Source organism: Schistocerca serialis, chromosome 6 (assembly GCF_023864345.2).
Source record: "Schistocerca serialis cubense isolate TAMUIC-IGC-003099 chromosome 6, iqSchSeri2.2, whole genome shotgun sequence".
Lineage (NCBI taxonomy): Eukaryota > Metazoa > Arthropoda > Insecta > Orthoptera > Acrididae > Schistocerca > Schistocerca serialis.
This window is the reverse complement of record NC_064643.1, coordinates 759,952,847-760,840,016: the sequence shown is the minus strand read 5'-3', so window position 1 is coordinate 760,840,016 and position 887,170 is coordinate 759,952,847. Positions and strand designations below refer to the sequence as shown.

General features: G+C 43.0%; 2 protein-coding genes, 2 non-coding genes and 1 pseudogene across 17 annotated transcripts; 1 reads left to right on the top strand and 4 right to left on the bottom strand.

The window, feature by feature from the left end:
• The first annotated feature begins 32,872 nt into the window (after positions 1 to 32,872).
• On the top strand, positions 32,873 to 39,872 carry LOC126485072 (uncharacterized). Its single transcript, XM_050108675.1, has 2 exons — positions 32,873 to 32,993; positions 39,367 to 39,872. Exons 1-2 carry the CDS (start codon positions 32,873 to 32,875, stop codon positions 39,870 to 39,872), a joined length of 627 nt encoding a protein of 208 aa, XP_049964632.1.
• A 14,160-nt stretch (positions 39,873 to 54,032) lies between these two features.
• Positions 54,033 to 803,720, bottom strand: LOC126485138 (voltage-dependent L-type calcium channel subunit beta-1). Of its 14 annotated transcripts, none has more exons than XM_050108795.1 (12): positions 803,589 to 803,699; positions 378,793 to 378,831; positions 375,967 to 376,083; positions 289,892 to 290,011; positions 212,167 to 212,401; positions 171,061 to 171,286; positions 155,355 to 155,619; positions 126,649 to 126,816; positions 109,492 to 109,684; positions 99,632 to 99,673; positions 97,349 to 97,396; positions 54,033 to 56,702 (listed from the first exon to the last, which is right to left on the bottom strand). In XM_050108795.1, the coding sequence occupies exons 2-12, from the start codon at positions 378,811 to 378,813 to the stop codon at positions 56,167 to 56,169; spliced, it is 1,971 nt and encodes a 656-aa protein (XP_049964752.1). In that variant the 5' UTR covers positions 378,814 to 378,831; positions 803,589 to 803,699; the 3' UTR covers positions 54,033 to 56,166. The 14 variants fall into 14 exon arrangements, 8 of the variants coding, with proteins under 8 accessions (XP_049964752.1, XP_049964753.1, XP_049964747.1 ...); XM_050108796.1 differs by lacking the exons at positions 378,793 to 378,831; positions 803,589 to 803,699 and adding exons at positions 568,104 to 568,178; positions 692,879 to 692,893; XM_050108790.1 differs by lacking the exon at positions 378,793 to 378,831 and having other exon boundaries at positions 803,589 to 803,720.
• On the bottom strand, positions 346,251 to 346,325 carry Trnat-ugu (transfer RNA threonine (anticodon UGU)). Its single transcript has one exon. It is a non-coding gene; the product is annotated as a tRNA-Thr (tRNA).
• Positions 803,721 to 828,597: 24,877 nt separating the features above from the next.
• On the bottom strand, positions 828,598 to 828,671 carry Trnat-ugu (transfer RNA threonine (anticodon UGU)). The gene has a single exon. It is a non-coding gene; the product is annotated as a tRNA-Thr (tRNA).
• Positions 828,672 to 876,313: 47,642 nt separating this feature from the next.
• LOC126485246 (5S ribosomal RNA) lies at positions 876,314 to 876,431 on the bottom strand (annotated as a pseudogene).
• Between the last annotated feature and the right edge of the window lie 10,739 nt (positions 876,432 to 887,170).

The window sequence follows — 887,170 nt, the reverse complement described above, 5'->3', positions numbered from 1 at the left end:
AGAACCAAAGATTGTAAATGATCCACACTTGTTTTTTGAGAACAATTTGAAAGCAGAAAAGACTCCAGAGGAGTGGGAAATAGCGTTAATCCATATACTACATAGAAATGAAAACAATCGAAATGTCAACAATTATAAAGGAATGTCATGAAAATATTATCAAAGATTCTCCTGCTCAAAGCTGAAGAAACTTTGGACAAACAATTGAGAGAATATCAGAGTGGTTCGTGCATAGAACAGGTTTTAACTTAAAATCAATAATTTGTCACAGAATGTGAATCAGCAAACCTATAACAGTTTAATTTATTGATTTCAATAAAGCATTTGATTGGAGAAGCAGTAGATAAGAGTCATTATAGAATTTCGTGTTAAAGCAAAATTACCAAACATAATTTATGAATCTTTAACAAATATGGTTCTGGTATCTAAAGTTAAATTTATAGGAGAAATACCTCAACCATTTGAAATAAAAACTGGTGTTAGACAGAGAGATGGCTTATCACCTTTCCTCTTTAACTGTGTTTTAGAAAAAACATAACGATCTGGAATCTGGAGCTAAAAATCACAAAACTGAACCAATAATTGTGGAAAGAAAAACAAAAGGAATTAAGGTAAACTGCCTGGGTTTTGCAACAGCTTAAAGGTAATCCCATCAAGTCAACATAAGATTTTAGTATTCTACTAGAAACACCATTATAGCCAGTAGAATTACTACTTTTTAGTGACCGATGAATTCTGCAATCCCTTTAAGAGGTTGTAGTTTTGAAATCAGTGTCTGTTGGTAATAAAAACAGTGACTGCACAAATAAATCTAACAAATCTATATTTGTTTGTTTCTTTTCTTGATTTCTGGGAAACTATGCATTTGCGGACCCTATATGTGATGTTGAAAACTGCTCAATTATCTATTAATCTGATCAATTTGGACTTGATTGTGCATTATGACCTTTATGTGTAGTTTTCTCAAAAATCGATGATAAGGAAAGCGGGGAGAGCCAAAAATATCTTAATGTCTTTCATTTCAGGTTGTACAAAAGTGACCTGCAAAATATTGTTTATGATTCTGTAACACAATATTGTTCTTCTATGACTTGCACTTAACTAGTCATTAAATTTTAATGTTGACATTTGACCACCTTGGTCAAATATACCATTGACTTTTGGGTTTGAGTTTTTAAACTCTATCTTATGCAAAACATAGTGTATTTCTTTTCTATTTACCCAAAAATATTGGACACCTCTGTGTCATCATCATGGATTTTTATTGAAGCCTATAAAATATCATACAAAGATGATGTTTGTTTTTCTATTTTTGGCCTAAAAACTATATCATGTGCATTTTCTCTAATTTGTTTTCATCCCTCTCCTGAAACTACATTACTTTTCAAAATTGATGTCTACAGGTTGGCTTGTTTTTTGCCTTTTTTATCATTTTGATAGCATATCTTTTGCAAGTAGTCATAAAGAAATTTGCTTATTTTTGTAATATATATATTTTTTGAGTGTGTAAGTATAGTGACATACACAACACTTCTCTCAAAAAAGTGTTTAAAAAATAAGCAAGTTTTTTATGACTGCTCGGCAGATGACATGTCGTCAAAGCAGTAAAAAGGCATAAAAACAAACCAACCTGTAGAAATCCATTTTCACAAGTAATGTGAAAGATGACACATAATTGTCAAAACATGTCTGGGCAAATAGAAAAAGAAATATGTTGCATTGAACATAAGGCAGAATTTAAAAACCAAAATTTACTTTGCAAATATGGAAAAAATGTTAATAGCTTACAACCTGAACAAGATGACTGACTCTAGGTCTGACATCTAAATCACTGCATGTTGTGTGGTCTAAAACACATTGTCAAAGCCATTGCACTACATCCTTAAGTCATTATGGGGAATTTTACTGTTTAAAATAGTGCAAAGCTGGACATCAACATCTCTAGGTGCACTTGGTCAGTATTATCTGACAAAAAATCACCATTAAATTCTCCACAAACAATTATTTTCCTAGCTCTGCTATCTCAAATATCTCTGGAACAACAATAGATATTCAAAAATGGTTTTCACCAGCATGAACGTACAGTAGAGGTTTAGGAAAAAAATTCTATGCAAAATTTTAAAACGTAAACAAATAGTACTTTCAACACAAACTTGTGTATTTTTAAATGGACATCTCCTGTTATTTCATATGCAATCAATAACATGAAAAATCATAAAATAATGTCATTGGTTGCATCATAATACATCAATTACATCCCCAGAAATTGTGAAGAGAAGTTGATGCTTGAAATAAATGAAGCACGCAGCTAGCACACGTCCTGAGACTCAAGCGTGCGCCTCATGCTGCTGGTAATCATGATGTGATTGACATGCTATGTCAGTCAAGTGTTAATGTATGGTGTGGTATTGTACGACAACACATCATTTGCCCTATACTTCATTGATGGCACCTCTTATAATGTATCAAATAATGCAGTATCAGAATGATGGATGTCTTGCCCATAACGTTTATTGTTGCAAAATGACAACTGTTGTTGTTGTTGTGGTCTTCAGTCCTGAGACTGGTTTGATGCAGCTCTCCATGCTACTCTATCCTGTGCAAGCTTCTTCATCTCCCAGTACCTACTGCAACCTACATCCCTCTGAATCTGCTTAGTGTATTCATCTCTTGGTCTCCCTCTATGATTTTTACCCTCCACGCTGCCCTCCAATGCTAAATTTGTGATCCCTTGATGCCTCAAAACATGTCCTACCAACCGATCCCTTCTTCTAGTCAAGTTGTGCCACAAACTTCTCTTCTCCCCAATCCTATTCAATACCTCCTCATTAGTTACGTGATCTACCCACCTTATCTTCAGCATTCTTATGTAGCACCACATTTCGAAAGCTTCTATTCTCTTCTTGTCCAAACTGGTTATCGTCCATGTTTCACTTCCATACATGGCTACACTCCATACAAATACTTTCAGAAACGACTTCCTGACACTTAAATCTATACTCGATGTTAACAAATTTCTCTTCTTCAGAAACGATTTCCTTGCCATTGCCAGTCTACATTTTATATCCTCTCTACTTCGACCATCATCAGTTATTTTACTCCCTAAATAGTAAAACTCATTTACTACTTTAAGCGTCTCATATCCTAATCTAATCCCCTCAGCATCACCCGATTTAATTTGACTACATTCCATTATCCTCGTTTTGCTTTTGTTGATGTTCATCTTATATCCTCCTTTCAAGACACTGTCCATTCCGTTCAACTGCTCTTCCAAGTCCTTTGCTGTCTCTGACAGAATTACAATGTCATCGGCGAACCTCAAAGTTTTTACTTCTTCTCCATGAATTTTAATATCTACTCCGAATTTTTCTTTTGTTTCCTTTACTGCTTGCTCAATATACAGATTGAATAACATCGGGGAGAGGCTACAACCCTGTCTCACTCCTTTCCCAACCACTGCTTCCCTTTCATGTCCCTCGACTCTTATAACTGCCATCTGGTTTCTGTACAAATTGTAAATAGCCTTTCGCTCCCTGTATTTTACCCCTGCCACCTTCAGAATTTGAAAGAGAGTATTCCAGTTAATGTTGTCAAAAGCTTTCTCTAAGTCTACAAATGCTAGAAACGTAACTAGAGGTACAATTAGTGGTAACACACTTGGTTTCACATTTGTAAACCTCATAAGTTTTGAAATATATGGCTTGTAAAGGATAGCAATGGCGTCACAGTTTCTGACGTTGCCTGCACTGGCGCCTGTATCCTGCTGTAAACATACCAATTTCACCGTGGCATGCTCTACCTTCAGTGTACAAGTGTCTCCTAATCTGGTCTGCTGAACAGCTGTCATATTGTAATGTAATACACATACGTTGCCACATTAAAACCTGTTTCCTTGTGGCTTGTTACATTTGCCGTCATCTAATCGATATGCTGGCCATCAGTAACGAAGGAAAACTAGATATTATTTTAATTTATGGCAAATCTCACAGAAATGCAACCACAGCTGTGACACTGTATGCTGAACACTACCCAGATTGGTGGTGTCCATCACGTCGACCCATTGGCAACATCTGAAAGACACTCACAGAAACAGGAAGCTTGAGAAATTTCACGAGGTGTAGGAATAAGCCACAGTAGTGTGTGCAGAATCTTGCATCGGCATCAGTTTCATCCGTTCCATATCTCACTGCCACAAGAACTGTATGGGAATGACTTTGAATCCTGCATTGCATTCTGTCGTTTAGCACTTCGGCAGTTGCAAGGTTATCCAGTATTCCCAATCAGTACGTTGTTCACAGATGAGGCTTCATTTACAAATCATGGTAATGTGAATCTGTGAAACATGCACTACTGGTCCATGCAAAATCCCAACTGGATTTGACAAGTTGCTCATCAACGACAGTCAAGTGTCTATGTTTGGTGTGGTATCATTGCTAACTGTATTGTAGGTCCCTATTTTTACTGTGGAACATTGAATAGACAGCGATATGTATCATTTCTTCAACACACACTAGCACTCCTCATGGAGGATCTAAGATTGGAAACTTGTCTATCAATGTGGTTCCGACATGATCGGTGTCCCGCACACAGTGCAAAAGTTGCCAGAGATGTTCTAGATGTGACATTTCCAAATAGGTGGATGGGACGGGAAGGTACTGTGTGATGGCCAGCACGGCCCCCGACTTGATGCCATTAGACTTCTTTCTCTGGGGCACAGTGAGGAACAAGAGTGTATCAAGAACCCCCAATGACAGTAGAGGATATGCAACATAGTATTACTGCAGCGTGTGCGGCAATATCTGTAGAAACTGTACAATATGTGCAACACTCTCTCGTTACCCATCTGCTAACGTGTATTGATGCAAACAGAGGGCACTTCGAACATACGTTGACGTGACACAGTTTCATTGGTCAAGATGTGGGTGTATTTTCTATGCTAGATGCAATGCACAACAATACAGTTTCTGTGGGTGACGGGGCACTAGTAAATGTGTTTAACAAAGTGAATTCAAGTGTGTTATCTCTAATTTCACTCTAGTTGTCATTTTGCTAGAATAAACATACATTTACAATTTGAAAAATGTAACTTTGCATTGGACGTGTTAGTTGTTTATGTTTGTGGATTGTGCATACCTTCCCATTGTGTGAGCCCTTGACACAGGCAGCGTGAGATGCACACTCAGGACGTGCACTAGTTTAGTGCTTCATTTATTTCAAGCATCAGTTTCGCTTCGTAATTTCTCGGGATGTAATTGACTTATTGCAATGCAACCAACGCCATTATTTTTGTGATTTTTCATGCTGTTGATTGCATAAAAAAATAATAGGGGGTGTCCATTTAAAAATACATTTGTGTTGAAAATAGTATTTGTTTATATTTTAAAATTTTGCATAATATTTGGTTTCCTGAGCCCCTGCTGTACGTTCATGCTGGTGAAAACTGTTTTTGAATATCTATTGTTATTCCAGAGATATTTGAGATGGCAGAGTTAGGTGGACACCCTATATATATTGCTTAAACTGATTGTAGCTGTTTTATGAAGCTTATGATACTTCCTACTGGTGGTTTGCATACTGTCAGTACTACAAGCTTACACGTTTCCTGATCCATTATTATGGCACAACATTCAGAAAGCTGTTCAATACAGTATTCATTAACTTGAAGGGCTTGGGTCTGAACTTCATTTTTTTACATTTATAGCCACTCCTCCTTTCTTTTTATCAATTCTATAGTAGAATGATAACAGCTTGTATTCATCTGTTCAGTTTCAGTGATTACCATGCGATATTTTGATATGTGCAACAAAAATTTACTAGAATTCCACCTGTCTTTCTTATTTTCCTGAATGGATATAAGAAATTCTTTTTTATGTATACAGCTTCTTATGTTTTTGTTGAAAGACACTCAATATGTTTTGTTTAATATCCTTGCCTTTGTGGAAACTGGTGTATTTTGTGGTACCAGTAGCCATTTCAAATGTATTTATGTTTAATCTGCAACTCTTTCAGATGAAGTTATCCTAAAAAAGACCCAATGAACACATTGCAAGTCACTGAGATAGGATGGATATTGCTGTGGTTGTAATGAATTCTTCTGGCAATTAGCTGCATTCAGCCCCACTAACCTGTCTCAGATCTTAAAGCTCTGCAATCTGTTGTCCCTAATTAAAAAGTAATAGAGTTTTTAAGGCCATGTTGTTGCATATTTAGTGAAAATTCATGTTCAAGATGTCAGTATCCACCACCTGAAGCCATTACCTGAGAATCCTCAGTCCTCTACATTCAATATTATTCCCCTTGGAATGGAATATCATGTCCCAGTAACTTGCAGGAGGCTGCAGGGCCTTTCATAGTCCAACCAGTGCCTAAAGAGATTGGTGAGCCACTTTAACAGTGTTAAACCTTAGCAGAGCTACAGTTACAGCAGTCTAAGACCAGTTCATAATGCTTCTAAATCTTAGAGCCTAGGATCAACACAAGCAATTTTCATGCAGATCATGTACCTGCAGGAACATCAAGTGTACAATCAGTATTTTTATTTAGTGGTCAGCGAGTTCTAATGCCAGCTGTAATACACTTAGTACAGAGGGTAGCAGATTTTGACCCTGTGTGCTGCCCTAAGTGAGGTTCAGTAAGCAGTTTTTTCACCATAAAGCAAGCCATCATGATTTTTATTTTATAGGTACTAACAACTGTATGATTTGAATGTATGGCTTGGTCATTTGAATCTACTCTGGTCAGTTTCTCTAACCGTCACTGAGATGTAATTGAGAGATTACCCCTCAGTCCTGGAAGCATCCAGTTTTTGCAGTATTTACATTTACGCACAGTGTAATCTCCTTGCTTGCTTTTTTTAACCATCTGCAATCATTCATGAAGATCAGTTTGAAGTGGTGGTTGCTGGAGAGGACATACAATGAAATTTGTCAGCTAATGATTTTAAAATTAGTTTTGAATCTGACAGCTTCAATATGAATGTGTTGTCATCAGAATCAGTCAACACTTACAAATACTTGGTTTAACAATTTATGGAGATATGAACTGGAACGATCAGACTGGATCAGACTGCTCAGATGGCAGACTTTGGTTCACTGTTAGGCTATTTGGAAAATGGAGTCAGTCTGTAAAGGAGACTGCTTACAAAATACTCATGTTGGTCGAGTGTGTAGGACCCATACCAAGATCAAACTAACTAGGCACACTGAATATATACAAAGGAGGTCAACCCAAGTGGTCATAGGTTTGTTTGGTTCACATGAGAGAGGTAAGCAATTATTTAAAAACTTGTCACTTATCCCATGAAACCTTCCTTACAAAGTTTCAGAACTGAGTGCCAAATGAGAGATCCTGGAATGTACAATATCTTCTATGTACCTCTCCCATACATACTGTGAAGACAGTATTTGACAAATTACAGCAACAAAGAAGCATTGAAGCACTCATTCTCTCCACATTCCATATACAAATAGAACAGGAAGGAATCCTAATGTGGTAGTACAATCGTAAGTATCCTAGGCATACACTTCACAGTAGTTTCCAGATATGTATATAGATGTAGAGGAGTAGATGTAGATTTATTGTATCTTAACTCTATTGTGTGCTTTTCCTTCTATTTTCTGTGCATTTCTGTTTTTACTCTTCCTTTTCTCAGTACGCATAAACAAACAAAAAACATTTATACTGATGGTATTCATGGATATTAGCTTGCATGCTTTCTTCTGACACAAGAGACCAAGGAGAAAATTTCTTGCAGTCACAATGTTTAGCTGCTTGTTTCAGGTGAAAAATGCCTTTGCTTGTCGTCTTTTTGCGTTAACACAATTTGCGTGTAAATTCCTTCCTTCAAGTGGAATTTTCGGAGCTCTGCAAAACAACCATTTACATCTGCCAAAATGTTTTCTAGCCTCAAATCTGTTTAGAGATGGAAACAGGTGAACGTTAGAAGGTGCCAAATCTAGTGAACAGGAACTTTTTAATTTTTAAATGCAAAAGCACTTTCATGGTTACAAGTTTTTTTCTCATACCCTATTGTGCACTTTCTGGGTCCTTAAACTAACACTTGCGGATGTGTAGTGTTATTCACATGGATAATCTTTGAATTTAGTCATCCATCCCTTAAATATTCAGAATCAAAGTACTAATTCCTTATAAACTGTCACCAACTTTGTGCAATTTTCTGTTATCAATTAACGATACAAAACAGAAAATATTTTGTGGTAGAGTACTCCCCTTTATCCATTTGAATGAAATACACACAAAAAATCTTCATAACATCTTTATTGAAAAGCCACATAAAAAAAAAGCAATTGAGTTTCAGATCAAGTTGACATATGACTTACATTACTGCACAACATAAACCAATATAATTGTAAGAAACTTAAAGCAAAATTCCATTAGTAAATTTGTTAAATTCACAGACAGTTTTGTTGGTCTGTACTTACCTTCAGGAAATGTAAGTCCTTGTAGAGCCAGTAGGCACACATAAAAATGAATAAAACTGTACTCCTTGTGGAACCACAGGCTTCATCTTAAGGGGAGGAAAGCGCTATGACAGTGTCGGGTCAGATTCCTCGAAACCTACAACTCACATTGTTTTAGCAGGAAGAAACAGAGATACAAATGCATCTGAGAGTGGTGACATCAGTCCAGGAAGCACTTGTTTTCTGAAGTTCATTGTGATATAAACAAGCGAAAGAGAAAGAAATGAAATTTGAAATGGGTGAAGAGAAGAAAGCAGCAACTAAAGAAAATAAAACATTGTGTAATAAAGGTAATATAAACTCAGAACATGTAGGGCAATTAGAAACAAATAAAAAGCTTCTTTATTATGAAAAAGATATATTTCTGCTCACTACATAGTGGAGACACTGACTCATAGACAGGCACAATGAAAAAAGTGCTATGCATTAAGCTTTCAGCCAAAAGGCTTTCTTCCGAAATAGAAAACATACACAGAGATTCACACAAGCACATCTCACGCACACATGACCACTATTCCTGGCCACTGAGGCGGAGGTAGTGGTCGTGTGTGTGGGGGCTGAGTGCAGGATGAGCAACATATGCAATATCTGTGCATTGACTGTGATCTAATGGTGCTTAAGTGGCACATGGAAAACTTTATTACCATGGTCGTATAGGTTGATATGCCAACAGGAATGTTCCAGAAGTATCTGCTTGGGAAAAAACTACCATTACCAGACTAAACAGACACATGTTGACTACAAGATTCAATGTTAACTATCATGGAAAGTGCAACTGACAGAAAGACATAGAGTAGCTAATAACTCCCAAATACAATTCCATATGTCTGCAATAACAACTATTGAGTACTCATACCATCCAGAACCATCTTCTAACTAGACTATGCGGGGGTCAAAGCCCTGTGTATATAGGGTGTCCCATTTATCTTGACCACCCTAAATAACTGTGTGTCCAGGTGCAAATTACAAAATGTTTCAAGCAGATGTTCTTTAGCCATCCTCTCCTAAGGACCTATTCAAAAATGTATCACAGTATACCATTCACTGAAATAAAATGTTATTAATTACATAACACAACACTGACTTTGAGCCTGGGATCACAAACTCATCCACTTGCTGTAGTTGTCAGAAAACAAATGAAAACTAAGTAAAAACGTAACACAAAATTGACTTGACTCTCCTGTACCACTGGCCAGGAGTAGAACATTCACAGGTGCTCAAGGTAGTGACCCTGGACACCGATACACTGGTGCACTCTTCGAATGAAAGAATTATTTACTGCTTCCAGTGTTGCCTGCTGGATAGAATTATAAGCAAGCACCGTACGTTCCTGCATGTCCTCTGGAGTTGTTGGAATATCGCAATAGACAACGTCTTTAATGCATCCTCTAAGAAAAAAGTCCAGAGGATTTAAATCAGGAGACCTAGTAGGCCAAGTAACTGTTCCTCCTCGACCAATCCATCTGGCAGGATACCTTTGGTTCAGAACATGATGTGCGCGCAAGGCGTTATATGCTGGACACCCAACATCGTGTTGATACCACATAAGCATTCTGGTTCTTAGTGGCATTTCATCTAGAAGAAGAGGAAGAAATCATCTGAGAAAGTTGGCATTCGCTGTGCCAATTAGACTACCATTGATGAAATAAGGGCCAATAATTGTAGTATCGAGCATCCCACACCAGACGTTAACTCTCCATTGACGCTGATATTCCTCCTGTCTAAGTCATCGTGGATTGTCACTGGACCAATAATGCAAGTTCCTTTTATTTACCTGTCCTTTGTTTGAGAAGGAACATCCATTGGTAAGTAGAACATTGGAGAAGAAGTTGGGGTTGGTGAGGATTTGCTACTGTGCCCACTGACAGAACCATACACGATTCTGGAAATCATTCCCATGCAGTTCTTGATGTGGGTGTACATGGTAAGGATGGAACTGGTGATGCGTAAGAATACAATGTACACTGGTTTTAGGAATGCCAATCTCGTGTTCAAGGTGTCGTGTGCTCACATGTGGATTCATAGCAACGAAAGTGAGAACAGTAACTTCGGCAGCTTCGTCTGTGAGAGTGCTACGATGATTGCATTGTTGTGGGTTGAAACTTCCCATTTCCTGAAGCATCACAACAAGACGAGAAAACATCCATTGGGAAGGTGGGTTCTTGCCAGGATATCGCTCTCTGTACAGTTCCACTGCCTGCGTAGCATTTCACCTACCTTCAACAACAACAATAAAAGAAATGTTATGCCGATGCAGTTTGTAGGAAGGACAGCCTTTACTGCATGCTTACTCTACACAACAATATTTAAAAGGACTAAACTACTGTACTAAATGTACCCATACATAAGAAAAAAAGTATTGCAATTACTGTGCTGTTAACTTACATTCTCCATAGATGAGTAGCATTTCTACCTTCTCTTCGTTGGTGCACATTCTACTCACACAACTCTTCAACTGATGATGATTGACGGAATGACGGGTGTGCATTTTACTTATGTTTACATTTGTCCTCTGTCAACATCAGCATGTGGATGTGTTCCATTACCCAGAGTACTACCCACTGGGAGTGTCAGTGTTGTGTTGTGTAATTAATAACATTGTGTTTCAGTGAATGGTATACTGTGATACATTTTTGAACAGATCTTTAGGAGAGGAAATAAATTACTGAATAAAAAATACAGAGTTCCATTTAAAAAAGTCATACCACTGTTCGAATCTTTGTAAAAAGTGAAGCTCCAATGAAGGCAATCATGCTGATTGATGTCCCACTGACAGCTAATTAACATTTCCTTGAAACATTTTGTAATTTTCATGTGGACAAACAGTTATTTAAGGTGGTCAAGATAAATGGGACAGCCTGTATATACCTTCATTCACAACATGTGCCAGGGCACAGAGACTAGCAAAAGCATAGGAACATTGTACATCAGTACAAGTTCATCAAAAACTATATGAGTCAATGCACCTAGCTTGGCAACAAGGCATGCGTAAAGCAGGTAGTTGAGGTATTATTGTGTGGGAAATATTTACGTGAGATGAAATGAGGCTCTCGAATCATCTGCCACTGTCTCTCATCAGTGAATGATGCTAGGACTAGGATCCTCCCCACAATGCTTTCACTGTTTCATGAAATCCAAACTATAGTGTGTTACCCCCATTATCTCAGCAAAATGAGTGGCCATTCGCAAATAACCACATACGTGTCAACCGCTCATAAGTGTGCATTGTGCAACAAAATGTCACAGTTTACTAACTGTTGTTAATTTTTAAGTCGGCAAAAGTGTAATTAATAGGTTCTGCATAATATCTTTCTCTTAAGAGAGCACTTACACTTTTTGGCAGCCTCTGCATTAACCTCTACTTACTGGTGACAAAATCCATTTAATTTGTATTGCTGCAAAGTGTGTGTAATACACCAAGCACTCTAAAATTGCTCAATCCCATTACAGAAATGTTATGGCTGGTAGTGTGTTATTTAAATAATTGAATCCTGTTCAGACTGCTTTACAACCAGCTAATTTTATACAGAAACATGATGCTGATAAATGTTGATCTATTGCCATTGTGTTGGGAAATGTTCAATATTTCTTCATGAATGTCTTTTTTCACTAACTGGAATATGAACTGGATAGATTGATACCCAATGTCCTCTCTTTGTGGTGCGTAGCAGACTGCTACATTTGAAAGTAGACTGTTGAAATTTATTCAGAAATTGGACAAAGGTCTTCATCAGATGAAGAAGTGTGCATGCACACGCGCAAACACACACACACACACACACACACACACACACACACAAAAATATATGCGGCCACCGTCATCACACGTATGCAGCCACTGTCATCTCCAGGCTTTGCAACCCCATTACGGTGAATAGTGATTTTCGACCTTCGCTGGGGTTGATAGTGGAGGTACAGAACACACACACACATCCATCCGCACAGACACAGGCAGACATATGTAAATGCAAAGAGGTTGGGCAGAGATGTCAGTCGGGGCGGAATTACAGAGGCAAAGATGTTGTTGAATGACAGGTGATGTTCGAGGGGCAGCAACTTGAAATTAGCGGAGGTTGAGGCCTGGTAGGTAATGGGAAGAGAGAATGTATTGAAGGGCAAGTTCCCATCTCCAGAGTTCTGATAGGTTGGTGTCAGTGGGAAGTATCCAGATAACCCAGACGGTGTAACACTGTGCCAAGATCTGCTGGCCATGCACCAAGGCATGTTTAGCCACAGGGTGATCCTCATTACCAACAAACACTGTCTGCCTGTGTCCGTTCATGCAAATGGACAGTTTGTTGCTGGTCATTCCCACATAGAAGGCTTCACAGTGTAGGCATGTCAGTTGGTAAATCATGTGGGTGCTTTCACACGTGGCTCTGCCTTTGATCGTGTACACCTTCTGGGTTACAGGACTGGAGTAGGTCCATCTGTCCAATGGCCAGCTTCACACATCCGTCCACGTCAAATCCACCAACAAGCAACACTACCTCCATTATGACAGTTGCCACCCATTCCATATCAAACGGTCCCTTTCCTACAGCTTAGGCCTTCGTGGCAAACGAATCTGCTCCAGTCCTAAATCCCTGAACCATTACACCAATAACCTGAAAACAGCTTTTGCATCCCGCAACTACCCTCCCGACTTGCTACAGAAGCAAATAACCAGAGCCACTTCCTCATTCCCTCAAACCCAGAACCTCCCACAGAAGAGCCCCAAAAGTGGCCCACTTGTATCAGGATACTTTCCGGGACTGGATCAAACTCTGAATGTGGCTCTCCAACAAGGATACGACTTCCTCAAATCCTGCCCTGAAATGAGATCCATCCTTCATGAAATCCTCCCCACTCCACCAAGAGTGTCTATCCACCGTCCACCTAACCTCTGTAACCTCTTGGTTCACCCTATGAAATCCCCAAACCACCTTCCCTACCCTCTGGCTCCTACCCTTGTAACCGCCCCCAGTGTAAAACCCGTCCTATGCACCCTCCCACCACCACCTACTCCAGTCCTGTAACCCAGAAGGTGTACACGATCAAAGGCAGAGCCAAATGTGAAAGCACCCACGTGATTTACCAACTGACCTGCCTACATTGTGAAGCTTTCTATGTGGGAATGACCAGCAACAAACTGTCCATTCGCATGAATGGACACAGGCAGACAGTGTTTGTTGGTAATGAGGATCACCCTGTGGCTAAACATGCCTTGGTGCATGGCCAGCACATCTTGGCACAGTGTTACACCGTCTGGGTTATCTGGATACTTCCCACTGACACCAACCTATCAGAACTCTGGAGATGGGAACTTGCCCTTCAATACATTCTCTCTTCCCATAACCCACCAGGCCTCAATCTCTGCTAATTTCAAGTTGCCGCCCCTTGTACATCACCTGTCATTCAACAACATCTTTGCCTCTGTACTTCTGCCCTGACTGACATCTCTGCCCAACTTCTTGGCATTTACATATGTCTGCCTGTGTCTGTATATGTGTGGATGGATATGTGTGTGTGTGTGTGTGTGTGTGTGTGTGTGTGTGTGTGTGTGTGTGCAAGTGTAAAAATGGTTCTGAGCACTATATGACTTAACTTCTGAGGTCATCAGTCGCCTAGAACGTAGAACTAATTAAACCTAACTAACCTAAGGATATCACATACATCCATGCCCAAGGCAGGATTCAAACCTGCGACCGTAGTGGTCACGTGGTTCCAGACTGTAGCGCCTAGAACCGCACGGCCACTCCGGCCGGCTGTGCGAGTGTATGCTTGTCCTTTTTTCCCCCTAAGGTAAGTCTTTCCGCTCCCGAGATTGGAATGACTCCTTACCCTCTCCCTTAAAACCCACATCCTTTCGTCTTTCCCTCTCCTTCCCTCTTTCCTGATGAAGCAACATTGGGTTGTGAAAGCTTGAATTTTGTGTGTCTGTGTGTTTGTGTGTTTATTATTGCGTCTATCTACCAGCGCTTTCTCGTTTGGTAAGTCACAGCATCTTTGTTTTTATATATATATATATATATATATATATATATATATATATATATATATATGGGAGAGGCAAGTGAAAGAGGGGGGTTGAGGAGGAGGCTGGGTCAGGAAGGGTGAGGGATAGCAGGGTAGAGGTTGGGAGAAAGTGAACTGCTGGGGAGTGTGCATTTATGAGGTGCAAAGAGGGTAGGGCAGCTACCTGCAGTTGGGTGGTTAGACAAGGGACAGGGCAGATGTGGGTGAGGAAGGGGAGTAGAAGAAAAGAAGAGAAGTAAAAAGACTGGCTGCATTGGTGAAATAGAGGGCTGTGTAGTTTAGTGCTGGAATGGGAACAGGAAAGCGTCTGGATGGATGACGACAATGACTAACAAAGCTTGAGGCCAGGTAGGACATACTGCAGAGAGATTTTCCACCTGTGCAATTCAGAAAAGCTGGTGTTGGTGGGAAGGATCCATATGGCTTAGGCTGTGAAGCAATCATTGAAATGAAGAATCTTGTGTTGGGCAGTATGCTCAGCAACAGGGTGGTCCAGTTACGTCTTGGCAACAGTTTATTGGTGGCCATTCACGCAGGCAGACAGCTTGTTGGTTGTCATGCCCACATAGAATGCATCACAGTGGTTGCAGCTTAGCTTGTAGATCACACGACTGGTTTCACATGTAGCCCTGCCTTTGATGTGATAGGTGATGTTACTGACTGGACTGGAGTTGGTGTTGGGAGGATGTATGGGGTAGGTATTGCATCCAGGTGTATTACAAGGATGTGAGCCATGAGGTACGAGGTTTGGATTAGGGACTGCATGGGTATGGACAAGGACTTTGTGTAGGTTCAGTGGATGGTGGAATACCAATGTGGGCAGGACGTTTCTCGGGAGACAATGACAGGTGGAGAATGTAATTCAGTTGCTCCAGCCCCAGGTGGTACTGAATTGCAAGGGGAATGCTCCTCTGTGGCCAGATGGTGAGACTCTGTGAGATGATGAGAGACTGGAAAGATAAGGACCAGGAGATTTGTTTTTGTACAAGGTTGGGAGGGTAATTATGGTCTGTGAAGGCCTCAGTGAGACCCTCAATATATTTTGAGAGAGACCACTCATCACTGCAGACATGATGACCACAGGTGGCTAGCAGTATGGAAGGGACTTTTTGGTATGGAACGGGTGGCAGCTGTCAAAGGGGAGGTATTGCTGGTGGTTGATAGGTTTGATATGGACAGAGGTACTGATTAGCCATCTTTGAGGTCGAGGTCAACATCTAGGAAGATGTCTTTTTGGTTTGAGTAGAACCAGGTGAAGCAAATGGGGGAGAAGTTGTTGAGGTTCTGGAGGAATGTGAATAGTCTGTCCTCCCCTCAATCCAGATCACAAAGATGTTATCAATGAATCTGAACCAGGTAAGGAGTTTAGGGTTCTGGGTGTTTAGAAAGGATTCCTCCAGCTTCCCGGTCCCTACAGTTGAAAAACTTTTTTGCCACCAAACCTACCAATCAGACTCAACCAAAGACCAATGTTGAACCCTGCCTGACTCTGTTCAGTCCTCCATCCAACCATGATCCGCCCCCACTGCCCCCAATCACCCTTTGTCAACTTTCCAGAATTCCTCAACATGCAAGCTAACCTTACATCCACAGAAAGAACCACAGTCCACCATCTAAGAAATGATCCTGACATCATAATCCTATCTGCAGACAAAGGCTTCACCTCTGGTACTTTGAACTGCAAGGATTACCTGACAGAAAGACTCTGCCAGCTGTCAGATACATCCACTTATAAACCTTACCACAGTGACAACATTTCAGAAATCCAGCAGGATCTCCTCAAATCCTTAGACCCATCACAGAACCTCTCCCTGGAGTCCACCTCTCTGCTCAACCCTAATGGTCCCCGCACTCATACCTTCAACATGCTTTCTGGAGACCATAAGTCCAGCCACCCTGGATGCCCCATAGTGGCTGGTTACTGAGCTCCCACTTGGAGAATCTCTGCTCTTGTAGACCAACACTTTCAGCCTATTACCAGGAACCTACCCTTCTATATAAAAGATACCAACCATTGTCCCTTTACCGCACAGTGCCCTGCTTATCACTATTGATTCCACCTCCCTTTACACTAATGCCCATGGCCTTACCACTATTGAACACAACCTTTCCCAGTGCCTGAAAGATTCCAAACCAACAGCCTCCTCCTTAGTCGCCAAGACCAACTACATCCACACCCACAATTACTTCTCCTTTGAAGGCATTACCTACAAACAAATCCCGGGTATGGTTACAGGCACCCACATGTCACCATCCAATACCAACCTATTCAAATGCCATCTAGAGGAATCGGTCCTAAACACCCAGAATCCTGAACCTCTCACATGGTTCAGATTCACTGATGACACCTCTGTGATCCACATCCAGGGTGAGGACACCCTGTCCTCATTCCTCCAGAACCTCAACAACTTCTCCCCCATTTGCTTCACCTGGTCCTACTCAAACCAAAAAGACATCTTCCTAGATGTTGACCTCCACCTCAAAGATAGCTACATCAGTACCTCTGTCCATATCAAACCTATCAACCATCAGCAATACCTCCTCTTCAACAGCTGCCACCCGTTCCATACCAAGAAGTCCCTTCCATATTGCCTAGCCACCTGTGGTCGTCACACCTGCAGTGGTGAGCGGTCCCTCTAAAAATATACCGAGGGTCTCACTGGGTCCTTCACAGACTGTAATTATCCTCCCAACCTTGAACAAAAACAAATCTCCTGGGCCATATCTTTCCAGTCTCCCACCATCTCCCAGAGTCTCACTATCTGGCCACAGAGAAGAATTTCCCTTGCAACTCAGTACTTCCCAGGACTGGAGTAACTGAATTACATTCTACAACAGGGTTTCAACTACCTCTCATCTTCTCTTGAAATGAGAAACGTCCTGCCCACTATCCTTCCCACCTTTTCCACAGTGGTATTCCACCATCCACTGAACCTACACAATATACTAGTCCGTACCCACACAACCCGTTACCTCATGGCTCACATCCCTGCAATAAATCTAGATGCAAGACCTGTCCCGTACATCTGCCCATCACCACTTACTCAAGTCCAGTCACAAACATCACTATCCTATCAGAGGCAGGGCTCCCTGTGAAACCAGTCATGTGATCTACAAGCTAAGCTGTAACCACTGTGCTGCATTCTATGTGGGTGTGACAACCAACAAGCTATTTGTTCAAATGAATGGCCATCAACAAACTGTGGCCAAGAAACAACTGGACCACCCTGTTGCTGAGCATGCTATCCAACACAAGATTCTTCATTTCAATGACTGCTTCACACCCTGTGCCATATGGATCCTTTCTACCAACATCAGCTTTTCTGAATTGCACAGGTGGGAACTCCCCATGCAGTATATCCTACGTTCCCATAACCCACCTGGCCTCAACCTTTGTTAGTCATTGTCCTCATCCATCCAGCCCTTCCCTGTTCCCATTCCAGTACTTCACAGCCCTCTATTTCACCAATGCAGCCAGTCTTTTTATGTCTCTCCTTTCCTGCTACCCCCCTCCTCACCCACCTGACTGCAGCTAGCTGCCCTACCCTCTTTCCTCCTCGTCCCTGCTCACTCCCCGGTAGCAATTCACTGTCCCCCATACCTAACCTTCTATCCCTCCCCCTCCCTGCCCCAGCTTCCTCCTTACCCCCACCCACTTGCTGCTCCCTTCATGCACTGCTGCTGCTGCTGCTCGCTGTGTTGCTTCAGCTGCCGGAGACTGCAATCATGTGCGTGTGAGTTACATTTGCATGAGTTTATGTGAGTGTGTCTGTCATCTAATTTTGACAAAGGCACTGTTTGCCAGAAGCTTATTTTGGGACAGTCTTTTTGTTGTGCCTATCTGTGACTCAGCATCTCCACTATATGGTGAGTAGGAACCATCGTTTTCATAATATTGTTACTGAACATATATATTTTTCCACTTGTTTTGGTTGCCCTCTGTACTTTGGTAATCACTGTTGCCACAATCATGTCATGGTCATTCATAACATTTTTGATGTGGACATCCTCAAAGAGGTCAGGTCTAGTTGTTGCCATTAAATCCTGTATATTTCCATCATGAGTGGTGGTTATGAGCTATGTGTTGTAGGCAGTTTTAGAGTATTCGTGGAGAATTAGATTTAATTCACCATTAAACATAAGAAAAGTTGTTACTTACAAGAACTATGGCATTCGTCAAGTCCAAATTTAAATTTTCTGTCTCAGTGCCTCATCGTACATGAGGATTATACAGCAGAGCTCATTGATTTGTAAAGGGAATTCCAATTGAATTTAGTAGAATGATTTAGGACCGCATGTGGAAGTAAGTGGACTATCACAGGGTTGCCAGTTCTCAGTTGTGATAGGGACAGATATGTAGCAAAATTCTTGTCATGCTCATCTCATATGGGTGCTCAAAGGGGAGGCATGGGCATAATTGGTTTTTATTCAGCATTATCACTTGATACCTTCTATCATCATGTATTCTTCATGGCAAAACATTCAACATTCCATTCTCCCAAACTCACTGACCAAGTACTCCAGTACCAAATAAGAACGGAAAAGCTCTTGCAACTGAATGAACAACTATAATAACAGTAAAAAAAAAAATAATGAATTAAGTTTATTACATTACACGAGGTTGTTGAGAATTAAAAATAAATAAAAATCAGCTAATGTTCAAAGCAAAGAATTTCTTAGCATTTTGTTACTGAATTCTGCACTGGCTATTTCATAAGAGAAAATAATAATAATAATAATAATAATAATCATAATCATAATCATAATAACCGAAGCAACACGCATGAGTACTGAACCAGCTCTACCCTCGTCTTAGACCACAAGATAGGCATGGCGCTACAGGGCAAACTTGATTTTGCTTCGTTTAGCTCTCTCCCACTGCTCTTGTGTTTGTTAATGTAGACAATTCACACAGTTGGAATGTAAGCAAGGCATTACCTTCCTAGGGTCTAGATATTTAATTTACAATCTCGATATCCTATAAACATGATGACTATTCGAATTACTTCATCAGTAAGAAAAGAGAACATTACAACAATTTGGCAGGATTACTGAGCACCAATCCCAAAAGTGAGTGAACGATCATGAGATGCCAAACATCATCAGCAATATTGCCAAGTCTCAGCTGTATTAGCAAAATGATGAACTCCACTGACAGAGCACAATGTCTTCATTACTATCCACAGCCTGCTCCAGACAACTCTCAGTGGAGCTGTGATAACAGATGCTAATCTAATGGACATCTTCAAGTCAACAGTAGATTACAATATTGAAAAATACAAATGCATGCTTATCCTGTTTGGCTTGTGGTGAAACTTATTTTGTAACAAAACTAAAAATGTGTGCAAAATGACATTTTCCAAAATGTCACTAGACAGTAAAGTGCTATGCACTGCTGATCTCAATTGAACTGTGTCTACATCCACCCTAGAGTCATACGTAAGTATAATATAAGGAATACTGCCAAAATGTGGAGGTATTATGGATAATACAGTAATACATCAATGCCACAGAGAAATAAATCAAATTGTGGATTCATCGAGAAAAACTAGACACGTGACTACTATGCAAAAACAAACCAAGCAAATGTGCAGTTTGATATGTTTTTCAACTGCAGATCCGCCATAGGTAATGCATACTACCAAGCTTATTCATTGCTTCTGTGACTTATCCTTGTTTGATATCAATATGATGAACAAAATACAAATTTGCGCCACTAGCAGTTGCTTCGTATTTGTTGAGAGACTTTCTCTCATTTTGTTGGTGATGTAATATTGCATATGTGATGCAGATGACTGTGCCTGTTCCTGTGATGCTGCCAGGAAACACATGACATGGTGTGCTAAGATTCATCACTTAACTTGTGATAGTTAGCAGCTCAATTAAAGTGAAATGAAAGGAAGTGATAAGATGCAGCTTTTGCAGAACTATTGGAACTTATTTTGAAAACCTGAGTCGAAACAAGCCCCCGGGATTAGACAACATTCCATTAGAACTACTGACAGCCTTGGGAGAGCCAGTCCTGACAAAACTCTACCATCCGGTGAGAGAGATGTATGAGACAGGCGAAATACCCTCAGATTCAAGAAGAATATAATAATTCCAATCCCAAAGAAAGCAGATGTTGACAGATGTGAAAATTATCGAACTATCAGTTTAATAAGTCACGACTGCAAAATACTAACGTGAATTCTTTACAGACGAATGGAAAAACTAGTAGAAGCCGACCTCGGGGAGGATCAGTTTGGGTTCCGTAGAAATACTGGAACACGTCAGGCAATACTGACCCTACGACTTATCTTAGAAGCTAGATTAAGGAAAGGCAAACCTACATTTCTAGCATTTGTAGACTTAGAGAAAGCTTTTGACAATGTTGACTGGAATACTCTCTTTCAAATTCTGAAGGTGGCAGGGGTAAAATACAGGGAGCGAAAGGCTATTTGCAATTTGTACAGAAACCAGATGGTAGTTATAAGAGTCGAGGGACATGAAAGGGAAGCAGTGGTTGGGAAGGGAGTGAGACAGGGTTGTAGCCTCTCCCCCATGTTATTCCATCTGTATATTGAGCAAGCAGTAAAGGAAACAAAAGAAAAATTTGGAGTAGGTATTAAAATCCATGGAGAAGAAATAAAAACTTTGAGGTTTGCTGGTGACATTGTAATTATGTTAGAGACAGCAAAGGACCTGGAAGAGCAGCTGAACAGAATGGAGAGTGTCTTGAAAGGAGGATATAAGTTGAACATCAACAAAAGCAAAATGAGGATAATGGAATGTACTTGAATTAAGTCGGATGATGCTGAGGGAATTAGATTAGGAAATGAGACACTTAAAGTAGTAAAGGAGTTTCGCTATTTGGGGAGCAAAATGACTGATGATGGTCGAAGTAGAGAAGGTATAAAATGTAGACTGGCAACGGCAAGGAAATTGTTTCTGAAGAAGAGAAATTTGTTAACATCAAGTATAGATTTAAGTGTCAGGAAGTCATTTCTGAAAGTATATGTATGGAGTGTAGCCATGTATGGAAGTGAAACATGGACGATAAATAGTTTGGACAAGAAGAGAATAGAAGCTTTCAAAATGTGGTGCTACAGAAGAATGCTGAAGATTAGATGGGTAGATCACATGACTTATGAGGAGGTATTGAATAGGATTGGGGAGAAGAGAAGTTTGTGGCACAACTTGACTAGAAGAAGGGATCGGTTGGTAGGACATGTTCTGAGGCATCAAGGGATCACCAATTTAGTATTGGAGGGCAGCGTGGAGGGTAAAAATCGTAGAGGAAGACCAAGAGATGAATACACTAAGCAGATTCAGAGGGATGTAGGTTGCAGTAGGTACTGGCAGATGAAGAAGCTTGCACAGGATAGAGTAGCATGGAGAGGTGCATCAAACCAGTCTCAGGACTGAAGACTAAAACAACAACAACAACAACAACAACAACAACAACATTTTGAAAACAGTTACAGTTTTAGAAAGGCAGCACTTTACAACAATGCAGATAAAAAAAACACTTCTGTAGCAAACACTCTCTCATTGCTAGAGCTGGAACTGACGTAGATGGCTCATAATGTGATAGATGAGAGTAGGGGTAGCTCACTCACATATGAAACGACTATTTTGAAATCAAAACATTTGGTTTACTAACTCAAATTCATATCTTAGGTGAGAATCATTCAAATTATTTCATCGAGTTGACAAGAAACAGTTCAGTTAATTTTGCAGGATCAATCATTCCCACACATAAAAATAATTTTTAAGCAATGGAGTTGCCAAACAATGCCTACAGTACTGCAAAGTTTTGACTACACTTGTGGCAAGAATAATGCAGTTTCCTAGATGGAATCATGCAAGATCAGATTCGGAAATCCAGGCTAGTGTGAGATGCTGTGCTCTACAAATTTCAGATATTTTTTATTTTTGAATCACTGTATGAAGAAAATAACAACTCAAACAATTTTATGGTGTACAACAATGAAGGGCTTCTGCATTGAGTCCTGACTGCCAAACTAATCCACTTTCTGAAGTCAACAAGGCAGGGAACAGTGAGAGAAGTTTGGAATACATTAAGTATGTCTTCAAGAAATGGGGCGAAATTAACATTAGCCATAAACTGAATGGGCTTAACATAGCAAGGTATTTTATTGATTACAGCTTGACAGTAATTCCCTTATGAATAGCCCAATATTTTTTTTATTAACAATGCCTTTAGTATCAATCAGGTAGTAAACTGAGAGAAACTGTACCATCTTCAGGACACTATATCAATCCTGCCTACACTCAAACTGGTAAACATACTGCTCTTATTATTATTTTATTTCTTTCAACCTGAAATATATTGCAAATTGAAAAGCTCATTCACCAGTCTCTGTTTGCATTTATTGGCAAAGTTTCCTGAGTGACCATGCAGTAAACATTACATGTAGATGACATTTATTGTTCTTTTGATGCATAGACAAAAATAGAAATCAATAAACTGTGGTTGGATTAACTCAGGTGATGCAGAGTGAGGTTTGTTATGTAAGCAGCAAAATACCTGATGGTGGCAGAAGTAAAAGGGATGTACAACGTAGACTGGCACAATCGAGAACAGCTTTTCTCAAAAGATAAACATGCTAAGATAAATTTGAATGTTAGGAAGTCTTCTTAAAAATATTTGTCAGCCTTTCTGTTCTTGTTTAATGGTGTAGGTTGTTGTCAGTGCCCATAAAAATTATCCCTAGATAAGTATTACCCATGATCAGAAGCACAGAGATGAAAAAAACCACTTGTTGCAGTGTTATCCAGTTTTCTACTCATTTTAGACAGCTGACCACACCATGTATCATAAATCTGGACAGCATAGTGTCTTGTGCTAGATTGTATAGCTTCTGTCTGTTAACACAGCACAACATGCAAGAATATGAAGCCCTGTATGAAGTCGAAAAACTGTCTGACATTATCAGATTGTTTTACATAATGGGGGAGACTATATTGCTGCTAATTTATTAATCTCATACATTTATCTTCTATGATCAACAAACTAATGAAAAGACACTATTTAGTATGCACTGTACTAATATAAATGAATTACAACTTATCTTGATAATGTCATGAAATTTTTTTAAAATTTATTTTATTTTATTTTATTTTAAAGTATGGTATTGCAAATTATGTGAATTAACAGAATAATACACACTTTCTGCTTTGAAATAGTCTGTCTCTACATTCAGTCCACATTCATACTGATACAGGTTTAAAGGACTATGAAGAAAGTACGAAAATGTAGCAGATATGGGTATATATATAACATCTTGCTAGCAAATCACCCAGTGCCATAGTTAGGTCAATGCAATTGACAGAAGCTGGAAAAGCAGGCCCTAACAAGTGTGAAATTCAGCTATTTTTTCACTTTTAGATCTAAAAGGTGCAGAACCAAAGTGGCGACCAGCTGTATGGGAGAGAAGTTATTTTAGAATTTCTTTGCTGATTGACCATCTGCCTGCTAGTGGCTCTTTCAGAGAAGAGGTGGATATCTTGTCTCCAGTGAGATTAAAACTGAAACCTAATGCACTATTCTGTCTGAAGGCTGAACACTTTACCGCTAATCCAGTGCACAATTGCAATTTACAACCCTCCCTTGTTGTCCCGATCATTACCGAGCCAAAGAATTTGCAACATGAATGGTGAAGTTAACTGCAGTTTCTGTTGGAACAAGCTTCCTCAACTCAAAACCATAAATTTGGTATCTCTATGTCATCCCATAAATGAGTATAATTTCAGAAAATTTAATCTAAATAACAAGAAAATATCAACTAAATTTACGGGGGTCATTTTAACCAATCCGGGAAGTTGTTATGAATGCTTGCATTAATGCCACCTCTTGTATGTAATAACTCCAATGAAAAGACAACATGCCACTGTTTGAAGATGTTGGCATTTGGTAAACAAATATCATATGCTGTGAATAACATATAGCTTCAGACAAAAAATGCAAATCATACAAGGGAATTTTTTGAAATTACTGGAAAATAGGACTCAAAAGCCATGAACATAATTAGATAAGAGAATCACTGCAGTGCAAGTTTGATTCCAGATTCCAATAACACAAAAGGAAAGGCAAGTGAGATGAGAAGATGAAACAAGGAAAAAAAAGTGTGAACAGTAAGGTGTCAAGTATGTCATTCTTAAGCAACACTGTCATTCATTCCATAAAAACCAAAGAGGCGAAAAGTACTGACTACATATAATGTTTAGAATATAACTGCTGGTGATGCTTTGTGAATAAATAAGTTTTTCAATTTTCAGACTGCTTAAGACAGAGAGAAACCAAAGTAACAAGAAGAGGCTATCCTAGGTGAGTGTAGGAACAAATTTCTATGCAATTTTTCCCAGGTGGTGCACTTTTCTCATAATCTATTTCTTGGTTGTTTCACACCAACAGCCCCTCTAGCTATCCCAACATTTGTACACAATTTCTTGAGGTGAAGTGGTGAAACATACTGCTGTTTTAAATTATGTGTAAACTGAAAGTGGAGATGGGGAGAAAGGAAGGCAATTGCTGCTGTCAGCTGCATTGGGGCATTAGGTGGAATCAGTGGCAATGAGTGAAAATTTGTACTGAACTGGGATTCAAACCTGGGATCTCCTACTTACTAGGGAGGTGCATTAACCACTGTGTCATCTGGACACAGCATTATTGCGGGAAAAGATTTGTTTGTGATCGTGTTAGTGAAATAATCAAAGAAAGACTTGTAAGGGATAGAACAATTTATCAGCTTCCTGAACATCCTTCCAACAGCGAGGAAAATAAAATAAACAAGAAAGAAGAATGAAAATACAACGCTGCTGAGGTTCCTAATTTAAACTAGAGGTATGTGATGCTGTAAATATGATTCCCAATTACCAAATCGTGAATACGCCCGAACTAAAAATTTATCACCATAATGTGCAATCCCTGCGTAATAAGATCGATGAAATTAACGTTCTATTAACACATGAACTTAATGATATCTCAGTGTTATGCGTTTCTGAGCACTGGGTTAACCCAGAATTAATCCAGAATACGAAAATAAGCAAATTTGTCTTGGCTGCTTACTACTGCAGGAAAAACAGCAAACAGGGTGGGGTAGCAATTTACACAAAGGAAAATGTAGATTTTATTACACTACCTGACTTAACTAGGGCAAATGTCGAAAAGGATTATGAAATTGCAGCTATAAAAATTACTCAGTTCAACCTGGTTATTGCTACAGTTTACCGATCACCGTCCGGGAATTTTGAACTTTTCTTAAACAAAATGGAGTCATTGCTAAATAAAGTAAATAAAATAGATTGTGAATTGATAATCTGTGGTGACTTCAATATTGACTTCCTCACGAATAGTGGAAATAGGGAGACCATTTTGAACCTTGCAACGTCCTACAATTTAAAGGCTGAAGTAAAAGCAGCTACCCGAGTATCAGAAACTTGTCAAACAGCTCTTGATCAGTTTCTAGTAAAGAAGAGTTTACGCAACACCTCACTAAAAATTTTCAATTTAGTGATCGTCTTGCTCAAATATTAAGCATAAAAGTACGAGGCAGTATTATTAACAACATGTCTCTTAGAACAGCATATCGAAGCTATAATCAGCATAATGTGAACTACTTCAACAACTTATTACAGAAAGAAAAATGGCTAGGAGTGTACAAAATGAATGATATAAATGAAAAATTCGACACTTTCATTGATACATTAACCCATTTCTTTGAACTTGCATTCCCACTGAAAACATTAACCATACGGGGAAACTCTAGAACAAACAGCTGGATCACAAAGGGAATAAGGGTTTCATGCCAGAAGAAAAGACTACTTCATGAAATATGTAACTCAAAAAATTCCTCACCTGTAGTACGCGCATACTATAAAAAATACTCCAAAATATTAAGAAAAGTAATAAAAGCAGCAAAAATAATGCATAATGATGAAATCATTTATAATTCAGCTAATAAATCAAAGGCTATGTGGAGTGTTATAAAAAAAGAATGTGGAGAATACAGACAACCTTGGAAAAATATAACACTATCACATAAAAATAAAAAAGTAACAAACCCCTTAGAAGTAGCTAACACATTTAACAACTTTTTCACAGGTGTTGCTGAAAATATGTTACAATCAAACTTTAAGAGCATCCAGGCAAATGAATATAAAATAAGTACATGTAGAGGATCAATGTACATCAGTTCTGTTTCACAAGATGAAGTAGCTAAAGCAATAAAAGGACTAAGAAATTCCAAATCGGCAGGTATTGATGGTATATCTGCAACAATGTTAAAGAAGAGCGCATCAAACCTAATTGAAGTACTCACACATTTATGCGACTGCTCACGTCAGGCAGGCACTTTCCCTGATGTGTTAAAAACATCAAAAGTTATTCCTGTATATAAAAAAGGGGATAAAGACAATGTAAATAACTACAGACCCATCACAATTTCCTCCTGCATCTCTAAAGTACTGGAAAAAGTTATGTATGAGAAACTTATGAAATTTATAAATAAAAACAGCATCCTATGTAATGAACAACATGGATTCAGAAATAAGAGGTCAACGACAACTGCTGTCTATGAGTGCATCAATTCCATCCTAAACCTGATGGACAAAAAACAGGAAACAATAGGAGTCTTTATTGACTTGTCAAAAGCATTTGACATGGTGGACCATAAAATTCTGCTATCAAAGCTAGAAAGATATGGTATTCGAGGTCTGTCCAACAAGTGGATCAGTTCCTTCCTGACAAATCGTATGCAGGCAGTGTGCGTCAAGCACACAGATATTGAACTAAAAACTGTATCTAATCACTTATCTGACTATAAACAAATAAAATGTGGTGTACCCCAAGGATCCGTATTGGGACTCCTTCTGTTTCTTCTGTACATAAATGATCTAAGCTTAAATATTGATGCACACAAATCAATCATATTTGCAGATGACACCACGATTCTATTAAAAGGAGACAACGATGAACAGTTACAGCAGACAGTAAACATGGTCACGAAACAACTTAGCAGCTGGGCACAGAGTAACCAGCTTGTAATAAACAGTAAGAAAACTGTTGCTCTAAAATTCCACAATGTTCCTAACAAGGACATGTTTATCCCATCAGTCTCTATCAATGACGAACCAGTTGGTAACAGTACTGAAACCAAATTCTTAGGACTTTGGCTGCAGAGTAACATCAGATGGAATAAGCATATTGAATGTCTCAATACAGAACTGAGCAAAACATGTTATCTTCTTTGTTCACTAAAATCATGCTGTAGTGAGAAAACAGTAATGAATGCATATCATGCGTACTTTCATTCTCGTCTTAGATATGGGGTCACCTTCTGGGGAAACTCTAAAATAGCTAATAGCACTTTTAAACTACAAAAAAGGGCCATTAGAATCTTGTTTGGGTGCAAGCCTAGAGACTCTTGTAAACCCCTGTTTAAGAAATCTGGTATTCCCCCATTACCGTGTGTATACATTATGGAAACCCTTTTGTTCTTTAAATTAAATGTAATAGGCAAGGACCAGAGGCTACAAAAAAACTGTGATATACATGAGCACTTTACCAGACAAAACAGGAACTTACATATGACTCAAATCAGCACAGCACTGTGCCAAAAAGGTACTTTTCACATGGGAGTTAAGCTTTATAACAAACTTCCTGAAAACATAAAAGCTATCACTGAGGTCAATACATTTGGAAAATCTCTAAAGTCATATTTACAGCATCACTGCTTTTATTCCATTGAAGAATATTTAAATTTATGAAATGTGTTATATAAATACTTGTGTGTAAAGTGTATTATTGTAAGCTTAAATATGTACGCCTTGAAATTACTTTCAGCCTGTATATTTATAACTTGACTTGTCCAATGTCTTATGCATAAGCTGCTATGTAGACAACAGGACCAATAAAATACAATCTACAATCAACTTCGTGGACTATCTTGGCATGCCTCATGGCTGATCCACATTCCCATCAAGCACCACCTATCCACAGTCCCTGTCTGTGTACACTGTGTTCGCTACTCTGAGATTCCCACGGGAAGTGAACATATTTGTGCATCCGCATTGCCAAACTAAGTGAATCAATTATATGAATGCTTGGTGTCTGTTCTTTTAAACGGTTGTGACTAGATCTCACTCAGTGGACAATGCTAGTTGGAATTTTGTTTCATCTTGGAAACTACTAAAAAGGCTTAATAACACTTTCAAGACATTCACTGTGCACATCAAATTGTCTCCTGGGACAATTGTTCATTGGCTCTTGCTTAAGTATAATGTTGAGGGTCACATAAGTAGGTTGAAACCAGGAGAGCAAATATACATGGAGACTAGACACTTCACTCTTCATATCACTGTGGAATAACTTGGAAAAGTTAAGCAATGATAAGGCAATGGATTTAGATGAAATGAGATTGGTAAAATAAATTAAACTTTTTGAGATGAAACCTAAACCATCCTAGCAACAGATTCGAAATTTTGTGCTGCATGTTCAAATTTTATCTTATGATGTAACTTTTTTCTTCTGTTGTCATGGAAGTAAGAGAGGTCAATATCCTCAATATTTTTCTGACATTGAGAAACACGATAGAATTACTTTCAAAATAAAGAACCATTTCAAATATTACTAAATTATATTTTATCATAAATATTATAAACCTTATGTAACTAACAGTAGTTGAACATGAAAACATGTAAATTTTAGTACTTCAGTTTTAGCATTGATTTTTATCTTTGTGCTTCAAGAGAACCAGTTTATTTCCTAGGGTGATAATCCACCATAAAAACGTTCAAAGTATAAACAATCAAAGCACTACTAGCAACATGTAAAAGCACGTATGCCACACTCACATTTTTTAATGTGATTATCTCAAGGAAAAACAACTTTGGTCATATTCTAAACACCATGCGATTTGGTGATAATTCCATGGCAAACCAAGCATATCAAAGCATTTTCTTGGAAGATAGAACCTTCAGTTGATTATGGACCCAGGTGTATATTTTATTAATTTCATAGCTTCTGCTGTGATTTCAGTTTGCTGCGTGATGAGAATAGGGCACTTTTGTAACAGGTGAATGTAATTTTTATCCATCAGTAAAAGGTTGAGAGAACTGTGTACATTGGTGGAATCACTTTTAATGAACATGTCAATATTCCAATTTCATAAACAACCAGATTATTGTACAAGGAGGGATAACTTTGCTCATCCAACAAGAGAACAATGTACAGAAACAGCTCTGTACCTCAAACAGTAAAAACTAAACCCTTATAGGATCACTTTGTTGTCCGTGTGTCCATCCATTTATCTGTCTGGCTGGCTGTCAAGACTACTTTTTTCAGGAACTGGTAGAGGTAACAAGTTGAATTCTATCTAAGGTTCTAATGACTATGGTCCCTTGGAAATGTAAAAATATAAGTTTCTAAGCCAAATGCAATCAAAAGATACGGTGATATATGTCAAATATTTAGATACTTGCAAACTCTTATATTGAAACCCATAGATGAATTATCTTCATATATATCAGATGTCGTGGCCCAGCAGTAAAGTGTGTGCCTGTAAACCTGGAGCGTGCGGGATGTAATCTTAGTGAGACCACAGATTTTGCCATCTTCATTTTAACCTGGCCTTCTCCTCTCACTGTTGTGACGAGGAGTCAAAAAGAAGAAGAAGAAGAAGTGATTCTTCAGTCTGCCTTTGGGATTGCTACAGTGTGGACACATGACTGTGTTCTGTGCATGGGACAACATTTGCCTGTGTTTGTGATCATACAGGCTGTTACATGTGCACTAGCTGTACTAGCAGGACCTATGGTGAACCAATATCATAAAGCAATGTTACAGTTCACCTTTTGCTCCAACTTTGTGCGACACAAAACACTCGATGTGGAATGGTTCTTAAGAGACGAGGTAAAGATATCAGTATTGGACATCACAGGTACACATGTTTCCACCATAAGCAGCACAGTGTACGGAACATTATCAATGATGTCACATGCTACAAGATTATCAGGGAGGTGAGACAAGGACTCTGCTTCTGGGAAGAGGATGGCAATTAAGGCACTCCAACTCTCAATAATGTGGATTTGGGTGTCTGAACAATTTTAGTTGGCCTTTGAACTACCTGCTGAAGCTGTGATAACTGCCCTCTGCCACCATGGCACGTTTCTTGACAACATTGCTGAGAGACATATCCTGTCTTGGATAGTGTTCAACATGTGTTTATTGATCTCTGTGGCCATGTGCGCTCCTACGTCCTCATTGGGGGCTGCAGACCCATTACCATGTATGACTAAACCCACACATGATTGTGATGAGGAAAGGAAGGATATCTCCAGTTAGAATGTATACAGTGTTGGATCACACAATTACAACCTAAGAACGTAAAGCCCCCACCCAACCTGTCTGCTCTGCCAGTGACATATGCAGCTGCGCTTACTGACACTGTGACTTCACAAAGCCTGCCACTTAGCCACCACAACCCACAACAGCCACCACAAAGCAACTGTTTGAAGGATGTGGAGAGACCAATAGACAGGGAGGCCACTACACAGTATCCTACTCCACCCAACACCACTACCAGATTCACCATCGTGTCAGCACTTGGCTCCCTTGTGGTGCCGATGGAAGCTTTCAAACCCAGACAGTGAGACTCGCTGCTGTCATCTTATGAAGAAGGACATGTCTGCAAAGAACATTCACCATAGCAATCCAAATGGAAGAAAGGTTGATACCAGGAACTAGTGACAATCTCATGCACTAGAATGACAGCACCTCACATGTGGACAACACCCACCAACTGATGTCATCAGAAAGTGATAGTGGCGGACAATGTCATAGAGCTATCATTACAGCACCTGTTCCTCTATGGATGCCCTTTCAAAGGAACCATCCTGGCATTTGCCTGGAGCGATGTAGGGAAATTGCAGAAAACCTAAATCAGGAGGGCCAGATGCAGGATTGAACCATCGTCCTCCCGAATGCAAGTCCAGTGTGCTAACCACTGCGCCACGTCGCTCGGTCACAGTCAATGTCAATGTGATTCACAGTACAGCACAGATACAATAATTCTGAAACAATGATTCACACGTTGGATGACAATATTACCCTATTAACTCTTTAACTGCTCTGGATGTGTTGACACGCGCACCTTTGTACCAGTCCCTGTGTGCTCTGAACGTGTTTACCATGTCTGTGCACAGACACATTCAGAGTACCAGGCAGAAGGACTGGTGGTGCGCGTAAACACTTTCAGAGCACACAGGGAGAGGTACAAAGGCGTGCACATTAACATGTCCAGAGCAGTTAAAGGGTTAGAGGTGCATATTTTTAAAAAATCCAGATTTTGATGGATACAACTTGTACCACTCTGTTGGAGTGTGGGGTAGCAAATCTAAGTGTGACCATACTCCTATCTGCATGGGAAATTCCCTCGCCATATTTGGAATGTGTATCATCAATCTATACTCAGTCAGGCATATCAAACCAACATCAATATTCTGTTTTTTTACTCCATAGACTTCATCCCCTTTTCCTTTGTTGTTGCAACCACTCTATAATTGGAGGTGACTTTAATTATCTATTGCATCAACAGACCAACATCCCAGCTACTCTCCATGTCCAGCACTACACAGAATGGTGGAAAATACTGCTTTGTTAATGCGTGGGAGAAGGTTCATGGTGATACCCAAAGTCACACACATCTTACAAGCCATTGTACAAGCAGAATAGATCACATTTAGGTCCCCAAAACTGTCCAGTCCAGAGTGCTCACCACACAGAAATTGCCACTCCCTTTTCTGACCACTGTACACCCCTCCTACTTCTACCGCAGTCAGCCTGCTGCAGCCGTGGGCCACGGAAGCTTAACGTCTGCCTCCTAAATGACCCAGTTCGTTGACAACTTATCACAGCAACATGGAATTCCTGTGAATGTGTTCCCACATAGTCCTCTACAGTAATGTGATGGCTCAACTGTGCCAAACAAATGATCAGGAGGGAAGTGGTCCAATGTGGGAAAGAACCAGCTGTGTGTCATTGAGACACCATGAGCTACTACAGCACCATGTGATGAGAACTCGATGAGCTACCTGTGTCACTCAAAATGCAGAGGAAATGGCAGCACATTAAGGCCGAGCTCCTTTCATTGACATACAATAAGCTTCAGGGTCTGGTCGTGAGATCGTGCAGACAGGATATCGTGGCTGAGGAATTATCATCTATGCTCCATACCATGTTTGATCATTGTTGTCATTGTCAACAGCTTATTTCCATCCTCCTAAAGCAAGACAGTAATTGCGTCAGCACACAGGTGACTATTGTCTCTGCTTTTGCTGACCACTTTCAACAATTTTACAATGACAGGATTATGGATGATGCAACATCTGACGGTGATGTCCAATATGTCGCATGTACTCTTGATGCTAAGAAGGCAACATCCTTGGCAGAGGCAGTCATTATGGATGAGGTGGCAGACACTATCGCCAAAGGTGTGATGAACAAATTTCCCGGCCCAGGTGGCCTCTTGGTTGAATTCTTATGGGTTTTCCATGATCTGATGATCCAGAGTTGGACTGGGATGATCCAGAAGCTGCTCAGTCCCAACTTAGATGTGTCAACAGCCTTTGTGGCTAGCATTTTAATTCCAGTACATAAACTGTCCCCTGGTCTGGATATCACCAAACTTTCTCTCACTTACTATTCTAACAATGCAGCATGCATAAACTCAGTATTGCTCTCAATCATTTTGCTAGAGCAGATATTGCTTGGTCATGGTGACAACCTACAAGCTGCCCAGGGCGACTGTCAGGACCTTGTCACCTCGCTTCGTCCTGCCACCTCCGTGCAGCACTGGAATCAATCGACTTCAATATTGCCTTTGATAGGGTCCTACACCAGTTCCTTCTATTGGTGGTGATGTGTAAGGTTTCTCTCCACCATTTGTTGACACCCTGCAATGCCTATTTACCAATGACACATCGAGTATTTGAGTCAACGGACACAAGTGGGACCGATTTCAATACAGCATACCATGAGACAGGATTGTTCCCTGTCCATTGTACTATTCACTGTTACCCTTGAACCTGTTATCGAAGGCCTTACAGGACTCACCCTGAGTAGCCATATCTTCTGCTACCAGGCATGTGCAGACGACCTCCTGCTCTTAGCACATACACCTTTGGAAATACATAACACCATCACATGGATCTGACAGTATGGAAAAATACCAGGAAGCATCCTCAGTGTGGCCAGACCAGTGGTTATGAACATCGCTTGTGGCCTCCGTGATGAAGAGATACTGCTGCTGCCTGCAGTAGACAAACTCCAATACCTGGGTATCGCATTTACTGAACGTACCTATCATACCCATCAAACCAGCGACTTCACCATTTGGGATAACCAAATCAGTGTTATATGTTCATTGCCACAGTGAGGTACTCACATGTCCGTCAACACGTGATGTCTGGGAACACATGCAACAGATGCTGGCATGTTACTTCCGTGTCCCGTCAATGACGATCAGCCCACAATTCCTTCTCCTTTTGAAGGACACGCATTTTCCACTCACCAAGCACCATGCTATCATATGGTTCAAGGGCCTGATAATCACCCTTTTTCAGACTGGTACAGCATACTACCCTAGGCCTGGCCAGTGAATGGGAGATGTGCTCGAAGGAGTGCACACTTTACCTCCCACCTTACATTTCTATGATTTTGCCTTTACTCCTCATTTTATTTCTGTTTCTTGCCATGCTTCCCAGTGTTTGTGGGTCTTGAGCTGTTAGGGAAGTATATCCCTTTTGATAAAATCTGTGAGGGGATTAAATGAAAGGAAAAAAAGAAATTGATGATTCCTATTCTAGGCCACTTCTACACATTTCCTAACTTGACTCAGCAGTCACAATGGGTGATGAGTACATTGAGGTCAGGCCTCAGGTTATGACCCCTGTCCACTTTGCCCTGCTACCACTGACGACAACTGTGTCACTTTCTTAAAAAAAGAAGTGGTAAAGTGCATGTCTGCAAATCTGGAGAGTGCAGGATCTAATTTTGATGAGACCGCAGGTTTTTCAGTCTAAATTCTAACTTAGTGAAGAGTCACCAAAAACAACATGTGTTATATCCTAGCCAGTAATGCCACCCGAGCCCGCTGCCAAAAGGTTGGCAGCATCAAAGTCCAGACGCCGTCCGCATAAGCAGCGCCAGCGAGAGAGGAAATCGCCGCGAGTCTGCGCGCGCCACCGCTGGCTTCTGGGTTCTTAAGTGCTGGAGTCGCGAGCGCTAGGACAGTTCTGTATTCGCCGCTCAGTTGTATACTCGCCACCGAATTGTGTACTTGCTAGTCAGTTGTGTGTTCATTGCAGCAGAGTTGTTGTTTGTCGTCAGCCGACGCTGACCTAGCCGCTCCGACTCGAACTAGACAGATTTACGTAGACACGGAGTTCACTACTGTGTTGCTGTATCTTCGTTAATAAAGATAAGTACCGACTCTTATTTAATCAGAGTGTTTGGGTTTTCATCTTTCTGTTCACTGTTCCAGCGGACCGGTCGGCCCGCTATTAAAAGTGTGGCAGTGACTTCGTAAGCCGTTTCTACAGCGAATTGCTTGTCGCTACGAACGCCGCCACAAAACTGGCGACGAGGACTTCCGAACTCGTGTGCAGGGCTGGTTCAACTTGTTTCTTGTTATACTTATTATAGCGATAAAATTTTGGGGGCTGGTTTAATTTGTGTTCACTATGTCTGCCGAATTACAACAGTTGATCTTGTTACAGAGCCAGCAAATACAAAGTCTGGTGGAAGCAATCGCCCAACAAGCGGCTAATCCACCAACACAAAAGGAACAAGCACAGGCAGCACCACCTTTCCGTGCTTTTGATGCATCAAGAGAAGAATGGCGAGAATATTTCGCGCAGTTGCAGGCGCACATGACAGTCTACAAAATCGCAGGTACTGAGCGGCAGCTTTATTTAATTTCCACTGCAGGCGTGGAAGTCTATCGACTACTTTGTAAGTTGTTCCCGGAATCCCAGCCAGAAGCTTTAGACTATGACGTTGTTGTTAACAAGCTTGCTGAGTATTTCGAGTCGCGAGTTCATGTGGCAGCAGCCAGATTCAAGTTCTTCAGATTAAAGAAACTGCCACATCAATCTAATAAACAGTGGTTAACAGATTTACGGGGCCTCACCCGTCAGTGCCGATTTAATTGTGTGTGTCGAGCTTCCTACAGTGATGTCATGTTACGAGGCGCTATTACTCAAAACATTGCAGATTCTCGTATTCGTGCTGCTATCTTAAAGTTGCCTGACCCGTCATTAGAGACTGTGATGAACATCATTGAAGCCCAAGATACTTTTGACTATGCTGAGTGTGAGTTAGATCAGCCATGTATTTCTCAAATTGCCTGTGCTAAGCAAGTTATGTCACGCCCGCGGCCCCACCGGCAGAGTCAAACTGTCAACACTAGCCGGCCGCGTCAGGTTAAACACATTCGTCAGCCGCGTGTGCAAAATGATAGAGTTAAGTCTTGCCCTAAGTGTGTTCTTGCTCATCCTCGTGAACGTTGCCCGTTGAGAAACGCGGTTTGTCACTTTTGTCAAAGAAAAGGACACATCCAGACTGTTTGTTTGCGTAAACGCAAGAACAATTCTAGTGCTGCCCAGCCCATGGATATTCATGTTCTTCAAAGCCAGCCCGCCCAGAAGGTCGCATTTAAAGACTCTTCCACGGTTCGTGTGGGTAATAAACTTGTTCGCAATAAGCCACCCACCCAGCCCTCTGCTATGCGACCCAAGCGTAATTCAAACGCTGTAAAAAGTAATGTACAGACTGCAAGTGAAGCGGGAGTTGTTGTTCCACCCGCCCAACCCACGAGTTGTCGTAAGCAGCGAACACGTGCTAAACGCGCTGATTTTGTGTCTTCCGCCTCCACTGCACCGATCCAGAGACAGTGTAATAAACTATTTGTGAAGCTACGCATCCAGGATAAGACCTTCAATTTTCAATTAGACACTGGTGCGTCTGTGACTCTCATAAATAGTGCTACGTATGCGGCTATCGGCCGCCCTAAACTTTCAGCGGCAAAACATTCTTTGGCTACTTATAGTGGAGAACAAATTCCTGTGTTAGGTGTATGTAGCGTGCCAGCCACATTCCGTGGCAATACAAAAACAGTTTCATTCACAGTGCTCCGCACTACAGACAGTGTAAACATTTTCGGATTAGACTGTTTTGACTTGTTTGGCCTGTCTATCCAAGACAATGTGTTGCAAATTAATTCTGTTGTTGTTCCTCAAGACAGCATAACCGATTTGTGTAAACGATACAGTGACATATTTAAAGACGAACTAGGTTGTGCTGCGAGCTTTGCCGCTCATATTACGTTAAAAGATAATGCTCAGCCTCGATTTTTGTCGTGCTCGTCCAGTGCCTCACGCCCTCCGGGCACCTGTAGAAGATGAACTTCGTCGTTGGCAAAACAACGGTGTTATTCAACCCGTTTCAGCGAGCCAGTGGGCTTCTCCCTTAGTTATTATAAAGAAACCGTCTGGCAAGTTACGTTTGTGTGCTGATTTTAAGTCGACAGTTAATCCTCAGACTGTCATTGATTCTTTTCCTTTGCCTAGACCGGACGAGCTGATGGATAAGTTAGGGGAAGCTCGTTTCTTTTCCAAAATTGATCTCCGTGAAGCATATTTGCAATTGCCCCTCGACGAGCAATCACAACAGTATTTTGTCATAAACACGTCGTTGGGGTTGTTCCGTTTTCTGCGTTTGCCTTTTGGTTGTGCGTCAGCTCCAGCTGTTTCTCAGCGTTTTTTGTCACAACTTCTGGCTAATGTGCCATCGTGTTGCAACTATTTAGACGATATTGTTGTGTCCGGTCGGACGCTTGCTGAACATTTCCGTAATTTGGAGTGTTTGTTTACAGTGTTGTCTCAGGCAGGCCTACGTTGCAACATCGATAAATGTTCATTTTTCCTTACGGAGATGGAGTATCTGGGACATGTTATTAATGCTCAAGGCATTCATCCCTCCCAGTCACATTTAGCAGCTATTCATGATTTGCCCGCCCCTCGCAATCTGCATGAATTGCAAGCAGTTCTTGGCAAATTGACATATTATATTAGGTTTATACCTAATGCATCACAGATTGCTGCATCGTTGCATCGTCTCCGCCGTAAGAATGTTCCGTTTGTGTGGTCAGCTGATTGCCAATCAGCCTTTCAGCAGCTTAAAGAGGCTTTATTGAATGATCGTTGTCTGGTCCATTACGACCCTAACAAGCCTCTGGTGTTAGCTTGTGATGCCTCTTCTTTCGGCCTCGGTGCTGTGTTGTCTCACCGAGTCGGTAACACTGAATGTCCTATTGCGTTCGCATCTAAATTGCTAAACAAAGCTCAGTGTAATTATAGCCAATTGGACAAGGAAGCGTTGGCTATTGTGTTCGGTGTCACAAAATTCCATCACTACCTCTATGGTAGACCATTCTATTTAGTAACAGATCACAAGCCCCTGACATCACTGTTTCATCCGTCTAAACCAGTTCCTCAGCGGACAGCTCTGAGACTACAACGTTGGGCTCTTTTGTTATCACAATACCAGTATGAGATACTGTATCGCCCTACAGCTCAGCATGCAAAAGCTGACGCGCTTTCTAGATTGCCGATTGCTGCAGATGATGTCTTCGATTCCTCTGACGACTCTTGCCATCAGATTGACGCCGATGAGCATCACTCCCTCCGGGATTTTCCGATTGATTATCGTCAGGTGGCACGTGAGACAGCTATGGATCCTCATCTGAGTTTACTATTACATTTTGTTCAACGTGGTTGGCCGTCCAAGGCAAAGGACATATCGGATCCTGTGGTTCGTCGCTATTATCCGCAACGTCATCTGTTGTCTGTTTCGCACGGAGTTTTGCTGTTACGCACTGAGAATGACCAGCTTCGTGTAGTGGTTCCCCAAGTGCTCCAATCCAAGGTCCTCAACTTGTTGCATCAAGGTCATTGGGGAGTGGTCCGCACCAAGCAGCTTGCCCGCCGTCATTGTACATGGATCGGCATTGATAAGCAGATTACGCAGATGTCTACAGATTGTTCGACGTGTGCTGAACACCAAGCTGCTCCGCCTCAACGCTATTTTGAGTGGGCACGCCCTGCCGGTCCCTGGCAGCGAGTGCATATTGATTTCGCTGGTCCATATTGGCATTCTCGTTGGCTCATCGTGATAGATGCATTTAGTAATTTTCCGTTTGTTGTGCCCATGCAGTCTACAATGTCTGCACAAACTATACAGGCGTTGACTTCAATTTTTTGTATTGAGGGTCTTCCAGAAGTTTTAGTGTCTGACAATGGTCCACAATTTACCTCTGCTGAATTTGAAAGTTTTTGTTCTGCCAATGGCATTCGCCATGTTCTTACTGCGCCGTTCCACCCTCAATCGAATGGTGCAGCAGAACGTTTTGTACGTACATTCAAGGATCATATGGACCGCCTTCGTGCTACGCACTCTCATCAGCAGGCCCTCATCACGTTCCTGTCGTCGTACCGGACCATGCCACGCGACGGCCCTTCGCCTGCGGAGCTTCTCCACGGCCGTCGTCATTGCACCCTACTACGGTTGTTGCACCCCCCGGATCGACCCGCCGCTTCTGAGCATCGCACGCGTTTTCCACGCAACGACGCCGTTTTTTTTTCAGAGTTTATCACGGTCGCCGTCGTTGGGAACGTGGTACCGTGATACGTGTCCAGGGTCGCGGTTTTTATACTGTTCAAGGTGCTACTGGGGTGCACAGGAGGCATCAGAACCAGTTGCGCCGCGCTGGCCGCCCGGATTCTGCCGCTCGTTCTTTGTCCACAGATTTTGTCCGCGGCGGGTTCCAGCCGCGCCTTCCGACTTCGCTGCCACCCCCAGGGCAGCAGCAGCAGCCGTCGCCGCTACCACGCCGACAGCCCGTCCCGTTGATGCCTCCCACGCAGCTTCATCCGGGAGCGCCCCAGGTGGTCGCTCCGGTGCCTGCGGTCCCTCTTCAGTCGCCACCGCCTTCGGAGCTGATGGACGTCGACCCCTCAGCCGGGCCGCCTTCCCAAGCGGTGGCTGTGCAGTCTGTCCTGCAGCCGCTTTCCTTGGGCACCCCCAAGGAGTCTGACACCGCAGCGCCTTGTCCGGCGCCCACTCAGCAGCCGTCGACGCAGCGTCAGGAGACGCTGCCTCTCTTCGTGGGTCCCGACGCCCCGTCGAGTCCAGTACCAGAAGCTGCGCCCGTGGTCACAGGCGTGCACCCTGACCTCGGTTTTCAGTCGGTGTTTCCCGAGGCCCCGCGCAGCCAATTATTATTATGTATTTATGCAATTAAGTTTGTGTAGAAACCTCTACATGGGGGGACTCCTTACATCCTTACACTCATCTGGTTTTTTATGTAAGGTTGCAAAACTTGGTCTGAAAGTTGATGATAGATTTCTTTGTTTCAATTGGTCAAAATCTATTTCTGTAACTTTCTCACCTCAAAATGGTAGCATTCTCTTACTAGAGATGTGATACATTCTGTTTGATCCATACTTATAACTAAATATGATTGACTTCAGGAACTATTGCAGAGGTCTGAGGTTGAAAGAATGTTGTTGTTTCCAATCATTCATCAAATGTAACCTTGTCATTGGTATCATGTATTTGAAGACACAACACTGCTGAATTCTGTTTCCCCATGAATGAAATGCACCAGGTGTTTGAGGCTTTGAATTCAACGCTTTATGACAGCAATGAGGCTAATGTAGTCATTACCAATTGCTACAATGCCTGTGTAGTAACCACTGTCCATTACTTCTAGCCTCTGCATAATAATCAAACATCCATGAATCGATCATTTTTTGTTTATCTCGATTCTGTCCTCCACCTGTCATTTAGGCACTCCATCACGATAACTGTTTTGTACTCGTGAGCTTGTGCACTCATACACAGACCAGTATAGATTACCAGATTGCCACTTTCCAAAAAACTTTTACTAACAGTTTTTGTTTGCTCCAAGAAGTCAGAGCCAAATTTCTTACTTGAGTTCAACAACACAAAAACCAGCCAATGGAATGGCATCATAACGCATACACAACAGCTACAAATTCTGGAACACTCACAAAAGATACTTACCATCAGTTTCTGGACAAAGCTTGTGACTATACATAAAAATGGAGGGATGGGCAAAGCTATCCTTCCTTTTATAATGGCCTTGCAGTTGAAATTGGGATACGCCATTCTATTAGCACTTTGCAATATATTTTTACTGACAGGTGAAAAATTACATTAACAGGTTATATAAAAGTTGCCTGTTCTCAACACACAGCAAACAGAAATTGCAAGTTGAAGCAATGAACTTAATAAATTTATACTTCTACATCCATAATCAATTGCAAGCTCCAGCTTTTGACAAAATGCTTTGATATGCTTAGTTTTGCTACGAAATTATTTCCTGACTGCCAGGTATTTATAGTTACCAAAGATGGTTTTCCTCAAGATAATCACATTAAAGAATGTGACTGTGGCATATGTGCCTTCATATTTTCCTGGTGGTGCTTAAATTTTTTGTGATTTGAACATTTTTATGATAGATATCATGTGGAAAATATAGTGGTTCTCTTGAAGCATAAAAGTAAAAACTAAAGCTAAAACAGAAGTATTAGAACTTTTAATTTTTTCATTTTCAATTACTGTCAGTTAAATAAGGTTATGCAGGATTTAGTATCATAAAATGTAATTTTGATTATATTTGAAATGCTTATTTTTTAAAGTAATTCCATTGTACTTCTTAATGTCAGAACATATTGATGTCATTGATCTCTTATACTTCCATGACAACAAAAGGAAAAGAAAATCTTCCCCTCTCCTGATGAGGCAACAGTTTGTTGCGAAAGCTTGAATTTTGTGTGTATGTTTGTGTTTGTTTGTGTGTCTATCGACCTGCCAGCGCTTTTGTTAGGTAAGTCACCTCATCTTTGTTTTTATATTTAATAAATATATCCTAAGATGAGATTTGAACATGGGGCACAAAAATTCAAACCTGTGTTGTTAGGATGACTTAGGTTTCATCTCGAAAAATTTAATTTATTTCACCAACCTCACTTCATCTAAATTCATTGCCTTACCAATGCTTAACTTTTTCAAGTTATTCCACAGTGATGTAAAAGAGTGATGTGTCTAGTTTCCATATATATTTGCATATCCACTAACGCAAAATTGAGGCACTACAACACTGTCGTACTTCCGGAGGCACTGTATGCATCTGTGTTCACTGTGTTGTTTCTTTCGCTCCGCTGTCCATTTGCATCCTGGTCTCTTCTGTGTTGAGGTGTCAAATTTATGTTTTTTGATGATGTTCCTGAATTCAGTTCTGTTTTCTGCATCGTTTACTGTTATTTGTGCTTGTCTGAGGTCCTCTTCAACTTCTTTTATCCACTTTGTTTTTCCCCTGCCTGAGTTGATGACTTTAAGAATTCGCTTTTAAATTCTGTTTTCATTCATCCTGTGGATATGTCCGTAGAACTGCATTCTTCTTTTCCTTACTGTATCTGTAATCTTGTCTGTGTATTTATATAATTCTGATGTTGGTCTCTTCTTCCAGATTCCTTGCTCTTGTATTGGGCCAAAAATTTTCCTGAGAATTTTCCTTTCTTGTTTCTCTATTTCTTTGATTTTAGTTTGCCCACCTATTTGTGTTGTTTCAGATGCATACAGTGCCTCCGGAAGTACGACAGTGTTATAGTGCCTCAATTTTGCGTTAGTGGATATGGACTTTTTGTTATAATAGTTCCACGTGAGTTTATATGCTTTCTGTAATTGGATTCATTGCAAGGCATGCAGGCTTACAGTCTTGCAAAGTACTTTTGAACACATTTACTGAAAACTGTCTTGAGCAGCTATGGTAGTTTGACAGCCCACATGCAATGGAAATATCTTAGACCTGGTGGCTACAAATTGTCTGCGCCTTATCGTGGCACCAGCATAGAGATGAGGATTAGTGATCATGATGTCATCAATGTAGTTAGGGTTACAATAAGTCAATCAAGAAGGCTAAGAGAGTGTTTCTGCTAGAAAGAACAGATAAGCAGTTGTCAGCAACTCGCTTAGACAATGAACTGATATCATTTAGTTCCAGTACGATGGACGCAGAAGAATTATAGGCTAAGTTTAAATCGATTGTAAACTGTGCTCTGGACAAGAATGTGCCTAGTACGTGGATTAAGGATGGAATAGACCCATCATGGATTAACAATGAAATTCGAAAATTTTCGCGGAAGCAAAGCCTGTTGCACTCTTGGTTCAAAACAGAATCTGCAAATGATGACAAGCAAAGGTTAGTAGAGATTCTTATGTCTGTGGAAAGACTTATGCATGAAGCATACAACTTCCACTGTCATACATTAGCAAAACATCTGGCTGAGAACACATGGAAATTCTGGTCCTATGTAAAATCACAAAGTGTGTCTAAGGCTTCCGTACAGTCACTGGTCAACTAGTCTGGCATGGCAGTAGAAGGTAGCAAAACAAAAGCTAAAATTTTAAAATTTGTGTTTAGGAAATTGTTCATGCAGCAGAATCATACAAACATACCGTCATCTGAAACACATTGTCCCAATGCAGACTGTTAAAAGGTACGAGCAAATGGAATAGGTTCCCAGATATGCGAGTGCTTCGAAGACTTCTTAAGTAATAAAACCCAGTATGTTGTCATCAACAGCGACTGTTCATGAGAGACAAGGCTATCATCAGGAGTGCCCCAGGGTAGTTTAATAGGACTGCTATTATTTTCTATTTACATAAATGATTTGGTGGACAGCATGGGCAGCAATCTGCAGTTGTTTGATGATGATGCTGTGATATATGGTAAGGTGTTGAGGTTGATTGACTGTAGGAGTTTACAAGGTGATGGTTCAAATGGCTCTGAGCACTATGAGACTTAACATCTGAGGTCATCAGTCCTCTAGACTTAGAAACTACTTAAACCTAACTAACCTAAGGACATCAAACACATCCATGCCGGGGCAGGATTCAAACCTGCAACCATAGCAGGCGCCCTGCTAGGGACTGGAGTGCCTAGAACTTGCAAGGTGACTTAGACCAAATTTGTAGTTGGTGTAATGAACGGCGGCTAGCTCTAAGCATAGAAAAATGTAGTTTAATGCAGGTAAGTAAGAAAAACGAAACCATAATGTTTGGATACAGCATTAGTCAACTTCAGTTTTTTGGGAGAATTATGGGAAACTGTGGTTCCTCTGTAAAGGAGACAACAAATAGATTGAAATAGATTGTTGGTGTGACCTATTCTTGAGTACTGCTTGAGTCTTTCAGATGTGCACAAGGTCAGCTTAAAGGAGGAAATCAAAGCAATTCAGAGGTGGTCTGTTAGATCTGTTACCAGTAGGTTCAAACAACATGCAACCATTACAGACATGTTTCGGGAACTCAAATGGATATCCTAGGAGGAAAGGCAATGCTCTATTTGATGAACACCACCAAGGAAATTTACAGAACCAGCATTTGAAGCTGACTGTATAACACTTCTCCTGCCACCAACTGAATGTAGAGAGAGACCATTTTGAAGCAGGAAGTGCATATTATCCTGCTAATTTGTGGCAATTTGGGATAGTTTGTTTTATTAAAAATACTTTTTTTGTAATATTAGCATAATGAGTTGTAATCTCTATGTATAAAAGGCAATGACCTGATTGATTCATCATTAACCAGTCCAAAACACTAAGGATAGGAACTTGAAATCTGGAGGTGTCGATCTTATATTGTAGGTGTCATTTTAGAGGGGATTTTTTGAAATTCTCCCCCAAAACAACCCAACCCTATTTCATCCCATTAGGGGTAGGTGACCAGACAACCAGGTCATCAGTCTCATCAGGTTAGGGAAGGATGGGGAAGGAAGTTGGCCATGCCCTTTCAAAGGAACCATCCTGGCATTTGCCTGCAGCGATTTAGGGAAATCACAAAAAAACATACATCAGGGTGGCCAGACACGGGATTAAACTATCATCCTCCCGAGTGGTGAAATAGGGGATGAAGGTTTTTTTTATGCTGCTATTGAGGCAATTTTGAAGCTAGACCTATGAAAACTGTCATTTAGTTTCTCTGTCAGAAATAACAAAAGATATACGTTACAGCACTTTTGGAAATTTAACCCTATGGGGGAGGGGGGGGGGGGTGAAATATTGGGTGAAATTTTTTTTTTATATGTCATTATTAAAGAACTACTGAAGTATTTTTAAAGCTACTCTATGAACATTGGCATTTGAATTCTCCTTTACAAATTAAAAAAAAAATACATGTTCCAGTGCTTTTGGAAACTGAACCCTTAATGCGGAGAAATAGGGAATGGAAGTTTTCGTGGAAATATTTCACTGTGCAAGCATTTTTGAAGCTAAATCTATGAAAATTTGTATTTGGCTTCTCTGATGGAAATAAGAAGTGCATATGTCACTACTTTTTGAAATTCAACCTCCAATGGGGTGAAACTTTTATGGAAATATTTCATTGCAAAACCATTTTTAAAGCTGAATCTTTGATACCTGGTATTTGGCTACTCAATTAGAGATGAAAAAATACATGCGTCACTGTTTTGGAAATTAAACCATAAAGGGGCGGAAACAGGGTCAGACTGATTCACTGACTCATCATAGCCCAGCCCAAACTGGTGCGAACAGAAACTTGAAGTTTGGAGAGAGTGTGGATCTTTTACTGTAGGCATAATTTAAGAAGGGATTGTCCAAAATTTCACTCCTAAGGGAGTAAAATAGGGGATGGAAGGCGTTTTGGAAGTCTGTCACTATTAAGGGAATTTTGAAGCTAGAGCTACGAAAATTGGTATTTGGTTTCTCAGCCAGAAAATAAAAAAAAAATTGTCTTTCATCATCTTTTAAAATTCAACCCATAAGGGAGTAAAAAGTGGGTGAAAGTTTTTTTGAAATAAATAATTACTAAAGAATTACTAAGGATTTTTAAGGCTACATCTATGACCTCCCTACATACAATTCAAAAATTTAGAAAAATATTTCCAACCCATGTTAAACAAAAATTAGTCCAAACACTAGTCTTGCCTAATCTTTACTACTGTGATGTAGTTCAACACAGCACAAATAGTGAAAATTCGAGATGCCTTGAGCTAGTGATGAATGCTTGCGTTAGATAAGTATGCAATATACGGTTGTATGATCATATCAGTCCTTCATACTCCCAACTAGGTTGGATACGCCCACATAAGGCACGCGATCTCCACACGATGTGCTTACTTCATCGATTTCTTAGCCACTGGTGCCCCCAAGACTTATCTTCTCACATTAAACACCTATCATCATTCCACAACCGCAATACCAGATCGGATACGTCTAGCATCTTGGCTGTACCTTTACATAACACAAAATCTTTCTCCGTGTCATTCTCCATCTCAGCCATACGATTATGGAACACGCTCCCCTGTGATCTGCGTCTTATCCAGAACCACTTAACATTCAAGAGGGAACTCAAGACTTACATATTAGGGACGGTATAGCCACCATTGTTGTGCCCCTCTCATCTCTTTCTTTCTCCTCTCCATCATAGCTTCGAATTTTACCATTCTATTTCTCTTCCTCTAACCTATCTACCTCTTCTATATCTCTTTCACCTCATTCTATCGTCTTATGTCTCTGCTTGATGAGAATAACTCACAAGCTGCAAGAATATAATGAGAAAATTCCCAACTAGCAATAGGACTGACATTCATAAAAGAAAAATATGTCTCCTTTCATATACATAGTCATTATTATTATTATTATTATTTTCGATTATTCCCATTTAAGAGAGCGTTTGAACTTGAATTCCTCTATGATGATTGTTTGTGTTTTTTCTGAGCCCAAATTTTCTTCATGTGTTCACTGTGTTGTTTCTTTCGCTCCGCTGTCCATTTGCATCCTGGTCTCTTCTGTGTTGAGGTGTCAAATTTATGTTTTTTGATGATGTTCCTGAATTCAGTTCTGTTTTCTGCATCGTTTACTGTTATTTGTGCTTGTCTGAGGTCCTCTTCAACTTCTTTTATCCACTTTGTTTTTCCCCTGCCTGAGTTGATGACTTTAAGAATTCGCTTTTAAATTCTGTTTTCATTCATCCTGTGGATATGTCCGTAGAACTGCATTCTTCTTTTCCTTACTGTATCTGTAATCTTGTCTGTGTATTTATATAATTCTGATGTTGGTCTCTTCTTCCAGATTCCTTGCTCTTGTATTGGGCCAAAAATTTTCCTGAGAATTTTCCTTTCTTGTTTCTCTATTTCTTTGATTTTAGTTTGCCCACCTATTTGTGTTGTTTCAGATGCATACAGTGCCTCCGGAAGTACGACAGTGTTGTAGTGCCTCAATTTTGCGTTAGTGGATATGGACTTTTTGTTATAATAGTTCCACGTGAGTTTATATGCTTTTTATTCTTTCCTCATTGGCCTTTAGGTTGATCCCTGATGGCTGAATGATTTCTCCCAGGTATTTAAAATGTGGTACTTGTATGATTTTCCCATGGGTTGTCACAATAGGCAATTTGTCTTGTGGCACTCTTTCTATGTACTGGGTTTTCTCATATGAGATTTGCAGGCCAGTTCTTTGTGCAATTTCGTGTAACTTCTCTATGGCGTTAGTGGCTTCTTTTCTATTATTTGTGAGGATTGCAAGGTCATCTGCAAAAGCTAAACACTTCACATTGAATCTATTATCTTTTCTAATGCCAATTTGGATTCCTTTGACTTCTTTTTCCCATGTCCTGATGATTTTTTCAAGAATGATATTAAAGAGTAATGGTGAAAGTCCGTCACCCTGTCGCACTCCAGTTTGGATTACAAATGGTTCCGAGATATCCCCCATAAATTTAACCTTGGAGACTGTGTCAGTTAATGTTTCCTGAATGATTGCTCTTGTCTTTCTGTCAATGCTGAATTCTTCCAGCGTCTTGCAGAGCACTACTCTGTCTATTGAGTCGTATGCCTTTTTAAAATCTACAAAAGTAACCACTGTGTTTCGGGTGTTTCTCATCTGGAGAATCATTTTCAGATTCCAGATCTGCTCTATGCATGATCGTCCCTTGCGAAAACCAGCCTGGTATTCTCCTATTTGTGGGTCAGCTTGTTCTTCTAATCTATTCATGAGAACTTTTGATAGGATTTTATATGTGACCGGTACGAGTGAGATACCCCTGTAATTATTTGGTTCAGTTTTGTCCCCTTTTTTGTGGAGTGGATGGATGAGTGCGCATTTCCATTCAGAAGGGATCTGTTCTGTTTCCCAAATGTTTAATATGATTTTGTGAATTTTTCCTGTTAATCTTTCATCATTTAGTTTCCATAGTTCTGCAATAATTCCATCTTCTCCTGGGGCTCTATTGTTTTTCAGTGTCTTGATAATTTCTACAATTTCGTTGATGGTTGGCAGTTTAGCGTCAGGATTTGGTGTAGACGTCTCGTAGTGAATGTCCTCTGTAGGTCTTTCACAGTTGAGAAGTCATTACTATTATTATTATTATTCTTGATTCTTATAATTATTTTTTGATTGTTATAATTATCATTGTACTACTTTTATAATCTCTATTTTTTTCTCTAACATTAATACTGTATAAAATGTTATGTGTCCTTAATGTTCTGTAGAAACTGAAATTGGTTGAATCTGAGTATGCCTGGTTAGGTGTAAGAGAGGGCCTGAAGGCTCTAAATAAATGCATAAATAAATAAATAAATAAAAAATTACTAATGATTTTTAAGGCTACATCTATGAAAACTGGAATTTGACTTCACAGTTAGAAATTTAAAAAAAATGTGTTTCAGTGTTTCTGGAAATTCAACCCCTAAAGGAGTGTAATAGGGATGAAAATTTTTAACAAAATATTTTTATATTATATATTTATATATTTTATATTATATATTTGGCCTTTACAAATGTCTGCTTGTGTCTGTGTATGTGCGGATGGATATGTGTGTGTGTGCGAGTGTATACCTGTCCTTTTTTCCCCCTAAGGTAAGTCTTTCCGCTCCCAGGATTGGAATGACTCCTTACCCTCTCCCTTAAAACCCACATCCTTTCGTCTTTCCCTCTCCTTCCCTCTTTCCTGATGAGGCAACAGTTTGTTGCGAAAGCTTGAATTTCGTGTGTATGTTTGTGTGTCTATCGACCTGCCAGCACTTTCGTTCGGTAAGTCACATCATCTGTGTTTTTATATAAAAACAAAGATGAGGTGACTTACCGAACGAAAGCGCTGGCAGGTCGATAGACACACAAACAAACACAAACATACACACAAAATTCAAGCTTTTGCAACAAACTGTTGCCTCATCAGGAAAGAGGGAAGGAGAGGGGAAGACGAAAGGAAGTGGGTTTTAAGGGAGAGGGTAAGGAGTCATTCTAATCCCGGGAGCGGAAAGACTTACCTTAGGGGGAAAAAAGGACAGGTATACACTCGCACACATGCACATATCCATCCACACATACAGACACAAGCAGACATGTCTGCTTGTGTCTGTAAACAGTAATAATGAAAATGTTGGGCAAAATATACCCCTGTTTGTGAGAAGCTTGGCTATTTATTTAGTAGTGCAATAGAGAGAATTTATGGAAGCAATCCAGGGACCTTCACCGCAGTTGGATCGATAGGGAGGTGGCACGAAAGGATCCAGACCGCCAAGAGGAGGAAGGTAATACGACTTTCATCTGGCAGTGTATTGGGGTCGGCAAAATATTGTCCCGTTGTATCGGCCAGGGATGCAGCTTCCCGCATGGTTTAAGACCCACCACAAATCTTACAAAATAAGCAACAGCAGCAGGAAAAGGAAGAAAAATACACCCCAATGAGCAGTAGCTGACACTTTCTAGAAAGTGCAAGCAATCACAGCACCACTGCAGCAGCCACTGCAGGGCACTGCTAGTGGTCCCCAGAGAGGCCTGATGCATGTAGCATCCAGAAGCAGATAGTCTGCCAAGGAATCATTTAAAAAATGTAATTGGTTGAAACTGTTATTACCGGTGAGTCAGAAAGTGAAATATGTTATAGCTGTGCTACCATTTCACTGAAGATGAAAGGTGCTACAAAAATTAATGCAATGAGTGGTTTCAACGGCAAGATGCTGCATTCAGACATACACTGTTTACTGCTAGATCACGGGTGCAACGTAGTATAACAACTCACACAAAACACAAGACTGACTCCAGAAAATGCTGCAGACCACAGTGTTGCCAGATTGTGCAGATAGGTGGACTCAGTGTATTATCAGTGTGGCCTGTTTATTTATTCCTTGTCATGATTAGCATGGACTTAAGATTAGATTAGATTAGATTAATACTAGTTCCATGGATCATGAATACGATATTTCGTAATGATGTGGAACGAGTCGTGCCTGGCCACTGACTAGGTTTTATGTCAAACAGTGTACATTTAACTTCTATATGGATCACCAGTAGCTAAAAACAAAAGGGTGATTGCCATCCAGGTTGTAACTTGGTTGTGTAATGTAAATGTAATAGTGCTGCACTGTCTTGCAATAGCTCATGTTCATCCATTTTGTGGCAATAGTGTGGCCCCCTTGCAAACACTTCTGGCTCAGAAATGTGTTGCTGGAAACATTGCCAGGCAATAGTGGCCATTAGTGTGGTGGTACATGTGCCTGCAATTCATGTGGCAATGCTGCAGGACAACATTGTTGAGATGTATTGTTGGCTGTATGCAATTTTTATGGCCCACATAAATGCACTTTAACTGAGGTACACACCCTCAGAATTTGTGACATATTAGAAAAAAAGGACACATATTTGTGACAGGAAAGAATACAAATGTCATTGATGGTCTGAGAATTTGTTAAAACATGAAAAAAGCGGAAAAAATACTAGCATACAGCAAGATACAAACATACTTCCTTTCACTCCCAAACCAAAAGCAGGTGTTAGCAGCACAATTTTACCACTTTCATTTAGGACCAGAGATTATTACTCTGTTCTGGTAAAATCTTCAACTTGATGCGACGTATTTATCTATTTTGTATAACAACTTGCAGTATGTCGTTTCAGTGTAACTGCATACCGAAATTTTATCACAAACATATCACCATTATGAAACTTCCTGGCAGATTAAAACTGTGTGCCGGACCGAGACTCGAACTCGGGACCTTTGCCTTTCGCGGGCAAGTGCTCTACCACGAGAGCTTCTGTAAAGTTTGGAAGGTAGGAGGCGAGGTACTGGCAGAAGTAAAGCTGTGAGGACGGGGCGTGAGTCGTGCTAGGGTAGCTCAGTTGGTAGAGCACTTGCTCACGAAAGGCAAAGGTCCCGAGTTCGAGTCTCGGTCCGGCACACAGTTTTAATCTGCCAGGAAGTTTCATATCAGTGCACACTCCACTGCAGAGTGAAAATCTCATTCTGGATATCACCATTATCATTAAATGTCAGTTATTAATGCATCAACAATATTAGCTTTCAAGAGATACTATGATATCCAAGGCAGGAAGCGAAAGAGTCACAATACACACTTAGCATAATGAATAAGATTATGTATTATGGAGGTGCAGGATGAAGGTGTGTGTCCCATTATTTGCTGATTTTTTTCTATCTTAACATTTTTGAAAAATTATAGGTCTTTCTCATGAATGTAGTGCAAGTATGTTCCAAAATATTCTGAGTTATTTGCATTTCCATCTGATTAGACAACAAAGGATGAAATACATATTTGGCTGTTTATTTGTGAATATGTGGTGATTTCTGAGTGTGTGGTTAACCAGGGTGGCCAGATTTTCAAAAATAAAAAACAAAGTGTTCCCTTACCATTTTTAATGATCATCTTTTCCAGCTCATATCGGTACAGTTACACATAAACTAAAGCAGGGACTTTTGTGACATTAATACTTGTTCTTTGAGTGTCACCTCAACACAAGACACATTTTTTTCATCTTGGGTATTAATGACTGCTTCAGCTGTAATTAGTCCTTTATTATTGGATCACTACCGGTTTCATGGCACTGACGGAAAACAAAGATTTTGAGCTTTTCCGCTCAAATGTTTTAGGCATATCTTCACTTGAAGATGTGGCTTTCAGTGGCACAAAACCAGTAATGATTCAATAATAAAGGACTAAATACTGCTGAAGTGGTTGTTAATATCCAAGATGACTACTCATAGCTTTGGTTGCCCCATCCACAAGGTTCTCTACATTTTTTTCAATAAATAACTAAGTGAAAAGCAAAGTAATATAACATACTAAATACATATTGTAGTTATTATGATTTCGTATACTAAAAGAACAAAATATTATCTTTAGATATTTAGTTCTTCTGCATAGGAGTAAACCTTGATGTATTTTTATCCAATTTTTCTTCAGTTGTATTTTGTTGATAACTGGGTATCTTTAAACAATTTTGTACAACCATTTACAAATTTATAAATTTGAAAAATATCTTCTCTTATGGGCCATGCTAAATCTGACATTTTTCACAACATTAAAAGAAAACAAAAAACTGGTGACTGAGTACAGAAGCAATGGAGGGGTTTAATCAAAGCAAAAAGATAGATTGTCTGGCAACCCTATGTCAGGCAGACAGCTAAGAGGAGAGCTTAAATTTCTGTGAGTGAAACAAGGGGCAATAACATTCACAATCTTCCTTGTCACATATATTTGGATGTTTATATCTGTGTATATGAAGATCATAAAGAGACAAATAATTCAAATGTTACAATGAGTGACATTTCTGACTGGCGTATTTCTGCTGCATCATGTCCTAACCAGACGCCTTCAACGGCATGGCCACACTGAATAGCATGGTAGTGGTGCTACTATTATCATGTTGTTTATGTTAGAGTCTCCTGAAGGCTTTCACCACTGATATGTTGTTCACTGACAATTAATAATAAGAAATCATACCGAGGGTGACATGTTTGTGATATATCTTCAGAGCAGCCAAAACATTAATAACCTGCACAGGGATGAAAAACACCACTTTTTGTTTTGCCTTCCGGTTCTGACTTTCCATTGGTCACTTGGCTAGAGCTTATACAGCATGGTGGGGTCACTTTACATTCCACATTATTTCCGTTCCTGCACAAAAATGTGCCTCAGTAGCCATGTGGACGCCTTAGCAGGTCATGCTCTCTGTGCTTTCTTCCATATAGCTAAAATCTGTTACACTGGTGCAACATTGTGACATGATTTTTCAACAAGATGGTGCACAATGCCATTTTGTGAACAATATGAGGGATTTCTTAGATCAGAAGTTCTTAGACCACAGGACTGAAACAGGTACTCCATCCATTGCTTGGTCCCCTAGAAGCCCAGATATTACACCACTTGATTTTTTTCTGTGGATGTTTAGCAAGAATCAGGTGTACCAGACACCAGTTCATAATCTACCAGATCTGTGCCATTGCATTCATGAAGCTATGCAATGCTGAGAAATGCTTTGAGAGAAGTGGAACACACATTAGATGGCTGTTACACAACTAACAGTATGCATATCAAGGAGTATTAGGTGTGTAAAAAAATATTTTGAGTTACCGTACTTGTAGAAACCTACTGGCAATAAGTATCTCAATTACTTTGTGTATTACTACATTTCATATTATTATATGTTTAACCCAGACAGCCTCTATTTTGCATATGTATGGGGCCTCAAACTCCAAACTGCCTCTTACTTTCTGAACATATTTTGGCCTTGTTTGAGAGATGATTAAAAATGGTGTGGTCCTGGAGGGGGCCTCTAGATCTTGAGGCCCCCCAATGATCAGAAGCCCGGGGCAGGCCACCCCCTCTTAATCTCTCACTGGTTTTTGCTCTGCAGCATGGATCATCCTCCATTTCCTTTCAAATTTTTCATGCCACCAAAGTGCATACACAGACATAATGTGTATAACAAGAGATTTTTTAGCAATGCTACTTACTGCAGTCATTAAGAGATGTTTTTGTGTTCTAAATTTTCATCTGTTTATGGGTAGCACGCAGTGATATATAAGAATTAACTTCATTAAATTATTCATAAATTAATTAATTCTACAGGACTAAAATATGACCCACGAAAATGTAACTCACTGACAGTTAGCCTAAATACTTCACTGTTTTTCAGAGTTAAAATGTTTTAACAGAAGAAGACACTAAAAGTATATAATTTCATCCCCCCCTTTTTTTTTAATGGTCCATTTTTATTCTACTGAGTTAATTATGAAAAATGCTTTAAAAACTGCAGGAAAATAATGAAATAATCTTAACTCTTGGTAATGTTGCAAACAAAATATATGGGTTATTCAAGTTACATCTGTCTAATTAGTAAGTCACAAATTAACAGCTGTTAGCATAATGAGAAATTATGCCATAAAATAATAAAAGGTAAAGAATGTTTGTATGAATAGTTGGGCACATGCTGTTCCGTAACTGATAAAACAACTAATGTTCTCCAAACCTTAATAGTAATGAAGTACACTTTAGCCAAGATTTTTTATTAAGTGGAGTTATTTTACTGTGAAATGAGTCTAGGGCAATCTCAGATGAAAAAACAAACAACATTTATATTGCTGCATGCAGCTGTATTTCATTTCAAATGAGACACAGGAAAACAGTAGACAATGATAGAAAACAAACTTATTACTTCTGTGATAAAATTTATATGTTAATGACATTAATGCACAGCTTAATATGCAATGAATTCTTGTATCAAATAGCATATACTGTGACAGATTAAATGCAGTTATATAATGTATTTTCTTATGTATACATAATATTCAATTATGATAGTGCCAACAGCAAACTCTCTTAATATTTCTCCTAGAAATAAGGCAAGTATCTTGTGTTTCAATATTTGTAAATGATGAACTTTTATTGAAACTTTTGCTTCTGCTGTAAAAAGGCAGGTGTTTCACTGAAACTACTGCCACTCCTGCTTTATCTTAAACTGACTAAAAACTGTAAGAACCAAGGGCACATACCACACGACTTGGATACAAAACTGAAAACCTATGACTGTCTTGCTCCCTTTATTATGCACGAAGCTGCTGTTAGGCAATCCTCCCATCTGCCTTTCACCAGCCATATTGACTTTGTAGTTACGGTTGCTCTTGTTTGATTAAAAAAAAGAATCACAGTCACAGCTATTACACTTGAATTCCATTCATACCCAGTATAACTCTTAACGATATTCCAGAGCTTTTTTATACAGCTACTCATTATAAATTGAACAAAGACCAACTACAAACTAACTCTGTTAAATTGATCTACATTCTGAAACAATTTACTGACAATGGCTGAAACTGATTTTTGTACTAATATTTTCTCTACAGCAATCAAATTTTTGAAAAGAAACATCTATAGAAAGCTAAAAAGATTCTTAAAATGGCACAGTATAATTACATTTCCCATAACTATTACACTGTTCTTACTATTAGCAGCATGTACTTATACACTGAAGCATGAATTAGACAAAAAAGCACTTACATTTTAATTATTAGAAATTTTAATAAAAGTATACAGTCTTTTCCAGCAGATGTGTAGTGAAAATAGATCTTAATGAAATTAGAAAATTCCTAGTACAATGAATGAGCTACACTTTCAATATGGTAGGTGAAATTTAGGTTTAAGTCTCGAGAGGAAAACTAATTCTTCCCAGATACTGAATAGTGACAGGACATCACATTCCTTAAAATAAGAAGGTAAAGATGTTCACTTCTCTGTATCACAGAAAAAAAAACAGTGATGAGAAGTAAACAAATTAATACCTGTATCTCAGCCATTACCTAGGCACCAGTATCTTACACAGTGCTGTATGATCCTCATGTTCCATGGAAACCTAAAAATCTGAAAGTTTCCACTACCAAAAATGGAAGAAATTCTGCATTTACTGAGACATGCTGAATGATTTTTTAATAATAACTTTGTTATAAACATCAGCATTTTGAATTCGATGTCAAGAGAAAAGGTTAAATTTTGAGTATATATTCTGTCATTAGTAGTAGAAGGTATGTATCCAGGCAACATAAAAAATATCTGAAAAAAAACTGCACTGGTGCACTATCAAATTGCATTGCAAAAGGAATGGATTATGATGCATTGCAAATGTAATTTAGTCTATGTTAGCTGAAAAGAAACGGATCGAGTTTTAGGTGCCTTTAACAAAAACATCTTATCTAATGCTGGGAATTAACTTCTGGATACATACCTGTCTACAACAGTGAACTATTTAAATGTCCTTCGTAAACAAATTTTGTGCAAATTGTCAAATATATATCAATATTAACCTATGGAGTAAGTATTTGTGCTTCGTGTTTAGGAGAGAGGAAAAACTTAAACATAAAACTCAAACTGCTCTTCCATTCTACATGTACCAACAGTAAAATCAATGTACACCTACATAATCTGCAGGGACAAAATTGGTAAAACAATTTTGTCACCACTGATAAAGTACTCTTATAATCAGCAGTATGTGGCACCAAATGATTTCACTGAATCCGTATGAAAAATTGTTCAAAAAGTCACACTGCGACCAGATAATCGACAGAATTTTAAATAAATTGTCTGTCACAGACAGTCTGTTTGCAACCACCACTCAGCAATGGTTCCTACGTTGCCACCTCACAACAGAGCCCCGACTAGCACCGCTAGTCGTCATCGTCTTCTCGGGACTCTGGTGAGAGAAGCTCTAGCTAGATAGCGTTGAGAGGTCGGCGTGAGGAAGAGTGGTGGGGGGAGTGGTAATCATCTGCCGGGTCTCGCATGGAATGGTGTTGCCGGTACCTCTCCTCACGACCTAGAGGCGGCCCCAGAGACAGGCCTGAAGGTCCAGCAATGGCCGCACTTCTGGCCATCGACGGCCCGTACTGCACGTGTGGCACAAAAGTAGGGTCGGGTCGACGTACCGGACGACGGTGAGTATGATCGCGCAGTTCGTGTCCCACACGTGGATGGTTGTGATGGGATTGTTCGTGGTGCACTACACGTTCGAGATGTCCGGGATGGAAATGTGTACGATCGCGGTGTGGGTCTTCCAGACGGACACTCTGCAGCGGTATTTCGAGGAGGTCGTGGAGGTTGTGTTCGTGGTGGGAATGGGTGTGGTGGTATGCTGCTGCCAATGGAAGTGGTGCTATTCCATCATCGTACTCATCGTACTCATCGTACTCGGAACGGTCGCGCTCCAACCTCGATCGGCCGTGTTGGTGCTGGTGGTACACTACTGCTCCTGCACACGTGAAAAGAAAATCAAGTCATTAAACAATATTATGAAATAATTCAGCTTAAGGACAGAATGAAATACTTTAAAATTGTTCTATTGTGAGTAAACGGAATAAATATATTTGAGTTATATACACACATAATGTAGGTAATCACCCAGGTGTTAAATATTTGTTCTGGCATTATGAACATAGTATTTATTGACAGCTCAATAATATTCAGATACTAATTTGGGACCCAAATACTAAAGAACACTTTTTCCATGAAAGACAGCATCTTGAGACCTGCAACTGTTGATCAATATAAACAGAACAGTTTTCTGCATCAGTCACTTATTTATTTGGTCACTATGTGTTTCGACAATTCGCACCGTCACCCTCAGGTGGAGAATTGTTTACTTACATAATTGGTGTTAGTGAAGAGCACAGACACCTTTCCTCAGCAGCAGACCGAGCGTAATGTATGTTATGTTGAGTCTTTTGTTGACGATAAAAACTGTTTCATAGGAAAGGCACTACCAAAGTTAAAAGCAAGACTTTGTAAGAGTAAATTGTACTTACACAGGAAGCAGAGATGTAAAAAGTCAGTGTACTGCTACAAGTTGCAATATTTTTACAAGCAGCAGCATACAGACTTTTTTACAACTCTATTTCCCATGTAAGTATAAATTATTCTCAAAAATTCACGTTTCTTAACTTTAAAAGTGCCCCTTTTCTATAAAGAAATAAAAAAAATTATTTGTGGAGTTTTTATCATCAGCAAAAAATGCAACATAATCCTGGTCTGCTGCTGTGGAAAAGCATCTGTACTCTTTACTACCATCAGCTATGTAAACAAACAATCCTGAAACTGATGTTTAGAACCACTGAAATGCTTAGTGGCAAAATATATAAGTGACTGATGCAGAAAACTATTTTATTTATACCACATACAGCTCAATGTAAAGCTTGTCCTCTCTCCCAATACTAAAGAACAGAGATGAGAAATGAAAGATAGAGAGGATAGGTTGATTTCAAGTTAATAAGTTTGGCTCACCCTAATGTGCTTGGTGAAGTATGAAACAGCACAAGAGACTACAAAAGATAAAAATAAAACAATCATACCAGTTTCATTCATATTTGACTTGAGAAGTCTCAGTTTCGGGCACAGATGACTGTAATTGTCATTCTTTGGTAACTGCTCCTCTGATACGTAAACATTGCATTAGAAATGGAAGAGAAGCAACAGCTATGTAAAATAATTGAGGAAATAACAGCTTTTCTTTCGTTTTTCCCCTAAAGTATTGAGTTTCCTGCTAATTTTAGGAGGTTAGTTAAACATAGTTATTAATAAACTTTCTACTGCTGCTCCTCTTTTCCAAACAGGAGGAAAGTTCTCCTGTAAGGTAGCAGTTATGGATATGGAGAGGGCTAGTTGTTACAGGAAGATTTAGGAAACAACAATCAAGTCCGAAACTTCTTCATGGCTAGTGCAAGTCTTAACAAGTAGTAAGGGATATAGGTTCAAATGGCTCTGAGCACTATGGGACTTAACTGCTGTGGTCATCAGTCCCCTAGAACTTAGAACTACTTAAACCTAACTAACCTAAGGACATCACACACATCCATGCCCGAGGCAGGATTCGAACCTGTGACCGTAGCGGTCACGCGGTTCCAGACCGTAGCGCCTAGAACCGCACGGCCACTCCGGCTGGCAAGGGATATAGGTTTTTTAAAATAGGAACCCCATTTTTTATTACATATTCATGTTCTATTTAGCGACAAAGCATCATTCACCAACAGCGGTAACGTAAATCGGCATAATATGCACTATTGGGCAATGGAAAATCCACAATGGCTGCGACAAGTGGAACATCAGGGACCTTGGTGGGTTAATGCATGGTGCAGCATTATGAGAGGAAGGATAATTGGCCCCCATTTTATCGATGGCAATCTAAATGGTGCAGTGTATGCTGATTTCCTATGTAATGTTCAACCGATGTTACTACAAGATGTTTCACTGCATGACAGAAGGGCGATGTACTTCCAACATGATGGATGTCTGGCACATAGCTCACATGTAGTTGAAGTGGTACTGAATAGCATATTTCATGACAGGTGGATTGGTCGTTGAAGCACCATACCATGGACTGCACATTCACTGGATCTGACGTCCCTGGATTTCTTTCTGTGGGAAAGTTGAAGGATATTTGCTATCGTGATCCACTGACAATGCCCGACAACATGTGTCAGCGTATTGTCAATGAATGTGCGAACATTACGGAAGGTGAACTACTCGCTGTTGAGAGGAATGTCGTTACATGTATTGCCAAATGCATTGAGGCTGACGGACATAATTTTGAGCATTTATTGCATTAATGTGGTATTTACAGGTGTTCTCAGAAATGATAAGTTCACAAAGGTAGGTGTATCACATTGGAACACTCGAAATAAAATGTTCAAACGTACCTACATTCTGTATTTTAATTTAAAAAACCTACCTGTTACCAACTGTTCATCTAAAATCGTCAGCCATATGTTTTTGACTATTACAGCGCCATCTATCACATGTCCACATTTGCTATGAGGGTGCATGACATAATTGAAAACGAATGTAAAACTATAAGAGTAATAAATGAAAAAGAAATTGAGAAATTCAACAAATATTTATGAAGACAGCCTAACAAAATTTTCAGAATACATTTGATGTTAATGGAAGTTATACATATCTGTAGCACAACCATAGACTGCTTTGAAAACAGTTGTCCACAAAACTTAACCTGCGTAAGTAGATCAAATGCTCCCAAAACCAGTTTACAAATGGATTAAGAATTACATGTAAAACTAAAAGAAGACTCTACATAGCATCAAGGGGGACAAATCACATTACAAAATGTATAGTAAAATTATAAGCAAAGTCATCAAAATATAGAAATGTCTGTGCTTTTTAAACAAACATATTCTCTTCCTGGAAAAAGATAAACCCTACTTCAAGCATAGCAAAAAAGTGACAGAAAAAATGTCCAATGTCAGAAAAATGAAATTTTATCTGCATGGCAGGAAGGTGTATGTAGCAGTTCCATACCGGTCACATTGCAACAGGAACTCGAATCAATCAAACATGGTGAACCACAGGTTTATAATTTGGCTTTTGTGTTATTTACAATCTACAAAAATGATATTTTGCTTGTATTCTAGTTGATGTCCATTTTGTCCTTTGATACAAGGATATGAATAAACAATAGTACCAGTCTCCTTACTGAAAAGACAACTAATTGAATATTTGAGAACATCAACAAATGGTTAGGGACAAACAGATTATCATTAAATTTTGGAGAAGAGCAAGGACATACAGTTCAGTGCATTTCATAGAACTCCACAAGCTATGAAATTCAAGTAGTACAAAGTGTTAAACTTTTTAGGGCTGTATAGATCATGCCCTATATGTAAACCCCACACCTTAGAATTAATTAAATGTCTTAGTTCAGTTACATTTGCAATAGGCATGATTAGTGCTATAGGTAATTTTAAAAAAATGAGGGAACTATTTTGGTCTGCATGGTTATGTTCAATAAATGAGTTACAGAATCATGTTTTAAGAAACTTCAACTTCATGGATAATATTTTCTGAATTCAGAAGTGGATTGTAATAATTATATCTGGCGTTGGTTCCAGAAAGTTCTACAAACACCTTTTCCTCTTCTTACTATCAATAATTCTCTTAAAAATAGTGAAAAGCATACAAGGTCTAAAAATGATGTCTACAATGACTTCAGTGGTAATACAGACAGGAACTAGATATATGGGGACATGTAATCAACATCACAGCCACTTTCAAGTGTCTTGTGGGTAATGTGATGGAGTTTAAGACTGAACAAAAGGACCTCCTTTTGGGCAACTCCTACTTCATAGAAGAGTTACTTCACAGAAACTCTTAAAATTGATATTTTATAATTAACATTATAACTGTAATACGTAATATTTAATAATGTGAGATCATTTCAATGTATTGCATTTAAATAAAATGTATATCTTTGAAATCTTTCTATATCACAGGGACCTTGCTCCACTGGATCCATGGAATACAACTAACATAATGTAATGTTAATGTATAAACTGCCTCTTATCACATCCACTAGGTTTTCCTCTGTCACAGGATCTGCAAAACACGACCGATAAATGAATCAATAAATGAATTACCATCATACTGCAGCACAGAAGTAGATATAAATCATGTTGGTTGTGGTGTTTGCTTGCGATAATCTTTAATAATGTTTTTTTTTTTTTTTCCTTCTCTTTCTCCTCCATAAGTCTTTACAAATAAAATCATTATTTGTGCATTTTGCTTATATAACAGTACACATGATTACTTAAATGATATTAAAGTGAGTCTTTCATTTATCAGTGTGTCATTATATATCAAAGAAGAGAGACAAGAAAGAGTCACCTCACACACAGAAAAGTCTGTAAAGAATGAATGAAATATTTTTAACTGTTATCTTTGAAATCCTCATTTGTTCTTCTAAGGCACGCACAGTAATTTTTGTAACTTATGAACGAGGAACTGTTATACATGAAACCTCTACATATCTAATGTTCTACTGATTACATAAGTAGTTAATACACATGAGAGAGAAATGGTCAGCCAACACATTTATTGCAACTGCCTTTTGCAAGAGTGTTGAATGGGGTGTCCTTAATAGGATTAGGTAATACTCAGATGTACATGGGGTATTTAGGGGTATTTATTGTTTAAATGAGGTAAACTGGGAGGAACACATTAGCCATATCTGCAAGAGAATAGCAAGAGTGTGTTATCTCATCTGGAGACTGACAGATATAGTCACTGATGAGTATCTAAAGGTGGTATATTTTGGCCTCTTTCAGTCACACATTTCCTACGGCATATTGTTATGGGGACATTCTTGCTTTGTCAGTGAAATTCTGAAAATTCAAAAAAAAGTAATTAGAATAATAAGCAAAGCTAAGCCCAAGGAACACTGCCATCCCCTCTTTATCAAGCACATGATATTAACTGTGGTGAGTCTATACATCTACACAGCCCTGCTTTATGTCAAAAGCAACTTAAATGAGTTCGAGACCAGAGAGAACATACATCCCCACAACACCAGAGGCAAACTGGACTTTGACATACCAAGACACAGACTCACAAAGACTGCAAACTCACACAAAATAATGAGTTTAAAACTCTTCAATAAACTTCCAGCATCTGCTCGGTCACTGACCAATAATATTTTCAAACGTAAGGTTTATGACTGGCTTCTCAAACACCCATTTTATAAGATAACAGAATATTTTGAAATAAGCATTGACATTAGTATATAAGAATATTCCTAAAAGAAAAGGAATTAAATTGTAAAAACTTTACTGTAAAGTTGTTGTTAATTGTATATTTAATGTTCAGACCTATTCCGCTGTAAGTGGTCAATGGTGAATAAACTGAATAAACTGTAGTCTGGCTTGGAGGCTGGAGTTCATGACAAGATCAAAAAGTTCAACAGAATGGGTGAGAATTATAAAAGGAATGCCAAGCTCACTGTAATTCCCTTTTCTGGAACTGAACTTAAAAATTAATATAACTTTGAGCAAGAATATATTCATCCTGGCAAAAGATGGGGCAGTGCCATGTGATTAAGTGGAAATAACTCTGTGTTGAGTTAGAGCTGGCATCTCAAGTATCAGATACAATATAGTGATCTAACTTCAAAGCAATTAATTCAACGTTACAGATATCTCACATAAAAACCACTTTGACAATATTCTTCTTTGCAACAACTTTTATGCGCAAGTTGTTGAGCTGACTGTGGATTAATTATTGAATTTATCTGCCTTTGCTATATTTTAAACAGTGTGGGTTTTCTGAAAGCCCAGTTATTTAGCTCCAGCCTCTTAGATTGTACACACTAACTTGAATAGCTATTTGGTTGCCACTTCCGTCAATAATTTTAGAAATTCCAAAGAAATGTTATATATGCCTTCTGCTTCATTTGATTGCAAGTCTTTGAAAACACTTCAAAATCTGAAGCTTCCTGGTAGATTAAAACTGTGTGCCCAACCGAGACTCGAACTCGGGACCTTTGCCTTTCGCGGGCAAGTGCTCTACCATCTGAGCTACCGAAGCACGACTCACGCCTGGTACTCACAGCTTTACTTCTGCCAGTATCTCGTCTCCCACCTTCCAAACTTTACAGAAGCTCACCCGCGAACCTTGCAGAACTAGCACTCCTGAAAGGAGGAGTGCTTTCAGGAGTGCTAGTTCTGCAAGGTTCGCGGGAGAGCTTCTGTAAAGTTTGGAAGGCATGAGACGAGATACTGGCAGAAGTAAAGTTGTGAGTACCGGGCGTGAGTCGTGCTTCAGTAGCTCAGATGGTAGAGCACTTGCCCACGAAAGGCAAAGGTCCCGAGTTCGAGTCTCGGTTGGGCACACAGTTTTAATCTGCCAGGAAATTTCATATCAGCGCACACTCCGCTGCAGAGTGAAAATCTCATTCTGGAAACATCCCCCAGGCTGTGGCTAGGCCATGTCTCTGCAGTATCCTTTCTTTCAGGAGTGCTAGTTCTGCAAGGTTCGCGGGAGAGCTTCTGTAAGGTTTGGAAGGTGGGAGACGAGATACTGGCAGAAGTAAAGCTGTGAGTACCGGGCGTGAGTCGTGCTTCGGTAGCTCAGTTGGTAGAGCACTTGCCCACGAAAGGCAAAGGTCCCGAGTTCGAGTCTCGGTCGGGCACACTGTTTTAATCTGCCAGGAAGTTTCATATCGGCGCACACTCTGCTGCAGAGTGAAAATCTCATTCTGGAAACATCCCCCAGGCTGTAGCTAGGCCATGTCTCCGCAGTATCCTTTCTTTCAGGAGTGCTAGTTCTGCAAGGTTTGCGGGAGAGCTTCTGTAAAGTTTGGAAGGTGGGAGACGAGATACTGGCAGAAGTAAAGCTGTGAGTACCGGGTGTGAGTCGTGCTTCGGTAGCTCAGATGGTAGAGCACTTGCCCGCGAAAGGCAAAGGTCCCGAGTTCGAGTCTCGGTTGGGCACACAGTTTTAATCTGTCAGGAAGTTTCATATCAGTGCACACTCCGCTGCAGAGTGAAAATCTCATTCTGGACTTCAAACTCTGATTCAAATACAGGGACTCCGTACCAACTCCAATTTCTGTTTTAGCACACCATCAGATAGTTGTTCTCTCTCATAGAGACTTTCAATGTACTCCTGCCACCTATCTGCTCTGGTATCTGTGAGCACTCTTAATGTTGATGAGCTGCTTTTAATTTCAGTGAAAGTTATCTAAAGTTTTTTATATGCTGAATCTGTCTTCCTGATGACTGTTTCCTTTCTGATTTCTTCACCTTTTTCCTGTAGCTATTTTGCTTTTGCTTCCTCACACTTTTTATTAATTTCATTCCCAAGTGATTTATATTGCTGTATATCTACCTTTTCCTGAAAATTTTTGTCTTCTTTTTTGTCACTCAATTGAATTATTCTTCTCTTATCAGAACCCAAGATATCTTTGCCTTTGCCTTTCCTGCACTGGTGTAAATAATGGTCCCAAGGATCCTGCAGTGCAGGCAGATCCCCATACTAAGAGAGTCTCTTATTTTGGGTGAGGGAGGGGGGGGGGGGGGGCTCAACTGTCTTCAGTGGTTTATTTAAAAATGTATTCTTATATTCAGTTTAGCCATGGAAACTCATTAAGGAGAAATGGAGTGTGCAAGTAAACACTTCATACCTTTCCTTGTTTAATGTTAACATGTAAGTAATAGTGTGTGTGAGCCAGCATTGCACACAGTGCACAGACTCTACCAATGCAATTTTTCCACTCAAGCAGTGGCCTGTACACCAGCTAGCAGTTTGGAATGCGCTACCTCCTTCAGTGTGCATTTTCTTCAATTGTTATTGAGAACAATAGGCTCTCCTACAAATAATGACTTGCAAATTTATTTATTTATTTATTGCATGTTTGTAATGCATGCAGTGTTACAGTGCAAGTGATCTGCTAATAGAAAGTGAGTCTAACAGTGCAATGGTGTGTGTTACAGTGCAAGTTAACAGCTAACGGAAAGTGACTCTGACAGTACAATGGTGTATCAGTTATCTGTATAATGCAATTTATTCCCTCTTCATCTAAGTTGTGCAAGCATCAGTGTAAAATGTTTTGCTGGGCTGCTCTTAAATGTTTGCATTAAGTTGAAACCACAATGTCTAAAAACAAGTTATATTCATGTGGTGCTCAAAAGAGAGAATTAAAAACCTGCTAGGATGAAGAAGTTAGAAAGACAATGGAGATAGATACAATCTTCCAGTGATCAGCAACATGCCCAGAATGGATATATATTAAAATTAGTAATGAAAGTGAAAATGGAGAAAAGTTTGACAATTTAAAAGTTGAAAGTGTTAGTTAATAAAACGGCAAAAAATAATGGGGGATGATTCTAACAGTCTGGAAGTTCATAAAAGACATGGTACAAGCTGTGGAAATGAATTGGATGTAAATTCTAGTGAAGCGCAGTTTGAAAATGGACCAAGAGCAACAGATGCAGATTTGCCACCAACAGACTGTAATTCTCAATTTCAAGACAATCGGCAAAATGCACCTTTCAGCACTGTTAGAGGATTATTGCAAGGTAAACTAAATGAAGAAACTAAACTAAAAGCTATAAACAGCAGCCCATGTCAACCTTGGGCACCTTTCCCTAGACACACTATGACCAAAACATTGTTTAACTGAAATTATTATTATAACTACACAAAAACAGATCAGAAAACTGAATGGCTTTGGCTGTGCCACTCCCCTACTTTAACCTCGTGGTGATCACTGATGCCAATGACTCTGGAATGAATAGTGCTCTACCTTCTGAGTCAGTGAGTCATGGAACTGGCATGTTTCTTGTTGTTGTTTTGAATCCTTTGCTATGTCTTGTGTGATTGTACATTAATAAAGTGCATTTGACAGTAAAAGATTGGTTATTTACATCAGTGGATTTCATCAGCATCAATAGAAAACAGACACTGGTAACCTTGAGTTCTGTGAATGTGCTTCAATTTGTGCGTTACTTATTACTGGTTTCGTGCCAGCTCAAACAGTGACTCAACATTCTCGACAGTGTAGGATGTCACTATCACAGAACTGGCTGTCAACTGTGAAGTGCAATGTTTTTCCATGGGTGCTACAAATACAATGAGAATGCCCATTTCTCCAATGTTTACTCTTCCAGAACAGACAACTCTCACCTCCTTTGTCATGCCACACTGGATGCTACATACAACTGCCTGCTACTGGATTCTATTTTGCCAGGAAGTTGCTTCACCATAAGATTCTGGTTTCCCGTCTCTGTAGTTACTATCTCACTCCACTACAGACCATTCAGCTGTACAGTTTCAGGGTCCACATGCACAGTTCTCCTCTCCACAGTATGGTCCACAGTTATATGTGTCACACACCTTCAATGCCTACTTTCTTGCTGATTGCACTCTGCTGTTTAATGTGCCCACTTCTGCACCAGCCAATGGAACACTCCAGTCAACAATGCCAGGATACTCCTACATCTATCTGACCTACTGTACCACGCAGGCAATGAACCAGCCACATTTCTGTCCCACTACTCGGCACTCAATCGTTATTTCATGCCTGCCTCTGGGAATCCATCTGCATCCGTTGTCGATACTTCTGTGGCTTCGGTGTCACGTTTTGCTCACGGTCATGTTCTGCTCCCTCCTATGCAGACCACGGACAAAGATCTCTGGAAACCCAAGTCGGCACTGGTGCTTTCGTTTCACCCATCTTGCTTTACGATTCTTCTACACCGGCCATGCTGTGTTCATTGTGTGGCCACGCAGGCACCTTCTTCACACGAACTGTTAGTGCCAGGCATCATATAGCGCCAACACAGGTCCCAGACTTTCATCAGAACATTGCGCTCGTCACCAAACACTTGCGCTGTCCGTGCCCTACCAACTCTGCCACAAGCTCTCCCTCCAGGTCATTTTCTAAAGCAACTGCCAATACAAATGGATAATCTCATGATATGGTTACCTCAGTGGACAACTTGTCGGGCATACACATTATCGTAGACAACGGCATTAGTTTTGTTTGTTTGGTGAATCATCTGCAAGACTACCCTGATCTTATTAAGCGATTTTTGCAAAACCCACCCGAGCATAACAAACACACTTCTGTACATGCACTCCTCATTGAGCGTCTTTCACGTATGCCAGCAGACAAGAGTTTACGTGACAGAACCCCAACCCAGCTGTCAGGTCATAACAGAGTTCATGCCAGAGTTAGGGCTCAGGGCATTGTGATTAGTTAAACTGCCACAGGAACAACACCTACAATTGCTTCCTCACACCTCATCACGACATAAGGATAAACAATGGTTGGCTAGCCAAGCACACGCCGTTATTCAGCACTGCTGCCAACTTCCTCGGTGTAGTGCAGCATCTGCTACTGAGGTCGGTATGCCACTGCACATACTTCCTCTGTCAGCTGGCAGATGTTGGGTACGGGCACAGCTTGGGCAATGCAATGAACCGTACTCACCTAGTGGCTAGCAATGAGACCGTCAGCTGCTTCTCGTCGAACTTCCCTGACTACCACAGAGCTAGCGGGTGCCCTTCCTCTGCTCCCCACTCACACCATCGCAGAGGGTGTAGTGGTTCTAGCTGACTCACTTGCAGCACACTATCCAGTATATCCTCTATGCTCGTTCCACAAGGCTTTCAGGGACACTGCCAACAACTGCCAAGTACCCTGTACATTTCCAAATGCTTCACGTGGACTACAGAAGATGCTACGGCTCACGAGGATGACGAAAAGCACCTATAGAAATTGCATTCTGTTCTATCCTCTACTCCATGACAGTGTCTGTATGCCTTGGATTTATGCTCATGTTGTCATTTCCTTGTTGACACTGGAGCTGACATTAGTGTTGTTCCATTCTCATGGCCCCGCGAGGTAGCCATGCGGTCTGTGGCGCCTTGCCACAGTTCGAGCGACTCCCCCGTCAGAGGTTCGAGTCCTCTCTAGGGTGTGGGTGTGTGTTGTCCTTAGCATAAGTTAGTTTAATTAGTGCTTAAGCCCAGGGACCAATGACCTCAGTAGTTTGGTCCCATAGAACCTTACCACCAATTTCCACTCTCATCCACTATGGCGGACAGGATACCAACCAAACTTTTCCTTCAAACGGAAAATAAATTGGAACTTTGCATCGATAGTATGGACATTTTAGATATTAATCTCATCCCTGGTGAACCATTCATGTGACCAACATCAAAGACCCAGTACTTGGAACTTGGGCTTGTTAACTGACCTTCTGTCGTCTGCTTTATTGCACCATACTTCGGGTACACATACTGCGTGTTCAGCCACTACATCAGCTCCCTCTCCCCCTCATCCCCACAACAATACTGACACAGCTTTCACTGAGTGTTCTTTTCTGGCAAATTGCCTTGCCGCTTCTGTCACTTGGCTCAGCTGTCGACGACCTTCGTGCTCAGATTACAGAACTGAACTGCACCGTGTTGACAGCTACACAGACCCTCACTGATGTGAAACACCTCATATGCCACCTGTCTAAGCTGCCATATTGCAACACTAGTGACGCACCTCATGTGGCTCTGGCACGCCCGCTTTCACCAGCAGAGACGGCACCTCAGGTTAGCGACTCTTGTGTGCTATCATCTCCTGTTCGAGATGTCCTCTTGTCATCTTTGCTAGTTCAAATTAATGCTATTACAAATGTAATGACACATAAAAATGTCACAAAAGAACCCCTCCCCCCCTCCGCCCCCTTGCAGTGCATCATGAAGCACGCCCCACCTCCCTCCACACAAACTGCGCCTCGTTAAGACTGCTGTCGATGAACTCCTGCACGAATGCATTGTTCAGCCAAGTACTTGGTTTACTCCATAGACTTAGTACCCAAGAAGGATGGCACAGTGCACCTCTGCAGTGACTATCGTTGTCTCAATGTGTGTACTGTAATAGACTATGACCATATCACCCACATTGAAAACTTCGCCCAAATACTTAGTGGAGCACACATTTTCAGTGTTTTAGACTGCAGCTAGGCATATTTACAAATACCTATGGAACAGAGTGAAATAGCAAAAACAGCCTTGATCATCCCCTTTGGCCTTCACAAATTTTGTTACATGCCCTTATGGTCTCAAAAACATAGCACAAACTTGCCAACATTTCGTAGACTTACTTATCTTTAACAGCTCTTACTGCTAAGCATACTACTGACGGCCTTGGGAGAGCCAGTCCTGACAAAACTCTACCATCTGGTGAGCAAGATGTATGAGACAGGCGAAATACCCTCAGACTTCAAGAAGAATATAATAATTCCAATCCCAAAGAAAGCAGGTGTTGACAGATGTGAAAATTACCGAATTATCAGTTTAATAAGTCACAGCTGCAAAATACTAATGCGAATTCTTTACAGACGAAAGGAAAAACTGGTAGAAGCCAACCTCAGGGAAGATCAGTTTGGATTCTGTGGAAATATTGGAACATGTGAGGCAATACTGACCTTACGACTTATCTTAGAAGAAAGGTTAAGGAAAGGCAAACCTACATTTCTAGCATTTGTAGACTTAGAGAAAACTTTTGACAATGTTGATTGGAATACTTTCTTTCAAATTCTAAAGGTGGCAGGGGTAAAATACAGGGAGCAAAAGGCTATTTACAATTTGTACAGAAACCAGATGGCAGTTATAAGAGTCGAGGGGCATGAAAGGGAAGCAGTGGTTGGGAAAGGAGTGAGACAGGGTTGTAGCCTCTCCCCGATGCTATTCAATCTGTATATTGAGCAAGCAGTAAAGGAAACAAAAGAAAAATTCGGAGTAGGTATTAATATTCATGGGGAAAAAGTAAAAACTTTGAGGTTCGCCGATGACATTGTAATTCTGTCAGAGACAGCAAAGGACTTGGAAGAGCAGTTGAATGGAATGGACAGTGTCTTGAAAGGAGGATATAAGATGAACATCAACAAAAGCAAAACGAGGATAATGGAATGTAGTCGAATTAAATTGGGTGATGCTGAGGGAATTAGATTAGGAAATGAGACACTTACAGTAGTAAAGGAGTTTTGCTATTTGGGGAGCAAAATAACTGATGATGGTCGAAGTAGAGAGAATACAAGATGTAGACTGGCAATGGTAAGGAAAGCAATTCTGAAGAAGAGAAATTTGTTAACATCGAGTATAGATTTAAGTGTCAGGAAGTCGTTTATGAAAGTATTTGTATGGAGTGTAGCCATGTATGGAAGTGAAACATGGATGATAAATAGTATGGACAAGAAGAGAATAGAAATTTTCGAAATGTGGTGCTACAGAAGAATGCTGAAGATTAGATGGGTAGATCACATAACTAATGAGGAGGTATTGAATAGAATTGGAGAGAAGAGGAGTTTGTGGCACAACTTGACAAGAAGAAGGGACCGGTTGGTAGGACATGTTCTGAGGCATCGAGGGATCATAAATTTAGCATTGGAGGGCAGCGTGGAGGATAAAAATTGTAGAGGGAGACCAAGAGATGAATACACTAAGCAGATTCAGAACGATGTAGGTTGCAGTAAGTACAGGGAGATGAAGAAGCTTCCACGGGATAGAGCAGTGTGGAGAGTTGCATCAAACCAGTCTCCAGACTGAAGACCACAACAACAACAACAACAACAACAACTGCTAAACATACCCTGATGACATTATCATTTTCTCCTCCTCTGATGAAGAACATAAGCTACACCTGCCCATGGTACAGGACTTGGTAGCATGTAATGGAGATGAGATTAATCAGGATAAATCACAACTTCGATGCATCTCTGTTACCATTCTTGGGTACACCCTCTCTTGTGATGGTGCAAATCCTCCATAAGATCAGGTCGACTGCATTTGCGATTTACCAGTCCCAGTGAATTTTCATGAATTGCGTTGGTTTTTGGAGACCATCAATTTTTACAGATGCAGTCTGCTGATGGTGGCAGCTATTCAAGCCCCTGTTACTGATGCATTTGCTGGCAAACAAACTGCCAGTAATCAGCAGGTCTGACAATAGGCTGAAAGCTTTTGAGAATCTCAAAACACCTTTGAACATGCAGTCACTCTTCCACACCCCATGCCAGACAATTGCATCTTACATGACAGAGACAAGTGATTTTGCAATAGATGCAGTTCTTTAACAGCACGTTGGTGATGCATCTCAGCCACTCTGCTTTTTCCAAAACACTATTTACTGCTCAATTGAGGTGGTCGCCTTTTGACTGGGAACTTCTTGTGGTGCACGGACATCAAAGGAAGGAACATAACAATTTTTACAGAGCATTGTCCCCTCATGGGCACTACTCTCAATCCTACCATTTACCTTTCTCCACATAGATTTTGGCAGCTGGATCTCGTCTTTCAGCACATAACGGACATCTGATATATCTATGGCTCAGAAAATGTGGTGGCTCATTACCTGTCAAGTGTCAACGCTATTTTGTCTCCTGTTAATTTCGACAAACTGGCCTGCTTACAAGACAATCATATCGAACCTGAGAACCTATGTGAGGCTTCTTCCACTTCCCTACAGATAGTTCCTTGCAACCTACTGGGCACTGTCGGCCATTATGGTGGGATATGTCCATGGGTGTCACTCGGCCAATTTTCCCTGTTGCTTTATGTCACCAAGTTTTTGCTGCTTTGCATAATATTTCACACCCTGGTGCTAAGGCTGCTATGCGTTTTGTCACAGAATCGTTTTTGTGAGGGCATGAAGAAGGATTGCTGTGTGTGGCCTTGCACCTGTGTGCCATTTCATCACAGCAAACCTGGCAGACATACACAGCCCACTTTAGACAAATTTGACATCCCAAGAGGCCATTTCTGACACGTGCACCTAAACCTCGTAGGGCCATCACCCACAACTGATGGTTTCAGATATATCTTGTCCATCTTCGACTGTGTTACTCTCTGTAGCCTGAGCATTTGTTTATCCATGGACAACTAGATTCAGGTGTCCTACATCCATTGCCACCAATCACAGCAGGCAGCTCAAATCACTATTGTTTAACAAACTCTGCAAGCTCTTTGGTGTGGATAAATTCCATACTACAGTGTACCACCCTCAGGGAATGGGCTCGTCGAGTGTTGGCACAGGACTCTGAAAGTTGCCCTCTTGTTCCACGGTGGTCAGTGGGTTTGACGCCCTTCCGTGGGTCATATTAGGAACATGCACAACTTATAAGGTAGACATCTAGTTTTATCTTGCTAAGGTCCTATATACTGAAACTTTAGTCCTCCCAGCTGAGTTTGTGGACAATGCTACAACTGTCAACCTATCTGTCCTGTGTGCCTCCTCCACAACCACATACCTGTCCCAAGTTTTCTTGCATTCTGCTCTGGACTCATGTGATTTTATTATGTTACAGCATGCCAGAGTCAAACTAGCTCTACAGCCACCCTATTTTGGTCCACATCGGGTACTGGCATGCACGGCCAATAGTATGGATATCGTCGGCAGTGTCCAGCATCAGACAGTTTCACTCAGTGGGATAAACCAGCTGGGACAGTTGAGGAATGCATCCCACAACCACCTGAGTTGAGTTCTCCACCACTGTGTGATGGCACCGAACCTGCACATACCACCCCTCATGTGCCAATCAGATCTCGTGAGTTGAGCCTACACCCATCAGCCATTCAATGGTTGGTTGTGATGATTCCCCTCCCTTGCCTCACTGAGACACCCATTCTCCCAGGGCTTGGGGGAGAATGGCACAGGGCACACATGGAAGTTTCGAGATGTGGGATGGTGGATATAGATATTAATGACTGGTAACACCTAAGCAAGAAACTATAACCACACATTTAAATGCATGACTTAGTTACAGTACAAGGAAACATGGCAAAACAATTAACATGCCTGTCAGCGAAGAGCATTACCAAATGAAAGCTATAATATCTAGAGTACTGCATGTAACAAGTACCCTAGCTTTATGTCAAACAGCTTTCCGCAGCCATTATAAATCTGATATAGGGAAACAGAGTGGCAATTTCTCAAATATAACAGAACTTCTCTCCATATATGATGCTCTTCTCAGGGTATATCTTTCAAGTGAAATAAAAACTGAGACAAAATATCTGAGCCCACAAATTCAAAATGAGGTTACATGACTGTTAAAGGGTTGTGTTTTAGAGGGATCATTGATGAAATTAAATAGGAGTTGTTCTTTGCACTTGATGTATTAAGAAAAGAAAAACTTCATTCTGTTGTAAGATATTTGCACTTAGATTTAAGCAAACCAAATAAAAGGAGTTTGAAATAAAGGAATCACTCTTAGGATTCTATAAGGTAAGGTGCAATGATGCTGAGAGTTTTTAAAAACAAATAAAAACTAACTTAGAAGAGGTGAACATGGAACTGGTAAGTGCAGAGGTCAAGCATATGATGATGTTGCATCTATGAGAGGCAAATACTAAGGTCTGAAGTTGAGAATTAAAGCAATTTGTTCCAAATGTCAAGTTTATACATTGTTCGATGCATTATTTATATCTAGTATTAAATGATTCCATCACGGATGTTGTGGAACTACAACAGTTTTATGAGGAAGTACAATCCATTTATGCTTTCTTCAGTGCTTCTATGGTTCAATGGTAACAAACAAATGAAACTTTTGCAACTGACAGAAGTGTTGCAATGACTCTGAAGCTTACTGTGCCCAATTAGATTGTCTTCTAGATTTGATTCATTGTTGTCAATGAAACAGAATATCAAATAAATTTTGCAGTGTCTACCCGGTATCATTTTACAGAGTAAAAATAAAGCAGAGAGGGAAGTAGCTTCTAACCTGATAAAAAATGGGGAAACTTTCAATTTTTTCCTGCCTCTCGTATTTCAAAGTAATATTTTGGAAATGCTGCCCTAGTTTCCAAACTGCTGCAGTCCCCTAATGCTGACATAGATAATGACTCAACTTCTTCAAACTGCAAAAAACAACCTAGTCACTGAGAACAACAATTTTGAATTTGAAATAGAAGAAGAAAAAGTACTACTGGAAGTGCGGAGTGTTGATCCTAAGTTGATTTCAAAACATTCTCGTAAAGTGCAGGATTTTTTGGATGAGCTTTCTACAGCTCGTAGTGTTGTGGATTCACTAGAGTCTTTTCAAATCAAAGTTTTCAATGCTTCCGCTGATATTGTAATTTGAGAATTAAACATTTTATCAGCATACAGAATGTTGATAATTATATTCTTTCTTATGTCCCACTCATCTTTGTCAGTCATAAAATGAAGATATTCATAAAAGAGCAGAAAAGCTGTTTAGAAATGTACAGATCAGATTTAACCATAAATCTTTCACATGAACTTATTAACCCGAAAACACTTTTGTCGAAAGAACTGAAAAGAAAAGAAACGTTGTCAATTAAAGAGCTTGAAAAATTTTTGTTTGTTGAAAATATTTTTCTTGCAAGTAGTCCAGATGATGTATACATAGTCTTCATCTATACTTGACTCTGACGCTTACTTCTGCAATAGCAGAAGGATCATTTTCTAAATTGAAACAAATCAAAATATTTGTTAGAAACTCAATGTCACGAGGCCAGATTAAAAGCTTTAACAGTCCTACGTACTGAACACAAAACATGTAATTCTCTTAACTTGTATAACATTGTCGAGAAGTTATTGAGCGATAAATGTAGGAGAACTGGAAAGACGTTTGCTTTAGCGGGTAGCCTCAAGTTACTAAACTGAAAGTGTTGTTTGTTCCACAAAAAGTGCATCAGTTGCATCAGATAGTAAGTTTATTACAGTTTTAACCTGAATTATGGTGTGTGAATGCCAAATGTTTTCATGTTTGTTCTTCAAAGGTTTTTAGGAAACAAGGCCCCCAAAATTTATTTGCGGCAGGGGGGGGGGGGGAGGGGGGGGGGGTTGGAGGAGCGTTGCATCACTGAATCTGTGTGCCTATATTTGTCTGTTCAACTTCTGTCATTGCAATTTTTGGGGATGTCCATTCTAGTTCCCCTGAATTATTTACAGTGGTATTCATTACAACTGGATCTGCAGCCTTAGAGAATTTCAAAGACATGTCATCATTCCTCAATAATGAAGTATACCACTTCTTTAAACATTGATTTTTTCTGATGATTCTCTTAAATTTCTACCTGCTCCTCATCATTACTAAAGTGTGATACAAATCTATATTTGCATCTGGGAATGCCTTACAGCCCATTACCTGATTTCAGAGTCTCTGTCTCACTATGATGTAATCTAACTGGTAGCTTTCCATGTTTCTGGGTCTTTTGCAAGTTGCCATGTCACCTGATGCCAATGGCAACATTCAGAAGCAGTATTGTGGGACAGAGTCTTGTTTGTTTGTTTGTTTGTTTTGTTTTGGGGAGCAAAAAACAACTGAGGTCATACGCGCCCAAGCCGAAACTACAGAACGCAAACACAGAGACAAGGGATATAACTATATGTCAGTCCCAATGGAAAGAATAGGAGACATCTAAACAAGGCAGTGGAAAAAGGGCTAAAAAAGACACCATAAAAAAATGGAGATCCAAAACTAAAAATTAAATGGCCTTCACCACATTGCTTCAAAGGATAAAAGTAAAATGTGGGTGACAGCCTGCGCATCATTTGCTAAAACAGCTAATAAATCAGATGGCAAATCCAAGATGGAATGTAAATTAGTAAAAAATGGGCATTCCAGCAGTTAGTGGCGGACTGTTAAAATTTGGGCACAATGTGTACAAAGAGGTGGGGCAGCGCCATTGAGCAAATGATGGCTAAAAAGGCAGTGCCCAATACACAGCCGAATTAAAATAATCTCTTCCCAGCGGGAGGGCTGAGAAGAGGTCGTCCGAGGTGCCGGGAGAGGCTTAATAAGTCGAAGCTTATTGCCGCCAAGGGAAGACTATTGGCGGTGCCAAAGGGTCACTACCTCCTGACAGATGGAAACGCAGAGATCACTGGAGGGAATAGAGGTATTCGCAGGCTGAGGTAAGAAGACTGCAGCCTTGGCAGCAGTGTCAGCAGCCTCGATTCCTGGCACACTGACATGAACAGGGACCCACAGAAACATGACATCGACTCCACCAAGAATGAGCAAGTGACAGTTTTCCTGGACCCGCTGCACTAAGGGTTGAGCAGTGTACAGCGCACAGAGACTTTGGAGAGCTCTGAGTGAGTCTGAGCACAGGAGACAGTCGGGAAGGCCGTGTCACCAGATGTACTTCGCAGCCTGATAGAAGGCGAAAAGCTCGGCTGTAAATACTGAGGAGTGGGGCAGAAGCTGATATCGAAAGACACGGGTGCCAACGACTAATGCACACCTGACCCCTCAGTCAGTCTGAGAGCCATCAGTGTATACAAAGGTACTATCGCTAAGTTCCACGTGAAGGTTGTGAAACTGGAGGCAATAGACTGAGGCTGGAGTAGTGACCTTAGAAAGCAAATGAAGGCCAAGGTTAACACGGACTGCTTCACGAAGCCAAGGTGGTGAAGGGTTCACACCCACGGGAAAATTAAGCCACCGTAGCAAGTGGCGAAAGCGGATACCAGGAGGTAACAGGGAAGAGGGACAAGCCCCATACTGCCTATCTAAGGAATCATCAAAGACAGAGGGATAGGAAGGGTGGCCACGCACGGCAGACAAACAGCACGCATACCTGTTGAGGAGGAAGTCACAGCGGTAGGACAGTGGTAGTTCAGCAGCTTCAGCACACAGACTAACAACCGAGCTGGTGTAAAAGGCATCCGTGGCCAAACGAATGCCACGATGATGGATAGTGTTGAGATGGTGTAAAAGGGATGGGCGTGCAGATGCTTAAACAAAGCACCCATAGTCAAGTTTCGAACGGACAAGGGACCGGTACAAATAGAGGAGGGTGGTTCGATTTGCACCCCAAGAAGTACCATTGAGGACACGCAGGACATTGAGGGAGTGTGTACAGTGGGCTGCCAGGTAAGAGGCATGGGAGGACCAAGAGAGTTTTCTATCAAGCATGAGACCCAGGAATTTTGTAGTGTCAAAGAATGGAAGGGCAACAGGCCCAAGATGTAGAGGTGGTGGGAGAAACTACCTGCACCACCAGAAATTCATACAGACGGTTTTGTCATTGAAAAAGCGAAAACCATTGGCGATGCTCCGGGAGTGAGGACGATCGAGACAGTGCTGAAGACGCCGCTCAGTGAGACTGGCCCGTGGAGAACTGCAACAGATGGCAAAATCGTCGACACTTAGGGAGCCGGAGACGCCCGGTGGGAGACAGGCCACGATAGGGTTAATGGTGATAGCAAAGAGGATGACACTCAGTATGCAACCTTGAGGCACACCATTTTCCTGAATAAAGGTGTCCGACAAAGCAGAACCCACATGCACCTTAAAAACTTGGTCTCGTACAAATGCTCGAAGAAAACAAGGCACGCACCCACGGAAGCCACACGTGTAAAGAGTAAGAAGGATACCAGTTCTCCAGCAGGTGTCGTAGGCCTTCTCCAAATCGAAAAACGTGGCCACAGTCTGGGATTTCTGCAGAAAACCATTCGTGACATGGGTGGACAAAGTAACAAGATTGTCAACTGCAAAATGCCATGCTCGAAATCCACACTGTGCATTCGTGAGTAAATGGCAAAATTCGAGCCACCACACCAGCCGGGCATGAATCGTACATTCCATCACCTTGCAAATGCAGCTGGTAAGAGAGATGGGGCGGTAGCTAGAAGGAAGGTTTATGTCCTTACTGGGCTTAGATGTGGGTATGACTGTGGCTTCACGCCAGCGTCCAGGAAATGTGCCCTCAGCCTAGATGCGGTTGTATGTGTTGAGCAGAAAGTGCTTGCTCACAAGAGAGAAGTGCTGCAACACAACATCCGGACCTGGGGTGGAGGACCGGGATGAACTGAGAGCTCCCTCATAGTGAAGGCGGCATTGCAGCACTCACGATTCGGAGAAGAGAAGGGTATCGCCCGAGCCTCCTCCACTCGTTTCCTATGGATAAAGGCAGGGTGATAGTGGGAAGAGCACAAAACTTCCGCAAAATGGCGGCCCATGGTGTTGGAGATAGCAACAGGATCCACAATGACATCGGCACCTACTGTCAGGCCGGAAATTGAGGAATGGGTCTTAGTTCCAGAGAGCCGTCGGAGGTTGCCTCACAGAACAGAGGAAGGTGTGGAACTGTTAAAAGAACTGGTGAACGAAATCCAACTAGCACTTTTGCTATTCTGAAGAACTCTATGACACTTTGCATGCATCTGTTTATAATGGATGCAGATTTCCAGCATAAGGTGGTGGCTAAAAATACAGAGAGCACGTCTCCGTGCACGAATTGCATCGCGGCATGCCTCAGTCCACCGAGGGGACTGGGACATGACATGGTAAAGAGGAAGTGTGAGGAATGGAACATTCTGCAGCAGTAAGGATAAGGTTTGTGAGATAGTCCGCCTGGTTATCACAGCTGAGGAAATCTTGTTCTGCGAAGGTCGCTAGGGAAGAGTAAAGCTGCCAGTCCGTGTTAGTAAGCTGCCATTTGGACATGTAGGGGGATGGGGTAGGAGTCAGCAGACTGAGAGCACACGGGAAAATGTCACTCAAGTAGGCATCGGAAAGAATGGACCACTCAAGATGATGAGCAAGCTGGGCAGTGCAAAAGGATAGGTCCAAATGGGAATAGGTGTGTGAGGAGTCAGAAAAAAATGTGGGTGCACCTGTGTGAAGGCAGAAGCGGTTAAGTTGGTTAAGAATGTTGGCCAAGAGGGCACCTCTCTGACAGATCCTGGGAGAACCGCAAAGGGCATGATGCACATTATAGTCACCGAGTATCAAAAACGGTGGAGGTAGCTGCCCAATAAGATGAAGGAAGTCAGCCCTGGTGACACTGAAGGACGGAGGTACATAAATGGTACAGAGGGAGAAAATTCAGGTGGGGAAGGAAGAGGCGAACGGCAACAGCTTGAAGACGGGCAGTCAGGGAGATGGGTTGACTATGAAGGTCATACCGTATAAGCAGCATGACGCCCCCATGAGATGGGATGCTGACCTCAGAGGGAAGGTCAAAAAGAATCGGTAAGTAATGTGTAAGCGCAAAGTGGTCTTGAGGGTGCAATTTCGTTTCCTGAAGACAAAGTACAAGGGGATGCTGTGATGTTAGAAGCAGCCATAAATCCTCTTTGTGAGACCGAAGCCCGCGAACATTCCATTGGAGGACAGTCATGAGCAGGAAGAGATATAGGGGCATCAACTCAGTGTCCACTGAGGGACAGCCAGTGGAGAGTCGCTACTACAGGCCATAGAAGCAGGAGGATCCTGCTTCATGGCTTCCACACAAGTATCGGTGTGCTTGTGCAGTCAGTCGGTAGAGTCCACCACCAAAAAACGGTTGGTGGAGTGCACCGGCAAGACAGAGTCCGGCCAGGCTCAGCAACCACATGGTGACACTGCCAAGCAGGATCTTTGAGTTGGTCAAGGGGTAGACTGTTTGTCTTTAACAGACTCCTTCAAGTCCTTCTGCTTAGAGGAACACTTGGGTGTTGTTTGGCTGGAGGGATGGAGGAAGTCTTCTTGGGAGTACTCCTTCTGGCCTTTCCTGCCTGCCGGTTGTGTAGTGGGTAGCTTCTCTCCTTGAGGCGAGAGTTTGACAGGTTGTTGCACAGGGGGACGGGGGAGGGGGGGGGGGGGGGGGCAGCGATGTTACCTTAACACTGGGTGACTTCACAACTTCACAACTTCACAACCTCAGAGCCAAATCTGAGATCACATGTCTGCGTAGCCATGCCCTTCATAGAGTGAGGGGTAACAAGAACTGAACTATAAGTGCCAGACGGGAGAACACAGGGTTTGCGAATTGCTGCTAACTTGCGAGCTACTGGGTTAGGCACTTTTTCCTTTACCCGAATCTCTTGAAGAGCCTGCTCATCTAGATACACGGGACAATCCCAGGAGGAGGCAGCATGGCTGCCATTGCATTTGATACAGCGGGGAGAAGGAGGCGGAGATTCACCCTTGTGTGCATCCCTGCAACAGGTTACGCGCTTTGGACCAGTTGTCAACAAGACATTCTAGTGTGACTGAACCGATGACACTGGTAACAGCACATCGGATTCGGAATGTATGGCCAGACTATGATGATTTCGTAGCCTGCTTTAATCTTGGACAGCAGCACCACCCTATCAAAGGTGAGGAAAAGAGTGCGGATGGGCACCCAGGAGGAATCGACCTTTTTCATGAAACGATGAACGGAAATGACACCCTGATCAGAGAGGTAAGATTGTATTTCAGCCTAGGTTAAACCATCAAGCAGCCTGGTGTAAATTACACCAACGGAAGAATTCGAAGTTCTATGTGTCTCGACACAAACGGGGTAGCCGTGGAGAAGCGAGGCAGCAAGTAGTTGTTGTGGTTGAGCATCAGAAGCCATCTCCAAAAGCAAAGTGCCATTCCGTAATCGAGAGCAGGATTTAACAGGGCCAGCAATGGCATCAACATCTTTCTGAATAATAAACAGATTGATCGTGGCGAAGGACTGACCGTTTTCAGTATGTGATACCACAAGGAACCACGGTGCAGTGGCAAGGGTCTCTAAATCAGTAGCCTCATTATGTTTTCATTTTGACGACGTTGATGGAGAGAATGAGTGACTCATCATGAGGAAATCCCCCATGATTGCCAGTGTCTCCGATGGTTCGCTCCTTCCAACTAGGGGTCCATTACGCAAGGAGGGGCACCTGTCTTAAGTGATTGTTCACACCTCAGGTCATACCTCCCGAACACATGACGAAGGGACTAATGGGCAATCTGGGAAGGTTACAGCTCAGGCAGTCACTGCTCGCTGGGTCTGGCCTGTACCGAGGGGTACGTGCAAATCCTACCTGTCTACCCGGGGTTGGGAATTACACGCTACCCAGTCACTTTTTACACATCATATGCATGGGCCGGCCTTCAGGAGCACACAAGGAGGAAGAAGAAAAAAAGAGGATCCTCAAACGCCGAAGCGGAGGAACGAGAGGAGAAGGGAAACAAAGAAAGGAAAAAGGAGCCAAAAAGAAGGTTGAGACTGTTCACAGGTCAGCAACAGAATGCAGAACATTCCCAATAATAACCCAGACATGTTTCCCAAGGGAGGGGAAAAAGAATAGCAAGAAGCTAGACAAGCAGCACGGAAGGGAAAAAGTGCTGCAAAGTTTGGGGCCCCATGGTATCTAAGCACGAACTTGCCAAAGAGTGGCAAGCCCCCTGGCGGAGGGAGGGGAGGGGGACAAAGTCTGCTCCTGCTCTCCCAACCTTTTTCAGTTTCCCCAAACATTGGCATAACTACTTCTCACTCAAGTAGCTCCTCTATTGGCAATCATGAGGCTGAAAGTGTCCTGTTCCAGTCTCCTCCCCCTCCCCCTTCCCAAAAAAAGAACTGGCAGTAACAGACATTAAATGCAAGTCCCCTGCATAGCCATCAGACATGCTGACTGTTTAGCTACTGAGGGGGACTGTCTGTTATGACAAGAAGCAATTTACTGCAGACCTAAAGAAGTCTTTTTCTTCTCTCATTCTTATTATCGGACCCATACTCTCCTGTAACTCAATGTTCTCAATATTCCTTACCCCACTACAGTGTTCCAGTCACCAATGGTTATTAGACTTTCATCTTCTCTTATGTATGAATTACTTGTTCAGAGCCCTGATATACTCACTCACTCTCTTCAGCCACTGCTTGTGACGACGCGTATCATGAACTTCTAATTACTTAATTAATTGATTCACTCATTCTCACACCATGTTCTGTAAGTATCATTAGGAAGAAGAGCATTCAGATATAGAGAAATAAGTCAGCAGGCAGAGGCAGCCACTGCTGGCCAAAGTATATTAATAATAGATTAGGACTAGTGCAAATCTGTTCACAAAGATTATCATGGGAATTGACTCTAGATTACTTTATCTCTGTGTTTCAATAGTAGATGAAAAAATTCAAAATTTACATTCATGGACAAAAGGTGCTCCAAATTCCTAAATAAGAAGAAATAACCAAGAAAAATTTTCTGTCAATATTTGATGCAGCACTGTTATATATCCAGTGAAACTGTGTATCCACACAGGCACTCACAGGAGTCATCCAGAAAGCCTTGCAGCAAATATGTTGCCAAAGTGTATTGACAATGGCTTGTCTCCATTTAGCAATATATGTGCATCACAGCACAACTAGCTATCATGACTGGCTGCCACTAGGGCCTGCTCTAGGACTGGGCAAACTGAACATTTGTCCAGGGTACAAAAATTTAAGGGTACCATATTGACTGCAACTATGAAAAAAATTTTGCTGTTTTAAATACTCCATAATAGAAAAATATTAGAGCATGCAAGTATAAAATATAATTTGTAGTCATGTGAGTGGTTTACATCATGTCAGCTATCTGCACTTTCATTATTATGTTGGCAGCCCTGGCGCAGACTGCACGCGCTTTGATATTGAGCTCATGAAGATAAGTAGTTAATTCTATAATAACTGTCAATTAATTTAATATTACATTGTAAGGACATTAAGTAGAGTCTGTTTCATTTTATTTATTGAAGGTTTCACTCATTTCAAAGTATTTCTTGGGGGGGGGAAAAAAAAAAAGCATAACCTAAGGACAGGTTTCCGCGTACTTCCGACGTAAGTTTACATACAAATTTAAGACATTTGCTTAAGTATAGTATTTATTGAGGAATTTAGGTTGTCTTCATTACACATATATTTAGTAGTGCCATATCTACTTGGGAAATTAAAGGTTCTATCTTTTATTTCATTTCAAAACGTGTAAAGTGCATAATCGTGCATGTGCGATCTTATGCCTAATTTTTTTGGGTATACAAGTTTTGATTTTTAACAGTTAGTTTAAGTGCATTACATTATTATGTTAATAGTATACATGTTTATTCGTGTTCTGCATAAATTCAGTGACTCTTGAGATATGTAGTTAATAGAATATTACTGTAATTTCCTAGATAAATTTTGTTAAAATATTGTAAACAACTTTGAGTGAGAAGTGTTTGAGCTGATGTAGGAAAGTTAGTTCTGGGGTTCTGTGCAGCTGTTGTGACAGATGGTTACATTGGGGGGAAAATAATGTTAGTATATTGCATCAGAATATCAGGGGATTAAATAACAAGGTAAATTAGCTTCTTGTTTGTTTAGGAGATTTAGAAACTGAAGATGGAATAGATGTACTATGCCTCTATGAACATCATATAGACACAGGTATGGAATGGTAAATGTAGGTGAATATAAGCTTCCAGCACATGTAACTAGACACACTATGGAGAAAGAAGGAGTTGCCATATATGTTAAAATCTGTCATGGTGTGAAAAATTTGGAAACCAAAACATTTTGTGTAGAGCAACATAAAGAAGTATGTGCACGTGTGCTTAAACTAAATAGTGGTATTTTTATAATTGTATCCTTATATAGGTATCCATTGGGAAATTTTCAACTATTTTTGAAAAACTGAGATTCTTTGTTGTGCTATCTGTCAGACAGAGGGAAGCAAATTATTGCTTGTGGGCATTTCAATGTAGATTTCCTCCTGAAAGAGTTCAACAGAAAGCTTGACCTTGAAGTATTGCTTGGTTCTTTCAATTTGATGTCAGTTATTGATTTTCCTACTCGTGTGGTACAGGAAAGCAGCACACTGGTAGATAATGTTTTTATAGACCAAAATAAATTTATTCAAATTTATTCAAATAAAAACTTTTCCTGTTAAAGAATGGTCTGTCTGATCACGATACACAACTAGTTACGGTACATGATATAGCTTCCTACAGTAATGCAAAATAGTCCTCCAAACTAGTGCATTCAATTAACAATTTAACAATTGCAACTGGGATCAGTGTACAGGGAACTTGATACTAATTTAAAATTTAACCTATTTCATGGTACCTTTGTGAGTATATTTGGAAACAGTTTCCCTAAGAAAAAAGTGAAATGTAATTGTAAGAAACCATCTAAAAAGCCATGGCTTACTAAAAGGATAAAAATATCTCATAAACAGAAAAGAGAATAACAGTGGAGCACTTAGCTACAACACTGTTCTGGGTTAAATCTGACTTTGGCACAGAAAGGGATGAATTATGCTTCCACAAAAATCCCTGGTTATTTAGTCTGACAGATAGCCAACCAACATTTAAAAGCAAATTAAAAGAATTTCTGAATGACAACTCCTACCCAATAGATGAAGTTTTAGATATGAAATAGTAACTGTAAAAAATAAAAAAATATATTAACAATAATATTTCAGGTTGGGGGCCAGTCCTACAAGAGAGTGCAAGAATTCAAATACCTAGGGGCACTTTTCACTGAGAACTTGTCATGCGAAGCAGAGATCAATGCCAGAATACCAGCAGGAAACCGATCTTACCACAGCCTAGCACAACTGCTTCGGTCCAGATATCTCTCCAGACAGTTCAAGATTTGACTGTATAAAACCCTGATCCAGCCTGTTGTTCTATATGGCTGTGAGACATAGAGTATCCAGAAACAGGACTTCCATAAGCTCCTTGTTTTTGAGAGAAAAGTGCTTTGGAGGATCTTCGGTCCGGTTCTGGATGCAGATACAGGGGAATGGAGGATCAGATACAACCAAGAGCTTGAGGAACTATACCAGCAGCCCAACACAGCAGGAACTGTCAAAGCCAAACGAATGCAGTGGGCCGGCCATGTGGCCCAGAGGGAGGATCACAGATGGCCTCGGAAGCTCCTGGATTTCGCACCTACAGCAAAGAGACCGCCAGGGAGACCCAAGAAGCGTTGGAGGGATGGACTCCATGTAGATTTAAACCAAGTGTCAATAGATGTGAACAGATGGCAGATAGCAGCAATGGACAGAATACAGTGGAGGAGGAAACTTGAAGACGCGTACAGTCCACTGGACCTGATCACATAGTAGTAGTAGTAGTAGTAATATTTTGTGTAAAGAAAACTTGTGTTAAAGTGACACATTCCACATCATTATGAAATGTTGTATTCATGACCTACAGAACAAGTATTAATGTATGTATGTACACATCTTGCTGCATTAGCAGGTGACGGCCATGTGCCATTCACAGTACAGAATCCTTAGAGCACGAGTTCTTTTTACACTTGCCTGATTTTCTTAAATGTAAGTACATTTGTAATTAAGACTTTTTTTGACAGATACTACTTTATTGTATGTTGATTATTGATTTGAAACAATGAAAGTGTTTTTAAATAAAATAAATATTTATTTTATATAAAAAGGTTGTTTACTGAATCGAGAAAATATTATATCAAATTTAAATGTATTCTATAGACACTACTATTCAAATTTTTATTTTATGAAAATATTTTTTTTGAATCAATACTATACTTATATAACTGAACTGAATGAAATCTCAAAAACAAGAATTGTAAAACTTCCATTCATGACTATGATTTGCTGAAATATTTGTTAGTATAAAATACATACATGATAATACTAGATTTTATTTTTGCAGGATATGAAAAATATTGTATGTGGGCATAAATATTTTTTATGTTGACTGACAGAATACAATTCCGAGTTTATGTTAATTACAGTTTTAAAGCTAAAAAAAGCTATAACAAGAACAAATCTTTACTTTTTAAATATTTTTTTATAGTTTATGTTGTTTAATTTTCCAGAACATCTAGCAGCCAAAGAAAATTGTTTGGTTTCCAGTACACACACACACACACACACACACACACACACACAAAAAAAAAGGCTGGAAAAGCTAGCTGAAAGGCAACACAAGCTGACACGTTAAAAATTATATCCAGAGTTGTACCAAAACAAATGACAACTTTGAGAGCCCAACGTTACATATAGTTATAAAAGAAAATATGGAATCATCAAGGGATGATAATGACAAACAAATGTGTGAAATTTCTAAATCAGTTGGAACTAATGACACTTTGACTCTATCACCACCAGATGAAAGTACCGAAAAAACTGACTCCAATGTGACACCCACAGAAAATGTTCTATAAACTTTGAGAAGAGATCTGGCATTGTGGACAAGAATTTTGTGAGATGCTGAAATATATTTTTTTAGTAACACAAGGTCCACTTAAACCATTATACAATTACAAATTGCTTCCAATGACAATGGTCGAGCGATGGAGAGCAAGTTTTAAGAGAAAGCTAGGGTACTCTCTTTTGCAAAACTGCATTTACTGTTCCTGTTGCAAAATTTTCAGCTGAGTGGTTAGTTCTCTTTCAAAGGATGGTTTTAAAAGTTGGAAGCACCTTGGTGAAACTTTAAAAGAACACAAAATTTTCAAAAATCTTATTCAGCCCCAAAAACCATGGTTAGAAATCTAGAAATGAACAAAGGTTAAACTGTTTAAAACTATAGATGCAGCTACTCAAAGAATTATTAATGCCGAAACAAATCATTGGAACGAGGTGCTTCTGAGAATCATAGCAATTACTAAAATGTTTGGTAAAAGCGATCTGGCTTCTCAGGGTGCAAGCAAGAAAGTGTTCGAGTATAAAAATAGTAATTTCTTACAAATAGTTGAAAAATGTTTTAGGGATGATCAAAAAGTTTCCATACGATTGTGTTGCTGCAGCGTATATGCAATGTAGTGCAACTCCAATGTGGGTACATGAGCATCAAACTGTACGTAAGTGATTAGAGGAGCATTCATGTCTTTCAAACATACATGTTGTAAATGTGAGCTATGGTGATGTTATTAGCAAATGCGTCCAGACAGGACAATTGAGCTGTTATTTTTTTTCTTGGCTGCTGAAAGATGAACACTGGTAGACATCCACTGGAGAATAAAGAATGTGTATGGGGCAGCATGCCTGTCAGAAACCATTGTTTTGGAGTGGTGCATGACAAGGGGTGCTGCTGCTTCATGATAAAGCATGTCCCCATACTGCAAACATCATACTGCAGAAGTTATACCAACTCAAATGGAAGACTGTTGTGCATCCACCCTATAGTCCTGATGTGTCCCCATGCAATTATCATACCTTTGCTCCCTTAAAAAAGGCTCTGAAGTGTCAGTGAATTCTGTCAGTCAAGGATGTGCAACAGGTAATTACATAATTCTTCATGCAGCAGAATGTGGTATTTTACCAAATGGACATCTTCAGCCTTTTACATTGGTAGGGTACATTGCCTCAGTGTACATGGAAGTTTTGCCTTATTAACATAATGATTCCGGACTGTATCGCCTTCAAACAGAAACTTTTTGAGTGCCTTTTATACAAAACAAGATATCAGATTGACTGCATCAAAGTGTAAAGTGACAATTATTGATGAAATTAAAAAACAAAATATTTTTCCATAATTTTAGACTGTACTCCTGACAGTAATAAGGTAGAGCAGGTGACCCTTGTAATCAGATATGTTCCTGTCAATAAATTTGACACTGGCATTGAAATGAAAATTAATTGGAGCTTTTTAGGCTTCTTACTGGTTAGAAGGTCAACAGGAAAACAAAGGTCTGATATTACAATAGTAAAACTTGATGATTTGTGTTTACATTTGCCGAATATCAGAAGGCAGTAACACAACAATGGGTTGTGCTAAAGCAAAAGCGCAATCCAGAACCACACAATGTAATTCACAAGCATTCTATGTTTTGTGTAGTACCCACTCTCTCAATCTTGTTGTTAATGGTATGGCAAAAGCATCCTTGGAAGTAGTAATTCCAACAACATTGTCCACTTAAAAAAAAAAATTTTTTTTGGCATCTATTTTGCAATGGGCAGTGCTTTTAAAATGTGTTCAAGATTTAGCCTTGAAAACACTGATTGATACTAGATGGGAGAGTAGCACAGAGATATTTCAATTGGGAGATGTATGTGACACCTTGCTAAACATTTACAGAAACTGAGAAGTTGCTTATTTAACAAGAGAGGATGACTTGTATCAAGAAATTTAAACTTGTGTGTTCATCAGTTATTTTGCATGAAACACTGAAATCCATTAACCCAATAAGCAATTTGATGCAAACAAAAGATTTTGATCTAGCCTCTGCACTTGATCTTTTACGAATCTGGAAAACATTTCTTATCAATCTTTGGTCGGATTTGTCCTTCTGAGGCAAAACAAGTGCTGTATCACTGTAATAGTTACAGAGGCGAGCGAGAGTGCTGGGGCGTACCCCATTTCATCACTACCATTGCCAAGTCACCATACCACACCTGTGCTCAACATACAAGGGATTGACCATAATCTAAGAGTGTAATTAAAAATTAAAATAACTTTTCCAAACTTCATCATCAGTGTATGATTCAGTATATTAACGTTAACATTATAAGGCCTCAAAATGATCAAATGAATAAGTTACACAAAATATACAAACATAAGAAAAAAGTGTCACAAAATAATAAAACTAGAAAGCTAAAAATTGGTCATAAAATGCAAAAGTGTGTCACAATTGAAATTTACAAGACTCATCTTGATCAGAGCAATATTTTGGTCAATTATTATGAAAACTTGAAGGTGTTTAACATTAGACTACGAAAGATAAAAATTTGTATGCTATCTCAGTTACATATAAAAACATTATGTGTGTAACACCAGTCAGCTACCTCTATTAGTTTTCAAGTTATTTACTAAAAAACCAATTGCTTACCTACTATTACTTTACTATTGCTTTAAGAATGTTGTTAATGATATCAATAACAGTAACAAGAGGCAAAAGGAGTTTCTCTAAGTTAAAATCAATTAAGAATATTTTACGTTCAATTACTACACAAAATTGCCTTAATGGTTTGGCCATTTGGCAACTGAGCACGATTTTGTTGATCAAGTAAACTGAAAAGAAAGAGAAAAAGTTTTTTTGTAATTTTGGTATAGCCAATGTTACCTTCTTTTATTTTCAAAATAATGGTATTTAAAAATGTAAAAAAATTATATGGTTATCAGTTTGTGGTTAGGTTCATATATTTCTTAATTTCCACTGTTTTTACTGCTTCATAATCAATGTTATTTTATTTTATATATTTCTTTCCAAATATATTCTTTTACTAAATTTAAACAAAAGATTTGATTTTTACTGAAAATAAAAAAAATTATTACTTTCAAACAATGGAAACTTTACGTTAGTATATCAACAACATTAGGAAAAGTTGCAGACAGGCACAATAAAAAGCCTGTTACACAATATAGCTTTTGGCCAAAGCCTTTTTCAGCAAAGAAAGCACACAAGCAAGCACGCGTCATGCACACATAGCCACCACCACGACCACCACCACCACCACCACCTCTGACCAGAATGTGCCTGTCACGTGAATAGCAATCTGGAGTGGGTCATGTGTTCATGAGGTGTGCTTGCTTGTGCGAATGTGCATGTTTTCTTTGCTGAAGAAGGCTTTGACCAAAACCTATAATGTGTAACACACTTTTCATTGTGCCTGTCTGCAACCAATGGGTCATCTTTACTGTGAGTAGCAATTTGTCCTTTTCCTAATATTATAACTATGTAGCTATGTTGTACACACACACACACACACACACACACACACACAACTTAATTTAAGGGGTGGCAATTTGTCTTTTTGTCCAGGATGACTTAACTGCTAAAGCAGGCCCTGCAAGCACTAATGCCTTCAAATAAATAATAAGATAGAGGAAACAGACATCTCAAGTGCTTAATACTGCAGTTTTTTGGGCCTTATAAACACTGTAATTTTCAATGCCTGCAAAACATTGCCAGAATTACCATCAAATTTCATGTGTCCAAATCCGTAAGTAGCACTTAAATGCACTTTACAGTTTAATTTCAAAACACTTTCATGTATCTCCAGTTTTTATAACATTCAGCCAGCACAGATGTGTTAATAACTCTCAATGGCTACTTCCACTTCACTTAAGTACATTAGATTGATTATAAATCTGACAGAGACTATTAAAAACTGTGCTGTAGTTCTGTACACTGGAACTCGAAAACATTACATCAGTGAAACAACTTTTTTTTAATAAGCTTTCACTCAATCATAAACTGACATTGTTGTTGTTGTTGTTGTGGTCTTCAGTCCTGAGACTGGTTTGATGCAGCTTTCCATGCTACTCTATCCTGTGCAAGCTTTTTCATCTCCCAGTACCTACTGCAACCTACATCCTTCTGAATCTGCTTAGTGTATTCATCTCTTGGTCTTCCTCTACGATTTTTACCCTCCACGCTGCCCTCCAATACTAAATTGGTGATCCCTTGATGCCTCAGAACATGTCCTACCAACCGATCCCTTCTTCTGGTCAAGTTGTGCCACAAACTTCTCTTCTCCCCAATCCTATTCAATACCTCCTCATTAGTTATGTGATCTACCCATCAAATCTTCAGCATTCTTCTGTAGCACCACATTTCGAAAGCTTCTATTCTCTTCTTGTCCAAACTATTTATCGTCCATGTTTCACTTCCATACATGGCTACACTCCATACGAATACTTTCAGAAATGACTTCCTGACACTTAAATCAATACTGGATGTTAACAAATTTCTCTTCTTCAGAAACGCTTTCCTTGCCATTGCCAGCCTACATTTTATATCCTCTCTACTTCGACCATCATCAGTTATTTTGCTCCCCAAATAGCAAAACTCCTTTACTACTTTAAGTGTCTCATTTCCTAATCTAATTCCCTCAGCATCACCCGAATTAATTAGACTACATTCCATTATCCTCGTTTTACTTTTGTTGATGTTCATCTTATATCCTCCTTTCAAGACACTGTCCATTCCATTCAACTGCTCTTCCAAGTCCTTTGCTGTCTCTGACAGAATTACAATGTCATTGGCGAACCTCAAAGTTTTTATTTCTTCTCCATGAATTTTAATACCTACTCCGAATTTTTCTTTTGTTGCCTTTACTGCTTGCTCAATATACAGATTGAACAACATCGGGGAGAGGCTACAACCCTGTCTTATTCCCTTCCCAACCACTGCTTCCCTTTCATGTCCCTCGACTCTTATAACTGCCATCTGGTTTCTGTACAAATTGTAAATAGCCTTTTGCTCCCTGTATTTTACCCCTGCCACCTTCAGAATTTGAAAGAGAGTATTCCAGTCAACATTGTCAAAAGCTTTCTCTAAGTCTACAAATGCTAGAAACGTAGGTTTGCCTTTCCTTAATCTTTCTTCTAAGATAAGTCATAAGGTCAGTATTGCCTCACGTGTTCCAGTGTTTCTACGGAATCCAAACTGATCTTCCCTGAGGTTGGCTTCTACTAGTTTTTCCATTCGTCTGTAAAGAATTCGTGTTAGTATTTTGCAGCTGTGACTTATTAAACTGATAGTTCGGTAATTTTCACATCTGTCAACACCTGCTTTCTTTGGGATTGGAATTATTATATTCTTCTTGAAGTCTGAGGGTATTTCGCCTGTTTCATACATCTTGCTCACCAGATGGTAGAGTTTTGTCAGGACTGGCTCTCCTAAGGCCGTCAGTAGTTCCAATGGAATGTTGTCTACTCCGGGGGGCTTTGTTTCGACTCAGGTCTTTCAGTGCTCTGTCAAACTCTTCACGCAGTATCATATCTCCCATTTCATCTTCATCTACATCCTCTTCCATTTCCATAAAATTGTCCTCAAGTACATCGCCCTTGTATAGACCCTCTATATACTCCTTCCACCTTTTTGCTTTCCCATCTTTGCTTAGAACTGGGTTGCCATCTGAGCTCTTGATATTCATACAAGTGGTTCTCTTCTCTCCAAAGGTCTCTTTAATTTTCCTGTAGGCAGTATCTATCTTACCCCTAGTGAGGCAGGCCTTTACATCCTTACATTTGTCCTCTAGCCATCCCTGCTTAGCCATTTTGCACTTCCTGTCGATCTCATTTTTGAGACGTTTGTATTCCTTTTTGCCTGCTTCATTTACTGCATTTTTCTATTTTCTCCTTTCATCAAATAATTTCAATATTTCTTCTGTTACCCAAGGATTTCTACTAGCCCTCGTCTTTTTACCTACTTGATCCTCTGCTGCCTTCGCTACTTCATCCCTCAAAGCTACCCATTCTTCTTCTATTGTATTTCTTTCCCCCATTCCTGTCAATTGTTCCCTTATGCTCTCCCTGAAACTCTGTACAACCTCTGGTTCTTTCAGATTATCCAGGTCCCATCTCCTTAAATTCCCACCTTTTTGCAGTTTCTTCAGTTTTAATCTACAGGTCATAACCAATAGATTGTGGGCAGAGTCCACATCTGCCCCTGGAAATGTCTTACAATTTAAAACCTGGTTCCTAAATCTCTGTCTTACTATTATATAATCTATCTGATACCTTTTAGTATCTCCAGGGTTCTTCCATGTATACAACCTTCTTTCATGATTCTTAAACCAAGTGTTAGTTATGATTATATTGTGCTCTGTGCAAAATTCTACCAGGCGGCTTCCTCTTTCATTTCTTAGCCCCAATCCATATTCACCTACTATGTTTCCTTCTCTCCCTTTTCCTACACTCGAATTCCAGTCACCCATGACTATTAAATTTTTGTCTCCCTTCACAATCTGAATAATTTCTTTTATTTCATCATACATTTCTTCAATTTCTTCGTCATCTGCAGAGCCAGTTAGCATATAAACTTGTACTACTGTAGTATGTGTGGGCTTCGTATCTATCTTGGCCACAATAATGCGTTCACTATGCTGTTTGTAGTAGCTTACCCGCATTCCTATTTTCCCATTCATTATTAAACCTACTCCTGCATTACCCCTATTTGATTTGGTGTTTATAACCCTGTAGTCACCTGACCAGAAGTCTTGTTCCTCCTGCCATCGAACTTCACTAATTCCCACTATATCTTACTTCAATCTATCCATTTCCCTTTTTAAATTTTCTAACCTACCTGCCCGATTAAGGGATCTGACATTCCACGCTCCGATCCGTAAAACGCCAGTTTTCTTTCTCCTGATAACGACATCCTCTTGAGTAGTCCCCGCCCGGAGATCCGAATGGGGGACTATTTTACCTCCGGAATATTTTACCCAAGAGGATGCCATCATCATTTAATCATACAGTAAAGCTGCATGCCCTCGGGAAAAATTACAGCTGTAGTTTCCCCTTGCTTTCAGCCATTCGCAGTACCAGCACAGCAAGGCCGTTTTGGTTATTGTTACAAGGCCAGATCAGTCAATCATCCAGACTGTTGCCCTTGCAACTACTGAAAAGGCTGCTGCACCTCTTCAGGAACCACACGTTTGTCTGGCCTCTCAACAGATACCCCTCCATTGTGGTTGCACCTACGGTACGGCTATCTGTATCGCTGAGGCACGCAAGCCTCCCCACCAACGGCACGGTCCATGGTTCATGACATACAACATGGAATTGAAGATCAGATCTATTGCTTTTGAAGCACTCTATTTATTCACACTGTCCCCACCCCTCCTCCCTGCTTGTGCAAATACATATGAAACAATAATACTAGCCACTGAAATGATACTGAAAAATCCTTGGTGGAACATGAATATTGGAAGAAGGAAAGGTAAACTGTTCACTGTATAGCTAAGGTGTTAAGCATCTGACATGCACATACACCTATTTCCTCCATACAAACAGCTTCAGCTTTCTTCCAGTGTTTCAAAATGTACACGATGTGCATCTTTTTATTCCTATCAAATTAAATTATTTATGTGCATTATTTGATTCCTTACAGTATCTTCTGATACTTAGCTCTACTAGTCATATACCGGGCAGTTGCAGCAAGTCATGGAGGTACTGTCAGCTAAAGTTGGCAGATTTGCCACTGTGTTAATGGAGAACACATTTGGTTCAAATGGCTCTGAGCACTATGGGACTTAACATCTGTGGTCATCAGTCCCCTAGAACTTAGAACTAATTAAACCTAACTAACCTAAGGACATCACACACACACACCCATGCCCGAGGCAGGATTCGAACCTGCGACCGGAGCAGTCACGCGGTTCAGGACTGAGCGCCTAGAACCGCTAGACCACCGCGGCTGGCGAGAACAGATTTACAATGGAAAACAATTATTTCCAATTTTGGCCACTAGGTGCAAATCTGGCAATGTACATGTCCCATTGATGTCTCCATTGCTCATACTGATCAAATTGTGTAAGTGGCAGTTAATAATAAAATAAACATTATTCCTTTTGCACTTGTTTGACCCTTTGGCCCACATCCCATTCTCAATCTGTTACATATGGTAAAATTTCTATATGTCTTTCTTCCATTCACATTGCTAGATTTGTACCTGATGGCCAAAACTGGCACTACCTTTTTTTGCAGCATAAATCAGTTCTGCATTAATGCATTAGAATATCTACCAAGTTCACTGTCATGCAATGTGACACACACGTGGTTATATTTTGGCTGCAGTGGACTTTGGCATCAGTTTGATGCTAGCACTGTTGGCAGGCCCTCATCTCATTTGCTTTAAAGTCAGAGGACGCGTTTTGTTACAGAACACACAAATGTGTTACAAGTTCAACATCACTGCTACTAATACACTCTTGGCACACTTTAGTGTTTGCTACATGTCCAACATATGTGAAAAACAACTCTGCGAATAACGCATTGTGACTCTTTATGCTTTTCTGTTCTTTGAGATGTATTACAAACAATTAACCAACTGTAAATATTTTGATTTTATCCTGTTTAAGTGAAATAATAAGTATATCACATCTGTAATCTTTTTTGTATGTCTCTACAACAGAACCATATCACACAAGAATGTAACGAAATAATCATAAAGCACACTGTTATTGTCCAAAGCTCTGAACAAAAAGAAGTGAGAATTATTGAGTATCTCTGAAGTATCCAGTATTCTGGACCACAGCAAGACCGCAAGTGGCACAACAATGCAATACCTAAGGCACTGTCATATCTTGCATGCTGCTGCTACTGCTGGAAGATTACAATATCTTTGCCACAGATGCACTTTCATACATAAAATTTTGAAAACTTAGAAAACATAGCAATGATTTGTAGTTTGTGGCCTTTTCTAAATGTGGAGATTTGAATTAGGAATGTTGTACACACTTCTATGACACGTAAATATTAACTCCAACACTTTCTTACTAACTACACCACCATTTCACTGTCAGAATGTCTGGCACATATTAAGAGTTATATGTAGCTTCCTCTATCCATTTGGGATTTCTATATTCTATGAAGACAAATCAAGAAATGCAGAAATAGGAATCCACTAGGTTATTCAATGAACAATTTTCAATATTATGTCATACATTTTCAATTTATAAATCATGTCCTAAACATCACCTATAGTTTCTGAGGAGTTTAGTTTTCAAATAATAACAAAGCTGTTATGAATGGTGGGGTAACATAGCGTTAAATGTAAATTAAACAGAAATCTGAGTACTGGGACAAATTTTTGTTAACATTTCTTTTTTTGTTGCCTCTCCAGATTTCAAATTACACTTAAGTAAATCATATTCTGTTACTTTTGTTATAAAATTTATCAGTTAGGTCTTATATTATTCTTCTACACAATGTTTCACTCTACGTATATTTCAACACTATCTTGAATAAGAAAGATAAAATTAATTTTTGATTTCTTGATAATGATATAAAAAAGCTAAAATGACAAATCTCATTCATGCAATAAGCTTATAGAAAATATGTTAATAAAGCCATGAAACCACACTAGACACAAATGAACGTAACACCAATTACAAAAAATTATCAATAGTACTCCGAAGATAAACAAAGAATAGTGCTAGATATGTGAAATATTTGTAAGATTATGCCACATAACAACACATAAGAAACTCACAGTTCACTGTTAAACAGTTGCAACATGCAAAATATTTGAAGCATTTGATGAAAAATTGCACACAAAAGCATATTTCTGCATTTATTTAAGTAGTCAAATATTTGCAACACATAAATTTGAGTTAACATATCATGTTAATTTGCCTTTGGAGCTTTGCCACATAAGCCTGTGCTCTGTTATTTTCCTTGCTTTTATCATCTGAGACTGTTACCTTCCCTTTTGGTAAATGTGAGACATGATAAAGTGAGCGGTGACCAACAGATGCCACTGCTCTCATCAGTACACACTTCTTCTGGTATCTGTGAAAGTAATTTGTAAACTCTAAGCACAGAACAGTTTCTTCTGTAACAACAATTGTCCAGAAATACTATCATCTGAGGCAACTGACTACCAAAAAATCTACAGAAAGAGGAGGAAAGACTGTCCTTACTTTCATAAAAACAAAAAATAAATGAAGTATGAGACAGTCTTGAAACAAGGTATTGTTTCCAATACACTACATTTTCTTGGAAATAAATACAGTTAAAACAAATAGACTAATATCTCTTTCTTATCACCATTGGGTGTTAGCTAAACAGGTAGCAAAAACAAATAGTACATTTAGCACAATTTCTGATAGATATAGGGTTTTTTGCCAGGCATACAGACAACATGCCTATGTCATGCATTGACTCATGCTGTGGCATATAATTTTACTAGACTGCCTTGATCTAACAATCAGTGTGTAGTCATGGAAGATACTTTTTTACTTGTGAAGTATTAATAATAATAATTATTGTTCCCCAGTAATATCAGATATTCCCCTGATATGATTGAAATACTGTACGTTTTGAGTGTGCTGCCCAGGATGAGTATTCCTTTCTGCACAATATTTTGACAACTGACTTACTCATCCCCATAAAGTGCTGACTTTCAATGTGCTTACTGTCTGGACTTCAACCAGACTCTCATCGTCCCAAGCAGAGACCAGACACTAAGCATATCTGAGAGCACCACTCATGAGACCTGATCAAGGTGACGACACCAGCTATTGAAATACTGTGTAGACACATTGAATCAACACCAAGAAATATATTTTCTAACAATTAATTTCATGGTAATTTATATCTTTAGCAACTCTAATATTACTGTCTGTAGTAATTTTCAGTTAGAAAGTATTATGTGAACTTCATATCCAGAAACCAAACATTTTAACAGCACACAAAAATCAGTACCTGCATTCCAAATCTGATCTTTTGCCACTGACATTAGAAGTCTGAGACATGTATTTTTAAAATCTAATCATATTTCCTTAGAAACAAAACATCTTATGACCCAAATAGACTACAATAGATTATCAACGTATGGAAATACTGGATTGTTGCTGTCAAATATATCCAAATAATTATGTCACAATAGCACAATTATCCTGTCCTGTGGGTAATGGGAAATTTTAAGGACAATACAGTAATTAGGAGTAAATTAAAATACAGTTTACGTCTAGTAGTAAGACAGACGTTTCTTTATGCAGTGTTTCCACCATAAAAAAGTTACTGAGTAAAAAAATAATGAATTTGATGGAACTTTAGAATTATAAGTATTCTATTATCAAAGGGTAATTAATATTACTGCTCCAACATACTCAGGCTATTAACAATCTTTAATGCAGGTTGAGGTATTAATGGATGAATTATTCTACATGTACTATTCATTTATTTATTATGATTATGCAAGTTTCTCCTTTTTTTACCACATCAAGTATTTTCATAAATGTAGTTCAAGGTCTTGTGTGTTTTTAGTGTTTTACATGTGTGTGTGTGTGTGTGTGTGTGTGTGTGTGTGTGTGAGTGGATGCGTGCGTGTGCGTGCCGCACTATTAGCGATAGTGAATGTCAAGTGTCCACACCACAGATCATGAGCATAACAAAAGTAAAGAAAGTAATAAATATTGACATTCTTCAGCATATACTTTCTCAAATGGGTTACCTTCAGGTGATAACACTCTTGCAGCAAGAAAATGGTATTCTTCAGGATCTGTAATGACAATGAAAATCACAAAAGCTCTGAAAATACATTTAAATTATGTAGATGTGTGTAGTATGGAAGAAACCTGACTATTACCATTCAGAGAAATTAGTGAACTTCAATTAAACGAAGCTATAGTGTCATCACTAATAACAAAACTCCCTGAAATTATGTTATCACATAAGTTAGATAATAGTTTAATACTAGTTCACTAAATGCTTGATTTTTTTATACATGTTTCTTACAAATATATGACTGAAAAGAAACTGTGGAGATGGACATTGCATAAGCCACTACACCAGATGTAAAATGTCATGGAGAGATATAAAAGCCTTAATTTATGTATAAAGACTAAATATTGATTTGAAAAATTCAATATACATGGTATCTGAAAGCATAAACCTGGACAACAGTGCACTCAGCTGCAAGCAACACTTTGGAAATACAAATTGAGAGTATCATGCTAAAATGGAACACAATGCCCATGCACAGATGGTGTAATTGGTTTTTGTGTGTGTGTGTGTGTGTGTGTGTGTGTGTGTGTGTGTGTGTGTGTGCGAGAGAGAGAGAGAGAGAGAGAGAGAGAGAGAGAGAGAGGGGGGGGCAGGGGGGGGGGGGGAGTGGAAGAGAGAGAGGGAGGGAATAGAGGGGGAGGGGTAGAGAGAGTGGGGGAGAGAGGGAGAGGGTAGGAGGGGGGCATGGAGATGGGACAGGGAGAAGGGACGGGGTGGTGAGGGGGCATGGAGAGGGCACAGGGAGAGGGGACGAGGAGGTAAGAGAGAGGGGGGTGAGGAAGGGAGGGAGAGGGGGAGAATGACTGCTGCACCTCTCCCAAATAAAGATTTGCTAAAAGAAATTAATGAATTTCAAATGAAAATCACAGTAACTATAACAATTGCTGCAACAAAGAAATACAAAACAAGAAACAGACCAAGGAACACACTATTGAAAATTTCACAACAATGTCTGTTCATAGTGGCAATTTTGCCAAAATTTGCAGGTTTACTTGACATTCATTTAGAATGTTCAGAAACTGTCAGTGTTGTGCCAGGTCATGTCAAAATTATGTCAAGTAAATTAATTAGAGAGACTACCAAAGGAATCCCCTCTCTAATAACCATATGTCTCAACAATGCACAATAGTACATTACAGTGCAGTATTGTGGTGTCAAGCTGATGGCAGTTGAGAATCTTACACATTAATTTGTTGGCATTTCTTGTAACTTATTAATTACATTCTTGGTGTTGAGATGTATTGGTATGTATGGACTCTCTTCCTAAACAGTTATTATATTAAGCTAAACAATTGCATTCTGTAACATGTGTACCTTACAAAATTAAAATCTTAGTATACATAATCATCAAGTAATCTCCCAAACAGTCGAAATGTTATAATGTTTGTCATCATGTCATGCGTTCTGAACCAGAATACCTATTTGATGATTTAGTATTAAAGAGGAGCTGAAACGGGACTTGAAAAACTATCAAAAGAGAGAAAAATGAATATATTTACAGCAATATTTAAATGAGTAACATAATTTTTTTATAGTACATAGGGCTAAAAATGTGAGCCAAAATCTCATACAAACTTTCATCACAGAGATAAACTCACATCTGACATGCCACAAGATTTGCAGAAATCAAGGCAACCTTTCAAAACTAACAAACTCAAACATGCATCAAAGATACATCACATGCACATTACTACTATACTTACGGCAACTGAATATAATTAAATCTGGGTCAACTACTGTTTTGAATTCCAAATACATCAGTGCTCAGCCTAATAATGGTACTGTAGAAGTTTGTCGCACAACACCAGTTGATGGAACTACAGGCTCTGCCAGTCATAAGACAAAAGGAGAAGAGAATAAAAGAAATATAAAAAAAATTAAAATATCAGTTGCATGCTAAAAAAGAAAGAAAACTAAGTTTGATAATGAACATGCCACATAAAAAGAAATTAAAAGAAAAATGGAAAAGAGAAGTATGTTTTCTTTTGAGATAGGTAGTCTCCAGAACAATGGCTTTTACAATTATAAATATCTAAGCACAGATTTTGTTATACAACAAAAAGAAAAAAGAAGCATCTTATGCGAAAATTAAATGAGCAAATATCTAAGAAACGCACAGCTTATCTCTATCCATATAACACAACCTGTATGAGGTACAACACAAAACATACTTAATTGAAGGTTTTTTGTTATTAACTATCTGTTGCAACATGTTTGTGTCAGCTCGTACCTCTGTGAGCATGTGGATATCCATACGGATCATGATGAATTCCTGTAGGATAGACATAAAGTTTGATGCTGTTAAGCAGAAGCACAGTTGAACAAGATGAATAAATTATAGTCATGCATAACAAAATCAAATATGTGCCTAAACCTTTGACAATGTCACACATAAGCAATTACATCCATTTGTGAAATGATACAGTTTTTGTGAAGACATAAGAGAAGGAGCCCATCATGCATATGAAAGAACGACACTGAACAATGAAAACACATGACAGTACATGCAAAAGTGATATATAGTGTGATGATACTCTAATATATATGTTTATGTGCTCTCCTTACAACAGAGAATTATATAAAACTTAATCATTTGTTCTTAAAGAAAATAACAACAATATTTGTATCCAAAGGAAGGTAAATGTGGAATTAGGAAAGGGAAATTAAATATAAGGCACAGCAGAAAGGGAAGGAAAACAATGGATTTTTCAATAGATAAACACTTCACAGAGAAAATAAAATAAAAAAGCCAGTAAATGTACGTAACAGTAAATATGTACAATCTAAAGAAAGAGACAGTAACAAGACAGGATAAGGCATATCATTGGACATGAAGGTTGTAAATGAGATAATTACAAAATGCTACTTTAAATCACATTGACTTATTAAGTTTGTGTGTTTATTGTACAGTCCAAGACATTAGAAAATATTCTACATTAGCACCATATGGTTGTGTTTTCAAAATGGTACATGATATATTTACACTAAAGAGATGAGGAACTGATGAGTTTTGTGTAACAGAGGCCCTTTTTGTGAAATAAGTTTAGGAAAAGCATCATCATGCTGAAAAATTTGCTGTGCGTTGCCACAAAACAGACTGCAGTGTACCATTTCCAAATTTAATTGCATGTAAGGATGTGTTGGGCATTACTAATGGCGCATAAGAACAAAACAATAGCTAAACTGCCATACAAATGAGTGAAATGGGTTATAGCTGGCACAAGGCAAGTGCATTTTCTTGGTCTGTCACATGTGTGTATGTGTCATCTGTCAAACTGCTGCAAGTGAGTGGTTGCCTATCCTAATGTTTGCTCACAGTTTTTGTTCTTTCATATTTTTGAGGTTACCACTTATACTATATTTCTTACTGGATATAGCACCACAATTTGACCCCAGTTATTTATCTGAAATAAGTAGCGCAAATGGTCACAAAACTACTGTGTAGCCTCTCAATCCTTATCATTTAGTAGTTGCTGACAATCATTTATTTTTCCTAAATTTGATAGTGAGCTGCCTCCTCTCTTCCTGCCACATATACCTATGACCTCAAACAATGCCATCTCACTGACCAGCAGGTCACAAGTATTATCCTGTCCCTTATTCATTTAACAAATGGTTTCTTTCACTGAATACTTCTCCTGCGAAGGATAGTCCTTAAATACTCTCTCAATGTATTCAAAAGCTTATGGTAAAAAAAGCCTACCATCAGAATTACACACACACACACACACACACACACACACACACACACACACACACATGACCACAATCTCTGGCTCGGCAGCAGCGAAGACTGTGGTCGTGTGTGTGTGTGTGTGTGTGTGTGTGTGTGTGTGTGTGTGTGAGAGAGAGAGAGAGAGTGTGTGTGTTTGTTTTATCTAATCCTGGTGAAGGTATTTTTGGGTGAGTGATCACTTGGTTGACAGTCCTTTTGTTGCGCCTATCTGCCACTCAGCATCTCCACTGTATGGTGAGTACCAACTACCTTTTTCATTACAAGCCATTCCCAATATCTTTAACTGATGAGACTCATAAGAGTTGTACAAATGAAAGTAAATCCCCCGACAGTTTCATTGAATCAAAACTTAGAACTCTGAATTTGCACCACTAGAAGGTGTTATGTGTATTGCAAGTCTGTACAATGATTGCCACTGGAAAGAGTGGTTTGTGCTGAAGATATGTGTAAACATGATGCTGTTGTTAAATAAGAGACATATACATATGCAGATTTCCACCAAGTTTCTACACTTGCTGATGATGGTGGCAATATATCATATTCTGGAATATAAGTAGTAAAGCTATCTATCACAATACATAGTGTTCTTTTGGTGCAGAGATTTTCATACCAGATGAATGTCCATAGAGAGCACATCTGATCTCCTACACAATTGCACAAGACTATCAAAAGGAAGTAATTGACATCACAGACCGTTTTGTAAAATGAGTAACTGAATGATCCAATATAATACAGCAGAAACATTCCTGGTGAATGCAGAAAATGTCAGCATCATTATTCACCAACAAATGCACTAAAGTTGTACTCTCTACACTATCATATGAATAGTAGACAGATTTTTTGTGATCCACAAATGAAACGTATTGCTTCCACTTTGAGCTGGTGGTAAAACAATGCATATGAAATGATGGAATCTTCATTTTCGCCAAAAACCTCATTCCATCAACAAAGCAACCAATGCAATGTTCACACATTACTTTGCTAATGTTGGTCCTTGGGTTCTGCCTAGGTTAGTTGTTGGTGACAGTGACAGTGTAATCACAATAATACCCAACAACTACCATGTAACAACTATGCAGTCTTTAACCTTTTGAAATAGATTTTTAAAGTTGAATTTGTCCCTGTGTATGTGCCATAGTACACGATGTACAGGTTGCAATTAATTTATACTGTTGGGTTGGGTTGATTTGGGGGGAGACACCAAACTGCGAGGTCATCAGTCTCATCGGATTAGGGAAGGAAGCCGGCCGTGCCCTTTCGAAGGAACCATCCTGGCACTTGCCTGAAGCCATTTAGGGAAATCACAGAAAACCTAAATCAGGATGGCCGGATGCCGGATTGAACCGGCGTCCTCCAGAATGTGAGTCCAGTGTGCTAACCACTGCGCCACCTCAATCAATAACTTACCAAACGAAAGCGTTGGTATGTTGATAGAGACACTAACAAACACAAACACACACACAAAATTAAAGCTTTCGCAACCCACGGTTGCTTCATCAGGAAAGAGGGAAGGAGAGGGAAAAACGAAAGGATGTGGACTTTAAGGGAGAGGGTAAGGAGTCATTCCAATCCCAGGAGCGGAAAGACTTACCTTAGGAGGAAAAAGGGACAGGTATACACTCGCGCGCACACACACACACACACATATCCATCCGCACATATACAGACACAAGCAGACATATGTAAAGGCAAAGAGTTTGAGTAGAGACGTCAGTTGAGGCAGAAGTACAGAGGCAAAGATGTTGTTGAATGACAGGTGAGGTATGAGTGGCAGCAACTTGAAATTAGCGGAGGTTGAGGCCTGGTGGGTAACGGGAAGAGAGGGCATATTGAAATTACTTTCTCTTTTTGTTTGTGCTAATTTCAAGTTGCCGCCGCTCATACCTCACCTGTCATTCAACAACATCTTTGCCTCTGTACTTCCGCCTCAACTGAAATCTCTGCCCAAACTCTTTGCCTTTACATATGTCTGCTTGTGTCTGTATATGTGCGGATGGATGTGTGTGTGTGTGTGTGTGTGTGTGTGTGTGTGTGTGTGTGTGTGTGTGTGTGTGTGTATACCTGTCCCTTTTTCCCCCTAAGGTAAGTCTTTCTGCTCCAGGGTTTGGAATGACTCCTTACCCTCTCCCTTCAAAACCAACATTCTTTTGTCTTTCCCTCTCCTTCCCTCTTTCCTGATAAAGCAACCGTGGGTTGCGAAAGCTTTAATTTTGTGTGTGTGTTTGTGTTTGTTAGTGCCTCTAGCAACATTCAAACGCTTTTGTTTGGTAAGTTACGACATCTTCGTTTTTAGATATATTTTTCCCACGTGGAATGTTCCCCTGATGTAACTTACAAAACGAGAAAGTGCTGGTATGTTGACAGACACAATAAAAAACACACAAACACACACATAAATATTCAAGCTTTCGCAACCCACGGTTGCTTCATCAGGAAAGAGGGAAGGAGAGGGAAAGATGAAAGGAGAGGGTAAGGAGTCATTCCAATCCCGGGAACAGAAAGACTTACCTTAAGGGGAAAAAAGGACAGGTATACACTCACGCGCACACACACACACACACACACACACACATTCATCCACACATATACAGACACAGGCAGACATATGTAAATGCAAACAGGTTGGGCAGAAATGTCAGTCGAGGCAAAAGTACAGAGGCAAAGATGTTGTTGAGTGACAGGTGAGGTACGAGGTGCAGCAACTTGAAATTAGCAGAGGTTGAGGCCTGGTGGGTAACAGGAAGAGAGAATATCTTGAAGGGCAAGTACCATCTCCGGAGTTCTGATAGGTTGGTGTCAGTGGGAAGTATCCAGATAACCCGGACGGTGTAACACTGTGCCAAGATGTGCTGGCCGTGCACCAAGGCATGTTTAGCCACAGGGTGATCCTCATTGCCAACAAACACTGTCTGCCTGTGTCCGTTCATGTGAATGGACAGTTTGTTGCTGGTCATTCCCACAGTGTAGGCATGTCAGTTGGTAAATCACGTGGGTGCTTTCACATGTGGCTCTGCCTTTGATCAAGTACACCTTCCAGGTTACAGGACTGAAGTAGGTGGTGGAGGGAGGGTGCATGGGACAGGTTTTACACAAGGGGCAGTTACAAGGGTAGGAGTCAGAGTGTAGGGAAGGTGGTTTGGGGATTTCATAGGGATGAAGCAAGAGGTTACGAAGGTTAGGTGGACAGCAGAAAGACACTCTTGGTGGAGTAGGGAGGATTTCATGAAGGATGGATCTCATTTCAGGGCAGGATTTGAGGAAGTCGTATCCCTGCTGGAGAGCCATATTCAGAGTCTGATCCAGTCACGGAAACTATCCTGTCACAAGTGGAGCACTTTTGGGGTTCTTCTGTAGGAGGTTCTGGGTTTGAGGGGATGAGGAAGTGGGTCTAGCTATTTGCTTCTGTACCAGGCCGGGAGGGTGGTTGCGGGATGCGAAAGTGTTTTCAGGTTATTTGTGTAATGGTTCAGGGATTGAGGACTGGAGCAGATTTGTTTGCCACAAAATCCTAAGCTGTAGGGAAGGGATAATTTGATATGGAATGGGTCCTTATACACAAATATTCCGCACGTCCAGGGCCTCGCTGCGATGGAGCACTTCCTTTCACACCGATCACCTGCTACCCTACCTAAAACCTCTTTCCTCATTACTTTAGCCAGCCTCATCCTAACCCACAACTTCTTCACTTTTGAAGGCCAGACATACCAACAATTAAAGGGAACAGCCATGGGTACCAGGATGGCCCCCTCAAACGCCAACCTATTTATGGGTGGCTTAGAGGAAGCCTTCTTGGTTACCCAGGCCTGCCAATCCAAATTTTGGTACAGATTTATTGATGACATCTTCATGATCTGGACTCACAGTGACTCACAGCCGCCCCTCGTACCTCACCTGTCATTCAACAACATCTTTGCCTCTGTACTTTCGCCTCGACTGACATCTCTGCCCAACTTCCTTGCATTTACATATATCTGCCTGTGTCTGTATATGTGTGTGTGTGTGTGTGTGTGTGTGTGTGTGTGTGTGTGTGTGTGTGTATACCTGTCCTTTTTTCCCCTTAAGGTAAGTCTTTCTGTTGCCGGGATTGGAATGATTCCTTGCCCTCTCCCTTAAAACCCACATCGTTATGTCTTTCCCTCTCCTTCCCTCTTTCCTGATGAAGCAACCGTGGGTTGCGAAAGCTTGAAATTTTTGTGTGTGCTTGTGTGTTTTTTATTGTGTCTATCTACCAGCGCTTTCTCGTTTGGTAAGTCACAGCATCTTTGTTTTTTTAATCGATGGAACTTTAGTATGATGATAGTGGTAAAAATATTAATAATGATCAGAGGATACAGACCGGAGATATTTAAGTTTTAATTAAGAGAATCTGTCAGAATTTACTCAGAGGTGGTTGGAGGGCAGGAGATTGGGGCTAGTGCATTTGAAGGCAGGCACTGGTGGTGGCCCATAATTTCACCAGTCAGCTTGGCCGGCAAAGCCAGCAGGGCCTGGAAAGGGTAGGAGCAGGTGCACGGATACCGAAAAGGGCTCAATTTTAAAGTTAAGACACAGTTCTCAAAGTGAGCACCCCTTCACTTTGGTTCCTGCGGACGAGCCAGTCAGTGGGCCAAGCCAAAAAGGAAAACAGTTCACCGTACATTTTGCTGTGGTGGGCAGTAGAGAATTCACCGTATTTACAACCATTAACAGTGTTTAGAGTTGGTTTCCATGTGCTTAAATTGGAGAGAATAATGTAATAACAAGCAGAAGTAATATTTGATGCCCGTTGGTGTCTGATGTCACTACCACCAAGAACTGTGAGCAGTAGGGTGACAAGTCATTGTTACAGGAAACGCAGTTCGACGGTTGAGAAGGACACATGTGTGATGAGTGTCACTTCGTCTTGATTGCACAATAAGCTTTTTTTGGGTGCATACTGTGTTAACAACAGTACCTAAGTCACACACATAGTGAAATTTAAGAATGTGTTTGATGTATAATGCTGCTGGTGACAAATTGCTGAGGCTTAGACACACATAGTTCATGAAGAAAGCTAATGGCATGTGGTACACAGCACCACCCATATGTGAAGGTAAGTGAACACGACATATTGGTGAGCTGTTAGCTACTCAAGTGTTTTGGTATTTCATCGTCAATGACCCTTTGGTTGCAAATATCAATTTGTGAGATTCGTTGACTTGGAGGATACAAAATAATTTATTTACAGCAATCGTAACTATTCTAGTGAGCTGTGAGACATCCGACATGGCAAAGAGCATTAACTGCATCTTCCCAATTTAGATTATTTGTGTTATGGTATTCAAAAGACAAAACTCTTATGTGAGTTACATTTCTTGGTGGCCTTTGTACCAACAGTAATGGCACACTTACATTTGAGCAATTTCTATAAGTTGTGATAGGTGCCATCTCTGAATTTGGTTTGATCCAATGACACATATACAACCACTTACTTTGAGGGCACTGGGCCTCCAGAATATAGCTCAGTTCTATCAGAATTTGTTTCCCTTTATTAGTAATTGTACTCTAATTCCTCAAATGTGGTTGTGTTACAAACTTAATTAGGCAGAATTCACATGTTGGAGCACAGTGTACTAATAACTGCACTTAATTAAGGTCAGGTGAGTTTCACAGGTTGGAGCAGTGTGGCTGGCTTGCAGTGTCGCAGTACTGGCAAGTATGTCAGTATCAACATAGTGTCATGCAGTACTGGCAAGCAGATCAGTACCGACCTACTGCCACACACCCCTGTAAACTGCCACCTACTGTAACAGCGAGTTGCGTACAGCAGTACACTGATAAGGAGGGTCTGTCATTCCATTATGTCAGCTAACGTAATTTTACAGTCTCTGTTGAGCTTCTGTGTATGCAGGACAGTGGCTGGTCTAATTAACTAGGAAAATCACCAAACAGCCTTGCCATTTGAGAAGTTATTTTATTTTATTTTATTTTATTTTCAAAAGCAGTTTCGGCAATTTAATATGCCATTTTCAGGCCCCATATGTACCTTATGTATAGAGAATCAATTGTACTGATATTGTCATACTGGAGCCATGAGTACCTGGATGACATGAATTTATATTTCAAGTGCTTCTTTTGAAAACTTGACAAGTCTTCAAAGGAAGCACTTGAAATACAAATTCACAACATACAGATACTGATGGCTTCAGTATGCCAATATTGATAAGATCAAGTGTCTACACATGAGGTGCACAGGGGCCTGAAGATAGCATTGTGAACTGCTGAAACTGGTTGTCAAAACAAAATAGAATAACTTCTTAAATTGTACAGCTGTTTGGCAGTTTTCCTTGTTACATAATTTTATAGTGTTTGGCACCAACACGCCTGTTAGATTCACAGTGAAATTCAATCTGACTGTGAGAGGATATTGGCAAAATTACAAAGAATAATGTTTGTAATGTTTGGCAATCTGGCTGGGTGGTTGTTGAAGAGAAATTATTGGCAAAATCACCTGTTAATGTTTCCAAGAAAAAGGGTATGAGTCTGAGGCAGTCATCCCCAAGTTCTGTTTCTAATCCTGAAGTGAACCTGACACCTTACTTCCGTAATCAGCTGAGAATTTTCAGCTGCCCACATGTGTGAACAATCCCACTCTGACAAATCTTAAAAAGAAAATGGACGTGGTGAACTGCAGATCTTAAGTGCACTGAATTAGCAGCAACTGGCAGAACTGTAATCCTGCATAATGGTCTTGGGGCCCAAAAGTGGCCATGTAAAACATATGCGTAAAGTGAATACTTATGCACAATTCATCATGTTGTCAAGGCCTTCAGAAGTTATAATCCTTTGCACATATGTTTCAAGATCATCATATACTCGTTACTACTATAGCTCTTCCATATCCAGCTTGCAAACTAAGTGAGGACACCATGATGTGTTGTCCTTATTCCAATCTGATATCTGTAAGCTGCTGAAGTAATCAACAACAAACTTTTTTTTATTACAGTTCAAATTCTGTGAATGTCATTTGACATCCATAACATGAGCCTGTTGATTACATCTATTGGCTAAACCATAGCAGAATATAAGGACTGCCATTTACTGTGAGAAACAATATGTGTCCATGTCAATGTTCATGTTTATCACACTGTGTGGAACCATTACAGAAACCACTGCTTTCAGTGAACTACATACAGAAACATGCATAAAAAATAAAAAAGAAGTTTTCTTGTTTCCTCACATGTGCTTATAGGAACCTTTTCTAGCTTTTATCGATACTATTTCCTGAACGTATGTGTGCCCTCTTGCCACATATGTCAAAAGCAAGTGATGTATCAATAAATCATAATTAGAAACTATTAATAAGTGTGATAAGATAGTACTATATTTTACAATGTGTTGGAAATATGCTGCTTCTAGATAGTGAATATTGTGGGAACCATATAGAAGATGATCATCTTCAGTGTATCACGGCTGGATTCGATTTCTCCACTGTGAAAGTGAAAGCATGCAGTATTCAATCTGCAGAATATTTGCTGTACAGCTGTCACATCCTGCCTGAACAGTACATGCAATTTTATTTTACAGTCATAGCTTTCTTCCAAGTCACAAATATTTACTTCTTATTTGAAGTTACTAAATGGCTTGTGCAGGAGATTAGTTTTAGCCTGTTATGGAAGATCTGATTTTAATTTTAGTTTTTAACATGCCACTGGATTACTCTCCATTGCAGATTTTTTTCATAATCAAACAGCAAACACATAGTATTTGAAAATGACATAAGGGTGAAACTGTGCAACAGTATTAAAAATAAACTAAAAACTGACAGCTGCAGGCAGCTTGGAATCACTCAAAAATTCTTAGCAACTGTGGACCCAGGTTCAAAGAAAACTACTTCCATTTTAATACTGGCAGAATAAACATTATTGAGCATAGGGAGTGATACCTATTAAACATTTATTTCCTGTCATATGGATGTATTGCTGGGAGATTTTTTTTCCTTAACAGAAATCATTAACATGGCTGCATAAACTGCATTATGGGTATACAAGACGAGTTATTTATTGCAGAGATAGTCTCCCAAATCAGTAAGTATTCCATACAACATTACTCTTTTATTCTGCAGCAGGTCACTCCTTTTAGATGTTAAGTGTGATACCTAATGAGAATAGGGTGAATTCTTAGGCACAACCAAGCTATGGATATTAAAAAAATTACACTAATTACAAAAAGAAAAACATCTACCACTGCAAAGTAGGTGGTAAGATTTCTGTTGGAAGTTGTCTCTGTTTGATGTTGTACGAGACACAGCATGATGGTTATCAAAAAAAGTAAATTAGACTTAATTCTCTGCTGTTGAAAAGTAACTTATGACTTTGGAATGCTGTGGTACTTACCAGGAGGTGTGGTTACGTTGTGGTCAGAAGTGGAAGGCACTGCCCCAGGAGACAACTGCTGCGCTTGCGCCTGCTGGGGATTCTGTTGACCAGGAACCTGATTCTGGCTCTGCCTGGGTAAGCCGACAGGCACTACTGGTGGCTGCTGTGATGGTGGTGGAATTGCTGGCGGGTGTGTTGCTCGCCAGTAAGCCTGTAGCACATGAAAGGTATGCTTTTCTGTTATTCAAGACCAGTGCTTGGTTGATGGTTTTTGACCTTACAAAAACAGGTGCAAAGAAACAATCGTAACAGGAAATTTACCACTATTCAGACAAATAAAAGTTTAGAAGTGTTTGAAATGAGTCTATTATTAGTACATGTATTGATAAATTGATATCAGTGACAATGAATTTACAGGGAAGTTAGAAATAACACTGCATACAATTTATATCAAGGGTAATTTTAATGTCTACAAGCATACACTACTGTTTAATGTCCATAAATTAATAAGCTCTTTACTATATACATAAATTTAATGTCTGGATATAATAGAGGGAAAACATTCCATGTGGGAAAAATATATCCAAAAACAAAGATGATGTGACTTACCAAACGAAAGCGCTGGCAGGTCGACAGACACACAAACAAACACAAACATACACACAAAATTCAAGCTTTCCCAACCAATGGTTGCTTCATCAGGAAAGAGGGAAGGAGAGGGAAAGACGAAAGGATGTGGGTTTTAAGGGAGAGGGCAAGGAGTTATTCCAATCCCAGGAGCGGAAAGACTTACCTTAGGGGGAAAAAAGGACAGGTATACACTCGCACACACACCCATATCCAACCGCACATACACAGACACAAGCAGACATTTGTAAAGGCAAAGAGTTTCGGCAGAGATGTCAGTCGAGGCAGAAGTACAGAGGCAAAGATGTTGTTGAAAGACAGGTGCTGTATGAGCGGCGGCAACTTGAAATTAGCGGAGGTTGAGGCCTGCCAGCGCTTTCTTTTGGTAAGTCACATCATCTTTGTTTGTAGATATAAATTTAATATATGATATTTTAGATATCATCTTATTATAACTGTACGTTGTTGCCACCTTGTGTATGAAGGAATTCTACTCACTGAGGAACTGAAGAACAGAGGAGCTCTTCTCTTACTATTAGTTTCTTTTAGTTACAGTTTTAATATGCGGTAACCAGAATAACACAACAAAACCTTTTATATGTTTGTTGTGAGTACATACCTAAATACTTTATACAATGTAATTTTACTATCTTAAAATTCTCGTTTCACTTTTACCTATTTGTTACCAGACAGTATGTGATATGTAATACTGTTTTCAAATAACTTTCGAACTGGTCTATACTCACAAAAGTGATGAATACCATGGCAAAGACTAAACAATCACAGGAAAAATACCATAGTTTCTAGAACTTCTAGCCCTTTTCCACATACAATTTTCCCTATAGTGGGATCTATGGAACATTATAACAAATGAATTCCATTCTTATTCCTTGCAATGTTACTGAATTCAGTGATTTCGTGGTTACTATGTAGAAGCCTGTTATTTCAAATTCAACAGCTTCCTGCTGGCATTCTCAGCAGTCATCTGTTAGGCAGACAAAATATTTCAGTGGTGGAAATGAATCCCAAACAAGCATTTTAAGATGAAATTTTAAGAGATTTAATACCAGAAAATTAGTTGCTCATCTAAAAATATTGACAACCTACATGAAAGTTGAAAAACTTTTAATAATAAACCAAAGCATTACTGATGGCTTAACAGAATGTGGTGGAGCAACATTATGTTTAACACAATTTTTATAGGTAGAATATTTTGTAAACTCGCCAACCAAACTTACAGCAACATCATTTAGTTTCAGATCACAAACTACCAGTATATAACAATGTAAAGGAGACACTTGTAGAATTAAAAAATGTAGAAAATAAGATAATAACCACAACAGACAAAGTAAAATAGGTTGAATACTCAAAAACCTGTTTTGTGTTTTACAGAACTGAACAAAAGAACCCTCTTAAGATGGCACAAAGGTGCTGAAACACTTTTGAGCATTTACAAACAACAGTTGTTTGCAAAATAATAATATAGATAGGATATACTCACAAAATAGGGGAAGTGTTGAGTCACAGATAGGCATAATGAAAAAGACTTCTGAAATATTAAAGCTTTCAGACAAAGTCCTTCTTCTGCAGTAGAACAAACATTCACACAAGCACAAATCACACAAACATGGTCACTAGTCTAGTGCCCTGAGGCAGTAGGCATGCGCGCGTGTGTGTGTGTGTGTGTGTGTGTGTGTGTGTGTGTGTGTGTGTGTGTTTCCAGAAGGACTTTGTCTGAAAGCTTTAATATTCTAGCAGTCTTTTTCATTCTGCCTGTCTGCGAATCAATGCCACCTCTATACTGGACAGACAGAAACAGCCTGAAAATCTTGTAAGGGTGTTTCAGGAGAGGCTGTGGTGAGAAATAATAGTCAAGAAAATAAATTCGATACATTGCACTGTTTCTGAGTTATTTCTCCATGAAGTTAGCCTTTCAGATTACCACAAGTATACATTCAAATAGCCTTCCATAGGCGGTATTGTCAAACATGTTCTTCATTTGGTTAGACGCAAGGGGAGGAAAGGAGAGAGAGAGAGAGAGAGAGAGAGAGAGAGAGAGAGAGACAGAGAGAGGCAGAGGCAAAGGCAGAGGGAGGAATAGGAGAACCATGGGAAATCACTGGATGGAAGCGAGGATTGAATTCACAGCATGGGCCCTCGTCTATTGGCAATCTAAAAAAAAAAAAGTTATAGAATTCTTCATGATACTCTAGCGCCTTAAAAATAATAGTTCTGCCTAGAGTAATGGTATATCATAGTGGTTAAAAAATATTTGTAACATGCAGAAAGTTGTTAGGTTCAAGTATAATCAGGTAATTTGAAATTTTTATTTGTAATTTATTATCGAAATGACTTTGATCATTGGAGCAGAAGAAACCCTAATAACTGGTACAATGGGACATCCCCTCTGTCATGCACTTCACAGTTGTTTGCACAGTGTAGATGTAGGTGTAGTTATTTGAATGCTATTAATTGCTTTAAAGGTAATGTTTCATATCTCTTCTTCTTTGAAACGTCACATTAATCATCTTAGTAACATTGCATTTGTCTTGATTTGTTCTTCCTATCATTGTTTTCCCTACTGGAATCTTCATGCAAGTGATTTGGATTATTTTTATTTGTCCACCATAATATCACAACATGTGAAATTGGCAATCTATCAGTTACAAAAATATCTATATTTTTATACTAACTGTGCAGATGTGTCAAAAACTTTTTTTTCATTACAAGATGTGGATGTCAGGTTACAACACATCCACATTTTAGCAGACATGTCTGCATTTTTTATGTTTAATGTAGCATCCACATACATTTTTACGATACCTGCTAATGTCCCAAATATTTTATTTTTGGGAATCAAGACCTTTTGATTTTTGATTTCAGCTTGTATTGTGAACAATTTATAAATCTTTTACTTCAGTTACGGAATTACATTTCTTGTTATTTGTTTACATATCAATTTCTTATGCTAGTAGAACCAAAAATATTAATTCATACAGCTTACAATTGACGTTTTAATCTTTAGAGCTTCAATATGGCTTGATGTGTACATTCCTTGCCCATCATGATGAAAACTGTTTTGATCAATTTTAAAACTTATAATAATTCATAGCCATATGTTATGGAAAATCTGAACCAACCCAGAAGAAAAGACGCAACACATTGAATCATTCAGTAGTGAAGAACAATTTAGGGAATTAATTAAAGCTGCACAGTTCTTTGCAGTGGCAACCCATAACGTTTGTGATGAGAGGTTGTGCTTAATGCAGGCACACTGGGCAAAGCAGAGAAACAGTGATACTAAATCTGTAAAATCGATTTCAATGTTGAAATTTAATTTTAGACACTTGAACTGCAAAGCATTCTTTAAATATTTGTGTCAACAAAAGAAACTTTAAAAAAGATTTGCTCCAATGAAAACTGCATAAAGAAGATTTTCCTATTCAGCCAGTTGTATCATTACCTACTGCTCCATCTTACAAACTAGCTAGTAAACTGGATGCCTTCATTAAGAGCAAGACTAAATTCAAACCAGAGCCCAGAACATGGTATTTCAAACTCTGTGGACCTTAGAAATAAGATAAAAGGATATGTGTCTCACACAGTGATAAATTAGTATCCTTTGATGTCTGCTGTTTGTTTTCCAACATTCCAGTAGTGGAATGCATTGATATTCCAACAGAGCTGATGTACAATCATGATAATGCTGTGGAATTGAATGATTTGAAACTGGCCACTCAGACAGGCTTGGCACAGAACTATTTCCAGTTCCAAGGGACTATTTATAAACAATTAGATGGTTTAGCTATGGGTTCCCCTCTTAGTCCGCTGTTGGCTGAAATATTTATGTACCATTTTGAACAACATTTTCTGGGGGGGGGGGGGGGGGGGGAAGAAAAAAAACTTTGAGTGCAAATATCAAATACTGGTTTAGATATGTAGATTATGTCCTCTGTATGTGGACTGGCACTACAAGACTCCTTAACACATTTTTGAAAAACCTGAACGGTCAACATAAAATTATACAGTTCACAATGAAGATTGGCAACAAATACATAAACTTCTTAGAGCTCATGATTGAAACCAGTACACAGATGCACTATATCAAAATTTATAGAAAAATACTGTAATACCGTCTTGCTCACAACACCCCATAGCTCACAAACAAGCAGCTTTTCACTCAGTGGTACTCTGTCTCATAACTGTTCCCATATCCACAAATGATTTTGAAGCAGAGTTAGATACAATAAAATTTATTGCCACAGCAAATGGCTACAGTCCAATCCTTATTGATTACATCTTGCATAGGAAACAAAAATGGAAAATTATACCCCACCTCTATGCCCCATCTGCTTCCCCATCCACTGTCTGCAACAAATGGTGTACATTACCATATCTAGGAGAGGTATCGCAAATTGTAGCCAAAGAATTAAAAGCATGCAAGTATAGGCTTTTCCACTATTTTAAGAACATGACAGTGCAGTGTATTTTCAACAGCAAAGGTAAGATCCATTATAAGCCAACAGTGGGGTATACAAAATTACCTGTTCTGATTGTGACAAGTTTTACATTGGTCAGTCAGGCAGAGGTATATCAACTAGGCTGCCTGAACATGAACACAGCTGGAGGTTGCAGAATTCTGACTCCACATTTGCTGAGCATGTATTGAGTGAGGGTCACAACTACCAACCACAGTCTCATGTCCTTCACTTAGCAAATAAAGACCAAAAACTCAACTTGCTGGAAGCCCTGGAAATTAACAAACATCTAGCTCACAGTCCTGATCTAATCCTAAATGATCAGACACAGCTCAACACTTACCCTCTTCTAAACTTCACATAATCATCTCTGTTTTTCATTACTTCCCACACTGTCTGCTCCTTCATATTCTCATTTTCCTGTGTTCATTAACATTGACTGAAATTGTCTATGTCATCCATATAAACTGTAGTTTCAATTGTTAAGGCTTTCTTCTAACTGAGACTTTTATTACTTTCCATGTTTTGATACCTCTTGTAGTTGTCTCATCAAATATTGTTTTTATTTTACTGGGTTCATTTATTTAATGCAAAATCTTACAACATCACAGTTTTCAGTAAAATGTTAATGTTTTTCCTGTTTGCTCCTTTTGTATTTGTGTATTGTTCAGCCTCTTTTACGTTTTAAAATGCAGTACCACCACACTCTCAAAGATTGCAATTACAGTATGTTCCCTCACACTCCTCCATTTTCCTGCATTTATGCATTTCTGTTTATCTTATTGATATTGCTCAAGTTCGTTATATATTCTGCAGTTACACTGATAATTCTTTCTTCTTTTAACTGTATCACTCTCCATGTTTTATGCCTCCTGAAGTAGGCTTGTCATGTACTAATTTTATTTTATTTTCTTAGTTTTGTTTGTTAACAGAAGCTGTTATGTAGACATGCTGTTCCTACTTTGTGTTAAAGTTTTTTCCTGCTACTCAGTTTTTATTTTTATTTATTTACTGTTCAAAACTTTTTTACTTTTTACACTGCATTACCAGCACACTGTCAAAGATGTTTCTTACTGTATGTTTCTGCTTCAGCGTAGATGTGCAACTTCTCTTCCAACGTTTTTACAAACATTGTAACTCTTTTGTGACAATACTCAGTAAATGTCTGAAGATGGCCTTGTAAGCCGAAAACCGGTTAACACAATAAAAGCAATACTGCAGACCAAAAGCAAACTAGTGCTTTTCATTTATTAAAAATGCTCTGAAGTTATGCAGGGTGTGTGTAATGCATGTACCTGTAATTATTTGTATTTTTTGTTTCTTATGTAATAAATTTAAAATACGTGAAGTGTCTTCTTTTTCCACCATAAAAAATTGAAAATGTCCCTTTATTCATTCCAACATATGGTAAACCTATGTAGATGGTAATCATCATACAAACATTCGAAACATAAATTCTTGTTGCACTATGGAAAGAAATAACACAAGTTAAGATGTGAATGAAAGAAGGGATTGTGTATAAAACCAAAATTTAAGCAAAATGAGGAATAAAAAAACAGCAGATGAAAAAAAGAATGATAGGAAGTAACAATGAAAGCAAATGAGAAAGTTCATACAACAATTAAAATGGTGTGACAATGGCACAGAAATAAAAAAAATACATTTAAGACATGTAAGTAAATAAACGCGATTATCAAAGTAATTTAAATAAGAACTTGAAAATAATAAATGTCAAAGTATCTGATGAGATTTGAACTTACAACCTTCTGCATGTTAACAAGATCCTTTTACAACTAAACTACACCACCAGTTTATGCAGTACTGTGTTTAAGGCACTAGCGTATCATGTGAAATTCCAGTGGTTTCAAACCAGGAATCCCACCACTGGGAACCTCTACTTGTTAGTCACTACCCGTAAGTGCAAGCAACAAATACAATGATTACTCAAGTCATTCATTTAACAACAAAATAATCAAGAATGAACAATAATAATAATTATTCGCAGCAGCTGCTCAAAGTGACCTCCTCCAGCATGAACAAACATGTTGCAATCCTATGTCAAGGAGCCTGCAAGTTTTCTGAAGTCAAAGGTTTCCCTGTTTTCATCAAAGACTAAAATTATCCTCCCAAGAAGCTCTTTTATGGTGTCTATTGGAGTGGCATTGAAAATGTTCTTCACATGCCCCCACAGATAACAATCTAAAGGACTAACATCTGGCAAATGAGCTGGCCAGGGAACTAGATCACTTTGGCGAATCTAACTCTATGGATATGAATCATCTAAATGTTCTGACAAGAGCAAAGTGCGGTGATACGCTATCATTTTGGTGTGACATTACCCGATGGATTGGTTGGGTTGTGTGGGGGAAGAGACCAAACAGCAAGGTCGTCACTCTCATCGGATTAGGGAAGGATGGGGAAGGAAGTTGACCGTGCCTTTTCAAAGGAACCATCCCGGAATTTGCCTGGAGCGATTTAGAGAAATCATGGTAAAGCTAAATCAGAATGGCCGGATGCGGGATTGAACCATCATCCTCCCGAATGCGAGTCCAGTGTGCTAACCATTGCGCCACCTTGTTTGGTTTACTCGATGGACTACCAGAAGGACATCATCTATATACAACAGAAAGTCATTTACATGGAATGCTAAATATGTCCATTCATTTAAATGGGGTGGTAGTAGAATAGGCCCCAACAAATAGTTGTCTACAATACCTGCCCAAATGTTCACGCCAGCTTATGGTGATATGACTTTGCACACATGCTATGTATAATTTCAATGTTCCACATGTGGCTGTATAGAGAGCTGAATGGCCCTTCTCTTGTGAAACATGCTTCATCTGTCCACAACACCCTCATTTTGAAATTAGGAATTTTTATGCACTGGTTTCCCTTCTCTTGTGAAACATGCTTCATCTGTCCACAACACCCTCATTTTGAAATTTGGAATTCTGATGCACTGATTTAAGTACCAAATCTTGTTCTTTCTGTTGGCGGTACAGAAATAGGTTTTGGTCATATAGGATGCCCAGTACTACAGTGAGTGAAATTTATGGTGACAGCTGGTAGCAGGATTAAAACAATCATATTAAAAATGTTTTCTTCACACTGAACAGTCTACATGCTGTTGTCGTCCAGTGTGAACTCTGTTCACAACAAAACTTCCGGTCTCCTTTAATTGTCTATCAACTACTATAAACTTATTCACACATGGAATAATGTGGTTCGGAAATCTATCACTGTAAACTTTGTGGGCCTCCAGTGCATTTTGACATGCAGCACAGTGTGCCACGTGCACATTGGCATATTCATTGAAGTGCTAGCTCCCATGGTTATCTCATCTGTGTACATTCGCAGCTGAACAAACACTTCCAACAACCACCGATTCTGAAGATGATCAAATGACTAACAGATAGAAGCCTGCCACTGTTATCATAGTACAGATAGTAGTGCACGAGATTCCTGAGCCACTGACTTGGTTTCACTCCTACAGTCAGTTGTTTAATGTTTATATTGCTCTCTTGTTTGGTTTGAGGAAACTGAATGAAGAACATGTCTGACATCATCATCTCGAGTAGGCTTCTAGAATTTGTGTGAGCGATGAGCTCACTGGCTAACTTCAATGCTAAATAACTTGGAAATGGTGCAGCATGTCAATTTTTTTTCTTAACAATTATTGCTCATCACAACCCCACCCCTGCAACACATTTACAAGATTTTTCTTTATCCTTCCCATATTATTGTTTTTCCATAACAGACTGCCCATAGTTTGCATAATACACAGACTGATTTTCCCACTGACCTGCTAGAGCTTCAAAAACTAAATGATTACATAATAATTTAGTCTGAAAAATATAATTTTATGAGTTACACAATCACAAGGTTTGGCAAGGTCACAAAATATACCAAAATGAAAATTTGTCTTCTTTAGATCTACTAGATTTGTATTTGTGAGAACTTGTATTGTTTCTCCCTGGAGATTGCTTTATGAAAACCAAACTGAAGGGCAGTTTGAGTTATGGAAGTAATATGCTATACCACTGTGCTCACTCATTACAGATTTATTACATTTTGCAATCAAAATAGGTGACTAAGATAAGAAAGAAGGATGGAATGTAACAATGTACATGTGTGGGCTTTCAATGAGAATGAGACTGACTGGTGCAAACTGCACTGTGATCTGACCTATGGACCATGAGATATTTCAATTTTGTTTAAGCACTGGAATCAGAATTTGCTGCAGATTTCAATGGCCGAAGGCAACCACTGCATGCAGTAGGCTGCCGAGTGCCTCAGAACTTGCAGGTCATCAGGGCAGGAGTTAGCATGGTATCAGAAAATTTTTGGAGGGTGGCCATAAGATTTTGATGGGAAAAAAATTACAAGTTAGGTGCAATTTTTGGGGACAGACACCGTTTGGCAACAAGTATGTGGACTCATCCATAGTCCTGAGCCCAGGAAAAAGAAAAATAGTCCATTTGAAAATAACTGTTGCACAGAAGTTTGTTTTTATTTAAATGGTGACCAGTTTTGGACCTGTTTAGTCCATTATCAAGCCATCCACTTAATTCCCACATAACACCATAATGCGTGTACACTGGCAACATTGCTTGTATAGGTGGCTGAGTGCCAGGCAGTCATAGACAAACGGTATCTTGCACTCAACCACTCACACAAGCAATGTGACCAATGTACACACGTTATGGTGTTGTATAAGACTTACATGGATGGCTTCATAATGGACTGTGATGGTCTTAAACTTCTGTGCAACGTCGACAATTTTGTAACTTTATTGAAACAGTCGTATTGTGAATGGCTGTACATGGGAATTTGTAGCACAGATAGCTAATTTCTTATACCATACCCCAGCTTAGTGAGGATAGCGTAAGTAAATGTGAAGACTGAGTAAAACCTACACCTATACAGTACATTGCCTGTGGGCTGTCTTTCAACTTATTTACACTCTGCTTCCAACTAAAATACAAATTACACATAAATAATATAAAATACAGTGTGTTCAACATAAAAGAGACACTGTAATTTAATTTATACTGTAAGTATGATTTTATTAGCAAACTTACACCATAAGTTGCTATAAATTACAGTAGGTGTTGGAAATGTTCTCCATCCATTTCTACACCCTTGACATGTCTGACCTTGTTCCTGCTACTCTTGTTAGCTTTACACTATCTATTTCATTGATGAATTTTGTAGTCTTTGTCTTCAATTCCTGCATGGTAAGTGGATTGCCTCTGTAAACAATATATTTTAAGTAGCCCCACAGAACAAAGTCTGGACTATTAATATCAGGGGGTTGTGGTGGCCACAATCCTGTCAAAATGATTCTTTCTCAAAGAAAAGTAGAGTGAGCTGTATGGCTGTTTTGTAGCAACCAGCAGCCACACTCATCCTCTTGCAGTAAGGCTATGAACTGTTGGATAATGTCTTGGTAGATGACAGCATCCACAGTTGTTTCAAAAAACAAAGATCCTATTACTTATTGCATTGAGTGAGGTGTTGTCTTTCACTGAAACAAACTGAGCCAGTGGGACACAATTCCCCAGTTTTGGGGAAACATGTTTTATTTGGTGTCAAGAGGAGGCAAACACAAAATGATAGGGGTCTATCAGTCACTGCCAATTCAAACTTATGGCGAATGATGATACTCCTTAGGGAAGTGGCATCCAGGGACAGGAAAGGACACCAGCCACACTCAGTGTGTATGCCTGAGGGCCTCACTCGACATGTTGAAGCTATTCCAGCAGCCACTGGGGGAAGAGGGTGCAACCAACAGCAGACTGTGGTGCACATTGGAAAAAATGATGCTTGTCACCTGGTCTCCAAGGTCATTCTTGGGTCATTCCGGCAACTGGCGGAGAAGGTTGAGAAGGCCAGCCTTACACATGGAGTTTCAATGAATCTCACAATTTGCAGCATTGTCCCCAGAACTGATCATGGCCCTTTGGTTCTGAGTCAAGTGGAGGGACTGAACCAGAGACTTGGAAGGTTCTTTGACAAGCTAGGCTGTGAATTTCTGGACTTGCACCACAGGGTTCAGAGCTACAGGGTACCTCTAATGGGTCAGGTGCGCACTACACATTAGAGGCTGCTACTCAGGTAGCTGACTGTGCATGGGGTGCACACGAGGGTTTTATAGATTAGGCAATTCTCCATCCAATCCAGATAATGATAGTTGTAGGAAACCCAAAAGCATGAGTGCAAGGTCAAAAACAAGGCCTCCCACAGGTGAAAGTATTAAAATTCTAATGGTAACCTGCTGAAGCATTTGCAACAAAGTGTCACAGTTTGAAGTGGTCATGAAAAGCAGTGAAGCTCACACAATACTACATTCAGAAAGCTGGTTAAAATCTGAAACTGATGGCAGTGAAATTTTGGGGCAAATTTTAAGTGTATATTGAGAGGGTAGGCAAAGGTGAAATAGAAGTGGTGTATTTGTTGCAGCAGACAAGAAACTCAAACCCTCCAATATAGAAATTCTGGCTGCATGTAATACTGTTTTGGCAAGACTCAGTATCAGGGAGGGGCATAAAATGATAATTCGATCTGTCTATCGCCTACCAGAGTCAACTCCTGATGTATCCAAAAAACCTCAGTTCATTTGTAGGTAAGTTCCCAAATCATACTGTAATTATCCATGCAGACTTTAATCATCAAACAGTTAAATGGGAAAATTACAGTTTTGTTAGTGGTGGGCATAGTAAGACATCCTGTGAAACATTACTAAATGCCTTCTCTGACAACTACCTAGAACAGATAGGAGCTGCACTCATGGTGGAAATATATTGGATCTAATGGCAACAAGTACACCTGACACATTTGAGGATGTCCACATCAAAACTGGTATCAGTGACCATGATGTGGTTATGACAACAATGATTATCAAAGTACAAAGGACAACTAAAGCAAGCAGCAAGATATACATGTTCAGTACACGCGATAAAAAAATTGGTAATGTCATACCTCAATGAGGAACGTGAAACTTCCAACACAGGACAGGAGCATGTAGAGGAACTACGGCTTAAGTTTAAATGAATAAGTGACCACGCATTGGACTGGCATGTACCCAGTAGAACAATTCATAATGGGAGAGATCCTCCATTGTGTACAATCACTGTAAACTTATAAGGAAACAGAGATTACTGCATAACAGGTGTAAAACTAACGATAGGGCTATAGACTGAGAGAAGCTCAATGAAATGTGTTTGGCTGTCAAGAGAGCAATGCGTGATGCCTCCAGTGACTACTGTAGTAGAATACTGTCAAATGATATTTCACAAAATCCAAAGAAATTCTGGTTGTGTGTAAAGACTATTCATGGCTCCACAATTAGTATGCAGTTCCTAGTGAATGAGACAGAAACTCAAACTGAGGACAGGAACACAAAAGCTAAAATGCTTAACTCTGTTTTCAAATGTTCCTTTACAAAGGAATACCCAGGAGAATTGCCCCAATTTAATCCTCATACCACTGAAAAGATGAATGAAATAAGTATTAATGTCAGTGGTGTTGAGAAATAACTGAAATTGCTGAAACTAATCAAAGCTCCAGGGCCCAATGGAATCCCTGTCAGATTCTAACTGAACTTGCAGCTGAGTTGGCCCCTCTTCTGACTGCAATCTACCATACAGCCCTCAAACAAAAAATCACGCAAAGTTCTTGGAAAGAAGCACAGGTCACATCCATCTACAAGAAAGGTAAAAACTTAACATAATGAAAAAACTTAGTATCCTCTGATAATAATATCAATGAGTCACTGTTGGAATCCACCAATTCATACAAATACCTGGGTGTTATACTTTGTAGGGATATGAAATGGAAGGCTCAGTCATGGGTGAAGCAGGTGGTATACTTCAGATTATTGGTAGAATACCGGGAAACTGCAGTCTGCAAAGGAGACTGCTTATAAATTACTTGTGATCCACGAAACTACCATCCAATATCCTTGACGCAGATTTGTTGTAGATTCTTAGAACATATTCTGAGCTCAAACATAATGAGATATCTTGAAGAGAATGACCTCCTCAATGCCAACCAGCATGGATTACAAAAAAATTGATCATTTGAAACCCAACTTGCACTATTCTCACATGACACGGAAAACTTAGGATCACGACAGTCACATAGACACAGTATTTCCTGATTTCTGGAAAGCATTTGAATCTGTACCACACCAACACTTATTGTCAAATGTACGATTGTACATGATATCAAGTGAAATTTGTGACTGGACTGAGAACTTTGTAGTAGGGAAGATGCAGCATGTTATCTTGGGTGGAGAGTCATCGTCAGATGTAGAAGTAACTTCAGGTGTGCCCCGGGACATTTGTTGGGACCCTTGCTGTTCATGTTGCATAGTAATGGCCTTGCAGACAATAGTATAATGGTAACTTCAGTCTTTTTGCACATGATTCGGTTATCTTTAATGAAGTACTATCTGAAAGAAGCTGCATACATATTCAGTTAGATCTTGAAAAGATTTCAAAGTGATTCAAAGACTGACAACTTGCTTTACATGTTCAAAAATGCAAAATTGTGCACTTCACAAAATGAAAAAATGTAGTGTCCTATGATAATAATATAAGTCTGAATCAGCCAACTCATACAAATATTTGGGTGTAACACTTGGTAGGAATATGAAATGGAATGCTCAATCATGGGTAAAACAGGTGGTGTACTTCAGCTTATTAGTAGAATACTGGAGAAATGCAATTAGTCTACAAATCACTTGTGCAACCAGTTCTAGAATATTGCTCAAGTGCGTGGGGCCTGTACCAAATAGCACTAATGGGGGATATTGAATGTATACACAGAAGGGCAGCATGAATGGTCACAGGTTTGTTTGATCTGTGGGAAAGTGTTGCAGAGATGCTGAAGGAATTGAATTGGAAGACTATCGAAGATAGACATAAACTATCCCGAGAAAGTCCATTAGCAAAATTTCAAGAACCGATTTTAAATTATGAATCTAGGAATATACTACAATCCCCTATATATCACTCACATAGGGATCATGTGGCTAAGATTAGAATAATTACTGCATGCATAGAGGCATTCAAACAATTATTCTTCCCACACTCCATAGGTGAATGGAATGAGAAGGCACCTTAACAAATTGTACAGTGGGACATAGCCCCTGTCACGCACCTCACAGCGGTTTGCAGAGTATAGAGGTAGGTGTGGATGCAGATTGAAGCCATACCCCATATGCCAATTTTTTGTGTGTGTACAGGAGACAGTGAAAGTGTGTGGGTTGCCAGTACTGCAGGTCCAGTAGTTCTGGCTATTAACACAATTACCAAAATGAAAACAAACTTCACCTGTGAAAAAACACTTGCTCTAAAATACCAATGTTGCCACTAATAGGGTTTTGAACCACTGACAATAGTGAACCCTTCTGACATAGTCAGCATTATTGAGCTCATGGAAAACCTGCATGCAGTACAGGTATCATTTCAGTATTCCTCTCACTGCAATGTAGACTGAACCAAGTGAAATGTTCTTTTCCTGGCTTGATCTCTGCAAAGATTTATGGGGAGAAGTTGTCACCACTGCTTTTATATCCTGAATGAACTGCATACAGAGCTCTGTCTGGCATGTTTCTTGTCTAACACCAAATCCATTTCCAAAGTTCTGAACAACATTTTTCACGGGTTGCTCTTTTTCAAATGTTTTTGTAAACTTTTGCTGACACATGTCATGAGATGTCATCATGAAATAAGTTTTAGCCATGAATACATGCTCTTCAACAGTTATCCACATTTTAATAAACAACAAGACATGATGATGCAACCTTGTTCAAAAGCCAATGCTCAACAGTGACTGGCACAACTTAAGTGTGAAGGCAACAAACAGCCCTCCTGCTCCAGTCACATCAACCATATAAAAATTATTTCACTCAAGTCACACCAACAGATGCCTTTCAATGACAATATTCATATAGTATAAATTACTGAAAGATGGGCTAGTATAACAATGGAAAATATCTTCTTTCTTTCCTTCTCATCCTATCCGATAAGTCTTCCCTGACCCGGGGGGTTCTGGGTGGCTTTTCCAAACTCTACCCCTTTCCCTAAACCTCTCCAGTCCTTTTCCTTCATCCCTCTTCCTGTCCGCCCCGATAGCTGAGTGGCCAGCATGACGGATTGCCATCCTACAGGCCCGGGTTCAATTCCTGGCTGGGGCGGGGATTCTCTTCGCTCAGGCACTGGGCGTTGTGTTGTCTTCATCATCATTTCATCCCCATTCAGCGCGCAGGTCACCCCATGTGGCGTCGAATGTAATAAGACCTGCATCGAGGCAGCCGGACCTACCCTGTAAGGGGCCTCCCGGCCATGACGCCGAACACTCATTTCCATTTCCATCCCTCTTCCTTCCCCTTCAATGCTTCTGCCAAAAGAAGGAGCAACTGGCTCTGAAAGCTTGCATACCTAAAAACTTTTCTTATACGTGTGTTCTCCTGCCGCCACTTTGCGAGTAGATTTTTTTTTTATCTATACAATTACATTACTGAAAGATTGGGACTCTTAAGATGACTGCACTGTATGACCAACATTTTTCATTTCAGCCCGTAACTATAGTAATTTTTACTGATGGTTACAGTATAGGCACACTTCTGAGTGTTTGCTATATTTCTAGCTTCATTCAGGACAAAACACTCATTAACTAATACTGTAACCCCCTACATTCTCCCTCTTTTCCTCTCTAATTTTTTAACTTTTTCTCAGTGTGCTTAGTGTGTACTGCACGTGAGGTCATCCGATACTTGATACGTCTTATTTTAATTGACAAATATAGTAATGTTAGCCAAAAGAATCCGTAGAAGCTTTTATGGAAATGCATAGTGGGTGCAAATAAAGGGACTGGCACGGAAAAGCAACTTGCTGAAAAACAGCTTGTTATGATGACAACAAACTATGCAAATGCCTTTTGCTCTTTACCTCAATATTCATTCACCCATCCAGTCTTTGTAAACATCATGTTCCACAATACCCATCATGAAGGAGAGCCTTCAGGAATGTGAACTGAGACAAGTTACACATTAACAGCCAGAGGCAACCACTGTGGCTACTTTCATAAAGCATATTAACAACATATTATAACTAGTGCTAATTTACTCAAACTGATAGTTTCAGTAATTACTTCTAGATTACTTTATAGATGAATGTTACCAAAAAAGTCACTGCACCTCCTCCAATACTGTTCAGCTGTTGTTTAACCTGATACTTTAAACAAAGCACTTGTGCAACTTTGTACAGTCCACTAAAATCTGTCTACATACATGCAAAAGTAGCAAGCATTATAGTACAAATATTAGTATCATGTAGAATTTACAACATTAAATTCAAGATTTCTGTAAGTTGTAGGAGTGTCAAATAAGATATTCATTGATTCTTTTTTTTCCATTGGTAATCTGTGGTAGACTTTTGCGGCATAATATAAAACTTTATTCTGAGCCTTAGAATTGGATGCATTGTCTGTATGAAACTTACTTCTACTTCTAGTATTATGGTTTGCAAATGACTGTGTTCATTCTAAGTGCACTCTTATTATTAGCTACAAATGCCATCAACGAATGTATGCAGAAGCTTCTGCAAGATATTTGGGTGTCTACTCTACACACTATTCTTATTGCACACTTACATAGAACACACACACTTTTTTCCTTAACTTCAACTCTTCATAAGATTATGCTACAGGACAGAACTGAGAGGAAGTATGCTAGCAAACCTGTCTGCCGGTCAAAATGTTGCGAGACATTTCAGAGCAAAAGGCATGCATAACTGAGCTTTTTGACTAACTTATTCACATAAACATCTTACAAGATGTTCTCATTGTTATGGTCAACACTGTGATGCTCATTCACGGCTTTCACAAAAACATATTTCCATCATTGTTCTCTCCGTACTTCAACTTTCTATAGCACATATTCATTACAAGGAAATATGCACCAGTGGATATTTACCATCCGTCAGTATTTTTCCTGAATTATTGTAGGGCATGCAAGCTACTTAGACACCTACTTAATTTCTACATGGAAAGTATAATTCACCTCGAGATATTCGGCGATGTGTTCACATGCATCATCTAGTTGATTTTCATCTAAAATGACATCAAACATCTCCTGTGGACACTGTGCTAGTTTCTCTGCAGCAACCATTTGCACATTGAGATGTCGAGCTTGCGATTTTCCTCTAGACTTTATCAACCGCTGAAGCACCTGCAAGTAAATATAAAAAACACACACATGGTGAATATATCTTGAACAACAGCAAAAACATATAGTCTGATTACATGTCACAGATTTCCACACAGATACGTAGAAATTTGTCAAACACAAATGATGGAAATGACTAATGCTTTTTATTGTTTCTATAAGAGCTATAAATCAGTACAGACATGATGCAAAATTATGGAGTAGTTCACTGAATATAGCAGCCACTGATGGGCCGAATGGCTGCAAAGCAGTCTTACACAATAAAAGTAACATGCATGCAGATCAAAGATCAACTGAAGGATTCAAGGCTGCTTCATAAACTCACAATCAATCAGTCACCTTTCAACCTAACTTAAAACTCCACTTACATTACAGGTAAGTCGTTAACACGTCTAAGATTTCGTATTAACATTCATTGACATTGCCAAATCACAACCAAACTAACGTAGACCCCGTACTATGATACAGATCAGTTTGTCAAAAAACCTAACTTCGAAAAACTCACAGAGCCAGAAAATAAATATGGTATCGTCAGTGTTCCATTCTCTTTCTTTTCGCACATATATGGCATCACGTGCTACATCCTAATTGCACTACAGGATGAAGCCAGCAATTTAGGGTTGGTAGTTTGTTGACCCCACGTCTACATCATCTCTATTCGATAGCTGACGATGGGTAGGCCTGTATCTTCATACACACTCCATCCTGGATCTCTCTCACTCAATTTATTTTTCCTTCCACCCCGTGGATTAAAAAAGAAAAAAAAGAAAAAAACTGGCATCCTGAACAAGGAGCAGTTGCAATCAAAACACGTTTCACTTTTCCATCAAAACATACTACTTATGCAATCGAAGCCGGTGGAACGACTGTTGAAGAATGAAGATACGTTTTTCATGTCAGTACATGAAACAATAAAATGTAAGGTATTTATGCAATCGCGCAAAATGTAACAGATCATTTGGAAGTTACCAAAATTGATCAGATGCATGGATGCAAACCAGCACCCATATACCATTACTGTAGGCGTAATATTAAGTCCCAGCCCATAAGTAATGCAGCCAACCGTCCTGGATTTTGCGAGACCTTCCCCGATTCTGCCGCGCAGTTCCGCAATGGAAATTAAATATAATTGTATGAAGCTGGTATCTGTACAGATATCACTGATGATCTTGCAAGCTCTCGAAGAATGAAGGTATAATGAAATCTAGACCTTTCGCTGCTTACGGGCCATATACGCAAGAGGTCCCGGGTTCGAGTCCCGGCCGGGGCACACATTTTTCAACTGTCCCCGTTGATATTTATCAACGCCTGTAAGCAGCGAAAGATCTAGATTTCATAATAACTTAATATAAGTGTCCCGCAAAATGCCTAATTTGTTCTGCATTCCGGGCAATTTTCACACTCCACCAGCTGCGGTTATTCCCACGTGCCGTAAGCACTGCGAATAAAGATATGATCTAGGATTTATGAGTGTGATTATGTGCAGTACCCTTTATTGTCTAGTATACACAAAAAATACAAATATATAGTACCACTTGGTGAAACACCACTTGCTGTTAGCCCAGGGTGACCACTCTTAGTTCTCTAATGCTGGCAGCGATCTGAAAAACAATAGGTTCCAGACGAAGCATTCCGGGTAATGCCGCATTTGAACGGGCGATTGTTTAGGTTGTAAATTAGTCCGCCTGGAGACTTGACATTGTTGCTTTGTGTTTGCGTGCTTCGCCGAGGTCGGTAAACGAATTTTCTTGTTTTACTTAGCAATCCCGCAGACTGTCACAAAGCGAAATTGCCAATTAACGAAGGACTTGCAAAAGGAGTTCACTTTTTTACAGAAGTGTACAACATCTGCAGAAGTGCGGTGCAAAAAGTGTAGTGGGGTGTTCTCCGGTGCTCATGGCGGTAAACACGATATACAATGTCATTTAACATGTAACAAATATAAAAGGACGCAGTCTGCTGCAGGTACATCATCACTCTCAACTTACTTTCGTCAGGAAAACTTCGCTGACAACAAAGAGCTTGCAAGAGCCGAAGGTTTGTTGACTTTCCACACGGTAAGTCACAATCAGAGTTCTAGATCGATGGAATGCACTTCTAAATTGATTCAAATAGTGTTGCAAAAGAAGTTTCGCTGCGGGAAAACTTAAGTGAGAAGCAATAATAAAGAACGTGATAGCACCTTTTTCTTTAGATAATCTACAGATAGAACTTAAAGACGTTCCATTTATCTGTAGGGACGTCTCAGACCACAAAGACCTCAAAATATTTCCAATACTAGTGCGGTACTTTCATCCAATGACGGGAATTAATGTAAAAATATAAGCTTTCCTGAATTTACCTGGTGAAACTGCAGTTATTGTATATGATTCTTTAATGGACATTCTGGAATAACATGGGCTTAAGAAGAAAGCCAGGGGAATTTGTGCAAATAATGCCAATACAAATTTTGACCGAGTTCAACGTGAAGAACCATGCAAGGTGTTCTTCACACTTCAAGAGGGGTTAGGGAGAAAAATAGTTTGCGTGGTGTGCTGGGCATATTGCACACAACGTTATACGAACATCAGCAGATTTGTTACCAGTGGACGTAGAATTTATTGTTACGAAGATTTATTCGTATTTTTATATATGCACAGTGCGTTTAGAAGCTCTCAAAATTTTCACACGAAAAGAGTTAAGAAGTCTTGCGGAGAGTGGGAAAATCGACAAAAAATATTTTATGGAATGTATATGTAACTTCTAGCCTATGATAGCTGCATCAAGTACCTACAGAAGTATATGCATCAGTACAATGAATTCGAAGTATATGCCTTTATTGCAGGTGGTCGCTCATGTCGGCACCAATGATGTGTGTCATTATGGATCGGAGGAAATCCTCTCTGGCTTCCGGCGGCTATCTGCTTTTGTGAAGACTGCCAGTCTCGCTAGCGGGATGAAAGCAGAGCTCTCCATCTGCAGCATCGTCGACAGGACTGACTGCGGACCTTTGGTACAGAGGTGAGTGGAGGGTCTGAATCAGAGGCTCAGACGGTTCTGCGACCGTGTGGGCTGCAGATTCCTCGACTTGCGCCATAGTGTGGTGGGGTTTCGGGTTCCGCTGGATAGGTCAGGAGTCCACTACACGCAACAAGCGGCTACACGGGTAGCAGGGGTTGTGTGGCGTGGACTGGGCGGTTTTTTAGGTTAGACGGCCTCGGGCAAGTACAGAAAGGGCAACAGGCTCAAAGGGCGCGGGGCAAAGTCAGGACATGCGGGGACCAATCAGCAATCGGTATTGTAATTGTAAACTGTCGAAGCTGCATTGGTAAAGTACCGGAACTTCAAGCGCTGATTGAAAACACCGAAGCTGAAATCGTTATTGGTACAGAAAGCTGGCTGAAGACAGAGATAAATTCTGCAGAAATTTTTACAGAGGTACAGACGGTGTTTAGAAAGGATAGATTGCATGCAACCGGTGGTGGCGTGTTTGTCGCTGTAAGTAGTAGTTTATCCTGTAGTGTAGTAGAAGCGGATAGTTCCTGTGAATTATTATGGTTGGCGGTTACACTCAACAACCGAGATAGGTTAATAATTGGCTCCTTTTACCGACCTCCCGACTCAGCAGCATTAGTGGCAGAACAACCGAGAGAAAATTTGGATTACATTTCACATAAATTTTCTCAGCATGTTATAGTCTTAGGTGGAGATTTCAATCTACCAGATATAGACTGGGACACTCAGATGTTTAGGACGGGTGGTAGGGACAGAGCATCGAGTGACATTATACTGAGTGCACTATCCGAAAATTACCTCGAGTAATTAAACAGAGAACCGACTCGTGGAGATAACATCTTGGACCTACTGATAATAAACAGACCCGAACTTTTCGGCTCTGTAAGTGCAGAACAGGGAATCAGTGATCATAAGGCCGTTGCAGCATCCCTGAATATGGAAGTAAATAGGAATATAAAAAAAGGGAGGAAGGTTTATCTGTTTAGCAAGAGTAATAGAAGGCAGATTTCAGACTACCTAACAGACCAAAACGAAAATTTCTGTTCCGACACTGACAATGTTGAGTGTTTATGGAAAAAGTTCAATGCAATCGTAAAATGCGTTTTAGACAGGTACGTACCGAGTAAAACTGTGAGGGACGGGAAAAACCCATCGTGGTTCAACAACAAAGTTAGGAAACTACTGCGAAAGCAAAGAGAGCTTCACTCCAAGTTTAAACGCAGCCAAAACCTCTCAGAAAAACAGAAGCTAAACGATGTCAAAGTTAGCGTAAGGAGGGCTATGCGTGAAGCGTTCAGTGAATTCGAAAGTAAAATTCTCTTGACAGAAAATCCTAGGAAGTTCTGGTCTTACGTTAAATCAGTAAGTGGATCGAAACAGCATATCCAGACACTCCGGGATGATGATGGCATTGAAACAGAGGATGACACGCGTAAAGCTGAAATACTAAACACCTTTTTCCAAAGCTGTTTCACAGAGGAAGACCGCACTGCAGTTCCTTCTCTAAATCCTCGCACAAACGAAAAAAATGGCTGACATCGAAGTAAGTGTCCAAGGAATAGAAAAGCAGCTGGAATCACTCAACAGAGGAAAGACCACTGGACCTGACGGGATACCAATTCGATTCTACACAGAGTACGCGAAAGAACTTGCCCCCCTTCTATCAGCCGTGTACCGCAAGTCTCTAGAGGAACGGAAGGTTCCAAATGATTGGAAAAGAGCACAGGTAGTCTCAATCTTCAAGAAGGGTCGTCGAGCAGATGCGCAAAACTATAGGCCTATATCTCTGACGTCGATCTGTTGTAGAATTTTAGAAGATGTTTTTTGCTCGAGTATCATGTCGTTTTTCGAAATCCAGAATCTACTATGTAGGAATCAACATGGATTCCGGAAACAGCGATCGTGTGAGACCCAACTCGCTTTATTTGTTCGTGAGACCCAGAAAATATTAGATACAGGCTCCCAGGTAGATGCTATTTTCCTTGACTTACGGAAGGCGTTCGATACAGTTCCGCACTGTCGCCTGATAAACAAAGTAAGAGCCTACGGAATATCAGACCAGCTGTGTGGCTGAATTGAAGAGTTTTTAGCAAACAGAACACAGCATGTTGTTATCAATGGAGAGACGTCTACAGACGTTAAAGTAACCTCTGGCGTGCCATAGGGGAGTGTTATGGGATCATTGCTTTTCACGATATATATCAATGGCCTAGTAGGTAGTGTCGGAAGTTCCATGCGGCTTTTCGCGGATGATGCTGTAGTATACAGAGAAGTTGCAGCATTGGAAAATTGTAGCGAAATGCAGGAAGATCTGCAGCAGATAGGCACTTGGTGCAGGGAGTGGCAACTGACCCTTAACATAGATAAATGTAATGTATTGCGAATACATAGAAAGAAGGATCCTTTATTGTATGATTATATGATAGCGTAACAAACACTGGTAGCAGTACTTCTGTAAAATATCTGGGAGTATGCGTACGGAACGATTTGAAGTGGAATGATCATATAAAATTAATTGTTGGTAAGGCGGGTACCAGGTTGATACTCATTGGGAGAGTCCTTGGAAAATGTAGTCCATCAACAAAGGAGGTGGCTTACAAAACACTCGTTCGACCCATACTTGAGTATTGCTCATCAGTGTGGGATCCGTACCAGGTCGGGTTGACGGAGGAGATAGAGAAGATCCAAAGAATAGCGGCGCGTTTCGTCACAGGGTTGTTTGGTAACCGTGATAGTGTTACGGAGATGTTTAGCAAACTCAAGTGGCAGATTCTGCAAGAGAGGCTCTCTGCATCGCGGTGTAGCTTGCTGTCCAGGTTTCGAGAGGGTGTGTTTCTGGATGAGGTATCGAATATATTGCTTCCCCCTACTTGTACCTCCCGAGGAGATCACGAATGTAAAATTATAGAGATTCGAGCGCGCTCGGAGGCTTTCAGACAGTCGTCCTTCCCGCGAACCATACGCGACTGGAACAGAAGAGGGAGGTAATGACAGTGGCACGTAAGGTTGGGTGGCTTTCGGAGTATAAATGTAGTTGTAGATGTAAAAAATAGTCTGAAATGGGCTGATGTGGAGCAGGCGTACCATCAATTAATTGTGCAGATGCCAACGACGGCAACTACAATAGCTGAAGTAGATTGTTTGACGATGTAAACTACATTTCCGAGTAGCACAGACTGAAAAACATTCGCGACTATTTTTAACATAGGGTTAACAAAAGGAAGGGAATTGTCATTACATCACGAACCTAAAGCCAACGTCCACCATCTGAAGTAGCCCAAAACATAGGGTTCGCCGCATACATTTTTCCATGGTTCACCACGGTGATACTTCCACATAACGTCAAGCTGACGTGCTCGATTTCGACCATGTTGGGTGCTTTAATTTGTAAGGAGACGTAGTTTTTTCATTAAAAAAATGCCAGCTTTGCATTGTTTTCGTGGGTACTAATCGATTCGATCGTAGACTAAATTTTAAGGAAATCACATTTCATTCTTAAATGGAGCCGTTCAAGCAATGTTGTGCTCTGTTTGGTTATTCCTGAAAAACTGACAGTTACTGACGAGAAATATTCTGGGAAAAGAAGCAAACAGGCTACTTTGGAAATGCAGGTCTGCATCTTACACAGGTTAAGCGTGTTAGACGGTGGGTTAGGCTATCATTGCTAAACACACTTAGCTACACGTTACAGCAAAATATCCATTTTACGAGGTCTTAAGCGTTTGAGACCATTCCCTTAATTACACTTAAAGCATTCCACGATGATGGAAGATGTTTCAAAAATTATATCTCTTTTTCAACCCTGTAAATTACTATTATTGGCCACACAATGAATGACGCATCATAGGTAAGATTTCAAAGTGATAATACGTGTGAACTGCAGTGAGATTAGCGTACTGACAAACTAATAAAACAAGAACTCTGTCCTGCATGGAGGTCTGCCTCTATGCAGCTCTGCTTCTCCGATACTTCAATAATTGTTCGCTTTTTGACATGTGCAAGATACGATAGCATGCCTTGCTTCTCTTCTCAATGCACACGTTTATAGGCTAACAAAGAACACGTTAGTAAGTGTTTTGCAAACGTCAACATTAAAAAAGTTGTGTATACGACTTCAAAGTTGAAAATGTGACGAACAAGAAGCAGTGCCAGTAAGCAAACAATCATTGGTTTTGGAGTTCCAGATTGATATACTATTGATACAAGTGGATAAGAGTGGAATGAAATGCGTTACAAAAGCCTACTTTTCACATCGCACCCTCCTCTTCTTGCTTACTCGAAATATATATGTAAGTACAATATAACTTCTACACAATTTCAGTGCAGTAATGTGTTCAGTACAAATATGTGTGTGTGTGTGTGTGTGTGTGTGTGTGTGTGTGTGTGTGTGTGTGTGTGTGTGTGTAAGTACAATCTAACTTCCGCACCACTTCAGTACAGTAATGTGTTCATTGTAAATAAGTATTATAGTAGTTGTATTACACGTTTATTACCTTATAAATAAATGAAAAACTTTTTTATTTTAAATTCAGTGCATTAGTATTTGTAAAATGATTCTTTCATATAGTGTTCATTAAAAAATGACGATCATTCCACTTGGGACCTGTGGAATGGTACATTAGCTTATTAGTAGTAAATATTTGTCATGTATTGTTGCTTTTCTGACATGTTCTACATCCTGGAGGACCTCCTCACTACGGATCAAATGGAATGAAAGTTAATCTAATCTATCAACAAAAACAAATGACAGTGACAAGACCAAATGTGTCGTATTACTAGAACAAATACGCATTCAAGAACAGAAAAAAGTTCGAAATTACCTTCCTGGCACTACGTTATTCATGCAGGCACTGTAATTTTTAGTATTGTTGCATGCACACGACAGAAATAATGAACAAGAACCAATCACAAATAGCAGTCTGCTAAACGCTTTGGGCTACTTAAATTGGCTACAGACCCCGTCCTCTTTGGCTTCAAAACAACGTACAGTGTAAGTCTGTAGTGCCATCTCGCTTCTTTTTTTACCTCCATGGTCGTGATACCAACTGTTGTGAAAGTTTTTATCTTCTGACTATTAGAACGACACTAGCGCCCCTTCTGGTGAGGAAGCCAACACGTTAAGCTTAATGTTTGTCTTCAATTATATTTCTACTTAATTAAGAAAATACTTCTATATTTCTATTCTGGGCATTACTAAACTGTCAAGAGACATGCCTGTTCGCAAATTAAATGTAAAAAGAGCCGTTTCTCACTGATTCTCTGACATAACTTGCAACTTATTCATGAACAAATAAATTCAAACATATGTGAAAGCAAGAAAATATAAACAATTATTTCATGAATGAGAAGCATATGTTTCTGCTCTCTGTTCTCGTTATGGTAGGCATTGTCCTTGACACGTGAGCTTGAACTAAATAAGGGTACTTTTATAATTGTTACTGTATATTGGTCCCCACTAGGATATTTTTAGCTGTTTCTAAAAAAAACTTTGATTCTCAGCCTTGCAATCTGTCAGATAGAGGGAAGCAAATTATTGTTTGTGGGGACTTCAATGTAGATTTTACGAAAGAGTCTGATAGAAAACATGACCTTGAAGTATTACACTGTTCTTTCAATTTGACATCAGTTATTGATCTTCCTACTAGGGTAGTATGGAAAAGCAGCACACTGATAATGTTTTCATACATCAACATAAATTTAATCAAATAAATTTTTTTCCTGTTGAGAATGCTCTTTCAGACCATGATGCACAGCTAGTTACAGTTTACGACATGTCTCCATACAGTAATGAAAAATTGTCCTACAAAATAGTGTATTCAATTAATGTTTTAACAATTGCAAATTTTAGGGAAAGCTTGCAATGGTTAGACTGGGATGAGAAGTACAGAGAAGCTGATGCTAATTTAAAATTTAGCTTATTTTGTGACACCTTTGTGAGTATATTTGAAAACAGTTGGCTTAAGAAAACAGTGAAATATAATTGTAAGAAATAATCTAAAAAGCCATGGCTTAGTAAAGGGATAAAATTACCCTGTAAACAGAAAAGGGGAATGTACATTATAGCTAGAAGGAGTAATGATCCAGGAACAGTCAAACACTATAAAATCGACAGCACTTTATTAAGGAAAGTTATTAAAATGTTGAGACGTATGTGCATTATGCGTGAGATTAGCACCTCTGGAAGTAAAATTAAAACAATTTGAAATATTATCAAAAGGGAAAAGGGGCAACAGAGAGCACAGGAAGACTGTATTTCTATGAAAGTCAATGAAAAGTTTGTGAACAAAATGTCAAAAGTAGAAAATATTTTTAATATTCATTTTTAAGTGTTGTAGAGAAAATAGGATCCAGCTGTTCATTAGAAAATGCAAGGTTTTATATGGGAGAGACAATACCTACACAATTAGACAAAACTGAAATTCAAGCCACGTCTCCTGAAATTGGGAAAATAATAAATTCACTGGTTAGTAAAAGCTCACATGGAATTGATGGCATTTCCAAAAGAGTACTAAAAGCTTGTTCCCAACAGATAAATATGATTTTGAGCCATATATGTAGTAGCTCACTGAAATAGGGGATAGGTCTGATGCTAACAACTACCACCCAATCTCACAGCTTTATCCGAAATTCTTGAAAAAAAGTAATGTATTCAAATTTAGCCTCACATACTTGTAAAAATGAAGTGCTAACGAAATGTCAATTCGGTTTTCAGAAAGGCTCTTCAACAGATAAATGCTATATATGCTTTCACTGATTAAGTGTTAAATGCCCTGAATAACTGAACATCACCCACTGGGATTTTTTGTGACCTCTCAGAGGCTTTTGACAGTATGAATCATGAAATTCTTCTAGATAAGCTTAAGTATTGTGGTATGAGTGAGACAATGCACAAATCCTTCACTTCATATTTAATTGAAAGAATGCAGAAGGCTGAAATTAAGAGTACAGATAGTCTGCAAAAATCAAAATTCAAAGGAACCATCCCAGCATTTGCCTGGAGTGATTTAGGGAAATCACAGAAAACCTAAATCAGGATGGCCGGATGTGGGATTGAACCGTCACCCTCCCGACTGCGAGTCCAGTGTGCTAACCACTGGGCCGCTGCGCTCAGTGTATATTAATGATTTGGTATGCTATATTCATAAAGATGCAAAGCTAGTTATTTTTGCTGGTTATACATGTTTCTGAAGAAGAGAAATTTGTTAACATCGAGTATAGATTTAAGTGTCAGGAAGTCATTTCTGAAAGTATTTGTATGGAGTGTAGCCATGTATGGATGTGAAACATGGACGATAAATAGTTTGGACAAGAAGAGAATAGAAGCTTTCGAAATGTGGTGCTACAGAAGAATGCTGAAGATTAGATGGGTAGATCACATAACTAATGAGGAAGTATTGAATAGGATTGGGGAGAAGAGAAGTTTGTGGCACAACTTGACCAGAAGAAGGGATCGGTTGGTAGGACATGTTCTGAGGCATCAAGGGATCACCAATTTAGTATTGGAGGGCAGTGTGGAGGGTAAAAATCGTAGAGGGAGACCAAGAGATGAATACACTAAGCAGATTCAGAAGGATGTAGGTTGCAGTAGGTACTGGGAGATGAAAAAGCTTGCACAGGATAGAGTAGCATGGAGAGCTGCATCAAACCAGTCTCAGGACTGAAGACCACAACAACAACAACGACAAATACATGTACAGTAATCACAACCAACAAACAAGAATTAGCTGAGAAAATTTTAAATAATGCCATTGAGAAAAGTATTAAGTGGTTCTTTACAAATGGACTATAACTAAAATTTGAGAAAACTTGGTATATATAGTTCTGTACAGTAAATGGCATAATCTGGCTGATAAATATTGACTTTGAGCAGAAGTTTGTTGCTAAGGTGGAATATTCAAAATTTGTGAGTGTGTGCATTGATGAGAAATTGAATTGGAATAAACACATTGATGATTTGCTGAAACGTTTTAAGCTCAGCTACTTATGCTATTACGGTTACCACAAATTTTAGTGATAAGTATGTCAGTAAATTAGCCTAATATGCCTATTTTCGTTCACTGCTTTCATATGGCACCATATCTTGGAGTAATTCATCACTAAGAAAAGTGTGTAACCATAATAATAGCTGGAGCCCTCCCAAGATCACCTTGCAGTCATTTATTTAAGGAACTTGGGATATTCACAGTACCTTTGCAATACATATATTCGCTTATGAAATTTGTTATTAATAACCCATCCCAATTCAAAAATAATATCAAAGTACTTAGCTGCAACACTAGAATAAAAGATGATTCTTACTATTCTGGGTTAAATCTGTTTGGCTCAGAAAGGAGTGAATTATGCTGCCACAAAAATCTTCTGTCATCTACCAAATAGCATTAAAAGTTTGACAGATAGCCAACCCAAATTGGCTCTGAGCACTATGGGACTCAACATCTGAGGTCATCAGTCCCCTAGAACTTAGAACTACTTAAACCTAACTAACCTGAGGACATCACACACATCCATGCCCGAGGCAGGATGCGAACACGCGACCGTAGCGGTCGCGCGGTTCCAGACTGAAGCGCCTAGAACCGCTCGGCCATACCGGCCGGCCCAACCCAAATTAAAAGATTTTCTGGATGACAACTTCTTCTACTCATTTGATGAAATTTTTGTATGAAGTAGGAAAAAAAAACTATGTTGTGTAAAGAAAACTTATGCTAAGGTGACACATTCCACATCATTACGAAATGTCGTATTCATGATCTATGTAACAAATATTAATGTAGTGTAACAATTTTGTATGGAGTCTAATGATTTGCACTTCCTTACGTTTAACTGTACTGTCTAATACCCGAATACTTTCGTAAATACAAGAACTTTTTCTTCAAAAAAGAACTGTGCTGAAGATATTTGAATTTTGTGGCTTACAAGGGGAAGGCCTCAGACACGGCCAACCGATTCGGCTCAGATTTGGCAGGTCGCTTGTGTACAACCTAAAACTAAGGGCTCTAAGTTATTTTGTGTCAACGCCCCCGAAATTGTGAGAAAATCTCCCCTAAAGGTTATGACGAGCAATCGACTCAAAATTGGCGGGATCGATAGATAACTGTAAATAGAGCATTTTTCATCATCAGGTATAGGGTCCGAAAGTGCATACTTTTCCAGAAATTGAGATAAGAAACTTTTACAACTGCCGCTTCTGTACCCACATGGTTAATGCTTTTCGCCGACAGCACCGATAGCGCTACGGCAAAGGTAACTGGCCAGGACTTGGAGAACCCGGGTTCGAATCTCGAAGAAACCTAACGGATGTTGTTCTTTTCGTTTGTATTTTTCCATATCCCAATTAATAGGGATAGGAGGGTTAATAAGGTAAGTATTATTATCATTCCTTATTGATATACTTACCTTATTAACCCTCCTATACCTATCAATTGAGGTATGGAAAAATACAAATGAACCCGGGTTTTTCGATTCCCAGCCAATTACCTTGGCTATTGCACTATCGGCGCTGTCGGCGAAAGGCGTTTACCGTCTGGGTACAGAAGCGGCAGTTATAAAAGTTTCTTTCCTAGATTTCTGGAAAAGTTTGCGTTTGTGGACCCCATACCTGATGATGAAAAATGCTCTAATTACAATTATCTATCGATCCCGCCAATTTTGAGTCGATTGCTCGTCATAACCTTTAGGGGTGATTTTCTCAAAATTGCGGGGGTGTTGACCCAAAATATCCTAGAGTCCTTTGCTTTAGGTTGTACACAAGCGACATGCCAAATCTGAGCCGAATCGGTTGGCCGTGTCTGAGGCCTTCCCCTTGTTAGAGGGAACAAGAATTGCAGAACTGATTTCTTCTGTGTTGTAAAAGAGTTTTATTGCTGTTGACGCTTTGTTATCATGTCTGTGTAGTTTTGTCTTTGGCTGCAGTTATGGTTTATTTGGAGCATGCAGTAAATTTTGGAAATTTGTGTTAAGTTTATGTGTGACCAGACTGCTGAGGTCATCGGTCCCTAGGCTTACACACTACTTAATCTAACTTACATTAACTTGCGCTAAGGACAAAACACACACACACACACACACACACACACACACACACACACACACACACACACACACACACAAGCGAGGACTTAAACGTCCGACGGGGGAATCCGCGCGAACCGTGGCAAGGTGCCAAGACCACGCGGCTACCCCGCCTAGCGAGCATTCAGTAATGTACGAGGCGTTTTTTTTTTTTTTTTAAGTAAGCACGGTTTTGAAATTAGAAAAAGATGTGCTAAGATATCTCAATAATTTTATTTTTGCGTGAAAGCCTGTACCTTATTTTACTTTTCTACATAATTTCCGTCAATATTGAGGCACTTGTGATAACGTTGTACCAGTTTTTGAACACCCTCCTCATAGCAGTCTGCCGCCTGACTTGTTAAGCACTGCATCACCACTGTTTTCACTTCGTCATCGTCTTGAAGACGCTGACCGACCAGGTGTTTCTTCAAGTGCAGGATCGGGGCTGTACGGAGGATGATGTAGAGTTTCCCATCGAAAAGATGTAATGAGATCTTTGGTCTGATTCGCTACATGCGGATGGGCATTGTCTTGCAGCAAAACGGTGCCCTTGCTCAACTTCCACGGACTGTTGCTTTGATTCTGGTGTGACGTAGGCCACCCATGTTTCAACGCCCAAAACAGTTTGGCTTAAGAAATCATCACCGTCGTTGTGTTACCGCTCAAGGAAAGTCTATGCACTGTCTAAACGTTTGGTTTTGCGCACATCCGTCATCATTTTCGGTACCCAACGTGCGCACAATTTTCGGTAATTCAAGTTCTCGGTCACAATGCCACACAAAACACTACGAGAAACATTAGGAAATGTCATCCCGCAAGGAGCGTCTGTTGTCTCTCACCTTATTGTCCACTTCCTGCGCCAAACTTTCATTAACGACCGAAGGACGCCCACTCCGTCGCTCATCACGCACATTTGTGCGGCCATCTTTAAATGCTCTCACCCACTTTCTTACCATTTCATCACTCATAATGTTTTCTCCGTAAACTGCGCAGATCTCACGATGAATATCGAGCGCTTTTAGGCCTTTAGCTCTAAGAAACCTTATAACGGCCCGTACTTCACAGTCGACGGGACTCACGATTATCGGAGGCATCTTAAACACTCAGTACACAACGTAAACAAGGAAGGATCAGACTGTAATGGCGTCAGCGCGTAGATTAAGTACAGGCTTTCATGTAAAAATGAAAGTATTGAGATATCTTAGCACGTCTTTTCTTAAATTTCAAAACGGCACTTTCTTAAAAACACGCCTCGTAGGTTTTGTATTCCATAGTCAGACAAGATTGCTGGTTCAGACCAAGTCTAACTGAACTAAATACAGGGTTTTTTTTTTTTTTTTTTTTTTTTAAAAAAAAAAGATTGATTCAATACAGTGTGTGTTGGCAGAAGATTTTTTTTTCTAAAAGGAGCTGTAAGGGAAGAACATGGCTACAAATAGAGGGTATAAAGTAAATATTCATAAACTTGAAGCACCTGATGATTGTGCAAAATGAAAATGAGCATCTCTATTGTGCTCCATTCATGATTATGAACTCAAAGACATAATATCACTACATGCGAAACTGTGTGTTACCTCACGACAACAAATGAGTAGAAGGCAGTGCACGGAGAATGACAGTCAAGCAACAACTTGGACAGCAAGTGTGCCAAGCGAAGCAACTGTTGGACTTCCGTTGCTGCGCTAAACTGCTGAAGAAATACGGGACAAACTACACGCACAACACGAAGCAGCAGCCACAACGCTTTATATTATCTAAAACCTGTTGGGTCAAATGTGATGAAACACAAGATATATTACATACAGCTAAGCTGCAGAAGTTATTTGTAGATCTAAATGATGAAGTAACCAAACATGAAGAGAACTCGTTTGTCTGAAAGAATATTTGACAGTTGAATTTTATCTACGCTGGGAAAAGAATATGATAATTTTAAAGATCTCTGGGATGTAATACCGGTAGTACCCAGAGTTTGAACTTACTCATTGAAAAACCTCGTGACATTTAACTGATAAAACAAAATACAACAGACATAACTATATTTCTCGCTTCTTGCGCACGGAAAAAGAAGATGACGAAGGAGTGGACAAAATAAAAATTGCTGCCTAATAAATGTAAGGATACCTGCTGTACAGATGTACACCATGCTCGAAGTCTTACGGGAATCGGCGACACGCCCCGAATAATGAGGGCAGTGAACAGAGACACTATGTCAGTAGTGTGTGGATAAGTTGAGAATCTGGGTGTGACGGAAAGCGAGCTTGGTCAATCAGTGCAGTTGCGACGATCTCTGTGTCCAGATGGCTCAGCGGTCGCTGCATCTGCTCAGTACGCAGGAAACCTGGCTTAGAATCCCAATTATGCACAAATTTTCAACTTTTCCCCTTGATGTAAACACGTAAACCAGTGCCCACTACCAGCTACATGCCGTAATTCCTTTGCGTCTTTACTGACAATTTCTGCAGGATCAAAATGGTATCTGTTCTATCGGACATGTACGAAAGAAAAGGCATCACATTGTGCTCTCAGCACTATGGGACTTAACATCTGGGGTCATCAGTCCCCTAGACTTAGAACTACTTAAACCTAACTAACCTAAGGACATCACATACATCCATGCCAGAGGCAGGATTCGAACCTGCGACCGTAGCAGCATCGCGGTTCCGGACTGAAGCGCCTAGAACCGCTTGGCTACCGCGGCCGGCGATGACCTCAGATTTTAAGTTCCATAGTACTTAGAGCCATTTGAACCATTTGTTATATACCGTACTAATGATATCAAATGAGATACCTTTTGACTGCAGTTTTCAGTATACTTGATTTCATACTATTGCATACTCACTGCTCGCAACTATTCCAAGCAATAACGTTAATTGTCCTACAAATATCTATGCCCTTATACTGATTTGTACCACTGCAAATATGCTATTGTCTTGAGCAGCCACGACAGACTGATCCAGTATGGCTGCCGGTGGTGCAGACTTTTTGCCGTCCTGCCTTAGCAGTCCGTTGCCCGGGGTACAACATCTTGGAGGTTGTCTACATGTGCGAAAGGAACGTTCAGGATATTCAGAGCGATTTTAGCTCATATGTGTATTTAAAAACAGCCGTTCTTCCTGCGCACCGTTCGCGCCTGGAAACGGAAAGAGAGGAAATGACAGTGGTAGATTTGTAGTTTATTTATGACCTCCTGACCGGGTTTTTGGGAAGATGCGAGGAGCGGAGGAAGCAAGCTCCGCCTGCTGAAGCCCAATGCGTCGACAGCCGCAGCGCGGGGAGGAACAAGTTGTACTTTCCTCGAGCATCTCTGGCGCTACTCGTGTGCTTTCTGATACGGCGTGGCACTACAGTCATTTCCAACAGCTGCTGTATACACGGGTTCTGTATTTTTAGATCGGCACTGTTGGCAGCGATGATGATGATGATGATGATGACGACGACGACGGTGGTGGTGGTGGTGGTGGTGGTGGTTTGTGGGGCGCTCAACATCGTAGTCACTAGCGCTCGTAAAAGTTTCAAATCTTTCCATTTCCAGTCTCGGCACTTCCCGAATGATGATGAGGTGATGAGGACAACACAAACACGCAGCCCCGGTCAATTTTTGGCAGCGGCCGGATGTAAAACACTTGCGGCCCGAAGACAACCGACTTTTACCAGCACGAGCTGGGTTCATTCGTTGTCGTCGAGGACGTTCTGGACGAACAGTACACGGTATGTCGGCTTGCGGAGAACAGACGTAGGCAGATGTACCTCTATGAGAATCCTGAGGAACCTGTACCATTTGACGACTTGCCCTCGGCGCTAGTTGGAAGTTTTTGCAGACGACTAGAAGGACGCTCGACAGGGATAGCGGCGGGGTGGTGGGGTTTTTGGGGGGCAGGCGCCGCTGCGCCGTCGGTAATTACGCTTTGCTTTTAGGCGCGGCCTCATTACGGGACATTCTGGCGGCCCCACTTCCTCCGGGCGGCCTCGCGGCGATATTCGCCAGCGCGCCGCGTCGCCTCACGGCTACCCACCCCTCTGCGTCTGCGACGCCACGCCTCGGCTACGCAACGGCCATTGTACACTTGCCGAGGCGGCAGCCACCAGTTCCGCCTAAGCGCTCGACACCTGCGAGTACACAGAGTGAATCACCAGAACCCTGTACTGCAACTGTTTAGATAATGGAAGAAGCAATTGATATGCGGACTTGACAGATTGCAGTGGTCAGCAGGGTCCCGCCTTTGCAGCCCGTACACAAAGTGTTATGAGTTTCAACTGTGTTTTTATTGGCAACAGGTGCAAATATTTCAATGGAACAATGCCTACTGACAGAACCACAATCAAAGTAGACTAAATTAGAATGTCAGTGGGGTATTTGTTGCAGCAGTCTGGTGCAAGTAGTTTACGATATATCGTAGTCTGAAGATTGTAAACACCGACAGTTGTTTCTTCCATGTGGTAGCACAAACGAATGTGAATTTCACGTCGGTTCGTATGTGCAGCCCTACACAGATGTTAATACTTTTGCACAGGTGTCGTGCTGTTAAACGGGACGTCCCCTAGGCCAAACGGAAAACAAAGACGAACACAGGACCTCTGTGGAGTCTGACAAAGAACCAGTTTAACGTCAAAGCTTGTGCTTAAAATGACGACCACCAGCGTCAGTACAAGCTTGCAACGATTGCCAAACACGTTCTAGCATTTCAGCGGAAATTGCAGTGCAGGCAGCAGTAATACGCCGTATGGTATTATATGTATACCATGAGCACATCTGATTTTTTCCACTACTACATCCACTATCGCACAATAACTGAAAGGATCGTGGCAATGAAATCGCAATGTACTCACAACAGAATTTAAACAAACATAACGTCGTCAACAAGCATCTAAGAAGTAGCATGGAACAAACAGCTGTCGGTGTTTACAGATTTCACAATACGACAACTCGTAAACTACTTGCACTAGCTTCCTGCAACAAACACCACTGACACACTCATTTACGCTACTTTTAGGATTCTACTGTCAGTAGCCATTGTCACTTAAAAATCTGTAATTGTTGTAAATAACTGCGCTTTCGTCAACGTCTCCAAATCTGTGCCCTGGCTGCGAATACGCGCCCTTGCTTAGAATTTAGTTCTGTGGAAACCGTATATCGATAGTGCCTTCCCTGTCCGAATGCATGCAGCACAAGGGTTAGGTGATCCGCCATGTAGCCCTTCAGTTTTCAGAAAGTGGACCCGTGCGCCGACGCGCGCTTTTGTAATACAGACCAGCGGTTGCCAGCCTCTCTTACTCCAAACTGCTACCAGTTATTAACCAATACCCCTCCCCCAGCAACACAACATCATGAACAGTAGAGCCTATAAAAACTTTTTCATTCTAAAGTATTTTCTTTGAACACTTCCATTTTTAAACTGACGGAAGATAAACGACATTTAGGTTCTTACTTATGAGTCAATCAACAGCAGGCACTGCTTATTTGTGAGAACCTTTCATTACAGAATGATGAAGCACTTCTCAGTGCATCGCGAGTGCTCCCTTCAACTCCTTCAAGGAAAGAAAAATTAATTCTGCGCAGTGATGGGAGACACTTGTTACGAAACGTGATGCCTCCGCGCCACTGCACGTAGCCACACTTGTTTCACCCAGCAGCTAAGTTTAAAATACACCAAATTAAAATGAGTGCATTATGCATAGTCCCGATACACCGTTCAGAACAATTAGGGGGACACTTTTATCAACGTCCGGTATGTTCAACCAACTTTGATACAGGCGGATACTGTAGTTTTACAGCATGGCTCGAGGTCTCCACTTTCAGTGTAGGCAACGATTAAAATCATTCGCCAGCTATTGGCTGTGTTACGCATTGCAGTGTCAAGTGACCCCTCAGAAGCAAGTGAGTAAAGGTAACCCAATTTTTTCTAGATGGCAGTCGTCATTTGTGGACGCTGTATTCAACCGAGCACAGGCATTGTGACGTCTTAATGCAGTACAAGTTTCAAGGGCGGTCTGTTTGATCCAAAAAGGACGGGTTTTAGATCGTGTTGTTGCAGATGCTAGTCCCTCCCCATGTGTCATCTATATTTTGTGGACATGCAACAGGGAGACAGGTCAGCACACAAGGCGAGCTTGAGAAGGTTACGAGAAAGCACCTTACGTCCCATACGTCCTGTTCCAGTACCCATCATCTTGCAGCTCGCTTTCAGCTCTGCCGTTCCCATGTCAACGGGCAGATTCGACACTGGTGAAACGTTTTATTCACAGACGAGTCCACACATCCTCTGCTGCAGGGTGTGCCCCTGTTCGTGTGCAGAGACCTCTGGCGAGTGGTACTTGCCAAATGTTGTCCAGGAAATCGACATGTTTCCAAGATTCTTTGTTGACAGCCATGCGGATGTTGTCGTTGTCCGTGGTCGCCTTACTGCCAGGCAGTACATCGACCAGTTCCTGTTGGATCGTATAGTCACACCTGCTTTCCTCTAACTTCCGTCTCATGCACGATAATTCCAGGGCCCATGCGGCGGGCGTCATCAGGGATGCCTTGCGAAGCCTCGACATTGTATGAATGGAATGACCGGTGGTGACTCCCGACCTAAACCCCAAAGGGCGAATGCGTGACATTCTTGATAAATGTGTTCGTGCCCGTCCTGTTCCATCATAGACCGTCCAAGAACTCTCATGAGCTGTCATTGAAGAATAGGAACGGATACCACGGGGTAACCTCCACAAACTTACAGAGGGGATGCTTCGTTGGTGTCAGGCAGTGATAAAACGCACACAGAGGGCATACACGTTATTGAAGCTTGTAACCTCCCAACAGTTAAAATTTTTATAACATTCACATTTAGTGTAACCTCCCAACAGTTTACTTCCGTAACCTCGGAACAAAAACGTGACTAACCTCTCAATAAAATTGTGGCTCACGTATAACCTTTCAATAATTAACTGACTGCGAATTTAAACTGGTAAATTTTGGACGTGAGCAGTGCTGCGTCATGGCCCTGAAAGATCATTCTGAACAAATTGAAAATTCTTACTTCAATGAAGTCGCCGGATAACGCGTACATATCTGCTCCTGTAAAAAAATTTTCTGGCACAACCCAGTGCAATGCTGGCCACTAGATTTGTTACGTATAAAAAGAAACAACAGATTTTTCTTTACGGTAATAGGAATGACCATGGATAGGAGAAATTAGTAAAATCTTTAAATTCAAATGAATGATTACCAAAAGTTATCTTTATAAGAAAGATTATTATTAAAAGACTTTTAAAAACATTTACATGGGACTTGATATAACAATAGTACAAAATCAGTCGTTACAAATTACATATGCGCGCGGCTGCTTTTACCTTATACTACATCGCTCTCCACGACCGGCCCAACCGCCCGACTGCCAGCTGCTGCTACTCCTACTACTGCTACTGCTACCGACACTGCCCTCTGGTCTGCGATTCTATTGCAGCTTACATATCGCAGGCACTGCGTGAGCAGTCCATCCAAGTTACACCTGCTCGAGTGCGTTAGCAATAAATTCCTTAGTCATGGACCTCTTACAAGCTCTCAAAGTCCAAACTCCCCATTCTCTATTTTCTATAAGTATATGCACCAGCCGCATCACTACTCAAATTTATAAATTTCAAATGAAAAGCGCGCAGGATGACGGAGTGAGTGATTGTTTGCACTTTGTTTTCCGCACCTGTCGGGAATTTAAGTTCTTTTTACGAACACGATCGAGGATGTAATGTTTTATCGTGCACTTTTGTTGAAAGATAAAGGTATAATTAGGTAACATACCCAGTCCTCAATTATTGCTCAGTGTAGTATAGCAGACACCCAGAGTCATGCTCCTCTAATTCTTTTGAGCTGTGTATTAGTGAATCTCTTGATTGTTAGACTCCTGAACTGGCAGAAGTTGGAAGATTTCAGACTGTCAATGCTGGGTGAGCAGTGACACTCATAAAATAATAATAACATTATTAACAACGGTAATGATGATACAGTGTAAGCCTGAGAACACTGTAGTAGGCGTTACATAGTAACTATTGTGTTGTACTTTCAATTAGGTCATTTACTGTTGCGAAGTGAACAATGAAGCAGTTTCTGCTCTATTGTCGGCACTCTACAACGCTTAGATGCGTAGAAGGCATTTTAATGAGATATTTCAGTATATACTACGAAAATATCTCTATTTTACTGTCTCAGATACGTAAGGCAAAGTATGTGTGTAGTGGGTAGCGTATGTGAGGAAGCTGATGTTCATACATTCGTTCCGCAAACTGTAACTTCCACTACATTGCTCCACGCTTTCAGGCTGCTATTTGAAAAAAAAAGTAATTATTAGTAACTTATACAGTCGGTTACAAACTTCCGAATCAGTAGTGATAATAATGACCTTTTACACATAATTTACTTTCGTTCAAAAATGGCTCTGAGCACTATGGGACTTAACTTCTCAGATCATCAGTCCCCTAGAACTTAGAACTAATTAAACCTAACTAACCTAAGGACATCACACACACCCATGCCCGAAACAGGATTCGAACCTGCGACCGCAGCGTCGCACGGTTCCAGACTGTAGCGCCTAGAACCGCTCGGCCTCCCAGGCCGGCTAATTTACTTTCGTGATCGAAATACAATTGAACCCTTTTGGTTTTACCCCTCAGAAAATTAAATTTTACCTCTCAGCGGGTAATTAACTCCAGGTTGTGAACCACTGATACAGAAGTAATCGTTGCTTAAAATCAATGAGTGTTGTTATACCAATAGCTTTTAAAATTACACCACCACCAAAGCGGTGTGCAACAAACGTGAAATTGGAATGAAGTATCTTACAATGCTTAAATCTCTTCGTGCGAGCTCTAATTTCTCATATTTTACTACGATGACCTTTTCTCCCTAGGTGGGTAGACGCCAGCAAAATATTTTCACATTCGTAGGAGAAAGTTGGCGATTGAAATTTCGTGAAAAGATCCTGTCGCAATGATAAACGCTTTTGTCTTAATGATTACCACTCCAATTCGCGTATCATATCTCTGACACACTGTCTCCTACCTCGTCATGAGTAGTGTAGACGGTCTCTTAAATAGACCTGTTGCATCTTCTAAGGGTTCTGTCAGTGAATCACAGTCTTTCGTTCGGTTTCCTCATTCCTGACATTACCTACTAGGTGATCTTTCCAGTATAACTTGTTCGTAATTGTAATCTCTAGTTCTTTTGTTGAACTGACAGCCTTTAGATTTGTGTGATCTGCCGTGTAACCGAAATTTAGCAGATTCATTTTCGTACTCATGTAGATGACTACACACTTTTTCGTTATTTAGAGTAAATTGCCACTTTTCGCACAGTAGAGATATCTTGATTATATCATTTTGCAATTGGTTTTGATCATCTGATGACTTTACGAGGCGGTAAATGACAATATGATCTGAAAACAGCCTAAGATGGTTGCCCAGATTGTCTCCTAACTTGTTTGTGTAGAATGCGAATAGCAGACGGTCTCTAACACTACCTTGAAGAACGTCAGATGTCACTTCTGTATTACTTGAAGACTTTCTGTCTGTTACTTTCTGAAGAAAATCACGAATCCAGTCGCACAATTGAGACGCACTTTCATTACACACAATTTAATTACAAACTGCTTTTGAGAAATGGTGTAAAAAACCTTCTGGTAATCGAAAAATATGGAATCAATTTGAGACTCCCTTTTGATATCACTTATTAGTTTGTGTGAATAAAGTGCCAGCTGTGTTTCACAAGAACGATATTTTCTGCATTCGTCTTGGCTGTCTGACACTAAATTGTTTTCTTCGAGATAATTCATAATGTTCGAATGCAGTATACATTCCAAAAATCCTACTGGAAATAGACGTTAGTGATACGGATCTGCAATTCAGCGTATTACTTCTATTTCCTTTCTTGAATATTGGTGTGACCTTTGCGACTTTCTATTCTTTAGGTACGGATCTTTCATCGATTGAGCGGTTGTATATGATTGCTAAGTCTGGAGCATATGCATCAGCATACTCCGAAAGGAATCTAATTGGTATGCAATCTGGAACGGAGGACTAGCCTTTATTGAGAGATTTGAGCAGTTTCGCTGCACTGAGGACATACAGTTTTAAATTACGTTGGCAGCAGTTCTTGACTTCCGGAAGGCGTTCGATACAGTTCCGCACTGTCGCCTGATAAACAAAGTAAGAGCCTACGGAATATCAGACCAGCTGTGTGGCTGAATTGAAGAGTTTTTAGCAAACAGAACACAGCATGTTGTTATCAATGGAGAGACGTCTACAGACGTTAAAGTAACCTCTGGCGTGCCACAGGGGAGTGTTATGGGACCATTGCTTTTCACGATATATATAAATGACTTAGTAGATAGTGTCGGAAGTTCCATGCGGCTTTTCGCGGATGATGCTGTAGTATACAGAGAAGTTGCTGCATTAGAAAATTGTAGCGAAATACAGGAAGATCTGCAGCAGATAGGCACTTGGTGCAGGGAGTGGCAACTGACCCTTAACATAGACAAATGTAATGTATTGCGAATACATAGAAAGAAGGATCCTTTATTGTATGATTATATGATAGCGGAACAATCACTGGTAGCAGTTACTTCTGTAAAATATCTGGGAGTATGCGTACGGAACGATTTGAAGTGGAATGATCATATTAAACTAATTGTTGGTAAGGCGGGTACCGGGTTGAGATTCATTGGGAGAGTGCTTAGAAAATGTAGTCCATCAACAAAGGAGGTGGCTTACAAAACACTCGTTCGACCTATACTTGAGTATTGCTCATCAGTGTGGGATCCGTACCAGGTCGGGTTGACGGAGGAGATAGAGAAGATCCAAAGAAGAGCGGCGCGTTTCGTCACTGGGTTATTTGGTAACCGTGATAGCGTTACGGAGATGTTTAATAAACTCAAGTGGCAGACTCTGCAAGAGAGGCGCTCTGCATCGCGGTGTAGCTTGCTCGCCAGGTTTCGAGAGGGTGCGTTTCTGGATGAGGTAGCGAATATATTGCTTCCCCCTACTTATACTTCCCGAGGAGATCACGAATGTAAAATTAGAGAGATTAGAGCGCGCACGGAGGCTTTCAGACAGTCGTTCTTCCCGCGAACCATACGCGACTGGAACAGGAAAGGGAGGTAATGACAGTGGCACGTAAAGTGCCCTCCGCCACACACCGTTGGGTGGCTTGCGGAGTATCAATGTAGATGTAGATGTAGATGTAGATGTAGATTCGAATTCTGGAATATTTGCTTCGTCTTCTTAGATGAAGGCACCGTCATTGGTAACATTACCATTGATATCACATAGTGGAAGTATTGACTGTGTCTTGACGCTGGTGTACTTTACATACGACCAGAATCTCTCTGGGTTTTTGCCACATTTCGAGACAGAATTTCATCGCACTGAAGCTAGAGCTAAATTTCGAGCTCCAGTAATTCATTCAGACATCTCCCAATGCCGCAGTGGTAACACCGGTTCCCGTCAGAACACCGAAGTTAAGCGCTGTCGGGCTGAGCTAGCAAGTGGATGGGTGTCCAACCAGTCTGCCGAGCGCTGTTGGCAAGCGGGGTGCATTCAGCCCTTGTGAGGGAAACTGAGGAGCTACTTGATTGAGAAGTAGCGGCTCCGGTCTCGGAAACTGACATACGGCCGGGAGAGCGTTGTAACGACCACATACCCCTCCATATCCGCGTCCAGTTAAGCCTGTGGGCTGAGGATGACACGGCGGCCGGTCGGTACCGTTCGGCCTTCATGGCCTGTTCGGGAGGAGTTTAGTTTTTTAGAAACAAAATACAATATGAAAGTAAGAACGTAACTGATTGTGAACGACGAATACCCGAACGATCTGCTTATAATTGAGGTGCTGTTTGACAACGTTCCATAGCTGGTTCGACTGGGAAATAAAAATAACACTTGGGCACATTATCAGAATTAACTGCACAGAAACGCATCGCAGAATATCGTACTCGCACTATCGTTTGCTGATCCACTTCAGCAGCAGCGACGATTCTGGCCACCATGTTTACGAGATTGTTGGTATCGGCTTCATGTACGAGCATATACAATATTGAAGTGCTTTTATTGTTCAGAAGTGCGATGCAATGTTCCTTCGGGTATGTATGCATATCCGTAGAAACAGGTACTTGGGACTACATTTGTTATAAAATTTCTTCTAGAAGTTCGGGGCTGGCTTGAAGCTTGCTCGGATAGCCTATTTGTAAGGCGACCGCGCCGGCCGGTGTGGCCGAGCGGTTCTAGGCGCTTCAGTCTGGAACCGTGCGATCGCTACGGTCGCAGGTTCGAATCCTGCCTCGGGCATGGATGTGTGTGTGATCTCCTTAGGTTAGTTAGGTTTAAGGGGCTCCGGAACGCCCTATACTTGCAATGTTAAAATAACGCTTATAAATTACATCTTTCCTCACAAAGTATTTGAGGTAGGAAGTTGAACTTTTTACAGATTATTTATTGGAATATGGGCTACAACTTAACACAGGGATTTTACAAAATTTTAGTTCAGTTATTAATGATGATTTTTTTTCAATTGTAATGAAAATTCACAACATTTTTTTGCAATTTTTTATTTATATATTCAAAAATATACAGTTCTTTGGAAAAAGGCTGTGTTAAATTATGCAGAAGGTACTGTGTAACATTTACTGAAAGTTTGAAACAAATATGTTTGGAAGATCCTTAGAAAACATGTAATTAGTATGAGAAAATAAAAGTTTCGGGAATCGAGCGACAAAGATTGGATTAACTTTTTAGTGCATTCCAGGTCCATAGGATGGATTATCTTCATCCTCTGCAAACTCCTCCTCCAGCTTCCTCTTGTTCCTCCTCCTGTTTACTCTTGCTTGTATTTCTAGACTCTTTACAGCCCTGTCTGCAGCCCGAAGGCGTTCCTTGTCTAAAGCAAGCATCGCTCGTACCATGTTAGAACCTATCTTCATTCCCATATTTCTAAATACCTTGCACCTTACAATGTTGCCATCATTGAAAGTCGCAACAGCATCATACACACCAAAGTGAAGTGTTTCTATTCCAACAAATACAGTCTTGGGGATTCTCGACCATATAACACTATTTACACTTTCATTGGGGTTTTGAGTTTTTCCGTGAATACACTTTTTCAACAGTTCAGGTGCTCCTAAGTCTCTGAAAATAGGTTTTGTCACCTCCATTATTGCATGAGGCAGACTATGCTTATGAGTGTACACTTCACCAGTTAGCAATCCTTTCTTATATTTACACCAACTGTCTTCTTCTTTGGGACACAAGCTATGTTGGGGATTTTCATCGGTTGAAGAAGTATGAAAAAAAAGAGCCCAAACAGCCTTCTTCATTTCGTCGACACTTGGTGTATTTTGCCTAATAGCCATTCCATAATAGTTCTGTATTTTGTCAATTACACTGTCAGTTAACCTTCCCTTCCCATCCAACCCTTTACCATCACTGAGTTTTTGTTTTTTGTACGAAGCTTTCAGTCGCCGAAGTCTTGTTCCCATTCGCTTCTGTACGTGTCCAATACACTCAAATTTCTGCACTACAACATCATCACCATAGGGCTTCAGTCCTTGAACATGTTTGAAACTTTTAGAATCACCGTCACCAAGGTAATTAACATATCGCACTTTATCACACGCCTCAGAACGCTGGAATATACTGGCAACACCAGCCACTTCCATTCCTCCACTACTGCCACTGTAGTTAGCTTTGCAATTATTTTCATGTGTACCTTTATATTTTTGTGGACATCTGCAATACTTTGATATTACTGCTACATCTAAAACTTTCCCTGTACACATACTGGTGGCAGATACTACACCATGAAGAGATGTGTGTCCCCGTTTATGCCAGGTACCATCGAACGCTGCAGTCAAATCCCTGTTACCATTATTTTCCATTACTGCCTCTTCCACAGCGTTCTTCATAGATTCTATACAGACATCTTCTACTTTAGACCCTATTAATTTATTATGGGTCGTAAACGTGGTTGGGGGATTTGGAAGATTCATGATGCCACAGAAAATTGCACCTGCAGTAGCACCCTTACCAACTGAACGCAAGGAATAAACAAATCTAATGTTGTGTTCGTAGATTTTGCTACCATTTTCTTCAGTTGCAGTTACTGCAACACTGTTCCAAAAGGTGGTCATGTATGAACACTTATCACATTTCAGTTGTATTTCACTAGCAAGTCCTACGTACTTTATTATGGAGAGTTCCAGACCAACTTCACTACAATGAATACATCTTACACAGTTTGAAAAAATTCCTTTGAGAACCGACATATCAAATATTTCATTCACATCCGATTCGCCCATAAAACATTCATAGTTTTCACTCATTGAACCAAGCTTCTTCTGTGAAGTATTTTCTTTCCCACTTTGACTGCTATGGGCAGGTGTACTTGAGAGTTTAGGTTCACTCACTTGATTATCGTCTTTATTGTTTACAGTAATAACACATACCTTTGGCTTTCCAACATTTCTCCTTTTCTTAAAAGCCTTCAGAGGATTTCTAATAACTTTACTTTTACTCATTATTATACTTCAACAAAACAGAGACTCAAGAAACAGAATTAATTACGAATATTTTCGAGATAACGACAGAGTAAATAAACATGAAACAATCGACAATCACACCAGCGATATATATTGAACCATCACAGGTTAGCCACAACACATACTCTATCTCACATCACTAAAATGTACCTGATGAACACGGACGTTAATAATAACACCATTTGACAGCAGTTTAACAGCGCCACAGTGGGTCACGCCCATGTAGAACACATTTCAAAAAAAATTTAAAAATAGTAGTAGTCTTCGGAATTGAATAAATTATATATCTATTAAAAGGTAATAGTCTGCAGATTCAGAAAACGCAAAAAAGTAAAAATTGAACTTTTCATGATTTTGAGCCTTCCGGAGCCCCTTAAGTAGTTCTAAGTTCTAGGGGACTGATGACCTCAGATGTTAAGTCCCATAGTGCTCAGAGCCATTTTAAGGCGACCGTTCGTGATAAACGGGAAATCCGGGTACTAGTGTCGGTCCGTCAGAAATTTTCAGTGTCATCATTCCATTATTGAGATTATGGTTATCCAGAATCGCAATTGCGAATGCATTTCATGTTCATGTGAGTAAAGCTCCATTTTCGTAACACAAAATAACACAGCTTCGCTAATGGTGCTCTCAAAAATCACATGATGGCTGTACGGAGCTGAAACTCGAACTGAGCGTCTGGAAGGGATGATCACACTGGTCTACACAAGTAGAACAATGCAGCATCGCCAGATCGCTCGCAGTGTTGTCAGTCTTATTACTTTTCTCACACATAGGTAGACGTAGATTCGTACTGTTAGGGAGATGGACATGTGCCTTCCGATTAAGGACATTAAGGTACAGCCCCAATCGTCAGACTTTCGAACACCGTGTATTACCGCAAACTTTTTAATTGTGTGTACTACCGCAGCTGTATGCAGTGAGTTCTGGTCAGAGTGGGCTTACCTTGGGCGAGGAGATCTTGAGGTAGACGATGGTGGGGGCGAGAGAGGTCTTGGCGAGCTGCGACGGGTGGTTGATGGTGTCGCAGTCGAGCACGACCAGCTGCAAGGTGCGGGCCAGCTCGAAGATGCGCTCGATCTCGGCCTGCACCTCGGCCAGGCACGTGGACCGCGAGTTGGTCCGCTCCATGATGGCGCGCTTGGACGGGTTGTTCAGCAGCGATCGCTTCGCCAGCGAGATGTCGGCCATGACGCGCGTTATGATGATGCTGTGCAACGGGCAGATAGCGCCGCTTCAGTTCACTGCTCGCCACAGACAACAACTGTTCAACAATGGACACACTATCTCATAAATGGCAACAAGTTACTTATATCCCGATCAAGCGGGATACGTTTTTGGGTAGGAAAACGATACAGCTTGTAAGTATTCGCCGCTCAGCATAGCCTAAACGTTTTGTTATTCCTTGGCGTTTCTAAATGGGAGGGGAGAATAACAGGAACTATAATTACGGTTCCATTTGTTTCTTGCTTGTCCCCAACAAGAATCCCTTACCAGCTCACCACTTTTTCTCACCTCCTTGACAGCACTGAACAAATCCCGGTGTGCTGCTGCACGTGCATCAACACATCCCACATACTCTCCATATCCTCTCTCAGCGCAATTTTAACAGACTCCCTCAGCCTGACAACGAAATCCTCCCTGACGTCTACTGCCCCTATGAGATTCAACCCGTTACCCCCTACCACTTCCCAGTTTCAGAGCTCACTCCTTCCCCATCCGTCTATTTCCTCCTGTTGAGCTTGTCCTGGCCTTTCTCCTAGGTATCTGCATCCTATATCCCGTGCTTACCAACCAGTCGTCCTCCCACATTATACCGATCTCCGCAACCCATCCCAACTGAACCAAGTATCTCCACAAAAATTTCACTACTCCAATGGACCAACCGATGTTCTCTCCCCTCATTACTCCTACTATATGTAGGTCCCCCCAATCAAGTGATGGCGTAGTGTAATGCACTGCAGTGCATGTTTTAATTTGCTCCGATCTCATTATCACCGTTTCTAAATGTCAGACGTTTTCCTATGTTATTTCAAGTATAATCAACGAAAACCGTACTTTTATTTTTTTAATATTTATATATAGCTCGTCCTGTTAAAATGTTTATTCCATGCTTGTATATTTGAAACTCTTTTGGCTTAAGCGATGAGTGCTGTTCAGTTGGCAGCCCACCTGTGGGACGATGGAATGAACTAAGAATAAGCGACTTGCTTGAGAACACAAGAAGCTTATTTCTGTCCCTCCTATGCACATAATACTGGCCACGCACTACGGCATGTTCTATGGATTAGTTCGACTATTGTGATATGAATCGTGTTGGTTAACAATCCCCCACACACAGACACACAATTTTTTGTTTCTGTCAAATCGCAGCACATTAATTCACATAAGATGGAGACTGGACCAGAGATGTTAATGGACGCATAATATCCTCCTTTCGATGCCAGAGTATGAAATGTGGTGGATGTTAGGTTATTCTAAATATCAGACTTATGAACATACTTTATACTGTGAAGTGTCATAGGTTGTTAAAAAAAAGCATAAAGGCATGATCTTTCGAAGCTCTTGTATTTTCGCCTAGTGTTTTTACGACTAATATTAAGAAATTTCCATGTTCCACACTCACTTTGTTTTGTGGTGGGCACCTTGTGTCCAAGTTTGTGTTGCCACATGATCTTTGTATTTCCAGACGACATTTGTAAATGAAATACCGGTATGCAAAACAGTCCTGTTTAGTGACACTGTTTCCGATCCTTCAGTTCATCGTTTGCTAATAGGTATTGCATCTAGGTGTTTAAGAAAATCGATAATAATTTATTTCCATTTCATTTCCTTAAAACTATTGTTATATCTTGACACAATCAAATTTATACTTTACATTGCCGTTATGGAGAGTATCAAACCTCCATCTTAAGATCAATAGGCAGCACAGTAGTCTTAGAGTAGTTGAGGAACTGGATTGAACCTGGATCCTCCATGACCGGAGTCTAACGCTCTACGCACCAGACTGCCACGGTCACATAATAAATGTAAAATCATCACTTTATTTAGCTGATTCACTCTCTCTTTCGTGTTCTTTTTTGAATTCGGTCGTATATTCGGATTAGTGTCGAGGTCCGGTGTGTCTGCCAGCTTGTGGATGGTTTTTAAGGCGGTTTTCCAGCTGCCTCAGCGAATGCGGACTGGTTCCCCTTATGCCAGCTCAGTTACACTATGTCGGCTACTGCTGCGCAAACACTGTCTCCACGTACGCGTACTCCATAATTACTCTACCACGCAAAGCAGGAAATAAGTGGCCGGAAGAGCGCAAGAGAGAACACAGCGAGTATATGAAGACAATTTGGCAGGAGCGAAGGAAGAAGGGGAAAAAAATCGCGACTGCTCTAGTTCAGTCGCTGTCTGGAAAGGGAACAGCTGAAAATAATACATGATATATGCCACAAACCACCATCCAGTGCATGGATACATGTACTGCGTACCAATAATAGCTACTTTTTGTGCTACTCGATTCGCCTATTGAACTGGGGAGAAATGTCGGCCTATATTTCTTGGCAGGCACTTTAATCTCTCTTAGCCCCAAAAATGTGACAAGTTTCGTCGAAACTGATCACCGCAGTGGCGGTGGACTTCGCACTGTGCTACAGGTTAGTTAGTTAGTGACATGTTCCGTAGACAATTTGGACGGTTCTTTTATAGAAAAATGGTGTGGAGCGAGTGAGATTAGAGAATGCGTTCTTGTCCACTGCCGCAAGACTAAAACCACGGAACTCCTGAGTGACCTCACGGAGTGCGACGTGCAGAAATGTATTGAGTTCTGGTAGGAACGACACGTGGACTCACCCGGACCTACCGTGAAGAGGAACATCTTTAACTGGTCGTATATAACAAAGAGACAGATTTGCAGCATCAGTCTCGTTTCTTCCTGGCCAGACCCGAGAGCTACGTTTTTCGCAGAGCGCAAAGACACGTTGGTACTGATCTTCTCGCCCCCCGCCACTGAGATGATCGATTCTCTTGAAAGTTGCCACAAGAATCGTGCGCGACGCCAACACCTAAATAGGTAACATTTTTGTGTGCTACAATGAAGACAAAAAAAATTAATTTTGCTTAGCATTAAAAAGATTCTCGGATCTCGGTGATCAGTTAGCTGCATATTAAAAGACCACAAGAAAACTCCGAGTCATATGTTAACTAGGAAAATAGAAGTTAACGACATGAGGATACACGCTTTTAGAGTAAGTCCTCCACGTGTCAGCGGGAAAGGAATAAAATGACGGAAACAGAAAACATTACAGATACTATCATATTTTTATGCCTGTGGCATATGCTGATTAAAATCGCATCTGTATGCCAGCCAGCTTATCTTCAGCACAGAAAAGAGTCATTCCTACGGTGCGGCTACATGGCGGCTAACGCTACTGAAAGTTTTCAGATGGGAATCGCAATACAGCGTGTCCAAGGGACGTTCGCGTGCCGTCTTTCAGACTTTCAAAAATATCGAATCATTGGCGTAATAGACATGGGATCATCGTACCGCGACTGCCCAGACAGTTGGCTTTGCTGCAGCGACAACAGAACGAGTGGCGACAGAGGGGTCAGCACGGCAGAGCAAAAGAGTAGGCGCAGGCCCTTCCACAAGGAGAGGAGATCACGCGACTGGCTAAGCTGAAATTATGGAAGTCGTTGCAGGCAGCGTGTCAGCAAGAGCAGTCTCTGGAGCAGATTAGTGGAACACGAGTAGAGATTTCCACTAGCCACACGTCGTTTATCACTGCTATCGTATCAAAGAGAATAGAGATTTGCACGGTGTACAGGTAGAGTGAACTGGGACATCGAGTGGCGTTCTGTGGTTCTCAGCGATGATGTATACTTCTGTTTGTGGCGATCAGTTTGATTTCAACGTGTCCATAGACGATGTTAGGGAACGTCGCAGGAAGCAAATATTCTTGAGGCCTACAACTGTCCAACTCCTGGAATCATGATGTGTGGGCCAACTGGATAGTGGAACAGGTCAGTACTGATGATTACTGAAGTGAAGTTGAATGCTCGGCAGTATGTGGCAAGAATGATAACCCGTATGTTCATTCGCTGCGTGACCAGGTTACCAAATGGTGTATCCCACGAGGGTAATGCAGAACCCAAGACTGCAGTTCACATCATTAACGCCTTTAGTAGGTGATGAAACTTTGTGAGACAGCTCCGTCATTATCAACAGTTAGGAACTAAGCGGACGAATTCCAATGTGGACATATCACTCTTTGGGAAGGTCCACATGAGGTAAGTAGCAAAAGAGTAACCTGGGCAATGTGCGCAATATGCTGTTAGGCGGTAGCTTTGTTTAAGATGACTGCCACATTTGTTGGATAATGACGAAACACAAACGAGAAAACTAATTTATCAGAAACGACCAGACAGTTTAAAAAAGTATTGAACGTATTTTAGTAACCGATTTGGTACCGCGGATGAGAGCCTGTGTCCACTACTGCACCCCACAAGTGAAACAGCCACCACGCCAGTGGATAGGAGCCGGCAATCGTGCACTACAAAAAACGAGGTCGGTTTCGTCTCCAGAGATGTTATTTCCAGTATTTTATGAACTGCAAAGGTTTATTTTTACTGAATGCCTGGCAAAAAATGAAACAATGACAGACAAATAATGTTAAGTCAAAAAAACAGACGCAGCACGAAGGAATTATTTGAAGCAGACGGAAATCGCTAGATGTGATGTACATGTACAGACAAAGAAATGATTTCTACTTCAAAAAATTTGGATGATATATTCAGGAGATACAGCTCCACAAACTAAGAAAGTCAATATCGCCTTGGTCCTCCTCTGGCCCTTATGGAAGCATTACTCGGCCTGGCATTGATCGGTAGAGTTGTTGGGTCCTCCTGAGGATTACCGTGCCAAATTCTATCCAATTGGCGCGTTAGATCGTCAAAATACCGAGCTGGTTGGAAGGCGCTGCCCGTAATGCTACAAACGTTCTCAGCTAGGGAGAGATCCTCCGATCATGCTGGCCAAAGTAGGGCTCTCCAAGCACGAAGACAAGCGCTAGAAACTCTCGCTACTTGCGGGCTAACATTACCTTGCTGAAATGTAAGCCCAGATTGTCTTGCCACGAAGAGCAATAAAACGGGACGTACAATATTGTCAACGTACCGCTGGGCAGTAAGGGTGCTGCGGATGACTACCAAACGTGTGCTGCTATTAAAAGAAGTGGCACCCCTGACCTCCACTCATGGTTGTCTAGCTGTACGCTTGGCGACAGTCAGGTCGGTATCCCACTGCTGTCTGGGGTGTCTCAAGACACTTCTTCAGCCTGGAATCTCATTGGCTGTAATGGAACTGTCTTCACTGGTGAGACCCGCTTCGAACTGAGCTCCCACGACCAGAGAAGACGCGCCTGGAGACGGCCAGGACAGTGGTGGGACACCAGACTGACTGTCGCCCGCCATACAGGGGTGATGTTCTGGGTGTCATTTCTTTTCGTAGCTGGTCCCCTTTGGTTCTCATGCGCGGCATCCTTACAGCACAGCTGTACGTTGACGACATTCTGCGTCCTGGTTTGTTGGCCTTCGCGGTAAACAAACTTGGGCTTACATTTTAGCATGACAACGCCCGGCTGCACCTAGTGAGTGCTTCTATCGCTTGTCTTCGTGCTTGTCAAGCCCTCTCTTGGCCAGTAAGGTTGTCGGATCTCTCCCCTACTGAGAACGTTAGAAGCGCGGCCCTCCAACCAGCTCGGTATTTTGACGATCTAACGTGCCAATTGGACAGAATTTTGCACGATATCCCTCTGGAGGACACCCAACAACTATCAATCAGTACCAAGCCGAATAACTGCTTACATAAGGGCTAGAGGAAGAGCAACGCGTTGTTGACTTAATCTTTGAAGCTCTTTTTCTTGAAAAAAACGTCCAATTTTTCTGAAATTGTAACCATTTGTTTGTCTATGCACGTACATCACATTTTCCGATTTCCGCCCCATTCAGATAACTTTTCGTGATGCGTGGTATTTTTTATCTTACAACGCATTAGACAAATCTCTATGACCAACTGGATGAACACATACTTAAGAAGAGTCCTGATAACGCGACAACTGCGGTGGCCTCGTATCCGTGCAGCAATGGTAGTGTTTCCCGAGCAGTAATGAATTCACAAGACATCTAATTTCTGGACACTTCAGAAAAGTCTAGAGGCAGAATCACGTCGTAAAACAAAATGTGTTTTATGCAAATGAAGCTATTATTTATTGAAACCAGTTTTAAAATTTGCATTTATTGGAGGCGAGCGGGGTCTACGTGGTGCGACAATGAAGTAATGAGACTGATTTTCTTTGCAAGATGTAGCGACAGTGCAGGTCTGCGTAGGCGCAATATCTTTGATCGTGGTCTATAAGCTGCTTCCAGTCCAAGTGGCACATCGATGCAACTGCTCAGTCGTGAGTTGTGCTGTAATAAGTGTCTCTCGACACGGAAATGGAACAGCATAACATTGCGCAACGGTATGCCATTTCTTTTTGCGTTAAATTGGGTGAAAACGTGACGACAACTTACGGTAAGCTTCAGAAGGCTTTTGGAGAGGAGGTTACGCCAAGAGCTCAAGTTTTTCGTTGGCATAACATGTGTAGTGAAGGCAGAACGAATGCTGAAGATGAAGACCGCAGTGGACGAGCATCAACCTGACGGATGGATGTCAACTTGGACAGGGTGCGTGAACTCGTAGGATCTGATCGAAGATTATCCTTGAAAATGATTGCAGAAGAACTGAACATCAATCGAGTAACGATTCGTCTAATAATAACTGAAGATCTTGGTATGAGAAAGATTTGTGCAAAAATGGTCCACAACAGCGAGAAACACGAAAAAATGTGGCAGCCGAACTGTTAGAGCAAACGGAAATCAATCCAGAATTGTTGAGCCGTGTTATCACTGGTGATGAAAGTTGGTTTTTTTCAGTGCGATCCGGTGACAAAACCCCAAAGTTCGCAATGGTGCTCAAAGGGATCACCCAGACCAAAAAAAGCTCGCATGTCAAACTCAAAAGTGAAATGAATGAATGCTTATGTGCTTCTTTGATTCCAAGGGAATTGTTCATAAAAAGTGGATGCCTCCTGGACAAACAGTTAACCAATATTACTCGTACTACAAAGAAATTTTAGAAAGACTTCGTAAAAGAGTACTTCGTGTCCGTGCCAACATCGCTGATGATTGGATTCTGCACCACGATAATGCGCCATCCCATACTGCTCTGTCAGTACAGCAATTTTTAGCCTCAAAACAAATTTCAGTACTACCACAGCCACTTTATTCACCAGATATCTCTCCGTGCGACTTTTTTCTATTTCCAAGAGTCAAAACGGCGGTCAAGGGACACTATTTTCAAACAACACAACATGTCCAAAAAGCTTTGACGAGGGTCTTGGAGGATATTGCAGAAGATGAGTTCCAGGAATTTTACCATCAATGGCAGAAGCGCTGGAAAAAGTGTGTGTGCAATCAGAAGTGTACTACTTTGAAGGAGACAACACTAAACTTGACTAAAACGGAAAGCAACATCTTTTTTTCACATCAGTGTCATTACCTTATTGTCGCACCTCGTAGTCTTATATTCGCTTAAAAACCATATCGAGTCCGAATGTTCTTATGACGCGCAGACTCAACAGATATCTAGGTGACATCACATCTCACAGGATGGCGAACAAACCACGTGTGAGATGTCACAGTCAAACATCTGGAATTAAACGGCACGTTTATCGGCATGACTGAAATTAACGTAACTTAAAACTTTGAATTAAATTTTAAGCACTTTATGCATACAGGAGATGAAAGAAAATGAATCCCAACAGGGTTACACCTACGTCATCTTTAATTAATGGCGTCGTGTTACAGGGAGAAGACACATTGATTGATGAATGTGAAAGAATTAATACAAGATTCGGCTGGTAGAATCGAAAGTTGGGTGACAGTGTCAGCGTCCTACGAAGTAGGGACAGAGGCGTGTCCCCAGTGTGGGTGACCGCAACGGCGGTCTTGCCGAAGCATGGGGGAGGTTTGACAACACCGTGGACCAGCGCGCCGCAACAGTCGTGTTCTGTTAATGAATCCTAGACAATCTAACAACCTGACCTCTTTTACCTATCACTCAGAAAGGCTCAACAGTTGGCATTAATAATGGCTCAACTAATTACCTAATGACCGGTGGGCAAGTTTTCTGACGGACAGAAAAGAACATGAGGTTGCGTTGTCTTAATTATGCAGCGTTTATATTGCGGAAGCAACCACAATCAAAGGAGCAATTATGTTTGGAACACAAGATAAATTATTACCGACTCTAGAAGTGCTTTGGAACAACTGGTGTATCGCAAGTGGAAGTCTGATAACAGTTGTACGTATCACGTGGTGGAATTAACAGTGAAAGACAGGAAAAAATGGTTCATCTAATGCGGCTGATAGAGCACTCAGGTACTCGCTGTATTGAAGCAGTAGATGCACCTCCAATAGACAGCTTTAAAGAAGGGAATCAAGTATTTAAACAGCTTCCATATTCCCACGTCCTTGACAAGAAAAGAGGCAATGGGAACAGCAGCGAAAAAAAAAAAAGCGAAAACTGATTTACGATCGCTTTAGTCCATCGCCCCATTGTAACAAAAGCGTGGCAGTTGTCAGAAGAATGTTCCGAGGAGACATTGGATATCAATTATTCTAATGAATCTGGAACATGCGTGTTTTACTGCGCTTCTCTATGACACTGGAGTGACAGAATCTCTTCCATATGCAGTGAAAATCCAGAAGATGCCAGATCTTAACCACATCATTTTGGGAAGCTATAAATATACTCCACACAAAAATAAACCAAGGGTAAACGTTGCAAAAATGCAGATTTCATTGTCAACAAATAATAAAACATTAATGACTGAGAACAGTCTCGAAATTAAAAGTCTGATGGCACGTTAGATCCAAAAAGTGATTATAAAATCACTAAGGAAGGAGAGGCACACAGAAGTCAGTCGCAATCCGATTAGTTTTTATTATTCTTGCAAATCTAGGTTTCGGCTATAAATAGTCATCTTCAGTGTATTTTCGTTACAATTCAATAGACTCGCGGCAGTTCGTGTCACCATATGTTCTTACAGGTATATAAGCAGAATGATTGTCCCGTATACAACCACTGGTCACGCTGTCCACCTTGGTGATGAATGCAACAGTAGCGATCAACTACGCATTCACTTGCAGCAGTCTTTGTGATAAAGTGAGGCTATAAATATCGTGGACGAATCGAGCCTCTAGTTTAGTTTCTTTGTTTCTTCCCTGGGCACAGAGAACCTCCTGTTTATTTCGTTCTTACTTACACACATGGATAACATATTGCGCATACATAGGAAAAAACTCCACTACTTAACAGCTACACTACTGATGACAAACAGCTGGAGACAGCGTCTGCCGTAAAATATCTAGGCGTAATTATCCAGAGCGATCTTAAGTGCAATGACCATATAAAACAGACAGTGGGAAAAGCAGACACCAGACTCAGATTCATAAGAAGAATCTTAAGGAAATGTAACTCATCCACGAAAGAAGTGGCTTACAAGGCGCTTGTTCGCCCGTCTCTTGGGTATTGTTCATCAGGTAGGACTGATAGAGAAGATAGAGATGATCCAACGAAGAGCGGCGCGCTTTGTCACGGGATCGTTTAGCCGGCGAGAGAGCGTTACGGAAATGCTAAACAAACTCCACTGGCGGACGTTACAAAAGTGACGATGTGCATCACGGAGCGATTTACTATTGAAATTTCGGAGCAGCACTCTTCATGAGTCAGACAACATATTACTTCCCCCACGTACACGTATTGACCACGAGGAGAAAATTCGACAAATTAGGGACAATACAGAGGCTTACCGACAATCATTCTTCCCATGCACTATTTGCGAGTGAGACAGGGTTGGAGGGATCTGATAGTGGTACCGAAAGTACCCTCCGCCACACACCATTAGTTGGCTTGCGGAGTATGATGTAGATGGGCAGTTATATGTGATATTTGAATTGTGACGTCAACAAAAACATGTTAGTAAGGACTGGTAAGGGGCAACACAAGCAGCCACAAATATTTTTAAATAATTTCATTTTATTCCCATGGCCAGTTTCGAGTCATTACACCCATCTTCAGATGGCTGCACTTGTTTTAGTTCAGTAACAGGATCGTCAGCAGCAACAAGGTGTGCATGATAGCCTCAACTGGTCACGGCACATAAAGGTAAAGCTTCTTAAAACTATGCGTGGCTATGTGGGTTCCATATCAAAAATATCTAATTGAGTAAGAACCCTGCAGTTGAACAAGATTACGCATGGATAAAATAACATTAGAATCTGTTATATTTTTTCATTTACCTGTTGTATTCATTCTCTAGGTGCATAAATGAACGTACTTGTTGACTTTTCGATGCTAAAATGCTACGTAGGGAAGGTAACCTTGTGTCTGACTGGATCACTTAGTAGTTTGTAATGGGGTCCTATCCATCACTAGTTTCCCAGCCTACGTTACATGAGGGCTGTGGTGGAATTAACTAACGAACTTTATGTAGGAGCCTAACAGCAAGAAAATATTCGATACAGTCTTTATGCACATAGATTACTTGCTTATGGAGGATATAAACAACTTGTCCCAGTAGGAATGGCCAGGGATATGACAAGAACGGTCATTAGAAGCAAATGGATCTCGTAAACATGGACTCTAAAAACACACCTTAAGAGCTATGAGCACTTTTTCATTAGAAAAGATGTATATCACAGTAACGAAGAGGAACAAGTTCTCACAGTTTTTAGGGTATTTGTTTCAGAGCTGCGAATGATCATTCCTCTCATATCTCTCAATATTGATCATTCCTCCTGGGACAGGTTGTAACTTGAGTCATGTAAGACGTAATGCCCCTTTATTTCGTGAGCAGTTCAGGTTACCGAAACGAGGTTTTCAGCAAATGATAGAACGACGACGGACACGTGATTTCGTTGGATGTTTAATCCTTTTGCTCTTGTATCAACAAAGGTACTGAAGCAAGTACGCTTTTTTTAAAAAAATGGAACGATACACTTCCTTTTAACAGCGTTCGAAAGCCTTTGAAAAGAGGAGTTACATGGATATAACGCTTGTTGATGTTGTAATTGAAACATTACGCATGAGTATCCGAGAAGAGTGCTAATGCTTTGAAAACATCGCCAAGTTCGTCTCGCAGGCCAGGCTGCGTTGTTATATGCACCAAGAAGATTGAGCTACGTTGATGAGAAAACGTATTTCCCCTTGGTCCAACGATACAGATACAGGCAAGCTACAGTTTCAGTAAATGGAACTTCAAGTAGACTCGTAGCTTATCAGGAGTAACATAGGAAAACTATTTCAGAAGTGTGTACGTACTCATATTTAAGTGAACGGGATTTGTGCGAACAAATAAACGATCGAAAGCCTCGATACAACGACGCCGACTGGCATGAGGGCCTTATCTGGTGGTGTTTACACTGCAATACCCGATTCCAGCAGTCTTCTCTTTCAAGCTGGGCTCATTTCTTGGATACTTTTCCGAAAAGATTTTAGCGCCAACATAAACAAGCCTTATAATCACTGTACTCGTCTTTTCAAGAGCTTTAGAATGCAGGTAAAGAGAGTATTTTGTAATGCAAACAGCCTCAGGGATCAGGCCTTAGTCCTGTTCCGACTGGGTTGAGAGTTGTCTATATGGCAGTAAAAGAAACTATCTGTGATCGCGTGACACGTGACCACGACGTCGCCAAACCTCCAGTAGATAAAGCCTGATGACGCCGTTGCTTCCTTATTTCAAGCAGCTTCGTACTATCCTTTACGAGCCTCAAGTGCACCTCGTTCCAGAACTCACTCCATCAGAAAAATCCGAGAAGGTACTGGCAATCGAATAAGGGTCTTTCCACACCGAAAGCAGTGAAGGTACTTATTCGGCTAAGGAGACGTTCAGAGGATACCGTTTCAATAAAATAAAGTCATATTAGCTTGAGTATCTCGGTTGATATAACGGTTAAGAGCATTAAGCATACTACGCTGTTCCTCTCTGCGTAATATCTTTTGCATGTCGTGAATAGTTCACGAAATAAAAGGGGTGTTTCAGGGAAAGCGTTTTTCCCTGTAACTTAAAGAATAATAAATGAAAGGAATATTTATTTAGATACGTAGAGTCGTTGCTTTTTCTGCAAGATTATGATCATTGTGAATTTATTCATTTTCCAGATAGTTGTAATTTTTTAATAAAATATTTTTATATGACACATTTGAACGAACAGTATGCAAATGAATGAAAATAAAATTACAATCAGTTTTCCTACGGGAGCTAGAAACGTTCGCAGGTTTAGGGTTGGATGTAAAATGCTCAACATGTCTGTGGAGGTCCATGTTCTGGTGGCGAGATGATCAAACAAGTGTCTATTTTCCTGAATGCACAACTCAGTGTGCCTTCGTGACGACCAGCGGGTGAGACGTTAAGTTGCTGCTGTTTTTTTTCTGTAAGTTACTAAGATCAACATCTTACCAAAAACACGATAGATATGTATTGGGTGATTCCATTAGAAACTTTCACGGAAAAGCGGAAAAGAATGAATTTGAGGTAAGGGATCCTGATCGGGAAACGACCGAGTCGAAAGTTCGAAAATCGTCCTGATAGCTTTGACAGTGAACCTCTTCTACCATAAGCTCTTTGTTTTCCAAGAAAAAATGTTCAATAAACGTAGGCTCTAAAGTGCTTGCCTTAAGAGCTGTGATCACTTGTTCATGTTCGCTAGTGTGAAACATATCTTCTACTGAACAAGTGTTCATAGCTCTTAACGTATCCATTTCATCGTCCGTGTTTACTTGGCAATTTTTTTCTTGTTTTTGTCCATACTGCATCCTCCCAGAATACGGAAAGCAAAGAGATTGCAGTTGAAGAGGTCAATTATGAGAGGTATCAGAACGACTTTCACCTAGAACTTTCGACTACGTCGTTTCCGGACTAGAATCCTTTACCTCAAACTTTCTCCATCACCCGTGGAAGTTTTTAATATTATCACGGAATCACATTGTGTGTAAAGGTTAACTGTTTACGACGTATAACGGTGGTTTACGGGACGTGGAAACGAACAATTTCATATAATACAGGCCTATATGAAGATGGTATCAGTTCTTTACGACATGTACGAAAGAACAGGTACCCCTGGTGACCATGCAGCTCGTTAGAATGAAATTACAATGAAATGAATACCCTTAGCTGCTTACAGGTTTTGATATAAGTGAACGGGGACAGTTGAAAATGTGTGCCCCGACCTGGACTCGAACCTGGGATCTCTTGCTTACATGGCAGACGCTCTGTCTTTTTTTTTCTTTTTTATTTCATTTTGTTCGCTTTCGTTTGTTGCATCTGCTCGCAGCGGACATCGTAAGACACCCATTTAAGTTCGTTGTTGATCGATTAACTCAGTCTTTTTTATTACAGAGGGCAGCTGACCCTCTGACCGAACACGCTGAGCTATCGTGCCGGGATACATCTGAGCCACCGAGGACACAGAGGACAGTGCGACTGCAGGGACTTATCTCTGGCATGCCTCCTTTCAGAGACACATTCCCAACTTATTTTCCCGCACTATATTCGTAGAGCCCCTGCCCATTACACTCATTACTTGCTGCTTTTCCGATTCCAGTTAGAGTTCTGGCAATGTGTGTGCATCCGCACAGAAGATGGTCAAATGGCCGGTGAGCCTTAAATGCTGGTATTTGTTCTTTCGGACAGTGTAATGGGCCGTGGCACTACGAATATAGTGCGGGACAATAAGTTGGGAATGTGGGTCTCACGGGAGGCGTGCCAGAGATAAGTCCCTGCAGTCGCACTATCCTCTGTGTCCTTGGTGGCGTGGCTCAGATGGGTATGCCGGCACGGTAGCTCAGCGTGTTCAGTCAGAGGGTTAGCTGCCCTCTGTAATAAAAACAAAAACTGAGTGAATGGATAAATAACGAACTTCAACGGGCGTCAGGTGATGCCCGCCACGAACAATTTCAACGAACTATAACGAACAAAATGAGATTACAAAAAAAAAAAAAAAAAAAAAAAAAAGATGGGTAGAGCGTCTGCCATGTAAGCAGGAGATCCCGGGATCGAGTCCAGGTCGGGTATTCATTTCATTGTAATTTTATATAAGACACTTGGGATTTGTCAAGCTGGAAAACAACTCAGATTGGTCTACAAAAGCGATTTAAGCTACAGCGATATTTTGAATATCCTTTCGCCCTTCGTTATCGTTATCATTAGTAAGATATTCTTTTTTGTGAGAACAGAGGAATAGATAAGATTTTTTAGCAAGTTACACAAAAAGTAATTACGTTTCCAATACGATCCAAACATAACACTTACAAGTACATTTGTCACGTACTAAACAAAAATATTTAGTTGTTTATTTTATGCTGTTAAAATTCACAAAACTGTTAGGTAAAATGTACACAAATATCAATTTTGTACTCTGTAAGTGTAAGAGCAAGAGGTTTTTAGTTTTCAAGGACGATTTCAGACAAACTTGCGCGGTGCACATGTGTTATCGCTTAAGTAGCTTCTGTAGACCGCAAGTGTCTTGTATGGAACCGTACATCTCGACTTCTCCTACACCAGTGTGGTACGCTGTAAACAGGTAGCGTTTACAACTCATATGACAGAGAGAGAGAGAGAGAGAGAGAGAGAGAGAGAGAGAGAGAGAGAGAGAGAGAGGGGGGGGGGGGATGCACAGCAGTTAGAATTAGAAGGCTGTGGCTATTTAATTATATAGGGTGTTTCAGAAGTGGTAGTCAATATTCAGGGATATGAGAGGAACGACGATTCGAAACGAAAAAGTCGAGTAAACGTGGACTCTCAAACGCATACCTTAAGAGCTATGAGCAATTTGTAATCTTCGATACTGTGAAACAAATGTCTTCTACAGCAATCTGTTTGCTTTCCATATTTTCGGAAATGGTAGTTTAAAAAAAAAAAAAAAAAAAAAAACAAGAGAGAAAGTCCAGTAAACATGTTCTGTAAAATGCATACCTTGAGAGCTTTCAGTGCTTGTTAATCATCGCTACTTTGATACAACTATTCAAATGAACAAGTGCTCATGACTTTTGAGGTATGCATTTTAGAGCACATGTTTACTGGAGTTTTTTTCTTGTTTTGATCCATACTACGACTTCCGAAATGTGGAAAGCAAAGATCTTGCAGTAGAAGACATTTATTGCACAGTATCGAAGATTAAGAATTGCTCATAGCTCTTAAGGTATGCGTTTTAGAGCCCACGTTTACTTTATTTTTTTTTAATTTCGAATCATCATTCCTGTCATATCCCTGAATATTGACCATCACTTCCGCGACAGCCTGTATATTCCTGACATGGTCAGTTTGGGAGCGATCTATAATGTATGACAACTGAAGAAAACCTCAAAGCAAGATCGCTAAAAAAGACTTTTACTGGACTACTGGTTTCGTTAGAGCTGTGCTGTCACCACCAGTTGTTATGGTAAAAATTGGAAAGTATAAGATCCGATGATGCTAGCGTACCTCTGTCTAAAATGTTCTTCCAGTAAAATACTGGGGTAGACATGTGAGATGGGCAGAGTGCGCGGCTGGAGTGTACTGACCGTCCTTCGAAGCGGTGCTTGAGGAAGTCGAAGAGCGCCTTCTGCATCATGTCCGTCACCTCGTAGCCCTTGAGCGACGGCCCGACGAGGACGACCGGCCGCATGGAGGGCACCACGTCGTAAGGCGTCATCGTCTCCTGCTTGCGGAAGAACGGCTTGCGCTTCTCCTTCGCCGGCGGCGTCGTGAGCGTCGACTTGGCCAGGCGCGCAGAGTCGGAGTCCTCGCCTGTCCGCACAGGGAGCGGCGTCAGCGGCTGCCGGCGGCGCCGGGACCCCCCAAGGCCCCCCAGAGCCCCCCAGGCCGCGCGCCAGTGGTTAACCGAGGCACCCGCCCGCCACCAAACCTCCCAGTCCTCTCCCCCAGCTGTCAGTAACGCTAGTCTATTGCACGAGGCCACTTCCCACTGTTAACTGTTAATTTATCGTGGATAAATGGTAGATGGCGAGAGTGTAAACGAGAAAGAGAGTATCAGCTTTCGTCTACGTTTATACTCTGTTTGCAGTCCTCATTCCCTACTTATTTAACAGTGAGTTGCTCTAGTTGTAAGTGAAGCCGTGCGACCTGTACCACAGCTGACTTCGTTCCGCAGTCTACATTAACAGTGCAGAACGGTATTTCAGTGGGGAAGTGGCAGAATAAGGATACAAAGGACTCGGGATCGATTTTCAGTCGGTCTGTGATTTGTATCTGTCACTGATCACTTCTTTCAAGTCTGGCAACGCCCGTCAATGGGAAAAAAGTCGAGTTGCACCTGATTCGGATTCCACTGTAAACTGTAGGTCCCCTGTAAGTGTCTGGATAAGTCAGTTCCTAGGTTAGAGGGAGGCAACGGTATACCATAGACTACTGGACCGTGCCTAGTACAGCACTGTCGTGTCCAAATTACCTTCAGGCTGATGCCAGGTTTACCTCTTTTCATTTGTATTTAATAGTCGACAGTCTTGACTCATTTAACTTCGTCACCTACCTTTTACTATCGCGCAGTAATTCATTTCTGCACGTTTATTTCATCCATTTCCCTCACTAATTTGTGTTACATATTGTGAATTAACGAGCATTTCGCTCTCATTTAAGTATACACCGAAAGAGTCAGTCTTCAGGCATTGTGAAACGAAGCCTGTCGTCCAGGACCGTGTGCCACAAAGAGCGCAGATTCGCCACGAGATGGAGAAATTCACAGACGTCTCTTGTGCTGAATGAGACCTAAGCGCTGTAGTGTGAGAGTGAGACAGCCGAGAACCTACGTCATAGGCCAGGGAGACGTAGCAGCGTTAAATATGGCGGACGTAGGATCGGCCATAAACGGAAACATTTATGAAAACTATTTAATTCTGTAGTAATTCAGGGTATGAAGCCACAGTAATTTTTAAACTACCACCCTTCATAAATTTTCATGGTGATCCCAATAAAGCTTGAATATTGATCGTATCTATAATAGTTTAGGATTTACTGTTAAAGTGAAATTAACTAGTTTTGTAACAAAGACCTGAATGCTAAAATCTGAACGCTTTGTAGTCGATCTTAACGATCGACATTTCATGTAGAAGCGCGCCATTAAAATGAAAAATGCTGTAAATATCAACTCCGAAACTTTATTTGTTTAAAAGATACAGTAAATTTAAATTATCTATATTTCCAGTTGAGCACCAGATCATCATTTCCTCCACACAGAACACACTGAACGATGAAAGCATGACACCTTAATGAATCATTAGGTAGTAGAATATTTGTTGTAAAGTTTAGTGCATAATAGTCACTTTTCTTCTTCATTTATTTATCAGAAAGTACAATGGTGCAAGGCTGCTGGCCGTGACATTCAAAGCTAAGAAGGAAATTGTATTGGTCTTACATAAAAGAATTTAACGTTTATTATGTAATGGATATTATTGTTATTGCATTTAGAACGTGAAAGTGGTCAAGCTTTGACTATTTAAATATGTTAAAATGTAAAATAATGTAGAATAAGCTGTAGCCAGTCAGATGGACGGCTTCAGGAAAGGGAACTACACTAGTCACTTGAGCGAGGATGTTCGGCGTGTGGGGAACGCGGCCGGGGATGGGCGGAGAGGCAGTGCTGGCGGAGACACCGAGGTGGACAGTTCTGGTCTAGGCACCAAAGGGAAGCGTGCTGGCGCAGACGCGAAAGCGGACAGTTCGTCTGGAGTCACCAAAGTGGACAGTTCGGATTGAGACGCGAGAGCAGACTGTCCGTCTTTAGGCAGATAGGAAGTGAAACGACTAAAAAAATTTCGCGTTGTGTGGTATCGCGGAACATAGTCTCTGAGAGGTGAGCAGCCGCTCGCCTGGTGTGAACTCTTAACTTTCTGCGTAGTTAACGTGGTGTAATTCGATAATGAAACCGCAACTGTGTGGCCTATATCATTTATGGGTCGTTCAGTTCCCGATGTTGTAATTACTGTTATTATACGTTATATTAACTTTGTATTTAGAAAACTTGCCATCAGCCAGACAATTTAACCAAAGAGTCACAAGCGTCTAATTTAGGACGTGTAATGCGACACGTGCGGTTCAACCCCTAGACGAGTTTGAGCCAAGACATTTCAAGGAAGAGGAACCGCATGTGAGCCCGAACATCTTTGGGATGTTAGCTGGCAATATCATACACTGTGACTATTTCTACAGTATATTCCTCCTTCCGCTAAGTCAATTATTCGAGTATATTTTCGCACATATCGCACTACCTGTCCTCTATTTCGTAAAAGCTTTCTGTTGTGTAGTATATCTTCAGTTGCACTGTGGTGTTCAAACTAACCTTCGTGCTGTTGACAATTTTGTTATTTGCAGTATGTCTCAAATGTTTAGTCAAAAGTATACGGATAAGAGAGAGAGGCCTGATTGAATATTTCTAGATACGAACTAATGGTCGGAAAAAAAATTATTGACAAAAATAATTTACGTCTCATAGTGACAGGTTCACTCTTAATGCACGCATTACAACGTGGCATTTTCCATGTTGTGTTCTGTGTAGTGAGACAGGCAGCTAGGATCATACCAATCAAAAATGAAGAAAGGTTAGTGTTTCACGTCTCCTCAACGGCTAAATCATTAGAGACTGAGCACAAGCTCAGAATGTGGTTGGGAAATAAACGGTGCCAGTTTCACAGGAAACACTCCAACATTTGACTTACACCGCTGGGGAAAACAATGGTAAATCTAAATCTGCACTTTTTCTGAGACGCTGTGAGCCCTCCTCTCAGAATGTTTGCTGAAGGAAACATACCGACGCCAGAAGCTCACAAATAAAACCAAAATGACTGAGAAATAATTCCTATCTGGTGTAGCGAATGACTGCTATTTGTCGGTTTATCATGGGTAAATAGTAGATGGTAAGAGTGTAAACAACAAAAAGTGTCTCAGTTTTGTCTTCATTTATGTTCTGAACGCAGTCATCACTGTTCAGGTAATTGCGCAATGTGACAGGAAGTGAAAAAAAAACAGTTTTAGTTCCTGGAAAAGTAATTCACATTTGTATTCACAGGAAAAATGACGAAAAGGCGCTGAGATCGGTTTGATGCGACTGAGTTGTGGGTAACAAACCGGTTTGGAGACTCGACGCGATATCAGATCGTCGAGACACACTCCCCGGTGACCTCTCCTCCCAAAAGTCTGATGTTCGTCGTCCGGTTTATTGCCTTGGTGACGTTTTGGTGTTCATATTAATCGGGTAAAAAAGAGAGTTTTAAGGAACCATTAGGTACATACTGTTTACAGATCCTGACACCATTTCATGTTAACTCAGCATACCATTGTGGAGCTCAGCACCCCGTCTGCGAAACAGATATCACTGTAAGTAGGTGGGAGAATGGGGAAGAATCTGTCAGTACCTAAGGAGTCGCATATTTCTTGCAAATTTCCTTAAACTGGGATGACTATGAATTATGAATTTCGAAAATAGGCGCTCACGTAAAATTAAAGTTAGCTCTTTAACCAAGCGATTTCATTTCTGTTCCCCTTCTTTCTTAATGTTCAGAGTTGCGTGGAATTCTGTATTCTCAAAGCACTACCAGTGGATGTCACCGGGAATCCACGATTCATTAACTTTTGTTCACGAAGCAGTGTTATTTACAGCATCACAAGGCTTAACGCAAAAATCTAAATTCATAATTTTGAGAGTATTGGTTTTGCTTGCACGCTTTCAAAGAAGCATCCGCCTAATTCAGTGAAGTTCTATGGGATACCAACACCAGCAATTACAGTAGCAATTCGAGAAAACGGCCAGTCTTCCGAAAGGAATCATGGACAACATTCCCACTATAGTCAATAAGGTCGAATGTATGGTAGTAGATAAATACGCTATTTAGTCTCCTATATAGGGCTGAACTAAATTATAGTAAGTGTTGGTGAAATGTGAGCTGTAGTTTTAATTGTAACTGATTTGACTGGGGGTATACATAAGGACTTCAGAAAACATGTCAGTGAATTGCGAATGGCGTGCTATCTCTCTCGTACGCAGTAATTATAACACATTTTCTCCTGAGTAGTGAAGATTTCGCTTTCCTTCCATATTAATAAATTATTTTGAAGTTATACTGTAGTCTTCTGATGAAAATTTATTTATTTGACAATAGTGGATTACTGGTTTCGGCAATATCAATTGCCATCTTCAGATCCATAGAATCGGGCAGTGGTAGTTACATCAGGCAGTGATTTAAACCACACTGTATTGTATGCTGTAATTACCACTGCGCGGTGGCAATTCATTTTGCAGAAACTAGTAATTCAGTAATGTGTTAACGTAGCGATCTTGGTAGGTAAATAACAGTTTTCGTAAGACGACTACAGTAGAAACGTATAGATCACCTTCTGCACCGTTTGATCACGTCAGATACCTATGCCATTTTAAAGTGTGAGCCTGATATTTTCATCAGAAACTATATTTAATGTAGGGCGTACCCAACTCGAGGTACTGAAAACCTACTTTCCTCAGTTAAGTGTCTTGGGATCGTATCCATTTCATAAGATGCGAAGCATCGTAATAGAGTACCTGTGACGAATATTGACAAGATAGCTGATTTATTATGAAGATGCGATATGAGGCGAAACGCGAAAAATGCTAATTCAACCAAAAATATTTAATATTACAGACGCGCGACAGACGAGTGTCTTTTAGAAAATCGTTGTAATTCCTCTCAGTGCTACTGTTGTTGCCTTAGTACAAGACAGAATGCTTCAGCAGCTCCGTGTAAATTTGCGGGAGCTGTGGCCGGAAAATCTTCCCTGCTGGAAATTCTGCCATGTTTCATTTTACGTCCAGTCTCCTTCATACCGGTATGTTATGAAAGACATGCGAAATCGGATAAACGAAATCTCCCGTGCTTCCAATTATTTAATACAGTCTCTGGGATACCTACTAAGTCGTCTTCATGGGACAGACGGGTATAATTCGAAAACTTGGTGCTAGAGCTGTTATCTGGCGTACATATTTGACGCAGACTGAGCGAAAGGAAGGGAGAAAAAGAACGAAAGAAGATTAGATCTTAATTTTTCGTCGACGTTGACTCATTAGAGGCGAAGCGCTCGCTAAATTTGGGAGCGACAGTGAAGGAAACGGTGGAGAATTGTTTAAAAAACCATCCTACGGAAGAACCTGATCGTTCCGCATGGGACTTAGACTTCTACATTTCATCATCTTTGATGGGGCTTGAAACTGTAAGATTTGAAGTTTAGTTAAAAAAAATCGAGGATCTTTTATTAATTCCAGACCAGCGAGACGAAGTAAGCAAACGTCGAACTCTGCAGCGCAAAAAAAAAAAAAAAAAACACCGACCGAACAGAGCTTGACGGCCCAACTGTACCATCCTCAGCCCATAGGCGTCGTGGTATGCGGATACGTAGTGTCACATGGTCAGCACACCGCTGTCCCGGCCGCTGGCAGTTTTCGTGAGTGATACCGCTACCTTTCAGTCAAGTAGCTCCTCAATTGGCCTCACAAGGACTGAGTGGACGCCGCTTGCCAAGAGCACTCGGCAGACACAGACAGTGACCAAGGGCTAGCCCAACTGTGCTCAACTTCGGTGGTCTGACGGGAACCACTGCGGCATGGCCTTTGGCATATCATATCGATTAAACTCTCGTCTCAAAGGGGGGCAGCCAGTTCATTTTCGATTCATAATTTATTCATTTGTGTCTCCACGCACCCGACTACTACGTATCGACAGTGTAGCGCCGCAGTTCATACAATAGTCTGCTGAACTGTTTATGGAGAAGCCGTAATAACAGAGTCTATATTTCTGGTACAGGTAAATATTCAGTAGTAAAAACATTACTTCCGCGCTCCAATACATACTCACTACTGAACTGCTCGCAATAGAGTGCTCACTGGCTGCAGATAGCGCGCTATCGACCCCTCACTTGCCAGGTAACCCACATTTCAGGTAGATCTATATTTATCGGCCCCTTCTCTGTATCGGATACTGAGTCCTGCCGGAGTCTGAGTGACTTAAATGCGCTTTCTGGCGTGCAGCCTACTTCACGGCCATATTAGCGATTTACTTGTGTGATCGTGCGTGGCAACTCTCGTGAGGAATATCCTCTTGTTTTGGGAAATATGACGATTGTACAACGTAAAATCTTTTGTTAATTATGCAACAATATCTCTTCGAGGAAGGTAATTTTCTTCGCAAAGAAAATGTTGACGGAAGTAAGTTCAGTTTGCAGAGGCAGTCATGTGCAATGTTTCTGCTCGACGCTTTACGATTTATTATGTTCCGTCAACATGTTGTAGAGGAAAGAAACACACCTCGCTGACATTGTGAGGTTCCTCTTGTAATAACGACAGGGATGGATGCAGGAACAAAGCTTGAGCTACACGAGGGACTGCAAGCAAACGGGGCTGTGAGAGGCGATCCATGAAAAAGGTAATGAAAAAAATAAGGCCTAATAAACATACGTCCGCAAATGCATACTATGTTAGAGACCATTTAAATCAGGCCACTCTGTACCCGTACATTACATTCCAGTTAATGATAAGCTACTAAGCAGATACTAATGTTCTCAAAAAGACAACAACAGCTCGCAACTCCTTCGTATCATAATACGCGCCACCTCTTTTGCTGTGTTGCCGACTGTGCTGTAGTGGACTTCCATATTAGACGATGGCCTAGTACCCGAAAATGTAACCGGCCAACAGGCTGGTGAAGGCGACGGACAGGCGGAATGCGGTCGTGTCGACGGCGACTTCAACACAAACCTTGTTTCGATCTCTGAGTGAGGCAGTTACGTGATCAGGACTGGGTAACCATGAAGAACGGTTCCGAGATGTGCGTACACGTACAGCGGAGGGACGTGTGATTAACCCTGTGGAGGACGACCGCCGTATCGGCAGTACACTAGGTGACTCGATGGACCATCCTCCCTGTAAACTAGTACTATCTGCGCCACACGCAACGAATCAAGTTTGTTACTGAATGAATTTCGTCTAGGAGAACAATGTAATATTAGTTTTGTTGACCATGCCACAAACGTTTTCGAGATACCACAATCTTTCTATTCACAGATGAGCTCATAGCCATAACCGTCATCTATAGGCTTCGCTTAATCTCTGTGGCTTGTGTCCACGAGACATCAGAACGGTGTAACTTCAACGTGTGGGCGTTAATAATTGTCGGCCGTTTGATGGGACTGGTCGTTCTTCCACGATGCACTGCGGCAGAGACGTGTCTTCCATGTCTCTGTTCACGAACCGTCTCCCCTGCTGGTACTAGTGTGTTTGGCGTTACGAAGAGTCTGGTAGGTGAAAACACCTTGGCACAATCTTCCCCGGTTGGGAACCCGGTCGAGCTCGTCCAGCTGCATGACCCTTCCGATCTGTACCTCAGTCTGTTGGACTGCTTTGTGTGAACGACATACGACAATTGAAACTACGCGTTCACGCTGCTACTGACGCCATTCGAATGCAAGCTGGTGTATTTGAACGAATACGGCTCTCCATGTTGTTGCGTGTTCATATTCACCTCAAAGTCCTCGGGAACCACATTAAACACCTCTTAGAAGACACAGGGCAATGTATCATTCAGTAGAATGTGCTATGCAGGATACTACTAGGGGTGAATGAAATTGCCTACAGCATGGAAACCACATATTTCAGTACATAATATTCATTAGGAACTCACTTTTATGTTCACAATTGTCTTGATAGCTTTGGATGGTCTCATAATACTGTTTCCGCCTCTTATGAGTCTTGTAGCGAAGTGACCAGGTTGGGCACTAGATGACTTGACATGTTACTTTGGTGACAAGTCTGATGATAAGTCATACGACAATTGTGATTAATTAAAAAGTATTTTTCAAGTAGATCGCTTGCTCGAGTCTTCTGTTTGTCCTTATTGTCCAGAATCATCGTTTATTTGTTAAATATACAGGATGAGTCATCTACACTGTTGATCACGAATATTTAATGCACTGTTTAAGATGTTACAATTCTGTTTTCATCCAGGTAAATTTAAGGATAGCCTCACTGAACGGCATTAGTTCCCTCATCATTAGTTCCAGAGATATCGGCATCAACATATTTTTTTAAAATGGGACTTCAGTAATTTTGGCTGCTGTTGTCGTAGATTTGAAATTCACGTCGTCTCGCGCTCAAAACGCGAAAAATAATGTTGGAGAAAATGCATCATATACACTGTAGGATTTCTACGTTTTGCCCAATAAACTGATTGCTATTATATATGAAAATTCACAAGTTTATGCCCAAATAAGAAAGTCTGTCGTGTCTGAAAGGAGTTCACTGCCTGTTTTCCTCGTATACTAGTATCGCAGAGGTGCGGCATCTTTTCCTTCTTATTCGACGCGACGCATTGATTTATTTATTTATTTATTTTTAATTCACGAACTTCCGCACAAGACGCCACACAGTTTGATGGCACAAAACACTCAAGTTCTGGATACTCTAATGATCTCTAAAATATACTCGTCGGATTTCGGAGACTGAAATGCCAAAATTTGTCTCATTCATATGTGAGGTACTGCAGCAGAATATGTTGTAATTCCAGTCTAAGAAACGATATATTGTTATAGCAATAGGCTGTAAGCCTCTTGCCGGCCGAGGTGGCCGAGCGGTTCTAGGCGCTTCAGTCCGGAACCGCGCAACCGCTACGGTCGCAGGTTCGAATCCTGCCTCGGGCATGGATGTGTGTGATGTCCTTAGATTAGTTAGGTTTAAGTAGTTCTAAGTTCTAGGGGACTGATGACCTCAGAAGTTAAGTCCCATAGTGCTCAGAGCCATTTGAACCATTTTTGTAAGCCTCTTACTGAGCAATGTTTTACAGTTCGTCTGACTGTAAACAGAATCAGAAACAGAGTTAGTAAATCTTAAACGATTTCGGAAATACTTGAGGTTCCAGGTTGGATGACTTGCTGTACGCCATTCTAATTATGCATTTAGAGACTCATTTAGGACATTTGGTTGTTTGAGAGTGTTAAAAAAAAGTATTTTGCTTGTAATTTTGTTTCCTTTGACTGTCCGTTAATGGGAGTATTTTGATTGTGTGATAACATTCATACACGGCTAGTTTTTTATTGCTGTTGTTTAATTTTATTGTTACATCAGTCTTCGTGCTCATCAGAGATGAAAGGAGACTTTGTAAAGTAAATTAAATTTTACAGTCTTGTGATTACTGTGGGCAGTTACCAACGACGAACCTCGGTTAACCACTGATACGCTGCAGCAGGCTTTTCTTTCGAGTATACCCAATTTTTTCATATTAGATATATCACATGGACAGTGAATTTATTAGTTTGGAAGGATCTTCACATTATCAGAACTTTTTTTCGTTAATAGTGTCATGACAATATCAACAATAATATTTGTGGCGGATTAGCAGACGCACAAGAAACTCTTAAAAAGTGTCAACTGCGATGGAAAAAAATCACTTAACAGTATCTTTACTTTTAGATTATTTCCAAAAGCAACAAAAATAATGAAGCTGTTTCATTTAATTGTAGTGAATCGACAAATGATTGCTCTCAACATGAAAATATTACATACATTTTAGCTTTAAGCAAATCAAAATACATCTCTTGAAATTAAGTATGCATTTAGTGCAGGACAAACTTGCAGAAGGAGACAGTGAAACAGAAAGTACATTTAACGTGTTACAGCGAAAAATTAATCCTAAATTATTCCTTTAAAACGAAGAATACTATTACTTTGATGCACACTACCAGTTCCATCAGGCAATGCCTAAATAGAAACAGTTTTAACACGTACATTACGCAATAAAACACACATAGCAATTACACAGCTGTAACTAACACAAAAAGCAGGCAGGTCATAGGCTGTTGCTTCTGCTGCGATTCTTTTAAACGGTGCACAGTACTGCATTCCCGTTCCTCACGAATGAATCGACGACACACGGCAAATACTAACTTCAACCAGTTTTGTCATATAGTCTTGTACAATAGTGTGCGGTGCTTTTTAGATCATCATTGTACACATATAGATACGGATTAGTTTTCTGCGAAGCAGAACATGTGCTATGACATCTCAGTTAGGCATTCCATAGGCCGGACTGGACACGAATAGTGGAAAAATATCGATTGTGTCCATTTCAAAGGTACCATCACATCATTTGCTTTAAGCAAATTATTGGAATCACAAAACGCCTAAACGAGTTAAGACTGGGGAATAAAAGAAAACGGACCCTCTGGGGAACGTCAGCTGGAAGCTGCGTCACTGTAGCCCTTGAATATCTTCGTTCAGCTCCTCAGTCTAAGCTATATTCTGGTCGTGGGAAAAATTTTCAACGCTATCATTTGTTCGGCTGTGAGAGATGATGTGGTGTAATGTTGCTGATGACCGGTCATGGCACCAACTAGGACTTAACCGAATCTAATAGTACTGTTCTCAGAACGAAGCTTATTTGTGAAAGGTTATTCGAGAATGCGTCTGCGATTTCGGAAGACGACTGCGCGAAATACAGAAAAACGACACGTATCAGTGGACAGAGCATGTCTCCAAGTTTCGATGCGTAATACGCGCCATAGCGTAGTTGCGCTATGTGAGACGTGCCAGGATATGTAGATAAATCGTTCGCTCCGTATTGTATCGTAGTAGTTCGCACCTTCAGACAGGCGACCCAATGAACAGATGCTTCATACACTAATGTATGTATGAGAAAAAGTGCCACCACAGCTGTATCTTGAGAACATCTTTATTCTATCACACGAATAATTTCGACGGCACATTTCCGCCGTCGTCAGGTCCCACCACTGTCAAAAGAGTATTTGATTTCTTTGGTGCATTTATTGGGGATCCTTGTAACTAGCACATGTTGGCTAGCTTTCATCAGGAATCTATATTCGACACCGCGTTATCTCTAGTGCTCAATGGTGTCGAGTATGATTCGTGATAAAAGCTAGCCCGCATGTGCAAATAACAAACATCCCACAGCAAATGCGCCAAGGAAACCAAATAATCTTTTGGCAGTGGTGGGGGTCTGAGGGTGGCGCTAATATTCCGCCGAAAATAGTCTTGCGATAGAATAATACAGCTGTGGTGGTACATTTTCTCTTATGTGTCATCAGCTGAAGTCCCTCGGCCATGCAAGAAGGTGGACATCCATAAACTGATATGGGTATTTCCTGTATGTCTCAAGTGCTGAATCTAATAGGAATACGGGCCACAAGCAAGCTGCAAATTCAAAATCATATCCTTCACCTACGGCAGAAACGATGGTACGATGCCGAAACAGTGAAGTGCGTCTATGATTTTCTGCCAGATACAAAACAGACTGGGAATGAAGCATCTGAATCCCTGAAGAGGCCTGACACGCTACTTGAGCCCTACTCCGCCTACTGGCATCGAATTGGTAGAAAACAGACCTCCGAGTGTGGCTGTGATGAAGAAGGTACGTCGGAACGTAACATCTGGCGGTGCCCGCTGTATGCCGATATTGCTGATACTGATCGGCAGCAGCTGAATCGGCGCGGAAGATTCGATGTCAATGAGATATTGCATTACGTATTACGAGACAGAGTGGCAGATCTTGGACAATATTACCGATGATATTTCAAGAAAGGCTCGGGTTTTGTGTAACCTTATCAACCAACCCACTTCTACTGGACTACGAGAGGTTACGATAAAAGATCGAGGAGCAAAGCAGCGAAGGCAGCCGAGATCAACAGTTGCGGCTGAAGCAGTACCGACACCATATGAGCAGCCATCGTCATTATACCAGAGAAGAACGCAGCCGTGGGCCGTGTTCCGCCACGCTAGGAATTGGAACCAGGGTGGCGTGGGTCGGCATGTGGCAGCGCTCCTTACCGGCAATAACGGTGCTCGCTCGGAACAGAGGAAGCGTTCCCTACAACGATGTAGCCAACCAACAGCGGAAGAGAGAGACGCAATCACAGTGCTCTCCACAGCGCCTAAGGAACCGGCAGGGGATGTCTGTGAACTGGGTAGCGGTGGTGTGCACTGTGGAATGTGACGGACAGGAACTGAAGTTGTTATATTACTAATAGGGCAGAGTCGTGCAGTATCGGCCGGGTTAAGTTCTCTAACTTCACTAGGTAACTGTGGTGGTTAATCGTAATATTAATATCCTATTCTCTTACTTTAAGACATGTTCTATGACTAGCACAGTGTCAAGATTTTTATTTCTTGTTTGTAGTTCTTAATTGAGCGAAAGTAAAAGAGTTAAAATTACAAGGCTTGCAGATACTGTCTTGCAGTATCGGGCGTTGTCTTTTCTGTGTTAATATCGCTCGTTAATTATACTCTGCAATGATACTCATTGAGTAATGATATATCACATAAGCATGGAAACTTACTATTTCAACCCAGCTCGCCACTGTTTAGCCCATTGTTTTACAGACGTCAAAAATGAAATACAAAACATCCTGCTGATCCACCCGTCGAACATGTGCCCAGCCTTTACATCTGACACATAGCACCCAGTCTTCGTCAAATGACTCCAGACACATAATGCACTTTTCAGTCTCGTCTACTGGCCCATTATTTCTAGTACTTCCAGTTTTCTTCGCCGCTTCGTAATTGACTTTCCATGGCCGTCCTGTGCTAGTTTATTTTATTTGGGAACATCCGATTTAAGTTCGGCTTTCTTCAACTCTCTTTCAGACTTTATTTTTTCTGCTTTTAATCTATTCTCTTTGATGACGATCTTTTTCTTTTCTAATTGTTGAAAACGCTTCAACTGCCTCCCTCGCCGTAATTTTGTTAGACTTAACCTTACTCACAGCCATTTTCATGCACTCTTCCATTTTCCACCTACCTTTTTCTTATTTTACGCCATTTCAATTTGAAAAGGAGTAAGAAGAAGAAAATTTATAAACTGAAATTACTTGTGGCCGGTACTGAAAGACTAGGGCCTAGTCATATTGTACGTACTTTTATAGCAATTATAACGAAGCAGTTATAACGAAACAATTATAATGAAACATTTATTAGATGTCATTCCTCACATAACATAGATAACCGAAATACAGTAACGAATTGAATTGCTTACCCTAAAACGAGCACCACACGCCTCAGAATATCTTCCGTACGCTAAGAGCTACACCATCACCATCAAGCACTCAGAACAGACAAAGTACTGAAGAGAGGAAGACGATATCAGACTCCAGAGTAAATGGATGCACAAGCTTTCTTCTCCTTACTTTACTCTTCTGCCACTGGGAGGCGGAAACGGAAATCACAGTAGTGGTCGGTACTATAGGCCGTCCGATGCTGCCAGACTCTCACCTACGTTTAGTTTTTATTCATAATAGACACAATATTCTTAATTACTATTGTTGTTAACAATAGAAATAGTTATGGTGTTGGGAGGTAGTAATGCGTAGGATAAAAATAAGTTTTAATGTATATTTCTTTATTTGTGTAAGAATCAATACAACCTACGTTTAAACTATAGGTAACAGGCTGTAATGAACTGTAACGGATGGATAGGTAAATAAATAAATTTCTTGTCGTTTTCACACAGCGTTTTCTGATACCTCGGAGGTACTCCTTAGATGCTGAATCGCAGAAAGTCTTTTTGTTGTACCTGTCTGCGACTCAGCATTTCCGCTATGTGTTGAGTAGCAACTATCCTTTTCAAAATATTGCTACATTCCATCCCGGATTCTCCATTGTTTGAATAACTCTTTGTACCTATATGAGAAGTAAGACGTATTTTTGCTGGGTAAGGGGGGGGGGGGAGGGGGGCTGGAGATATAGTGGTTGTTATGCTCAACGAACGCAGAAATCAATTTAATGGGACTTTGCTAACTGTGGTTGTTCAGATGAATTTCATTTTCTGTACTGTAATAATTATATCATTATAAACGGCATTTTTGATGATAAAGACAGGATTGCTGTGAGAGGGATCCACCTACTACCACTTGAAAGAAGAGAGTAGTTTCACTAATATTACTGACTCCCTGTTGATACCTGTCCAAGATCAGATTTTTCTTTTTTAACATTTTATACATCTCCATCAACGTGGTTACCGATATTGGAAAGTTACCCCAGCTAGGAAAGGAAGTGGTAATGAATAAGCCATGGAGACCCACACTACTCTTTCTGATGTAGTTTTTATCTGAACAGATGGAACTGCACAATATGAGGAATTTTAATCGTTTTGATTCACTTCAGGCCTTCTCATTCATGTGTTTTGCAGTCGCCCATGTCACTCTCGGTAAACGCTGTGACTGAAGCTATTAAATGTGGTAATGGCAGTACATGTTCGTAAGCCAAAAATTGAGACTGCGTCATATTGACACAGATGACTGATCTGTGATGGGCTCCATGGTAATTCGTGACACACAAATCATGCCGGTAAAGACTGCTTAGGGTGCCTGCAACAGTCTGTGAGAGAGAAGATCTTGGGTACCGTGGTTATACTAGCATATTCTGTGCGTTTGGAAGACACTATTTGAGTTGTAGAGAAGTAATTTGGCACAGCGAACACTTGTGGGTGACATTACACGCGATTGGGTCACTGTATCAGAGATGGCAGGAGTCACTGCGAAGCGAGCCAGGAGTTCAATTTCACCCTCGAATGTGATGTCATTACATGAATGTGGACAAATTTCAAGGAGAGTGTGGAAACATTCAGCTGCTGTACAGGGAAAACAGGTCGCGTGTTACAACTCAGCAGAGAATCATTATTTCTCCTTAAGTGTCTGAAGCACATAACCAGGGCAGCATCATCTCTGGCTATCTCTTGATTTTGGCATTACGCGTATTACTGTCCGTGACATGCTCGTACTTGGTTGGTTCGACGAATTTATCCGCCTGCAGCATTCTGTGGCTTTTGGATAATTGAAATGGCGAGTTTCAAGCCGGCAGGTGTTAGAATGCTATTAGCTGATACTTCCTCCACTAGATGGTACCTCTCGTCAGTCAATATAAGGCATTCTCGGCCAGTTGTAATTTTTTTTACTTGTACTGGAATAGACAAAAATTACAGCAGTTATTATCCCGAGGAAAAAATAACTGTCCTAATTGTTTTGGAGCTTGCACATGATATGCTTGGAAAATATTGCATTTATCTCGACAGCTGATACTCTAGTCCAAATTAGAGTAATAAATAAAGAAGTAAGAACCCCATAGTTGTCGGCACAATGCGGCAAAACTGAAAGGTGTTCCCTGACTTCACGAAAAATGAAAAACTGGACAAAGGCGAACGCATAACGGCGTATAGAAATAAACAGATATTGATGAAATGTAAGGAGAAGTGACACGTGATGATCATCACGATCCATGATGATACATTTCAAAAACTAAAATCTACGAATGGCCACGCGGAAGAGTCAAGTGCTGTAACGGATTACGACAAGAATATGGGAGGCGTAGATAGGAGCTATTCCCAGTTGCAAAGCCAATTGGCCAGGTACAGACAGAAAAAAAAATGTCAGAAGATTTTTCACCATTTATTGGACGTTTTAGGCTTCGATGCAGACGTTCTGTACAAGTAACAAAGCGGTGAGAAAAGCTGGTTGGAATTCACGATTATTGTCGGGGAATAGTTGGCCATATCCTCTAAACAACAAATGTCATCAATTGTACTTACAGAGCTTTGGCCGAGCACAGCCAAGAAAAGACAAGCAAGGAGGTGTGGAGGATAAGCGAGAAGAGGCAGACTGTGAAGCTCCTCTCTATTACCACCATGTTTTATAACATTTCTCTCAGAAACCGACCTGTAAGTATGTGACAGTAAAGTTTAGTTCTGTTCTTTATTACATCTATTCGGCCCTAATCCACTTTATTTTTGGTCCATAAACTAAAATCAACAAAGGAAATAATTTAATGCAGAGCAAACCACTTGGTTCGACTGCACCAGCCACTACTAAGGGAAATTTCCCACTGGAGCAGAGGAGCGCACGCGGAAAACATCCGCATAAAGGACTAAAAATTTCACGGCACTCTGTAAGTCGCACTTCCTCGTGTCTAACTGTGGACATTCGGCTGAAAGAGGGTGCTTCAGGTGCCGTGCGATTCGCTAGATGGGTTCCCCTCGAGCAGAGGTAACGCGAGGTTTTACAGGAAGTACGGTCTTCTCCACTGTGTTTGGATCCGTCAATAACTGGGTAGCGTACTGTTCAGTGGCGAGTCGCTGTTTAACATGGAGAGTATTTCTCGTTACATGTTCGCCTGATACGCCCTTGTAACACTTGAAAACTCTGTCGTCATTGTGGGTAAAAGAACTATGTACAGACACCATGAAACCTGTCTGGGGCGGGATCAACCTTAACGTTCGGATACAGCATTAGTTGTGTCCTGCTTGACACAGTTACGTCGCGTAGATATCTGGGCGTAACGTTGCAAAGCGATAAGAAATGGGACGAGCATATCAGGACTGTTGTAGGGAAGGCGAATGGCCGACTTCGGTTTATTCGGAGAATTTGAGGAAAGTGTGGTTCACCTGTCAAGGAGACCGCATACAGGACGCTAGTGCGACCTGTTCTTGAGTACTGCTCGAGTGCTTGGGATTTTTACCAGTTCAGATTAATGGGACACATCGAAGAATTTCAGAGGTAGGCTGTTGATTTGTTTCCGGTATGTTCGTATAACACGCAAGTGTTGTTGTTGTTGTTGTGGTCTTCAGTCCTGAGACTGGTTTGATGCAGCTCTCCATGCTACTCTATCCTGTGCAAGCTTCTTCATCTCCCAGTACCTACTGCAACCTACATCCTTCTGAATCTGCTTAGTGTATTCATCTCTTGGTATCCCTCTACGATTTTTACCCTCCACGCTGCCCTCCAATACTAAATTTGTGATCCCTTGATGCCTCAAAACATGTCCTACCAACCGATCCCTTTTTCTAGTCAAGTTGTGCCACAAACTTCTCTTCTCCCCAATTCTATTCAATACCTCCTCATTAGCTACGTGATCTACCCACATTATCTTCAGCATTCTTCTGTAGCACCACATTTCGAAAGCTTCTATTCTCTTCTTGTCCAAACTAGTTATCGTCCATGTTTCACTTCCATACATGGCTACACTCCATACAAATACTTTTAGAAACGACTTCCTGACACTTAAATCTATACTCGATGTTAACAAATTTCTCTTCTTCAGAAACGCTTTCCTTGTCATTGCCAGTCTACATTTTATATCCTCTCTACTTCGACCCTAATCAGTTATTTTACTCCCTAAATAGCAAAACTCCTTTACTACTTTAAGTGTCTCATTTCCTAATCTAATTCCCTCAGCATCACCCGATTTAATTTGACTACATTCCATTATCCTCGTTTTGCTTTTGTTGATGTTCATCTTATATCCTCCTTTCAAGACACTGTCCATTCCGTTCAACTGCTCTTCCAAGTCCTTTGCTGTCTCTGACAGAATTACAATGTCATCAGCGAACCTCAAAGTTTTTACTTCTTCTCCATGGATTTTAATACCTACTCCGAATTTTTCTTTTGTTTCCTTTACTGCTTGCTCAATATACAGAGTGAATAACATCGGGGAGAGGCTACAGCCCTGTCTCACTCCTTTCCCAACCACTGCTTCCCTTTCATGCCCCTCGACTCTTATAACTGCCATCTGATTTCTGTACAAATTGTAAATAGCCTTTCGCTCCCTGTATTTTACCCCTGCCACCTTCAGAATTTGAAAGAGAGTATTCCAGTCAACATTGTCAAAAGCTTTCTCTAAGTCTACAAATGCTAGAAACGTAGGTTTGCCTTTTCTTAATCTTTCTTCTAAGATAAGTCGTAAGGTTAGTATTGCCTCACGTGTTCCAACATTTCTACGGAATCCAAACTGATCTTCCCCGAGGTCCGCTTCTACCAGTTTTTCCATTCGTCTGTAAAGAATTCGCGTTATTATTATGCAGCTGTGACTTATTAAACTGATAGTTCGGTAATTTTCACATCTGTCAACACCTGCTTTCTTTGGGATTGGAATTATTATATTCTTCTTGAAGTCTGAGGGTATTTCGCCTGTCTCATACATCTTGTTCACCAGATGGTAGAGTTTTGTCAGGACTGGCTCTCCCAAGGCCATCAGTAGTTCTAATGGAATGTTGTCTACTCCCGGGGCCTTGTTTCGACTCAGGTCTTTCAGTGCTCTGTCAAATTCTTCACGCAGTATCTTATCTCCCATTTCGTCTTCATCTACATCCTCTTCCATTTCCATAATATTGTCCTCAAGTACATCGCCCTTCTATAAACCCTCTATATACTCCTTCCACCTTTCTGCCTTCCCTTCTTTGCTTAGAACTGGGTTGCCATCTGAGCTCTTGATATTCATACAAGTGGTTCTCTTCTCTCCAAAGGTCTCTTTAATTTTCCTGTAGGCAGTATCTATCTTACCCCTAGTGAGACAAGCCTCTACATCCTTACATTTGTCCTCTAGCCATCCCTGCTTAGCCATTTTGCACTTCCTGTCGATCTCATTTTTGAGACGTTTGTATTCCTTTTTGCCTGCTTCATTTACTGCATTTTTATATTTTCTCCTTTCATCAATTAAATTCAATATTTCTTCTGTTACCCAAGGATTTCTGTTAGCCATCGTCTTTTTAGCTACTTGATCGTCTGCTGCCTTCACTACTTCATCTCTCAGAGCTACCCATTCTTCTTCTACTGTATTTCTTTCCCCCATTCCTGTCAATTGTTCCCTTATGCTCTCCCTGAAACTCTGTACAACCTCTGGTTCTTTCAGTTTATCCAGGTCCCATCTCCTTAAATTCCCACCTTTTTGCAGTTTCTTCAGTTTCAATCTGCAGTTCATAACCAATAGATTGTGGTCAGAATCCACATCTGCCCCTGGAAATGTCTTACAATTTAAAACCTGATTCCTAAATCTCTGTCTTATCATTATATAATCTATCTGATACCTTTTAGTATCTCCAGGATTCTTCCAGGTATACAACCTTCTTTTATGATTCTTGAACCAAGTGTTAGCTATGATTAAGTTATGCTCTGTGCAAAATTCTACAAGGCGGCTTCCTCTTTCATTTCTTCCCCCCAATCCATATTCACCTACTATGTTTCCTTCTCTCCCTTTTCCTACTGACGAATTCCAGTCACCCATGACTATTAAATTTTCGTCTCCCTTCACAACCTGAATAATTTCTTTTATCTCGTCATACATTTCATCTATTTCTTCATCATCTGCAGAGCTAGTTGGCATATAAACATGTACTACTGTAGTAGGCATGGGCTTTGTGTCTATCTTGGCCACAATAATGCGTTCACTATGCTGTTTGTAGTAGCTAACCCGCACTCCTATTTTTTTATTCATTATTAAACCTACTCCTGCATTACCCCTATTTGATTTTGTGTTTATAACCCTGTAATCACCTGACCAAAAGTCTTGTTCCTCCTGCCACCGAACTTCACTAATTCCCACTATATCTAACTTTAACCTATCCATTTCCCTTTTTAAATTTTCTAACCTACCTGCCCGATTAAGGGATCTGACATTCCACGCTCCGATCCGTAGAACGCCAGTTTTCTTTCTCCTGATAACGACGTCCTCTTGAGTAGTCCCCGTCCGGAGATCCGAATGGGGGACTATTTTACCTCCGGAATATTTTACCCAAGAGGACGCCATCATCATTTAATCATACAGTAAAGCTGCATGTCCTCGGGAAAGATTACGGCTGTAGTTTCCCCTTGCTTTCAGCCGTTCGCAGTACCAGCACAGCAAGGCCGTTTTGGTTATTGTTACAAGGCCAGATCAGTCAATCATCCAGACTGTTGCCCCTGCAACTACTGAAAAGGCTGCTGACCCTCTTCATGAACCACATGTTTGTCTGGCCTCTCAACAGATACCCCTCCGTTGTGGTTGCACCTACGGTACGGCCATCTGTATCGCTGAGGCACGCAAGCCTCCCCACCAACGGCAAGGTCCATGGTTCATGGGGGGACGCAAATGAAATGTCGTGAGGCGAGGGCCTCCCGTCGGGTAGACCGATCGCCTGCTGCTAATCTTTTGAACTGAGGCCACTTCGGCGGCTTGCGCGTTGGTGAGGATGAAACGATGATGAAGACAGCACAACACTCAGTCCCCGAGCGGAGAAAATCTCCGACTCAGTCGGGAATCGAACCCGGGCCTCTTTGCATGGCATTCTGTATTCTGTGTATTGCAGCATTTGGAAGGCATCTTGCAACAGTCACCGAAACGTCGGAATTTTATAGTTGATAATGCGGTCCCAAATCCAGAAGAATTTTATTGACTGCGACAACGGCCGCGGAAGCCTACGTTTACATTTAGATGTAGATTATTTTAAACATGTGCGACAGTATATGTGTGTGGGAATGGCGTGTTGTAATGGTATGTGCGACTTTTGCGTGGTGCATATGGACCAGTGTTCCATCAGGTGCGTTGAAAATATGGAATTTACAGGACGGGTACCTACGGCAGAGGGGCATCAAGCATCTAAAGTGGCAGGTTACTCTCCGGAATTGAATGCGATTGAAAATGTTTGGGAAGGTCTAGGCCGAAGAACTGGAGTAACATCGCCACTATGAACCAACTCTGATCACCAAGGTGTCTGTCCAGCACTAGGGCGCAGCATTGCCAGAAGTCGTTCTGGACTGACTCTTATACAGAACGGAGGGCTGCTCTGCTCTCTTCACTGGCATGCGCGGGTGTCGCACACCTTACTGGAATTCTGCACGGCGTTGGCAGATGGGTGGTGCCAGTCACACGTCACAACCGGTTTCCCGGTATATATTATATCCACATAACACTGTAACGTTCCAAGATGTTGCCAGGGCTAAAATCGCTATTCCACTTAGTATTTCGTGAAAATCGGAGGTCCCTTCACTTATGGGCCCGAGTGCCAACCACGCCTCTGATCTCCCCACTACTTCGGACAAGTAATAAAAAGGTGTAGGTAACTGTAATGGGTGTGCGTGTATAGTGGCCTAGTGTCATGTGCATACTGTACGATGACGAGAGAAGAGAGAGGGTAAAACATGGTGCCAGCACATAGGCTGATCCTCTCGAATAGCACCAAGGCGACCGCTGAACTCAACGACGGACGGGTCCCTATTGGACACTGCAGAGAAGTTCGCATTTTATTCTAGGACACGAGCTCAAATCCTTTATGGTGGGGAACTTTACGCCACCACCTCCCTCCCCTAGTCGACTAAATACGGGCTGTGATAATTTCTTCTCTCATCAGAATTCGAATCTATAAACCGAGTCTACGAGATGGGTTCCAAAAAGAAATTACTGATGAAAAGGAGGCAGTGCTCTTTTGTGATAAGAATGTTGGAGTGAACGGGTGAATATGACGCCGGAGGCAACGTGTTATGTATGGGTGGAGGCCTGGTGTGATTAAGCCCCAACAAAGACATTCTGGAGGTCAACGAGAGAGCAATATTTCTACAACCTGAATGCATAATGGAGGAGAGTTATAAATACCTCCATTGTAACAACCGTCACACCGCCGGACGCGAGTGTATTAAGAAGGAAACGAATCTAAGTAGTCAGGCTGGTATCTGATCCTGTCTGACCTTGACACAAATTCACTTTCGTTATTAGAAGACAAGGTGCTCAAAAACAGTCTCTAATATTTGTACTGGAGGTAGAACTACAAGAAAAGTTCCTGTACTTATATCTCCGGAGAGCGGTAGTTGCTGAGATTTGGACTGAACATTAAGAGTTCATAGCTTGGATTTTATTTACAGACGAGGCAGGATTCACATGAGATGGCGTAGTAAGTTACCACAAGAGGCATGTACGGTCAGATGCAAATCCTCGAGCAGTCAAGGAGGTGAGACATGAGGATCATTTCAGTATCAGTTATTGGCATGACTTGTCGGTGAAAGGCTCGTAGGGCCAGACATTTTATCAAACAGATTTCTGCAAGATGAGTTACCAGCGCTATTGGAAAACGTCATCCTTGCAGAAAGGCAACTAATGTGATTTATGCACAAGGGGACACCCCTATTTCGTGAGGATCGTGGGACAGTAGCGCACTCCAGTTTTAAGGGCTATGGAATGCTCGAGGAGGTCCGACAGCGTGCCACCCTGTTCACCGCATCTGAATCCGTTCCCTTTCTAGCTATGGGGATATTTAAAGGCACTGGTGTATGCCCCAAACCGTCGACAATGTGAAGACGTTGCAGCAGCGCGTGATTAATGTATTTAACGCAATCCCAAAGGAGCCAAGCGTATTTGAAAGAGCGCACGATTCATTGTGAACAAGTGCTGAACGATGAGTGAGGATACGTGGCAACTGCAGGAAGCAGTGCCTGGTGTGTCCACGTCTGAGTCACTGACAGATGGGAATGAGATGACAGACTGGCCATATCTCAACAGGTGTTGGCACCGGACACATCATTGTGGGAACTTCTCTTCTAAGTTGACCAAAACTAAGCTCCTTTAGGAATATGTGACACTATTTTTTAAACAGCCCGCATTTTTGAAAGCTTTACGTAATAACTGTTAATGCCAAACGTTTTTTGCCAGTTCGTCTTTGTGGTACAGTGGATAGCACATGCACTGAAGAGTAGAACCAGATCAGTCAACAGGGAGATATAAAAATTTCGACATTTAAAGAATAAGCTTTTGTCGTATTTCGTGTTTTTACATAATTAAAAGACGAAGCACAGTAACCGGCAAACTCCGTCAAAGACCTGTTTTCCGCCTTCGTTTATTGAGCTGGAAGCTTCGAACGTGTTGGGAGATGCAGTGAACCGGTAGCAGCAGCAGCAGCGCCAGTGCGAACAGAAGAGCAGCACTCACCTGTGGTTAATAGCGACAAGCGCCAGCTGTCAGTGGGCAGGAACAACAGAGTGGCATGCTGGGTACTCACCCTCGGCGCCTGGAGCCCTCCCCCACCGCGGCGGTAGCGGCCGTGGTGCCAGGTCGAGGAGGTCGTGGCGGGGGCGGGAGGGGAGCGGGGGCGGGGGCGGAGGGGGGAGGGGGCGGAATACGTGCATAGCCGATTGCACTGGAGCGTCGCTTGGGTGCTCACTGACCGCCGTCTCCGTCACCCGTCCAGCTGGCGGCCGCTGGCTGCTGCGGCTTGGGACCGGCGAATCGCTACTCATCCACTGACAACTTTTCACTGAAGATACGGCTATAAGAGACACGATTTCTTACAGCGGAGATGAGCTCTGCAACGTTGCTGCCCGCTCTAAAACACAGCGTTCCGGGAATCAGCGCACAGTGGCAGAAAGAAACACAGTTTCTCCACAGCAGTTCCACAGCCCACAAATCCGGAAGCTTCAGCTACGTATCTGGCAACTGTCGTAGACGCCTAAAGCATCATCAGTGGGCCTCTTATCAATGTGCATATTGCTGAACGCTCCAATGTGGTATAAATCCAAGATAATTCCGAAACAGACTTCTAGTCATTATTTTTTCTTAACATGATCTTTTCTTTACTGGGTACCACGCCCATACAAAATTTTCTAAAGAACAACATTTTCTCCGTTCCGCAGTACTTGCGTTTACTAAGACCATTACTAAAATTTCAACTTTAGAACCATCTTCAAGCGCAACACATTATCCTTCAGCACGTGTCCAACATGTCACACAAATCTGTACGTAAATGTCATCGTGTAACATACTCCATTTCGTATCTCGATGTCATGTCCTGGAGGGGGAATGTGTTTTACCTGGAGATAGTGTTCCTATGAGCACATGATATTTGCTATGTGGTATTCAAATCTAATGACCAATTTTAGAATCGCATGAACAAAAGCGCATCTGACAGCTGTAACCAGTCTCCGCCATTTTCTACTGTTTTTGTTGTTGCGAGACAGGCATGCAGCGTCTGTAAATATAAGAAGATCCACATATTTAAATTCTGTATAATTTCTTCTTCTTCTTCTTCTTCTTCTTCTTCTTTCACTCCAGGTTTAGGAACAGAGCCTTTTCCGGACTCCGTCGCCTCCTCATCGGCCTTCCCACACTTCTCTGGACCAACGGTTAATTTTCCAACGCTAATTTAGGAAGTCTTTGTGGCGGCGTACAAAGTACATGTTTTCTATATTTCTCTTTGTACTGGATAGTCTTTTGTGTTATTTGTCCCTCACTGAATTCAAGATTAGACCGATATTTAGAAAAGAAGTTATTTACAGAAAATTATTACAAAATGCAGCTGGAAAAAAGAATAGCTAAATGTTGGAAACAACTTCTAAAAGAAATTTTTGAGACTGCAGAATAAACTATCCCTCTTAAAAAGAAGTGGAAACATGCTTGGTGGAATGATGATTAGGACGAGTTAATTATAAAGAGACGACAAGTTTGGAATACAGGTACACAAATAAAAACGATAAGAACAGGAAAATTTTTATAGAAGCAAGGAAACATGTATCAAAAGGTCTCAGAAAGATTAGAATACAACATATAAAAGATCATCTAACGTCATTTGAACCACATTTTAAGTAGAAAAACATAAGGATATTTTATAAAACATTCAAAAGTACTTTAAAGGAGTACACACCACCAAGTTTACAGTTCACAGATCCAAAAGCACGAAAGCTGTACATAACAAAACGGAGAACTGCACAGTACCTGCGGACTACTCCAAAGAACTACACAACTGCGATCCAACAAAAGAAGATTTCCGTTTTGATAACGTAATCCAAAGACAACCAGACTCAACGCCACCAATAATCGAAGAAACAGAGACATCATAAAGCAACTTAAAAGTAACAAAGCATCAGAAGAAGGCAATATAGTTGCTGAATTGTGGAAACACTATAGTGACAACATATTCTATGTCTAACAGAAATCATTAATGAAATTTGGACAAGAAACAGCTTGCCATCAGAATGGACATGGGAATTAGTAAATCCATTACATAAATAAGGAAATAAAACTGATCCTATCCATTATAGAGAGCTTTCCCTCGTACCAGTGACATAAGATCTTGTCCATGGAATTGTTAAAGAGAATTGAAGGAATTCTCGATACACAATAGGAAGGGAAGGTCTTAAGCAGATCAAATGCTAAATCTAAAGAACGTAATAGAAGTAAGAAAAATCAAGAACTTGAAATACGTGATAATTTTTGCAAATTTTTAAAACGCAATTGACTCAACTAACAGAGAAACACTAATCAACGTTTTAAAGGAATCGGACTCGACAATAAAACAACAGAATTAATTAAAGGCACTTTAACAAACAGAACATCGAAAATAAATTTTATTGGGGAACCGTCAAAACCTTATGAAATAAAATCACTGGTGACACAGGTAAACACTTTATCACCTATACTTTTTAAGTGCACAAAGAAGGTAGCGAGATAATGGAGAACATCCATCAATACTGAGGATGTTCACCTAGGACGAAAACCAAATAAAATCACCATATATTGTCTAGCTTTTGCAGAAGACATGGCATTACTTACAGACTCACTGGATACTGTCAAAGAACAAATCACAGAACTACAGAAACAAGCAGACAAAATAGGACTAAAAATATCGTTTGAAAAAATACCTTTCATGACGAATATCAATGATGCCCCTCCAAATCTTAAACTCCACAACAATGCAATATCTAAAACAAACTGTTTTAAACAGGTAGGAAAATGGATAACAAGCAAAACAAAAGAAAAGATAGCCATGGAAAATAGAGCACATAAAATGTAAATGGCAAAAAACTTACATAACAAAGAAACTGTCCTGGAACACAAAACTAAGACACTATCAGACAGTGGTACGGCCTGAAACACTGTATGCAGTAGAAACACTTAAACTAACAGAATTTGGAGATCTTGAAAAATTGGAAAAAGTTGAAAGAAGTGTTCTAAGGAAAATACTGGGACGTAGAGTATAGGGATGTTAAATACAAATTAAGATCAACCAGAAAGCTCTATCTGAAAACGAAAAAGTAACTGATGTTATGAGGAAATGAAGACTACAGTTTTATGGCCAATTTTACCGAATGGATAATTACAGACTAACCAGCTACAGATCCAAAGCGACAAATATACGAAAAACTCGGGAATTAGGATGAGATAACAGAATACTTTTTAGAGAAGCAAGGCAAAAGGCAGGATTTCAGGAAAGAAGGAGGTCTGCAAAAGGAAGAAAGTGGACCCACGAAGAAACAGACGACACTCTCGAAGGGTGAAGGAAAATTAAGCACAAAGTTGCAAAACCAACACTGATTTATCGAGCCTTCAAAAGGGGTTATACCAATAAATAAATAAATAAGTAAATAAATATTGAAGCTATCTTGAAGGTATTGTTAATTCTTCAGTAAAAGAGTTTTATGGGAAGTAAAATTTTGTATGTTTCTAAAACTAGTTACATAATGTTTGGACCGTTAAGCCATACTTCGTTAGACGTTCACCACCTTGTATCTTGAAACTGAAAATATTTTCTCACTGAAGAAGTGCATTTTGCAAATGAAGTGAGTTTCTGTCTTCGCAGTTTTCCCTGTCAAGAAAATGGAATTTGTGTTAGTTACCATTAGCTTCTATTTCAAAAGTTTTTAACTTTTAAGTGGATTTTGGTAACGTTTCTTAATTTGATTTCATCTACTGATTATTTCTCCTGTGTAGTAGAGTAATAATGTAAAACAGACTATTAAACGCATTGTTGACAAGAGTTTCTCAACTACAACACTGTTGAAACCGAACAGCATATTTGTTCCTATGTAAACACACCAAAAAAAAGTTTTGTATCACCTGGGTTTCCAGAACTCCTGAAGACAGACATTGGCTACGGATATTGTATCACAGACACAGTCCCTCTGACTGTTCAGAGATGTCACTAAAGCCGCCCAAAGATGTAAACAACCATGCTTGAGCAGCGCCTATTAGACAGAGGGGATCCAGTCATTCCACCGGGAAGGAGGTACACGGCTCGTGTTGTCTGCCGTTCAACCATGCCTAGACGGTCAATGCCGCGGTTCGATCGCGTTCGCATTGTTCCTTTGTGCCAGAAAGGCCTCTCAACAAGGGAAGCGTTCAGGTGTCTCGGAGTGAACAAAAGCGATGTTATTCGGACATGGGGGAGATACAGAGAGACAAGAACTGTCGATGACATGCCTCGCTCAGGTCGCCCAACGGCTACTACTGCAGTGGATGACCGCTACCTACGGATTATGGCTCGGAGGAACCCTGACAGCAACGCCACCGCGTGGAATGATGCTTTCCGTGCAGCCACAGGTCGTCGTGTAACGACTCAAACTGTGCGCAATAGACTGCGTGATGCGCAACTTCACTCCCGACGTCCATGGCGAGGTCCGTCTTTGCCACCACGACATCATGCAGCGCGGTACAGATGGGCCCAACAACATGCCGAATGAACAGCTCAGGATTGGCATCACGTTCTCTTCACCGATGAGTGTCGCATACGCCTTCAACCAGACAATCGTCGGAGATGTGTTTGGAGGCAACCCCGCCAGGCTGAACGCCTTAGACACACGGTCCATCGAGTGCAGCAAGGTGGAGGTTCCCTGATGTTTTGGGGTGGCATTATGTGGGGCCGACGTACGCCGCTGGTTGTCATGGAAGGTGGCATAACGGCTGTATGATAGGTGAATGCCATCCTTCGACAGATAGTGCAACCATATCGGCAGCGTATTGGCGAGGCATTCTTCTTCATGGACGACAGTTCGCGTCCCCATCGAGCACATCTTGTGAATGACTTCCTTAAGGATAAACACATCGCTCAATTAGAGTGGTCAGCATGTTCTCCAGACATGGACCCTATCGACATGCCTGGGATAGATTGGAAAGGGTGTATATGACCGACGTGAACCACCAACCACTGTAAAGAATCTACGCCGAATCGCCATTCAGGAGTGGGACAACCTGGACCAACAGTGCCTTGACGAACTTGCGTGTAGTATGCCACGATGAATACAGGCATGCATCAATGCAAGAGGGCGTGCTACTGGGTATTAGAGGTACCGGTGTGTGCAGCAATCTGGACCACCACCCCTGTGGGTCTCACTGCATGGTGCTACAACATGCAACGTGTGGTTTTCATGAGCAATAAAAGGAACGGAAATTATGTTTATGTTGATCTCTATCCCAACTTTCTGTACAGGTTCCGGAACTCTCGGAATCGAGGTGATGGAAAACTTTTTTTGATGTGTCTACATGACCTTCGAACAATTTTTCACATTTGGAAAAACCTCATCTTTTCGGAGTATTTTTTGTACTTTCAGAGAAAGACTGCAGCTCACGTAAAGTGAATGCTGTATTTCAAAATGGAATAAGAAAATATATTAAACTTCCATTAGAGGTCTCGCTAGTTGCAAAATTCAGAGAACGTGTCAAGGCACAGCACTCTTCTCTCCGAATGTGAAGGAAAAAAAAAAAATTTGTAGCAGGCACGCTCGCGCCCATGTGCTGAGGGATGATGTGTTGCCCACGAAACATGAAATCACAATAATTGTTAATAAACATAACTATAGTCACATGGCGATAATGTTTCTAAATAGATATTTTTGTTAACCTGTTTGTTTGTACATTAACTAGTTATTAAGCCGTAGCTGGACCATCTGCTGAATGCACTTTATGCTATAGCCCGCTGTCTGCTGAGGGTTGAAAAAAAATCATGGCTGTTTTTAAAGATTTATCCTCGATGGAACCGATTACTTAAATGGGCCTAAATGTTTCACTCACAGCACAGCATTTTATCGTTTAAAAAGCAAATATAGTGCCAACCTCAATAACGCCTCCGATTTCTACACCACACTTTAAAATGTATGCGAGTGTTTTTACGCTGAAATAAGACCAACATTTATGAAAAATGTCAGCCTCTAACAACACAAGTTGGATAATTTTCTGTCGTGGTGTATCTTATATTCTAAAATCCTTTTTTATTGATGACCTTTGTTCAGCGGAACTAAGTATGTATAGAACGTGTGATTGCAGTTCAGGCTAAAAAATATAAAAAAATTTTGTTACACGACGGTCGCCGTTTCCCCGCAGGCATACCTAGTTTGTAAAAAATTCAACTTATTACTGGGCTTTTTTTCATTATCAATATCTCCACGACTCTTTTTTTTAAAGTAATAGACCAGGTATGAAACATCATCTATACTACAACGCAAAAGAATACAAATGCAGACATCTTACTGAGAAACCCAACTGAAATTTAAGAAAAATCGTTGACATGCTTCGCCATTATTAAAAAAAAAAAAAATTGTACCGTCTCTCTCCATACAACAGTAATGAATACCTGCTTTCTACATGTAGCCGACTGTGGTCTAATTAACCTTTCCTGCTGTTGATTACTATCGTCGTTAGAAATACAGTATTAGTTTACTTATAATTCTTTTTTGTGCGAAATCCTAGGATAAACAGAGCTGCTTCACTAAAAATAAAATCAACAATATTTAAATAAGCTTCAAGATGACAGATGATCTGAAAGTTTGAGGTAATAGGCAGATGATGACAATAACGAAGATCATGATTATATCCTTTGCAGCTGTTTAAAATTCGTTATTCGTACCTCCTCTTTTTCTCATGACTACCAAATATCTACTATCAGATTATATAACAGCATACACTGAGGATTTTTAGCTTTGTCACAATACTTCGCATTTGTTTAGTTTTATTAATAAGTTCCTTTCTTAAAATATGTGTTTTAGCAAAAGTGGTACATAAATTTTATGGCCTTGGTGGAGAAATGAAGGAACGATGAAGTAATATTTTAGAAAAATAATGGTGTGAGCGTAAAAATTACAACGAAAGCATGAAGTGCAACAAAATTATTCGGCGTAATCGGTATAGAACGATGTTAACAGAGTGTGTGCTATTTGTGTAAAGTGCAGCCGTTTGATGATTTTCGTGACACTGCTTCGGGATAAACTTTGAGAAGAATCACTCGCAATCAGCTTTGTATCTTTCGACGTCGAAGAGCCTCATTGGTACTTGTTTTGACGTTTGTAGTTCGTTTCGTGCAAAGCGCAACGATAACCCCCACAGCCACATAAAGGAAGCGCGCTGCTGGAGTTTCGTACTCGACTACACTCTGTAATCTTAGTTGTTTAGTTTTGGTACAGTATTTGCACTCCCTCCATCATTCCCGGAGTCCTTAAAAAACTGTTAAAACAAATGTAAATAAGTTATACACAACTGCAACGAGTCACTTTTTTTGAATAATAATACTTTATTACATGAACCGGTTTTCGAACTTTTTCAGGTTCGGGAGAAACCATCTGAAGATGAACCTGAAAAGGTTCGAAAACCGGTTCATGTAATAAAGTATTATTATTCAAAAAAAGTGACTCGCTGCAGTTGTGTATAACTTATTTACATTCAATATACAGTCACGGTTCTAAAATATCGGTAATGGATAAGCACGATCTGTTAACACAAAGCTGTAGGGCTATAAAGAGAAACACTTTTATTATGTGACGCAAATGCCACAGGTACAGCGTTCAGCCGCTGGGGATCCTTGAATAGTTCGACGTTCGGCACTGGACTTTGCTTAGGCCAACGTTCAGAATTGTTTTGACTGCTTCGTGTGCAACACGTTGACCCTGGAATCTCATTTGCAACACACTTACATCTTACTGCTCCCTAGATAAACAATTACAATATTGTTCTTTACATTACGTTGCGTTTACATGAAAGTTCTGACTGATGTCCACAGATTCTTGATGGCTGATTACATTCTAACGGAGTTGGCTGCTTTTTATCTCATTTATTGGGATGCACGACACAACAGTCGAGCAGCAAGACTCGTGTATGCAGAACGGTTTACTGGGACGAGGTTACCAAATCATGTCACATTTCAAATACTTGGTGGCCGGCTTTGTAAAACGTCACATAGACTAGAGCAACGAGGAATTGGCAAGCTGCTCAGCTCAGCGCGCGGAGTGTTCAGTTTGAGAAATCTCCGTAGTCAAGGAACTCCAAGGAACCGAATACATCCAAAGCCAATGTATGGAATGTCCCCAGGAGACAGGTATGCATCCATTAGAAGGCAGAACACCTGACAGCCGGTGACTTTCCTCAGAGTGTGGAATTCTGCCGGTGGTATCTACATGAAATGGTAAACATCGTTGACTCATGGACGTGTGTTTTGTTCACTGACCAGGCTGCCTTCACAAGAGAAGGAACATTCAACAGCCCCAATAGTCATGTCTGGCAGCCGGAAAATTCAAAGGTAACTCTTGTGTTCCACTATTAACAGAGATTTACCATAAATGTGCGAACTAGTATTGTTCATGACCACCTCATTGGGTAGGATCTTCTGGCTAACCCTCTCGGTGGAGGAAACTGACGTACCTTTCTCCATGAAGTACTACCGGAAACGTTGGAGCATGTCACGCTAGCATTCAGGCAACATAATTGTGATTCCACCACGAAGGGGCTCCATCACACTGTAGCGTTGATGTCAGAGAACGTTTAGACCATGTTTTCCCCAATTGGTGGACTGGGTGGGGTGGGCCAGTACTGTGGCCACCAGGTGCCCGTGCTCTTCCTGCCTCAGTTGTCTTTTTGTGGGAGGGGGGAGGGGGGGGGGAGTTGAGAGAGATGAAGCATTTGGTGTTCGAGACACAGACTACACTCAAGAAGAGATGACTGCTTTTTTTAGTGTTGGGCAGTCATTAGAACGCAGATGCCATTAGTGCTTTAATGTAAACGGACGACATTTTCAGCAACATCTCTAAAAGAATATTCATCACACCTCATTTTGAACACCGCCTCTGAACACCACTAGTGTTAAAACCTTCACGGACACACAGCGGGGAATTGCTGCAAATGTGACAGTTTGTCACGTAAAAAAAGTGTTTCTCTTACTTCCTTTAAACACTAACATTTAGTGTAAGTAGATTTTTTTACGTTCTATTTATCTGGCAACACTCCCTTCCCCCAATCTCTGTCAATAATTTATTCTTCATTCCCACTCATCTCTTCTCTTCATTCCGCCTTACTCTTCCTCTTCTTCCTCTTTTCTCCCTCCCCTCTTAGTCCTCTGTCTTCTTCCTGTCGACTCCTCCTTCCTCCTCGTCCGCCTCTCCTTTTTTATCGTTCTCTTCGTTTTTCTCTGCATTTGACCTGTACATGAGAGCCCAGAGTAATACGTGCAGTCTTGGCGAACGCTTACCTCCCACCAGCGTTGCTTGTTAGCGCAAGTAAATAAATTTCTACATAGACAACTGAAAAACTCGTTCGAAGATTGTCTTCGTCCTTCCAATGTCGCTGCCGTGTGCAGAACAGTTAACAAATTTTTGAAGCAAGGCTTTGAGGCGCCCGCCGTCCCAAGCCGCAGTCAGACCAAGCGCCGACTCCGGCTGACGAGTGCGGCAGACGGGCGCGCGCTCTTGCCTGCGTGCCTTACCGCATGGAACAAAATAAACACAGAGTAACACTATACCATATAACAGAACATCAAATCAAAATACTCTCTAGTTTCTCCACTAAATTACACGATTAGGAACACAACACAAATGTCCACATACATGATGCAAATAAAACAAAACGGTTAAACTCAACAGGTGATTCGAGTCGGCCGGTTAAGAAGAAGAGACATTATTGGTGTGATGTGTGCAATATATTGTATCTGCTATTGGAAAATTACTGTTGTGACAGTCACTGGAACCCTCTGGCTTGCACATCATCTGCTTTGGATCAGTCATTGAGATTTATCGGTGTTTGTAACTACAGTGCTTAGATTTTGTCTAGTACTACGGATGAACTTGTGTCGTTAAACTGTGTAGTGGTAGATGCAAGGATGTAGCAACTGTCATACCGTAGACTGCTCTGCTACATGACATCTTTTTAACTGCCTGTCGGGGATAGATCTCTGTGTGTCCTTATGAGTTGCTCAGTGTTCCAACGCTACACGTTCAGCTGACTTCTAACTGCTCGTCTCTGCGTGATCCTGGGAGGTTCTCTGTTTCGTGACAGACATATACACCGCTAAAAAAACTTTGGATATGAGAATGTCCACATCCTTGTTTGAAAACAAATTACGTGCAGAACGAAGGAGGCCCTGAGCACTATGAGACTCAACTGCTGAGGTCATTAGTCCCCTAGAACTTAGAACTAGTTAATCCTAACTAACCTAAGGACATCACAAACATCCATGCCCGAGGCAGGATTCGAACCTGCGACCGTAGCGGTCTTGCGGTTCCAGACTGCAGCGCCTTTAACCGCACGGCCACTTCGGCCGGCTAACGAAGGAGGCATTCATGATTTGCGCTTTAAGAGAACTAGTTGTCTGAATTAAGACTCTCGTTGTCGTAAGTGCATAATGGCCATTTAAAAGTATTCTTTGTAAATCAGAGGAAAATTTCTAATTACTTCGGGGCCTACATAGTATATCGTGTAAGTGCGTCAGTGACTCTTTACTGGGCAAGTGGGGGCAGTGATGGGTTAAAACACCCGAAGTACAGGGTGAAAGTCACAGGAAATTAAAGTACTAGAGAAACATTTATGACGTTGCACTTAATAACGGGAGAGAGAATCAAGGAAAACTGGTACATATTACGAACATTTGGATACCTAGAGAAAAATTTGGATCTTATAATTTGGAACATGTTCCAGATACTACATCACTCATACTCCGCAACCTACCTTACAGTGTATGGCAGAGGGTACTTGTAATACGACAGTGAATGGTGGTAAGCAGAGACATGTGACTGCTCAGGAAATTTGCAAGAAGCAAGTGGTATTAAACGAGTGGACGCAACTAGCAAGACATAACTGTATTAACGATGACGTCATGTAGAGTAGTAGCCTATTTCCGCTGTTGTTTGACTCGTGCGTCGCGAAAGCAAGTAAGTCGCACAAAAGTTCATGGAAAAAAAAAGGATGCAAGGATGTCAGAAGCCAATGGTAAGTTTCGCAGGCGTCTTACTATTCCTAACCGTAAGAAGACTTAGAGGAACTGGAATTACGGTGCTACTTAGCATGGAGTTCAGTTTACGAGTAAATAAAGCTGAAACGATCGCGATGAGGGGCTGTCGGAGACACAATACTGACTCGAGCGACACCAAAACTGGTCAGTAAGGGGTACAATTTATGTTAAGCAAGAAACCTTAGAGGTAACTTGTGCAAGTGGGAAAGACTCCAGCAGAATATAGAACTGATATGAAATTTATGACGATGTGTAACTGAAGCATAGCACTGTATGCAAGTAAAAAGTGAGCAATGGGAATACCGAAAAAAAAGCAACTGTGGGAGGGGAAAATAATACAGGCAGAAGAGGATAAAAATATGTGAAACAGATATCGAGGAAAGAAAAAAAGAGCCATAGAAGACTGAAATACATAAATTATTAAAGGCCAGAGGAATACTGAAATGAAATGATCGTATGGCATTGTTGGCCGGGAGGCCTCATGGGGGGAAGTTCGGCCGCCGTATTGCAAGTCCTTTTTAGCTGACGCCACTTCGGCGACTTGCGAGTCAATGATGATGAAAGACACACAACACCCAGTCATCACGGGGTAGAGAAATTCGCTGACCCCGCCGGGAATCGAACCCGGGATCCCGTTCGCGGGAAGTGAGAACGCTACCGCAAGACCACGAGCTGCGGACTTTCAAGAATATATCGAAGTGCAGTAACTAGTTTAAGGCTGCCTAGTTTAAGGCTGCCATGTGGAACCAGGAGCCGGCCGGAGTGGCCGTGCGGTTCTGGGCGCTACAGTCTGGAACCGAGCGACCGCTACGGTCGCTGGTTCGAATCCTGCCTCGGGCATGGTTGTTTGTGATATCCTTAGGTTAGTTAGGTTTAATTAGTTCTAAGTTCTAGGCGACTGATGACCTCGGAAGTTAAGTCGCATAGTGCTCAGAGCCATTTTTGGAACCAGGAGCTTGCTGGAACAAATGCAGCACCGGGAGGACGTGGTGGCTGACGAAAGTATAACCTGTTTGGTATAGGTGATGATTCTATCTTTCTCGATACCATCAAACGCTTATATCTAAGAAGACTGTATGTAACACAGCTGCAGTTATCTCAAACTTCTTCGCGTGGTGAACAAAGGGAAAAAAATGGTAGTAGATTTGAACAGTATATTACTGTTACAGAAAAAAAAACCACTCCATTTGACACTTACGTGAAAGATGAGTATGACCAACTGTTTTTCAATTTTTTTTCCTACAAGGAGTGGACATAGCCCTGTGAGACCACGCCCATTATAAAATCACCGGCTCTTTTCAGCCAACTACCGGGCGAGGTGGTAGTGGAAGACAAGAGTTCCCAATCGGGAATAAACGTGAGGGAATTATCAGTTGAGGTATTTGCCTTACAACCACGTCAAACCTCACGAAAACCTTGTTCGGAATCAAGGGGTTGCAATAAAAAAGTGTGTGTGTGTGTGTGTGTGTGTGTGTGTGTGTGTGTGTGTGTGTGTGTGTGTGTGTGTGTGTGTGTGTGCATGGGCTGAATGTATTGCGTACTACCTGTTTTCACTCAGAATCATTGCCAGTTACTTCGTGTTAGAAAGAACAGAGAAATATTTGGATGCTAACAGTACCGAATACAAGCACTACAGAATTGGCTTATGTACGAGGAAAATTTCCCGCCAGAGAGTGTGCGAGTCCAGAGGGTTGTAGCGGCCGTCTCCCCGCCGCCCCCGCCTGCCCCGGGGGGGCGGACGGGGGCGGCGCCCTGGCTGCCGGCTCCCATACTCGATCCACGCCGCCCCGCAAGCGTCGCCCACTCCTCTCCTTCAGACAAGCACCGCCTGTCCTATCCGACATCATTTTATGCCGCAGGATTAACTACATGTCACAGCCTCCGCCCCCCATCTCCCTCCCTCCCCCCCCCCCCTCCCCCAACACATATTCCGCCTCAACGCAGCTACGATGGTGCTGTTATCGACTCCCAAGAAAGTCCGCAAAACCTGAAACTGACATTTTACGATTTCTACGTTTTTTCAAGGTCAGATCAGTCGACACGAAAACCACAGAGGGAATCGGATGGAACTTTGCGTAGATGTGTTGCGCAGTGTCTTTCTAGAATGCCCGTCGGTCGCGCCACGTCGCAGTTTTCGGTTCTGCGTGCTGTCATTAGATTTCTTCACACTCAGAGGTTCCACTTGATTTCACGCAGTCCACATAATGTAACTGTCATTTGTTATAGCAAAGGGCGACAGCGGTGCAGGAACTTCGAAAGAGGACGTACAGACGTCCATTATGTAGTCGATCGGGGAAGAAAGCTAGTGTCAACCGATGCTCCTGTTGACGGAGTGGATCAGGCGAGTCAGGAAAATCGTCTACGAAGGGCAGTTCAGAACAAGCGAAGAGAAATGTTGTCACCAGACACCCTCCTTATTCGTGACAATGCTCGGCCGCACAATGCAGCCGCAACAAAGACGCTCCTGCAGCATTATCGATGGGAAGTGTTTGATCACCCTCCATACAGCCAGGACTTGGCTACCTCTGATTTTCATCTCTTTGCTCCCATGAACCGCTGGCTACGAGGACAGCATTTTGGCACAGGCAACGAGCTGAAGACCAGCGTAAAGAGCTGGAGGAAAGCACAAGCAATGTATGACGAAGATACTGGAAAAGTTCGTACCACGCTACCACAAATGTCTAAATCGGAGCGGGGACAATGTAGAGAAGTAGCTGGAAGGTCTAGCTAAAAGTTACAAATAAAACATTTCTGATTTTCACTGTGGTTTCCATATCACTATCGATCGATGCTTGTTATATCGTATTGTAGAACTTTGCTGTCATACCACGAAACGCAAATGTTTTATTTTGTAGTTGCAGTTTTTTTTCTTTTACAGATGCGTATCCGTTAGTAAAAAGCCGATGCGTGCTGAGAAACCTTATACTGTATTTCGCTTTCATTCCCACTGATTTATGAAAATAATGCAACAAATCTTCTGAAAGATGTTTCGTGAAGATGCACAGAATGTCAGCTTTACTCGGAGATCGAAATTTTGGTTTACCGCAACAGGATTCGTCTGTGATGAGAAAAAAGGAAAACGACTAGAGCAACAATGGGCGCATGTGAGTAAGTTCCTATGTAGCTCACAGGTGTCGACGAACAGAACGAGTAGAGAGCTTGCCATTCCTTGACAGACTGGAAGATCCGACTGAAACGAAACAGGCATCTTTGCACCTGATACGTTTGTCACCAGAATACAAAGAGGATGATCCAGTAAACAAGCGCAATGTCCGTGCATTATCGAGCAGAACATTCAAGGTACTCCAAGTGTTATGTGTTCTGTCCGATTTTACGGCTTAAAGCTTATGGAACTTTTTACTAGGCATAGGACTCTCAATATGTCCTTCAAAACTGGCGGTTTCCAGCTACAGACCGAAAACGTGGGTTTAATCTACCAACAGTACGGTGCTGTACTCCACTTCCATATCGACATTTATGAATCTGTAACGACGACTCTGGAAAAATCATGAATTCATCACATTCGCAACACTGTCAAGAACTTTACATCATTGTCTCCACGCTCACCTGCGTTTCTTTTGTGTGGGCTTATGTAAATTATTCCACATTTCCGTTATCTTCATGAGGATACATACAAAAAAAAAAATTACGAGCACGCATCAGCAATGCCTTTTAACAGATGTAAATGAATATGTTATCTAGAATTTGGGATGAATTTACTACGGACGTGACATCTATGGAATGAGCACGTGAGTTTCTCTGTATGACTACCAAACCAGTAATACTATGCCGTACAATACGGCTACAGGATCTGAAATACCTGCACACTGAGGTAGAGTATCGTATATTAATACATGTTGTTGATGTTTGAGGCGTAGGTCTACGAGATTCATTTAGCTTAAATGTTGCGCTTTCAGATATACACTGATCAGCCAGAAGATCGTGACCACCTTCGTAACAGCCGCTAGATCCGCCTTTGGCACGGATATCAGCGGCGCCGCGTCGTAGCATGGAAGCAATGAGGCCTTGCTAGGTCGCTGGTAGTTGGCGCCACATTTGCACTCACAAGTCCCCTAATGTCCGTAGATTCCGGGGAGGGGGCGATGAGCTCTGGGACCAAGTTCAATCACATACCAGGTGTGTTTGATCGGGTTCAGATCTGCCGAGCGGGGGGGGGCCAGCACATCAACTGGAACTCGCCAACGTGTTCCTCGAACCACTGCATCACACTCCTGGCCTTGTGAAATGGCGCATTATCTTGCTGAAAAGTGACACTACCGTCGGGAAACGTGACCGACATGAAGAGGTGTACGTAGTCTGCAACCTGTGTACGGTACTACGTGGGCGTCAGGGTGCCTTGCACGAGCTCCACTGGACGCATAGACGTTCCCCAGAGCGTGCTGGAGCCGCCGCCAGCTTGTCCATGTCCCGCAGTACAGGAGTCGAGGAGCTGTTCCCTTGCAAGACGACGGACTCGACCCTTCCCATCGGCATGATGAAGAAGGTATCGGGATTTCATCATACCGTGTAACTCTCTGCAAATGCGCCAACGTCCAGTATCGATAGTCGGGCCCACTTCACTCGTAGGTGCCAGTGCCCTGGTGTTAACGACGGCTGAGAGACCTTTCGCTAGGAGTTTTCGGTGCACTGCGTGTTCAGACACACTTGTATACTGTCCACCATTAAAGTCTGGTGTTAGTTGCGCCACAGTTCGCCACCTGTCCTGTTTTACCAGTCAGCGCAGCCTACGATATCCGATGTCTGTAATGAGCGGTGGCCACCCAACCCCATGACGTCTGCACTTGGTTTCGCCACGTGTTGCAGACACTCGCCACAGCCCTCCCCCAACAGCCGACTAGTCGTGGAGTTATCGAAATGCTCGTACCGAGCCTCTGGGCCATCACAATCTTCCCTCGCTCAAACCCAAAAAGATTGCTGGCCTTCCCCGTTCTACATAGGGACAGCGCGCTGACTGATACTACATGCACCGTGCGTGTGTCTGACTAACAGTCATTCCTCCCTACGTGACGCTGGCATCGCCTGGGTGGGTTATGTCGATAGTAAGTCGGTGGTCATAATATTCTGGCTGGTCGGTGTACACTGTCTGTAGGATGCACAAACTACTACTAATAATGTTGTTGGTATTCCTCTGCGCTTTTCTTTTGACTGGAATTTATTGTCTCTCAGTAGGGAAAACTGTATTCTTGCCCTCACAACAGCTTCACTGGCATTTCACATCCACTTCATGTCTTGTTACGATACGAGGGTAATCCCAAAAGTAAGGTCTCCTATTTTTTTATAAGTACATACACCTGTTTATTTCTACAATGGTTTACATCAGTTTACAGCTTGAACATTTAGCTATTTTTCAACAAAATCACTATTTCTGTCGATGCATTTTTGTAAACGCTATGGCAGTTTTTGTATGCCCATGCCATACCAGCTCGCCGCCATGCTGTTCAGAAAATTATGAACCTCTTCTTTCACCTCGTCGTCGGAGCTGAATCGCTTTCCGGCCAAATGTTCTTTTAACCTAGGGACCAGGTGATAGTCACTGGTTGCCAAGTCAGAACTATAGGGAGGGTGGGTGATGAGTAATTATGTTCCACTGAAACTGTTGCAGGAGAGCAACGGTTTGCCGAGTGATGTGTGGGCGAGCTTTGTCATGGAGAATGTGTACGCCCTTGCTCAACATTCCTTTTCTCCGGTTCTGAATTGCCCGTTTGAGTTTTTTTTCAGAATTTCACAGTGCCTGTCAGCGTTAATTGTGGTTCCAGCGATTCAGCTCCGACGACGAGGTGAAAGAAGAAGTTCATAACTTTCTGAACAGCACGGCGGCGAGCTGGTATGACATGGGCGTACAAAAACTGCCACAGCGTCTAAAAAATGCATCGACAGAAATAGTGATTATGTCTAAAAATAGGTAAATGTTCAAGCTGTAAACTGATGTAAACCATTGTAGAAACAAACAGGTCTATGTACTTATAAAAAAATAGGAGACCTTACTTTTGGGATTATCGTCGTACTTCATCATTTCGATGTATCAGTCGAATTATGTGGAACTATGTGCTTGGTAGTGACGGGGCATGCCATCATTTTTTTCCATGGAAAAAAATTAAATAAGTTTGGAATTGTGATGTATAGTTTGCAATGTTATGTATTTTAAACAGCGCACGTTTATCGACGTATCTGCTTTGCTCAGATAAGGTTTCCCCCGGGTCTCTGAATACAAACGAGAAATCAGCGGCGAAAAAGAAAAGAACCATAGTCGGAGATCGGTTCTACAGTACTTTAGACCAATCGAAAACAGTAACAGTCATTTCTGCCAGCCCACATACTTGAGGAAAATGTGAAGAAGATAATTTGGTAGCGATGCGGTGATTTGTTTTCGTAACAGAGAATAATAGCGTAAATAACGATATTAATGTTTTAGATTTACGGGGTTTCTTTGGAGCTGAGATTATTCTCACTTAAATTCTACTCCCCTCAGTTATCAATTTCGGTAACTACGATCTCGATCCTCTGTCCTACTATCGATATTGATCCCCAGTGGATGCCCAGTCCTAACTGTTGCGATCCGCAGTGAAAATCAACACACGACTTAAGACGACAAACACTCGAAGTCGACCTGCACTCGAAATCGACCCACATTCGAAATCTATCCTCAGCTGCAACAAATCCCCACAACAGAAATGGAAACACAACCGTAATCAATATGCACCTCGTGGTCCAGGTAACACGGTTAGACGGTAGCCCTGCGCGGGGGCGGCGCTATGCGAGGCGGCGGCGTCGGATTAGAACGCAAGAAGAACGAATAAGAAGCGGTGAGTGAGCGCAGTGTAGTGTAGTAGTGTGTGCGAGTGTGGGCGGCGCCACGCAGCCACGTACCAGGGGTGGGAGGGGTGGATCCGCGCGAGTTGGCACTCTTAGAGGAGGCGAGCACATCGTTGACTAGCGCACCTAGGTTACTCGACGACGACGTCTTGGACGCGTACAGCTTGGAGTTGCGCGCCTGGCTCTGCTGCAGCCGCAGGTTCTCTAGCTTGGCGGGAGACGGGATGAAGCCCACGTCGCTGCCCTCCTTCACCAGGCGGCCGATCCACCAGTTGTTGTCGTACTTCTCCTGCGGGACACAAAAACCACCATCAGGCCATGTTGCTGCTTACCGTCACTAACATACACATCGGAAAGCTGTGCGGCTAACGTGACTGGACAAACAAGAGTAGCAAGCTTACAAATGGTTCAAATGGCTCTAAGCACTATGGGACTTAACACCTGAGGTCGTCAGTCCCGTAGGCTTAGAACTACTTAAACCTAACTAACCTAAGGACATCACACACATCCATGCCCGAGGCAGGATTCGAACCTGTGACCGTAGCAGCAGCGCGATTCCGGACTGAAGCGCCTAGAACCGCTCGGCCACAACGGCCAGCGGTAAGCTCACACTATGAAGGTTATAAACCGAGCCTGGATCTCATATCTACTGTTGTTCATCTTACGTATAGAAGAAACAACGAAGAAAGTGAGAAATTTTTCCTGAAAATTACGGAACGAAACGATGTAACGTTTAAGGCGTTGGCATCGCATTGAGAAGAATATTGAACTTCCCCGCCCGACAGTTCAGATTTAGGTTTTTCCATGGATTTCCTAAATAAACGCAAATACTAGGGTGTGTGTTTGGAAAGGAAGTTTCACTTAATGAGCTAAAACTAACTACATACATAATTAACAAATATTCCAGCGTTGTCTGTACTGAGATTTGTCTGTTTTTCTGGGACTGCGTGATTATCACACCTGAGATTATTTCTGGCACTGCAGCGGTGTGTATGAGACTATGATCGATGTATATGTTGGTGATTTAATAGATAGCATCAGATGACGGCAGTTGTAGTTTAAAGATCAATCTTCTAAAGTGTATTTATTAATAAAAGGAAGCTATGGGATAATGCCTTTCTTCAGGCACTCTGGAACTGTCAGCTATGGCTCCTTGTCAATCACATGAGGGAGAAATTGGAAATAATCACGTGAGAAGTTTCGCTCTAATCCACGTCAATAAACAGAAATTGACGTTCTTTGCATTGTTATGTGGTAATTTAATCATTTATGGATATTATGAATTGATTAGATACCAGAATTTACGATGTTCATTCTCGTCACAACACCATGAAAACATGAAAACAGCATACATCTGTTGCTACAAGATAAGGATTCTAAACAGTTGTTACAATTTACTAATCACGTAAGTCTATGATATTCTGTTTTTAGTGTGTTTGCAAACTCATTAGACTTGCATGATGGCGTCTTTCCGTTCCTGAATATGTCTGTGGCATCGGCTCTATCTTTTAGCGTGCGATACTCTCAACCGAAATGCCGGCCTAGTGGCTCGCACCTAGCCCTCTCAGTTTAGCGTCCCGTGTTCGAGACCAGATTATTGTATTTATTTATTTTATTTTTTTAATTATCTACCTTCGTCCGTGAAAACTTACTACAGGAATGCTTCTTATCAAGCTAAGGTATACAAAGGCATTATATTAATTGTAAAATTACAACTGGGTTTCACAATAAGTGCCATACATTCATTATATAATATATGTTGTTCGATTTTTCACGGGTTACAGTCTCTTTAAATTCTCATAAGCTTTTACTTCATTCTTATATCAATTCCTACATTAATCCTCGCAGTTTATTCTTATGTTTACCCTTCAGGAACATTTGGTGCGTTTTCTTGTATGATAGCGAACGTAGAAACATTCCCAGCATAGGCATTCCAAACACCACGAGCATCGTGTGAAGGCAAATTAGCCGCAATGACATTCTTTTCTTATGAATATCACTCGTTAAATAAACGCTATTAAATTGCTGAAGATTTCATGCGTTGGAAACAATTCCGCGGTGAACCACGCATAACGGATCACTTTACCGAAAACTGGCGCTTGCAAATGACTGAGTTAAGATACACTACAGGAATGTCATCGAAAACAATTTCAAATAATTTTCCCATTCATTTAGTGTTTATCATTTTCATTTCGTGCACCAGATATCAATTGGTAGACAAATATAGGCAATTATATTTCAATATAAACTGGAAAACATTCGTGCTGTAATCTGTTATTTATATGGGTAGGTAAAGGAAAAATAAAAATAATAATGAGGCTTAGAACGAAGGGCGCAAAGCTTAGAAGCGGCAAAGGTAGCCAGTGTGGCACCATTTCGGCTGAGATTAGGGTGTGCTCAAAGGCATCTAAATAACGTCGAAAACTCTGACCGTCATTTTCTCAGAAACGGTCGAGTATTTACGGTTAAGCCGAGACACGTGTTTAATTATTCTAACCGCCCTTTTCCACTCTGCGAAGTTTCTAAGAAATCAGGTTAAGGCGATTGCTCTGTTCTCTACGTCAGAAATGGGGATGTGTTGTAGTAAAAGATAGAAACGGTGCTGAGAGGAAGAGCTACATTAAGAAGTCGAGTGATTAATAATTAATAATCATATAAAGGGTGTTCATTTCTACTGAAGACACTGAAATATCTCGAAAGCTTTCCATCGGATTAAAAAAAGTTATAGTTCCAATTTGTTTGTCTCGGAGCGGGACACCCAGCGATACCACACTCGACCCGCCACCCCACCTCATGCGTGGGTGGCGGGGGGCAACTTTGATAACTTCAATGGGAACCCCCCCTTTCTTTTATTGCAGATCGCGATTATACGGCAAAATCTACATACGTTTTGTCTCAAGCATTTCCTTCGTTTCGCCACAATGGGTCTGTAATCGGAGGAAGAGAAATGGTGTCTCAATCGCAAATTACGACATGCTACTCAAAGGCCCTTGAATATCCAATGGCGCGTGGGACCCCACCTCCATGCTGCGAGGGTAGGGCAGGCCAGTATTTCATAACTTCTAGTTGGACACTCCATTGCAATGTTGTATTCCTCCGACGTACCGAAGAGGGGACTACAAGACGCACCACCGTGGCCGTGCAGCGAATTACGACGTACCAAAACAGGCAGTACAGTGCGACCATGCAGACGTAGAGCCGCTAGCGACTCTAGACATTACAATACTTGCACAGTGTTCAGTGCCTGCATACCTACCTATCATCTTGAGAACAGACGTGCAAGTGGGCGATGAACGTGGCAAGCACAGAAGAAAAATTGAAATGATTCTGATTTACGGAGAATGTAGGAGAAATGTTGAGGCTACAGTTGGCTTGTATGCTGAGCGTTTTCCAGAGTAAGCTCGCTTTCGTTCGTTCTTTTACAAAGTTGTGAACGATTTTATATCTGATGGCAGCGTACAGACCGGCAAAAGGAAACGAAGCAAATGTGTTACAGGAGAGGTAATGAAATACACTCCTGGAAATTGAAATAAGAACACCGTGAATTCATTGTCCCAGGAAGGGGAAACTTTATTGACACATTCCTGGGGTCAGATACATCACATGATCACACTGACAGAACCACAGGCACATAGACACAGGTAACAGAGCATGCACAATGTCGGCACTAGTACAGTGTATATCCACCTTTCGCAGCAATGCAGGCTGCTATTCTCCCATGGAGACGATCGTAGAGATGCTGGATGTAGTCCTGTGGAACGGCTTGCCATGCCATTTCCACCTGGCGCCTCAGTTGGACCAGCGTTCGTGCTGGACGTGCAGACCGCGTGAGACGACGCTTCATCCAGTCCCAAACATGCTCAATGGGGGACAGATCCGGAGATCTTGCTGGCCAAGGTAGTTGACTTACGCCTTCTAGAGCACGTTGGGTGGCACGGGATACATGCGGACGTGCATTGTCCTGTTGGAACAGCAAGTTCCCTTGCCGGTCTAGGAATGGTAGAACGATGGGTTCGATGACGGTTTGGATGTACCGTGCACTATTCAGTGTCCCCTCGACGATCACCAGTGGTGTACGGCCAGTGTAGGAGATCGCTCCCCACACCATGATGACGGGTGTTGGCCCTGTGTGCCTCGGTCGTATGCAGTCCTGATTGTGGCGCTCACCTGCACGGCGCCAAACACGCATACGACCATCATTGGCACCAAGGCAGAAGCGACTCTCATCGCTGAAGATGACACGGCTCCATTCGTCCCTCCATTCACGCCTGTCGCGACACCACTGGAGGCGGGCTGCACGATGTTGGGGCGTGAGCGGAAGACGGCCTAACGGTGTGCGGGACCGTAGCCCAGCTTCATGGAGACGGTTGCGAATGGTCCTCGCCGATAGCCCAGGAGCAACAGTGTCCCTAATTTGCTGGGAAGTGGCGGTGCGGTCCCCTACGGCACTGCGTAGGATCCTACGGTCTTGGCGTGCATCCGTGCGTCGCTGCGGTCCGGTCCCAGGTCGACGGGCACGTGCACCTTCCGCCGACCACTGGCGACAACATCGATGTACTGTGGACACCTCACGCCCCACGTGTTGAGCAATTCGGCGGTACATCCACCCGGCCTCCCGCATGCCCACTATACGCCCTCGCTCAAAGTCCGTCAACTGCACATACGGTTCACGTCCACGCTGTCGCGGCATGCTACCAGTGTTACAGACTACGATGGAGCTCCGTATGCCACGGCAAACTGGCTGACACTGACGGCGGCGGTGCACAAATGCTGCGCAGGTAGCGCCATTCGACGGCCAACACCGCGGTTCCTGGTGTGTCCGCTGTGCCGTGCGTGTGATCATTGCTTGTACAGCCCTCTCACAGTGTCCGGAGCAAGTATGGTGGGTCTGACACACCGGTGTCAATGTGTTCTTTTTTCCATTTCCAGGAGTGTAGCTGTACTAGTGGCACTGCAACAAAACGCACGGATAAGCGCCCGGCAATTGCACCTCGATTTCAGTATGTCCGGAGGCAGTGTTATCACAATACTGCGTCGTCGTATCATCCACCGCACGTGTCACTGCTTCGAGAACTTCATGGGGCCGATTTCCATAGCCGGGTAGTGTTTTGTGAATGGGCATGTCAACAAATGCAAACGACCCCCATGTTCTTTGCCGAGGTAATTTTTTCCGATGAATCTATATTAAAAACCCACGGTAGCGTTAACCGGCATAACAAGCATTACTGGAGTGGAGACAGTCCCCACTGGTTGAGTATCAACGTCCTCGGTCGGTTGACGCATAGTGTGGCATCATGGGGAACGAACTCACTGTCCGTCATTTATCGACAGCACGTTGAATGAACGCAGATATCTAACGATTTTAGAACAGGAACTACTGGTAGAACTGCGGAATGTTGCCCTGGATATTCGACAACTGATGTGGTTTCAGGATGCCTTACGCAACTGAAGCACTGGAGGTATTAGATTGTGTGTACACTGGTCGGTGGATCGGCAGACGTGGCCTCACTAATTGGCCCGCTAGGTCGCCAGATTTGACGCCGCTGGATTGCTTTCTGTGGGGATATTTAAAAGATAAGGTGTACCAGCGAGTGTCAACAGGCCGTGGAGACAGACACGGTCGACCCAATCAGAAACGCTTCTGCCGACATCTCCGCAGATACGCTTCTGCCTTGTTTATGGTCATTTGAAAAGCAGGTCACTGAGTGAACTGAAGTTGGTGGACTACGTTCAGAGACTCGCTCTAATTGGAAAAGCAGAGAAGCCACGGCCACAGCGCCGCGTCGAGTACATCCCTGTTCGATATGTCTGAGGAGTACAGTGGTGCCAACGGTGTTTCCAATTAGAATTTATGAAATGCTGAGTTGTCCTGCCATCGCATTGTGGAGATGGGGTCCCACGTGCCATTGAATATTCAAAGGCAATGAGTAACATAATTGTAAGTTCCAATTGTGTACCCGTTTCTCTTCCTCCGATTACAGCGCCATCTGTGGCGAAACGAAGAAAATGCTTCAGGTTGAATATACGTAGATTTTGCCATAGAATCGTAATCTGCAATGAAAACGGGTTTTTCCTTTGAAGATTTCATAGTTTCCTCCTTGCCACCCACGAACGGGGTTGGATTTTTTTTTTTTTTTTTTTGGGGGGGGGGGGGGGTCGAGTGTGGTTGCATTGGATGTCCTCCTCCGAGACAAACAAGTAGGAATTATAACTTCTTTGGATACTATATGTAGTTATCGAGATATTTCAATGTCTTCAGTTAAAATGAACACCCTGTTTATGGGAAGCGAGTATGAGCTCCTCTATTGGCATATCATCGCTGCGGATTGCAAAATTGTGGGTGTGGAATGGATACTTAGGAACATTCGTTGGTGGAAACCAATAAACTTAATTTGTATACATCGTGTTGTATTTTATAACACATCCTATTCATGTGTAATTACCAGTTCGAAGGCCATTCATAATTGATACGCTACGAACCGTAGGTTGACGGTTTATATATGTACGACGTGATATGTAAGGTATTAACTTCGCATCCAGTTTTTTTCTTTTACTGCTTTTTCAGTGAGACAGGTGCGAGAATCTGAATGTCATTGTCGGAAAAATTTAGTATCAGGTCACACAAATGCATAGGTGTCAAAAATATGGCGTGCAAACAAGTCAGGCAAGTTGAAATCAACACTCATGATAGAGTGTTATGGCGTCCAGGTCATTACACTGCTGGAAACTATACCTATTATACTCGTGTCATTGGCACAGGTAGGCTTCCATTAGTATACGTGGGCTGCGTCGATTGTGGTGTATTTGTACTTCCTGACCCAGAATGCCACAGACCTGTTTCGCGAAGAGCAATAGCACCTGTTACACGAGATTCGCGCGGGGGTGGACAGAAATAGGAAATACTGCGAGAAGTGCACGCTTGAACATGAACGCAGGCGCTGGTCAAGCCTGCAGGTTGCGCAGTCCTTATGATCAAGAACGTCACGTGTGCAAAACTCCTAAGTACAGTGTTCTGTATAGTTGTCAGTGCATCATGTCGCAGCTAAGTGAATTTAAACGCGGGAAAATTGTTGGTGTTCGTTTTATGGGTGCTTCCGTAGACAAGGTAGTCGAAGTGTTCGGTGTTTCAAGAGGCACCAACCGAAGGTTTACACCGCATATAGGGTAAGCCGAAAAACATCGTCCGCTAAGTCACAATGTGGACGGAAGTATGTGTTCAGTGGTAGTGACGGATGGCCATTGAAGGGAACTGTAGCGAAAAATGGGAGGACGACAGATGCAAAAGCCACTGCAGAAGTGAATGTAGCACTCGCGAACCCCGTCCGCATCCAAACAACACGAAGGGAGCTCCATGAGCAGGGGATCGCAGGGTGAGCTGCAGTTACAAAACAGTGACTCAAATGCCTGTAACAGGAAAACGTGGCGCCGAAGCCTTGAAACCTGAACTATGGGGCAATTGAAGAAAGTCATTTGGTCAAATGAGTCTTGTTGCACACTGTTTCCAACTTCTGGTCGACTTTACGTCCCAACATGCCGGCGATGATTTGGGCTAGCATACCGCGGTGTACGCCACGGCTACGCTGCAAAACTGATCAGATCCATCTCATGGTACAGTGTTTGTTCCCCAAAATGGTGATGCTGTGTTCCAAGACGACGTGGTCCGTATTCACACATCGCGCACTATCCAGGACTGGCTTTGTGAACAGGAGGACCAACTGTCACATCTCTACCGGCCACCGCGGTCAGTACATTTACCAAGGTGTGTGGCGGAGGGTACTTTCGGTATCACTATCTGATCAGTCCAACGCTGTTCCAATCGCGAATAGTGCGTGGGAAGAGTGATTGTCGGTAAGCCTCTGTACTGGCTCCACTTTCTCGAATTTTCTCCTCGTGGTCAATACGTGAGATGTTTGTGGGGGGAAGTAATATGTCGTCCGACTCCTCCTGAAAAGTGCTGTCCCGAAATTTCAGTAGTAAATCTCTCCGTGATGCACAACGCCTCTCTTGTAACGTCTGCCAGTGGAGTTTGTTTAGCATGTCCGTAACGCTCTCTCGCCAGCTTAACGATCCCGTGACGAAACGCGCCGCTCTTCGTTGGATCTTCCATATCTCCTCTATCAGCCCTACCTTATAGGAATCCCAGATAGGTGAATAGTACTCAAGAACTGGGCGAACAAGCACCTTATAAGCCACTTCTTTCGTGGATGAGTTACATCTCCTTAAGGTTCTTCCGATGAATCTGAGCCTGCTGTCTGCATTTCCCACTATCTGTTTTAGATGGTCATTCCACTTAAGGTCGCTCTGGATAGTTATGCCTGGATATTTTACGGCAGACTCTGTCTCCAGCTGTTTGTCATCAATGTGTAGCTATACAGTAGTGGATTTCTTTTCCTATGTATGCGCAATATGTTACATTTATTTATGTTCAGGGTCAACTGCCAGAGTCTGCACCATTCATCATTTCTCTGCAGGTCGTTCTGCAAATTCTTACTATCTTCTGGCGTTCCTACTTTGGTACAAACAACTGCATCATCTGCGAATACTCTTAAAGAGCATCCGACGCTTTCTATAAGATCATTTATATATATTGTGAACAGCAACAGTCCTATCACACTTCCCTGTGGTACTCCGCATATTACCTTTACATTTGTCGATTTAGTTCCGTTAAGAGCGACATGTTGAGTTCTATCTGCAAGAAATTCTTGAATCTAATCGCAGTACTCCATAAGATCGTTTTTTTTGTCATGAAACGGCAATGCGGGACTGCGTCAAATGCCTCACTGAAATCAAGGAGCACGGCATCAAACTGAGTGCCGTTTTCCACTCCGCTGTGGAACTCATGGAGGAACAGAGCGAGCTGAGTTTCTGTATTTACTCATTCCGAGACTAATGGAAGCTGTTCTTGATGCCAAAAGTTTTCCTACGCCATATTAGGTGTGGTAATCTGTTGCGTTTGTGGTGTTTCCATGTTTTTATACGACCCCTGTATGTCTCTATATGATCTAGGAATAAAAAACTGCTTTAATACACTAAGGTATTAAATGGCCATTTGAGCTGCAGGATAAGTCATTTGGCTAATTGCTTCCAACTGTGACTGAATTGGCGATTTTTTGTGAGAAAAAGAGTCAAAAAATGTAATGGTAATAGCACACGAGGCCCAAGCGTCATGACGATTTATAAGTTTTTAGACACTGATAACTGTCAGTAACCCGCGTTTAGACAACAGTTCGCGCGAGATTTCAGAAGTATGTGTACTGATGAACAACAACTGCTGCTGGAGATGTTGTTTTATAAAAATGTGGTCCGAATGTTGTTATGGATGAAATGCGAGTAAATGTAAAGCTTTAATAGGTAAATGGAAGCAACCTATGTGCGAACCTAAAAGATAAGCAGACGGAAGTGAAGTCGATACCTGCTATTTTTTTTCTTTTTGTCGTTGCTCATTTTAATTCAACCGTCCGAAGCACGTAGTAACTGAATCCTGTTCGCACTAGAGTGTAAAGTGACCACGCTAAAATCCTTAGAACTAAAACTTCTATACAGGCGTGCGGGCTATGTATTACACTGAAGGGTCAAAGAAACAGGTATAGGCATGCGTATTCAAATACAGAGACATGTAAACAGGCAGAATACGGCGCTGCGGTCGGCAACGCCTATATGAGACAACAAGTGCGTGACGCAGTTGTTGGATCGGTTACTGCTGCTACGATGGCGGGTTATCAACATTTAGGCGAGTTTGAACGTGGTGTTATAGTCGGCGCACGAGCGATGGGACACAGCATCTCCGAGGTAGCGATGAAGTGGGGATTTTCCCGTACGACCATTTCACGAGTGTACCGTGAATGTCAGGAATCCGCTGAAACACGAAATCTCCGATATCGCTGCGACCGGAAAAAGATCCTACTAGAACGGGAACAGCGACGACTGAAGAGAATCTTTCAACCTGACAGAAGTGCAACCCTTCCGCAAATTGCTGCAGATTTCAATGCTGGGCCATCAACAAGTGTCAGCGTGCGAGCCATTCAACGAAACATCATCAGTATGGGCTTTAGGAGCCCAAGGCCCACTCGTGTACCCTTGACGACTGCATGACACAAATCTTTACGCCTCGCCTGGGCCTGTCAATACCGACATTGGACTGTTGATGACTGGAAAAATATTTCGTGGTAGGATCATTGTCGTTTCAAATTGTATCGAGCGGATGAACGTTTATGGGTCTGGAGACAACCTCATGAACCCATGTACCCTCCATGTCAGCAGGGGACTGTTCAAGCTGGTGGAGGCTCTGTAATGGTGTGGGGCGTGTGCAGCTGGAGTGATAAGGAACCTCTGATACGGCTAGATGCGACTCTGACAGGTGACCTGTACGTAAGTGTCCTGTCTGATCACCTGCATCCATTCGTGTCCATTATGCATTCCGACGGACTTGGCCATTTCCTGTACGACAATACGACATCTCACGTGTCCAGAATTGCTACAGAGTGGCATCAGGAACACTCTTCTGAGTTTAAACATTTCCGCTGACCACAAAACTCCCTTGTCATGAACATAATTGAGCATATCTGGGATGCCTCGCAACGTGCTGTTTGGAAAAGATCTCCACCCCCTCTTACTCTTAAGGTTTCATAGACAGCCCTGCAGGATTCATGGTGTCAGTTCTATCCAGCACTACTACAGACTTTAGTCGAGTCCATGCCACGTCGTGTTGCGGCACTTCTATGTGCTCGCGGGGGCCCTACACGATATTAGGCAGGTGTACCAATGTCTTTGGCTCTTCAGTGTTGAAATTTTCTGGGTGATTCACTCCACGCTGGGAGTCCCATGCTGTCGCCAGCATCTCTCAAACAGCCGCACAAGCACGGCTCACGCTGCTTCACTCTGTCAGTTCCTACCTCCTACAGTCTTCTTTAAGAGTTGAATGATAATGTGCGAGAGTAATGGGTACATACTGCTGTTTAATATTTGAAAGTAAGTGTATGGTTTCTCGAAACCTATATTACACAACATAAAAGCTTCAGAGAGTGTAAAATATATGCCTATGGAAACCAGATACATAGTCTGAAAAAGTATTACACACTTATTCATTCGTCATTATCATAGAACAGCTAAGTGTTTCTGAAGGGTTACAGAAATACGCACAGCTGTTCTATGACAGAGTACCAGATTCAACCGAAGTTAAATTTGGTGAAATATATAACAAGAAATAAAGCTGACGAAAATAAGACTAAATCGGCTACAGAACAGTTTGCACGTGGGCTCCCTATGTCCTGAACGGAATCAGGGTTTCTTTGAGTGTCAGTAAAAGGAAATAAATGCAGTGGAATCATTCCAAGTTTATCGCAACGAGCGTATCCAACCGACTGCGGTTGAAATGCCTCTACTCGCGTAAATGTTGCTTATACTGGTGGTTTAACTGAGGTCTCAGAAATATATTGCTGTTAGTAGAAGCTGCTGTGCAGCAACCATGGTAACATTAGCAACATCAGTGGCAGCGACACACGCTCAGGTAGATTGTGTTTTAATTATTTCCTATTGCAGTTATTTTCGCTTGCAGGAGTGAATAAATGAGATAAAAAATATATTTTAACAATAAGTATGGTTAACAACACAGCATTGTCTGGAGGTCAAAGTCGATGGTCCTATATAAAAAAGAATTCCACCTTGTGACTCATAAAATCTTTCTCGGTACTGTACTTAATGACTTGTCTCGGACGCCCGAGGTCCGGCTCGCTCTTTACGACCTTCTGCCCCATAAATCCCACACTGGTGTCACCCAGTGGCCATTTCTTTGCCCTCTGCCTCACAGCAGAGTACTCTTTGTGTCTTGCGAGTGACCTAATGAAACCTGAGAAGATCGTTGAAAATTCTCTATGAGTTCGGCGTGAGTCTCTCGGTCGAAACTTCTAAATCTAATATTGTTTCAGACTTCCTTCCAGAAAATAAAATTTAGTGAGGAACTTTTAGTTAGCATTTATGAAAATAATCCAGAAATAATTGTGCGGATGTAGCTCCCATGTAAATTAGCCTTGGGTAGAAGCCTTATCCGTCCGTCTCCGAAGCATATGGCCAGCGCGTCTGACTGCTATGTGGAGGATATAGTCACGATACTGCCGGGGATGTTCGCTCGGTGGGAGGACTGTGACAGGGTGCACTCAGCCTCGCGATGCCAACTGCAGGTGTGGCGGCTCGAAGGTCAGGAAAGGCGACACCAGCCACCAGAAGAGAGTGTTGACTCCACGCGCCTCCCTACCACTTTCCAATGCCATGACGGAAGATGACAAGGTGGCGGTCGGTGCCGATGGCCCATCTGGGCCATAATGCGGAGCTTTGGTGTAAGTTTTATCTGTAACTACTGTTAACAAACCGCGTTGATAATATAACTTGGTCCCCACACAAATCACTATGCACAAAATCTGTAAGCAAAATAACTTTTCTTGAAAAATCCTCGTTGCTACTTTTGGTTCAACAAACCCTTCGATAATAACGACGACAACATGGACTACTAATATTATTAGTCAAGTATGGTGAAGTTTTATATTAATCTGAGGATTTACTATAGGAGTTATAGATAAACAGCATCCTCATGCCGCCAATGAAGGCGCGCGTGTATAAATGTGTAAACTGTTGGACAGTTACAATCCAACAACTCATGTTAGTAAATTACAGAATAAAAAACACATGGAAGAATAGAATCAAACAACGATGCATTTTAGAAAAATGATATGGCTTCAGAAAAATAAAGTTATCAGGAAAGAAGTCTGGGCCTCCGTTCATAGAGAAAGCTATAATTTTAAATAATTAAGATACTTACATAACATGTGAAGATGTAGAGAAAGCCTTCAGTAATGTTAAAGTGAATAAGGGGATAAAGAACAAACATAAAATATTAGAATTCCTGTAAGTTACAGATCTACATCTACATCTACATTTATACTCCGCAAGCCACCCAACGGTGTGTGGCGGAGGGCACTTTACGTGCCACTGTCATTACCTCCCTTTCCTGTTCCAGTCGCGTATGGTTCGCGGGAAGAACGACTGTCTGAAAGCCTCCGTGCGCGCTCTAATCTCTCTAATTTTACATTCGTGATCTCCTCGGGAGGTATAAGTAGGGGGAAGCAATATATTCGATACCTCATCCAGAAACGCACCCTCTCGAAACCTGGCGAGCAAGCTACACCGCGATGCAGAGCGCCTCTCTTGCAGAGTCTGCCACTTGAGTTTGTTAAACATCTCCGTAACGCTATCACGGTTACCAAATAACCCTGTGACGAAACGCGCCGCTCTTCTTTGGATCTTCTCTATCTCCTCCGTCAAACCGATCTGGTACGGATCCCACACTGATGAGCAATACTCAAGTATAGGTCGAACGAGTGTTTTGTAAGCCACCTCCTTTGTTGATGGACTACATTTTCTAAGGACTCTCCCAATGAATCTCAACCTGGTACTCGCCTTACCAACAATTAATTTTATATGATCATTCCACTTCAAATCGTTCCGCACGCATACTCCCAGATATTTTACAGAAGTAACTGCTACCAGTATTTGTTCCGCTATCATATAATCATACAATAAAGGATCCTTCTTTCTATGTATTCGCAATACATTACATTTGTCTATGTTAAGGGTCAGTTGCAACTCCCTGCACCAAGTGCCTATCCGCTGCAGATCTTCCTGCATTTCGCTACAATTTTCTAATGCTGCAACTTCTCTGTATACTGCAGCATCATCCGCGAAAAGCCGCATGGAACTTCCGACACTATCTACTAGGTCATTTATATATATTGTGAAAAGCAATGGTCCCATAACACTCCCCTGTGGCACGCCAGAGGTTACTTTAACGTCTGTAGACGTCTCTCCATTGATAACAACATGCTGTGTTCTGTTTGCTAAAGCCTCTTCAATTCAGCCACACAGCTGGTCTGATATTCCGTAGGCTCTTACTTTGTTTATCAGGCGACAGTGCGGAACTGTATCGAACGCCTTCCGGAAGTCAAGAAAAATAGCACCTACCTGGGAGCCTGTATCTAATATTTTCTGGGTCTCATGAACAAATAAAGCGAGTTGGGTCTCACACGATCGCTGTTTCCGGAATCCATGTTGATTCCTACATAGTAGATTCTGGGTTTCGAAAAACGACATGATACTCGAGCAAAAAACATCTTCTAAAATTCTACAACAGATCGACGTCAGAGATATAGGTCTATAGTTTTGCGCATCTGCTCGACGACCCTTCTTGAAGACAGGGACTACCTGTGGTCCTTTCCAATCATTCGGAACCTTCCGTTCCTCTAGAGACTTGCGATACACGGCTGTTAGAAGGGGGGCAAGTTCTTTCGCGTACTCTGTGTAGAATCCAGTTGGTATCCCGTCAGGTCCAGTGGACTTTCCTCTGTTGAGTGATTCCAGTTACTTTTCTCTTCCTTGGACACTTATTTCGATGTCAGCCATTTTTTCGTTTGTGCGAGGATTTAGAGAAGGAACGGCAGTGCGGTCTTCCTCTGTGAAACAGCTTTGGAAAAAGGTGTTTAGTATTTCAGCTTTACGCGTGTCATCCTCTGTTTCAATGCCATCATCATCCCGGAGTGTCTGGATATGCTGTTTCGAGCCACTTACTGATTTAACGTAAAACCAGAACTTCCTAGGATTTTCTGTCAAGTCGGTACATAGAATTTTACTTTCGAATTCACTGAACGCTTCACGCATAGTTCTCCTTACGCTAACTTTGACATCGTTTAGCTTCTGTTTGTCTGAGAGGTTTTGGCTGCGTTTAATGTTGGAGTGAAGCTCTCTTTGCTTTCGCAGTAGTTGCCTAACTTTGTTGTTGTACCACGGTGGGTTTTTCCCGTCCCTCACAGTTTTACTCGGCACGTACCTGTCTAAAACGCATTTTACGATTGCCTTGAACTTTTTCCATAAACACTCAACATTGTCAGTGTCGGAACAGAAATTTTCGTTTTGATCTGTTAGGTGGTCTGAAATCTGCCTTCTATTACTCTTGCTAAACAGATAAACCTTCCTCCCTTATATTCAGGGATGCTGCAACGGCCTTATGATCACTGATTCCCTGTTCTGCACATACAGAGTCGAAAAGTTCGGGTCTGTTTGTTATCAGTAGGTCCAAGATGTTATCTCCACGAGTCGGTTCTCTGTTTAATTGCTCGAGGTAATTTTCGGATAGTGCACTCAGTATAATGTCACTCGATGCTCTGTCCCTACCACCCATCGTAAACATCTGAGTGTCCCAGTCTATATATCTGGTAAATTGAAATATCCACCTAAGACTATAACATGCTGAGAAAATTTATGTGAAATGTATTCCAAATTTTCTCTCAGTTGTTCTGCCACTAAAGCTGCTGAGTCGGGAGGTCGGTAAAAGGAGCCAATTATTAACCTAGCTCGGTTGTTGAGTGTAACCTCCACCCATAATAATTCACAGGAACTATCCACTTCTACTTCACTATAGGATAAACTACTACTAACAGCGACGAACACTCCACCACCGGTTGCATGCAATCTATCCTTTCTAAACTCTGTACCTTTGTAAAAATTTCGGCAGAATTTATCTCTGGCTTCAGCCAGCTTTCTGTACCTATAACGATTTCAGCTTCGGTGCTTTCTATCAGCGCTTGAAGTTTCGGTACTTTACCAACGCAGCTTCGACAGTTTACAATTACAATACCGATTGCTGCTTGGTCCCCGCATGTCCTGACTTTGCTCCGCACCCGTTGAGGCTGTTGCCCTTTCTGTACTTGCCCAAGGCCATCTAGCCTAAAAAACCGCCCAGCCCACGCCACACAACCCCTGCTACCCGTGTAGCCGCTTGTTGCTTATTCTCTGAATTGAATGAGCGACGGGGTAAAAATGAGAAAATTTCCGAAGAAGTGGTTCATGTTGACGTAGCTTCTTTAGCATAGACTGCGGGATAGGAAACAACACGAGGTGGCGTCGTTACCAAACAATGGACTCTTATTTGGGCGGGCAGCAGTCAAAATTCTCATTCGGTTATTGAGATTTTAGTTTTCACTGGTTTCCCTGAATCGCTGAAGCCAGATATCGGGTTAATTCCTCTCCTAAGTACAAGTCTGATTCCTGTTCGCTCCCAATGCGAATTTAAGTTTTCTCTCTAATAACCTCGTCCTCGATGGGACATTGAAAGAATAAGAGGAAAGATGAACAACGATTAATAAAGATTGATACAGGAGAAGACAAAGAGAACAACTCTGTGTCTAGGGAAGGAGGCAAATAAAGAACGTGGTAGGAAGGGAGAGTTAATGTGGAGACAAACGTTCCTAAGGAGGTTTTAACAACACATCTTTACGGAACCAGTTTAGGTACGCCTACTATGTACTGTGGCACAGGTAAAAAGTTCACGGAGACACTTCCTCACGTTGAACTCTGTCTCTGACCTTTTGTTCAAGGTTATGCATGACGTCGCTGATGACCTTGAAACGACGATATCGTCAATGATATCGTTATCAGTGGGATGCCAGAACCACTACTTACCTCCAGCCAAACATAGTGCAGTATTAAAAACAAAAGATGATGCAAATGGTCCAATTGCTTTAATAAAAATTAAGAGACCCCTCCATTCTCCCATCAATCAGTCAGTGCAGTACTCCTTATCTCCAGCCAATCATAGTGTGCAAAATCTAAGCTGACGGAAATAGACCAATTGTATTAATGAGAAAGTAAAAGTCCCTCCCCCTCGTATCTCCAACCAGTCATAGTGCACACTATTAAAACTCCAAGTTGTTGGCAGTACAACAATTGTGTCTATTATACGCCATTCTCACTCCTCTTTCCAACCAGTCACAGCGTGGTATTTAAAAGATGTCAAATTACGCTCTTTCCAGTGTAAAATTCTCTATCTCCAACCAATCAGAGCGTGGTATTAAAAGTAGGGCCAGAAGTGTACTGAACATTACGTAACCCTCAGATTGAAGTCAGCACTCATTATTTCCGAAAAACATTTACTCTGCCCAAAAATGGTGTCAAATTACATTATTTACGTACTAATGACTGCAAGGTCAAAGATATTGGGATACATAAACACTGTATAGCGTTCCATCCAAAGAAACAGAATACCATACAGAGGCAACAGCGCGACCAGAATGAAGCAAACTGAACAAGCCTCCGCTTTGATTTTGGAAGCCAAAAGAAAGAGGCGTGGCACGTGACAGTTTGTAAGAAAGTCATGAAATTGCAACTCTTAGTGTTCATTAATAATATTTGAGTATAGTGCCTTAACACATTATGTATATCGTCTCTTGACAGTGTCAGTAGCTTTCATTTAAATACTGTAACCCCAAATGGTCACTGATTACACCATCAGTTCTAGGTCATCGATGACATCATGCAAGACCTTGAACAAAAGACTAGTGACTGAGCTCAAATTCAGATAGTATGTCTGTAAGGTTTCTAGTTGTGCCCAAATCGCCGTACCTATACTACTTCCGTATTAAATAATGATATTATAATGTGGAAGACGCTGTTGCAGCTGTCCATCTGCAGCAAAGAATTGTACAGGATTCGTCTGAGAAGTTCGGTGAATAGTCTCAGAAAATAAAGAAAACAAGAGTTACACACAAAATACCTTCACTAGCCAGCAGCGTAGCAACCATTAGCTACAACACACTTGTGATATCGGCCGTGATGCTGTTGGAACCCGTCAGAAAACGGTTTATGTGGAATCACTCGAAGCACCGTTGTTACGCATTGTTGGTTCCCCGCATCCTTACAGGAGGTGAGACCTGGTGTTACCAATACCATCTGGAGACCAACCGGCAGCCAGTGGCGTGGTGTTCTTGTCTTCCTCAAATCTAAAATAAAGTAATATGTCAAAATCCAAGATTAAGATGGTGTTGATCGCATTTTTCGACAGCAGGAATTTCCACCAGAGGGTGGTGTGGAAGATGATGAACACCATGCGACTGACTGTCGCTTAGTCTCCCGATCCTATAGGCAGCAGCATGGCTCATCTCCCGTAAAGATGAAGATATTCGACAATGCGTGAGCACGGTGTTTCGAGCAATTCGACAAGGAGTGTTTACTGCCAGTTTCCAGTAGCTTTACAACCGATGTCATAAGTGTGTTGTAGCTAATGGTCACTACTCTGCTAGCCAGTAATGGTATCTTGTTTGTAACTCTTTTTTTGCTTTATTTTCTGAGCCCGTTCATCATTTAGGACGCACCTTGTATGAAAATAAAACATGAAGTGTGGAGAAATTGGAGAGGAAGAAACTTGGTGCACCTGAAATTTGGTGCCGTATGAGGATACTATAAGTAAACGAACGTAGAAAGTGACAAGGAAAGGTGCTGAAAGGGAAACAGAAGGAAAAAATCTATCACAAAATTATACCAGCAATGATTCGGTTTAGGGAAGCTATTTTATGGGACGTTGATACCGTTGTAGCCTGTCATCGATGTTCTCCAGTCTGTACATTGAACAAGTTGTGAAGGAAACCAAGAAGAAATTTGGAAAGGGAATTAAAGTTCAGTGAGAAGAAATAAAAACTTTGAGACTTGCCGATGACATTGTAATTCAGAGTCGCTAAGGACTTCGAAGAGCAGTTGAACTGAATGAAAAGTGTCTTGAAAGACGGGTATAAGATGGACATAAACAAAAGTAAAAGAAAGACAGTGAAGTGTACTCGAATTAAAACATGCGATGCAGAGGGAATTGGATTAAGAAATGAGGCAGTGAAAGCAGCAGTTGACTTTTGCTGTTTGGACAGCGAAGTAACTGATGATAGCCGAAATAAAGAGGATATAAAATACAGACTAGCAGTGGCGCGAAAAGCATTCCTGAAAAGAGGACCTCGTTAACATAAGATATAATTTTGAGTGTTAGGAAGTTTTGTTCTGAAGGTATTTGTCTGGAGTGCAGTCCTGTGCGGACGTGGAACGTGGAGGACAAGCAGTTCAGACAAGGAGATTATAGAAACTGGTGAAACGTAATGCTATAGAGGAATGCTAAGGATTAGATGGGTAGATCCAACAACAAATGAAGAGAGACTGAATCGAACTAGAGGAATAAATAAGGAATCAGTTGATAGCACACGTCCTGAGGCATCAAGGAATTGTCAGTATGGTAATGGAAAGGGGAGAGAGGGGAGAGAGAGAGAGAGAGAGAGAGAGAGAGAGAGAGAGAGAGATGGTAACAATTGTAGAGGGAGACTCTCTCGAATACAGTAAAGGCAATTCAAATGGATGCATAGTGCGGCAGCTATGCAGAGATGAAGAGGCTAGCACAGTTTGTAACAGCATGGAGCGCTGCATCAAACTAGTCTTCAGGGCAAAGACCACAACACCGCCACTTCCATATAGTGAAATACTGGACAAAGAGAGAAGGTAAAGATCTTCTTAAGCCATCATTTGGTTTGAATACTGCAGCGATTTACTGGGCCTTGTCCTACTGCAGGTGGTATGAACCGACTTCCGCAAGTTCCAGGGGGACCTAGCAATTCATTTGTACTCCGAATGACGGCATTTCACTTGCATGACGCTGTAACTTGGCATTGTTGACGTACACAAGCCTTTGCCAGAAGTAAAATAAGCAATAAATCACAGAAGGAAATTCCAGGCCCGACTCTGAATTAGTACTCGGAACTTTGAACTGGTGGCCTGGCACTTAACCACTCTGATAAAATGGTATTTGAGCGAGAATTTAAAGACACTAAATTTTTTAACGCTTTTAAGATATGTAAAAATTTTATTCCAGTTTTGTAATTGGTTTATTTAATTGTTCATGGGCGCTGATTTCGTAAGCTGTATCCATGTCGTACTTGCTGGCTAACTTAATTTTACTGTCATTTACTACTGTGTGTTCACCTAGGACGTACGGTAGCCTCACTGTATTGCACATGATTTGGATGGCCAATGTTACGTGTTCAATAACTTCAATCTTCATTACATTTTAACTTTGAATTTAATCTAATTTTTTCCTTCTTATTAGGTACAGATCAATCACTCCCATAATAAACTCTTCTCTAACTTAAGTTACTAGAGGCATCTATTGTGCTTTAACTGTATCAGCGGCCATCCACTGTTTAGTAAATCTAGTGCCGTTGCCGGTTAGAAGGCCCGGCTGTTCGGCGTCCAGGCCAGCATGTACGCTTGGCTCGAAGCTGGCCGTATCGATTCAAACGTATTTGTAGTTCTTCGTTGGCTTTTTTGTTAGATAGTCAGACCACTTCTCTGTTGTGCCTGTGGGTTGATTTCTGAAATTTTCTGTCTGGGTTCCCACAGTTTCTTTTAGTTATTCTGACGACTGGATTTTAATCCAGACGGTTTCATATGCATGTGGCTGGTGTGTAGAGCTTCGGTAGCAGGCGCAGTGAATTTCATTTGACAGTTTTACGTGAGTATTGTTTGCGGTTTTTAATTAAATGTTTGGCGCAGCTTAGAACCATTCATTACAATGTTTATAGGATAGTCATTTCATTCGCCTCCTTTTTCGTTTTAGATAATCTGATCATACGGTACCACGGCGAAACGCATTATTTTTAAGTAAAAATAACTTTGCAACCGCGACTATTTTTATTTTCAAATAGTAACATTATCTTTTTAATTTTTTAAAGGGAAACTCTTCAAGAAAATATTTCCTGTCAATAACGAGAATGCCTTTACATTGGACGAGTATGTGAGCAATTTTAAAATGTTTATATTAAAGTGGGACTGGAAAGTGGAAGTTTTTTGCAAAGTTTAACGGACGTTTCATTGTAAGATTTTATTTTGCTTCACTTTATAATACTTTTGTAGAAAGGTAAAGTTGTTTTATTGTGTCGTAACAAAATAGACATGTGTAATTTTAAATAGCAATTTAGATTACTTTGTCTTATGTTCAGGAGGTAATCACAGTCACGACACCTGACAGGATTCTGCATCCTACAGATTGCTCCGGTTTACCTGTTTTATTTCAGGTGCAATATCGGTTCATGATTGTGTGCATGTTTCAGTTGTATGCTTTTTGTTAGAGCGTAGTACGTAATCGTAGTGCATTACTCATTGTGTAGTTACACTCTAATGTTCGTCTGTGCGCTGTATTGCGCGTATTTGGTGAAATGAAATTACTTGGTTCTACTTCTGTAACTTACAGTAGCTTCTTTCACCAAATTACGGTGATAAAACGAATTTTACATGTTGGGTCTTTGTACTAATCCACCACACCGCTGAAAGCTGATTGTAAATTGTCGCTCTGTACCGTTTTGACAGTAAAATTTATTTGTTGAAGAGTCCTGTTGCTTTATAGGTAAAATAAGTTAAAATATTGAAAGGCACGTTTATCCCAAGACATATAAGCATTGATAATTGGATCCCATCTTATGTAGTTGGTTGGTTTGTGGGGGGTTGAAGGGACCAGACTACAAACGCCATCGGTCCCTGATCCCATCTTAAATTATAAGAAAATGGGATACACAAATAGCCAAAGCTAGAACTATGAGATAGACTATGCCACTGACTCATCCTCCATAAAAAATAGAATCCAATACGCCTTGTTGCATCACCTTCTTAGCATTCCTACGTTGCCTACAAGCTGATGGGACGCATTTGTTAAATTTGAACTCATACACACGCAAGTGACAAAAGTCACGGGTCAGCGATATGTACACATATACATAGCGGTAGTAGCACGTACACAAGGTACGAAAGGGCAGTGCGTTGGCGGAGCTGACATTTGCATTCAGGTGATTCGCATGAAAAGGTATGACCGCGCAACAGGAATTAACTGACTTTGAACGCGGAATGGCAGCTGCAGCGTGGCGCTTGGGACATTCCACTTTGGAGATCGTAAGGGAATTCACTATTTTGAGATTGACGGTGTCAACGGTGTGCCGAGAATATCACGTTTCACCATGAACGATGCAATGGCCGACAGCCTTCACTTAAGGACTGAAAGCGGCGGCTTTTGTGTAAAGTCACAGAGTTGTCATTGCTAACAGACGAACAACACTGTGCAAGATGGTGGCGGCTCCATGGTGGTGTGGGCTGTGTTTACACGGAATGCAGCGGGTGCTCCGGTCCAACTGAACCGATCGCTGACTGAAAATGTTTGTGTCTGACTACTTGGAAACCATTTGCAGCCATACGTGGACTTCAGCTATGGATGACAATGCGCCCTGTCACAGGGCCAGAATTGTTCACGGTTTATTGGAAGAACATTCTGGACAGTTCGAGTGAATGGTTCAGCCACCCAGACCGCCCGTCACGAGTCCCAGCTAACGTACCCGGGACGTAAGCGAGAGTCAGCTCGTGCACGACCGCCTCCACCGGCAACACTTTCGCAATCATGGACAGTTGTAGAGGCGGCATGGCTCACAGTATACCTGCAGGGAACTTCCAACGACATTTTTAGTCCATGCCATTCGAGTTACTGCATCATGCTGGGCAAAGAGAGGTCCGTCGTGGTGTTAGGACGTATCCCATAACTTTCGTCATCTCACTGTAAAGAGGTAGTCACATACTGGAAAGGTTTAATGAAGTCCACTTTTCAAGAAGCATGACGGCCTCCGGGAGTAATAACGTAAACGAATACTCTAGTTACCACTTACTGGTAGACTCTTGCAACAGAACAGAGGGAAGCCCCTTTGACAAGAAGGGGAGAAAGGTGTGACGCAACTTGGTCTCGCCGGAGTTGCAGGAAAGAGATACCCCACGTCCGGATACTTGCTGTTGTCGATCGTCTCGTTCTCTCTCTCTCTTCCACCACCTCATTCCCTCTGTGGTGCGCCAGCGTTCTCGTCAATAGGCACAAAAATGTGTGGAGGTCCCAACCAGGATTACATCCATTACAAAACAGTTAATGTATTACAAAATTCTCATGGTAAGGTAAACACAATATTGTATTTGACTTGACCGGCCGGTGTGGCAAAGCGGTTCTAGGCGCTTCAATCCGGAACCGCGCTGCTGCCACGGTCGCAGGTTCGAATCCTGCCTTTGGTATGGATGTGTGTGAGGTCCTTAGGTTAGTTACGTTTAAGTAGTTGTAAGTCTAGGGAACCGATGACCTCAGATGTCAAGTCCCATAGTGCTTACAGCCATTTGAACCATTTTTTTGTATTTCTACATCTACATCTACATATATACTCCGCTAGCTACCAAGCGTTGTGTGGCGGAGGGCACAATTCGCGCCAAAGTCATATTTCCTCCCGTCTGTTCCACTTGCGGATCGCGAAACGGAAAAACGTCTGTCTGAACGCCTCAGTACGAGCTCTAATTTCCCTTATCTTTGAATGGTGATCACTGCGCGATTTGAAAGTTGGTGGTAATAATATATGCTGTACATCCTCGGCGAAGATCGGATTTTGCAATTTAGTGAGCAGCCCCTTCCGTTTAGTGCGTCGTCTATCTGCAAGTGTGTCCCACTTCAAACTTTCTATGAGATTTGTAACGCTCTCGCGATGGCTAAATGTACCACTTCTTTGGACCTTCTTAATCTCTTGAATCAGACCCAACTGGTAAGGGCCCCCATACAGGTGAACAATACTCTAAGACTGGACGAACTAACGTATTGTAAACTATTTCCTTTGTTGAAGGACTGCATCGCTTTAGGATCATACCAATAAACCGCAATCTAGAGTTCACCTTACCCGTTGCTTGTGTAATCTAATCATTCCATTTGAGATCATTTCGAATAGTCACACCCAGATACTTGACAGATGTTACCGCTTTCAAAGACTGGGCATTTATTTTGTACTCCTACATTAATGGGGATTTTCGCCTTGTTATACGCAATATGTTACACTCACTAGTATTGAGAGATAACTGCCAGTCATTACATCACGCATTTATTTTCTGCGAATCGTCATTGATTTGTTCACAACTTTCGTGTGATACCACTTTCCTGTAGACTGCAGCATCATCGGCAAACAGCCTAACGCCGCTGTCAATACCATCAACCAGATCGTTTATGTAAATCGTAAAAAGCAGCGGACTTATTACCCTGCCCTGGGGCACACTTGAAGTTACGTTTGTTTCTGTTGAAGTCACCCCGTTCAGGACGATATACTGCTTCCTGTCTGTTAGAAAACTATCTATCCAACCGCATATGTCATCGGATAGGCCGTAAGCGCGCACATTTTGGAGCAAGCGACAGTGCGGAACTGAGTCGAATACCTTTCGAAAGTCGAGAAATATGGCATCAACCAGGGACTTGTATATGTGCATAAAATAATAATCTAATTGTAACGTGTAATTGTTATGTGGTGGCCTGCGACAGAAGGTACATTGTATGTTATGTATATATGCAGACTGAAGGTACAAATAAAAATTTGTACCAAGGCTGGGATTCGAACCCGAGTCTCCCGCGCTAACCACTACGCCACCCTGGCACACTCGCTTTGCAGAACAGCATGGACTACCCTAGCACGCCTCCTACCTCTGTCCAAATTCCCATTCACGTCTCGGCCCACTTGCAGCTCCCCCTGAACTCAAGCAGTATTGCGGAGCCTCTCCAACTGTACTGGAATAGTACCTCAGCATCGACTGAAGCGAGCCATCTTGCCTGAAACTGAGGCATAGGTGCTTTAATCAACTGATACTATATGGTTCCAGAGACCCTTTAAAGCCTCAGACATCTGATGTATATACGCAGACTGAAGCGACGAATAAAAAATTGTACCAATCCCAGGATTCGCTTTAATCAACTGATACTATATGGTTCCAGAGACCTTTTAAAGCCTCAGACATCTGATGTATATACGCAGACTGAAGCGACGAATAAAAAATTGTACCAATCCCAGGATTCGAACCTTGGTCTTCTGCCCATTGGAGAGATGCGATAAGCGTTACGCCTTCCTGGCACAATGTCTAGAGTAGTCCGTACAGTTGTGCAGAGCCAATGTGCCAGGGTGGATTAGTGGTTAGCACAATCTGCCTAGTGAGCAGGATTTTCACACATTGTTTCAGTCTGCATAAGTACATCACAAGTGTTTGGGACTTGAAATGGTCTCTGGAACCGTAAACTATCATTTGACACTTTATGTGATTTTAGATGGTTTTTCACACCTGTGTGGATTTCTGTCCTAACTTTAAGGTGTCATCGTGGCTTTAGGCATGCCTCAAGTTACTTCTAATACGTGGAAATTCACAATGGGTAAAGACTCTACAATTACAATAATAGGATAATACCATGAACAAAAACGAAAAAAGGCGTGAATAGAGTAAGCCACGCTAGAATCAATGCTCAGAATAGTATTTCCCTGCATGTTGTTGCATTTAGAGCACAACCCAAGAGGTGCATCCAGTCTACGGTCCACTGTCCCTATATCGACACGAACGACGTGAGTCTTAGGTATAGAGCGTTTAACTACGACGAGATGTAATTAGTCCTGGCATCGGTTATAGAGTTCATCCAAAATCTGAGTCAGCACTTCAGGCTTGGGATGGTGGCCGAGGTCTTCCGTAAATATGTGACATATCTGAATGGTGTTTGTCTGACAGTACTGGTGGTATGGTGTGGTGCACTGCGATTTTCAACGGACGCGAAAGTAACATCGGTTGTCCCCAAGGGAGCGTAACGTACCAAATATACATAAGCGACTTACCAAACAGAGTCAACAGTACTGTCAAATTGTTCGTTGTTGATGGTGGTGTTGTAACGTCACGAGTCGATATGCAATAGAAGTTATTGCACTACTTTGCAGTACAGCTCATCGATTTGGAGTCGGTGATGGTGACAGAAACAGCCGCTTGTGTCTTAGCGTGACTCATTCGCACCTGTCGCTAGCCTAGTCGTGGGAAGCGGTACCTGTGTTAGTTCGAGCGACAGAATATTCAAGCCCCTAAGAATCTAAATTAACAGTATTAAATATTATTCAATTTTGTTAAAAGTCAATACACTGCCCTTTGTTATTAAAAAGAAGATTGTGTAAAAATCTCAGCTTTCTAGCTGTTATACTTCCAGGGGTAGAGAAAATTACCTAAAACACCCCAAACCGACACTTGTAACATTAAAGTCAGTAAGGATTCATAACAGTTTGTCTCTTAGTTTCATTTGGAATTATTACTGAAGTTCACTAAATGACAGAACAATTTATTAGATTTTTTATAATTAAAAACGTTCACTGTTATTCATTTTCGTAACATAGAATTGAGAAAGGATTAATATTTATTTAATAACTATTTGTTTTGTTGTGTGAATAAATGAGATTGAGTGAGAGTGTATATGTGGGACATACGTAAAGATTCAATATTATCTGATGTTAAACATTACGTAACTATGTCATGGGAAAGTGTGAAGCAAGCAGTTGCATTGAAAGCTGTAATTTCCCTACCTTGCTGACGACGTATGTCCAAGGGTACTTGCTTTTGTAAGAAGGCAGCCAGAATAGCCATTTAAAGGGTAATAGTTTTCTAAAGTTATTTCAAAATTAGTTTTCGTTTGGTTTTGTTAAACATTTTATTAATATTTGCATGATGAAGTGACGTAAATGCATCTGTGAATGTTGATTGGCGAGAAAGAACTCTGAGGATTGTTTTGGTTGGCTGGTCATTTTGAACAACCAATCAGCGCTAAGCATTTCACGTGCACTGCAAGTAGTTATAGGCCCTGGAAGGAACGGCACTGAGCAGTCGGGCGTGCAGGTCATGATGGACGTGTCCGTCTACATTATGAGTGAAATGAAGAAGTTACTGGTTTCTCGCTCCGGACTGTATTGCCGTGAAAGCAGTTGCATTTACGGACAGATTGTGAAAATCTCAACTTCCTGAAGTGATATGTTGGATAGGTAAACGGGTGTGAACTTTCGGCCTTTGTAGAATTCCGCGTGACATGTTTCATACCCGTTTATGGAATAATTGGCCAGCAATTTCTGTTAATAGAAATCCACTGAAAAGGACCGAAAGTGAAACTCGTATATTGTAGCAGAGTAATGACTGTAAATCGCGTAATAATTAGGGTCGACCTAAGTACATGCCTGGCTGCCTTGTGTTTGTACGGGGTTGTATGAACTGTGAGCTGAGTACAGTGACATTATTCGTTAATTAAATACAGGCTGATGGCGAGTGTTTAATTTTAACCTAAAGAAGTAAAAGAACTCGTTGCAGAATTTTGCCCGAAATTTGTTGCACGATATTACAGGATAGCTTGCTACCAGAGTTTACGCGGACTTTGCAAACTTTAGTATTGACGGTGTTTTTCTTCAACGCTGCTTTTAACATCGTCTACGTATACAGAGAAACGGGCTGGTGGTCAGACGCCGTATTGTGCTAGGTAGAACTTTTGTAGTGTACAGTACGATGAGAGAAGTGATCGAACATTTTTACAAACCCGCCCCGCCGCAGTGTCTACACGAAAGTATCGTCGTTGCGTGAATGGATGCAAATGCCGGAGTTGCACAGTATTTCCACTTGGCGTAATGCATGGCAGCTCTCTTCAGAAGTCAAAAAAACTTAAAAACTGCAAGACAGTGACTTTCACAAAGGAAGAGCCGGACAATTGCCGGTTACAACGTTGGCGGCAAACTTCTTGAGCGTGTCAATCGTTTCAATACCCGCAGATAATACATAGAAGCGACTCGACGTGAAACGAAGGCATAAAGTCAACTGGAAGGTTTCAGGTTGCAAGTGTGAACTTCGTGTTGTTGGTGTAACTGAGGAGCAGCAGCTTTTATCAAAGTATGAGCATTCTTTCTAATTTACTTCATTAAATTCAACAGATTTAAGCATGAGTATCACTGTGGAGTTGGTGATAGTTTATTGTTAAGAATGAATTGATGAATGAATGAATGAATGTCGGGAGCGTTTGGACTGAGGAGGAGGGAGTGCTTGGGGAGTCCATGCAGTTCTGCAAAGCTGCGTTGTTCTGTAAATCACCTGTTCTAAGGACATAGCTAAATGGGGGGGGGGGGGGGGTGGCATCAGTATGGCGTAATTGACAGATATTTTGATTTTCAGTCATAGACGTAAAAAGTGATATGCACTATCAACAGTCAACAAGGCCTTCAGTAAATTTAAAGTACTAATATATCGGTAGTACTGTCGGCTGTCGCTCGTCCCTAACTGAGCCAGGACAGCTACTGTACGTTGTCGGCCTTACTTGAGCTCAGTTTTCATTTAGTTAATCAGTTCTCTTCTTACTTACAGTTTAATTTGATGTAAGTGTTGCCGTTTATCGTTTTTGCTGTGTGCCGTTGTGGTAGTTTCTAATTACGGACATTTGTATCATGAAAGAGGAGAAAAACCGGTTTTGATTCGTCCACTTGAGGTACGATAAGCTAAAAATATGAACGCAGTACTATAATAGCCTAATTACCTATCTACGGCTGTATAACGTTAGCACTGGAGTTGTTATTTGGAGACCGGTAGTACTTTGACATTTGCTGCAATAATTCAGTGTTTCACAAGGTAAGAAAGATAATAATAACATTATAATAAAATCAGTGGACAAAAATATGCGTGGATTTGCCTGCGTTGCTCAAATATGGCGTTGATCAACAAAAGTATCGTCCAAACATCGATGGTTGCATTTCTTTAAAAATGTGCTCAAAATCTTATAATTAGTAGCCCAAATGGCAAAATATCGCCCAATTTGGTCAGCTGGCCTGCACTTAGTTATGAAAATCAGTTCTAATATGAAACTACGGGGAGTGGTTTGTGGAGAGCGGAAAGGGTATGTGATGATAACACATTATGTAGTTTGTTCGCTTCTAAAAGTTTTTTCAGAGGACTGCTTGAATTCGCCTGGACCACTGCGCCCCCCCCCCCCCCTCTTCCGTCCAAAATCTGTTTACGTTCTGCAATAACTGAAGTCAGGAATTCCATGCGCAATCGAATCTTAAAATACGCATGCATTTGTACACTATCAAACGACCAGACACGCAAAATTAAAGAAAATATCTCAACTACTTCGTTTGTTGTGATGCAATTTATTTTATTATAAAGCAATGTACAACGACCAGTTTTTCCAGATTCATCAGCGACCGGTTCAGATCTGTGGGTTGAGGTTCTGAGCTAGCAATACGTGAATTCGAGGGGCGAGGTGGTTCGAACCCATCAGTCGGCAATCTTGAAAACGGGTTTGTGTGGTTTCTCATTTATAATTTCGGCGAATACTGGTGTTGGTCCCTTACTATAGATCACAGCCAATTCGTTCCTTTCTTGCCTGACAGATTCCAGATCTCTTTAAGAGGCAGCCTCACTGCATAAAGGAAAAAGAGTTGCATCGAAGGGAAACAGAATATCTCTTCGGAGACACCCAGCACTAAACGTCACACGATAAATCGATACATATGCGACAGCATGCGCTATCTAATATGTTCCAAAACGTGTTCCGCGCATAAAAACGGGATTTTTCCGTTGTTCACACCTCGGGTTCTATTGGTGACAGAATGGTGGGGACTATTTGTATACCCAACAGAAGGATCGCCTTATCCTACAGCACAGGGGTCAAAATGTGAAATCAAACACTTACTACTGCTTATCGGTTGGTTCTTTTTACATCTGATGTGGTCTGTGGTGGGCCTTAAGGGGCTCATGCAGGCACCATTAGTTCTTGGGCGGGTTCGTTTTTGCCATATTTTCGTACCCGAACCGTGCCACGGATTCGAAGACGGCTGTGGACAGTAAATGGCTAAAATATTTACGGTATATTCCTACAATTCCGATCTCGTACGACATTGAATATTTTGTTGATATCTTTATCCATTTCCGAGAAACAGATGATAAAAACTTCCTTAAATAAAATACGTACGTGAAATACGATGTGAGGTGAAACCTAAGTAATAATTAAGGACAGCAAATTGCTCGTATTTCAAATTCATAGTCTCTAGGAATTTATGTAGAAGTGACATCTTCCCATTTTCAAAAATCTTTACCCGGCACCGAGAAACACCCCAACAACAAGGTTTTTGGGTACCAAAACCAAATCGTAGATTCCAAGACGGCTATGCACAGAAAATGAGTGCAATTTTTACTATGTATTCTTAGGAGACCGATCTCAAACATACAGGAGTCAGATGAAAACCTTAAATTTGTAATAACAACTCGAAATTTCGCGCCGTTATCCTGTAAGTTGGTAAGCATGCTACAAACAGCGTGCAGAATGGCCTGTAGGTGGCAACATAGTACAGATGCACACATACCGTCGCAGTATCAGTATAAAGATGGCCGCTCCAGTTGTGACTTGCACGAGGGAAGAACAGCGTTCTGTTATTCGGTTTTTGCGTAGTGAAGGTGTGAAACCTATTGAAATTCATCGACGAATGAAGGTTCAGTACGGTGATGCATGTTTGCCACAGCAGCAAGTTTACGAATGGAGTAGGAAGTTCGCAAGTGGTGTGACTTCAGTGGAAGATGCTCCTCGTCCAGGTCAGGCACAACGAGTTGTGACTCCACAGAACATTGCAGCAGTTGAAGCCATAGTGAAGGAAAACCGCCGAGTGACACTGAATGACACTGCAGCATGTTTACAAATTAGTCATGGGTCCGCACACCACATTGTGCATGATGTGCTCCTGTTTCGCAGAGTGTCTGCAAGATGGGTGCCACGGCAGCTGACTCCTGAAATGAGAGAACGACGTGTTGATGCTTGTGAAGAACTTCTTCGGCGCTTTGAACGAGAAGGTGATGGCTTCTTTGCAAGAATCGTTACTGGGGACGAAACCTGGGTTCACTTCCACCAACCGGAAACGAAGAGAGCGAGCAAAGAATGGCGGCATTCCTCATCACCAAATGCTTTCCATATGGTTGGACCACTCAAAGACGCACTGGGTTCAGCAGACTACCAAAAGAATTTTTTTCTAAAGGAATTTATGCACTTTGTATGCGCTGGAGAACTTGCAATTAGCGTGAGGGAGATTATGTTCTAAAGTGATACAGCTTTGTACCACATCTGCAGAATAAATAATATTTAAAGAAATATTTAAGGTTTTCATTTGACTCACCCACATACTTGGAAATTTTCTTGATACCTTTACCCATTTCCGAGATGCAGAGATTCAAAGTTACTGTACGTGCACACAAAGCACGCACGTAAAATGCGGTGTGACGCGAAACGTAATTTATAACGTGACAAAGAACGGAGAAATATTCTTTAAAGTGTCTCCGTTATCATCAGAATCGTTCTGGGAATGCCATGTTGTGGCACTGAAACACATTTAAAAGTTTGGTGCAAGTAAAATCCGGTCTGAGTTGTAAAATCAGTTTTGCGTTATTTCAAGGAAGGTATCAAAGTTTTACTCACTCACACAGTTCTTTTCATATGCGTGACATGCCCTGATGTAGCACGGAAGAGGAAACCAACTAGGGAAAATGCTCTGTCAGAGAACAAAAAATGGCGAATATGCTCACGTTTAAAAGTCTCTCACTGAAAAGTTCGGGTACCAACTGCCTCATTCTACCTTCTTCAGCACCTTTATAATTTTCCCCAAAAATTTGGTATTTGAACATACTCGCTCTTTTTATGCCGTGAAAGAGGGAGACAGTGGCAGTGTGATAGATTCGGAAAAGTAATAAGTAATAATAATTAATAATACTACGATAGTAGACAGTGGCTGTGGTATAGAAAGAGCGAGAGAGAGACTTTGACAGTGTGAGAGAAAGAGAAGGAACGCAGTGAAAGTGGAACACAGTTGACAGTGACAGAACAGTGCTAGGATAAGAGTGAAGAAGACAGAACCAGTGGGAGAGGAATAAAAATACGGAGAAAGTGGAAAAGTGTGAGGGACAGTGGTCATGAGAGACAGAGTCTATGATAATGACAACGAGGAGGAAAGAGATAACGACAGAGAGAAGAGATAGCAGCAGTGGAAGGAATATATGATACAGTAGTAGCAACAGAAACAAGAAAATGGCTGTAAGCACTATGGGACTTAACACGTGAGGTCATCAGTCCCCTAGTCTTAGAACTAGTTAAGCCTAAGGACAACGCACACATCTGTGCCCGAGGCAGGATTCGAACCTGCGACAGTAGCAGCAGCGCAGTATCGGACTGAAGCCCCTAGAACCGCTCGGCCACAGCGGCCGGCGAGAAACAAGAGGGAGACAGTAACAGTGAGGGCAGACAGCTGTAGTAGGACAGAACGAAGGAGACTGTGGCTGTAAGACAGGAGACAGTGCCAGTTACAGAGAGACAAAGAGATAACGTCAGAGAGTTGGGTTGGATTGTTGAATGAGAGAGAAAGGGAAACTGGGAGTGGACGGGTTTGAGCGACTTAACAGTGCTGGAGTAGTGGCAGTGAGCGAGTTAAAGTTACGATAGCTTGTGGGAGCGAGAGGTGGGTTACATGTTAAAAAAGTGCGAATATGTTCGAATACCTGAACGTTTGGGAAAATTTTTAAAGAGGCTGACGAGGATAGAATGAGGCAACTGGTACCCGAATTTTCACTCAGGATCTTTTCAACAGGAGCATATCCGCCTTTCCTGTGCTCCGACAGGAGGATTTTCCGCTGATACATAATAATCCAGATACTCTTCATTTAGGCTGATGAGTTTATCTGCAGAAACTGATCCTTCTCCGTCGCCAGATGATGTGACAAATAAATACTTAGATGAGGAAATTTGGGAAAGTGTAAAAATGAATAATTCCAGATCCTTTGTATGTTTTTGGAAATTTGTGGTAAGGACTATGGGACCATACTGCTAAGGTCATCGGTCCCTTGGCTTACACACTATTTAATCTAACTTGAACTAACTTACGCTAAGGACGAAACACACACCCATGCCCGAGGGAGGACTCGGAACTCCGACGGGAGGAGCCGCGCGGACCCTGACAAGACGCCGTAGACCGCGCGGCGTTTGTATTTTCGCCACCAAAAATGGTTCTAGCTTCTCTGTCGAACATAACAATATCACATCTGTTTATTACTCTGTCAGTAATAATCATGGCGACCCAAAAAATTCAAGTTCGTTGATTCTGATGACTTCCTTAACTCAAATCGAGATTGAAAGAAGGAGAATGTAAAATATCCTTGGAGGACGAAGGGAAATTAAAGCAATACTGCTCCTTTGTGGTTTGCCAAAATACAACACTCCAGAGTAACGAGATTATATCCCCGCTCGGTGAAAAATCGGAGATCTTTGTCAAAGAAAATGGTTTATCGGTTTTTATGGCTATTCGCTATTCCATGGAGCAAAATTGACAAAATACACTGTTATGCACAACAATGTAATATTATGCACTAAAGGTAGGAAAAGGTGATTAATATGCAGGATTAAAGGGCAAAATATATCATATTAAGTATAAAAAATCAAAATATGCAATAAGCATGAAATTACTTCGTGTAAGGCCAAAATATGCAAACACGCACGAGAAAACCCTGAGGCTGCCTCTTGCATGGCACGAATGGTACTGGTTTGTATAAAATCCGCATGGATAGCCGCGGCCGGTAGCACGCTGCTTCCCGGACACGGGAAACTGACGGTAAACCTTATAGTAGGTGGCTTTTGATAGCAGAGTCAAGACATTATATTAGAATTCTGATTCGTTTGGAAATAGAGTAAAGCGATCGTATCGCCAAATAAAGATATATTTAATTGTGCATTTGTGTATTTCTTACGTAGTGTTGAAAGTATATGTTACACTTTTTAAGAAAAGCTTTTCTTCCTTAGTGTTATAGACCGAATGCTATTTTTATGAAGGCCTCCCGAAAGCAAATTGCGTACATAAAAATGTGTTACCAGAATAAAAGAAAAACATGTGCCTGAAGGTACTTTTTAACATATTGGACCACCCCTTTGACACGATCCTGGCTATGTCGCTACCTGTTCTGGTGTACGGCTCCAGGTTTCGAGTCCTTATCACGTGGGCATCACCAAAGCTATCGAACGCGTTGAGAGACTTACCATTGCAATCATAACAGCTCGCTCCATCCTATACGAAGTGTAACGCATGCGATCAGAGAAGCGAAATACGTATCTTAGGAAAGCAATACGACGTTGATAAAGCGTTTATTAACGAATCTGTCAACAGTTGCAATAGTTTTATTTGGCGACTAGTTTCAAAACTTAGAGGTTCGTTTTGAATCCTGGCCTGCTCAGGCTGCACCCAAAGTGCTTCGTCTTAATAATGGACATCAAAATGATAACATATACTTTATAAAATGTTTCCAGAATGAATGTCACAGTCCACACGTGATTTTTAGCTAGTCAAAATCGTGCTATGATTAGACTTCGAAAATATTGTATTTCACTAAGTATATACCTGTGCCTGCAGCTTCAGTTGTAAGTAGGCTGTTTAGGTTTTCTTATTGGTAACGCCACGTAGCGCTCTGTGTGAGAATCACTGGCTGTACTGTGTGGAGTCTGTGGCTGGTTTGCATTGTTGTCTGCCATTGTAGTGTTGGGCAGCTGGGCTGTTAACAGCGCGTAGCGTTGCGCAGTTGGAGGTGAGCCGCCAGCAGTGGTGGATGTGGGCGGAGAGATGGCGGAGTTTGGAAATTTGTAAGACTGGATGTCATGATCTGTTATGTGTATTATGATTTTTCAACACTATTAAGGTAAATACATTGTTTGTTCTCTACTAAAATCTTTCATTTCCTAACTATGCCTATCAGTAGTTAGTGCCTTCCGCAGTTTGAATCTTTTATTTAGCTTGCAGTAGTGGCGCTCGCTGTTTTGCAGTAGTTCGAGTAACGAAGATTTTTGTGAGGTAAGTGATTTGTGAAAGGTATAGGTTAATGTTAGCCAGGGCCATTCTTTTGTAGGGATTTTTGAAAGTCAGATTGCGTTGCGCTAAAAATATTGTGTGTCAGTTTAAGCACAGTCATATATAATTTTTCCAAAGGGGACGTTTCACAGTGATACAGACAGAGGTGGGGAGAGGAAGAGGGACATGAAATTTTTTTCACGAGAGATATTTCTAAATCATCTTGGAGTACAGTCATTATATTTGTGACCCCAAAATACATGAAAACTTCCCCGTATACAGCGTCGATAGTATAAATGTCCTTTCAGTTTTTCTCGCTACGACTGGAAGACATTTTCCCTAAAACGTGTGGGGACCTATTCTGTATTCCAGAGAGCTACTATAATTAACATTTAGAAAGGCAGTAATCACCTTTCATTAATCTGCAAGTTTCAGGCCCCCTGTGTGTTTCTAACAGGTCCACCAGTTTTTTCAACGGCGCCAGTGGTTTATTTTCAGGGAGCTCTTTCAGCATTAGCGCGTCTGTTAAATCGCAGTGCGCCGTAAATAAATCATTCTAGGTGGAATTTAAAATTTAAGCATTCATTTGGAGTCTTCTATTTCGGGTGCGTGATCGATAGCCGGCCGGACGGATGTGATAAATCCACAAGGTGATTTTGCGGATTCTAAGTTAGTTCTTCAGTTGGGATTTCGTCGTAGATCTTACTGTGGAGTTTGGGCGAGGAAATGTTTCGTATTTGTGGCCACGTACCTAAGCCGTCAGATAAATGAGAGATGAAACGTCTTTTGTATTTAAGCATTAAACCGAGAGGAGAGTCTTCGCTAATGTCGACCCACTTAGCAAATTAAAATAGTGAAACGTGCCGGGAAACCAATCCGTATCATTGCCTTCCGCAGCAGTGTCGTCCCTAGCAAGCCATCTGGAAGGAAGTTAGAATAAGACTCTGCTTTAATCTGCAACTGCTTCTCTCATCTAGTTCCCAGCTACATAGAGGCCTTCCCGAATTTTTAAAGAAGATCGTAGCTGTGGGAGATTGGACAGCGTGGAGCGTGGGGTGTACATACACTATTTGATCAGAGGTGTCCGGGCGCGGGGATGACAGATCATCTGTTAAGACACCAGGGAATAACTTCCATGGTACTACGGGGAGCTGTAGAGGGTAATAATTGTAGAGGAAGAAAGAGACTGGAATAATTGAGGACGTAGGTTGCAAGTGCTATTCTGAGATGAAGAGATTGGCACATGAGAGGAATTCGTGACGGGCCGCATCAAACCAGTCAGAACACTGATGACTCAAGAAAAAATCGGGACACCCCTACGTAATTCGGAACTGTCCATTAGATGTCGCGAGAACTGGACCAGCCGGTATCAAAAGAGGCGGAGAGTACTGTGTCGTTAGTAGCGACACTACTTAAATAACAGATCCATTAGGGACATTTCAAACCTTCTAAAGCTGACAAGTCCACAGTTGGTGATGGGATTGTGCAGTGGAAACGCACGAGAACAACCACAGTAAACCAAGGTCAGAGAGTCCTCATATACTGACGGACGGAGACCGTCAAGCATTGCAGAGGGTGGCTGAAGAAAACCTCATGAACTCAGCGGAAGGAATCACTCGTGTATTCCAAGTGCTGCTAGCAGTCCAGCTAGGACAATGGCCGTGCGCAGGGAGAAACAAGAATTGGGGGTGGAAGTGGGGGGGGGGGGGTATAGCGGTCCTCACTGAAATTTGCTTCTGCTCTCTCATTACAATATAAAATTCACTCAATTAAAATGTGATGCACTGTGATTTGCACGCCGCACGCATCAGAGGCTCTTGCCGAAATCCGAAGTGGGTTGGGGCCATTTCATCCCATCCGAGTGGCTGGCAAGAGGAATGCCATGGCCGGATAGCTGGCTTTACCAACCGCAGTCAACTGCCCCTCACTGGCTGCCAGTCCTCCTCCCACAATTGCATGGATCACTGACGCAGTAGTGAAATGACAGCCTGCGGGTGAGTAGCACATCGTGTTAAGCGGCGTTCAGAGCAGGCCTCCTTGCGAGTGAAGCCGGCTTCCCCTGCTACTGAAGGACTTACAGTTGTTCGTATATGAGACGGGCCAGATTCTTTGCTGTGTACATGTGCTGCAAAGATTGTTGGGCACTAAGGGAATCTGAAGAAGAGAAATTTGTTAACATCGAGTATAGATATAAGTGTCAGGAAGTCGTTTCTGAAAGTATTTATATGGAGTGTAGCCATGTATGGAAGTGAAACATGGACGATAAATAGTTTGGACAGCAAGAGAATAGAAGCTTTTGAAATGTGGTGCTACAGAAGGATGCTGAACATTAGATGGGTAGATCACGTAACTAATGAGAAGGTATTGAACAGAATTGGGGAGAAGAGGAGTTTGTGGTACAACTTGACTAGAAGAAGGGATCGCTTGGTGGGGCATATTCTGAGGCTTCAAGGGATCACCAATTTAGTACTGGAGGGCAGCGTGGAGGGTAAAAATCGTGGAGTGTAAAAATCGTAGAGGGAGACCAAGGGATGAGTACACTAAACATATTCAGAAGGACGTAGGTTGCAGTAGGTACTGCAAGATGAAGAAGCTTGCACAGGGTAGGGTATCATGGAGAGCTGCATCAAACCAATCTCAGGACTGAAGACCACAACAACAACAACAACAACAACAACAGCAAGGGAATCTTAGCTGATGGGAAACTATTTGCCCTGAAGATGCCTTATCTGATAGGTGCCTTCAGAATCGCACGGAGCTCTGCAGTAAATACTGCATATCCATGAGGAAGGCGAATCCTGAATGCACGGCTGGTGGACACTATCGAACAGCCAACGGAATCGTCTTGTTTGGAACCACAACTTTAAAACTGCGATGGCCATCTAAAATACACTCCTGGAAATTGAAATAAGAACACCGTGAATTCATTGTCCCAGGAAGGGGAAACTTTATTGACACATTCCTGGGGTTAGGTACATCACATGATCACACTGTCAGAACCACAGGCACATAGACACAGGCAACAGAGCATGCACAATGTCGGCACTAGTACAGTGTATATCCACCTTTCGCAGCAATGCAGGCTGCTATTCTCCCATGGAGACGATCGTAGAGATGCTGGATGTAGTCCTGTGGAACGGCTTGCCATGCCATTTCCACCTGGCGCCTCAGTTGGACCAGCGTTCGAGCTGGACGTGCAGACCGCGTGAGACGACGCTTCATCCAGTCCCAAACATGCTCAATGGGGGACAGATCCGGAGATCTTGCTGGCCAGGTTAGTTGACTTACACCTTCTAGAGCACGTTGGGTGGCACGGGATACATGCGGACGTACATTGTCCTGTTGGAACAGCAAGTTCCCTTGCCGGTCTAGGAATGGTAGAACGATGGGTTCGATGACGGTTTGGATGTACCGTGCACTATTCAGTGTCCCCTCGACGATCACCAGTGGTGTACGGCCAGTGTAGGAGATCGCTCCCCACACCATGATGCCGGGTGTTGGCCCTGTGTGCCTCGGTCGTATGCAGTCCTGATTGTGGCGCTCACCTGCACGGCGCCAAACACGCATACGACCATCATTGGCACCAAGGCAGAAGCGACTCTCATCGCTGAAGACGACACGTCTCCATTCGTGCCTCCATTCACGCCTGTCGCGACATCACTGGAGGCGGGCTGCACGATGTTGGGGCGTGAGCGGAAGACGGCCTAACGGTGTGCGGGACCGTAGCCCAGCTTCATGGAGACGGTTGCGAATGGTCCTCGCCGATACCCCAGGAGCAACAGTGTCCCTAATTTGCTGGGAAGTGGCGGTGCGGTCCCCTACGGCACTGCGTAGGATCCTACGGTCTTGGCGTGCATCCGTGCGTCGCTGCGGTCCGGTCCCAGGTCGACGGGCACGTGCACCTTCCGCCGACCACTGGCGACAACATCGATGTACTGTGGAGACCTCACGCCCCACGTGTTGAGCAATTCGGCGGGACGTCCACCCGGCCTCCCGCATGCCCACTATACGCCCTCGCTCAAAGTCCGTCAACTGCACATACGGTTCACGTCCACGCTGTCGCGGCATGCTACCAGTGTTAAAGACTGCGATGGAGCTCCGTATGCCACGGCAAACTGGCTGACACTGACGGCGGCGGTGCACAAATGCTGCGCAGCTAGCGCCATTCGACGGCCAACACCGCGGTTCCTGGTGTGTCCGCTGTGCCGTGCGTGTGATCATTGCTTGTACAGCCCTCTCGCAGTGTCCGGAGCAAGTATGGTGGGTCTGACACACCGGTGTCAATGTGTTCTTTTTTCCATTTCCAGGAGTGTATTAAAAAATAGATACTGAAACGCAGAATCTGGAGTATAATTTATCACTTAGTCGACGACGTTTTTTCGAGGTGTAGCGTATTCTCTGGACAGTTCTGAGGAATGACATCGACCATGATCTTTTCAAGGAAAACATCCATTTCATTCTGGATCCATTAGTTTCTTTAAGCGATTTAAGAAACACAGGGAAATCCTTGAAGTGGGATGATAGCAAATGACCCCGAGTCTCTAAAGGAAAATAGGATGTAACCAGAAAAACCCTCAAAATAGCTTCAGCAAGTCTGAAGGTGTACCAATCAGTGATTGTTTTTCAAGTTTCTTTTGTGGACAGAGAATTTGAATAGCGAGTAACATTCGCTGGTGGCGATCAAAATTACATCGCCAGGAAGGAAAGCAGATAACAAAATTTTAGTTAATTTGCATTTTCAGTACAGTAGAAACAATACATGATTAAATTTGTAGATGATTTGGGAGTGTGAAATTTAGTCTGGTATCAACAGCAGCAGTAACCCGATTGGGCATCGACTCGAACTGAGCTTCGATGACAGATTCTGTGCTGCTTCAACTCTTTACCAGAGGTCAGCAACTGTGGTGGCTGGCGGGTAATAGTGTGCCAGTCTCTCGTCAACGCATGACCAGACGTTTACAGTGTATGACATACCTGGAGAATGTGCTGTCCAGGGCAAGAGTCGAACGCCCTCTGTGTTAAGGTCTGGATATCAGACAGCGATATATCAATATATCGGAACGAGATTCACAACATTTAATCGATATTTGCCCTGCTGATATACCCATAACATCGACATTTTGTGCCAGTACAATCGCATAACAGCAACAACAACAACAACAACATCCCATAGAAGAGAGAATTCAACTCTACTTTCTTTCTCATATTGATACATTTAGAATATGAGAAAGCTATGAACGGTTCTTTACTTTGAAGTTGTTAGTTGAATTTTGACTGTTGTGAGTTGTGTACTTTTGTAACCTCTTCTCAGTCGAAAGTAAAGTTGGTAGAAATATTACAAATGTAACTCTCGAAACCTCTTCCATTTGTGTTACTCGTTGTGTGTCTATATTATTTACTTAACAATCTGAAAAAACGAAAATAAAAAAAAGGAAACGCTTCTCAACAGTTATGTGCGGAAGCATTTTCAATCAAACAGCTTCCTCTCAAAGAAGTAGATTACAAGCAGACAATACCAAAAAATTAATTTTTTGTAAATTATTTAGAAAATAAGTATTGGAACTGATATTTTTTCACTTATGTTATCCATACCTTCAGTGATTTTGCTTATCTGCTTTTTCTGTCCTTTCTTATCCTGTTGTATTTTTTACTTTTCTAAGCTTTCTCTAATTATATGCAAAAAAACATGTAATTAAATGTGGTTTTTCTTAATTTTGTAGTCAGTTCGTATAACCCACTCCTTAAACTTTAAAATAACGTGTGCAACCATAAGTTATAATCTTAACCTTAAAACTAAATTTTCGGCACCGATATATCGATCTGGCATTACTTTCTATACGATTAATCATCAATATCGATATCTAATCCTCAATTATACTATCGATATTTATCTCCTGATGTCCCATTCCTACTCCTTATTGAGGCAGCCCAGGGTAACACACATAACAAGGAGTCTTGGCTGATATAGTGGTTGGACGAATAAAGGGACGAAACTACCTGGTCATCAGCCCCTTTATCCTCGAACAGACTGGTCTACATGACTGATCGTCATCAGAGGTGGCCCACAGCGCAAAACCCAGGGGAAGAAAACCCCAAGGTTAACCGAAGGTCAACGAAGGCCAGATAAGGGACAAAAAGAAGAAACGGGGAATACACGCCGATGAAGCAAAATATTATGATCCCATACTTAGTAGCTTGTTTGTCCACTTTTGGAACGAAATACATCTCTGATTCTGCTTGCAAGGTGACAATCTATGTGGGCTCTGCACTGTGAGAGCAACGCCCGTATCGGTCGCCACTTTGCATATTTGAATAGTTAATTTGGCCAGTAATGACAGGTAGCAGCATAGATGTGGACAAATTTGTGGTCATCGCACTATGCTAACAGAGGCGGCTAAGAGATGAGCAGTGAGAATGTACTGCATTGTGTTAAGTGCAAATAATTTTTGCGGACAGATTTGCATGTGGCACATGATTTAGGAAGCCGGTTGAATGAAACCAGCAATGTGTTATCCGTAAAGTCGAATTTTACAACCTCCAGCACCCCAGGAGGTGCTGTCCTCGCCAGTCCAGTCTCAAGCGGCGGCGTTTCTGGCAGAACACTGCGAGGCAAGCAGAATATCTCCCCAAAGTGAATAACGCAGGGAGACGCTGTTTCCCCCTTGGCCGTGTCGCCCAGGGGTCACAAAAGCGTCTCGGACGACATTGCCAGCACGGAGTGTACCTCCGCGAATCTTGCACTGCCTATTTTCTGAGCGCAGGACAGAGGAGCGGAATGGGTCCTCTTAGACGCTGGCGCACAGGAATCGTCTGGAAAGTTTTTTCGGACGAGCGGTGACTCCCACAGGCGACCGCGATTGGCCACATCAACTTGACGTAAGCAGTGTTTGCTGCGCATTCACAGTCGTTCTGAAGTGGCGCTCACTGGTGACAAATTTGTTAAAAATGTTGCGATCGGACAGCGACAGTAGCGGAGCGTGTGCACGCCGCACTAGATTTTGGTAGAAATGGGACACTCGCGTTTCAGCGCCCGTCCGCTAAGGACGCAGTACTCCGTACTGGGAGTATTTGCGGAGCGGCTGTGTACCTTACCCGGAACTCCGGATAATTACGCGGAATTGTGCCGTATACTCTCGCCACTGCGGTTGCGGCGACATCAGAGCTGATCCACTTAACAGCACGACGACAGCAGCTGGCTGGGGAACAGAAGAGCAGAATAGGAAGTATACGCAGCTCCGGCCGTAGCACGATCAGCTTTGTAGTTCATAGAAGTTAAACGGGTGGACATTGACCCACTGAGCATCGCAGCGCATTCTCGCATTATACCTGTGATTAGGTACTGAAGGAAAGAACGTGACCTAGAATCCTGTGCTCTCATTCAGTTAAGGGAACAGCTAATCTGCATTGGTAGGTTTTATAGTCATAAATTAGTGTTGTGTTCCTCTCTCTTTATTAAGATATTAATCTGTCCATGCTCAAGAGGCGTCACCTCATTAATTCAGTTTGTTAGTATATGTGATTCCAGAATGAGACTTTCACTCTGCAGCAGAGTGTGCGCTGATATGAAACTTCCTGGCAGATTAAAACTGTGTGCCGGACCGAGACTCGAACTCAGGACCTTAGAGGACTTGCCCGCGAAAGGCAAAGGTCCAGAGTTCGAGTCTCGGTCCAGTACATAGTTTTAATCTGCCAGGAAGTTTCAGTATATGTCATTGTCAAACTGAATACATCTGATAACCGATTCCGATATTTCAGACCACACATGTGTCGATACAGCAACTCTTTTGTAGAACCAGAAATTTTGATGGGGTTAATTTGATGTTAATAATTTACGCATGTAACTGCTTTCTATGGGGCAAGCGATCTCACTCAATCCGATTCTTCAACAGAGGCTGGGATTGCAGTCAGATGACAATAAGCATGGAGGAATCGGATTGGGGGAATTTATAATAGAATTCAGAGTTCAGCAAACAGGCCATTTGCATATCGCCTCACGGTAGCAAAGAAAGCTCGGAGGTCGTTCCCGATGATTACCAGGGATCCGACAGTTTATTGGTAGGTTTGTGGACGTATGTGGTATCAGGCGTCTTTGCACAAATCACGTAATTCTCATAAATAACGGGCCGCTGATTTGCGTTCGCGGTAATGGCACCCAATAGCTACCCAGATGGGTTCCTTACGGTTTACAACAGACGAATTTGGTCGGCGAGTCATCAATGTCACTTCACTATAATGCTCCTCAAACTACGGCAGCCGGCCAAAGTGGCCGTGCGGTTAAAGGCGCTGCAGTCTGGAACCGCGAGACCACTACGGTCGCAGGTTCGAATCCTGCCTCGGGCATGGATGTTTGTGATGTCCTTAGGTTAGTTAGGTTTAACTAGTTCTAAGTTCTAGGGGACTAATGACCTCAGCAGTTGAGTCCCATAGTGCTCAGAGCCATTTGAACCATTTGAAACTACGGCAGCACGGTTCTGGCTACGACATACGGACAATCACACTGCTGAAAGGTGACATCGCTGTTGGGGAAGCTGTCAAGCATGAAGAGATGCAGGTGGTTCGCAGGTGTCAGCGTGTCTTCGATTACTACCACAGGTCCCACAGCGGCGAGCGCAGGAGAATCTCTTCCACGTCATTATACTGGTCCCACCAGCCTGCGTCCGTGGCGCGCTGCACGTTTCGAGCCGCCGTTCAGCGCGATGACGGAGATCGACCTAATGTACCAAAAATGTGGTTCACCCGAAGAGCCGACAAGTTCCCATTGGTCGACATTCTAATCCCGGTGGTGCGGTAGCCACCGCAATCGTAATTGATGATATCGTTGGGTCAACATGTGAACACGTAAGGGTGGCTTGCTGCGGAGCTCCACGTTCAACAAGACAAGTTGGACGATGTGCTTGTGCATGCACCATCATCGTGTTCTTTCGGCAGAGATGCTACAGATCACCGTCTATCCTACTTTACAGAGCAGACAAGCCTCCGATCCACACGTTCTGTGAAGAGTCGCGGACGTCCGACCATTTAGCGCCTAGTGGCAGATTCATTGTCCCCCTACCCCTTTCCGTAGACGCTCACGGCAGTCCCACTTCAACATTCGACCAGCTCCGCACACCTGCATTTGTTACCGCGTCACGTGCCCGCTACGCCATCACCGGCTCCAACTTCGCGGTGGGCAGCGGTGATAATGTTTTTGCTCATCAGTGTAGGAAGAAAGGCAGGCGCGGTGCTCTTTCTAGGAAGCCCCCGAAAGCGGAATGCAATGTGGGGACATACAAGCAGTCTTGCGCTGTATTGTTGAAAGATATCGTCACGCTCCGAAATACGACGTGATGCCACTTGTGTGCAGGGTGTTGTCTTTGGGCGAATCATCATCGGCTCGACCCACTCTGTCACCGTGACAACAGAAGTTGCATGGTGGCAGGCCGTGGCGTTCGAAACGTCGTCCCACCCACCCTGTGGCTTGCTGCAGAGCAGCCAGTATCCTAGCTAAACTTACGTGACGCGTCTGTACGTTCTTGCACGCCGAGCGAACATCGTGTGGCGCTGCTGGCGTTAGAGTATGGTCTTTTGCGAAGCCGTAGACTCCAAATTCGCATGACAGTCGTGGGATTCCGACCAACGTGACAGCGATATTGCGTAACGATAAACCGCAGTCTTGGAAGACTGCAGTTGTCGAATTCCGATAGTGCTGGTAGACTCGAGGCGTAACACAATCTTCTCGCAAGCAACCAACGATCAAACGCGATTTATGAATTGGATACCCTATGCAGTGTCTTTCCTTATCTAATGAATGTAGATGACGTACTCCTACCTACTCTATGCACTTGTGCCTCAGTACTAATCATTTGCATAACCAAGCAAGTACGATGTACGTTACTACACTACTCTCTCAGTGAAACACTATGTGATAAAAAGTATCCTGACACCTGGCTGAAAATAACTTAAAAGTTCGTGGCACCCTCCATCGGTAATGCTGGAATTCAATATGGTGTTGGCCCACCCTTAGCCTTGATGATAGCTTCCACTCTAGCAGGCATACGTTCAATCAGGTGCTGGAAGGTTTCTCGGGGAATGGCAAGCCATTCTTCACGGAGTGCTGCACTCAGGAGAGGTATCGATGTCGGTCTGTGAGGTCTGGCACGAAGTCGGCGTTCCAAAACATCCCAAAGGTATTCTATAGGATTCAGGTCAGGACTCTGTACAGGCCAGTCCACAACAGGGATGTTATTGACGCGTAACCACTCCTCCACAGGCCGTGCATCATGAACAAGTGCTCGATCGTGTTGAAAGATGCAATCGCCATCTCCGAATTGCTCTTCAACAGTGGGAAGCAAGAAGATGCTTAAAACATAATGTAGGCCTGTGCTGTGATAGTGTCACGCAAAACAACAAGGGATGCAAGGCCCCTCCATGAAAAACACGACCACACCATAACACCACTGCCTCCGAATTTTACTGCTGGCACCACATACGCTGGCAGATGACGTTCACCGGGCATTCGCCATACCCACACCCTGCCATCGGATCGCCACATTGCTTACCGTGATTCGTCACTCCAGACAACGTTTTTCCACTGCTCAATCGTCCAATGTTTACGCTCCTTATACCAAGCGAGGCGTCGTTTGGCATATACCGGCGTCATGGGTGGCTTATGAGCATCCGCTCGACCATCAAATCCAAGTTTTCTCACCTCCTGCCTAACTGTCATGGTACTTGCAGTGGATCCTGATGCAGTTGGAATTCCTGTGTGATGGTCTGGATTGTCTGCCTATTACACATTACGACCCTCTTCAACTGTCGGTGGTCTCTGTCAGTCATCAGAGAGGTCGGACTGTACGCTTTTGTGCTGTATGTGTCCCTTCACGTTTCCACTTCGCTGTCACATCGGAAATAGTGGACATATGGATGTTTAGTAGTGTGCAAATCACGCATACAGGCATATGACACAAGTGACCCCAATCACCTGACTAATGTCAGAATCCTATCTAGAAAGGTCTCTCCATATACCCGCACAATCATGCTTCCAATAACAAATTTTACCCATGGCTGTCAAACAGCAGTTGCCAAGTACTTTTTAAGAACAGAAATAATCAGTCGTCAGCTGCACAAATTTTTATTAAATCAGCTTCGTAACTAATTTCGGCAAATTAATTTTCCATCCTCAGATCATACAATTACGCTTACATCGGTAAGCAGTCGTCAAGGAAAAAAAAAGTATGCAAGACTGTGCTTGTAACACCTCCCACATAATCATCAAATTAATAACATATATCATCGTTACTGATTAATGTCAGATAAATTCCAATGTGCTGTCTTTATTTTTGCTGTTTATTTGTGCAATATATTAGCAACTTCAGTCTTCAGAGTAATGTAACTTCATATTAGCGTGTGCGGACGAAAGTGTAAGCCGTAAACGTACCACAGGGCTATGAATTTTCATTCGAACTGTAATTAATGGCAACAGTTGAGATAGTCACTTGTTATATACAATTTAAGTTACACTGAGGTGAAAAGATGATGGGAAAGCTCCCAATACAGTGATGGACCTCCTTTTGCTTGGCCTACTGCAGAAGCTCGACGTGCCATGGACTCAGAAAGTCGTTGGAAGTCCCCTACAGAAATACTCGATGGAAGTCATGTCATGGGATCTCGGTGGCCAAATTCTTCGCTCGAATTGTCCAGAATGTTCTTCAAACAATCGCCAACAATTGTTGCCTGGTGACACTTTGCATTGTCATCCATGAAAAGTCCATCGTCGTTTTGGAACATGTTGTTGTTGTGGTCTTCAGTCCAGAGACTGGTTTGCTGCAGCTCACCATGCTACCCTATCCTGTGCAAGCTTCTTCATCTCCCAGTACCTACTGCAACCTACATCCTTCTGAATCTACTTACAGTATTCATCTCTTGGTCCCCCTCTACGATTTTTACCCTTCACCCTTCTCTCCAATGCTAAGTTGGTGACCCATTGATGCCTCAGAACATGTCCTACCAACCAATCCCTTCTTCTAGTCAAGTTGTGCCACAAACTCCTCTTCTCCCGAATTCTATTCAATACCTCCTCATTAGTTATGTGATCTATCCATCTAATTTTCAGCATTCTTCTGTAGCCCCAAATTTCGAAAGCTTCTATTCTCTTCTTGTCTAAACTATTTATCGTCCATGTTTCACATCCATACATGGCTACACTCCATACAAATACTTTCAGAAACGACATCCTGACACTTAAATCTATACTCTATGTTAAAAAATTTCTCTTCTTCAGAAACGCTTTCTTTGCCATAGCCAGTCTACATGTTATATCCTCTCTACTTCGACAATCATCAGTTATTTTGCTCCCCAAACAGCAAAACTCATCTACTACTTAAGTGTCTCATTTCCTAATCTATTTACCTTAGCATCGCCTGGTTTTGGGGACATGAAGTCCACGAATGGCTGCAAATGGCCTCCAAAGTAGCCCAGTATGCAGAGGACCCAGTCCATTTCATGTAAACACAATCCACACCATTGTGGAGCCACCACTAGCTTGCACAGTACCTTGTTGACAACCTGGGTCCGTGGCTTCGTGGAGTCTGACCCACACTCGAATCCCACCATCAGCTACTACCAACTGAAATCTGGACTCATCTGATCAGACCAAGGTTTTCCAATCGTCTAGGGTTCAACCAGTATTGTCACGAGTGCAGTACTGGCGCTTCAAGCGTTTTCGCCCTGTTAGCAAAGACACTTACGTCGGTCGCCTGCTGCCATAGCCTAATAAGAACAAATTTCACCGCATTGTGGTAACAGATATGTTCGTCGAACATCCCACACTGATCCCTGCGGTTACTTCACAGTGTTGCTTGTCTGTTAGCACTGACAGTTCTACAGAAACGCCACTGCTCTGGATCGTTAAGTGAAGGCCGTCTTCCTCTGCACTGTTCCTGGTGAGCGGTAGTGCATGAAATTAGGTATTCTCGGCACAGTATTGACAGTGTGGATCTAGGAACATTGAATTTCCTAACGATTTCCGAAATGTAATGTTCCATGCGTCTAGCTCTAACTGCCATCCCGCGTTCAAAGTCTGTTAATTCCTGTCGTGCAACGATAATCGCGTCGAAAACCTCTTCACACGAATCACCTGAGTACAAATGACAGCTCCGGCAATGCACTGCCTTTTATTACTTTTATACTGCTGTCGCCTGTATGTGTGCATATCGCTATCTAGTGACTTATCACCTCATCGTGTGACGAGTGCCTAGCGTCATACTAGCATTTTATTCTGAAAGTCTGTAACCTGCAAAAGTATTTAAAATGGATGACCGTCGAACAACGCGCAACATCACGAACGGCCAATCCGGAGAGAGCGGTGGTGTTGAGGCAACACGTGGAGCTTCAGCCGCGTCGTCCGTCGTCCCCGACGCCGCCACAACCCCTCAACAGAGTGTGTCTTTCTCTTTTGCAGGTTACACCAGACAGGACCAATCAACAAGAGTGGTAATATATCTCTCTCTCTCTTACAGTAACCGCAGGAACGACAAATGTTTTGTCTAAACTGCACCACCACGAGCCAAGGAGAGGCTCGGCATTCCAGCGCACCCGTGAAGGCTGACGCCAGTGCCTTGCTCCAGTCACAACACACGCACGCGCTCATTCTAAAGACCATCCATCACTGATGCTATCACTGCAGCAGTGACGGCCAACATACAGGAAACTCTGGAGACGAATATGTGCGAGGTCCCTGCATTAACAAACCCTTTGAAGAAACTGAGGATAACTCGCGATCCTCGAACATAAGTTGATCGAGAAATTTAACGAACACTACCAGCGACGGAAAAATCTCAGACTGCTCGGGATTCCCGAGAACAACAGAGAGAATGCAGTCGAATTAATGATCAGTCTCGCCTGAGAGAAGCGAGGCCTGCAGCTGATACTGAATGACATTCAAGCAAGTCATAGAATGGGGCGCAAGACAGCAAGATATCAAAAAACCTAGATCCGTAACAATGAAGTTGGTGCCATATGGGAAAAGATCTGGAATCTTCAGAGCGAAGAAGAAACTCGCGAAGTCATGTCTGATAATATGCGAGGACCTCACCTCTGAAAGACTAAAGACTTTGAAAAGTGCGATCTCGAGATTTGCGCTACAAGATGTGTGGACGATCGATAGCAGGATAATAGTGGAGGCCGAAAAAGTAGAAAGATCAGTCTGCAATACAGATGAAGTCGAACACCTGTGCTTCAGGAACTAAAAACATGTTAACTCTTGCTGTCTATTTTGTATCTTTATTTTGTAAAGAAACAACTTAGTTTGTAATATTTCTATTATTACAGTTTTATGTTACTGTCATGTTTGCTTAGGACAGAGGCTGAAAATACCGCTACAGCTGTAAAGTTGTTTTATTACCACACGACTGGTTTCGGGCTCTTATACGCCCATCTTTAGGTGTCGTAACTTGGTGCTGTGACCCCAGAGCGCCGCGGTGGACGTGTACTAGGTGTGGTGTGCTACCTACGAGCGCAGAGCATGGAGTAGGCAGCACACCACGCTTAGTACACGTCCACCGCGGCACTCGGGGGCCACAGCACCAAGTTACGACACCTGCAGATGGGCGTATAAGAGCCCGAAACCAGTCGTTTGGTAATAAAACAACTTTACAGCTGTAGCGGTATTTTCAGCCTCTGCTATAATGCTCACTTGCGGATGTTTCTCAAACAGGTTTGTTTGCTTGCTTAGATCTACTCCTTGTACTAATTATAAATTTTCTGTTCAATTTTCATACTTCCACAGATACCTGCCACTTTCACTTCGGGGCAGAGCACCCCACTTCCATTGTTCCCCCACTCCCGCTGGTCCATAGTCGCTAATGTCCAGCAGCCCCATCCTCGTGAGTTCAGTCATATTTGAAGTCTCAGAGAATTATGTAATGCTTCTGTGGAACACCTGCCTCAATAAAAGCATACCCACAAGTTCGATAAATCTAGACGGCTACAACTTTCTAAAACACGACAGATGTAGCCAACGACGAGGTGGAGTAGAGGCTACATACGGTTTGTTTTATCATCTGTGTGCCACACACATCCAACCATAATGAAGATACACAAGCGGAGTATACACAACTGGCCATTAAAATTGCTACACCACGAAGATGACGTGCTACAGACGCGAAATTTAACCGACAGGAAGAAAATGCTGTGATATGCAAATGATTAGCTTTCCATAGCATTCACACAAGGCTGACACCGGTGGCGACACCTACAACGATTACTCATACACAAACAGCAGTTGACCGGCGTTGCCTGGTGAAACGTTATTGTGATGCCCCGTGTAAGGAAAAGAAATGCGTACCATCACGTTTCTGACTTTGATAAAGGTCGCGATTGCGGTTTATCGTATCGGGACATTGCTGCTCGCGTTGGTCGAGATCCAATGACTGTTAGCAGAATATGGAATCGGTGGGTTCAGGAGAGTAATACGGAACACCGTGATGGATCCCAACGGCCTCGTATCACTAGCAGTCGAGATGACAGGCATCTTATCCGCATGGCTGAAAGGATCGTGCAGCCACGTCTCGATCCCTGAGTCAACAGATCGGGAAGTTTGCAAGACAACAACCATCTGCACGAACAGTTCGACGACTTTTGTAGGAGTATGGACTATCAGCTCGGAGACCATGGCTGCGGTTACCCTTGACGCTGCATCACAGACCGGAGCGCCTGCGATGGTGTACTGAACGACGAACCTCGGTGCACGAATGGCAGAACGTCATTTTTTCGGTTGAATCCAGGTTCTGTTTACAGCATCATGATGGTCGCATCCGTGTTTGGCGACATCGCGGTGAACGCACATTGGAAGTGTGTATTCGTCATCGCCATACTGGCGTATCACCCGGCGTGATGGTACGGGGTGCCATTGGTTACACGTCTCGGTCACCTCTTGTTCGCATTGACGGCACTTTGAACAGTGGACGTTACATTTCAGATGTGTTACCACCCGTGGTTCTACCCTTCATTCGATCCCTGCGAAACCCTACATTTCAGCAGGATAATGCACGACGCATGTTGCAGGTCCTGTACGGGCCTTTCTGGGTACAGAAAATGTTCGACTGCTGCTCTGGCCAGCACATTCTCCAGATCTCTCACCAATTGAAAACGTCTGGTCAATGATGGCCGAGCAACTGGCTCGTCACAATACGCCAGTCACTACTATTGATGAACTGTGGTATCGTGTTGAAGCTGCATGGGCAACTGTACCTGTAGACGCCATCCAAGCTCTGTTTGACTCAATGCCCAGGCGTATCAAGGCCGTTATTACGGCCAGAGGTGATTGTTCTGGGTATTGATTTCTCAGGATCTATCCACCCAAATTGCGTGAAAATGTAATCATATGTCAATTCTAGTATAATATATTTGCCCAATGAATATCCGTTTATCATGTGCATTTCTTCTTCGTGTAGCAATTTTAATGGCCAGTAGTGTATGTTCACAGGCGGGTTTGCCTGTGTCTAAACTGATCTTGCAAGCCTTGAATCGACACACTGTAAGGTAAATCGCATAACAACACATCACACAGCTCAGGCACTGTCGTCAGCTGGACAAGTGTGCTATGCAGAATTCTATCGAGAATTTTAACACAAGAGCGGTGAAAGGGGGGGGGGGGGGTAGGGGATGCTGATTTCGAAGTAAGAGTGCCAAGATAAGTCATCCACCCAGAAACAGTTAAGGTTCTGCATAAATCCCCAAAAGATTTGTATGTATGTTGATTGAATGAAAAGTTGGAAATTCGTATGAATAACGCAGTGTGGAAACAGAAGTAAATATAGTAAGACCTTTTACTAGTGTCTGTGGATTCCGGTGATGTACTGATCTAAAAATAAGCGCATTTTATAACAATTATGAAAGCAGTAAAAGTACATTTTGATATATGTGATAAATAATTTTCAATAGATATAATTTAAATCTCAAGCAAAATTACTTTTTTGGCCAAAAGTGGTTGGGCGCAGATGGACTTTTGACTAGGGTAGTTGGCATGGTGACTTGCTGAGCTGAGAGCATGCGGCGCTGTTTCCGTTTTCTTTTGCCGGTGGACGCAGATCTGGTATGGTCGTTTAGGTGACAAAGTGCCGCTCATGTATGTGTGCAGAGTATAGGATTTTGGGAGTCTGTTTTAACTTTCGGACTGAGAAATACTTGAGTGCTTTGTTTATTAATTTTGAGATATCGGCAGGCGGTTTACTTTTGTGCATAACTTAACGATTTTTGGATTTGCATAAATATAATTTACCTGTAAACTGCTCTACATGCACTAGTAGAGACGTGACCAATTTAATTTGTTCCTGTTATAATATCCAACCGATTAGCGATTCTTGATGTCGTAAGATCTCACGCTTCATGTTATACTTATGTAGATGAATCTTGTGTGAGCCAACGCTCGAAATCTAAACTTCTGTTAATAAATCAAGTGTTTCAAAACTGTGGTTTGCATTCGTCAGAGTCGTCTTAATTCCAGCTGTTTTAACACATATCACTTAGCGTACATTGTTTTCTTTATTCGCTGACTGAATTTCATTGGGCGCTTGTCAAAATTAAAACGTTCAGATAACGGCACAAATGCAACGGTGGACAACCGCTCCACTCAGTAGATGAGACATCTGCTAATGTTTAAGATGTTCACTCGCCCATTCTGTGGGAAAATGGGATTAGTTCCTCTTATAGTAGTTTGGTACGCATGACTGATGTTTATTAGTGCGCTCTACTTCCTCGGTTCATTGCAATACGAACATGTAATTATACTTTGTGACACTAACATAAATTTTCCGTACTACAGTCCTTCCAGTGCGAAATTTAAGCGGATGCTTTCTTCTTCAAACATGTTGCTACTTCAGCTTGCTCCTACCCAAAACAGTAGTCACTCTGTCATAGATATAGTTGCAACGAAATCCCTAAGCAGAGTAATTGGTACTTCTCATATATCTGGCACATCGGCCAATGACAAATTTCTAACGTACATTCTAGAATGTACCAGAAAGAAACCGCAGCTGACTACACACAGACACTTCAAGCGCACTGATTTATCCGACCTTGCAACTGAGGTGCAAGAAACTGTTTGGGGAACGTCTTCTGTTCCCTTCTCGGACATAAACGAAAAACTTCACGGATTTACTAACAAACTTATTCAGCTATCTGACAAATATGCTCCCCTAAAGACCGGAAAGTGAGAAGGAAACCTACACCTTGACTAACTGAAGAGCTAAAACAACCCTGGCGTGCAAACTACAGCCCATTCCTGAGAATCATATTACTTACAAGCAGATGCCCCCCTTGAACCATGGACCTCGCCGTTGGTGGGGAGGCTTGCATGCCTCAACGATACAGATAGCCGTACCGTAGGTGCAACCACAACGGAAGGGTATCTGTTGAGAGGCCAGACAAACGTGTGGTTCCTGAAGAGGGGCAGCAGCCTTTTCAGTAGTTGCAGGGGCAACAGTCTGGATGATTGACTGATCTGGCCTTGTAACATTAACCAAAACGGTCTTGCTGTTGTGGTACTGCGAACGGCTGAAAGCAAGGGGAAACTACAGCCGTAATTTTTCCCGAGGGCATGCAGCTTTACTGTATGGTTAAATGATGATGGCGTCCTCTTGGGTAAAATATTCTGGAGGTAAAATAGTCCCCCATTCGGATCTCCGGGCGGGGACTACTCAAGAGGACGTCGTTATCAGGAGAAAGAAAACTGGCATTCTACGGATCGGAGCGTGGAATGTCAGATGCCTTAATCGGGCAGGAAGGTTAGAAAATTTAAAAAGGGAAATGGATAGGTTAAAGTTAGATATAGTGCGAATTAGTGAAGTTCGGTGGCAGGAGGAACAAGACTTCTGGTCAGGTGAATAAAGGGTTATAAATACAGAATCAAATAGGGGTAATGCAGGAGGAGGTTTAAAATGAATAAAAAAAATAGGAGTGCGAGTAAGCTACTACAAACAGCATAGTGAACGTATTATAGTGGCCAAGATAGACACGAAGCCCATGCCTACTACAGTAGTACAAGCTTATATGCCAACTAGCTCTGCAGATGACGAAGAAATTGAAGAAATGTATGATGAGATAAAAGAAATTATTCAGGTAGTGAAGGGAGACGAAAATTTAATAGTCATGGGTGACTGGAATTCGACAGTAGGAGAAGGGAGAGAAGGAAACATAGTAGGTGAATATGGATTGGGGCTAAGAAATGAAAGAGGAAGCCGTCTGTTAGAATTTTGTACAGAGCATAACTTAATCATAGCTAACACTTGGTTCAAGAATCATAAAAGAAGGTTGTATACGTGGAAGAATCCTGGAGATACTAAAAGGTATCAGATAGATTATATAATGGTGAGGCAGAGATTTAGGAACAAGGATTTGAATTGTAGGACATTTCCAGGGGCAGATTTGACTCTGACCACAGTCTATTGGTTATGAACTGTAGATTAAAACTGAAGAAACTGCAAAAAGGTGGGAATTTAAGGAGAAGGGACCTGGATAAACTGACTACACCAGAGGTTATACAGAGTTTCAGGGACAGCATAAGGGAACAATTGAAAGGAATGGGGGAAAGGAATACAGTAGAAGACGAATGGGTAGCTCTGAGGGATGAAGTAGTGAAGGCAGCAGAGGATCAAGTAGGTAAAAAGAAGAGGGCTAGTAGAAATCCTTGGGTAACAGAAGAAATATTGAATTTAATTGATGAAAGGAGAAAATATAAAAATGCAGTAAATGAAGCAGGCAAAATGGAATACAAACGTCTCAAAAATGAGATCGACAGGAAGTGCAAAATGGCTAAGCAGGCATGGCTAGAGGACAAATGTAAGGATGTGGAGGCTTATCTCAGTAGGGGTAAGATAGATACTGCCACAGGAAAATTAAAGAGACCTTTGGAGAAAAGAGAGCCACTTGTATGAATATCAAGAGGTCAGATGGAAACCCAGTTATAAGCAAAGAGGGGAAAGCAGAAAGGTGGAAGGAGTATATAGAGGGTCTATACAAGGGCGATGTACTTGAGGACAATATTATGGAAATGGAAGAGGATGTAGATGAAGATGAAATGGGAGACACGATACTGCGTGAAGAGTTTGACAGAGCACTGAAAGACCTGAGTCGAAACAAGGCCCCGGGAGTAGACAACATTCCATTGGAACTACTGACGGCCTTGGGAGAGCCAGTCCTGACAAAACTCTTCCATCTGGTGAGCAATATGTATGAGACAGGCGAAATACCCTCAGACTTCAAGAAGAATATAATAATTCCAATCCCAAAGAAAGCAGGTGTTGACAGATGCGAAAATTACCGAACTATCAGTTTAATAAGTCACAGCTAGCTGCAAAATACTAACACGTATTATTTGCAGATGAATGGAATAACTGGTAGATGCCGACCTCGGGGAAGATCAGTTTGGATTCTGTAGAAATGTTGGAACACGTGAGGCAATACTGACCTTACGACTTATCTTAGAAGAAAGATTAAGGAAAGGCAAACCTACGTTTCTAGGATTTGTAGACTTAGAGAAAGCTTTTGACAATGTTGACTGGAATACTCTCTTTCATGTTCTAAAGGTGGCAGGGGTAAAATACAGGGAGCGAAAGGCTATTTACAATTTGTACAGAAACCAGATAGCAGTTATATGAGTCGAGGGGCATGAAAGGGAAGCAGTGGTTCGGAAGGGAGTGAGATAGGGTTGTAGCCTCTCCTCGACGTTATTCAATCTGTATATTGAGCAAGCAGTAAAGGAAACAAAAGAAAAATTTGGAGTAGGTATTAAAATCCACGGAGAAGAAATAAAAACTTTGAGGTTCGCCGATGACATTGTAATTCTGTCAGAGACAGCAAAGGACTTGGAAGAGCAGTTGAATGGAATGGACAGTGTCTTGAAAGGAGGATATAAGATGAACATCAACAAAAGCAAAACCAGGATAATGGAATGTAGTCGAATTAGATCGGGTGATGCTGAGGGAATCAGATTAGGAAATGAGACGCTTAAAGTAGTAAAGAAGTTTTGCTATTTGGGGAGCAAACTAACTAATGATGGTCGAAGTAGAGAGGATATAAAATGTAGACTGGCAATTGCAAGGAAAGCGTTTCTGTAGAAGAGAAATTTGTTAACATCGAGTATAGATTTAAGTGTCAGGAAGTCGTTTCTGAAAGTATTTGTATGGAGTGTAGCCATGTATGGAAGTGAAACATGGACAATAAATAGTTTGGACAAGAAGAGAATAGAAGCTTTCGAAATGTAGTGCTACAGAAGAATGTTGAAGATTAGGTGGGTAGATCACGTAACTAATGAGGAGGTATTGAATAGGATTGGGGAGAAGAGAAGTTTGTGGCACAACTTGACTAGAAGAAGGGATCGGCTGGTAGGACATGTCCTGAGGCATCAAGGGATCACAAATTTAGCATTGGAGGGTAGCGTGGAGGGTAAAAATCGTAGAGGGAGGCCAAGAGACAAATACACTAAGCAGATTCAGAAGGATGTAGGTTGCAGTAGGTACTGGGAGATGAAGGAGGTTGCACAGGATAGATTAGCATGGAGAGCTGAATCAAACCAAACTCAGGACTGAAGACCACAACAACAACAACAAGAACAACAAGCAGATGCGGAATGGAGTCGGTCAAGTTGTCAGAAATGCATAATTCAGGTGTGCCCGTACATTAATTGACAATGGAAACAGACCAGCAGTAGTATGGAAAAACCAACACGGCCATTGTATAGGCAAACTAAAACTGCAGTTGATCTCATCCCAGCAAAAGGAACGAACCAGTACTTCACATTTCCTACAACCACAATCGAACCACAAACGAAACAGATACTCATTGATTACTTCGTGGTGCTAAACGACCGTAACCTTCAAAAATTCTATCTAAAGCATATTGCTTAATATCGTCAAAAAAGCTATCATGCATATCAGGTCAGCATCTGCTGGACATGATGACATCACAGTTCAAATGATGATGGTTATTACTGACCCACTACTGCCCACTATAAAATAAATTTTCAACCACTCCTAACCACAAGTGTTTCCCCAAGGCCTGGAAACAGAGACTAGTTACTAGTTAAGCAACTTCCTAAAAAGGATGTTGCCGCGGCGTCCTCTGATTACCGACATATTGGCATTCTTCCCGCACTGTCAAAAGTCCAAGAATATATAGTCCACGAAAAGCTTATAAACTACCTAACTACAAATTATCTACTAGATGAATATGTATCAGGTCACTGTAAACGTCGCAGCACATCATCTGCCTTGATAAAGGTAACAGATGACCTGAAGCCTGTCTCGGATGCACAAGAGGCAACTGCCATGTGCTCCTTAGACTGCAGCTCTGTCGACTTCGGCATTTTACTTGCCTAAATTTCTCGCCACGTGCGGTGCAATGGTTTCGCTCTTACATGACGCTTCGCCAGCACTGCTTCATGTCCTGCACCATAAAGTCACAATGAAGGCGGATAGTACCAGGCGTACCCAGTGTTCGGCGTTACGTTCTATAATATTTTCATTGTACATCAAAGAGTTCTCATCAGTTTTTCCCTACTGCAAATATGACATGTACGCTGATGACATCCAGTTGTATCTAAGAGCAAAACAAGTATCGAGAATCTCTTTACCGATCTGTGTGCAATGTCAAAATGGGCCCAGGATGTAGGGTTAAAGCTCAGCTCATCCAAAAACCATACTGGTTAGTCATTATAAGCCCTTTAGCTCGAATCATCTGGAACCTCTACCATAGGAGTTACGTTTGATAGTGACGACGATACAATGTTATGCAAACGTAACTCCTTTCCACCTTCCCCACCTATCACTATTTATAAACAATGCAATCATACCTTACATATGTCTGATTGGCAATGCATATTTTCCTTCCCGTTAGTTAAATTGTGCACACAAAGAAGGGTTTAGGGTATTATTCGCTTTTAACACAATTTTAGTACTGTTTCATGCCTATGTTATTATCTCTAAGGGTAACGATCTGTCACCTAGATTTATATATACTCCCATTTTATTCAAATGTCTGGTATTGATCTGTAATGGAAATAACCGGGTATATATAACCTCATTTGTACTTGTTTATACAACAAAAATTGCTAATGTCAAGGTAAATTGCATCTCAATGAAAATGAACTAAATGTAATTACTTTTAATGAAGTCATCATTCATATAATACGTTTATAAGATATTTATTTTGTACAATAGCTCACAGACTACTGATAGCTCACATTGTTGTATGTGTGGTGTGTTATATAGGGCCTGAAGACGGCGTTGATGCATCGTCGAAACTAGTAGCCAAATAAATATAAAAACTTAAGTATAGCTGGAGGAGTTCCGTTTTTAATAAAAATAAAGTTCGGGTGAAGATAAGGGAGCATGCAGAAGTAAGCAAACTTTTAGATGTCTGCAAGCGAACGCGCGGTCAGGGTTGTGACCTCATCCTCTGCTAGCACAAGGACTCGGCAACAGCAGTGATGAGCTGCACGAAGACACATCTTCTGACTGCGCGTGGCGTGGCATGGAATGGTGTAGCTACGCGAGGCGAGACGATGACTGACAATAAAGCTTGGCCTGCCAGTTTTCGTACGCTAGTAACGAATGGAAAGGGTAGATGATGCGGGGATGGGGAGATCGCCTGTGAACTACAGACGGAGGCGAAATGCAGCCATAAGCTCCTTTTTTTTTGTTGGGTGGTTTATGTAGGTATAGCGTGCAGCCAGTCGCCTTTTGGACTTTATCTCACCATCAACCAGTTTTCGAGCCACTGCAGGCTCCTCATCAGACGGAGGTTTTACAGAAACATTATTTTGTGGCCCATGTGCGACTAGTCGCTAGGGTCATGGTTTTGGCGGAATTAACGAAATTTAGGCACATGCTAACGGAATGTTTACGAAACGAAAAGGTCATTATTTTTAAGACTATATACGCTGCACTGTCTCCTGACATCGTGACTTACGACACTACTATTATACAACCAGTAATTAAACTCATGTTCACACGTAGAGCTTTGATTGTCCATTTCTGCCTATCACGTACGTCTGCCAAGTCTTTCACATGTTGTTCACGTTGTAGAGGAACAGCATTACTTTTTCATGTTCTTAGTGTTTTGTTAATTTCTGGTATGATTTATTAATGGTTATTTAGTAAGGAATATGGAGAGAGATTATAAAAGATGGTAAAAGTATATTATGATTACTACTTAAACTTTTATTTCGTTGTTACATATTTAATAACTTAAATCAATCTGAGTTCTTCTTGAAGGTACTATAATTTATTAACATACAAAGAGTAATATTCAGCCAACCATATGGGAAGCCGTTAGGCCTGAGAACCGAGAAGCTTTGTCGCATGTCGTTCCATTTCAGCAACTCCTTTTCTGTGAGAGAAAACGCTCAGGAGGCTGACCCAGTGGATAGTCCGATACAGGGGTGGCAGGCGCGCCGTGTCGTTTCCGTTTCTGAAATGCCTTTTCTACGGAATGAGTCACACTGAAGTGGTGGCGGTAACCAACTATCGGTGGTTGAGCGAGGTCATGTAACAGTGCGCTCTTCAAGATTTTAGTATCCTGTGTTGACATGGTGCAATTTACGGAGGAAGACGATAAATAATACTTCTGCAGTAACACATCGTCCCATATAAATTGTAACTGCGGATGCAAGACATTTCCAGACTAAAATATGGTGTTGCAAGAATTACAACGTCTTACTTCAAGAATGGCTCCAAAAGTTAGACATTATGCCGTGCTCGGTCTCTCTAAATAATGTGGGACGTGAAACGCCATATTCTCAACTGCACTGCTTCTGACAAAACTAACTACTCAGAATTTATTTCGTTATTATCCTTGTAAATGAAACAGCAGCAGCCTAGTTTTCTGCTAAACGCTGCGGAAGAAATACGATGGTCTAATCAGTATTCAGACAGGTACAAACGCTGTTAACATTCGTCAGAGAGTCCACTTTAAAACAGTTTTTATTTGTGAGTCCGAAGTTAGAGGCTACGAATGACAGCTGAGATTGTAGCAAGGTCATGCTGTTTATTAGCCGCGACCAGCCACAGTTTATAATATACGAGAAGAGTACGCTATATTCACGAATAGAGCAGACGGTACATGGTCATTATAAAGTAACAAATACCGCACTTTGTTTGTTTATCTTTAACTGTTTCGTACGTTTATTGATGTGTATCGGACAGTCAATACGGGAAAGATGGAAAAAAAGTAAGCAGATTGTTTATAATTTCAAAAGCAATCCCCATAACTTTTAGCACATTTATGCCCTGTGAGGAAAGACGGTCAATGTCTTCATGGAACAATATTAGTTAGCCTAGGGAACCATGATTGTACCCAGGCATCCACCTCATCCTCCAGCTGTCTTCGTTCGGGGTTCCAAAACTATGGAAATCACGTGGAGAGAGTTCGGGACTGTATGAAAGATGTTTAAAGGCTTCCCAGTACACTTGGCTTTGATGACTGCTTCTGTAGTGCAGGCGTTGTGTGCTTGGAATTGGATCTCCCATTTCTTTATTCACTTAGTGGGTCATGTTTTCACTTGCAAAGATATTGTTTGTGTTATATCCACGGCCCCATCTTCCACTCCGCAAGGAGTATGGTAGCTTGGGATCATGTATTAGGTACAGGCGCGTGAATTCTACCCAGTTTTCAATGACAACTCCACTTTGGTCTGTTTTTCTCTAACCACACGATATACTGTGGCAGTTAAGATCTCCAATGACCATCTTCACTCTCTACAAATAGAAATTATCTGGTTCCTTGGAACTAAATACATTATTTTGGGGTTTGTACATGGATGTTACTGTACGAGACTGAGTTGCTACAGTCAGTATTTCTGTGTCGTTGTGCTCAGTTACGTTTGCGGACGAGATATTCAGGCCTGGTTTAGCATTGCCATATTGCGCGTAGGTTCTCTCAATGATTAAGGTCATTCCGCTTATCTTTGGCCTTCTGTCATTCGGGACACTATGAGTTTCCTGGATGAGCAGGACGTGACATTTCTTTGTCTTACAAATGTTGGATAGTAGTATTTCTTTCTCTAATGATATTCTTTCAATATTTATGGAAATTGTTATAAGAGCCGGCCGGTGTGGCCGTGCCGTTCTAGGCGCTTCAGTCTGGAACTGCGTGACCGCTACGGTCGCAGGTTCGAATCCTGCCTCGGGCATGGGTGTGTGTGACGTCCTTAGGTTAGTTAGGTTTAAGTAGATCTAAGTTCTAGGGGACTGATTACCTCATAAGTTAAGTCCCATAGTGCTCAGAGCCATTTTTTGAGATAAGTGATCGTGGAACAGAAAATAAACTAAAATCGCTGTGCTGAGGATGATATCGGGACTTGAGATCCCTGTAGTATTATATTGAGAATGCGAGAGAACTCACTTTCTAACAACAGTTTATCGCAAGTCGCTGGGGCAACGAAGCGGTCGAAACTACTCGAAAAAGGCGCAATTCATTCCCGTTTTTAGGAAGGGTCGTCACACGGTGCAAATAATTATAAGGCTATGTCTTTGACGTCAGTGTGTTGTTGAATTATGGAACACATTTTGTGCTAACATACATTGCCGAAAAAAAAGCAGCACCCTGAAGGACTATGTTCGTGTTAGTCATTCATTCGTCATGGTAATCAGCGATGAGACGGGGCTCAGGAGGCCCGCTTCAGTGTACCATCTGTTTTGACTACGCAGGCACTAACTGTGTGGGATTTAGAGGTAAACACTGATTGCAACATGCATTGTACGCTACAACAACGCCCCACCGACGGGTATGTACGTCTACTGAACAACTTCAGCCATCTGAAAGGGTCGCATTGTGGGCCTGGGGGAGGCTGGATGGAATATCTAAGGATTGCTGCTCGTTTTGGGCACAATGTATCGGCGTGTCGCTACTTTCAAAAATGTGTATGAAATCTTATGGGATTTAACTGCTGACCGCTGCTTTCAACAGTTGCCTTTGGAACATTCCCACTCCTGTAGACCAGGTTCTGGGCATCCGAGTAGTACAGACGACAAGATGGACGCGATGTGTGAACAACGGTGGCCGACCGAACATCATCCAGAGACGAAATGCGGGATCGTGTCGCATTTGCTGTGCCAGCAGGGACCACTGGTATTTCCGCAGGGCAAAATAACCCGTGTCCGCTACAATGTAGAGGCTGTTATCGCCGTGTTACCGCCATGTCTTCGACAGGAAGTGATGTGCTTTTTCAGCTGGACAATTTTAAGTCGTGAAGCGCAACTACCCTGGCCAGCATGATTACCAGATATCTGAGCAATGGAACAAGTGTGGTACATGACGAAGCGGTAACTTCTTCTCCAGGGCCTTCAAGAACCAGTGCGGGATTGTGACAAAAAAAGTAAAGTGCTCGGTACAACAATCTATCGTTGGATGGAGTATGCAAGAATACACGCCTGCGTTGCCGGCAGAGGGTAGGGGGGAAGACACTGTGTACTGACGCGACTATTTGGGCACCGCTTACTGTCACGTGTGTTTCGTTTGGCCTGAATTTGTTATCATATACTCCTTCCTACAAGGGTGAACTGCCTGTCACCTCACAGTAACATGATCTTGTCTTTAAACGTGTTGAATTTTTTTTCCGGCAATGTATTATCACTCTTTTTGTGGAACGAAAATCACTTCTTTAGAAATCAATATGGATTCCAGAAACAGAAATCTTTGTAGTTCAACTCATCCCGTTCGTCCGTGAAATCCAGAAGGCTGTGGAAAATAAAGCCCAAGTCGACGTCGTTCGAAACGATTACACACCTACAGTTTGTGGTCAAATACGAGCTAACGAAATGTCGGACCAGCTTTGTGGCTGGAGTCAGACAGAGCTCAACATGTCGTCGACATGGAGTACCTCAAGGGGGCGTTGTAGGGCCGTTCCGCTGAGTAATACGGGAAGCTCTAGGAATGTGTTCGTGGATTATGTTGTTGTCTGTAGGCAAGCTGCAACGCCAGAAAACTAGTGAAGTGCAGGGAGACAGCCAGAGAAACGTGCAGGCATTGCCAATCGATCTTCAGCGTAAATAAACTCGGGGTATTGCGAATAATAGGTATATGGCTGAAAACAGAAACAACCGAAAATAACTTCCGCAACATCAGACTAATACCAGGTAAAGTAGAGATTAATTGTAAGAAATCCTAGGGAAACGTAAATATCGACGAAAGAATGTTTTACAAAACAGTCATTCAATTGATATTTGAATCCTGCTCGTCAACCTGGGACCCTTACCTAGCAGACCGTTTATAAATTTTTTTTATGAATTTCTTGTCGGTATATCCTAGAGAAGCACAGCTTGTTTAACGAGTTGCATGAAACCAATCACATCGACTACTGCCAAGCGCTTATCATCCTTGCGGATGAAATAAATTGTCCTTGGATTGCACTCGTAAAAAAATTATGCGGTCCACACTATCTTACGAAAGCCGAAACCGTCGGATCAATTAATTTACGAACATAATGCATGCTGGCGTACAGAGATGGTAAGCATTTTACACAAATGATAGTTTACATTTACTAGTATATTCTGCAAGCAGCCGCCAGAAGATGACATTTATTTCTGAAATTTGAATACCACTGAATAATTTGCACACTCATGAGTCGTGAAACTAAATACAATTCCCTAAGAACCATTTCTTATGAAACTAATACAAAAATGTCATCATTGTTATTGTTCTTTGACCTAAAGGTTTTTGTTCAGTCTAACAGTTCATTGTCACATGTTCACCATAATGAATGTGTATCCTTTTTTTATTCCTGCTGTAGTTTTCGTATAAACTTCCGGCCACAGGAATTTAAAAAATTTAAAATTGTGTATACACTGATAACATCAACATTTAGATTTCACCTTTTGCCAGATGGCTATTGGTTGGACGACTGAGTCTAAAGGCTTTTCATGATCGGTCGATCGATGTATACCGTAGACATAGTGAACTGGAAGAAATATTCAAAATTCACAAAGCTTCGCTATTTGAACTTCTTTGTATTAGCAGAGGATAGCAGTAGATGCAGGTCAGTGTCTTATGAGAGTTTAATGCTGGCGAGTACTCTGTAGATACAATATGTGATCAAAAGTACCCGGACACCTGGCTGAAAATGACTGACAAGTTCGTGGCACCCTCCATCGGTAATTCTGGAATTCAGTATGGTGCTGGCCCCCTCTTAGCCTTGATGACAGCGTCCACTCACACAGGCATACGTTCAGTCAGGTGCTGGAAGGTTTGTTGGGGAATGGCAGCCCATTCTTCACGGAATGGTGCTCTGAGGAGAGGTATCGATGTCGGTCGATGAGGCCTGACACTAAGCCGGCGTTCCAAGACATCCCAAAGGTGTTCTATAAGATTCAGGTCAGGACTCTCTGTGCAGGCCAATCCACTCAGGGATGTTATTGTCGTGTAACCACCCTGCCAGAGGCCGTGCATTATGAACAGGTGCTCGATCGTGTTGAAAGATGCAATCGCCATCCCCGAATTGCTCTCCAACAGTGGTTAAGCAACAACATCAATTAGGCCTGTGCTGTGATAATTCCACGCGAAACAACAAGGGGTGCAAGCCCTCTCCATGAAAAACACGACTACACCGTAACACCACCGCCTCCGAATTTTACTTTTGGCGCTACACACCTGGCAGATGACGTTCACCGGGCATTCGCCATACCCACACCCTGCCATCGGATCGCTACATTGTGCACCGTGATTCGTCACTCCACACAACGTTCTTCCACTGTTCAATAATCCAATGTTTATCCTCCTTACACCAAGCGAGGCGTCGTTCGGCATTTACCTGCGTGATGTGTGGCTTATGAGCAGCCGCTCGACCATGAAATCAAAGTTTTCTCACCTCCCGCCTAACTGTTATAGTAATTGCAGTGGATCCTGATGCAGTTTGTAATTCCTCTCTGTCAGTCAACAGACGAGTTCGGCCTGATCGCTTTTGTGCTGTACGTGTCCCTTCACGTTTCCACTTTCCTTTCACATTGGAAACAGTGGACCTAGGGATGTTTAAGAGTGTGGAAATCTCGCTTACAGAAGTATAACACAAGTGACACCCAATCACCTGACCACGCTCGAAGTCCGTGAGTTCGGCGGATCGCCCCATTCTGCTCTCTCTCACGATCTCTAATGACTACTGAGGTCGCTGATACGGAGTACCTGGCAGTAGGTGGCAGCACAATGCACCTGATGTGAAAAACACATGTTTCTGGGGGTGTCCGGATGCATTTGGTCACAGTGTATCCGTACCTCTTGGTCTAATTGCTTTGAATTTTGCTTTACATTAACCATTCGTGTTTTAATTTGTGTAGTTTCAAGCGTGATTGCGTATTTGAAGCATGTGCAAAAGTTAATTTTTGCTTCAAATGTTACTCTTAGCATCATTGCTACCGTTTCTTTCGGTTTTTTTGCGTCTCTGCACATCACTTTTTGAAACGATGCGTCCCACACTAGGTAAGTAACTTAAGCCACAGGCAATGAAACTAAGTTTGGAATACATTACTTTATTGACTGCAAGCCTACATTTCACACCCACCACCCCTCATGAATTGATTGAACGGACGAAATACACGCCGGCCGTTGTGGCCGAGCGGTTCTAGGTGCTTCAGTTCGGAACCGCGCTGCTGCTACGGTTGCAGGTTCGAATCCTGCCTCGGGCATGGATGTGTGTGATGTCCTCAGGTTAGTTAGGTTCTAGGGGACTGATGACCTCAGCTGTTAAGTCCCATAGTGCTCAGAGCCAATTGAACCATTTGAACGAAATAAACAGCCAGAGACAGCTTTAGACACGCAGGCAAGTTCAGGTAGAAGTAGTTACACATATATCTTAAATTAATACACTTTTTATACAGAACTCACCGAGTACCCAGCGTTTCCCAGGTATGTATTTATTCCACTCATCTATTATTCCATCCCCACATTCTCCCCACCTCCTCCCCCTCCCCACTCCCCCCCCCCCCCTCTCTCTCTCTCTCTCTCCTCCCCCGCCGCCCCCCACCCCCATTCAGTCTCTCTCCCGCCCCTCTCTGTCCATCTCATCCTCCACACTCTCTCTAAATCTGCTCCTCCTCCTCTTCTTCTTCTTCTTCTTCTTCGTATCTGTGCCTGTCTCTTTCTTCCCCCTTGCTATCTGTCCATCTTCTCCACTTCCCTTCTCTCTCCACGTTATTATGCTCACCCCAATCTTACCTCTAAAGTACAGGGTGCTTCAAAATGGACATACCGGTTTTAAGGCGTTGTAGCATTCATTACGTTCAACTTACAATTATAAATAATACACCTAATGAAAGAGCAACTCAAACAGTTTTGCTTGTATAGCTGTGCGCAGTGGGAAGAGTATGGAGTGACAAAGACTGAGAAACCTGTTGCACGAGTGCAAGTCTCTCACGCTTAGCCCCAAGAAATATCCCCGCGGGAAGTTTGTGGGCCTTTCTTTTTCGATGCATCAACTGTAACTGATGTTTCTTATCTTGATGTGCTACAGCTATGGCCCGTGCCCCAATGGGAAGAAACTGAACAACACATCTTTATTTGGGAGCAAGATGGTACGCCGCCTCACAGGCATAACTCAGTCAGCGACTGGTTAAATGACGATGTATCCGACCGGCGGATTGGGCGCAAGGGGCCGGTTGACACAGCATTTTATGCACGACCTCCACGTTCGCACACGATGTGACGCGATCATGTGTATGTTCCTCCGACGTCAGAACGAGTGTTATTGCAACAGTTATTCCTGACACATTGTTCAAGGTTTCGGAACAACTCGTCTATCGACTAGATGTGTGATCGGTGTTCACACTGAATAATTTTAAGAAAAACTGTTTGTGTTTCTTTTTTATTTGGTGTATTATTTATAATTTTAAGGTGAATGTAATATGTGCTAAAGAGCCTTAAAACCCGTATTTTCATTTTGAAAAACACTGTATTTCTTTCCAGAGAGTAAATAACGTGTGTGCCGAACTTGACTGAAATTGTTCCAAGGATTTAGGATGAGCTTTTTACCAATGAATTTGCCTGCATACGCACAAGTGAAATATATTTCACATATATTTAAGTACATATATTTCACCTGTATATGTAGCGAACTTCGCCCTGCAGTGTCATTTTCACGCAGCTCAATGTCAATGACATCCTATCTCCTGATCTAATTTTCCTGGTGCGTTCACTGGTATACGTGAATACTGTCTGAAAAATTTGTCACGAATAGAGATAGTAGTAAAGAAGTAATGAATTAAACGTCATGCTTCATGTGACAGTTTTACTGTATGAACAGCAAAAATGTAGTAAGCGATAAAGTTTTTCCGTTTCATCATTTTATGGGTGTCGTCCGCGAAAAAAAGTTTCATGAAGGCTTGAAATTATGCGTAAAGTTTGTTTCAAGTTTCTAAATGTTCTCATTCTTAAATACTGGATGAGTAACGTAAGTGTATTCGCGCTTTGTGGGCTGTACTACTTTTTCACCCCCGCCCCCACCCCTTTGATAGGTGGGTGGTTCTTACCCCCACAGTGATTCTTTCCAGACAGTAACTGACGTATGTAGCAAGTTTGGTTGAAATCGTTCCAGCGGTTTAGGAGGAGATGTAGAACACGTGTACGTATATATAACTACATCCGTACATCATTTTTTTACGGATGAGAGACAAAGACCGCCAAGATATCTAAACGTAAAAATTACTTAAAACGTAGATGAGGTGAGGAGCAATATACCAACATGATACTAGATACTTCATGAATCATCGCTATTTTGAGTTTGTTTGACACGTGAGAAACGTTACTTGCATCAAATCATCTTCTTCCTGGCCTTATCTCGTGTGTACACGGGGTCGGCGTGTTAATTCGGGTTTGGCGAATGTTTGCGAATTGTGTAACAGACGCGTGACGTGGATACCAACCCGCTATTCATCTAGTTGGATATGAGAAGCCGCCTAAAAGTCACCTTCAGGCTGGCCGGCACACCCACACCGACTCTATCCGACAGTTCGCCGGCAGGATTTGATCCAGGGCCGGCGCGCCTCCCCATGTCCCGCAAGCGGACGCTTTAACGCGCTAGGCTATCCGAGCGGATCAATTACTCGCGTCAACACCCAGTAGTAATACATGGAAAATAGAGTTATAAAAGCCCAATATATTGATTTATCGACAGTATAAAATCGATGTATTAACATGGATATTACTTTTACACAAATATTGAAATTTCCGATATTTCATTGTTATCTTAAGGTACCAGCAAGCTACCAGCGATCATAATCATTCGTAAACGTTACCTCTATGTCGTAACATGCAAAATGTTAATTTCATCCTCCCTTTCTGTTGCAAGTGTTGGCGAATTACGTCGCACATCCGGCCCACGGCAACGAATTCCAGCGTCAGCGCAACGGTTCCCGGCGTTTGTCTGAGCCAGCACAGCGTTAACTGCCAGCGGCTGCCGCTCACGTCGCTCACAAAGCACCTCGTTGAGAGTCTTACACCTCTACGCAGCATAATGTGTGTTTCAGTTAAGTGACTCGCAGTGACGCTGTAACTATGGAAACTCAACAAATTGAAAGTTCGGAAGAATGCAAGGCGATACCATTTCCAACACGACCATGCCTCGTAAACCTCACTGGCATTCAAACCAACCTTGGTAGAGGCAACTTTTTTTCTGAACATGTGGTGAGGAATGTATGCGACTTCACTGAAGAAATACGGATACCAGTGCTACCACCGCCCGCTAACTCACCTGTCTGACGAATATCTCAAAGATGTGCCTCGTCGGCAACTTTATCGCGATCTTACAGCAATCACGGTTAATGACTTGTGCACTCTCATACAAACAGCGTTGTGAAAAATTTCTCAGGAACGTACTCTGACTGCCCTATGTTTTGCTGCCATGACTTTAAGTCTTTTTTTCACCACCTATACTACCAGAAGGGAACATGACTGAATCTTTATATTTTTATTCTTAATCGAATTTCAGTTACTTGGCAAGAAGCTAGGCTGACTTGAATGTAAGCTGAATGTTTCTATTTCTAAATATATAAACTCCGCGAAATTTATTTCGCACGCGAAAATAAAATGGTCATTTGGCGTTAACAATCATTAAGATTGCATCCTGTTTTGTCATAGTGTAACTAAGTGTGAATGATAATACTAATGACGGAGCGGTTATATTTTCAGAAGAACAGTAAAATTCGTTTGGTCGATGCTCTGAGTGCCGGAGAAAATGGTCGAAGTCTCTCCGATGAAGCTGTAGTTCTCGACGACCCTGGAACGGTAAATCGTTTTTACTCTTCTCGCGTTAGATCAACCGGAGTCTGTCGTTGTGCAGTGACAGCAGCTTAATGAGAAGTGATTGGCAATCCCGCACATTTCGTAATTTCAACAGGGGAGCAAAATTCGTCTTGTTATAGTCGTAACCGCGTGCAGACTCGTCTGCCAAATCAATTCGCATGGCCTTAACGGAAGCGGTGTTGCTGCTCGTATCAATCTCAGGTAATGGTTGAAAATGATAAACGAACGCAACTCTGTATTCATAAACGTCTGTTATATTCTCTGGCCAATACTTCTGCTAGAAACTATTAGAAATAATTAATTTGAGCAAGATTAAGTTGTGATGCTGACCAGATAAAGAATATTTCGTCTAATGCCGATCCTCCATAAAGTTCCTCAATACAAAGACTCATCTTTTATGTTATTTGCTAATTATCCACATAAGATTAATATTGCTATTTTCAAAGGGTATGAGCGCTTCAGAGCGCTGAAGTCGCTCGTTTCACAACGATTTCCGCAAACGTGGCGTCATTTTTGAAGTTACACACACAATATCAACGACCGCATGATCGGCTATCGGCCTTGGTTAGCATTCGATACGGGCCTCTCACATGAGTTCATCCGCGCCTACCGGAGATTTACAAAAACCCGTCATTCTTGAGACGACTCATTATAACTATTCCAATAATTAAATGTCACGTAATGAATTATTGACGGTTAATGCCACCGTATGAGAGGGCTCTGTTAGCAGTGAGTTACTATCGTCAATAATTTACAAATTAAGATAAAACACATGCTTTATAATTTGTAGTTTGCCGTTTCAGTGTAACGGAACATTGAAAAATTTATCAGAATCACAATACTACTATCATTTAATGTCACTTAATAACGCATCGACGATGCGATACTTCAGGACAGAATAAGAGAACCAAGACCAGAGTTAAACATGTTAGGATTGTTAATACGTTCTGTTACTTTTTATGAATGAAATACAAGTATGTTTTGCAATGTTGGATGTTATTTGCACTCCGTCTGATCTGAGAACGAAGGATGAAATAAATATTGAGCGATTTCCGAGCATGTGGTTAGGCAGGAACCTAAGAGTACAGCTTTAATTGCTGCGAGTGGATCGAGGGTCAAGAATATTCATATTCTTCCTCGTCACAAAGTCGACAGCCAATCCTGCGGTCGTCGATATTGCGCCTGACGTCAAAGTGACGCCACGTTTGCGGGAATTACTATGAGGAGGGCACTGTCCCCAGGCGAATATCGCTGTTTTCCGCTCATCAGAAATTAACGGTTATTAACAACGTACTCACTACTTTCTTCGTACAGCGAGACGATCGAATCACAAAATAAACGCAACCATCTTTGCTACTATGATACAGACGGTTGGCCAAATACGAGGGCTGTTCGGAAAGTAAGGAACGATAGGTCGCGAAATGGAAACGACAGTGAAAATCAACGGTTAGCTACACCTTTCGGCTACTTCTCTACACAGCCGCCGCTCAGACTTAGACATGTGTCGTAGCGCTGTACCAACTTTTCAATTCCCTCGTTATAGATGACAGCCGCCAGTGCTTTTCGACAATTTTCTGCTCTGGACTGCAGCTCGTTGTCTGTGTCAAAATATTGTCTTCATAGCCAGCGGTTCATTTGAGCAGAGGTGAGTGAACCTCACGGGTAGCCAATTACAGGCTGTGTGGAGGGTGATCAAACACTTCCCATCGAAAACGCTGCAGGAGCATCTTCATTGCCCGTGCAGAGTGCGGCCGAGAATTGTCGTGTAGAACGATCCGTATGACAGTTATATTATGTGGACTGCATAGCTTCAGGCGAAACCTTTCGCCAGGCCCTCATACTTGGCGGGAGACGCTAATTTCTGTTCTCACTGTGAACTCAGAACTGAAAAGAGCGACATGACGCGATCGACCGGCGTACTATACACAGTGCACAACGCATCTGAGCGAAGCTTCATCAGACTTTCACTGTATTTTCCATTTCGCCACCGATCGTTCCTTACTTTCCGAATAACCCTCGTAAATGTGAGCACCGCCTATGTTCGACATGAACGTGCAACAAGTACTCACAGACGGCAGGAGCAGGCACTAGCACCGGAGAACATATAAAGCGAGTCGGGCGGACGCGGGAAAAGTGCAGTCGTTGTCGAAATGCGGAAACGGAGCGATTTATCTGGCGTCGCTAGCTTTCGGGCTAAGGGTGGAAGCACTGGCGAAACGGCTAAGTCTGTGAACTGTTTACGTGTCACCGTGCTTAAATTGTGCTGTATGCGGCAAAATGGCGCTATCCAAATCCGGCGCGTAGGCAACTATGGTGCAGCACGTGCCATAGATAACAGGAGTGGACAATGTCTGCGGGTATGTGGAAGAGTGAATAGACGTGCATCTGCTGATCAGCTGACCGCCATAATGGTCCAAGGGGCTACCAGCAGCGTCTCCTCAACGAGCTTTGCGGCGTGTGATCTCTGCAGTAGGCGCCTGGTTCATTCACCCGTGCTCACTGCTGTTCATCTGTGAAGGAAGCTGGAATTTGCAAGCCAGTGGCGCAACGGGACGTCCACTGAGTGCCGACAGGTGGCGTTTTCGGATGACTCACGTTTAATGCTGAATCGGTCAGATGGCCGTTGGCGGGTGCGGCGTGAAACGTCTGAAAGCAAATACTCTGCAACAAGGAGGGGTTCTATTGTTTGCGGAATGTTTTCGTGGCATTTAATAGGTGAACATTCTGGAAGGCACAGCGCATCAACCCAAGTATGCATCTACCCTTTGGGACCATGTGGACCGCTATATGCAGTCTGTTTTTCCTCAGCACGATGGCCTCTGCCAGCAGGACAACGGAGCATGTGGCACAGATCGCAGTGTATATGCGAGGTTCGAAGGGCATCAGGACGAGGTAACAGTACTCCGCTGGCCACCGACCTCCCCGGATCTGAACCCAATCGAGAAACTGTGGGACCACGTCGATAAGTCTGTTCTCGCCACGGATCCTAAACAGAGAAACGTAACGCAGGTAGTCACGGCTCTGTGGTCGGCATGGCTCCACGCCGCTGTCGGCACCTCCCAGAACGTCACTGCCCCTCTCGTTGCTCGTCTCGCAACGGTCGGCGCTGCAGAATGTGGTCAGCCAGGCTTTCGAAAGGTGGCCCCACTAACGCAACTGGGCAGCGGACTACGTACAACGCGGTTTACTACATTGCCAACCCGTACCACAATAAATGGACTCACATGCAGAGGTCCTTCATTTAAATCTTGTTGCTCTTCCGCTTCTAATACAATGTTGCCTTTAGTAAGAGAATCAAACTGGTGCCCTGTGGCAATCCTAGGAAGTACTCTTGTATAGGCTGTTTTTCCATCAGGAAACAGTCACTGATATTTTCGAACAGGAATAGACATGTTAACTTCCACGTTTCAATTGCCTTAGATGCACACTATTGTAACTTACTTCCCATGATAACATCTTCAGCTTTTATAGTCCTGTCTTCCTCAGTTGCGAGTAATATTACGGTATATTAATAATTTTTACTTATGGACCGTCTGAATTTTCAAACAAGATACAAAGAACATATCAGATGTTGGAAGTATGAAACAAACCATTCCACATTTGCAGAGCATTTAAAACACTACAACCATCATCCTACAAACATGGAACAAGGAATGAAAATAATGACAATAAGCAACCATGACAAACATCTTATACAAATGCAAGAAAACTTCCACATCCAGAAAGCCATAGCGGAAAACAAACATGTGATACATGAACAAACACACATCAGCACAGGCTCCCTACTACACTTAGTAAAGGAAATGATAACATAAAACAAAAAATAATAATAAAAAAGAAAACTCTTCCCCCCATCATCTGGAGACACACACACACACACACACACACACACACACACACAGCACAAAAAATATATATCACACCAAAACACACACACACACACACACACACAACACACACACACATACACAAACGCACACACAAATGCATACACGAACAGACCACAGATACTTCAATAGTTACACTCATAAGTTTGGCAATAACATTTCACACTAGGCAACAGCATCCAAAACATTGCTTTAAAACAAGCGTTCAGTGCATAGTGTTGTGGAATGGGGAAAAAAACCGCAAATTGGCGTTCATAAGAAGAAGAACAACACCAAAAATGGAACAGGAGCGTAATATGTAGGAAATTGTCCACGCAACCTGTAAGTACAGTTCAAAACATTACTACTTAATAGGAAATACCAACCACCAGAACTGTTTATAACCTATAGGCACAATGACAAAAATGTAAATAAAATAGCTAACACATGTACATATTCCAGGCCACTGGTGATGCCTTGCAGAAAATAAAGGCGAAACGCGTATGGCACTAAAATTGTGTTTTATTCACTTCTTGTCCGACGGTCCATAAGTAAAAATTATTAATATACCGTAATATTCCCATGGTAAATACTGTTTGTCAAACTGTTCCTGGTAAATGATAGCGGTTGTCGCGGGAAGCGGAAGAAACAAGCTCTGTCGTGACACAACACGACATTTACTACGCAACGAAACACAGTTTTGTATTTTTTAGGTTTCTAAGGCTGGAAGTGGCTGGTAATACATTATCTAATCTGTATGAATTCTACCGATTCAGCGCTAGGGGGCCTACGATCACATATTTCCGATAGTATAAAACTCGTAGCATCACATTACAGAATCTAAACGACACTATTTCATCGGTCTGACCATTCTCGTTCACACAATTCGATAAGTCCTATTAGTACTTACTTTTGCGAGGAAGAAACTACCATGCAATATCGCGTGCAAAGCAGCAGTGAATTTCACAGATTTGTGTGTCTGCGACATTCTACACTCTGAAAATGCAGCTGTGCGTCGGAACGTACTTAATACAACAAATGTATATTACCATTAACTCGCCGTTCGCTGCACTTTCTCTGCGTACTAAAAGACCCAAAATTAACAAGCGTCAAAGTTCAAAAACGTAAGTAGAGCAAAAACAATAGTTCCAGTGGCTCTGAGCACTATGGGACTTAACATCTGAGGTCATCAGTCCCCTAGAACTTAGAACTACTTAAACCTAACTAACCTAAGGACATCACAGACATCCATGTCCGAGGCAGGATTCGAACCTGCGACCATAGCGGTCGTGCGGTTCCAGACTGAAGCGCCTAGAACCGCTTGGTCACACCGGCCGGCAGCAATAACAATGGAGTAGACACTCGCGCAGATGACGGATATGATAATCTATGCTTTTTGGTACTTAAGGGAGACGTAACAGCATGTAGATAGTGTGAAGTGGACGGAAAGACTAACAACACAAATTCGGATTTATTCAGAAGAACCTGTAATTTTCAGAAGATGACTACGTTCAACTATAAGACAATCATAAAAATGGCACACGTCGACGGACAGGGCTTCTTTCTACGTCTCGACTCGTAACGCTCACCGCGGTACTGCTGAACCAGTCGTCGAATCATCCGCTCCGTATAGTCGCATCAGTTGGCTCCTGCAGATAGGCAAACCAGTGAACAGATTTCCAGTGCTGCTGACGCGTCTTCCCAGGCACTTCGTGTCAACGACTTCAGTTACGTAATTGCACGCACGTATTGACGTTTGCTGCGTCACAAACCGCGACCGTACCGGACAACTCTAATATGAGGTAAAAACTTTGAGAGGTACTCTGTCCACTGATATATGTCTGTTTTATGCGCGTGTTTTGGTTTTCACACAGTCTCTTTCTGGAGCCTCGCCAGTACTAGTAGTCACCAGCTTCTTTGGTGTATTTCCTCGCACAATAAGAATATCTTATTCAGAATTTGATGACACTAAGAATTTTTCAAGCTTCTGATTTACCTGCAGAAGAAAGAGTATTCTTCGATGCCCGTATCGTATCGATAGACTGTAACGTTACTTTCAATTTGCCACTGTTGTCAGATAGCCCTTCAGCCTCTACACTAAAAAATGTAGTGTGTGGACAGTAAGTTAGAAATGTGGGTTTCACGGGGAGCGTGCCAGAGGTAAGTACTTGCAGTCCCACTATCCTCTGTGTCCTCGATGGCTCAGTCAGACAGAGCGACTGCCATGTAAGCAGGAGATACCGGGTTCGAGTCCCGGTCGGGGCATATCAACGGCTGTAAGCAGCTAATGATCTGGATTTCTTGTAATTTCATTCCCCTATATCTTGTCTGCACACCTACGCAACCACAGGCGAGTATCAAAAGTAGCAATAAACAATTGAAACGATTGATTCTGCTTCCGCAGATCACTTTAAAATGTTGACTCAACTACAAAAACTTAATGCTTAATATATATAAGAAACTATCAGCCTCGATTGCGGTAATGAAACCTATCTGTACCTAGGTTTCGGCCCAAGTAATTGAGCCTTCTTCAGAAGATAAACCTGACTCTATAATATGTCTACGAGGGCATGGTCTACAAATAAAACTAAAACAGCCTGAATAGGCGTAGTCATATTTTAAAAATGCTGTCCCTTGCGCCCAATGCACCGGTCGGATACAACGTCGTTTGTTTTATCTAAATGTTGTCATCTTGTTTTCAAACTGAAAACTTCTCGTTTTTTCAGGCTGGAAACTTGTTACCTGTAATACTGATATGTGAAAGGCGATCGAAATGCTGATTTTCAACTCACTTGTTTAATCATTGCAGTCGCTAATAATCAAATAAAATACTGTACTTGGTTTACAGTAAAGTAGTAGTAAGACGGAACTGCTTGTTCCGCCCCCATTACGTTACCTCAAGGTATCCATAGTTCCTTTATTAGTAACGACAAAGTGCTCTTTGTAACTATTTGCTCTGGTACTGTGAAGCTCTGGTGGAGATCTGAACGCCGCTGTGTTTATTTGATGGTGTATTAATGCACATTCTCTTCTCATTCCTATTATGATTGCTCTTAAACGTCAGAATGAATGTTTGTTTTGGGTGTCATTCTGTTAGTAGTACGGCTGTAATGTGAAGATGCATGTAGGTACTCTGGTAAACACGCACCAGTAGTGGGAAAGCGTACGTGAATTTGTAGCAAGTCCTCGTCTCCCCTTTAGGAATGAGCAGAGCGACCGTTAGGGGTGCTCCGCCATTATTACTCACTCGGGTAACGTGCGGTTGAGATTATCGATGGAACCTGTTCTGGTCTCCGTCAAGCAGTTTGCTAATTTAACGAAAGATGCCTCTGTATCATAGATTAGGTCACTAATCCGTTCTTTTCCAGTATCAACACAGTTAGGCTTACGTTATGACCACCGTTTTTTTAATTGTTTTCCGAGTATATTGGATAGTTAGAATTAACAGTTTTAACGTTAGCATGGGGAACTTCGTAATGCAGTTGTAAGTTGTTAATCCTGTAGTACCTTCAGCATCCATAATAGTTTTCCAGTTGATTTCTCAGTTAGAGAGCGTTTAACTGTTAAATTTCAGAATTTGTGAGACTTCTATTGATAGCATGGGCTTCTCCCTTTGCGCAGCCATCAAAAATGTGGTCGTAACCGTGCGACAAAGAGTAATCAGTTCCTTATTGAATTTCCAGTTTAGTAATTGGGCGTGTGAATAATGTGACATTTAACAAGTTTTGCATGTGAAGTTAATTGATTTCATTTATTTTTTCTTTGTTGGTCTGTCTCCACCCGGTAACGTGTGCAGTACTGTTCGAAGATACAGCCACCAGCATCCTAAATTAAATTCAGTTAGTTTTTGCATTCGTTATTGGAGAAATTCCATATAGGTTTTGCGAGCGTTCGTGTGACGGATTTAATACGATGTATTTCATTTTTGTGTATTAGCTTTGCATATTTGTGCCTGCTTGCGTACTACCAGACCCCCGCTATAAGATCGGGTCCTTTTCTGTTGTGTTGTTCCCCCCAAAATCAGAGAGGAACACCGAAATTGGTTTTGAATAGATTATGTTAAAATAGTAGTTGTCGATGTCGTATGAGAACGGTGATCCCAAGAGCGACGTAACGTTCCAACACATGCCGTGCACATAATTAATTAAGATTAGAGGGACTGCATATCATATCCTTGTAACTTAGTGAATGTTAATTTGTGCAGAACTGAGAGTAGCGGCGTGTGGCCCAATAAAATTGATATTTAAGAAAAATCTTACGTGTGTAGAACAGTAATTCCACCCCCTGTCCCATACCTAATAAATGTAATTTTGAAAGGAGCCCTCATAATACAGTAATGTGACATCAGAATTAATGAAAATAAAGATCGCATGTGGTAGTATATCAATCTGATGATAGTGATATAGATGCTCTCAGTTAGCTGGGTTCTTTGGTTGCTCACGTCGCCTCCTTCGCGTTATGCGTTGCGAAATAGATTAATTGAATCATCATTAAATACGAAAACCAATTAAACTAGCCGAGTTGTGCCTCAATGATTATCTGACAAGCACTCAATTAAGGAACGCAGCGAGAGTATCCGTATATCACCGGAGTCAGGAAACAACTTTTTGACAGATTCGAGGCAGAAGAAAAATTAATCACTCGAATTGCGCATAAGTAAGAAAGACACGTAGGAACAACGGTAATCTTGCAGCAGTTTTTCAAAGACAATATTCTGACTTTGGCAGTTAGCTTCACCTAAAAATCAGCAAAAAATGTTTACATTTGCATACAGACACTACGAATCTCTTATTGCTAATTTTTTCAAAAGGAGTATCTACTGTGGTAGGATTTAACGCTATTTCCTCATGCATTTCACGCAACCAGCTCGTTCGAAAGCGAGTGTCGTTAGCCGAGACTAATTTCATCTCGTGTGTACTTCATTGCTGCTGTTGGGATTCTTCGTGTCGAGACAGTGGGTAGCTGCCCGGCTGGCTGGCGTGCTCCCAGAGAGGAGGAGAGGGGAGCAGGGAGCAGGTAGCAGGGGGGCAGGGGGCAGGTAGCGGGGGGCTGGCAGCGGCCCAGGCGACTCACCTTGATGTGCAGGAAGTCTCGGACGTCGAAGGAGATGGCGCTGCCGTGCACGGGCGAGTCGTCATCCAGAGTGCCGTCGTAGCTTACGTTGGTCCGTACGGCAAACGCCACTGGCTTCGTCTGCAACACAGGGCGCCGACGTCATGCTACACTCGTCTACGTCTACATCTACATCTACATATATACTCTGCAAACCAGTGAGAAGTGGTTCACAATACATTTAAATGATCCAGTGGGTAACGTCGGAAGTTTGAATGCAGTCATCTACAGGGTGATCCTTATTAACGTTTAATAACCTCCGAAGCAACGTAGACAAGTAATTTAACGTGAAACAAATGGGCCCACAAATGTCGGGAAGTACCCAAAAAGTGGGTGACAAATGTTGAACACGTGACGTCACCAGATGAAGTACCTCGCCGTACACGCAGGGGTCGAGCCTGTCCGCCCGTCACATCTGACCCTCCCGACCCAAGTATTCGAGCAGGTGTGTCTCCGCGCAGACGTACGTGACTTTAGTGCGTGGGGCTCAGGATCTGAATCGTGCGCCTGGCGGACAGCATTTTTTCCCACTACGTGAGTTAATTGTGTATTTACACTGAAAAGCCAAAAAAACTGGTACATCTGCTTAATATCGTGTAGAGCCGCCGCGAGCAAGCAGAAGTGCGGCAAAATGACATGCCGTGGACTCGACCAATGTCTGAAGTAGTGCTGGAGGGAACTGAACCATGAATCCTGCAGGGCTGTCCATAAATCCCTAAGAGTACGAAGGAGTGGAGATCTCTTCTGAACAGCACGTTGCAAGGTGTCCCAGATATGCTCAATAATGTTCATGTCTGGGGAGTTTGGTGGCCAGCGGAAGTGTTTAAACTCAGAAGAGTGTTCCTTGAGCCACTCTGTAGCAATTATGGACGTGTGGGCTGTCGCACTGTCCTGCTGAAATTGTCCAGGTCCCTCGGAATGCACAATGGACTTGAATGGATGCAGGTGACCTGACAGGATGCTTACGTACGTGTCACTTGTCAGAGTCGTATCTAGACGTATCAGGGGTCCCATATCACTACAGCTGCACACGCCCCACACCATTACAGAGCCTCCACCAGTTTGAACTGTCCCCTGCTGGCATGCAGGGTCATGGATCCCATCCGCTCGAGACAATTTGATCGGAGACTCGTCCGACCAGGCAGTGAGTTTCCAGTCATCGACAGTCCAATGTCGGTGCTGACGGGCCCAGACCAGCCGAAAGGCTTTGTGTCGTGGAGTCAACATGGGTACGCTAGTAGGCCTTCGGCTCCGAAAGCCCATATCGATGATGTTTCGTTGAATGGTATCACGCTGACACTTGTTGATGGCCCAGCACTGAAAGCTGCAGCAGTTTGAGGTAGGGTTGAACTTCTGTCACGTTGAACGATTCTCTTCAGTCGTCGTTGGTCCCGTTCTTGCAAGTTCTTTTTCCGGCCGCAGCGATGTCGGAGATTTGATGTTTTACCGGATTCTTGATATTCACGGTACACTTGGGAAATGTTGTACGGGAAAATCCCCACTTCATCACTACCTCGCAGATGCTGTGTCCCATCGTTCGTGCGCCGACTGTAACATCACGTTCAGACTCACTACAGTCTTGATAACCTACCATTGTAGTAGCAGTAACCGATCGAACAACTGCGTCAGGCACTTGTCTTACATAGGCGTTGCCGACCGCAGCGCCGTACTCTGCCTGTTTACATATCTCTGTATTTGAATACACATAGCTATACCAGTTCCTTTGGCGCTTCTGTGTACAATGGGGTATTAATTTATGAACCAGTCTCGCTGTCTCGGCTGTTTTTTTTTATATTAAGTACAGCACAATAGAAACCTACCGTACTGCGCCACAAGTAAAAGAGTATAAGCATCCGAATTGCGTCATTACCAGGAAATCACCTACGTTTTCTTCACTACATAATTTCTATACAAAAAAAAGAAGGCGGAAAAGGAAAAAAAACATAAAATAGGAACAGCTTTTGGTTTGTTACAACGAGGACAATAATTTCGAAACTTCTACTTTTACAAAAGATCATATTTACGAAAGGGTTTAAAATTTGCACCGTCTGCTTGCAAGTAAGTATTGCACCGCTCCGTTATTCCTTCAAGCATGCGATCGAGAATGCCCTTCGTATTTTCGATGTGACGTCGCATGCTAAACATGTACCATCCACTTTTGAGGTATTTTCCGGCATCTGCGGTCTTATATTAAGTTACTTGTATCTACGTCGTTTTAAGCCCTCAATAAGAATGCCCCTGTTTATTACTCAAACGCTACCCTCGAACCCGGAACTCGGAACCAGTTGCAGCACTTTTGCAAGAAAAATTATATTTTCAAGAATTCGCGTGATTATTGACCGACTTCAAAAATTTAAAGTGCTGTCATAGTCTACTCATTAAGAGATATACTCTTATGTTAGAAGTTTAATGCACTAATACAAGTATTACAGTTAGAATGTATGTGTTTGTTTTGACGCAGCGTAACTGATGGCGGGCAAATATACCCAGACTTAATTCACCCACTATTTGAGAATGAGAGCACTTAGAGACTTCTGACGAATCTTAAACATAATTTCAAAATTTTTATCACTTACAATATTTTCGCTGCTGATGCAATAAGACTTTAGTAACTGGCATGACGATCTAATTTATTACTTTTTTACTACTAACTCTATTCACAAGACACTTTGCAAACAGTATCTACATATATCACTGAACGTACTGCAAAATTATATCATTATATAAGTCAGATATTTCAGGAGATACGCAGCGTGGGGTAGCCGCGTGGTCTGAGACGCCTTGTCACGGTCCGTGCAGCCCCCGTCGGAGGTTCGATCCTCCCTCAGGCATGGGTGTGTGTGTTGTCCATAGCGTAAGTTGGTTTAAGTTAGATGAAGTAGTGTGTAGGCTTAGGGATCGACGACCTCAGTAGTTTGGTCCCATAAGACCTTACAACACATTTCCAAAATTTCAGGAGCTATGAGGTCATAAATATTGAGATGCGGGAAATACTAGCTTTTACCTAAAATGGAACACAAATTATCAAGTTCACATTCATCCAGTGTTTCATAATGACAACCTTTAGCGACTTCCAAAAACTTTAAGCATAATTTCAGTCATTTTATAGCCTTTCTCTCGGTTACATACTTAAAGGCAAATATTTAACACATTAACTCATTTGTAAAGGGATCACATGTATGATGCAATTTTACACATGGGAGCTCGATTTTTAAAGAATCAGTAGTTTACTGTTAGTAGAGAAGTCACAATATTAGGTAAGTGTACCGAAATGCAGTGACACCTACAGCAGGTCGACTCATGATCCAGGGATTGGCAGTAGATCCTGACCGTAAACAAATGAAACCTATTGTGATAAATAGCCAGAGAGACCAATTATATTGTGTGATTGCACGTTGCAGGACAATCACTAGTAGAGGTCACGTCCATTAAGTATCAGGGGTATGCGTACGGAGGGATTTAAAGTGGAACGACCACATAAAACTAATCGCAGAAAAGACAGGTGACAGAATGAGATTCATTTGGAAGTAGCTTACGAGACTCTCGTTCGCACAATGCTTTGGTTTCATCCTGGGAAACTCACCAGACAGGACACAGAGGAATTAGCGAAGATCCAAAGAACAGCAGCGTGTTTCGCTACACGTAAGTTTAGCAAGCGTGAAAGCGTCGCGTACATACAATTCAGAGGCAGGCTGTTATCGGTAGGATGCAAAAACACGTAAGTGTTACGGAAATGCTTCGGGAACTCAAATGGGAATCCCTGAAGGGAAGGCGACCTTCTTTTCCGAAACGCTATTGAGAAAATTTAGAGAACCGGCATTTGAAGCTGACTGACGAACGATTCTACTGCCGGCATCATACATTGCGAGTAAGAACCACGAAGATACATACGTTGTCACCGGTCTATTGCGGTCTAAAGAGGGGCGTTGTACTTCACGATGTGCTGTACTTTTAAAACTGCGAGAGCGTACGTTCCTAGGAAAGTCAACCAATATATTCCTTCTTATCAAGAAAAACATGAAGGTAAAATTGTAGAGGTTCCAACTCTCACGGAGATTTATTAACAGCCATTCTTCCCTCCTACAATACGCAACAGGAGCAGTAGTATACAAAATATCCTCCACCACACACCATAAAGTGGTTTGCGGATTGTAAATTTAGATTCAAATGTAGATGAACTGCATGAAAGAATGACTACTCAAATGCCTGTGTGTGTCCTATAATTAGTTTAATATCGTCTTCGCAGTCGATACACCACTCTCTAGATTATAGACTTAATACCGGTCCTTGAAACTTCGTAAGTAACACTTCGCAGGCTGACTGCTGCTTATCTTCAAGCGTCTGGCAATTGATGTGGTACACTTCTGTTAACTGGTAGGATACTGGGAATGTGCAATCAATCCATAAAGGAGAATACTTACCAACCACCTGTGCATCCTGCATAAAATATTGCTGAAGAGTGTGTGTGTGTGTGTGTGTGACCCGTAGTAAATAGGACTCGCGTAAGGTACTGGACGTGAACAAAGGAGGGCCGCACAAATGATGACAGGTTACTTGACACACGGGCGAGCTTCACAGAAATGTTAGAAAAACCTGAACTGGAGGCATTGGTGTATTAACCAGACATGTGCACTTTTCGCCGGAAATGAGAGTTTGAAAACTGCTGGAGCGTTGGGTGCAAGAGTGAGACCTGTGCGTGGGACCACTGAAGCATAACACAAAGAATAGGCTTGCTGACGTCGGCTGTTTGGGGCAAGAACCAGAGACGGCCTGGATTTGCATTGCCGTCGCACCAAACACTAGTCACATTCTGGCGTGTGAAAGGAATAGAACACGATGCGCGTATTTCTGCAGTGACAGCTCTGTCTATAGAATGGTAAACTTAAACAAAAAAACATTTATTTATTTCGCTGAATTTACGTAACGCAAAAAGTTATAAACAGTTTCCAACTCTGGTAACAATTACTTGTACTTGTACGACGAGACTTGCGACAGAAAAAGACCAACTGTGGTGATAAATTATCTGCGAGATTTCCTTAATAACATGCTTGACAAAAACGTAGAATATTTACATATATTTACTGACATCTGCAATGCCCAAAACAAAAGTCACAGCATGATGCAGTATCTGCACACACGTGTTCAAAGGATCTTTCAGGACAATAACTCGTACACTTCCCATCCCACGTCGCAGCTTTTTATCCGTTATCGCAGCTGTGGGTTAGTTGAAAAGGAAAGAAGGGAACACGACCGGTTATACCTATCAAAGGAGTGGAAAACGAAACTTCTCAAAAATATTCTAGAAGTTCACTGTGATTGATGTTACGTAAGATCTATTTTTAGACTTCTCATCTCACCTAACAAAGCCTAATCGTCATAATCTTAAGAGGGCTCGTAATGAGAATACTCCATTGAACGCAAACAGTTAGTTCGCTGTATTGTATCATTATCACAACTTGTCTATAATAATTTCTCCATTCAGAAAGCGTCAACTACATTGGCTTTTCCTGAGGGAAAACTTCATAATGTGATTCTGTCAGTTATACCTGAGATATGCAATATATGGATGTTATGAAGTGTGCTAACAAGTATATCTAAGACACGGAATTTTATAATAGTCTGATGTGTGACAGAACTGTTACGGATGCTACATCCAGTTCACCAGAATAAGAACAATGGAATCGTTAGGGACCAAACTGCTGAGGTCATTGGTCCATAGACTTACACACTACTTAAACTAACTTATTGCGAGAACAACACACACACCCATGCTCGAGGGAGGACTCGAACCTCCGGCGGGAGGTGACAAGGCGCATCTGACCGCGCGGCCACTTCACGCGGCACTTGAAGCATACATGTTTGTAATATAGAAAAGGGAAAAGGTTGTTACCTAAAATGTGTAAAAGTTCTTGGCCAATCCACTTCACATTTCTACATTCAGATGAAACAACGAAGAAAATTAATCAAAAATTAAATGCCTAACAAACTGAATATAACGTGATAAACTGACTGTAATGCCTATCGCGAGAAAAAATAACCGCAGAAATACTTATCTTGGAGGTAGTACTCATTCCGTTGATACCCAGTGATTCAAATACGCCCTTCCATTTCAAGCGATCGCAGTTTCCGGTGCGGCTTGCATTCACTGTATCAAGAAGGCATAGGGCCAATCACTTTGTGTGGCAGATATTAAACATTGCGGGCAACGTCGGGCAGTGCAGCTAGTCACATTCATAAAACAAAGTTGTTTGGTACAAGAGAGAGGGACAAGTCGAACTTTTCAAAGTTCATTAAATATCATACTGTATTTTCATTTAGCTATGCAATAAGCAATTACTGTGTGCTGGTGGCCTAAATAAAGGTTGAGAAGAGGCGAGACTGATGAAAATTTATTTCTAGCTTCTGAACAGTTTTTTGTGTTATGCTTGAAAATATGCAAATGTGACTTAACTGGTTATTGCGCCAATTGATATCCTGATATCAGGATGGCCAGACCTGAATTCCTGATCCACCTTGCTGAGCCCGTTCTACTGTGTCACTGCGGTACTTACTGGTTGCAGACTTGGTTCTGTCCTAGTTCTGTTTTTACCCATCTTATAGAATCCTCTGGCTGATACATCAGTACCTATTCACTTACTTTGTCTTTCATTTTACTGGTAATTGTTGCCTGAATCTGAATCCTGGCTTCTGAATCTTTTGTTGCCGTGTCCGTTTTATTGTGTTGCTGAACGTGAACAGTATGTGGTCCACGGAATAACCCACTTAGAAGAACACTTTCAAGGGGAGCCTTTTTGTTCTGTTTTTTCTTCCAGAACGTGGTTTGGTTTCTAGAGACGTACGTACGTACACACACGCACACGCACTAGCCTATTGCTAGGCATTGCTTGATTAATTATTGATTCGGACCTTATGTTAGGGAAAGATTGGTACCCGTCTACGACGTAGAAACAAATATATGTAGTATGTTTCGGATCAGTCTTACATGTCACCTCATTCCCAACGTCGCCTTCTCTTCTAATAGTGCTAGGCGTGTCGTACATCCTCTTCCCCTCCCCCCTCCCCCCTCCTCCCTCCCACCCCTGTCATCCGTCCCCATTCAAGAGAAAGGAGGTTAGAATTCCCAGTATTCATCCAGAATTAGGCTTTCAGTGGCTCCCCTAGATTGCTTAAGACAAACGGTAGGATAATTCATTTGAGAAAGGGCAGGGCGGGTTTCCTTTCCATGATTCTCCAGTCCCGACTCGTTCTCCATCTCTAATAACCCCATCAACATCGGGATGTTAAAGGCCAATCACTCTTCATTTTTTCTGTTAATTAGTAACCCACATGTATGCCACATTTGGCTAAAATTGTTCTAAGCATTTCGGTGCTACAGAGTATCGACAAAAATACGTAAATACCAAAAACACAGCACATTATTATGTGTAATACAGTGATTTTTTGTATCTCAGGGAATGAATCTTCCACAGCTACAGTTATGAAATTTTTCTTATTTTTCACATGAATGCCAGGATAATGCCTTCGACAAAGCCGATGCCGATTATTTGCCACGGAGTTCGTTCTTCGCTTCTGGAAACCTTGCCATCAATTACACGTTACACTCCAACCTTCCCTTGTTTTGACAGAACTGCTTGGGCATTTCAGCGGCCGATGGAATCAGTTATGGCAGATATTAACGAATGTTAAAGGTAACACTTCTTTATTTACAATAACGGAGTTCCAGTTCATAACCCTGGACACTTTTCCTGTGAATTGCGCAAAATACCGAAATCGTTGCTCTTGGAGTTTACATTCAACACGTATCAGCGGTTCATAAAGCTACGTTCCGGGTTCGTCTGTCATGTAGCTGTTCTTCCAGAAACGATCTAGAACACTGATACATCTCTCCCTTCAAGAAAAGAAGAATTCCTGTCTTCGCATTACGCCTGGAACAACTAACAAACAGTAATTAAGATCGAAGTAAAATAGAAGCTAGTTTTGAATATTGTGTTTCCGTCAGGCTGGTAATTTAAAACAGTACTTTGTTACGCACTAATACCAAGTTTAGAGTTTTGCCCATTCTGTATTGCGTAACAGACGTGGACGCATCATACTGTTAAGTTGCATAAAACACGAGTCACATGCCACGCGCAGTTAAGGATAGCATGATCGTCAATGCACACGAACTTCGGAATAAAAGGTATCCACAGACTAGACAAACACGCAGCTGTTTACCGGCATCAGCCTCTCAAAGTGGAGGTTCAGGACTCGAATTCTTGTGTCCTCTGTAGTGATAACATGAAAGATGGAAATCATTTGCAAGGGTTGCGTAGGAAAAAATTGGAAGGAACTGAATGGTAACAAACCTTCTAAACCCAAATTCAACTAGTTATGTGGCAAAGATGTCAAATACGAAATACAGAGTGATACTCCACTGCACAGCACTTTTAGAATCAATACATGTTACTCTACAGCGCTTCAATAAATGACCTCTAAACAAAGCATCGCCGTTGTTAGTCAAGCAAAGTAATTAAGTACAGGTGCTCGGATGAATTTGACAAGTGTACATTTCCAGAAACACGATTCATTAGACGAGGAATCGAATAAGCGTCTATTGGTATTACGCCATACGTATGCAACGTGATGTCAACATTGCATCTCTTAAAGAGGATGTGGCCGACAGGCCGATCTATATACGGGTGTGGTGCCTTGCTTTAATGTGTCTCGTCATCGTAACACATCTGGTTTTCATGCATCACTGTAACAAAATCAAAGTTGGTTCCGTGCTCATGGACGAAGAAACTTAAGAGGAATTTCTTTGTCTACATCTTTCAGCATTTGTTTTCCCATTAAACTCCCAAAATGAGCCAAAATAAAGTGTGAATTGAAAACGCAGATACACCATAAGGAACACATCCGTGTTTGGAAAGGGTCAGTGACAATATTCAGACATTTTCCAGCAGTATAGTCTTTCTACGGTACAGACAGGCATCACGAACAATGCGTAATACCTTGCTGATAACGCCGATAAATTAACAATGTGAAAATGTATATAGTGCTAGTTGGCTTGCATTTTTCTAGAGAAGCTCGATATGAAAATTAGCCTCCTTCTGCAGTCACCTCCTTACAAGTATAATGTTTATTACCATCATCTCTAGAGGAGTGTAACATTTGTTAGCATAAATCTGTCACATGCAGCGTGTTTCTTACTCAGTTTAGAGGTTCGAATCCTATACTCCGAATATTGCGCAAACATCTGAACTCAAAATGTTAGCCGGCCGGTGTGGCCGTGCGATTAAAGGCGCTTCAGTCTGGAACCGCGTGACCGCTACGGTCGCAGGTTCGAATCCTGCCTCGGGCATGGATGTGTGTGATGTCCTTAGGTTAGTTAGGTTTAATTAGTTCTAAGTTCTAGGCGACTGATGACCTCAGAAGTTAAGTCGCTTAGTGCTCAGAGCCATTTCAAAATGTAAAGTATAGGATATGGTCACTCTATTGCCCTAGACTGGCCTGCGTATTTCGAATTTTTTCTTCTTCACATCCTATACTCAGAAATGTATAAAATAATCTGTCTGTTTCATTACTTAATAATAATAATAATAATAATAATAATGAATTCCATCAAACCCTGACCTACAAACTCCAAGATTTCCTGTCACAAGCTAGAAAAAATGATGAGTGATAGAAGAGTAACACCTTCGAAAACCTTGTTTCAGCTGGCCCGGCTGACACTGCCAACTAAGGGCCCGTTGCTAGGGTTACAGTGAAGGCCTCAACAGCAGAACAGGCAGAGAGATGGGCTTCGAAATGGCGTTGCTGGCGAAAGAAGCAACCTGTTGTCTAAGGCTGAAATTGACAGAGGGCACGGCAGTTCCACATATTAGTGACGGTACCCCGGCAGCGTGTGGTCCACGTGTTAACTGCGTCTGAATGTAATAAACCCCAGGCTAACAACTTGCTCTTATTATGGAAAGTCAGGGTTTCTTGCTCTCTACAATTTACAACTTCAAATCGCAAAATGGAAATTTCACATATTGGATGCACTACGCCAGGTGGTAGCTCTGAAAAGGAATCCACTAATATACCCTGTAATACATTGGGACCTAGGATTCTAGGAAGTTCCAGTGACTGTGGTAAAGAAGAAATGGAATATACTGAAATACCTTTTCAGCTGATGTTGAATAATAAATACTACTTTGGAACATTACGTGTAAACTCTTCTGAAAACTGGAACACAGAAGGAATTGGAATTATTTCTGCAGAAGAATCATGAACAAAATTTTGGAAGTGCGGGAAACGAGATTATTAGCTGGGAATATAGTTGATACACGACATTACAGAATTTATGAAGGGAAACCAGCAGTGAGAATAATGGAAATCACGCCAACGTTTGTAACAGCGTTTCATGTAAACTAAAAAATATAATACAACAGATTTTAAGTCAATCTCAGAGAGAATGTCCATATTAAATATGAAGTGTAAGATTAGAAGTTATATCTTTATAAATTGCTATGCACCTATAAATGAAGCAATAGGAGAAATACGCAGAAAGTAAATAATTTTTGGGATCTTTTTGAATCTGAAATCTTCAACAAATCTGAAAAGAATGCCAAAAGACTTCTTGGCAACTTCGATAGGCAAGATGCGAAAGAAAAGAAATTTAAAATGTTGTAAGTGAATCTTCAACACTCTTAAAAACTGACAGCACTGGTGAAAGACAAAAATGTGTATAGAATGTTCCTGTGAAAACTAGCTTCCACATATTTTCGCAAACCACCAAGAAAAGCCAAAACTTGAACATCTCGTAATCAAAATCAAGGTGAATTTCATGTGGGTCACAAAGTAATATAAGAATATGTATATAAAAGCATGAATGAACGTTGGAGTGACGAGAAATGGTAGATGACTGGGTGTTGTGTGATGTCTTTAGGTTAGTTAGGTTTAAGTAGTTCTAAGTTCTAGGGGACTGATGACCATAGATGTTAAGTCCCATAGTGCTCAGAGCCATTTGAACCATTTTGAGAAATGGTGAATTTCATTCAGATCATGATCTCTGTAAGATTAAAATAAGATTTCTCCAAGCTAAAACAAAAGAGAAAACCCAGAAAGTAATCACATACAACTCCAATAGAGCCAGTACTACAATAGAAAATATTGTAAAGTTTAAAGAAGAACCAGAGAAATCTAAAAAAGGTGATTCGTAAGAAGTCTAGGTACAAATTCCTAACCACACATAGGAAACGTTAGAACTGACCAAGAGTAAAAAGAAGACAGTGAAATGCGGACTGAATAAGTATAGGAACAAAAATGGAGAAAGGTGGGATGTTCAAAAATAGACAAACAACTAGAGTAATTCAGTCAACAAAGGATAGAGACATCTAAAATAATGTGGAAAATCAAATGGACCTTTTCAAAATTTCGGATTATAGAAAAACAAGAAAATTTCACAAATTATCAATGTTTTAAACACATACTTGATGAGTTTCAAGGACCAAGTATTTGTTTCAGAGATAAAAGTGGCAAAATAGAATCAAATAAAAGAAAGTCTGTGCCATGTTAGTAACATTTTTGAGAACCACTTAAACTGTCCAAATCCAACGGTTAAATTAGAATTTCCAGCAATACCAGAAAATTTTGAGGAAGGTTTTCTATCAACGGAGCTAGAAATGGATGAAATCGTCAAAACATTCAAAAGCAACAAAGCAAGCGCTGAAGACTCCATTATACTAGTTATAAGTAAACTACACTTGCTTTTTGAGAAAATTTGAAAAACAATATTTCAGGAGAGTGGAAAATAGCATTGGTCCATATGTGACACAAAAAAAAGAGACAAACACAATGTCAGCAATTACAGAGGAGTGTCACTTCTGCCAATGGCACACAAAATTGTAACAAAAGTTCTCCTGAAAAGACTGAAGATACTTTAGCCAATTTTAAAATCCGTAATCCACCAAAGAATTCTAAATAATCTGATCTGGTAGACAGAGACACAAATATGGTATTAAAAATTAAATTTGTAGAAAAAGTATGTCAGACTTCTGAATAAAAACTGGTGTTTTACAAGGAGATAGCTTATCAAATTTACTTTAGAATTGAGTGTTAGAAAAAGTTGTAAGTTCTGAAATTTGTAGCTAAAGAAGTTGGAAAACTGAAGCAGTAATTCTGGGAATGAAAACAAACGGAATTCAAATAAAGTGCCTGAATTTTGTAGACGATTTTGGAATACTTTCAGAAAATCTGCCAGAAACATTTACTCAGATAAATCTTCTGGATAAAATAGTGAATAAGACTAGTACCAAAATTTCAGCTGAAAAGACAATTCATGAAATACAAAAAGAAGAATGCACCAAAATATCTACATCTGCTTCGGTGTGAGGCGTGCGTGGCGGAGACCCCCTTTCCGCTCCACTCACAAATAGCGCGAGGGAAAAACGACTGTCTATATACCTCCTTTCGATCTCTAATTTGTTGTATCTTCGTTGTCCTTACGTGAAATGTGCATTGGCAGCAGTACAATCGTTCTGCAGTCAGTTTCAAGTGCCAGTTCTCTGAATTATACACAGGAACAGAATTAGGTAAAATGGATCAAGTTAGTAATCTTAAATATCTTGGATAAACTGTACAGCGTACTGGACTAGAAAAAATTGCAGTAGATAGAAAAGTTAACAAACTGGAAAGAGCAAATAATATCTTCATCGTGAAATGCAAATATTAGAGACAAATAACGGGCGTAATACAAACTACAGATGGCTGAAAAATAAGAAGTAACAAGGAGAATGTATAAGTGTAAGATACGTAAGAAGTATTAGAGGAAATTTTAATGGAAAACTGCATTCATTCACCACGTTAGTCTGCAACTGCCACGAGTTTTGCTGGCGTCGTGGAGACCTACGTGAAGTACTGGAATATTGTCGCCCAGGCTGTCCGCCTGCTTAGCTGGGTGGTAACGTGGTCACCTCCAATGCAACCGGGCCCGGGTTCGATTTCCGGCTGGGTTGGAGATTTTCTCCGCTCGGGGACTGGGTGTTGTGTTGTCCTCAACAGCGGCGCGCAAGTCGCGCAAAGTGGCGTCGAATGAAATAAGACTCGCTCTTGGCTGCCGAACCCCCCCCGAGTAGGGGCCTCCCGGCCAACCATGCCATACGTTCATTTCTGTTGTCACCCAAGCTGTTTGAAAACTGTTCGGAATGCCAGAAAATTGACGGTAATGTGATTGTTGTCCTGGAAGAGTGTGTAAAATATTGTTAAAGTTCTCCGTGTTATATTCCCGCACGAGACAAAGAATCTTGGTTGTTGCTAAGAAGAACAAATGATAACCCATGAAAACGAAAACCAAAGTTAATGTATTAACTGTCAATCATCTGAAACATGATGCAACTACCAAAAAGAAAAGTAAAACCATTACACTACGGTATGACTGTGAACCAATGGATCTTTCTACCTCTTCATTTTAAAGGAGCTTGAGATAACTCTAATAATTGATTTGCAATCTGGATTCTATGCCATATGAGAGAAACAACTTTTTCTATCGAGGCAAATATCCAAAAGACGATAGAAAAATAGAAAAGTAATAATTTTGCATTACAGCAGCTTGGGAACAGAAAAAACTGCCTCCAGCGCAACATACCAGTTAACTGCTGGTTGCACCTGCAAGTTACTTACAAGAACGTCGTTTTCAACGAGACAGCTGCCTTAGCTAACACTCGAAATTATTCCAAATATTCAATTTAAGCTCAAAAATCAAACCAGGAAAAGTAGATAAATAAATTAAGCTACACGCCCTATTGGTTTTGAGAACATGGCGAAGCATCTCCTTCTGTCATCCTGATAAAGTTTGCCTCAAAAATTACGATATATGGCTAGTTTTACCTCTGTCAAACACTACAGCAAATGTTCCCACCTTCTCCCGGCTACGCACTTTCTCTTTCCATGTCCCTACCAGGCACGTCATTAGTTGTGTTGTACCACTTCCTCTCTTTTTCACTCTCCACTGCTGTAATTTTTACTTCTGATGACCGGATTATAAATCTGTTAGTCTATTCTTTCTGTCTCACAGTGATTTCTGAATGTTGTCCGCCTATTTAGCTGAGTGGTGCCGGCACGGTAGCTCAGCGTGTTCGGTCAGAAGGCTGTTTGCTGTCTGTAATAAAAAAAATAAAAAAACTGAGTAAAGGGATGAACGTGAACGGATGTCTTGTGACGTCCGCCCAGATCAAACGCAACGAACAAAGCGCACAAAAAAAGTGGTGGCCTGCTTGCCTACCAGGCAGCGGATCCGGGTTCGATTCCCGGCCGGGTTGGAGATTTTCTCCCCTCGTGGACTGTGTGTTGCGTTGTCCTCATCGTCATTCCACCCTCATTACGGACGCGCGAGTCGCCCAATGAGGCGTCGACTGTAATAAAACGCGCACTCGGCTGTCTTCCGGCTAACAATGCCATACGATCAGTTCATTCTTTTACTAAATGTTGCATGACGGTGTTTATTAAATGTAATTTGTAACATGATTACCATGATGAATGTATGCAGAATATTTAGATTGCTTGGTTACATGTAAGAGATGGCCTGATAGCTCTTATACACTCCTGGAAATGGAAAAAAGAACACATTGACACCGGTGTGTCAGACCCACCATACTTGCTCCGGACACTGCGAGAGGGCTGTACAAGCAATGATCACACGCACGGCACAGCGGACACACCAGGAACCGCGGTGTTGGCCGTCGAATGGCGCTAGCTGCGCAGCATTTGTGCACCGCCGCCGTCAGTGTCAGCCAGTTTGCCGTGGCATACGGAGCTCCATCGCAGTCTTTAACACCGGTAGCATGCCGCGACAGCGTGGACGTGAACCGTATGTGCAGTTGACGGACTTTGAGCGAGGGCGTATAGTGGGCATGCGGGAGGCCGGGTGGACGTACCGCCGAATTGCTCAACACGTGGGGCGTGAGGTCTCCACAGTACATCGATGTTGTCGCCAGTGGTCGGCGGAAGGTGCACGTGCCCGTCGACCTGGGACCGGACCGCAGCGACGCACGGATGCACGCCAAGACCGTAGGATCCTACGCAGTGCCGTAGGGGACCGCACCGCCACTTCCCAGCAAATTAGGGACACTGTTGCTCCTGGGGTATCGGCGAGGACCATTCGCAACCGTCTCCATGAAGCTGGGCTACGGTCCCGCACACCGTTAGGCCGTCTTCCGCTCACGCCCCAACATCGTGCAGCCCGCCTCCAGTGGTGTCGCGACAGGCGTGAATGGAGGGACGAATGGAGACGTGTCGTCTTCAGCGATGAGAGTCGCTTCTGCCTTGGTGCCAATGATGGTCGTATGCGTGTTTGGCGCCGTGCAGGTGAGCGCCACAATCAGGACTGCATACGACCGAGGCACACAGGGCCAACACCCGGCATCATGGTGTGGGGAGCGATCTCCTACACTGGCCGTACACCACTGGTGATCGTCGAGGGGACACTGAATAGTGCACGGTACATCCAAACCGTCATCGAACCCATCGTTCTACCATTCCTAGACCGGCAAGGGAACTTGCTGTTCCAACAGGACAATGCACGTCCGCATGTATCCCGTGCCACCCAACGTGCTCTAGAAGGTGTAAGTCAACTACCCTGGCCAGCAAGATCTCCGCATCTGTCCCCCATTGAACATGTTTGGGACTGGATGAAGCGTCGTCTCACGCGGTCAGCACGTCCAGCACGAACGCTGGTCCAACTGAGGCGCCAGGTGGAAATGGCATGGCAAGCTGTTCCACAGGACTACATCCAGCATCTCTACGATCGTCTCCATGGGAGAATAGCAGCCTGCATTGCCTCGAAAGGGTGATATACACTGTACTAGTGCCGACATTGTGCATGCTCTGTTGCCTGTGTCTATGTGCCTGTGGTTCTGTCAGTGTGATCATGTGATGTATCTGACCGCAGGAATGTGTTAATAAAGTTTCCCCTTCCTGGGACAATGAATTCACGGTGTTCTTATTTCAATTTCCAGGAGTGTATTTCCAGGTGAAACATAAAAATAAAATGAGTTAAGAAATTTACGTATAGTGTGATTTTCATTTTATAGTATGACATGGATGCGGTAAACAGACTTAAATATAGGTTGGTTGGTGGATTCAGGAGAGGAGACCAAACAGCGAGGTCATCGGTCCCATCGGATTAGGGAAGGATGGGCAAAGAAGTCGGCTGCGCCCTTTCGAAGGAACTATCCCGGCTTTTGCCAGAAGTGATTTAGGAAAATCATGGAAAACCTAAATCAGGATGGCAGGATGCGGGTTTGAACCGTCGACCTCCCGAATGCGAGTCAAATGTGCTAACCACTGCGCAACCTCGCTCCATGCTTAAATATAGAACAGTAGCTAAAATACTAAAAGGGCAACACGCAAATGCGGGTAACGCACTGATTATCATGCAAAAGATTGTAACAACGAACAACATACTTCGCATGTGGCTGTCGCCTGTTATGGAATAATAGCAACACCTTCTTGTTGACAGCAGTTGGGCATGTTATCCGTATTTGGTGTCGCGTATTACACATAGGACGCGTGATCAAAAAGTAACGGTAATTTTTGTTTTTCTTAAAGAATCTTTATTTCTTCATCAACATCAGCTTTGGCCCTTCAGAGTAGTCCTCCTCAGACAGAAACACTTACGTGAGCGCTTTTTCCAATCTTGGAAGCACTACTGGAACTTACTTTTCGTTATGGTGTACAGTTCCTTCAGCGATTCTGTTTTGTCATCACTGGTGGCAAAGCGAAGTCCTTTCATGGTGCTCTTGAGTTTTGGGAATAGAAAGAAGTCGCAGGAGGCCATGTCCAGTGAATACGATGGTTGAGGCAACATAACGCTTTTTTGGAAGGACTATAGACCTGAGTATGCGACTAAAACGCGAAGTTGATACGTCTACTCGTTCTTCAGGAAAAGGGTTTTGAATAGTCCAGCAAAGTGTTACTGTGCGGGTTCCGTTTATACCAACTGACTCACGGAACACTAGAAAGAGATTCTACTAAAAGAGGGTCGTCGGATGGGTACGGTCTATTCAGAATGTGGACAAACGTACAGAAAAACAGCGAGAAATGTGTGTTTGAACGTAAACGCAGATTCTAGCCAACCCTGCAAGGTGTAACGTTGTCTTCGACCACGAACATAGCCTGTGCAGCGTCCTCAGTACGTTGCAAGTATTACTCGTGGTCAGAATAGTGTTCTGTATAGTTGTGAATGCATTATGTTTGGGCTAAGTGAATTCGAACGTGGGGAAATTGTTTGTGCCCATATGCTGCGTGCATCCGAAACCAATGGAGCCCGTTCAAGTTCACCGTTGATCCAGCTACTCAGTTTTTCTTTATTTTTTTATTTTATTACAGAGGGCAGTTAGCTCTCTGACCGAACTCTCTGAGCTACCGTGTCGGCTAACCACTCAGCTAAGCAGGCGGACAACGTTTAGAAATCACTGTGGGACAGAAAGAATAGAGGCAGGGTATCGAAGATTCATACCTCATATAGGGAAAGATGAAAAACATCATTCGATAAGTCACAACACGGACGAAAGTGTGTGTGTTAAGCGTTCGTGATAGACGGTCATCGAAGAGCACTGTGACGAGAAATAAATGGACGGCAGTCGCAAAAGTCACTGTGAATCCCATCAGCTCCACAACGACACGAAATGAGCTCCCAACTGGGAGTTGCGCGGCGAGGTGGAATTCCAGTAACGCAAATGCCCGTAACAGGAAAACGTGGTGCCGAAGCCGTGAAACCTGGACTGTGGAGCAGTGGAAGAATTAATATGGTCGGATGAACCTTGTTGCACGCTGTTTCTATTTTCTGGCCGGGTTTATGTCCCAAGAGTGAAACATGGCGGGAGTTCGGCGGTGATTTGGGCAGCTATCCGCTCTGCAGGGTGGCATTACTTCAAGGATTATATGACCATTCTGAGTTGATCAGGTCCATTCCAGGAGACGTTTGTCGCCCAGTGGTAAAGCTTGTCCCAAGGCGAAAGGGGCGCTTTTCACACAGCTCGCATCGTTAAGCAGTGGTTTTGTGAGCACGAAGATGGAAAGCCGCCTCTCCCCTGGCTGCCAAAGTCGCCAAGTCTCGATATTATTTAGTCTTTGTGGTCAACTTGGGAGAGATATTTGTGGATGTCGCTAGAGTTGCGGTCCGATGGTGTCCTATACGTGCTCGATTGGAGACAGATGTGGAGATCGAGCAGGCCAAGGGAGCAAGTGGATATTGTCTAGAGTATGTTGGGTTGCAACAGCGGTATGTAACCGAGCCTTATCCTTTTGGTAATCACCTCCTGGAATGGTTTTCATTAATGGGAGCACAACAGGTCGAATCACCAGACTGACGTACAGTTTTGCAGTCAGGGTGCGTGGCATAAGAACGAGAGTGCTCTTGTTGTCACACGAAATCGCATCACAGACCATAACTCCAGCTGCAGGTCCAGTCGATCTTCGTAGGCAGGCCATAAACTGGCACCCTTGTAAGCCACACGCGGCCAGCAGTGCCACCGAGGCAGAGCCAGCCTTCATCAGGAAGCACAGCGGGCTTTCCTTCCCCGCCCCCACCCCCCTCCCCCGCCCTTCAGTGAGCTCCCGCTTGACGCCACTGAAGTCGCAGACGGCGGTGCTACGGGTCACTGGATGCATGCTGCAGGCCGTCTGGCTCTTAGCTGTCCTTGAAGTAACTATTTGTAACAGTTCCTTGTATCACTTTGGTGTCAACTGGTGCCCATATTGCTGCTGCAGACGCAGTACGAGGCGCCACAGCCGTATGCCGAACACGATGGTCTCTCCTCTCGGTAATGCCTCGTGGCCGTTCCGGGCCCGGTATTCTTGCGACCGTACATTCACGTGACCACTGCTGAGAGCAAACATGCACAGTGGATACATTCCTGCAAAGTATTTCTACAGTACCGCAGAAGTAACATCCAACTTCTCTTAACCCTATTACAAGACCTCATTTCAACTCAGAGAGGTGTTCACAACGCCTTCTTTGTCGCCTCAAAGTCATTCTAGATTAATGTCCAATCTCAAAGTACATCTACGTCTACATGTACCCTGCAAATTATACTTCAGTGCCTGGCAGGGGGTTCATCGAACCACCTCCACAATGATCCTCTATTATTCCACTCTCGAACAGCGCGCGGAAAAAAACGAACATCTATATCTTACCGTTCGAACTCTGATATCCCTTATGTTGTTATGATGATCGTTTCACCGTATGTATGTCCATGTGAACAAAATATTTTCGTATTTGGGGGAGAAAGTTGGTGATTGAAATTAAGCGAGAAGATCCCGTCGCAACGAGAAATGCCTTTGTTTCAATCATGTCCACACCAAATCCTGTATTATATCAGTGACACTCTCTCCCCTATTTTCGATAATACAAAACGTGCTGCTCCTCATTGAATTTTCCCGATGTACTCCGTCGATCCTGTCTAGTAAGGATCCCCCACCGCTCAGCAGTATTCGAAAAGAAAGAGACAAGCGTAGTGAAGGCAATCCCTTTAGTACATCTGTTGCACCTCCTAAGTGTTCTACCAGTAAATCGCATTCCTTGGTTCGGCTTCCCCCACGTGTTCCATGAGTTCTTTTCAATTTTATTTGTTTTTAATTGTAATTCCCAGGTACTTAGTTGAATTTAGTACCTTTATATTTGATTGATTTATCGTGTAACCGTGACTGATTTATCGTCTAACCGAATTTTAACGAATTCCTTTTAACACTCGTGTGGATTACCTCACACTTTTCGTTATTTAGGGTAAATTGCCGATTTTCGCACCATACAGATATGTTTTTTAAATCATTGTGCAGTTCATTTTGATCTTATGATGACTTTACTAGACGATAAAGGTCAGCATCATTTGCAAACATCCTAAGACGGCTGGTCAGATTGCCTTCTAAAACGTTTACATTGGTAAAGAACAGCAGAGGGCCTGTAACTATAGCTTCGGGGACGCCAGAAGTCTGTTCTATTGTAGTCGACGACTTTCCGTCTATTACTACGAACTGTGACCTCTCCGACAGGAAATCATGAATCCAGTCGCATAACTGACACGATGCTCCATAAGCACGCAGTTTGATTACAAGCCGCTTGTTAGATACAGTGCCAAAAGCCTTACGGAAATCTATAAACACGCAATCAATTTGAAATCCCTTGTCAAAAGCACTCAACACTTGGTGTGAGTAAAGAGTTGGTGTGTTTCGCAAGAACAATCTTTTTTAAATTAACTCTCACGACCGTTACAGCGTGTAAGTGTATTTAAAGCAAATCTGGTTTGTATTCTCGTTGTGGCGCTAATACTCTTATGCGACTGGCGTGAAATTTGAATAGACATCTTTAGGTGTACTGTAGACACGCCTACTAACTTTCGTTTATGTCGCACAACTCCTCCTTCATGTCGCATTTTTTTCCGTCAGTATATAAAGTACAACGATATTCGCCTATCAGGCAGAAATAGAAATAGGAGCAGCATTGTGGTGGTCTGAGGTCTAGATCTCTGGAGCAGGAATGTAGAGTACATGACTATCTTCAATGCCCGAAGTTACGGAAATCGATTGGAACGAAACCGTTATAAAATCAGTTATGAGTGTCAGTGATGATGGAGAGAGTTTACTTTTGGAATCGGAAAGGAGTAGGAGCGTACGAAATACTGGCATACCGGCAGAACAGTAAAACTAGTAACTGAATAAGACGTCGACGTTGAATCTGAGATTGTTGTGAAGATGCAATCCACGGGAGCTACATTTTTTTAATGAACCGGAAGCTACGCCCGTTACCCATGCCGCCTGCTGTTGAATACTTTAAGGCGGCCGCATCGCAACGGAGGGCGGCTGGAGGCGCCGGCTCCCCAGCCCCAGCCGCGGCCCGCTGTGCGCTGGTCCGTGGGTTCTGGCGCTGCCCCTGCCGCTGCCTCTGCTGCCGTTCTTTAATAGTTAAAGGCCGGAAAGAGCGGCGCTGGCGCAGCAGACCGCACGGACGCCGCCGCAGGTAAACTTAATTAGCGACCCGCGCGGGGAGGGGGGGGGGGGGGGGGCGGCCACTGGCAGCCACCCAACGAGCCACTCTGTTGTCTCTCTGACTCACCCAGACTCTGGCCGAACCTCCACTTCACGCGTCACACTCAGAAGTAATGGTAGTTTTCCATCCTTCAGAATGCACGGTGATAACACATACATTGTAAAGAAAAGAAAAAAAAAAAACAGTCGACGAACCATGAAAGAAATATCCGAACAGGAAGGAAGTCAGTAGATGTGATGTACATGTACAGACAAACAAATGATTACAACCGCAAAAAAAATTGGATGATTTATTCAAGATAAAGAGCTCCACAAAGTGAGCAAGTCAGCAACGCGTTTATCTCACTTGGCTCTTATGTAAGCAGTTATTTGGCTTGGTATTCGTTGACGAGGTCACTGCATGTCCTCCTGAGGCATGCCGTGCCAAATTCTGTCCAATTGGGGCGTTAGAGCGTCAAATCCTCGAGCAGGTTGGAGGGCCCTGCCCATAACGCTCGAAACGCTCTCCATTGGCGAGAGATCTAGAGACCATGCTGACCGAGGTAGGGTTTGGCAATCACAAAGGCAAGCAGTACAAACTCTCGCTGCGTGCGGGTGGCAATTTTGTTCCTGAAATGTAACCTCAGAATGGTTTTGCATGAAGGGCAACAAAATGGGGCGTACCATGTTCGGAGGACACACAAATTGGAGTTGATGGTTATCCCAAATACAGAAGACGATCACCCAAAAACAGTGACTTTACAGCAAAGTGTGAATACGAGGCAGCGACTAACTGGAAATAGACACTCAGTGGGTACTACAACATAACAGACTACTTTACGAAAATGTTCCAAGCACACATAACATACAATACTGCAATTAAGTGAAATCCATCGAACATGTCTGTAAGTATGTGAACAGAGGCAGTGACATGGCACAGTATTTCAAATAGGCAAAGACAGCGAACAACAAAAGAGAAACGGCGAGATCCTCATGTACCAAATCGGAAGAAACATCAGCAATAACGAAGCAGCGCGGCGGAATTTTGGTTTTCCCATACACGAACGCAAACCAGCTGTGTAATATCTAGCAATACATTTGAAGAATCGACAGAGAGTTTACTTCATAAAAGACACTGCCGGAGCCGGCCGGAGTGGCCGTGCGGTTCTGGGCGCTACAGTCTGGAGCCGAGCGACCGCAACGGTCGCAGGTTCGAATCCTGCCTCGGGCATGGATGTGTGTGATGTCCTTAGGTTAGTTAGGTTTAAATAGTTCTAAGTTCTAGGCGACTGATGACCTTAGAAGTTAAGTCGCATAGTGCTCAGAGCCATTTGAACCATTTTTGAACACTGCCAGAAAAGTTGCAAGCGAACCACCTCAGAACAAAACATTAACAGCTTTTTACCAACTGTGCCAAACGGATCGATTCGCGAAAACATTACCATATGTCGACGTCCCTACCTACTATACGTGGAACACAACAATAAAAATCTTTCAACGACGAAAACAAGGAATCCCAGAACAAGATCATCCATGAATCGTGAAAACTGGCGCAATAGGCCGAGCATACACCGTGCATCCGAACAACACGGAATGTTTCTATCTCCAGAGGTTGCTACACGAAATAAGGGGACCAACAAGTTTCAAGTATCTCAAGACTGTTGACGGTTACGCATGCCAGACGTACAGAGAAGCATGCCAGCGCTTAGGACTGCTGGTAAACGGCAACCACTGGGAATTAACACCACAAGAAGCCAGCCTCACTCATAGCCTCAGCTGAACAAATGAGACTTAATCGCCATAATTCTAACAACATGTAACCTATCGAATCTGAAACAGCTATGGGACTTCTTCAAAGAGAGCATGAGTGATGACATACTGTACCATATCCGACAAGCTCAACCTGAACTGACTATCGAATTCAACGACGACATCTTCAATGGAACACTCACTCTTCTAGAAGAGAAATGCTTAGCAATAAACAATCAGACCTTAATACAACTGCTATGCAAGGATCAGTTAAAGATGCTATCAGTGTGCTAAACTTCGAAATTACAAAGGAAAAAGGTACATCATCAACGAACTACCTGCTCACAACAAACCACTCCTCAATGACAATCAAAAGGAAATTTACAACGTTATCGTGGGGTCCATCGACATCAACACTTGGGAAATTATTTACTTGCATGCACCAGGCGGCACTGGGAAAACGTTTCTAATAAATCTATTACTGGCGGAAATACGTGCTAAACAATATACCGCACTTGCACTGCCATCATCCGGCATTGCAGCCATACTTATGGAAGGAGGGTGAACTGCCCATTCCGTCCTACAATAACCGTAGAATATGCCGAAGAACAATTCCCGGTATGTAAAACCTGAAAAGCACCTGACGGGGTGAACTCCTAAAGCAAGCTAAAGTTATCTTCCGGGAGGAATGCACAATGGCATATAACAGATCACTCGAAGCCATTGACAGAACATTACAAGGCTTGCGAGAAAACTCTGAAGTAATGAGAGGAGCTCTACTTATACTCCCGGGAGATTTTCTACATACTCTTCCAATTTACACACGATAGATAAGTAACTTCTGGAGTATCTCAACGGAGTATTGAAGGGTTGTCACTGTTTCACAGTGTATGAAAATGATCTGGTGGATAACGTCGGATGCTCCGAGAGGCAGGTCGCGGATGACGCTGTTGTATATGCTACAATGCCAGAACTCTACAGCGAGCGTAATGCATGAAGACCTATGCATGATCTACGATTAGTAGTAGGACAGGCAGTTGGCCTGCTCAGCAGAAGTAAATGTAACGTATCACTCAAACAGGCAGGTAGGTCCATAACCATTTGACTACATCATTGGCGACAAAACACTGGGAAGTCACAGTAACAAACATAAAGTACCTCGGAGTAACCTTACGGATCGACCTGAAACGGGAAAGACAAATAAAACAAGTAGTAGAGAGAGACGATGTCAGGCTGAAGCTCATTGGAAGAGTCCCAAAGAAAAGTTATTCATTCAGGAAACAAGTGGCTTACAAACAATACCGCCATCTAGAATGAGATTTTCACTCTGCAGCGGAGTGTGCGCTGATATGAAACTTCCTGGCAGATTAAAACTATGTGCCGGACTGAGACTCGAACTCGGGACCTTTGCCTTTCGCGGGCAAATGCTCTACCATCTGAGCTACCCAAGCACGACTCACGCCCCGTCCTCACAGCCTTACTTCTGCCAGTATCTCGTCTCCTTTAATACCGCCATCTATTTCTGAGTTTTATAGTCGTCGTGGTACTGCAAGCTGTCACTTGCTCTAGTCATAAATATATGTCTGGATGAGCCTAAATGTTATTATTTTACATAAAGAAAAGTGTAATATTCGCAATTTTTATATATGATTTAATTTTTATATATGAATTAGTGAATTTACTCATGGCACTTTTCTTGCCTATGCCTGTGGTCACTTTCATAACTCACATTAATAACCTAATTAATTAATTAAATATAATTTAACCTTAAACTAAAATTTCTGGTGTACCTGTGCACCACAACAATTAATTAAAAACAGTGAATAGTTGGAGTATGAACGAGAACAGTGCCGTATTTAAGTGCTATTAATCTTTCTGCAACTTCAACTAGGTGAGCAAAAATGACAAACAGAAATCAGAAAAGGAATAGTGTTTAGATGGAAAAGCATACGTTGGGGTGGAGGTATATAGATTCTTCCCTGAATTAATCCCTTTTGTAACGCAGTCTGACTTTGTTTACATGAATCCACTGTGAGGTCCAACTGCACTCAAACTGAATCAGTTGCGACCAAGTGTGCGACAGACTGTGGATCACCTGGGAACAGGTGAGTGTGAGCGTCACTTAACAACCCTACACCGGTGCAGCAGGACTTTGCCCTCTCGCCTTGACTCGGGTGGCCGCACAAAACTGCGCGAGGGGCGTTGTGCTAACGTCCTGACGTGTCCACCAACCTCTGCAAATTACACGGTCTGGCGTTCTGATCATCACAACGTGGGGAACTTCCCTATCAGAGCCCTCAAATTTGACTCACAGGCACGACGGCGCGTGCTGGAGTTGTGAAACGTCAGAAAGCCGACTCAGGATGATATGCAGTTCCACTGTCCGTATATTTGGAAACTGCCACTGGCTCTTAGTCCACCACAGGACACAGATCACAAATCTCACACACTAGGGGAAGACCTGAGGTTCTCCACCAGGGGAGGATCACAATACGAAGCAGGCAAAGAGTCACCACCAAGCCTCGGTGTGGTGGTCGAATTAGTAAAAACGAACCCCCCCCCCCCCCCACATTGCACAAACCAATCCAACTACACTCTACTCCTTGAATCTCCCCTCTTGACTATTTTGCTGGCCTGGTAGCCAATCCAGACACAGCACCGGGGTTACCATGCTTGTGGAGCAAGCCTGCACTTTGCACATCCTAAAAGGGAATAACCAGCGACTCCAAAACTCTCTTGTCTGGAACAAGAATATTTTAGACTGGGGAGGCGTCGTTCTCACGGTAAACATGGCCATGCTTTGGAAGAAAACATCTACCTACATAAGAACACAGTCACCTATTTATGGAGAGAACTCATCTCTCTGGGCCGACCGTTTCCAATGTCAGAAAGAAGGCCGATGTGCTTCCTAGACAGTCGTGCCCGTGAAATACAGATTTCTGAGGCTCGCTAAAAGAACCTGGCGACTTCCTGGCATCACGGGGGTTACAGTCTTGCCTCCACCAAACACGTGCACCAGCTGCTCTGTCCGCATCGTCCAAGCTTCAAACACGAGAATGCACGGAGTTTTATGAACGTCCTATCGTTTGCACAAAGGCTCGGTTTACAGAAGTCTCTCCTAAATGGCTTCCTCCAGCCAACTGGCTGCCTTCGCAACGGACTGCCGCCTGGTCCAGGTGAAATGCTTTGTGACCCTAGGGAGGAGGTCGAGGGGGCTCCGGCCAGAATTCCCTCTGCAGGTACGATCCACTGACTGCTGCTTCCCACAGTCACTCACACTGCCCGGTCGCTGCACTCAGCTTTTGTGGCCTCCAATTCTTATCCCTCTCTGTTCTCCGCCACCTCCACTGTGGGCTCTCAGGTACATGTTCTCTACAGTTATAGGAACAGTCTGCCCACAATTTCCCCGTGTAAAAATGTCATAAACTTCTCATACCAAACTGTAGTACAGGGAAACACCGAGACCATGACCTAAAATATGGATGTTAATCTGAGTGACAATATTGTCAAAGTGAGAGAGTGGCGTGCTGCCTCTACCATGCAACACTGATAAAAGAGAAAGAGGAGATCGAACGCGTTTAGTAACAAATTCGTTTACCAAGCACGAGAGACTTATGGTTTGCTAGACGAATTGCAGTGGTACACTAAATGGTCTACTGTTAAAGTTCAAAGAGCATACTTTCCTAGGAAAGTCTGGCAACATATTCCTACTTCTGACAATCGACTCCCGAAATTATCACGACAGAGAAACAAATAAATTCGAGCACATACGAAGGCTTATCAAAAGACGTTCATTCCACGTGCAGTTAGTGAATGGAACAAGAAAGGGGGCGAGTGATAGTGCTCCCAGAAACACCCTCCGCCGCACACCGTTAGGCGGCTTTCAGAGTATATGTCTAGATGTTACTTTCCTCGGAATTATTTACAAAGCTACGAAGTACTTTAAACACTGACCTTAGCAAATTGCATAACGGGTGATTCCATAATGATGTTACAAACTTTCATGGATGATTGAGAAGGGTAAATGTATCAATCTGATATAAGAGAACCTAGTCCGGAGACGAGCCAGTCGAAAGCTATAAGAGAAAATCTGGTGAAGTTCGGTCTAAGCGTCGCCCAGCACTCAAACTAAGGGCCCCAAGTTACAAACTCTGATCATGACGTACATAAATCCTGCTGAATACTCTCCAACACCCTCAGACAATTTCCCTTGTTGGTGGACTAGCAACGGTGCACGTAACCTGATGTCAGAGAGATCGAAAATCATAAGCCTATAATGAATTCCATTTCTCTGCTCAAGTTTCACAAACTACTTCATTTACAACTGTTTTTCAAAATAGCGTCCCTCAGCGTGGCATCGTCGCACAAAATTCTGTCTTACCCGTTCTAATACTACTGGTCTTACTTGAATGGTGTCGCAGGCCGCTATAATATTTGTCAGAAGCTCCTCTTCGGTCTAGACAGGCGTCTCGTACACAAGATTTTTCGCATGGCCCCTCAATAAGAAATTACCCGGTGTGTAACAAGGTAAACGTGCTGGCCACGAAACAGGTCCTTCTCTGCCTATCCACTTTTCAGGGAATGTCTGATACAAGTGTTCACGAACCCTCAAACCAAAATGAGTTGGGATTCCTTCTTGTTGGAACCATTTCTGTATTGCCTACCCTACAATCTTAGCAACAAGATTAACGGTGCATGGATTCCACTGTCAGAGATATCTGAACGATTTTCACTTACAGCTTTCGATTCTGTCTTTTCCGGACCAGTCTCCCTTACCTCAAATTGACACATTTACCCTTCTCCGTCTACCACAAAATCACCTTTAGCTCACTGAGGAGCCGAAACACAATGGCCGCTATCTACCGTGAGATTCAGTGCCATCTGGTGCCACTGTGGGCGCGAGATTCGCTACGGAAAACACACAAGTGGAGCAGAAAATGAAGGTCACTAACAGGGAAATTCACTGACATAAGAGACTATGACAAAGGATAGAATTTATTATGGTTCGGCGCATCGGAACGAGCACCACCGAAACGGAGAAACTAGTCGGCAGTTCGCAGTTCGCGCGCTACTGTCGTGAGTATCTACGGAAAGTGGTTGAAGGACGTTGAAATCACGGTAGGCGACAAGTTGTTCAACGTACGCGGCTCATCACAGAACTTGGTGGTCGGAGGCTAGCCCGCTCTGTGAAGTACGGTAGGTGGCGCTGTGTGCCAGATCTGGCGACAGGCTGCAGTGCCGGTGCACGCAGGCACAAGTGTTTCGTAGCTCACCGCTCAGCTCACATCTCTGAAAAGGGGACTCCGCAGCAGATGTGGCCAAAGTCTTCCCATGCTGACCCAACGGGATCGTCAGTTACGATTGCAGTGGACACGGGATCGCCGAGACTGGACCGTGAATCAGTGAAATCTTGTCGCCGGGTCGAATGAAACATGTATCTTAAACAATGGGAACTCCAGATTGGAATTTCAACCGTGTTGTGTAAAGGATCGACTGCCACTCACCGTGAAGATGACATTGTAATATTTCCGGCTTTGCAGCCATCATATTCGGGTACAAGAAGCTCTTTTTTTTAGAGCAGTTTAGAAGGCAGCTGAGGCAAGATGACGTAATATGGTGTGATGCACAGATGACAGGTGGTTTGTTCGGTACGGGTAACGTGAGAAAGACGGCCTAAATTGTGGTCCTTCTCCGCGATTGGCTGCTGCGTTCGAAAATTGCGTGCCAAAATAGTAATCTTCTATTACTAATATCTGAAAAATTAAACAGCGTATTTACTCTAATTTCAAATTGAAGCATCTCTCAATAGTGTGCTATCATTCCATCATTTAGCAAGCATTAATAACCAGCAGAATAATAAACAACTGCTAAATGAAAAGGCAGACGAAGCACATCGGTGACCTTCGGATCGCGCCTAACTTGAATGGCGTGCAGAGTGGTTCGGCTGTAAGGTCAGAGCTCGTTCGGCAGTCTCGAAGGACAGACATGTTGTCCGTCGCGGTATCAGTTAAGACCTAGTTAGCAATGTCTAATGTGTAAATCAGAACTAGTTCGGCAGTGTCGGAAGACAGACATGTAGTCTCTCGTGGTCAGCGTTAGTTAAGACTTTATTACCAATGTACGGTTATTTGGACGTGTAGTTGAGGACAGAGTGATACTAATTACGGAAATGTGCAGGTCTTTAATTTGCTAAAAATAAAAATCATTTGTGACCCTAAAAAGGAATGTAATTATGCAGTTTCTAGTGTTCTACCAATAAAAAGCGAGTGGCATCCCGTTTAAACAAACTGATTGGAAATTTAATTATTTCTAAAATAATAGTTCCTCACAAAAAGTTTCTTACAGCCTCAAGATTACGGATTCACTACTAAGTTTTCTGCGCATGCGACAACAACTGTAGAAGACTGCAGGTTGGCGAACATTTTTTAGAACTTACGCATTCCACTCAGGGCGGCGGAAGCAAATAGGCACCTCGCGTGGACTAAAAACTTTGTACAAATGAGATGAGTGACACTTCATCTGTGGTAACACAGAGGAGGTATGAAGAAGAGAAATATTTTTAATGCAAAGGGTTGATTATACGTACGTATAAATCTCCCTCACTCTCTCTTTTTCAGCTTACCGTAACATGTAGAGTGGCAGACAGGCACAACGAAAAGGTTGTTACACATCGAGCTTTCGCCCAAAGCCTTCCTCAGAAAGGAAAACCCATACATATTCACACAAGCAAGCACACCTCATCGCCCGAAAGATCTATGTGCAACAGGCTTGTTGTGGCTGTCTGCGTTCACGTGTCATCTTTACGGTGAGATGCAATCTGTCCTTTTCATAGTACTGCTGAAACACGTTTCTTGTTGCACCAAGTCGATGGTCGTGTCCGAATAGACTGTCATCGAGACGAAAGGCTGCTGGGAAATGCCTTGCGCAAGGGATACGGGCCGACGTGGACAGTATTGCCCTACAGGGAATATTGACCCGGACTTCCATGGGACCTGGGGTAGAGGGTGATCTATGGCACTAGGCAGCCGTAGACTACGTGAACATTCTTGCGGAGCAGCTGCTTCCGTTCACGTAAATGATTACTCTGCAATTTACAGTTAAGTTCCTGGCAGAGGGTTCATCCTCCACCTTCAAGCTACTTCTCTACCGTTCCACTATCGAACAGGGAGCGGGAAAAATGAACATATAAATCTTTCCGTTTGAGCACTCATGTCTCTTATTTTGTTGTGATGATCATTTCTCCCTATGTAGGTGGATGTCAACAAAATATTTTGCACTCGAAGGAGGTAGCTGGTGACTGAAATTTCATGAGAAAATCCTGCCGCAGCGAAAAACGCCTTTGTTTAATGACTGCCACCCCACTAGGTGTAGAATATCCCTGACACTCTCCCCCGTATTTCGCGACAATACAAAACGAAATGCCCTTCTCTGAACTTTTTCGATGTCCTCCGGCAAGCCTATCTCATGCGGGTCCCGCACCGCACAGCAATTCTCCAGAAGAGGGTGCACAAGCGTAGTTTAAGCTGTCTCTTCAGTAAACCAGTTACATTTTTTAAGTGTTCTGCCAATAAATCGCAGTCTTTGGTTTGTTTTCCTCCGAGAATTATCTATGTGATCGTTCCAATTTAAGTTATTCGTAATTGTAATCACTAAGTGCTGCCTTTAGATTTGTGTGATTTATCGTGTAACTGAAATTTAGCGGATTCATTTTAGTATTCATTTGGATGAATTCACACCTCTCGGTATTTGGAATCAACTGCCACTTTTTGCACCATACAGATATCTTGTGTCTATCATTTTTCAATTCGTTTTGAACGGTAAATGACATCATTATCTGTAAACAATCAAGAGGATTACTCGGATTGCTTCCTACATCGTTTTTATAGGTAACAGACAGTAGAGGGACTGTAACACTACCTTGGGAAACCCACAAATCACTTCTGTTTTACTCTAAGACTTTTCGCCAGATACTGGAAGGAAATCACGAATCCTGCACACAACTGACGCGATACTCCATAGGCTCGCTCCTCCCGGGTACTGGAAATGGTAGATTTGGAACTTATATTGGCGCTGATGACCACGATGTTGAGCGCCTCACAAATCATCATCATCATCATCATCATCATTATTATCATTCATAGGCCCGCAATTTCATTAGCAGCCTCTTGTGAGGAAATCTATAAATATGGAATCAATTTGAGGACCATTGTCGATAGCATTTATTATTTAGTGAGAATGAAAAGCTATCTGTGTTTCACATGAACGACATTTTCTGCAACAGTGTTGGTTATTTGTCAATAACTGGCCATCTTCGAGGAGATTCATAATGTTCGAGTACAGTATATGTTTCAAAATCCTACTTCAAATCGACGTTAGTGATATGGGTCTGTAATTCAGCGGATTACTTTTACACTCCTGGAAATTGAAATAAGAACACCGTGAATTCATTGTCCCAGGAAGGGGAAACTTTATTGACACATTCCTGGGATCAGATACATCACATGATCACACTGACAGAACCACAGGCACATAGATACAGGCAACAGAGCATGCACAATGTCGGCACTAGTACAGTGTATATCCACCTTTCGCAGCAATGCAGGCTGCTATTCTCCCATGGAGACGATCGTAGAGATGCTGGATGTAGTCCTGTGGAACGGCTTGCCATGCCATTTCCACCTGGCGCCTCAGTTGGACCAGCGTTCGTGCTGGACGTGCAGACCGCGTGAGACGACGCTTCATCCAGTCCCAAACATGCTCAATGGGGGACAGATCCGGAGATCTTGCTGGCCAGGGTAGTTGACTTACACCTTCTAGAGCACGTTGGGTGGCACGGGATACATGCGGACGTGCATTGTCCTGTTGGAACAGCAAGTTCCCTTGCCGGTCTAGGAATGGTAGAACGATGGGTTCGATGATGGTTTGGATGTACCGTGCACTATTCAGTGTCCCCTCGACGATCACCAGTGGTGTACGGCCAGTGTAGGAGATCGCTCCCCACACCATGATGCCGGGTGTTGGCCCTGTGTGCCTCGGTCGTATGCAGTCCTGATTGTGGCGCTCACCTGTACGGCGCCAAACACGCATACGACCATCATTGGCACCAAGGCAGAAGCGACTCTCATCGCTGAAGACGACACGTCTCCATTCGTCCCTCCATTCACGCCTGTCGCGACACCACTGGAGGCGGGCTGCACGATGTTGGGGCGTGAGCGGAAGACGGCCTAACGGTGTGCGGGACCGTAGCCCAGCTTCATGGAGACGGTTGCGAATGGTCCTCGCCGATACCCCAGGAGCAACAGTGTCCCTAATTTGCTGGGAAGTGGCGGTGCGGTCCCCTACGGCACTGCGTAGGATCCTACGGTCTTGGCGTGCATCCGTGCGTCGCTGCGGTCCGGTCCCAGGTCGACGGGCACGTGCACCTTCCGCCGACCACTGGCGACAACATCGATGTACTGTGGAGACCTCACGCCCCACGTGTTGAGCAATTCGGCGGTACGTCCACCCGGCCTCCCGCATGCCCACTATACGCCCTCGCTCAAAGTCCGTCAACTGCACATACGGTTCACGTCCACGCTGTCGCGGCATGCTACCAGTGTTAAAGACTGCGATGGAGCTCCGTATGCCACGGCAAACTGGCTGACACTGACGGCGGCGGTGCACAAATGCTGCGCAGCTAGCGCCATTCGACGGCCAACACCGCGGTTCCTGGTGTGTCCGCTGTGCCGTGCGTGTGATCATTGCTTGTACAGCCCTCTCGCAGTGTCCGGAGCAAGTATGGTGGGTCTGACACACCGGTGTCAATGTGTTATTTTTTCCATTTCCAGGAGTGTATTTCCTTTCTTGGGTATTGGTACGATTTGTGCAACTTTCAAGATTTTGAGTACGGATCTTTCTACGAGAGAGTGTTTGTATAGGATTGCTAACCATGGAGCTATTTTATCACATACTCTGAAAGGAACCTCACAGGCATAGAATTTGGCCCGTAGGCCTTGCTTTTATTAAGTGTTTTAAGCTGCTTCCCTATATCGAGAATATCTACTTCTAAATTACTAATTTTGGCAGTTCTTCTTAATCAGAATTCTGGAATATTTACTTCGTCTTCTTTTGCGAATGAATTTGGAAAACCTTGTTCAGTAACCCTACTGTAGTTCATGCTCAGTGTCTTCCCCGACAACCGCTGCAGATTCCGCCAGGGAAACTGCTCGTGTCACTACGTCAGAATTGCAGGATAGCGAACTCACGTTGACGTCTTGGACCCTAAATTCACAAGATCCGAACCCCACGAAACTCTTCTGGGATGATGTCGGGCGCCGTCTAACCACCGACCCGTAACGTACGAGAAATGCGTAAACACTGAGGACACCTCTAGCGCCACATACCTTCGGAAAGCAACCAACGACCGAAGGCTTCTCGAATCCATGTGTGTGTACTGCGTTCCAAAAGTGAACCAATAGGCTGTTAAGCAAATAGTCTTAATCTTTTGCATCGTCATGGCAATTTAGATTGATAATTAGAGGAAGGAGTGGGAGTACTGCATTTCGTATTTAGTTTACTTTTAGCCTTATTTATCAAGTCTGAAACATGAATCTGAACTTGAAAATGACACAGAGAGTAGAGAGTAATGCAGCAGAAAATTAAAGGTTCTAGACAAAAATTTTAATGTTGCCGTTTCACCACACTGAATGAAGTACAATGGTTGAGATTCGTATTATATACGAAACAGGTCCCCACTTAATTTGAAAAATGTCATATTACCGCACTGAGCTGCAGATAAAACACTTTATTTTTACAATAAGTTTCAGTCGTCTGACCATTATCAGGTTCCTATACACGAAATAAAATAATGCATAAGTAACATTACAGGCTTAAGCCGTCACGAATTTGTTAACTTGATGCATATGTGAGCAACAATGCACACGTAATGGAATGTCACATACTCACGTGAAAGTGTTGACAGCACCATCTTAAGCGGAAAATAAAATCATTGTCGTCAAGTGATAAAGGGAGCGTACACATTCATGTTACTTATTTACATGTTCCATGCGTCATTTTGCACCACAGATGGTAATGATGTGGAACGAGTCATTTTACATGCACATCGCAGATTAATTTGTACATACAGTTACATTCTGAACACTTCTAATTTTTTAAATACAAAGAGATATACAGAAGGGAGTTAGTAAATATTATCCACCACTTTTACACATTGCAGTAAAAGAAATTCTTCAACGGAATGGAAGAAGATATTAAGGAGAAACTCTCTCAGTTTGTTACCAGATTTTACTTTGCTGTCCATCAGGCATTTTATGTCAGTGGGCTAGTGATAAAAAATTTTTGTTTCAACATTGTGCTCTCCTTTTTGTGCTAAAGACAACCTTAATGTGGAGTAACGAATGTCAATTTTCCTTCTGGTATTGCCACTATGTACCTCATTGTTCCTTTTCAAATGCGAATCATTTACGTCTTTACGATATGCGGTTTTCGTAATTGGTCAAATCATTGCGTTACCGTGTGCTTATTTTTCAGCGTATTATTCATGGTGTTATCACCTGACGATGAATATTTCATATTTCGCCTAACATGATGCTGTGAATACTTTTATGTGAGAATGTGACATTCCATTACATGTTCACTGTTGCTAACATTTACATCGAGTTAACAAATGAAGTGTTTTTTTCAGCAGCTCAAAGCGGTAATATGAACTTTTCCAAACGTATAAGAGCTGTGGAGCACCAACTTCTGAAAATACATTCATATTAACTTGTTTGAATACAAAAATTTAGATTTTTCTTCTTCTTAGAGCAGTTTACACTTTTGCGTATTCAGTGCGTGATGTTTACCATGCATTCGGCACCATATACAAGGCTTTGGTTCAGACGTGTCGCTAATGTGGTATGCGGATGCGAATCAGTTTTGGGTTGTTTCCGTATTTCGCAAGATAACACGTTGCGCAATACAGACGGTCAGTAATTCTTATTTCAATATTTCTCCGTATCACTTCCCGAAAATACTGGGAGGCTTCTCCTAACTGGGCTGACGTGTCTGTTGTACGAGTATAAAGGGCTGTTTAAGAACATCGTTATGTATCACTGCTGCCAGTGACAAACGATGCGTTAGAGGTTGCCTCGCCAACGCTGAAGGGAGCCGTAAGCTCCTGTTACGGGGTCGGAATGTAGATGAATGGTCGAACTTCGCGAATGTGGTTTATCGTACTGTTGAACGCAGCCCCGATGGCATGAAATTGCACTACAGTCGTACATATGTAGAAGCCATGGATGAAAGCGAATCAGACGAGCGTTAAATCCTCTTGTGTAGTTTGAACTGCGAAGCCAGCACCGTACGACACATCCCGTTCACTCTGTAGCGACGTACATCACTGCTTAATGTCAGGTTTTGCCACAGTGTCGGAGAACCGTTGCAAGTGTGCTAACACCTGCTTACCCAGGTCGCTGGAGCGTCCTGTACCTTGAGCTTTCAGGTCTCCAGATACGCATGTATGCATTTTCTCTGGACAATTATGCCTTCCGCGTAAACACTGTTAACACACTACAAACTCTTGAGGGCAAAATAAAACAAACTACAATGTACTCGTCAGTAACGAAGTAGCTTGTCGACTGACGATCGTTCACATTTTTATTTGATAACTCTTTTCGGGTGGAGCAAAGAAGTAATACGCTATCTGCTCTGTAGAAACGAACGCCATCTTCCAGAATGTGACACGACGAACGCACGGTGAGTTGACGTAGGGCACCATCGGGTGTCAAAGGGCATCATGGGGCACACAAGCTTTTTATAAGTGTTGATAATCTTCAACAGAGTCCTCCGCACAGCTAACTGGGACATCCTGAATTGCTACCTCACCCTTAAGGAATTCCTGTGACTGTTTTCTAGCCTGGACAATCCTCCTTAATTGTCACAAGAAATGAGAGAACTGTTCTTCTGTCACTCTGTCTTACCACGCGGCAGTTCCCTCGCGGACTAAATCCGCGCTTTTGTCAGTTTCGACTCGCTCCTAACGATGGTCAGTGTAACTGAATTTTGCATTCTAAGTCTTATCCGATAACACATTGGGTAGGAGACACTTGTGGCGCATAGTGGATATACGAAACACTCGTTTTAGACAACTAATGTTATTTTGTCCGCATCTCGTGGTCGTGCGGTAGCGTTCTCGCTTCCCACGCCCGGGTTCCCGGGTTCGATTCCCGGCGGGGTCAGAGATTTTCTCTGCCTCGTGATGGCTGGGTGTTGTGTGCTGTCCTTAGGTTAGTTAGGTTTAAGTAGTTCTAAGTTATAGGGGACTTATGACCACAGCAGTTGAGTCCCATAGTGCTCAGAGCCATTTGAACCATTTTGAACCAATGTTATTTTCATAACTTTGTATTCAACCCTTTCCAAAATTTCCTTACAGATTCTTAGAATGTGTAGTGGGCGTGTTAAATAGTGACGTGAATGAGAAAAAAAATTGAGAAATTGGTATTTAAGTTACTCCGTATAAGAAACACAATTTATTTCACTTTTACCCCTGTACATTCCAACATATTATGTGCTGTCTGCTCTGTTAATTTATTTGTTTGCTTCAAAATTTTATCAAAGAATAAATAAATTTTGAAAACAGTGTTTACAAATTACTAGTTAGTGTTTGAAATGTAGCTAGAGGCGGTAACAGATGAAAGGACTGTAAACTATGTCATTTTGAAGCTCAGGTTTTTAAAATTATGTTTGGTATTTATAGACGAAAATAACGCTTATAATTTTTATTCAGAAATAATAAATACCAGACTGAGGACTACACGAATATTGAGGACTGGATGAAGAGCCGCAGGAGAGTGTGACATACTGCAGACAACATTTTTACCCTTAGGCAAATCACAGAGAAACACCGAGCGTTACACTCAGAAGCGTATATCCCATTTATAACCTTTCGATAAACTGAATGGTATTATATTACGGAAAATAACGAATAACAGAGGATATCGCCGCTATCTCATTCAAGTTTTAAAATAACGTGAAGAACTGCAGAACAGGAATGGGTAATGATAATAAGTTTATAAACAACACAGAGTACGACAAGGGAATTTTATATCACCCGACTATACAGTAACAGAATGGAAGAACGAGAAAATTTCTGGAATGAGAGTAGCTAAGGATACAGTAGTAAACATTCTCTGATAAGCAAAGGATATTACGATTATACCAAAAACAGATGACCTACTACGGTCTGTGTATAACTAAAACAGTTGCGAAGGAGTACGGCCTAAAAGTGTGACTTCCAAAAACCAAAATGGTCGTTCTCTAAGTTAAAAATGCAATACAGTTAGGAACACCATTATTGAAAAGGTATTACAGTATTTCTGCTTAGGGGCTTACGTATGTTATGACAAATACAGACATGTAGAAAAAACGAACAATTTTTCGCACGTATGTATGGGATCATAAGCAGATTATTGAATAATAAGAGGACGGTGGATACAAGTCAAAGATTTGTGAAACAGTGGCGGTAACGATTCTGATATAAGGAATTATAGGTGAGTTTCCTTACAGGCGGATTTGAATAATATCAGTATAACGAAAATGAGATTTCTTACCAGAATACAAGGATGCTCTAAGCTGGTTACGTTGTATAATCGTGGTACAAGAACAGAAGTAACTCTTATTAAAATTAAAATACAAATAGAAGGAAGTTTAATACAAACAGAATCAACTAGAGAAGACTTCCTAAACAAGCATTAGAGAAAGGCAAAGATACGACATAAGACCTCGGAAACGAATGGTACGGCTGTCAGGATGAATCTGTGGTAGGTGTTTTGAATACATGTTAAAGTGAACAAAAAAGGAAACATCTTTTTACAACTTGTCATCTGCAAGAAAGAAACTTCCCCTTTTTTTTAATTTTTTTTTTTTTTTTTTAGGGGAGATCGCTTCCAATTGGCCACATGATTTCGGGTGACACAGTTGTAATGGTTTATGCTCAGCACAAATCATCCACATTGAAGACAGGAAGTAGTCCCTTACTACACCCCATCAGTATTCCCACCGCGTTAACTGATTGCCGATGCAGTGAAAACTCACATTAAAAAATGGGTGAAAGATGGTCAGAGCGAGCTGAATACGTGCCGTGAAGCAACAATTACATGCACAAGCAAGCAGAAACGATCTGTAACGATCAAGTTATGTCTGGAGAGAGAGAGAGAGAGAGAGAGAGAGAGAGAGAGAGAAACCATCAGGCTTGTAGAAAGCGATCTTTTGAACCTGAAACAAAAAATGGCGAAGAAGAATTTTGTTGTTGTAGGTGGCAAGCTGTAGAAGTGTAAGTGCTTTACGAGGTATGGTCCTATTGTATAGCGCATCGTGATGTCTTCCTACGATCTCTCAACTAACTTCTTGTTGTTTTCGTAGTCTTCAGTCCAAAGACTGTTTTGACGCAGTTCTCCGTGTTAGTCTGTCCCACGCAAGCATCTTCATCGCATAATTACTGCAGTATGAATCCTTCTGAATCTGCTTACTGTCTTCAAGCCTTTGACTCCTTCTACAAGTTTTATCCCCCACACTTCCTTCCATTACCAAATTAACATTTCCTTGCTGCCCCAGGTTGTGTGCTATCAGGCGATACCATATTTTTGTCAAGTTGTGTCATGAATTTCTTTTATCTTCAGTTCGAGTCAGTTCCTTCTTATTTTTTATACCATCTACCCAACAAATAATCAGCACAATTCTACAGCACCAGATTTCAAAAGCTCTTATTCTCTTCTTGTCTGAATTGCCTGTCGTCCATGTTTCACGTTCGTATAAGGCTACACTGGAGACAAATGCCTTCAGAAAATACATCCTAACATTTATATTTGTATTATATTTTAATAAATTTATTTTTTTCTGGAATGCTTTTCTTGCTTCAGCCAGTTTGCATTTTATATAATCTCTACTTTAGCTATCTTCAGCTATTTTGCTTCTCGCGTAGCAAAATTCATTGACTATTTTTAGTGTCTGATTTCCTAATCTAATCCCCTCAGATCGCCTGTTTTTATTAGACTGCATTTCAGTAGCCTTGTTTTACTTTTGTTGATGTTCTTTCCAAAGACACTGTCCATTCCTTTTATCTGATCTTCTAATTACTTTGCCGTCTCTGCAGAATTGCAATGTCATGGATTTCAATCCCCTCTCTAAATTCCACCTTTGTTTCCTATAGATAACTTCATCTCACTTCCTTCTCAACCACTGCATCCCATTCATGCCCTTCGAGTGCTATAAACGCAATCTGGTTTCTGTACAAGTTGTACATAACCTTTCGCTCCCTGTATTTTATCCCTGCTGCCTTCCCAATTTCAAAGAGTTTAATCTAGTCCTCATTGTCAAAAGTTTTCTCTAAACCTACAAATGTTATAAACGTAGTTTGCCTTCCTCTAACCTGTCTTCTAAGGCAAGTCGTAGGACCATTATTGCCTAACGTGTCCCCACATTTCCCCAGAACTGCAACTGATCTCCCCCAAGGTCGGCCTCTACCTTCTTTTCCAATATTCTGTAAATAACTCGTATCAATATTTTGCTACCAAGGCTTATTAAACTGATGGTTCGGCAGTATTCATACCTGTCAGCAGTTGCCTTATTTGGAATTGGAATTATTACATTCTTCTCGAATGTCTGTGGCTATTTCGTCTGTTCAAAATGTGTGTGGATTTATAAGGGCCCAAACTGCTGAGGTCATCGGTCCCTAGACCTACACATTACTCAAACTAACTTATGTTAAGAACAATACAAACACCCATGCCCGAGGGGAGGACTCGAACCGCCGGCGGGAGAGGCCGCGCAATCCGTGCCATGGCGCCTCAAACCACGCGGCCACTTGCCCGGCATTTCGTCTCTATCACATATCTTGCACACAGGTGAAATAATTTTGCATTGGCTCTCTCTCTCGACAATTCTGATGGAATAAGATCTACTCAAGCGGCTCTGTTTTCACTTATTTCTTTAAGTGCTCTGAGAAATTCTTCTCGCAGTATCATATCTCCCATCTCACGTTCATGTAAGTCCTCTTCCATTTCTATAATATTGTCTTCAAGTTCACTTCCATTGTACAGAGCCTTTATATACTCATTCCATCTTCTGTTTCTCCCTTGTTTGCTTAGGATTGATTTTCCATCTGAGCTCCTGATTTTCAAATAGTTACTTCTCTTTTCTCTAGAGGCCTCTTTAATATTCCTGTAGGCGCCATCTATCTTACCCCTAATGAGATATGTTTGGAACTCCTTACATTTGTCCTCTAGGCCTCCCTGATTAGCCATTTTGCACTTTTTGTCACTATCATTTTTAGATTTTTTATTCTCTTTCGCCTACTTCATTTGCTACTTTTTACGCATTCTCCTTTCATCATTTAAATTCAATATCTCCTGTGTTATTCAAGGATTTCTACGAGGCTTTGTTTTTTTACCTATTTCATCCTCTGCTGACTTCATTATTTAATTCGTCAAAGCTACCCAATCGTCTTCTGTTTTATTCCTTTTCCCCGTTCTTCAATTTTTGCCTAATGCTCCTCCTGAAACTCTCAACAATCTCTGGTTCTTTCAACTTGTTCAGGTCCCATCTCCTTAATTTCCAACCATTTTGGAATTTCTTCAGTTTTAATCTACAGTTCTTAACCACTAGATTGTGGTCACAGTCCACATCTGTCCCTGGAAATGTCTTAAAACCTGAAATCGGATTCCAGAATCGCTATCTTACATTTATATAATCAATCTGAAACCTTCCGGTGTCTCCAGATCTCTTTCACGCATACAACGTCCTTTCCTGATTCTTAAACTAAGTGCTAGCGATGATTAAATTATGCTCAGCGCAAAATTCTACCAGGTGGCTCTTTCTTTCACTCCTTTCCCCAGTCCATGTTGTTCTACTATTTCGCCTTCCCTTCCTTTTACTACTACCAAACTGCAGTCACCTATCACAAATTTTCATCTCCCTTTACTGTCTGTCTGATTTCCTTTATCCCATCATACATTCTTTCAGTCTCTTCATTATTAGCAAAGCTTGTCGACATATAAACTAGTATTGATATGGTGGGTGTCGGCTTCGCATCTATCTTGGCTACGAGAATACGTTCACTATGCTGCTCATAGTAGCTTATCCGCATTCGTATTTTTTGTTTCAATATTAATCTAGTCCTGCGTTATTCCTGTGCTGACCTGATCGGATGTCTTTTTCATCTTGTCATCACACTTGACTAATTTCTGCTGCATCTCACTTCAGCCTACACATTTCCATATTTAAATTCTCTAACCAACCTACAGAAATAAAAGATCGAAAAATGGTTCAAATGGCTCTGAACACCATGGGACTTAACATCGGAGGTCATCAGTCCCCGAGAACTTAGAACTACTTAGACCTAACTAACCTAAGGACATCACACACATCCATGCCCGAGGCAGGATTCGAACCTGCGACTGCAGCAGTCGCGCGGTTCCGGACTGAAGCTCCTAGAACCGCTCGGCCACCGCGGCCGACAAATAAGGGATCTAACACTACACTCTCCGACCCGCAGAATGCCAGATTTGTTTTTTCTGATAACGACATCCTCCTGAGCAACCCCGTCCGAAGATCCTTACGGGGGATCATTTAACCTTTCCATTTTTTTTTTCAAGAGGATGCCAACATCATTTAACTATATAGTAGAGCTGCATACACTCGGGAAAAAATACGGATGTGATTCCTCCTTGCTTTCAGCTGTTGGCAGTCTCAACGCGGCAATGACGTTTTGGCTGACATTACGAAGACCAGATGAGTCAATCATCCAGACCGCTGCCCCTGCAGCTACTGACAAGGCAGGCAGTCTCGCCTCTTCGCAGATGCGTCCCCGTTGTGGTTGCACCTACGGAACGATTACCTGTTGAAGCACGGTAGCCACCTCGACGGGGTCCACGGTTCATAGGGGCTGAATGATCTACACATCCAGTTGTACGGAGAACTACAGTTTGACCAAGAGCTCCGCATCATGGCACAGCTCGTTTTTTCCACGTTAGCAAATTTTGCCATAGGTGAAAGAACTGACAAGTGAAAAGTAAAAATACTAGGTCAGACCGGGGATAGAACCCGAGGCCTCTGAAGTCTGGAATTTACAACAGAGCCTCTGAGTCAGTCTAAAATTATCTGCCTAAATATGAAAATCTTAAGATAATTCTCACTAATCGTTCAGATTCAGTTGTACATTTTTAATACGGTTACATTTTTCGACCTCTCAGGATCGTCTTCAGATCTAAGTCGGGACGCCACCAAACCGTTCTGTTTATTTAGAATATCATATCAGAGGAGACTGAAAAATAAATGAGAATTATCTTAAATATCTAAACAGTTGCTGACTGTCTAGAGACGAATACGTCGACTATATTGATAAAAATCTTAGCTTGCCAGAAATGGACGACTATTTTAAAATAAGTCGTGAATAACAATAAAAAACACTCAATAATCATCAAAATTATAACAAATAAACAAGTCCGAGAGTGATCTGCCTTTTCCAAAAGCCGTGTAGATGTATGAAGGTGCTTTACTAGCAACGGTCTGTTCCACGTTAGTACAGACACATCTTCGGGGTTATATGCCAAAGAATACAAATCACTGAGTGAAATTTTGTGAAAAATAGATTACTGGGTAACATCTCGTAGAATGTATTACAGAATTCGGTATACACCAGACATATAAAAGCGATGTAGGTAAACTTTAAATTCTGTATGATGTGCGTACACCCGCTGTACTGCTAACAGGCCGACTTGGTTGAAAGCAGCCCGTGGACCCTAGCAATACACGAGAAGGCGGAAGGCCACGCTGCCGACGAGTAAAGAAAAGCAAACTCACGAACAGCTGCAAGGGGGAAATCATAACAAGAAAAACAGTCTAAGCCGGAAAACTATTTTAAATTACTTTACAACATGTGTGGTTTATTGCAGTCACAAAACAAAAGATAAAACATAATCGGCTTTACATTACTACGTCAATATTAATAAAGGAGTAGTATTTGATTATTCTGCAATGACTGCCTCCAGAAATATATGTCAGACTGAGCGCAATAACAATATATGATTTAAAAACACGTAAGCCTCGCCTACCTCAAATCAGTTATCTCATTTTATCTAAAAGAAACGGGACACCGTTGAAAGGAATTTGCATATTATGTTTAAGGAAACAAAAGGAAATGATTTAAGTGTTTTGGAATAAATACGTATCATGAAGGTATCAAAACGATCCTCAGCCTGAACTTTCAATAATTAGATTGAAATGAGACAGTACAACATCCAGACGAATATTACAGCATGCAAACATATAATGTAAGTTGTCATATTTTGATACGCAAACGAAGATGTTTTATTAAATCTGAATTCTCCCCGGTAGTTATTAGATGGTTTTCGCTTCAACTTAGCAAGTGCATAATACTCAAATACCAATCATTTGGTAATTTTACGATATTGAGATACTAATGTAAAGCAGATTATATTTTATTTTATATCTGCAATAAACAGTGGATATTTTAATGTTGTGTAATGCGATCCCCAGCCTTAGATGCTTTCCTTCTTATGATTCTCTCCGTGCAGCTGTTCATGTGTTTACTCTTTTTTCCTCATCGGCACCGAAGCCTTCCGCCTTCCCGTGTACGGCTATCCTCCATGGGCCGCTTTCGTCATATCGGCCTATCAGCAAGACGGAGGATGTAAGCGCATCGTATAGGATTTTAAGTTTACCTACACGGCTGGTGTCTACAGAATCGTGTAATATATCCTAAGGGGTGTTACCCGATAAGCTATTTTTCGTGTTTTCTCCATTCTCTACGTTTCGGTTCCATACCGTAGTATTCATACTTGGATGTATTTTCCGGTGTACGTACAGTACTTCCCCTAGACGTTAGTTAAGTTTTAGGCATTTTATCCTCTTTCGCATTAGCGTCCCATTTATTATTTGCTTTTCGTACACTTTTGGCAAAAATCTATTGGGTGTACCCAAATTTAGTATGACAAGCCACCAATGTTCATAACTTCTAGAATGCTGAGACTCAGTATTTGTCCATTTCAATTATGAAAATACGGCCGTTGAGAGCACTTGCCATTGTTTTTAGGGTTCTGTGTCTCAATTAGTAAAAAAGAAACCCTTACAGGGTAAATTTGTTGTCCATCTGTCTGCCTATCCGAAGGTAAAGAACAAGTTTTCTGAGGAATGGGTAGATGTATCAAGCACAAATTTATTGCACGTTCGGCGGTGAGAGCGTAAAAATTTTCAGCTTCTAGGTCAATGGATTCAAAAGATTCGGGCATTTAATTCACGTACTCTGTCTGATACTGGCTAATTCACTCATCAGAACCTACAGGGTACCTCCAGGTGACCTACAGTCATGAAATTTGGGAAGAAGCAAGTTTCGCAGTACAAGTAAAGTAAAAAATCTTAAACTTATTAATTTGTAATTGTATCACATAAAAATATCTTTTTGCCATTTGAACATGTACGGCATTCATCCCGTAAAAAGCACAACAGACGAATATTACAGCATGCAAACATAAAATGTAAGTTGTCATATTTTGATACGCAAACGAAGATGTTTTATTAAATCTTCCCTCTTTCTTTCGATATATATACAAACTGAAGTCCTTTTCTGGCTTCTTTTTGTATGTCCGGGCTAGTCTGAAGAACTATTGCACAAATTTTGATACGTTGTTGGACTTCCCAGGAACAATATGAATATCGATATTTGGCAAAAATCGTTGAGATTCTCGATTCCCAGAATGGATGAGCTATACAGATACACAGACACTATGTGATCTAAAGTATCCGGACACCCCGAAAAACATACGTTTTTCATATTAGGTGCATTGTGCTGCCACCTACTGCCAGGTACTCGATATCAGCGACCTCAGTAGTCATTAGACATCGTGAGAGAGCAGAATGGGGCGCTCCGCGGAACTCACGGACTTCGAACGTGGTCAGGTGATTGGGTGTCACTTGTGTCATACTTCTGTAAGCGAGATTTCCACACTCCTAAACATCCCTAGGTCCACTGTTTCCAATGTGATAGGGAAGTGGAAACGTGAAGGGACACGTACAGCACAAAAGCGAACAGGCCGACCTCGTCTGTTGACTGACAGAGACCGCTGACAGTTGAAGAGGGTCGTAATGTGTAATAGGCAGACATCTATCCAGACCATCACACAGGAATTCCAACTGCATCAAGATCCACTGCAAGTACCATGACAGGCAGGAGGTGAGAAAACCTGGATTTGATGGTCGAGCGGATGCTCATAAGCCACCCATGACGCCGGTATGTGCCAAACGACGCCTCGCTTGGTATAAGGAGCGTAAACATTGGACGATTGAGCAGTGGAAAAACGTTGTCTGGAGTGACGAATCACGGTACACAATGTGGCGATCCGATGGCAGGGTGTGGGTATGGCGAATACCCGGAGAACGTCATCTGCCAGCGTGTGTAATGCCAACAGTAAAATTCGGAGGCGATGGTGGTGTGGTGTGGTCGTGTTTTCAATGGAGGAGGCTTGCACCCCTTGTTGTTTTGCGTCACACTATCACAGCACAGGCCTACATTGATGTTTTAAGCACCTTCTTGCTTCCCACTGTTGAAGAGCAATTCTGAGATGGCGATTGCATCTTTCAACACGATGGAGCACCTGTTCATAATGCACGACCTGTGGCGGGGTGGTTACACGACAATAACATGCCTGTAATGGACTGGCCTGCACAGAGTCCTGACCTGAATCCTATAGAACACCTTGGTGCCAGGCCTCACCAAGCGACATCGGTACCTCTCCTGAGTGCAGCACTCCGTGAAGAATGGCCTGCCATTCCCCGAGAAACCCTCCAGCAACTGATTGAACGTATGTCTGCGTGAGTGGAAACTGCGAAGGGTGGGACAACACCATATTGATTTCCAGCATTACCGATGCAGAGCGCCACGAACTTTTAAGTCATTTTCAGCCAGGTGTCCTGGTGCTTTTGATCACATAGTGTAACTAAGTTTTCATGGAATACTCAGTGCGCGAATCCTGCAGGAACTATCCGAATTTTTTGGTGAATGTCAACACTATCTGTGGTTCTGTATTTCCACATTCTATAAAATTTCACACAGTGATTCGTATTCTTGGCAGATAAACCTGAAGATGCGTCTATACTGACGCGAAAGCGGTTGTTGCGAATAAAGCACCTTCATAGAGCTATGCAGCTTTTGGAAACACATAATTATTCTTTACTTTTTAACTGTTAAAAATTTTATAATAATTTAAATAGTTATTGAGCACTGACTGTTTTATTGTTATTCACAATGTCTTTGATTTGTTGTTGCCATTCGTAGAAAGTTATTCGTATTGAAACGCGTCATTGATAGTCGTAATGTAGGTGCAGTCACAATGCGAGGGGGGAGGGGGGGGGGGTCTGTGGAGAGGGGAAGACTATCCCATGGTTCCGGAAGAGGGGCAGCAGCCATTCCAAGTGTGTCAGGGGTGCTATACTGGATAACTGATATGGCACTGTAACGTTAGCCAACATGACTTGCTATGTTGGTACTGATAACGGCTAAAATAAAGAGGGAGCTACATTATTTTTCCCGACAGCATGTAGCTCTACCGTACGACTTAATGATGATACCTTCCAGTATTCTGGAGTTTGAACAGTCCTCCCATCTGTGGCCGGGGACTACTCAGGAGAATATAGTCTTCTGGAAAAACAAAACTGGCTTTCTACGAATTTGAGCGATGGATGCTACATCCCTTCATGGGATAGGTAGACTCTTTTTGTGAGTCATCTGTCATGTGACCGGTCTGATGCAGCCCGCCACGAATTCCTTTTCATTCCAGGATAGCACTTGCAACCTACGTCTTCAGTTATTTGCTGGAATTATCCGTATCTCAGTCTTATTCTACAATTTTTGTTATCTACAGCTCCCTCTAGACCTATGGAAATTATTCCTATTAACAGATGTCCTATCAACGATTCCTTCTTCTTGGTGGTGTTTTTATATATATTGCTTTACCTGTCGATTCTGCAGAGAACCTCCTCATTCCTTACCGTAACAGTGCAAATAATTTTCAGAATCCTTGTGTAGCACCACATCTCAGAAGGTAGCATCTCATGAGTAGGACAGAGAATTTCAAAAGAGAAATAGATAGGTTACAGTTAGATGTAGTGGGAATTGGTGAACTGTTCAAATTGGTTCAAATGGCTCTGAGCACTATGGGACTTAACGTCTGAGGTCATCAGTCCCCTAGAACTTAGAACTACTTAACCCTGACTAACCCAAGGACATCACACACATCCATGCCCGAGGCAGGATTCGAACCTGCGGCTGTAGGCTGAACTGTTGTAGCACGACGAACAGACTTCTGTATAAGTGAGTACACGCCTATAAAATAAGATAGGAAACACCCAAGAGTAGGATTAATAATGAATGGGAGAATACACTGAGGTGACAAAAGTCACGTGATAGCCATATGAACATGTACAGATGGTGGTAGTGCCGCGTACACGGGGTATAAAAGGGCAGTGCACTGGCGGCGCTGTCATTTGTACTCAGGTGATTGATGTGAAAGGTTTTCGACTTGACTGTGGCCTCACGACAGGAATTAACAGACTTTGAACGCGGAATGGTTGTTGCAGCTAGACGCATGGGACGTACCATTTCGAAAATCGTTAGAGAATTCGATATTTCGCCATCCACAGTATCAAGAGTGTGCCGAGAATATCAAATTTAAGGCATTACCTCTCTCCATGGACAACGCAGTGGCCGATGACATTCACTTAACGCCGAGAGCAGCGGCATTTTTGTAGGGTTGTGAGTGCTAAGAAATAACTGCAGGAATCTACGACGCGAGTGCCTTCGCTAACAGCAGGACATCGTCTGCAGCGCCTCTCCTGGACTCGTGACCAATACTGGTTGTACTCTAAACGACTGGAAAACCGTGGCTTGCTCAGATGAGTTCCGAAATCAGTTGCTAAGAGCTGACGGTAGAGTGCGGGTGTGGTGCAGATCCCACGAAGCCGTGGACCGCAGTCGCCAACAAGGCACGGCATTGTGCGAGCTGGTAGTGGCTTCTCCGTAATGGTGGAGGCTGTGTTTACGGGGAATGGGCTGGGTCACCTGGTCCAACTGGACAGATCATTGACTGGAAATCGTTATGTTCGGCTACTTGGAGACCATTTTCAGCCATTCATGAATTTCATACTCCCAAACATCGATGGAATTTTTATGGATGACAATGAGCCGTCTCACCGGGCCGCAGTTGTTCGCTGTTGGTTTTAAGAACATTGAGGACAATTGGAGTGAATGGTTTGGCCACTCAGCTCGCCTTACTGAATCCCATAGAACACATATGCGACATAATCAAGAGGTCAGTTCGTGCACAAAATGCTGCACCCTAAACATTATCGTAACTATGGACGGCTGTAGGGGCAGCGTGGCTCAGTACTTCGGCAGGGGACTTCCAGCGACTTGTTGAGTCCACGCCACATCCAGTTGCGGCACTACGCCGGGCAAAAGGAGATCCGACGCGGTAGGAGGGTAGCCGAAGAGTTTTATCTCCTCACTGCAAGTCGCCGAGTTAGTATTGCCTCATTTGCTCCAATAATTTTCCGGAATTCAAACTGATTCTCCAGGAAATCGACTTCGATAAGTTTTTCCATTCTCGTGAAAAGAGTTCATGTCAGATTGCTAATACACTACTGGCCATTAAAATTGCTACACCACAAATATGACAAGTTACACACTCCAAATTTAACCCACAGGTAGAAGATGCTGTGATATGCATGTGATTTCAGAGCATTCACAAAAGGTTGGCGCCGGTGGCGACACCTACAACGTGCTGACATGAGGAAAGTTTCCAACCGATTCCTCATACAGAAACAGCAGTTGACGGGCGTTGCCTGGTGAAACGTTGTTGTGATGCCTCGTGTAAGCAGGAGAAATACTTACAATCACGTTTCCGACTTTGATAAACGTCGGATTGTAGCCTATTGCAATTGCGGTTTATCGTACCGCGATATTGCTGCTCGCGTTGGTAGAGATCCAATGACTGTTAGCAGAATATGGAATCGGTGGGTTCAGGAGGGTAATACGGAACGCAGTGCTGGATCCCAACGGCCTCGAATCACTAGCAGTCGAAATGACAGGCATCTTATCCGCATGGCTGAAACGGATCCTGCAGCCACGTCTCGATCCCTGAGTCAACAGATGGGGACGTTTGCAAGACGACAACCATCCGCACAAACAGTTCGACGACGTTTGCAGCAGCATGGACTACCAGCTCGGAGACCATGGTTGCGGTTACCCTTGACGCTGCATCACAGACAGGAGCGCCTGCGATGGTGTACTCAACGACGATCGCGGGTGCACGAATGGCAAAACGTCATTTTTTCGGATAAATCCAGGTTCCGTTTACAGCATCATCATGGTTGCATCCATGTTTGGTGAAATCGCGGTGAACGTACATTGGAAGCGTGTATTCGTCATCGCCATACTGGCGTATCACCCGGCGTGATGGTATGGGGTGCCATTGGTTACACGTCTCGGTCACCTCTTGTTCGCATTGACGGCACTTTGAACAGTGGACGTTTCATTTCAGATGTGTTACGACCCGTGGCTCTACCCTTTATTCGATCCATGCGAAACCCTACATTTCAGCAGGATAATGCACGAACGCATGTTGCAACTCCTGTACAGGCCTTTATGGATACAGAAAATGTTCGACTGCTGCCCTGGCCAGCACATTCTACAGATCACTCAGCAACTGAAAACGTCTGGTCAATGGTGGCCGAGCAACTGGCTCGTCATAATACCCCAGTCACTACGCTTTGAACTGTGGTATCGCGTTGAAGCTGCATGGGCAGCTGTACCTGTACACGCCATCCAAGCTCTGTTTGACTCAACGCCCATGCGTATTAAGGCCCTTATTATGGCCAGAGGTGGTTGTTCTGGGTACTGATTTCTCATGATCTGTGCACCCAAATTGCGTGAAAATGTAGTCACAAGTCACTTCTAGTATAATATATTTGTCCAATGAATACCCGTTTATCATCTGCAATTCTTCTTGGTGTAGCAGTTTTAATGGCCACAAGTGTATATTTTTAAATAAGCAGTGGACAGTGATAGAGCTATGGTTCTCTGTTCCCTACAGTAATCTATTTAGGCTTAGATCTGTTCTCTGCTTATTTCAGTTGGACGGAAGAACGCATTTTTCTGTTTTTACATTTTCCAAAGTTGCTACTGATCGGGCATTCCCATAATTCCACTATGTTCCAGTTTACGCAAGGGTATAGCGTGATCCACTAGGTCACATGCTTTTTTTTAATTCACAAAAGTTATTTACCACCATAAAGTTCTCATTTAGTCATAAAAAAGCCCCAAAAACAAAAAGATAGATTGCAATTCCAGCTGACGATCTTTTCTGGAAATAAAACTGCCATTCTGACAAAAATCCTGAGTAATGAGATGTGGTTATACTCATAGGCTGCCGGCCGGTGTGGCCAAGCGGTTCTAGGCGCTTAAGTCTGGAACCGCGCGACCGCTACGGTCGCAGGATCTAATCGTGCTCGGGTACGGATGTGTGTGGTGTCCTTAGGTTAGTTAAGTTTAAGTGGTTCTAAGTTCTAGGGGACTGATGACCTCAGATGTTAAGTCCCATAGTGCTCTGAACCATTTGAACACTTAGGCTTGATCTAATTTCGAGCATCTCTCTAGTCTATCGGTCTAGATTTTAGCCCTGTTCGCTAGATGCTAGATTTGACTCTGAACACCTGTTACACCGTCTCTCTTATCGGCAGCAGGCGGTGTTTACGAGCAGTTTTGATAAGAGTCGAGTACCTGTGGGCGAGCGTGGGCTGGCGTAGGCAGGCATCCCGTCTGATTGGATCGTTGAGTCGTGACTGGGTCTCCGTGACTCTGCGTGTTGGTTTAGTCTATCTTAATGCTTTTGGATACATATGTCATCGGCTGTTCTAGTACCGGCTGATACTGGGTTTCAATTTCCTTCCAAGATCTAAAGGAAAAAAGCTGTGTCTTACGGGAGAAATCACTGAAGGACGCAGAAAGTTCTGGTTTCTTGTGTCCTATGAAAATCAAGCCTTTAGCTATTACTCGCCCATATTTTGATATAATTTACCTATATTTCGATAACAACCAGGAAAAGTGGTACGCAACTGCGTTAGTCATTCCAAAATAATACCTTTCTTGTTGACTCTTTACCCGAGCCCCATTTTATTGGAGCAGTATTAATTTTTCAGTCTTCTCGGTAATTCCTTATTGGTTTCGTTATTCTTCGACAGGCAGCAACAGCTGCAGGGTAGCGCTCCATAATGGTGTCTAACATAGAGATCCATTTAAAAGAGATGTGTCATTGAATTCCTCACTAACACAGTGTGCCAGTTAAAGTTCATCGACGCTTGCTAAAGGTGTGTGGAGACGACACAGTAGTCGTAAGCAATTCGGCGTGGGAGTACTATGTCCCGGTAAATGTTCGTCCCTGGTCAGTTGTGATCTCTCGTAATGAACTGCGTCTCGATCAACTCATCTGTTACAATCAGCGGATTCCAACCGAGGAACTGTGCGCATCACTTGAATCGCTTGAATGTCGGCTGTAAAGATGTCACGCAATTCATGTTATCGCAAAGTGAGCCCGTGACGGATCCTGCTGATGCTTACGCAAGGGGGAAAAATGGTTTTGCACATTTTTCTGTGATAGGATGTGGTTCTTTTGGATATGTTGGAGCTTAAAGCAGCTCTAGACCCAGAATGCTACTAGGCGACACTGGCTGGACTGAAAGCCAAAATTTCTAGAGTCATCGCGATAACAGCAGGCCCTAGAACAGTTGTGTAGTAATGGAACTTGTTGCCGAATTTGGATGGACTCTCCAACCGCATCCTCCATTCATTTTTGATTTAGCACCTTCAAACTTACATCTCTTTTAGCGCATAGACTACCTAGCCAACATTTTTCTTACTCAGATGCTATCGTCGAAGTTGTGAAACAGCACTTACCTGAGCTGCTTCAGCATTTTACGAACGCAGCACATGGGCTATTATTCGCCAGTGACGAAAATTCATGACAAATATTGATGACTTTATGGATAAATGACAGTATATGGCTGACATCTCGCTCTATTTGACGGTATTGTTGTGCTCTCTGTATCTGTTGCAGTTGCCATGAAAATAAGTGGATGGCATTAATTTCGTAATAAGGTTCATATTTAACCGACATAGATGGCGCGTTAGTTGAGATACTGAATTGTCAGTAGGAATAAGCAGTGTCGAAATTATTTTTCGGCCGCACAGATGCAGATTTCCCATGTTTTTCATAAATAATTTCATTATTCTTCAATGTCTGTCTTTTACGGTGTACAATGCGATTTCCTTTAGACATGCATGCATGCACAGACGCTACTGTGACCTATAGCTGTATGAAACGGAAGATACGGCCTGGATGTGGTTTTTAGGCGGTTTCCCACATCCCACTAGATGAATGCCGGGTTGGTCCCCACGTCCCACCTCAGTTCCACTGCTCGCAGACATCTGAACACGTTCGCACTATTCAATGGATTACACTATTCGCAGACACTTGGGGTACACTAATTCCGTCCCGGGGGGTACGGGGTGGCGGCAGGAAGGGCATGCGGCCACCCCTTAAACCAACTTTGCCAATTCCGATTGTTCACGCCGACCCTACGTAACCGCGGGAAAAGGCACAAGCGAAATATGTGGTAATTTCAGTTCAAGCGAATATGAGGATGTTTAATTTGTACAGCTCATACCAGTTTCGTCCTTATCCATCGGAAATGTTGCTCAATAACTAATGATGTCGGTGTTACAGTGGCGTTATATTCTTACCGTTTTGGCACATATTTGAGAAATGCCACTGAAAATGCTTATGAAGACCGAGGACAATTGAGCATTGAAGAACATATTTTGTAACGCGATACATGCAAAAGAAAGATGTATCATCGAAAGAAAGACAAACACAACATTCACGATACTCAGTGTAATTAATCAATTGAACGAAACTGGTAAGACCTGTCGAGTAATTGATCTCCTAAATAACCACTGGCGCCTTCATAACCCGCCTCCTCCGAAATTAATAAACACTGAGAGATCGAAAGTATCTGGGCATCCCGTTAATACGGGCTGTGTCCAACCTTCGCGCTGATGACTACTTGAGCTCTGCTGGGAACACTTTCGAGGAATTTCTGTGGTTGAAAGGCAGTCCATTGCTGCTCAAGAGAAGACACCAGAGAAGGTAATGATGCTGGACGTTGGGTGTCTGGAAAGAAGGCGACCTTCTAAATCATCTGAAAGATGTTCCATTCTTTTCAGGTCTGGACTGTGGGAAGGGCAGTACATTCCAGGAACGTTATTGTACACAACCCATTGCCTCACAGATACCGCTTTATGAAAGGGTGCTCTGTCATGCTGATCCTCTACTGTACGCAGTACACAGTGCTGAAGACTGTGCTCATATCCTTCAGCATTTAGCTTTCCCTTAAGCGCAATAAGAGGACCTCACCATAATCACGAAAAATACCCCCACACCGTAACACCACCTCCTCCGTACTTCAAAAATGGTTCAAATGGCTCTGAGCACTATGGGACTTAACATCTGAGGTCATCAGTCCCCTAGAACTTAGAACTACTTAAACCTAACTAATCTAAGGACATCACACACATCCATTCCCACGGCAGGATTCGAACCTGCGACCGTAGCGGTCGCGCGGTTCCAGACTGAAGCGCCTAGAACCGCTCGGCCACACCGGCCGGCCCTCCGTACTTCACAGTACACTAAAAATACAGGACGTAACGCTGTTCAGGCATTTGCCAAATCCAAACCCTTCCGCCAGACTGTCACAGGATGTAGCGCGATTCACCACTCCAAATCATACTTCCATTCATCAGATGTCTTGTAGCGTCGCTCTTTACGTCAACTCAAGCGTCGCTTAGCACGGAGTACAGAAATGTGTGGCTTGTAATGGGCTGCTCGACTTATTAACTCCCTACGCATAAACCGGAACCTGATTAATTATGCTGGGGAACAGCTGATACTTGCAGCAGGTCGTCATAAGAACTCTTTCCATACACTGGATGACTTCGAAAGCCATCGAATACTGATACATTTTTCAGCTGCATCTTGTGGACAACATACATGTGAAGGAGGGTCAAAATGTAGTAACGCGCTATTTAAATGTACTCTGTTGCAGTTTTGAGCGTCTAATATGGTGTGCATTTTCAACTTCTCGCGGCGTAATGAGTAGTCCACTAAATTTCGGGCATGCAGCGGCGCAAATAAAATTTCCTCCACTTACATTTCGGCCGCGTATCGTCCGGCCATCCTCAGAATGAATCACAAGACTGACGACAAGATGCCAAGCGCGGCCTTATATGCTCCACCGAGCGGTACTGCGCATGCGGGTCACAGATGCTGGTCTGCGGCAGAGAAATACGCTTTCACATGCGCCGCCTGTGGCGAAGGCGTACAGACATTCGATTCGCTTATCGATGTATGATCGGGGGCGGTGACACCGTGGCCATTTCTCTGCAGTTTAATTACCCCAAGAGCCGTATTCCTTGCTTTGTCCAAATTAAAACCATTATCTCTATTTATTAAATTATTAGCTAATCTAATCTCTATGGCTTCCTTGAAGACAGATTCCCAAAAAGAAGAGGTGGATGTTAAAATCTTCACATCACTGTAATTCATGGAATGCCCTGTATCAATACAATGTCCAGCCAGAGCTGACTTGTCTGGCTTTAATAAGCGTGTGTATCTTCGATGCTCCACACACCTCTTAAGAAAGGTGCGTGTTGTTTGACCTATGTGCGACTTCTCACAATTTCGGCAAGGAATCTGATACACACCCGCTTTACGAAGCTGTAAATCGTGCTTCACAGAGTCGAGTAAAGCTGCAATTTTTGTGGGCATCTTGTCGTCAGTCTTGTGACTCACTCTGAGGATGGCCGGACGATACGCGGCCGAAATATCAGTGTAGGAAATTTTATTTGCGCGTCTGCATGCCCGAAATTTAATGGTCTAATACGGTGTTTAAGTAAAGTATTCCATCTTTTGAAAGGTGGTAGTAGGGACAAGAACAAGACGATAATGTCCACTAAAAACGGGCTCTAAAATACCTACCTTAGGAGCTATGAGTACTTGCTAATCTTCGCTACTGTGAAATACATCTCTTCTACTGCAAGCTATTTGCTACAACTAGAGAATCCAGTAAACAAATGAGGGCATATCCTCCGTTATTGTCCACGGATACACAAGACAGTGAACACCTGCTAGTGTTGCTACTGGCCGGCCGAAGTGGCCGTGCGGTTAAAGGCGCTGTAGTCTGGAACCGCGTGACCGCTACGGTCGCAGGTTCGAATCCTGCCTCGGGCATGGATGTTTGTGATGTCCTTAGGTTAGTTAGGTTTAACTAGTTCTAAGTTCTAGGGGACTAATGACCTCAGCAGTTGAGTCCCATAGTGCTCAGAGCCATTTGAACCATTTGTTGCTACTGTAAACTGTATTAACAGTTTTGGATAATTGCAACATATACATTAGTTCTAATGGAACAAGGTTGTGTTGAGATAAGTTCGTGAAACGCTTTTACCTTTTAGTTTCATCTTTGCATTTACCAGCGTAATGAAAGACTATTATTCCACACGGGAAATGGCAGACGTGATCTTCTCTTATAGTCTGTCAAATGGAAGCAACCGTCGAATCCTTATACTAAGTGCTAAAAAAATCCGGAACGCAGGATACAAACTGTACAATTATTGACTCTCCTTCTCAGGGAGCTAAGAGACTGTCTCCGTAGCTCCAGCAACGGCGGATCGTCACAGATCTCGCATCATCTGTACTCCTGTTGTGGAGGAATAATTATTACGATGATTGGAAGAAGATCCCGGAACTATTGTACGTACAATTTGAGCAACTATCTGGGTTAGTCATCCTCTACTCCGGGCGATCCTGCTTGATCAGTTGCTATACACATATCACGAACAGCGTGTCCCAGCCCTTCGGCCACAAGATCAGCCTGACAGAATGAAGTTTTGTCAATGGCTGTAGCAAAGAACTGCTGAAACTCGACTTTCCACAACAGAAATATTGTTCACGGACAAGCCTAGTTCTACGCGAGACGGGGCTGCCAATTTTCATAACGAGCATGTGTGGTCTGATGCAAACTCTCACGCAGTTGAAGCCTCAAGGCATTAGTGCCGATCTTCAGTTGATGTATCGGCATGAATTATTCGCAAACTTTTAATAGGACCTTACGTACTACCAAAGAGGTTGACTAGTGGCAAGTTGTCGTCGGTTTCTGTCTAACGACTTTCCCGTTTTGCTACAGGAGGCACCATTCCAGCAACGGTTGTAGGTGTGGTTCATGCGCGAGGGAGCACCAGCCCGTTTTCTCCTAAATGTCAGAGAACATCTCGCACAGACATTTATTGGACAATGGATTGGTCAGGAAGGTTAAGTACGTTGGCCACCTCGTTCTACCAAACTTAATCGTTTGAAATGAAATGATAATTAAATAGACACCCTAGCTGCAAGCAGGCGTTGATACATTTCATTGGGGACATGTTGAAAATGTGTGCCCCGACCGGGACTCGAACCCGGGATCTCCTGCTTACATGGCAGACGCTCTATCCATCTGAGCCACCGCGGGCACAGAGGGTAGTGCGTCTGCAGGGACTTATCCCTTGCACGCTCCCCGTGAGATCCCCATTCCCAACATGTCCACAACACTACATTCGTAGTGCGCCTAATACATGTTTGCCCATCATACTCATTACTCGTGGCAGATTACTCTACCAAGTCCCGTACGAGTTCGGGCATAGCGTGTGCGTTCGCACAAGATGGTCAAAGGCCGGGAACCCATATTTTTTTAACTATATATATGACGGTAGTATCTGTTCCCGAAAGAACAGTTACCGTGGATGACCATGCAGCTTTGCTAGAAATGAAATGATAATTAAATAGACACCCTAGCTGCAAGCTGCAATCGTTTGAATATTTAGTTGTGGGGACACTATACCTTCGCCATGCGCAGGCCCGATTAACGATGTACAGACACTGCAGGGACGTGTCGCCATGGCTGCCAGTGAATCCGTGACCGACCTGGAGTTTTTCACTGCGTGCGCGATTCCCTAAGAAGTCGGACTTGAACATGTCTTTAGATGAATGAACACCATATTGAGCACCTCCTTTAGTGATGGCTCACAAGTGCAGGTCGTATGTAATAGTAAGCTCTGCTGTTTCACAGTAACAGAGCAATGTGTTCTGATTTGTTTACTATTTGTCCGCAGCCCGTGGTCGTGCGGCAGCGTTCTCGCTTCCCACGCCCGGGTTCCCGGGTTCGATTCCCGGCGGGGTCATGGATTTCCTCTGCCTCGTGATGACTGGGTGTTGTGTGCTGTCCTTAGGTTAGTTAGGTTTAAGTAGTTCTAAGTTCTAGGGGACTGATGACCATAGACGTTAAGTCCCATAGTGCTCAGAGCCATTTGAACCATTTTTTTTTGTTTACTATTTGTTTGCTGCAATCTGTAGACCATTTGTAACAGGAAAGAACTTGCGGTAGAAGAGACGTTTTTATCAGTAGCGAAGATGAACAAGTATTCATAGCTCTTACGATACATATGTTAGAGTGCATGTTTAGAAAAAATTTTATTTTTGTTGTGGATCACGTCTCAAAATGTGGAATACTTTTTTCCAACTGCCCGTATACATATTTTGTGGGCGACGGTGAGGTGGAAGTTACCATATTGTGGAACATCATAGCAGCAAAAGGAAAGTTTGTTGCTGATATCGACATACCTGTTACGTTAAGAACTGTCTCCAACTTTAATATTACAATTTTTGCAGTTCCTTTCAAAGTGCAACGTGACAATTATTACAGTTTTGTGTTTTTATGTCGTCAAAGCAGTCTCACACAGTGTGTCTGGAGAGGCACGATGAGAAAATAATTAAAATAGTTGCTCTTATAACTTAGGACATAAAACGAACATTTTAGTGCGTAGGCGTTAAAAAAAAGTTGATATATGACGAAGCTTTTTACGTGGTTGACCAGTAAAGAAAATGTTGGGGTCGCTTCATGTGAATTTATAGGATTTCCAAATCTGTAACCAAAACTGAATTTGTGCCTGTAGGCCAACATTTCAAAGGAATTTGGTGTTTTTGTTGTTTCTCAGTATAAGGCGCTAGCTTCCACATCATAGATAAAAACTGCAAAGATGTGAATTTTAGGTAACCATTCCTATGTGTACAAACTATTTGTATTACGAAGATCTTTAATGCAGTACCATCTGAAGTGATATGAAATGAAGTGATCGTACGGCATTGTTGGCCAGGATGTCCCAGTCGGGTTTGGCCGCCAAGTGCACGTCTTATTTCATTCGGCGCCACGTTGGGCGACTTGCGGCGGATGACGAGGATGAAACGATAATGAGAACAAGACAACACCCAGTCCCCAGCTGGGAATCGAACACGGGCCCAGTGCATGGGAGGCATGCACGGTACCACCCAGCTAAGCAGGCGGACATCTGAAGTGATACTATGAGTACTACGAATCTCTGTAACTCAGTGCATGCTGCCTTAAGCGTCCTACGAGTTTCTCCGTTTAACTAAACAGGCTGCTACATTCTTCAGAATCCCCCGTGCTGATCTTGTTCCAACTTGCGAAATACTGAAGTGAATGGGAGTTAAAACGGAAATATTACGAGCATTTACTATGAACAGGATCTTTTTATACATAGAGGCTTCACAGCTAATATTTATAAGTAATAAGTACACAAGGTGATTAAAAAATATTCTCATGTTCTCATGGCTTAGGAATTAAAAAAGTTGATACCAGAATTCACCAAATGATCATTTACGAAAGGTGTTAGAGAAAGATAAACCTACCACATGAGTTGCCAACATCCGATGACTCCGTAGTTAAGAAAATGAGTAGGTGGAAGAAAATATGGCTGTTTTAGTTTTTTCAATGCATTGCGAGTCCGTTCTTCTTCACGGTAAATCTGTACCGCTCCTTTCCGATTTCCAGCATCCGTTCGTACCAGAAGCTCTAACTCCTGACAAGTTTTCGTAGACTTCGTTCTTTCATAGATTCCATATTGTTAAATAAATTAGGTTTTCATTTTTTTATTTCATTCTTCGATTCATATGCTTTCTCCCTCCTCTATCTAATTCTATAGTTATTTATGTAATGAATTTTTATGGTTGTCTTGACTTGATGTGGCTTTTGTTAGTCGGAATGATTCGGTTTCGTTTGAATCTGTTCTGTGGATTTCTCATATCTCTTAGTTAACTATTTAATGTTGTGGTTTCGGAATACATTGCAGAACGTCACGCTCGTTAAAGTTACACAAAACTAGAATATCCTTAATTTTGTAGCAACTACAACAAATCTTATTGGATACCATATGAATGATAATGTAATTAACACTAAATTGCCTTTGCAAAAAAATTATATATACACAGAACACTCACGTAAGTGGTTAGTGTAGAAGTGATTATGATGGTGACGAAGTTACTGTTTGCGCTCAAGCATAGACGAATTTAGCTACGCGCTGGGGAGTCTTAAAAGTTGCCGCCGAGAATGTATGATGCATTTTATGTCTTGGGCGCTGCGATGGATTCGTGAAGGTATAGCAACCAGCCCAGAAATACAAGCAGCATCAAAATCGACGAAGTGCAGTTATCATATAAGATGAATCACACATGTCATTTATAAATAGATCAAGATATCGAATCCAAGTTTACGGCAAAATGTAGTCGGTAGAGTGGCTGATAATTTTATTGTGCGGATAATGTATTAAACTCTCGTATCAAGTGGCACACTGAACTGTATATTTTAACGGTAATTTTTAAGCTGTCGAAGACGTGTACAATGGTATAACGCTCGTTTATAATGGCGTTGACATTCTTCGGAAAAGTATCCGAGAAATGTGCTATAGCTGAAAGCAAAGCTGTCTGCACTCTTTATTGCTATGTAAACTCCGCAAACCTTAATAAAACCAACGAACCGCAAGGACGCTTTCCTGACTTGAAATTGAGTGAAAAAGGTTCTATGAACATTTGTCGGGACGTGGATGGTGTGCGTGTACCGACAACAAATCGTCCCGGAACGCAGTACAGAGCTGCATCGCATCCACGTCACAACAGGTGCGGGTGTTCCAAGTTGCCTCCTTGGGACGCAATGCACACGTTGATACGCCGCAACATGGACAGCCATACCCTTTCGCAAGTTCCGATCTCTCTCCGAATAGCGTCACAGACGCGGTGAACGCGCTGTTGAAGGGTCTGCACATCAGGAACTCGTTCAGGATACACAACGCTTTCCAGATGCCCCCTGAGGTAACAATCCAGGGGGTTGGTCCTGTGACCTAGCAGGCCACGCTAGAGGACCTCCTCGTCCTATCCATCGTCCGGGGGAGACGATGTTGCGGCGTCGCCGAACTGTAAAGCGGAAGTGGAGTGGCGCTCCGGCACGCAGAAACTACACAACCCGCCGTTTTGCCAGAGGCGAGCAGCCCAGCCAGCGTATTCTGCAGGAAGCCCAACTACGTCCCTCCGTCGAGGCGCTGTGCAATAATAACAGGGCGAAGCACGCAGTCGCCAAGAATCCCTGCCCACACACTGATGCTCAACTGATGCTGATGAGATGCCCCAAACATTCCTTAAGAACTGTCTGTAGTGCATGCGTGACGATTATGCACACCGATGATGCGGGCTCTGACAAAGGTTGCTTCGTCGGTAGAGAAGTCTGATGACAGAATTCCGATAACTGCGTTGGTCTGGTGCGAAAACCATTGACAGAGTCCTTCCTGTAGAGAGAGACCCGCTCCTAATAATCCTCGCACTCTCTCCAGGTGACAGGGATAGTAGTGGATGTCATCCAGGATGCACACAGTCGTACATTACACTGACCTCCACCATGTTGACGGGAAGATTGCACTAGCGTTCGTCGCAATAGCCTGTAGAACCCGGTCCTCCAAATCTGGTGTATGCGCAGTTTACCGCCTCCTTGCAGGTTCGTCTGTCTGGAAGGACCCGCGATCACACAAACGCTCAAAAAGGTCTCGAAATGTTGTGTGATGTGGTTGGTGTCTGAGGGTACTCGCTTTGATACAGCCGCACTGCCTGCCGAGTGTGCCCCTCTGCTTGGCAGTACACAAACACCACCTCGGCCTGCTCTTGACATGAATACTGGACCATTCTGCCGCTCGCAGTAAGCTGCATCAACCACACAGACTGCAACACACAAGAAACACGCGGCAAGTGGCCGGAGGAACTTTCCTTCGTCAGCGTCATTTACCGTGTCAACGATACATTTCCGGACACATGTTCATAGGATCTTTTTTTCTTCCATTTCCAGTCACGAATCCGCCCTGCAGTTTGTCGATTTTATCTATGTTCACACTGTATACTACAAGAAGATAGATCTGGTCTACTAAGACCATACATTTTCCTCTTGGCTTTACTTTATACGACACAGATAAAGGGTTAGCTACGATGGTTGTAAATGGAACTTGGTGCTAATTTCTAGTTTATCAGAAGGAGGTTAAGAAAACTGTTTCAAATGTGTGTACGTACTCATGTTAAATTGAACAGCTTTTGTGAAAATAAGTAGACAGTAGAAAGGCTCCTAGCCCGGCATGAGAGCTCTTCTTGGCGGTGTTTACACCGCAACAGTTGATTCCAGCCGCGTTGCTTTTTTTTCGAACATTTTTTGCCAAACGTTTCGACAGCAAACGAAGTGAGGTGACGCTCTGGTTAGCAGGCTGGACTCACGTTCGTGAGGACGACAGTTCTAATCTCCGTCCGGCCGTCGAGATTTAGATTTTCTGTTATTTACCTAAAGCGCTCGAGGCAGATGCCGCAATGGTTCCTTTGAAAGGGCATGGCCGATTTTCTTCCCTAATCTGAACTTGTGCTTCGTCTCTGAACACTAATTTTCCTTCCTTCCTTCCTGCCATCCTTCCTTCCTCCCTTCAACGCCAACAATAAAAGGCGTTATCTTACTGTACTCCTGGTTACAAAAGTTTTGTAATACCATTGAAAAAAGTACATCGTTTCATTAAAAAAACTTATTTTTTATAAAGTATCTCGACTGATGAAGAGTTATGAGCATTACCGATATAACAAAAATACGTGCCCCTCTTCCACTAAAATTTGCCGAAAAACTTCGTTTCAGAATCTCGAACCATTCACGAAACAAAAGAGGTGCTCGTTTTAGGTAATCCACTCTGTAGAAAGAGACCTGAATACCGTGCACCACATCAACAACAGAGGAAAAATGCAACATATCGTCAATGCAAGCAGATATGCCAAGTTTACAACGGTGTTTGCATAAAGCACTTACTAGAAGTGACACCATTTCTTATCATTTCTGCAGCACTGATTATCATTACTGAACAATGCCGAATCAAATAGGGCATTGCGTACAGCTTTGTTACAACATTAATCATGCTGTGGTAAAGAGTTTAACTATTGCATTAGTTTTCTAAATTTCAGTTCAGTGCGTTATCATTACTATTACTAATCTGCTGCAAGGACTAATCAGGGAGAAATTGCTCCATGATTAGCCTAAACATACAGTATTGACTGTAATACTGTGCCAGTTTGATCTGAAATAATAATAGCTGTGGTCGTTGTCGTGTTCGGCAAAGAAAATTAATGCCATTCAACAAAAGAACTTGGTTCTACCAGCTGAGCAAGTAATTTATGACTTCACTTGTCGTAAAATGCATGAAATGTACTCATAGGTGCGAATATCAACCACCTCCGGCTGTATAATGGAAGGACGACAAGTAAAAATCTGCGCGGGCCGGGGCTCGAACTCAGATTTCCTGCTAAAGTGTACAGCACGGGGATGACACATGAACGACGACATATGGAAGTTCGGGTGTGGCCGCGGTCGTGGTCGTGGTCGGTTAGCTGAATCGGTTAAGGCGACTGCTCCCGTGAAGCTAGAAATCCGAGTCCGAGATTCGATTCCGTCCGACACATATTTTCATTGTCGTCACACCATTATATAGCCTGAGGTAGATCGTATGCGCAACTGTCATTACATTCACGTCTTTCATAGCAGCTGCAGTGCCCATTCCTTCAGAGGCGCATGCATCCCACTTCTTCACAACAAAGATGCTGACGCATTGTATTGTACAAGAGTTAGGTTTACGTCATACGCACGGTAAGGGCTTCTAGACACGTAGCAGCGTCCTAACTGCGATTGTGGTGGCCCCGGGGCAAAGACTTCAATTGATGACTCATTCCCCTACTCTCCTGCATGCTTGTCCCCATCCCACCCCGTTCCATTAGTAACTCAACAAAATGTCACCTACACATCACTTCTGACCACTCTAGCATGCTGAGAAAAAAAACTGTAGATGTTCTCCGCTGTTTCGAAATACAGTGTTGCTTCTCTGTCAGCCTCTCGGGCTGTACAACGCCTTTAAGGAATAGATTCGAATTGTGACTCGATTCTTTTTTTGCCCACCATTGTTTACGACACTCGTGACGGGTACATCGAGATAGCCTTAACCGAAACATTTTGATCTCATTTTGTCTCTTTCGTCCTGCAGATTCAGTTAACTGATGTTCTAAATTGATCTTTGACGTAAGAAAAAGAGGTAAATGATCCTCGTATTCATCACATAATATCTTCCAAAACAATCTTCGATTATTTTCATGCAGCGAAAAACTTGTCTTGAAAGATCAGCTTCACTCGTTTTTTGCATTTTTCCTCCACCTTTTCTCCGTTTATTTACTGTGTTTCGTTCAGGCGCCAGCGACTCGTCCTCGATGGCATTGCCTAAATACGACTCGGATACACTCTAGGAGAAAAAAAGACGCACCATGAAGGAGTTACGCAAACTGGTCATAAACGACGGAATATGAAAACTACAAGCTTTGGCGGCCGATGCATGAACGTGTAATTCTGCTGCCTAATTTCACCGCGCAACTGTTAAGAATAGAAAACAGGGGATATGTCGATACCAGGGTCTTTGCGGAGGGTAACTGTGACTCGCAGACAGGAGCGTAAACGGTATACAGACATGCCAGAATTTGAAAGAGGATGTGCAGTCGGGCTCGAAGAAATCAATAAATCAATTGGAGTAATTGGCTAATCGCTCGACATCCGAATACGAGCGATGCCACTATTCAACGGTGTTGGCATGAATGTGTGAACCGTGGCCGAACACAGCGTCAAGAAGGAAACAATCGCCCTAGAGAGACGACTAAACAAGCGCTCCGAGAAATCATCAGAGAGACACTCAGAGCCCCGGATTCATCATTATTATCGATCCTAAGTGCAATTGATGCTTCAGTGACCACAAGGACCATTATTCGGCGGATCACAGAAAAGGGGATGAGCTCACGGCGCCTCTTACGCTAACTACCATTGGCTTCTGTACACAAACAAGACCTTTTGCAGCGGTGTCGGGCGCATTCGACGTGGAATTTCAAGGAGTGGAGTAGAATTGTATTCAGTGACGAGTCCCACTTTGAACTGAGCACGACGACCAGCAGTGATGTGTGTGGAGCTGTCCCGGACAGCGGCGGGGCACTAGACTTACTTCACGGCTCTAAAACCAAGAGTGAAGGTCTGGGGTGCCACTTAATTTCCTAGCAGGACCCCTTTGGTCGTCATCCGCTGCACCCTTACAGCACAGCGGTACGTCGACGACGTTCTACGTCCCGCTTTGTTGCCCTTCATGGCAAACCACCATGGACTTACACTTCAGCAAGATAACGCCCGCTCGCACACGGCTAGAGTTTCTACTGTTTTTCTCTGTGCTTCACAACCACTGCCTAGGCCAGCAAGTCGACGGATCTCTCCCCATTACAGCTCGTTTGGAGCATTATGTGGAGGGTCCTTCCACTAGCTCGGGATTCTCGCGATATGGCGCGCCAATTGGACAAAATTTGGTACGGTATCCCTCAGGAGGACGTCCAACATTTCTGTCAATCCGAATAACTGCTTGCGTAAGGGGCAGAGGTGGATCAGAGCGCTACTGACTTGCTCAGTTTGTTAAGCTCTTTCTCATTAACAAATCATCCAATTTTTCCTCAAATTGCAATCATTTGTTCGTCTGTACATGTACATAGCATCTACCGATCCCCCTCCCCCCCCCCCAAAAAAAAATCGGAGAATTCCTCCGTGATGCGTCTTTTCTTTGCTCTTACAGTGTATTATCGCTGGATAGTGCCCTAAATTATGCGGTAATTATTGTCCTCATATCCCCTCAGAGTAAACAACAAATGTCTACATGACGTAGTTTTCGACAATAGGGGCGTCCCTGCGGCGGCCGATGCCATTGCTCAGCATCAGTTGAAGACGAGGCGACTGTCGAGCAACACAGACGTTTCTGTCCCCACTCAGCAGAATCTTCAGAAAACCATGAAACGCAGCAAGAGCACGGAGCAACGATAGCTGTCAGAAGCTAAGCCGTCAGCCAGCGTCTGATTTCTGCCAATCCTCGGCATCCAAAACACTGGGGTCAAAGTGATTGCATTTTCTGCGAGCGCATACGGAGACACAACAGTTATACACTCCTGGAAATGGAAAAAAGAACACATTGACACCGGTGTGTCAGACCCACCATACTTGCTCCGGACACTGCGAGAGGGCTGTACAAGCAATGATCACACGCACGGCACAGCGGACACACCAGGAACCGCGGTGTTGGCCGTCGAATGGCGCTAGCTGCGCAGCATTTGTGCACCGCCGCCGTCAGTGTCAGCCAGTTTGCCGTGGCATACGGAGCTCCATCGCAGTCTTTAACACTGGTAGCATGCCGCGACAGCGTGGACGTGAACCGTATGTGCAGTTGACGGACTTTGAGCGAGGGCGTATAGTGGGCATGCGGGAGGCCGGGTGGACGTACCGCCGAATTGCTCAACACGTGGGGCGTGAGGTCTCCACAGTACATCGATGTTGTCGCCAGTGGTCGGCGGAAGGTGCACGTGCCCGTCGACCTGGACCGGACCGCAGCGACGCACGGATGCACGCCAAGACCGTAGGATCCTACGCAGTGCCGTAGGGGACCGCACCGCCACTTCCCAGCAAATTAGGGACACTGTTGCTCCTGGGGTATCGGCGAGGACCATTCGCAACCGTCTCCATGAAGCTGGGCTACGGTCCCGCACACCGTTAGGCCGTCTTCCGCTCACGCCCCAACATCGTGCAGCCCACCTCCAGTGCTGTCGCGACAGGCGTGAATGGAGGGACGAATGGAGACGTGTCGTCTTCAGCGATGAGAGTCGCTTCTGCCTTGGTGCCAATGATGGTCGTATGCGTGTTTGGCGCCGTGCAGGTGAGCGCCACAATCAGGACTGCATACGACCGAGGCACACAGGGCCAACACCCGGCATCATCGTGTGGGGAGCGATCTCCTACACTGGCCGTACACCACTGGTGATCGTCGAGGGGACACTGAGTAGTGCACGGTACATCCAAACCGTCATCGAACCCATCGTTCTACCATTCCTAGACCGGCAAGGGAACTTGCTGTTCCAACAGGACAATGCACGTCCGCATGTATCCCGTGCCACCCAACGTGCTCTAGAAGGTGTAAGTAAACTACCCTGGCCAGCAAGATCTCCGGATCTGTCCCCCATTGAGCATGTTTGGGACTGGATGAAGCGTCGTCTCACGCGGTCTGCACGTCCAGCACGAACGCTGGTCCAACTGAGGCGCCAGGTGGAAATGGCATGGCAAGCCGTTCCACAGGACTACATCCAGCATCTCTACGATCGTCTCCATGGGAGAATAGCAGCCTGCATTGCTGCGAAAGGTGGATATACACTGTACTAGTGCCGACATTGTGCATGCTCTGTTGCCTGTGTATATGTGCCTGTGGTTCTGTCAGTGTGATCATGTGATGTATCTGACCCCAGGAATGTGTCAATAAAGTTTCCCCTTCCTGGGACAATGAATTCACGGTGTTCTTATTTCAATTTCCAGGAGTGTATTTAGGGTAATTTGCTTCTGCAAATCAGTCACCATACTGTGAATTTTAAAACATCAGCGTTACACCCGCCTTTTGCAGGCAAGCAAGTCCGCTATTGCTGGACATTGTATTTCTACTGGACATTCAATGGAGTACGAGAAAACAATGATTTTGTCCACAGCAACGTCTTTCTGTGACTCCATTAGTAAAGAACCCGTAGAAATACGACTGGCGGAAAATCTGTTAAACCGTGACAGCGGCTACCAGCTGGACAGTGCATGCAATCCCATCATCTCCACGATTTGCTCAAATCGAAGACGACAGAGTGCGTCGACGGCCGCGGCAAACAGCAACGCAGAGGGCGACTGAGTTCCGCTATTCCACCAGCGAGGGCGCTGCCGGCGGGCAGTGTGGTTCATCTATCAAGTTTTCGACGCATGCGCAGAATAGTTACAGTAAGCTATATATTGCGGAACGGAGGCCGTTTGCGCACGGCCATCATACTGTCGCTGGGTGTGCCTTTTATCTCTTGCGAACAGAAACCAGACTGTCGCCATGTTTTTTAATTGTGTGTCTACTATGTTACTTGTCTGATTCCTGTGTATTTTATCTACATTGCCAACCCCTTTTGCTTTCTGTTTTAACTTTCCGCAATTTTACACTTTAAATCACCATTTTATCGCCTGTTTTTCCTTGTTTCTTTCTTCTTCCTTTATTCAAAAAAAGTCTGTAGGCTGTGGAGCATCGTAGTAAGCTGCTGCCAGCCCGCCCCCTTCGGGGGGAATCGAAAATCAATAAAGAAAAAAAAAAAAGAAACATTTTCGCCAGTCTGCGACGGCTCACCTGAAGATTGCTGCCAGGTGTCCAGTTGAAATATCATGCCAAGTATTGAACGACGACCGGCTGCAAACCCGAAATTTGTTTGAACAGTCGCCATACTGTGTATGACGGTTTGTTTGAGGCTGTTTGTGTTGTTACCACGCCAAGGGCTTTCCGTATTCGTTCCCACAGTCGATGTTCGGCAAGCTGAATATATCACGTGGGAACTCGAAATATAACGTTCTTCATGCACGTAACGCAAGAAGTATTATTTGTTTACAAGAATTTTCTTACGCATTGTAGAGGGGTGAGCTTGACTGTCCTTGTGCCTGTGCCCTCGGCATCCCCAATACCAGGACACAGCTCCCACATTCCTTGTTTACCGTCTCCGTTGTGCTGAATAGGTTCAAGTTGCTGGAGTTCGAGCTGCTAACACATCGATTGCTCTGACTGCGAACTTTGGCGACCACATCATACTATGAGCCGTTGGCTAACACTATAGTTACGACTGCTTAATCCTGTGTTTCAGTTAGAAGATGCGTGATTTATAGCTGATACTACTACTGTATTTGTACTTACGTCATCTCGTACCCACTAGCTTGAACTGTCATAACAAGTAGTTCCGTCGACGACGAGCTCATTTTACGCCGCACGCACGAGCGATGTATCGCTGGCAGTGTCACGAACAGTTATCGCCAGCAGTCGGTCATACACTAACGATTTACCAAGCGATTTCAACCAATATTTCGAGGACCACTATATCAAGAAATTTTGTTGTCAAAAAATATGAATTACAGTTAACAAAACTGCGTATATCGACCGATACTTGTAAAAAAAAAAATTGGAGTTGAAAAGTTTTAAACCTGTTTTGGAATGTTTTTCCTTGAAAACTAACCTACCCACTAACCAAAGTATTCAGACTTAAATTATCTACTATTTAAATTAAAAAAAACTTATTAATAATGTCAACAATTTCAGTACTATCTTTGATCAGTTCATAATTAGCCTTAAGATTTTCCCATTTCCCTGATTCATATGTGCAGCCTCATTTTTTGTACGTTCCAATTTTTTTTAAACTTGTTACTGAAATAGCTTATTTTTTCTTGTAAATACATGTAGTGATAAAACTCAGTACTTGTCATTGGGAGAAATGCCGTTCAAATTCCCATCCGATCACCAAGGTTTACGTTTTCTGTGATTTCTCTAAATACACTCCTGGAAATTGAAATAAGAACACCGTGAATTCATTGTCCCAGGAAGGGGAAACTTTATTGACACATTCCTGGGGTCAGATACATCACATGATCGCACTGACAGAACCACAGGCACATAGACACATAGACACAGGCAACAGAGCATGCACAATGTCGGCACTAGTACAGTGTATATCCACCTTTCGCAGCAATGCAGGCTGCTATTCTCCCATGGAGACGATCGTAGAGATGCTGGATGTAGTCCTGTGGAACGGCTTGCCATGCCATTTCCACCTGGCGCCTCAGTTGGACCAGCGTTCGTGCTGGACGTGCAGACCGCGTGAGACGACGCTTCATCCAGTCCCAAACATGCTCAATGGGGGACAGATCCGGAGATCTTGCTGGCCAGGGTAGTTTACTTACACCTTCTAGAGCACGTTGGGTGGCACGGGATACATGCGGACGTGCATTGTCCTGTTGGAACAGCACGTTCCCTTGCCGGTCTAGGAATGGTAGAACGATGGGTTCGATGACGGTTTGGATGTACCGTGCACTATTCAGTGTCCCCTCGACGATCACCAGTGGTGTACGGCCAGTGTAGGAGATCGCTCCCCACACCATGATGCAGGGTGTTGGCCCTGTGTGCCTCGGTCGTATGCAGTCCTGATTGTGGCGCTCACCTGCACGGCGCCAAACACGCATACGACCATCATTGGCACCAAGGCAGAAGCGACTCTCATTGCTGAAGACGACACGTCTCCATTCGTCCCTCCATTCACGCCTGTCGCGACACCACTGGAGGCGGGCTGCACGATGTTGGGGCGTGAGCGGAAGACGGCCTAACGGTGTGCGGGACCGTAGCCCAGCTTCATGGAGACGGTTGCGAATGGTCCTCGCCGATACCCCAGGAGCAACAGTGTCCCTAATTTGCTGGGAAGTGGCGGTGCGGTCCCCTACGGCACTGCGTCGGATCCTACGGTCTTGGCGTGCATCCGTGCGTCGCTGCGGTCCGGTCCCAGGTCGAGGGGCACGTGCACCTTCCGCCGACCACTGGCGACAACATCGATGTACTGTGGAGACCTCACGCCCCACGTGTTGAGCAATTCGGCGGTACGTCCACCCGGCCTCCCGCATGCCCACTATACGCCCTCGCTCGAAGTCCGTCAACTGCACATACGGTTCACGTCCACGCTGTCGCGGCATGCTACCAGTGTTAAAGACTGCGATGGAGCTCCGTATGCCACGGCAAACTGGCTGACACTGACGGCGGCGGTGCACAAATGCTGCGCAGCTAGCGCCATTCGACGGCCAACACCGCGGTTCCTGGTGTGTCCGCTGTGCCGTGCGTGTGATCATTGCTTGTACAGCCCTCTCGCAGTGTCCGGAGCAAGTATGGTGGGTCTGACACACCGGTGTCAATGTGTTCTTTTTTCCATTTCCAGGAGTGTATGTTGAGGCGAATAGCGGGACGGTTTCTTTGGTTCCTTTGAAAGACTGCAGCCGATTTCTTTCCCTATGGTTTCCGAATGAGAGCTTGCCCATCCCTTATCACAGCGTCACTGACAGAAAAAAAATCTATATTTTGACTCTTTCATGATTTCGCTTAGAACATTACAATTTACTTTTTGTAATGAGGTGTGAGCCTATTATCCTCCAAGTCCCTTGATGCTCACCCTGCGTTATTTGTTGATTCTACTTGTAGGCCGAGATGTAGGAGCATTTAATTTACACGTGTTAATACTCTTAGGACAACTCTTCAAAGTAAATATGTCTGTTACAGAATATAGTCTATTTTTCATTCACGCCAAGTATGCTGTGTAGAACCCTCTAATCTGAATTTCGCAAGTAAACTCTGGATTCCTTAAGTGCGTTATAGCCTTGACCGCAATATACACTTTCCTGTACACCCTTTCGTTCTACAAAAAAATGGCCCTCAGCGCTATGGCACTTAACTTCTGAGGTCATCAGTCCCCTAGAACTTAGAACGACTTAAATCTAAGGATATCACACACATCCCTGCCCCAGGCAGGATTCGAACCTGCGACCGTAGTGGTCGCGCGGTTCCAGACTGTAGCGCCTAGAACCGCTTTGCCACCCCGGCTGGCTTTCGTTCTACAGTTCTAGTTAACTGGTATACTTGTCATACTGTAGACTGATCTTTGACGCGCGTAAATCTCTACCTCTGAACGATTTACAAAATCGTTTATTATTTTTTTACACTATTTTAGCACCTGCTGCTTAGATCGCGTAGACTGTATAGTCTGAGCAGATTTTTTTTTTAATCGGATTTTTATATTGCAACATCTTCTAAACTTCTGCAACTTTCAGTGCGACAGAGTCTGCAGTCGCAATGAATTGTTTGAATAATTTCGTAATGCCTTCAGCTGCCATTCTCTTTATTTCGTGTACTATTATACAAATTTGGCCTTAGGCAACTTTCAAGTGTTTAAAGCGGAAGCATTATACATTACATCCATGAATGATACTTGTGATTTTGACTTAGGAACAAGTCGTATCTGTAGATATACTAGGCGTATTATAACTTACTTCATGGATGTTTCTTTATAGTATATTATGTCGCATACGTCCTTGCTCCTATGACTGCATGTAATAGTCATAAAATTAATTAGAAAGATTTCTCGCTATTTTAGGAGCACGTTACATTCGAGCAGTTGTTGCAAAGCTCTTATATATTAAATCGATGTTTTAACGTACTTAACTATATATGCCTTTTTTCTCAGCTATATTTAATTATCGCTCATCATTGGCGTAAATATGACGGTTTGTAATTTCTTTAAAGTAACTTGTAAAAATTTGTTCTGTTATTGTGGGTGCAAGTCATTTTTGGATAGTTGTTACAAATATCTTATAACTGATCACAGTACTCTAATGAACAGCAATGAAAACTTTGAGAGAGGAGTAAAAACAGCTTTATGGGTACGTGATCTTTCGTATTACAGTAATATTTATTGATGAGTGTAGTGATGATTTTACATTCCATGGTTCAAATGGTTCAAATGGCTCTGAGCACTATGGGACTCAACTGCTGAGGTCATTAGTCCCCTAGAACTTAGAACTAGTTAAACCTAACTAACCTAAGGACATCACAAACATCCATGCCCGAGGCAGGATTCGAACCTGCGACCGTAGCGGCCTTGCGGTTCCAAACTGCAGCGCCTTTAACCGCACGGCCACTTCGGCCGGCTATTCCATGGTTCTGTGATGCTTATTTCTAGAAGTGGTGAAAAGATGTCTAGGAACTTCTCATTTTCTAGGTCTTCTTGCTCATTTAAAGCTCTATCTGACTGGACTTTTAGATGGACGTAAATTTCAATTTCCTCCGTTACATCCATAAGTTTTCCTTTCTGTAACTTATGCCATATTTAAAGTGATTAGGTATTTCATGATTGCTGCCTTTTAAGTGTACAGCAAAGGTGGATCGGTTATTGTCAGTTATTGTCGTGTGTTATTTAAATCGCCTGCTAACTTTCCTTCCTGTTTCTCCAATATAGAATTTTGAGCATTCTTCACAGTTAATTTTGTAGTCTCTTGATTGCGAAAATGGCTCTAATTTCCGCGGTATGTGTCTCAATAATCGTTGTTTTTTGTTAGTGCTCTACCGCTAATGTATAATTTTATATTGAGTAATTTTGTCGGAAACGACACCCAGATCTGGCCATACAACAACTTTGTTTTTCTGTTGTTCGTTTGTGTGTCTGGTTGAAGTTATTTCATCTACGGGATTGACATGTGTTTGATTAGTTTTCTTTTTGAATAATGTGCCTAATAAGTTTTTAGGATAACTGTTATTTATTACCACGTCTTAGAGAAGAACTAGTTCTTTCTCAAATTTTTCTTTTTCCACTGGTTAGTTGATCAGTCTGTGCATCATACGACGAAAATACACTCCTGGAAATGTAAAAAAGAACACATTGACACCGGTGTGTCAGACCCACCATACTTGCTCCGGACACTGCGAGAGGACTGTACAAGCAATGATCACACGCACGGCACAGCGGACACACCAGGAACCGCGGTGTTGGCCGTCGAATGGCGCTAGCTGCGCAGCATTTGTGCACCGCCGCCGTCAGTGTCAGCCAGTTTGCCGTGGCATACGGAGCTCCATCGCAGTCTTTAACACTGGTACCATGCCGCAACAGCGTGTACGTGAACCGTATGTGCAGTTGTCGGACTTTGAGCGAGGGCGTATAGTGGGCATGCGGGAGGCCGGGTGGACGTACCGCCGAATTGCTCAACACGTGGGGCGTGAGGTCTCCACAGTACATCGATGTTGTCGCCAGTGGTCGGCGGAAGGTGCACGTGCCCGTCGACCTGGGACCGGACCGCAGCGACGCACGGATGCACGCCAAGACCGTAGGATCCTACGCAGTGCCGTAGGGGACCGCACCGCCACTTCCCAGCAAATTAGGGACACTGTTGCTCCTGGGGTATCGGCGAGGACCATTCGCAACCGTCTCCATGAAGCTGGGCTACGGTCCCGCACACCGTTAGGCCGTCTTCCGCTCACGCCCCAACATCGTGCAGCCCGCCTCCAGTGGTGTCGCGACAGGCGTGAATGGAGGGACGAATGGAGACGTGTCGTCTTCAGCGATGAGAGTCGCTTCTGCCTTGGTGCCAATGATGGTCGTATGCGTGTTTGGCGCCGTGCAGGTGAGCGCCACAATCAGGACTGCATACGACCGAGGCACACAGGGCCAACACCCGGCATCATCGTGTGGGGAGCGATCTCCTACACTGGCCGTACACCACTGGTGATCGTCGAGGGGACACTGAATAGTGCACGGTACATCCAAACCATCATCGAACCCATCGTTCTACCATTCCTAGACCGGCAAGGGAACTTGCTGTTCCAACAGGACAATGCACGTCCGCATGTATCCCGTGCCACCCAACGTGCTCTAGAAGGTGTAAGTCAACTACCCTGGCCAGCAAGATCTCCGGATCTGTCCCCCATTGAGCATGTGTGGGACTGGATGAAGCGTCGTCTCACGCGGTCTGCACGTCCAGCACGAACGCTGGTCCAACTGAGGCGCCAGGTGGAAATGGCATGGCAAGCCGTTCCACAGGACTACATCCAGCATCTCTACGATCGTCTCCATGGGAGAATAGCAGCCAGCATTGCTGCGAAAGGTGGATATACACTGTACTAGTGCCGACATTGTGCATGCTCTGTTGCCTGTGTCTATGTGCCTGTGGTTCTGTCAGTGTGATCATGTGATGTATCTGACCCCAGGAATGTGTCAATAAAGTTTCCCCTTCCTGGGACAATGAATTCACGGTGTTCTTATTTCAATTTCCAGGAGTGTATGTGATCTTCTGTGCCCTCCGAGGGCAAGATTGGTTGTGGATAATTATGTATTTTGTCGCTGGTTTACGAAAAATATCGAATGTTTGTTTAGATTTCTCGTTCGAAATTCTTAAATCCAAAAACTTTGTGCTCTTATTTTTTTCTCTTTCCATAGGGAAACTAATTTTTTGTAAATGCATAACGTTACTCTCTTCTATTATTCCACCGAACAGCATTCAAATGTCATCCACATGTCTATAGCAATAAAGGATTTTTTTGGCTGTTGAGTAAACTACTTTTTTTCCCTCTAAAGTGTTGACGAAAATATCGGCTAATGTAGCCGCTATGCTTGAAGCCATTGCTACTCCATACTCTTGGAGATAAATATCGTTTTCACACACTTCTGCTTGACAAATTTTTTTTTGTATTTGAGATAATTGTTTCTAATTATTTCTGTAGTCTCTGTTACTGGAATGTTTGTATACATATTACATACATCGAGTGATAAGAGGGTTCCATTTTCTGGTATTTTTATATTTTTAATTTTATTGACAATATCGTAACAACATTTTGTAGTGTATTCTTTCTCATATGTATAATATTCCTTAAGGAGTATATTAAGTCTTTTAGTGACAACATATTCTGTGGTATTAACCGTGTTAACAATTAGGCAAATCGGGATTTGTTCTCTACGTATCTTGGGCTGTGAACGCAGTGATGGTATTGTTGGATTCATTGTTATGAAATCTGTTATGACTTTTCTGTGAACATGAAGTTACATCTTTTTAATGTTTATTTTAATTATGCATTAAATTTGCTGGTTGGGTCCCGGTCGATACTTCTAAAATTATTTTAATCGAAAAATTCCAGTTCTTTTCTATTGAAATACTCTTCTGACATAATTGTCAATGTATTTCCTTTATCTGATTTTGCACTAATTGTATTATGTTCAAGATTGTTATTAATCCGACGTATGATTCTACTGTCCTTTCCTCTAAGATTGGTCTTGCTTTCTCGTTTTCTTGTTTTCATGTTATTTTTGCAAGTAATGTTGTTTTGCTCATGAGGTGGCAACTGGGCCGTATCAAGCGCTACTTTATTATCTGCAATAATATTTTTAATCATGCTGTTTCCAAAGTGTGGTTGTAAGTTAAATTTGAGTCGTTTATTTAGTATGTTCATTCCTGTGAGAGTGAATCTAATGTTTGTCAGATTTTATACCTTCTGGAAGAATTTGAAGTATTTTTTTTTTTTTTTTTTTTTTGCATGTGATGTTTATTTTCACTGAGTGTATTTAGATTTTTTCTTGTACTAGTCTTTTTAGCTTTTTTACGTCTTAATTAATATTTGAACCCACACAACCCACAAATTTATCAATTGCTGATAAAATATGATTGGTTTGTAACGGTGATAGGACACTAGCTGCAGAAGCAATAATAGTCTTCAACGATTATTGAGACACATATCACGGAAATTAGAGTCACTTTCGCAAGGAGGAATCTACAAAATTAACTGTGAAGAATGCTCAAAATTTTATATTGGAGAAGCACGAAGGAAAGTTAGCAGGCGATTTAAAGAACACACGACGATAACTGACAATAGCCCATCCACCTTTGTTGTACACTTAAAAGGCAGCAATCATGAAATATTAATACAGATGAATCACTTCAAATTTTACATAAGTTACAGAAAGGAAAACTCATGGATGTAAAGGAGGAGATTGAAATTTACATCCATCTAAAAGTCCAGTCAGATAGAGTTTTAAATGAGCAAAAAGACCTGCAAAATGGGAAATTCCTAAACATCTTTTTACCATTTCTAGAACGAAGCATTACAAAACTACAGAATGTAAAATCATCGCTACACTCATTAATAAATATTACTGTAATACGAAAGATCACGTACCCATAAAGCTGTTTTTACTCGTTTCTCAAAGTTTTCACTACTATTTCATTAGAGTACTGCTATCGATTTTATATACAATATATTAGTAACAACTATCCAAAAATGACGTTCTCCCACAATAATAGAACAAATTTTTACAAGTTACTTTAAAGAAATTACATACAGTCAAGTTTACACCAATTATGAACGATAATTAAATATAATTGAAAACAGAGGCATATATAGTTAAGTATGTTAAAGATTCGACTTTATGTACAGGAGGGTTTTGCAACAACTGCTCTAATGTAACGTGCTCCTAAAACAGCGGAAATCTTTCTAATTTATGTTCTGACCATGACATGCAATCACAGGAGCAAGGGCGTACATGGCATGATATACTACTAAAGAATAATCGAAAAAGCAAATTATGATGCGCCCAGTATATCTACTGATGTGACTTGTCCAGTGTCAAGGTCACAAGTATCAGGAATGTATCAAATATGTAATGCTTCCGTTTTATGTATTTGAAAACTGTCAAAGGTTGGAACTGTACAATCGTGCGTGAAATACAGAGAATCATAGAAAAAAAGAAATTTTAAACTTCTCGTGCAAATGGAAATGAAATCAGCGTTTGGCGCCATTGGCCGGGAGGCCCCTTGCGGGGCAGGTCCGGCCGCCCTGGTGCAGGTCTTATTACATTGGTCGCCACGTGGGGATGAAATTATGATGAAGACAACACTACAATCAGTCCCTGAGTGGAGAACATCTCCGACACAGCCGGGAATCGAACTCGGGCCCGTAGGGCGGCAATCCGTCGCGCTCACCACTTTTTTTGTTGTTCTCATTTTGTTCTACATTGTTCGTGGCTGACGTCCGATGAGACCCGTGTAGGTTGTTGGTTGATCCGTTCACTCAGTTTTCTTTTTATTACAGAGGGGAGCTGAGGCCTCTGACCGAACACGCTGAGCTACCGTGCCGGGTACCACTGAGCTATCGGGGCGGACCTCACGCTAATTAAGACCATAGAAGCATGGTCTTTTCCGAATGTACTTCTGACCAAAAGCTATTCCGGTAGCTTTCATCTGCCCAAATGCCATTGTATACATGAAGGAGAAAGTACTTGCCTGTAAGAGAAAAGTGCTGCAACATGTGAATGTGTACATTGTCCAGCCCTGGGACGGAAGATCGTGATGAGGTGAGAGCATGGTCAAACTCCTCCATAATAAAGGCGGTATTTTAGCATCACGATTCTGAGAAAAGAAGGATCTCACCCAAGCCGCCTCCACTTGTTTCCGAGGGAAGAAGGCAGGGTGATAATGGGTGGAGCTCGAAATTTCTGAAAAACAGCGGCCCAAGGCGCTGGAGATAGCAATAGGGTCGACAATGACATAGTCAGGCAGAAAACTGTGGATTGAACCTTGGTCCCAGGGACCTGGTGGTAGTTGCCGCACATGTTCAGAGAGGGAGTGAAACAGTTAAAAGGGTTAGTAAATGAAATCCAGGTAGCTTTTGTGCTATACCGATGAATGCGACGACATAACGAATACGGTTCAATATTGTAGGCTGCTCTACCCGGTCATCACAACTGGGGAAGCGGAGGGAACCAGGGAAGAATACAGCCTCCAGTTAGCCTTAGGATGCTGCCGATTGGGGATACACGCAGGTGGGGTAAGTGTCAGCAAATGGATAGTGAATGGGAAGTGGTCGCTCGAGTATGTGTCACAGAGAAGACGACGGCAAGGTGGGCAGCGTAGAACGAGAGGTAGAAGTGGGAATACGTGGGTATGGAGTGTGAAACGAACGTGGATGTTCCAGTCTAAGACAGATGAGTGATTGAGCTGATTGAGCGCAGCCAGGAGCGAACCTCGCACACAGGCTCTGGGAAGGGAATGGTGGGCATTAAAGTCACTGAGTAGCAAAAATTGGTGAGAGTGCTGAGCAATTAGCTGGAGGAAGTCTGCCTTGGTGACAGAAAGGGTGAAACAGGGACGGAAAATGTGGGCTGCAACAGTTTGCAGACGCGTGTTCAATCATACAGTTTGGCTATGGACATTATCTTGTATGAGCAGCGTGAATGCTGTCCTTGGCGGGAAGGTCAAAGTGGACCAGAAGGAAACGAGAAAGCTGAAGGATGCAATCCCGTTTTTTGAAGGCAGAAAAGAACAGAATGTTGTGATTCCAAGAGAAACCATGATTCCTCCTTGTTGGTTCTAATGCCACGAACGTTCCAATGGGGACGATTCATAATGGGGAGGAGGGAACAAACGAAGGGCAGTCGCCTCGGCGGCTGCAGAATGCCAGCCTTCGAAGACTCACTGCTACAGAGTGCAGAGGCTGGAGGATCTTGTTTCATGAAATCTGCAGAAGTGTCGGCATTCTCCCTGGGTCAGACTGCAGACTCCAGGACAGAAAAACGGTAGGTGGTGCGCACTGCCGAAGAGGAGGTTGGCCACACGAGGGCGATACCTTTGAAGAGGATCTCCGAGTTGGGGAAGGAGAGGACTGTTCGCCTTTGTTCGATTTCTTAGGGTCTTTCCATTTGCCAGACGAAGGCTCAGGCTTTTGTTGGCTGGGGAGACGTAAAAAGTCTTTGCGGGAGTGTTCCGTTTGTCCTTTCCAGCCTGCCAGTTATGTAGCAGGTGGTTTCGTTGCTGGGGGGCGAAGATTTGGTGGCTTGTTGCGCAGATGTAGGAGAAGGAGATGGGGATGATACCGTGTTACTGAGCGATTTCATAACAGAAGTACTGAACTGGAGGTGGCAAGTCGGCTGGCCATGTCCTTCACGGAGCGAGGCATAACAAGAACCGTACTATACGTTCCAATGGTTCAAACGGCTCTGAGCACTATGTGGCTTAACATCTGAGGTCATCAGTCCCCTAGATCTTAGAACTACTTAAACCTAACCAACCTAAGGGCATCACACACATCCATGCAGGAGGCAGGATTCGAACCTGCGACCGTAGCGGTCGCGCGGTTCTAGATTGAAGGGCCTAGAACCGCTCGGCCACCACGGTCGGCGTACTGTAAGTGCCGCGTGGCAAAATGCAAGGCATTTCGACTAGCCAGCAGCACGCGAGCGACAGGACAGAGTATTTCTTTTCGTTCGCCCAGTTCTTCTGGATGGCCTGCTCATCGAGATGCACGGGACTCTCACAGGATGAGGCAGCATGGTCACAGTTACAACTGGTACAGTGGTGAGGAGGAGGTAGGCAATCGCCCTCATGAGCATCTCTACCACAAGTAACACATTGAGCCGCGATTTGACAGAACACGAGAGTGTGATTTTAACGTTGACACTAGTACCAACACATCAGGTTTAAAATGTATGATCGGACCGTTATGACTTCATAGCCTGCCTTAATCTTCAATGGAAGGACTACTCGATCAAATGTGAGAATGCGCATAGGCCCTAAGTTTGCATCATCCTTTTTCATTAGCTGATGGACAGCAGTGATGCCCTGATTAGAGAGATGATGGTGGATTTCCCCCTCGGTCAGCCGTCAAGCAACTGAATGCAAATAATACCGAGCAAAGTATTCAGCGTACAGTGGGTTTCGACACAAGCACGGTAACCATGAGGGAGCGAAGCTGTAAGCAGTTACTGGACTTGAAAATCATAGTTGGTCTCCAAAAGCAAAATCTCATTACGTAAGCGAGAACAGGATTTCACAGGGTTTGCAATTGCATCAACACGTTTCCGAATAACTTTTGTCCTTTGGGACCCGCATTGCAAAATATGTACTCTAACGACATGATTGTTATATCAGCCAGCCACACAGCTTTTTAAATCGTTTTCAATTTATAAATCACTCACGATGCGCCCATTGCGGCATACTGCCATCACCAGGCGCTCTGTACATGCATAGTTACAGATCATTATATTAAAGCCATCACCTACCTATGTATTTACAGAGCATCTGGTGATGGCAATATGGCGAAACGGACTCATCGTGATCCATTTATAAAATAAAAACCATTTAAAAAGCAGTGTAGCTGGCTGATATTCATAATAATCATGTCATCACGGGATATTCCTGAGTAATAAACGGGTTAATCGCAGCAGAAGACTGCCCTCCCTCGGTGCGTGAGGAGCCGAAGTGCGTGTCAAACGAGGGGGGTGGCCTTCAGGAATCCACGGGGAGGAAGAAGAAACGGGAGACCTCAAAATCCGAAACGGAGGAAAGGGAGGACATGGAGAACGGAGAAAGAAGGAAAAAACAGACAAGAGGCTTTTCCGATGCCGGGCTACCGAAGCTTTAGAAAGCATTCCCGAAAATACCCAAGACATGATGTCTTAAACATTCTCTATCATCATGGCCCTTCTTCTAGTCCACGTTTTTCATATTTATCTTTCTTCTCCGTGTCTGCAGAGAACCTCGTCATTCCCTATTGTATCAGTTTGCTTAATTTTCAGTTTCCTCCTATAGCCAGACATTATAAACGCTTAAATTCTCTTCTTTTCTGGTTTTCTCACAGTCCATGATTCACCTCTGTACGACGCTGTGCTCTCATCGTACATCGTCACAAGTTTTCTCCTCAGATTAACGCAGATGTTTGATGATAGTGAAATTATATTGGCCAGAAATAAACTTTCTGCCTATGCTACTGCTTTCCATGTGCTTCTTGCTTCGGCTGTCATGTGTTATTCTGCTTCCAAGGTAGCAGAATTCCTTAACATTGTTTATTTCGTGGTCACTAGTAAGGTGTGGGATGCGTCACCAATAGCCTCTCCCACACAAATGTCAACCTCTCCGGCACGTGGTATCCCCTGCTACGCTAACGAGGCTCTGGCGACCGAGTTTCTCCCGGGATAAGGAGAACCCTCTACTAAGCCAACGACCTTCTAGAGGGCGGATGAGCTGGTAGAGCAAGGGCACCCTCTTGTCCTTGGAGTGAGAAATCACTCCTAAAGACGGAAGAATCACCAAGGGTGGTCAACGGCATAGGATGCTGAAGGCAACGGGAAACCACAGCATTAAAGATCCAATGGATATCCCCAGGAAAACTCATCATGGCAGGGTTCAATGTCAAATTATCCGGAGTTTCAACTCCCCCACTCGGATCTCCGGGGGGGGGGGGGGGGGGGGAGAGCCTTGAACAATGCCACAAGTAAATACAAAAATAATGCAACAATAGCAACTTGGAATGTAAGATCATTATACCAACCAGACAAAGTAAATAATGTTATACAAGAAATGAAATGCCTAAAAATTAACATTTTGGGTGTAAGTGAAACAAGATGGCCTGACTCAGGAGAAATGACCATTGACAACATGAAAGTATATTACTCGGGAAATTCTGATAGCCAGCACAGGAATAGGGTAGGAATAATTTTAGATGAGTATGCTAGTAAATCTGTCAAAAGCATTTTACCAATCTCAGATAGAGTAATCAGTCTACATTTACAAACGAAACAAACAAATATTAATTTAATCCAAATCTATGCTCCAACAGCCGACAAAGACCAAGAAGAAATAGGAAAATTTTATGAAGAATTAACACAAGCAATAGGAACCTCAAAAAGCAGAGACATTATTATCATCATGGGAGATTTTAATGCCAAAATAGGTGAAGGAAGTGAAGGTGATCTTATTGGACCTTTTGGTTTAGGAACAAGAAATGAAAGAGGAGATTTGCTGTCACAATTTTGCCAGGAAAACAATCTGTCTATTACAAACACATTTTTTAAACTCCCTAAACGAAGACTTTATACCTGGAAATCACCAAGAGACTGTAATGAAGAAGTTTGCAGAAATCAAATTGATTTCATACTTATAAACAAGAGGTACAAAAATTCTATTCATGGTGTGAAAACATATCCAGGAGCTGATATATTTTCTGATCATAACCTTTTAGTAGCAAAGTTCCATGTGAAACTGAAAGCCATACAAAAGAAACAAAAGAAGGACTATATAAATACAAATATTCTAAGAGACCCATTGACTAAACAAAAGACTTCTGAAGAGATTAATAAGGAATTAGTTAGGATAAAGAATAATCAAACAGAAGACATTGATGGCAAATGGGAACTTATAAAAGACGCATTAAATAATGCATGTAAAAACACAATGGCGACCAAACACGACAACATGAAAAAGAAGTGGATGACAGAGAAGATATTACAATTGATGGAACAAAGAAGAATACTTAAAAATAGAGATGAAAGTGAGTATAAAAGATCACATGCAGAAATACGAAAAGAAATACGGCGAGCAAAAGAAGAATGGTACAAGGAACAATGCTCTGAAATTGAGAGTTATGAAACAAGACATGATAGTTTCAACTTACACAAAAAAGTTAAAGATTTAGCTGGACTTAATAAAAAGAAAAGTACAAGTTTATTGTTAGATAAAAATGACAAAATAATTCCTGATGTTAAAGGTAAACTGGACAGGTGGACAGAATATGTCAAAGAACTATTTGAAGATACAAGAAAAGATCAAAAATTTTATGATAACATGATCGGAGAACAAGGACCAAGCATATCGAAAGAAGAAATATTACATGTTATCAACAAATCAAAGACAGGAAAAGCCCCTGGACCGGATAAGATACCAAATGACATCCTGAAACTCATAGGAATAAACCATATAGATATATTTGTACAATTGTTTAATGATATTTATAATTCGGGAATTATTCCTAGGGATTGGTTGACATCTACCTTTGTTACATTACCCAAAAAGGCTAATGCCAAAACTTGTAATGATCACCGTACAATAAGCTTAATGAGTCACACCTTAAAGATATTTCTAAAAGTTATACACCAACGAATATACAAAAAAGTAGAAGGAGGTATAAGTGAAACACAATTCGGTTTTAGAAGTTCCCTCGGTACAAGAGAAGCATTGTTTGCTTTTAACATATTAGCGCAACGATGTATGGAGGTTAACCAGCCACTATATGTGTACTTCCTGGATTATAATAAAGCATTTGACAAAGTTCGTCATGATCATCTCATAGAATTGTTAGAAAAGAAAACACTTGATAAGAAAGACATCTGCATTATATATAACCTCTACTACAATCAAACAGCAACCGTGAAGGTAGAAAATGAGTTATCGAATGATATAGAAATAAAGAGGGGTGTGAGACAAGGTTGCGTTCTCTCACCCTTATTGTTTAATATGTATTCAGAAGACATAATCCAGGCAGCTCTATCAGATCAAATAGTGAATGGGCTAAACATTAACAATGTTAGGTTTGCTGATGACACTGCACTACTAGCTGGAAACCTCAAAGCTCTACAATTACTTCTTGACAAAGTCGCAGAAAAAAGTGAAGAATTTGGCTTGACTCTTAACGTAAGCAAGACTAAGTTCATGGTGATATCTAAAACACACCAACAAGAAAATCTTACAATCAATAGGGAAAGAGTCGATCAAGTACGTAAATTTAAATATCTCAGAACAATTGTAAATGAGGAGATTGAAAGCTCAGAAGAAATTAAATCGAGAATAGGACAGGCAGAAGTATCTTTAATAAGATGAAAAATGCATTCTGTTCGAGAGACATTTGTTTAAACACAAAAATGAGGTTGCTAAGATGCTATGTATTCTCAAAATTATTATACGGAATGGAAGCGTGGACATTGAAAAAGAAGGACATGAACAGTTTAGAAGCTTTTGAAATGTGGGCATATAGAAGAATACTTAGAATTAGTTGGGTGTCGAGGATTACTAATCAAGATGTCCTAAGAAGAATGGGAAAGGAAAAAGAATTAATTAAAATTATTAAAGTAAGGAAGCTACAATATTTAGGCCATGTTATTAGGGGAGTAAATTACAAAATATTGCAAATAATACTAGAAGGGAAAATTTGTGGGAAGAGAACGAGGGGTAGAAGACGGACATCCTGGATTGACAATTTAAAAAATTGGTACAACTGTTCAACGTCAGAACTCCTTAGATCAGCCAAATCAAGATCAGAAATTGCCATGATGACAGCCAACCTTCTTAGAGGAGACGGCACATGAAGAAGAAGAAGTTTCGATATTAAATTTATCACTAATTTCATCTCTGCTGTTTCTATTTAGTTTCGTTTGTCTTCGCTTTGCCCTCAAGCCATATTCTGTTCTCAGTTCACTCCATTCACAATGTGCGACTCTTATCGTTGACATCCTTAATCCAACTTCTGAACTTACCCTTTATTTCCGACATTTCTGAATATGTCCGACATGTCTGTGACATGTCATCGTCGGAATATGTTTTCTCGATGATCAGATGTCACAGAGAGGTCAGATATATTTTGACATTTCAGCATGCACTTCAGAATGGGCACCAAGTCCAAATCATGATTGCGTAAATTAAATGCACAATTAACAGTCAAACGGCAGAAAGTTCCTAAAAAGAAAAAAAAACCCTCGAAGACAGACGGCAGCTGCTTGTTGGAATATACCTCCTTTACGGATGCCATTTCGACGGCAACGCATAGCGCCGCCACCTATCAAAACTTCTGAAACTGTAGGGGCTGAAGCGTAAATGTTTTACGATGTCCCACAGCAAATTACGAATTTTTTCAGCCGAAAAGGACTGAGAAAAAAATTGAACGCCCCTAGCATATGAATCTTCAGGTTTCTTGCAGTAATAGGCAGAACAACGCATATAACCCTCATATGCTGTGAAGGAGCATTACTCTGTTGCCAACAAATAAATTACATATTTCAGTGACTCCACGTTTAGTTTTATTCCCAGACCGCCACCCGCAAAGCACCTGCTGCAATACGCTGAGACACCGCCTATCTATCTAGCCACTAATCGCACCCTCCCCTCAGCTCTCCCCCAGCGCCACACTCTTCATCGCATCTTCATCATGACCATTTTTTGTGTGTCACCTAGCATCACCGTTACACCGTGGCACCACTCACGTCCATCAGTGACCGTATTTTAACTGTAATATAAAATAGCAACACGAGTTTTGAAAACCATTAGTATTTTACGTCTATGTGTATTTTACAAAATCCTCGTTTATTGTCACCCGTTTTATGTAAAAATCTTCAATATCGTCCACCTATCTATCTTTTTTTTTACAAAATCGTCTGTTGCTGTTGCGGTCTTCCTGTTCAGTACTTCCTCATCATTCAAATGATCTACCTATCTAATCTTCAGTATTCTTCTGTAGCACCACATTTAAAAATGCTTATATTATCTTCTTGTCTAAAATGTTTATTGTCCGTGTTTCACTTCCTTACATGGCTACACTCCATACAAACACTTTCAGAAAAGACTTCCTGACACTTAAATCTATACTTGATGTTAACAAATTTCTCTTCTTCAGAAATATTTTTCTTACCATTGCCAGCCTACATTTCATATCCTTTCTACTTCGGTCATCATCAGTTACTTTGCTGCCCAAATAGCAAAACTCATCTATTACTTGAAGTGTCTCGTTTTCTAATTTAATTTCATCAGCATCATTTGATATAATCTGACTACTTTCAGTCATCCTAGTTTTGATTTTGTTAATGTTAACCTTATATCCTCCTTCAGGACCCTGTCCATTCCGTTCAACCGCGCTTCCAAGTCCTCCGCTGTCTCAAGGAGAGTTACAATGTCATCGGCAAACCTCAAAGTTTTTATCTCTTCTCCCTGGACTTTAATTCCTACTCCAAATTCTTCTTTTGTTTCCTTTACTGCTTACAGATTGAATAACGTGCGGGATAGGCTCCATCTCCGCCACATTCCCTTCTCAATCACTGCTTCCCTTTCATGCCCCTCCACTCTTATAACTGCCATCTGGTGTCTATACAAGTTGTAAATAGCGTTTCTTTCCCCATTTTTTTATCCCTGTTACCCTAAGAATTTGAAAGAGATTATTGCACTCTATAAATTCTATAAATGTAGTTTAGCGTTTTCTTAACCTGTTGTTGTCACCTTTTTATATATTTTAACGAATTTTAAACATAGTTTTTGTAGCCTTTGGTTGAAGAGTGGTTTTATCCTCTGCCAGCCCGCCCCCTTGTGGGGAATTGAAGTAACACTGAAGGAGCAGAAACCTTTAGTTTGATTTAAAGAAAAATGTGTGAAAGAGAAGGTAGAGTTCTGCTAGAAGTGACAGCAGTGTTACACAAATCCGTATAACACACGCGTCTCCGTATGGGAGGCGTACAGCAGCAGTAGTAGAGCGCACGGCCGTGGAGGGTACTCACCCGCGCCTTGTCCAGCTGGCTCAGCGCCTGCCTCTCCTTCTCCCGCCTCAGCGTTTCCTTCTCTTCGTCCAGCGACAAGTCGGAAGACGGCTGTGAGTAGTTAGATTCTGCTGAGCCCTGGTCAACAGCAACACGCACACGCGTCAGTCATCGCGCAAGGCCCGGCTCCGCCGCGTCAGCACTCTGCCCGCTGCGTTCCCCTCTGTATGGCTGCGGCTGCAGACCGGTTGGAGGTGGAGTAGTACACGGTGGGTCAAAAAGAACTTGACAACCATGGAATTTATTGAGGTAATTTACAGAATCCATAGATATTTCACTTAGTAGTAGACAACATCAAGTTTCACATAAAAGTGTCAAGAGTCATTTTGATCCGATGCCATTTCCGATGCGGCAAACACCCCACCGATAATCAGTTTCTTCCCGCACTCGTTGGAGCAAATAGTGCAAAACGGCAGCGTAGATTCTTCGTCTTTTCAGATCGGTTAAATTATTTGGTAGGAGTCTTTAATGAAGCCCGAGAGAAGGAAATCCAGCGGTATCAAGTCTGGGGAGTGAGGTGGGCACGTAATTGGCCCTACATGGCCAATCTACCGAGCCTAGGAAGCTGTTATCGAGCAAAACTTGGAAATTCCGTGAGGAAATGAGATGGTGCACCGTCTTGCTGGCAGTAAACCACCCCTCTAGGTCATCTTCATCGATATGCGGAATTGAAATATTTTCAAGCATATCCAGATACACAAAACCAGTGACGGTTTTCTCCATGAAAAAGAAATGGCCACACACTCTAGATTTGCTAAGGGCATAGAACATATTAGATTTGGGGCTATCACGAAAGTCTTCCAGGGTTGCATGTGGATTGTCGCTGCCCCACATTTACACCGAACAGTTGTTGGATAGTTCGTTTCATGAAACCAAAACGCACAGCGAGCACGCTCCGCACCAGTGATATTAGCCATTGTGACTGTAAACTACGATGACGCTAGTGATGGTGCAATGGGGTGCTGTTATACTACGTGAATCAAACTTGAGATTCTTTGCTATAAAATGACAAGTCTACCGATTCTGTAGGTTATCTCAACAATTTTCTATACCATTCCAAAGTTATAAAGTCGTTTTTGACTCACCCTGTACGTGTGAGGGGGAAAGGGTGGGATGGGATGGAAGGGGAATGGAGGGGGAAGAAGGTGTGAGAGAGTAGGAGAAAGGCAGGGGACGGAAAGGGATGTAAGGGAGGAGCCGTTTATTGACATGAAGCCAAAGTGTTCTTATAATACCTTGTAATAAAATGCAAGCCAGTGGACTAACACGGCATTCCTCACCTCAGAAGAAATAAGACCCACATCAGCCCTCAGCGAAGGCAGCAGTGACAGTCTTCTTATAGAGACTGGGGTTATCATGATTAGCTCTCATGGATGGGGTACAATGATTCATAACGATTACTAAAACAAAGCAATGAACAATGTCACAGGAAAAAGACGGCGTATTTTCTGACTATACAACTGAAACATGATTATATCCGTCTTTGCTTCCACATATTTCACTTTTAGCTTTCGTAAGCCCTTTTCTTGTTTGTTCTGAAAAATACGGTGATTCGGAAATACTTGGGCACTGTGGGAGACGAACTGCGTACATGAAGATTGATACAAGTATCATCGAGCATGAAAACAATCTTAAGTATTTAAAAACATAGTTTCGTGTTTGTGCAGTTACGAAGAAAAATTTATGAAATGCAGGGTATCGTTTTAAGGATTCTTTTCATACGTCGAAAGATATTACAACTGCATAAGTTATCTTGTTTGTGCATTACAGCTATAGACTTGCTCCGAAAGTATTTGTTAACAAAAAGGAAGAATGAAGATAGTTTCTCTTCGGGATAATGATGATTTTAAATGTTTTACTTTGAATGTGCACATATGATGTAAATATATCAGAAATAAGAAAACCTGATTGTTTCATTAGATTTAAAAAGGTCGGGTATTGTACTTCCTGTGATAATACTGCTGCTGCTTGTTTACGACATTTGAATAATTTAGAAGTGGAACGCAGGAGGCATGTGAATTGAGCGGAGCCGTTACATTAGTATTTAAACTTCTAATCTGTATGTGATCAGGTCACATACAGTTTTTAGTGCTATTTAAAATAATTTCTCACCATGATCAATACAACGAACATGAAACATGAAGCTATTGCTATTATGGCACCAATTACTGTTGTAATTTAGAGCTCATTTACAATACAGATATAAGAAAAATATTTATGTTTGCCAAAGCAGAAGCGAACTTTACATTACTCAATTATTTCTCAAAGAACTACATTCAGTGATTTACTCTCATGAGAGGATGTATGCTGTAGTACTAACTTTAATGTAACAACATTTAACTCTAGCTACCATGAAGCGTTTTGTCACACCTTATTACGTAATTATAGCGTATTAGACTACAATTCAATGATATAATTTCAGTTCTATTGCTTTTACAGTAACTACCAGTTACTTATAAGTATTCACCCATAATCGACGAAAAGAAAAGTAAAAAAGAAACAAACATGGGTAGCTACCCCTAGTAATCTATAACGACATATTACACCATACAGTAACAAGATGAGCGCAGCGACATTTCTGATAATTTGTAATGTGTGCACGTTCGTACCATGCAGGCAGAAAACTGCAGCCAGCAGCAAATACTCAAGAAGCATCCATCCATGGCAACGAACTCAGTACTTCAACGAAAACAATTGTGCACTCAGGTGTGAGCTTCTAATTCAGTGTTTGTGTCAGTGAAGCGGCACTTGAGCTCAAGCAAAACGTGATGCTGAAAGATGTCTTACCAGTGAAGTATAGTTGTACATAAGTTACACGTCACAGCGCTAGAGTGCGGCGGCAGAGCATGCAACAGACAGTGGGAAACAGAAAGAAACAAACAGCAATTAACATGAACAAATATGACAGAGTCATCTGCAATAGAAAAATACATGAAAAATTAGAGTAAAGAAGGTAATAAAAACATTCCGCAACACCATGTGCTGTAAACATAAAATGAAGCCCACTCCTGGAACACACGTACAAAGTGGCACTGGTTCAGTATTAGCGCAGTTTAACACAGGCGCTGTCACATTATTGAGGAGTGCAGAAAGGGTTAATGCATTAAGTTTAGCTGTCAAAATATTTAATGTTTTCGTCACTAGGGAAACACTCAGGCCGGTTAGTTCAGTCCGTCCGATGTATCGACGCTATCATAAGCATTTGAGGTTCAGATCCAGCAGGGTGAGTCTTTGTTGTCTTCGAATGACGGATATGCAAAAAGAACAGTCCATATAACTATAGTGTTCATTGTAGTATGAAAGGCGCTTTTTTGCTACTAAAATCAGCAAATAGTGGCGTATTCATTATCTATACAAGCAACAAAAGAGCGTGCATAAATTTATTGCTAGAAAAAATGCATGGAACGGAATAAATTTTTGTGCAAGTTGCATTAGTGATCTGAAATGATAAACGGCATTACCCAACTTTAATAATGATGAAGATTGTGATGGAGTTAATTTCAAGTACATGGAGCGATCAAAAAGTTTCCGTTTGAGGGCTTTGCTGCAAAGTAGCGACACTCCGATTCGCGTATACAGGGTGGTCCACTGATAGTGACGGGCCAAGTATCTCACGAAATAAGCGTCAAACGAAAAAACTACATAGAACGAAACTCGTCTAGCTTGAAGGGGGAAACCAGATGGCGGCATGGTTGGCCCGCTAGATGGCGCTACCATACGTCAAACGGATATCAACTGCGTTTTTTAAAAATAGGAACCCCCATTTTTATTACATATTCGTCTAGTACGTATAGAAATGTGAATGTTTTAGTTGGACCACTTTTTTCGCTTTGTGATAGATGGCGCTGTAATAGTCACAAACATACGGCTCACAATTTTAGACGAACAGTTGGTAACAGGTAGGTTTTTTAAATTAAAATACAGAACGTAGGTACGTTTGAACATTTTATTTCGGTTGTGCCAATGTGATACACGTACCTTTGTGAACTTATCATTTCTGAGAACGCATGCTCTTACAGCGTGATTACCTGTAAACACCGCATTAATGCAATAAATGCTCAAAATTATGTCCGTCAACCTCAACGCATTTGGCAATGCGTGTAACGACATTCCTCTCAATAGTGAGTAGTTCGCCTTCCGTAACGTTCGCACATGCATTGACAGTGCGCTGACGCATGTTGTCAGGCGTTGTCGGTGGATCAAGATAGCAAATATCCTTCAACTTTCCCTACAGAAAGAAATCCTGGGACGTCAGATCTGGTGCACGTGCGGGCCATGGTATGGTTCTTCGACGACCAATCCACTTGTCATGAAATATGCTATTTAGTACCACTTCAACCGCACGTGAGCTATATGCCGGACATCCATCATGTTGGAAGTACATCGCCATTCTGTCACGCAGTGAAATATCTTTTAGTAACATCCGGTAGAACATTACGTAGGAAATCAGCACAATTGCACCATTTAGATTTCCATCGATAAAATGGGGGCCAGTTATCCTTCCTCCCATAATGCCACACCATACATTAACCCACCAAGGTCGCTGATGTTCCACTTGTCGCAGCCATCGTGGATTTTCCGTTGCCCAATGGTGCATATTATGCCGGTTTACGTTACCCTTGTTGGTGAATGACGCTTCGTCGCTAAATAGAACGCGTGCAAAAAATCGGTCATCGTCCCGTAATTTCTCTTGTGCTCAGTGGCAGAACTGTACACGACGTTCAAAGTCGTCGCCATGCAATTCCTGGTGCACAGAAATATGGTACGGGTGCAACCGATGTTGATGTAGCATCCTCAACACCGATCTTTTTGAGATTCCCGATTCTCGCCGCGACAACAGGTAAAACACCTGCTTGGGCATCATCATTTGTTGCAGATCGTGGTTGACGTTTCAAATGTTGCTGAACGCTTCCTGTTCCCTTAAATAACGCAACTATCAGGCGAACGGTCCGGACACTTGGATGATGTCATCCAGGATACCGAACAGCATACATAGCACACGCCCGTTCGGCATTTTGGTCACAGTAGCCATACATCAATACGATATTGACCTTTTCCGCAATTGGTAAACGGTGCATTTTAACACGGGTAATGTATCACGAAGCAAATAGCGTCCGCACTGGCGGAATGTTACGTGATACCACGCACTTATACGTCTGTGACTATTACAGCGCCATCTATCACAAAGCGAAAAAAGTGGTCCAACTAAAACATTCGTATTTCTTTACGTACTACACGAATATGTAATAAAAAATGGGGATTCCTATTTTTAAAAAAAACGCAGTTGATATCCGTTTGACCTATGGCAGCGCCATCTAGTGGGCCAACCATAGCGCCATCTGGTTTCCCCCTTCAAGCTAGGAGAGTTTCGTTCTTTGTAATTTTTTCGTTTGATGCTTATTTCGTGAGTTATTTGGCCCGGTCACTATCAATGGACCACTCTGTATAAGTACAGACATGTGGAGGAGGAGATTGTGTTTAACGTCCCGTCGACAACGAGGTCTTTAGTGACGGAGCGCAAGCTCGGCTTAGGGAAGGATGAAGGAGGAAATCGGCCGTGTCCTTTCGAAGGAACCATCCCGGCATTCGCCTGAAGCGATTGATGGAAATCACGGAAAGCACCGACTTGTGGGAAAGGGAGTAATGTAACATCCGCGTGTTTCAGACGTACGTGCGGGAACGTGGACTATGGCGACGTTATTACCAAAGACGTCCAAATAGGACCAACGTGTTGTTATTTTCTCTTGGCTGCCGAAGGACGAACACCGGTAGACACCCCTCGGAGAATGAAGAACGTGTGTGGCACAGCATGACTGTCGCAAGCCATCGTTGTGGAGTGGTGCGCGACAAGGGGTGCTGCTGCTTCCTGGCAACGCACGTCCGCACATCGCAGATGTCGTAACGCACGAGTTATGCCATCTCAACTGGGAGACACGCGACCACGTGGGCTGTAGTCCTGATCTCTGCCCATGCGATTATCACGCCTCCGGCCCCTTACAAACGGCCATGAAGGGTCGAAGATTCCCGTCGGACGAGAATGAGTAGCACACACTTCTCCTCGCAGCAAGACACGGTATTTTACCCGATTGGTACCCTCAGCTTGGTGCGTGGGGTAACTAGCTCTGTTTTACCTGATTGGCATACCGATTCTGGACCGAACTATCTTAGAAAGGAAACTTTTTGATCGCCCCTTATACAACATCACAAGATGATTCATCGCGTTGCCGGGCTTGAAGGCCGAGTATTCAATTTTATTTTAAACGGGGAAGGGATAAACATCTTGGATGTTTCATTTCTACAAGGTTATTGAGAATAATACTTAGAGAGATTTATACGAGTAACAGTTACTCCATGCTGTCACAAAAGATACGAACGTCGTTGCCTGCTGATAGGAAGACTAAAGCTCAGGAACAAAACGTTTGCGCTCTCTCTCCTACAGTACTGAAATACTCAAACACGTTACAAAGAAGGGTGAGCTGGAACATAAACGGCACTGGAACTTGATAAATGTGCACCATGAGAATACTTTTACGCTGCAAGTCAGAAGTGAAGAACGAACTTCTCGGTATTACGACCAAGAAGAACACTGTCAGTTTCTTCGTTCTTGTCAAAACTTAAAAATATCGTTATTTTTATTGTTGTTGTTTTTGTTGTTGCTGCTGCTATTGTGTTTTCAATCCGAAGACTGGTTTAAACAGGTCTCCACCGAAGTCTAACCACTGGAAGCCCCTTCAACTCTGCACACTTCTTCAACCTACATCCAGTTCAAGCTGCTTACTGTATTGGAGTCTTCCTCTCCGTCTATAATTTTTACGCCCCACACTTCCCTTCATCACTAAATAAATGACTCCTTGAGGCTGGTGGAAGGGTCCTACCAAAAGATCCTCTATCTGATTAAGAGAAAAAAAAGAAGTTTTTTTTCTGTGGATTTTGGCCAGCATTTGAATTGTAGTTCAGTCTTATTTCTGAAGATGTTTAATAATTTTCTTGTTTTTCTGTTAGGGGTAATATTTTCACATTTCTGTAATTTTTTTTGAACAGTTGTAGTGAAATGTTTATCAACCTTTGTAAAAGGCAGCACACATTTTTATAATGTGTCGTAATCTAAGCACCACAATTGCTTAGCCACACTGAGCGAACTCTTACATGTTTGCTGATTTTTAATCCAAATCGATTTTCTTCACCTAGTGCATTTACAATTCAAATTTTACTCATAAGAAAAAAATGAAATGATTCCATTTTTATCGTTGGTCGAATTCAATTTTGTATGTAACAGAGAACGAGGTCGTTCTGCGACTGGACAAAATGTTGAGTAAAATTAGAGGAACAGTGCGACGGTCGGCAATGGTGCATTTCGTACAGTAAGATGTAAGTGAAAGTTGTGCAAACGGAGGCAGTAAACTAATTGTCCTCTTAACGCCAGCAGCGGCATTAGTGGTGATTTATGTGTATTCTAAAGCCGGCGGCTTTCGAAAGTGTGACACAACGTGGGAAGCAAGCTTCAACTCTCTGCAGTTTATGTTGTCTCATTTATTATTGCTTGCTTCGTGATTGTATCGTCTCAGTTTGCTTCAGGGTAGTAAATGCGTATTTGCAAATTCGCGAAACAACGAAGGAACTATTTTCAGAACACATGCTCTGTCAACTCCCATATATTAGCCAAATATGTTCCAGAATAAACTAACAACGAGCGATGGTATGTTAGATTAATGAGATACATATATGCTCAAATAAAGTAAATGATTCAGTGTTAACTTAAAGGATCTTCTCTGGCAGTAGCTGTGATCAGACCCTCACCCGATTTTAACTATATACATTTCCTAACATCTCTAAATAATAACTTAACGGAAGTATTAAGAGAAAAGTGCAGTACATAACTTACGTAACAACTTTCCTCAATATAAAATATCGCTACTGTTTTCCATTGGTGAGACATTTACTTCGAAGATTCTGAAAGCAATTAGAAGTTAATTACTAACGGAAGTAAAAAAGTCAGTAATACCCTAAAGAATACCGAAAGTTAAGTGTGTTGTGATACTTTATTTGACAATAGAACAGGAAAGGAAATGACTGACTAGTAGAGGTTCAAGGTACCCTCCGACATACATCGTACGGATGTTTGCGGAGTATGGATGTAGATGTAGATAGTTAAAACTGAGTGATTTCCGTTCGTACTGTTTCAGTTCCTGCTACTCTTGAATGCAACCACACACACGTTTGTAGCTGTCGGAAATAGAGAGTGAACATTAATAACACCGACAAGCTGCAGGGACGCATTGCTGGCTGGAAATGGAGGAAAAAAGATCTAATGAACATGAGTCCGGAAATGGACGATGTGCGAACAACGACATCAAGTCGTCCCTAACACAGTCAGACATGCATCGCATCCACGTCACAACAGATGTTGATCGTGGCCTCCATGGGATTGCAGGTGATACGAATAGTAGTGGTTGTGACGCAGGATACACATAATCGTAATTCGGCTGACACCCTGTTGGTGGGCCCCTTGCCTGGTGCTTGTGCTAGGGTTCGTCAAAATATCCTGCAGAACCCGGTCCTCCACATCTGGTGTATGCATAGTCTCCCACCTCCTTGCACGTCGGTCTGTCTGAAAGAAATCATGATCATACAAACGCCGAAAAAGGAATTGATATGTTGTGTGATATGGTTGGTGTCTTTTCTCTGTACAGCCGTGCTGGCTTTCGACCGTTTCCGCCTGCTTGGCCTTACACAAACACAATATCGGCTTGTTCCCGACATGAATAGCAGACCATTCTGCTGTCTACAGTACGCTGCGTCAGTCACACAGCCTGCAACACACGAGGGACACACAGCACGCGGTCAGAGGAACTTTCGTTCGTCAGCCCCATCTACCGTGGCAACGGTGCATTTCCGGACACATGTTCAGAGGACCTTTTCCCCTCCATTTCCAGTGAGGAATCCGTCCCTGCAGTTTGTCAGTTTTATTAATCTTCATCTACATCTACATGGTTACTCTGCAATTCACACTTAAGTGCCTGGCAGAGGGTTCATCGAGCCATTTCCACACTACTTCTCTACCATTCCAGTCTCGAATGGCGCATGGGAGAAAGGAACACCTAAATATTTCCGTTAGAGCTCTGATTTCTCTTATGTTATTATGATGATCATTTCTCCCTACGTAGGTGGGTGTCAACAAAATATTTTCGCATTCAGAAGAGAAAGCTGGTGATTGAAATTTCGTAAATAGATCTCGCCACAAAGAAAACCGTCTTTGTTTCAGTGACTGCCATCCCAACTCGCGTACCATATCAGTGACACCCTCACCCCTCCTGCGCGGTAACACGAAACGAGCTGCCCTTCTTTGCACTTCTTCGACGTCCTCCGTCAATCCTAATCCCGTACTGCTCAGCAATATTGCAGCAGAGGACGCAGAAGTGTAATGTAGGCTGTCTCTTTAGTGGGTTTGCGCACCTTCTAAGTGTTCTGCCAACAAAGCGCAGTCTTTGTTTCGCCTTCCCCAGAATACCATCTATGTGGTCTTTCCAATTTAAGTTGCTCGTAATTGTAATTCCTAGGCATTTAGTCGAATTGACAGCCCTTAGATTTGTGCGATTTATCGTATATCCAAAATTTATCGGATTTCTTTTAGCACCCATCTGGATGACATCGCACTTTTCTCTGTTTAGTGCCAATTGCCACTTTTCGCACCATATAGAAATTCTCTCTAGATAATTTTGTAATTGGAATTGATCGTCTGATTATTTTACTAGACGCTAAATTACAGCGTCATCTGCAAACAGTCTAAGGGGGCTGCTCAGATTATCACCTAGATCATTTATGTAAATCAGGAACAGCAGAGGGCCTATGACACTACCTTGCGAAGCGCCAAATATTACTTCTGTTCTACTCGATGATTTACCGCCCATCACTACGAACTGTGACCTCTCTGAGAGGAAATCACGAATCCAGCCACACAACTGAGACGATACTCCACATGCACGCAATTTGATAAATAGTCGCTTGTGAGGAACGGTATCAAAAGGCTCCTGGAAATCTAGGAATATGGAATCGATCTTAGATCCCTTGTCGACAGCACTCATTACTTCATGGGAATAAAGATCTAGCTGTGTTGCACACGAAAGATAGTTTCTAAATGCGTGTTGGTTATGTATCAAAAAGTCATTTTCTTCAAGGTGATACATAATGTTCGAGTACAGCATATGCTCCAAAATCCTGCTGCAAATTGAGGTCAGTGATACGTTCACCATCAATTTTTTTTGGCCTGTTATGTAGTAGTCTGGTGAGTATAATAAGTAAGAGCAAAACTGAAGGGATGCCTTTGTCTCTTCGGTTTGATGTATACAGTGCCCTTTCGGATGCGAACCAATCCGACTTGTACGTTCGGCTCGGGCAAGCGGCGCCTCTCGGTGCTTCCTAAGCGCCAGCACGCCCTCAGAAGCAGTGCGAGGGAGGGGCCTTATCGCCGGCGGCCTTGGGAAGCTGCTCCTGAAGCGGCCGTTGAGAGCGAATGAGGCGGAAAGCGAAGCGAAGCGAAGCGGCCCGGCCGCGCACCAGGGTCTCCGTACAGCACTCTACTCGCAGGAACTGGCTGCCGCTGGCGCAGCCGCAGCCGCGGTTGCTCACGGAGAGGTGACGTCCACATCCGCTTCTGTACGCCAAAACCCATCCAATGATTAACACAGCCTGCCCCCTCCTTGTCACCCTGAGGCGTCTGAAACGTGGTATGGGGTCGGGCCGCAGTTTTAGCGCGCCAGTTTGTAATATTTCTGGCTTACTCAGCCATCATATTAGGCTCCAGGAAGCTATTCCCAGGGCAGTGGAGATGCAAGAAGCATAGAGAAGACGCAATGTGGCATGAGGTACCGGTGACAGATGTTCGATTCGGTACCATTCCCGTGAGAAAGACCGCCTGCATGATGCTGCTGCTCTGTGATTGGCTGCTGTGTTCGGCGGTAGGGCGCCAAAACGTTAAACTTTAGTTGCTATTATTAATTAAACCTGTCATCCAAATTACTTCATTTTTTAAAATAAACACCTCTCAACAGCCAGCTATCACTCAGTCATTTCAAAATTTTTAAAATCAAAGTATTACTAAAACAAAAGACTGACGATATTACTGCCGATGCACTTCGGCGGCGTTCGGGTCACGCCTTGCTGGCTTGGCGCGCGAAGTGTCTCGGGCAGTCCGGCTCTCCAGTTCTGACAGTTCCAGTAGACAGACATGTTGTCTGTTATAGCAGTATTTGTTTCATGCAATTTTGTTTACTACAGTTCCGACCGTCGCTAGGTACAGACATGTTGTCTGTAATAGTAGTATTTGATTCGTGTAATTTTGTTCTCCAGTTCTGACGGTTTCAGTAGACAGACATGTTGTCTGTGGCAGGATGTATTGCATGTTATTTTAGCCAGATATAATGACTGTGGAAAGATATGTTCAATACGTTGTGATCAAGAATAGTTTCTAGTGTCTATATCAATAAAAACGCGAGTGGCATCCCAAATGAGTTATAGTTTACTCGTAGCAGCAGTTCCTTGTGAAGTTAATTTCAGCCTCAAGAAAAAGAATCCACGATCTGCGTGCTGTTTTCTGCGCTGGGGACATCATCATCATGAAGACAGCAGGTCAGTGAAGTGTACAAGAACTTATGTATTCCACACAGGGCAGTGGAAACAACTAGGCACCTCTCGTGTACTACATGCACAGTACAAATGTGCTCAGTGACACGTCATCTGCAGTAATGCAGAGGAGGTAAAGAAGGATGAAAGTATTAACACCATCTCACTTTTATTCCTTTTTTCTTGCCGTAAGTTTCAGCGGATTACGTTACCGATGTTCGTTGCGGAGCTAAATGCTTTTCAAAGGAGATGAGGGCAACGCTGAAAACATGAGACTAGCAAACAGATCAACTTTTCTCGCCTAGGTATGCGCCTCGCTCTTCTATACTACTCAACGCCTAAACTGATCGTGTGCTTCACGTTGCCTACCTAATGGTTTCAGGACAGCAAAAATTTGATTTTTGGTGCGATCTCTCAGGTTATCTCGTCACAAATGATTAATACTGAACTTCCGGATGTTCTGCCGAGCTGTCATTTCCACTTTGCACACAATATTTCGACCACCGAGCCAGCCGTCTTGTTCAGGTGCTGCGACTTTTGCTGTTACGTGTGTACTCGCAGCCTGGACTCAAATCACACTGTGAATCGTTGTTGGTCACAAGCCGCTGTTTATTGCCGAGTTCGATTCCCGACGCCCGCTACGCGGTCTGATGCTCTTTTGTTTTTCTGAGCTCGCGCTGGCATTTTTACAGGATAGACAGGGAGAGCATTTAATAGCCGCTTTCGTGACCACTTGCCCAACAAAGACGGTGAGAAGTCAAGTTTTGCAGAACATCTTAAAATCGGGAAACACGCTCTTCCGTCCTTGCTTAATGTGGACGTTTTGCGTATACTTGACAAGGGGTACAAAATGGATCTTTTAGAAGAACTTGAAATATATTAACATTCCTATCTTAATTGAAATGGTTGTTGAACTATGAGCTTGCATTCAGAAACAGATGCCATTGTGGTTGTATAACATCTCTTACAAAGTGTGAAAATTTGCCCTTTTCTTTTATATATTAGAAAATGTGCTATTTTTTTCAAATGTATTACGTATAACTTCCTTACATACCTTAGATACACTTTTTATATCATTTTATATAGGTTCCTAGCTGCTGACACAGCAGCTAGATATGTGCATAGATATGGTTCATTTACTGTGAATTACCAATTTATCAATTGTTTTTACAATAATCACGTACAATATCGACATTTTTGGACAAATCATGGCATTATGCTTCTGTGTAGAAGACATCCTATAATACACTTCCTATACTTAAAGGTATAGCGAAATTCTTAACATTTATAATATCCACCAAGCTTCTGAAGATGACAGATTAATTTGTCTAAACCGGCAAAGCGAAATAAAACTATACAACTGATTTGTAAAGTGATCAGACCTTGGAAACTGTTTTATACGCGAGAGTCCGATGTTTTAAAGACTCAGGGGTGGGGTTACTGGTTGACATGGCTCTGTATCTGAGTGCAGAAAGTCTGTTGTAAATAGCTGATTTAGCAGTTTTCATGCATATCAAATCAACAGTACCTTTGGTGCAGAGTTTGTAGTGAAACGAAAGCAACTGAGTTTGGCAGTAACTGGTTGTTTTCGGTCGCTATATTTTTAACGTAATATCCTCGTTGGAAGGCATTCCACAGTCAGACAGAATTCTTCGTATTTTGAGTAAGAATCACAAAGTAATGGACATTTCTCACCAACTTGTTCAACGGACAATATACACTGATGCGCCAAAGAAATTGGTATAGACATGCGTATTCAAATACAGAAATATGTAAACGGGCAGAATACGGCGTTGCGCTCGAAAACGCTTATATAAGACGACAAGTGTCTGGCGGAGTTGTGAACGTGGTGTTACAGTCGGCGCACGAGCGATGGGACATATCTCCAAGGTAGGGATGAAGTGGGGATTTTCCCGTACAACATTTCCCGAGTGTACCGTGAATATCAAGAATCCGGTAAAACATCAAATCTCTGACTCTGCTGGGGCCGAAAAAAGGTCCTGCAAGAACGGGACCGACGACGACCGAAGAGACTCGTTCAACGTGACAGAAGTGCAACCCTTCCGCAAACTGCTGCTGATTTCAGTGCTGGGCCATCAACAAGTGTCAGCGTGCGAACCATTCAACAAAACATCATCGATATGGGCTTTTGGAGCCGAAGGCCCACTCGTGTACCCTTGATGACTGCTCGACACAAGACTTTACGCCTCGCCTGGGCCCGTCAACACTGACATCGGACTGTTGATGACTGGAAACATATTGCCTGATTGGACAAGTGTCATTTCAAATTGTATCGAGATGATGGACGTGTGCGGGTATGGATACAACCTCATGAATTTATAGACCTCGTACGTCAGCAGAGGACTGTTCAAACTGGTGGAGGCTCTGTAATGGTGTGGGGTGTGTGCAGCTGGAGTGATATGGGACTCCTGATACGTCTAGATACGATTCTGACAGACAAACATATGTAAATATTCTTTCTGGTCACCCGCATCCATTTATGTCCATTGTGCATTCCTACGGACTTGGACAATTCTAGCCGGACAGTGCAAAACCCCACATGACCGAAATTGCTACAGAGTGGCTCCAGGAACACTCTTCTGAGTTTAAACACTTCCGCTGGCCGCCAAACTTCCCAGACATGAACCTTATTGAGCATGTCTGGGATGCCTTGCAACGTGCTGGGCAGGAGAGATCTCCACCCCCTCGTACTTTTACGGATTTATGGCTCTAAAAATGGCTCTGGGCACTATGGGACTTAACATCTATGGTCATCAGTCCCCTAAAACTTAGAACTACTTAAACCTAACTAACCTAAGGACATCACACAACACCCAGTCATCACGAGATTCCCGCCGGGAATCGAACCCGGGAACCCGGGCGTGGGAATCGAGAACGCTACCGCACGACCACGAGCTGCGGACACGGATTTATGGAGAGCCCGCAGGATTCATGGTGTCAATTCCTTCCAGCTCTACTTCAGACATTATTCGAGACCTTGCCACGTCGTGTTGCGATACTTCGGCGTGCTTGCAGGGTCCTACACGATATTAGACAGATATACCAGTTTCTTTGTCTCTTCAGTGTTTAATAATTACATATTTGTTACTGCTGTACAACTTTTTGTACTATTAGGTGAGAAATGGCGGCAGAGAATTTTTTATAGCACAGGGTTATTAAGATTGATTACTACTTGCTGTTACTTGAGATCTCTTATCTTATTAGCGCATATGTGCTGTCCTGGAGTTGTACTTACTTGGTATGCTTACCCAGGATGTGCAATTTTAGCATTTTGCTGTCACATTTCGATTTTACATCTCACTTCGACTATTAACTGTGTTTGGGTGTTTACCGTATGTTGTGTTGCAAACTGACGCTCTGAATTTTTCATTCGTCGTTTCTTCGATTTGTGGTGTGTGGCTTCTGCAAGTAGTTTTATCTCTATTTGCTCCCTGCCCCCCTCCCCCCCCCCCCCTTCTCTCTCTCTCTCTCTCTCTCTCTCTCTCTCTCTCTCTCTCTCTCTCTGTGTGTGTGTGTGTGTGTGTGTGTGTGTGTGTGCGCGCGCGCACAGACAGACAGACAGACAGACAGAGAGAGAGAGAGAGAGAGAGAGAGAGAGAAAGAATTTCTGTATGTTGACTGGTTATATTCTACATCTCTGTTCGTTATTGTTTTAGTCGCTAGTAATTGGCTGATTACCTTAGCCACCAAGACAATAACAAACAGAGATATAGAACATAGCCAGACTAAATAATAGCCCCCACAAAACATCATGGATCGTAAGTGAAAGCAAACAGCAATTTAACTTCCCGAAATTTGTGCTTCAAAAAATTGTTTCTCACCTAACAAGAGAATACAAAGAAACTAATATAGTAACAAACCTGTAATTATCGTATAATGTAGTTATTATATACAAAAACAAATATGTATTACAGGCCACTGAATATGCTTCAGAAAGTAAAAGAAGCGAAATGCCTACGGAACAAAGAAAAGAATCTTTTATTTTTTTGCATTAGACGAAACCACATTTCCAAGAATACAGAAGCTACTAAGGAACGACGGAAAATATAAAATATAGTTCTCTCCCCTATTTCATGACAATAAAAGAAGAATTGCCCCTATTTGAACTTTTTCCACATCCTTCTTCAATCCTATGTGGTAAGAAGTCTACACTATGCAGCAATAGTTCAAGGAAAGACGCACAAGCGTAGTGTAGACAGTCTCGTTAGTAGATCTGCTTCTTCTTCTTAATGTTCTGCCAGTAAAATGCAGTCTTAGTTTGCTTTGCCCACAACATAGTCAAGGCGATGATTCGAATTTATGTAATTCGTAATTTTAATCCCAAGGTTTTTGGATGTATAGACAGTCATTAAATTAATGGGCTTTATCGCGTGAAAAACAGTAAGTTTAGCAGCAGTATGGGATAAGACATCGGAACAGCTAGGTGTATACTTATAAATCTTCTTAACTTTAGATAGTTATTAGAGAATAATGCTGATTTTGAGAAAGGCACCAAAATAATACGCAAATAAATCACAAACTAAATCCTCAAATGAAAATCGAATGTCACCATGTAAAAACTACTGAAATTCTGGGTCTGCTTGATCTCGTATACTACTTCTGGTAGCGACAGGTTTAACATAGTTTCCATTCGTTGTAAAATCGGAGTGTGATCGACGGCAGGCACTAGGCAAAAAAAAAAAAAACATTGAAACTGGTTGAAATGGCTCTGAGCACTATGGGACTCAACTGCTGAGGTCATTAGTCCTCTAAAACTTAGAACTAGTTAAACCTAACTAACCTAAGGACATCACACACATCCATGCCCGAGGCAGGATTCGAACCTGCGACCGTAGCGGTCTCGCGGTCCCAGACTACAGCGCCAGAACCGCGCGGCCACTTCGGCCGGCATTGAAACTGGCGTACTGCCACATATCAGATGTGTGTTTGGATGTACAGTTCTAGCAGTAACATGTACTGTGTTGGCGGGAGGAGAGGGGGTAGGCATACTGGACGCCGACGGCTGATAGATCGACCGATCAGGTGGAACGGCGGCGGGGGGGAGGGGAGGGGGGGAAGAAGGAGTGGAAAGCGTGGCGCCGGCCCTCCATCACTCAATTCATCAGTGCACCTGATCTACATCTACATCTAAATCTACATGGATACTCTGCGAATCACATTTAAGTGCCTGGCAGAGGGTTCATCGAACCACCTTCACAATTCTCTATTATTAAAATCTCGTATAGCGCGCGGAAAGAATTAACACCTATATCTTTCCGTACGAGCTCTGATTTCCCTTATTTTATCTTGGTGATCGTTCCTCCCTATGTAGGCCGGTGTCAACAAAATGTTTTCGCATTCGGAGGAGAAAGTTGGTGATTGGAATTTCGTGAGAAGATTCCGTCGCAACGAGAAACGCCTTTCTTTTAACGATGTCCAGCCATATTTCGCGATAATACAAAACGTGTTGCCTTTCTTTGCAGTTTTTCGATGTACTCCGTCAGTCCTATTTGGTAAGGATCCCACACCGCGCAGCAATATTCTAAAAGAGGACGGAAAAGCGTAGTGTAGGCAGTCTCCTTAGTAGGTCTGTTACATTTTGTAAGTGTCCTGCCAATACAAGGCAGTCTTTGGTTAGCCTTCCCCACAACATTTTCAATGTGTTCTTTCCAATTTAAGTTGTTCGTAATTGTAATACCTAGGTATTTAGTCGAATTTAGGCTTTTAGATTAGACTAATTTATCGTGTAACCGAAGTTTAACGAGTTCCTTTTAGCACTCATGTGGATGACCTCACACTTTTCGTTATTTAAGGTCAACTGCCACTTTTCGCACCATTCAGATATATTTTCTAAATAGTTTTGCAGTTTGTTTTGATCTTCTGATGACTTTATTACTCGATAAACGAGAGCGTCATCTGCAAACAACCGAAGACGGCTACTCAGATTGTCTCCGAAATCCCTTATATAGATAAGGAACAGCATAGGGCCTATAACACTACCTTGACGAACGCCAGAAATCACTTCTGTTTTACTCGATGACTTTCCGTCAGTTACTGCGAACTGTGACCTCACTGACAGGAAATCACAAATCCAGTGACATAAGTGAGACGATATTCCATAAGCACGCCAATTCACTACGAGCCGCTTGTGTGGTACAGTGTCAAAAGCCTTCCGGAAATCCAGAAATACGGAATTGATCTGAAATCCCTTGACAATGATGGCAACTTGTTCGTTTTGCCAAAGTATTGTGGCCATTGGACACTGACATCCGATAGTTCGCCCGTGAAATGTTTCGACATGAAGTACGGCGAGAGATGCTGAATAAATGCATCTTTTTAGTTTTTTTGCTGCAATTCGAGGGCTGTACAATGGCAGCGTGCGTACTGGCCACGGTCAGTCACTGTACGGGCTAGTACAGGAAAGTCTTGTGCGGATTTGTGGCACATCAGCCGCTGCTGTAAGTCTTCGAAATTTGTCGCCCGACTGATCGAGGGACCTGTAATATTCTTGCGCTGGTGAGCTCAGACAGGCTTTCTACAGCAGATGTTGTTGGCTTCAACTGTGAACTAGAGCAGGGTTTTCGTGACTTGGTATTGCTGTACAATGAGGTTCATAATTCATGGGATAGCGACATGCACATATGCTGACGGCGGCAGTATCACTTACACGAGGAGTAAAAGGGCAGTGCACTGGCGGAGCGGTCATTTGTACCCAGGCGATTCAACGCGTACATGGCAGGCCACAGAAATTAACGCACTTTCAACGCAGAGTGGTAGTTGGAGCTGGACGCATGGGGTATTGCATTTCGGAATTCGTTAGGGAGTTCAGTACTCCGAGATCTACAGTGTCAAGAACGTGCTGAGAATACCGAAGTTCAGGCGTTAGCTATTAGGACGGGCAACGCACTGGCCGACGGCCTTCACCTAACGATCTAGAGAAGCGACATTTGCGTAGAGTTGTCAGTGTTGACAGACAAACAGCACTGCTCAAATTACAGCAGAAATCAATGTGGAACGTACGACGAATGTGTTCGTCAGGACAGTGCGGCAGAATTTGGGGTTCATGGGCTGTGTGAGCAGACGACTAGCGAGACTGCCTTTGGTAACAGCACGACATCGCCTGCGGCACCTCTCGTGGGCTCGTGACCGTGTCTGTTGGACGCTACAGAACTGGAAAACCGTAGACTGGTCAGATGAATCCCGATTTCAGTTGGTAATGGGTGAGGGTAGGGTTCGAGTGTGGTGCACGCCCCACGGACCGAAGTTGCCAACAAGGCTCTGTCCAAACTGGTGTCGACTCCAAAATGGTGTGGGCTGTGTAGGACTGGGACCTCCGGTCCAACTGAGCCTACCATTGACTGGGAATGGTTATGTTCGGCTACCAGGAGGCCATCTGGAGCCATTCACCGACTTCTTCTACCCGAACGATGTAGAATTTTTCTGGATGGCAGTGCACCACGTCATCGGGCCGCAATTGTTGCCGATTGGTTTGAAGAACGTCCTGGACAGTTAAAGCGAATGATTTGGCCATCCAGATCCTCCGAAATGAATCCCATCGGACATTTGTGGGACTTAATCGAAAGATCTGTTCATGCACAAACTCCTGCACCGGTAAAAATTTCGTAGTTATGGATGGCTGTAGAGGCAGCATGTGAGTCCATGCTACGTCGAATTGCTGCACTACGCCGGAAAAAAGGAGGTCCGACACGATTTTAGGACTTGTCCGATGACTTTTGCCGCCTCGGTGTACATCAGCTACTTGTATGTCGTCCCGCGCTAAGATCGTCGCCCAACAAGTTTCGCGCGTTGTCAGAAGAATGTACGTTACCGGGATTCCTGTAGAGAGTGTTCCGCAGCTGTACAGATACCAGGTGTATCAAAACGCGGCAGTGAAATGCCGCTGCAAATAGTGACGTACTACAAAGCTTGTGTAATCGAGATAGTACGATTCTTCCGGACAAAACATCTAAATTGCACACACATGCATCGTTTAACTCTGTCTGTATATGGCTGGCAAGCTTCAGCATAGTGGCTGGGCCAGACAAGTATGTAAGTGCCGTCACGCTGTCGGTGGGGCCAGAGCGAGCGAGGCGGAGTTGAACTTCTTCATAGGGGAAAGGGGTAGAACGAAGCTACCACGTGGCGAGGTTCCGCCTATGAGATTAAAACATACAAGTTGTCCCTGGAGGAATGGTGGATATTCCGGGATACGACAGGAACAGTTGTTCGAAGCAAAGAAGTTTAGTCAACATGAGCCCTAAAATGCATGTCTTAAGAGTTTGTTCAATAGAAGCGATGTGTTTCATAGAAGCGAAGACGAAGAAATGCTTATAGCTCTTAAGATATGAGTTTTGGAGCCCATGTTTCTTAGACGTTTTGCTTCGAATGATCGTTCCTGTCACATCCCCGAATATTGACGGTTCCTACTGGAACACTTATACAGCGTGATTCAGCTGCCCTTACCGCCTGGTTGTATGCAGCCAGCTACGCCTTCAAATGCCACACACGAGATTTTCATATTCTCTAGCTCACTACGTGCGTACTATTAGTCCTACAGAAAAATGAACAGGACCATCTTACAGGAAATTTAATGTAGTTAAATGTTTTCTCTGGAGGCCACGGTTTTCGATTTATTCAAGAAGAACTCGTTCGGAGGTTACTTTTCTACGTTTTTCTTGAATAATTCGAAGACTTCGGCCTTTAGCGTAAACGCATCCCAGTACCAAACTTAAAAACATTAAGTATCCTACGAAAAAGTCCTGTTCATTTTTTCTGTAGGACTAACAGTTTGTGTGCAGCAATCGACGGAATATGAAAATCTTTCACATGATATTTGAAGGCGTTGCAGGTTGCGTAAGACCCAGTGACAGGTGCAGTTAAACCTCCCTGCATATATTCAGCAAAAATACTAAAATCACTTCCAAGGAGCTACAGAAAATCTAAAGACAATGGTGAAATGGCAATGAAGAGAGAATTTCTAAGAAGTTATTACTACGTTTGTAACATGTTTATCAATGGAGTTATTAACATTTGTGGATGAAACTGGCTATCATAACAGTAACAAAAGCTATAGACATTTTACATATGCATAGGATACATCATCTGTTAGTGCCGGAGATCCAGTATAAAATATATGGACTATATACTGGTACTTATTGTAAATACAAATATACATTATTATTGCTGAGTGCGCTAAGTACAAAACAAAGAGTTTCGCACAGTTTCACGAAAAGGTCAGCCACTGTGGCAGTGGTTTATTCCACTGATTTTATGGTTTATGTTCATTTAATAAGAAATTTGTGGATTAAAATATATAAGGGAGATATCTGAACCAGTTAGTGTGAAACTGACAAGAGAAAATAAAGATGATCTGTTGATTAGCAATCACTGTTCCAGTTCATGCAAAATATAAAACGTTTTCTACAGCTAAACAAAATTAGTTTTGTATATTATATTGCTGTGAGGGTATGTGCTTGCCTACCGCACTGTTCCTACATCATCTTACTTGATCTTCTTCCTTTCTTTCTTTCATTCTTTAGCTGGTGCCTTGTCCCGCGGTATCACAGGGTCGGCAGGTTAGGAACGGATTTGGCAAGGTTCGTTTTTTAAGGGGTGGCCAGATGCCCTTCCTGCTGCCACCCCATACCTCCCGCGATGGAAACAGTGTACCGCAGCTGTCTGTCTGCGTCTGTTGTAATCCGTGGAATAGTGCGAACGTGTTCAGATGTCTGGGAGTCGTGTAACTGAGGCGGAACGCGGGGACCAGCCCGGCTTCACCTGGCGGGGTGTGGAAAACCGCGTGTGCCAACGTCGGTAATCAGCCGGGTTGATTCGATCCGGGACGTACCCGAGTCCAGGTTGGTTCAAATGGCTCTGAGCACTATGGGACTTGACATGTATGGTCATCAGTCCCCTAGAACTTAGAACTACTTAAACCTAACTAACCTAAGGACATCACACAACACCCAGTCACCACGTGGGAGAGAAAATCCCCGACCTCGCCGGGAATCGAACCCGGGAACCGAGTCCAGGAAGCAGCGCATTAGCACTCTCGGATAACGTGGCGGGTTATCATCTCACTTAATATTTCACATTTATTTGTAAATTATAGATTACAGCAATGAGTCGTCCTTGCTTAAATTTATTACGCAGATCTAGATTTCAGCTGGAGTCTAGCCATTCTCAATGCACTATTATTTTCGCTCAAAGTTGATCGGGCTTCACCCACAGTTCATTGAGTACTCTATGAGTATTCAATGAACTGTGGGTGAAGCCCAATCAACAGGGACTTACATGCTTTGATCGAAAATAATACTGCATTGAGAATGGCTAGACTCTAGCTGAAATCTAGATCTGCGTAATAAAATTTAAGCAAGGAGAGATGATTGCTGCAATCTATAATTTACAAGACAATATAACAGTCGCTGAGTGCAATTGCTTTCCAAATGGAAGGTAACCTGATGAACATTTACTTGTGTTTTTGCAATTTATTCATCGACTGTTCGTTAGGCTGAGCTTTCACGATTCAAAAGAGTTCATTAGGGCTCAATGCACAATGCACAATCAGACCCTAGACTAGTGATTGAGTCATTAAAGTGGTATACGGTTGTGTGCTCGCCCATGCTGTAGCTACAAAGTAACAATTTGGTACAGCATACAATTAGTTTTACTTCACAATTTTGTTACCGTTAACCACCCCGGTACGTCGTAACAGAACGGACGAGGTGCGGCCTTGCGTCATCTTGCTGAAAGACGAGGTCGAGCGGAGCACGAGACGCGGTCGCGGCCAGCAGTGTTCACCCGCGGCCTCCGTCCGACTGTCGACGCGCGGCGCGCGGCGCTCCACGGCGACAGACGGCGTCAGCTGAGGGCGCGTTCTGCGTGGCGGTGGCCGCGTCGCGCCGCACCGGGATAATAGAGCGCGGCCGACAGGCAATTACCGGCAGCCGGCTCGAGGGCCGCCGCGTCTGCGCATGCGCTGCGCGCGCGTCACTGGGGCGCGCCACGCCCCCGCAGTCGGCGGCAGCGGCTCGCACAGTTTCGGGACTCGAGCGGCCGTGACAAGCACTTCGCACATTTTTATGACTGCCAACTTTTTGCGACGGGACTGTTATTAAATGCATTTATTTATTTACGATCACGATTTCTGCCATGGTGCCGTCCTCTTGTAACGAATTTAACGCCTATGTTACTTTTCTGTTGACCCGGTCGCATTTATAGGTTGCCTATCTAAAGGCTTCCAGGGATTAAAAAAAATTGATTTTCAATATTTCATAAAGTTGTTGCTGTGGTCTTCAGTCTCCATGCTACTCTATCCATGCAAGCCTCCTCATCTCCGAGTAACTACTGCAACCTACACCGCTCTGAATTTGCTTAGCGTATTCATCTCTTGGTCTCCCTCTACGATTTTTACCCTCCACGCTTGCTTAAAATACTAAATTGGTGATCCCTTGATGTCTCAGAACGTGTCCTACCAACCGATCCCTTCTTCTAGCCAAGTTGTCCCACAAATTCCTCTTCTCTCCAATTCTATTCAGGACCAACTCATTAGTTACGTAATCTACCCACATAATCTTCAGCATCCTTCTGTAGCACCACATTTCGAAAGGTTCTATTTTCTTCTTGTCTACACATTTTATCGTCCTTCTTTCACTTCCATACATAGCTACACTCCACAAAAATACATTCAGGAAAGACTTCCTGACACTTAAATCTATACTCAATGTTAACAAATTTCTCTTCTTCAGAAACGCTTTCCTTGCCATAGCCAGTCTGCATTTTACATCCTCTCTACTTTGACCATCATCATTTATTTTGCCCCCCAAATAGCAAAACTGATTTACTACTTTAAGTGCATCATTTCATAATCTAATTCCCTCAGCGTCACCCGACTTAATTCGACTACATTCCATTATCCTCGTTCTGATTTTGTTGATGTTACTCTTCTTTCATCCTTTCAAGACACCGTCCATTCCGTTCAGCTGCTCTTCCAGGTCCTTTGCTGTCTCTCACAGTATTACAATGTCGTCGGTAAACCTCAAAGTTTTTATTTTATCTCTATGGATTTGAATTCCTTCTACCAATTTTTCGTTTGTTTCCTTTACTGCTTGCTCAATATACAGATTGAATAACATCGGGGAGAGGCTACAACCCTGTCTCCCTTCCTTCCCAACCACTGCTTCCCTTTCATGCCCCTCGACTCTTATAACTGCCATCTGGTTTCTGTACAAATTGTAAATAGCCTTTCGCTTCCCTGTATTTTACACCTGCCACCTTCAGAATTTGGAGGAGAGCATTTCAGTCAACATTGTCAAAAGCTTTCTCTAAGCCTACAAATGTTACAGAAGTAGGTTTGCCTTTCCTTAACCTTCTGCGAGGATCTATAACGTGTCCTCAAATGGAAAGGAGACCACAGTTATATGTAATGACATTTTAATAATAATATTAAAATTAACAGTTAATGTGGAACATTACAGCTACACGTGGTTGTCATTGGCAACGAGCCTCCCGTGTAGGAAGGCGCAAGATGGCTTCAGTGTTGCTAATGGATCAAGTTTTCCACCATGTCCACCACTTCCTTGTCACAGATGAACCTCTGACTTTTCAGATAATGTTTTAGGGGGACGAAGATGTGAGTGTCACAGTGGGACATAGCGGGTCTGTAAGGAAGATATTCCAGAACCTCCCATCGAGATATATGAAGGAGTTCGAAGGTCTTCTTTGCCTCATGGGGCTTAGCGTTGTCCTGGAGATGCACTATCCCATTCGACAACTTTCTCCCTTTACCTTGTTCTTATTCTTAATGTTAATGGCGTGTTATGAGCCTCAGCATCTTGTTGCAGTACTGGCTAGTGTTAACTGTTGCACCCCGTGGTAGCCAATTGATGAGCAGACGTACTTCTTCGTTCTTCGTCAAAAATGAAACTACGCATCACTGTTCTGGCATTCGGGGCATAGTGGGCATTTTTTGGACGAGGGGGGAGGGGGGGGGGCGTAATTCCGGCATTCCATGCTCATCCGTTCGGAGGCACCGTCGATGTGGCGACACCACGTGCCACGATCTGAGCAATGAAATCCGTTCCTCGCGCCACGTATCTCAACAGATAAGATGTTTGGGCATCAGCTACGCATAAACTTCACCATAACGAAGCTTTCTGTACTCATCGACAGTCCAACAGCAGTGTCACGTGTGTTGATTCATTGGTAAGAGCTTCTCCACAGCCGAAATCTTGGCACTCGTGGAGACAACGAGCGCCTGCCCAGGGCGTGACATATGCTTGATGTGCACACTCGATGTGTACGCAACGCTGACGCCACCGGAATATTGTGCTCCGCGCGATACACTGCTCTCCGCACACCTTTTTCATCCTATGGCACATTTTTGATGCATGCTTCCCTAACGCGGGAAGGAATTGGATAACCACATCATGCAACGAACTGCAAAAACGACCCTCCAGGAATTGGGAAATTTCTGCAAAGCACTTAACTCCGCTTTTGCAACCGGGAATGCCATCACGCCATTTCTCGGGCAACACGTTTACCCACAGGAATTACGTACAACTCGCTACAGCGAATATCTCCTTTTCAACTGAGCATACCTTACATTTATTAAGAGCTATAATATTATCTTGAACTTCTTGAGACAAGTATTTGACGTAGGAACAGTGTGTATGTCTTGAGGCAATGTAACTCACAGCACGCAAATACCCCGGCTATATTCATCAATTCTTTCAGAATGAGAGCTGTTACTGACTTGCAACAAACTATACACACAGTTTGAAACCTTTACGAAACTTTTTCTGGGTGACAGCCTCCATGAGATGATGAAAGAAAAAAACTCTATATTGCTTACTATTTTTTCGCTATTCATTCAGTAATAAATCGGCATCAGGCATGACGTTATAATTTATTACTTTTTTCTACAAAATCTATTAGTAACATATTTTGCAGACGTTATTCACTTACACCTTTGAATATACATGCAAAATTATATCATTGTGTGGCACAAACACTGAAGAAAAACTGCACCGCGAGAGAGTTACGTAAATTGATGACAAATTGATATCCATACACATATCGACGGAAAATGGAAAATTGTAAACTTTGGCGGCCAGTGGGTGAATGTGTGGCCCTGCAGTCTATTTTACTCTGCAGCTGGCAAGAATAGTAAACATGGGACATCTCGATACGAGCGCTTAACGTCTTTGCAATTTTCACTCCATGCACTCAGTTGGACAGTAACTATGCCTCACAGACAGATACGCGCTATATACGCGGACGTCAATAGTTGAGAGAGGACCTCGACATCTGAATAGGAGTGATGGACTATTCGACAGTTTTGGAAGGAATGAGTGAACCATGACGGAACACAACGTCAAGAAAGAAGCGGACGATCTAGAGAGACTACAAAACATGAGTAGCGAGTAGTCTTCAGAGAGGCGCTCAGAGCCCCGGATGCATCATTGCTCTCAATCAGACGTGCAATATGTGCTTCAGTGACAAGTTTACTAGGCGGCTCACAGAAAGACAGCTGACCTCAAGGCACCACTTGCGCAGACTACCATTGACCTATGTACACCAATAGGTGGGCACATTCAGCCTGCAATCTCATTGATTGGTGCAGTATTGTCTTCAGTGATGATCAGCGAAGACGTCTCTGCACACATCCCGGACGGCGGCGCGGTACCAAACTGACAGTCGTCCCCCATACTGCCCGACAACCCAGAATGGCGGTCTTCGATGCAATTTCTTTTCATAGCAGGACCGCTTTGGTTGTCATTTGCGACACCCTTACATCACCACGGTACGTGGACGGTTATCCTCGCTCCGTTTTGTTACCTTTCATAGAAAGCTATACTGGACTTACATTTCAGCAAGACAACGCCAGCCCGCACGCGCCGAGGGCTTCTACTGCTTGGCTTCGTGCTTTCCAAACCCTACCTTGGCCAGCAAGGTTGCCAGATCTCTCCACAATGGAGAACATTTGGAGCATTGTTGGCAGGGTCCTCAAGCCAACTCGGAATCTGGACGATATAACGCCCCAGTTGGACAGATTTTGGCACAACATCTCTCGGGAGAACATCCAACACCTCTATCAATCAATGCCAAGCCGAATAACTACTTGGATAAGGGCCAGAGGTGGACGAACGCGTTATTGAATAGCTCAATTTGTGAAGCTCTTTCTCTTGACTAAATCATGCATTTTTTTCTGAAATTTTAATCATTTGTTTGTCAGCATCTGTACATCCCTCCTACCGAGTTTATTCTCAGTCGGATAAGTTCTTTCTGGTGCGTATTTTTCTTTGTCTTAGAGTGTATTTCAGGAGATATGACAACATAAACGCTAAATGCATAAAAAGTAGCTTTTTCCAAAACGGAGCGGAATTTACCGAGTTTTTATACTCGGAAGTGCGATTCTTTAAAGAATGGCGACATGGGGAGGGAGGGGAATAGAGAGGTCATTTACTATAGAAATGAAGTGGCATTAAAGTAAGAAGAATTTCATGCTGCCAGTGGCAAACAAATTCTTTTCATTTTTTAATCTTATCAGTTCATTAAGTCATAAATTGTACAGTAAAATTTTACACAGTTATATAATAAACCGTGAATGTTTGGCTGTAGCCTTTGAATTCGAGTATTGCTCTAAAATAATGTTTTTGTTGCGCCGTTATCACAATATTTCCTGTGGTAGAGCCTGCATAACAGGTTCAACCTCGCGGTCTGCAGGTACTAAAATATAACGCGCAGTCCTGGCTGCGTGAATGACGCGGCAGAGTAGCTCGGGCTGCCCCCGCGGAGAGGCGGAAATTTCCAGCCGCCTGCCCCTGAGCTGCGAGCGGTAGCGTGGCCCGCACGACAGCCGCGTAAATCTTGCAGCGGCACAGCTGCCGCCAGGCGCGACGCATCCCCAGGAATTATTGAGAGTGCGCCATCTCGCGCCTGCACAGCCCCGAGCTCTTCCACCTGCTGACCGGCCGGCGGCAGAAGCGGACACTCCCGCGACACACCACGTAAAACGTGTCGACCTTGCTGCCTAACCGTGTCTAATGCTGCCACCGCACACGATACTTTTACCTCCATAAAAGAGCTCACTGGTTGCTTGGAGCGCCGTAGACTCTCTAGGACATGTACCAGGCAGACCTGTGACCCTGTAACACTGTCGAAAGTTACAAGAGTGGTGTGTGGGGCACGTAAGTTCTATAGAATCGGCTCAGTAAGACAGCAAGAAAGGGCTAACGTGCCTAAGTCTTCTACATTAAGAGAAATGACAATTTTGCTTGTAATACATGACACAGAGAGTGTCTTTTGATACCTGAATACATGGCCGGTATCTTGTACTTGGAGCAGATGATGTCAGTGTCGTTCTGCAGCGAGAGGTTGTCTGTTGTCGGTAGTCGGTGAGCGAGCAGGTTGGCTGGCGAAAATGGTGGACAGAGGATGTTTTTTTTTTTGAGATTCTTTCTCGTGCAACGTTCATTAGGAATGTGGTTATATGAGCAATGTTTTTACGTGATGCGATGCTAATTTTAAGATTAATGCTAGCTGTTTTGGGTCACACTTAGCCTTACGCGAATTCTGGTATTTGTGCCAAAGTCAGTAATCACGTGTTCAGAGTTTTGATAACTATTCTTCACCCTCCTCTTTCCGTTAAACGTTTTTCGAAACAAAAGTAAAAAGGAAAATTTCATCTAACTTAAATATTGATAGTTGTTTAGTTGATGCATGAGTCAGTTTCATTGTTTGTGACAATGCCTAAAGGGAAACTGCGGTTCTCATGGTAATGTAATTCATATTTTTTGTGTTTAGAAGTCACAATATAATATCGGTTTGAAACAACGTTTTCTTTTACTTGCCACGAGTTTGTTAATCTTTCCTCCCACAGTCTTATAATAAAACTTAACATAACTTTGCTGTCGTGCCTTACTCTATTGCGTAATCAGTTAACTGCATTCTTGGCAAGATATCAATCCTTACTGGGGAGGAACTAAAATAATTACTTTCAGGAACATACAGCTCACTGTCTTAATACAGACACTGCAGAACAGCAGAGCACAGAAGCTTCTTCCATTGCGCGATTGACAATGAACTGTAGGGCAAAGACGAACTTCGTGAGTAAGAATCATGTTTTTCATATAACCCAAAAGTTGCATTTTATAACAGCATACAGATTTAATACGCGACAATTGCATTGTAACTTTTGATGAATTTATTCCGTATATGACGGATAGTTACTAATTAATTTCAATTAGTAATAATTTACAGATGTTAAGTTCAAGAAGCTTATGGGCGCTCAACGGCGAGGTTGAATTTTGCAAAGAGAAGAGTGTGTGTGTGTGTGTGTGTGTGTGTGTGTGTGTGTGTGTAAGGGCGCCTTTGCTTTGTTCTTGTTTGTTTGTAACCAAGGGCGGGGAATTAAATTTGGTGGCGGTGGGGGTGGGGGTGGGGGGAATTCTCGCAAGGCGGAGACCCGGCGGAAGTTGCACGCGAGGTACCGCGCAGCGCAGCTCTCTCCTCTTCTCCCCCTGCACCTTAAAAACGCGCCCGTGATTGGGTTAGGCAGCAGGCCACGCCACCTCGCTCCTAGGCGACTGGCCGCCGCCTCGAAACCCAATAACATTCTTATTCGATTACCCGGCCGCGCCACGTTTATATCGATTGTCGTGCTCCTCAAGACAGCGAGCCGCGTCTCTGGCGCTTCCACGCAAACCGTGTTGCTCGTACCCGCCCGCGTTCTCGCGTCGCACGAGCCGGTCGGCCTGCGAAGGCAACGCCGAGCTGTTACTGGCAGAGCACGAGCACCCTGTCAGTTCGGGAGACCTGGTGAGCAGCTTTTCAGTTTCAATTCCGGACGATAGTTCCCGTTTATAAGAGATGAATCCGAAGCGCACCGGAAAAATTTCGAAGGCTGTTCAGGGATATTTTCTGACTATTTTCAAGAAAGGGCACTTGACCTCCACCGTCTCGTTAGAGAGTAATAAAGTTGCCAGCGGTAAAATGCTCTTATAGTATTACAAAAAATTTGGTTATATATTTCTATTTATATACAAGACTCACTGAAAATTGTGGTACCAACTGACCCATTCCACCTTCCTCATCGCGTTTAAAAATTTTCTCGGAAATTTTGGCAGGCGAACAACTTGAGCTTTTCTTAACACGCACTTCACCTCAAACTCCCACAAGCTCCCCTAATTTTAACTCACTGACGCTTTAAGTCTCTCGTACCCATCTACTCTCAGTTTCAATTCCCCACTCACTCATTCAGCCCAACTCCTTGTAATTCTCTCTTTGTGGTCCCCCAACTGCCACTGTCTCCCGTCTCACAGCCACACTCTCCTCTGTTCTGTCTTACTACTACTGTCTCTCTCTTTTTCCTCTCTTACAGCTACCATCTCATTTATTCATTCCCAATGCTGTTGTCTCTTCTCACTGTCACTATTTCTTCCTCGTTGTCATTGTCATACGACTCTCATTATCACTGGCTCTCAACCGTGTTCACTTTCTTTTTCTCTTTATTCCCCTACCACTGGCACTGTCTCCTTCACCTTTTACCCAGCACGGTTCTCTCACTGCCAACAGTGTTCCACTGCCACTGTGTCCTTCTCGTCCCTTCTCACTGCCATTGCCTCCTTCACTCTTTCTATAATACTATCGCTTTTAACTATCTTCCAGTAATTATTACTCTTCTCTCTCTTTGCCACTGCAACTGTCTTCTTTTCATAAAATTGCGCGAATATGTTGGCATGCCAAAACTTTGGGAAAATTTTTAAAGGTGACGAGGAAGATTGAATGAGGCCGTTGGTACCCTTCTATTCAGTCAGAGTCTTCTAACTAAACAGGAATATTTTCGCATTTTTTGTGCTTCGATAGGATCATTTCTCCTCTGGTTCTTTTCTTTTCCCTGTTGCATCAGGGTATGCAACTCATATGAAAAGACATGTATTGGTCTGTAAAATTTAGATAGCTTACTTATGTGAAACTGAAGCACAAGCAAAACTAATTTTACACTTCAGACCGGATTTTACGTGCAAAAAAATTTTGCTTGTGCTTCAGTGCTACAACATAGGGTTCCCAAATGATAAATGAGTTACTTGAGAGAGTATTTGTCGGTACTACGTCACTTTATAAGCAACGTTTTTGCCTGGCACCAGGTTTTACGTGTATAAGTTGGTAACTTTGAACCTCTGTACCTCCGTAGCGGTTGCATATACGAGTATGAAGACAATTTTCAACATTGTTTGAGATCTTAGAAATACATTGTAAAAATGTCAGCCATTTGCTGTGCATAGCCATCCTGGAATCGTCAGCTGAGTTTTGGTTCGCTGGTGACGGCGAAAGTATAATAAAAGGAAACCTTTTGTGGGGTTTTCCGAGAAACCAGCCTTGAACTAAAGGTGCCTCCACATGTCTCAAGCTCACAGTGTACCACATCAAACGCAAAAAGAACCATCCATTTGCTCCATTTGCCTAAGCAGGAGGAAGTGTGTAATATTCATACTTTGATCCTTTACTGTAGGATAGTAACACTAAGACGATCCTTCTTTTGGGTACACAAACGGTCCTTAGCCCAAGGGCTTTCCAAAACTTTTGATCCCCACCTTTTTATCACCAATGGAACCCGAGGTATGAGCCCTCGGAACTCCCGCGCGGCGTTTTGGAACCTATTACCGACTTGTACATCGACCCGTTCCTCATCAGTAAATCTATCTTACTATCCCGTGCCACTGTTAATGGAAAAACAAGCGCGGGACAGAACAGAGCAGCATTAACGGAAGCTAGAGAGCGAAGAGTAAGGTGGGCCTTACATTTTGTCAACAGTAAGTACTGTCAGTGAATGGAACAAGTTTTTCCCAAACAAGACACACAGGGCATACACACGACATATGCACCGTTGTGCAGACATTTTCAGTGCAATACAGATAGAAACGTAAATAGGGCTGAGCGGGTTGCGGGAGCTAAGAAATGAAATACAGTGTAATTACTGCCTAAAGAGGCACCGAAGATTATTGGTCACTTATGGCAAATTATTCACTGTATGTCGCTCAACAAGCTTTAAAATTTTATCGGTGTGGTTTTAGTTCACCCTGTGTATGTAGAGGGACATGCTCTTGATAGCTGCTAGTAACACACTTACGGACACAATGATAAGTACTTAATTTTTTTTATAACTGACGACGATAATCTTAATACATGGACATCATGAGAAAGTAAACTACTTGCCAGAACGACGAATCGCCGGTCTAAAGAGGGAGGAAGAAACGTCTGTAAGGAGTTCTGCAGAGAGAATCTTGACTGAAACATTTAAGATATATTAAGTACGCGAAGATCAATAATTGTGACATCCAACCCCCCCCCCCCCCACCACACACACACACACACACACACACACACACACACACACACACACACACACACAGAGAGAGAGAGAGAGAGAGAGAGAGAGAGAGAGAGAGAGAGAGAGAGAGAGAGAGAGAGAGATTGTCTTAATATCTCTCTCTGCAATACGGAAGGAAGAAAGGAAGGTTGCAGTTCAACGTCACGTCGCAGGCAAAGTCATTACGGACGGTGAAAAAGAGAAATCCATCTCATCAGGTACTGCCAGACGTACAAATACACCATGACGTACCATTCATGCCTACTTTCTCCAAGATACGAGCATCAAATAGCGGTAATCCCTGCCTCATGCCAATCCCTGTCCCTAAAAAATATCCGGCGTTGTATTTCGCGCCACACTGTGTCTTCCGTATTTCATCACAAGCGGACAGCTGAAGCAGGAAGAGTTGGGTTCAACTTCCTGTCGGCTAAGGGTCTTCAGAGACGCTGCAAAAGCTGGTACTGGGAAAGAAGGGTGGAAGGAAACCGGCCTTTTCCTTTAGAGTGATTAATGGAAATCATGGATAACCAAAATCTGGAAGGGCGCATGGCGGTTTGAATCGCCATTATCCGGAATAGGAGTCCATCATGCCCACCACTGCGCCACCTCACTCTGTTTGTCATGTCAAACTTGTTATCACAACAGCTGTTTCGATGGTTCCTCCACATTTCAATAATTATAATCGTCCCATGGCTTATGCACGGAGTACCGCAATAACAATCTACGAGAAAAAAATGTAAGCCCATAATGGCTTGCCACGAATGGCAACAAAACGGGAAGTAGAATGTCATCGGCGTACCGCTATTCTGTCAGGGTGTCGCGGATGACAACCAAAGGATTCCTATGAAGAGACATGCCACGCCACACAATCATCGCTGGCTGTCGGGGCGCACGGCGGGCAACACTCATGTTTGTGTCCCACCGTTCTTCGGGACGTCACCAGACGCATCTTCGGCCTGGAATCTCACTGAATGGATTAGAAATGTCTTCATGTGATGAGTGCCGCTGAGAACTGAGCCCTGATGACCAGTGAAGGCGTCTCTGAAGACACCTCGCACTGCGGTGGGATATTAGCCTGGCTATCGGCCAGCATGCGGCCCAGCAACCAGATTTGACGTCAGGGGTGCCACTTTTTTCATAGCAGGTGCCCTTTTGTTGTCATCTGCGGCGCCCTTACAGCACACGGCACGTCGATGATGTTCTACGTCCCATTTTGTTGCCTTCCACGGGAAGCCATCCTGGACTTACATTTCAGCAAGATAATGCCCGCACGCACACGGCGAGAGTTTGTACTGTTGTCTTCGTGCTTGTCAAACGATGCTTTTGCCAGCAAGGCCACCGGATCCCAATTGAGAACGTTCGGAGCATTATGGGCAGGGCCTCCAATCACTGCGGCAATTTCGACGATCTGACTCACCATTGGACAGAATTTAGCACGTATCCCTCAGCAAGATATCCAACAGTTCTATCAGTCAGTGCCGGCAGAACAACTACTTGCGTAAACGCCAGAACTGGATCAGCACTTTATTGTTGCGCTCAGTTTGTTAAGTCCTTTCTCTTCAATAAATCATTCATTTTTCCAGAAATTGTAATCATCTGTTTGCCTATAGATGTACATCACATGAAGAGATTTCCGTCCCATTCGAATTCCTTTTTGGTGCGCCTTTTCTTCTTCTTTTTTTTGGTATTAGAGTATTTTTACTCTTGTTTGAGGGTCAGATTCCTCACATAATGAGAACAAGAAAGTCTAACGTTCTGACAGATTCATTGAATGATATTTTACAGAGTTTTCACGTCAGTGATTAACAATAACATACAAAAATAAGCTCCGCTTGCTTCTACACACGCACCTACCGACAGAAATGCCAGTTTTTGAGAATCTGAGGACCATGTCGAATTTTTTCTAGGACACTTCAACGAAGCGCCACTGTATCAATAATGTCTGCTGTATAAACTAATTTATTTATTTATTTATTGTTCCGTGGGACCAAATTAAGGACAAGTCTCCATGGTCATGGAACGAGTCAATACATGAAATTATAACACGATATTAGAAACAGATAAAATGAAATATAAAAAAAACATATTCAGGTCACAAGTCGTAAGTTTAAATAAAGAAAATCAACAATGTAACACTGGAATTTGCTTAATTTTTTAGCTCTTCCAGGAGCTCCTCGACAGAATAGAAGGAGTGAGCCATGAGGAAACTCTTCAGTTTAGACTTAAAAGAGTTTGGGCTACTGCTAAGATTTTTGAGTTCTTGTGGTAGCTTATTGAAAATGGATGCAGCGGAATACTGCACTCCTTTCTGCACAAGAGTCAAGGAAGTGCATTCCACATGCAGATTTGATTTCTGCCTAGTATTAACTGAGTGAAAGCTGCTAACTCTTGGGAATAGGCTAATATTGCTAACATTAAAGAAAGTATATACTGTGAGGGCAATGTCAGAATTCCCAGACTATTGAATAGGGGTCGACAAGAGGTTCTCGAACTTACACCACATATAGCTCGAACAGCCCGTTTTTGAGCCAAAAGTACCCACTTTGAATCAGAAGAATTACCCCAAAAAATAATACCATACGACATAAGCGTATGAAAATATGCGAAGTAGACTACTTTCCGTGTTGAAGTGTCACTTATTTCAGATACTGTTCTAATGGTAAGTAAAGCAGCATTTAGCTTCTGATCAAGATCCTGGACATGGGCTTTCCACAACAGCTTACTATCTATCCGAACGCCTAGGAACTTGAACTGTTCTGTCTCGCTTATAATATGCCCATTCTGTCTGATCAAAATATCGGTTCTTGTTGAATTGTGAGTTAGAAACTGTAAAAACTGAGTCTTACTGTGATTTAGCATCAAATTATATTCCACAAGCCACGAACTTATTCCATTATTTGTCACCGTTTCAATATTACACACAAGATCCTTCACTATGAAGCTGGTGTCATCAGCAAACAGAAATATTTTTGAATCACCTGTAATACTAGAAGGCATATCATTTACATAAATAAGAAACAGCAGTGGCCCCAGCACCGACCCTTGGGGAACGCCCCACTTAACAGTGCCCCATTGGGACTGAACATCACTACCACTCTCAATATTGCGGAGAATTACCTTCTGCTTTCTGTTCTTAAAGTAAGAGGCGAAACAATTGTAAGCTACTCCCCTTACTCCATAATGGTCCAACTTCTGCAGTAATATTTTGAGGTCAACACAGTCAAAAGCCTTAGTTAAATCAAAGAAAACACCTAGCGTTCGCAACCTTTTATTTAATCCGACCAAAACCTCATAGAGAAAAGAGAATATAGCATTTTCAGTTGTTGAACCATTTCTAAAACCAAACTGAACATTTGACAGCAACTTATGTGAATTTAAATGCTCCAGTAACCTTGTATATACAACTTTCTCGATAACTTTAGCGAACACCGACGGCATAGAAATAGGTATAAAATTGTCAACATTATCAATGTCTCCCTGTTTATAAAGTGGCTTCACTACCGAGTACTTTAATCGGCCAGGAAACCGACCACTCCTAAAGGAAAAGTTACAGATATGGCTAAGTACTGGGCTAACATACATAGAACAATACTTCAGTATTCTGCTAGATACCCCGTCATATCCATGAGAGTTCTTGGTCTTTAGTGATCCAATTATTAACTCAATCTCCCTCTTGTCAGTATCATGGTGGAAAATTTCAGGTAACAGTCTCAGAATACTTTTTTCTAAGAGCGCTATATGATTCCCTTTTGGGACTAGCTTTCTATTTAGTTCACCTGCTATATTAAGAAATATGGTTTGAGAGCCACGATCGAATAAACTGAGGTAGAGCTAACGCGCAGATCTTGGTACTTGTCCTTCCCTATGTATTCACCCGTCATCCCAGATAACGTTCAGAGCTTCACGGACAACGGAACTGAAGCCCCACCACGCATAAACCACATACTTCCTCTCATTAGCATAAGCACATCCTATTGCAACTTCTAAAGAGGGTTCTAAATGGAGGCTTTGTAGCCAAAACATGCTACGCGTGCCAGGAGAACATATGGACCGAACAGTCACTACAGCTTTATCCGAATTGTTAAATTGAAGTTGCGACGATTTTCCAACGGTCTACAAATTTCGGTTGTGAGAAGTAGATGTTGCATCTTTGCCGAATTTCACCTAAACGAGCACAGTCACGTAAGAATTAAATGATAATTTAAGGTCTCAGGACTTCAAAGATGTGTTTGTTTCTTGTTTTGTTCTTCTGTGTGAAGTTTCCAAATTCTTTTTGGTTACATCATCTGTTGGAATATACACTACTGGCCATTAAAACTGCTACACCACGAAGAAGACGTGCTACAGATGCGAAATTTAACCGACAGGAAGAAGATGCTATTATATCCAAACGATTAGCTTTGCACAGGATTCACACAACGTTGGCGGCGGTGGCGACACCTACAACGTGCTGGCGTGAGGAAAGTTTCCAACCGATTTCTCATACACAAGCAGCAGTTGACCGGCGTTGCCTGGTGAAACGTTGTTGTGATGCCTCGTGTAAGGAGGAGAAATGCGTACCATCACGTTTCCGACTTTTATAAAGGTCGGATTGTAGCCTATCACGATTGCTGTTTATCGTATCGCGACATTGCTGCTCGCGTTGGTCGAGATCCAATGACTGTTGGCAGAATATGGAATCGGTGAGTTCAGGAGGGTAATACGGAACGCCGTGCAGGATCCCAACGGCCTCGTATCACTAGCAGTCGAGATGGCAGGCATGTTATCCGCATGGCTGTAACGGATCGTGCAGCCACGTCTCGATCCCTGAGTCAACAGATGGGGACGTTTGCGTGACAACAACCATCTGCGCGAACAGTTGGACGACGTTTGCAGCAGCATGGACTATCAGCTCGGAGACGATGGCTGCGGTTACCCTTGACGTTGCATCACAGGCAGGAGCTCCTGCGATGGTGTACTCAACGACGAACCTGGCTGCACGAATAGCAAAACGTCATTTTATCGGGTGAATACAGGTTCTGTTTACAGCATCGTGATGGTCGCATCCGTGTTTGGTGACATCGCGGTGAACGCACATTGGAAGCGTGTATTCGTCATCGCCATAGTGGCGTATCACCCGGCGTGATGCCATAGCTTACTCGTCTCGGTCACCTCTTGTTCGCATTGACGGCACTTTGAACAGTGGACGTTACATTTCAGATGTGTTACGACCCGTGGCTCTACCCTTCATTCGATCCGTGCGAAACCCTACATTTGAGCAGGATAATGCACGACCGCATGTTGCAGGTCCTGTACGGAACTTTCTGGATACAGAAAATGTTCTACTGCTGCCCTGGCCAGCACATTCTCCAGATCTCTCACCAATTGAAAACGTCTGGTCAATGGTGGCCGAGCAACTAGCTCGTCACAATAGGCCAGTCACTACTCTTGATGAACTGTGGTATCGTGTTGAAGCTGCATGGGCAGCTGTACCTGTACACGCCATCCAAGCTCTGTTCGACTCAATGCCCAGGAGTATCAAGGCCGTTATTACGGCCAGAGGTGGTTGTTCTGGGTGCTGATTTCTCACGATCTATGAACCAAAATTGCGTGAAAATGTAATTACATGTCAGTTGTAGTATAATATATTTGTCCAACGAATATCCGTTTATCATCTGCATTTCTTCTTGGTGTAGCAATTTTAATGACCAGTAATGTATTATCTCCAGTATCACTGACAAAAGCAACAGCCAGGTCTCTCTGCCGAATACAGCTCCGTATCAGCAAGTTTCTGTACTAATTCTGCTTCCAGCAGGACGCAGAAGAGTGCGCGTTGAGACGACGTTGGCAGCCCTGCGTTATGGATGCTGGCGCGGATGGGCGCGGCTGTGTTGTGAGACAAGTGCAGTGGCCGCAGATTTCCCTGTGGGCGTGACCTACAACCCGGCAGACACTTCGCGGAAACAGCGCCAACGGCCACAGCACGTAACACACATCTTCGTACTAGCAAATGTTTCACATAACACGCACTCGGTTTACTTCTATAACGCGCAAAGCAGCCCACGTCCATTCGTTACCACAGACAGGGGACCTCTACCTCTGCCTTGCTTTCAATGGTGTAACGCCTTTGCTGTAGCAGATATTACTTTCATTTTGTGACATTCGCCACGAATAAATGTGATTACCGAATTCAGCAGATTAAGCCACGTGTAGTCTAGCCGTACGCGTTTGTCAAAACCAAGTCAACTCGACAGCAGAAAAAAAGTAGTGTAGTTCGCACCCTATCAGGGTCATTCGAAAAGGAACTTGCAGGAGAATGTAAAATGAAAACCGCTGAAGGGATGGTAACGCCACTACATCTGGAAGAACGTGTGATTTCTATAAGGGCACTAAAGTAACTAACTCACGGCTAGAGGGGCAGGCCCTCACACAGACGTTGGGACAAAGCAAGCACGTCCACGCACCGACCGTTCACTGCTGTCAGTCGCGCTAGAAACAGAGAAATGACGATTTCAACAGAAGGAGGTGGCGCGATAGTTGGCAGCGGAGGGATTGCGGGGAAAGGAAATTCATCTGAGAGTGGCCCAAGCGTGCGGAGAGCAGTGCAATTCGCTGCACGACCGATTCAGGGAAGAGTGGATGTTGTCGAGCGATGATGTGCCATCTGGAACGCCACACCGCGTTAACGAGACCATTGTCCAGCATGTGGACGCCCTCATTATTGAAGACAGGCGAGCGGACGATGCCAGTCATTGCCCTAGAGGTTTGACTGAGCGTCGGGATTGCAACGGACTTACAGTGCCCTCCGTACACTTGTGTCAGTCTTCGGTGAATTTTTGTTCGCCGCACTCCTTTTGCTGCTAGGAAACGCCCTACACCTCTTTGCTCTACATTTGAACCCTGCGTTTCCCCTTTTAAGCACGACTGCCTGCAGTGAAGAGTCGAGGCGTGCATCTGCTCGCTCTGTCCTCACGTCCGCATGCAGCCTCGTCCCTCTGACGGCGACTTTAAGCACTTAGCGATCTTATACTGAGTACATCTTCTTCCATAGGCGATGGCGTTACGATTGCTTCAACGGTTTTCATTTTACAGCACCCGCCTCGTTTCTTTACGGATGACCCTCACAGGTAAGCCTTCCGAGTAGAGGACAAAGAGGCGGCTTCCATCCCTGAGTGTAAAGAGTATGTAGCTTCGACAGTGTTTTTAAGTTAGAAGCGTGATTATTTACAATACGCTCGGGCATGGATGTGTGTGATGTCCTTAGGTTAGTTAGGTTTAAGTAGTTCTAAGTTCTAGGGGACTGATGACCACAGATGTTGAGTCCCATAGTGCTCAGAGCCATTTGAACCATTTACAATACGAGTGGGGGAGTTGTTGATTAACGCTGGTAGAGGGCTTGATGTTTAAGATCCCCTACAGTGCAAGCTGGCGCTCGAAATTCATCAGTACAGTTTTTGATTGAGTACTGAAGTAGTTACAACGTATTAGCGTCAATTTAACATGGATCAGAGAATCAGAACTTAAGTTCTGTAATAAGAGTGACGAACCGAATGAAGAACAAAACAAGTCGCTAGACGGTTAAACCCGAATCAATTAATCCTTACATATCGGGATTAGAGCTAAGGAAATACTGATAGGTGGAAGTAGAATGAATTACAACGACATTACTGTCACTTTATGTGCTCGCGAAATCAGTGTACTTCCATTAGTACGTCGATAATTAATGAGTCGACAATATGTAACCTGGCTGTTTTAGACAAGAGTAATTAGTCTTCTGTATAAAATACACGAAACAAAATACTATCAAATAAAATGGTTCAAATGGCTCTGAGCACCATGGGACTTAACTGCTGAGGTCATCAGTCCCCTAAACTTAGAACTACTTAAACCTAACTAACCTAAGGACATCACACACATCCATGTCCGAAGAAGGGTTCGAACCTGCGACCGTAGCGGTCGCGCGATTCCAGACTGAAGCGCCTAGAACCGCTCGGCCACTCCGGCCGGCCAACATAGTATCACTTATGCTTACAAAATCTTATGTCTTTCTTGAGTGTGAGCATATATGATGCCCTTTTTTTTATTGTAAGCTCACCTTCCGTAAATACACTGATGTGACAGAAGCCATGGGATAGCGATATGCATATATACAGATGGTGGTAGTTTCGCGTACACGAAGTATAACAGGGCAATGCATTGGCAGAGTTGTCATCTGTATTCAGGAAATTTCTTCCGAGTTAATTGTGGCCACACAACGCTAATTAACAGACTTTGAACGCAGAATGGTAGTTGGTGTAGACGCATAGGATATTCCATTTCGCCAGCCGAAGTGGGCGTGCGGTTAAAGGCGCTGCAGTCTGGAACCGCAAGACCGCTACGGTCGCAGGTTCGACTCCTGCCTCGGGCATGGATGTTTGTGATGTCCTTAGGTTAGTTAGGTTTAACTAGTTCTAAGTTCTAGGGGACTAATGACCTCAGCAGTTGAGTCCCATGGTGCTCAGAGCCATTTGAACCATTTTTTTGATATTCCATTTCGGAAGACGTTGGGGAATTCCATACTTCGCGATCTGCAGTTTCAAGAGTGTGCCGAGAATACCACAACCCAGGCATTACCTCTCATCACGGACAACGCAGTAACCCACGGCCTTAACTACCGAGAACAGCGGCTCTTACGTAGAGTTGTCAGTGCTAACAGACAAGCAACAATGCTTGAAATAGCAGCAGAAACCAATGTGGGACGTACGACGAATGTATCCGTTAGAACAGTACTGCGAAATGGGGCATTAATGCGCTTTCGCAGCAAACGACCGTCGCGAGTACCTTACTCACAGCACGACATCGCCTACAGCGTTTCTCTTGGGCTCCTGACGACATCGTTTGGGCCCTAGACAACTGCAAAACCGGGGCCAGGTCAGACAAGTCCCGATTTCAGTTGGTAAGAGCTGACTGTAGGGTTCGTGTGTGGCGCAGACCCCACGAAACCGTGGACCCACGTTATCAACGAGGCACCGTGCGCGCTAGTTGTGGCTCATTATTATGTGAGCTATGTTTTCATGGATCGACCTGTGTCCTCTGGTACAATCCTCTGGTCCAACTGGACCGTTACTTGACTGGAAATGATTATGTTCGGTTACTTGGAGACCATCTCCAGCCATTCATGGACTTCGTGTTCCCAACAACGATGGAATTTTTATGGACGTCGGTGCTCCATCGGGACACAGTTTCCCGCGATTCGGTTGAAGAACATTCTGGACGATTCGGGTGAATGATTTGGCCACCCAGATCACCCTAAATTAATCCCATCGAACATTTAAGGAGCATAATCGAGAGATCAGTTGGTGTACAAAATCCTGCACCGGCAGTACTTTCGCAGTTATGCACGGCTATAGAGGCAGGGGAGTTCCAACGAACTGTTGAGTCCATGACACGTCCGGTTGCCGCTCTATGCCGGGCAAAAGGGAGTCCGACTTGATATTACGCGGTATGTTACGCTGCGTTCAGAAAACTCTCCATGTATTGGGTAGCAGTTGCCGGAGAAGACTAGTAAGCAGCAGGCTACAGACACCGTACAGACGCCGCTATTCTACCTACGATACCTGGCGACATTGTATAGCGGAGATTGTTGTGCCTGGATGATAGGTTACCCAGGAACACATGATATTTACTGGTCGATGATTCAACGTAGTGACCTAGAATCACGTAATGGAATGTGCACTAGGGACAGCCATAAGCACTTTCAGACTTTTTCTACTGATTTATTGTTGGGTGATATGAGGTGGTTCTTTGGGCAACACTTGTAAATACTTTTAGTCCTGCTAGTTTGAGTACTGGCTGGCTCTGAGCACTATGGGACTCAACTGCTGTGGTCATAAGTCCCCTAGAACTTAGAACTACTTAAACCTAACTAACCTAAGGACATCACACACATTCATGCCCGAGGCAGGATTCGATCCTGCGACCGTAGCGGTCGTGCGGTTCCAGACTGTAGCGCCTTTAACCGCTCGGCCACTCCGGCCGGCTTTGAGTGCTGTATAATGTGTTAAGGGTGTCTGTAATATATTGACAGGTCTTCAGCTACAGAATTATATGGTAAGTAATATTCTATGAAGTTTTGGAAGTAGTCGTACATATCGGTATGGTCGATTAAGGCATCTTGAACCGAAGGAAATCTTCTGCCATGAAACATGTGACACTGGAAATGAACTGAGTTCCTTTAACGTATTAACAATTTTGCTTTTCTTGAAAACGGAAATTTGTGTTAGTTTCCAATAAATTCTATTTCAAAATGTTTTAAGCTGTAGCTGGTTTTTGATAATATAAGGTGCAGTCAAAACAAAACAGATGGACAAAAAGTTACTGAACTGCTTATTGTTTCAAAAGTAGTCGGCGTAACTGTTACTACGTTTATCTTACAGTGAGACAAAACGGCAATGCCTTCATGGAAAAATGTTTGCGGTTACATACGGAATCATTATTGTACCCAGACGTCCATCTCTTCATCCGCAGGAAAGCGACAGGCAAGAACGTCGTTCTTCATGACTCCAAAAATGTGAAAACTGCATGGGGAGAGACCGGGACTGTATGGAGGATGTGTGAGAGCTTCTCAGAGAAACGGAAACAACAGGCATGCCATCTCCGTGGAAGTCATGATGAACTTTTTCTTTGCCTGCATTAACCGCTTCTGACTACCTTATGGAGCACGGCGCCACGCACAGAGTACACTGCTACTTGAACACACTGCAAAAAATTGAATCGCGCCATGAAGTTAGTTAGTTATTTAGTTGCGTGTTCCGTTGATCAATCGCACAGGAATGTTGACGGACGGAATCTTTTCTGTTGCAGTATAATGCCCGCCCACATGCTGCAAAGTAGTTTACACTACGCTGCAGAAGTTTCGCTGTGCAGCTCTTGCGCATCCTCCGTCCTGTCCACTGTGATGTTCATATTTTTGGAAACATCAAGAAAGACAGTTGCGGCCACCGATTTGCCTCGGATAAAGAGGTGCTCACCTGGGTACAGTCATGTTTGCGTAAGCAACTGGAAACATTTTTCCAAGAAGGCAGTGACCGCCTTGTCTCTCAGTGGTATAAACCTATTAACAGTTCCGTCGATTGCTTTTGAAATAATAAATAGTTTTCTTGCCTTTCATTTCTCCATCTGTCACGTTTTGATTTGACATCCCTTTGTACTTAATTTACTTTCACTGACAAATTATTTGTATGTAGTGGACTAAATACATTATTGACCAGATTTAATCGACTGCAGTGCATTTTAATCTTAACAGACTGAGTGTTCATGGGTATATGAACATGGTTTACGTTGGAGCAGTTTTTCTAATTTATGGAGTATTTTCAATAATTCAGAAATATACTACCGCATAAAAAAACTTGAATGCTACTATTTAAACATGGAGTAAAGAAACATATTAAACATCTATTACGGTCATTTTTGTAAGGTGACTATGAACAGCCATCAAGAAATGTATGAAATACATGTTTGACCATCAGCTGCTTTTATTTTAAACCCAAATTTCAAACGGTTTCAGACATGGACGATCTTCGCGGATACTATCCAAAGATACAACTAATTATATGTAGTAGAAAGCAAACGTTAACAGTTCGTTTTCAAAGAAAAATTTTTATATATATATATATATATATATATATATATATATATATATATATAATTTTTGCTTTGCACTATATTTGAAAACGAACTGTTAACTTTTCCTTTATACTACATATAATTAATTGAACCTTCGGATAGTATCAGTGACTGAAACCGGTTGATATTTGGGTTTAAAATGAAAGCAGCTGACGGTCAAACATGCATTTTAGACATTTATACAGAGGTGGAAGTCTGAAAAGTGTTCCAAAACACAATACTTTCCTTTACTGCAACATATGCCAGGCAGAGCACAACATAGCATAAAACAAGGCAACCAAGCCTGAAATCAAACAGACCTCGCAACACTGTTGCTACTAATGTATTCAGGTACCGTTATTTAATTGGTAATAAGCTGCGTGTGCACTAAGAATGGAATTAGTTATATGCTTATTAAGTCAGGTTCAAATTATTCTAGGTAATTCCACTGTTATGGTCACACACCACTTCTTTCCAACATTCACCCCCCCCCCCCCCACTAGATGGTAAGCCAGATGTGAATTACATTTGGTTCAAAGTATGTCATCCCTTTCTCTTCCAGACCCCCGCCCACCGCTCTCATTCCAATTCGATACCTAGTCTGAATCTCTAAGACGCTACAGGCGTTTTAGTTCCACCCTCTTTTTCTTCCACATTGTGTGCCATGTTTGTCGCCCGCATCTCGTGGTCGTGCGGTAGCGTTCTCGCTTCCCACGCACGGGTTCCCGGGTTCGATTCCCGGCGGGGTCAGGGATTTTCTCTGCCTCGTGATGGCTGGGTGTTGCGTGCTGTCCTTAGGTTAGTTAGGTTTAAGTAGTTCTAAGTTCTAGGGGACTGATGACCATAGATGTTAAGTCCCATAGTGCTCAGAGCCATTTGAACCATGTTTGGCCCGTGTTTAGGTGAAACTGCGTTCCTTAGTTACAAATCATCCCTTCCTATCACCACTGCTTCAGTAGGGATAAAATGTCATGTGGCAACTATCATCAACCTGCGGAGCACAGAGCTCTATGGGTTTGTTTTCTATTACTTTTATGTGTCGTCCTTTCACTTCTCCACGCCATCTCTAAGCGTTCAATACGCGTCTTACCGCATCATTACATTTTTACAGGTATTTAATCACATATCTATCATACGATGGAACTTATTCCAAGGGATCTACAGCTATGGAAATATATATTCATTGAAACATTGTTTGTGGTGCCAGTCTTAGGATATTTGGAATTCTGTTTTGTAATTAGTAGCTGGAGACAGCCCTAACAGACACTAAGGATTAAGTCTTTCATACGACGCCCTGTGTCGGTGGAATAGGCTTTTTTGCGTTGCAAACAAAATGAATTTTAAAGCAGAATGTCACGTGACTATTCGATAGAGCGATCCAAAATTAGTCTAGTCCGGTATTAGTTTTATCGATATGCGTCAACAGACAGTAGTAGAAGAAGAAGAAGAAGAAGAGAAGCCAGTACCTCAGCAGCAACAGCACCATCCTGGACATCGCTGACTGCTACCGCCACACTGGCTATTCTTCTTCTTTTACTGTCTTTATTAAAACGTACTGATAAAACAGATATTGCACTAGACTAATATGGGACCGTTCTATCACAAGGGCACGTAAAATTCCGTTTTGAAGATACGTTTGTTTGTAATGGGAAAGAAACCGACGCTTCCCATCGGCAATGGGCATCGCATGTAAGACGTGATGAGTGGTGTTTGTTTGGGCTGACTCCAGCTCAACACTGCAAAAACGAAATTTGAAATATCTGCTGAAGTGACTGTCACTGTGTGTACATCGTGTCAGCGACTTTTATTCACGATTTCCCTACAGGCAGCCTCTCAACCTCTCGTTGTCCTCACTTGGACTGCTATTTACAGACGAAAATTACGGACTGATATCGACCCAAGTGGATAAAAAACCAAACGTTTGTTACTTCTTACGAGACACGGAAAGGCTGCTACATACAGTGTGTTCGGATATCCCCTTTACTAACTTCTAGAACTTGTACAGGGTAGTGAGTGCATAATATTTTGAATAGAAACCCAAGTTCGGAAACGTCATTCAAGGACGCAAGAGTGCGTCAAAGTTATAGGCGCCGGCACTTGTAAATATGTATATGTATACATGAGATGATTCTATGAAAATGAAGTAGAATAAATATATTATTCTGCGGTAAGTGTCTCTATACCGGAAATGGACGAGTCGAAAGTTAAGAGGGTTGGAACTTAAATAGTAGCAACTATTTATTCACAACCGATACAAAAGAGTTACATCTTTGCACATGTTACTGTCCTTCAAAGTAGTCACCAGCGTTATGTAGAACACGTTGCCAGCGATGTGGAAGGCGTAGTATACCGTTAGCAGAGCCTGTTCTGTTGGTGGTGCGAATGGAGCTGTCTACTGCCAATCGAATCTCTGGAACACTTCTGAAGCGAAAGCCACGAAGTGGTTTCTTCATCTTCGGAATCAAATCAAAGTCACAAGGACTTAAGTCCTGGGAGTATGGTAGATGGTACAGTACTTAACAGTCCCATCGACCGAACAGATCAGCCACAGCTTGCGCTGTATGCCCCCGCGCATTATCGTGCAAAATGATGGGTGGCTTGCGCAGAAAGTGTCGCCGCTTCTTTCGCAAAGCTGGTCGCAGGTGATGCTCCAAAAACGAACAGTAATACTGTGCATTGACGGTCTGCCGTGGACAACGTAATGCGGTAGGATAACATTAACACAGTCGTACACGAGAATCACCATAACTTTAGACCGTTCCATTCGCACCATCGACAGGCTCTGCTAACGGTATACTACGCCTTCCACATCGCTGACAACGGGTTCTACAAAACGCTGGTTACTACTTTGAAAGACAGTAACAAGTGCAAACATGTAACTCTTTTGTATCGGTTGTGAATAAATAGTTGCCAATATTGAAGTTACAACCCTCGTATAAGCGAAAATGATTCTGATACCTATGACAGTGGAATATGCTGTTGCTAAGAATGTAGGACAGGCAGCTTTGAGGCGGTAGTATGTACCAAAAAAAGGAAACAATGTCGTGTAAAGATTGGCTCTAAAATGCATACCTGAAGAGCTGTGAGCTTTTGTTCATCTCCTCTACTGTGAATCCTATCTCCTCTATAATATCTTTGACGCCCTGTAGCGTCGTTGGATGACGTTTCCGGACGTGGATTCCTGTTCAGAATATTATGCACTCACTACCCTCTACAACTTCTAGACATTTGTAACATGAATTTCGAAATCTTCGTGACCAAAACCTGTAGGGGTGATGGATCACGTCAGGCAGAAAAACACAGATCAAGTCATGCAGAACAACAGTTGATGGAGATAAACTGTTCGCTGACGCTTCCTGGCACCGTTAGGAATCGTTTTAAGGTTAGCCTATGCCCGAGAGAGGCGGCAGGGCATAGGTACTCTCCGGCGTTCGTACAGTGTGTGTTGCCTATCACTCAGTCAACTGCTCCACGTGAAAGGTGGTAAGACGTGCAGAACTAAACTTCCAGGTTCAGCTGTAAACTATCTTTGTCCCTAAGCCGAGACTCAATGTTACGCTTTCCTTGTCGAGAACCAATAGCAATATAATGAGGTAGGTAGTATCCTGCACACCTGATTGGTAGACCCTGGCAATCCGGCGAAATTTCGTCGCCTCAGAGCCGATGAAACCTGAAGGACTCTTGGCTCGCAGGAAAGCGTCAGAGAACGTTTCATCTCTGAGAAAAGGTGTTCCCCATGACGTGATGTATCACCCGTAGTCGTTTATCACAAACACTTTGAAACACCCTGTACGTCAATCCAAGGTCTGTGTGTCCAAAAAGTTTGCCTCAGACATTTCTGGCAAAATATGCACCTAAAACATGCAAACGCTTACGGAAATATTGTAGATTGAAGTGTCTCTAAAATCTCTACAATATTCTGAAAATGCTGACAATCCTACCAGTGGGAAGAGGGAAACTTCATACAAGTGAGCAACATAAGAACAAATGATAAACTCATATCGATGCACAAAAATGAACTCGTTAACCAATTAGCGACTATTTGATGTTGGATTATCTGTCTCTGAAGAATTCAACAAATTGTTTCACGTTTAGAGTAGCACGAATGACGATGGTATTGACGCTTAAGCACCCGGTTAGCAAAATTTAATTACATTTACTTCATAGAAGTCAGAAGAACGTCATGATTTATTGCCAAGAACTGCTGATAAAATACCTGTATCGAGCAGTCAGTTTCGTTCGACGGATCGTTATCAGGTTCATAAAAACATTTACAACTTCATACTAGGCGATGGTAATGTAAATGCTTTAATGAACGTGACGATGGTCCATGGACCGAAACTGGTTGTTCAGTACAGGAATTTTATCAGCAGCTCCTGGCGATAGATGATGACATTCTTGAAATACACTACTGGCCATTAAAATTGCTACACCACGAAGATGACGTGCTACAGACGCGAAATTTAACCGACAGGAAGAATATGCTGTGATATGCAAATGATTAGCTTTTCAGAGCATTCACACAAGGTTGGCGCCGTTGGCGACACCTGCAACGTACTGACATAGGGAAAATTTCCAACCGATTTCTCATACACAAAGAGCAGTTGACCGGCGTTGCCTGGTGAAACGTTGTTGTGATGTCTGGTGTAAGGAGGAGAAATACGTACCATCACGTTTCCGACTTTGACAAGGGTCGGATTGTAGCCTATCGCGATTGCGGGTTATCGTATTGCGACATTACTGCTCGCGTTGGTCGAGATCCAATGACTGTTAGCAGAATACGGAATCGGTGGGTTCAGGAGGGTAATACGGAACGCCGTGCTGGATCCCAACGGCCTCGTATCACTAGCAGTCGAGATGACAGGCATCTTATCCGCATAGCTGTAACGGATCGTGCAGCCACGTCTCGATCCCTGAGTCAACACATGGAGACGTTTGCGTGACAACAACCATCTGCACGAACAGTTGGACGACGTTTGCAGCAGCATGGACTATCAGCTCGGAGACCGTGGCTGCGGTTACCCTTGACGCTGCACCATAGACAGGAGCGCCTGCGATGGTGCACTCAACGACGAACCTGGGTGCACGAATGGCAAAACGTCATTTTTTCGGGTGAATCCAGGTTCTGTTTACAGCATCATGATGGTCTCCTCCGTGTTTGGCGACATCGCGGTTAACGCACATTGGACGCGAGTATTCGTCATCGCCATACCGACGTATCAACCGGCGTGAAGGTATGGGGTGCCATTGGTTACACGTCTCGGTCACCTCTTGCTCGCATTGACGGCACTTTGAACAGTGGACGTTACATTTGAGATGTGTTACGACCCGTGGCTCTACCCTTCATTCGATCCCTGCGAAACCCATTTCAGCAGGAAAATGCACGACCGCATGTTGCAGGTCCTGTACGGGCCTTTCTGGATACAGAAAATGTTCGACTTCTACCCTGTCCAGCATATTCTCCAAATCTCTCACCAATTGAAAAAGTCTGGTCAATGGTGGCCGAGCAACTGGCTCGTCACAATACGCCAGTCACTACTCTTGATGAACTGTGGTGTCGTGTTGAAGCTGCATGGGCAGCTGTACCTGTACAAGCCATCCAAGCTCTGTTTGACTCAATGCCCAGGCGCATCAAGGCCGTTGTTACTGCCAGAGGTGGTTGTTCTGGGTACTGATTTCTCAGGATCTATGCACCCAAATTGCATGAAAATGTAATCACATGTCAGTTCCAGTATAATATATTTGTCCAATGAATATCCGTTTATCATCTGCATTTCTTTTTTGTGTAGCAGTTTTAATGGCCAGTAGTGTATTTACGAGCTTCTGAACATTATAGAAGATTGCAATTCGCGGAGTGGGGGTAAGCTCATCGTAAAACAAAGGACAGCGTAAACAGCCTGTATATCACCGATGTAGACATTAGGAACCGTTTAAATTTTAGAATTAAGTTGAATGTGGGCAGCTAAAGGGTATAACAATAAACAAATTGAATAGGTTATACAAGGATTTTAGTCTCTGAGACATAGTGTGTTAAGCCTGATGCCGCATATGAACGTGTTTACTGAGTATGTAGCGTACACTGATTCGGCCAGTAGCCTTAGCATTGCAAGAGAGGTGTGGTTCAAAAATGGTTCAAATGGCTCTGAGCACTATGGGACTTAACATCTTAGGTCATCAGTCCCCTAGAACTTAGAACTACTTAAACCTAACTAACCTAAAGACATCACACACATCCATGCCCGAGGCAGGATTCGAACCTGCGACCGTAGCAGTCCCGCCGTTCCGGACTGCAGCGCCTAGAACCGCAAGACGCAAGAGAGGTGTGGACAACCGTGTGTTAGGGGAGACCAGGGAGTGCGTTGTAACAGCTGAGGTTTCTGGCATGAAGTGAGGAGTGGTGCCCCTGCAAACAGACGGCTCATGGATAGGGTATGGATTTGCCCTCCAGTGCTCGGGAGCTATACAGTACTCCTAACGATTGCGTTGTAGGCAGACAGTACTTGTAGACAGTGTCTACGAGACCGAAAATGCGTCAGTTATGAGTGTTGCGACAAAACCAGCCCTCGCAATAGTGGGTTCACTGTCAGTGAGACGGATAATCGGAATCTCTAATAGGTTTTGGCATTGTGAACGAGCCAGGGACGAAGTGTTCCCCTAGGGGGAAGAGCATCGGTAATAAACTTTCCACGTGCTAAAAATAGTACTGGTGGTGGTGGTGGTGGTGGTGGTGGTAGTGGCCGCAGTTTCCCACAAGACCCTATACTTACTGCCTTCCGGCATGGTGATGATGCTTCCAGAAGTTTCCAGAAGTTTCTCAAGTCAGTCAACATAAGTGATGCGCATGGCCGTCATGACAACCTGTTGCTGCTAACGCAACTCTCTCAGATAGCGAAACAATACTACAAACAATTTCACCAGCTGCGACATTGTTGCGAATAAAACAGTGACCCGTATATACAATAAGTTTCCTTTAATTTGACGATGCCACTATGGCTGCAGTACATTAGGACTTTGTTTTTATAAAACAGATCTGATGGTGGTCATTAAAGACCTAAACCGGTAATCTGTCAACAAAAAGTTTGTGACCATAGACGTAAATTAAAGGAAACAAAAACATTTCTTGCTATGGTTGCTGTCAGCGAGGATACTTTCCCAGCAACAGCTGTGTAGGTGAGTGGCCATGGTCAGTCTTATGTCGAGATGCGAATACCAAGTCGGCTTATTCTCTAGGCGAATGCCAGGCCAGCGTCTACTAAACATAACCACTCCAGCAGAGCTAGCAATAGTTGTGGAAATGAATAAGAAGAGAGGGGAATGCGACAGGGGCCTGATCTCTGCCACGAAACGACGGCTGGTGTGTACTGCACACGGTGCGCCGTGATACGACTGGAATAATTTCTCCATTACACGCCAGTGTTTCCCGCCATATGTTCATTGGACCTTGCCCTTTCGAAAGTCGTCTTCCGCAGTTTGTCCGCACTGTTGAAAACTATCCAGTCTTGTTTTAGGTTTCTAGCCGCGTCCACCTGTATTGTTGTAAAGAAAGCGAATAGCAATGTGAGTACATCGCTGGAGTCTTTTCCCCTACAATGCGTTGACGGGACTTATGAACTGTTAGGTGGCAAACACACCAATGCTACTGATTCGAGCTACGTAAGCTGAATTTCCTTTAGTCTGCAAACCGTGTTTGGGTTGAAAATTATTTTGCACTGATGAACCGCCACACGTTGCGTATGACTTACGTTGCGTGACTATAGTCAGCTTTAAATTACTTAACAGTTGATGACTGTCGCTTGCCGCTACGGTGTTGCGACATCGGGTGCTGGCTGTCGCGACACACAAATACCGCGTGTCACTTCAAGAATGCTGTTAATATGTAACGCGGAGCATTGCTGGAAGCAGCCACCGCGAGGTAGGAAGGAAATACGAGGTGCTGTGACGACAGATTATATTAAGTGACCAGTGACTGAACTGCGGCAGAAGGCGCGTTTTGCAGCCCTGAATCTAATCTGCCCTAACCCAGCCAGTCTCCTGCTGTGCAATGTATCCGAGAAAACGGCGGACAACAATCGGCGGCAGAACTAAAATCACGACGGCATTGTTCACGACGATTAAAGCTGACCTCTATGAGGAGTCTCAAGACAGATAAATTCAGTTTCAGCGATAAAAACAAACTGTAATTTCTGGCTGTCATTCGTTATCTGGAACTGTTCTTACGTTGGATACACGAGCTGCAGCGTTAACAATCAGAGAGCAGTCCTGGCTGGCAGTTGGTTGTATATTGTAGGCGACTCAGAGTGATTACAAACGAAAAAATTATGACAAGAAGAAAAACAAGAGCAAATGAAAAAATCAGTACGGTAATGAAAATGACGCGGCAGAAATGTAGAGAAAATTACATTTAAAACCAATAATTGACTAAAAATAACAATCAAGGTCTTCAGATTTAGAAATAATAAGAAAACCGCTGCAACTGTCTTAGTCGCAACGACGAGTTGTAGCCTTTTAAACTTAGGCTTCACGCAGTGTCGTGCGAAACTTATCTAATGTAAGCCGACCTCTGTGACTAGCCATACAGGGTGTATCAATTAATGGCGTAAACGCATACAGTTGAAAGAACACGATACTAGAAGCAAAAAAGCACAGGGTCGAAAATGCATACCTTAAGTGTTACGAACAATTTTTCCATCTTTGATAGTGTGAAGCAAATCTCTTCTACTGCAAGCTGTTTGCTTTCCATGTTTTGGGAAGTGCTAATGTGGACCAAAACAAGAAAAATATGTCCAGTAAACATGTGCTCTAAAATCCATACCTTGAGAGCTATGAGCATGTGCTCATCTTCGCTACTTGGAAAAACAACTCTTCTAATGAACAATTTCTCATAACTGTTAAGGTATGCATCTTAGAGCAAATGTTTACTGGACATGTTTCCTTGTTTTGGTCCACACTACAACTTCCCAAAATCTGGAAAGGAAAGAGCTTGCAGTACAAGAGATTTGTTTCACAGTATCGAAGATGAAAAATTGCTCGTAGCTCTTAAGGTATGCATTATCGACCATATCATATGTTTACTGAGACTTTTTTGCTTCTAGTACCGTGTACTTTCAACTATATGCGTTTACGCCATTAATTATGATACTCCATGTATATGTAACGCTGAATCACGTTCTGTACGAAAGTATCCAGTAGTGTTTGGTTAGTGCTGTGTGTGTGTGTGTGTGTGTGTGTGTGTGTGTGTGTTTGCCGTGGTTATGTGTGGCGAAACACGAAATAAAATGGCAGGGCCAGACCCAGGACTCTGGATCCAAATACATTAACAAAGGAAGGCAGACAAGGAATTGGTAGTGAACTGACCAATTGTTGTGACAGTTTGGCAACGGCGAACTGTTCGAGCGTGACGCAGAGCGCTCTGATTTTGAGTAACCAGCTCCAACGCGTGAAGTGTCAAATATCGATTAATTTTAATCAGACTATAGTTTCGCTCATTACATATCTGAGAATTATATTTAAGAGAACTAACTGAATAAAAATAACAATCAAGGTCTTTTGATCAGATTTAGAAATTAAAAAAAATCGCTGCAACTGACCCAGTCGCAGAGAAACTAGTCAAACAAATCAAGTAATACTTGACTTTCGGCGAATTAACTGTGTCCCTCGCAGGCGATGCCTGCGTTTGCTACATTTCTTCAAAGTCCGTAGGAGTCTATTACGAGTCCATTAGAAAGTATACTGCGAGTGCTTTTACTAGCAGAGAATACTAAGTCAATGTCAGATTATACTGTCTGAACAATTGCTTCGGGAGCTTGGAACGGCCTTCATCTTAGATAATAGTGGTGAGGAGACAGCACCCATTGCAACCCACCCTGGCTCAGCCACAACCGTCGCTGCTCCGCTCGCTATTAATCATTATCTCGTGTATTTCAGGAGCAGTCCGTTGAACTAGTGAAGGGGTCGAGGGGCGGGAGCTGAGAAGAGAAGGGTGCGGGGATGTAGGGAGCCGAGGGACTGGCGACAGGGTCGGGGTACGGCTTTCAGGGTGCTCCGCGCCGGCTGCACGACAGTGTAAGAGAGCAGCCAACTAGTCGGCTGACGCCAACTCGTTCGCGGCGTACTGTGCGCATTGCGGAAGGACGCTCGCCGCTTTGGGCCGCCGAGGGAATCGATTCGAGGACCGGCACGCGAAACCGGGACAACGGCGCGCGTCGCAGCAGTCGGCACGCGAGCCGGCACGCGCGGGCACGCGAGGAGTGCCGGGGGTGGGGTGGGGGCGGAGGGGCGGGGGTGGGGGAGGGGAGGCGGGGGGGCGCCGCGACGCCGCAGCGCAGCGCTATCGACCCCGCTGCCGCTGCCGCTGCCGCACGCAGTCGGCCGCCATCTTGGCTCACGCAGCAGCCGGCGGCCGCTGGAGCCAGTCCAGAGCTCCGGTGCGCGATTCCTCTCCTCCGGGTCGCCCCTTACAGCGATGTTACCAACGCTACGGTTAACTCAAGTGCCGCGCCATCGTTTAAGTACTATCATACGAGGCATTAAACAAGATGCGTGACTGGAATGAAAATTTATTGGTGGGGGTGGGGGGACGCAGCATGATACACTGTCTGATCAAAAGTATCCGGACGCCTATTGATGGAATTAATGTGGAGGGTGCGCACCCTTCGCCTTTATGACGGCTTAGAATCTACTGGGGACGCTTTCAATGAGGTGTCTGAGTGTAGAGGAATGCCAGCACATCCTTCCTTAAGAGCACTAAACAAAGAAAACTGCGAGGTCCTCCACATGGGTACTAAAAGAAATCCGATAAATTTTGCGTATACGATAAATAGCACAAATCTAAGGGCTGTCATTTCGACTAAATACCTATGAATTACAATTACGAACAACTTAAATTGGAAAGACCACATAGATAATACTGTGGGGAAGGCGAAACAAAGACTGCGCTTTGTTGGCAGAACACTTAGAGACAGCCTTCATTACACTTGTCCGTCCTCTGCTGGAATACTGCTGCGCAGTATGGGATCCTTACCAGATAGGATCGACGGAGCACGTCGAGAAAGTGCAAAGAAGGGCAGCTCGTTTCGTGTTATCGCGCAATAGGGGTGAGAGTGTCACTGATATGATACGCGAGTTGGGGTGGCAGTCACTGAAACAAACGCGATTTTCTTTGCGGCGAGATCTATTTACGAAATTTCAATCACCAAATTTTTCTTCCGAATGCGAAAATACTTTGTTAACACCCACCTACATAGGGAGAAATGACCATCATAATAAAATACGAGAAATCAGAGCTCGAACGGAAACATTTAGGTGTTCCTTTTTCCCACGCGCCATTCGAGAGTGGAATGGCAGAGAAGTAGTAGAAAATGGTTCGATGAACCCTCTACCAGGCACTTAAGTGTGAACTGCAGAGTAATCATGTAGATGTAGAGCCGAAACCAGAGGAGGTAGTGATGTTGGATGGTGGGGTCTGGAGCGAAGTCCACGTTACAACTCATCCCAAAGATGCACCACTGGGTTCAGATTGTGACTATGTGTAGGGCACTATTTCAGTAATGTTATTGTTCATAAACCATTGACACGCAGACGCTGCTTTATGATAGGGTACACTATCATGTTGATACAATCATCGTCTGCAAACGATTCCTCTGGGCCGGAGTGGCCGAGCGGTTCTAGGCGCTACAGTCTGGAACCGCTCGACCGCTAAGGTCACAGGTTCGAATCCTGCCTCGGGCATGGAGGTATGTGATGTCCTTAGGTTAGTTAGGTTTAAGTAGTTCTAAGTTCTAGGGGACTGATGACCTCAGAAGCTACGTCCCATAGTGCTCAGAGCCATTTGAACCTGTCCATCATTACATGAGGTTTTCCTGGAGTTGGCTCAGCTGTGGCGGTTGTTTCACATTTCCACATCACAATCATTTCAACAGTTGAAGGCTCGGGAAAGGGTTGAAATGTCCTTGATGGATTACTCAACTGACATACAACGACTAGTTTAGTTTCCAAATCACTCATCTCTCGTTACATCTACTGGTCAATTAAATATTACGTAGGGGCGTCCGGATGTTTTTGATAAAACAGTCTGTTTTGGATGGAATCACTGACAGTAAAAATGATTTCAGACTCTTCCATGATCTTAAGGTCAATAAAAATACTAATCTCAGACTTTTCACACAGATGATGCGTTTACTCGTAATGAATGACTACGTCATAAAAACTGCACGAATATCCAATCACAATTAAAATTTCTGCTAAGATTGGCAGCTTCCTTTAAATGTACAGCAATGTAAAACTATCAATGCAAAACGCAGAAAAGTAGTTTACTCTGACCACAATAGGGACGAAACACAGTTGGAGTCAGTCAGCTCATACAAATACCTGGGTGTAACAAGCCGTGAGGATGTGAAACTGAATAATGACACAAGCTTACTTGTAGGTAGAGCAGGAGGGAAACTTCGCTGTCCCTGGAGTATTTCAACGTAAGACAGTTCGCAGATACACGATTCACGTATGGGGGAGCACATGACGAAGGAAGACATAAACACTGTGAGTTCACGATGTCTCTCATCTTGTTTGGGTCGTTTACGTACATGTTGCCAACCTAACGAAGTATATACTGAAAACTAACTTCTATTCATATTTCTGATGTTTATATCGTGTGTGTGTGTGTGTGTGTGTTTGTGAGAGAGAGAGAGAGAGAGAGAGAGAGAGAGAGAGAGAGAGAGAGAGTTCCTAAGGGACCAAACTGCTGAGGTCATTGGTCCCTAGATTTACACACTACGTAAACTAACTTAAACTAACTCACGCTAAGGACAACACACACACCCATGCCCGAGGGAGGACTCCAACCTCCGCGGGAGGGGCCGCGCAATCTCTCTCTCTCTCTCTCTCTCTCTCTCTCTCTCTCTGTGTGTGTGTGTGTGTGTGTGTGTGTGTGTGTGTGTGTGTGTGTGTGTGAGTGACGTGTACATACACAAACTACAACGTTACATTGACATCCGACTTTGCCTTCTGGGTGCTTCATTCGTTTTATCAGGCAGTGTATATTTCAGCCCGAAGTGCAGCCCGCGCCCGAAAGGACAGAGAACACAAGACTGATCTCACTACCACGCCCAATGTGGTTTTCATGTAGTCATCCTTCGAGCGCTCCATACACGACTGGAACAGGCCGACACATTAATATGTCGTACAATGGCAAGTACCTCATGCCTCACACTTCACAGTGGTTTGCTGAGCGCGTATGTAGATGTAGATATCGATTTAATGAGTAACATGGGAAAACAGTACGACTAAAATTTCCCATCCACTGGAGTCGTCTCCAATAGTTGGATAATAGAATATGAACAGCTACCGAATACACTATCTGGCAACATTTGCTTATAGAAAAGTCCAAATATTTCGTGTACATCGAGGTATATAAATTGTGTTGAGTATAACTTTGTGTTAATTCTTGCTGAGTAAGAGCTTTAATTTATTGGGGCACTCGGGAAGAGGGTAACTGGCCTTCCTTCATGGAAACCATAGCGACTATTCTTGGCAAAACGCAAGCAGTGTAATGAATGGGAAACTTAATAATGAAATCTAATTAGCAGTGTTTTTACCTCACCAATATACATTCTGAAGCCACAGCTTGATCACCCATGGCTTCTGTTGTAACATAAGCACCTTTGTGGTGATGTCAACCTGCCAGAAATGCGTACCTGTGAACCTCGCAGGTTTCTCCTGTGTGTACACATAACAGTGAAGTAACTTCCGCATGCTGTGGTGACCACTGCCACCTGTGAGGTCTGTGTATGCTGATTCAAAAGTGTAAACAACATGTGGAAGTGATATCATTGTAATGTCATACACAAAAGTAGTGAGCAAAATTCGCAGAGACGCATTTCTGACATGTTGATTTTTCAACGAACCCCTGATGATAATGTTGTGACCTGGAGATATACATTGGCGAATCAAAAAACGCTGCCGGCCGCAGTGGCCGTGCGGTTCTAGGCGCTTCAGTCTGGAACCGCGCGACCGCTACGGTTGCAGGTTCGAATCCTGCCTCGGGCATGGATGTGTGTGATGTCCTTAGGTTAGTTAGGTTTAATTAGTTCTAAGTTCTAGGGCTTTGATGACCTCAGATGTTAAGTCCCATAGTGCTCAGAACCATTTGAACCATTTGAACCAAAAAACGCTATACCGAAGATAGTAGACGGATTAAAATAATCAGTTTAATTTATTTTCCAATAGAGACCACAGTTGAAAATCAGGCGACATCGGAGTGCTGTCATGATGTATTATTTCTTCCTGTTGCTGATCAAACAATTTTTGGACATTTGCAGCGTAACTGCATGAGCCATGTAAACCACTTCCTTTGAGTGAGTTTGCTCATCTAGAACAGAAAAGACAGTTGGCAAGGCCTACTGAACTATCAGTTGACCATATGACTAACTGATAACCCCAATGCAACTGTCCAAATCATTACATGCTGCCACGTATGTTCTATAGTATCTGGATTTTACGCTTCCCTTAGTTTCTCGCTATCTGAACACGTTCTGCTAGGGGGAACAGTGTAAAGGTAAGATCATCGAATTACATTACATGTTTTAATTGGTTGTTACTGTAGCTTTCGTATTCATTACGGAATTGGAGCCTATTCTTTGATTTTCGACATTTTTAAAACAGACTTTTCAGTGAATAAATACCAAGAACTTGTTCTTTACAACATTCTAGTTATCAACGTATATTTGAGACGAAAATAAGGTTTAGCGTTCTGTTTCGCGACTTTGGTCTTCTTAAGCGCCCATTACCGCACGCTTTCTACAGAAGTTACTACAATCTTATTTTGATTACAGTGTTGAGCTTACAAAGAATTCTAACGAAATCTGCATGTGGTCATGAGACTTGGTAGGCCTACAATTTCTTTTGATGCTCTCAGCATATTTTTTACTAATGTTAAAGGATGCACAAACTAAGCGATCCGCATAGGTTTGCCATCGTCTTCGCTATTAAGGCCAGTTACACTGCTCTGTCAACACGTCACCTCAGCGACCACAGAGGTACTGGATTCATTGAACAGTATAAGGAGAAAACAAACAAGGGCGTCGTCGTTGTCAAAAGACTGGACATGTGTAAACGCTGATGTAAAGAGATGCACCTATGCGTGTACATTCTGTTGGAAACGTTGCACTATTTAGAAGGTGTTTCAGGATGTAGCGCACCGACCATATTCGGCCAGAACCGTGCAAAATAGGAAGTAGATTGCAGTAGCACCAGCCACAGGCGACCACGGATGTTCCGTCTTACAAAACGTAACACAGCCGTCTCAACATTTCGAGGCGAGCCGGCCTGGTGAGATAAGGAAATTGTTGACACAGAAGCTTCTCCACACCGGCGCTGTGGACGTGTACGTGCAGCAAGGCATAGCAAAGCCGAAGCAAGCGCAGGCCGAAAGCGTGTGAGTACTTAAGCATTCTGTACTTAAGCCGCTTGTGTTGGTGTTCACGGTTCTACCGCCGCCCTGAATGCTGTTCTGCGACCACACTTCGACTCTACCTCATGGCAGCCCAGCCTGAAATAATGGCTACATTGGGCCCGCCCGGCCCCAGGGACTCCGACAACAAGAGTCATTGCGTCATTGCAATCACGTCATCTGCCGCCGCCAGAAAGCCACGAAAAACCAGACGCCTTGGCTCATACGTCATAGCACGTTCCACACTAGGCCACACGAGTGCCAGCAACCGGCTTCATAAAGAAGAACGACCAGCCTACGAGACTTGAATACCGCCAGCTTCGCTCTTTATCTTCGCGTTCCAGCACAACATTATAAGGTCAAATCGATAAGCATCGTGAATATTAAATTAATATTCGTCAAATGTACTATGTGATCAAAAGTATCCGCAAACTCCCAGAAACGTACGTTTTTCATATTAGGTGCATTGTGCTGCCACCTACTGGCAGATACTCCATATCAACAACCTCAGTAGTCATTAGACATCGTGAGAGAGAGCAGAATGGGGCGATCCGCCGAACTCACGGACTTCGAGCGTGGTCAGGTGATTGGGTGTCACTTGTGTTATACGTCTGTACGCGAGATATCCACGCTCCTAAACATCCCTAGGTCCACTGTTTCCGATGTGAGAGGGAAGTAGAAACGTGAAGGAAAATGTACAGCACGAAAGCGATCAGGCCGAACTCGTCTGTTGACTGACAGAGAGGAATTACAAACTGCAACAGGATCCACTGCAATTACTATTAACAGTTAGGCGGGAGGTAAGAAAACTTTGATTTCATGGTCGAGCGGCTGCTCATAAGCCACACATCACGCAGGTAAATGCCGAACGACGCCTCGCTTGGTGTAAGGAGGATAAAAATTGGATTATTGAACAGTGGAAAAACGTTGTGTGGAGTGACGAATCACGGTGCACAACGTGGCGATCCGATGGCAGGGTGTGGGTATGGTAAATACCCGGAGAACGTCATCTGCCAGCGTGTGTAATGCCAACAGTAAAATTCGGAGGCGATGGTGGTGTGGTGGTGTTTTCAATGGAGGAGGCTTGCACCCCTTGTTGTTCTGCGTGACACTATCACAGCACAGGCCTACATTGATGTTTTAAGCACCTTCTTGCTTCCCACTGTTGAAGAGCAACTCGGGGATGGCGATTTTGTCTTTCAGCATGATCGAGCAACTGTTCATAATGCACGGCCTATGGCGGAGTGGTTACACGATAGTAAAATCCCTGTAATGGACTGGACTGCACAGAGTCCTGACCTGATTGCTACTATAGAACGCCTTTGGGATGTTTTGGAACTCCGTCTTCGTGTCAGGCCTCATCGACCGACATCGATACGTCTCCTTAGTGCAGGACTCCGTGAAGAATTGGCTGCCAGTCCCCAAGAAACCTTCCAGCACCTGACTGAACGTATGCCTGCGAGAGTGGAAGCTGTCATCAAAGCTAAGGGTGGGCCAACGCCATATTAAATTCCAACACTATTGATGGAGGACGCCACGACTTGTAAGTCATTTACAGCCAGGTGTCCGGATACTTTTGATCACATAGTGTATGTACTCATATATGTGGAAGAAGCAATATAGAAGAAAGTTGCAGCACACCCACAGTTATTTTACGATGCGATCGCTTTTCCATTCTATTTTCATTTTTATTTATTTTATACGCCTGGTTCTGTAGGATCAAATTGAGTAGTCTGTTTCCAAGGTCATGGAACGAGTCAGTACATGAAGCAACATCAGAAAAATTAATAATAAACAAAACTAAGTTCACATGAATCCTTTGCATACTATTTATATTAGCACAATCTACTATATAACACAGGAATTTGCTTATTTTCTTTTTCAGGAACTCGCTGACAGAATAGAAGGTTTAAGCCATCATCAAAGTTTCCAATTTAGACTTTAAAGAGCGAAGACTGCTACTAACATTTTTTAGTTCTTGCGCCAGCTGACTGAAAGTGGATGGAGTAGAATACTGGACACGTTCAATCTAAATGCAAACGGCATTTCTGATTAGTATTATCTGAATGAAATCTACTAATTCTTGAGAATAAGCTCGTACTGTTGTGAACAAATCACATTAAAAAAAATATGTATTTAGAGGGTAATATCAGAGTCCCCAGCCTCCTGAACAGCGGTTGAGGAAATGTTCGTGAACTTAAAAACATATTGCTCGATCTGCCCGTTTCTGACCCAGAAATATCCCTTGTGTGGAGGAAAAATATAACCCAGAATATAGTGCCGTACGTCAGAAACGAATAAAAATAAGAAAAGTAAATTAATTTTAGTGTTGGATTATCGCTTATTGCAGATACTGTTCTAACGTTAAATACAGCAGCTTTCAGTTTTTGTACAAGATCACGAACAGGGGCTTTCCATGACAACTTACCATCAATCTCAACACCCAGAGCCGCTGAGATTAGCCGAGCGGTCTCAGGCGCTGCAGTTACGGACTGTGTGGCTGGTCCTGGCGGAGGTTCGAGTCCTCCCTCGGGCATGGGTGTGTGTGTTTGTCCTTAGAATAATTTAGGTTACTTAGTGTGTAAGCTTAGGGACTGATGACCTTAGCTGTTAAGTCCCGTAAGATTTCACACACATTTTTTTCAACACCCAGGAATTTGGAATGTTCACGCTCATTATCATATGACCATTCTGTGTAATCAAAATGTCCGTTTTTAGCTGAATTGTGTAAAATATATTGTAAAAACTGAATCTTACTGCAGTTTAGCATAAATTTATTTTCTGCAAGCCATGTGCTTATATCTTGAACTGCACTATTTGATAAATTATCTATGTTGCAGTGAACATCCTTCACCGTCAAGCTGGCGTCAACAGCAAAAAGAAGTATTTTAGAATAATCTGTCATATTAGAAGGCATATCAGTTATATATACATATAAGAAACAGCAGTGGACCCAGGACTGATTTGTGAGTCGTGCCCCCCACTCCCCACCCCCACCCTTCCCACTTAACCGTGTCCCCATCAGACATCACCTCTAGCCGTTCTCATTTCTGTGGAGAGTGTGACCTTTTTGCTGCCCGTTCTCAAAGTGAGAGAGGAACCATATGTGAGCTACTCTTCTTATTCCATAGTAGTCCAACTTCTACATTAGTATGTTGTGATCAACGCAGTAAAGCGCCTTAGTTAACACAAAGAAGACCCCAATGTTTGCAACTTTTTGTTTGTCCCTTCCATTGCCTCATTGAGGAAAGACAATATTGCATTTTCAGTTGTTGAACCACCCGTAAAACCGAAATATACGTTTGACAGCAAACTATGTCAGCTAAAGTGACCAATTCCCCTTTTATGTACGGCCTTTTCAATAACTTTTGCAAACATCGATGACACAGAAATAGGTCTAAGGCTGCCTACATTCTTGCTTTCTGCTTTTTTATAAGGCAGTTCGCTACTGAGTGTTTTAATCGTTACGGGAAGTGATCATTTCTCAAGGAAAAAGTACGAATGCAATTAAGTACAGGTCTAACATATGCAAAACGGGGCTTTAATACCCTGTTAGACATACCATATCCATGAAAATCCTGTCTTCAGCGATTTAATTACTGACTCAGTCTCCCTTTCGTTAGTATCACATCGGGGCATATCAAACAGCAGTCTTAAAAAGCTGTTTTCTAAGAGAATGTATGATTCCATTTAGAAACTAAGTTTCTGTTTAGTTCACCCGTTATATTCAGAAAGCGACTGTTCGTTGGTATGCACGTATATGACGTACCAGTAAGAAAAACATTTTACTACATATTGACTCAATATTCTCGACCGTGTGCTGTTGAACAAGAACTTTCTCTACGACTGACCACGTTGTTGTAATCATATCCTGAGAATTAGCTATTCTTTTTGTTTACCACAAGCTTCTTGCCTTCCTAGTGACATTTTTAAGGAACTTTCAGTATTGTTTGTAATGGGCTACTTCAGCTCGACTGTGAATATTGCTAACATTCTGATATAATTCCCATTTGTTCTACATGATGTCCTTTGCCCATTAATAACCACCCAGGTTGCTTGGTAGTGTGACTACCCTGTTTTAAACATTCTAATGGAAAGCAACTTTCAAATAGAATTAAAATTATGTTATGGGAAGCATTATATTTATCGTCTACGCTATTAACACTGTAAGCACTCTACCACCCTTGTTCTTTACTAAGTTTTAAAAAAGTCTCTGATACCACTGGATTAACATTTGACATGTCAATTTGCACAAATCCGTTTTAATATTGAAATTTGTGCATGTCGTTTGAAAAGCTGTTTACCCTTTTTACTAACGGATTGCTCCTCTAGTAATGATGAATGAACGAAACTATTATATTGTTACTACATTCGGGTACAAACTGGAGTGTAACGATCGAAACATGAACATCTTGTGAGTATAAATAATAACGCATGACTGTTAGCTACACACATCAAAAAAAGTTTTGCACCACCTCGGTTCCGAGACCCAGAACCTGTACAGAAAATTGGAATATAGATAAATATAAACCTCATTTCCGCCCTTTTTATTGCTCATGAAAACCACACATTGCATGTTGTACCTTCAGAGCTAGTGGTCTAGATTTCTGTACACACCGGTACCTCTAACACCCAGTAGCACGTCCTCTTGCATTGATTCATGCTTGTATGCATCGTGGCGTACTATCCACAAGTTCATCAAAGTACTGCTGGTCCAGATTGTCTCACTCCTCAACGGTGATTCGGCGTAGATCCCTCAGAGTGGTTGCTGGGTCACGTCGTCCATAAACAGCCCTTTTCAATCTATCCCAGGCATGTTCGATAGGGTTCATGTCTGGAGAACATGCTGGCACCTCTAGTCGAGCGATGTCGTTATTCTGAAGGAAGTCATTCACAAGATGTGCACGATGGGGAGCGAATTGTCGTCCACGAAGACGAATGCCTCGCCAGTATGCTGGCGGTATGGTTGCACTATCGGTCGGAGGATGGCATTCACGTAGTATCGTACAGCCGTTACGGCGCCTTCCATGACCACCAGCGGCGTACGTCGGCCCCACGTAATGCCACCCCAGAACACCAGGGAACCTCCACCTTGCTCCACTCGCTGGACAGTGTGTCTAAGGCGTTCACCCTGATCAGGTTGTCTCCAAACACGTCTCCGACGATTGTCTGGTTGAAGGTATATGCGACACTCATCGGTGAAGTGAACAGGACGCCAATCCTAAGCGGTCCATTCGGCATGTTGTGGGGTCCATCTATACCGCGCTGCACGGTGTCGTGGTTGCAAAGGTGAACCTCGCCATGGACGTCGGGAGTGAAGTTGCGCATCATGCAGCCTATTGCGCACAGTTTGAGTCGTAACACGACGTCCTGTGGTTGCACGAGAACCATTATTCAACAAGGTGGCGTTGCTGTCAGGGTTCTTCTGAGCCATAATCCGTAGCTAGCGGTCATCCACAGCAGTAGTAGCCCTTGGGTGACATGAGCGAGGAATGTCATTGTCTCTCTGTATCTCCTCCATGACCGAACAACATCGCTTTGGTTCTCTCCGAGACGCCTGGACACTTCCCTTGTTGAGAGCCCTTCTTGGCACGAAGTAACAATGCGGATGCGATCGAACCGCGGTATTGACCGTCTAGGCGTGGTTGAACTACAGACGACACGAGCCGTGTACCTCCTTCCTGGTGCAATGCCTGGAACTGATCGGCTGTCGGACTGCCTTAGTCTAATAGGCACTGCTCATGCACGGTTGTTTCCATCTTTGGGCGGATTTAGTGACATCTCTGAACAGTCAAAGGGACTGTGTCTGTGATACAATACACACAGTCAACGTCTATCTTCAGGAGTTTTGGGAACCAGAGTGATGCAAAACTTGTTTTATGTTTGTATATGCCTTTTAACTTACGTAGAGGCGCACAGCGCAAGCCGCTTTCGTCAGTCCGTTAACAAGTCATGCCCATTGAGAAACCGTTATTTTCACGCTCACTGATTACAAATTGACAGTAAAAACGACACAGTCACGTATCATATATAAGAAAACAGCTCCGAACGCCCCGCGTAGAGACCACCAGAGGCCAAACAGGGCAGAGATCGGCATGGATCGAGAGTTCCGACGAATGGTGGAAACCTCGGATGAGAGGGCATACAACGGCAGATACTGTGTACAAGGGTCAGCCAAGACACTATGGCCACCTGCCTAATTGCCGGTGTGTTCTCCCTTGTCACGGGTAACTGTGGCATTGTGGCATGAAAACAATGGAGCGTTGGTAGGTCGCTGGACAGAGTTGGCAACACAGCTGCACACCCATGTCAACTAATTCCTGTAAATTCTGGGAAAGGGGGTCATGGACTGACGCCACGTCCAACAACAGCCTAGACGTGGTCGATGGGGTTCCCATATGGGGGGCCAACACATCAGCTGGAACTCGGCACTGTGTTTCTCCATCACACTCCTGCCTTTGCGAGATGGCGCATTATCTTGGCGAAAAATGCCGCTACCGTCGAGAAACATGACCGCTACGAGAGGGGTGTACATGGTCTGTAACCAGTGTACGATACTCAGCGGCCGTCATGGTGGCTTGCACGAGCTGCACTGGCCCCACGGCTGCGCACGCGAATGTCCCCCGGAGCATAATGGAGCCGCCGCCAGCTTGTGTCCGTTTCGCAGTACAGGGGTACAGGTGTGAAGGAGCTGTTCCTCTGAAAGAGGACGGCTTCGCGACCTGCCGTCGGCATGATGCAGAAGGTATCGGGGTTCACCAGACAATGCAACGCGCTCTGCCACGGCGCCAACGTCCAGTGCCGATGTCATGTGCTAATTTCAGTGGTAGTCGCCCATGTCGTGGTGATGACATTGGCACATGCACATGCTGTGGAAGCCCATCGTTTGGTGTGTTCAGTGCACTGTGATTTCATACATATTTACACCCTGCTCAGCACTGAAGTCTGATGTCAGTTCCGCTACAGTTGGCCGCCTGTCCTGTTTCACCATCCTGTCCAGCCTACGACGTCCGATATCTGTAATGAGGAGCGTCTGGGCAGCCTCATAAAGTTGGACGTGATTTCACCTTCGTTTCGCCACGTGTTGAAGACACTCACAACGGCACTCTTCGAACAGCCGACAAGTCGTGCGGTTTCCGAGATGCTCGTGTCGAGCCTGCGGGCCATCGCCATCTGCCCTCTGGCAAACTCAGATAGATCGTGTGCCTTCCCCGTTCGAAACAAAGACAGCACACTCCAGGATACGACACGCACCGTTCGTGCGTCTGATTAGGAGTCACTGCTCGTCAGGTGACGCCGCTGTCGCCTGGACGGGTCTGCATCGACAGTAGGTCGGTGATCGTGGAGTTCTGTCTGAGCCTAAGAGTTCCATTAGAACAACAGAATCCGTCACTTCCGTGATTCGTGGTCAGTAGTACCACATATTAGCGCATCTTAAAGTTACAGGCTGAGAGCGCCATGTGCTGTAGTAAACCATGAATGTACTCTTCTCCATGTTCACCGCTAGCACGCGTAGAAGCGTAATATAAAGCAGACCAGTAAGCCAACCCAGAGCTTCATTTCACTATTATCACCGTATCTACCTCGTTTAGCCTGACATCCAAGTCTTGCAGTTGCAAAATATAGCATTTAACCTATGAAACTTGTATGTCTGCAACAGCTGAAAAAAGAGGTAGGAAAAAAAAAGAAGACAACATGTATTCCGATACTTATTGTTGTATTACAGCGTGCTGCTAATGAGCAGGCGGTGTCGTTTTATATACTTTTATCTATCTCTTGTGAAGGAAGTAAAGATAAGATAGGTTGTGTTCAGACACCAATTCTGAAGACCCGAAAATTCTCGGTTCTGCACCGTCGCCGTTTCACTCCTGTTCGCAGTCGGTCGTGTACCAGGAAACGGATGACGTGACGTCAAAATCGCGCATCACCTCTGATCTGAAAGTGAGCTTCTAAAGTAAGTACGTCACCGCCCACGCCGGCTTACGACAGGGGGGATTTACTGTGCTGGAACTAGACACGCTGACTGATTTCTAGATATCCACTAAATACGCAGTAGCTTCATATCTACATAGCGTGCTCACCAGCATCAAAGCTTGAATTATACGCGATAGTTGTCTATTGCTACAATTATTTTGCTTCTGAGATCGCCTTAAATCCAGTAGCAGCAAGTTTTGTCTGGTACACTTTTGTATTTACACCCTCTCAGTAGGCAAGGACGGCTATAAAAATGGCTCTATTCGTTACTGAAACTGCTGCGAAAATTAATTCTTCTGACGCAAGGGATGACATTTAAATAACGCAGCAAATAATGTTAATTAGGCCTCAAAAGGTATTAAGAAAGACGCCGTTATAGTTATGACTGGAGCACTATATCTGCAAAAGTTAATTATAGTTTTGAATAAGAATCTTTCCGTACGACATTTGAAGCACTGGTGTCGTTCGAATCGAAATTTCTTGAGACAACCGTGGGTTTAAAAACAGCCCATTTAGAATCGTGGAATGGGATTATGACCGCGCTTAATTTGAAGTGACTTCCGTGTTTAAAATCGCTTTGTGTTGGCGCGAGACATCTGCCTATACACCTTGCTGAAGCTTGCGGAGAATGAATGCAGATGCAGAAGACGGAAGAGAAAGGACTACACCTGTACCGAAAACAGTCTTCCTTCGTATCGGGAAGGGACTTTTATAACTTTGCTATTAAAGTAAGAGAGACTAAGAACGAGAAAGTGAATGTCACGGAACTACAAAGGAAACACCAGCTTTATCGATCACAGTTTATCGTGCGATTTTTTGTTTTGCGTCGTGCGTTTGATGACGCGTCATAAAGGCATGACGATGTTGGTGTGGAGTGTGGGCGTGAGTTAGCCAAGCTTCAGCACGTGCAACGTCCGCTTCACACTGGCGACTGACCGACGCCTATTCGCCTGTAGCGTTCTTATTCCCTCTATGACTTGGTAGAAAACTTCTGCCACTTCAAGCAACACAAAGTTCACTCATATTTCTAAAACGTCATGAAGTCAGTAATTTAATAGAATTGTATCAAATGTAAGTCCTTCTGCTATTTACAGAGCCAGTTCTATTTTTAGTGCATCCACTTGATGATTTTCAGCTACTCGAAAACAGAAAGGAGATGTGTACATTCTTGAGGAATAAATTATGGACGTGCATCAATTAATTGTTGTATTTGACGTCTATTTCTGGCGCGAAGAATGGTGCTCCACTTTTTAGTCCATGACCTAAAATAAGAGTGGAATTTTTCAAGCAGTAATTACTCTGAAGTTTACAAGTTGCAATAGACTGAGTAATCGGGTTAAACGAAGGACTGGGTAAGTGTTTAACGATAAAACAAAGAGAATTTGATACTAAGCTGCAGAATGAATTGCTTTCGTACACTCGTTCGATTCGAGATGATGCTGACTTCGAGATACCAGCACAACTTGTTCAGACTGGCCAGTCGCAAACTCTGGGAGGAAATAAGGCATATTTGCCTTCATGGAATCAGCTATTTAACGAACTATCGGCTGTCATTTGTTAATTCCAATGAAAGTCAATTTCATTACAGCTGTGTTATTGTTCTTACATCTTCAATCTGAAGACTGGTTTGCGCAGCTGTCCACGCTACTCTATCCACTGCAAGCCTCTTAATAAGAACGATAACAACTGCAACATAATCCTCTGAATCCACTTCTGTATTCATCTCTTCGCCTCCTTTCTATTCTCTTCCTGTCTAAACTGCTTATGATCCATATTTCACTTTCATGCAAGGCTACACTCCACACAAATACTTGCAGAATAGACCTTATGACACTTAACTCCATATTTAATGCTAAGAAATATCTCACCTTCATTGCCATTCTGCATTTTATAGACTCTCTATTTCGGCCAATATAAGTTATTTCGTTGGCCAAATAACAAAACACATCCATTACTGTAAGTGTCTCGTTTCCTTATCTAGTTTCCTCAGCATCACCCGATTTAATTCGACTACATCCCATTAACCTTGTTTGCTTTTGTTGATGTTCGTCTTATATCCTAGTTTCAAGATAGTGCCTATTCCGTGCAGCTGCTCTTCCAAGCTCTTTGCTGTCTCTGATAGAATTACAGAATCATCGGCAGACCTCTCGAAGTGTTTATTTCGTCTTCTTGAACTTTAATTCCTACTCTAAATTTTTCTTTGGTATCCTTTACTGCTTGTTCAATGTACAGAGTGAATAACGTCTGGGTTAAGCTACAACCCTGCCTCATTCCGTTCTCAACCGCTGCTGTCTTTTCAGGTCCCTGGATTCTTATAACTACCGACTGGTTTCTGTAGAAGTTGTAAAGTGCCTTTCGCTGCTTACTGATTTTGATGCTTATCTCATGTATGTACAGTCGATTTTAGGGTGGTGGTGTCTATCTTCAGTACTTATTAGCCGTGTTTAATCAAGTGGCGTAACTACTGTGGCTGTCGTTCCATCAAGGGAGGCGTTATAGTACTTACAGCATTTGATTCACGAAGCACGCCATCAGGTACTTGTAGACGAGACAATATAGTGTTCCACTGATTTTCCGGATTGCAGTTGGAGGAGACTGAACTCTGCTACGATATTATTCAGGTGAGTTCTAAAAAGAGCAAACACACTGAAAAACAGGTGTAGAGTGCTGAATGGCTGTCAGCCGAAACTTTATGAGAAGTGTTCGACGTCATACAGCTGCAATCGCGAAACTTAATGGAACACTCATTATGTCGGGAAATCTTTAAGAATCACATGAGGCAATATTGCCTTGAAATCGGTTGTACACATATGACGCCAACATCAAGGAAATTTATTTTCTTTGGAATAAATAAAGCATACTGTCCCAGTCCGTAGCTCGTGGTCGTGCGGTAGCGTTCTCGCTTCCCGCGCCCGGTTTCGATTCTCGGCGGGGTCAGGGATTTTCTCTGCCTAGTGATGACTGGGTGTTGTGTGATGTCCTTAGGTTGGTTAGGTTTAAGTAGTTCTAAGTTCTAGGGGACTGATGACCTCAGAAGTTAAGTCCCATAGTGCTCAGAGCCGAGCCCTACTGTCCCACAATTGCTAAATCAGTGTTCTCAACCTGGAGGAAATTATCGTGAATAGTTAATTAAAATTTTATGGGAGGGAAAAACAAAAAGTAAGTACTTTGTCAAATTAAAAAAATCTCTTATCACTATACTGGTAGACCCTAATATTTAACACATCATCAGCACCATAATCGACCAACTGGCAACCAAATGATGAATAAATGCGTCCTCTGTACATGGCGACCTTCAGTGACCTGGATCCAAGTCACCGTCTACTTTATGACGCCACCGGTGGAGAACTTTGTTATGCCATATATCGACGTACTTCTGGATACACGTCTCTCTCACATCTATTCAATTTTTATTTAACTCAGCACTACGTCTTCTACTCCATTCTGTCCACCCCCACCCCCAACACACACACACACACACACACACACACACACACACATACACATACACACACACACACAATTGTAGACTTTGGTTCGTGGATTTGGGGGAGGTAACTAAACAGCGAGGTCATCGCTCCCACCGGATTAGGGAAGGATGGGGAAGGAAGTCGGCCGTGCCCTTTCAGAGGAAGCATCTCGGCATTTACCTAAAGCGATTTAGGGAAATCACGGAAAACGTAAATCAGGATGGCCGGACGCGGGTTTGAACCGTCGTCCTCCCGAATACGAGTCCAGTGTGCTAACAAGTGCACCACTTCGCTCGGCTTTTTGTCTTTGTGTATGCCAATGGGCATCAGGCGAATGCCAAAACAAGAAATCCGTTGATAAAAAATCACAACTGGGATTCCCTCTGCCTGCTGGGATATTTAGCTGGAACGAAGTTCCACGACACTGCTCTCAAGAGTTGGCAATGTAAGATGGAAGAGAAACCTAATATTTTGTTTGTTTTTCTTGCTCTCTTACTAATTCCCATCGTGCATGATTCCACTGGTCGCCGAGAAACGCTAAATTTTATCGAGTAAAAGTCCAAGTCTCACTCCAGTCGGGTAAAAGTAGATGACTGCTGATCGTAAACTTTTAGTTCAAACAAATCGGACGCTTCGTTTTGAAAAGGTCTCTAGTTTACTAGAAGCACTCAAGGTCATTTATTACTCTTCTACTTCTTTGTTTTGCATCACATGTTATCACTAAACTTCACATTATCATTGAATCTTGGAGTGAGGGCGCTTCGGTCGGCTTATCGTGAGTTTTTATCGAGATATTTCATGATGACACACTGAACCACTTGACAGTATATGCATAAATGCGGTAAAAGCATTCACAGTGCGATGCCTTTTCCTTGTCCACCGCTTGTGTACCGCTGCAACAGCAGCACAGGTCACGGCAGGCCGCGTGCTGCAGCACCGTGGTCCAGCAGTGACAGTGTCCACCGCCGCCGTGTTCTGTCTGTATGTGAAGGCTAACCTCAGAAACTACTGTAGGGATTTTGATACGGGTTCCATTAATAGAAATAGACTGATTCGCGAGGAAAGTTTGCTTATACAATTTATTATAATAATGTCGTGTGTCGAGGGCCTCCCGTTGGGCAGACCGCTCGTCTGGTGCAAGTCTTTCGATTTGACGCCACTTCGGCGACTTGCGCGTCGTGGAGGATGAAATGGTGATGATTATAGTCTGGGAGACGAGTCTTTGCTATTGACAGCTCGGTAGCGTCTTTCCGTTGCCTAGCGACCGCAGGCAGGCAGCCAATGACGGCCTGACTTTGAGCGGGTAGCAAGGGCCACGTTGCCGCTCTGAAACCCGGTCGCGCGCGCTTCTGAAACTTACCAGTGTCTCGCGTGCAGGCGGTGCGGTCGTTCGTCGTTTGTCTGAAGTTGAATTCGCAGTTTATTTCGTTTTTGTTGTTTTTAGTGTTTCTTTGTTTATGTTTCGTTGTAAACAATGTTTAGTGCGGCGGGTAGTACCAGCCCAACACAAGAAGTGAAACGGAGGAAGAAAAGTGTGCTACACACCCAGGCCCGTGAATTCGTGTGCTCTGTGAGGGATTACTTTGAGAAAGAAAAGGACAAAGGTGGGCCCTTAATTCCTGTTGTTCAGGTTGTGAAGAGAACTGCAGCAGCACTGAAAATAAGTAAGAACACTGTTGTAAAGATAGGGAAAGAACAGTATAGTGTAGATTGTGACGAGAGTGGCACAACAAAGCTGCACACACCAGGAAAGAAGCGACCGAGAAATAAGCAGGTGACAGCTTTGGACGATTTTCAGAAAGACGCTATTCGTCGTCATATGTACAGCTATTATAAGAGAAGGGAACATCCCACTCTATCTAAATTACTGGTGTCGCTTCAGAAAGACGATCTTTTTAAAGGGAGCAAATTTTCATTGCGTACAGTGTTGAAAGACATAGGCTTCAGCTATTCACTGTTTAACGGACTCAAAATATTAATGGAAAGGACAGATGTAGTTGCATGGCGGTGCAGATTTCTGCGCAGGATCATGGGTGTGGAATTCGAAAGTATAGTGTGGTTAGATGAAACTTGGGTCAATGCCAGCCATTCTTTACGTAGAGGCTGGAATGATGGAACGCCCGAGGGGACAATGGCAGTGCCTGTTGGCAAAGGAGGGCGTATTATTGTCTTACATGCAGGAACATCGAAAGGTTTTGTGCCAAACTGCTTGAAAATGTTTCGGTCAAAAAAGACGGGAGATTACCATGAAGAAATGAACAGTGTAGTATTTCAAGAATGGTTCGAGACGTCGCTTATGACGAATCTGACAAGTCCATCAGTGATTGTTATGGACAATGCGCCTTATCATTCCGTTGGTCACGATAAGGCACCAACCTTGGCAACAAAAAAAGACGATATCATTCAGTGGTTGAAACGGCGAAAAGTAGATTTCAGAGAAGATTTAAGGAAGGCGGAACTGCTCGAAATTGTGGCACAAAAGAAACCCCAATTTCCAACATATGTAATTGACGAGATTGCTAAAATGCACGGGCATGAAATCGTTCGGCTTCCTCCATACCACTGTCACTTGAATGCAATTGAAGTAGTGTGGGCGCAGATAAAAAATTACATTGCTGCAAACAATAAAAAATTCACGATCTCTGAAGTGGAAACTCTCCTTCCAGCAGCTATCAATAAAGTGACAAGCGAGACGTGTCCTAAAATTGTAAACAGCACTGCAAGTGCCATCAGATAGGCGGCCAAAACCGAAGGGGTTGTGGAAGAATGCATCGAAAATTTAATTATACACTCCTGGAAATGGAAAAAAGAACACATTGACACCGGTGTGTCAGACCCACCATACTTGCTCCGGACACTGCGAGAGGGCTGTACAAGCAATGATCACACGCACGGCACAGCGGACACACCAGGAACCGCGGTGTTGGCCGTCGAATGGCGCTAGCTGCGCAGCATTTGTGCACCGCCGCCGTCAGTGTCAGCCAGTTTGCCGTGGCATACGGAGCTCCATCGCAGTCTTTAACACTGGTAGCATGCCGCGACCGCGTGGACGTGAACCGTATGTGCAGTTGACGGACTTTGAGCGAAGGCGTATAGTGGGCATGCGGGAGGCCGGGTGGACGTACCGCCGAATTGCTCAACACGTGGGGCGTGAGGTCTCCACAGTACATCGATGTTGTCGCCAGTGGTCGGCGGAAGGTGCACGTGCCCGTCGACCAGGGACCGGACCGCAGCGACGCACGGATGCACGCCAAGACCGTAGGATCCTACGCAGTGCCGTAGGGGACCGCACCGCCACTTCCCAGCAAATTAGGGACACTGTTGCTCCTGGGGTATCGGCGTGGACCATTCGCAACCGTCTCCATGAAGCTGGGCTACGGTCGCGCACACCGTTAGGCCGTCTTCCGCTCACGCCCCAACATCGTGCAGCCCGCCTCCAGTGGTGTCGCGACAGGCGTGAATGGAGGGACGAATGGAGACGTGTCGTCTTCAGCGATGAGAGTCGCTTCTGCCTTGGTGCCAATGATGGTCGTATGCGTGTTTGGCGCCGTGCAGGTGAGCGCCACAATCAGGACTGCATACGACCGAGGCACACAGGGCCAACACCCGGCATCATGGTGTGGGGAGCGATCTCCTACACTGGCCGTACACCACTGGTGATCGTCGACGGGACACTGAATAGTGCACGGTACATCCAAACCGTCATCGAACCCATCGTTCTACCATTCCTAGACCGGCAAGGGAACTTGCTGTTCCAACAGGACAATGCACGTCCGCATGTATCCCGTGCCACCCAACGTGCTCTAGAAGGTGTAAGTCAACTACCCTGGCCAGCAAGATCTACGGATCTGTCCCCCATTGAGCATGTTTGGGACTGGATGAAGCGTCGTCTCACGCGGTCTGCACGTCCAGCACGAACGCTGGTCCAACTGAGGCGCCAGGTGGAAATGGCATGGCAAGCCGTTCCACAGGACTACATCCAGCATCTCTACGATCGTCTCCATGGGAGAATAGCAGCCTGCATTGCTGCGAAAGGTGGATATACACTGTACTAGTGCCGACATTGTGCATGCTCTGTTGCCTGTGTCTATGTGCCTGTGGATCTGTCAGTGTGATCATGTGATGTATCTGACCCCAGGAATGTGTCAATAAAGTTTCCCCTTCCTGGGACAATGAATTCACGGTGTGCTTATTTCAATTTCCAGGAGTGTACATCTGGGAGAGAGCAGTGATAGTTCGAGTAGTGCTGAGGAAGACAATGTCAAATCAGATTCTGACAGTGATGTGAGTGGTGTTTTTCCATTACAGTAACTACAACGTATTCAGGAATGTAAGGAGGGAATTTGCTATCTACAACCAGATCATCATATTGTGAGAACTTTCTTCAGATTTTAACTGTTAATACACTGACCAATTATTCTGTAGCTTGCAGTAGAACAAATTAATAATGCTAATACTTAACAATGGAAACCAAAACTGCTAATGTTCAACAACTTGCGAAAATAGTTTTCATGTCAGTTGTGAAGTTTAACAAATAACTTTATTATGTTTCAGCATCTTAGATACTTGTACTAAATAGCTCTTATCAGTTTTCGAGTTAATATATTTCAAGCATCAACTTTAAATTCACGCATACCAATACGACTTTTATTTTGTGTCGCTTTTATTTCTGCTGGTAGAGAATGCGTGTAGCAGACAGGGCGCCGCGTGCTGTGAGCCACGTTCGGCAACAGCGCCGTCTGCCCGCCGGAACTGTCACTACCAATCACTCGTCTCACGGACTATAGGACAACACAACACCCAGTCCCTGAGCGGAGAAAATCTCCGAACCAGCCGGGAATCGAACCCGGGCCCTTAGGATTGACAGCCCGTCGCGCTGACCATATTTTTTTTTTTTTTTTCCAGAATGTTCGTTGTTGATCGTTGTGTTTAGTCGTTGCGGATGTCACATTATATCCGTTAAAGTTCGTTTGCTGATCCTTCCACTCAGTTTGTTTTATTACAGAGGCCATCCAGCTCTCTGGCCGAACACGCTGAGCTACCGTGCCGGCATCCACTCAGCTACTGCGGGCGGACATACCGCTGCACCAGACAAATCGTTCGGCCGTAGATCTTTAGTGCTCACCTTGCAAAGCCGGTGCCGGCCGCAACTAAATTCTATTAGTAGCTGTTTTCCTGATTTGGAAAATTGACAAGGGAATGCCACGGTTCTAATACCATTTTTAATGAATGAAAGAATATTGTCAGATAGCAAAACTGCATCCACAGCGCAGCTTCTTCGACTCCACAACAAACACAGTAGACGAAAAACATATTGGTATAACAGAAGTAGCAATTTGTTTCAAAGTGCGGTGGATAGTAGCCATTAATACTGGAAAAACTCTTAATGTATAAATATTTCATTCGGCCAATTAATAGATGTGAAGGTGGACTTTCGACTATAGTGACAATGAAAACCAAGGCGAGGACACCAAACTCAATAAGAAGAAACGGTTGTTACGGGATAAGCGTAATGAATTGTCTCATCGACTGACTTTGTTTAGTAAAACACATGCTAAAATTCACCAGTGTATTTGTTTTTACTATTTAGCACTCAACACTCTAAAAAGATATTAATTATTTGCAAAGTAGTAAACAGTTTTGATGGGTCAGAAATATATATACGGTGAATCACTTAAAACTTGGCCTTGAAAGTGCTATTGATGTGTGGTTTTCACAGAATTGGTTGGTAGTCAGGGGGATCACATTGTTAGCCAATCTGCAGATTGTAATAATACTCAGAAATATATTTTGTGTGCAAAGAAACACTTTTTTAAATGCAACAATAGCTACTGACATTAGCAAATTAAACGTAGGATAAATTAGAATATTAGTGGTGTTTGTTGCAGAATTCCAATGCGAGTCATTTACGAGATATATTATTTTCAAAAGTTTCCACACCGACATTTGTTGGTGCTATTCAGACTGCTTCGTTTCTAGGTACGATGTTGTTATGTTTGCTTACAGTGTGCGTGTGTGTTGTTCGGCTGCACTGCAACTTGCTAGTCAGTAAATATGTGACAGTCCAGTCGTGAGTGGACGATGGGATCCACCAGTGCAGAAAAGGCCGACATGCTGATGTTGTATGGAGAGTGTAGGAAGACTGCAGTTCGTTCTTGTGCGGTGTATGCGGCAAGATATTCTAACAGACGTCAACCATCTCGTCAATTATTTATCAACGTTTTCAACCAGTTACGTGAAAGTTTTAATGTAATACGTAACAGTAGAAAACAAGTGACGCCAGAAAAGGGGGAAATTATTGTTCTTGCTGCTGCTGCTGCTGCAATTGATCAGCACGTTAGCTGCCACGCAATCGCACGAGAAAATGGCACGAGTCAGAAAAGTGTCCTATGCATCCTTCATCGACATAATTTCCAAACCTATGACATCACTCTCCATCAAGAGCGGCATAGAAACGATTATGAGAATCATTTTAACTTCTGTGCGTGGCCTTTAAGACAGGATACTCAACGTGTATCATGAATCTTGTTCAGTGATGAAACCACATTTACCAATTATGGCCAGGTATACCACCGAAACATGCAATGTTGGTCTGTTGACAATCCCAGTTGGCTTCGTCAGGTCGAACGTCAGCCTCCATTGTGGTGTGGGGTAGTGATCCCATCACCTTATAGGCTCGTTTTTCACAGGCGGAACAATGAAAACGGCCAAGTATCGCAGCCTGCTAACAGACCACCGTCCACGGATGCTAGAAGACGTTTCGCTGCAGACTGGGAGGAACCTGTGATACCAATATGATGGCTGTCCAACCCATAGTGCACGAAGAACTACAGCATGTCTTCAGGAATTGTTTCCAGATTGTTGGATTGGTTGCAGAGGACCTGTACTTTGGCAGGCACGTTCCCCGGATTTGACGCCTGTAGGCTTTTTTTGTGGGGAAAGTTGAAAGACGCTGTCTACAAGAACACACCAACTACACCCGATGTTACGCAACGACGTATTATTGCAGCTTGCTTGGACGTCTCCTCTGGAACGCTAGCGCGCGTTCAGCCGACGTTCCCACCAGAGTCAAAGCGTGAATTGCCGCTGCCGGTGGTCATTTGAACATAATCTGTGGTGATCAATTTCGTGGTTACTGGTCAGAATATACAAACTAACGCATGCAATTTTGTTGTTCTTTAGTGTGTACTACCACAGGTACTGTACGAATGCCGGTATGGAAACTTTCCAGAACACGATATCTTGTAAACAACTCGCACTAGAATCCTGTAATAGACGCCACTGACATTCCAATTTGCCCAACATTTAGTATTTTAATATTAATAGGCATTGTTCCATTTAAAAAGTGCGTGTATAAACAAAAAATACACTTTCTAAGTATTATTATTACAATCTGTTGACTGGCTAACAATACGAGCCCCGAACATTAACAGCACTTTGTATTTCGAGAAAGGATAGTATGAAGTACAGCGTCAACAAACAGCCAACTCCTTTTGTTGCAGCGACGGGTAGCTCACATCCCTAATGATGCTGCAGCAAATTTGGAATTTAATGTTTAATACTAGACCCTGACTGGTGCTTTATGACTCCCAGAATGTCCACAGACGTTGTAGTTATGTAAGGGGCCAATAATTTGTCGAACTCCTTCCGTCTCAGGAGACCAGTAATATCAACGTATTTAAAATGGTGGGAGGTAGGTGGTAAGTTCCTATGGCACCAAACTGCTGAGGTCATCGGTCCCTAGGCTTACACACTACTTGATCTAACTTAAACTGACTTTACGCTAAGAACAATACACACACCCATTCCCGAGGGAGGACTCGAACTTCCGACGCGGGGAGCCGCGCGAACCGTGGCAAGGCGGCCAAGACCGCGCGGTCTTAAAATTGTGACGCGAAGTTATGTTATGTTATGTTCAGTATAGGAGTAATGAAAAACATAATGGAACCTGAACAACCGAATACACCAGTGTAGACAGAAGAAGCGCACGAAACGTTTGTTTTATTCAGCGACAGGTATCGTACCGAATGACGCGGTGCAATTCTCAGAAATCTTTTATGTCTACTGACTCTGGCTGCGCAGCCATTGCGACTTTGATTTACAAAACAACAGTAGTTTGAGGAACCGTGTTCAGTCGCAGGATAAGCGGACAACGGCTTGGACACAACAAATTAAGGTTGTCAGAATTTTACTTTTACAGTAGCTTAAAACAACTGCAACATTTTAAAAATCTTGTATCATCTTCCAGAATAGATTTACACCCATTTAAAATTTTAAACATCTTATATCACAAATTTATTACAATCCTCATCATCGATCCCCCGTCACAGGCGATATTAGGGCTTCCGAAATCATTAACCCATTAAGTACCAGTGTTCTATTTTGAGGACAGAGCACATATTTATTTATAAATACACAATAAATTATTAATTTGCAACTATTACTGTTCTACGTCATTTGTTGATGCTTTTTATGAGAATTGTATGCTTGCAGGAAATTAAAAGTAATAAATCCTACCATTAATTTACTATTGAATACTAAGGCACACTTTTCATTATTACAGGTATTTACTTCATCGACAATTTAGTAATATTTGAAATATGTGGCAAAGATCTTTTTGTGACTATTTATAGTCAAAAAAGTGTCTTTTAAACTACTTGCATTGTTAGCTCAATTGGAGTTATATTCATTGTTTTTCATTGTAATAAAATTTTGTGTACTCGAAATAGGACACTGGGACTTGGTGTTACCATTTTAGTTATTTGTATTGCTGCACCTTCGAATATGAAACTCTGCTACTGCGGATGTATTTTCTTTTTAGAATGTGGTAATTTTACCAGATTCTGTTGTTGATGTAAGTAACGATGCCTCTTTTATAAATATGTATTACAGGATATGAAGTTACTTTGAAATTTACAGCGTATTATGTAAGTATCTTTATGAATACGTTACCCTTTAGTAAATAATACTGTTCCAGGTGGACAGAGGTATTTACACATTCCCTTTTCTGTAGTTTGCAATAATGTATTATTCTTTCATTTCACTTTATTTTATTACATTTTATTTCATTTCATTTAATATAGATCATAATGGCCTTCAGGCGAGATAGATACCTCACTAACGAAGAAATAATAAACAGTGACGCATTCTATAATGTGGTGTCTGATGATCAGGACCATATTGATATCACCGTATGTCCTCTTGAAATAGACTATATGACAAACGAAGAAAAAGGTCCAGACGATGTTACTGGAACCGTGGAAGTCTCAGATGTGCCAGGGGCTGTTGAATTACATTATGTTGCATCAGAGAATAACGAAGAAACTGTATATATAACTTCACTGCCAAGTACATCCCAAGTTTCCAGAAGTAAATCAAAGAATGGCCCTCGTTAATGTCTGGCTCTTCAACAGACAAGTACGTGCGAAAAATGCACTGGATATACTGGATTTGAGACGTGCTGTTACAGTTACATACCTGAAATTGGACACTGGAAGACCGAATATTGGATGTCCAATGGAATACCCATCAAGTCAGTTGACAGTGATACCAGACATCAGGTTTGATGGAATTGGTCATATAATTGACAAAAGAAGCATGCAAAGAAGATGTGTAAGAGCTAAATGCAATGGGAAACCAAAAACATATTGTGTTAAATACCGTGTAACACTGTGTGTGAAGTGTTGTGTAACATTTCACAAGAAATAAATAGTTAAGACTTGAATACAGTTTAGTACGGTATGTGATACTGTTAGATCCCAGTGTCCTATTTTGAGGACGGCCATTATATCAGCATGTATAAATATTCTTTGTCTATTTTTGTACTTATTGTGGTTCATACACTATGTACATTATAATTCAGGAATAAAAAATTCAATTAAAAAAAAATTAATTTGGGACTTTATGGGTTAACTTGTGATGGATACCAGCGAGACTGCGAAGCGGTTAAGACACTGGGCCCATATTCAAGACGAACTGTCTCTCACACCACTTCCCAATGTCATCTTGATTTACGTTTATAGAAGTTCATCTAAATTTCCAAACACAGCAGTTGATTTGGGATCTTCAAGGAGGCAGTGTCCTAACCAATCTTTGTACAACTGATCCTGAAAGCCGACTCTAATGACCACATTGTTGGTGGGCGTTAATGTCTAACATGCTTTCTTCCTCACTTGTTTTCTTGGTTAATTTTTTGCTCACGTAAAAAACAGAACTCTCTATTTGCGATGTTCAACTGCAGAAAAATTAATTGAAAAATAGTGAACCGGTAAAAAGATTGTAGACGTAAAAAACCCATCACTGACACATGAAAGCAGTAAAAAAGAAAAGGACGTAAACTAGAGGGAAGCAGGAAAAATTCAGTAGCATCCTTCACGAAAAATTGGTAGAGCTCAGTGAACCAAATTAAATATCTAAAGGGAATATTGGAAATCACATTAATAATAATATTGGAGAACACATTACAAATAAATCAAAATAAGACGCGAAACCCAGTTCCACAGAAAAACCAATGTCTATTTGAATGTACAAACATTAAATAGGGTGTAATTAACGTGTGTTTTAAATACGATATCAGAAAAAATTAGAAAATATAAAGGAAGAATTGCGAGAGCGGTATCACGGACGACTGACCTCGTCATCTTTCTAAAGGCCTCGACCCTAAATACAGAGATAGTAGATGCACAATCAAAAATGAGACGTACGAAAAGCTGCCACCATTGAGCTACTCAGCCCCAAGAATTTCCTAGAACTACATCTGTCAGCAGTTTTGTACTCTACTCTCACGTCTGCGGACTAGCCGAACAATAATGCTTCAAAATGTTGGAATGTACCCTACGGAAAAAAATTGCGGAGTAACATGTTCCTGACGTAAATACTTCCGGGAGTTTGTGGAGTTGCAAAATACCTAAGAGAAATTGGAAGAATCATATAATTGACGTTCTGGTCAGCTGGTAGTGATAGAGGAATGTGACTAAGAAACGAATACAATCAAAACTGTGTAACTACTGGTACGGTGACCTTAGACAGTATTATTCTTACAATAGGGAAAATTACGGAAATAATACTAGGTCCAGCTTTTAGAAAAGCAAGGGCAAGAGTTAGAGAAAATGTGTAATATATGTCGAGTCTGTAACGACCCTGAGCAGGGTAAAAAAAAGGAGACGATCATAAGAGTAGTAGTAGTAGCGGCAGCAGTTATGTTTAATTGCACCACAGTATCCCACGGAAGTCTCTTCATATCCGAGTAAGTACTGCAGTCCACCAGCATTTGGAACTGTTTACTGTACACGTATCTTCGTCGCTCCCCCCTCCCCCTCTCTTCCCTCTTGCCCCTTCCCCCTTCCCCTCCCCACCACACACTTCCTTCCGATACTTTACCGATGAATCGTTCATGTCTCACAATGTGTACTATCAACTGAACCCTCCTTTGTCTGGAACCGCTCGACCGCTACGGTCGCAGGTTCAAATCCTGCCTCGGGTATGGATGTGTGTGATATCCTTAGGTTAGTTAGGTTTAAGTCGTTCTGAGTTCTAGGTGACTGATGACCTCAGATGTTAAGTCCCATAGTGCTCAGAGCCATTTCTGATCCCTCCTTTTAGGTAAGTTATGCCAAAAAAAATTTCTCCCCAATTCTATTTAGTACCGGTACCTCCTTATTAATTATGTGATCTATCCCTCTAACTTATCTTTTGTTGTTTATGTTCCACAGTTGTGTTAAATTGTAGAAATGACGTATTGTAGCATGTAAAATTGCTGTCTAATTTATTTTTACTTGTACAGTTGGCTGCAGGCACCGCAGCCGATGCCCATATTGTACTAGCCTTCTTTATTCAGTGGCACAGTTCTTGACTACCAGACCATTTGAGAAGTTCACACTGAAGTAACTTACAACAAACACTTACATTCTGCTAGGAAACTGAAAAATTAAGTGATGCACATTCGTCGTCCTCTCGGTGGACACTAACGTACTGCAAAGGCCAAAAATTAGATTCAGGAACTATGCGTTTAAATTCACGATAAAACTTGTATGTAGAAAGGATCGTGGTTATTTCATAGGCAGTAACAAAGCGAATCACCACAGAGCCATGATACTTGGTTACTTATAAGCACCATGCATGTAGCAGCAATATTTAGGAATGAAACATGCATATAGTTATTTACAATTCGAATCGTAGCCATCAAAAACGCGGCAGATATATATGATAGGAAAGTAAGATATTTGCTACAAGAGCAGAGGTCAGTACCAAAAGTGTAAACCATATTTTAAGACAAAAAACTGAGCTGCTGTCATCAGGATATCGGTCATCAAAAATGTTCAAATGTGTGTGAAATCTTATGGGACTTAACTGTTAAGGTCATCAGTCCCTAAGCTTACACACTACTTAACCTAAATTATCCTAAGGACAAACACACACACCCATGCCCGTGGGAGGACTCGAACCTCCGCCGGGACCAGCCACACAGTCCATGACTGCAGCGCCCAAGACCGCTCGGCTAATCCCGCGCGGCTATCGGTCATCATCTGTATCTTATAATAGTCTACACCCCCCTTTCCCCTCCCCCCCCCCCCATGCCCCCCCTCCCCGGACATGTTCTCGCAATACCGGCGAAAGCTGTGTGCTTCCGTAAATAAACTACAGTTATATGAGTTACATGATTCACGCGGCTTGCTGGCACCTGCAGCGAGTGACAACACTGCCAGCTACGGTTAGGAATCGTGTGTGTAAGCTGTTGTCACAGAGCGGCACTTCTATTAGCAATGTGTGATAAGCACACAATATTGATCGTATTAACGTCTTCTATGCTATCGCCGTTGCAGTACACAACAACGCCCCGTTTCATGTCAGTTAGAAAGACATCGAAACATTTTTGAAAGCATCGAATATAGTATGAAATCAATGAAAATTTGGTATGTAAAACCCTATCTCCATTTGTGTACTTATGCTTTTAATACAAATATTGTACCGACAACACTAAATATTGCACGGAAATAAGCGAATATACTACAAAATAATCAACTTTCCACGTAAATCTGAGAATTTCCATATTAGATCTAACCCCCTATGGTTGAACGTATACGTCGAAGAATTAACTCTATTGATATTTTGTCTAAAACTGACATGGTGAGACCGTGGCTGTGTACAATTAATGTAGGTTAATTCTTACAAAGAAGAAAACAGCAACCAGCCACTATTAATACTGCTATTTATTTAAGTAAATAGCGCCGTTACCGGTTTCGAACTGGCAAGTTCATCATCAGACGACTGTTCACATGATTTTCAAGATACAATTTACATTATCGTCCGTTTTCGATTATTGTTATTCCACTGTGGCGAAGTATTTTTGGAGTGTTCGCGCGACTGCTACGGTCGCAGGTTCGAATCCTGCCTCGGGCATGGATGTGTGTGATGTCCTTAGGTTAGTTAGGTTTAAGTAGTTCTAAGTTCTAGGGGACTGATGACCACCGATGTTACGTCCCATAGTGCTCAGAGCCATTTGAATTTTTTTGGAGTGTTGTTGCCCTACGGTAGAAAAACAGTGTTAGAAGCGCCCTACGTGAAAATAACTAACCTCCAAATGATGAAATACAGCGTAAATAAATATGTGAGGTTAAGTGGTTATGGTGCTTACGTCGACGTAAGGATTTCTTCACGGCGACAGGCGACAAACATACAGCAAAACACAGAATTTTTACTTCAAATTTATGATGAAATCAATAAATAACATGTCTAAATAAATGAAATTTCAACCAAAAGAAGTGTTAAGCCCCTTTCCAGGTATAGTCTCATTCTTTTAAAACGAATGTTGTACCGTCAACACTGAATTTTTCGTTGAAAACATTGAATATCCATTGAATTATCACGTTAAGGTGTACGTAGACTTTTTCTATCATTCAGACAGAATGCATAAAGGCTTCGAAAAATTCGAGGAGTCAGGGAGATGGGATCTGCCGCCTTCTGGGTCTCGTGGGCCAACAGAGCGAGCTGAGCTCCACACATAATCGATGTTTATGCAATGCTTGTTGTTATACTGTCTCCAAAGGGTACAAGACGTGTTCCACAAAAGGGGCAACCGACTAGCGCTAGTGATGTAGATCTTTAGTTATGTGGATCAGCTCGATGCCCGTTCTTGAGAAATGGGAATGCGTATTTACTGGCGTGTAGATCCACGTCTTTTCTCGCCGAATGCAGTTTCGCGATTCTGTGTTGCAAGCATTGGACACGTTCTTGATAGGTTGAAATGGACTGAAATGTACAAACTTTGAACCGTCAGGCCATTTGAGGCTCGGCGCCCTACATCCCTCCTGCCTAGAGCCTGTGTATAGGGCGGATGACTCATGCGGGCACAGTCACAGATCGTGTGAAGCGGGTTCAGTCGACTACGTAGTTCTAATTTTCATCTGCTAGAGGACAGCAGCGGACAGGACTAAACACAAAGAACTGTAATGTAGTTAAGAATTTTGACCGCCAGAGTCCAGTAGTGCACAGAGACATTCAGACAAAACAGGTCAAGAGAATGCTTTTGTGAATTGTTTTGTTTATTTCTTGAAGGCTTTCTTGTTTATTTATCTTTGTACAGTTTTGTATATGCTTTTAGTAGTGTGAATGACGCGTGAATGTGGTCTAAAGTAAATATGCAGATCATTGTTCTACTGATGAACGCTGTACGAACTAGTGAGAGATTATTTTAAGACAGTGTGAATGCAGTCGACGGGGAATCTTGTATCATAATATGTTAAGTAAGTTTACGGCAAAAGGGAAGCTAATTCGAGTGCAAGTGAAAATAGTTAATATCGTCAGGTACAAACAAAATATGGGAATGTTAAATACTTATTACGGGGAATAGTACAGTTCGAAAGCGTGTTATTTGTTGATTGCTTAGTCATGAAAAGCGCGGACTAACGAGGGAGAATAATGTTTTTCTATTGGCTTTTAAGAAAACTGACCAAAGAGAACGCAGTATTCTTCGCGCGTCTATTCTCTTGGAGATATAGAATGCTTACAGCAGTCTAAGGTGTCGGAGCCCACCCTTTCAATGTTACGGTAGTGCGTAGTATGAGCCGGTTTTAGTTACGCTACATGTTTCAAAAGTGTTTTGAAGTAAGGACATATTTATTCCGGTGTGGTTTTTAGAAACTATGGAATTTTTAAGTGATTCCACGTGGCATATTGAGCAGATCGGTGACTAATCACTTGAGTGCATTAGACACTGATAAACTTAACAGTATGGCGAGCAGTTTCATTAAAGAACAATCCGTGCTTAGTAGCTGTTCAGATTTCGGGAAATACGTTACCATAAACATGCTAACGTGAAGGAAAGGGTTTGTGCATGACTGTGTTAAGACTAGCGTGAGCTTGGCAGTAAACGTGTACGTCTCAAGGTTCATAGTATACCGCAGTTTTGTCAGTATTTCCACCTTTCATTCAAAATTAAGACCTTTTCCCGATTCTTAGAATAATTACGTTGTATGCAGCCTGGTGCGAGTTGCAGTACGGCAGGTTTCTGCTCGGCTTTCGTACCGGCGATCTGCTGCAACGAGTTCACAGGTAGGTGCAGATAGTGGACCAACATGACCGCACCGCCCCACATCATCTGTCTTGCGTCAAATGTATTCATATGAAAACGCTTCCTATTGAATCACACGTATGCACACGAAATGAGAGTGCAGAACGTACGAGGGTTGCCCGGAAAGTAATGCACCGCATTTTTTTTCTTCAACAATTCTTTATTGAACATAATGAGAATTACACACACGAAAGAAAGGTGTTTTATGTACACGCCCTATTTTCCCACGTAATCTCCATCCCGCTCTATGGCCTTCCTCCAGTGCGAAACAAGGGCGTGTGTGCCCTGTCGGTACCAAATCTTGTCTGGTGGCGGAGCCAGTGCTTCGTTGTGTGAACCTCCTTTGCTGACTGACACATGCGGCGCCAACTGCCGAGTCGTAATGCGGCTGTCCTCGCGAATGACAACACCAGCTCGCTAAAACATGTCAGATGTGACTGCCGTGGATAGTCTTCACGATCGCTGCAAATCGTAGAGCTCCGCCGAATCGCCTTCTGAAGACCTTACCCTCCGTGCCCAGCGACGAGCTGTACTTCTTTCGACAGCAGTTGCTCCATGCCCTTTGCACATGCGCTTGTAAATATTCCCCACAGTTTCCTTCTCTGCAGTGAGAAATTCAATGACGGCTCATTGCTTGTAACGTACATCACCTACAGACGCCATTTCGAAACCGTCCTGCCGCCACGTTATCTGTCGGACTTGACGGAAACTCGGCGCGCTCACTCAGGAGATTTCAAACAATCCATACGTAACGTTTCGCTTTCGTAGTATTGTCTTCGGCTAAGAAAAAAAAATGCGGTGCATTAGCTCCTAGGCAACCCTCGTACAATGCGAACCTGTTGATAATGATTTAACTCCATCTAATAGTGCTTAGTTCCATATGTTAAAGTAAAATCAATAGAACAGTACCACATTGGCCTGCAGAACACACAAAACTGTAGTAATCCCTCTTACACAGCTGTTTGATACAGTTTTTCAACGGAAGGAGCATTCTCTGCAGTCCACAGAACACAGCTCGTTATACGGGATTCGGATTCAGAATGCCCCAATCACAACATACATAAACGACAGAAACAGACTTCAAACGCCTCTGAGGGATTTCTAAATTATTATAACTTTCCGTGAATTACTGCAAACAGTCGCATTTTGAGCTTGGTTGTAGAAATTTCTGGAAACCTTTACGCATCACACTCGCAGTGTTCCACTCCATAATCCAAAAATGTTTTGTTTTCAAATTATTTCCGCCGAACAATTTTTTGTAGCTTGGCAGAAGATGCGTGAAGGTCTTGTACAGCAAGGAATTTCGCTTTGAAATTGGTTTCCCAGCAGCGCGCGTGCCCAACATTTAGCAATCGCAGTCTACATAGTCTCATTGCTAAGGTTTCAGCTTGTAGCTCAGCAGAAGTAGTCTGACAGGCTTTCACTTACAGATCACGAAAACAGCTCTTGACATGACAGAGCAGGAGATTTATAAACAATTTATGATGGATTGTGTGTGCGTCTATTCTTTCAGACATCTCTGTATCTTACTACACTACTGGCCATTAAAATTGCTACACCAAGCAGAATGCACATAATAAACGGGTATTCATTGGACAAATATATTATACTAGAACTGACATGTGATTACATTTTCACGCAGTTTGGCTGCATAGATCCTCAGAAATCAGTACCCACAACAACCACCTCTGGCCGTAACAACGGCCTTGATACGCCTGGGCATTGAGTCTAACAGAGCCTGGATGGCGTGTACAGGTACAGCTGCCCATGCAGCTTCAACACTATACCACAGTCCATCAAGAGTAGTGACTGGCGTATTGTGACGAGCCAGTTGCTCGGCCACCATTGACCAGACGTTTTCAATTGGTGAGAGATCTGGAGAATGTGCTGGCCAGGGCAGCAGTCGAACATTTTCTGTATCCAGAAAGGTCCGTACACGACCTGTAACATGCGGTCGTGCATTATCCTGCTGAAATGTAGGTTTTCGCAGGGATCGAATGAAGGGTAGAGCCACGGGTCGTAACACATCTGAAATGTAACGTCCACTGTTCAAAGTGCCGTCAATGCGAACAAGAGGTGACCGAGACGTGTAACCAATGGCACCCCATACCATCACGCCGAGTGATACGCCAGTATGGCGATGACGAATACACGCTTATGTGCGTTCTCCGCAATGTCGCCAAACACGGATGCGACCATCATGGTGCTGTAAACAGAACCTGGATTCATCCGAAAAAAAAAATGACGTTTTGCCATTCGTGCACCTAGGTTTGTCGTTGAGTACACCATCGCAGGAGCTCCTGCCTGTGATGCAGCGTCAAGGGTAACCGCAGCCATGCTCTCCGAGCTGATAGTCCATGCTGCTTGCAACCGTAGTCGAACTGTTCGTGGAGATGGTTGTTGTCTTGCAAACGTCCCCATCTGTTGACTCAGGGATCGAGACGTGGCTTCACGATACGTTACAGCCACGCGGATAAGATGCCTGTCATCTCGACTGCTAGTGATACGAGGCTGTTGGGATCCAGCACGGCGTTCCGTATTACCCTCCTGAACCCACCGATTCCATATTCTGCTAACAGTCATTGGGTCTCGACCAACGCGAGCAGCAATGTCGAGATACGATAAACCGCAATCGCGATAGGCTACAATCCGACCTTTATCAAAGTCGGAAACGTGATGGTACGCATTTCTCCTCCTTACACGAGGCATCACAACAACGTTTCACCAGTCAAAGCCGGTCAACTGCTGTTTGTGTATGAGAAATCGGTTGGAAACTTTCCTCATGTCGGCACGTTGTAGGGGTCGCCACCGGCGCCAACCTTGTGTGAATGCTAATCATTTGCATATCACAGCATCATCTTGCTGTCGGTTAAATTTCGCGTCCACCCGCATGACAATGCTCTTGATTCTGGCGTCACAGAGATTCACCAGGAAGACAACAGTCCTCCTTACACAGGAGCAGAGGAATACCCCTCCAAAATTTGAATTTCCGCCAAAATTTCAATTTCGCATAATTGTAGATCTAGGGCTATTGGCCTTTGTCAGCAAGGGGAAGGAATGGAGAAATCTCGTCCTGTCATCGATGAAGTACATTGCACTAGAATGCCCACAACGTATCTATTGTTAGTTAGCCTGTGAGTAGTGGAATCGAGTTAGAGAGAAAAGTACACTAACTTACGTTGGCAATCATATCACAGTTCACCTGGTGAACAGTGCTACTACAGCCGATGTAGATGAAGTCTTACTGCACTCCCCGCTCCCTTCTCCTACCCCCTCCCCTCTCCCTACAGGGTCCCACCGGAAATCGAATTCGTTACTTGGGCATTTAGGACGCTGTAGATGAATACATCAAGAATTACTATTTTAATGAAAATGACCACCCAAAGTAGTGGCTGACGAACAAGCATTGCCGCTACTGCATTAGAAAGAAGTCGTTTTAGGGAAACAGATTACTTCCATTATTTTCGTAATAATGCATAGACCAAGTTCTTAATGCAGAAGACTACTTCAGTATTAGTGTAAATTTCTGTAAGATGTACTACTTTAGGGGGGAATCGCCACAACGGAAAATAAGCCAACAAGATGGCGAAGAGCAGTACACCGTAGACTCTAAAAACTTTTTCCGAATGGCGAAACAGAAGCCTGGTGAGACACAAAGTACGCAGCATTTTGTCGCTTGCAGTCCGTAAAGTCCCTATCGGAAATCTTGTTGCCCCTCCGACGTGAAGGAACGGATTATAAGAATGCCGTAACCTTTGTTTTCGAACAGGATTTCGTGTCACTAACAGGAAGCGCCTGTAGAATTGTGGAGTGAAGATGAACAGCGAGTCGAAAGTTTGGCAGTGCACCAGGAAATGAGGTGTTGGCATGAGGGAGTTACAACTGTTCTGCTGGCACTGTCTAGCATACGTTCTGCCGCATTCCTTTGCTCCCATGGATCTCACGACGTCTAAGTCTCAGCGCTATGCTTACAGGCATTTCCTGTCTCTCTCTTTTTCTTTTTTTACACTGAGCACTTCACAATTAGGATGTGGATTTTACTGACAGATGATGATCAACTGAATCACAGTCGTGTCTTCATGGTCCAGAAGGCAAATAGCGACAGGGTGCAGAGATGGCAAATTGAATCCGACAGTGGAAGAAATGTTCAAATACAGAAAATTTGGTCGACAGGACATCAGCAGCTGAGCATCGTGGAATGAGATTATACCGTACCTCGCCTGGCGTCCAGCGTGCGGCGACCTTGCACCTCACCGATCTTGTTCAGCTGAAGTGGAGTTATGACTGAACCAGTAACTCTCTTACAAATGAAGCGGTTTATTATCTGATTTCAAATACAGAATATGAGCGGCAGATGACATTGGGGAGAGAGGGGAGGGGAGAGAGGGGAGGGGAGAGAGGGGAGGGGGAGAGGGAGGGGGAGAGGGAGGGGGAGAGGGAGGGGGAGAGGGAGGGGGAGAGGGAGGGGGAGAGGGAGGGGGAGAGGGAGGGGGAGAGGGAGGGGGAGAGGGAGAGGGGAGGGGGAGAGGGGGGGGAGAGGGGAGGGGGAGAGGGGAGGGGGAGAGGGGAGGGGGAGAGGGGAGGGGAGAGGGGAGGTGTAGAGGGGAGGTGTAGAGGGGAGGGGGAGAGAGAGGGGGAGAGAGAGGGGGAGAGAGAGGGGACAGATTCTGAATTAAGAATTCCAATGCCAGCACATAGATTACTTCTCTCGAAGAGCAGAGTGTAAGTTGCCAGACTTTGAGTCTCTATATGATAACATATTACCGTCAAGAGTGCCATATGCCCTCACTCCATGAGAGACTGCAGAGATATTTTAGATATTTTGAATGGAGCCCTGTACGCTGGAGCAAAGGCTGGCGATTACGAGTTTTACGACACTATTTCGGCATATCTTGCCGATAACATGTTGCTTACGCAAACGTCAAGAAAATGCGGCGCTTCTATTATTTTGTTTTTAGGAAACTAATATCAAGAGGGGGCGAAGGATATAGAAAAATGACTTTATGTGATATCCAAGAAAAATGAATACGACATGCATAACCAACTTGCAGTGTGGTGACACTTGTAATGTTGCCTTATGATGTAACAAGTTTCATTGCTGTAACAAGTTCCTTTTTATAAATGTTGGGTGCGTGTGGTACAATAGGACCAGTTACTTCCAGTGAGCTCCAACCTGCCGCCTGGTCAATAGGGTAGCAATGAGACACAAGGCAATTTATAGGACGTTGGAAGAGCAATTATTTATCACCTTCTCTCAGTAGAAAGACCGCAGTCACAGAGACATCGCTAATTTGCTGAATACAGCCAGCATGACTGTTGGTGCTATAAGACGACTGGAGGAGGAGGATAGGGCAGAATCTGTCCCTCAAAGAGGGCAGCCACGGACGGTAAATGAAAGAGAAAGGCAATTAATCATAAGGCATATGAAGCGCTTACTTCGATTAAGTGCAGCTACAGCTGCAACTCAGCTGTTGCAAGAATGTGGTGTAACTAAAGGGCACAACGGAAGAACGGCGAAGTTAATGCCATATGTTAATACCGAACACCGAGGCACAAAACTCCAGTTCGCAAGAGACCACATCACAGTGGGGAAATGATGTTACATTTGCTGGCGAGATCAAATTCGACTTCTTTTCGGCTGGAGAACTACGGTACTTCGAAATACAAAATACGAACAGTAGGTTGAACTGTTTCCACCCAATGTAAAACATGGCAGAAGGAGAGTTCTTGTATGGGGCTGTATTTCGTCATCTATCGTGGGATGGACTGTTTTACATGCTAGCAATGGAAGCAATAGCGGACCATCATCTTGGACGAAATTTGCACAGGAGTGCAGAAAAGTTGCAGGATTAGATCTACGACAGTTATTCGAAAAGTAAGGAACGATCGGTCGCGAAATGGAAAATACAGTGAAAATCTGATGCTTTGTACAGATTAATTGGGCACTGTGTCTAGTACGCCCGTTGGTCGCACCATGTCGCTCTTTTCAGTTCTGAGCTCACAGTGAGAACGTAAAGACGGCTGGGAATCAGCGTCTCCTGCCAAGCATGAGAGCCTGGCGAAAGAGTCCGCCTGAAGCTATGCAATCCGCATAACATAACTGTCACGCGGTTCGTTCTACACGACAATTGTCGACTGCACTTTGCACAGGCAATGAAGATACTCCTGCAGCGTTTTCGATGGGAAGTGTTTGATAACCCACAATGCAGACCGTATTTGGCTACCCCTGAGGTTCCTCTCTGCTCAAATGAACCGCTGGCTATGAAGACAATATTTCGACACAGACAACGAGCTGCAGTCCAGAGTAGAAAATTGTCGAAAAGCACTGGCGGCTGGCTTCCATAACGAGGGAATTGAAATGCTGGTACAACTTTACCTCAGATGTCTACGTCTGAGCGGCGATTGTGTAGAGAAGTAGCTGGAAGGTGTAGCTAACCGTTGCAAATAAAACAGTTTTGATTTTCACTGTGGTTTCCATTTCGCGACCTATCGTTCGTTCCTTTCCGAATAGCTCTCGTACATTCATATTATTCGAACAAAATGACGCAAAGCAGACATCGTGAATGCCTTCTAAAAGACTGGATTCCGTAAAATTGTCCCAATGCTACTGTGCTGACACTATCTCAGTCACCAGACTTCATAGAGAATTTATGGAACGTAATCGATAAAAAAAAGCAAGCAGACTTACAATGTGTTCGAATTTGGTGATCAAGACACCAATCTGAGTTCACTATCATACTTCTCAAAGCACTGTAGAACGATTGTGGACTCGTGACACGGACAATTGTCCTGCTAGAAGACACCACTACTGTTGGGTAAGACAACTTGCACGAACGGATACAGGTGGTCCGCAGTAATAGTCACGTAGTCCACAGCGGTATTGATGCTTTCGGTTACTGCCACAGGTCCCATGGAAAGGGTGGTGAATGTCTCCCACAGAATAGTACAGACTCCCACCGGCTTGCGCCCGTGGCGTGGTGTGTGTTTCGAACAGCCATTGGCTTGAGTGGCGGCGTACCCGTAAACAGCCATCGACATGTAACAAGAAAGGTAATTCATCGGACAAGGTATAACATTATGTGTGTCATCCTCGAGATGTGTTTACGCTACCGCATGAAAACACGTGAAAGTATAAGTAATAAAACAAGTGTATAGCGATAAGAATGTGTTAATGCTATATTGCTTGTGATTTTCCATTTCATTCGCTGTGTGAAAAGCTTTACGTCTTTAAAATCAAAAGACACTTGACTGGAGGCTTCACAAACGAGTCAAGATTGCCGAAACGACTAAAATCTATGTAAAATTTTGCAAAAACAAGCGGGAAGGCTTACTTCAAAAACGGCTCTGAGTACTATGGACTTAACATCTGAGGTCATCAGTCCCCTAGAACTTACTACTTAAACCTAACTAACCTAAGGACATCACACACATCCATGCCCGAGACAGGATTCGAACCTGCGACCGCAGCGGTCGCGCGGTTCCAGACTGAAGCGCCTAGAACCGCTCGGCCACCACGGCCGGCAGGCTTACTTCATTCTCTCTTGCCATGTTAAGGTATTGTTTCATCGCCTGGAAATTGTAACGTAAGCATTCATATTTCTGTCCACCATAATTCTGATTTCAATAGACAGAGTTTTTTTTTACCTGTGTATTTGAAATTCATTTAAAATATTAGACCTGACTGTCTCCGACGTTAATAACCACAATTTTGTGTGAGTTTTCGGACTTTTTTATATTGCAGAGGCCGTAGAAAAAGGATTGGTGCCGAACTGTTAGAGGGTACAACGACCGAACACATTCCGTGTTCTCTCGGTATCGCTAGGAGAACCTCCCTGAGATCGACTTTCCGATAACCTCTTTTAGTTCCTTGCGTACATTTTTTACGTGATAATCGTGATAGGTTGATCGGTCAATTGCTTTCGAACAATATCGTCGGAAACCGCTTCACTGACTTGATGTATTGTGCCTCACGAAAATCAACAGTCGGGAACCTGAAATATTACGTGAGTGCGTAATTGTGATCTGTTAACAGCAATCATTAGTGCCATTTACATGGAATTTTAGATCAGGTTTGCCGTCTCTGGACGTTTCTCTCACTCGTCACAGTGAAATCATCTTATTTTCTTACTAAAAAATTCTTATCTAAACCAACTCAGGCTTTGTCATATAGTATATTCAAGAGGGAAACGTTTCACTGGCGACAGGTTTCCATTGATATGCGGTCCAATCTCGATAACCCCTTGCCCAGTGCAGTGGTGATTAATGTCGCCGTTTGGTCGACAAGGGAACGCGTACCTATCATCTGCGGCAGAGCGCCATGTTCAGCAACGTAAAGTAAACGTGCGCTCTGGAACACTCGTGCCTGCACCAGCACTAAGCTCTGTTCACACATCCGCCACAGATTGCCGCATATCGCTCACTGCACAGCGGAAAAGCACGTGACTTGCACATTTTATGATGAGGCGTGGACGTCAGTCACTTTGTCATCTACTCGTGATGTCACCTTCCTTCAGCAACTTTCCGCAGATGCTCAAGACAGTATCACGCAACAACAGACCAGCTTCGTCGTTTCCAGGCCGCTGACCGTACCAATCTGCCCTTTGCCAAAGTCGTTATATCAGTGAACTATTCCTGTTTGCAACCCGTATCATGACTTTCCACCAGTTTGTGCTCAGCTTATATTCTTTCCCTCCCGCGTTACGCGCCCACAACGCCACCAAGCTGGATTCAGTCTCTCTGTGGGCACTGGTCATAATGTTCTGGCACAACAATGTATATGCCGCAGTTTACGCGCATTGAGAAAATTAATTTTTCATTTATTGAAACTCGCATTATTTGTTAAATGAAAATCTGAAAGTAAAACACAGGCAACGACCTTGACGCAGTGGATACACCGGTTAAGCGTTGTCGGGCGTGGTCGGCACTTGGATGGGTGACCATCCAGGCCGCCATGCGCTGTTGCCATTTTTCGGGGTGCACTCAGCCTCGTGATGCTAACTGAGGAGCTACTAGACCGAATAGTAGCGGCTTCGGTCAAGAATACCATCATAACGACCGGGAGAGCGGTGTGCTGACCCTACGCCCCTCCTATCCGCATCCTCCATAAGGATGACACAGCGGTCGGATGGTCCCGGTAGGCCACTCGTGGCTTGAAGAAGGAGAAAGTAAAATACATACCATTAGAAGCAGAGGTGTCCCAATACTAATGACTGCTTCGGTATGTCTAGCTGCGGCTTTCACCATCATGGCGGTAGAGTTACGCGGAGTTGTTTTGTGAGGAATCGTCGAACCCTGCCAGTCAGTTCACTTCGTGCTCCCGATGTCGCGCCCACATCCACGGAGATACGGCACGCTGCTTTCGAATACCCCGCTTTGGTCGAGGCATGCCCTCCGCCTCCCCCTCCCCCCTCTCCCACCCACCCCTGACGCAGTACAGCGGGTGGTGGTCCGGGAGTCGGTCGTTGCCCCCCCGCCGAGGCCGAAGCGAAGCGAAGCGAAGCCAAGCCAAGCCAAGCCGACGCCTCTTTGCGTTGCTACGCATTAACCGCACCGACGCTCGCCGGGGGCTACAAGGCGCCGGGGGGCGGCGGCGGCGGCATCAGAACGCTTCCATTTGTCGCCCGCTGCATACAGCGGCCACTTTCTCTGACGCAACTACTCGCACAGACGGGATGCGAAAATAAAATGCACTTGTAGCTAGCAATGCGTCACATCGCTCAAAGAAACTTCCACTTGCTGAAGTAAAGTATGACGGGGTGGCCCAAAAAAAAGCGAACTTTTTCAGTTGCTTCAAGGCAGCAATATGCAGCCGACGGAACAGTTGATCACGGCCAGTGAGCCCCACACAACTGCGCAGTTTATAATAATGGTGAAGCAGACACGAGTAACAGCGCGTTTTCTGCGTTTAAAAAAATTCTGAAAGAGAATGATCGTTTGAAACTTATAAAAAAGGAACGCGAACCTATAGCCTTGACTCATTAGCTGACCTCCTGAAATACAATAAAAACATGAACTACAAATAGACTGGGTCGGGTCTGGAAAGCATACCGGAACGCCGCCGGAGAAGTGAGTGCACTCCGCGTAATATAGTGGCTAAGCGCATTTCATTGTTCATTCCTTTACTTTCGTGGCGTTTTTATCTAAATGTTCAGAACTGTTCAAATGTGTGTGATTTCATAAGGAACCAAACTGCTGAAGTCATCCGTCCCTAGACGTACACACTACTTAATCTAAATATGCTAAGAACGACACACACACCCATGCCCGAGGGAAGACTCGAACTCCGGCGGGACAGGCCGCGCAATCCGTGACATGACGCCCTAAACCCCGCGGCCACATATCGCTGCGTTTTTTTTCTGATTTTGCATGTTGACATTAACTTACCTGTCGAGAAATATCAGCGTTTTCTAATACCCATTTTACCCTCGCAGTGCGTGCCACTTTTGGATGTTTGTATTGCAACGCTAGTGTCTTTTGTTTTACTTATGTTGCGCAACGTCTCGATACTTTACCTCAGGAGAATGATGCGATGTCATTCACTGCAAGCTAATAATGGCATTCATTTCAAGAACTGTTCGCTAACAGTTATACTGAGATTTTATGCAATCCTTGTCACGCCCTAATCAGTAGCTTTATCCGCTTCTTATATTGCTTGCGTAGCCACCTTAGGTGTCAGATGTGTGAGGAAGACTGGATAAATTAAAAATAAATAACTAAATAAATAATTCAAGAACAAATTCGTCGTACCTGAGCTTAAACTTTGAAATGAACAATAGATAGTGTAAGCGACAGATTGTGGTGCTGAATACGTGAGTGGGGCGCAGGGAGACGTAAATGACTTTCACACACTGATAATTTTTACTAAAGGCCGCTCACCACAAAAAAAATTTAATATGTTGTTCCTATTAATGAAGTGTTTCTGCCAGCCGTGGTGGCCGAGCGGTTCTAGGAGCTACAGTCTGGAACCGCGATACCGCTACGGTCGCAGGTTCGAATCCTGCCTCGGGCATGGATGTGTGTGATGTCCCTAGGTTAGTTAGGTTTAAGTAGTTCTAAGTTCTAGGGGACTGATGACCTCAGAAGTTAAGTCCCATAGTGCTCAGAGCCATTTGAACCATCTTTTTGAAGTGTTTCTCTTAAAATTTTTCTTTTGTTTCCGTGTTTTTTCAAACACTATTTTTCGTTGACTGGAGAGATTCTCCTCATCTCGCGGCAGTCACAGGACTCCCCCCTCCCCCCACGCCCCCGCCCCCCCCCCCCCCCCCGGTGTACTCACTTAGCAGAAACGAAATACGATTAGAATCCAACGCAGTGCACCTCGGCCATAAATTTTTGATTTTGGCATAGAGACGATAATACGAGAAAAAATCTGTCTACCTAACATTTTTGGTCATTTCGTTGCAAATTGACCCGCTTCCTTGCATGCACACACACACACACACACACACACACACACACACACACACACACACACACACGAGAACACGACTCGCAAGACTCAAACGAGCAAAACTCAAACGAGCAAAACTCAAACGAGCAAAACTCAAACGAGCAAAACTCAAACGAGCAAAACTCAAACGAGCAAAACTCAAACGAGCAAAACTCAAACGAGCAAAACTCAAACGAGCAAAAAACGCAAGAAATCGTTCCCGGTGTCCGGTAATGATGTTTAAAGATGATTCATCTCGATCTGAGAACAGTTGCCTATTAAACCTACAACCAAAACTTACGTAAACACTTCGTCGTCCTTGTCTATTCCCAAAACTTACGTAAACACTTTGTCGTCTTAGTGACGCAGTGCGATATGCCAAGTTCAGAGCTACTCGTAATAGCCTTGGTAGATTTCTGGAAAAAATGTACTTGGTCTTAGAACAAGAAAGTTATAAAACGACTCACGGCCGGTACTCACAGCTTTACTTCTGCCAGTACCTCGTCTCCTACCTTCCAAACTTTACAGAATCTCTCCTGCGAAGCACTTGCCCGCGAAAGGCAAAGGTCCCGAGTTCGAGTCTCGGTCGGGCACACAGTTTTAATCTGCCAGGAAGTTTCATATCAGCGCACACTCCGCTGCAGAGTGAAAATCTCATTCAAGAAAGTTATAGCTGACAGCAGCAGTAGATAGTTCCACTAAAAGAATTCCACATCATCCAGTGTAGGCTGCTGAAAGATACGTAACGTCGCCGCCAAGAGAATTTTGAGTAGACTTCGGAAACTACGTTGCACAAGTCTTCTCACTGTAACACCATTGCGCAACACGAGTGGCGGATTGTTAGGCGAGATTACTGAGCATGTTCCAGGTCTCCTGTAGAGACCCGTTTGCTTCGGAACGGAAACCAGGTACATCACCGTGTGCGAGTAAGATGACGCGGGAAGTGGAAATGTACTCCGTAGCTGAAGTATGCGGGACAGCACTATATACTTGTGAGCAAAACACCTGAATTTCACAGAGATCCACCGTCAAATTATGCCGGTGTGTAGACCAAATACAATATCGCGTTCAGCCGCAGCGAAGTGGTGCTAAAATTTGACCTGTGCAGCACAGATGCGCATAATGTTCATCTGGAAGTCTATGTTTAGATCTTCCGACGACGAGGACTTCTCGCAGACGTTCCCGGATAGATCTGTGAGCAAGGGCGAGATTCTGTTATCGAGGAACTAAACGACTGGTAGAACACCATTGTTTACAGAGACTTCTCATTATGTTCAAAAATAATGTCAGGTATCCGTGCCATTTTGAAGTGTTGTACAGCATTCAAGAAAAGTTACTTGGCATATCATAACGTACTATTTTGAAGTTTCCTCGTACATTGCTAAGAAATTACTTCAGAATTGCGTCATATCACACCAGTGACTGCGGTAGCTCAGCTAATCCTCGGCAGGCCTCGACGGAAACACTTCTCGCGTGACTGCATACACAGGGCGCCTAAAAATTTGGTGCTCAAACTAACAGGGATGGCACAGAAGACAGAGCAAATAATATTTGTAAAGCAACCATGTGTCGGAAACCCTTATTGGGTGAGCACCGAGCATGCGTAGGTAATATACAAGTGCAGGAGATAAAAGTCGTTGTGAGTGGGCGTGAGTCGAGCTTGGGTAGCTCAGTTGCTAGAGCACTTGCCCGCGAAAGGCAAAGGTCCCGAGTTCGAGTCTCGGTCCGGCACACAGTTTTAATCTGCCAGGAATTTTCATATCAGCGCACACTCCGCTGCAGAGTGAAAATCTCATTCTGGAAAAGTCGTTGTGCCTAACATTGTTACATCAAATGTTAGTCTGGGTTACGTAGTATGGTGTGATGTCATGCGCTTCCACACTGAATCAATAAAGAGCGGGTAGCACTTGTGGCTGCGTGAGAACTGCAGTGTCAGCATGGAACGCACTACACACGGGGAGAACTGCAAGACACGCACTTTGTTTACGGTGCGGCTGAAGCCAGTAGTCGAAGAGATGCCCCTAGATGTGGTTTCAGCGTGACGGTGACCCGGCACACTTTGCAGAACCAGTCCGAGCAGTAAAGACCAGTACTTTTGGCAATCTGAGGTTCTGCTGGTGGAGGACTTGTACATTGGCCTGCAAGATCCCCGAACCTCACCCCATTAGATTCTTTCTCAGGGGCGACACGAAGGCCGATACCGGCAATGCTCTGAGTTTAATGGAGCTCATTTTGAGCATTTATTGTAGAGTCGTAACGGTTAGAACAATAAACCACTGAAAAACATTCATCACCATTTTATCCTCAGTCACACATAATAACCTCCTGCATACTCAGTACTCCAACAATATGCGTTTCCGACACATGGTTGCTTTACGAAACAGATTTGTTTTTATCTCCGTCATCCTCCCTTTTCGTTTGGGCACTGAATTTTTCAGCACCCTGCATTAGTGATTTAATGTAGTCAGTTGCTTTACGAAACAGATTTGTTTTTATTTCAGTTACCCTCCCTTTTAGTTTGGGCACTGAATTTTTGAACACCCTGTAAGCGAATTAATGTAGTCAGTTAAGAAGTTCCTTTTTTAAGTACACACTTTTAATAAAATTTCGTAAACATCGCAGCACAAGATCTTCATTAAGTAACTTTTAATATAAAACTAACCATGTCGCCTGAATCACCTGTTACATGTTACCAATTGTGCGTAATGACTAGAAAAGAAAACATGCAATATATACAAACGAAAAATTACTGTAATTACGATCTATATACTTAGTATATAGGAGAACCAGAACAGAAAATCAATGGGCAATCATGAACACTCATGGCGATATGAAAGTTGTTAACCTCTCGGCTTCCAAAACATGCCTTAAGCTGAAGTCCGCCAAACAGGAAGTAGTCTGTAGTCTTGTGGGCTGTTAAGTACCCATCAGACCCCCCCCCCCCCCCCTCCTTTACTGCAAAGAGTTTAATAGTGTAACAACCGCGGAATTAGCCGAGCGGTCTATGGCGCTGCAGTCATGGACTGTGCGGCTGGTCCCGGCGGAGGTTCGAGTCCTCCCTCGGGCATGGGTGTGTGTGTTTGTCCTTAGGATAATTTAGGTTAAGTAGTGTGTAAGCTTAGCGACTGATGACCTTAGCAGTTAAGTCCCATAAGATTTCACACACATTTAAACATTTTTTAACAGTGAGACAGCATTTAGCCCCCAACAAATATTGAGGAAGGGGTTAATAAAAGTGGCCCGGGCAAGAGGATACGATTGGACATGAATGTATGGATGTAACCACACCACGTGACGCGCACGCCATGTGTACTCCCGCCACGCGATCCCCACCTGTTCACAGCGCAGCGCGGGCTGCGTCAGTGTGGGTGGGGATGATGGTTGTCACAGGGGAGCAGCGAGCGTTCGTTGCGGAAAGTTGCTTGACAACCAAGTCGTGGAAGGTGTTTGTTGTGGAAAAGTATGTGACAACAAAGTCGCGGAAACGGTGCCGTCAATTGTTTGCTGACGTGTAATGGTGTGAAAATGGCAGCGAAGAGTGCTATGCGTCAGACAGGATCTGTTTTGAACAAGTCAGAAAACATTCTGAAACTGCCGGAACGCCAGAAAATGTGGCTGCAGTTCACCAGAAAATGCTTCAGAGTCTTACCAAATCAACTCGATGCATGTGTTTCTTTGTACCCTGGAACTCTGTTCTCTGAGCCACTTTTATTTGGCCTTTATTTGTCGCTTAGCGTCATTGAAGCACAGTGATGACTTCTGTTCCAGGATACTTGAAAAACAAAACAGTTAACGGCTGATAATTATCTATCTGACACGCCTTAGAAAAAGGTCTAAACAGCATAAACTACCTCTACCAGGAACTCGTTCTAAATTTCTTGGGAGATTCACGAAGGACACAGCCGTGGCCATTCCTCATTTCCTATACAGAAATATCTCTTGTTACATGCAACCCAACGGCAGGAGTACAACACGGCAGGCCTTACCCAGGTATCCTAAGTAATCACAGACACCATCTATCTTTCAGCTACAGAAACCAAGTGGGATGGCTCAGTGGTAGGACCCTGCACTTGCATTCGGACGTATCGGCTTTCAGTTCCCTGTTGACCATGCACATGCAGGATGATCGTCGTTTCCCTGAAGTGTTTAATTCAAATGTGACGCTGGTTCATATGAAGAGGACACAGCCTAATCGTATCCCCTTCCTTCCTCTCTCTCTCTCTCTCTCTCTCTCTCTCTCTCTCTCTCTCTCTCTCTCTCTCTATCTATCTATCTCCCTCTCGTGCCTCGTCGGCGACGGGGCGTTAAACCCTAGTGTTTCTTCCTTCTCTCCGCCCATTATAGAATTTTTACATTAACAATGGCCACAAAATGATTTCCGTAACGACTTTTAACTGTATAAACGTTCATGTCAAGTGCATGTGTATTACAGGTGCTGGAGAGCATATCTACTAATACCCTAGGTACAAAAATTTTTTAAAAAAGTAGCCTACTGATCTCTTGAAGTAACAATAATTTTTGGAAATTTGTGTAAGATCTTATGGGACCAAAGTGCTGAGGTCATCGGTCCCTAAGCTTACACATTACTTAATGTAACTTAAACTAACTTACGCTAAGGATAACACACACACCCATGCCCGAGGGAGGACTCGAACCTCTGACGGGTGGAGCCGCGCGAACCGTGACAAGAAGCCTCAAACAGTGCGGCTACTGCGCGGGTAACAATATTAGAGCTACTTTTACGTTCCCTTAAAACACTAACTGCAAATACTCTTAGTATGTTTACCTAAACCTTTCAGAAAATACTAACTCTTTTTTTTCTTCATTTTACTCAATCCTTTCTTTCTTGTGTTTTTTTAATTGCAGTTTCTCCTGTAAGTTCACAGGAGCGGCATTCGTGAATCTTTTTGCAGCTATGATAAACCACCCACTGCGGATGCTTCACAGACTAACAAACGATATCAAAGTCAACAGAGGAGTTGCTCCACTTCTACATAACTGGCGCTTCTGCGTCGACTTCCAAGGTTATCGCAAGTGCTAGAGAGATTTTAAACACGGTGAAAAAAAAATTACTGCTACGTTAGAAATAAGGAGCTCAAACTAAATCAACTGAATACCTATCTCTGCACTTTTTCTTTTTAAAAGAATGAAACATCACGGAAACTGCGATAAAGACGTTGGGACTACAGCATGCAAGCCACAGAAATATATGGAAACCACTGCACTGACATCATGGCAAATGTCTGTTCCCGCTATTTCCGACTTGGAAAACAAACACGTTCGGGCTGGAGCGTGCACACATTGATAATATGCACTGCTGCTCAGTTGGAGAACACACTATTGAGCTAAAACCTTATGACTGACTGCTTGATGGGATAGTGGCCTATCTTTGGGACGTAATACAATAGCGACTCGTCATTGTGTGGGCTTCATAAACACTTGATATGTTTGCGAAGGTACGTGGCACCAGATGTCTAGCCACAGATCACGCAATTCCCGTGTATGACAGACTGGTGGTATGTGTTCCATCGGGTACAGATCAAGCGAATTTGGTGGTCCAGGCGTCAGCGTGAGTTCGCCATCTTGCTCCTCAGTCCACTGCAGTTATCCTGCTGGAAGGCGAAATCGTCGTGGGGGGAGACGTCGAGCATGAAGCGATGCATGTGGCCCACAGTAACGTCCGCGTACTCCGCACCTGTCGCGGGTGCCCTCGACTTCTGCCACAGGTCCTGTGGAAGCCCAGACGGATGTCCTCCCCCTCCCCCCCCCCCCCCCCCCCGGCCTGGAGCGGCCGTTCGATTGGATGGCGGCCTATCCGGAAAAGACCATCGGCCTGGTGCAGCGAGAAACGTGAGTCATCCGACCACGCGACACGTTTCCACTGATGTACGGTCCAGTCTCTGTGATCCTATGCCCGCTGAAATCGTAATCGACAATGTCGCTTGCTCAGTATCGGAATTTGTAGCAGTATACAGCTGTGTATAGTATAGCTAGCGCCAGCACCGTTACCATTTCCAAATATTGGACCGATTCATTGTACATACCTCAGACGTTTATAAATAATAATTATCAACACTGCTTGGATACTATCCGCAGCGTTAATCCCATTCTATTATTAATTGTTCTCATGTCTTAGGCCCAATATCTCTTTCATTTTGTATGTTTCCATAGAAATTATTATATATAATCATTTCAACTTTTCTGTCTTTTGTATATATTGGTTGTTAATTTTAAAATGGACTCTTTATCTGAAAGTTTCCTTTTATCTCTGCTCTGTGATTAAAAGTCAAGCAATAATTTCTAATACTGTTGTGATTAGCCTAATTAGTGCTACGGACTTGGGTAAAGGTAACATATGTGTTATTTATTATGTACAATGTATTTCTGCTTATGTTGTGGTGCCTGGTATGTGTTCTCAGGTATAACAGTACTCAAAGACCTTATTCTGGCGAGAGTAAATAACAGACAATAAATAAAATGTATACATTTTCTTTTGAGTTTGAGTAATGACGTACAAATGATTGCAGAAATTTTTCTGTCTACTCTTGAAATTATTCAAGTGTTTTTGATTGGCTCTCCTCAACATTTAGGTGAGTATTCGTAGTCCTGGAAAGTACTGTATCTAATAGCCAAGTTCAGTAAATAGTCCCTGCTTAACTGAGGCAAATGTAAAGCAAATTTATTAACAGAAATAGTAAGTGCTCGCTATTTCTTCCGTAAGTCTCTGACTCATCGAAAAACGTTTACATAATGATGGCCAGACTGAGAGTTCATCGTTTAATTTCATTGCAAAAGCCTCCAAATAGATAATATTCCCTTTTCGTTTCTGCAGGAAAACGCAGGCGATTCTGCAGTGAATAGAGGTTTCCTCAAATACTTTTCAGTAGTTTGAGCGATACACCGACTAAATGAAAGAGACATGTGTATCCGCAGATTTATCACGAAAAAAAGCAACTCAGAATTAAAAACTTTTAGACAACATTAACAACATTTTCGATCTCCACATTGACTACAAAAATCTAATAGGTTCGTGAAAACTGTCGATAGAAAGTGCAAATGCAACAAGCTGGATTCAATAGAAGATGACTTTACAGAGACGGATACGAAGCAATGCTTTTCCCAACTTGCACTAAATAGATAATGTTTTAGTATTATCCGTTTCTCGTGGGTGTCCCACATGTCAGCTACGATTAAAGTCCGTGGAAGATCAGCTCGTAGGAATTCCGGTTGTAACATCTGTACACTGATTCAGCACAGTCAGGTCGTTTACAAACTTCTGCAATTATAATTTATAGTGAAGATGCTGCACTCTTGTTCATAGTTCTTATTCAGCTCTTATCGACTTAGTGATCAGCGCTCACTTCAATCCCTAGAAGACTGTTATGGGAATATTGCGTCACTATATATACATCGGACGCAGCTTCTCTGATTATTGATGAAGATGCAGTTACGGTGGAGAAAAGCAGCGAAGTAACAAAATACAACGAAGAATCATGGTTCGGTAACTCCTCAGACGAAACTTTTAAGCTTAAATAATTGATATTGACGCCCCAGTAGACGAGTAAACAAGGATAAAACATGAACGTTCATCGAAATGTGAACCACTGCAAGTGCTACTCAGCGTTTTGAACAGTTTTGCAGAAATGATCTCGTAGCACCAGAATATTTATCACGACGCATTAGTGGGTATGCATACGCCCGTGTGTTCCACGTGCGCGTGCGTTTTCGAGTGGTTGCGTGCATGATGCTTGCAGCGTATTTAGAGTGTAATGTGTAATGCTCCTACTACAGACATAACAAGCATTACGCGGAAAAAAGTTGTATGGTCAATAGTTTCCCCAAGAGTAATAGAAAAAGCTACGAATATGGCCACAGCGAAATTGTTCAGATTTAAGGGTCTAAATTTAATTGTTAATTTTAATCTCTGTAAGTGTTGTACACGAAAATGTGGAACGGTTCCTGCTACTCGTAATCACTGAAAGTAGCTGAAACTGTGATGTAACTTAATTTTCTATCGAATATCATATAATAGCTTTTGATACTGTCAGTTCGGGACAAGCATTGACACGTGTAATGAAAAAGGCGACTCTCGTGTGTAACCACTTTGGGTGCGATTCCGGTCGTAGCGTACCTTCCCTCTTGCAGCCGCTATTTCTAAGACACTCTTTTTTCTATGGCTGCGTGAGGTTGCGATTTCGTGAGTACGGCCGATCAAATACGTATCCGACCACGAAAATTCAGATTTCCGTGGTTTCTCTAACACGCTAAGGCAAATATCGTCGTGGTTAATTTGACAAGAACATGGCGGGTTTCTTTTACCAAACCAAGCGCGTGCTCGGTCCGTAATGGTTTCGTTGACGATGGTACTTTAAAGCTTCGTCTTACCTTCTTTCTCTTAACTTGACTATCGTTCCGATCTGTCACAACGAACTTAGTCGTGTACTTAGCCGCTGAATAATTTCATACCTCATGACAGGTCCATTACAGACGATCTTAACAACTGCAACATCTCACCTAATATGATAGCAACTACCTAATTCCACGGTATCCTTTTCAAAAGGTCTTGTTTCCTTTTCATGCACTGTTATCACCGATTGTCCATAAAGGTGAAAGAAAGTAACGAGATCGAAAATGCAGACAACGACGTTCTGACCGGCGTATGTGTTTTGGGGTAATCTTCATTGCGATAGGATCTGCAGATGCGATGAATTTTTTAATTGATTTTGTGATGTCTTCAGCTGACATCGACGTTCTGACCGACGTATGTGTTTTCCTAAACTTCGAAAACCAATCAATAGAACAATGATAATAGTAATCTTCATTGCGATAGGGTCTGCAGCTGCGATGAGTTTTTTAAGTGATTTTGTGATTCTTCAGCTGACATTATCTGAATTTGATGTATAATTGTATCGTTTAGGTCATAGGCTATTTTCAAATTTCTAAAACGGAAGCATTATACACTCGATGCGTTAATATCACATATGGATTTAACATAAGAAAAAGTCATATCTCAGCTCGTATGCTGGGGGGAATATAATTTACTTTTGTCTTTGCTCCTGTGACTTCCTAGACTACTCAAAAGTAACTTGCTCCTAAAATAACGATTAACTATTTCTAATTTATTTTATGACAATTACATGAAGTCACAGGAACAAAGACGTACATGGCAAAATATACCATTAAAGAAGCTGCCAAGAAATCGGTTATAATCAACCGAGTATATCTTGGTGTATGACTTGTTCCTATGTTAATTTCATAAATGTTACTAAAGCATATAGTGTATAATGCTTCGGTTTTAGATACCTGAAAACGGCCTTAGGCCGAAATTCTACAGTCGTACATCAAATAAAGAGAACGTCAGCTGAAGGTAAAACGAAATGATAAGTTTATTTCAACAGGATGATCTTGGAGCCTCTAAAATACTGATGTCCCCTTAAGTCTTCCGTGAACAGAGCATATCGTACCTCCATTCGACAGTAAGTTCTCCAGAAACGTCACGGATAGAGAAAATTTACTGCCTAAGACTGCTTCGCCAGGTACCCTGTTAGTTTTCATAAGCAACTTGCGGATTTATAACTAACCATCTAAACTGCCCTGGCCTTAGAAGGCTAAGACAATACCAATCTGCCCGTAAGTGCGATCAGCAGTGCATGGTAGATTCATCTGTAATTTTGTTAGTGTAAAATTCCTGCTTCGAGATAAAATAACGGTCAAGAGTAGTACTTATAATAAAGTTATTTCTTGTGTCCACTGTCAAAAAATTCATTGTTTTAATTAGCACCAAATCAAGAATGCTACTGTGTCTGCAACAACGAATACGAGACATCGGCGTGTGGAAGTGAACAGCCCCACGTGTAATCTCCAGATCCGCAACTGATCCCAGTCAACGCTAGATGGCTGGAAACGTGTTGCTGTCTAAAGGAGAGACGTGAAGTGCGAAATGAAGAGTGTGGTTAACAATTCATCACTGACGAGATTTTTCAGAGACCGCGTAAAAGCTCCGAGTGGACGTGGGTGGGACGGGAATTCAGTCGTAGCACTGTTAAAGCTACCATCCCGGCTCCATCCTAGGGGAACAACATAAAGCGCAAATCAGAATAGTCAGGTGATCAAATGAAGATCTGAAAACACGTCCTGCAGTGCCGTGACCCTTGTGCCATCTCTTTTACGCTTAAGGAAGATAGAACTGGCCTTGGTATATGTATGAAGTCCCTCTGCGTTTGTGTCTATACTTTGGAGCCGCCAGACAGAATATATGGAAGGGAACATCGTATTCCAGAGACGCTATTCCACTGGTGAGTAGTGCACGAGAAACCCAACTGCCTGTACGCCGCTGACGGGGGCCAGTTTTTCTAATTTGATCTTCCTGGTCATTTACCGATACCTCAGTTCAAGTTCCACGACAGGCCACTGTCCTCCCCCAGGACATCCGAACTGCGGCGTCAAGCAGTTAGGTAGAATATCTCTGTTTAACTAATATGCATGCCTCTAGAAACTAAGTTCAGCTATAACGCTGTTAAACGACTAAATACTGGAGATCAGTATTAGAAACGAATGAACGAATGAAGAAAGCTAACCCAGGGAGGTAAAGAAATAGTGGACAACCTTTCGAATTTTAAATGAACGACAGTTCGTACCCCCACCCCGCCGCCCAGGTTTTGGTTCTTACGTCGTTCCCTTAAATCGTTGGCACGTTTGCTGGACTGAATCCTTCGAAAAGGTCTCAGTCAGTTCCCTTCGCTATTCTGTCCACTTCGAACCTGAGTTGCGCCTTTAATGACCACATGATCAATACCAGTCGGGAGTGATAGTTGAAGGTAGCAAAACGATAGCCGAAGTTTTAAATTCCATTTTTAAGAAACCGCTTTCGCAGGAAAATCGAAAAAAAAAATACCGTCGTTTGACCATCGTAGAGAATCCCTTATGGATAACATAGTAATAATCATCCATGATGCAGAGAAACAACTGAAAGAGTTGAAGACAAATAAATCGCCAGGTCCCGATTGAATCTCAATTCGGTTTTACAAACGGTACTCTACGCCACAGGCCCTTACTGATACTGCATTTGTCGCCAATCTCTCGCCCAGCGCAAAGTCTCAAGAGATTGGAGAAAAGTATAGGTAACTCCTGTGAATAAGAAGGGTAAACTAATGTACCCGCAAAATTAAAGACCAATATCCTGAACGTCGGTTTTCTGAAGAATTCGAGAACACATTCTGAGTTAGAATATAATAAATTTCCTAGACAACGAAAAGCTGATGTCTAGGAATCAGCATCGTTTTAGGAAGCATCGTTTGTGTGAAACTGAGCATGATATGCCTCTTCCTCACAGGATCTACTGCGAACTATAGATGAAGAACAACTGACTGTAGTTTAAGAAAAAGCATTTGACACGGTAATCCACTGAAAACTTAACGAAGGTGCGAGCGGACGGAACAGGATCCCATAAATGGAAGTAGCTCGAAGAAAAAAATGGTCCAAATGGCTCTGAGCACTATGGGACTTAACATGTGTGGTCATCAGTCCCCTAGAACTGAGAACTACTTAAACCTACCTAACCTAAGGACATCACACACATCCATGCCCGAGGCAGGATTCGAACCTGCGACCGTAGCGGTCACGCGGTTCGAGACTGAAGCGCCTTTAACCGCACGGCCACACCGGCCGGCGTAGCTCGAAGACTTCTTGAGTAATGGAACCCAGTATGTTGCCCTCGACGGCGAACGTTTGTTAGAGACGAGGGTGTCTCCAGGAGTGCCCCAGGACCATTGTTGTTCTCTATATACATAAATGATTTGGTGAACAGGGCGGGAAGCGATCTGCGGTTGTCTGTTGATGATGCTGTGGTGTACGGGGACGTGTCGATGTTGAGTAACTGTGGGAGAAGACAAGATAACCTGGACAAAATTTCTAAATGGTATGATGAATGGCAGCTGGTTCTCTGTATAGAAAAAAATATAAGTTAATGTGTACGAGTAGGAAAAAAAACCCCATAATGTTCGAATAAAGCATGAGTACTGCTCTGCCTGACACAGTCACGCCAATTAAATGTCTGGGCGTGACGCGGCAAAGCGATATGAAATGGAACGGGCGTGTGCGGATTGTGGTAGGGAAGAGAAATAGTCGACTTCGGTTTAGTGCGAGAATTTTAGGAAAGTATGGTTCATCTGTAAAGAAGACAGCATATAGGATGCTAGGGTGACCTATTCTTTAGTACTGCTTGAGTGTTTGGGATACGTACCAGGTCGGATTAAAGGAAGCAATTTACGAGGCGGCCTGCTCGATCTGTTAACGGTAGATTCGAAAAACTTGCCGATGTTACGGAGATGCTTCGGGAACTCAAATGGGATGTCCTGGAGGGAAGCCGACGCTCTCTTCGATGAACGCAACTGAGAAAATTTAGAGAACCGTCATTTGGAGCTGACTGCTGAACGATCCTGCTGAAGCCAGCGCACATTTCACGTAAGGACCACGAAGATAAGATACCACAAACTGGAACTCGTACAGAGACATATACACTACTGGCCATTAAAATTGCTACACCACGAAGATGGCGTGCTACAGACGCGAAATTTAACCGACAGGAAGAACATGCTGTGATAAGCTGTGATAAGCTTTTCAGAGCATTCACACAAGGTTGGTGCCTGTGGCGACATCTACAACGTGCTGACATGAGGAAAATTTCCAGCCAATCTCTCACACACAAACAGCAGTTGACCGGCGAGGCTTGGTGAAACGTTGTTGTGATGCCTCGTGTAAGGAGGAGAAATGCGTACCATCACGTTTCCGACTTTGAGAAAGGTCGGATTGTAGCCTATCGCGATTGCAGTTTATCGTATCCCGACATTGCTGCTCGCGTTGGTCGAGATCCAATGACTGTTAGCAGAATATGGAATCGGTGCGTTCAGGAGCGTAATACAGAACGCCGTGCTGGATCCCAACGGTCTCGAATCACTAGCAGTCGAGATGACAGGCATCTTATCCGCATGGCTGTACAGGATCGTGCAGCCATGTCTCGATCCCCGGGTCAACAGATGGTGACGTTTGCAAGACAACAATCATCTGCACGAACAGTTCGACGACGTTTGCAGCAGCATGGACTATCAGCTCAGAGACCATGGCTACGGTTACCCTTGACGCTGCATCACAGACAGGAGCGCCTGTGATGGTGTACTCAACGACGAACCTGAGTGCACGAATGGCAAAACGTCACTTTTTCGGATGAATCCAGGTTCTGTTTACAGCATCATGATGGTCGCATCCGTGTTTGGCGACATCGCGGTGAACGCACATTGGAAGCGTGTATTCGTCAGCGCCATACTGGCGCATGATGGTAGGGGATGCCATTGGTTACACGTCTCGGTCGCCTCTTGTTCGCATTGACGGCACTTTGAACAGTGGACGTTACATTTCAGATGTGTTACGACCCGTGGTTCTACCCTTCATTCGATCCGTGCGAAACCCTACATTTCAGCAGGATAATGCACGACCGCATGTTGCAGGTCCTGTACGGGCCTTTCTGGATACAAAAAATGTTCGACTGCTGCCCTGGCCATCACATTCTTCAGATCTCTCACCAACTGAAAACGTCTTGGCAATGGTGGCCCAGCAACTGGCTCGTCACAATACGCCAGTCACTACTCTTGATGAACTGTGGTATCGTGTTGAAGCCGCATGGGCAGCTGTACCTGTACACGCCATCCAAGCTCTGTTTGACTCAATGCTGAGGTGTAACAGTTTTAATGGCCAGTAGTGTAGATAGTCGTTTTTCGGTCGCTCTATCTGCAAGTGGAACAGCAAAGGAAACAACTAGTAGTGGTAAATGGTATCCCCCGTGACGCGCCGTACCGTGGCTTGCAGTGTATGTATGTAGGTGTAGAACGGGACGCCAGACAACGTTATTCCTTTTTTCGATACTTGAAAAGATTACAAATGTCTAATGTGATGGGTCCAGCGGTTCAAAAGGAAAAACTGCTACTGCCGGCGTGTATACTTTAGTTTGTGCTGTGTTACGTCATATTTGGGCGTGGAATTGAGACTAAATATCATGGTACGAAGTATCCCCCATAATACTCCGGAATGTGTCTTGCGGACTATGTATTAAGACACCGTGATTTAACGTGCTGTAAGTTACACTGAAAGTGAGAGGTGCTCTATTGACACCATTTTCGCAATAATTACTCGTCTCAAGCATTTTGAAAATCGTTATCAGTTTCCATTTTCACACTCTTCCCCGCACCTATCCGCTGCTCAACAACGAACAGTGTGTGAAATTCATAAGGCTGCAACTCAGCCTGAATATGCAGTATGTACTACATTATGTGTGTACCAGATTATCGTTAACTTAGCAGTCACAAGCAGTATGACATTCGATGGTATTTCTCGGAAGCAAATGTTTTCCTCTATAGACATTAGGCAGTTTTTCACGTATGTCTTTGCAAGAAGAAACTTTTTCGTATAACAACCATTCAGTGACAAGCGATTGATTTCTGTTTCATTCCATGATAATTTTGGTAAGAACAAGTTGCTGAACACTACGCAGATCATATATTCAACTGATTTCGGGGGAGGGGGGGGGGGGGGGGGGGGTGAGGATACTATGCCCCATCAAGACACCAAAGTTAACGAAGATGAGAACAAAAATTCATTCCGATATGGTCACAGATCCAACGTATGTGACTTAACGTGTCTACCACACCTCGCTGCAGAACCCGTGGATCATTCACTGTGAAGTGGTTGAATTAAATGCACACGGAACTGCTACAGAACACACCTCATCAATGCGGTTACTAAAAACATCGACAAGAAACTGAGATGTTACCAAACTGAAAAAAATAAAACTTTGATAGAGAAGACGTACTATCTAAGGACAGTCATTAAGCATAATTAGACATCTATCTCATCTCCGCAAGCCACCTAACGGTGTGTGGCAGTGGGTACTTCGGTACCATGGTACAACTAACTGTCTGCTACTGATGTGCGGACTAGCCGCGACAGCAGCTAAAACACCTACTTGGGCATCATCATTTGTTGCAGGTCGTGGTTGACGTTTCACATGTGGCTGAACACTTCCTGTTTCCTTAAATAACGTAACTATCCGGCGAACGGTCCGGACACTTTGACGATGTCGTCCAGGATACCGAACAGCATACATAGCACACGTGTGTTGCGCATTTTGATCAGAATAGCCATACATCAACACGATATCGACCTTTTCCGCAATTGGTAAACGGCCCATTTTAACACGGGTAATGTATCACGAAGCAAATACCGTCCGCACTGGCGGAATATTACGTGATACCACGTACTTATACGTTTGTGACTATTACAGCGCCATCTATCACAAAGCGAAAAAAGTGGTCCAACTAAAACATTCATATTTCTTTATGTACTATACGAATATGTAATAAAAATGGGGGGTCCCTATTTTAAGAAAGCGCAGTCGATATCCGTTTGACCTATGGCAGCGCCATCTAGCGGGCCAACCATAGCGCCATATAGTTTCCCCCTTCAAGCTAGACGAGTTTCGTTCGTTGTAGTTTATTCGTTTGACGCTTATTTCGTGAGATATTTGGCCCGTTCACTATCAATGGACCACCCTGTGTTGATTGACGATACACGTTTCTAGAATAAGTGTAAGACGTTTCGTCTCCGACCAAAACTAAATGAAAGGACATGTTTAAAGGGTATTGTTGTGGGCTACTGCCGCAGCATCCAAGAGTGAGAGTCAATGGCGCACGCGAAGGCTGAAGAACCGGCTTCCTCGCACTCTGTGGAGCATCCACGCGTCGCCATTAATCACTGAGCGTCGGCCGGAAAGCCGCAGTGGCCCGCAGCCGAGTGCCGCTCGCTGCATGCGGAGAATTATCTCAAGGAGGCGCCTGGGCCGGCTCGCAGTCGCGCTCGGCCCACCCATCAATATCGGCGGGTGGGCCCCTCTGCCGCAGTCGCGGCCAGGAAATTACGCATGTCCTCTCGCGCCAGACACGCTGCCCGCCTGCCTGCAGCACCAACACTACACCGCGCCGCGACGCCCTGGAAAAACTCCAGCCCCCTATACGGCAACTGGGGCAGTCAGATGCAGACGTTTCAGATGCTCATTAAGATGGATATCAGGGGGCTGGGGCAGAACTGGCTCGGAGAGAGAAATGAGCTGGGTAGTGGGAGCCAAAACCAAATCGCACAACGTCTGCTTTCTTCTGGAGCGACATTTGCATAGTCGTATGCGTAACTACTGTCAAGCAGCAATCCTCAGTAAATACAGTTGATATGCCGAAGGAAAAAACTTCATCGTCGTCTATTTGTTTGTACAGACGAGAATCAGCTAATAGTTCTCATATGTTCAAATGGCTCTGAGCACTATGGGACTCAACTGCTGAGGTCATTAGTCCCCTAGAACTTAGAACTACTTAAACCTAACTAACCTAAGGACATCACAAACATCCATGCCCGAGGCAGGATTCGAACCTGCGACCGTAGCGGTCGTGCGGTTCCAGACTGCAGCTCCTTTAACCGCACGGCCACTTCGGCCGGCGTTCTGATATGTCTACGTTTCTTCGTGTGACTTATCAGTTTCCTCTCGACACGATTCAGAGGAAATACGATATCACGTATTTTTTTAATACGATATATAATGCCAAAATAAAAACGTTACCCTGCGAGATATAGAAAAGTTATTGTAGCCACATATCGTCTACCTCTCGGCAAGACGCAATAACACACAATTTTTCTAAAGCTGCATCGCTCATGACAGTTCGTGGAATGTGGTGCCCTGAAAGTAATTATTATCATAATGACGCAACTGCGTGAGCATTTCGGCGCGCAAATACGCGGGCTTTATTCACTCGTTATTTGAGAATGAGAACACTTAGCATCTAATTTCAAACTCATCCGAAACTTTCTGCTGCTGAGAACACTGCCCCCATCCCCTCACAAAATAATTAAAGGAAAAAAAGTTTATCGCTTACTACAATTTCAATGTTCAGGCAATCAAACTTCACTAGTAGGCATAACGTTTTAATTTATTACTTGTTTAGTACAGGCTCTATTCGCAATACAATTTGCAGACAGTATCTACGCATATCGCCCTGTGTACCTGCAAAACTGTATCACAGTAGTGGAGGAGACACGGCGTCATAAATATGTAGGTGCGTCAAAAACTAGCTCTTGCTTAAAATGGAGCGTAAATTACCGAGACTACACCCATCCAGTGATTCACAGTGGCAGCAATGAGCGACTTCCAGCAAACATTAAGCATAATTTAAAACTTTTCCTAAGCTTTTTCTCGCTTAAATGCTTAAAGACAAATGTTTAATACATTAGTAAATTGGAAACTTGGGGGAAAGGTCTTATGGGACCAAACTACTGAGGTCATCGGTCCCTAAGCCTAGAAACTACTTGATCTAACTTAAACTGGCTTTCGCTAAGGACAACAAACGCACACCCATGCCCGAGGGAGGACTCGAACCTCCGACGGGGGGAACCGTGCGAAACGTGACAAGATGCCTTACACCACGCGGCTACCTCGCGTGGCTATGTTTAATACATTAATTCAGATGCAAAGTAATTAGTTGTTTGGAGCTATTTTATACATGGGAGTTCCATCCTCTAAATAGTTGGGAGCTTACAGGTAGTAACTGAGCTGAGTATTAGGATTAGATATGCATCTTTAAGTTTGGGAGAAATAATAGTGGCTGATAAACTCCAAACCGGTGATTCTGCCCTGAGTGTTGTGGCATAGTTTAGAACCGCTAAGTCAACTTCCTACGACACTAAGAAAACGTGCAATAATACTTCGGAGTTGTTTCTAAGACAAGACGAACTAGCCGGAGAACGAGAGCCGACAAATAGACCAAAACTGTCCAGAATTCATTTTTCCACGTACTCCCGGTACAAACATTGCTCTGTCGGACGTCCTATAAGTTTTGTCCAACTGTAGGCTGCAGCACTTGTAAGCGCCTTTGTAGACGCAGGCAACTTTATGAATGTATGCTGTCTTTCAACGCTCACGTCAGTGGCGAAGGCATTCAAGGTGAACAGACCAAAGAAACTGACGAGCTTGTACAATAAAGAGAGGTACCCACCACTGCGTCAGCAGGTGAAGTGGATTTAGAATTACGACCATTCAAAACGCATGGAATTTGGAGCAACACAGAAACAGAGTTTGATCTCAAAGGACTAGACGAATCAGGTTTCCAGAGTGCATGTGGAGCTATAAGCATGGTGGGTGATCGTGACTGGCTGAAGAAAGATGAAACTTTTGGTCACCAAAGCGTGACTAAGGATGAAATATTGGACCAGGCACAAGAAGTTTACAGCGATAAAGGAGCAAGTAAATTGTATCAGTGAATGAGCGGATAATAGAGCAAAATGTTGAAGTGTTACCCACAAGACTAAATTTCGGAATACCAACTTTACTGACATTACTCCGGATTACCAAAAAATTTAACTTACACGAAGAGAGATGTGAAAGATGATAAAAGAAGAGTGTACAAAGTGTCTCAATTATAGTAAATTCCTTTTTGCTGCCAGTATTGCCACGGCATTAACATCGGGTAGTAGCGCGCCTCTTCGGCTGCTACGGACCTCATCACTATTGTTCCAGATGGTACAAATTAATAACCGATGAAGCATGTATAATTCTGTAGTAAGTGTGACGAAAATTTCCAGCTCATTGCAGACTTTCATTTTTGAATACATCCAATAATGTACAGTGACCAGCCAAAAGATTATGACCACCTACCTAACAGCCGGTATATTCAGCTTTGGAACGGAAAACAGAGGCGACGCTTGATGACATGGAAGCGTTGAGGCTTTGGTAGGTCGCCGGAGGGAGTTGGCACCACATCTCCACACACACGTCACCTGATTCCAGTAAATTCCGGGCGGGGATGTTGAACTCCGACCCACGTTTAAGAACGTCCGCGATGTATACGATCGGATTTAGATGTGGCGGGTTCGGGGGCCAAACGCATAAATTGGAACTCGCCAGGCTGTTTCTCGAATCACTCCATCTCACTCCTGGCCTTGTGACATGGCGCATTATCCTGTTGAAAACTGTCACTGCCGCTGGGAAACGTGATCGACATGAAGGGGTGCACGTGGTCCGCAACCAGTGTGCGACACTCCTTGGCCGTCAGCGGGGCCTTGCACGAGCCCCACTGGACCCGTGGATGCCCGCGTGCGTAATGCGGGCGCCGCCAGCCTGTCTCCGTCCCGCAGATAAGGCGTACAAGTGTCAAGGAGTCGTTCCCCCGGAAGATGGCGGAATCACGCTCTCCCAGCGACATGGTGAATAAGGTATCGGGATTCATCAGACCATGCAACGCTCCGACACTGCGTCAACGACCAACACCCATGGTCACGTGCCCATTTCAGTCGATGTGGTGTTAACATTATCACATGCATGGGTCGTCGGCTGTAGAGGTCCATCGCTAGGAGTGTTCGGTGCATTGTGTGTTCAGACACTGTTTTACTCTGCCACAGTTCGCCATCTATCCTGTTTACCAGTCTGCCCAGCCTGCGACGTCCGGACGTTGTTCACCTTGGTTTCGCCTCGTCTTGAAGACACTCACCGCAGCGCTCCTCGAACAACCGAGAAGTCGTGCAGCTTCAGAAATGCTCGTGCCGAGCGTTCGGGCAATCACAACCTGCCCCCGGTCAAACTCAGAAAAGGTTGCCCCTTCCCCATTCTATACTCGGATAGCAGGCTCACTGATACTAGAAGCTCCGTGCGTGTGTCTGATTAGCAGTCATTCCTCAACATATGACGCTGCTACCGCCTGAAGGGGTTTGTGTCGATAGTAGGTCGGTGGCCATAGTCTTCTGGCTGATCAGTGTATCAGTGCAGTAGTTTAATGTATTTAATCCTATTGTTCATTATTTTGACATCGCTATATAACTTGCCTTAGTCTCTTTGTAGAAAAAACCTCGCTTACGTTGAGCTGAAATGCTTTACGGAAACGCAGGAAACTTCATCCAAGCTGGTAGGACAGAAATTCTCACGTCTGTGACTTGACCATCGTACCATGTAGCATGCATGGTCTGAACATATCAAGAAAGCAATTATATCCGACACAGTTAAGGCGCAAATTATAATAGTGAATTAAAAACTGCACGAGACATAGCCGTGTCATTATATGCAACTGTTTAGCAATTTTAGAACATTTAAAGTCACATGAAAAAGTATCAAAAGTCAGTAATGTTATTCTGCGTGAGCGTAAGAAGCGAAAGCGATGTACATACATATCTGCTCTCCCTCAGCAGAAATGCTCAGAACCGGTTTACTGACATTTTCTGCTACCAAAAGCATTAAGAAACAAACCTCTATGTACCGTAGCACTCAACTTTTTAAATTTTGTCGAACTGTATAATGCGCACGAAATGACCACTCCAAACGACGAATGGCTTCCCCCTCGATCGTCAATTTGTTTGTGTGAGTTAATTCAGTTCTTCTCAAACCACATTTTTTGTAATTTGTTTCTTGTCATTCAGCTGCAATGTTAAGAATCTTTGCGTGACGACATACCAAGCAAATGCTGCCTTTACAGATATCTGCTAAAACACAATAATAATAATAAACACAATAAACACAATAATAATAATAATAATAATAATAATAAAATATAGGGACTCTATGGATTAATTTCTGGACAGTCGTGAATTGTACATCTATATACACACTTCTTACCTAGCGATGTGGTGCATGGTTATCAAAGGATTCGAATTCGGGAGGACGACGGTTCAAACCCGCGTCCGGTCATCCTGATTTAGGTTTTCCATGATTTCCCTAAATCGCTTCAGTCAAATGCCGGGATGGTCCCTTTGAACGGGCACTGCCGCTTTACTTCCCCTTCCTTCCCTCACCCGATGGGACCGATGACCTCGCAGTTTGATCCCCTCCCCCGAATCAAACAACCGTACTTCATAAAACACCATACCCTGCATGGTGGAGGACACCTTCTACCACTACCAGTCATTACCTGTTTTGTTTACCTTGTATATGGAGCGAGGGGAGAACGACTGTCTGTCTGCTTATGCACGAGACCTAATTTCTCTTTTTTTCTCTTCTCAGTCCTTATCGAGACGGACGCTGGCGGCAGTAGAATCCTCCTGCTGTCTGTCGCAAATGCTGGTTCTCTGAACTTTATAAACATTACTTCACGAAAAGAACGCCGTATTCCCTCCGGGGATTCCTACTGGAGCTCACTGAGCATTCCAGAATACTCTGATAGTGTTCAAACCTGCCGTTAACAACTCTAGCAGCAAGCATCTGAATTATTTCGATGTCTTATTTTAATCCGGCCTGGTGGGGATCCCAAACACTCGAGCAGCAGTCAAGAATCGTTCCCACAAGCGTGCTATACGTGGAATCCTTTATGAGACCCGTTTATAGATGAGGAATTCACAGGACTGGAACTGAAACGCACAGTGTGGTACTTGTACGCTTCTTCTGTCCAACTGTTAGGACAGTAAGTATTGCTGAACGCAGGAGTCAGGGCTATCCTTGTTGTCAGCTCGACTTCTACGTCAGTCCCTCCAAAGTAAGTACCAGACACACTCAAATTATACAATTACCTCCCTCAACGCTTGGCGGGACAGCCCCAAAAATTTCAGTCCCATGCAGAGGAAGTATCGTCATTTGTCCCTTGTTCAGTAGCGCGAGAACAAAAGAAGAAAAAAAAGAACAAAAAAGATAGAAAATATTACCCTAAAAGCTTCCCTTCTTCGCGCGCCTCTGGTGTTGTGTATGTAGTAGCTTCCCTTTTCATCAACCAATGACAATCACTTACTACTGCAGCATTCCATTTCCCTTTGTGTCTGAAAAATCCTGCTAAACCGTCACTAACTTCATTGCACGTCTCACTGTAAAATGGTGTTAAGAAAGCCAATTGTTATTGGAAAAAGTTCTTATTAAGTGACATATTGCAGTGCAATTATCTGTATGGGCACATCGGAGCTTCCGTAAGTTCTTTGAAGTTTTTGAAAATTCGTTTGCAACATTCCTAAAATATTGGCATACCGTTTTCTATTCATCCTTTAGCACTAATTCATGCCGAGTGTGTTCGCTGTTCTGTCTTCTCTGCTATGTTAACATAGGAACTAATTTCCAGAATGAGTCTGTGATCATTGTCAATATTTTCTGAATAAAGCAGAATAAAACACTCAGTCCATTTCTGTATAACAACTTATTTTCGACCGCTGCCATCAGCAGAAGAAAACTTACAATTTCTGACTTTTGATCTGATGAGGGCAGCAGCCGAAATTATGTTCTTGATCTATGGAGCAACAAACACAGCTGACTCCACTTTTGGAGAGAATCCTAAGTGAACAGAACTAATTAGGACTCTCAAACCCTTTCTGGGAAGTTCAGGAGCGACAGCTTTAGAGCTTGCAGAGTGTATGCAGCAGGGTATGTAACTCTTTGTTTATAAGTGGAACTATACGAAAATAACAGTCATTAGTATGTTTTCCGCTCTTTGTCAAAACTTAGGCAGTTCAAAACCGCATGTTACGTCTTTTTCATTTAATCCACGCACAGTGGTTGAAGGAACATGTAGCGCAACGGAAGTCTGGCTGTTGTTTGTCCTGGGCACCTATCTGACGACTCCTTCGGGACCTTTTCCTTTCGCGGGAAAGTGTTCTATAGAATGGGCTACCCAAGCACGACTCACGACCCGTCCTCACAGCTTTACTTCCGCCAGTACCTCATCTGCTGCCTTCCGTACTGCAGAGTGAAGTTTCCATTCTGGAAACACCCCCAGGTTGTGGCTTAACCATGTCTCAGTACACTTTACCCAGTAGCTCTACTTGTGCACGCTTCGCAGGAGTACTTCTGTGAAGTTCGGAAGGTACAAGATGAGGTATTGCCGGAAGTAAGGCTATGAGTATTGCCCAAGAGAGGCAAAGGTCTCGCGTTCAAGTCTCAGACGGCACACAGTTTTAATCTGGCACGGAAGTTTCAGATTAGCATACACTCCGCTGCGAAGTGAAAATTTCAATTTGGGAATAATACAAATGGCCTGCGTTATTTATAGATTTGTGAGACGTCATTGCGCGTGTCTGTTCGTAGCGCATTACGTGTTCTAACTACATTACGACACAATTCTAATGAAAACATTCCGAGGCGCGTCAAAACACCACCGCTTTATTGCAGCAGTGCTTAAGAACTGAAGACGATTACTTGGCCACAACGTTACTGATCACCTGGGGATCACTTAGATCACCAATCGGTCGTCCACAGCAGCTGAAATGTCGTCCACGAAAGATTTAAAATTTCAGAGTTTTTCTCGTTTTCCATTGGGGGCACAGCATTATGGAGACGTTGCAGCGCCGCGCGCCGAGTGAAGCATGGGTTGCAGGGGCGCGGACACGTGACGGAAGGCGCAGCAATGCGCAGGCCACCCAGCCAGCCAGCCACAGCGGCGGCTTTCTTTTGTCCTGCTTGGCCGTGTCAGTGATTCTGTTTGGCTCTGTGGTGGGTCGACAACATCAGTAGTTTGAATAGCCGTTAGTTCTCAACATTCTTACCAATGTATGACTTACGAAAATGAAGTACACATTTTTGTACTTTATACACTTTTAATCAAAACTAGGTGTTATAATATGGAATATAGGCGTGAGTGAGTACACCTATATGTGTCAGTATAACAAAGAGTTGACAACAGCCAGGCAAGCTGCCATTGTCTACCTAATTGGAATATCACATTACGTAGTAAGTAATTAAAAGGAAGATAGTAGATCTATATTTATTACTTAATTGTGCAAAATACAGTATTTTTACGCTTTTGTTATACGTGATTGCATTTCTGCTTTATTTTCAGAAAATGGTGCCTAAGAGAAAATACGACAATAGTTGTATTAAATTCGGATTTACTTCGACAGAAAGGAATGGGAAAATAAAACCACAGTGCGTTATATGAGCAACCGTTCTCGCGAACGATTTCTGGTAGCCAGCGAAATTACAATGCCACATAGAAACGGTCCACCATAAATTTGTCTAACAGACGACCAGAATTTTGTGAACGAAAATTAAAGAAACTGAAGAAAATGAAAAGTTTTGCGTCATCGGAGCAAAAGTTAGTAGCGTCATTTGAGATATCTAACTTGACAGTGCAATCAAAAAAGCCTCACAAAATGGGAGGAACACTGGTGAAACCTTGTTTGATCAAATCTGTCTAAGTTTTAGGGTTAAAAGCCAGCAAATAAACAAATATAAGAAATACTTTTGTCGAACAACACGCTAAAAGTTTGGACTGAACTAATGTCACATGATATCAAGGATCAATTTGTTTCATGAGTAAAAAAAATCACCATGCCTCGCTTTGCAACGTTATGAATCGACATACATTTGTAATTATTGTCATTTACTCTAGTTCGTTCGCATTTTAGACGACAACATAATCAAAGAAGAATTACTATTTTATGCATACTGCAAGCGACATCGTAAGGTATGGACGTGATGAAAATAACTGAATTTTTTCAGAAACGTAACATTACGTGGGAAAATCTCGTCGGTTTCTGTACAGATGGCGTACCAGCCATGTTAGGATCACGTTCCGGTATAGCTACGTTAATAAATCAGAAGAATCCTTCAGTATTGACAATGCACTGTATCATACATGGTCAGGCAGTAGCTTCCGAAACTTCCTGAATGTCTTAATAGTGCAATGCAGCTGACCATAAATATGGTAAATGTTATCAAAAACAGTGTGTTAAATAAACGCCTTAAAAAGACTGTGCACTGAAATGGACTCGACCACGAGACCCTTCACTTTTACTCCGAAGTTCGTTATCTGCCGAAACGTAACGTGCTAGGAAGATTATATACCAACTCAGAGGAGAGGGCAAATTGTTGCTAAGTCAGAAAGAAACGAAATCATAATGGAGAAGCTTTTGGATCTGACATTTCGGATACATTTGGCTCACCTTGTGGATATTTTTACACACTTGAATTAGTTGAACTTGCAACTGCAAGGTTCTGGAAACCGATTTTTGGAAAATGATTTACCTTTGAAGATAACCTCATGCATTTATTTGCATACTCTAATTATGGATGGATGAAACTGGCGAAGCCAATTATTCTGCATTCGCGACATTAAAAGCACTCTATGGTAAAAAGTACGACACGATTAAGGCAAACACACATGGAAGATTGGAGGGATCGCATTGCGGTGTGTTAGCTAATCTCTACAACTTATTAATGCGAACAGGGGTTATCTGCTTTCCTGGTAATTACAAACAAGTCCAGGATTCGACAGAAAGTAAGTGACGAAATACGTGCAGCTTTTAGCAATAATATTAGTCCCAGGATTACCGAACTGGTACAGAAGATGCAAGTTCAAAATTCACATTGATACAAAGCCGAATATAATTTTCTACTAAAAAATGTTATGTTTTCTATTACAACAGTACTTCTGGTGCAGGTTAGTTTTGAATTTAACAAATTGGTTTTTTATTTAACTTTATTTTTAAATTTACACAGTTTATTTCTTTTGGACCTCATGGTCCGTGCTAACAGCAAAGAAATCCAAGTGGTTCCTAGATTTCTCTGGCCTTAATCAAGACTTTGCTCACTGAATACGTCAAGGTTGGTTCAAGAGACAACTAGAATGTGTCCGATGAAGCTGAGCACAGTTTTCCCATGTTACCTTCAAGAGAAATTGGTAAGTGCCTTTTGAAATGCTATGATTATTGATATGCTACGTATTTATACAGGGTGTCCGTAATTAAAGTTCCAGTTTCAAAACACTGTAGAAATGCAAATACTACTCAGAATGACGTCATATCTGAACAGCAAATTCCTAACGTCAAGGAAAAAAATGTAACGTAAATTTGAACATTAGAGGGCACTATAAGTTAGAGAATATATGCACCAGTAGACTCGCAGCAAAAGGCTATTCCTTAGTTTGCGTATGAGCCGTCCAATATGACTGTCTCGACGAGGAATAGCGCGCCGCTGGTAAAGCAGAACGGTGTCTGTGCGCCGCAGCCCTGCGGTAGTTCGGGTATGGAGGAAGACATTGGACCGATGTCTGCTAAGGGTCTGGAGGAAATGATTACAAAATTCGAAAAAGACCGGTTCATCTGAAGTAAAATGTGGCAGAGAGAGGGAAGATGTTGATCACACATCTGTCGAAGATGTGGCCACAGCATTGCACAACGGGACGAACGGTTCAAAAATGGTTCAAATGGCTCTGAGCACTATGGGACTCAACTTCTGAGGTCATAAGTCCCCTAGAACTTAGAACTAGTTAAACCTAACTAACCTAAGTACATCACAAACATCCATGCCCGAGGCAGGATTCGAACCTGCGACCGTAGCGGTCTTGCGGTTCCAGACTGCAGCGCCTTTAACCGCACGGCCACTTCGGCCGGCGGGACGAACGGTGATGTGCAAACATGCAGTGCGCGGGAACTGCCCAGACGTCGGACATACCAGGGGACCCGGTACATGAATTCCTACAAAACACCCTACATTGCTATCGATACAATATCATCCATGTTCAGGAGCTGCTTCCTGCTGACTTGTCAGCAAGATAAAGGTTCGTTCTGCAACTTCTCGCTCGTATGGAGGTGGACAATGAATGGCCGTGGAACATTTCGTGGACAGACGAAGCCCATTTTATCTCTAGCGACATGTCAGTAGGCAGAACTGTAGAATACGAGCAACGAACAAACCGGTACCACTCCATTCTGCAAAGTTGAGTGTGTGGTGCGGGTTGACTGCATCGTTTATCGTAGGACCGAATTTTTAGTAGGGGATAAGTACTGCGGGTCCTTTACCTTTACAGTCAATGGGTAAATGCAACGAGAATGTCTGGCGCACGAACGTCATCGCAGCGTGGCTGTGTGCGTGGGGTCGTTTTGATACAAGATGGCGGTCCTCTCCACGTCGCACAGCCAGTGAAGCGGCTGCCGTGGAGGCATTCCAGAAATGCTACAACTAGCAGCCGTCATGTCCTTTCAGCCTGGCCCTCCAGATCACCTGCTCTTAGAGTTTTGGTTGTCAGAAAGACATTGTATTCAATGCTCCAATTATTAACGTAGCGAAACTGAAGGCATGCATTGCGCAACGCATTCTGAACGTGACTCCCGAGACACTCCGAACTCCAGGGCAACGTGCTATTCCTCCATTTTAACTTTTGGCAGAAAACGGTCAACAGCATACCGAACATCTCTAGCGTCAGTCTCACAATTAGTAACCGATGTCATTTTGCATTTTTTGCGATTTTCTACCTCACGACCATTAAAAACCGGTTTTTTTCCATCCGATGTGTTACGACCTTGGCGTGGTGGATGGGCTTATCTAGCTAGCAGTGCCACACTGTTGACTGCCGAACTTGGCAGTCACGCACGTTGAACAGTACGGATAGTGCAATCTACAACTTAAACCATAGCAGTCGTACTGGGATTCATCTGTCATTTGAAGCCGACCCCATTTACGTTACGGCACTTCTGTTTATAAAATTTTCATTAAATGTTTTCGGTTCATGGGGTTTTTCTTTGCGTCAACAATATGCTGTCCAAATTTGACGTCTTTTTAAGCAGTGGTTCTCTTTCCACAGTGTTTCGGAACTGGAACTTAAATTACGCACGCGCTGTAGATGCAGTGTCAATAAATCTGTCTTATTTGTATATTTTACATTCTTTGGAATGTTCCAGTTTCCGTACTTTATTTCGCAGTACTCAATACTCCTTGAAATTTGCTAAGAAAGGGAATGCAGATACACTGCACTCCACTGGATCATATCGAAAGTTACGTATGAATGAAGTAAGTGGGAATTGTTTTGTTGTGCATCGTGATAACGAGAAGGATAATGCAGCTAGAAGAACAGAACAACTGTAGTAATTAGTCATGTAGCTGATTAACTCCATGTGTTATATGTAAGCTAAACGGACTTACTGCACCTTTTTATTGAAATGATTCTCACTTACGACTTACATGGAACTTTAACAGTTGTAGTCTTTGAAGCCAAATGATACACTCTGTGGATCCACCTAGCCGAAAATCTCTTTTCTGATAGAAATTACTGCCGCTGTTAGTAGCTTTGTACCTGATAATGTTCTAACAGCCGAAAACCGGTTAGATAAATTACATCTACATGGTTATTCTGCAAATCACTCGTAAGTGTCTGGCAGAGAGTTCTTCGAACCACTTTCACAGGAATTTTCTATTGTTTCACTCTCAAACGGCACGCGGAAAGAACGAACACCCGTATCTTTCCGGGCGAGCTCTGATTCCCTTACATCATTATGGTGATCGTTTCTTCGTATATAGGTCGGCATCCAAAAATGTTGTTGCATTCGGAGGACAAAGTTCGTGACTGAAATAGTGAAAAGATCCCACAGTAACGAGAAACGCCTTTGTTTTAATGATATCCACCCCAAATCCTGTATGTCTCTGACAATCTTTCCCCAATTTCTCGATAACACAAAACGTGCTGTACTTCTTTGAACTCTCTCGATGTACTCCGTTAATTCTGTCTGGTAAGAATCCCACACCGCGCAGCAGTCCTCCAAAAGATGACGGACAAGCGTAGTGCAGGCAGTCTCCTTAGTAGATCTGTTCCAAGCGTTCTGCCAATAAATCGCAGTCTATGGCTCATCTTACGCACAATATTTTCTATGTTCTCTCGAACTTAAGTTGCTCGTAATAATAATTCCTAGGCGTTTAGTTGAATTTACGGCCTTTAGATTTGATTGATTCCTTTTATCACTGATGTGGATGATCTCACACTTTTCATTATTTAGGGTCAACTGTCAATTTTCGCACCATACAGATATCTTTTCTAAATCGTTTTGCAATTTGTTTTGATCTTCTGATGATTTTGATAGACGGTAAATGACAGCATAATTTGAAAACAACGTAAGACGGCTACTCAGGTTGTCTCCTAAGTCGTTTACACAAAAAAAGGAAGAACAGAGATCCTACAACACTACCTTGGGAAACGCCAGAAGTCACTTTTGTTTTACTCAATGACTTTCTGTCAAATACTACAAACTGAAACTTCTATGATAGGAAATCAAGAATCCAGTCACGTAACATATGATATTCCATAAGCATGTAATTCGATTAGAAGCCGCTTGTGAGGTACAGTGTCAATAGCCTTCTGGAAATCTAGAAATACGGAATCAATTTGCAATCCCTTGTCAATAGCACTGGATACTTTGTACGAGTACAGAGCTAGTCGTGTTTCGCAAGAACGATGTTTTCTAAATCCTTGTTGACTGTGCGTTCTCTTCAAGGCAATTCATAATGAATGAATGGTGGGCTCCATGTGGTTCCCAAGTTGTGCAGCGACCGTAAACCATAAAATTACCAAACAAGCAGTAACCAGTCGCAAAACCATGTTTTATTTATTCACTTTTGCAAATCGATGTCAACTGATTAACAGCCATCACCCGTGTTTTCAACGACTGTCTTAAGACAGTATTACTACTCATGGCACACATCCGTTGAAAACACCGATGATGGCTGTTAATCAGTTGAAATCGATTTGCAAAAGTGAATAAATAAAACATGATTTTGCCACTGGTTGGTGCTTGTTTGGTAATTTTTTGTAGTTCATAATGTTCGAACACACCGTTCCAGAATCCTGCTGCATATCGACGTTAATGATAGGCCTGTAATTCGGTGGATTAATCCTATTGCCCTTCTGGAATATCAGTGTGACCTGTGCAACTTTCCAGTCTTTGGGTAAGGAACTTCCGTCGAGCGAGCAATTGTATATTATTCTTAAGTATGGGGTTATTGCGTCAGCGTACTCTGAAAGTAACTTAATTGGTGTGCAGTCGAGAACAGAAGACTTGATTTTTTTTAAGTGATTTAAGTTTCTTCACTACTCCAACGATATCTACTTCTGAGTTACTTGTAAAGTTATTGTAGTGTATTACACAAGTGTCGCGTGTTTTTCATTTCTTTATGCGGATACCCTGCCGCAGCTACAAGCGCACCTGCACAGTAACACGGCCGCTGCGCCGTCCTCGGTCATCGATATTTTATGCATGGGAGCGACGTGGCAGTTGGCCGCAAAGCGACCGCAGCAAATATTCCGCCACTGTCCGGAAAACGCACGCACAGCGAATGCTGGTATCGAGCCTATTATCGCACTGGAAAATATTCTTCCAGCCCCCAGTCATATTTGTTTCCTAATGCTGTTCGCTTGATATTTTAGATCCTTTGCCATTAACAACGAAGTTCAGCGAATGCAGTCGTGTTTACAGGGGCAAATAAATTCATTCCGCACGATAAGCAGAGTTATTTTAAAATAATCTCCAGTGCGAGTTCCCAAATATGTTCCTTTGTGCCGAATTTAATACTGCAATTTCAGCAAGTGGGAGAAGCTAGTTTCGCAATTACCGTTACTCAAGTATACGTGCACGCGTCTAGTGTAAACTTAAAAGATACGGAGCTTCTATCTAATAGGGATTCTGATACTGCAACATTATACGGGATGGGCGAGAACAGTACCGACATATTTTGGGGTTAATGTGATATAAGAGACTTATGGTTTTGAGTGGCTCTTTAGTGAGTAATTTGGTGGTGCTGTCTTGGGCATTTAATGTCCTTAAAACAGCGTCAGACGGTTTACCATTCTGAAAATAAATCAATCAAATTAGGTTTATCCTTAACACACTTATGGAATATTTATTCCCATTAATATCTTTTCGAGCCTTTTCCGGTTTATTTTCAGATGACAAATACAGGAGTTACTTATTCGTGTTTGTGGCTTGATTATAGATACTGGAAGTTTCGCAGCAACATAGGTGATATCGGTGTTCTGTATGAGCCACAGAATTAAGCTCTGTGCACTATGAGCATTGAGTGTCGCTAGTACGCCTACAGATGAGAGAAAACTGATGACCCGAGGACGATGAGGAAAAATTACTTGAGTGCGTTTACGTTGCGGAAGTCAAGTGGAAACTGCTATAGCACCCCAGACACGTAGAGCAACAGCGACCAAGGAGACAACTGTTTGCAAGGTTGCGAGTCGAAATCATTAAGCGGAGAGTAATGAGGGAACATAACTGCTCTTCACCGAGTCGCATAATCGATAAATGAAGAATTCTACGAAGAAAACGTATGCGGTAAGTGTGACATCCTTCAATCAGCCCATGCGCTAACATGTCCCTGTAACCACGATCTGGTGTGAGCCACAACCATACGAGCGAAACACGCGTGATGCTTAGTAATCTCTAAGCCACTTGCTACGAGCGTGGATCAAGTATAAAACGAAATTTTTCTTTTAGGCGCCATTTTTGTAAACGGAGAGCGGCGTGATCTCTGCTCTTTGTTGCTTTCGTTCCCAGTAATTGTCCTCCGCACTTAGAATGTTGTCGTGCCGCTTCTTTAGTGAGAATCACAATGTCAGAGCAAGAGGTACCGTCATCAGTTGCCCAACGCATTATAATCAAGTATCTCACAACAGATGTCGAAAACAGTCAGGAGTTTTGATGAGACTTCCGGCAGAGTTGGGGGACAACACCCTGAGAGAGAATGAGGCGTACGCTTGGCAGAAACAGTTTTTGCGAGGACGACAAACGGTTGAGGATGCAGCTCAGCGACGCTGCCCGAGGACCAGAATAGCTGAAGACAGTCTTCTCTGGTTTTAAAGGAGTTCCTCTCGTCGTTCCGAACGTCGTATTGTGAACGCTGCATACTGCTGCCAGGTTTTGGACCAAACAAAATGTACGTATCTTCAGAAACGGCATTCGTCTCCAATACTGTATCTGTGACAACGCTCCATCCCACAGCTACAGAAAAAATAATAAAAATGCAGGAAATGTTCTGGACTACAGTAGAACATCCTCCCCACAGTCCGGACATATCGATCTGCGATTTTCATTAGTTTGGACCATTAAAGGAAGCAGCCGATGGATACTGGTTGCAGTCATAGCGACACTCATTTTACGAACAAGTGATCAATAAACTGCTTATCCGCTACGAAAAAGGTGTTTCCCGTTCAGGAACGTACATAAAAAAATAAGTTCGTGTGTATGAATTTTTCTGAAGCTGAACTAAACTTACAAAAAAAGTCCGGGTTATACCGGATTCAACCGACTACCTCTAACAAAGAGTTAGCGAACAATTCGAAGCTTCGATCTGTTGCTACCTCCAGCCCTGTTACCTAAACTGGAGTTCCCAAGAGTACTAGGGTGTGAGAACAGCCGCGGGAGTGATTCCTCAGAATGTCATTACGGGATGTAATCGCTTCAAAACTATTTTCTTGTTAAATTTCATCATCATTCTACTTGTCTTACATAAATAAACAATTGATAAACGATACTTGATCGCAGACTGGTGTACATCCGTTGCCTTTCCTCAGTGTACACTGAACTTTTGGTTTTGACTCTTACTGGTTCGATGCAACCCGCCACAGATTCCTCTCCTGTGCCAACTTCTTTATCTCAGAGTGGTATTTGCACCCTGTGTCTTTATTTTTTCGCTGTATTCCAGTCTGGCTTCGTGTCTTCCCCAACAGTTTTTACCGTGTACAGCTGCCTATAGTACCATGGAAGCTATTTTCTTATATCTTAACACATGTCCTATTTTGCTGTCCCTTCTTATTGTCCGTGTTTTCCATATGTTCAAATGGTTCAAATGGCTCTGAGCACTATGGGACTTAAGTTCTGTGGTCATCAGTCCCCTAGAACTTAGAACTACTTAAACCTAACTAACCGAAGGACAACACACACATCGATGCCCGAGGCAGGATTCGAACCTGCGACCGTAGCGGTCACGCGGTTCCAGACTGAAGCGCCCAGAACCGCACGGCCACACCGGCCGGCTTTCCATATGTTCCTTTCTTCACAGATTCTGTGGAGGACCTCCTCATTCCTTCTCTCCTCAGTCCATTTAATGTTCAACGTAGTTCTGTAGCGCCACACCTCAAAAGCTTTGATTTTGTTCAATTCAGATTTTACCACTGTTAAAGACTCACTACTCTACGATGCTGTTCTGCAAACATATACTCTCAGAAATTTCTTCCTCATATTAAGGCCTGTGTTTGATACTAGCAGGCTACTTCTGGCCATGAGCTCCTTTTTTGCCTGTAATGGTCTGTTTCTATGTCATTCTTGATCGTCCATCATGGATTATTTTGCTTCTTCGGTAGCAGAATTACTTAGCTCTGTTTCCTTTGTGATCACTAATTTTAATGATAGGCTTTGCACTATTCTTGTAAGGCGTGGGAGTGGGAGCTGAGGTTGGTGTATATGCATGAATGTATCTATGTATGTACATACTTGCGCAGGGACGCGACAAGACGTTCAGGTAAGATTGAAATTGCAAATTTTGACTCCTGTGCGTTCTTCTAATTGGTTATGAAATTAAGTGAAATGATTATAGAGAGGAAACACTTAACACACAAGAAAAATACCGTTTAATATTGCTTTTAGGATGCATAGTATCGAGAAAGTTTTAACTAACATGTATCAACCCCATAAAATAGTATCAAATGATGGATCATTAGAGGCTCTCTAATATTACTTGAACAGTTCTCAGGTGTGTGGACAATGGTCGGCTGGTTGATTTGGGCGAGGGGGCCAAACAGCGATGTCATGAGTCCCATCGGATTAGAGAAGGATGCGGAAGGCAGTCAGTCGTGCCCATACAAAGGAACTATCGTGGCATATGCCTGGAACGATTTAAGGAGATCATGGGAACCTTAATCAGGATGGCCGGACGCGGGTTTGAACCGCCATCCTCCCGAATGCGAGTCCAGTGTGCTAACCACCGCGCCACCTCTCTCGGTGTGGACCAAGGGAAAGATGTGAGAGGCAGAAGAAACTGAATGCGTTCCACTCCAATACTCGGGGCTCGAAGCTCGTACAATCAGGGAATACCAGAAATAACTCCCGAGATCGTCATATCATGACTACCAGACGGTTAACCATGTACTGATGTGGGAAATACATCTACGTTCGCGACCTATATCTGAACTAAGACTAAAATTTACTGGTATTGCATAAATTTGTAAAAGTTCACGCATCAGAGCGAGAAACACGTAACGAAATCTGTTACGCAACCCGCAGAGGAATGCTTGGCGCCAGGTAGTCGAGGTCAGCGTGACCGTCCGTATGGACCCGTAGTAGTCTAAGTGTAGCTGTGGCTCCCTACATGGAAAGCCTCGCACTTGCAGCTCTGTCGCCCAATTCCGAAGTACTTCCCCTTCCGGATCCAAAACCGAATGCTCTTCTCCACGTACTATTTGAGTTCGGCTTTGCTTCTTGCGTATATTGGTTCAATGGCAATGGCGCAGCAAGAACATTTTCTGCGCCACTAGGATGACAGAGTTTGTGGCTTATCTCCCCTCCACGTTAGTTTGTAATGTCGTCCAGTCGGGTGGAGATAAGTAGAAATTCTGACCTTCCCTGCTACAAACTCGTATGGAAAATTACCAGGTAAGACCAAAGAAAGAAAGATGATAGTGACAGAGAGAGAGAGGGCGCTTGTTTGTCACACCCAGAGTACGGTGCCAACTTGGCGGAGGGATTTGGCCTTCTGTTGGAAAGTTTCCAGCGTCGGCGCTTCAAGGAGAGTCTCCCATATTTGAGTCGAGATGTGTGCGAGTGCCTATCTGGGGAAAAAATTGTTCGGCCACGCCCTCTCCTGGCACCAGCGGACGACGCTGTACGGAATGTTCCCACTGTTAGCGGATGCACAGAATGCCTGACTGCAGTCTGGCGGAAGGCGTTGCCACAGGATTTCTCTTCTCGCGCTCCGCTATGGCCACGTGCATCGAATGTTCCAATCGTGGCTATTGTCAGCGAGGGCGTCTCATGGAGAGATGAGCGAGGACCGCTTCGGTGGGGCAGAGACGTGTCCCCAGTGGGCGATGTGTCCTTCCTTTGCAAGAACACGCCCAGCCGCAGACTGTCTCGGAGCTGAGGGTAGAAGCCAACATTTAAAGAGTTTATAAACTGCAAATTAAATGATAAAATTAACAAGAGCTGCTCGTACTCTCACTAGGCAAGAAACCCAATCTATGTATATTAAACGCAGTGTCCTGGATGATTGACTCAACATTGACGCCGCGCAGGGTAGCCGCGCGTCTGAGGCGCCTTGCCATGGTTCAGACGGCTCCCCCCGTCGGAGATTCGAGTCATACCTCGGGCGCGCGCGTGTGTGTGTGTGTGTGTGTGTGTGTGTGTGTGTGTGTGTGTGTGTGTGTGTGTGTGTGTGTGTGTGTGTGTGTGCGCGTGTGTGTGTATGTGTGTGTGTGCGTGTGTGTGTATTGTCGTTAGCGTAAGTTAGTTTAATTAAGTAGTGTGTAAGCCTAGGGACCGATGACCTTAAGAGTTTGGTCTTATAGGAACTTACAACCACCATCATCGTTCAGCCCAAACCGTGAAGGATAGAAACTTGAAAGGTTAAGAGGCTGTCGGTCTTATACTGTAGGGGTCGTTTAAGAAGGGATTTTTCGAAATTCTATCGCTAAGGGGGTGAAATTTTTCTTGAAAACTGTCGCTATTGAGGCAATTTTGAAGCTAGACGTACAAAAATTGGTATTTGGCTCTTTCAATCAGAAATGAAGAAATGCGGTTTCAGCATTTTTGGAAATTTAGCCCCTATGGGGGTGAAATAGTGGGTCAAAACTTTTTTGGAAATAAATAATTATTAAAGAACTACTGAAGTATATTCGAAGTTGTATCTATAAAAAGTGATATTTGAATTCTCTTTTAGAAATTTCAGAAAAACGTGTTTTCAGTATTTTTGGAAATTCAACCCCTGATGGAGTGACGTTTTTTATGTAAATATTTAATTGTGAAAGCAGTTTTGAAGGTAAATCTTTGAAAATTGATGTATAGTTTCTCGGTTACAACTGAAAAAATACGTGTTTCACAGTTTTCTTGGAAACTTAGCCCCGGAGGGGATGAAACAGGACCACACTGATTCACTCACTCAGCATCGCCCAGCACAAACCGCTAAAGATGGAAGCCTGAAATTTGGAGAGGTTGTGAATTTTCTACTGTAGGCATCGTGTAAGAAGGGGTTCTTTGAAATACCTCTCCTAATTGGGGTGAAATAGGAAATGAAAGGTCTTTGTGGAAATACGTCGCTCTTATAACAATTTTGAAGAGAGGACTCCGAAAACTGATATCTAGTTTCTCAGTCAGGAACAAAAAAAAATATGTCTTTCACTGTTTTTGGAAATTCAATCCCCCCCAAAAAATAGGTGATGCAAATTTTTGAGAAATATTTCATTATATTGAAAAAATTTGAATGTTAATTGTATGAAAATTTGTATTTCATTGCTCGATTAAATACAAAGAAATATGTGTTACGGGATGAAAGTTTCTATGGAAGTATCACCTATCACCACAAGAACGCAAAGACCTTGAACTCCAGTCACCAGAATCTCTTTTTGGTCGGAAGTACATTCGTAAAAAGATCTTGCTTCTGTGGCCTTAATTATCATGAAAAATTTAGATGGTGTTGCTGTTACACGAGCGAAGCAGCGGGCGCTAAAGTAGTTTACATATAAAATCAGAGAATAGGGAATGAGATTCTTGTGCACAGATCTTCTGCAACTGTTACTAATAATTACAATCTTCTCGCCCAGTTAGTAAGGATGGTAATCAACTAAACCGCTTGAAAACAGAATGCTCTCAATGCGGCGACGCATCTAGTAGCTCAGCAGAGCCCTTACATTATCATTTATGCCACTTCTCACTAGTTTCATGTTTCTTCGGTTTATTCTCAATCAGTATTCCTTCGGCCTTTGTTACTGAGACAAAACAAAGAAACTGATTCGTACACTTCAGAAAATGTCGTACTAATGAATAGTAGAAGGACGTCTGTATTCTGGTATGTCTTTGCCATAACTGTTCTCAATTCTGTGTCTGCCTTTGCCGTCACGCCATCAAACAGGTTTCCGAATTTGAATGGGATGGTATCTGCACGTATACTTCGTGTCGACATAAGAGAAACTGTAGACGTTTGTAGATTAAGTTGAATACAAATTACACTGGTTGATAGTAATGAGGTACGAAAAATATACAGGAAATTTCCGAAGGACGTATTCTGAGTTTATTTTAGTTCGCTTAAAGAAGCTCTTCCTAAGTGTTCGATGTAATTTTCGCGGTCAGTAATAAAATTTAATAAGTATGGTAATTCTATTGAGCGACGCGCTATTTGTTTTGTTAGACCTATTGCCTAAGCCGTTATAATACTAAGTGGCAAACAAGTCAAGAAGACCTAACGCAAAGGCAAGTTTCACGAGATAACGGTTTCTGATAACCGCATCATTCTGATACTGTTATCAGTAGCATCATATGGGTCAACCACGTTTGCCTTTTATCCCGTCAATCTGAAAGCTATGGTTTCTGCAGAGAAGTTATAATATGCAGACAAACGAACGCAGCAGCGTTTGGTTTTGAATCTACGGATACATTTCATTACGTGTGCGCTACACTTAAGAGCAGTTAATAAGACACTCGCCCTAGTAGCATGTAGCTCTATCTTGCGCTGTGACAACGGTTGTAGATGGTTTCGAAATGGATTCCACGAAACACTAGAAGCGATGAGAAGCTAAGCAGACGCATAGGCACCTACGATTTGTGAAATAATAGCTCCGAAACAGGTCCAAAGAAAGACGGAATGAAACCTTATCCACGGACTAGAGGCGTTAACGCTTGTCGTCGTTAGTCTAGGGAACTTTAGGACTGCAGAAGGGTCTATGTGACTGGTCAAAAGGAACCTACAGGATGTATGTTTTAACTTGAGACAGCTGAATATCTCTAAAACGACGCGTCGTACTAAGAAAATGTTCTAGGTGAAAAGTTAATATTAGTAAAAGGGACCACAGTCTGTGGTACAGCTGGCCACTTCCTAACTACCCCTCATCCGTTGTGATGTCCCTGGACTCTGGCCTAAACTTTTAGGCTGGCGGTTTTAGTGTATTGCAGAGTGGCTGGTTCCTCCCTTTTTTTCCTTGTGGTCAGCCAGCCGCTTCCATCTACTACATTGTTTTAGCTCTCTCTGCCACTCTCTTCCTGTGTTGTCCGTGTTTTACTGCTGACGGCATGTTTCGTCCCACGCTTCGGTGTGGGTACGCACATATTTTTCCAATCTTGTTACCTGTGTTTTATGTTCTGTTTTATCTTCCTGTTCTGAGCATTTTCTTGACACCCCTTTCAATCTGTTACAACCCTCTCAATCATATCACATCATCATCCTCATCCGTGGGCGGGGTCAACTTTGTATTTTCCAACAGCAATCTCCGTTTTTATTGCATATTCGGATTGTACCCGAAAGATATACGTACGGTTTACTCAAACCATTGTTTTCCATTCATGGTAGATGGCGCCGTAATCGTCAAATATCAAGTGTGTCGGTTTTTGCAATTAAGAACCGATGCATTTTATTCTACATTCCATTTACACTGAAGCGCCAAAGAAACTGGTATAGGCCTGTGTATTCAAATACAGAGATATGTAAACAGGCAGAACACGGCGCTGCGGTGGGTAAGGCCTGTATAAGACTACAAGTGACTTGCAGTTGTTAGACCCATTACTGCTGTTACAACGCCAGCTTATCAAGATTTAAGTGAGTTTGAACGTGGTGAAATAGTCGGCGCACGAGCGATGGGACACAGCATCTCCGAGGTAGCGATGAAGTGGGAATTTCCCGTAGTGTATCGTGAATATCAGGAATCCGGTGAAACATCAAATCCCTGAGACTGCTGAGGCAGGAGCAAGATCCTGCAAGACCGGGACCAACGACGACTGAAGAGGTTCGTTCAGCGAGACAAAAGCGCAACCCTTCCACAAATTGCTGCAGGCTTCAGTGCCGGGCAATCAACAAGTGTCTACGTGCTAACCATTCAACGAAACATCATCGATGTGGGCTTTCGGAACCGAAGGCCTACTCGTTTACCTTTGATGACTGCACGACACAAAGCTTTACGCCTCGCCTGGGTCCGTCAACACCGACATTGGACTGTTGATGACTGGAAATATGTTCCCTGGTCGCACGAGTCTCGTTTCAAATTGTATCAAGCGGGTGGACATCTGCAGGTATGGAGACAACCTAATGAATCCACGGACACTGCATGTCAACAGAGGAATGTTTAAGCTGGTGGAGGCACTGTAATGGTGTGGGGCGCTGTGCAGTTGTTGTGGTATGGCTTCCCTGATGCGTCTAGATACGACTCTGACAGGTGACACGTATGTAAGCATCCTGTCTGATCACCTGCATCCATTCTTCTCCGTTGTGCATTCCGACGGACTTTGAGACTTCTACCATTCCAGCAGAACAATGCGACAACCCACACGTCCAGAATTGCTACAGTGTGGCTCCAAAAACACTCTTCTCAGTTTAAACACTTCCGCTGGCTACGAGACTCCCCAAATATAAACGTTATGGAGCATATCTGGGATGCCCTGCAACGTGCTGTTCAGAAGTAATTTACGGATTTATGGACGGCCCTGCAGGATTCATGGTGTCAGTTCCCTCCAGTACTACTTCAGACGTCAGTCCAGTCCGTGCCACGGCGTGTTGCGGCACTTCTCCGTGCTCGCGGGGGCCCTACATGATATGAAGCAGGTGTACCAGCTTCTCTTGCTCTTCAGTTTATAATGTAACTGCAAACCTTTGTCTTCTAACACTTGCTACTGATATTCAAACATTACTTGAGTGTTGCAAATGTGACTGGTCAGTGTAAATACTATGTATAGACATTGACATTTCTGGCAAATAAGCTACTTTCATTGTAACGCAGTTTTCTGTACGCTGCGGGGCTGATTGTTGAGAGTCCTCAAACCATCGGAATGCTTGAATTCGGTGGCCGCCCTCTAACCCTGCCATCAGAGTGACTGATTTCGGTGTGTGTGTGTGTGTGTGTGTGTGTGTGTGTATGCGGCCACCGGCGGAACAACTATTGCGGTAAGGTGAAACGTTCATGACGTAATAGTAACAGGAGCACCTGCCGTGGATGCACACAGATCGCGTAAACACTCACACGACCGTCCCATCACTCTGTGCCACCACCAGCGCTTTCATAAACACGAACACCGAACGCCTCGGCACCATTCCTCAATGGAGCCTCTCCTGAAAAAACTGGCGTACGCATGTTGTACCTGTTGCAGAGCAGATCGAAGTAATTTTAGTTTATGGCGAGGCTCCAAGAAGCACCCGAATGGTGAAAGGGTAGCAAGCACACTCGCCGATACTAAGCATCCCGATGGGAACAGAAAACTGATGCACCCACCGCCACGTCCTTGTCCCTGGATCATGCAAAACGTAGCTTCTAACCAGGCATTGAAAAGGCTAACCATATTTTACTGTATAGTCAAAGCTGCAAAACCAAAGCAGATTTCTAACATAAATGTCAACCGTTAGAGCAAAAAGGTTTACATTTACGTCGTAAATGAAAAGGAGAATCAAGTGCGTTGGTTGTTAACTGAAAAGACAGGCACACTTGATGTTTGTCGATTACAGCGCCATCTATTACGAATGGAAAACAGTGGCTTGAGTAAACCGTACTTTTTTTGCGTGGAATCCAAATATGCATGTGGCCAGTTGTAGCGCAGACAGATGCCCACTTTACGATGCGTCGTTTCAGATATACTCAGTTGTCTTAAGTTAAAAAAAGAAACGCCCTGAACATTGTTCGCTTGGAGACGGAAAGTAGAAGATTTATCCTACTCCATGAGAATATTCTCTTGCACACAGGTAGTAAGAGCAACTCATCTCATATTTTACCAGTCGCCACAGCATTTGCCGTTATTCGTGCACTAAGCCAACCACTGTTCCTCGTGAGCTACCGTCAACACTGTAACTCTTGTGAAATCGTGGTGTCTGTATTCCATAACAAACAGATTGTTCGTAATGAATGAATGAAGGAAAAAAAGGAAAGAAGGAAGGAAAAAAGGAAAGAAGGAAGGAAAAAAGGAAAGAAGGAAGGAAAAAAGGAAAGAAGGAAGGAAAAGAGGAAAGAAGGAAGGAAAAAAAGAAAGGAAAGAAGGAAGGATTAGGATTCAATTACCCATCGACGGTAAGGCCATCAGAGATGGAACGCAAGCTTGGATTGACAAAGAAGGGTGAAGACGAACAGCAGTGTCCTTTTCTAAAGGAACCATCCCAGCCTTTATTTGTGCCTGCCCGGTACTAGACTCTCTCGGCAAAAATGCCCGCAGATCAACGTCTATCCTCTTTCGCACAGCCGGCAAACCTGCCATCTCCACGCTCTATAATGAGACGTGGGCATAAAACGCGTTGTCGCCAAACTGAAGCGGCACCGAATCTCGCTACGTGTAGCGTTCGCAACACTTTGGCTCACCAGTCTATGTAGATGCAGAAAAGTTTCATGGAAGAATCACTCAATTTATTTACAACGACGGAGAATGTCAGTGGCAATGCTGAAACCGACGACACGTGTATATAAAATGTTAGAGCTGGGTTAGTCTGTGTCGTGAAGATCACCTACCGTGGGTGACGACACGAGGTTGAAATAAATGGCGTTCGAGAATCTACGTCAAAGAAGAAGACTAAGAAGAAGCTAAGTGCTCATGTTAAGAGTTCCATTCACGTTTGCGTAAATGCACTACCAGACAGAAATTTTTGTGTTAATTTGTAGTACATAAGGAGGGAGTAACGGTGTTAAATTCATGTAGCTTTAGACGCATAAGGCTAATACAGAAACTGTCAGAAAAAAATATTTTGAATGGTCTTGATTGTAAGAGGCGCCGGATTAAAACATAAATCGTTACGAAATAATGACGCGTCTAAATTCTACCGCTAGTAGTTTATTTAGACGAGGTGAGGATTCACGCGCATGACACTGAATAAATACGGGGAAAGCGACAAAGTGTGCGGAGTATTTCTAAACGTAATGGTCGATCAACAATTAACTTCCAGCAGCGTGCTATTTGTAAGGATGCTGTCGCTACCTCCGACTACCTCTTTCTCCGACGTAAATGGTACGGTGCAGCCACTCTGCTTGGGATTTCATACTGCCTTGTAGCGTAATACGTAACGAACTAAGCGACTGCTACTTTCTCAGTACGCCCTATAACTGACATCGGCGGTGATGGCGTGCGCGAGTTCGGAGATGGTCAGTGGTGAGCTGGAGGCACAGATCCAAGGGATGGTGAGACGGGGGGAAGGGGGGAAGGGGGAAGGGGGGGAGGAGGAAATCATGACCACCTCCCCCACCAAACACCCCACCCACAAAAAATTTAGTAGATAACTTTCGGAGAAGAAATTAGCACGGAAACAGTCTTGTACCAGGAATTCTACGACGTTATGAGTTATGTTTAACACGAGGCGCTTTTATTACAACGAGGTAGACTTTCAGAGGTTGACTACACCTGCAGCTGACAACGAATACAACACGGTTCCAGGATCCACAGAGAGGGCCGACAAAGCGCAGGATGTTGAGTAAGGCAAGACAGAGTGAAAGACCTTCCACTAAGAAAGAAATATCAGAAAGACACTCAATGCAGATAGTCTGCAGACCTCACTGCGCAGTCACAGAGTTCAATTAAATACGCACTGATAATGGTGAACGTGCACTACGATTTAAAACGGTGTAAATTTTGATGCTGTCATATTTATCTGAAATTCGATTTCTTGGAAGTTATGGCAAACCAATGTAGTACTCATTGATGTAAACAAATCGTTATTATGTTAGAATATGTTATAAAATAAAGGGAGGCATATTCAGAAGGAATATAGATTTACAGCATTCTTTCACACTCTGACATGTAAGCATTTCAACCAGTTATATATACGGTTATATTAAAGGATCAACTACAAACAGAAACCTAACAATTTCTAGATTACAAGTACAACAGGTTTTCTAATGATCAACTACCACAAATATTGGTAGATAATTACGTGATATGCGTAGGTAATTTCGCGATAGTTAAGATGATAAGCAGAGTGCAGTTAGGTCAACAACATGCGTCATCACTGACGTCCCTAGAGACTACAGGCCAAACTGTAGTATTGTCCCTCCAACAGGGGTGGTTGCAGAGCGAAAATAATAATAAAAAAGAACACGAAATTGTCTATATCGCGAAAACACCTCCCTTTACCTCAACCCACGCTTGGTGAAAAAAAATTACACAAGCGCGCTAGTCAAAATTTCTCCGACATTTTCGGTATTTTGTCTTTTGCTTTGGCATATTCTGATCTGAAATACGAAGAAAATATCTTATGTTAGCTAATTTCGTGATATACTGAAACGAAAAATATTTACACGAATGTGAAGCTAATTATATAACCAATCAATTTCGTGTAGTACAGTATGTCTATAAACGGACAAATTAACCAACCTATAACACAAAACAGTGGGCCACGTGTAAACTTCACCTTCAGCAAACGCTAACAAATTACAAATTTCCTTCCAATACGTAAGCTTTAGCTCTTGCCACGTAATTGAAAGTAAAAGCGTTACATAGCGAATTACTAACGTTATTGCTGTTTGTAGTGGTTATCTCAAATTTTCAGAAATAGTTCACTCACTGTTACAACTATTGAACCTGACGGCCATAGGCGTCCATAGAAATTTATCCCAGACGGGGGGGGGGGGGGGGGGGGGCGCAAGATTCCAAGAGTGCCGTTTTTGGTTACTCTACAGTTAAGAACGTCTCGTGCCCGAAGAAATAAATTTAACTTGAAGTACGCAAAGCTTAAACTGCGTTGAACGTTTGATAGTTATCCAGTCAATGCTCTTTTGAAGGTACATTATCGTTATATATTAAATGTAAGCATATTTCACATCATTTTGCATCATAAATATGAATTTGCGTGTGGGAAATCTTCGGAAACAACCATCAAATTTGTCGGTAGAACCAACTTTAGGCAACCTACGACTGAACACCATGCTCCTCGTCTCCCTAGTTTGGCTCGTTATCTTGTAGGCACCGGTAGTTGGACCAGACATCTCGTAAGTCATATCACTGTATGTAGCGTTAGGTTGCGTTTTTTAAGAACCGTACAGTTTGCATCCGCTTAAACACCTTTTAGACCTTGATATTTCACCATTTCTCTCTTCCGTGCATAAACTGGTATTTCATCTGCATGTGGGTCCGCAGACGAAGTGCAGGTAAACACACGTCCAGTGTACATGACGACGTTCTTCACACAGTTCCACAATCACGCTACCGTGTGAAATCGAATGAAATCTCAGCAAGCCTTGACGGGCCAAACGTAAACCTAATGTTAAGACGACAGGGCTGTTATTCTGGGGAGTGGGGAGCGGTGTCGGGCAGGAATGCCGAAGGCATGTTTGTACTGTGGTGAGCGTCGAGACTGTTCTTTTCTGTAGCTCATTAAGGCCTGTACAAGGGAGCGACAGAGAAAAGATGGGTACTCTACTTATGAAATGTCCTGTAAAGATTCATATCCTCCCAAGATTGTAGTACAACGCCGAAACTACCGCCACAACAGGGAAATCGGTATAGCTTCCCGCGAACAACATCACAAGCAAACAATGTAGTAGACAATGCAGCGCCTGTGTTGTTCAGAAGTGCAATGTATACATGTCCGAAGGAACATTGCGCCGTACTCCTCAACAGCACAGCTACTGCAGTAGAATATTTATCCGCTGACACCAGGCAATTCAATTAAAATATCACCCCTGTATGGGAATATACAGTACATAATGAATGTACGATTACAGACTATAACACACCGTTGGCGACATATGAAACCTTTGCTATGGACGTGAATCGTGCATCGGTAGCGATAATTGGGAAATCCGGTTTCGTGTCCCGGTCCGGCATAAATTTTCTCTGTCGTAATTCCATTACACAGCTGATGGTTGTCCACATTTGCAGCTACGCATATATCTCGTGTAAGCAATGTAGTGATCACTAAAGCTACAGTATTTCCCTTGGCGTTCGGCAGTGCTAAATCTTGGATTGAGTAGACTCGGACAACCGTTTAGAGAGACAGGAGATGACTGTGTAAAGAATAGCAACTCTAACAGAGATTCCAGGAGGAGGAAAGTGCTCCATCTTGTCTCCCGCCCTTCCCCTTGCGGACTCTTGTACTTAACGGCGAACAACGATACTAACTTTATTCCCACTCGACTGAGAACTTTCAACTCAGTGTTGCCAACTTTCCAAAAGGAAATAAGCCAAATGTCTCTATAAAAAAAATCCAGAAAAAAGCGGAACTAAAACAAGGCGTATTATTACGCAGATCTATTTTTGCAACAATTATACTGTGCAAAAGATTGGCATGAATTTATATTTATTTTCTTCATTTGGAATCTACTGGACTTTACAATTAGATGAGAATGTGCAATATTACCATTGGGTACTAAAAGAAATCCGATAAATTTTGGGTATACAATAAATCGCACAAATCTAAGGGCTGTCAATTCGACTAAATACCTAGGAATTACAATTATGTGCAACTTAAACTGGAAAGACCACATAGATAATATTGTGGGGAAGGCGAAACAAAGACTGCGCTTTGTTGGCAGAACGCTTGCAAGATGCGACAAACCCACTAGAGAGACAGCCTACATTACACTTGTCCGTCCTCTGCTGGAATATTGCTGCGCGGTATGGGATCCTTACCAGGTAGCATTGACGGAGGACAGCAAAAAAGTGCAAAGAAGGGCAGCTCGTTTCGTATCGCCTAATAGGGCTGTCACTGATATGGTACGCCAGTTGGGGTGGCAGTCACTGAAACAAAGGCGGTTTTCTTTGCGGCGAGATCTATTTACGAAATTTCAATCACCAACTTTCTCTTCCGAATGCGTAAATATTTTGTTGACACCCAACGAAGTAGGGAAAAATTATCATCATAATAAGAGGAATCAGAGCTCGAACGGAAAGATTTAAGTGTTCCTTTCTCCCGCGCGCCATTCGAGTGTGGAATGGTAGACAAGTAGTATGAAAATGGTTCGATGAACCCTCCGCCAGGCACTTAAGTGTGAATTGCAGAGTAACCATGTAGATGTATTTGAATTACATATCCCTCATACTACGGGACCACCATTGTTAAAAGTTCAAAATAGAGGATGCACTTCATTACATACTTTAATTTAAGCATTAATTTGAATCCGTGAAACTTACATTTGTTAGGGCTTCATCCAAATCATGTGAGGATAGTGAGGTTGACACATGTACATAAGACTCCATTGTTCCAATTTTTTTTTACCGTGGAAAGCTGAAGAATGTAATCGTTGCAACTCTTATTGTGGCGGCTCGCACTTTGAAAACAGCGTCTCAGTTTGTCGCGAAGTTTCGTTTTAGCTGCATTCATTCGACTAAACACTCTTTCGCATTCCCCGTTAGCCAGTGCAAGAGCGGGCATAGACGACGTGAAAGTAGCCAAATCGTTAAACGGGTTTTCTCTTGTCGTAACTCTGTATTTGTACACCTCACCCCAGAATGCAATACTGATCGACGTATCGTACCGTTCAATTTTTTAAAAGTCAGTAACAAAGTTAACAGCGGTTCGTGATCGTTTTCTCATTTACCATGTATGTGTAATGGTTCAATCATTTTTCCAAAGCTGTAGCCTCAATATGGCTTTAGATCTAAATAACACTTCACTTTATCTTTAAAAGAATTAATCCTTGTTGGAGTAACAGCTCTTGTACGCAGTGATAGAACTACTACTATTAGACTTGTCAAGAGTTTTGTGAGATCGACGTTATTAGATTGAAATGCTTTCATTAAATGCTGCATTTTTTTGAACGGAATGCACGAACACGAGAAACCCACGATTCCCCTCATCTGTATATTGGCCGTACAACACTTTAGCCACAAACATTTTCCCTTCTGCCTTTACAAAAGTGAAATGGGTTCGCAATTCCAATTATGAATCTAAAATTCTGTCAACCGCAGACACAGTTCAAAGACATATTCTTAAGACCCTCAGTAAGCTATTTCCATCATTAATTTAACCATAAACCTCTCTTTAAGACTCTTACCTAATAAATAATTTGGGAAAACAATTTTAACTTTCACGGACAATGAAATCTCCATGGTGTGTGAGCGCACTTTCAGATGCGGTTCATACTGCTACTTCTAGGAGTCGCACACACACACACTTAACCAAAATTATATTAATTAATTAATTTATTTATTCATCGAAGACTCGTCTCACAATGGTACAGGATTTGTCAAGGTAATACAGTGCCATAAATGGGCCAAAATATAACATACAGCATCCATAACATGCTTTTAAAGGACAGAACAGGCAGCCTGCGGTGAAAGGACAGGCAGTCGGCCGTGGCCTTGACTAAGGGAACATCCCGGCAATTGCGTTACGGGTACCGGCAAACCACGGGAAGCTCAAATCAGGATGGCCGGACAGAACAGTTCCGTCCTTACGCTACAGTCTGTCCACTCTCTAATAAGCAAATTGAAAACCCGTCACCCAAGTCTTTGCTGAGATCCTCGATGAAGTGACTTGCTAGGACGTTCATAATAACATTTAGTACGGTGCTTGTGAGTATATTGGGTTGTACTACTATCAGGGACTTCTGGACGGCAGGCTTCACAAAAATGATGAGTTTACTTTACAGCAGTCTCTGGACATAGAAGCAGTGAAGGAATTCCCTCAGCATACCTTGCTTCCTCATTCCTAGTAATGGGCTGGTACTGTAATTTCCTCTGACGAGCTGATGAGAACGGTTGCATAGCAGCGCAATGTTTTTTTTTTTGTTTTGTTTTGTTTTAGCATGATTCTGAAGATCACATTTATTTGCTACGAGTTTACACGGACACTATTTGCGGTAACCGTTTGCTGCGTCATCCACAACTTCAGTCAGCCAGTCTCTTAAATTGTTCCTCTGTAAGCCAATCTTTGCGGAATTTCTGGCTGTGTGGTACTTACCGAGGTATTTCCAATACTTAGCAGTTACAAGCCCCGAAACAATAAACAAAGTATCGTGGCTGATCTGTCTTTTACTGCAGGGCATATGTATGGTGTTCAAGGGGGAGGGGAAGGAAGGGACGTATACAAAAATATGTTCAAAAATGTGCAAATTTGTGTGAAGTCCTAAGGGACCAAACTGCTGAGGTCATCGGTCCCTAACTTATGGTAACAACAACAACAACAACACACACACACACACACACACACACACACACACAAACACACACACACACACACACACACACACACACACACGCGCGCGCGCGCGCGCGCGCGCGCACGCACGCGTGCGCTCGAGGGATGACTCGAACCTCCGGCGGGAGAGGCCGCGCAATCCGTGACATGGCGCCTCAAACCGCGCGGCCTCTCCGCGCGGCGAAAATGATGTAATGTAGACATTCAACAAATTGTTTACTCAGAGAAGCCGAAATGGAATCAACGCTGATATTGTTTTGAGATTTACTCATATCAGTTATATAATTCACTTTTAAACAACTTCAAAAATTAACTGTTCCTCAGGATTTTGCATAATGTCTTTAATGGGTATGCGACGTTTCAATTTACTGGCTGTAATAGCCAGAGAGACAATGTATAGATACTCAAAAATGGAAAGTTTCTGGGAAGCAAAAACAATAAAAATATACAGACGTGCCTTGTGCATCTCGTTAGAATAATAATATATAGATACACTTGTAATTCGAATGCGGGTTTAACAATGTGAGACACTATTTCTACGATATGCTTACAAAACATCAGCCTATTTAAAAACCTCGATATTTTGACCAAAAACCACATTTAAATAAACATCTTCATGACAGTTTCTCTCGCAAAGTTTCTTTTTATCGCAATAAAAATATAAATACTGTTTCTGCTAGGTACTTACATGACAAACTTCACAATATCTGCATTTATTTATTTATTTATTACAATTATTGAACTCCTGCACTTAATAGAAATTCGCTGTTTCTCGCAACTGCAAAGTGTTTGACCTCTGATTTCATCCTGCATAAACCAAAATATGTTTTGCTTACAACAGTACCCTTCATTATTGTGAAGTTGCGGTACTTTGCTGATGTCAGCTATTCTGCAACAGCATTTCCAGTAACGCTGTCATCTGTTTATACTTAGTTGTGTTTTTGGTCTTGTGTATGCGTACGCTGACGAACTCGGAACACGCGCCAACACAGCTTCAGTTTGCTTTGTCGTGCTTTTTAGCTCAATCTAATAATACGTTCCCACGGGATGTCAAAGCGTGCTTTGAAAGCCTCGTTCAATGCAAAAAAATTTCCTAGTCAGATGACTGTGAAAAAAGCTACAATTCCGGACTGCGGCTAAATCACTAATTTATCAGATCAGCTAAATTTTATTGAAAAGAAGCCAGAGTTAGCTCTAAAGAAGCTGATTTGGGAAGGCAGATACAGCTAGGTCGACAATACCTTGTGGTGCCAACAATAATGTCTTACGCAGGGGGGCGCATGACGTCACGGTGGAAGCAGCTGTGCCAAACAGTACAAAGTTCGAATTGTCTGTGATTGTTTCTCTCGTGTTGTTTTGTGTTTGAAGGAGTATTTTGATTGAGTTCTTTCTTCTGAGGTACTCAGTCAACAGCGGAAACATTCGGAATTCGGGAGTGTTAACGGTTTTTGCTGTAACTGATATTTGACTCGGAACTGAAACAGTTAGCGGTAGTGGACGGCGGGATCAACATTGTGTTCGCCAGCTCTATGGTTTATGGTTCGTCCTGTGAAATTCTTATTGGAGAATCTACAAGTGAGTGAGAAAATTAATTTTTACAATGCCAGGATGTTCTGTTACGGGCTGTTTTTCCTACAACCGGAGCACAAAGGGAACTGACGTAATGTATCACAGTTTCCAGCGTAATTAAACATTACAAAAACTATGGTTGTCGAAATGTTGTAGGAAAGACAGTGTAAATGTTGCGCATGCACGAATATGTTCTCGTCATTTCGCAGAAACAGATTACTTAAGGGATTTACAGTCTGAATTGCTTAATTTGCTCCGAAAAAGAATGCTCAAGCCAGATGCAGTTCCTTCGTGCAATTTGCCGTGCAGTAGTGCGACTGTCAATGTGTCACCCGCAACAGAAGACAGAACCAAACGGTATAAGAAACGAGAACTACATAAGAGATCTCTGGAAAAGCTGTCACCAAATAAGACACATCATAATAAGAGCACACGTACAGATGACAGTTTTTTTTTTCAGACGCATGCCGTGTCGTCTGCTTGTGAGCGCTTGCTTCCACGCTGACGTCACTAGGCCAGCCAATGGCAGAGCAGAGCGCTTACCGCCCAACCTTATTATTTAGTAACCTTGGTCGTAAGCGACTAAAAGCCAAAGTCATACGTTGTCCCTCCAACAGGTCTGGTGGCAGTGAGTTGACAAAAAATATCACTAAATTACCTTTATCAGGAACATACCTTCCTTTACCTAATATTTTATTATAATAACTAGAATATTAGGCATCTACGACAAGTAAAAGGTGGGGTTGCGGTAATTTAGATTTTGGAGAGAGAGAGAGAGAGAGAGAGAGAGAGAGAGAGAGACCCCTCCCAGAACCAAACGCCTCATGCCTGGATGCTGTGAGCATTTAGCCGCGAAGTTCGGCTAACCTCCAAAAACACAGTACGGCCGGCTTGTGCTGTGACGTGTGACGTTGGCAGGCACCGCCGGCGCCGTGTGTGGGCTAACTCCGCGACGCGCCACGCTTGAGGGGCTTCGGCCATCGTGTCCTCGCCTTCGCCGCTGTTACGCAACCGCAAGTGGATGGAGAACATTGGTGCTCTACTTGAAGGTGAGTGCTGCCTACCTCAGCAAATCAGCCACGTTAACTTTACTCCAATTCTCACAAGCTGCTGCTCCGTATGCAGCTGAGATGACTTCTCTTCCTCTATTTTTCATCCGTAAATGGTATGCGTGAAGGATATTCACTCCTCTTCACAAGTTCTATGCTTTTTGGTAGCTGAATCAGTCACCACAAATGCAACCCACAGAATGAACACTTGAACAATAATAACAACTACTGACAGCGACACAAGTTCCGACTATTGCGACGGGAAATTGCCTGAAATCTCGAAAGAGCATGAAATGTCACACATTACATCTGGATGCAAAACGTTGGCACCGACACTAGTTTTGGAAAGGCATGATCAGGTCACCAGCATAAACAAACTTCCCGCTTCATTACAAACGGCGATCCTCTCACTGCCGTAGAAAATGAAAATTCCGAAATTTCTTGGAGCTGACAAAAAATACGTTGTAACTGACATGACATAACAGTGATTAATTAGAATGAGATTTTCACTCTGCAGCGGCGTGTGCGCTGATATGAAACTTCCTGGCAGATTAAAACTGTGTGCCCGACCGAGACTCGGACTCGGGACCTTTGCCTTTCGCGGGCAAGTGCTCTACCATCTGAGCTACCGAAGCACGACTCACGCCCGGTACTCACAGCTTTACTTCTGCCAGTTTTAATCTGCCAGGAAGTTTCATATCAGCGCACACTCCGCTGCAGAGTGAAAATCTCATTCTGGAAACTCCCTCAGGCTGTGGCTAAGCCATGTCTCCGCATATCCTTTCTTTCAGGAGCGCTAGTTCTGCAAGTTTCGCAGGAGAGCTTCTGTAAAGTTTGGAAGGTAGGAGACGAGATACTGGCAGAAGTAAAGCTGTGAGTACCGGGCGTGAGTCGTGGTTCGGTAGCTCAGATGGTAGAGCACTTTCCCGCGAAAGGCAAAGGTCCCGAGTTCGAGTCTCGGTCGGGCACACAGTTTTAATCTGCCAGGAAGTTTCAGTGATTAATTAATTTGAGAAAACCGTATTCGTTATAGATATCACTGCATCCAACAACCATAATTTGCAAAATACCTGCAGTGAGAAGATTCCCAAGTACAGGGACCTGGCAGATGAGAAAAGCCACGTGGAAACAGAATTCAGTACACATTGTTCTTGTGATAATATTGGATATTGGCATTGTCCCTTAGCGGACCGTGAAGAGTCTGCAGGACCTAAATAGCATCCTTCACTATTTTGGCAGCTGCAGAAGGCAGTTATACCGGTAACGTGACGAACTGCGTTAGAGACCACAGTTAATTTAATGGTTCTTACTTAAACCTTTACCGACAATAATAACAATAATAATAATAATAATAATAATAAGTGATGGAAACATAATGGAACCTACGAATGTGAAACACTAGAAGAATTTACGCCTCCTTCAGGCGCACCAACACAAGATCATAAAACAAGGTGTCGCAGGTACATGCTGTCCACGCAAACTGAGTTGACACTCGACGCCTTGGCTGTTGGGAGCGACCGTAAATGATTGAAGCTGTCGGGGACCTGTTAACATGTGGTGTGTCCACCCTTCGGCTTTATGACGACTCGATCTCTTCTAGGGACACTTTCAGTGAAGTGGATGAATGTCTGGAGGAACGGCAGCCCATTCTCCCTCAACGGCCGGAACAAGAGAAGATAGTGAAGTTGCAGTCTGGGCTCTGGAGCCAAGTCGACGTTCAAACCCATTACGAAAGATCTGATTTTATTACCGTGGTCTTCACGCAACGTATGTACAAAATACCTGCGGTACTTTCATTCACTGCTCTCTCAAATTATTTCTAACATAGGCGTCCTGCTTAATACCGGTTTTTCAATGGCTGCTATAGGAGTTCGTTGTATATTTTTGTTACATTTTCGAGGCAGATGGTGGGGCTAATTAGGAATTAATTTCGCAAGCATCTTTCTTTAATCTTCTCAGCCCATTCTGTCAACCATATTTGATCCTTAGCATATTTTCAGAATTTCTTCAATGAATCACAGTTGACGTTTCCCTTCACACACAAAAGTCAACTAATTTATCTTGCTATTCACATTTAACCAATGAAAATAACCATTGAATCGCCATCAACATTACACTGAGTAATCGTGTTTATGTATGGAGTGTGCGGGAGGGGGGGGGGGGAGGTGCATATTTGAACGTTTGTTTAGAGTTTATATTGTGCTTCATTTTCTCAAAGAGATTGCTACTACAGCATATTGTTTTGTTAATTTCCTAAACTCTACTGGTGGTCTACCAACCTGCTCTCTGCCAGGCACTTAAATGTGATTTGCAGAGTATCCATGCAGATGTAGAAGCATGCTGTCTCTTTCCGTTCCTAAGCTACAGTTAGTTAATTCTTTGTTCGGTCAGAGCGCGAATGGAAGTCCTACTCGCTGCCCGAATGACGTAAGCGCGCAAAGCGCGCGTGACCCGTTGGTAGTGAAGCGATCTACGCGGTCCAGCATAATTAATGTGACCCCCGACTCTGGACGACGTCAGCATGTAGTATCCATTCTCAGACGGCAGGTGGCAACACTAGCAGTGGAGGGTAAACCGAGTAGTCGTTGCCATAACATGGAAACAAAGCGATGTGTGTCACGTCCAAAAGGGCGCGATCGTTGGCCTTCGGACCAAGGGTGGCCGAAATGGCTAATTTTTTTAAACTGTTCACGTGTCGCCGCGCCTAAAGTATAAAGTGCATGGCAAAATGGCACTCTCCAAAACCGGCCCTATTCTTCTTGTCGGTATCCCAGTACCGTAGCAGAAAACAATGGAGAACTTGGGTGTAACTTAAGATAGCATATGAACTCGGCATGAAACACTGTCGCCACATGCAGGAAGACTTTAGTTTAATTCTATGGCCTCCGGAAGTTACTTACACAGGATGTGAAGCGTAACCTTGTGTAACCATGTATTATACCGAACCACTACTATTGCGATGCAGTCCGATACAGCACGACCAGAGGGCACAGTAAACTGTTAGAACCAACCATGAACGCTTGTGTCCGTTACATGTGAAATATCCGTCTTTTTAACCATACCAGTGTTTCATATGTCCATTCAGGATGGTTGAAACCAGGCAAGTTACGTGTTACGATGCGCTATACACCATAGTCCAAAAAGTTCCGTGACTGATTTTATTCCTGTCGTATAAGCGACGTCATCGCAGTAACTACGGCGGGAGCTTGAACTAAGAAATGTAAACAGCAGATGGGCATTCGACCCGTCAGTCACGAGAGGGCAATGTTAAGTAGTGGACGTGTGACTGTAGTGTCAACGTTGATGTGTAGCAAACTGCAATGGAACATCATCTCTAAACCAAGTGTTCAGGATATTCTCGAGAATGTTTTGAGGAAGAGAAAAGTGGGTGCAAAGCTTGTTCCGCATAACTTACTCGACAACTACTGGTGGACGCCTGCCGCGACTACATTGAAATGCAAAACGCGGGGAATTCTTTTCCGGAAAAGACCATCACGGAGGACGACACTTGACGTTATCATCACGGATCTACCGCAAAACGACACAGTGCAGAAATTAATACGAAGTGTCAACGCTTTGCCGTCATAATAGACATTTAAGAAAACGTTTCTGACAGTCTCACATGGTTTTATGAACATTCCGTGCGTTGTGCTCTAGTGGAGGGAGAATACGTAGAGTACCTAAAGCATTAAAATCTTTATTTGAAGTTCCTCTATTTTTTTATTTATCCGGGGTGAAAACTTTTTGGATTGACGGGGTGGGGTATGTCTACTTTATATGCTCCGAAGTGTTCATGCATCCCATACATCGCATCAGCAATTAAGTAACTGCCACCTCATCATAATCGGAACACAAGGTCTCAGTTATCTAGTATGCTAGCTGTGCCCATCCATGCAACAGTAACATTCGCTAACTGCTCCTGTATCGGTACTGTGCGCCTCCAGAACACGCTACTCTGCAGTATTCCCGCAATTCAGTGTCCTGTTGCATAAAATCCCGAAGTTCTTCGTTTGTCTATCGTTTCCCCAAAAATTAAGGTTTGTGGCCAGTTTCTCAAATAGTAAATCACACACACCAATCTTCTCCTGTTTACGCTTCTTTCTCTATTCATTTCGTAATCAATGACTTTCTTTTCACTATCTTCAATACTGACCTACCACGTTCCTCTTTCCCTGTGTGTTCCACCTCTTCTCTCATGACCACAGTTGCTAGCGCACCAAGTTTAAACAAACCTACATCCCTGTAACTTGTCCTCGTAGTTGCACTTGTTCAAAAAATGGTTCTAAGCACTATGGGGCTTAACATCTGAGGTCATCAGCCCCTAGATTTAGAACTACTTAAACCTAACTAACCTAAGGACATTACACACATCCGTGCACGAGGCATGATTCGAACCTGCGACCGTAGCAGCAGCGCGTTTCCGGACTGTAGCGCCTAGAACCGCTCGGCCACCGCGGCTGGCCTAGTTGCACTTGTCATGAACGAATATAACCTGTTGTCTTTTTCTAAACTGTGTATCTGATAGTAATTTCTAAGTCTTGGATTCTACACTGTCGAAGAAAAAAAGGGTAATACCGTCAAGGACTGCGTTCAGTGGCACCACGGTACAACATGTGTTAGCAATTCGTTTGTCACAGTCCTCGGCGATCAAACTACGCTCAGGAGACATGTCTGTGCGCCCTCCGTTTTGACTCTGCAGGCAGTAACCGTGCTGAGTTTAGATGTGAACAGTTTTTTCAACATTCATTCTAAGGTACAAATTTTGGAAATTTGTGGCAAGTTCATATGGGACCAAACTGCTGAGATCATCGGTCCCTAGGCTTACAGACTACGTAAACTAACTTACACTAAGGACAACACACACACCCCTATGTCAGAGGGAGGACTCGAACCGTGGCAAGGCGCCTGCGACGACGCGGCTAAGGTACAACTATGGCCTGTTGAACAGGTTCAGCCAAGTGTACGGAGTCGCAGTTGGGCCTATGGCAAAACTGATCTGATTGCTGCACAAGTTTCACACAGTGTATCGGTGATGTGTCGCTGCTTTTGACAGTGGTCTGTGGGACTTTCCCTCGCCTGCTCACCAGGCTCTGGACGTCCGTCTAGTGTAGGCGCATTGTGGGAGGAGACGAGATCCGGGTACACGTTTGCACCTGCCGTATTATCGGACACCATTGGGAATCGTCTTCTTGCAGCAGGTTTAAGAGGCCAGGCTACCGCTGACACCGACACACAGCCACGCGCGGCTACTCTGGGATCGTGGAAGACTTGAGAGTGGAAATGCGCTCTGTTCGCTTCGGAGGTTAGAGAGTGGGTCGTGTCTTTATGCCGGTGATTGACGTATACGTGTACTGCGCAGACCTAGAGAGCAGTCTGTTCCAGTGTGCATTCGCGTGCGAGAATACACGCCTACGTTGCCGCCAAAAGAGAGTACACTATGTACTGATGTGACAGTTCGGGCAACTCTTACTGTGGCATATGCGCTTCATTTGGTTTGGGATTGTTAACTGATATCATATACTCGCACAACGATGGACTACCTCTCACCTCACTTTTCAACAAAATGACCTCATTCTTGATTATATCCTTTCTGGTGGTGTATCCTAGATTTAATTTATAAAATGCTTGACGTACGGAATGTGCTGTAAAAAATGTAAAATGCGTTGTTCGATACAAGAGACGGCCTCATGGTCCTGATATTGCCACGTGAAATAAGTCAGTAAATAAATAACAAAATAAAGTAGATAGACTCAAAGTTGATGGATTTTTCCTTCCTCTCGTTTTGTCCGCGAATAGAAGTGGAAATAAAGCGGGCAAGAGAAGGAATGCTGCTGCTCCACGTTGTATCCTCCGCCACACACCGAGACTTTCAGGTTAGGCACATACAGGGGGCAGGCAGAACAATGTTAACAGTGGTAGTAACGGGATGGTTGTGTTTGACGGTAAACAATACAGGTAAGGCATGTTTCGTGCTGCACTGTGCGTGTTCAGTGCAGATTAGGCTTCGGTGCAGCTTGCATTCAGAGGCCGAGGTCGGCGTGCAATTAAAGACGTAACAGAGTTGCAAAGAGGGCAGATTGTGGGGGCCGATTAGCTGCAGCATCAGTAACCAAGACAGCCAACTTACTGAATGGTTCAAGAGCAACTGTTTCAACAGTCATGACAGCCCACACAAAACATGGAGAAACATCATCGGGTAAATGTAATAGTGGGCGGAAATCAAATCTAAATGAAAGAGATTGTCATACACTAAATGAATTGTGTCAAAACAACTCAAAAGTACTGTGACTGCAGAGTTAAATAGCCATCTTCGAGACCCCGCATCTATCGACAACCAACGCAAAGAACGGTAAAACATGGTGTCAGGAGCATAAAACCTGGACATCTGATCAGTGGAAATACGTCATATGGTCCGACGAGTCAGCGATTTCGTTATTTCCAACATCGGGCCGAGTTTACGTTTTGAGAACGCCAAAAGAAGCTCACAATCCTGACTGCTACGAACGGTTAAGCATGGATGTTGAAGTGTGATGGTGTGGGCCACCATGTCATGGTATTCTGCTGGCCCCATCTTTACTCTCAAAGGCCGTGTTACAGCCAACGATTATGTGAACATTTTAGGTGATCAGGTGCACCCCATGATTCAAATGATGTTCCTCAACAATGATGCCATGTTTCAGGACGATAATGCACCCATTCATACAGCCAGGACAGTACAACCCTTGTATGAGGTCCACGCCACTGAACTGCAGCGTCTTCCCTGGCCAGCACAGTTCCTTCTGGACGGTATTGGAGTGCAGACTCCGGAGCCGATTTCTGCCTGCCTCGTCGCTACAGCAGGTTCTACATCTACATTTATACTCCGCAAGCCACCCAAGGTGTTTGGTGGAGGGCACTTTACGTGCCACTGTCATTACCTCCCTTTCCTGTTCCAGTCGCGTATGGTTCTCGGGAAGAACGATTGCCGGAAAGCCTCCGTGCGCGCTCGAATCTCTCTAATTTTACATTCGTGATCTCCTCGGGAGGTATAAGTAGGGGGAAGCAATATATTCGATACCTCATCCAGAAACGCACCCTCTCGAAACCTTAACAGCAAGCTGCACCGGGATGCAGAGCGCCTCGCTTGCAGAGTCTGCCACATGAGTTTGCTAAACATCTCCGTAACGCTATCACCGTTACCAAATAACCCTGTGACGAAACGCGCTGCTCTTCTTTGGATCTTCTCTATCTCCTCTCTCAACCCGACCTAGAACGGATCCCACACTGATGAGCAATACTCAAGTATAGGTCGAACGAGTGTTTTGTAATCCGCCTCCTTTGTTGATGGACTACATTTTCTAAGGACTCTCCCAATGAATCTCAACCTGGCACCCGCCTTACCAACAATTAATTTTATATGATCATTCCACTTCAAATCGTTCCGTACGCATACTCCCAGATATTTTACAGAAGTAACTGCAACCAGTGTTTGTTCCGCTATCATATAATCATACAATAAAGGATCCTTCTTTCTATGTATTCGCAATACATTACATTTGTCTATGTTAAGTGTCAGTTGCGACTCCCTGCACCAAGTGCCTATCAGCTGCAGATCTTGCTGCATTTCGCTGCAATTTTCTAATGCTGCAACTTCTCTGTATACTACAGCATCATCTGCGAAAAGCCGCATGGAACTTCCGACACTATCTACTAGGTCATTTATATATATTGTAAAAAGCAATGGTCCGATAACACTCCCCTGTGGTACGCCAGAGGTTACTTTAACGTCTGTAGACGTCTCTCCATTGACAACAACATGCTGTGTTCTGTTTGCTAAAAACTCTTCAATCCAGCCACACAGCTGGTCTGATATTCCGTAGGCTGTTACTTTGTTTATCAGGCGACAGTGCGGAACTGTATCGAACGCCTTCCGGAAGTCAAGGAAAATGGGATCTACCTGGGAGCCTGTATCTAATATTTTCTGATCTGACCGATGAGTGGCATAACACCCCACTGGAGACTATACATTCATTACACTCCAGAATCCCAAGAATAATCGCAACTGTATTATGGGCAAATGGCGTTCCGACCCCTTTTAATGAACTGTTTCCAAGTAAGTGCAGGTGTTCACATTATTTTGCCTATCCCCTGTAGGTGTTCCGCCTAAGTGTGGTACCCCCATACCGCTACTTTGTTTACCGCCTCGGCAGCTGGGCGCGGTGTAGAGCTGGACTCCTGTTTCCTGGCGGCACAGTCCCGCGGTGTAAGAGCGTCGCAGCAGCTAAGCGCTGCGTAGGGAGGGACACAGACAGGGCGCGGAGCGATGACTGGCGAGGCGACGCAGGAGGCGGCGGGCGCAAACGGGCGCCAGGCGGAGTCGGCTGACCTTGACGCGCCCGCCCCCGCCCCCTGCACGGCCACGCCCTCCGTGGCGAGGGCGAGGGCGCGCACGACATCCGTGCCGCCGGCGCTACGCCCACGGCCGGCCCTGTTGTTCACGCGACGCAACGAGGCGGCTCTTACTGACACGCCCCCTGCTCGGGCTACTAATTTGGCGTACTTTGAGAGCAACAAATACTTCTCCCTACTTCGTCCAAAAACACTGTTTTAGCTCAGTGAGGTTAAAAGTTACCTTAACGGCAGTCTTTCTCAGTTACAAAATTAAAAACCGTGAAACCGACCTTAATATACACAGCGTGGAAAACAATTAATAGAGAAAACTAACACGTAAGAATGAATACCATGTTGTTGTTGCTGTTTTTAGTTTGAACTTCTATTTCCTACAGTTCCCCACGCTACTCTATGCTGTGCGAGCCTCTTCGTCTTCGCAAGCTACTGCAACCTACATAGCCGGCGGGAGTGGCCGAGCGGTTCTAGGCGCTGCAGTCTGGAACCGCGAGACCGTTAGGGTCGCAGGTTCCAATCCTGCCTCGGGCATGCATGTGTGTAATGTCCTTAGGTTAGTTAGGTTTAAGTAGTTCTAGGTTCTAGGGGACTGATGACCTCAGAAGTTAAGTCCCATAGTGCTCAGAGCCATTTGAACAATTTTTTTGCAACCTACATCAATTGGAAAATGCCTACCGTACTTCTCACCTGCTCTCCAAAAACCCCCCTACCACCCCTCCTCCCCCACCAGACACACACACACACACACACACACTCTCTCTCTCTCTCTCTCTCTCTCTCTCTCTCTCTCTCTCTCTCTCTCTCCCTCTATCACCAAACTGACCATTCCTTGATGCCTAACGATGGATGCTGTCAACCGATTCCTTCTTTTAGTGAAGTTGTCCCATAAATATCTTTTCCCCCAGTTCGAATTAGCACCTGTACATCCATATCTATAATCCACAATAGGCAGTCCATCTTACGGCGTGTGGCGGAGGGTAGCCTCTACCACTACCAATTTTGGGCCTGGAAGAAGATTAATGAGGAACCACTGTATGTTTGGAGCACAAACCTACACGAGTGGGAAACACTGGCAATGTGGACGACACTAATGAAAGGATTAGAAGCCTCCTAAATGTGTAGTTATAGCACATCGTTGAATATCAGAAGAATTGATCGAGTAAGGAGCGAATACATTCTGTGGGAAGCCGATGGTTAAAAAGTTCCTTATAAGGAACGTGATGAATTGGAGAAAGGCAAACATACATACAGACAGACAGACAGACAGACAGACAGACAGAGAGAGAGAGAGAGAGAGAGAGAGAGAGAGAGAGAACGACACGAGTCGTTGCTGAAAACTCTATTTAAAGGGATGGTGAAGGAAAAGAACAGCTGGGGGCTGTCCTTGATATGAGTACATAAGGCAGGACGTTGGTGATGTGAGATGCAGTAGTCATGTAGGATAGGTGGCTTGTGACGTGAATGGAAAGTGATATCAAAACGTGGAGTTCCTTGGTTATGGTACCACATCATTCTCTGCAGAATCCTCGGGATCCAACGTTTACATCTTGTTGATCCGAAATGTCGGGCCCCAAAATTATTGAAAAAATGACGGGATACCAGAACCCATGATATTCTAGCTTCATCGACAACGAACGCGAGAGACTAAGCACTTAAAGTCAAAACAATTTGAGCGGTGGTGCTTGAAAAACCAAAACAGTAGAGGTGTAACTGGTCAAACGTTCCCACTTCTTTATAAATGTGATTCGTAACAGGTACAATTCTCTTCGTCTCAAGTGATAACTATGGACCGCTTTGGATTGTTGCTAACACATGTGGTACGTGAATTGCAGTCTACACATCAGAATACGTTTACAAATACACGTGTGCTACTTCCTATATCGGTGCTTGCCTGCGAAATTAAAGGAGCAGTAGAGTATGAAGAATTACAAATGCCATAGGTAATTGGTACGGTCAACAACTTTCCCGTCCCACGTAAACGCCTGAATGTTCAATGGGAGCAGCGTCATTCGAGAAGCAGTGACGTGCGGCGGAACGGTATCAGGTAAGAAACCCTCACAGTAATTAGACCTGTGTCACACAGTAAAAGGACCTTTGAAGCTTTACAGTCACCCAGCTTGAGCCGCAAACCTGCTGCACTTGTTCCGGATTTCAAGCGAGAACTGGAAAAATTCAACATTCTGATCAGTGGGCAGCATTTCCGTAGGCAAAGAGCAACACGTGAACAATACACAACGATGGGTGGACACGTCGGCAAAAAAGGCAGTGAGAATTCGCCAGATAAATGATTCTGATTTGCCATAACTTGGATTCAAACATGAAATTTTGAAAAAAGAGAGAGAGAGAGAGAACAAGAGCATTTGAAGAGTGAGGAAGGTGGTGGGCAATCGAAAATTATAAGGGGAGTAATTTATACTAAAGTAGTAGGCAGCAGTTCGACGAAAACATTGGTTTATTTCATTCAGAGAAAACAGAATGTACGTAATATCGTTAATAAAGATTGGCCTAAGGGCCAGGTGCTAGTAACCTGCATCAAATCGAGGTTATGGATTCCCCGTATACATAGGACAGACAAATATAATTTGGAGATTTTAACATTTTCTTTCCTTACAGCGCAATACATACTGGACACAAAACAGGTGAGTTATTTCACAAACAATATGACAATCTGTAGGACATTAGGTATGTACTTTTATAAATGCAATATACTAAGTCAAGAAAATGTATAACGTGTAAATAAAATCTCACAGCAGAGTTATGTAAACAAATCTCTAACGAGATACAGTGTTCAGTACAGCCACACGACCAATCATTTATTAAGGATCCACCTCCATCTCCGGGATTAAAAATCCACTGCAGCTTCCTACTACCGAGTATCTGGTTCGTATTCTGGGAGCCAAAGAACGGGTAATTAGTAGAACTTGAAGGGATTGCAGAGCTGATTACACTAAACTGAAGGACAATCAACGGAACTGCCGCAGGCACTCGGATCTTACATGAAACTATTAGAAATTAATTCACTTTCATTCGCGTTAGTTTTGTCCTCACAAGCTACAACAGCTTCATGCAAATAACTCAAATAACATTATTAGAACTGAGTTCACGAAAGATATTCTCACGTTGTACCAGGAGGCCCTGACTCCTACACAGGGCAAAATAAGATACAAATATAACGTAAGCGACGTTAAATCTCTGAAATTCGAGTGCTCTTATGTAGAATGCAAACATATTAAGTTGGTAACTATTTCCAACTGCTTCTGTAGCTTTACCTACAGAAGCTGTTATAAATTTCCAAGAAATGGAATGAAATTAATGGTTATATGGTCGGCAGTGGTATCTAGAACGGAACTTCTAACACCAGCTTGATGGCTCATCTAAATAACTGTCAATATAACAAAAACAAATGAATGAGGAAAGATTCAAAATGTGTCGTGGAATTTTCTCTTGTATGTAATGCATTTTCCCCTATAGCCATGTTTTTTACATTAAGAAGTACAGCTTATTCGCGGTAATAATTCATTTTACATTTATTGACCTAATAAAGAAAAGGACAACGACGACGACGACGACGACAACAACAGCAACAACAACAACTACAACTACTACTACTACTACTACTATCACTACTACTACCACTACTGGCCATTACAATTGCCACACCAAGAAGAAATACAGATGATAAACCGTTATTCACTGGACAAATATATTATACTAGAACTGACATGTGATTACATTTTCACGCAATTTGGGTGCATAGATCCTGAGAAATCAGTACCCAGAACAACCACCTCTGGCCGTAATAACGGCCTTGATACGCCTGGGGATCGAGTCAAACAGAGCTTGGATGGCGTGTACAGGTGCAGCTGCCCATGCAGCTTCAACACGATACCACAGTTCATCAAGAGTAGTGACTGGCGTATTGTGACGAGCTAGTTGCTCGGCCACCATTCACCAGACGTTTACAATTGGTGAGAGATCTGGAGAATGTGCTGGCCATGGCAGCAGTCGAACATTTTCTGTATCCAGAAAGGCCCGTAAAGGACCTGCAACATGCGGTCGTGCATTATCCTGCTGAAATGTAGGGTTTCACAGGGGCCGAATGAAGCGTAGAGCCACGGGTCGTAACACATCTGAAATGTAACGTCCACTGTTCAAAGCGCCGCCAATGAGGACATGAGGTAACCGAGACGTGTAAACAATGGTAGCCCATACCATCACGCCGGGTGAAACGCCAGTATGGCGATGACGAATACTCGCTTCCAATGTGCGTTAACCGCGATGTCGCCAAACACGGATGCGACCATCATGATGCTGTAAACAGAACCTGGATTCATCCGAAAAAATGACGTTTTGCCATTCGTGCACCCAAGTTCGTCGTTGAGTACACCATTGCAGGCGCTCCTGTCTGTGATGCAGCGTGAAGGGTAACCGCAGCCATGGTCTCCGAGCTGATAGCCCATGCTGCTGCAAACGTCATCGAACTGTTCATGCAGATGATTGTTGTCTTGCAAACGTCCCCATCTGTTGACTTAGGAATCGAGACGTGGCTGCACGATCCGTTACAGCCATGCGGATAAGATGCGTGTCATCTCGACTGCTAGTGATTCGAGGCCGTTGGGATCCAGCACGGCGTTCCGTATTACCCTCCTGAACCCACCGATTCCATATTCTGCTAACAGTCATTGGATCTCTACCAAAGGGAGCAGCAATATCGCGATACGATAAACTGCAATTGCGATAGGCTACAATCCGACCTTTATCAAAGTCGGAAACGTGACGGTACGCATTTCTCCTCCTTACACGAGGCATCACAACAACTTTCCACCAGGCAACGCCGGTCAACTGCTGTTTGTGTATGAGAAATCGGTTGGAAACTGTGGTGTCACCGCCAGACACCACACTTGATAGGTGGTAGCTTAAATCGGCCGCGGTCCATTTAGTACATGTCGGACCCGCGTGTCGCCACTGTGTGATCGCAGACCGAGCGCCACCACAAGGCAGGTCTCGAGATACGGACTAGCACTCACCCCAGTTGTACGGACGACATTGCTAGCGACTATACGGACGAAGCCTTCCTCTCATTTGCCGAGAGACAGTTAGAATAGCCTTCTGCTAAGTCCATGGCTACAACCTAGCAAGGCGCTATTAGCTTTACATAGTTTGAGAGTTATCGTATGAAATGTCTCATCAAGAACGTTGTAAACCAACAAAGAATTAAAGTTAAGTATTCGGGGAGCTGCATACTTTTCTTATTAGCATTCAATAGTTATCCTGTTCCAGATTTCACGCCCGTCTGCGTTAGATTTCGGCCTCCTCTATCTACCAGGTGTTGGCACATTTACCAACACATCAGAAACGTTTCTCATGTCAGCACATTGTAGGTGTCGCCATCGGCACCAACCTTGTGTGAATGCTCTGAAAAGCTCATCATTTGCATATCACAGCATCTTCTTCCTGTCGGTTAAATTTCGCGTCTGTAGCACGTCATCGTTGTGGTGTAGCAATTTTAATGGCCAGTAGTGTATTACTACTACTACTACTACTACTACTACATCACTTTACTTTGTCGATTCGCTTGGGTAGATAATTCAGATGGTAACTAACTATCATATACATAAATGTAAACAGTATATAAATATACTACTGTTTCTGCAGAACTTATCTTGAAACTGATCAAATTACGTCAACACAAAACATTTTTGAGATCGCTGGCTTTCAATGCCGACATTTCACTCTTTACCTTTATCGACCGAAACATGATTAGTAATTTTGAATTTCAGTATACACCATTTGTCCATCAGTTACTTCATGTGCGCGTGCGCAGTATCGACGTATTTTCTGAAGGTAAAACCTTTTTTATACATCCGCCTTTTGTTCTCAGAAAGAACTGTTTGACATTGAATATTACATCACCTGCCAGTTTCGGACTGGGGCCATTTTCAGATGCATTTCACAACAGTATTTCCGTTATACGACGTTATACGCAATGCGTTCCTGTACGCAGTGTATGATATTCAAAACGTTATGAGCCCGATATGTGTTTGGGAACAGATCTTTTTACCCAAGTAACACCAAATAATTTTTAAATATAGACACACATTTCGTATACGCAAATGCATTTGAAAATGGTCACAGACCGAAACTAATCAGTAACGTAATACATGATGCAATAAAGTTAATTTGCATGAAAGGTTTCCGACAGCTAATGTTGGATATAACAGATGGTTTTAGCATTCCTTTATATTACCATTATGATCTTCTAGTAGAAAGTGTTAAACGACAGAATTAACAGAAGTTAACAAATTTTGGTAATGTAAATTTGCGGATCGATTCATCCCGTTGTACTAGTTAATAGCTGCTTCCGATACCATTGGCTTATGAAATATGGAAATAATAATAATTGCTTAAATGTGTGTGTGCGAGCGTTAATTATTCCAGTATTTGTGGTCCCTTTGGGAACGACACGTACAACCGCTGAATTTCTCACTTAGTAGTGGTGATGGACTTTTGTAAGTAGGTTTGCGTGGGTTAATTGGTGTCTATCTTCTAGGGCTTGCAAGTACAGCTTTTTCAGCAGCTCCATGACACTCAGCCGCGAGACAAATCTGTGACCATTACAGATGCCCTTCTTCGTACACATGCGGTTCCCCGTCAGTCTTATTTGGTACGGGTCCCACACACCTGAACGGTATTCTAGGACGGTCGCACGAATGTTTTATGAGGAGTCGCCTTTGTAGCCTGACTGCATTTTCCCATTACCTTACCAATGAAACCAAGCCCGCTACCATCTTTGCCTATGGCTCAGCCTATATTATTACATTTTGTATCCCTACATACCATTACTCTCTAGTATTTCTGTTTGTCGACTGATTCTAATTGCGGTTCACTGATACTGTGGGATACTACGTTTTCTCATTTTGTGACGTGCAAGTTTTACATTTTTGAACATTTAAAGCAAGTTGCCAATCATTGCACCGCTCTGGTACCACCTCCTCTGTGTACTAAGCGACACTGTGGGTCTTTTTCGAATACCTTACGCGACAGTGTGAAATACGTTTTGGGCTATTGAGAACTGGTTAAACACTACGAAATGACGAACATGGCTCATGACGCCTCTAATTCCGTAAAAACTTTGGTAGGTGGATATTGTGGCTTCGAAGCACGCTTGCCGATATCTCAGCCGCTCTACTGGGATACATAGAATTATAGCTGCATCCGGAACGGTGGTTATAAATTATTCACGAAGTGCTCTGCCATTAACTCATCGCCTTCTGGCTTTCCCCCTGCGAGTTGCAACAGATTGATTGAGTGACGCCAGAACCATCGTCCTGCTGAAAGCTACGTCTGCTCGCTTGCAGCCTCGGTAAGAAAAACGTTTCTGCACAACTCACAGGATTCTGGTGTGGACTGAAGCTCCTCTTGCTCAAAGAGTCAACACTTGGCTGCAGCAATTAAGGCCCACATTTAGGTAAGGAATTTTCTTCTCCTTAGTAACGTTTCAATAACGTGTTGCATGTGAAAACGAATGGACACCTGTGCAGACGCAAAGATGATTGTTTATTGTTACCGAAATGAAAACCATCTCACCGTAAGTTTGTTGTCTGTGGATTTCATTTTTGTGTGCGCGGTTCTCGCATTCGCTACCAGAGGCTCTGCTGCTGTTAATCTGAATTTAACAAATTTCACATACACATGTCCTAGGTAATATGGCTGACACCCGGACAGAAGTCCATTTGTCTCAGGCCCGTCACACCATTTATTCGGTTCTCCGCTTTACTACAAGAGATGCGTTTCTCCAAAGTTTCCTTTTGTTGCAGCAAAGGGAAATGTACTCAGCAGTACTTTATAAAGATAAATCTGGTGCTCCCAGAGCAGCATCAGATTTTCACAGGTCCAGACTGGTACTGAGGTGAGAGGAAAGTTCCTACGAGACATTGAAAAACTACGTGGGTTGCGTTATATTGTGGGTTGTGGTACATTTACCTCGCGACTGGACAGCATTTTCTGTTGTTTGAGCTACGTATATAGCTATGCATCTCAGATCTGCATTGTCACCCACCGACGTGCATAACCAGTCAGGCATTTCGCGAGACACGGATATACAACGGATCTGAACTAGTGAACATAACGTGATATTCTTCCCTTTTGAGGTAGGCGCGTGTTAAATTGTGTATACAAGGTTACAACAGACATTGCAGCGCTGGGTAGCCGCGCGGTCTCAAGCGCCTTGCCATGGTTCGCGCGGCTCCCTGCCATCGGAGGTTGGACTCCTCCCTCGGACATCGGTGTATGTCTTGTTCTTAGCGTAAGTTAGTTTAAGTTAGATTAAGTAGTGTGTAAGCCTAGGGACCGATGACCTCAGCAGTTTGGTCCCATAGGAACTTACGACCACCAACACCAACAGACACTGTTCCTGCAAATTCCATGACACACAAACTCTGGCTATGAGGTCACCGTTTTGTAAACAGCAGCTTTTCTGGTTCCAGTACATGAAGTACATGCAGAGGCAGACATAACACTGATCCACAACAAATTTATTAAGTTCGTTTAATACTGTATGTCGCTGTAGATAGTATATGTCATTTAGACACAGAATGAATCGGTTTTACTAAATAACGATGTATTTGATTTCTGATTCTCATGTTATTGGAAGAAACACTGTAGGTCAGCGTTTGAAAGAGAGAGCCCTAAGGCATTTCTTCTCCTTTCCACTGCGTATCGCCAAGTATGGTACGAACAGTGATTAGTCAAAGGAAAGTAGTTACCGAGCTATTAAAAATTCGATAGCTTCGACAAGTCGTATAAAACAGAACAAAAAGTCAAAATCGCAATTTACTTTAGTTCTGTTGGTGATAACTAGTTTCAGTTTATAATTAACTACCATCTGACCAAAATTCCAGACCACATGACGAACCAGTGTCCAGAGCCGCTGTATAGTACTGTAAAGTACTCGCTACCAACTGATGTAATGAACTGTGAAATTGGAATCAAACTTACTAACATTGTGCGAAACTATGTTACTGAATGACTGACACATTAAAGAAGTGGTTCGTCTTGGTTTGACGGCCGGTCAAACCAAGACGAATATAACAAATGAAAAAAATTGATAATTATCATCTGTCTACCAAGAAATAACATTACTGTTCTTAACAATACTATAGAAATTGTAGTTAAAAACATCGAAGCAGGAAACGAACAGTCTTCTTTTTGAGCATCAGGAAAACGAAGAGAACGAAATTTTAAATTGTGATTCTTAAGTTTTAACACAAAGTAGCTCTTTTCTTGCAAAAGCAAACTCTAGCGTTGTTGCTGCTAATTAGTTACTGTCATCAGCGGGCTTCAGACACAAAAATTACGATCTTCCTTGTCTGTCATCCCCAATAAATTCCGAGAAACAATTAAAGTGCTTGCTGAAACCTGGGCTGTTTTTGCCGACAAAATGCGAATGTGGGCTAGATAAATCGAATAAAATTCATCGCGTCAGCAAGTTCATGACAGCTTGTGGTACTTAACTTGTAAGACCGATGTTGACATTTCACTAATTGTAGGTTTTCGATGTAAAGTTGTTTTCTTCGCTAAATTCTGTTTCCTGTTGGGTATAAAAACAATAGAAAAAAATCACTTAGCTTTGCATAAAAAGTGACAGTGGGTTTCTGTAAAGTAGTTGTGATGATAGGGCACTCAGCTTCGATGTTACCAGCGCACATTCCAAAATATTTTGAAAAGAATGTGGTTAACAATTTAAATAGTGCGATCTCACAGGTAAAATATCTAATTGAAGTGTGATTCAAACTATCGCATTCACCCATAATGACTAATGTAACTACACAGAAGTACACGAAGCACAAAATTCGCTCTAAAGTCACGTAATAAAATCCATTGTTACGATACAACGACAGTACAGATTTATAACCATTGAAGTGGGTATTGGTCGCAGAGGAAAAACAAAAAAATAACAGGAGCCAGCTACCCTGAAACACTATAGAATGTTCTATGCAAGAACTTCTGCTCTTGTTTTATCGGAGAGTGTACATCCGGGAAACGAGAAAATTAATTGATTTCAATTCAGTTCAGTTCAGTTACCGGTAGTAGAAAAGCCGTGGTCGATTTATTGGCGTGACACATCGCATTTTCTTGTTTCACAACCTGTCACTGGGCCTCCTACTGATTTATGTCCCTGTATATCAAGATTGAGGTGACAGAATGTAGGGGCGTGGCATGTTATATCACAGTTTTGTGAGTGGCAACATTTCTCGCACTAAATGTTAAGAACGCTTGTTGTCTGGAACTGCAGTTTTGATTATTTACTCATATCCATCCAATGGATGCTGCAATAGTACAACATAATACCACATTGTTTTTTTGCAAGTAGCTATCCTTGAAATCAACTGCAGCCTCATTTTGTTAACTCGTGCATCCTGCGCTATCCAATATAATGACGCTGACTTCTCCTTTTTCTGTAAGGGGAGCAGAGAGAGCTTGTCTGTAGCTTTCAAGCTGGTGTATAATTAAGTAGCCGTATAAACAGTTGGAACGTGTGAGCAGATCTGGAGTTTAAAATTGCGTAGCATCTACTGCAGTGCCCATAAGATCCCTGAATACAGCGAATTCATAAAGTAAGTGAATTTAGAGAGATTCAGAGATACAGAACTCATCCTGGCATCCATCAGCGTAAAAGTGAAACTTGGTTAAAGTGCTCAAATACGGCAACAGCTGCCTGATATAGAATTCTGTAGATAGATAAATCTAAGATAAACTTTGAACTTGGATAACGACTTCTCTCAAGACTCAATAGAATAGTATGGACTGCACCTAGTTTCAATAGGTCCTGATTAGCTTGAATCCCAAATGGCCGCATCAGTCATTGTCGATTTAAGAATATTCGCTGGACTGTACGGTGAGGAACGGGGTGCGACATCGGTGAGCAACGGTTTGACAATTGGCTGTGTGCATGAAGCACGATTGGGAGCTGTAAGAGGACAGCAAGCAGAGGATTAACAGCCTTAACACACACTCTGGGAGTTGGGCTGGTATTGTATGTCATGGTGAACGGCATCGAATATTTTAAGATACGATGGTCTAGTTGAAATGATCATCTACATTAGAGGCAGGTTCGAATACAGTGTTGAATTCAGAGAGCGGTCATGTCCACCTACAAACGCTCCCCCCCACCCCCCCCTCCCCTGCCCCGCCACTCTCCAATTTAATTTGCAGTTACTATCATCTTTAAAGTACCACAAATGCCTAGGATTTCAGTAATAATAACAATATAATACATAAGTCTGTTAATATACACTGCTGTGCAAAACTTAAGGAAGACAGTAACTTTCGCGTATGTCTCACTGCCAAGTAACGCAGCTCAATGATATGTTGATCATTCATAGAAAGTACTTATACAGTATTGTACAGAAAGTAACTGAAAGAAATACGCAATGACACGGACAGAAATGAGACTACTATTCAAAGACAATAGTTACACTTGAGTCTGTGCGAGTCATGATTATCCCCTGGCATTACAAACGGCGGGACGTAGTTCTTAATGGGATGTATGTTCACCATCGACGGCACGCATTGTCTGCAACGTGTTCTCATGCTGGCCCCGGAGCTGGTGAGGAGTCCTGGTGGTAGAGCGTTTTACTCCCTCCACCATCGCTTTTGACACCAGCTGGATGGTCGTCGGTGTACGTGGACTGCTGGAGTACGTCCCACCCAGCGCGTACCACACGTGCTCGATGGGATTTAAGTCTGTAGAACGGGAGGGCCAGTCCATTCGCCGACTATCCTCTCATTCGAAGTGCTGCTCCACCTGTCTGTTCGGTGCGGTCGTGCATTGTCTTCCATAAGAATGAATTCAGGTCCGAATGGATCAACGAAAACATGGACATGGTGAATGAGTATAGCGCCACATAACACTGACCGGTGAGTGCACCGTGTTCAGAGACATGGAGGTCAGTAAGCCGAAGCAACAGTACGCCTCCCCATCCCCACGTCATAACACCTAGACTAACGAAACGGTCATATCTGACTACGCCGGATGTACCCCACATATCGCCAGGGATGGAAAGACCTGATGCACCCAGCAACATTGCCGAACACGACTGTCTTGGTGGGCCAGGTGCTATGGTGTGTGTGTGTGTGTGTGTGTGTGTGTGTGTGTGTGTGTGTGTGTGTGTGTGTGTGTGTGTGTGTGGAGGTATAGTGTAGGAAGGGTGTACTAAACTCAGAATCTCTGAATACGGTGCGCCCGCAGGTCACCATTATTGTGACACAGTACCTCCTCCTTTGAGGCATGTCGCAGCAGCCCTAGATAACAGTAGTATATAGTTTTACTTCTGGAGAAGGTGACATATTACTTCAAAAAACACAAATAATATTATTTCAGTTTAGTAAACCTCTAATATCGAACACTTGTGTGGCACCAGTTTTTATTACAAGTGCCTGAGATAGTTCTCCCATACTATAAACTTTAGATATTGTATTTGTTAGCGTTTCACGAATTACGTTTGCTATTTTTGCTTCAATAACAAATATTCTAATAGTTTTATCTATTGTTTCTTTGTGTAACGAATCAAATACATTCTTGAGCTCAATAAATGGTACTATTATACGTTTGCTGGTTAATATTCTGTTGCAAATTGTTGATTTTACGTTATAATAGCAATTTTAATAGTTTATTTTTCCGTTAGTAATTTCAGCTTGGTTTGCCCAACTCAGACGAGCTCTGCGTTAGATTTGAATGTATGAGCTTGGTTGTGAGGTAGCGGGGTGAACGAACGTGAAAGCAAAAAACTACATGGTGTGTCTCGGCTCTGTAGAAATGTCAACAGATTCCATCTCCGCACAAATGTCATGCCACGTAACTTTGAGCGGATGGGAGGGTGATTCGGGGGGGTGGTTGTTGATGATCTTTGGTTTCTGGGGAGCTCAACTGGGCGGTTATCAGCGCCCGTACAAATTCCCAACCTTTGCTCGGTCTAATCTCGCCACTTTCATGAACGATGATGAAATGAGGAGGACAACACAAACACCCAGTCATCCGAGGCAGTGATTCGGGGTGGAAGGGGGGGGGGGGGAGCTGCTCATAATCGTGATGCACAAAGCCCCCTCAACCCCCCTCCCCCTGCCCCCCACACCGTTGAGCTGGGATGTTACAAAAGCTTTGTAAAAATGGAACAGATGTATGTACTCTCCTCCTCCACGGGCTTCGACTGAGACCATTTGTTACATTCAGCTAGCGAACCCGGATGTGTATCGCAACTGGACGTACGTCTTTATCCAGGGTATTCATGAGAATTGTGTCAGGACGCAAATTTCGACTCCTCGTTGGGACTTCGCACTCTTTGAAGGTATATAACTCGAAATTATAATAAATAATACAGCATGGAAACGAAACAGTTAATTTTTTTACGTATTTTTGTTGTTATCAAAGCTTCTTTGAAATTTTTGTGCTCAGTAAAATTACGAAACTTTAGAATATATAACATTTTTGTTTTTTGGATACTGCGTGGTAAGAGTATGAACTGGTTTTCTGTACTACCAGTTCGTGAAAGGTAACACAAAACTGAACATTCGAAAAACTTGTCTGATAGTTCAAATGCCCCGCTATGTTAGTTAAAATCGACTACAGGAAAGCTAACAGATCAGCACTTTTTCACTGCATATCTATATTATTCTATATATTTTCGTGTAAACAATTGTTGCTTAAAAACCTTGTAACCTATGTCCTAATAGAATAAAGGATAGTTGCAGTTTTTGAGACATTTTATGGCAGGACTTGGTGAAAGTGCGCGTAGAACTGACCATGGATAAAAACACACTGATGGTAAATTACGCTGTGCAACAGGATCATTTTTTCATATATGGGCTATAAGAAAGACATGTCTCGTTGCTGGTACTTTGAGGGTAGTCACTTCATTGTCTTTATGTATTATCATTTCACTCTGCAAACACTTGCAATAGGAAGTTTCGCATCGTTCGGGTTGCTTAGTGGTATTCTGATCATAAGACAATAGGCCACAGGCCATAATTCTAACAGGTTTTCTGTCAAAAACGACTGCGACGTACAAAAGAAAACAGCACATTCTTGTGTACACAATTTTTGTTGAAAATACTGGAATACGTGTACCGGCACTGTTGTTGCTAAGATTGTAGCGTAGACAACTTTCAGATGTGTTAATAGGGAACAAAATAAGGAAAAAATGTCCAGTGAACATGGTCTCTGAAATGCGTACCTGTGGAGCTAGGAGAACATGTTCATTTTCGCCATTGTGAAACATCTCCTGTATTGAAGAAGTGTTCATGGGTTTCACGATGTGTATTTTAGAGCCCATATTTACTGGACATTATTTCCTTGTTTTTGTCCGCCATTGAAAGTTCCCTGCCCTAGTGTCTCAGCAACAACAGTGCCGGTCCGTGTATTCTATTGTCACAGGCATCAGAACGTTTTCGCTTTTAACTTTAGACTCGTTCGTTTCCTGTGCAGAACCCGTTACGCCAGACTGATACATTTATCCTTCTCCATCATTCTTATCACGGAATCACCCTGTGTATACATACATTTATAGGCACCGTTGGCTTTATCTCTGACGTCTGTAGCGACGTTCCAGAACATGGGTTGCCACGTAAAACTTGATCTAGCAAGTCCCCTCTACAACCTCTAGAAATGTGTAAAATGGATCGTGAAACACTCTGCGTGTTAGTAAAGGTTATCTACAGCGTAGCTGAATACAGTTCGCTAGTCTGTATGAGAAGGGCACACGTAATTGCAGAGGTCGTCCAAATGAAAGAGAAAGTGCGGATAATCTCCGGAACACTGAAGGCTAACCCGCGTGCGTGGCTCTCCGTCCTAGCAGGCACAGAGTCCTCTGAAATCGGTGATCACAGTTAGCCTCAAAATTGTAGAGAAAAATCCTAGACGACCCAAAATTACCTACACACCAAGATCTCGCATATCTAAACAGACTTAAATCCATGCCACCTTTATGGAAACTTGGTGAAGAACCGCAAGGCTTCGAGTTGAGGACAGCTTGGAAAGAACTGTGGGCTGTAGGTGGACATAAGAGCCAGAACTTGGTGGACGACCCCAACAACAAAATCGATGGATCCAGGCTCCAGAAGAAATTGTGCGCTACTTTGAAACGTGTGAATATGTGTGTTGGTAGGTGTAAGCGACTGATGAACAAATGGTGCCAATCGGACAGTCCTGAATGTGAGTGCAGTGAAAGCCAGCCAATAGACCATTTAGTTGAGTGTGAAGTGCATAGCTATAAAGGTGATTTGAAGGACACACACAGCCGCGCGAGGCAGCGCGTTGTTTGAGGCGGCTTGTCACGGCTAGCGCGGCTCCCCCCGTCGGAGGTTCAAGTCCTCCCTCGGGCATGGGTGTGTGTGTGTGTGTGTGTGTGTGTGTGTGTTGTCCTTGTTGTCCTTAGTGTACCTTAGTTTAAGTTAGATTAGTCAGTGTGTAAGCTAAGGGACAGATGACCTCAGCAGTTCACAATTTCACAATTTCCAAGGACACACGCCAACTCTCCGACTCAGACACAGAGTGGCTCAAGAATCTACATTCATATTCTGCAAACTACTGCGAAGTGCATGCCAAGAATATTTGTAACGGTGCAGAGCAGCGGCTCGCAACAAGTTTAGCTGTACGGACCACCTATTTTGCTGGAAACAATCTCGGTAGCCCATTAAGTGCACATGCAAGTAAAAAACACAAAAACACAGGGGTGTGTGTGTGTGTGTGTGTGTCAGTAGACTTAATTAGCAAAAAAAATAAGGACTGAAAAATATTTTTTTATAAAGGAAAGATTGTATTGTATTCATTTAGCTGTCGCAACTAAATGAAAGCTCAAAATCGAGTGATCAGTATTAAAAAGAACAATAGCTTTTTTAACATTATTTATCGCACACGAGATAATCAATATTTGCATTAGAACTAAATAATTTTAGCCTCAAATCACTATCAACATTTAATCTGTTCCCGTAGTTTTTTAAAAAAAAGTAAAGATGAAAAAGCTCGTTCGTATAGATACTTTGTCGAAAAGTTCATCAAGTGCCTCAGTGAACAGTAATTCAACAATACCTGCAGGGAGACTGAGCGAAGTGGTATAGTGGTTAACGCCCTCAACTCGTACTCGAGAGACCCGGTTTCAACTCTCGGCTCGGTCATTCAAATGTCGTTTTCTTTGCGGTCACTCCATGCAAATGCCGGGACGGTTACTTGGAAGGGTCATGACTGCTTCCTTCCCCTCCAGTAGTAATAAATCCGAGCAAAGATGCGTCTCTCATGATCTTAGATGTGAGTGTGACGTAAAAGACCGACGGTCCTTTCTTCTTCTCGTGTCAGGATGTTAAATTAGCGAAATTCAGGCCGATCGTTCTTGTAAAGATCTGTGTAAGAGAAACTACGAATTCGACAAATTATACGATCAGACTGCGGCATGTTACGCGCGTCAGATCTGTAGTTCAATCTTCAGTGATGTACACTTCCAGCTGCCTGGCGACGTACGATATTGGTAACTTTCAAAATAAAAAAAAAAATAAAAATAGTTCTGGCAGCCGGTTTTAGCTCCTTTGTTTCATCTGCTCTTCCTGTGTACGTATGTGTGTGTGTGTGTGTGTGTGTGTGTGTGTGTGTTAAAACAACAATAAAACAAAAAAATAGGGCAGCTGTCGACATGACAGAATGGAAAATTCGCTTGTGAGAAGTACAGGATAGCGATAGGGCATTTCAACTCTCTAACCTTGACGATTGACAAGTGAGACCCCTAAAGCTCCCGATAATCTTTATCTTGTCTTCGACTCGCGACCACTACTTACGACGCCATGGAGACCACGGCCCACAAGTGGGAACCGTTGGTGTAGACTATTACAAGGACATACAGTATATGAAGAATATTTCGACTCGTTTGAGAGCCATCAAAACATTTTAGTCAATACATTACGTGATAAATGCCTCTGTAAATTTCGAACGAGTAAACAAATAAATTACTTGGAGTGTTTCGTTTTTGAATCGCTGATACGCTGCAGCGTGTAAAGCCTGTGATGTGATCGGCCGGGTGCTGCTGCGGCTCTCCCTCCTGCCTACGTCACCCGGTAGCCAGGCGGCAGCACAGGACCACACAGGGCGGAACGTCGGACCCCGCTAGCGGACGCACCGCGCGCCGGGGTCAGAGACGCAGCGCGGAGGCTGCGAGCGAGCGAGCGAGCTCGGCTGTTGCTCCCGGGTATCGATCGCGGCCGGCAGGCCGCGCGGCCGGCGCTGCGGAACTGGGGCAAGAACGCCGCGCCGCCGCCGCCGCCGCCGCCCCCGCCGCCACCGCGGCGCCTCGCCCCCGCCTCTGCCCTGCTCTCCGCTCCCTCAGCTCGCCGCGCATTCCAGGACACCGCGTTGCCCCACGGCGACCCGCGAAACCGTCCGATACTGCCCTATCACTGGTTTGTAGCGGCGGGGTAACGGGCACTGACAGCGATCCGCGTGCGCTAGTGCTAACGCGAAAGCGTCCTCGACGGTTACTCGCCCAACACGGTGATAGAAACCACATCAACGACAGTAGTACTACATTCAGGGGAGCGACGGCCAAGAAGTCAGGGGACCTTGGATACGACTGGACTAAATACCGTGAACCCGAGGGAACCTGAGTTCGACAGTGGCCACCTACGTCGACGCAGTGTTGACTGTACGGACACCAACGCCGTTACGTAGATGCAATGGAGCCGTACGATTTCGCTAAAGCGGTGCCACCTCCCAACTGCTTACCCATGGCCGCTGGAAAAGGTGCTAGCTTTAAGAGCAGTTTCTAATTCGTGGGTAACGCTGGTGGTGGATACAAGCAAAGACCTTTGTAGGCGAACAGTGTAGACACGATAAGCGTGGTGATACTAACATTGCGAATACTGGGTCTGTTGTGATGCAGAACTACGCGCCCAGCAAGCTACATCCGTGTACTAGCCGGCACCCAGCAACCTACGACTCTCTGTTCGCGGTAAACAAATACGCCACAGTTCTAAAATACTGTTACTGACAGAAATCTTACACGATAGGAGACGCTGCACACTACAGTGGTTTCGCGGTCTTACCACCGTCATCAAGAGTACCTGAAATCTGAATTACAGAGAGGTGACAAAACGTGTGGGATACCTCGTCCTAATATCGTGTCAGACCTCTCTGTGCCCGGCGCAGTGCAACAATTATACGTGGCATGGACTTGAGCTGTTGGAAGCCCCCTGCAGAAATATTGAGCCATGCCGCCTCTACAGCCGTCCATAACTACGAAAGAGTTGCCGGTGGAGGATTTTGGCACGAAATGACCTCTCGATTATATCCTATAAATAAATGTGACGCTATCTGGGTGGCTAAATAGTTTGCTCGAATTATCCACAAAGTTCCCCAAACTAATCGCGAAAAGTTGTGCCCTGGTGACATGGCGCATTGTCACGCATAAAAACTCCGTCTTCGTTTTGGAACTCGAAGTCCATCATCAATGGCTGCAAATGGTCTCCAAGTAACCGAACATAGGCATTTCCAGTCAATGATCGGTTCTGTTGCACCAGAGGACCCAGTCCATTCCCTGTGAATACAGCCACACCATCACGGAGCCACCAGTGGCTCGCACAGTGCCTTGCTGGCGATCTGCGTCCACGGCTGCTTGAGATCTGCGGCACACTCCAACCCTGTCGTCAGCTCTCGAGAACTGAAATCGGGGCTAAGGTGAACAGGACACGGTTTTCCACTCGTCTAGGGCCCAGCCGATGCGGTCACCAGCCCAAGAGATGTACTGCAGGCAATGTCGTGCTTCTAGCAAAGGCACTCGCGTCTGTCATCTGCTGACATTGCCCATTAACGCCAAATTTCGCCGCGCTGTCCTAACGCATACGCTCGTCGTACGTCCCACATTGATGCCTGCAGTGTTGTTTGTCTGTTAGCACTGACAACGCTATGAAAACGCGTCTGCTCTGGGTCGTTAATTGCAGGCTGACGGCCACAGCGATGTCCACCGTGAAAGTTTATGCTTGAAATTTGGACTTCTCGGCACCCTCTTCATACTTTGGATGTCGGAATACTGAATTCCCTAACGACTTCTGAAATGAAATGTCCCATGTCTCTAACTTGGACTACCATCCGCGTTCAGAGTCTGTAGAACCCCGTCGTGCCGGCCGCTGTGGCCGAGCGGTTCTAGGCGCTTCTGTCCGGAACCGCGTTGCTGCTACGCTCGCAGGTTCGAATCCTGCCTCGGACATGGATGTGTGTAATGTCCTTAGGGTAGTTAGGTTTAATCAGTTCTACGTCTAGGGGACTGATGACTTCAGATATTAAGTCCCATAGTGCTTAGAGCCATTTGAACCACTTTTGAACACCGTCGTGCGGCTATAATCACGTCGGATATCTTTCCAGATGAATCACCTGAGAACAAATGACATCTCCGCCAGTACCTATCCTTTTATAACTTGCGTACGCTATACTACCGCCATCTGCATATGCGCATTTTGATATACCATGACTTTTGCCGCCTCAGTTTAAAACGACATTTGTGATCTACTCCTATAAACAATTAAGAAATTTTAAAAAATTGAAAATTAATATTCAGAATTTAAAAAAATTGGATGAAATGATTAAAAAATAGCCTACCTAGCAGCGGTAGGACATCAAGTCCATACCCAAACATTTTATGCTAGTATGAAACTACCCTATCCAGTGTTTGCAGCTTCAGGGTAACGGACGTTGTTACGCTGTAATAGCCTGACAGTGAGGAGGTAAGTGCGCTCTTCCAATTGGAAGGACGACGTACACGACTGACCTATCCCAGAATATATCAGACATCTTAACGACTGTTGCAACTCACGCAACGGTTAAGACACTGAGATTTCATTCAAGAAAAGCGGCCCCAACGATCCAGATTTAGGTTTTCTGCGGTTTCCATAGATCAGTTCAGGTGAATTCCGTGGTGGATGTGGGTCGATTTACTGTCCTCTATCCTCCGTACATTTTGAACTTGTGTTCAGCCTCCGATGAACTTCTCGTCGCCCTCGTTGATGATGTGTTTAAATCGAATATGAATACTCCTGATACGAATGCGGACGTGTGAAAGTGACTTCTTCATTTTGGTTTTTCTCTGCAGCCCGTTCATGACTGTCGTTGGAAGCCGGGTCGTAATAACAGTTGTCGTTCCATAGTATTTGTCCAACGCTAAAGTTTTCCTATTGTTAGAAAACTGGGGGGAAAATTTAGTGATTTGTTTTTATTGCACAGTTTGAGTCGGAACTCGCTCCGCGGATGGAAAACTTAGGAATGACGGTTACTACGACGGGGCTTCATGACCGTCTCGGTGTCGCTTTAGGGTACATTCAGTTAGCGTTGGATTACAAGAGCAAAATACGCATATCGCATAAGCTTGTAAACAAAGATGTAAGGCCCAATTTAAGCTCGGCACGAGATACAGTTTACTGAGATGTCCTGTGCATTTTGTTCCGTCAGAGCATCAATACTCGGAGAGGAAGTGTATTTGACGTAACGACTTCAGCAACATCGGTCAGTGTGGCTGGATTCTAGCTAGCGGCGACGGGTGAGACCGCCGCTCGCAGCGACTGAAGACGACGCCCATGCACAAAAGGTACACAGTATATTTGGTATGGCGTCTTTAACGCTCATTTGTATACTACAACTGTTATTTCATATAGCCATTTGCTACTTGTTCACCCTTTTCCACAGTTAGAACATGAAGTGTAAAGAATGTAAAAATCACTTGCCGTAGGTGGACACTCAAGCACATTTTATTGAAGGGTAAATAAATTACTTCTTATGTTAAACATAACGAACAGTAAAATGTGTTGTAAAATGCCAAAGCCAACACACGTTCAATGTTAAGAACAAACTTAAATGATCTTTTACACATATAATACACATAACCACGAGGTGACAAACCCAAAGACTCGACAGCCAACACGAATTTATTGAATCAGTTCTTCCTGTAAGTGTTTTATCAATTATAAATGAAAAGCACAAAATTCTGGATACTCTACGTTACCGCAGAACATCTAAAATTTTGTGCTTTTCATTTATAACTACCAGTTGTTCTACAAATTACCAATGGAAGAATCAATTAAGTATATCTCATCGAACGTATTCTTAACGCTACATAATTAGCTAATTTCGATGTCATTACATTTTCAAGTACACTATCACTCATAAAAGTGAACGATCAAGTGTTCTCTATTGACAAATCGTACGTAGTGTTCATGGGGCTTTCAAACCATATGATACACTCTAAGTATACAAAATTTCTAGAAAAAAATAGTTCCAAATTATCATTCAACATTATAAATTTTTTTCTGAATGCACATCCACATAATGCCAGAACAATACACTTTATCTAATTCTGACAAACCCGATAAACATTATTTATTTGGCGAGTCTTCGTTATGCCCTCATATCCCAGATAAAGTGTACCATTATGTACACGTTTCTAATTGAATCTCTTCCCCAATCGTTTCAGATCTTTGTACTGGAAATTATCTGTTGAATGAAATAATAGTAATAATTCTGTCAGGTTCCTGGCCGTGTTTTGGAAATTTTTGACAGCCAGCAGGTGTGGGGAAACGATAAATGTGAAAAACTCAAAATATTTCGTTACCAAACTGACCATTTGAAGACGAGCGTACCACGGAGAGCGAAACGAAGAACTACCAGTAGGGTCTTGTACAAATAATATAAGCAGTATAAACAAGTACTCATAAGCATGTGATACGAGTATGTTGCCGTATTCGCCTACGTAATACATAATTTAATAGATTCACAAATACGAACGTCTGTTTCGCACCACAGGTGGACGGATCGTATGGTTTTGGCGTTTCAGTTTGGCAGATAAATGCTGGAGCTATATAGAAGCCATCTTTCACAAGAACAAATGATTGCTTGCTTGCCTTTTACTGCTACAGTGTGATAGAACGAAATTCCAATTAATTCTTTGTAGAAATTAAAATGAAACGCCTAGGAGACTACGTGTAGACTGACACATCGAAACTTTCAACTACGTCTAAAAGTTTAGTTTATGAGACGATCAGCTGACTAGTGGGTTACTGCATGCTTCTTAAAATGTTCGCCAGTGATTGAGTCTGGGACGGAGGATTAGAATTTAAGTCTTGTTGACGACGACGACGACATTATAAAGCGAGCATAAACTCGTTCAAAATAAAGGCGGGAAAGGAAAATGGTAGTGTCCTTCACATCGGAACCATCCTTACCTTCACACGTCTTTAGTGTTTTATGGAAAATACGAGAAACGTAAATGTGGATTTTCGCCTGGCAATTTGAGGATCCGGCCCCCACTTCCCCTAAATGCATGTCCAGAGCCATAAACAGTGATGCACTTCACTCGAAGTCAATGACCGGAATCTTTCTAAACTAAATGATTGCCACTGACACGGAAGTACGACGGAGGCAACGGCAGATTAAGCATTTGAGGTCGTTCGTTGATCGTTACCGTGTGCTCATTGACAACAGGATGTACCATGAAATGCATGAGGGGGAGTTCTGTTCCCGATTTAGCACATTCTTTTAACTCTAAGTGAATTTTCCGTCGTGCTTCGCAGAGTGTGATAGTGTTAAAAAGGAAAAATCTCATCATTTCGTGCAAATTTATATTTATTTGGGCACGAACCGCCTTTCGGCTTCTCGAGCCATCTTCAGGTGGCAATTGAATGTCGCCAACACAGATAAACATAATGTGCCGCTTAGACATATCATTTGTACAGAAGATACAAAACTGAAAGTATCTACATAGGACACATTACTTCTCTGTCACAGAGAAATAATGACATTAACTAAAAAACAGTAAAAGTTTTTTATGTGGAGACACATTTAACAGCTGAAGAGAAGTATGAAGAATTTAGAGTTTGAATCTAACAACTGTGACGAAAACTTTATTTAACAGGGGAAAAAATGGAAATTGAATCTGATAGTTTAATACTAGTCTGGCATTTTGTCTCACGTTGCTTTCCAATGTATCCAGCAGGGTCTTTTCTTGTGAAGTTTTACTTGCTGTCAAGAAAACATGACCCTACTGGAGATACTGTAAAACAACTAACACGTGACACAGAATGCTTGCCTAGTATTAGATTATCAGCTTCCCCTTTGTTTAATTTTCGTTACAAATACTAGATTCAAATTGTAAATTATTCTTACTTTTCATCAGCGGGTTCATGGTGTGGGTTCCTGTAGTCATGTCCTAGTTCATGAACCACGGGCAACGTATGAGTGGCCAAGTAAGTGGTCCCGACAGTCGGGATACCAGTTACTTTGGAATAAGGCTGGGCATCTCGGACATATTCTGAGTCGTGGTCACCTTTGTGCTCAGACGGCAAAGACTACCAAATCCACCGGTTAGTCCCTCAGCCGTTAGGGGTAAAACCCAATGGGACTCGGGGCAAGTAAGGCTAGCAACCTGCTTCCCCGGTACTTTAAATATGATGTTGGCAACAATCAGAGCAAAATGCATCGGACCTTTGGAGGTGACGGAGTCCCACCTCTAACTGACAAACCAGGGACTCCTAAGATAAGACTTGGCAAACAAATGGTAATGAGATGGGGAGCTATTAATATCAATGGGGGCTACTCTGGGAAGAAGGTCGAGCTGGCAGAGGCTGCAAGTAAGATGGAGCTGGACGTTTTAGCTGTCAGTGACATTCGGGTAAGGGGTGAGAAAGAAGAGGAAGTGGGAGAATACAAGGTCTACCTGTCAGGAGTCAAAGCAGGAATAGCACAGTGGGGTGCAGGGCTTTACATCAGGAAAGAAATGGAACCCAGTGTAGTTGCAATAAGGTATGTAAACGAACGACTGATGTGGATAGATTTGACAGTGTCTAGCAAGAAAATTAGTATTGTGTCAGTATATTCTCATTGTGAAGGGACAGATCAAGATAAGATGGATAGTTTTTATGAGGCACTCAGTGATGTAGTTGTTAGAGTAAAGGACAAGGACAGTGTTCTGCTCATGGGTGATTTTAACGCCAGGATTGGAAATCGAACAGAAGGGTATGAAAAGGTTATGGGTAAATTTGGAGAGTATATCGAGGCCAACAGGAACGGGAAACAACTCATGGATTTCTGTGCCAGTATGGGCTTAGTAATCACAAACTCCTTTTTTAAACATAAGAACATTCACCGGTATACTTGGGAAAGCAGGGGAACCAGATATGTCATTGACTATGTAATGACAGATCAGGAATTCAGGAAGGCTGTGAGGGAGACACGTGTATTCAGGGGATTCTTTGATGACACTGATCATTATTTAATCTGCAGTGAAATTGGGATTGTGAGGCCGAAAGTGCAGGAGGTCAGGTCCATATGTACGAGGATAAGAGTGGAGAAACTTCAGGATAAGGAAATCAGGCACAAGTACATAACAGCGATCTCAGAAAGGTACCAGTTAGTTGAATGTAGTCAATTACAGTCATTGGAAAAGGAATGGACAAGGTACAGGGACACAGTACTAGAAGTGGCTAAAGAATGTCTTGGAACAGTAGTGTGTAAAAGTAGGATGAAGCAAGCAGCTTGGTGGAATGACACAGTCAAGGCAGCCTGTAAAAGGAAAAAGAAGGCCTATCAAAAATGGCTACATACTAGAACTCAGGTAGACAGAGAAAGTTATGTTGAAGAAAGAAACAAAGCCAAACAGATAATTGCAGCATCCAAGAAGAAATCTTGGGAAGACTTTGGAAACAGGTTGGAGACTTTGGGTCAAGCTGCTGGAAAACCATTCTGGAGTGTAATTAGCAGTCTTCGAAACGGAGGTAAGAAGGAAATGACAAGTATTTTGGACATGTCAGGAAAACTGCTGGTGAATCCTGTGGATTCCTTGGGCAGATGGAGGGAATATTTTGAAGAGTTGCTCAATGTAGGTGAAAATACGATCAATAATGTTTCAGATTTCAAGGTAGAATGGGATAGGAATGACGATGGAAATAGGATCACATTTGAGGAAGCGGAGAAAATGGACAATAGATTGCAGTGCAATAAAGCAGCTGGGGTGGATGAAATTAAGTCGGGACTCATCAAATACAGTGGAATGTCAGGTCTTAAATGGCTACACAGGATAATTGAAATGACCTGGGTGTCAGGACAGGTTCCATCAGACTGGACAAAAGCAGTAATCACACCAATCTTTAAACATGGAAACAGAAAAGATTGTAATAACTACAGAGGTATCTCTTTAATCAGCGTTGTGGGTAAAATCTTCTCAGGTATTGTTGAAAGGAAAGTGCGAGTATTAGTTGAGGACCAATTGGATGAAAATCAGTGTGGGTTTAGGCTTCTTAGAGGTTGTCAGGACCAGATCTTTAGCTTACGGCAAATAATGGAGAAGTGTTATGAGTGAGACAGGGAATTTTATCTATGCCATATAGATCTAGAAAAGGCATATGACCGGGTTCCTAGGAGGAAGTTATTGTCTGTTCTACGAGACAAGGTCTCTACATGGACAGTCAGGCAGCAGTTAGAGTTGACGGTAAATTGAGTTCATGGTTCAGGGTACTTTCAGGGGTAAGACAAGGCTGCAACCTGTCTCCACTGTTGTTCATATTATTTATGGATCATATGTTGAAAACAATAGACTGGCTGGGTGAGATTAAGATATGTGAACACAAAATAAGCAGTCTCGCATATGCGGATGACTTAGTTGTGATGGCAGATTCGATTGAAAGTTTGCAAAGTAATATTTCAGAGCTAGATCAGAAATGTAAGGACTATGGTATGAAGATTAGCATCTCCAAAACGAAAGTAATGTCAGTGGGAAAGAAATATAAACGGATTGAGTGCCAAATAGGAGGAACAAAGTTAGAACAGGTGGACGGTTTCAAGTACTTAGGATGCATATTCTCACAGGATGGCAACATAGTGAAAGAACTGGAAGCGAGGTGTAGCAAAGCTAATGCAGTGAGCGCTCAGCTACGATCTACTCTTTTCAGCAAGAAGGAAGTCAGTGCCAAGACTAAGTTATCTGTGCACCGTTCAATCTTTCGACCAACTTTGTTGTATGGGAGCGAAAGCTGGGTGGATTCAGGTTACCTTATCAACAAGGTTGAGGTTACGGATATGAAAGTAGCTAGGATGATTGCAGGTACTAGTAGATGGGAACAATGGCAGGAGGGTGTCCACAATGAGGAAATCAAAGAAAAACTGGGAATGAACTCTAAAGATGTAGCAGTCAGGGCGAACAGGCTTAGATGGTGGGGTCATGTTACACGCATGGGAGAAGCAAGTTTACCCAAGAGACTCATGGGTTCAGCAGTAGAGGGTAGGAGGAGTCGGGGCAGACTGAGGAGAGGGTACCTGGATTCGGTTAAGAATGATTTTGAAGTAATAGGTTTAACATCAGAAGAGGCACCAATGTTAGCACTGAATAGGGGATCATGGAGGAATTTTATAAGGGGGGCTATGCTCCAGACTGAACGCTGAAAGGCATAATCAGTCTTAAATGATGATGGTGGTGATGATGATGATGATGATGATGATGATGATGATGATGATGATGATGATGCATCAGCTGTTAAATACATCCCCACATGAAAACTTCGTTTACCTGATTTTGTATTAATGTCATTATTTATCTGTGACAAAGAAGTAATGTTTTCCTACGTAAAAACTGCCATTTTTTGTATATTCTGTGTACAGATGATATCTGTGTAAGTCGCACATCACGTTCGTCTGTGTTTTCGATGTTCAGTTGTCACCTGAAAATGTACTGAGAAGCCGAAAGCCAGTTCGCGACCGAATAAATATAATTTTGCGTGATATTAGGAAGTGTTTACCTTCTAAAATATCACGAAAAATCGTTAAGCTTATGAGGCAGCGCCTGTTTGGTACTACACTCCTGGAAATGGAAAAAAGAACACATTGACACCGGTGTGTCAGACCCACCATACTTGCTCCGGACACTGCGAGAGGGCTGTACAAGCAATGATCACACGCACGGCACAGCGGACACACCAGGAACCGCGGTGTTGGCCGTCGAATGGCGCTAGCTGCGCAGCATTTGTGCACCGCCGCCGTCAGTGTCAGCCAGTTTGCCGTGGCATACGGAGCTCCATCGCAGTCTTTAACACTGGTAGCATGCCGCGACAGCGTGGACGTGAACCGTATGTGCAGTTGACGGACTTTGAGCGAGGGCGTATAGTGGGCATGCGGGAGGCCTGGTGGACGTACCGCCGAATTGCTCAACACGTGGGGCGTGAGGTCTCCACAGTACATCGATGTTGTCGCCAGTGGTTGGCGGAAGGTGCACGTGCCCATCGACCTGGGACCGGACCGCAGCGACGCACGGATGCACGCCAAGACCGTAGGATCCCACGCAGTGCCGTAGGGGACCGCACCGCCACTTCCCAGCAAATTAGGACAATGTTGCTCCTGGGGTATCGGCGAGGACCATTCGCAACCGTCTCCATGAAGCTGGGCTACGGTCCCGCACACCGTTAGGCCGTCTTCCGCTCACGCGCCAACATCGTGCAGCCCGCCTCCAGTGGTGTCGCGACAGGCGTGAATGGAGGGACGAATGGAGACGTGTCGTCTTCAGCGATGAGAGTCACTTCTGCCTTGGTGCCAATGATGGTCGTATGCGTGTTTGGCGCCGTGCAGGTGAGCGCCACAATCAGGACTGTATACGACCGAGGCACACAGGGCCAACACCCGGCATCATGGTGTGGGGAGCGATCTCATACACTGGCCGTACACCACTGGTGATCGTCGAGAGGACACTGAATAGTGCACGGTACATCCAAACCGTCATCGAACCCATCGTTCTACCATTCCTAGACCGGCAAGGGAACTTGCTGTTCCAACAGGACAATGCACGTCCGCATGTATCCCGTGCCACCCAACGTGCTCTAGAAGGTGTAAGTCAACTACCCTGGCCAGCAAGATCTCCGGATCTGTCCCCCATTGAGCATGTTTGGGACTGGATGAAGCGTCGTCTCACGCGGTCTGCACGTCCAGCACGAACGCTGGTCCAACTGAGGCGCCAGGTGGAAATGGCATGGCAAGCCGTTCCACAGGACTACATCCAGCATCTCTACGATCGTCTCCATGGGAGAATAGCAGCCTGCATTGCTGCGAAAGGTGGATATACACTGTACTAGTGCCGACATTGTGCATGCTCTGTTGCCTGTGTCTATGTGCCTGTGGTTCTGTCAGTGTGATCATGTGATGTATCTGACCCCAGGAATGTGTCAATAAAGTTTCCCCTTCCTGGGACAATGAATTCACGGTGTTCTTATTTCAATTTCCAGGAGTGTATTTCTGCGTTGCTAAGAGCCCTCTCATACCCATAAGTATACCCAAGTCGGCCAACTGGCAACACTCCCATCGGTCGTAGCCCAAGGCTAAATATTTTTTCGTAGCCAAGTGGTACCGCGTTCGCTTTAGCGCGTGTGAGCGGGTCCAGCGTACGCTGCTGATGAACATACAGGCAGCGGGTCCTAGGGTGGTCCACTGGGCAATATTATTAATTCCGATCCATAATTAGTGAAATGAATTTCTCAGAGACGTCTATCTTCATCGTGCTCAAAATTACTTCCGGTAGAAAAAAGAGGAAATTTACAGTTTAAAATCCAGTCAACAACGGTACAAGCTCGGATTAGAGAAAGAAATGGGCCATATATCTTTTTCAAAGGGACGATCTCGGCATTGGCTTTAAGCAATTTAGGGAAACCACGGAGAACTAAATCTGTATTGTTGAACGGGAATTTGAACCGCTGCCTTCCAGAATGCGGGTCCAGTGACTTACCACAGTTCCATTTTAGGAGTGTTCCGATCAGGAATGCTATAGCGGTTCTCTTTTGACCGCAATCGAGTCAAAAATTTTCACCACATGCAGTATTTCTCCTAATGTCTTCATTCCAAAACATGTCGAGTGCTGATAAAAGAACACACCAACAACATTAAGTCCCCAGTAGTGCGGTCGACTTTTTGAAACTGTCTACTCGATGATGTAAGTTAAGATCCCAGGTATCACACAATGCAACCATTCACCATGGTGAGACCTCGTTTGCGAGTAACTGACGAAAAAGAAATCGGAATTGTGTGTGTCACTCGATAGCATTAAGAAAGCATTAAGAATCGGAATTTTTGTGAACATGAATCTGTTATAATATTCAATTATTTGAAAACTCTGATCTATCAGTTAAAAACTAAAAGACGAAATAATACATTTATATTTGTGCAACGGTGTGAAAAATGTATTTTTGTTTCAAGATGTGCAATTTTGTTTTGCGCGGTAATCGTCACACAGACATTTAAAACATAACATTAATAGCTACTGAACTATGGACAAAATAACGCGGATGAAAATTTGAATGAAAGATGGGTTATAAGTAAAACGAAACAGATATAATGAACGCAATATTGCGGACGAAAAAGCAGCGTGATAAAACAATAGAAATTAAATCGAAGTTATACGTAAATTTAATTGGAAACACATGAACAAATACTTCAATTGGAGAAAGAATGATATAAATAAAAAATGAAACAAATGAAAAAATTAATAAGGTGATCAAAATAATGTGACAAAAGAATGGAATTTAAAAATTATGTTTAAATCAGTTAATTGAATAAAAATGAGGATCAAAATCAATTCGATAAAGAAAAACACAATCTCTTGCATGAGATACTGTCATCCTATCCATTAAACCATGCAACCAAACTTAACAAAACAGCTTTCTTAATGCTATTGCTTGTCCCACAAAATGCCGAATTTTTCGTCGTCAATTACTCGTAAACTAGGGCCTTTGCTACATCACCATACAGACAGTTCCAAAAAGTCAGGCGCACTGATGGGGACATCTCATTGAAAAAAAAAAAAAAAAAAGAAAAAAAAAATTGTCCGAATCGGAAGGAAATCGATAGACGCTATGTGTACACTTACGTACACACACACACATATTATATATATATATATATATGTATATATATATATATATATATATATATATATATATATATATATATATATATATATATACAGGGTGTTTCAAAAATGACCGGTATATTTGAAACGGCAATAAAAACTAAACGAGCAGCGATAGAAATACACCGTTTCTTGCAATATGCTTGGGACAACAGTACATTTTCAGGCGGACAAACTTTCGAAATTACAGTAGTTACAATTTTCAACAACAGATGGCGCTGCAAGTGATGTGAAAGATATAGAAGACAATGCAGTCTGTGGGTGCGCCATTCTGTACGTCGTCTTTCTGCTGTAAGCGTGTGCTGTTCACAACGTGCAAGTGTGCCGTAGACAACATGGTTTATTCCTTAGAACAGAGGATTTTTCTGGTGTTGGAATTCCACCGCCTAGAACACAGTGTTGTTGCAACAAGACGAAGTTTTCAACGGAGGTTTAATGTAACCAAAGGACCGAAAAGCGATACAATAATGGATCTGTTTGAAAAATTTCAACGGACTGGGAACGTGACGGATGAACGTGCTGGAAAGGTAGGGCGACCGCGTACGGCAACCACAGAGGGCAACGCGCAGCTAGTGCAGCAGGTGATCCAACAGCGGCCTCGGGTTTCCGTTCGCCGTGTTGCAGCTGCGGTCCAAATGACGCCAACGTCCACGTATCGTCTCATGCGCCAGAGTTTACACCTCTATCCATACAAAATTCAAACGCGGCAACCCCTCAGCGCCGCTACCATTGCTGCACGAGAGACATTCGCTAACGATATAGTGCACAGGATTGATGACGGCGATATGCATGTGGGCAGCATTTGGTTTACTGACGAAGCTTATTTTTACCTGGACGGCTTCGTCAATAAACAGAACTGGCGCATATGGGGAACCGAAAAGCCCCATGTTGCAGTCCCATCGTCCCTGCATCCTCAAAAAGTACTGGTCTGGGCCACCATTTCTTCCAAAGGAATCATTGGCCCATTTTTCAGATCCGAAACGATTACTGCATTACGCTATCTGGACATTCTTCGTGAATTTGTGGCAGTACAAATTGCCTTAGACGACACTGCGAACACCTCGTGGTTTATGCAAGATGGTGCCCGGCCACATCGCACGGCCGACGTCTTTAATTTCCTGAATGAATATTTCGATGATCGTGTGATTGCTTTGGGCTATCCGAAACATACAGGAGGCGGCGTGGATTGGCCTCCCTATTCGCCAGACATGAACCCCTGTGACTTCTTTCTGTGGGGACACTTGAAAGACCAGGTGTACCGCCAGAATCCAGAAACAATTGAACAGCTGAAGCAGTACATCTCATCTGCATGTGAAGCCATTCCGCCAGACACTTTGTCAAAGGTTTCGGGTAATTTCATTCAGAGACTACGCCATATTATTGCTACGCATGGTGGATATGTGGAAAATATCGTACTATAGAGTGTCCCAGACCGCAGCGCCATCTGTTGTTGAAAATTGTAACTACTGTAATTTCGAAAGTTTGTCTGCCTGAAAATGTACTGTTGTCCCAAGCATATTGCAACAAACGGTGTATTTCTATCGCTGCTCGTTTAGTTTTTATTGCCGTTTCAAATATACCGGTCATTTTTGAAACACCCTGTATATATATATATATATATATATATATATATATATATATATATATATATATATATATATATATATATATAGACGTGTAGGCAAATAAATGATTACGATTTCAGAAAAATGGATCATTTGTTCAAGAGAAAGGGATCAAAAATTGAGGAAGTCAGTAACGCGTTAATCCACATCTGGTCATATACAATCAGTAATTCAGCTTGTCGTTTATTGATAGAGTTGTTAAGAGTCCTACTGAGGAATATCTTGCCTCGTGCATGGATGTGTGTGATGTCCTTAGGTTAGTTAGGTTTACGTAGTTCTAAGTCTAGTGGACTGATGACCTCAGATATTAAGTCCCATAGTGCTCAGAGCCATTTGAACCATTTTTTGAGGTATATCGTGCCAAATTCTGTCGAATTGTTGCGTTAGACTGTAAAATCCCAAGCTGGTTGGAGGGTCCCTTCTGTTGTTATCCGCGGCACCCCTACAGCAAATCGGTACGTTGACGATTTCCTACGCCGGATTTGTTGCCCTCCATAGAAGGTCATCCTGTGCTTACACTTTAACTCGCACACGGCGAGAATTTCTACTGCTTGCATTTGTGGTAGCCAAACCCAAACGTTGGCCAGCAAGGTCTCCGAATCGCTCCACATGGAACGTTTGGAGCATTACGTGCTCTTCAATCAGTCCCGGATTTTGACCATCTAACACGCCAACTGAACAGAATATCGCACGACATCCAATCAGTACCAAGCCGAATAACTGCTTGCATAAGGGCCAGAAATGAACTAACACGCTACTTATTCTAATCTCACTTGAATCAATAATCCATTTTTTCCGTAATTTTAATCATTTGTTTGTCTGTACATGTACGTCACACACATCTATAGATTTCCGCCCGATTCGGATAATTCATTCGTGGTGCGTCTTTCTTTTAGGATATTTGATTCTATAATCTTAACCAGAATATATCTATGATTCTGCAGTGGCGCGCATTCTGCAATGGCGCTTTAGACAGGACCAAGACTTGAATCCGGACCGGCAATGCTCTAATTGGCCTATAATGACACTTATCACAGCCTGATAAAAGTTTCATTATATAAACTCTTGCAGAATGCACAGAAGCCTATGAGGTGTGCGGAAAAGACACCGTGGAGTTCGATACAGTGGCAGAAGGATGTTGACAAGCTGCAGCTTCGAGACAGCTCGCGAGCAGTCTCCGTATGACTCAGCTGACAACAGTTTTGGCTGTGAATGCCGAAGTACGGGCTGGAATACTAGTATGACACCAGTCTTTAATTATGCAGGAAGTTTCCTTCCTTCATACACCAATTTTCCTTTTAAGCACGATAAATACTAAAGGAATCCATTTAACGTCTGCGTCGTTAGGAGTGTCACTGGGTGCTTTGTATAGAAGCAGAGGCCATATCATTTGGGAAGGAAAGAAAGCAAATTTTTGCTTCGCATCTACGTCATGATCACTGCGCGGATGTCAGCAATACTGTATGATGCTGTGAACACAACTCCTCCCAATTATGCCGCGCATCAACCACTGCTTCATTTGTCATAGCTGAAACGCCGTTAATTCACTCCGATTGACATCTAGATATTTATCAATCTTCGGCCCTGTCCGGCGGAATGTTCGAAATCCTTTGAAAAAGAGGTTGTATCAGCAAAAAATTTAAGATGTTTTCTGTTTGTTTTTCGTCCATTTAAACTTTTTTGGTGTTGTCAAACATTGGGTGCAGCTGGTACCGTAACTGCTAAGATATTTTTAGATTTAAATAAAACCTGACTAGGATTCACTTAGGTAACATGGAAACTGTCTCACTAAGATATCCATGTTACTCTCGTATGCTGTACCTCAAAGACCCGTTAGCGAGAAAGTCTGACCGCAGTCGTCCTTGGAATCCTAGCTCCAATACATCTTCGCAAGAGGGAAATTGTCAAACAGCGAAAGGTCTCTTGTTCTTGCACATTCGTACCAACACAAGCTGACAGCACTCGGCATTTGCTGTGTGGAATGTATTAAAATTATCGATTAAAAATAAATAATAAAACATTCACAGTTCTGCATAACATCATCCTACCTATCACGCTTAGTGACATATTCAAGACAGTCACTGACCTTTAGTGTTTAATATAGTGAAAAGTATGTAAATAGACGCAACAGAACAAAATTACGAATTCTGATGAACTTCAGGGCATGGCGGTTTGTCACCACACTGTTCTGTGAGTAGTCATTGTTGACAGGTACATTCAATGCATGATGTTCCGCATAGAATCTAGGGTAATTCATAACTGAAACGAAATGTATCATCAGTTAACGTGATGAGAATGTGTACAAATAGCTTTTTGTGTCTTATATTTCGTTGGTTCTACTTACCCTCGTGAACAATACTCCTGATATTGGCCTTTGGTTCCCGTTGTATGGTGTTGGGCTTTTAAAAAAATTACATTCTGTCTTTTAAATCAACATTAGGCTGCCTCGCTACACAGGGTCTTAAGTTTATTAATCTAACGTTGACAATGTAAGTTCAGAATTAGTCGCAACTTATTATCAAAATCATCAACATCCTCACCTCACCATCTGAGGTGTAACCGAGCGACAAAGGAAAGTCGGAAATGGAAAGCCAGTCGAAGAGCGCTATATTTCCCCCGCGTGCTTTTGACGGACTGAAAATCCGTAAGAGTACGAGGGGGTGGAGATCTCTTCTGAACAGCACGCTGCAAGGCATCCCAGATATGCTCAATAGTGTTCATGTCTGGGAAGTTTGGTAGCCATCGGAAGTGTTTAAACTCAGAAGAGTGTTCCTGGAGCCACTCTGTAGGAATTCTGGACGTGCGGGGTGCACCTTGTCCTGCTGGAATTGTCCAAGTCCGTCGGAATGCACAGCGGAGAAGACTGGATGCAGATGACAAGACAGGATGCTTACGTACGTGTCAAGGCCATATCTAGATGCATTAGGGGTCCCATATCATTCCAACTGCACACTCCCCACACCATTACAGAGCCTCCACATGCTTGAACAGTTCCCTGCTGACATATAGTGTCCATTGATTCATGAGGTTGTCTCCATATCCGTTAACGTCCACCCGCTCGATACAATTTGAAACGTGACTCGTCCGACCAGGTAACATGTTTCCAGTCATCAACAGTCCAGTGTCGCTGTTGACGGGCCCAGGCGAGGCGTAAAGCTTTGTGTCGTGCAGTCATCAAGGGTACACGAGTGGGCCTTCGCCTCCAAAAGCCCATATCGATGTTGTTTCGTTGAATGGTCCAGTGTTGAAGTCTGCAGCAATTTGTAGAAGAGTGGCACTTCTGTGACACTGGACGATTCTCTTCAGTCGTCGTTGATCCCGTTGTTGCAGGATCTTTTTCCGGCCGCAGCGATGTCGGAGATTTGATACTCTACCTGATTCCTGATATTCACGGTACACTCGTGAAATGGTCGCACGGGAAAGCCCCCACTTCATCGCTACCTCGGCGATACTGTGTCCCCTCGCTCTTGCGCCGACCACAACATCATGTTAGGTCACTTAAAATCTTGATAACCTGCCACTGTAGCAGCAGTAACCGCTGTAACAACTGCGCCAGACACTTGTCTCGCAGAGGCGTTGCCGACCGAGGCGCCGTCTTCTGTCTGTTTACATATTTCTGTATTTGAATACGCATACCTTTATACCAGTCTCTTTGGCGCTTCAGTGTATTGGTAGAAGCTCGGTTACTTAGAAATCCCCATCTTAAACATGTTTGGACACCCTGTAATTGCTACTCGATGTTGACATCTACTCTAACTTGCCTGTGATCGCGGAGCGTAAGTTGCCGGGAGGAATCTTTCTTTTTCGCCGACAACGCTAGCCTGTTTTCGTCGTTTAGGGCCACTGCAAGAAGACGACTTCCGCAAGCCGCGAAGAGTGCGTGTGGTGCGTGGCGGCGCGTGCGCGACTTGGCGTGTGTGGGGGTGCACTACCGGGTCCGGCGGTGAGCTCTACACTGCCAGCTACTACTCACCCACAGCACATACATCAGGTGGGCAGAAGCGCGCCCATGGCGCCCATGCTATGTACCGGCAACTAGTAGGCAATCCTGAAAAAACAAACGGCTCGCACAGTGCACAGGAGACGCAGCCGGCAGGGCGCCGCCCTCATACCTAGCCTAGCCTAGCCTACACCTAGGCCTACACCTACACCTAGACCTAGACCTAGACCTAGAGCAAATGCGAACCCAACTGCGGCACCCAGCTGCCCGCGCCAAGTGGCACACACTGGTTACTTCTCTGGACGAACAAGCACAGAGGCGCGGGCCAGTCATCACTATTTTGGAGCGTAGTACTGACGTGAGAGATTGCATTCCTGTAAAGGTTTCTGACAGTGAATCTGTCTTACACAATGTGAGCTTCTTCACCATCAAGTCACTAATATTATGCTCTGAGCAGTTGTCGCTCTCATAATTAAGTAACTTAAGTATACTTTTAACTCTTCGTTTCTCCGATTTATGGTTTCAGTCTAAAACATTGGCTTTATGAGATACTACAAAAAATTAAATGTTTTCCAATTGTAAATTTATCTTTTATATTTAGATCAGAACCGTTTTAACAAAAAAGCATAATTATGAATTATTTTTATGGTCATTATAATAATTTTATTTGCTTAGTCGCTTATTTAAGGATCACCACAAGCTCAGAACCATTGCGATATTGTTTCCCGTTTCCTTTTTTCGTTTAAGCTAGATGTTTTCCATTAATGCACTGTATCTAACACCGTCTTCTTCTGAGTGATTGGCATAAAGTGTTCGCCTCGTATCTCGGAAAGTCATAAACGTCACTGCAGCTGTTCTGAAGGTGTAGCTGTTCTGAGCGTATTCCGCGAGTATATCAGTACCCTCTAGACATTTTTTGACGTCCACGTATCATGCACTATTTTTTTTAGAATTTGTGCCATAGGTTTTGAACATGTGTTACTCTCATTTGTAATCAATAATTATTATTATATGGGCATAAAGACGACCTTTACGTATACGCTTTGTGTCTGTAATTTTTTCGTGTTGTGGAATTGATTTCTTTATTTTTGTACGAAACAAGTTTTCATATTATGTTTCAAGTATACTGTGTAAGATCTTTTCCTCTCAGTCTAATGCCGCTAGAAGATACCTCTCAGAAAGGATAAGACACTCGGATGAAAGTGCTCAGGTTTTCTGACAGTGGTGTTATGATTTATCTCTATTATTATTGTTGTTGTTGTGGTTTTATTATTATTATTATTGTATTTTTCGTGATTATACGAATTATTACTATTACTGTTAATGTTATGATGTATCACAGCACTACCCACCCCATACATAATTATGTTTTATTAATTTTAGACACGTAAGACCTTCATTGTTTAAGTATTCCCATACTATTGTCCTATGACATATCTTACTATTTAGACTGCACTGATCTCAGCCTCACATCAAGTATTTGCTTTAATAACAAAAATAAATTTTGAACGGATTGTCTTTTTTTTTTTAGATATACTAAAGTTTTTAGCAGTTTTAACTAGATGTTGGTGGACCTGATTCAGCAATAGGGACAGCGGTGTTGCATTTCACTCAACAAGCATCTGAGCAGTAACCTTGACTAGTGAATTATATGTTCGCAAATCTATTGAGCAAATTTTTTAAAAGTGTTTTGAATGGCATGGAGTAGGATTGTATTTTTTGCACTGCAGTAGTAATGACGGTGCCATGCGTTCGAACGGTCTGGTGCAAGACTTTCAATTGGACACCACTTCGGCGACTTGCGTGTCCGTGAGCCAGCAGCACCTGGTTTTCCCAGGAGGTCACCCATCCAAATACTAACCGGGCGCGACGTTGCTTAACTTCGGTGATCGGGCAGTGCTGCTAGTTGTTTTTTGTACTGCGTTGTTACTACAACAATATTTGGAAATGAGGGAAGCAACCTATTTGACATCTACATCTATGAAGTTCCAATAATTTTCTTTATTGTAATTCCAGTCTTGGAGCACAATGTTTATTAGCTATTTTGTGAAAATCCAGTCTTGGAGTACAATGTTTATTAGCTATTTAGTGAAAACTTTTTCTTGACTGTTTCACATCTTGTTTCAGAAATTAACCCACGACAGTGAGCTGTTGCACTTAGTTATGGAAACTCTGAAGTTATTATTATTTTTTCTTTCACCAAGAAATTTATTTGGACTACTTACAAAGCTAATACTTTGGTTCGTTATACGGCTCCGTTTCTTTATCTTTGCACCAATCTCTCATGCACCACGACAGAAGTGTCCCAAAGGCTACGAGAACCATTTCTCCTCCGACCACCCCCGTATTTTTCTGTACTTCACGTACTGAGACCTACGTTTTGCAGAATGTATCTCGCACCCTACCTCTTATTCCGAAATGTTTGCTCCACTTCCTAAGCGTATCTCAACTGACCTCAATTCGGTTCTCTTAGACCACCTACTTGTTCGCATGTTCTGTAGTAAAACACTTCAAATGGTTTCACGTTTCTCCTTCCGCCTTTCTCGTTTTCAGTTTTCAATTATCATGTACTAATCACTGAAAATTCTCTGTATCATGGAAACATTCAGTTTCACGCTTATGACGGAAACTCCCATCGATAGACTGCATTTTGGCAAAACTATTGGATTATACTAATCGAAAGTAGTTATAGTGTTCAATTTATTCAATTCTGAAAATGTTAAACTCATATTACAATTTTAGTACATCTCCATTAATACTCTCATTTATATTGCTTTTTTAAGTCAATTTACTCACTGAAGCAGGTGCATGAGCAGCTCACTAATCCTCTACGAAACATTTCCATCTCCTGTCAGGAAGGTAAAATATTCATCCCTCTGCAGAGTGTTATCGTCTCCACTCATATTTCCTCCACTCTACTGTGTGCATTACTTACAGAGTCGTTGATACTTTCTTGCTATAAAAGTTAAACAACGTGCAAGGTATGTTACACAGAGCTGCTGTTTCTGTAACAATTTGTATCTCGTCTTTACTGTCTTCATGGATTAACATCAATATTATGAAATAATCTTTCACAGCTTCACCCGTACTTTAATGTGAAATCGCACTCAACATCATTTATGCTGTCACACATATTTTTGCTCATTTTTGTCGATTTCGAGTATGATTAAAGATACAGTCAACGAAGTGATCCTTACATTTAATTATTTAATGGACTGTTCGTTTCAGGAAAAGTAGTTTCTGAAATTTTATCAATCTCTTAACGTGGCGTAAAGAACAACTGAAAGTCCGGAAATCTTAAAATGTATTTTTCTACGACACCTGCTACAACAGGGGACGTTCAACGGGAGAAAGCACTGACGTTTTTCAGCATTCTGGGATCGGCGACACAGAGTCTGACTGTGACGGTTGTTTCCGTTCTGTTATTTCGCTCTCCTGTTAATTTTTCCTTCGTCCTCTCTTCCCATTCCATTTTCTTTCTGGGCGCATATTAATAGCTAAGTAGCTCATCAGTTTATTTACAAAAAAATCTTTACTTTGGCCGTAGCTTACAGTATCTAAAACTACTGAAGTACTATTAATTCTTAATCCATAGAAGTTCCTTTTTTCTTCGAATTGTTCGATACTTTTTAACTGGAAATTCACCTTATTTTAAAATAGATTTTCAACAGAATAAAAAAAAAAAAATTCCTTTAGATACTTTTAAGCTGGTTGTAGACAGCTGAAGGCATTTTTGACAATGACTGACTGAGGAGCGAAGGAACCATTTTGTGCTTAAGTACTTATAATCTCAGTTGGTTTACTATCACGTTGTTTGCTGTGTGGAACGTTTACTCAAAATTACTATAGCAGTCCATCTCATCACAGCCTTATCGTAACACGACGTGTTCTCCGTAAGTGTCTCTCTCTCTCTCTCTCTCTCTCTCTCTCTCTCTCTCTCTCTCTCTCTCTCTCTCTCTCTCTCTCTCACACACACACACACACACACACACACACATACACACACACACACACACACACACACACACACACACACACACACACACACAACCTACCTACCTACTTCCTCAATTCTATCTTCCTTTCTGAGCCATTCAACTATTTCCATCATTCTCGGGTCTTTGTGTTAGCCAGTTCGGTTGCTTTTATTTTTTACACAGTCATCACTTGACTGATTCAGAGTCATGCAAATACACAAATTTTATTAGCTACTATTACTTCAGTTGTTTTAGAAGCACTTCTGTCCTCCTGCTGTCTACTACTGCGTAGTTCCATTCCTTCAAAACAATTTCAGACTTTGGTCACAAAAAATATTATTCTTTGGTGAGGAAACAGCCTTCCACAAGTTTGAAGCAAATTCTTTCCAGTTCGTTTTCGTCGTGCCATCGTCACTTACTCCTGATCGTATTCGAAATGAGAAGCAGTTATCAGCAATACTGAAATATTACTTTTGTCTCATATCCACTATTAAATTGAATCCAACACGGAATAGGTTCCTGGAATGAACTCCGTCTACTCTACTGCGATAGTTTCAGTAATTTACTACTCTTCATTATGGGTGTTTAATTATTTACCACGTACGTCATTTATAATTTAGAGCTCAAGAGTATGTTAGGCAAATTTTAGTGCACTAGTTCCTAATTATTGATACGTGCAAGCAAATTTCCGTTCTTGGTCATCTCTACACTACTTCACTTCTGAAATCTAAAGTTTGCCAAGTGAGAGTTAAATGGATATTTGGCACGAAGAAGCACGCCAAATACACGTCTTTGTGGGTTCACCGAAGAGTGTTTATAGATTTCACGTTTAAGGTGTTATATAATAGTATTTTGGATTTAGTTATTTATGTAGATATTTGCATTTAATTAAGTCAGTTTAGATGTACGTTATAAATACCTGGAAATTTTCCAACCTTGCCTTATATTAATAATATGTAAGAGTGTAAAACTCAATACGTATGTATTACATCCTCCTTGCATTTTAATTTGTTATTTCTTAGAAACATAGATATGTTGATTTAGCGACGCACATGAAAATATATTTCATTTCTGAAAGTAAAAAAGTTAACTGCAGACGAGTTTTGCGGTAATATTATTGCATCAGTAGTCGTAATATCTTGCACTTATTACGTTTTGCCGCTGTCAAGGTTCGCATTCGCAGATAATTTTCGTTACCAACTGAGCATGCATCAGGTGGAAAAGGATTACAGGATTATTAAAGCAGGGTTGCATCGTGTAATGTGCGCTTACGTCGAATATGTGATGTAGGTGGTAAAATTCCAAATATTCAGTGGCATAAAGAGAAAATAAACACGAGAAAAACAAAAGATCCATGATATTAAAAACAGAAGTTACTTGAGTTTTCGCTTTTCTGTGCAGAGAGAGAGAGAGAGAGAGAGAGCGAGGGGGGGGGGGGGGGAGGAGGAATATGAAGGGGCAATGAGGGAAGAGGAGAGAAGTAAGGGAAATAAAGAGCCAAACTGGCAGGTGTGGGTGTTGTCAGCTCCAAAATGTTGGAACGCCTTTTTGAATTGTTCCGAGAACAGGCAAGTTTACGAATAGAGGACCGTAACCCGGAGGCTCGAAGGAGAGAGGATAAAGAATAGCTATTATATTTGTTGTATATGTACCTGCTCTTCTTGAATGGAAGGAGCCATAACGGACTTGGTATGGTTTCTTCTCACTGATCACTCATGCCGTAGACATGTTTCGTAAAGCGAGACATGGAGCACGTTGTTAGCGAGAGGTGTACGGCACCTCCGAGGTAATACAAAATTCAATCACGTATGTACGCCTCGGTTGCAACGAGTAACAAAAACGTTCCTTAGATTTCATAGACATTTTAATGTTGTCCTCAGATTTGCTGTACGGTTTCTGCTAGCAGCTATTGGATCTATCGAAATATGTAGTTATTTTTTACAATAGAACTATTCGATTTTTAACAGCATTATTGAAGTCTTAAAAACATGATAACAGTGATATGGAGCTTATTAATATTTCTATGGAAACGTTAGACAAAAAAGTGGGACATTGTTCGCTGCAAAGGCTAAGGTTTCCGACAAAGCATTGGTTATGAACCGTATTTGTTGTTTACGTAGCAGTAGAGGCCAAACAGAGCGGTAGTCCTTGCTGTCGTATTATCATATTCCTTGCATCTTTTTGCTAACTGTCACTTCAAAGATAAACATGTGCTAAATCAATGGACTGCTCTTTCCAACGGCTTCCAACGTCCTTCAATGAAGAACCTGTTTCCATTTAGAAAACCATAGCTGATTGTCTTGGAATACAGATAATCGTCATATTTTTATGTACAACTATATATACTCGGAAACCATTGTTCGGAAGCTCTGAGTGGATTAAGATGTGTCTGAGGTGTCTGCCTTAAGTTGGTCACTCTGTACTATTTAATCGATACATCATTATCGATTTGTAATGCGTCAGTATAGTAATAACCATGTGACTGAGACAATGCTCTCGTGTTGGAAGGAGGGGACCCCTGTCGCCGTGGTGAATTTGAAATGTCAACAACTGAGTATTGATTCTATACTCGAAATAAAATTGACGTTCTATGCGTTTTGATCAGGATGGGTTTGAAAATACAAACCATGTATCCCTGAGACTGTCTCTAGGTGAAATCTGTCATCATTCCTTGCTTCGTTGGTGTTCATCCGTTAGCATGTCAGCATAACAAGCTCTTTTTACGATTGCTGGTTTTGGTTTATATAATGAATTATCTTCAGATATTCCACTGCATTCGTCGTTGGTTTATTTGATACGAATATCGTATGGTATGCTTCGTGTAACGGTATGTCAAACATTGTATACGATATGGATTTGACATTGCGATTACGCAGAACGGTAACTGCTAAAATCGCTACTATCTTGGCGGATAATAAGTGTTCTCTTAGAACACACTAAATTTCGATATGTCTCCGAGTGGATCGGGGCAGGACGGTATATAAATACGGAACCTATGTCGATACACACACCACGATTACTGTCACTCCTAAAAAGAAAGATAAACTTGGTCTCACACCAAAATCGTATCCACGAAACTAATACGACATATTTCTTTGATAGCCAAACCGATGTATCACGTAGCAGCTCGGCACACTAATCAATAAACATTCTGTGTAACTGAAAAAGCAATATTAGTTAGTCTTTCTGATGAATAACAGGCTGAAGCAATTATATATTGTCATCATCATACACTAACTTGTGGAGAACTGCATTATTAGTGGTCGCAAAGGAACAGTCTTAGTAGCACATTGTCGTAAATTTGTATCGATGGAGGCAATGGAATAAGCCTCTGAAGTTATTAAGAGCTTTCATGGCCTCCCTGTTTTATGTGGCAAGCAGTTTGGAATTCACATCTCGAGTAAAACAACGGCACAATGACATGCAGCTGAGATCGAGTAAGTTTTCAAATTTCAGTGTCGTCGTAAGTCAAGCTCGTCGCAGACGATTTCCGCACGTCACTGATGGCCCATTAACAGCGACATGTGTTCACTGTATATTCACGTTTACTAGTGCTACCCACTGCACTCATAAACATGTACACCTGGCTCGTAACAGGAGATATCGGCTGCCTCTCGCTTGTCAAGGTGAAATGTGGCTCGCGTCGATAGTGACGAAATCTGAAGGCACAGAGGTTTTAGATAACTCAAGAATGAGTATCGATGCAACTAAATTACCGATCTCGTTGACGCCCGAATGAAACGCGCAGAAGAATTTAATAATGTGACAGTTTACGTAGCAGTCTAGGCGAAAGTGTGAGACAAGTGTTTCATTTTTTTTTCTTTTCAGAGCAGCGAATGAAAGTCCAGTTCTAAATTTGGCTTACCATTTCCGCTTCTAGTCCGGTATTTCTAAGCAGTCTGTTGAAATTTTCATTGGTATTGACTTGCAAATTTATCTTTTATCTTTAAATTTATGGACGCATTACTATCCTCTAAGCAACTGTCTGAGGCGCTCTAAGATGAAACGGAACACTGACACTCGTTCTGAAGCATTAAACGGCTGGCCAGATGTCTACGAAAGACATTACAAGACTGTATTACTTATTTATGTTTCGTACGCTAAATGGAAGGGGAATAAAAATATCTTAAATTTCAACGTCCTACTGTTTGCAGAATGAGTGTTCTGAACTACGATTAGAGTACAAAACTAAGGAGATAGCTCCTAATATCGTGTCAGACCACCACCTGCCCGGAGTACTGCAGCAACGCGACGCGGCGTGCCGTGGGCTCAAAACGTCGCTGGAAGTCCTCTGCAAAAATAAGTGACCCAAGCTGCTTCTAGAGCCGTCCATAATTGCGAAGGTGTTGCCATAAATGTTCGATGGGTTCATGCCGGGCTATCCGAGTGCCTAATCGTTCGCTCGATTTGTCCAGAATGTTGTTCAAGCTACCTGCGAACAATTGCGGCTCGGTGACATGGCCGTCCACAAAAATTACACCGTTGCCTGGGAATATATGGTCCGTGAGGGCTGCGGTCAGTCTCCGAGTAGCCGAACATAACCAGAACTCACTCCAATCCACGTGAACTCAACCCACACCATTATGCGGCCACTAACAGCTTGCACAGTGCCTTGTTGGCAAATTGGGTCCATAACTTCGTGGGGCATGCGTCCCATTCGAACCCTAGCATCAGCTCTTACTAAGTGAATTTGGGACTCATCTAATCAGGTCACGGTTTTCCAGCCCTGTAGGGTCGAACCGATACGGTCACAAGCCGAGGAGAGTCGAGGGAGTCGCTGTCGTTTTGGTAGTAAGGGCACCAGCGCCGTCGTCTGCTGCCATAACCCATTAACGAAAATTTCGTCGCTCTATCTTAACGGCTACTTTCGTCGTACGTCCGACGTTGGTTTCTGTGGCTATTTCATGCAGTGCTGTTCATCTGTTGTCACTGACAACCCCACGCAAACGCTGCTCTCTCGGTCTTTAAGTGAAGGCCGTCGATTACTGCGTTTATCGTAGTGAGAGGTAATGCCTGGTATTTGGTGTTCCGGGCACACGCTTGACACTGGGGATCTCGGAATATTGAATTTCCTAACGATTTCCGAAAAAGAATCATACGTCGAGCACCAACTACCATTCCGCGTTCAAGGTCTGTTAATTCCTGTCTTGCGACCATATCTACGTCGGAAAACTTCTCACGTCAGTCACTTGAGTACAAATGACAGCTCCGCCGATGCATTGTCTTTTTATTCCTTGTGTACGAGACACGGCCGGCATTTGTATATGTGCATATCGTTATTCCATGACTTCTGTCTCCCCATTGTACAATGGGGCGTGCGCTCTAATAGGCTCCTGAGGGTTTGAAACTACGTATTGGAGCGAAAGCAGGTCGCTCATTTGGTGGAATGCACACTCTGAGAAGCAAACAGAGGTTTGAAGTCAACTCCGTTTCAAAAATAATAGCGAGAGAAGCATACATAAAATCGGAACTAGAGAACGTCGCTTAGCAGCAGGTTTCAAACGCCATACAAGCACACCCGGCAAGACGTCATTCACCGTCTTACGTGAGCACCAGGGCCACTTTGAGTGCTGTAGACGGTGCGCAACTGGTAATAGACGGGCATGTTTCCCTGCACCGCAGACCTAAGTCTAGGAGCTTCAAGTCTGTGACCGCTACGGTCGCAGGTTCGAATCCTGCCTCGGGCATGGATGTGTGTGACATCCTTAGGTTAGTTAGGTTTAAGTAGTTCTAAGTTCTAGGGGACTGATGACCTCAGATGTTAAGTCCCATAGTGCTCAGAGTCATATGAACCAGACCTAAGTCACGGTAATGAATTGCGTCCATCGACGGTATAGAACCAGAGTAGGAAGGTGGGCTGACGTGGAGCCATGACAGAATTGCAGAGAGGCGGTACAGACATTGTGCATTCCCATTACCGCACCGTGACAAACTATCCGATATTTCGGTACATTAATGGACTGTCCAATGTGTCTACAAGCGATGCTGTACCACTGGCGGCGATGATACACGACGTAAGAACAGTGGTCGTAAAAACATCCTAACCAACGGGGGCCGTAGACCAGTGTCACGCTTTGCAATGATAATCGGGTTCAAACCCGACGGAAAATGATGGCATCGGCGGATGGAGATCTATCACAGTCAGTTTCCGAGAGTAAGTTGTGAAGATAACTGTGGCCAAGATACATTTTGAGACGTCTACCTCGGAAATGCCCATACCTCGTAGTGGGACATGAAGCTACACGTTTCCGACGGACCAAACAACATGGAAACTGGACCGTAGCTCAGGCGTGGAGGATGGGCCGACGAGTTCGATTTCACCTCTTTTCAAACTTATGCGAGGTGTCCAGTGCACCGACGATCCAGCGAAGCGTTCAAACCGCAGCGTGTGCAGCGAGAAGTTCAGGTCGGAGGTGATTCTGTGACACATTCTATGTGGTATTTTCCGTGCTATGTTTCGGACCATTTCATTCGAATTACGCAGCACATGAATAAGAATTCTTATTTCGACGCTATTAGTGTCCAAGTGTTATCTATTATTCTACATCGGCATGATGAATACGCTGCAGATACTCCTCTCTCTTAAAATAACACTCGTTAAAATTTGTGTTACATAATACACAGCTCTACCACTACGATTTATTATCGAAAATCTATTTCGGTCTAACATTAAATCATCTTAGAGTCTTCCACACCAAAAGGAGAAAACTAGATAACAATTGTGTACTATTCTAACACATAGCCATTATGTGTATGGACATTACGTGTAGACCATCACATATTAATACAAGACAGTACTTACGAAAGCAACTCAGCTATGAATTCTCACAGTTGCACTCCCAATCAATGTAACTTACGACATCTTCCTTTAGTATTATTAACTGTCCACGCGTAACATTTACATCTTGAGAACCTCAGAGGCGATTCTCTGTTACGTTTTAAACGGAACAGGCCAAAGACCTTAAGATGGCAGCCTTAAACGTTCCAGAGATATAATGATAACTGATTTACTCCAACTGTCAACACATCGCAGATCTCAGTAATGCTCATAATTCGACTAATGATTTCTAGCACCGGGCTTCACATTGCTATATGTCCGTGTGCGTATTAGTGAACATGTAGTGCTGATCCTCGTCATTCCATTATACGGCTGATAGTTGTTCATATTCGCAACTATCTGGTTTTCTCCTTTTTGTGCAGGAGACCCGATGAATGTCTGATGTTGGACCGAAATCGACTGTCTTCAATGAAAATGGCGGTACAATTGTATATTTTGTAATGCAGTTTTTAAACTTCGTAAAAGTTGCCGCCGACGCGAAATAAAACGACAGCTCTGTTCACTGGGCACCACTCCTAAGTTCCTGGTTTGACGAACATTCGCGCAGTGTATCGCACCGCGACTGGCCGGCAGTTATCGTCCTTTCATTAATGTCACAGAAGCTATCTCGGACTATCTGGCACAGAGGGAGTCAACATCCTCCAAACGTGTTAGGTCTACAGGATGCAGCCATCAGTCGTTCGTTTCAGCTGGATATGGCGTGCAGAAAAACACCTGTGCTCTCTCTTGCTGGCCGAACTACGGTAATTATAAGGCTAGCATTGGTGTCACACGGTATTAGCATCGTGTCTCCTGGACGCGAATAACTTTGTTGTTTATAGTGTTTAGTTTGTCGCTTGGTTCTGGCTTCTCGCTCTACATTTCCTAGTAATAAAACGAGAACTGTGAAACAAAATCTCTCATTACCTTATGCCGAGCGAGATGTCACAGTGGTTAATACACTGGAATTACGTTTGGGACAAGCGGCTTTCAGATCTGTCTGACCATCCAGATTTAGATCTTCCTCGGTTTCGCTAAATCACCCAAGACAGATGGCAGGTATAATGTATCATGTAATAAGATGGCTATGCATTAATGCGACAGTAGAGAGAGAGAGAGAGAGAGAGAGAGAGAGAGAGAGAGAGAGAGAAGGATATTCTTTGTTACTCTGTGGCGTTGTGCTCTTTGATAATTATTCTTAGAAAGTAAGCTTTTGTTCTTGTTAACATTTGATTTCATGAGAGAGGAGACCGTTCTTTAATGAGTGGTAAAAACTGACCCCATTACGGGTTTACATAGGAATTTTGGATATATACATCTTCATGTATGATAGATAATCGCTAATTCATATGCGAGAAGAATTTCATTGACACTAAGGTCAATAAAACTTCGTTCATTTCAAAAAGGTACCAGTTACTTCCACAAACGACGTATACTCAAGTGTTATCTATTAATGAATACCAGCAAGAGAACAATTCCGACGGGACCGTTCAGTTCTAATTAAATAATTTGATGCTTTCCTCGGAAAAGAAGTGATTTCACGGATCATTTATTTATTTATTTTTTGCCACCAATGTTTATAAGAACTGAAGGCAATCTGATTGCTATGCAACAGAGCCCCTACGAATATTTCTCCGCAACTTTGATTAACACTTTCAGCTTCAACACAGCATCTGCAGCAGCTGAAGCAGATCGCCATAACAACGGAAGCGTACAGTGTGAAAGCAGTTTCACCCATCGCCCTTTGTTCCACGAACGGTGTATGTATTCACTACAACAGAACACACACAGAGACAATCACTCATACATATAAAGCCGCAGTACAAGGTGGTGTGGGAAACATCGTATAAAAGGCTCAGTATAGGCAAAATACAAACAACAGTAAGTGAAGATAACTGAGTGATTTTATACAGGATGGCAACTATGAAACCAGAGACGGCCGATTTCCTTCCCCATTGTTATGTAATCCACGCTTGTCCTCCATTCCAGATAACTTCGTAATGGATGAGGCTGGCCTCCCAGATCGACCAGCGTTTTGTGTCGAACCGCGACCGGAAAGAAACTTGACGCACCATTCCACAACGGCGGTTGTCGACAGATGTGCTGCCTCACAGATATTCATCACACTCCCATGGATGTCTGCCTGTGTTTGTCCTCCGGCTGCCAACAAAACAACAACGTAACAGCACGTTGGTCCTGCTTGGACGCATTTGGTAATAACGTCGCCATAGCTCATGTTTCCACACTTACAGCCCGCACGTCGGAAACACCCGAATGTCATACTAACACCTTGCCTGCACGTCGTGCTTATATACTCACAATGGAGTCTCGCTACGTTGCGTAGCGCTGCAAAAACGCTCTTAAACTGCTTGACCTTCGTTTATAGTTCGTTAGATTACCAATGATAATGAGCGATACTAGAGGTTACTTAATTTCCTCCGTGTATGTATAGCTCTGCGCAAAGCAAACATTCTAGAGGCATCCAGATGTTTTTTCAAACTCCCTTAGCTCTCCAGTTTTAGCTGCTTAAGACTGACGACAACATAGTGTTCCAAAATTTTGATACAAATACCCGGTAATGTCGAATGAGATGGCGCTGTGGTTATGGCGCCGGACCCGCGTTTGGTTCATCAGATCCCCATCCGGTCATCCATATTTAAATTTTCCGCATTTTCTAAAAATCACACAAGGCTTCCTGTGCCGAGTTTCTTCTCAACACAAACTTCTGTTTCACGTTTGTTTATCTTGTTTGTCAATGGAATGTAAATTGTCATCATGTTTCTCAAATCCCTGCTAAGGTATTCTCTTTGCAAATGTAAATCCCAGTTCAGTAATTTCATATTGACTTATCTTTTATGTTTGTTATGATTGGAAACCCTTGGAAAACTATCAAGAATCGTGCGAAACATCTACCAAAGCCGGCCAGTGTGGCCGAGCGGTTCTAGGCGCTTCAGTCTGGAACCGCGCGACCGCTACGGTCACAGGTTCGAATCCTGCCTCGGCCATGGATGAGTGTGATGTCCTTAGGTTAGTTAGGTTTAAGTAGGTCTAAGTTCTAGGCGACTGATGACCTCAGAAGTTAAGTCGCATAGTGCGCAGAGCCATTTGAACCATTTGTCCAGTGCACCGACGTCAGATAGATGTTAAGTCCCATAGTGCTCAGAGCCATTTGAACCATCTACAAAAAATGATGCACAAAATCAGCGTTTCTGATGTTTTCCTGTGAAGACTGAAGTTCGACTTCTGAATGATGAGGAGTCATCCACTCAATACTTTTGATCTATGGCAATTTAAAAGAAAATTACAATTTTTTTCGGCAAAGGAGGGAAGAAACGGTTTACTTATGAAATCCAGTTGAATAAATGTGGTGGAACCGTTTTGGTTAGTAGTTCATGGTGTCTTTAGCTCAGGCGCGAGATGATTCAAATATACCAAAGGTAAAAGAAATTTTTTTCTACCGGATAAAGAAGGTAGCTGAACGTTGTGGAAGCGAGCAGATTTGATCATCTGACTGTGCGGTTCTTGATGTGTGTTCAGAGGGAGAGCACAGTGCGGTGTTGGGATTGATCCCTCCGTTGGAGCAGGACGTTAAGTCTGAGAGTCCCCTTGCTGCTTTTGCGACCAGAGCGTAAGGTGCCGCAATGGTTTCATCGTCTCCATAACTTGACGTCTCCACGCAGAAGAATTAAAAGGTGACAATGTAAACCACTTCTTTAAAAATCACCCACGAAGAAGAATTTCGCCTCTGTAAAAAGGGGCGAAGATAATAGCAAACAGTTCTCACTTGGATCTTTCCAAATGAGAAATAAGGGAGCTCATGAATGTTTGCCGTACTCAATCCGTGAGTACCTAAGTCCATGTTGTCGTCTTTGCTTTTCGTCCTCTTTTCTTCCGCAGCTGCAGATATACAAACTTTATAGGTTAAATACCATCTTTCACGACTGTAATGAAAGTCTTGCTAAGACTAAACGCGCTTCGCTTTATTCTAAAGTATCTTCAATGGTGAGGTTTTGTGGCGTAAGCGAAACGCACCTTCTCAGAAAACGTATTCAGATGATTCAGAAAAGGAAGGAACGTTGAAGATAAACCCCTCGTCGATACTGAAGTCATTCCAGACTGAATACGGGCTCAGTTTCCACTATCTGTCTTGTTTATTACTATATTTACGTGGTCGTTATTGCCTGTGTTCAACACTACCCGACGATTAGTTATGAACATATATACAGACAATCCACACGAGGAGATTATGTACGTATTTTACAATAAGAAAGGTATTTGGGGAGATACCGTAAAATACTCGATGCTACACTGAGCAAGAATGTTGTTAAAAATACAGAAAATAATGAACTAATTGAACCTGTGTAGAAACTCGGCAGATGGACCACCCCTATGCTCTCTGTACAGTTCCGCTGCCTGCGTAGCATTTCGCCTACCTTCAACAACAATAAAACAAACGTTACGTCGATGTAGTTTGTAGGAAGGACAGCCTTTCCTGTATGCCTGCTCTACACAACAGCATTTAAGAAGAAACAGACCGGAGGCTGTAAAATGAAAACCACCGAAGAGCCCGCACAATCCCATTGTCTACGGAAGAAGGCGTGATACCAGTAAGAGCACTGAGGTCCCTAACTCGCCGGTAGAGGGACCCGGGTGCACACCCACGTGGCGACAGAGCGAACACGTGGACGCATCGACCGTCCACTGCACTGAGTCGTGCTGAAAACAGGGGAATGGAGGCTTCAAAAGATGAGGCTAAGTGTAGTAGTGTTTCGTTACAGCGGAAGGAATGCGAGGAACGAAAATTCATCGAAGGATGGCGTAAGTTGTATGGAGAGCACTGCATGTCCGTTGCAATTCCGACGCTCAGTCCAGCCTCTGGGACAGTGAGTGGCTGCCACCTTAACTCAGCCGGTCTTCAGTGATGAGAGCATCCACCTGCTGGACAATGTGGACAACGGTATCCGTAGCGCGGTGTGGCGTTCCAGATCGTGCGTCATCGGCCACTGACATCCGCCCTTCCATGAATCGCTTGTGTCACGCCCTGATCCTCGCAATACAGAAGCAGTTTTCTCCGCACAATTGTGCCGTTCTTCGATGAATCTCCTTTCCCCGCACTTCTTCCTCTGAAAGGGAACGCACTACACCCCTTTGATCTTGTTCTGATGGTTCAAAGGGCTCTGAGCACTATGGGACTCAACATCGGAGGTCATCAGTCCCCTGGAACTTAGAACTACTTAAACCTAACTAGCCTAAGGACATCACACACATCCATGCCCGAGGCAGGATTCAAACCTACGACCGTAGCGGTCGCGCGGTTCCAGACTGAACGCCTAGAACCACTCGGCCACACCGGCCGGCTCTTGTTCTGAAGCCTCAGTTCCTCTGATTTCTACTCTGTCGTCGCGTGCGTGCGCGCCTATGTCCCTCTAGCAGCGGGTCTGGGGCCTAAGGACTCTTATGTGGACCACGTCCTCCATAAGTACTGGTTTTACGATCCCATTTCATTTTACATCCCTCGGCTCTGTTTTTTTAGAGTTTCAGTAGCCAAAGAAAGATCTTATCTTAACCAAAGAGACTAGAGTTCTAGCTTTATTGCACTGAACCTCGTTTATACACAAGTAGTGTGAACTTAACACCAGAAGGACCAAGGGAACCCAAGTTTTCTTCTGGAAAGCGCCTAATCAGCTACCTTTGTTATACATATGCTAATGAGCAAAATGTTAGGACCACCTTCTTAGTAACGCGGAAGGCAATATGTAAGCGATTCTGCGTAGCATTGATTCGGCAACTCCTTGACAGGCTTCTGGAGTTATGTAGCACCAGAAGTCTTCGCACAGGTGACGCAATGCCGTCGAGGTACAGGTCGGTGGTTTGTGGGAGGGCAGATGGCGCCTAACAGCGTCCCAGTCGTGTTTCATGCGGTTCCGGTCAGGCGAATTTGGTGGCCAATAAATCAACATGAGCTCACTGACGTGTTCGTCAAACCACTGTGGCACGATTCCGATCTTGTGACACGTACATTTATCCCGCTTGAGCAACGATGTGATAAATGTTTATGTAACCATTAGCTTATATTGTTGTTCCTTGATAATTTTGTAGACTATGTGGTTTCCGATCGCTGGTCGTTCACGCTAGTACCTCGATGTACGTGCTTCAGCTTTGCCCTCCACTGACAATATACGTTTAATTTATAACAAAATTGGTTGCATACTACGTCTTGTACGATACGGAAGTATTAACAGTGATTTTCTTCTTCACTTCTTCGTGTATAATCCATATAAATTTCAGTGTAACATTACTTATTCCAACAGACATAGTGACTTTCGCAGTGATCAGCACAATGTTTACACCCTCAGATCTGTGTAAATAAACAGATCAAACAGGAAATTGGCTCGTTCGTTGTTGTGTCTTCGATATTTATTTCTAATTTAACGTACAGCCGTAGTGTTCAACGACATATACGGTGAAGAAGACTGTCCGGTTCAGAACTATGACTGAAATTCAGTTATCAAAAGGCTGCTCTATCATTGCTGACTCATAGAAATTGGAATACATAACTTTCGGCGAAGCTTTAGTGAAAAAAATCTTTAAAACGAAATATTTTAGTTTCAAACATACTTTTTTTGTTTTATCTGAACGACGAAATTAAAAAATGGCAACCCGACTGTCAATAATATTGTTGTACCCGCTCTTATTTGTAGAGAGGAAATTAGGTATAAATCAGTAAACCCCTGTACTTTAAGTGATTGAACTCCTACGTGTAAAACAGTTTCAAACTTCTGGTTACTTTAAAAATGAGTCGATGGGTGAAATATTGGTCGTTAACCAGATAAGCGACGAGAAGTTTAGAGAAGGATTGAAATTATGTTTAAAGTTTGTTGCTAGTCAACAAGTGCTCGCATTCTCAAATACTGGATGAATATAATCTGAGTATCTGGCGCAGTGAATTATGATGTCTCATGACACGAACAGTTTCTAACTGTAATACCTGCCTTATTGTCTTGAACGTTTAATCTAAGATTATACCTCGTAATGAATAGATTACGACAGCATTTTATGTTTTTAAATTCGGTCAACAACTATATGAAATACTGAAAATAAATTTTTTGTTGCTCTTGAAGCTGTTATGTAGGCAACCTACAACGAGGATCGTGAACCTTGAACGTGGATAGCAGTTTTGTTTACCATTCTAATTACCTCGATGACAAACTACGAGAGAGGAAAATAAACAGCTATCCGGTCGTGTGCAACATCAATTCGCTCTCGGGAGAGTGCGATGGTTCTGTTTTTCATTGATCGCAAACGCTCTTCGCAGGTCACTCCGGTGGCCAGAAAAAGAATGAGCCACTAACTACTTCGTAACTACGAAACAAAACAGGCTCTTTCGAAATAAACTGACTGCTATTGCTCCGTTTATACAAGCGGACTTCCCCTTTTCACATGAAATGTATTCGCAGTTGCGAATACGAACAACCATTGGCTGTATAAGGGAGTGACGACACAAAAAGGTTGTGGCGTGCCAGGACTCCAACCGGACGTCCTGCTTCACGCGGGAGGTCACCATAAGCCGTTTTGGCTACCCGTGCACTACTCACGGCCACGTCCACATATCGTCGTTTCTGCGTCACAGCCTGTACTCTTCCACACAGTATGTAATTCCGTGCAAGGGAGGACATTTTAATTGGAAGTCACTGCCCGGTATCGGCCGATAAATACAATACTGCCTGTGTTGTTCAGAAAGACGTGCATGCGTGTCCGAAGCGACACTGCATCGTTCTTCTTAACACAGGCTCTGCAGTATCACGTTTCTGAGTTTCGGCTTTGACTGGAAATGGTTTTCCCTGCCAGCTATCCAAGTATGTCGCACCTCTCTCACTATGAGCCCTGTGCGTATTTTATGTTGACTTCTCTCGTCAATACGGAGGAATGCGTTTGTCACCGCCTTGTTACAGGGCAATCTTTGTACAATTTTCTGTGTGCTGCTTATCTGAGGTACGGATGAGAAGTAAACCCAAAATCCGCCTAAGTGGTGTGTGAAAAAAAAGTCCTAGCTGTTTAGCACACAGCAGCGAAGTCGCTAAACTTACTAATGGGTTCGGGATGGTCCTCTCTTTCGCCTCCGTTTAGTGACAGCGCCTACTCAACACACACGAACGCACCGGTTAGCAAGTAGTTGCTGATCACAGGTACTCATTGCCCTGTGCTGTCCTTATGGCAGTGCATATGTGATAGTAGTTATTTAGCCACCACTGATTTCGAGGTAAAAGCAACGACGCCACACATTGAGGAAAAAGCGCTGTGAACTACTGGCAACGATGTGATCGCTACGCAGAAGAAAGAAGAATACACAACGTCAAAAGCAACATGCGAGTAGCAGCTAATTGTACTGTCCTCGACACTCGTTTCCATAAGAACTCCACGCGTTTAAAAAATTTTTGTTCTCCGTGATATATTTAACACAACATATTATTTATAACCTCTGTATACAGAGTCATTCACGAACATATGCAAATATTTTAATATGTTATTCTACAAGTAGAACTAAAGAAAAAAGTTCATATAAACATAGGTCCGCAAATTTTTAGTGACGGAGTTACGGCTAATAAAAGATTTTGCCTGAAATTTAGCAACGTCACTAATATGAAGCCGTCGCAAAACTGCACGAGGTTGAAGGAAAGTGCAATTTTCCTGACTACGACGACTTCACATCCCAGTGCACCCATTCTGACTTATGATGCCTGCAATCCCTCACATCATTTCAGATGGATAGAGCCAGATCCTATAATTACGTCACAGCCTATTCAGTTTTGTCCTGTTGCAGTTCTCAAATAGTACTCAGTGCCTAATATACTCAACATTGTCGACACCTACCAGACGCCTATTTTTACTGTATGACAAGCTCTTGTGTAACAGTTCTTTCATATCGTGATATTCTAACTCTGACCTTTGGTTTCCTGTCCTGGCCCTGCGCCCGCCAGGTTACCGTGGCTGTGTTTTGTGGGTATGATTTTATTCGTGTTTTGAGATGCTGCTTTCAACTAACTTTATTGTATACTGTGCACGTCGCAGGCACCTATTTGACAGCTACCATTTATAATTTTAGCTAACATTTTACTGTAGATCCATGTTCAGCTCTAGCTCCTCTCTAATTGCATTTTAACTTATCATTTTTTGTTTCAGGCAGAATATCAAGGATCACATCCCAACACATTATTTTGTTGAACAATCTGAAGATGATCATTAGGAGTGAAACCAGTCATTGAAGAAAAGAAATACTTGGATTGTGGAATGTTGTGATTTTTACATATTCCCAAACTTTGGATCATTGTTATCTTCAAAGTGACCATGTCACTCCTCAAGACTTCCTTCCCTCTTTCCTTCCTTCAGACGGCCAGTAAGTAAAGTCCTCGCATCAGCTATTCTGTATATTTTATGTAGACTACATTTCACCCCTATTGAACCAAATGCTTTTGTATTTTCCCCTTTTTGTACCAAATATAATTTCGAGCATTCTTAAAACAAAAGAAAGCAACCAGAAACGAATGTATGACACAGAAGCAGACGTAATTTTCGTTGCTTATCAGATATAGTGTAAAGTCATACACATTTCTATGTTCAGCATTGAAGAAATGGCTCGTTTATAATGGACTGTAAAACAGTAGGCTTTTTTAATGCTGCAGTTTGAGACTAACACATTGGAAGTAGTTTCTGGGCGTGGTTGCAGCAGCAGAAATTTACAATACGGATAAAATTGCGTTCTTAGTCACATCAAGCATGCAAGCATTATCTCATGAAACTCTGTGGAGCAAAAGTATGAAGGCTTCGAAACGGAACTATATTCTAAAGGGAAATGATACCTCTCGCCGCCTATGTTAGGATAAAATCTTTCGCATTGGCGTTTAGTCCTGGTGAGGGGTATTTTGTGAATGTTAAGTCATGACCTTAGCGAATGGGAGATGAATTTATGTCAGTAACACACCAGTAACATCAGTCTTTATCGTCAACTGCCCGTCCATTGCGATTTATGATTGTAAGAAGTACAAAGAATCAACATAGTACGACATGAACATGCCTACGATTTGTCGGTGGCTGCTTTGAAATAGTTGTGAGCTATTAGCTGTCTGCACTGATGTTTGCCGCTAGAGTCGTACTTGTCGAGGCTTTTTTTAAGCTAATTAACTGTCCTCGTTGCTGTGGAAACAAAGTGTTTTGATTTTGAGTCTCTTTCGACCTAGGAGCTTTGAAATGCTGCAGTGCGAATAATATAACGTGGGTGTCGGTAGCAAGGAGAACGTAGACGGCACGAGGAGCGAGGCAGGCGAAGAAGTTCCACCTCCCCTCGCAGGGATGCCAATATACATCGTGATTGAGCTACCCCTACCGATTCGTTTTATCCAACCCACAGTATGTCCGTATCAGGAACAGTACCCTGAAAGACGACAGCCACGTAATTTATGCAAGTTACCTTCAGATCTTTGGGCGACTGTTAACAGTACTGTCAAAACTACAAGTGAGGATTGTCCAAGAGTTACATGCTATTTTTGGACACAGATACACCTTATTTGTGCCATATTTATTCATGTGTCTCCAACCCTTCTTTGTGTAATTAGCAATGCAGTCATACAGACTGTTGATGTCCCTGTACGTTTATTCCGTTTTTAGTACTTAACCTTTCATAAGTGGTTCAGAAAAGTGGCTTTATAAAGTTTCACCATTAGAAAGGAAAATAACATCTCAAGTTGGAAAGCCGCGGAAGTAAGATGTTTCCAGTATATAACCTCTGAGCCATTTACGAAAGATTAAGTACTATAAATGGAATAAACTTACAGAGACATCCAGAACAGGTGCGACTACACGCTAACTGCAAGAAGAAAGATTGGAAACACTTTGATAAGTACGGCAGAAGTAAGGTATGTCTTGATCCAAAAATACCGCATGTTCCATGGTCAATCTCCGTTTGTATGTTTTACAGTATGATTCAGTTTGGTTCCGGTCGGCCAAAGCTCTGAGGGGGAACTTATAATGATTTACGTGTCTGTCGCCTGTCTGTATGCCGTACCTGATACAGACAAAGTGCGGGTTCCATATAACGAATCGGTAGTGGCAGCTGAGTCACCACGTACACCTTTGCTCAACCCCACGACTGAAGACTGTCAGGAAATCACTCATTTCAATATACGAAAAGAAAACGAGCAACGCACAATGCGAAGCAAAGTGGAGTACACAACGCAATTGGTAAGTGTTGCTGCGGTGTTGCTTACTTAGGCTGGCAGTTTCGTGAAGGCGGTAGCCCAGGCCCGAACTCTACTGATATTTTAAGCAACCATTGCTCTAAACACCCCACCCAAAACTGCAACGTTAAAGTGTCCGCATAATTGCCCTTTTTGCTTTCGTGGAGATGATTGTGCAACTTGCACGGAACCTGATGCATGTGGTGTATTGACTTTTAGCGGTGTTCTTTCTCCGTAACAGAGAGCGATCATATCAGGGAATCTCTGTGCAAATCAGGACTGAGCTCTTTATACTCGTTTTAATCTCGCCAGAGGGTCCTATGACGTCATATCCGAAATCGACCACTCCGCACGGTCGTATACTCGAATCGCGTCTCTGTCACTGCCAGTTTAACTGAAAACTCCTCACTGGAATCCGTTGTTCACTGCGATTGGACTATACCATCATAACATGAGGGCGAGTACACCAGTTCGCAAGTAAATCGAGGACTCACGGCACTGCCGTCACATACACAACCCTGGGCGTGAAGATTAATTGTATACCAACAAAATGACTGATCGGTTAGCAGTGAATGTTTTTCTGTTTGTACCAACATTTGGGGTCAGAAACAGTCTAGAAAGCTTGTAAGGATGTTGCAGGGTAAGTTGTGCTGTGAAATAATTGTTAATAACGTAATTCGATACGTTGCACTGTTCCGAGTTAAATAGCATTGAAGTTACACAATCAGGCCGTTGCCTGCGCAAATTCAAGCCGACCGCCATATACACAATTAGTATTAGTTTTTCTCACGGCGTAGGTGATAGCGCACAAGACTGCTGACCCTTTGGTTCGGGTTCGATCCTTACTACCGTCCCATGTCCAATTTTAGTATCGCCCTCTCGTTGGGTTTTATCAAACCAAACGAAGAACACGTTTGGTGATATCGCATCTGGCGGGCCGCTTGATTTTGCACCCACAGCGGCCTGATCCGCTAGTTTCAATGCTATTTAACTTGGAAACGGTGCGACGTATCAAATTTTTTTCTTAACAACTATTTCTCAGCAGAAGCTATCCCGCAACACACTTACACATTTCAGAATGTTTCTGACAGTCCCGTGTCAGTGTGTGTGTGTGTGTGTGTGTGTGTGTGTGTGTGTGTGTGTGTGTGTGTGTGTTTGTGTGTGTGTGTGTAAAACTGTTTCGAGGAATGCTATAAATAAATTTATTTTAATATTTGACCTATGTTCAGAGTATGGCAAATAATTACGTTGACATACACAAACTTTCCACACATTACCAGGTTTGCGATGTCAGTGCAAGAAAACAGCTCACGAGGACGAAGTGTATTCAGTAAACGGTGGTTAGTTATGAAAATAAATTTACAGCAGTCTTCGAGAAAGTTACAGAAATGAATGATAAGTTACACAACTCGCCATTAACCCGTAAACGCAAGTTACCGTGACCGAGAGAAAACACAAGTAGCACTCTTTTTGGTTGCAGGGGCATGACACGGACGTTTCCCTATGCTGTGTTTTCGTTTGACGCAGCACCTAAGTTCTCTCTTGGTGGAGGTGGAATAAATAAGAATACAAACATTTTCGCCTGAAACGTGGACTACAACATAGAACTTTTTCCTCTTGTTTAGCACATTTGCAATTCTATGAACTGTATCCATTAAATTTCGTCGTACAACCTACACAGTCTTCGAAAATACAGCGTCGTCAGAGGCCGTGTGATCCCGACAATCGGTCGTTTTCGTCCTGTCAGTGCAACAGTAAGATCATGCACTCAGCTTCTGTACTAAGACAACAAGACTATTCCTATACTCTTGCACGCTGCAGTAACAGGGGAGTAGTAGAAAACAGCAGCAGCACCACCGTTCCCTAGACCCGTCAGACTTGCGGGAGTTCTGCGGGAAGACAGGAAGCCGATGTGGCACTGACGTTCAAGTGGCGCCTTGATTTCTAGTGCCTGCAACCCTCAACACTCAGCTCGTACTCGGCTCCGTTCCTGACCCCTCTGTTATAGGGTAGGGGTGTACAGACTTGCTAGTATCGCGGACTGCAAAACCGCTACTGTGACTGCATAAGAGCCGCAATTTGATAAATATCATGTAGAGAGCCAAGTTACTATTCAGTATCTGGCACTCCTGCCCCAATGCCAGGTAGACTGGGGTCAAAAGAACTGAATTCTACAAGAGCTCGCTCTGCCCATTTCGGGAGCCAATGAAAGGTGAGAAGAAAAACGAAAACATTACAAGAACGAACAGAGAGGGGCGGGCTGCCCTCTGATCAATGGCGGGCCACATGCGGCCCGCGTGCCGTGGTCTGGGCATCCCTGTTACAAGAGATTTATTATTAGCGTTGGAGGAGTGACAATATAAATTCTGACTCTCGGGTCAAAGCGAGACTGACAACACTTATTAATATTGCTTTACAATTGAAGCATTATCTAGAGTTAATCCAGTAGCGCCTACACTAGTATTATCGCTAATCGATGCCACAGTTCGTTGCTAGGAGCCAATGCTTTGCAGCCGCGTACGGAGAGAGACCTCTCACAATCGGGGAGAGACTTTGCAAAAGACCACGTGGTCGAAGACGGCTAAAATGTCCGTAATTTGTATTTATTTGGCAGTTATAGTTTTCAGTTATCCCTGCTTTATTTCGAAATCGAGAGGTAGGTGGGGGGAAAAGGGCGCAACAGCTGTAAGACACTAGGTTACAGGTCTGAATGTTCTATTTTATAATCCAAGCCTGTAGATGTCTCATGCACACAGTTTCAGAGGGTGCGACCGTCACTAACAACTGAGCAACCAACACTACATGACACTCAGATATGTTAAGAATTGAATATTTACAACACATTCAGCAGGAATAAAGCGTGTGAAGGGATTTTCGGAGGGAGTACGAGTAATATTACCGCACGACTGCCTTTCACTTTCCTTATGTCGCCATTTACGGCCCGTCGACGGCGTGACGGATTAGGCAAACGTATCTGATGTATTGCGAGAGGAAAGTTATTTGGCGCCCCGGCTCTGTGAGTGCGGTGTGCACGTTTCCTGGAATTGTAAACTGCATCGGGTGTGTTCGTGAGCGGATTAGATAAGGCCGAACTTGGAAGCCAAGCCGCTATGCGACGGCCACAAAATCGATTGCAGCACACGCATCATAAAAAGCACTCGCGTTAACATCTGCCTCGCGACAGGGTATGTGACGGGAGCGTCAATTCTGCTGAACTGGACGCAACTCAAGTAGCCGATTCCTGGCTTTCACTTTCTGTATTTCATTTCCGGTTAGCGGAAATTGAAAAAGCTTTATAAAACATATGTCCCGTTTTTATTATTTTTATCACCGTGTCAGAAAGATGCATAAACCACGGTTCATGCAGTTGTTGACAGATCAACACAGTTTGTATAATCTTTACCAAAATTTGGCCACTTCCAGTAAATTTTCCGTTGTCTGGTGAATGTCACCGTCTGTGCAGTTGGCGGGACACAGTCGACACTGTAGCATATGTTGAACAGTCTGTTCTTCTCCGTAGTCGCATTGGGTTTTGTTTTCTTCAATGTATCCCAGTTTTGCCAGGTGAACCCGTGATCTGCCCACCCCTGACCCCAGCCTATTCAAGGACTTCCAGATTGGCCAATTCTTACTATGACTGGGGGATAAAGATTCTGAAAAGCTTTTCCAACCAGGAGGGTGGGATATCTCAGCTCTCCATAGTTGCAGCCTGGCTTCATCAGTGGTTGCTAGTTTCTCCGATGTTCTGAGGAAACTTTTCTTTGACCTTAATCGTTGTGGGTAGGGTTGTTGCCCATGCACGGGATGCGTTTTTTCCTGCTCCAGTTTCGTTCTTTCCCTATTTGCTGCTCTTTATCTTCGAACAGGAGGTGGTGCAATTGGTGCAAGGTTGTAGAGCTACTCGACTGCAGCTGACTTGAAGCACCCTGTTGTAACTCTGCTTGTGTCGTTTAGGGCAACATACACCTGTTTGGCATGTGTTGACTTATACCAAACAGGACACGGTTCTTATAAATCGCATAGAATACATCCTTTGCACTTGAACTAGGGCGCTGCACGCACAAGACAGTTTTTCTGTAACGTGTTTATTAAAGTTTTTTTGCTTTCTCAACAATGCAGGAATTTTAGTAAAAAAGGAGGAAAGTCAATATTTGAGCTGCTGGTGGAATCTTTGCAGGGACTGAGCCTCTGCGAAAATTGCGCAGCGGTGGCGCGCAGCTGTCTGAACAGAACCGAAAATGGATCAGTGGTCTATAGGCAACTCAACGTATTCATCAGATATAAAACTGACGGCTATGGTCTATTGTTAAGAACAGGGGCGAGGAACTGCCACGTTATAGGAGAACATTAACTAATTTATGGCGGTAGACTTTAAAAAAAAACTCACAAAATTCAGAGTTCTGTGTTACAAATATAGGGTGACATTTTTGAACTATATGAAATAAAATCGTCGTAACTTCTGAACGGTTCGCGTTAGGACGTTCGAACTGCACGACTGGCCGCGTGGCATGATGAGAAATAGTGTGCGTATGTATGGTCTGGTTTAGCAACGAGGTACACTTTAATTTGGATGGATTCGTCAATAAGTAAAACTGGTGCTTAGCGGGACTGAGAATCCGCAAACCACGATCGAGAAGTCTCTTCACCCTCAACGGCTGACTCTGTGGTGTGCAGTGTCCAGTCACGGAATAATCGGTGCGATATTCCTCGTTAGTACGGTGACTACCGAACGGTACGTGAAGGTTTTGGAAGATGACTTCGACAAGATGTGGTTCATGCAAGATGGAGCTCAACCGCACTGAAGCAGGAGAGTGTTTGGTGTCCTGTAGCAGCACTTTGGGGTACCCAGACGCCACTGGCATGGGCTTCGATTGCCCGCCATATTCTCCGAATCTGAACACATGCGCCTCCTTTTTGTGTGGCTGTATTAAAGACAAGGTGCACAGCAATAACCCCAAAACCATTTCTGAGCTGAAAACAGCCATTGAGGTTGTTGTCGACAGCATCGATCTCCCGACACTTCAGCGGGTCATGCAAAATTTCGCTATTCGTCTGCGCAACGTCATCGCCAATAATGGCAGGCATATCGAACATGTCATAACCCAAAACCGAATATCTGTAGTGACATTTATATCTTGAATAAAGTGTGTACACGCCGTAGTTTGTAACTAAAGTACCATTTCTTCATATAGTTCAGTAATTGACACCCTGTACGTCTTCTTTACAAAACATCGCAAATGATATAGAGAAAAAGTTTCCAAGCAATTTACGGAAGAAGCGATGAAAAAATAACTTTACTGGAAGAACGGCATCAGCCTACCATGGTTATAATACTTCTATCAGTCTTATAAAGTGTGTCATCGGTGGAATTCTCATTCCTAAGATTCTTCTCTATATTAAAAGTTAATGTATTCTCGAACTGACATATAAGACGCAAACTGGACGACAGTCGGTGTAAACCTTCGCGGTAGTAAAAATCGTTAATCTTAGTGTATGACTTGTAAGTAGGCTGTTTAGGTTTTTATGTTGGTCACGCCACGTAGCGCTCTGTATGAAAATCACTGACTGTGCTGTGTGCAGTCTGAGGCTGGTCGGCATTGCTGGAATTTGCTATTGTAGTGTTGGGCAGTTGGCTGTTAACAGCGCGTAACGTTGCGCAGTTGGAGGTGAGCTGCCAGCAGTGGTAGATGTGGGGAGAGAAATGGCGGAGTTTTGAGAGCGGACGATCTGGACGTGTGTCCATCAGAGACAGTAAATTTGTAAGACTAGATGTCATGAACTGATATATGTATGTATGTATATATATAATAACTTTTGATGAGTATTAAGGTAAATACATTGTTTGTTCTCTATCAAAATCTTTCATTTGCTAACTATGCCTATCAGTAGTTAGTGCCTTCAGTAGTTAGAATCTTTTATTTAGCTGGCAGTAGTGGCGCTCGCTGTATTGCAGTAGTTTGAGTAACGAAGATTTTTGTGAGGTAAGTGATTCATGAAAGGTATAGGTTATTGTTAGTCAGGGTCATTCTTTTGTAGGGATTTTTGAAAGTCAGATTGCGTTGCGCTAAACATATTGTGTGTCAGTTTCGTGTTGATCAGAACAAGTAAAGAGCGAAATGTCTGAGTACGTTCAGTTCTGCTTAGCTCTTAGAAAATCAAATAACGTAAGTGGTTTACCAGCACAGTCATTCATTAATTTTTCTAAGGGTACGTTTCAGACTGAATTCCATTTGAGAAAAGAATATTCATCACTCGAAACAGGAGTGCACGGGCGAAGAAAAAGTAAAACGTGTTCCGCAGTCATCAAAAATTCGTCTGCTATGCCGATAACAAAAAATGGTTCAAATGGCTCTGAGCACTATGGGACTTAACATCTGAGGTCATCAATCGCCTAGAACTTAGAACTACTTAAACCCAACTAACCTAAGGACAACACACACATCCATGCCCGAGGCGGGATTCGAACCTGCGACCGTAGCGGTCGCGCGGTTCCAGACTGTAGCGCCCAGGACCGCACGGCCACACCGGCCGGCTGCCGATAACATCTGAAATCATTAATGAGTACCCGTCCATAAGAAGGGCGCAATAAACTCAACTACTTTCCTTTCGACTTCCGACAGAAATTCCACTACTTATAGGAACGAACGACGTTTCTTCGTCCTCGTTTCTCTCGATCCCAACCCACGAAAAACATTAACTTTCAATATTTACATCCTTACTCGTAAATCAGGGGTCCATGAGATACATTAAGCAGCCATGCGCAATGGCGACTTGGTGAACTAACGGAGCCACGTTTGATGAAGCAGATGTGGAATGTGCGTAGGGGAGGGGGAGGGGGAGGGGGAGGCACTAAACTTTCCCTCATACTATACTACTACCCCCACTTGGCTTTGTCGCTCGGCGGTTTGTGATTTGACGTATATATTTCTTATGCACCTTGTCAAGATGTTTTAAGTGTCTGAGCTTCCAAATAAGTCGAAAGGCTAGTTCCCTTCTTCTGCATCGTTAACTCTTCCCGAGACTTACTCGCCTTTTTTGTGCTACGATAGGGGTATTTTTCATTTTAGTTTTCTTTGAAAAGTGCGTTACCGCAGGAGTGAATTTCTTCGATTTTGTGACTTCAGTCTGATTAAAAACGAGAGATGAAACTGCTGTGAGTGAAACGACCAGCAATGAGATTTATATTCTTGGTTGTCTCAAATATTTAGGTGCCATCGAATCTTTATTAACGCTTCAATAAATCAGGAGGCGAAGAAACAGCGAGGGACGTTGCGCCACCGCTTTCCGATTTTAGCCGAAGGCCAGCCGAACACCGTTTTAGCGTACTTATTTTAGTTGCTCGTACGTGGAGGTGTAGTAGTTTGCGGTGGGCACTGTTAAACGTCGCGGTACGCCACGCCACGGCAGCGGACGCCGGAACAGGTATTGCGGTATTGACGGGCGCGTCGACAATGGACGGAGGCTGGAAGCGGGCGAGCGACCGCGGCCGACGGTCGCCGGTGTGTCGGCCGCGTCGGGCCGCCCTGGACGGACGTGTCTGCGGCCGAACTCCGCTTCCGCCAGTGCCGCAGTGAATGAACAAAGGGCTTAGCGCCGAGGCCGGTCGATGGTAACTGGCGGGCTTCATCCCGGAGCACGGCGCGACTCAGCGGAGCGGGATCGATGGGCGTCCCCTGAGGCCACGTGGACGACGGCGACAACGGCGACGACGACGACGACATGGACGGACGGCTGCCTGTCCGGAGGGCCGAGCGGCGAGCGGCCGGCGAAAGCGCGCCGCCCCGCTGTGCGGGACGTCGCCCGGGGGCGGCGCCAGGAAAGCTCTGCAGGGCGCGCCTCCGGCCAACCCAACTGACAGTTTGTGCCGTCTCCCAAGATTGTACGGGAACTCGCTATAGCATACATGAAAACCAAAAAGAAATCGCAGAACAATCTGAAACTACTCTGAAGAAGAAGAAACCGAACTTCTCGACACAAGAGAGAAACTGTCGTATCTTCCAAGTTCCCAACCAATTGGAAATGTATGTGCAGCGTCACTGGAACCCGGTCCCTCCCATTTGCGGCCAATCCTCTTTCTGGAAGGCTCCTCGACTGGAGCTGCTTAATTCTTCATCATATTTTGCCCAGTCCTGCTACGAGGGTGAGTCAAATGAAAACCTTAAATCCAGAATGAGATTTTCACTCTGCAGCGGAGTGTGCGCTGATATGAAACTTCCTGGCAGATCAAAACTGTGTGCCGGACCGAGACTCGAACTCGGGACCTTTGCCTTTCGCGGGCAAGTGCTCTACCAACTGAGCTACCCAAGCACGACTCACGCCCCGTCCTCACAGCTTCACTTCTGCCAGTACCTCGTCTCCTACCTTCCAAACTTTGCAGAAGCTCTCCTGCGAACCTTGCGTTTGAAAACCTCGAATATTTTTTAAATATTCTTTATTGTGCAGAAGTGGTACAAAGCTGTATCACTTTTCAACATAATCTCCCCCACGCTCAATGCAAGTCCTCCAGCGCTAACAAAGTGCATAAATTCCTTTAGAAAAAAATTCTTTTGGTAGTCCGCGCAACCACTCGTGCAGCGCGTGGCGTGCCTCTTCATCAGAACGGGAACTTCTTTCCTCCCATTGCAACTTTGAGTGGTCCGAACATATGGAAATCACTTGGAGCAAGGTCTGGTGAGTATGGTGGATGAGGAAGACACTCAAAATGCAGGTCTGTGATTGTTGCAACTGTTGTACGGACTGTGTGGGGCCTTGCATTGTCATGTTGCAAAAAGACGCTTACTGACAGCAATCCACGTCGCTTTGACTTGATTGCAGGCCGCAGTTGATTTTTTAGGAGATTTGTGTATGACGCACTGGTGTCAGTGGTCCCTCTAGGCATGTAAGGCTCCAGAATGACCCCTTTCTCGTCCCAAAATAGAGTCAGCATAACCTTCCTTGCTGATGGTTCTGTTCGAAACTTCTCTGGTTTTGGTGATGAGGAATGGCGTCATTCCTTGCGCGCTCTCTTCGTTTCCGCTTGGTGGAAGTGAACCCATGTTTCGTCCCCAGTAACGATTCTTGTAAGGGAGCCATCACCTTCTCGTTCAAAGCGCCGAAGAAGTTCTTCACGAGCACCAATACGTCGTTCTCTCATTTCAGGAGTCAGCTGCCGTGGCACACACCTTGCCGACACTTTGTGAAACTGGAGCACATCATGCACAATGTGGTGTCCTGACCAATGACTAATCTGTACACATGCTGCAGTGTCATTCAGTGTCACTCGGCGGTTTTCCTTCACTATGACTTCAACTCCTGCAATGTTCTGTGGAGTCACAGCTCGTTGTGCCTGACCTAGACGAGGAGCATCTTCCACTGAAGGCAAGCCATTTGCGAACTTCCTACTCCGTTGGTAGACTTGCTGCTGTGACAAACATGCATCATCATACTAAAACCTTCATTCATCTATGATTTTCAATAGCTTTCACACCATCACTACGCAAAAACTGAATAACAGAACGCTGTTCTTCCCTGGTGCAAGTCGCAAGTGGGGCGGCCATCTTTATACTGATACTGCGACGGTATGTGTGCATCTGTACTATGCTGCCACCTACAAGCCATTCTGCACGCTGTTTGTAGCACACTTATCAACTTACAGGATAACGGCGCGAAATTTCGATTTGTTATTACAAATTTGAGGTTTTCATTTGACTCACCCCCGTATTACGTGTTCTATTCAGCAGAACCTCTGAGAAGAGAAATAGAGACTGTCAGATTGCATCCTTAGGTTGGTTCATGAGGCGTCACTGGATGCTCAGTAGGCAACAGATATTGATTCAGAAAACAAAGGTTTGGGTTTAAATCCCACATCATTGGGCGACATTTCATTAGGGAGTAGAAGATACCTTTTGTGTCAACGTTTAAAAAGGGATTTCATGGTTTTAGTACATAAAAATTCAAAACATCCATCATCAAAATGATGCACTTGCAGGATGCAAATGACATGGTTAGGGAAGCTACTAGGGGCGTTCAACAAGTAACGCAACACTTTATTTTCTCCGCCAGTTTAATTTGAAAAAGATTAAAAATGAGGAATTTGTGACGTCTTGGACTATTCCCGCTTCAGTCATTATAGTTTCACGAAGGTCCGATAGGTGTCGACGCTATTCGTAGCCTTCAAAATGGCGTCTGTAACGGAGGTGTGTTCCAAGCAGAAAGTTGTCATTACGTTCAGTTCGGCGAAAAACGAGAGCATCACAGGTATTCATAGGCGCTTGTACATAGTCCACGGAGACCTGGCAGTGAACAAAAGCACGGTGAGTCGTTGGGCAAGGCATCTGTCACCAAGGACGCGCAAACTTATCCGATCTCCCGCATGCAGACCGGCCGCGCACAGCTGTGTGTGCCGCAGTGTTGGAACGTGCGGTCACTCTCATTCGAGGTGATCGACGGATCACGATTAAACAACTTGCTGCTCTACTGGACGTCTTTGTAGGTATGGAGACGGTACTCACGACTCCAGAGAGTAACGCACCACAATCGATAAGCCGCGCTGGAAACACTCGCGGCGCAGCAGCTGCATGCGTTGGCAGTACGAAGTCTGCCGCGGCTGCCAACCCGTGGGCGTCACGTGACCGGACAGCGACTGGTCGATGCCTCGTGAAGTACCGGAGCACTGAGCTACGGCCGGCAGTTCTCTTCAGTACGCGCCGAGTCGTGTAGTCACCAGTTACCGCTGAGTCCATAAGCTGTAGTGTTCGTCCGTCGTCTCTGAGACTTTGGCTCAGTAAGCATCGTAGGCCAGCTCTGGACTCTACGTAGGCATCACCCAAAGGCAAAGTGACTAATATTTTAGGGGCCTTTTAAAGTTGAGCATTTCTTGATATTTAATAAATTTCGTTACTAACTGTGGGAATATTTCTGGCTGAAGATCACCTACGCCGTCCTCAGGCATTCACAGTAGTAGGTAGTGTTTATACACTTGTCCACCAGTTCAGTTGGAGTACTGGATTTCTCGTCGCTTAACGGAAGAGAGGAAGGGCCGACAAATGACCGTCTGTGCGGAATTGCTTGTGCCTTACGAGACGGATTGTGACAATTCATTGTCGAACATCGTCGCAGGCGATGAAACGTCCTTTCGTCACTTGGGACCCGAATGAAGTGAGGCCACCCTCCCTCCGCTGCGAAGAAGCAGTCCACATCCGCAACTTCAACCGGTAAAGCCATCGCGATTCTCTTCCGCAACTCTGGATGGGTTATTCTATTTGATGCCCTCTCTCGTGGCACAACGATCACTTCTGAAGCGTGCTGTGCTACTCTCAGGAAACTGAAGAAACTACTTCAGCTTGTTCGTCAACACAAAAATGCAAACGAATTTCTCCTTCTCCATGACAACGAAAGGCCTCACAAGTTTGCGCACGAAACCTCATTGGACTGTTCTTCCTCACCCACGCTACAGCCCAGGTGTCATGTCTTCGGACTTGCATCTGTTTGGCCAAAGGAAGGACGAACTCCGCGAGGAGAAGTACGTGGTCGATGGGGAAGTTATCGATGCACACAGACGTTGGTTCCGAAGTCGACCAATAGAATAGTTCCAGGCGGGCTATAGACCCTCTCAGTAAGGTGGCGTAAGGCCGTCGTATTGGACAGAGAGTACATATTCTGTAGCCAAAAGAGTCGTAAATAATATGGTATACTGCAACCGTGAATAAAACCAATCTGCTTTCAAAAGAAAATGTTTTCCATTACTTATTGAAACCCCCTCGTAAATTACAATTGATAATAGCCCCGAAAATGTCGAAACGACAGTAGCACACGTTAAGGGCGAGAGAGATGTTCTTCTGTGGGTATCGTTTGAGAAGACTCATTAACAACGTCCAGGAAACTCGAACAATGAAAAAGGTCAGTAGGTATAACTCTGAAACCAGCGTCTCAAATCAAAGAAAGCTGGCGTTCCATCCACTGAAGAACACACAGAATAGGAAATCAATCTAAATTAACCCGAAATTAGGACACCACCAGAGAGTAATTCAATCAGACTGCCTGTACGATTCAGAGGGTACCGGGATTAACAACCAGAAGAAAAGTCCACCAAACGGGGAAGAAAGGAAACAAGTGTTAACAAAAACCTCTGGGCAAGAAATAACGTAGACTATTTAAGCACTTCGAATCTTCCAGCAAATAGGTACTGTAACGAAACTGCATCAGTCCATCAGACTGTGTACAGAAGCGAGTTGCTAAACTTCCCGGTCACATCTCGAAAACGAGCAACATCATTTTCAAAAAGGAGAAACTTCATCCACTTTAATAAAGGCAAGAACAAAAATTTCCGGAAAATGATTAAACATCAGAAACATCTTTAAGTGAGTAGGACTTGTGCCCTGAGTGTTCCGTACGAACGTAAGACTAAACCTAATTATGTATATGGATACACTGAAATGCCAAAGAAACTGGTACACATGCCTAATATCGTGTAGGGTCCCAGCGAACACGCAAAAGTGCCGCAACACGACGTGGCATGGACTCGACTAATGTCTGAAGTAGTGATGGAGGGAACTGACACCACGAATCCTGCAGAGCTCTTCATAAATCCAAAAGAGTACGATGGGTGGAGATCTCTTCTGAACAGCACGTTGCAAGGCATCCCAGATATGCTCAATAATGTTCATGTCTGGGGAGTTTGGTAGCCAGCGGAAGTGTTTAAACTCAGAAGAGTGTTCCTGGAGCCACTCTGTAGCAATTCTGAACGTGTGGTATCGCACAGTCCTGCTGCAATTGCCGAAGTCCGTCGGAACCCACAATGGACATGAATGGATGCAGGTGACAAGACCGGATGCTTACGAACGTGTCACCTGTCAGAGTCGTATCTAGACGTATCAGGGGTCCCATATCACTCCAACTGCACACGCCCCACACCATTACAGAGCCTCCACTAGCTTTAACAGTCCCCTGCTGACATATAGTGTCCATTGATTCATGGGGTTGTCTCCATACCCGTACACGTCCATCTGCTCGGTACAATTTGAAACGAGACTCGTCCGACCAGGCAACATGTTTCCAGTCATCAACAGTCCAGTGTCGATGTTGACGGGCCCGGACGAGCCGTAAAGCTCTGTGTCGTGCAGCCAGCATGGGGGGTACACTAGTGGGCCCTCGGCTCCGAAAGCTCATATCGATGATGTTTCGTTGAATAGTCAGCTCAGCACGCTGACACTTGTTGACGGCCAAGCACTGAAATATGCTACAATTTGAGGAAAGTTTGCACGCCTGTCAGGTTGAGCGATTCTCTTCAGTCGTCGTTGGTCCCGTTCTTGCAGGATCTTTTTCCGGCCGCAGCGGTGTCTGAGATTAGATGTTCTGCCGGATTCCTGATATTCACGGTACACTCGTGAAATGGTCTTACGGGAAAATCTCCACTTCATCGCTTCTCCACTTCGGAGATGCTGCGTCCCATCGCTCGTGCGCCCAACTCTAACACCACTTTCAGACTAACTTAAATCTTGACGACCTGCCATCGTAGCAGCAGTAACCGATCCAACAACTGCGCCACACACGTCTTGTTGTCTTATATAGGCGTTGCCGACCGCAGCGCCGTATTCTGCCTGTTCACACATCTCTGTATTTGAAGAGGCATGCTTACACCAGTTTCTTTGATGCTTCAGTGTAGTTCATCTACAGATCTTGACGAGTGACTTTGCGATTACCAGAATATGTGCCACAAATGGCAGTATTTTTTGATTGCATTGCCTGAGAAGCTTGAAGCTTAAATTTTTACATCGCCAAGGACCGTAGACCTGAGTATTTCATATAAATTTCAAGTTGGTACCTCCAGCCGTCCTAAGAAAAAAGGGTCTTAAGAGACGGAAGGGGACACGGACAGGCGGGCAGGCAGACGGACGAAAAAGATGATGATGCTGTAAATTTTTCCCGATTGAGGAAGAGAACTCTAAAGCAAGAGCATCATCGACGTAAATACACATCGTAAAAATATATTATTTAAATACAAGTCGTAAAGAAACAGCAGCCGAGAAGGAACAATAGGCGTATAAAACAAACGAACCGGCTGGTAAGAGACTGTTGGAATATTGGTGTTCGTCATCATTGAAATCTGGAGCTCCTTACATGATTAGTAGAAGTTCCCGTTGGATGCTGCTAAACATATATAAACTAGTTCAGAAATTAGGTGTCGCATGGATTTGGTTGTAACAAAACAAAAGTCGGTAAATTTGAACATGAAATGCTACCTTTACTATTAGTTTACAATAAACAAGAAAGTGGAGGTTCTGTATGTTGTTCAAACGCATAACTTTCCTGTCAGACAAAACCAGCTCTATCAGGATGGGGGACCGTGGTGGTCGCGCGGTTCCAGACTGTAGCGCCCAGAACCGCTCGGCCACTCCGGCCAGCTCAGGAGTTCTATTCATACTACTGTCCATAACTCTTAACGGAAAAACAAACCTGAGACAGAATCGAATAGTATTGAATACAAGCTTGAGGACCAAGAGTCAAGTTGCCATTACTGGGAGTGAATGGAACAAGCCTGTTTTCAAATAAGACACACAGCGTACAGTGTTGACATTTGCGCTGTTGCGCAGATGTTTTCAGTTTTAAAATAAACGAAGGTAAGAAATCAAACGCAATACATTTTACAGCACTGAGTAGTTCATCCTGTCCATCTTCAGCTTGTAAACGCCTCTTTGACCACGGAATAAATGCACAGAATTGTGAAATGTTTTCACATAAGTTTGCGACATTCTTACTACGGTGCACCACTTGTTTCCGCCAACGTCCATGGGGGAGAAAATTTTAAACGTTCTAATGTTCAATCGAGTTCAAATATAGGATAATATGAGAATTTTTAAGTACGTTCAGCCATTTCTGGCTCAAAATTAAGAGGTGTAAATTGTGATCTGCTCCAGTGTAACTAAATGTGCAGTACGATATGAGAACGATCGTGTATTTGTGCTATGCCTGGTTGAATGATAATTTCGCCGGCCGAAGTGGCCGTGCGGTTAAAGGCGCTGCAGTCTGGAACCGCAAGACCGCTACGGTCGCAGGTTCGAATCCTGCCTCGGGCATGGATGTTTGTGATGTCCTTAGGTTAATTAGGTTTAACTAGTTCTAAGTTGTAGGGGACTAATGACCTCAGCAGTTGAGTCCCATAGTGCTCAGAGCCATTTGAACCATTTTTTTGAATGGTAATTTCAGATGCAAAAACGTATTGACATTAACATGAATGAATAGTCTACACACCGCCTGTACCACAACAAAGCTCCGTTATTGACTCAATAACAAACAATATTGCCCGCATCTCGTGGTCGTGCGGTAGCGTTCTCGCTTCCCACGCCCGGGTTCCCGGGTTCGATTCCCGGCGGGGTCAGGGATTTTCTCTACCTCGTGATGGCTGGGTGTTGTGTGATGTCCTTAGGTTAGTTAGGTTTAAGTATTTCTAAGTTCTAGGGGACTGATGACCATAGATGTTAAGTCCCATAGTGCTCAGAGCCATTTGAACCATTTGAACTAACAATATTAGCACTAAACGAATAACCACTGTTATTAAATGACGAATATGCTGTATTCCTAAACACAGAAGAATTCATACTCTAATATAAATCTGTACCTGTATAATGAAAGTCAGCATTGTCAACTTCCCAGCTCCATGATTAACACGTAAATCTGAGAGAATATGTACTACAATGGATTTCTGGTGACAACAAAAGAGGCCTCGAGTATCCTGCCTAAATTGTATCTCGATTATAATTTAAGAATAGGCCGCCCGCAGTTGCAAAATTTATTGTACTCGTCTATTTTATAAATGTAAAAGGATGAGTTAATGATAAAAAAAGGATTGAAAAATTAAAAGTATTCCAGACAAGTAAAGATTTGTTGACGCTACAACTTCATCATTCTAAACGGGGTCCAATTGAAGGGTTTAACTCACAACTAGCTATGCTTCCGTTTTCAAGAAATTCACTTTCAAAGGTGAGGACACAGGATCCGTTTCAGGCCGAGTGGAAACTTTAAAGCACTTGAAACTGAGGGAATTCATTTACAGACAACAGGCCCAAGATAAAAAAAGGGACGTAAAAATGCGATTCGAAACCACGCACATGTAAGTTGACTATGTTATCACCTCAGGCCTTATAAAACTGCGCCACCGTCCACGTTCGTCCGAGCGTCGCTCTTCAAATAAAGGATGGTTACGCTGTAGTTAAACTTTCGCAACTTGAGAGAGCCCCAACATGAAAAACGAGTGGTCTTAGGACAACGAAAGTTTGTGAAAACATGTTTAAGGACATGCGGAAGAGAAATAACGAATTTGAAAGAAACAGATTTTAATTTCCACAAGAGAGGGTAACAACTGATAACTACGTACATGTTTACGTTAGAAGCTACAAACGTCTCTCAGTGTGACGACCATCTCCATCCGCGACAGTTTGGAACCTCACAACTGTTCGCAGTAGTTTTAGAAGAGGAGGAGGAGGAGGAGATGATTAGACCTTAACGTCCCGTCGACAACGAGGTCGTTAAGGACGGAGCACAAGCTCGGATTAAGGAAGGATGGAGAAGGAAATCGGCAGTGCCCTTTCGAAGGAACCATCCCCGCATTTGCCCTAAGCGATGTACGGAAATCGCGGGAAACCTAAATCAGGATGGCTGAACGCGGGTTGAGCCGTCGGCCTCCCGAATGCGAGTCCAATGTGGCGAACACTGCGCTATCCCGCTCGGCAGCAATATTAGAACTGTGGAGTATGGAATGTTCGGCAGTCGTGACATAGCTTAAAAGTCGCACATTGGGTCAAGCGTTCTCAGCCATAGAAACAGTTACTTTTTCAACAATTTGTGACGCAGACTAGCTGCTGGCCTTTCCTAGGAGCAATTCCCAAACCGTCAGCTACTTTGAACTTCCGAATCATACTCTTGTCTCTTATTTCACATATTTTGATGGGAACTCATTCATTAAAACCAGTAGGCTACCTCCTGTTGACGGAGCACAGTCCAATTTGGAAGGAAACAAAGTTTCAAAGTACAATTAAAGGAAAAACTCAGCAAACCTAATTTGTAATTGTACCTTACAAAATATTTTTGACATTTGTAATTGGAACTCATCAAATACAGTGGAATGTCAGGTCTTAAATGGCTACACAGGATAATTGAAATGGCCTGGGAGTCGGGACAGGCTCCATCAGACTGGACAAAAGCAGTAATCACACCAATCTTTAAACATGGAAACAGAAAAGATTGCAACAACTACAGAGGTATCTCTTTAATCAGCGTTGTGGGTAAAATCTTCTCAGGTATTGTTGAAAGGAAAGTGCGAGTATTAGTTGAGGACCAGTTGGATGAAAATCAGTGTGGGTTTAGGCCTCTTAGAGGTTATCAGGACCAGATCTTTAGCTTACGGCAAATAATGGAGAAGTGTTATGAGTGGAACAGGGAATTGTATCTATGCTTTATAGATCTACAAAAGGCATATGACCGGGTTCCTAGGAGGAAGTTGTCTGTTCTACAAGATTATGGAATAGGAGGCAAACTTTTGCAAGCAATTAAAGGTCTTTACATGGATAGTCAGGCAGCAGTTGGAGTTGACGGTAAATTGAGTTCATGGTTCAGAGTAGTTTCAGGGGTAAGACAAGGCTGCAACCTGTCTCCACTGTTGTTCATATTATTTATGGATCATATGTTGAAAACAATAGACTGGCTGGGTGAGATTAAGATATGTGAACACAAAACAAGCAGTCTCGCATATGCGGATGACTTAGTTGTGATGGCAGATTCGATTGAAAGTTTGCAAAGTAATATTTCAGAGCTAGATCAGAAATGTAAGGACTATGGTATGAAGATTAGCATCTCCAAAACGAAAGTAATGTCAGTGGGAAAGAAATATAAACGGATTGAGTGCCAAATAGGAGGAACAAAGTTAGAACAGGTGGACGGTTTCAAGTACTTAGGATGCATATTCTCACAGGATGGCAACATAGTGAAAGAACTGGAAGCGAGGTGTAGCAAAGCTAATGCAGTGAGCGCTCAGATACGATCTACTCTCTTCTGCAAGAAGGAAGTCAGTACCAAGACTAAGTTATCTGTGCACCGTTCAATCTTTCGACCAACTTTGTTGTATGGGAGCGAAAGCTGGGTGGATTCAGGTTATCTTATCAACAAGGTTGAGGTTACGGATATGAAAGTAGCTAGGATGATTGCAGGTACTAGTAGATGGGAACAATGGCAGGAGGGTGTCCACAATGAGGAAATCAAAGAAAAACTGGGAATGAACTCTATAGATGTAGCAGTCAGGGCGAAGAGGCTTAGATGGTGGGGTCATGTTACACGCATGGGAGAAGCAAGGTTACCCAAGAGACTCATGGGTTCAGCAGTAGAGGGTAGGAGGAGTCGGGGCAGACCGAGGAGAAGGTACCTGGATTCGGTTAAGAATGATTTTGAAGTAATAGGTTTAACATCAGAAGAGGCACCAATGTTAGCACTGAATAGGGGATCATGGAGGAACTGTATAAGGGGGGCTAGGCTCCAGACTGAACGCTGAAAGGCATAATCAGTATTAAATGATGATGATTTGTAATTGGACTAAAACATAAAATTGTATCACTCTCGAAGGTCCTGGGATTCCCGGGACAGATATCCTGTAGATAACAGACAAGAACTGTCGAGATTCTCGATTCCCGGGAAGGATGGGTTGTCTATGTATCTGTACAAGTTTGTACTGAACTCTCACAATCAGTGAGTGAGTCATACTCGCAACTGGCCTTTTCTGTTTTTTAGTTACTACCGATTGTTGTGGCTCTACATGGGCTCCCTACTGCAAAAACTGTTTACAAATCGGTGTAAGAAATAACGTTCGCACTGAGCGCTGGCGTCACAGTGGAGTGTCGTGACTTTGTGTGTTGGAGTGTGGTGGTGCAAGGTGGCGAGCTCTCGATGAGGAGAGGACAGGGAGAAATGTGCTTAATTGTGTGCACCCATACGATAACGGCGGTAGTAATGGCGAGTTTCGCCAACCAACCACAATGGGCTATAAATTTAGTTAGTTACTTGCATGTTTCCCAGATCAGTCGACTGATTCTTTGTCGAAACGATGTGGATCGAGTCAGTTTACAGGATACGTATATATTATTAGTGTTAATATTAATGAAAACATTTTGGTGCTTCTCATCAACTACACTTATTTATTTATTGTTATTTATTCAGTTACCTGATTATCAATTTTTAAATTGAAATTCGTTGATGGATTAGAAGTAGCTGTCCAGGAGAAATGACTTTAAATTAGTTTCAAAACTCGCTTCGCTACCTGTCAAACTTATGTATTGTTGCACAAATGATCGAAAATGTTTGTTACTGCATACTGAATTCTTGTCTGAGCCACTGGCAGCTTGAACAGTGGGTAATGAAGGTCACTCTTCCCTCTAGTGCTTTAGATACAGACATCACTGTTCTGGATTATACATGAAGAATTTACCTAGAGAATATACGTACTGTGACAGCGCAGTTAAAACGCCTAACTCCTTGAAGAGGTACCTATATGACGTCTGTGGGTCAACACACATTATTCTTAGAGCTTGGTTATCTGCAATCAATACTTTCTTTCTTTCTTTCTTTCCCCAGAAAATGATTCCGTAAGCCATTATTGACTGCAAATATGCAAAACATGTGAGGAGGTTGATACGTTTGTTTATAAGATTAGAATTTATACGAAGAGTAGAAGTAGATGGACTTAATTGTTCGCGAAACTTAGTTTTCATCAATATATACACCCCAGAATTCGAAGCGTTGTACCCTACTTACTGACTCCTGCTCATGAGCTACGGCACTTGTTGGTATGTCTATTTGTTATACAGAACTGAATGTAGTGTATTATTTAAAATTTTAGGGAGAGTATTTTCAGAGAACCACTTAATAATTCTTCGGAAAATATCATTTATCAACTCTTCTGTTGTTTTGTCTCTAGCTAGATTTATTACAACGTTAGTCTCGTCTGCAAAAGTCCCAAGTTTGCCTGTCGAAGTTAAGCGGAAGGTCATTTTCATATACAGGGTGTAAATTTTAGGTTGACAAACCAGAATAAGTCGAAAAATAAGCTCCACACCAAAAATGTGTAGAATCCAAAGTTGATTATTTTCAAGGGGGACAGCTGCTGGTGCCAAAATTAGCCCGCCACCCCAGCCCCCTGAGTGTGGGGGCGGGAGGCAATATTAATCAGATTCTACATAAAAAACTACGTACATGTTGTCTTAAACATTTGTTTTGATTCTTGGTAGTTGGTGCTGTAAATCAAGAAAATCCATGTTCTCATTTTTAGTGGAAAATGATTACGGATAAATAAAAAAATACTTATTTCGCCGTAAATTTTGATTCGCTAAAACTAAAACTCTCCCTCTCTCCCCATAGGGTGGGGTTTGAGAGAGAGGAATTAGAATTTTACAAATTTTGACCCAAATATTAATTTTTTCCACAGATTCGGATAAGTTTTGTTTGTTTCGTGGTCATGAGGCGACACAAGTTTTAATTGTCAAACAAATCGTCTGACTAGCTAACTAACCAAACATTCTACTTACTAACGAGTGAACTCATTAACTCACGGAGTAAACGAAGTAAAAGACTAACTGAGGAAAAGACTAACCCACTCGCTAACTAAAGATGAACGTATACCCGTTTAAGATTTGATGGTCCTGAAAAGGAACGATTGGTTTCGTTTCATTGTTGATTATTTGCAAATACTTTCAAGTAAATGAATTTCGGGGTGCTTGTTCCCAGTGAGTCCCTTCGCCTCTTACTTTCGGCCTGCTTATTGTCCGTAGATCCCTTGCATCTCACCCTTTTATGAAATCAAATGTTCAAAGTGGTGACCTCCAACTTCGATGCATTTATTGACTCGTGCTGTAAATCCCTGCACACATTTTGATTGACATGTCTGGTGTAATTGCAGCGCAAGAGTCTCTTATTCATTGCATCATGTTTTCGCGAGTGGTATGCGTTTCCTGATAAACGATATCTTTTAGATAACCCCATAAGAAAAAAATCTGGCGAGGTAAGGTCAGGCGATCTGGCTGGCCAATTCACAGGACCTGTCCTGCCGATCCAGCGACCATGGTAAAGCCGATCTCGTACATGGCGTGCTACTAATGAATAATGCGCTGGACAACCATGTTGAAACCACTTGTTTTGTCGAAGTTCGATGCTCAGGTCTTCAAGTAGAGCTGGCAGCAGGTTTCGACATTCTTTGCCTTTCAAATCACCGTCGATAAAATATGGACCGATCAGTTTATCGTCAGTTATACCACACCAAACATTAACTGACAAAGGTCGCTAATGGTTGACTGCTCGAACCCAGTGTGGGTTCTGTTCACTCCAATAATGCATGTTATGGAGATTAACTTCGCCGTGGTTTGTGAATGTTGCGTCATCGGGGAAAAGTACTCTGGCAAAAAAATTTGGTTTGTTTGCATCCGCTAAACTGCCTACTGACAAAAAGTCAGACGGGGCATGGATACATGGTATGGACGAAAATTGTGGAGCTTCAGGATTTTACAAACACTCATGTGTGAAATTCCTGATTGACTCGATATATCTCTTGTGTTCGCATGTGGATTACGAGCCAGAGCAGCTAGAACTGCCACTTGATTGTTTTCTCCACGAACAGTATCTGCATGAATTCTTTTTTTGTGGTTCACATTACCTTCAGTAGTAAACTGTTTAATAATTCGAACGAAAGAGGACCGTAATCGTATTTGGCCAGGAGAACGCTGCGCATAAAGCGCGACTGCATCATCAAAATTTCTCCCACTTTCTTCATAAATGTACACCATCTCAGTTTGTTCTTCCACAGAAAGATAATTCATAATGACATATGCCACCTATTAATCTCAAGAGAGGAAAGGTAGCGGGCGTTGAGAAAGGTGGGGTTAGAATTTCTGTGAGCGGGAAGCGGCCCGCTCGGCGTAATTTCGGCTAGCAATACAAACTCCGCGTCAAACGCGACTGGCAGTGAGCAAAAGCAGCGAACGCAGTCACACAAGGTAATCAGGCGTAAGTCGCCCCGTTATAAACGATGTATTGCTGTCTGAATGCTCAGACGGCTAAAAGATACAGTGCGTTTATTATATTGATACTTGTAGTTTCTAAAGCCCAGTCTTATTACGAGAAGGGGCGAATTTCTCGTCCCTGCGCTACCTATCGGCGGCACTGCCGATACATTACGCCGTTCATCCAAGGGCTGGATAACAGGATCGATTATCGATCAGGGCTCAGTGGGATATCGATTATCGTACATTATTCTAAAAGTGTAAACGACGTAACAGCCGCGATATTCCGAAATAAAATAAATGTGTGAACAACGTTATTTAAGTCAATAAATTTATGAATGGTGTTGTCTACGTTTTTCCACCCGAAACTAAAAGACTCAAATTAAGCAAGCACCCCAGCTGTGAGACTCCTCGAAAAGCAAGAGTGATTACTCAGAATCTAATAAAAAATTAGGTTCGTGAGTCAGTTTTTTAGTTAATGAGTTCACTTGTTAGTAAGTAGGATGTTTGGTTAGTTAGTTAGCTAATCAGATGATTTGTTTGAGAATAAAAAGATGTGTGGCCTCATGACCACGAAACAAACAAAACTTATCCGATTCTGCGGAAAAAATAAATATTTGGGTCAACATCTGTAAAAGTATAATTCTTCCCTCTCAAACCCCACCCTATGGGGAGAGAGGGAGAGTTTTAGTTTTAGCGAATCGAAATTTACGAAGAAATAAGTATTTTTTATTTATCCGTAACCATTTTCCACGCAAAAATGAGAACATGGATTTTCTTGAATTAAAGCGCCAAGTACCAAGAATCAAAACAAATGTTTAAGACAAAAGCCGCGCTGGATTAGCCGAGCGGTCTCAGGTGCTGCAGTCATAGACTGTGCGGCTGGTCCCGGCGGAGGTTCGAGTCCTCCCCCGGGCGTGTGTGTGTGTGTGTGTGTGTGTGTGTGTGTGTGTGTGTGTGTGTGTGTGTGTGTGTGTGTGTGTGTGTATTTGTCCTTAGGCTAATTTAGGTTAAGTAGTGTGTAAGCTTATGAACTAATGACCTTAGCAGTTAAGTCCCATAAGATTACACAAACATTTGAACATTAAGACAAAATGTACGTAGTTTCTTATGTAGAATCTGATTTTGCAATAAAAAATTTAAAGTTGCCTCACACCTCACGCCCAGGGGGCTGGGGTGCTAATTTTAGCAAAAGCAGATGTTCCCCCTGGAAAATAATAAACTTTGGATTCTACACATTTTTTCGTGTGAAGCTTATTTTTCGAGTTACTCTGGTTTGTTAACTTAAAATTTACACCCTGTATAAGGAACAGTAGGGGACCCAAAATTGAACCATGTGGAACTCCCTTTTCTCCAAAATGGTTCAAATGGCTCTGAGCACTATGGGACTTAACATCTGAGGTCATCAGTCCCCTAGAAGTTAGAACTACTTAAACCTAACTAACCTAAGGACATCACACACATCCATGCCTGAGGCAGGATTCGAACCTGCGACCGTAGCAGTCGCGCGGTTCCGGACTGAAGCGCCTAGAACCGCTTTGCCACACCGGCCGGCAGGGTCCCTTTTCTCCGCAGTCACTAAAATTTTTCACCTTTCCAACATTGTATGAATTATTCAGCACAACTTTTTGCATTCTGTTTGTTAATGATGATTCAAACCAGCTGTGCATCAAGCCATCAGTTCAATAAAACTCGAATCAGTTGCTCACCAAAACGGCAGTCACGACAGTGAGTTGTTCGTGACGAGGACAAAGGACGATTTTGTCGAAAGTCGTAGATTTTGCACAGGTTTGGAGCGAAATGTTAACAGAGTATTTTGTGCTAGGGTGACCTCACGAGAAACTTCGATCTCTTATCACACTCGATGTTTCTTTCGTTTCTGTGGAACATCGATTGTGGCGTGCTCTGACAGTGTGGGACACGAAATAGACACCCAGACGTAGGGACTGCAGTGATCTTTGCGGAATGGCAGGAGCTGGCGGGAACCAGGGGGGCCGCCCCTCTCGCGGCAGGTGGACGCGGCTCTGGCGGCGATACGGCAGGCCAGGGCAGGGCAGGGCAGCTCGATGGCTGGCGCGGCTCCAGGCCGGCGCGGCGCGGCGCGGCGCGAGCGGCGCTCGATCGCCGCAGAGGCGGCAGCAGCAGCAGAGGCAGAGGCAGAGGCAGCAGGCCGCTGGAACCTGCGGTCCTGCGGCGCCGGCTGGTTGCCGGGCAGACCGCGGCGCCTGAGCCAGCAGGCAGTGCCTCGGGCTGCGCTGCATGACAACACCGCGCAAACGCTGATGAATCCAAAAAATTCCCCTTACCGAGAGGAGCGCGCACACTACCCAATCTCAACATTACTACTATTCTTCTGGCGCCTGACAGTTCCACCAACTAGGATTAGTAGTAGCAAGTGATACGGAATAGAACAGCACGTGAAGAAGGTAGTAACAAAGACAAATGGGAGTCTTTTGTTTGACAAACGCCTGTTGGCTTCTTTTTTTGTTATGGTTTTAGGGCGCAAAACTGCTACGGTCATTAGCGCCCCGTCTGTGACTTAGGAAAAGGTAATAAAACGAAACTGGAAACCAGCAGCAATGGGAGCGGAACTCAAAAAAGTGGGGAAACCAAAAACAGAAGGAAAGCTTAAAAAACCACTATAGAAGGGGGGTTGTTTGTCCCCAAACAGAGCGTCAAATGACTGACGTCATCTCACTGGTACTAATGAACTCGAGAACGCGATCGACTGAGCGCGTGTCATCTGCTAAAATGGAAGATATATCAGGCGACTGCTGTAGGCGGGCGCGTAACGGAGTAAAATAGGGGCACTCAAGTAAAAGGTGTCTTACCGTCCACAGCTGAGAGCAGTGGGGACAGAGTGGGGGAGTATCGCCGCTTAAAAGATGTCGATGGCTAAATAAACATTGCCCTATCCGGAGTCTAGTTAAAATTACCTCCTCCCGACGACTAGTTCGGGAGGAAGAGGTCCGAGCACAGGGAAGAGCTTTCACTTCCCGCAATTTATTATTGGGAAGTGTCGACCAATGTGCGTGCCATAAAAGAGCAACACGACGACATAAAACACTCCGTAGATCGGCGAAGGGAATCGTGCGAATAGCAGGCTGAAGAATAGAGACTGCAGCCTTGGCCGCTATATCGGCCGCCTCATTTCTACAGATACCAACGTGTCCTGGGAGCCAGAGGAACGCCACAGAGACGCCCCCCCCAAGTGGAGCAAGTGGAGGCAGTCCTGAATCCGGTGGACCAGAGGGTGGACAGGGTAGAGAGCTTGGAGACTGAGGAGAGAGCTGAGAGAATCTGAACAGATAACATACTGTATCCGCTGATGGCGACGGATGTATTGGACAGCCTGGAGAACAGCGTAAAGCTCCGCAGTATAAACCGAACACTGGTCGGGAAGCCGAAATCGATTTGGGGTCTCGCCAACAATATAGGCACTCCCAACACCAAACGACGTTTTTGAGGCATCAGTGTAAATAAATGTGGCATCCTTCATTTGTGCGCATAGAGCAGCAAATGCCCGGCGATAAACAAGAGAATGGGTACCATCCTTGGGAAACTGACAAACGTCACGGAGCAGGCAGGTCCGGGGCCGGAGCCAAGGCGGTGCTGTACCCCAAGTTGTCAAGAAAGTTTTAGGAAAGTGGAAGGAAAGAGAATGGAGCAGTTGACGGAAGCGGACTCCCGGCCTGCATACCCTAAATCCAAGGAGGCGTCAAAAAAAATGTTATTGGCCGGATTAGCAGGCATGGAAGACAGATGGCTAGCATAACGACTCAGAAGGACAGCTCGCCGGTTGGACAGCGGAGGTTCAGCATAAAGGCTTTCCACAGGGCTGGTGTAAAAAGCTCCAGATACTAAACGTAATCACGGTGGTGGATAGAGTCGAGACGCCGAAGAATAGACGGCCGAGCAGAGGAGTAAACTATGCTTCTATAGTCCAACTTCGAGCGCACTAAGTCGCGACTGTTGGGTTCTGTCTGGGTTCTTAAGACGACGTTTGTTTGACAATTTTTCTGGCTTTTCGCCAGCACAAGTGACTGGCATTGTCAAAGCTTCACCCTCCATTGCCGATGGTGGACTGGAGTCGAGGTCGCGGCCGTAGATTATACAGGGTGGTCCATTGATCGTGATCGGGCCAAATGTCTCACGAAATAAGCGTCAAACGGAAAAACTACAAACAACGAAACTTGTCTAGCTTGAAGGGGCAAACCAGATAGCGCTATGGTTCGCCCGCTAGATGGCGCTGCCTTACGTCAAACGGATATCAACTGGGTTTTTTTTAAATAGGAACCCCCATTTTTTATTACGTTTCGTGTAGTACGTAAAGAAATATGAATGTTTTAGTTGGACCCTTTTTTCACTTTGTCATATATGGCGCTGTAATAGTCACAAACATATGGCTCACAATTTTAGACGAATAGTTGGTAACAGTTAGGTTTTTTAAATTAAAATACGGAACGTAGGTATGTTTGAACATTGTTTTTGGTTGTTCCAATGTGATACATGTACCTGTATGAACTCATCATTTCTGAGAACGCCTGCTGTTACAGCGCGATTACTTGTAAATACCACATTAATGCAATAAATGCTCAAAATGATGTCCGTCAACCTCAATGCATTTGGCATCAAGTGAAATGATCATGGCCAAGGAGTATTTGAGCGAAAGATGGCGGAATTTGAATCACTTGACGCGGCAGTAACCCGCAGAAGACAATTACTGAATGTTACTGATGCGAGACTCTGCAGTCTTACATGTCTTACAGTACTAAATGATAATTAATTGAAACCCTCAGCTACCGACAGATGTTGATATACCTCATTGCGGACAGCTGAAAATGTGTGCCCCGACCGGGACTCGAACCGACATCTCCTGCTTACTTGGCAGACGCTCTATCCATTTCTTTAAATTCTTTGTTGCTCATTTTGTTCCATATTGCTAGTTGTATTTCTTCGAGGCAGACGTCCCGTAACACTCGTTCAGGCACTTCGTTGATCCGTTCACTCAGTTTTTTTTTAAATTACAGATGGTAGCTAACACACTGACCGAACACGCTGAGCTACCGTGCCGGCGTCCATCTGAGCCACCGAGGAGACAGATGAATAGCGCGACTGCAGGGACTTATCCCTTGCACGCTACGAATGTAAATTGTGGACAGTTAGGAATGTGGGTCTCACGGCAAGCGTGCATGGAATAAGTCCCTGCAGTCGCGCTATTCATCTGTCTCCTCGGTGGCTCAGATGGATAGAGCGTCTGCCATGTAAGCAGGAGATCCAGGATTCGAGTCCCGGTCGGGGCACACACTTTCAGCTGTCCCCATTGAGGTATATCAACAACACCTGTCGGCAGCTGAGGGTTTCAATTAATTATTTATTCTAGAGAAGCTGCACTGTCATCAATGGTATCTGTTCTTTCGAGAACAGTTACTATCTTCATACAATCTTACAGTACTGCTTCAGTGCTTCGAGGCCTTATCAGGTAGGCGTGACAATAGATGTCGAAGGAATTCAAAGTCGCAGTATTAAGGTCGTAACATATGAAAGTGTAACAGATGCTTGTCGAACTCAACGGCAGTCTCTGAGAGAAAAACCGTTCCATACATTAGGAAAGGTATGTTGTAATTCTGTTGCTTCCACTGTAAATCTACTTTAGTGATTTTCAGAACAACGCATTGAAAAACATTACGAGCTGCATGGAGAAAAATTATTCTTTCTATCTTCTACGAAGCGGGGTATGGACTAGCTAACAGCGGTACTACATTCCTTCGTGGCATTTGCAGCTCATTCGTTTGTAGACCACAGTCCTATTGCTGGCCGGGGTGGCCAAGCGGTTCTAGGCGCTACAGTCTGGAACCGCGTGACCGCTACGGTCGTAGGTTCGAATCCTGCCTCGGGCATGGATGTGTGCGATGCCCATAGGTTAGTTAGGTTTAAGTAGTTCTAAGTTCTAGGGGACTGATGACCTCAGAAGTTAAGTCCCATAGTGCTCAGAGCCATTTGAACAGTCCTATTGGAGCATGGAACGGCCTGGGTCCAACATACTGTCGAAGACGAAGGCCTTTGTGAGGGACCATCGGCTGTGAGTTGACATGGATTCCTGAAGGAATTGGCCGTGGTATTGTTGATTGAATCATCCGACAATCGCTGAACATAATTGTGGAAACCACCTTAAACCTAAAATCAGGATAATTGCACGGGAAGTCGAGCCCTCCTCACATTTTCCTTTCACGTAATATGGTGATTTCTGTACGATGTGTCACCTCAATATTTAGTTGACCTCTGTGTACTGTTCCGAGAGAGGTTTGGCAAGGGTTAATACTCTGTATTTAAATTTCGAAGGAGCTGTTTTCAAATCTTACCTGACCATTTCAATGGAAATTGTTTGCGGTGTTCTTAAGTCACTTCAGAAAAATGCCGTAATTATTCCTTAAACATTGCTTCTTTCGATGTGTCCTCGCAGCCTTGGCCAATGCGAGCTAGTGATCACTCTCTAATGATCTCGACACCGGCGTTAAATCCCAACATTGCTTCATTTGACCTGCAATTCGTCATGTGACGTAAAAAGTCACTGTTTTAGCGATATGAATTTTTTCTGAGACATCAGGCCCTGACGGCGTCACTGAGTAGTTCTTTCTCCCTCTTTCTCAGCAGGTCCCTTTTACGGATCTGAACTACTGCCCCTTGGCACGTGTGCCTACGTACCGAGGAACAGCGCCAGACCAGTGTATTACAAAGGAGAAGAGGTACATGAGCACGAGAGATGAAAACGTGTAACATTCCTGATAAATACTGTGGACTGATAAGACTCTCTCATTAAACTTTCGCAATTTTTCGCTGCCGAGAGGAGGTTTAGGACGATGACTCGGGACGGCCTGCAGCGATCCCCTATTAATAGCGTAACGGCCACCAGTCACGCAATCACGCCGCGTTCATTAAAACTTCCTGGAGGCAATGCGCTCGGCTGGACGAAAGCGGGCACCGTCGTAGCGAGATCCAACCGTGTACCCGAAAGCAGACGTAAACGATGTTTGGTTTTTGACTTTAGCCGTGAGTTCCACGGCACATCGGCTCTGGGGTCATTAGCGACGATGTACCGGAATCTTTTTGCGTGAGCTTCAGATATGGTCGAAACTTGAATCTCGTGTTGTGTGTCAATTCAAGCCGTTACTGATTTCTGCAGTATACTCTGAATTCTTATAAATCTATGCGGAGAAAAGCGCCAAATTAAAATTTTGCGCATTCGTATTCAGATTAACTTCTTGATTATCGAATAACTGAGTTCTGTTCACCTTGAGAGGTTGCGAGTTCATATGCAAGGTTATTAAACAAGAACAATGTAGCTGAAGAGTATTAGGAACACCAAAAAGTTATGGATCGATCAGGCAGGTTGAGTGTCAAATACGCTTTACTCTCAGCAGCTGCGTAGAAAAATCATTTGTTTCATCGTTACACGTTATTGCTTTCCAGCCAACTGCCAGATATGACAGTGATCTATCTGCAATACCTGAAGAATTTACGAGTAGCTAGCGGGAGGAAAGACAATCGGTCCGTAATCGCTCGTAATTAGGGCCGATTCCGTGGTATATCTTTATCTACACATGATGACTGCTGACAGTTTACACTGGGAAGATCTCGGGGGTTTGTCTCTAATAATTCGAAATGTCGATTGGAACTAAAGTCCGTTGGACGAGCCTTACTTGAGATAGCTCAGCTACTACTACTGATATGCCAGTTACTTCTGCTTTATAATTTATAAGGGAGCGAGGCAGCGCAACGGCTAGCTTAGTGGACTCGCATATGGGAGGATGACAGTTCAAAGCCCCGTGCGGCCATCCTGATTTACGATTTCCGTGACTTCCCTATACCTCTCCAGACAAACGCCGAGGTATTTCCTTTGAAAGGGCACTGCCGACTTCCTTCCTCATCCTTGGAACAATTCGAGCCTGTGCCCCGTCTCTAATGACCTCGATGTTAACAGGACGTTAAACCCTTAGCTATCTTCCTTCCTTCCTACATTATAAAAATGTTGGAAATGTCGCAGACGAAACACTGCGCTCTTCTTTCATTACATTAACCGTGGTTATCATCACGTATGGACACCGTAATTGTTGTAGACTGAAGGAGTAAGCAAATTTTCTCGTGATGCTCCACAATATGTAATAGTGTATTTCTTCCTAACTACCGTAGTTCACCCTCAGAATAAATACCTTAAAATCACTGTCCATTATTGGTCGGTACCTTTCGTAGATTTCTTTTTTGTGGAGATATAAATTATTAGCCGCTTTATATAAAACATTTTGTATGTTGTTTTATGTAACAGTTTACGTATAAGACAACTGTCGGTAATTCCATATTGCTAATTACAGAACTGGTTATCTTGCACACTAACATTTACATCAAGTTAAAATGCTCGGGAAGGAGCAGCCTGGTATTTAGTTTTACACAGCAGCAGATTTCAATTACATAGATGTGGAAAGATATGCACTTTCGATCGGAATACATTAATTTGCTTATTGTTTTGTTCCTCTTTCATAATGAAGTTACTTTCGAAGTTTCATAAGGTACAGTCTTTCATTCCCTCCTCTTCCTTCACCATATTCGTATGTTCGCCGGTACGAGAGGGTTGCTACACTTTCCTAAGTTGTTAATTTACAGACAACTTACGAACTTCCAGTATGCTGGAATACTTGCAGGTCAGCAACTTCTGTTAATCAGTGCAACGAAAAACCAGCCAAAGTCGCAAAATTCACTTTTTTAATTGTTCGGTGACTAGTTTTGGGCCGGGACCCATTTCCAATTCATCGTGGCAGATAATCAATACGGTATTTCTAAATTACAAAACCATCTCAAAATACATACGTATTATGAAGTGCATATTAACAGTTGCAGCGCATGCAGTTATGTGAATGTGCTGTTAATGTTCATTTGCACTTCATAATACTTTTATATTTTTGAAAATACCACCTTGACTGTCTGGCATGATGATTTAAAAATGGGTCCAGAACCGAAACTAGTCATCGAATAATTAAAAAAAAGTGATATATGCAACTTTGGCTGGTTCTTAGTTTTACTGTACAGACAACTCGTCAGTCGAATGAAATTTTCACTCTACAGCGGAGTTTGCGCTGATATGAAACTTCCTGGCAGATTAAAACTGTGTGCCGGACCGAGACTCGAACTCGGGACCTTTGCCTTTCCCGGGCAAGTGCTCTACCGACTGAGCTACCCAAGCACGACTCACGCCCCGTCCTCACAGCTTCAATTCTGCCAGTACCTCGTCTCCTACCTTCCAAATTTCACAGAAGCTCTCCTGCGAACCCCCAGGCTGTGGCTAAGCCATGTCTCCGCAATATCCTTTCTTTCAGGTGTGCTAGTTCTGCAAGGATCGGAGGAGAGCTTCTGTGAAGTTTGGAAGGTAGGAGACGAGGTACTGGTAGAAGTAAAGCTGTGAGGACGGGGCGTGAGTCGTGCTTGGGTAGCTGAGTCGGTAGTCGGCACGGTAGCTCAGCGTGTTCGGTCAGAGAGCTGGTTGGCCTCTGTAATAATAAACTGAGTGGAAGGAAGAACAAACGAACTTGGCCGGATGTCATCTGACGTCCGGAACGACCAAACACAACGAACAAAATGCAAAGAAAAAAAGTCGGTAGAGCACTTGCCCGCGAAAGACAAAGGTCCCGACTTCGAGTCTCGGTCCGGCATACAGTTTTAATCTGCCAGGAAGTTTCAACTTGTCAGTCGTCAGACACATCTCATTCAGTAGCCCATATTCGATACTACGTCATTAGCTACGTGCTATAGGGTTCACAATTGCGCGGTGGACGTAACAACGTAATATGACAGAAAGTACTGCCGGCACTGTCGCACAGTGATAATTCGGCGAGCTCGACTGCCGGAAGTGGTGCGGTGCCACGTACGGTACGTGATGTACAGTGTTGCAGTGCACGTATGGTACGTGATGTACAAAGCGGCGAGCGGCGTGGGCCGCTGGCGGCTAAACCGGCGCGTGTCAACACGGCTGCTGACGTCAGCGTGGGTCGCGAGCGATAACGCCGCCGCCAGCTTCCTCCGCGCCGCCACATTCTCTCGGCAGCTCGGACACGCCGTAGGGGCAGGTCGTCGTACCTCAACTGCAGGGGCTTCCTCGAGCGATACCTCGTGACCGGGGCGACAACGACGCAATTTCGAACCAAGGGAAGCTGCCAAATTGTGGGTCACGGATCTGACGAAATTTTCGTAGCTGGCCACTGAATTAAAAGTCAGCAGCTATTTCGGTTTTTATCTCAAATATTTGTAGTTTTTAAAAAATTTGGCACATAAATTTTATGTATAACTAAGTTCGTAATGACTGTAACTAGGTTATATCAGTGCTCATGCGGACGACCAGATACAATACTTTTAGAACAGTGTGTGTACAATTATGAAGGAAAACACAACCGATACTTGTGTAACATTCTACAATATTTATTATTTTATTTTACAAACCGTTTTCCGACTGTTACGCTATCATCAGGTACAAAGATGTAGGCGTGTGACTGCAAATTTTTGTACGATCAGTGCTTTTAAACTAGTGCATCTACAGAGTATCTTAGTTGGTTTCCAAATAAGACAGTTGTTAATGTTTGATTCCGGACTGAAACTAAAGGAATTACGTCTATTGAAATTAGATAAAATATGTGAACTACTCCTATACGACAAATAATAACAGTGCTTCTGAGGAGGACATCAGTTCCACAATAAACTTCGGTGACTTGTTCCGAACCAGTGCCTGTATAACAGGCCTAGTCTTATAAACAGGTAAGGTATACAAGTGAGATTAAGTAGGCAAGTACCGAAGCTGTGATTACACAAAGTAATTTTTTTTAACACGGTTAGCGAAACCAGAGTAACTGAAATAAAGGAAAAAATGGGTTATGTGAACAGCAGGGAAACACTACAACATCGTGTTGACCGGATTATGGGTGGTGGTAGTAGTAGTAAATTTAGATCAATTTAAAATACGCTAATTCCTATACACGTATATTTACAGACTTCTAGTTAGAGACAATCATTACATTTACTTCTGGTGTACTTTTGTTTACAAATAACTTATTAAATAACGTAATGCCTCACTGTTCACTCGTATCTCACTACCAGTCACTGCACACACTGTACGCACATTGTTTCGTGACACTTCACTCCCCCCCCCCCTCCTCCCCTCCTCCACACATCACACACACACACACACACACACACATATACACACACACACACACACACACACACACACACACACACACACACACACACACACTGGTGATCTCTGTGTCATTTTCTGTTCCGCAGCTTCCCATTTGCTATCCTGAAAAACTGAGTCAGCATCCCTCCTTAATGAGTGGGATGTTGAGCTCACAAAGAGGAAGAGGTGTTAGTATTGCGCTGTGCATAGCTTGAGGATAAGTATTTCTAGAAAGGAAAAAAGGAAAAAAACTAAGTGAAGATGTTACGTGGAATGTTGGCTATTTTATAATCATTATTATTTATTTGTATAACATTTTTTTATCAAACCCCCTATTCTGTTTTAGCTAAGTAATCCTTCGACTTATAAAATGTATTGCATAATAGATACTTTTTAGCTGCCTTTTTAAATAAGTGTATTTTGGAAATTTCTTTAATCTCTTTTGCTAATTCATTGTACAGTTCTGCAGTCTGAAGTGGCGACTAAGAGAACTGTGTCTGATCACTCAGTACTAGACTAGGGCAAATGAACATTATCAATTTCCATGATGTCCAGGTAGTCCATTTTCCTTCCTTCATTGATGTACAATGCCTTATGTTGCACCTTATAACTGTGCCCGTCTTCAAGGAGATAGTCTACAAAGCAGAGTCTCTTTTTCTAAATTTGCATCCTCTATGCAGTTCCTTCAAGATGATACATGTTGCCCTGCCAGACTGACCTATATAGAATTTGCCACAATGAAAAGTGGTTCTATGTATTCTACTCTATTCGAAAGATGAAAAAAATGGTTGAAATGGCTCTGAGAACTATGGGACTTAACATCTGTGGTCATCAGTCCCCTAGAACTTAGAACTACTTAAACCTAACTAACCTAAGGACATCACACACATCCATGCCCGAGGCAGGATTCGAACCTGCGACCGTAGCAGTCGCGCGGCTCCGGACTGAGCGCGTAGAAGCGCTAGACCACCGCGGCCGGCTTCGAAAGATGAAGTGCTGTCTTTGGAAACCAGCTAAAATACTCTCTAGTTGCATTAGTTTAAAATCTTTGATTAAACAAAAAATTCTTAACAGCCGAAAAGCGGTTTTTAAAACAAAATAATAAATATTTTAGGATATTACGCCAGTGTCGTTATTGTTTTCATTCATAATGTATGAAATATTCTGACAAGAACCGACGAAAATGCTATAGAAGAAATTTCATACAATAATAAATGAAAATCTATTAAAAACACAAATTACTTCCTTCTTTATGGGAAGTATATTGGTACTAGTCCCAGAATCATGAACTGTTGTATCACAGACTATATGAAGAGAATTACAGTGTTGAGATCTGACTACAAAATGTTAGGTAGTTTCATTCGAGAAAGAATGAAGCTGTACACATAAAAACTGTTGGGCGAAAGCAAAACCTTGAATAAATGCGTAGGAACGATTGTACAAGAAATCAGTCATTAGAGGAACATATTAGCACTGGTAAATGCGCCGAGAAATAAGGCTGCTTTTGTTTCATTACGTCTGGGCAAGACACTTCACCGCCGTTCTCATAAATTAATCTACGAGACTATCAGCAACTTTTAGTTGTACACTTATAAAGACGAGTGAGATGAAAGATGTCGATTATCAGTGGATATGTCTCTAATACCTTGTCGGTCACAATCTGAAAAGCACTACCACGTTTTAGAGTCTCGGGGAAAATTTGGCTGGCATTGCCAAGTATTGCCAACAGGAGATACGACATATTCTAGCGCGTACAAATTTTAGTGGCGTGTATTCAGGGCTGAAGCGACTAATTTTCATTCTAGAGCGCTGTTGCTTTCACGTGAAAGAAGGCTGTTACCTCTATAGCAAATTACCATGAAACACGTGTCGATTATTCTACTTTGTTGCTCTTACAGCGTCATGTTGGGTCAGTAGTTGATTCCCCTCTAATGAAATATGCAGTGGGGCAAACGCATTTCGGGTTCTTACATGCCGGTATTCAAAAAAAGTACAAAAGGCTGGAACTTGTAATGGCGTCGCAGCAATGCGACGTTAATGGCAACGCTTGTGCAATGCAACGTTATAAATAAGGTTTGCGTGGAAAACATACTTAACAGCGCAGAGGACCAGCGCTAATGAGGTATGCGAAAAACTTTAAAGCAGATGGAGCTGCTGGCAAGCTGAGATACGCTACAGGATCGATTTTCTGCTCAGTTTTGTGATTACGTCATGTGCGTGTTGTGCAAGATATGTAGTGACGGTGTCAGAATGATGGTGGTTGTCTTCGCTCCCTTCCTTCTGACGCTGCCCCCCCCCCCCCCCCCAACACACACACACACACACACACACACACACACACACACACACACAGAGAGAGAGAGAGAGAGAGAGAGAGAGAGAGAGAGAGAGAGCGCGAGAGCGAGAGAGAGAGAGAGAGAGAGAATACACGTGGAAAAAATCAAAGATGTTACACAATATTTTGAGTCACCTCACGAAACTTAACGACAAGGGTAAGAGAAGTTATACGAAAGTTTTTGGAAACAATCGTCTAACGAGCACAGCATGCTATAATAAATCGCTCGCTGGAGCTCGTCGGTGAGCATGAGTTTGAAATTCGCATGCGTAACGCTTATATCACGCTATTTTAGTGACTGTTTCTGCGTGCAGTTCCCTGTATAATTGCAGACTATAAATTCGCAACTAAACTCCATTCCAGACGATGCTTCCAGGATAATACCGTTATCTTTGACGAGTCTGAGAACTGGCAGACACTGAACTGAGATCGAAAACAGTTTGGCTGACAAAGAGGAAGTAAAACGGAGCACGAGGATGTGGGTGATATGTGATCTGGAAAACTACCAGCAGGGAAGACATGCCTGGGGCAGGAGATGAGGGAAAAAGAAGTATGTGGACAGAAAGGGGGAGATGTTTAAGATGAGAAGGAAAAAGAGATTATAGAGGAATTTAAGCATGATTCTAAAATTACAGAGATGAAGACGTAAAGTAGTGGATGGTGTAGGTTGTGATGAGCTGTAAAGATGAGAGACGAGGAGCGAGGTCAAAAACGAAGTTAAAAATGAAACAGAAAACAGTGACTGGTACGATTAAGAACAATATCGTGAGCGCGTTGGGGAGTGCAAGATAAGATGAGAGATACTAAAATACATGTTACACTGTTGGGCAGTGAGCGAAATATAGATTCTATAATCACGTGCGGAATAAACATCAGAGCTGTTCGCTCCTGCAGTAACATGTTCTTACAACATGGCAAGTCTTAGTATTAATTGCGCTCAACAGATAGACTAAGAAAACTGGAGCTGACTTTCTGCCTTCAGATAAGTAACACCTGTATTGCTCAAATAAAATTCTAGCGGTGGATAGTCTAATGGCACATCAAGTCTTTTGTTATTAGAGAACATTTTCAATAGAGGACGAAGGCAAACGTAAATATTGGAAATAAATAGTTTCGAAATCTAAACTTGCCTTTACTATTCCTTTCCATTACTGCCCAGGGTATAGCCCGCTCGGCTAGCCGAGCGGTCTAACTCGTTGCTTCCCGAACGGGAAGGCGTGCCGGTCCCCAGCACGAATCCGCCCGGCGGATTAGTGCCGAGGTCCGGTGTGCCGGCCAGCCTGTGGATGATTTTTAAGGCGGTTTTCCATCTCACTCGGCGAATGCCTTATTCCGCCTCAGTTACACTATGTCGGTGATTGCTGAGCAAACACTGTCTCCACGCACGCGTACACTACAGCTGCTCCACCACGCAAACATTTGGGGTTACACTCGTCTGGTATGAGACGTTTCTGGGAAAGGGGTCCACTGGGGGCCGAACCGCACTATAACCCCGAGTTCAGTGTGGGGCAGCGGTGGGGTAGGTGGACTGCTGTGACCTTTTGTGGGGTTGTGAACTACTGAGGGTGTAGGGAAGCAGCCTACTCACGCCGTAGTAAATTCACATCAGTCTTTCCATTGTGTGCCAGCCAGTCCGCTGTAACTAGCTCTGACGTCATAAATGTTGCGCAATACTTTAAAAATCAAGCAAATAACCTAAAACGTTTCTAGCATGTCAGGAGTAATACTATATCAACATGTGTTCAATGTCAGTTCAATAACTTTAACCATTTTCGAAATTTGGACGTTTTTCTGTAAAAATCATTGGCCCAACAGAAAAGAGCTAGAGATTTAAAAATTAATACTTAGATTCCTTTTCAATAATAATTTAATAGAAACAGTACTTTGGATCTCACAAATTAAGATTTTAGTTAAAATTCATAATTTTCTGGTTTTTGTCTTAAAAATTAAGGAAGCAAGATAGATTAAGTAGGCTAATAAATAAGGCTAGGATGTTTATATTTAAGTAGAATGGAGATCCGCTATAACCATAAAGATGTGATAAGTTTCATTTGAATAACTATAAAACTATAGCGATAGCGTATCTCCAAAGGGCAAGTTCAGAGCACGTCTACTGCGTGTAGTGTAACCATGAAATCATTTTCGAGTGAAGTGTTAATTCTGGGATGACTTTAATTATCGATCTTCGGTTTGCGTATGTCGTATTTTCACGTGCCGTCGCGGGACAGACATTCTACCATTATTTAGCGTGGCGTTTGATGAGCATTATTATCAAATTATGGCGAGCATTCATTTAAACATTTAATTTGGACAGTTATAGTTGCATCAGCCCATTAGACTCTGAACTGCTCTGTTAGTCAGGTGGTGTGGATTCTTTTTTTTCATCTGTGACTTTCAGAATACAGACAACGTTTTTTTTTCACGATCGTTTTTGATTATGAATCCCAGACAATCTCCTAATTCCTCAGAGCTATAAGCTGTAGCTATAAGTGTATTTCTCAGATGAAGTGGGCACTAGGAATTCTAATTACAGGCTTCACGTTTTGCTAATCACTTTCTGGTTGCCAATATTGTAGTTAGAGAGCCAGTGTTGAGAACGGCAAAAGACAGCATAAATAATAGGAACATTTTAAATAACAATTAATTCCACCCGCCGCCGCACATATGGTTAATAGGCCGGGAAATGAAGTGTTTCTACATTCTACTTTATTAAATAACAACATTTAATTTTCCACCAGCCGCCCCTCAAGGGCTACGGCGCGACGAAGCCTCTCCGTCGTTTCTACGTCGCCGGTTCAAAATATATAGGGTGTGATCAAATCGTTTACCCCACCACAGCGTGCTCCATCTAGGAGCTAGCTGGGTCTGTGTAGTACCATGAAGATCATCTGTGGAACACGAGGAGTAGAACCTGTGCATCTGCTCATTAGGAGTGCAAGAATCGCTGTACTGCAAGAGCAATGCAGTGGTACGAATCTGTCTGTTGCACAAGCTTGACGTGAGTGCTCGTCGAGTCGCTCCAGGATGGAACACTTCTACTGTTGTCATTCTCCTTTCTGCAGCTGGCTCTTTTTTGTCTTCTGAACTTGTCACCTCTATCTAGAACTGGTTTAAATTAAAGAACAGATTCACACAGTGTCAGTCAGGTTAATATGTCTCCATTAATGTCGCCAGTAGTATTTCTTTGCTGCAACGGAGCGTCTACTATGCAGCACAACTGCATCAAATCGATGGAATGAGACTTCCCCTAATGAATCTGCCAAAGTGCACACTACTTCCTTCTGGAGTACTAGTTGAAAAAAAATTAAAAAATTAAAAATTCTCTGCGTTGTATTCTGACAGCGGAATCGCTAGATTTAGTAATTAATGTGCAAGTTGAGCTGTTTTCCGAACCTCGTTCAATTTACGCACCTATATTTCAACTTGGTGGCAGGTATCGAAGTATATTCTTGGGAGATTTTAAAACGGCGCTTCTGATAATAACACAGGCTTCCCCCTAAACATTCCGAAACAGTTTCCGCGTACGTTAACTACCAAAAGCACCCTTAGTTATTTCTCTGTAACGATGGAATCTTAAAATCGAAAATTCTTTCATAAAGTATCATTAAGTACTACTAGCATAAACACTAACGTCGAATCAGAATACACAGTGAGTTCTAGAATCATCACATACTTTTTAAGTGATTGTAATCTGGGATCATTATTGAGTGTACTTCCTCCGAGAGCTTCTACACGATGAACTCTGCGTGGTTTTACTAATTTTTTGGAGTATCAAGTGAATCTTCCCCGCACTACGGTGTTGCAGCGTAATATGTATATTCCACCGCGAATGATAAAGACAAAGGTCAAAAGCATAAATTTTGGCAGACTGAGTTTTTAAGTGGAACTCGGTGCACAAGGGCAGAAAATTTTCTTACATACCCTCACTGCTTTTCTCCTGTAATACCGATACATCACTTGTACGAAAGAACAGAAAGGGCTAAAGAAGTAGCATGAAGGAGCACTGACAACAAGAATTACTTTCTTCTGACCTTTCACAACAGTCTAGGTCAGGCTGTTGAACAGACTCAAAGATGTGAGAAACGAACAGAGGCTAAATTATAAGGACGGTGCGTAAGCCAAGAAATCCGAAGCTCTTCCGCAAGTGGAAAAGCATGTAGGACGGAAACAGAGGAATTAAGTACGTAGAGCTGTTTAAGACGCCCTCTATGCAGTTTGCTTACTATTGTATGGACAGAGGAAGATGTTTAACCACGCTGCAAACTGAGATTATCTTCCGCATCCATTATGCGGGGAGGAGTTTTTCCTTGCACCGAAAAGTGTAAACTATTTTTGTGCCTCTGTGATGAAACTTTATCGTGAATAAACTACTGCCACCACTTTGAGGCACTGTGGAGAGGATTAAGAAACTCGACATACCACTGATGTACGGGATGAGAGTCGAATACGACGATACTTGACGGCCCATAGAAATGCTACGGTGGGTCATTACATCGTTTAAGTAATCCAGGAGGCACAGCCTTACTCTCGTCTATTGCAAAAGTCAGATGAACCCTCTGGTCTCTAGTGCAGACGCTTAATATGTAGAATCATGGCGGAACATCGATGTAGAAGTCGTGAATTGTCTCTAAACTGTGGAAACTGGTTTACTACAGTTTGGAGACAGCAGTACTCGTATGTCGTGATTATTTACATTGAACAGGATGGATGACACAATATGTCTGAGGGAAAAAAAAGTCTGCATCAACCACTGAATACACGCACTATGTTGGGAAACGATGTTATCGTTTAGCGAATGTTTCCGTTCCACGGCTAATTTAGTTACGGATCCACTGTCTGACGGTTTTCGGTTTCAACTGAGGTAAGGATCGCTTTCAGACGTGAAGGGCAATTGCTGCCCCGCGTCGAAGACGTCAGTAGCTCTTCCAGGTGATCAGTGAGTGACAACCATACGCAGGGTGATCATTACATGGGAAAATTGTTGCAAAATACATGAAGACGTGCAACTGACGTGTACAAGGTGAAACGACGTAGCTGACTTTCGGTATAAGAGAGTGAGGTGTCATTCACGGAAAGAGAATAAAGGTGTAAGTCGGCTGTTTAGGTTTTTTTATTGGTAACGCCACCTCTGTATGAAAATCACTGGCTGTGCTGTGTGCAGTCTGTGGCTGCTTTGCATTGTTGTAATACTCGCCATTGTAGTGTTAGGCAGCTGGCTGTGAACAGCGCGTAGCTTTGCCCAGTTGGAGGTGAGCCGCCAGCAGTGGTGGATGTGGGGAGAGAGATGGCGGAGTTTTGAAATTTTTCATGAACTGCTATATTTATATATGATGATATCAAGGTAAATACATTGTTTGTTCTCTATTAATATCTTTCATTTGCTAACTATCCCTATCAGTAGTTAGTGGCTTCCATAGTTTGAATCTTTTATTTAGCTGGCAGTAGTGGCGCTCGCTGTATTGCAGTAGCTTGAGCAGCGAAGATTTTTGTGAGGTAAGTGATTTGTGAAAGGTATAGTTTAATGTTAGTCAGGGCCATTCTTTTGTAGGGAATTTTGAAAGTCAGATTGCGTTGCGCTAACAAAATATTGTGTGTCAGGTTAAGCACAGTCTTGTATAAATTTTTCTAAGGGGACGTTTCATATGTCGACCCTTAGTCGAGGATACCTCACTGGAATCTTCTGATTTTTTTCCTGTAGTTTGTGTAATTAGTGTAGCTTTTGTTTATTGCTAGCGCGTAATTGTAGAGAGAATCTCCTTTGTAGTTGCAGTCTTTCATTGTGCTACAGTAAAACAGTTGTAACATGCATGCAGTTTTACACCAAGTATTTCTCAGCAGCGCGTGCTATTAACTAGATATTTTTTCAGTGCTATGTTAATGTGTTCTCTTATTTTTGCTCTTCAAATTGTGCTTTTCTGTGTTATCGTGTGAAATATTGTGGCAATAATGGCGTGTGAAAAACGTAACACTAGGCTCCAAAGTAATCTGAGAAATAATAGTGACGACGAGCGTAGCTTATCAGCACCGCCGAGTAATGAATTTACTAATGTTCAAAGTAGTAATTTGGTAACTGTGCATAGGGAAATAGAGTGGGCGTCAAATAATGGAGTAGACAGTGAAACAGGTAGTGAACAGGGAAGCATTATCGATCGATCGGTCGGCAACAGCTCGCCTCGGGAATCGGGAATGACAGAACACAATATTGCAAATACTGTAGACTCAGGTTTTGGGTTCTCACCGTTTTCTCAAATGAGTCAAGACACATTTTCCGCTTGTCAAAATGTGAATGTTGCCGGTGCAAATTCACTGCCGAAAAGCACTGAGGAACATGTTTCAGACACCAATGCATTGTTATTACAATTAATACAACAAATGGGACAAACACAGCAAAAGCTTCAGAAGTTAGACACAATGGAACAAAATCAGAGACAAACACAGCAAAAGCTTCAAAAGTTAGACACAATGGAACAACACCAGAGACAAACACAGCAACAGTTAGACGCAATGGAACAAAATCTTCACACCACGCTTGAACAAACACGTGAAGATTTAACTACTGAGTTACATAACATCGAATCGAAATGTCAAAAAGTCTGTAATGACGTAAAAACACAAATTTGTGAGCATTTCCAACCTATTTTTTCGCGTCATGAAAATGCATTACAGAATCATGAAGCAGCCATAAAAGAACTGCAAACTATTGTTCATGAAAATCACAACACCTTGCAAGCTAAAATTGACTCAGTTGCATCTGCCGATTCGGTTACGCAACTTGCAAAAACTCAAGAAAACTTAAAGGACACAGTAGATACGATCTCAACACGAATGGACACTCTGAAACTTGGTTCAGAAAAACACACTGAGGAAATGTGTTCACTATCGGAGAAAGTAGCCGAACTTTCGGATAAGGTCACTAACTTATCTACAAAGGTAGATGATGATCTGAATGACACAAGACCTGTAGCCTTCACTGACACAGAAGAGTATGAACAAATTAGAAAATTCAAACAGAATCAAAATCAAATCAATACACAGTACAAAAGAGAAATCCGGGAAGTACAAGATCAGCTGACACAGGTAATACAAGAATTACGTATTTCAGAGGATACTCGCGCCCCAATACGGGAAGAGGGATACAGAAATACGGAACAGCCACAAAATAATAACACAGGGCATTTCGGAAGTTATGAAAGAAATTGGCAATGTGCACCGAATTTTGAGATGGAACGGCCGACACGACCTAACAATGACCGATATACGACTCGCCGACATGATGATTTTGACTATAAGCTGGTCATGACTACACGTAAATTCAAAACATTTAAGAATTCTGGCAACGACATTCATCCACAAGCATGGCTCCATCAATTCTCGCATTGTTTTCCTCCCAACTGGTCGTTAGAACACAGATTAGAATTTATGTGTGGCTACTTGGAGAATGAACCAGCTGTAAGAATGCGATCGGTCATTCACGATTGCCACAATGTAGGAGATTTTTACCATGCCTTCCTCTCAGCATATTGGTCTCAAGCCACACAAGACCGAGTAAAACATGGCATCATAATGATGAAACATTTCGAACAATCTGAATTTTCCAGTCTTGTGAAATATTTTGAAGACATATTGCACAAGAATCAGTACCTGACAAACCCATACAGCCCCTCAGAACTCATCCGCATTTGCTTAATCAAATTACCTGAACATTTACGACATATTATTTTAGCAGGACGTTGCAAAGAAGACATTGAGGCTTTTCGGGGACTGTTACAAGAACTGGAAATTGTCACTGACAATCGGGGAACGCGGAAACAGGAGCACAACAATTACAGATCACATCCGTCACAATTCCGCGATGACAGAAATAATATACGACAAGGCTATTCTTTCAACGTAAATCGTGACCGAAACAGACACCACCCGTACGACAACCATTGGCAGAGTAATAATAGTTACAGAGAAAGATCGCATTTCCGTAGTAATGACTATCACAGAGACAATCAGAGAAACAGACAATATGGGAACCAAAACAATTATTATCAAGGGAGGCAGAATAACTTCAGACACAACAGTTCGGCGCAGAGTTACGATTCAGGGAGAAATTCTCCACCACATGACTGACAAACAAGAAACTATGTAAACTACCGACAAAACGACAGACGTGAATTTCATCAGAACTGGCGGGATTCTAACAGAGCTGGGCCCTCTCGGCAAGGCGAATTTGTAGAAGTTAGGTCTCCTAATCCCAATAACAACGCGCGCCAACAAAGAGACAGACAATGACTCGCGCCGCAGGCACCCACGTGCGCCGGCTGGCTCAGAGAAAAATAACATAGACGCTAACCTTGAGAAAAATTCCAGTATTCTTTACCGACGTATACCGCATGACAATTGCATTCAAGTTCAAACTCTGAGTACTATGAAGAGTAAAGGTTTACACCAGATTTCACATGTAAAACCGTTTATTGAAAGATAATCTGCTTTTTAGCTTTGTCTTTGCCATATAACTTTTCACTTCACATTTCTAGTATGCTTGTCAGACTTAGAATCTGTTAACATGCAACAATGTTTGAAGTTAAATATCCAGTCAAGAACCAAGAGAACTTATTGAAACAGAAATGACGAATGCATTGTTATAGTGAACAGACGTCACAGTGTTATTGTGTGTGTACATTCTTGCTTGTTAGTTGCACGATTACGTAACGACTATAAGGCTCACATACATAGAACATTTACCAGTACTGTTAATGAGATTTTAATGCAACATTTTGGTTTACTTGAAAATACATTCTGGATTTAAAGTACTTTCTGTGGAATTAATGATGACTTAGGATTTGGTTTCTTTGACAGATACACGATTATATCACGACGCTACTAATGAGTGACAATTTACAATGTTGCTTTTGCGGTGTATCTGTTTTATATCTGCACAGTTTTTCTGAATTATTCTGGAAAGTAAAACAGGTTTTAGTAGTAACTTTTGTAGTATAGCTACAATGAGACAGGGGACAGGGTTTTCCGTAGCACAACAATACGTTACAGTACAGTACTTTCTTCATCACAACAATAAGCGTAATAATTACGATATCTATACACAAAGCATTTCACTTTCGTTTATGATGGGGTAAGTACATTGACTTCTGCAGAACTTAGCTTTCGGAGGACGATAATTACGACACTTCCACAGAATTATCTTACAGCAAGACGCACATTTAGCGCTACAGGACACGCATTTGAGTGATTAATTTTGTACTTAAAACATTTATTTTTAAAGATATTTGAAGTACAATGATACGAAGTTTTCCCATGATACATTTCATTCCATTGCTGTAATCTGTAACACCTGAGGGTATAATTACATTAATCCTCAGGGGGGTACACGCTTACTTTGTGTAGCATGTGTGTGGCAACCACAAGGAACCCTAGCTAATATGGTATTTGCTTATACAACTTTACACATCGGTACCATATTTCTCTAACACACAAATTACACAGCTATCTGATCATTTAACTGAGAGATAAACATTTTTTTACTACATCAGTGTCACATGTTTACGCAATACACAGTTGGGTAACTTCACACTTATGAAACTGTATTTTGTCTGTACTTTGTAAACTGTTCATATTTTTTCGGAACCATTGTGATACTATGAGAGCTTTGAATGATATATTTGGTAAGGGAGCATGATTTTAAAGTACGTTTGAGGTAGATGACACTATTGAAATGAGCAGAGAATTTTTTTTAGGTTTTGAAATTATTACAGAAAGCTACGACGTTTTTGAGATTTGACTGAGGTGTTATGATGTTATTATTACGACGACGATGTGTACTATGCTGTTGGGATATGTTTATGATCAATAAGATGATGCTACCATATATGAGGAATAAGAAGTATGTTGGAAACCAAGAATCGTACTTCAAGAATTATGAAATGTGCGTAAATGCGTGACTGTATCACAATGCTGACGAATATTTTATTTGGACACTTATATTTATAGGATTTTCTTTCTACAGATTTGCAACGCTAATTCTTGACCTGTGAAATATTTTTATGTGAGACTGTCACTATAGCGGAAACTGCTGTCGTAAATATTTCCGTAAGAAAGTTAAGTGACCACCTGCACGTAATGCGTCGCGGGCACCCACCTGGGCGACAGCCGCCCAAAAAAAAGCCATTAGCCTTTCAGCGGCACAGGTAGAAAAAAAGAAAGGGGAGGCCATTGTCCTCGCTATTGACATTTCCTTGTTGAAAGCATACTGTGGAGCTCGTAATTTATGATATTTACTAAAATGCCTAATGAAATGATTAGAAACATTTTACATCTATTGTCTTTGTAGTTAAGAGATTGCTCATTTTGTTTAATATCTGGTTTCCAGCTGTGTTGCAGCATTGGTTTCATAAAATAAAATTAAATGCATTTGCTAATGTGAACACTTTCTGTCAACAGATCTATTAAATAATAATTTTGTGATCCACATTCTTCAAAAAAGGAGCACTTGGAAAGGAAAGAACAATAAGAAGGGACTAGTAACAGTAACTGCATACATAATATTCGTTTCAAGTACATGGTAATATTTCTTTTACAATAAGTTGTTGTGGTGCACCACTTTCATTACTTAGACATTAAGATGTGATTATACATTTCCCTTATCTGCATTGTTATCTTTAGTGTACTATTTTTTCTGCTTGAGCTATGTCATGTTTAGATATAAGCTGCTGTTTGCCAGGCATAGTGCTACTGAACTTTAATTTGTGTTACTCTGCTAAGCCAGATTTATTCTTTTGTTTGCTGCGCATTGCCTCATATTAGTTGTAATGTTGAATTGCTTGGTAATTTAGATTTACTGTAGCTTGCTTTGCGATTTTCCATTTTTTTTCATTGCTGTTTATATTAATTGTTTTATGTGCTGCTGCATTGCCTCGTCCCTTAGTTAGCATCTGAGCTCAGTAGATTTAAGTTAGCTTAAGAGGGGGTAGACTACATAAGAAACTGACTATGGAGAATAGGTAAAGAATGCATTGCGAAGTTATATGAAAAAGATTTGGGCCCAAATGAGTATTGTACAATCAGAAATAATTATTTTGAAAGAAATATGAACAGAATACAGAAAGCAGGCTTAGATAGGACTTTTTGGGAATAATGATGAACAAAGGGAGATCTCCATGCAAAATACTGCAGTAAAACAAACCCTGTCCTTTCCCTTTTGTGTTATCCCACTATATGTTTGTGTACCCTTGTGTATTTGTTTTCTTCCTGTCTCTGTGTACTGTTTCATAGAACTTTTTTCTCTTCTAATACTAAGTTACATTCACTATGATGAGGAATACTGTTATCCTCAAATACAATTGGCATTAATAATGTGTTATTTTCTTTGTAAAGATGTTTAGACATTATTTATTCTGTTTTGTGTTAATGCTCATGTGTGAAGTTGATGTTTCGAAAGTTATTCTGATCTTTTATGTATTTACTTATGTCATAATTCCTGTAACACTGATGTATATGTTAGTTCGATTCTTTTGTAAAGCCTGTACCACGAATGTTATCTGTATTGTTATGTTCTTTAATGATGTATTTTGTATCTTTGTAATTGTATTCTTATGTTATAAAATTGTAATTGACACCAGTTCATCAAATTAAGTAACTTGTAAGTTACATTTCACTGCACACGTTTCAGTTGGTCATAGTATATGGACAATATGTGAGAAATAGGGACTGTTAGTGTTTGCACGTGTGTTAATAATTCTGCAAGGGACTGGATAACAGCATTGCTGGTTCTAAGGACAATTCCAAAAACTTTGTGAGTGCACAAGTGGTGGTTATGGACTTGCTATATTATCCGCAAGACTCTTCAATGGTGATTGTGCACCTGCACAGTCACAACAGATGGCTGCTGGCTATCTCTACAAGGACTACAGTGGGTCTACATCTTTGATGATCCATCAATATCATTATTTCTACAAGGACTGCAGTGGGTCTGCACCTCTGGTGGCCCACCAATACCGTAATCTCGACCAGGACTACAGTGGGTCTGCTCTGTGATGACCTACCAATACTCTTCAAAACGTCGACTGACTCTGCGGTGGGTTTGCTCTGTTGTGGCCCATTACCTGTATGCATGTCAAGAGTCAGCACTGTCTTTCCGTTGGAAGGACAACACTACTTCTTCAAGATTGCATGGAAATCCACTACTTCCGTGTGCATTTTCTTCTACTGCTCAGACTTTGAGAAAAACACTACTATTTTACCGTAATGAACGATCAAGACTGTCTTTATGGACTGTGAGAAAATTTGAGCTTTTGACCAACATTGTATCAATAAGTTTGTGCATTTGATTTCTTTGTTATTGTAATTATGAAAAAGTTTTTCAAATCTGTATTGGCCACTGCCCAATCCAATTTGTAAAATTTTTTGTGGGGAGCATGGGGGCTATGTAAGTCGGCTGTTTAGTTTTTTTTTATTGGTAACGCCACCTCTGTATGAAAATCACTGGCTGTGCTGTGTGCAGTCTGTGGCTGCTTTGCATTGTTGTAATACTCGCCATTGTAGCGTTAGGCAGCTGGCTGTGAACAGCGCGTAGCTTTGCCCAGTTGGAGGTGAGCCGCCAGCAGTGGTGGATGTGGGGAGAGAGATGGCGGAGTTTTGAAATTTTTCATGAACTGCTATATTTATATATGATGATATCAAGGTAAATACATTGTTTGTTCTCTATTAATATCTTTCATTTGCTAACTATCCCTATCAGTAGTTAGTGGCTTCCATAGTTTGAATCTTTTATTTAGCTGGCAGTAGTGGCGCTCGCTGTATTGCAGTAGCTTGAGCAGCGAAGATTTTTGTGAGGTAAGTGATTTGTGAAAGGTATAGTTTAATGTTAGTCAGGGCCATTCTTTTGTAGGGAATTTTGAAAGTCAGATTGCGTTGCGCTAACAAAATATTGTGTGTCAGGTTAAGCACAGTCTTGTATAAATTTTTCTAAGGGGACGTTTCAAAGGTTACGATATTGTTCGATTCCACCGACGCCAATTGGAGCCGAAACCCTCAAGAAACTGGCGGTAGGCATCCGGAGCGATTTAAGAGGAACGACCGAACACACTACTGTGCAAAGCGTAAGAACGAAAGTCACTTGCGTGTGAAGTGTCACAGCCAAGTAACACAGCTCGATGAAACTTTGACGTCACGCTTCTTAACACCGTGCGTGGTTACTACGGACGGCAGTGCATGGTCTGCAACGTACTCCCTTGCTAGTTGGTAAGGAGTTCATGTCGAAGGATGTTCTGCTCCACCAACATCGCGGCCGACATCGCTGGATGGTCGTTGGTGCATGTGAAAGTGCTGCAATACGTTTCCAAACGAGTCCCTAAACGGGTCAAAGTGATTCGAGTCGGCGGAACGGGCAGGGCAGTCCATTCGACGAATATCTTCTCGTTGCAGAATGACTTCAACATGATCTCATGAATCGCTGTGACGTCAGTGCAATAATTACACTGTTGTTGTTGTGGTCTTCAGTCCAGAGACTGGTTTGATACAGCTCTCCATGCTACTCTATCCTGCGCAAGCTTCTTCATCTCCCAGTACCTACTGCAGCCTACATCCTTCTGAATCTGATTAGTGTATTCATCTCTTGGTCTCCCTCTACGATTTTTACCCTCCACGCTGCCCTCTAATACTACATTGGTGATCCCTTTATGCCTCAGAACATGTCCACCCACCGATCCCTTCTTCTAGTCAACTTGTGCCACAAACTTCTCTTCTCCCCAATTCTATTCAATACCTCCTCATTAGTTATGTGATCTACATAACTAATCTTCAGCATTCTTCTGTAGCACCACATTTCGAAAGCTTCTATTCTCTTCTTCTCCAAACTATTTATCGTCCACGTTTCACTTCCATACATGGCTACACTCCATACAAATACTTTCAGAAACGACTTCCTAACGTTTAAATCTATACTCGAAATTTCTCTTCTTCAGAAACGCTTTCCTTGCCATTGCCAGTCTACATTTTATATCCCCTCTACTTCGACCATCATCAGTTATTTTGCTCCCCAAATAGCAAAACTCCTTTACTACTTTAAGTGTCTCATTTCCTAATCTAATTCCCTCAGCGTCAGCCGACTTAATTAGACTACATTTCATTATCCTCGTTTTGCTTTTGTTGATGTTGATCTTATACCCTCGTTTTAAGACACTGTCCATTCCGTTCAACTGCTCTTCCAAGTCCTTTGCTGTCTCTGACAGAATTACAATGTCATCGGCGAACCTCAAAGTTTTTATTTCTTCTCCATGGATTTTAATACCTACTCCGAACTTTTCTTTTGTTTCCTTTATTGCTTGCTCAATATACAGATTGAATAACATCGGGGAGAGGCTACAACCCTGTCTCACTCCTTTCCCAACCGCTGCTTCCCTTTCATGCCCCTCGACTCTTATAACTCCAATCTGGTTTCTGTACAAATTGTAAATAGCCTTTCGCTCCCTGTATTTTACCCCTGCCATCGCAACATTGTCAAAAGCTTTCTCTAAGTCTACAAATGCTAGAAACGTAGGTTTGCCTTTCCTTAATTTAGCTTCTAAGATAAGTCGTAGGGTCAGTATTGCTTCACGTGTTCCGATATTTCTGCGGAATCCAAACTGATCTTCCCCGAGGTCGTCTTCTATCAGTTTTTCCATTCATCTGTAACGAATTCGCGTTAGTATTTTGCAGCTGTGACTTATTAAACTGATAGTTTGGTAATTTTCACATCTGTCAACACCTGCTTTCTTTGGGATTGGAATTATTATATTCTTCTTGAAGTCTGAGGGTATTTCGCCTGTCTCATACATCTTGCTGACCAGATGGTGGAGTTTTGTCAGGACTGGCTCTCCCAAGGCTGTCAGTAGTTCTAATGGAATATTGTCTACTCTGGGGGCCTTGTTTCGACTCAGGCCTTTCAGTGCTCTGTCAAACTCTTCACGCAGTATCATATCTCTCATTTCATCTTCATCTACATCCTCTCCCATTTCCATAATATTGCCCTCAAGTACATCGCCCTTGTATAGACCCTCTATATACTCCTTCCACCTTTCTGCATTCCCTTCTTTACTTAGAACTGGGTTTCCATCCGAGCTCTTGATATTCATACAAGTCGTTCTCTTCTCTGCAAAGGTCTCTTTAATTTCCTGTAGGCAGTATCTATCTTACCCCTAGTGAGATAAGCCTCTACATCCTTACATTTGTCCTCTAGCCATCCCTACTTAGCCATTTTGCACTTCCTGTCGACCTCATTTTTGAGACGTTTCTATTACTTTTTGCCTGCTTCATTTACTGCATTTTTATATTTTCTCCTTTCATCAATTAAATTCAATATTTCTTCTGTTACCCAATGGTTTCTACTAGCCCTCGTCTTTTTACCTATTTGGTCCTCTGCTGCCTTCACTATTACAGCCCTCAAAGCTACCCATTCTTCTTCTACTGTATTTCTTTCCCACATTCCTGTCAATACTACGGTCCTGGTTTCAGCGGCCTCTCTCTCTCTCTCTCTCTCTCTCTCTCTCTCTCTCTCTCTCTCTCTCTCTCTCTCTGTGTGTGTGTGTGTGTGTGTGTGTGTGTGTGTGTGTGTGTGTGTGTGTGTGTGTGTGAGAGAGAGAGAGAGACATTTGACATGTGGATAGCGTTAACAATGACGCCAATCTTCTTAGCAGCCTCGTCACACCTGTCTCCTTCCTATGAGCCTGGATACTAATCGCTGCTGTTTAACACGGACGCTACGGGCGGCGGCGGATGGCCGCTGTGCAGAGTGACGTAGCGGCTGTGTTTACGGGTCTTGGCGCGCCCGGGCGGTCCGTTTATTTTCGCTCGCGTGCGCCGCTGTTTGGCGGTCGCTGCCCACAGCTGTCGCCGGACACGCTCGCCGTCATTCACCTCCGCGGCCATGGCGGCGCCGAGACGGTCGCCACCGCTGCCTTCCTTCTCCCAGCTTCATATCCTCCTCGGAGAGCGACCAATTGTCATTATGACTCACTATTACTGTAATTAATGTTCATCCATCTGTACATTCCCCACTTTGCCCTTTAAGGATCGTGAACGATAACCAATGCCGGCCGATGTAAGACCATGAAGATGGTATTCAACAAATGTCATACTGGCTTTAAGTTATTGGATATGCAAATGATTAGCCTTTCAGCTAAACCGTACTAAGTAGGTAGGAGAAACGCCATCTGCATTCTGTATACAAGGAAAGGTTATCCAACGCGTATTTCATGCAAAAATCTTATCTGAACGCCGCTTTCAAGACGTTCGTGTTACGTCTGATGTAAGGTGGAGGAACGTCCAACAGAAAGTGTCGGAGTTCGTCAGCGACAAGATCGTGGCCTACCCAGACTGCAGTTCATCGTTTCGCAATCCTGATGCGTCCACTGGTTGACAGTCCACGACTGTCACGCAAGTATGGGATCAGCTGATTCAACAGCGCCACGCAGGATCTCAACGGCCCCACGCGACTGGCGCCCGAGTGCACAGACAAGTTGTTTGTTCGGCTACACAGGATCGTACAGCCATATACGAAGCTTGAATCAGGAAGTGGACCGATGTGTAGCGAGACAGCCACCCACTCAATCAGCGTGACCTCGTATGGAGTACCAGGAACTGTCAGCGTGGCAGCCGCTGTTGCTTCTTCCCTTGACGTGGCAACAGAAAGAGGCCAGCCGATAACAGAGTACCCGACGACCCACACAGGTTCTGCGTACAGCACCACTAAGGTCTTATGTGTATGTGGAGGATCCGACGAAAACAAAAGATGCGAGACTCTATTCGTCACAGCATACGGGTGAAGCACCTGTAGCGGTGGTATGAGGTACCATGGGATTCACAAACTGAGTGCCTCTGGTTCGTATAGCCAAACTTTGGAGAACAGCAGTTACGAAGCGTGTTCAGGAAGTAAGTCTACAAGATTGTCTTTTAGAAAAAGGTTATTTGGAAAAAGTATATTTAGTAAAAAATAAACGGTCTTGTTGATACACTTCTTGACTATTTTTTCCACATTAACCCCGTTCAGTGGATGTAGTGAGTGGTGGCATAAGCTCCTTTATGCCCTCCTCTAACAACTCTTCCTTCCTCCACTTCAGAATCTCTTTCCGCACCTGCTTGTCGGTCCCACTCATGTGTGGCTTCAGGAAGGTAAAAGGTTGATGACCTGATGGCTCCAAATCAGTGAATATGGCGGTGGTTCGAACATCGCGACCAGAAGAGTCCAAGCTAAGGCTGTGTAAGGACGGGCACACTCCTCTCGTAAGCACTCCCCTCCTTTTGTTTTGAATGCCCCTTTTGCGTTTGTTTTGTGGTCTTAAAATATCGTTGTGCATTGATGGTCTCACCCTGAGACAGAAATTCGACCTAAAATGATGCCTTTTCTGTACCAAAACACTGAGGCCATGAGTTTTTGCCCGAGATTGTGGTTTTTAATTTTTCGGCAGGTTGGGAATCCGTGTGACGTAACAGTGACGACTGTCCTTTTGTCTCAGGCGTGTAATGAGCTACCCACTTTTCATTGCCAGTAACAACAGAGCTCAGAAAACCCCCGCCTTCCAATTCAGATCGCTCAAGAAACTCGCGTGCGCTACTGACCCGATATTTCTTTTGCTGCTCTTTCAGCTGTTTTGGGATTCATGTTGCGCACAGTTTCCAGTACCCCAGCGTTTCTGTGACTTTATCGTTGAAAAGAGTTCTGGAGGGTTGTGGGAACATTGCTGAATATTCATCTCCGCTCAACCGTCGGTCTTCACGAACAGTTTCCTCGATTTTTTGCTCCCACTCTTCAATCAAAATGAAAGATCTTCCACTCCCCCGTCGGTCGTGAACAACTGTTCTGTCTACTAAACTCCCGACACCACTTAAACACATTCGTTTTGTCGTAGCACCTTCTCCGAAACCGTATTGATTCGCGAAAAAATTTCGGTAGCTGTTACTCCTTCCGCGAGCAGAAAGCGGATCACGGTACGTGGCTCGCATTTGGCAGGATTTCTTACAGACATGTTTCACGCTACTGGACTTGACTGCTACATACTAAAAACCGAGGCGAATATGGCTCTCTCCATTCTGTAGCCCTACATTCCTTCCATACTGTAGAGAGGGAGGGAAACGATTTAGGGTAATACCTGTCGGTATTGTATTCGATGTCACCCTTCTTAGAGACTGCTGTTGCTGTACGGTCACCATCAAGAGATGACTTAGTCCGTTCCATTGCCCTCATCCGCCCTGATGCCACTCGCGCCGATCAGGGGCTCTCCCCACGGGCGCCACCCAGCCACAGCAAAGGCCAACTGGCATTACGGCTGTTACCTGGAGTCCTGATGCCCCGGGAAGACAGGCGACTACTCCTTGGCATATGTGGGGAGTTTACAGCTCGGGCGTCAGCAGTGCAATCCCTGTGTTGTCAGAGGGCTACCACCAAATGGGTACATAACGGCCCCACCATAACGGACTGGCTACAGTGCTGGATATTGGGCGCAGAGAAATCCAATATTGTCGTGGGGGCGAAAGAGGACAGGAGATAACGGAAGAAGATGACGTACCCCGGAAAGTGTCCTCGCCTAAATAGTTGACTCGCAGGTGGAGATGCAAAGCCATGTCAAGAGATTCAGGAGATTGAATGTAAGGGCACCACGGGTAACCCGTGCACCACTTAAAGCGTCCATCCCCATGTGGCCTTCACTTCTGTAGAATTTTGCAAGTGGCAGGTCAAATCATAGAATGGGACCTGAGCTCACAGGGCCGAAGAAAAAAGTGAGACTCCTTTTAGTCGCCTCTTACGACAGGCAGGAATACCTCTGGCTTCTTCTAACCCCGAACCCGCAGGGGGGAGACCGCCATTGAGAATATGACGAAACCTCGGCGAATTTGTATGCTATTCTGGTTACTTTCAATTATGACACTTATGAATAACATGGAACCGTGGGGAACCGTAAGAGAAGTCAATCGAAGCGTTCGAGATGTGGTGCTATAGAAGAATGTTGAAGATTAGGCGGACTGATAAAAGAAATGAAGAGGTACTCCGCAGAATTGGCGAGGATAGGAACATGTGGAAATCCTTGATAAGGAGAAGAGACAGGGTATGTGTCGAGGCATCAGGGAACAATCTCCATGGTACTCGAGGGAGCTGTAGACGATCCAACAATATTGAGGACCTTGGACGTAAATACTACACTCAACAACCGAGCTAGGTTAATAATTGGCTCCTTTTACCGACCTCCCGGCTCAGCAGCATTAGTAACAGAACAACTGAGAGAAAATTTGGAATACATTTCACATAAATTTTCTCAGCATGTTATAGTCTTAGGTGGAGATTTCAATTTACCAGATATAGACTGGGACACTCAGATGTTTAGGACGGGTGGTAGGGACAGAGTATCGAGTGACATTATACTGAGTGCACTATCCGAAAATTACCTCGAGCAATTAAACAGAAAACCGACTCGTGGAGATAACATCTTGGACCTACTGATAACAAACAGACCCGAACTTTTCGACTCTGTATGTGCAGAACAGGGAATCACTGATCATAAGGCCGTTGCAGCATCCCTGAATATGGAAGTTAATAGGAAAATAAAAAAAGGGAGGAAGGTTTATCTGTTTAGCAAGAGTAATAGAAGGCAGATTTCAGACTACCTAACAGATCAAAACGAAAATTTCTGTTCCGACACTGACAATGTTGAGTAAACTGCCGAGTAAAACTGTGAGGGACGGGAAAAACCCATCGTGGTACAACAACAAAGTTAGGAAACTACTGCGAAAGCAAAGAGAGCTTCACTCCAAGTTTAAACGCAGCCAAAACCTCTCAGACAAACAGAAACTAAACGATGTCAAAGTTAGGGCTATGCGTGAAGCGTTCAGTGAATTCGACTTCACAGAAAATCCTAGGAAGTTCTGGTCTTGTGTTAAATCAGTAAGTGGCTCGAAACAGCATATCCAGACACTCCGGGATGATGATGGCATTGAAACAGAGGATGACACGCGTAAAGCTGAAATACTAAACACCATTTTCCAAAGCTGCTTCACAGAGGAAGACCGAACTGCAGTTCCTTCTCTAAATCCTCGCACAAACGAAAAAATGGCTGACATCGAAATAAGTGTCCAAGGAATAGAAAAGCAACTGGAATCACTCAACAGAGGAAAGTCCACTGGACCTGACGGGATACCAATTCGATTCTACACAGAGTACGCGAAAGAACTTGCCCCCCTTCTAACAGCCGTGTACCGCAAGTCTCTAGAGGAACGGAAGGTTCCAAATGATCGGAAAAGAGCACAGGTAGTCCCAATCTTCAAGAAGGGCCGTCGAGCAGATGCGCAAAACTATAGACCTACATCTCTGACGTCGATCTGTTGTAGAATTTGAGAACATGTTTTTTGCTCGAGTATCATGTCGTTTTTGGAAACCCAGAATCTACTATGTAGGAATCAACATGGATTCCGGAAACAGCGATCGTGTGAGACCCAACTCGCTTTATTTGTTCGTGAGACCCAGAAAATATTAGATACAGGCTCCCAGGTAGATGCTATTTTCCTTGACTTCCGGAAGGCGTTCGATACAGTTCCGCACTGTCGCCTGATAAACAAAGTAAGAGCCTACGGAATATCAGACCAGCTGTGTGGCTGGATTGAAGAGTTTTTAGCAAACAGAACACAGCATGTTATCAATGGAGAGACGTCTACAGACGTTAAAGTAACCTCTGGCGTGCCACAGGGGAGTGTTATGGGTCCATTGCTTTTCACAATATATATAAATGACCTAGTAGATAGTATCGGAAGTTCCATGCGGCTTTTCGCGGATGATGCTGTTGTATACAGAGAAGTTGCAGTATTAGAAAATTTTAGCGAAATGCAGGAAGATCTGCAGCGGATAGGCACTTGGTGCAGGGAGTGGCAACTGACCCTTAACATAGACAAATGTAATGCATTGCGAATACATAGAAAGAAGGATCCTTTATTGTATGATTATATGATAGCGGAACAAACACTGGTAGCAGTTACTTCTGTAAAATATCTGGGAGTATGCGTGCGGAACGATTTGAAGTGGAATGATCATATAAAATTAATTGTTGGTAAGGCGGGTTTCGTCACTGGGTTATTTGGTAACCGTGATAGCATTACGGAGATGTTTAACAAACTCAAGTGGCAGACTCTGCAAGAGAGGCGCTCTGCATCGCGGTGTAGCTTGCTCGCCAGGTTTCGAGAGGGTGCGTTTCTGGATGAGGTATGGAATATACTGCTTCCCCCTACTTATACCTCCCGAGGAGATCACGAATGTAAAATTAGAGAGATTAGAGCGCGCACGGAGACTTTCAGACAGTCGTTCTTCCCGCGAACCATACGCGACTGGAACAGGGAAGGGAGGTAATGACAGTGGCACGTAAAGTGCCCTCCGCCACACACCGTTGGGTGGCTTGCGGAGTATAAATGTAGATGTAGATGTAGAGATTAAGTGACTGGCACAGGAGAGTAAGTTCGTGGCGGGTTGCAGAGAGCGCTAGTATCCAGCAAGCCTTCATACAAAACGATAGATATCAAGACACAGAAGGACACAGAATGTCTCAATATTCAAGGCTTTTGTAGAAACGGTGCGCATTTTTAGCTGAAGACGTGCACGGGACTTTTATCGGTCTGTATTGAAGAAAAGAGTGAATTAAGTGACACAGCTGCTAACGCACTGAATTCACATCCAAGGGATACGAGGATCAAATTCCAGTTCCATTAAGGTTCTCCTCGCTATGCGTAAATCGGTATGTTAAAAAATGTTGAAATGTGTGTTAATTCCTAAGGGACCATACTGCTTAGGTCATCGGTCCCTAGATTTACACACTACTTAAACTAACTTATCCTAAGGACACACACATCCACCCACGAGGGAGGTGTGGTACCTCCGGCGGGATGGGCCGCCCAATCCGTGGCATGGCGCCTCAAACCTCGCGGCCACTGCGCGCAGCAGTTTAAGACTGATATCAGCGTAGTTCCGCTAATAAATCAACACTCGATTTCCTGCTTGACAGTCGTTCAATGAGCTGGTGTTCCAAATTTAAACAGACGATTACTGGACGTTACATTTCTTCTTACGAGGGCAGAGTGGTTGGTTAGTTCCGATAGTGCATGCTAGTTTACACATTTACTGTTACAAAGACGTATATCACAGCTGAACTGTCTAAAATGCAGCTGTTCTATTTCTTTCTTACTTTATGGCGCACCTTAATCAAAAGGACGAATCGGGTGCCAGTCCACATTGTGGAGCATCAAGGAATAGTGAATTTGGTAATGTACGGGAGTGTTGGGGCTAAAAGTTGTGGAGGGAGGCTACGCCTCGAGTACAATAAGCGCGTTCAGATAGTGTAGTTTGGAGAAGTTATGCAGAGGTGCAGGGGGTTTTACAAGATAGATTAGCGTGGAAAACAAGTCAGCCGACTAAAGACCGTAGCACCGACGACCAATTATCCACATTCCAAAAGAGTCTTAAACGAATGACTTGTCACACTACTCGAAAACTTATAGTGAAAGAGAACTTGCGTCTTCCACTGAATTGTCCATAGACGAAAATCACCACAAATGAAGAGAAAATCCAGCTTCACGCGTTACGTGACTGCTGTAATATTTCTGATGAGCAGAAAGAACGTATTTTAGTTGCAAAGTCAGGCTGCTAACAGAGAGCCACCCAAGGGGTAGATACATTTATAGTCTTCTTTTTTCCTTGACATACTCTGTGCAGCTGTGCTGTGAGACGCTATGGTCAATAATTGACTACCCCCTCCTCCACCCTTCTCTGCCACTGGTCGCCTACGTTGCACAGACATTAAACATGGCCGTTTACTAGTGCGCTACCCTAGACATCTCATCCAACAGGTAACTACAAAAAATAGGTACATCTAGTGAACACTGCAGCTTTTGTTTTTTGATGGTTCGCTATTTTGATAGCATACGCTTGAATGGTGAAGCCTCCACTATTAACTTTAGCAATACCGACGTATTCTCGATAACGTGTTCTACCACGAAGAGTGGAGGAGGGGGTACTTTATGCCCGCCACAAAAAGAATAAAAAAAAACAAATTTCTATACCTGTTGTTAACTTTTATTAACAACATACTTTTTGAAATAGGTACTGATGAATAATCATAGTCCGAAACCTGAAAATACCTTTTAGCGCAATCTGAGCAATACCAATGCATTTTCAGTAATGTGAACACAGAGGAGACGGCTACTTCGGGACGCCACAAGAAATTTAAAAAAGAAACAAAAAATCGTTAACTGTCGTTGACTATTACTTACAGCATACTTTTTAGAGAGTTATGGAGATGTGTAGGAAGGTTCCTGAACCTGAAAATATCAAGTACGCGAACAGATTACAATAAATTCAAAAGGTGGACGTAAAGTACGTCCCCCTCCCCCCACTGGTACTACGAGGGTTAAGGCAAACGAAGAAGATAATGTAAACGAAAGCTGTACTAAAGGCGACAAGCTTTACAGACCATTGATCGTTACCTAGCCTGACCGGTTCGAACCGCTTTGGCCCCATGTGCTGTGAGACTGCCAAGTATGTAATTCATTCTGTCGGCTAGCAAGTGTCAGAATCTTTTGCGCTAACGGCCGTAAATTAACGTGGACGAAGAGACTTGTCATCACGGTGGAATCACTAAGTGGTTAGACTAACCAGGAAGAAATAGATTGGTGGGCCTGAAATACAGTCGTCATTCAAACCACGAAACTGAGTCGAAACAAACTAAATACGTAATTTTGGTTCGTAGACAATGGTGACAGCGTGAGGCGGCGAGGCGCAGGGGCGAAACTGGAACCTGTTATGATGATCCACGGGGAAAGAAAGCGGCGTTGACGTCGGACCGGTTACACGTTAACGGCCGTATCCGCTTCCGCAAGACGGCCGACGTCACGGCAGATTCAGATGGTGGTGCTGTCTGTGGCAGTAGCCGGCAGCGGGAAAGGGACAATCTCAGGAATTTGAGAATAAATGAGTGTCACCTGCAACGCTTAAACAGGTACATAGGCCAATAATTCGGTCTAGAATTCTTCTCAGTGATTTAGTACGATGTGCGACCAGTTTGTACTCTGAGCGTATCTTGATAGATATTTATCCGTGGAATTTACTGTTTCGAGTTTGTTTAAATTTACCAAGAGACAAAACCGGTGGTGTTCGAGCAATACATGTAACTTAGAAAGACCAAGGGCTGTGTCCAATCTTGAAGGAAAGCACTGCAAAAGACATTTAGTCATTTAGAAGAACTTTATGAATCTGAATGGACGAAGAGAGACGTGTCCCCCATCCTTTCTGAGACTCACACATTCGCTGTTGCACCACGCCGTTCAAAAGTAAAGGCGGTAAGGTAACAAAACTTTAACGAGAGATCTTAGCAGCCAGATCAGAGAACAGATTTTATTACCCCTGTTAGACAGTTAGCGGTTTCTGGCCTTAAGAGGGGGGGCAAGTTTTGCTCTCCTCTAATTCTGGGATACCCTTGTTACATCATCTGTCAGCAAAACTGTGCACGAGTTAAGACCATGAACCGTAGGAGGAGGACTGTCTTAAAATCTACGACAGCTGAAACATAAGTGTCTGGTTCACTCTAGTGACAAACGAATTAAGTAGCTTTTAAACTTGAAGTCCAGTCTGTCACATGCAGAAAAAAATGGATGTGATGCAAAATCAAAATAGAGATGAGAGTGTTTTTGTTTAGTGTGTCTGGAGAATAAGTACATAGGAAACAGTTTATCTGGATTCATCAGTGTGAAAACTGTTTAATAGTGGCGCTGCTGAAAAAAAAAACAGGGTGAAACACCTTCAAAGTTCGTTGGGAACCACCACAAACGAGACAGGGACGCTAGGAAACAATTGAAATACACTGATGGGCCAAAAGATTGTGACAGCGTGCTTAATTGTGTGTCGGGCCACGTATGGAACGCAGTATAGCAGGTTCTGATTGGCATGGATTCGTCAAGTCCTTGGTAGGTATTCGTAGTTTTATGGTCCATGTATTTACTCGCAGGTCACAAAATTCCCATAAATCGCATGTCGGTGGTCTGTGGGCACAGAGCTGACTCCCGATGGCGTCCAGCGTGTTTTTCATCGTGTTGACGATAGACGAATTACGTCGCAAAGACATTACCGTGAGTTTTCTATCACCCTCCTCAAACCACCGTAAAGCTATTCTGGCTTTATAGCACCCACAATTGTCCAGATGGAAGGTCCCATCGTCATCGGGAAAGACACCAAACATGAAGGGGTGCAGGCGGTCCACAGTGACGTTTGTAAACCCCTATGGTGCTTGTAACTTATGGCATGTGTATGAATGGTTGCCTAATGCTGTCTCAGCTATGAAATTCTCACGATTACAAATGATTAAGATGACCCTGCCACTGACAACCTACGCCTAGGGATTTCCATAAAACGAAACATCGTGTTGCGGTTTTTACTTCACTTTAATTCAGCACACCAAACATGTGATTCGTATCGGGTTGCAACCAGATACCGTAACGTATTTATTCTGAAAAACTTTCAGAGTGCAATAATTGTGTAAATATAAAGTACATAATGTCGGAGTCTATCCTACATGTAAATTCGAGATTGTCAGAACATAAATTATGCTTCGTTTAGACTGTCCTCCCCCCCCCCCCCCCCTCCAGGGGCCCAATCCCCCCCCCCCCCCTGACAGTGTCCAGTCAGCGTGCATTTTATTGACAGTGCCCAGCCTGAAATAACTGATGTGTACTTGATTCTTAATGTTCTACTTGATCGTGATGTACAAACAAAGGAAATAAACAATGCAACACCTATGAGCTCATAGGCATTTTCTTATAAAACACTGAGCGTACAATGTTTTGAGAATAAGATAAAAAAGGCGGTGTGGGACACGACATATAAAGTGAAATTTAATGCTTTCCATAGTAAATTTGTGCCAATATTTGCAAGTAGCTTTCCTAAAAAATTATCCCCAGAAAGTCTATTGAAAAACGTAAGCCCTAGATAACTAAAGGAATTAAAATATCAAGAAACAGAAAATTTGAAATTTATAGCAAAACCAGAAGAAATGAAGATTTGGCATCATTTGCATTCTACAAAAGATACTGTTACACAAGTACTTCGAAGAAAGTCATTAAAATGTTCAGAAAAATGCATGTCATGACAAAAATTAATAATGCAGATAATAAAATGAAAACTACAGGGAATATTGTGAAATGGATGAAATGACAACCAGTCAGTGCACAAGACATTTTCACACTTATATTAAATGCAAATGTTGTGAATGGTAACTGACAAGCTATGAGTATTTTTAATAATCATTTTCTAAATGTAACAGCAAACGAATATATCAAAAATGTCATTCCACAAAACGTCAAACAACTGGAAGCAGCATCAACATCCTTCACCGAAATTAATTAAATTATAAAAGATTTCAAAAACGAAAACTCTTAAGGTGGTGTTGGAATTTCAGACATAATTCTGACGTGTTCTTACGTGTTGTTTTAACTTAATAAGTAATGCCCTTAGTGTTATAGGTAATACGTCATTGTCTCAGGAAATTTTTGCAGACAGATTAAAATATGCCTTTATTAAAACTCTTTTCAAGAAAGGTAGCAAGATGGATTTAAATAATTATCGTCCAGCTTGCTTACTGACGTCTTTTTCCAAAATATTCAAAAAATAATGTGCTCATGAGTTCACTCTCATTTAAATATAAAGAAATAGTACATGTCAGTTTGGATTCTGAATGGATTGTTCAACTTACTCACAAAATATTAAGAGCTTTGAATAATACAATACCAACAGTTCGTATTTTTTGTGATCTTTCTAAGGCGTTTAACTGTGTAAATCACGTCTTAGAAAAACTTAAATTTTTGGAACTGTTGGCTTTAGAAACGACTTGTTTGAATCGTACTTAACAAACAGAATGCGTAAACGTTTGCTGAATAATTCAAACAATGTTGGAAGAAGAGAAAATTTTAGCGATTGGGAGAAATCAGGTTTCAATTCTGGGCCCACCACTATTCCTTATATATGTGACTAAGCTTCCACTTACGTTCATCAAGAAGATGTGCCACTTTCTGCAGATGATACTAGTGTCGTAATAAATCCCTTTACGTTACGGTCGCAGGTTCGAATCCTACCTCGGGCATGGATGTGTGTGATGTCCTTAGGTTAGTTAGGTTTAAGTAGTTCTAAGTTCTAAGGGACTGATGACCTCAGGTGTTAGGTCCCATAGTGCTCAGAGACATTTGAGCCAAATCCCTTTGAAGAGAGCAACAGTGGAAACTTCTAACAATGTTTTCAATGAATTATTAAGTGGCTGTCTCAAAATGAACTATCCTTAAATTTCGAGACAACACACAATATTCAGTTCTCTCCAACAAATAAAATCATAAGAAAAATCTGTAGTTTTCGGCCACGTAGTTACCTCTAGGTAGTCAGGTATTTTAAGTGAACTTTCATAATATAAGTATTCGCTAAGGAAATTTATATAAATAATCCGTCATATTTTGAGAAGAATCGCCATGTCCATATGTATAAAATAGAGAAAAATGAGCTTTATAACCCATTGTTAAAGCTGTCAGTTATTCAGAAAGAAGGTCAACACTCATGAAAAAATCTTCTGTCATTTTGCCAATAACATAAAACGTCTGACAGGTCGAACAGCAGTTTTCAAATCTAATCCAAAATCAGTTCCTGCGGACAACTCTTACGCCGCGTATGAATTTTTCTTTAAAAACTGGTAGCTATAGAGAAAATAGTTTTTAAATAGTTGCATCAGTAAGTCTGACATATTAATTATCGTTAAAAACAAACGTGTGTAGATATCCTACAAACTGTTCGTTTCACAGCATTTCGACGAACAATGGTTTGCATGAGTGTCGTGAAACTGAGGCCCGCGGGCAGCATGCGACCCGAATCATGTATTTCTGAAGCCCACGATTCTCAACCGCATTTTTTAATAACATACTTCTAGCAACTAACAGTAGAATTTAAAAAGTCACTAAGGGCTTCTTAATAATATTTTTCTCGCTCAGTAACAAACAAAAATACAGGAACAGTAATATTTCAAGATGTTCTTAATTTTAATTCAAGTTGGTGAATTCGGTGGTGAGCTAAGTAGAGTTGGGGTTACGTCAGGGGCAGGGTGGTACGTGGTGCGGTCAATGCGCGGGACATTTTATTATTTGTCTTGCAACGCTGAAAACTCACGAGTGTTCACAACTAGCACCGATTAGCTGCTATGGTATAAATATCAAACGGAAGTATGATGGATTCGTGAAGACTGTCACCTTCAAATGTGATACCCTTTTGTAGCAAGTAATAGGAAATTAAATTAACACTGTTGTAAGAAAATGTGAACAGGCAAAGAAAAATGACATTCAAAACATTTAGCAAACATTCGTTCGTGTTTCATATTGCAAGTACTGTTGTTAATTAAAATAACACACGAGTTAACGTAGGTTTCCAGTTAATAGTGAGATCGGTAGGGGGAATGTGGTAATGTGGCCAGGATGGGAAAAATGCCCATTGCACATTTTTTGCCATGAACAGTGCTGGAGCCTGCTGAGAAGTGGTCGCTCTATTTCCGATATACATCGCCGTTGTAGTGAGTGAGACTGACAGAGAGAAAGCTTGTTTCATTAATTTTAATAGTGGTAGAAATGAATTAAAATTTTTACCACAGCTGGCCGTTGAACCCAGGTCTCCTTGCTTATTACCCAGGTGTGCTTTCAAATGGTTCAAATGGCTCGGAGCACTATGGGACTCAACATCTTAGGTCATAAGTCCCCTAGAACTTAGAACTACTTAAACCTAACCAACCTAAGGACATCACACACACCCATGCCCGAGGCAGGACTCGAACCTGCGACCGTAGCAGTCTCGTGGTTCCGGACTGCAGCGCCAGAACCGCGCGGCCACCGCGGCCGGCCAGATGTGCTTTACTTTTGGCATTTTTTTTTTGTTTTGTTTTACAGTCGTCTGATGTAAGGTGTCTCGTTACATTACTTGGCTTTTGGCTTACGTATATAGTTTGATAGTTTCTTTTCTGGGTCACTAATGCAAACACGGCATTCGATCGGGAAAAGTGGGCAAAATGTTCACCCCAATAAGACGTAGTTACTTTCAACAAACGCAAGTAACACAATTGATGAAAGTGACTTCCAAACTCTTTTCGTATGCAGAGCTATCATCATCCACTCTACCCCTTGGTGACAATTTTGAATTAATTGGAATTTTTTAAAACCGTCTCTGGTCTGTTACATTTAGCCTACCGCAAAATTCTGATTGAAAACCGCCTGCTGGTACTGCTTGGTATTCTTCCAGACACACGGACTTGAAGATATCTAGAAAAAGACCCCTGAAATCAGAAAAACAAACATGGCCGCAATTCCCACTTAGGCACGGAAAATTGATCACTATGAAAGCCTTCATAAAAACGCACGTAGTTCAAATTTATTCTTGACTTTATCACTTAAAAATAGCGGGGTGATATCTTATAATTTGCAGATTTAAAATGTTTAAGTGATAAGGATAAGCTTCTGTCAGTAACCATGGTTTGGTGAAAACTGAATTTATCTCAGAGCGGCCACTCCCCCCCCCCCCCACTACCCTCTTTCCTTGGCGGCCCGAGGTAACGCCGTAGTATTGGCTCTTAAGGAAAAAAGCTCAACGACCACTGATTTAAATGGTCTATGGAATGTGGCAGTAACTAATTAACTGTGTCCGTGGATTTCCTCATTTCTGAGGCGCGTTGTCGCTATAATGATACAAATTCGCCTCTTGTATGGTAATAGTGCAGGTACCTTAAGGCGACAAAGGGCCGCAACGCCAGCAGGCGGCTTTAAATATAGTGGTGGGCAGCGGTCAAAACGTTGTGACTCATCAGTGTTGAGTATACTACGTTACCCGTGGTGGCTGAATAACGTGAAGAAATAGACGGACGAAGTAGCAAAGTATTCATAATTGCACCTTACAGAGAAGAGTGAGAAAGCTATGAAGCGAACTTTCGAACAGTAGCTGAAAGTTTCAGAGAACTGATGGAAGTACGAGTGAAACGAAGTGGAATAGGAGTGGTGGTGGTGGTGGTGGTGGTGGTGGTGGTGGTGGGAAGATGGAGGGGGTAAGTAACTGTAAACTGATTCGATAAAAAGAATAAAAAGCAGGACGAAGTGAAGGAGACTTCATCGTAAGGAACGAAAAACTGAGCAGGAAGTAAGTAGGAGGCTCTGCTGCGGTGTCGCCGAGCCGAGCCGAGACGAGAGGGCTCGGTTTGCCGCGGAGCTTACGTCACACCTCCGTCGCACAGTAGGCGCCGTACCTCGCCACGCCGCCAGGCTATCGGCTCCGAGAATAGACCTCGCCTCCCATCTCGTTCCGGCGGCAATTAGAGCGAGTCTAGAGGCTGGCCCGCGCCACTGCCTCATAACACTGTGTACCGTATTAGGCACAGCTGTCCGTTGCTCTAACGGGTTGCCTTTCGTTGCGGAATTCACAAGGTCAAGGATAGAAATCTACGAGTATCCGCCACAGACACCAATTCCTGTTTTTTTTTTTTTCTTTCTGTCAGGACTACGGGCATTTCCTGAGTGTACCCCACTCAGTTCGAAACAAAGAACAGCACTGTCTGAATACCACATCAAATAATCTAGTCGAAACAATGCCGAATTTATGAACATTATGACGATGTAGTGATATCTCTATCGTTGGGAGTGCCGAGTTTCGCGTCTCTAAACGTAGATGCATTTTTCTGAAGTTCTTGTTATTCGAATATTTCGAGCTTCTCGTACGGAAGATTTTCCACTATGTCGTCACGATGGGATAATTCCAGTTGCGCTGGGGACGACCTGTCGTGGTTTAACACGTCCTTTCGACATGCTAAGATACGTGCACCTCAGTTGCGTTTGTATGTTGATACCAGTATTACCAATCCCAACCTCAGTGAGAAAGTAACTGGTCGTTGGTAGAATGTGATTCTGATATTTCAGTGTGATACTCGGTTTGGTGGATATTAAAAAATCGTAAAGTAATTTTATTTGAAGAGTTTGGTTCGTTGAAATGGCGACAGTAAACATGTAGTTGTAAGCGTATGGGTTAAAGACGCTAAAGCACTGTAAAAATTCCGTTCTAGTTTGACGATCTGTCACCGTCCATTGGCTAAATTTGTTTCTGGTGAACTTAAAACAGGTTATGAGCTACTGATAACTCGCCTTTGTGTACGCTACTCTAAATGTCCTATAACACGTTGTTGTTCTATGAAGGTGGAATAAGACGCTTCCCCTCCATAAAACGAGGAATGTGATATCTTCCAGAACGAATTTTCATTCTGCAGAGTTGTGTGCGTTGATCTGAAACCTCCAGGAAGATTAATACTGTGTTCCGGACCAGAACTCGAAGCTGGTATGATTGCCTTTCGTGATCAAGTGCTCTACCGACCAATATAGCCAAGCACGACTCACGACCCACGCCAAAAGCTTTGCTTCCGCCATTACCTCGTCTCATACTTTCCAAAGCCCTGCATACTAACTCAGTCGGTAGAGCACTTGGTGGCGAAAGACAAAGGTCTAGGTTCGAGTCCCGCCCCGGCCCACACTCTTAATCTGCCAGGAAGTTTCATTTCGTGTGTTGTCAGCGCCGCCAAAATTCGACATTTTCTCGGCGTCGGATAATGAATCTTAATGTGAAGCGGTGGTTTTGTTTGTACATGCTGCGAGACGACGTGTTAGCCGGCGTTTGTGAAACCCATTACATCTACTCTGAGGTAGTAAAGCATTTGACATGAGGTTTAAGTGTAGGAATGAAAAGTTTAACAATAATTCCGATAGGTTGGTAGCATTGTCTTTTAAAGGTGTACATGCGAGTTGCATTTTATAGGAACGGTTATGAAAATACTATTAATAAGTTAATAGTACAAAATAGTAATTTACGTAGTTGGAAAGTAACTCTAGATAAGAATATTAATAAGACGCATTTTGAGAAACGCAGTTTGATTGAGAAAACAAGAACTGAATTTATCTGTTTTTATATTTATCCATGTATCCGCCTCCTGTCAGTGATCACTAAATACTATCGATCGGGAAAAAACTGGAACAAAGAAAAACGATTTATTTCTAATTGTGTAACTGCATGGATGCAAGAATTACACAAAACGTTGCATTTTTGTACTCTGGAGACAAAATCATCTCAGTCACGCAGCTGTTTTTGTTCAAATATCATCAAGTTACGACCTGAACTTCATATGTTTTTCAGTTGCCACCGATTTCTGGAGAAAGTTTAACGTCCAGGTCGCTGGGAGAGGTAAAATTTTCGATTGACGGTGTGGCATGTTTAATTTCCAAAATTGAAATCCCTCAACAGAATCTAGGATGACACAAATGTAGCCTGGACATACCTACACACGAAACGGAAGTGATGGCCGTTGCATTAGCAAATACCACCAGTTCGTCAGTCAAATGCTGAAACGTCCCGCACGTAAATGCAGCAATCTTTCGAGCCTCTCTGTTCGCCTCCCCTACCCCTCCCCCATCCACCCCTGTGAGTACAAACCGGTGCGTCGTCAAGCTGTCAATGTGTAACTGCTCGAACTTCATTGGGCGTATCTAGTATTGTGTCCATCCATTCCGAGAGACTGAACAAGATCTGTCACATCCAGATGTACTGGGTGGTTATACTCGTAGCTAAACTGACGGCTCTCGCAGGTGTGTTAATTAATCGGTGCGCTCGCCGAATATGCTGAAAAAAAAAATAGTGCCGCTTTCCGTCACCAGGTGAACATACAACGCTGTAAGCAGTCAGAACGTGAAACGTTTCCTGTTAATGACGTTAGTATGCTGTTTGTCACTTGGCGACTCGTGTTGATTTGTTAAGAAGGTTGAAGTTTTCTGTAGGAAACACAACGGCTATTGAGAAGAAAGACAGTACACTGTCGGTAAAATTGTTTCATCAGAACAACAGAAATGGCAGCGCTGCACTGCGGAAATGCACTGCATGTCAGTAAATGGTCCAAAAAAATATGATCAAGAAATCTGAAGAAACAGTGCAGCAGGGCGAGGGAGGCGGCCCATTCCCACGGCAGTTGATAAAGTTGATGTAGCTACAGCCGACCGTTCATCACATGCCTCAGATTCTGCAGCCCGTGCTCCAACTGTGTCACGGGAATTCTGTCTATCTCTTGGTCAATAGTTCAAAAGATTTTGCAACGCCTTTTACACCGGTAACCCTACAAGATTGAGAATGCACACCAAATGAAAAGCAAAGATGCGATACAACGCCATGACTTTTCCCTTTGTTTTGGCACACACGAAAATCAATGACATATTATCTGGGAATATTCTTCGGACAGACGAGGGCGCCGTGAATCCATAGAACTGTCGCATATGGTGTTGTACTCCGCCACATGTATTGTAGGTACAGCCGCTGCATTCGGTGTTGTGGTTTCACAACCTCCTTAGTTTTCGGTCCATTTTTCTTCGAGGACATAACATCTCACAGGCCTGTTAGGTGTACGGTGACCTCTGCACGCCGTAAGGACCTCCTTGTGCAACACGAAATTCCAGCTTTGCAAGGGCGCAACCGTGACCCCAACACTATTTCCGTTGCGCGATATTGCAGTGCCTGTATTGTTCCGAATACGATGCAAAGTTCCTTTGGACTTGCATACACGCGGGGATATACATAATGGATGTACGAGTACAGGTTGTCGACACATGGCGGACGACGTATGAAAGTTTTGGTGTGGCCTTGTGTAAGGAGACCGCTCGCTACCAATGGGAAATCCGTGTCAAGTCCCGGACCGACAGAAATTCTCATTGTCATCACTCCATTCTATAGCTGATGGTTATCAATTTTTGCAATTGCAAATGCATTTAATGTAGCAGGATGGAGCGACGCCACTTATCGCTTGCCAGGTGAAATATTGGCTTCGAGAAACTTTCGGTAACGACAGCATCACCTCTAGGCAATTTCTAGATGTGTGGCCTCCCAGATCCCTCAGCATAAATCCACGTGACTTCTGATTACGCGGATATCTGAAAGATCGTGTCTATCAGGGATGTATCCGTAATATTCCTGATCTGAAGAATAGCATACGATGACAAATCACTCTGATCACAACCGATAGGATGCGAGCAACTGCCGACCATGTCCTGTTACAGATGCAGCATGTTGCTGAGTTCGCGCACTATATTGAACACATGTTGCTATTTGTGACCATATCCTAATAAACGAACTAGAACCTCCGTTATCGTGTGTCTGGTCGTTCCTCCCCCTTTTCCGACACCCACACCAAATTCTGACTGCTTACAGCGCCATATTTTCACCTGGTGGCAGAAAGTGGAGCTATTGCTTTTTCAGTATATTCCACGAGCGCACCGATTAATGAACATATCTACGATGTTTCTGCGTCCTGCTATGTATGCAGTCCGCAATGCGGCACTTTGACTCAGTCAGTTAAATTATAACCCGGTGGTGGTGGTGGGTAGTGTGTAACGTCCCGTCGACAACGAGGTCATTAGAGACGGAGCGCAAGCTCGGGTTAGGGAAGGATTGGGAAGGAAATCGGCCGTGCCCTTTCACAGGGACCGTCCCGGCATTTGCCTGAAACGATTTAGGGAAATCACGGAAAACCTAAATCAGGATGGCCGGAGACGGGATTGAACCGTCGTCCTCCCGAATGCGAGTCCAGTGTGCTAACCACTGCGCCACCTCGCTCGGTTATAACCCGGTATTTGGCCTTTGACGGCCCTCCCCTAATGTCCCGACAAGTTACGTCACAATTTAGATATGCTTTATTTTATTTTACGCGAGTTTAGGAAGTGTTTTGAACGTAATGATTTAATTTCCGTCTTCATATAGCTTGCTAGACTGCAGGAAACTTTATACATATCGGCAGCACATTGTCTTTGTAACCAATATAAATTATAAATATAATTTGAGTAAATCTCTTCTAAACGCCTAAAGAAGCAATAGAGCATCGATACCGCACTGTGTAATTTAATTTCTGAAATTGGAGAACTACAGCAAGTTACGTGCTTATAAGGTCGATCCTAGAAAACTCCAGTAGTTAGCGATAGTCAATGGTGTTATTATTGTTGAGGTTTGTTGGTTGTTAGTATAGTTACCAGTGTTCGCCATGGTGTGTAGAGGTTAACAGGATAATTGCAGGATAAGGTCCTAGGATCGTCAGAAGTTGTCAATATGTGTACCTAGAGCATATGTCCTATACAATATTTTCAGTGGGTCGCTAGACGTGAAACTGCCTACACAGGCAAGAGATGTCGGCCAATGCGCTGGTGCACCACATGGTGATAACGTATCTCATAACAAATAATTTTTTATACACAATGTGAAAACACTTACGAAGTAAGAAGCAAATCCTATGAAATGCGTCTGTTTTCTCAGAGACAGAATTTTTTTCCTGCGTTAGGAATAAGAGCAATTTTACTTTAAGCATAAAATCGCCAATTAAAAATTACATTAGTACAGACGATTTATTAATCATAAAAGAGGAAGTTATTTTTTCCTGTTGCTTTATTTCGTTTCGTGAGCAAAGAATTTGTGGAAGACGAGATAACAGAAATCTGAACTAAAGTAGTACCGTAAACTACCGAGATATCTTGGCATGTTTACTGTGATATGCTAATAAATGAAGACTTTCAGGGTAGCTTGAAAATTTCGTATGAAACGTTAGGAAATGATATGAGCACTGTGGACAGCCAAAGATTATGATCGACATCCGGCGGGTTCAATTATAAACTCACAAAGTGACTCTAAAGAGCTTAAAGTCAATTTGCGTGTCGAGTGCAGGAAGTGCTAATGACGCAGAATTTTCCTTGATACAAACCGTTAATGTTATTTTTTATTGTTTACGCACCGCTTTATACAGCGTGGATAAACTGCATGCAATGAATTAACTTGTCACTAGCACGTGGTCACAAATTAATTAGAAAGCAATGGGCAGTTCTCTGTGCTCATGAAATGCATAGTTGAGAGAGAGCGTGCAGCATTGAAGAAAACTGGATTTCTCATTAGCGCTCTTGGTTGTCGATTAATCCGAAACGGGTGATGATTGAAAAGAAAAGTCTTCGAAGAAAGAAAACAAATCAAATATGTCACTAACAAATGTCACACGTAAGTGAAGATGTACTACTTAAAGACGGCGTACTAAACGCAATGCCCCGAATTTATGCGAAAACTCTTAAAACTTTTTAAATAAAACAAACGTTATTAAAATTCTACATCTTTATTGTTCATGTCTATATATTTATTGCTCAACATAGTCACCCTGGTGACGAACACATTTCTCCCAAGGACATATTGATTTTTTTGCTGCCGTCACTACAGTATTGTTTACTTTGCTGACCGGCCGACAAATTCATCTGCTTGAATCATTTCATGACTATCACAGTCAAGTCTTCGAGGGTGTTCTTTAAGTTTTTGAAACGTGTGAAAATAGAATGGAACCAAGTCGGAACTGTACGGAGGATGGTCGATGACAGCGAACGCAACCCGTCGGATTGCTGAAGATGTCGCAACGCTCGTGTCTGGACCAACTCTTCGAATTCGTAACTCGATTACGGCGCGCTGTTTGGTGCAGGAAATCGGTTGCAGATTCTTTGAATAAGTTGTCCGGAATCCAAGTTCACTGACGAAACGTATCGATGACTCTGCTCGGGAAAGAAACTACATCTCCTTGATCAGTGCCTTCATATATAAGATTCAAACACAAGCAATAAAAGTATGTAACTATACCCAAAATATCTGTTAGATGCTACTGCACACTTTAATTATAAGTCGTAAAAGGACGTAAAATGTGTCGTCACTACATTGGTGTACACATTGTTATGTACACTGTGGTTACTTCGTAATTATTATTTGAATAAAAGATTTTTGTTGGACAAAAACCCAACCAACATTTTTCGGAAGCTTGGTGGAATCTGGAGTTAAGGTAGGTAGTTGTTCAAGATAGGAGCGAACGAGAACCCGCAAAGCAAGATGCGAACTCACGATAAGAATCTAAATAAAGCATGAGAAGTTCGTAAAACATAGTACAGGACTTAAAAAGGCAACGTGACATAAAAAAGAATCGTAAATAATTGCTAGGTCAATGTTCGGATAATCTCATTTGTTTCTTATTTATTTGTTTCGTCACTGTTAAAGGCCCCGAGTACATCGTAGATGACACAGGCCATTGTATCTTTCTCATTACACAGAAAGAAAATTTTCAATTGTGTTAAATCTGTGAAGTGCGCGATGACTGACTTACGTTCCTTCTAGCAAGGAGTAGGGGGTGGCAGTGGACAAGACAACCCCCCCCCCCTCCCCATACAAACATGCACACGCACAGGGGGGTAGAGGGAGAGAGCGGGGGAGAGACAGGGGAGAGAGGGGGGAGAGAGGGGGGAGAGAGGGGGGGAGAGGGGGGGAGATGGTGGCAGAGAGAGAGAGAGAGAGAGAGAGAGAGAGAGAGAGAGAGAGAGAGAGAGATAGAAGGGGATACTCAGTGCTGAATGGCAGAGGCGAAAAAATTAACTATTGATAAAATCCCGTCGAGGGTGCAAGGTAACAGACGAACTACAGTATTCTTTTCAATGTTCGCCGAGGTGGCTGAAGTGATTGACAAATATGATACTATTGCACTATATCAGTAGATTTGTAGCTGTTGCCGCGAATCTAAGCGATTAACAATAATTTGTAACTCAAAAGTGAGTACTACTGTGGGTTTCTTTTGTAATATAATCAGCTTCCCACGAATATCAAAATAGTATGTGTTCTTTCGGACATATACGAAAGAACAGACACCCCATACAGAAGGTATATGTTGTCCGACTCTTCCCGAAAACGTTTCTCGAAATTTCAATCGTAAACCTCACAAACGCACAACGCCTGGGGATTGTTGAGCATCTCCGTAACGCTCTAGCGCGGGATAAACGATCTTCTGACGAGCAGCGCCACCCTGCGGTCGATATTCTCTATCAGCCCTACCCGGTAAGGATCCCAGATCGATGAGCAATGTCACGAGTAAAGTTTACACTGGCGTCACCATAATGTGAGCGAGTACTCGGCATGTTGATACATAAACAGTACATTACTGGCATGCTAAGTAAACCTTCACTTTGGGCACAGAGGACAGATCAAGCAACATTGTCAACATGAGAACGCCAGAATTCAGTCCTTTGGTGTCGTTCAAAGAGAATAACACGGCTGTAAACAACCATCGGAAAAATGCTCCCATCGGAGCACAAAAAATGCGATTGTGTTCCTGTCTGTTTTAAAGACTGGCCGAAAATTCTGGCACCAGCTGTCTCATTCTACTTGTCTCAGCACCTTTAAAAATTTTCCAAAACATTTGTACATACGAACATATTCGCCCCTTCTTTAACGTGCAACTCACCTCAAACTCCCACACGCTCCCGTAACAGTAACTCACACCCACCAGTCTACCGCTGTAAGTCACCTCTCTCCTCCTTTCCTATTGTTGCTTGCTGTCTCTTCTCATTATCACTGGTTCTCACACAGTTGCAATTTCTCTTTCTGTCTCTCTCTCTCTCTCTCTCTCTCTCTCTCTCTCTCTCTCTCTCTCTCTTCCTCGCCACGCCTCACCCCCCCGCCCCACCTCCCCGACAGTTTTCTGTCACTGTCAACTATGTTCCACTGCGCTGCGGACCTCTCTTTCTCTCGCACTGCCATCGTCTCCTTCACTCTTTCTATAACAAGAGCACTGCCTGCTATCTTCCTGTATTCATTACTTTTCCTATCTGTCTGCCACTGCCACTGTCTTATTCACTCTCAGCATAAAAACAGCGAATATGTTCACATGACAAAAATTTTGGGAACATTTTTAAAGGTGCTGAGGAAGATGGAATGAGGTAGTTGGTATCCCACCTTTCAGTCATAATCTTTTAATTAAACAGGAATATATTTGCATTTTTTGTGCTCTGATTCGAGCATTTTTCTGCTAGTTCCCTTCCTTTCCCTGTTACAACGGGAAATGTAACGCAAATGCATATAAACGTATTGGTCAGTAAAATTTAGATAGTTTACTCATGTGACATTGAAAAACGCAAAAATAATTTCACTCCTCAGATGGGATCTTAATGGCAAAAGAAATGTGCACGGGCTCCCGGCTACAAGATGGGGTTCCCAGATGACAACTGACATACTTCACAGCGCATTTCCCGTCCTACGTCACTTCATAAATTACATTTTCGTCTCACTCCGAATTTTACGTGTACAAGTAGGGTAACTATGAACTACAGTACATTAGAAACAGATGAAGACATGAAGAAATTTTTCAAGCTCGCTCGAAATCGGTATCTTTGAAACACGTCCTAAAATTACAGCCATTTATTGTCTATAGCCCTTCTGGAATCCGCGGCTGGGTTTTTGTACACAGGAAACAAGTTTTTGGGTGTTTTTCGCTAACAGTTATAGTTTTTTGAAAACGAGGAGCTGGCTCTTCTAGATAAATGCCTAGGCAATATACCACTAAAATTTGAGCATTTAATGTGTTATTTATTATTTAGATTTCTCCTCTTATGTGTAGAAGAAGAAAAGCTTTGAATGTATTTATCTTCGAAGCTGATATATCAAGAAATTTTTCAATGCCGTTAGAGACCGGGATCTTAAGAACATATTCCAGCCATTTTCTGTGCATAGACGTCCTGGAGGCCTTGGCTGGATTTTGGCAAAAAGGAACCCATTTGTGTGGTTTTCCTCCGTAAGTACCATTAAGCCCACCGTAGACCACATCAAACGCAAAAAGAACAAACCGATTGCTCCATTTACCTAAGCAGGAGGAAGTGCTTGATTTTCATACTTTGACCCCGTACCGTAGGATAGTGACACTAAGAAGATTCTTCTGCTGGTTATGCAATTGGTCCCTAGCCGAAGGGCTATCCAAAACACTTCACCCTACCTTATTATCGCCAATAGAACACGAGGTATGACCACCGGAAAATCCCGTTTTTATGCTCGGCGTTTTGGAACACAGCTGTCGCATGCATACCAATAAAAGAAGACAGTTTTATACAATATGCCAAAGATTCAATGGCAGTGCAATTAATTTATTCTTTTATTTCGGCGTCCATAAAAAATGCCTTCAGTTTTATTTCAGTGTATGGCTTTCAGTGCGAACGTCACATTCAGTAATTGCAGTCAAACTATATTCCATCGCTGATCAGCTGGCAGTTCTCTGTTCCTTTATGGCCTCTTACGTGTGCTGCCGTGAGGGTAAAGTCCGCTACGAGGCGCTCTGCCGCGTGTTACCTGTTAAGGGAACTGCGACACAGGACCGCGAGGCAGAACGAGAGGAGCAGCAGATTACCGGAGCAGAGAGAGAGAGAGCTCAGCAGGGGAACAGCCCGCTGATGAACGCGATGGCGCCGAAATCATATTCGCGACGGTGTAATGAGCTGAGAGAGACGCCGCGCCGAGAACCGGCGGAGGCGGCGGCGGCGGCGGCGGCGGCGGCGGCGAAATGCGGGTCAATCCTGCGACGCCGCCCCGCTCAGCTCGGCTCGGCTCGGCTCAGCTCCGCTCACACACACATACCTCCCTCCACACGGGGGCTGGCGCTTAAAACCCTCACAGGCCGAGGCCCGGCTACGGCTGTCAGACTACTCGCAAAATAACGAGTTTACCAGTCGCGCACGTGATGGAGGCGCCAGTTCGAAACTACCGTGACGCGATATACTAGGACGGGTCAGATGGCCCGTTTCCGACTACTCTAGATTCTTATACCTGAGTCCGACTAGGTGCAACCTGCTCTTGCGCGAGTTTAGACGTGTCAAGAAATACACTGTAGCCAACAGACTGAGCCTGCAACTTCACTGGAAGAAATATTGGCAGGCAGTCATGTGACCCTTTAAACACTGACGTAACTCACGGCAGTGAAGCGTTGCGTATGTACCATTGTGGTTGTCTGGAATCAACGAAGCAAGATCGGTTGATGTGGGAACGTGTCCTAGTGATAGAAAAAGAGCTATAGTGTTGGTGCATGCGAACGACTACACAGTAAACAAACACTGAGGTGACAAGTAATGGGGCACCAATATGCTCAGACGGCGAAAGTGTCGCTTACACAAAGTATAAAACGGCAGTGCGTTGGCGGAGCTGTCATTCGTACTCAAGCGATTCACGTGAAGAGGTTTCCGACGTGATTATGGCCACAAGATGGGAATTAATATACTTTGAACAGGGAAATATTAGGACCTAGCCGCATGGCCTCCCCCCCATGAACCATGGACCTTGCCGTTGGTGGGGAGGCTTGCGTGCCTCAGCGATACAGATGGCCGTACCGTAGGTGCAGCCACAACGGAGGGGTATCTGTTGAGAGGCCAGAAAAACGTGTGGTTCCTGAAGAGGGGCAGCAGCCTTTTCAGTAGTTGCAGGGGCAGCAGTCTGGATGATTGACTGATCTGGCCTTGTAACACTAACCAAAACGGCCTTGCTGTGCTGGTACTGCGAACGGCTGAAAGCAAGGGGAAACTACAGCCGTAATTTTTCCCGAGGGCATGCAGCTTTACTGTATGGTTAAATGATGATGGCGTCCTCTTGGATAAAATATTCTGGAGGTAAAATAGTCCCCCATTCAGATCTCCGGGCGGGGACTACTCAGGAGGACATCGTTATCAGGAGAAAGAAAACTGGCATTCTACGGATCGGAGCGTGGAATGTCAGATCCCTTAATCGGGCAGGTAGGTTAGAAAATTTAAAAACGGAAATGAATAGGTTAAAGTTAGATATAGCGAGAATTAGTGAAGTTCGGTGGCGGGAGGAACAGGACTTTTGGTCAGGTGAATACAGAGTTACAAATACAAAATCAAATAGGGGTAATGCAGGAGTAGGTTTAATAATGAATAAAAAAATAGGAGTAGCGTAAGCTACTACAAAAAGCATAGTGAACGCATTATTGTGACCAAGATAGACACGAAGCCCACGCCTACTGCAGTAGTACAAGTTTATATGCCAACTACCTCCGCATATGATGCAGAAATTGATGAAACGTATGATGAGATAAAAGAAATTATTCAGGTAGTAAAGGGAGACGAAAATTTAATACTCATGTGTGACTGGAATTCGATAGTAGGAAAAGGGAGAGAAGGAAACATAGGTGAATATGGATTGGGGGTAAGAATTGAAAGAGGAAGCCGTCTGGTAGAATTTTGCACAGAGCATAACTTAATCATAGGTAACACTTGGTTCAAGAATCATGAAAGAAGGCTGTATACATGGAAGAACCCTGGAGATACTAGAAGGTTTCAGATAGATTATATAATGGTAAGACAGAGATTTAGGAACCAGATTTTAAATTGTAAGACATTTCCAGTGGCAGATGTTGACTCTGATCACAATCTATTGGTTATGAACTGTAGATTAAAACTGAAAAAACTGCAGAAAGGTGGGAATTTGAGGACATGGGACCTGGATAAACTGAAAGAACCAGAGGTTGTACAGAGTTACAGGGAGAGCAGAAGGGAACAATTGACAGAAATGGGGGAAAGAAATACAGTAGAAGAAGAATGGATAGCTTTGAGGGATGAAGTGGTGAAGGTAGCAGAGGATCAAGTAGGTAAAAAGACGAGGGCTGGTAGAAATCCTTGGGTAACAGAAGAAATATTGAATGTAATTGATGAAAGGAGAAAATATAAAAAATGCAGTAAATAAAGCAGGCAAAAAGGAATACAAAAGTCTCAAAAATGAGATCGACAGGAAGTGCGAAATGGCTAAGCAGGCATGGCTAGAGGACAAATGTAAGGCTGTAGAGGCACATCTCACGAGGGGTAAGATAGATACCGCCTACAGGAAAATTAAAGAGACCTTTGGAGAAAAGAGAACCACTTGTATGAATATCAAGAGCTCAGATGGAGACCCAGTTCTAAGCAAAGAAGGGAAAGCAGAAAGGTGGAAGGAGTATATAGAGGGTCTATACAAGGGCGATGTACTTGAGGGCAATATTATGGAAATGGGAGAGGATGAAGATGAAATGAGAGATACGATACTGCGTGAAGAGTTTGACAGAGCACTGAAAGACCTGAGTCGAAACAAGGCCCCCAGAGTAGACAATATTCCATTAGAATTACTGTCAGCCTTGGGAAAGGCAGTCCTGACAAGACTCTACCATCTGGTGAGCAAGATGTATGAGACAGGCGAAATACCCTCAGCCTTCAAGAAGAATATAATAATTCCAATCCCAAAGAAAGCAGGTGTTGACAGATGTGAAAATTCCCGAACTATCAGTTTAATAAGCCGTGGATGCAAAATACTAACGCGAATTCTATACAGACGAATGGAAGAACTGGTAGAAGCCGACCTCGGGGAAGATCAGTTTGGATTCCGTAGAAATGTTGGAACACGCAAGACAATACTGACCCTACGATTGAGGAAAGGCAAACCTATGTTTCTAGCATTTGCAGACTTAGAGAAAGCTTTTGACAATGTTGAGTGGAATACTCTCTTTCAAATTCTGAAGGGGGCAGGGGTAAAATACAGGGAGCGAAAGGCTATTTACAATTTGTACAGAAACCAGATGGCAGTTTTAAGAGTCGAGGGACACGAAAGAGAAGCAGTGGTTGGGAAGGGAGTGAGACTGGGTTGTAGCCTATCCCTGATGTTATTCACTCTGTATATTGAGCAATCAGTAAAAAGAAACAAAGGAAAACATTGTGCGTAATCCATAAAACCGGGACTATGGGGCAATGGAAGAATGTCATTTGGTCGGATGAGTGTTGTTTAACAATGTTTGCAACTTCTCGCCGAGTTTATGACTCAAAAGTGAAACACAGTGGAAGTTCGGTGATGATTTGGACAGCCACACCGTGCGCATGATCGCTGTACGGCCGAGGATTATGTGACTTGTTTGTTCCCAAATGGCTATGTTCTGTCCCAAGACGACAGGTCACCTGATTACACAACTCGCATCGTCCAGGACTGGTTTGTGACCACGAGGATGAATTGCATCTCCACTGGCCTCCATGATCACCGCCTCTCAATATTACTGAGCCTTTGGGTTCTACTTTGTAGGGAAGGGTGCATGGTTGCTGTCCTCCTCCATCGTCAGCCGAAATTGTCAGTATTTTGCAGGAAGAATGGTGTAAGATTCTCTTGAAAACCAGGATCTGTATTTATCCTTTCCGACTGGAAGCTGTTTCGAACGCCTACGATTTTCTCACACATTGTCAGGCACGCTAATGGACTGTGTTTTCATATTTTATTCCCTCCCTGTATCTCTCTGTTCATTTGTGCGATGAGATCTGCTTTCAGGGAGGGATGGGAAGAGCTGAGCCCTAGACCGGTACAACTTTGAAGCACTGACAAGAAAGCTCTTTGGTTATGAAAAATGCAGCGAAGAGAAACTGTCTGATGATGAAACTGTACATGCTATTAAGAACTTACGTACCAGAGTGTTCAGTAACGACGAGTATAGGATTCTAGCAAACAAATTCTACGAGGCAATTACGTATTTAAGGTACTTCCTGATACGATGTGTCAGTGGAAGATCGGCCCTTTCTGATCTTCTGTCGTCGGTCTCATTGCCATTCATTGCAGCCGTCCTTGACATTTAAGGCAGTAGACACACCCCGTTAAATGAGCAACTAGAATCAGAAGCGCTAAATAAACTAGAATTTAACGAAACCAGGCCTCAGGAGTAGGTTTGCTGGAGACTTGGGTGTATGGGATAATTTACTGAATATTTCTCATGCTATCTTTTGTGGTGGATGCTAACAGCTGCCACGCATATCAAGGCACGTAAGCCCCCACCCCCCCCAATCACACACACACACACACACACACACACACACACACACACACACACACACACACACACACACACAGAGAGAGAGAGAGAGAGAGAGAGAGAGAGAGAGAGAGAGGTGATGAAGCCAAGCGGGGGAGATGTGGGGGGAGATTACGGGTAGTGGGAGTCTATAACAAGACGCTACGAAACATTTGCATGGGGGTACGGAAACTTCCGGCTAAGCACGATGTAGCCGCAATGACGGCTGTCCTTAAATGGACTGCACGCTTCCCGACTGGTGTCAATTAATCGAAGTCAGTGGGCGGGTAGAGAGTATGTCACAATTAACCATTTGCGTGTCTGGCGATGCGTTTTATCGTAGTGAACAGTTTCCAAATGTTGGCTGTCATTTATAACTGACGAATCGGTAAATTGTGCATTGTAATGTATATTTTAAAAACTTACAGGTGGTTGTGTTTTGTGAGTCTCTACCTTTGCATTCAATTTCTTCCTTTGCTGTCCAGCGAATGACATTTTGTTAATCAGTTTTAGTTTCTTGGAATCTGTTTTGAAGTTAAATGAGGAATGACTGTAAGTAGTCACTGAAGGATATTTTCTTGCTGCAGTGGGTGTTAAGGAGATGACGTTCCGTACTCAGGCGAAAACCATATCCCAGAGAAAAACAACAATGGACAGGAGAGTCGAAACTACGGGTATTACTACACTCCTGGAAATGGAAAAAAGAACACATTGATACCGGTGTGTCAGACCCACCATACTTGCTCCGGACACTGCGAGAGGGCTGTACAAGCAATGATCACACGCACGGCACAGCGAACACACCAGGAACCGCGGTGTTGGCCGTCGAATGGCGCTAGCTGCGCAGCATTTGTGCACCGCCGCCGTCAGTGTCAGCCAGTTTACCGTGGCATACGGAGCTCCATCGCAGTCTTTAACACTGGTAGCATGCCGCGACAGCGTGGACGTGAACCGTATGTGCAGTTGACGGACTTTGAGCGAGGGCGTATAGTGGGCATGCGGGAGGCCGGGTGGACGTACCGCCGAATTGCTCAACACGTGGGGCGTGAGGTCTCCACAGTACATCGATGTTGTCGCCAGTGGTCGGCGGAAGGTGCACGTGCCCGTCGACCTGGGACCGGACCGCAGCGACGCACGGATGCACGCCAAGACCGTAGGATCCTACGCAGTGCCGTAGGGGACCGCACCGCCACTTCCCAGCAAATTAGGGACACTGTTGCTCCTGGGGTATCGGCGAGGACCATTCGCAACCGTCTCCATGAAGCTGGGCTACGGTCCCGCACACCGTTAGGCCGTCTTCCGCTCACGCCCCAACATCGTGCAGCCCGCCTCCAGTGGTGTCGCGACAGGCGTGAATGGAGGGACGAATGGAGACGTGTCGTCTTCAGCGATGAGAGTCGCTTCTGCCTTGGTGCCAATGATGGTCGTATGCGTGTTTGGCGCCGTGCAGGTGAGCGCCACAATCAGGACTGCATACGACCGAGGCACACAGGGCCAACACCCGGCATCATGGTGTGGGGAGCGATCTCCTACACTGGCCGTACACCACTGGTGATCGTCGAGGGGACACTGAATAATGCACGGTACATCCAAACCGTCATCGAACCCATCGTTCTACCATTCCTAGACCGGCAAGGGAACTTGCTGTTCCAACAGGACAATACACGTCCGCATGTATCCCGTGCCACCCAACGTGCTCTAGAAGGTGTAAGTCAACTACCCTGGCCAGCAAGATCTCCGGATCTGTCCCCCATTGAGCATGTTTGGGACTGGATGAAGCGTCGTCTCACGCGGTCTGCACGTCCAGCACGAACGCTGGTCCAACTGAGGCGCCAGGTGGAAATGGCATGGCAAGCCGTTCCACAGGACTACATCCAGCATCTCTACGATCGTCTCCATGGGAGAATAGCAGCCTGCATTGCTGCGAAAGGTGGATATACACTGTACTAGTGCCGACATTGTGCATGCTCTGTTGCCTGTGTCTATGTGCCTGTGGTTCTGTCAGTGTGATCATGTGATGTATCTGACCCCAGGAATGTGTCAATAAAGTTTCCCCTTCCTGGGACAATGAATTCACGGTGTTCTTATTTCAATTTCCAGGAGTGTATAACAAACAAGCAACAACATGTAATACATCTTCGATTTTCTTTAAAAAAAGTCTTTAACGCAATTCATCTGGAAACATACATCGATCCCTTACGTAATTTAGATTTCTGTATCATGCTATTATAACTGATCAAGTATTTACGTTTTGCTTGTGTTATGAAGGTTCGTTGAAGAAACTGACTCTAACTGTACATCTGGTGCCTGCAGATCTCGGGCTTTTGTAAATCACATCACAGGCATCTATTAGCAAGTTTCTCACATGAAGTAGATTGAAATTTAGTTTTTCGTAAGTTTTCATGATCGGTACATATGGGGACAGGTAAACTAATTTCGTAACAATCTTGTACGGGATAAATATTCCCAGAATAAAAGATCCGCTCACGGTAGAGACAAATGGAATAACGTAGTGAACAATTCGAGAAACAGAAAAAGAGTGAAAGCATTTTGAAATCAGCGCTCTTGTTTGTTGGTCGAAAGCTTGAAAGTATTGAGAAGTAAACTTTAAACAATTAATTCCCAGTAGTTTTCCTCCTATGTAAGAACGACAGAAATGGCAACTGAGAGATGAAGCCATACACAAAAGTCCATAATCAGTGAATGTCTAAGGAATTATCTAATGATGGAGTTCAAATCTCAACTCAATAAGGAAATAAAGAAGCTGGAAAGGTAATGATTTATCTTTTCACTGTTAAACACTAAATCGATCTACAAGGATCAAAGAAATAACTCCTTCAAGGAAGAAAGTTCTTTGAGAAACACGTCTCACAAAATCATGCGAAATTTTCACCCTGGTCAGAATGGCGCAGCATGTATCTCTCCGGCATCTCGCGAGTTTCTTATTTCTTGTACTCAGCCGAAGATGTCGTCGCTTGCTTCACAATTACAGATGAAAGAAAGTTCCCCATTAACGTGAGGCAGCAGTAGCTCTGGACATCGTTAGCTCCCAAATATGTTTATAATTCATAATTGTATTTAAATAATTTAAAATATAATACATGTAATCAAGACAATACTTAAAACATTCCACTCTTATCTCAAACAAAGTACGAGCGGTTATTATCGTCCTGCGTCATTAGAATATTAAAACTCTTACGTTTTAGAATAAATTAATACAGGGTGTTTCAAAAATGACCGGTATATTTGAAACGGCAATAAAAACTAAACGAGCAGCGATAGAAATACACCGTTTGTTGCAATATGCTTGGGACAACAGTACATTTTCAGGCGGACAAACTTTCGAAAGTACAGTAGTTACAATTTTCAACAACAGATGGCGCTGCAAGTGATGTGAAAGATATAGAAGACAACGCAGTTTGTGGGTGCGCCATTCTGTACGTCGTCTTTCTGCTGTAAGCGTGTGCTGTTCACAACGTGCAAGTGTGCTGTAGACAACATGGTTTATTCCTTAGAACAGAGGATTTTTCTGGTGTTGGAATTCCACCGCCTAGAACACAGTGTTGTTGCAACAAGACGAAGTTTTCAACGGAGGTTTAATGTAACCAAAGGACCGAAAAGCGATGCAATAAAGGATCTGTTTGAAAAATTTCAACGGACTGGGAACGTGACGGATGAACGTGCTGGAAAGGTAGGGCGACCGCGTACGGCAACCACAGAGGGTAACGCGCAGCTAGTGCAGCAGGTGATCCGACAGCGGCCTCGGGTTTCCGTTCGCCGTGTTGCAGCTGCGGTCCAAATGACGCCAACGTCCACGTATCGTCTCATGCGCCAGAGTTTACACCTCTATCCATACAAAATTCAAACGCGGCAACCCCTCAGCGCCGCTACCATTGCTGCACGAGAGACATTCGCTAACGATATAGTGCACAGGATTGATGACGGCGATATGCATGTGGGCAGCATTTGGTTTACTGACGAAGCTTATTTTTACCTGGACGGCTTCGTCAATAAACAGAACCGGCGCATATGGGGAACCGAAAAGCCCCATGTTGCAGTCCCATCGTCCCTGCATCCTCAGAAAGTACTGGTCTGGGCCGCCATTTCTTCCAAAGGAATCATTGGCCCATTTTTCAGATCCGAAACGATTACTGCATCACGCTATCTGGACATTCTTTGTGAATTTGTGGCGGTACAAACTGCCTTAGACGACACTGCGAGCACCTCGTGGTTTATGCAAGATGGTGCCCGGCCACAACGCACGGCCGACGTCTTTAATTTCCTGAATGAATATTTCGATGATCGTGTGATTGCTTTGGGCTATCCGAAACATACAGGAGGCGGCGTGGATTGGCCTCCCTATTCGCCAGACATGAACCCCTGTGACTTCTTTCTATGGGGACACTTGAAAGACCAGGTGTACCGCCAGAATCCAGAAACAATTGAACAGCTGAAGCAGTACATCTCATCTGCATGTGAAGCCATTCCGCCAGACACGTTGTCAAAGGTTTCGGGTAATTTCATTCAGAGACTACGCCATATTATTGCTATGCATGGTGGATATGTGGAAAATATCGTACTATAGAGTTTCCCAGACCGCAGCGCCATCTGTTGTTGAAAATTGTAACTATTGTAATTTCGAAAGTTTGTCTGCCTGAAAATGTACTGTTGTCCCAAGCATATTGCAACAAACGGTGTATTTCTATCGCTGCTCGTTTAGTTTTTATTGTCGTTTCAAATATACCGTTCATTTTTGAAACACCCTGTATGAGGAAACAGAACAAATATATAAGGTTGTCAAACACCTGTTTTATCCGGCCAATTATTCCCATTTGGATTTCGATTATGAAGTTTTCTAATGCTGCATGTGGGGGTACCAAGCCGACTGAATCGCAAACTCTTGATCTGGGGACCAGGGATTCAGAAGTTCCCTAGAGAACTTTCCTTGTCTAGAGAATCTGAATTCAGTATGGCTGATTAAGCTTCGTATCTGTGTTTTTATTTCTTGTAGCTATAACGTATCCTTGTTAAAACTGTTGACCCAGAGGATTGGTTCAAATGGCTCTGAGCACTATGTGACTTAACATCGGAGGTCATCAGTCCCCTAGAACTTAGAACTATTTAAACCTAACTAACTTAAGGACATCACACACATAGATCTACTTAAACCTAACTAACCTGAGGACATTACACACATCCATGCCGGCAGGATTCGAACCTGCGACCGTAGCGGTCGCGCGTTCCAGACTGAAGCGCCTAGAGCCGCTCGGCCACACCGGCCGCCGACCCAGAAGAAAAAATCATAAACCAGAGGGTGGGAATCTTTTCAATACCCAAACTGACGCAGCTATGAAAGACTGCAAAAACAATATGTAACGTTTTCGCATTCGAAACACAGTTTTATTTTTCGATAATCCAAGGCTACTTGTGGACAGTGAGACTGGCATATTTACTTCAACTCTTCAGCTCAGTGACATCTGTCGACAAACCTTAGGGGAAGTATTCAGTCCGTTCAGAATTTGTAATTTTCAGCAAAATAATCGAGCAAATTAACAAATTAACTATTTAGGTTGCTTGATTTCCTAAGATCTGAGGTTGAGTCAAATTTCAGAGTGTCAGTTTACATGGTGTAGTATTTCGACTAAAGATGCCAGACACTATGGAAAAGCCAATATGATAAGCTATTTAATTTCCCTTGAACGTATAGTACTTAGGTTTAGGATCTGTTTCACTCTTTCATGGTCATTATCAAAAGACTTCGTAATCATAGCTGCCTGAATCCTCATCTAGCCGCTTTTCAAACCGTGCATTACTTTCCAACGAAACAACTGCTGGACAACTGAACAGTTACTTGCAGTTTTAGCTACAGCGAGCTATGCCTGTAATAATAATTCGAATTCTATGTTTGGATTAGATTCGGTTTTCGTCCCACAGACCCAAAAAATGAGATGATTCTTGTGGGTGTGGAACATGTCAGAAAGTATGATATAAAAAGATAAACCATTTGAATATAATACTTGCTACCCTGATCATTTGTCAGGAGATAGTCGAAAATAGGTTAATACAAGGCAGTAAACTGGGACAGCTAATATTTACAGAATTAACTCACTGTCGGAAAGAAACACTGCTATGCACTACTAATAAATTTATCACACGAAAAATACCAAATCTTGACTGTTGTGACCAAGTGTTGTCAAAACTGAAATCTAACATATTTTTACTTAAGCTGACGGAACAGTCTCTGTAACGATATTCATCTATGGAGTAGAAGGAGTTGCCTATCAAAAACTCTTTCAAACTCTGTTTAAACCGTGCTTTAACTGAAACCAAGTTTTTAATGGTTCCTGGCAATCTATTAAAAATGTGTGTTCCTGAATATTGGACCCCTTTTTGGACCAAGGTGGAGCTCAAACACGTAGTTCTTATTTTAGTTTTATTTTATTTGTTTGTTCTTCTTATTTAGAAAACTATTTGACAATTTGATTAACGTCTCAACAATAATGTTTCATGTTTTTGGCTATTAAGAGGGAAATTCGTATTATGACTCGGTAACTTCCCATCTTCTTGTCAAAAGGTCCCACCTGAGTTCTCCTTCATGCAGTTTAAAAAAATTTTCCCAACTAAAAACTCTTTTGGTTTATTTTTTTAACGCTGGCTCAGCTGTTGTCAGATGACGTTTCAGTGGCACAGGTCACAATGAGTCGTTACTTAGAACATTTTGAGACACAACGAACTCTGGCAAATGGGCATTGTCTTTTTTCTGTAAACGTGACCCTTATGTTCATCATACAATCTTCTTTTAGCAGACTTTTCACTGAACGTACAAACCAATAAAAAAGCTATTTACTTCTACGCAGCGCAACAGGCGTAATACCAAGCTAAGAATGCAAAGCGCAGACTGAAGAATGTGTTGTTTCAGCAATAATTTAGTGGCGCGCAAGGCAAAGCTGATGTTGCCAACTCTACAAAAAATGGACTCATTAACTGTAGTAATAATACGACATTTTTGACTTGTCTGCATCTTTCTGCTTTCTGCTAAGCTTTCTGGGACCCCATTTCCCCTGTAAATCTCTTATCCCCTCCCAGGTTGGGAACCACTGGTTTAAATAATTGAGAAAGTTCACCATAGTCTCCCAGTACATTTATTCATTTATGAAATTTGTTTTAAGCAATCCACTGGAGTTTGAGCGTAATAGAGACATTCACGAATAAGAGCAAAACAATCCACACTGCTCTCTAGGGAATCTAACTTTGGCGCAGGAAGGACTGTAATGCTCAGCTATATGTAAAACTCGTTGATAATTGTCCATCGAAATATAGACGATCGAAGTGATTTCATATTTGGGTTAAAGTTTTTTCCCTTAATAACCGCTTCTACACCATAGCAGAATTCTTGAATAGAAATATTTGTTGCATCACGAACCTGTAAATGAATAGACAATTTGAAGAAACCTTGTGTATTTTAATACAATCGAACTGTCGAAGCGATTGTAATGACACAACGCCAACAAACACTCTTGTATCGAGCCAGGAATAATCTTCAGAGAAGGCCGCAAAAGCAAATTCTGGGAAGCCCAGTTCCATCAAAGATACAATAAGACAGCTATAAAACAAAGGAGAAGTAGGAGAGTATTGAGAGAGGGTAAGGTAGGTGAGCCATTCAGCAGGCAATGCGACTGGTGGTTCACAGGGCTCGGTATGCGGTGGGAGGCGCACCCTCTTCACCCGATCAGCCCTATCTCGTCGTCCGTTAGCCCGAGAATACGAGCAGCGCAGACAAGATAATAAAATTTTAGTTAAAACAAAACATTAAAAACTGCAAACATAAAAGAATAAGAATAAAAAGGCATGGGCCAGGCCAGACATCCGAACAACGGCCGCTATTCGTCCTCTGGGCCAAAGCAGACAAGGGGTGCCCCTCCAACCACTCAGGTGGTCAGTGAGGCCGAAGTGCCCCATCTCTCAGGGAAGGATAGAAATCACCTGCGCGAATGAAATGTAAAACCAGGTCAGCCACTTTGGAACCGTCCGCTAGCGCCAGAGGTAGCGCGTCAGGAAGTCGCAAAGCAGCCAAATTTGGATTGTCCAGTAGGAAGTGGGCCACCCGTCAGGCGGGACCACATTGGCAGTAAGATGGGTCCTCATCCTGGAGAATGCGGCCGTGGCTCAGCCAAGTGTGCACAACGAGTATCTGAAGGACAGTGGATTCCCTGCTAGAAGCGCGAAGGGAAGACTGCTACGTGTTGGTGGTCTCCTTTATTGCCCTCAGTTTGTTTGGGCTGTTCAGGGGGGACCACTCCGAGTTCCAAACCTCCAATAATTTACGGCGTACATTCGAGTGAAGATCCAGTTCCGGGACCACCATTTCCAAAACCGGCATCTTCGTAGCCAATTTCGCTAACTGGTCGGCAGGTTCATCCCCTAAGATCCCAACAAGTCCATGGGTCCAAAAAAACAAGCTCGATGGAAGTCAAAGAAGATCCTGGATAATCGTGACTAGTGGATGACGAGGGTCATTTGGTCTTTAGCCTGAACGTCGCTCAGGGAGTCGCTGCAGATCAGGAACATCTTGCTGGGGTAAGAGCCAGAATGGCTAAGGGCTAGTCCGATGGCCACCAATTCAGTAGCGAAGACGGGCGGCGTAGTCCACTGCATGCGTATATGCAAAATGGGTACGCCCATCGACCGCTGAGCCGTCAGTTATACACAGTACCTAACTGTAATACTGGTCTTACTATGTCAAAGTCTAATATAACATTATACCTCTTAATGAGTAGGTTAGGACGGCGTTTCAAATTTTTAAATTCGATCAACAATTATGTGAAATATTGAAAACAAAATTTTTGTTGCCCTTGGAAGCTGTTAGATGGGAAACTTGCAACTGGGATAGAGCACGGCTCCTGAGTTAGCTGTTTAGTAATGTGTCATTTGATGATTTCTTACATTTTAACGATTCTGTGGAAAGCAGGTTGTTTGGCTGGATGATTAAAAGGACCCAGCTAATAGGTCATCAGCCACGTTTTTCTCGAACAGACAGGTCTATGTGACTGTAGATCAGAGATAGCCTACCGTGCAGAACCCTGGGGAAGAAAACCCCAACGTCTTCCAAAGGTCAACAAATCTAAGGGACAAACAGAAGAAAGGGAGACAGAGGAGGCAGGCAAGGTGCTCCATCTAGGGAGCAGGAGAAGAAGAAGAAGAAGAAGAAGAAGAGCCGATGTTGTCGGTGACTCCATAAGAGTTGAAATCGTCAGTAAAGACGTTGTGCATACACATGATTGTAACTAAAGTAGACGATGAAGTATTTTCGACTTTGGTCACAATAGAATATGCCCTTGCACAAAAATGCTGGAGGCCACTGAACATTTTTTTTGTACCGGATGCCCTTATTTCGCTTATTTCGTGATTCCATCTTGATCAGTGACACTTTCGTTAAATCTAACTCTCAGTTGCCCACACTTTCTGAGGTGCTCTGAACTATCGAGGGTCTACGTTATCTGTTTGTGCAGCTGACAAATTTCACATCACAAAGGGACCCTCACACGTTCAGTATTTACTCACATTAATACTGTCAACAATATAATGTCAAACGGTCAATATATTTTAGTGACCTTCACACCGTCAATAATAGTCATCATTGTCAGTTGGTGGTATGATTTCGTGAAGATGACGTGTCGATCCAGGAGATGTGCCGTAGCTATATCAGCACTGGCTGGCAAACACAAACAACTGAAAACATTGAAATAGACGAAATTGGTTCGTGAGTGATTAAAAAAAGGAATGACGTTTCACGTGTGAATCTGTTGCCGGAAATGCGAACTACTGACCCGAAAGATAATTTAATAGAAACTATACGACAAATTACCTGCGATGATAATGGGAAAGAATCGAAAACCGAGCTCGTTGTTTATCCAGCACTCCTGTGGATAAATGTGTGACGTTCCGGCACCTGAGCGCCTCTATGATCCGCTTTTTTCAGCTCCTTGAGGAAATTTGTTATCAATGAATTCATTTACTTTTTCATATCTATTTTCGCTTCCGGATATTTCAAACGATAAATGTCTGATAACTGCTGATGCCCATCAAGGTCTTTTTTTCCCTATCCAATTAACTTGGTGACATTCGTTTCCATAGATAAGAATTACTCCTGCAGCATTCAGTAATCTGCAACATTATGTGTGCGTTCATTTCTCTACATAACTTTCTATCTGGATTCAAGACTGATAGGTAAGGACGGGCAAATGTAAACAACAGTTCCGTGACACACGATAGCGCCCTGCGGCTGTTTCGCGAAACACGGCAAACAACTGAACGGCAAATATTGTCAAACCAGAGAATACTTTTGAGCCCATCAATATGCTCTGTCAATATTTCCGGTGCTGACAATACCTCAGTACTCAATCTCAGACGGTCAGTGTAATAGCGCACTGTCAATATATTGCAATAGCACTGAACGTGTGAGGGCCTCTTAACGATTACGTGAATATGATCTTCGTAACAAGGACTGACTACAAATATACAACGACTACATGCCACCAACGTCAATTGGAATGCTCGCATCTAAATGCCTGAACAACGGATACACCTACATCTACGTGATTACTCTGCTATTCACAATAAAGTGCCTGTCAGAGGGTTCAATGAACCACCTTCAAGCTGTCTCTCTACCGTTCCACTCTCGAACGGCACGCGGGAAAAACGAGCACTTAACTTCTTCCGTGCGAACCCTGATTTCTCTTATTTTATCGTGATGATCATTTCTTCATATGTAGGTGGGTGCTAACAGAATGTTTTCGCAATCGGAGGAGAAAAATGGTGACTGAAATTTCATGAGAAGATCCTGTCGCAACGAAAAACAGCTTTGTTTTAATGATTGCCACTCTAGTTCACGTATCATGTGTGTGACACTATCTCCCCTATTTCGCGAAAATACAAAACGAGCTGCCCTTCTTTGTACTTTTTCAGTGTCATCCGTCAGTCCCACCTGATGCGGATCCCACACCGCGCAGCAGTACTCCAGAATAGGGCGGACAAGAATAGTGTAAGCAGTCTCTTTGATAGACCTGTTGCACCTTCTAAGTGTTCTGCCAATGAATCGCAGTCTTTGGTTTGCTCCACCCACAATATTATCTATGTGATCGTTCCAATTAAGGTTATTTGGAATTGTAATCCCCAAGTATTTAGCTGAATTTACAGGCCTCAGATTTGTGTGACTTATCGCGTAATCGAAATTTAGCTGATTTCTTTTAGTACTCAGGTGAGTAACTTCGCACTTTTCTTTATTCAGGATCAAATGGTTCAAATGGCTCTGAGCACTATGGGACTTAACATCTATGGTCATCAATCCCCTAGAACTTAGAACTACTTAAGCCTAACTAACCTAAGGACATCACACAACACCCAGTCATCACAAGGCAGAGAAAATCCCTGACACCGCCGGGAATCGAACCCGGGAACCCGGGCGCGTATTCAGGATCAATCGCCACTTTTCGCACCATACAGATATCTTATCTAAATCATTTTGCAAGTCGTTTTGATCATCTGATGACTTTACAAGACGGTAAATGACAGCATCATCTGCAAACAATCTAAGACAGCTACAAAATTGTCTGCTATATCGTTAATAATAGATCAGGAACAATAGAGTGCCTATCTGGGAGTATGCGTGCGGAACGATTTGAAGTGGAATGATCATATAAAATTAATTGTTGGTAAGGCGGGTACCAGGTTGAGATTCATTGGGAGAGTGCTTAGAAAATGTAGTCCATCAACAAAGGAGGTGACTTACAAAACACTCGTTCGACCTATACTTGAGTATTGCTCATCAGTGTGGGATCCGTACCAGATCGGTCTTACGGAGGAGATAGAGAAGATCCAAAGAAGAGCGGCGCGTTTCGTCACAGGGTTATTTGGTAACCGTGATAGCGTTACGGAGATGTTTAATAAACTCAAGTGGCAGACTCTGCAAGAGAGGCGCTCTGCATCGCGGTGTAGCTTGCTCGCCAGGATTCGAGAGGGTGCGTTTCTGGATGAGGTATCGAATATATTGCTTCCCCCTACTTATACCTCCCGAGGAGATCACGAATGTAAAATTAGAGAGATTAGAGCGCGCACGGAGGCTTTCAGACAGTCGTTCTTCCCGCGAACCATACGCGACTGGAACAGGAAAGGGAGGTAATGACAGTGGCACGTAAAGTGCCCTCCGCCACACACCGTTGGGTGGCTTGCGGAGTATCAATGTAGATGTAGATAACACTTCCTTGGGTAACGCCGGATATTACTTCTGTTTTACTCGATGACTTTCCCTCTATTACTACTAACTGTGACCTTTGTGTCAGGAAATCACGAATCCAGTCGCACAACTGAGGCGATACTCCATAGGCACGGAGTTTGATTAGAAGACGCTTGTGAGGAACCGTGTCGAAAGCATTCTGGAAATCTAAAGATATGGAATCAATTTGGCATCCCCTGTCGATAGCACTTTTTACTTCATGAGTATAAAGAGCTAGTTGTGTTTCACAAGAACGATATTTTCTGAATCCGTGCTGACTATATGTCAATAAATCGTTTTCTTCGAGGTACTTCGTAATGTTCGAATACAGTATATGTTCTAAAAACCTGCTTCAAATCGACGTTAATAATATAGGCCTGTAATTCAGCGGATTACTCCTACTTCCCTTTTTGGGTACTGGTGTGACTTGAGCAAATTTCCAGTCTTTAGGTAGGTATCTTTCTGTGAGCGAGTGGTTGTATATAATTGCGAAATATGGAGCTATTTTATCAGCATACTCTGAGTGGAACCTGACTGGTATACAATCTGGACCGGAGGCCTTGCCTTTATTAAGTGATTTAAGCTGCTTCGTTACACCGATGATATCTACTTCTATGTTTGTCATCTTGGCATTTGTTCTTGATTGGAATTCAGGAATATTTGCTTCGTCTTCTTTGGTGAAGGAGTTTCGGAAAACAGTGTTAAATAACTGCTTTAGTGGCACTGTCATCAGTGACTTCACCGTTGTTATCGCGCAGTGAAGGTATTGATTGTGTCTTGCCACAGGTGTGCTTTATGTATGACCAGAATCTCTTTGGGTTTTCTGCCAGAATTTCGAGACCGAATTTCGTTGTAGAAATTATTAAAAGCATCTCGCATTGATTTACGCGCCATATTTCTAACTTCTGTAAAACTTTGCCAATCTTGAGGATTTTGCGTTCTTTTAAATTTGGCAATTTTTTTTCGTTGCTTCTGCAACAACGATCTGACCCGTTTTGTGTACCATGGGGGATCAATACCATCACTTATTTTATGTGGTGTATATATCTCTCAATTGCTGTGGACACTATCTCTTTGAAAACATTCCACAACTTTTCAACACTTACATGATCAGATCGTAAGGAGTGAAGAGTGTCTCTTAAAAAGACGTTAAGAGCATTTTTATCAGCTTTGTTTTTTTTTTTTAAAAAGATGTACTTTGTGTTTGTTTTTGATGGTTGTAGGCCTTACGGTATTAAGCCTAACAGCAACTGCCTTGTGGTCGTTAATCCCTGTTTTCGTCACCTTTCCCAAAACATGTAGTCTGTTGTTGTTGTGGTCTTCAGTCCTGAGACTGGTCTGATGCAGCTCTCCATGCTACTCTATCCTGTGCACGCTTCTTCATCTCCCAGTACCTACTGCAACCTACATCCTTCTGAATCTGCTTAGTCTATTCATCTCTTTGTCTTCCTCTACGATTTTTACCCTCCACGCTGCCCTCCAATGCTAAATTTGTGATCCCTTGATGCCTCACAACATGTCCTACCAACCGGTCCCCCCTCCTTTTCAAGTTATGCCACAAACTCCTCCCCAATTCTATTCAATACCTCCTAATTAGTTATGTGATCTACCAATCGAATCTTCAGCATTCTTCTGTAGCACCACATTTCGAAAGCTTCTATTCTCTTCTTGTCCAAACTATTTATAGTCCATGTTTCAGTTCCATACATGGCTACACTCCATACAAATACTTTCAGAAACGACTTCCTAACACTTAAATCAATACTCGATGTTAAATTTCTCTTCTTCAGAAACGCTTTCCTTGCCATTGCCAGTCTACATTTTATATCCTCTCTACTTCGACCATCATCAGTTATTCTGCTCCCCAAATAGCAAAACTCCTTTACTACTTTAAGTGTCTCATTTCCTAATCTAATTCCCTCAGCGTCAGCAGACTTAATTCGACTACATTCCATTATCCTCGTTTTGCTTTTGTTGATGTTCATCTTATACCCTCCTTTCAAGACACTGTCCATTCCGTTCAACTGCTCTTCCAAGTCCTTTGCTGTCTCTGACAGAATTACAATGTCATCGGCGAACCTCAAAGTTTTTATTTCTTCTCCATGGATTTTAATACCTACTCCGAGCTTTTCTTTTATTTCCTTTACTGCTTGCTCAATATACAAATTGAATAGCATCGGGGAGAAGCTACAACCCTGTCTCACTCCCTTCCCAACCGCTGCTTCCGTTTCATGCTCCTCGACTCTTATAACTGCCATCTGGTTTCTGTACAAATTGTAAATAGCCTTTCGCTCCCTATATTTTACCCTGCCACCTTCAGAATTTGAGAGAGAGTATTCCAGTCAACATTGTCAAAAGCTTTCTTTAAGTCTACAAATGCTAGAAACGTAGGTTTGCCTTTCCTTAATCTTTCTTCTAAGACAAGTCGTAGGGTCAGTATTGCCTCACGTGTTCCAACATTTCTACGGAATCCAAGCTGATCTTCCCCGAGGTCGGCTTCTACCAGTTTTTCCAGTCGTGTGTAAAGAATTCGCGTTAGTATTTTGCAGCTGTGACGTATTAAACTGATAGTTCGGTAATTTTCACATCTGGCAACACCTGCTTTCTTTGGGATTGGAATTATTATATTCTTCACATGTAGTCTAATAAAAAAATTAAAATGCGACTAGTTGTTAGTTAAACATGAAATATACCAATGTTTTTCGACCGGACGCTGGTACCAGAGGCGGCGTTCCGGTTTAACACGCAGCGGGACCCGACAGTCCGTTAGTCGGTTACAGTGGCGGCCCGTCGGTGGCGCGTGCCGCCGTGGCGACGGATCGCATCGCCATGGCGACGCGGTGACGTGGCACGGGGCACAGTGGCAGTAAACAGGGACGAGCCACAACACAGCCCTGCCGGCGCCAGACGCATACTGCGGAGGCACTGCGGCCAGCCACCCGAGCACGTGGCAAGGGGGAGGGGGAGGGGGGGGGGGTGAAAGATATGTTGCAAGGGGGAAAACTTGCTTGTCGCACACCGAGCAATGCAAGGCAACGGCGTGAATTTGATACGCAGAAAAACAACCTCTAATTTGGTGCTCCTCTGTGGAGGAAAAGGAACTATCAGAACACCCGTATCAGTTGTCTGCAACAGTGAGCTGCTTACTTGGCGGTTATAAATCCAGGCGGGTGTACCAGTATGATAAATTATGAAACAGACTTTAAAAACGCCGTAAAATTGTTCAAAACTATTCACTGTTTTTTGTGAATTTGTTTCTTGTCATGACGGGATTATTCCATCATCTGATGATGACCTAAGCTTCAATTGACAATACACGACTGGTATGTCAATGTCGTGTTGTATAGTTTTACACTACGGTGATCAGATGATGGGATAATCCGGAAACGCGTCGTGGCAAGAAACAAGTTCACAAAAAACCAGCAGTGTTACAGTATTTCTAAAGCCTGTTTCATAATTACTGTGATAATGGTTGCATTCATTTTGAATCCAGTTCAGATATCAGTTCGATAAAGCCGTATGACACGAAAGAAACTTTCTAAAATGCCTGTGTGTAGCAAGACTACACTTCTGCACTTAGAACAATACTGACTTGCACTTAGTCTGTAGGTAGGACCCATTATTATGTTTTATGTTTAAACAGGGAAAATATGCCAGGAAATTAAGAAAATTCGTTGAATACCCGCTGTAAAGGTGGTCTTCAAATTCTAGAATGTTACACGCTTTTCTTCAAGTGCACAGCTATTCATATTTTTCAAAATTTATTACCTACAATGAAAATACGGTCTTAAGCTGTCCCTGCATGGGCAGATAAAGTTGGTAATAATGTAAGGGAAAATGAATGATTATACAATTTGCTGAGTGACATTAGATGGCAAACTCCAGCACAAAAACTGTCAGAATGCAAGCAAAGATTCTACCAACGGGCGATAAAAGCGTAGAAAGTAGTTAACGTGTATCGGTAACGTTACATGCAGACACTTTCCATGTTACGTCTGCCCTAACGGTGTAAGAATGTAGTATTAAAACAGCATATAGTGCACCGTATCAACTCCCAGTATAACGTATTAATATCGTCTTAAGCTACAGTTAGTAACAGTAATATTCGAACCTTACGAGATTTTTTTATGCTTTGTATCATGACAAGTGTATTAAACAAAAATAAAAAATAACCAAGTATTATATGAAGGTAGATGTCCTGTAAATAATAGTATGAATGTTGTTACTCAACTTACAATTGTTAAATAAAATGATTCAATGGAAACACTTTTCGATTTTCACGTTACTTTAATATTCGGACAGTTGGCAGTATAGCACTTGTTTTATCGTTCTGGCCAATTTGTATGCTTAAGAGTTAGAAGGCAGCATTTATTTATAAGCGCGATCGACTATCAAGACAGTACAACGCCACGCAAAACTAATACTAGGTTTGATGTACGACAACTTGTGATTTTTCGTAATGCGAAATGTAAATCAAATGGACAAATTGCTGTCATGTTCAACATGAGTACAGTAGCAGGTATCAGATGATTCCGAAACGAGTACCGTAAAGACTGTACCTCAAAAGGGCCAACCAAAGAAGTTGCATGCACATGACAAGATGGATCTAATTCGAAAAATAAACAAACATCCTACACTCAGAGCACCAAAAGTAACAAGTGAGATTCTAAACGAGACTGTGAGGAAGGTAGACTGGAAGGAAGGTACATCCTCAAACGATTCGCAGAGCACTGAAAGATAGTTGTTACAATGGAGGAACGGTTACGGAAAAACCGTATTTGAATGAACAGAATCGAAAGTGAAGATTGGACTTTGCGGACGAGTTTGTTACAAAGGAAGCAGCATTGTGGAAGCACATCATTTCTACCAACGAAAGTAAATTTAACATTTTTCGCTCGGTGACGGAAGAATGGTGTGGCGGAAGAATGAAGGCTTTAAAGCGACAATTGTTAAGGCGACTGTAAAGCACGGAGGTGGCAGCTTTCTTGTCTCCGACTGTATATCCACATTGGGACCGGACGAATTAGTGTTCATCGACAATACTATGGAAAAATGTCTATCCGAGCATGCTAAACAATTTACGCAAAAGTGCTGAGAAAAATGGGGTTATGAGACACGTCTGAGTGTTACGAATACAATCACCAGATACATGAGGCTCGCATTGTTGATGATTATTTATTGGAATATCGCGCAGAAGTCTTATAACCACCACCACAATCACAAGGCCTATGGAGAATGTGTGGGAGAATTAGAGTGAGGTATCAGAAAAAGACCAATATCTTCTGAAGAAACTTCGAAGCATCGATTAAAAGAAGAAAGGGACAGTCTATGTACCGACTATTTTGATATATATATATTGTAGCAGTATGTCTCAGCGTTTGAAAGAAGAAATGCAACAGAATGACTGCCAGATAAGATATTGAAACATACTTTTCACAGAAAATTGCTTGAAATATTTAGTTCTGGAAAGTGTACGAATATTAAAGTAATGTGAAAATAGGACCGAGTTCTATTTAAATCGCATTATTAAAGAATTTTTGTAAGTTATGTTGGTAAAGTTTATGCTGCTGTTTCAAGACATGTAACTTAATATAATATTTGGTCAAGCTTTTCTGTTTGTTTTGTTAAGACTGAAGGTACGATGCTACAAAATAAAAATCTCCTAGTGTCCGCATATTAAGGTTACTCACTGTCCATCTCTCCTGCTTCATCAGCAGACCAGATAAACTGAAATCCGTGAGGTTTGTAAGTGAGCGTAGAATCGCTTGACTTTTTTAGAAGAGTACACAATGTACATACATGCGTTACACAAACCAAACGGAGTAGTTGTTAAATGCTAAGTGCTGTATACCGTGTAACTCATTGAAGGTAGATTGCGCTCCAGGGTTGCCGGGTAACTGACGTACAGGCGAGTGGGTCTCTGTGTCGCTGGTCACGTGGCAATGTTTACTGCTGCGGGTAAGCCGTCATAGCAGCTTCGCTACCATTGGATGTGGAGGCCAAGCACCGATTACGCAAACCAGGGACAGAACGTGAATGTCAATGAGGTGATAGCTGACGGGATAACGATAGAGGGGCAGCGCAGAAGCCAACCCCTTGTGAATAGTTTCTTGTGACCCGTCATCTAATCACAAGTTAATGCAATGTTAATTTAGAAATACACAGTACATAAACAAGTCCAAGATCCGTTTTTCATGCCGTATTGTAAGCATTTTAGAGACATAGTACACAGGTGTCTATAATTGGCTGCCAGTTTACATTGTGTTGTATTACGACAGAAGAAACGGACAATACGGAAAGACTGGAATGGTAGCGGATCAGATAAAGCCTAGTTCAGTAATAACGTAAGAGGCTGTTTAGGACGACTCATCGTGATGAGTTGTATAATATCGTTTACACACACAGTAATCAGTCGCTTACGATTTGGGTCATTTGTAGCGAGCTGTGCATTGCTTTCTGAACGGTAGATCTCCTAAACAACTGTCCGGAATTAATTTCAGATGCGATAATGACGAGTTACTTGTGTAACAATAGTAATGATAGGTTCTGGTAACAGCACTCAAAGGGTGAACCCATCCATTTGATTATGTGGTCGTGAGATATATGATACTTTTTTCTAAGTCTCTGCTAGTTTAAATGACGCCTGATGTCCGTTACAGAACAAGTCCAAACAATGCGAGTTAAAACTACTACATACAAATTAATAGGTAGTTAAGAATAAAGGGACAGTTACGATGGTGTGTAAACCGTGTGGGGATATGTTACACAACGACAAAGAAACACAGCAGATACTCAATGCAGACTAATTTACAGCGAAATCCATTGGAAGTAAATTACCGAGAAGCACACGCCATTTAGCAGTACAGGTCACGTGGTTGCGTTTACAGTTGCAGTAGTCGACTGTTGTTGGAAGAGGCACAAGCAGAGGAACGCTGAAAGATGCGTTTCAGTTATGCTGACTGAAGGTACCTCGGACTGTGTACAGCGACAAGGGACTCAGCTGCAGCATGCAGAGGCCAGCCAAGTCATAAAAGAGTGGACGGCTGCTCCAACCGCTTCGAGCTCCATCAGTTATGTAAGAATGTTTTAGTTAGGTTCTAGCTGGCTGGTGTCTGCAGCTTAAGATTTTAAAGCATTTTTGTAAACAAACTTATTTACTTTTATGCATCATAAAATATGTTGAACGTCTTAAATAGTAGATTCAAAATAAGAAAATCTTTACATTGGTTAAGTTATATACAATAAACTTATCTATCTATGTATGTGTGTCTGTTGTCCTGCAATTTAGTTCAGCCGTTTTCGAGGGGAATACAATGACCATAACTTTTTTCTTCAAATGTTTTTCTTATAGTGTATATTACATATACAAGCAATGCAAATTACGTAAGTCGCATTAATGGAAGCGTACGTGTTCTTTCGACAGCAATGTAATATCTTTGTACTACTTCTTCCAGTTGAGGTGAAAATACCGTGGACTGAGGGAGTGGGAGGGAGAGAAAGAAAGAAAGAAAGAAAGAAAGAAAGAAAGAAAGAAAGAAAGAGAGAGAGAGAGAGAGAGAAAGCTTGCAGTTAATGGTATGGAAGAGAGAAACCCCATAGTATAAAAATACGATTTCGGCCACAAACTAGGTTACCATCCAAATAAAGAAGTTTGCTGTTTTCGCCGGTACGAGGAAGGATATAAAGGACGACCGCACACAAACCCAGAACAATGGTGCACGCGAACATCGAATTCATGCACTTCTAGATCCTACTGCAGTTGAAAATGAAAATAAACTCCTGAAATACGTCAAACGTCAAGACATAAAATGGCGGTTGTGATTTTATTTGGACTCCACATGAACAGGGTTGTTTTCAATTGGATGATGCTTCCCCTACTTGCAAGAAGATTTTATCGTTTATTTACGTTTATTTATTCAATCATGTTTTCATTACGCCTCAAAGACGGACCACAACGTTCGGAGAAGAAGACTGTGATACTTTCTGTGTCAGCCATTGGAGCGCAGAGTTCTTGCGCAAGAATATAGTCGGCAGAAAGCGGAAAGTAAACTTTGAACAACAACTAAAGAATAGTTAGAACGTGACGAGGGGTTGTAATAAGGAAGTTAGACGTGTTATAGTAAAAAAGAGCTAAAGGGATGTGGTATGCTCATCACAGTCAGTAGAGTGTAGGTTGAAAATATTGCAATATATGCGGCATTCACGGCTACGCTGTCATCGTCAGATGGAAAGCAGTTTTTAAACGAGAGCTCTTAATGGCAGGCATTGGCGACTTCTAGCAGCTGCTAGTGCATTATGCTCTGTCTCATATGTACTGGAGGTACAGGAATAGTCCTGCCATCTGATGAGGATTTTCGAATATTAGCTAGTGTGTAGCCAAAAAGCATCAGAACAGACCTAGTAGTTCTCGCACAGTAAGTACTTCTTGTGTAGAAGTATTCTTTGCATCACACTCATTGGTGTCGTGGTTAATGTTACTAACATGAGACCCTCCCCTGACTCGTGGGCTCTCCTCCAGCGAGAGGAGTTGCCAACGTGCAGCGCTTGCAATGTCGCACACAGAGTGCGACACGTTTTAGTCAACTGTACTTTATCTGCTGACATAAGACAAGCCCTACGAGTGCCTACTGGCTTGTCCTCTGTCTTAGACGACGCTTGGACGAGTGTGTGAAGGATTTTAAAATTCTGTGCGGTTACGGGAATATTCCCGAAGATACTAGGGCATAGGTCTTTTACTGGAATAGAAGAGACAGACTCTTTACCGTTTTTATAGCAGTTGCTAGCCAGCCATAGGCATTGGAGAAAAAAATTTAACCAAGTTTCATTTCTCTACTTATGTTTTACATATTTTTGTCTTTTGATTAATACAGACTCTTTAAACATTGAGGTTGTTCGTCAGGAAGCCCGGGTCCTTTGCTTGTTTCTTAGTGTTCAACCGGCCTCACTTTTAAGGCTTTTTTCTTATTATAGGATCTTTGCTTGAAAATCATTTAGTCTTATGTCTAATAGTGTTATTTTAATGAAGGGGTAAGAAAGGTTCTATTATAGTACTTTTAAATGCACTTGTCTAATAGTGTTATTTTAATGAATGGGTAAGAAAGGTTCTATTATAGTACTTTTAAATGCACTTGTCTAATAGTGTTATTTTAATGAATGGGTAAGAAAGGTTCTATTATAGTACTTTTAAATGCACTTGTCTAATAGTGTTATTTTAATGAATGGGTAAGTAAGGTTCTATTATAGTACTTTTAAATGCACTTGTCCAAGTGCAATATTTGTAGGCGCTTGTAACCTAGACGTAGGTCACCCGAAACCATCACAGCAATGACAGTTTATTTTTAGCAGTGCACGATGTAATGTGATATCCTGGCCACCTAACACGCTGTTGCAAAGAAAGCTCCCAGCACTTCTTGGTAAGAACAGTCAGGAAAAAATAATAAAAATAGCTCTCGGTCTATTATGGTGCAGCCGTAGAAATGCGCAATGCATGAAAGAAAATCTGGTAACTGGTATAGAAATTGCGAAATTTTCATCGAGGCTAAATGCTGCAGTCGTGTCAACACAGGCAATAGTGGATGAAATAGCGGGTCAGAAAGCAGGTTTGCACCTAGGTGATTGACATTACATAAGTATTTTATGCAAATATTATTTGTGTCGCCTTGACCGTTGTTGTGGGTAGGCTGGTTTATTATCGTCAGTCCAAGCTGGAACGTAATTTGCTGACCACCTCACACTCCGTTGCCCGAAATAGCGCGTCCGTCATATTAAGAACAGAAGCGAGAATAACTAATGCCATCCTGGCGATGAATGTGCAACCGGAGAAACGCGTAGAGCGTAAATAAAAATCTCGCGAATTGTGCAGAATTAGTGGTCCCACTTAGAGTAACTGACATAATGAATCTAATAGATGGTTGGGATGTAGGTTGGAACGGGTAGCGGGAGAAAGGTGACTGAACGGCACGTGACAGATAGTAAAGTGGATCACGTGGCCGTGTTTACAGTCGTGGTCGGATGACGTGGTGGCTTGACGTTCATCGGGTGGAGATGCCTAGCACAGTGTACGCAGTCCAGGAGGGTAAAGGGTGTGTGTGTGTGCGTGCGAGAGAGAGAGAGAGAGAGGAGGCGTGAGAGCAGGCAGGCAGGCAGCTAGAGCGGAGGCGGAGGCGGCGGCGGGGGCGGAGTACCTGAGTGAAGAGCTTGTTGTACCCCTGGTTGCACTGGCCGTAGCCTATCATGTTACGACATGTCGGCGCCGTGGGGGGGCGGCGCTGCACCATGTGCCGGCGGCGGCGGCGGCAGCGGCGGCGGCGCCGGCGCCGGCGGCGTCAGGACGGGAGCCCGGGGGCGGCGCGCGCCACCGCCGGGCCCGGGGCCGGCGTCGTGGCGGCGGGCGGGCGGCGGCGCTCCGGGTGGCGTGGCGCAGCGCAGCGTCGCACGGCCGCGCCGCTCCCTCCTCTGCACTGGCCCGACTGCCGCCGCGACGCCGCCGCCGACGCCGCCGCCAGCTGACCGCGCAACGCCGCCGCGCCGCGCATGCCCGGCTATCGACCGCGAGCCCAGCCGCCGCTCACTGTGGTGTCTTTCCGCACCGGAGCCGGCGCCTCCCCAGAGCCGGGGGTGTGTCTCCCACACCCTCCCCCTCCCCCTCCCCAGTCACGACACCTCGCAGGTCACTAAACTCGCTACGGTCACTCCAGATAGTATTCGTCAGACCATAGCGCATACAATACAACAACCACAATTACAAAAAATCGACGGTAACTATTTCCTTACATCGGTTAATATCTTCAATTAGAAACAAAAGGATATTTGGGTTCATATCTAGCTTAATTAGTGAATAAATCCTCGTTCAAATGACACTACACGATTCCAGAGACGCTTTCGAGTCCCAGGCATCTATGATGTCCGTATGTACATTGAAGCGATAAATCAATATTCTACATCTACATCTACATCCATACTCCGCAAGCCACCTGACGGTGTGTGGCGGCTGGTACCTTGAGTACCTCTATCGGTTCTCCCTTCTATTCCAGTCTCGTATTGTTCGTGGAAAGAAGGATTGTCGGTATGCCTCTGTGTGGCCTCTAATCTCTCTGATTTTATCCTCATGGTCTCTTCGCGAGATATACGTAGGAGGGAGCAATATACTGCTTGACTCTTCGGTCAAGGTATGTTCTCGAAAAGGTAACAAAAGCCCGTACCGAGCTACTGAGCGTCTCTCCTGCAGAGTCTTCCACTGGAGTATATCTATCATCTCTGTAACGCTTTCGCGATTACTAAATGATCCTGTAACGAAGCGCGCTGCTCTCCGTTCGATCTTCTCTATCTCTTCTATCAATCCTACTTGGTACGGATCCCACACTGCAGAGCAGAATTCAAGCAGTGGGCAAACAAGCGTACTGTAACCTACTTCCTTTGTTTTCGGATTGCATTTCCTTAGGATTCTTCCAATGAATCTCAGTCTGGCATCTGCTTTACCGACGACTAGTTCTATATGTCCATTCCATTTTAAATCACTCCTAATACGTACTCCCAGATAATTAATGGAATTAACTGCTTCCAGTTTCTGACCTGCTATATTGTAGCTAAATGATAACGGGTCTTTCTTTCTATGTATTCGCAGCACATTACAGTTTCTACATTGAGATTCAATTGCCATTCCCTGCACCATGCGTCAATTCGCTGCAGATCCTCCTGCATTTCAGTACAATTTTCCATTGTTACAACCTCTCGATATACCACAGCATCATCCGCAAAAAGCCTCAGTGAACTTCCGATGTCATCCACAAGGTCATTTATGTATATTGTGAATAGCAACGGTCCTATGACACTCCCTTGCGGCACACCCGAAATCACTCTTACTTCTGAAGACTTCTCTCCATTGAGAATGACAAGCTGCGTTCTGTTATCTAGGAATTCAATGCAATCACGCAATTGGTCTGATAGTCCATATGCTCTTACTTTGTTCATTAAACCACTGTGGGGAACTGCATCGAACGCCTTGCGGAAGTCAAGAAACACGGCATCTACCTGTGAACCCGTGTCTATGGCCCTCTGAGTCTCGTGGACGAATAGCGCGACCTGGGTTTCACACGATCGTCTTTTTCGAAACCCATGCTGATTCCTGCAGAGGCTGGGACTGGAACCCAGGTTTCCAGCTGACTAGGCAGATGCGTTCACAACTACGCCATCCTGGCACAGCAGCTTTGCACAGTATACTCCCTCCTCAACAGAAAGTCCCATTCACACCTCACCTCACTTCCTACACCCCCTTAAACTCATACAGCGTTGCAGAAACTTCCTGGCAGATTAAAACTGTGTCCCGACCGAGACTCGAACTCGGGACCTTTGCCTTTCGCGGGAAAGTGCTCTACCAACTGAGCTACCCAAGCACGACTCACGACCCGTCCTCACAGCTTCAATTCTGCCAGTACCTCTTCTCCGACCTTCCAAACTTCACAGAAGCTCTCACTCTGGAAACATTCCCCAGGCTGTGGCTAAGCCATGTCTCAGCAGTATCCTTTCTTCCAGAAGTGCTAGTTCTGCAAGGTTCGCAGAAGAGCTTCTGTGAAGTCCGGAAGGTAGGAGACGAGGTACTGGCAGAACTGAAGCTGTGAGGACGTGTCGTGAGTCGTGCTTGGGTAGCTCAGTTGGTAGAGCACTTGCCCGCGAAAGGCAAAGGTCCCGAGTTCGAGTCTCGGGCCGGGACACAGTTTTAATCTTCCAGGAAGTTCCATATCGGCGCACATTCCGCTGAAGACTGAAAATCTCATTCCAGCACTGCAGAACCTTTCCAGCTGTATTGGAATATCACCTCAGCATCGAACGATCGGTGGACCCTGCCTGAAACCGGGTATAGGTGCTTTAATGAAATGAAACTGTATGATTCCAGAGGCCTTTCCAAGCCTCAAACACATATGATGTATATATGTAAACTGAAGCGATGAATGAAATTTGCACCAAGACTGGGATTCACTCGGGTCATCTGCTCACTAAACAAAGTGCACTAACCACTACCCCATCCTGGCACACTGGCTTTACACAACTGCACACATGACCGCAATGTACACCCCCACCACCTCAGTCCAAATTCCCATTCACGTCTCAACCCACTTGGTATTCCCCCCTAAACACAAACCGTGGTCTGACGTGCAAATGGGAATTTGGGTTGAAGAAGAGGTATGCTAGGATAGTCCGTACAGTTGTGCAAAGCCACTGTGCCATGACGGCGTAGAGATCAGTGCAAGTGCATCTGTCTCGTGAGCAGCTGGCTCAGGTTCGAATCCCAGCATAGGTTCAAAAAAACCACGATATTTTAAATCATGTCCCAACTGATCTCCAACAACTTTTCACCTAGTAAACAAGATCCCAGGTACGGTATCTCACCGACACACTCCTCTCTCCCTTTCCTTATCCGGCTGTGTAAATTTAAGGTGAAGGAGCGAGAAAGGAGAGGAAAGGGGAAGGAATTATCGATGTCAGCTGCGCTGAGAATTTACGCACAATCAGCAGTGATGAGTAAAAATGTGTGCCGCACCAGGTCTCGAACCTGGAATTACCTGCTTACTAGGCAGCTGCGTTAAGCACTGCTCCATCCGGACACAGTATTTATCTCAATTCCACAGACTATTCCGGCACGCATCCCAGCCGCGCCACACTTCCATCGACTGCCACCTATCCGCCGACACATCCACGTCCTCCAGGCTTGCTACTTTGAGATTACCACAGGATCACGGACATAATTGTGCATCCCCACTCAAGGTGGTGGATTCATGGCCCATCGAGATGAATCATTGTCCGAAAGAACAGACGTCACCCATTCATATAGTTATTTCGCCGCGACGGGCCATGAATCCACCACCTCCAGTGCAGGTGCAAAATTGCATTCGGCCTCTTGCAGGAATCTTAAAATGGCGAGCATATACGGCGTGGAGAGGAGCTGCCCACAGGTAGCGCTCGATGGAGGTGTGTCGAGATAGTCCGCACAATGTCGATAAACACCCTGTCCGAAAAGTACTGTGGTTAACGCAACTAACTGGTAAGCATAAGATCCCGTATTCGAGTCCTGGTTTGGCACGTATTTTTACTCACCGCCGCTGATTCCACATAAAATTCCGATGCAGCTGACATCACTAATTCCTTTCCTTTCTCCCTCCTCCGCCTTCAATTTACGTGATACGTACCGCAGCAGTGGATTCCGTATGGTGTCCGTCCGAAAGGAAAGACACCACGCATTTATACCATATTATGCAGCTGTGTTTCATCCACTACAGTGGGTAGTTGCCTCTCCATTTTCATAGCCCGTTGAGTGGCATTTGAATAATGTGGATCGAAAACATCGCGAAACTACAAAAAAGCACTCAAGCATTCCGTTTGCAGGGCACAAGGGACCCATCGCGACCATCCGACCACCGTGTCATCCTGAGATGAGAATGCGGATAGGAGGGGCGTGGGGTCAGCACACCGCTCTCCCGGTCGTTATGATGGTTTTCTTTGATCGGAGCCACTACTGTTCGGTCGAGTAGCTCCTCAATTGGTGTCACGAGGCTATGTGCGCCCCGAAAAATGGCAATAGCACATGGCAGCCTGGATGGTCACCCACCCAAGAGCCGGACACCCCCGACAGCGCTTAACTTCGGTGATCTGACGGGAACCGGTGTATCCACTGCGGAAAGGCCGTTGCAAAAACTACAAAAGACGAAAGAAAAATCAAAGACGAAAGAAAAATCTGCGTAAGGTTGTTTCGAAAAAGGAAACCTTTTCAAGAAATTGGAGAAAGCATTGGTATACCTACCAGTACATTAAACGCTATTGTCTACACGCTTAATCAGAGCCAAATGTACGAAAACCAATCACGAGGCAGTCGCCTGCTGTTCTATCCGACATGAAAAAACAACAGCTCGTTAGAAAAGTCAAGAAAACTTAAAAAACGAATCGCTCCAAAACTTGCTACTGAAGTTCGAATGCATACAGGAAAGTCTGTTTCAGTATAGACTATAAGAAATGTGCTTTATGAAACTGGATGTGGCGGCCGAACAATACGTAGAAAACCGTATTTCAGTGAAATCAAAAGAAAGAAGCGAGAGTTGCATTTTCAAGAGAACATAAATCCCATGGGTTTTATTTCTAGAGGAAGGTTGTATTTACTGACGAGAGTGATCCGAGGTGTTTAAGTCAAATATGCAGCCAACACTGTGGAAAATAAAGAAATGTGAACTTGAACAGAGAAATATAATAGGCTCAGTTAAACATGAAGGAGGTTCAGTACTTGTTTGGGATTGCACGAGTACAAATTATGTCCGAAATTTGCGTTTTGTTAATGGATTCATGGACCACAAGACTTACATAAAAATCCCAAAATCATATACGTTAAGAAGTGTGAATGAAATGGATCTTTCTGGGGATATATTTTCACACAAGATAAAGATCCAAAACATATAGCTCTCGCCCCAAACAAGGATCCAATAGAAAATTTGTGGAATGTACTCTACAAAACATGAGAAAACATTAGATATCCAATAGCAATGATATAAAGAACGCTCTATTAGAAGAAAAGCGTAAAATTACAGTGCAGAGAATAGAGTCTCTGATGAAATCCGTGCCTAGGAGAATGCATGAGATTATAAAGACGAAAGGAAGGACTACTAAGTACTAACTACAACATTCCGTGTTCCGAGTGTCATTTTCAGTATTCCAGACGAATACTTATTTTGCATCCTAAATTGGGTGTTCAACTACGTTTATATAAATATAAAAAACTGTTTCCTCTTTGTATTCTCCTTTTCACTGATTAATAAACAAATATATATCCCTGCTGTACTTCACTCTGACAATTTTTCTCTAACTGCACATCCTTAAACGAAAATCCATGTATTGGATGAGTACTTTTTTGAGTGTATTTACTTCTCTCAGAGTGCGCAAACTTCCGGTAACGATTTTTGGACGTGAAAACGTCTATTCGTTCGTTATTCGAACTCACTTGTTAGTGATTTCAAAAGTTTCTTTTCAGACGGGACCTACGCATACATCATGTTGTTGAATGAGGTAGTATATATTTTTCCAAAATTCTGCTACACATCTACTTTATTAACGTGTTATTTGCATACAACAATTGTCGTTACAGCTATCCTGCCATTTTAAGTGATCCTACAATATTAATGATATTAAATTTTTTGTACGAAATAAATTTAAAAAAAATACCGCTTTAAAAGAGACAGTACATGACCAGTGAAAGTACCTCACCTACAATTTTAAAAACTAAGTACGACAACATGTAGAAAACAAACTAAACTACACTCCTCTCGAACAGGTCATGAAAGCCCAACGGTATCGACCGGCCGCCGTGTCATCCTCAGCTCATAGACGTCACTGGAAGCGGATATGGATGGGCATGTGGTCAACACACCGCTCTCTCAGCCGTATGTCAGTTTCCGAGACCGGAGCCGCTACTTCTCATTTAAGTAGCTCCTCAGTTTGTCTCACAAGGGCTGAATGCACTCCGCTTGCCAACAGCGCTCGACAGACCGGATGGTCACCCATCCAAGTGCTAGCCCAGCCCGCTTAACTTCGGTGATCTGACGGGAACTGGTGTTACCACTGCGGCAAGGTCGTTGGCAACGTCTAGAAAACACACAACTTTAAAGATCTGGATTAAAATATAAACATATAAAGTGAAGAAGAAGCAGTTAAAATTAGGACTGAAAAAATAACAGGGCATACTTAAAAGTAGGGAATCTGCAGAATAAGAAAATGATTTTCTGAAAATTTTAAATACAGGCATTATAGAACAGTCGTAAAATACGAAGTCCTATATGGGTCGTAAACACTACTCGTACACAAATGCAAAAAGATATTACAAGATTTTCAAACGCCAGAAAGAAGCATCCTACGAAAAATGTTAGGTCCAAGAAAGAACAAAGATGGCAAACGGGTTTTGAGACCAAATAAGGAAATATACTCACTCTATCCTAAAATAACAGACGAGATCAGGAAAAGACGTGCTACACTCTACGGACGTCGAGAGAGGATGAAGGAAGACCGATTAACCAAAATCATCCAAATATGAAAACAGACAAAGAAAATGAGTGGGGAGCAAGACAAAAAATGACTTTAAAAAGCAGATTAAATAGGAAACCTTACTGAACAGAGACAAATTCCGACTATAAATCAAAAAATTCAAAGATTTACGGGAAGCTAAAACAAACTTAAGAAGAACTGGTGTCAATTGGTCAGATGAGAGGGAAAAAACACATTCTGCCAAAATGAAAAGGTTTTGGAGGAAGATGAAGGAAAAGAGAAATAAACAGTCCTCAATTTGCGGACGACTGTGTAGTAATACGATCTTAGTAATGTGGCTATTACCTTTGATTTCCGAGTGTGAAAACCCATTGTAAACATAGGCATCAGGGAAGTAAGCTTTCCCGTGAAACGATTATAGGTGCAAATACAAAAGTGAGCACCATACGTAAATTTCTTACAAACTGCAACAGCACAAAAACTTGAATATAACCACAAGAAAGCACGCCAGGGCGCTATACAGCAACCGGCGAGAGTCCAAACTTGTGACACGTATCTATTCTGTAACCGTTATTCACTGAAGAGCCAAAGAAACTGGTACACCTGCCTAATATCGTGTAGGGCCAGAGAGCCAGCACGCAGGAGAGCCGCAACACGACGTGGCGTGGACGCGACTAATGTCTCAAGTAGTGCTGGAGGGAACTGACACCATGAATCCTGCAGGGCTCTCCATAAATCCGTAGGAGTACGAGGGGGGTGGAGATCTCTTCTGAACAACATGTCGCAAGACATCCCAGACATGCTCAATAATGTTCATGTCTGGGGGTTTGGTGGTAGCGGATGTGTTTAAACTCAGAAAAATGTTTATGGAGCCACTCTGTAGCAATTCTGGACGTTCGGGGCGTCCCATTGTCTTGCCAGAATTGCCCAAGTTCCTCGGAATGCATAATGGACATGAATGGATGCCGGTGATCTGTACATGTCATCTGTGAGAGTCATATCTGAACGTATCAGAGGTCCCATATCTATCCAACTTCACACGCCCCACACTATTACAGAGCCTCCACCAGCTTGAATAGTCCTCTGCTGAATGCAGGGTCCATGGATTCATGAGGTTGTCACCATACCCCTAGAAGTCCATCCGCTCGATACAATTTGAAACGAGACTCGTCCGACCAGACAACATGTTTCCAGTCATCGACAGACCAGTGTCGGTGTTGACGGGCCCAGGCGAGGCGTAAAGTTTTGTCTCGCGCAGTCATCAAGGGTACACGCGTATGCCTCCGGCTTCGAAAGCCCATATCGGTGATGTTTCGTTGAATGGTTGGCATGCTGCCACTTATTGATGGCGAGCATGGAGATCAGCAGCAATTTGCGGAACGGTTGTACTTCTGTCACGCTGAACGATTCTCTTCAGTCGTCGTTGGTCCTGTTCTTGCAGGATCTTTTTCCGGCCGCAGCGATGTCGGAGATATCTCTTTTTACCGGATTACTTATGCTCACGGTAGACTCGTGAAATGGTCGTACTGGAAAATCCCCACCTCATCGCTACCTCGGAGACGCTGTGTCCCATCGCTCGTGCGCCGACTGTAACACCACGTTCAAACTCACTTAAATCTCGATAACCTACCATTGTAGCAGCAGTAACCGATCTGACAACTCCGCCAGACACTTGTTGCCTTATATAGGCGTTGCCGACCGCAGCGCCGTATTCTGCCTGTTTACATATCTCTGTATTTGAATACGCATGGCTATACCAGTTTCTTTGGCGCTTCAGTGTACTATTCTGTGCAATCATTGTTTAAAGGAGATTGACGAGTAAGTTACATATTAATACGAAACACTTGATGTGATTTTATCCCGCTGCTTTCACAAAAGAAAGAAAGAAGAAATGTAAAGAGAATTTTTTTTTGTGTCTGACCCGCCATGACTTACCGTCCTGTGCCAACCTTATCTTCTCAAAATAGAAAGTGCGCCCAACATCCTGAGTCAGATGTTTCATATATTCCAGTCTCTGTTACCGGGAGGGGCGCAGTGGTTGGCACACTGGACTCCCATTCGGAAGGACGACAGTTCGTATCCACGTCCGGCCATCTAAATTTAGGTTTTCAATTATTTCCCTAAATCGTTCCAGGCAGCTGCTAGGATGGTTCCTTTGAAAGAGTAGCGCCGGTTTCCCTCCGCACCCTTGAAACCATCCGAGCTTATGCTCCGTCTGTAATGACCTCAGAGTCGCTGTGACACTAAGCCCTAATCTTCCTTCCTTTCTTCCAATCTCTGTCACTCCTTTTGTTTCGGGAGTCGCTAACGCAACTCCAAGACCAGGAAAAGAAAGCAGTATTGTGATGGGTACCAGGAAAACGAGGAAATGAGGAGGGTGGCACTGCAGGCAACGAAGCTTGTCAGGGGCACACGGCAGCAGCGTCTGCTGTCCCCTCGCCAGATATTTGATCGATGCTAAGCCACAATCTCGTACGCCTCTGGGAGGTACAGTGGCTTCCAGCGTCGGAAAACGAGCTGCAGACTATGATACCATCTGTCCGGCCGTGGCGATCCTCCTTCAGGACACAGAGACGGTAGGAAGTGGCGCTGACCCATCTCTGTATATGTCATAGCCATCTGACCCAAGGCTTCTTGTTGCAGTTTATGGAGCTTGTGGATTGTGTATTTCAATACATCACATTTTAAAAGAGTGTATTTTATATTATGGCGAGAGTGAACTTTAAATGGGAACCATCCCTCTATGTTAACTTGTGACGAGACGAGTGTGGTAAGCGGTTTAAATTTTTTCAACTGTCCAGATACCAACGTAATCTGTTACGCTGGAGGTTTTCATGTGTTACAGAGTGGTCGGCGCATCATTTTTTGTTCAGTCATCAGCAAGCCGCATGTACTCTTTCATCGCTTCTCCCTTTACTTTCATCCATGTTTTAAGAAATGGCAGATAACGAGCTTTTGTACTATTTTTATTCTGCTGTATGTATGTATACGAGGTGTGGCTAGAAAAAAACCGGATTAGTACTGGTGAAACAATAAAACGAATGCAATAAGGCTGAAAGTCGCGTGGCCTGTCACGTGACTCTCGCTCCGCCTACTGCTCGAGTTTCATCTGCCTCCTGCACTCAGTCTGCCCGTGGCGTCTGTTTTAAGTAGTTGACGTTTTGTTTGTCTGTGCGTCGGAAAATGTTGAGTGTACAGAAAGAACAGCGTGTTAACATCAAATTTTGTTTCAAACTAGGAAAATCTGCAAGTGAAACGTTTGTAATGTTACAACAAGTGTACGGCGATGATTGTTTATCGCGAACACAAGTGTTTGAGTGGTTTAAACAATTTAAAGATGGCCGCGAAGACACCAGTGATGACACTCGCACTGGCAGACCATTGTCAGCAAAAACTGATGCAAACATTGAAAAAATCGGTAAACTTGTTCGACAAGATCGCCGTTTAACAATCAGAGCAGTGTCTGAGTTAACAGGAGTTGACAAGGAAAGTGTTAGGCAGATTCTTCATGAATGTTTCAACATGAACAAAGTGTGTTCAAAAATGGTTCCAAAGTGTCTCACAATTGAACAGAAGGAACGCCGAAGAATGATTTGTTCTGACATCCTGGAAAACATTGAAAGTGATCCCACCTTCTTACAAAATGTTATTACTTGCGATGAATCGTGGTTTTTTACTTACGATCCCGAAACTAAACGCCAATCGATGCATTGGAAAACTCCTGGTTCTCCACGACAAAAAAAAGCACGAATGTCAAAATCGAAATTCAAGGCAATGATGATTGATTTTTTTTGACATCAAAGGGATTGTGCACATTGATTGGGTACCAGAGGGACAAACAGTGAATCAGCATTACTACATTAGCGTCCTGGCTACCCTACGTGAGCGAGTACGGAGAAAACGGAACGATTTGTGGAGAAAAAAGTCATGGATCCTTCACCAAGACAATGCCCCAGCTCACAGTGCGTTGTCAGTGAAGACGTTTTTGGCAAAACACAACATTCCCATCTTAGATCATCCACCCTACTCACCTGATTTGGCCCCCTGTGACTTTTTTCTTTTCCCTAAAGTCAAGTCAGCTTTGAAAGGAACTAGATTTGAGATTGTTGAAGCAGTAAAAGAAAAAGCGACGGAAGTAATGTATGGACTTACCTAAAATGATCTGCAGCATTGCTATGAACAGTGGAAAATTCGTATGGAGCGGTGTAGAGACCGAGGAGGAGAGTACATTGAAGGTGATAACATGAAATTGTAAATAATTGTAAATAAATGTTTTTTCCAGCATCAGTCCGGTTTTTTTCTAGCCGCACCTCGTACATGTTTCACAAGAGCAGTTTTAGAAATTATTTTATCTTTTTGTTCTACAGTTTTTAGCGCTTTTGCTTATTTAGACCACATTCGACTCTCCAGAACATACTATGGGTGCTAAACACCTCACTGTCGTGCGCTCAAATAATTCTATCACCGGCATCGTAATCATCGTCATCCAATCTCTGTCGAATGGCTTCTTGGACAATACAGTAGTAGTGGCAGCCGATCAGCAGACAGCGGTACAACAGAAGGCGAAGACAGACCAGAGAACTAAATGTAAGGCACTAAAATGCACTAGTTGATGCAGTAGAATTGCTATCTACTAAAGCAGATGAGTCCAGTATTAATACGCATGGAGCCGGCCGCGGTGGCCGTGCGGTTCTAGGTGCTTCAGTCCGGAACCGCGAGACTGCTACGGTCGCAGGTTCGAATCCTACCTCGGGCATGGATGTGTGTGATGTCCTTAGGTTAGTTAGGTTTAAGTAGTTCTAAGTTCTATGGGACTGATGACCTAAGATGTTAAGTCCCATAGTGCTCAGAGCCATTTGAACCATTTGAACCAATACGCATGGAACAATACTGACCATTTATTATACGAGACAGAATATGTTCATAAATACACAAATGGTAGAGCTCTAAAGAATAAAGAACGTAGCTGGTAAAGCTATAAATAGGATCGTAATTAAACGTGACTGATGATACATTAGACAGACTGTAAGACAAATTTAGAAATAGGTGACAGTACACGATGCAGCGTAGAGCAGATCTAAAATAGAACGTAAGCTAGATGTAGGATCACGCCATCTCTGGGAGAGAAGTACAAAGTAGTGCTGAGGTCTTCGCCCTCGGATGGGGGGTAGTAGGAGATGGGGCAGTGGTTTCCCAGGAGCGAGGCGCTCAATGTTTTCTGAAGCACTCCCTCCTGTGCAGCATCCGTGCTGTCACTCGATATAATGTACATGTACATACAAATGATTAAAATTTCACAAAAAAGAATTGATTATTTATTCAAGATAAAAGAGCTTCACGAATTGAGTAAGTTCATAACGCGTTGTCCCACCTCTGGCCCTTATGCAAGCAGTTATTCGGTTTGGAATTGACTGAAAGAGTTGTTGGGTGTCGTCCTGAGGGATGTCGTGGCAAATTCTGTCCAACTGTAGCGTTAGATCGTCAAGAAATCCCAAGATGGCTGGAGGGCCCTGCGCACAATCTTCCAAATGTTCTCAAATGGGGAGAGGTGCGGCGGTCTTGCTGGCCAAAGTTGGGTTTGGGAAACACAAAGACAAGCTCTCGCCATGAGGGGGGGGGGGGGGGGCATTATCTTGTTAAACTGTAATGGGTGGATTGCAATGAATGGTAAAGGAACGGAGTGTAGAATATCGTCGACGTACCGCTGTGGTGTAAGGATACAGCGGATGTCAACCAAAGGGTTCCTGCTATGAAAAGTAATGGCACCCGCGACCAGCACTTATGGTTGTCGCGCCTTGTGGCTGACGAAGTCAAGTTGATATGACACCGCATTCCAGGGCGTCTCCACACACGTTTTCGTTGACCATGGTGGCTCGATTCGAAGCGGGAATCATCACTGAAGGCAGTTCTACTCCAGTCAATGAGACTCCAGGCCGAAGAACTTAAGGAAATCCGCGGAAAATCTAGATCAGGATGGCCAGAAGAGGATTCCAACCCCTCGTCTTCTTCCTCGACGCCGATGCGTCAACCGCTAGCTGCCCGTAGTACATCGACGATACGAAGGCCTGTGTGAAACACAAGCGACAGTGCTACGGAGTTCAGGTTAGTGCAATTTTTGCACGTGACCTGTTGAAACATTCTGCTGGTCTGGATCTCGATCTCCTGCATAAAGTACAGAGTGCTTCGAAAATAATTCATCCGCCTGCACAAAACCCTATCTTTTTCATGAATGAAAACAGCAACTTTCACCTACGCATCGGAACTAAAGGCTTACTTTTATACCAGTTTTACGTTGCTCGTTCACGTGGTTGCCCGCAGGGGCCTTACCGAACGTGCGTCGAGTCGAGACTGCGACAACACAGAGAAAAAAACCGCTTTGTGTTCTTCGTTTCAGCAGCTGCCGTTGTGCCGTGTGATTTTGCATAAAGAGTACAGCAGTGCACCTCCTACAGCTCAAAGCATTCGACGATTTCTGTTTCAAGAAGCTAGTTTCCTTTATGTAAGGAGGAATCTACAGGTAGACTCCGTGTGCTCGTTCAAGATATTTAACACATTGTCCACAGAAGTCAGCACACGTCTCCGCCGAGAGCTAGCCATTCTCTGTGTATCAGTCAGGTGTGTTTTGCAAATAAGTCGGTATTTCAAACCACACAGGATTCAGTTACTGCAAGTCCTTCGTGCTGGTGATTACAACAACATGTAGACTTTTGCGAATGAACTCCGGGTGACGAGATGGAAGACAACAATCTGCTTTCACATTTGATGTTTACTTTGCTGGTGAGAATACATTCCATTTAAGTGGAAATGTGAACCATCACATCGTAAGAACATGGAGTACTTGAGGAGTGCTCGTGTGTTTTTTTTTTTTTTTTTTTAAGGCTAACCGATAATTAGACGACCTCTGATGAACGCTCGGCAGTCGATAGGCAGACAACGAAATCAGATCGCCTACGAAGTAAACACTCGTCGACTGTCAACATTTTAACAATAACCTGTCGAAGTGTTCGTAACAAAGTTACTGAATTTACTGCCCCCCACCAGTAAAGGTCGTGCTCAAATGATTCTCGGAATTGAAGCAGAAAACTGCGAAATATTTAGCGACGTATGGAACGTATGCCGACGAGCGTATTAGACGCTATACGAGGGAGAGTGTTCATTCCAGTCGACAAAAATATCATGTGTACCGAGGTCGAAACTGAGTTACCTGGGCGCGAGTAATAGGCTTCGGTAAACTCAGTTAATTATCTGATCGTTTTCACCGGTCACCCGATTCCGCCGTGACTGTTTTAGAATCACTGAGAGAAAGTCTACCCTCAGTAGCGCGAAAGTACACAGAGCATGCAATATTAGTCGGAGGCGACTTTAACCTACCGTGCATAGCATTCATTGCAGGTAGTACGGACAGATATTCTTGTGAAGTAGGTTTGAACACATTTGCCCTAAACGGTCTAGTGCGACAATCCACAAAAAATGGAAATACTTTACTTCTTGTAGCTACAAACAGGTCTGCTCTTCTCGACAACGGTATATAGAGAAAAGGATAAGTTATCGTGACGCCACCACAGCGACGATGGTTACTGAAGTTAGTAAATCCGTCAGGAAGTCTAGGAGAGTATTTTTGCTCGAAAGAGCAGATAAGCAGTTGTTAGCATCCGACTTAGACAGTGAATAGACGTCATTTAGTTCCAGTATGACTGATGTAGAGGAATTATCGGCAAAGTTTAAATTGATTGTGGCTCCTACTCTGGAGAAGTACGTGCAGAGCAAACGAATTACGGAGGACAAGACCCACCGTGGATTTACGAGTATAATAAGTTCAGAAAATGCTGAGGAAACACAGACTGTTGCATTCTCGGTCCAACAAAGAACACACAAATGACGGCAGGCGAAAATTAATACAAACTCGTGCGTCTGTAAAAAGATCCTCAGCGCGAAGCATACAACGACTTCCACCGTCATACCGTAGCAAAACATCTGACTGAGCACACAAGAAAATTCCGGTTCTACGTAAAATCGGGAAGCGGGACGAAGGCTTCTATCCAGTCACTCTCTGACCAGTCTGATGTGGCAACAGAAAACGGCAAAGTAAAGCTTAAGTTTTGAATTTCGCGTTTAAGAAATGATTCATCCAGGAGGATCGTAAAAACATACGGTCGTTTCCCAACGCACAGCCTCCCGTATGGAGGGTATAGTAATAAGTATTCCTGGCACACAGAAGGAACTGAAAGAGTTGGAAACAAATGAGTCACCAGGTCCAGACGAAATCCCAATTACGTTCTGCAAAGAGTACTCTAAAGTGTTGGTCTCTTGTGTATTGGGGACCTAGAAACGACTGAGAGGCTTCGTCCCGCCGTAGCCCTCAGTGGTTCACAACCCCACAACAGGCCACAGCAGTCCACCCACCCCACCGCCGCCCCACACCGAACCCAGGGTTATTGTGCGGTTCGACCCCCAGTGGACCACCCCGGGAACGTCTCATACCAGTCGAGTGTAACCCGAAATGTTTGCGTGGTGGAGTAATTATGGCGTACGCGGACGTTGAGACAGTATTTGCACAGCTATCACCGACATAGTGTAAGTGAGGCGAGGGAAGGGGAACCAGTCCGCATTTGCCGAGGCAGATGGGAAACCGCCTTAAAGACCATCCACAGGCTGGCCGTCACACCGGACCTCGACACTAATCCGCCGGGCGGATTCGTGGTGGGGCCCGGCACGCCTTCCCGCTCGGGAAGCAGCGTGTCAGACCGTGCGGCCAGCAGGGTGGGCTGTTGGTCCCTTACTTAAACTGCATTTATCGCGAATCTCTCACCCAGCGCGAAGTCCCAACCGATTGGAAAAAAAAGCGGGGGTGACTCTTGTGTATGGGAAACGTAAAAGAAAGGACCTATAAAGTTACATACTAATGTCATTAACATCGGTTTGCTGCAGAATGCTTGTACATATTCTCCGTTGAGATACAATAAATTCCTTTGAGAAGGAGAAGTTTCTGTCCACAAATGAAGACGGATTATAAAGCGTCTCTCGTGCGAAACTCAGCTTGCCCTTTTATCATATGACGCCTAGCGATCCGTGGATGAAGGGGAAGCAGCAGATTCTATATTCCTAGATTTCCGGAAAGCGTTTGACACTGTGGTGCACTGCAGAATGTCCGAGAATACGGATTAAGTTCCGAGATATGTGAGTGGCGCGAAGACTTCGTAAGTAACAGTAAGTAAGTTGCGTTACCCTCGACGTCGAGTGTTTATTCGGAGACAAGGGTATATCGTCAGCAGTGCCGCGGGGAACTGTGTTGCGACCGCTCTTATTATCTGTATACATAAATTATGTGGCGGACAGGCTGAGCAGCAATCTGACGCTGTCTGCTTAAGGCGCTGCGCTGTACGGGAAAATGCCGTCGTTGAGTGACTGTGGAAGGGTAAAAGATGACTTAGACAAAATTTATAGTTCGTGTGATGAATGCCAACTAGGTATAAATATGGGAGAAAGTAAGTTAATGCGGACGAGTAGGAAAAAATCCCATAATATTTGAATACAGGATTAATAGTGTGCTGGCTGGCACCGACAAATCGATTAAACATTTTGGCGTAACGCTATAAAGCGATTTGAAATGAAAAGAGCACATGAAGACGGTAGAAGGGAAGGCGATTGGTCGGCTTCGGATTATTGGAAGAATTTTAGGGAAGTATATAGACCGTGTATGGAGCACTGGTGCGAGCCATTCTTGAGTAATGGTCGAGTACTTGTCGGACGTAAAGGAAGACGTGGAAGTAATTCTGAGGTGAGCCGCTGGATTTGTTACCGGTAGATTTGATCAACACGACAATAGTACGGAGATACTTCGTGAACTCAAATGGGAATCGCTCGAGGGAAGACGACTTTGTTTGGCGAAACACTAGAATGAAAATTTAGGGAACCGGCTTTTGAAGCTGACTATAGACCGATTCTTCTGCCGCTATCGTACATTTCGCATAATGATCAGGAAGCTTAGGGAAATTTAATACGGAAACGTATAACAATCAGTTTCCCCTCGCTCTTTTTGAGAGTGGAACATGAGAGGAAATGAGCAGTATTGTTACAATGTACTCTTCGCCAAGCGGCATGTGATGCCTTGAGAAATATATATGAAGGTATAGATGTAGAGCCCAGTAGCCAAATACCCAGTAGAGCATTAAAGGTTCTCCAATGTTTTGCAAGAAATAATTTACCTCTCTCTTTTTTTTTTTTTTTTTTCGTTTTCGCTGTTGGAACAGACCATTACAGAAATCACGTACCTGGAAATTTTCGGAATGCAGGTATTTTTTCACAACGGCGGGAACAAGTTTCAATAGGATGGAGCACCAGCCCGATGGTACCTGCATATAAGAGCAGTTTTTAACAATGTGCTACATCCACGACGAAGCAATCGCAATGTGTGTACGGATCTCACATTGCACCATTGGCCTTCTAACAAGGTATTTTTGTTGCCCGGAATAGTGAAACACTCCGTCAACGTATCTTTTCTTCAAACAACTTTGGGTGAAGTGTGACACCGTATAGCAACAGCAGGGAATGCAACATCTCCGGAAGTATGAATCAGATTTTCAATCAGCAGCGGAGTGTGCGCTGATGTGAAACTTCCTGGCAGATTAACCTTTGCCTTTCGCGGGCAAGTGCTCTACCATCTGAGCTACCGAAGCACGACTCACGCCCGGCACTCACAGCTTTACTTCTGCCAGTATCTCGTCTCGCAGGAGAGCTTCTGTAAGGTTTGGAAGGTAGGAGACGAGATACTGGCAGAAGTAAAGCTGTGAGTACCGGGCGTGAGTCGTGCTTCGGTAGCTCAGATGGTAGAGCACTTGCCCGCGAAAGGCAAAGGTCCCGAGTTCGAGTCTCGGTTGGGCACACAGTTTTAATCTGCCAGGAAGTTTCATCTCCAGAAGTGCTCGCAAAAGTATGGTTCGAGTCGGCCCATCGCATGGCTGTTTGTTGTGTGTCCGTTGACGGTATGTTGGACATCTGTGAAAGGCTAATGTAAACTTGGCTCTAAACGTGACTGTAAAAAGTATCCCAAGATTGTACATGCACGTCTGTAAATCATATACTGTTGTAAAGGATGGTTTTATCGAAAGTAAAAACTTCGGAGGTCTGTGTGAAAGTCAAAGTTTATCCGTAGCTTCGATATACATTCGTCCAGAAAATACAGTATTATGAAATTGGATGAATTACCTGAAGCATCCTGCACATTATTTAAGGCACAAGTTGGTGCTTCACAGGATCTGACAATATCTCCTTTCCATTTCTTCCATGTCCCGCCGAGGTTTCTACAAGATGTTGTGGACTAAACGCCTCTGGAAGATGGTTGGAGAGGAGACCATGGTCCATCTATAGCCCTAGTAACGTTGTTTTAACTACTGGGTCCTCTCCGGAACGTGCTGTTATCACAGGATCGTGGGCCGTTTGATGCTTCTCGCTGGACTGCAAGGATTGCTCAGATGATCCAGCTACCTCAGCAGGAGGGCAGTTGTCTCCGTACGACCTACGGTACGGTCAGCACTCTCTGTCAGATAACTAACTGTGGCCTGCAGTACTTTAAAGTAGGATCAGCAGCGATTGTATTTCGCCAAGAGTAGAAGTTTTCAATCAAATAAAGCTTAGTTTTAGAATCTCATTAAGCCAGGACCCAGTTGCCTTTGGATCTTGGCTATCCCGCGACACAGTTATAATACCTGCATTGGATTAATACTTGACGACCCTACTTGAATTTAATAATTCACTTTTAAACTGAAGAATGACTTCTAAAAGCAGGCTTACATCTGTTGCTTCTATTGTGGGTCCTCCCCATACATCTCGCTTTTAACGACACTCCGTAACTAGTAGTCAGTTGGAATGAGACCAGGACAGCGGAAACGATACGTCGTCCTATAAGGTTTTGTTCAGATGGATCATTCCCAAACATTTACAACTGTCTGGTTAAGCTCTTACTCCTAAGTAACAAGTCTATTGTAAGTGTATCTGGAAGTACAGATATGGCTGGTTACATTTTGCATTTGTTTGCATCATTCGACCCTAGTGTGTTATCAAGTGAACTGATATCAGTGGTGTGTTCCACGGTTTACGGCGACCGGGCACGGCCTGTAATTGTGAACTATCAAGTTATTACTGTGTATCCATATTTTCTGTTTAATAAACGGTGTGTTGCATCGTAGCAGGTGCAATACGGCCTACACACACGCATTGCTCCCTCATAAAGTCGATGTTGTTGTGCCTGTTAGGACCGTGGACAAGATGGCGACCTCCATTCCGTATTCCATGCACCAGTTAAAATGTCACTGTATGATAAACTATGAGACTGGAGACATACCGCCCATCTTTCGGGAAAAGAAAAAGAAGTCTTTTGGCGCTGCTGTTGGGAGAACTATAGGAGGGTCTTCCTCCATTCACAACTCCTCGATTCTGGCATTTTGTTTCCTCAACAAGCAACAGATTTCAAATCCAGCAACATTATATTTCTGTTGTCAGCTTGTCTATTAGACTTAGTATGCACATTCCCACCATCAAAGCCAACTTCGTATCGTACCGTCTCCCTATGTGTTCACAGTTGTGCCACCATGTCGGCCTCGAAAACACTACGGAAGAATTTGCTCGCAGCCTGCCGGACCTTAACTTGCCGCATCAGCGGTTGCAAACACGTAATTGCAAGGAAAGAAAGAAACCAGACAAGTGTAGCAGAAGCTATAGGACAACCAGGAAAGCAACTGAAAGGAAAACAAATAAACAACAAATAGTGTGGAGGCATAACTTTGAAATCTGAACTCGAAACATTTCCTTTTGGAGGAAAGATCTCACATAGTGTCCATTTATTCAGTGTAATGTGGCAGCAATATAATTCTACGTCATCGTAGTAGATATCTATCGATGATCAGCGATGCTGGATTGGCCTGTCGCTAACACAGAGAAGAGTAGGGAAAAATGTTTTCTTGCTTTTGTGTAAGAACGCGCCTCACTCTTGTCTCGTCTTTCCCCGGTAGCCAGTCGTAGCGAAAATACAGGCTATGTAAATTGTGTTTAACATATATCGTTTGTTGGCTTAAAGTAATCATATGTGATATCTGTTTAGAATTATTATAATTATTTTAAATTTACCTACTGTCACTGCAAATAGTTACATTATTCTTGCCACTGTATAATATGTTGCAGACTAGAAACAGAGAAGTCGGAAGATCATAGCGAAGTGACATAATGACCGAACTCGTATTGTATTCAGTCATTAATTTGTCTTTGCTCACAGAAATCAGCAGCTCTAGATTAAAATCCGCCCATTATGGTGTATCCTGCATCCATTCTATGCAACAGATGTTACAAATGATTCAGTCATTAGTGTCCGAACAACGATGCAGTCCGTCGTTGCCCATATCAGACACCGGCCACAGTTTTAACAACTAGATGGTCCAACATCTTAAAAATGATGAATCCTGTGAAATTACAGGGGTAAGTAACGTAAAGTAAAAAGAGCGGCAGGAAAGCGTCAAATTTCACTGACAATCGAGGGGCTACGGGAGTGTGCTGAAAAGCAATGGTTCAAATACAAAATTGTTAAGGCTTTCGTGGTCACTTGTTGACAAACTGCCTATTGGCTTCTGTCTCGGGTTCTTCGGCCGACGTTCATCTAATGATTTTTCTGACGTTTCGCCAGCACGAGTGGCTGGCATTGTCAAAGCTTCACCCTCCATTGCCGGTGGTGAACTGGAGACGAGCTCGCGGCCGCAGACTATATGTACCTGGCGCGCCAACGTCCGAGGGCTTCTCCGCGGTCATTTCCGGTGCGGTTCTCCTCTTGCTACCTGCGACCTTCGTTCGCTGCAGTACGGGAAGCCAGGATCCGTTTACCTTAAGGCTTTCCTCTTTCTTGTTGAAACTGTTCGCGTGTTTTTGGATTTCTACAGCTTCTCTGAACAAGCGCGTGTGATAGTGCTTCTCTACAGCCAGAACTTCCGTGTCGGCGAAATTTATTACGTGGTCGGTCTCATTCAGTGCGTGCTCTGCCACGGCCGATTTCTCCACCTGCCTCAACCTGCAATGTCGCTTATGCTCTTTGATCCTGGTGTTAATAGATCGTCCAGTCATTCCGACATAAACTTTTCCATTAACACCAGGATCAAAGAGCATAAGCGACATTGCAGGTTGGGGCAGGTGGAGAAATCGGCCGTGGCAGAGCACGCACTGAATGAGACCGACCACGTAATAAAATTCGCCGACACGGAAGTTCTGGCTGTAGAGAAGCACTATCACACGCGCTTGTTCAGAGAAGCTGTAGAAATCCAAAAACACGCGAACAGTTTCAACAAGAAAGAGGAAAGCCTTACGGTAAACGGATTCTGGCTTCCCGAACTGCAGCGAACGACCGTCGCAGGTAGCAAGAGGAGAACCGCACCGGAAATGACCGCGGAGAAGCCCTCGGACGTTGGCGCGCCAGGTACATATAGTCTGCGGCCGCGAGCTCGTCTCCAGTTCACCACCGGCAATGGAGGGTGAAGCTTTGACAATGTCAGCCACTCGTGCTGGCGAAACGTCAGAAAAATCATTAGATGAACGTCGGCCGCAGAACCCGAGACAGAAGCCAATAGGCAGTTTGTCAATGGTTCAAATGGCTCTGAGCACTATGGGACTTAACAGCTGTGGTCATCAGTCCCCTAGAACTTAGAACTAGTTAAACCTAACTAACCTAAGGACATCACACACATCCATGCCCGAGGCATGATTCGAACCTGCGGCCGTAGCAGTCGCGCGGTTCCGGACTGCGCGCCTTGAACCGCGAGACCACCGCGGCCGGCGAAAAGTAATGCATCGGAATTTTTAATGTGATAACTCTTACGGTTTTGTAAATAAAACAAGCGTTGCTACGGTCGCAGGTTCGAATCCTGCCTCGGGCATGGGTGTGTGTGATGACCTTAGGTTAGTTAGATTTAAGTAGTTCTAAGTTCTAGGGGACTTATGACCTAAGATGTTGAGTCCCATAGTGCTCAGAGCCATTTGAACCATTTGAAAACAAGCGTTATTAACATTCTGCAACATTATTCTTCATCTCTACGAGTTCGTTTCTCAACATAGTCACCTTGGAGGCGAGTACATTTCTCCCAACGACAGACCAGTTTGTTGGCACCGTAACCGCAGAACGAGTGACTGGGTTCTCGGAGCCATAACCTCACCTCTTACGGCATCGCTTCATCACCATCAAAGTGAAGTACCCGAAGTTGTTCTTTGAGCACTGGAAACAGACAAAAAGCGGATGGGGTCAAGTCAGAATTGTGCGGAGGATGATCGACGAGTGAAACCAAAGCGTCGAACTGATACACATGCTGATGCGCTCGTGTGTGGTACGGCATAGTTATGCTGAAGGCGAACGAGCTCCATGTGTGGACGAACACTTGGAATTCGCAACTCGATTATAGCACGCCGTTCCTCACGCACTGACATACAAAAATGGAGAAAAAAATTGCAGCACCAAGAACGGTTTGTGAAACACAAACGAAAGTTGGTAGGCGTGTTTCTGTGTCTATCGGAATTTCGTGTCAGTCGCAAAATAGTGGCGATAGTAGTGCCACTACAAGGACGGAAATCAGGTTTCCTTTAATTTACGTCTATGGTCAAAATCTTTTCTGTTTAACAGATTACCGGTTTCGGTCTTTAATGACCATCATCAGATCTCGGCACTGATTTGCTGCTTCAGTTTACAGAGCCTTTTGACTCTGTCGTAAGCCAGACATGGCACTAGTTTCACAAGCTGCGACCATAGACGTAAATTAAAGGAAACTTATTACATATATGGGTCACTTTATTTTTTCGCGACGATGTCGCAGCTTGTGAAAAGACGCATCCAGACTGCTACACTGTACATCAGTCTGGTAATCCGACCTGTTGTGATGCCATTCATGAACAGCATTCCAGATGGTGTTTTCCAACAGGTTAACGCTCGCCCACATACCGCTGTTGCAACCCACCATGCCCTCCAGAGGGTCGACATGCCACCTTGGCCTGCTCGATTACTAGATGGAGCACATATGGGACATAATAGAAAAACTCCAGCATCATCCGCAACCAGCAGTAATCGTCCCTGTATTGGTCAACCATGTACGAGAGGCGTTTGAAAAATCCGTGCAAAAATAAAAACTACTTACGTGTTTGGGGTAAACATTTTTTATTTTTAGACATAGTCTCCCTTTAGACTTATACACTTCGTCCAACACTGTTCTAATTTTTTGATCCCTTCCGAATAATAGGAATTAGCTATTAGTTGCTGCAATCACCTCCTCATTTGAATAAAAATCTTCGTCCCACCAGCCATTTCTTCAAATTGGGGAACAAATATTAGTCCGAGGGAGCCAAGTCTGGAGAATAATGGGGATGTGAAACGAGTTGGAATCCTATTTCCACTAATTTTGCGACCACAACTGCTTAAGTGTGTGCTGGTGCAATGTCGTGATAGAAAAGGACTTTTTTGCGGTCCAATCGCCGGCGTTTTTCTTGCAGCTCGGTTTTCAAACGGTCCAATAACGATGAATAATATGCACCTGTAATAGTTTTACCCTCTTCCATATAGTCGATGAGGATTATCCCTTACGAATACCAAAAGACAGTGCCCATAACCTTTCCGGCCGAAGGAATGGTTCAAATGGCTCTGAGCACTGTGGGACTTAACTTCTCAGGTCATCAGTCTCCTAGAACTTAGAAATAAAACCTAACTAACCGTAGGACATCACACACACTAATGCCCGAGGCAGGATTTGAACCTGCGACCGCAGCGGTCGCGCAGTTCCAGACTGTAGCGCCTAGAACCGCTTGGCCACCCCGGCGGGCCCGAAGGAATGGTCTTCGCCTTTTTTTGGTGTAGATTCTCCCTTGGTAACCCATTGTTCAGATTGTTGTTTGGTCTCAGGAGTGTAATAGTGTATCCATGTTTCATCCACAGTGACGAAACGACGCTTAAAGTCCTGTAGATTCTTCCTGAACAGCTGCGAACCAGCCTTGCAACACTTCGCACGATTCCGTTTTTGGTCAAGCGTGAGCAATGGCGGAACCCATCTTGCGGATAGCTTTCTCATGTCCAAATGTTTATGCAGGATATTATGTACCCATTCATTCGAGATGCCCATAGTACTAGCAATCTCACGCACCTTCATTCTTCTGTCATCCATCACCATATCACGGATTTTATCAATGATTTCTGGAGACGTAACCTCGACAGGGCGTCCAGAACGTTCAGCATCACTTGTGCCCATATGGCCGCTCCGAAAATTTTGAAACCACTAAAAAACTGTTCTAATCGAAGGTGCAGAGTCACCGTAATGTTTATCAAGCTTCTCTTTAGTTTCCTGAGGCGTTTTGCCTTTCATGAAGTAACGTTTAATCACCACACGAAATTCTTTTTCGTCCATTTTTTGACAATCACCTGACTTCCTTGATTCGCACATATGCCAAACACAAATAAATAGAGCAATATGGCTGAAACTTGGTGTGCGTTCTTTCCAAAGAAGCTACTAACTAAACATGACCTCGATACGCGCCGGTGGTGCCATCTCTCGGACTTCGCACAGACTTTTCAAACGCCCCCGTACAACAGGCATGGCACACCATCCCACAAACTGACACCTGGCAACAATGTATTGCGCTTGCATTCAACATTCTAGATCAGTATTTCACATCTGCAATGACGTATCTCGCTCTAATATTAACCTGTGATCTTGCAGCCTTGATCACTTCCACTACCTAGACAAATGTATTCCCGAAATTTTATTACACTACTGGCCATTAAAATTGCTACACCAAGAAGAAATGCAGATTATAAACGGGTATTCATTGGACAAATATATTATGTTAGAACTGACATGTGATTACATTTTCACGCAATTTGGGTGCATAGATCCTGAGAAATCAGTACCCAGAACAACCACCTCTGGCTGTAATAACGGCCTCGATACGCCTGGCCATTGAGTCAAACAGAGCTTGGATGGCGCGTACAGGTACAGCTGCCCATGCAGCTTCAACACGATACCACAGTTCATCAAGAGTAGTGACTGGCGTATTGTGACGAGCCAGTTGCTCGGCCACCATTGACCAGTCCGCAGCTCGCGGTCGTGCGGTAGCGTTCTCGCTTCCCGCGCCCGGGTTCCCGGGTTCGATTCCCGGCGGGGTCAGGTATTTTCTCTGCCTCGTGATGACTGGGTGTTGTGTGATGTCCTTAGGTTAGTTAGGTTTAAGTAGTTCTAAGTTCTAGAGGACTGATGACCATAGATGTTAAGTCCCATAGTGCTCAGAGCCATTTGAACCATTGACCAGACGTTTTCAATTGGTGAGAGATCTGGAGAACGTGCTGGCCAGGGCAGCAGTCCAACATTTTCTGTATCCAAAGAGGCCCGTACAGCACCTGCAACATGCGGTCGTGCATTATCCTGCTGAAATGTAGGGCTTCACAGGGATCGAATGAAGGGTGGAGCGACGGGTCGTAACACATCTGAAATGTAACGTCCACTGTTCAAAGTGCCGTCAATGCGAACAAGAGGTGACCGAGACGTGTAACCAATGGCACCCCATACCATCACGCTGGGTGATACGCCAGTTTGGTGATGACGAATACACGCTTCCAATGTGCGTTCACCACGATGTCGCCAAACACGGAAGCGACCATGATGATGTTGTAAACAGAACCTGGATTAATCTGAAAAAATGACGTTTTGCCATTCGTGCACCGAGGTTCGTCGTTGAGTACACCATCGAGGAAGCTCCTGTCTGTGATGCAGCTTCAAGGGTAACCGCAGTCACGGTCTCCGAGCTGATAGTCCTTGCTGCTGCAAACGTCGTCCAACTGTTCGTGCAGATGGTTGTTGTCTTGCAAACGTCCCCATCTGTTGACTCAGCGATCGAGACGTGGCTGCACGATCCGTTACAGCCATGCTGTCATCTCGACTGCTAGTAATACGCGGCCGTTGGGATCCAGCATGGCGTTCCGTATTACCCTCCTGAACCCACCGATTCCATATTCTGCTAACAGTCATTGGATCTCGACCAACGCGAGCAGCAATGTCGCGATACGATAAACCGCAATCGCGATAGGCTACAATCCGACCTTTATCAAAGTCGGAAACGTGATGGTACGCATTTCTCCTCCTTACGCGAGGCATTACAACGACGTTTCACCAGACAACGCCGGTCAACTGCTGTTTGTGTATGAGAAATCGGTTGGAAACTTTCCTCATGTCAGCACGTTGTAGGTGTCGCCACAGTCGCCAGCCTTGTGTCAATGCTCTGGAAAGCTAATCATTTGCATATCACAGCATCTTCTTCCTGTCGGTTAAATTTGCGTCTGTAGCACGTCATCTTCGTGGTGTAGCAATTTCAATGGCCAGTAGTGTATGTAACGCCCTGATATCAGTGTACTTTACATTAATTATTCCGTGATGTTGGGGCCTTTTCTGTCAATGTACATCTACATCTACATCTACATTTATACTCCGCAAGTCACCCAACGGTGTGTGGCGGAGGGCCCTTTACGTGCCACTGTCATTACCTCCCTTTCCTGTTCCAGTCGCGTATGGTTCGCGGGAAGAATGACTGTCTGAAAGCTTCCGTGCGCGCTCTAATCTCTCTAATTTTACATTCGTGATCTCCTCGGGAGGTATAAGTAGGGGGAAGCAATATATTCGATACCTCATCCAGAAACGCACCCTCTCGAAACCTGGCGAGCAAGCTACACCGCGATGCAGAGCGCCTCTCTTGCAGAGTCTGCCACTTGAGTTTATTAAACATCTCCGTAACGCTATCACGGTTACCAAATTACCCTGTGACGAAACGCGCCGCTCCTCTTTGGATCTTCTCTATCTCCTCCGTCAAACCGATCTGGTACGGATCCCACACTGATGAGCAATAATCAAGTATAGGACGAACGAGTGTTTTGTAAGCCACCTCCTTTGTTGATGGACTACATTTTCTAAGCACTCTCCCAATGAATCTCAACCTGGTACCCGCCTTACCAACAATTAATTTTATATGATCATTCCACTTCAAATCGTTCCGCACGCATACTCCCAGATATTTTACAGAAGTAACTGCTACCAGTGTTTGTTCCGCTATCATATAATCATACAATAAAGGATCCTTCTTTCTATGTATTCGCAATACATTACATTTGCCTATGTTAAGGGTCAGTTGCCACTCCCTGCACCAAGTGCCTATCCGCTGCAGATCTTCCTGCATTTCGCTACAATTTTCTAATGCTGCAACTTCTCTGTATACTACAGCATCATCCGCGAAAAGCCGCATGGAACTTCCGACACTATCTACTAGGTCATTTACATACTTTGTGAAAAGCAATGGTCCCATAACACTCCCCTGTGGCACGCCAGAGGTTACTTTAACGTCTGTAGACGTCTCTCCATTGATAACAACATGCTGTGTTCTGTTTGCTAAAAACTCTTCAATCCAGCCACACAGCTGGTCTGATATTCCGTAGGCTCTTACTTTGTTTATCAGGCGACAGTGCGGAACTGTATCGAACGCCTTCCGGAAGTCAAGAAAAATAGCATCTACCTGGGAGCCTGTATCTAATATTTTCTGGGTCTCATGAACAAATAAAGCGAGTTGGGTCTCACACGATCGCTGTTTCCGGAATCCATGTTGATTCCTACATAGTAGATTCTGGGTTTCCAAAAACGACATGATACTCGAGCAAAAAACATGTTCTAAAATTCTACAACAGATCGACGTCAGAGATATAGGTCTATAGTTTTGCACATCTGCTCGACGACCCTTCTTGAAGACTGGGACTATCTGTGCTCTTTTCCAATCATTTGGAACCCTCCGTTCCTCTAGAGACTTGCGGTACACGGCTGTTAGAAGGGGGGCAAGTTCTTTCGCGTACTCTGTGTAGAATCGAATTGGTATCCCGTCAGGTGCAGTGGACTTTCCTCTATTGAGTGATTCCAGCTGCTTTTCTATTCCTTGGACAGTTATTTCGATGTCAGCCATTTTTTCGTTTGTGCGAAGATTTAGAGAAGGAACTGCAGTGCGGTCTTCCTCTGTGAAACAGCTTTGGAAAAAGGTGTTTAGTATTTCAGCTTTACGCGTGTCATCCTCTGTTTCAATGCCATCATCATCCCGGAGTGTCTGGATATGCTGTTTTGAGCCACTTACTGATTTAACATAAGACCAGAACTTCCTAGGATCTTCTGTCAAGTCGGTACATAGAATTATACTTTCGAATTCACTGAACGCTTCACGCATAGCCCTCCTTACGTTAACTTTGGCATCGTTTAGCTTCTGTTTGTCTGAGAGGTTTTGGCTGCGTTTAAACTTGGAGTGGAGCTCTCTTTGCTTTCGCAGTAGTTTCCTAACTTTGTTGTTGTACCACGGTGGGTTTTTCCCGTCCCTCACAGTTTTACTCGGCACGTACCTGTCTAAAACGCATTTTACGATTGCCTTGAACTTTTTCCATAAACACTCAACATTGTCAGTGTCGGAACAGAAATTTTCGTTTTGGTCTGTTAGGTAGTCTGAAATCTGCCTTCTATGACTCTTGCTAAACAGATAAACCTTCCTCCCTTTTTTTATATTCCTATTAACTTCCATATTCAGGGATGCTGCAACGGCCTTATAATCACTGATTCCCTGATCTGTACATACAGAGTCGAAAAGTACGGGTCTGTTTGTTATCAGTAGGTCCAAGATGTTATCTCCACGAGTCGGTTCTCTGTTTAATTGCTCGAGGTAATTTTCGGATAGTGCACTCAGTATAATGTCACTCGATGCTCTGTCCCTACCACCCGTCCTAAACATCTGAGTGTCCCAGTCTATATCTGGTAAATTGAAATCTCCACCTAAGACTATAACATGCTGAGAAAATTTATGTGAAATGTATTCCAAATTTTCTCTCAGTTGTTCTGCCACTAATGCTGCTGAGTCGGGAGGTCGGTAAAAGGAGCCAATTATTAACCTAGTTCGGTTGTTGAGTGTAACCTCCACCCATAATAATTCACAGGAACTATCCACTTCTACTTCACTACAGGATAAACTACTACTAACAGCGACGAACACTCCACCACCGGTTGCATGCAATCTACCCTTTCTAAACACCGTCTGTACCTTTGTAAAAATTTCGGCTACGATGAGGAGGCCTCTAGACGCAGAGGGCTGCAAAAATGTACAGATGAAGAATAAAGATGTAGAATGTTAATAACGCTTGTTTGATTTATATAGCTTTAAGAGTTTTGACACAAAGAATTGGGAGGCATTTTTTGTCAGCACGTCCCCGTATTTATCCTGCGATCTGCAACTGGAGCGGCAGCAGCCTACGGCGCCGCTGTGTGCCGCGCACGTCAGCTCCAGCCGGCCCTTGTTTGCCAGGCAAAGAAGCGGACGTGTCGATAGTGACAGCCGGGGCCCCGTACCGGACGCGAAGCGCCGCCAGTGGGTTCAAGTGGCGCCGTAGAGCGGGCCAGCCGCCCGCTCCCGTCAACATATTTTCGAAGCTGCGCCGAATAGAAAACAATGGTTCTCCGTGCGACGAGGCGCACGCAGATGCCGCTTTCACCCTCACAGAACACTTGCGCAGCCACCACGTATGCTTATCAGCGAAGGACTCTGGATTCACCAGCCTGAACGGTGCTTCCGCTACTATCCTGTATCAATACCGCACTTCCACACAGCCGGCCGGGGTGGCCGAGCGGTTCTAGGCGCTACAGTCTGGAATCGTGCGTCCGCTACGGTCGCAGGTTCGAATCCTGCCTCGGCCATGGATGTGTGTGACGTCCTTAGGTTAGTTAGAGGACTGATGACCTCAGCAGTTAAGCCCCATAGTGCTCAGAGCCATTTGAACTTCCACACAGGTTATTCGGCGCATGAAAAGTGCAATAAGGTTCATTTGTGATATCATCATCATCATCATCATGAAGTCCCATACTCCTTCATAGAGGGTAGGGGAACGATGCGGGAGACTCGCACCGCCGTACTAGGCAAGGTCCTAGTGGAGGTGATTTGCCATTGCCTCCTCCGACCGTAATGGTCATGAATGATGATAATGAAGACGACACAACAACACTCAGTCATCTCGAGGCAGGTAAAAATCCCCGACCCCACCGGGAATCGAACCCGGGACCACTTCCTCGGGAAGCAAGAACGCTACCGCGAGACCACGTTGTGCAGACCATATGTGAGACAAACTAAAATATACTTTCTTAGATTTTCTCGCCGTCTTTGATTAATAGCGTGCTTCCGGGTGTTCAGCCGAGTTGTTGATTCTATTTTATGCAATACACTTCGACGACAGAATCAGGCCTCCTTCTTCTGATTCTTCTCGTTTCGTTTCTGTGTGTACTCGCTGCCTGCTCTACAACGAGACACTGACTGAGGGAGCCCGCAAAATAACAGACCAATTTCCTTATCATCGGTTTGCTGCAGAATTGTAGAACATATTCTGAGTTCGAAAGTAGTAAATTTACTAGTCAGCACAATTTTAGAAAACACCGGAATTCAGCTTGTACTTCTGTCACGTGATGTAGTGTGAACTATGGACAGAATCCAACAGCCGCGAATTCCGTATTTCCAGATTTAAAGCATTTGACACGATGCCCCACTGCAGACTGTTCGGGTTCCCGGGTTCGATTGCCGGCGGGGTCAGGGATTTTCTCTGCCTCGTGATGACTGGGTGTTGTGTGATGTCCTTAGGTTAGTTAGGTTTAACTAGTTCTATGTTATAGGGGACTGATGATCATAGATGTTAAGTCCCATAGTGCTCAGAGCCATTTGAACCATTTTTTTGCAGACTGTTGACGAAGGTACGAGCAAATGTAATAGGTTGCCCGGTATGTGAATGCCTCCAAGCATTTCGTAAGTAATAGAACCCAGTACATTGTTCTCGATGGCGAGTGTTCGTCAGAGGCGAGCGTATCGTTAAGAGTACGCCAAGGACGTGTGATGGGGCTGCTGTTATTTTCTATGTACATAAATAATCTGCATGACAGGGTGGGAAGCAATCTGTACTATATAAGTCACCTTGCGTGTGTGGGATGGACGCTTTTGGTAAAACTGCCTGCCGGAGTGGCCGAGCGGTTAAAGGCGCTACAGTCTGGAACCGCACGACCACTACGGTCGCAGGTTCGAATCCTGTCTCGGGCATGGATGTGTGTGATGTCCTTAGGTTAGTTAGGTTTAAGTAGTTCTAAGTTCTAGGGGACTTATGACCACAGCCGTTGAGTCCCATAGTGCTCAGAGCCATTTGAACCATTTTTTTTTTTTAAACTATTCCTTGCTTCCTTTCCTGTTACATTCCTGAGTGTTGCGTGAAATGAATGACAGTAGATAAGTCTCGCAAAGAGCTCAACTTCTGTGGTTTTCTAGTCGGGATGATTTCGTGTGACGTATGTGGGAGGAAATAATATACTGCCTGACCCTCCTTCGAACGTATGCTCTCAGAATTTGAACAGTAAACCTCTCCGTGACGCACGACGCCACTCTTCTACCGTCTGCCCCTGGAATCTCGTCAGCATTTTCGTAACGGTCTCTCTGTGACGTATCGAGCCCCTCTTTGTTGCATCTTCTCCATCTCTTCTTTTGAGACCGTTCCTCAAAAATGGCTTCCAAGCAAACTGCGTCCCTACGGAGCGTCTCGTCAGCTCTGCAACTGAGTTCGGAGTTTCCTGTAAGAAGATTCACACTTCGTACTAACTGATGAAGAGTAATGGAGAAAACGGAAATGATACCTAGCATTCCCCAAGGAAATATTTTAGGCCCTCTTCTGCTCCTAATCTATATAAATGATTTACCCGACGAACTGTGTAGTCATCTTAGATTTTTTACAGAAGATGATGTCACTTACCACCTAGTAAAGTCAGAAGATCAAAAACATTTGCAGAGTGATTTAGACAGGGTATCTGTATGGTGTAAAAAGTGAAAATGTACTCTAAACAATTGAAAGCGTGAGGTCATACACGTCAGTACTAAACCAAATTTCGTTTACACGATATATCACACAAGGCTAAAGGCTGAAATTAGAACGATCTCATAGAAAATGTTATGGGGAAGGCGAACCAAATACTGCGTTTAATTGGCATAGAAAATGCAAAAAATGCTCTAAAGAGACTGCTTACAGTAGGTTTCTGTCCTCTTTTACTGTTGCGCTTTGTAGGAGCCTATCCATACAGAACTGACAGAGAACAAGAATATGTCCAAAGAAGGACAGCTCGTTTGGTATTATTGCGAAATAGAGGAGAGGGTGTCATGGACATGATACGCGAGTTTGGTGTCAATCATTAAAACACAGACGTTTTTCGCTGCGGCGAGATGGTGTCACGTAATTTCGAAGTCCAACTTTCTCCTCCGAAAGCGGAAACAGTTTGTTTCAGCCCACATACTCATACTTACGGAAAAATTTAATAAAATAAGAGAAACCAGCGCTCGCATAGAAAGAAAGATTGGATTGTCCCCCCCCCCCCCCCCCCCTCGCCACGCTGTTCAACAATGGGGCGGTAGAGGAATAGAAAAGTTTTGATGCCGGACATTTAAGTATGATCCGCAGAGTGGTCATATAACTGTAGATGTAGACGTAGATGAAGGAAGCCAAATCAGTAAGATTCGCACGTTGACGGGCAGTACTCAAAAATCGGTGGAACGAGTGTTTTGCACACAATTTCTTGTATGGCTGAAATGAAACGATGGTGTGACATCATTGGCTTGGAGACGCCTGCCTGGTGTACGTCTTTTTGTTTGGGGCCACTTCGATGACTTGCTCGTCGATTATGACGATGAAGTGAGGATGAGGGCAACACAACACCCAGCACCTGCGCAAATAAAATCTCCAGCTAGTAGACAATCGAACATAGGACGCCATGATGCAGCTACTGGACCACGAGCTGTGGACTTCTGTGGATGAAGGTCATGTGTTTAAGAACTGCAGCGTAGCATCTGATTTTTCTACAACTGTTTTTTACAAGTGATCATTCCACTTTAGGTCATTCCGGACGATTACTCGCAGGCATTTTATGACTGATACTGTTTCAAGTACTATGCAATATTACCCACTCGCATCGCCGTTGCATACACTGAGTAACTATGGTCCGATGTCTTGTTTGGTCTAACAGTCACAAATTACATACACAAACGTTTCTCACGAAATAATTTATGTATTTGGGAAAATCGTGCGAAAGTCCGTCAAATTGTTTCTGAGGTTACGAACGAATTAAGGAAGCAGAAGCCCTTAATTTGTAATATAGATAGGTGCACAAAACCAAGAGGGAACAACAAGAGTGGAAGACCAAGAGGAATGCTCTGATTAAGAATAGTGTGAGGCAGGGATGAATCAAACTTATCGACCATTAAAGCTGTGTATCGAAGAAGCAATGAATGAAATGAAAGGTTCAAAAATGGGATTAAAATTCAGAGTGAAAAGATATCATTGAACAAATTGCTATGGTCACTGAAAGTAAGGAGAAATTAAATGGTTTGTTGAACGGAATGAGGGAATGAACAATCGACTGACGACAAAATATGGAACGAGAGTAAACGAAAGAAAGGCGAAATTTTTGAGGAGCAGAATAAATTAAATCAGCAATAAAGTTAACATCAAAATTGGAGAAGACATACTAGAAGAAGTGACTGAATTCTGGTGCCTTGTAAGCAAACTGATGTGAGACACACTAAACGAGAAGGACATACGAGGCAGACTTGTACAGGAAAAAGAGAGCACTCTCACCGAAAGAAAAACTATTATGATAGACTTGATTGGGTGCACATCATTGAGGGCTTTCGTGCCCTCCAAAAGAAGCTTTATTTTGAGGAATAAATATCTCAGAATGTGCGTCTTGTACACAGCATCCTACTGAAGCGAATCACGAACAGTGAAAAAAAAAAAAAAAAAACAACAAACAAAAAAGTCGAAGCAGCTGAGGTGTAGTGTTGCAGAACGATGTTGAAAGTTAAGTGGACTGATAGATAGGAAATTAAGTTTTACACAGAACCGGCGAGAAAAGGAACATAAAGAAAACACGGACTAAAGGAAGGAAACATAAAATTTAATCTGTCGTGAAAATCTCAGTCTTTCAAAATATTTGGAGGCTTCAGTGGGGATGTATTTTTAGCTGGGTGGTAACGTGCCCGCCTCCCATGCTAGCGGGCTCGGGTTCGATTCCCGGCCGGGTTGGAGATTTTCTCCGCTCGGGGACTGGGTGTTGTGTTGTCCTCATCACAGTTTCATCCTCATCATCGGCGCGCAAGTTACCCAGTTTTGCGTCGACTGAAATAAGACTCGCAGTTGGCGGCTGAACTTCCCCGAATAGGGGCCTCCCGGCCAACGATGCCATACGCTCATTTCATTTCCATTTCAGCAGAGAGCAATGTAAGAACAATACAGGCCGTGCGGTGCAATTGGCTGACACTGGAATAATGGTAAATTTACAAACTTCTTGCGCGGCAAATGACACGCAAGAATTCTCCTTCTACCATCTGAGGGACACGACCAGACCAACCCGTCAAACAGTTTATATGAGGGTTTAGTGTAAACGCTGTACAGGAAAGTACGATCGTCGTATTGTGCCTATCATATCATCGTATTATAGGCAAAGTTAGTACGGATTCTGTGCCGTCCTGTTATTGCTCTGTGTCCGTTACTGTGATGGGCACATTGTGTACGAATGTACTTCGTATATTCTGATGAACGACGTCCATTGTAACCTGTAACCAAGCCAAATATCCCCCCCCTCCCCCCTCCGTCCACTCCCTATACCCCACCGGTTGCTCTTCTCGATTCAGAGTTTCCATTGTTACCACGAAATAAGTTGTCTAAATACAGACAGTATTCACAAAATGTAGCTCTTGGCTGTCTCACGACTGTGTGAGAAATAGGCGGTTTCGTGGACTATAGCTCTCAGATGCGCCAGCAGGGGACCGTAGAAAGTTACAAGCGGTCGTGTCATTCACTGCTGTTAACTAAACAAATCTAGGCAAAGCGGAAAACGTAAGTTAACTGTGTAGGAGTTTGGTTGATTCCTGCTGCTAGTGTTCTTTGTAACGTGTTTCGAAAGAAAAGACACGGAACCGACGGATCGGCGGATTCAGTAGGAGTTGTAATATTATCCCAGAATTTCTGCTTACAGAAGATTACACTAAATCATTACAAACTGAAAACACCACCTAAGCTAATCGCAATGTACATTTAGAATTTCTGCTTACAGAAGATTACACTAAATCATTACAAACTGAAAACACCACCTAAGCTAATCGCAATGTACATTTAGTCGACGTTCCGTTCAGATGATTGTGCTAAGCTTTTGTAAGAAACGTATATGCTTTTTTTTGAAGAGCCTGTGTATGTCTTTGTGTAGGATTCAGTATAATCCGTTTACTGTGCCATGCTAGCCTGGATCAAAGTCGCTCAAGATTTCTAAATTGGAGGTTGAACAAAACACAGAGGTCTCCCACCCACTGGCGTCATTTCACATTAGTTTTAGGGAATCCTGAATAATTTCTGCTTCATTCATCCCCTCCTCACCTCCCACCCACCCCCACATTCTTTTAAAAATCTTGCGCTTAGAATAAATGTTCATGTTGCGTACTGAATCAGTCTAAACGTTACAAGGTAGATGAAAACACGAGAAAACAGTTTTGAATGCGGCGCTCTGTGGATAGGAAACCGCCTACAACATTCTCCATAATTAGCATTAGTGTTCCATTACATGAGCCGTAAAAAGACGTATATTTATACCAAGTACTTGTAAATACGTGCGGTATGGTTTTAAATACATGCAGTACTGGAGACAGTTTACTTGAAACTGCGGTGTCGCTTCCTCCAGGCAGTAACAGCGAGTGCTAGTCGCCTATTCCAGATTTATGAACGAGCACCGGGCATCGGTTATCTTTATTCCCACACCCACTGAAAATTGAACACATGTTTGTAAAAACATATTGACTCTAATTTGTCCGTACAATCACCCACTGCAGCAGAATTCCATCCTTCGCACTATTCACACGAGCAGACATTGCGGCCACTGTTTGGAGAATATTTGAAAGTAATTTCCTGGGATTAAGGTGAAACCTCAAGTGCCAAATTTTGTTTTAACAATTATATATTATTATTATTATTATTATTTATTATTATTATTACTGTTAACAGTACTAATGTTTCCAAAAGCTGTAGGGAAAGGAAATTCTCTTAAGTACTGTCTGTTTACATAAAATGGTGAATAGTCTTGCTTGATAAACTTACGATATTAGTAATTCAAGTAGTGTTCTGAAATGTATGCGAAACAGGATAGGGAAAGGTAAGTGATCTTGTGCCAGAGTGTGGTAACATTCGCTGCACTGTTTTTACCCTGGAATAACTTCGTAATCTGTGGCACGGAGCAATATGACACCGAAATAGGTGTTTTATTTTCTTCTTCCTCTTCTTCCTCAGTCACTTGATCTGCCTTCGTCTGTTCAAGGATTCCTCCTTCGTCCAGTGAAGATCATCTCCCACCGGCAAGATAAAGGTTCTACAAATTTTGGAAGTGCTCCCTTATTGCTATCCACAGTTTAAGTTTTGTAATTCTGTTCTAGTCTATTTAATGCTGATGATGAGCTGATGAAGTTGTACCTAGATCTCAGACTTTGCTTTACTGGTTTATAACCGTGTCGAGGTTACGTTTCTGTCCCTCAACCACCATTTCTTTTAGCATCAGCAGCTATCTTTCGCTAAAACATATCCAGTGGAGCAATGTGTTCCAGACAGTAGAGCTTTCCCATAGGAATCTGTCCCAGTCACCCTGTAATTAGCTGCAGGTTTTCGTTGACGGCTACGTGTACTGGCTTCGCATGAGCAGAACTGTTGCACCAAGAACAGACATAGTGCTCCTAGTGGAGAGACAGAATTGAAAGGAAGGCGTCCCGAGTATCCTCGGCTGGGACCTAATTAATCCAAGTAACTTTACGAATGAAGGTATTTTTGACTGTTAGGTCTAGCTTGACAGTGATAGCTGGTAACAGTTAGCTTTAGAATTTACTTCAGTTTTTATCCGTATATTTCGTTCGAGTTCCTTGTCGTTATGAACCGAAATATCTGCTGCCGACGCGATACTGTTATTACCGTCAGAGCAACTGAAATCTGCGGTAGCAGCACAGAGGCCTGCAACGCCAGCGACCTGTTATTGTGACGGCTGATAAAGATCAGGTCGGAGCAGGCGGAAGGCCTGACGTAGAGAGGTCTTTGAAAGGCGGCAAATAACGCAGTAAGATCCGCTGAAAAGAAATTCTTAAACAAAACATCTATCCCATGAGCGAGAATGGAGTGTGCAAGTACTCTTCCTAAATACACTCTTGGAAATTGAAATAAGAACACCGTGAATTCATTGTCCCAGGAAGGGGAAACTTTATTGACACATTCCTGGGGTCAGATACATCACATGATCACACTGACAGAACCACAGGCACATAGACACAGGCAACAGAGCATGCACAATGTCGGCACTAGTACAGTGTATATCCACCTTTCGCAGCAATGCAGGCTGCTATTCTCCCATGGAGACGATCGTAGAGATGCTGGATGTAGTCCTGTGGAACGGCTTGCCATGCCATTTCCACCTGGCGCCTCAGTTGGACCAGCGTTCGTGCTGGACGTGCAGACCGCGTGAGACGACGCTTCATCCAGTCCCAAACATGCTCAATGGGGGACAGATCCGGAGATCTTGCTGGCCAGGGTAGTTGACTTACACCTTCTAGAGCACGTTGGGTGGCACGGGATACATGCGGACGTGCATTGTCCTGTTGGAAGAGCAAGTTCCCTTGCCGGTCTAGGAATGGTAGAACGATGGGTTCGATGACGGTTTGGATGTACCATGCACTATTCAGTGTCCCCTCGACGATCACCAGTGGTGTACGGCCAGTGTAGGAGATCGCTCCCCACACCATGATGCCGGGTGTTGGCCCTGTGTGCCTCGGGCGTATGCAGTCCTGATTGTGGCGCTCACCTGCACGGCGCCAAACACGCATACGACCATCATTGGCACCAAGGCAGAAGCGGCTCTCATCGCTGAAGACGACACGTCTCCATTCGTCCCTCCATTCACGCCTGTCGCGACACCACTGGAGGCGGGCTGCACGATGTTGGGGCGTGAGCGGAAGACGGCCTAACGGTGTGCGGGACCGTAGCCCAGCTTCATGGAGACGGTTGCGAATGGTCTTCGCCGATACCCCAGGAGCAACAGTGTCCCTAATTTGCTGGGAAGTGGCGGTGCGGTCCCCTACGGCACTGCGTAGGATCCTACGGTCTTGGCGTGCATCCGCGCGTCGCTGCGGTCCGGTCCCAGGTCGACGGGCACGTGCACCTTCCGCCGACCACTGGCGGCAACATCGATGTACTGTGGAGACCTCACGCCCCACGTGTTGAGCAATTCGGCGGTACGTCCACCCGGCCTCCCGCATGCCCACTATACGCCCTCGCTCAAAGTCCGTCAACTGCACATACGGTTCACGTCCACGCTGTCGCGGCATGCTACCAGTGTTAAAGACTGCAATGGAGCTCCGTATGCCACGGCAAACTGGCTGACACTGACGGCGGCGGTGCACAAATGCTGCGCAGCTAGCGCCATTCGACGGCCAACACCGCGGTTCCTGGTGTATCCGCTGTGCCGTGCGTGTGATCATTGCTTGTACAGCCCTCTCGCAGTGTCCGGAGCAAGTATGGTGGGTCTGACACACCGGTGTCAATGTGTTCTTTTTTCCATTTCCAGGAGTGTATTACCCATGTTTCCTAACACTCACAACACACGAACAAGACGGTCACTTTAAAAGTGGAATGTATTTCTTGAAATATACGTGAAGAGTAACACTGGATAAAGAATGACTTGATTGTTGAAAAGTGATGCAGTTGATGTTAGAGCTGAAACACATTTAAACATCGTGATCGCTAAAAAAAGAATTTGAATATCGCAATATTTAAGATGTCTTCGTGTAACCTCGGCAACGTCTCCTAACCGGTGCAAGAAATAAAACAAAATTTACGAAGGAACAAGTAGTTTTTAGCATAGCTAATTCTTCGTAAGTAAGTTTCATCTACTAATGTAATGAAACAATTACATCTTTTTTCTAAATGGAGCGATGTATTTACCTCCTCAGTTTCCAATGATTTATGGAAAATGGCTAAAAATGGGGAGTTTACTGAGCAGCTTTTACTGAAAATCATCAGGATGCGTAAGCTACGTCTAACGGTGCAGTATTCCAGGGCACCGCAGTCTCGAAATCCTTTTACTATAGGGGACAGTCGAATGCAAACGAGACACTTGGAAGAAAAGGCAGTAAACTTCATTATTTCGAAAGTAATCGCCATAACGGATAATACGATTATCCCACTGTGAGACAAGACAGTCAGTGCCTTCAAGGAAAAAATGGTTGCGTTTGCCTAAGAAATTACTATCGTACCGAGGCTTGCACCTCTTCGTCCGAAGCAATTCGACGACCACGAATGTCTTTCTTTGGGGCACGAAAAATACGGACATCGCACGGGAAGAGATCGGGAGTATAAAGGGTGATTCGCAAAGACACGCATATAAAATGGCTCTGAGCACTATGGGACTTAACTTCTATGGTCATCAGTCCCCTAGAACTTAGAACTACTTAAACCTAACTAACCTAATGACAGCACACAACACCCAGTCATCACGAGGCAGAGAAAATCCCTGACCCCGCCGGGAATCGAACCCGGGAACCCGGGCGTGGGAAGCGAGAACGCTACCGCACGACCACGAGCTGCGGACGATATGCATATATTTTAGTATGTTATTCTACAAGTAAAACTAAAGAAAAAAGTTCATATACACATGGGTTCGCAAATGTTTAGTTACGGGCCGAGCGGGATTAGGCGAGCGGTCTCAGGCGCTGCAGTCATGGACTGTGCGGCTGATCCCGGCGGAGGTTCGAGTCCTCCCTCGGGCATGGGTGTGTGTGTTTGTCCTTAGGATAATTTAGGTTAAGTAGTGTGTAAGCTTAGGCACTGATGACCTTAGAAGTCAAGTCCCATAACATTTCACACACGTTTGACCATTTTTTACTTACGGAGTTACTTACGGAGATTTTGCCAGAAATTTAGCAGCTTCGCTAATATGAACCCATCGCAAAACTGTACAGGGTTAAAGCAAAGCACGATTTCAATTTATTTTGTTGTTATTGATCTGGTGAATCTAATAAAACATGTCTCAGACGTGTATCTGCAGTAGTTTTACAGGACATGCAGAGAAGCAAAGAAGTAATTTCGTAACATTTTTAATTTATTACCTGGTTGGCCCATTTTTGTTTGTTTTTTTTAATTCCAGACAATTGTACAAAGTTTTCAACAGAAGTTGTAGATGATTTAATTTTGGAAAAATGATGGTTCAAAAATGGCTCTGAGCACTATCGGACTAATCTTCTGAGGTCATCAGTACCCTAGAACTTACTACTATTTAAACCTAACTAACCTAAGGACATCACACACATCCATGCCCGAGGCAGGATTCGAACCTGCGACCGTAGCGGCCGCGCGGTTCCGGACTGAAGCGCCTAGAACCGCTCGGCCACGCCGGCCGGAAAAATGGTGGTAATAACGTTAATTGAGACTGCATGAATGTGTCAGATAATACCATAGCACACGTGAATTCATGTTAAACCGGAAGAAACAAAAGGAAGTTGTGCCGGCCGCTGTGGCCGAGCGGTTCTAGGCGCTTCAGTCCGGAACCGCGCGACCGCTACGATCGCGGGCTCGAATCCTGCCTCGGGCGTGGATGTGTGTGATGTTCTTAGGTTGGTTAGGTCTAAGTAGTTCTAAGTTCTAGTGGACTGATGACCTCAGATGTTAAGTGCCATAGTGCTCAGAGCCATTTGAGCCAAGGAAGTTGTGCAGTGTGCACACAAGTTCACAATAGATTCACAATAAATGTTCAAAAATGTCTCCACCGTGTTCGGTGCATTTAGCAATTTGAAAGGCATCCCTATTTCATAAATAATCTAGAAACTACAACACTTACTACGTGGTTTCACTTAAATACACTGTCGTTATTATGTTCTTTCACGAATAATAAAAAAAAAAACTAACTCGTTTAAAGGTTAGGAAACGACTGAAACAATGCACTAACGGTTGGCAACAAAAACGTAAACGTTTCTACATTATTAATGAAAAGTAAACAAATTTACTTGTATAATTATCTTTGCTTCTCTGGATGTTCTGGAAAATTACTGGATATACACATCTGGGGCATGTTTTGTTAGATTCATCAGACCAATGACAAGGAAATAAATTGAAATCGTGGTTTACTTTAATCTCATACGGTTTTGCGATGGCTTCATATTAGCGAAGTTGCTAAATTTCAGGCAAAATATTTTATTAGCCGTAACTCTGTAACCAAACATATGTGGACCTATGTTTGTATGAACTTTTTTCTTTAGTTTTACTTGTAGAATAACGTATTAAAATAGATGCATATCATCATGAATCGCCGGCCACAGTGGCCGAGCAGTTCTAAGCGCTTCAGTCTGGAACCAGGCGACCTCTACGGTCGCAGGTTCGAATCCTGCCTGCGTCATGGATGTGTGTGATGTTCTTAGGTTAGTTAGGTCTAAGTAGTTCTAAGTTCTAAGGGACTGATGACCTCAGATGTTAAGTCCCATAGTGCTCAGAGCCATTTGAACCATCGTGAATCACCCTGTATGAAGGGTGTGTAGGGACCTCCTATCGAAACTTCTAGAGCGTTGTTGAAACAATCTTGGCACACATGTGGTCGAACAGTATTCTGCATGAAAATGACGCTGCCCCTCAACATTCCTGGGCGTTTGGATTTGACGGTGCGATTCAGTTTTCGCAAAGTGTCCACGTACTGCTGTGCGTTAATTGTGGCACTATGTTCCAGAAAGTCAAACAGCAGCGGACCCCCGCTGTCAACGAGAAACGTGATCACGACTTTCCCGGAGCTGGCATATCTGTTGTTTGGGCTACGCTGCAGAAGTTTCGCTGTGAAGCCCTTACACATCCTCTGTTACGTCCCGATCCCTCTCCATGCGATTTTCGTATTTTTGGAACCCTGAAGAAAGCGAATCGTGACCGTCATTTGTTTGGGAGTGCACGCCTGAGTACAATCGTAGTTCCACAGGAAACAGAAAACATCTTTTCGTGGAAGCATTGACCATCTTGTCTCATGTAAGATAAATGTAGTAACAGTTATGGCCATTACTTTTGAAATAATAAACGGTTTAGTTACGTTTTCATCCGTATTTTTCGTTTTCATTCGAGTGCCCCTTGTACATTCAAATCGCAACAACGGTCAAATTGCATAGTTACGGAAGAGTTTGAGTACCCACTTAAAACTCTCTGTTCACTTTTGCGAAATATGCGCAGTGCCCCAATATTCCATTTTCGAATGTCGCTAAAGAAGTAAACAGTCGTATATCAAAATATGACTGATACTCCAATGCTGTATCTCCCACATAAATAAGTTACTGTTGTTGCTTGTGAAGCAAACTGCTCCGTTACGTGCTACCGTGTAATGAAAACTCAAGTCGGTATCCTGGACAGTTTTTCTTTGTTTTTTATTTGATCTTCCATAGGATACGTTACGTGGGAAGAACATTCGGTTTCCAGAGAAAGCGTTCCCCGTCTGTGTTCCTTAATGACAAGTGTCGTTTTGACCCAATACGTCTGACACGCACTGCACAGCGAATGTGTGATCAGTCAAAACTACTGACATGATGGTCAACAAAAATGTAATCAGCACTGTTTATTTGAATCATTTCACTTATTTCTCAAGAAGCCGACAGATATATATATATATATATATATATATATATATATATATATACTCCTGGAAATTGAAATAAGAACACCGTGAATTCATTGTCCCAGGAAGGGGAAACTTTATTGACACATTCCTGGGGTCAGATACATCACATGATCACACTGACAGAACCACAGGCACATAGACACAGGCAACAGAGCATACACAATGTCGGCACTAGTACAGTGTATATCCCCCTTTCGCAGCAATGCAGGCTGCTATTCTCCCATGGAGACGATCGTAGAGATGCTGGATGTAGTCCTGTGGAACGGCTTGCCATGCCATTTCCACCTGGCGCCTCAGTTGGACCAGCGTTCGTGCTGGACGTGCAGACCGCGTGAGACGACGCTTCATCCAGTCCCAAACATGCTCAATGGGGGACAGATCCGGAGATCTTGCTGGCCAGGGTAGTTGACTTACACCTTCTAGAGCACGTTGGGTGGCACGGGATACATGCGGACGTGCATTGTCCTGTTGGAACAGCAAGTTCCCTTGCCGGTCTAGGAATGGTAGAACGATGGGTTCGATGACGGTTTGGATGTACCGTGCACTATTCAGTGTCCCCTCGACGATCACCAGTGGTGTACGGCCAGTGTAGGAGATCGCTCCCCACACCATGATGCCGGGTGTTGGCCCTGTGTGCCTCGGTCGTATGCAGTCCTGATTGTGGCGCTCACCTGCACAGCGCCAAACACGCATACGACCATCATTGGCACCAAGGCAGAAGCGACTCTCATCGCTGAAGACGACACGTCTCCATTCGTCCCTCCATTCACGCCTGTCGCGACACCACTGGAGGCGGGCTGCACGATGTTGGGGCGTGAGCGGAAGACGGCCTAACGGTGTGCGGGACCGTAGCCCAGCTTCATGGAGACGGTTGCGAATGGCCCTCGCCGATACCCCAAGAGCAACAGTGTCCCTAATTTGCTGGGAAGTGGCGGTGCGGTCCCCTACGGCACTGCGTAGGATCCTACGGTCTTGGCGTGCATCCGTGCGTCGCTGCGGTCCGGTCCCAGGTCGACGGGCACGTGCACCTTCCGCCGACCACTGGCGACAACATCGATGTACTGTGGAGACCCCACGTGTTGAGCAATTCGGCGGTACGTCCACCCGGCCTCCCGCATGCCCACTATACGCCCTCGCTCAAAGTCCGTCAGCTGCACATACGGTTCACGTCCACGCTGTCGCGGCATGCTACCAGTGTTAAAGACTGCGATGGAGCTCCGTATGCCACGGCAAACTGGCTGACACTGACGGCGGCGGTGCACAAATGCTGCGCAGCTAGCGCCATTCGACGGCCAACACCGCGGTTCCTGGTGTGTCCGCTGTGCCGTGCGTGTGATCATTGCTTGTACAGCCCTCTCGCAGTGTTCGGAGCAAGTATGGTGGGTCTGACACACCGGTGTCAATGTGTTCTTTTTTCCATTTCCAGGAGTATATATATATATATATATATATATATATATATATATATATATATATATATATATATGATCTTGATCTAATTTCATGTATTTCAATCGCAACCGCCGAATGATAACGTTTTTTGTAATTTTGAACAATTTGGGCGATTGTAGCGAACGAAATTACTACCCGTAAAAACGTTCCGATTGTCAGCGAATTAGTCCCGCGAGAAATGGTACGACGGGGCCAATACAACTTGAAATTTTGAGCTGCGCTGCGTGACGTCAAGAAATAAACACCATTCAGAATTCTAAATCTGAGTACTGGTGAATCAGTTTTTGACCTCTCACGTTATTGTAGAGCCATGGTGGTCTCTGGCCCGACATCACCTAAAAAAGTTACAGGAAGAATCAGCTGCAGCGGAACAACGAAAACAAGTTAAGTTCACGTCAGTATTTTTTTGAGCAATTTGAGTCACATCTTCCAACATCAAGAGCTTTTTATCTTAGCTACCTTCTTCAAGATTAATATTCATGAAGAGTTTTACCTTGATTGATTTATTTTTTCGACAATCACCATCCCCAGTAAAGCGGTTACACAGCAGACCGGAACAACACAAGCGGTGATCCAGGGATTGGAGGGGGGGGGGGGGGGGGGAAGGAGGAGGATATCTCATGGAAGTCATGATCACCTGGAATGCTGGACTAGGCTTTACACACCAGAATGGCCTGCATTATCAGCTATTCCCGTAGGTACTGGCCATTAAAATTGCTACACCAAGAAGAAATGCAGATGATAAACGGGTTTTCATTGGACAAATATATTATACTAGAACTGACATGTGATTACATTTTCACGCAATTTGGGTGCATAGATCCTGAGAAACCTGTACCCAGAACAACCACCTCTGGCCGTAATAACGGCCTTGATACGCCTGGGCATTGAGTCAAACAGAGCTTGGATGGCGTGTACAGATAAAGCTGCCCATGCAGCTTCAACACGATACCACAGTTCATCAACAGTAGTGATTGGCGTATTGTGACGAGCCAGTTGCTCGGCCACCATTGACCAGACGTTTTCAGTTCGTAAGAGATCTGGAGAATGTGCTGGCCAGGACAGCAGTCGAACATTTTCTGTATCCAGAAAGGCCCGTACAGGACCTGCAACATGCGGTCTCGCATTATCCTGCTGAAATGTAGGGTTTCCCAGGGATCGAATGAAGGGTAGAGCAACGGGTCGTAACACATCTGAAATGTAACGTTCACTGTTGAAAGTGCCGTCAGTGCGAACACGTGGTGTCCGAGACGTTCAACCAATGGCACCCCATACCATCACGCCGGGTGATACGCCAGTATGGCGATGACGAATACACGCTTCCAATGTGCGTTCACCGCGATGTCGCCAAACACGGATGCGACCATCATGATGCTGTAAACAGAACATGGATTCATCCGAAAAAATGACGTTTTTCCACTATTGCAAAAAATGGCACTGAGCACTATGGGACTCAACTGCTGAGGTTATTAGTCCCCTAGAACTTGGAACTAGTTAAACCTAACTAACCTAAGGACATCACAAACATCCATGATCGAGGCAGGATTCGAACCTGCGACCGTAGCGGTCTTGCGGTTCCAGACTGCAGCGCCTTTAACCGCACGGCCACTTCGGCCGGCTCCACTATTGCACCCAGGTTCGTCGTTGAGTACACCATCGCAAGCGCTCCTGTCTGTGATGCAGCGTCAAGGGTAACCGCAGCCACGGTCTCTGAGCTTATAGTCCATGCTGCTGCAAACGTCGTCGAACTGTTCGTGCAGATGGTTGTTGTCTTGCAAACGTCCCCATCTGTTGACTCAGCGATCGAGACGTGGCTTCACAATCCGTTACAGCCATGCGGATAAGATGCCTGTCATCTCGACTGCTAGTAATACGAGGCCGTTGGGATCCAGCACGGTGTTCAGTATTACCCTCCTGAACCCACCGATTCCATATTCTGCTAACAGTCATCGGATCTCGACCAACGCGAGTAGCAATGTCGCGATACGATAAACCGCAATCGCGATAGGCTACAATCCGACCTGTATCAAAGTCGGAAACGTGACGGCACGCATTTCTCCTCCTTACGCGAGGCATCACAACGACGTTTCACCAGACAACGCCGGTCAACTGCTGTTTGTGTATGAGAAATCGGTTGGAAACTTTCCTCATGTCAGCACGTTGTAGGTGTCGCCACAGTCGCCAGCCTTGTGTCAATGCTCTGAAAAGCTAATCATTTGCATATCACAGCATCTTCTCCCTGTCGGTTAAATTTGCGTCTGTAGCACGTCATCTTCGTGGTGCGGGAATTTTAATGGCCAGTAGTATATGTTACGCTCTGATATCACAGCGATGGACAAAAACATTCCTCCTATGTGCGACCTTTTGCTTTGTACGTAAGGATGGGGAGAGGCCGCGCCGACAATTTTGCTGGCTCCTTTCCTGCCGCTGTTGTGCGTAGAAGCGGCGTCAGCGGCTGCGGCAGTCCGCAGCGACGCAGACGCAGTGGTGGTCTGTGTGTGGGTGGCCTGAGGGGGGGGGGGAGGGGGTGGGGGGGAGGGGATGGAAGGGGGGGTGGAGGCGCCGGGGCTGAATATTTCATGCGTCCAGATAGCGGCCGGCTGCGCTGACGCAGCACGGCGGCCGGCCTAGCTGGCTGGCTTGGCGTGGTTTGTCCGCGCGCGTGCGCGCGCACACACACATCCGGCGCTCCGCTGGGTGCGTTTGTCTGTCGCGTCGGCCCTGCAGCAACACTGCAGCTGGACCTAATTTCTGGCAGGCATCGAGCCGCTCACCCAGTTTCCCGGCGGCGGCGGCGAACAGTTGCCAACCATAAGCACGTCGAGGCAAGCTCTGCCGCATTTGGAGGAACTGTGACATCGCGAAATGTTATACTGCGGTGGACGCAGAAGGATGTCGCACATTAGCTAATAAAGAGTAGCGAAGAAGTGAATTAAGGACACTCCCCTAACAAAGTGTGAGGATCCTGTAAACTTACACGTCAGACATATTGGTATCTTCTGTCAGTTTTCTAGCTAATCCCTTCTTCTGGCTGCGTGTGTGAAAAGCAGCAACTATCCTGAACAATAAACCGTTCTCCACATGAGTAAAATACAATCCGTTAACTTTCGGTTACATCACAATCATACCAATTTAAGGGTTGTCGTCGATTCAACTAACTACTTAGCAACTACAATTACGAACAACTTAGAACGTTAAAAATGTTGTTGGGAAAGGGACAGCCAAGGACTGCCTGTTGTTGGTAGAACACTTAGAATGCGGAAAAATACTAAGAAGTGTACGTACACTGCGCTTATATGTCTTCATCAGGAGTACTGCTGCGCAGTATGGGATTCTTATCAGATAGGATTGACGGAGAACATCGAAAAAGTTCAAAGAAGGGCAGTCGTTCTGTATTATCGTGAAATAGGGGAGATAACGTCACGGATGTCATAAGCGAGTTGGGGTGGCAGTCACTAAAACAAAGACATTTCATGGTTTTGCAATCAGCAAATAGAAAAAAAGAAGTCGGGTCAGATTTAATTGTTCATTTTTTCCACGTTTTCCCGCAGAGTGAAAGTCAGGGGTAGAGACGGGTATGAAATAGTCTGAAAATGGTACCATGACGCCTCTGCCAAGCACTTGTGAATCGCAAAGTAATGACATAGACGTAAAAGTAGGTGTATAGATAACCACGCAGCACATTTGGTTAAGCTGTGTCCAGCGGACGAAAATTATCTTTGCTTGCGACAGTGTTTGGAGTTTATCTGTGTTGTTCGCGCAGTGCTTTTCACTCGGAAAGGAAATAGGGAGGTTTGCAGTCGTATGAAAAGTGGGCGCGTTGACATATTCGTCGCGGAACATCTAACAATTACTTAGTGATTCACGTGCGTTTTTCAATGTTGGATCAATACCTCGCGTCAGAAAATTTGGCACAGCTCAACATTCAGTGTGAAGACGTTTACTGTAAGTTGTACCAGATGGGCGATATCATGCACTATGAAACTCTATCTGTTGTGTTAGAGTGACAAAAGTGAAAAAATAAAAGACAAGGTTGTTACCCATGATTGGTTGTCACCAATAACAGGCATAATTGTCCGCATCGTCATCCGATCCTAATTAAAATTATTTGATAATGATGATAGAGCAAACATAGACTTGACCTATTGATTGACAACGTACAGGATAAGGTGAAATAGCAGCAGAGGAATTATGTGACATGAACCTCTCGATGGAAATGTCATGTCTACATTGTCGGTAAAGCTCCGTATGACACCTAATTTCTCAAATTTTCTAGTCGAGATCATTTCGTGAGAAGTATGTGGAAGGAAGTAATTATCTTTCCTGATTCCCAGATGCACAACGCCTCTCTTGTAGCGTCTGCCACTTGAATTTTTTGAGTTTCTCTGCGACGGACCTCTCGCGCAATAAAAGATCCCGTGACGAAACGCGCCGCTCCTCTACTGATCCTCCTTGCTAATGGTCCCAGACTCATAAACAGTACTGAAGAATCGGTCGAGCGAATGTTTGGCAAGCCACTTGTTTCGTGGATGAATTAGATTTCCTTAAGATTCTCGCAGTTAACACCGTCCGGCATCGGTTGTTCCTACAGTTGTTTTATGTGATCATTCCAGTGTAGATTGCTGTGGACTATTAATCGCTGACGTTTTAAACAGTTAACTGTTTCTAGTGAATTGTCACCTATTGTGTAACCGAATAGCTGTGGATCTCTTCACCTATCCATAAGCAGGACGTTACATTTATTTCCGTTCAGGATGAACTGCTAATCCCCGCACCAGTTGTCAAGCCTTTGCAGGACTTCCTACATTTCGCAACCGTCTTCTCCCGCTGCAACCATCATGTGGCCTGCAGCATAGTACGCGATTAACCTGACGGAGCCTCCAACGTTATTCACTAGGTATTTAGTATAAATAATTGTAAATAGTTGTCCGCAGCTCGTTGTCGTGCGGTAGCGTTCTCGCTTCCCGCGCCCGGGTTCCCGGGTTCGATTCCCGGCGGGGTCAGGGATTTTCTCTGCCTCGTGATGACTGGGTGTTGTGTGATGTCCTTAGATTAGTTAGGTTTAAGTAGTTCTCAGTTCTAGGGGACTGATGACCATAGATGTTAAGTGCCATAGTGCTCAGAGCCATTTGAACCATTTTTGTAAATAGTTGCGGCCGTATACACTGATGTGACGGAAGTCACGGGATAGCCATATGCACAAATACAGATGGCGGTAGCATCGCTTGCACACGGTACAGAAGGGCAGTTCATTGAGGGAGCTGTCATTCGTACTCACAAGGGAACCTCCCCATCGCACCCTCCTCAGATTTAGTTATAAGTTGCCACAGTGGATAGACCTTAAAAAACTGAATACAGATCAATCGAGAAAACAGGAAGAAGTTGTGTGGAACTATGAAAAAATAAGCAAAATATACAAACTGAGTAGTCCATGTGCAAGATAGGTAACACAAAGGACCGATAGAACACAAGAGCGCCGTGGTCCCGTGGTTAGCCTGAGCAGCTGCCGAGCTAGAGGTCCTTGGTTCAAGTCTTTCTTCGAGCAAAAAGTTTCATTTTTTATTTTCAGACAATTAGGAAAGTTCAGGCACTCACACATAATCAACTTCGCTCTCCAAAATTCCAGGACATGTTCAGATTTGCTTGGACATATGCAGGATTTGACGGTCTACACACGGAAGAATTTGAAAACATAAAAAACGTATGTTTTGACAGAGCACAGGGAAAAGTGTGCGAGTGTGAGACTTTCGGATTCATTTGTTGCAGTTTATGTGACAAACTCTTATGTTTTCATCACTTTTTTGGGAGTAATTATCACATCCACAAGAAAACCTAAATCGGGCAACGAAGAAGAATCTTTTTACCCATTCGCCAAGTGTACAAGTTAGGTGGGTCGACAACATATTCCTGTCATGTGACGCACATGCCGTCACCAGTGTCGTATAGAATATATCAGACGTGTTTTCCTGTGGAGGATTCGATTGACCTATGATCTTGCGATCAAAAGTTTTCGGTTCCCATTGAAAAGACACGTCCTTTCGTCTACTAATCGCACGGTTTTGCGGTGCGGTGGCAAAACACAGACACTAAACTTATTACAGTGAACAGAGACGTCAATGAACGAATGGATAGATCATAACTTTGCTTAAATTAAGAAAAATTTTTCGCTTGAGGGGAGGACCTTTCGATCCGCAGCTGCTCCTTATTTCGGAATGTCCATGATGTTGCCTATCTTCGCGTAGACTACTCAGTTTGTATATTTTGCTTATTTTTTTATAGTTCCACACAACTTCTTCCTGTTTTCTCGATTGATCTGTGTTTGGTTTTTCAAGGCCTATCCACTGTGCCAACTTACAACTAAATCTGAGGGGGGTGCGATGGGGAGGTTCCCTTGTCAGGTGATTCTTGTGGAAAGGTTTCCGACGCGATTATGGGGAATTCAGTATTCAGAGAGCCGCAGTGTAAATAGTGTGTCGTGAATACCAAATTTCAGGCATTCCTTCTCACCACAGACAACGCAGTATCCGACGGCCTTCACATAACAACAGAGAACAGTGGCGCCGGCTTACAGTTGTCAGTATTAACAGACGAGTAACACTGCGTGAAAAAACCGCACAAATCAATGTAGGACGTACGACGAACACATCCTTAAGGACATTGCAGTGAAATTTGTCGTTAGTGGGCTGTTGCAGCGGACGGCCGATACGAGTCCCTCTGCTAACATCACGACATCGCCTGCAGCGCCTCTCCTCTGCTCCTGGCCGTATTGGTTGGAACGCAGACGACGGGAAAACGGTCGCCTGGCCAGATGAATGTTCAAACGTGTGTCAATTTATATGGGCACAAACTGCTCAGGTCATCGGTCCTTACTCTTACACACTACTTAAACTAACTTACGCTAAGAACAACACACACACCCATGCCCGAGGGAGGACTCGAACCTCCGGCGGGAGGGACCGCGCAGTCCGTGACATGACCCCTCAAACCGCTCACCTGGTCAGACGAGCCTCGATATCAGTTGGAAAGTGCTGAAGGTGGGGTTCGACTGTGGTACAGATCCCCGAAGCCGAGGACCCAAGCTGTCAAAAAGGTACTGTGCAACCTGCTGGCGGCTCCATAATGTTGTGCGCTGTGTTCACGTGAAACGGACTGGGTTCTCTGGTGCAACTGAACCGATTAACTGGAAACGTTTATGTTTGGTTGCTTGGAGACCATTTGGATCCACTCATGGACAACAGGTTGCCAAACGACAACGGAATTTTTATGGATGGCAATGCGCCATGTCACCAGGTCACAATTGTTAGTATTAAATAAAAATGAAATGAATACCCCTAGCTGCATGCAGGAGTTGATATAACTCAACGGCGGTAGTTGAAAATGTTGTTCCCCGACCAGGACTCGTATCTGGGATCTCCTGCTTATATGGCGGACGTTCTATCCATCTGAGCCACCGAGGACACAGAGGGTAGTGCGACTGCAGGGACTTATCTCTGGTACGCCTCCCACATTCGTAACTTATTGTCCCGCACTATATTCATAGCGCCCCTGCCTATTATACACATTACTCGCGGCTTTACTGCCGATTCAGAGTTCGGGCACCGAGTGTTCTTTCGGACATGTCCGAAAGAAAAGATACCATCCTCACCGGCCATTTGAATATCTAGTTCTGTGCGAATGTACAAACAGTGGCCGAACTCTTACGGGAATCGGCAACGCGCCGCGAGTAATGAGTATAATGGGCGGGGGCACCGTGAATATAGTACGGGACAATAAGTTACGAATGTGGGAGGCGTACCAGAGATAAGTTCCTGCAGTCGCACTATCCTCTGTGTCCTCGGTGGAACAGATGGATAGAGCGTCTGCCATGTAAGCACGAGATCCCGGGTTCAAGTCCCGGTCGGGGCACACATTTTCAACTGTAACCGTTGACTTCTATCAACGCCTGTATGCAGCTAAGGGTATTCATTTCATTGTAATTTCATTCTAACGAGCTGTATGGTCACCGATGGTATCTGTTCCTTCGGACATCTCCGAAAGAACAGATACCATCTTCATACACAATAGTAAATGATTAGTTTGAAAAATATTCTGGACAATTCGAGTGAATGATTTGACCTCCCACAGAACACTTATGGGACATAATGTAGACGAAAATTCTGCATCAGCAACGGTTTCGCAATTCTGGACGTCTGTAGAGGCAGCGTGGCTCAATATTTCTGCAGGGGACTTCCAGCGGCTTGTTGCACTTGTACGAGTATATACGTCGTTTTGTGGAGACCCTTGGTTTCTGAGGTTATGTTTATTAGTATTATTTTATTTCATTTTCCTCTACTCTTCCCCTTCTTCCGCGCCTGTAATAGTTTAACACTCTGCTTCAAAAGGACTTATAAGACTAAGGAAGAAGCGCAACCAGACTTTTAGCTGGTGCTGATGTTGATGTTGACTACAGGGAAGTGTATAGACTGTGTATGTTCGTAGGGAAATGCAAGGCAGATTCTTCGCATGGAACTCTGAATGGTACCTCATGTAGATGAAGATGAATGCAATATAATAAAATTACATGATTGAGGGTTAGCTATGAAGTTCAGAGACGCGTTGCTAGAAGAATTGCAGGTCGGTGCAGCTAGCACCAAAATGGTAGACAGACACTCAGGGTTCTTACATCAGAATCTTTGGAGGAAAGGTGACGCTGTATTCCTGAAACGTTGAGTAAACTTAGAGACATGATGTCTGACGGAGGCTGTGCGAAAGTTCTGTAGGATCTGTCGTTTAATCTTACAGACCATGGAACAACATAGAAGAGCAGATCACGTACAAAGGCGAACAGAAAATCGTTCTGCCCTCGCTAACACTGGCAAGAAGTACTCTGCGCCATATGTATAAAGCCTTAGGCGAAACATAATGATCGTTGCTAAACACGGACTGGAGGCCGCTTTGAGGTGTTGCAGGCAATGGCAGGACAAGAAAAGTATACAAGTGGAGCAAAGACGAATACGAAAAATTCTCGCGGTGATATAGCCAGCCAAAGGGGAAATCCGCTGGCTTTCACGACTTTGACAGAGGCCAGATTGTTATGACCCAACAGCTGGGAACGAGTGTTTCAGAAAGGGCGAAGCTAGTCTGCTGTTCTCGTGTTAGTGTTGTGCCTATGGGAGGTGGTTGGACGACGACGAATCCGTGAGTAGGCGACCAAGTGTTGGACATGACGGCCTCGTTACAGAACGCGGAGGCCGGAGACTTGCCAACTCTGTCAAGCGGGACAGTTGCCGACCTGCGGCAGGTCTGACGATGGAGAACAACGCTGCCGCGCGTATGTGTGTTTGGAACAATCCATCAGCGCACATCGTCGAACATAGGGCTCCACAGCAGACGACCCCTATGTGGTCCACGGTGACTCTCCGACGTCCTCAAGTACGGTTGCAGTGGGCACAGTTTCATCGAAATTGAGCCGTGTGTCAGTGGGAACGTGTGGCCTCATGTGATGAATCAAGTTTCTTGTAACGCCAGGTCGATGGCCGGGTCTGAATAAGCCGTCATCCGGGCAAAAGGCTGATCAAAACATGCACACCACCACGGATGCTCCTCGTTGGGGTTACGTATTATGCTACGAGATACATTCACCTGTTATTCCATGGGATGTACGGTAATCATCGAAGGCACCATGACCACTGTGGACTATATGAACAACATTCCGGACCACTTGACTTCCTTCGTGACATCTTCAAGCAGGATAACTTGCCATGTCACAATGCTAGAATCGTGCAACAGGGATTTGAAGAGCATGACACTGTAAAGTCACGTCGATGGCTTGACCACGAAATTCGCCTGATCTTGGGATATCTGGAACAGTGTCAGGTGCCAGATCTACGTCCACAAACGAACCTGGCGCAATTAACGGGAGTTGTGCGAGCTCTTCGTTAACATCTGGTGCCACATACCTCCGGAAATATAGCGAGGACATGTGGAATCCGTACCACATAGAACCTCTGCGCTATTGCGTTACAAAGGTGGACCAACACGATATTAAACAAGTGTTCATGACGTTGTGACTCGTCAGTCTTCGAGAATGTAGTACCTGTCCTCTGTCATCGCTGGCTACTACCCAACACATATATGAGCAGCTGAAACGGAGATATCTCCCAGGAAACAAGTAGCATCCATTTTTTCCCTAACTGTGCCATCGATGCCTCTTGTCATGAATTCTACAAGACGCCAAAAGCGTTGGGGCGTTTCCGTGATCCGTTAACCACTCGTCCGGAAACGCACGGAAATTGGTGGGAGAATGTACAAAGGCTCGCACATTTAGCTGCATGGTGTCCGAGTACCATGTGGCCTATGGGACCACATGAGCACCTTCACTTCCGTGGAGGATTCCTCAAACAATGCCGGCACAATTTGAGAGACGTGGTTTTGTGCATTTTCTCGCCGAAGGTACATGTCGCCTGAAGAGTAATGAGCAACTTAGAAGAACGTATCCGTGGATTAGTGAAGCAGCTTAAATCATTCAATAAACAGAAGTCTTCCGGTCAGGATTGTACACCAGTTAGGTTCCTTTCAGAGTATGCTGACGCAATAGCTCCGTACTTAACAAGCATATACAACAGCTCGCTCGACGAAAGACCCATAACCAAAGACTAGAAAGTTGCAGAGCTCACATCACTATTCAAGGAAGGTAGTAGGACAATCCACTACATTACGGGCTCGTATTACCAACGTCGAAATGCAGCAGGATTTTGGAACATTAATTTTGTTCGAACATTATGAAGTACCTCAGACAGAACGGTCTATTGATACATAGTCAACACGCTTTTAGAAAACATGATTCTTGTGAAACACAAATAGCTTTTCACTCACATGAAGTTTTGAGTGCTATTGACAGGGGATTTCAAATTGTTTCCGTATTTCTAGGTTTCCAAAAGATTTTCGACACTGTACCACGTAAGTGGCTTGTAGTGAAATTGCATGCTTATGGAAAATCGTCTATGTTATGTAACTGGACTCGTGATTTCCTGTCAGAGAGGTCACAGTTCGTAGTAACTGACGGAAAGTCACCGAGTACAATAGAAGCGATTTCTGGCGTTCCCCAACGTGGCATTATAGGCCCTCTGCTGTTCCTCATATGCATAAACGATTCAGAAGACAATGTGAGAAGCAGTCTTAGGTTGTTTGCAGATGATGCTGTTGTTTATTGTCTAGTAAAGTCATCAGAAGATGTCCGCCCCCGGTAGCTGAGCGGTCAGCGCGACAGACTGTCAATCCTAAGGGCCCGGGTTCGATTCCCGGCTGAGTCGGAGATTTTCTCCGTTCAGGGACTGGGTGTTGTGTTGTCTAATCATCATCATTTCATCCCCATCGACGCGCAAGTCGCCGAAGTGGCGTCAAATCGAAAGACTTGCACCAGGCGAGCGGTCTACCCAACGGGAGGCCCTCGTCACATGACATTTCATTTCATTTCATCAGAAGATCAAAACAAACTGCAAAACGATTTAGAAAAGAGATCAATATGGTGCGAAAATTGACAGTTGGTTGGTTGGGGAAGGAGACCAGACAGCGTGGTCATCGGTCTCATCGGATTAGGGAAGGATGTCGGCCGTGCCCTTTCAGAGGAACCATCCCGGCATTTGCCTGGAGTGATTTAGGGAAATCACGGAAAACCTAAATCAGGATGCCCGGACGTGGGATTGAACCGTCGTCCTCCCGAATGCGAGTCCAGTGTCTAACCACTGCGCCACCTCGCTCGGTCAATTGACAGTTGACCCTATATAATGAAGTGTGAAGTCACCCACATGAGTGCTAAAAGGAATCCGTTAACCTTCGGTTACACGAAAGACCAGTCAAATCCGAAGGCCCTAAATTCAACTAAATACCTAGGAATTACAATTACGAACAACTTAAATTGGAAGGAACGCATAGAAAATGTGGGCAAAGCAATCCAAAGACTGCGTTTTATTGGCAGAACGCTAAGAAAATTGAGAAGATCTACTAAAAGACCGCCTACAATATGCTTCTCTGTCCTCTTTTGGAGTACTATTGCGCAATGCGTGATCCTTACCAGGTAGGGTTAACGGGATACATCGAGAAAGTTCAAAGAAGAGCAGCACGTTTTGTATTATCGCGAAATAGAGAGAGAGTGTCACTGAAATGATATAGGAGTTGGGGTGGACATAATTAAAACAAAGGCGTTTTTCCTTTCGGCGGACTCTTCTCACGAAATTTAAATTACCAACTTCCTGCATCGAATGTGTCAATATTTCGCTGACGCCGACATACATAGGGAGAAACGATCATCATAATAAAATACGGGAAATCACAACTCGCACGGAAAGATAAAGGTGTTCGTTTCCAGAGTGAGATTTTCACTCTGCAGCGGAGTGTGCGCTGATATGAATCTTCCTGGCAGGTTAAAACTGTGTGCCCGACCGAGACTCGAACTCGGGACCTTTGCCTTTCGCGGGCAGGTGCTCTACCAACTGAGCTACCGAAGCACGACTCACGCCCGGTACTCACAGCTTTACTTCTGCCAGTACCTCGTCTCCTACCTTCCAAACTTTACAGAAGCTCTCCTGCGAACCTTGCAGAACTAGCACTCCTGAAAGAAAGGATATTGCGGAGACATGGCTTAGCCACAGCCTGGGGAATGTTTCCAGAATGAGATTTCCACTCTGCAGCGGAGTGTGCGCTGATATGAAACTTGCCCGCGAAAGGCAAAGGTCCCGAGCTCGAGTCTCGGTCGGGCACACAGTTTTAATCTGCCAGGAAGTTTCAAGGTGTTCGTTGTTTCGGCGCGCTGTTCGTGATTGGAATAATAGGGCATTGTTGTGAAGGTGGTTCGATGAACCCTCTGCCAGGCACTTAACTGTAATTTGCAAAGTATCCATGTAGATGTAGATGTAAATGTAGAATGAAAGAATGAAGACTAGAGTTTAACATTCGTTCGAAGTGTAAATAAATTAAAAAAATAAATAAACGACGAGGACATTAGGGACGGAGCACAAGCTCGGATTATCGGAGGATAAGGAAGGAAACTGTCCGTGCCCTTTCAAAACATCCATCGCGGCATCTAGGTTAAGCAAATTAGGTAAATCGTGGAAAACTTAAATCTCGCTGCCCCGGTGGAGATTTGAACTACAGTTCCTCCCGAATCCGAAGTCTTATTACAGTGAAGTCTCATACGGTACTGTGTGGCAGTAGTTCCTCCATCCTATAATGGGTAGATGATCCTGGTGGCATGGTTGCTTCCAGAATATTATGTTGCTGAAAAGCGATTTGCAAAATAATTTGGTATCTTATGGCCCGGCTATCTGCTGTTGCAGTCCCCTTTAGTCAATGCGTTACTACTCGTGTTGTTGATGCTGCCGGTGGTGGTCTTCCCCATATCGAGGTATTCGTCGAACGCCCTTGACGTGATGGCACGTGAAAGCACAGTGCTATCTTTGAACAGCCTTATTTTCTCGGCCATTAACAAAACGCTGCTGACGCTATCAGGGAGTACAGTCATCTACGTCTATACCTTAATGACTACTGTGCAATTCATATTTAGGCGTCTGATGGGAGGGTTCGTCGAACCATCACAGACTATTTCTCTAGCGATCCAGTCTCAAATAGCATCGAGAAAATGAACATCTAAATCTTTACGTCAGAGCTCTCATTGATTACGGTGGTCTTTTCTCCATACGTAGGTGGGTGTAATTGCGCATTCGTAGGAGAAAGTTGGTGACTAATATTCCCTGAAGAGATCTCGTCCAACGAAAAACGCCTTTGTTTTAATGACTGTCACCACAACTAGCTGATCATATTCGTGACACTCTTTCCCATATATTGCGATAGTACAAAAGGTGCCGCTCTTTGTTTAACTTTGCCGATGTCCTCCGTCAATTTTATCTGGTAAAGATCCCATGCCGCGCAGTAATACTGCAGAAGAGGACGGACAAGCGTGGTATAGATGGTAGATTTGTTGCATATCCTAAGTGTTTTTCCAATAAAACTGAGTCTTTGGTCTGCCTCCCCCAAAAAATGTTCTACGTGATGGTGGTTGTTCGCAATAGTAATCTCTATGTAATTATTTGAATCGACTACCCTTTAATTCGTGTGAATTATCTTTTAGTCTCACGCTTTTGATTGTTTAGTGTCAATTTTAACCTTTTACAACTGCTTTTCATCTTCTGGCGACTTTACTAGACGGTAAACGACAACATCATCTGCAAACAATCTACAAGTAGGACTCAGATAGTCTCCTTAATCGTTTACATAGGCCGGCAGGCGTGTCATACATCCTTGGCAAACGCCACGTATCAATGCTGTTGGACTCGGTGACTTCCGCCACTACTAACTGTGAACTTTCTGACAGGAAATCACAAATCCAGTCTCACAACTGAGGCGATATTCGAGATGAACAGAATTTAATTGGAAGCCGCTTGTGAGCTACGCTGTTTGAAGGCGTCTGGAAATGTGGAAATAAGGAATCAATGTGATACCCAATTTCGATAGGTCTCATTACTTCTTATGAGTAAAGAACCAGTTCTGTTGCACAAGAACTATATTTTCTGAATCCGAGTAGGCTGTGTGCCAACAGATCGTTTTGTGTGTCTATAATTGGGTTTCTTCGAGTTAACTCATTATGATCGAGCACAGTACGTGTTCCACAGTCTTATCGCAAATCGGCGTCAGCGATACGTGTGTGTAATTCGGGGGATCACTCCCATTTCCTGTCATGAGTATTGGTGAGACCTCTGCAACTTTCCAGTCCTTAGGTACGGATCTTTCGACGAGCCACGAGTGTATATGTTTTCTGGGTATGGAGCTATTATATCAGCTATCTCTGAAAAGGAGTGTAGCTGGTATACAGTCTGGAACGGAAGAGCTGTCTCTATTAAGAGGTATGAGTTCTTCGCTATACCGCGCATATCTACTTGTAAGTTTCTCATGTTGGCAGCAGTTCTTCATTCAAATACTTGGTCTTCTTTGGTGAAGGAATTTCAGAAAACCGTGTTTAGTACCTCCGCTTTAGTGACACTGTCATCGATAACATCACCATCGCTGTGGCACAGCGAAGGTTTTGATTGTGTCTTTCCGCTGGTATACTTACATATGACCAGAATCTCTTAGGATTTTCTGCCAGGTTTCGAGACATAGAATTTGGTTGTGGAAACTGTTAAAAGCGTCTCGCACTGAACTCACGCTAAATTTCATGTTTCTAGAAAACATCGCCAAACTTGGCCTTGTCGGTTAAGTTGGTGGCACAACGTAGGGGAATTTCAAAAACTTTCACCAGATTTTGCATAGACCGTACGTAGTATACGAATGAAGACAGAAACTTGAGGTGAATTTTAACTTACGCATGGTAATCAAGAGTATAACTTGGCGTCAGTTACAAGTTATCGGTCGTTGTTTTTCTTTTCTGATGATGCGACCCTCCTTCAACAACTTTCGGTGAAGTGCGACATCGTCTAGCAGCAGCGTTGAACACAGGAACTGCGGAGATGCTCCAGAAATTACGGAGGAGTTCGATTGTCGTCTGGATGTTCGTCGTGTGTCCTAGAAAGGGCACGTTGTACATTCAGGCGGAGGTAGAGTCCTGTGAAGAGTGATTAATGGTTTTGAAACACCTTGTTCTACTTTTGCTATCACGATGTGTCGGTCCACTTATGTCGGCAGACTTCACGCCTTCTTCATTGCCTGTAAGTAATAAGGCTGGGGTGGTGTGTGAAAATGCTTTAGTAAAGTAACGCGCCCCCACTCAGTAATTCGATTCACTGGTGAAAGAATTGCCCAGCTGCAGCAGCGTGTGAGCGATGGCAGTAGGACAATGGGTGTAGGGTAGGATAGAGGAGGCTGTCTCCATACAGTGAAGAGATGAGTCAAACTCTACAATAGGCAAGTACCTGACCGACATTATGATATTAACAAAGCCAGGTCAGCTTATCTGAATCGACGTATTGTTAATATTGACCGAAATATTTAAAAGATGCCTAGGTGCAGTGTTTGTGACGTTTATTATCAAAAATATGAGTAGGAGTTTGTTATTTCAGTAATTTGTCTGTTTCATTGTTATTTTGACAAAATACGAATGATTGTGTTGGCTTATTATTTTGTTAGAAGAAGTACAGCGGTTTTATTGTTTTGATAATGTTACGTGAAATTAGTGCAATATAAATACGCCTTCAAAAATACCCTCTAAACAAGAAAGAACGAAAGAAAGAAAGAGACGCAGCACGAAGGAATTATCCGAATAGGACAGAAATCAGTAGATGTATGTACCTGTACAGACAATGAAATGATTAACTTTTCACCAAAATTGGATGGTATATTTAAGAGAAAGAGCTTCACAAATTCTGTGGCCCTTATGAAAGCAGTTATTGGGCTTGTTATTGAGTGACAGAGTTGTTGGATGCACTTCTGAGAGATATCGTGACAGCTTCTGTCCAACTGGCGCGGTCGATCGTCAAAATCGCGACTTGGTAGGAGGGCTCTGCCCATAATGCTCTGAAAGTTCTGAGCTGGTGAGAGATCTGGCGACCTTGCTGACCAAGGTAGGGTTTGGAAGCAAGAAGGCAAGCACTAGAAACTCTCGCCGTGGGCGAGCAGGCTTTATCTTGCTGAAATGTAGGCCCAGGATGGTTTGCCACGAAGGGGAACAAAACGTACCACTGTGCTGTAAGGGTGCCGCGGAGGACAACCACAGGGGTCCTGCTATCAAAACTCAGGTTTGTAGCCCACCATTGTCCGGACCGTCTTCAGACACATCTTCGTTGGCCATCGGGGCTCAGTACGAAGCGGGACTCATGACTGAAGACAGTTCTATTCCAGTCAATGAGATTTCAGACCGAAGACGTGTCTGGAGACACCCTGGACAGATATTCGTCAAGAGATCATCCAATAACTCTGTCAATCAATGCACAACCGAACAGCTGCTTGCCTAAGGGACAGAGGTGGATCAACAGGCTATTGACTTGCTAAGTTTGTGAAGATGATTCTCTTCAGCAAATCATCCAATTTTTCTGAAATTGTGATCATTGTTTGTCTGTGTGTGTATATCACATCTACCGATTTGCGTCCCTTTCGGATAATTCCTTCATGGTGTACAGCTTTTGTTGTATATGTTACCGGCCAAACCCGATTTTAGCATGAACTAGTTTCGCCTAAGTCAAACTCGTTCATCCTGTTACCGATAGGATAAAACAGTTTAGCCTAGGTCGAATCGGCTTATCCTAGTTAGAATTTACATGCTTTAGGATAAACGGGTACGTCCTAGTCTGAATTAATTTTTCATAGACGGAACGCACGTCGCTGCCTATGCGAACGGGAAATCCCTGAATCATCTCTCTGCCTCGCCCCTCGCGCCTCTCAACCGCTCTTCGCTCGCACTGTTCTTTGTTTTGAACTGTATTTTGCATAGACGAGTGCGCGTGTTAAGTTGCTAGTTGCGTTTAAAAGATTTTATTATAATCTTAGTACAATTATTGTGAGGCGTTTCATCATGGGTGAGCCTTCATGTAGTAGACAAACCAAAAAACGCTGTGGAGAGAAAAGTTTCTGGAGGAAATTTTGCAGAGTGAAAACAAAAAGTCTTCTCATTATAATGTGTTATCAGTAGACGAATATGCGGTTTGGTTAAACAAGTAGAAGGCGCGGTAAAGTTGAAAAAAAGAACATCATTACAAAAAACAAGACTGAAACGATTTGCTGTTTTGAAAATTGGTGTGTAGGGGATATAAAATACTTTGTTCCAGCTGATGAACTTTAGCCGTACGGGGTGGCCGAGCGGTTCTAGGCACTACAGTCTGGAACCACGCGACCGCTACGGTCGCAGGTTCGAATCCTGCCTCGGGCATGGATGTGTGTGATGTCCTTAGGTTAGTTAGGTTTAAGTAGTTCTAAGTTCTAGGGGACTGATGACCGCGGAAGTTAAGTCTCATAGTGCTCAGAGCCCCTTTGATGAACTTTATGATGTGATTGACGCAGCTCAGTAGCTGTGGGTCATGATGGTCGCGATAGGATGTTAGCCGGTACGTCAAAAAAATATGCCAATACCACAAAGGAAATGATATGCCTCTATTTATCAATGTGTGATGTTTGTCAACAAAAGAAGACAAAAAAAGAGGGCTAGTTTCAAAACCAGTTCTCCATTCGGAAATGAATAGCAGATGCCAAGTCGATCTGATTGATTTCCAGACACAACCAGACGGTAATTTAAAATTCATTCTAGTTTACCAACACCATCTCACAAAATTTGTTCTCCTTCGCGCGTTAAGAACAAAGAGGGCTGAAGAAGTGGCTTATTATCTGCATGACATATTCTTAACATTAGGGGCGCCGTGCATTCTTTAATCTGATAATGGCAGAGAATTTGTCAATAATGTTATAAGTGAACTCGCAAAGCTTTGGTCAGAACTGAAAACTGTACATGGAAAACCAAGGCACAGCCAAAGTCAGGGTTCTGTTGAACGTGCCAACCAAGACACTGAAAATATGTAAGTTCTTGGTTAAAGGACAACAATCCGACGAAGTGGCAGGAAGGATGAAGGTATGTCCAATTCATGAAAAATCTAGCTTACCACTCTGGCATAAAACAATCATCTTACAAAGCATTATTCGGAATCGAACGTAGAGTAGGACTTTCCACTTCCTCGTTGCCTCAAGAAATCATAAATGATATTCAAGATGAAGATCACATAAAGAAGGCAATCGAAGATGACAGCAATACTGAACACTACGATGACAGTGATGATGATAACATTGTGAAAATTGACACAAACGACATTCAACATGCTAGAAAAATTGCGACAGAAAATTTTAAAAAACAAGCTAAAATAATGAAAGCTTCCTCTGACGAATCCCATCCACCAGCTGACATTGGAGACAACGTGACCATCCCTACTCCAGATGTATATAAAGGCAGAGGTGACCTTTGAAACATAATTGGAGTAATACTTCAAAATACTGATGAAGGCCTCTACAAAGTTGACACCACACATGGCGTACTTCAAAAACATTATTGCAGGTATAATTTTATTAAAATTTTCCATAATTTTTGTAATAAAATATTAAAAAATATTTGTTTTAACTTCTTTTTTATTTTTTTAGAACTGATTTCGACGTCTGCATTCAGAAGTTTTTAGGTTAGGTTAGGTTAGTGTTGTTTGACGTCCCGTCGACAACGAGGTCATTAGAGACGGAGCGCAAGCTCGGGTTAGGGAAGGATGGGGAAGGATATCGGCCGTGCCCTTTCAAAGGAACCATCCCGGCATTTGCCTGAAACGATTTAGGGAAATCACGGAAAACCTAAATCAGGATGGCTGGAGACGGGATTGAACCGTCGTCCTCCCGAATGCGAGTCCAGTGTGCAGAAGTTTTTAGATGTGGGAGATACTAAGATATTGAAATATCTTTAAAGACTGCAGCCACAAAACATTCTGTTGGATCAGGGCAAGGCTTCGTGAAATGCATTTGCATGAAAAACTGTACAACAAACAAATGCAATTGTAAGAGAAACAAAGTACTCTGCAATTCTAAGTGCCACCAAAGTAAACCTTGCAAAAATAAGTAAATAAGCAAATTGCAGATAAGGTGATTTCTGTGGATGGATATATGTAAGTTGATCTAGTGATAGATGTGAAACTACTGATTCGTTAATAAAAAACTTTAATGAATCATACTATTTTATTTCTATTCCTTTATTCAGATTACTTTGAAAAGCTTACAGAAGCTACAAACTAGGTGAAATTAATTCAGACTACGATGTACCAGTTTATCCTCATCATCCTCAGTTATCTGCTACATTAGCAGGTCCTTTGCCTCTCCATTTTCTGCGATCCTTTGCTTCCTTCTTAAGGCTGCCGTATGTTGTACCGTCCATCATGTCATCCAGTATCTGGAATCTCTTCCTTCCTCGCTTCCTGTTCCCTTCTACATAACCGTCTAAAAATGTTTTTACCAGTCCGTCATTCTTTCTTAATATATGCCCAATCCAATTTCTTTTTTTCTCTTTATTAGATCTAGTAACTGTCTTTTCTCTCCCACTCTTCTCAATACTTCTTCATTTTTTACTCTGTCCATCCAACTTATTCTTTCCATCCTCCGCCATGTCCAGATCTCAAAAGCCTCCAGCATTTCTGTGTCTTTCTTCCTCACAGCCCATATTTCAGCGCCATATAGAAGAACAAGTCCTGAGTTCTCTGTCCAGACCGCTGCAGAAAATTTTCATTTTCTTATAAAACGCCTCTTTTGCCATTGCTATCCTTGTTTTAATTTCTGTGGTGCACTTCCAGTCGGTGTCTATTCTGCTTCCAAGATACTTAAGATTTTGCACCTGTTCTAATATTTCTCCATTCAGCATAATTTTTATTTCCTTATTTTCTCCTAGTGCCAATAATTTTGTTTTATTTGTGTTAATTTAGATTCCATATTTTTTTCCGTTAGTTTCAATGGTGTCCACCAAATTCTGTAATTCTTTTTCCCCTGTGGCTAGAAGGACCATGTCAGCAGCAAACCTCAAACACCCTACTCTTCTTCCTCCTCCAACTCCTACGCCTTTGTCATCTAATGAGCATTGGTCAATCATATTTTCCAAGTAGAGGTTGAAAGGAGTAGAAGATAGACAGCATCCTTGTCTTACTCCTTTTCCTAGTCCGATCCAGTTTGTAGTTTCTCCTCTCACTTTAATTGAAACTTTTTGATTAAGATATAATGAGTTTACAAGTCTTCTGGATTTCCAGTCCACACTCTTTTCCCTCATTATAGTCGCCAGGTTGTCCCAAACCACATTATCAAATGCCTTTTCTAGATCGATGAAGCACATATAGGGTCTATAGGTCTCTTCCTTTTTCAGTAAACCTTTCTCCCAAGATTCGTAGGAGCCCTATTGCATCTCTGGTGCCGGTATTCCGCCTAAAGCCAAACTGCTCCTCGCCAAGATTCTCCTCCATTACTTTTTCAAGTCTTTTATTAATTATTCTTAACATCACTTTGGCTGCATGTGAAATGAGGCTGATTGCCCTGTGCTCGCTGTATTTCTTGGTTCCTTGTTTTTTCGGTAATGGAATCATTACTGTTGTCAGAAAGTCCTCAGGCCATTCACCACTGTCATATATTTTATTACATAATCTCAATATTTCTCTTATTCCATCTTGGTTCAAGCATTTTAATATTTCTCCCGGTATCGTATCTGTACCTACCGCTTTGCCATTTTTCATTGCAGCTATGGCAGATTTTACTTCTTCCATTATGATGGTTGGTCCAGTTTATCCTAAAGCATGTAAATTCTAACTAGGATAAACCGATTCGACCTAGGCTAAACTGTTTTATCCTGTCGGTAACAGGATGAACGTGTTTGACCTAGGCGAAATTAGTTGAACCTAAAATCGGGTTTGGGTGGTAACATATATACCTACAGATATTTAGGTTTTGAACAGCTTTTTTTTAACATGCAGTCAGTCTAGGGCCGTAAATAGTTTATTCAGTTATCCATTGCACATTTTCATGAATTTTGTGTGTTGGACCGCTACTTGATGGACGTTTAACCTGAGCCAAAACCGAAGCTATCAGGAAGGGTAGTGTGGCACAGATAGCAGTTCGACGCAAGTTGCTAGCCAACTCAATCAAATAACAGAACGCGAAATACTATAAACGTGAGACAAAAAAAAGACGCTTTAATATTACCCATTGTTCGAGATATACGTTGCTGTATTTTATAAGTAATTGCTAGCATTCACCACTTTACACGTCCCTAACAACATTTTAGAAAGAATTTTAGAAGTAACGCTCTCATTATCAGACAGTCAACATTCAGCCCATTGTTTATTTCGTGGACGCCGCCAACGTGCTTTTTACGAGTTTTCAATATTTTTGCCATACGTACTGATTGTTGACAATCTGATGATGAGAGCATTTTCTCTCAAAAAGAGTCGTTTTTTCGTATTAAATACGATTAAACTGTTCGAATGGTAAGAATTATGACTGAAAAGACGTCAGAGTGTACAGATAAATCAGGAAACAAGCTAGGCAAATGAGATTTTTGTACGAATGTTTCGCTATTAACTTCGTCCAGCGCATGTACGCCGTAATGCGGCGCCCTCAGGTTCTGCTCGGGTGATCGGCGGCGCAAACAGGCCGGCTCCTGGAGAACGCGCCGCGGTGGGAGGGAGGGCGTAGCGCGCGACTTGCTCGGCGTGTTGACGCGCCGCCTTTCGGACGGAAACGCCGGCGTCTGGCGGCGCCGCTGCTAATGTATTGACCGAGCCGGCGGGCGAGTGGCGGCGCTACGGCGGGCGCGTCCCACCAGGCCGGGCTACCGGCTGCCGCGCCTCCTCTATTATTTATACGGGGCCAGCGGCCGGCGGCCGGCGGCGCCCGGAGCGCGGCTACCCGCAACGCAGGCCGCCGCCGCCGCTGCCAGCCCGACACACAGACGGTCCCGTCAGTCCCTCCCGCCTTCTGCCCATTGCTACTGCATATTCTTGCGGGTCTTCCTCTGTGAATCTCCCACCACAGTTACACAGGGACTGCTCTCTGATGTAATCCCATGGCGTATTGCACGTGTTCCGAGATGCGTGAAACGTTGCCTTAATGGATATTCTTAATTTTATCCAGGTATATGGAATTGTTTAAGGTCTGCGACTCTATTTCAAATTTATGAAATAATTTTACTGCTTCAGTTCCTTTTTAGTAATTTTTATGAGCACCACCGGTTTCAACAGCATGCTGCCACCATCAGGTGCATTAAGTTACATTTACGTTGCAATAATCTGAACTACGATGAGTATTATTTGGCGAGGATCCCTGTCAGATTGTTGTTGTTGTTGTTGTGGTCTTCACTCCTGAGACTGGTTTATTGCAGCTCTCCATGCTACTCTATCCTGTGCAAGCTTCTTCATCTCCCAGTACGTACTGCAGCCTACATCCTTCTGTATCTGTTTAGTGTATTCATCTCTTCGTCTCCCTCTATGATTTTTACCCTCCACGCTGCCCTCGAATGCTAAATTTGTGATCCCCTGATGCCTCAGAACATGTCCTGCCAACAGATCCCTTCCTCTTGTCAAGTTGTGCCACAAACTTCTCTTCTCCCCAATCCTGTTCAATACCTCCTCATTAGTTATGTGATCTACCCATCTAATCTTCAGCATTTTTCTGTAGCACCACATTTCGAAAGCTTCTATTCTCTTCTTGTCTAAACTATTTATCGTCCATGTTTCACTTACATACATGGCTACACTCCATACAAACAAATACTTTCAGAAACGACTTCCTGACACTTAAATCTATACTCGATGTTAACAAATTTCTCTTCTTCAGAAACGCTTTCCTTGCCATTGCCAGTCTACATTTCATATCTTCTCTACTTCGACCATCATCAGTTATTTTGCTCCCCAAATAGCAAAACTCCTTTACCACTTTAATTGTCTCATATCCTTATCTAATTCCCTCAGCATCACCTGACTTAATTCGACTACATTCCATTACTCTCCTTTTGCTTTTGTTGATGTTCATCTTATATCCTACTTTCAAGACACTGTCCATTCCGTTCAACTGCTCTTCCAAGTCCTTTGCTGTCTCTGACAGAATTACAATGTCATCGACGAACCTCAACGTTTTTATTTCTTCTCCGTGGATTTTAATACCTACTCCGAATTTTTCTTTTGTTTCCTTCACTGCTTGCTCAATATACAGATTGAATAACATCGGGGAGAGGCTGCAACCCTGTCTCACTCTCTTCCCATCCACGCTTACCTTTCATGTCCCTCGACCCTTATAACTGTCATCTGGTTTCTGTACAAATTGTAAATAGCCTTTCGCTCCCTGTATTTTACCCCTGCCACCTTCATAATTTGAAAGAGAGTATTCCAGTCAACATTGTCAAAAGCTTTCTCTAAGTCCGCAAATGCTAGAAACGTAGGTTTGCCTTTTCTTAATCTAGCTTCTAAATGAGTCGTAGGGTCAGTATTGCCTCACGTGTTCCCATATTTCTACGGAATCCAAACTCGTCTTCGCCGAGGTCAGCTTCTACCAGTTTTTCCATTCGTCTGTAAAGAATTCGCGTTAGTATTTTGCAGCCGTGACTTATTAAACTGATAGTTCGGTAATTTTCACGTCTGTCAACGCCTGCTTTCTTTGGGATTGGAATTATTATATTCTTCTTGAAGTCTGAGGGTATTTCCCCGGTCTCATACATTTTTCTCACCAGATGATTGAGTTTTGTCAGGACTGGCTCTTCCAAGGCTGTCAGTAGTTCTAATGGAATGTTGTCTACTCCCGGGGCCTTGTTTCGACTCAGGTCTTTCCGTGCTCTGTCAAACTCTTCAGGCAGTATCGTATCTCCCATTTCATCTTCATCTACATCCTCTTACATTTCCATAATATTCTCCTCAAGTACATCCCCCTTGTATAGACCCTCTATATACCTCTTCCACCAGCGATTATGTATCGCTATTTAACGATTACTGCTGGAAATTTATTTGTCTCGCACACGGAGCATTATAATAAACACATCATCTTCCCTTCACACTTCCGCATTCAGATACTTACATCGTTCGAGCACTCTTTAAGTTTTGGCAGCTAAGAGTGCCTGCAATTATGTAACCATCTGAATCTCTACCCCGTGAGGCAGACAAATAAATTTGCTGCAAATATGTTTAAACTGCGTGACATAATCACACAGGCACACCCAGAAAATATGAAGTGCGTTCAATAAATACTTCTACAGCTACATCTACATCCATACTCCCCAAACCACCTGACAGTGTGTGGCGCGGGGTACCTTGAGTACCTCTATCGGTTCTCCCTTCTATTCCAGTCTTGTATTGTTCGTGGAAATAAAGATTGCCGGTATGCCTCTGTGTCGGCTCAAATCTCTCTGATTTTATCGTCATGGTCTCTTCGCGAGATATACGTAGGAGGGAGCAATATACTGCTTGACTGCTCGGTGAAGATATGTTCTCGAAACTTCAACGAAAGCCCGTACAGAGCTACTGAGCATCTCTCTTGCAGAGTATTCCACTGGAGTTTATCTGTCATCTCCGTAACGCTTTCGCGATTACTAAATGATCCTGTAACGAAGCGTACTGCTCTCCGTTGGATATTCTCTATCTCTTCTATCAACCCTATCTGGTAGGAATCTCACACTGGTGAGCAATATTCAAGCAGTGGGTGTACAAGTGTACTGTAACCTACTTCCTTTGTTTTCGGACTGCATTTTCTTAGGATTCTTCCAATGAATCTCAGTCTGGCATCTCCTTTACCGACGGTTAATTTTATATTGTCATTCCATTTTAAATCACTCCTAATATGTACTCCCAGATAATTTATGGAATTAACTGCTTCCAGTTGCTGACCTCCTATATTGTAGCTAAGTGATAAAGGATCTTCCTTTCTATGTATTCGCAGCACATTACAGTTGTCTACATTGAGATTCAATCGCCATTCCCAGCACCATGCGTCAATTCGCTGCAGATCCTCCTGCATTTCAGTACAATTTTCCATTGTTACAACCTCTCGATACACCACAGCATCATCCGCAAAAAGCCTCAGTGAACTTCCGATGTTATCCACAAGGTCATATATATATGGTGAATAGCAACGGTCCTACGACACTCCCCTGCGGCACACCTGAAATCACTCTTACTTCGGAAGACTTCTCTCCATTAAGAATGACATGCTGCGTTCTGTTATCTAGGAACTCTTCAATCCAGTCACACAATTGGTCTGATAGTCCATATGCTCTTACTTTGTTCATTAAACGACTGTGGGGAACTGTATCAAACGCCTTGCGGGAGTCAAGAAACAGGGCATCTACCTGGGAACATGTGCCTATGGCCCTCTGAGTCTCGTGGACGAATAGCGCGAGCTGGGTTTCACAAGATCGTCTTTTTCGAAACCCATGCTGATTCCTAGAGAGTAGCCTTCTAGTCTCCAGAAATGTCATTATACTCGAACATAATACGTGTTCCAAAATTCTACAAATGATCGACGTTAGAGATATAGGTCTATAGTTCTGCGCATCTGTTCGACGTCCCTTTTTGAAAACAGGGATGACCTGTGCCCTTTTCCAATCGTTTGGAACTCTACGCTCTTCTAGAGACCGACGGTACACCGCTGCAAGAAGGGGGCAAGTTCCTTCGCGTACTCTGTGTAAAATGCAACACTTATTTCCTCGGCCAGTTTCTGTTAAAAAAAAAGGTGCGGAAATTGTCGTGGAACATTGTGGAATATCCCGCCTCAGCCCCTATAGTTTCATGACTTTTCGATGTGTGGCGATGCTACGTAGCCTTGAAACGGCGTCTGTCATGGAGGTGCGTTCCAAGTAGAGATCTGCCATTGAGTTTCTTTCGGCGGAAAACCAGAGAATCGCAGACATTAATAGGCGCTTGCAGAATGTCTACGGAGACCTGCTAGTGAACAAAAGCACGGTGAGTCGTTGGGCGATGCGTCGTGCAAAGCTACCCGATGTCCTGCGTGCTGGCCGGCCGCAAACAGTCGTGGATCCTACAATGTTGGAACGCGCGGACACACTCATTCGAGATGATCCACGGATCGCAATCAAACACCTCGCTGCACAACTCGACTTCCCTGCTGGTGTGTCCCCGCTGGGTTCGTCGCCGCCAAACAGAAGACCATAGAATGCAACGAAGAACCGTCTGTGTGGAATTGCTTGCACGTTATGAGACTGATCGTGAAATTTTTTTTTACATCGTCACAGGCTCCGACGTTAACCGGGTGCGTGGCACCATGTGGGCTTACAGGCCCTCCCACTAAGGCGCCGTAAGGCAGTCGCACTGAACGGAGATTATGATGAGAAATGTGTTTTGTAGTCAGAAGAGTGAGGAATAAAATGGTATATCGGAATCCTGAACAAAACCAACTTGCTTTCAGAAAAAAAGCGTTTCGTTAATTATTGAGCGCCCATCGTAAAAATCACCATAATTCAGATTAGTGTAATGTACACGTAACTGCAATGCACCTGTTGATGGCAGCGTCCTGCCGATACTCTACGTGCTACTAAATATTTGTAAAAAGTGACTGAAGCAGTTAAAATTATTTGATAGTGGTTATTCCTGGCAAAATCGTCACAATGAAATGAAAGGGAACTTGTTGTTGTTGTTGTTGTGGTCTTCAGTCCTGAGACTGGTTTGATGCAGCTCTCCATGCTACTCTATCCTGTGCAAGCTTCTTCATATCCCAGTACCTACTGCAACCTACATCCTTCTGAATCTGCCTACTGTATTCATCTCTTGGTCTCCCTCTACGATTTTTACCCTCCACGGTGCCCTTCAACATTAAATTGGTGATCCCTTGATGTCTCAGAACATGTGCTACCAAACGATCCCTTCTTCTAGTCAAGTACCTACTGCAACCTACATCCTTCTGAATCTGCCTACTGTATTCATCTCTTGGTCTCCCTCTACGATTTTTACCCTCCACGGTGCCCTTCAACATTAAATTGGTGATCCCTTGATGTCTCAGAACATGTGCTACCAAACGATCCCTTCTTCTAGTCAAGTTGTGCCACAAACTCCTCCCCAATTCTATTCAATACCTCCTCATTAGTTATGTGATCTACCCAACTAATCTTCAGCATTCTTCTGTAGCATCACATTTCGAAAGCTTCTATTCTCTTCTTGTCCAAACTATTTATCGTCCATGTTTCACTTCCATACATGGCTACACTCCATACAAATAGTTTCAGAAACGACTTCCTGACACTTAAATCTACACTCGATGTTAACAAATTTCTCTTCTTCAGAAACGCCTTCCTTGCCATTGCCAGTCTACATTTTACATCCTCTCTACTTCGACCATCATCAGTTATTTTGCTCCGCAAATAGCAAAGGGAAGTTAAGTTATGGAATTCGTCTACTGTTCTTAAAAGGCAGTTTTGCTGTACCAGTGTATATTTACAAGTCACCTCATCATTGTCGTCATCAGGTCTTCAAAAACATTCACTGCGATGTCAACACACCAGAAAAGCTTATCCGTGGAAGCTATAGTCCAATCTCAACCGTAATTTGTCGTGAAATATGTACAGAATTACAGAGGAATGCATGTTATTGTTGTTAAAAATTATAGTAGAATTGCGAATTTTGTTGGTTAATTTTGTATATGACTTTACAATGAAGTAATTCCATTATGTTGTTTACATTTTTATATCAACAAACGCAGTTACCAAAGTTGACTGCGAGCTAACATCCCAAAGACGTTCGGGCTCACATGCGGTTCCTCTTCTTCGAAATGTCTTGGCTCAAACTCGTCTAGGAATTGAGCCGCACGTGTCGCATTACTCGCCCTATATTAGACACTTGCGACCCTTTGGTTAAATTGTCTGGCTGATGGCACGTTTGCGAGAGTGTATGAACCATACAATGTTAATGTAACATATAACAACAGTAATAATAATATGGAGAGCTAAATTAACGACCCATAAAGGATGTAGCCCACAGAGTTGCGAATTGGTTAGAAAAATGTTTATTCAGAAAGGAAACTAATAGCGAAACTGATCGTATTTAGAATTAGTATTACACTTGAGCGCATATCCATTTGACAGAGTTTGATCACCCACAATCTCATCCTGAATTACAAGTTCGATACTCCACCTCGTTAACTGTGCAAAAAGTTAGAGTTCACCCCATGCACGCGGCTGCTCACCGCTCAGAGACTAAGTCCCGCGATACCACACAATGCGAAATTTTCTAAGTCGTTTCGCTTCCTAGCTGCCTAAAGACCGACTGTCCGCTTTCGCGCCTCAATGCGAACTGTCCACTTTGGTGTCACCAGCCGAACTGTCCACTTTCTCGTCTGCACCAGCACCGTCCTCCGCCCGTCCCCGGCCGCGTTTCCCGCGCGCCGGACATCCTCTCTCAACTGACTAGGGCAGTTCCCTTTCCTGAAGCCGTCCAACTGATTGGCTACAGCTTATTCTACATTATTTTATATTTTAACATATTTAAATAATCAAAGCTTGGCCGCTTTCACGTTCTAAATAAGCTAACAATAATATCCATTGTCAAATTCTCTTACATATAACTAACGCGGTTATCTTCTTAACTTTCAATGTCACGGCCAGCACCCTAGCACCAATGTGATTTCTTATAAATAAATAAAGAAGAAACGTAACTATTGTGCACTAAACTTTACAACAAATATTCTATTACGTAATGGTTCAATAAGGTGTCAGGCTGTTATCTTTCAATGTGCTTTGTGTGAAGGAAATGATGACCTGATGCTTAACTGAAAATACTGATAATTTAAATTTGCTATATCTTTTAAACAAATGAAGTTACAGAGTTGCTATTTACCACATTTGTCATTTTAATGATGCGCTCCTATATGAAATGTCGATCCTTAAGATCGACTAAAGCGTTCAGCTTTTAGTATTCAGGTCTTTGTCACAAAACTTGTGAATTTCACTGTAACAGTAAATCCTAAGCTATTATAGGTGCGATCAATGTTCAAGTTTTATTGGGATCACCACGAAAATTTATGAAGGATGGTAGATTAAAATAACTGTGGCTTAATTCCCTGAATTACTACAGAATTAAATAGCTTCCATAAATGTTTCCCTTTATGGCCGATCTTAGGTCCACCATATTAAACAATGCTACATTTCCGTGGCCACAAACGGTTTTTACTGGGTTTTTCTTTGATGTAGGTTCTCGTCTTTCTCACTCGCACACTACAGCGCTTAGGCCTCAATAGACAATAGACGCCTGTGAGTTTCCCCATCTCGTGGTGAACCTGCGCTCTTTGTGGCACACGGTCCGCGACGACAGGGTTCGTTTCACAATTCCTAAAGGCTGTCTCTTTCTGCAATATACTTAAATGAGAGCGAAATGCTCGTTAACTCACGTGACCCAACTAGTTCGAAAGAACATCACAAATAGCCCTTCAGCAGCGCAAAGATAACAAATAACGTATATGTTTTACAACACAAATTAGTATATAAATACAAAGTAAAAATTAAATTTAGTTGTGCTGTATCATCTTAGAATAATGTGTATGTTGATTTGACAATGTAAACAAGAGGTGGGAGTCAAACACGTGGAGACTTTAACACGAGAGTTTTATGTGAAGGAGGGAAGGGCTGAGTGGAAGTATGGTTTTGTAAGATACCGCTAGTGGTGGGGCCTGCCCTCCACTACCACACTTACGACAGTGCGCGGTAGCCGCTAGCAAAACCGCCTTTCTTTCAGTTGAGTGTTCCCCTTTGTTTTCTTTTCTTATTTTGAAACGAGTGAAGAGACCAATCTTTGTCAATTATTGGGTTCGGGTAAGACATCCACAACAACAGAAGAGATAGGCGGTTCCTACGACAACATGTCACAGTGTGTTACTACTTCTTTCGCAGAAGCACAAGACACGTGCGTTGGCTGCCAGCTCTGCTCCCCTGTACCGCTCTTCTCTCCCCTCCTAGGGGAGGACGGGCGTCCAACTTCTCGTTTGTTTACACTTGTGGTCGACTGCCACGTTATAGAGACCGCATTATACGAGGGTTATTCGGAAGGTAAGGAACGATAGGTCGCGAATTGGAAACCACAGTGAAAACTGATGAAGTTTTGCACTGGTGTGTTGCGCAGTGTCTTTAGTACGCCCGCCGATCACATTACGTCGTTCTTTTTAGTTCTGAGCACACAGGGACCGCATAAAGATACCTAGAACAATAGTGTCTCCTGCCAAGTACGAGGGCCTGGTAAGAAATTTCGCCTGAAGCTATGCAGTCAACATTACATAACTGTCGTGCATTTTCTTCTTCAAGACTATTTTCAGCCGCATTCTGCAGGGGCAATGAAGATGCTCCTGCCTCGTTTTCAGTTGGAAATGTTTGATTACTCACAATACAGCCCGTAATTGTCTCCCTCTGAGTTCCATCTCTGCTCACATGAACTGCTGGCTATGACGACAAAATTTTGGCACAGACAACGAGCTGTAGGCCAGCGTAGAGAATTGGCGGAAAGCACTGGCAGTTGCCTTTTATAACGCGTATATTAGAAAGTTGGTACAATGCTACGACAAACGTCTAGGTCGGATCGGCAACTACGGAAATAAGTAGCTAACTGTTGCAAATAAAACAGTTTTGATTTTCACTGTGGTTTCCATTTCGCGACCTATCGTTCCTTACTTTCCGAATAGCCCTCGTACTTCAATGTGATGATGCATACGAAAGAAGCGAAAAAAAAAACCGTAGCTGTACCACAAGTTTTAAAAATCATATATACAAAGTGTTTGACTACGGATTATTACAGACACAACCAAAGACGGCGAGTAGAGGATAGTGAAACCGGCAAATAATCGTAATAAACACCGGACTGTAAATCAATGGTTTCCCCTATACGACGTATGCACAAGTGCGGCCATGCCAATGTTATAACACTGTTAACGTGTAAGGCCATATTTTGGATGCTGTTTCTTATGGTGAAAGGACGCGTATGTGTTAGATGCATGATAGTGAACTGGCACACTTTCATGTGGCTGTTCGGAAATACGTAGCACCAATACTCGACAACTGTGTCGGTCGTGGTTCGCCAATACCGTGGCCCCTTAGGTCTCCCAGCACGAACCCGTTTGACTTTTTTTGTGGTGATATTTAAAATCTTTAGTGTATTCCAGTCCTGTTGATAGTGCTGATGAACTCTGGAAACGCATTATGGATGGTTGTCTAAGCATTCGGAACACACCTGGCATTTTGGAACGCGCACGGGCATCGACGGGGAGCCGTGCTGAAGCCTGTCTTCAGATCAACGGTGACCGTGTGGAACACTGGTTGTAATGTGTTCATCCTCAAGTGCACATCTGCAGTTTGGATCCTCGGAGAATCTGATATATGTTTGTGTATTCACTGTAATATGCTGTGCTGGGGTACGAGTGGTATCTAGACCTATGTTCGTTAAGATTATTTCTTGTTTCACTGTCTTCTACTCGTCTCTTTCACTTGTACCTATAGTAGTGAAACACCGTTTCTGGCGTGCTGACAACGGAATGACGTTCGTTACACTACAGGGCTATTACAAATGATTGAAGCGATTTCATAAGTTCACTGTAGCTCCATTCATTGACATATGGTCACGACACACTACAGATACGTAGAAAAACTCATAAAGTTTTGTTCGGCTGAAGCCGCACTTCAGGTTTCTGCCGCCAGAGCGCTCGAGAGCGCAGTGAGACAAAATGGCGACAGGAGCCGAGATAGCGTATGTCGTGCTTGAAATGCACTCACATCAGTCAGTCATAACAGTGCAACGACACTTCAGGACGAAATTCAACAAAGATCCACCAACTGCTAACTCCATTCGGCGATGGTATGCGCAGTTTAAAGCTTCTGGATGCCTCTGTAAGGGGAAATCAACGGGTCGGCCTGCAGTGACCGAAGAAACGGTTGAACGCGTGCGGGCAAGTTTCACGCGTAGCCCGCGGAAGTCGACGATTAAAGCAAGCAGGGAGCTAAACGTACCACAGCCGACGGTTTGGTAAATCTTACGGAAAAGGCTAAAGCAGAAGCTTTACCGTTTACAATTGCTACAAGCCCTGACACCCGGTGACAAAGTCAAACGCTTTGAATTTTCGGCGCGGTTGTAACAGCTCATGGAAGAGGATGCGTTTAGTGCGAAACTTGTTTTCAGTGATGAAGCAACATTTTTTCTTAATGGTGAAGTGAACAGACACAATGTGCGAATCTGGACGGTAGAGAATCCTCACGCATTCGTGAAGCAAATTCGCAATTTACCAAAAGTTAACGTGTTTTGTGCAATCTCACGGTTTAAAGTTTACGGCCCCTTTTTCTTCTGCGAAAAAAAACGTTACAGAACACGTGTATCTGGACATGCTGGAAAATTGTCTCATGCCACAACTGGAGACCGACAGCGCCGACTTCATCTTTCAACAGGATGGTGATCCACCGCACTTCCAACATGATGTTCGGCATTTCTTAAACAGGATGGATCGGTCGTGGTGGAGATCATGATCAGCAATTCATGTCATGGCCTCCACGCTCTCCCGACTTAACCCCATGCGATTTCTATCTGTGGGGTTATGTGAAAGATTCAGTGTTTAAGCCTCCTCTGCCAAGAAACGTGCCAGAACTGCGAGCTCCCATCAACGATGCTTTCGAACTCATTGATGGGGACGTGCTGCGCCGAGTGTGGGAGGAACTTGATTATCGGCTTGATGTCTGCCGAATCACTAAAGGGGCACATATCGAACATTTGTGAATGCCTAAAAAAAACTTTTGGAGTTTTTGTATGTGTGTGCAAAGCATTGTGAAAATATCTCAAATAATAAAGTTATTGTCGAGCCGTGAAATCGCTTCAATCATTTGTAATAACCCTGTACAATTGAAGCCCTAATGATGAAACCGTGACTTCGAATCGCACACTGGCCTCTGAGAAGGCTTTACATGGATTTTGCTGGTAAGTTTTGCATAAAAATTTAGTCGTTTGTATATCTACTGGTTGCTAGCTGAGCTGTCAGTCAGGCTGAAAAACTTGCGAACGACCCTGTTCGTTCTGCGGACGGCGTTCCGTTGGTGAGAGTACTGGAGCGGTATGTATTCAGCGTTGTGAGCACCGTAATTCCATAGCTTGTACTACCAATTATGCTCCGTTGGTAAAGGGTGAAATATCCTCCACTGAGCTGCATTATGACCTATGCGGTCTCTGCAGTGATTAAGAGTGCCTCTACTATCGAAGTTCGGATTCCGATTATGACGTCCAGTTTCATGAAACATGTTCCAAAGATTTACTGTATTTACGAGCTGATAATCTCGACTGAGGCGAACTAATCTCTCCATGCAGTAGCACACATTTATTCATTTATTTCTTATTTATCTGTTATTTAGATTTCCCTGCTAGAGGGGAAGGGCTGACCGCACCCATGTCGTCGCTCTTTAGATTTTGAATAAAACAATTACAGTAAAAATATATAAAAGTATATTGATGAGATTAGCAGTGATGATGTGTAGGTTGATGAGATGTTGATATCGCGTGCACTTTCGAATCATTTGAGGATGACGGTGCTGGGGGATCATGATAACATTTTGCAGGTAATGGATTTGGATGTAGAAGAGGTTGGGGAGGAAGTGACGTGAAACAGAGACGTGGGGTAAATATTGGGAAGGGCCAAGAGACGGGGTGTCGGAGTTCTAAGATAAGAATTAGGCAGAGAAATGGTGGGTTGGAGCTTTCATTACAAATGAGGGAGGTGGGGTACGTTGCAGTTGACAGACCGGATGCTTTTAGGGATGATTTTATGTGTTACACAAAACGTTCCATATTATCGTTGGAAAAGATTTGGCGTTAAAGGAAGGCGAAAAGTGGTGACAGAGGTGCGGAAAGAATGATAAAAAGAGTAATGATTAAAAAATACTACAACCACCAAAAGATCATTGTCCGTCACATATTTAAAAGATGAATGCTTCATTCCGAACAGTGTCGCTATTATTGGTATTTAGAGCCCCTACCATGTTTATTTTTCTATTCTAGCCACTTCCACCTCGAAAGTGAGTTGTGTTAGTCTGCTCTACACAGTAAGTGTAATGCAGGAGAAAAACAGCCACCTACATGTGAGTTAATGTCCTTCACGTCCTTCATGTGACTTATTTCTTACATTTCTGTGCTAAACGAGTGTCTGTAACCGCAACTCCATGGTGCTCCATAAGAGAACCTCACAGGGACAGGGCGGAAGCGCCATGCTGCCGGCGGCTCTCCCGTCTTCGTGCAGCTGAAGTCTGATTCCCGCGCCAGTCCCTTGTTTATTCTCACCATGTGCGAGCAGGCATTATCTTGCTGAAATGCAAGCCTGGGATAGCTTGCCGTGAAGGGCAACAAAACGGGGCGTAGAATGTCATCGATCTGCCACCGTGCTGTAATGGCGCCACGGATGACAACCAAGGGGCTCTGCTACGAAACGAAATGTGACCCCGGACCATCACTCCTGACCACCTGGCTGTATGATCGGGGACAAACAGGTCGGTCTCCGATCGCCGTCCACGGCGTCTCCAGACACGTCTTTACTGGTCATCGGATCTCAGTTAGAAGCTGGGGTCATCACTGAAGACAATTCTACTCGAGTCAGTGAGATTCCAAGGTGACTATCTGGGGCGCCATTTCTTTTCATAGCAGGATCCTTTTGGTTGTGCAGACTGGAGTTGCCGAGCGGTTCTAGGCGCTTCAGTCTGGAACCTCGCGACTGCTACGGTCGCAGGTTCGAATCCTGCCTCTGGCATGGATGTGTGTGATGTCCTGAGGTTAGTTAGCTTCATGTAGTTCTAAGTTCTAGGGGACTGATGACCTCAGATGTTAAGTCCCATAGTGCTCAGAGCCATTTGAACCATTTGAACCTTTTGGTTGTCATCCGCGGCACCTTTACAGCACAGCGGTACGTGGATGATATTCTACTATCCGTTTTATTGTCCTTCTGTCAAGGCATCGGAAGCTTATATATAAGTGAGACAATGCCCGCCCACACACGGCGAGAGTTTTTACTTCTTGTCTTGGTGTTTGCCAAACCCTACCTTGGCCAGCAATGTCGCCGGATCCTTCCCCAGTAGAGAACGTTTCGAGCATTATGGGCAGAGCCCGCCATCCCCCTGACTCAGGGAGTGTTTTGATCTAACGTGCCAGTTGGACAGAATTTGGCACGGTGTGCCTCTGAGGACATCCAACTATTTTGGGCAAGCCGAATAACTGCCTGTATAGGTGCAGAACTGGACCAACGCGTTATCGACTTGCTAAATTTGTGAAGCTCTTTCAGTTGAACAAATCATCCAGTTTCTTTTCTGAAATTGTTATCATTTTCTTGTACATGTACATTTGCTGTACATGTTCTTCACATCTACCAATTTCCGTCACGTTCGGATAATTCCTTCGAAGTGTGTCCTTTTTTTAGGTGTGTACAGAGTGTCCCACCTACCCTTATCACCCCAAATAATAAAACATTATTGCAGTTACTGTACTCCTAACTTACATTCGCTTCAGACGAGTAGTATTTCTATCTTCTCTTCGTTCGTATACATTGTACTCTCACAAATCTTCAATTGAAGACGACTGGCCGAATCACCGGAGCGCATTTTCCTTGTGTTTCCGTTTGATTACTGTCAAATTCAGCAAGAGGACGAATTACGATATGCCGAGCAGCTGCACTCTGAACTGGGAAAGCAGATTCAAAGCTGAGTCACGGTTTTAATAGCGCGTCACATTTACGTGAATAGTACACTGTGATACGTTTTTGAACCGGTCTTGAGGAGAGGAAGTGGATTACCGAACAAAAAAATATAGGGTACTGTTTAAGAAAGAAATCGTTGTGCTGTTCATATCTTCTAACGAACAAGGTTAAGAGAAATGCTAGTTAATGTGCCCTTGGTAGCGAAACAACATATTCATGATACATTTTTTTTATATTTTGCTTCTATACTAATAGTTATCTTAGTGCTCAAGCTAGATGGGATATACTGTAATCAGGAACGATGTAACAGCATTTCGAACATTCTCCGAATTGTTCACTATGTGAAGTCCTTTCTTAAAGATGTTTTGGAGGTAGCATGAGAAATTTAGCGACACAAATTCATCACTTAGCTAGCAGAAACCCCAAATATTTGATTGCTTCATTCTTGAATATTGTTAATTGATTTTTATTGAAGGATTTCAACTTCGGCTTCCCTACGAGTAGCACTAAAATTTTGTTGCATGCGACCTTACGGAATTTAATGTCTGTGCACCATTCTAGCAGCGTATAACAAATGAAAATCGGGACGGTCGAGGGTCATTTTTCACTTAATGAAACTGCAAACGTACAGGGACGGAAACTGCACTACATTGCACTACAAAATAGATTTCAGATGGTAGGATAATTTCGTACGCTGCAAGTCCAAGATAACACTACCGTACCGAAGAGGAAACTGTTGTGTTGCTATGTTGTCATTTGTTTGTACCGCCATCCAGTGAGATCGGATAACACGTCAGCGTAACTACCCAACTTTTACTCTTGCGTCCTTGGTTAGAAACAAAAACAGTGTGTTTACGGGTCGCAGAGCGCATAGACGTCGTACTTCTTGCGCAGTATCAGTCAGTGGGTGGTACAGACATCTGCGAAGCAGATGATTCATCCATGATAAAAGAGTTCCAGGCATCGGATTTCCAAGTTCAGTTCTGCAAGTGGAAAACTAAAGATCTTGTAATGAAGTACGCTCGCCGTAAGAATCTTCCATAAACAATACTACTTGCCGGAAGGAATAATTGTGAGTAGGGCCATGACGTATCATTTATCTGTTGAAATTAAAAATCATGTTGTCCTGCCTGGATGTCTACATTACTATATATGAGGTTCAAATGTGACTTATAAGACTGAGTTTAACAACCTGAAACATCATCTTTACATGACAGTCAGATACAATGTTTACGTCAGTGTTCAATGATGAGTGTTGGCTTTATGAAACTGCTTAACAATTTTTAATTAGTCTGTACAGTCTGCTGTCCCAATTGAAGCGACATCTCATCACCTTTCTTCGCTCCATCAAAACAGATGATGATGATGCTGACAATGATGAAGATGAAGATGATGATGATGATGATGATGATGATGTGGCGCATCAGTGACGTCAGCAGCCTGTGTCGCGTGTTTAAATATTACTGGACAATTTATGTTACCAGCAATCATAGTTGAAGCACATAGATGATACTGAAGTTTAAGAATTAGGAGAGATGGACTCGTAAAATTAATGCTATGATGGTGGGTAGTGATTCGATTCTGGATAGCTCTGTGGATAAAAATCGTTGCTCCAGGGTTAAGTCCTGGCCTGACATATAATTTTTATCTGTCGAATAGCTTCACTGCAGGATTTTGTCCTGATCATAGAGAAATGATCGTCATCTCTTAGTGTACAAAAAAAGAAAAACTTAATAGCTCTGAATATTTTGTTGCGACAAATGATTAGGTTATCATAATGTGCACCAAGGAATTTTCTAATGCACAGACTACTCGATTTGGGATTCAATAGGGCTATATATATCTATCATAAATATTTAGTACAAGTTCTAAACCCAGCGTTTTATGACGCTTATTTTTGAAGAAATTAAAAGAAGTAAAATAAGAAAATTTGTAACGTTGAAAAAACCTACTTGTAACGTACAAGAATTAATAACTCGTTTGAAAAAAGTAAACATGAAATGTTGACAACCGATTCCGTTGTCAAAGAAAAAGCACTTTTTAATTCATACTTACAGGAGTCTAGGCAATGGCGATTGCCGTCAAACATTTATTCATTCATTCTCCCAAATTTAATATCTCCATTGGCCATACAGGTTGTTCGGAAGTTCCCGTTACAAACTTCTAGGACTTGTGGAGGGGAGTCAGTACATAACATTCTGAATAGCAGTCCATGTCCGGAAACGCACCGTTTCTCTTCTACGACGGTTTCAATTCATATGTGAAAAGCGTCCACGTCTGCTGAGGGACAGAGTAAAGTCTCAGAGTTGCTTGTCCCGGTATGCAACAGGGCAGACAGGGTGAGGTGTACCACTTCTTGTGGTATCGTATGCAACGTTTAATTTACGTGACTCCTCTAGAGACAAGGGAAGATCTTTTGGCACGAATCCCGGCTAGTGTACTATAAATTCAAAAGACACCATGTGGGACGGAGAGTGTGTACCAGAACGTTCTTCGTAGGTACAATGTCTGTAACAAAGTTGGTGGTCGCCACATCGAACCGCTGTTCTAATGCACCAGTGCTGTTCTGTAAATACAGTATACTGGGCTCTGTTTTGTGTTGGAAGAATGTAAACACGTAATGTTTAGGTGTTAATACAAGTTAGTGATAAATGGACGTTTCGTTATGTATCCTTTCGAATTGTTACCTAATAGCTGTACTGCGTCACGCCTCAAGTGGAAGTGGATGAGTTAAACATCTGAATTCAAACCGTCGTAGAACGGAAACAGTACGTTTTCGGACATGAGTTCTTGTTCAAAATGTTATGTACTCACTTCCCACTACAAGTCCTAGAAATCTGTAACTGGAATATCAGAACACCCTAAATTTGTGTTAGTCCTTTTGAGTTCCATTCCTTAGCTCCATCTGATCTAGAATCTTATGGTGTCTAATGGAAATACTAAGGTGCTCCATAAGTTTCTAAATGTTTACTGCCCAGTTTTTTACGTTTTCCTGTGATTTTAACGATACTCAGATCTTAGTTTGCTGGACCGTGCGGCTGCATCTCTATACCGTGGGAAACAATTTTTTTTTTTTTTTATGATCAGCATATGAGAATGACTTTAATCTTACAAAACATCGCAAGGTGCTTCCTTTCGTTCAACTAAGTGTACAAACAAATGCCATTTGATTTGCCTGATAGCCATGTATTGTGATCAGTAAAATAAGAAATGACAGAAAAGTATCGCTGCAACCGGGAATGATAATACTGATATGAAATGCTATACTGCCATCCCTACCTACCATCCGTTTATGACGCATCCTTCTCTACGTCTGTCCCTCACCGTATTCATCGTTAAGGAGTAAATGCGTCAATACTCTCGCGGACATATTTGGTGGACAGCTCTTAGGCTCCTATTAGATGAGTATCGTAATCCAAAATAATTATTTTGACAGTATCAGCAGGGAATCACGGTTACCCACAACATGACTAATTTTTAGCGTACTGCACTAGGGAAGCGACTTTTTACATTCCTGTATAGCTTAACGAGTTTGACTGGTCGTGTGTCTAATCACTAACAAATGTGCATTCCCTGTTGATATTAATAAAAGCTTATCGTGTCCCCGGAAATTTGTGGTTTTTTTGGCTTGAATGTGGTAAGAGACTGCATTGTGAAGCTAATTCGTGAAGTTCTTTAACCAAAATTACATTTGAGCTTCAGTTTCAGAGTGCGCATGACCAAAGAGGAGTTAAGGGCTTTACAACCTTCGTGCAGCAAGAAGCGATAACACATACATTCGAGTCCTCCCTTGGGCATGAGTGTGTCTGTGTTGTTCTTGGCATAAGTTAGTTTAAGTAGTGTGTAAGACTAGGGACAGATGACCTCAGCAGTTTGGTCCCTTAGGAATTCACACACATTTGAACATTTGATACGTCGCTAACGCAACAGAGCTTGGCTTAAGGTTTGTATAATAGGCTGCTGATATGTATTCTGAATGGTCGCAGACGATGACATGGTACTCTAAACACTTAGCGGCAACGTTTACCTGTTAGTAAAACGCACGTTGCATAATGTTGTTCTGCTACTCGTCTCGGCATTAAGTAATGCCAGGGTTTGCAAAATGAATGTCTGGTTTTTAAAGCTTTGTAGCATTTATTGCTTTCAACTTATAATAATACATAACACATCAAGTGAAAGATCAACTCAAACATTTTTTCTTACAAGCGTTCAATGTGAGCACCATTCGTCACACGCCACACATTGAGTTCAAGGGCGAGTTCTTCCGAAACCCTGATTAGTGTGTCTGCCGTAGTTGTTGCAATTGTTTAGTAAGTCGCGTAGTGAGTCACGCAGTTGAGGCAGAATCTTGCTGCTTAATAAAGGTCTACGTTTGAGCTTCTTCCAATCGAGGAAAGATCCATAGCGCCAAGAGCAATAATGTGCGCATCAAGGTAAGAAACACCAGTTACAGTTGCTTCACGGAAACGAAAGACTCATAAACTTTCCGCCAGGCTATGGCACAGACAAAGAAAATCACGTGGAGTTTAGGGGAGTCTCGTTGCAGCTGTACCATCCCATGGCGATTTGATAACCCCCAGATGCGTACATTATGCGTGTTCGCATTTCCATTTAGGTGAAATGTCGATTTATCACTGAAGACGACACGACCCAGAAATTCTAATGACCGTGCGGCAACAGATTGTTTGCAAAGTTGGCGCTTAAACCATAGTCTGTAGGCTTTAGAGCTGTTAACAACTGCAAACGATAAGGACGTAGTTGAAAGCATTTGCTTAAAAATCTTCACAAAGACGTCGTTCGAAGAGCTAATTCGTGACTAGCTTTCCGAACTGATTTCTTGCGGCTACGTGTGAAGGCTTCCTCACTCGTTCAACACTTTCTTCAGTCATAAGTCACTCTTGTGCCGTGTGACGAATGGTTTCACATTGAACACTTGTAAGGAAAACTGTCTGAGGTGCTCTTTCATTTCATGCATTATTTACAGTTCTAAATTGAATGTAATAAATGCTACAAAGCTGTAAAACCTCTATATACATTTTGAAACTCCCGGTATTTTTCATTTAAAAGTTATGGTCTCTCTGTCACCGAACACGATAACAGATTTCCCGTAGCAGGCTACTTTTAGATGATGCCTTCCGACTGCAGCTACACATGATGCAGACTCCGTAACCACAAAGATCCGCCATTATATCGCTGCTTAGAGTGACCGGCGAAGGTAGATAAGTAACTCAGATGTATGATAGTGACTTTGTAATACGTAACACAGAAGAAAGAAGGAGAGAGAAGGACGAAATCACGGCCTCATCTGAAATATTTACACGCGTCTAGACCTCTGGAGAAAGGCAATGAGCGACTAAATATTGCTGATGATATAATGATGGTAGTATGTTGGTGCATGACAACAAGATCTCTAGCACCCGTAATAAAATTTTATGAGATGAGTGTGGCTAAAAGTCATAGAATACTAAAACTAAATATAACTAAAAAATATAAAAACGCCGTAAAAATGAGTAGTAAAAGTCACAGAGTAATAAAACTAACTTCAATGAAAAATGTAAAAGCCATAAAAATCCACAGAAAAATGGCAGAATAATAAAACTAACTGTAAATAAAATATATAAAACCACCATTAAAGTACACGCGCTACAACAAACAAACACACACACACACACACACACACACACACACACACACACACACACACAAAATACGAAAATCACGTCCTTTGTCAAATCCAAAACCTACAAAAAAAAAAAAAAAAAAAAAGGGAATTAAAATAGAATAGCAGTCTACTGTGACTGTCTAATCGCTGAAATAAATAGCGTAAGTACTCTAACTTCAGTACACATTCACTGAGACATCACGCCTCGCTGCGTGCCATTTCATATCAGTATTATTATTCTCGGTTTCAGCGATACTTTTCCGTCATTTCTCATTTTACTAATCACAATACACGGCTATCAGGAAAATCAAATGGCGTTTGTTTGCCAAACTTAGTTGAACGAAAGGAGATACTTCTCCAGTTGCAGTTGAACCGTTAAACACGAACAAGAGACCTTAGATTTGATGGTATCCTGTGACACGTGTTCCAACTGAATGTTATGAATGTTAAACTGAAAGATCGTAACGCCGATGTAACAAAATCATCAGGAACACCAAGAGGATGTAAGAAGGGAACCTTAGAAACTTCGTTTATGGATCCTACTTGCCAAGCTACTGAAAACTGTACATTTTTGAGATCACGATGCACTGAAGTGTCCAAGATTATCTCTGCACTACCACAATCAACGAGGCTAATTTATCGAAATATCAAGCCTAATTTTAATTGTCTAGTTCTCAGTTGTAAGAAACATCCGCAGGCGATACAAACTACAGAAGAATACTGGAAACGTAAGTCTTGTCATTAATGAATACTTACTGTCTAGAAACTGTTTGCCCGCCCAGATAGCCGAGTATGTTAAAGCGCCAGCTGCGGGGTAGTGCAGAGGCGCACCAGCCCCAGATCGAATCCGCCCAGCGAATTAACGACAAGGACTGGTGTGTCGATCAGCCTGGATGTGGTTTTTAGGTGGTTTCCCACATCCCACTGGGTGAATGCTGGGCTGGTAGCCTAGTACTCACGCGCCGCTTCAGTTACACAGTTCGCAGACATTTAGTAAACGTTCTTATACTTACACATGCGGTGACACTCGACACAAAAAGCTAGGGTACATAAATTCCGCCCCAGTGTATAGGGTAATGTCAGAAAGAGCATACTAACATTGTCAAACCAGAATTAAAATGCCGGTCCCGTGGGACACGGGATAAGGCCAAGAGGAAAAATGGTTCAAATGGCTCTGAGCACTATGGGACTTAACTACTGTGGTCATCAGTCCCCTAGAACTTAGAACTACTTAAACCTAACTAACCTAAGGACATCACACACATCCATGCCCGAGGCAGGATTCGAACCTGCGACCGTAGCAGTCGCGCGGTTCCGGACTGCGCGCCTAGAACCGCTAGACCACAGCGGCCGGCGGCAAGAGGAAGAAGAAGAGTGACTAAAACTATTTCATGGATACAAAAGACTACAACTACTAAATAATTGAAGGACATTGTCGCAGGAAAGCAATAGAAACGGCTTTGTAAATATTTTAGACGAAGAAACTACAGCTTTCAGGAGAAACAAAAACGTGAACTGCACTGAACGGTTTAAGAACAGGAACCGGACGGTGCAGATATTTAAGAACTCGGTGGAGCCTTAGGTGTGAGCTCCGATGGGAATTTACAGACTTACATACACTTGCAGATGTAGCAATGGACTGGCAGAAGAAAATTTTGTTATTTTGTAGTGTTCCATTTAGCTCAATATTCTATAATTTGCTATGTTATGCAGGCTGGTTGAGCTGCCCCTACCGACGCCGTTTTATGCAACAAGCAATATCACGTTTGGCATTCAAGAACCAAGCACGAGATTTTCATATTGTCTCGTTCGCTTCACGCAAACTATAAGTTCTATAGAAAAAATGAACACGACTTTTCTACAGGAAATGTACTATAGTTAAATATTTTATTGGGATATTTTTTCACTGGAGGTCGTAGTTTTCGAGTTATTCCAGAAAAATAAACAAAACTGAGCTTGACACCCCACTCACAAACTCAGCTCCCAACGGTCAAGATTTCTAATATGTTAATCGTGGCGCTCACTGTACGAAAATTTCCGACTTCACCAACTTTTCCCGATATTAGAACGTTTTTGGTCTGTGTTGGTTCAAATGGCTCTAAGCACTATGGGACTTAACATCGGAGGTCATCAGTCGCCTAGAACTTAGAACTACTTAAACCTAACTAACCTAAAGACATCACACACATCCATGCCCGAGGCAGGATTCGAACCTGCGACCGTGGCGGTCGCGCGGTTCCAGACTGAAGCGCCTAGAACCGCTCGGCCACACTAGCCGGCAACATAATTAGAAATCTTGACGGTGAGGCTGAGTGTGAGTGTACGGTGTGAAGCTCATTTTTTACATTTTTCTTGAATAACTTGAAAACTACGGTGAAATATTTAACTACATTAAATTTCCTACAAAAAAGGGCATGTTCATTTTTTATGTAGGACTAATAGTTTGTGTGTAGCGAGTGGTGAGAGAATACGAAAATTCGCGCATGGTTTTTGAAGGACATAAATTTGCAGGTTGCATAAAACAGTGTCAGTAGGGGCAGCTGGATAACCTTGTCTAAATCTCTACCTATAACGTATATATTTTTTCTACTATATTTTCCTAAATGCTGAACGAGTTAGTAAATAGTCAAGCCAAATGACACACGTATCAAATGGCAGTGGGAGTTACGGAGAAATCATTGTAAGAGAGTGTCGAGGAAGATGTGTTGTAGTAAATATTTCGTATGACATTGCAAAGCGAATGCTACCCGGGCGCCGGCAGTGCTTGGTACGGATGGAGGCCAGCTTGCAACAACAAAGTTGGGGGACAAGGGACGAAGAGAAAAAGGCCGCGCAGCGTGGCCAAGTTTTGAGTTACTGCGCCCGCGGCAATTAGTCGATGTAAGCCCGTGCCTCGTGCCTCGTGCACGCCGATGGTCCCGACAACTTCGCCTCCCAGGAGTCTGCCCTCGACCCTCCCCTCCCCTCCCCTCCCCTCCCCTTCCCGACCCTATGCCCATCCCAAACTATACCCCTGTGGTTTCGTCCATCTGTGTCGCCATTTATATTTCGTAGATCAGTATCCAATGAGTGGCTGATGCACTTGCTACGAATACTGTTGACCAAAGCAGACACAACTCTATTTTGCTGCCTTCTGAATGAGAACACCGATGGAAAGTGATAAACTTGGTATCTCAGTGTCATCGCATGAATACGAAGTTCAGTACCCTCTTAATCGTGTTGGTAAAAATTACGTCAGAAATAGGAAAAAGGAGTCTATTAGGTTTTCCTGATCATAACAATCCAATGCTCCAGTCCCTTGGGTTGAATTCGAACCTCCGTCCAGTGGATAGGGACGTCAACTGAGGCGCAATTTCTTGGTGTTTTCGAGAAGAGCAGACAATACGCAGCCATCTAAACTGATTTTTAACGCATCTAAAGCCCTTAAACACCATTACTCTCTACACAAGCGTCTACACTAAAGAATTGTACATGGACCATAACACACAGGCTTCAGGATGGGGATTGCAAACAGGTGAGCGTCATCCACGAACTTTCTAAAATAAAATAAAATAAAATCTGAGCAGACATCTCAGATTGTTCGCGTATGATGCTGTCATTTAGCGTCTAGTAAGTTCATGAGAAGATTAAAACAAATTACAAAATGATTTAGACAAGATACTTGTAACGTGCGAAATGTGGCAATTGATCATAAATAACGAAAAGTGTGAGGTCCAGCGCATTAGTCCTAAAAGTAATCCGCTATATTCTGGTTACACGATAAAAGGCACAAATCTGAAGCTGACTGTGCAGCTAAATACCTAGGAAACTTAAACGGGAACGATCACATAGATAATGTTCTGGGGGAGGCAAACCAAAGAGTGAGTTTTATTGGCATAAACTTAGAAGATGCAATAGGTCTACCAAAGATACTCCCTACACTACGCTTTTCCGTCCTGTGCTAGAGTATTGCGTGCGTTATGGGATCCTTATCAAGTGGGATTGAGGGAGCACGTCGAAAAAATTCAAAGAAGGACGGCTCGTTTCGTATTATCGCGAAGTAGGGAGAGAGTGTGACGAATATGAAACGCGATCTTTTCATCAGTCTCCAACTGTCACCTTGGAATGCGAAAATATTTTGTTAACATCCATCATCATAGGCAGATATGATCATCGTAATAAAATAAGAGATGTCAGAGCCCCCAGTGGTAGGTCTAAAGGTTCTTGTTTTCCTGCGCTTTTCGGGAGTGGAATTGAATAGAAATAGAGTGAAAGTGGTTCGATGAATCCTCTGCCAGACACTTAATCGTGAGCTGCAGACTAGTCATGTATATGCAAAATGGTTCAAATGGCTCTGAGTACTACGGGACTTGACTTCTGAGGTCATCAGTCCCCTAGAACTTAGAACTACTTAGACCGAACTGACCTAAGGATATCACACACATCCATGCCCGAGGCAGGATTCGAACCTGCGACCGCAGCGGTCGTGCTGTTCCAGACTGTAACGCCTAGAACCGCTCGGCCACTCCGGCCGGCTATATGCAAATCAATAAAATCTTAGACCTCAGTTTACAGTCATTCGCTTCGTTATCAATGTAGTCAACAAGAAATACAACAGGCGATTTGGAGCCAGCAACGAATTTAACGAATACCCAGAGTTTCGTATGATTTCTTTCAGATTTCCCTCTCTGGAAGTCTTCCTGTAGATATCATTAGTTCAATTAGTTTCGTCTTCTTCGTGAGCATAGGTCTTCTTTTAGGAGCCGTGTACTAGAGTTCGTTCCCACAAGAACAGTTCAGTGGTACGGTTAAATGAAAGCGCACGTTTACCGCGACACAGCCTAGTTAATGCACTATATGTTCAAAGGAAGGAAGTCGTAGCGGGTTGCATCAAACCAATCAGAAGACTGATGTGTCTACATTCACACACATACTCTGCAAAACGCTGAAGTGCATGGCAAAGGGTACTTCTCACGATACCTGGTATTATGGCTTCTTCCTTTTGCAATCACGTATGCAGCGCCTAAAGAATGACCGTTTCAGTGCCTGTGGCTCTGTATGCGCTGCAATTAATCTGATCTCGTCCTCACGATCCCTACGGAAGCGATGGGTAGAGACTTGTAACATATTCTTACAGTCATCATAGGAAAGGTATGGAGAGGCGGATTTGATGTCCCATCAAAGATGAGGTCACAAGAAACAGAGCAAAAGCTCGGTCCCGTATCCAGTCGGTATAGCCCGCACGGAAGTGTTGTTGAAGATGCTCAGGGACTTTAAATGGGCGCCCGATGTGGCTGAGCGATTCTAGGCGCTTCAGTCCGGATCCACGCTGCTGCTACGGTCGCAGGTTCGAATCCTGCCTCGGGCATGGATGTGTGTCGTGTCCACAGGTTAGTTAGGTTTAAGTAGTCTAGGGGACTGATGACCTCAGATGTTACGTCACATAGTGCTCAGAGCCATTTGAACCATTTTGACTTTAAATGGACGTGTCTGGAAGGAAGGAAATGCTATTCTCATTGACAAAGAGATAGAGAAGATCCAAAGAAGAGCGGCGCGTTTCGCCACAGGGTTATTTGGTAACCGTGATGGCGTTACGGAGATGTTTAATAAACTCAAGTGGCAGACTCTGCAAGAGAGGCGCTCTGCATCGCGGTGTAGCTTGCTCGCCAGGTTTCGAGAGGGTGCGTTTCTGGATGAGGTATCGAATATATTGCTTCCCCCTACTTATACCTCCCGAGGAGATCACGAATGTAAAATTAGAGAGATTAGAGCGCGCACGGAGGCTTTCAGACAGTCGTTCTTCCCGCGAACCATACGCGACTGGAACAGGAAAGGGAGGTAATGACAGTGGCACGTAAAGTGCCCTCCGCCACACACCGTTGGGTGGCTTGCGGAGTATCAATGTAGAATGTAGATGTAGAAAATCCTGGGTAAATTTATAGAGCAAGTCTTCGAGGAAGACAGTGCTAAAATTCTGCTGCCTTCATCATATATCTCTGCAGTGATCTTTAGAATAACGTAACAGGGACTAGGGAGCGTGCCGTGCCACAGAGTTCATCTGTTTTTGCTGGGCTCCACTTGCCAACGTAGTGGGACAAAGGGCCACTAATACTGTTACGAGATACCTTCGGCCATGTATTGCACAGTGGTTTGCGGAGTAATGTGTAAATGAACCCTCTGCCATTAACTGCACAACGGTTTGCCAAGTGTAACGTGAGCACGGACGTATTCATTTTACAAAAGAGAGTGAATAAAATTCTGAGTTTGGGTTCACACAACTAAATTTTATAAGCAAGTGCTTAAGCAAAATCTAAATTTAGCATAAGGAGTGAAATAGGGAACTATAAACTCTTTGACAGTTTACACAAGTAAATCAAGTCTGAGACAGATTGCAACAATTTCTGGAAAAACATATTAATGTCTGTATTCTCATTGACAAGTCGTTGCACATGACAGATAAAGTCTTCAGAAAAACGTGTACGGAATTACGTAGACAAAGAAATTAATTAAAGTTTCTAATAATGAGAGGGTAGAATTGTGATCTATACGTGCTTGAAATAAAATTTTTAATAGCCAAGATCGCGTCCAAAGTTGTTTTTTATTGACCGCTTTCGACAAGTACGACTGCCGCCTTGAGATTTTTAAGAACTTCTGTGGTTGCACGCCATGTTCTATTGTACGTTCATTACTCATGCGATGTCAGCATTTTAGTGGCGAATACATTCCATACTCTGTACAGGTTTTTCTGAATCTGTACGTGCAGAATCTGCACTACACTGTTGCACTGTGTACAGGGTGGTCCAAAAGTACAGAAACACCCTGATAAAATCCAAATGGAGTAGCAAACAAGGAAACAGAGTCCCTACACAAGAGGAACGGGAAGGGGGAAACTTTATAGGCTATGCCACCAACATGGCGGCTATCTTGAAAGCCGTCATCTTGGATTCAACTCCAAAATTTCAAATGGGAATGTGGCCATGTGACATATCAAACAGATAGAGAATTTCACCAGAAAAACAATGCCATTGTTATTTTAAACATAGCTTTATTCGTTCTCGGGTTATAGCCAATTACTTGTGGCAGCAGTGGGACGCTCGCCAGCGTATTACGTACTGAGAAGTCATAAAATGGAGTCTGAAACGGTGCAAAGTGACTATCCCATGCCAGATATGTTACATGTGTTTAATCATTGTTTCCTTCTTTACAGGTTACAAAATGTCCTTAACACATTAAGAACGCATTGAAATCATCTTTATATCGGGAGAAAGAAGCACACGGGTCATTGCTGAGGATTTCAACAGTCGTCACCCAACCAGACAGCCCATCACTCACAGCGCAGCTGCCAAGCTTTTGGCCAAAATCCGAACAACAGGTTCTGTCGCAGATAAACCTAAGGGTGGAAGACCTAAATCTGCCACCGATGAAGCAACAACAGTGAGCGTGTGTTGGCATCATTTAGCAAGAGTCCTCAACGGAGCACTCGTCGCCTGTCGCAAGAATGTAGGGTTAGCCGTGCCTCCATACTGCGAATTTTGTCGCAGCACAAATGGCACCCGTACAAAATTCAGCTGCACCAACACCTGAACGAGGATGACCCAGACAGTCGGGTACAGTTCGCAGAATGGGTGACAGCTGCAGATAAACCCACGTTTCCCCTATCAGGTGCTGTTCAGCGATGAAGCCAATTTCTTTATCAATGGTGAAGTGAACAAGCAGAATCACAGAAAATGGTCCGACACAAATCCTCACTGGATTAATGCTTCCAAAACGGTCGACTCACAAAGAGTGATGGTCTGGTGTGGTGTGTGGGGTACCAAAGTCGTTGAACCTTTTTTTATTGATGGTACCTTAACAGCCAACGGTTATCTGAGGTTATTGGATGAAGAAGTGTTTCCCTCGTTGTTAACAGAGGACGGGACATTTCCGGAATTCTTCCAGCATGATGGAGCCCCACCACATCATGGGCACGATGTGCGAGCATACCTGGATGTGCAGTTCCCTCAAAAGTGGATTGGTCATAGGGGTGCTGTGGAGTGGCCACCACGTTCACCAGATTTGACTCCTTTGGTTTTTTTATCTTTGGGGTCATGTCAAAGCACTGGTTTATTTTGTGAAAATACGGGATTTGCATCATCTAAAGCAGCGCATTGTTGATGCGTGTGGTCAAATTCAGTCAGATGTGTCGGTCAAAGTTCATCAGGACTGGGTTCGGAGGATAGCATTAACAATCCAACATAATGGACAACATATCGACCCATTCCTATGACTGTTGGTGGTCTCTCGGAACTGTGTAACATCGGCGTAATGTCTCTTCGACACATAACACACATGCTGCCGAGCGTCCCACCGCAGCCACACGTAACTGGCTATAACCCGACAATGAATAAAACTATGTTTAAAATAACATCGGCACTGTTTTTCTGGCGAAATTCTCTATCTGTTTGATATGTCACATGACCAGACTCCCATTTGAAATTTTGGAGTTGAATCCAAGATGGCGGCTTTCAAGATGGCCTATAAAGTTTCCCCTTTCCCGTTTCGCGTATGTAGGGACTCTGTTTCCTTGTTTGCTACTCCATTTGAATTTTATGAGAGTGTTTCTGGACATTTGGACCACCCTGTATTTCGAGTGAGAAGTTTCCAAGTTGTGCTTCACTCGTCATGTAAATGTAAACATTGGCATAACGTAGATTTGCCAAGTTCCACAAGGCGCATTTGGGATGTGTATAATTTTACTTGTGACAAACCAGTTTGTTATTTTATTCTCGGCAAACCTGTGTGAAATTTACAATATATTCTCGTCTAAAATGTTAACATGGTGTGCGTGATGGACGCACAATAGACATGACGTACAACCAAAAAGTATTTAAAGATATGAAGATGACAGTCTTACCGGCCGAGATCGGTAAATAAAAATCAATTTTGAACATAATCTTGGCTATAAAAATTGTTCTTTAAAGCAAATGAATTTTTGTTTGTGTCTGTTCCGCTAAGCCTATTTTCACATATGAAGAGTCGGTTACAACATTTGACCGACAAACGAAGCTGAACCTTCTGCGTGATTGTTCTGCATCTATACTCCGCAAGCCGCTGACACCAATAACTCTTCCATTTTTCCCTGCCCAATTTACGAAGCTGCATGGGGGAATGGCTATAGGCAAACCTAATTTCTTTGTTTTCTTCGCTGTGGCCTTTCGCGATACATGTGTCGGAGGAAGTATACGTCGTCCGACTCTTCCCGGAACCTACTCTCTAGGAATTCCGAGTGTAAACCTCTCCCGTGACGCACGACGCCTCTTATAGCGTTTGCCACTGGAATCTATTGAGCATCTCCGTAACGCTCTCGCGACTACTAAACGCTCTCTCAACGATACGCTCGGCTCTTCGCTAGATGTTCTCCATTTCTTCTATTAATTCGACCTCTTAAGGGTCCCAGATTGATGAGCAACATTCAAGAGTCTCTCGAACAAGTGTTTTGTAAGTCACTTCTTTCGTCGGTGATTTCCTTGTGATTCTTCCAGTGAGACATCTGCTTTTCCCACTGTTTGTTTTATGTGGTCATTCCACTTTAGGAGACCCCGAATGATTTCTTCTAGTCATTTTATAGTAATTACTATTGCCAATTATTTGTATCCAGTAGTGTGATCATAAATTAGTGAGTTTATTCTTCATTTACGCGCAATGCCTTAACATTTATTCATGTTCAGGGCCAGTTGTCACTCCCTGCACCAGACGCCAATCCTCTGCAAGTCTTCCAACTGTTCCCTTCTGTTTGATGCCGTTGCTGCCTCCTTATAGACAACTGTATCATCTGTGAACGGCCTCACGGAGTTTCCGACGTTGTCCACTACACCATATATACAGGGTGATTCACGAAGAAATGCAAATATTTTAATATGTAGTTCCACAAGTAAAACTAAAGAAAAGAATTTATATAAAAATAGGTCCGCAAATGTTTTGTTACAGAGTTACAGCTAATAAAAGATTTTGCCTGAAATTTATCAACTTCGCTAATATGAAACAATCGCAAAAGTGTACGGGGTTAAAGTAAAGCATGATTTCCATTTAATTTGTTGTTGTTGGTCTGGTGAATCTAGTAAAACATGTCCCTGACGGGTATCTTCAGTAGTTTTCCAGAACATATAGAGAAACAAATCTTTGCAACTGGTCGGCTGTTTTTAATCCTATTACGTGGAACCGTTGCTGTTGCGCAGCTATGTTTAAAATACTGAAACAAAGATTATTATATAAGTAAATTTGTTTGCTTTCCATTAAGAATGTAGAAACGTATGTGTCATTGTTGGCAGCCGTTAGTGAGTTGTTTCAGTCGTTTCCTAACCTTGAAACGAGTTCGTTTTTTGTATTGTTCACCAACGCCGTTACTACACATTTAAATGAACATTTTCCCCAGAAATGGATTGATCGTGGTGCTACACGTCTGTGGCCACCCAGATCGCCCGATTTAACACCAATGGATTTTTTTTGTATGGGGATGGATGAAAGACATAGTTTACGAGGCATTACTTGCTCGCATCATGAATGGAGTAGACGAAATTATGAACAACCCTGTGAAATTGAAACGAGCAACAAAATTTGTTCATACACGTGCAGATAAATACTTTGAACTCGTTGGAGACATTTTTGAACATTTATTGTGAATGTATTGTGAAACTGTTTGTACACTGTGCATCTTCCTTATCACTGAGCTTTGTTTTTTTCCGGTTTAACATGAATTCACGTGTGCTGTGATATTAATAAAAGCAGGTTATCTGACACATTCATGCAGTTTCATTTAGCGTTAGTACCATCATTTTTCCAAAATTAAATTCTCTACAACTTCTGTTGAAAACTTTGTGCACTTGTCAGTGATTTAAAAGACAAATTGGGCAAAATAGTTAATAAATTAAAAATGTTACGAAGTTACTTCTTTGCTTCTCTCGACGTTCTGGAAAACTACTGCAGTTACACGTCTGGGACACGTTTTACTAGATTCACCAGATCAATAACAACGAAATAAATGGAAATCATATTAGCGAAATTGCTAAATTTCAGGTAAAATCTTTTATTAGCCATAACTCCGTAACTAAACATTTGCGGACCTATTTTTATATGAATATTTTTACTTTAGTTTTAGTTGTAGAATAACATATTAAAATATTTGCGTATCTTCGTGACTCACCATATGTAACCAGTAGCGGCTGTTAAGAGGGGAGAGCCGCGCGGGATTAGCCGAGCGGTCTGGGCGCTGCAGTCATGGGCTGTGCGGCTGATCCCGGCGGAGGTTCGAGTCCTCCCTCGGGCATGGGTGTGTGTGTTCGTCCTTAGGATAATTTAGGTTAAGTAGTGTGTAAGCTTAGAGACTGATGACCTTAGGGGTTAAGTCCCATAAGATTTCACACACATTTCAACATTTAAGAGGGGAGAGGTACACATTTTACTAGGAATTAAAAATTTTATTAACATCCTCTGCAGGACATTTTCAGCCTTTAAGCCATTGTCAACTGTTACTTGCATATAGATGCGCATTGGCAACTTTTTGACACAGTATGCATCAACAGTCACTTCAGCATATAAGCGGAGGTGTTCATCATGAACTAATGTCCACATTGACAGTTTATTACATTTCCAGCTGTATCCACATATATTATAAAAATGGATGTACAAATGTATGTATGTTCCACATCTCGTCCTAAACCACTGGACCAGTTTCAACCAAACTTGGTACATATATCACTTAGCCTCTGGAAAGAATCGCTGTGGCGGTAGGAACCACATACCTATTACAGGAGCAGTGATGGCGGTGAAAAACAAGTGTAGCTAACCATGCGAGAATTCCTAGACTTTGTTCATCCACTATTTAAGAATGAGAGCACTTAATGACTTTCAGTAAACTTTACACATAATTTCAAGCCTTTGCGAAACTCATTCTCGCTGACAACCACCACAAAATGATGAAAGGAAAAAACTTTATCACTTACTGCATTTTCGCTGTTTATACAGCAAAATTGCAACATCAGTCATGAAGGTTTAGTTCATTATTAATTTACTACTAAATGTTCACGACACATTTTTCATACACTATTCACATATACCACTGAATGTACCTGCAAAATTATGTCTTTGTACGACACATAGTTCATGAGTTGTGACGTCATAAACAATGAGATGTTTGAAAAACTGCCACATCATGCATGGCGTTAAATTTATTTATTCTCTGTTACTAATTCTGTTCGTAACACATTTCGTAGACAGTATCCACATACGCCGCTAAATGTACCTACAATATTAATCAGTGTACAACACACACTTCAGATATAACGTAATAACAATGGGAGGCATGAAAAACTGCCACATCGTACATGAAGTTTTAATTTATTAAGTTTTTACTACCAACCCTATGAGCAAACGAATTTGCAGACAGTATTCAAAAATACCACTGAATGTACCTGCATTGTTCAGGAGATATGACATCACAAATACTGAGCTGCGTGAAAACGAAACTGCTGGGCGAAATTCGCTACAGATATACGTGAAATATATGCACACATACGTGTGACATATGTTAAATATATGTGACATGTGCGTACTGTGGCAAAGCTGAGGGGAAAAAGGCTCCCCTTAAACACCGTGACCGACTACAAGAAAACTTGGTGTACATATTACTAACTGTCTGGAAAGAAATACTGTGTGGGTAAGAAGCACCAGAATGATATTGTAGTGGAGGTGATAAATTGGTGATTGACGGCGGGGAGTAGGAGATGGACAAAGAGGGCGAAGTACGAGATGCACACAGACAGCGATGAGGAGAAGGTGGATAGAGAGAGGGGAGAAGGAAATCGATAGAGAAAAGGAAGAGGTTGAGGTGGATAGATAGAGGGTGTAGGAGAAGATGAACAAAGAGAGGGGGAGGAGCAGAAGTATAGAGGGAGGGGGAGGAAAAGATGGACAGTAAGAAAGGCTGGAGGATGTGGACAGAGAGTGGAAAAGGAGGAGGGGGGGGGAGGGGAAAAGGAGGAGATGGAGTAACAGAACACTGGAATAAATACATATCTGGTCAGCGCCGGGTACTCAGCTGGTGTGTTATAAATGAATAGGAAAATAAAATAAATGAGGAAGTCATGTATCAGCTCCCGTTTGCTGAAATGACGTTAATGCGCAGACATGAGATTACTATGTGACTTACAAGCTGAAACAGGCCCTAGTTTATGTTTTTTGTTTAGAAAAATTGTCTGCGTCGTTGGTGCAACCACAGTGTTAACTTTTTAGAAAATTCTTGCCGACTTTGGAAACCAACATAATGAAAATAACTGCTGATAAATCTGAGAGAAGCACTGCACAGTTACGAGTAGTATAAACTGCCACGTTTCTATTACTCCAACTAGCCACCTAAGTAACAGCAGAATCGCTGTTTTAAACGTAATTTTTTTTGGTTGTTCCTTGATGAGTCTATAAAACAATTAATTTACACAGTTAATCTTGTCGTGAGTGGCTACAATTAAATTACTTTTTTATCCCAGTAGTTAATAAGGTAAAGAAAACATGTTGATCACTGTTTTACGAGCCTAGTTTGACTCTTTGTAAAGCCGAAAACACATCACCAATATCTTTAACGGGCCAATATTGAGCTACGCGAAATTATTATTATTGGATGAATCACGTGATGGCGTTATGTGAAACACGTTGCTGTTAGACAGTACCTCATCTTCCACTGTACTTCAAACGTTGTAACGCCAGGACACGCGAGAAGCGAACACGGCGAGGAGGGACAAAAAGAAAGAAAGATGTCACAGCTGAGTGGAGACCGGCGGCAGCGCACGCAACAGTGGCCGCGGGCCTGCGTGCTGAAGCGAGCGTTGCGTGCGGCGCGTATCGACACGGTGCGTAAGCCTCGCGGGACAGGTGCGCCCGCGTCACACCCGGTCTGCGGGCAAAGCGGCTGACGTTGCTTCAGCGTCATCGCTTCCTCACACAAATTACCAAGCTAATACGAGTTCACAGTTACTGTAGGCTGTATCGGATGCTCCAAAGTGGCGTATACAGAATGTACAAACTCTCTAGGGACTGATGGATGAGAGGACACAAAAGAAAAGAAAATCTAATGAACTTATGTCCGGAAACGCACGGTTTCCTTACTGTAGACGGTTTATTCAATGACGCACTGTCACAGAGACTGCAGCTAAGGTTACAGTGTGCATGGTTCCCTCATAGAGAGTGGTACTGTTCCTCATACCTCATATCCTGCCACAGTCATTGGTAATGTTGTGGCCGATTCACTTCTCTTGCTGACTCACACTGTAGAGGATGTGATACAGCGCTGTACATTTCGACCATAGATACTAGTAGACTGGCCTTGCTGTGCAGAAGCTATAGGGCTGGTGTGGCTCCAACATAAACCACGTGACTGTTGGCAAAGCGTTGCGGGATTTCAAATCAGCGGTCTGCCATCCTATGTTTGTATCGCATTTTCTCCACATTTCTCAATTGACTGCCAAACGCTTCCAACAAAAATTACTTTTTTATTTGCGAAAAATTATGTCAGGACCACATTTGACCTGGATTTGTTCACAGTACCATTTATAAAATCTAACAAATACATGGAACGCCCCTGTGGTGGGCAGCGGGACGAAATTACTGTAAACTATCAATTAAAGTAAAATGTCTTAATATTCTTTTAAACAGTAAGAGTGGGCTCGAGTCAAAACTTTAAATATTGGATTCGCCGCGTTTTGAGCTCTAGTCACTTATAAAAGAAAATGGGATATGGGAATTATGTCAACTATAGGTGCCAAAATTGTCGATTTTAGGAGGAGGTCCATTTTATAACATCAATTTTACGTGCGCTTCAAAGGTTCAGTTGCTACTATTTTTACAAAAGTTTGAACTATCAGTTTAAAAAAATGATATTTTAGATGAAAGGTGAGACTTTGAAGTTTCAGAAAATAACTTTGGAGCCTACATTTATTTAATAGTATTAGAAGGTTGAGAAAGGTCTCTTCATGTGTCGACTATACGTGCTCTTACCTTAATATAATCTCACTTGTATATACAAAAAGGCGCGTATGTGCAGGTGGCTTAAAGTTTTTCCGTTTCAGGGCCTGTTGCCAAAGCTGCCTTCGGTTTTCATCCTTAGGAAACCTAAGAGTAGGAACGAGAAACAGTTACACTTACTTCTGTAACCGAATTATCACAGATACTTTCCAAAATGTAATATCAGTCTGACTTTACAGGCACCACTTTCAACACTTTAATTTACGTGATACTCTATTTCAAGTGTAAAAAACATACAAAAGTCACTTCAGCAGATTTCAAAAAACGCATCTGCACTATCATAGAAACACACGTGAAATATAATGCCATTTCCACCGACAAAACGCTGAGTACAGCCATAAGCGCAACACCAAACAACCATGTTTTGCCAACATCCACGTGACTTTAGCCCAGAGATGTTGGAGCCACGAAAATGACGTCAGGGCCAATCTATTATATTTATGGTCGAAGGTTGTACACAACGGTTCCGCACTGGAATCGAGAGCTTGCCGACATGGTGTTTACTTACGGAAAGACAAATGGCAACGGGCGGCGGGCAGCAAGGTTGTATCAGGAGGCCTATCGCCGCCGACAACAACCACGGCATTCAATGTTTGCAACAGTGTTTCGGTATTTGTCTGAAACAGGGCTGTTTCAGGAAGCAGGAAATCATGAAGGACGTATGCGTAATGTTCGGACACCAAACTTGGAGGAAAATCTGATTGACAGTGTGAGAGGCGACCTCTGTGTCAGTACCAGGCAGTTGACCCGCCAGGACAGGGTAAGCCAGACGACCGTGTGGAACAGCCTCCATGACAATTGTTACTTCTCTTATCACTTACAGCGTGTGAAGGGCTTACTAGTGGCAGACTTTTCACATCGGGAGCAGTTTTGTCACGGGTTTCCTCACCAGGCAACCACGATTCCGGGAATTGTGTCATCCACCCTCTTGACAGATGTGGCCACCTTTACGCGGAGTGGTATCTTCAACTTTGATAACACTCATCTGTAGGACAGCATGCAGAACCCCCTCGGTATGGTAACAGCGAACGATCAGCACCGGTGCAGTCGGAATGTTTGAGCCGGGATAATCGGCGATCGTATTTTGGGACCAATCTTCCTTCCACGTCGTCTAACAGGCCGGAACTATCGGAGTTTCTTGCGGATGACTTTGTCTCCCCTGCTGGATAAAGTGCAACTGATGATTCGAAGGGTTATGTGGCTGTTAGGTGATGGTGCTCCACTTCGCCGTTAACGTACGGATGCCTGTCAGTCGTGTCTTCGCTGGTCGGTGGATCGAACGAAGGGGTCCAGTTGTATGGCCTGCTCGTTCACCAGATCTCAACCCGTGCGATTTCTGGTGACGGGGCCGTATCAAATCTATCGTGTATGCAGAGCCCATTCCAGATGTGCAGCCACTGGAGCAGCCTATTCATGCTGTCTTTGACACTGTTCGGATGCAGCCTGGCCGATGTGAATGTGTGAGACAGAACCTGCTACAGCGCTTACACGCATGCGTTGAAGCACAAGGAAACCATTTTCAACGCATACTTTAACCGTGGTTGCATGTACAGCGCGCATTAGACCGCAGTCTCTGTAACAATGTACGATTGAATAAATGGTCTCTAGCATGGAAACGATGCACTTCCGGACATAACTTCATTAGACCTTGTTTGTTCTGTATCCTCTCATCGATCAGTCCCTCGAGCTTTTACACGGTGGAAAAAATCACCATGTATAAGGCAGACACTTGAGACAAACTCGCACTGCAAAGTTCCCACCAGAAACTCCCTGACATCTGTTGTCGAATGCTGCTTTGGTGTTGCGTTGCTTCCACAAAAACAAAATTATGCGAATATATCGACGTAGAACACAGTGCCCGTGAGATATACGGCAGCATCTTCACCAAAGTTAATGTAGTCACAAGCAGGTTTAGTGGTTTGCACTTTACGGTACACTAGGCCCAGCAAAGAGGGAGCATCGAGAGTCAGTTGTCTCATAGCGATTTGAATGGAAAGACAGCTGGAATAATAGGTTTGAAAGAGTAGAATACACAAAAGGTGAAAGTGAAGTCAACTGACAAAATTTCGGAAGTTGTTCAGCGACATTTTCTGAGTGTTTTGATTAATAATCATCATCTAATAATCTGAGTGTTTTGGTGTAGGGGACACGCGCTCTTCGGTAGCTCGGTGCAGAGTAATTCCATTTAGTTCGATTTCTTACCCAAATTTATCTTTGTATTGTATTGCACTGACAATACCTGAACAACAGCGCAAATGTTATTGGTATGCGCTTAGTGTTTTTTTAAGAAACAAACTTGCCCCATTCACTCATCGAACTTGCTGTTGACGATAGTAACGCCCAATTTATTTTTCATCATGAAGCTTGCATTCAGTTTTGCTCCGTTCTGTCTAGGGTTTGTTTTCCAGGCAGTGTTAATTGTATGGTAAGCGTAGTACACAGCAGTACGGATAGGTATATTTATGAATAATTGGCCAACATACCCCTCGTATGTGGATTCACTGAACGTAATGAAAAATAGCCACAGGGCGGCAACCACGTGGCACCAGCTATGCATCTGATTGTGAGGCTTGTGGCAGTACTCTAATTTTGTGTTGTACGTGTTGGTGACTGCGTATTGCAATGTTGTGAAGGTATTTTCACAGAAAGGTAACGGGAGTAACAAACATTATAAGCCACAATTACATTATTACTCTGCACAGAAGACCACAGGTCCCACACAGTGTCCATGAACAGCATCCGAAATTTTGTCGGTCAATTTCTACTTGACGCTTTACATATAAGTGGTCGGCGTTGTGGTAAGTGGAGAAAGGGCTGGAAATCTCGTGTATACAACACTAAAGTATGCTCTGACAATAGTTTTGATAATTATGGCAAATGTGGCACGACCGCTATAACCAAGTGAGGGCAGGTGACATTTTTGATGGCAATTTGTTCATCATATGGAGATGTTAAACTCGCCGAGTCTCTTGGTATTATTTGAGAGGAGTAATATATTGTTCTGCTCTGTATTCACCTTTTCTCTTCTCACTCATAACCACCAACAACACAACAAGATACTACACATCACACGCACACATCACAATCACGACACGTTTCAGCTATACGTTTGCCACCGATATTTGATATGTAGTTGAAAAAGCTGCGTCAGGCAATGAGTTAAGGCAACCTGAAACAAAAACAAAAATAAAAACATGTTTGGTTTAATTGTGGTCTTGCTTCGTAATTTAAGGATTCCCGTCTATCTTCTTTATTGATAGGATCAAACATAGAAAGGGTACTACTACGTTACGTAAACATGGTTGCACAAATTTGTAGGCCTGGGAGTCGTAAAATTCCTGCGTAGTAGAGAAACTGATCCTTAAACATTGTTCCTTTGTTGAACTTAGCAACGACCTTGCCGCAGTGGATACACCGATTCCCGTGAGATCATCGGAGTTAAGCGCTGTCGGGCGTGGCCGGCACTTGGATGGGTGACCATCCAGCCGCCATGTGCTGTTGCCATTTTTCGGGGTGCACTCAGCCTCGTGATGCCAATTGAGGAGCTACTCGACCGAATAGTAGCGGCTCCGGTCAAAGAAAACCATCATAACGACCGGGAGAACGGTGTGCTGACCACACGCCCCTCCTATCCGCATCCTCACTGAGGATGACACGGCGGTCGGATGGTCCCAATGGGCCACTTGTGGCCTGAAGACGGAGTGCTTTTTATTGGGCTCGAGACAGACAGTTTTAAGAGACGCAGATACGTCAAAAGTTCTAAAATGAAGGGAGGGGGAGCGTGTCAGAGCAATGAGTGATACTTCATTCGATGTGCACAGCGTGACGACTTGTATAAATGTAGAGGGTTGTATAGATGGACTCAGCGAATAACATCTATAACGAAAATTGATATGTGGTTTTATTGATGACTTTTGATAATAGCTAGGGTTACGAACATGTTACAGATTTCGTCTTCGTTAGAGTCGTTATTTCAAATCTCGTATCATTTCATTATTCAGTACCACTTGATTATGAAACGTTGCTCATTTACTTATCTAACCCAATGTCTGGAATATGAAGATAATGGAAAATAATTTCTCACACACAGGTCTGTGATTGCTCTTCCTGACTATACTTTAGCGTTAATTGCATTGGTACTCTCCTCAGTCAGTTCAACAACCCCAGTAAAATTTGACTCGACACTAATACTGTTTTCCATTGCTATCTTCACCGCAACGGCTAGCTATGGAAGGTCACCGGAGCAGGCACCAGTCAGCCTAGCGACGAGGAAAACTATTCGTTCGGCACTCCTATTAGTTATCCTCTCGTTACCACGAGTTCTCAACCTGCGCTGTTCTACGCGGTCACCCATTGTCATCCACAATGATGAAGTCAGGACCAAATGCACCCTGAGCAGACGCACATGGGGAAGGAGAGCGGTGTCATAATAACGTGGTCCGGTGAGTGTACCTTGTGCAACAATACAGAGGACTATACGGAGTTGCAGCATTACGCCTCCCCACACTGTAAAACATGGACAGCCAGGACGAACATGTTCGACAATGCTGGACGTGCCCACATGTGACGAGAGCTGGAAATACGTAATGCGCCAAGAAGCATTGTGGAAGATGATAGTTTTGGTGGTCCAGGTGTTGGTATATGGCAGGCATAATGTTTCATGGCCGTACTCACCTCCAAATCTTTCAACACGGTCCACTCAGCGGTCAACGCTGCACTACTTCCCTATGCGCTTCTTTTCAGGGGTGTATTTGGCTCTGACTTCTATTTTATGGACGACAATGCGCCACCGCATCGAACTGCGCAGATAGAGGAGCTCTTGGAACGAGAGGATGTTCGGCAAATGGAATGGCCTGCCCATTCCGTCTCACCGAGCACATGCGGCATGCGTTGGGACCACGTACCGCCTCACGTCTACATGTACCAACGACCGTCCAGAGCAGCCGGCTGCGCTGATAGACGAATGGAACGCCTTATCACAGCTACTCCTTAGCAACCTCGTGGTCAGCACTGGAGCGCATTGCAAAGCATGCATTGCCGTCTGTGGTTGGTAAGCATACACCCTACTAAGTGTCCGCCACGATAGCTGAGTGATCAGCGTGACGGATTGCCGTCCTACAGTCCCGGATTCGATTCCCGGGTGGGTCGAAGATTTTCTCCGGTCAAGGACTGGGTGTTGTGTTGTGTTCATCATCATTTCATCCCCATCCGGCGCTCAGGTCGCCCAGTGTGGCGTCGAATGTAATAAGACCTGCACCAAGGTGGCCGGACCTGCCCCGTAAGGGGCTTCTCGGCCAATGACGCCAAACGCTCATTTCCATTATCCTATTAAGTAGCGTGTTCCGCCGTTTGTAATGTGCACGGGATCAGTATGAATCGTGGTAACTTCAATGTGATTATGGTCTTTGAATAAGAGTGTCATTTCCGTTCGTCTCTTCACGTATATCTTTGTTACCTTCTGTACTGCACTGCACTGCACTGGACCACACAACATTAAAGTGACAAAAATCATGGGCTACTTCCTAATATCGAGTAGGGCCTCCTTTTGCCTGGCGGAGCGCAGCAGCTCGACGTAGCATGGACTCATCAAGTCGTCGGAAGTCCCCTGCAGAAATTTTCAGCCATGTTGCCTCTGTAGCTATTCATCATCGCGAAAGTGTTGCAGTTTCAGGATTTTGTACACGAACTGGCCCCTGGATTATGTTCTATAAATGTTCGACAGGATTCATGTCGACTGATCTGGGTGACCAAATCATTCACTCGAATTGTCCAGAATGTTCTTCAAGCCAGTTGCAAACAATTGTGACTTGGTTACGTGATATCGTTCTCTGAGAGCCTGAAGTACTTGAATGGCTGCAAATGCTCTCCAAGTTGCCGAACATAGCCATATCCAGTCAATGATTGTTTCAGTTGGACCGAAGGTCCCATTCAATTTCGTGTAACCACAGCCCGCACTATTATGGAGCCACCACCGGGTTGCACAGTGCCTTGTTCACTACTTGAGTCCATTGCCTACCGTCAGCTCTTACCAAATGAAATCTAGGTCCATCTGACCATACCACGGCTTTCCAGTCGTCTAGGATCCAGTCGGTATGCTCACGAGCCCAGTAAAAAAAAAAAAAAAAAAAAGTAGAGGTGATGCAGGCGATGTTGTGCTGTCCAAAGCCACTCGCGTCGGTCGTCTGCTCTCGCAGCCCATTAACGCCAAATTTCATCGCACTGTCCTAATAGGTACGTCAGTCGTACGTCCCGCATTGATTTCTGCGGTTGTTTCAAGGCAGTTTTGCCTGTCTGGTAGGACCGACAATTCTACGCAGACGCTGCTGCTCTCGGTCATTAAGTGAAGGCCGGCGGCCACTGCGTTGTCCGAGGAGAGAAGTAATGCCTGAAATTTGATATTCTCGGCACACTCTTCAATTTTCGAAATGGAATATCCCTTGCGTCTACCTCTGCCATTCCGGCGTTTAAAGTCTCTTAAGTCCCACCGTGCGGTCAGTCACGTAGGAAACCTTTTCACACGAATCACCTGAGTACAAACGACAGCTCCGCCAGTGCACTGACATTTTTTACCTCGTATGCGCGGAAATACTGTCACCAGCATACTTCCATATCATTATTCCATAACTTTTCTCATCTCATGGTACCTGAAAATGGCATCCCTACAAAATTTCTGAACACTATTCCCCGCCGAATTGTTGCCGTTTTCAAGGCTGAAGGCGGTGCTACACCATATTAGCTTGGTGTCTTCTAGACGGTGACTAACATTTTGTCCCGTTTCCTCTATTACACTATTAAAAAACAGTTGACTTCAACGTCAACATGGTGTAACTACAACGAAACGAGAAAACGAGAATAAGGGCATAATCCGTACTAAACAGCAATGCTAATGCAGTTAACACCTTATCGAAGAAATAACTTCTGCTCAAACTCTTAAACACGAATTATGTGAGGAGTCAAACTGATATTTAATAATAGAACACAGTTTCTTTCTTGGCCTTACACGTGTCGTGACGGTGCTCGATTCCCACTAGGAAAAGACGAAACTATGAACCCAAGTGTTTATTTAAGGCAGTTCCCACATGCTCTTCCCCGGGGTGAAATAACATGAATTTCACTTTGCCAGATTATTTCAATGTAACGAAAATGATGTACAGGTAGTTTTACTAGTTCTCGTATGGAGCCTCAAGTGCAAAAGCTGCGAAAAGAATCACAGTATCACCATCTTTCTCAAACTATACTCATAACTGTCAACACAGGTTACAAGTTCCGCCTAGCGAATCGGTGTCGATTTGAAGTCGTCGTTACTATGTACACATTGTGTCTTTACAAATGATTACGGAGACAAAGAAATAAGAGTGCTTATGACGTACTGTATAACGAAATGAATAGCTTCTGACCAATTACAAATTATATTAAGTTTGATCAACTCATTGTTACTGTCGATAACAGGAGTAATAATCGTTCCCAGAGGTAATCAACTATTGCGTAAATTGAAAGTGGGGGAGAAAGGAAAGGAAAGGAAGAGGATCACGCATTCATACAAGTAATCAAATAGGATATTCACACACTAATACCATAGTCGCATGTCTTTGGGAAAAGAATCAGTTTCATGTGGCTGGTAATCAGAAATGTAAATACCCCGCACGCTTTCGCATGATGCGTCACTCCCGAGCAACATTGCTCGATGAAATTTGGACCATACAGCTGCAGTAGAGTACAGGACGAGCTGAAAGAAATACGAAATGAAAAAAACTGCGACTGAAATCATAAGGCTTCATATCCTGGCACTGACGTAGGGAGTGGTGGAATGGAAGACCGGTAATATAGTAAAGTATAAAATAAATGTGTGCCTACGTTCTTACAATTCAGTACACGGATTACCCCTGCTGCATAGGCATCCTTGCAGAACGCGCCGAGTGTGGAAGCCTGTTAGTAGCGTAATCGCGTCGTGTGACGAGCTCCATTAGCGTCCAACTTGGCGGCTGCAGCTACGCTTACATGTGATTCTGGCGCCGACCATTCCATAAGTAAGACAACGATAACACAACTGAATGATATTTTTTTTTAAGATTTGTTGTTTTGAGGTGCAAAGTGATGAGAAACTTGTGAGCCAGAGATAGATATAAATAACAGCACAACAATAAAATAGCTCTTGTCGACACAAATAAGGCTGAAACACTGAATAACCACACAGTATTTCTTCATGTATGTCGCGTGCAGTGAATGACAACTGTGATACACAACGCATAGGTCAAATGATGTTTCTGGAGAAATCACGTTCTGCCTTGTTCATTGTCATTTTATTTGAGCTGCCTTACATGCTAGAAAAAGGGAAAGGGAGCTTCTACGACAGTATGCATCATATTAAAGATTCATATTTTATAGCAAAATATTCATTGTACACTAACATACAAGACTTCCACGCTATTATTTATAATTAAATTGTACATATTTAAAAAATGCAAGCATTGAGTGACTGCATGACTACGGACTTAATTAAGCTGACTCTATAGTAATATATTATATGGTTTCAGAGAACATTCAGCCTTAAAAATGTTGCGATATTATTATTATTATTATTATTATTATTATTATTATTGTTATTATTAGTCTGCTTCATGTTGTTACCCATCTAAAATTGTTATAATTGTCATAGAAGGTGTAGCAAATATAAAATCTTTGACAGATGTGCAATTTCACTAATACATGTTGCTAACAATGCATATTTCTTATGAAGGCATGCACAGCTATTTTATGTCATTGTCATTGTTAGTGTTTCACGTGACCAGTGCAACTATCATTAACTTGGGTCAGACTATGCATCTTCGTTTTCTATTCGCCGCTGACATTGTTGCATAACTTCGAAATATAAGTCGTGATCTGTCTTTTTTTCTGTCGCATTGACCGGTTCTCATAAACTGAAGCAAGCACACGACAAACTGAACAATGCTGCACCCTTGACTGACTATTCACAAAACAGATCTAGCTTCATGTCAATATTCGTTACAATTAACTAATGCTTGCATGACGACATGAAAACTTCTTAGCAATACTGAATTTTTAACTATTTGGAATCTCGTGTACTTCTGAAATTTCTAAGCATGCACCATAGAACACACAACGTTAGATCAAGTAATTCCGCTAAAAATTCTGCTGATTTTCTACGTAACTGTAGCTCATCTGAATACATAGCAACAACACAAAGTATTAATTACTAATCTGCGTTCAGGCATGTCAGAAACGCTGTATTTATCGTGTCATCGGGAGGACTGTGGTCAAATATCTGCTATACTGTGACACAGGCTGTCTCATTTTTGTCTTTAGCCTGTATGACAATTGCGAAATGAGTATCCAGTTGGTTGAACAAAGCAAGTAAGTAACAGAGTGGTTCAGTCACATGCTGAATTCGTTAAGTTCCGTAGAATCTGAATACACTAAAGTTCATAAAATTATTATAAAATGAAGACTATGCAACACGTTGCACTGGACCTGGTAAATGGCCTGAAACACTGTCAATACTCTCCACACAACTGTAACACTTCTGAGTAATTGAGTAAGATGAGAATACTCTTCAGACATTTGGACAAAATCGTGTCAAGAACACTGCAGTTACAACTGAACCCGAATAATGAGTGTGCTTCCTACAGACGCCATCGCAGGTGCCTTAGGATCTCGAGGGACTGAGCATCTGTTACGGTTTCACACGCACAAACCGCCGCCTAGTATTTTTACTTCGGCGTGTGAGGAGAGGTAGCGACGTGACACGTGGGTAGGGCGCGCCGGCAAGGGCACGTGCGTATTTACCTTCCTGGGCCTGCCGAAGGGCTTGTAGGGGTCCCTCCTGCGGAACTGGTGCGCCATGTCAGCTGCGCCTCATCACACGACGCCGGACACCCGCGCGCGCTCCGTGGCGGCCGTCGGCGCGCCGGGACTCACTCGACTGAAGTCGCCGCCGCCGCGGCTGGCCAAACCTTAGCCCAGATGAAGCGCTATAAATACGCGCGAGGAATGCCGAACGCACGGCAAGTGGCCGTGGTGGGCGCGCCGGGCGCCCTTCAGACGCCTCCGGAACTGGCCGACCCGCGGGGACTCTGACACCAGCGTCAACACCCCTCTGGGGTGCGTGGCGGAGCTTGCCTGCCGCTCCCCAGCTCCGGGTTCAGCACCGAAACGATCTTACGTCACAAACCAGTCTAACGCTAGGTTCACGCTGGCGAATACAATTTTGTATTTGGAAGAAAAGTTTTGAGGCACAATTGCACAAACCCAGGTGTCAGTCTCGACGACGACCATTACAAATTAAGAGTTTTTATTGTCTTTCTATGTCGGCAAGATTCTACATTAAGTACCCAGTCGTTCTAGTTAGCTACATGTAGCACTGTTTGTGTGCCGACTTGGCGGATCAAGGTCAAAGGGCGCTACAATGCCCGTGGTAAGAAGCAACACAGCCCAGTATTCTTTCAATAAATCATCAGGAGGCGTAGGATAAAGGCTGGTATGATTGCCTCTCCCCTTTGCCTGCAGAGATAAACTCCACATTCTCGCTCTCTTGTATTTATCATTTCTCTTATAACCTGCGTACGTGTCAGTCTCTTAGTATAATCCCAAATCTTTTAAGTCTGGCCACGAACGGCATATGGTAAACCACATCCTTCTTCAATGGTCCTTTTCTTAATTATATAAATATACAGGGTGTTACAAAAAGGTACGGCCAAACTTTCAGGAAACATTCCTCACCCACAAATAAAGAAAATATGTTATGTGGACATGTGTCCGTAAACGCTTAATTTCCATGTTAGAGCTCATTTTATTACTTCTCTTCAAATCACATTAATCATGGAATGGAAACACACAGCAACAGAACGTACCGGCGTGACTTCAAACACTGTGTTACAGGAAATATTCAAAATGTCCTCCGTTAGCGAGGATGCATGCATCCACCCTCCCTGATGCGCTGATGCAGCCCTGGAGAATGGCGTATTGTATCACAGCCGTCCACAATACGAGCACGAAGAGTCTCTACATTTGGTACCAGGGTTCCGTAGACAACAGCTTTCAAATGCCCCCATAAATGAAAGTCAAGAGGATTGAGGTCAGGAGAGCGTGGAGGCCATGGAATTGGTCCGCCTCTACCAATCCATCGGTCACTAAATCTGTTGTTGAGAAGCGTACGAACACTTCGACTGAAATGTGCAGGAGCTCCATCGTGCATGAACCACATGTTGTGTCGCACTTGTAAAGGCACATGTTCTAGCACCACAGGTAGAGTATCCTGTATGAAATCATGGCGGTGAATCGAGGAAGTACAGTACATACTGACGAAACTAGAATGAGCTCTAACACGGAAATTAAGCGTTTCCGGACACATGTTCACATAAAATCTTTTCTTTATTTGTGTGTGAGTAATGTTTCCTGAAAGTTTGGCCGTACATTTTTGTAACACCCTGTATATATATATATATATATATATGGACAGCTCTAGGTATTTTAAGTGCGGATGCACCATATTTTCCGAACCCCCTGTAGGGCTTCCCGAGTGCTACGAGCAGTAGGGCTAATGGACAGGGACGCTACTTGCGCGTGACAGGTTGAGAATTTGGAGCGACCTCTAAGCGTGTCCGGACGGTCAAGACCGTTAATGCAACTGTTCCAGAGAAGCGGATCATCTGGATTCGAGTCGTCGTTCGGCAAAAATTTTCAACCTTCACCACTGACCACTGACGGCTGGAGCCCTATTTTTCGTGATAAACTACATTTCTTGTAATCCCCCAAATCCTGCTCACCGTCCTGTACGCAGTTGTTGTTATTGTGGTCTTCAGCCCAAAGACCGGAGTCGGAACTAGGCTGTGGAAATCAGTGAATTCCCCCTTGGCCCTCCAGAATAAGGGCTCCTGGCGTCCTTTCTCTGCCTCGTGATGGCTGGGTGTTGTGTGATGTCCTTAGGTTAGTTAGGTTTAAGTAGTTCTAAGTTCTAGGGGACTGATGACCATAGATGTTAAGTCCCATAGTGCTCAGAGCCATTTGAGCTCCTGGCGTCCGAAAGAAAGAAACGAAGAACAACACAGAAAAAATAAAATAAAATAGCAAAATTAATCAGTCAGTTCAAGGCTTCCCCCATACTGAAATAATCAAGTTTTGCTACGGAAATAATTCTGACATAAATACATAGTGTGGTTTAGTCAACTTCAGCAAGCACGTGACGCTGTGTACAGTGCGTCTGTGTACCCATAATCGAAATCAAATGTAATACACGGAGTTAAAGATCACAAAAAGTCATGTGTAATTGAGTTTGAAACGATTTGAATTTGTTGGGAAGTTCACTGAAGATACTCTTTGTGCACAGCTTGAAAGCTAAGATTGGTAGCGACCGGAAATAAGTGAATATCAGTACGAAGTCATACACAGTCATCCGACTTTTATCTAAAAAGCTACAGGTCGTGTGCAAATCATTACTCGTTGTTATAAATCACCTGAAATGATACACACCATTGAACAGTGACAACTACACTGTAAGTCCCATTGCTCGTGTTATCATTTGATCGCCAAAGTTAACAGTGAGAAGAATCAACTTATCAGCGGCTCGAATGCCAGTTTAGTGGTAGACAGACACGAGTACAAGAGAATGCAGGCGCGTTGTACTGGGACTGAAAATACTAACTGCACTGCCACAAAGACGCAAGCCGACCCACATTCTTTAATTGAACGTAAGTAGAACCAACAGTATCAAATTTCAATTCATTCCGTTTATAATATGCCAATGATTTAAAAGGAAAATCAATATTTTGACAATAATACAAGTTAACGCTTGAAATGCATCTAAAATAGGTTAGAAATTCTTATAAAATGCATTATTTCTTATGATATATGAATGGAAAACAAGTGTTTGAAGGCAGAGTGACGTTAAACTCGATGGCCTACCTTCTGAATGTTATCGTTGCTAGGTGCTTTCTACTAAGTTTGACACGGGGTTCTTAAGCTGTTGTTGAATGCGGGCGGAAAAATGACGTCGCTCGCCGGTTGCCTCTCTTCAAACTGATGCCAAGCAACGGCACGGGCCGCTCAAGAGATCCATCTGTTGTAAGAACTGCGAGACGTTGAGCTTTGTTGTTTACTCCTAGAGGTTACGCGACAAGGAAAAGTAGAAAAGTTAGTTTAATCGATCAATCAAGAGGCATCTTTCGCGAAGTTAGAATAAGGAAAGATTGTTTCAGATTCTGACATAGAACTACACGAGTCATTTACAATATTTACCAGTTCGAAGATCAATACGAACATCGCTTAAATGAATACATAGATATGAAAAAGTGTTGGTGCCAGGGCAGTGACGGAGCATCCCTCGTTGGCGACGTATAGAGTTGTGTACAAAAGAGGATCAAAGCACAATTTTCTCCTTAAAGGCGCTGTAGAGGCTGGTCAGGAAAGAACCCTGTGTTTCGAAACAGCTGAGAGCATCAACAATTTGTTTTGAACACTGCATGATACGGTGATAGGATTTAAATTCTTTTTCTGTTATCACGTCCGAGGTGACGCTAAAGACACCAAATCCAAAGCCTTGGACTGGAAAATAAGAAACAATCTATAGACTTTAAAAGCGATTCATTGATGTTCTTAAGCATCCGACAGTCAGTTTGTTAGGATAAGAATTGTAACGAACGACCGGCCACGGTGGTCGAGCGGTTCTAGGCGCTTCAGTCCGGAACCGCACGACTGCTACGGTCGCAGGTTCAAATCCTACCTGGGGCATGTATGTGTGTGATATCTTAAGTTAGTTAGGTTTAAGTAGTTCTAAGCTCTAGGGGACTGATGACCTCCGATGTTAAGTCTCATAGTGCTCAGAGCTATTTGAACCATTTTGTAACGAACGACGTGCAGCAACACGTCTTAAAAATATAATAATACGAGTGGCGCTCAGTAAGTAAAGCAACACATTTTTTTCTGAAAGCAGGTTGCTTTTTTTCGAAATTCCACCACACCATATTATTCCACTGTCTTTCACCTAAAAAACCATATTTTTAACAAAATCTCCGTTCCTTGCGACGGCCTTGCGCTGCCTTACTGCGAGGACCCGGTGTGCCCGCGTGGTATCTGCTGTACTGGTCGACGTCGCAGCAACCGTCTTGCTGCATTAGTAAGCTCCCATCATCCACGTACTGCTAGCCGCGGAGTGCATCGTTCATTGGTCCAAACAGATGGAAGTCGGAATGTGCGAGATCCGGGCTGTAGAGTGGGTGAGGAAGGACACTCCAGTGGGGTTCTGTGAACTCCTCGCGTGCCCACATCTGTGTGAGGCCTTGAGCTGTCATGGAGAAGGAGAAGTTCGTTAGCATTTTTGTGGCGATGAGCACGCCTCAGGGCGGCACAGTACACATCACAGTTGATCATCGCACCATGAGGGAGAACATGAAACAGAATACCCCTTTAGAGTCCCAAAAGACGTCGCCACGAATCTGCCGCCTGAGGGTGTGGCTTTGAATTTGTATTCGGAGGAGAGGTGTTGAGCTACCACTCCACGGATTGACGTCTTGTATCCGATTCCAAGTGATGAACCCATGTTTCATCGCCTTGACGATGTGTTCGACAAAAAAAAAAAAAAAACTGCCACGATAAGCCTTGTAACGCGCAAGCAATTCGGCACAGATGGTCGTTCGTTGCTCTTTATGGTCTTCTGTTAGGCTCAGAGGAACCCAGCAGGAACGCACCTTTGAGTACCCTAACGGGTGGAAGAGAGTGCCAGCTCTACCAACAAAGACGTACAGGTAAACAACGAGGTGTTTCATTGTGATCCGTCGATCATCTCGAACGAGAGTCTCTGCACGTTCCAACGTTGTAGGAGTCACACCTGTGTGCAGCCAGCCGGCACGTGGGAGATGAGGCGGGTTTGCGCGACCTTGTTGCGATGATGACAGACGCCTCGCCCAACCACTCACCGCGCTTTTGTTTACTGCCAGGTCTCCGTAGACATTCTGCAGGGGCCTATGAATACCTGCGATGCTCTGGTTTTTCACCAAAAGAAACCCGATGACAGCTTTCCGCTTGGAACGCACCTGCGTTACAGACACCATTTTGAAGACCACGTATAGCACTGCGCGCTATTGGTACTTCATGAAGCTATAGGGGCAGAAGCGGGAATATTCCACGACGTTCTACTGCAAATTCAGCGTTTTTTCAACCGAAACTGTCCGAGAAAAAGAAGTGTTGCATTACTTGCTCAACGACCCTCTTGTTACCCTTTTCGTATTCAGACTGAACCAGTAGAAAGGATTAGCGCAGCACCTAAGAATTTGCAGTCTGAGAGTATGGACGTTACACGCTGCACGTGACTTCTTAGCAACGGCGCTGTCTGAAATAAATATGAAAGATTAGGTCTTAACGTCTCGTCGACGATGAGCTCTTTACAGACGGAGCACAATCTCGGGTACGGGAAGAACGGGTGAGGAAACTGGCCGCATCATTTCCGTGGGACCACCCAGACATTTACCTCTAGCGACTTCGCGGGAATGACGGAAAATTTCAAACTGTATGAGGGGACTAGTATTTGTATTTACAACCTCCAGAAAGCGAGTTCAGTCCCTTCCTACTACGGCATATCGCTCGATTGCTCTCAGAACCATCTGGCATCAAAGGATCATACGACAAACTGCTCTACGAAACTTTCAAAATCTGTGAAAGATGCGTCACTAAGTTTAAACAGTCTGAAAAACGAATTAAAGCTGTAGAGAACCACATCGGCAAGTTCTGTGAGGACGACAGCCTGACAGAGTACGTAAGGGGGATTAAAGTAACACTTCTTTTACGTAAACATACATAGATACATCATTCCTTAAAACTATATATTTCATTGTAAATAAATGTCATGGACGCATACGTACCAATGCAACATTTTTTCATATTTACCGCCTGTGACGAGGATCTTAGAAATGGATCGCTTACGTTTTTCAGTGACATTTCTCCTGTTTACAGCACAGCATAAGAACTTTAATTAAACTACAAATATGAAAAAAGGCTGTTGTCAAGAAACTAGCAGAGCTGCTGTGTTAGCCTGACGTATGCACAGCAGTCCCGATGTACCTCACAAAGGCCACGGGCGGCGACCTTGTTGGCCAAGATATGGGTTGGCAAGCTTGAAGACAAGAAGTAGAAACTCTCTCCGTTTGCGAACGGGCATTATCTTACTGAAATGTAAGCCCAGGATTACTTGCAATGAACGGCAACAAAACGAGGCGTAGAATATCGTCGATGCACAAATGTGCTGTAATGGTGCCGTGGATGACAACCAAAGGAGTCCTACTATCAAATAACATGGCACCCCAGACCACCACTCATGGCTCTCGGACTCTATGGCAGGCGACAGTCAGGTAGGTATTCCCTCGCTAATCGGGATGTCTCCAGACACGTCTTCGCTCTGGAATCCCATTGACTGGAGTAGAATTGTAGTCGGTTATGAGTCCTGGTTCGGAGTGAGCCCTGATGACCAGCTCTGCCGGAGCTCTCCCCAGCTGAGAACGTTTGGACCAGTATCTGATACGATATCCCTCAGAATACTCTAGTAACGAGTTCCAAGCCGAATATCTACTTGCAGAAGGGCCAGAGGTGGACCAACGCTTTCTCTTGAATAAATAATTTTTTTCTGAAATTGTATCGATTTGACTGTACATGTACAACGCATCAATCGATCACCATCACACTCGGGTAATTCCTTTGCAGTAATTCGTTTTTTTTTAATTTTTTTTGTCTTAGAGTGTACTTGCTTTATACAACGAATCAGGTATGTTTATCCAGTTTGAGTGGCAAACTTATTTCTAAAACCGCCAAGACCCATCTTTCAGTGCAAAACCAGTGATGTTCTTCATCCTATACGTAACTGTCCTGTAGAGACAGCGCAGGTGAGATGAGGCCTCGCACAGATGCGTAGCGGCGGTCATTCTTCACACTCTCTGATCGCAAATGGAACAGGCCCCGGTCTTTTATTGAACCATACATTAAACTGCTCTCTGGCACGCAGTTTATAGTGATTTGCAGAGTAAAGGTGTAGATGTAGGTGTATAAATTTATGTAGAAAATGAAAGAACACGAAATATTGATTTCTCCTAAGTAACTGACTATATTACATGTACGAGAACAAGGAGAAACTCGTTTAAGTAATTTCTGTTTTATGGTCATTAGCTCATGGTCCAGTGCATATTTCAGTGCGTAACGCTTCTTTTTCTAATGATGGAGATATCGTCACTCTATAGATATTTAGGATAACAGTTTTAGACTTCCACAAGATTAGCAGGCCAGACTGCTAAAGCTCTCTGAGTCGCGCTGTCATGTGTTAATGGAGCTTCTGCTGGGAAGAGCTGGCGCTGTTTGCTCTACACAGAATGACTCAGTCGCTCCTACCGATGCTGTGTGATGCAACCCGCAATCGCCTTCATAAACCACGCTCGAGATTTTAATATTCTCTCTCTCTCGCTACGTGCAGGCTACTAGTCTTACACAAAATTAACAGGACACATTTGTAGCAAAATCAATGTAGTTAAATTTTGTACTGGGACATTCTCCATAGGTGCCATAGTTATCGAGTTAGAAAAAAAAAAAAAAAGTACAAAAGTGACCTTTACACGAACCCCGCTCCCACACTGAGCCCCCACAGGTGAGAATTTCTAGTAAAGTGTTCATAGCACTCCCTCCTATCACTGCACAAAAATTCGCAACTGCACGAATTATTTCCCCATTCGAGGTATTTTGGTCCTCACTGACGTGCTTACTACGCCATGGCTAAGTCCAGCCAGCACTTACAAATTCTACCTAACAAATTTGACAATATTCACAGTCTAAAATAAACAATTACATCGCTGAATTCGCCAAGCCTTGTCACAACGAAACTACTGCGTTTGTAAGGGTTAAGTTTGGATCGAATTGTGAAAGTAATTGATTTTAGCATAACGTTTACAAAAGCCATTTTGCCTTTTTTATCCACATGGGAGCGTTTAAATTAGTAATGTTAAAATAATAGCGGACTATGCTGGTAGCGTTACTACCCAAACTATAGACCAAGAAAGATCACATATCGGTAATAGTTCCGTGTAGTAGGAAATTTGTATACAATGTTAGGAGGGAGTGTCACGAGCAACGTATTAGAAATCCTGACCAATTAAGGTTGATTATGGGAGTGGAGGTTTGTTTCAAGGTGACATTGTAAGTTTTTCTTGAATAACTCGAAAACCGTTGCCTCTGGTGAAAACGAATCGCTGCACAAAATTGAACTACATTAAATTTCCTACAAAAAGGTCCTGTTAATTTTTTCTGTAGGCAAATAGTTTGTGGGAGGCGAGGGATAGAATAGGAATGTATCGTGCGTGGTTTATGAAGACCAAGTGTAACACTGCAGTTTGGATAGAACTGCAGCGGTAGGAGCAGCTAAATCTCCCTATATACTACTAAGGCACACAAGGTATCTAACGTCAGTCCTTCACATGCGTAAAAAAAATTTGAGCTGAAAAGAATCCTTCAGAAGTACAGAATAACTTTAACGGAAATGAAGGACTCACAGGAGGCAACTTGGGGACGTTAATGATAAATAAAGCAGACAGCGACAAATCTTCCCCACTAGAAGCTCCGTACCACACGACGGAGCGGCCGTGCGATCTCTGCAGCGGTGTGGTGTGGTGAGGCCACGCCCCGCCCCGCCCATCTCACGCCTTGCTGAGCTTGTTTAAGTTTGAAGACTCTGATGATGCCTCCGGCGTCAGAAGACCAAACGTCGGCACAGAAATAAGCCTCATAATACAGCGTAATGCCCATAAAACAAATATCGGTAAGGACGCAAATACCGGCCGTGAAAGCATGCACTTATTATTATTTAACATATGAATTTCAGATCTACATCTACATCTACATTGATACGCCGCAGTCAACATTACGCCGCCTTGCGGAGTGCACCCCGTACCACTACAACTCATTTTCTTTCCTCTTCCACCCGCAAATACAACGAGGGAAAAAGGGACTATCTTTATGGCTCCATATGAGCCCCAATTTGTCGTATCTTATCTTGATGGTCCTTACGCCCAATGTACACTCCTGGAAATTGAAATAAGAACACCGTGAATTCATTGTCCCAGGAAGAGGAAACTTTATTGACACATTCCTGGGGTCAGATACATCACATGATCACACTGACAGAACCACAGGCACATAGACACAGGCAACAGAGCATGCACAATGTCGGCACTAATACAGTGTATATCCACCTTTCGCAGCAATGCAGGCTGCTATTCTCCCATGGAGACGATCGTAGAGATGCTGGATGTAGTCCTGTGGAACGGCTTGTCATGCCATTTCCACCTGGCGCCTCAGTTGGACCAGCGTTCGTGCTGGACGTGCAGACCGCGTGAGACGACACTTCATCCAGTCCCAAACATGCTCAATGGGGGACAGATCCGGAGATCTTGCTGGCCAGGGTAGTTGACTTACACCTTCTAGAGCACGTTGGGTGGCACGGGATACATGCGGACGTGCATTGTCCTGTTGGAACAGCAAGTTCCTTTGCCGGTCTAGGAATGGTAGAACGATGGGTTCGATGACGGTTTGGATGTACCGTGCACTATTCAGTGTCCCCTCGACGATCACCAGTGGTGTACGGCCAGTGTAGGAGATCGCTCCCCACACCATGATGCCGGGTGTTGGCCCTGTGTGCCTCGGTCGTATGCAGTCCTGAATGTGGCGCTCACCTGCACGGCGCCAAACACGCATACGACCATCATTGGCACCAAGGCAGAAGCGACTCTCATCGCTGAAGACGACACGTCTCCATTCGTCCCTCCATTCACGCCTGTCACGACACCACTGGAGGCGGGCTGCACGATGTTGGGGCGTGAGCGGAAGACGGCCTAACGGTGTGCGGGACCGTAGTCCAGCTTCATGGAGACGGTTGCGAATGGTCCTCGCCGATACCCCAGGAGCAACAGTGTCCCTAATTTGCTGGGAAGTGGCGGTGCGGTCCCCTACGGCACTGCGTAGGATCCTACGGTCTTGGCGTGCATCCGTGCGTCGCTGCGGTCCGGTCCCAGGTTGACGGGCACGTGCACCTTCCGCCGACCACTGGCGACAACATCGATGTACTGTGGAGACCTCACGCCCCACGTGTTGAGCAATTCGGCGGTATGTCCACCCGGCCTCCCGCATGCCCACTATACGCCCTCGCTCAAAGTCCGTCAACTGCACATACGGTTCACGTCCACGCTGTCGCGGCATGCTACCAGTGTTAAAGACTGCGATGGAGCTCCGTATGCCACGGCAAACTGGCTGACACTGACGGCGGCGGTGCACAAATGCTGCGCAGCTAGCGCCATTCGACGGCCAACACCGCGGTTCCTGGTGTGTCCGCTGTGCCGTGCGTGTGATCATTGCTTGTACAGCCCTCTCGCAGTGTCCGGAGCAAGTATGGTGGGTCTGACACACCGGTGTCAATGTGTTCTTTTTTCCATTTCTAGGAGTGTATGTTGGAAGCAACAGAATTTTTCTGCAGTCAGCTTCAAATACCGATTATCCAAATTTTCTCACTAGTGTTCCTCGAAAAGAACGTCACTCTCTCTTCAGGGAATCCTTTTTGAGTTCCCGGAGCACCTGCGTAATATTTGAGTGTTGTTCGAACCTACCGTAGCAAATCTAGCAGCCCGCCGCTGAATTGCTTCGATGCCTTCTTTTAATTCGATCTCGTACGAATCCCAAAACTCGAGCAGTACTCAAGAATAGGTCACACTAGCGTCCTATACGCCGTCTCCTTTACAGATGAACCAGACTGTCCTAGAATTCCACCAACACACCAAAGTCGACCATTCACCTTTCCTACCACAGTCCTCACGCGGTCGTTCCATTCCATATCGCCTTGCAACGTTAGGCCCAGAGGTTTAAATGGAATCACTGTGTCCAGCAACACACTACTAATGCTGTATTCGAAAAATTCGGGTTTGTTTTTCCTATTCATCCGCATTAACATTCATTTTTCTACATTAGCTGCCATTCATCACACCATCTAGAAATTTTGTCTAAGTCATCTTGTATCTTAATACAGTAACTCAGCTTCGAAGCCTTACCATAAAGGACGGCATCAAAGGCAAATTATCGAAAATTGCTGTCCACCCTGTCCGCCAAATCATTTATGTATACAGGGTGGTCCATTAATCTCGACCGGGCCAAATATCTCACGAAATAGACGACAAACGAAAAAACTACAAAGAACGAAACTTGTCTAGCTTGAAGGGGGAAACCAGATGGTGCTATGGTTGACCCGCTAGATGTCGCTGCCATAGGTCAAACGGATATCAACTGCGTTTTTTAAAATAGGAACCCCCATTTTTATTACATATTCGTGTAGTACGTAAAGAAATATGAATGTTTTAGTTGACCACTCTTTTCGCTTTGTGATAGATGGCGCTGTAATAGTCACAAACATATTGCTCGCTATTAGAGACAAGCAGTTCGTAACAGGTAGGTTTCTTAAATTAAAATACAGAACTTAGGTACGTTTGAACATTTTATATCAGTTGTTCCAATGTGATACATGTACTTTTGTGAATTTATCATTTCTGAGAACGCATGCTGTTACAGCGCGATTACCTGTAAATAACACATTAATGAAATAAATGCTCAAAATGATGTCCGTCAACCTCAATGCATCTGGCAATACGTGGAACGACATTCCTCTCAACAGCGAGCAGTTCGCCTTCCGTAATGTTCGCGCATGCATTGAGAATGCGCTGACGCATGTTGTGAGGCGTTATCGGTGGATCACGATGGCAAATATCTTTCAACTTTCCCCACACAAAGAAATCCGGGGACGTCAGATCCGGTGAACGTGCGGGCCACGATGTGCTTCGACGACCAATCCACCTGTCATGAAATATGCTACGAGGGCAGTTCAATAAGTAATGCAACACATTTTTTTTCTCGGCCAATTTTGGTTGAAAAAACCGGAAATTTCTTGTGGAATATTTTCAAACATTCCCGCTTCGTCTCGTATAGTTTCATTGACTTCCGATAGGTGGCAGCGCTGTACGGAGCTGTTAAAATGGCGTCTGTAACGGATGTGCGTTGCAAACAATGGGCAGTGATCGAGTTTCTTTTGGCGGAAAACCAGGGCATCTCAGATATTCATAGGCGCTTGCAGAATGTCTACGGTGATCTGGCAGTGGACAAAAGCACGGTGAGTCGTTGGGCAAAGCGTGTGTCATCATCGCCGCAAGGTCAAGCAAGACTGTCTGATCTCCCGCGTGCGGGCCGGCCGTGCACAGCTCTGACTCCTGCAATGGCGGAGCGTGCGAACACACTCGTTCGAGATGATCGACGGATCACCATCAAACAACTCAGTGCTCAACTTGACATCTCTGTTGGTAGTGCTGTCACAATTGTTCACCAGTTGGGATATTCAAAGGTTTGTTCCCGCTGGGTCCCTCGTTGTCTAACCGAACACCATAAAGAGCAAAGGAGAACCATCTGTGCGGAATTGCTTGCTCGTCATGTGGCTGAGGGTGACAATTTCTTGTCAAAGATTGTTACAGGCGATGAAACATGGGTTCATCACTTCGAACCTGAAACAAAACGGCAATCAATGGAGTGGCGCCACATCCACTCCCCTACCAAGAAAAAGTTTAAAGCCATACCCTCAGCCGGTAAAGTCATGGTTACAGTCTTCTGGGACGCTGAAGGGGTTATTCTGTTCGATGTCCTTCCCCATGGTCAAAAGATCAACTCTGAAGTGTATTGTGCTACTCTTCAGAAATTGAAGAAACGACTTCAGCGTGTTCGTAGGCACAAAAATCTGAACGAACTTCTCCTTCTTCATGACAACGCAAGACCTCACACAAGTCTTCGCACCCGAGAGGAGCTCACAAAACTTCAGTGGACTGTTCTTCCTCATGCACCCTACAGCCCCGATCTCGCACCGTCGGATTTCCATATGTTTGGCCCAATGAAGGACGCAATCCGTGGGAGGCACTACGCGGATGATGAAGTAGTTATTGATGCAGTACGACGTTGGCTCCGACATCGACCAGTGGAATGGTACCGTGCAGGCATACAGGTCCTCATTTCAAGGTGGCGTAAGGCCGTAGCATTGAATGGAGATTACGTTGAAAAATAGTGTTGTGTAGCTAAAAGATTGGGGAATAACCTGGTGTATTTCAATGCTGAATAAAACAACCCCTGTTTCAGAAAGAAAATGTGTTGCATTACTTATTGAACTGACCTCGTATTACCGCTTCAACCGCACGCGAGCTATGTGCCGGACATCCATCATGTTGGAAGTACATCGCCATTCTGTCATGCAGTGAAACATTTTGTAGTAACATCGATAGAACATTACGTAGGAAATCAGCATACATTGCACCATTTAGATTGCCATTGATAAAATGGGGGCCAATTATCTTTCCTCCCATAATGCCGCACCAAACATTAACCCGCCAGGGTAGCTGATGTTCCACTTGTCGCAGCCATCGTGGATTTTCCGTTGCCCAATAGTGCATATTATGCCGGTTTACGTTACCGCTCTTGGTGAATGACGCTTCGTCGCTAAATAGACCGCGTGCTAAAAATCTGTCATCGTCCCGTAATTTCTCTTGTGCCCAGTGGCAGAACGGTTCATGACGTTCAAAGTCGTCGCCATGCAATTCCTGGTGCATAGAAATATGGTACGGGTGCAATCGATGTTGATGTAGCATTCTCAACAGCGACGTTTTTTGAGATTCCCGATTCTCGCGCAATTTATCTGCTACTGATGTGCGGATTAGCCGCGACAGCAGCTAAAACATCTACTTAGGCATCATCATTTGTTGCAAGTCGTGGTTGAAGTTTCATATGTGGCTGAACACTTCCTGTCTCCTTAAATAACGCAAGTAAAGCAATCATATTTCTTTACGTACTGCACGAATATGTCATAAAAATGGGGGTTCCTATTTAAAAAACGCAGTTGATACCCGTTTGACCTATGGCAGCGCCATCTAGCGGGCCAACCATAGCGCCATCTGTCTTCCCTCTTCAAGCTAGACGAGTTTCGTTCTTTGTAGTTTTTTCGTTTGATACTTATTTCGTGAGATGTTTGGCCACTATCAATGGGCCACCCTGTATAAGGGATACAGTATGTAAGAGATCATGAGCTACAATTGCCGGAATTCTCTGGTGTCTGTTTAGCACACGCGCAGGACATCCACTAGTTGATTTTGTTGCCGTTCGTAGAACTTAGGGAGATGTCCTCTTCCAAGAGGACATCACCTGTGCAGCTTTATCACCCAATCCTGTTCACTCAAGACGTTCGTCAATTCCTGCCAAGCACGATTAGCATAACGTGGGCCACGAAATGGCGCCTTTTGGTCGCCGCTACCTTACTAGTAACTTTCGTTTAACATTTGCGACAGCAAACGGAGGCAGTGTGTCAGAGTATCGGTCCCAAGTTTCGGGGATTCCCTCTACTATCGGCCTTAACAAAAACAACATCAAAAGTAAAATTTATTGGGGAACTGTCAAAAGGCAAAGGTGGGATCTGGCCGCGTGGCAGCTGCCTTACCCCTTTCCAACAGGTACGGGGTGCTTCCTAGTGGTGATGACATCGTTTCCGAGCCACCACAGGATGCCTCGCCTGTTGGGCCAGTGGCCGATTCTCCGGCAAGGTCCCGACAGTCACAGAGGGCGGGCCTATTAGTTATAGGGAGCTCCAACGTTAGGCGGGTTATGGAGCCCCTCTGGAAAATAGCGGGTAGGTCGGGGAAGAATGCCAGTGTGCACTCGGTGTGCTTGCCGGGGGGTCTCGTCCGTAATGTGGAGGAGGCCCTTCCGGCAGCTATTGAACGCACTGGGTGTGACCGGCTGCAGATAGTAGCAAATGTCGGAACGAATGACGCCTGCCGCTTGGGTTCTGAGGCCATCCTTGGTTCCTTCCGGCGGCTGGCTGATTTGGTGAAGACAACCAGCATCGCACGCGGAGTGCAAGCTGAGCTTAATATCTGCAGCATAGTGCCCAGAGTCGATCGCGGTCCTCTGGTTTGGAGCCGTGTGGAGGGTCTAAACCAGAGGCTCAGACGACACTGCGACTATAATGGTTGCAAATTCATCGACCTCCGTTATTGGGTGGAGAATTGTAGGGCCCCCCTAGACAGGTCAGGCGTGCACTACACACCGGAAGCAGCTACTAGGGTAGCAGAGTACGTGTGGCGTGCACACGGGGGTCTTTTAGGTTAGAGGGACCCCCCCTTGGGCGAAACGATAAAATACCTGACGGCTTACCAGAGAGGACATTATCATCGTTGATAAAGAACGTCCGTCCTCAGAGACCAAAAACAGGAAAAGTTAACGTAATATTGGTAAACTGCAGGAGTATCCAGGGCAAGGTTCCTGAATTAGTATCTCTTATTGAAGGAAATAGTGCGCATATAGTATTAGGAACGGAAAGTTGGTTAAAACCGGAAGTGAACAGTAACGAAATCCTAGACACAGAATGGAATATATACCGCAAGGATAGGATAAACGCCAATGGTGGAGGAGTATTTATAGCAGTAAAGAATTCAATAATATCCAGTGAAGTCATTAGCGAATGCGAATGTGAAATAATCTGGGTTAAGTTAAGTATCAAAGGTGGGTCAGATATGATAGTCGGATGCTTCTATAGACCACCTGCATCAGCAACCGTAGTAGTTGAGCGCATCAGAGAGAACCTGCAGAACGTCGTGAAGAAGTTTCGTGATCATACTATTGTAATAGGGGGAGACTTCAATCTACCAGGTATCGAATGGGATAGTCACACAATCAGAACTGGAGCCAGGGACAGAGACTCTTGTGACATTATCCTGACTGCCTTGTCCGAGAATTACTTCGAGCAGACAGTTAGAGAACCAACTCGTGAAGCTAACGTTTTAGACCTCATAGCAACAAATAGACCGGAACTTTTCGACTCCGTGAATGTAGAAGAGGGTATCAGTGATCATAAGTCAGTGGTTGCATCAATGACTACAAGTGTAATAAGAAATGTCAAGAAAGGAAGGAAAATATATTTGCTTAACAAGAGTGATAGGGCACAAATCGCAGAATATCTGAGTGACCACCATCAAACGTTCATTTCTGAGGAAGAGGATGTGGAACAAAAATGGAAAAAATTCAGAAACATCGTCCAGTACGCCTTAGATAAGTTCGTACCGACTAAGGTCCAAAGCGAGGGGAAAGATCCACCGTGGTATAACAATCATGTACGAAAGGTACTACGGAAACAAAGAAAGCTTCATCATAGGTTTAAGAGTAGTCGAATCATAGCTGATAAGGAAAAGCTGAACGAAGCGAAAAAGAGCGTAAAGAGAGCAATGAGAGAACCATTCAACGAATTCGAACATAAAACATTGGCAAACAATCTAAACAAGAACCCCAAAAAGTTTTGGTCATATGTAAAATCGGTAAGCGGATCTAAATCCCCTATTCAGTCACTCGTTGACCACGATGGCACCGAAACAGAGGACGACCGAAGAAAGGCAGAAATACTGAATTCAGTGTTCCGAAACTGTTTCACTGCGGAAAATCGTAACACGGTCCCTGACTTCAGCCGTCGCACGGACGCCAAAATGGAAAATATTGAAATAAACGATATCGGAATTGAAAAACAACTGCTATCACTTAGTAGCGGAAAAGCATCCGGACCAGACGAGATACCCTTAAGATTCTACAGTGATTATGCTAAAGAACTTGCCCCCTTTCTATCAGCAATTTATCGTAGATCGCTGGAAGAACGTAAAGTACCTAGCGACTGGAAGAAAGCGCAGGTCGTTCCCATTTTCAAGAAGGGTCATAAATCAGATGCGAATAATTATAGGCCTATTTCGCTTACGTCAATCTGTTGTAGAATAATGGAACATGTTTTGTGTTCTCGTATTATGACGTTCTTAGATAATACAAATCTCCTTCATCATAACCAACATGGATTCCGCAAACAGAGATCATGTGAAACTCAGCTCGCCCTATTTGCCCAAGAAATTCACAGTGCCGTAGACACTGGCGAGCAGATTGATGCCGTATTCCTGGACTTCAGGAAGGCATTTGATACGGTTCCGCACTTACGTTTAGTGAAAAAAATACGAGCTTACGGAATATCGGACCAGGTTTGTGATTGGATTCAGGATTTCCTAGAAGAAAGAACACAACATGTCATTCTTAACGGTTCAAAATCTGCAGATGTAGAGGTAATTTCGGGAGTACCGCAGGGAAGCGTGATAGGACCTTTATTGTTTACAATATACATAAATGACTTAGTTGACAACATCGGTAGCTCCGTGAGGCTATTTGCAGATGACACGGTTGTCTACAAGAAAGTAGCAACATCAGAAGACTCGTACGCACTCCAGGAGGACCTGCAGAGGATTAATGCATGGTGCGACAGCTGGCAGCTTTCCCTAAACGTAGATAAATGTAATATAATGCGCATACATAGGGGCAGAAATCCATTCCAGTACGATTATGCCATAGGTGGTAAATCATTGGAAGCGGTAACGACCGTAAAATACTTAGGAGTTACTATCCGGAGCGATCTGAAGTGGAATGATCACATAAAACAAATAGTGGGAAAAGCAGGCGCCAGGTTGAGATTCATAGGAAGAATTCTAAGAAAATGTGACTCATCGACGAAAGAAGTAGCTTACAAAACGCTTGTTCGTCCGATTCTTGAGTATTGCTCATCAGTATGGGACCCTTACCAGGTTGGATTAATAGAAGAGATAGACATGATCCAGCGAAAAGCAGCGCGATTCGTCATGGGGACATTTAGTCAGCGCGAGAGCGTTACGGAGATGCTGAACAAGCTCCAGTGGCGGACACTTCAAGAAAGGCGTTACGCAATACGGAGAGGTTTATTATCGAAATTACGAGAGAGCACATTCCGGGAAGAGATGGGCAACATATTACTACCGCCCACATATATCTCGCGTAATGATCACAACGAAAAGATCCGAGAAATTAGAGCAAATACGGAGACTTACAAGCAGTCGTTCTTCCCACGCACAATTCGTGAATGGAACAGGGAAGGGGGGATCAGATAGTGGTACAACAAGTACCCTCCGCCACACACCGTAAGGTGGCTCGCGGAGTATAGATGTAGATGTAGATGTAGAAATATTTTGAAGTAAAATGAAGAGTAAGGAAAGGTGATGGTTTGTCACACCTGCTTTTCAACTTCTCGTTCAAGAAGGTAGGGAGGAAATTCATCAATTCTACTGCTGTGCAACTTGGAAAAAATCCAAATAAAATCGCCGACGATATGGCGTTAACGACTAACTCAGTGGATGGTGCCAAAAAACAACCAAAGAACAACAGAAACAAGCAGACAAAGATAGGACTAAAAATATCATTTGGAAAACACATTTCGTGACAAATGATGTCCCTCAAAATCTTAAAATTTGTAACAATATAATACCTAAAACAGTTCTAAGTACCTACGAGAATGGATAACGAGCAATACAAAAGAAACAGTAGCAATTTTTTTCTCCATATGAGAAAAAACACGTATACCAAAAAAAATTATTTGTCCTGCAACACATAACTAAGAATTACCAAGCAGTGGGTAAGGTCTCAAACGCTTTATGCAGCAGAAAGACTTTAACAATATTTTGGGATCTTGAAAACCTGGAAAAAGTTGACAGAAGAGTTCTAAGGAAAATTCTGGGACCTAAAAGTGAGAGAAATACTGAATAAAAATTAAGATCAAACAGAGCCTTCTATTTAATAATGGGAAAGCTAACTGATGTAATGAGGAAAAGAAGACAACAGTTTTATGGACATGTATACCGAATGAGTAATAACACATTAACTAAGCAGATCTTGAAGTTACTAAACAGCAGCAAATCCAAAATCACACAGTTCACTTAAACTGATAAAGATATGAAAAACACTGGAATCAGAATAGTCATAGTAGATAACAAAACACTTTAGAGTAGCAACACAAAAGGCAGGATCAGGAACGAAAGAAGAGGACCCAGGAAGAAAACGAGCGACACACTCGAGGGATGAGGGGCATCTGGGAGCAACGAAAAGGAAACACAATGAAGCAAAGCCAAAGTCGATTTATCGATCACTTCAAAAGGGTTTTTCGAATCCTTAAAAATTATAAAAACATATGTGTGTGTATATATGCCTGTGTGTATGTTCCACTTCTCCTCCTACATCAGTGGACCTGTGTCATATGCCTGCGTGTATGTTCCACATCTCCTCCTAGATCACTGGACCTGTGTCATCCAAGATCGGTACATCTATCACTTACTGTCTGGAAAGAATCACTGTGGGGACAAGAACCACAGCCCTATCAAAGGGCCAAAAAGTAGTATAACTCATGACGCGCTAAAACCATAAACCTGTACTTTAGTCATGCAATATTTGAGAATGGGAGCACTTAAAGACTTGTAACAAACTTTAAACATAATTTCAAACCTTTAAAAACTTTTTCTCCCTGACGATAGCACCCCCCCCCCCCCTCCCCCAATAAAAAATGAAAGGAAAAAGGTTTATTACTCCCCACATTTTCACTGTTCATGCAGTAAAACTGCCATATTAAGAATGACGTTTTAATTTATTACTTATTTACTACTAACTCTATGTTGTTGTTGTTGTGGTCTTCAGTCCTGAGACTGGTTTGACGCAGCTCTCCAAGCATATACTAAAGCTGCATACCCTTGGGAAAAATTACGGCTGTAGTTTCCCCTTGCTTTCAGCCGTTCGCGGTACCAGCACAGCAAGGCCGATTTGGTTAGTGTCGCAAGGCCAGATCAGTCAGTCATCCAGATTGTTGCCCCTGCAACTACTGAAAAGGCTGCTGCCCCTCTTCAGGAACCATACGTTTGTCTGGCCTCTCAACAGATACCCCTCCGTTGTGGTTGCACCTACGGTACACCTATCTGTATCGCTGAGGCACGCAAGCCTCCCCACCAACGGCAAGGTCTATGGTTCATGGGGGGACTAACTCTATATTCACAACCAAATTTCGTAGTCAGTACCCACACATAACACTGGAGGTACCTGCCAGGTTATGTCATAGGACAGCACATAGTTCAGGAGATAAAACGTCATAGACAATGAGCTGCGTGAAAATGAAACTGCAGGGCGAAATTCACTAGACATACAGGTGAAATATGGTACAAATACGCGTTAAATGTGTTACATATAAGTTAAATATATTTAGCATGTGCTTACGCGGGCAAAGCTACGGGTAAAAAGCTAATCATCAACCCCTGGAACGATTTAAATCAAATTGGGCACACGTATTAAAGTTTGGAAGTTCGTGGTACGGTCTTATGGGACCAAACTGCTGAGGTCATCGGTCCCTAAGCTTACGCACTACTTGTTGTTGTTGTTGTTGTGGCCTTCAGTCCTGACACTGGTTTGATGCAGCTCTCCATGCTACTCTATCCTGTGCAAGCTTTTTCATCTCCCAGTACCTACTGTAACCTACATCCTTCTGAATCTGCTTAGTGTATTCATCTCTTGGTCTCCCTCTACGATTTTTACACTCCACGCTGCCCTCCAATACTAAATTGGTGATCCCTTGATGCCACAGAACATGTCCTACCAACCGATCCCTTCTTCTGGTCAAGATGTGCCACAAACTTCTCTTCTCCCCAATCCTATTCAATACTTCCTCATTAGTTATGTGATCTACCCACCTTATCTTCAGCATTCTTCTGTAGCACCACATTTCGAAAGCTTCTATTCTCTTCTTGTCCAAATTATTTACTGTCCATGTTTCACTTCCATACATGGCTACACTCCATACAAATACTTTCAGAAATGACTTCCTGACACTTAAATCTATACTCGATGTTAACAAATTTCTCTTCTTCAGAAACGCTTTCCTTGCCATTGCCAGTCTACATTTTATATCCTCTCTACTTCGACCATCATCAGTTGTTTTGCTCCCCAAATAGCAAAACTCCTTTACTACTTCAAGTGTCTCATTTCCTAATCCAATTCCCTCAGCATCACCCGACTTAATTAGACTACATTCCATTATCATTGTTTTGCTTTTGTTGATGTTCATCTTATATCCTCCTTTCAAGACACTGTCCATTCCATTCAACTGCTCTTCCAAGTCCTTTGCTGTCTCTGACAGAATTACAATGGCATCGGCGAACCTCAAAGTTTTTATTTCTTCTCCATGAATTTTAATACCTACTCCGAATTTTTCTTTTGTGTCCTTTACTGCTTGCTCAATATACAGATTGAACAACATCGGGGAGAGGCTACAACCCTGTCTTACTCCCTTCCCAACCACTGCTTCCCTTTCATGTCCCACGACTCTTATAACTGCCATCTGGTTTCTGTACAAATTGTAAATAGCCTTTCGCTCCCTGTATTTTACCCCTGCCATCTTTAGAATTTGAAAGAGAGTATTCCAGTCAACATTGTCAAAAGCTTTCTCTAAGTCTACAAATGCTAGAAAGGTAGGTTTGCCTTTCCTTAATCTTTCTTCTAAGATAAGTCGTAAGGTCAGTATTGCCTCACGTGTTCCAGTGTTTCTACGGAATCCAAACTGATCTTCCCCGAGGTTGGCTTCTACTAGTTTTTCCATTCGTCTGTAAAGAATTCGTGTTAGTATTTTGCAGCTGTGACTTATTAAACTGATAGTTCGGTAATTTTCACATCTGTCAACACCTTCATTCTTTGGGATTGTAATTATTATATTCTTCTTGAAGTCTAAGGGCATTTCGCCTGTTTCATACATCTTGCTCACCAGATGGTAGAGTTTTGTCAGGTCTGGCTCTCCCAAGGCCGTCAGTGGTTCCAATGGAATGTTGTCTACTCCGGGGGCCTTGTTTTGACTCAGGTCTTTCAGTGCTCTGTCAAACTCTTCACGCAGTATCATATCTCCCATTTCATCTTCATCTACATCGTCTTCCATTTCCATAATATTGTCCTCAAGTACATCGCCCTTGTATAGACCCTCTACATACTCCTTCCACCTTTCTGCTTTCCCTTTTTTGCTTAGAACTGGGTTTCCATCAAAGCTCTTGATATTCATGCAAGTGGTTCTCCTTTCTCCAAAGGTCTCTTTAATTTTCCTGTAGGCAGTATCTACTCGTATCTTACCCCTAGTGAGATAGGCCTCTACATCCTTACATTTGTCCTCTAGCCATCCCTGCTTAGCCATTTTGCACTTCCTGTCGATCTCATTTTGGAGACGTTTGTATTCCTTTTTGCTGGTTGGTTGGTTGGTTGGTTTGGGGAAGGAGACCAGACAGCGAGGTCATCGGTCTCATCGGATTAGGGAAGGACGGGGAAGGAAGTCGGCCGTGCCCTTTGAAAGGAACCATCCCGGCATTTGCCTGGAGCGATTTAGGGAAATCACGGAAAACCTAAATCAGGATGGCCGGACGCGGGATTGAACCGTCGTCCTTCCGAATGCGAGTCCAGTGTCGAACCACTGCGCCACCTCGCTCGGTTCATTTTTGCCTGCTTCATTTACTGCATTTTTATATTTTCTCCTTTCATCAAATAAATTCAATATTTCTTCTGTTACCCAAGGATTTCTACTAGCCCTCGTCTTTTTACCTACTTGATCCTCTGCTGCCTTCGCTACTTCATCCCTCAAAGCTACCCATTCTTCTTCTACTGTATTTCTTTCCCCCATTCCTGTCAATTGTTCCCTTATGCTCTCCCTGAAATTCTCTACAACCTCTGGTTCTTTCAGTTTATCCAGGTCCCATCTCCTTAAATTCCCACCTTTTTGCAGTTTCTTTAGTTTTAATCTACAGGTCATAACCAACAGATTGTGGTCAGAGTCCACATCTGCCCCTGGAAATGTCTTACAATTTAAAACCTGGTTCCTAAATCTCTGTCTTACCATTATATGATCTATCTGATACCTTTTAGTATCTCCAGGGTTCTTCCATGTATACAACCTTCTTTCATGATTCTTAAACCAAGTGCTAGCTATGATTATGTTGTGCTCTGTGCAAAATTCTACCAGGCGGCTTCCTCTTTCATTTCTTAGCCCCAATCCATATTCACCTACTATGTTTCCTTCTCTTCCTTTTCCTACTGACGAACTCCAGTCACCCGTGACTATTAAATTTTCGTCTCCCTTCACAATCTGAATAATTTCTTTTATTTCGTCATACATTTCTTCAATTTCTTCGTCATCTGCAGAGCTAGTTGGCATATAAACTTGTACTACTGTAGTAGGTGTGGGCTTCGTATCTGTCTTGGCCACAATAATGCGTTCACTATGCTGTTTGTAGTAGCTTATCCGCATTCCTATTTTCCTATTCATCATTAAACCTACTCCTGCATTACCCCTATTTGATTTTGTGTTTATAACCCTGTAGTCACCTGACCAGAAGTCTTGTTCCTCCTGCCACCGAACTTCACTAATTCCCACTATATCTAACTTCAACCTAACCATTTCCCTTTTTAAATTTTCTAACCTACCTGCCCTACGCACTACTTAATCTAACTTAAACTGACTTACGCTAAGGACAACACAACACACACCCATGCCCGAGGGAGGACTCGAACCTGCGACGGAGGGAGCCGCGCGGACGGTGACAAGACCCCTTAGGCCGCGCGGCTACACGTATCAGTTAAAGCCTGGAAAGAAATACTGTGGTGTTAAAAACCACTTGCCTCCAATTGGGGTGAGCGTGATAACGTGGAGAGAAAAGGAGCAGGAGTAGATAGACAGATAGCGAGGAGGAACGAAGAGGTAGGTACAGACAGGAGGAGGATGAGATGAACAGAGATAGGGGAAACGGACACAGAGAGGGGAGGCGAAGAGATGGACAGAGGAAGGAAAGCAGGGGAGACAGACAGAGACAGGGGAGGATGAAATAGGCAGAGAGAGCAGGGAGGAAGTGGTGAACAGACAGAGGGGGAGGAGTAAATACACAGAAAAAGGGAAGAGAAGAAGATGGAGAGATACAGGGGAGAGGAACAGATGGACAAAGAAAGGAAAGGGGAGCAGACAACCAGGGAGAGGGGCGAGCAAGAGGGACATGGAGAGAGTGGGGGAGGGAAAGATGGACAGAGAGAGGAGGAGGAGGAAATTGGCAAAGAGAGAGGAGGAAGAGGTGAAATTAGAAGGGGGAGGAGGAGATAGACAGAGGGGGCAAGAGCAAATGGAAAGAGAAGGAAGGTGCAGATTGACAGAGATAAGGACCAGGAGGTGATGGACAGAGAGAGGAGCCTAAGGAGACAGACAGAAGAATCGAGGATGGAGGAGATGGACAGAGAGAGGCAAAAACAGTAGCTCATGACGAGCATGTGGCCAGATTATATTCATCCAGTATTTGAGAATGAGTGCACTTAGCGACTTGCGATAAACCTTTACGACACTTTGTCTTGCTGACACCATGCTCGAAGTGATTAAAGGAAGAGAGTTCATCGCCTATTACATTTTCGCTGTTCATGCAGTAAAATGGCCGCATCAGGCACGGCCTTATTACTTCGTTATTACGAAGTCTAGTAGCAAAACGATTTGCAGAAGTGTTCATATAGAGCGCAGGATGTACCTGAAAAATTATATCATTGTATGATACGTAGTTTTGGAGATGCTATGTCATAAACACTGATCTGCCTGAAAACGAAACTGCATGGCAAAATTCGCTACTAATACATGTGGTCTACGTTTAAAAATATGTGTGAGGTGTTTTAAATATATGTGAAATATATATGACATGAGCAAATCTGTGGTAAAAAGCTCCTCCTAAACACACTGATCGATTGAAACCAGATTTGTTACACATATTACTATGACTAACTGAAAACCTCAGCTGCCGACAGGTGTTGTTGATATACCTCGATGTCGACAGCTGAAAAGGTGTGCCCCGACCGGGACTCGAACCCGGGATCTCCTGCTTACATGGCAGACGCTCTATCCACCTGAGCCACCGAGGACACAGATGCATAGCGCGACTGCAGGGACTTATCCCTTGCACGCTTCCCGTGAGACTCATATTCCCAACTGTCCACAATTCTACATATGTATTGTACCTTATAGACATTTGCCCACTGTCTTCGTACATAGACATATTACTTACTATCTGGAAAAAAGTACTGTGGGTGTATGATCCTGCAACCTTGTATCATGGTGGGGGTGATTACCTGGGGAGAGAATGGAGAAGGACGAAATGGACCAACAGAAAGGGGAAAGTATGTGATGGACACAAATAGGGGTGAAGAGGGAATGAACAGAGAGAGAGAGAGAGGAGGGGGAAATGGACTGTGAATGAGAAGATTAGGAGATGGACATGATGGGGGGGGGGGGGGGAGGAGCAGATGCAGAAAGGAAATGAGGGAAATGCAAAGAGTGAGGAGGAGGAGGCGATGGAGAGAGAAGAAAAAGATGAGGAGATGGACAGAGAGAGGGGGCAAGATCAGATGGACAAGAGAGACGCAGGGGGCGATGGAGAGAGAATGCTCATAGAGGAGGTGGACAGACAGAGGGGGTGGAGGGTAGAAGATGGGCAGAATTAGGGGGAAGAAGGAGATGAACTAACAGATGTGTATACATGCCAGTCTTCTATTACTCCATCTCCTCCTTCCTCCCTTGCTGTCCATCTTTTCCTTCCTCCCTCTCTAGCCATCTCCTCCATCCCTTCTCACTGACTACCTCCTTCACCCACAACTCACTGTTCACCTCCTCCTGCTCTTCTCTATATCCATCCCCTCTTACCTCTCTCTCTTTCTTCCATCTCCTCTTCTACCTCTCTGTCCATCACCTTCTACATCTCTCTCCATTTATCTCCTCCTGTCCCCCCCTCTCTCTAACTCATCCTCCCCCTCTAAGTTTCCATCTCCTCCTTCCCCCTCTCTCTGTACATCTTCTCCTCCCACCTCTTTTTGTCCTTCTGCTCTTCCTCCCTCCCCCTGTCCATCTCCATCTCTCTTCCCTTGCTGCTCATCAACTCGATCCCCTCTCAGTTTGTCACCTCCTCCCTCCTCTCTCTGTCCACCTCCTCTTCTTTCCTCTCTCTGTCCATCTCCTCTTCTCCTCTATCTCTGTCCAAATCCTTCTCTTCCCATTGTATTTCCATTTCCACCTCCCCTCTTTCTGACCATCTCATCTTCTCCATCTCTCTGCTCATCTCTTCCTCACCCTTGCCTCTATCCATCTTCTCCTCTCTCCTTTCTCTGTCGATCGTCCGCCCTTCTCTTTCCACATTATTAGCTCTGTCCCAATAGGAGACTGGTGGTTCTTACCCCTCGCAGCATTTCTTTCCAGATCGTAAATAATACGTATTTCAGATTTGGTTGAAATCGTTCCTGGAATTTAGGAAGAAATTTTTACCTGTGGCTTCACCTGTACACACTCATTCAAATATGTTTCACATATATTTAACATGTTTCACACATATTTGTACGCATATTTCACCTCTATCTCTAGAGAATTTCACATTGCAGTTTCATTTTCACGCAGATCGATGTTTTTTTACGTCGTATCTTTCGAACTACGTATCTTTTATTATGTAATTTTGGAGGCACATCCAGTGGTATATGCCGCTACTGTCTGCAAAATATGTCGTAACTAGCATTAGTGGTAAAGAAGTAACAAATTAAAACGCCATCCATGATGCGGCAGTTTTTTCGCACCTCAGTATTTGACGTAATATTTCGTGAAGTATGTGCCGTACAATGATATATTTGTGTAAGTAAATTCAGCGGCAGGTGTGGATATTGCAGGCGGAATGTGTTGCGAATAGAATTAGCAGCAAAAAAGTAATATACTTAAAATTCATGCAAACTTTTCACGCATCTCCATGACGTGCAATCTTCTGAACTATGTGTCGCACAATGATATAATTTTGCTAGTACATTCCGTGGTATATGTGTCTTCTGTCTGCAAAATGCGTCGCGAATACATGTAGTAATAAACAAGTAATATATTAAAATGTCATGCTTATATTGCAGTTTTCCTGCATGAACAGCGAAAACGTAGTAAGCTATGAATTTTTTTCCTTTCATCATTTTGCAGAGGTTGTCAGCGAGGAAAAGTTTCGTAAAGGTTTGAAATTATGTGTAACGTTCGTTAAAACTCACTAAGTGCTGTCATTTCTCAAATACTGAATGAGTTAAGTATTGGTACTACTCTGCTTGTATGCGAATACATTTCTCTTGACTAGGAATGCCCGTTTTGCAAGTGCTAGTCTGCTTTTTATGTCCTCCTTGCTCTATGCATCATGAATTAGTTTGCTGCGTAGGTAGCAGAATTCCTTAACTTCATCTTCTTCGTGATCACCAGCTCTGATGTTAAGTCTCTGGCTGTTATCAGTTCTGCTATATCTCATTTCTTTTGTCTTTCTTCGAATTACTCCTAATTCATACTTTGTGCTCATTAGTTTATTCCATTCAACAGATCCTGTAATTCTTCTACAGTTACACCGAAACAGCAAAGTCATCTTCAAATCTTATCATTGATGTCTTTCCACCTTGATTTTTAATCCCTCTCTTGAACCTTTCTGTCTCAATCTCAAATAATGAGAGAATGATTTATGGGTACTCAAGTGTCGTTCGCTACATTCCTTTTTAAAACGACCCTCACGTTTATGATACATAGCTGGCTTTTAGCCCGACAGAGATTCATTCCAGACGGTAAGTAATATACGTACCAAGCTTGGTTGAAATCGGTCCAGTAGTTTAGGAGCAGATGTGGAACATACATACATACATACAGGTGAAAATTACTGACTATATGAAAAAAAAATAGTTTGAACAAGAAGAGAATAGAAGTTTTCGAAATGTGGTGCTACAGAAGAATGCTGAAGATTAGATGCGTAGATCACATAACTAATGAGGAGGTATTGAATAGAATTGGGGTGAAGAGGAGTTTGTGGCACAACTTGACTATAAGAAGGGATCGGTTGGTACGGCATGGAGGCATCAAGGGATCACCAATTTAGTTTTGGAGGGCAGCGTGGAGGGTAAAAATCGTAGAGGGAGACCAAGAGATGAATACATTAAGCAGATTCAGAGGGATGTAGGTTGCATTAGGTTCAAAATGGTTCAAATGGCTCTGAGCACTATGGGACTCAACTGCTGAGGTCATTAGTCCCCTAGAACTTAGAACTAGTTAAACCTAACTAACCTAAGGACATCACACACATCCATGCCCGAGGCAGGATTCGAACCTGCGACCGTAGCGGTCCTGCGGTTCCAGACTGCAGCGCCAGAACCGCGCGGCCACTTCGGCCGGCGTTGCATTAGGTACTGAGAGATGAAGCATCTTGCACAGGATAGAGTAGCATGGAGAGCTGCATCAAACCAGTCTCAGGACTAAAGACCACAACAACAACAATGTGAAAAAAACATAAATTAGTTAAAAAATACGGCGTGCACACAATTTATTCAATAAGTAAACGTCACTACAAATATTTGGATTTAGGTTGTGACATGTTCGATATGCCTGCCATCATTGGTGATGATGTGGCGCAGACGAATAGCGAAATTCTGCCTGACCCGCTCAAGAGTCGGGACATAGATACTATCTATGGCTGTTTTCAGGTCAGCGACGGTTTTGGGGTTATTGCTGTACACCTTGTCTTTAATATAGCCCCACGAAAAGGAGTCCCATGTGTTCAAATCAGGAGAATATGGCAACCAATCGAGGCCCAAGCCAGTGGCCTCTGTGTAGCCCAGAGCCAGAAACCAGTCCCCAAAGTGCTCCGGCAAGATATCAAACATTCTCCTGCTTCGATGGAGTCGAGCTGCGTCTTGCACGAACCACATCTTGTCGAAATCGGGGTCACTTTGGATAATGGGGATGAAATCATGTTTCAGAACCTTCAAGTACATTTCGCTAGTCACCGTGCCATCAACAAATGTCGCACCTATTATTCCGTGACTGGACACTGCACGCCACACAGTCGTCCGTTGAGGATGAAGAGATTTCTCGATCGCGAAATGCGGATTCTCAGTCCACCAAATGCGGCAATTTTACTTATTGGCGAACCCATCCAAACGAAAGCGGGCTTCGTCGCTAAACCAAATCATACAGCGGATACTAATTGCCATCATGCCCCGCGGCCAAACGTGCAGTTTCAACTTCCTAACGCAAATCGTTCAGAAGTTATGAGGATTTTATTTCATATAGGTCATTGATGATCACCCTGTACGTACATAAGTTCATTGATTTCTGTAACATGTTAGGATGGATGATACCTAATCTGCCCGCAACCGTACCTATCACAGTAAACTAATGAGACTAATGTGTGGAAACTACTTACTTACCGTATTTTATCGCCGTCAGGCACCAAACACCAACTCAGGTAAGCAGCGGTGGTCACAGCTGTGTGGTCAAGGAAAGCAGCAAAAGATATCTCAGCAGCGAAAATGCAGTCAGGGAAGTGGCGGAGTGCAACGAGTTGAAAATTTTGTCTTTAGTTAGATTTACTTCCCCTTCAGTAATGCTAGGAGTCACAGGTATTACATGTGAAGTGTATGTTTTCATTCAGTTATCTGCCTTTGCCTTATGTCTTATTGGCGACCGAGCGAGGTGGCGCAGTGGTTAGACACTGGACTCGCATTCGGGAGGACGACGGTTCAATCCCGCGTCCAGCCATCCTGATTTAGGTTTTCCGTGATTTCCCTAAATCACTCAGGCAAATGCCGGGATGGTTCCTCTGAAAGGGCACGGCCGACATCCTTCCCCATCCTTCCCTAATCCGATGAGACCGATGACCACGCTGTCTGGTCTCCTTCCCCAAAAACAACCAACAACCAACAACCAATCTTATTGCCGGCCGGTGTGGCCGTGCGGTTAAAGGCGCTTCGGTCTGGAACCGCGTGACCGCTACGGTCGCAGGTTCGAAACCTGCCTCGGGCATGGATGTGTGTGATGTCCTTAGGTTAGTTAGGTTTAATTAGTTCTAAGTTCTAGGCGACTGATGACCTCAGAAGTTGAGTCGCATAGTGCTCAGAGCCATTTGAACCATTTGAACCTTATGTCTTATTACTTACATTTTCCCTTTCCTTGTCGATTAATTTCTTCTGTGCGCTTCATTTAGAAGCTATGATTACTTTAATCATTTTTCTTTGATTTGTACTAATGTTTTCCTTTACATTCGTTTTCGCCATACATGGTTTTTAGCATGCTTTTGAATGACTTCACGGGAAACGAACAGACAGTTAGTTGTAAGTGCTATTTGTCAGAGGAGCATCCCAGTCAGCGGAGTGATTGCAAAGACAATTCCAGCCATAAACAGAGCCGCAATGAAAGACAACAGCAACATCGTCAACTCGACAGAATGCTGACCCTTACCGACACGAATACAGTGGGCCACATCTCGACAAGTATTTATCCCCGAACATACTACAGTAACTTCCTTTTCATTCTGTTTTTCAAATTTCACACGTACTGTCTCCTGTAATAACATAGGACAATTTTTTAAAGAAATATCATTTATGTATGTAGTCGACCGGTTGACCCGTAGAGGTAAATAGGTGAGTCCCGGAAACATAACGTGACTGAGCAACTGATAGACCCCACGAGTACATCCCCTTGAGTCGCAATGGATACAGCCTGCCTCGACACGACACGAGTTCTAGTGCAGAGTAAACCAGGTTCACGGTGAGGACGTCGCAAGAGGCCTCCCATTTCTTCTTGACTACGTCTGGCGAGCAGGACGATCTCGTGTGTAACACATTTCTAGCGTAGCGAAGGTGAGCTGTCTTCGGTGTAATAACAGCGCACCAAGAGTAGGTGCCACAACTCCATAAATATGCTGTTTGTCAGAAAGTAAAAAGTTTCTACTACTTTTGCTCCCTTTTGTACTAAACATCACTGCTTGTCGTGGAAACTGGAGTCTACATGTTTACTATATAGCACAGCTGTGTGTCAATAACGATTCTTTTTTCATTATTTACTCTTCTTCCTAGGCATAAAGCCATCATGCGTGTTACTAGACACGATACGAAATTATGCAACAATGCAGGAAATTGTATGTTGATGCATAGCTGATGTTCTGTTTATCTGTACGGGATATGTATCACATCTCTGTGACATAATAAATATAAGAAAAAAATAACTTAAATTATTTAGAGGGCAGCAGTAATAGCATTCAGAAACCAAATATTTGCTATAACTATGAAACAACAGCTATCGTATCTCTTGTAACGTTTTCAGTAGTTTTATATTTAACTATTCACAAAGAATTTGACATATGAATTCACTCTGTAACTCTCCCTTCCTATCCTAGTACCCCCATTTATCCGTAGCACACATTTTCAAGTCACGAAACACTCGTGTCAAAAATTGGAAAGTTGTCATGGACCGACGCCTGTGTCTCAAAAATAGCTTTCAGGTTCCAAGGACATTACAGCTATTAAAATAGATCTAATAGTAACTAGGAGCTATTGGCTTCATATTCTGCCGTTACAAATATGCTCATTAGAAGAACATATTTATTCTTTGCTTGAAGGAATATGTGAGGTTCGATTAATAAGGCTTGCTATCGGCGTATTAACTACGACAAGATTATCACGGTTTCTCTCTGAGTTCTGTTGCTAACTTGCGCTACAAAGGATTAACAGCCACTTGAAATGCTGTTCATGGACAACAAGGAAGTACTGGGAAATGGTACTGGCAGATGATAATCCAAAAACAGTGGAAGCACCCTTAAGTGTAATACGATAAGTCTGAGTCGGTTGCACCTAACATAATGCAACTTTTAGAAGAAGAATTGTCATGGTCTGATATTTAAATGCGAACATTTTTAGGTTAGGCTTTACCGTGACTGTTGCTGACATTAAATGAAACAACAAGTTCACTGTTACCAGTCACCGTTTTATTTATTTCCACGACGCGTTTCGAATGTTTAAACCTCCATCATCGGGTGGATTTACATTAGTAAGTATTACATTTGTGTGTGTGTTGTGTTACGATTTTTGGAGGAACTTGTGGCACTGCATAGTGGAGAAACAAGACACTATTTCAGAATATGGTTTAGGATTACTTACAAAAGTAATCCTAAACCATATTCTGAAATAGTGTCTTGTTTCTCCACTATGCAGTGCCACAAGTTCCTCCAAAAATCGTAACACAACACACACACAAATGTAATACTTACTAATGTAAATCCACCCGATGATGGAGGTTTAAACATTCGAAACGCGTCGTGGAAATAAATAAAACGGTGACTGGTAACAGTGAACTTGTTGTTTCATTTAATGGTCTGAAATGTTAAAATTCGACTGAGATGCTTTACGGATAAAAAATTCCAGTCTCTTTGATGCTTTGGACCCAATTTGTCTCATTTCGCCAGGTAAAATCTTGCTGAAAAACTCAGGGATCAATTTGGAACTACCATCAGAATTCCGCCCTTGGTACTTGTATTTGGTGCTTTCTGAAACAAAAGAAAGAGTGTTATTTTGAACATTAGACAGTGGAAGCATTTACTTCATGCACTATCGTACACGCAGAACACAGGCCACCTGCACTTTCTCCACGTAATCAGTATACACAAACTGAAACGAGGATAAGTATGAACCATAAGTAGTAACACATTTCATGTTAGGCGTACGCTGCTGAATCGAGAACTTAAACTTCCAGCATGTGATGTGTCCTCTTCGTTCCTCCTCGTCTTGTGATTCACGTAATCTTTTAGAATCAGCTAAGAATACTCATAAATATGAGATAAATACGAATTCTAGAAACAAGAAAAAGTACCCTTTGCCACACACTTCACAGTTGTGCATAGTTCTATTGGCACTAATAACTATCATTTCTTTTTCAAACTGCGTAACCTTGACCAAATTCTCATTATACGCTTTGTTAAGAGTAAAGCGTAGAAATTATTTCCGATAAACTACAAACAAGTGATGCGAAATATTCGCTGAACGTGGTTCCGCAGGAAAAGTCTACTCCTGAACGGGTACGTAAAAATTACAAATAACAAAGGTATCATCATTTTGGCAGCCGTTGAGCTCTTATCACAGGAGTGGCTGAAGACGAAGAGACGGGCAACAGAATAAGCATCAAGATTATTATAGTACAGAGATATAGCCACTAAATTTTACACAGTTAAGGAATTCAAGCACATTGCAATCACCTGCCACAGTGACTGGAAATCCGGTTGAACCGGTACAGCACTGGATACAGGCTCTCCAGCTGCATCAACACAAATAGGCCACCAAAAGGGACGACCTGCGTGATTATAGAGACTACCCTGAAAGAAGACTTTTTGGCAAACTTTCTATGGACCTGATGAACAGTGATGGTTAACAGTTTCTGTGAGTCGAGTTCTGCAACTACGAGGAGTTCTATATTGCAGCCAGTGTTAACGGAACACTTCGATTCCACTATCATAATAAACTACACGTTGTACATAGGGTAAGGTGGAGCTAAAGTAATCATTTCAACTTTTTGGGCCCCAAAGTAGTAGTAAATATTTTATTACGCATGTTAAATTTTAAGGGTGAATAGATCACAGTTGTAAGTATTGTTCGTAAAGGTACATACCTTAAAGAGTTATTCTTCTTCATTGTGAATAACAAAATTTGAAACGTTGCAACGGTGCAACGATGGAACAATGAAAAATTTGTGGGGCAATGTGCATAATTGTAAACTGCCATACGATTATACACAATATGGAAAATTACACTTTTTGAGTGTTCCAGTGGTTGTTACGTGCATTTCCCACAGCGAAATTTGCTACGACCAGCAGCCCACATACAAATTTCGTGAAAGCGTACCTTGCACTAATGGCACCTGATCCATTCATCTTTCTTCACAGGTCTAGGGTCGTAATATTTGAAGCTGCAGAGACCATAAGGTATGTTTTATTCTCTCAACTCAGCTTCAGGTTATGATGAAGATGAATCCTGTTCTGGATTAGGAGGTTTCTCTTGAACATCCAGCCCAATTCTGCAATCACTGACCATTGTTCTTTGAGAATTTTCAAAATGCAGTTTTCCCTACCCTCTTGTGAGACTGAGAAGAGCCGGTGAAGTCATATAACCAGCCGATTTTTCTCTCTCCTTGCACATGTCTAACGGGATTGGCAAAACAGAAGAAAATCACAGTGATGATGATGATGATGCTGACCTGTGACTTCCAGAATTTTTTGAAGGACTAGAAGGTTCCTACATTTGCTCCACGTCTCCAGGCAGCATCGAAAATTTACCAAAAACAAATTTTGTAGTGGTGGCTGACTGATTATTCTGTATAATTAGGCTACGTAAATACTTTAATAAAGAAGCAATAATGCATGTAATTTTCTATTCAGAAAGCCCCACGGAGACTGATTCACGTAACGCCTATCCCTTGTAATTTTTTAAATGTAAGCAGTTGCTGAAAAATACAAAAGTTGTCGCTAGTTCCTTATTGACGGACTTTATGTATATTATACAACTGGTAGCGGAAAGATTTATAACCAACATTCACGTATTTCAACAATATACCTTATTTTAAAGCGACTTAACATTGGATGGCGGATTGCTGCAAGCAATACTGTTGTACCTCTTCCTTCTCTTCTGGATGATTATTGTCTAGATTAAATAAATTCGGAAAAGCTCCTTGCCCTTTGTGCACGACTTATCTTGTAACAGTCCTGTAACACAATGACGCCCTAACTGAACACCTGGGCTGAGTAATAGAATTTTTTCTTATATCTATCCATATAGTCCCACGATTGAGAAAGTACCACCCTACCGCAGTGTACTTTTATGTGCCCATTTGGTAAGACAGGTTGTCAAAAAGTTTTAACTCTCACCTCTAAAAATAAATTTACATAATTGGGTTGCAGGACTGCGTTTGAAGTCCTCGTAAAGATTTAAACCCCAGCGCTAGAGAACTGTGACATGATACTAGAGGATCGAAATGAAAACGTCGTAGCTCATTGGTAAAGAAGAATATAGTGCTGCAATTCCTTTTCTGTAAGAGTGGAAATACGGCTACAGAAGCCATATGGATTGATATGACGCAGTTGCCACATTTCTGTTCCTGTGTAACACAGATTCCCGCACGCTATTCCACGTTATTAATGGGCGACGACATTTCGTTCTGTCTCCCCGAGCGGCGTGCTGTAGTGTGAGGATTTCAATGTGTATCAGGGCTACGGACATGTACCAGGAAACCAACAAAACATTAATTACGTAACTTTATTTGGCTGAGGCAATTAAAACTTTACGACGCTCCCTCTTGGAGCGACCTAAAATTACTCTGATACCAGGTTACGTTCAAGAATGTGACTGAGTAATACGAGGAATAATGAGCGTATGAGGAAGTGACTGTCATCACGGCAGATTAAATGACGCTGAAATGAACATCGCCCCAGGTTAATCAGAGGTTTCTCTGTCGATTCCGAATATCAAATGAAAGCTTTATCGACATTGTGTTCATAATGAGAACCATAAACATAGTTTTTCTTCTGACATTGTTTCGCATGAAACAGTCCACGAACTGCGTTTGTTTGGACCGACTACACTTAAACAGGGTGATTCACGAAGATATGATTATATTTTAATATGTTATTCTCCAAGTGAAACTAAAGAAAAAATTTCATATAAACATAGGTCTGCAAATGTTTGGTTACGGAGTTGCGGGTAGTAAAAGATTTTGACTGAAATTTAGCAACTTCGCTAATATGAAGCCATCGTAAAACTGTACGAGGTTTATTTTCCTGTTATTGGACTGGTGAATCTAATAAAACATGTCCCAGACGTGTATCTGCAGTAGTTTTCCAGAACATCCAGAGAAGCAAAGACTATTATAAAAGTAAATTTGTTTACTTAGCGTTAACAATGCAGAAACGTTTATGCCATTGTTGGCAATCACTAGTGAGTTATTTCAGTTGTTTTATAACCTTAAACGTGTTAGTTTTCTGGATTGTTCAGTGAAAGAACATAACAACAGTGTATTTAAGTGAAACCGTATAGTAACTGTTGTAGTCTGTCGATTACTTATGAAATAGGGATGCCTTTCAAATTTACTACAGAAGAATACGCCGATATGGTGCTTATTTATGGCAAATGTGATGGTAATGCTACGGCTGCAGTTAACGAATATCGCGTACGTTATCCAACTCGGAGGATTCCGAATGCACGAACCATTAGTGAACTGTCAAATTGTATGTACACTGTACAGCTTCCTTAACAATGAGCTTTGTTTTTTTCCGGTTTAACATGAATTCACGTGTGCTATGGTATTAACAAAAGCAGAATATCTGACACATTCATACAATTTCAGTTAACGTTAACACCATCATTTTTCCAAAATTAAATTCTCTACAACTTCTGTTAAAAACTTTGTGCAATTGTCTGGAATTTAAAAAACAAATTGGGCCAAGTAGTTAATAAATTAAAAATTTTACGAAAATACGTCATTGCTCGCCTGGATGTTCTGGAAAACTACTGCATATGCACGTCTGGGATACGTCTCAATTAGATTCGCCCGATCAATAACAACAAAATAAATGGAAATCGTGCTTTACTTTAACCTCATACAGTTTTCCTATGGCTTCAAATTAACGAAGTTGCTAAATTTCAGGAAAAATCTTTTATTAGCCGTAATTCCATAACTGAATATTCGCGGACGTATGTTTATACGAACTATTTTCTTAAGTTTTACTTGTAGAATAACATATTAAAATATATGCATATCTTCGTGAATCACCCTGTATACCGCACCTATGGAACAGATAGTATTTTTATGAACATCAGAGAAACAGAATGAGATTTTAACTCTGCAGCGGAGTGTGCGGTGATATGAAACTTCCTGGCAGATTAAAACTGTGTGCCCGACCGAGACTCGAGCTCGGGACCTTTGCCTTTCGCGGGCAAGTGCTCTACCATCTGAACTACCGAAGCACGACTCACGGTCGGTACTCACAGCTTTACTTCTGCCAGTATCTCGTCTCCTACCTTCCAAACTTTACAGAAGGTCCCGAGTTCGAGTCTCGGTCGGGCACACAGTTTTAATCTACCAGGAAGTTTCATATCAGCGCACACTCCGCTGCAGAGTGAAAATCTCATTCTGGAAACATCCACCAGGCTGTGGCTAAGCCATGTCTCCGCTATATCCTTTCTTTCAGGAGTGCTAGTTCTTCAAGGTTCGCAGGAGAGCTTCTGTAAAGTTTGGAAGGTAGGAGACGAGATACTGGCAGAAGTAAAGCTGTGAGTACCGGCCGTGAGTCGTGCTTCGGTAGCTCAAATGGTAGAGGACTTGCCCGCGAAAGGCAAAGGTCCTGAGTTCGAGTCTCAGTCGGGCACACAGTTTTAATCTGCCAGGAAGTTTCATCAGAGAAACAGTACCTGTAGGCTCTTAATATCGACATCCTGCATATATAAATATGCTTCCCTGAACCGTGTGATCCTGACTCTGAAGGTCTTACGACTAACGATAATGCTCAAGCAGATTAGTTTCAAGTCAGTGTTCGCGCATCTCATAGTGTCGGAGACCTGCAGGGCTTGGACACAGTTGGACCTCGAGAAATGCATGCTTGAACCTAAACACAGACGCTAGCTAAGACTGCAGGTTGCTCTGTTGTACTTGACCGCGACCGACATCTGTTCAGTGTCCTCAGTACGTTGCAAGTGCCAGTCATCGTCAGGACAGTGTTCTGTGTAGTTGCAAGTGCATTATATCGGAGCTAAGTGAACTGGAATGTGGGAAAGTGGTTGATCCTCTTATGGTCGATGCTTTCGTAAGGGTCTGGTCTTCCAAGAGAGCCCATATTAAAGATTTAGACCATAATAACGAACCACGCAATTCTTCGCAATTTCTAAGCATGTATGGGAATTGTATATACCTCATAACTCCTTCTCCCCTCTTTCTCTGTCAATCTCACTGTGCATCCCCTCCTCTTCCCCCCTCTCTTTGTTCGTCTCGTCCCCTTCTCCCTTTCACTTTCCATATCCCCCCCTCCCAACCTCTCTCTATCTCCTGCTCACATGTCTCATCTCCCCTCTCTCTCTGACCTCAAGCCATGGTTATTGATACTGCAAACGATGATGTTTGGTTTATGGGGCGTTCAACGGTGCGGTCATCAGCGCCCGTACAAAGTCCCAGTTCCTTCGCAGTCCAACTTTTTTTACACAGTTCAATCTAGCCACTGTCATGAGTGATGATGATGATGATGATGATGATGATGATGAAATGATGAGGACAATACAAACACCCAGTCCCCGGGCAGAGAAAATCCCCAACGCGGCCGGGGATCGAACCCAGAACCCCGTGATCCAGAAGCACCAACGCTAGCCACAAGACCACGAGCTGCGGACGGAAATGCAAAAGAAACCTGGATTGATAATGAAACCATATGAAATGAATGGGTAAATCGGTGGGAATTATTAATATAAGAGTAACAGGAGAGACGTCAATAGCCGGCCGGTGTGACAGAGCGGTTCTAGGCGCTTCAGTCTGGAACCGCGCTGCTGCTACGGTCGCAGGTTCGAATCCTACCTCGGGCATGGATGTGTGTGATGTCCTTAGGTTAGTTAGGTTTAAGTAGTTTTAAGTTCTAGGGGACTGATGACCTAAGAAGCTAAGTCCCATAGTGCTCAGAGCCATTTTAGAGACGTCTATAGCTGCTGCATCTGTGAGGATACTAGATTCTATGGCAGTATTTCTCATACATTTAATCTGTGAACTGGTAGGACTACAAACTTTCGGATGATTCAGGTTCCATGGTATCTAATTATAAATCGATAAACATCTGTTTCCTCTTAAAACTGACTGCGACGAAGAAAACAAAACAGCACGCTCAAGAAATTTTCCAGATCTTTTGTAACGTACCGCCTAATGTATTATATATATTTTTTGTATTATATACATATGAAAAATATATAGCCTGTTTTCATCCGAAAGTTTATTAGAGCATTATATATAAAAATCTGAAGTAAATCGTTCACGAACTTTTCGAAACTTTTGGTAATATATATAACGTGTATCTTATGTCTGTACGAACGTTTCTTCGGGTATTGTGTAAAAATTTAAAATAAAACGGTCAGAATATATATTTATGTCCGCGCGGCTTCCCCTGTCGGAGGTTCGAGTCTCTCTCGGGCATTGATGTGTGTATCGTCCTTAGTGTAATTTAGTTTAAGTTAGATTAAGCAGTGTGTAAGCTTAGGGACCGATGGCCTCAGAAGTTTGGTCCCATAAGATCTTACCACAAATTTCCAAAAACTAATTTCGTCAATATTTTTTCGAGATTTCTGGTAACGACGTTAAAAGTGCAAAAAGTCGCTCTAAGCACTATGGGACTTAATATCTGAGGTCATCAGTCCCCTAGACTTAGAACTACTTAAACCTAGCTAAACTAAGGACATCACACACATCCATGCCCGAGGTAGGATTCGAACCTGCGACCGTAGCAGCAGCGCGGTTCCGGACTGAAGCGCCTAGAACCGCTCGGCCATAGCGTTAAAAGTGCAACTTGTCTCTATAGATATATAGATACAGGGAAAGGAGGAAAACATCTGCAAAGTCACAACGCGGGCGGTTGTGTGTGCTGAGAGATGGTGACGGACGGCGACTGACGGGGATTACGATAAAAATAAAAGGACGATACATGCAAAAATCACTGCAGAACTTAATCCCGCACTAGTGGAGCCTTTCAGTCGCCAGCGAAACCGCTCGAGGGGAGTTCCACAAGCAAGAACTTGCAGGGCGAGATGGAATCCCGAAACCACTCATTAGTGATGCAAATGCCCATAACAGGAAAACGTGGTGCCGAAGCCATGAAACCTGGACTATGGAGCAGTGGAAGAAAGTCATTTGGTCGGCTGAGTGTCGTTTAACAGTGTTTCCAACTTCTGGCCCAGTTTACGTCCCAAGAGTGAAAAATGTGGCGGGGGTCTTCGGTGACGATTTAGGTAGCCGTATTATGGCATTCTGTGGGCCCCATGGTTACTCTGCAAGGACGCATTACTGCCAAGGACTATGTGATCATTTTGGCTGATCGCGCCGTCTGGTTGTGTGATCACGGGGGATGAATCGTCGCATCTGTCCTGGTCACCACAGTCGCCATATCTCGATATTATTCAGCCTTTGAGGTCTACTTTGGAGAACGGTGCGTCATCGCAATCCTGCATATTCGTCACCAGAACTTGCCACTATTTTGCAAGAAGAACCGTATAAAATCTGCTTGAAAACACTCAAGGACCTGCATTTATTATCCATTCCGAGACAATGGCGGCGATAAGAGAAAATTTGAGGATCGCGGAGGTTTTCCGGAATGCGGGGCGAAGGTGGCGGTCTACAGTCGTTGATCACCATAACGCAGTTTACGAGGCCAAAAAGCAGACTTCGTGAAAACATTTCCCGAAGAAATGAAGCGAACAGCTTTTGAAGTGAAACTGGGAGGTCCCGTGTTGTTCAAGAGGAAGAACCTGTGTCCTGGTACATCATCTTTTTCGTGGATTCGTCACTAGACTACATTACTGGCCATTAAAATTGCTACACCAAGAAGAAATGCAGATGATAAACGGGTATTCATTGGACAAATATATTGTACTTGAACTGACATGTGATTATATTTTCACGCAATTTGGGTGCATAGATCCGGAGAAATCAGTACCCAGAACAACCACCTCTGGCCGTAATTACGGCTTCGATACGCCTGCGCATTGAGTCAAGCAGAGCTTTGATGGCGTGTACGGGTACATCTGCCCATGCACCTTCAACACGATACCACAGTTCATCAAGAGTAGTGACTGGTGTACTGTGATGGGCCAGTTGCTCGGCCACCATTGACCAGACGTTTTCAATTGGTGAGAAATCTGGAGAATGTGCTGGCCAGGGCAGCAGTCGAACATTTTCTGTATCCAGAAAGGCCCGTACAAGACCTGCAACATGCGGTCGTGCACTATCCTGCTGAAATGTAGGGTTTCGCAGGGATCGAATCAAGGTTAGAGCCACGGGTCGTAACACATCTGAAATGTCACGTCCACTGTTCAAAGTGTGGTCAATGCGAACAAGAGGTATGACTTGTAACCAATGGCACGCCATACAATCAAGCTGGGTGATACGCCAGTATGGCGATGACGAATACACGCCTCCAATATGCGTTCACCGCGATGTTGCCAAACACGGATGCGACCATCATGATGCTGTAAACAGAACCTGTATTCATCCGAAAAAATGACGTTTTGCCATTCGTGCACCCAGGTTCGTCGTTGAGTACACCATCGCAGGCGCTCCTGTCTGTGATGCAGCGTCAAGGGTAACCGCAGCCACGGTCTCCGCGCTGATAGTCCATGCTGCTGCAAATGTCGTCGAACTGTTCGTGCAGATAGTTGTTGTCTTTCCAACGTTCCCATGTGTTGACTCTGGGATCGAGACGTGGCTGCACGGTCCGTTACAGCCTTGCGGATAAGATGCCTGTCATCTTGAGTGCTAGCGATACGGGGCCGTTGGGATCCAGCACGGCGTTCTGTATTACCCTCCTGAACCCACCGATTCCATATCCTGCTAACAGCCATTGGATCTCGACCAACGCGAGCAGCAATGTCGTGATACGATAAACCGCAATCGCGATAGGCTACAATCCGACCTTTATCAAAGTCGGAAACGTGAAGGTACGCATTTCTCCTCCTTACACGAGGCATCACAATAACGTTTCACCAGGCAACGCCCGTCAACTGCTGTTTGTGTATGAGAAATCGGTTGGAAACTTTCCTCATGTCAGCACGTTGTAGGTGTCGCCACCGGCATCAACCTTGTGTGAATGCCCTGAAAAGCTTCTCATTTGCGTATCACAGCATCTTCTTCCTGTCGGTTAAATTTCGCGTCTGTAGTACGTTATCTTCGTGGTGTAGCAATTTTAATGGCCAGTAGTGTAAATTAACAAAGTACTCACCACAGTCGTCTATTCTGCACGGAAGGAAGAGAAACTAGGATTTAAGGCTCCGTCGATGCAGATGTCACTAAAGGCAAAGCCCAAGTTCTAATTGGGGAATGGGAAGGGAATCGGCGGTGCCGTTTCGAAGGAGCCAAGAGCACTCGCCTTCACCTAAATCTCGATGTCCGTCCTCTCGAACAGGTTACCACTGCGCCACCATGCTCTGTGTTCTGAGCACAAGGTCAGGGCCACAATTAATTGCACATGGTAACAGCTGTGGATGTTGAAAAATCACTTTCAGTGCGGACGTTACCAACAGTTTAGGGTCTTACGAATACTGACAGAAGCTAACTCCGGTATAAGCTTACATCTTTTGCTTATGTTTGTGCCTGTATCTACCTTTGATGTAACAAAGCTGATAAAATGCCACTTTGTGTGTGCGTAGGAATATTCAGACGTTACCCTTGTGCCAGGAACAATAACCGACGTATTGATGCGCGTGGAGGTGTTTTTGTATCGAATTCGTGTAAACTCTGCTCCGTATCCTCCAATCAAGCGGAAGTTCGTCGTTGCTGATACGTATGCACAGAAAATAAAACCACAAAACCTAATTGGATCCCTTCCCTGAGGCATACAATTTCGGTTCTATTCCGTTACTATCGAAATTATTATTGCCCCTTCCGGGATAAGTATGCACATTTTCAAGCTTCTGGTATGTTGTTTTATTCCTGTCTTCAGTCGGAAGACTGTTATGATGCGTTCTTTCCGCTAGTGTGTCCTGTGCAAGTTTTCCATCCTTACATTACTACTGCAAGCTACATGAATTTCAACATGATTAGTGTACTGGGGCCTTTAATTCCCTCTGCAATATTTAAATCCCCCTACTCCCTCCTCTTATTGAGGTCGCGCCATGAATTTATGTTTTTAAATTCACTTTTCTGCCTCTTAATTAATTACTCGATCTTACCATCTAGTCATTCAGTGAACTTTTGTGCCCCCACATTTCAGAGCTTCTTTTCTGTTCTTGTCTAAACTGTTCGCCGTCCACATTTCACTTCCGTTTAACTATACACTACTTTCAGGAGACTCCCAAACACTTAATTTCATGTAAAAAGGCTTCCAAAATATACGTTGTATTGCCCAGCTCGCAGTTGATACGTATCACGATTACTAGTTTCGGTGAAGCTATGTTTCCAGCTCCAGATCATCGGATACTTGAATTATAAAGCCACTATGTGTGGCACACTGCCATCTGGCCATTGAGAACCTGGGTATAAACTCACAGATGGCAATGTGCCACACGTTGTGGCTTTATAATTCACGCATCCGAGGGTCTGAAGATGGAAATATAGCTTCGCTGAAACGAACAATCGTGATATGTATCAACTGCGATCTGTGCAATAAAACTTTTATTTTGAAAGCTTTTTCACACTGGTATAGAGATCGCTTTCCATCTGACAATCCCAGGTAATTACTTAATTTCATATTCTAAGTTAACAAATTTCTCCTTATCAGATACTCTTTTTTTGCTACTGCCAGAATGCATTGTATACCCCTCTACTTCACCATGGGCTATTTTGCTATCCAAATAGCAAAATTCATTTAGTTCTTTTAGCATCTTACTTCCTAATCTAATTGTCTCTGCATCGCCTGTTTTAGTTCGACCAAATTCCACGACCCTTGTTTTACTCTGGTTGATGTTCATCTTATAACCTCTTTTCAAGACACTATACATTCTGTTCAACTCCTCTTCCATGTCCTTTGTCGTCTCTGACAGAATTATAATGCCGACGCCAAAGTTCCAGTTTTAATTTCTTCTGCATGAACTTTAATCCCCTTCCCAAATTTCTCTTTGGTTTACTATACTGCTTGCTCAGTGTACTGATTGAATAACACAGGGGATAACCTGTAACCATGTCTAACTATCTTCTCAATCTCTGCTTCCCTTTCATGTGTTTCTGTTTAAGTTTTGAATAACATTTCGGAGCTTGAATTTGCTTCTGCTATCTTCCGAATTTCAAACAATGTAGTCCAGTCTGTCAAAAGTTGTCTCTAAATCTGCAGATGCTATAGACGTAAGTTTCGCGTTCCTCAAACTATCTTCCAAAACTAATCGTAGGGTAAGTATTGCCTCATGTGCTCCTGCATTTCTCCGGAACGCAAACGGAGCTTTCCCACGGTGGGCCCCTACCAGTTTTTCCATTCTTCTAAAATTAGGCCATGATCTATTGAACTGATAGTTTTGTATTATTCGCATCTATCAGCATCTATGTTTTGGAACTGGAATTATTAAATTCGTGGAGTGTGGGGCCATTATCACGCACACCAGGTGAAATAGTTTTGTCATGTCTGATTCTCCCACGGATCTGAATAATTCTGAGCGAATGTCTTTCACATAATTAAATCAAATATGAAACGACGTTAAGGATCTGCTAGAAAAGCTGTTAAAAACGTATCGCAATTTATTCATCAGAGCAATCCTTACTGTCAGAAATTAGATCCAACTTTTCATGTTCCTTTCAGTGAAGTCAAATAACCGATATAAATCATGAAAATCTCCAGTAAGAGAATAATGTTATGGGAAAATTACTCCGTCTCCAATGGCAGCTGATTATTGTTACGACAAGCGATGTGGATATTCGAAAATTTAATGTTGAAAGCTGAAGAGAGTACTATAATCATTCACATTTACAACACATTTGTCGAACCCTGAGAGGTAATGTGACTAATTCGCCTCTTTCATTCAGGAGTACCTGTATTTAACTAGACTACAAGAGAACAAGTTCACCAGAGTATCGACAAGCGAACTGTTACAAATATTTGAATCATGTAAATGAACAACCCATTCCTTTGGTTTTTGTGTGAGAACGATCTGGAACGGATTGTTGTAAAGACAAAATGGCAATTAAGCCAACAAACCTTCTGAAAAATGAAGTAAATACATTATTAAATCAAAATATTTCTTATGTTAGTACGTACTGATTTGGTTTAAGCAAGGCTTGTGAGTGTACATAATTAAAATTTAATTCGGTATAGTATTTCTCACGAATGTTGCGAGAAGTGATACATTCATTTCATATATATTTGTCGGGTTTGGTAATTTCAAATAATTGCTTTTGTATGGTTACAAAATCACATAAGAATATCTCGAATCATTCACTAACCTGTAATCTTGATCCAGACTGCTAGATGCATAGTTTCAATTCATACTAAATAGGGCAGAGAGACCTGTTATTTCCCTGTGGTCATGATACCACCTACACAACTGCTACGAGTCTTAACATACGGGGTGTCCCAATAAAAAAATAAAAAATAAAGTAAAAAAACGTCGAATCTTAGGGACAGCTTCCTATACAGCAAAACAAGAAAAAGATGTCTCATGAATAAGGGCTCTAAAGCGCATATCTCAAGGGACATGAGCACTTATTCATCTTCGACATCATGAAACACATCTCTTCTACTGCAAGCAAGAGCTTTTCATGTTTTGGGAGGAGGTAGTGTGGACCAAAACGAGAAAAAGAAGTCAAGTAAACAGGGGCTCTGAAATGCATTTCTTAACAACTATGGGTATTTTTTCTGTAGAAGAGATGTGTTTCACACTACCGAAGACGGACAAAAGCTCATAACTCTTTTAAGTATGCATTTTAGACCACATATTTATTAGACCTTTTTATTCTTGTTTTGGTCCATACTATCATCTTTCAGAATATGGAAAGCAAATACCTTGCAGTAGATGAGAACTGTTTCATAGTGTCGAAAATGAGCCAGTGATCATACATGCCAAGATATGCATTTTAGTGTCCATTTTTACAAGATATTTATTACTTATTTCTATGTAGGGGACCTCTCCCTGAAGTTTGTCGGTGTCGGTTTGGGCAGCCTGTATGTTTAGGAGCCCTAAGATGCGAAAAGAAAACCACTTTAATGAATCTTTGGCATTTGTGGCCGATATGGCATGGTTCGAAACAACAGTATTTCGCCTCCACCTTCCTACTGTACATAGAGTAACATCATTGGACGTTGGCATTTCACAGCGATGTAAGCTCGCTACGGCGTAGAGACCTTGTAGCTTTCTGGTTTTCATCAACTAAGCGTCCTCAGGAAAATATTCTCTCACGTTTCTGTTCAGAAAAAAATCTATTGCCATTGCAGATGAGACAGCTATCACATTTATTATAACATGCTAGTACTCTCATGTAAAACATGGAAAAGAAACATCAATATAGAACAGACGTTCAAAATAACATGCACTCTTCGGTCAGAGTACCAGAATGAAAACGACAACGACACTGGAAACATGTAGACAATGAAAGCTACGATCTAAACTAACACCAATAGCAGTCATGCAACTGAAGGCATAAGCACACACGTCTTCGCGATTGCGGTCACGCATTGAGCACATAAATGAACAACGAAAATTAGTCACAGATCCAACTACCGAAATAGTTATTGTAAGATGTAATGGTCTTCGTAACAGGAGAAGTATCGACGACAACAATGAATGCTTGTGACTAATAAGTAAGAGTAATTTGTCACAGATTTCAAACGAAATGATACTAAGTTTCCGTAAGACTCTACAAATGACACATTCCCACCTGTCGTAAATTACATTTGTCTGCGTACATAGCCAATACATTATTACAGAAAATAAAGGACAATAGCTAAAATACACCCCTCTGCTGTGAGTATCCCGGCAATAACTGCCATACGATCATTTCATTTCATTGTCGTAGAAGATCCAGAGATCATACTAACAGTAGCATATCTGCAATACTTCTGTCATTGTCTCTACGGGAAGGAATCTTTGAAACCACATTACTGTCCCTTAGTTCCATCTCCCGCTGTTTATTAGTAGTTTTCCACTTGTACCTTGACGTAGCTGTCACACAAATTTTGGAACGTCACACGATACACGACATCACTTCCTGTGGCATGCTGAATGCTCCTTCGGTATTTCCTTTCTTTTTATGTCAAATATGCGCTTTTTATGAATTATTTATCGTACATGAACGTTAGTGATCCAATTTTACTCATACATTCTTTGCGCAAATAACCTGGGTTACTTCTTCCTTTTGTGTAAGTTAATATCAATAGCAGTTGTAACAATGTTAAATATTTAATTAACGTTTTATTTGGATAATTTTTGTTCAGGTCTCGCCATCAGTTACTGACTCTGTTAAATACATCCGGAAATTAAGGAAAGTCGAATACAGTCAATTTGATTTGCATTAGTACCCCTTTACCATAGCAGCTTACCATTAAAATGTTGCATTTATTAAATTTTAAAACTACATCTGCTTTTACCCTTTAATAGTCCTTACGAGGCCCAACGTGGCAAATTGGCGAATATGAGTATAGTGCTAGTGTATAATCTGTGACACAGTAATATTACCGTGAGATTGGCATTAACTCATAGACATTCCCGGAAGACTGAATCGATCGGTTAAATGCTTAGTCAGTCGTCTTTTTAATCTGCGATAGGTAGTAATATCCCTAAGATTTTTTTAAAAAAAAGAAAACTACTATTCCATATTGCTTCGCAACTAAAATGTGTCAGTTTTAACTTAACATATGTACTGACCTAAGACTGCTATGTAGTTAGGAGCCGAAAATAATGAAATGCCATTTCCTGCGTGTCCTCGTGTAGTATTCAAGACGAATTAAGTTCAAAATCGTTCTCCAGCCATTGAGATTTAGGTTTTCCGTAGTGTCTGTAGTTTCGTTAAATCATTCGAATGATTTGTTGAAATCCTTGCGATTAACGGTTGTAAATTAATGACAGAATTTACGAAAGTGTTACCGGCGTGTTTCTTCTTTCAGTACAATGTAGAAACATTGGGTAATCAAGCAGATGTTTAGTATCTCTATTTAGCATTAATTATAATCACACATTTTAAAATAATTGGGAGTTGTTGGCTAACTAGTCTCCGTATTTAATCACATGTTTTCGCCGCCGAACTCAATCACTTTTACAGTTTTTTATGTTCATGACAATTACACACCGTGTGCACAGCAAGCTTAACGTTTTCGTTCCCGTTAGTTTCATTTGTACACTGTAATAGCTGTAATTAACTGCGTATTTTGCTCCAGTCGGCAATCCGCTCGCAGCGACGTGATACGCTGTTTGACTGGTAGATGGCAGAGGCGCAGTACGGGAGGAGAAACAGTTGGCCAGTTTCGCCAGGAGCACGCTAGGTAGCAGCCGTGCTGCTTCGACCGATCGTCGACTGTTCAGACTTCACCACCAGAGTGCCCTGCAGTACAAAGTTTCTGCCGCCGACTACTAGGTGGCAGCAGCCTGCCACGCAGCGAAAAGGTGGGCGGGGCCACCAGCCACGTGCTGCAACACCTCGCGTGAGGGGAAGGGGTGGGGAAGCTGTCACACACATTGCGACACACAAAGCAGGGGAGGGAGCTAAAACGTGATGCCTTCTGCCATGTGCGCCGGTCTGCCGGATGCTGAGCCAACAGTGTGGGGGTTAATCACTGCTGTTGTTACACGAAGGCTGGTAAAAATACTTCGTAAGGCCCGCTGCGCATGTGCAGCGGGGAGTTGCTGTCTTTTCTGAAGCAGGTAGCTCTGCGTCACGCACAGTATTACGACATCGAGTGACTTCAAGAACAAATGTATTCTTGTATGAAAACAACTTGTATTGGACGACGCAACGTATATCTTTCGTGTATAAGCAAACAAATTTTTTTTTTCGTATTCGATAACTAAATTTTAGTGTACAGACTAACGCTGAAGGCCGTGGAAGAGAATACGACGCTAAACCTAATACGCGCGGGAAACAAGAGAAGACTGAGTACGGGTTTTTCTTTTCTTTTTCTTCCGACGTCCGTATTTCGGCATGTCGGGACCCCGTAGTTTCGCCAGTGTTTTATGGGCAGCCATTACGCGAAGGAACAGCAGGACGAAGCGGCTGGCTCGGCAGGCTTTTATTTTCTAAGGTCCTCTGCGCGGCGTCGCGCGGCTGCATTATTTTTAGAGTTATATAGCTCTTTGTTTTGCAGCCCTCCGCTTTCCTCTGTAACGTTTAGCAACGAAAGAAAGCAGATCCTCCAAGTCTCGCACACGCACGTCAGCCGCGTTGACCGTGCTCAACAATGAGACAGTCGTCGTCGCCAAGAGCACAATATATAAAACTGAGATAAAAAAAGGTCAGATTCATTTCCAGTTTTAAAAGATGTGCCCATACCCTTCTTTGTCATTATGGCGCAATAGAAGAAACACGATATAGCTTTAGTGACACTTGCCGCAGAACGCGCAAATGTTTCAGTATTATTTTTACGTTAAAGTAACTGTTTTTTATCAAATTGATCTATATAATTTTCAACGCCATACAGTAGCTGTTGAAATAAGAAATATGGTGTTTTTAATTGTCGCTAATGCTTGGACGTAAATAACTCTTAACATCAACCGAGAAAAGTGATAAACACAAGGCTCGTAGATATGTGCAGTTTTAGGCTCGATAAGCAATTTATCGGCTAATTTCCTGAAAATTTCACTGCGAAATTTTCATGTTTTTTATGGCCACTCACCTCCTATTCCGATCGTATCTAACGGCGATAAAAATAATTAGAATATTTCATTTAAGAAAGAATGCTGTTGCTGTAGTATCTAAGAGGATTAAAGGACATCAACCATACAGCAAAATACTCGCCCTTTTGCGTTCTTTCGTTTGTCAAAAGACTTATTACAATATCTTCGAGTACTCTTAAAACATTATGGTAGTTCATATTGTTTGGAAAATCACGTAAATTAGTAAGCCACAATAAGGCGTGTTGTGGAGAATCCTCTTATCACTACTGATGCGCTCTTTCCTATGGTGCCTCGCACATGTTTTACTTTCATGGTCTTTATACAAAAATTCCAATGAAGGTAGTAGAACTGTTTTTCAGTCTCTCTGAAGAACTGGTTCCCAAAATAATGAATAGCGTTTCTAAAGATAAACATGTTTCCTTGTGACATTTCCTATTGACGATCTTTAAGCAACTCCATAGCGATGTCTCAGAGGCAAAAACAACCACTTACAAATCAAATAGAATGTCTCTGTGCTTGAACTATACGTATTTCTTCACATAACCCAATAATGGTTTCAAGCACTGGATCAGTACCCAAGATCTCGTCGCATGGAGTATTGCATTTCTTGTGGATCCAACAACCGGTTTTACTCTCGCGTACGATTGTGCATCACTTGGTTGCGTTATCTCCAGAAACATTATGTACAGAGTCCAATGTTTTGTCACTATTGCTATAACGCTATGGTAAGGGACTACTGTTTACCCAACAGCGCCGAATTCCCCTAGTTTTTTAACTTTAATTTTTTTTGTTTATGCTTCTGCTAACACTTTTTTGTTTTAATGCAAAATCAGTCGGGGATAAGAGAAGCGTCTGAAACAGGAGTTTGAAAACACTTATCTTCGTTTCATCATGCTGAAAGAAAGCAATTCCATGAGTGCTTACACACGTTGAGAAATGCAGCCAAATCCTCGGAAAAGAGAAAAGACGACGAAATTGTTTCCATAATTTTGTTTTAGTGATGTCTTTGCCTGAAGAGTTTGCTGATTAACGGTGAAATCACTGTGCTTAGGCAACGCAATCGCCAACGTCATTTTTTTTATTTTTTTAGTTTCGATAATGGTGTGAAATAATTGGAGTGTTTAGCTATAGTCATTTCTCAGACCGCAAATTAATAACAAGCAACATAGGACGATAAGTGGAATCGTCCAGTCTTCATTGCACCATTCTCCGCGGTGGAATGTGAAGAAGGATACTTCGTCTTGTTTTCGTGTCGCAAGAGTCTCTTATGAAAGAATCTCTTTGTTAACTGACGTCTCCCAGCGACCGTCACAACACGTCGTAAGAATGTGTGATCCTGTGACCATTTCTGTGTCAGTCAAAAAATATAGTTGTAGCAGACATCATAACAAGGAAAAAGGAATTTACTGTGTGAGGCAGTTTTGTTTTTCTGTCTTTCTTCAGCTAAGAGTATTCAGATACAGATATTTTGCTATTAGTCCGTTTCAGAACGTTTGGAAACTTAAGACTGCTGCTTCGCGTAGAGAGGTTGTCACTGTCTCTGTTTATCCTCTCTATAAGCTCACAGAAAATGGAATTGTCTCGCAATGGAGTTGAAAGTTCTCAAAAAAGAGCAGAGTAGACTATGCGGATGTTTACGCGCGATTTAAATGATTTAACAGTAAAGCTCATCACCAAATTAAAACAGAAGCTTCGTGATAGTTGTCGAGAATTGTCTTTACTCTTAAATGATTTGTTTCTTACGAGAATTATAGTTAAATTGAGTGAACGAGATTTTCGCCATTTTTTAAATAAAGCAAATTAATCTTACTAACTTCGTCCCCTTCTACTGGTTAACTATTTGAGGAAATTCTTTTTGATTAGAAAATAATGGTTCCTGCCTGTATACTTATGTTACGTTTAAGTTCAAGGAGTAGATTACACGATTATTTTATGTTCCATCGACAGTGTAATGAGGTGTGAACAGAAATAAAATGAAGCTTTGGATTAATCAAATATTTATCAAGATCATTAAAATATCCTGTTCCGTAGTTGGTGTATTATACAGTATCTAAGGTAAGTTACCACAACTGCACTAAATCTAAAGGTAATGTGCTTGTGGATATCACCTTCAATTACAAATAAAGTCATTTTGAAAACCTGGTATTAGTTTCTAGCCATCTGTCGACCTTTGGCTGTTTTTTTTTGTTTTTTTTTTTTTTCAATAATTGCATTGTGCCTTGTATGATGCTTGCCACCGCACGTAAAATAACCACACTGTTGTGGTCGTCCTTAAATTAGCGTTGATCTGCTTCACCACGTACCGGGTGGTTACAATTTGAAGTTCAGCTACTCACGCAGGTCCAGAGTGGGCTGTAACTACCGTATGGTATTAGAACTTGGTATATATGCTAATTCGTTAATGCGGAACCGATTTACACTGAAAAACTCCAATTCTAGCCACCAGGTGCAATTCTGGCGCTGTACAGCGTCCCGTCGACGTCTCCCGATGCGCATATTGAACAAAATGTGTAAGCGATGGTTAATAATAAAATCAACATTATGCCTTTCTCGCTTGTTTGACCTTTCCTGCCCACGTCCCATTTCTAATCCATAGCATATGGGAACATTTCTATACGTCTCTCTTGGATTCACAGTGCCAGATTTGCCCCTTGTGGCCAAAATTGGAACTATTTTTTTTTCAGCGGAAATCGGTTCCACACTACCGCATTGGAATATCAAGCACGTTTTGCTGCCATACGATAATTACAGCCCACACTGGAGCTCTGTAAGTAGCTGCACTTGAATTATACCCACCCGATACATCAAAGCTGTTTTGTAAACGGAATGATTGGGTTATATGAACTCTTAGTCGTGTTCTAGGCGCCGCAGTGCCCGAAGATGGACCCAGTGGATTTTATTTGTCACTGCGGGCGAATTAAAAATAGAAAACCCACTTTTATGCGATGCAAATCGCAATTCGTATTTACATTTATATGAAAGTATTAGCATGTCTTCTCGAAAGGAAAACTATATGTAAAACACACATAAAAAGAAACATAGAGAAAGAAACAAAGATACTCTGCACGATAATTAGGTTACTGAAGCGTCGTACGAACACCGAGCAACATCAAGCGCCGCCCCCACTACAGACACACATACTGTACTGTTTACGAAGAAGAAGAAGAAGAGGAAGGAGACAGGAGAAAGCGTCTAGTAAAGCAGCGAGCACACATAGCTTAGCACAGCAGGAGCAGCACATGGCACATAGCACATGGCACATGGAGAGTCATGCGGTACATACGGGTCTGGGCCGCGGTCTTCTTCGCCGCCGCCGCTTCCGCCGCCTCCGCCGCCCCCGCAAGCGGCTGTAGAGGTACTTTGGCGCCTCCAGTGAGCCGTAACAAAAGCAAAAATCAGTCACACTCTTACAAGGGAACACAGCAGGGCGTATGTAGGACAAAAAAAAGAACTAGTAACCTAAAGTGAACTTGGCGGCTACCCCTACCACTTATAACTCCCGATTGCCCCGAATTTCTCGTCCTTATCCACCTCTGTCAGTGTCCAAGGACAGGCAAAGTTGTTGTCAAAGAGATCAAAGCGCCAGAATTCGCTTATCCACTTTAACTTGAGGGACACTGGTGGACATGGATATCGGCACATCCACGAAGGCAGTCATAAATTTTTAATTACGTCAATTATTTTTTGTTCGTTTGCTGGTACATGTCTGTGATCCTGGCAGACGTTGAAATCTCCCCACCACACTACTACAGCTCGCAGCCAGAGGAGGAAAAACAGAACGATGCAGCCTTCTGACAAAGCGCAATATCGTGCAATGATTAGTTTTTTGAACGTCCCTTTCGGTGTCTCAAAGAAGAAAAAGCAACCGGTGTCGACTTTTCTTCAGTATTGCTGAAAAGCTTAGATAACAGCACAAAAGAAAAGTTATTCAGAATAATAAATAGCTGCTACGAAAGAGAAATCATGTCAGAAGATTCCACACAACGCAGAACCATACCTAAAACAGGAAAGGCAATTTACTGCACCAATTATAGAACACTATTAATGTTATCATAGGCCCCCAAAATACTCATAAATATACAGTGGTCAAAATAAATGTTGCATATATAGCCGAAATTTTAATACTGAACGTTATGATCCATAAATACGTTATGATATCAATAGCTTGGTTTGCTTGTAATGTAATTCTAGCGGAAGCAGTCGACGTTTCTACCGTGTGGGGCAATATGTGCAGTCCATGGCAACCGTGTCAGTTGTAAACGTTACAGTACTTTTGCTGTATGTCATTAAGAGAGTCGTGTTGCTTCAGTATGGTTCGAACAACCATAATGCACAATCAGAGGGAATGAGACAGGTGAACGTGCCAGCCAATGTCGCTGCAAGTCAAAGTGACCTCCCTATAATCTCGAACAAGTTTCTAGCGACAAGATGAGTTGAGGACCATCCAAGAGGTGGCCGCAGGAGAAAAACAACTGGTGCACAGAACTGATATTTGCTTGTAACAGCAAGCAGAAATCCTCAACACAATTCTACACATCTTCGGCGGTAGTTCCAAACAGCCACAGGAGTGCAGGTATCAACAAAAACGATACGAAACAGGCCCCATGGGCAGAGATTACGTGCCCAAAGACCTCTCAAGGCCTGTCCTCGAAACCCGGTTCCAAGAGGGGCTTTTGTCACATGGGCACGAAACCAATCTTTGTGTATTAGACAGTAGAGGGGAAACAATATGCTTTTCTGATGAGACTCGTATTAGTCTCCAGCCACGCAGTGCTGATATTCGTGTACGGAGGCAACAAGGACAACGAAGTGTGTTACAGACCGCCACCTGTATCAAGGCACATCCATGCCCGAGGCAGGATTCGAACCGGCGACCGTAGCGGTCGCGCGGTTCCAGACTGAATCTCCTAGAACCGTTCGGCCAGGGAATCATGCTGATGGGCGACAATGCACTCCCCGATTGTCACAATCTTGCGAACTCTTTCCTAGCGATGAATTGAATCAGTCGGACGGAATGGCGTCCACATTCTCCAGATCCCACTGCACTGACAATGCACGGACCATGCTAAAGCGAGCGGTTTGCAATCCTCCTGTCCCATCAGAGACCCTACAGGGCAGCACAGGTCGCTGTGAAGGGACGGGACATACCACAAGCTTATCTGGACAGCTTGATGAGCAAAATTTGACGAGCAAAACGTGTAACCGCTTTCGAAAGTGTCTCCAGTTACGACTAGGGCCAATTGGTTCATAAACAGTGCTATGCAAAATTTTAGTGAGAAGAAAGTGTATAACTGCAGCAAAATCTTTCGTAAGGTTTTGTTTCTGTATCAAATGGAAGTGCATTAATTGGCTTTGCTCTGGTTTTTATGATTTTATCTGACAGATGAAAATCAGCTTTCTTTCCCATTACGTTCAGTACCGACAATCAAGCAATATGCAATATTTATTTTGACCACTATAGTTAAGAACAGGGCAAAAAGAAAAGTAAGTATACTGGAGAATACCAACAGGCGTTTAGAGAAGGTAGAGGAACAAGAGAAGGGATTTTGGCGTTATGTACGCTATTGGATAGAAGGATGGATATGAATAGAAGAACTTATCTTATTTTCATTGACTTAGAAACAGCTTTTTATAATTTGAAGTGGAAGCTACTCCCTAGAACTACGGAAAAAAATTAGGATTTGACTGGAAGGAAAGAAGAATGATTAATCAACTTTATCAGAAATAAGTTACAAGAATAAACATCAGCAAGGCAGAGGAAGAGGCCTGTATTACAAAAGGAGTTAAACAGTGATGGCCACTGCCTACATATTTACTTTAAGTGTTCATTGAGGACGCTATTCATATCATGCAAAGGTAATAAAAACTAATGGTGAAAGGAAACATTGTATTTGCTGATGACATCATGGTGGTTGCAGACTCAGAAAGAAATGAATAAAATGCTGAAAGTGGGATCAGTCACTCTAAGACTATGGAAATTAGAAGTGAGCAAACGGAATACAAAAGTAATGGTAGTACGGAAAAATATGGGAGAAATTAAAACAAGTATAATAACTGATGTCGGCAGAAAAGATCAGTCAAACAATTTTGTTATCTCGATAATAAAATCCCAGAGGACAATAAATGCTTAATGAAGTGAAGAAAAGGATTGCATTGGGGAAAACAGGTATTTATCACTAAGGAAAACACTTTAACCAGCAAACAGATGAGTATAGATGTCAGAAAAACCTTTTGGAAAATCATTTGTATGGAGTACATTGCTCTACTGAAATGAACGTTTGACTCTGGGTAAACTGGAAAGCAATCGACTTGAAGCTACTGAAATGTTGATCTGGCGGAAAATGACAGGAACGAGCTGGACGTAAAGGAAAACAACCTGTTAGTCGTAAGGGAAGTGAACAAAGAGAAAAGATTATTGAAGGAAATGGAATCAGAAAAATAAAATTTATTAGACATGAAGTCAGACACAACAACTTCGTCGTTCATATTCTTGCAGGGAAAGTGCTGCGAAAGAAACGTAGGCAACGCCTTAGGATAAAGTGCTTGGAGGACATCGATAAGAGAATAGGGCGACAATTACAGGGTGTTTCAAAAATGACCGGTATATTTGAAACGGCAATAAAAACTAAACGAGCAGCGATAGAAATACACCGTTTGTTGCAATATGCTTGGGACAACAGTACATTTTCAGGCGGACAAACTTTCGAAATTACAGTAGTTACAATTTTCAACAACAGATGGCGCTGCAAGTGATGTGAAAGATATAGAAGACAACGCAGTCTGTGGGTGCGCCATTCTGTACGTTGTCTTTCTGCTGTAATCGTGTGCTGTTCACAACGTGCAAGTGTGCTGTAGACAACATGGTTTATTGCTTAGAACAGAGGATTTTTCTGGTGTTGGAATTCCACCGCCTAGAACACAGTGTTGTTGCAACAAGACGAAGTTTTCAACGGAGGTTTAATGTAACCAAAGGACCGAAAAGCGATACAATAAAGGATCTGTTTGAAAAATTTCTACGGACTGGGAACGTGACGGATGAACGTGCTGGAAAGGTAGGGCGACCGCGTACGGCAACCACAGTGGGCAACGCGCAGCTAGTGCAGCAGGTGATCCAACAGCGGCCTCGGGTTTCCGTTCGCCGTGTTGCAGCTGCGGTCCAAATGACGCCAACGTCCACGTATCGTCTCATGCGCCAGAGTTTACACCTCTATCCATACAAAATTCAAATGCGGCAACCCCTCAGCGCCGCTACCATTGCTGCACGAGAGACATTCGCTAACGGTATAGTGCACAGGATTGATGACGGCGATATGCATGTGGGCAGCATTTGGTTTACTGACGAAGCTTATTTTTACCTGGACGGCTTCGTCAATAAACAGAACTGGCACATATGGGGAATCGAAAAGCCCCATGTTGCAGTCCCATCGTCCCTGCATCCTCAAAAAGTACTGGTCTGGGCCGCCATTTCTTCCAAAGGAATCATTGGCCCATTTTTCAGATCCGAAACGATTACTGCATCACGCTATCTGGACATTCTTCGTGAATTTGTGGCGGTACAAACTGCCTTAAACGACACTGCGAACACCTCGTGGTTTATGCAAGATGGTGCCCGGCCACATCGCACGGCCGACGTCTTTAATTTCCTGAATGAATATTTCGATGATCGTGTGATTGCTTTGGGCTATCCGAAACATACAGGAGGCGGCGTGGATTGGCCTCCCTATTCGCCAGACACGAACCCCTGTGACTTCTTTCTGTGGGGACACTTGAAAGACCAGGTGTACCGCCAGAATCCAGAAACAATTGAACAGCTGAAGCAGTACATCTCATCTGCATGTGAAGCCATTCCGCCAGACACGTTGTCAAAGGTTTCGGGTAATTTCATTCAGAGACTACGCCATATTATTGCTACGCATGGTGGATATGTGGAAAATATCGTACTATAGAGTTTCCCAGACCGCAGCGCCATCTGTTGTTGAAAATTGTAACTACTGTAATTTCGAAAGTTTGTCTGCCCGAAAATGTACTGTTGTCCCAAGCATATTGCAACAAACGGTGTATTTCTATCGCTGCTCGTTTAGTTTTTATTGCCGTTTCAAATATACCGGTCATTTTTGAAACACCCTGTACATGGGTCTAAAACGAACAGCCAACGAGAGAAGAAAGTGGCTGCACCGGAAAGGCAGCCTTTGGAATAAAAATGTATGTATTTCGTTTCCTGCATTTGAAAGGAAACAACGCTGCAAAAACCCATGGATGGATACGGCGACTGCTCGCACCCGTTCAAAAGGCCAGCAGCGGAAATATTCCAGCTGAGTCAGGCCAATCCCTACTACTTCTTTAGCAGTCTAATCTTCACGGACGGGTACTGGGAGTGTGACTTTGACGACGAGACAAAGGAACTGAGGAAAAAATTGGTAATTTCGCGATTCACCAGTTCCGAAAAAGGCGAGGACCTAACCATCAGCCAGATGATTCTGAATATTTTTTAGGCTGCCGTGGGGTGGTGCCAACAGATTATGTTCGTATGGGGCGAAGTGTCGCAGGAGCATACTGCCGAAATATCCTGAGGAGGCTACGGGAAGCTTCCAAGACGGGGCGTCGCGGGAACCTGTCCAAAGAACTGTTTCGCTCCACAACACCACGACTCATTGTGTGCACGGCCGCACATGCTGCCTCCTTGGGCTATCAGTTTCTGTCTCTCCTCCGAGTATTCTCCCGTCGTGGCACCCAGCGACTCCTTCGTCTTTCATCGGATTGCGTGGCATGCATTTCCAGAATAGCGAAAGGTTGATATTCGAGGTAGGTCATTTTTTGAACAGCTAAAAATGTAGACTTTTATACGATCAGTAATGGTAGAGTAGGGAGAGTTCTGGCGTCATTTCCCGGCATGCTCATTTCCTGACGTCACAAATGAGTCATGGGATTTCTCCTCCTCTTGCCCCTTTGCAAGGCCAATTTCCCTACGTATAAAAAGAATAAGAAATTCATATTTTGGCGGGAAATTCAAAATTTTTGCGGGAAATTATAAACATTAGTCCAGTTGCGCTAGTGTATCTCCTATGTAAGGAGGTTTGTCGTCATGAGGAAAAATTGGCGGGAATTCAAAGATGGTGCATTCTCGTACTGGCTGACTTGGAATACTGCCTCTGGCTGTATGACAGGACAATCCGAGACTCGAAATATTAGCACCAGCCTAACTCAGTCTGCTCCAAGGCATTCATCTTTGTGAAAAATGTCTTGCATTGAAGGATGAATAAATACGAGTGCATTGAGGACAGACACCTTCACCAAGTTTCGTGATCGTTGTCTGATTTCCTTTTTGTTAATTTTTTTTCTTCTTCGAGCTGATAATTAAAACTTTATGTACCCCTCATATAGGAAGCATTGACTCTCATCCAGATGAGGACCACTGACCAGAGCAATAGGAAAATGTAAAAGACACAAGTGACCTCACAGGAACGGATGTGCACTGGCTACAAACAGCACGACTCAGATTAAATACACCTTATACCTCCATCCCCCCCCCCCCCCCCCCCCCATGAACCATGGACCTTGCCGTTGGTGGGGAGGCTTGCGTGCCTCAGCGATACAGATAGCCGTACCGTAGGTGCAACCACAACGGAGGGGTATCTGTTGAGAGGCCAGACAAACGTGTGGTTCCTGAAGAGGGGCAGCAGCCTTTTCAGTAGTTGCAAGGGCAACAGTCTGGATGATTGACTGATCTGGCCTTGTAACAATAACCAAAACGGCCTTGCTGTGCTGGTACTGCGAACGGCTGAAAGCAAGGGGAAACTACAGCCGTAATTTTTCCCGAGGGCATGCAGCTTTACTGTATGATTACATGATGATGGCGTCCTCTTGGGTAAAATATTCCGGAGGTAAAATAGTCCCCCATTCGGATCTCCGGGCGGGGACTACTCAAGAGGATGTCGTTATCAGGAGAAAGAAAACTGGCGTTCTACGGATCGGAGCGTGGAATGTCAGATCCCTTAATCGGGCAGGTAGGTTAGAAAACTTAAAAAGGGAAATGGATAGGTTGAAGTTAGATATAGTGGGAATTAGTGAAGTTCGGTGGCAGGAGGAACAAGACTTCTGGCCAGGGGACTACAGGGTTATAAACACAAAATCAAATAGGGGTAATGCAGGAGTAGGTTTAATAATGAATAGGAAAATAGGAATGCGGGTAAGCTACTACAAACAGCATAGTGAACGCATTATTGTGGCCAAGATAGATACGAAGCCCACGCCTACTACAGTAGTACAAGTTTATATGCCAACTAGCTCTGCAGATGACGAAGAAATTGAAGAAATGTATGATGAAATAAAAGAAATTATTCAGATTGTGAAGGGAGACGAAAATTTAATAGTCATGGGTGACTGGAATTCGAGTGTAGGAAAAGGGAGAGAAGGAAACATAGTAGGTGAATATGGATTGGGAGACAGAAATGAAAGAGGAAGCCGCCTGGTCGAATTTTGCACAGAGCACAACATAATCATAACTAACACTTGGTTTAAGAATCATGAAAGAAGGTTGTATACATGGAAGAACCCTGGAGATACTAAAAGGTATCAGATAGATTATATAATGGTAAGACAGAGATTTAGGAACCAGGTTTTAAATTGTAAGACATTTCCAGGGGCAGATGTGGACTCTGACCACAATCTATTGGTTATGACCTGTAGATTAAAACTGAAGAAACTGCAAAAAGGTGGGAATTTAAGGAGATGGGACCTGGATAAACTGAAAGAACCAGAAGTTGTACAGAGATTCAGGGAGAGCGTAAGGGAGCAATTGACAGGAATGGGGGAAATAAATACAGTAGAAGAAGAATGGGTAGCTTTGAGGGATGAAGTAGTGAAGGCAGCAGAGGATCAAGTAGGTAAAAAGACGAGGGCTAGTAGAAATCCTTGGGTAACAGAAGAAATATTGAATTTAATTGATGAAAGGAGAAAATATAAAAATGCAGTAAGTGAAACAGGCAAAAAGGAATACAAACGTCTCAAAAATGAGATCGACAGGAAGTGCAAAATGGCTAAGCAGGGATGGCTAGAGGACAAATGTAAGGATGTAGAGGCCTATCTCACTAGGGGTAAGATACATACCGCCTACAGGAAAATTAAAGAGACCTTTGGAGATAAGAGAACGACTTGTATGAATATCAAGAGCTCAGATGGAAACCCAGTTCTAAGCAAAGAAGGGAAAGCAGAAAGGTGGAAGGAGTATATAGAGGGTCTATACAAGGGCGATGTACTTGAGGACAATATTATGGAAATGGAAGAGGATGTAGATGAAGATGAAATGGGAGATATGATACTGCGTGAAGAGTTTGACAGAGCACTGAAAGACCTGAGTCGAAACAAGGCCCCTGGAGTAGACAATATTCCATTGGAACTACTGACGGCCGTGGGAGAGCCAGTCCTGACAAAACTCTACCATCTGGTGAGCAAGATGTATGAAACAGGCGAAATACCCTCAGACTTCAAGAAGAATATAATAATTCCAATCCCAAAGAAAGCAGGTGTTGACAGATGTGAAAATTACCGAACTATCAGCTTAATAAGTCACAGCTGCAAAATACTAACACGAATTCTTTACAGACGAATGGAAAAACTAGTAGAAGCCAACCTCGGGGAAGATCAGTTTGGATTCCGTAGAAACACTGGAACACGTGAAGCAATACTGACCTTACGACTTATCTTAGAAGAAAGATTAAGGAACGGCAAACCTACGTTTCTAGCATTTGTAGACTTAGAGAAAGCTTTTGACAATGTTGATTGGAATACTCTCTTTCAAATTCTAAAGGTGGCAGGGGTAAAATACAGGGAGCGAAAGGCTATTTACAATTTGTACAGAAACCAGATGGCAGTTATAAGAGTCGAGGGACATGAAAGGGAAGCAGTGGTTGGGAAGGGAGTAAGACAGGGTTGTAGCCTCTCCCCGATGTTGTTCAATCTGTATATTGAGCAAGCAGTAAAGGAAACAAAAGAAAAATTCGGAGTAGGTATTAAAATTCATGGAGAAGAAATAAAAACTTTGAGGTTCGCCGATGACATTGTAATTCTGTCAGAGACAGCAAAGGACTTGGAAGAGCAGTTGAATGGAATGGACAGTGTCTTGAAAGGAGGATATAAGATGAACATCAACAAAAGCAAAACAAGGATAATGGAATGTAGTCTAATTAAGTCGGGTGATGCTGAGGGAATTAGATTAGGAAATGAGGCACTTAAAGTAGTAAAGGAGTTTTGCTATTTGGGGAGCAAAATAACTGATGATGGTCGAAGTAGAGAGGATATAAAATGTAGACTGGCAATGGCAAGGAAAGCGTTTCTGAAGAAGAGAAATTTGTTAACATCCAGTATTGATTTAAGTGTCAGGAAGTCATTTCTGAAAGTATTCGTATGGAGTGTAGCCATGTATGGAAGTGAAACATGGACGATAAATAGTTTGGACAAGAAGAGAATAGAAGCTTTCGAAATGTGGTGCTACAGAAGAATGCTGAAGATTAGATGGGTAGATCACATAACTAATGAGGAAGTATTGAATAGGATTGGGGAGAGGAGAAATTTGTGGCACAACCTGACCAGAAGAAGGGATCGGTTGGTAGTACATGTTCTGAGGCATCAAGGGATCACCAATTTAGTATTGGAGGGCAGCGTGGAGGGTAAAAATCGAAGAGGGAGACCAAGAGATGAATACACTAAGCAGATTCAGAAGGATGTAGGTTGCAGTAGGTACTGGGAGATGAAAAAGCTTGCACAGGATAGAGTAGCATGGAGAGCTGCATCAAACCAGTCTCAGGACTGAAGACCACAACAACAACAACAACCTCCATCGACGAGAAAATGCAAAACTGTAAACTTTGGCGGCGCAATTTCATCGCGCAGCTGGCAAGGATGGTAACCAGGGGACATGTCAATAAGAGGGCATAAAGTCTTTGTGAATTTCGTTCTGTGTGCTCAATTTGACGCTAACTATGCTTCGCAGAAGCAGATGTCAGCATTAGAGGCAGGACGTGTAATTGGCCTCAGAGAAGCCGGTTGAAATATTTGGCGAATAGCTCGACATTTGAAAAGGGCCAATGCCACTGTTCGACTATGTTGGCAGGAATTCGTGAATCATGACGGAACACAACGTCGAGAAGGAAGCGGTAGACCTCGAGAGACAACAGAACATGAAGGCCGAGCGATCGTCAGACACACACTCAGAGCCCCGGATTGATCATCATCTTCGATCCGACGTGCAAATGGTATTTCATTGTCTAGAGTGACCATTAACAGGTGGTTCACAGAAAGGAGGCTGAACCCACAGCGCCACTTGCGCCCACTACCATTGACATCTATGCATTAAAAAATCCTGGTTGCAGTAGTGCCGGGCACATTCGGCCTTGAATCTTAATGACTGGAGTATTCAGTGATGAGCCCCTCTTCCCAATGAGCCCCAATGTCTGGAGACGTCCTGCTGGAATGTCAATCTGACTGTCGCCCGCCATACGGCCTGATAACCAGAAATGATAGTCTGGGGTGGTCTTTCATTTCCTAGCAACACCCCTTTGTCATCCACTGCACCCTTACAGGACTGCGATATTCTATAGCCCATTTTGTTGACCTTCATGGCAAGCCATCTTGGGCTTAGATTTCAGCAAAATAATGCGCGCCCGCACATGGCCGGTGTTTCTGTTGCTTCTCTTCATCCTCGTCAAATCCTACCTTGCCCAAAAAAGGTTGCAGAATCTCTCCCCAATTGAGAACGTTTGGAGCATTATGGGCAGAGCCCTCCAACCAGCTACGGATAATGACTGTCTAACGCACCAGTTGGACAGAAACTGGCACGATGTCCTTCAGGAGGACATTCAACAACTCTTTCAATCAATGCCAAGCCGCACAACTGCTGACGTAAGGGCCAGAGATGGACTAACGCAATACTGACTTTGCAGAATTTTCTCTTGAATTTGCACACGTACAGAATTGAATCGAGCAACTACTAAATGCGAATCTAGTCTGTAAGCTGTTGCACCACATCGCCCGTTTGCTTTGCCTTTGAAAATCGTACTGCGATAGTTAACGTGGACAGAACGGAGTCGACGAGCACAATTCGTACAACTGATAGTACGTCATCGGGGTTGTGTTTTAGGCCAATAGAAGGCTGAATATTCGTTCAGAAGTTCCCAAAATACTGAATCATAGGTCTCAACGGTATGATATTGTTGTTGCCTTTGATCGAAAGAAAAAGCCCATCTGGTCATCATTTTTGTGAACGACAGTAGCATCTCGATTTACGCCTGGACAACCACTCACAGTTCAAGGCCGTGACAATCCTGTAACAAAGTGACTGAAATCAAGCGATGAAAGAGGCAAAGTTGGGTTTAGCGATGGCAGTAGATTCTGTCTTGGCATTAATGATGATCGTCTACGAATTCAGTATCGAGCACGGTAACTGGTGCAGAATATTAGGCAGCAACTCAGGGTATCATGGTGCGAAGGACCGAAGTCTACAGTAACTACAGCTCTCACAACTGTTGACGAGTCATTGAATAAGGCACGATGTATCACATCAGCACTAAGAGAGTTCCGTTGCCATTCCTACAACGCCAGTGTGATGCGCTCAGGACAATGTCCATGCAGAAAATAGTGCTGAAGACAGGGGGCCAGCGTCTATTCCAGTCTACATTGTAGGCAATGCTCCACGACCAGTTGTGACAACATACAGTGATGAGCCAAAACATTACGATCACTGCTCACCGCTGGACCAAACGCCCCCTGGTGACGTTATGGCCACGTGACGCTGTAAGGAACCTGGATAAACAGAGCAGAGACTCAAACAATGGGACGATTGTTATGGTCCGGTGCCTGGGAAACAACGTAGCTGGTGGGCTGTTGACGTACTACTGTCGTGGCCATCTATGGTTCGTTTTATTGTCCGGCATGACAAGGAGTCCTAGGATTAAAACAAGATTTCCTACTGCCTGTCTTCGTGCTTGTGACATCCTACCTTGGGCCCCAAAGTCGCCGGATCTCTCCCGAACTGAGAGCGTTTGGAGCAATATGAGCAGAGCCCTCCAATCAGCTACGGATTTTGACAATGTAACGTGCCAATTAGACACAATCTTGCACTGTATCCCTCAGAAGGACATTACGATCTACGTCAATGAATGCCAAGCCGAATAAGTGCTTGCATAAGGGCCAGAGGTGGACGAACCCTTTGGTGACTTGCTCAATTTGTCAGGCTCGTTCCCTTGAATAAATCATCCAATTTTTCTGAAATTGTTATCATTTGTTCGTCTACACATGTACATCATACTTACCGCTTTCAGTCCCATTCGGATGATTCCTATGTGGTCCGTCCTTTTTTTTTTTTTTTTTTACTTAGAGTATAAAGACTTTAATTATTTCCAGTTTGAATTTGTGGTGTTTTTGTGTGTGCCCTTTTCACTTTTTACTTTAAACTGCTAACCAGTTTTGGTTTTTTGGAGTAGATACTGCTCTGTCCAGCCACATTAATGTGACCACCTGTCAAAAGCCTGAATAACCACATTTTGCGCCATTTCCAGAATCAATGGGGTTGTTCCGGACTGTACCGACAGGGATGTGGAACCACGGCGACTCCGCTAGTTTTCTCGTTTGAGGATCCGTGACGCGAACACCCTGGTCGGGGTGGTCCCACAGGTTCTAGACTGGGTTTAAGACCGGGGAGTTTGGTGGCCAGGGGAGTGCGGTGCACTCACCGTGGTGCTCTTCGAACCACACTGAGAGCTGTGTGACACGTTGCATTGTCGTGCTGGTAGATGCCATCATGCCGAGGAAAAACAAACAGCATGCAGGGGCGGACTCGGTTCCCCAGTATACATGGATTTGTATGTTGATCCACTGTGCCTTTCAGAATTACGAGATCAACCAGGGAATGGCACGAAAACATTTCCTAGATCACAGCGCTCCCGTCTTCGGGTTATACCCTTCTGGCTACAGTTGCAGGGTGTTTGCTTTAAAACGTTTCACGCCGTTCACGGCCGTATGCCACCTCAGAAGGCCACCTGTCGCCCCTCACTGGACGTCAAATTGCGGTTTCGGAGTGAAAATTTCAGCCTTCGTCGCCGACGAACAGCAGTCATCACAGGTACATGGACCAGGTGCTTGCTGCAGCGACGTTCGGTGAACGGTCGTTGGTGAGACACTATTGCTTGCCCCTTTGTTCATCTGGGCCGTCAGTTGCTCGACAGTTACACATCTATTCGTCCATAGATATCTCTGCAACCGTCTTTCATCCCTGCCATCTGTGGCAACCACCATTGCCTCGGCCCCGGTTTCGGATAGCTCCAATTTTACCACGCACGGTGTACTTTAACCACGAGGCACGCGAACAGTTCACAAACTTAGCCGTTTCGGAAACACTCCACCCTTGGCCCGAAAGCTAATGGTCATGCCCTTTTAGACGTCAGATAAAGCGCACCGTTTCCGCATTACGACAACGACTGCACTGTTTTCCGCATCCTCACGACGTGCTTTATACACCCACTGCTATTGCTGCCACCTGCCGTCTGTGAGTGGTTATTGCACGTTGGCGTCGAACATAGGTGGTGGTAGGTTGGTTGGTTCGTTCGGGGGGGAAAGTACCAGACAGCGAGGTCATTGGTCCCAGTGGATCAGAGAGGGATGGGGAAGGAAGTCGGCCGTGCCCTTTCAAAGGAACCATTCCCGGCATTTGCCCGAAGAGATTTAGGGAAATCACGGTAAACCTAAATCAGGCTGTCTGGACGCGGGTTTGAACCGTCGTCCTCCCGAATGCGAGTCCAGTGCGCTGACCACCGCGCCAGATCGCACGGTAGGTGGTGGTCACTTAATGTGAACGGACCGAGTTGAAACCTATTGGAGACGGTGTAGTGACTGTGGCGATCGTTTTCCAATCCATTGATCGGGTCTGAGAGTTTTTTGAGAGTAGTTGAATCGCTGAAAAGTACTGATTCGTAGTACACAAGAAGTGACTTTTTAACCACGTCTCGCGAGTCAAAGCGAGTTTGGCGACCATTTTCTTAGCGTAATATGTGCAGCGGTGTACAGAAGTAATCTGGGCCCGCCAAGAAACGTTTCCGAGAAAAGCTCGTGCGGCTCAATGCACTGTTGAGTATGTAGATGCTCGATGGGTCATCTCCAGGCGCCACGGAAGCTCCAAGCCAGCAGAAGAGAAGAAACACGGACGAATAAAATATTTAACACTGGAAAAAAGGAAGTAATACAAAGAAATGGCGAGGAGAAGTATAATATGGAAAAGATTTATGAGAGAAAAGGATATGTTAATCAGTATGTGCACCGCGGAATTAAGTAATTATTAACTGTGTACCAGAAGGTGCAGTAGAATGGGCTGAGTGTCTTTGTGGCGTGGGTGGGTGTACTTTGACATTGGAGACGTCCAAAGTCGATAATTTTTCAAGAGACCATTAAAGACGCAAAGTGCAAGAGATTTGCAGTGATGTAAAGAGTACCAAACGAAAAGGTAGACATGGAGGAGGACATCGAATCAGTCAGGAGAGTGACGACTAAAACAAAAACAAGGAATAATAAAAGCGGGGTTGAGAACGCCATGAACAAATTGCTCTGAATGGTCCTGTGGACCCTCTTCAAAATACCTTTCTTTTGTCTCCTTGTCCTCAGGCATCACTTGACTTCACTCAGAGGGGTAACTGGTGGACTGCAAACTATAGTGCTCGATAACGCGATACAAGACATTCACGCATCAGTTTTGGACGGCAACTATGTCCGCTACGGCATCAACCAGTGTTTATCATCTGCACCAGGACGGAAGTGAAATCCGTCAGAGGACACAGTCACATTTTCTGGTGCCCGTTATGAGTTTCGGTGCTAATGCCGCATTGTTGCATGCAGTGTTGTGTGGTCAAGGATACATAGCATAGAGTGTGGCAGGAGAGGAGACAAAATTATTGCCAGGGTTGACACAGTAGCTGTCATGTTCTTTACGAGTGCAGAGACAGCTAATACATAAGTGGGTTCTGCAACCCCACCTGCTGTTGTCATTATATGCTGTACGTGAAATCTTTATACAATACTCTCTACGGAATGTCAACATTGCTCTTCGATTTGAACCATCGAGGCACTTCTCAGCAACTATACGTGTTTGGGCTTTCCTCGGATTACACCTGCTCCGCCGTCCCCATGTACTGAGCGATCAGCGCCAGCAGTTGCAGGACGAACACTGGAATGATATCGCTATCTACAGAGCTTCGAGAGAAGAACTTACTGCACACTCTCGAATCAATAGCTTTGTTCATTCACACTGTTGGTTCGATGTGCGATCCTGATTTTGGTTGACGTCAGATGAGTCCCTGTGGATGTAGCGATTTCCGTGTCCGACGCTTGTCTCTTGTTCTTGTGCAATACGTGTCTGAAAAGTCATACACGGCCACATGTAAAGTGAGAGCAACTCTCGAAGAGTTTGGATCGTGATCTCATCTAGTAGTCACTAGTAGCTTCTGCTCCATGTAGAATATCAGTAAGTTTTAAATTTCATTTACTAATTATGTGCTAATATTCGATAACACGTAGAAATTCTGAGACGCTGAAGGTCGTTCAGGCGCGATTTGGTTGATACAATCATTCAGGATTTTTTTGAAGAGTTGCCCTATTAATTTTATAATGAGAAGTTAGTAAGACGAATTAATTTCGGTAAGTTAACCCGTTTCTACTATTTACGAGAAGCAATAAGAGCAAACGGAAAATAACTCCAAGTATTAAAATGTCTAATAAGATACGTCCAGTAAAAAAACACACTGAACCAATAATGGAACAAGTCGATAACACTCGCCATTATACAGTGAAACCAATCAGGCAGAGGCCTTTTTACAGCTGAAATATGAATCAATTCCGAAGATTCCACATTACTTTGCTCTGAGAATCTGTTTACTTTAATTGCTCTTATATTCGAAAACAGATGATTCATTCAATAAAGGACGTAGGAGGCACACATCAAGAAAAGATGACGTTAAGACTTCTTTGGTGATGTCAGAGACAGTCAGACCGTCGGGAATACAACATTAATAAATGCTATTATTCTTATAACCACTTGCTTCATCAGCATGTCTAATGATCGACAGCTGTCTGAGACCGTGCATAACTTTTCAGATGAAATTTGAAATCTGTGTTACTACGAGTATAAAATTGCAAAAAACCAATAAAAATTTAATGACAACCGGGAGTTATAATCTTGTTCCCGACAAAATACAGGGTTATTCAAAAAGAATACCACAACTTTAAAAATGTGTATTTAATGAAAGAAACATAATATAACCTTCTGTTATACATCATTACAAAGAGTATGTAAAAAGGTTTTTTTTCACTCAAAAACAAGTTCAGAGATGTTCAATATGGCCCCCTCCAGACACTCGAGCGATATCAACCCGATACTCCAACTCGTTCCACACTCTCTGTAGCATATCAGGCATAACAGTTTGGATAGCTGCTGTTATTTCTCGTTTCAAATCATCAATGGTGGCTGGGAGAGGTGGCCAAAACACCATATCCTTAACATACCCCCATAAGAAAAAATCGCAGGTGGTAAGATCAGGGCTTCTTGGAGGCCAGTGATGAAGTGCTCTGTCACGGGCTGCCTGGCGGCCGATCTATCGCCTCGGGTAGTTGACGTTCAGATAGTTATGGACAGATAAGTGCCAACCTTTTTCGTAGGACTCTCCATACGGTTGATTGTGGAATTTGCAGCTCTCTGCTAGCTCTGTGAGTCGATTTTCCTGGGCTGCGAACAAATGCTTGCTGGATGCGTGCTACATTTTCATCACTCGTTCTCGGCCATCCAGAACTTTTCCCTTTGCACAAACACCCATTCTCTGTAAACTGTTTATACCAACGTTTAATACACCACCTATCAGGAGGTTTAACACCATACTTCGTTCGAAATGCACGCTGAACAACTGTCGTCGATTCACTTCTTCCGTACTCAATAACACAAAAAGCTTTCTGTTGAGCGGTCGCCATCTTAGCATCAACTGACGCTGACGCCCAGTCAACAGCGCCTCAAGCGAACAAATGTACAACTAAATGAAACTTTTTAGCTCCCTTAATTCGCCGACAGATAGTGCTTAGCTCTGCCTTTTGTCGTTGCAGAGTTTTAAATTCCTAAAGTTGTGTTATTCTTTTTGAATCACCCTGTACATTGACTTTGTGTGTGTCAAATAAATACTAAACAAAGTAGATATATGAGAGAGTGTTGTAGTACTGTTTCCTAAGTTTTTTTCATATTTTTGCCTTTTTCCCCATTTTTAAATCACCGTGTAAAATACATTTAGGTAATCGTAGTCTATGCAAAGTCATGGAAACAGTATTGTTGCACTTCTCGTATGGTTTTTCTCCAGTGGGACTAATGTGAAAATAAACAATATCATAAACAATATCGTCTTATTTTTAACGAAAGATATTACATGGTGGTTCCCGAAAAGTGAGTCAGTGATGAGATGGACCCCACGAAAGGAAAAATCATATAATACAAGCCTGTTTCTCTAATAGAGAAGGAAAGACCAGCACTCAGTCACGCGATACACGTAATTAGCTTAGGGTGATCAGGACAAGAAACAGGTCTGCAACTATTTACAGAAATATCTTACCCACTCATCTGAACTATTTTATGCAAAGTTACGAGGAGTATTCACGATTGTCTGTGAGACTGTCTCCGTACGCGCAGCTAATTCTGGCAAAATACCTAGGAATAATTGTTGAATACTACATTTCTTTGGTCACGGTATCCATAACTGTTGTGTAATTACTACCTATCTATAGTGGAGTTCTATCATGGGAAGAAATTGTGGTTCTCCGCAGTTAATACATAGCAGCGAAATTTATGTGAGGATTGTTTCTGAAAACTCGCGTCATCATCGGTGAATGACGTTAAATCTGGTGGAATGAGGGCAGAAGACGATACAAAATAATTTTTTACGAAAATTAAATCTGACTACGATCTTCAGGTGCGACAGAATACTGTGCATGAAAAACCGAAGACATTCCCAGCTAATAGTCCTGCATGAGCGAATGTAACAATAGTAAAAATAGTTAAGAGTTTTCCAACTGAAATATTTGAACAACAAAGAGGTTTACTACAAGAACAACATTAATTTCTGTGTATCTGAAAAACAAGAAGCTTTCTGTGGAACAGTCACCTTCCATTGAAGTTAACATAATAGACACTCAATCACTATGAGTGGCATTTCATTGGAGAAGTGGATATGAGAGGCGCAGTTACAAGCAGTGAAAGGGGAGACTCTACATTCTACTCTGGATAAGGCAAAGAACACTTCGAGTCCAGACACGTATTTCTACACCTGTTAACAGATATTCACGCACGGAACATTATCACTGTCGCCTGAACTGACAAGAATTCTTCTATGCAGATGGGCCATATGAAGATAAGTGTTTCACGAATTCTGTTCCCAGGTCATTAAAGACTAATAAGTCTAAAACACGTAGTCATTTTAAGTGGAATGTAATGTTGCTGACAACAAGTTGAGGATTTCTACCTTTTTACACCTACAGGAAAAAATAGGATGCGAAAGTTTGCTATTGTAAACAAAATTATCTCATTATGGTTAAAACAATTTTCATATTATTATAATATAAGAATATGAAATGTCTTCTTATATTCAGGGAGGAATTTCAGAAGGCATGAGAACATAAATGAAGAGAAACGAGCCAGTCGGGTTTTTCGAAACAGATCTCTTCGACAGGAATAGAAGTGAAATAAACGATTCCTGAAGTTACTGGTCATTGGTTCCAAAGATGTCGAGTCTACTCTCATGCGTAGCGGAATAGCTTACTCACACGACGTACTAACTCAGAGAACCTCGTAACTGTTCGGGCAAACTGACATAAGTTCTGCATACAGAACGCAAACTAAACTCATCTAGCAGGTGAACGTCACCGTGCTTTACTAGACATATCATTACTCAAACGGATGGGCCTTTTTCTTCTATCTACTGTCTGAAACGGCTCCCCCAGCCAGTTATTACAAAACAATATACAGTATGAGCTTTTTATCTTGAGACAATAGAATAATTGAAAAACTACGAAAGGCTTAAAAAATGGAAAACTACATGTTCAGTATCTTTAAAAATGCTTTCCAGTTATACCAGTGTTGATCTCCACGCCGCACCCCCATGGGGTGGGGCGGGGGAAAGTTTAAAATCTTAAATAGGAACATCCGATTTTTATCGTAGAATCAGATTCTACGCGAAAAATTTGCAACATTTATACGTAACACTTTCATCGTTGTGCGATGAAGGGCGCTGAAATCGACAAATAACAAAACTGAGTTCCAAAATGGTATTATCTCGGGAAAGTTCACTGAATCAAAAACGTAAAAACAGACGCGTGTGGCAAACGAATCAGAGTTTTGCAGTGTTCTCCATGCAGCTGTTTTGTAACATTCATTCAGTCATTATTTGACTTGATAGGAGTCGATAACGCTGTAACCATTTATGTTCGACGTTTTCCAAACAGCGTGCGATCAAGCGCTTCTTTTTGTCGTGTTATTCGGCAGTTTTCCGCTGAAGGAACCGTACAACAGCGAAGAAGGAACCATGGAAGAACAGTTGCTGGAAAGAATAATGAAACTGTGATATTAGCTGCAGTGCATCATAACCCCTGCATTAGCGCTCGGTAATTAAGTCGTGAATCGGGGGTTAGTCAACTTACTGTTTACCGAATTCTAAAACGTAGAAAATAACATCAGTTCTACATTTCCGTCCATCAGGAACTTCATACCAATGATTTTCAGAACTGAGTAACAGTTTGCCAGCGGTCGCTCCAGCAAATACAGAGAAACCCCAATTCTTTTGCTCGAGTATTATTCTCTGACGAGTCGATCTTCACGAACCACGGTACCATTGATCGACACAATATGCATTATTCGAATGTGGAAAACACACACTGGATGCACCAAGTTGCACATCAGCGTTCGAGGAATGAGATCGTCAAGTGTGGAATAAAACTAAAAACTAAACTCCGACCGACCAGGCCATGAAGGCCCAACGGTACTGACCGGCCGCCGTGTCATCCTCAGCCTACTGGAGTCACTGGATTCGGATATGGAGGGGCATGTGGTCAGCACACCGCTCTCCCGGCCGTATGTCAGTTTCCGAGACCGGAGCCGCCACTTCGCAATCAAGTAGCTCCCCAGTTTGCCTCACAAGGGCTGAGTGCTGCCCGCTTGCCAACAGCGCTAGGCAGACCGGGTGGTCACCCATCCATGTCCTAACCCAGCCCGACAGCGCTTAACTTCGGTGATCCGACGGGAACCGGTGTTACCACTGCGGCAAGGCCGTTGGCCAAGTGTCGCATAATTGGCAACAAACTCTTTGGTCCATTCTTTACCGATGGAACCTCAAATGGTGATAAAATGGAACATTCTTGGAAGACGTCTTCCAATATTGCTTGAAGGCCTTGTCTTGGACTTGAGACAAGCAGTGAAGTTCCTGCATCATGACTGTACAGCACGCTGTTCTGTAGCAGCACGGGAAGTATTAGATCGCATGTACAATCGTCGGTGGATCGGAAGAGGCGGTTTAGTGTCTTGCCCTGCAAGATCGCAAAATCTTACTTCACCTGACTTTTGTTTGTAGGGTGACTTTAAATGTGAAGTTTATAATTAACTGCCAACAACGCGCGGTAACATGATTCAGCGTATCTCCAATAAATGTCAGAGGATTACGTCGGAAACATTTCTCAGTTGTGTCGAATCATTCCATTTGCGAATAAGTAAGTGTGTCGAAGAGGGTGGCGACATTTTTCAGCACTTACTGTGAAATAATTCTTACAAACAAGCACGCCGTGGGTGAGAGGATACACTTCAAACCAGCTTTCTTTATAAATACTGAACACGTCTGATTTACTTTTTTCAGTTCTGTGCGTGTTTTCTCAAAATAATACCAGCCTGGGACTCAGTAGCCTTATTTGTCGGTTACAGCGCCGTCTATCGCGGTACGACAGAAATGTTACATACAAAAGTCAAGCATATTTATGTAGAATGCGAATCGTTGATAAACATGGTATCTACCAGTTTAAGATTGCAAAGTTTCCCCTCGCTCTAGCCCTGGGAGTGGAGCGATGTGGTAAGAACTGGTACCAGCGGATGGCACTTTTAAAAATATTGAACACATATCTTTCCGTTTTTTAATCCGAGAGAGGGAGAAAACCGCTTAAAACCTTAAAAGGCACCTAAGAACAGTCTACTAACCTCCATTTTGATAGTGCTTCACGTATTTCTTTATTTATTAGTTCATTTCCTCTTGTATTGAATGTGAAAGCAAAATATATTTAAAATATTTTGTTTTTATATTTGCTTTCAAAAGTGCTAAAACAATTACGTTACGTTTTAATAAAAGATGGTTATGACAGGCGAAATAGCTTCAAATAATACCGGTGACGGCGATGAGAATTTGCCAAATGTAGGTGCCGATGTCGGAAGTGTTGGGAATTCCATTCGTATGAGTTGCGATCTGCTGTGGATGATGTGAAAGCTGGACCATAAATACTGGTAGCTTAACCCAGCTAGAGGACATGGGCAGTTTTAATTTCTGAATTAATATAGATGATGTATGTACAGCAACGAACACAGATGGGAAACGTCAGAGATACAATGGGCTTTTGGTTTCCTGGGGGACGAACTATTTACAATGAATTTTGGAAAATGTGATGAGAGGTATGAATTTCAGTACCATATGAAGGATGTCGGTTTGAGATGGTAACAGAATAGAGAAGACGAAGTGAAGTTTCTGAATTTAAGGATTTCGGAGAATGATGTAATTTCGAAGAGGGGTATTCCTGGGGACAACAGTGAAAGTAAAGATATGTCAGGCTTACCTTTCGAGGATTTTATAGCTGAGAAATATGATGAAAAGTTTTAATGCTAATGTTCATTTAATTTTATTAGGTTTTCGGCTTTCTGTCGCACTGTAGGCAGATGAAGTTGCAACTTAAGTTTGCATTCGTGAGGCAGTTAAACATATTTTAGTCCTTTGTGTTTCTTCTTGTCGAAAAATCATTTCATGTTGAGCACGGTTGAAACTACGTTCAACGTTGACCAAATGCAGGGAAATATCTTGTCCTGTATCATTTATGATAAGCAGCAAGTGGAAAACCTAACGAAATGATTGATGAAACTTTCTTGGACTTCCTACGGGAAGGAAGAAATATAGGAGTTTACTTTGTTTATAAACGACACAACTACAGGGGGAACACAGACTCTAACTGGACAGGCTGACGCAAGAATTCTTCAAAGAGCTTTTAAATACGATCGATCGGGCATTCGACTTAAGTGATTTCGGGAAATCACTGAAAATCTGACAAAATTCGTATAGTCGGTCCCCTTCCGAATGTGGGTTCAGAATAGTTGGCTTTAATAGTGCTGGACCATATTCATGTACCAGAAACAGAAGACGTGCTGCCATATTTACATAAAAAAGGCGTCGTAACGCTGTAGAAAGAAGCAGCGCGAGTGAGGTTATACAGTCAGCACGGAACGCCAAACGTCACGCGTCTGAGTATTTTATTGGTAAAGTATTCAAAGGATACCGATGGAGAGTTACGTGAAGATGACAACTTCGTCTCTGGGAAACGTGAAGAAATCCTCAGTATTACTGGGTTAACTCTTAGTATGGAAAGAAAGAATTTAAAAAGAAATGAATTATCTCATTTGCGGACCAGGAGAAAGTCTCCCAAAATGTAAAGCGTAATACAGTGATCAGAATTCAGAAATGAATGGGGACGAATTATAGGCCAGCTAAGTTTACAGTATCCACAAAAACCAAGTGGAAAGAATAATATGGGAAACCCAAGAAAGACTTGAATAACACAAAGGAGGAAAATATCACTGTACGAGGGGAGTTCAAAAAGTACGTCACACGTTATTGTGGCAGGGAAAGTAACTTGAATTGAATGCTAGGGTAAACTTCAAAATGACAAAAATACGTGATACTATGTTTCAACGTAGTCAAAAAGCCTCTGTGTGCAGTGGTCGGAAAACGCTCCACCAGACGTTCAAATCCTTGATCGCAGAAATTCACCCCTTGGTCACGGAGACAAACGAGAACCGCTGTGTTCAACGCCCTCATCGTTGGAAAATCTCTTTTCCCCGAGCTGTCTTTCACCTTGTCGAAAATGTCGAAATCAGGTGGTCCCAGCATAACCCACGTCTGTGCGGCCGTCGTCAAATTGGTGGCACAGTTATCGCTGCGGTTTGACTCGACACTGCATTTGGTCAACATACAGCCAGAATATGAGAGTGAATGTTTGTGTAATTTAGACATCTTGCTCTCTAGAAACGTACTGTCCCACGTATTCCAATTTTAGAGTACGTGTCAATCGACGTGCCATTTTACTCACACGCTGTGACGCTCCTGTTATCCCTGCCGCAACATAGCTGTGTCTCCAGAAAACCCGTAACATGGCTCTCTTTTGGCAATGCCCCATTTTGTTGCACAGTGGTCTTAGCGTAGGACAACATGTGTGACTTACTTTCTGAAGTCCCTTCGTGGTTTATTACTTCTATAGTTTTACTGTTACGTCGAAGAGGCAATAAAGGAAGTAAAAAACAATTTTTGTCATTAATAAAGGGTGCGACGGAGCCAAGCACGTTGATACGACTTATTCGGGGTGGTTCATTGATAGTGACCGGGCCAAATATCTCACGAAATAAGCATCAACTACAAAGAACAAAACTCGTCTAGCTTGAACGAGGAAACCAGATGGCGCTATGGTTGCCCCGATAGATAGCGCTGCCATAGGTCAAACGGATATCAACTGCGTTTTTTAAATAGGAAACCCCATTTTTTATTACATATTTGTGTAGTACGTAAAGAAATATGAATGTTTTAGTTGGACCACTTTTTTCGCTTTGTGATAGATGGCACTGCAATAGTCAAAAACGTATAAGTACGTGGTATCACGTAACATTCCGCCAGTGCGGGCGATATGTGCTTCGTGATACATTACTCGTGTTAAAATGGACCGTTTACCAATTGCGTAAAAGGTCGATATCGTGTTGATGTATGACTATTGTGATCAAAGTGCCCAACGGGCGTGTGCTATGTATGCTGCTCGGAATCCTGGACGACATCATCCAAGTGTCCGGACCGTTTGCCGGATAGTTACGTTATTTAATGAAACAGAAAGTGTTCAGCCACATGTGAAACGTCAACCACGACCTGCAAGAAATGATGATGCCCAAGTAGGTGTTTTAGCTGCTGTCGCGGCTAATCCGCACATCAGTAGCAGCCAAATTGCGCGAGAATCGGGAATCTCAAAAAAGTCGGTGTTGAGAATGCTACATGAACATCGATTGCTCCCGCACCATATTTCTATGAACTAGGAATTACATGGCGAGGACTTTGAACGTCGTATACAGATCTGCCACTGGGCACAAGATAAATTACAGGGCGATGAGAGATTTTTTGCACGCGTTCTATTTAGCGAAGAAGCGTCATTCACCAACAGCGGTAACGTAAACCGGCATAATATGCACTATTGGGCAACGGAAAATCTACGACGGCTGCGACATGTGAAACATCAGCGACCTTGGCGGGCTAACGTATGGTGCAGCACTGTGGGAGGAAGGATAATTGGCCCCCATTTTATCGATGGCAATCTAAATGGTGCAATGTATGCTGATTTCCTGCGTAATGTTCTACCGATGTTACTGCAAGATGTTTCACTGCATGACAGAATGGCGATGTACTTCCAACATGATGGATGTCCAGCACATAGCTCGCGTGCGGTTGAAGCGGTATCGAATAGCATATTTCATGACAGGTGGACTGGTCGTCGAAGCACCATACCATGGCCCTCACGTTCACCGGATCTGACGTCCCCGGATTTATTTCTGTGGGGAAAGTTGAAGGATATTTGCTATCGTGATCCACCGACAACGCCTGACAACTTGCGTCAGCGCATTGTCAATGCATGTGCGAACATTACGGAAGGTGAAGTACTCGCTCTTGAGAGGAATGTCGTTACACGTATTACCAAACGCATTGAGGTTGACGGACATAGTTTTGAGCATTTATTGCATTAATGTGGTATTTACAAGTAATTACGCTGTAACAGCTTGCGTTCTCAGAAATGATAAGTTCACAAAGGTACATGTATCGGATTGGAACAGCGGAAATAAAACGTTCTAACGTACCTACGTTCAGTGTTTTAATTTTATAAAAACTTACTGATGACCATAGATTTTAAGTCCCATAGTGCTCAGAGCCATTTTAAAAAACCTACCTGTTACCAACTGTTCGTATAAAATTGTGAGCCATCTGTTTGTGACTATTACAGCGCCATCTATGACAAAGCGAAAAAAGTGGTCCAACTAAAACATTCATATTTCTTTATGTACTACACGAATATGTAATAAAAATGGGGGTTCCTTTTTTAAAAAACGCAGTTGATATCCGTTTGACGTATGGCAGCGCAATCTAGTGGGCCAACCATAGCGCCATCTGGTTTCCCCCTTCAAGCTAGAAAAGTTTCGTTCTTTGTAGTTTCTTCGTTTGACGCTTATTTCGTGAGATATTTAGCCCGGTCACGACCAATGGACCACCCTGTATAGCGGGCAGTCAAATTAAAATGAGACAGATAAGAAAAGCCCCCTATACAGGTTGTTTCCGCACGAGCGTGAAAAAATGTGACAGGACACAGAGGATTGTCCACTGAGCGATGTGTAGCAGGCAGCCTGGGGCCGTAGAGGCCAGCTTAAGAAGATATGGAAGTAAACTCGTCCATCGCTTTGTGTACCATTACTGTTTTCCAGCTTATTTACAACTAACATCCGTACAAGTTCACGCGTACTACGCTGTTTATTTACAAGTACATTCTTTATTTCCTGCAAGGAAACAAGGAGGACGAGACTGATTACGAGGAAGTCATGATGCAGCTTTTGTTTACTTGACCATAAGGTTGGTCTCTTGTATCGTATTTACATTGTTCCATGACAGAAAGTTCGTTACTCAGTGCTGTTCACAGACGTACAGCATAGTACGATGGAGCAGTAACGGTGCAGTTTCGAAGAACTCACTGAAATGCACCTTATGTATGGGGAAGTACGTTGCAATGCTGTCTCTGTTGAAAAGCGGTACAGGGAACGATTTCCTAACAGCCATCACCTCAACCGTTAACAAGACGGCGCACCGCCACACACCTACATCTACATCTACATCCATACCCCACAAGCCACCTGACGGTGTGTGGCGCAGGGTACTTTGAGTACCTCTATCGGTTCTCCCTTCTATTCCAATCTCGTATTGTTCGTGGAAAGAAAGATTGTCGGTCTGCCTCTGTGTCGGCTCTAATCTCTCTGATTTTATCCTCGTGGTCTCTTCGCTATATATACATAGGAGGGAGCAATATGCTGCTTGACTCCTCGGTGAAGGTATGTTCTCGAAACTTCAACAAGAGCCCGTATCGAGCTACTGAGCGTCACTCTTGCAGACTCTTCCACTGGAGTATATCTATCATCTCCGTTACGCTTTCGCGATTACTAAATGATCCTGTAACGAAGCGCGCTGCACTCCGTTGGATATTCTCTATCTCTTCGGTCAACCCTATCTGGTACGGATCCCACACCGGTGAGCAGTATTCAAGCAGTGGGCGAACAAGTCTACTGTAACCTACTTCCTTTGTTTTCGGACTGCACTTGCTTATGATTCTTCCAATGAATCTCAGTCTGGTATCTGCTTTACCGACGATTAATTTTATATGGTCATTCCATTTTAAATGACTCCTAATGCCTACTCCCACATAATTTATGGAATTATCTGCTTCGAGTTTCTGACTTGCTATATTGCAGCTAAATGATAAAGGATCTTTCTCTCTATGTATTCGCAGCACATTACACTTGTCTACATTGAATTTCAACTGCCATTTCCTGCACCATGCGTCAATGCGTTGCAGATCCTCCTGCACTTCAGTAGAATTTTCCATTGTTACAACCTCTCGATATACCACATCATCATCCGCAAAAAGCCTCAATGAACTTCCGATGTTATCCACAAGGTCATTTATATATGTTGTGAATAGCAACGGTCCTACCACACTCCTCTGCAGCACACCTGAAATAACTCTTACTTCGGAAGACTTCTCTCCATTGAGAATGACATGCTGCGTTCTGTTATCCAGGAGCTCTTCAATCCAATCGTAAAATTGGTCTGATAGTCCATATGCTCTTACTTTGTTCATTAAACGACTGTGGGGAACTGTATCAAACGCCTTGCGAAAATCAAGAAACACGGCATCTACCTGTGAACCCGTGTCTATGGCCCTCTGAGTCTCGTGGACGAATAGCGCGAGCTGGGTTTTACACGATCGTCTTTTTCGAAACCCATGCTGATTCCTCCAGAGTAGATTTCTAGTCTCCAGAAAAGTCATTATACTCGAACATAATACATGTTCCAAAATTCTACAAGTGATCGACCTTAGAGATATAGGTCTATAGTTCTGCACATCTGTTCGACGTGCCTTCTTGAAAACGTGGATGACCTGTGCCCTTTTCCAGTCTTTTGGAACTCTACGCTCTTCTAGAGACCTACGGTACATCACTGCAAGAAGGGGGGCAAGTTACTTCGCGTACTCAGTGTAAAATCGAACTGGTATCCCATCAGGTCCTGCGGCCTTTCTGTTTCGAGAGATTTCAATTATTTTTCTATCCCTCTGTCATCTATTTCGATATCTACCATTTTGCCATATGTGCGACAATATAGAGAAGAAACTACAATGCAGTCTTCCTCTGTGAAACAGCTTTAGAAAAGGACATTAAGTATTTCAGCCTTTAGTCTGTCATCCTCTGTTTCAGTACCATTTTGGTCGCAGAGTGTCTGGACATTTTGTTTTGATCCACCTACCGCTTTGACATAACACCAAAATTTCGTAGGATTTTCTGACAAGTCAGTACATATATCTTTACTTTCGAATTCGTTGAACGCCTCTCGCATAGCCCTCCTCACACTATATTTCGCTTCGTGTAATTTTTGTTTGTCCGTAAGGCTTTGGCTATATTTATGTTTGCTGTGAAGTTCCCTTTGCTTCCGCAGCAGTTTTCTAACTCGGTTGTTGTGGCTCTTTTCCATCTCTTACTATCTTGCTTGGCACATACTCATCTAACGCATCAGTGTGGATGTCGGCATCCACGTCAATGCTGTATTTCCTGGTCTTGGATTAGAAGGCGATGTACTATTCCATGGTCTTCGAGGTCACCTGACCTGAATCCGCCTGATTATTTCCTATGAGGATAACTATACTCACTTGTGTACGAGAGCCTAGTGGATACGGAGACAGAAGTAGCTGCCACAATTGTAGCTGCCTGTCATGTGATTCGAAACACACCACGGATATTTGTCAGGGAGCGTCAGAACCTTGCTCGCCGATGTCATACTTGCATTAAGGTTGATGGCCGCCAGTTTCACCACGTTTTGTAACATACAGTACAAATGGTGAGGTCATTGCGTCAATGATGGTATTTCACTTACCTGTAACTAAATGTAAATAAAAAAGTACACAGTAATGTGATTTTATTCTTGTTATATCCTTAAGCTGGCTTCTCCGACTCCATGTTCCCTACCTCAAATTTTTCAGTGGAGCATCCTCTATGTTCTGTTAAATTTTTGCACCGTCTTACGGAAACACCCTATATATAAGATAGGCAATAAGAAATACTCAGAAGAAGTGTTATGTGAAATGGACACGTCACTCAGCACAAAACTCTCCTTAAGCATGAGCAAATTGAAGAGAAAGGTAGTAAGAAGTAGCAACGAAACAATAAGAAAATGTACGCACATCGGTTGACGTGAGAGGTCAGGGCCGCACAAGAGGCAGGTTTCTGTGATAAGAGCGAGTGAGAAACCTGGAACAGGGGTACAGCTAACGTCTGTTGTATGGAATACGGAATTCGTCCGACTATCAGTGTGATTATAAATGTCTTTGATAATGCCAGGAGTGACAGTAGCTAAAAAAGCGTATACTGCCTAGCTGCTTCTCTGAGAAATAGCCGTTTATACTACATGAACATAAACTGAACCAACAAAATTTCATTGGTTATTCATGGATATTCGGCGATGTAAGGGATCAATCAAATCCAGTTATTTATTAACGAATGATTTAATGTAGATGATTTCGATCCCTTATTATATTCTGATCCATGCGATATTATGTATACATAAAAAAGTGTCAGAACTCACCAAACAAATTACATGAGTAATGAAACGATCCATGGGAGAAATGCGTGCACTTTTGGTACTGAACTGTTCAATACGAAACTTTCCAATCCGATTAAAACTGTGCGCCGGACCGACGTGACAACGACACGCTGAACAGCGGCAGAACATACGTGTCTTTATGATCCCTAGCTCACCAGAAAATGGGCGTATAGTTTCAGCTGTCGCGACAGTTCTATATGATGTTCAAAAAGTCACACAACTTTACGGCAAAATGAGGAAGTTACAAAAGCTGTTGAAAGTGACCTCCGTTATGCGATCCGCATTTTTCAATGCCACGCTGCTCGTTCTTAAACCCGTATTGTAAAATTTCGTTGAATTACAGCAGCGCGTTGTTCAGTTTCTTTCTGCAAATTTTAAATAGCGTGCGGATGAGTTTTCTTTTTAGTATCATCCTTAAGGTATCCTTACAAGAAAAAAACAAGAGGGAATGAGTCAGAAGATCTAGGGTGTTACAGCCCCTTGAACCAAACTTGGTCAATCAAGATCAATCATCGGATTCTTCTGGAAATAAAATGAACGACTGAAAGGAAGATACTCTTTCCCGTTGCCTCCATTTCACACCTCATGAACACCAAGAATTCTGTTCGAATACGTCTTTTAAACACTCAACGTCATGCAGGCACTAATAGTGGAGAGAGCAGACTGGATATGAGGACCCGAGGAATACGCAGCTTGCACGTCGATCAACGCTTTTAGTGTCAGAGCTTACAGCCGACCACTCTCTGCAGCATCGTCGTATTCCCTGTCTCCTGGAATTTCTCATACACCGCCTAGATGGCGCACTCGACTGGCGAATTCTTGCCTTTCCTCTCTGTGGAAGCCACAGTATAACTGAGAATATTTCATGTGGTTGTGATACTGAATACTCTCTACTGTAATGTGTCGCCCATTCGTTCATCAGTTAAACTTGGCTCATACATTAAACGGAAACGAAACATTATTCCATAAGGAAGAAAACCCTACAGTATCTACGTCCAAACAAATTGGATTGGAGCCCTTCATACACATCAAAAAGAGCAAGATCCTTGGCGTCACCGACTGACGCGGAACAGATTCACTGCTAACCAAGGAAGTTGCTAAAATCGCTGCTAAATGTCCAAAAATCTAAAATGTTGAAACAGCATAACCTCCTGAATTGTCAGCAAAAATCTTCTAGCAAGTGCTGGACGATATTTTAGAGACACACTTGGTGGAAGATCCCTTTCAGATTCTTGGAATGTTTTGTTAACATCACGTGCCTGTGGAAGAAGTTGCTGATATTTTCACCCTGCACAAGTTATCACTCTTGGTCTTTTTTTAAGTAGATCAGTTTATTACTTGAGCTGTTACTGTCATCATGTCTTTTTATGCTTTCCTTGTACGGCTGATATTAGACATGTATCTGGGTATCGTAAATTACACAATATCTTTATGGCTGTTTTTTAAGACTGTCAGGTGATATACCATAGCCCTAGGCGAACATCTCTTCCTCTCTCACTTCTCGTTAGATTACAAGCAGGCTGTGGGATTATATTGGTTTCGCACGGCTATTCATTCGCGAATCTGACTCCTGATCGTGCCATTATACAACATTCGTGAATGTTTTCAGTCGCGGCACGTCCTCATATCCCCACAGGCTGGGCACTCTCAGACTCTCACAGATAAGACGACGAACGAGATTCCAATAAATTGAAGGTGGACTCCCCAGATCATCTTAGTAATGTTAAGGAGACAATGAAAGTGTTGAGAAAATTTTTGTGGCTGTGATAACTGTGACAAATGATGTGTTGTTGTCTCCAGGTAGAATAACGGTTAGATGCAGCTCTCCACGCT

Excerpts from the sequence above, each read along its gene's own strand:
- LOC126485072 (XM_050108675.1), top strand. The coding sequence starts at position 32,873 with ATGGATGATGCAACATCTGACGGTGATGTCCAATATGTCGCATGTACT. Across the intron at positions 32,994-39,366 it reads GGCAGACACTATCGCCAAAG|ATTTTGTCCGCGGCGGGTTC; the intron begins GTGTGATGAACA and ends CTTTGTCCACAG.
- LOC126485138 (XM_050108789.1), bottom strand. The coding sequence starts at position 692,971 with ATGGTGCAGCGCCGCCCCCCCACGGCGCCGACATGTCGTAACATGATA. Across the intron at positions 376,084-692,878 it reads ACAACAAGCTCTTCACTCAG|GGCTCAGCAGAATCTAACTA; the intron begins GTACTCCGCCCC and ends GCTGTTGACCAG. Across the intron at positions 155,620-171,060 it reads AAGCACCGCTTCGAAGGACG|CATCATCATAACGCGCGTCA; the intron begins GTCAGTACACTC and ends CCCGTTGCACAG.